Source organism: Lycorma delicatula, chromosome 3 (assembly GCF_047948215.1).
Source record: "Lycorma delicatula isolate Av1 chromosome 3, ASM4794821v1, whole genome shotgun sequence".
Taxonomy (NCBI): Eukaryota; Metazoa; Arthropoda; class Insecta; order Hemiptera; family Fulgoridae; genus Lycorma; species Lycorma delicatula.
In genome coordinates, this window is record NC_134457.1 from 77,113,620 (window position 1) to 78,267,052 (window position 1,153,433).

At 29.6% G+C, this 1,153,433-nt stretch overlaps 5 protein-coding genes across 7 annotated transcripts; 2 read left to right on the forward strand and 3 right to left on the reverse strand.

The window, feature by feature from the left end:
- Nucleotides 1-1,534: 1,534 nt before the first annotated feature.
- qm (geranylgeranyl pyrophosphate synthase quemao) lies at nt 1,535-57,755 on the reverse strand. Of its 3 annotated transcripts, none has more exons than XM_075360020.1 (8): nt 41,807-41,959; nt 30,204-30,358; nt 25,353-25,497; nt 20,349-20,469; nt 14,158-14,297; nt 11,829-11,931; nt 8,623-8,887; nt 1,535-3,617 (listed from the first exon to the last, which is right to left on the reverse strand). In XM_075360020.1, the coding sequence occupies exons 1-7, from the start codon at nt 41,810-41,812 to the stop codon at nt 8,679-8,681; spliced, it is 879 nt and encodes a 292-aa protein (XP_075216135.1). In that variant the 5' UTR covers nt 41,813-41,959; the 3' UTR covers nt 1,535-3,617; nt 8,623-8,678. The 3 variants fall into 3 exon arrangements, with proteins under 3 accessions (XP_075216135.1, XP_075216134.1, XP_075216133.1); XM_075360019.1 differs by lacking the exon at nt 41,807-41,959 and adding an exon at nt 35,463-35,496; XM_075360018.1 differs by lacking the exon at nt 41,807-41,959 and adding an exon at nt 57,608-57,755 and having other exon boundaries at nt 1,536-3,617.
- A 21,853-nt stretch (nt 57,756-79,608) lies between these two features.
- Nucleotides 79,609-267,323, reverse strand: LOC142321719 (cell adhesion molecule Dscam2-like). The gene is made up of 28 exons (XM_075360021.1): nt 267,187-267,323; nt 179,401-179,700; nt 173,134-173,251; nt 170,991-171,204; nt 168,703-168,943; nt 165,764-166,060; nt 161,589-161,861; nt 158,552-158,833; nt 145,317-145,436; nt 140,947-141,120; nt 139,445-139,723; nt 135,247-135,537; nt 133,499-133,569; nt 129,638-129,866; nt 123,482-123,628; nt 122,289-122,447; nt 117,404-117,534; nt 115,281-115,437; nt 112,936-113,089; nt 112,494-112,714; nt 103,590-103,778; nt 99,968-100,258; nt 97,846-97,981; nt 95,863-96,029; nt 92,467-92,652; nt 84,084-84,257; nt 82,550-82,658; nt 79,609-79,745 (listed from the first exon to the last, which is right to left on the reverse strand). Exons 1-27 carry the CDS (start codon nt 267,320-267,322, stop codon nt 82,555-82,557), a joined length of 5,241 nt encoding a protein of 1,746 aa, XP_075216136.1. The 5' UTR covers nt 267,323; the 3' UTR covers nt 79,609-79,745; nt 82,550-82,554.
- A 196,028-nt stretch (nt 267,324-463,351) lies between these two features.
- On the forward strand, nt 463,352-463,804 carry LOC142321151 (general transcription factor II-I repeat domain-containing protein 2-like). Its single transcript, XM_075359145.1, has one exon. The coding sequence runs from the start codon at nt 463,352-463,354 to the stop codon at nt 463,802-463,804; it is 453 nt and encodes a 150-aa protein (XP_075215260.1).
- Nucleotides 463,805-463,818: 14 nt separating this feature from the next.
- Nucleotides 463,819-464,424, forward strand: LOC142321153 (general transcription factor II-I repeat domain-containing protein 2A-like). The gene has a single exon (XM_075359146.1). It carries the CDS (start codon nt 463,819-463,821, stop codon nt 464,422-464,424), a length of 606 nt encoding a protein of 201 aa, XP_075215261.1.
- A 9,606-nt stretch (nt 464,425-474,030) lies between these two features.
- Nucleotides 474,031-958,174, reverse strand: LOC142321154 (cell adhesion molecule Dscam1-like). Its single transcript, XM_075359147.1, has 3 exons — nt 958,099-958,174; nt 717,165-717,224; nt 474,031-474,200 (listed from the first exon to the last, which is right to left on the reverse strand). Exons 1-3 carry the CDS (start codon nt 958,103-958,105, stop codon nt 474,031-474,033), a joined length of 237 nt encoding a protein of 78 aa, XP_075215262.1. The 5' UTR covers nt 958,106-958,174.
- Nucleotides 958,175-1,153,433: the final 195,259 nt, after the last annotated feature.

The window sequence follows — 1,153,433 nt, forward strand, 5'->3', positions numbered from 1 at the left end:
TTTTCCGTAGATTTTATTTTTTTATTGTACCTCAAATTTTCAATTAAATCCCTGAAGACATCAAACAACTAAAAAATAATAATTTAAATTAGCATTAAAAAAATGGCTACTTGAAGTGTATACTGCAAAGTTTTTCTTTTGAAAAGTTGCATATTAATATAATAGCATCGGTGTAAACAATTGAATTAATAATTCCAATTTTCATATCTGTTAAGTTATAAATTTGGTAACTCCCACGTAGGATTTCCTCAGAAGTACTTACTTCTCATTCTTTTACAATCTAAAATTTGTAATATATCAAGAATATGTTAGGTAATCTTTTTTCAGTTTATTATAACAATATTAAATATAGCATTAAACATTAATATATATATATATATATATATATATATATATATATATAAAAATACAGCTGTGCATATTTTATTTTATTTTATGTTTTATTTTATATATAAAACATAACATTCTCTGATATATATATCAGAGAATGTTTATTTTAAGTTTGCAAGAACTTTTACTAAATTACAACATAATTTTTTTAAGATAGATATATATGCTTTGTATAAGATGAGAATAAAACTATAATTATTAGAAATGTGTCAAGGGATAATCTTCTGGTTCTCTGGGCAGTTTCTAAATGTCTATAGACATTTAATAATAGTAGACATAGATCTAACATTACAAACCAGTTAAAACAAAAGTTCCAACTGGCAAGCCAAGGAATCTAACAAGGAAGGTGGATTGAGAGAATGGGTAAACAGTTGCTGCAGAATACTATGGAGGTAATCTAATGCAACCACATGATCAAATTTAATAAAAATACATCCTGATGTACATGGACAATTATTCTAGTTAGAGGATATTCATCAATAAAAAAAATAACACCTTGCCAAACCCATGTCAGATTCCACAACTGTTTCTTTCTTTGTTAGGTGTAGAACTGGGAGATCCTTATACTGAGATGTAACCAAAAAGCTGACTGCAAATACCTTTATATATTTTAGGTGAATTATTTTACAAGATAACTAATACAATACTATTTACTAAGTTGGTAGTAAATACAGTTGGTACTAAAGTTGGTAAGTTGGTAGTACAGGATAATTTATCCAAGGAATTTTAACTCATTTTCTCATAAAATTATTTATAGTGAGTTACCTATTTTCAAAAAACTATTAATAGGTACAAAATTTTGGATATGTTACAATGAACTTTTTAATGTTTGTTAATGCAGAATACTGTTCAAGTTTAACCGTAAAAAAAAGTTACAATTAAATTGGTCTGGTAGCCGAGTTGGTACGTAGTAGACATATACAATGAATTGAGGTTTTGATTCCTGGTTCATACCTAGCTTTTCCTATCTTATTTTTCTTTAATATTTTATTATTATGATCTTAGACAAGCTATAAATAGATATTAATTGGAAGATGAAAAGAATGAAATGATTAGTGAAAAGATGTCAGATCTTACCAGGTATCAAACCCATTTTTCATTATATTAGTAAGAATTGATTAATCATTTAAATTGATATAAAATCTATGAATTTATTTAAAATTTATTAAAATTACAATATTAAATTGATAAGTGATACATAATTTAAACTGATATAAATTAAGCTTGAGTTCATAGTAAATTTAAAAATAATTTTTAACTTAAACAGGAAGTTCAGCTTACATTGGTAACTAAAGTTGATGATGATATTACATCATCACAGGTGGATGATATTCATATGACTTAAATATATGAGTTAATAAACTCTATTACTACTTTTTAAGGTGAAAAGATCACAACTTTGCCCTGAAGTATACTAATTGATATATTTTTTCAACTACATCTAATTGGTATAAATTGATTATACTAATTGATATATATCAGAATGATTGTATTCAGATAGTTTACGTTCGATTATCATTTTAAATACATCTTTCATCCAAGAAACTTTAGGTGTCGGTATTTACATGATTATTAATTACATAAGCATCAAAATAATCCTGTTTAGCTACAGATTATAATTAAAAAATTAAAATTATCAGTATAAGATTATTAAAAATATTAAATTACTAAAATTAAATGTTATGTAAGAGGAAATATATTGTGTAATGAAGTTAACAGTTTAAGGAAAGAAAAAAGTAATTTTTGTTTCATGACATTAACAATATAACATTAAGCTTTACATTAATAGAAACATACAAGTGATTACAGCATAATTAGTGAATATTTCTACTAAATATTTAGGCTAACTGATAAGGCTAGAATACAATCACAAAATAATCTCTAAAATATAATGTTACTGACATAATTGTATAACTGATTAATTAAATCATTAATAAAAATAATTATTGAATCATTTATTATTTAAAAGAAAACATTATACAGATTACACAACTATAAAACAATTTTCATCATATGTTATGTTTTTTAACAAATAAATTATTTATGATAATTTTAAAACAAAAATACGCATTCTCTCGTAACTTACATCATAACATATGTAAAAAATTCTGTGAATTTGCAGTAGTTCCCCTTGGTTACTTTTTACATTCCATTACAGAAAAAAAAAATTTTCTTTGTTGAATAAATCTATAAACATAGAGAAATTTGGTTCTTGATCTTGTACTAATTATTAATCTGTAGAAGTCAAGTGCCAAATTGTAAATGAGCTAATTAGTTGTTGCAAGGTATGTGCAAGCGTACTGGTGAGTTTGTCAACTTCATGTAATAAATAATGACGAAAAATAGACAAAACCTTTTTAACATTAGTCACAAAAATATAAACTACTGATAAAAAAAATCTCAAAATGATTTTTTTGTTGTTAGATTTTAGTACTTACTAACAGAAAAAATTACACATTGCTGGTAAAATATCAATGATTTTTGTTTTCTTTACATAAGAAGTTAGTTAGAATTCTGTATACTTTTCAAGTAAGCATCATTGCAGAGGAAAATCAAGAAAGCCAAAATATATCAGTGTGAAAATATGCGAGACAAATATATTTAATCTCTTTGTTTTTATCTTGTTTATAGAAGAGATAATTTAAAAAGATAAAAAAAAAAATCAGAATAAAAGAACAAGGAGAAAACTCAACATAGTTTAGTAGCTTGAGGGCTGAATTAAGGAATTCCAAATGGAAGCTGAATTACAATAAATATTGTAAAGAACTGTATTGTCACATTATGTTTAATATATACATGATAACAAAAACTACATGAAATTTTGACAGATATCATACATAAATTTTAAAAAGAAAATACAAAACCTATATATGTGTGAGATAAGAGTAAAAAAGGAAGTTAAAACATTTTAATATTATAAAATATATATTTTATGATCTGAGACTACATAAAGCAAACTTAATATGCTAGGTAATATTTTAGGTAGAAAAGAGGTTTCCATAAAAAAGCAAAAATGACTGGAAAAACTGCACTTTCACTAACAATATGTTGAAAATATTTGTAAAACATACAGATAAATCTACTAACCTCAGAAAAAAAGATTGGTTCATAATTTCTACTAAATGAAATCAGATAAATTTGTTACTACTATTTCTCAACACAAGTAATAAATGTTTTTCATAATTATACCCATTGCAGCTGCTAATAAGTTATTCATCCAAGCCGACCTGCAACAGAATTAAATAATATAAACAGTATTATAAGTTCAGCCATCTATAAAGATACATTCACAAATCAATATTTTTATTTATGATGAAACTTCTATGTTCTTACACAGATTTGACTGACCCACTATAATATCCCTAATACAAAAGCTTTTCATCAAATTGACATGCTTTTAATTTCTAGGAAAAGGTTAAGTGCAGACACCAGCCTTCAATACTATTTTTCATTTGCATTTTACAGAACTATGGAATAATCTATATGAAAATATTACCATGCTGTCTGCATAATCAATCAACAGAAACTCTTCAGCAATAAGAGATTTACTCTTTTTTTTATTAAAAAACAAAATGGGAATAATGTTTAACTTGTAACTTTTCTCCAAAACAATAACTATAGAAAAGTGGGATTGAGCCTCCACAAGATGTACCTGCATATATCCAGAACAAATAGAAGAAATTTGTCTGGTGAACTGTATATAAACTTCACTGCTTCATTTATCATCAAACCACACCTCACTAGATCACGTCTAGAGTTGTAACTCAGGACCTAGTTCCAGTATAAGTGATCCCTTGACAGTCAAACATGAAGTCTTTTAAGGAATACTTCACCGGCTGATCCAAGCAATGCCAGAGTTCAGAGAAGGCAGCATTCAGCTATGGCGGGCTGCCACTTAGAAGATAACATGTGATTGGAAGCATTAGAATGCCCCAACACTACTCACATGAACAAGAAAAATACAAAGTTCAAAATCAAACCAAAGCAAATCACCTACATTTTCACACACAATGTAAACTCGCTCATGCAGACTGGTAAACTAAAAAAAAATAACTGGTCCAATGGACGAACACAAAATTCTCATCATGAGTCTGCAAGAAATAAGAAATACTGACCAGGATGCCATATAATCTGAAGGATAAAGGACAAAGGTATACCTGGGAAGAGAGCGATGAAAAAGTCTCACAGTTCAGAAGAGGCTTTGAGTCAGCCTCAAAATAATAAACCTCACACAAGAATTCAAGTTATAATCCCCAAGAATCCTAACGTTCACCCTAAAAGATCTAATAAAATCTACACTATAGTAAATGCCCACGCAACCACTAATAATAAAAATAACTCTCAAAAGACCATTAAGGAACAGAAAAGTTTTGGGATCTACTCAACCTGACTATAGATAATATCCCCAAAAACCATGTTAAACAATTAATTAGAAACTTCAATGCTCAATTAGGCAGAGAAAGAAGATATAGTGACATCATCAGAAAATAGTCCGTCCTAAAGAAAACAAACAAAATAGATAAAGACTCATCAATCTCTGCAAAAACCTCAACCTAATCTTGAAATCAACATATTTCAAGAGAAACTCCAAAAATTCAAAACCTGAACACACCCCCAATTACACTAAAGGAGAACGGCAACTAGACCATATCAAGGACAAACCCCACCACAAGGAGATCTACAACATAAAAGTCTTCCAAGCAGTAGACACAGGCTCAGATTACTATGTAGTCAAAATTAAAATTACATTTACTCCCCAAAGAAAGCAACAAAACCAAGCCCCTAAAACTAAAAGAAAAATGGGCCCTACTCAACTAAACAAAAATGAAAATTATCAAAAAGTAACCAATAAAATAACTATCATAGATAAACTCAAAGATCTAGTCAACAACCTTAAACAAATTGCAGAAGAATTAGCCGCAATAAAATCCCATAAAAAAATATCAATGGTGGAACAGCAAATGTGACAAAACAGTGGAGAAAAGACATCAAGCATGGCTATTTCACCAATCCCAAAAGTCAGAAACATCCTTCTAAAATGTAGTAAAACAAAGAAAAGAAACCACCTGAACCCTAAGAAGAATAAAAAGACAACACCATAAGCACACACTGCAGTCAACAGAAGAAGAATTCAATAAACCAGTCTCTTGACTGGTTTATTGAATATAAAACCTTCAAAAATCAGCTCCAAAACTACCAACCCCCAACCCTACTAATAAAGAATGAAAAATGTAAACTGGCCCATAACAACACAGACAATGCAGAAATCCTAGCTAAATATTTCAACACACTCCTAAATTGTGAAGAACTGACAGAACTCCTAAATTTCAACTTCAACACAAACACTCCAATAACAACACCATCGAAAAACATCAGCCTCCCACAATAAAAGAAATCTGCCAACCACTGGGTGAGATGAAGAATTACAAAGCAGTGGAAGATGATCAAACTTTTGTAGAGATCTGGAAACATGCAGGAGGAACAGCAAAAATTGTCCTTGAACAGCTTGCCAACGTCTGAAGCAAAGACTACCAGAACACTGGATGACAGCCCTCATCCATTCGCTACACAAAAAGGTGACAAAACAGACCCTAACAATTACAGTGGTATCTTACTCCTAGACACAACATACAAAATTTTTTCAAGAATCATCCACAACAGGTTCGGTTTGCAACTTGAGAAAGAACTAGGAGAATACCAGGGAGATTTCAGACCCAGAGGAGCTATCCAGACCAGATCATGAGTCTCAAATTAATAATGGAATACAACAGGAAAAGAAACAGACATGGTGATAGCATTTGTAGATTTCAAGAACGCTTATGATGACTACATTCACAGAGAATCCTTACTAAAAATTCTAAAACACCTCAGACTACATACCATATTAATAAACATGATAAAACTGACTCTCACAAATACTAAATCGAAGGTATAATTCAGAGGTAAGCTCTTGGAATCATTTGAAATCAAAATAGGACTGCACCAAGGCTCTCACTGCTATTATTCAACTGCGCTCTAAAAATGGTAATGAGGGAATGGCTCAAAAGATGCCCCCAAAAATAAAAATAGGCTGAAAAATCAAAACAAACCAACTTGGTTTCGCTGACAACTGGTACTGTTAGCGAACAATATCGATGAAGGTAAATCACAGATATTATTATTTCAAAACATTGCAAATAAAATTGGCCTCAAAATATCATTCGAAAAGACAGAAATTATGCTCCATAAACCAACACGATTAAAAAAAATAAACATAAACAGTAATAAAACCAAAATAGTAACTTGATAAATACCTTAGAGAAATAATAACAGACAACCGAAACAATAAACCTTCAATCCAAATAAGAAGAAACAAACTAGCTAAAACTCAAAAATTAAACTTGTACACTTATGATAAAAAATGCTAACCAATAAACATAAAAAAATAACGCACTACAACAGTTATAAAACCAGAAACCACTTATGCAACAGAAACACTCTTCCTCCTGAATGAACAATCAAAGACAGACTCCAGAAAATCAAAAGAAGAAGTGGAAGAACTTACGTCAATAAAGAGTTAGAACCCATCACTGATACCACGCATAAGAGGAGACTACGATTCTTTGAACATATCATGAGAAAATAAGATTCAAAACTTCTGAAAAAGCTAGTATAGTACAATTTTAACTTGAAAAACACCAAGACAGGATGCAAAGAAATAAGAATCTGAAGGAAATTGGCCTTATACCAGAAGACACTACAGATAAGATAAAATTAAACAACAAAATCAAGAACAAAATCACTCACTTCACACTCACAAGAAAAAACTCACAACGCAAACATTTTCAATACCAGAAAGAGCACAAGCATCGGAACATATGAAAAAGTACTGGAAGGAACACAAAGCCCAAACAGTCCCATCAAAGAGACTTGCATAATGGACAAACTAAAGTGATCCTATGCAGTCATAAAGAATAATAACAGTAATAATTAAAAACGAAATTGATAAAACATTGTAAGGAAAGACTTAAAATAGCAAATGGTAGGTAAATATGCTACCAGAATTTGTATGCTAAGGTGGATTGTTCATAACTCTCAAATTTATCTCGGAGTAAAGGCAGGCCATTATTTTTTTTAAAGAAAAACAAAGTATTTTTTTAACCTAAATAGAATTTGTAAATCTTGAGAAAGAGTTCAATAATGCAGAGTGAAATATTTAAAATTTTAACAATTATAGGATTGAAATACAGAGAAAATAGACAGGAGGAGATATCAGAACAAACTCAGGTAGTTGTGTTTAGAGTAGAAATCTATAAGCAAGAAATGTAAAGAGCATGAAGTTTAAAACAAAAATGCTATTCCAGCTTTTCAACTTCTAATAAGAAAAAATGCAGGATTTGAAAAAGTACAAGATACAAGAGTATAAAAGATATTAAGATTTACTAATTGTACTGCATTTTGGGTGAAACTATAAATGATTTCATAGAAATATTGAATGGAATGGATTCATTAATGGGGAGATATTTTTTTGAAAATTAAAACAAAAAAATATAAAACAAAAGCCACTTCCCCCATAGAGAAGATAACTGTGAGTTAAATACAGAACACAGCAGTATAGATAGAGCAATATTCACTTTATGTCAAAGAATTCTTTTGTTATTCCATTAATTTTTTACAAAATTATAAGGAAGGGTAATGTCAAGGAAACACTAGAAACTGATTATCACAAGGTTGCCTTAGAGACTTTATGCCTTACAGAAATTTTCTAGTAACAAAAATAGATTTAAGGATTAAAAATGAATCCATAAAATACTTTTAATGTCCTGTTTTTTGCATAAAAAATGGACAGTATGAAAACTAGAAGGGCAAAACTTCTTTTGAAAAGTCCTGTAGTAGTAGAATGCTGAATTCATTTATATGAAATATTTTAGTTGAACTGATATTATATGTTAAGGCTACAATAGAATGTTTATATAGCAAGGTAAAAACTGTACGGGGAGACAAAGAAATTATACATAAAGCAGCAATATTCTCTACAAGTTAGATATACTTTCTATAATCAGAGTACTTTAAAATAAATATACAAAATGCATTTATAAAAATTAAGAAATAAGCAATCACATCAAAGAAAAATATATACCATCAACAGTAAAAACTATCTTAAAACTAAAAAACTAACACATGCAGTTTTTTACAGTATTAAGTGTAAGTACTGTAAATTGTTATAATTTCAAAAATTAATATAATACTCACATAAATGAAATCTTTATTTATTTTTAATAATCAGCTGAATTTATTGTGAGAAAGGTTTACTTTTCAATAGTTCTATTCCATGTAAGAAGTTCATCTAGAATACCTTCCATTAATGGATTACCACCCAAACGTGCAACTTCTGCCCGTGCTTCTTCATCCAGCTGTTGAAGTATATCATATGTATACTGGAAAGAACCAAACTTTTCTAAAAGCGTAATACAATATTTTTTAACTTCCATATCTCTAGTACGTTGCCTTAGTATATCTGATCATTATTACATTAAGGAAAAACATTAGTCAAGTAATAATAATATTACATTAATAGAATTCAATAAAACATTAATTAAAAAAGAAAAGGGGCCAACCTTTTTCCTTCATAACTCAATAACAATCTGGAGTAAATTGTTCAATATAACAAAATATATGTTCAATTATATTAATAAAAATGAAACAATTTAAGTATATTTTATATTTTAACACTGAAGAAAATGTCATGAAATAAATAAAATATAGAAACTCAATTTAGGTTCAAATAAATGAGATAAAATAACACAAGGTTACTATTTTTTTTTTTTTTTGTTAAAAGGTACATTTTAACAAAAGTGAGTCAACAAATTTTAAAAGGGAGTAATAAATCCTGAATCATGTTCTTAAAAATAACTGACAAAAAATGTAACAACAGTTTTAACTTCTATTTAAATAATAATTTTTTTACACATCTTTTTAATAAAGTGATGATGGCTTTCCTAAAAAACAAAAAAAATAACAAAGTTTAACACATTTTCATTAAATTTCATAAAAATCAGGAGATCTGAAAAATTGAAATATAATCATAATAAATAATCAATATAATCATAAAAACTTTAACAAAAACTATTAAAATAAATGGGAAGTTCATTTAATAAAAACTGAGTATGAACAAAGGTTTTATTTTAAAATAAATGAACATTGAACACCTGAAAATTCTTTAAAGAAATAATTTGAAATTTGTTCAGAGAAAAACCAAAATAAATCGCACATTATAAACTAGTACAGTAGAATAAGTAGTACAAGGGAACAAAAGGGGAGGATAGTTTTGTTTTTTGCAAATATCTCCAAAAATACAGGTTTAATAGAAAAAAAAAGAAAGAATAATGCCAATATAAGTAGGTATTTTGCAGCTTATAAAATGTCCTTTTATTTTATTTTTTTATATCTCTATAAAACAAAAATTGACAGGAAATGTGTTTTGGAATAATTTCTTTTGAATGTAAAACCCAAATTTCAACACTTTATTTTCAGGATTCAATTAAAAAACAGATCTCTTAAGCAAAATTTGCTTTAAAAAATGACAAATTTTAAATCTGGCTTTAATTTAGACAGACTCATAGTAGGTACAATACGATTGGTAACATTTTTCCAAAATGAAAGGCACCAACAAAGAAGCAAAATCAGTTAAATGTTGTGTACAATATACTGTGTACTAGTTGTTCAGCATGTTATTTGACAAACATCCGAATATTTAAAAAAAAAAGAATTGAGGCACATAAATATAGGAAAAATGAAATTACTGCATTGAATAAGCATAAAAAAGCCAAAAAACATAAATTTGTTTTAAAGAAAAATTTTAGAAATGGAACCTAATTTTGTAAAAAGAAATATACTGGAGATGATCCACATTAAAAAGGATATAAATACTATAAATAATAGAACAGACATATCTGATTTAAATATTATATATGCTAATGTTTTATAAATTAATAGATAAAAATGGGTTGTGTATTATTGGTTTATATTTTGCTTTTAGTTTTATTTTGTTTAGTTTTGGTTTATTAATTTAGAATTAGTATTTTTTGTTTGGGTTGTAACTTAATGTTATCATTGGAATGGTGGTGGGAGTATTTATGAAAATAAAATTTTTATTAGTGGAGATTTTGGCTTTTATTAGATTAGGTGGTGGGGGGTTTATAAGTGTTTACTTGTGTTGTTTTTTGTCATTTGTAGTTTGTCTTGATAAAGTCCTACTTCTTGGACGAAACGTCGAGGTTTTTTGCTTTCATTTTTGTTATTTTGTTTGTTTGGTTGTTGACCTAATGAATTGCATTAGAAAACTTTCTATTAATTTGGATAATTTTCTAACTTATTTAGTTTTTTTTATATTTGTCTAACCAAAGAAAAGAGTTTAGTCATTATTTGATATAATATATATATATTTAATATATTATTTGGTATAATTAATCCATAACATTTATACGTTTGATGATAACAGTCTGTTTAATTTCAATCAAAGGTAATTCTAAATATTAATATTTACAAAATAATTTTAATTATTTATTTAAATAATAACTTAACGCTTTGTTATGCATTAATTATTTATTTATTTTAATTTATTGAGTACTGGAAAAATGTTCAATTGCATTTAGTTTTGAAAGATCAATTCTTTAGCATTTGAAAAATACAAAGCCTGATCAAGATTAAATGAAAGGCAGGTAATATCCACAGTGAAAGACAGCACAATACTGCATTTAATACCGTTTAGCATTATGATATGATACAGTATTATTTATTAAAAGTTAAATTTATTAGTACAAATATCACAAAAATTGTTCATTTATGTGTTCTAATACTTTCTCTACAAATAAAGCAAAACAATTTAATTCATTAAAGTTCAATTTTATAAATTTAATTTGTTGCTTTTGGATATTACTGAAAGTTATAAAAAAAAGTAAAATGTTTTATGATTTTTTTTGCTTTTGCTTTATTCTTGTCCTTTTTTGTTATATAGTAATGGAATAGAAACCGAATTAGCTAAGTTAAAAAGCTATCAACTTTATTGTAGGCAACTTTTATATTAGGCTTACTTTTTTTGAATGAATCGTGAAATAAAACTTTCCAAAATTCAACACAATTTTGTTGTTCACACAGTATTGAGGTACGAATTTGATGAACACATATGTTCATTTTCAATTGCTCCATTACAATTTCTTTTTAATTACTATTTTTAATCAACTAAAAGCCATTATTAGTGAAGAACAAATCAACCTGTTAGTTTCATTAAAAATCTGCAGCTCAGAAGTATTTATGAAGAAACATTAAAAAAATAAAAAAAATATAATATATAAAACTACATTATCTAATTAAAAGTATTATATATAAAAAAAGTCTAATAGTATAAGTCTTTAATTAATTAAACTAATTAAAAATAAATTTATAAAAAGAAAGGATACGTATTATTTGATGATCAGCAGGTTGACTTTTTATTGCATGAATTATTGGAAAACTAAATTTCCCTTCGGTCAGATCCTCACAAAAACTCTTATTTTCTGAATACTGTGATAAAAACAGAAAAAAAAAATTAAAAATTATTTATTAATTATAGGTGATTACGGTGTCAAGAGAGTTAAAAATCTATTTTTGCCTATAATTCATCATAACTATGTGATTAATACAAAGAGAATATTAATACCTCCAAATCAAAAAAATTGCATAAATAACTCCAACACAAGAAACTTATTTTTACAAAAACGTTTAAATCAACAAACAGGGGAAAATTAATAGTTTCAAGCAACAGATTTACATAAATAATAATTTAGATCATACATTGTAATTCAGTCATTATATACAAATTTCTGATTATGACAATCTATAATTACATTTGTATTAATAAAAAAAAAATATAAAAAAAACACAAAAAACTTATGCTTCATTTACTGAAAATCAAAGTAAATTTTACTTTACACAGCAATTTCAGTAACACACCCTTAACAATCAAATTCGTGAACTAACACAACACAACCAGACATTAGCAAAAATGAATACACAACCTAAGTTACTCTTATTTAGAAATGTTCTAAATAATATTAATACATATTCATTTACTACAACTTATGTAATTTATTGTTAATAATTTAACAACTATTTTTCACCATTTTTTGGGAAAAAAGTAGTTAAATAACACAATTTTTTTTTTTGTGAAAATGAAACAAACAATCTAAAAGATTATCATATAAAATTTAAAGATCTAACAACAAAAGATTATGAATTCTTAAAAATAAGGACAATAAGAAAAAATTATGTTATAAAATTAAAAGGAAATTCAAAGGACAATTAAAAGGCAAAAGTAACTGACAATCTTTAAGAAACACAGAAATCATGCATGTAAATAAAACTGAGGAGTCCTATTACAGCACTACATAACTTACAAACCGTATATTTAAACACAAACCACTTTAACAGATATGTGTTAGTATATAGTTTATAGAGTAGCAGGTTATTCCATACTTCATGTGATGAAGTTGGCTGCCTTCTACTTTGTTTGCCGTACCTTCTAAACAAGATATTAATGATTCTATACATAGTGTCTGCCTTGAAAACAAATATAGCAGGTTCTAGGTAACCTTGGATTTGTAGACATTTGAACTGGATATCAAATACAACTGGACATCTATGGAATATTTTGATCATCTTCAACTCAAACTTTCCACATCAATTGCATTACATTTATGCTCCCGTTAATTAGATACCATTACTTCTTTTTGGCAGCAAGCATTAGGTATATTCAACACAAGTTTCACTAAACAACCAGATAAAAAATTTCTTTAGATTCAAACTAAATATTTACACTATTTACACATATTTTTCCTAAAACTGTAATGTAAAAAGTATGGAACATGGACTGATTTCAAGTTACCAAACACTTTTGAATCACTTTGAAGGTCAAGAAGACTCATTTCTCAAGCAAATAACCACTGATGAGAAATGGGTCAATCACTTTGAACTTGAGAACCAACAAAATTTACTATTGAAACATCCTTTATCTCCTACAAAAAACACTCAAAGTTATATACCTACAAGAAAGTTGATGATATTTTGGTATGTGGAAGATTCAGTTTTTATTCACTTCACATCCAAAGGTGAAACAGTGTACAGTAAAGACTATTGTCATCACTGAAGGTAAGAATCAAGTTTGAAAAATGTGGTAAACTTTTAAAAGGTCTCATTTTGCTTCTGGATAATGCTCAATGTAATATGGCCAACAAAATAATATTTTGTCTTCAATATCTCAATTTTGAGCTGCTGGACATCCATCATACACTCTTCAGCACATTCCAAATAATTTTCATCAATTTTCCTCATTGAAAGAAGAGCAATGAAGGAATGATTTTTGTTTGTGAAAGAGATCATTGAAGGTGGAGATTACAAAATAAAACTTAAGTAGTCATACAAAACATAGGAAATAGGAGGATACTACACGGTAAATATTTGACTTGTTAACCTAACCTAATGACTGAGCATTTGGTTCAAACTGATCAGATAGCACTTAAAAACATACATTAGTTTAAGAACAGTTCACAAAAAAAAAAAAATGAGAAAATCCAAATTTCCTTTTTTGGCTAAGTTTATAACTACTATAGAATTCACAAAAAGGAATTTACAAAAAAACCTTCACTGATTGCATAAAATGTGTCATTTTATATAGAAATAGGTAAATAAATAAATTAAAAAACAATTATCCAAGAGAAGTATTTATATGCATAAAACTACAGTATTACTTACTTCCTGAAGCCGTAAATTACAGTAATCATCACGAATTTGGAAGTACAAGCCTAATATTCCTGTGAGCTTGGTAAAATCAGATTTATTGTCACTGAATAGTTGCATCAGTCTTATAGCAAGCATAAAGAGACCTCCAGTTTCTGAAATCAGATGAATCCAAAATACACAAAAATACACATGTATAGGAAATTACATAATTTAAGTCAATAAACTTACATATAGTGGAGTCCCATTAATATGAACTGTGCTAATCCAAACAATTTTTGTGAAAAATATTTTCTTTTTTCATTTGTTGCTAAATAACTGTAATTTTATATTTTTAAGAGTCAATTTACTTCACAAAAAACACAGCATTTCATTTCTTATACAACATGTTGTGTTAAAAAAACAAGTTCTAAAAAACTAGACATTACAAATATATACAGTACAGTATTAAAAAATTTTAAATGTGAAAAATATTATGTTGTACTTACAATTTGTTGATACTGTATAACATAAATTATTTATTACAAGTCATAAATTCAATCAGTTTCTTTTGGCATAATGAAGTAAATCTGCTGGAAGACACAATGTTGCTGCACCACTGCCTCATGAACATAACATCTGCAGATGTAGCCTTGACATATTGTTTGATATAGAGAAGGGCGAAGGCCAGGGCTGCTGCCGCCTCTGTGTGTCACATACTGGTCAATACACCACCCGCTTCGTCATCAAGCTGCTCAGAGTCTTGATGAGTAACAACTGTTGCCATCATCTCTTCATCTGAAAGATTTTCATGACTTTCCCCGTTCGCTGCCATCCATTCGTTTATGCTGTCGACAACTACTTCCATCCTCTGATGGAGTGATCAAAAGTGTTTTTGTTGATGGAAAGTATATTTTCAGGCCATAAAGCAAACTTTTTGTTTTCAAAATGGTGTCAAGAGGCTGCAAAAATTCTGTAGATTCTTTTTGTTACATTTGTGTTAATGGTGGAAAAGTAAAAAAAAAATATAACAAGTTTCATTCGTTCTGACTTGTGCTTCAACTGTGGGAAATCGGGCCATGTGATTAAAGACTGCAGAGAAGCTACAAAATGTCTAGACTGCAGAAGCACAGCACATAGAACTGGCAGTTTGGATTGCAATAGGAATCATGAGTAAGATACTCTTAATAAATAACAATAGAAGTTTACTATCATGCAACCTGTCTACAGAGATTGCCACAATGGGCAGCTACAACTTCCTGGTAGCCACTGAACCTAATGTAAATTCAGTGGCTAGAGGTCAATGGGTACCAGATAGAAACGGGGATGTGGCTATCAGGGGGATTGTAGGTAATATAGACTATACCCTATACTACAGAGATGAGGGTATTGTGGCTATAGAGCTGCGTGACATAATAATCATTGGGGTATATATCAGCCCAAACTGCGCTCTGGAGTTTTTTCAACACAGAATATTTAATCTACAACAAGTCGTGATGCGGTCCCGTAAGAGAGCAATAGTGGTAGGAGATTTCAATTGCAGAACCGCCCTGGCTGGGGCTGCTTCTTCTAACGCCAGAGGAAGAATCCTAGAAGATCTATTGGAGGTTACAGGAGCGATTTGTGTGAATGATGGAGCAGCCACATATAGCGCTAGGGGGCACGAATCGATTATCGACCTGGTAATAATAGATAGTAGAATATGTATCGACACAATTGATTTCTCAGTGCTTAATGAAGAGACTGGAAGTGACCACAAGGCTGTTTCGATTACCATTACAGACCGTCCTTCAAGAGTAATGCAGATAAACATCAACCATAGGCTGACAGATTATCAGATTTTCCGTGTGACTAGGGAAGCGGCAAATAAGATCATGAGTTGTGCGTGGATAGATCCGGAGATATTTCAAAATATAATTAAAGACGAAATAGCCAATATACCAAAGAATACCAACAGACATCATCCAGTTTATTGGTGGTCTAGTGATATCGAGGATCAAAGGAGAATAATGCAGAGGAAAAAGAGAATAGCCCAGCGACTACGAGCCCGAAGAATGGGGCATGGAAGAAGCAGGTCGCCTAGCCATAGAAGAATACAGGAATGCCAGGAAGAAACTTAACTTCCATATAAAACAAATCAAGAAAAGAAAATGGCAGGAGCTGTGTGATAATCTGGATGCCGACCCCTGGGGAAAGGCATTCAGGATCATAACCAAACGTTTGGGTATACATGTGAGACAAGTATGAGTCTTGTTCCCTAGAGAGGAGTCTGCTAATAGAGAAGTAATCAGATGTGAAGGTGGCAGATTCAAACAACAGGAAGTCCTGGAGGCAATAAAAAACTGAATCATAAAAAAGCCCAGGACCGAACGGAATACCGGCTGCCGTTACTAAAGACTGGCAAAGATTATTCCCTGGGAAATGGTAGACATAGCCAGTTATGGTCTGCAAAACTGCACTTTTCCTGATTGCTGAAAAGCATCCAGGACAGTATTCCTCCCCAAAGCAGGAACAAACAACGGAAAAGGAGGTTATAGACCAATCAGTCTCATAAATAACATGGGCAAAGTCGCTGAAAGATTAATAGAAGCCAGGGTGAGAGAAGAACTCGAAGAGAGGGACTGCGTACACCCAGAGCAATATGGCTTCAGGAAAGGACATTCAACGATAAATGTGATAAGAGTCATGAACTGGGCATAACAAACAGAAGAGGATCGAGGAGGACCAGGAAACTCCCCTTACTGGTCATGTTAGACATTAAAAACGCATTCGGATCTAGCTGTATAATTTTCTCTGGAAGAAGACGGATAAGGAATATCAACTTAGACATTAGAGGAGAACGAATTATAGAGGTCAATAATGCAAAATATCTTGGAGTTATACTGGACAAAAGCCTAAAATTCAGGAACCATGTCGATATGATAAGTAAGAGGGTAACCCCCACTATCAAGGCTCTGAGGGGTCTCTTTCATAACCACGGCGCACCAAGGGTGGAGATTAGGAGGTTGATAACTGCAGCCAATACGTCTGCGATACTATATGCGGCCCCGATATGGGGAGATGCTATGAACATCCAGAGGAACAAAATGAAACTAAGAAGCGTTCATCGGCTTGCTTTGCTATGGGTTGCTGCAGGGTATAGGACTGTTTCATATGATGCACTGTGTATACTGACTGAGGTCCCCCTATTGATCTACAAGTCAAAGGGCGTACATTAAGATTTACGGGACTGTCAAGAGATGAGGTTGCAGTTTTAATAGATCAGGAATGGCAGAATGCATGGGCTTGCTCAAACGTGGGGGATTGGACCAGAAGACTAATCCCTAACATAAGAGATTGGAAAGGTAAAAGAAGGGGCAACGTAGACTTCTATGTTACACAATTATTGACGGGTTATGGCTCCTTTGGTCAGTACTTATATAAAATTGGAAAAAGGGCTGTGATTACTGCCAAGAGATAGACAACGCTGAACATACTATTTTTGTTTGTCCCAGATGGGCACGCAACAGAAGTGAGATCTCTGCAAACAGGCTAACACCGTATATTTTAATCAACTGGCTGGTGTTCAGTGATGTAAACTGGAATTGGTTTAGAAGGTTCGCGGGTGAAGTTCTCCGATCTAAGGAAGAAGAAGCTAGAAGACGGGGAATGTAGTAGGGATGGGAGGACAGTCCCTTCGTAGAGGGCCCGTATGCCGAGGTATGCGGGTTCCTGAGAAGGGAACTCCTGGGAAGAAGTTGGGTAAAAGAAAGACCGAGTCCCGGCCGGCGGTGTCAGCCCTGCGAGTGCCCTGGCACTCGGTGGGGTTGGTGCCGCTGGTTTGAGGTGTGGCATAAAGACCGAGACCCCTGCTGAGGGGGTGGGGGGCAGCGTAGCCAGACCTTATCTCTGAGGCGGGGAATTTGAGTCAGGCAAACAAAGAAGTAAAGATCCGAGACTGCGGAGGCTAACCTGTCGTGCCAGGCGTACTACCGGTGGGCGGGGGACGCCTCCTTAGAGTAAATGGACACTCTCCCCAACTGAGTTATACTTAATTGGATATCCAGTTGGGGGGAGAAGGGGATAAAAAAAAAGTGTACAAATGTATTTCGGAGTGAAAACAGGAGATCAAGACAAAACTTGGGCACCCCACTGCATTGACAACACATGTGCTGAAGAAGAAGCGTTTAGATTTGGAGTTTGTTAGGTATTGATTCATCTCATCCTCTGAAGCAATACCTAACGGTGGTCCCAGAGGTAAAAAAAACAATTTGAATTTCTAATGATGTAGCGAGAGATATGAAATCACATCAATGATTATTACTTTTATTCAATTGGTGTTGATGGTTTCAATATGAAGAATAAAAAAAGTATCATCTAACCAAATATAAAGAACCATCTGCTTTACGCCTGGTTCTTTATGGTCCAGATGTATCAGGACCAGAAAATCTACCTGAAATAGATGGTTCCCACACAGAGCTTTATTCAGTCTAAACTAAATGATTTGGTTCGAGACTTATATGTGATCAAAGAAAATTCAGAACTGCTTGGTTAGAGGCTTAAAGAGAAGAACTTGTTAGTAGCTGGCACCTATTTTCCAGATTCAGGTACTAAGAAAAGGATTTTCTTGCATATTTTTCGGAAGAAGGAGAATGAGTTTTCTGCACTGATGTATGTGGACTATCGACTCAATTTAACATTCTGTACAAAAGTACCGATTGGAGATTGTTCATAAATTTGTACAAAAGAATCCTCAAAGTTTTTCTTCTTCACAATGAGAATACGTAACTGTCAATACCCATAGGATGTTCTGTCCATTTAAAAGAGGGTTATGATAATTTGGAATTTATTCTTAATAAAACTAAATATGAACAATTGTAAGTGGATTACGTGTGGCAATCTCAAAAATATCGATGCTCCTAAAACAGCAGGAACGATACACAAAGTTTCATTGTTTTTTGTGTGAATGTGATAACAGGGACAGGGAAAATCATTGGATAAAGAAAGATTGGCCAAACATTAAAACCTGGAACCAAAAATGTGCCCTGAAAACCAATCATAGATCTCAATAAAGTTTTCCTTACACCTCTGCGTATCAAGTTAGGCTTGATGATGCAATTTGTCAAAGCCTTAACAAAAAAAGGTAAATGTTTTAAATACATCTGTGACAGATTTCCAGTCTTATCAACTGCCAAACTTATAGGATGTCTTTACTAGTCCTGACACTAGAAAACTTTTCAAAGATGGTAATTTTGAGAAACAAATGGAAGTTGCAGAAAAAGAAGCCTGGGTGCCTATAAAGACAGTAACCAATTTTCTGGCAATAAGAAGAAACCAAACTTCAAATCAATCACTGAGAAAATTCTGCAGAAGTACAAATATTCAGGCTGTTCCATGAGTTTGAACATTCACTCCCTAAACTCACATGTGGATTATTGTCTTGAAAATCTAGATATCAGTAGGGAAGAGATGAGTAAGAGATATCAATCATCAGGACATGAGAGAAATGGAAAAGAGGTATCACGGCAAATTTAATATTACGATGATGGCAGACTATTGCTGGATGTTATATCGAGATGAACTCTATAGAGAACATAGAAGGAAAAGCATGAAGCAGCATGTAAGCCATCCAATGAAACTTCGACACATGGAATAAAATTGTACGTATTTTACGTACTTCATCACTATGGGTGGGTTAAGTGGAAGAGTGGTTTCCAAAGGCATGACATACCTCATAAAAATTAATTAAATATATAAAAATAAATTAATTTAAAAATGCACTATATTAGAAATTAGGCTTATTTTTGTGGCAAGAGGAGAGCAGGGGGGACTGCTCTCCTGTTCAGACCACTCAACTGTTTAACTATAAGAATAATATATAACTATAATAATGTTTAATTTGGCCTATAATAGTATAGGCCAAAAAATGAAAATAATTAAATTATTAAAAAAAAAGAAAAAAAAAACATTTTATATCTGTTTTATTACCACATTTTTGCAATTTTTCAACTTTTTACAAATTTTAAAATTTGCAATTTATGCTAAATCCTGACGTGATGGAAAAAATGAAAATTATTTTTGGATTCAATGCTAAAAAATACATAAGAATTAATTATCAAAAACTAAAAAACACAAGCATCACAGGCTTGTGTAATTTACCAATATCATAAAGGATGTCAATAAACTTCAATGTAATGTTAAAAATACACATAATGAATTATTTTTAAATTTAAATACAACATGCTTACTTCGCATAGTCATAACTTTGTATTCCTCTTCAGAAGGACAGGTATAGTTATCTCTCCAATAAATTTCCATCCCTTGACCTCTATGCAATTCCAAAAGCTGTTCTGTATAAACGGTAGTTGCCTGTTTAGAAAGTGTAAAAAAAATTAAGAGAATCTCTTTTTTTTAATTACAAAGGTGAAACATACGGTGACTTAAATTATTTAAAAATTGCTTTGAGAAATCTAAGTAATTTCAACAACAGTAGAATCACATTTGTAGCTACAAAATTGATATCAAGTCCTTTCAGTTTCTATCAAAACTGTCCAGCTTATACAAATAAAACATACAATTAAAATACAGTTACTGTTTTTTTTTCTTTTAATCATCTTTAATCACAAAATAAACACTTAATTTACAAAGTAAAAGCTCCATTTTCTTTTAATTTTTCAAAACAATCTATGGATAAGTATATGGATTTTTTAATAAATTAATCGATGAGGAACAATTTCACATCTGATGAGATTTATTATGCTCCTAAAACAATTTTTCTCTGATATTAATGAACTAATAAGATCCTTTGAAGAAGTTTGAAAAATGGCTCATATCTTGAAAAGTTATTCTGATTTTTAAAGGCCGCCTCAAGAAATAATTCAGAATGGTTCATTTAAAACCGAACTAAGGTAATACTTGGTTTAATGATTATTTCATTTTGTTTATTGTAACTGATTTAAAACATAATCATTGAATACAATATGAATAAAATGCTACGGGTATTACTGCAACAAATCAATAACATATGCATCATCATTGTTAATTGGTGACTCCTATGAGTCATCAATAATGCCAAAAGGTTAAGCATTATTAATAAATAGTCACCTCTCAGTCATTTTTCAATGCTACTGTAGGCCCTACTGTCTCATATCTACATGATTTTCACAACCCTTTTTTTGGCTTTTTTAAGGACTACTTTATTCTTCTTATAACAAAAAAATGTCATATTCAAAACAATGTTGCACTGAATTAGTTAAGCTTTATATTATCATTAAGTTGTTAAAATTAACACTAAGAAAGGAAAAATAGAATGCTTTTAGATCCACTGATGAAGTCTAAAACACAAAATTTTATGAAAAAATTGTAATCAATGAGTTGTTACAAATTTAAAATAACAAATGTTAGGCACTGCTTGTATTCCTGACGTATTGCTGAAAGTTCCATTCATGCTGAATGAAGTTGCAATAACTCAACATGGCACATATTACAGTAAAAAGTAATCTCATCAAGGTCATGTCAATCAATAATATACAGCTTAAAGCTCTGCTGTGTTATTTTGATTTAAGAGATTAAGGATCATGATAAAACTGACTGTCAACCATTTTTTTAATGGTTCCTGAGTGTACTGAGCAAGAAGTATTGGATCACTTCTCCTCAGATAAGTCATGTTGTTACTCAATAGAATACATAAAATCACAATGTTGTACAGAAAATCCCCATGAACTTCAAATAAGGCTTTCATGACTAAAGATTAGTGTATGGTGCACAGTACTGATAACTTGATAACTTAAAACACTGTAACAATATTCTCTGAAGAGACTGTGATTGGTTTAAGATTCACAATATTTTTAACTTTCTTGAGATAGCACAAGTTATGATGGGGAGTTTGGACTGGAGGTTTAAATGGTTTATAAAATGGTTTAAACTAAATGTCCACTTTTTAGAAGAACTGTGTAGAATGATAAAATTATTAATTTTTTTTTCTTTTATTTTTTTATTCTTATTCTAAAACCCTAGGTAAAAATAATTTTTTATAGTGTTTTGTATGTAATGCTTGCTTTTCATTAATTATTGTTTACTTTTCATTTTATTTACTTTTTTCCATATTTTGAATTGTAAATTTTTTTGTAGTGTCTGCTAATGATGATTGTTTAACAACAAGATAGGCAATTTAGATTTTAAATAAAATTTGTTGGAAACAATTTTTAAAGCATACATACAATTTTCTAAGAGTATATTTCATACTCTTCAAAACAAAAAACATGGTTTGATTCTCTAACAAATAAAATCTATTTGATCAACATGAAAAATTATAATCTAATATGACAGACACTGAAAGATGTCAGTCACACTACGGACAAAGAAATATTATCCACATGATTTAGAATGTTACAATTACCAAAGAATCTCAATATAACTGAATTATAAATATTTAAAGTTAGTTATGTTCCATTCTGTGAGTAATTTTTTCTTGACTACTGACACAGAATTATCTCTATATTTAAGTAATTCAAAATAATTATTTTCAAATACATAGTGACATTTGCAGAGTAAAAATGAATGGGCTGAGATTTTGTGGAAGATTATTACTATAAATAAGAAGAGAAAGAGGCTAAGGGACACTTTCTAGTGGCACCCTACATTCTACACCATGGAGTGAAGACCTATATTGTAGATGAGTATACTCATAAAAAAATTGATTTTCAAGTTCTGTTTATGACTGGTAATGCATGATCATCAGCTGTAAACAGCTTCTCTAACACAGCAATGACTAAGTTTTCTCATTACAAAAAAAAGTAGAACTAAAGTTAATTATTTACTAAGATATTTTTTAAATTATAAAGAGGATTGATAATATTTCTTTTAGACTTTTTTGAAGAAAAGTACAGTATTACTTTCAGTCCCATGGTGGGAATGGAGAGTGAAAAAGAAACAAAATTCTTTACATTTTGAGGTAAGAGGAGCATGAAAACACCATTCACTTTAATTGGGGTGACACAGAGAAACCAGAAGCTTTGAATTTGATGTAGGCAGCCCTGTAGGTGTACCATAAGTGGAAGAAAGACATTAAACTGTAGAGCAGTAATGGACATTTAGTTGTCATGGAGCAGTGGAATGGTGTGGTTGCCGGGTTGCCATAACGGCATTTTACCAACATGGTGGCAATGTGACAGCTGCACAAAAAGTGTTTCAGTGACACTAAGAGATCCCGCAATGTGGTCAAGTTCCTTCTTCACACACAATCAAAACTTGCGTTCTTAACTTTGAAGAGAATGGTTTGGCTTTGGAAAAAAACTAGTGGGTGTGTATCGTCTGTACGTATGCCAGAAAACATTGATGTTGAAAGCTGTAGTGGTAAGGAGTCATCATTTGGTGCAGAAAATTGTCTTATCATTGGATATCGGACGTCAGGACGTGCAAAGAATACTCAGTAACCTGAACTTTCATTATTACAAGATTCAAACTGTCCAGGAACTAAAACCTAATGATTGTATTCCGTCTGAAAATTTGTGAAAAACTTTTGTTTAAAATTAATAAGAATGCTAACTTTATTGACAATTTTTGGATATCATATGAAGTCCATTTTCACTTAAGTGGCTACATGAATACACAGAACTTCTGTTACTCAACAAAAACAAACTCTGCTCAGCTCCACCAGCAATCGTTCTACAGTAGCTAAACTTACTGTATGGTGTGCAGTTTTGTGTCGGGGTATTAGGCCCTTATTTCTTTAAAGATGAAGGAGGGGGTTCTGCTGTCACTATGATTTCTCAACGTTGTATCAACATGCTAGAGACATTTACTGCTCCCAGGCTCCATTCTCTTCCAAATCTTGACCTTCAGCAAACCTGGTTTCAACAGGATGGAGCCACCTCACACACAGCCCGACAGTGTATGGCAGCAGTGGGACGTTTGTTTCGGGATCTCATGACTTCAAGGACTGCTAACATCACTTGGCCACCCCAGTCTCCAGACCTTTCAGTCTGCGACTTCTTATGGGGATATCTGAAGAGTGTTGTGTACCAAACTAGACCAAGAAACCATGCCTAGCTGAAAACAAAGAGGAGATTGCTAACATCCCAGAAAACACATTGTGTTGTGCTATGAAAAATTTTCAGAACTGACTTACTGAATGTGTATGCAAAAATGGACAGTACTTAAGCACAGCAATTTTTAAAAAGTAATTGAAACATATGTATATGTAGCATATTTTAACATCAAATAAAGGCTAGTAAACTTTACTTCATTTTTTACTAACTATTTAAAATTTTCCCATTTCTCTGTGTCACCTATATTTTTATATATATAAGCCTATGTATAAAACTTTTTGGCTCGAAAACCTCCAAATTACTACATCAATTTCACAGAAATGTAGATACTGTAGTATTGTAACTGAAATTATTCATGTGAAAAGTTGATGAGGATTGGTTGGGTCGTTCTTGAATTATGCTCAATTTAAGCCTCATATTTTGTGGATTAAAAATCTCCAAAACAATTAGATTAATTTGACTGAAATTAAGTCATGCTGTAGTTGTGTATCTGAAGTTGCACATGTGAAAATTTTATGAAGAAAATTTTATGGTTAAGTCGTTCTTGAGTTGTGCTCAAATTAAAGCCAAGTGGCAAAGTTATTAGAAGCGTGGTTGTTATGATGCCATACGTTCAAACATTGACCTTTCTTTATCTGCGTATCTAGTATTAGCATCATTAAACCAAATTGAAAAAAATATAAAAAATATTAATTTAACAAAAAGTTCTGCGCAAGATTTTTTTTTTAAATTGTAAAGAGAATTTTTTTCTATAACTCTGTCAGTAAATAATTTTATCTTAAAACCATGTTGAAAGTTTGTTGATATGTTATGTTTTTCAAGGAATTTTAAAAGTCTATTTTGCATAATTTTTCAAATATTTTAGGAAACCAGCTAATAACAAAACTGACCTACAATTTTGCAAACAAAATGCAGAAATTTTCTTGTGGAGGAGAATAACAACTTAAATCGTAAGGTGACTAGAAAATAGTTATTCTATTCAGTAAATAAATTTGTAAGAGGAACAATAACAACATCTATGACTTTTTTTAAGTAATGAAAATTTGTATAGTAATTTATAGTATTTTGTCTGCTAGAACACAAAAAACACATAAAATAATGTACCATTAAACAATCAAATTATAAAGGTAATATGCACTTTGAAGCCAATTGAACAATTTTTCTTTTTTTTTTAATCATTAATGAATAAAATTGATAACTTACCTCAGGATGGTTAAGTTTAAGTACTTTTTCAAGAGCAAGGAAAATAACATAATTAGCTGAATTGATTGTGCTTGCAACACCATAAATGGAATGTGCAACTGGTATACCTCGCCTTAATACTGAATTATCTTGGATATCATCAAGGCTAAAATAAACAAAAACACGTACATTAGTATGCCTTACATACATAAACATAACATTTAACATGGAACTGATTACTTCTCAGGTATAATAATTATAAACGTAGTTATAATTATATAATACTTATCTTGAACTATTTTAAAAATAATATTAAAACATTTGCCAAAATCAAAATCTACAGGCCATTCGTTACAAGCCATTGTCATAGAACATCACAGCATAAAAAGGCATCTAAGAAATATAGAATGTATAGCACTACTTTTTTTTTGCTTTACATTCCACCACCAATCTTAAAAATATGAAAATTGGCTCCTTTCAGACTTGATTATAAGCACTATTCAGGAGCAGTTAAGTATCACTAGATACAACTTTTTAAAATAACCAATTCTAGTAAACAAACTCCAAAAATTTGAATTACTAAAATGGAGATATCATACCTAATCTTTTGTATTGTATAAAATGAAATTAAAATTTAAAAAAATGCCTATTAAAAAATGAATTACTGTAACTGTAGAGTAGTGGGTATGACAATACTACCCACACAGTCATTTCTATAGAACTGTATTGCAGTTCACAATGTAATGATACCTAACTTATGTAATACAAGTGTAAGACAACAGCTGCAAAATGTTCATCAAATGAACACATTTTTATTCAAAAAAACCTTTACTGCAATAAAGTTTAACTAAATTTCAAAATATAACCAAAAATTTCAATTTGTATGGATAACTAAAGAATGATTTTTTAACAACATTAATGCTGACTTTTTTAATAAACATTACAAATATACTGCAAGGTGGATTAGTCAACATCTTGTTTTTTTTCCTTAAGTGAAATTCAGTTTTAAAAAATTAGCCAATACAGAATCTCAACAGTGGATAATGAATTAACTCCTCTGCACCCAATATTCTTCAACATAAATGGATCATATCTATGAAAAAGAACTTTGGTTATTAGCATTTTATCTTACTTACTTCTTCAGTTTCCATGACTCAACACATTACATATGTCGTGAAATTATTATGCTGTAAAGAGATTCAATTACAGTATTACCCAGGACCTGATCTACCTCTTATTAAAAGATTATAAATTTTTACATCAAAATTTCAATAGGAAACATTTTCCATTTTCCTTTACTTATCCTTAGTATGTAGCCCTCCTTTGATTCCAGATAAAAGAAGCAGGATTCTATGTGACCTATGTCACTTTTATTTCAAATGCTGTATCAGTACCAGCTTAAAAACACAGAACTGCGTTATATTGTACGACACTTGCCTTTCTAATGTCCTTAATAAGTTCATAATCCTTTTACATCTGTTAATAATTTCACTGTCCTGTCTGCAGTTAATTAATTTTCACATTCTCTGATTATCCGGCCTGATTACTTTGGAGTATAATTTTTACCTTCATTAAGCCTTTGTTTCTTTTCTCACTTAATGTACACCAATAATGTTTCGGAAATTAATCAGTGGCTGTACATTCTAATACATATTTCAACTGGTACAGTAGAATTTTATTTTTACAGTTAAGGATGAAAAAAATTTAAGTAATTTGATGTAATAATTTTTTATAGTTAGTTTTCCTTTAAAAAAAATCAATTCAGATTAATGGTATACATCTAGTGCCAGAATTCAGAATAAATGGATAGGATTGTACCTCTTAAATTTGAAAATTACTAAGCACTATACACCTGTTAAAAATGATTAACATGATGATAAGTCTACAGAGGTAAAAAGTAAAAAAAGCCTTACTTGTTCTTAGATTTAGATTTTTTGAATTAACTTACATAATTTACTTATATAATTTTTTTTGTTAAAAAAGCTTTTGTAGGGAATAAGAGACTGGTTAGAAACTTTGGAAGTAAGCAATGAGTTCAGCTTTAGCCAATCTATTTAAAGAAATTACAAAATTAAATACAAAATGTGTATATATTAATGTTTCTTTAGAAAGATTATAAAGTAAAAGTAAATAAAAAATGTTCTTAGGTATATATTAATATGTGCAAGTATAATTTCATATATGCGTATAAGGACACATACTTTGTCCTCTGAGCCAAAAAGAACACGTACTGAGAGCAGTAAATATAACTGAAATATGGCAGAAGATTGGTCTTAAGACAACTGGGTGCAGCAGCAAAAATTATTGTCCGATTTTTTAATGAAAGGCCCAAAAATTAGATTTCTAAAAAATGGTAAACTCTTTTGAACCTATTTAGAGATTAAAGTAAAAATTTAAATTATATGTAACGCAAAATCAAACTATTTACTTTCAATCAAATTATTATAAAAAATAAATGTTTGGAACATGAAAAATGCATCTCATGAAATTTATCAAATATATATATAGACTATTATTAGATACTTTACACAAGAATACCAAACTTTTTTTCTTGTCTTAATTATTACTTCAATTTAAAGGTATAAAACAATAATACTGCCAAAAAAAAAAAGAACTGGATACAAGGTCTATGAAGGAGAACTTTACAGAAACTAAATTATTTGAGCAGTTGACAGGAACAGTTATAAAATTTTTCATGATAATATTAGAGGATTTAACAAAACTCACAGTTTTTGAGGCAGTTTTAAGCGTAGCTAGGCACACGTTCTTTCTGGGCTCAATAATCATTTGAAACATGTTAGAGGAAGGAAGATAAGTAATCTGTATTTTTTAAAAACAACTGTTTATGATCAGTTTACATTTATCCTAATCTCTCCCTACTATTAACTGACGTATACATGCATTAGCCGATTATTACTGTATGTAATTCATTTACAAATAAATGTGTGTCCATTTTCTTCCATTTCTCAGAATTAAAAAAATAGAAACAACTTTTTGCACACAGAATGATGACAGAGTGGCAAAAGGAATTAAGATATGTTTGCTTATCGTAGTTTGCATATTTTGATTGTTAAATAGGAATAACTATAGACAACATATCTGACTGATTATACCTCAGGGTGGTAGAAATTTTTTTTTACATCAACAGTAAGTAGCACTCAATTACACAGAGAATCATCAAAATAAGTGACAAGTAACTGAGCATTTCTTAATGTTACAAATACTCTTTTTCATGTTCATATAAATGACTGACTGGGGAATATTAATGAATAAAATGGGCTCCTGTGTTTGCAAAATACTTAGTACGCCAACAAAGGAAATTAATAATAATAATAGAAATTACTATTAATTCAATTAATGAAGAAAGTGAAAATAAGTCACAAAATTTGTGAATGCCTAATTTTTGTGATCTCTAACAATTTCACCCATATCTCAGGTGTTTGTCAATTAATTTGAACAAATGAGGTGCCATTTTATTCAAAATAAAAGGCTTAACATATTATCTAATAAAATATAATTTAATATAATGATTAAAAATTGATCCCATTTTAAAATTTTAAAATCTATTTATTTTGTAGAAAATTTGAGTACATGTCATGAAACTTCATTAAAATATCTTAATTTATTCATAATGTACACAATTTACTGAAAGAATACAAAATGGCAGACAGAGGGGAAATGAAGCGAGGTAGGGGACTAGTCTACATGAACTTTTGATGCCCTAAATAATTTCCTTAATTATGGCCACCATGTCCCAGGGCATTCTGTATAAGACAATAGAATAAAAAGGTTTTGTTAAAATTATGGAAAGTTTTCTTCCTTCTTCAACTTTACACATGAAATTCTGGATTACATCCTCAACTCCTATGTTTTTTTGGGATTCTCAGGGATTATTGCAACTGAATTTCTGAACCGGGGTGAATGTGAATGTTGAATCACTGTAAAGTTATATTGATGCTTCAGACTACAATTTGAAGAAAACATCAAATTCCACTGATCAAAACAGGCCTACTTTGTAATGGCAATGCAAAACATCAAACAGATAAAAAAACCTTGCAAAGAAGTCATTAATTAAGACTTCAATTTTTTCAAAATCCGCCTTTTACATTTTGGTTTAGCCCCAAGCAACTTTCACTTGGTTGGTCTACTGAAAACTCATGTAACTGGCAAAAATTTCACCAATGATAAATAAAGATGTTGAAAACAAAATTATAATTGCTGAAACTCCAAAGAATTTTATGCATCAAGTTTTGAGGCCCTGCTAAAGTGATGTATATGGGTAGCAATATGAAAACAGATTACATTAAAAAGTAAAAACAGTTTTCAAGTAAATATCTTACTAAGGTTTGTTTTTTTAACATTCATGTAAGACCAATTTCTTTGCCATGTATTATGATTTGAAACTGCTTCTGCTCTGTACAAAAAGGTTTTTTTTATACAGTTAATGATTGCTTATATCTTGTAACATTTAATAATAATTTATAAAAATACATTTAATAATTTTTAATTTTTGTTGTATTAAAATTTTATGGCATACTACAAATTTTGGCTATTCTTTATTTGATTTTTTTTAACTACATATTAAAAATGTTCATTTCAGAAATGGGATGAATTAGAAAAATTTAACACTGAAATAGTAACAGTAATTCTGATCAAATATAGTAGGAGGAACTGTTGGCTGAAAGGAAAAGCGTGGGATGGCATTATAATTAATAATAACAGTGCACTTAAGCACATTTACAAAGATGTCAATAACACAAATATATATGTTAACTAAAGGAAATAATTTTCAATTAAGTAGATACAAGAAATAAAACTACATTAAAAAACCCACTACAAATTGATATGTAAATAAAATTAAAGTTAACTTACAGTAGACTAGAGGTATGCAACATCTGTACAATATCAGCAATAACAATTAGCTTGTCATTAGGAATTTTCAACCAGCAATTAAATGCCTGTCCTAATTTAACTCTTATCTGTTTCCCAGGTACTTGAAGAATATAGTTAAAAGGCTGGAGTAGTTTCTGTAATATAATGAAATACATTTAAAGATTAGTTGGAAAACAAAACCAAACATCTTACTGAAAAATATCTTTGTTTACTTACAAAAATTATAAAATATAATTATAAATAAAAAATTACAGTAAAAGTACACAAACTTCTGATTTACCATATTATATTTTAATATACTTTACTTACAGCAATTTAAAGAAAGAAAAACAATAATAGGTGATAAGCTATAAGTTTGTCTTTTACAGGAGATACAAAAAAAAAAAATTATTTCCTGTAGGGAAGAGACCAGCAGTGCTACCACTCTCGCTAGATATGTTTACTAGACCCTGTTCATTTGGCCAGGTAACGTTCATGAGAAACCAACGCAGCTGACAGTGATTGTTTTCTTAAGTCCCTCCAAATGCTTTCAAAAATTTTGCAATGGCAAACTTTAAGGAGCACACACCAACATCAAATTCTGTTTCCTGTTAAAGAAAACTGCAACAGAAACAGTCTCAATGCTTCGAAAAGCTTACAGGAAGGAAGCCCTAAGCCAGGCAAGAAGTAATTTACAAGTAGTTGGCCCAGTTCAGAAGTGGCCAAATGTTACTAGAAGATGAATCCCATTCAGGTTGCCCCTCAGTGTCAAGAACAGTTGAAAATGTTCAAAAAGAACATGATGCTCATGTTTGATCACTGCAGAACAATCAACAAACTGGAGTTTCCTGAAGAACACGCCAAAGAATCCTAACTGAAGATCTGAACATGAGATGCGTCACGGCAAAGTTTTTTGCACGACAGCTTTCCAATGACTGGAGGGAGAACCGTCTCAGTGTACCAGGAATTGAAGGAATAGACAGAACTGACCTGGATTTTTTGTCAAAGTCATAACAGGGGATAACTTTATGTAATGGCTATGATCCTGAAACAAAACAGCAGTCCAGCCAGTGGAAGACAGCTTCATCGCCCAGGCCAAAAAAAGCAAAGCAAGTGAAATCAAATGTGAAGTCCATGATGGTTTGTTTTTGACATCAAAAGGGTCATTCAAAAAATGACATTACATGTTTAATTATGTTATATAAATAGTATTAAAAAAAAGTAACTCATTTTGAATGGAGTGACATCACTGTTTAGTAGAGTAGTTTGTTTCTTTAAAGAAAATAACTCTTTAAAATAGTTGTTTTAGCCATTGAGCTTTTGAATAACAAGTAAGTAAATTTTATAATTTTTTTTTCACAGCAACAGATATACTAAAAAAACAATAGAGCACAATCTGCATTAAATAAAAAATGTAAAAATATAAAAATACAGCAAATTACATGTTATTAAATTAATAAATAGAAATAACCCACAATTGTTTACAAAAAAAGTAAAAACATAAAACTAGATCGGTAAAGATACATCAACGTTCCAACTTGCAGCATCATAACAAACCGCAACAATCCTAAAAACACAATAGAAAAGAATTTATGTAATTCAGTACACTGCAAAGAAATATGTAAAAAACTTGTATACTCAATGCCTAAAAGAATTGAAATTTTTATTAAATTGCGAGGACAAATTAAATATTAAAAAATACTGTAATAAACACTGTACATTTGTTAAATATAATAAATTTGATTATTTTTGAAAATATTCTCTTATAAAAAAATTTTACTCTATAAATACATAGTTTATTTTCCTTACCTACTAAAAGGAATTTGCACCAAATAAATCTAATGCTACACTCAATTAGAATTTTTTTTTACTGATTAATTGATTCACCAAAGAAATTAACAAAGAAGCCTGTATCAAAATGAAAATTTGTAGCATAATAATAATGCCATGTCTGACCGGGATTCAAACTTGAGACTTCTGAATGAAAGGCTGAGATGCTACCACTCTGCTACAGAGATCAGTGATTGTTGAAACAGAAGTGCAGATAACTATGATTAATTATATTTTGTACGTACAGTATTTTTTTAATAATTATCTTATAACAGCCTAGCCTAAATGAACTTGGCAGCCACAAGTGGGTTTATTGTACTTTAAAACAGTTAAGTAATTTAAATAAAGTTATAGATAATTTGCGGTAAAAAATATATATGGAATTCTGTAACAGTATCACGTAATTAAAATAATAGGAACCACAGTTTCCAATTATAATTAGTCTTATGAAGTAATATTAAAAGATATTTTGTTTACGACTGTTTAATCTCTTTTCTTTTATTCATGTGCTAGTTGTATTTTTTTTTTAATCTATACATAAACAGCAATTAAATTTGAAATCTACTGTTTTTCATATTTACAATTCCACTCCTTAAATTTTAAGTTATACTGATGCTGTTAGTCAAAAACATTTTCTGTATTAATTGTATTAGTATTTATGTCGTTTCAGAACTCAAAAGTGATATTCTTGTTCTAGATTATTACATTAAATCATTGTAACTGATGTTTTAAATAGGAATTTCATTCAAGAGGGACGTAATTTTTTTATTTTATCAGTTTTTATTTTGTTTAATATCTTCAGACTGAATTAACAGAATATTTATATAAAATTGTGAAAAATGAAATAAATTTTGAATATGGACAATTATTTGTTTACAATTGACCAAGTAGTTGAACAGATATGATTGCCATAAGATCTGCATCTCAAAATTTACTTCAAAGTAGAATCATTATTTTTACTGATTAGCACTTAAAACTCCCAGTTTCACCAAGAAAATTATGCTGCTCTTTGACAGCTATTTTTTTATGTACTTAGAAAAATGTTTTTCTATGTTCTTTTAAACTCGGATTTTTAAATTTTGTGTACTACATGAGTTAATTTATATTTTTCATGTTAATCTCATTACGTTTCTCATATTCTGAAAACTGTTCTCAGATAATTTTCATCAGGGTTCAGTAAACAAGATTATTTGCAATCACCTGTTTTCAATTTTTCTTAGTCAGCCAATCAATACTAACAAAAACAAAACGATTCTTTTGTTTAATTTTTTACAAGAATCAATCCTGATTTAAAACAACTGTATGAAGAAATAGCTGTAATCAGAAAATCATTGGTTTAAAAAACACCTAATTTGGGTAAAGACAAGAACAGTATATCAGGAATATTTTTTAGCATTATTTGACTCAGAAGTTTTAAGTTTGATTAAATAGTAGAAGTCGATCAATTCTTTTACAACAAAAATTTCACTACAGATGAAACTGGATAGACAAACAAAAAACGAGTAGAAAATAGAATATCATTCCTCAATATTTGATAATAATTACAAAGAGGGTTACTAACTTCAAATTCCTTAGCAAAGATGTAGCGGAAATAGTATAATAATATGTTTTTTTTTAATTTTAAAGTTAATGTTATTCCCCATAGTAATTAAACGAAAACTTTAATGAATATGATTGTTACTTTTTCAAGGTCAATGTAAATATTTAACAAACAGATTAATATATCTAAATTGGAATATTACGAAGAAGCTACAACACAATTAACATTGACAATAAAACACAAAAACAAAAAAAAATTAAGATAACATTAATTAATAAGTTATTAGTTCGCATTAATTATATTTTTAAAATTTAAATTTCTTTAAATATTAAGATTATCATCACTACTCCTAATTTTTTATATATAAATCTTCTTTTTAAAAAAAATTAGGGTTCAAATACAGAGATAGAAGAACATAAGAAAGAAGCCGTAATAAGAAAGGGAATCCGACAAGGATGTTTGCTATCTCTGTTACTTTTTAATCTTTAAATGGAACTAGCAGGTAATGATGTTAAAGAACAATTTAGATTTGGAGTAACAGTACAAGGTGAAAAGATAAAGATGCTACGATTTGCTGATGATATAGTAATTCTAGCCGAGAGTAAAAAGGATTTAGAAGAAACAATGAACGGCATAGATGAAGTCCTACGCAAGAACTATTGCATGAAAATAAACAAGAAAAGAAAAGTAATGAAATGTAGTAGAAATAACAAAGATGGACCACTGAATGTGAAAATAGGAGGAGAAAAGAATATGGAGGTAGAGGAATTTTGTTATTTGGGAAGCAGAATTACTAAAGATGGACTAAGCAGGAGCGATACAAAATGCCAAATAGCACAAGCGAAACGAGCCTTCAGTAAGAAATATAATTTGTTTACATTAAAAATTAATTTAAATGTCACGAAAAGATTTTTGAAAGTATATGTTTGGAGTGTCGCTTTATATGGAAGTGAAACTTGGACGATCGGAGTATCTGAGAAGAAAAGATTAGAAGCTTTTGAAATGTGGTGCTATAGGAGAATGTTAAAAATCAGATGGGTGGATAAAGTGACAAATGAAGAGGTATTGCAACAAATAGATGATGAAAGAAGCATTTGGAAAAATATAGTTAAAAGAAGAGACAGAGATAAAAGAAGAGACAGTTATAAGCCACATACTAAGGCATCCTGGAATAGTCGCTTTAATATTGTAAGGACAGGTAGAAGGGAAAAATTGTGTACGCAGGCCACGTTTGGAATATGTAAAACAAATTGTTAGGGATGTAGGATGTAAAGGGTATACTGAAATGAAATGACTAGCACTAGATAGGGAATATTGGAGAGCTGCATCAAACCAGTCAAATGACTGAAAAAAAAAAAAATATATATATCTATTGGTATATAATATAATACTGTTTTTATTTTTTTCCTACTTGTATTGTTATATACTACATTATATAGATCAAGGCAGGAATGGGGACACATATGCTGTTACACAATGAAAAAAGAAACTACCGCAGCATTTGATTAGATTGTCCAACAGAAACAACTTAAAATCATGATCAGAGTAAAATCACAGCATATACAATTAATTATTTAATAAAAAAAATCTGATTAAGTTACTTTTAACACACTCATGAAATTATATTAATATAAATATACAAAAACTTAATGCTATATGTAAAAACACACAAAATTCAGAATGCATTTATTGTACTTTTTGAATGAATTTTATGTTGTGAAAAAATGATTTTATTATGTTTAATCATAAAGCATAACTGCAATTATATAATATATAATCAAAATTTATATAAATATTTATTTGTAAAACATGTCCAGTGTGTTCAAATTAATAATAAATAAAGCCTACCGATGATCATATTAAAAAAGTAAAATAAAATCATAACTTACCAATTCAAAAGAGCTTTTAGAATTCATGCTTTTATTATTTATAATGACATTAATTTATTACAACATTTTACTATTTATTATAACATCAAACAATGGGTTACCATCATTAATTATTAAAAAAAATACATCTCACAATTTAAACGGTGGTTAGAGATAAGCTAACTATTAAAACACGTGTGCCAATTTAAATAATTAAATATCATGTTCAGAATTTAATTACTCACTGAAAAGCATTGAAACTTACAATTTTATTATTTCTTTTAATGTTCAGATCCTCCTCTATGAATCATGAGACCTTGCCGTTGGTGAGGGGGCTTGAGTGCTCAGGGATACAGAGTAGCTGGACCGAAGGTGCAACCATATCGGAGAGGTATCTGTTGAGAGCCAGACTAAGGAATGATTCCTGAAAGAGGGCAGCAGCTCATTCAGTAGTTATTAGGGGCGTGAGTCAGAATGACAGGTAGAAGGAAAAAATTGTGTAGGCAGGCCACGTTTGGAATATGTAAAACAAATTGTTAGAGATGTAGGATGTAGAGGGTATACTGAAATGAAACGACTAGCACTAGATAGGGAATCTTGGAGAGCTGCATCAAACCAGTCAAATGACTGAAGACAAAAAAAAAGAATGTTCAGATTTATAAATATTATTATTTATTTTTAATATTTCTAGATTATTCACTTTATCTGTTATTGTATATCTATGTGTAATTAGATTATAAACAACAGTTGAAAGATATTTCCTTTTATTTTTATATGGTTTAAAATGTTTTAAAAAATGTAGTTTAAAGGACCTATTAGTTTTACATTTGTACAAAACAATATAAGAAAATTTAAATTTCACTATTGTATTAACTATTTTATCTTATTTTTAATAAATATAACTATAAGTAGAACATCTCCATTAACGATATAATTACTACTTCCTTGTACGAAGTTAAGTATTGTGATGGTAAAAAATTTAGCTTTTCAGATTTAATTTATTTCAGGCATAAAATCATATTAAATCAAAATGATTTAATATAATTTTATACCATGACATCATCATATTTTTACATACGTAAAATTTTTAATGTTAATTTTAATTAATTTTCATGTTTTTTTTAAAATTTACACATCAAATTCATAAATAGAAATATCCCACAATTGTTTACAAAAAAAGTAATTATCTAAAACTAGATCTGTATTTAAATTGTTAAATGATTACAATCAGAAAAAAATTAAAGCAAAATAAAAGCACAATAACAATCAGAAATAATTTTTTAAATCTTGTGCAGTTCTGAGCAAGAAGACAGACTTTTTAATTGAATTTGTTAATTTAATTTGGTTTTAATATTTTCTTAGTTTGGTTTAATATTGCTATATATATATATATATATATATATATATATATTAGGTAAATATTTATAATATAGATATACATCTACATTACACATATAATGTAGTAAACGCAGATAAAGAAACATCAACGTTCCAACTTGCAGCATCATAAGAAACCTCAACAATCCTAACAAAATATTGCAAAAGAATTTATGTAATTCACTGCATTTATAGAAAAAAATTTGATGTGGAACCACATGACTCCCTTGTACAGCTATTAAATTACATATACACATTTTTTGCTGCACTTCATTTAAAGTTATTTCATTTGAAGGTAAGATACAATCCTCCAATTCTTTAATAAAGTGGACAGTTACACAATTGCTGAAATATTAATTTTTTAATAAACAACTAATATTAATATTATTATTTTTATACAATTATTAATTCAACAGGAATAATGAACTAAAAGATATGAATTTTTTGCAGTTTATTAAAGATCGGGCATGTATGCCTCAGTGATTATGTTGTTCTTGTAGGAGTCTATTTTTCAGTCATTCTGTAATTAACTTTAATGTAGATAAAATTATGTATGTCTGATGATAGGTAGTACGAACATCAGATACGTACATAAGTTCAGACGTCACGCCAAAAACAGTCATAATGGATTCAGGGGTGGTCAAAATGCATATTTTCGTTATAATATGCAAACCGAAATTTTTCACAATTTTACTTTACTTCGTACAAGGAAGTAAAAATAATAATTCATCAGATAAACTCAACTGATTTGCAATATTATTTTAAAAACTTATATATCATTTCAGCAGAAATTTATGTTTTAATGAAACTTCATATTACTTATTCATTATCATATCACTAAAAATTCAGTACATGTAATATAATTTTCAAAAAATTCAAATCGGTTGTGATTTCAGATTTAAATAGATAAGTTTATGATTTGTGCTTTGACATTAGATTTTAGGAAAATGTCTGTAAACAGTACGGATATTCAGCATCCTCATATAGTTTATTTACGATATACGGTCTCGTGCAAATTAATGTGAACAAGTGGTAGTTTTTAGTTAGCTATGATGTATCACTAATTCAAGCTGTAGTAGTGTTTTCCCTACATCTCAAGTATTTCCTGAAAATATCTTGTTTGTTTTGGAAGGTTGTGTGTATTGCATACCTATTTTATTTTGGTTTCTACTAGTGTAAGTGATCTTCTTATGATTTCGTTAATAAATGTACACAAGTAACAATATGGATTTAACTCCTAAGAAAAGAAGCATGATAATAATACTCAATAAACAAACTCGTATGATTCAGAGACAGATAGCAGCAGAGTGTAAGGTTAGTCTAGGTGTAGTTAATATGATAAAATTAGACAAAATCTTGACATGGGTACAATTTCACTCCAATGAAAAGATTGCTGCAGAAGAAAACGTAAGACCACCTTAAAAGATGGTGTTATATTACATAGAATGAGTAAAATTAATTCCTAGAAAAATAGTTTAGAGTTACAAAAAGACTCAGAATCAGCTGAATCATTAGATATTTTTTTTTTTTTTTTTGAGGGCGAAAACGCTTGTGCGTTATCATCGCCCGGATCCTTTTTTATATAGAAAATTAAATGTTTTAATACTATTTTAAAAGATGAATAAAACTTACAGCTAATATCAAAGGTAAAAACTAATATAAGATCAAAGTAAATAGAATTTTACAAAGTCCAAGATGGGTGTAAAGGGCCCATTCTTGGATAACAAAAGACTAAAAACCATAAAAGATCTAATATAAAACTTAAAACTAAAATAACAAAATTAAATAAAACTTGGAACTAACACAAATTAAATAATTAAAACTAGGTTAAAAATATAAATTAAAAGGTTGAAATAAAACTTAAAACTAACATTGCTAAAATCTTACAACTAATATCACAGACAGTCTTTAAAATATTAAAAAAATTAAAAATAAATAAATAAAATTTAATAAATTCCGATAAGGAGTGTAAAAGGCTCCTAATCGGATAAAAAAAGTCAAAAACTTATTTAAAAACTAAAAGCATTAAAAAATGTAAGCAACAATATTAAATTTTTTGCATTAACCCGGCACTATGCAGAAATAGAAACATCCGGTTTAAAATTTCATTATCATTGCACAAGACACCACGGATGTTTCTAGGTAGATTAAATTTACGACGCAATGCCGCATAACATATGCATCCACGAGTATATGGTGCACAGTCATGGGGCAGTTGGATCGTGCGCATAGGGGTGCTTGTCCTCTTGTCATCAGGTAATCGTGTGTCCTATCCGCAATCGACAGAGAACTACTTCCTCATGCCGGGGTTTTCTGTATGAGGAGTCCCATGGTAACACAGAATCTTTTATCCGACGGAGTTTATTATCAACGGTAGCCGTCCAGTCACTTTGCCACCTTGCTCTTAGTGATTGTTTTACATAGTTAATGAAATCAGAAGTAGCAACTCGGGTGGTGAAAGGAGGCTGGTTACATGCTTCTTTGGCAGCGGAATCTGCATGTTCATTACCTAGAATCCCTACGTGGCTAGGGACCCAGCAAAAACTTACCTCTGTGTTGCGATTATTTAACTCAGCGATTGCGTTGTAAATTTCAATGACGATAGGATGTTTGGAATACAAGTTTTTTAAGGTTTGGAGAGCACTACACAAGTCACTGCAAATAAGAATTTTTCTATATTTAGGGTTAATGATGTTTAGAGCCTTATTTATAGCGTATAGTTCAGTGGTAAACACACTCGTAATACCGGGTAGACCAAACATATAAGTTCTTTCATAGACAACAAATGCACAGCCAACTGTATCGTTTTGTTACGATCCATCAGTATATACAACCGCGTCTGGTTTCATCTTGGAGAGAACATACTGAAACATTTGCTGGAAGACAATAGGTAGTGTTGATTGTTTATTGTATGTCGTAAGGTCAAAATTAAAATTTATAAGGTTTATTCTCCATGGAGGATATGAGCAAGGATACGTAGGAAAGAATGACGGTGTGTCAACATTTATATGCTGCAGCAGACGCCGGGTACGGACACCTACAGGTGCAGTACGACATGGATGGTCCTCATACTTTCCTAGGTTAGTATTTCTAAAGACTGAATCAAGAGCCGGGTGATTTGGCTGTCCTCTGAGACTAGCAAAATAAGATAATAAAAGCTGGTCTCGTCTATCCCAAAGTGATGGTTCACCACAGTCTACAAGTAAGCTTGCGACAGGACTTGATCTAAACGCACCTGTGGCAAGCCGAAGGAAAGCATGATGTACACTATCCAGCATTTTAAGCACGGTTTGACGAGCTGAAGAGTAGGCGACACAACCATAATCTAAAGGGGAGCGAACAAAGGAATAGTTTTGTGTATCTGATTTCTCATGATCTCCAACCAAAAAAAAAAAAACACAATTTTGTCATTGAAAAACTACAGCAGGATGTAAATATGTATACACATAAATTAATAAATAAATATGCTTGTTTTCTGTCTGATATGTACAGATTAGATATACTAATTTACGTGAAATTTGGCAAGACGATCTATGCATGAGGCACTGATGCAAATTAATTTTGGTTACAACTGATCACTGGGAGTAGAGAGCGTACGGGAACCATATTTCAAATGTCCTTTATATCCTATACCTTTTGTCTTTATGTCGTTTCACAACTCAAAAGTGATATTCTTGTACTAATTAGATTATCTCATTACATCATTGTAACTGATTTTGTATTTAAGAATTTCATTCAAGGGGGGGCGTAATTTTTTTATTTCATCAGTTTTTATTTTGTTTAATATCTTCAGACTGATTTAACAGAATATTTATATAAAATTGTGAAAAATGAAATAAATTTTGAATATGGACTATTTTTTGTTTACAATTGACCAAGTAGTTGAACAGATATGATTGCCATAAGATCTGTATCTCAAAATTTAGTTCAAAGTAGAATCATTATTTTTACTGATTAGCACACTTAAAACTCCCAGTTTCACCAAGAAAATTATGCTGCTCTTTGACAGCTATTTTTTTATGTACTTAGAAAAATGTTTTTTCTATGTTCTTTTAAACTCGGATTTTTAAATTTTGTGTACTACATGAGTTAATTTATATTTTTCATGTTAATCTCATTACGTTTCTTATATTCTGAAAACTGTTCTCAGATAACTTTCATCAGGGTTCAGTAAACAAGATTATTTGCAATCACCTGTTTTCAATTTTTCTTAGTCAGCCAATCAATACTAACAAAAACAAAACGATTCTTTTGTTTAATTTTTTACAAGAATCAATCCTGATTTAAAACAACTGTATGAAGAAATAGCTGTAATCAGAAAATCATTGGTTTAAAAAACACCTAATTTGGGTAAAGACAAGAACAGTATATCAGCAATATTTTTTAGCATTATTTGACTCAGAAGTTTTAAGTTTGATTAAATAGTAGAAGTTGATCAATTCTTTTACAACAAAAATTTCACTACAGATGAAAATGGATAGACAAACAAAAAACGACTAGAAAATAGAATAACATTCCTCAATATTTGATTATAATTACAAAGAGGGTTACTAACTTCAAATTCCTTAGCAAAGATGTAACGGAAATAGTATAATAATATGTTTTTTTTTAATTTTAAAGTTAATGTTATTCCCCATAGTAATTAAACGAAAACTTTAATGAATATGATTATTAGTTTTTCAAGGTCAATGTAAATATTTAACAAGCAGATTAATATATCTATATTAGAATATTACGAAGAAGCTACAACACAATTAACATTGACAATAAAACACAAAAACAAACAAAAAATTAAGACAACATTAACTAATAAGTTATTAGTTCGCATTAATTATATTTTTAAAATTTTAATTTCTTTAAATATTAAGATTATCATCACTACTCCTAATTTATTATAAATAAATCTTTTATTGCTATATAATGCATTATATAGATCACGGCAGGAACAGGTATGTATGCTATTACAAAATGAAAAAAAATAACTATACCAGCATTTGATTTGGATTGATCAACAGAAACTTTGAAATGATGATCACAGCAACATCATGGAATATACAATTATTTATTTGATAAAAATCGTTTCAGTTACTTTTAACACACTCATGAAATAATATTAATATAAATATACAAAAACTCAATGCTATATGTAAAAACAAACAAAATTCATAAAGTATTAATTTTTTATTTTTTTAACGAATCATTAATTACAAAAAATATACTTCTTATAATTTAAACAGTAGTTAAGAGATAAGCTCTAGCTATTAAAACAGGTGTGCCAATTTAAATAATTAAATATCATGCTCAAAATTTACCTTCTCACTCAAAAGCATTTAAAAACTTTACTGACTTGCTAGCCAATTAATGTTGATTAATTATTCTGGATGTGCCTAAAATTATTTATAAAAAAACAATCATCAAGTAAATCATTTTAACACAGGAACAGACATGTTAAATTAAACAATTTTATATTTTTTTAATGTTCAGATTTATAAATATTATTTATTTTTAATATTTCTGTATTATTCACTCCATCTGTAATTGTATATCTATGTGTAATGAGATAATAAGCAACAGTTGAAAAATTTTTCCTTTTATTTTTATATGGTTTAAAATGTTTTAGATTCCATCCTTGGCTCTTGTAGTGAAAGGTTGTGTCTTATTGTGCTCTGTGATTGTGAGTTGTAACCAGTCCAGCCAGGTGTTCAACATTTCTTCTACCTGCGTCGCCAGACAATGTGAGGGGTCTGCTAGGACATCAGCTGGGCGGCCAGCTACCTGGATTACAGGCCAGTTACATTAAGAAAAGGATAATCCTTTTCTTAATTTTATTCTTACTCTATTCAAATTTCTATTATAATAATGTAAAGTGAACTCTTGTAGTCATTAGTTATACATTAGACTAATAGCCTAACATAATAGACTATTGTGATACTTCTAAAATAATTTTTATTTTAACAGGAAATTAAACTTTCCAATTTTATTTCTGTTGTGTATTTTCTTACAGCAAGTGTAGTGATAATATAAGTTTTAATTTTAGTCTGCTTTTTTCTCCTTCATGGAAGGAAAAGTAAGGCCTGCCCCACCCCGTTCTCCCACCCCGGAACTGTCCGTCGGTGGAGAGGAAAGCGGGTCTGGCGCTAGAAAGCCTAGAAACGCCGGGACTCCGCGCCTCCTATGGAGACGGAGCCCGTAGCGGGCTGCAGCAGCCGCCAACCCGCAGGCTGATGATGGGGCCCCATCACAGCCTGCTACCGTCAGGCGGGAGAAAATCCCGCCAATAATGCTGGACTGCTGGGCTCTCGATAAGGCTGCAGCTGGGCAGCGAGGCGGATTACCGGGCGGTGCAGAGTTTTCTGCACTCGAAGGGAATCGCCTTCCACTCCTTTCAGCTCCCTACCACCTGTAAGGTGGTTATACGGGGGATCCCCTATGGGGCTGCCCCGGAGGAAGTAAGGGAGGAACTGACCTCCCTTGGCTATGAGGTGGTTTCGGTTAAGAAGCTCCTCACAAGGGACGGTCGGGAAACCCCGACCTGCCTAGTGGCCCTTAAGAGGACCCCTTCGGCCCGGACCATTTATGACCTTGGCAGTATTTTTTACTGCAAGGTCGCAGTGACTGCGTTTGTGTCACGAGGGGGGCCACCCCAGCGCCACAGATGCCAGAAATTTGGACACTCGTCCAATTACTGCCAGAGGGCCCAGCAATGTGTCAAGTGTGGTGGGGACCACGACACTGCCACATGCGTTAAGCCGCGTGAGGAACCAGCCTCATGCGTTAACTGCAAGGGGCCTCATCCGGCTAATTACCGGGTATCCCCTATTATAAGGAGCAAGTCAATATGGTCAAGGGCATTAAAAAGCCCGCGACTGTTGACGGCCGCAGCTGGGCCCGTGTTGCCGGTGGGGGAAAATCAGCCCCCAAACCGGAGGTGCCGGCACCTGTGGCCATGGCGGTAGTGAAAAAAGGGGAGGTACCCTCCCCAACACCCGCCAAGCCAAAACCGGCGGCGACCACCAAGAAGGTGGTGAAACAAAAGGCGGCGACAAAGCCGGCCCCGGCGAAGAAGGCCAAGCCTTCCTCGACGGGAAAGGCTCCGGCTGGGAAGGCCAAGCAGGCTGTTAAAAACACCGCGGCCCCTGTGGCCCCGCGCCCCACCAAAAGGGCGGCCGCGCCAAAAGGCACCTCCAGCGGCAATCCGAAACCGGCTACCCCGTTGGAGACCACTGGCATGGACTTCCTGTCGCAGATGACAGTGAAGGATATCCTGCCAGATATCATGATGGTTTTGCCACGCCTGCTCCAGGCAAAATCTCTCAAGGACTGTATTCAGTCCTTAATAGAGTGCCTCATGGCTGTACTGTCCAGGTATGGTTAGGCCCACCCTCAGACTCTTGCAGTGGAACGCCAACTCAGTAGTAGGCCGGACGGAGGAACTATGCCGTCTGGCCGAGGATCTACTGATAGACGTGATACTGTTGTCTGAGACGTGCTTAAACCCAAGCAAGCAACTGACCCTTCGGAACTATTTTACATATAGGACGGATAGGCCAGTTCGACCCGGATCTCGCACCTCTGGTGGAACTGCGGTTTTAGTCCACAGACGCCACATGCATACGCGCGTTGTTCTTCATACAAACGTGATGGAGCAAACGTGTGTGCATGTGGAGCATCTGGGCACGGTGTATCGGCTGGTTTCGGCTTATAGCAAGCCGAACGACGCGGTAACCGGCGCAGATCTGGATGCCGTGCTGGAAAATTGGGATGGGCCCATGATACTAATGGGCGACCTCAATGCCAAACACGTGTCATGGAACAGCATTCTGACAAATCCGAATGGCAGATTGCTGTACGAAAGGGCGAGAGCCCGCCGCTTGGTCGTCGTAGGCCCTGAGGTGCCCACGTTCGTGCATCGCTCAGGCAGATCTAGGCCTGACGTGCTGGATATCGCAGTCATGAAGGGGGGTACCCTCCCATTCATGATTGAAACGATAGAAGACCTCAGCTCGGACCATTCCCCTGTCCTGTTGGAACTAGGTCAGGCAGGGGGTGGCCGAGATCCCCCGCCTATACCCCGAAGGTCAGTCAACTGGAAAAGGTTCTACGAGACCCTCCAGCGGGAGTACAGGCCGGTAAATCCTGAGCTCCTGAACACCCCGGAGGAAATCGACGACACTGTCGGGCGCGTCACGTCGTCAATGACCGAGGCCCTGGCAGGCAGCTCATCGGCCAAAACTCGAGCAGTTGTTCGAAACGACCTCCCTCCTCATATCTCCGAAGCCATAACGGAGAAACGACGACTGAGGAGGAGATATCGAATCACCCTGTCCCCCGCTGATAAGCGGGCCTTTTATAATCAAACGGACAGGGTAAAACAACTGCTGACAAGCCATCGAGAGGATTCGTGGAACGAATACCTCGCCTCGGTCTCTGACGACATCTCCTCGGTGTTCAGGTTGAACAGGAGACTGCGAGAAGGGAAGAAGCCTCGCCATCCGGTTGTGGGGCAGCGAGGTTTTCTTGCATACTCGGAGGCGAAGAGGGCCGAGGTATTCGCCGATACCTTGGAGGAGCAGTTCACTCCAAACCCCCCTCCCTCCCCGAACGACGAGCACACAACCGAGGTGGAATCCTTTCTTGTAGATTATTTCTCACAGGTGGAGGACGCCCCTCTAGAGATTGACCAAGTCACTGAAGCGGAAGTTTCCGCAGCCATTAAGGCCACAAGCCCCGACAAGGCCCCGGGTGTCGACGGGATCAGCGCCCGTGCATTCCGGAACATACCGGCCTCCGTGATTACAGCAATTTCGGTGATATTCACGTCCATTTTGTACGTTGGATATTTCCCGAATTGTTGGAAAACGGCCAAAGTCGTATGTTTACCCAAACCGGGGAAAAGTTTACTTTTCCCACGGAATTATAGGCCAATCTCCCTGTTACCGGTATTGTCTAAGTTGTTCGAGAGGATTTTTCTCGAAAAACTGAAGCGATACATGGAGGGAGAAGTGCGGCCCGAGCAATTTGGGTTCAGGGAGGGTCACTCAACCACCCTCCAACTGGTAAAAATAATAGACGACCTTGTCGGAGGCCTGAACAGGAAACGGGTGACTGCAGCCGTTTTTCTGGATGTGGCCAAGGCCTTTGACAAAGTTTGGCATAGCGGGCTACTTTATAAGCTAGCGCGATCGGCGATCCCCTACCGCTATGTCAGACTGATGCTGTCATATCTGCTAGACCGACATTTTGTCGTGCGCGTAGGGGAAACGATTTCCTCCACCAGAGAAATAGCCGCTGGGGTTCCCCAAGGAGCAGTACTTTCCCCGTTCTTGTACACTTTGTACGTAAACGATATGCCGCTGTCGGAAGGGGTGAAAACGGCCCTTTACGCAGACGACACGGCATATTTCTACGAATCCGCAAATGTGGATTACGCGGTCCGGAGGCTCCAAAGGCAGCTGGACTTAGTGGAACCGTGGCTCGACATGTGGAGAATCAGGGTCAACGGTGAAAAATCGGTGGCCGTGATGTTCACATGCAAGACACGAAAACCGACCAGAGAGCTGGAAATCTCAGGGGAGAAAATCCCTTTTGAGAAAACAGTTAAGTACCTGGGGGTGGTGTTGGACAGGCGGCTTACCTTCGGCGAACATGTAAATTATGCGACCCGGAGGGCTAAGGCCGCCAGAGCCTCGCTATACCCAGTGCTGAACAGTGCCAGCCCGTACCCACTGGCAACTAAGCTCCTCATTTTTCGGCTGTACGTACTGCCGATTCTAACATATGCTTACCCGGCATGGGGGGCAGTGTTGAGCTCCTCGCTTCAAAAGAAGATCGAGGCCGTCCAAAACATCGCGTTGCGGACGATCTTTGGAGCTCCGTGGTTCGTCAGGAACGCCACTCTCCGATCTGATGCGAGATTTTAATCCGTGTCCGAGGTGGGGGTGGCGCAGGCGCGCAGACTGTTCGGGAGAGCGGTTGTGTCCGAACACAGTCATCTTCGGGACATCTGCCGAGAGGACCCAACTCCGACAGTTGTAAGGAAGCGGCCTCACGCCGTACTGGACGAACCACCGTGATGGTGCGGTGCGGTAGCCGAAAATCGACAAACCAGGCTTAGGGGCCTCCATATCGCATGAGCCATAAACGGAATAGTGCGTCAGACGCGTTTCCGGGGTCGCGAGTGAAAAGTTTTCGCGAGTTATATAGTTTGAAGACGTCAAACACGGTAAGTCGCGCATAAAACAAAAACGCGGTCTAAATTTAAAAAAACTTACAGTAAGACAAAATATCCCAGCAATTGCGACTCCTCCGGAAAAGGGGACGCTTTGCTCCCTCCTTATAGCTAGTGCCCCGTTGTGGCGTATTCCTGCTAGCCTATTAAAGAGTTAGCACCGAAAGGACTTCAGTGGACGGTCTGAAGGGGAATTACGTCGGGAGGACAGGCTTTATAAGCCTAGCCTTCCGCGGTCGGCCCATGAAATGGGTTCGATAACGCTGGTTTAACAACGGATTGGAATGCAATTAAATCCGTCTTAAATTCACTAAAATAATAATAGACAAAACTTGAAAAAATAGATCCGAGATTAAAAAATAACCCTTTTAAAAACAAGCCCGATTAGAATGATCCAGCAGCAAGGGACTCTGTCCAGGTTCTGCGATAAAGTAGGGAGTAATAGACTCCTGCCAACTTTGCATTCCATTCCAAAATGTTTTAAAAAAATTTAGTTTAATGAACCTATTAGTTTTGCATATGTATAAAACAATATAAGAAATTTAAATTTTCACTAGAGTATAAACTACTTTATTTTATTTTTAATAAATCTAATTTTATGTAAAGCATCTCCACTAGTTTTTACAAATGAAATTAATGATATACTACTTTTTACTTTCTTGTACGAAGTAAAATATTGCGATCGTGAAAAATTTTGTTTTTCAAATTCAGAATTATGCCTTGTCATCATCATATTTTTACAATTTAATTTTTAATGTTAATTAATACTAACTGATTAAAAATTTAAATTAAAAATAAAAAGTTTTTAGTTTTAAGTTTTTTAAATTAAATAAATAAATGCATGATATGTTGTTTTATATTTTACGAAGTTTGTCATGTAATTTGAGATGAATATATAATGCACAGCTGATGATGCTAATAAATCGCAAAAGCGCTGCTGCATATACAGTGGAATATGGCAAGTCATCCTACTTTATTTATTCTGTACTTTGATTGATTATACTCTTCTGTACTACATACAATTATAAAATAAATATAATTGTGTATATAGTACAGAGGAGCATGATTCTTAAAAGAACTGATTAATATATATATAGAGCACCTCTGACGCGGCTTTGCCCATGCCTGCATCAACAGGTTACCTGTGTTCCCCGTCGCGGTCAGGGAATATTTAACCAATCATTGCTCGGTTTGCTTGCCCTTCCTGGCTAGCCAGAGGGCTCTGTCCCTTGGACCCCAGTGTTCATTAAACTCATTGTGAGAATAATAATGATAAATAAATATTGAAGTTTGTTCAATTTATAAAAAATATCTATGTATTGTAATTTCTTCAGAACAACAGTTTGGTCAGTACAGGACCTGAACCTTTGTGTTATCTAAGAATGTGGGCTTCAAAACAGTCAGCCTCCATCTAAAAATATTTGTTATAACTGATTACCTGTACTTCATACTGGTAAAAATATTTTTCCCAATACTTAGCGTTGCCCGACAAACACCACTCAATTCTTTTTTTAATTTTTTAATTACTGTTATTTTATGTTTTTTAGTCAAGTAGGCACAGGTGCTGCCAGTCGTGTCACACAAACACATAGTTTAATTCTATAAAAATTTATTAAAGGACTTCTCTTTAAACAAACCTAAGAAAATGAAACTGTGAACAGATTTTATATTTTTATTAATTTTAAAAAATATCATAATATTTAACTCAGCAGTGAGATACTAAAGTGGTACTGAAATGATTTAAATGGGAAAGCACTCATCAATTCACTGATGACTAATCAATCATCTAGTTCCACAATAGGTAGAAAGCAGAAACTGGTAGGCTACTTTTAAACGAGCCTTTAGGAAAAATATGTAAAAAATAATATGATTAATATCATATAGAGATAATATGATTTAGGAATTAATAATCCCTAAATCAACTTAGATGCTTTAAACATACTTTTAACCTGAGTGACAAATAGCTTCAGCTAGTAAATATACAAGATCTTAATTAAATAAATCTGTCACCAAATATGTTCATAAAAGAACATAATCAATTTTACAATAAAATAAAAAGTTACATCAAAGAAATTTAATGTATAAAAATGAAATTAATAATTGCTTTGTTTTTTATTCTTAAAATTCATCTGTTACATTAAAATTATGTTACAAATTGATTTGATCTGCTTTTTTAGATGTTATACAATAAATCATTTTAGCTTTTTAAATTTTAATATTAAAAATTCTGTTAGTGTTAATCTGATGTGAACTTGTATAAAATTCTCTTGTATACAAGAACTCTTGTATAAAATAGAAAATAGTTTTGCTTCAAGATTTTTTTTATGAATAAACAATCAGGGGAGTTTATTCATTTTATTTTCAGAGGATAAAATTTATTTTACTGTTTATTGATAATTTATTTGTTATTCAGCATTTACAATACATGCAACTTACAAGTAAATAATCTAAACATTTTCCAATGTATCCTAAATAAAAGCAAAATAGTCTATTTTTATTTCAGTAAGAAAAACAAAATGGAGAAACTATACAAAAGTTCTTTTAAATGTAACTATCTCAGGTTGGCATTACATCATATGATAAATAAATTAAGCTATATTATACATAACACAATTACATCACAAAACACACAGCACATTATGTATATAAATACAGATAAAATAATATAATAGACAGGAACAATACAAAAATGAAGTAAATACAATCAAGTTCATTGTTAAAAGATAATGCCAAGATTTACTATGTTGTTGAAAACTTTTACAAAACAAATTTATCAAGAATGAGCAGTTGCACAAAAGTTACCTACAAAAATATCTCTTATCTACAAGTAAATATATATAACACACGCATATGTGTTGCAAAAAAGGTTTCCTGAAACCTGGTGAGTGTTCAAAAATGACATTATATACATTAAGAGAACAGAGCACTCCTATTTAATAAAATAGGATGACATAATCTACATAGAACAGAAGGTAGAGAAGGCAGAGGTTTTATGTGATGCATCCTTCACTCTTTTATACTTAAAACAAAATACTGAATAGGCAATAATTTTTAAAAGAAATCATATTAGTTATTCTTATTCTTAATTTTAACAACATAACTCTTAATAAAAATAATCTACCAATCACAATTAATAAATAAAACTGTTTTAATAATAAATACCATCATGGACATTTTTATTAACAAAAATAAGTTATATTTAATTATTCAAAATATTCTGATTAACAAAGTTTAATTATTAGTTACAGTTGATTTCCTAAAAGAAATTTCTACAAATGATAAAATCAAAGCTACACAAGTAAATAGATATTAAAATAACGATTTTTTATAGATAAAAAATATAATTTGTTTGAGAATACAAAAAAAATGAAAGAGTCGGTTTCAATGTCAATAAAAAAAAAACCTACCTTTTATCAGTAACCATAAAATACTACACACTTATTTTTCAATTTTTTATGACTTTAACAATCCACCTGCTGAATGGAGAGTGTGTAAAATACATCACAACCCAAAGAAATGGGCATATTAAGTTGCTGCATTACACTATATCCTCCTCTATGAATCATGAGACCTTGCCGTTGGTGAGGGGGCTTGAGTGCTCAGGGATACAGAGTAGCTGGACCGAAGGTGCAACTATATCGGAGAGGTATCTGTTGAGAGCCAGACTAAGGAATGATTCCTGAAAGAGGGCAGCAGCTCTTTCAGTAGTTGTTAGGGGCGTGAGTCACAATGACTTAAACGGCCAAATCAACATCACTCAGTCCTCTGAGTACTGCGCAGCTGAAAGCAATGGAAAACTACAGCTGTTTTTTTTTTCCAAGAATATGTGGCTCTCTGCAGTTTCACTTAACAATAATGGAGGCACCTTCCTTGGTAAAATATTCCGGAGGTAAACTAGTCCCCCGTTCGGATCTCCGGGTGGGGACTACTAAGGAAGGGGTCACCAGAAAAGTAAAAAATAACATTCTACGAGTCGGAGTGTGGAATGTTAGAAGCTTAAAAAAGGCTGGTAGGCTAGAAAATTTAAAAAGGGAAATGGGTAGGGTAAAGGTGGATATAGTAGGAATTAGTGAGTTCGGTGGGAAGAGGAAGGCGAGTTTTGGTCAGATGATTATAGAATAATTAACTCAGCTTCAAATAATGGGCAGACAGGAGTAGGTTTCGTGATGAACAAGAAGATAGGGAGGAGAGTGGAGTATTTCAAGACGCATAGCGATAGAATCATTGTAATAAGGATAAAATCAAAACCTAAACCGACAACGATTGTTAACGTCTATATGCCTACAAGCGCCCATGATGATGATGAGGTGTATACGAAGAGATTGATGATGCAATTAAGCACGTAAAAGGAGATGAAAATTTAATAATAGTTAGAGATTGGAATGCAAGCATTGGAAAAGGCAAGAAAGGAAATATAGTGGGTGAATACGGGCTGGGCAAAAGGAATGAAAGAGGGGACCGACTTATAGAGTTTTGCACGAAGTATAATTTAGTAATTGCCAACACCCAATTTAAAAATCATAATAGAAGAATATACACTTGGAAAAAGCCAGGCGATACAGCAAGGCATCAGATAGTTTATATCATGGTAAAGCAAAGATTTAGAAATCAACTCGTTGACTGCAAAACTTACCCTGGAGCAGACATTGATAGCGACCATAATTTGGTGATAATGAAATGTAGATTGGGGTTTAAAAACCTGAAGAAAAGGTGTCAGATGAATCGGTGGAATTTAGAGAAGCTTGAGGAAGAGGAGGTAAAGAAGATTTTTGAGGACGACATCGCAAGAGGTCTGAGTAAAAAAGATAAGGTAGAAAATGTAGAAGAAGAATGGGAGAATGTTAAAAAGGAAATTCTTAAATCAGCAGAAGCAAACTTAGGCGGAATAAAGAGAACTGGTAGAAAACCTTGGGTTTCAGATAATATATTGCAGCTGATGGATGAACGTTGAAAATATAAGAATGGTAGGGATGAAGAAAGTAAAAGGAACTATAGGCAATTAAGAAATGCTATAAACAGGAAGTGCAAACTGGCGAAAGAAGAGTGGATTAAAGAAAAGTGTTTAGAAGTGGAAAGAGAAATGAACATTGGTAAAATAGACGGAGCATGCAGGAAAGTTAAGGAAAATTTTGGGGTACATAAATTAAAATTTAATAATGTGTTAAACAAAGATGGTACATCAATATATAATACGAAAGGTAAAGTTGATAGATGGGTGGAATATATTGAAGAGTTATACGGAGGAAATGAATTAGAAAATGGTTTTATAAAGGAAGAAGAGGAAGTTGAGGAGGATGAAATGGGAGAAACAATACTGAGATCTGAATTTAAGAGAGCATTAAAAGATATAAATGGCAGAAAGGCTCCTGGAATAGACGGAATACCTGTAGAATTACTGCGCAGTGCAGATGAGGAAGCGATTGATAGATTATACAAACTGGTGTGTAATATTTATGAAAAAGGTGAATTTCCGTCAGACTTCAAAAAAAGTGTTATAGTAATGATACCAAAGAAAGCAGGGGCAGATAAATGTGAAGAATACAGAACAATTAGTTTAACTAGTCATGCATCAAAAATCTTAACTAGAATTCTATACAGAAGAATTGAGAGGAGAGTGGAGGAAGTGTTAGGAGAAGACCAATCTGGTTTCAGGAAAAGTATAGGGACAAGGGAAGCAATTTTAGGCCTCAGATTAATAGTAGAAGGAAGATTAAAGAAAAACAAACCAACATACTAGGCGTTTATAGACCTAGAAAAGACATTCGACAACATAGACTGGAATAAAATGTTCAGCATTTTAAAAAAATTAGGGTTCAAATACAGAGATAGCAGAACAATTGCTAACATGTACAGGAACTAAACAGCAACAGTAACAATTGAAGAACATAAGAAAGAAGCCGTAATAAGAAAGGGAGTCCGACAAGGATGTTCCCTATCTCCGTTACTTTTTAATCTTTACATGGAACTAGCAGTTAATGATGTTAAAGAACAGTTTAGATTCGGAGTAACAGTACAAGGTGAAAAGATAAAGATGCTACGATTTGCTGATGATATAGTAGTTCTAGCCTAGAGTAAAAAGGATTTAGAAGAAACAATGAACGGCATAGATGAAGTCATACGCAAGAACTATCGCATGAAAATAAACAAGAACAAAACAAAAATAATGAAATGTAGTAGAAATAACAAAGATGGACCACTGAATGTGAAAATAGGAGGAGAAAAGATTATGGAGGTAGAAGAATTTTGTTATTTGGGAAGTAGAATTACTAAAGATGGACGAAGCAGGAGCAATATAAAATGCCGAATAGCACAAGCTAAACGAGCCTTCAGTAAGAAATATAATTTGTTTACATCAAAAATTAATTTAAATGTCAGGAAAAGATTTTTGAAAGTGTATATTTGGAGTGTCGCTTTATATGGAAGTGAAACTTGGATGATCGGAGTATCTGAGAAGAAAAGATTAGAAGCTTTTGAAATGTGGTGCTATAGGAGAATGTTAAAAATCAGATGGGTGGATAAAGTGACAAATGAAGAGGTATTGCGGCAAATAGATGAAGAAAGAAGCATTTGGAAAAATATAGTTAAAAGAAGAGACAGAATTATTGGCCACATACTAAGGCATCCTGGAATAGTCGCTTTAATATTGGAAGGACAGGTAGAAGGGAAAAATTGTGTAGACAGGCCACGTTTGGAATATGTAAAACAAATTGTTGGGGATGTAGAATGTAGAGGGTATACTGAAATGAAACGACTAGCACTAGATAGGGAATCTTTGAGAGCTGCATCAAACCAGTCAAATGACTGAAGACAAAAAAAAAATTACACTATATGTCATAGTCTTTCTTGGTTCCTTTTTCTTGAGTAATTATATTCATAACATATCTAATTATTGTGTACAACGGACTGAATGCATCACTTGTAGGGCTCAATGTTATCTGCATTACAATGTGCACATTGATGTACAACATTTTATTTAGCTTGCTAAGTAAAGCAACAAGAAATCACTTAATTTCTTTACTTTCCTTAATAAGTCTGATACTAGATGTTTGTCACTTCTAAGAAACAATATGCAATTTTTGACTCTGGATCAGATCAGGTCGTTTAGAATCATTATGATTAGGCCACATAAAAGACATATAACTATTAATTCATAGTAATTTCTATATTAACAAGCAAGGTGTTATAGTATGAAAGAAAAGAGTTGAAAAACCACATTATATCTGGTCATGGGAAATAAATACATATAATTTATGAATAGACTACTACATTTTAAAACCTTTTTCCCAAACTATACATGTTCATAGCACATACAATATTTTACATAAGATTTAAATAATGACTTGATTCCTTATTCATGAAAATTTTAATTTTTAGCTTATTTATTCTAGTATCAACTTCAAACAATTTTTTTTTAAATTCTAATGATTTAATAAATTACACATTCATTAAACAATATTCAAATAAACTGGCACACTAGTACTAGTACCCTAGTTTCCCGATGCAGTTCTTCCTGGCTTGCAGATGTGCTTACCACACTGGCATTCAAAATGGCTAGTTTTTTATAAATTCCTCGCATTTTCAAACAGAATGGCATTATTTCAGACATCCTCCTCTTTAAAAATATACATTACTCTAAAATATTTGATTATACTCTTACTACTCTTTAAAATGCGTATTTTATATTCTTTAAAAGCATGGCTAAGGTCAATTCCTGCATCTCTATTTTTCATACAAATGATGAATAAATAATGTAATAAAAGCATTTAATGTTATAGCCAGTATCATCAAGCTGTCAAAATTATAAATTGAATAATTAAAAATCAGTACAGTAAATTTTTAGGAGCATAAACAAACACACATTTCATACAAAAAACCATAGGTTCAAATACCAGTAAAGTTTAGCATTTTCAAACAAAATGTAATCTCATTACATACTCTAATGCATAAGTTTAGAATATATAATCTTATACAGATCTTAGAATCTATATCTTATAAGATTATATATAAGATATATATAATCTTATAATATATATATTATTATTATTATGCTAGTGCATTAGAATATGAAATGGTTATAAAGATTGTACTAGAAAACTTTTTTGGGCTTGCATGGTGAACATTATCAACTAGAGAAAAAAGAAACACATATGCCTTCCTCCTGGGATACTCCAAAAAAATTATTTTAACTTTATTACTTTTTAATGACACAACAATAAGTTAAGCTGATTAAAAATATACATCTGATGATTATTAAAATAACTTTGATTAAGTAATTTGTTTAGTTTGGATTAATTTAGTGGGTACACTCATCCTATTTCATCAACGATGAACTTTTTCTCAGAGGTAGGCACTGGATGTAAATAATACTTGTTTTACAGTCTGAAACAAAATAACTTATAGACCTAGGTACCTAAATGACTAAGTTTCAGTCAGAAGACTTAAAAATGTTAATACTAAAAGCATTCACAATGAACCCTTTCTTTGTCTGTTTATCCTCCGGAACCACCGTAAGGTATTACTTGAGAGGATGAATGAGGATGATATGTATGAATGTAAATGAAGTGTAGTCTTGTACAGTCAGGTCGACATTCCTGAGATATGTGGTTAATTGAACCAGACCACCAAAGAACACCGGTATCCACAATTTAGTATTCAAGAAATACTAGATCAAATCTGGTATTCATGAAGAACCCTTGGAAACTATAATATAACTCATTTATTAAGTTAAAAATAAACCTGATTACTTACTGATGGATAAAATTGTACTGTTCATGGTTTCAGTTTTCTGAAAAATTATAGAAACTTAAAGTAAAAATCTGATATGCACCACATGACTTCCTTGTACGCCTATTAAATTACATATACACATGTTTTTAAATTGAAAAGTATGTAAACTTTTATTTCATTAATACTTGTGATATTTTTGTATTGTTATTATTAATTTATTATTTATTATAATTTTTTATATAATCAGAGGTTAATAATTATTAATAAATCAAGATATTTAAATTAAAAAAAAAAGTTAAAAAAAAGGAAATGAAGTCTGATTCGAACCGATGTGCCTTCCCCTATGATGCAAATATATCATTAATTAGAATTTTATTTTGGTTATAACTAGGAAACCAATGAAAATAAGTACCACTTATGATATATTATTGAAAAGCTCTCAATGAGGACTTATTACTGTAGTTAAAAAAAAATTCAAAATCAAAATGTTTTGGATTTGGGCTTTATTGGACACTTTTGGTCCAGTCGATTGCAATAAAAAGGGAAGGTGCACAACTAGATGTACAACAGTCCTAAATCCAAAATGTCAACATTCTACACTAATTGTTTTGAGTAATATTAGATACATACATACATACATCATGACGAAACTATTCAAACCGAATATTTCCATTGAAATGTGAAAACTGACATTTTTCACGATTACAAGGAATTTTTCACTATTTCAGTTTATTTTCTTAAATGATACTTCATACAAGTGATATATATTATTAACAAATCCAGTTTACACTGAACAAAGGTTTGTGCTGATCTTTTAACTTAAAAATTTAAAAGTTTAGTCTGAACTGATTTATCAAGCAGATTTTCAAAATATTACAAAATCAAGCTACAATAATGCATCTGACACAAAATTAGATGTTTTCTTAATTATAAAGGGAGGAAATGCATATTATGATATACAGATATGTACCAAATTTAAGGTTTTTCCAACAAAAAAAACCAAGTAATAATTATTTATCCATTAACAAGTTCTTGAGTATAAAAAGTCTTCAATTAGTAAGTTTTATTAAAAATTTTATTTAAAACCCTTTCATCCAGAGGCCCTAGGTTCGAATCCCAATCGGGCAAGGCATTTTTAATAAGTTACAAAATTCTAATTCCTCATTTCCATGTACAAGTTTCAAAGCTTCTGTGGTGAATTAGTTCAACACAAAAAAAGTGCGGCCTATAAAACTGGAGGGGCAATGGCAAAATAAATTTTTTTTTGACAAATAACAAGCAACTTTTGATAATAATTCACTTATGCATTTGCAGAACAAATCCTGATAAGGAATTACTAGTTCATACTTAGTTTTTAACATTTTTTTAGTTCACACTTCACTGAATATTCAAATAAAGATGTTAAATATCAATACCCGTCAAACACGACATGAATTTAACAAATTTACACTTCATTAACAAACCAGTGCATTGAAGGAAAAAAATTAAACATTGAAAATAATGCTTGATTTCATAAAAGCAAGCAATCTTCAAATGAACAATGTCAACTTAGCTAATTTTTTAATTATAATAATTTACGGGTACACAAATTTCAGCAGTAAAGAACTACAAAGGAAACCTTCAAGAAATAGCTACTTGCTTATATCAAAATACTGGCAAAAACATATGGAAGTGACGGTTTTAACAGTTGATAAACCGGTACCGCAATAATTCATATGAAAAAAGAGTAACAGGTTAAAAATGCTAATGAAGTACGATTCGTAAAATCATAACATACACTATAGGTTATTCCAGTAAAAGTAATTTTTTTAAATTATAAAATTACTGCACTGACCTCATCTTCTTCTTCCCTGTTAAAGGGGCTGCAAATATTTTCGCACATTACACAACGTGCAAAGTATGCAATACAAATTTACAGAACATAAAAATCAATAACACTTAACACACACCGCAATACCGCCATTTCAACACGACTGTTTAATTCGGCGTTTGTCCGCCTGTCGCCAACAGCTGATAACTTCATATATTGACTATAAGACTGCCATATTTGTTCGTGAAACTAGAAAGAACGCCGTTTAAATCACAGATATTCCATTTACACATCGTACTGACATGTGTTATATTGTTAATGTAAAAAATAAAAATTAAAACTATTCTTAAGTGGTGAAAATAAATTTCATTTTATCTCATTTTTAAGTAGTAGTAGTAGTAGTAGTAGTAGTACATTTTTCTAGTTTTAACATTTGTAAATAAGTAATAATAGAAGTTAATGCAATAATATTATTTTTCCATTGATGGAAGAGTTAGTGCAATAGAATTTTCTCTAAAATTAAAATTATCTTGGAAAAATGCTTACAACGTTTTAAGAAAATTCTTGTTAGTGTCAACTACTTGTGCTTAGAAGTAATTTAAATACTATTGATGAACAACTTTTTCTTCTTATTTATTTTTTCCTTAGTTTTTATACCACAATCACAATTTATTATTTTTTGATGTAAAGGATCAGGAACCATTGTAAGGTATGAATGTAAATGAAGTGTAGTCTCTTATATAGTCTCAAGTCAACAATTTCTGAGATTTGTGGTTAATTGAAATCCAACCACCAAAGAACACTGGTATCTGTGATCTAGTATTGAGATCTATATAAAAGTAAGTGCCTTTACTAGGATTTGAACCGTAGAACTCTTGGCTTCAAAATAAGCTGATTTGCGATGATGTGTTCACTAGACCAACCCAGTGGGTTACATATTGAATCTGCATTCCTTTAAGATACCCATTGTCTAACTTCTATTTCTTAGCAGTCAATTCAGCAATTTTTCTTTCCATTCAACTATTTATTTCATTTTAAAATATCAGAAATTTTACTTTTATAGATACATAACTTTTGTTCTTAATGAATAAATAATCTTAAAATTGTTTATAGCCCACCTTTACTAAACTAAATTACATGGTTTATGGTTCTAGATGGATATGTATGTGAATTCTTCATTTCTTTTCTAGTGAATGTCTTTGTGTAGTTTCACTCATCAGTTTTATACCTGTGTAAGCTTTTATACATTTATGTGTATTTGTGAATTACTACAACAAACTACCTACCAAGAACTTTGATACTTATAAGTTTGAAGCCCAAGTAAAACTGATTTTCGGAAATATGTGACAGGTAAATAAACCTATCCTAATAACTTAACTTAACCAGAAAAAATAATGATAGAGAGAAAACCTATTTTAGCTACAATACACTCTTATAAAGTCAACTTAGATTGTAAAATATTCTCATCCATTGAAGTTTGAGATAAATTACTTTAAATTACTTGATAAATTACTTACATCCATTTCCTACTCATAAAATCAGATTAGGAAAAAAAAATGATTTTTCATGAAATGAAAGAGATGAGAGAGTTTATGTAAATTAACACAGATTAATTCAGTGATGCTATCGAGAGATTTAATCTTATCTTTAATAATGCGCTTTACTTTTATCATTCTGTGATGAAGTATCTTATTTTACATGATCTTTATCATAGATGCAAAATTTTTATTTACTTAATAACAATGTACTAATGTATGTATAATGTGCAGTTTGGTACCAATTGCTGCTTCTAATGTAGAATCGTTTATTGCTGATTAAACTTTATTAGTAGAAATAGTTTAAGAAAAATTGTTTTTTATTTCCATTAGTTTTTAAAGTACTAAATAATAATTAAATGACTGAGAATATATTTTATATTGATCAAATATCTTTTTTCACTTTTTTTTAAGTCTAATAGATAGAGAAAGCCATGAATTAGAGAAATATCTCCTTCACCTCAATTGCCTATTAACTGAAAATATTTGTTAGGAACTAGAAATAATAAAATAAAGATCAACAAATTGAAATTAATAAAAAAATAATAATAAAGTTAATATTATTTTTCCAAACACCAAGTAACCAAAAATAGAACCAATAAAACTTTAACAAGACCTTCATGGAGAAAGTCTAAAGGATTTCTATAAATAATATATAAATATCCCATAAATTGGTAAATATGTGGACAAAATTAATCCAAGGGGTTTTATTGACACTTTTGTATGAATCTCATTTAAAGACAGAAAAACAAAATTTTAAATGACACAACTTAAATCAGTCTAGTCAAACAGAATTAAGTGTGAGTAATTCAATTTGGCATCTCATCTATCTTGCGAGAATAAAAAGATTATCACAAATTTGTATGATTGACTGCAAATTATCAATCATTTTAATATTTAATTAGAGATTCAAAGAACTCCTGTGTTGGTCAAATTTTACTTCATTTCTTATAAAAAGTTGTGTTAAAAAATAGTAACAATTTGGTTTGATTGTTGGTTTATGAATATGAATTATTGATCTACTGCCATCTCTCTTGAAGATGTCTTGTCATAAACCTGACTATTATATTAGTTTAATATGTCATAATTAGTATATGCATAAAACTAAAACTTAAAAGTAGAAAAAATATTACATATACAAAAGGCACTAGGGAAGTTTTGCAATATGACAGAATCGATCATTACAGAAGGTTATAAGTTAGCATATGTTTAGACAGGTCCCAACCTGCACTGCAGCTGCTCTAGTCACCATCTCAGTTAACATTTGCTCGTTAACAGTATTAATGAAAAGAGATAGTGATATCATTATGGTAGAAAACTGAATAACTGGCAATTTTTCACAACTATTTTTATATGTGGGTTAAATATTGATCAATGTTTAGAGGAATCACTTCTGTGTTTGGAGAGCATTGTCCTCATTGTACAAAAATATATAGGTGGTACCAATAGTTTGAAGTAGAAAATTTTGCACTTAAGGATGCTCCAAGGTCAGGTCAATTGTCATGACCTGCCACCAAAAAGAGGTGTCCATGGACATTAATGTACCATCCCAATCCCATAGGGGGAAGATGGGTGGATGTCTTCCCCCTTGTGACATTACTGGTCGCCACATCACCCTCTCCGTTACAAGCCCTGAGGGGCTTCACCAGAGGTCATCTTTAGACCCTCTAACTGATTACATCTCACAGTCAGGAGCCAGGCCTCAGTCAGGATGCCACCGATGTAAATGCCTCAGCAGACATTTGCATCAGTAAAATACAAATCAAATTTTGCCTTCACGTAGGCCTCAAACGGACACCTTCACATCCAACCTAACATGATTCACTCATACTAACTGACTGAGACCGCGGAAGCGCGAACCCCGCGCCTAGTCCAGATTTGACAGCACCGTTCGTGACTGTGAATGCCTCAGAAAACGGACGAGTTTAAAGTTAAATTAGTGCTACACTCACACCAATCAAAATTGTGTCTTACGCAGCTTAGAAATTCAGACCTACACCCAAATAAGTCGACCAATATAGGTCACCTAACAAGGGGAACGTAACCTCATTCCGGTCCGTGTAGGAGCCGAGGACCAACACCCGGTCCCATCATGGTGTCTCGCGTGGCATTACCAAGTCACGATCAGGACCGCCACTGGCGGAGAGAAGCCACGTCACCAGTCGCACGGGTTACCATACCCCGGCGGCCACTCCCACCAGGAGAAGTTCCAAAACGTATCACAAACAATCAGAAACGAATCCCAACCAATCCAATGCCTAAGCCGGAACCCAGCCACCCGAGATCCTACTACGATATAGTACATCGATTAAACTCCATTTGCAGACCTACACACCACAAGGCGCGAAGAAAACCAGTTACTATAGACCATTCCTCGCGGATCATCTAGTTAATACGGAGTTCCAGAAAAGAATGCATATTCTCAAGTTCCCTAACAGCTCGTGAACGTTCGACCTCGTATCGGGGACAGACATAGAGGACGTGGTCCACTGCATCATACGTCCCACAATCCGGGCATTGACTCGAATACACCAAACGAAACCTAGCCAAACTCGCCCGAAAGGCACCATGCTCGGAGAGAAACTGTGTGACATACCGATTGGAAAAGACCCATCCAATCGCACCTAAATCAGACATTACAGGAAATGTACCATGCGTGTAGCGACCAGTGGGGGATTCGCCTCACCTGACATGCCAAGATGCAAGGGCCCGGTCTTCAATTTCCTGCTTTCGTTCTGACGTCAATAGGTTATTTACCTTGGAAATGTATCGTTCTTTACGCTCATTAGCCAAGATATCTATTGGTTTGACTCCGGCTATAACACAGACTACCTCCCGCGAGACTGTTCTAGAACCGCCTATCACAGCCAGCAAGAGGAGTCGCTGGCCCCGCAGCAAAATGTCTGCGCAATACCTAAAAGCCATGCGGTAAGCTCAGATAGGCGCGGCATACAGCATAATAGCTTCGCTGACACCTTTGTAAAGGATACGCATGGTACGGTAATTCAACCCTCTATCGATGAATGACTCGATGACTCCTCAATGACTATCGATGATTCCACAGAAAGCATCAGCGGCCTTTTTTGCTACATACTGTAGATGTTCCTTGAACCGAAAATTCTCATCGAGGGTAACACCCAGGTGTTTTTGAGCCGTATCGTTCCAAATGAGAAAACCATCCATCCGAACCCGGATTCGTCGGGAAGCAGCCAATCGGCCCTTAAGCAATATCATTATGGTTTTCTCTGGGCTGAAAATCATCTTATGTTGGACACTCCACATTCGGAGCGTCTCACATGCACAAGCAGCTCGGAACTTTACCTCGTTACGCGGACCTTTACCTCGTTTACATGGACTTGAGGAAGTTATATCCATCACCTTTAGTATGGCATTCTCAGTGCTCTTACCCGATCGCAAACCATACTGGTTGTCCATTAGCAAATGATCACTGGCCAATCTAACATTAATACGCAAATATAGGACCTTCTCATAAACTTTGCCAATCGCGGGCAAGAGCGTTAGTGGACGGTAAGAAGAACTAACAGTAGGTTCATTGTCGCCACCTTTGAACAACAACACCAAGACTCCACGCTTCCAACACGCCAGAAAGTGGCCGGCGAAGAGCAACATATTCTAGTTAGAGGACCAAAGACTACTGGAAGCGGTTGGACGAGGAGCTCCACTGTGATACAATCATATCCGGAGGCCTTGTGCCGTGCCATACTACAGATCACCTGGCGCACCTCCGTCTCAGTGATCTCAGAAGATTTTAAGTCGATCTCGAAAATCGCGACTTAACGCCTGACACGCCGGTGGTATGAAACCTCACCCACCATAGCGTCATCCGGGAACAAATCATTCAACAAAATATTAAGATCACGGTCCTTATCAATCACCACATCCTCGCGGGTACAAAGCTGACAAGAGGGCATCTTTCCTGCATTTATATCCAAGGGCTCTATACACAACGCCCGAAGGGTCTCTATTCCCTTTACTGAACGACGGAGTGCGCGTTTTAAAGACCAACCTGTAGTTCCGCTGGAAGGTGGCTTCATCCAAATTAGTGTTCTGCTCCCTAGTGAAGGAAAAGACAATTTCATCGGCAAGGTTACAGTCAATATCATAGACTATAATACGGTGCCTACGCGTTCTCTTCGGGTCCATTTTCAAATTCAATTGCTTAACCGCCGTGGAATCTCTAATTGCCTGAATGGTCTCTGTATCATTCGCTACCACAACTAATCCCTTGCCGGTCTCTTTAATGTTCCTGATTTTAAGTCCTTTCCGGCCACCCCGAAGGGCAATCTGGAGATCTTTCTTCAGCTGACTGCTGGACACAGTCGAGCCCTGCGCCCTGTTGACAAACGCAACTTCAGGTTTTTTGGACTGGCTGGTTTCACATCCACCCCTAACCACCTCAGCATACATTGCAGCTGCACTGGGGCCAGGGCCGGTTTATGGACTGCAGTTAATTCCTTAGGTTTTGAGGCAAGATTTTCAAAACCCTTAATGACAGCTGTGAAAGCCGCTCGGAAGAATTCAAGACGAGGCAATAATCTCCTCTTGGTAGCTGCACTCATACACTTGGGGTTTGCTAGATAGGAAGAACTGGCAAACTGGTTTGCCAGTTTGGATGCCATATAACTTGACCAATAATAAGATGACACATCATATTTCATGCTGCTGTGAAATACTGAAAAGGTTTGAAAATGGGAATTTTTCCTATGTAAAAAATATTGTGGAAGATAACAAAACTTGGTTGTACTGTTATGACTTTCCAACCAAGGTTCATTATTAAATGTGGTGTTCGAGGATAAGAGACCCCTGTGGCTGTTCACAAGTCCAGATCAGCAATGAAGAGAATGGTGGCCATATTTTTTAGTGTGAGAGGAATTTTAGAGTGTGTTGTGTTGAAAACAAGGAAGTGGTATCGTGAGGAATGCCCACCTAAAGTTGTTGAAACTCTTTAGAAGTTGCGCCCACAGTCAAGGATAGACTCATGGATTCTTCACCATGATAATGCCAAAGTTTGCTTTGAGTATACAGCCAGTACTAGAATAAACTGTTAGAGCATCCTCCTTACAGTCCTGTCCTTGCCCCACATTACTTTCTGCTATTCAAGAACAGACTGAAACAGAGGCATTTTATGAGTGATGATGATCTCCTAACATCTTGAGATGTTAAGAGATCATACTTGATCTCTTAATCAAGTATGAAATTTTTTTCATATTTGATGAAAAAATATTTCATCAATATTCATACTGATGAATATCGGTATATTCATACTTCCTACAAAACATATAGCAAGATTTCTTTGAAGAATGGTTTCAAAGGTCAGAGAAGTGTATAACAGTTGATGGAAATTATTTTGAAAACATATGAAAAATAAAGTAATACTGAAAAACTATCCTAGTGCTCTTTTTACTATTATTGATATTCGGGGGTACCTAATTAATAATTGACCCCAGCCAAGCACTTCATTGATCACCCTCATGTCCTAAAAGTTCTTAATTAAAATTAGCTGATTACTGTGATATTAAAGATCATATTTATTTGGATGAAGCTTGTACTATTTGATATTTAGACAAACCTTCCCTAGTCTAAAAAAATAAAGTTAACTTATAAGTTAGTGTGCATTTAGATTCTGTATACCCTTTATATTATTTGTTATGTAGATTTTATTGTGATGGAATTTGTTTTCTGACCTTCGACCTTTATCTATATTTTACCCTATAGTAGACTACACTTCGGCTTACAGAAAAAACATCTTCCATATGCATTTTCTATATTTATTTTGGCTTGACCTCTTCAAAATTTCACAATAAACTCTTGATGTTACTGTGATTTCAAGTTTCATAAATTTGGTTGGCAATAATCTCATATGATCTAAAACACTTGCCTACCAATTAAATAGCAACTGCTTGAATTTTTTACCTTGTCCACTATCTGAAATTCTGGTACCAGTTTTTCATAGCACTGTCACTCATAAAACTATTACAACAACCATTACATAATTGTCAGTTGTTTTCAATTTTATTTGTAAAAAATAAATCATGCCATGTAAATTACAGACTATGGGAAAAGGTGGCAGATTCTTTGTCACATTAAATGCCACTTTACCAATGCTGTACATGCAGACAGCAAGTAATTAAAATTGTGACTATGGGCCAAATTCCTATGAAAAATAAGTTATGGCTATCCTTAAAAACTGAGAAATTTTATTAACTGAATTGACAAGTAGTTCAGTTGAAACTATTCTGCTCTCTGCTTCTTTAGTATAACTAAAGAATTGAGTCTGCTTTTTTAGTATACAAAAGTTCTCTCTAAAGTTTATATTTGTGTAAAGCAGTTAAATGATAAAAGTTGATTTGCTTATTTTATTTAATTCACAACTGGAAACTTATTTTAAGTTCAGGTTTTTCCTAAAAGAAATAAACTTTTTTTAGAAAAATTTATCTTTGGCACTAACTTACTTTTTTTATTATTCCTTCTTTAATCGAGGTGTCATCAAATGATACAAATCTTGAAACTGAGAAAGATGAATTTCAAAATTTAACATAATATAATATAAATAAATAATGTTTCATGTTTTGATTTTTGAAAAATGAGTAGAAAATGTTGCCAGCTTGATTCTTTTGAGTGTTGATGTTTACAATTCACAAGAGTCTGACAGTACTTTTGGGGATTAACTGTTGACTTTAGAAGGAATAAAAATTTACCATTTCACCAACTTCCATTGTGAGGGGTAGAGTCTGGCTTTCATCAGTATCATTCTGGGTTGGAATCCCAGTCCGACATGACATTTTTCATACACAAGCTACAGATATCATTTATAATGGTAACTTTTATACCTGTTGTCGCTAGTGAAAATAAATTTAGTGGCTATTGACTAGAATAGGTACCAATAGGTGGTCTTCTGAATATAGGTTCACTTACTAACAATGTTATGAAAAAAATTTGTTGCACTAACTTAATGTTGAAAATAAGATGCCTCATTTTATTCCAAACTACGTTTCCATACACTAGTATAAATACACATGTCTGAATGAAACATTTGCTTTGAAATCAATATTTTGCATATCTCATCTTTCATTATCAACATAGCTTCACTTTGCATTTAATGAGTGGATGGAGAATATCACAAAGAGTGAAATAAGTTATTTTGAGATATGGGATGAGAGAATTTAATAGAATAATCATATGTTGCATATTTTCTCAATTCAATGTGAAAAAAATTATTATTCAGTGTGACTAAAAATTATGCAAAGAGCCCATTTTCTGCAAGGAAAATTTTCAGTTATTTTTTTAACCATTTTTATAACTGAAAGTGTGAGCTCACCTTTTGGAATAAATTCTTAGATGTGCATTATACAAAGTTTAACAGCACAATCGCCAGTTCAAGTGATAATCTGTTTTTTCATTTTACTCTTTTTTATATTTATTTTAAACAAGCTTACATTTATTCTTGTGTTTCCTAACTTTTTTTTGTTTAACCTCCAGGACCACCATTAGATATTGCTTCAGAGGATGAGATGAATGATTTGTAGCATGTGTGAAAATGTCATGCCTGATCGGGATTTGTATCTGGGACCTCCAAATGAAAGGTGGTCCCAAGTTCAAATGTGTTTCCTTACTTACCTGATTAATTTACTTAGAATAATGTATGCCATTTATACATTTATATATATATAATAAAACTATAAACATCTTGTATTAACTTAAGTATACATAAATCCATTGATGAAGTATCAGGTATACAATATTTTATACTATTTCATGAGAAAAATCAGCTTTGTTACATCACTGTATCATAAATTCGACTGTAACTTTGTCACTACACTTTATGCAATTTTATTAAAAAAAACTAGACTAAAGAGTGATATAAAAAAGATTTACAGCAGAATGGGAGGGAGGTGCAAGAGGCATCTTACACTGGCTGGTAGGGGCAGTGTGCTTACACTTTTTATTAAATTACAGAGATTCTGTCTGATAACAAAAAATATGGATTGAATATTCAAACCAGATTTAAAATATTATCTTTAGCACATATTCAATGCTTTTTAGTTGGAAATACATTAACGTACATCAATGAGTTGTAGTGTTGTGGTTTAGTGGTTCTACTGAAATTATTACCAGCAATGTTTCAAATTATGAAAAAGAAAGAAGTCAAATGTTCAGTGCGCCATAACATTACAAAAAATAATTTTGTTTAAATATAATCTATTCAAGTTTTTTGTGATTTATACTTTTTACTTTAAAATTAGCTTTTCTTTTATTTGTTGATTAATCCAAATGCGTATGTGTATGTGTATATGTGTGAATGCATGCGTGCATGCATGATGTGTGTTATTAAGATCAACAATATTGTAGATAAATTAGGTTGTGAATTAACTTATTCCAACTTCCAACAAGACAGTTTGGTGAAATATATTTTTTTAAATTATTGTAAAAATTTAATTTGGAAATATTTTTTTTTTGTTTGGTACAATCTGCTCCTCCTAATCTTAACTTTAACCTGTTAAAAGTATTGAGAAGAAAACTTTTTTTATGAAAAGAGGATAGAAACTCTGACAAACATACATTGGAAAAATATAATTTATAGAAATATTATTTTTTTTTTACTTTTGTTAATTTGTTAAATAATCAATATAATAAATAATGAATATAGTTAACTATGTTTTTATGCAATTTGTTTATTCCTGTGGTAAAGACTCAAAATTCAAAAGTACAAAAATGTATAAGACAGAATTAATGTACAGCAGGGATGGATTTAACATTTCCAATTAGAGAGCATACACCAGATTCTAAGAGCATGTTATAATTATTACCAATTATTAAAATCTGTGAAATCTGTTTAATGTTACAATATCATTATATTTTTAGATACATGATAATTAACAGTTACTAGAACCTAAAATTATACAGTAACACTGGATAGCCTGCTTTTTAGCTGAAACTACCTAACTGCTGGAAGTGAAACAGACATTCATCCATCTCGCTCACTCATATGTGGATGCCTTTGTGAAAACATTGCATTAATCAAATATTGATATTTTAAGATTATTCAATAGTACAAGTACCTCTTTGAGATGTATATAATTTATCACAAACTTAAAACTTTGAATAATAATATGTATGTATATTTCATACCTGTAAAAAAATACTTGACCAGGATTTGAACTCAAACCCTTGTGTTCATAAGACTAAAACACTACCAGTATCAGATGTCAGTAGTAACTGAAACTAATTACAAGTTACTCTAATAAGTAAATATTATAACAGATCAAACTTAATTTTCTGAAATATTACAACTTATAAAATGAAGTATGCTTGCTTATATATTAGTATGTTTTAAGTTAACTACAACATGAATAATACTTAATTTACTTTCTGTATTACAATAATCATAAAATATTAACACGCTTCTGGTAAAATTACTCAATTATTCTGAAATTTAATTTCTTATATCTTCCACACACAATTTTTTTTAAATGAAAAATAAATTGCTGTCAGCACTTTGGACATTTTGCCTTGTTTTCATAGCATTAACTAGCCATTGCTTTTAATTACTATGTAGTTATTAACAAAGTTAATTAAACAATTAAAGTAGCTGATATTAAATATATAGTATATAAATAATAATAAAATGATAAATACTAAAAACTAGTATTTTTATTTAGGCAAACAACATTAAAGTAAAAGAAAATAAATCAGACATAATAATGCACAAACAAAATAAATAAAAGGGAGAGAAAAAGCAAATAACAATACTAATGGATTCCTCTTATAGAACATTAAAGACAATACAGGCAATACAATATTGCCTGCATTTCTACTAAAAAATTATAAATAATTTATATTTGTCTCTATATTTAATATCAAACAACCCAATAAAGAATAAACAGAATTAGATGACCAACATTAGATGATCATAACAAAATAAACCCAAATCCAGAACAACATAAAAAAAAATCGTATGTGAACAACACATGACTTCCTTGTATGCCTATTAAATTACATATACACATTTTTTTTTTTTAATGAAAAAGTAAATAAAATTTTATTTCATTAATAACTTGTGATATTTTTTTTATTTTTATTGTTATTACTGATTTACTATTTATTGTAATTTTTTTTATAATCAGAGGTTATAATTATTAATAATTCAATACATTTAAATTAAAAAAAGGAGATTAAGTCTGACTAAAACAGATGTGCCTTCCCAAATATCAAAATTAATTAAAATTTTATTCTGTAACCCTGGAATCAATTAAAACAAGTACCATTTATGACATATGATTAAAAATCTCTCAGTGAGGGCTTATTATGAAGTTAAGAAAAAGTAAAAAATCCAAATTTTTGATTTTGGGCTTTTTTGGACACTTTTGGTTCAGTCGATTACAATCAAAAAGGGAATTGCACATCGAAATGTAACAACAGTCCTAAATCCAAAATTTCAACATCCTATGACTAATCGTTTTTGAGTTATGTGAGATACATATGTATGTACGTACAGACGTCATGCCGAAACTAGTAAAACTGGATTCAGGGATGGTCAAAATGGATATTTCCATTGAAATCTGAAAACCAAAATTTTTTGCAATCATAATACTTCCTTTACTTCATATAAGGAAGTAAAAATAAACCATAAATAAATATCCAACATAATTAAAACTAAAGGGAAATAACAACCAAAACAATAAAGAAATGACCATCCCTAAAATAGCAACCAAAAAATAAATGAAATAGTAACCAAAAGAAAGAAATTAAAAAATAAAATTCCCTTCTAAATAATTTCAATGCATCATAAAAAAAAGAAAAAAGTAAATAATACCAAGTTCTATGTACATTTGACTTGCTTTTCTTGTTTCTATAAGAGATGAAAATTAACTTTACTCAACCAAATACAATTGTAATTGTATAACAGCAACAAACATAAGATTGAATTGGTCCCATAAGAACAACATGTACCTTAAATATAAACTAAGCTCCCCACAAAATGCTATTCCAGAATTTTAAAGATAGAACAGAAATAATACATGATAGGGGAGTGACTTTTATATGCCATGTTTTAAGGATGAGTGATAATAGAATTTCCAAGAAAATCCTACAAATTTGTCTAGAAAGAAAAACTAAAGTGTATATTGTGCTAATGCTAAGAACAATTAAAACAAAGCAGGAATAGAATTTCCAAACTTATAAATTAACCAAGAAGAAATTAAAATAAATCTTTGAAAGGAGGGTTTTTTTACAAGCAGAAGGTCTAAAACAAAAAAGAATTACAGAATAATTCAGAAAAAACAGTGATTCTTAGAAAAGTGTTAAACATAACCCATAGTTCACAGATAAAACAGATGTACATAAAAAATAAGTACAATTAGCACATAGTGTTTCTCAAAATATTATAAAAATATAATAATTTTGGAATGAAGAAACTACAGAATATTATTGAAATACATCCATCACAAATAAAATTTTGAAATGATCTATTTAAAATGAGAAGTTATTGCAATATTATAATAAGATTCATATAAACAAGCTTAGTTCACCATATTGCTAGTTTGCTGCCTGACTTTTCCATTTACTGTACATAAACTGCTGGTTTTAGTCTTATAAATTAGCAAATATTATTTTAAAGGTTATTTTCATGTACCAAAATTATCTTCAGATATCTTGAATCAATTAACCAGTTTTCTATGAAGAGTAGTTGTAAATAAATCTCTAAGTTATTTATTGAACAAAAAAGTAGATATTTTTACAAACCAATTTTTTAATTTATTTAAAGTAATTAACTATAAATATTAAATACAAAAGTGATAATAAAATTGCAAGAAAGTTAACTGAAATAAAATATTATTTCAGAATTTAATATAATCAACATGACGTCAGAAGAGATGTCAATAGAGATTAATTTTATATAAAATGTACATTAAAATTAGTTTAAAAAAATGTTAAAAAATATTTTATTATTTACATTGCAGTATAAAACTTACAGTAATGATTCTAAAATATCAAATGATAAATCAAACAGTCAACCATATTAATAGAAAATAATTTTATATAATTTATGATTATGTAAACTAATTTTGATTAATTTTTGTCCAAATGTTATTTTTCATTTCTTAAAGATATTTCTTTAAATTTTGACTGTAGTTCTAAAACAATCTAGTTATATTAGAAAACAAGTGTATAAGGGTACAATACTAAACAATAGTAAGGATACAAATAAATATAGTTTAATATTTTATGAATAAAAAAATTATTAAGTGGCTTATTTGCTAAGAATGTAGAACAAAAAAAAATGCATAACAAACAAATTAAATAAAATGTAATTTTTAATTAACAACAACAAAATAATTACCTATAAATGATTCAAAGTAAAACTTAAAATTTTCTAGACTTTTTGTTAATATGTTTATTCTAATTAGTATTTTAGAAAGAGGATATTAGATTCTCTTACTTTAGATTTTTTCTAGTTAGAAATAATAATAATATGATATATAAATTAAAACTGCCCTGATTAATTAATCAAATTCTTTAGTGTCATCTGTCAGTGGTGAAAAGTTTCATACTTTTTGTTATTTTTTAAACAATTAGAGGATTTCCTTTAAAATGATATAAAACATTACATATAGTAATTTAAACAATAATTATGTAGAGATGTATCATATATTAATCAAAGTCAGTTGAGAAGAAAAAGGATATTAGATTACAAAATCCATTCAAATATATTTTGTATTGTTGAGTAAGTTTATAATTGTCTTATCAAATCAAATAAGATTTTATTATACAATTTTTTTTCACGTAAAATTATGTTTCTTGAAAAAAAAGAAATCATTAGAGTACATCTTAGAAGATTATAGAAATTAAATTTTTTGGTTTTGAACTGAGCTAAAAAAAGCTAATTTTCTATAAGCCTCTACCATTTCCTTTATAAAGGTTGTAAAAATACAAAATATGCAACTTTGCCCAATACAAAAGAAAATAGTACAGTCAGAAATTCTAATAATGAAAAGAAGATAAATATTTTATTTTGTACTCTTTAGTTTACATGAGTAAACTAAGTAACAAGTAACAGTGTACATTCTAAGATTTTTCTATTGACAAGATCTTTTTGTTATTGTAATACATCATGTACACATACCCACAAAAATATTATGATGCACAGGACAACAGAATGTGTGTATGTGTTTTTAAATAACCATTATACAAGGATACAGAAATCTTAAGGTTTGTTGACAGTCACACATGTTCTTTATCTATTAGATGTCATATCAGAAGATCAACTGATCAGAGCAGAAAAGTGAATAGAAAATAAAAATGTATAAAATACTTATAATGTATTGGAAAAACAATTGCTAACATACAGTTCAACAATTATGAGATACGTGTGACAGATAAATGCAGAAGAATTATTTAGCAATAGTGGAATTTAAAGCAGTGCTAAAGTGCAAAACTGAGATTGTTGTTAAAAACAAATTGCCCACACATTTAGCAAGTTCAAAGTATGAAGTGTTCAAAAGATACGTTCAAAAATGAAATATCAGGTAATATTTAACGTTTTGTTCTACCAGTCAAATTAATCATTAACAGAGTACACTGGTTACCGAAAAAAGTGATAGTTATGTTAGTAAGAATAATCACAGACCTTTCTCTTTTAATTTTTATGGATAATGATAAGGATTAGGAAAAACCTAGGTGGTAATTTCTTTTTGTCCAAAAAATATATAAATGTATTTCAGAAAAAAATTATTAATATTTGGTAAGAGATTATCATTTTTGGAGAATAAGTTTTTCAGTAGTGTATATAATGTACTTTTTTGTTATACACACAAAAAAAGTAGAGAATTCAATTTTTTAAAAAATTTCCATGGGAAAAATTTTAAACTGAAATGAAAAAAAAGAAAAGAAATAATGAAATAAATTTTCAAAGTAAATTTGCACAAGATTTTTACATATCAAATAAAGGAAGACTAGTCTTTACATTTATCATCATAAAATAATGACACAAACTAAGAAAAACATCTCACACTTTCATTATTACTTATATGTTTTACAGAAAATTCCTATTGAGAAGAAAGTAGAAATTTGAACAAGTAGTAGTAAATTGTTTCCATAACACCTATTTCCTTTGGTATTAAAATAAACCTGCTACCAATGACTCAATAACTTTCTTATTTGCAAGCATTTGTTAGTGTAATTATTTCAAGTCTTACGTAAGTGAAATGCAGACTTTCAGTAGACATCATTTATTGAGCAGTTACATCAGGTGTTACTAGTTAATCAAATCCCTCTCTTAATAAAACAAAACAAAGCAGTTAAATATAACTTATTTCTTCAGTTTTAATTTTTCTTACTCTTCAAAATATTCAGAAGATTTTGTTATCTATTGATAAATAGATATTGGTATGTCTGGCATTTCTCCCACCACCACCCCATTTGGTCATCCTAAAGCATAAGACCAAATGTTCGTACCACAAACGACTACTGTTCCTCAAAACGGTTTAGCGAGCAATTACTAATTAGCTCTGCTTATTCCGCTCATGCAGTTAGGTAAGCTCTAGGAGCTAATTAGGATAAATAGACATGAAAATTAAAAAAAATATATATATATTTAAAAAAATTAATCTAATGAAATTTTACATATACTGGAGACCTATTAAACTACCTTTAACAGGTAGCAGTCCAAAATAACAGTGATTTAGAACTTAACAGTATTTCAGAAAAAAAAATTTCATGAATAAAGTAACAATAAAGAAAAAGTAGAGATTGAACATTTGAACAAAAAGACATATAATCAACACACTAGAACAGTATATAAAATAAGCACACAAAAGAATATAACTTCATGTAGCAATGTTAGATACAGAGTTAAAATTCAACTGTTTTTTTTGTCAAATGCCAAATTTATAAAATTCTATACTTATATGTAAAAAGCTGATAATTATTCAGTTACTTGTATGTAGCTGAAAATGATTTGACATGAGTAGGAAAGATCTAAAATTTGGTACATTTTGTTATAATACTACTAAGACATTTAAAAATGTTTACAGATAAAATTGTAATTAAACTTCAAAGAACATCAATGAAAGAGACGTTCTGGTAGTAATATCAGAATTTAGCAATACAAAATTAGACACTTTGTAAGACAATGATAACTGTTCACAAAAATTGAGATGCAGTCCACTTAACTTTTGAAGTTTTAAAACCTCTGTTTTTAGTTTTTATTAAACATGTATTGTGTAGTCTTGTTTCTCACGATACTTTTCCTGACGGTACCTGGGAAAATAAGAAAGATTATTACCATTATGTACATAATTTAAGCTGCAATTAACATATTTATATTTTATTTTCATCACATTATTTACATTTGCCTGTTCCAAACCTGGAAATGTTAGTTGAGTACTATTTATCTTTGATAATTTCCTTGTCCAAGATGGTAAAAATAATATTTTCCTTTAAAGTATACTATCGGGCAATAATTTACCAACACAGACCATATGAACTACTTTAGTAGTTAAGAAAATAATTTACTCCCTACAGATATTTGTTCTTGATTTTTAGTTCTGTTTTGCTCACTTTAGACTTGTCTACATAATATGGATTGATTTTTCATCATTAAATTATTACTGAATTTTTAATTTTTATTACAAGTTAATATTCATTCGGTTATTGTAAAAATTTTTAAAACTTTTGAATCATACCTTTGCGTATAATTAAAAATTCACTACTAATTAGAACCACTGTTTTTAGATACAAATAGTTATCTTGTTTTATGAATAATATTTTATTCATTTAATATTAACAAATATTTTAATATTAAATATTATTTATGGTACTTTTGATTTATATGATTTCTAATTTCCTTTATTGAGTAAGTTACTTTGAATAATGCATTTTTTTGTAAGAAGAAGTACATTAATTTATTTACCCTATCTATCCCAGACCTTCAAATGGTTCTTCTGACACAATAAAGCATCTTACACTCAAGCAACATTAATCAAAGTTGCTTATTCTGAAAGAAGTAATGGGTAACAGCCAATACCTTTGTGGGGAGCAAAGTGAAGTTTATTGAATTATATATTGAACTATAGAGCCCTAAGAAATTATAGGGTTAAATGTCATCTATAATAATTTGTGAAAAGAAGGGAAAAATTGTAGGCTGAGGTCTGTTTTTTCCTCAGTTGGCTAACTGGAGATACATTCACAAATTTATCCTATCAAAAGTTTCAGGCATTAGATATTGGCTTGGATTTCTCATTCTCTTTCCTTTTTTTTTAGTGATCATTTATTTGGATATTCTACTTTTCCTGGATGGTAATTAATTAGAGGTTACTTTTTAAATAATTCCTATCAACTTTTCTGATTGACATTTTCCATCAGCTTCAACAAACAGTTGAAGATATAGAATGGAAATTTAAAGAGTGGGAAGTTAATTATGGGCTACCTAGGGTAGAAATTCCCCTTCAATTGGTGCAGTAGTTTTTTAATGACAAGCAATTAAAGTGAAGCTACAAGACAAAGGCTGTTTTCACAAAAGTATTATATTTTTACAAAGATATCAAGATTACCATTTAATACCATTAAACATAGAAAATATTATCTAAAAGGTGACATGAGTTGTTTTGAAATTGGTTGGATATAATTTATTTTATAATCTTCTAACTACAGCATATATCATTTCTGTTCTCACAGTAGTGTATTTTGTATCCGAGATACTGTATATATGTCACAGTCAGTAAGAAAGACTTGGAGGATATTGTAAAGTAATAAATTAACTGATTCCTTTATGTGGGACACAATATATTACATACATTATTAAGTTATGGGATTAATAGTGCATAGTAATTGTAATTGAGCTAAACATTTATTCTGTTTCCAACACTGTACTGTTAAGTGTTCTAAAACATTCACTGCTTAATATAATGATAGGTATTCATTCGTTATTCTTTTACAGAAATGTCAAATATTGTATTGATGCCTCAGACTTAGATGGATTAGATAGGATTACATAGTAGCAACAATAACTTGATTATATATTGTATTTGTAGTAAAAATATTATTTTAATTTATAATTAGAAACTGATTTTTAATTGAAGCTACTAATGTTTTTGAGTAATAACATCGTTGATAATGTATGATGGAATTACTTTGTTATGTTAAGAGGGCTTTATTTAAGTAGGATCCACTTTTTAATACCAACAAAACTAGTAAAGATATTGCCAAAAATCTTTTTATTTTACTCTTTACACTTTATGCTACTTATCTACAGTTATCTTGCTTGGCTTGTTTAAATATTTATCATAGCATTTTATTGAATTGTTTATGCCCACGTCATAGAAATCAGCCGCTTATGAAGAAAATCAATCTTCAACTGTTGTTTTCATTTCTTCATCAGTGTCAAACTGCTGACCGCTGACTGCCAAAAACTCCTTAAGGTAGCAGAACAGGTGAAAATCCCTTGGTGCAAGGTCTGGGCTGGTCTGAAATCGAGCAAGGTTCAGGTTCGAGAAAATGGGTGGTCCACCCATTTGAAATGATGGACCAGCAGAAATGATGGGCCAAATGGGTGGGCCACCATTTGGTCCATCATTTCTGCTAAAGCAAAATGAGATCATGTATTGTCGCACTGATCTTGAAACTTGTGGGAATATCACTGATTAAGTGAAAATCATGAATTGCTGGTCTTCACAAATTTTTGCCTCAAATTCACATACCAAATCAGCTGATTACAAAAGGTCGACCCAATTGTGGTTTGCCACATACATAGTCTTGCCTGTTCTTGAACAGTCTTACCCATTTATGCACTTTGCTGTCACTCATTGAATTTGGCCTGTAAATCTCACATATCTAGCAATGAATGTCCACTGCTGACATGTTCCCTGCGGTCAAAAACAAAATCACAGACCGAATTTCACAACTGGCAGGCTGCACAATTATTTGAAACATTCCATCTTCACAATATAAATCATACACAGATGCTACGACTGCAAATGGCATCTGTATTTGTTCAAGGCATGCTGGGAGCCAGGGCGCATGCACCTATTGACAGCATGCCAATTGCACCTTACTTAAAAAAGTAGCCCTCATAATTGAAGGTGATCAAAGATTATTCAGTGCATTTCAGGTGTTAATAAAAAAATAACAATGTAATTACGAGTTCATCATTGTTTTATTGTTGAACAGGACTTTTCAAACACTTTTGTTTTCAACATTTATCAGGTTTCACATGAGCATCATTTGGGTGTGTAAAATGTCACATAAAGAAGAATACCTGGAGTTATTCTACTAATTACACTCTTATATTTACTCTCTTTAGTTGATTCTGACTCTTCTATTTAGTTTATTGATGTTGACAAACTTCACTGCATACATCCTGTTTTTAACAAACCCCCAAAGAAAAAATTGAAGGGCATAACATCAGGGTATTGTGGTGGCCAGGGAATTGGTCTATCACTGCCAATCCAATGTTGAGGAAATTATTCATCTAGATAGCCCCTAACATGTAAAAACCAGTGTTATGGTGCACCATCTTGTTGGAAGTAAACACTGGGTTGCTGATTTTTCAATTTATGGTACTATGTACTCTTGTAACATGCAAATAACTAGTGCTAGTAACTACTGGCTTGGTGAAGAAGAATGGTCTGATCACTTCATAAGCACTCAACAGAACAAAAATTAATTTTTGGGCTTTCATGTTTGGTTTTTGAATGGCATGAGGGTTCTTGACATCCGAAATCCAACAATTATGATGGTTAATGTTACTAGACATGATAGGTTCATTCATAAAATGTGACTAATCAGATATAAAGTAACTTCTTTAGAGAAGATTACTTTTTCTAAAAATACATTATTTTCTTTCACTTAATGTCTATGGTGAAACTGCAACGGCGTGGTTTATTGTCATCTTCAATTGCATATACCACATGAATTTTATATGCATGAAGTTTTAGGCACTCTTGTAGAATCTTCGCAATTATCGATTCTGGCATTCCTAGTTCTAAACTCTAATGACGAGTCAATTTACCTGGGCTTCTGAAAAGTTTCTTATACTCAATCCACAACTTCCTTGGAGTTAGGAGGTCTGCCAGCACCTTATTTATGTACTACGCTTCCTGTATCCTTAAACTGCTGACACCAACGTTTAAAAGAGTATTTATCAGGAGGATCATGGCTGTACTATAAGCGTAAACATTTACAAACAATTATAACAGATCTGCTCTCGTGAAACCATAGTATGCGCATTGCTTTCTCTTGCACAGTAGCCAATGTTCAACTGACAATCTCCCCTGTCATTACATCTTGCTGAACTGACAATCTCCCCTGTCATTACATCTTGCTGGTGTGTTCATTCAAGATCATCAGTAACTACAATTTCTTTACTAATGTTTGAACAAATTCAATGCATGCTACATTGCTTTGTTCATTTTTATTATCTTCTAAAATGCGCAGAAAAATTTATTTTCACCTATATTTAATTTTGTAACTGTTTTTGACTTTGTGTTATTGTGTTACTGCTTCTCTATATATACATATATTTATTTATTTATTACTGAAATTTATATTTTTAAGATTCATATTATTTTTCTGTATTGTTAAGTTAAATTTTAATTCTACTAATATAACCATCTAGTAAAATATGAGCTAAGACAATATTCCCTTAATTTTATCATGAAAGTATTTTCACAGGATCCTGCTTCCATAGTCATGATTGAAATATTGAATTAAACTGCATATTAAAAATATTGAAATAAACCATTTACATGGTGTTATAAAAAATACATTACTATATGTAACACAATATATATTCTGTGTTATATGTATATATATATATATATATATGTTTAGTATTTGTATTTATTTCTCTGTAACCTACTTATATGCAGTAATATTGTTTCAGAAGCCGAGCTGTAAAAGTTAATGTACATTCAGTACCATAACTAATGGTTGTAGGTAGATAACCTGCCATGAAACATTAAGTCATTCCTGAAAATTGCATTACTAATTTCAGAAATAAAATGCATCCCATGTCAGGCTATTGTGTTGATTAGGAGAAAATTGTTAACAGTAAATTATAGTGTACAATTATTATTTTTTTCTAAAATTCTACTCTATCCTGTTACAAAAGCAATTTTAGTATTAAAAATATAACTATTTAAAATATTAAAAAAAATTAATTTATTACAAAGTTGTTTTTATTTTTAAAGAATTAAGTAAATTTGTAACCATTATTACCAACCAATCACTAATTAATACAGAAAAAAAGCTTCTTGGTAAGTAATGCACTCACTAGTCAGTAATGATGTATATAATGCTAATAATGTGTTATCACAATGCTAACAATGTACGTAATGTAATAATGTACTATTAGACCATGATACTGAGTATAAAAAGTATTTATATTTTAAATAAGATTAAAGTTTTTAATGTATATGTTTCAACCGAAAAACTGACTTGCAAAAGCGAGGTAATAAACTTGCCTTTTCACTAGATTTGATAACTGTTGTTCTAATTGCTCATGGCGAAGAACTCGTAGTCCCCCACAGTCTTGATCACATTCTGTTTCTGAGAGTTCCTGGCTATCTGAGAAACCCACAGGAGGTTGTAAAGGGACACATTCTTGTAATCTATATAGCAGAATTATAATTAAACTACTGGCATTTTTAAATTAAAAAAATACACAAAAATGTGTTTGAAAGAGAGATTAATAAAAAATGTACAATCATGACAATAATCTATTTAAGCAAAACTAATCATGCCTGGGACAATCTTATTACAACTGGTTCACAGCTTTTTTCAATTTAAATAAACAACCTTCTAACAACTAATCACATACTTCCATTGACTATTATATTGTTGAAAATCCTCTCTTCCTTATCAGTTCAAAGTAAACGTTTTTATCATTAAAAACTCTAGTTTTGGCAGACCGTAATATTTATGTATTATAATTTCTTTGTTTGAAAGATTATATCCTATGAATTTTAATTCATTTGTATTTGTATACTCAATCCCATATACACTTTTGTATATTGTCCCAAACTGATTTATACAGTAAACTGCTTTTCAATTATCAATTTTCAACTAATGACTTACACATTTACTAAAAATATGAACATTGTGTAATAAAATATAAAGTTCAGTTTGATAAAAAGTTATTAAATTTTAAAAAATAGACCTTTTTAGATATAACAATTTCTAATTATATGTAGATAAATTCCTAATCAGTACAGAATTATCACGCAGCTCCTTCCTCAAAGGTCTTTGTGATGAAGCCATTGCTTAATAGTGTTTATCTGAAAGTTATCATCTTTATTATAATGGTTCAGAAATCCACTTAACCTTCCACTACTTTAGAAGGATGCTACATGCATCCTTGTAAGAAATATCATTTCATGTATTGGAAGCTATTATATGAATTACAATATGTGTCTTCATAAATAAGAACACAATTCCTTATTTGTGAATGGAAATCAAAGCCATAAACTTATTTTATTGTATTAATATATTATGATAATTTATCTCTCTTTCAGATTTACTGAGTAATATCAGTAATAAAAAATCTATAACCTTTCCTAAAACATAATACTTAATGATATTTATAAATTTCTTTTTTATTGTTAAATTATACAGAAACAGTAAAATATGATAATCTAAACCAAATTTTCTTGAGGATTCTAATATAAGTTATATTCTTCATTTCAGTAACATGTACATTGAAAAACCTAGATCCTTTAAACATTTTATTATAATTGGCTAATCAATGCTTGATAAAGTGGTATCTAGAAAAAATAAGATTAGAATGTAAAGATAAAGACAATTCTTGGCATAAGTGTCTCCTTAAAGAATATTTACTAGTAAGTAACAATATATAAGTCAGAAGACCTACACAGATTCTGAAACTGTGTAAGCATTACACATCTTCTGAAGCTGTGTTATTGTAAGCATTACAATAACTGTGATTTTAAAAACATAATAGAGACCAGGTGGTATGAAGAAATCATTGATTTAAAATTATTGCAGCTGTATCAGAGTGATTTATGAAGAATGTAATCAATTATTTTTTTAACTTCTATGTGTTTATTACCATAAACAATGCTGTTTTACACTGAACATAAAACTGTGTGTTTTGTTACTTCTTTTGTCTTTTACACCAAATTTTTCTATTAAAAATATAAAATTTAAAAACTATTAAAAATATTAGTTCTGAGATCTATTTTAATCAATTTTTCAGCTCAGATTTCACAGAAAACCACTAAATCTACCACTTAACTTGGATCCCAAGAATTACAGTCTGGTTTAATTTTACCAAGGGCACAGAAATCAAGGCGAAATCTTTCACCAGCCAACACTTGCTAACAAAGCGTTTCAGAATCTATGTTTATATAAACTTATTTATATTCACCAGTAGAACATGTCCAGAAAAATTGATACATTCTTTGTGAATCACTCTATATATTCATTTGGTAAAAAAATGAATACAAATCAATTGTTTCCCTCTTCTAACTACCTCCTAAGCAACTTATCAATAATGTGTATTTTTGTCAACAGACTCTTCATTGAGGAAAATATAGTAATATTGAAATTCATGGTTTCCTAAATCATGGCTGTATTTTATCAAAATCATTTGATAATGTTTATTTTTATTTTGTAATATATTTTTTATTTACCATCAGAGTAGAAGTAAATTCTAATTTCAGAGTTAGTCAATCATACCTCGATATCAATACATTTTTAAATTGTTTTCTTTTCTGTTGGCTTATTCTTTTTTATAGTAGGAGCCAGTATTGTTTAACACCATTCAGTGAATGGATTATTAAACCTCACTTTGGCTGTTGGCATCTTATCTTATTCCATACCCTCAATTTTCAGGATGATATTCCTGAGATGTCCACAAATTGAGTGGTTATCAGTAGTATGGAAACTTTAAGACGATAAGGGTAGTAAACTATATGCTGTTGTAGTTTACTTTTTTACACATGACTATGTGCTTTTTTGTTTTATAAAAATGATTCCATTTATAAAATAACTAATCATATTTGAGTGGTAAAATAAAACTGATACAGGACATCAATGCACATACACCTTTAAAATTAATGACAGAAATTAATTTTAAAGCAAATCCAAATTATATTTTGGTTTTTGATTTGATAAAAATTAGGATTTTGTTCTTGAAACTTTCTTAAAGATTTCCTATGTAAAATCTATATTTCTTATAATAGACTTGACCAGAAAGATTGATATCTGGCTATTGCAAAAAAGTCCTGTCAAGTGATTACTGTGCCTATCAGATAAAGTTAGACTTCCCTCTTATAGAGTCAGTTTAATGGAAAAATTACAAAACAATGAAAAATTGTTTAATGGCATCATTTTTTTGATTTAGTTATTTTGGTAACTTATAAACAAACATGGGGTTCGGTGGATAAGCACCTACTTGCGCTACCTTGGAGAAACCCCTCTTCTTGTTCTGTGTTTCCTGCTGATTTCTGGAGAAACTTCAGCAGACTCTGTGCTTGAATCTTGATCAAACATAGTTGAGCCACCTGAAATGGAAATTACTTTTTTTATTTTATTGTTTCTTTTCTAAATGCTGATGATCACATAATCACACCAATAATCACACCTAGCTTTTTCATTTTAATATCAATTTTTTTATACTGTGTTATTCTTAATAGTTTAATTTTTTTTTTAAATAGCATTTTAGAGGCAAAATGCTATTTTTATAGTTAAAACTATATTTTTTAATTATAAGGAGAAAAACAAAATTTTTTTCTATACATTCAAAACATTTTCAACATTATTTAAAAAAGTATAAAATGTGTTCAAAAAATTTGCCTTAAATTTATTTGAATCTCAGTAAAATTGTAGGTGCAAAGACTACAACAAATATTTAAGTGTTCCCTGAATATTCTGTTAATCTAAAAGTGTTGCTATGATGGATGCTGGCTATGATGTTCAAAGCTGATAACTTTATGATTATAATTATCATAAATACAGTAGAGTTCCTGATTGGTATAACTATGCAGTCTGTCACCTTAATCCGTTGGGCTACACCAGCTTCTTCATTAAATAACTATGCAGTCACAAAAATTCAACAGCTTTCCACTAAGTATCAGCTACACATAATGAATACCAACATTTGGCAGGCATATGTGTTGTCAGAAGCTAGCCAAACTTTTCCTGAGATTTCACACAACATTTGATGCAAACACTTTTCTTTTGTATATTTATTCTGATAAATCATCATGCAACAAGTACATTAAAGCAAACAAACATAATTGCCATCAAAGCTGGCATATGGTTTTTACTCCAATCAGTTTTCCAGCTACTGCTGGGTCTGGGTATGTGTGTGTGTATAAGCAAATGCAATTACCACTACTTGGCCTGACACAGCTGCAGATGTAGTACAATGTAAGTGTAAATGTACCAGTAAACATAGAGTCTGGAACAGACTCAGGTCAACCACTCCTGAGACGTATGGTTAATTGAAACCCAACTACCAAAGAATACTGGTATCCACAATCTACCACTCAAATCCATATAAAGGCCTTATACAAAGACTTGAACATTAGAACTCTCAACTTCAAAAATCAGCTTATTTTGCAATGACGAGTTTAAATTTTCTCAATGATGATAATATATAAGATATTTGTCCCAATGCAAAGTGTGTCAGATACATTTATCAATTATTTCTTGAATTTTTATTTATTCTGCTAAATAATGGTCATAGTTCATTGAGTGTTTTTAATGTTGACTTTCAGTTTCTAACCTCATCTACGATACTTCCATTATAAGCAAATATAGTATTCAGTTATGTAAATTTATATCAGAATAAAGTTAATGAAATAAAGCAAAAAAATGATTGTAGGTAAACATTTTAATATGTTTATTCTGCTGCAATTTAATCACTTAGGCAAATGATTTAAGATGAGCAATATATTTAATATGAATGTAATTTCATTATCTACCTGCACTACGTAACCTATGTGCAGGTGTTCGCTGAGAATGCTGAGAATGAGGCTTATCTCCACTGCTGTCAGAATCAGACATAAAGACTGAGTTGTTTCCGCCGCCGGCCATGTTCCCACCTCCTCCTTTTCTCCCCACTGGAAGGGTCTGTTGCGTCGAGATGCACGAGATCTCTAACAGAAAACAATCTCTTAATCTGTTAGCACAATATTACAAAATAATTTTGTTAATCTAAACTTTCAAAACTGTTCATACTTTATATTATAAACAAGAAAAATTATTAATTAATTTTTATATTAAAAACAAGAAAAAAATATTAATTCTAACTGTTAATATTCATAACTGTTAATTCTAACAAATATTTCATGTAATATTTTTGTTATTATATCATGCTCCTTGTTAAAGCTGCAATAACCAGGCTAACAGAAAAAATGGAGCTTCTGGAGATTAATAAGTAAAAGAAAAAGCCACTGCTTTTCTATCAAACCTGGATTTAGCAAAGTATTTTTAATTAATCTACACGTGTAATTTGTTACTACAATTTATTGTTGTTTTAAATTTCTGACTAAATAACACATTTATTATTATTATAAGTAATCTTTTTTACAGACCATTCATTATATCAAAAAACATATGCAGATAATTAAAAACATCTCAACAGTCTAAAAAAAATTCCAACTATGATTTAATTTATCAGTAATTCATTCTCATTAATACAGTTATAATTAAAAGGTATTTTTTAACTGTTTTTGATTTTTTCTTCCAATTTTATTATCTAACCTGCATGAACAGAAAAAAAAGTAAAATATTTAATTTTATACATGAGCACTTTCCATCATCCAGCCAAAAAATGATTTGTTAAAAAAATGCCCAGACAAGGTAAGTTTTTTTTTTTTTAATGAAATAAAAAGTTAACAAATTTCATTTCTTCATAAATTATGTACGTAAAAATTTTTATTCAAATTCACAACTCTTTTTACTTTATATCAATGTTTTATGGTATAACACTATTGAAATACTGCATATAAATAAATATTGTGAATTGTAAATTATGCGAATATCACTTTAGTTAATAACTTAGTAGTCTTCCAGAAAATTATAGTGTAATGAATGTCAGTTAAAATTTCGAACAAAAATATTGTTTATAAATTAAATACTAGCAGAAAATAGGCAATAAGATAAGATAATATTAAAGTTTCCTGAAAATGTATTTCATCACATAAGTGTGATATTTATTACCTGTTGAGTGTTTTATCTTTATTTAGCATACTTCAAGTATCAACATTTTCAGTGACGAGGTCTTGATTTATTACTATTATTTTAATTTCCTTATTATAGCACACTTCTTGAAAATGTGATGAAAAATATCAAAAATTTTCCTGAATGAAGTTTTTATTTTTTTAACCAGAAATCAGTGGTTAAAAAGAAAGAAAGATCTTAAATAAGTATTTTCTTATGATTTTTTTTTTTTTTTTTTAGGGAGAAAAACAGTTGGACGTTATTATCGCCCGGAAAATAAATAAATAAAAGTAATTAAAGTTGTTAGATAAAATTAAAACTTAAAACTACTATCACAGGAAACAAAATCCAGAATGGGTGTAAAAGGCCCATTCTCGGATAACAAAAACACTAACATGTAACTTAGAACTACGTTAAAACTATCATATTAAAAATAAATAAAACTTAAAACTAAAAAAGGAGATAAAACTTAAAACTATTATGTTTAAAGTCTTACAACTAATATCACAAAAATCTTACAACTAATATCACAGATGAATTTAAAAAGCATAAAAAAAAAACAAAAAAATATGAATATATATATATATATATAAAAAAAAAAAAAAAATCCGATAGGGAGTGTAAAAGGCTCGCTACTCGGATAACAAAAACAATACATAGGACTAAAGTAATTAAATTTTTATATTATGTTAGATTTTTTGTATTAACCCTATACTACGCAAAAACAGAAACATCCGGTTTAAAACCTCTTTATCATTACACAAGATACCACGGATGTTTCTGGGTAGTTTAAATTTACGACGCAACGCCGCATAACATATGCAATCCACGAGTATGTGGCGCACAGTCACGCGGTAGTTGCATCGTGCGCATAGAGGTGCTTGTCCTCTTGTAAACAGGTACTCGTGTGTGACCCTCGTGTGTCCTATCCGCAATCAACAGAGAACTACTTCCTCACGCCGGCCGGGGTTTTCTGTATGAGGAGTCCCATGGTAACACAGAATCTTTAATCTGACGGAGTTTATTATCAACGGTAGCCGTCCAGTCACCTTGCCACCTTGCTCTTAGTAATTGTATTACACAGTTAATGAAATCAGAAGTAGCAACTCGGGTGGTGAAAGCAGGCTGGTTACATGCTTCTTTGGCAGCGAAATCTGCATGTTCATTACCTGGAATCCCTATGTGGCTGACCCAGCAAAAACTTAATTCTGTGTTGCGATTATTCAACTCAGCGATTGTGTTGTAAATTTCAATGACGATAGGATGTTTGGAATAAAAGTTTTTTTAAGGCTTGGAGAGCACTACACGAGTCACTGCAAATAAGAATTTTTCTATATTTAGGGTTAATGATGTTTAGAGCCTTATTTATGGCGTATAGTTCAGCGGTAAACACACTCGTAATACCGGCTAGACCAACCATATAAGTTCTTTCATTGACAACAAATGCACACCCAACTGTATCGTTTTGTTTCGATCCATCAGTGTATACAACCGCATCTGGTTTCATCTTGGAGAGAACACACTGAAACATTTGCTGAAAGACAATAGATGATGTTGACTGTTTATTGTATGTCGTAAGGTCAAAATTAAAATTTATAAGGTTTATTCTCCATGGAGGATATGAGCAAGAATACATAGGAAAGAATGACGGTGTGTGTACATTTATATGTTGCAGCAGACGCCGGGTACGGACACCTACAGGTGCAGTACGACGTGGATGGTCCTCATACTTTCCTAGATTAGGATTTCTAAAGACTGAGTCAAGAGCCGGGAGATTTGGCTGTCCTCTGAGACGAGCAAAATAAGATAATAAAAGCTGGTCTCGTCTATCCCAAAGTGATGGTTCACCACAGTCTACAAGTAAGCTTGCGACAGGACTTGATCTAAACGCGCCTGTGGCAAGCCGAAGGAAAGCATGATGTACACTATCCAGCATTTTAAGCACGAATTGACGAGCTGAAGAGTAGGCGACACAATCATAATCTAAACGGGAGCGAACAAAGGAATAGTAAAAACGTATCATACATGACCTATCGGCTCCTCAGTTGGTGTTAGTAAGGACTCGCATCATCTCTAGAAGTTTGGAACATTTTGTTTTCAATTCTTTTAAATGTTTGACCCAAGTAAGATGGCTATCAAAAAATAAACCTAAAAACTTGACGTAAGTAGAGATAGTAATAGTCTCTCCGCAGAAAAATTTGCGGAATAGAAGGGTTTCGTAGCCGAGAAAAAAACTACACATTTTGTTTTTTCAGGTGAAAATGTGAAAACAGTAATCCTGGACCAAGCTTCAAGGTGAGATATAATGTTCTGCAGTAGTCTCTGTGCTGTAGGTGTTGAACGGGTTGCAATGTAGATAGCAAAGTCGTCAGCAAATAGAGAACATGAGACAGGAGCCTGCACCCATTTGGTAATATCGTTTATGGCTACAGAAAATAAGGTGGCACTTATACACTACCTTGGGGCACTCCATTCTCCAAGATGACACTATCTTCTTCTTCTTCTTCTTTTCTTTCTTTTACTTGTTTAGCCTCCGGTAACTACCGTTTAGATAATTCTTCAGAGGATGAATGAGGATGATATGTATGAGTATAAATGAAGTGTTAGTCTTGTACATTCTCAGTTCGACCATTCCTGAGATGTGTGGTTAATTGAAACCCAACCACCAAAGAACACCGGTATCCACGATCTAGTATTCAAATCCGTGTAAAAATATCTGACTTTACTAGGACTTTAACGCTGTAACTCTCGACTTCCAAATCAGCTGATTTGGGAAGACGCGTTAACCACAAGATGACACTATCTGAGAGCGAATCATCCACACGAACACAAGCCGTTCGGTGATTTAAGAATCCACGGATAAAAGCAAGCATATTGCCCTTGATTCCCCATTCTTTGAGAGTGTTAAGAATACCACGTCGCCAGGCTGTCATACGCCTTTTTTATATCGAAGAAGATAGCGACGAGGTGCTGCCGATTTAGGAAAGCGTTTTGTATGGCTGTTTCTAGTGACACTAAATGGTCAATAGAAGATCGTCCTTGTCGAAAACCACACTGTTCTGGAGATAGAAAGCCATGTTTCTCCAAGTACCATGTAAGTCTGCGGTTTACCATTCTCTACATTATTTTACACAAAATGCTTGTTAATGAAATAGGGCGGTAGCTTGAGGGGTTGGTTTGGTCTTTACCAGGTTTTAGTACTGGTATAATAAATGCTTCTGACCAGCCGGGTGGGAAGACTTGTTCGGAGAATAAACCGTTGAAAATATTCAAAAGTTGTTGTAGTGCCGAATTAGGAAGGTGTGAAGCATGGAAAGGCAAATGTTGTCCGGTCCAGGGGAAGTGTTCCGTGAGTTTTTAAGTGCATGTAACAATTCTTTAAATACGAATGGAGTGTTTAATTCACCAACCGAATCACCAATGTTTTACAATAATACTTCTATTTGTATCTTGTACCGTTGAAAATCGTTATTATATGATGAGGTGAGAGACACCGAGCGGAAAGATTTTGCTAGACTATTTGCCAGTTCCGAGGGTGATGAAAGGAGTTCTCCTTCATCAGTAAGACCGAGAATAGATTGTTTCGGTGATCCGAAAATTGCACGAATTTTCTTCCATACAGTAGACTTGGGAGAAGTGCGTGAGATAGTGCTTACGTATTTCGACCATGAATTTCTCTTAGCGTCCAAGAATACTCGACGGCACACCGCTCTAGCCCTGCGGTATAAATTTAGATGTTCTGTTGTAGGCCTACGATTAAATTTGCGTAGTGCCTGCCGTCGATTCCTAATAGCATATTTGCAATCATCGTTCCACCATGGAACGAAAGGACGTCTAGGATTACCCGATGTTTGTGGGATATATCTGTTGGCATTCTCAAGTATCATGGACGTAAAAGAAGAATATTGGTCGAGGATGTTCGCTCCATCGTCATACTGAGATTGGAATGCTTTATGGTATCCGTTCCAATCTGCCTTTTCAACAATCCATCTCCGTGGCCTTCTTTTAATCTCGCATTCTACACCGAAACCAATAATAATTGGTCTATGATCACTGCCGTGAAAGTAATCACAAACAGACCAATTAAAATGAGGGAGCACATTCGGTGAGCATATGGAAAAGATCAAGGTTAGATACAGTACCAGTTGATAAGGACATGAATGTGTGTGATCCATTATTCAGTAGGCAAAGGTCAAAGTCTTGTCTCAATCTGTTTATCATATTTCCTCGAGTGAAGCAGAAGGTTGAGCCCCAGGAAATATGATGAGCATTGAAGTATCCTACTATTAACGATGGAGATGGTATTTGCGTGAGGAGATTTGAGACATCTAAAGCACTGAACTCAGTGTTCGGTGAGAGATACAGATTGCAGATATGCAATTTGAAGGGAATAGAGACCTTTACTGCAATAGCAGGAATGGCAGTGGTTAGTTGAATTCTTGTAGCTGACACCCCGTTCTTCATGAAAATCGCTACTCCACCACTCTCCCTACTGTCTACTAGGCAGTCGCATCTCTCACAGAAGTATCCCCTGAGTAATTGGGTCATGTTGTAGCAGGTGAGTCTCTTGGAAACACATGATTAGTGGATCATGTGTGTGCGCTAGTACTCTAATATATCTTCAATGCGGGACCGAATACCTCTAACATTCCACTGAATAATGTTCATAAGTGTAAAAAAAATAAATAAAAAAATAAAATAATTAAATTTCGGAAATTATATAAAAATTAGTTGTACGTGATTCGGTTTTTCTTTTTTGTATTTTTTATTTTAAAGAACTCCGATGCCCTAGGGTCGAGTGGTTCTTCAAACATATCCTCCAGTATATGAGGTGATGGTGGAGGAGATTTATTTGAATGGGATGCTGCAGTTAACATCCCAGAGGGGGTGGTTATGTGGGTTCCCTTTACGGGGAGCTTATTAGGTGGCTTACTGCCAGCTGTGATAGTCGCTACTCATACTGGTACGACTTTGGGAGCAGGAACTTTCGTGTGTATCACACTGTTGGATTCACTAACTGCGACGAAAGACGTTTTATTCATTTTTGTCAGCTCTGAGATAGTGGCTGTAAGTGAAACTACTTGATCAGAAAGCATCTGAACAAGTTTTTTAAGTTCATTGCAGGATCCGCACTGCTGATTATTAACGTTTGTAAGAGTTTGTTTCGATGTAGCGGTAGCAAAAGATACATCTGGTTTAACCAGGTTCCGTGAATTATTTAACCTTTTGTATTCTCTTCGTGCGGCCGGGAAAGATAGCTTTTGCTCCGTACAGATTTTGAGAATTGCCTTTTCTTCTTTAAAGATTGGGCAATCTCGGGAGCGGGCTGTATGTGGACCACTGCAGTTTGCGCATTTTTCACTTTCTTCGCAGTTCGTGTCATTGTGAACTTCTTTAGCACATCGAGCACAGATCTCAGTTTCTGTACAAGATGTTGTAGTGTGACCAAAACCTTGGCATCTGAAACATCGCCGTGGGTTGGGTATGAATGGTCGTAACCCGAACCGAGAGGTAACCCACTTTAATCTTTTCTGTTAGAACAGGGAGATTGAATGTTAATATAAGAGACGGTGTCAGTTCTTCTGTGCCGTTCTGCCGTTTCATAATACGTTTCACTTCAACATCATCTTGGTGGCAAAGCTCGTCAACTATTTCAGTGATATCTATATCTAAAAGGTCTCGACAAAAAATTACACCCCGGCTCGTATTTAAAGTTTTGTGGCTTTCTGCACTTATATTTATACCACCCATACTACGGAGACGTAAGATAGATCGACTCTGTTCATCGTTGAATGTTTCGATCAGAATCGATCCGTCGCGTAATTTCCTGATGTTCTTCGGGGAGCCACTTGCACCTGTTATAGTTTTGTTTATTAGGAAAGGTGAAACCTTTTGGAGGGGGCCACCTTCCTGACTATTTCGGAGAACAACGAATCGAATATTTTTAGAGTTCAAGTCTAAAGATTTGCAGTACTCTTCGATAGGACTTTTATCCTCGTCAGACAAAGCTGATCGAGGTCTCTTCACAAGACTTAATTTGGTGGTTTTTTCAGATGGACCACCAACCATCTTGGAATTTAATATAGGAACAGAAATTTTGGTCCCACGAGTACCGGCGAAAAATGGACCACTCCAGCAGAGCGCACGCGTACTGGAGCTAGAGTTAAGTGCAACTGGTTTCGCCCTGGTGCCCAGAGGACATCGTTCGAGACTCACTACGTAGAGCCATTCACCGATCGGCACGATTTGTTCCCACCTTGGGTTACGGTTGCGTTTCATAAGATGTCGCAACACCACCGAGTGTTAGTGTAAGAAATATCAATGTAGGATGTTGTTGTGTAATTGTGTAAGTGTGTATGTTGTAATTTATGTAGTGTTCTTGGTGTAGTATATGTGCATGATGTAAAGTGTTCTGCAGCTCACTGTATAGTGGGAAGAAAAGCTGCAGAGGCTAAGCCCGTGGGGACGCCAATCCCCAAAGTCTTAAAGAATAAGACTTCCCGTCGGAGATTTTCTTATGATGCTTAGGTGTATGGAGATGTATAAGTGGGGCACAAGTAGTTGAAAGAAAAAAAAATCATGTTGATCAATGATGAGCAAAGGCAACCCTTTAATCTGCTCAAAATGTAAAAATATTGCCAAAATTTGAGAAGCAGTCTTTGTCTGTCTGCTCCTAAGGAGCAGACAGACAAGATAGAAATAACATAATTATTTCTATGTTAACTTATTTTAGTCCCCCAACACTAACTTTAATAACTTGTTCCTGTTTCCAAAAATGAAATTGAAATTAAAGGACAACACGCTTTAAAACCTTTCAAAGGATACTGTGTAATATGAGCTCTGAAACTTAAAAAGAGCTTAAAGGCTTATACTGCTTCTGCATACCTCCAGGACCACTATTAGGTATTACTTCAGAGGATGTGATGAATGACAATTTTTTTAGCATGTGAAAATGCCAAGCCTGACCAGGATTTGAACCCAGGACCTCCGGATGAAAGGCCGAGACACTACCACTTGCACCACAGAGGCTGGCTCTCTCTGCATATGACTTAACTATAATTTATCTAACATGCTGCATACTTTCTAATTGTGTTTTATTTTTGTTTTTGTTTTAAATAAAAACTGCAAAATAAATGTGATTACCTAAATTAAGAACATCTTGTGGAATTTTTGCTGAACTTGATTTGGATCTCCCTCTTGAATAATGATATTCTTTCATTGGTCTACCCTCATAACAATCATGTTGACTAAATGTTTGGAACTGAAGAGAATGAGCTGCAGCCTGATTTGGAAGACTAAAAGTAGCATATGGACTAATTTCATAATCGCCTAAATTAATAAAAAAACCAAGGTAACAATTAGAACATAATATTTTTTTTTAGAAAGTTAAAACACATATACTTACAGAATAAATATGTTTTTCAAAATTAAATTGGTTTAGTGCATTTATATGAAATGTAATTATTAACCAGTTCCAAAAAATCTAAATAATGTCAAATGCATTTTATATTAGGCTGTTTATTCTTTGTAAGAGTAGTATATTTTGTTAACAATTGTTTCTGAGTAGCTAAGTTTTTATTGCAGTAAACTTAATATGATTAATTTTTTGATTCAAGTATAATTTTCTTATCAAATAATTTATTTTCTATATCTTTTGAGTAGTTTTCAATGTTATGTTAGACTGACAGTCTAAGTATTGACTATTATACAGTCCGTTTTAACAAACTGTCACTCACATATTGTGATACAGTAGTAGTATCAAATTAAAAAAAATCCAATAAAAAAGAAAACAGATTTATAAAAAAGAAACCTATCCAATTCAACTGAATTGAACAGGCTATGACCTGTTCAGTTAAGTTTCAGACGCAAGCCATTTCTTCATGTGAGTGAAGAGATGAAAATCACTTTGCACCCTGTCTGGGCTGTAAGGTGATGATCAAAAATGTCCCACTGGAATTAATTCAGAAGTTCTTGAGTTCTTTGAGCATTCACCATTCAATATAAGGATGAGCATTGCCCTTACAGTGAATGAAAAAACATCAGTTGACAGCATACTGTGACATTTGTTCTAATTGGCTCGCCTAAATTCTTCAACATTTCACAGGATCCTTGTGTTGCAATACTTCAATGATGATGATGAACTTCAAAATGCTGTGAAATGATGGTTAAGTACCCAAGCAGCTGAATTTTTTGAAGTTTGTAAATTAGTGAAATGTTAAGACAAATGCTTGAATCTAAAATGGCGACTATGTTGAAATATAGTTAAAAGGTATAATTCTAAGTTGTATATAATAAAATATTTTTATCTATGCAGATTTTTTATTTACAGCTGAACAGAGGTTATTTTCCGAATTACCCTCGTTTAATTAGATATTCAACTGCATAAAGCAGCAAAACACAGGTGTTCATTATTTATCATTATTTCTTGATTAGTAAATTTTTATTATACTGTAGTAATTTTATTACAGATATATATTACAAATAAAATCTCAGTGGCGTTCAAACAAGAAAAGTGATGTATTAGTGGATTGTATATATACAACTCTACATCAAGGTGAGTGCTACAGCACATATGACAACTATAAAATACAAATTTTCTAGCAAAATCTAAAAAAATTAATCTGAATAAAAAACAGTCAATGGATTGATCTTGGTTCCCTCCCTTCTGGATCACAACCACTCATTTTTCATAAGTGGAGTTGGTGAGAATGTTACTCTTCCTGTGGGCATGTTTGAATACTCTTATTGATGTTGAAGACAACCTCTTATTCCTCTGATAATCTAATGTAATATACTTTGGTGCTCAGTTAACCAAGTTTTCCTACTGAATATAATACATATGGAGATGCATATTGTACTTACAACATATAAAACATCAATGTTTTAGGATATTCTAAAACTAAAGCCTTCTTCTGAATAACTTTTAAAATATTTTTAATGAAACTACACTACATACAATATTAAATGGGTGGAATGACTGCCACAGGAAGTTTTTGAAAATTTATTACAACAATGGGTTAAAAAATGGTGAAGTACCGACAAGGTGATGGAAAATAACTTTGAATAGACTTATATTAATACAACACTTTTAAGAATTTTGACATCAATCTTCACATTTTTACCGATAAAATTAAGATATTTTGTAAAGGGGAGCATTACTTTTGGAATGCACTTTATAAAAACTATTTTATTTGTTCTTTAATATAAAATTTTTTGTTAAAAAGTACTTCTAAAATACTTCGTAATACAACACTGTGATCCCATATCACAGTAATAGTTTTTATTACTTTTTATGTGTTTATGAGGTTGTCTTTACTTTTCTAGTTTTATATAACGAATTTTGTTTTTTTATAATTTAAATCGATTCTATGTAATTGTTTAATTGTTTTTCTATACAGATTTTGTTTAATTTCTTATCTTTTCAGATAATTATTAAAAAAAAAAAAAAAATTATATATACATATCAAAAAATCAAAATAGACTGAAAATCCCTGAGGACAAATCTTAAAAACTTGATAATATTATTAAATTTGGTGTACATGTACCCAAAATTATATTCAATAATATAAATTATTAATTATATTTAAATAAATTAAAGAAAGACTTGAAAACATGCACAAAATTGTTAGGCTGCATAATTTTTGCAATCCACTTTAACAATCTAAACCAAAAGGCTTAAAATTTTATCTAAACATAATAATATGATAAAACTAATATTTGCAAAGATATTAATGATTAAAAATTTAATGGCTGTCATTTTGGAATTTTCAAAGGTAAGATTTTAAAACTTATTATTTTGTAGAAGATGATAATGGGGACATGTGTATCAGATTCAATTAAAATATCTCAATCTCTTCTTAAATATAAATTTTTATTAAAAATACACAAAAGAGTGAGAAAGAAAATTAATAGAAAAAGACATTTGTCTATATGAATTTTTTTTGTTTATTTTGATATCCTGAATTAATCCTTAGGTTTGGCAATTCCCAGAACAATGCAGTTTGTTATTATTTGTTGTTTATTTGACAGTTCATTTATTTAAGAATTTAATTTTTCTTAAAATTGGTATTTAATTTTAAGGTTATGTTTTTGTTTGAAATGGCAGTAATTGAAAAAAGAATGAGAACAATATCTGAAATCTCAGTTATGATTAAGTCAATATTCCTGGACTTTTTGTATATTTGTGTTTGTAAACATATTTTAAAAAACCTACCGTGTTTTCTTCTTCTGTATTTTAGAGGAAAAAAATTAATGTATTGGAAGAAAAATAACAATAGTTGTGAAAAAGCTCGGGTATTATTTTTCACCTATAAATTGATTTCTTTTAGTAAAGTAGAAACGTACTAAATTTAGTATCCATTTTCACTTTCCCATGAAACTTATGAATATTTTTGGAAATATAGAGCCATAAAGTAGACAATGTACCAAGAAAATGTAATGCGTTTCTAAATTTTTTTTTGTAAAATTGAGAAAAAGTAATTATAAAAAAAACAAAATATTTTATACAAATAATAATATAAACCTAAATTAAATTATTACCTGCATTATCATTTGGTATATGAGAATTGTGATTATGAATAAGTTCTCCTTTTTGTGATGGTGATGGAGTATGAGATTGTATTTGCTGATTGGTATTTCTTTGGTTTTCTAACTCCATAAGACTTTTACTACCAGAACTTTCAGCAGCCTTATAACCTGAGTATTGCCTGAAATAGGAATAAATGTTCAATATTGCATTTCTTAAGTCATTTTAATTTATTAAGAATAGATGAAATATTAAGAAAAAAATTATTTGATTATTCTTGATGAATGTTTCATTTATTTCTGAGAAATTAATATTCACAAATTATACCAGAAGTCTTAATTATGCCACTTTATGACATGATGATATTTCTATATAGCAAAACATTTATAGACTATTTTTAGTCATAAACTGTATATTTCTTTAACAGCAAGGTTTAAATTATAAAAGTCATTTGAATTTATATTATCATAGGGTTTTACAAGTAAAATTTACTAATGATAGTCGATCAAATTCCAGTACTTAGTTTTATTAAATTAATTTCATTTTTCTTATAAAGAAAAAAAGGATTAAAAAAGAAGAATGTATACTGCCTCAATAATCACATGTTTTAATCTATTACTGAAGTCATCATTTTTTTAAGGCCAGATAATATTTTTATAAAGCTCCTGGCTTCCATTTCTGAATATATTGGGAATAATAATTTGCTCTTTCTTTTCTCCCACCCCTCTCACTCACTGTATAGATCAGTAATCCTTTTGAACCCTGGCTATAATTATTGAGGTTATTTTAGAAAGTGTTTTTCTTCATAATGTTTTTTTTTTCTTCAAATCTACAAATTTAAACCATATGTGATATTTTCAGCACTACACATTCTCACTTTCTTTCTCAAATAGTTAGGGTTTATCTAATATATGATAATTAATTAATAATATATTTTTAGGAAGGATTATTAAATTAGGATCACATAAAAATTAGTTAAAATTTGGATAAAGCTGCGTGTAATTTACAAGAGCTTTTAAATTTCCAAATTTAAAATTCCACTTTTTTCATAATTAGTTTTAAAACAACTTGTTTTTTCAGTGGAATTAAGTTTTGTCTCTATAGATCTATGTAGACAAATATTGTTATAAAAGAAATGTATTTTATTTGAAAACTGAATTATTATTTACAAATCTGATATATCATATAAAAATATTATTTGTAATTAAATTATTTTTGTGTTCAATATAATTTAATTTAAAAAAAAAAAAATATTACGTAATGCTTACAATTTTAATGAAAATTTTTAATCTATTTGAACCAAAATATTTTCCTCTGTATAACTGAATGAAATCATAAAAATAAACAGTGCATTTTTTAATGTAACTAAGATGGTATTTTATAAGACAGTATTTTAATCTTATGATCTCAACCACTTCTAATCTAATTTCTTAGATGTTGAATGGAAGAACAGTAGGCTACATATTAACTGATGCATACTTAATTTATTAATGCAATTCCTTTTCTACTGTAGCATTTGCTATTGACATCAATTAAGTTCTGAATGAACTTTTGTTTTTAAGTAAGTATTCTAATCTGTCATCCACAGGAAATATACAAAACAAACATAATTGACATAATTTTTAATTAGATTAATTATGTGAATTCTAAAATCTCTTATACCTTAAAAAAAAATTATAAATAAATAAAGGAATATCACAATGAAAAATCCTATTGCTATAGATGAACTTATTTTGCGATTACTACTTTTATTTTATTTTTATTTGCTGCAAATTTAATGTTAAAAGAAGTTCTGAAATATATCTTAAGGGTATACATTCATCTGTTGTCCATATTGTATGACTAAATTATGCTGGTGTTTGAACTGGGATTATAATATTAAAAATAACTAAAATAGTTACCATTTTTACCCTAAAAATCATACATAAAATAAGTGTTATTTTCTCTGTAATATAAACTAAAAAATAAAAGGAATTGTTTTTTAAACAATAAATTACCTTTTTCGAGACAGGACACAAGCACAAAATGTTAAAGCCACTGTACATAGAACTCCAGAGATGACTGGTACTATCACATTGAGATCTGCTAAAGATGTTGAGGGCTCTTCAGGAATAAGTTCCAGTGGTATTACCTCTGAAAAAATGTGTTATAGAATTTCAAGTAAAAAGTAGCTAAATGAAGTAAGATGAGATGAGATTTTTTAATAATGTCATTTTAACATGTTCTTAAAATAATGATAATCTGTACAATATTTTCTGTTATATAAGAATTTTACACTATTTATCACCTTATCATTTGGGAATAAATCACACTTCCTACACTATTTTCAACTTTAGTACTGTTAGTAGCATACTAATATTATAGAAATCAACTCTTTTAATAATGCTATTAACTTTTTAATGACTCAATTGCATAAGTAATATTTAACTTTATGTGCATCACTTGTTTATATCTACATTCTCCTAAAGAATTTACCATATCATCTAATGATGTCATTCTTCTTATTCTTTTATACCCATAAAAACTATGTAACTGTTTTATCTGACTTCTGTAGGTGTATAAACAAAAATCTGGTTGTTTATTAAAAATTGCAATGTGATTAGCAAGCTTGCTTTTAAATTAACTGGTTTTAACCTTAATCTCTCCTAAGGGTCTAGCAGTTTTGTAGTGATCATTTCATTCATCTTTCATACTTATGATTACAAACATACATCGTCCCAATATAATAAACAATCAGGTCTCTGCCACCCATTATTCTAAGTCAAAATTATTTTTCATCTCTGTTACTGAATTAGTGCTATTGCAAATTTATTTTTTTCCAGTTCACTTTAGTTTTTTTTTTAAAATACTTGAGCCACTCGTTCTACTCTAACTGAAATTAAAATGTTATCATTTTTCTCCGTCTTCCTTTTTTTTCAGTACCTATGATTAGTTGTTATGAGGTGAAGAGCAAAGTGGAAATTTATATTATATAAACTTAATGTTTTTAGGAGTTCTATTTAGCATTAGTGAAACATTCATTAGTTGCACCAGTGAAGAAACAAGGTCATTTATTATATTTACAATTAGTTTATTGGGACTTAATAGTTGATTTCTCTGTTAAGTTTACCAGAAAACAATACAGAAATAGATAACACTACTGCCTAATTATTCACTCCAGCCAAAAAAAAAAAAATAATAATAATAAATATAATAACTAAATATAATGATGATAAAAACTTCTCATAAATAATTTTGTTTGTTTCTAGGTAGACCTAACTGGCAGGATATTACTCATTTTACAGAATTAAGTTATATAATTCTTTTCCTCTTAAAAAAAAGTATAATACAAAAAATTATACTATAGAAAGGGAGAAATATAATTGCTGTTGGATTTTGCTCCACTGTTACTAATATATATACACCTAATAGCAGCAACTGGTTAATTGTTACAAATAAGTTTAATTTAAGAAAAATAAGATTAATAATTATAGTTACTACAAAAATATAAAATAAATACAATTAGTATCTAATTCTGCCCTAAATAAAAATAAATTGATTCCAAGCCAAAGGGGAAAAACCTCAGGTATCTAAACATATAAAAACTAAATATTTATTTGTATTTTTATAAAAATAACCATAAAAATGTTTAATTAAATCTGCTAAAGCTTCTGAATAAATGAATTTTATAATTATAAGATAAGATTAATGAGAATGGAAGTGCAAAATTATATTACACGACTGTAATACTGTATTTTTATAATACTTTCATTTGTATCAACTTGAAAAAATAATCATTACAACATTAAATGAACTTTATTTTGATGTTGAATCAAGGTAGAGATTGAGATTTTGGAATTTCTTTTGCTCAGTTTATTAAAACAGTAGAATTGAAATGCAAGATTAACATATGTTCACCAGCTGCATTAAATAAAAAACTATTACTATAAAATTATAATATTGAAAACCTATGTTATAGGAGAACAAAGAGTAAGTACTTTCTTACTTCCACAAAAGAACCTTTTTTCCTAAATTATTATATTTTAATGCAAAAGCGATAAAAAGATAAGAAATAATAACAAATAAGGTACTATAAAATCAAATAATATAGCGGTAAAGATATTCTTATTAAAATCATACCTCCTGATTTTGATCTTGTGGCAAATATATATTCGTGACTGGTACTTCCAGCATCAGAGTAGGCTGATATATGAAGATGATACCTGGTGGCTGGAATTAAATTTGAAAGTTGTATATCGTCATGAGCTGGGAGGTTGCTACCAAAGCTTTGCCACTGTGTGTCACCATGAGCTCGATGCATTACTTTAAAGTATAATAATGGGCAACCTCTGTCAGGCCAACTTTCAAGAAATACCATTGCAGAAGTAGAATTAACTGCAATTAACTCTTCTTGTCCTGGAATTCCAGGTACTGAAAAAAGATATCAGTTCACATAATTAATGTTTAATAGAATTTTTCAAAAAGAAGTAAAATGTTATTTTATACAGATTTAAGTGGATCAACAACTGTACTCTGTATAATAAACAACTATCAATAGATTTCTTCTTCTCTGTATACAACCCTACATTGATTATGGATAATCTTCTTAGTTTATTTTAGCCTTTAATCATTAAAGAGTTCAGATATAATGGAGAAATCAAAGGAACTTTTATAGATAATGTAAATATAAAGTGAATAAGTAAAAAAATGATAATGAAATACACCTCTCTAATCTTTGGGCCTTCCAGTAATGTTAAGGATTTAAATGAATAGAGAAGCTGATATGATGACTAAGTGAGTAGTACGAATAGGCTGAACAATGACTTTAAGTGAGTAGTATGAGTAGCAGAGTAATCACTATCACTCTACAGCAAAAGAAAAAAGTTTTATTCTAAAACAAAATACATGATGATAGAAGAAGAGCAACTCTACAGACATACACTGTTTAATAACAATGATAAAAAATTACTGGTATAAAAATATTTTGCTAATTTTTCATCTCAATAGATCTTATTGAATATCAATTGATAATTTTGTCTCAAAAAAAAATAAAAATAACAGAGGGTCATATACTGTAGAGTTAGAATAAACTAATAAATATCAGTAGAAATATGTCTGAGATAAATCTGTCATGGCCATCTGATCCCAAAAGTCTCACTTTAAAAACAATGCTGAAAAGCATTAGTGTTCAAATGAATATGCAAAATTCAAATAAGTCACAAAGTTTTTACTTTTTCTTAAAAAACAGTAATTATAACACCATCAAAAAAAGTATATAATCAGTCAGAAAGTGGTGCTCTGTCTACAAAAACAAAGAGAACCAAACTCACCAAATTTGTGCTATCAAAGTAATATTAGTAACTATTTTGGTACTGGTAACTCTAATAGCTGTGAATTATATAAAAATGAGGTTGCATATGAAAGCTACAACAGTGGGTGAGAGAATTTAAATTATGTGAAAAAAAAAAATTAATAATAAATTCTCAAAGTGGTAGAAACTCTGGGATGATATAAAAAAATCACATGAATTTTTAATGATCTTTAGCACTGGTTAGAAACTCTTTCCAACTGAGTAGAGTTAAGTGTTAAATGAAAATTTTATAACAGAAGGGGTACTATTTCTTTTTTTTACTATTTGTCTCACATTCCTGTGACATATATAGTTCATCTAAGAAGTCAAAAAGAAAATCTAAGAATTCTAAAGAAAATCTAAGAAGAAAAATCTAAGAATACTGTCAGTCCTGTGGTGAACAATGTACTACCTGTAAGACTGAATTTCAATAGGCTTGATGTGCAGTTGTATAAATCTATATTCAATTCAATGGAAAAGATAGTGAGAAAAACTATTCTTTTTCTATACAAAGCCTGGTGTAGGGCCATGTTATTCTTGAGAATGGCTTTTTAGGAGAGATGGGTGATTTGTGAGAAGTCATGTCACCTAGCCTATTGTGCTTTTGGTACTACAGACATTTAATAAACAATACAAGTTGCAATTTCTAATAGCTACATTAATGTATAAACTAACATCATTCATAACACACACAATAACTTTCTTCAAAATTATCATTTTATTTTTCTGTGAAAATAACATAACATACATTTTTTGAAGGTACATGAATTTATATCCTCTGTATTTCTCTCTATGTTAGTAAAATTATACAGAGTCATCATAAAAGAATGGTGATAGGTTTGAGGCATGAATTAAAAATAAAAATATTTGCACTTATGTTTTATTGTCAAATTCTTCATATCAAATAGTTTGTTTCATAATCAATTAGTTACAATATAATGCCCTTTGTCATTCAGCAAATATCCAATCGATATTCAGTTACTGTTTATACACTATATAACACATCTTCTATTATTGTTGTAATTGCATCCTTAATTCTTCCCTTAAGTGATTCAGGTCATATAATTTTTGATTGTAAATAACATTTTTAATTTATACCCACAAGAAAAAATCACAAATGGTTAGGCCCAACTTCTCAGACACCAGGATAAAAGCTTGGCTAAAAAATGTATTAATGTTTAGAGAGCACCATCTTGTTAGAAATAAATTTGATCTAGATTTTTGAGTTCATCCAGTTAAAAAAACCTATAATCATTTAAGATATCAAGACAACATTTTTTATTAATAATCATTTCAGCAAAGAGAAAAAATTAACTTACTGACTTTTCATTAAACCTTACCAAACATTAACTTTAGATGTGTGCATGCTAATTTCCAAAATTATATCTTGGTTTTTCAGATCCTCATGTTTGTGAATTGGATATATTAATACACACTTACTATCAAGTATATTATTAACAAGTGAAACGTAACTATAAAAAAATACATCATTAAAAAATGATTCATTTTCACTGAACTTATCTAAAATTTCAACAGCAAACAAGAAATGTTCACTTTATATATAGTTTTATTTCTTGTAGTAACTGAATTTTATATTCATACAAGTTTTAAGTAGAATATTTAATTGGTTATTTTTGGAATTTCTAACTCAAGGTTTCGCTGAGCAATGGATTTATTAGTACTTCTGATTGCAGATCGTCTAATTAGTTCAACACTTTCGTCTGATACTTGAGGCCTTCCAGGCAAGCAGTTTCTATCTGAGATCAGAAGTTATTTCTTTAAACTAATTTGAACCAGCACCAAATACTCTTTTCATGTGTGGTTCCTTTTCATATATACTTCAAAATTAACGTTAAAGAAAATTACTGACTTCAGTTTGGTATGCCTCAAAAGCATGCTTCTTCTTGAACAAATAACATAGTAAACAAAGAAATGGGACTTAGCAGCAATACAGAGACTGATGCAGTGGTTAAAATGGCTGTTACATAAACATTTTTGAGAGGCTTGTTTTCAATGCTAGCAATAAAATTTTTCCTAATATCTTGAACTGAGCTGCTAAAACCCCTTTGTATTCCTAATTTCAGCTTTCTAGGTTGGATGGTTCAGCTATGATTCCTTTAAACATGAGATTGTAAGGATTTCAACAAAATCCTAATAAAGCCAAAAATGTATGCTCTAAACATCATATGACTCACTAAGGATTACAAGTGTTAACTTTTTAATAACCTCTCAAGCCATAACTGAATATGCAGAGAATTAAATAAAATTACCTTATAAATATAAATAAAACATTAACAATAAAAAAACATCTAAACTGTGAAGGAAGTGGATAGTGAATATGTAAAATTGAATATTTACTTTAGTGAACATATAGTTTTATCCTTCAGAATGAAAAAAATAAAAATATCATACCTTCTCCTTTAGTTGAAGCTCTTACAGTATTACTAGGTTTACTATGGCCAACAGAGTTAACAGCTTCTATATATAAATCATATGGAGAGCCACAAAGTAATTTTTCAAGAGCATATGACCGTCGATCAGCTTCTAATGTAATCTGTTCCCATTCTGTATTACCTTCTTTTCTATAGCTTAGAAAGAAGCCTAAAAAAAAAAATAATTATTAAAAAAAATTAACTTAAAAGTAAATTGTCTCTTAATAAATATTTTTTTTTACTTACAAAATACAGTGCATACTGTACTCTATATAACTTCTGAACTATAACTTCACAACAGATATCGTAAGTTTTGTATGTTTATTGCATTACTTTTTTATTGGCTGCACGTATCTAAAACAGAGCTCACCAAAACAGTACAAAAATTTTTCTTACTATCCAGATTTTATTGAGGCAATCCAAACTACCTGGGTAATCTGGAAAGATATACTTGTAAGATATCTAAATTGGTTAATCAATTAAATTTCTAGATGAAAATATTTCAAGAACAGCCAGACAAAACTGAAATGAAATGTTCTGTGTATTGTTAAAATCAGAGTAGCTTATATACCAATAACTCCTAGACTAATTGCAAATTAATTAAAATATTTTTATTACATCCCTAAAAATCTACAAAGAAATAAAAATATTTCAAAAATAAATTTAAAAAAAAACTATGTTACATCAACAAATTTTGAAAAGATAATTTAATATGTATAAAGTATTGAATAATTCTACCAAAAAGAACACAATCAATATTGAATGAATTTAAGCCAAATTTTCTACTTTCAAAAACAGAATTCAATATATCAGGTGATAAAATGTCCAACAGAGGACAATTCTACTTAAGCTATCTCAAAATTGTAAGTTTTGTATTAAAATTGGTATTTGCCTTTAGCCTTGAGATCCATACTCCTAACTATTTATTTATTCTTTAATTGGGTGATTCCTATAAAAACTTTAAATTAAACTTAAATAACAAGGTAATAAGTAAAATAAAAAACGTCAATTCCATACTAAGAAATGAACCCAGGATCTTCTGTTTGTCAGTTGATTTACAGATTGAGCTTAGCCATAAATTAGCATATAGTTGTATGAATGCAGCCCTAAGTAATTGCTTAGTATGAAAAAAATATTGTTCAACAATGTTTTTTTAAATTCTTGCTGGATCTTAATTTTATATACCATTGTGTATTATTTACATACAAGTGGAATATGTGTTATAAAAAGTTCATAGCTTTCTATTTGTCTTAATTAAGAAAAAAATTGTATCAGGTTTAATAAATGAGTATATGTAGAAGTTAATAATAAATATGAATACATTTAGTGCATTTATAGAAGTTTAAATAGAGATAGTAATTAAACCTAAAATTAATATAAAGAAATATTTGGAAGGAAAATCATTTTATAGCCAAGTAAAAGTATTTCTCAATTAAAAAACAATTGTTTTTCATAAACTTGGTTTTACATTTAAATAATACTATTCTATGATTCTTAACTAAAATGATAATTTTTAGGGCAATCATTCATATATTCAATTGTTATCCAGTAACATTTAAATAACAAAAAAGCTGTCAATTCTAAATCTTTAAAAGACTGTCTACAATTTCATATTTTTTTATTCCTGCCATGGGTATCTAATTCTAATGGGTATCTAATTCTGAAAAATTCATAGTAAAATTACAGGTATAAGAATGGATTTTATATAGAGAATCTTGAACTTAATTTAGAGGTATATTTTGACACAATATATAACTGTATTATATACATTGAATTCTTGCTGAACCATTATTCAAAATTATTCCTGAAGAGAAAAATTTTAAGATACTATTACAACATCTGTGTACAGAAAGATTATTAATTAAAAATATGAATTAATCTATATATATATATAAAATTGTAGCAATTCTGTCTGTTATCGTTTGCGGCTGCAATATTAAACATACATAACTAAAATTTACTGAGACCCATATCCACCACACCTCCAGGACAATTTTTCAAAAGTTACAAAAAAAATATCAATTTCCCTTTTTTATTTGGTAACATCGATGTATATGGCAACATTGATATATATATATATATAAATATTAAATTATTTACTTTTTAATTTTTTTTTTTTTTTATTAACCTCCAGGACCACCCATAGATATTGCTACAGAGGATGATATGAACGATTTGTAGCATGTGTGAAAATGCCATGCCTGATTGAGATTCGATCCCGGGACCTACGGATGAAAGGCCGAGACGCTACCACTCGCGGCATCTCTTATATGTTTGTCATAGCTTAGCGGTCGCATTACTTAAGATCTAAAATCAACATTTTTAAGGGTAAATATTCAGAGCTATATAAGGCGAAATAAGTTTTAATTAATTTGATTATATTCATGGATAAAAAAAAAAATAGAAAATACGCTTAGAAATTAAATAAAATAATCTGTAAATTAATTAACTGCTTATAGCGGGAGCCATGTGCAGCTGCCCGGTGCAACTAAATATATATATATAAATTGTATAAAATTTATCGACCAAGTTCCTAACATTTATCTCCATGGTCTTATATAACGTGTTATGTTAAACAGATTATTAAAAATTAAATAAAATGGTCGACCTGTTAAAACAATATTTTTATAAAATGTTTTAGATACTAGCTTTTCTCATTATAATGAAGTTCCTCTGCTCTTTATTACAGCGTAAGTATGATCGTCTTTAAAGTTAAACGTCAAAATATTTAATTGCTTTTGACACTTTTCTTAGAATCCCAAGAAGAAGTTCAATTGGTTAACGTAGCAGAAGAACAGTTGCTAAAAGATGATGTGCTAAAAGAACAATAGAAGAAGATCGGCTTTGCACATCTGCCCGGCAAGAGCGTCCAAAAAAGTAAAGACATTTCTAAAAGTGCAGTTAATTACGATAACAGGTACCACTATAAGGATGACCTGAAAGTAAAAATTGGAATAATGGACAATGTTTGTGATTACTGTCAAGCTCTTCGATATGCAAATGAATCTGAAGGAATTTGTTTCAACAAAGGAAAGGTCATTTTACCAACTCTTAAGATGCCTCCAGAACCACTTAAATCATTCATATTTGGAACTGACCCTCATTCAAATTAATTTTTAAGCAATATCGGAAAGTACAATTCATGCTTTCAAATGACATCTTTTGGTGCAAAAAAGTCAATCGCCAACAGAATTCCAATCAACATTTCGCATTCAAGGACAGCAGGTTCACATTCAAGTTACTATTTTTCAACAGAGAAATAGTAACCCGTTTGCAATCTTTTCTTCACGAACATCATCAATCAGTTCGTTCATTCAAATTGGCTTTGGAACAAATGATATATGATTCTTTCAAAGTGGTTATTTGGCCAGATAAGCCACCTACTGGAGAACATGAAAGAAGGTTCAATGCCTCAACAGCGGATGAAGTTACAGTAGTAACAGTTTGAAATGAATGTACGTTCCGAGATATTGTTCTAAATCGATAAGATATACCTACGACGAATTTCAGAAACGCATAGCTCATATGACTGCCTTTAATACCCATTAATTTTTTGGAACGGTCTAACGGATACCACTTCAATTATGTTGAAAGCAACTCTACAACTGGAATACTGATAACAAAGAAAATATCATCTTAATCATTTTATTGCTTCCGTTTAATGATAAGAGCTAACCACGACAACTACATTTTGAAATATAGATAACTCTTAAATCAATAACTAAAAAATCCCAAAAATCGAAAGTGAACGACTATTGTACATCAAACTTCAGCTTCAAGATGCGATACAATCAGATGTTCCAGTTCAAGATATAGCTAAAAAGGAGTATTTACTATTATCACTTACAGGCAGTCCGCAACACACGCACGAGTATACGCAGGATACCATGACTTATGTTCAAAAACACGTCTGTTCAGATCTATTTATTACCTTTAAATGCAACCCAAAATGGTCAGAAATTGAAATTCTATTGAAAGGTAATGTGCAAGCTTCCGATCACCATGATGTTATCTTCAGGTGTTTAAACAAAAGCTTTTAAAATTGATGGATGTTATTGTTAGCCACAGAATTTTTTTCAGATGGTGTTTGTTGGATGTACTTAGTAGAATGGCAGAAGCGAGGTTTGCCTCATGCCCATATCCTAATTTGGGTAAAGGAAAAGTTTCATCTTCACTGATTTGATTATTTTAGCAGAGCTACCCGATAGCAATACGGATCTTGAATTATTTGATATAGTATCAGAGAATATGGTGCATGGACCGTGTGGTCAGCTAAATCCAAATTCACTGTGCATGAAGAATAGCAGATGGAGCAAGCGCTTCCTGCGAATGTTTTTAAATTCAACGAAAACAGGAACAGATGATTATTCGTTATATCATCGACGCTAACAATGGAGGATTTATGGCTGAATTACGAACCCGAATCAGCAATGTTTATCAAAATTGGATCGTAGACAATAAGTGGATCGTACCATATAATCCACTATTAACAAAGATGTTTAATGCTCATATCAACGAGCAATACTGCTACTCAGTGAAATTAAATATATTTGCAAATACATGAACAAAGGTATCGATAAGATTGTTCTTCAAATATGTAATGAAAACCCGCATGATGAAGTGCTTCAATATCAAACCGGACATTATACAAGTTCCAATGAAGCTTTTTGTTATATTTTTGGATTTGCCATTCATGAAAGATATCCAGTGATAACCCATCTTAGTGTTCACCTTGAAAATGGTCAAAGAATTTACTTTTCATCTGATAATATTCACAGTTTTTTAGAAAAACCATCAGATACAAAACTTACTGTTTTCTTTAAACTATGCCAGAGTGCCAGTTTCGCAAAAACTAATATATTGCGAAGTACTCACATATTAAACATGGATGGGGTAACCCAAAAAAAAGGTTTTTGCGACGCCTTACGGGAATACCGGTACCTGGATTTCCAAACATTTTTTCATCCAACACGTATTTAAGGATTTAAGGACATTTCATATTTAAGGATGCTTCTTCATCGTATTCGAGGACCAGAAAAATCAAATGCAGTTTTTGACAGAAAAATTTACAATTATGGACTTATTTTGTTGGAAAATGTTTGCATTGATTGTGGCTCTAAAACATTATATGAATTAGGACTTCAACCACCTCAATGTGATGCTTTCAATGCGATTGAACTAGAGTTTGACAAGGAAACAAATTACGATGAAAATGAACTAAGAAGATTCCTTTCAGAGAACGAGGAAAAATTAACAACTGAAAAACTTTATGTTTTTAACATCGTTGTTGATGCCACAAAAAAATCAAATGGATCTATGTTTTTTTGGATGCCCTGGTGAAAATGGTAAAACGTTTCTTATCAACTTAATCTTGGCTGAAATACAAATCAGGGAAGGAATCACAATAGCTATTGTATCATCTGTGACCTTGGTCTTTAAGCTACTTCTAGTCCAAGCGGCACATTGATGCAACGGCTCAGTCGTGAGTTGTGCTGTAATAAGTGAACACGTGTTTGTGTCTCTCGTCACAGAAATGAAACCGTAAAATGTTGCGCAACGGTATGCCATTTCTTTTTGTGTTTAATTGGGTGAAAACACGACGACAACTTATGGTAAGCTTCAGGAGGCTTTTGGAGAGGAGGTTATGTCAACAGCTCAAGTTTTTCAGTGGCATAAAATTTTTAGTGAAGGCAGAACGAATGTTGAAGATGAAGACCGCAGTGGTCGACCATCAACCTCACGGACAGATGTCAACTTGACCAGGGTGTGTGAAATCGTACGATCTGATTTCCGAAGATTATCCGTGAAAATGATTGCAGAAGAACTCAACATCAATCGAGAAATGGTTCGTCTAATATTAACTGAAGATCTTGGTATGAGAAAGATTTGTGCAAAAATGGTCCCCAAAAATCTCACACAACAACAGCAAGAATCACGGAAAAATGTGGCAGCCGATCTGTTAGAGAAAACGGAAATCAATCCAGATTTGTTGAGCCATGTTATCACTGGTGATGAAGGTTGGTTTTTTCAATACGATCCAGAGACAAAACGCCAAGTTCGCAATGGTGCTCAAAGGGATCACCCAGACCAAAAAAAGCTCCCATGTCAAAGTCAAAAGTGAAATACATGCTTGAGTGCTTCTTCGATTCCAAGGGAATTGTTCATAAAGAGTGGGTGCCTCTTGGACAAACAGTTATATTTCTACAAAGAAATTTTAGAAAGTCTTCGTAAACGAGTTCTTCGTGTCCGTGCCAACATTGCTGATAATTGGATTCTGCATCACGATAATGCGCCATCCCATACTGCTCTGTCAGTACAGCAATTTTTAACCTCAAAACAAATTTCAGTACTACCACAGCCATCTTATTCACCAGATATCACTCCGTGCGACTTTTTTCTATTTCCAAGAGTCAAAATGGTGGTCAAGGGACACCATTTTCAAACAACACAAGATGTCCAAAAAGCTGTGATGAGGGTCTTGGGGGATATTACAGAAGATGAGTTCCAGAAATGTTACCATCAAATGCAGAAGCGCTGGGATAATTGTGTGCAATCAGAGGGGAACTACTTTGAAGGAGACAATACTAAACATGACTAAAACGGTAAGCAACATTTTTTTTCGCATCAGTCTCATTACTTTATTGTCGCACCTCGTATATATATATATATATACACACACACACACACACACACACACACACAGAATCTACTAATATTAACAAAAATTATATTAAAAGAAATTTAATATTAGTTAAAATAATAATTTAATGGGTTTTTGCCTCTGTTTATAATCAAGCTAAATTTTAGTTTTGGTTTCAGACATTTTTGTTCACTGTTTTATTAAAAAAAAAACAATTTGAAAATTTTTAACACATAAAATTTTTTTTTACAAAAAGGGAAACTAGAAAATATTTCCAAGCCATCTAATTATTTCCAAATAAAATACTCTGAAATCTCTAAAATACGGTGAAATTTAAAAATAAATTGTGATACATTATGTTCATCACATCTTTTTTATTAAATCTAGTATATAAATAGTCTGCAAAGAACAGTAACTCAAAATTTAGGCAAAGAAATGTATGTCGAAAAAATGTCATATTGAAATATAGAAAAACTTCATGTAGTAGGGAAATGTTTGAATGAAAGTTTAAGTAATTGATTACATTTTAAATTCTACTCAAATGAAAGAACTAGAATTTTATTCTAAGGTGAATATACAGAGTGTTTCTAAAATGGTGGGCTGGCTATACTTTTTTGGATTCTACTTGCAAAACTAAACAAAAAATTACTTAGGAAAAATGGCGAAATCTCCTTTATTCTCCCCCTGTCCACCATTTTGTTACTTTTATATAAAAATTTATATCTCAAGTGTGATTTACAAATCACATTAATATTTCGTAAGTGTCTTGGTAATAAAGTTTTAAAATTAGAAAAAAATTAGGAATTAAATACCTTTGCAAATTAAAAAATGGCGGTCATGTTTATTTTTCAATCCGTTATATCTCCGTAAATATTAATTTTATCAAAATTTATGATATTTGATAAAATATTAAACCTTTTATTTTGAACAAAATGATATTTTATTTTTTTAAATTGGTTAACAAATAGCTGAATTATGGCAGAAAATTTATGTAATTTTGTGTCTCTTTTCATGTACTCCACTTTACATTTAATTTGATTAAATATTAATTGTTTTGATTTATTGTTAATTCTAGTATTGTAAATTAATGTCAAATTAAGTAATAATTTTTTCACAATAATAGACCAAATAATTTAAAAAAATAAAACAAGTATCTGTGATAATCTTATGTTAATTATTATAGAACAGTAGGTGTAATTAAACAGTTAACAAACGTTTTAACATTGTTAAAAGTTATCAGAGATGTTCAAAGTGTCCACCATTACAAATTACACAAGTCTAACAGCCTTTTTCTAAGAAATTGTCTTAACCGTTCAAAAATTCTGGTATTATTCCTAATTTCTTGAAATTCATTTTGGATCCTTTGTGGAAGATCCTCAGTGTTGAGTTGAATAAACAATAATATATTTCAAATGGCCCTACAGGTAGAAGTCAAGAGGGTTTGCCAGGGCACTGGCCCCCATGGCCTATCCATTTTTCATGGAAAGTTTCACGCAGGAAATCTGATACCAACTGACTGAAATGTGCTGGAGCTCCATTGTGATGAAACCATATATTTCCTCTTAATTGTACAGGTAGGTCTTCCAAAAAATATGGAAGATTTTCGGTTATTGAGCAAGATAATTTTCTCCATTTAAACGATTTGGTAGAATGACAGAACCCAAATGATAGCCATTAAAAATACCTGCCCATATGTTCAGAGAAAATCTTTGTTGATGGTTACTTTGGAAGGTACCATGAGGATTCTTGTCGCTTCAGATACTTTGGTTGTGATAGTTTTTAACACCATTCCTGTTGAAGGAAGCTTCATTTTTACATTATTAACATGATCAACAGTAATAGTTGCTGTGTAAAATTATTCAAAAGTGAAAAATTAATATCATTGTTTTATTATTATTTAATATTAAATCTTTGTCTATCCAAACGTCAGGTATAAACTTTTATATAAAAATAACAAAATGGCAGATAGCGGGAGAACGAAGGAGAAATTCCCATTTTACTTAAGGTTATTTTTTGTTTAGTTTTACAAGTAGAATCCAAAACCAGCCCACCATTTTAGAAACACTTTGTATAATGAATCATGATGCAAGGTGTTATCTCCTTCATTTATTTGTAAACATAAGCAATGTGAAAAAAATACAAAATAAAAAATAATTTAATAGTAGGAAATATTTACAATAGAAGACATGCAATTTGGGCAATAATAGAAACATCAAATTGAAAAAAAAAACTAATCAAACCTACCAGTAAGTGGGCTTCCACCATCAGATGATACTTTCCATAGTATAGAAAGGCTATTAGTTGCAGTAGAAGTGACTGCTAATGCAGGTGAAGTCGGTGGAACCATAACAATCACCTGATATGCAACATGATCTCTTCCAAATACATTTTCAGTATGACATGAGTAGTTGCCAGATAAATCAAGAGAGAGAGGTCCAAGTAAGAGACTCCCATCTCCAAGTATTCTGTAAGAAATTGAAAGTCAGAAAAACTATAATTTTTCTTGTTTACAAAAAAAAAATTTTATGGATTATAAAAATTTTTTTATGATCCATAAATTTTTTTATTTTCTATATAATTAACTCTAAAATTAAATTCACATTATTTATAGATATAATGTAGATTTATTACATTACAAACATACTATGAAAATATATTAATACTCAAAATAATGTAAAAATCTTACTGCTGTTTGTTGCTGTCTAGAGGAAGAGCTGCTCCTGACGGACCCCACCATGTACGAGTAGGTGCAGGTAATCCTACTGTATGGCACCCAAGTGTTATATGTGTTCCTGCACTACCAATTACACGACCACTAAATGATGCAATACGTGCTGGAACTAAATAAGGGAACATTAAAACATTAGTTTTGGTTGTCAATAGATTTACAACATATACTCATAGTATGAGCACCTATAAAAATATAGATCACACTGTTATCTACCTAAAGTTATCAGTATAATGTAACAATAAATCTATACTTAATATATTCAGAAATACTGAAATTTCATTTATCTTCTTTTGGTAAACTTTGAGTCTGGTGATAAAAGAGTAAATATTAACAATAAAAGATTATAGTAGGAAATTGAGACCTTTACATTCATGACTGAATTATGATCACGTTGCTGGTAACATAATTTTTTAAATAAAGAAAATAATCAACATTTATAATTTATAATAAAAATAATAAACTTCTTAAAAATATGAAATGCCACTTTGATTACCAAAAAGCTTGGATTCAGGGCTTTAAAGAAAAATAACAATTTAGGGTCATTGTGGAATCGTTTGATGTAAAGATGATAAATTATTCTTTTGATGAATGTTGAGATTAATTTCATAACTGGATAATATACATAGTTTCAGATTAAAATACAATTATTTAAATGAAACTACTTTGAAAGCTGGTAAAATTGTGTAAATCTACTAAACACTAAGCTCAGAATGCCCTTATAATGATTGGTGATGACCCATAGGGTACATGGTATCTTAAATTTATCATTCTTGCTGAGAAAGTACGAACAGAAGGACCGTACTACCTCAGTATGATGTAATGTGTTTATGGGCAGATGTTGGCTGCCTATGGTCAGTCTAGAAATTCAGTTTGCTCAGCAGTTGCACAAAAAGGATAATAATTTGAGTATGTATCAGATAAAACTAGAAATCCTAAAATACAAATACTAAACTCTTCTGCTTGAATCTAGTGGAGTCTGACCTACACCAAAATAATGTGAAGAAGGGATTACATCCTAATTTTTTGCTGTCATTGTATCTGCCTGCTGTTCTACAATATAATGCATCATAATATACTGCAAGTTTATGCTAATATATTAGAAAGGATTATTACTCATACAAGTTCAGACTGTTTATATTTAAATGCAATATATTTATCCCCTGAATGTGTTTACATTACTTCAATGTAGTCAATATAGACTAAAAATGTATTACTTCATATGTTGCAGCCTATGTAGTAGTTGTATGCAGTCAGAATCATTCCTGTGCATTATTATGTCCTACCAATGTGTTAAGGTGAAAACATGGTTGGATAGTAAGAAAGAATGATCTACTTACAGAGGAATCCCTATTTACAAAATGATGTAAATAATCCCACACAAAGGATTGCTTCTAAATGTCCTCTCCAGGTAGTGGGTGCCTTTTCTGTCTGCAATTCTTTCAAATAACGGGGAATTTTTAATCAGGAAGGAGAAGGACATTTAGGTAATTTTTCTATAACCAACTTAGATCTATTTCACAGAAAAAAATTCACGATCTGTGTATAACTTCTTAATGTATTTAAGAAGCTATGAAGCTATGAAGTTGTACTTAAGAAGCTGGGGCTATGTACCAGTCAACAGTAAGAATTTACATGCTGATAACAGTAACTGTGTAACGAAAACTTACATTTGGAACAAGGTAATGGTTATTGGAAAATTACATTAAATTATGTTTTAGTATTAGGATGTTGTTCTACTAAAATACCATCACAAAACTCTCTCCTGTAATATATTAAAATCTTTTGTTCATACTCTCTCAAATTTTTTGAACTTTTAGGTAAGTAACCAATAAAATGTACTCCTTAAAATTTTGCTTATCCTTTTTTTATATTTTCTTGCCGTAACTCTTGTATCTACAATCAAAGTTTCCTTTCTGCATATTTTGAATTTTAATTTTTTTTAACTTTTTTATTTCTTTTAGACTAAAATGACAATTTCAGAGAAATAAGTAAAAAAAATTCAAGAAATTAGTGTTAAAATATTAGGACACAATAACCAAGGCTAATTAAAAAAAAACTTTACAGAATTCAATAAATTGGGGGTCTGCCTGTACAAAACTTAATATGCAGCTGCTTCTAAAGTTTAAAAAGCAGCATAAAACAACTATGAGAATCAAAATTATTCAGATGAAGGATCATTATAAAACTTCTATAGATTAAATTAGAATTGGTGACTATAGTTCTTCATGAATAATAAAAGCAATTAATTGGACAATCAAACAAACATTAATAAAATGTATGTAACTGAAGTTTTAAAATACCTCTTGATAACGGTGTCTGTGATACTTTTACACTGGGTAGACCTTCACCGACACTAGTAGATGCTGTAACCCAGAAGTCATACCTCTGAAACTCCTTTAGACGTCTGCACTCATGAGAATACTCTCGATCTCCAAACACTACTTCTTTCAAAACTTCCTACGCAAACGAAAATTATTTTTCATGCAAATGATAATATAACAGGGATTTTAAATGAATTATTATTAATGTTGTGTGCATTTATACTTTCTTGAAATAATATTGTAATTTTCAAATTAAAAATATTTTGTGATAACTGTTAACCATGCGGATTGATGGATACAGATTGACACTTGAAGAATAGTATTCAATTTAAGCAAATCTTGTTATTAAATGTGACTTGGCAATGAAAATTAATTTTTTTTTTATTTTAATTAATTTTTATCATATTTATTAAAATAAGAAAAAATTAATCTTATTCATTAAAATAGAATTTTTCAGTGATGTCAATCACTCTGCCCAACCAGTGGGTTATTGCTCATTATTAACATTACTTACCATAAAGTACAAGTACATAATTTCATTGTGCCACATACCCTATTTTATTCTTTTTGATTACTTCTCATGTACATGCTATTTCTACGATTTCTAGCATTTCTTATGCATCTCCCAAATGCATTTATGTCATCAGTGAATTCAACAAGCATCTTTGCTATTCTAAAACTCCTTATGTGTATTACTTGCACAAGGGGATTGTTTTTTCATAAGTAGACATTTAACGAATAAAAAATATAACTTTTTAAGGCATCTAAATCAACCTTACTTACTAACAGTTGTATAGTAGACTAAAGGAATGTTCAATAATTAACGAGACAAACTGATATACAGAAAAATCCTTCATTCAGTGACAATGAAACTTGCACTACTTTTCAACATAGTCTCCAGCAACATTTAAACACTTATCTCACTGCTTTTTGGGCTTTCTGATTCCTGCAGCATAGAAGTCTTTACCTAGCTGTTTCAACTATTCGTGTACTACTTTTTTGATTGCAATGTTGTTGTCAAACCTCTTGCTGCGTAAAAAGTCTTTGAGCAGGCCAAACATATGAAAATTAGACAGGGCATGGACTGTAAGGAGGATGTGGCAACGTCTCCCAACCCAATTTCTCAAGCGCTTCTCTTGTTCTCTGAGTGATGTGAGGGTGCGGGTTGTCATGTAAGAGAATCACGTCTTTTGAGAGCGCCCTAATGTTTTTGCCTTATCATGGGTCTCACTTTTTGTTAGAGCATGTTAGAATAGTACTCATTGTTTACAGTATGTTGATCTAAATAGTCACTAAAAACTGGACTTTCTAAGTCCCAGAAGACCATCAACATCACTTTACCGGCTAATGCTTGAGTTTTGAACTTTTTTTTGGTGCATGAATCTGGATATTTCCACTCAAGACTTTGCTGTTTGGATTTGAGCTCAAAATGGAGTATCCACGTGTAGAAAGTGGATCATTACCTTCTGCTTCAAACAATTATTTGGGCTCAAAACAAATGTAAATCCAGGTGTCTTTATGGGCTTGAGTCTTGGAACCCATATCAAACATGCTTTGCAATAATTCAGTAAATCATGAATGACTGAATGTGTGGTTCCAACACTAATATTACACAAATTAGCAATTTGGGAAATTTTGATTCACCTGTCTTTGCAAATAAGATCATTTACATGATTTTGCAGTGCGGTAGTTGAAAGTTCAATTGGCCTTCCAGAGCGATGGAGATCAGTCACACTTATACTTCCCGAATTAAACTGTTCAAGACATTTATACACATTACTGCAATTTAAACACTTTTAAGCATACTGTCTCAACATTCTTGAGTACATTTCCGCTGGTTTCACACCTTCTGATAAAATCGTATCACTTAACATTACCCTTTCAGCATACACATTTCAAGCAGAGCTGACATTCTGAAATTAACAAAATTGATTATGTTTAGATTAATTATGATTAACAGCTGTTTAAACATGTTCCCAAGGTTGCCAACTTAACCCTAAAAAAGTTTCATTGTTACTGAATGAACAGTTTTTTTCTATATCAGTTTGTCTTGTTATTTATTGAATGTGCCTCATAGATATAATACAACACATTTTCCTTACCTTACTTGGATGTTTAATGTAGACATTATACTTCAAAATTATACCATTTGGTTCAGAAGGTCTTGTCCAAGTAACCAGAACACTTTCTGAGGTCATTATTAAGGCTTTAATTTGATCTGGTACTCCTGGAACTGAAAAAAAACCTTTTTGGTAGTCTGTATCACCGTGTATTCTAATATTTCTTACAGAAAAATCTTATCAAACTAACTAACAGGCCTAAATAATAGTAATTATGTATCTGAAGCTGCATATAGAATTTATAACTATTCAGCAAATTAGAATGATGGGTATAACTTTTGATTGAAAAAATCATTTAAGTTATTTGATTGTCTTTTATATTAATATAAAAATAGTTTACTTTAATTAATTATACACAATTGAAAGACAAAAATATCTAACAGCACTTAAAAACATGATTGTCATTCCTCTACCATGTTCAAACTCTAAGGCAAGCAACATCTCTTTTGAAGAGAAAGATTTTGATTTAGTGCTCACACAAACAAATTATGTATTCTAATAAATTCCCCAAAAAACAAAATTATGATTTTAACCATGAAAATAATAAATTTTAGTAGTCTTTTATTTTCTGATATTTTTTTAAACTTATTATTTACTATTTCCCTGGCTGAGTGGAGATTAATGAATTTTTTCTCATAGATAGGGGGATATATATATATATATATTATAAAATGATTTATACTATATATTTCTCTTTCTTATGGTTGTGATATCTGTAAAGCATCTTAGGTACAAGTGGCACTATTCAGAGCTTCTTTCTTTAAAAAAATGATATTCATTATACAGCCAGGTTCTAGGGTAAACAGAGTAACATCATTTCCAATTTTGTTGCTTGGCTTGTGATATGCAGTTGAGTTTAGGTTCAAATCCTAGTAAAGATAGTTTTACTTTTATATGAATTTGAATACTACACTGTGGATACCAGTGTTCTTTGATGGTTGGGTTTTAATTAACTACACTTCTCAGGAGTGATCGACCTGAGACTGTACAGGACTACACTTCATTCATATTCATACAAATCATCATCATCCTCTGAAGTAATACCTTACAGTGATTCCAGAGGGTAAACAGAAAAAAAGGGGCTTGTGATATGTAACATTATTTGATTCAGCAAAGAATGCAACAGGAAACTATTCACGTTTCACTTTCTTAGTAAGTATGGCATTACATGCTAGTTGTTCTTCAAGAGTGGCTATGCCATATTATATATATATATATATATATATATATATTATTTTATAATATTTTTTTAGCCTCCGCAAAGTAAATTGGAGAACACTCTTACCTTTACTTTTTTATGTTTCAAACATTTTCATTAATAATAGAATTTCAATAATAGAAAACAAATTAATAAAAACAGGCTAAGATCAAAAATTTATAAATAATATTATAACAATAATTAGAAATATATGTTAGCAAAATTATTTTGAATTTAATGGAATCTGTTATACAAATGTTTTACTCATGGAATTTCCCTATGTGCTGTTATGTTGGAAATTTATTTGCAGGAATTTGAGAGTAGAATAGTCTATAGCATAAATCACATACATAAAATTTTATTATGGGTCAGATACGTGGATATTTTAGTTATATATGAACCAGTCATAAAAATGAACATGAAGTAATTTTAAATAAATTAAATTCGTATCATAAAACATTAAATTTTACAAATGAAATGGAACATAATAGAAAAATAAATTATTTATACTTAAATATTAAAATAAATTAAAAACATAAAATAATAACTGGGGTATATAAAACACCTACCTCACATAAAATCATTATAAATAAGAATTCTAATCATCCTTGGTCCCAAAAAAATAAAATTTTTAAAAACATGATAAATAGAGCATAAAATACATAAACGATAAACAGGAATTGTATAATGAAGAAACAATATAAAAAATGTAGCTATAAAAAAGGATATCATATGTCATTGATTGATAATATATATAAAAAATATAATCCAAAATTTTTCAATAACACAAACATTACTACATTAATACCTATAAATAAGAATAAAAATAGTAAAAATATTTATGTAAAGTACTCTTATATAAATAAAATTATAGAAAACTTGATTGATGCATATAATGATAAAAAATATAAGCCTGCTTATAAACCTAATTCATATAATAAAACATTTAAAATATTATAATAATAAAAAATAAAAAATTAATATGATTCTTCCGATATTTATAAAATGAACTGCAACAATTGCAAAAAGATATATATTGGTAAAATAAATAAGTCCTTTAAAGATAGATTTAATGAACTTCTTTGATCATTTAAAAATATAAAAATAAGTTTCTCAAATTTAGCCGATCATTTAAATAAATAATAATCATAACTAAATTGGAAAATAATTTAGAAATAATCGAAAGAGTAAATCTTGAACATGAAAATAGTAATAAAAAAATAATTATTTTAGAAAAATTGTAATATATATATATATATATATAAAGGTAAATTCAGCCTTGTAAACCTGCAAACAGAATTTGATGGGGACATTCTTACTAAATTAAGTTGGCATACAAAGATAATATATTGAAAAATTAATAGTTATTGCAATACGTTTTCATTCTCTTGACTGAAGAAATATTTATTCTGAATTTTTAAAATGTTTTTAAATTTTATTAATGATAATTTTTATGAAATAAAAGTAAGAAGATAAAATTTAATGTGTAAATGTAAACGAGTGAAGAATTATTAAAAAAATATCACTGAAGATGGACTAAGGCCCAAAAACTTTTGAACGTAAAAAAAGTAAAGGTAGAAGTGTTCTCTAATTCTATACTTTGTGGAGGTTAAAAAATTGTATTATTTATTATGTATAGTTATTTAACATACAGAGGAAAAAGAAAAAATGAACTATAAAAAAATTATTCTAAATAAAATAATAATAAAGAGAACTGGAAGAAAACCTTGATATCAGAGGATATATTGCAGCTGATGGATGAACATAGAAAGTATAAGAATGCTAGTAATGTAGAAGGTAAAAGGAACTATTGACAGTTAAGAAATACTATAAACAGGAAGTGCAAATTAGCAAAAGAAAAGTAGATTAAAGAAGTGGAAAGAGAATTGATCATTGGTAAAACAGACGGAGCATACACGAAAGTTAAGGAGAATTTGTGGTATAAGTTAAAATCTAATAATATGTTAAGTAAAGATGGTACATTGATTTAAATATGAAAGAAAAGAGATTGGCAGGTGGCTGGAATATATTGAAGAGTGTACGGAGGAAATGAATTAGAAACTGATGTTATAGAGGAAGAAGAGGAAGTTGAAGAGGATGAAAGAGGAAATACAATACTGAGATCTGAAATTAATAGAATATTAAAGGATTTGAATGACAGAAAGGCTCCTGAGATTGACGGGATACCTGTACAATTATTACACAGTGCAGGTGAGTGAAGTGATAGATTATACAAATTGGTTTGTTATTTACGATAAAGGGGAAGTTCTGTCAGACTTCAAAAAGTGAGTCATAGTCATGATAACAGTACGAGCAGATAAATGTGAAGAACACAGAACAATTAGCTTAACTACTTGTGCATCAAAAATCTTTACTAGAATTCTGTACAGAAGAACCGAGAGGAAAGTGGAAGAAGTGTTAGGAGAAGACCAATTTGGTCTCAGGAAAAGTATAGGGACAAGGGAAGCAATTTTATTGCTCAGATTAATAATAGAAAGAAGATTAAAGAAAAACAAACCAACGTCCATGGCATTTATAGACTTAGAAAAGGCTTTGATAACATAGATGGGAATAAAATATTTAGGGTTCAAGTGTAGAGATAGAAGAATAATTACTAACATTTTCAGGATCCAAACTGCAACAGTAATAATTGAAGAGCAGAAGAAAGAAGCAGTAATAAAACAGGGAGTCCGAGAAGGATGTTCCCTATCACCATTACGTTTTAATCTTTACATAGAATTAGCAGTTAATGATGTTAAAGAACAATTTAGATTCGAAGTAACAGTACAAGGTGAAAAGATAAAGATGCAATGATTTGCTGATGGTATATATAGTATTTCTAGCCAAGAGTAAATAAGATTTAGAAGAAACAATGAATGGCATGGATGAAGTCCTTCACAAGAACTACTGCATGAAAATAAACAAGAACAAAATGAAAGTAATGAAATGTAGTAGAAGTAAAGTAGATGGACCACTGAATATAAAAATAGGACAAGAAAAGACTTTGGAAGTAGAAGGATTTTGTTATTTGGGACGTAAAATTACTAAAGATGGATGAAACAGGAGCGATATATGCCGAATAACTCAGGCAAAATGAGCTTTTAGTCAGGAATATAATTTGCTTATATCAAAAATTAATTTAAACATTAGGAAAGCATTTTTGAAAGTGTATATTAGGAGCGTAACTTTAAATGGAAGTGAAACTTGGATGATCGGAGTACCTGAGAAGAAAAGATTAGAAGCTTTTGAAATGTACTGCTATAGGAGAATGCTAAAAATCAGGTGTGTGGATAAAGTGACAAATGAAGAGGTGTTGCAGCAAATTGATGAAGAAAGGAACATTTGGAAAAAATATAGCTAAAAGAAGAGACAGATTTATAAGCCACTTCCTTAAGGCATCCTGGAGTAGTTGCTTTGTTATTGGAGGGCAAGTAGAAAAATTGGGAAAAATTGTTCAGAGAAGCAACGTTTGGAACATGTAAAACAAACTGTTGGGATCTAGGATGTAGGGGGTATACTGAAATGAAACAACTGGTACTAGATAGGAAATATTGGAGAGCTGCATCAAACCAGTCAAATAATTGAAGACAAAAAAAATATATGTAAATTATTTCAAATATTGATCTACTTTAGCGTAAGTAATTTATAATAATAATAATATACATATACCATCTTCTTCTGTTAGGCAGAATATTGGAGCTGACTGTATGCCTTCACCACCAGTTGTAAAAGCAAGTACTCTAATACTGTAATTGGCAAATTTTGAGAGACCATGTAAATTTGTTTCAAGATTTGTAGTCTTTTTCACTTCTGCATCAGCTAATCTTCCTAAAAAATAATATTCTTTTAAAACTATAATTATTTTAAACATTGAGTTATTAAAAATAAAATAATATAAATATACTTCCATAAATTCAATAATTTCATTATTTAAGCTGGGTAAACTAAAATAATATTATCATAAATTTTCACACATTTCAAGAATATATCTAACAGTGCTTGAAACATTTTTTTGAAACATTTTTTTGAAACAACTTTCTATGTACATATTTTATAAGATGCAGTTCTCTAGTTCAATGGTTATTTACAACTAATACAATGACCCTTCTGGCTAAAAAAAAAAAAAATTTCAATTACAAAAAACTTGCTTTATGTTGCTTTGTTTGACAAGTGATATAGCGCTTTTTTATTATATGTGATTAGATATAGCAAGACCCAATTGAACTTTTGACTTGCTAATCTGTTTTAAGATTATAGAATAGTAAGATAATTATCTGTATCATCCAAAACCAAAGAAACAGTATTACATATTGAGTTTCAGTTTATGCATTTTAAGATATTGGATAACATTTAAGAAAGAAGTTCATTCCAGTCTAAAAATCTTTGTGCACCCTCCTAACCTAAATGATTCTTCCAGTAGAGTTCAATGTCATTAGCATTATTAGCCAAACTAAAATTTTGTCCCTTCAGTTTAGGAACAAATTATATTCGAGGAATAATTGCCCACCAGTAGATTGGTATAATTTATATCTTGGATAAATTAAAAAAAATTAAAGTCCTAATGTGTCATTTTTTGATACAAACTGATAACTTTCTTAGTTTTTAATTGTGCATTGTAAGAAGACATTTAATAACATTTTTATTAAAATATAATCATTATAGTTAATTGCTGTACTTAAAAATAGAACTATCATTACTTTAAACAAAACCTACAAAAAGTTCTAATTGGCAAGAAACACTGTCAGTGAGTGAGTAATGGTTAAGGAGGAATGGGGTCTACAAGACTGTTGTACAAAGTATTACAATAATCATATAATCAGGGGAAAATGTACGTAATAAACTAATTTGGAAATTTTTATTACCAGGTGGAGGATTTACATGCTTGTAGATTACTTTATATCCCTGAAGAATTCCATTATGATGTTCTGGTGCTGGTGGTTCCCACCTTACTCTTAAGCTTTGTGATGATATTGCAGTACAACGAATATCTTGTGGAGCCTCTTCTGGAACTGTAAATGATATAAATATTTTAAAGAGAAGAAAATATCACATGATTACTTTTCTTATATCAATTTACTATTGAAATAAAAGTATAGGTAATAATTAATTAATTTACTATTGAATTAAAGGCATAAGTAATAATGATTTAAATATAAACAATATTAGAGAGAAACAGCAGATTAAAAAAAAAAATATATATATATATATATACACAAAATGTATATATATATATATATATATATATATATACCCACATTGCTAATAATGGCAAGACTTGAACAAGACAGCATTATAATTTATAAATCTTCAATTATAAATATTGTAGAGTTTTGCTATAGTTATTAATATTTATTTTTTCATCTTTCATGAAAAATTATAAACCACTCTTTATTTAAAACAATCAGTTTTTTATATAAAACCTAAACTGGTACTGTTATCACTTTGGCTATCAGCTAATGTTATAAATTAGATATTATCAGATGATCATTTATTTGAGTTATATGTATATGGATGTGATTAACATGCTCAGTGCCAACAATGTATCATTGACACTGTCATGGGTTCGGCAATAGGGCAGATGATGTCATTGTGACGTCCCTTGTTTATGCTTTCTATAAGTGGAAGGGGATCAAGCAGCAATACTTATCAGCAATGATTCATTCACTAGTGCCTCAAGGAAGGTTTGAATTATGTATTCACGGCTTAGTTTACCATTTCCTTCTTAAATAAACATTTTTTTTTCTATGCTACTCAAATTTTTTAACAATTTTTATTTTATTTTAGTTTTTTTTTCAACTTTTTCTATTAGAATTTAATATAAGTTTAACATAGGAGTATTGAATATAAGTTCTTCATTGAAAATCAGCCCAGCAATGATATCAAAAAGGGTAAGTTTATCTTCTGATTGTATTTTTCCACTGATTATTTTAGTATTAATACTAAACAATATTAATATGCAACATTTTTTGCCGCATAACTTCACATAATCACTAGTTATGTACTGTTTTGAAATTTATAAGAAATTAAATTTAAAAAATCAAAAATCGGTCATATAATGACACTGTTCTTATTTTATGTCACATAATCATGTAGATGATTTCAATCTTTGAAAATATTAGTTTTTCTTAATGATTCATCACTTTTACATATTCTTCTTTGAATTCATTTAAATATATATTTATTTATTATTTATAACTTTATTACTTCAACTTTTTATTTAGAAACATAAAGACAACTTTGAGCTGCCAAGCACTTCACGAATAAATAAAAGAGACCTGTCCATACTGCAGAAGAAAGAATCCTGACATTAGAAGAAGTTTTTCATTTCCAAATGAATTCAATATCAAAGGTAATCAACTGGGTGGTAATAGCCATGTAGAAATGGTTGTAACACCTGCTCCAGGTTTATTTAGACGTAGGACACAGTGTATATATTTTTCTAATTTATAATACATTTTTATAATAGTGCACCTCTGACCAATGAATTGTTGGGAAGAAAAACCTATGTAATGTGGACCCTGTAAGCAAACTGTAAAGGAAATTCAGTCCATATTATTAATAAAATAATTTTAAGGGGAGAAATTGAGCAAAGTTACACCAAGAAAAGGTATCTGTGTATTTTAGTGGTTTGGCAAACGCCAGATAATACTGATTTCTTCTCAACACAGTGCACAAGTACAACAGTCAAAATCAGATTTGGAAAAGAAAAAGATAGCCTGAGGCTATTGCAAAATATAACAAAAGTACGGGCAGAATGGATCGAACAGATCAACTTGTCGCTTACTACCCACTGGAAAGAAAAACAGTTCGATGGTAAGAAAAGTTGCTATTCATATATTTCATATGATTATGAATAACGCGTATCTACTGTATAAAACATATAGGCCCAACAAGAAAATGACATTGTTAAAATTTCAGGATGAGTTATTGAAAAATTAATCTGGCCAGAACCAGCAGTTTATAGAGACATTGGAAGATCCAAATTCATATTCCACAGCAAATGGAAAAGAATGACTCTGGTAGAAAACCACAGAGGAAATGCCGAGTGTGTACTAAAAAAAAAGTTATGAGAGAATCCCAATATTATTGTTTGTTATGTCCTTCACAACCAGCTCTTTGCTTTTCTCCATGTTTTGAAATCTACCATGAGTAACATTTAGGTTAGTTTACATTTAGTTTAATTTTTATTGTTATTATTTCCATTTTAATATTGTATTAAATTTACTACTGTTTATGTTATTCCTTTGAACTGTTTTTTCAGTACTGTGCTGTATTATGATTGTATAATAAAATTAATAATTATCAATATTAAAATTTGTTTTTATTTTACATTCCGCCCAGTATAATAATTTACACTCTTGTTTTGTTTATAAAATACATAATATCCTAATATGCTTATATTACTGTAGGTTGCTCAGTATGAATAAAACTAATGAAAATATAACACAATAATTATTTTGTTTGCTTATTTGTCATGTTTTATGAAATAACTCATAACACAAAAATTTATGTTTAAATATAAACAAGCCTATATTTTGATGCAATAAATATTTCATTATTTACAAATAATAGCAGACTGTACAGTGGAAGAATGGAGATGATATTTAGTCAGATATGTGTTAGGTCTGTATTCTGTGGTGGGCGTCATCACTGTGGTATCAACTATTTTGTCAGTTTCCGGCGAAAAAAGCATTACTAAATTAAAACAAATATTGGCACTGTTAAAGGTCTTAAGAAGTGAATTTAAAAAAAATTCAGCCACATTGATCGGTTTCTTGATACCCCACTAGCACTGAATGTGTTAAAAATGGCGATGTTCAGGTGCAGGTGGTTCCCCTCTTATTCAAACTTTGAGATGATATCACAGTTGGATTGAATTGTGTTTATTCATTCTCTGAATGTTTGCACTGCATGTTTGTATATTTCATAATGCTTTGGTGTACTAATTTGTGGTCCTTTTTTGTGTTCAGTGCGTAGCAGTTTATTTTGTTTTTCATTCTAAATTTCTGAGTTGCTTTTTCTCATTAACTTATTTATCATAGAGTATTGTTTGCATTAATGTGAAGTATGTTTTCTAAATTTTATCTTTATTTTAACATTTCTTATGAAATTTATAAACATAAAAATCACGTAATAAACATACCCTAAATAAGCAGACACAATTCACATCCAATTCATGTTGTGGTTACATTGTAAAAAGCACAAGTCTTCTTAATATAAAAAAAACCACCAGTCAGATAATGCTTGGGCAAGAGCAACACTTACCAAAGATAACCCGAAGAATAACTAACAGAATTATGACATGAAAAAAAAATTCAAAACTTTAATAAATTTGGTTTTGCTTGTTATTTAAAATGTCAATAATTTAAATGAGGTGCCACCCTGCAGCAAGGGCAAACTTGACAATGTCAATTTTTTAAAAATATTTAATAGAAAAAAAAGGTGTGAACTCTAATGGAAATGTTATTTTTGTTGAGTTCACCCTGGTTCTTCTGAAAAATAATTGTGTGAAGTAAACAAGGAAATTTTAGAGGATAAGGAAGGTCTGAATAGGAATCCGAGGAAGAAGGGCAAACTCGGCTACTATTTGACTTTGATGTACTGCACAGCTACTGGTTCTTTATGTTAAGTTCATTGTTGCACAACTAAATGCTAAATGGTAGAGAAATTTTTGCCTCAGAATAAGTTCACCTTTGCTACTCTGTTGTCATCTAATTCTTCAAATGAGATTTTCTTAAAAATCTCTTTTGTTGAGTTGTCCTTGATGCATGGAGTGCCTTAAATAACGGGTGTTTCAAAAAGGACGCAACCTTAAGATTAAGAAGGTAGAAGTCATACATAGGTAATTTTTATTTTCCCCTACACGACATTTGGCAACAGCATCTCAAGGTTAGCAGCTTGTTAACAGTTGAAAGGTCCTTATGTACTAGTGCTATATCAGTATAAATTCATCTCTATTTTGTTAACTGTGTCATTTTTCAAGGATGAATGTGTATTTATTATTGAGACTTATTGTGCGTATAAAGCTTAAGGAAGAGTGAAAGACGAGTTTTGGGTAAAATTTTCCAATGCTTCAATTCCTAATAAGTTGACAATATCGCGTTTGATTAATAAATTTTATGAGACTGGGAATGTATATGATTGGAAAGCATAGGTTGACAATCACTGTTAACAGTAGAAGTTCTGGAGGATGTGAAAGAATGTTCGACTTGCTCACCCAGAAAATTGCTCAGAAAGTTATCTTCACAGGCTGGGTTTTCACTATCTTCAAGCTTTCAGGGCTACCAAAAAATTACAATTACATGCTTATTGCATCGGTGTCATTGAAGAACTGAAAGTAGCAGACGATGGAAAACGTTTACAGTATTGTTGTTGGTTTCATTCCATGTTGATGACAATGGTATTGAAATTTTGGATCATGTTTATTTCAGCGACAAGGCGTGGTTTCACCTGGATGACTACATTAAGAGCCAAAACTGCAGAATATGGCGTGCTGAAAATTCTCACTCATTTCATGAACAATCATTACACACATGTAAAATTGGTGTTTGGTGTGCGATCTCCTGGCATTGTGTAATAGGGCCTTTATATTTTGACAAATCTGTAGATGGTGTGGTTTATCGCAACTTAACTGAACAGCTTATTGCCATGTTAGATTTACACGAACGAGAATGTTGGTTGGTTCCAGCTGGATAATGCAATATGTCATACTGCTAATCAAATGCTGGATATGTTACGGGAAATTTTTGGCCATCATTTGGTAACAAAAGGGTTGTGGCCTCGAAGATTCCCACATATTACACCACCAGCAGACTTTTTCCTTTGGGTCTATTTAAAAAGAGTAGTTTTTAAAAACAATCCTCATACACTTGAATAGAAGGCTAACATTGTATGTGAGATTTCAAACATCACTGAACAAACATTATGAAAAGTGGCTGCAAATGTTATGAAACATGTACGAACCTGCATCGGGATCACAGGAAATAATTTTGAACATCTATTGTAAAGGTTATTAAAGGTAATTTGAATATTGTTGTATAAGTATTGTATTAACATTAATATTTTTGTAATAAATTCATGTTGTCAAACAAAGAGATTGCATTCTTTTTGAAACAACCATTAGTTTTCATTGCCAATCATCATAAACAAAAATACAGCAAAAAAAAAACAAAATTCTATTCACTCAAAAACTGAATTATAACCACCTACATTATTAAACATTTAACAAAAAAAAAATATATTAATTTTAAATCTCTACATAAATGAACAATAAATAATAAGAATTTTAATTTGTTATTTAACTTCAAAACTCCTAAGTAATAATTAAATTTGTAAACTGGAATAAACACAAATCAAATTTACTTTCTCTTTGTATGGCTGGCTGCCTTAGTAGTGGAAAGAAGCACAAATGGGGGAAAGCATAAAGAGTAGTTATCACTCAAACCATAAAGGTCACAGAAACATTTTTAATTCTAATTGTTACCAACTGAATTTGAGTTTTTCTTTTTTATAGGAATGTTTACATGTATCTCTGTTAGTTAAAATTACTTTTTCTGTTACTTTTTATTTTCTAATGAATCTCTACAAAGACAGATAGATTATCAAACTAATCTAAAAGGTTTGCCATACTGGTTTTAATATTTATTTTTTTAAAGGAAAATGTTTTTCTCCTGAATTTTTTATCCATATCTATTAGCTTTCAGTACCAAAACTACGTACTTGAATAAACAACCAATAAACAAGCTTTTTCATGTAACTTAAAAAATTATAATGTTTTAGTAGCTGCTCAAGAATGCTTTCAGTTAATTATGTTATGTTTTTGGTTAATATTATAGTTCAATGTATACAGACACTTTATCGATAAAAAAATCTTTCCAAACTCTCAGCCTCTAAATAACAGTTTTAAAACTGTCTGCATTAAAACTTTCAGATATAAACTTAATTTATTGAAAAAATGATTTCTTAAAATATGGTATTAGTAAATAAAAATGAAACAAAATGAATACTCATTTACCTACCACCCTCTAGAGTGGTCGCAATGAGAGGGGTGGATGAAGGTCCTGGTCCCACTTGATTGAAGGCACGTACAGTTACTTCATATCTAGCATAATTTCGTAACCCATTCAGTGTTACTTCATGTCTATGAGAACCTCGAACAGTGCGAACTTCAGGGGTACCTCTTGTCACTTCTCTGTAGGCTATTTGATAACCTATAATCTCATCTTTAGGGGTACTTAATGATGATGGCTAAGTAACAAAAAAAAATTATCATTACAAACAATTAATCAGCTAGCAATCAACATTGTATTTTTTGTTAGTATTACTATAGATGAACAGCACTGGCAGCTGATGTGTGATACATAGAATAAAGGTTCAACTCAAATATATAGCGATCTATAACAGGATATACATGTCCATAATTATACTGCAACTAAATTCCACTTAATGGTGAAAACAGGTGAAAAATGATAGAGGATTTGGAAAGATCATTTAAAAATATGGTTAATGGTAAGATATATTTGAGAAGAAATAATCTTTGAACATAGCAAACCAACCAACCAACCACCAATCACCAATCACTAATGTAACTATTATAAATAGTGCGTATATTTATATATTTTATAAATATTTATGTTACAAAATATATATATATATATAATTGTATTAAACATGTTTCCTACCATGCTGCAATATTAATAAATAACAAAAATCACCTGTAAATGTTCGAAAAGAGCAAGACTAAAATAAATTTTCTAATTTATATATGTTTTTCAAATTCATGAATTCATCATTTGTAAAATACTGTATCAGGTAATAAATTACCATTTTTACATGTATAAACCAACAGTGTCATAGTCAATTCAAGTTTACCAGTATAGCATCTCATAATTAATGATGAATCCATGGAATTGAAAAGTTTATTATATAAATCGGCAAATTTATGTTAATTATAAATATATAAATAAATGCACACACACACACAAAATATACAGACACTGGAAAATGGAAGCTTAAAAATAGCTTACAAGTCTATAGAAAGCAGAAGGGTGCTGTGGAAAAACTAGTATAAGATATTTTGTATAATAATTTGAACAGAATATTAAGATAGGAGTAATAGTAAATAAATTTTAGCACAAATAAGTTTAATGCCATTTTGATCAACTACTATTTATTCAGAAACAACGTACTGATGCCCAGCTATAGTAATTATGATGGATGGTAATGACTTTTTTAATGTGTAAAAAATTTTGTACCTGGTCAGAACTCGAATCTGGAATCTCCAGATGAACCTACATTAACAATCTACAGTATAATCAATTTATGAAATGAGAAAGTGCAAACCTTGAAAATAAATCCAAAATTTTAAGTCTTCATCCTTAAACATTTCCAAAAATACACAAACCTTACATTTGTCTAAACATTTGCCTTGTGAAACATTATTTTCAACAAGTTTCTTCTCATGAACTTGCCTGACACATGGTCAGTACTGTCAGAAAACACGTAAATATAAATACTAACACATACATAAAAACCCAGCAAACACCTTATAAACAAGATAAAAATCAACATAGATCATACTCAAAATTAGCATCAATTGATATAACAACCTATAAATTAGACATTCCCCATTCTTAAAAACAAACAAAATACAATAAAGTAGGAGAAGAATCTAACTCGGAAATAATAAACACTTTCAAATGATTACAAAACATCTTTACATTTCAAATTAAGTATTACAGAACTTCTGATGTCCTTCCTCTGGTCTCATCTATTTTCATCGAAGTGAAAATTCTGTAGAAATAAAAATACAGATATATGAGTTCTGATCAAAAAGTAGGCTTCTTCCAAGTTGAAACACTTCTCTCAGCAGTTTTTCCATTGTTGAAAATATTTTTTGATTATCACAGTGAATTAACCAGTCATCAGGATCTAATGTCAACTCATAGGTGATTGAGAAAAATCAGGTAGTAGCCCTTGTTGACAGTTTTACATTCTGAAGCATATTAATCATGAATTACGCTCTGGTTGATTGAATAGAATAGTCAAAATGAACTTCACACTTCAGCTGGGAAGACAGTCAAAAATTGAGAGTTGACTGGGAATTGAATTGATTGTGTTTATGTCTCATGATCAAAAAATCTGTAAACCGTAATCTCATCTCTGTTATGATTTTCTTTATGGCATTGTTTCAGGACAGCATGTCATGTTCTACACATAGACAGCAATCCTTTTGGTCAAGAGTATGGGGTCATTATTAATTTAATAGCAACAGTGTGCAAGCAAAGATTTCATTAGATTGAACCAAACAAGATTCTTTTTTCACTTTCAATCTCTTTATTTGTAATTCTATGATCATTAACCATTGAACTTTCTTGATTTTATCTGGATTTCAGTGATTAAAGGTATGCCAGATCATTTTTTTCTTTCAACTGAGGTTCAATCCTTTTTCAAAAATTAAACCCTCTCTTTAATACGTCTAGCACTGAAGATTCATAACCAAAAACTCTTTTTTATCTTTTCAATTGTATCTCACTATACCACTGAGTTTCAGACAAAATCTAACCCATACTACTCCTCATCTTATATTACTAATTGAAAAAAGTTGAGGTCTGATAGTTTTTCATCAGATCTCTTGCAGTACAAAAAATATATCATGCTAAGAATTATAAATAAAGACTTGAAAAATAATTCAGAAATTAAAAAATTTGTATGTACTGTAACCTGATATATATTTATAAGAATTATTTCATCAAATAAACACAACGGTCCTGAATTATATAAATTGAACTGCTCTGTTTGCACTAAGTTCTACCTGATCAAATGGGAAACTTCAACAAAAATGCACTGAGCATCTAAAAAGCCCTCATAGGGTCATAGAGACAACATTTGCTAACCACCTAATAGATTCAAATCACAGTTCTATTGAAATTAAAAACAATCTTGACATTTTACACATACACTTGAACCTTAGAAAATATACAAAATACACCCAACAAACAGACACAATGCAAATCCAACATAAATCAAGAGCAACCTAAAATAAGAACAGCAGCACCAATTACTGAAGGTAATTTATAATAATAAATTGTTATATGAGATAAGTCACTATCTTAAAATCATTGCATTTAATAACTTTTCTCCAGTTTGATATTTAAAAAAGTTAATCATTTTAAATAAATTTGAGAATTGCATATGGCTAATGAAAATATATGGCAAGAAATGAAAATTTTTGATATTGATTGTAAATTAACTAGAAAATTCTGAACAAATTTAGCAATTCTTCAAAGTGACTAAAGTACTGACTGATAGACTGATGCCATGTAAAAAAATTCATCACGAAGAAGACATCTACAAATAGGAAAATGAAATTGAATGGTTGGACATACTGACTCTTTTACATAATTTATGACAACACAATAGTCCTCAAGACATTCCAAAGAAACAATAAGTACGAACCAGTAATTTTTTATTACCAGTAGTGTAAAATTTAAATTTGTAGCTCAAACATAGGTGTTAACTGGCAAAATCAATCGACTGTTTTATAACATTAAATTAATTTGAATATTAATAAAGAAAAATCATATTTATTTCCTATTATATACATAATTATTTATTTATTATTTAAGTATCTTGAGATAATAGACAAATTTACAGTCATTCATAATGGTAAAAGAAAAGTTTTTTCCATTATAAATGCCGAGTCAGACCAGAATTCAAATTCAGAATTGTTCATAAAAAAGATAGAGATGATTTTTCTTCATCACACTACCTGGATATATATTATCACATAAATTTAGTATTTTAAACATACAATATATGACATAAGCATAAAAGTTTTTCTAATTTAATTAGATGCTTTATAGGAAAAAATTACTTACTTTCCACTTCACTAACAAAGATTCAGGGTCATTTGCTTCTGCTACAATGTCTTCAGGTGCATTACTTGGTGCTTAAAAAAAAAATTAAATTAAATTTTCTTAATAATTAATACAAAATATGTATGTAAACATAAATTATTTTTTTAATAAAAAAGTGAGCTGCACAACATATTATTGAAATTCTCAAGAACCATTTTCAGGAAATAAAAATGTATAACTTGATGAATATTTTAACTATTACACAATTATAATCAACAGATACAAAGATATTAGTAAAAATAAATATATAGATAATATAAAAATGAAACATAAAAGAAAGATAATTAAACATAACACAAAGTTAATCAATAAAAAAAACATTTTACTGGTATAAAGCCATTTATATAAATGGCTTTATACCAAATATTACTTAATATTACTCCCTCCTCTATTTAAGTAATGTATAAAAAATTAAAAAATGTCATTTAAAAGGTTAGTTCACTTAGGTTTTAGGTGTTTCATAAAAAAAGTTTTGAAAATGAGTTAAAAGTTGCTTAATGAGGGAAATTTAAAGTTCAAAATGAGTTATTTTTCTTGTGTAAGTAGTTAAAAAATGTATACTAATTTGAGAAAGTCAAAAAATATTACAGCTTTGTTTTATTATACTTGCTGAGATCAATGTACAACTACATTTTTACAAAAATTCTGACAAAATCTTCTTTCAACCTGTTTATACAGGCAAAACTTTTCTATTTAATATGAATAAGTAAGTGATATTAACATACTTGAATAGTGATATATAATACTACAAATGGGTGTCTTGCTAAAAAAAAAAATAAAAAAAAATTAATTTCTATTTTTATAAAAATTGGTAGAAATAGCATTTTTGTAATATTTTATTATATTAATAATTTCATAATAAATTTCATAATTTATTTATTTTTACAATTTTTTTTCCATTCCTTTTGTGCTAATTTATTTAAAGGGTCATTTTTACTTCCTTGTACAAAGTAATGGAAGTATTGTGATCGTGGACAAATTTTGATTTTCAGATTTTCACAGAAATATTTGTTTCAGTGTGACGTCTGTACGTTGTATGTACGCATCTCGCATAACTCAAAAAGAATTAGCCGTAGAGTGTTAAAATTTTATATTTAGGACTGCTGCAATATCTAGTTGTGCACCTCCCCTTTTGATTGCATCGACTGGGCCAAAAATGTGTATACAGTCAGACCTCTAAATAAATTTGGATTTTGGACTTTTTCTTAGCTGAAGTAATAAGTCGTCATCAAGAGCTTTTCATCGATATATCATAAGTGGTACTTATTTTCATTGGTTCCAGAGCTATAGCCAAATAAAATTTTAATTAATGAGATATTTTGATCTTCCAAGGGGAAGACACATGGTTCGAATCAGATTTCATATACATATATTTTTTTTAACTCTTTTTTTTTTAATTTACATATATTAATTTATTAATAATTATTCCAATTTTTTTTGGTTTTTTTTGCAAATTTCCTCTATTGTAAAAAAAGTTTTAACAATAAATAATAATTCAATAATGACAATACAAAAAAAAGAGAAGTTATTTGAAATAAAATTTTATGTACTTTTCATTTTAATCCAAACATTTTTACAATTAGACATAAATAATTATTACTAAATCAATATATTTAAATTACAAAAAAATTTAAATAAGAATTACAAAGAAATTAAGTAACACTTAGAAATCCATTATGAAGAGTAATAAGCATCCAGTTTACTGATACCTTCTTGTAGGGTGACAGCATGAGTTGTATGACTTGGTATGCCAGGCCCAACTTCATTGATAGCAATTAAACGAAGGGTGTAAACAGTAGCTGGTGAAAGTGCATTAAGACGAGTTGAATGAATATTTCCACTAACTGTAACATTATTCCATGTTGGGGCTGAATCTTCTTGGAATTGTACAACATACTGTGTAGTCGGTGAATGACTTGGAGAAGGTGGAGCCCACCTCATACTTAACCAACGACTTCCTACTTCCACTACTTCCACACGAGTTGGGGCTTCAGGAGGTTCTGTAAATATAAAAAAATTCAGTTGTTACTCTCCATGATTAAAAATTTTGTTTGTATAGTTATTTAAATTTTAATTGGATTAGATTTAAATGAGCAAAGATATCTGTTAGCAAACGAAGTAAATTTATTAAAATAGATTTTTTTAATTGTGTAATTATTCTGATAATCTCCAATAAAGTTAAGTCAAATTCAAAAGTTTATTCCAAAGCTATACAACAGAATATTTAGGTTCTAAAGTCTAATAATTTAAATATAAAAAAATAGAACTTAAGTCTAAGGATAATAAAATATCTTTTCATTAATTTCAATTAATTGACTGGAAAAAATGTTCATGAATAGGCATTTAGAAGAACTATAATAACAGTATTGTAAAATTACTACTTTTTGGAAAGCCTGTGCTGAATCATAAGTTCACTAATATTCACCCAACTTATATTCAACCTGTATATATGAGGGACGTTCAATAATTAACGAGACAAATTGATGTAGAAAAAAGATTGTTCATTCAATAATAATTTAACTTTCTGAGGGTCAAGTTGGCAACCTTGGGAACACATTTAAGCTGCCTTATCATAATTGATCTAAACAAAACCACTTTTGTTGATTTCAGAATGTCAGCTTTGCTTGAAATGTGTACACTAGAAGAGCAACGTTCACTGATAAAATATTTGCTATCAAAAGGTGTGAAACCGACAGAAATTTACTCAAGGATTTTGAAACAGTATGATGGGAATTGTTTAAACCACAGTAACATGTATAAGTGGGTGGAATAGTTTAATTCAGCCAGAACAAGTGGTACTGATCTCCATTGCTCTGGAAGACCAGTTGAAGTTTTGTACTGCACAGCTACTGGTTCTTTATGTCAAGTTCATTGATGCACAACTGATCATTTGCTAAATGGTAGAGAAATTTTTGCCTCAGAACAAGTTCACCTTTGCTACTCTGTTGTCATCTAATTCTTCAAATGAGATTTTCTCAAAAATCTCTTTTGTTGAATTATCCTTGTTGCATGGAGTGCCTTAAATAACGGGTGTTTCAAAAAGGACGCAACCCTAAGATTAAGAAGGTAGAAGTCATGCATAGGTAATTTTTATTTCTCCCTACACATCATTTGGCAACAGCGTCTCAAGGTTAGCACCTTGTTAACAGTTGAAGTTTATTCTAAGTGGGTGGAATAGTTTAATTCAGCCAGAACAAGTGAGACTGATCTCCATTGCTCTGGAAGACCAGTTGAAGTTTTGACTACCATACTGAAAAATTGTATAAATGATGACAGTCATTTATGACAATAACAGTTCTGTACAATGACAGTCATTGTACAGAATACAAAATTGTATTCATGAAGACAGGCGAGTCAAAATTTCTCAATTTGGTACTTTGTGTAATATTAGTTTTGGAACCGCATATTTAATCATTCATGACCTGCTGCATTACTGCAAAACTTGTTCGAGATGGGTTCCGAGATAGTTAATTCAAGCTCATAAAGACACCTGGACTCGCATTTCTTATGAACTAAAATAATGGTTTGAAACATAAGAAACGTGGATACACCATTTTTAGCCCGAATCCAACTGGCAACGTCTTGAGTGGAAACATCTGCATTCACCCACAAAAAAAATTTAAATATCACTCGTCAGCCGGTAAAGTGATGTTGACAGTCTTCTGGGACTTGCAAGGCCCAATTTTTAATGACTATTTAGAAGAAGAAAAATGTACCATGAACAGTGAATACTATTCTAACAAGCATCAACAGAAAGTGAGACCCACAGTAAGGTGAAAACATCAGGGCACTCTCTCTGAAAGTATGATTCTCTTGCATGACAACATGCCCCCCCACACTGCTCAGAGAACCGGAGAAATACTTAAGAAGTTGGATTGGGAGGTATTTCCACATCCTTCTTACAGACCAGATCTCCCACTATCAAATTTTCATTTATTGGGCCAGCTCAAAGCCATTTTATATGGCAAGATGTTTGATGACAACAAAGTGGTAAAGAAACTGGTACACAAATGGTTGAAACAGCCAGGTTCACCTCTACACTGGGGGAATCAGGAAGCTCACAGAACAGTGGGGCAAGTGTCTAAAGTTACTGGAGACTATGTTGAAAAATAGTGTAAGTCTCATTGTCATTGAATAAATAATTTTTTCTCTATATCACTTTATCTCCTTAATTATTGAACATCCCTCGTAATGTATGGTGTGTTAGTTTTTTTAGTTTCCTTTAAAAAATATAACTTACAAAATGTCAACATATCTGGTAAAATATTCAGCACCAAAAAAAAGAAGCTGACAGTCATTTTGAAAGAATTTGTAAAAAAAAAACTGTAATATCCTACTTGATCATAAAAATTAGTTGCACTAATAAAAAAAAACAAAAAAAAAAAAAAAAAAAAAACAGCCAAGATAACTTTTTTGCCAACTTTCTACATTCTTGTTGATTAATGATCCTAATGAAATAATACAGATGTAAAGTATTTTTTCTTATTTTAGATTTTACCAAAAATAATCAGTAATAGTGAATAATAAGAATTCTTGTAATCTCTTATGATCTGGATAAGAAATTAGCAATATACATGATTCACCAAAGTTTGCATTAGTTTGGTAATTATTTTTTCTTTTCACTAGCACAACTAAAATCATGCTTTTCCTCATTATGTTATTGTACTTCAGCCAATTATTAAGTTAATTATTATCATTTCAAATATGATTCTAATGAAAAAAAGAATAATGAATAATTAATTTCCACAGAAGAGTGTTAGCATCTCTGTTTTTTGTCTAAAAAGTTCAAATTTTGAAACATCAAGCTTGGCATTTCTACATTCAATTTAAATTTCCATACTTTATCTCTTTATATTGCAAATTGTGTTAGAAAGGACAACTAGCTGAAAAAATTCAAACCAAATCTCTTGAGGCCAACTGGATAAAAACTGACAAACAGAAATGAAAATCAAAATATTTCAGGTCATAATTGTTTTTTTGAGAGTTAAATAAAAATTCTAAAAGAACAAATTAAAGATTTAATTGTTCAAATAAATGATTTTTTTTAAATACATTTTTTTATGATTTAATTTTTCACATCACTTGAAGTTTGGGCATGGAAATATGGTTAGAGATATTTTAACTTGAATAAAATGTAACGTGTTATTGAATTTGAACTGGACATTTTTCAGGTAAAAGGAAAAGATTCTATCAGTCTCTCACAGAGTGGCAATATAGTTTTTTTATTTTGTAATTCTTTTTTTCCATTTTGAAAATATTTTTTTTTCTGAATTTTTACACTTGTTTTCTGACATTCATTAGCAAAATATGAACCATCTTTTTTATTTTAGAAGATCAGTCTTTGGATCACAATTGCAAAAAAATTCAGGATGTTTTAAACTGTTGTACCTGTTACAGTTTTAATCTTCTAGAATATGGAAAAGTATTCTTTAAAATGCAGACAGATGACAAATTATTATATTTACCTGAATTTTAAACAACACCAAAAAGTGTGGCAGTTAATTTAAACAGAGCTCAATTTACTACAGCAAGAACATCTTTAGATTTAAGCATACAAATAAAGAATAATGATTTAATGATGACAACTAATAATTTAAGTATACAAATTACTAGCCTACAAATAATTAACAATATTTACAATGATACTAACCTGATCATCAGCTAAAATTATCAAGTTAAAAACAGTATCTATATATCATAATAAATTAATAAACCAGTGGATGTTATAAAAAAAAAGGAATTTCCAGTAACACTTTTTAATACACAAGAGCTGTAATATCTTTTATTTTTCATTATTGTAGCTGAATGTGTAGAAGATGTACATGTATGCATGCTTTGCATACATATATTTGTGCTTGCTAAGTAAACGACATTGTATTTTCACTTGAAAGTTAAGTTTTTAATTACCTCTGACAGTGAGATGAATAACCATATTATCTTGTCCAAACTGATTACTAGCGATACAATAATATGCTCCAGCATCTCGTCTAGATAATGAACGCAAATGAATTTCTGATGCTAAGCCACTAGATGTGTGACGAGAATGTGCAGGAGGTAACTGAAGAGGAGGTGCTGAACTCCATGTTACTCTTAATGGCAAATCACCTTCAGCTTCACAGATTAATATTATATCTTCCCCAGCTATTCCACTTTGATTCATAATACGTGATTTGAAATATGCAGGAACTATAAAAACAAATAATTAAAAAATTGCATTCTAATAAATAAGCATACTTGCTAATTTTCTTATATAATAAACATTTTGTTTGTTATAATATGAATAACTTACAGTTTCTTTTATGATTAACTGGTGCACAAATGTTAAGCATAAGTTTGATTCAGAAACTGATTATTTATGAACTGTAGAAGGTAGATGCCGTCTTTTGAAACAGTTTCAGTTACATCCTAATCACTCCTTTCTCTTTGAAGATTTTTTAACTTAGCAGTGAAATATGAAATATGAGATATGATGATCTACATATATGTAGAAATAAAGAATAAATTCCTTAGTCAACAACCACAAATATCCTGAAATTTATTGTTAATAGTTTAAAAGAACAGTAATGAGTCTAGAAGAGTTTTAAATGGATTATGAATTGGTATGGATTATGAATTGAATGAAAACTAAAAAATAAACATTACTTTCTGACAATTAAAATTACATCAAGTAATGTCACAATAATAAGAGGAAATCCCTTAATTATTCATTAGAGCACAACACAAACTGAAATGAAACTTAATTACAAGGAAAATTTAGAAATCATCATTCATGAGAGAATTATTTCTATCAAATAAAACATCTTATTTAGTCATTATAACATTTTTGTCTTCATGTTTCCTTTTATTATGTAAAGGATATAACATTACCAGATTTGAATTTAAGATTATTTTCATCTTCTTTCCCACAAAAAATGGTGGTGCAGGGGTTTGTTTGTTGTAAGTGCTCTCATTTTTATTTTAGCTGCTTTTGGCACAGAGCAGACTAATGGTGGTGCGCCGAACAGTTCTTCACAGTGTACGAACTATTCATTTATTCCAACAATTGATACTTCTCGTACAACTCATTTGTTCGAATGAGTTTATACTACTAGAAACAATGATTTATCTAAAATTATAATTGTGTTTTGGGGATGAAAAAGGAAAACAACGGGGTTACAGCAGTGTTAACAGCTAAAAATGTTACAGATTTTAAAGTTTTTTGTTGGTAAAGTTATATTGTTGTTAGTACGCTAAATTCATGGATGTTGTTTAGCTTCAATTGGTAAAAACATTTAACAAAATCATGTGTTATAAACAAACTATAAACATTTTCTCAGTGGGCATGGCTCACATTTTTCCTAGTACCTAATTATCATAAATGTATTACAATAAAAATCCTTACATAAATAATGATAAATTTAATTAATTACCATTAACTCTAATGTAAATATTTTTTTTCAACACTGTTCCAACATCATTAGAAGCGTGACATGAATATAAACCTTCATGAGATGGATCAGCAGCTCTTACGTGTAATGAACCATTGTTTGAAACCTTTAGTCCTTCAACAGCTTCAATAGGAATAAATTCACTTGATTCATCTCCTGTTTACCAACATTAAAATAATAATTACTATTATTGAATTGATGAATAGCAATGTGATTAAGAACAAAAACTTAACTCTGATATATATTTACCAGATTACTTACCATATTAATAAAGTAAAATCATCGATAACAAGTATATCTTTCAGCTTAAGGATCATATGACCATTACCCTACTTTCCATCAGGACCAATTGGTTATGGTACTGTGAACAATTTGTTAAGTTATTTAGGCAACTAAATGTATAATCACAAATTTTCCTAGTTAAAAGCAAAATTAAAAAATTATTTCAGATCTCTCAGAATCTTATTAGTTTTACTTTGAATGTGAGCCATCAATCTGTGGCTACAAACACACTTACAAATCTTGAAAGACAGCAAGGTCTGTAAGGGATTATTATGAAAATTATGTTAGACAAATTTAATATCATCTGCAGTGACGGTTACATCCATTAATCAGAAATTGAAATTAACCTATGAAAGTCAAGAATAATAAGTTTTTTTATCAAGTAAAACATTAATCAATTTTGTTTTATTCTATTTACTTTTTGATTACGTTTTTCATCGATATGTATGATAATATTTGGTCTATAGTGTACCATAAGTAAAAACATGAGTAGTAAAGAACAATCTTTTTTTTAATGTATTTTATTACTACTTCATATGGTAGGAGTGATTAATAAAGAAATATACAAAATAAGTATTCTATATGATTATTAATACAACTGCTAAACTGATATAAAAATTTTTTTTTAAATTAGTATTTACCTGTCGCAGCTTTGCCTGCAAAAATTTAAATAAGGAATTACATAGATTGATTGAATTGAACAAGTAATTAACTCATCAATGCTAAGCTTTATTTTTTGGGTTTTTTTAAAAAAAGGCATTCAGTATTCATATAATGCACAAATTTATTGTTATGTAGTACAAATACATACTGAAGAAATAATTTAAAAAATACATATAATACAAAGTCACAAATTAGTACAATTACATCAGAACCTCTTTGTACATTGTTAATTACCCTCCCATTTGGTGCTAAAATCATTTAACTTGATGGAGAACTTAACTCTGGAGTAGGCCACATAGAATTGGCCGTACAAGTAAAAGTCTTCTTTTAAATAAATTCCTGCAACTTTCAAAGACTGCCCTTGTGACTTATTGCAAACCAGACTTTAATTAGAAATTGCATGCTTTTGAATTCAAATTGGTAGTCAGAAGGTATTAGAGGTATGCAAGGAATGAAAACTGACTCCTCAGGCACAACCAGTCTACTCTACTGTAGCTATGAAAATGACTCCTCAGGTACAACAGTCTACTCTACTGTAGCTTCAACTACATTTACCTGGAGAGCTTTTATATGTAATCGTGCACTTGCACAATTTAATATTACACATCCAATTTAGGATGATGTTTTTTCTCAGAGAAAGTTTGTGTGTATGAGATTTAATGTTAATTAGATTGAAAAGCAACTTAAAAGCTGAGTGCCCATCTTTCTTCCTTCTAACAACATAGCTGCAATGCCTGAGGACACAGCTGCCAAAACAACACCATGATTGTTTTTCAGTTTTACCAGAAACAAATTGATATGCAAAGTTTTCCTGGTGACCGTGAGGAGCATATAAGAAAAACACTTGTCCAGAACCAGACTCAATGCTGTCCAACATCAGCTAATAGACAACATGTTGTTTGGCTGTGAAAGAAGCTTCACTTGTGGACAACCCATTTCATTTGATAAAGTCAAATATTGAAAAACCCAGAAATTAATTTTAAATATTCATAGCAGAAATATTTACGAGCTAAGAACTGACTGAAGATATTGATGACTTTTTTAAATTTTCGCTTATCACATTTCATGCCCTTTCATCCCCTGAGACGCAAGGCATAAAAAAAATGCTGAAAAATAGGTTTTTAAATATTTGTATGAAAAACATGTTTGCCAAAAATCAAACTGATATCTCAATTTGTTCTGAAAAAAATTTTAAAATACAAAATTCAGTTTTACCCCATTTCAACCCCTTAGAAGTTCAATTTCTTAAAACCCAGAAACAGATTTTTAAATATTTATCTCAGGAATATTTATGAGGTAAAACTAACTGAATAAATCAATAATTTTAGAAGATATTGATGACTATAAAATTTCTGCTCGATCACATTTCACCCCCACAGACGTAAGGTATTGAAAAACACAGAAATTTATTTTTAGATATTTGTATATGAAATATTATTAAAATAGATCAAATTAATATCTCTTTTAGAAGCTGATAAAATTGAAAAAAAAAAAAGATTGCAATGTATTATTTCACTCCATTTCATCTCCTTATAAGCTGAATTTTTCAGAATATTTTCTTAGCACACCTCTACTATATAAAACAAATATACCCTCAAAAGTCTGTGTCTTGATACTTTATAGTTTAGGCTGGCTACTGATGAGTGAATGAATCAGGCAGTCAGGACATCTTTGTTTATGGTTATAGATTTTTTTCTAAAACTAATTTTTATAATAATAAAAATTAGTAATTAAAATTCCATGTATTAATTGTCTATCTTTAACTTCTTTAGTGCAATATAATTAAAAGATTAGACAAACTACCATGTTTTACTTCATATACATGGCGTAAACTTGGGAAGAACTATTTTTAACTAAATATTTTCATCTTGATTCTTCTGTTGTCAGTAACAAGACATCCAAATTAATCATATTGTACGTTGTTGTAATTTGACGTTTTCATCAGCTAAATCTGTGCTACTTAATTTTATTACAAACACTCATCATATTAGGCTGTTAACCTAACATAAATTTCTGTCTTTCAAAGTACCTTTTCACTAATAGTTGAGACTGATTTTGATTAAAGCCAAATGCAATTTAAACTGATCATTATGAAATAATAAATTACTTCAGTTCATTGAAATTCTTCTCAAAAAAATAAAATTTATTTGTGTCTTGATATGTATAGAAAAATACAAAAAAGGCATAATATCGGTTGTGAAATGCTATATGCATCTATTATAGTGGATACCAACATGGTAAAATTGTAATCTAATAAATAATATCCATATTAACTATCAAAATATTAGGAACAACAACTGCTACAATTAAAACAAGTAATTAAAAACTGTTTACTTATTCAAAATAAAGATTTGTCATAACAAATAAAATGTTTTGAAAAAAGACATTTTTCCAAGAACCAATAATATTTTTACTAAGTACATGGAACACCAAGAAAAATATCCTGAGAAAAATTGGAGCTCTGTACAATAACAAGTATAACATAACGAAATAACACATGAACATAATGAAATAAGTTTACTATGCTAACTGATGGTAGGAATGAGAATTATAATGTATTTAAAAGCTACATGGTAGTAAAAAATCACTAATCAAAACTGTTGCATACTAGCTACCTTTTAGTACCATTCATTGTTTTGAGTTTATTCTAAACCTTTAAAATTGAGAAGGAAAGTCATTCTTCAAAGAAAAACAAAAAAAAATTCAATTAAACATTGAATTGTGTTAAACTTTTTAAAAAGTATTCTTTTGACAGTTGTACTAAAGTTATAGTAATTTCTCTATGAACTTTATGTGTATGTAAATACATTTAAGTACTTTAAATATAAATAATTATGTAATTATGGACTCAAAAACCAATTTTTTTTTATTTTTACAAATATAATTAATTATAAGTTACTTAATCCCTTTAAAATTTTCTAATTATAACTTACTATTACTGAAATAAGTAGTAATAAATTAATAAATATTACAAATAATAAAGTAACTGTTATTAATTGTAGATCTTTAAAATTTTCTTCAGAAAGAAATATTTATTTCTATAATATATCTAGTACCATTCTTATAGAAGTACATGATAAGTTGCCACTATACCCACAAACTGCTATGATATTACGATAAACTGCTCCCAACAAATGGTAATCACCATACCTACATAATAAAGTTTAGAAAAATTTTCTAGATAATCTTTTAAATAAAAATAATCCACATGATCATTACATGAGAATCTAAAAAACAATTTTTACAAATAAGAACTTCACTAGTGTTTGTTATGTAGTATTAGAACTAATATCAACATTCTTTTTTTGTTTGGTTAGTCACTTTCTTACTTAATGTCAGCTTATTTGTAAAATACATATAATTTATTATAAAATACATAAAGAAACATAGTTAAAAAATATATTAACCTCTTGATCTCATCCATGTAACTCTGGGAACGGGAAAACCTGCAGCTTGGCAGAATATTGATACTGGGTGCTGAAATAATACTGAGGTATCCTGTGGCTCCATTATCCAGGTAGGAGCAACTGAAAACAAAATATTTATTTTAAATAATAAATTAGCCATAATTTCCTTCCGTTAAAATGCAGAATTAAATATCAGTTACATGATTTTGTCACCAAAAGACAATATATATATTTTTTACAGGGTATATTTGTGATAATTAATTATTTATTATAATTTATATTAGTTATAGCTTAAAATTTTATATTTCAAGGTAGGTTTAAATAATTACAATGGAAATAAAAATGAATAATTAGCAACTTTTGTAAAATAAAGATTCACTTGGAATTTGGAGTACAGAGTAATAATATGCTCTCTAAAATGCTAACTAGGTGTTCATTTATAATACACCCTAAGCTACACGTGCATTTATTTTCAGACCTGGCTTTCTGAAACTACCTGTGAGATTTACATAAATTTGTTTCTTCTATTGTAGTCAATGTAACAAAAAATAATAATAAATAACAAATAAATAAGAAGAACAAATTTTTTTTAGTAGAAAACAACAACTACTTTTTTATTTGTAAAACAGCTGATAATGTTTATATGTCAGGTACATAAATATACCTAAATTAAGAATTCTTAGTGTATTGTGATACAGTTTTTAATTAGGTAATTATTTTATGTGGAAGAGACGATTTTAAAAGAAATAAAAATGTTAGAAGAGGCATTATTTCCAACTTTTTTATAAATAATAATTAATCTGTTTTTGGGAAAAAATAAATAATTAAAAAAATAGATATATATAGAAAAATTGTTAATTTTATTTTTGAATCAAAAGATAATTTATAAATTAAAAATACTTTTAGGTAAAAAAGATATGACATATATATATTCAATATTTTTACAAAATGTAAAGAAGTTAGCAAATTTAACTGAGAACAATACCCATAATAGTAATGATAATAAGATAAGAAGATTTTTTGAACAAGCAAGAACAATTATGGTATGTGGTACATGTAAAGGTAATCCTGCAAAAGTTTACCAATGTTGTAATGGACATCCTGTATGCAGAAAATGCTTATCATATGACATGTTATGTTCAATTTGTAAGAAATCAATTTATTTTGGAAAATGTACGACACTAGACAATGTGGCTGATAGTTTATTGCAGGAAGAGATATTTGATGCATATGAACGAATAGCAGAAATCTTAGAATGTTCTATTTGTTATGAAAGGATAACACCTCCACTCAAACTATGCAGTCTTGGACACTTAGTCTGTGAATCATGTCGAAAACGGATTGTTATTTGCCCAGTATGCAACAATAACTTTACTGTTAAAAAGAACAAATTGTTAGAGAAATTAATTTATCATTTCCCATTTCATTGTTGTTACCATGATAAAGGATGCTGTGCCATTGAAAACTATACTGAAATAATGAGACATGAAAAAAAGTGTCAGTTCAAAGAGTACAAATGTCAGGTCCCTAAGTGTAAATGGAAAGGAAGAGAAACAGAAATTCTCAGTCATGTAGAAGAAAATCACACAAATGTGGTAATTCGTTCTTCTGATAGAGTGAAACTCAAATTTGGTTCTGTGTCCTCCACCCAGCCAGAAGTGGTATGGAAGATAACAAATCTTGTTCCTGCTTATGGAAGATACTTTTGGCAACATTTCCGCTTTGTTAATGGACGAATCCTGTTTGTTACTTTGATAACAGGTTCAAAGGAAGATGCTGACCAATTCAAGGTGTGAAATATATATTGAATTCATATTAGATTTAAAAATAAAAATTTGCCACTATCACTTTTTAGCAACTGGCAGTTAAACTTTTACCTAAGATTGGAATTGCTAAGTAGTATTAAATTTTTATAAACTCTTTAAGGTTAAAAATATCTCCTACTTATTCTTAAAAATTACTAAGTAAAATAAATCTTGAATAGATGTATTATCAACCCATGTTGTGTTGATTTTAAGTGAATATTTAAATGACTGTGAATCTTAACTGGTGGGGCCAATTAAGGGTGATCATCTGTGAAAGCACTATATAAAAATAAACTTTACCATCTGGATAGTTCACACATTTATGCATTAGTTTTAAGTTTTTAAAAGAATTTAGTATTTGGGTATTGATAGAGAAAGGAACATTTGTTTTTTTTCTAAAATGATATGACACGCTTAATTCTACTGAGTTAATTGTAAAAGTGATTTTTTTCTGATATTTAGTTATATTAACTGGTTGATTGACTGATGGCAATCAGAAGTCGAAGTCTTCAGTATTGCCAATAATTTCTATGAAAGGGATGTCTATGAATACTGCTGCCAGTGGAATTTCACTATGTATGCATGCATCCAAATCATATGTTGCTGCCTGATATCTGCTGTTGACTTTGAAATATTGGAATCTCTGTTTAAAATGTTTTGGTACAGTACACTTGCTGTGAATTGGCATGTAAATAAAAGAATTCTTAATGTTACTTCTGATGGCTTAATTATTGTATAGAAGAATCTGCCCAAAATAAGTTAAAGGAAGGATATCTCCACTGTAAATGACAATGTCTAGTGTTATATTACTGCTTTGTAAACATGATTTTGCCAACTTCCATTATGGAATCAATACTGCTAATTTTTTTTAGAGACCCTATACTATAATGTTATGTATATCTTGGTGTTATCTAGATGTTCCAGTGGCTTTTAACTGCTTTTAATGAGCATAAGTATGGAAGCAATCATACAAAATACATAAAGGGTAAAAAAAAACCAATTGCTCTTATTAATGCATAACAGCCAAAAATTCTTTTCTTAGGAATTATCATTTTAGAAAGGCAATGTTTTTTTTACTTATTTTGATTTGTTTGCCTGTTTAATAAGTTTCTAAAAATTTGTTTTCTAATTTAAAAAAATGGCATTCACAATCTGCTTTTTAAGTCATTTTCAGATTATAATGTACTGCAATGTTTTTGAGAATGAGGTAATTTATTATAATTTATAAAAACTACTGCAGCCTTTTGAGGATACAAAAAAAAACCTTCTACTTGCAGAGTTAAAATTATTATAATATTTTTATTTTGTCAGTCTATGAGATAAATTTCTTGTAATAATTGTAACTGGCTGGTTATTGGTAAAGTTGAACTTTTAAATTTAAACAGTATATACTGATTTAGGTCATCCATATGGCATTTGTTAGGACAAACACCAAAACAAATGAAGGCTTATCATGTTAAATTTTTGTTGTTTTTTAAAGTAGCATCTACAATGCCACATGAAAGTAACAGAAATAAGAAAGTTCTATCAGATGATTTTCTTCCTCTGATATAAGTTATTGTCACACCTTGCACTTATGTTAACTCATGAGGATCAAAAATAACAATAAAACTTTTGTTTATTCAAAGACAGGTACTTCAAAAATTGTTGAAGAGGTACAGATCTGTTTTTAAAGTTCTAATAAATAGTTAGTTAACCTCCTTTAAAATAACTTATATTAATTAAAACCAATGTAAACTGATAGTGTCACATAAAACTTTACACTAACAGTTGTTAACATTACAATTCCACTACATATAGGAAGTTTACTTTATTTGAATAAAACTAACAAATTTTTCAAAAAAATAAATAACTACTAAACAGAAATTTTTAATTTTATTAATAGTATACACTATTAAAAATGTTAATTTTTTTTAAGGTTATTATTCAGGGAAGATTCTGGTCCTTACCGTACGATGTATTTAGTGAAGATGCTGATGTAAATGCTTTCTTTTATGCATCTAATCCTGAAGCATATGATATATCATATATGATGAAAGATAAGGTTATAGGTACATGTCCATTTGGAATGTCAATGGAGTCTGACTACAAAATAATAATACAACGAACTAATTTGGGAATATTTGGTCTACCAAAGATGTGGGAACTTTTAGGTATAACAGTTTTCAGCAGTGTTGTAGCAATACTTTTATTTAAGTCACAAATGAGAAGATAAGAAAAAAGAATAAAAAGTGTTCTTCATAAATTTAATGTGGTTTTTAGAATTGGTTTTTAATTATGGTTTTGAAGATTTAAAATGAAATAAATAAAAATATAATCAAACAGTGGCCACACAAATATGAAATTTCCTGAGAATTTGATGGATGAATTTAATAGGACTTTATTATTATGTACCTGCTATTTATAGTTTATTATGTTTTTAAAATATTTTATTAAATTTTATTTCATAAAATTTTACTAGATTTTTTTTATTTTACACAAATTAATTACATTTGCTATGACTATTATTTCACTTGTTTAATCCGTCAAACAAAATATTTTTTACTGTTAAACTGAAAACTAAACAGTGGACTGTAATAAAAAAAAAAAAAAGTTTAAGAATATTTCACTGATTGGGGTAAAAAAAAATAGGATTCATCTCAGATCTGTTGCTCACTAGAAGTTCAGTTGTTTTATTCTCTCTCCAAGGTGAATCACATTGGGATCCATTGTTTTTTCAGTAATGTTGAAAAAAAGTTTCAATGAATGATAAAAGTGAATAACATAGTACAATATTTCTATTTTTAATGAAAGTTGAAAAATTGTAAAAGATAAAAATAATAAAAGAAAATTATAAAAAGAAATATAGAAGTACCAAAAGTACTAACTAGTACAAAAATAATAATTATTTGATAATTATTTGATAATTATGAATACAAGATCTGTTCAGAAAATAACTGAACATTTTTAATTAGGTGCCAACGGAGATATTTAGTGATGTGTGGTTGGCAGCATTGTGTTTCATAAAACCTCCTCTGTAACCACATGTTCTTGGACCATTGATATTTAATTTATTTTTGTGTCATTGTTATTTGAGTGCAATGTGTTTAAATGTTAGTAGCGATTTTTGTAATGTATGATTTTCAGGAGCACAGAATCATTTCAACCTCTGAAATAAGCTTATGGAGATGATGCTCTGGGTTGTACGCTATGTTACGAATGGTTTTTACAATTTCAAAGTGGTCATCAGTCAGTTGAAGGTGAGGGGTGACCTTTCAATCACAAAGGCCTCAGACTTCAACTGATGACATCCACGCTCAGAATATCAACGATCTGGTGTGCAAATCACAGGTTGATTGTAGAGAACTTGCAGAAGTTAGCATCTCAACTGAATCATGTCAAGACATTTCGACTGAAAAATTGAACATACATAGAGTTGCAGCAAAGTTTGTTCCTTGTTGGATGACCGAACAGCAGAAAGAACATCAAGTGGATGTTTGTTGGCAACATGTTGAACAAGCTAATGATGATGAAAAATTCATGCAGAAGATCATAACGGGAGATGAAAGCTGGGTTTACAGCTACGACATAAACGTTCAATCATCACAATGGATTGGCAAAGGATCTCCACGCCTCAAGAAAGCAATGTCAGTCTAGATCCAACATCAAAGTGATGCTCTCTGTATTTTTTGATTTTAATGGAACTGAACGTTTTGAATTCTTGCCTCAAGGTGATACAGTGAACCGTACCATATTAAGGGTTTTACAATGATTACGTGAAAAAATCCTTAAAAAGAGACAGAGTGTGGCTCAGTCTCTTTTTGTTGTGGTAAAGGAAAAACTCATGGTTCCTTTACTACAACATGCATTCGCACTCAGCTTTGTCAATTTGTCAGTTTTGTCTCAAAAATCAGATGACTGTTCTACATCAGCCTCCGTACTCACCAGACCTGGCTCCTTCCAATTTTTTCTTATTTCCAAAATTAAAATCGGTGATGAAACTATGCTGTTTCGAGACTATTCACAACATTAAAGCAAATTCATCATGGATGAAGGCCATTTCAAATAAAGCAATCCAGGACTACTTCACAGAGTGGAAACACCGCTGGGAAAATTGTGTGAATTGGGAAGCAAAGAACTTAGAATGGGACAAGGACCAATAATCTCTAAAATTAATAATGATTAATAATGATCACTATTTTCTGAACAGACCTCATATGTTAGGTTAAGTAAATCAGTCACAATAATTATAAAACTGAAGACAACAAAAAAAATCAAGAATTGTATTGAATTTAAATTAGTGTAGAAAATAATGGAATTTTTTAAGACAATAAAAACATTAAATAAACAAATTTACTTTTAAGTTTTAAAAACTGAAAATTTTTTAAACAATACAAAATTCCATAAAAACTAAAAATTGGCTGTTGTGTGATATATTAACAGCATAAAGAGGTTGAAGAGGTTCTTTCTAAGAACCTTTTCAACCTCTTTCTAAGTTCTTTCTACGAAGCTTTTCATTCTTTGTAAGAACCTGGAGTAGTAAGTAGGTAGGTACTTGAACCTCAACATTTGAAGAAAGAGTACCTTCTCACACAGATTCATGTGTCTGGCGCAGAGTTTAGTGTAGTCAGCACTGTTTTTTGTGATCGAATGTGTTTTGAATATATAAAATTGTATATACCCCAGGAACCCTAATGCTTATAAAAGACCAAATAAGAAAAAATAACAAAGGCATTTTGTACTTTATATACCTTAATTTCTTTTTTATGTATAACAGATTAAGACTGGAGCTGGGTCATTTTTTTCTCAGTTTCAGTTTTATGAGAGCATCACCTTTTACCGGGAAAGATTGGCTAGGTTTCGTTTAGTAGATTTGGCTCTATGCCCGGATTTAGGGGTTGATGACACAGTGGCCTGTTCCAACATGTCTGTTCCCAGTACAAGGCTGAACGTACCAGAGTTGTAAGAGAACTTAAGAGAGTGAACTCCTTTCTAGATGTCAGAGTTAATTGGAAGATCTGTGGGGAATGGTTGACAGTATGTCTGGTTTCACTGTTTCCTTGCATTACATAAATCGGCTGAAGATGATTAAATGGAGTATGATCCCAGGTGGCTAGGGTTTTGGCCGAGACATTTGATTGGCCGGGGTAGGTATTTTGACAACGAGCCTTGGTTAATTCAAAAGCATTGATTCTTGAGTGATGGAGCCGCTGTCAGAGGGGGGATAACTGCGCTGCCGAGGGCGTAGTTGCCCATGCAGCCATGAGGTGTGGCATTGCCTTGCTGAGGGCGGTCATGTTTATAGTGGGTGAAGCAATAACCAACATACCCCTTGATATGTTGGAAAGAGTCGATCAATGCTTCCGAATTATGATAAACCAGTGTATTGCCAGTGGTGGGTGCCAGTCGTTGGATACAATTTTCGAAACAGTGTAAAAATAAATTTCCAGTGTTAGTAGCATGTGGTGAAAAAATAATTACTACAATACCTATAACATCTTTGTTTTTACTGGCCCTTCAAATCAGCAAATTATGCTGCCGCATACTGTATTACAGCCTGTTGAAGTAGAATACCTTTTAATACCTTCATCTCTCCTAATTGTAGTCTTATTCCTTATCTAAAATTCATTATTAATAGAAGAAACATTAACATCTACCCAATTATTCGTTTTACAACAAAGTAAACAAAAGTCATACTAACACTACCATAAATAAATTACTACTCAAGCCACCCACTTTATAGGTTATGAAAAGAAATAAGCTGATGTGACAAAGAGGTAGGAAAATAAAAACATTTTATTTGCCGACTAAACAAATCATTTTTTGTATTGTTCCTAACATTAGAAAAACATTTTTTGAGCAAAACTTTACTTTTCTTAATTCATTCAACATTGGATAAATCATGATTTGAATGAAACCAGAACTTTATAATCTACTTTAGTGTAGTGTAAACACTACATACATAAAACCCCAAAAAATTAATTTTTGGGCAAAATAGGTTTTGAAAGTTTGCTCCTGATATATGTTATTATCAGAGCAATCCAGTTATCTGTGTGCAGGATGGTAACTTCTTTTCAGTACGCTGTTGTGGAAGTTGACATTGTCAATAAGTCTCATTCTTTATATTTAAAAATTCTATATCAGTCTTTTCATCTATTTAGTATACTATACTAACTAATGTACTATTACTATTATATACTAATTACTATTACTATTATAACTAATAACTATTATAGTTATAACTATAACTATTATAACTAATTATACTATGTACAATTACTATTATATACTAACTAATATACTATTTAGTATACTGTTTCTAACTAATGTGAAAAATTATAAGAGTTTCAACTTCTCATAAATAATTTTTTTTGTTGAGATTGTCTTCTCTTACATGAACTAGTGTTTAAATAATTTTTCAGCAAAACTTTACCATTTATTGTTATAATTTTTTAGCAATGTTTTTTGACAATTATTTTATAAACATTTTTTTATTAGTAAAAAATATAACTTAAAAACTGATCTATCAACTAGTTTATCTGCTTCATGTTTTTAAAATTAATATAAAATTTCAGTAAAATTGTTTTTATATGTATATTATCTTTTAACTTCTGTAATGTTCAGTTATTGTACCTAATTCATTAAAAAAATTGAGAAAATTATTTCTTTTTCAAATAATGAAACTATTTAATATCAATTTTGTTTATACAATATGTATTAACAATATTAAATAAAATTTTATATTTAAATAAATGAGGGTTATTAATTTAATTTTAAAATATAACAAAATGCTTTACATTTAAAAATCATGTTTGGTACAGAAGATTTACATTTTTAATGAGTTTCATCAAAGTTTCAAAGTCCTGTGCTAGCCATGTTCCTGTACATATAATTTTAAGCAATAAAACATGTTCTGTATATTCATTAGACATTTTTAAAGTGAATAATTAAAAAAAAAGAAAAATTTCAGCATAAACAGTAAGTGTATCCTGAAATTCAGCAAGTATTTTATTTTAGACTTACTGTCTATATGAAGTAATACAGTAAGTGTTATTAAAATAAAGATAAGAAGTAAAGAGACATGTGATAAGTAAATTAACTACCAAAGGATAAACAAGTTGACTGTCATGTGATACTTTTATGAATCACACTTACCAACATGTAAATTTTATTAATTTATTGGTAAGTTACAGATAAATATTTATCTTAAGCCATATGCCATAATACTGTTTTAATCTTCAAATTCAAAACATTGTTCAAAATTATGGCATCGGGATTTCATTTCTCACAAACTTATATTTTATCTAAAGTAAAAAAAAATGATTTCCTTTAAAAATTATCAATATTATTTTTATTTCTTATGCTTTATTCTTTTCGTAAAGTTGTTCTCATTCAAATTTTGACAAGAATTTGTTTTATAAATAAAAGATAACCATATTAAAACAAAATAATTGCATAGGTAAGTAAATATGGATATAGGATGTACTGTACTTATATTAATTTTATTTGTTTCATTGTACAGTACAGTACTGTATGCATTTTATTTCAAACACTGCTCTTTATAACATTTAATTTTCAGTTTTGTACTATACACTCTGTTATATACACAGTGTTTTTTGTTTTATTAAAAACAAAAAAAAAAAACAAGGACTCTATAAACTGATACTGTACAGTAACAGTAAATTTAAACAATTCAGTTGATTACTTTTGTTTTAAATAATTTATTATTTTTGTTTGTTTGGCCACTACAACACTGCTTTGAGGCATAGTGTTTTCATTTTTTCATTTGTAGAATGTTGTAATGCATGCTATTAGATTGTTGTTCAATGTAACAGATAGCCATGTCAAAAACCTTTTTTGTTTCTGAATACTGTTGTATTTTTGTATCATCTTTGGCTACATCACATTCTTCTTCTTTCTCTTTCTCTTTTTCTTCTTAGCTTGATTACTCTTGTTATAACTTCAATAATATAATCATCATTCATAATTTCATTTTCTAATAGCTCATCACTGCATATCCATTCGTTACGTCATTCGTACCTAATAGCGCTGTGCTTTTTGTGTTTAGCTCCATAAAATCATTTATTTGCATTTCCAATATCTTAAGGATCTGGATTTTGCATCTCATCTACATCGCTACTGCTACACACACCACAAATTTCTAGTAAAGTTTCCAGCACTTATTGTTGTGGATGATATTTCATTCCTTGCCATGGCTACATTGTAAATTAAGTCTCTAATAGTAATTTTTAATTAAATTAGGCAAAGTTACATTAACATTTTCTTTTTCTTCTAGAATTGAACATAAAAATTTCTTCTGGCATTGCCGCTTTAATAATTCTATAAAACCTTGAATTAGGCAAAATAGAAACTGAGCCCAAATATTGTCTTCCACAAGCTTTTTGAAAGAAGGATGATATGAAGCATTGTCTAGGAATAGCACAGCTTTTTCAGGTAAATTTAATTTTCTTAGTTGTCGTTTTATTCCAGCAGGAACAAATTCATGATGAAACTGTTCTTTAAATAACTAAGTACTAATCTGTGCATTTTTTGTGCTGTATAATTCTTTATACTGTATAATGTCTTTTTATTAATTTTTATCAGCGCTCTCAGATTTTTAGTCTTCCCTACTACAAAAAGTGGAAACATATGAGTTTTGCTTAAATTACAGCAGATAACTGTGTCGTTAATTGGTCTAGAGTTTTTATATCCTGGAGCGTGTGTTCATCCAAAATAGTTGACATTTTATTTGGCAGCAACTTATAAATCAGCATTATACAGTTGTTCTAAACTAAAATTTTATTCATCGTAGATTTTTTTTTAAGAAGTGTATAAATTTTTCGTTGTGGTAAGGTCTGCAGATAATTTTTCATTTATACGTAAGGTATAGACTCCATGGCACTTTATCCAATAATATAACCATACTTCACTTTCTGTAAAGGAGTTAGTAGTAATGCTGCTGCCAGAACTGTTTGCTGAAGCAATTTTCCCATTTAGAATAATGGCTTTTTCTTTTAACAGAGGTCTGCTGATAGGTGTTAGTTCATTCTCTTTCTTGAAGGAACCATATCCACAGCGCTTCGTCTAGTAAATTTAACACAAGTTTGTTTTCGTACACCTTGACTGAAGAGCCATCTGGCTGCATTGCTGTGTACAATATGCTTCAATCTGTGAATGACTTTTTTTTCCAATCTTTAATTGTTGTTTACAAACACCTAAATCTAATGCCACTGATTTCACTGATCGACCTTTATCTAACTGTTCTAACGCTTTCAGTTTAGTTTCAATTGAAACTATTACATGTTTTCTTTTGCAACTCATACCTGTAGGTACAGGTAAGAAATAAACAGTATGAAATTTTAAAGGTTACGTAAAACAAAAAACTTTGCAGCTACTGGTATGAAAGAAACTCATTACACTATACTGAATAGATGAAAATAAAAAGGAATCGTTTCAAATTACTATACCATACTGAATTTAAAATAAAATTTAATATAACAAACATAATACTCTTTGCACTCTGTATGTACATTACTTAAAAGGTGGTTATTTTTCGTAATGCTATAATGTGTACACACTGTATAACAATTTTTCAGTCTATAGATGCCACTTTATATCACACCATTCAAAACACAACTTATGAGATGACTTTATGAGTCTTCACTTCAAGATTACAACGTAGTTATGAAATCATGATATTGAAAAAGTTTTTAGACAAAACCGCTTAAGTATCAATGTTATGAAATCAGTGTGAAATTTTTTTGTTTATGTTTGGGCTAGCTAAAGAAATGTATGAGTCAGACACAGTGTCATACACTAGTATATAAAGTCTATGTTATCACATTGAAATCTTTCATTTTTACAAAAGATTTTTACATTTCATAAAATTTTTTGGTTGCATGTAGGTCTAAATATTATTGCACATAACTAATACAGTTCTGTACTGTAAAGCCTAATTACATTACATGATATAAATTAAATTATGGAAAATAAGTTGAAAAATTAATTATTTTATAAAAAATTATAGATCATTTAACTCAAAGAATCAGCTAAACAGGCAAATAATAACAGGGAGACTACTGTATTTAACAAATAGATAAGATGGCTGTAGAGAGCAGTGAAAGTTTACTTTAATGCAAGGTTTGATAAAAGAATATGCATAATATTTCAATTTTCCAGGATATATAAATCCAACTATCACAACCTTTCTTTTGTTGTACTGGTACACTTGTTCCTAACATATGTTTTTACTGATAACCATATTGGATGCTTAGTTGGCTGTCGAAATACCTTGTATTACAAGTTTAGCTGTATAATTAGTTAGTGCAGCTGCAATTCTCGTAATACAAGTGTAATGTCCAGCATGACGAGCAGCTAATTTTCTGAAGAGTAGAACACTGAAAAAATTACGATTTTGTTCTTGAACATCTGGTTACATGTGTTATGGTATGGTCAGCAATTTTTAACTTGGGAGAAAATGGAACAAAAAATGTGTATTAAATTTTGCTTTAAGAAAGAAATAAAGTGCAACACCGCATTGGAAATGTTGAATGTTACTTTTGGTGATTCTTCTATGAATAAAACAAGCATTTAAAAGTGGTGCAAACAATTCCAAGAGGACTGTGAAGATGTTTTGAGATGATCAGCGACATTAAAGCACATCAACAACCGATTACAATGTCAAAAAAGTGAAGAAAATGATTACAGACAAATGTAGAATCACTATCCGAGTCAATAAAAATTACTATTTGTAAGTTTTATTCAGTTTACATGAAGCAATCCAAAGAAAATGCCTGAATTTTTAGCATAACCCTTCATTGCATTACGATAATGCACCTGTTCACAATTGACTGCTTGTTCGTGAATTTTTGGCCAAAAACACCTTTATGACATGGCCTCCTTATTTGCTGGACATGGCCCCTGTGACTTCATCCTATTCCCCAAGCTGAAAAGAATCATGAAAGATGATGTTTTGTCAATATTGAAGAGATAAAAACAGAATCGCTGAAAGAGCTAAACGCCACACTGCAAATTGCATTGCAGAGATACTTTGAAGATTGAAAAAAGCACTAGCAGAATGGTACTATATCTGAAAAGGAGTACTTTAAAGGTGACAAAATCAATAATGATGAATAAATAGTTTTTTTAAAAAAACTAAAATTCTGCATAGCTTTTATTAAACCCCATGTACTCATAGTTCATGGAGGTTTTACATCCTATCATCCTCAATCTATCTTCCCCAACTTACCTTCATCATCATTTCATTCACAAAAAAATGTATAAGATATTAAAAATTCAAGCAGTGTTAATTATACCACATATTATTATTATTATTTATTTGTATGCAGAGTATGGGGACACTAAATGGTTAAAAATCAATACTAAAAGTGATATCAACATAAAATAAAATTAATGTAGAACTAAAATATATATATATATATATAATATTACCTCGTATTACAAGTTTAGCTGTATAATTAGTTTGTGCAGCTGCATTTCTTGCAATACAAGTGTAATATCCAGCATGACGAGCAGCTAATTTTCTGAAGAGTAGAACACTGACAAAATTATGATTTTGTTCTTGAACATCTGGATCAGAAGAAAGTGGTCGAGAATCTTTATTCCAAGTTATATCAATTGGGAAATCTCCTGAGACTATAGTACATGATAATTGAGTACGTTTTCCTTCTTGGAGATTTTCTGGAAACTGGAATGGTTGAATTTCAGGTGGTTCTAGAAAAAAAAACAAAACAAATTCAATAGTGCAGGTGTAAAAATTTCATTTAGATCAAGAAAAACTGGTAAATGAAAACCCTTCAGGATTCTGATCTAACTTAACAAGAATTTACACTGATGTCCATTAAAACGTGATACCATCTCTGCTTATCACCTGGAAGATGAGTTGAATTTTGAATTATGAATGATACTTTTTGCACAAAGTATTTCAAAATCATATTCCTATGTGCAAGCTTAAGTTTGCTTGTAATTAATTATCATCCAAAAAAGGATAAAATCAAAATAGACATATCCATAATATTCATTGTAACATATGTACTGCTTCATACATACATACACTGTATATTATGTTGTAATACACACTGTAATACTGGATATACAAGAAACAGGAAAAATGACATCTTTTGGGTGAATTAGAAATATTACTGACATGTGTATTATTATAAGAAGGTGAAAAGAAGTTTTTATTAAAATAAATATAGCGCAATGAAATCGCAAATTCTTAAAGATGACTTGAATTTTTATGTCTGCTTACTTATATGAGAAAGCTTTTTGAAACTGGTTTTACATTTTGGGGATTTGAGAAGCCATTTCTGCAGTTCTTTTTTTTGCTTTAATTTTCATTCAAAAGAGAAGATTTCATTCATTTATCGCTTTGATAATGGTCTAAGAAGACACCATATAAAAAAAGATTACTGGTTGGTTTTTTTTTTTGCCTAAGATTAATATCAGAACTACAAAACAAGTTTCTCTTGTGTATTTTTCATATTATGTTTGTAAATAATATCAATACAGATATACATTTCATTGATAAACCTTTTGGTAAAACATTTGTTAATATAATAAACAATTTGTTAAATATTTAAATATAAAATAAACAATCTGTCATATCAGCATGATGATACTTAATTTTTTGTCAAATTAATTTATTTATAATTTTTGTCAAAATTATTTAAAATGATCTGATAATTTATATAAAAGTGCTGAAATTATTTTAATTTTGGAAAAATATGTTAATTATGGAATTGCATAGAGAACAAAAATGATTACTAAAAACGTAATAGTAAAATGACAGCTATTTATGATAGTTATTGTTTAGCTTTATCTACATGAGAAATCCTTAAAAATGTAATTTTTTCTTATATACACTAAGTAATGTAGTCTGCTTAAGCAGTTAAAATGTTTTATTTGTAATACTTATTTAGCAATAAACAATCTATATGCAATTTAAAGTTGTCATAATATGGAAATACATATGGATCTTTGGTGAGCAAGTGGCTTTATTGTGAATGCTATGTACGACTCTGTGGTTAGTTATATACCATTAGCTATTAAATGTCCACCAGCAACTTAACCTTGTTGATTTCAAACTGTGCAACAATATTTTTTTGTATTTAATAATAGCATAAGTAGCTTATTCAAAAAAAGTACAATTCTTAGTGATTCTTAGTGGTATTACAACTTAATGCCCAATTCAAGACTGGCGTTATTATTTTTTTTTACTACAATAAATCCACATGAATTAGCCATAAAGTTCTGGTAATACCACTATTCTTGGATTGCTTAGGGAATGCTCAGCATGCCTATGTTTCATTAAACTGAGCTGCCACACAAACAGAAATAAAGAAACAACAGTAATACAAACAAATAACAAATTTTGTGGAATGAAGCGTATATAAGTCCTATATAATGAAACACAAAAGAAAATATAGAAAAACAAAAGGAATAAAATATTAGACATATCAATAATAATAAAAGAAGAAGGATTTAGGTCTATTATGAAAGTGATAAACACAGCACACTCAACAGTCATTTACTGTCACTAATCATTGTATATATCCATGTATGTCAGTTGCATACGGCTATCATAAAAAGGGTAGCTCAACTGAACTCCAAAGCTAATGTACATAAATGGCATGGATATTCAAATCTTTCAAAACTTCATCTTAATGTGTTTTAGACCTACCAGGTTGGTCTATTGGTGAACTTGTCATCACAAATCAGCTGATTTTGAAGTTGAGAGTTCTAAGGTTCAAATCCTAGTAAAAGCAATTACATTTATATAGATTTGAATACTATTCTTTGGTGGTTGGGTTTTAATTAACCACACATCTCAGGAATGGTTAACCTGAGACTGTACAAGACTACACTTCACTTACATTCATACACATCATCTCATTCATCCTCTGAAGTAATACCTTATGGTGGTTCTGGAGGCTAAACAGAAAAAGAGAGTGTCTTTAAAAGAGTTAAGAGTGTGGATTCTGCAGCTTGACAAAACAACAACAATTTCTTATTTGTTAATTACAAGAAATGAATACTACGATTTTCATGAAAAAGCTACTTGGATCCAGAGGATACCATAGGAAACAGTTTTAACTGAGAGTTCAATAGAAGTAAAAGCAGTTAACTGAAGACCTCTTCATTCTATTGTTGAATGAAGAATATCTGTCTTTGGAATAAATTCCAAAGAATTTCAAAAGATTGATTCCAATCTGTCGTTGGAATAAATTCCAAAGACAGATATTATCAGCTCAACATAGAACAGAGGAGCAGATTTGAATAAAAATCAACCAGTATCTTATTACTAAAGTCTGTTAATCTTATTTACTACTCATCTTCATGCATGCATATGCTCACAAAGTTAGAAAACATGCACTTAAATTTCAATGTATAGAGCTCTTCTTGCTTGTTTAACTTGTTCATATGTCTATAGAATTTACACAATAATAATAGTACAGTAATAAGATACCCATGATATTTAAGTAGACACGTCCACTAGCAGCTTGACTCTGTTGATTCCGGACTGTGCAGCGATATTCTCCCTTATCATGTTCCCCATCAACATTACTTATTAGTAGTGTTCCATTTAAGAACACTCTATGCCTAAAATTAACTGGTAGTGATTCAGAACCACGTTGCCATGTAGTACTTGATATAGGAAATCCAGCAACAGGACAAAGTAAATAAACATCCTTCCCCGATACAACTGTCAAGTTTAATGGTGGCCGTGATGAAGGTGGACCTAAAAAATAATTCTTCATTTGATTAACAAATATGATTTTAAATTCTATTCAAATCATTTACCCTTCATTTTTATGAGAATGTGATTTATTTATTAGATTTAATATATGTTTAACTATTTTAATGAAGCATTAGGCCGCTGTAATGGTAAGAAAACTTTACATCTGGAAAAATATAAATGTCTAATTACAGCATTTTCTATTATTTTTACTGATTGTACTTAACAAGTAGTAAGTTCTTAGATAATAATATGTTTTATCCAAATATACAGGTTTAATTTAAATGTTATTATTTTTTATGATATTTAATTTGTATTTTATAATATCATTTAACAGTTATTAGTTGAGTTGAGCTACACAATAGTATAAGTATGATAAGTGATTATAATTTTTATATAAGAAACTGGGCTTGAGGAAGTAAGAGAGATAAATGACTAATGATATCTCTACTTTTCTGTCCTGTGATATAAGAAGAATTCATCACATATCATAATTTTTAATTTTATGCATTTATTTCCATTTACAAACAGATGAATAAAAATCTGATGTAAATTTTATCTTACCTACATCAAGTTAGTTATCATATCTGGATATGTTTTATAGACGTTATGATAACTAAAATTTGAATATGTGTAAAACAGTTATAATATAGTTAATAATAGATGTGATTTTGTATCATTTGTTATGATTTTGGTGAAATACTCCTGGATCAAAAAATTTCCAAGTCAAAATGCTGAAAAAAATAGCTGCCTTGAAGATGATGATGTTTTAAAGCTAAACTTTTTGTATTTATAAAGAAATTAATTACTCAAGAGATAAACCCAGGCCAAGTTCAGTTCAGTCCAATCAGTTGTTCTTGAAGTAATGGTACCATGTGTAAGAAAAAAGCATGTAAGTTTAACAAAAATCTCTTAAAAAATGGCGGCTAGTCCTAAGCCATTTTTTTCTTTCTTTTTTTAAACAAAAGTTGTTTAGGTTTATTTGTTCCAAAAATCATAAGTCAGCAGTTAATACACCTTTATTTAATAAGAGTTGTTACATGTACCTAAACAGATGCACACACACCCTCTTTTTCACTATCTCATTCAAAAATATTCCACATTAGAACAATCAAATGCTGATGTCTCATAACTAAATAATTAAACATTTTACTTCTTTGATATTATTAACTTTTTTTTGTAGCTTTCTATTTATTTTGAAACTACAAAATATTATTAGGTGAGCTTCAGTTTCACCAAGTGAACACAAAAAAAATTAATTAAACAAAAAAAAATCTTTTTTTATTATTATGTGTTTAATACATGTAAGAGGTGATCTTGTTCTTCTGCTTTTACACATTTATGACAGCATTTTGTCACAAAATTTACATTTTTTCTAATAATTTTTTCAGTTTTTGAAATAATGAGTTTTCAGTTTACAGTTTTCAGGCAGTAGGTCTTTTGGATTTGAAGAAAATATCATGGCTGTTACAATTCTCTATAATAAAAAAATAAAAGACATCAAATCACATGGAAAAAGTGGCATCCTTGGCAACCTATTATTTAGAAAAAGTTGATTGGGATAGTCTCTAAATTGAAAGTCATAGTGTTAAGGTACCAAATTGTTTGATAACTTGCTACCAAATATACAGACAGCCAATGTCAAATACAAAGTTGTTTAATTACTTGAGAAAAACAAAATCTTGTAACATCTAAAGATATAAATCACTGTTGAATTTCTGTAAAATAAATAAAGACTCAACATTCTTTTTTTGTAGTTCTTCACCAAACATGAACTCCAGCTACATCAAGTTTTTTTCTTCATAGCTACATGAGGATTTTCAATAGATCAATTAACACTACTATGAGTCTACTACAAGCTGTTTACTTTGAATATGCTTCATCAGACCAATCATATGACCTAGAGTAAGAAATGAAGAATTACTTCAAGGAGGAATGATAAATTTCTCACAAACTTTCACCCTTTTGTTCAAATCATCTTCAAAAAGCACATGACATAATCTTGTCCAATAATACTTAAACTCCAGTTCTTTTTTTTATGAGCTTGTTCTGGATAGTATCTTTTATTATCAGAAGCATAACAGCTCAATATACGTCTTTCTATTTGAAGTTTGAGAGCTCTTTACAAATGTCTTTGTAACAAACTTTGGTTTTTTTAAAATGCCACCAGTTTTAGATCTACTAGATCATGGAGCATCTTCATATCTTCCAATAAAAAAACTTGTTATTTTCTGTAATTATTATGGATTATTATCAATTCAGATAAACTGAAAAACAACTGAATATCACTTATGATATTTTATTAATTGATTTTGGCCCAACATGTGCTTAAACTTATTCTAGTTCAGTACTCATGTTAATTAATTTCTTTATTGAACAGAGGTTGAGAAAGCAGTATATAATCTGAGTTGAAAGGTAGAGTTCCCTTTGGAACTCTACTTTGGGATTTGGTTGAATGGTCCATGGTTGACTTGATTTCTTTCACATACCACAGTTTTAAGGATGAACAAGAGTTAAATGAGGCTGTTGTTGGATAGTTCTGTAGTATCTAGAGAAAAATCAATATGTTGTGTCATACCCTAAAAGCAAGATTATTTTTAGTAATGTGCTATTCTCATTTTGAGTAAAGATATCCAAGTATTCTGAATCATTCTGTGGAGAATAACATCAACATCGATAGGAATCTTGGGGTACTATTTCTTAGCTTATACTGTTTTTCATCATATCTGAGAGAACATTTAAACCTTCTTATCATTAATCTCTTTACATTATTCTTATTAATTTTTGTCTCTAGTGACTATTCAGTAAGTACAACTGGGAACTGTGATCTTTCTAGGGACTCCTAATCTTTCCTAACATAAAATAATACGTTCAGATAAACTTATTTACTCCACCTTACCTTTTTAATAAGTTAATAGTATATTATTATTAATTCAAATCATTTATATAAATGACATTAGTTATGCAGTCCAGCAAAACCATAAATATTAGGTATAAAGAAGTACTAATTCTTTAATAGGCACCAAAAACCAGAAGAATAATCTTCCTAAGGTGCTGGACTGAAAAAAAGGTTGAAAAACTTTTCTGAGATTTGCTACTGGTCATGATGAAGGACTTTGAGAGGGAACTGAGTTCTCTTTAAGTGAGTGAGTTCTTCATTCAGAAGGAATGAGGGAATCTAAAAAATAGAACCTGATTCTTGGTAACAGCACCACGTAAACATGGTGATTTTAATCACATTGTGATTGCTATTGTAATCTTTAATAGTAGGATTAAAAAATGCTGAATTTTGAGAAATAAATTTTCACCAACTTAGGAACAAAGTAAACATTTCCTTTAACAGGGATAACTTATTATCTTAGGCTACTTTAGACTTTCAAAGTAATGGTTAAATGTACCTAAATCCCTATTACCCTTCACAGTCCTCATGCCATAGAGTTGTATGGCCTAAGCATCTAATCTTAAAAGGCTTTTTGTAAAGCCTTTACATTTACCTTTATCTTCTGATTCTTCTTGCAAAGTTCTATTTTTCATTAACACGCAGAATCTTAAATACCAAATCAGAACTTCTGCTAGGAGACATGATAATCCAAAGATTATATTTTTCTGGTTTAGATCTCATTATCTTAATGGAAAAGTTTTGCCAAGTATCAAATTTCTAACAACTTCTGGAATTTATGTAAGAATTATGGAATTTTTTTTATCCATTGCATTTTCTTTCAATCTCCTGTTTCAATTCTTTTATTTCAACCTCTTTTTTTCCTCTTTAAAGGATAACAGACTTTTAGTGATTGAGGACATGTTCATTTACAGAATACATTTATGTGTCCATGTTAACAAATGAAAGGTAATCTTTTACCAAAACTGAATATTTCTTTTAGATATTAAAGTAAAGTAATCCTTACCATAAATATTAAGAGCAGCTGAATGTTGTACAGTGCCAAGAGAATTCTTTGCAATGCAAGTGTATAATCCTCCATGTTGAACCCGTGCTACAGTAATATTAAGGTGACTTATGACATCACCAGTAGAATCCAAGTAACTACCAAACACATAACCTCCTCTGGGTAAAAGAGGTCCACCATCTAAGAGCCATGTTACTCTGGGAGGTGGCATTCCAGAAGCAATACAATGCAAAGAAACAGCCACACCTGGTTGTAATGTCTGTTCAATGAATGTAGCTTGTAGTTCAGGAGGAATTGCTGTAGAGAAAATAAATAAAAATTTATTATTTTAAATTAACAAACAAATTTAACATTTTTACTTTTACAATATCCATTAATTAGAAATATACGCTTGCTATAATATAAGATATTGTTAAAGTTTACAAAAACTTAAATTTTTATTAATTATAATAAACAAAAACCCTATCTTCTGTAAACACATTATTTTAAAGGTAAATCAATGACCAGAGCAATGGATGTCACATAAATAAAGGAATGGTAAGTAAGAGCAGAAAATAAGATACATCATAACTAAATAATGAAGTTGTAGTTTCAACTCAAAATTACGACAATAAATTTTTTTGTTTGTGTAAAAAATATTTACAAAGCTACTAGTATTCATGTACATTAATTACATACAAAATGAGTACATGATGACAATTTTTGTGATCATCATAAAAAGTATTGTTGTAGGGTTATCTTGCTTGAAACAGGTCCCTTGCACCATGTAAATCTCCATTCTCCTCTATTACTGGCTAAATTTTTTAAATTATTATTAACTTCATTAACTTTTAGTCCATCTACAATATTTATTCTTTCCTGGACTTATTTTTGCTCCTTCTACTAATATTCTAGTACTGTTTAAATCACACTTTCTACTCTTATGATATGTCCCAGTCATTTAGCTTTCCTATTCTGTCTCAGTGTTTTTACTGTTATGATGCATCTAATACATCTGAGTTACAAGTGGCAATAATAATAATGTAATGATGTTTTCAATAGTAATGATTTAATTTTACAGCCATTCTCTGTGGGTGAAGTGTTGCTTTTATGGCTGTGAATGTGTTACACTAAGGGGTTTCGCATGCTGATGTGAAGTAGTACATTTGGCTTATTGATGAAGACAATGGAAACCCATCTTACTACGCCTTAAGTAAGCTTCCTATCAATATTTATATTGGCACCTATTGTGCCTGGATAGACTATGCCAATTTCAGAGGTGAGTGGTTTCTCCCATCAGGCTGCCAACACTGTTATTATTATAGCATCTGATGTACATTCTTAAACCTAAGTTTTCCAACTAAAAGCTTATTTACCTGAAAATCCTTTTTTTCCAGAACAATAAAAAAATATTTATTAAATATTTTTCTAAGGCTGGAATGAATATTTAATGGCATGTAGTGAAAACATTATGTGCAATCACATGTAATTTAAACATAATATTTTACCTTGCAAAATTATATAACATTCATGAAAACAAAAGAAATTTGAATATAAATGTTGTTAAAAAATGTCATGTAAATTATGCCAATACTTTTTTCCACTTGTTTTAAAATATTCTGACTTGTCAACAAAATGAAAGAAGATGTCATTAGCATGCAGAAAAAGCCAGAATCTATTTTTTGGACTGATAAAGGTGAGACTGTTGCTACTCATTATGGGATAGGCATTTTTACAATTTATGAATAGAAAAAAATAGGAAAAGTTTTTTTTGCTAATAACCATTCATTATAGAATATCACTGTTTGATAATTACACACTCATATTTCTCTATATAGATTTTCACTTTTTGCTCGATATATCATTCTTGCAATCTTGTAACCTAATAACCATTGAGGGTTCATTTTAAGCCCTCTGAAAGGTATAAAATTTTATATTTTATACACTTTTTTAAATACTCTTCCAGTTAAGTTATCTAAAAAAAAAAAATGTGCAATAGGAACACTGATGAAATTTACTCTAGGAAATAAAATACTATTTTGATGCATTTGTTCAATAGCATTTATAAAAAATGCATACTGGTCACTACAGAACTTATTCATCTTTTTAAGTCTGTCAAAAGAAAGATGTCAAGTGTAATAATACATTCTTTTAAAATAAAGTGTACAATATTATTTTAAAATAAGTGTACTACCACTTTTAAATCTAAAGATATAAGAATGAAAGCTTGAAGATGATTTATTGTATAAGCTCATGAAGTGATAATAAAGAGAAGTTTATCTAGAATTTTATACTTATACCACACTGTGCTTAGCATTATTAAATAGGTTTTAGAGTAAAAACCAAAACTGCTGTGAATGACAGCAAGAATATTTTCTGAACATTCTTTTATAAAATTATTTAATGGTCTTTCATCATCTTTTAAATTCGATCAATATAGTAGAATATAGGTATTTTTTGACTGGTCACTAATGGAATTTGTATGAAATTAGCAATAGATGCATAACATTTTTTTACATTTTTCCTCTGCTAAAGTGTTAAATATTAAGTGTTAAGAACAATATATGATAAAGATCGTTATTTTTATTAACAATTTTTCACTAGGCTAACAAGGTCAACAGAAAGGAAGATGGAAGATTTACATATCTTTAATACTATGTCTTATATAATAATATATTAACTAATTATATAAACTTATTCAGCCACTCCACAAAGTACACAATTAAAGAACATTCTTACCTTACTTTTTTTTCACATTAAGTGCTTTTAGGCATAATTCCACCTTCAGTTTTTTTCTTTTTAAATTTTACTTTTTACATTTATACTATCTATATATATATATATATATATATATATGGACTATAAAAAATTTAAATAAATTAATAATAATATATTAATATACTCTTTGTAGATTATCTTTTATGCTAATAAATAGTTGAATATGTATTAAATAAACATACCTTCCAAGACTAATTCAGCAGTAGCTTGTGCAGTCTCATCCCCACTTCTAGCAAGGCATTGGTACATACCACGATCACGCTTAGTTACAAATGTTAATAAAAGTCCAGCTCCATCAGAAAGAAATTGTACATTACTTCCTTCCATTAATGAGTGACCATCCTTTAACCATGCAATGCTTATTCTACCATCTCCTCCATCGACAGTACAGTTAATTGTAGCTGAGGAGCCACCATCAACCACCTGAATTGTTTAATAAAAAGAATTTATGTATAATGCTAATATTTAATATATTTTTTTACTTCAACTTTACTGAAATTATTTTAAAATAGTTTTCAGTAAAAATGACATTTGTCAATATTGAAAATTAAAAACATTACTGTCTTTTTAATGAATGATTAATAAATAATGACAACAAATCCAAAAACAATATTCTTTGAGAAGTAATATTACATTAGCATCACCTAGACATGCAACTTTTTGTATATAAATTACTTAATTCTATAATTAGTAGCTAATCTATTATTCAATTTAATGTAATTATTACACAATTCCAAAAGAAACCTTCATTTTAGAGAAGTGATAAAATAATATTTTGTTCTCAGAAAAGTTCTCCTTCAACGTTTTTCTTGTAAATTTAATAAATATGCAGCCAATGAAAATAAACTTGTTATTAATAACATGCTCAGAGCAGGTGCATCGATGCCCAGGGTGGTCTTAGAACATCTTTTGTAACAATAAGGTAAATAAATGCAATATTTAAATTACATTTCATGTTTTTCTTATTTAATTGATCCGTATCACTCATAAAATTTCAATCTAAGATTACCTACCAATTCTGCAGCGATTATTTTACAGGTTCAGTTTTATGTTGTTCATTCTGTATAATAAAACATATTAAAATGTTAAAATGTAAGCATTTTTTATAAAATACTAAAAGGCAATTATTTTTCAATATTATAATAAAATATAAAAAATTTCTGTCTGTCGTAGTGAATTTATTATAAATACATAAAAATTAAATCTAAAAATGAAGAATATTAATAATAAAGTTTAAACACAGTTTTAAAACATTTTTTTCTCATATTTATAAAGCAGTTAGTGTATTCAGTAATAACATTTAAAAATATAGTCGAACAACATAAAAATACTTAGCTCAAACTGTATAAAAAATATATGTATACAGCATCAAACTTAAAATGAACTATTATTCACTATTATATAAAATATATGTATTCCTAACTTTTCAACACAAGGTACAGTGTAAAAAAAAATAAGTCATAAAATAATATCAATATTCAGCAAAATGTTGATGTTTGTGATTGTTGGTCAACAGATGTGGCACCCATCATCCACACATCTTGCGGTAACCAAGTTGATTGTGAATAATCGCAAACACATTACCATAACTGATGTTAAGTTCACTTGTAATCTTTCTAATTTTAATGTGCCGGTTACTCAAGATCATTTCATTCACAAGTTCCACGTTAACCATCATGTTTGCAGTTGAAGGACACCCAGCACACAGTTCATCACTCACATTTGTTCTTCTGTTTCTGAAAATTTGGCACCATTTTGTGATCGTGGGGTGGGATATTGCATTCTCACCAAATACCTCAAATATTTGGCGATGGATTTCACAACAATTGTAATTTTTTGCCTACAAAAATCAAACTACTGAACACACTTCTATGCTGGATGAAACCTTTAGAGGATATGCCATATTGACAACGATACTACACACGGACTGAATATTGTACAGAATTGCTGCTGGAGGAGCATGAAGACAACAACACTACCAGTGCTTCCACCACAAGACATTAATATATCCTTTTCAGTTCAAGAACACAGCAAGGTTGTAACTTATTTTTGATCCATTTCTTGTAATAATACATACTCAGATTCACCTAATATTTTGGTAATTCAGAGTTCTGTGTTACGCAGTAGTTCTAAACATCAATCATATATACCATGGTTGGCAAGGTATATGAAACAATAAATGGTTGACAAATATTAATTACTTATAAATTTTATTTACTAGACTCAAGGAGTCTTAATTAAATATAAAAAATTAACATTTTTTGGAGAAATACTGCATACAGTCCTTGAATTATGTGATGCAAATTTGATTAATCCATATTTAAAATGAAAAAAATACAGAAGTAATCGAATCAATAAATAAAAGCTACATTGGCAATAAATAAAATTATAGTCAGTTTCAACTATATAAGCTGCATGTTTGTGCCATGTTATGACAATGTATCATGACGTATAAACATAATTTTCTCACCTGATACTGAGGATGTATATGAATAGATAAAGGTGATTTAACAGACAATAAAAGTTCCCTCCTATCTTCACCAACAATATTAGTAGCTACACATACATAGCGACCAGCATCTTCAGTTCTTACTCTAGGAAACTGAAGTATTGAATCCAAAGGACGTACCATTATGGAACCAGGTCGTAACTCTTCTAGTAAACCATCTTCCATTCTGTACCACCTAAAAAATAAGATTAATTAGAAATACATAAGTAATAAAACTTAAAAGATAATGGGACATTTCTTATATTCCCTTGATATCCCAGCCTCTTATCAGTCAAATCTAATAAATGAAAGAGTCTTCATTTAATTCCAGGTAATGTACTGGATACATATAGTAAGATTAAACTACCTCTTTACTCCAGTTCTAAGTTTTTCATACACTTACAGTTCAGTCATTTTTTTATAAGGCCTAGTTTGTGAATGTAGTGAAATGCATTCCATTTCGATACAGGTAGACAATCTAAAATATGCTACTCTGTAAATAGTAGTTTTATCACATATAAATTTCATGTAAATAAATATTTTAAGGCTGATTTATGTATTAATTATTCATTATACAAATCATTTAAGGAATGAATAAAAGTACTTTTCCCAGGGTAACAAATGGATCTAGTCAAATGTAGTTCAGAAGGATCAAGCAAAACCAGGGTAAAAACTATGATAAAAAGCTATACTAATATTGTTAATCATTGTTAACAAGTCATGACAAGGATCATCATATAAATAAAAAAGAACAAGAACATATAAATAAAAGACAGACAAGAAAAATGCTTAAATATTCTAAATAATTAAGCGGCAAATGATAAAATATTATTAATTTCTAAATGAAACCATTATCTATAATTAAATTTAAGTTTCATTAAAAATACATTATTTAATGATTATCTATTGGAAATTATCATTGAATTAGTTGCTGTAAGATAATAAGTTTCTTAATTATTAAAGTGAAAAAATATCAGTATATTATGTGATTCAAAAGTTTAAATTCAAATTGATAAACCAAATGTGGGTTACTTCTAATTTAAATCTAATTATCTTTTAATTATTGCCTTATTCCTGCATACTCACGGCATGTAATCACATACAAGTAAAAGACAAAAAAATTTCAACATCATGTATAAAGTGTGAAATCATCTAAAACCATTAAGCTTTTTAGGTGAGTTAGATTCATCCAGTAAACAGCATCTGTAGAACTGCCAAAAAGGTTTCAAAAATAAAATAAATAAGTACCAATATCAGTACTGTTCACATTATTTTGAACCAAAGACTAATTTCAAAGTAGTTACCATTCAATTACATGAATAATTTTTAAAAAAATCAAGAGTAGGTGTTTGTGGTTAATTGTAAAATATGAAAAAAAACACTGTCCTCTTATATCAAAAAAGGGTCACATATATACATTAAAAAAGGACTAAATGAATGTCTTTAGAATAAGTAAAACACAAAAAATTTGCAAAACTAAGTAGAAAAGGAATATATAATTTACATAGCTAAAGCATAATAATGTAAACCATTTGAGCATTATTGACACTGATGTGAAACAATTATGAATCTCATGTTTCAAACAAAAGATGAAGAAATATAGATGTGATCTAAATTTAATAGTTTTAATAGAAGTACATATTACCTTCAAATTGGAAGTGGAGTATACAATCATTGGTTAATTGTAGGCGATTTTCTAAATATTAATCTTCATTCAGCTGTCAATATAAAAATGATTTTTATCAAGATTATTTGACATATTATGAAATAATCCTCCAACCATTGCTGCCAAATGGATACATGTGTCAGACAATATTTATCGAATAACTTCTCAATTTATTTTAAAGTAAAAATTTATCATTAATTCTTGAATTTTACTCAAAAGATTCTGTTAGTATTAGCATTTTATAATTTTACATCATTCTATATGTAACGTAAATAAAATCTCTTCATCATTAGAATAAAATCTCTGAAGTGATGACAGATTTAAAAAATGAATAAAAGAGAAAAATCTGAATAAATTTTATTTTTCATTAAAAATACATATTTTGTGTTATTAGGTATTAAAAAATGTCATATATAAACTGAATGCACAAGAAATAACCATATCAATAGACTCACTGACCTGTAAACAGGGGGTGGAGAACCCTGTGCAGCACATTCCAGTTCTGTTGTAGTTCCTACACGAGCAAGAACAGATGGTAAAGAATGTTCTATTCTGGGAGACATGTTACCTTCTGATTCTGTAATAAATGTAAGTTTTATAGATATCTAAAAATTTATGTATGTTATGAAATTAATGAAATAAACAAAATTTACATTCGGTGATCAAATAATCAATTTCCAATAAAGAATTTGCAATTGAGCTTCATAGCAGTAGAGTAATAAATTATTATCAATAATAAAAATTACTCTTACAGTTTTCTGTTTCTTGTAATGTATGAGCACTTTCATATTGATCACTACTTCATCAGATAATATTATAAAAAAAACATTTTATTGAAAAATTAAAATAGAAAAGAAGTTTGTTTCATCTTCTAGGCCAGTAAATTAAACATCAACAAACTCAGAAAACTAATTATTTTAATTTAATTAACTGACCTAGAAGATGAAACAAACTTTTCTTCTACTCTAATTTCTTATCAAAAAGTTTTTTATAATAATAAAAGATGAAGTAGTGATCATCATGAAAGTGCTCATACACTACAATAAAATGTCAATAAAAAACATTCTAATAAACATGAAGAAAATAACTACCGAATATTATTAATATCAGTAAATAAAACTGAACAAGGGGATTTATGCATTGGATCAATAATTATTCATTAAGTTAAACAGATTGATAATCCAATTGCAGAAGGAGGGTAATAATAAAAGAGGAATTTTTTATGTGTGTTGCGTTAAGTACTACAACCACAATAAAACACCACCATAGCAACTTGATATAAAATACAATCATTCCTAAAAATCCCAGGAAAAACGAGCATCCTACAACAGGCTTACTTTGAAAAGGGAGGGTTAAAGTGGTTTTTCATTGCCTTGGTCACTAATATACTGGTGAACATCTGCATACCAAACCCACCAAAACACAGATGATATTCAGCTCTACAAGTGGTATCTTCATTCTAGAGAAGGTAACTTTGGATCTTTATTATTGTGAATTAATGCATTATACATAAAGATTCAACTCAATGGTGGGAGGATGTTATACGTATATATGTATTTGTGTTTAGGCTTGGTAATTCAAAAATAACTACTGTTTTCCAAAGTAAGGTATTGGACTCTCATCTCAAATTTGTAAGTTTCCACAGTTTCATAAAATTTTGACAAACATCTATGAAACTATATAGTATGAAGTCCTTATAACAATTTCTGGTTTAGAGAATCTAGAAATTATATGATTCATCTTTCAATAGATGTTTTGAAATGATTTGTAGACTGACTGCACTGTGGGGTTTTTCAATAGGGAGTTTTTTATTTTGTAAATCTTAGCAGCTAATTGATATCAACCTTTACTAACTACATATAATCTTATGAAATTGTCTATTTATCTAAGTTACAGTTTTTTGCAATTTTGCTGCATTTTCATTCTACTCTATTCTCCTGAACATTATTATAGCACAAATCCAAAATTTTCTCTCACTAAATTCTTTAATTCAATTATTTTTTATCTTATAAAACCTCCTCTATGAATCATGAGACCTTGCCGTTGGTGAGGGGGCTTGAGTGCTCAGAGATACAAAGTAGCTGGACCGAAGGTGCAACCATATCGGAGAGGTATCTGTTGAGAGCCAGACTAAGGAATGATTCCTGAAAGAGGGCAGCAGCTCTTTCAGTAGTTGTTAGGGGCGTGAGTCACAATGACTTAAACGGCCATATCAACATCACTCAGTCCTCTGAGTACTGCGCAACTGAAAGCAATGGAAAACTACAGCTGTTTTTTTTCCAAGAAAATGTGGCTCTCTGCATTTTCACATAACAATAATGGAGGCGCCTTCCTTGGTAAAATATTCCGGAGGTAAAATAGTCCCCCGTTCGGATCTCCGGGTGGGGACTACTAAGGAAGGGGTCACCAGAAAACTAAAAAATAACATTCTACGAGTCGGAGCGTGGAAAGTTAGAAGCTTAAAAAAGGTTGGTAGGGTAGAAAATTTAAAAAGGGAAATGGATAGGTTAAATGTGGATATGGTAGGAATTAGTGAGGTTCGGTGGGAAGAGGAAGGCGACTTTAGGTCAGGTGATTTTAGAGTAATTAACTCAGCGTCAAATAATGGGCAGGCAGGAGTAGGTTTCGTGATGAACAAGAAGATAGGGAGGAAAGTGGAGTATTTCAAGATGCATAGCGATAGAATCATTGTAATAAGGATAAAATCAAAACCTAAACCGACAACGATTGTTAACGTCTATATGCCTACAAGCGCCCATGATGATGATGAGGTAGAGTGTGTATACGAAGAGATTGATGAAGTTAAACACGTAAAAGGAGATGAAAATTTAATAATAGTTGGAGATTGGAATGTAAGCATTGGAAAAGGCAAGGAAGGAAATATAGTGGGTGAATACAGGCTGGGCAAAAGGAATGAAAGAGGGGACCGACTTATAGAGTTTTGCACAAAGTATAATTTAGTAATTGCCAACACCCAATTTAAAAATCATAATAGAAGAATATACACTTGGAAAAAGCCAGGCGATACTGCAAGGTATCAGATAGATTATATCATGGTTAAGCAAAGATTTAGAAATCAACTCGTTGACTGCAAAACTTACCCTGGAGCAGACATTGATAGCGACCATAATTTGGTGATAATGAAATGTAGATTGGGGTTTAAAAACCTGAAGAAAAGGTGTCAGATGAATCGGTGGAATTTAGAGAACCTTGAGGAAGAGGAGGTAAAGAAGATTTTTGAGGAGGATATCGCAAGAGGTCTGAGTAAAAAAGATAAGATAGAAAATGTAGAAGAAGAATGGGAGAATGTTAAAAAGGAAATTCTTAAATCAGCAGAAGCAAACTTAGGCGGAATAAAGAGAACTGGTAGAAAACTTTGGGTTTCAGAAGATATATTGCAGCTGATGGATGAACGTAGAAAATATAAGAATGCTAGTGATGAAGAAAGTAAAAGGAACTATCGGCAATTAAGAAATGCTATAAACATGAAGTGCAAATTGGCGAAAGAAGAGTGGATTAAAGAAAAGTGTTCAGAAGTGGAAAGAGAAATGAACATTGGTAAAATAGACGGAGCATACAGGAAAGTTAAGGAAAATTTTGGGGTACAAAAATTAAAATCTAATAATGTGTTAAACAAAGATGGTACACCAATATATAATACGAAAGGTAAAGTCGATAGATTGGTGGAATATATTGAAGAGTTATACGAAGGAAATGAATTAGAAAATGGTGTTATAGAGGAAGAAGAGGAAGTTGAGGAGGATGAAATGGGAGAAACAATACTGAGATCTGAATTTAAGAGAGCATTAAAAGATATAAATGGCAGAAAGGCTCCTGGAATAGACGGAATACCTGTAGAATTACTGCGCAGTGCAGGTGAGGAAGCGATTGATAGATTATACAAACTGGTGTGTAATATTTATGAAAAAGGGGAATTTCCGTCAGACTTCAAAAAAAGTGTTATAGTAATGATACCAAAGAAAGCAGGGGCAAATAAATGTGAAGAATACAGAACAATTAGTTTAACTAGTCATGCATCAAAAATCTTAACTAGAATTCTATACAGAAGAATTGAGAGGAGAGTGGAGGAAGTGTTAGGAGAAGACCAATCTGGTTTCAGGAAAAGTATAGGGACAAGCAAGTATAGGAAGCAATTTTAGGCCTCAGATTAATAGTAGAAGGAAGATTAAAGAAAAACAAACCAACATACTTGACGTTTATAGACCTAGAAAAGGCATTCGATAACGTAGACTGGAATAAAATGTTCAGCATTTTAAAAAAATTAGGGTTCAAATACAGAGATAGAAGAACAATTGCTAACATGTACAGGAACCAAACAGCAACAGTAACGATTGAAGAACATAAGAAAGAAGCCGTAATAAGAAAAGGAGTCCGACAAGGATGTTCCCTATCACCGTTACTTTTTAATCTTTACATGGAACTAGCAGTTAATGATGTTAAAGAACAATTTAAATTCGGAGTAACAGTACAAGGTGAAAAGATAAAGATGCTACGATTTGCTGATGATATAGTAATTCTAGCCGAAAGTAAAAAGGATTTAGAAGAAACAATGAACGGTATAGATGAAGTCCTACGCTAGAACTATCGCATGAAAATAAACAAGAACAAAACAAAAGTAATGAAATGTAGTAGAAATAACATAGATGGACCACTGAATGTGAAAATAGGAGGAGAAAATATTATGGAGGTAGAAGAATTTTGTTATTTGGGAAGTAGAATTACTAAAGATGGACGAAGCAGGAGCGATATAAAATGCCGAATAGCACAAGCTAAACGAGCCTTCAGTAAGAAATATAATTTGTTTACATCAAAAATTAATTTAAATGTCAGGAAAAGATTTTTGAAAGTGTATGTTTGGAGTGTTGCTTTATATGGAAGTGAAACTTGGACAATCGGAGTATCTGAGAAGAAAAGATTAGAAGCTTTTGAAATGTGGTGCTATAGGAGAATGTTAAAAATCAGATGGGTGGATAAGTGACAAATGAAGAGGTATTGCGGCAAATAGATGAAGAAAGAAGCATTTGGAAAAATATAGTTAAAAGAAGAGACAGACTTATAGGCCATATACTAAGGCATCCTGGAATAGTCGCTTTAATATTAGAAGGACAGGTAGAAGGGAAAAATTGTGTAGGCAGGCCACGTTTGGAATATGTAAAACAAATTGTTTGGGATGTAGGATGTAGAGGGTATACTGAAATGAAACGACTATCACTAGATAGGGAATCTTGGAGAGCTGCATCAAACCAGTCAAATGACTGAAGACAAAAAAAAAACTAATAAAACTGAGGCAAATTCTTTACATAAACTTAAGTTAAAAAAGTTATGGTTTTGAAAAAAAATGTGTAAAATTCAAAACTATTGGACTAAAGTAGGCTAAGTGATATTCCCTACAACAATTTTTAGATGGAATATTAATAGTAATTATAATCTCTAATCTCTTAGGAGAGATTTATATAGTTTAATTACTAAAATTTGTAGGTAATTAAAAGACTGCACTCTTTGATAATAATATTTACTTTTCTATATACATTCCAGTGCTGTGGGGTCAGATTAATCCAGATTGAGTAATGCATGTCCTATGATGGGTGCAATAACCTAATGTTTCTTAGTGATCTGGCGTGAGACATAAGTCATTCATGAAAATGACCTAGCCATTCCAACTATTCTGTAAAAAATGGCAAGAATTCCAAATAGGCTTATTAGAGAAGGCAAGGAATGAAATGGTGTTCCACAGCCTTCTTCACTAAGCTGAATATACTGTTGCAGATAAGGTTGCCAAGCTCACTGAACTAAAGTAAATTATATTCAAAATTTTAAAATTAAATTTAATTTTATTTTATTTTAAGTAAATTATATTCTAGAAGTGGCGCCTACTTACTACAAGGTACTAGATATATATTGTACATCATAACTCTTAGAGGATGCAACTCTGACTAGTATCACAGCCATAAGTAAGACTGGGGTAAATAATGTAAAATAATAAATTAATATACTCTTTTCTGCTTATAAAAATTATTTTTGCTGAAAAAGAGAATAAAAAAAGACTATATAAATTATATGTTTTGCTTCAAATTTCATTTAAATAGTTTAATAATTTAACCAAAAAGGTTACAATTTTACTTTAACTATTTATAAAAATTGGAACATTAAATAACTCTAATAAATTAACATTCTCACTGATGTAGATATAGTTAGATTATCAGGTTACTAATTTATTAAGACAACTGTTAAATAATTAAATAAATTTTTAATTGTGAATTCTTTTTTGACTTAGTTTTTAAAACACATACCTCGTGTTTGGGTGATGATAACGCCGAAGCATTTTTCACCCAGAAAAACAAAAAAAAAAAAAACTACTGAATAAAATATTGACATGTATAGGTCACTACTTAAACATAAGAACTGAAGATGATTTAAGTAGGGAGGAAAAAAATAGATATATACATTTTTTATTTTTTCTGTATCATACATAAATTATTACCACAACAACAATTCATAATCAGTGTTAGATGAATGAAAAGTTATAATCGAGAAATATTAATTGAATATTTTCTTGTAAAAATTGATCAAAATTAATTGTTTTTACAATTAATTAATTATCCCTTCCCCTTATTGTTCACCATTTCTTCTCTATGTTATTTTTCTCCAAAGTGTTATTAACAAATTATTATTATCAATTGCTAAAATATATAAATTATTTATTACCTGTTACAATAATTTTTCCAGGTTGGCTGATACGGCGTTGGCTGGTAATTTTATGTGTTGCTTGACAAAAATATTTAGCATATGAATCTTCAATGGTAGTATCCCGAATATGAAGAGCACCAGTTGATGTAAGAGAAAATCTTCCACCTGGATGTAACGCTGATCTACCTAATAAGGGTTCTTCTTTTAACCAAGTTAGAGAATACCTATGAGAGGCAGGTAACATACAACGAAGTACGGCTATGTTTCCTCTAACTACTACTGCTTCTTCTATATGAATTGGATATGATTCTTGCATATCTGTAATAAAAAATAATTATTTTTAAAAGGATTCTCAACAGAAAGTTAAATTCCAGAGAATGTTACATTAAACTATTTTAAATAAAAGCAAATTAAGAAGTATCTAAATTTGAGTCCACTAAACGCCCACCCTAAAGAATGAAGAATGAAACAAGCAAAATAGTGAGACATAAAGTCTGAAGTCCATGGTTTTCAGCTTGTATAGAGAAAAAAGAAGGATAGTGAGGAAATTAATAAAATAAATAAAAATACCAAAAAATTAATTCTTTTATTCAAGTATTAAAATTATAAAGGATAGACAAAGTAACATAGACTTTAAGAAAATAGTGATGCAAATAAAGACAGTTTCATGCAAGAAAGAAGATTGCTTATACTAAAAATCACTGAAGAATTAGAAATAGAATCTTATAAAATTTTCTGTGGAATTTAGAGCTTTATTATAGCTTAACTAGAGGTGAAAAGAAAAAAGAAAAAAAAGTAATAGAGATATTTAAACGTGAACAAAAAAAGTCGAAAATTATGTGAACTAGTGAAGTTTAAAACAGAAAGGTGCATGATGGAGAAGATAAAAATTTTAGTCTGAATCTTGATTAAAGACAAAGTAGGTTTTCGGGTTATATATGACATCCCATCCCAAAACCTCTTAATTTGAAACAAACAAATTTAGTTAAAAACAATAATTATTATTTATAAATCAGATAACTGTGAATAAGTAGTACATTATGGCTTAAAAATTGGCAGAATATAGAAAGGAAATGAATAATAGTACCAATCAATCAGATAACACCAAAAAGTGTATGCAACCTCTATATGCATATATTTTTGCATACAGAGGTATAAAAAATACAACACTGTATTTATATTTTGCATCCATATGCAATGAATTAAAATTACTGTACATTCATTCTACTTTGTACTTAACAAAGAATTTTTAGTGAGTAAGAATTTCAGTAAGAGTTAAAGATAATTGAAAAATTTTCATTTGGAAAGGCATAAATCAGGCAAAGAAACCTGATTCACATCATCTCATGAATATAATGAATCCAATCTTTGTTTTTGTAACCACATAAAAAAAAAAGAAAACAAAACAAAAAACAGGTTGAACTAGAAAAGTAATTTTATTATTTTATTCTACATAATAACCATTTTTTCTGTAATCTACTTTCTGATCTCTTTCCCATCCCTCCAAAAATATCTGTTCCTGGTAATGAAAGCTGATTTATGATCAGCTATTTGTGAAGCTCTTGATCACATTATTTTCTCCTCTGAGTACAGACAGTGCTTAGAAAATGTCAATTCTTGCTGAAAGGGTACTTTAATTTGTTGTTTTGCACTATCTGTTCATACTTTCTCATGGCTGTGGTGAATGAAAAGTAAAAGCTACACTAGTATGAGCTGACTTCTTTGAAAGTATTGTATTCATATACAGCCAGTTCCTCTGGGGGAAAAGGATGAAATTGTGACTTTTAAGATAATTTCATTTAGCTGGATTTGGCATATAATATGTTACAGTATTATTTGGTGAAAAAAGTAGTGGGAAGCCACTTTACTACTCACTCAGCATGTATATCTAGTATCTACGCTGGATCCTAATTTTATAATTAAATAAGTTCACTAGTTCAGTATTCTAAATTGTTAAAAAGTCAAAATTATTATGTGTTTTTGGTAGAAAAGTATTTTATGTAGAAAAGTATTTTTACGTCCTAAAATTAAATTTATTAAAAAAATATGTAGAAATTGTAAAAATGTAGGATTAATGAAATCAAAAATTACTGTCAAATTAAAAATAATTGGCTATTTTTACAAAAGAAATCTTCTCCCTCTTTTTCGTTTTTCTCAAGTACACTAAGATATTTTGTTTACGCCAATTTTCAAAATTCAGTATGATTTTACTAATATATTAATGAAAATATCAAACAATCAGACTCAGCCACAAGAGTGACAATGTAAACCGTAATTGCAAACAAACAAAATGGTAAACTAAAAATAATTTTTCCTACAAAAATCGTTTCAGTTAATCGAGTAGAATATCAAAAGAACTTAAAAAGAGATATTTTAAAAAAATATAGGATTTTCATAGGATTATGTGATTAAATTTAGTTCACAGAACTGTAATAAACAAACAAACATTGCATTTACATCATTTTCAGGAAATTGTCATAAAATATTAATAAAAATAATTACAATTAAAAATTTTAAGGCCAATAAATGAAGGGTATTAATAAAATATATATATATGTATGTAAACACGATTTAAAAAACCGAATTAAAAAAAAATACATTCCTCTTTTTTAAATTTAAATTATTCAGTGTACATCTGGTCCAAGCATCTGCCAATAACTCAATTACTATTGCTTAATTTGTTCACTGCCAATGTTAAACATATTTGATGCAGTAAGATGGCTCTGCATGTTGCCATTTTACAGCAGTTGTCATCTACAAAGTAAGCACCCTTATTACCCCCAATTTTAGCAGTGAACTTACAATTAGTTTGACTGCTCTGGTAAACTGTGATACTCATTTATTTATGTTATTAGTGTTGGTTTGAGTTAAAAAGTTTGCTCTAGGTAGAACAAATTTAGAGCTCCTTCATATGTGATATTTATTTACATTTTTCTCAGCTCTGGTATATATATTTTCCTGTTTTAATTTAATTTCTGAATTTCAATTCTGTTAAATAATTTTTAAGAAATATTTCACTGTACTATAAATAATAAAGAAAAACATCCAGTTTAAAAATATTCAGTATCAGAAAAAAATATTTTCATCCTTTGAAAAATATTTCCTATGCATACAATATAACAAAAATATTTATATTTCTCTCTTACGTATAAAGAAATTTACACTTATTTCATTTTACAAGCTTCTAATGTTTTATTTTATTATTTTGTTTTCAGTAAAAACGTTCCTTTATGAATTTACTTTAAAAAAATACAAATATAAAAATATTGCTACAGGATATTAGAAATATTATTGGAGAATGCGTGAATTACTTTTTCTCTAAAAACTCTCTGCAATACCATGATGTGCTGCTCTTGATGTCCATACAAATCAGAAAATCATTGAGACTAAATTATAATTACATTATAAATATAATTCTTTTCAGTTTTGGCTGAAGGAGAAAGTGGCACCCATACTACTTCAAGCTACTGACCCTGATTTCAATCATGCTGGTACTCTGGTTTTTCTTTTTCTTTTGCTGGAGAATAAAAAAGTACCAATAATAAGTTTGTCTTATTCTAAGTTTAGTTTGTTTTTGTCCTTTTTTATCCTTATGACACAGTTCAATTTATTGTTATTCTAATTATTTTTATTTATTATTATTATTATTATTATGGCGGCGAGAAGTCACGCCATTTTTGAACACCGACTGTTAAGTTGTGTATAAGTGGTTTTTCTATATACGTCGGTAATAAATTTGTGTAAATGTGTTACAAGAAATGTTTACTTATATCTGTGAGTATTTATTTTAGCAAATTCTTTTGTAAAACACCTTTTTTTAACAAACTAAAGTTTGTGATGAACACCACGTGGGAACATTAAAATCCGGTCCAGATAAATTATAAACTGTTTTACTGGAGGACGTTGTTAATGATGGTGGTCATAAATTATTATATCAAATTACATTGTTGAACTGTTTAATGTTTGTTTTTTTGGACATCGTTTTGTTAATTATTAGTCATTTATAGTGAAATGCAGTGGTTGTGGAATTGTAGGTTAATCTAGCCTTACAACTTCCGCCAGTTTAGGCGGGAACTTACCACGTTGACAAACATTTTTATAGGTTAACCTAAGTGCCGGCCTCCGTGGCGAGAGTGGTAGCGTCTCGGCCTTTCACCCGGAGGTTCCAGGTTCGAATCCCGGTCAGGCATGGCATTTTTCACACACGCTACAAATCATTCATCTCATCCTCTGTACAGTAATGCTTAACTGCGGCCCCGGAGGTTAAACAAAAAAAAAAAAAAAAAAAAAGTTAACCTAAGTGCGTCTGCCAGATTTGACAGCAAGATAGTGTGACTCGTTTGTGAATCGATCTGACTTGTTTATACTATTACATATTCTTATTATTAATAATATTAATTATTTTCTTCCTTCATATAATCGGAGGATAAACTGTATTGTTATTATTAATTAATATATTTTATATATATATATATATATATATATATATATATATATATATAATTATTATTGTTTTTATTATTATTATATTATTATTTTATCATTATTATTCTTATTTTATTATTATTAATAATAATTAATTAATTTAAAAAAAAAACACAACTAGTTACCCCTTCAGTCTGCCATCCAGTAAGGATATTTGACGCCTTTGTCATCAACCATTCTTTGGCAGACAAAGTAATCTGAAGGGCTGAAATTGTAATGAGAGGGACCACGTTAAGTGTTTATTGACGTCTAAGACCCTGACTAATGAAGATGTTAAATTTTACCAAGATAGTAAGGCCTGCAAATGTTGGGATTGCTCCTCATAAAGAATTACCGTGAATGAAAATACCCCTGTTAGAGGTTCACAGGTAATTAACTCAGATAATTCTGATGATGAAGTATTTGATGAAGAAGACAAGGTTGCTGATAGCATTAATAGGGGTGATATAAGTTGTTCATTTAAGTTTAAGTTAAGATTTAAGTTGTTGATTTAAATTGTTCATTTCTTAATTGAAGGAGTACATCAATGCTACGCATTGATATACTCCTTCAATTAAGTACTCCTTGCGAATCTGCAAGTAGTACATCAATGCGTAGCATTGATGTACTACTTGGTGAGGTTTTATTGATTGGTGAGGTTTCTGCCCTGAGACAGGAGATGATCGCTGTTCGTAAGGAGAATGTTACCCATAAAAATGAGGTACAGCGCCTGACTAAAGCTATGTCTTTGTCACTTTCTACTAGTGACGTTGGTCATGGTGATTGCCATCAAGGTAGCCAACGATACGGCGGTAGAGGAAAGAGACCTGAGCCGGTTGTCCCAGGGTTTCTGCAGTGGTTACAAAGAATCCTTCGCAGAAGATTGTTAATGTTCCTGAGGTCACGCAGTTGGTTGAGGCTGAGAGTGTTCCTCTCTCACAGGTGGTTGCCTCCTCCAAAGTTGACGATGAGGAGACTTGGAGCAAGGTTGTCAGGAAAATATCAAGGGTTCATAAAGACAAGCCCGATGGAATAAAACCGAAAACATCAGCGCCTAGGAAGTCAGCCAAAAAGGTTATCTTTGGCAAAAGTGGAGCTAAACCCGATCTTGTCGCGGCAAAGAAGAAGGCATTGTTCGTTTCCCGCTTCCATACCTCGGTGACGCCGGATGTAGTGCGTGGTATTGTTGAAGGACTTGGTCTTAGATCGGTTGAAGTTAGGCAGCTAAAGACGAAGCATCCTTCTTACAACTCCTTCTATGTGCTGGTCAATAAAATTGACTTTGTCACTGTGAACTCCGCAGACCCTTGGCCCGATGGAGTGCTTATTTCTCCGTTCTACGGTTCGCCGAAAGACCTCTTATTGGATACCAACAAAGCATCCGGGGATGGTGCATCATATATTAAAAATGGGGCTTAAGGTATACTACCAGAATGTTCGTGGCCTTAGAACCAAGATGGAGGATTGTTTTGAGGCGGTAGCTGATAATTACTATGACGTCGTTGCTTTTTCTGAGACCTGGCTTGGTGATACACATCTGGACAGTGACCTGTTTCCACAGGAATACTTTGTCTTCGGGGCAGACAGGAAATATTTTCCTGGCGTTGTTGAGCGCGGCGGCGGAGTGTTACTGGCAGTAAAACGTACCTTCCAGGTGGTACATAGATATGACCTTGAATTAACCGACGAATGTGTTTGGGTCGAAATACGTGAAAAAGGTAGGTAAACCTTCTATGTTAATAGGAACTCACTACTTTCCTCCCCAGTTTCCTGCTATCTTGTTTAGGTCCTACTTGGAGAAACTTCAGAGTAAGGTTGAAGCGTTATCTAACAACTTTTTAATGATTGGCGATTTCAACTTGGTGGGTGTTAGTTGGCTGGATAGGTGGACCTCCAACGCCACATTCTATGGGAAGCTAAAGGCTAGTGCTTTATTTGAATTTTTAGATCTGATGGATTTGGAGCAAATTCGACAATGTGATGGTAACACTTTAGACTTAGTCATCACGAATCTCCAGCGCCGTATCCTCGATGAACATTGTCTAGAGATACTAAATAAAGATAGATTTCACCCTCCGTTCTTGTTGTCTATTGATGATATACCATATTGTAGACAAGAGGTTAAGTCCTTTTTTTATTTTCCTGCAGGGGACTACTTGGGTCTCAACCACCAGTTCCGTTCGGAAAATTTTAACATAGATAATTTCGACAATATTGACGATGCTGTTGATGGACTGATTGAGACTTAAATGGAGTGTATTCTAGACAATATTACACAAAGGCGACCGAAATTCAGGGGTTACCCAACTTGGTTCTCTAGAGGTTTAATTTCAACACTTCGTGAGAAACGAAAGGCCCATGCATGCATCTCACAAAAAATATAGTCTTTCCATCTATTCATTTAAAAGGTTGAGAGCCAAATCGAAACGGTTGTTAAAACGTGACAGGCAAAGACACGGCATTTTGATTGAAAGTTATTTAAGATATCAACCTAAAAGATTCTGGAATTACATTCGTAACAAAAGAACACCGGAGAATTCTGTTGCGGCTGTGATTGTGGATGATCGTTTATGTACTGATCCTCAAATTATCAGTCGAAAGATTGGTGAATACTTCCAGTCTGTTTGTCAACCTGCTGTTGCTGGTCAATATGTCGTCTCAGATGTTGATATGATGAAGCCACCTATTCCTGTTTTTTCGGCTGATGACTTCTCCAGAGCCATTAATCGTCTTAATGGAAAATCAGTAGCTGGGATACCAGCTACTGAAACAAACCACCTTTTATTATAAAAGGATTATCTGTTACTTTGTCTCCCATACTGGCCGATTTATTCAATTTAAGTTTGAGGATTGGGTATTTTCCCAGAACATGGAAAAAAGCTAGGGTTACCCCCATACCCAAAAAGGAGAATGATTCCAATATCAAGAACTTTCGTCCCATTTCTGTGTTAGAGTGTTGCCGAAGGTATTTGAGATTTTGCTCTGTGAGGTCTTTCGATCATACATCGAACCTAATGTTGCTGTGGAGCAGCATGATTTTTATTGGGTAGGTCAACTACCTCGAACCTTTGTACCCTTTTGAATACCGTAGGTCCAGCAGTAGAAGGCCAGGGACAGGTAGATGTAGTATACCTGGACTTCCAGAAAGTTTTCGATACGGTTCCACATAATCATCTATTGAATAAAATGGAAAAAATGGGTTTTCCCTCTTCGCTGGTTAAGTGGACCGCTTCTTACCTTACTTAATACTAATTTACTTAATACTAATGCTATAAAAAATGTTTTGGACCATTTTATTAATATTATTTTATAATTATGCACAGACTCATAACTTGCATTTATCAACATATATATGTAAATTTGCTATTGCTTTATAAGATGGTAAAGGCGATGGTCTGATTTTCTTGCCGCAAGTTCGTTTCTTGAACGAAATTAATGTATTTTGTAAACTTTTTGTAAATAGTGACTTAAACTTTAATTATTATTTCCATCGTTGTAAATTTATAATTTATTATTATTGTATTCCGATATTTATGTACTTAAATATTGTATTTTCAATTTATATGTGAATTGTTACTTATAACTGTTTATAGATATTGTAACTATTGTATATATTTTTATGTAATACTGTGCAACATATGAAGGCTTTGAAAGCTGTTCTGTTGCACAAAAAATAAAATAAATAAATAAATTATTATTGTTATTACCACTACTCTGATCCAGAGTTTGTTGTCATGGAAAATTAATTATTTTTTTTTATCTAATTTGCTTTTATTGTCCGTTTGCTAACTCGCATTTGTTACTTTACTATTTATCCTTTAGACAATAATAGATTAATTCATAAACCAAAAATAAAACTATATTTCCTTATAAAAAAGGTTATCAGTTTGAAAGATTAATCAAGAAAAATTAACTAATGTAAATAATAAAATAAGAGATTGCCACAGTGTTCAATGAAGGGGCATAGCAGCAAACAACTAAACATAGTGTGCCACTGTAAAATAGTGTATGACAAAGTCATTTTTTGTAGTATTTCCGGTTATTTCAGATAAAAGGACTCTCCAAGCTATAATTATATTATAAAAACTTTACAGTATACAAAAAACTGATTGCCATTAGAGATTAGTAATTGAACATTTTTAAATTTTCAATTCGAAAATGTAAAAGTACAATGAATAAAAAGATAAGTAAATTATGGACTTTTGGAAATAAACATACATGAATAACAACGAATACTAATAGGAGAGCAATAAATAAAATGTCATCTTTAATTTTTGGGTAGCAAAATAAGAATGACTTCTGCTGCAGTCATGAAATAAAAATAATAATTGAAAATATGTATATAGGTATTAGGATGTTAGTAAAAAATGTAATGAATTGTACTCGATTGTACAAAGAATTCGAAAAAAAAAACATTTAAATGGACATTTAAATGAACATACATGAATAACAACGAATACTAATAGGAGAGCAATAAATAAAATGTCATCTTTAATTTTTGGGTAGCAAAATAAGAATGACTTCTGCTGCAGTCATGAAATAAAAATAATAATTGAAAATATGTATATAGGTATTAGGATGTTAGTAAAAAATGTAATGAATTGTACTCGATTGTACAAAGAATTCGAAAAAAAAAAAACATTTAAATGGACGGAAGAGTAAATTATCATCTCAAGTGAAACGAACACTTGCTCAGGTACTAACAACAAAAGAAGCATTATCAGCTACAGAAATGGAAAAAAGTTAGGAGCAAAAACAATAGTAGTTGTCAGTGAATGAACTATTAGAATAAGCCTAAACATTTCATCGATGAAATTATAGTATCATCAAAATGTGTACTTTTTAAAATAGAAAATATTATATTCACAATTATACACCATTGGATGAAATCAATATCATTTTTCAACAGGATACAGACCCAAAGCATACAGCAAAATCACTCAAGAATTAGTCCAATGATCAGGAATTTACTACTTTAGATTGGCAAACACAAAACTTAAATCTAAATCCCATAGAAAACTGTGGTCCCATTAAAAAAAATTTGCTTTTGTGGAGTCACCAACATCAATTAACATTCTTTTTGAAAAAAATCACCAAACAATGGGATTCTATAAGGAAAAAGAATTTCGGAAGTTTGCCGAAATGAATTCATGAAGCTATTAAAGGTAAGGGCTTATTAATAATTTTCCTCTAAAGATGGCTTTACCATCGGCGCACTATAATTTAGGAGAAGAACTTTTGTCGGCTTTTTTATTTTGCTTTAACGTTTACGCTTAAATACCGTATGACAGAGATAGAAAACTCATAAATATTTAAACAAACCAGAAGACCCACGGCTGGTATTGAGTTATAAACCACACATCTTTGTAATCGCAATTACGTCAGTGAAGCGGGAAAATTTAAAACTTCTGTATTTAAATAAATAAGTTTTTATTTAATATGAACTTTTCTATAGTTTTATGATAAATAAGACATGCCATTATGATTTATAAAAATAACGTTTGATAAGTGGGCTCCATTACAATCTACGCACTCTTGTAGTCTTAATCGAACATTTTCCATTACTCGCCGTAACATCGTGTATTGCGTACAACTTTTTGAATTTTAAATTTTATTTCCGCTAACGTTTGCGATTGCTCGACATAAACCTTTCTCTTAACTTAACTCCAAAAGAAACAAGAGATAAATATTAAAAATTAAAAACGACTTCCAGAAAAAAATATTGCTCTTTAATCCCATCGTGATTTTTTATTATACTAGAAAATTCTCCATTTGAATTTTGAAAATCGGAAGATTGGTTGCTAAGATACAACATTTCCGAATAACCGTGATGTGTTAGATAGAGAGTGTACCTGATGCATGCAAAAGCTAGCCTTCAACCAACTAATAACCGTTTGGATTTTGAAAATCGGAAGATGTTTGCAGAGATATTATAAGAACACCCCATTGCACCTCCCGAAACAGCGGCCCAAGGGCACTTCATTTGTTACCAGTTAATGGTTGTGATTAGTCTAGCCTGACAGCAAAATTATTATGTTGAAAAAACTGACATCCGATAATATTTTTACTTGATTTTAATTTTGTTTTTTCTTATTTACTTTCTTTTGTTTTTATAACTATTACAACAGATAACTGCTATTATTATCGGATTGAACTGATTTAAGTCAATAACGACAATTTTTTTAATCTCTTCATTAAGAGGAAATTTTCAACTTAATCCGTATTTTTTTTTTGTATTAAATACGTTCAAAATGTTTTATTTTATCAAATGGGACAGTTTTTATTTTTATTTTATGGAAAAACTTCTTCCAGTAGTCGCTTTGTAAATTTTTATCTAGATAACTTACATTGAAGATTTCTTAATTAAAAACAACGTTGTCTAAAATCAACGAACTGAAGCTATTTTTTCATATCTTTGTCGTCACCATTTCTTAATAGAAGATTGTTATAAGTTAATAATAGATATTGTTTCATATATATATATATCCTGTTGTTATTGTATCATTTAAAGTATTTTTATGAAAAAATTCAAGAAAAGTAGCAGGAAAACTTTGTTAAAAAATAATAAATTTTTTAATGTTTTACAGAGCCTTAACTCAAGCTCTAAAACAGCCATTTCCGTTGTTTCTCACACTCCTTTTCTTATTTTTATCAACACCCAGATTTCTCATCTTTCCATTTATTACTAGCGGTATATTTTCTTTTATATAAAAGCCCATTTTTATAAGTTTATCCAAGTTTTAAATAAAATTAAAAATACAAAGTAATTTAAAGAAAAAACAAACCGGCTTCAAGATAGTTCACTAAAAGCTAAAATAATTTTTTTTTAAATTTCGCTTTTTAAGTTGAGCACCAAATTAACAGATTAAACGTTGGCTTGTTTTTAATTTGGAACGGACTTAGAATTAAAAAAAAATAATTTTTAGGATCATTTTTTAGCCGGTTTTATTTCTTTTGTAAGTTAATAAAATCTATTAGGCTCTATTAAATTAAACTAAAATAAATTTTAAAACGAAAATAATTAGATTTTGTTTTAATTACTGGTGTTTATTTATTATTATTTATCTGTTAATAAACGTGTTTGATGATAAAATTTATATCTGACTAAATAACTGGAATATACCCCGAGAGAACTGACGCATGCGTTTAAACATGCACACATAAATAATAAAGATAAACATTTCTGTTGCTACGTTTACGTTATTAATACTTTTTGAAAACATTTTTTTTGATTTTCTGTGAAAACATAAATGAACGGTATAAGATATAAAGCGACACAAAGATACATTGAAGTGACAAAAAGAAAAGAAAAAACTAAGAAAAGAACAAATTGCTTTTGTGAAATTACGTAGTTGTCGAGAAGAAAAAATATTACGTTATATAAGGTTGAATAATGGTATCATTTAGTAAGTGGCAGAATGTCTTTTTTTACAATGTTACAAACAGGATGAAAGGTAATGATGTATACAACATGAGATATGGGAATACATGTTTGATAAAGTAAACTGCTTTACAGCGAATAACCCGTGTAATAGAGGTTAAGCTACCTTCAGCAGCTTCTGAAACATTGATCTTAAGCTTCAAGTTTTAATCTAAACTTTTATTCTTATTTAAAATTTCTTCCATAATAATTTCCCTTTATATATCATAAACATTAGTACATTACATGAAAAACAAAATCTAGTGTCGTATGAATACTGACTGTAATATTGAAATTGTAGCATTTGTGTGTATCATTCAGTAATGTGTGAGATTCCCACGAATTGCACATTTATTTAAAAAAAAACCTCTTAATTTCGTTGGCATAAGAACCAAGCTAACTAATATCATTACGGCCATGGTCACAGCATGAAGTCTTGGACTGAACATAAAAAAATCTGATGTGGACACTACATAACTTCCTCCTTGTACGCTTATTAAATTACATATACATACTTTTTAAAATGAAAAGTACATAAAATTTTATTTCATTAAAAACTTTTGATATCTTTCATTTTTTTTTATTTTTATTGTTACTATTGAATTATTATTTATTATAAAGATCTTTTTACAATTAGAGGTTAATAATTAATAATAAACCAATATATTTAAATTAAAAGAAAGTTAAAAAAAAAATAGACGAAGTCGGATTCGAATCGATGTGCCTTCCCCTTGAAGATCCAAATAATTCATTAATTAAAATTTTATTTGGCTATAACTCTGGAACCAATGAAAATAAATAACATGATATGTCCTTGAAAAGCTCTCAATGAGGGCTTATTACTGCAATTAAAAACAGTTCAAAATCCAGATTTTTTGGATTTTGGGCTTTTGTGTACACTTTTGGTCTAGTCGACAGCAATCAAAAGGATGTGTATACAACTAGATGTTACAAGATTTAAAAATCCAAAATTTCAACATCCTACGGCTAATCGTTTTTGAATTATGCGAGATATATACACATACGTACATACAGCTACGTACGTAAGTACAGACGTTACGCCAAAACTCGTCAAGATGGATTCAGGGATGGTCAAAATGGATATTTCCGTTGAAATCTGAAAACCAAAATTTTTCGCGATCACAATGCTTTCTATACTTCGTAGAAGGAAGTAAAAAACTAAATTATTTCTCAAGTCTTTATGTGAATCAAAACTCAGTATTATTAATACTGTTTTGATTTAAACAAAATTTTTTGTAACAAGCATTAACATTTCCCACCATACCAGGTGGTTTATTTAAAAATATTATGCAATGTTTCTATTTGCTTCATGATACAGTGGTGTTAAATTTGTTGTTATTATTATATGTTGTTACTCAAAGGGTGCACTCTTTGATAAGGTTATCAAATAATTCACCTGATAATTTCGGAATTCAGGTTAATCGTTGGGCTTGGAAATTACGATGCGTATCCTACGCGTATCCCACACCGCAGCTCCATCACAGAGTTCCTAACACAATTTACCTCTATCCTAAAAACGAATAGCTCAACTAAGAGGAGCTCGATGGAAAAACGCCTATCTTAGTGAAGTAAGCGCCCAAGCGGGCCTCTAGCCAGCAGGGTTGATACTTTATTATAGTGTCAAATCCCTTCAGCTATCCTTTGAAGCTGCTGCTAAGAATGCCAGCAACTATATTCCACTCCCTTTGGGGTTTCCAGCTGATTTGCAAATTTAAATCAGAATTAATTCTTGCAAGTTCTCTAACTATTTTAATACTTTTAGCTTCGGACTTTGGGCAGACACACAGGACATGGTGTATATTGTCATCAACTCTACAATTCGTATATATACCTAAACTAATCAAGCCAGATCTAACCAATTTATCTCTAAAATTATCAAGAGCTCATCTCTCTCGAGCTACCATCTACTCTAATGATCTGAAGATTTTTAATTCAATCTCCTTATTGGAGAATCATGTTTTACCACAGATGAATATCGACGCCGTTCTGACATGGTCTCAGATTAATCATATGCCCTTTAATGTTGATAATATCCAGTTAATTACTTTTTGAGGAAGACCAATATTTCGTTGTTCGTCCATCACTTGGCTTCTCACATCATTAGTTGACAGCATAAGGTCATAGATCTTGAAGTTCTTCTCGATGCAAAGTTATATTTCAGAGATCATGTTGATAATATTGTGTGCAAGTCAGACGTAATCTCGATTTATTAAGATGATTAAAGAGAAATTTCAAGTACTCTTTTTTCTGTCTCACATTATATAAAGCTCTTGTGCGTAATCTACTTGATACTGTACTTGAATTTGGAACAGAATACGTATTTACACAGGGAATAAGGTTGACGGTGTTTAGAACGAGCTCAATCTTTTGTTTCTGTTACCTTGTCGGTGTTAGAAATGTTTGTATCTGTTTTCCTCAGCATCGTTTCATCTTGCCTTTTTGATATATGTACTACTCCTGCAATTAAAATTGGAAACATATCGGATTTTTTCGAATAGTTGTCAATTTTTTGCCATGCTGTTAAACAATTGGTGATGCGATGATGAATTATGGATATTTTAATGAACAATAAAATTTTCAGAATTGTTGTAATTAAGTAATTGTATCTTTATCGTAGTTCTTAATTATTTTATACCGAGAGTTTTACGTAATTTGATGATATTTAAATATGCTTGTTTCTTAATATTATTTTCTCTGAATTTTATTTTTAATATACATTTGTAATTTTAAAAATCTGTAATGTCTGTTTCTTTTTATGATTACAAAATTATTTACCGCATGGTATATCAAAACTTTGGTGCTGTTCTGCCTTGTTTCTGTAAAATAAATAAACAAATTAAACGGTTTTCTGTTTTAAATTGACAGAAAACCCCAAGAAAACACAGCTTTTCATCTTTTATTAATAAGAATACGATTTTTTAGCTATAACTTCCACAAAATAATTCTGGAAAACTCAGCTTATATTAAAATATGGACTATTGTAACATAGGTCAAGTACATATTTTACAGAACTGTTGTTTATAGGTAGTTCTAAAGGAGCTTGGAAATCGCTTATAAAGGATAAAAAATTCGTGTTGAACTCTTTTTTTGTAAAATATTTAAATGTCGTGTTTCTCGGTCTAAATGAGTTCTTAATAAAATACTATAAATTAAATTTTAGGCTTAAATTTTATTATTATCTGTTTTTGTTAAATTAAATTAAAAAAACTTTTTTTTTTCTCCTTTTCCAATGCTGGTTAAAAAGCTATAACAATAAACTCAGTTGCCTTATTTCTTACCCAGACTATAGAACATAATCGTACAACGAAATTATCACCTCGAGGGAGTACCGCGAAAAAATTATATTTCATTTCCATGCGTTTCTTATTTAATGAAGTGATTTTATTCCAAAACCGAGAAAACATGATGTAGGCTGCAACAGCATATTATGTGATGTGTAGCGCTCTGTGATAGCGAAAAATAGAAATAGACAGAAAACAAAAACGAAAAGAATAGAGCACTTTGAAATGTAATGTTATAGGAGAATGTGAAAATTAGATGGTTTGATAAAATTTGAAACGTAGAATTCGTTTTGAAGAGAAATTTATAGGAGAATCTGGTAAAGACAAACTAGATTAGTAGATTCGTTTATTTAAGAGATCCATATTAGTTAATTGAGAGATAGAAGGGATATATATAGAGTAATTTATAAAAGAAGACAAAGTTTGTATTTTAAAATATATAGCTGAGGCCATATAATGTAATAATTATGTTGAAGTTTGAATATTTCCTCGGTTTCCTTTGATTCATCCAGATAAATACTGAGCAATTCCTTTTATTATTCATGGAGTAACATATCTATCCTTCCTGATATAAAATATATTATATATTATTAAGTATCGATCAGAATAAAAGATTTATTTATTATTCCAAATCATAAAGGAATTGCATCAAACCAGTCAAATGATTTAACTCCATAAAAAAATAATAAAAGATTTTTTATTCCATTCATAGGTTGGAATTTATATAGAAGTTTATTATTATTCAGATAAATTTTAAGAAAAAATCATATAGAAATAAAAGAAACGAAATTACCAGTTTTTGTAAAGGGAAAACGATATTAAATCAAAATCTGTATATATAAAAAGCACGAGTTTAAGCAGTGAATGTTTAATTTTTTCAAATGTAAAACAATAAGTCATATTCAACTATTATCGTTATTTATAAATTTAAACGAAAATAATCAAATATTAAATAAAATTATGATGTTGACTTATATTATTTCATGCAGCAATGCATAAAAGTATGAGTTCATAAACGGATTTTCCATTCATTCAGTTCTCTTCCACTTAATTAAATCATAAAAACTAATTCACTGGAATATTTCTACCACTGCGACAATTTTCCGCTTCTATAGAAGAACATATACGCTCCATTAACGAATGTAAAAAAAGCTTTATTTATTTATTTACTTATTTTTTTTTTTGCTTTAGTACTTCTAAATACCGGTAGAAAAATACGCGTATATAATTTTTTATTTACCTGCAAGCTGTTTGTTGATAATATTTTTGAACTTAATTATGCATATTAGCTGATGCGAGAAGGTCTTGACACAGGTAACATTCATTAACGGCTTTTTAGTTTTATATTCATACTAACCTTTTTGAGTTATTCAAAATAATACACTCTAAATATGCTTCTTTTATTAAATATCTTTTAATGTTTCTTTTTTCTATTTTATATATATATATATACAAAAGTAAACAAAAAATATATATATACAAAAGTGGTAAACAAAATTAACTGAATAATTAAAAAAAAATACACATAACACAACTAACGTTTTTTGCCTATAAATGTCTAGATTTACATGAATTTTCTGTAACAAATTTTCAGTGCAAAACTATCTTCCTAAAGCCGGGTTTACATTTTCTATTGGTATCTATATTTTTTTATTATCTTTATATTCCAAGCAATAAGGAATGATAATACAGTTTATACTGCCGGATGTAGTCTATCAAGTGTACTGTTACAGCAGGATAAATAAATACGGTGAAGATTGGTGGTACAGAAGATGTCAACACTATGTATTGTCAGAGACCGAAAAAAAAAAAAAATACTCTGGCAAGAACCAGATTCGCCCTGAAAAGTTTAAAATAATGGTGCAATTGTGGAAATACAGCCAACTCCCGATTATCCGCGATGATAACCGGGAAAATAATCACGGATAAGCCAAATCATAGCAAAATCGCGGTAAATCCAAAAATAATCTATATTATTATGTAAAGAGGAAGAGGGATTTTTTTTGTTCGGGATAAACGGCAAAAACTACCCTATTTATCACTACTAAATTTTTAGTCATGTTCTTTTGGCATAACTGAGAAGATTTTTGGATATATTTCATCTCGAAATATCTCCAAAAAAAGTATATATATAAAATGTTTATATATGTATATATATATATGATAGATTTGCCGGTTGAAGCACAAACTAATGAATTGTTAACTGTGAATGTCTATCACTGTGTGAGCTAGGTGTGAACTGATTGATTATGAACATCTAAAAATAAATTTCTAGATTTTTTCAGTATTATTCCGGGTTTCAAAGGTTAAAATTTATTTTTTAATTTTTTTGAAACCCTGATATTTTTTTTAATTTCTTGGTAACAAATGAAGAAATCAATTTGATTTTTGTGAGTGTAATCTTCATGTCAATAAATCAATTTTTAGATTTTTGAAATTCGACCTTGAAATGGTATGAAGATAGGTAAAAACGTTTTGAACAATGATTGTAAATTTTCCAATCCCGACTAACCACTTTCGGGTTTTTTAAATCCGAATTTTTTAAGGAGAGCAAAGGTATACGGTATTGTAGCTCATCCCCCACAGCCACTGCCACTGTTACTGTATGTAAGACTGGCTGCACCTGCCTCCAGTTACTTGACTCATAAGCATAAAATAAAAAGACTGATCGCTACGGGAAAAGCAAGTAACCATACAGCGCGGGCGGAGCTGCGACGGGGAACTAGTATTTAATAATGGAATATTGTTAAAATAACATAATACTGTACTGCAGTACAGCATTTACATACATTATTTTAATAAGGTACAATTGTAAACAATAAAATACAATACAGCACACTACACTACTATATGTAACATAAAAGTAGTATCCAGAAGTTTATTCAAAATACGTATTAACATATAAAAATTTTCACTATCATCTTGACTCCTAGGGAAAGACACACGCCTTTGACGATCCCGGTTGGCACACCATCCTCTTCGTTCCTAGCCTAGCCCTGATGGGCTTTACCGGACGTCGTCTATTAGACCCTCTAAATTTGATAGCACAGCACAGTAATCAGTCTGTCCTCTGTCAGGATGCCACCGATGCAAATGCCTCGGCAGACATTTCCATCAGTGTATTTACACAACTTACTATCGCCTACATATAGCCTCTTCCAACCACGATCACCTACCATAACTTATAACCTTCAACTATCAAATTAACCGAATAGTGAAAGCGCGATCCTCGCACCTTCCTTTAACACCGAAGGTTTCACACAAAAACTCTAATTGAAGTTAGACGTAACTTAGACTACGCACTACGATCATTACTTCATTGAATCTTTAAAAACAGAAATATTATTCTAATACCACAAAACAAGTAATGATCTCAACATCCCAACGCCATAGGGGAAGATATCCGCGTTGTGACGCTTCTGGTCATCACACCACCACGCTCCGTTCCTAGCCCTGATGGGCTTTAACGGGAGTCGTCTTTTACCCTCTAAATCTTTTACATCCCATAGTAATATGCCAGGTCTCGTTGGAATGCCACTGATGTAAATGCCTCGGTAGACATTTACATCAGTGTTTTATAAACTCAGCTTTTGCCTTCGCTGCAGGCCTCATCCGGACATCTTGAATGTCCTACATCGTTGCCCTCTGAACTAGCTAACCGAGTTCGTGGAAGCACGAATCCCGCAACTAGTTTTAAATTTTACAGAGCCAATTCTTGTGTAAATGTCTCAAAAATTCGAGGCAAATGAATAATAACATACCACCAAAAATGTTGTTCGCAACAATGAAATTTATTCCTAGTTCCCTTAGTGAACTCAACTTCAGTTCATACCCCTGACTTTATTTCATTTTGGACTCCGGTCTGGACTAACACGGGGAGGTGGACAGACCTTCTACCACCACTCAGCTCCATCGCAGGATCCCGCGTGACATTTACTTTCACTTACTACCATCCTCGAGATGCTGCTACAACTCACTGCTGCATGGAAGATGATCTCATCAACGACAATCTTGTCCTACAATTCGATTTACTCAAAGTCCTCTTCATTTACTTAAAAATCAAGAAACAGATTCATTAATTTAATAAGCGTCTAATAAAAACATATCCTATTTCTCTCTGCGTTAGTCCACTTTCGGGAGCGAGGTCAATGCATACACTCTCCCACATCGCAGCCCCATCACACAGTTCTCCACACATCCCGTCTTATCCGAACAGCAAATATCTAAGTTAACCGGGGCTCGATGCCAAAATACCTACCTAGGCAAAGTAAGCATCCAGGCGGGTCCCTAGCTACCCGGGTTGCTATTCTATCTGTACATCTATAACAGCTTCTCAGCCATCTTCCGCAGGACTAAGGAAGACAACAACTATGTTCGACTACACTACACTATTATATACTTGGTAAAAGTAATATCCAGAAGTTTATTCAAAATACGTATTAACATACAACAAGTTGTCACTATCACTAATATTGTACGTAAATAGATTATATATACAGTAATGTATGTACTACTTAATGTATTATCAAAAAATTATTAAAACTGCAGCAGCTAACGAGAAAAAAAATATACAGACATTAAAAAAAAAAATTAATAGATTGTTCATTTTATTCTTTCAGATTTTTTTTTTTTAAATTAAGACGCGATTGATTATTGTCTTAGTAACTGAAAACACTTCCTTTTAATTGAACTTCGTAGTTTTCGTAGCATAATAATAATATCACACAAAGATCTATCGTCCTACCACATCACAGTGTACGGCTTTATTCAAAACAAGCACGCATTTAGATAAATGAATGAAGTAGCAATTGAACGATGAAAACACCCAGAACGATGAAAACACTTTAAATTTTTAACTTCTTTACAAGTTTGTAAAACTTCATTTTTTCTGAGAGGCATCGTGGGTTTTTGGTTAATCCGCAACGTGATTAAACCGCTCGCGGATAAGCGGGAGTTGACTGTACATAGAAAGAGACGGATTTATGTTCCATATGTACATATTAAATAGCCAAGAGAAATTTTATTGGACTGTACGTAGATCATATATATGAAAATATCGTTCCAAATTAATTTAATTTACAAGAAAACAGCAAAATATTTCAGATTCCTAGCTAGGTTTTAGCTGAGGGATAGTATTCTGGCGAAAAATGCAAAGGAGTTTTATATTAACAATAATCTATATGTAATGTTTCTCCACGTTTTGAGGTTAGTGGAATTTGAATTCTATTACATATTATTAGAGATAATCAGAAGATCAGAGTTTACAATGAGTACTTCAATCCTAGGTTTGATTTCTTTTTTACAACCACCGAATAGGAAACAAAGCTTTTCGATAAGTCAATAGAAAAGCAACTCCCATAAAACTGAACACCAAGAATGCAGTATCTGAGAGAGGTACCCGCATCCTTAACATTGATCCAATAAGTACTTCCTATAGAAGAAACCGAGGAAGGAAAGAATCAAGGATAATGGAAAGGTTTAAATTATTATAAAAGGACTGATCTATCCATAAATGAACCACAAAACGAAAAAAATTATTCTATCAAAGAAGTAATTCAGGACCTCGCTGATCAATGGGCCTCCAATCAGCCCACAATTCCTTGGAAGTATTTCCCAGATTAGGAGCATCATATTATTATCGATTTTTGTGTACTAGCTGTAAATAAATATATGCTTCTACAAACTACTTTAGCAAGAAATATCAAGCTTACATATTAAAGAGGGAAGGATTATTTACAATACACACCAGAATCTGGTGGCATTTATAAAAGATATAGTGTGAAAAAAGGTGAGCTCTGATTCATAACGGTGTGAGAAAATAATGTATTCTGTTCTTATTTCTTTCAAACTGCAATAAATAAAAAAAAACAGTATAGAAATTGAAAGGATAATTTAAGAAAAGAGTAAATATCCAAGAAGAAAAATAAAACTACTAAGTTACGCGTATGACACACTTCAAAATAGAAATGAGTTACAAAAAAATACTGAGTAACATGAATTTACAGCTAGGATAAAAATTCAGTTTGAAAATAAAAAAATAAATGAAATGTGACAGAAAGGAGGGTAAGACAATATACCAGAATTTGCAGGATTTTTTTATTTAGATAGTAAAATTACAAAGATAAGACTAAGTATGGTTCAAGCAAATTTAAATTTGTATGGAAGAGAATGGGGCAAGCAATAAAAGCTTTCTTGCAAAAATACATCGGTTGGTATCAGATTTACAAATAAGAATAGAAAAGGTTTCTTGAATATATTTTTATGTGTAATGAATTCTTTTGCAGTGAAACATCGGCAACAGGAAATAAAAGCAAAAAAAGTATAGTGGCCTTCAAAATATGGAGTTAACAGAAAATGTTGAAAATTAGGGAGGGGTGTCGATAAAATTCAAAATGATGAATTTCAATTTGGGGAAAAAAATTTGTTGTAGAATATTTTAAAGAGACAAAGAAAAAATTAGATTAGTGGGTCATATATTAAGAACCCCTGGTTTGATTAATTTGGTAATAGAGGGGTGCGAAAAAGATAGAAAATTAAACAAGAAAAACGAAATTGAAACATATAAAATAAATATTTGACTTTGTAGTTTATAATAAATATGTTGCCACTAAGAGAGTAGCATAAAATATAAAGGAATTAAGTTACTAGGATTAAGGCAATGGAAAAAAAAAAATTAGCCACATGAAGCGAGTTTAAATTTTCTTAAGCAAAACAATCAGCCAATCCCAGAACTATGAGGTGTGTAGAAGTATAACTGAATTATGAAGTAACTGAATTATAAACCACAACCACAATTTATCCACAGTTCCAATAAAAAGTAAAGATGGTCTGAATAAAAATTACGGTAATCCTGGCAATAAATATCATATGTAAGTATATATGTAAAGGGTTTTGTATACTGAATGTTTCTAAAGTGGTGGGCTGGCTATACTTTTTCGGACTCTACTTGTAAAGTTAAAAAAAAATATCCATAGAAAAAAATGGTAATTTCTTCTTTGTTTTCCTTTGTTTTCCTTTGTTTTCCTTTGTTTTCCTTCTGTCCACCATTTTGTTATTTTTATATAAAACTTTATATTTTAAATTCGGATAGAGAAATCACATTAATAAGCGTCTTAGGCAATATAGTTTTAAAATTAAAAAAAAATCAGGACTTAAATACCTTCGTTTATTACAAAATGGCGGCAATGTTTATATTTCAATCGGTTATATCTCTATAAATATTAGTTTTATCAAAATGTATGTTATTTGCTAAAATATTAACCTTTTATTTTGAAAAAGATTCTATTTTTAAAAATCGGTTAACAAATAGCCGTGCTGGCCTCCGTGGCACGAGTGGTAGCGTCTCGGTCTTTCATCCAAAGGTCCCAGGTTCGAATCCCGGTCAGGAATGACATTTTTACGCGCTACAAATCATTCATCTCATCCTCTGAAGCAGCACCCTAACTAACGGTGAACCCGGAGGTTAAAAAAAAGCCGAGTTAACGGTAGAAAATTGATGTAATTTTGTGTCTGTTTTCATGTCCTCACTTTACGTTCAATTCGATTAAATATTTTTTTATTTATTGATAATTCTAGTATTGTAAATTAGTATCAAATTAAATAATAATTTTCTTACAATAATATACCTAATAATTAAAAAAAAAAATACCTGTGACCTGTGATATTCTTACGTTAATTGTTATAGAACGTTAGGTTATTCTTCATTTTTTTTTTTTAATAAACAGTAACAGTTGTAAGAGATGTTTAAAGTGTTCAGCATTAGAAATTACACAAGTCTCCAGTATTCTTCTGAGAGATTGTCTTAACCGTTCAAAAATTCCGGGAATATTGTTAATTTCTTAAAATCAATTTTGGATCCTTTGTTGAAAATCCTCAATTTTGAGAATCGGAGCTGAATAAACAATATGTTTCAAATGGCCCTTCTGGTAGAAATCAAAAGGATTTAAGTCAGGTGATCGGGCAGGCCAGGGCACTGGCCCTCCGCGGCCTATCCATTTTTCATGAAAAGTTTTATGCAGGAAATCTGATACCAACTGACTGAAATGTGCTCTGTAGCTCCATCGTGGTGAAACCACATATTTTCTCTTAATTGTAGAGAACAAATCTGTCTTCCAACAAGTCTTCCAACAAATCTGGAAGATTTTCGATCATATGAGTAAGATAATTTTCTTCATTTAAACGATTTGGAAAAAGGACAGGACCCAAAAGACAGTCATTAAAAATACCTGCCCATATGTTCAGGGAAATCTTTGTTAATAGCTACTTTGGAAGGTACCATGAGAATTCTAATTGCTCTAGATATGCTGGTTATGATAGTTTTGAATACTATTTCTGTTGAAAGAAGTTTCATCATTGAACAGAATTCTTGCCAAAAATAAAGGGTTTTCAATTAATGTTGTTTGAAACCAGTTACAGAAAGCCAATCTACGTGGAAAATTATTGGCAGCCAGCCCCTGTACGCGTTGCAAGTGATAAGGGAAAAAACAGTTACCATTTAAAATCCGCCCCACAATCACGTGGCCCACACCTTCTTGTCAAAGAACGTGTATTTTTATCAGGAGATTCTTCCATACGATTTAGAACACTTTCTTCTAATTCAGTAGTTCTAGTACTCGTTAGTCTACTACATTCATGATTCCCTGGTGTAAATGAACCTGTTTTCCTAAGCCGTATGTGAAGTCTTTTAAAAGTTTTTTCATTTAGCATACGTCTTTTAGGAAACATGTTTTCATACAGTCTCTTTGCGTCTGCCCTATTGCAGTTTGCTAAACTATATTACATGAATAGCAACACATTTCCGCAAAAGAATATTCAAACTCCATGATGATAAAATAAGAAAACTTAAAAAATAAACCGATGACACTGAATGTTAAACACTGACAAGTAAACGAGTTTAAATTAATTTAAAATCATATGGTTTTATTTTTTTTTAAATGTGCATTGCATTTTTACATTATTAAAATATGATCAGAAATAATAGTCGCTGTTTAAAATTATTCAAAAGTGAAAAATTAATATCAATTGTTTTTTTATTATTTACTATTAAATTTTATTGTGATAAAATTATTACTTAATTTGATACTAATGTACATTACTAGAATTAACAAATAAATAAAAACAATTAATATTTAATCGAACTGAACATAAAGTGGAGGACATGAAAACAGACAAAAAATTACAATATTAATTTTCTGCCATAACTAGACTATTTGTTAACCGATTTAAAAAAATAAAATGTCATTTTATTCAAAATAAAAGGCTTAATATTTTATAAAACAATATAAATTTTGATAAAACTAATAATTATGGAGATATAACGGATTGAAAAATAAACATGGCCGCCATTTTGTAATTTGCAAAGGTATTTGTCCTGTTTTTTTTTTATAATTTTAAAACTTTATTACCAACACGCTCATCAAATATTGATGTGATTCCTCTATCCAAACGTGAGATATAAATATTTTTATAAAAATAAAAAATGGTAGACAGTGGGAAAACGAAGGAGAAACTGTCATTTTTTGTATGGATATTTTTTGTTTAGTTTTACAAGTAGAATCCGAAAAACTATAGCCAGCTCACTATTTTAGAAACACTCTGTATATATGCTGTAGGAGGTAGACCAGCTGTTTAATGAATTAAATTTGTTTTTATGAATCTGACGACACTTATACAATATTTTCTCGAGATAAATAGGCTACTGTAGAATTTATGAACGTAGAAATCATAAAAGACATCATCTGTCCAAATGTATGTAATTTCTTTTAATTCTATTCCGTGATGTAAAGTTTAGATATTCCGAGAAAAAAACTATGTTCTATAAATAATTTGTCCGATTCTTTTTTTTTTAGCTTTATTACTTTGTGTTTGTAAAATTTCAAAATTCAAACACACACGCGCGCATATATAAATGATAATTAATATGTTATTATCACAACGATAATATAAGTTAATTTATTTTAAATTATCAGTTCAACTAAATAAAAATAAATTGTAGATATAACAGATAAATCGGTTTTACATTAAAAAAAAATAAAAAATAAAAAAAATAAAATAGTTGCATTTATTGTAGTAATTTTGGGTAGTAAGCCTACATGATAAGTATTAATAATTATGACGTAAACTAATCGTAAACATGCAGTCAAAGCGACTGTAACACTCTTTTTAAGTTTATATAAAGTTAAAGCTGTGCTAGTTAAATAAAACCAATACTATTCTGTTTAAATAAACGGTTCGTTTTCCGATATTATGTCTGGCTTTATATCTCAGAAATACTTTAACCTGTAATCATAAAATTTAATGTAGTATCTTATGTATTCAGTGAATTGATTCTAGTAAATCTTCAAAAAAATCAAATAAAGTGAGAAGATACAATAATAGGGTTCTTGACGGTAGTTGGATTTCGCGGAAACTATAGTCGTAGGTGTTTTTAGTTAAAAAAAAAAGTACCATCAGTAAAAACGTTCTTGAATTTTATTGAAAATAACTGAAAAAAAAACGTTATCACCCAAAGAACTTATTACATATAATTTTTTATTTTTTACATTTTTTTATTCTTTTAATCCAAGAGTTTGATTCTTTCAACTTATTTTGTTTATAACTAGGAAAAGAACAGTTTTAACTTTTAACAACTGGTAATTCATCCCCTTCTCTAGAAATATTCTTTGTACAATAATTTTAACTGTATCCTATTGATTTAATGTGCCTATCAACTTTAGATTCTTTTCAATATATTTTAATAAATATGATATTGTTAGGATTGGAATACCTGCAAACTTTTATCAAAAGAGTAAAGAGTTAAATTTTTTATTAAAGAATGAATATTTAGCTTATACAACCTAAAATATTATTTGATTTGCAAACTTTTGTAATTTTTCATTTATTTAAAAATATTATCTAAGGAATTTTTTAATTATTACTATTTTTACATACGTAAAGTGGTAAAAAGTAATTTATATTTTTAACACTAAGAAGGAAGATTAAATTTTACGCTTTATATAAACGCTGGGAAACACCTAAACAGTCGCTGCTTTTTCTGATATTACTCCAATAAATATTCCATTCATTTTACCAGAGTAAACCATTATTCTGAACGATAAATTTCCTTATAAATATTGTATCTGTTATAGTATGAGGTAACAGTTTGAGAATAAAGCAATTTAGTATATTTATATTGAACACTGTTCACGTATACAACCAAGATTTTTCAAAATAGATATTTGTGTCCGAATTTATTTTCAAAATTAGTGATCATTCTATATTTTACAAAAAAAGAAGATAATTCAGGAGCAAGTTAACACTATCTACATGAAACTCTATGGACAATTCCATCTTCAACTCTACGCAAAAAATTTAATAAAAACATATTCTGTCAAGCTTAAACAATGATTCGATAATTTTTTTACTTCATGAAGTTTCTTTTACTTTTACTTTCAGTTCTATGTCTAAACATATTTATGTTATGTTAATGTTTTTTGCAAACCATTTATATACCAGATTTCGACAAAGAGATGTGATGACAAAATGTATCACAACTTACTTTTAAATAGAATTCCAAATAGTGTTTCGTACCTTACTGAAATCATTCTGTAGAATTCGTTGTAGGATAAAAACAAAATCAAAATGCCTCGTGTTAAAATGGGATCCCTATAGAAAAAATAGAATTGACAAAGTAACCCACATCGTTACTTGATTTATTTTCAATCGGAAACACACGGGGCTTTGACCATACTTGACTGGCCCGCCGAAGGATATCACTGATTTTGAAAATAAATCGGAGACAAAATTCTGTTTTTAAAAAAAACATGCTTGTATGCGTGTATAGTGTTCAATATAAATATTAAATAAGTCATGAAAAACACTTTGAAAATTTTAAACATATAAAAAGGTACTAATTCACTATAAAATGTTGTAATTGTTAAAAATGCCTAGTAAAATTTAATTTTAAAATAAATAAAAAACATTCATAAAACTTATATTGTTAATGCAGCACCTTAGTAACATATATTTTGTTTAAAAATTCAGTTTGAGAAGAAGCGGGTTTATGTGAGGAGGGTGGGAGGGCCCTGCCTTTTTTAAAAAAAAAAACATAATATTCATAGCAAAGAATTTTTAAGCTTTATTGATTAATACTAAGAATAATACAGAAAATTACTTTTAGAAGAAGACAGTTATAATCAATTTAAAAAAATTATTTGCATTAATTTATTAAATTGAGTTTCTTCGGTTACTTAACAGAAATATAAATTTCAGCTCAACAAAGCTCTACGTAACTTTTAAAATTAATAAAAAAATTAAGTATTTTAATCTGACAGCATCTTTTAAATCATAAATATTAAAATCTTTCTATGCTGCTAGAGGAGAAAAGAAGTGGTCAATTCTCCACACCGCTTGATCGCAGAAATTTTATCTAGTCCTGCTTGTTCTTTATATAACAAACGTTGGTAATAATATTTACAGGTGGGGGAATTATCATTCGGACACAGTATTTATAGATTGAAATTTAAAAAAAAAAACGTGAAAACTTAAGAATTCTAGTTTTTGCCAAAATATCAGAAGCCTAGCATGGGACAAGAAAGTACTAGCAAAGCGCAAAGAAGTGCTTTTAAAACTTAATTAGATTTGTATAGAAATAATGTAAGGAATTTTTTAAAGAGTACCGTGTTATTCATGTAGCATTGTAGAAATTAATAGTGAAGACATGCTGTATTATTGTTCCCATCAAAGCGAATTGTTCCCGACACAATATTGTTAATTGTATCCTACTATCTGTTTAATTGTTAGCCAGTATAAATAATCCATTGTTAATTCCTAGCAAGTCTTGATTATTACCGTCCGAAGAATATCTTCATCGCCATCAATATTTGTATGGTATTATCAATAAAACGGTCTTCATTATTTATCTGTTAGTGAGAAATATTTTCCCATCTTTTTTACTAGTTCACTTATTAATTTACAATTTTAAGAGTCATGTTTTCCAATTTCTCTCACAAAAGTGTTTTTTTACAAGAATTTAATGTATGTTTTGTTGCACTCTTCATGATATTACAATAGTGACCAGATCTTCAGTCAGATATAATTCAGAATGGTAGGTGGCAGTCTTAAAACTGAATGACTCTTAAGGTGCATTACATTATGTGCGGAAGTCGTTCAAAAATTAGAGGTATAAAAAAAATATTATTTATTCAATGACAATGAAATTAACGATACTTTTCAACATAATCACTGGCTTCATTTAGATACTTCTTCAAGTCTTTCTGTGAGTGTTCTTATTCCAGTAGTAAAGAATTGTTCACCTTGATGTCTGAATCATTCCTGACTCGCTCATTGACGTAAAGTAAAAACAAAAATAAAACTATATTGCGAGATCGGGACTGTAAAATAGATGGGCAAACACCTCCCGACTAGATATTCAGATTCCCTTGTATTTTGAACGGAAGATTTTATGAGGGCGGCTGTTATCATACAGAAGAGTTCTCTTTTTGAAAGAGAATCAGGAAAGTTCCTCTTTAGTGCACGTTTCACTTTTTTCTACCGTTTCAAGAGTACCAATTGTTAACTGTACGTTTTTCTTTAAAATAATCACAATAAAATGGGCATTTATAGTCCCAAATACCGTTAGCATCGCTTTACCGGTTGACCGCGTAGGTTTTGAATTTTTTCTGAATGTTTCCATTTTTTCTGAACGCAAACTGAATGATTCCATTACGTATTCTGACGTTTGGATTTCAGCTCTAAATGATTATTAGCAATGTAAACTAAAAATTATTACCTTCCGTTAACTACCGTTGTTTAACTTCCGTAGAAATGTGAATTCAGATGTCTGTGATTTTGAGTCGACTCTCACGGGATCCCCCTTGAATATGATTTGTAGTAATTTAGCTTATCGTGGGTAATTAATTAAATGGTCAGTTCCGATACTAGCATTACAAATTTCAATAATTTGAGCGTCAGACGAAACTTCCAATTATGGTAATACACTTTTACGGTAATACACTTTTTACTATACTATTTTAATACACGCGAGTGAATTTTGGCCAGTTTTATACCTTCAGAAAATAGAAATCTTAGGATAGCATGCTGTTTTTTTCACGGTAGATGCCTCAAGAGGAGCCAGTTCCAATAATGGAAATTCTTTTCAAATACCTGATAGTTTCAGGGTAAACTACAATGTAAGTCACTACAATTTACTTTAATAAATAATTTTTCCGCTGTTATTTATCTAATTATAGAAAGATCATCGTAGCATAACATGTTGTATTATGCTACGATTAATAGTGCATTTTTATAACTAAAATAAACTCGTTATTACAAAATGTTAGCATATTTGTCTTGTTTATAGCAAAAAGTATTGTTATCCATAAGTTCTCTGTAGAGATTAAAGACGTTGCAAACATTTGCTAATAGCAATTTTAGAGGATATGTCAAAATATTTCTACTAACATTATCATCGTTTATCACATTCATTCATCCTTGAGCTATCATTAAATGCCGTCGTTTTCGTGAAAAATATCTACCCGTATTGCTTACCGATACAGTTTTAATTAAATTGTGACTGTGAATTTTAAAAATACTGAATGTAATAATGAAACGGTGACATGGTAAAATTAATAGAAATTTTCAGAGAAAACCTGGATGTGTTTGGAATATAGAATCAGGAATAATAAAAAAATGGCATAGAGTGAAATGGGTAGAGAAATAGGAACAAATAACGCCGAATTTGAAAAGAAGATGCGATGTCTGATAAGCAAATTTCAAAGAGAATAAGAAACTAATGAATGGACCTGTACAGAAAGTTTAAAATAAAAATGGATTGGATATGAAAACAACCAAAAAAAACTCAAAAAGAAAAAGAACACTTTTTTGTTCATTGAATGCTGCTTTGGTTCAGTTTTTAGTTTTTTTGACTATTCATTAAAAATAAAAATACTGAACGCTATTCTCGAAAAATTGGTGTGAACGGATGAAAATTAGCAATAAATTAATCAGATATAAAATATGAAAAACAATTCCCATTGGACTAATTAGTTAATTTTTTTTAATATTATTATTTCGTTATTTTCGGACCTGTCATTTTCATTAACTATTCAAAAATCAAAACTATCGATTCTTACACAGTTAAGAATTTCCGTTCTTAACGAGCTAATATCATATTTTTTTCAGGTCAACCATCAAATCACGGTAACTACTAGGTGCGGCCTTGTAGTGAAGGCCGCGCCCAGTATTTTCCTTTTCATCTCCATCGAACCAGAATGTTACATACTCGTAGACTATAACATACACTATTTAAAAAAATATAACTATGGTAAATCTACCAAAAGAAGGAAAAATTACGTCACTTTTTCAGTTTATTGAATTTTATTTCGTATAGCTACTACTCAATATGGATATAGTGAATGATAATTACTGTTTCGATAACTAATTATGCGTTTAAGCTTTCACTGAAATGGAATTCGAAATTGGGATACGAAATGTATTAACTAAATGGAGAATTTTCAAAGATTACAGCAGTAAAACAAACAATGTGAAAAATATGGTAATTAGTATTAAAAACATAAAGAATATTTTGTTTATAATGAAGAAACGAACATACAAAAAACATGGCTTATTTTTAATGACTCAAGATCATTACAAAAAATACGGTATATAATAATTCTTAGTAAGATTATTTATTAAATATTAGTCAAATAAAATTGCAGTCAAGCAAGTAAGTTGAATCAGATTGTTTATATTACGCAAGTTACATGAAATCAGAGAATTTTCATTATAATTATTATAGATAAAACATAATAAAGTAATACAAAAAAAAATACCTGAATTCATCGAACCTAACTTTTTTTCCGAATAATGAAGATCTATCTTAATCTGTTTTTTATTGTAGAATAATTATTTTAAGTTTGGGATTGTTTTGACATGAAATTCATTTCTTTTTGTATCTGGTTATCTGGTAAATTGATTTAATCGAGAATTTCTTTTTGTTAATTTATTTTATTTTTCATTTTGAAATTTTATATAAAGGTGGATAAGCTCTTTTTTTCATATATTTTTTTTTCTTTTTCTTGTTGGATTCTTGTTGGATAAAAGTTTTATTATTCTTATTTTCGAACTGTCTTTAAAATAATTGTATGTATATAACAAATTAAAATAATTCTATTTATATATAATCTGAATAATTTTTTTTAAAATGAAATTTTGTTGATTATATTCAGAACTGAAAATAAGTATAATTATTAAAATGAATAATACGAAAAGATACATATTTCGGTAGAAAATTTGCTGAAGCAAAGGCAATTAATTATAAAGTGATAGCCAACTGAAAATTTTTACTATCTTGCTATCTCTGTTTGTTTAATGTATCTGTATTTCTATTTATACTTAAAATTAAATTTGATCTAATGATAATGTGCCAAAAACAATAATTTAAAAAAGTTAAATGTAAAATAAAATTATTACCGACCTCTGTGTCGGTAGCCTCTGTCTTTAAGCCGCAAGATTTTGAGTTCAAATCTCAGGTCAGGCTTTGTATTTCTTACATTCTAAAAAATTCAACTAAAGTAAAAAAACTATAATTGAGCGCATCAGCCTGTTATTTCAGGAGTAAATAAATAAAGCTTAAAAATGTCCAGTACTGCAAGTTCAAAATTCAATATAGTTGTGAATATAATCTAATTTTTCTAATTTAAAGTATATTTCATTCAAGATTTAAAATATAAATAAATATATATATAATATATATATATATATAAATATATATATTTATATATTTTAATATATATATATATATATATATATATATACAGGTGTCCCATATAAAACGCAACCCATAAATCACTCATCCATGAAATTTCAAAAGTCCAGCTCTTACTCCCCTACTCGTTACTGAAATGGACTCGTCCAACACTGAACGACGCAGTAGAACACTACCGATAGTAACAACAATGCAATCATAACGTTCAGTGTATTGCTAGAGACAAGATGGTGTTTTCGCTAGATGAACGTGTTTTCATTGTTGAGTCGTACATCAGTACGAAATCAGTGGTTGCAGTGCAAGATTTGTTTCGCCATAAGTACCCAGATAAACCAGCTCCTAACAAAACACCAGTATTAAGGTTAGTTGCAAAATTTAGAGAGACCGGTTCTGTTAATAACAAGGAACACAAAAGATCTGCGTCAGTGTTGAATACAGATAGTCACAGAAATCAAAGACCGATTACTCGCCTCACCAAATAAATCGATCAGACGTTTGTCTGTTGAAATTAATTTGTCTAAATCAACTGTTCATCGGGCGACCAAACAATTACAATTACGACCTTATCGCATTCAAACGGTTCATCAACTTCTTGAGCCCGACAAAGAAACACAGCTACAATATTGTCAATGGTTCCGTCGATTTCTGCGTAAGGTAATTAATGTTATGGATTCGTTATTTTTCACAGATGAAGCACGGTTTCATTTGGATGGCTACGTAAACAGCCAAAACAGTAGAATTTGGAGTGCTGAAAATCCCCACGTTTATCACGAAAAACAATTACACCCGCAGAAGTTGGGCGTGTGGTGCGCGATATCGCGAAAGAAAATAATCGGTCCTATTTTTTTCGAGTACACCATTAATGCAGAACGATATCAGGATATTTTATTTCAGTTTATTGCACTCTTGGAAGAGGAAGACAGAGAAACTGCTGGCTACAACATGACGGTGCGTAATTGTTTGGTAATCGTGTTATCGGTCGAGGTTTGTGGCCACCAAGATCTCCAGATTTGACTGCGGCAGATTTTTTTCTATGGGGTTACCTCAAAGAAAAAGCCTACAGCAACAAACCACGAACACCTGAACAATTGAAAGTCAATATTGAACAAGCTGTATTAAAATATTAAATATCCAGCCACAAACTTTGAAAAAAGTTGCAAGAAACGCTGTAAAAAGAATTGAAGCTTGTATTCAAGAAGATGGCGGCCACTTCCAACATTTACTCTAAACGTAAGGTAATGGATGGTAATAATAAAAATTACATTTACCTGCCTTTTTATTATTTCAATACCTACCAATATAAGGTTGGGTTGCGTTTTATATGGGACAGCCTGTATATATATATATATATATATATATATAGTAAAATGCTTGGATTGAATGTAATGTAATGAGGGATTTTGTTTATCGTATTGAAGTAGCACTACGAACATGCAGTGAACATTATCTCGCAACCAGGTCAACATCCGGTTAGCGAATTTTGAATAAACCTTTCTTCCTGTGAAAATGTTTTTAAATAAAATTAAATTTAAATACTATATATACGTATACAGTATAGTAATATACAGAATATGCAGTAATCATAAAGTGCAAACATTATATTTTTACAATAATATGTAAAAAATATCTTGTATTCAAATATCTACTTAACTGAGATAAAATACAACAAGGATAGTTTGTTTTTATCAGAACAAATAAGGGTCTTCTCACTTTTACAGAAATAGCCGTGGCAAAACAATCACCAATCAATTATTGATCCTGAAAAGGATTACTACTCAATGAATGCTGTTGAATATGTAAACTCGTAGTAATCAGATGTTAACTGTTCGTTTATGATAAATCCGCCAAAATATGTGGTTTTATAAGGATCTTTTCATTTAAGAAATGAATGTCATTAGAAAATAAAGTTGCTAATTGATTGTCGATTTCCATTTGAACATGTTACTGTGTAGTATTCAGATATTAATATTGGTGCTCATTTGTGATCAAATAGGAAAAATAAATTTTCTTCAACACTTATAAAAGATCTATAAGCGTTTTTAACTGCAAGCCATTACAATATTTATGATTATTTATGTTGTCAAGGTTTCTTTCCTGTTCAATTAGTTTTATTGAGTATGTTAACTCAGAAGTCGAAAATTAAACATATTTTTCGTTTGTGATAAAATAGACCAAAATTAGATTTTTATTATCAAACTTATAATGATGCATTAATTTTTCCAAAATAGCCGCCATTACAAATTAAGTCGCTAATCGATTCTCGATTCCGCTAAAATTCTTGAAAACAAAAATTGTTTTATTATGTGATATATAAATTAAAAGGGTTTTCATGAGTTTTATATTTTTATCAAAACTGATAGATCTTTTCACTTTTAAGAAATGGAATAAAAAAAAAATCACTAATTATCAATATCGGTAAGGATTCTTGTTAAAACGGTGGAATTTGTAAGTTCACAGTAACTACATACTAATTATAATGATGTTCATTTATGATTAATTACAAGATATGTTGCTGTTATCGTTATTTATCGGGAGTTATAAACTCCCGATAAATAATTTCTAAACAAAGTTATAAACTTTGTTTAGAAATTCAACGCATTACAAAAAAAAAAAAAAAAAAAACTCAACTGGGGGATACTGTGCTTAACACTGGTTTCTAATTTGTTCATTTTTCTTTTTTACTTTTTTTGCGAATATAATACTGAACAAAATATTATTACTGATACAAAATGATGCAAGACAAAAAAATACCATCACTTTTTTTTCTGATTTTGCAATAAATGTTCCCGGAAACATGATTTCTTCCCATGTTTCCGGGAAGGTCGAAAAACAATAAGTATGTTCATTATTTTATAAAACTGTATCATGAAATAAGATCAGCAGTCTGTGGAAAAACTTGATGAATCGCTGACAAACTATATGATTTCAAGAAAATATTTGTATAATCCTTTTAACAAATCGGTAATCGAAACGAAAGAGTTTAAATATAAGATGCTGTACGCTGTTATATATTCTCAAATATTATTTGGATTCAAATATCTGAATATTTTTGCTATAACTGGTAGAAGTCAAGAAAGAAGTACTTTCATAAATTTTTAAGGTAATATAAACTAATTTTAAATTCAAGCTATACAAATCTAAGCTATGGGATGCAAATTTGCCACAACTTAATGTTTGTTTAATATTTTTCTATTCGTAAAAATGAGATTCACAGGCTATATAATATTATACTGACGGTAAATGATTACTGATTCTTAAATATGTAGCTGACAAAAATTTAATCGGCAGCGGCTTAATCTCGACCTTCGATTTTTTAAAACCAATATTATTTTTAAAGACTAATAAGATACGATTAAAAAGAGAACTTCCGACCAATTGGCGGGTGAGTTCAAGAAAGTGAACCTTGGAGAATAAAGTTGCTCCTTTTTATTAAACTTGTCTTATTAATTAAAAAATCCCGTAAAATCATTTTTAAGAAACTTTTTATAGGAAAGTAAAATTTGAAAGAGATCCAACATTCAACATTTACCGGTAGTTCAAGCCTCATTTCGAAGTAATTAATGGAGATTCACAAAAAAAATGAAAGATTCAAATAAAAAAGAAAATTTATATAAAAAAAAATAAAATAAAAGATAAAATAAAATAAAAGATTCAAATAAAATTAAGTTATGGCCCAAATTTCCAAAAATAAAAACAATAGTAGCCGTTAAAAAATTAATTTTTTACTTGAATAAAAAATACATGCTAGCATGAATTTTAGTTCAACCAATCTCTTACAAGTGGTAAGTTTACATTACTGTGATACAAATATTTTCATTTAAAATATTATAATAAAATTGCCTGTAAAATAAGACGCGGTGCAGATTTTTTTTTATCACAATTAGAATGTATGTTCCAGCGATTTAACTTAACGTTTAGAGAATAACACAAATGTAGATTTTTTAATAATTACAAAAAATGGATAATCGTTAAAAAAGTAAGACTGCTTGTAATCTCCTTTCTTTTTTCTTCTCTCATCTGTTCAACTGATGATCGGTCTGACAACTCGCAAGTCTAGAGTATTTTTTGAGTAGTTTATTCAGAATTTTTAAACACAATTAATTAATATATCCAAAATCATTATTATTTATTTAATACAAAGAATTTGAAGGTGTCCGAAAACCCCTATTTTAAAAATTAAAGAGGTAGTGGTCACCGCTTCTGTCACATTTTCCAGACAGGGTGCTCGCGCGCCAGCGCGCCCTAATCGAGGGGCGGGATTTAATCGAATATCGTAATGATGAGTAATTATAAAAATGACCTTATTTATGTTGTGAACGAAAATGTTTATAATGATATTAAAACAAATAATGAAATCAAGAGTGTGAGAGGGGGTAAGAGAGAGAAATTACAGTGAATTTAAATTATGTATTACAGAAAGTTGAAACGGTCATAACGACATTTAAACACACGCGAGCGCCCCTCACGCGCATACACGCACGCGCACATACTCACACAGACATCCACAGAAGCAAATAACAAAATGAATGTATGAGAATGTTGACAAAAGAGAACTGTATAAACAACTAAATGCATAGTTTATTTTGCAATGAATTATGATGAAATGCATTTATAAATAATGTGATATGTTTATGAAAGATATAAAGGTATGAAATATATATATATATATATATATATATAATTATTACGTATATACGTAAAGCACGGTATGTAGAAACTGTTTTGTTAAATTTTTATCACAATTCAGGACAAAAAAGTACAACCCCATACAGTACACTTTGAAAGATGAGAGTAATCAGTGTAGCGTAACTGAAAAACAATAAAATTATCATATAGAAAAGCTAATAAATTATGTAGTCGGAAATATTTGTAATGACCGTTACCGTTTGCAATTTGTAATAATCCACACAATAAAACTCTTTTATTTCAAAAATTATATTAATGGAATTTCAAGAAAACTTTACAAAACATTCTTTGTATTACATATTATTAAGATTTTTCTCATTTTGTAAATGATTAATAATTGTAATAATTCATTAAACCTATTGAAATAAACCCAGTTACACTAAATACATTAAATTTACTATTTTAAAGTAATTTAGAGTAAAGCATAATAGGTCTCCAAAACCTTTAACAGATTTTTTATTTAAAATTACTTAAAACGTAAATAAATCACTTTAACTTGAATAATATATTATGGTATGTTTCGAGAAATTAGTATGTTCTCCCCCTCTCAAAGAAAAACTAATCACTTCTCTATTTGTTTAGTAACAAATGAATATCATATATTTAAGAGATTAAAAAACAGTGTAATAAACATTTACGTAGATTTATTATGCATCAGATATCTGAAAGGATAAAGGATCATTAAAACGTTTATAAGTTCTAAAATTGTATCAGAAAAATCTATATACATATATATATATATATATATATATATATATATATATATTATAAACTATAAAAATAATTTAAAAAAAACACTATATTATTTATACTGTATGTTTCAAAATGAATATCGGATTTTTAAAATCATGTAATATTTAGTAATTTTTACTTACAATGATAAATTATACTTGAAATGAAAGAGAAACTCAAACAGTTACAAGAGTTCAATGTGAGTATTATTCGTCACACGGTACAAATCCAGCCGATAGGGGGAATTCGTCCCATACTTTAATCAGCAAGTTTGGAGTAATAGATGCGACAGCTGCTTCAATCCTCCGTCTCAAGATCAGCTGGTAACTGTGGGACATACACTATCCTTTGTAAACCCCCAAAGAAAAAAAAATCACACACTCAGATCAGGCGAACGTGGATTTCACGGCAAACTAGTCCGGTCATCTGGTCCTCGGCAACCTACCCTTAAGAATTTCATTCAACTGATCACGTACAACATTATGCCAGCGAGAAGGCGCACCACCTTGTTGCCAAATAAAGTTCTGTGGTTCGTATTGTAGTTGAGGAAAGAGTCATAGTTGTAACATATCAAGATAGTTTACTCCAGACATACTTGCTTCCGAGAAAAACAATGGCCAGTAAACTTACGGTCGGGATACGGCGTAAAAAACATTCAGTTTTGGGAAGTTTCGCTCACATTGCAGTATTTCGTGAGGATTTTCTGATCCCCAGATACGCAGATTATGAGCGTTTAATTTTCAATTTACATGAAATGTTGACTTGTCAATGAATACGATATGATATAGTTTTCATCGTCACGATGCATCATTTAATTTGCGAAGTTAGCACGCAAACTATAATCTGTACGCTATAGAGCGTATAACAGCTGCAAACCATATGGACACAGTTGTAAGCGTTTTCTTAAAACCTCTATATTGACTTTACTGGAATTAGTAATTCCCAGCTAGCCTTCCTAACGGATTTCCTAAGACTACGCACAAAAAACTATTTTATACGTTCAACATTGTCTTCGGACACACTCGGTCGTCACTGTTTCCTTTACAAATACAACCAAAAGTTTTTAGATTGTTTATACCATTGACGAATGTTATTGTCACTCTGGGAATAACAACGAAACGCACGTTGAACGATAATCACCGATTCACACTTTGCCACCATCTTTTCTACTAGCGCTTTCAAACGGATGATAAAGAAACAGTTTGAGCTTGCGCACAGCTAAAACTATTTGAGTTTCTTTTTCATTTCACGTATAATTATAATACTGATCGTCAATCCCGCCAATTTCGAGATGGAACACTGATCCTTTCTTTTTGTAATGTAAAAAACATCGCCCAGCTTAAATTTACCGATAACTAGTCAAAGGTATGACGGACCCAAACAATTATGGAGGAATGTTACCGATTATTCAAAGAAGGGAAAACATTAATGTTAAATCTGAGCCCCCTTCTATCATAATCGACATTATTGAAACAAGAAAGACATTTTTTAACTGATTATTTGTCTGAAGAAAAAAAAGTCTGTCTTAAAGAAAAAAACAAAAATGCAGAAAGACACTTTGAAACCTAAATATTTTACGGCGCGGTAAAAAAAACTTCTACGGAGATGTACCTCCATTATACGTGTTCTTACGTTGCTCAAAATATTGCAGAACAGTTGCAAACATCTCGATGGGAGGTATCGAACTCAAAGGAATCTTGTGAGGATGTAGACCGATGATCACAATCATCTGTCACCGTCTGGTTTAAGAAACAGAAAGAGTTCTTCAACCAGGGGCCTGTCAAGGTTGTCAACATTATTGAAAAATCGTTTGCTACATGTTTTTCATTACTAAAAAAAAAAAAAAAAACATTTAATTATAAAAATTTATCAGTCTATAAGAACAATTATTACTTACACAAAGGAATTACAGGTTTACAAGTAAATAGTAATAATTTTTATTCAGTTTTTAAGATATTTTCCTTATTTTATAACTTTTTAGCGACATATTTTTAAAGAAACCTTTAACAGTTTTTTTGACGTAACAATGACAATAAGAAATTAAATTAATTTAATGTTTGTATAATTAAAATGTTCTAATATAATTAGAACAATTAATACATTTCATTCGTGTTTAATATATTATTATATAACTCATTTAATTACTTTATTATTATTATTATTATATTATTATTTTACCACCTCTGTGCAAAGAAAAACGAACTAATACCTAGAAATTGGACAGGGCAATTCAATGGAACCGTAAGCAAAGATAAAATGCTACCAAGGGAAATAACAATAAAACAGAAGAATGATTTCACACTTCAAATAAAAAAAGCGATGTTGTCTTTTAGATTGATAAAAGAAGAAAATACACATCAGCGGAAACTTTGCCATACTTTTTATACGTTTAAAATCGTACGGTGTTTACGAATTAAATAGAAAAAAAAACATTTTCTGAAGGCTAACTGTAATTCTACACACATCACTTTTTTTAACGTGTAATAACCGTAATATTATAGGTGTTCTGAAATTAGTCGTCTTATAAGTTATTTTTTAAAACAGCACTTCCAATCGTAAGAGTAGGAAGAAGTCCAATAACAGGCTGACAACGAAAAGTGAGGTATAAAGTGTTTTTTCTTTGTTTAAATCGCGGAGTCGAATATATAGTTGTATATTAGTATGTTAAGCTCATGGAAATTTTATTTATTTACCAGGGGTCACGCAATAATTAAAGACACACATTGATCTGTAGACAAAACGGTTATTTAATGTGAGTTTTTTTTACTTTTCTACTTAATTTTCAGCAACATTAATTCATTTGACCCATCTCTAAATCAGCTTGTTTGTGCCTGTTGCGAAAAATTGTTTGATGATCTATGAAAAACTGAGCCTTTTGCAACCTAGAAGATTGTCATCATGATTTTTCTGCTGATGATCGGTTTCGAAATGTTTTTCTTATCAGATAACTTGTGTACTTACTTTTTTTATGTTCTTTCTTTTTGATTCCATTCATAACGGTGAATCCACGCCTCATCACAGGTTACAATACTGTGCAAAAAGGACCTGCTGAAACTGTTGTTTCATATTTGTGTATATGAGTAGTCTTGTCACTCTTTTGATATTCATTTTACAGTATGTGACTTTGTCATTGACAAAGTTGTGAATTGTACCGACACTTACTTGTAAATATTTCAACTATAATCTCAACTGTAATCCGTCGGAGTAGCGTAGATACAGCGGTGATCGTTGACCCCTACCAGTGCAAATAATAAGGATACAAGAAAACTAAATTTGTCCCAGTTCATGGTGTTCGGTGCAACTAACAAGTGGTCAAAGTCCAAACTTACCACAGAATTGCAGTGCAACTTACAAAGGTATAAAAAACTAAACGATCAAATTAAAATTAAATTTCCTGATAATGACATATGGTTGATCGAAAGTGTATCGCCTTCAACCTACCTCGTTTGAATCAACAACTCGACAGCAGCAACATTCATATCGTCTTCCTCATCATCGCTGAGTGACACATCACCATCACTAACGATGCACGATTATGTGATTTGAAAGTAAACGAAGTTAAATTTGTGGTAATCAATCAAGCGCTATATACCATAATATAATAAATCCGTATGAACCGTCTGAGCGTCCGATAAGTCTGTCTGGAACGTGAAATTAACCGAAGACTACGCAGACTGTAAGAAGATCCTGTTAAGCGCGTTGTTGAGATTTCTCAACATTGAAACTGACCGACCGCAACCGTTCCTTAAAATCTGTAGGTCTTTCGTCATCAAATAAAATTCAAGCGGTCTTCACACCTACACGAAACAAACGTTTATATTCTATGACGATTACTGCTATAAGGAAATGGAGAGTGTAGATTTACGATGAAAAGAATAGTTTTGTATGCAACCTAGTCCGTGTACCTGAGAAAACTGAATCAGCTTTCTGATTTACAGACAACTCGCTATATTTCTTTAAAGGTATTACGCTTACTATCAGTTCACTAAAAAAGTAAGGGTTGATAGAATAATGTCTGAAACTTTTGGAATAAAATGTTTTCAGAATAATATTATCGAAATTTTTCGTACATCTTATCCGATATACTGCCAGACGAAAAACTGATTAAAATACAAGCTGTAGGATTTACAAAAAAAAACAAAAAAACAAAAACAAATGTGTATTCGTATATATATTTAATTCATCGTTTTCACGTCTCCAGTCAGCAGTATTTTACCAGCGTCTCGTATATGACCATGCAGCACGCAGTAGCGTTTGTTATCGATCTTAGAAAACACTTTCAAGCCAACTGTATCAGATTTCACACAATCGATCTGATGCGAGCAATCCACCGCAAAAAGCGAAATTTCTGACAAGAATTCAGAGAAAATGAATGCTGGGTGTGGGAGTCACATATCATATGATTTTTGAAAGTCTTTACACATTCTGTACATCTTAGACATCTTGATGCTATTGGCTGTCAACTTGTACGGGAAAGAATCGGAATTGAGAAATACTTTAAGATTCTTCAATCTGCAATTATCAAACTACATCCATTGTAAACGAATCATATCCTCGTGGTCAATCGTGGCATCGTTTTTCCTAGCCGTATGGAACGCTAGTATCACCCAACACGGCTTCTTCTCTTTATCCGTTTGCGTTATGCCCGACGGATAATAACGTGATAATCGAACGTGTCTCAATTACATAAACCTATAAGAGCCTATAAAAACCTCAATACTTACCTATAAAAACCTTAGAACCTACGTGTCTCATTACCTATAAGAACCTGTAAAAAGTTACCTAATAGTAACTTCTTATTCAATTTAAGTATGTTGTTTAATTTCACCGCTCTTCTGAACGCTGGCCACGGTCTGGTACAACTCAAATGGTTTTTATATGGTCACTTTGTTAGTCGCTATTGAGTTAGCGTCGCTACTTGCTCTAATCAATACCGGTTTTTGTTTCACATGCCGAATGACCCCCTCTATAGAAATTCAGCATTCCCAGTGGCTAATCTATGTAGATTCCGTTTTCCTCCTGCGGGATCGTTTCTGTAGAAAACACCCAACCTGCATTGTCGGCCGCATTCTTTTCGCTGGCTAGTAACTACAGGATGAACTTTTTCTGCTTTTTACATCCAGGTTTTTCATCGAGTGACTTCTTTTCTGTTCAATTCGTACCGGACCTCGTCAGATATAAACGCTTCCACGTTGTTCTCCAAACTTGCTTTCGTAGCATTTTTATCCTTTGTGACGCCTGTCGTATGTACTAGCAATCTTACGAGAAAAAAACTCTTGCTCGGCCAGTTGTAGACGTCCATTTGATTGATCGGTATCCCATTCTCTTCTCCATTTGTATAATAGAAATTCCGTACAGTGAATGTCTGCTGTATTTCTTGTAATTCATGGACTCGTCACGATGGTAAGTATGTTCAGCGGGTCCATAATTTTGGCTATTTAAGATTGTCGTCGGACGGTTGTGACATATCGTATTTCTCTAAATCACTGATAACCCTCTGCCGATTTGGTTAAAAGTCATCACAGAGTTATTAAATTACTGTTCTAAAAGTATCATAATCCTGTTACCAAATCTTTCGCCTTCAGAGATATTTGTGCTTATTTGTTGAATGTCCATCGTACGAATTATCACTTTGAATAATTTATATATTCAATATTAATTAATTTATTACATAAAGTAATTACGCCCACATAGGCTAAGTCTATGTCTATGCGTGGGCATGAAATATTTTAGCCGTAAAAGCTTAATATCAACTTAACAATATCAACAGCACATCAAAAATTATCTCTGATATATAACATCAAGAGATAGGTAACTCTTTCAAGTAATATAAGTTAAAGTCTCTTTTCCCAGTTGGGATAAACTTTTATTTGAAATACTTAACTAGTTTATTCTCTGCATATATTTATTTTCAAAATTCTGTAAAATATCAGAATAACATTCATAAATAAAATACTAATTTAAAAAATGTTATGAAAAAACATATTTTTATTATTCTCATATTTCACTGAATTTCACATAAAATAAATACAGTCTTTAAACTAGGGAATAGTTTCAAATAAAAGTTTCTGCCATGTGGGAAAAGAGATTCTAACTCTTTTATTCCATGAATAAAAATTATACTTTAATTAAATGACGTATTTGTCTATTTAAAATGAAATTAGTGTTGAAGCGCTGTTTAAAAAGTAGCTATAAAATTCTCTTTATGTATCTATATCCTACCAATGGCAACAGTCAGTTGATTATTCAATATATTGAGACTACCTCCTTATTTAGATTAATCATATCTGAACGTCACAGTTCAAGCCTAATAGATTTTTTTTGCAAAAGCAGAAATTTAATAAAAAACAAACATAGAAACCGGTTATGTTGATCATTAATATCTTTTCTTTAAACTTAAAAATTTAATAGAAAAATGAAAACAACTGATTATTTTTCTCGTTTTTTATTGAATATTTCTTTTAAAATTAAATAAAAATAAAATTAAAGTATCATTTTTGCGAGGAAAGTAAAAAAAAAAAAAAACAGATAATGTATTTGGTAAAATACTTTATTTAAATATAAAAAAAAACTATATTTAATCTTTAACGGACTCAATATAAGGAAAAGAATATCAGTTCCATCCATTTTTTAAATTTTTTTACCTTTTGGTGTGTTCAAGACTTTATCACCTTATTTAGCCTACAATAAAAATAAGGGAAATATTTAAAAAAAAATTACATATACGGCTTCAACATAAATTTTACTTTTTTCTCATTATTGTATTAAATTATAGAATATTAATATATTAAATGTATTTTCACGTAACATTAACAAAAAAATAATAATTTTTCTTAAGAAGAAAATAAGAGTAAAAAGGATTTAGAAGAAACAGTGAATGGCATGGATGAAGTCCTACGCAAGAACTACCGCATGAAAATAAACAGGAACAAAACGAAAATAATGAAATGTAGTAGAAATAACAAAGATGGACCACTGATTGTGAAAATAGGAGGAGAAAAGATTATGGAGGTAGAGGAATGTTGTTATTTGGGAAGTAGAATTACTAAAGATGGACGAAGCAGGAGCGATATAAAATGCCGAATAGCACAAGCTAAACGAGCCTTCAGTAAGAAATATAATTTGTTTACATCAAAAATTAATTTAAATGTCAGGAAAAGATTTTTGAAAGTGTATGTTTGGAGTGTCGCTTTATATGGAAGTGAAACTTGGACGATCGGAGTATCTGAGAAGAAAAGATTAGAAGCTTTTGAAATGTGGTCTATAGGAGAATGTTAAAGATCGGATGGGTGACAAATGTGACAAATGAAGAGGTATTGCGGCAAATAGATGAAGAAAGAAGCATTTGGAAAAATGTAGCTAAAAGAAGAGACAGACTTATAGGCCACATATTAAGGCATCCTGGACTAGTCGCTCTAATATTGGAGGGACAGGTAGAAGGAAAAAATTGTGTAGGCAGGCCACGTTTGGAATATGTAAAGCAAATTGTTAGAGATGTAGGATGTAGGGGGTATACCGAAATGAAACGACTAGCACTAGATAGGGAATCTTGGAGAGCTGCATCAAACCAGTCAAATAACTGAAGACAAAAAAAAATAATTTTTCAATAACTTTAGAGAAAAAATTAACAAATATTCTCACATTCCAGGTATCCTTAATAAAAGCCTTCAACCCTCTCGTTATGCGATTTTTTAGGACAGATTTCTTTCCTATTTTTTACTTATGAGCGTCTTTTTTTAAAAAAGGCAATGGTGTTTTTATCAGTTAGTTCAATTCAAATTTATATAAAAAAACAAAATAGAATTAATTTTTAAATCCATTATATTTATAAAAAAAAAATATATATATATATTATTCATCCGTTTTTAAGAAAGGTGACAAGACAGAACCAGATAACTACGGAGGAATTACTCTGTTGGACTGTACATATAAAATTTTTTCACGAGTAATCCAAAACAGAATTAAAAGCACACTGGAACCGCAGCTAGGTGAATACCAAGGTGGTTTCAGACATTACAGAAGCAGTCTAAACTAAATTTTAACACTGAAATTAATCATGGAATATTTCAAACTAAGATCCAAACAACTTTACATAATATTCATTGCCTTCAATAAAGCCTAGAGAAACATAACTGGAAATTTTAAGAAATTATGGTTTAATTAAAAATGAGTAAACATAATCGGGCTAACACTAATCTCCGAACCATTTATCATAAAACTGATTGGACAAGGCGATGTTCTTTCGCCTTTATTACTTAATATCGCTCTGGATTTTATCATGAAAAAATAGTTTGAAGAAACTCCACTAAATGCAAAGATCGGCAAAGATAAAAAAGAAATTAAGACAAATTGTCTAGAATTTGCCGATGATTTAGTCTTTTTTACAAATAGTATGGAAGAAGTAAAAACCAAATAATAAGTTTAAAAAAAATTGCGGGAAAAATTGGGTTAAAAATTTCATGCGAGAAAACAAAAATAAAGGCTTTAGATGGATTATGCATAAATAAAATAAGAATTAAAGATAAAGAAATTAAATTATTACAAAAATTTAAATACCTGGTCGAAATAAAAGATAATAATTAAATAAACAGAAAATTTCTCTTTGATTAACAGAGCACCAAAAATGAGAAACGCTCTAGTTGTAACCGAATTCACGTGCAATAAAAAATGTCTTTCCATAACACGAAAATAGAAATTATAGAACGGTCACTTTACCAGAAGCACTTACGCTTGTGAAATATTAATTAGAATTAAAAATGAAGATAAAAGTGACCAAACAATTAAAACAGAACGTAGAATTATCAGAACCTACATAAACATGAATTATAAAAAAAAAGATTGGGTGTAGCCACTCGCCACTAATGGAACGTTTTATAAGAATATTACACAACCGTTTATCAGTTTGATGAAAAAACGTACAATTTCCCACACTACTTGCATATAACGAAAATGCCGGAAAATCGATTATTAAAACAACTTGTAACCAGAGCGCTTAGTATGAAATATTTTTTTTTACCCCGCCCCCCGGAGCCGGAACAAGCATTTAAGCATTACTCAGCTCCGGGTGGCTTCGCCTCAAACTACCTCGGCAGAACACAAGGTCCTGCCCAGGTAGTCGGGACTCGGTCTTGCAATACATGCCACGTCTCTAATGAGAGGACCCCGGTGAGGGGTCCCCTCACCGTTACTCCGGTCTTAATGCCTTGCCTCTAACGGGGAACCCCCAAGGGGATCTCCCACCGGGACTACGGTCTTACATTCTCTCCCACAGAGGCGCTGCGAAGGAGTCCCCGTCCAATCATTGATGGTGGGACACAGAAGCCTCCTACCCCTCCTGGACGAAGCTGTCCCCCACAGACACCCATCAGCACTGAGCAGGCGCCGCATCTTCATGTCGCAGGTGAAGCCTTGCATTCCCTCCCCACGGTGCATTCCATGCAACCGACAGGAATGACACCGAGCCTCTCGCCGGCAATCCTTCCGTAGATTCTCTCCATCAGAGATTAGACTCAAAGACGCAACAGGTAAACCGAAAATTAGAGAAATTTTGTTGATGATATGTATGAGTAGGAATGAAGTGTAGTCTTGTACATTCTCAGTTCGACCATACCTGAGATGTGTGGTTAATTGAAACCCAACCACCAAAGAACACCGGTATCCACGATCTAGTATTCAAGTCCGTGTAAAAATAGCTGGCTTTACCAGGACTTGAACGCTGGAACTCTCGACTTCCAAATCAGCTGATTTGGGAAGACGCATTCACCACTAAAGACACCCTAGGTCAGTGATTCTCAACCTCTTTAAGTACCCCGAAAAAGTAAAAAAAATATAAAATGAATATTTCGTGACAAGTTATAATTCTGACGTTTATATTAATGTGAAATAATACATACTCTATACATAAATTACGTAAAAATATTTACTATTAAAAAAAAAAAATTAAATTATACTTACATAATTATAAATTACATTCAAATTCAAATAATATTACATTTTATCGCATTTATCTATTTATTTTTTAGTTTTATTTATTGTAACAGAAAGAGGAAATAAAATTATTATTACTATTATAGACATTTTATAAAGAATTTAAGTAATTATAATTTTTGAACTAAGAGTTTAACTTGCTGTAAGCTGCAAATAATATGCTTAACAGATGATTAAAAAAAAAAAAAAAAATTATTTTTATAGTTTATTAATTAAAAGCAATCTCACTGATGTCTTAATAATTTTACGAATGAATAATTTAAATATTTTAGTTGAATAATAATTACAACAAAAAATGTGTAAATTCAAGTAAAAAATAACTTTAGTCCATTGCGTGACTATTTTTTAGTACTTTTAATGAATAAATCTTTAAGTAAGAGCAACGTACAATTTCTAACTCAAAATATTGCATACGATTTCTAAACTGTAATAAAAACAATCTCTATACATTTAAAGGAATACAATTAAGTAAATGAAAAAAGGAGTGACAACAGCATTGTTTTAAAAATCAAACCTTTCAATAAAAAATATCTATGACATTAAATTTTATTGTTGTAATATAATATCTGCAAAAGCATAACGTACAAATTGCTGTGTTTTCATAACATAATACTGTTTAAATAAATAAAAAATAAATGTTTTAGTATGCCACTATGAATGAATTTAATAAATGGATGTAAGTTATTTCAATGTTTCATATAACTAGAATTATTGTCAATTCTGTTTTAGATTTTGTGGTAATGGAGCACTCTACAATTCAGATATAACGATTTTATATCGTTCAGTCTTACACAGTGGCGTATGACATTACTAAAATGAGGTTGGTCATAGTGAGAGATCATAATTTACTGACTTGTTTTAATATCCTTTTTTATAAACTCAAATTAATCAATAATTTTATGTTATGACAGTCCCTAAGAGAAACAATTATTACAAAATAGGAACAGAAAAATTAATAGAAAACGTAATGATGTATTATTGTAGATTAATTTGAATGATAAACGAGATTAAAAATTAATAATTTCATATTATTTTATCTTCTTTGTATACATGTATATAAAACATTAAAAAACTATTTATGACCTGATGCTCATTAGGCAGATGAGGTGTGACGTGTTTAACTATTTATGAACTCCCTCTCTTTTCTCTTTAGATAAGTGCCAGTTATGTAGACGTGTAAATGCAACAAGTTTGTTGTCTCTTTCTCATTCTACATTTTCGTCATTATTATTTCAATAATTTAAAAAAAAGTCTCTGTAGTCAGAGATCAAGCAGATATGACTTTATAAGAATAAAAATCTTAGGGTAAACGATAATTGCAATAAATCTGAAAAGAAGCTTAAGTTTCAAAAACGGCTTATAAATTTTTTTCTTAAAATCTAAACTGAGATGGCCAATTTGATTGTTAAATTATCATAAGCTACTGTGAAAAAATTATAATACATAAAAATAAGTAAATATAAAAAAATAAAACACACACGCGTGCCCCCACGCGTACAGAAAAATAATAATAAACAGTATTAATTGATGACTGAGTACATGAAGTACTTAACAAACACTATAAAACATGTATTTTTAGCCGGAATTATTTATAAGAACATAATTATACAAATAATTATTCCAATCAACCCCAACAGAAAAGCGACATTTTATTTTAAAATGTTCAAATCACTTGAACCTCAGTTCAGAGTGCCCATAAATTTTGCATATCTCTTTTATAGGTCAGTTAGATAAAATCTATTTCAAGATATATGAGACAGAATGTATCTTAAATCAAAGGGAACAGGGCTCCTACACTCCTACATCTGTTTATCATATATTTAGTGGCATATATATTTAGGAAGGGCTACGCGCCTACGTTTGAATGGGAAGTCCATTAATATGAGTTTGGTCCACCACGTTAGATACTAAGAAGATAATATTATATATAAATTATTAGCGGATTTCCAAGAAATTTGTAGAAATCGCTAATGCGCTTTATCAGATTTTCTAAGCTGATGCCTGAGGGAGGGGGACCAACTTTAAACCTATTGGGTTAGAGCCCTATTGATTTTCAAGCGAATCGATTCATAGAGACCGGAGTTAGAGCCAATAAACGGGGTTTCGGGTACATTTTCAGCTTTTTTTTTTGTTCTACTGGGCGAAATTTTTTACTGATTTGGATGAAACGTTGTAGGATGATGTAAATCTAGTAAAAATAAAACCCTAATGATTTTCAAGCGAATTGGTTCACAAAAACCGGAGTAGAAGAAAAAACTTGAGTTTTTGAAAACTTTTTCAAAGTTTTCATATTATACTTGAAGGAAGACATGTTAGAAAGCCAAAATTAGATTTCTGCGAGCCCACCAGGTGCTACCTGGTTTTCCAATGGTCCCGAAACATTAACTTTATACTTCAAATCTGATTTTCGTGAACACCAACAGGTGCCAGCTAGTTTTGCTATACTACTTCAGTTTCGCAATAATCCAAAATATGTTCTGGTATGAAGCAAAGGGGTCGGTGTCCAGAAAAATCAGTTTTGAAGTTTTAATCGTTTTGGGCCGATTCGAAACTATACAAATTATGGGTAACAGTGTTAAAGTGGATTGTTGGCTAATACCAGTGTTAAGAAATTGATGCAGACACAACTCAACAACTATGTGAAAAGGAGAAAGAAAACACACAGATGTATTATCGAGAACAATGCACATTACTTCGCAGTATTACACAAGAATACGATAAAAACAAAAATACTAAAAGCAATATTATTTTCAAAAACCATTACTTCAGTGCAATATCCTTTCTTTCTTAACTAAAACGGAATCCCTTCTGACGCACTTACTGTGATAGAATGTTTTTTTTTTTGTTTTTTTTAATGTCTTATTTAATTGTATCAGTGTTTTATAGCACAGTTCAATCTAACAATTTTTTCAGAAAGTTAGTTTTTAAAACTACTCAATAAACCTAAAATAATACCTTTATTACTTCTGACAAAACCATAAAACTTCGTGCAGAAGTTTTACAGCTGGAATAAAAGATTAATTAAAAATTTAAAAAAATTGTGAAATATAATATACATTTTCTCAAGAATCAATACAAATTTGAATATAAAACTGCTTTACAAATAAATAATAAAGAATAAACAAAAAATTCATTTAATTCAGAAAAACTATTTTCAAAAATTCTATTAAAAAATCCTCAGGTTTTTTTTTTAATTTCCTTTAGGTATCGGTTTTTTTGCATTTTTTTACGTTTTACGGACCAACTAATTCATATTAATTTTTTTTTAATTGTGTAAGGTGATGGGGGGATATCGATAAAAACAAGAATTTTAGAGAAAACTTTATTAAAGAAATTCTGCTAAAAATATATTTACTTGTTACCCGATAGACCTACACAATAAATATTTAAAAAAAAAAAAAAAAAAAAAAAAATGTTGTGTTGTAATAATATACTTCTTTATGAGTTGAGATTAATTCAATCTATAATCTTTAAGCTTGTTTGTGGGGTGCAATGAATAATGTTATGCGTGACCTGGGGACCACCTTCCGGATAAAAGACTGAGAAGCTAACTGATATGGAGGTTGAGGGAATTCATTTATTTTACTATTATAAATTATGAAAGAAAACTTGATACAAATAATTAAAATGTTTGGATTAAAGGAATAATGTATGAAATTTACATGTAAGCGAAAACTAAATAAAAAATAATTCATTGAACTTCAAATTAAAAAAAAAAAAAACAACTTTCATCGGTGAAATTATATACAAAATTATAATACTACGTTAAAACTTCAAGATATTTTCAATTAGAAATCAAGAATGGAAAAAATTCGTTATAATGAAGAATAACGAACAATATCCAATGAAATAAATAATTTTTAATGTCTAAAATAAGTTATTAAAAATGTTTTAAAAGGGTAGTTAGTTAAGTAGAACAATAAATTTTTATAAGATACTAAGATACGAAAACTTCAACAAAATAGCTGCTTACTTTTTTTAGTTAAAGGAGGAAAAGGAAATATTCTAGTGGGAAATAAATTTCATCATCAATAATTAATAAAAGCGGATCTTCCTGAGTTGAAAACGGATGTGTTTGTGTGAGCGGATCTTCCTCTTTTATTATAAGCAGAATAGAATTGAGGTTTATCCTAAACGAAACAGTAAATTATAGCCGCCTTTGTAAGTTGTTAATTAGAATTTTTTATTAAAAAAATGGAAATTGCAACCACTGTGAAAACAGTTACCGGTATTAAATTATACTTTTAAGTTACTATTATTACAATCATCATCATCATCATTATTTTTTCATTTTTATTAATAATATATATCTTGACTAGCAGTACAGGTTGTTTAATTAGAAATTTTAAGGTAGGTAAATAATAAATCAACCTGACTTAATGATTTATGAAACATCCTTTTAATTTAGAAACGCTTATACGAGTAATTCACATTAAGTTTTTATTCAAAACAAAATGAAATATTTTTAACAAATAACAATAAATATGTTTAACTTATATTTTATAGTAAAAATAAAGTGAAGTTGTAACACTAACAATTTATTTATGCATATAGTAAAATGATAAAGAGGTTCGTCCCTGTGGGCGCATCAATTAAAAACTATTGGACAGATTCTAATAAAATTTTGCAGATATATTCCTAAGAAGCTTCGTCATTATGTACGATCAGAATTATCACGATATTCCTAATAGGGGTTAAATATTAAAAATACTCATTAAAGAAAAAATAATTTCTGTTACCATGGTAACAGAAATCTAATGAAATAAAATGATTAATTTTTTTCACTTAACGAATATCTATAGAATATATTATTTAATTTTTTTAATATTTTAATAATTATTAGTTCACTAGTATTATTGTAATTAGCTTAGATGAGCATATGTAGCTAAATTTTGTGAATTGTTAATTATTTATTTTGGCTGTCAATATTGGATTGTCAAAAGTTAAAAAAAAATTATCTTCAAGAAAGAAAGGTAACCTTTCTTATTATTCAAACCCTAAAAAAAATGAGAGTATTTCGGTCCTCTGAAACAGATAAAGAGTTTGATTGTCGGTTAGCTGCTGCCCAAGAGCGCTACGCCCAGACTCAAATTGTCGCTTCGTCTAGAGCAGGAGCGTATCAGAGCTACTATCGTCAAGAACGAGAGAAACGTTGGAGGAAAGGAAGTTTTTTAGATTTTAATTTTTATTTATTAGTATTCTTTTCACAACCATGCGGATAACGAATACAGTAGGTGGCCAGGAGCAGAGTCCCCTGACTGGCTAGAAGTGCCTAAAAACGTAAAAATAAAATTGTACTAAACAGGAGTTTCTTCTTTAGTTCATTAATAGTAAAATGATAAAAAAATAAACCGTCAATCTTATTAAGGCTAAAAGGCTAAATTAAAAAAAAACAAAATTATAAAAGTAAATGGAAACTTCGATGAATAAAACGAAATACTCAGACACACACGTATATATATATATATATATATTTTAAATCCGTAAGTAATCTTTACTTCTTACCAATAAATAAATATGTCAAATATTTTTATTCAGATTGCTAAAAATATCCACTTTTACAATTAAAATTATAAAAATTAAACTAAAATAAAATTAACGAAGTTTGAAATAAATGTAAAGACAAATTGAATATTAAAATGTGGGAAAACTTTGTATCTATTTGTGTGTGTGCGCTCGCGCGCGCGAAATAAAAATAAATATATGGTAAGTATATTTTTATAAGGTACTTTAAGAATTAGGCTTATTGAGTGCTTACGAAACAATGAACAGTATCCCAGGGGTAGATCTATAAGCATCCACCCCCCCCCCAAACTAACATCAAGGGCCACTAGCAACAAGGAACCATTAGTTTTAAATTATAGTAGATTTAGCTTTTAAAATAATAATGAAGAGATTCTAAGATAAATTGAAGAGTAAAGTACACGCTATAAATATAATCTCACTGGGAAAAGTAGTAAGAAGCACACTATACAGTATTAAAATATTTAAGGTTAGTTTATTAAAGATAAAAGTGTAGAGAGATGTAAAAATAAAGCAAATAAATTGGAATATTGGAAACACATAGTGATTAAATATTAGAGTTAAGTAAAAAATAATAAAGAAATATATAAAATCAACCCCAAGCATGTGATGATTACAACTGGAATTTTCACATCTTCCCTATATTTTCGTATGCGTGTCAAGAGCCATAAACAAAATGTTGTAAGGACCCTAATACGATATACAAAACATTCCCAAAAAAGGTATGCTTATTTCAAAGAATATAAGTATTCCAACCAATATGAAATGCTATGTATATTCACTCGTAGAAGTAGCACTTTCACTCTATTCACTTTTTGTAAAACACTATAACTCTAGGAATCCTGATTCGTGTTTCTTGTACCTGAAGTACTTTAAGATCTATCTTAGCAATAAGAAAGAAAGGGAAACGTAGGGTATATTAATAAATAAATTAATCACCTGTGGAAAAGCATGAATTTTATACAATGAATTTATTTATTAATTAGGGAAAGCTTAATGTACGTTTTCCTAATGTATGCAACCCCTTTGTTTCTAATTATGACAAATAATCTTACTGTATTCTCTTCCAGATGCACTTAAACAACTTCTAATCTTTTCAACAAAAATAAACCCATGAAAAGTGACTGAAAAGAACAATATATTTTTCGCAATAAAACATTTAATATGTATGCATTTATGTGAATTTTTCATGGGTATTATCGAAAAATTATTTACGCTTGATTTTATGTAATTTATAATCAAATCAAGAGAAAGAACAGTTATTTATAAGAATGTGTAAAAACATTCTCTATTTACTTATACTAAATAGATACTGAATTGTTGACTTTAATTTTTTTTTTTATTATAACGACACAGCAACTTTACAATCTGTTCAGTAAGATAATCGAAAAATAAGTAAATAAGATCTATAAAATTAGTAGTCACAGACCCAGCAGCTGGTGACTTAACGATAACAACGAAACGTAAGAAACGAAGTAGAAGAGTTCTCCGTACAGCCAGACCATAAAGTCACCTAATTGAAACAATAAGGCAAACCAAGAATATTGTTCTTCACAAATCTTTAAAAATCACTGTCCGTGTTATCCAATAAATTGACCACCAAGTAATTCGGGTGCCGATCCAAACCATTTTGATAACGTACGCTGACCAGAGAGATTTCCTGCCGAACGGTTTGCGACTTAAGATCATTATGCATGAGACTATTACTTGTACCAGGTTATGTTTAGTATTCTTTGCAGTGTTTTTGTTACAAAAACACTGCGTTAGCGTTAAAGTACATCAATACTGGAATTGTACGCCGTACCCCACAACTCAAGCCCATAAGTCCAAACAGGCATTAAAACTGATTTATAAATCAATAATTTACTTTCCACAGAAAGCCAAGATCTATATCCTATCAACCAGAACATGTTTTTAAACTTGAGATCCAACTGTTTCTGCTTAGATCTGATAAGTTTCACCCAAATAAGTCGTCGGTCAGGATGAAAACCCAAATATTTAGTCCTTTGATCTCGGAATCGGAACATTGAAGACAGAAGGAGGAGGACAGTGTTCCCTACGAAGGGTGAACGTGACGTGCAAAAATAGGCTCTGGTTTCAAAGATTTAGCATGATAACCCTCATTTTCTACAATGTTTTCAAGAAGACTAAATTTGTTAGATGTAGGAACTGTAAAACTAGATTGGCCGGCCGATGGAAAGCGAGTAGTAGGTTCTATATAACGTATTTGTTGGCGTTTTTACGCCACCGGCACTTCATCGGCCTGCCAACTGGCCTTTTCGGTTTGCATGCAAGGTACTGCGTGGCAGGGAGGATTTGCCTCGCTAAGGTCTGTAATGTCACTTTCACTGTCCGTTCCTGATACGTAACCCACGTTGTCGACAATACAATCTCTAATTAACTTACTCCGCGCCGGGCTTTCTAGGATTCCTGTCCGAATATTTCAGCTCGCGTATTCCGTTACTTGATAGAGCAGAGTTCACGTGATGTAACATGTAGTTGCTTGAATCGCCGTTGCTATGGGAAGCAGCTTGGATCTGGTCCATAACAACGCACTATTGAAATAAATAAAATTAGTCTAAATGAAACGCTTAATAAACTAAAAATAAATGAAAAAGTACACAAAGCACGAAAAGAACACAAAATAAAACAAGAACAAGAACATGAAAACCAAAATACACAAAAAACGAAAACTTTAAATAGTAATATGTTTAAGCAAGATAATTTTCGCTACGTGATTAAGTTTAACAATTAGTAAATTGCATTAGGTGTTTATGAGAATATTAAGTACAAATCCAGCCAGACAACCGCATGCTTTACATAAATATAATTTATTAACAAATAATCAATTAATTTTGATAAATTAAATGACATTGTTTAATTAAACATCGTGAAAACGTTAATCGAAAAGATAAAATAATGATTATGTTAGAGTGTTAAATTAAGATTGAAGGTAGCTAAGTGACGAGGCTGTAAGTTCCTTTTTCAGGTGCTATATATTTGATATTATTAATATTATTAGAGAAAGCAACTGTTTCTGGTATAGGATCTTCAAATATATCAAAGTCGTTCCAAAGACTGGGACGGGTATGTAATCCATCAATTCTTTTCTACCTGTTTCTGCTGTGAAACAATGCGTTATATACACTACCTCACTCAGTGTAGAAAGTAAAACTTATAATAATTATTTACTTGTTATTTTTTTAAATGATGTTTTGATAATTCGAACTAAGCGATTTTTTTTGAACACTCAGAAAATCGGATAGTGCAATATTAAGTTTTTGTTTTTAAATAAGTTAATATTTGTGTAATATAAGGATAACTATAATAAAATTTATAAATTGAATGCAAAATTTCTTTTGTAAATATACATAATGAAAAGAAAGAAATTAATAATAAATCGTTTAAGCCGCTATAAATCTACCCCAAAACTTGGGATGATAGAATATTAGAATGAAATGTTTTATTAATTATTATAATTGAATTTTAGATACTTAATATTCAAGTAAAATATTTCTTTGTTTAAATATTGCACAAATAGATAAAATACAAATTATACAGTCATTAATAAATATTATTTATTATTTATAAATCTACAGGTGCATAGACAATATATGTATATATATATATATATATATATATATATATATATATAATTTTAGTTTATTACAGAACAATATATTATACTGTAATGAAGATAAAATTTCTCTTATAAAGCGTAGATAATATGTATATTGAGAATATATGCTTATGTATATATATATATATATATATATATATATATATATATATATATATATATATATACACTTACGGCATTGTTTTTCATAGAATCTTTTTTCTAACAGGATTATTTACAGTCGGTTTCCTAAAAAATATTTCGAAACCGTAAGTTAATCAAATTAGAAGATATAAGAAGAATGAAGACCAACCAGTGACAACACTCGAGTACAAACATCATAATACGCATCAGATCTCATAGGCAGCATTACATAATATTATATCAATAAGATAATAACTGTAAAAGAAATAAAATAATAACAAAAAATAAATAAGAATTCCGCACAGCTAAAGTTAAAGAGATATTAAAGGAATAAAATGTTAATAATAAACTAGTCAACAAGTTAGATAATACGTAATAACAGTAATAAGTCCGAACATCAAGATGTTAGAATATTAGAATTGTAGCAATGACAATTGATAAAAAGGGCATTCTATTATACAAAATTATAATCAGCGTAGGTAACAGAAAACCACTTCGTTCCTTATTTCCTTAGAAAGCACTGTACGAGATACTTCTTAATCTTAAGAATGGTTATACCCATTTTCCGGAATGACCGAAACTAAGTTAGTTCACCTGCAACAATTCGGTTTTGGGACCTAACAAAGAGTACTTAAAGATAAAACTTATTTTAAAAAAATATTTTTTAGCGAAATAAATATTTTTAAGAAAATTGTTTTGTTATTATATTAATATTGACATTGTTAGGTTACAATTTTTTAACCTATGTTTCTATCTTTTTCCTCTAAGAAGAGAAAATAAAAACATATGAATTAAATAGTGAATATGTTGAAATTCCTTAAAATAAATAATTTTGTAATCACAAATACTATTAAAAAATTATTTATATTTCTATCAATTATATTATTACTAATAAAAAAATTACTCATTTTAACTAATAATTTTTACAACTCTATTTAAATAATATTTAATCAAAACGTTTTGAAACTTCATAATTTGTTAGATAACAGTCTAAGGAATCAATATTATAATATTTAGATTTGGAAATAATTAAAACTTTATGTAATATTATTCCTGATTTGGTTGTACTTTTCTTATCAACTTTATCTGAATTTAAATACTCAAATTATAACGACAAATACTGTAATCGATCAGGTTAAATATCAAATGAATTTTAAATGATTCGTTGTACAAAATTGTTATTCATAAATTTTCTTATATATATGTTACAGTAAGTTTGATTAATCGGTTATTATACATAATTACTGCTAAATTTGATTAATCGCCTCTAACGTTGGGGAATTTAATAAATATATCGCAATTTACTAAACGTAGTGGTCATTTTACATAATTTCCATATTCATATATTTTACATAATTATTAAAATAACAACTCGACTATAAGAAGTAATTACTGAATTTATTATTTAAATAATCAAAACATTACTATTAATTAGTCGAGATTAGCGAGCGAAACGAACGTAGGTTATTTATGCTTAGATTATTTTCATAACCTAAGGATATGAATACGGTTTTTTATCGTACGGATTTAGATACTAGAACTTGGATACCGGTGTTCTTTGGTGGTTGAGTCTCAATTAACCACGCATGTCAGGAATGGTCGACCTGAGACTACACAGGGTTACACTTCATTTACATTCATACATATCATCCTCATTCATCCTCTAAAGTAATGCCTTACAGTGGCTCCGGAGGCTAAACAGAGAAGGAAAGAAAAAAGAAGATTACCATAACTTTTTTTTTTTTTTACCTAACCAAACATAACCTACGCTCGCTTAGCTCGCTAACCTCGTCTAATTAACGTTAAATATACAAATTATATATGTTATTCTGCAACATTGGAGGTGATTAATTAAATTCACCAGTAAATTATGCATAATCATCGGATTAATCAAATATAACGTAACATATATGAGTATGTAATGTGTGTGTATATATATAAATTAATTTTATAGTTTATTATTACAGCTTTACTAGTTTACTTCAAAATTAGTTTCAGATTGTTTAAATAAAACAGATAATTTCATATACCTCTAAAACTGAAAACAAAATAGCCTAATACCAAAATAACATTTTTCAACAGCTCGAATTATTTGTAAAAAAAGTTATCATAAAAACAATTTCATAATCTTAAATCTCAAAATAAAAAAGTCCATCTTACAAACGCAGTAAGATAAAAAAATTAAAAAATTAATTTAATCCTTAAATTTCAACTTCTGAACTCAGGACCAATTGAAACCAATTAATAATCCTCTTTATCTCTCCCGGCCTCAAAAAATAGAGATTTGAAAAAAAAATATTATGGAACCATTGTAAAATAAATTTTATTGCCGCTTTTTAAATAGAATTTGGTTAGATATAGAAAAAACCACCTATACCTTATATCCAAATATATTTTTTAGCGAAATAAATATTTTTAGGAAAATTGTTTTATTTTTGTATTAATATTGACATTGTTAGGTTACAATTTTTTAAACCTATGTTTCTATCTTTTTTCTCTAAGAAGAGAAAATAAAAACATATGAATTAAGATAAATAGTGAGTATGTTGAAATTCCTTAAAATAAATAATTTTGCGTATTCATAAATACTATTATAAAATTATTTATATTTCTATCAATTATATAATTACTAAAAAAAATTTAATTTTTACTAATTTTTTTTTTTATAGAAAGGTGATAAACCAAGTTACACTAAGAAAAGAAACTTGTGTTTAAATAAAATTATAAAAATTAGTGCAGAGAAATGACATTAAAAAAATATTATGTGCTTAACGTTTTTTAGAGAGGGAAATAAATATTATCTTTTCAGCTTAAAATTTGTTAACTAATTTTCTTTCAGTAAACAATCACATTAAAAATAGTCTTTCTAAAAATTAATGAACAGGTTGCTTTTCAGACAAGACGTGGCTAATTATTTTTTTGCAACTCTTAAGTATAAGTGGGCTCCAACCAAAAGATTAATAAATTTAAAAGATAATTAAAATTATCCAAATTCTAACCTTTAACTTAATTATTCTCATTATAAGAAAAAATAAAAGAATAAAGTATGGCCGATCTCCGTGGCGTAGTAGTAGCGTCTTAGCTTTTCATCCGGAGGTTCCGGGTTCCATCTCGGTAAGGTATGATATTTTTCATATACTACAAAATTCCATTTGTATATCCCACGGAAAATATTCAAGCTTATATGGCGAAATTATCAAGCAAAAAAAAAAAAAATAATAAAATAAAATACAAGTATACTTGAATTAATTAATCACCCAAAAAATGATATTTCACATGTTGTATTTTTCATCTCCTGCTCTGACAGGAATTATTTAATCACAAATGTAACTTTATTTCCATCATAAAAAAAATTATCTTTAATAACTATATTCATTTTCTTATTCAGTATATCTAAACGAAAATATCAACTTAAAAAAATAAATAAAAATAACTGTTCCTGAATGATATAGCTGTTATTTGAAAAGTTATCGATAACTAAAAATTGCTAGTAAAACAACTCTCAAACTGGACAAAAAAAAGAGAAAATTAGTAATGCAGGTTAATAATGCATATTTTTAAAATTTACAAGCCAACGTCAAGTTAGGAAAAAAAATGTTTAAACTGTAATTTTCGAAAGTTTTATTCATTTTTTGAAAAAGAATTTCATTAATAAATTTATAATTACTAGATTGAGAAATAAAATATGATCATTAATTTTTTTTTGAATGAAAGATTTATTAAGCTTTAAAGAAATTGACAAATACATCTGATTTAATAATTAATAAATTTAAACTTGGAATTATACTATGATATAAATAGGAATGAAAAATGTAAAAAAAAAAAAATCTATAGTTGTCTACAGACAGAAGTTGGCATTGCCACACACTAATTACAATTGTACGTAACTAATTTATTCATTTATTCTATTCAGGCAAGCTGCCTGAATTCACAAGCTGACCCCCAATTATTTTTATTCTATTCCTACTTAAAATTTACGTTAACGTATAAACCTTTTGTTTTTCTTTTCTTGATAAATTGGTTTTAGAACACATTTTACGCTCTAGCAGATTCATATTTAATTTTTAAAAAAAAGTTGGATTATGTAAAGTGTAATCGTAATTTAAGATTAAATTTTGTAACTCACAACTACATTCGAATTAAAAAACGAGTTATTTTGAAAATATACACATTATAATAGTTATACTAGCGTTCCGTTTATTTTATGAGAAAACAAATGATTGAAATGTTATTATTTTCTCATATGCGGATCCGTATTGCCTTTAAAATATGGAAGATATAGGTTCAGCGATTAGATATAGCTTCTATCAAATGGATAGACAACTATAAAAATGTATTTTACTTTTATTTCGCAGCTTTTATTCGAGGCTTACTGTTGACAGAACTGCCCAGTAGTATTCATTCAGCCCATAAATCCTTTCTTAAGAAGACACCCAATTTTAATGTTATTTTAATTAAATTATATTAAATATACAGAAAATTGTTTTGTTTCTTTCGAACTGTTAAAGAGAGGAATAAAATTTTACCACATATTTTAAGATAATTTTTAATTATACCATAATAAGATTATTCTTATATCTACACAATTAAATGGTGTTAATAATATTCTGAATTACATTGAAAAAATTACACATTTTTCCAATTAAAAATTCTTTAAGTCCATAATTTGCATACTAATCATGAACAATAATTTTATGGAAATACTGTCCAAATTTTATGTATCTACATCCACTAATTTTATAAATAATTTTGAGAAAGTGGAAGAATTGAAATTCGTTTTAGTTAAATGAATTAATTCTGTCAGCAGCATCACAAATTTTAAACCTATTAATTTATTTTACTTATTAAAAACAAGCATTCAATATTTTTTACTAAAATATTTTTACTTTGAAAAAATTAATTTCTTTTTAAACAAGTTAGGAGATTAAACTCTGGAATATTTAATGTCTGCTCTGGTATATGGAGGTTTTTAATTTTTACATTTTTTTTCTACAAAAATGATATTATTTTTTGAAATGTTGGGTCTTTTGTAGTTTTAAAGTATGATTTAGCAATATTTTTTAATAAAAAAGAATTCTGTGCCAATCAAAAACAATATTACAGAAGTAAATATATATATATATTTATTTATTACAACGGATAACACTTGTAACCAAAGAAATACAATAACAACCTTGTCATAATGATCTTTTTAAACAAAGTATTTGATATATTTTTGAAAACAAATATTTTTTTAGAAATACCTTAAACGTTTCATACCATGACATATCTATTTAAAATAAAAAAACAAAAACATTATCACCTAAAATGACTGTGCAGTTAAAGTTATTACAAATTCTTGTCCAAAGATTAACCTAAAACTTATTTATTCTTATTTCTACCTTTTGCTTAATAATTTTACCAACAAACGACGTTTTCAAGACTTTTTGGATAAAAATATACGATTGGACGCGCATTTGAAGTCACCAGCCGATATGGACAATGCGATACACGAGTTGATCAAATAGGTTCAATCAGCGTCGTGGGCCTCCACGCCCAATTTGAATTTCTCTCCCCCAGCTCAAAATACATATCCGGTTTTCATCAGAGAAAAGATAGAAGAACGACGGAGATTTTGACGCGTATGGCAGAGAACTCGTTACCCTATTGATAAGGAAGATTTACCAGGGCTTCTTAAAAACTAAAAAGGTTAATTCGAACATTTAAGAACGCTTCGTTTCAATCTTACACTGAGAATATTTTTGATGGGCAGGCGTCTGGGTACACATTATGGAAATCTACGAAGTTATTCAGGAGATCCCTGCAGACTATTCCTCCTCTCCGTAACATTGACAGAACGTGGGCGAGAAGTTTTCAGGAGAAGGCAACCTTATTTGCTGAACAGTTTTCCGTTGTATTCCAGCCCAATAATATCGAGACAGATAGAGAGAAAATCAGAGAAATCTCCGATTATTTGTCTTCTCCTTTCCAAATTCCAAAGTTCTTGCCAATTAAACGAGGTCTCTTCATTCATTAACGATGAAATTCATCAAGCAAAGGCGCTAGGGTATGATTTGTTCACCGGTTGGGTTCTCTAGACCTTACCTCGGCATGCGGTACGCTTGGTTACTTTGATTTTTAATGTAATTGTCCGAATTGGTCATTTTCCTGGTCCGGGAAAAATTTCACAGATAACTCTGATAACAAAACCGGATAAAGATCCGACAAATGTAAAGTCTTATAGGACTATCAGCCTGCTTCCTGTGCTCTCTAAGGAGTTTGAAAAGCTCTTTTTGAAAAGACTGAAGCAGTTCGTGAACAATCAAATTCCGGCTCACCAGTTTGGGTTTATGGAGCAACATAATGCTGTGGAGCAGGCGAAGAGGATTGTTAACGTTATAAATAATGTTCTAGACTAGAAACAATACTGTTCAGGAGTTTTCGTCGATGTCAGTCAGGTTTTTGATAAGGTTTGCCATGTAGGGTTGCTCTATAAACTGAATAAGGTTTTACCGCATGTTTTCTACGTAGTGCTGAAATCTTACAAAGAATACAGGTGTTTTCAGGTTAAAAATGGAGAGGTTTTGACGGATTTTTTCGTTATTAAATCAGGGGTACCTCAAGGAAGCGTTCTCGGTTCCATCTTGTATGTTCTGTTTACGGCTGACTTGCAACGTTACCACAGTTGCAACGTTTGCTGACGATACTGGAATTCTTGCTGTCTACGAGGATCCGGCTGTTGCGCCTCGTTTTATTTAAGACAATATCACTCTTCTCAAATCGTGGCTTACGTGTTGGAAAATAAAAATAAACGAAATGAAATGAAAGCACGTCACATTCACCCTTCGTAAGGAACACGTCTTCCTCTATCTATCTTCAATGTTCCGATTCCGAGATTCCAGGACTGTAAATATTTCAGTTTTCATCTTGACCGACGACTTGCTTGGGCGAAACATCAAATCTAAGCGGAAACAGTTGGATCTCAAGTTTAAAAACACGTAATGGCTGGTAGGACATAGATCTTGGCTTTCAGTAGAAAGTAAATTGTTGATTTATAAATTAGTTTTGAAGTCTGTTTGTACTTACAGGCTTGAATTGTGAGGTACTGCAGCAACTCCAATGTTGACATACTTGAACGCTACCAGATAAAAACATTGTGAAAAATGCTAAATATGTCCTGGTACATAAGCAATAGCCTCATATATAATTATCTTAAGTTGCAAACCATTCGGCAGGAAATCTGTCTGGTCAGCCTATATGGTATCAAATATACGGTTATTTTATTATTTGGCGGTCAGTTTATTGGATAACACGATCAGTGATTTTTCAGGATTGCTTAGGAACAATATTCTTGGTTTGCCTTTCCGTTTCAATTAGGTGACTTCATGGTCTGGCTGTACGGAGTGCTCTTCTATTTCATTTCTTTCATTCGTTGTTTCGTTAAGTCACCAGTCGCTGGGTCGGTGACTATTTTATATTAGTTCAAATATTTATCTTATTTACTTATTGTTTAATTATCTTAGTGAACAGATTGTAAAGTTTCTGTGTCATTCTAATAAAAAAAAATGATTATCCCTTAATGTAAACAGAGTGACGTCATGAAACGTTTTCTAATTGATCCTTCAAACATAAGCGAAGAGCATGAGCAGTGCGGGAAATACCTCACGTTCTTGAACTGGACAAAGAACGTGAGTGTTCTAGGAATGGAGCTGATTCATTCAAGCTCATTATACATGTAAAACATTAAACGTACATTGTTCAACAGTTTGAGTAGCATAAATATTAAAGATAACATGTATTAGGGAGAATCAGTCATTTTTATTATAACTAGGTTCTACATCCATCAGTTAAGTTTTTTTACATCAGAATAGATACCTAAGAAAATTAACTATAGTTCAAAATGGTGTTAAAAAAAAGATCGAAATTTTTTAAATTTTTATTGGTCGTACTCTATTTAAAAACTGAACACACACACACACACACACACACACACACACACATACACAGTTACATACAAAATTAAACACTCTAAATTTTAGTTTGTATTGTAAATAAATATCACATAAAAGTTTGTTGTAAAACAATCGAATTTTTGTAAGTTATTACAGCGTTGAACGACAAAATTTAAATGAACTGTTTTTTACAATACTGTATAGAACAACATAATTTGTTAGGTCAACCGTAAAGTTTATTTTTGCTGTAAAGGTAGATTATTATTAAGCTTTGATGGCAGGGAATTAATAGCTAACTGTATATAAATAGTTCCCTTTTTGAAGGGTCTACAGTATATAATACATCATTTGTATTAACAGAGGTGTCTGTGTATGAAAGTTTTTGACCTGACAGCACGTCAAGTGTTTATAAAATTTAAAACTGCCAACAACAATAACGCAGCCACACGTAGAGATGTTTTTTTTATTTTTATTTTTTAATACGCTAGGATATTAAATACTTCATGCTGAACAAAAATAAATGATTGAATCATCAGTGTAATTTTAGTATATTTTGTTCTCATATTGTTATAAACCTTATTTTAAAAAAATATTTCTAATTTAGAAAAATAACGTTTATTTTAATAAAATATTAACATGGTGTAGTAATCTAAAAGAAAGTAATCCTAACAAAAAAATTATCTTGTTGATTTTTTGTTATTTCATAACAATTTTCAGGTGCATGAGTCCAAAAATATTAAAATTTAGGTGAAAAATTTCTATATGGATAAAGTATGTTTGATAACTGTATATTGGAATAAATTTTGATTTATACAAAATAAATAATTATTTATATCGGTGCATTATTATATATTACATTAATCACATCAATAATTAGCAGATGTTCTACTCAAAAATAATTAAAAGAAGTGCCTAGGAATTTTGCCTGGATGGATCAAAGAGATGCATGGTTAAATCTTGATCAGGATTGATTTTCGTTGTCGGAAAAGGTGTTTTGACGAAAATCTTTTGGAGGAGATTTTTTTGATAAAATTTTAGTTAGTACCAACATTACCTCCTCATGATGTTTCTACATAGCCGTTTATCGAAAAAAAAAATGAGTTAAAGAGTTCTAAGGTTCAAATCCTAGTAAAGACTTTTATACTGATTTGAATACTAGATCGTGGATGCCGGTGTTCTTTGGTGGTTGAGTTTCAATTAACCAAACATCTCAGGAACGGTCGACCTGAGACTGTACAACACTACACTTCATTTATTCATACATATCATCCTCATTCATCCTCTGAAGTATAATACCTCACGGTGGTTCCGGAGGCTAAACAGAAAAAAAAAGAAAGTTAATTAAAAATGGGAAATTTTGGAACTAACAATTCCAGTCTTATACGTTTGATGGAATCTATTACGCTTATTATCCTAGAATCTCCAACAAAATAAAAATAGAGTTTATCTTAAATAAGAAAGGAGTTACTACCAAAAGAATACACAATATAAGGTAGAAAAATTTCAACAAGAAGGTAAAATAATAAAATCCCTTATTAATTCAGAAATACTCGAATCTCAAAGAATCACAGAAAAGACAATCCTTCCAGCCAATAAAAATAAGAATAATAGATGATGGAACGAAAGCTACAAAGAAACTCTTCTCAAAAGATCTTAACTCTGAATAAATGGAACTCTACCAAAAATTAAGACGTCTTCAAACAATAAAGAAAGAAAACAGCCAAATTCTTTATTAAAAACAAGATAAGCGTTAAAAACCAATAACTAAACGAATTCGAAGAAGACTTCAAATAAAATAAATGAGACTTCTACAAAACATTTAAATCAAGATTAAAGAGATACCGTTTAAAGAGGTACAGTTTATACTTTAAAAAGTAAAATGGGAAATTAATCAATAATAACAAACAGTAGCCCCCTTAAAAGAAAGGACAAAAACAAATTGTCTGAAAGAAAAATTTCTACCATCGAAAAAAATAAGAAATTAAGAAAATTGTTAAAAACCTTAAGAATAGCAAGGTATTTGGAGAAGAGTCCGAAAGGATGAAACTTTTAAGATACGCTCTAGAAGAAATGCTCCAAAATTTCGAAAAAAGAAATTTTCTCTTTAAAGAATCTTAATCAAACCCTTATCAAATTGGAAAAATAAAACTCTTTAGGAATGGTTTTTAAATCGATTACAGCAGGTTATTAAAAAAAATTAGTTTTTCTACAATTACTCAATTAATTTAGTCCCTTACTCAATAACTTATTTAGTCACGGACTTGGTTGGGGATCTTAATACATTCATTATATCAGGCCACAAGCATGCACTACCGACGACACTCGCTCAATTACGAGAGAAGTTTTAAGGGAAAGTAACTTTTCTAATACTCAAAGAATTACCTCAGTGGTATTGAAATCGAAATATTTCAGCAATAATTAAAATACAGAATTTATACGTATCGTAAAACACTTATCATATCAAGTGCCATCAAATGAGCCACACCATCTTCTATCACTCAATTCAGAAAAATGTTTTGAGGGAACTTACGCATTTCCTCACTCTATGGTTAGCATTTTGCATGACCATCAACAAGGCTCAACGAAAATTTTGGACCGAGTAAAATTCTACTTACCTAAACCAGTTTTCACCCATGAACAACATTTGGACAATATTGTCCAAATTAAGCGCAAATTCATTTAGAATTGTGCAAGTGGAGATGAAACCATTTGCACACTGCAGGTCAATGTATAGCTGATAGAGGTCGATGCATAGCTAATATTGTTTGGAAGGAAGTCTAATGAATCAAAAAGTAAATTATCAATCATAACTTAATTTATTTACTGATGCTGTGAAGCAGCATGAGTTTCCTAGTTTAATTTAATTTAAAATTTATAAAAATGTAAGGAAATGTTCACTTTAATTAGATCTATTTTAGGAAGGAGAGCTCTGAATGTTTGCTGAAGCCCTCCCAGCTGTTACCTCCAAGAAGTTTGGTTAAAAATAAAATTCAAAACTCAGGCAAATTTTTATAAATTTTAATTAAAAATAAAGTTTACGGCATGGATTTGAAAACTGCACACTTTTTTTAAAATAAGGTAAGTCATGAATATCAAAATTCGTAAAGTATATTAATTATGTTTTTATTCTTACATGCTAATAATAAAATTACAAGAGAACAGTATTTACCTATTTTTACAGAAATAACTTTCATTATTTTTTTTTCAAATTAGATAGCACATTAAGTATCTGATTATTTTGTATAAAAAACATTATACAATAAATTATCCTATATTATAAAAATTATTAAAAGGAAGCTTAATAAAATACAATTACACTTCAATTAAGAATAAAGAAAAGATTTATTGAGTTTTGCACGAAGTATGATTTAGTAATTGCCAACACTCAGTTTAAAAATCATAATAGAAGAATATATACATGGAAAAAGCCAGGTGATACTGCAAGGTATCAGATAGATTATATCATGATTAAACAAAGATTTAGAAATCAACTAGTCAAACTGCAAAACATATCCAGGAGCAGACATTGATAGCGACCATAATTTAGTGATAATGAAATGTAGAATGCGGTTTAAAAACCTGTAGAATAGGTGTCAGGTGGAATTTAGAGATGTTTGAGGAAGAGGAGGTAAAGAAAATGTTTTAGGAGGACATCGCAAGAGGTCGAGTAAAAAAGATAAGGTAGAAAATATAGAAACAAAGTGAATATTAAAAAGGGAATTCTTAAATCAGCAGAAGCGAACTTAGGCGGAACAAACAGAACTGGTAGAAAATCTTAGATATCAGAGGATATATTGCAACTGATGGATGAACGTAGAAAGTATAAGAATGATAGTGATGAAGAAAGTAAAAGGAACTATCGACAGTTAAGAAATACTACAAACATGAAGTGCAAACTAGCGAAAGAAGAGTGGATTAAAGAAAAGTGTTCAGAAGTGAAAAGAGAAATTAACATTGGTAAAATAGACGAAGCATACAGGAAAATAAAGGAGAATTTTTTGGCACATAAGTTAAAATCTAATAACGTGTTTAATAAAGATGTACACCGATTTATAATCGAAAGAGTAGGTCGATAGGTGGATGGAATACATCGAAGCGGTATAAGGAGGAATTGAATTAGAAAATGGTGTTATAGAGAAAGAAGAAGTCGAAGAGGATGAAAAGGGAGATGCAATACTGAGATCTGAATTTAAGAGAGCATTAAAAGACTTGAATGGCAGAAAGGCTCCTGGGATAGACGGAATACCTGTAGAATTACTGCGCAGTGCAGGTGAGGAAGCGATTGATAGATTATACAAACTTGTGTGTAACATTTATGAAAAAGGGGAAGTTCTGTCAGACTTCAAAAAAAGTGTTACTGTCATGACACCAAAGAAAGCAGGAGCAGATAAATGTGAAGAATACAAAAAAAAATTAGCTTAACTACTCATGCATAAAAAATCTTAACTAGAATTCTGTACAGAAAAATTGAGAGGAGAGAGGAAGAAGTGTTAGGAGAAGACCAATTTGGTTTCAGGAAAAGTACAAGAGAAGCAATTTTAGGCCTCAGATTAATAGTAAAAGGAAGATTAAAGAAAAGAAAACCAACATATATGGCATTTATAAACTTAGAAAAGGCATTCGATGACGTAGATTGGAAAAAATGTTCAGCATATTAAAAAATTTAGGGTTCAAGTATAGAGGTAGAACAATTGTTTACATTTACAAGAACTAAACTGCAACAGTAATAATCGAAAAAAACATAAGAAAGATGCCGTAATAAAAAAGGGATTCCGATCAGGATGTTTCCTATCTCCGTTACTTTTTAATCTTTACATAAAACCTACAGTTAATGATGAAAAAGAAAACTTTTGATCTAGAGTAACAGTGCAAGTTGAAAAGATAAAGATACTACGATTTCCTGATATAGTAAGTCTAGCAGTCAGTAAAAAAGATTTAAAAGAAGAAATGAATGACATGAAGTCCTACGCAAGAACTACCGCATGAAAATAAACAAGAACAAAATGAAAGTAATGAATTGTAGTAGAAATAATGCAGATAGATCACTGGATAAACAAATAGCAGAGGAAAGATTGTGGAAAAGAATTTTGTTTTTTTGGGAAGTACAATTACTAAAGATGGACGAAGCAGGAGTGATATAAAATGCCGAATATCACAGGCAAAACGAGCTTTCAGTCAGAAATATAATTTTCTTATATCAAAAATTAATTTAAACATTAGGAAAACATTTTTGAAAGTATGTGTTTGGAGCATAGCTTTATATGGAAGTGAAACTTGGACGATCGGAGTACCTGAGAAGAAAAGATTAGCAGTTTTTGAAATGTGGTGTTATAGCAGAATGTTAAAAATCAGGTGGGTGGATAAAGTGACAAATGAAGAGGTGTTGCGGCAAACTGATGAAGAAAGGAACATTTGGAAAAAAATATAGCTAAAAAAAGATACAGACTTACAGGCCACATCTTAAGGCATCCTGGAATAGTCGCTTTGATGTTGGAGGGACAGGAAGAAGGGAAAAATTGTGCAGGTAGACAACGTTTGGAATATGTAAAACAAATTGTTAGGGATGTAGAATGTAGGAGATATACCGACATGAAACGACTGGCACTAGATAGGGAATCTTAGAGACCTGCATCAAACCAGTCAAATGACTGAAGACAAAAAGAAAATAAATAACATACACTCCTCTTAGATTGGAATTAACATTACCGCCCCAATCCTTTAACACAATTATTCTTAATTTTAGAGTCTGTTCAGCCAAAATACGTTATATTCGTGTTTGTGCTCTGAACTATAGTAAAATATTTTTACTGCTTATTTTTTTCTACATATTATAAATATTTACTTAATATAAATATTTTTATCTACTTATTAAAAGTAGATTAAATTTACTAATAAAAATTCTCTTTATTTCCTAATAAAAATTTAAATTAAATATTTAATAAAAACTTTTGTGTACTTTATTTCCTAATAAAGATTCTCTTGGAAAACAATAATAATAGTTTATTATCATTCTTTAAAACTTTGTAAATATAAACCTTCATTTTAAGCGTTGAAAAATGAATGGGAAAATAATTTAAAATAAATAAAATATAAAGACCTGGTCATGTATTTTATATTATTAACCTTTCTCAGCAATAAAATGAAAAAAATAATAAATAGAACCGAAAATAAAAACGAAAAAAACTTTGTTTAAATAAAAACAGTTGATTCTTTATAATCCATTATATTTCATACAAAGTGACCCACGAAGAAACAAAGAAACGTTCAGTACATGTTTTACTGTTGAAAATAATTAAAAACGTTCAAATAAACATAGATATAGAAACGCTCTCTTTTGGTTACGGCTAGCAAAAGATTTCGCTCGGATTTCAGTTCTTCTAATAAAAAGAAGCCCTACTTTAATTTTTTGGACCAAAATTAGGGAGTAATTTGTTGGTGATTTCTTATGTAATTTGAGCTGGGAAATAGGATAAAATAGATCCAAGGACTATAACTCCAGTAATGTTGAAGATATCTGCGTAAAACACAAAATTCGGTGTCAAAAAACATCTTTTTTTTTTAGTTTTGTTGTACAATAGCTTTGTTAAATAACTAATAAATGCAAAGATTTAGTAACAAAACTTGTAGAGAATTGAATTCTGAAAAAATTAATATAATACAGCCATTAAAAAGTAAACAAAAACTTTTAAAATCAGTTTTTTTATTGAAGCCAAACAGACGAAAAACAGACAGAAGATTATATTATTCTTTCTGTACCTAATTCTTTTTATTATTTAAAAAACAAAAAAACGCTAATTACCGAAAATAATTTTAAAAGAAATACATAATTTTTAAAACAATATTTTACCTGTGTATATTCAATAATTTACACAGGTAGAACGAAATAATTACGTAAAAATCTAAATTGAAATATATGTTACTTTAGAAATATTTAAAAAAGTTTTACTGTACAGGTTGGCAATACTGACAGATGGTTAACAATGAAAATTGTGAACTTCGTTGGAATCTATTGTCTTAAATTATCGTACAGTTAAAAGAAGTGTAGTGTTATATCGTGGTGTAAGTATGCGGTTTCAATTTTCTAACCAGGAATATGCCGATGTCACTTTTTTTTTATTTTGTAACGGAAATTCTACATTAATTTTCTCAGAAATAAATTCTCTACAAGTTTTGTTACTAAATCTTTCGCATTTATTAGTCATTTAAAAAAACTAATGTACTACAAACCTAAAAAAAATTGTTTTTTGACACCGAGTTTTGTGTTTTACGTTGGATATCTGAAAAACTACTGAAACTTAGAGTTCTGAAACCTGTAATATTCTATTTCTCAATTTAAATTACATAAGAAATTACGAACTTTACTCATTAATTTGGGTCCAAAAAATGTGTGTACAGTAGAGGGCTTCTTTTTATTAGAACAGCTGAAATCCGAGTGAAATCTTTTGCTAGCCTTAACTCGAAAACAAAGCGTTTCCAGACCAACGTTATAGGATTTTTTTCATTATTTTTACCAGTATAACATGTCCTGAAAGTTTCTTCGTGGAACACTCTGTGTGTATATACGAGTACATATATTTTTTCGAATTCTGGTGAAAGGGTAGGGCAATAATTATTTTCAATTAACTTTTGAAAAATAATTTAATCTATAAGAACTACAATTATTTAGTTTAACAGTAAAAATTAGAAATAACGTAACTATAAAAAGATCAAAAGCTTAATATCCTAGATTAGATACTTCCTAAAACAGAGTATTATCATTACTCTTTTAAATTATTTTTATTGTCTTTATTTAAAAATAATCATTATTATTATCAGTTTTTTTAAAGTGAATAATAATAATTATAAAAGGCATTTTTATATGTTAGCGTGTCCAAGCGGTTGTACGTAAAATAATAATCCTGAAAGTGTCTACCCATTCAAAAGGAATTCAGATATCACGTACCACCTTAACATTAATTAATGAAGATCTTATTGAAATGGAATTTTACTACGTAATTTATTGTTTATCATCTGCAATAGTGTTACATATCAACATGCTAAGCTCACAAAAATTCAGTTAGTTCTTTTGCACAATAGCTTTATTCTTCTCTGCTCACCACAATCATTGATCGAAAAATAAACATCATTCCTCAGAGAAAAGACAACATTGACCACTGCACTTGCACCTTTACGTGTGTTCTGTCCATATGAATGACTGAGACTTTAATGGAACTGAACAAATTAACGTAACCCTTTCTATAGGAAAAAATGCATTGCATACATTTCCTTTGCTCGGTAGGGGAAAGCAAATTCTTTAACGTATTTAATTTTCTATTGTTCAAGTACTCTTATCATGGAGGTGCTGCTTCATATTACTCTTCCTGTATTATTGTATAATTCCGACGTACAATTGTCTGATTATTTTCTGTTTATTTTTCTCATAAGAAAAAAAAACATACAGAAAAAAGTAGAACTGATATATAATAAACTAACCACCCACTCTAAGCGAAAGCAACTCTGACTAGTGTGACTTCTGTACCTTAGATACTTTCCTTATATTACAGCAATGAGGTAGAACAAAGGTAGTTAGAACAGATAAGAATATAGCTATCAGTAGAATTAAACAACTTTACTGTTTACTAACATTAGGCCTAAGTAGTAATTGCAGTTATAAAAATGAAAATCAATTTAATATAAAAAAAGGGATACGTTTTTGTTTACATAAGATGTTAAATTTTTTAATTTATGATTTATTTTTTTATTTATTTTCCATTATTCTTTCAGATGACCTACTGTTTTTATCAAAAATGTCTCTATTTAAATTTATTGTATACATATATATTTTTAAACAGAATAACCTCTCGAATGAAGAATTAAAAAAATATATATATAGAATATCTGGAAACTCAACTTTGCACCTCGTTGAAAAAATCTCATTTTTTTCACTGTATCATTTTTTTGAAACCGGAACTAATATTTTTGAAGCGGACGTAATATTAAAATATTATATTGACTTAAAGGATTAATTATTTGATTTCAATAATCTCTTAAAAAAAAAAATAATAATAATAATTGGGAACTATTTGATTACAGTTCACAATAGATCTCCACACCATAAACTTGTGTGCTCATCCACTGAACTTCTTTAAGTTAGTAGTCTAGTTCTAATTTTAAATTACAGAAAAGGATTTAATTTTACTTACTGAAATGAATACTATCAAATTAAATCAAATCTTCTTTATACATAATATCTATGCGAACTGAATATCAGTTTTTGAATTTCTTATTACTTTTTGTTAATTATGACAATTATACAGTCATACTCCTCTTAGGGCGTGAAATCTGATGGACGCTTTTATGTACGTATTATATTATATATATAATAGATAATAATTATTATTATTAGCCATTATTAGATTTAAGAATATCAAACATAATGTTATAAACTAAATTAATATGAACATTAATAATTTATATATATATATATATATAGCATGAACATTTTTTTTTTTTTAATTTGGTTTTCTCCCCTTTTCTCATCTGTTTCTAGATTTAGACTTTTACACTTTTCAGTTCAGACTTTTCAGACAGATGAGACTTTTACGATCAGATACTCTTTGACACCATCTTACAAAGGATGCCAGTAGTTTGCGATATAAATCAGTAAACATTCATTTACTTGATGTTATTTTATCCTCAGTGATTGTTTTTGAACCTCTGTGTTATTACACGTTTATAATATTTATAAATATTACTTCTAATAATCACTACTCATAATATTAATGAACATTAGGAAATAAACGTAATAATTCTAGGAAAAGTAGATCCCTGATGTAAATTTGTTATTATGAAAGTTGTTTGTGATAATATTTCACATTTAACAGCAGTTAAATGTTAGCTTATGAAAAATCAATTTCATGTGATTTAAATAATAAGTCATTTTATTACTAATATTATCGTCATTCATTATCGTTACGAATAACAGGAAAACTTTAGTTTCTTTTAACATTATTACGTTTTTTTTTATTAAACATCTAACATCTTAAATAAACATTTTTTGATGATTAATTTTAAAATTTTTGCTCAAAGATGCACAAAATAAGTAGCTGACTACTGGATACGGGAAAAGTGATTATAGAGTGAAGGAAGAAGAAAGTTTCAATAGCTAAAAAAACTCTAAAAAAGAAAGTTAAAGAAATGTACTGATCAAAATGATTGCAAAACTTTCTCAAGAAGCTCACTGTCTATCAGCCATTCGTATCTTTCTTCCAAAAACAAGAACTCTTTGTATATATGTGTGTGTGTGTGTGTGTGTGTGTGTGTGTGTGTGTGTGTGTGTGTGTGTGTGTGTGTGTGCGTGTGTGTGTGTGTGTGTGTGTGTGTGTGTGTGTATGTGTGCAAATATGCGTTTTAAGTATTGCACGCATATAGTCAAAATAAAATAAAATAGCACGATATCATGATACTACAGCATAATTTCATTATAAAGAGATAGAGTATTTAAAAAATAATATTTTCAAAGATGGTTTTTTTAAACTTAAAAAACATTTAATTATGGAAAACTAATATCTTAAATCTAAATGTGACTCATACTGAGTGTTTTTTACGCATATCAGCCATGTTTACATTTTTAATTTCAAAAAAGAATACGAAAATTATTATTAAGATAGATCAAAAGATGAATATTCAAAGAAGAAATGATGGTACTCTTCCGTTATGTGTCAAGCAAAATAATTAATTTACTTGTGATCTGATCTATTCGAAATATTAAAGTTATTTATTTATCTACTTGTTTATTAATATTTGTTATTGTATTTATATTATATGTAGATAGTCAGTCATTGTATGTATATAATCAGCGTATTCATGCAAGTACGTACTTATACCTAATTCAGTTAGCTTTATGGTTCAAGTAAACACTACTCGTACGACTGTTCAGGAAGCCGATTCACAAGCATCTCCTGTAAATCCTGATGAATATAAAAGAAATAACGCAACGTTAATATACCACACCCAAAATATATTCTTATTTAGGTGAGAAATACCCGGAAATTAAAAGGATTGTTGCACAAATTTTATGCTACTTTGGGAGTACGTACTTGTGCAAGCAACTATTTTCGTCCATGAAATTAAATAAAACGGCTCACAGATCAAGATTAACTGATAAACATCTTTCTGCCATAATGAAGATTGCCGATTCTCAGTCTTTGAATCCAGATATTGGGAAACTAGTAGGAGGAAAGCGCTGGCAAGTTTCTGGAAAAACTTATTTTAGTTTTAAAAATACATTAAATTAAATAAATGTTTAAATAAAACCAATGATATAGCAATATTATAAATTATTACCTTAAAACTTAACTACATAATGTGTTTTAATTATCTTATCCATATTCCTGAATCTTCACTTATGAGTTGTGGTCCGCGTGAATCTTACCAAATCCGTTAAGAGGACCGTGTTTAAATTGAGTTTGACGCACCTTATTTTTTTTGTTTATCTTTTTATAACCCCTCCCGGAGCCGGACCCACAGTTAAGTATAACGCAGTCTAAGGGAGTGTCCTTTAACGGGCCTTCCCGCCCACCAGCTGAACATCCGGTAAGGCAGGTCTGCCCGCCGATTGGCTCTTTTACATTATACCTGCCTGTGAGGAGAACAGATCCAGCTATGCCGTAACCTTCATCACCACCCCAGGAGCCGGGTATCGGTCTTTTGAGTCCCCAAGGGGCTCCCCCACCGGGACTTTGTCTTGACTTCCCCCTAAAAGACGTCAGATCTAGATGATCGTCGTCGCAGCAGAAAGCGTCCCACTTCATACAACATGGAGTTCTCAGCTGATCATGCCAGCAGACCGATGATCAGCTTGGGACCATGTACTCCATGGGTAAGTTTGACACACTTGCAGTAAACTATCATCACCGCTATTTGGCTTCTTCCGCGCTATATGGTTATTTACGTTTCCAGTCGCGGTCAGGGCTCTGCCCCCTTGACCCCACTGTGTACAAAAAACTCATGCTTGTGAGAATAATAATTATAATTAAAAATGTATAAAATGTGTAATGTATTGCTATCCAATTTATAAAAACTATCAGTGTATTGTAATCTCTTCAAAGCAACTGTTTGATCAGTTCGGGACCCACTAATTTGTTTTCGGATTTCTCGTCGCGGTTTCGCTCTTGAAATACATAATCAGAATTACAAATATAAACTATCATCACAATATTACCAAATCTCAAAAATTGTTTTGAATAGCGATAGTAAAATGGCAAGAATCTAAAAAAAAATGCTTATCTATCCCTTAAATATTAAAATTAAAAAAATCCGAAAATTATTTTTTGATATTTATCTGAAGAGTATTTGTAAGCCAAAATCTAACGAATATCTCGTTTAGTTTGTTGGAAATGGGGATATTTACAATTATTTATCGAAATCTTTTAACCTTTCTTCTCCCATTTGAAGGTAGAATTTCAAAATATCTAAACAATTTTCCTTTGATATTTACAGGGAGATTACAAACACCAAAAATCAAGTTGTTATCTTCATTTGTTACGGAGAAAATAAAAAGAATAGTATATTTCATTTTTACTCCATTTTATCCTTTTAAACTCATTTTAACCCTTTCAAAAAATGTTATCTTAGTATGCACTTACACCGTAAGAAGAACGTGTATACAAATTTTCATTAATTTATCTTACATTTTTAATGAGCAGTAGTTTTCTGCTCAGCATTGATTATGAATCACTCACGACATGTTCTTTTATATATATATATATATATATATATATATACGTGCAAGTTTAATCGAAAAGTAAATATACACCAACATCAACACGATACTATGTTGAGGCATTTATTTCGTGCACTGTATAGGTTTTTTTGCAATGGTTGGACGATACAACTTCATAATGGATGAAATTGACGATTTCACGTGCTTCATTATGAGGTTTTTTATTCTTAATTACTGATTTAAATTCTGCCATAACAAGCCAAAAATAGAAATAATGATAACAATAAAAAAATATAAACCAAGCATTTTTGAATAAACTTTAGCGTTTAAATCAGAAAAAAATCATAAAAACTACGAAACGTAAGAAAGGGTAAGTATTTCTTGTGTCTGCAACACCCCGAGTACTCTTACAGGACGCTAAAAATAAAACTAAATTCATGTATTCACAGTAATTTCTGAATGAATTGTGCGAATTTTTTGTAATCCAAACCATAGAAAGAATTATTTTCTTATTCTTAACTATATATATATATATATATACATTACGTGTGTGTTTGTGCGGGCGCGCGCGCGCTCACGAATGGGTTTAGGCGATTTCACACAAACGTACGCGGTGCATGCACGTTCCCAAAGAAGCTGTCCCTTCTAAAATTGAGCTATATAGCGGTTGTTTACTTTTACTTACATATATAAAACTTTATAAAAAATAATAAGTTAATACTAATTCTGATTTTGGTTTGAGAAAGGAACATATAAGTCTGATTAATTACTAAATTCTAATTCTTATATAACTCATCGGAATAAAATTATTAAAAGATTTCTCAACAATAAAAACATTAAATAGAAATAACTTAATTTTGTTGCTACAGAAACATATTTAATATATTCTCATTTCTGTAATAGGAGAAATAGATGGCACTCATACAAGTGATTTTGTCTTAGGAATGAATTTTAAAGTTGATTTTACAGAGGGTACCTTCCCTCCGATCCTGTTATTATGCCAGAAACTTAACGCATGAAGTTAGGCTTGCGAAGATAAGTGGGGGTTTATCACGCTTCACAATATGATCTTACGAACTGCACGTATAGGTTTTTTCAATTTTCTTTTGTTTTTCCTACAAGGAAGAGAAGAAAAAAAGTACGAAGACGCTCTGCAAGAATTTAAAAAAAATATTTTTTTACACGTAGATTAACACGTGTAGTAAATCCTTAGTAAATTACACTAAAGATATGCTAGCGTAGGCGGTTGAGCAGCGTACATAACTTACACTTGGTGAAATACATTAACACTTACACAAGCAGGAACTCACACGTAGGGGCTCGCCTGTCAAATGAATTAGATAACAAGTGTGCATTAACAGGTCGGTTTGAACGTATCCCTCAGAATAACATTAATTTATTTTTTTGTTTCAAGAAACAAAAACTAGTGAACACAAACAAATATTTAAAGAAAATAATAAAGTTGCACTAATATTTTAGCAGCGTTTGTAACGATACCTTTTAAAATAAAGTTTTTGATACTATTATTCAAAATAAGTGTAAAAATATCAAAATACACAGTAAACTAGAGGTAATATTTTTCATTCACTAAAGATGCAATAAAAACTGATCAAAAAATTGTCTTCGTTTATTCAGATGTTTTTATTTGTTACTAAAAATAATTACCCTGAATAACACTGGGTTGATATGGAGTACAATGTTACAGAAATTATAGTATAATTATTTCAACAAGTACCTGGCTTCTCACAACCAGTTTGGCACACTGTACGAATAACCAGTATATATAATCCAGATATTTCATAAGCAAGATTTTGTATCTGTAATTAGATCCCTTCAATAGAAGAAAATAAATTAAACTTATTTTAAATCAGTTTTAATAAAAAAATCTTAAAACAAATGCAACAATGCATAAAGAACTCAATAATTGTTGATTGTTAGCTTTTGGAGAAAAAATTACTCTTGGTTAAAAAAAATACAATAAAATGGTTTATTTTTGTAACAAAAAAAAAGAAAAAAAAGTTTGCTACTAAAATTTCCCGATTGTCTTTTTAAGTTAAATCTCAGCTCATAAACGACAAGTAGAGTCTTTGTAATTGGGTCGTGAAACGTATTTTAATTTCTGCTTGAAGGAAAATCATATTACATCATCCAATAAAGATGTATAGAAACTTATAAAAGGTAAAACGATTCCGTAAAAATAAAATAAAAAATTTGTGTAACTGGCTTTTGTAGAGAAACACATTTAAATTAGAGTTACGCTGTTCTACATTGTAGACCGAAGAACTTCAGGGGGTTTTCAATTAAGCGTTATTACATTATTGGTTGGACAGGGTAAATTAACTGATACGGGTAGTAAATATATTTATTGAGTAGTAAGTTTAAATGTCGATAACAGGAATACTTTTAGTATTGGAACATACCTTTAATACGTAATGCGTTTAGGTAACGTATTATACGTTACTGATTATTAACCCAGTTTATTAATTAATGTATCACTCACTGGCCTAGTTACAAAAAAACCTTTTAAATTGATAACAGAAACTGTTATATGTTAATATCTGTTTAATTACAGAACCTGTAATAAAAGTAAAAATATTTTAAAAAAATTATAAGAATAAATTTGTTTACAACAAATGTTATAGGAAGTAAGATTTACTACATTATTATGGCAAATCTATTCTTATTGTATATTTTTTTTAAATGTAATTTTTTTAATTACATACAATACAAATTTTACATAACCAAATACAAATAAACACCTATTATCAACGATTATTTTGAAATAAACAAGATTGTGTGGCGGCTGTGGCAGCGACAACGGCGACAGCAACGGCAACTGCAACGATGACGACGACAACAATAATAGATCTTTTTAATTGTTGACAACAAAATAGTTATTACGAAAGAAATATTTTTAGGATAAGAATTCAAGCACTTTTTTTATTTACTTTTTTCAGTGTTAACTGACCATAACTATTTATTAAAATCTTCAACGGATATTAGATTTTAAGTAAAATATGTTGCAGTCTTTGAGTGTAATCTTGTTTTTCAATTTATTATTTCATAGTAAAAGGATCTGGAATTCATTTTATTATTAGCTATTTATGTTATATACGATTAGTTTATTTACCTAAAAAATTGTTTCTTTATAGATCATGAGATAATGTTATTGATAATGAAATTGCTAACTTCCATAGTAAGGTACTTTTATATAAGTAGTTTACGTAAAGGAAATTTCAGTGTTCATCTAATGAACATTTCTCTCTTGATATTTACTGGAATTAAATGCGGCTATTTAAAAGTGAGGAGAAATTGTTAGTGAAACAGTGATGGACTTTGATAAATTAGTTTTAATCCTTTTTCATCCACACACTCTATCAGAATAAATACCTTTGTAAGTGATACTAATCCGTCCTGATTTGTGACTGTTGGTTTGTATCACCCTTTCAATCTATAAAACGTAACAGTATTATTCCAGAAGCATTTTAGATGCTACAATAATGTAATTAATTAAAAATAATAAATAATTTATTAAAAATATTGTTATTTTTGAATTGGCTAGTGTTTGCAGTAGCAGCCCTGTCACACCATCTAGTGCCGGGCTTTTGTTGGTCTTTATTCGTCCTATAGCCCATTGCAGTTCACCTGTACTGAACCTTCATTCTTCGTCATTGACCAAACCAACAATTCCTCTTCCACTTTCTGGAAATTGTCTTTATTCATTTCATGCTGATGAGCCTTTTAGGTATCCAGGTCACCCGATGTCAGTATTCTCTCCAGCACATCATGACTTGCATCTGTGATCTGTATTTCTTCGTATACGCTACCATCAATCTTTGCAGTATTCCCCTGGTCAATTCTCTTGCTCAATCCTTGAGCACAGCTACCAGCCTGGAAACATGTTGACCGTTAACACGAATTTATCGCACAGCAACAAAAGGTTCCACTATCTCCAGCAGTCTGTCGCTACCTCCGTTCACCATCATTCGGTCTGTCTCACTAGGGCTACCTGGTCCCCTACGCTTCTTGATCGGGGCTTGTTGGTGGTGGCGCGCCTCTCTCCACTGCAGATACCTCCCATCCACACAAGAACTCCGATTCCGGCTCCGGGAAGGACGGGATGGTTCTCTTATTGAAGGGTTCGTTGGACTCCATCGCTTCTGTTCCCACTGTGTGTGAGAGCGCGCGTAATTCCGGTTCCTTGAGCAGTAGGTTGGCTAAGTCAATCTGCTCATAGGCTTCCTCACATATCTCATCTTGTTCATCACGTATTGTCCCGAGGTTTGAGGTTTAGGCTTCATGCCACAGAGACTTCCTGGCACCCGAACTGACACAGACTTTTTGATCTCCTGAACCGAAATAGATTGCGACATTAAAAACTAACCACTTGAAGAAAACTTCAAAGGTGAAAACCTTCGTGGTACAAAATGTAAAATAACGAAATGCAAAAATTGAAATAACCTTACCAAAACGTTTCCTAACCCCAAATGTAAGCACATGAAACTTTCTACATTTAAACGTATTTGCAGCCTCAAAATGAAGCCGAACAGCACCGAAACGCTATTTCGCACTCAATAAATAAATATTGCTGGCAGAATTAACGTGATAGTCAGTAAAATAAAGAAAAACTTACCATAGCCTACCGTTGCTGACTAACAGCCCCTAGCAACGGCGAACCAGAAAATAAAATTAATTTAATCTTATAACCATAAAGTAACAGAAAAAAAAGACAAAACATAACAAATAACAAAAACAACATTAATGAACAAACAGTAACTGTAATAAAAGCGAGAATACTTAAAAACGAGACACTGGAAGCATCTTGGCGAAAACGCGACCGACCGTCACAAGCAAAAATCAAGTCAGACATCAACTTTAAGGCAGATTAAGTTAATGTGGTAATAAAAGGATATGTAAAAGCCAAAATCTGTAGAAAATGATGAAAATTGGGATATAATTACACAGATAATTGAGAACAATGAATGTGGTTAATATGTTAAGGTTAAAAGATCATAGACGAGAATATAGGAATAGAGGATTAAATTAATCCAATAACTAAATAATGATTCTGAAAAAAGGCAACGGTGTTACAGAATTTTACCAGAAAATTACTTCTTTTTTACGTAGAAATATCTCGACTTTTACTCCGTACATTTTGTCTAATGTTTTTACAATCTGATTAAAATTTTGTTGAACCCAAATTTGTCAAATCCGTGGTAATTAATTTTAATATGTGCCAACGTACACGTATGTATTGTAACAAGACCGGCATAGCGGGCCTGAGTAACGGATTCTACCAATTATTATGACAGTAATATAAAGTATAATAATTGGAGGATCCAGAAAGGGATAAAAAGAAGACCCTTTTTGTAAAGAATAGGTTCGTTTAACAATCGTCCTTTGTTAAACTGCCCGCTGACACACAATATACACCTATTATACGGTGAGAAGAGACCAGGTTTGGAATTCAAGGGAAAGAAAAGCCTTGGTTGATCGTTCTCACACAACGAGTTGGCTCCAGTCCGGCAAGTAAAGAGGCTAGCAGTATAAATAGCCCAGTAAGGCAAGCTAAAAAATAGTTTTATTAGAACCAGTCTGCGAGGCGTACGACGTCAGTCCCGCAAGTTCTATTCTGCGAGACGTTACTACGTCAGTTCAGCGAGGAGAGTTACAGGTGTGAGAAAGCGAGACGTCAGTCTAGCGAGGAAAGCCTTGAATTCAGTTCGATACGAGTACGATGATGCCACGAGTAATTCCAGTAACCAAAAAATACTATCGGCGTGTTGCAGTAAAACTATAAATGTATAAGTGAAATAAGTAATGCAATAACTTCATTCATAAACTGTTAGGGTTGATAGCAAAGGTATTATTTGCAAGTGAACACAATATGATTGTTTGTTAACACAAGACTAGTGGTTAAAAAAAGTTAAGACAAGCGGTTTCTTTGTTAATGGCTCTAGTTTTCTATTTGTCTCTCTTTTTTCTCTTTTTTCCTGATTAGCCTCCGGTAACTACCGTTTAGATAATTCTTCAGAGGATGAATGAGGATGATATGTATGAGTGTAAATGAAGTGTAGTCTTGTACATACTCAGTTCGACCATTCCTGAGATGTGTGGTTAATTGAAACCCAACCACCAAAGAACACTGGTATCCACGATCTAGTATTAAAATCCGTGTAAAAATAACTGGCTTTACTAGGACTTGAACGCTGGAACTCTCGACTTCCAAATCAGCTGATTTGGGAAGACGCGTTCTCTACTAGACCAACCCGGTGGGTTTCTATTTGTCTACCTAAAATAATTCCGAACGATTATTTATTTTGAACTCTATCTTGTGTAATCTGTATTTATTATTTACTAATGTCATTTATTACTATTTGATGTGTAATATTTTGATTGTTTTGCTTTATCTATTACGCCCTGTTTTTATGACTTATTGTTTTGATTATGTATCATTTCATGTACTATGTTATGTATTTTTGTGTTTGATTTGTTGTTATTGACTTGCAATATTATTATCGTTGACTTCTTTTATCCTAAGTATTATTGTGATTGTAATTACTATATTAATATTTGTGTTCATTAACTGTTTTATTATTAGTATTAGTATTATTATTATTGTACTTATCACCACTGTTATTATTAATTTGTCTGGTTGTAATTATGAACATTTTAAACCAATAAACTGTAATTATATAAACATTCTAAATTGTCAACCTCTCAATATTCTGATCGAGCCGTGAAACGCGACAGTATAAACAAACAGAAAAACAACACCTAACACATAAAAGGATGTAAACAAATTTTCAGTGAAAAACATGAATTCTGGAAGTAATTTTAAGGTTCAATTAAAACGGTGTTATTTAAAACTTTAAAAATAAATATTTTCATATTTTTAAATGAGTTGAAAACTCGAACAAGTAAAATTTTCATTAGATCGTATCCACGAAGATACCATTTTTGATCCTCATAATTTCTCACCATTTAAAGACTACGACTCCAAATCTCATTAGGATCAATTCCCCATATAAAAAGACTGCTATTCCAAATTTGAAGATTTCTCGTCCTTCCAATCTTGAGCTAATTAACTGAAATAGACTTTAACACGCAAGAATGAAAGCATAATCACAAAAACAAACGAATTTATTCTTAAATAAACGTAATTTACCTCCTTTTGCATTTTCGACTTTCCGTGACCTTCCGAAAAAATGGAAAAATCATTTTTGGCACGGTCATTATTTTTACTTCTTCTTTTAGAACAGTGCTAAATTTTTAAACGTTCACGGTATATTTTGTACATCGATGAAGTAAAGCATTAAGAAGTTATACTTTCCTTAATAGAGTTATTAAATATATTGGTGATACAGAAATTTCTGATTGAACACGACGTTTCGCCATTAAAGTACTGCTAGAGTACGATCTGATTAGTGAGGTATGACATTTTGTGAGAGTGTATATGAGTATATATACATATACATTCACCATACACATCTATATATTTGTACGATGTACAGCAAAACTTAATCTCAATTAGAGTATAGTTATAATTACGATATATAATAAACTAATTGTATCCTGTAGAAGTTACACTTCGGTTATAACTATTAATTAACAATTGTTTAGCTGTTAATTAAGAGCATCAACCTAATAACTAATAAGTATTATTAATACTGCCAGTAATTAGTGGTAGAACTCATTCAGAGAAATACAGAACGGTGTTGGTTGGAACCTAATAGCTAAGATGTTGTTAGAAGGGTGGAATGGGACCAGAGATGATAGGTATTTGGGTGGCGGTGAGAAGAGGGAGCTGAGGCTGTAAGTAGTTTACTTCAGACTAAGGGCCGAGGTGACATGATTAGATTGTGTTACTACACCCCCAAACTTACTGCTCTGTCTTGTGAACCACTTTACTCATGTCTAACCTAATAAAATTTGAAATTTACTTTATACTATCTATATCACAATGCTTTACCTGGGTTTTACTCTATTCCTTTAAATCTTATTTACTAGAATAATTCTGCGCTTCCTTATCGGTTGGGTTTTATACAATAAATTTGACAAAGTAGCAACAATTTATGCAAAATATACCAGCTAACGTAAAATTATGAAATATGAACCAGGATATTACATTGCCTATTACTGAAGAAAATAAATTTTTATTTTGTTTTTATATCCACATTTCCATTTTATTATTGATTTACTATTTTTAAATTTAGATTTGGTGTCTTCTTGACATTAAATCATTAGAAGATACCACTAATACATAATGATTAAAGGTAAAAGGTCGCAAAAGTAACTGACAAAAAAGAAGCTGAATTTAAATGAAATTAAAATAAAAACTGTAAAAATGTAATTAAATAACAAAATTTAAACGATGTTAAAAATGTTTAGTAATACATTTTTGAGTTAATTTAATATCTTACTTTTATACAATTAATGATTATGGTAAGAATAAATCGAATAACTAACTAAATGAAAACAAGTTACAATAAGCGTTTGATGAGGAGTTTCCAGTGAATCTCCTCAATAAAGCATTTTTGCAATTTATAATAAAGGAAATAAGTCTTGAAAATTTGTAATTATTAACGTTACCTTTCAGGTAACGACCACCAAGGTAAACTTGGTGGTAGTATAAAAGCTCCTCGGACATTCATCTGAAAGTTTCTAGGTAACAAATTTTAGTCAGGCGTGGGATTTTTCAAAATCTATCAAAAAGAAGAGTTACTGCAAATTTATATTAATTTTTAATTATAATAATTACTTATAAATTCAACTACTTCATTTAAAATTACGGTGTTTGTTCTTATATAGCGTTATCATAATATGTTCTGCAAATGTGAGTAATAAAAGAAAATTATGTAAAATTCACCAAATTATACATCATTTATGCTTTAAAAATAAAAACATATTTACAAATAATAATCTGATAAAAGTTTTGATGAAGGTGATTCTACATGGGATACCACAAATAAATATAATTACTTTTTAATTAAATAATTAAAAGTTTTTAAAATTCTTTTAATAAAATAATTCATGCCGGCTATTACGCCCACAATCTCATTTCGATAAATATTTGACATAATAATTAATATTCCGTAACAATTCATTTGAAGGTAAATTAATTTTATTCCCATTGGTATATAATATAAATAAAAATTTCACTGAATCAAAACAAAATAAATAAAATTAATAATTACATACGTTTGATTAATACAAGAGAAAATAGAATAAATAAAAAAAATAAAAAACATCCAGGATATTAGTGAATTTATTCAGCTACATATACAGTATTAAAATATAAGTTATTTCTTTACAATTTTATTTACAGGAAAATTACAGGAGATAATACACAACAGAGCACATTATAACTATAATTTTTTTGGCGATAGAATAACAAAACATTTAAAATGTAATCTTCAACACCCTTCATGTATACAGACTAATATTTAAGTACGGAAACAGCTTTATACAGCATATCTGAGAGGAATTTGGAGGGAGAAAAAATGGGGTTCTACATATTTAAGAAAAGTCTGCATTATGGTTGGTTTTTAATTTTTTCTTCCGCCATAATAACTTTCAATTTTGTAAAAATTTCAGTTAAATTTTAAATTGTAAACGAGTTTCAATAAGAAACTTCTAGATATTTCCATATATCCCGAAAAGTTATGAAGTCATTTCATAAATTCTGTGATAAAAGAAATATATGTATGTTTTAAGAGAAAGTCGACTAACATACAATAAGTTTCTGCTGCAATACTCGCTGCTCCACGTAGTCAAGGGTGCATTATGTCTTGTCTAGCGCCAATGAAACAAAACAATAGCTTGAATATAATAGGATAATTAACCGCAAACAGACAGATAAGTCGCATTCTTTATACGAAGGATGTTTTTGAATAATTTTTTCTTATTTTTCCTTATCGAACACCATTTTTTTTAATATAAAAAATAAAGTGTTATCGGTATAATTAAATAACATAAAAAGACCTTTTGATATCATACTAAATTACAACATTGTGAATTGCTGTAGGGTAAATGTTTCTTAGCTACATATTACAGCAACGAGTTACAGCTGGATGTATGAATACAGCGGGAATCACAGGTATATATTCACTGAGATGTCTATAGTGAAATTTTCGGGTCAGTAAATCACTTGTGCTGCAGTTTAGACCGCATTAAAAAGTAATATGAGCTGGGATGACGTTAAAAAAATTATGGTTCAGTCTTCACAAAAGTGATTTTTTTTTTGTTGAAATTATGTTCTTTTACTTCAAACTATGATAAAAATGATTCATAAGGAAATACATTATAAGGTACATTCGCACAAAAAGAGTTTTAAAAATTATTTTATAATTCAGAGTTGAAAAATAATGGCTTTACTCTCGTATGAAAAAAATATTGTAGAGTTATTCTATTAATAAATCAAATTACTTAGTTGAGTAAAATAAATTTTTATAACAAGAGATAACATAAAGGAAAATTGGAAAACGTAAAAAAAAGGTAAAATAAAACAACAATATGAATAAAACAATAAAATGATTACATGACTCACCAGGTCTTAGTTTGCATTCACGTGAAATAATAATCCCGATGCTATTTGAAGCTACACAACGATAAGTCGTAGAATGGATATCGGAACGAAAATTTTCAGCAGAAAATGGTAGTAAATATAGGCTACCATTGAACATAATTTCCCTGAAAAAGAAAACGAAAATTAATACATATTAAAATTTAAATTCACTACTAGTATTTATCGTAATAAAAATAACTTAATAATTATTACCATCATAATCGTGTTTTTTTATCTTAATTTTTTTTTGTGACAATAGTGATGAAATTTAGCGATTCAACTTCTGCATTTAGACCATCGGGCGGGTCAAGTGGTTAACTCGTCGTGGCAAATCATGTTATTTGACAGCTGATTTTCGAAGTCGAAGTTCTGAAGTTTAAATCCTAGTAAAAGTTAATTGCGTTTATACGGATCTGAATACTAGACAGTGGATACTGGTGTTCTTTGGTGGTGGGGTTCAATTAACCACACTTTTCAGGAATGATTGCCTTGAGTCTGTAAAAAATAAATTTTACAAAAATTGTTTTACAAAATTTGTTTCTAGAAACAAAAGAATAATAAAAGCAAAATCCAGTTAATTAGATAAAACTTTCCCAGGAATTGAGCCCAGTATGATTTTTTTTCGGTTGGAAACATCCCCAAGGCAACCACTCCGGCAATGATGATTTTCATCGTTAAATTTTTATCTACGAAACTTAAGTGGAATGTCTGAATGAAGGTGTTGTGACGGTCAGTCGCGTTTTCGCCATATCACTTCCAGTGTCTCGTTTTTACGTATTCTCGCTTTTATTATTGTTCCAGTTTGTTTGTTGGTATTGTTTTTGTTAATTTTGTTGTGTTCTGTTATTTTATGGTTATAAGTTTAAATTAATTTTATTTCCTGGTTCGCCGTTGTTAGGGACTGTTAGTCATAGCAACGGTAGCTAGGATAAGTTTTTCTTTATTTTACTGTCTACCAAGTCAGTTCTGCTCAGTATGATTTAGATTGAAAAACGAGTACTCTAAGGTAATACTTTTATCTAGCAAGGCTCACATGGCGTTATAAAACAAAGTTATAAATCAATTTCTTATCAACTCATAATTTTTATACGTATTATTTTTTAAAGAGAAAATGTTAGCGATCGTTGAAACTTCCTTTTTTTATTTTATATATAATTAAATAAATAATGAAGTAACAGATTTAAGTAATTCATTCTGAAAATGATTTAATTCAAACGAAAATACCGAGTACAAAAGCTTGTTGAGTACTTAACTATTAATGAACTAATATATGTTATTTGTATTTTTTAAATCTTATATCCAGAAATTGTTTGAAAAGGGGATTAACTTTATTTTAAGATACTGACAAATAAGCTATGAATGAAAGAAGTATTCAATATTACAAAAATCATACGTAAAGTTTTTTTTACAATCTGCCAGATACTTAACAATTTTTTCAATATTATAATCTAAAAGCATAGCGGGCGGCGTATTGCTGTGCACATACGGCTGGCTTACTATGGCTTGTGACACTGGCTTATTAACTATCCTGAACAACTCTGACAATGTACTGCATACTATGTAAGTATACGGAGCTCTATGAGATGTTTTCGTAAAGGAATGACTAACTGATCCACCCGTCCTATCCATCTATCTCTCTCGCACGCACTTGCACAGGTATACGCCGCCCGTTATAACAGTGATGTTAAGTCAAAATGATTAAACTTTTGAAATAAACTAACTTAATTTTTCAAATAGAAACCAGAAACATGAATTAATTTGGATATTACTAATACCTATCTGTTTTTCGATATCAAAAGATAAATATTTAACAATAATAAACGAATTGAACAGTTTACTATTACGGGAAAAAACAAAAAAGTGTAAGCATTATTAAATTGTTTGATTTTTCTCATTAGAAAGATTATTGCACGTTTCTGAAATCTAGAAGAGATTGCTTTAACCGGTAGGCATTTCAAAAATCAGGTTTATTGTACAATTACCATATAGATTCTTATGCAAAAATCACACTAAGGGTGCAATAATTATACAAGTTTAGGCATTCTCCACGCAGACCGAACAGTGCACATAAACTCTAAAATGACCAAAAAGAATAGAAGTGATTGATGAAAAAATTGAATTGTGATTGTTTCTACGGAGGAAGAAGAAGACGAGATAAATAATCCCGCCCAAAAGATAGCTCAATCCTCTCTATGCAATAAAAGTCCATTTCCACCCCAATTTCATCAGGAATTATCACAATTTTATTCAGGAGTGGTGCAGAAGTTTACTAACAAATAATTTTGAGGTAAAATAACTAAAGTTGCTGCAAAAAAAATTTCTTTTCCTGGAGGAATTAAAAAGCCACTCGAGAATAGATAGAAGATTTCTAAAATAATAATCTGGATAATACCATGGATTTTTATAATCGGTGAAAAATTTTCAAATAAATCATAAACCGTTCAGCCAAACCTTCACTGAAGATGGATAATAACGCTTTGAAAGGTTTCATGATTTAATAATTCCCATATCTTTTCTGAAGAAAACATTTCAAATAATTTTTCTTCCTCAGTTTATTAATTATTACATTTGATATGATATTATTACATTTTCAAATTTCATAAAAACTTTTTATTTGTTTTTCCAATACAGTTTTTTAGGGTCGGAAGCCAATATAAAACGTCAGTCTATAGTCTAGTCTTCACGATATACCTTCATAAGGTGTTCCATTCCGTTACTCAATTGTTTAACTGATCTTTCATTGTTTTATTGAGCTGTGTTTAGCCTATTTAAACTAATTAAATCCCGTTTAAACCCTTTGTCATCAATAATATATAACATTTGTAATTTCATTAATATAACTATTTTTCGTTTTTTCCCCTTTACGTTGAGTATATTTCTCTCAGTTATTCTTTTTTTTTTTTTATTTCACATAAGACATGTTTCTGGTCCACCTTATATTATCTGAAATAGTAAATTAATTTCAGATTAAGAAAAACTTCTTTTCCTATTCGATCTTAGCGACCATCAACTTTGCTTCCGTAAGGGCAGGTCAACTGTAGATGCCGTATAAAGTTATGGTCAACGTCCGGGAGGCCAGATCGGGCTCAAGACATACGTATTTGATTTCCAGGGGGTGATCCTGTTGATAAAAAAACGCGTTCAACATTGTACGCGATATTCCGGACACTGAAGAGTTGTGATCATACCTTCGGAGGCCATAATACTCAGTCCATACCTAAGGAGGGTAATCCAGTCTCACCTCTCCGAAAATCGGTGACGGGTATTTCTGCCGACGGATAGGTACGATCAGGATGAATTGTGGTATTCCATAGAGTTCAGTGTTGGGGGCCAACACTGTGAAATATCACGTATGACGAAGTCCTGTCCGTTGCGATTCCCGTTGGGGCAGCCCTCACCGAGTTTACCGACGACATGGCATTCGTGGTGACGGCGAAGTAGGAACGGGCGGTGAGGGACACTGGGAACGAGGTGATAAACTATTATTTAGCACCTTCAAGAGATCGGACTTCAGCTTTCACCGGAGAAGACCCAAGTGGTCGCAGTCTCGGGTAGGTGTAAGCTGACCCCGATTCATATAGGGTCGGTACCACGGTAGTCCACCCTGCTGTGAAATACCCCGGGATGTGAATAAATCAGCACACCACGTTCCAGGGGTACGTAGAAGAATGATAGTCAAAGCCGAAAAAATGACAGCCGTGGTCGGTCGGATAATGGCCAACATCGGGGGTTCTCGAATATTGAAGCAAAGGGTCTTGTATCAGGTGGTGCTTTCAAAAGAAAGCACCAATGGGGGTTTATCGCGTTGCAGCGGAAGAGAGCCCGTTCAATTCTTAGCAAGTGAACAAGGCTGTTTCCCTTCTGGTGTACTGTGGGTACCGGACCATCCCAGGCGATGCCACCGGCGTAGTAGACGGACTTGCGCTACTGGATCTCCTCGTTCGGAAGAGGGAGGATTCTACAGGGGAATAGGTAAGGCGGATACGGAGGCATCGCTTGTCCGATAAAGGCAGGAGATATGGGATCAGTTGACGAAAGGCAGATGGACCTGCGCACTGGTTCCGGACCTCCAGTGATGGCCGTGCCGAAAATACGGGGAACTAGGGTACGAGTTGACCCAATTCCTTACCGGTAACGGATATTTCAATGCATATTTGTGCGCGCGGACGCTGAAACCCTCTGCGGATTGAGATTACTGTGTCGTGTGTGCGATCGGTACGTGCAGCATAGGGAAGCATACAGGAGGAAATTCGGCGTGCTTACCCCAGAGAACATCACTGGGACTATGCTTTAGTCCGAACTATCGTAGCAGGCGGTGTCCACGACATTAATTAAGATCATCCGAACCAAGTTGGCGGAAGATGTCCAGGATAAATAACTATCTCTGAGTCTCCCTTGGGCAGGTTCCTGGCCAAAGAGGTCGAAGTTAAGAAAAAACACAGGATTCCAACTAGTTCGAAGCGTGGGGCCAGCAATGGATGCGTGGATGGAGACAAGATATATGGGGTGCTGTGATAATACCGTAAGGTGGTCCCGGCATCCCATGTTGTAGATGGGTAGGGGTTTTAGTTGGTAGGCTCGCAAGGGCCTACAACAATAAGCCCACATATGGTATGAGACTATAACTATATGGTATCAGATCATATAGTGCCTATATTACGTTTCCCGTCCTCCAACAAAACAAACCAAAAAATAAACATTCTTGTCATTAAAACTGAATCCATCTTTCAATTTTCCTATATTATTATACTAATTTTTAAATTCTTTTTTCTACATGTATACTAATATTTTATAATTTTTTCTCCGGTAACTATCCACTAAAATATTTTGTTTTTAACTAAAATTAAAAGGTTTCAATAAAATTTCAACGGTTTCCATTTTAAATAAAAGTAATCAATTTTTCTATTTAAAATGAGATATTATGCTGTGAAAACAAAGTGGCAGGTATAATAATAATAATAATAATAATAATAATAATAATAATAATAATAATAATAATAATAAGAAGAAGAAGAAGAAGAAGAAGAAGAAGAAGAAGAAGAAGAAGAAGAAGAAGAAGAAGAAAAATTATATATATTTTGTGTAAAAATGATAAAATAGTTTTTAAATTTTTCAATTACCGTTTTTATTTGATAAATGGAGTAACTATTATTATTTTGATGACAAGCTGTGAAAGAAGATAGAATATACATGAATAACTTTTCATAAATGAAAAGTACGAGAAAATAAAACGGAGAACGAAAAAAGGAGATGAAGTGATCGAAAGATAGATAGATAGAAAAAAAAGAAGTTAGGAGTATAATGATGAAGGGTGATGTGAAACGGGAAAGTTTACCACGTTTTACTGTTACCACATTCCACTGATATACTGTAAAAAGAGGAAAGAGACAGTAGTCTTATCGCAAACTTAAAAAATGAGCTGTTAAGTTTTCGTATCGAGTTCACTTTACACCTAATCTTGCGTTCTGTACGTCTATTTATAACTTTGTTGGGGGTCCAGAAACGGGGAAAAATATAGTTTTTAGGATACGCACACAGGGTGATAGAAAACCCCCTTTACCGTTAGATAACTACATGAAAAGTACATCCCCACAAATACAAACTTAGATGTCTCTTTCCTCTAAATATATTTTATTCTTTAAAGTTTTTTTATCATTCTTTATCAACCTCGGTAACTAAAAAGTACCATTTTTATTCATTTAATTTAATATAATATCATTTTTTCTTTTCCTCTTCAGAGAAACAATTTTTACTGAACAAATTTAAAATCATTATCAAAATTACAGATCTGGTTCATATTGTGTACTTTTCTAACGCATTTATTTAACACTTTAAAGAATAAAGTTAACAGCTGATCCTAATTTTCCAAGATAATTAAATTTATCGTCTAAAGTATTTGAAACCAGAATTACTTTACCTTTAAAGCCTAACTCGTAAAATAATTAGTTAAAAATGAAATTATAAACTGTGATTATGTTACAATATACTATTCTCGAAATTACAGAAGTATTTTAAATATGATCTATTAGATCATATGTTGATCGATTGTAGAGATGAGGTATGTTATTACAGAAATGGCTTAATTACTCACGAATAAGTACCTTAATTCAAACCTATTAAAGAAAAAGAAGAATAAATCTGTTAAATTTTATTACGTCAAATATATTCTACCAAATTAGCCTGTCGTGTCTATCAAAATATAGGTAATATTTATAAGTGATAATAATGTAGGTGGTACTTCCAAATGATAAGTTATCTCATTACAGACAAAAGCAATGTGATAAACTCATATACAATAACATTTCAGAGAAAAGATTTTATAATTTCTTCTAGTATTTTAAATGAGTAATGACTAAAATTAGATTTAAATGAGTAAAAACTACTAGAATTATTGAGACAGATAGTCTACAGCAACTAATTAATGAACTTCTTTCTTGAAACAATGAACTTCTTACGTGAAACAATGTGAATATATATAAATATACTACTCAGTAAAGAACATTTTGGATTTTTGTAGTTGTAAAGTACAGAAGAAAAATTATGAAACAGGAGTAGTTTTGATTTTGAAAGTAAAATATAAACATACTGTATTATTTTATAAGTTTTAAGATTGATAAATCCAGTAAATATGTACCCTTTCATCTCCTACACTATGAATTATGCTCATGGAAATTAAAAATTTTACTGCGATAATTTTATATAATTAATAAAATTAATACATACTGAATAATATTAATATCATATCTTAAAAATTACTAAACACGTAACATAATCTAAATAAACGAGTCCATGAAGAAAATAGAAATAGTAATAATTCAAAGTTCAGAGTGAAAGTATTTGCGAGTAATTAAAGGGTTTTTCATTTTGTTTTATTCGGAAATACTACGCCTAAATAAATTACACGTACCTGTTATTAATGAAATTATCGAGTCAAACAAGAAAGAAATATACACACGTGAAAAAGGATGGATAATTTCGTACAAATAAAATTGCTGAGAAGACCTTTAGACTGATCACGTAAAAATGGGAGGTTACATTTGAAGTTCAAAAAAAAACTTACGTCTAATTTTTAGGAGTAGAAGATAGGGTGAAGAAGGAAGAGAAGAAGTTAATTTAAAAAAAAGTACGAGAAAGAGAAGAAGGATTAAGTTTCAATTCATGATAATTTATGAAAAAATGTTACGCTGATTTATTTTTGAAATTTGTTTAACAATTCATTTAATACATTATCTTTTTTAAAACTTTTTTTGCCGCAGTGTTTAGTTTATAATCGGTAATCGGTTCCAACAACGGAACCTTAAGTTAAATTTGATCACAAAAAAAAGAAAAAAAGTCACAGAAAGGGGTTTCCATTGAAAACCCTCAAAGTACTTTATACACATATTTATGGGTATGTATACATACATATCTTGTGATGTATAGATAAATAAGTACATACAAAAATAAGTTCAAAGAACATTGATCAAGTTCAGAACATAAAAAGTAAAGAAAACACTAAAAAATACTCTTATCAATCACAGTAAGAATAATCAGTCAAAGAAACAGGGAAACAAATCAAAGAACCAACAAAAGTAAGCAAAGAATTTTGATAATGCACAACCCCCAAGGGTGTCTTTTAAAAAATATAATTTAAATAATGATTTTTAATAACATAATTTAATAATTTATATTTATTTTAAATATAATTTTATAGTAATGAATTTACACAATATAACTCATGTAAAACTTGATTTGTTTTGTAAAAGTTATTTAAGCGGTTTTACCACTCTTCACAGCAGTGTTGGAACTCAGAAACCGGAATATCCTTTTATTTTTAATATTTTCTATTGTTCCAAAATGGTGTCCTTTAGGATGGTTTTTAAAGTCGGGAACAGGAAAACGTCGCAGGGACTTAAATCAGGTGAATAAGGTGGTTGAGGAACTACACGAATGTTTTTCTTTGACAAAAACTCATTAATTGAGAGTGCAGTGTGATAAGTTGCATTGTCATGATGCAGCATCCAGTTGTCTTTGATGGCTGGTCTCACGCGGGCAACTCTTTTCCGCAGTCTTTCAAGAATTTCTCGGTAAACACATTGATTTACAGTCTGTTCTGTAGGCAAAAGCTCCTTAAGGACAATGCCATTACTATCGAAAGAACAAATTAGCGTTGTTTTGATTTGCTCATTTTTCTTTTTTGGGACGTGGTGAATTTGAAGTGTGCCACTCCTTGCTCTGGTGTTCTGTTTTTAGGTCGTACTCAAATATCCAAGATTCGTCACCAGTAATAACATTTTTTTTAGAAAATCAGGATCAGTTTCAATTCGCCCTGAAAGAATGAGCACACAAAACTTGATTGCACAATTGCTCATAATTATTATCACTGATTTTTGTAACGCACAACAAAAACCCATTTCACGAAAAGTTTGTTTACGTCTCACATAGCAACAATAGACTAAAAATATTATTACCTAATATAAATCAGCTGTTCATATAACATATATCAGCAGTATGTGTGTGTGTGCACGAGCGAACACACATACAAGTTAAGAATAAGGAAATAATTCTTTCTACGATTTGGATTACAAAAAATTCACGCAAGTGATTTTCTCAAACATTCACATGGTTAATATAATGCTGATAAAATCATTTTTTCAGGCTAAAAAATTATATATCAATTCATCTCGAATCATAATGAACAAGAAAATTAAAACACAGTAGCACAATTCCTTAATAAATTATCATTAATAAATGGATTTAGTTTCATTTTTAGTGTCCTGTAAGTGTACTCGGGCTGTGTTACATAGACACATAATAAACAGTCTATATTTTTCTTACGATTCGTTGTTTTTATGAATTTTTTTCTGATTTAAACGCTAAATTCCAATAAAAAAACCTTGGTTTTCTATTTTATTATTATTGTTAGCAATATTTTTGTTTCTGGCGTGTTATGACAGAATTTAAATCAGTAATTACGAATAAAAAACCTCATAGTCAAGCACGTGAAATCGTCAATGTCGTACATCACAAGGTTGTATCGACTTCGTTGCAAAAATACTACTCACCGTACGAAATCAATGTCTAAACATATAATCGTATTTATGTAGGTGTATTGTTACTTTTCGAATGTACCTGCACTTATCTATATATATAAAAGAAATCTCGTGATTGATTCATAACAACGCCGAGCAAAAACTAATAAAGATAAATTAATGATAATTTGCATACACGTTCTACTTATGTTGTAAGTGCATATTAAGAAAGGATTTTAGCAAATTCCGAGTTTACAGGGTTAAAATGCAGTAAAAATGAAAATTAAAATTGTTGTAGTCTTCATTTGAATATCTAAAATCCAGTTTTTAAATTCGTCCTTTAAAGGGATGAATAAAGGTAAAAAAATTTCGAATAATGATTGCAAGTTTTCCGCATTTCCGATTATACTAAACAAGATAGTCACAAATAAATAAATATTTACTCTCGAATAAATATCTAAAAACCATTTTCGGGTTTTTCGAATTTAATATTTTAAGGAGTAAAAAAACATAAATTGTATTTTACATTTTTACCGTTTTATCCTACCGTTATTAAATCAATGTTTAAGATTTGGTAACATTATGACAGCAATTTATGTTTGTAATTCTTATTATTTATTTTGCTAGGAAAGACGCGACGGGAAATCTAAAAACTAATTAATGAGTGCGTTCTGTAGTGACCAAGCTGTTGCTCTTAAAAATTTACAAAACATAGATAAATTGAACAGGCTTTACTTTTTATTTATCTTTATTACTCGTATTCACACAAACATGAGTTTAATGAACACAGAGAGATTCAGTAAATGGACTCCCACGGCTAGACGGGAAGGACGAGCGAAGCGAGCACTGACTGGCTAAACATTTCCTAATTGCGACGGCAAACGCAATTAAATGTATATCGCGAGCGAATCCGTGATACATTAATAAAAAAGTAAATAAAGAAAATCTGTACTGCTTCATTAAATAATTTTTAAATCAGTAAAAAACTTAATTTTACTTGAGATTCTTTTTAAAATATCAAAAAATGTAGCAAAACTTATCTCAAATAAACAGGATTTTGGGGGTGTATAACAATTTACTATATATTATTATATGTGTACGCGTACATTAGATAATTATAATAGCTTAGTTATTCATTTATTTATTATACGTGACGATTTTTTAAAATTTGAAATTTATACTAATAATAAAAACCTACAAAGAGTTTTTCATTTTATCGTATACTATGAAGCGAACAGATCATATAATTTAGGTAAACGTGTGTCTATGTATCAGAGAAGAGTGAAAGGGGGAGTAAAAGAACGTTAAGTTCAACGTTCACTGCAGCCTACCATACGTCTATGAAAAAAAAACTGCAAAAAAATAGTATTTCCATCAGATAAGTATAAATATTATAAATATACTTATTATTGTGAATAAATTTATTCATTTATTCAAATAATTAATAAAAAATTAACATTTTATGAAGTGAAAGAACATGCTTTGAAAGAATTAATCTTACAAAAAGAAAGAAAAAAATAATAATGAATGGAGGGAGATCAAATGAGACACATTAAGTTCAATCGAAGAATTTAATGAACAGCAAATGATACGTGAAATAGGAATAAATGACGTAAGCAATGAAGACACATAACAATAGCCGAGGATGACTGAATCACTATACTTGGAAAAGAGCAGGAAAGCATAATTTAGATGTTAAGAGAAAGAGAGTGATTAGAGAGAGAAAGTGTTCGAGTATAAGAGAGAAAATTAATTAATCGGATTATTAATTTGCTTTATAACCAATATGAAAATAAAAAAATCATGTAGATCTTCTTTTACACCTAATTAAGTACGTGTTCGCATAACGTTAATAACGTTTTTTAACAAGTATTTATTTAGTTCATAAACTTTGTGTAACATAAAAATTAATATTGAAATTTATAAAATTGATGTTTTAATCTTCCAAATTATTAAAAAAGGAAAAAATGTAATGAAAACGAATACGTATTAAATTTGAAAAGACTTTATGGGGCGAGTACTTTCCAACAGAAATTAATTCTGAAGAAGGTAATTAAAATACCTGAATTAGATCGGGATATGAAAATTCCACAGATAGATTTTAATCTATAAAAATTAGAACTTCCTAATCACTACCAGTAGAGCTTTATTTGGTCATGAACATCACTTAGCAGCGTCTCTTATTCGTAGTGAAGCACACTTGTAGTTACGTTATAATTATTAGGTTACGTTATTATTTAGGTTCGCTTATCCAGTTGTTATTTTGATCCAAAAAAAGTTGTTGCAAGTAACAGAAACAAAAAAACCAATATTTTTATTATTTAATTATTAAAAATTGGTTTTTCTTGATATGTTTACCTTCCATATGGAATATCAGTCCGTTAACCATTGTCTTTACCTAGGTACACATGTACTGGAGACAAAAGTCCGAGTAAATATAACCGTTGTTTTTATATTAATAATACCCCTTTGTAATATAAATAATGCTGTTTGGATGAGTAAAGATGTAAATTAGAAAAGTTTATATTTCCTCAAGAACTGAAATTTGATATTATTAATGAATGCACGTGATTAACCAACTAAAGGTCGACTGAATTTCTAACAGCACTGATCTAGGCAAGAGCACTTGTTTTTAAACTCAATCATTCTTCCTTCAGACCCCCAATCTTCAGTCCACTCCGAATAATTAAAAAAAAAAAAAAAAAAAAAAAAAAAAAAAATTGTAAGATAATTAATTACTGCACAAATGCGTTGTTAGAAGCATCAATGATTAATATTTATTAGCTGTGTGATCATTAAACATAATAATAATATCGCAAACATTCTGTCCATTCTATATGTGTTAAACCGAATGGGACAGCGATATGTATTTGTATGGACTCCAGGGCAGGCTGGTATCTCAGGAAATGAAAGCGCGCAAACAGTGTCAGAATGGCAACATTTTGTGAGAACATGGGCATGATTCCTATTTGTGGCAGACGTTAAAAATCGTCTAACAATGACTATTAGAACTACTTGGAGTAATGAATGGTAAAAACTAAATACCAAACTAAATGCTATTAAAATTACTCCGTATAAACGGAAGAGTTACACGAAACTGACTGGCCGGGAACAAGTAGCGATGACGAGACTCAGAATCGGTCACACGCGAATAACAAATCCATATTTGTTAACTAGCGAAAAAATCCCAATGCATTGAATGAGATAGATCACTTACTGCATCTACTGGAAGAATGTACAATATATGAAAATCTCAGAAAGAGGTACGGACTACGAAATAATGTTGCTGCTGATTTAGAAAATGGCAATTAAGAGAGAATAACTGCTTACCTATAAACCAGCAGATTACTAACGCGTTTATATTAAGCATTTGATGAAATCTGTAAGAGTTATATTTGACTGAGAATCCTCTATGAGAAGGCACTTTACACCCGAACGAAGAGTTCTTAATATTACATGGTACTGTCCAATATTTTGAGCAATTTATTTTAATGTGTTTTTAAAGTTTCAGTTTAGTTCTAACGCTCTAATTTTTAAACACTCTATAAGTGTTATATGTGTGGGTTTTGTTTAAATGTTTCATGTAACGTTTATTTTTGTGTCTTATTAAAATGTAAGAGTCCTATACACCTTTACATCTGAGAATCCAATTGGTGATTTTATTATCTTTTTACATAATGTGACGAGAGCTAATGATATTGGAAGTCGATACCCAAAATTAAGAAGAAAAAAAAATTGTTTGAATGAATTTCTAAACAGAATAATAACGGTGTGTTTTAAAATAACAATTTTTCTTTTAAATTTGGAATTATTTCCTGATTATTTCATTATTTATTTACTATACTAAACCACAATATAACTATGATATAATAAAAAATAATTTGGTTGTGTTATTTGAAATTTTAAACACAAAATATACCATAAAACTTTTTCAGGTATTAATAACAAACACCAAAGTATGTTTACAGTAAACCAATTAAAGTTCAAAAATATAAATATGTATTACTCGCATTATAATTTACACATTTAAAAAAACGTAGCTTTAAAATTTACAAACAATTCATTTTTATAATTATTTCATTTAATTAAGGTTGCTTTATTTCTATAGTCATTGATATGCTTATAAGTTTGGTTGTTGATATATAAAATTTTGATAGAATTATAAAAAAAAAAATTTTAATTTAAAACTGGTCCTTTCATACATAATTACAATACTATCAGTTTTATCTAATGTAGTAGTTTGACTTTCTCAGTTCGATAACTAAGATGTATCTTACCCATGGATTTCTACAAGAATGAGTTAGTCTCATTCTTTTTTCTTTTGAATTTTTAGTTTTTTAATATACAGAACTTTTTATTTGAGTACTTATCTTGTATATTTTAGAACATACACTTAAGATCTTTATAGATTCAACTGCTAAACATATTCTTACAAAAACAGTTCAAAAACAGATTATTTGTAAATTTAAACAATTGTTGTAAATCCTCTATTAAATGACCTTTAAAACACTAAAAATCAAGAAAAAAAAAGTTAATTGAAGGAGTAAGTAGGTAAGGGCAGTAGTCCATGTTTTGAATAAACCCTAATAACATTTGTAAGAAATAATATAATTTACACAAAAAATCAGAATGTTATTGTCGTCCGAATACAACAAAAAAACTCGACCGAAAGTAATAACGAACATTTTTAAAATGTAGGTAAAAAATAGAGCATAATTTCCAAGAAAAATATGTGCTCACTGTAATTTATTAATATTAATTAATTAATTAATATTAATATTACTCACATATTAATTCAAAAAATCACTTATTAATATTCAAGGAGAATTCACAATAGTATGTATAAAATCGTTATACATTATTATGAAGCATCTAAGAAGATGCTTCATTTTAACATAAAATCCATTATGGTTTCAAAAAAAAACTCAAAATAGTGCGTTAAGTTTATTCCTAGACCGCTTTTTCCTAAGAGAATGAGACGAATGACAATTTTCGTACCATGTAAAAATGTGTTGCCAGACTGGGATTCGAACTCGGGACCTCCGGATGAAAGGCCGAGACGCTAACACTCGTATATAAAATATACGAACGATATTTAAATTTCTTTAAATATGTATAAAATAACGCAATTTTATTTATTTTTTGTTAATATTTAGTGTTAATTAACATTTAAAAAACAAAATGATGTTTCGCATATAATGGATGTTTGAGAAAGTATAAATACAAATTATTATAATTATAAAAAAAAGTTAAACAATTGTTTAAATAAGTTGTTCAATTGTTTGAATAAAAAAATTAAACTTTTAAAATTAATTTTAATGCAAATATTATAATTTCCGGATATTACCTTGACACTATTGATATAAAGTTACAATCAGTAAGGCACTAAAAGGGTTAAGATCTTTAGCAATACATAAATCAAGGATAAAAGACCAAAAGGGTAAAGTTAGTTCATTTGATTATGCAGTAGTTCCAATGAGAAGTTGAACAAACGAAGTTGAACAACACAGTTTCCAGTATTAAGTTCTAGAGCTGATATTGCGGTTGACCAGCTTTGGCGGTTTTACAGTTAGTTACTATCACTATTGTTAACTGTAATAGGCTATAAGCAAGTAAGTAACAACTACTTAGTAACATCTTGATTCAATGTTCAGAAACTGATAATATTCTTAGTAAAGAAATTTTCAACTTGACCAACTACTGTTTCATACTAATATGCACAGAGCGAAGAGTATTACTTACAGAGCACAGAGGCAATAATGTCCTCCAATATTTCTTTGTCTAAGTATGCAGCAATTTTTTTGTGCAACCTATGTGTTTTTTTTTATTCCTGTGTGTGTTTTTGCGTGAAATGAAATGAGAACAACGCAAACGAAACAATATTTTCAGATTCTAAATAGATGTGAATCAATAAACTTATCCTGATTTTTACTTCCTTGTACGAAATAAAGGAAATATTGTGATCGCGAAAAATTTCGGTTTTCAGATTTCAACGGAAATATCTATTTTGACCATCCCTGAATCCATTTTGACTAGTTCGGCGTGACATCTGTACGTACGTATCTCACATAACTCAAAAACTATTAGCTGTAGGATGTTGAAATTTTGGATTTAAGACTGTTGTAACATCTAGTTGTGCACCTCCCCTTTTGACTGGAATCGACTGGACCAAAAGTGTACAAAAAAGCCAAAATCAAAAAAAAAATGGATTTTGAACTTTTTCTTAAATTCAGTAATCGAGAGCCTTTCAACGATATATCAATAGTGGTACTTATTGGTTCCAGAGTTATGCCATAATTAATGGAATATTTGGATCTTACAAGGGGAAGGCACACATCGGTTCGGACCGAATTCATCACCTTTTCATTCAACTTTTTTTTTGTTTACATATATTTATTTATTAATAATAATTAACCTCAGATTGTAAAACGATTTTTACAATACATAATAATTCAATAATAACAACAAAAAAAATTATGAAAAAATATCAGAAGTTAATAAAATAAAATTTTATGTTCTTTTAATTTAAGAAAAAAAGTATATGTAATTTAATAGGCGTACAAGGAAGTCATGTGGTGCCAACATAAGAATTTTTAACAAAAAAAATAATAATAAATAAATTTATATTCTGTAGACGTATGTACTACTGTAGTGGAAAAAGTAAAAAGCACATCTTCCTTCCACATATACATGCTGGTGGTCTGTATACTTATAGGGTTTATTTACTTAAATTAAAAATAAATTTTTTGTATATATTAATATTTAGGAAAATATATTAAAAAAAATCTCTTTCGGCTAACCGGAATGGTAGATTTTACCGGTGCTAAGTAGGGGATAAAAAAGATTTTCGTCTTAAATTTACTTTTCAAATTTACTCAATACGACAATGGTTCCATTGAAAAAAATTTAATGTTTACCATACGACAAACCCCATCTTCTTACAATTCCAACAAAGTTTTGGTCATCCCTTACCGTAAGGGTTGGTCATATCAAAAATTGTTACAGACACAAGGTTTAGATAATGTTTGAAGGGCTAACGACCACTTTAAACCGATTCGATACTTTGCCTATTAAGAGGGGTAAGAATTTTTTTACCTTCGAAACCCCATTTTTTCCACCCCCTGTGCCAATGGTTGGTGATATCATAAAACTTTACTTAGATAAGTTTTAGATCCTTATCCAAAAAATATTAAAAAATTTAAATGAATTCGATATTTTACTTAATAGAAAAGTTATAGCGATATTTTGTTTTTTTTTTTCAAAAAAGCCCTCCCACTTCCACCCACATGGTCCGAATTTGCCAATTAACAAACTCGACCGTGATTTTGGATCGGTATATTTTATGTATCAATTTGAAAGTGATTGGCGCAAAATTACGTCAGTTATTGTGTCCAAAGAAAATGAAATGTATATAAAATTAGAATCCCAAAAAATGTAATGATGAACTATTTTGTAATTTGGGGGGGTTTTACCCATTTACAACCCTTAAAATTGGATGATTCATTTGGTTTGTAAAATACATATTTTACATAAAAATAAAAACAATGACTTATTTTTAATTATTAAAGATCTTTTACTGATTTTGAATAAAAGTCCATTTAAAACCATGACCTCATTTATATTAGAGTAAACATTGGACCTTTAATTATTAAATATCACATCATTATTTTCAAGTCATTTAAACATAAAGTGACGCGTTGATATTAAAGTATAAGCTGCCCTATCCTATCTGTTTTGTATTATAATATATAATATTAAATTTAAACTTGTTTTCATATAATTATAATACAATATTAAATTTAAACTTGTTTTCATATTATCATTTACTATAAGTGTGTCTTACACCTGTATTACTTGTATTTTTTTATAAATTTTATTTTTATAAGATAGGCATTTTTAATATTATTACGTTCTATTAAATTAATGTTTTATCTTTTTAATTTTTAAATAGATAATTTAATTTTTAGATAGCAAATATTAGACCAGAACACTCGTTCATAATTCATTTTTTGACATGTCGACATAAGAATATAAACAACAACATATATATATATATATATAAATAACCTTTTTACATCAGTGCTATTATTTTTTTTTTCTGTTTAGCCTCCGGAACTAAGGTATTACTTAGAGGATAAGGTAAGGCGTAAGGTATTACTTCAAAGGATGATTGAGGATATATGTATGAGTGTAAATGAAGTATAGTCTTGTACAGTCTTAGGTCGACTATTCTTGAGATGTGTGGTTAATTGAATCCCAACCACCAAAGAACACTGGTATCCACTATGTAGTATTCAAATCCGTACAAAGTTATTCTTGCCTTTGCTAGGATTTGAACCTTAGAACTCTCGACTTCGAAATCAGCTGATTTACGTGACAAGTTAACCACTAGACCAACTCGGTGGGTTTACCAATTAAGCCTGCTAGTCTTCAAGATCTGTGAAATCGAATTGTTATAGCAGTGAATTCAATAACCAGGGAGAGTTACCAATAAAAATAATTTGGGAGCAATTAAATAACTGTTATTTATAAATCTCGATTTTTACATCCTTGTACGAAATAAAGGAGGTATTGTGATCACGAAAAATTTCGGTTTTCAGATTTCAATGGAAATTTCCATTTGACCATACCTGAATCCATTTTAACTATTTTTGGCTTGACGTCAGTACGTACGTATGTGCGTATGCATCTTGCATAACTCAAAAATTATTAGGCGTAGAATGTTGAGATTTTCAATTTAGGACTGTTGTAACATTAATTGTGCACCTCCCCTTTTGATTGCAATAGACTTGACCAAAATGTCCAAAAGCCCAACACCCAAAACATTTGGATTTTGGTGTTTTTCTTAACTGCAGTAAGCCTTCATTGAGAACTTTTCAACGATATATCATAAGTGGTACTTATTTTCACTGGTTCTAGAGTTATAGACAAATAAATTTTAATTAATGAAATATATGGCTCTTACAAGGGGAAGGTACATCGGTTCGAATCAGACTTCATTTCCATTTTTTATATTTTAAATGAAAAGTACATAAAATTTTATTTCATCAGAAGTTCTTATTTTTTCATATATTTGTTTTTATTGTTATTATTGAATTATTATTTATTGTAAAACTTTTTTTACAATCAGAGGTTAATAATAAATAAATATTCAATATAATTAAATTGAAAAAAAAATTTCAACGGTGCTACGGAGGGGGATAAAAAAATTTCCACCTTAAACTTACTCTTAACTTAAACTCTTTAATAAAATAAAATCCCTTTTGGCACGCCGGAAGGCGGAGGTTGATTTCACCGGTGCTAAGTGGGAGATAAAAAAAAGTCCACCTTAAAGTTAAGAAAAATTTCAAATTTACTCAATACGACAATGGTTGCATGTGAAAAAAAGTTTCACATGTTCAGCCTACGACAAGCCCATCTTACAATTCCAGCAACATTTTGGTCATCCCTTGCCGTAAGGGTTAGTTATATCAAAAGTTTTTTCCGACAAAAGTTTTAGGTCATGTTTAGACGACTAACGACCACTTTAAACAGATATGATGCTGTGCCTATTAAGGTAGGCATGTTTTTTTTTGCCTTCAAAACCCGATTTTTTCCACCTCCTGAGCCAATGGCTGGCTATAACAAAAAAATTTACTTAGATAAATTTTAGACCCTTATCCAAAGATTGGTAAGCGTTTTAATTGAATTTTATATTTTACTTAATAAGAAAATTATAGCGATAATTTGTTTTTTGGTTTTGGTCATCTCTTGCCGTAAGGTTGCTGCAGACAAAAGTTGCATATCTCTCATATCAAAAGTTGCTGCAGACAAAAGTTTTAGGTAATGTTTAGAGGACTAACGACCATTTTAAATCAATGCGATACTGTGCCTATTAAGGGAGATATGATTTTTTTTGTTTTCAAAACTCCATTATTTCCACCCCCTGAGCCAACAGTTGGTGATATCAAAAAAACTTTACTTAGATAAGTTTTAGATCCTTATCAAAAGAATCGTAGAAACTTTAAACGAATTCAAATTTTTACTAAAAAAAAAAGTTATAGTGATATTTTTTTCGAAAAAGCCACCCCATTTCCACCCCCATTGTCCGATTTTGGCCGTTAACACACTCGATCGAGATTTTGGGTCGAGTTATTATTAGGGAACAATTTAAAAGTGATTGGCACAAAATTACGCGACAGTTATCGTGTCCACAGTGAAATATATATAGTGAGATAATATAATAATTAAAAATAATGAAATAATAATATATTGTGAAATATATATATATACACTTTATTTACTGTACTTTATATTATTAAATGTATATACTTTTAAACTGACGGTGGTTTTGGGGTCTGGGAGATATGAAACGCGAAGATATGTGAAATTTTCCGGAAGTCGAATCATGGTACCCATTATAGTAGGTAGCTTTCTTACGAAATCTACCTAAAACAGCCTGGAAAAAAGTAAAAAAAAAAAAAAATAGGAAGATAATAAACACCGTGGGGTCCAAGGGGCTGAGTCCATTGACTAGAGGAAAGGGCAAGCGCCGCGATCTATGATCGGCTAAATATCCTGACCGCGATGGAAAACGTGGGTAACCACATAGCACAGGCGAAACCGCGTGGAGGATGCGAGCATCATATACATCATTTCGTTTGACTAGATTGCAATTATTAGCCTAACCCCAGAGATCTTTATTAAAACTTGAAAACAAAAATAATAATTTAACAAAACACTGATATTGAAGATCTGTAAAGACAATGTATAGACAACAAAATCATATATATATTATTGAATATTTTTTTAATTTTAATTTAAATGAAAGAAAGAATACATGGAATGGTTATTTCCAGCTAATAAATAAAAATACTATTGCAAATTTTAAATATGTTTATAAACAAAGCAACTGCGAAACAGGATATTCTATACCATTCTATGTGAACTTACGCATACCAAAAATCTAATGGCTAGCCAAAAAATGATCGAAACAGGTTCTTTTAAATCTAATAATTAACTCATCAATTTTAGTGTACTTGAAAACTTTACATATACATGTCCGTGTTTCGATGGCAGGCCAGCGTTAAAGTACGTTCAGGTTAAAAAGTACCACGGGGGGTGTTTTTATGATGAGAAACTGCTATTTAAGAAGCACCTTCAATACGTCGCGGAGAGGGCCTGCAATGCCTTCTTCGGTATTCGACGTGTGGTCAAACCTGATTGGGGTCTTAACTTTAAGACCATGAGCATCCTGTATAAAGGTAGGTGCGAGTATATTATGTTATACCCGGCGCCTATTTAGGCGGAGAGGCTAAAATGTAAATGTTATCGGGACATATTAATAAGGGCTCACCGCCAAATATTGTTAACTGTAACGGATGATTACCGTACTATTCACGGGAGGCAGTCTTGGTGATTGCAGGCGTAAAACCGATAGACAAGAATACGTCTGAGAAGCAGCAGCGGTATGTTGCGAAGAAGTCCGGTGAGTTGACTTCGGATAAAGTTCGAGAAATTGAACGTGGCAATGCCTTGTGGCAGGCCAGCTGGGATGAGGCCAGTGGGTAGGGGTTAAATGCATGATCTCTTCCCAAATATTGTTGGTTTGCGGGACGCCTTTTGGGTACACCCTTATAAGTACGTGACGCAATTGCTTTCTGAACATAGCGCTTTTAGGAACAGACTGCTGAAATTCGGCCTGGTAGACTCCAGAATATGTCCGGAGAGTGGAAACCTAGATGGCTTATCATGCTTATATCCATATGAGAAATACTATCTGATGAGCACGGAGACTATTTGTCAGCTCAATATCATCGGATCGGCGTTAGATCTTCGTGTTAATTGGAGGAAACGGGTAGAATGAACGTTTGCAGTAACTTATCTTACAAAGGAAAGGCTTACTGAGGAGGTTTACGGTTCTGCTTGGATTTTCCCGCTTTAATTCTTGTTGTGTTACATTATTTATGTTTTCCTGTTGTTTTTGTTTTGTGCTTAGTTACTGTTATTGTGTATTGTTAATTTGTTCTAGTGTTCTTGTTAGTTACTGTTTTATGCTTTATATTTTATGTTTCGTGTTGTGTGCTGAATTCGCCTTTGCATATTTCGGATAGGTAGGTTCAGTTCTTTCGTTATCGTGTGGTTCATTCAGTCTTATTTAAGGCTTGGCATAATGTGTTTTGTTTATATGTTCGTGGTAGTTAGTATTACACTGATGGAAATATCACTTGTGGCATTCCCATCGGTGGCATCCTGGCTGAAGTTAGACTGAAAGATGTCAATGCCGAGGTATTGAAGATGACCTGTGGTAAAGCCTATAAAGGCTAGGTAAGGAGGGTGTGCCGTGGAGACCGAAACCATCACATGGAGAGTATCTTCCCCTACGGAGTCAGGATGCTTAAAAAAAAATAAATACACTTATCTGTGTAAATTGTTTCCGCGTTGAGAAGCCAGTGTCGCATGATTGCTGGTCTTACGTACAAGTACGCGCAGGAAGTATTATGTAGCAAGATCGATTTTTATATTTCGGCAGCTTTACGTGTAGCCTTCATATTTACTTTTGTTATGTTCATGTTTTTGTTTATATTTATGTTTTGTTAGGTTTTTATGTTTTTATTGTATTTGTTATTGCGTTGTTGTACTGCTTGTGCTGTCTTGTTTGTACTGTAGCTGTTGTTATTCCTGCTTCCTGTTTTCATGATCTTTCTGGTTTTCAATTTTGTAGTTTGTTATTTTTTTAGCCTTGTTTCCTCGTTAGTGTTTGGTTGGTTTAGTTACCCTTTTCGTGTTTTGTGTGATTATAGTTTTCTTGGATTCTTATTTTGTGTTCCTTTACTTTTCTGTTGTGTTATGTTTCTTTAATAATTAGTTATGGTTTTCATTGGTTTGTTAATTTTGTTAAGGTGTTGGTGTTTTGGTTTTGTGTTAGTATTATATTTTTTTAGGGTTTATTGTTTTGTGTTCTTATGTTTTTCTATTCAGAGTTTTTATGTTTTATGTTCAGCTTCGTTATTGTGTGGTATGTGTTGTTTTATCAGTATATTTTTGAAGTTCTCTTTTTTTTGATTGGATTGTTTTCTTTTAGTGTTTAGTTGACTTGTATGTGTTGGTGTTTTGTTTATCTTTGTGGTTTTTTGTTGTTGTTTTTCTTGCTTGACATTGCGTGTTGGGATCCTCCTTCCACTGGGTAGGTTGTTCAGCACAATCGGTATAGTATCATTCGAGATTTGTTAAGAATATTAATCATAGGGTCCACATTAGGCGTCGAACATCGACGGGAATGTCACTCGTGGTATTCGCATCGGTGGCATCTTGACAGTGGCCGGATTGAAATATGTCTTGTGGCTTTTGAAGATGATCTCCGATAAAGTCCCTAAGGACTAAGTACGAAAGGGGTGGCGTGACGGCGAGATCCGTCACAAGACAAGTGTCTTCCCTGCGGCGTCAAGATACACTCATTGATTTTACCAATCAAATTGAAATATAAAGAAATGTAGAGATAGAAAGTCGAATATAGCTTTCTATTTAATCTTATTTTATTTTTATAAAATAAAATAATCATGTATTTTTAAAAGTGTAATAAAAGTTGAATTGCTTTTTATCTTTATATCTAATTTCCTTTACCGCGAATTAAGTTTTCATCTGAATTTGAAATTATCATGAAGAAAACGAAAGAAATCTTCTAAGCAACAAGATAAATCATTGCCTGTCAACTGCCAAACGGTTGGATTCGTGGTATCTTAATAAATAAATTTGAGTTTGTTTGTGCAGATGTTCTCTTAAAAATTAGGCACGTCTAAGAGTGAAATAATTTTTTTTTACCAGAGTATTTAAAAACCTTTGAGGAAGGCTACAGGCATAAATTTATTTAGATAACTCCATTGCTGGATAAGCAGTAAGGCAAAAATCGAGAGGATGTTGTATTTTACGGTATCATTTTTCACATGGTTTTATTTTGAGTCATTACGTAGTATTGTTAGGAGGTAACTGTACGATTTTCATTAGTAAAATTTAAAAGATGGTATGGAATTTTATTTTTTTTCAAAATCAAACAATTTATTCTGAAATATCAAATATTTAAAAAAAATAAATCATTTTTTTTGTCGGTAGATAAGTGATGTAATTTTTGTAGCAGCGCTATTTATTTTTTGGATGTATAAAGTTGTAAAAATAAAGTATTGTTCGTAAATTGACAAGAATTTGTTTTATTTTATATTTTATTTTCATATAAAACTGAAACAACAGCTCATTATTTCAATTCTACCATTATCACGATTGATATTTGTTTTACTCTTAAAATTGGATTAACGCATAGCAGAAAAACAATTTTTAAGGAATGTTGGAGTATTAATTTATTTCAACTCATCAGAGCAGTTTGTAAAATCAAAATGTTGCTATATTTGACACCAAAAAATGAATTTAAAAAAAGTTTTTAATATTTACAAGATTAAATTTTTTAGACCAAATATTTCATTAGACAAAAATAAATCTTCACAGAAATTTTTAAAGGATTTATTTTTACTTTAAAGGGTTCCATCCACTATTTTGAAGTTTTTATTTGATTAATTGAAAATGTAATTTTTTAACAAAAAAATTCACGCCGATTAAAATTACATAAAACTTTTAATAAATTTCATAGTAATTTGTTTGAAATTTTCAATGAGGATCGTACACACGTCCACTTCTTCAAGAAATTATTTTCTTTTAATTTATTCGCTATTTTAATAAAAGATTCAAGGAATAATAATAATAATAATAATAATAATATGCCGATACCCTCGTAATTAAATATTATTGTCTCAAATTAATTTTATTAATCTATATTTTACATATTTAATGATATAATTTTATTTAAAATCATCTTAAAGTTATAGAAATAAATAACCAAATGTCATTTGTGCAAATTACTTTGTATTTATAAATTATTGAAAAAAAGTAGTTTTTTCTAATTAAATATCAAAATTTTACATTTTAATTAACGATTTAATTACAATTTTATAACAATTTAATCATTAGATGTTTATTAAAATTAAATGGTTATTTTTTACGGCTAAATCAGATTTATTCGATTTAATAAAATCCTTAACTTAGATAATCAGACAGAATAAACTTACTTCTTTTTCTTAAGAAGGAATGTTTCACAGGTTTCTTAATCTGGAGCGAGTGTATATTTTCGACATATTTTTAAGCGTATCTAAGAAATAAATTTTCACTTAGTGTATTAAAGGAACAAAGGATTTTTATACGCTGTAATATTTTTATGGTAAAACAGAAATATTACTTCAAACTTTATTATAAGAAACAAAAGAAAGGGATGGAATAGAAAGGTTAAACTGGCGAATCATTTTACCAATCTACTCATCACTTTATCAATCGAAACAATATTTTAGAAGATTACTTTTTATATATTAATAAAATTCATATAAATTTACTCTTCCAAACAATATTGGCTAAATTTCTTTTTGTTAAAATTTGAAGAAAAAATTTTATAATATTAAGAAAGAAAAGTATAAATTTTATTTTGGGCCGTAATTATATTTATAATATACTGCACTAATCTAATTATTGTCTTGAAGAAGGTGACATTTTAGTTAGCTGTTATAAATTTTTTACTTATAAATGTCATCAAATCAGTTAAAAGTATAAATGATTCTATGTTCAATACTCTAATTAAAATAAGTTGCGAGTGGTTCTGAAACGCGTCAACAATGATAAAAGAATGAAGAATGAAAGGTACAGCGGAACTAAACATAGGAATTAAAGTCATCTTAGCAGAAAAGATAATAATAACTATTATCTTATTATTAACAAGTCAAAGGATTAAATTATTAAAAATATGTAATATTACAATACTATTAAGTTAACAATAATTATATGATAATTCAAGATTGTTTTAACTGAAAACAATAATGTTCACTAAACAGCCATTCCTGCCGTGAAAAAAATCAAGATATTACTCCAGATCTTGAATATTACCTAGATTTCAGCATGGTATAATTATTGCTATCGTGAAATGAAAGTACGTACTTCAGAACAGTGGAGATGGCTACTGGAAAAATACCTGACATGAATTATTTGTTATTGTTAATATCTAAATCATTTTCGGAAGTGACTCATGTCAAATGATGTTCAACCATTAACTTTGTAATAATTAAGACTAATTGAATTTTGTATAAAAGTAATTTTATAAAAAAAAAAGTAAAAAACAGTTGTAAAATGTTGAATGAAATACAAAAAAAAATGATAATCCTAAAAAATTATTTTATTATAAAGTTGTTGTAACAAGAAGACAATTGTCTTATATTCTAAGGACTCCGTCTGCGATATTAGTTTTGAGTTTTATTTCACTTTTTTGACTTTTGTTTTAATAAATTTTTATTATATGATTTATATTAATTTTACAACTTATAAGTTTTATTATTTTGGAGTTATTTTACCCTTTTATTAATAACAATTCCGGGCGATGATAACGCTCAGGGGTATTTCGCCCCCCCCCCAAAAAAAAAAAATTTCTAATATATTTTTAAAGTAGAAAATATTTTTGTCTTAAAACATAAATTTAACAAAATATATTGCAACAAGACCAATATAACTGACCAGAGTAACGAATCCCTGCCGAATAAGAAGAAAGTAGTTTAAAATAGCAATGAATGGAATTTATAAAGGATCCTTTTTCTAAGGCTAATAGGTCCGTTTAACGATCGTTCTTTGTAGTGCTGCCCATGGCACAACTCCAACAGATGTTCAATGAGAAGGGTTACCGGACCAGAGTAGGAATTATGAGAAAATGTAAGAGAGCGGACGATAATTCTCATGCAATAACAGTTAAGGAATTTGGGTCTGGTTCTGCTGGTCAAGTGGATACGAGTATAAATAATCCAGGATTGGCGAGTTAAGCAACGGTCCTGAAGTTTTAATAATAAGGCTGGGCTTAGTATTAAGTGAGAAGTATAAAGAGAGTATATGTGTAGTGCTTCAGAGTGTGGTCAACGCGTTTTTAAGACGACGTATGAAAGAAAACGAGTAAGAACGAGTTGTGACGTCACAAGAATTCCAGAATGGACAGTGGTGAGTGAATGCAGGAAATGGTTAGGTACGTATGTATATTTTAAATGAAAAATTATAATATCTCAAACTGAAATATTTTCCAAACTGTAGAATATACTTAAACTATAATTTAATTTTTTTAAATTTAATTTAAAAAAAAGTAAAACTAATTGGATTTACCGTGAAATTAATGCTAAATTGTGCAAACCTAGCATTGTTTAATGAAGAGAAGGCACTCGATGTCAGTGATATGCCCATCGAGTATGTGATATTCTGTGCCTAAATTATTCTCCCTAAAACCCACAAACCTCCCTAACCTCCCCAAACATAATTACCGATAATTATTCCTGTCATTGTCCAGCCATACGCCAATAATCAATTAAAAATAAACAATCTAAATCAAATGTCATATATTCTTTTAATAATTTTTTAAACTCAAAAACCATTATTATAATAAAAATACCTTAATTAATTTGTTTTACGTTTTTACCGTTGATAAACTTTATAATTATTGTGAAAAACTGTGAAATATTATTATTTATTATTACTGTGAAATAATTGTGAAAAACTTTGTAATTATTTCATATGTGCATGAAATTTTTAGAAGCAATTTATACGAAAATATTAATATATAAAAACAAAACTACACCGATAAAATGTTCATTTTTTTTATACAATTAATATTTATAGAACAAAAGAAATATAAACTGAGTAAACAATACAACTTAAATTTATTTAAGACAGACTTTGATAATTGTCATATCTTCTCTGGAGGAATGTTGTAATCTTAACTTTATATAAACGTACAAATCTTCTTTATATTTGTGCAAACGTGGGCATTTAATTTTTAAATAAACAATACTTAAAAAATCAAATAAGTGATATCAATTTAATATAATTATTGTAGGGTTCTATTGAAATAAATACGATACAATTTTAACAAAATAGAAATAGTCATCTGCTGATCTTTTATCGGAGTTTATAATTCAGCTAAAATCTGTTTCTCAATCAAGTAAATAGAGAATGCAAGAACTGAAAAATGTGCAAAAAAGTTTAAAAATGAGAAAGATAATAATAATAACAATAATTATTATTTTATCTCCAATTAATCAAATATTACAAACTTTAATCTTGTTACTTATACTTAATCTTACAATAAAAATTATTTTATATATATTAATAATACAGTTTAAACAACACTCCAAATGAGAGGAAATTAGGTATCTCTAGAGGCGAGCGTATTTCAGAGATTACAAGCAATATAATTAATTAATATAAAGAGAGCAAAAATAAATCAGTTAAATACTAACTTATAAGAGGTACAGTATTCACCATAAACTTATCGTATAACGTATTTCCCATTAAAGAAACAAAGAATTTCATTCAACTGACATATTGACGTTTATTACTGTAATAAAATTCGATCAATCAACCCATTTAAATATAGAAGACGAATATCATATTAGAATCAATATCACCACATCAGTTGTATATCACATACAATGAACAACACGAAAAGCCAGAGCAAGAAACTAATTTTGGAAGGTGTGTTCTTAATCTAGTTGCGAAGAATCTAGTACTCATTAGAGATACGGAGCTTGAGACCCTGCGTTAGATTTTAGGAGTGCACGAAAACATTTAGCTGTACGGCTTTCAGAGAATTTCAGTCTCTTTTTTATTAATAATAGTATTAATAAAATACTGATGTATTACGATTTTGTACGTACGGAGACATCGTATTTCCAGAATCGATTGTGTACCACTCTTTAACAATGGTTTGATGTATTTCATTAAAACTCAGATTTGAAGAACAGATAAGAAGCAATGATTAATTTAGGAAACCTTTACTAGGAATCTAATCAAATTCTCTGACATATTATACTATGATTAAGTCCTTAGCAAAGAATAATGTCATTTTAATTTTTCGGTTATTTGTTAACTAAAAACCTTAATTAACTTGTGTATTTATGGTTTTTATTCAGAATAACATTTTTCAAAAATTAGAATAAATTACAAGTAAAATTTAAAATTATTTTCTCAACAATATTATGAAGTGTGTTTTAATTGTGTAAGAATCCATTTTCTTAAAAAAATAATTTCTAAGAGCATTTTATATTCAAAACAAACATAACTGCTTATTCTTGTTAAACCATTTTTAAGACTCTTAAGCTTACGAAGGAACTATTTTTATAACAAGGAAATGCAAAATTATTAAAACTGTTAACACTTTCAGGATGATGTACAAGACCGAGGTAATGGAACAAGCATGAATGGTCAGGTAGGTACTGAAAGGGTAGGCGAGTGAAATATTGTGCTTATAATGTCTCTCAGAACTTCAAAAAATAAGAAAAATAATAATTTGTTTTAACTTTGGTTAATGAAATTAATATGAACCAGTGATGCCACAGGAATTTCTGTGAGTAAGATGAAAAAAAGTAATTGAAAATGGAAAACAATCCCCTGCTAAGAATCAGCTGTAATTTTATATCCCACGATCACAAAATATATATATATATATATATATATAAATAATATGGGCAGTTTTTTCAAATGCGCATTCGAAAAAGATTTATTAATTTTAAGCAGGCAAAGAAAGGTACAAACAATCAATAAGTTACTGCATAAATTAAAAGAAGTTGAAATTATAAAATGTTACAAATTATATTTAAGGAGATTAACAAGATTAAATGTAGATGGAAAATATAAGTAAATTTTTTATTTCCTATTTCTACAGGCTATTCTTATTTCTATTATATAAATTTCTTATTAAACGGTTAGAAATTATTGTTGCAGATTGTGCTTTCTGCAGGATATTCAAAAGTAGAGAGAAAAAACTTTAAACATACTTAATTTAGATGAAATTTATATTCAGAGGGATATTCTTTAATTAAATTTTAATAAGATTAAGAAAGAATGGTTGGTGAAAAAATCTGAAAACGAAATAGAATCATCATTTCTCAAGCTAATGGAAAAGCTTTCGTCGAAGATGGATTATTAATTTTCAAAGCAGTGGAAAACCTACCAACATTCAGTAACCTTGGAGAATTTTTATGAGTGATTAACAGAAGAGTGTGTATTACAACTGGAAAATCTATGACAGATAAAATTGGACAATTTCATAAATCACTTGATAAAAAAGAATTCAAGAAGGCTAAAATCAGCTACTCTTTAAGGAAACGTATGACGTGGCTGGATGATATAAAATGATTTACAATCCGTCAAAAATAAAAAAGAAACATTTTCAAAAATAAATAAGAACTTGAGAACAGAAAAAATTGATCGTGAATTAATTTATAATGGATACGGTTTTACTTTTCTCTTTTTTGCTGCCTGCTTACTATGCTGGTCTTAATACCGTACTAAAATAGAAGGTTTGAACTAAAATAAAAGCCAAAGTTTTAAAAAAATCGTTTTATCCTTTAAAAAAAATTTCTCGTTTTTTGAAAATTGAACTGTGTAAAATTTAAGAAATATTACGAAGACATAAAAAAAATCAACAAGAATATTTTGACAATAACTTTTATCATAGACATTGAAAATTAAAAATTTTTTATAATGGTAGAGCCATTGGTGATAGCTGCAATAGGGACAGCGAATGCTTGGGAGACGAATCCCATCATAGCTGACTGCTGACTGCATAATCGTTCCATTTTGAAGAGGGAATTACTAAGGTGAGGAAAGACTACGGCGGCAAGAACCATCACCTAAAGGTTTTTGTTTAATAATAACGCCTCTTCTTGTCTAATTAAACACTTGATGACAAAACCGAGGGTATTAAAACGTATAAGAACGCTGAACGCTGGTATTTTGTTTATAATAAAGTGCAATAATAATTTCTAACGAAACACTGTCTATATACTCTTACAAATACTGTTTATAGGTATAAGAAGAAACGGAGTGAAATAGTTAAAAATCTAATACTAATATTTTGTAAAATGGAAGTACTGAGGTATAGCAAGATATAAAAAATGAATTTAGATGTGAATTTACAAAACAAATAACCGCGAAATATCCAGAGAAAACTTCGGAACCACCGTTAGATATTGCTTCAGAGGATGAGGTGAATGATTTTTACCGTGTGTAAAAATGCCATGTCTTACCGGGACTTGAGCCCGGAACCCCCGGAACCAGGGACTTGAGCCTTGGCCGAGACGCTACCACTCGCGTTACGGAGGACGGCATCCAAAGAGATTTACCTTACTAACAAAGTTAAAACACGATGAGTCACTCAACAAGATATTTACTTTAAGTTTTAAGTACATTTATATTTATTAACGTTCAATATCAGTTAACGTAACGTAACAACATTTTATTTATGAATAAATACAATACGTAATACTTGAGAAAAAATAAAAAGACTTATGTGATTGTTAGCTGTATCGATTCTGTTGCAAAACGGTATAAAATGCAATAAAAATTTCTAGCTAAAAGAACCGAATACGAAGAACAGAAGGATGAAAATATACGCGGCCATTGGTTTGTGATGGTAGGAGGAAAAAGGAGTTGACATAACGAGGAATGTGTATGATAGAAGAGGAAGAAGAATGGCGATAGGGTATGTTGGCGGAACAAAAGGCCATCTGGATCTGGCGACCGTATTATACGTTCGCTCTTGTATGAAACAGTTAGGAATAGAGGAAAGCTAGCCCACCATCAGCGCCATGTGTTGCGTCGAATCCATAATTCTCTGTTATTATAGCAGCAAACTGTGTGGGTCTGAGGTGTTGAGCAACCGCGGGGGCCAGACAACTGTCATCTCGTCCGATGAAATTGCTTCTCTTCGCCTCATCTGCTGAAACAATACTACCCCTTTAATGTTATCCTACCACCTACCAACCAGTACCATCATTTCGCCCTTTTATATTTCCTTTTCTCGAGCGTTTTCTGGAATCGCAACAAAATTGTATTTTCAACTCGATAAAATGAGAAAATACGTTCGCTGAATTCATTTAATACCGCAAACATTTGTGACCCGAAACGTAGAAGAGAAATAAAAACAAAGCAATAAATAATAACTCAATCCCGTAAATAAATATTAAGAAATTGGGAAAATTTATTTTACAATAAAATACAAAATAAAATATATATTTTATGTATGTCATAATAATTCTATTTATGATACTGATTAAATTTTCTTGTAATGCACTAATAAAAATCTTTTATAATTTAAACAAGTTTCGTTAATGAATCAAAAGAAATTACTTGAAAAATAAATAAGTGAAAATGCAGAAATTTCATGACTATTTTCTTTTAGACTTGTATGATCATTAAGAAGCAAACTTACACTATATCCACTTTTGAATCAATAAATGATTATTCAAATAAATTATAAAATAATTAGTTAATAACTAACTACAATTTTAGAGGCTAAATTGAAACTAAAAGAGTATCATTTCATATGTAAAACTTTTATCTTAATATCTCAAACAATTTTTCGATTGATGCAAAAGAACAGTAATTTATTCGGTCACAGGGGCAATCGTGTTGAAAGAAGTATTTTCATAAACGGTAAACAGAGAAATATTTATTTTTAATATATTTCTGTTTAAAAATAAAACAATGTAACAGTGTATTGACATGTACATTTCTATTACATGACACAATTAAGATGTTAGAAACAAAAAAAAAAAAAAAAAAATAGAATCTGACAATGAAAACACCCACATTATTGTTGATATTTTAAAAATTAAATTAACCCAGTCGTAAACCCAGAAAACAAATTGTTATATGGTAAGAGTAAAAAGAAAAAATACAATCTTTTTATGGTAGGGTTTCTTTACTATAAATGGCTATTTGGAAATTTTGCGAATATAAATTAAGATGTAATTATTTTATCAAATCATTAACGACCCGGTATTATATGTTTGATTCAGGCGAAAAATTAAAAATTATACGCAAGAAAATCACTGAAACCATTTTAAAATTACAATACTGCAAAACATTTATTCATTCATAATACACAGAAAATTCCAAAAGAAATTTATTAGGGACAACCCTTAAATAATTTTTTAACAGTTAAACATAGAAAAATGAAATTTAGCAAATCCCAACACTATATTTCGGTATGAGACCACCACACCTCTAAGGTACCATTGCGGAATAGCTCAGAAACTTTAAATGAAAAAGTACAGTTTGATTCATAGTTTTAAAGGATACTGAAAAACAAAAATTTGATGTAAAAGCATGGAAAGTGGTTTACATTACCTCTTAAATAATTTCTTAATAATGAAACAATAAATAAATAAAATTTATCAGAACGCTCCTACTTCAAGACGGAATATTTTTTGGTATGAGTTCACTACTTGGGGTGTACTGAAAGCCACATTCATAAGGTAGCTATGAAAAATATTAAACTGACGTAAACTTTAAATAGGATTGTTAAATGCTGAATTTTTTTTTATTTCTTTCAATGCCATTTAAAATGATGTTGCACAAATATGCTTTTCGTTAAAATCTTTTAGTTAAGTTCCCGTGGGGAGTTTGGGGGTGTGGTTGTCACATACCAAAAATTAGACCGTTTTGTGGTAGAAGCAATCAGTAAATTTCATTTTTCTTTGTTTAATTGTTAAAACGTTATTTAAGGGTTGCCTAAATTTGTTAATACTATATGTAAGACTGCTTCAAAAATCTCTCTTATTCTGCATTCTAATAAAAAAATTAGAGAATTTTGATTCTTGAAAGAAAATTGTGAGTTAAGAAATTCAGTACATACGAAAATGAAACAAATAAGATAAAACTTATATAAAGACTAACCGGTCGGGTTCGGTCTTCACTCTAGCCCAGAGGTTTCAACCCTTGGAGCCCCACTAAGTATTATTCTCAACGCTTATGAGAATAATATTATAAATTACAACTGAAACCTATTCAATTTATGAAGATTATCAGAGCAACAGGTTGATCAGAAAATTATTCGAAACTTTGAGAGATCTGATATATGTGGGTTTCAGAATAGAGGGCCCCCATCTTAAAAACAATACTATTTATAGCTGGTTACCCGTCCTACGTACAAGTAAAAAAGTATTTTACACGGTTCTTAGTGCTACCTGACAAACACCACGATGAGGTGACCGTACTTAGTTTCTCGTTTTTTTTTTGTTTTTTTTTTTCTAAAGAATGAACTTGTATATAATACTTGCAGCTTTTCTCTCTGGAGTATATATATTACATATTGTTCATACAGAAGATTCTGGAGCAAGCTATATACAGTTGCCCATGCGAGAAGCATTGACTATCCAAGTGGAGAACAGCCAGTTGAAGCGTCTGCCCTTGTGACTTATTTATTGTCATCGAGAAAGCAACTTTAAACTTTTAAGCGGAATCTGGAAGAGCTTGACAGTGAAAGGGTCCACAATAGGACCTCTTAGGAAACAAGAAGTAAGTCGCTATCCCAGCAATCCAATCCATTCTCACACTGCGTGTCAACTGATATTTCATAACTATGAAGGTAATATATTATTATTTTAGAGTAAAATAATGTAAGTTTACCGCTGTTACGGATATAAATATTTTAGTTAAATCCTGTGTATATTTAACACACTTAAACTAACCAATTTTTCAGTTTATTTTTTAAAACCGAATCTCCAGAAATTTAAAATTTTCTATAAATTTTATATTTATATCAAAGATAATACTGGTTATAACTATGAAAAATAGAATATTGATCATAAGCTACATACGTACTCCTAATTTGTTAAAAAAAATTACTAATTGCCTGCTAATTAATTTCTTTTTTAATTTTATTTTCTATTTGTCTTTTTTAAGTTAAAGGTACTACACATTTAAATAAAAAAGTTGTATTTCTCAGAATGAATAGCTTAATCAACATACAGAATGGGTCATAGTGTTGTTAATGCATTCCACTTTAGAATACGTAACCCACACAGCAGGTGGTATAATATATATGAAATGCTCTCCGGAAACTGCACAGGTATAAATTTCAAAAGAAAATAAAAAAGGAGCAAAAAAAAATTTATCACAAAGTTTGAACGTTTTGTGAGTAACAACTAAATATTTTCACCCTTTGAAAAATTAACTTATAATTTTCACAAATATTATATAAAAAAAAGTAAACGACAAATGATTATTTTATTATTCTAAACAAAAATAAAACTATATTTAATTGTTAAAACCTCTAAATAAATCACAATTAGAATAAAAAATTAATTCTTTACTACAAAAACTCTTTACGACTATTACGGTCTTTTATCAGCGATTGGCAAATAAGTAAAAACAGAATCCAGTTTAACTTACCATCTAGTCGGCTTATCGCACAGACTAACTGCTTTACAAATCCCTCTGTAATGGAAGTGAAACGATGCCAGACTAGACATTATCTGGTTTAACGGAAGCTTGCTATAAATAAGGCATTTTTAACTCACCCATCCACTTTCTTTTAAGTAGGTTCTACAAGCCTGAGAATAAATAGCTAAAACACACACACACACACACACACACACACAAACAAAACCAAAAATAGAAAAGTGATTAAGCACTCTGATGTAGACGTAACAACCAAAATGCTTATCCCTGATCATTCACTAGTAAGGAAGGCCGATTATCCTAATTATATTACACGCACAGGGAGATAAAAACACACACATATCCCACATAGAGCTTGCTAAAATCTTTTTAAACCACTACACACACGACTACTGGGAAAATTTAGATAAATATCTACTTTTATATACGAGAAGAGACCCAACTAAGCGTAGAAAGCATCGAGAATTCAGACCTTTTTTTTAGATAAAGGGTTTTTTATCGGGGAATTTCTTCACTGCTGTGGTAAAGGTTAAAACTGTGCTATTTTTTAATAGCGAGTTCTAGAGCCTTAACAGAACATAAGAGAAGTAAAAAAAAAAAAAAAAATGTAGATCAACATGCAACTTTGTGAGTAACAACTAAATATTTTCTCCCTTTGAAAAATTCACTTATAAATTTCACAAATATTATATAAAAAAAAAAAGTAAACGACAAATGATTATTTTATTATTCTAAACAAAAATAAAACTATATTTAATTATTAAAACCTCTAAATAAATAAATAATACCTTTTGGTTGAATATACCGGTATATGGTTTTATTCTTTTTATACTAACATTAAATATTTAATAGAACGTGTAGTAATGAAATAATCTATTAATTATATTTTAAATGCATTTTCTTTATTATTATGATATTTTAAACAACTTTTTACACACCAATGGAAAGGGATTTAACCAGCTATTTATTTATACATTTTATAGTTCAATTGTATACATTCATACCCAACGAAATTCTGAAGATTAACAAAAATATTTTCTTGAAAAAAATTCCTGAGACTGTTGGCCGTTTAATTTACGGTGAAAAGAATTTTATTGTCAATAAATTTCGAGGTGATCAGTGCGATCAGTAAATAAACAAAAAATACTTTCTTAGCAGTAAGAACAAGTGGGTTAAAGTAATGATAGTGGTCTCCATCGTGATACGTGAAAAGGCGCATGAGGAGAGAATTCGACAAAATATGGATCAACGGATGAACCGAGGCACGGAGTCCAAAGATGAATGAACGTGGCGTACATCATCGGGGGGGGGGGGGGGTGAGTGGCGAAGGCTACCCGGAGTCGCCGGCCGTCAATCGTCCCCAGGGGACACCAAGGGGTCGTTTCGAATCAGATAGATGAGAGCCCGGCTGATCACGCGGGGGCTGAGTACAGCCCATAGGGATTAGTTGCAGCCCCTGCGTGACTAGAGGGGGAGGTTTTTTTAGCGAATGAGAGCCCCCTACGGGGGAAAAACCTTAATATAAACAAAAAAAACTAAAATATTATTTGTCTAATAAAAGTTTGAATTTCGCAAATGGAAATTACTGCATTCATATTTTTAAATAAATTGTGTTATTTGAAATTTACACAATTATATAGATCAATAGCTATAATAAAAAAAAAAATAAATAAAATCATTATTTATATATTACTACTAAATGAATACATTTTTATTCTGATAAAAAATTATTTATTTATTTTGATATTACATAGATTACGTCAGGAATGTATGCAAATTATAAGATAAAAAATGAAGCCCATATTGACTATTTAAAATTTCAACACATAAAATAATGTTAAGGTTGATACATTAAATGCATTAAGATATTAAATACAAAAAAAAAACTAAAACTAAAAAATAATTTATAATTCAAAAGGTGTTACTGAAAATTATTTTAGCTCATATTTACGAACTCGTTGAACGGGAAAACAGGCAAAAAATTCAGAGTATTTTAAAATATATTATTTAAAAATTCACCGGCAGAGAAAATTGTCACTAAAAGAAAATCGTTGAATTTCATTTTAATGAAGCGGTGACCCGAGGAACGGAAATACTCAAAAAATAATTTATCTGTGATTATGTGGGGAGAAGGGCATTAGACCGCAGAGCCTTAATGGTTCAAGCCAATCTGGTTTTCTTGAAACCAGTATACAGATATGGTGCACAAGTACGGGCGGAACTACTTGTAATAGTAATATTGAAATCATCAACGGTTTCAAAACAAAATACTAAGGATGGTATCAGAGACTCCATGGTTTGCAAGAAAAGGATGAGGTGCACGGGTATCTTGACGTGACATGTGTTAGTGAGGAGATATGGAGAACAAACAGGGACTACATAACAAAGGTGGACAAGTACTTGAGTCATCTGGCACTGAATTTACTTAACAATAGTGAGAAAGTAAGACGGTTGAAGAGGCTACATGTAATGGACTTCGCTGAACTTTGAAAGCGTGGGTGAAGATTGGAGTGCGTGACCCGTGATTATATAACAGTTACTGTTAAATATACGTAAACCTTTAGAATCTATACTGTTTTTATCTGTCTTTATATGTTTAATATTTGCGACTTTACTTCTTTTTTTTTTCTTTTTTTTTCTGTTTAGCCTCCGGTAACTACCGTTTAGATAATTCTTCAGAGGATGATATGTAATGAGTGTAAATGAAGTTGTAGTCTTGTACATTCTCAGTTCGGCCATTCCTGAGATGTGTGGTTAATTGAAACCCAACCACCAAAGAACACCGGCGATCTAGTATTCAAATCCGTGTAAAAATATCTGGCTTTACTAGGACTTGAACGCTGTAACTCTCGACTTCCAAATCAGCTGATTTGGGAAGACCCGTTAACCACTAGTCCAACCCGGTGGGTTTGTGACTTTACTTGGATGACTTTAATGTTTTGTGACTTTATTATAATTATCTCCTTGAACTGGCTTTAATTGTTATCATTTGTTACCTTTATCTGTTATGTTATGCTTCGTTTGTGTCATAAGAAGTGTTGCATATTAATAACATTGTATTTGAGATGGGCCATTTTTGGATAATCTTATAACAGGTTATTCTTAACCTTACAGTTTTACTTACGGTCGCAATTCTTTTGACAACCGATTGTAAAAAATAAATTGCTTTTTAAACAAATTGCCAGAAAGATTTTTTAAGTGGTTGGATAATTTATATAAAATAGCAAACTTCAGCGTAATAAGGTCTTAACTCATAAGCCAATATAGTTTGTTTACTTATTCGAAAACAGTTCTAGTACACGTTTTAGTACACTATTGAAGATAACGCATTCATGATTTGTTAATTCATACACATATTAATGTATCATAATGTTTAAACTTTGTATTTATATTATTTTTTCAAAATATCTCATACGATTCCGTTTCTCATAAAAGTCTGCTATCAAGTAAACAGGGCGTTTTGTGTTGTCATATTATGCGTTTTCATTAAATATTAGTAGTTTATATATTACGTTTTATATTATCCCTATTATTTATATAAGAATATTAGCATTACAGCTAAAAAGATAAAAATATGAAACAACGATTCAAATGACAACTAAATTAAAAGATAATTTAATTTTTTAAAGAGAAAATTAATAACTTGTTTAATTTCCATTCAGCAAGTTAGTTTCCGCTATTAGATGTAAGGAGAAATTAGCAAAAATTATTATTATTATTACTATTTTATTTGACGTAAATGCAACACGTGTTCATACTGTTAGTTTAATTTATTTCTTTTTACGATGCATTCAAGTAAAAACTATTTAAACTATTCGAAAATGATTCTGAAAAAAGGAAAATAATACATAAAAAATAAACAGTTCGTTATATTAAATATATTTTACGTTAACTTCAAGAAATAATTATGTAGGATAATTGATACATAATTGAAGAGAAAGATGTTTGAAACTTACGTGAAATGTGAAAGGACAAAATATAACAATAAAGAGTTCACTGAAGTATAATATTTATTTATGAAAAATTATAATAGTCCACGTGTATCAAATATCTTTTATCTACACTGTGAATTCTAGTAAATGCTTTCTGTGTTCATTATAATATTTATATACAAGTTTCTTTAATTTAAGTGGATTTTACTGTTATGAAAATATTAAAAAGAAAAATCATAAAGTTTTCTTTAACGTTAAAATACGAGTTAATTAAATTGAAAGAATTTAAAAAAAAAACGATGAAAAATACTTATTTAATATTAATAAGAAAAGAAATATCTTCACAGTCTACATTAATTACTCTATTTTTTATTTATTTATAAAAACAATTATTTTAACTAATCTATGTAATTAAAGTAAGTGGATAAGTAAAGTAAAGTAAACTGGTTCAGGTGGTTACAACTAGAATAACTGATTACGTATATCAATAAATGAAGAAACAAGTAATTACAGAAATAGAGTTTCGCAATTATTTGTCCCAGCAATTAGTAAATAATGTATCTTTATCATGAAACATTAAGAACGTTCAGACTGAAGAAGCAATTAAGAAATGTGACTTTATTTGGCTAAGAAAATTCAAAATTATTTAATGGATTTACATCATCAACAATCAACTAATAAGAAAATTCCATTTCATCAGACGTCTGGAAGAGTATTAATGTTCTTCATGTACTCATCTTAATAAAACAGATTTTTTCTTTTTATTTTCCTATTTTCTTCCACTTTTATCAGGAGTATGAGATATTTTTACAGCTAGATAGTCTTCCTGACATTAATTTCTAGTGATAATGAAACATGAACATTTTTATTGTCTAATAAAATATCTTGACTGGCCGGGATTCAAACCCAGAACCCTGCAGATGAAAAATAGAGGAGGTACCATTACACCCAGAAGTTGATATAGTAAGATGTCATATTTAACAAACTTAACTGATATATATCGATTGAAAGAAAATTTAAATAACAGATTTTTTTCCTGACTCCCGGAACCAGACCCCCAAATTAAGCATGAACACGGTTCCGGGAGGTGCCTTTGCCTCTAGTCGCCAGACGAGGGAAATGCTAGGCCCGGCTATGCCGTTCCCAGCCTCCATCACCCAGTAACCGGGAGTCGGTCCTTTGTGATTCGCCTCTAACGGGTACACCCTCGGAAGGACGGCCCCGCCGGGACTCAGTATTTTAGCTCAGGGGCTCAAGAGTCCCCGCCCTTCATCACCACCGTCCACCCGTGCAAGCACGGGCCAATGGCAGCTCCGTACGGAGCTGTCCCTCACTCTCTTGCTTCCCGATATTTCAGTTGCAGTATTCCCGACACAAATCCCGTCACAGTGTCGAAGTCCACTGAACTACGTAACATCGTTCCAACGATGGTCCCCACCTCGAGATGCCCAGTTACGGCAGTACAGTCACGGCGTTCCTCGTCCCACCGCGAGCACTGGAATATCACGTGTTCCGGCGTGTCTAACTCCCGACAGTAGGGGCAGAAGGGGTCTTCAGCTCTTCTTCGTCCACATAGGTAAGAACGAAAAACCCCATGGCCGGTCAGGAATTGTATCAGCCAGAATCCCAGTTCGTCAAACTTTCTCTCGACCCAAGGCTCAATGTGCGTGATCAAACGATGCGTCCACCTTTCGTGGATCCCACATGGCTTGCCAATCCCTGTAGACAGTGGTGTTGGCATCGTTCTTAAACACACCCTGATAAACTTGCGCACGAGCCACCACCAGCTGCTGAAGTGGCGGCATCCCAGTCGCCACCAGCACCGCCTCAGGCGAAAAAGAGGCGTATGCCGACGCCACCTAAATAACAGATTTAGTTGAATAAAATATAACTAATATATTCACTACTAAAACCGATTAACTTGAATTATTCATAATACCTTTTAACTACTTGTTTATTTTAGTATGTAGCAGAATATTCGTGAACTTGTCTGTATCTGAGCCAGTTAAAGTGGTTGAATCGATCTGATGATTTTTTTATCCCTGTTTTTATTGAAATTTTAAAAAAGAATTTATAAGAGTCCATTTATCGAGACTGCTGCTCAATTAATGTCTGAGATCAGTAAGGTTAAAACTAAAATCGTTTATTTATAGCTAAATTACTTATTTTATAATATAATTTCTAGTATATTAATATTTTGAGACTCTTTCTAAATCACATTTTGTAAAAGATATATGCGAATTCCGAGTATGAAATTTAGAAAATATGCTGCATTTTATTTGGTTTACTGTTTATCAAGGTCGAGCATATTATTTTGTAGATATAAAAAAATAAATTTAAGAAAAAATAATTCTTCTTTTCCTACTTCATAATTTCTGTAGCTTTTTGTAGCTAATTGCAATTAAAATTAATGATTTTTTTGTAACAAATTCAATAAAATGAAAAAATATTTACCTCTTACTAGAAGTCGTAAACTACTTCTTACTTCTTACTAGAAGTTACTAGAAGAAATGAGGCAAATATTTTCATATATTATATATAGAGTGATTCACGAAGAACGTAAAAAACTTTCAGGATATGTTCTACCGATAAAAATAAACAAGAAACTTCATATAAGCATAACTTCGAAAACTCTTCGTCAGCAAGGGTCGGTTGGTAAAAGATTCGCACTGATTTCTGTACCTTCGGTAAAATTAAGTAGACTGTAATTCCTGGAACCCATATTAAGGGGTAAATTTAGCGGTTTTATTTGAAATCTGTCTAAAAAATTGAAAACAACAGGTCTCAGAATTATATTTTTTGAGAAATCTGGGTTAAAAGACAAAGGATTGGAATCAAAAACATCCAATCCTTAGTAATAATAATACCCCTTCATTTGGGTTCCAAAAATTACAATCTGGTTTATTTTTATGGAAGCCGCAGAAATTAGGGAAAAATCTTTTACTAATCAACACTCGCTAACGAACCGTTAGCGAAGCTATGTTTATACGAACTTTCTTCTTTATTTTTACTAGCAGGACATGAGCTGAAAATTTGTTACATTCTTTGGGAATCACTCTACATAATAAAACGGAAAAATTAAATTTTTTGTATAGATTACTTTGAGGAATATTTAGTAATATTTTTCTTTTTCTTCTTGTATTCCAAGATTATGCTTAAGCCTATTTCAAGCACAAAGAAAACGTTTTTTTTCATAAATATCATTTATAAAAGGTTAAATACTTAAGGATTTGATAATCAATTGATAATAAATAATAATGTTGATATAATATCCAGATGAATTACAACATTAAAATTCTATAATATTTTAAGATTTTATTGATTTTAAAATAAGAATTATTTCTGATATTATTGCCATCTTTTACGAGGTCATCCGAACTCCCTTTTTCCTTTAAATTATAACACTGAATCAAAAGGCTAGTCTTCCGTTTGACGTCATTTCTAAATATTGCCGAAAACGATTGCGGTAATGCTGAGGAGTAATACAGGATTACGTAAGTAACAATGAAAGTAGAATTGGGTAATAAATTAATACTTATTTTTACTATCAATTAAAAATATTCAATAAACTTACTTAACGGTTTTTTTTTTTTGTTAGAATATTTGCAAAATAAACGTAATGAAAAGTATTTTTATCTTCTGACATACAAAAACAATGTTAAGACCTTCGCATAATTATTTTTTAGTTCTATTACAGATAGGCGATAATAAATATTCAATTCTATACAGAAGAATTGAGAGGACAGTGGAAGAAGTGTTAGAAGAAGACCAATTTGGTTTCAGGAAAAGTATAGGGACAAGGGAAGCAATTTTAGGCCTCAGATTAATAGTAGAAGGAAGATTAAAGAAAAACAAGCCAACATACTTGGCGTTTATAGACCTAGAAAAGGCATTCGATAACGTAGACTGGAATAAAATGTCAGCATTTAAAAAAAATTAGGGTTCAAATACAGAGATAGAAGAACAATTGCTAACATGTACTGTAACCAAACAGCAACAGTAATAATTGAAGAACATAAGAAAGAAGCCGTAATAAGAAAGGGAGTCCGACAAGGATGTTCCCTATCTCCGTTACTTTTTAATCTTTACATGGAACTAGCAGTTAATGATGTTAAAGAACAATTTAGATTCGGAGTAACAGTACAAGGTGAAAAGATAAAGATGCTACGATTTGCTGATGATATAGTAATTCTAGCCGAGAGTAAAAAGGATTTAGAAGAAACAATGAACGGCATAGATGAAGTCCTACGCAAGAACTATCGCATGAAAATAAACAAGAACAAAACAAAAGTAATGAAATGTAGTAGAAATAACAAAGATGGACCACTGAATGTGAAAATAGGAGGAGAAAAGATTATGGAGGTAGAAGAATTTTGTTATTTGGGAAATAGAATTACTAAAGATGGACGAAGCAGTAGCGATATAAAATGCCGAATAGCACAAGCGAAACGAGCCTTCAGTAAGAAATATAATTTGTTTACATCAAAAATTAATTTAAATGTCAGGAAAAGATTTTTGAAAGTATATGTTTGGAGTGTCGCTTTATATGGAAGTGAAACTTGGACGATCGGAGTATCTGTGAAGAAAAGATTAGAAGCTTTTGAAATGTGGTGCTATAGGAGAATGTTAAAAATCAGATGGGTGGATAAAGTGACAAATGAAGAGCTATTGCGGCAAATAGATGAAGAAAGAAGCATTTGGAAAAATATAGTTAACAGAAGAGACAGACTTATAGGCCACATACTAAGGCATCCTGGAATAGTCGCTTTAATATTGGAAGGACAGGTAGGAAAAAATTGTGTAGGCAGGCCACGTTTGGAATATGTAAAACAAATTGTTAGGGATGTAGGATGTAGAAGGTATACTGAAATGAAAGAACTAGCACTAGATAGGGAATCTTGGAGAGCTGCATCAAACCAGTCAAATGACTGAAGACAAAAAAAAAGTATTCAAATACAATGATTTTTACTTAAAAAGTAAATTATATTTTTATTAATTTTACAGTACCAAATCTTAGGTCAAAAAAATAATGAAATTATTAAAAAGTGAATAATTTATATTTATAAACTAATGTATATTTATTCTATTATAAAAGGTAATCAAGCAGGTCAAATTATGAATAAGTAATGATAGAGAATATTCACAATGCCTGACTGAAACTGGGGCAACATTCAAAATTGATTAACATTTCAAAGTTGGTCTAACAGTAATTGGACAATCCTAATAAGAAAATTATAATAATTAATACCAGGATTGTAATAAATTATGTTATTCTTAACCAAAATATACTTTGAAGTTGTGTCTAAACTTGATTAAGATAACCCTCAAAACAAACAACAAAACAAACAATCTAAAATATGAAATTTAACAATTCAACGTTTCGTGAATATTCTTAATTGTTTAAAATACTATTTTAATTTTGTAATACAGGTTTTTTTTTAGTGCAGTGGATTTTTTTATAGAGGAAGCTATTTATAGATAAAGTGTTTGATAATTCACTGGGAACCACACCCAGTGAAATGGATAAAAAAACAACATAAAATGCAAAATAAAATCAAAATCATTTTTATTAAACAATTTTTTAATATTTTTGTCAGATATTTAACCTAAATCTATGTAGCTGTAATTTTACTACTGTTAATAAAATATATATTTAAATATAATTAATATAATTAATTAAATATTTAATTAATTAATTAATTAAGTTAATTAAATTAATTATTTAATTTTAATTAATTAATATTTAATATAATTAAATATATATTAATAAATACTGTTAATAAATTTTACTACTGTTAATAGTCAATTACCTAATAAAAGAATATTTTTAAGGTTTAACTTTAAAATTTTGACTAGGTACGTTATATACTTCGGGAAGGAAAATTTAATTCTTTATAAAATGAAGACATTGAAATTTAGTACGTCAAAAACTGAAGGGTCTTTCAAAAGTTAAAATTTCTTTTTATATCACCTTTTAATAAATAATACATTTAATCGTATTGTTTATGGGTAAAATAACATAAATAAAATATATGAATATAATTTTAGCCTTATCTATCTGTGAGGAAAATCTACACAGATACATTCATTCGTACATAGAACGTCAATACGCGTATACTAGATTCTACAATGCCAAGATCTCAGTCTTAAGGAAATTCTAAAAATTTTAACTCTTCAGTTTAATACATAAAACATCGAAATTTAATTATTTTAACACATAGGACATAAAAAGTTTCCTACTAACTTTATGTATTTTTTAAATAACATTTTTCATTAATTAATCTATACAAATTTCCAGAAGCCTCTAAATAGATAGATAAGCAGGTTCATTCGTTTGTCCTGTAGGTGTCCACTATAAATTATTTCCCTGAAAATATAGCAAGAATAGCTATATTACACGGGAAATTATGGTGATCATGTCAAAAGCGGGGTAACGGGCTTTTTGGAGATCTTTCCGTTTTAGGGTTCAACTAGCACTTCGACAAAAAAAAAGTATGTACTTATACGTATGTGTGTTGCACTGTCTACAGCCTTATATCGTAGGTTTGACCAAACGATTTTTTAAAATCTGGCTCAAATATTACTATATGTGGAGCATTGATCATATTAATTTTTACAAATTCCATTAAGGGAGTGGGGTATATCGCAAAAAAATTTCTTTACGGGCATTTTTGAGAAATTTTTATTAAAGAAAATTTGTTACCTATAATGAAAATATAGTTAATAATAAAAAAAAAAATAAAAAAATCAACCCCAACCTCTTAAAATATATGTTTTTTTAAAATTTTTTTTATTCTATCTTCCTTCGGTTTGAATATTTTTCTTTTTTTTCTTGTTGAAAGTTTATACTTTATATACAAAGCTATCAAATATCTACATTTTTTTAAAATTATAGACTCCGGACTTAAACCCACCTGGTTAGTCTAGTGCTAAACTCGCCATCGTAAATCAGCTGATTTCGAAGTCGAGAGTTCTAAGGTTAAATTAATTCAACGCAGAACCTTATAGAGAAGCTTGTACGCAGAAATATGGAAATGGAATTTTGTAGTGTATGAAAACTTCCATTCCTGACCGAGATTCGAACGCAAGACCCCGGATAAAAGGCCGAAACGCTACTACTCCGCCACGGAGATCTGCATATTAATAGAATTTTAACATCAAAAAGTACATTTTTTAAAATTTACTTGCAAGAAATCATTTTTTAATTGGTTATCTGGTAAAACTAGATACATCAAAAGATGTTGTACTAAAATTTAGATATATTTTTTAAAGAACTTCATATTTGCAAAGAGTAGAGGCAAATTTAAAAAGTATACGTGCCGTACTATAATTTTCAATGATAAATGAATTCACTGTTAGTATAATAGTAAAATAAACTTAATATTCGGTAAAATGACGTAGAAAACTACTAACTGTTTTGTCACTGTCTATTGTATTATTTAAAAAAGAAAAAAAAATGTAAAAGAAATGATACTTGTATCGTTAGATTTTTATAATTATATGAGGATTTGTGTTTCTATGAAATAAAAATATTTTTAAATAAATTAAAAATTAATACATAAAAATTTATGTACCGTATAAATTGCCAGTTATATTTGAAATATAATTAAATTAAAATTTTCAAGCAGTATTGTTAAACTTACTGTGTTCGTATAAAATGAATATCTTTTTATAAACAAGAATAAAGATAAGGAAGGTACAAAAAACTTTACCCTTGACTAAGATGTAACTCTATATTACGATATTCCTACATTAGAAGTATGTAAATCTTTACCGTGAGTTAATTATCGAAGTTATATTGTTTATATAAACTATTTTATACTGTTATGTGATTAATTAGTAATGATACTAGGTGAATTAAAAGATTTTATTACATCTTCCTTGAAGATAGTGTCAGTTTTTTGAGCTTTTTATGAAGAGTTACCACAGTATAAATGTAACAACCGATAAAACTACTATTTTATTAAATTCATAATTGATATGCAGCTCCTATAATATCACATCCTGTGATTTCACGTACAAAAAACGCCACGATACACTCGTCGAAGATCCTCGATCTAGTATAACCAAGTTATTGTGTAAAAGATATCATGCATTTTTTAATCTTCAACGTCAAATACGACTGATCAATATGAAAACAACATATAAGATAGTAAATATTTTATTAAGCATTAACAGAATTGTAGTTAAGTGTGTTTTTTAATATATTTATGTAAAATATATTTTAAAATATTTATATAAAATCTAATGTGATTTTAAAACTGTAATTGTATTTTAATTATAATTACCGTAAACCCTATTAAATAGATATTTTAAAAATATATAAAATACATAATTTTAAATAAAACTTAATAAATTTTAATATCAAATATTATATTAATAATCCCCCGAGCGTTATACTCGTGCTGCACTTATCTAACGTATTTTCATGATTATAAAATATATGAAATACTTCTCAAAAATATCAAATAATGTATTTAGAATGAATTATAAGAACGTAATAGGAAATACTTTTTAAAAATTCAAATTTAAAAAAATTTATTTTAAATCGGAGAAAATTCAAGATGAACTCCAAAATTATTCGTTAAACGATTATCAGTAACTAGCGTAACGGTACGATATAAAAGAAAAAACGAATTAAATTCCTTGGTAATACATTCAGGCTAATGTCACGATAATTTTGGTTGTTTCATTTTTAACAAAGTAATATAAAGCTATTTCAAATTCTATTCAAGATAAGTAATTTTATTTAGGTTGCACACAGTCATTTAAACTTAAATTATTATTCTTTTTATTAGTTTACTCAAAATATTATCAATAACAAATGAAAATATTTAACGTGATTTCATAATAATATAATTACATAATTAATACCTGCAGTAATTTATAAAATACTTTTATAAACGTGTTATGTTTTTAACTTGTTTCCATGGTAACAGCAATAATAGTAGTAATAATACATTCTATACTATGATCGTGGTTTCTATTGTTAATGGAATTTAAGTGTAAAGTAATGTAAGAGATAACTTTATAGTTTCATGAAAGCCTTCCAAGTTAAAAATAAAATTAAAAAAATAAGTAAAATATTAATGATTAAACCGAGATGCCAAAGTCGTTAGTCACTGACTGGTAGGTTATAACATTGACAAGGTTTATTTATTGCTGTCGCGATATATCAAACTCATCAATATTGGTTCTGTACGTATTTTCTAAACCTTTAAAGCTTTCATGCACGCTTCGCTTGATCCTAGCTTATTACAGATAACCAGAAGCAGTTTGTTTTAACGATACCATCCTGTCGTAATAAACGATGTCAAATAACTTATGGCCGTTTGGACGTTACTGAACAAACTACCCCTACCCCTGTTTATATCAGGCATAAAAATTAAGGCCGTATATTTACGGCCAATAGTTGACACCAGAATCAATACAGATAATCTACTATAAAATTGATGTTACAATCTTGTTTTATTTTACTATAAATATTTGTTAAATATAATGTTCTGTAAAAAGGAGAATATTTTTAATATTTTAGATAAAAAAGTAAATGTAAATAAGAAATGAATTTTTTTGTTCTATTACCGTATATTAAAAAAAATATTAGTCAGTTTTAAAATCTAGCCAATATTAAAAAGATTTCTAATAAAATAACCGATAAATATTTATTTAATCTGTTAACAGTATTATTCTCCATTCTTCGTTAAATTAATATAAATGGAATAAACAGCTGTTATAAATTTGTTTGCCAAAAATTTATAGGATAAAAACATATAGCATATATCTAGTAATAATAGTTAAATGATAACAGAAAGGTTATTACTACAACGTTTTAAAAATATATTAAATTTTAAATTATCACAACAAACTATTAAAAAACAGTTCGATTTTCTTCTTTTTTCCTGTAGGTGGAACTTATAGTTTCCTCGTTGCATTTTTATTATCTTTATAGACTATTATTTTCTTCCTTTTTTAATATCATTCATATATTGTTGTCATGGTATTTCTTTCCCCGTGATTCCTTCCATTTTATCTTCACGTAACGTTGTAAACCAATTTTTATGTGTTAAAAATCACTTATTACTGTTTCTCCTTCCGATTTTATTTGTAGGATTATCGCTTTTCGTTCATTCCCACATCTTCATTTTTCACTCTTTCCATTCATAAAATCCTTATAAATCTCCTCTAGCAACACATCTCGATACCTTCAAATCTTTTCTTTTCTGATTTCTTCGAAATCCAAATCTTCAATCTCGTGTGGTTCAAATATTTCTTGTATATTTAATAATTCGTTTCCTTGTTTATTCTCAATTTAACTTTAAAATTGTTTTTATTTTGTGTAGAGCAACTTGAAGTTATTTCTCATTGTTACTTACCAATACAATGCATCTGAAAATATAATTCTTTTTTGTAAAATTCGATTAAAACAAGTGTGATTAGCTTTCCATACATTATCTCAAGAATTATTTATTAAAGGATATGTGTTTAAAATAGTTATAAATTATTTTAAGATAAAAATATAATAAAAACTCTTGTTGAACAAGAAAAAAAATTACATTACAATAGTTACCAAGAAAAACAACATTTTAATTACTTTACCAAATAATAGTAATATTTGAAGTAATTTTTGCCAGGATTTAAGAAAAAATTTTAAAATGTAGCCGAAAAGAAAAATCTATAAACCAAAATAGTTCTTTATTGATAAATTTCTTCTACTCTTTTTTTTACCACTGATGATATATTTAAATAAAATATTCAGGTAATAATGGTTTCTTTGTATAGATAAAGATGATTTTTTTCTCAATGATAGTTCTGTGTTAATTTCTAATTAATGTAATTAGCTAACAGTTTTTAGATCGGCGAGTATGAAATTAAAATATAAGAATTACCCCAGTATAATTTGTTCCCCATTCAAGATTAGCTATGTCTCTTATAAACTAGGTTGTACAGTAACGCTCGAAGTTAAGAATTTTTACTGGTAAGAAAGTCATGTCAGCGTAAACAATAATGTAGTGTAATACCAAACTGATTGCTGATTAAGCCCAATTGTTAAATAATGCAATAGGTAGGGGTTGTAAAAAGGGAACAAAATAAGGTCTACTATACATTTATACTGAAAATACTCGTGCTTGCCGAAAATACACAATACGAAAAAAAATACAGAAATATAATAAATAGTTAATTATACAAAAATTAACTCCATATACATTTTTAAGAATTTATTCCTATGTACAAAAGACACCTCATTGTAGAAATTTTACGATGGTGAAGAAAGAGAGATATTTGGATTTATATATATATATATATATATATATATATATATATATATATATATATAATTACAAAATTAACAAATTAAGATGTTAATTTAGTTTTTATGTTAAGTACAAAAGGAAATCTTCTATTACTTTAAAATAAAATAAGCTATTACTTTAGCTTTATCCTCTCGTAAAGGATGTAGGTAGCAAAAAATTTAAAACTACAAAACATTTATAATCAAAATTGAAACATTATTGTAAAATTTTTTTTGTTTTATTAAAACTGAAGGAAAAAAATTGTTTACATATTCATCAATATCGGTAATTCGTTTACGTCGATAAATAAATAAATACTAGATTCCGTAATGAAATCCACTTTTAGAAATTAGAGAGAAAATAGGCTTAACAATAAACTGTTAATAAGTAAACAGAAGTTCAAAGATGGAGGCGTAATTTTTTTTTAATTAACTTTCAAATAAATTTATCAATAATTAATTTATTTGTTTTCTTGCCTTAATGGATTCATCAAATAAGCCGCAGCCTCTTCAAATGAACAAAATTAATGTTTTTTTTTATTTATAGTTTGCCACTTTTGGAGACAATTAGATAAAATTCATTACAATATAACTCTTAGTATTATTCCGCTTTATTTACAAAGGTCGCATGTTCTTTTTTTACAGCAAAGACATACCTTTTTTTTTAGAAACAGTAATATAAAGCAGATATTATAAACAAAAGAGTAACAATTTAATAAGCAATTCAATCTATGCAACAATAATATATATTGAAAGTGTTATTAAAAAAAAATTAACAATTTGTAAACAATAAAAGATATAGTTTTTAAATTAGTTGTAAGTCACAAATATTTTAATTCAGTTATCAAATATAGCCATAATTTACAGGTATAATTAATATAAAAAAATAAATAACTATCACTTGTCAACACGTATATTACCTCAAGCGCTCCCAAATATTAATGCCGTCATCAGAAGTATAATATATATATATATATATATATATATAATGAATCGTAAATGTAATAAAAGTAAACTTTGGTAATAACTGTTTTTATAAGAACATTTAAATTATTTTTTTGACAAAATAATCGGAATATTTATTTTTATTACGATTCAATAAATTAACGAGAAATAAACAGTATTATCATGTAAATTTAATAAATATCTCTGTTCTAAAAAAAACCTCTATAAAATTCCCATACATTTAATTTAAATGTCAACTTTATTAATTGTTTATTTTTGGGGAAACTAGATAAAATTCATAACAACATAAATCTTAGTTTTATTATTTTTTATTTACAAATATCGCAACTTTTTATTTGCGACCTTTGTAACACGACTATCAAAAAAGGAGTGTAATGTATTTAGGGTATATGTTTGTTTGTTTGTTCAACCGTAGAAGCTCAACGGCTGAACCGTTGATTTAGATGTATGACTCCGCGTTCGAATACTTAATGCTACAGGGAGTGTCATAAGCTATTTCTATTTATATATATATATATATATATATATACAGATCATTCAAAAGGAAAGGGAAGTAATCTGGAAAGTTATTTTAGAGCTTAAAATAAGAAAAAATTCATACAAGCATATGTCCGAAAACGCTTTGTTATCAAAACTTTTCTCTCGGATTTCAGTTTCCCCGGTGAAATATCAGTATATTAGATGTAAAATTGATGGTTTCTTATGTTTTTAGACCAGAAGAATAAAACAAAACAGGTCTCAGAACTGTATTTCCTTAGATCTGATGATATCCAACGTAAAACAGAACAATTCGGGGACGAAAAATATTTTTTTAAGTTTAAACTACAGTAACGTTATTAAATTACTAATATATGCATAAATCTGAATATCAAACATGTAGAAAATTTTATTCTGAGAAAATTGATTTAATAAAGTTTATGAAAAACAAAAAAAATCAACTTTTTTAATAACAATTTTAACAAAAAAAAAAAAAATCACACACACACACACACACACACATATATATATATATATATATATTTAAATAAATTTAAAAACATTGGAAATAGAATTATGCTGCATACAAACTTATCACCCGCACGCCCTTTAATTATATTAATAATTATCCTATATTAAGAGCAACATTTTGGGCAGTTGAGTTTTTTAATTTTGAATATTTTCTCTTGTTTATCTATATTAAATAATTGTTTATATAAAAAATCATTTTAAAAGAAATATTCGTTCATAAATTAATTAAACCCTATCGTCATTTACAATTTTTGTAGTAGAACGAAATTATTATATTTATACGTAAATGGTTATAAAATCTTTAGTTTCAATAATATAACTAAAAAACAGGTTATACAGACTAGACTGTGAGAGTTGCAATAAGTTTTAATATTTTCAGCTAAACAGATAAAAGATTTGCTATGATAAAATATTTATGATAAATTTCATATTAATTATATTTCTGATGATGATGTAAGCAGTTGAAAATGCAGGAATTTTTATTATTATACCTTGATGTGGATCCGAAATTTACTTATATTATTTTCCTTCAAACTGAAGCGAAAAATAAATTTGGTATATTTTAACTTAGAATACATTAACTAATATTAATTTAATACTGTAAAGAAATTTATAGATTCTACTTTTTCAAACATAGTTTTATTAGTAAAGATAAAATTTACATTCTACATAAAATGAAACATTATTTTGTATTGTGTTACAGTTTATTTTACATGACTTGCAAATAGCGGCTTATAAATCAACGAATACAAAGTATGAATGCAGATTTACAACCTGATCTGTATATATAAATAACAGACAATGCTACCGTTGACCAGATAGATAGCTTCCCGCGTTCTCTGTTCACTGAATATTCCCTATTCTATTTATTAACGCAGGAACGATCCATGAATAGACCGATTCAACCCAGGCCGGATAATCAATCAAAAACACCAACAACTTCTTCATCATTTGTATCTGAATAAATATGCACAATAACTTTCGATTATAACTGATTTATTTATAAGTGGATAAATATCATGACGACCAGCAACATTAGATGTTAAATAAATTTTATCAAATAAGCATTAGGTAGTTTTAAAATCATTCCTAAAATATACATATTTGTTTAACCTTCGGGTCCACTGTTAGGTAATGTTTTAAAGGATGAGATGAATGATTTGTAGCGTGTGTAAAAATGCCATGCCTGACCGGGATTCGAACCTCGGACCTCGGATGAAACAAATGAAGTAAAAATATTCGTACTAATTTAAATTTAAATAATATTTTGATATTTATTAAAAAAAAAAGAAGATAATGTAACTGTTTAAACAGGCTGTACAGAAAACCTAAATTTTTGTTTTATTTTTCTTGAATAAACATAATTCATATAATACATCTTTTTTTAAATCGAGAAACGTTTTTGTAAGCTTTCTTGTTTCATTAATATTATAATTCACACACTCGGGCACGCACTTCCACCAACACACACACACACACACACACACACAATTTTTACTTCGTTGTACGAAGTAAAGGAAGTATTATGATCGCGAAAAATTTCGGTCTTCAGATTTCATCTCCGTTTTTCTTTTTTTTTTTAACTTTTTTTACTTCCTTGTACGAATTAAAGGAAGTATTATGATTGTGAAACATTTCGGTTTTAATATTTCAACGGAAATATCCATTTTATTCATTTTCCTTTTGTTTCTTGTTCTTTCCTTTTATTTCACAGAATACAGAAGGTTTTATAAAAAAGATGTTGGCACTTTGCGGGTATTATAAAATATAAAAGAATTCAATATTTTTCTTTTTTTCAAAGGAAAATGAACCACTTACTAACATTTCTAGACGTATAGTCAATATAAAAATTAGCATTACGACTATGATATCATTCTAATGACATATGCAACAGAATGGGTGGAAGAGTACGAACAAAACTCTCGTTCAGTAGAAAGCTTTTAATATAATCTTGTCAAAACGACCATATCTGATGTCACACATACAGGGTATATTAATAATGTTTTGACGGTACTGAAGAGCTTACAATTCGACTCCACAATATCGACATATGCCAGTGGTCAAATAAAAAGGTACAATAATTCGAAAGCCTTCTTTCTATTTGACTCTTCGTCTTCTAACAAATGTAAATCTTAAATAATAAAAATATTCTTCGTAAAAAACCGTAATTTTAACCGTTAATTTTAAAATTACGGTTTTTTACGGTTCTAAATTCATCCTTCATATATAGTTGTAAACAGTACAGTAGAAAATTTATTTACACCAAGTAAAGTCTCTAAAAAAACCAAAAAAAAAAAAGACTAAAAAGGAGACTTTGGCCTTTTGGTCAGGAAACCAAAGTCTCCTGAGAAAAATTAAAGAAATTTATAAGCTTAATTAACTTGTTAGAAAAATATCAGGTGTTACTGATATCATAAGTAACAAAAACAGTTTAAAAAATGATTAAAATTAACTGCGGTAAAAACTACAGGATAATTTGTTTTTAATTAAAATATCTACTTTTTGGAATTTAGCACCAAATTAACAAAAACATCAATCATGATGTTTAACAAAAACAACAACAATGATGTAACTTTATTTTGGTTCTAACTACCAAAGTTTCAAGTTTAAAAATTCTGACTTCAAAAGTTTAAAAATTATGTAGCTGAAAAAGTAAAAGATTTTAGCGAAACTTCTTTGATTTCAGTTTTATGCTTTTTCTTCTTTTTTAAACATTTTTTAGTTTCATTAAAATTTAAATAAGTCTTCAAAAGCTGTCGTCATATGAAAAAATCTGCTTAAAATAAACAAAAGCCAAGAAGCTTTTTCTGAATAAAAAAATCTGATGTGGACAACACATGACTTTCTTGTACGCCTAAGAAATTAGATTTATACATTGTTTTAAAATGAAAACTACATAAAATTTTATTTCATTACAAATTTCTATTTTTTTCACTTTTTTTTTGTTATTATTGATTATGATTCATCGTAATTTTCTTTTATAATCAGAAGTTAAAAAAAAAATAAATAAATAAAAGGAGATGAAGTCTGATTCGAACCGATGTGCATTCCTCTAAGATCCAAATATTTCATTAATTAAAATTTTATTTAGTTATAACTCTTGAACCAATAAAAATAAGTACCACTATGATATATCGTTGAAAAGCTCTCAATGAGGGCTTATTACTGCAGTTAAGAAAAGTCCAAAAACCATTTTTTTTTTGGATTTTGACTTTTGTTGGAAACGTTTGGTTCAGTGGATTGAAATCAAAAGAGGAGGTGCGCAACTAGATGTTACAATAGTCCTAAATTCAAAATTTCAACATCCAAAGGCTAATCGTTTTTAAGTTGTGCGAGATGCACTCGTACGTACGTATAGACGTCACGCCGAAACTAATCAAAATGGATTCAGGGATGGTCAAAATGGATATTTCCGTTGAAATCTGGAAACCAAACTTTTTCGCGATCACAATACTTCCTTTACTTCGTACAAGGAAGTAAAAAGAGTAATTGAAATATAATTACATGATAATTTTTTAGTGTAAATCTCAGTTATTTTTATTGTTTATATAGAATTTATTTTATTTTACATTTCTTTTTAATTTTGGTCTTATTTAAAATATGGATAGGACTACAAGAAATTCTGAGAGTATAAAAAAGTTTTTCTAGTAACTTAAAAGCTTAAAAAACTGCATTTTAATTAAAACTAGAAATGTGGAAAAGAGGCTAACGAGACTGGTGCTGAGACTAACCTAACACTGTCAATTATTGGATTATATACTACTTTTAAAATAATTTCTCTAATTAATTTTCTTAAATTTTTGTGAGTAGCTATTTCAAAAAATACTCCGCAAATTCAATAAAGATTTAATATAAACATTTTAAAAACAGTTTATACATACAATTACGTTACGAAATCTAATAAAAAGGAACGATTTCAAAATAATGAAACTTAAAAATTAAAATTGTCCATTAAATGAACGAGGAAAAATTTAAAACTGGACCACTAGAAAAATCATGAATAAGATTATAAGAAATTTCCCTTTTTTGAAGTTGGCTAAAAAAATAAACAAAAACAATATTTTATTTATAGCTAATATAAATTAAATTATACATTTTTATTATTGTTTTTCCCAATGTGTACATTGCAATCTGTTCAACTAGTGAACAATAAGCAACTCCCCCTCAACAGTCCAGTGTGATAGGATGGTATTATGATGAAGTTTAGTCTTGCACAGACTTCGGCTGACCATTCCTCAGACAAGTTGTTAATTGAAACCCAACAACCAAAGTACACCACTATCCAATGTCTGGTATTCAAATTCGTATAAAAACCATAAATTTTACCAGGATTTTAACCTCAAAAACTTCGACTTCGAAAATCGGCTATTCAACAACTGATTTGCGACGATAAGTTAACCACTTGAGCAGTCCAGTGGACTAAATCTTAAATTTGCAATTTTTTTTAGCAAGTACAATACAATAAATTCAGAACATTCAAAATTATTTAAAACAAGTATTTATTTTTTTTAAATAAGCAAACTGCAGACAATTATTTCATAGTCACCTTAGCGTCACAAGAATAGATAGATAGTTTTTAAACTAAGCGATAAATTGATAAATATAAAAAAAAATAATAGAAAACCTAAAAATTAAATTTTCCTGATTAGTGACTCAAATAATTTATAGCAGATTCACAGCACAAGCTCACTTTATATCATTTAAGTTCATTTAACCACAAAACCTTCAATTAAAATAGTTAATTCTAACAAAGAGAAAAATAATAAAAACCTCAGAAAAACTCATTAAAAAGTAAAAACAGTCTTACTCTCTATCATTAGAGGAATAAAACATTTCCTGAGAATATGAAAGTATATAACTCTAATGTAATGTTGAAAATCCTACAATAAAAGGAAACGTTTTATGCTATAAGAACTTAATAACATCGTTTTAATCATCTTACTTAGTGAGATATATTTACGTTGCATAACTCATCAATCATATCTGACAATAGGTTTAAACTAGTTCCTAATAAAAAAAACCTCTTTTTTATAGAGGAGATTTATTATTTATTGGCTATTAACTAAAATTTATTGGATATTAAATTGCATCAGGTACAGTGTCAACCGGGCGATTGAGTTCGAGACTCAATCAGACCATTTTACACTAGATTTTACACTAAATATATTATTCATTTATTTAATTCTACTGCTCACCTATGACGTCACAACATAGCAGACGACTACAACAACATTTTTGAGGTGGGGGTACAATTTTGCAAAAAATATTTTTAGCAAATGTTATTTTTTAATTGATAATAAATGTGCTTTAAAAAAATTTGACCTTAATTAGACAAAATCTCGAGATACTGACGATTACCTTGCTCTACAGCCTCACCCCCTTGATCTTTTCAGTTGAAATTTTAATGGAAATTTCAATGCCCCATATATAGAAGTAATATGTCCAAGTTTGGTCAAAATCGGTCCTGTAGTTCTGGAGATATAAGGTGATTTAGTGGCCAACACTGATCGATAAAACCGAACACACACACGTATATATAAACATTAACATCCAGAAAATTTCCATCCGGTTTTTTGGGTTCCTTAGATGTTAAAACAGTGAAAACTGCATATGCCCAAATTGTACCGATTACAATACTTTTCCTTCTAGAGCTGCAGCTCTGCTATAGCGCTATCTAGACGGGAAAGTAAAAAAAAAAGTAAATAAACCTGCAGTAAAGTCCTTTTATGCATAATAAACCCATTAAAATTTAAAAAGTATTAGAGTTTATTCAGATTTTTTTTATTTATATTTTTTTATGTAGTAACAACAGACTGACGTTCATTAAGTTACGGATGGGTGATAATGATTTTTTCATAATGAGAAAAATACTATACCTGATCGAGGTTCGAACCCAGAACGTTTGGATCAAAGACAGAAATGTTATGCTATATTATTAACAGTATATCTCGGTTATTAAAAAAGAAAATCGTATTCAAATTAAATCAAAAAACCTTTTTTAATAAAGATTATTTCCTTTTGCTTTGAGATCTGGTGCTATCACAGTAAACTCAGAATAATCGTTTATCAAACGAAGTAAATAAAAACATTTTAGAATAAAAGATATTTTTTTATATAATTTGCACATAAAATTAATTCTAATACAAAAATATTAGCATTTTATACTTTATTTATACGCAATACAAAATAATAACTGCTGCAATTGACGAAGGAAACAAAGAAGGAAGAAGAGGATGAAAAGAAAGGTACAGAAGGATCGAAAAAGAAGAAGGAAAAAGCGAATGAAAAGGAAGAAAGGAATAGGATGAGATATAGAAGATAAAGCAAAGAAAAAAGAAGAAAATTATATAGAAATTTGAAGAAATGGAAGGAATAAAAACTGAGGCAAGTAACAACAGAAAAAATGAGAATGTAAAGAAGGTGGATGAAAAAAGGAGGTAGATAGGTATAGGAAGAAGAAAAGAAACGAAAAGGAGAAAAGAAAAAGATAAAGAAGAATATTTGCTGGTCATATATTTTGTTTTTTTTTTTTTTTTGTTTTTTTATAGTTTCCTAACGTTGTATTCCATTTCATACGAATCTTAAAATAAAATCTGCATCATTATTTATCTCATAAATCTGATTGAATTTTTTTCCATCCATAAATGGAAAAATTACTTTTTCACATTAAAAATTGAAGTAAAATTTAAAAAAAATATTTTTTTCTAAAAGATACTGTTTTATTCGCTTAAGTAAATGAACAGAACTGTTATTTTATTTTAGGTTTTAGCATTATATATTAACTAAAAAAAAGGTCATTTCCTAACTCAGTTTGTCTTACTATTTAAGAACGGAACTTGGCAAACTTTTTTGTGTTTGCGATTCATATTTTATAGTGAAATAAAAACGTAACATCTTAAAAAAGTTATAAAAACATCCCAGAAACTAAATCTGATATTATTTTTCTCCTCAATAGATCTAACAGAAAGAATAAACTAGTGATGCAACAATAAAAAATCAATGTTTGATTCATGATTTCGGTTTGGTTTTTTTTCTATCAGTTTCAACTCATTACTGTAAGCTAATGAAGAATCAGTATATATATATATAATAGGAAAGAAGGTAATTTTTCAGTGGATTTCATTGGATGTGGTAATGTATGGAAATGAGATGATCAGACCGATTTCTTGGTAAAAAAAAAGGCGCACAAATCTTGCTTCAGCAGCCATCTATATTATTTTAACATTCAGCAAAATGTTTATTTATTACTTTTTATAAAAGTTTTATAAAAGTTTTATTAAGATTATAAAAGTTACTGATTATGAATCGAAATTAGGGGTTGATAAGTTATGTTGTTCCAAAACCAAGCTTTATTTTTTGTTGATGTAATAAAGTAATTAATTTTTTAATTCAATCTCGCGTAGTCTGTCAAAACGTCATAACTGAAAAGATAAACAAAAAAATTAATCGCTTTCTGTTTATTATCTATCAGAATTATGCAAAACTATTTTACTTAATTGTAAACGTGCATTATTTTGATATAGTGAAAAGTTTTGTTGCATAAATATTATTTTAAGCAATATAATTTTTTTACTATTTCGGTTGGAAATAATTCTCCGATTATTATTTTAGACCCAGTTCAATCGTTTTTGTAAATACTTTTTATATAATCTTCCTGTTACAAATCTTACTTATATTAAGTAGTTTTGTTATTATTTTTCTTTTTATTATAGTAAAAGAATGTATCAAAGGAAAAAAGGATACAAAGCCATTGTCGTTTCATATCAACAGTAGAAATCTCTAACATTTCCCAGCAGGAAGTCTTCTATTACATCATACGGACATGACAGCAGAATCTCATCTGCTGTTGTAGTACAAGTGGATACATTTCAATGCAATTCAATTGTTTTCTCTTTTTATATCCGTATCGATCGGAATACTGTACAATAACATATTTTATATTGTTCCGGAAACAGATAAATTAATATTTATCATTCTCATTCAATAAAACAAGTATCAGCTGAATTTGACAAGAAAACTTTTACATCAATAACAGAATATAAGGTTACACCGTATGAAAACAGGAATAACAATAATAAAAACAAATTACGTATTTATTCACTTAACAACAGACTTTTCTCAAGAACAGTAACCTATTAAACTAATGTTTATATAATGAATAAGCGAGGATGATGAAAAATATTAGTGATCTAGACTTGTTAAAAAAAAAAATCCCAGTATCCTTTTAAAGATTCTTCTTTTTATATTACGCAATATTTCAAAATCTAAATTTGGAGATAAAAAGTTAATGTCAAATTAAAAGTGTTTAATTTAAAATTTTGCTAATAAAATATATAATGGGTATAAAATGAAGTAACCAGATGAAGAAATCTTAGCGTTTATCCACTCATTATTATATGATGTTACAAAAGGTAAATTAAGTCAAAACAAAAATAACAAAAATCTACGAAACATTGTTTAGAAAAATGGAAAAACGTGTTAACATATTTTCCAAAAAAAAATTATTACCAGTATTCTTTTTTTTTCATTTTGGTAGTTTTATTGAATATTTCAAAAATATATTTTATTTTTTATTTGTTTAATATATTTGACTGTTTCGATGACAACATACATATATACCCACCGGGTTGGTTTAGTAGTGAACTCGTCACGCAAATCAGTTTATTTCAAAGTAGAAAGTTCTTAGGTTCAAATCGTAGTAAAAGCAGTTACTTTTATACGGATTTGAATAGTAGATTATGGATACCGATGTTCTTTGGTGGTTGGGTTTCAATTAACCACATATCTCAAGAATGGTCGACCTGAGACTGTATGAGGCTACACTTCATTTACATTTATGCATATCATGCTCATTCATCCTTTAAACTAATACATTATGGTTGTTTCGTACGCTAAACAGGAAAAGGAAGATGACGACATATACGTATATTTTAAAAAACATACCATGTAACATTCAGTAGTTTAACATGTAGTGATTATTGGTATCCCTAATGTTCTGGCTTTTCTGATTTTTATTGCTACATTTAATATATAAATATAGTTGTTTAAGTATTGATAAACAGCACAGTCGTTTTTGGATATTTTAGATATTTACTCTTTCTTTTTGTTACACGATTTCATATTTGTAATGATCAATTTTTTTAAGAACATGGTAAAGTCGTAAACTCCTTGTGTGAAAATAAGGTCAAGAGACTGTAAAGAAGGAAATAATATTTTGACTCATAAAGAAGGAAGGAAGAATAGCTATGTTTATGTATTTAAAGTTTTATGCCTATTAAAACTTAGAAGTTTATAATTAATGTAGGTAGTTTATCCAGTAAACTCTAAATTGTATGCGGTGTACCTTTGTCTCTCTCAAACTTTATTATACAATTCCATAAAGCCACCGTATGTTATCAAATAATTACATCAAAAGAAAATAGCCACTTCATGAGGAATAAAAGAGCTGGAAATGATGTTACTGAACTTTCCCGGTATTTAAACAGAGCTCAACTTTTTTTCCATCAGTTAAATAGAAAATTATTTTTATTTTACTTCTTTAGATCATTATTTTATTTATTTAAACAGAGATAATATAAAATTTGATGGATTTATGTATTCAATTAAGTAGGTGGTTCCAAATTTCACGACAATCTCTCGGGACATATTTATAAAAATAAGAAAAAAGTTCATATAAACATAAATCAGAAAACGGTTCGTTGGCGAGTTTCGGCACGCAAAACATTTAGCCCTGCTTTTTGCTCCCTCTATGAAATTAAACCGTACTAAAATTCTTGGGGTACAAAAATCGAGGAGTAAATTTAGTGTTTCCTTTGGATTTTAAACTAATAAATTCAATAAAAATGGTCGCAGACCGTTTAAAAAAAACGTTGTGAAACATGAATATGTTTTGTCGGAAAATACCCTTTGTTAGGTTTGGAATAAAATAACTTAACTTATTAATAAGTAAATAAAAATTGCTAATTAACATTGTAGAGAATTTAATTCTGAGAAAATTTATGTAAATAACGACTATTAAAATTAAACACAAATTTGAAAAGTTCAACTTCAATTAGAAACAAAACGCACATACTGGATCGGAAAAGTGATACGATTTTAAACAGAATAATTTTTATCAATGTTTGAACAACATAGTTTACATGAAAACAAATAGAAAACTTATCAATAAGAGAAAAAATGAATTAAAATAAGATATAAAAATTTTAAGATCTTATACTTTTTGGTTTTTCTAAAAATTATTAAATACCAAAATGGTTACTTGATAAGCTGCAAATATATTTTCAAAGCAATTGCTCAATGTGGCTGCCATTCTTAATGCTGCATTCTGTTGCTTAATGCGTAGTTCAGCTCGGCGAATCCATGCTAGCCGGGCACGTCTAAAAATAGCATCATTATTATTCATAATAGTAACTTCTAAATTTCATAATTCCACCTTCTATTATACGATGTCGCAATTCTTCTTGTGTCCTGGTTTGTATATTTTTTCCCCTAATTAATATCAAACTTCTCAAATTTGTGTTTAATTTTAATAGATGTTATTTGCATCAGTATTCTTAGAATTAAATTTTCAACAAAGTCAACTAGAAAGTTTTATTTGTTTATTGGTAAATTAACAGTTATTTTATTCTAAACCTAAAAAATGGTATTTTTTGACAAAATGTTTTCGTGTTTTACCCCGTTTTTTTAAATGTAAGTGAGATGGAGGTCTACGACCACCTTTATTCAATTTCTTAGATCAAAAATCACAAGAAAACACCAAACTTACCCCTTGATTTGTACCCAAAGAATTTTAGTACGGTTTAATTTGACAGAGGGAGTTTTTTTGAGCAAAAAATGCTTCCACGTTATCATCGCCAGGTCACGATATATTTCTTGTAGTAAATAAAGATATATCACATTCTGTATATAGTACTTCTGAAACTAGTAATACAAATAACCAACTACTTTACTACAATTGGAATGAACAGCTGAAATTCATTACAATAAATACTTGAATATTTAAATATTTGAATGTAAGAGGACGGCCCTAAGAAACTGTAAAACTAAAGATAGAAACATCTTATTATCCCCTAAAATGGTTTCTATGTTAGGCCCTAGTTTAAATCGCGACGCAATGTCGCATAACAGTTAAATTCTACAAGGATGTGGTACAATGTCAGTAGGCAGTCGCAATGAGCACAAATTGGTGCATCTGTTTGAGCATGGAAATCTGATGAGATATCCATAAGTAAGCCTAGTGTGCCCTATTCGCAAACGGCAGATAATAATCTCCTCTCAACGGTTATTTCTGCATGAGAAGCACCACAGTGAAACAGTGTTATTAATTGGGTGAAGTTTATTGTTCATGGCAGAATTCGAATCACATGGAATGCATCGTACAGGGGGAAATTAAAACTAAATGTTTCGCGAGCCGAAACTCGCTAACGAACCGTTTTCTGTTACATGAATTTTTTTTATTAATTTTGGCTATAGAATCATCTCTCGAGAGATTGGCGTGAAATTTGGGATCACTCTGTATGCAGATAAAACTAAAAAAATTAAAAAAATCACTAAGTATTATAAAAATATATGGTGAAAAACAACTTTTTAAACCTAATCATGACGTAAAATAAAATTAAGTTATATTTGCAGATTATAAAAAGAAACATTGAGAAAAAATAAATAGTTTTCCAGTCGACATACTGAATTTATTTGGTAAATAAAAGAAATTTTTTCTTTTAAATATATGCATTAAATTATTGTAATTGTAGAAAAATAAATAATAAAAGATTAAGATATTTAGGATTTTTATCTTTATTACGTTCTTTAAGCATCAATGAAGTTTTATGTTGAATTTCATTTAAAACAATGCCCTGTTCCAATAAATGCTAAAGAAGTCATAAATCTCATTCACTATTGACAATCAAGGGAATAAATTTTCCACTTTCTATTTTAGTTCACGACTTACGGAGATTTACGAAGCGGTACTGAGAGTTTTGTCGTCTTTTTTTCTTTACAACGATTAAATCAATATTGAATTTAATTTACTTACTTATTTAAAGATTTAGAACTTTTTATTTTTATTTTACAAGAATCGTTAAGAGAAAATATAAATTTAAACTTTATTAGGTCGATCGCTATTTTTGTTTATCTTCTTATAAAAAGTAATTTAATGAAAATATTAATTTTAAATCTTATTAAAATATTTTAGTTCTTATTAAAATATTATTATAATATTAGCTCATAAATCTGCGTATTTAAGTCAGCAAAATATCCTTAAAAGGAAGATTAAATATACTTAAGTTAATTCCATATGCTGATATTGTTAATACCAGTATTTATTGCTTATTAAATGAGATATCGGTTAATAAGCTTTGGTAAAAAGTTTCTCTTTTGAGAGTTTGGTGTACTCGAAGGTTTTGGTTTCAATCTTCATAAATTTCTTCTACAATGCAGTCCGATTTATCATCTACATGCTGATTGCTCCGTTTGAAGTAAACATAAGCAATAAACAACAAAGAAGATATAAAACTGAAAAGAAAGTTTGTTCTAAGTGTGTTTGGAAAGTTGCTGTGTACTGGAATTATGGAAGTGTACTAACGAAACATTCTTAATTATTTCTTTGTATTTTTATTTTATTATTTTTTAGAAACGAATGTTAAAATAACTAGAATAGTTTATAAAAGGTATTGAAAATGACCTCCTCCTACATCAATACAACTGCATATGTTTCAATTTGTTTTCAAACACTTTAACGAGCTGATGAATTCTAATGTCTTGTACGTACTGCGGTTTTTAGTTTGTCAATCGTGTGTGGTCTGTTGCGATACACTACTTGTTTCGCTGGCTCTCATAGAAAGTATTCTAGGGGCGTTAGATCGGGGGATCGTACAGGCCACAAACCCCTCGAAATGATTCTTTGTTCACAAAAGACATTCCGTAAAAAGGTTATTAAGCTTTTAGCTATCTGCCTGTGTGCACTGTCTTGTTGAAACCAACTGTGTTTGATTTCCACTTCTCTTAACTGACGAATGAAGTTTGTTAAAACAGTATATAAAGATTCAAAAAATATTGGAGCCTAAAATACTCGTTCTACTCACACCAACCCAGACTCCAATTTTTACTTCGTGTAAAGATTGTTCGTGTCATTCGACCACAGTGGTGTATTTGTGAATTTATTTACCCTCTCTGAAGAAACCACGCTTCGTCTGTAAAAAACGTAATGTCGAGGATACCTACGGAATTTTGGTCGATGAAACGTTTAAACCATTTATTTCTTTTGGAATGATCTGCAGGTTTCAGTTCTTGAATACGCATTACTTTGTAGGGGAAAAGTTTCAATTTTCTTCTTAAATCTTTAAGGGCGGTAGCAAGTCCCATATCTTGCTGCTGTATTAAGTTACGCACTGACTTTGATGAACTTTCGCCCGTAGCATCCAAAACATCAAGTAGCTTCTGTTCGATTAGTTTACGTAGTCTTCCACTTGAATCAGATCATACAGCCTGTTGCCCGAAATTTTTCGATAAGAGTTCGAACTGCATTGGGGTGAGGAACAGAATGAGTATTTGGAAACTTTTCAGAAAACTTGTGTTTCTCTAAATCAATATACTTGTTACCTTCAAGAAAGACATGTTCAAAGAGAAAAATGCGTTCCTCTATCGAAAGAACCATTGCATTTCTCACAACTATTGATTCCGATATGCGAAACAACACGAAACGAAACGAAGCACATTCACTCACAACTCAACAATTGATGTCTTGGTTTATTAGAGAGCAACGCCCAATAAACCCACAGGGCAACCAACATAAAGCCAAAAGAATAGAATGCACAACATAATTCTAAAACATACTGCACAGCGACTTTCCGTACGCCCCTCTACTTGCAATGAAAAGAAGACGTAAGTAGCCGATTTTAGAAACAGACGGCCGAAGTGCAGAGAATATGAAGTAGAAATCTCTAATAAACACTAATTATTACAATTAAATTTTCTTCGAGCCAACATTTACTAGCACTAATTATTTAGACATCTTAGAGAAGTATATAATACCATAAAAAAAATTGAACATCGACAACCCAAAGTTTATTTCTTACAAGATGGCGCACCGCCACACTGGAGTTTACATGTTAGGGACTGTCTACCTAAATCAGAGGTTCCCAAACTTATTTTTCTCATAGACCACTTTCAAAATGTTACTATTTTAACAGAATAGGATTAATTAATTATTGCCATGAAATAAAGTACCAGCGGCAAACTGATTCTAATTATTAAAAGCAATAAATCGGTAAGATCTATAATAAAGTTTTATGAAAATGGCTGAACCGATTTTAATGTGATGTAAAATATGTTTTCATTAATTATATTTTGATATATTTCTGTAAATTCTATAGAAAGTACTTTTAAATAACCAATATTTTGATATCACAACTCTGCGATTTTAATCATTTATTTATTACTTTGATGCACGTTACGAGTATGTAAAGACAAGTACAATTTATGAAAATATACAACGTGTTACAGAATAAGGGTTACAACCGGGAAATGGTATGTTCAGGATCAGTTTTTAAGTCGATTCCAATAGTTTTTTTTATATATCTGAAAAAAAATTTGACCAAAAATTAATAAATCCTTAAACGGAAGAGATTTCTTTTAGGAATAAGCCTCGCCTTTTGTACCTACGTATTTTTTGTAATTTGTGCATTTTTTGTTTACTGACGTGTATTATAAATTGTCAAATAAATAAATAAACAATAAATATAATAAAAGTAAGTATAACAAAAATCAGGTAAGTACTTACTACTTTTTCCGACACTGGCAAACGCTAACATCTATTCACTTTACTTTTCTTTTCGAAATTCCGGAAACAAATGAGTAACGTTTATCCTTGGCAATCGTATTTATATTAGTGAAGAATCAAACAAGTTCATGTAAGATTGCTAGCACACACACCACAAGTCGTATTTCGTCCCTTTGCACGTCTGAACAAGCGTTGCGGACGGCGGCGGCAGCAGCAGCGGCGCTTTGCAAGTCTCGACACGTTCGTTGTACTGAATATGGAATATGCAAGTTTTTACAAGTAACAGTCGCTGAGCTTCTTAAAACATTATCTGCCTAGATTGATACGCAAAGTCAAGCCAACATTTTAGTTCTTCACTATCGAAACCAGATGAATTTTCGTGGACCCCCGCTTACGAATTGAAAACCCCCATTTTTTTGTCACGCCAACGTAGACCCCCGTCGAGTCTCCCGTGGACCCCTGGGGGTCCACCTGGACCACTTTGGGAATCAATGACCTAGATGAACAATTTCACTCAATCACTCAGTGTTGGATTGGCCCCTGATGGACTAGAAAAAATTACCTGGCCATCTCGATCCCCGACGTTACACAACTGAATTTTTTCTTGGGGGTTTGTCAAAGACAAACCCCCAAGAAGTATACATCGAAGTTGTCAAAATCAATAAACTAAAAAGAAGAATCGAAGATGCGCTGAATAATTTATGACCACTCCGTATATCTACTTATGTTTTTGTTTGTTTTTAAAACTTACATCTAATTTCATAGTCCGCTTTTAATTTATATATTACTAGTTTATATTTTCATTTTCATTTTTCCAGCTTTCTGTCTTTTCTTTTAATTTAACAAATTTTTTTCTTTCTTTCCATTTGTTGAAATATTGGTAAACGAATTAAAAAGCTTTATTAAACAATACAGTTTACGTATTAGAATTCTCAGGAATATCTATTATTAAAAAATTACAATATCTTAAACAATAATAATTGGCATTTTTATAAATTCGATATTTTTATTAAAATAATTTTATATTAATTGATATCTTACTTAGAATATAAAATAAAAAAAATTCCAACGTTGTTACTCTTGGACTAACTAATCAATAGAATTTGAAGCGTAAATATTCTAATTTTATTCTCCCATGTAATCATTTCAAAAAATAAGCTTGAAGTTTCTACTTGAAAATGTACGAGTATGAATATGATATACGCACTCAAAATTACCAAACTATCATAATTACCAAGCCTAACTCTGAATGGAACCCGAGATTATTTGAATGAAAACTAGAGAAATTACCACTACACCATGAAGTATAATAATATTATTAATATTTCTACACTTATATTATTCCTTTTAATTCCTTATATTTACGTAGCTTTATTTTATTACACTTATCACACACACACACACATATATATATATATATATATATATATATATATATATATATATATATAAAATAAATTCAACAATTTACTGACTGCGAGATTCAAAGTAATTAGTGTTTGTAGTCTTTGCACGTTGTAAAATTGTATAAATAGCAGATTCTGCCTTGCAGAATTTGATTATTTTCATAAATTTGAAACTAACTGTAATCAAAGCTTCTTGGTCAGTGCAGATGTACGAAAAAAAAAAAAAATTGCTTCCTATGCCAAATCATTTTTATCCATTTTTTTCGTGTAACAAGGTCGGATTTTCGTAAAAAGTGGTTAGTACGGTTGGTTATTTGTATATTTTCTATAAAGTTTCGCAGAGATTACACTTCTTAAGAAACTTTAATAACAGAAAACACGCACAGTGAATTTTTGTACACAAATAAATAAAGTAAGGAAAACAGAAAACTAAAAGAAGAGAAAAAATAAAGCATAAAAATATCTTACTGAAATAACAATTGTAAGAACACAATAACAATATTAATAACTTTCGGTTTATAGCATTTTATTTATTCTTAATCCATGTACTACAGTCCTAATGCTTAATTTCAGGTAACTTTTTTTATGAGGAGAAATGAATTTTGTCGAAAACGGAAAAATTACGGGATTCAAAGAAAGAAAAACTTCGGAATGAAAGATATCTCTGCCTTTTATCCTCATGTAATGGAAATAGAATACTTATTGCAAGAAATCAGTGCGCACTAAATTGAGAAAAAAACGTAAGGTTATTTGAATTTGAAACAATAGCTCATGTTCAGTCCTTTTTGCAGTTTCTCTGTTGATCTCGACAGGCATAGCTTGGCTTGAATCCCGGTCAGGCATGGCATTTTCACACGCAACAAGAATTGTCATTCCTCTCATCCTCTGAAGTAGTGCTTCATGGTGGTCTTACAGGTTAAAAAAAAATGTTTTATTTATAAAATCTCAATCAATAATATAAATTTCATTTATTACTACGGACAGCAGTGTGTATTCGATGTTTACGTATAATTTTTATGTTGCTGATGGTGAATTTTATTTAAGAAAATCTATTTTGTGTCTGGAGGGTGGTTGTAAATTTTATTTCTAAATCCAAGATCTCCCGGTTGATTGTTTGACTATACAGAAGATACGTTGATAAGAAGGTTCGTAATTTGAAAAAAAATTAATTAAGGATATGAAGTAGGTAAACTACTACGAGAAAAATAGATTATAAAATAACAAGTCGTATAATAACAGATACACTCTACGGTGATAAACGTCCACGTATAAATGGATTTAAAATTTTTCACTTAATATTACTCCCTTCCCATTTCAGCTTCGTTTTTATGATTAAATATCATTATATTTATCCAAGAGCTAAGGTATTTTTGAGAACAAAGCAGGTGTCTCGTTTTCTTATTTCTTAAAAGATTATTTATCTTACTGTCTGTTCCATCAACGATAATCTCTACTCAACTCAACTCATCAATTGTTGAAAACGCCTCAACCCTTTTAGTTTCTAATACATGTATTTTGAAGAAACTCTACCCTCTTTATTTACAACGTATCCTGTACACCGGAAAGAAAAATAATTAAGGAAAAGAATGCCTAGTAATATTTATTTATTTCTACAGTAGAATATACATGAAACGGCATAAATAGAAATATAATAGATGTAGTTTTATCTACTGAAATTTGAATTTAAAAAATAATGATTATCAGAAAGCAAAAAGGAAATGACAATTACTATAAAAAACTGACAGGTCTGATAAATATAAAAGAACAGCAACAAGAACAGACAACTGTTGAGAAGAGACAAATTAATTTAAATTAATTTTATTGGTACTTTTATCGAATACCGGCGCCACAGATTATCTGTTTAATACCCAATTTATTTATTTTTAACAATATACAGACAGATGTTATTTGATTAAATGCCTCTAACTGAAAGGATATGATAAGAGAGTTTCCTAATCAAAATAGTGTAAATTCAACTCTGTACCTAATGTATAGCAGCCCGCTAACTAGTGTTGGTTTTTTGCATTTTTCGTGAAAACAGTTTAATTTCGCTACCGACGTTTAACATGAATGTTTGGAATTTACCGACTAACGACCACATTGTTGACTGAGAGTACCTGCAATTGCCTGGTATTCTACTGGGAACCATGATATTCGAAACGGACCCGCTACACGTATTTACGAACGGACAATGTTGTATAGCGTTGCAACAAACGTACTTGCTGACTGAAAGTCAATATGCTTGTTGGTAAGTGGCTAGAAAATTCGAATATCAGTTTCGTCGTACCTTTTCTATATAGATGGGCTTTCGAATTATCAAGTATTATTTATTGTCACCTTGAACTGGGTATAGGTCTGTATGTTGTAGTCGACTGAAATAATTTCGTTAGAGAAGTGTGTGTCGACTATACTGAACATCACAGGTAAGGTAAAACTGGAGAAAACAGTACGGTCATCGAAATAGATGAGATGCTGTTTCCGAAGCGCAAAAATCATGCCGGTCGCATCTACCCTCAACAATGAATTTTCGCGGCAATTGTCCTGAAAACGACAAGTGTTTCTTGTAAACGTTGTTAGCAGATCAATTCAAATCCTGTCAAATGCTATCAGAGACAACATTAATTTCGGGAGCACATTGTACTTGAATTCCTGACGTGCGTATCAAATCAATGCACTTAAAACAGAAGGGTTCAGCCATTAAACTGTAAATCGTCGGTATCATTTTATTGATCCTCACTGTGGTACTATACTCAAATTGTTTAACTCTTATGGATCGCTGAAATGGCGGAATAAAAAGCACAGGAAAACTGCAAGGCAACACGTTGTATCCTAGTACGCCGAATTCGTGTGGCGTTACATGACAGTGGTTCAGAAAACACTCGAACAATAAGGAACACTTGACCGATATAAGTCTCCATACAGTACTTAGTAAAAAACTTACAAGTATTTTTCGACCATCGGGCTGGTCTACTCGTCGTCGCAAATCAGATGATTTCGAAGTCAAGAGTTATAAGGTTCAATTCGTAGTAAAGACTTTTATACGGATTTGAATACTAGATCGTGGATACCGGTATTTCTTTGGTAGTTGAGTGTCAATTAACCGCACATCTCAGGAACGGTCGACCTTTTCTTCTTTCTTTTTCCTGTTTAGTCTCCGGTAACTACCATTTAGATAATTCTTCAGAGGATGATATGTATGACTGTAAATGAAGTGTAGTCTTGTACATTCTCAGTTCGACCATTCCTGAGATGTGTGGTTAATTGAAACCCAACCACCAAAGAACACCGGTATCCACGATCTAGTATTCAAATCCGTGTAAAAATAACTGGCTTTACTAGGACTTGAACGCTGTAACTCTCGACTTCCAAATCAGCTGATTTGGGAAGACGCGTTAACCACTAGACCAATCCGGTGGGTTAGGAACGGTCGACCTGAGACTGTACAAGATTACACTTCATTTACATTCATATATATCCTCATTCATCCTCTGAAGTGATACCTTACGGTGCTTCCGGAGGCAAAGTAGAAAAATAAAGAGAAGTATTTTCCGAATCTGTTTTCTAAATACCTTTTAACTTATGAACCAGTTACATGCAGTTTGAAATAAACATTTATGTAAAAAAAATTTTGTTTCCAATATTACTAATTTCGCTCACCATCTTGGATCCAATTAACTCGAATTCTTTCAAAATGACCATCAAAGATAAAAAATATGACAATAAAATCTGCTATAAATTTAATGAAAATTTATATATACATTTTAAAAGACTACGTTAAGAGCAGTAATTAAAATTGTACATTGTCTACGAAATTTAAAAAAATAAAAATTAATTAGAAATATTGTTATTAGAACACGTAACGTTATGAAAGAGCAGTCTTCTATTCATAGGCAAACGTTAGAGTAAGAGACAGATTCTTGTGCGTATGAAAGAGTTTGACCAGTGAAAACAACAAACCAAATCGGATAAAAATAAACTTAGTTGCAGAATTTTTTCTGCTGTGTAACCACGTTAATAAATTAAAAAAATAAAAATAAAAAACGAAACATGCTTTTCGAAATTATGTGAAAAAATACTTTTTTTATCTAATTATATGATAAAGTAAATACACCCTGTAATTTAACAATGGGCTTAATTGTGTACAATGGATTACTTAAAAAATGTTCAACCTATTTAAAAATGCTGTCCCTTATGTTCAGCAAAATTTAAAAATAAAAATGATACAATGAAATTAAGTTGTTTGGTAAAATTTATTTAATGTGAAACAAAAATTGTAAATATAAAAAAATTGTAAAATTGTAAGTTAATGATTATTATTATTAATAGTGAAAATTGTGCTATTATTTATTTCGCTCCCGAAATAAATTCGCTTCCCGATCGTGTTCGGGAAGAAAATTACATAACTGAGAAACAGATCAAAGATTTAAGTAAAAGATTTGGATCCGATTTGATCTCCGTTATCAAATTATGTGGTTTTTTTTTATAAATTATAAAGTATTAAACGTATAATTGAGAAAAAAAATCAAAATCATATTACAAGATTTTTGGTTTATTAGATTCCCAGTTCAACAGTTACATCATGTAACATTTTTAATAACAAAAAAAAAATAAAAATATCAGAAATTATTGAAAAAAATTCCAACAATTTTAAAAATTCTTAAATTGGATTCCATGGAACACACATTTTTTTAAGAAAAAACGTTCCCCTCTCGCTAAATCAGTAGCAGATATAGAGATTTTCAATATTGAAAATTAAAGTTTAACAAAAGCATATTTTAAGTACGGTTTCAACTCAGTTCCTTGTTTAGTTGGATTTAAAACTTTATTTATTGGAGTAATTATTTAGTTCAATACTTTTAACAACTTATTTTAGGCAAAAACTATTTAAAAATAATGTCGAATTTTCTCCACCCCTAAATCCGATCGACTAAAATCTTAGAATTTTAAATGACAATATTTTCATCGTATTAAAGCTCAATTTTCTATCACTACTATTTAAAAAAAAAAATGATGAAAACTACCCTCCTCCTTTTTAATTTTGTCTAAAATTTAACGCCATCAATACCTGACATAAATTTTTGAGCAATTTTAGACAAATATTTAATTTATCAAAATTCAGGGCGCAAACATGTACATGCACGTCCGTATACATCATAATGTACATAAATCTTCGGGTATGGACTTTCAGAATTGAACTCTAGGGCACAACCAGTAACAGCGATGTGGAGGTTATTCAACGGTTCTTGGAAATTAATTGCTAAGAAATAGAGTGGTAAAGCAGAATATTCTGAATAAATCTAAACTAAATCATAAATAAACCAAAGAGCGTGCAGCAAGAGGTCTAATCACACAGTGATTGAAGAGGGATTCAGCAATACTTACTTGCGGGGAGGATTGCTTTCTCGCTTCAATGGAGGGTTTTTGGTAATTGCTCAGTGTGAGGCGTACTTATATAGGAGACCGAAATAGATGTAGCTGAGCGATTCGCCGTGACAGGTGTCTAAGTTTATGGTCTCGGACCTTGCAGGGGAACCACGATTTAACCCTTTCCCTTTGTAGGGTACAATTGCCTTGTACGTTTACTTTTGTAGAATTTTGGATGGATTAAAAAAAATTACTGTAATTTACAGTAAATTAATGTAATTTGTAATTACTGTAATTACAGTAAATTTCTGTAATTTACTGTTTAAATGTAATATTGTTCATCATTAATCATTTAGAACTGTAGTAAATGAAAAGAAAAAGTTAGTTAATTTAGAAATTGGTAACAGTAAAAAGTTGTGAATTACTTAAATAAAGCTATCATTTGCTATCAGTAGGAAATTAGCAACTGAAATAAATATTTTCAAAAAGCAGGAATAAATAATGTAAAATAAAAGAATGATTCCAAATCATAAAACGATTAAAATTCTTTCAGTAGTTTCCCAAATTATTTTTAAATAGTTGCAATTCCCAAAAAAATAGATAAATTTAATAATTAGGTCTCTAAAAAATAATAAATTTTGTGATATTATATGTGTAATCCTAAAGTATTGTGGGAAACACAAGATCTACCAAATATGTTTTATGAATGCATTATAACAGAAATACCTGAACGATTAAAATATAACCAAATTTAAACCCACATAAATGAAAAAAATACACCGAAAAATTATACACCGCTATATTTATTTCCCGTTTTACAAAATATCTGAAAGGATAGTGGTCATTAGGTTAAGTTTCATCAATGAAGTGAAATCTACAAAAATTTCCTAAGTAAAGCAATAGTTCGAAAGAAGGCTAACTAAATCAGTTTTCTTATAAATTTATTTAGTAAAGATTTTTGATTGGGTAAATTTTAAAATACCAAGGGACAACATTAAATTAAAAGATAATAGCTCAGCTACAACATTCAATTTAATACGCAATCTGATGTGTGTTACAGTCAAATGTACCGATGGGTAATGGTGAAAAGACATAATTAGAGGGGGTAGACTCCCCAGCATCACGTGATGGTACATACTCAGACGGTTGTTTCGTAGTGTGGTACAAGAAAATATCACTACCGGCAACATGCAAGTAACTACCGGATGTAATCAAACACTAGTGTCGGGCCATACGAAAATAATACTCTATGTGACATTACAGTTTACAGCTAGATACCAGATTCACGACTGGAACTATAAATAGGTATAAAATATACCTTTCTAAACGTATCTTAAAGATGTAATATCATGAAAACTCTTTTTGTTTGTAAATTCCCGATTAGGAAATTAGTTAAAAATTGCTAAAATTAAAAAGGTCTTTAAAAAAAAGAAGGTCCGATTTTATAGTGTTAAATTAACAGAGTCACAGAGTTTCATGAATACAAATTGATACAAGTAAAGTTTAAATAGTTAAAAATCCATATATATAAAAAAGGAGTTGATTTCTTTGAAATCCAAGATTAAGGATCCCAAGGTATTTGGTTTGGTTTGGTTTGCTTGGCATTTCTCCCGCCACCACCCCATTCGGTCGTCCTAAAGCATAAGACCGAATGTCCGTGCCATTGTACCAGTGTCTTACTAGCTCCTAGAGCTAATCTAAAAGCGTGAGCAGAATAAGCGTGGTACCATGTACCACTCGCTTGCGTGTCCCACAGGCCCCACTAAAATGGGTAGGCGTACCCCATCAACTACAAAAATATATATGACTATCATTAATTAATTTATCTCGTCAAGACAGCAATTCGCTGCCACGTCTAGGCCGCTGAATGTCAGCAAGTACCTGTCCAGCATTAAAGCGCTTGGAGCCTTAATCTGGCTGGCAACCAGCCATATCTCTCAGTTAGCTTCCCACAGCAGCGCGGTAGGAGTCTTTTCCCTTAGGTAAACTACTGATGTCGGTTGAGCATAGCAACCAAATCAAGGAACTCCCATACGGTCCGACAATGCGGCTCTTCCCACATTGACTCGCCCCTTGTAAGTGACCAATTTTCACCTTGACCTCAAGTATCAGGGTGGCCTGAGTTCTGGCATCTGCAAGAGCTGGGCAGTCGAACATCATGTGTTCGTTTGACTGGACCTTCGCACAGAAGCACAGCTCATCAGCTGCCAGGTGGAACCGAAACAAATATTGGTTTAAATTTACATGGTTGGAGAGCACTCGGGCTTATTTTGTGTTATTTTTATCCACTTTTGAATTAGTTTTCATATCGTAAAAAAATGTTTGCTTTAGTTCTATTAGCGTAAATTGTAAATCACAAATCTCTGCCACAACTTACGTGCCCGTAATGCAACCTAATACCTATAAATATAAAATATAGAGCTAACGAAGAAGTTGGAACGGTCGCTGCGTTGTTCCTGAGATTTAATAATTTATTTTTAATGACTCAGTTACATTTATTTTATTCATAAATCTCTTAGTTGGCGACTTATTTTCATAATTTTTTTACTTTTTTCTTTGATATACTCATTACTTTTTGTTTTAATTTATTTTATTTTAAATATGGAAAAATAAAAAAACAATTTTTATTTTTAATTATATTTATTTCATTAAGATGAATTCCTTTTTTGATAACGTAGCGCCAAACAGCATTATGGGTGTAATTCTCGCCTGACTGTTATCTTATAAAAAAAAATACATTCATGAACAAACCGAACATGTCAAGGTACATGGAGGAACATGCATGATGAAATGATGGTGAAGTAAATTATTGAAATTTATCAGATTACAGACTTATAAAAGAAAAAATTAAAACCCAAATAAAGTAGAATGACCAAATTAAAATATTTGTCTTAGCCGGCCTCCGTGGCTCGAGTGGTAAGCGTTTCGGCCATTCATCCGAATCCTGGTCAGGCATGGCATTTTTACCCACGCTACAAATCATTCATCTCATCCTCTGAAGCAATACCTAACGGTGGTCGTCCCAGAGATTAAAATAAAAACAAAACAAAACGCTAAACATAATTATGTCGTGAAGGTTGAAGTGTATAAATTTATTTGCAATATTAATTATAACTGAAGTTAAAAATTAATATTGAAGTTAGAAAACCTGATTCATCTATAAACAAATAGCTTAAATATGAATGAGAGTAGAAATCGCTCATTTTCACTTAACTGTATTTTAACACATAACTTATGGGAATAAAAACGAGTTTTAATAACAAAGTTTTGAAAAGCTATTAATGTAAATTTAAGTTCTCATCCTGCTCTGCTTTTAAAGTTCTCATGTTAAGCTTTAAATCTAAAGTTATTAAACCTAGATGAAAGAGAATATAAGGGGAGTGAAAATAGGTAAAATTTGAATTCATATTCAGTTTATAAATATATAATAATAAATATTTTATCTTATTTTTATCATAGGATATTACTAATTTATTAATATTAGAATTGTATCAAAATAATTTTAATTAATTTTGAATTCCAAATTCTAATAGAACGCAGCAACAAAATAGCTAATTTTAAGTTATGACCCAATATTTTTTTAGTATTTTGCATAAACTTTGAATACTGTACTATAAAATAGACTAAAAAATGATAATCACATTTAAAAAAGTGCACATGTAAGTAAAATCATCTAAATTGCAACTTTTTGAAGTCAATTTTAAGTAAAAAGCAAACAACTTACGAATAATACATCGTATAGATGTAAACCGTAAGTGATTTTTATTAATTCACGAGTTAAAATTCAATGAATTGTTAATTTTTTGCGTTTTTTTCTTTGAAATAACTTCAATAAATGAATCTAAAAAGTTTGTTTAGTTTTATTTTTATTTAAAATCTGAACTGTCAAACAAAAAATTCCCCATATGAAAAAAAAAATGTTTTAAAGAAAGGTAAAAGACAAGTAACCCATACACATACTGAATTTATTATGAAATTGTTCGTTCGTTAAAAAAAAATTCATCGAAATGGTTCCCACATACACAATGGATTTAATATACGAGAACTGCTCGTACATTGAAAAAATGATTCATCGAAATAGATTCACTTGGTGTAATTAAGGCTTGAAAATATACTAGAAAAAGGTTTACCTGGTCGAACTAAAACGTTCTACTTTTATTGAAGTCAGTTAAACGTTAATAACATGATTTAAAATCACATTAAATAATCGATTTTCATGATTAGTATTTTTTTTTTTAACAAAAAATAAAATAATAGAGCGAAACAGAGTTATTAAAACGATATTATTTATCTCTTTGTGTGAAAATAATTAACAACAATAATAATAGTTATAGATAACATGAAAGAACTAAGTTGTAAAAGTTTTCAAAACTCAAAATGGTTATTTTATGAAATACTGAAGTTGATTTAATTCACCAAATATTGTTTGATTATAGCTATCAAAGTATACGTACGTATGTTATTGTTATTGTATTTCAGTCCAGTGTTTAATTGAAATTATTGTACCGTTGGAAAAAAGATCGAAACAGTTAAAAACAAGCAGAGAGAAGGAGTATATGAGAGAGGGAGAGTGAGAGCGATAGGTTAGAGCGAAACAAAGATCGAAGGAGGGGATCAATCTGAAAGCCAATTGCCCTTCGTGACGTCATGAGGCCTTTGTACCAAACATCAAAAACCGAACGGACAAAGGGTTGGTTGGTGGTTCGCCCAGCGAATAATTGACTTATGTATTGCAAACAGCACTCATTTTGCTTTATACCACTATTTCACTGTACCCTTCCTCTTGTAAAATTTCTCTTTTACTCTTACCCATACTCGCTTTTATCGGTCTTTTGGATTTTTCTTGTTAATTGGTATTAAGGTACAGGTGAAAAACAAACATTTTTCATGGTACTTTATCAGATTAATACAGTACATACTATCTTTCTCTTTTTCTCTTTCACTCTCTCTCTTTCTTTACTGTATATATTAGATTCAATGAAAAAAAAATATATTTAAAAAAATATACAGAAAGAAATTAAGACAGATACGTTGTTATTTTATACAGCTTTTTCAAAATTACAAAACTGAAACAAAATATTTAAGTTTTACATTTAAAAAATCGTTACATCAATACGTGGTAGCAAAAAATAAATATTTTTTTAATATATTTATTCTTTTATTAATGATTTTCTTCTATTTTCAAACCGGATTTTATCCTCAGTTACTGAACAGTATTAAATATATATTTGTACGTACAACCATTTTTCTAGAGAAATCTATTTGTGCTTATAATAATATATCTAAAATACAGATGAAAATAAAATAAAAGCATATGTATAATCACATAAATGAATATTTTTTGGTTGAATATTATAATAAAAAGAGAAACACAAAATGTTCATATCACAAAAAAATCCCTGCGTAGACGGTAAAAATAAATGCAAATACACATATAATACTTACATCACAAATATTGTATTTTCATAATTTATATTACAATTATTATATAAAACAAAATAACGCCAAACAATGTCCCTCTTTTATGTTATAACTGTAATATTATAATCTGTTGAATCTGGTTGACCACTTGAACGATTTGATCCAGAAAAGAATCTGTCGACTCTTCTTAAACAGAATGTAACCACAAAACTTGAGATTAAGAAGTGTTCGAACGTAATGAGCGGTCTTGCACGGTAGATACATGGGTTTCGCAATGCTTGGTGGGATGTTGAGCTACCTGAAATGGTAGAGAGGGAAACACCGGTGGCGCTGAAAACCACGGCTGCCCAGACAGTGCATGATGGCGCCGGTCTGCGGGCACGGTGGTAGTCCAGACGGGTAGCTGTGCGGCAGGTATTCGGAAGCGGCTTAGGGGTGGGATTCTCAGGTGTCTCACCTTCCACGATTGAACGAGGACCTCCTGGGGCACGGTATGGTGGTGATGGTTGTGGGGGGGGGGGTTTGGAAAGACCATAGTCCCGGTAGGGGATCTCCTTCGGGGTCCCTTATTTGAGGCAAGGCAGTGGCTGGCGGGGAGATCCCTTTTGGGGTCTCCTCACTTGAGGCATAGCACTCGTAAGACCGTAGTCCCGGTGAGGGGATCCCTTCTAGGATACCCTTATTAGAGGTGTGGAACTTAAGACTGAGCCCAGGCTGCCTGGGTAAGGCTTTGGGAACGGCATAACCGGGCCCAGGGTTCCTGCCCGGGTGGTTTAAGGAGATGGCAACCCGTAGAGCTGTTATGCTTAAGTGGGGGTCCGGCTCTGGGTGGTCGCGCAAGGAATGGAGAAAAAAAATTGTAATATTATAGAATTTTATAATAGATGGTTTATCTGAAGGTTTATGAAAGTAGAATATTTGTGATCTAAGAATTTTATGTGTGTATTTGTATATATTTTTACTATCTACGTATGATTATTTATGATCTCAATAATTTTGGTTTCTGTTTATTTATATATATAAAATTTATCTTTTTCTGTTTCTCAAATTATATTTACAATCGGTATCGTAGATTGGAAATCATAAATAAATTTTATGAAAATAATCAAGTTATAAAGGAGTTTCCCTTGAAAAACCTTTATTAAATACATTCTAGACATCAACAGTAAATAGCGTCAGTAGTAAATATAAACAGTAGTATAAAAATTGATAAAATCCAGCCGGAAATGAACTAGAAATTTAAAAAATGTAAAGTACTACGGATAAAATAACAACTTAAAAAGAAAATAGCAATATAGGAACAAATAACATTAGTAACATAAATGATCATAAAAATAAACATAATACTTTGATGATGCATAACTTAATTAGAGAGGTCTCGTCCCGAATATCACTATTAGGTTCTTAAGTTCTAATAGTGATACATGTATCTGTTTTAATCGCCTTGCTTCTTTCCCATTGTTTAAGTGGTTAACAGCTAGATAGTTTATGCAGTCGTTAAGTCTTATTTTGTATTTCGTTGCAAATCGATCGACTTCCTCTCGAACAGTAAATACTCGTGAATTTCTTAGTTCCGTAATAATGATGGTACCTCTGTAATTCGTATCGCAAATTTATCGTGGAAACGCTGAATAATTTCTATATTGCTGGTACTTGTCTTACCTCACGTCAGAGTTGGATTTCGTATGTCCAAACCGATTTTTAGAATCATTTTGTACAAAAATAAGTTGTTAGATCGGGATAGTTGCGATTTCCTAAATAATTACCAGTACAGTTTCTTATATTTGATATATATATAAATAAAAAATATTTCATTATATTATTTCTATAAATTATTAAAAAAAACTAATTAAAAGAAAAGTAGACTTATTTTTAAAAACTTTATACACAATTCACATTAGCAGAAAATTTGAAATGAAAACAAAGTTAAAGTTACTTTTCTGTGATGAACAGAAACCAAATGCTCATATTTTAAAATCAAAAACTCTATATTTAATTATTATTTTAAATGTGCAAGTTTGGGATATTTATTTTTTAAACAATTTTATAACAATTATCATAAATAAAGATTTAGTAAATAATGTAACAGCTGGTATTATACAACTTTGTATAAATTTTCATTATAAGCAGGAAGTAATTTTTGAGCTAACATGAAAAAAATATATATATAAGCAGACTGATTATATAATAGTAGAATTAAAAAAAAAAGGTTTAATCTATTTTTTGCATCGATTTATATTAAATATTTTACCCATAAGTGAATCAAACGAAATGACATCATGATGTATAGCATTTAAAAGAAAAGAAAATTAGGAATCCAAGTATCATAAATATAAGTTTTTGTTTATTAAATTCACCCAGTTATAAATAAGAGATTATTTTAAAGTGTCCAAAATATTTGATGCAGATTTATACGGTTAGGACTTATAGGCTGCTGTGCCTTTAGGTTTATAGAGACATTATTTATATATCTATATTAGATCGTATAATTATTAGTTCAAGAAGTTTACTAAAACAGAATCAAATGTAAATGGTGTACAGAAAACAGATCTAAGGAACTAAAAAATTAAATTTTAATCGGCAGTCTTTTCAAAAACATATAAGTAAATGAAAAGAATAAAATTGATTTTAAAATATTTAGTATTAACTTTACTCTTCAACTAACACGTTAAAGTTATCATGCTTTCTTGTTTTTGTATGAATTCAGCCTCAAGAATCTGAATATATTTCTGTCTTACTACGGATCTACAAGAAAATGAGTAATTTATCATCTAGAGAAGTGAATCAAAATTTGGCACACACCCTATAAAACGTGGTCACAAAAAAACAGTACGTAAAAAAACTAATTTTCCATAATGGTAACACAGAATTAAAGGAAGCTTTTATTTGTTTACCTTTTAAAACAGATTCCTCATTTATTATAATAGATCAAATAGCTAAGTTATTTAATTTTTTAGTTAAAGGTATTAACTAAATACCTTTTATTATTGCAGTATAATTCGTTTGTAACGAGATGACAGTTAATATTTATTTGGAAAAAAGTAATATTTCTTCTATTATTTTAGTCATAATAAATGAGGTATAGCTTCTAAAGGATTGAAAAACCATTTTTTTATTTTTTTTATTTAAAGGTTTTTGAAAAAATACCAAAAACATTTTTTAAAAGAAATTTTCTAATTTTTAAAAAAATACAACCATTTTGAAGACTACAAAATCACTTTGTTTTTATTTTAGACAAACCATTTAAATAAATCATGTAAATATGTATGAACCAAAATGTTGATTTAGAACGGTATTTAGTCGAGATGATTTTTTTTTTAGTTTTTAAAATTATTTTATAAATAATTATTCGGGCATTTTAGAGTTAATAAAAAATGAACACGGGAATGTATCGCGTGTTGGTTTTTTCAAACATTACTATAAATACTACGTAGTGATGATCTTGAATGAACACTCCGGTGCGATGTAACGACAGGGGAATCGTTAGTTGAGCTACCGTGCAGAAATAAGCAATATGTGTAGTATGATTTCATGAAAGCAGATCTTTTGTACTAGGTCGTGGTTATCGATGTTCTTTGATGGTTTGGTTTCAATTAACCACACATCTCAGGAATGATCGACCTGAGACTGTACAAGGCTGCGCCTCATTTACATTCATACATATCATCCTCTGAAGTAATACCTTGCGGTGGTCCTGGAAGCTAAACAGAAAAAAAAAGAATCTGTTATTACGTTCGTAGACGTTTTTGTTTATGGTACGGCCGTGATCCTCCTAATAAAGTCGCTATTAAACGTTGCTATCAATTTAAGGATAGTGTTATACACAAAAAGGTGCTGGCTGAACTCCTGTCTCCGAGCAAGTTGTGGAAAAAGTAAGAACAGTGTTTCAGAGAAGTCCGAGTAAATCGACTCGTGCGAATTTAGAAGTGAGAATACAACAATCGACAATTGTAAAAGTTCTAAACAAGCCCCTAAACTTTCATGAATACAAAATACAATCGTTGCATGTAATTTAAGATGAGGATAAATCATGCCATTACAATTTTTGATAAAGCGAATGAAAACAATGCGTTTTTAGGAAAAGTAATCTTCTCTGTCCAAGCTACCTTCCATGTTTCTGGTCACGTTAACAATCGTAATTGTCGAATTTGGGGTAGCAAGTACCCTCATGAAATTCCCTATTATTGTTCACCAAAAAACATGCAAAGCAATGTAATACATTGTTTTGTTATTTTTTATTTACACCTAAAATAGATGAAAAATTTGTGATCACTGCATATACAGAAAGTGAAGTATTTGTAGATGTTTGCTGGAAATTGTTTTCTGTCTAAAAATTAGAATCATTTCACGAAATTTGGCATCTTTTATAGACGTTACCTGCACTTAGTAATTACTGTATTAAATGAGGCAGGGTTAATAAAAAACATTTCTAAAATAAACGAGTTCTATAAATTTAAAATTCATTTTACTATTTCCACCTAATCTTGGTAGATGTAATATTCACTCTTTAGCACAAAGGTAAATTAAAAAATAAAAACTACAAGAAAAATCTTTTTTTGCACGTAAAAAAGATATTGAGGTATTTTAAACTACTTTTTATCATATTTGAAATAATACCATTAAGTTTATACTAATTTTACAACTAGTCTAATCAATCACTGAAGAACCTTCAACATTTTTTTTCTTTAAATAAATAAATAACATAATAGAAGTCTTATCAATATTATTATTAATCTACTCAAAAAAAGAAAATCAGCTTGATACGGAATAATAGTTATTGATGGATGACAATGAAATCTTTAGCGGGTGAAGTTATTTACTTATAACTGATCAGGATTCGATCCCAGAACCTCCAATTGAATGGGAGAAACGCTTCACTCCGCCGATTTTTGCGGTGGAGATGAAATTAAATAAATACTAATAACAATAATATTAAAGTTTATTAGTGAAAATATATTAAATTTTAAGCACTGTAGAAATACCGAGGAAAAAATTGGACAGTAAAATTATTTATTCATTTATTTTAGAAACAGATTAATTAAACTGATATATTAAAATTATTTAGACAATAATTTCACTATTAATACATAAATTTTCATTACGAAGCTAAGATTCATTTATAAGGTATAAGTATTTGTAAATAATTTAAAAAACAATATATTTTTTTTAAATTACTGTAATAATTAAAAATTTCCTGAAAAAAAAATTTTAAACTACATTTTATCATATTTGAAAAAATACCTAAGCGTAGGATTAAGTTTATACTAATTTTACAACTATTCTAATAAATCACTGAAGAACATTAAAACATTTTTATTTTTTTTCAAAAGAATAAATAAATAAATAACATAATCTGTATATATAGATTATTATAATTGTTATTCGTTAAAATAATTCAAATAGAAAATTGTGAAGACTGAAATGTCATGAATGTAAATAACAATCTTGGATTTTACATTAAGTTTCTTTAGTAATATACAGCACCGGAATAAGATTAAAACTTTTGAATTGTTTTCTTTATGCACCATAACAAAACTTATTATCTTCTTCATTGCATGTATATTACATTTGTAACAATATAATTTTCTAAATAACTATTTAAAATTTCTTGTACAGATGTTTCAAGTTGTACTATATAGGATGATTTATTCTACATTTAGCTGTGTTTATTTTTTCCTTCATACAATGAAGTACTTTACTGAAGTATTTCATAAATTAAAAAATAATATTTAATACTAACTTTTGTTAATTGAATTAAGGAAAACAAAAACCACTTAATATTATACATTAACTCCCGGTTTATAGTAATTATAAATTATTACAAAAAAGTTAATTACAAACACGAAATAATAGGTCACCAAACACTTGACATAAAATTAATGATTCTTTGACGTTATAAACTAGTTTAATGTTTACTTTTTTAAATTATAACCATACTGTAATTTTTTATTTCTTAAAAACTTATTAATATAACAAAATTATTATAATATTTTAATTATTGGTTCTTCAATAATTAAAATATTCGATCAATCTAAAAATTATATGTACAATACTTATAGGATCATAACAGAATTTTTCAGAAAGTAATTTTTTTTCTTTAGGTTGTATTATTTATCTCATAAATTCACAGTTTATGAACATTTACTGTAATTTTTTTTTTTTTAAATACAGTACTGCTTAAATATCACAACAGTAGTCGTAGTAGGCGACCTAACAAAGTTATAAGTCACTGAAAAATTATACTACAATCCTTAAGAATAACAAGCATACCATTTTAGGCTTTATAGAGAAAATAAAGGATAAAGTAGTTTCCAATACCTTCTTCGTTGATCGAAATTTAAGAGTATCCCACGCACAAACTTCAAGCTTACGTGACGATATCATCAAGCATAAAAGAAAGAAAAAAAAGTATGCCAAGCCCAGATAAGCTGGTGGTAATATTCAATTCTACAAGTATATATTCATTCCGTTTACGTAAATGACAGGTTATTTAATGAACATCATTCATTAATTTCATAGAAAGCGACTGGAATATTTATATAAATTTATATTCTGTTTTCCTACCATTTAATTATATTTTTACATATTATATAATGTTAAAAAAAATTGTTTTGTACTTTTTTCTAAGTGTACCGGGTATTTTTAGTTCCTTCTTTTATATGAGTAATTAATATTTAGGAATGTCTTCATAATGAGAGGCCATTTTAGGAGGTTTTATGTTAATGTTTTTCCAGGACTAATAATTATCAACGGTAATAGGATATGGTATCGTGTACCTTAGTAGATTCTAATTTCTGCGTATTTTCACCTTTCGTGTTTGTTAAGGATTACAAAGAAGCTTTACAAAGAATTCAAGGAGTTTATATTCTCAGTTTGCTATGTAAATGATATAATATTCTATTATTTTCAATAACTAAAATATTCGATCAATCTAAAAATTAGATATACAATTCTTAGAGGATCCAAACAGATTTTTTCATAAAGTAATTTTTTTTTTCTTTAGGTTGTATTATTTATCTCGTAAGTTCGCAGTTTATGAATAGGAATATAAAATGGACATTTTTAGCGAAAAGCGAATAGAAAAACCGCCATGTGACAGAGTGCCACTAAAGCATACCGGTATCCGATGTCTAGTATTCAAATCAGTATAAAAGCAACTAACTTTTACTAATTTGCGATGACGAGTTAATCACTAGACCAGCCCGGTGGGCTGCATATGAGTTTTTTTTAAGGATAAAAACAAATGATAGTCAGTTGATTTTAATTAAAAAAACTCTGTAACAGAATATGGAATGAATCTAGTATAAGGAAATAAAAATAACAAGGTAGAAGATAATAGATCAGTGAACATCTGCACAAAAGAAGGAATAATTGAGTAAGAAACAAACAGAAACTTAAGTTCAGAGAAAAGAACAGTGAAATGTAGATTACAAAATTGAAAACGAAATAAAACAAGCATACCAGTGAGTAAGAAAATGTTTATCAGAAACCATCAGATATGAATGTTATTTAAAAAGATGGATTTAAATTGAAGAAGCGTATTGTGAAATGTTACCTTCGAAATTTACTTACATATATGTAACATGGATGCTAAGAAAAAAAAAGAAATACAGAAGACCTGTGAAATGTGAGCATGGAGGACAGATTAAGAATGATTAAATGAACAAAAAAAGCAAAAAAATAAGTGTATAGGACTACTAACAAGAACTGACGCTTAATCAGAATAGGAAAGCTAACTAACTGGCTGGGACATATGAAAGAAGTAAGATTGGTTATTAGAAAGAAAAAAATAGAGGACAAAAGTAAAAGTTATAGATAATAATATTAAAGAAAATGAGAGCTGCTGGTATCTCGAAAATTTAGATGGGAATAAAGAAGAATGGAAATTACCATAATTCAAGGAACCAGTCCAACCACCAGTAACCATCTCAAGATAAGGTCCTTTATTGAAGGATTAACTATTATCATATGTAAAGTAAAAGACGTTTTCTTTATGTAATTTAATACAGTATTATTAGATTTTCTAGGAATAAATAAATGATTACAGTATTTTTTAGTAAAGGTTTCTTGCACAAAACCGCAAAACATAAAATATCAATACAAAACTGATGAACCTTTACTCGGCAGTTATCCTGAATACAGTTTGGAACATCAGTAAACAGCATCCGGGACTCGTGTACTTACTTATCATGACATTTGCATTAAATCAACAATTTCCAAGGCAATTTGTAATCTTTAATGTAACGTAACTTATTGTCGACAACCAATTTACTCTCTCTTTCTTAACATTTTCATTGTCATGGATGTTCATGTGTATGTAATATTACTGTATACGGGTAACTGAAATAGAATTCATCCTTTCAAGAAAATACGACGGGGATAGTACAAAGAAGTCTTGAGTTTAGGAGAGTTGTATAAATAATACTTCCCTTATTCTTTTCAGCCTTCCCTTATCCTCCCTTCAATTCTTGTCAAAGGATTAAAAATATCTTTAATAAAACCTTATTTAGAGAGAAATAGGAAAACAATTTAAAATCAAATACTTTAGAAAAATTTATATAAATAAAAGTTTAGGCTTATGAATTTGCTTTTATAAAAAATTTGTAAAAAGTTAACTTTATTTGTTTTATTTCTGTAATATTAAGTAAACACACATTAATTAAACATTATAAGCTGGAAGCATGCGGGTATTTATTCGTAAGGAATATATTATATAAATGTTTTAGGATGTTAAAAATTCCCAGACTAACTTAAGTTATACCCGGCACCTTCCGGAATGAAAGGTTCAGACGCTTCACGGAAACTGGCTTTCCGAAGATATTTTTTATTTTTATTTAACTCAAAATTTTCACTGAATCCCTACGAAAATAAATATTCCTAAAAACTTTCAAGGACTCTATAGTCATACATGTGAGTATTAAATTTAGTGAAAAAAATAATTTGTTTCAGTTTTTTTAAGCAAAATTACTTCAAATATACAAACATAATTTTTTTTTAATGCCAACATTTCATGGTCCCCTCATTTCAAAAATACATTTATCTCAATGAGGAAGTCAAATTTCAGTCATTTTTTTATTTCCTCTATCAACAAATACCTACGAAAACAATATATAAACTATTAATTGTTCATCTTCACTCTGTGCGTATTGCATTTTCTTCTATACTTATAATTGATCAATACAATCACTATTAATATCCTTCTAAAACTTCTTTTTTAACAGATAGATACATAACCTACTCAAATACTTGAATTAAATTTATTATACATTTATATAAATTACTGAATTATTGTTTGTATAAAATATTACAGAATTCAAATATATATTTTTCTGATGCAGATATATTTTCAAGATAATTCATACATATATTTATTTTGATATGCCTTTATAGTTTACATTAATTTTTAAAAAATTATTTTTAAACATCCTGTAACATTTACTACACAGGTTGAAGAGGATACTGGAAATCTTGAATAAAACGGATAAATTTAAGTATGAGTTTTCTATTTACTTGACTTAATAAACTTATTTCTATATATCTTTATATATATATTTCTTGTGTGCGTGTGTATGAAAGTGAAATCCTCCTAAGTGGCTGGACTGATTTTGATGAAATTTTGTGTGTGTGTTCAAGGGGATTCGAGAATGATTTAGATTCGCAATTTGGTCCACTGGAAAATGTTTTTTTAATTAATTTTTTATTTATAAATAGTTGTTGATTTTGGAATGTTTTACATTGGATCCGGCAGACTGCACTACCATCGCAGTATCAAATATTCAATAATATTCTATTTTAATTTTAGTTTGTCCCGACAGTTGGTGCTGCGATCAAATTGAGAAAAATATTTCGTAATTTTGTGTTATTATTGTGTTACAAAAAATCGCGAGAAAACAGTTTTTAATAAATAAGAGGCTAATAAATCAGATGGAAATGTAAACAAAGGAAAACCAATCAGATCAATGCAAGATGGCCGCTGTCAAACACAACGACCAATCACAAACAGCCCGTATGGCCGTTGCCAATGTAAACAAAATCACAACTGATTAAGTAACAAGTAGGCAGCACTGCGATCGCGTTTAGAATTGTGTGCGTATTGAGAAATATTATATTATTATTTATTGAAATAACGTTTTAAAGTGTAATTAAAAAATATACATTGTGCAAATTTGTAAGTTACAGTATTGAAGTGAAAATGCTTTTTTGATTTATTTATGTGTTGTTGATCTTGGGATGGTTAAGGTTCAAAATTGGGTCCGGTAGGCAGAGCTGCGATCGCGTTTTAGAAGTTTTTTTTTTAATTTTTGGTTTATCAGTCAAACCCGGTAGTTGGTGCTGCGATTGGATTCTAGGAATTTTTTTTATTTTGTTGCTTTTTCGCATATCAGTTACTTGCGTCGTTAACCAGTTATTTTTACACGGATTTGAATACTAGATCGTGGATACCGGTGTTCTTTGGTGGTTGGGTTTCAATTAACCACACATCTCAGGAATGGTCGAACTGAGAATGTACAAGACTACATTTCATTTACACTCATACATATCATCCTCATTCATCCTCTGAAGAATTATCTAAACGGTAGTTACCGGAGGCTAAACAGGAAAAAAAAGTTACTTGCGTCGTAGCTTAGTGTTGTTCTTACATAAAAATTCGTATTTAGAGAATAGTTTGAATTAAATCCGATAGGTAGTGCTGTTCTGACAATTGGATTTATTTACATTTTGAATTTTATAAAGTTAAAGGTGAAATTTTATAAGGTTCCGTAATGTTTTGTAAGTTTCTTAATGTCCAGTATTAATTGTAATGATTTTGCAGCCACAACAATTTTCGTTAAAAAATTTTTTTCCACAGAATACTGTGATTAGAGAGTGGTGTGAATTAAATCCGATAGGTAGTGTTGTTGTTTTGCCATTTGGATTTATTTACATTCTGACTTTATAAGTGAAAGGTTAAATTTTGTTAAATTGCTAATTTTCAGTTTTTTAAGCTTTTATGAAACTTTCAATTGTTGTCATTTAATCTGAGTATGTATACTCAGATCTAGCAATAGCGAAGCATTGCTGAGTCTGCTAGAATTGCCCGCTTATTGAGAATATTATATTTATTATATTATTATTTATTGAAATAACGTTTTAAAGTTTAATTAAAAAATGTACATTGTGCAAATTTGTAAGGTGCACTATTGAAGTGAGTATTTTACATGATTTTTCATGAATTTTAATGATGCATCCTCGTGCATTCAATAACAATCAACTTAACCAACAAATTTAAATTGCCAGTTCTCATTTGATTCTATGCAACTTATGAAGTATTGAACGGCTCTTTGAAAATAAAAATTTAGGTTTGTAAAATAAATTATAACATTTATAAAATGAAAAAAGAAGTTACTTATAATATAGTTTAAAGTATATTTAAAAAATTGAATTTATGATGTTTTAGTTGATTAATTTTATAAAAAGTTTTCTAAAATTATTTTTAATTTACAATTATCTAAAATTTGGTAAAATAGATGTTAAAATAAAGAATGAGAAAAATGATAAAAATTTCTACTAAAATTTTAACTACGTTGATTTTTTACAGTGCTTTAATTTTTTTATTAATTGAATTAAGCTGTTACATGGTTATGAAACATCAAAATTATTAAATAAAAAAAATAATATGTAGGAGGTACTTTTTTAGAATGATATTAAGTGAAAATTAGCAGTAATGTGGATGAAAATTTATTAATCACACTAATTATTAATTTTACGACGTTTCGATTTTTTAATTCAATTTTCATCGGACATCTCAATATTTAATGAAAATAAATATTACCCATACTACACATAATTAATCAATAAACCCATTACAATAATACAACAATCACAAACTGATAATATCATACTAATAGTCATTTTAATGAAATTTAGAACACATTCCTGCTAATTTTAACTTAATTAAGTTACTTATATTTATGTGTGTGCATTTATTACACACACACACAGAGAGAGAGAGAGAGAGCGAGAGAGAGGGGGGGAGGGAGAGAGAGAGAGAGAGAGAGAGAGAGAGAGAGAGAGAGAGAGAGAGCGAGAGAGCGAGAGCGAGAGCGAGAGCGAGAGCGAGAGCGAGAGCGAGAGCGAGAGAGAGAGAGAGCGAGAGCGAGAGAGAGAGCGAGAGAGAGAGCGAGAGAGAGAGCGAGAGCGAGAGCGAGAGCGAGAGCGAGAGAGAGAGAGAGAGAGAGAGAGAGCGAGAGCGAGAGAGAGAGCGAGAGAGAGAGCGAGAGCGAGAGCGAGAGCGAGAGAGAGAGCGAGAGAGAGAGAGCGAGAGAGAGCGAGAGAGAGCGAAAGAGAGCGAGAGAGAGCGAGAGAGAGCGAGAGAGAGAGAGAGAGAGAGAGAGAGAGAGAGAGAGAGAGCGAGAGAGAGCGAGAGAGAGAGAGAGTGAGGGAGAGGGAAATATGTTATCAAATAAATTGATTCTTTTTTAACAAATTCATTTTCATTTAAAAAATCTTATGTGGACACCATATGACTTACTTGTACGCCTATTAAATTACGAAAACACATTTTTTGTAAATGAAATTTTATTTTATTAAAAACTTCTGGTATTTTTTTCTTATTTTTGTGATTGAATTGTTATTTATCGTATTTTTTTTACGATGAGAGGTGAATTATTACTTGATGAACTACAAAAATTAAAATTATAATATAGATATAGTATAAAAAAATATAAATATAATTTAAAAATATTATATACATAACGGCGGGGAATTCATCGTAGCTCTAAAGTTAGAACTAAAAATTTGTAATGAGTAATAAAAATGCGATATAATAATGGATTATTTAGTTTACACATTTGATACACGTGTAGTATTAATTTTAATGGTACAATAGATCTGTGTGTTTTCCCTCATATTACACTTACAGTTCTATACATCGCCACGTCCTCTGTGCGACGGAGCATTTCTGGTGTTACCTTTCGGAAGGCGTCCATCACAGCGTCACGCTGTGGACACGTCACGCATTCTTCACTTGTGGTGTAGCGACGTGCAGATATGTGTGCCTTGATAATTCTCCACACTGAATTGGCTGTGTGTTGAGATCAGGACTTCGTGATGGCCATGATAACGGAGCTGGTAACGCTGGAGTACTGCAGCCAATCCAACATCCTGGAAATTTTTCATTCAGAAACGCACGGACTGATAGAGCAAAATGTACAGGAGCTCCATCCTGCTGCAACCATACTCGTTCCATGAGATCCTTCTCTGGAAGCTGTGATATTAACCACGCCTTCAACATCTCTAAATAAATTTTGCATTCACTGGCCCGTCAAAAAAATAACGACCAAATAAATGATAAGCTATCACTCCAGTCCATATCATGACGTGCAAATCATTTCTTTCCAAACCATTTCTTTCCAAATCTGTCGTGTAATAAGGATTTTTTTTCGCCATAATAACACATTTTTAGTATGTGTACTGCGGTAGATTGTACAGTCGTTAGTAAAAAGCACCCTTCCATGGTGTACTGCAACGGGGAATTTTTATAATAAAGCCCGCTAGGACGCACTGCGATGTTCCTTATCTGCATCTGACAATTCATTGGTGAACATCAGACAAAATGGCTTAACTTTCAAGTCCTTTTTCATATGGTCTTGCATTGTCATTCGCGGTATACGAAATTCAGATGACCGTTTACGAGCTGATTTGAATGGAGATTATTCAATGGAAATGGAAACTGCAGTAGTAGCACATTTTTCCAACTGCGTTAACTTTCGTCCTCTACGTGGCCTACTTTTAACACTGCCTAATTCAAACGCACGTTTTTCCCAAGCCAACATTTTTGCTTTTCGTGGTGGCGGCTTATTAAAGCCGACTTTTTTTATAACGCAGTAGCTAAAAGATACATTCTAAGTTATTAAAGAATAAATGTTAAGGAAACCAAAACTCAGCTATAATATAAATAGCTGGTTAAAATTTAGCCAAATGAAACCCGATTGCAGATTTTAATTAGGTCTTAAAGAAATTACAATACTGACTACCTGGTACAGGAAAAACGGAAGAAGTTTGGAAATTTTTTTTATACAAGCATCGAATTCTAAGGTCATTAGCCCTCGTCACATTCTTTAAAAGAGGTTTAAATCACCATCCGGTTCGTCACACGTAAGGGTATAAAGGCCGTTTTATTTTAAAAAATACTAAAATTACCTACACAAAATATTTTATCACTCATATAGATTAAAACACACTAAAAAAACATTTACAGGATGTAAAGGGCTCTGATATTAAAATAAAACAATAAATAAAACACAAAAAAATTAAAATTAAATAAAATGTCTTCGTAATACCAATATTCTTATTTTCTTTTCTCTTTAAGCAGCCCAGGGCAATCGGAACCCGGTTAGATATAATAGGGGAATGTTTTATTCCCCTATTTGGGGATAAAACTCGTATTTAATTATGAGCCTGGACTTCAGTTCCTTGCTGCTGGGTCTTTCTATTTATCTGGCGGGTAATATTAGGGTAGATAAGCAGGATGAAGTTATTATAATAAAATTTAGAAGAAAATTAATAATTATGCAAGAATTAACATTGAATAACCATGTAATATGCAAACTGGGATTTGAATTAATTTTTGTTAATCTGATAAATTATTAAGTTCGTCAAATAGTGATGATTTATGGTGAAAAGTTATTTAGTGTTAACGTTTGTCTGTGACTTTATATAAACATATTATGTAAAACAAACGAAATGGTTTAATAAAGTTCTCAGTCATACAATTTAATTTTTAATGACGGTTATATATTAATTTTTAGTATGTTTTTAAGATATACGGAGTTTGTGATTGCGTACCGAACCTTAGGCATAGGTGTTACAGTTTACAGAAAGTAAAATATATCGCAGAGGCAAATGTTTAACATATAACTCGTGAGTAATAATTCGTTAAACGTACTAATATGTTTCTACCGTGAAACATATTAGGAAAACCTTTAATTTTAATAACTCAGAGATAGTAAATCATTTAAAAATAAGGTTGTATACTTAATAAAATTTCTACGGAAAACTTTATATTCTGTAGACGTTTCGGCTGATTAGTGAAGCAGACTACCAAAACTGCTTTATTAACAAGTCAGCAAATTGAAGTAGTAAGCACCTTATAAAAATTTACATAAATTACGCTTTTGTAATGTTAGTTACCCTTTTCTTGTCGTAAAGGTTGACAATTTTTATTAAAACGTCACTCAGCAAGAAAAAATATTTATCGAAAAATTAAAATTGGTTAAAGAACAAAAGATAAGTAAATTTGTAGATGTGGAGATACTTTCATTACTTCTAAAAAGCTTTTTTTTTTCAGTAAACTAAAAAAATAACAAATAGTATGAAATGGTTAATAGCATTAATAAATGATACTCTCCTAATTCAAAATTAAACATCCTTCTACTCCTAATTACATTTTTCAAATTTAATAAAATTATAATTTACAAAAATTTTCAAATACAAAATCATCCAAATTTTATCAATGTTTGTTAGCTATAAAACAAAATAAGATATTTATCTTTTTTTTATATTTACTATAAAAAAAAAGTTGTCGCGTAGGATTTTATGTTTGAAAACGTGTAATATTAACACGTAGAAAAATGTAATAGTTTAGGGAAAATTACTTTATATTTATAATTAATTCACTATATGGTGAATATATATATAAAGCCTGTGCATGGGAATATGAAATAAAAATTTTTTAGCGTATGAAAAATGTCATACCTGGTCGGTATTTAAACTCGGGATCTCCGGATGTAAGGCCGAGACGCTACTTGTCTGCCACAGAGATCGGCAGTAATATTAAATTATTTATTTTTTCCCACATATAAATAATTTCTCTTTTCTATATTTATATAACAACTGGGAAAGTAAAAGTAATTAAAGTCTAAGGTAAACATACAGTAAAACAATACTAAATATTAGTTTTAGGAAAGTGGGATAGTTTATTTGTATATCCGTACGGTACCAATAAAATCTTTAACTTCTTTCTTGATTAAAAATATTATGAATGTGTTTTTTTTTTTTTTTTTAATAAACAATAGTCAAAGAATGAAATCGAATTATCGTTTCTTTTTTTTATAAAGCGTTATATTTATAGGATTTAGCTGTGTCCAGGTGAGCAATGGCTTACATAAAACAGGGATCTATAATAAACTCAGGATTTTTATTAAAATCTGTTCTGCTCTTATTTGTTCAAGTTATCAGGAATCATAAACACAAACAACGTACATTTAATATCAACTATGAGAATGAAAAAGAAACAAATATAGTAAAATATTAAAAATAAAATAAAATTATACACTTTAACGAAGCAGTTTCCGTTACATTATTACAAAAATATGTATATTAAAAACAAAGCACCTTATTTCTTTTGCCATAAATTAAAAATTAAAATAATATGGAATTTATTTTTAAAAAAAAAAAAAATAATAATACTACTCAGTAAAAAATTATTATATAACATCTTGAATCATACTATTTAAATAATATATGTTTATAAAATGTAAAGAGGACTGTACTGAATTTTTTACAACGCTATCAACAGAACGGTCGAATCAATATTTTGTTCGTTGAAAAATTTATTTAAAGGCCGAAATTCGAACCATCCCTTATAATCCAGTTATTCATATACGCTTGTTGAACGCAAACAAATTGTCCATGTTTAAATTGTGCTTATACGTTCCACTGTATGTATATTTAAAATGGAAAAGAATATAAAAATAATTCACGTACGGTAGCTTTAGCAAATATTAAAATATAAAAATTAAAAATATTCTTGTATAGAGTTTGTTTTAATAATGTTGTTTTAACAATTTTATGACTGAAGTCAAAAATGTGTAAATAAGTTGTTTGAAAGATAGGTATTTAATTAAAATTTCAATTTGAAATTACAACCTTTGTCTAGTTTATTATAATTTAAATTACTTTATAAATTATTGCGCTGTACGACCAGTTTTTTGTATTTTTAATTCCAATTTATAACATAATATTTATAATAGAACAAACATCAATTGTTATATATGTTTTATCTTTCATATAAAAGACCTAAAAAAAAGGAAATAAATACAAGGTCAAACATTTTATACACGAACATAAATAAAATTTGGCATGTGACAAGGGTGAATTGTGACGTTTCATTCTGAAAAAAAACCGAACAAATGGCTATTCGCCAATCGCACTACTGACATTTTATTAAATCATAAAGACATAGTCACAAAACGAGATATTTGCTTTTTACAAATAAACATGGCAAGTCAGAAAGACATTTTATAAAATATCTATTTTAAAGTAATATTACAAAAAACTTTTCTTTGTATTCCATCAGTACAAAATAACTAAATGAATAATACATTCCGATATTAATTAGCAACTGACAAATAAATTCATAAATGTATAATATATATAAAAATAAAACATTTGGAAAAAATAAGAAAAAACCTTTCTGAAGAGACAAAATTAAATTTAATAAATGCGTATTGTATTTTTTTGTTAGACTAGATAAAAACTCGGTTTTAAATGATATACATCTCAGCCACAGTTTCTACTTCATGTGAAAAGATTAAATAGGAGAGACCGTTAGTTCATACTAAGAGCCACTGCCATTTAACTACGCAAAAAAGATGACGGTTATTCACAATACTAACGAGAGACTTATTGTAATGAAAAAATGGTTGAGTAGTAATTATTTTTTTTTATTCCACCGTTTGTTTATAGTCGCATTAACTTTAACAATGATTAGCGACTTAAATAAAACTAAGTGATCATAAATCACTTAGAGGGACAGCTCGCTGTCCTTCTTGCAAGTCGCATGGACATGGACACGGGGGTGGAGGTTGTAAGGCTTCACCCATGTCATGAGTCAGTAGTGCCTGTCTTGGCGCGGTATTTGCGGGGGAAAGCCTTGTCCGGGAAGAGTGGGAGGCTCCGGCGTCCCATCCTCAATGAACGGGCGGGGACTCCCTTGCAGCACCTGTGAGGGGGAAGGTAACTGTAGTCCCGGTGAAGCAGCCCTTTGGGGGTTCCTCATTAGAGGCAAGGCATAAAGACCGGAGTCCCGGTAGGAGATCCGTCTGGGTGCCCCTCATTAGAGGCATGGCATGACAATAAACGACCGAGTCCCAGCTGCGTGAGTAGGGCTTTGTTCCCGCCGGGGTAGTTTGAGGCATGGCACCCCTCGGAGCTGAGTTTATGCTTGATTGCGTGTCAGGCTGTGGGGTGGGGGGGGAATAAAGATGCGACATAATAAAAAAAAAGTTATCATAAATAATTACAAACACCAAACATTGGATAATAAACTGAAATATGAATAACAAATGGGTAATAAATATTGGATAATCACCACTAAAAAAACTATTTTCACTGCACACACAGTATTCCGTAAGGAATCTCACGTTAAGAAAACCGCTAAATTAAGTTCTTCATCTAACACAGAGAAACTGCAAGAGTCTTTTGATGGATTTCTTCCGGTTGAGTAAACCCTTCACATTCTAAGATCGTCCAAAAACAGAAAATTCAAATGATTGCAATTGCTCAGGCTTAATTCTGGATAGATGGTTAAAATGTAATCATCACATAAAATAATTAACAATGTATGTACATAGACTTTAAGACATATTTTATACATTAACTTTTTTTTTTGTATAGAACCATTTTGAGTTTGATTTATTACGCATTAGTGCAATTAAAAAGGTAATGTAATCTGGGCAAATACTAATTTCTTCCATTTGAGAGCTTTATTAACAAGTTTACATTTTTTAACCAAGATAATAACATTACAAATTAAAACCGAATCCAAAGAAATTTATAAATTTATAAGTAAGGTTTATATAGACTTAAAAGATTTTGTGTAGGTTTATATAAAGAACTTAATTCCTAATTTTTCATATGAAAGATTCCTGACAATATTTATATATATATATACGTAAAAAAATTGAATTATTTGAACTCTATACTCAATATTTTAAAACAACAATTACTAACAGGTGTAATGTACAATCCCCGAATTTAGATTTGTTCTCAGTCTCTTATGAAGAAATTGTTATGTTGCAGGCTCTAGATTTCAAATAAAACTTAAATGAAATATATTTATAACAAAACACTGAAGAAAGATATATTTAAACAATATGCTTTAGGTGTAAATTATGGTTTATTATAAGGAATAATAAGGGTTATTCTTAACACGATACCTTAACATCTGTATTATTATATGTGTTGTTTTTTATATAATACTATTACTATTGTGTGTGCGCGTGAGAGCACGCGCGAGATTAATATTGATTTTATTCATTCGATATTCTATTTTAAATATTTATGTATAAAAGATTCTACAACGGCAGCTACGTCAGGCTTGACAAGCCGGTAGCAGTAATTACATTTGTCTCTACATGCACACTTACATCCAGCAATAGGTGGAAAACAGGTTGGAGAAAACAACAATAAATTCCAAGTAAAATGTAATCAATAATTTATGTATTTTATATTAGATATTATAAATGTCCATTTATAACGGATTTTTATCTATTATATCTATCTATCTAATAGCTATATAAATAAAATTGTAAATGTTCGTTTGTTCAAAATTTTAAATCTCCGAAAGTTCTTCACAGAATCCTTTGAAATTTTAACACAACGTTGCATTTGAATAAGTGCGTGTTTATATATACCTACTATTTATAAACTTAAGATGTCACACCTGTGACAGATAAAAACATATTTTTTTGAAAAACAGCGCTTTTGGACGTAAAAGCAACCCCGCTATGCTAAATATTTTAGATTCCATTTCAGTTTTTCCGATATGTGTGTCTGCTATAGACTAAAATACTACTGGACCGATTTACGCGCAGGGGAAAAGAAAGAAAGGAAAAAATCGAAAAAGGTAAAAGGGAAGAAGAGGAAAATGGAAAAAGGAATAACGGGAATAGGAAATGGATAGGTGGAAGGAGAAAAAATAAATGGAGAAAGGGAAATAAGGAAAAGAGAAACGGGGGAAAGAGGGAAATGGGAAAGGGAAAAGGGAGAAAGGGAAAGGAAAAATTTTTTAAGTTCCCTAATGTTCATTTTGTTGTTTTATCAATCTTCCAATTATGTATATTACACTTAAATCTCTTTAATTATATTCAAATCTAGCAATAGCGAAGCATTGCTGGGTCTGCTAATGTGTGTGTGTGTGTGTGTGTGTGTGTGTGTGTGTGTGTGTGTGGATGTGTGTATTATATATATATATATATATATATGTAGACAGCTTTAAATCTATTTACATGGATTTTAATAATATAAATTCAAAAATTAAATTTTGGCTAATCAAATATTAAAATATAATAAAATTAACTAAGATTTAAAAATTAGATTTTTATTTTTTATATAAATTTTCTTATTAAAATTCTCCTAGACGTTTTGTTTGACTAGGGTACATTAAAAAACTTTTGCTTGATAATTTTTTTTTGTTGATTGTTAATTTTCTGTCAGATTTTCTTGACAGGTTTTTTCTTTGTGAAGTTATTTTAAACGTTTTGAAATAGATTATAAATGATATATTTGTATATTTTACGTGTAGTTTTTTTTAATTTTCATAATTTTTCTGTCAGGGTTAAATTTTACAAAGTTTATTTTTTAATTTTTTGTTACTGATTGTTTACTTTGTAAATTTAATTTATTCTGTGTAGTAGATGTTAATTATTATATTTTCAATCAAGTTTTTATTTCACCTCTCCCACTAGCCAACACAAGCTATTAACATTAGAAATGGTGGACTAATGTAGTTTTTTTTTATACATTTATAACTATATATTATTTTAGTCTAAAAAGAAATAAATATATCAAGGAAACAGTTACTCTAAAGTTACTATACTTTTAGGTTGAATCAAATGGATAAGATCTTAAGATTTGCAAAATAAAACCGCGTGTAAGGAATGAAAGATAACGAAAAGGGTAGAATTGTGATCTCCCCACAGAACAGCCACAATATATGACAAACTTCCCCCAATGGAGAAGTGGCCTTCTTCAGATTTTCTCCAGACAGTAAGCAACCATGTTATCTCTTAATTCCTCAAACGGTTAGAGAATTTTCATTTATGATGGAAGGAACAAGTTATTAATCTAAGAATCTTCTCATTCATAAACTGAGATATATTTACTAAAAAATGTTGCTAATGTTGCTTTCCTTCAAATATTAAAAAGTAAAAGAAATATCTAAAATAGCTTTAAGTTTCATGAGGAAAATTTATTATATGAGGTAACATATATAATTTGAGTTTTATTTTGAAATTTATATCTTTTCATCATGGGTATCCATGCATTATAGAAAATACGAGTATGTTGGAAAAAACAACAATGTTATTTGATATTTTAATATTTATTCCCCCCCCCCCCAAAAAAAAAAATTCAATACTGGTTAACTTAACAAAAGAAACTTTTACTCTATTTATGAGTTTTTAAATAATTCTAGTTAGCTAACGTAAATGCTCTCATTTAATTGAAACCTGAATATTTCTCTCTACACCGATTTTATCTATTTATTTTCAGACACATATTAATATTATTTCTAAGTATTTGTTCCAACCACGGACATAATAATAAAATTTTATTATTAATTAATTTTATTTCTACTGAAACTATTCTGATCAATTTTTTACACAGCTTTTCTATATCCTTCCATCAAATGCTTGCTAGATCCTTTTGTTATCTGTGGATTATTCCACCAACCATGATTTAATGTATATGCGTTGTATATAGCACTATTCATGAATTTATTCTTTTTTATCTAGCATATATTCTTAAACGATTATAATTAAAATATAGAATAAACGTTAAAAACATTTTTCTTTCTGATATAAATGATTTTTTTGCATTTTACATTTCTAGAATTTATTTCAACACGATAATTACTTGTACACCAACTGTATTTTAATTTTAAAATGCATGAATTATTACAATAGATGCAGCAAAGACGTTTTTTTACTCATTTAATTGGAAGGAGTAGTTGAGGGAAATTTAGCAATTTGAAATTCTTCTGAACTGAAATTAATAATAATTAAGTTCTTCTGAAAATCTCATTCATGTTTATTGCAGACAAATTAAATAGCTCTCATTAAGTATTTGTATAAAAACGTTATGGTATTTTACGTTGAAAAATAACTTTTTTTTGTGGTTATAAAACAAAATCCGTTAATTGATAATTTATTTTTTAAATAACTTACCAATTGAATATAGTCTCATATAACCAACTAAATAAAACTAGAATTTATATAAAAAAAATTTTTAATGTTACGAAAAAATTGGCTCTTTAAATTGGTTAATTGATTTTATTGTCGTTATAATGAATAGATTAATGTATTCCTACCGAATCTATTAGCCTTTTGTTACGAATCCCCACACACCGTGTTAAATCATGTCTTGAATACACATTACATGACAATACTTGTTCATGTATATAATACGTCTTGTAGTGGACAACAGGATTACCGGAGTAATGTTAAGACAATAGCTGAGAGCAACACGCTATACAATTACGTTGGTACTCTACACATTTAACCGTACTGGTAACTGTGTAAAGGATAATTCTATGGTAATTTATACTGCAGTACAACACAAATAGTCTATTCTCATATATTTCCCGTAAAGTGTATTATTAATTATTCCACTGTACTTGTACTAGTTCACTGAAACGGAAACAATGTAGAGGATTTACAAGATGCGTTGTATTAAATGGATTATAAAGATTAAGTGTAATATGAAATTAAATAAGAATAAATAAAAAATAATACAGAGAAAAAGGAATGTACAATAAAAGGTAAAATAGATCTTATCTATTTTATGTAGGGATATTATTACAGTGAGTAGAAAATATATTGCAAATAATACTGATTAGAACTACATCGGGCAAAATATCGTTATAAAGAAACTGATATAAAGAAATTGATAACAATATTGAAGTAAAATCCACAAACTTCTTATAATTTTTATTTTTATTCTATGTATAATTACTTATGCGTCAATAATTAGAATGGTTATAGTAATAAAAAACAAAAAGATTAAAGTTTTATGATTATTTGATACTGGAAAGGTTACATGAATGGATAAAATAAGGTACAAAGGAATACTTGACAATTGAAAGATAATTTATTAACATAAAGTAAACCAGAATAACAATATGATTGGATATTTGTTAAATCATTAAAATTAGTTCAATAGCAAACATAAAAAAAAAAGTGATGTGAAAGAAATACTACAGCAAATGTATCTGGCGTAAGGAAGAAGTTAAAATAAAGACCTTTTAAAAAAAGAAATAATTTGTGTACAATACTATACAAAAACCTTAAGTGAAGAATGGAACACATGAATTAGGAACAAGGGTGATAAATTTACGAGAAGAAAATTTCCTAGAAAATAATGCACATTCAATTTTACTATGTTTTACGCAAATAAAATTTTAATAACATATATACATTCTGACGAGATTGAAGTTCGTTTTAATACGTGCAATGCATTATTTTTTCATTTATTACATAATTATTTAATTGTATTTATGTGCAACCAAGCGAAGTTGTGATTATATGGTGTTATTTCCGTGATGTCATATTCCCCCCTCCCCGGTAGGACCCACAGTGAAGCAAATCACAACCAAGGGATTTTCCATTCTAACGGGTCTTCCCCATCAGCTCGCCGGTTAGATATTTTCAGTTCCAGCCTCTAATCCCTAGGAAAAGGTATCCAGGCCCGACTATGTCGTCTCTGAACCCCACCGTAGGTGCCAGGACTCGGTCTTGACGCCAATGCTTCCAATGTGAGCGTCCCGTAAAGGGAGTCCATACCGGGTCTCGTTCTTTTTCGCGAAGACACGAGGGAGTCCCAGTGCCTCATTACTGCCGTCCATCCGTGCAAGCACAGACGAACGGCAGTTCATCAGAAGGCTGTCCCTCATCCCCTCGCCGCTCCATCCTCCCGACCCTTCTGCTGAAGAATACGCGTGATGAAACTGATTGTCGCCCGGAACTTCTCTACCCCGGAAATATACGATCAATGATAGTCTCAACCGTAAGAGGCTCGTGATTAATTCACAACCATGACGTTCGCTGTCCACGTCCGGCAGTCGAACACGACATGCTCCGATGTGTCTAACTCCCCACATTATAGACAGACGGGGTTATCTACTCTCCTTCTGGCATGCAAGTACACCCAGAACACGCCGTAGTCAGATAAAAATTGGGTTAACCAGTAGGAGACTTCGCCGAATTCGATGTTCCACGGCTCGACCTGCCGGATCAGTCGGTGTGCCAATCGTCCAGTGGAAGACTGATCCCAACGAACTTACCATTCCTGAAGTAATCGACTGTGCATTTTATTCCTGTCCGCTCACTGAAGAACTCCGATCCTCATTCTAACTACCTGTTGAAAAGAGGGGACGTCATCAGTCTAGTCATCATTTGTGATTAATTAAGCTTACGTACAGACAGGATATCCGCGTTGTTGCCCAAAGCTCCTTGTTTATACAGAAGATAGATTCTAAACATTTTTTCAACTCTTATTAAACTAGTAAACAGAAAATTCCTTTTGAATTCCTTTTCGAAATCACATTTTTAGATATTTTTATGATTAATTCACCATATAAGGTGGAAGTTCATGCATGAAAATATGTGAGGAAAACATATAGTGTAATCGGGTTTCGTATCTAGAACTTTCTCTGCCTTTCTAAATGTATCACTCCGCCAAGGAGTTCAGAGTAGTGGCAAATATTAATAATAAAAGAAAAAATATATATGTATTCACATTACCTCATTTTTCGTATTATTTGGAAATCGTATTTCGTTCAATTTTGATAATATTTATCAATTTCTTATTAAAATACTTATAACCTATTTCTTAATTAACTGTTAAACTATATTTTTCCTAATTTATTTTTGTAATTTTTTCCTTTTACGAGTCGGCCAATAATTATACTTTGCTAATTACTTTCAAAATTAATATCAATTGTACATTGTCATTTACTTAAATTTTTCATTTCTTTTTTTGTATATATTGTTCACTTTTAATTATTTTATAGCAAATTTGCTTATAAAGCAGAATTTAAAAAAGCTATTAAAATAACATTTTAGCATTAAATGTTCAAACAATTGCCATGAGTGCTTATTTATAAAAAAATTAAATATACGTACAATAGTTTTTTACTCTGTTTTAAATAATTCATTAAAAGTATATGTATTCGTACACATAACTTCATAAAAACAGTTTTGAGCTTATTGGTGTTAGGGAAATTAAATGGTCCATGGAGACTGTTAGCCAACCAGGTATAATAAGGTTTAAATTAAAAGTACCAAATAAAACTCAAATATATTTATTTTTTAATAGTTTTTTTGTAATTTTATAAATTATAATAAAAATTTAAAAAAAATAATATAAAAAAGACATCCCGATACAAAAATCCCGTCCGAAACCAAAAATTGTTTTAAATAAAAGATCCGGCCAACAAATAAAAAATTTTAAATACTTTGGCCGCTTGATCTATTCACTAGCTTAAATTAATATTTCATAAAAGTAAATAAATAAACTGCAGTAAAATAAAAAATTTAAACAACAAACTAAGTAATGAAAAAATACTGTTGTAAAACAATGGCATTAGTATTCTGTGCTTATTAGCATTTATATATATATATATATATATATATAGACCAAGAACGGGTACGATTTTTCCACTAATCGTTTAAATGGACAAAAATTATAGAAAATTTGGGGGATACTGAGAGAATCTAAAATCCCAAGATCAGATACTTGAGACCAAGGATCCCTGGGCAGGAATAAAATTGCAAAAAATCAGTTTTTCCCGAAATCTCAAGAAATATGCGTCGGATAAAAAAACGTTTACGATAAATTTTGTTTGATTTTCCAAGCTCTAATCTTTTCTTTTAAACTTTAAATTATTAAAAAAATAAATTTGAAAAACGCATAAAAATAGTAGTTTTTGCCTTTCATTTTCAAAGAGACTTGGTTTAAGTAACACATTTACAAGTAAAGTCAGTCATTATACCTTCCTTTAAGACTAAAATAAATTTCTTATTAAATTTCATATCTGTAACAAAACTCATTTGGCGAAATAAACCCAGGATATCAAATTGGACTTCAATTGTTAATAACTAATTCATACATATTAAAAATATTATTGTGTAATAATAATTTTAAAACTCACAAGTTTCTAGTATGATAATGAAAATTTGTGTACATAACAGTCATTCAATTTCTAATGCTTAATTATAATATTATCGGTTCTTAGGTATTTAAAACCAATCTCTAGGGAGAGGTAAAAATCAAATGCATTAGTATATTTTTATTTCTTTTCAACAGATAAATTGCTAATGATCCTAATATAATTACTCTAATTTGCCAAGCTTATTGATTTATTTATAATGATCTAAGATAATTTTTGTAAATAGTGAATATTAACTTTTAATATATGAAAATATTGTGAAGCTTGGAAAGACAAACAAAATTTATTGTAAACTTATTTTCATCCGACGTCTCTCGAGATATACGGAAAAAACTGATTTTTTTTGCTACTTTACTGCTGCCTGGGGACCTTAGTCCCTATCTACGTCTTTACCCTTCAGGATTTGCTGAATAGGACCTCCACACAAATTGGCAGAGATTTCCAATGAAGACTTTTTGAAAAAAAATAAGTTTATTTGAGATTAAAGGCAAAAAAAAATACTATTTTTTTAGGAGTTTTCTCATTTTTTGAAAAAAAAAACTATTGATTTTACAAAAATTGTTACAAAAAAGAATTATAGAACTTCGAAAGATAAATAAAATTAGTTTTAAATCTTTTTTCATTCGAAGCATACGTCTCGATATATACGGAAACAACTGATTTTTTGCAATTTACTGCTGTCCGGGGCCCTTGATCCTCAGTTACGTCTGTCCATCGGAATTTGAGATACTCTCGGTAGTCCCCACAATTTCCAGTTTCATTTGTCCGTTTACATGAGTGGTGGAAAAATCGTACTCCGCTCTCTGACTAATATATTTTATGTTTATTTACTTGCATACGAAATTTGAAATGCAGTTTAGAAGAATAGATTAGATTGATAATAAAAGGTATAGAAGAAATGTGTCGGCAAAATAACAGTGATCGATAATTTTACCTTACGACGATAAATTTTACATCTTGAAACAATTTGGTGTTTTCACATCTAGGATATCTCAGAAATATCTTGAAAATAGAACAATATAAGCATGAATATTAAAAAAATATCAATTATGTTATGTTTTAAAAATTAATCCTTAAATTCAGTGCATTTGAAGAATTACGTTTTCATTTATAATTTATCAACTTTATTGTCGCAAATTATTTTTTGTTATTACCATAGCAGTCAATTCCACTTCAATTTAAGGTATCCAACGGCGGACATTCATTATTGAAATAAAATATTAACATCCAAAAATTGTTTTAACTAGTCTCTACTCTTTTAGTTAAATGTCTCCTAGTAGCACAAATAACGCACATCGTTGTTACCAATCAAATCCATCTACGTGTTTATGTAAGATAGTCAAACAGGGCAAGAATACTGCGATATCTGTTAGTGATCCTTTACTATTTCTCTGTTTTTACACCCTCTAATAAGCTGTAAAATATTCCTGATAGCGAGGTATTTTGCTGATATTCACGTCCATTCATTGCATGAATACAAATCAAAACTTCTCTGGGTAGATCCAAAGGAAGTTAGTCCTTAATATTACTTAGGCCTTAATATTTAATATTTCCATTTAATCTCTAACCGAAATCATCTTCTCAATATTCTCTTCAGCCAAAAAGTATTATTTTATGCTATGAAACTTTTAAAGTCCCACTAAGTAGAACGGAAGGTGAAGTTTACACAATGTAGACCTAATTCGAGCTTTACTTACATGAGGGTTTGAAGGAATTTATATTTCTTGTACTAGTCTTTGAATCAGTGTTTCGTTTCCATAAAGGTTATAATGATAAGAAATCCTACTACACTTTTAATCCTTAGTTATCTTTTTAACTAAAATATGGATTCCACAAATTTTATTAAACAAAAAAAAAAGGTAGAACACAAAAATTAAATAAATAATATTTTACAAAATTCAAGATGTCGACCTCGAACCGTGACTTTGACTGTCATAAATTAAAACATTGACTGATTTAATTATGTTGACTTAGCGGAAAGTAGTAAATAATAATTTCGTTTATTAAACGTACAAACAAAATGTCACATTCCCAAATATTGTATGTTATATCAGCAAATTCGATTCTTCTTCAGATACACTGATTTTATATATATATTTCGATTTTATTGCAACCCTTTTTAGTATGCACGGAGGTAATAATACCAATAATTAGTAATGTCATTTAAAAAATATATATATAATTCCTAAGGAATTTTTAAAATTATTATCAAACTAAAAGAGAGAAAAGACTTCGGGGAATTAAAACGATGTTCTTATTGCAACTAATTATTCTTCAATATTATGCTATTATTATTACTTTGTTTTACAATTCGTCAATATTATGCTGCTACCTTAGCTGCTCAGAATAACGTTTCAAAAGTATTTATATGTATACATGTTTAATACAACTACAGGTATATAGTAAAGGGAATAATCAGAATAAGTTACATTTTATTGAGAGAAAATGTACCTATTACTCTAAGAGTAATCATATCCTAGCAACCTACCTCATTAATACATCATTTCTCACCACCACCTACCGCTGCATAAATTGGGAAATAATCTAATTCGATCTATGATTACATGTCAGTGTTCATGATAATTAAGTAGTTGTACGTTTTGTATTTAAACAAAGTTTCTGAACAAATAAATCTATCATTTCCAAATAATTGTCATTTTATTCGGTAAATCTACGTTATTTTAATAAAAGTGTTATTAATACAAATATTGTAATGAAATTGATGTAGCTAATAATTTTACAAAACTTTATTATTTTAAAGATTATAAACAGTGTTTTACAGGATTTACATAGTGATCAACATAAGATAAAAAAAATATCAATAATATTATTTTTCACTTTCTATCTTGTAATTTAAAATTATATTTTAATTAAACCTAATGATTTAATAACATATTTGAATTAGCTGAACTATTATATGAACTAAAGTTTTAAGCTAATAGTTTTAATGCTTTCAACGCAACCTTGGGAGAGGTTTAGTATCAATGAGATGAGAATAATAGACTCTAATCTCTGCAGAGAGTACCTGCTGGGTGTTCATTGAGAATCTATTCTACCACCACACGTAGTTTAACTACACAGTCAAACTACTATTTACCCACAGTTCGCAGCAGAGGTAATTATTATGGGTATATATCCACAAATAACGTTACTCTTATGTTTACTTAAATATAGCTATACACTAAATGCAAATCGTTATGAAGTCTACAGCTATTAATTGAAAATATAGTTATTCATTATTAAAAAAAAAATTATATAATACAGTTTTATAACGTAGTATTTCTTTTATATTTAATTATTATTAAAATTAATAAAAATATTAATTACATGATTTTATTAAAAAATTAAAATTAAATAAGGAATTATCAAATTTATAATATAATTACTTACAATTCATATAATGTACAATCATTACATCATGGTGCTGTCACTGATTAACGATATATAATTTGCTTATATACAATACCAGCTCAATATAACACGCTTGTTGCAGGACACGCTTTATCCAGGCGTTATAATATTAGCGCGGCATATCGAAATGTGACCGTAGAATTGATAAAAATCGATCCTGCCAAGGTGGAGGAGGGAAACATTCGTGCAATAATAAATTAAAATTTCATACAGTAACATAAATTACAATACTTTATAAATTGTTATGATATTTATTCCAGTCCTGTTACTAATCTCAACTTAGATTAAATCTCACATATTTTACACCATCCTAATTTTGTACACTGCTAAAAAAAAATCAGTAAGTTTTGTTTGACGGTTTCACTTCGTTTTACTTACGCTTCTACGTAACGCTATAGCAGAGTTATAACTCTATAAAGGAAAGTATTGTAATCAATCTAATTTGGGTATACGTGGTTTTCACCAGATCTTGACGTTTTGGCACCTAAGGAATAAAAAAAAACCGCATGGAAATTGTTCGGATGTACGCGCGCGCATGCGTTTGTGTTTTCGTTGTTGGCTTCTAAATAACCTTATATTTCCAGTATTACTGAACCGATTTTGACCAAACTTGGTCAGATTACTTCTATATATTGGGCATTGATGCAATTAAATTTTCAACTCAAAAGATCAAGGGAGTGAGGCTGTAGAGCAAGGTCACCTTCAGTATCTCGATATTTCGTCTAATTAAGGTCATATTTTTCTTAGGCACATTTATTAAAAATTAAAAAATATTTGCAAAATCGCACCCCCACTCTAAAAAATGTTCTAAACCTAGTGACTAAGTGGGCATACTGCGTTAATAATACCCCCTATCACCACAAAGAGCACAAGTGTCGCAGTCCGCTATCATGGAATTTCCTTTTTTCCCTGTGGGATACCCCCTTTCCCATCTCCTCTTGGAGCGGGAAATTTGAAATTCCACAGAGTTGCCAACCAAATTATTTTTTACATTTTAAATATTAATCATTTATTTTATTTTATTTACTTAATATTTCAAAGGGTAGTAGCACTGATGTGCAACTGTTTTAGTAGCCTGCTATGTTGTGACGTCACAGGTGAGCGGTAGAATTAAATAAAGTAATAATTTTTAAAGTGTAAAAAAAGTAACTCAGTCTGTCTGGGTCTCGAACTCGATCGCCTGTTTGACTCGGTACCTCGTCCGTTAAGCCTCGCGGGTACAGCAGTCTGCCGACCAGAGAAGTGAATTTTTTTCCAAATAAACTGTGAAATTACATTAGTTTAGTTACTGCCGACCGTCACCGGTAGTACCGCCACACCGGCATAAATTAAATAAGGTATGTGCGCGTAATTTTGTTAGAATCATTGAATTAAATAAACGAAAAAATATTATATTTAAATAAAATTATAAATATTTTAAACTAAATCGTGTGTAGAAGTCGTGTATCAGAAAAAAATCCGTCACGCGTCTAAGGGTGCGTTCCATGAAAGTCCTAAAACTGTGTTAGATTTTTTTTCTCCGCTTATTGTTTGATTGTAGCAAGATGAAGGAGTTAACCCACCGGGCTGGTTTAGTGGTGAATGCGTCTTCGAAAATCAGCTGATTTCGAAGTCGAGAGTTCCAACGTTCAAATCCTAGTAAAGGCTTTTATACGGATTTGAAAGCTGAATCGCGGATACCGGTGTTCTTTCGTGGTTGAGTTTCAATTGACCACGCATCTCAGAAATGGTCAACCTGAGACTGTACAAGACTAAACTTCACTTACACTCATACATTTCATCCTCATTCATCCTCTGAAGTAATACCTGACAGCGATTCCCAGAGGCTAAACAGAAAAAAAAGAATCTGTTATTACGTTCGTAGACGTTTTTGTTTATAGTACGGCCGTCATCCTCCTAATAAAGTTACACGCGCTCTCTTACACTCATACATTTCATCCTCATTCATCCTCTGAAGTAATACCTTGCGGTGGTCCTGGAAGCTAAACACAAAAAAAAGAATCTGTTATTACGTTCGTAGACGTTTTTGTTTATAGTACGGCCGTCATCCTCCTAATAAAGTTACACGCGCTCTCTGCATTTATCACCGTATAGGTTTGGACCGTTTGGTTTATGCACTGATGCTAAAATTGTAACTGAACAAAAAATGGTTAGAACTTTAAATCTGTAGAAATAATTTTATTATTTTGTCTTGTTGGCTGCATTGTAAGCCTTCTATAAAGAAACAGTTCCCCCCTCCAAAAAAAAAAAAATACAAATACTAAAAATAAAAAATTCCCAAATCAGGAATAATTATGAGGGATTAGAATTAAAAAAAGTTATACCTGTGACTAATAGCTGAATTCAACTAACTAATAATTGAAATAAGACGGTATAATGCTGACCGCTTCTTCAACTGGCAAATGATGAGAAACAAAGATTTCATAACCCGTTTTTTAAATAAATTACCATTGTTTCTTAAAAACAAGTTTCTTGCATTTTTATTTAAATAAAAATGTTAACGCATTTGAAACTTATTATTATAATGTTATAAAATAAAAATACATATTATAAATAAATATAAATATTATAATGTTATAATATGTTTTAAAATAAAACTGCTAATACAATAGAAAACTAATTCTTCTATGTTATGCTAAATGTAACAATTTTGATAATAATATTAGAGCAACTCATAAATTATGTCACGCATACAGCTTATCTGTGGTAAAGGGTTTTGTAATTAGTGACAGTTTCTGACAGGGAAGTTTGTGGTTTTAGAGAATGGTTTACCGTGGAAGATAAATTTATGCTATAATTATATTATTTTGTATTTATTACTTAACCGGTTAATATTATGTTGCATAAAAATATTGTTATTTTTTGTAGTCATAATATTTAAGTACTTTATATGCACAAACTTATGTAAGTATGATATTAAGTATTTAGCTATTAATATTAACACTAGAGTATATGTATATACTCCAGAGTATATGCACGCATGTATTAGCTCTAGAGTATATGTATATGTATATAGTAGAGTATATGTCACGAAATAAAAGTTTGTTTTTTCCTGTTATACACTATGAATCAATTGATAGAAAAAATTGAGTATTATACTATACATATAATGCCGAAGCATTGTATTTTTATTAATTTTTGGTTGAGATTATCAACCTGACCGTCTTAGAGCAGGTTTTTTATACTCTTTTTGGTTCTCTTCCTTATTTATTTAACAATTTTTTACGGTTAATATTATGGTAAATTATTCATCTAAAATTACCCTGTTTTGCAGTTTCAACGTTTAATAACTTCATTGAGTACATTATATAAAAATTCAAATTTAATTTTAATGCGATTTTTTTAACTTTTACTAGCCGATTAAGTTAATATATTTGAAATTTTCTAGTGGCCAGTTTCAATATGGTGGCCATTAAAAATTGCTAAATCTATTTAAAAAAACAGAAACTGTTCGTTTGATACTGAATTATGTGTTTTAAAACTACTATTCTGGTACACTTAGTTACAATCAACAACGGAAAAAATTTATAGAGAAAAGTTTCATTAAAATGGGGGTGATAGTATAATACACTGTCTGTAAACGACTATATTTTCTCTAATATAAAGCCGAGATTATCAGTTCTTTTAAAGGAAATTTCATCTTTCCTTCGCGACTCGTTTCTCCAACTCGATATTAAGTGACATTATGAAATCATAATTTCTGTACAAAAGTACTAAAATAAAAACATTTTTCCCATTGAGAGCGAAAAAGCATTTAGAAGGCAAATATTTTGAAACTAGCCATTGGAAAAATTAAAAAAATAAATAAAATAAAACTTGATTGGCAGATACAATTCATATTTAGAATGTGTTAAAAATATGATTTCAAAAGCAGATTAAACCGATATAAATAGTAATTAATTTTCTGTGATTTCTGTACATTTTCTTTAAATAATAGCAACAGAAAAAAAAAGAAGGAATGATATACAACTGATTCTTGTTTTTCATGAAGTGCTTTTTTAGTTACAATCTTTTAAGCCAATTTTTTTTTTCTTTTCTTTCGTAACGACTAATATGATCAATTTTTGATTTAATCATGCTAAAACCCAAATTATATTATTTCTAATCTATAATATCTAATAATAGGGGTATTAAAACTAAAAGAAATTGTTTTACCGTAAGTTCTTAAATTGAAGTTATCGCTTATTAATTACCCAGCAATCCTGTATAAGAATATTACTATTACTATGGTAACCAGTCAAGAACAAACATAAAACATATTCTTTCAATTTGTTTCAGTTCTGGTAATTACCCATTCGGCATTACTTTGCCGAATACAATTCCTTTATATTATATAATGATGTTTAATCTAAACATTTTCACATTCATAATTGCTATATACTCAATTAGCTTACGTATAGTCATAATAACTCCTAACATTACTTTATTTTAAATGCATTAGGATATGGCAATAAACTATAATTAATAATTCGACAGGTGCCGCCACCAATCAATAGGACGGGATAGGTTTGTCTGCAGGTATGGAAGGGGAAGCTTGTTTTCGCCTTGAAACGTCCTATAAAGATCACTGCAATATCGTTGTTCAGTAAAACTTGGCATCCTGGTGAATGAAGACGTTTTTTCGGTTCTCTTCAGCTTGTTGATTTTGCAAAAAGGATGAAAAACACGGAACGAGTTTGTGCCAAACTCGTTGTGAAAATCGGAAAATAAGTTTCGGAGACTTATAAACTCTTGAAGACAGCTTTCAGGGATACATTTTTGTATCGTTCAAATGTCTTTATCTGGTTCAACATATTCAAAGATGGCCGCGAATCAGTCGAAGTTGATCCCGGTCCGGCTGGCCTTCCACTTCAAAAACCAACGATAACATTGTGAAAGTTCGCGATTTAGTACATCTGACTGTAAACTACAGTTAGGGAGGTAGCTGATGTACTGAATTTAGGTTTTTACGTTGAACAGTTAACTTTGGCTACAGATTTGAACATGCATCAATTGTCCACGAAATTCGTTATCCCAAATGTGTTCGAGTGTCCTGAAATTGTTGTCAGACCAGCAAAAACAACACCGACCAAGAAGTAATTAATCAGACCGAAAGGACCCACATTTTAAATAAAATTCTTTTAAATAATGTAATTACAGGTAGACAAATCATGAGTTTATGGGTATGACATATAAACAAATCGCAATCATCATATTGGAAGAGTCCATGTTCGTCAGAAAGGAAAAAAGCGCGACAAAGTCGGTCGATCGTGAAGAAAATGTTGGTAGTTTCTTCGATTCTGTGAGCATTATGTATCACGAAATCACGAATTTGCCCTAGAGGCAGACAGACAGTGTCCGTCAGCGTTTGGGCAAAAAGTCTGGAAGAAAAGGCCAGTACTTTGGCGAGAAAAATATTGGATCCTTAACCACAATTTATCACAACTCATTGTCAAGTCCTACAATTGTGGGTCCTTTCTGATACACGGCTTACACACACTCACACACACGCGCCCACCCACACACACATACACACACACACACTATCACACACACACACACAACATAATTCAAAATATTTTTGATACCGACTTAACAGGCGATTGAAATCGAGATCCAGCCAGACAGAGTTACTTTTTTTATTCTTTAAATATTAATCATTTAATTCTGTCGCTCACCTGTGACGTCGCAACATAGACGACTACAACAGCATTTTTTGGGAAGGGAGTGCGCTTTAAAAAATCTATTTATTAACAAATGCTCCTAAGAAAAATATGTCCTTAATTAGGCGAAATCTCGAAATACTGAGGATGACTTTGCTCTACAGTCTCACCTTCTTAACCTTTTAAGTTGAAAATTATGTCAAAAATTCCTCATATATAAAATTAATCTGACCAGTCTGGTCAAAATTGGTTCAGTAGTTCTGGAAATATAAGATGATTTAGAGGCCAACACATAACACACGTACATACGAACATTAACATCCGGAGCATTTTCATCCGGTTTTTTAGGTTCCTTAGGTGTCAAAACGTCAAGATCCGGTGAAAACCGCATATGACCAAATTGGACCGATTACAATACATTCTCTTCTAGAGATATAGCTTTTCCATAACCCTATCTAGACGGGAAATTATAAATAGTTCAAAGATAATGTTAAAAATAATGAAAAATAAAGTGTAACTTTTAAGTAATTAATAAAAAAATTGCTTCTCATTTTGGATCCAAAGTATAATATAGGTGACATAGCTACTTTAATTTTGATACCTCTTTGGGTGATGAAGAAAAAACAAAATAAGAATGCTTTTTCTTTAAATAATAAGTAAAAATGTTAGTCAACAAAAAAAAAAAAAAATTGTTTTAGAGATGAAAAATAAATTTTAAGAAAATCTTTTCTAAAAATACTTAACGTAACTAATTATAATACTCAACTACTTATAATAATATTTAACTTAACTAATTTCCATATGTGAAGGTTTCTCTAACAACCCCTTCGATAAACGCTAAAATAAGAAAAATATTTTTCAAAAAACATTTCTTCATTTTAGTTCCGGAATTTTAATTTATTTTTTCTAAATAAATTAAATTTATTTCGAAAAAATCCAAATTATTTTTTTCATGAAATTACTACACCTCTTAACAGATTTCGAAAAAATGAATATGATCAATGCCCCATATATATTAATATTTGAGCCAAATTTGAAGAATTTAGTCAATCCTTAGATATAACTCTAAAAGCATTGCGATATACGTTCGTACATCCGTACGCCCATATACATATATATATATATATTTTTTTTTTTTGTCTAGATGTGCTAGTACAACAGTAGAATGAAAAAAATTGTGAAAAACTGATATTCCAGTTTTGTCATAATCACTATACTTTCCCCTTAAATGTAGCTATTGCGACTGTATTCGCCGGAAAGTAAATTCATGAATCGTTAACAAAATGCAGCGTCAGATTAAATTTCCCACAATAATAAAAAATCAATAATTTATATTCATTGAAAAAGGACATAATAATATTAGCTGTACAAAATTAAGATACTTTTCGTTAGTTTAAGTTGACAATGAAACTTCACACAGCTGGAATGAAGAAAATATTGAAATCAAAATGATTGATAACAATTTTTTGATGTTTGAAGGGAAATTATTATTTTTCCAAAATTATAGATACATATTACAAGAATTATATTTATCTGCCTGATATCAATTTATGAATTTTTAAACAAAACATGAAACTAACAATGAAACGTGTAAAAAAAAAACTGTAATACGTTATGACAGATGGAAGAGAGGAAAAAAGTTATTTTTTTAAAAATAATGTAATAAAATAAACCAGTTACATCATTTTTGGACAGTTGTTTCAAACAAAATATTGATTAAATAAATTCTAAAAAAATAATTTTATTATAAATAGTTTATAACTATACACAAACAAAATATTTTGAAATTTTTAACTAATTCAAAAAAAAACTAAAAAAATACAACTCAGGGTTTAAATAAGCGTTACTTAGTAGACTAATCCAACATGTCAAAAAAAAATTTGTCATGTAAACGTTTGTTAAAACGTTTGACAGTGAATTTGGTTAACACAATTACAGATGATAAGCCTGCATTGTTACCAGTACCAATATTAAATGAGCCTAACCCTCACTGGGGAACTGACGATTGGACCGTTACAGCGGTCAACGAGCGGTCACTAGCTTCACCTCAACTTTTGTACACATTGTATCTACCTGTATGATAAGGGAAAATGTAATTAAACAACTGTTACATTCATATCCAAATGAAAAAATTTCATTTACCAATTTTTTATTTAATTACAATACTAAAAATAATTTTTTTAAATTTATTTCTTTTGTTTATTATCCTAATTTAATACTTCTGCATAGATATCTGCTTCGCCAGAATGTTGTTTTATAAAAGTTAATTGAAAACGTAATTTAAAATATTAAAATAACATCAAAACATTAAAATGTATTTTAACATCTCAGTTACTGATATAAATGAACTATTCCGCTACTACACAATTTGTAGATAGATAACGTAACTATTGTTTTTGGTAGCGCAATTTGAATATCATTTTAAACATAAATTTGAATGATTTAAGCTAAATGTATTGTTTTCTTAAGCTCATCGTCATAATAACTTTACATATTCGTTATGTATTTATTTCTGCTTTTTGTTAAGAGTATCTTTTTAAGGGTAAGGAATTTAAATTAATTTCTTTTTTTTCTTTATTTTATTCCTAATGTGTACGTTGTTATCTGTTCAATTAGTGAACAATAAGAAACCCCCTCCCCCCGACCGAATAAAATAAGGATGATGTGTAAATGAAGTAGAGTTTTATATAAATTCAGTTCGACGATTCATGAGATGTATGGTTAATTAAACCCCAACCACCACGACATAAAAGTATCTGCTGTCTAGTTTTCAAATCCGAATAAAAGCAAACAACATTTACTAGGATTCAAACCTGAGAAATTTTGACTTCGAAAATCAGCTGTTAAACAAGTGATTTGCAACAACGAATTTACCACCAGTCCAGCCTGGTGGGCTTTTTTATACTTGAAAATAAAATTTTCTTTTCCTTAGCGTGATAAGTGTACTTCGGTCATTCTGCAAAATATCATGAGGTTCCATTACTCGAGAGATGTTAATAAAAACAAAAGCATCGTAATAAACTAATTTTTAAAAGTAAATTAAAGAATCCAACAGTTTTAAGAAATATTAAATAACAGTTTAATCATAAACTGTTAAAAGTTAGGCATGATAAGTTAAGTCTGTTAAGCATAATAAAAAATATTCACAGAGAGTGACCGACCAATCACTTCTATGGAAGTCATCAGCGCGCGCGGGTGGAATTTTTTCTGGTTTTAAAAGTTCAGGGATTAAATATTACAAACTTTTATCTCTGATAGCGTTTTAAGAATTTACAAAATTATACAAAAACAAAAAAATAAAAATTCAAACTTGCGTAATTCTCTACGCGGGATTGCAGACATTGCTTAAGCAATCATCATTACAAAGTTACTGCCCCTAAAAAAAAATTGAAGTGAAGAAGAAAAAAATAAAATGATAATGTAAATTACTCATTATGAAATAATAGTTTGTGAAGTACAGTAATTTTATACTGCATCAATTTTTACCATCTCAGTTAACACTTTCGTCAACGTATTTTAGTCATTATAGGCATTCTAAAATATATTATAGGTGTTAGTAGAATACTAATAAAAATGTTTTAACTTTCGATGCTGTAAGTTTTAGGAGTTTACCTAAATAATTTACTCCTGTAGATAGTTGTGTTATTTCCGTGGAAAGTTATGTCAAACCCTCGACGATCATTTTTTCAAAACTTTTATTAAAACAAAAAAATTTAAATGTAACTAATTTTACGTAAAGGTTAATATAAAGGAGGCCAACCTACTAAATATTTTCTGGCAAAAAAGATTCCATTGTTAAATTTTGTTTTCAAAATTGCTATATATATATATATATATATATATATATATATATATATGTTTTGGTGAATAGGTGAAAGATCAAATTCATTATTTTAATTACATTTATAGCTGTTCAGTGTTCCTGAAAATGGTTTTATTCTATCAATTTTTAATATCTACATGACATTATTTTATAGTTTTATTCTCTTGTCGTTTCAGAAATATTAGAACTATATATTTTTGTATAAATTTTTTTATCAACATTTTTAGTGTGCATTTTAAAGGCAAATTTAGAATTACTTAAAATATCCATTTGAAAAGTTATTACAAGTTTAAGGAAAACTTAAAGGATAATAATTACTTTAAATGTTGCAAATTTATTAATTTTATTTTTATATAGAAACTAGCTGAACCGACAGACGCTGTCCTGTTCAAACGTTGTAATCCAAAAATTAAAAAAAAATGTTCAAATAAACTATAAATTGTTTGGACCATTTTGATGAAAAAATATGTAAAAAATATATGTATATTTAAAATACCTGACGCCACCACGCGTGCAGTTATCATAACTCGACCTATCAATTGCGTGTGAGTGTATCTGTATACTATAAACTTAAACGTGTTGAGTACAAACTTAAAACTGCCTTAAATAATAGCCAGAAAGAAAAACTCAAATCATTTTTATGAGAGGTATATTTATTTTTAATGTACAAAAAATAAATCTTTAAATATATTTTTATTCTTAACATTAACGGGAAAATTTTTTTTTTTTTTTATCTTAATGAGATTTGATGGGCAATATTTTAATTAATTCCTGAGGGGTATAAACGAACAAACTTGATGGTAAGCCAACCCTTGAACACGCAACATATAATTGGCCGTGCGAAAAGCACGGATTTTCTAGATCCAACCCAAAAAATTTACATTGTTTAGCCTTGTGACTTATTTATAGTCATTGTGAATGCCAAGCGAATTGGTAATTGCAAACGTTTGATTGGAATGAGCGAGTCTGAGGGGATCATTGGAATCCGTGGTAGAAGAACAACTTCACCTTGAAACTTGCCGTTTAAAATGGTACCTTCAAGAACATTGCCCATGATTTTTTTTTTATGACCAATCGCGTAGCGCATTACATAGCTTTGGTGCATTCAAATTTCGAAACAAAATGATTGGTGAACCAAACTTCAATAGCAAGTTATGTGGTGGCATTCCAGGTAAATCCAGCGAATTCAAGAATTCAACAGGATTGTTGACAACTTCCTCATGATTGACAATAGTGTCGACCGATTTGAATGATATTTCATTGCCAGGCAATGACTGTTGTATTTTTAAATTAATTTCATTGACATCTATATTTTTTGCGGCCAAAATAGCTCGCTCACGTAGCCACGCATGATTAGTGTAATTAGCTTGTAAATCTGGAAATATACTTTCAATCAAAGCATCTTTGGTAGCCACCGTGTTGCAAGAATTGTCTGGAAGTCGGATGCATTGTGTATTTTCGTGTTATTGAATTTTTGCGTTGCCAATGTTGAGCAATTGTTCCGAGAATTCCAATGCCAATGGATCATTTTGAAATGAACACGTATATTTATGGTAACGCATAATTTGCTGACACTTTGCCGTAGATATGATTCTTTTAAACATGCGTTAATTTCGTCCACGCATAGCACGTGGAATGTCTGTCTGAAATCACCGGACAGCAGCAGTAGAGCACTCCGTAAAGTCTGGTATTATTATTGAGATCTTTCAGCGTTCTATGGAGAGCTTCAAGTAAATACTTGTGAGCCATAGTGCATTCATCCCAGATAATAATTTTGCATTTTCTTAAAACTTCAGCCATGCCTGAATGCTTCTTTATGTTACACATTGCGTCTGGATTTGAATGAATGTTCAATGGCATTATGAGTGCTGAATGCGCAGTCCGCCCACCATCAGGCAAGGTCGCTGCAATGCCTGATGAAGCAATTGCCAACGCATATGATTTTGTGATCGAATGCGCGCAAGTACCAGTAAGATGAGGAGGAATGTTTTGCCAGTGCCAACTGATGCGTCCAAAAAAAAAAGAATCCACCTTGATGTGCTGCAATTGACAAATTAATTTGATCATATATATTCTTTTGTTCAGCAGTAAGCAGTTGCTCATTATTAGCAAAAAAAATAACCAAAGAGGTCGTATCGAACTGTTGTTCGCGTTGAACATCGCTGTTAATGATTTCTGCTGCTGGGCGGTTAGGCGATGGCATACCGAGATGAATGAGTGGCATATTCGAAATGAGAATACAAATATCCTCTATTAATGCCTCGTTATATATTTCCGGCGAAAAATCGATATTGTGATCTTGATCAGCAATCCAAATACGATGTAGAATGTCCTCACTCATCGAATCTTATATTTATCCCAGAGAGCAAAAGCTTCAGAGCGAAAACATATTTTCAATAATATAGCGAATAATTGACGAATTTTATGAGGAGAGGAACTCAGTACTGCATCTGCAAGTGTGAGATCCCAATGGTTATCATCTTCCAGTAAATGCAATTCGCGACACGCATCGAAGTTCGTGTCGTACAAAATACCACTGACTGTTCGCAAATATTGAAAGAATATTGGTCCAGGAACGTTTACCAACAACAAACGCAAAAAAAGCATTTGCGTTTCTTTGGATGGACTGTATATTATCAGCCTAAAGTATTCGCCATAAATATGCCAACGTATCCTTAGATTACTAATTTTCACTTATATCATTCTAAAAAAGTACCTCCAACTTTTTTTTTTTTAATTTAAAATTTTCATAACTATGTGATAGCTTAATTAATCGATTAATAAAATAAATAAAGCACTGTAAAAAAGCAACGTAGTTAAAGTTTTAGTAGAAGTTTTTATCATTTTTCTCATTTTTTATTTTAACATCTATTTTACCGTATTGTAGATAATTGTAAATTAAAAACAATTTTGAAAATTTTTTTATAAAATTAATCAGCTACAAAACTTATAACTTCAATTTTTTAAATATGCTTTAAACTATAATTATTATAAGTAACTTATGTTTTAATTTACTAAATTTTTATAATTAATTTTACAAACTTACATTTTTGTTTTCAAAGAGCCGTTCTCTTCAAAATACTTAATAAGTTGCATAGAATCAAATGAGAACTGACAATTTAATTTTGTAGGTTAAGTTGATTGTTATTGAATGCACGTGTATACATCATTAAAATTTATGAAAAATCATGTAAAATAATCACTTTGATACTGAATCTTACAAATTTTCACAATGTACATTTTTTAATTACACTTTAAAACGTTATTTCAATAAATAATAATATAATATTATCAGTAAGCGCGCAATTCTAGTAGACAAGAATTTTAATGTAATAACAACACTAAGCTACGATGCAAGTAACTGATATGCGAAAAAGCAACAAAATAAAAACATTTCCAAGAATCCGATCGCAGCACCAACTACAGGGTCTGACTGCTAAGTCAAAAATTAAAAAAATTCTAAAACGCGATCGCAGCGCTGCCTACCGGATCCAATTGTGAACCTTAACCATTCCAATTTCAACAACACATAAATAAATAAATTAATTAAAAAAAAATATTTTCTATCGGATCAAATTGTAAATCTAAACCATTCTCAAATTAACTTAATCACACACGAAAATTTTTATCAAAAATCAGTCCAGCCGTTTAGGAAGAGTTCAGTCACATACACACGGCCAGAAGAAATATATATATATAAAAAGATAAAAGTTTTATTAATCAATTAATTATTAATTTATTAATTTTTGTTATACATATTGTAATCATTTTCAGTTGCTCCGTACTTTATTAAACTAAATTCATCATTTAATGCAATGTTATAATAATCTACATTGTTCATATCTCTCTATAAATCACAGTACAATAAGTTGCTATATTTTGCTGTAACAAATGCATTGACTTTATTAATTGCAAGTGGTAATATTCGTTTATAATCGGTACATAATTTTACCCTCATTTATGATGATTTCTAATATGTGAAACGTATAATTATTATTTTCTGTTTCTGAAGTGTATGCAGTATTTTAATGAAAAAAAAATGATTCGATAAATCGATTTGTATCCGTTTTATTAATATGAACTGTCCCGTAATATTAATGTTTCTTTATTTTAATCCATGTGATAGTCATTATTCCGATAATTAAATATGAATAAATAGTAATAATAAATAAATATATATATATATATATATATATATATATATATATATATATATATATATATATATATATATATATATACATTTTACATAAACGGAACGAGGAAACTTGACCATACAGTAGCCTCTAGCTACATTATTTTATTTAAAGATCGAATTTTGGTGGGTTTATATACATACTTAGATGTACGTACATATGCATAAATTATATATTTATGACATTACTACAATTATTATTTATACTTGCACTACTTTCTTTTTTCTTAATTATTAAACAGTGAAAATTCTTCAATACTAATATTAAAATAAGTTTATTATACAGAATATCTTTATTCTTCATTATTTAATGGATGAATGAGTATTTGGAATTATTATCATGTTCACTGCCAACAATACTACATTAATGAAGAAAGAAATCCGGTGAGTAATGCTAAGCTGCAAGAGAACAAAGTGCCACTAGTAATACCTATAAGTGATTGATTAGCTTTTTTCACAGCAGATTATGATTTAACATATCTACACGTTATGAATCAATATAATATCTGTCAAAAAGAAATGTCTGTAACTGGTCGTTTATACTAGATACTTTATGTCTATCACACATGTTATAAGAAAAACGTAGGCAAAAATAATGAAAATATTATTACCCCTATCTATTGAAACAGTGTTTTTTATATGGGCTGCAATAGTCAATAAGAAGTTTTTAAACAACTGGAAAAGAAGGTATTTTAAAATACGATTTTATAGGTACTATGAAGAAAACAAAAGGTTTACGAGAAAGGATAATTTTATATGTTTTTGGTACTGTGCATCTTTCACAGCCATGTTGAATACAAATAAGTACAGTAATCTCTCCCTTGTCGAGATACCCGAAGTTATAATGTTGTGTTCGGTTAAAAAGGTTGCCTGTGTACGAGAAGGCTGCTCGGCTGATTGGTATATTATATCAGCAAAAATAAACCTGTATACTAAGTGATTGTTGCCGAATATTGAAATTTTAGCCTAAGTAACAATTGAAATAGAATTGAACTCTGTACAGTAATTTATTTCAATAAAGTAATAGAAAATAGGATTACATTAATTACTATAGCACAAATAACTTCATGAGATTTCACGTTAATTGAATATTCAACACGAGTATAATTTGTTATATATCATGAATCTTTTTAATGAAGAAATCTACCAATACTAATACCCAAAATATTCCCTTTTGTGTGGGTATATGCGTGTGAATATCTGTGCACGCGCATAGGACATGTAGAAACAAAGGAAAAGGTTGGGATTATTTGCGAATTTTTCCCGATTAATTCTAAGAATTCTTTTTGTACATTTTTCTTATATTTTTAGAGAAAAGTCTCGATGTGATTCTACGAACGCCTTGAAAATAAACCCGCTTAATTTTCATAGCAAACCCCTTGTTACAAACCAATTTTCCACTCTAGCACCCAGATCACATTCAGTATCGATCATTTTATCAACTAAAAACATTACCTAATTGACGTTTCATTAATAGATTAATAATGACGTAAAATAAAAGAGTATTTCTTTACAACTATTATTAATATACTAATAAAAATTGACTATTAAATGCACGCTTTATAAAACATCTTTGCAATACAAGCGCGTTTTGTACAGGCACAGAAACAGTGTAACATCTTCCACAACTTCCACCATATATAAACATTTACGAGTATGCAATTTTTAGATAATTTTTACTGTTTTTTAGGGGTTCGTTTTGATCCGCAAGAAAGAAAAAACCGCGATGGCAATCATTAAAATATACAAACAATCCCTTAGTGCAGATTTGAATCAGTATACTAAATTCGTAGATATAAAATGGAGGAGATCCAACCCTAGTATTAAAACTTTTATTTTGTAATTAAGATAAGTACTGTTATGATTAATTCACTTGCGTTATTTTAAGTAAAATAAATTATTTTTATTGGCTTTCGATTATATTCCTTAATTAATTTATCTGTTAAAAGCATCTCATCTTGTTACCATTTACTGTTCGAACAAGGGAAGTTGATTTTATTAAACAGCTAGAATTTTAGTGTTGGTATCAGTTTAAAACAATATTCACATACAGGATTTCAAAATAAGTAGTAAATGTTGATTCAAAAATAACTAATCGTATAAAATATTTGACCATCAAAAAATGTTTCATTGTATTAATTTAAAAATATTAATTACATCACAAAATTAATCAAATTATTACATTATTCAAATTATAATGTTAAAATAGGATGTAGATAAAAAATATATCATAAAACAAAAAATTATATATTAGCTTTTCTCAGAATGATGTGTACAATTAGCTACATTTCAACAATATTAATATAAAGCTCTTCTGCAAAAATTAAATAAACTAAACTTTGATTTTATTTTTTAACTCTGTAAATTATAAATGCTTTAATTCTTAAAGACACAACACAGATTGTGAGTAAAAAACACTTTTCCCGTGACTTTCCCGCCACGCGGCTAAGGCCGCGTTCCGGAAAAGTCCTGCAACTGTGGGTTGTTTCCGATGCACGGCTTTGCACTAATTTAAAATATTTATAATTTTATTTAAATATAACATTTTTTCGTTTATTTCATTCAATGATTCTAACTAAAGCGTGCGCGTATACCGCATTTAATTCGCGCGGGTGTGGTGATATTAGCGGCGACAGTCGGCACTAACTAAACTAATCTAATTTCACAACAAATTTCGATTGTACGGTCGGTAGAATGGTGTAGCCGCAATCAGGTACAGAGTCAACCAGGCGATCGAGTTCGAGACCCAGCCAGACAGAGTTACTTTTTTATTGTTTAAATATTATTCATTTATTTAATTATTTCGTTCACTTGTGACGTTACAAAATAGCAGCATTTGAGAGCATTGTTTGCGCAAGGGTGCGATTTTTCAGAAGTTTTTTTTGCAAATATTGTTAGTTTTTATTTTTTAACAAATGTGCCTAGGAAAAATATGATCTTAATTAAGTGAAATCTCGAGATACTGAGGGTGACTTGCTCTAAAGCCTCACTCCCTTGACTTTTTAAGATGAAAATTAATGACATCAATGCTCCATATACAGAAGTAATCAGATCACGTTTGGTCAAAATCGGTGTAGTAGTTCTGAAGTTATAAGGTGATTTAGAGGCCAACACCAAACATACGTACACATGAACATTAACATCTACTGTTATAGCTCTGCTGAAGCGCTATCTAGACGGGAAAGAAAAAAAATTAATAATAAAAAACCTATTAATATTTTAAATTATGGTATTAATAGAAAATAATAATAGTTGTATGTTTCAGTAATGAAAAAGTATAACAAAATAAACTACCCAAGTACTCATCAATATAAGTATACAATTAAATAGTTTGTTTATAGAAAATTATTAATTTTAACACTTCAGCCTGCAGTGATGTTTTACATAGTTAATAACAAAAAAAATATAAAATAAATATTAATTAATGAAAAAATATACATTTAAGAGTTATTGCACAAAAAAAAAGTGAAAAAGATATAGCATTACGCTGCAAATAAATAAATCCTTCTCTAATTAATACCATAAATTTGGAGAGACAGCAACAACGAGAAAAAAAATTGAGAATGGCTACGTCAGCACATACGTACAAAGAAAGAAGTAAATGTGGCTAAAATGGTTGCTGTGTAAATAGATATAGCAACACGCAGACCTCCCGGGTAAACATGTTTCAGCGCTACGCACTTCCACTATCCTTAACCGCAAGTTAGGGAGACATTCTAGAACATAAAATCCAAAGTAAAACAAAAATGACAAACAAAAAAATAAATGATATTTTCGTTTAATACAGGCGAACTGGCAGCAAATATATTTGCTGATTAAATATGTATTTGTTTTTCTTGGCCTGTCAATACTTACAATCAGTACCTCATAGAGGATAATAATTAAATTTGATTAATGATAATAACGTGAAGAGAGGTCCCCGACGAACCCCTCATTAAAGTATATCGCGGTTCAACACCATATATATATATATCGAAAAATCACTTATATAAGCTATCCAAGTAAAGTTCAATACTCAACACAGCACCAGAAACAAATCACAGGTAAAAAGAACAAAAATAAAATAAAGAAGAATGTCATTAGTACCAACATATGAAAATAACACAATAAATATAACAAACATTTGTTGGTAATAGAAATAGCTGTAACTTGCGGACTATTAAAGTGACGTTCACGACACAGTGAAAGACTCATTCACACTCTTACATTCCTTATCCCAGGTCCACAATATGGAAACGTTTAAGCTGCTTGATGTCATCGCTGTGGTTTAATAGATTTACTACTAGATAATTTGCATATTTACCTATTCACTATTTATACTGCGAGCAAAATTTTTGGATCTCTTAGTAAATAGAACGTAATCCTAGATAATCATGAATTTCTCTACCCCTAATAAACCACGGCACCTGTTATGGTCCACAACAATTTATTTTTGAATTATCTTTAATTATCTTTGAATTATTTCAATAAATCGGCCCTCAGGGCTGGATCCAATACAACCAGATAGGTTTAAAGATAACTTTGTAGATCAACAGTCTATTAGATAAGGATAACTGTGAGTTTCTGCTCAGCAACGAGTTTAGATCCCTAAAATTGTGGTCCTTCTATGTTAGGCGACGATCCAACTGTAGGCCAACGTACCGCATCCGATCCGTGTGATTATCCACGACCCATTCAAGTGGGCCAATGGATAATCATCCCTATTCATCGTAAATATCAGGATTTATTCTGACTCACCCTCATTTACCATTTCGTCAGCCACGCGCCGATACCGTCTAACTCTGATTGTAGTTTGGCTAAGACTTGATTCAGATCTTCATTATAAGCTAGGATTTCCCGTGTCGTCTGCAAACGATGCGATAATGATTTAAACCGAAGCAGGAAGGTGTGAAAATCAATTAAAGGACAGGTCCCAGAATAGAGCTCTGAGGAACTCCCGACGTAGTATCGAAGAACCCAGATAATTCCTGATTGAACTTAACCCGGGAAGAGCGCCCATCAAAGTAACTCCGCCGGACTAAGTAAAACGGCTGAGGGAGGCTCTGTTTTAGCTTACGCAGTAGACCAGGCAGCCAAACCTTACCAAATGCCTGCTGAACAGTACTTCTGCTCCAAGCATCTGGTTATGGTGATAACAGATCTATGAGTCTGTTCAATAATACAGTGCCTATTCCTGAAGCCAAACTGATGATATGGTATAATCTCCTCTCGTTTCAAGATAGGGCATAGTCTCCGGAGAAGTAGCTTTCAGACAACTTGGATAGTATCGGCAGAATAGTTATGAATTTGTAGGAAGAAACAAACATCAGGAGGTTTACCTGGTTTCGGGACTATTATTATATTGGAGACCTATTAAGCTTAAAAAGCTTAATTGGAGTAATACTTTAATTTTAATAATGAATAAAGAAGAATTTATTTCCGCAAACCAAATATTGATAATTTTTTATTTGATATATTCAATATGGAAAAAGCAAACTATCAAATTAGTTTAATGGTTACCATTTTAGAAATAATACAAAGAAATATAAATCCTCTCCATAAATCAAAATGAAAACTTGTAAATTTTAAAATTATTCTGTCAGTGATTAATTTATATTTTGCTTATAAATATATATAAGCTTATAAATATATATATTTAGTTTGTTTGTTTGTGAGCAAAAATTAAAAATGTAAAGGCATAAGGCTCTCCTTTAATAAAATAAATTAAAATTAGTTTAGTAAATTACTTAATTTAAAAGTAACGCAAGTATAATAGCGTATAATGTAGATCTTAAATAACACACATTATATTAAAATACAAAATATCATTAATAAACCACAAAAAAAAACCCAAAAATAATAAAAATCCTCCCTAATAAACCAACTTAAAGTAAATGTTTCGGTTAAATTTTCATAATTAAAAATATTTAAGTAAATTTTAATATCTTAATAAAAAAACAAATAATTTAATTTACAAAGATTACCTGTCTCTAAAAAGTAAGTAATTTAGTAAACCTTTCATGTATACTATCAATGATTGATCATTTTTATATTGTATTTACTTATTAGTAATAATAACATAAATAAAAACAAAACACAAATTAAAACAAAGTTTTTTAAACCATTATTTCATTTAACAAACAAAATTTAATACAACAATTAAAATAAAATTTATTTTTGTATTTTTCAAAATAAATACTCCATCTATATTTACTAGCCAGTCATAATTAAGCCACAAGCCATCTCACTACTACATAAAAACCTTTTTTTTGTTCCAGATAATTACTCATATTTTGTTCCAGTTTCATTACTACATATAAACAAAAAATAAAAAATAAAAATACATAAATAACCTAAAATTATTTATAGTAATTGTCATTGTCTGTATCGATAAAAATTATCTACTGTTGTCATTATCTATGTCAATATCTTCTTCTTCAGACAGTTATTACGTGATTTACTAAAATTAATACGAGTATCAATCCATAAAATAACAATTTGTATTGTTATCGTAATACATGTAAAAGAAAATTAATTCTACAATACAATTAAAGGGAATGACGACTATTTATATATTTAACAAACTTCTGATGGTTTAAGGAATATTGAATTTCGATATCAACATCAACTTGTACTAAAGGTTATCATGCGTTATTAAATTTAATGTCACTGTTTAACCTAGCGGCGACCCGCAAGAACTCATTCTCACGTGAGTAAACTAACACTGCAGATTTCGATAACCTGAACTAAGAAGTTCCATCAGCGTAAGAATGTCATAACATAACATAACATAACTGGCATAGATTCTACTTTCAAACTGGTATTAATATTTTTATAATCATTTTAATAGCCATTTATGGAGCAAAGGCAATCCATATGGTATTGTGAAAACTAGTTTCCAACATAGATTTCACATTAATGTTTGGTATGGCATTATTTGTGATAAAATTCTGGGACCATTTGCTTTCAATGAAAATCTTACGGGAGATGCATAGGTTCATTTCTTGAAAAATAGATTGCCGGATATTTTGGAGGATGAACATTTACAAACTAGATTGTAGATGATGTTCCAGCACGATGATGCAATGCCACATTCTTCTTTATTACCTAGAAATCATTTAAATGCTAATTTCTTAAACTGGATTGGATGTGTTGAACCAATCGACTGGCCACCAAGTATCCTCACTTAACTCCATTACATTACTTCATTTGGAACCGCATGATAACGAAAGTATACCAAGTAAAAGGTTAATACTAAAGAATAGTTACTCATTAAAATAAGAAATGCTATTAAATTTATAAGAAACGATACTGAGATGATACGGAAGCCACTGAAAATATTTTACGTTAGCAGAGTGCTGTGTACATTGTGAAGGAGGGAATTCCGAACAATTACTGTAAATAGGTTTGTTATTTTTTTACCATTTTCATTGCATGAATTTAATTTTTTTTGTTTACGAATAATTTTCATAAGGTACAGAAGGAATAATACGATTTTCTGTCTATTTTTCCTCCGTTTTGCTTTAATAAAAACACAGATTTTTAAACGTTTTTATTTACTTTCTATTGGATATATTTCATTAATTTTATGAGAATCAAATTTTATACAATTTTTTTTACTAAATCTTTTGCATTTATTAGTCGTTAATAAATCTATCGTACTATAAAACCTTAAAAAAACTTGTTTTTGATACCGAATTTTATGCTTTACGTAGAATATCATAAAAATTAATGAAGTTTCATTTCTGGTATCTGTTTTATCCTATTTCACGGCTCAAATTACATTAAAAAACCACCAACTTTACTCTTAATTTGGGTCTAAATAATTACAGTAGAGCTTCCTTTTTTATTAGGAGAGGTGAACTCTGGGTGAAATTTTTCGCTAGCCGTAACTCGAAAACAAAGCAATTCTAGACCTATGGTTATATGAACGTTTTTCATTATTTTCACCAGAACAAAATTTCCTGAAAATTTCTCTGTTTCTTCGTGGGACACTCTGTATATAAAAATATTACAGTACTCTATATATAAAGACTAATTGGATAAGTTAATACATAATTATTTATTTATAAATTTAGCGTATGGCACCAAAACACAACACCAACACCAATTACAGTAAAAAATTACAAACAAAGATTTAACAAATTAATATAAGCTACTGATTCTGGAGTCGCCATCAGGAAATCTTCAGGATTTCCTTCATAAGCTGTACTAGGGAAAACTTCTGTGATGTGTTTAACAGTTTGATTTTCACCACACTCACAAAGGGGTGTTTTATACCATTTATACAGGAAATAGTATTATGTATTAAATAGTTAATACATAAAACTCCTTTCATAATAACAGTGGAAACTCGATGGTGATTGATTTATTTTATTATAAAATTACATTTTATTAATTTATCCAGTATGATTTATTTACTGGATACGTTTTCAAAAAACTTAACAAAAGCTATGAATACTTTTTTATTAATACTTTTCATCTTATGCAGCTTTATTGTCCTGAGAATAACGAAAAAAAATATTTCCTTTCTACAATCTAACTTAACTTTTATCCTCGCCCAATTTGGCCATTTTTTAGATTTTCTAGATATTTGTTCTCTAGTTAACATGCATTTTTTTCTATTTATTTCAGAAATGATATTAAAAAATAAATAAATAATAAAAATAAAATAAATAAAAATTGATATATTTGTTAGGATAGACTATTGCAGGCTTATTTAATTTATGAATGTTTTAAAATAATCGGTAATAACTCCCAAACTGGTGAGGAAAATTAAAAAAAGAATTAGTAATTCTGCAATTAATAAAGCATATTTCAAACAGTTGAACAAATTCGATTCAAGTTACGAAGTGGTAAAAATAAGTTGTTTTCTTTACTTTTCCTCTTAAAAAAAAAGTAATTAATTGAAATTGAATAGGTTAATTGGTTACAATCATTTAGCAAATTTACGTTACGACAACTTAATGAGATATTTAATTGTTACAAAAAATCTACAACAAATATATCATCTTAAAAACCGTTATAGGACATACAGTATGTTTCTATTATTTAATTTTTAATATCTTACAAACAATAAAGAGTAATAATTCCTATAAACAGTTATAAAATACCAACGAAATTCTTCGCTTCGTCAGATGAAACTAAGAATGTGTTCGGTATGAATTCCTAGACTCATACTGTAACACAAACACTACAAACATAAGACATTCTTTTCAGTAATCTTAGTACAACAGATTAGTTATGTTTAACACTTGATTTATTGAATATAGAGAGTTTTGAATTTAATTAATCATATTGTAAACGAAAAGATCCACATTGGTTCATACTGTTAATACTCGTTAAGACATAATACATTTTATTTTCATTAGTAACGTTAACGATTAAAATATTCCAGTTTTGACTGCGCAAAAAAAAAAAATAACGCCTAGTTTATACTATCCAAATAACAGTAAGAGATAAATATTATATTTACTTATAACTCATATCTACTTGCTTATAATTCATACACACGTATTGTGCTTATATTATGTAAGATGATACTTACAATCCATTTAAAAAATACATAATATTTCTTCTTTAACTTACAAAGTTAATTAATAATTTGAACAATTAATTTAAATTTCGTAATAAATAGATTTTATTACTACTGTAAACTGATATAAGAACGAAGAAAAAAAATCATACTAGATAGTTAAAGATGAGAAAATTAATAAATAAATGCAAATGTGAGGTGATGGTATTTCATAGTTTTGTAAAGAGAAACGAAGAAAGGTTCAGCAAGGCCGTGGGTTTCTACCAAACATTAAAAGGATTTTTGTGGTTTGGTAAGATATCACAAAAACGTAAGGTGTCATGCAAGAACGCTTTTGTTACAAATCAGCCATCAACCTTAATCTAAAGTCGAATGAATTTATTTATTTTTATTAGAAAAAAGGCGCGAAAATATTACATGGTTTATGTTTCATTACCTACGATTGTTAAATTTTTTACCAATAGTAACTAAATAACGTTCATGAATTTAGTGTACTGACAACAACAAAAACGTTTAAACGAAAAGCTTCAATTGTATAAAAATAAAAATTGCAACACCAACGAAAAAATAATAGTAATAAATTTCCTTAATTTTATCAACACAAAAAGAAACTTTCCAAAAAAATAAAGCAAGCAAATGCGGTTTGATATATTGTTGCGTTTTGCCAAGAAACGCTTCATTGAAAATAAAAATTTGTGTACATACAGCAAAACAAACATTTGATCAAATAATTGAGTCGTTTTTGAATAACTCGCATCTCAACGCTTCGTTCTGAACGATTCGGAAACCTCGCTTCATTCAAAATAATAATGTGAGCACATACAACAAACAAACCAACGGACCATGATTCTTCATCTGGTTGAAAAATTATTTAAATTCTTTCTTATAATAATTAACAAAAAATTTATAGAACAATTTAAAATTAATGATAATTACAATACTACACTATATAATCATAGAAACACGTAATTTTATCGTAATATATCACATATACATGTAGAACACATATAAAAATATGTATTTTCTTATAAATATATTATAGAAAGAAGCTCAACAATATTTAATGTAAAAATAGTTGAAATTTCAATTATACTTTCAATTATTAAATTACAAAAAAATTCTTAACTGATTTTTGATAAACAAACGAGATGATGAATTAGTGATATTTAAAGTTATGATTAACTAGATTTCACCCTAGACTTTCATATTAATATTAATGATGGCAGTAGTTATTAATAACTGATTATAAACTGTATACCTAAATATATGTTATTATATCTATCAACTTTTATATAATTGTAACTAAAAAGAAAATATTTGATTTATTTCTATTTTAATTAATAAAATGGCAATTTGTGGTTAGTAAGACTAGACTTTTATTTTATTTCAGTTGAAATGTTAAAATAATCCAATAAAGAAGTAAAATTAATTACAGTTTACGAACTGCGATTAAAAAAAAATCCCACTTTTTTATAATTTAAAGTAATAAAGGAACATTTTAAATTTACAGGCATTATAATGAAAGTTATAGCGTACATTTTTTTCCATTGTCTCTTCCTCAACTGCAGGTTTGTAAATAATAGCTTGATATTAAAAAAATATCTTCTTTTAAAAATATCTTCTACATATATTACAAAAATATAGCCTTTTCATAATATTATAAAAATGTTTACTTATATATTGTTACCAAATATCCATTAATAACTTAAAAATATCAATTTAAATTAAAATTATATCTTTGATAAATGGATTGGATCAAGGTTTTTATGAGATCCTTTTTATATATATATATATATACTTTAATAACCGGTTCACCGCTTTAGTTTAAAATATATTTATAAAATATATATATATATATATATATATATACATATAAGGTTGTCCAAGTAGTTTTCTCTAAATCTACCCGCTTCAATAAATTTTAAAACAAAAAAAAACAATTATTCAAAAAACTTTTCTATACTTTATGTCGGGTTCTATAAAAAAAATTGTACGTAGATATCACACCTGTAGAACAAATTTAGCACTTATAACAACGTTTCGTTAACAACTACAACAACGTTTCGTTATTTTAATGTGTTTCCATTTGAAAAAGTATCAACTCATTAGAATCTAGAATTTTACAAAAAAAAAAACATTTGCTCAACAAAAATTAGTTACACGTCAAAAAACAATTCTCAACACACTCATTAGTATGACTCACTGCAAAAGCAAGTATGAAAAATAGATCAGTATCCAATCAACATAACCTCAACCATTTTCGTCGATAAATTGAGCGTAACTCAAAAACGATTCAAGCAATCTTCATAAAATTTTTACTTATACAACGTCAGAAATACTACAATCGCGTGTTTAAATTTCAATTAAATTGATCCGAGCAGTTTTGGGGATTTTTGAGCTACAAAATTTTATATTTAGGCCTATATGAATATAAGTAAACCCGATTTTAATTCAATTATATTTTCGTACTCCTTATACCTTAAAACGAAAAGAAAATTCATTTTCTCCCCCTACTCCGACATTGCAACCAAAGATAATACCTAATTTACTTCGATAAGTCGGTGAAAATTGTAGACATATCTTGATATCACTATCTATGAAATATAAACTTAAAAATGTTTGTAGAAAATCTAAACCAAAGGGAGGTAGAGCTAAAGAACAAAAAAATATGAATTTCAATTATAAGAGTAGGGTTGATTTTTTTAGAAAAAAAATTAGACTGTTTATATGTAGATTGTAGGTAAAAAATTTACTTTTTAAATTTTCCTCAAAAATGTCTCTGAAGAAATTCGAAATTGTTTTTTTCGCAATATCCTCCCATCTCTTTAACGAATTTTGAAAAAAATATGATCAATGCCTCAAATATATAGAAATATTTGAGTTAAATTTGAAGAAAATCTGTTAGTTTAATCCTGAGATATATGGCCAAGAGCAGTGCAACCCACATACGAACGTAATACATACATAATCTTTTTTCGTCAAGATGAACTATTGGACCTTAAGACGTAAAGATTTGCAAAAAACCAGATACCCAGTTTTGAATGATCACCGTACTTTCAGGTTAAATATAGCTATTGTAGCTACATTAAAATGTAGCCGGGAAAGTAAAGTAAAAGTTTCTTTGTTTGAATCTTGGTAAATAAAACTTTATTCTTAATTCAGAAGACTGAATCCGTTTCATTCTCTTGCAAAAGGTAGTTAGTTTGTAGTTCAGGTTGTGTTTTGAGTACGCCAAAAATAATTTAGGTAAATCCAATTTTAAATAAACAAACCATGTTAAATACATTTAAAATTTACCTTAAATTATGTCGATTCATTACGAAAGTTACCGATGTTAGCACTAGCAATGAATGTCCTAATTGTTGGTTTCAGTTAGAATTACTGACAAAATGGAAGTAAATAAATTTATCATATAAACAAAAGTTATAACGTGCTACTGTCTGATATAAATTATAAATCTAATAAAAATAATAACGACAAATTTTTACATGTGGCTGTTTCTGAGAAGTTCAAATGAACCAAGAAATCAACATCAAATAAAGTAGTTATAATTATATACATACAAAAATAAGACAAAAAACGAACAATTATGTTATAAATATGAAATCTATAAACTGTTGAACACACTGTTTGAACGTAGATTGGAAACTAGAGCCAATAAATTTTATTCTTAAAACAGATTTCAATTAGGCATAGGCACTAAAGGATTGGATTATTTAATGATTTAATTTCTGCATTAACCTGAAAATATCGCTCCATACGAGATAAATCCTAGCATAAAGAAACAGGATATTTCATTCCTCGCATAACTCTAAAAGAAAATGGAAATTAGTGTTATTCAATGAACACCGTCACATACATAAACCACTGCATACATGAAATTGAGGTGGTAGATACTTCAGCAAAAGAAAAATGAAGATTATTTTAGTAGAAAGGAAAAAATTACCCTACTATCAAATCAATTATATTTTAATACTAAATTTATTTAAAGAATCTGATAACACAAGATAAAAGATAAAGATAGATAGTATTATTAAACAGCAAGGATATCATTTTTATCATTCAAAAACGGAAACTATGACAAAATTCAGAATAATTATAGGCCATGACTGTCTCAAAGAACACCAGTACAATATTTACACCTTTCTCTTCCAAAGATTCATTATATGTAAGAGAAGAAGACATTGTTATGAATTGTCACCAGCTATAATTCTTTAACAAGATAGTACGTTGTAAAAATACATCTAATAACTAATTGTACTAGGAAGACAAGTGAATGTACATAAAATAAATACATAATCTTATATTAAAGTTTTGGTAAATGTTAATAAGAAAGATTAAATCTTGTTAAAAAAAAAAGGAAGAAAAAATTTTGGGAGTAAAATTTATAATCTAGATTAAAAACAGGTAAAAAACAAAAGAATAATTCGTACGTTTTTTTAAACACAGAGATGCTGTGTTATATAAAATACTGCAAATTCCCTGTGAGACAAAACCTTGAAGCAGATTGAACCTTGAGGGAAAAAGCTTCTATATAATAAGAAATTGAGAAGCGTAAGTAGTATATAAAGATAAATTATTTATTCTGTTCAAAAAAAAAAAATCTTTTCTACAAATAATGAAAAATTGCTGTAAATATAAGAAAAGATATCCACATAAGAGAAATATGAAACGAAATAAAAATATAAGAAATACGTCACAGAAAAAAAAAATATTTTATAAATAAATGGAAGAACTAAACGAAGAAACATTTACAATAACAATAAAAGAAATTAATTTAAAAATAGTGAGATTTATACAACAGAAGATTATATTTATTTATTAACGCTATAAAAATACATTATTATGAAGGAATAAATAACATCATCAAGGACAGGATTAAATATCGAAGTGATAGCAACATGATAGAAATTAAATTTTCTCATAATTCAAAATCGTAGACGTAATACATTAATGAAAGTTTATCGTATTCTAAGGAAATATACCTGCTAAATCAAAGGTATCAGATTTCCTAAGTATATCTGTGTAGTAACTACTTGTTAGATAATGTAACTGTTGTATCAGATAACTCGTTGCTTACATAAGTCTATTTTATTAAAAGAACTTGAAACTATAACACTGTATACAAGAATATATTATTAAATTATCATTAAAGGAAAGTATATTAAACATAATAATTAATTGTATTTAATTAATTTATAATTTCATTTTATTCATTTTTCGCTAACAAATTATTATTTTTTTTTCAAATTGATACTGGCTAGCGTAGAGGTTTACAATCTTTTTTTAATTGTTTACCTCAGTGTAATTTTATAATCTAGATTAAAAACAGGTAAAAAACAAAGAATAATTCGCACGTTTTTTTAAACACAGAGATGCTGTGTTATATAAAATACTGCAAATTCCCTGTGAGACAAAACCTCGAAGCAGATTGAACCTTGAAGGCAAAAGCTTCTATATAATAAGAAATTGAGAAGCGTAAGTAGTATATAAAGATAAATTATTTATGTTTCTTTGAATTAAGTCAAATTTAAAATATATACATTTTAAAATTCTTGTTTAAGGATGACTTCTTGGATACAATGAAAAAAATAATATATATATATAATATATATAATATATATAATATTATATATATTATATATATAATATATAATAATAATATATAATATATATATATATATATATATATATACATATATATATATAAACGGTGTGTCCACAAAGAAGTATACGCTTTTGATTTAGTATCACTTATCCATTCCCCTTCAGATTCTATTGAAACTTTACATATCTTTAATAGAAGGTACTGAAAATGTTATGTGAAAATAATATCAATCAAGAATTTATAGAAACAAAATGATGGCTTGCAAATAAAAACATCAACCATATTTATTTATTCATTACAAAATAGCTGGTAAAAATGATTAAAAGTAGATGATGTATTGGTAAACATCAGTTCAAACTGAATAAAACAAGGTAACTATTTTTAATTGTTCTAGCTCAAATTATCATCTATTTTTAATCATTTTTACCAGCTATTTTGTAATGAATAAAAATATGGTTGAAAGCCATCATTTTGTTTATATGAATCCTAGAAGGTTGACATTTTCACAGAAAATTTGTAGAACTTTCGTTAAAAGGTCTGTAAAGTTTAATAGAATCGGTGGTAAAAATATATCTGTTGTAGGCGAAAAGGATTAAAAACTACCGCAGTGGTGTTTAAACGTACTACCTGGAGGTCCATCATGTAACACATTACAAAGCATATTGATTCTAATATCTGGAAAATGCTAAAATATTTTAAATTAAAGAATTCATTTTGAATTAAAATAATATAAATTAGCTGGACTTTCCAATGTTAGCATATAGCATTAAATTTTCTCAGAAATAAAATTAAAAATTGCTTTTACTACTCAGTTACTTCATTTATATTTTTGTTTTTTAATTTATGAAAAATAGATAAAAAAAACGGTTCTTAAGTGACTTAATAAAAAACAAACAGCACAATTTGAATTTTGAGCATAATTGCTTTATAATGTAGAGTAAAATATAGTGAAATTAATAATTCTTCATGAACTTGAAAATATAATAATATAATTTATAAAAATAAAAATAAAAACCCACTTCAAAAAATAATAGTACTAAAAAGTTACAAATAATTATTCGTATATTTTTATTTATTTACTAAACAAAAGTATTTACAACAAATAACTAATTTTGAAGTCGGCACCAGCCAATACAGATTAAACGTAAAGTTATTAACTCTACTGACCGCTAGACGGCTAAACGGGATTCCCACGTGTAAAATGGGATCTCAAGAGCATATAATAGAGAGAAGCGTCTGGTTATAATATACTTGGTTATAATATACTTGGTTATAATATACGTACCTAAGCATCAGTAAATATTCTTATATCATATTTTTGTATGTCGCATTTAATGTTGTATTATATTTTTGTAGATCTCATTCTTTTGCAGTAAAACTTCTATTTAAATTTTTTGATAGTTTGAAGTAGGATTTGTATTATATAGATCATAGGCTTTTTTTTTTTGTTTAACTTGTGTTCGCTGGCACCGACTTCAAAAATAGTTATTTGTTGTAAATACTTTTGCTTTAGTTAATAAATAAAAATATAATTATTTGTAACTTTTTAGTACTATTATTTTTTGAAGTCGCTTTTCATTTTTATTTTTTATAAATTATTTTTTATTTCACAATTTTTAGTGGTATCTACTACCAGTATATTATATTATAACTATAATATATATATATATATATATATATAAATATATATTATTATTTTATAATGAAAATGTGGGCAGGCATACAGATGCGCTGTTCAAGTGAGACAACGACGTCTAAAGGGATGTGACCAAAAAAGGAATGATCGTTTATGAAAAATAGAGAAAGAAACGCCATAAATATTTCCGCAAAGACTTCTCAACAACGAGAATGTAGACTCTCACAAATGAGAACGTACAATAGTCGATTCTTACGGAATGAAATTCTAGATAGTCATGCTCATCGTGTCAGTTTAGTACACAAACGTTTGTCAAACGAAACGCAAGAGCAACGTACTCACCGCCTCGGCTTGATATTCGAGGAAGGAGAGTTACGGGAATGTGTACTCATAAAATTTGATGATGTACCTTTTGGTCTTAGAATGAAAGTTGTTAATGAATCATAGCTATTTCACCAGTTTGTATAACATTCTAAGCGACAAAGAGATACTGATCTCAGTATCTCTTTATCGAGTGCAGAATGCCACCTCTATTATTAAGCTGGGCTGTAACTGCTCACAAATTGCAGGATACAACTCTTGACAGGGCAGTGATACAACACGGCAAGAAAACATTTGCCAAGAGGCAGATATGTCGCTAGTAGTCGAGTTCAAGCTTTAGAGTGCATTGCCTTATCTGATTTGGACCCAAATAAGTTATTAAATAGGCTACATGATGAGAAATCTCTGACAAAAATGATGAGGTTGCGTAATCTATCCAATTTATAGGTTTCATTATTACAATTAGACATTTGGACAAAGATTGCGAGTACCCGGTTAAAAAAGCGTTTATAATGACTATTGAATATTATTTGTTGCAAAATTATAATATTTAACTTGCTTAAATGTAGACTGGGAGCTTCTTGTATCACTATTTATTTAATATTGCAAAGTTAGATTTTTCACTGAAAAAAAATTAGAATTTATTATTGCATAATATAAACATAAAATATTTATATTATACTTTTGCAGTTACGTATAACACAGTTTTTCACCGTTTTAAATAAATGTTAAATGTAGGTTTAATACTTAAATGAAGTTCAGAGGAAAGCAGCCAAGAAAGAAAAAAAAGGAATCTTTGTTTAAGGAAGAAATATAGAGAAAGTGATGCCATGAATATTTCAACGGAAACTAAACAACGTTAATATAGACTTGTTATTAATACCCTAGTCGTACAGGGAACATAGCAACACTGTACTGATGCAAACGGTCAGCGGCTAAGAGTGAGACTGTCAAGCGATTTGTTTTTTTTTTGGTATTTTTTCTAAGATTACCGTCAGATTTGATTAAAATTTATATGGGGCCTTTCCGAAAGTGAAAAATTATCAAAATTGTTTTACTAACGTAGGATATGTTGCGTAACATACATTAAAAGAAAAAATATAGTCGAATTTTTTGAAGTGAACCTTCTCCTTTTTTGAAGTTGGTTAAAAAAACGAAATTTTTTTTCTATAAATAAGTTATCATCATGGTCAACAGTTTTTAATTATTATCACTGAGATACGTAGTAACTGACTGAAGAGAGCAGAAATGTAGATTATTATGAAATTTAGTTATGGTGTAATGATATATTATGTAAAACGTTTTAATGAAAGATATCAGTTTCAAAATAACAGTTATTATCTTTCTTTTACAATAAGTTGAAATGTTACGGTGAAAGGAAAGTCTTCTCGTCAAGTTACTTCTGCCTGAACATGGCTCCATTTCTAACGTCGTTCACAGTTTCCAGTCTATTTCTTAGAAGATATAAAGAAAGTTCTTTTTTCTTTCACGTTTCATTCCAACCTTAGCCTATTTCCTAATATTATTTAGCATCATATCTTTCACAGTACTAAATTAAATAATTAATTTTTCTCATTTGCACAAAAACTTTTCACAAAAACATCAGGGAGTGCTTAAGAGGATGTTGAACCTTTTCCAGCATAAATAACATCGGCCATTTCGTTGTTACTTTAATTTTCACTTATATTAATTTTATTTCTTAATAGACTCAATTTGTTTTTAAGTTCAGTATAAAATGAGCGATTTCTACTGATCACAGAAATGCTAGGTAATTACAACTTTTATCAAACTGTCAAATTAAAAAAGAAAAAGAAATTTAATGAGAATTTATTAGTGATACTAACATAAAAACAGGGGATGAATTATATGTATATTCTTTTAAAAAGAAAGATTGAAATAAATTAAAAAAATTAAAGCACAATTTGATTTTTTTAAATGATATTTCAACAGCTACAGACATTTAATCCAGCTTTGTGAAATAAAAGCTGTTGAAGAAACTAACAGATTACTACGTTTTTGTACAACACGAACATATTAATCATGTCTGAATTATTTTTTATAAAGAGATTTAGTTATACAATTAAAAATTCTAAAACATTTTTTGAACAAGTTCATCTGGAAAATATCTTATAATTTTCTTTATGAAATTAATAAAGATGTAAGAATAAAAATAATTTTTAATTTTATCATTGATGGAAAGGTTAAATTTTAAGGTCTAGCAAATTTCCGATAACTCTTTGTCATTAAAAATATATTTTGCATGAAATTTTCAACATAATAAAAAAATCTTGAAATGGATATCAAAACATCAGTGATCTGTTATCATCAGAAAATTCGATATTTGCTTAAAATTCAGAGACCGCTGGAATGATCTGAATTTTTCTGTTTTATTTTTATTAATTGAACTTTGAGTATAAATTTTTAAAAATGGGTATATTATTTCCTAAATATTAGCAATTTGATATTTCTATAGTACGAAAACTGGGTAAATGCAGTGCCATATTCTTATTTATATTTAAAATTAAAATATTGTTTAAAATACTAATAATATATTTTACTTTTATAATACTTTTGCCTTTCATATAAAACGGATGCAGAAATCCATTATTTCAATCTATAAGGCAATACAAAGATTTTGATTGGCTTTTCTGTTTGTAAAAAATTACGCTTGACACGCCGTTTTTATATTGCTACTAGGTAATCGATAAATGAAGCTGCCGTTACATGAAAATCCGTCAATATAAAAATAAAATAAATAGAATATGTTATTTGATTTTCGCAAAATTTATTGAAAAATTAATGACAGCTGTTTCGGTACACAGTTCCTTCCTCAAATGGTACTGAGTACCATCCATATAGTACAGTAATTCCTCAGATGGTACAGTAAACCTTCCTCAGACGGTATTGTGTACTGAAACAGCTGTAGTTATTTTTTAAATAAATTTTGTGAAAATCAAATAACATATTTTGTTTATTTTCTTTTTGTTATTGCTTGTAGAACAATCCTATAACCTGTAGAACAATCATATAACGTATGAATCAGGCATATCAAATCTATACAAGTAAAATGATGGCTGTATATTTCATCAGTATTTACCAGCGGTCCGCCCGGACTTCACAAATAGTAGATTTTTACAATACTTCCTCGGAATGAACTTACAGACCAATTATAAAATACAAAACTAAACGCATTTCTCTTAAGGTAAAACTTTCTTTTTTTTTTATTTACACGCCCAGGATTAATTTTTGCAAATAAATCTCAAAAGATGAAAATAAAAGTTTAAACAATTATACTAGAAAATTATTTTTCTTATTTTGTGAGGGAAAGAATTCAATTTCCTTTAGCGAAACTTCTTTTTATAGTTTAAAGCTGAAAGTAAATATTAGCAAAAAGATCTAATCAATAAAAATTAAAATAAAGACAATTTTAACGCCATAAAACCTTTTTTCGAAATTTTGAATGAAGGTCCTTCCCCAGCCATCATTTTTTATTCATTCATTGGAACGGCATTTAATTTTTTTTTTTTTAATTTTGATTTGATTTTTGTTTGCGGTTAATTGATAAAATCTGGTACCCAGAGGAGTACTAGGTAAATCAATTTGGATATTTTTTTTTCTATTTTATAGAACCGTATTAATAACTTTAAGTTAATAATTTATAGATAGATTTTATTAATTTATATATCAATCATTAATATACTTTCAAAGAAAGAGATGAAAACTAATTGCTTGAGAGTGGAGAAAAATAGAGAAAGGGTGAGAAGGTAAAAGAAATCAAAAACAACCAAAAAGAAGAGATAGTAAGCATAAATCGTTTTAACTTGAAAGATTAGTGTATATAAACATGCATAAAATTTTCTATATAAAAGAAAATATGTTACAAAGAAAATGAGATAGAAAAAGATGAGAAAAAATATGAAAGGAATAATGTATTAATTTGATTTAAAGGGATAATAAGTTATTTTTTAGATAAAAATATCGTTAAATTAAAATAAATAAATATTGCTATAAAAAAGTTTCTTAGAATATAAAGAATAAATATAAATAAATAAAAAAAAAACAAATGATAGAAGTATCATAAAATATAAGAAACTAAACAAAAATTAAAAGTGGTAAGATCTTTGAAGAAAATTGTACCCAAGTGCTTTAGCGTATACACAAACCAGAATTCATTGGAGTGGAACGATGATAAGAGTTGTCCTACTATTCTCCTAACTTGTATTATCCAACAGAAATTATCACAGAATTCAGCCTATAACAATGGCATTAAATACAGTAGTGTAAGTAGAACAGTACCTGTTACTGAATCAAATGTATTTACCGCATTTCTACAATTTAGAGTGCCATTAGTTTTATAAAATAAATTAAAATATGACAATATAATATAAAAATGCATCTATTGTCATTGATTTTTAATAACAGATGTGTCAAGAAAAATGATGGGAAGTTAAAATAAATAAAAAAAAAGAAAAGAAGTTATAACGAAATATATTATACTTGGGGTGTTAATTAAAGAATTTATTAAAAAACGAATAGATGAACAAACGAAATAGCATGATTCAGATAAGGTTACAAAATGTCGTACGCATTCATGCGCATGTGTATGTTTTGTTTTAAGGCTCAAAAAGAGTTTTACCTAATATCGTTAAAACTGATAATATATGTCTTTTAACAGACTAATTATTACTATTATTTATTTGTTTTTAATCAGGGAGTGAGACGAAATTCGAGTGAAGCTATTTAAGTGGTTTGAATAAAAAAATAATAATTTCCGGGGATTATTTTAGTTTATACATATATTCATAGATGTCATAAATACAAGAGAGAAAAATATTATTTAACAAGTTTTTTAAAATATTTCAGTACGTAAACAATTTTTATTTATTTACTTCACTAAATTATCCGTCATAATTATGAGAGTAATTGCACTCATTTTAAAAATGATAGCAGTAAATAAAAATACATTTAGGTAATGCAGAATATTATCTAATTTTTGTTTTTTGTGCTATATATATTATCATTCTTTAAATAATATTTTTTAGTAAAAGTTGAATTTGTTTCATATTACTACTTTTAATAGCAAACGAAATCATTCATAAATATTAATAAACTATTTTTATTGGGGTAATAAAATAATCCCAATTATTAGGATGAGAATAATTTTAAGCTCTTGGTAAATGCTGGGAAATTTCAGTAATATCGTTCCTAGTTTTTTTTCTTATTTCGTTGGGTTACTCGCGACTACTTTTTTTAATTTGCTCGTAGTGATACTGTAAAATTGATACAATAAATTATTAATGAAGAAAGTGAACTGTGAATTAGTAGTAGGTAAAGCAACGTGTATAAGCACATTTATAATTTTTTTAAATAAAATAGACCACCCTTTCAAAATATCAAGATATAAATTTACAAAAATTACGTTAAATTTAAATTTATCAATTTGTATATTTCAATGATTTTTTGCAACATAGTTTACTATTTTATTAATGTTCAGCTTTAGATTTCTTGAACAACTGTCGAAATTTCAATCGGAATGTTCAACGCTTCTATAAATGTATTGGTTCAATAATTTTAAATACCGTAACATCATTTAACTACAACAAATTCACTTAATACTGATAAATTAATTAATTAAACTGTATTTTATTTTCTAAATGAAAAATAAAACTTCATAATCTATTTAAATAAAAAAAAAATTAATGTAATCTCTATACCAATAAAAATAAGATAATGCCTTAAAATATATTTTTTTTCTAAACTGAAAATTTTAGATTTTAAATTGTAGATTTTAGATTCCTGAAAATTTTTGAAGCATTAATAATAATCAAATAAATCTAAATTAATCTAATGAAGCTTCCCAGCATTTGTATTAAATAAAATTAACGCTCTTTACTGATATAAAAATACACGACCTACAAGCGTATTTTTTTCAAAAGAGGATGGATAAGGCTAATAACTATAACAGAATCTACACGTATACAGATTACTGCATGTCTTTTATTGTCTTAATGTATGAAAGCTAAGCATGGGCAATAAGGAAAAGGGAGACGCACAGAATTGATGTTTTTGAGATGCGAGTGGAGAAAAGAAGATGGACAAATAAAGTGAGGAATGAGGAAATAATGAATTAAAATGATTACAGAAGAAAGAGCACTTATGCAGGAAGTAAATAAAAGAAAAGGAAACTAGTTAAGACATGTGATTAGAGAAAATGGATTCTTGAAAACTACATTGAAAGAGTAAGCAGAGGGAGAAAGGAAGCAAGGAAGAAGAAGAAAGAAGTTAATAGATGAGGTGAAGGTTGGAAACTACAAGATGATGAAAGGGAAGATTTGGAACAGTTATGAATGGAGACAACAGCGACACAAGGGACCTGTCGCCAGGCAGAACACCAGATGGTGATATCTTTTAACAACCTTTAACTTAATTACCTCTAAGATTCATGACCTTTGAGAAATTCTTAAAAGAAAGCGTATATCAATCCTAACCTCTTTAAAAGATCCACCCATAAAAGCTATTAAATTTTAACATTAGTTTGATTATCAATTTTTTTTTTATTACAGTCGATTACATTTTCATCATCTCTCATGTTGGGGATATTTAATTGGACAGATGCTCTTTTTATAAAAACTCATTTTTATAAAAAAAAGAACAACCAATAATGTAAATTTAAAAAACTGATTAAAGACTGGATAAATTTAAATATCTATCTATATTAGCTACTGATTTTGATCTCTTACTGATCAAAAATGAAAGATAATTCATAAATATGAGTTTGTATATTATATTTCCTACATAAATCTAAACATAAAGAAATATCATATTTATATAAAAACATTGTCATAACATATAATAAAGTTATACCATGTCGGAAATGATAAATATGTTATTGCAGTAATAATAAAATATAATAACTAATTCAAAAATTGTCTGGAAGGCTCAAGGGAAACCCTCCTGATAAAACCAATATTACCGTGTACAAATTAATCAATGAATAGCGGTTGTAATTATATGTCTTATCAATACACAAAAATAATAGTTGCATGAAATAATAATGACCTAATTTCGTGGAAGATATTGAATAAATAAAATAAATAATTTTATATCCATATAAAAATGGACCGCTTTGCGGTCCATCGTTTTCTGGTCTCGTGGTCCCAGGTCTCTTGCCGTGCAAGAAACGTGCGAGTCCGTTCCTCCTTGACAATTGTCTCCCGGTGTTCGCATGCCCGTTGCCTCCTGTAGGCCGCCTGGCTTCCTTGCCAAAAGAGCAATGGGCATGACGCCGGCGACCACCAGTACAGCAGGCTGGGTTCAGTACGAGAAAGCGACTGGCAAGGCCGCAGTACGTTGCACCTGCACGAGCCGCTTCCGGTTTCTTTCGAATCTTAATGCCTGGGCCCACACTTCCACCCCGTATAACAGGACGAAATGCACCTTGGACATCAAGAGTCGCCGTCTGCTGACCTTCGGTCCGCCGACATTCTGCATGAACCGGGTAAGAGCGGTTGTGGCTCTCGCAGCTTTGTCGGCGGCTCTCCGAATCTGCTCAGCAGAGCTGAGTTTCTGGTCAATCATCATACCGAGTAACTTAGCGGTCGGCTTGGTCTCGACAACCTCGTACCCGACCAGAAGTGGGAGGAGGGTGTCGAGAATTACGAGTATAATTAATAACAAAAATATTCATATTTTTCTTTACACCCTGCCGTCTCCTCCCACAAATGTGACCCGCAGCCGGAACCAAGGAAGAAACAATGAGACAGAACAGTTTTAAACCTTAATATGCCACATAATTATTCATTTTAACTCATAAAAGGTACATATACAAAATAAAATATAAACAGTAGAAATAATACGAATAAAAGACCTGATTGATTCATTGTTATTGATGAAATATTCATTCTTAATAACAAACGACGTCCACACCAACGTTACAAGTATTTAACACCAAGCAATATACATATATACAACCAACGAAAAATATTAAACATCGAAGAACATATAGAATACAACAAAAGATATAAATATCACAGAATACCGTCAAATACCTGAAGCTCCTTTTAAAAGAACTGACAGGATAGAGCGAAGAAATCCACATAGTTAACAATCTCATTTGCATATTTAACATTCTGGGCCAGAGAAGCATTAAAGGAACACTCCATGTACTGAAACTGCTGAAACTGTCCTATTCCTCCACGACGCACTCTCAGACCAATCAGCTCAATACGTCTATCAATCCAACAATGTAGAAACTTGTAAAGATATAAAACAGCAGCTCTATACTAACTGAGTAGAGGCAGTTGGAAGAATTTTCACAGCTTCACATTAGGGGCTGGATCAACAAAACCTCTAATAACCAAGGAATTAATGAATTCCTCTGGATGGCTTCAACACTTTCTATGGTAGACTTGGGCTCGTAATTCCAGGCGACGGTGCAGTACTCCAGCAATGGACGAACGGTCGCTTGATACCAATGCAGGAATGTGGTAGAGCGTTTAAATATGTCTACCAATCCAGAAAATCAGTCCTAAGTTCCACCTAGCACGAGAGACAATTCCAGCTTCATGCTCATTAAATAACAGCTTAGCGTCGGTAATAACTCCCAGATCTTTGATATTTTTGACTGGAAACGACCGTGTCATTGATTCTATATTCGTATATAACCAGTACGATTTTTCTGGTATATATAATGACGTTAGTCTTACTGACGTTAAGCTCCTAGTCTCAACCATCTGACCATTTGATCGATGTCCTGCTGTAGCGTAATCCAATCAGGTGCACTTGCAATCTCAGCACATACCTTCAGATCATCAGCATACATGAATAATGGTGAGGATATATGGCTAGCTATGACGTTAATAAACAATAGAAACAACAATGAGCCCAAGTTGGAACTCTGAGGAAATCCATAAGAAACCGGGAACTTAGTAGATAGCTTTTCTTTAACTTTCACTTTAAATGTTCGATCCGTTAAGTAAGACTTAACCAACATAGCACTGGAACAATAAGACCGTAAGACCTCAATTTAGTCATCAAGATACTGTGAGGAACAGTATCGAATGCCTTACTGAAATAAAAATAGCCGTCATCCACCTGACCCCGATGTTCAATTTTAGGCACACTCAATCAATAAATCTTAGTCCACATATCAACTAGGTTGGCTGTAGTAGACTTATTTTTAAAAAGCCACATTGTTATGATAAAATTTGGCCCCTAAGTGCATCATGTAGATGATCGGGAACAATCTTCTCGAATAACTTAGGGTTGACTTCCGATACAGTGATTGGCCTATAATTAGTTATGTCATGCAGGTTACCTTTTTGGGGACTGGAGGTACAACTGAAATTTTCCAAATTTCGGGAAACTTACCACATTTAAAACATAAATTAGACATAGAGCATAGCACTGGTGTTAAAATACTTCCCTTAATCGCAATCAAGGAGATTTTATCAAAGCCACAGCCAGAGTTTCTCCTAAGAGCCTTTATAGCCTTCAGGATATCACCAGGTTCTACTGTAGGAACAGTAATAATTTTGTATCTCTCTATTTTGTTATATATTTTACCACTATCGGGCTTACATACAGAATGGAAACATTTCTCAGGTAAGTTACTTAGCTGAAGTAATAACCTCTCCAATCATATCGATGGGTATAGAACTAGAATTATCATTTAAGTGAAACTTAATATATTTAAAAAAATCAGAAGGCTTCTCGTAGAGATTGTTCTCAACCAGCTGTGATCTTCTGTCTCTGTCATGTTATAAGCATCTTCAATTCCTTCCTGTATTCAGAGAATGTAATATAATGCTTCAGAAGACCAGACTTCTTAAATTTCCTGTGAAACTTCTTCTTGTTGCGTAGAGCTACAATTAAATTTCTTGAAAACCAATAGGGGAATTTCTGCACTCTTGTGCGACGAAATTAACAAATCTGTTCACTAAATCATTAACAGCGTCATTCAGATTATCAGCAGCCATTTCCGGATCAACAGCTTGAAGGATGATTCCCCAATGAGTGGCCTCGGCTGCCATGTAGAGTCCCAGGAAATCGGCCTTACTTTAATCCCTTATCAAACATGCCTCGTGATTACGAATCACATCATGCATACCGCCAACGAGCGGATCATGAGGATCATCAGATTTGACTAAACAGAAGGTCTCTGCAGAGACATACACACCAGTATTGGAAAGCATCAAATCAAAAATATATTTAAATTTAAAAGGATATGGTTATTTAACTGTACTAAATTCATACAATCCATAAATTCAAATAATATCTCCGCTTTTGTCTTGGCATAAAAATGAATACCGAGCTCCAAACAACAGTCTATCCAAGACACATTTGAAATGTTGAAGTATCCATGCATGACTTGATAACGTGCAATTCCAGAACAGGCTCGATTGCGTCAAAGTAATTTTTTAGCATCACAGGAGAAGAATCAGGACAAAAATAGTGATTGGCGATCAGTAAATTAAACCCATCGCGCAATTTCAACTCGATCCACTCAAATTCCTCTACTAGTTCCACTTCATGTCTTCTAAAACTGTGCAAGTCCGTGCTGATTGAAATGAGGGATCCTTCCCCGCGGTGTTTAATGGATTCTGGATCTCTGTAAGCTCTATATCTAAGGTACTCATCAGTAAAGCAATCGGTAGTGAATGAAGAATCACTCACAGAAACAATCTGTTGTTCACAGGCTGCGATGGAAGCCATCGCAGATATTATCATTATTAATAATAATAACATTAATAATTATAATAATAAAAACAACAACAACAACAATAATAATAATAATAAGCGATTGTGAAAATGAATCAATAATAGGTACTGAACACTTTCAATAATAGAAACAGAAACAGCTGTCACGTCTAGATAAACTAATACCTTTCGACAATCTAATACTAATCCTTGACGTTCCAATAATCTATAGAAATAACAAAAAAATTCCACTATATTGTAACGGGTTTTGTCCTTTCTTTTATGTATCCCAATTTGTTATTTCTTCAATTCATAGATGTAAAACTGTCAAAAATAATAAGGTAACTTATCGGATTTTTTCCGTTATGTTTTTCTTTTTTTTCTTTTTTAATTAAAACAGTTAATTTTCTACTCAATTATGATTAAAAGTGTTAAATTTGATTTCAATACCAATTGATTTTATTACTATTTTAAATTTAATCATGTTTTTTTTTTTAATTTAGATTTAATTTAATTTTCTGAATTAGTGTTTTATGTATTTTTAATGTTTGTGTTTTAAAAATTCTATTTCCAATTAAAAAAAAGAGGCCTACGCTCAATTATAGTTCACTCTAAACCTCTTCTTTTTTTTTTTTTATGATGATAAGAAATAAATTTTGTAGCGTTTGAATAAATGCCAAGTCTGACTCCGATTCGAAACCAGAATGTTCCGGACGAAAGGCAGAGACGGTACCACTCCGGTCACTAGGAATCAGTGTTCAATGGATTTTTGTGGAAAGTTCCGACCTTCGCTTATTTCATGCCATTGTAATACCCAGTTATTTTTTAGCCAGATACTCTTTCTTTTTCCTGTTTAGCCTCTGGTAACTACCGTTTAGATAATTCTTCAGAGGATGATATGTATGAGTGTAAATGAAGTGTTGTCTTGTACATTCTCAGTTCGACCATTCCTGAGATGTGTGGCTAATTGAAACCCAACCACCAAAGAACATCAGTATCCACGACCTAGTATTCAAATCCGTATAAACGTAACTGTCTTTACTATGACTTGAACGCTGGAACTCTCGACTTCCAAATCAGCTGATTTGGGAAGACGCGTTCACCACTAGACCAACCCGGTGGGTTCAGCCAGATACTCTACTTTCAGCCAATTTAACTAAGATACAAGTATTTTCTGTTTCCCTTTTGACACACATCTTTAGAGTACTTGTTTTATTTGTATTGTCTTGATTTTATTTTTGTTTGTAAAGTTTCATGTTAATTATTACTGTAATTTTTTTCTTTGAATAATTTTTTTTTTCTCAGTTAAGAAAATACTTCCCTTTCTTTTTCCTGTTTAGCCTCCGATAATTACCTTTCAGATAATACTTCAGAGGATGAATGAGGATGATATGTATGAGTGTAAATGAAATGTAGTCTTGTACAGTCTCAGTTCGACCATTCCTGAGATGTGTGGTTAATTGAAACCCAACCACCAAAGCACACCGGTATCTACGATCTAGTATTCAAATCCGTGCAAAAATAACTGACTTTACTAGGATTTGAACGCTGGAACTCTCGACTTCCAAATCAGCTGATTTGGGAAGACGCGTTCACCACTAGACCAAACCGGTGGGTTACTTAGGAGAATACTGCAAGAAATGAAGGTATCTTTTACGATTGTTGTATAGTATCCTCTTTTTCTTCATGGTCTTGTACACTTTCTGTCCCTTGACAAATATGACAATTTTCTTCCCTACTATGGAAGAAAAAGATTGTTTAATCTTTGGATTTTTCCCTTTTAATTATATTTAACTCACAGTAAGAGAGTGATCAGTGAATGGTAAAACCTGTATCCCATGCCAATTACTTTGAAAAGGAATCATTTTTTCGGATAAACTATAAAACATAAGGAATTTTTAATCGTAAGAGAGAAAAAAACAACTAAAGAGAAAACATAGATCATCGAAAAATTCATTTTAATATTTTAATCGATAGTGTACCTTTATTATCATTTGCAAACCTCCAAAATCCAATTAATAGATTTCCTTTTTGAATGGTAGGCATAAATTACTAAGTTTAATATTGACTAACTAAACTTTTCATTAATATAAAAATTAGATAAAGATTCTTTTCTATCTTGAGGGTGTTTAAATGAGAATACATTAGGTAGGAAAGAAAGGAGTGTCATTCTTGGATGAAGAATTTGATACACAAATATAAGAAGAATGATGCTGAGATTTTGATTATCATTAATTGCAAAGCAAAAATTGTTGCATTATTGCAAATTTCTTGAAAAAGTATATAAGTCTTTTTACCATTCTAGATTTTAAATTTAAGGACTAGACTTAATTTTTTCAAATATAAAAAGATACCAAATCTGAAATAGTTAATTAGAAAATTAAAGTAAATATAAGGTAACCAGAAAAGTTTTTATTTTTTATTTTTATCTTAAAGAATTAGGTAGTATTTACAACCAAAAAAAAAAATCTATCGTTTTTTATTAGTATTATTTAAAATATAATTTAACATTTTCTATTAAGCCTAACAATTAAACAAAATTCATAAATTAATGATCCTTAAAAATTAGAAGACTGCATAATTATATATATATATATATAATTGATACTTTTAGGAAAGTATTTTTTATGTAATATGGTCTACGTAGATAAATTATTAGTTGTTAACTAAAAATAGAATATTTCTGACCACCTAATAGACAATTTAATCGTTGAGCATTAAAATTATAGGACATGAAAATTACACATCTGCATTTCCCTTTCTTTGAATAAGAAAGGAAGTAGAAGCTTATCTTTAGAGAGACTAAGGAAATAAGCGGTTAAAGGCTGTTTAACGTCAAGAAGGCAATACAAGTCTATTAAAATAATGGGTTGAGTCTGGTACAGGATTACCGGTTTTAATTTGTGCAAAGGCTTGGTTGAGGTTGCAGGCAATCTGATTTACGAGAAAATGCAAATTGATGAGCGTTTGTGGTAGAAACTAAGCAAGTAAGCAAGGGTGATTACATAATATTTTCAAATCTCATTTGTTAAAATTAACTCTGATGAACCAACTCATTAAGTAGGCTTTCAAATTTTTTCCATTTCTATGCTAATAATACCCATAAACCATAATTATAAATAATCCTAAAAAATGTAAATAGAGAATAGTGCTTCAAATTAATTACAGATAGAATCCTTAACCTCTCCCCCCCAAAAAAAAACTGCGAGTTGACTTAGTTTATAGGCAAGATTATAAAGAATTATTAATAAAAATAACTAGTAACATGCATTAATAAAATAATTATAGCTAAGAAAATATTTGGCTAACCATAAAAATCGCATGAACAACTACTATAGAAAATAATTACGAAACGCTCCAAATAACTATTCGTTAGCTTGAATCAATGTGAATTACAAAATTTCCTCGCAAATAAATACAATCTTGTTTACAAATATAAAAAACACATTCGCTGATTTAATTTTTTTCTGACCTAAACTGAAGATGAGCTAGAAAAAAATACTCAATGTCATGGATTTTTATTGTTATATTAAAATTTTATTCTAAAATTACGAGTATAATATAATAGTACAACAAAGGTAATGAAAAGCGATAAAAAGGAAGATAACAAGGAATTTTTTTTCATAATAATTCGTCATAAAAGCTTAAGTTTGTGCGTAAGAATATGGACTGAATATTTTATATTGTGAAAAATATCAGGATTTGAACCCAAAATCTTCCGGACGAAAAGTTCAAGTACTGAGTCACGGAGGTAGAAGTTAAATGTAAAGAATTCAATAACTCAGAAGCGGGAGAATTTTGCTATTTAAGCAATAACATTACCGAGGTTTCCCCATAAGCAAATACAGGTTTTATGAGGAAAAAATCTTACTGCATGAAACAGAGATCTAAAAATGAGTAGGGAATTTAAAAAATATTTTTTGGATTGTATCTGTTTGTTACAGTGAAACGTGAAAACAGAAATAACAGAAATGAAAAGATGCAGTTTTGTAGAAGAATGCTGAAAATTAAGTTTTATAAAATTTGAAATTAGGAGGTTTTAAAATGAATAGAAAAGAGAAGAGATTTTCGGCCGAATTTTTACAAATCTTATCTTTAGAGACGAAAGACATAAGTAGTTAAAGAATGATTACAAAACTGAGACGACCTAGGTTGATGGGACATATATTAAGGCAGCCATGTTTAATTAATTTGGTGCTGGAGGGATATGTAAAAGAAGGTAAAAACTGTAGAAGACAAACACTGGGAAATGTAAAATAGATGAATCCGGATGTTGGTTGAATAAATACGTTAAAGTTAAAATTAACTATGTTAAGTTAACATAGAATTAAAAGGAATGGAGAATTACGAGAGTACCAACAAACTGGTCAATAGATTGCCGACTTGAAAAAAAAAAACATTTTACGTAGATAAACCTAGCCCATTTCCTTGATAAATTAGTCAAAAAACAAATAGGAAATATCAGAAAATTCTAAAGAAAGCTGGTAATGTGTTTGTAAAACTTTTTCTTTTTGTTGTATTTAACCCTTTTCTATATTAACTCATGAAAGGGTTCCTACCTAATCTCCAGAGTTTCTACAGTAAATATTATTGCTATGTTTTCCTCGTATCTACAGATATTAAACTAGTATCAACAAACACAAGCGAAAATGCATACATAATTATAAAAAAAATTGTGTCCTAACTTTTATTTTTTGATATAGGAAACTTAAAACATTCAGTAATTAAAAAAAAAAACCAGTCAAAGTTTTAAGCCGTTTTAACAAATTTCCTTATTTTACATTATTGTGCTATGCCTCAGTATTCTGTACAATTGTTACGCCGATAAAGTAATTATTTTGTTCTCTTGACTAGATAGTAATGAATTACACGCCGAAATTACACACACAAAATGAATTACCCAGTTTTATATTTACAAGTACTTCTTGTTTTACTAGGTAATTGCACCTTCATCAAACTAATGAAAAATTAAGTTACAAAAGTTATTTTAAATTTTATTTACTTTAATTTTAATGTAAATTTTAATTCTGCTTTTCAAGTAGGTAGCCCCAAAAAAAAATTTCACAACAGGTCTAAGATGTTTTATTTTACAATTTTTCAAAAGGATTTCTGTAATTTTTTCATGATTATTAAAAAAATTTTATTCCTGAAAAATTTTAATTCGCAAAAAATAAACAAAAAATTAACATGTTTTAAAAAACAGATATTTCTTTTCCTGTTATCAAGTGAAAGGAATTATTAAAATACTGGTTTATCGAAGAATGCATGAATTATATAATGACTTATAAAAATATATTTTATGAAACTGTTCTTTTTTTAGCCAAATTAATAGTGAAAATGAGTTGTGTTTATTAATACAGTGTGTCCCATATAAAACGCAACCCATCAATCATTCATCCAAAATTTCAAAAGTCAAGCTTACTCCCCTACTCGTTACTGAAATGGACTCGTCCAACATCTGAACATCGCGGCGACGCAGTAGAACACTACCGATAGTAACAACAATGCAATCATAACGTTCAGTGTATTGCTAGAGACAAGATAGTGTTTTCGCTAGATGAACGTGTTTTCATTGTTGAGTCGTACTTCAGTACGAAATCAGTGGTCGCAGTGCAAGATTTGTTTCGCCATAAGTACCCAGATAAACCAGCTCCTAACAAAACATCAGTATTAAGGTTAGTTGCAAAATTTAGAGAGACCGGTTCTGTTAATAACAAGGAACACAAAAGATCTGCGTCAGTGTTGAATACAGAAACAGTCACTGAAATCAAAGACCGATTACTCGCCTCGCCAAATAAATCGATCAGACGTTTGTCTGCTGAAATTAATTTGTCTAAATCGACTGTTCATCGGGCGACCAAACAATTACAATTACGACCTTATCGCATTCAAACAGTTCATCGACTTCTTGAGCCCGACAAAGAAAAACGGCTACAATATTGTCAACGGTTCCGTCGATTTCTGCGTGAGGGAATTAATGTTATGGATTCGTTATTTTTCACAGATGATGCACGGTTTCGTTTGGATGGCTACGTAAACAGCCAAAACAGTAGAATTTTGAGTGCTGAAAATCCCCACGTTTATCACGAAAAACAATTACACCGCAGAAGTTGGGCGTGTGGTGCGCGATATCGATGAAGAAAATAATCGGTCCTATTTTTTTCGACTACACCATTAATGCAGGACGATAGCAGGATATTTTATTCCAGTTCATCACACTCTTGGAAGAGGAAGACAGACACTGCTGGCTACAACATGACGGTGCGACATTGCACTACGCAGGTTCAACTTCTGATTTCGTTGAGGAATTCTTTGGTAATCGTGTTATCTGTCGAGGCTTGTGGCCACCAAGATCTCCAGATGACTGCGGCGGATTTTTTTCTATGGGGTTACCTCATAGAAAAAGCCTAAAGCAACAAACCACGAACACTTGAACAATTGAAGTCGATACTGAACAAGCTTTATTAAATTTCCAGCCACAAACTTTGAAAAACGTTGCAAGAAACGCTGTAAAAAGAATTGAAGCTTGTATTCAAGAAGATGGCGGCCACTTCCAACATTTACTCTAAATGTAAGGTAATGGACGGTAATTACATTTACATGGTAAAAAAAAATTACATTTACATTTACACATGCCTTTTTATTATTTCAATACCTACCAATATAAGGTTGGGTTGCGTTTTATATGGGACACTCTGTATAAGAGATAAACTCTACAAGTTTGAAGCTCTCAATACATTTTATAAAACTCGTAAAATTTTAAAATTAATATCAATCAGTAACAATTAATGATTAAAACTTCTTAATCTAACGACATTTCTTTAGTATATATTTTGTGGCTGAATTAAAATAAAGTACCAATTAAAATATAAATATAAAGCATAGATTCGAGAATGATTTATTGAGAGAAAAATACTAAGTTACACAAGAAACGAAAATTTTCAGAGGTGTGTGTTTATTTGTATTTTACTTAACTGACCTATTTTCCTTTCATTTTATCTTTATTTACAGAAATAGTACTTATTAAACCCGACTGCAACAAGAGGGTATTAAGTGTTAACAAACACTTACGTTAGGTGTTTTTGTTTGTTAGGTGGTTTTTTTATGATTCTTTGATGCTTCTTCTATAATCTCAGAACAACTAATCGATTTTCGTGAAACAAGCAACTTATATAAATTACGCTAAAAACAGTGGTTTACTTTAATTTGCATAAATGAGAATGATCTAAGTTAGAAAACAAATTGTTTCTGAATAAACAAAAATTGTTTAAAAATAATCAAAGTGAGATTTCAAATAAAAAAACTTCAAAAAAAATAATTCGGGAGAATATATAACGTTCCGATATCATGTTGCTTGTTAAGTATAGCTACGGAAAGTTTTTCTGTTTTTTTTAAACTCTGGGATCACCGTTAGGTATTACTTTAGAGAATGAGATCAATGACAATTTTAGCAGCGTGTAAAAATGCCATGCCTGACTGGGATTGGAACCCGGATCTCCGGATGAAAGGCCTAGACCCTACCTACGGAAAGTTAGAAAAAAAATCGAATCACAAAATTTACAAAAGAACCCACAAAGAGTAACATGGATTTTATGTTTAATTGTTTTTTTTAACCAAAATCACGATTTAATATTTTTAACAAACTAATTTAAAGTAAATTATAAATAATTTCAGGTTATCACTTGCATCCCAAAGCATAAAGAAAAAAACATAATAACTTGAATGGCTACTCACGTGGTGATCATTTCAAAATTATAGAAAAAACAAGATGTGATAATTCTGTATACCAAATCTTTTTCAGTTTAAAAATTTCATACAGTTTCTTTTTGTTTTAATAGCTTGAGAGCCTAAAACAACGGATTTCATGAAATTGCTGTATGTTGTGTAAAAGTGAATTCAAAAACAAATATTATAACAATTTTTATGAATGTAAGTACTATGAATAAATTATAAATTAAATGATGTAGAGAAATCTTTTCTGCTTGTTTAATATAACTACACTGAACTGAATAATGTTATAAGTACGAATATAATACATTTTGTCAGAAAGTTTTTAAAGCATAAAAATTCTATCATTTAAACAGAAAAACGTTTTATGAAGAACAGAATTAAATTCTTTTTTCTTGACGGTTAGTCAGTTGTGGAGAAAATTGAGGTGAAACCATTAGAGACAAAGTAATGTAATAATTGTGTGCGTTCTACTTCAACCGCATTTTAAATGTAACATTTAAATATCCAGTTCAAAAATTAATTTAAAATATTAAAGCTTTACAATTCCACTGTATTTTATGATTTAAACCATAAATAAAGTAAAATTAATTTGAGAATTTTCTTTTCCTTTCGATATTATGACTACGACATGAATTTGCATACTTATTTAAGAATAAAGATGAATCATTTACAAATTTCATAATATACGTATATTAGAAAACCTAGTTTTAGATTCATTTATCATAAATTATGGCAGTAAACAAAATCATTAATTATTTATATGACTGATGCTTATATCATTTCAGAAACCTGACCCCAGATAATCTAAAACAATATAAATATTTAAAAGACAATGATAGAAGTGTTACATGGTTTGACCCAGATTTAATATGGGTAAGTTAGTATCTAGTAAGTGTTGAAAAGTTTACAAATCCGTGTAACGATATCCTTCTTAAAGAGTTGAGCGGAGCTGGAGCTTTTTATGGATGTGTTCAACATGTTTGCACGAATCGATGTTCTGTAAAATAAGTTTAGTTTGATAGAGACTGGTATATTATTCATAAAATCTTAAAACAATTTATTTATGTTTAACTTTTCCTACAGTCACCACTAAAAGTTTTAATTTTCTTAATAATTCGTTTCAATTTTTTTTCAGAACAAAGAACATATAATAAAATTTACCTCACTTCGCGGTATAGTTTTTATATTAATCTTATCTAAAACAGAAATAAATTAATGTAATCTTATGTTTATTCAGTTGCCGAAGTAAGGTTATTAAAACTAAAGTTTTTTCTAGTCCATTCTTTATGAAATTATTAATTTTTTCATAATTATATCAAAAGGTAAATGTTTGGAGAATTTGTAACTACGAAATAACTATTAAGTTTCATGAAACAAATATCAAACGATTCATCTAAATCATAGTGGTATCTTTAATAGCATTTATATACCAGTACTTTAATTATACTTTTATTGAATGGGGTTAATTTATAGTAGCTTTTTTTTACTGAAATAACTGAAAATATTGACGGTTAATGTATAAGAATAGCAGACATTTCATATGAGATTAAAATACAGCCAGAAATGTTTAACAAAGGTTTTGACAGAGTATCTAATAATTTACTTTTTACTGAACATAAAGAAAGAGATAGCCTAAAGCCATCCAAATAACTCAAAAGAAAAAGTAAAAAATAAACAACTTGAGATATTTCTAACATTAACTCCGACTTACTTCTCCGTGAATCGTATAAGAAATCCAGACGACAGTCGAAAATAAATATAAAATATTAAAATATAAAATATTTTTATATCAAAGTATAAAATTAATAACGAGTTAATTATTTTCTTTTAGATCATCGATTAATAATCTTTTTGGAACTAATGCACCCTTCATCAAAGTTTTTTTTTTCGCGAGAATACCCCCAAACGTTCTAAAAGATCAGGGAGGTAACTGAAATAAATAAAGTGATAGACAATTTTATCCAAACCAAAAAATCTGATATGTACACCACATGAGTTCCTTGTACGACTCAGGGAGAATATTGTCCGACAATATCACAGGAATAATGAACTAAAAGATAATTTTTTTTGCAATTTATTACAGATCGAGCATATATGTTTCAGTGTATATGTTGTTATTGTGAGGGTCTATTTTTCAGTCGCTCGGTAGTTAACTTTAATGTGAATAAAAATTTAATAAAAAAAACAAATTTTTTAATGTAAGTTTAATAAAATTAAACAGAAATTAAACTAGAAAATCCAAAATATTACGATTATAAATTATAATTTTCTTAATACTAAATAATCTGAAGTTTCATCAACTCTATTACATATACACACATGTAATCCGCCTATTAAATTACATATAGACATTCTTAAAGTACATAAAATTTTATTTTACTAAACTTCAGAATTTTTTCATATTTTCTTTTTATTTGTATTATTGAATAATTATTTATTGTAATTTTTTTTTAATCACGGGTTAATAATTATTAATAAATCAATATGTTTAATTTAAATAAATAAATTTTAAAAAAAGGTGAAAAAATAAAAAAAAAGGGGATGAAGTCTGATTCAAACCGATGTTCCTTCTTCTTATAGATCCAAATATTTCATTAATTAAAATTGTATTTAGCTATAACTCTGGAACCAATGAGAATAAGTACCACTTATGATATATCATTGAAAAGCTCTCAATTAGAGCTTATTATTGGAGTTGAGAAAAAGTTTAAAATCCATTTTTTTTTTTTTTTTTGGGCACTTTTGGTTCAGTCGATTGTAATCAAAAGGAGAATTGCACAACTAAATGTTACAACGGTCCTATATCCAAAATTTCAACATCCTACGGCTAATCGTTTTTGAATTATGCGAGATACATTCATACATATATACGTACGTAGGTTCAGACGTCATGCCGAAACTAGTCAAAATGGATTCAGGGATGGTCAAAATGGATATTTCCGTTGAAATCCAAAAAAACCGACATTTTTCGCAATCACAATGCTTTACTTCATACAAGGAAGTAAAAACTAAAACTATTTGAAATTCATTTATTAAATAGGCAGCCTAATAAAAACGGTTAAAAAAATTAATTTAAAATATATTCTTTCTACCGCTGTATTATAACGTTTGAATTACACGGATGGAACCTGTATCATAATAAGGAAGGGTCATTATGAAACAAATTTTCATTAATATACAGGTGTTAAACCAATCAAAAGTCTACTATTTTCAATTACTGACTAATCAGAAGCGGGTATTGCTTAATGCATCAGTTGTGTTTTTACTTTGATTTTAATCCGGTGCAGTAGTTGGCAAGAAGAGGTTAATTTGAAAGTACACCAATAGCTCATTAAATTTCATATTACGCTGTTTATCCTTTTGTTAATTATGTCGGATGCTGAGGAACAAATATCTTTAACCCCGATCGATATTAAAAAAAAGGCAGAATTTATGACTAATAACCTATTGCCATAGAAATGTATTTTTTAATGTTTTTTTGGGGGGGGGGAAAAATTAAAAGTAATATTCCATAAATAGTGTATTCTCATTATTGATTTAAAACAATATTCTAAATATTTAATCGGCCGTAGAAAAATTATGGTATGCAACTTTCTATAATAGCCAGTAATGGACTTTTGAAAATTTCATTACAGTCGCCAAGGGTCGTTCGTAAGTTACTTCGTACTTGTGTATCAATAGTTATAATTACAGGCTCGTTGAAAAATGTACTATTATAGTATAAGATTTCATCCTTTAATACAAGGTAATGTGAAATAAGATAAAAATCATTAACAGAATAAAAAGTATAAAAAATTTAATAATATTGTTGCAGTTATTTTTCGAAGATGGTTACCACGGGCATTGACTCTTAGTTTCCACTTTTGTATCTCTCTCTTTTTCTACACCTACAATTACTTCCTAATTAATTTTAATTCTCTTCTTATGACTTAATACAATTTTAAAACTGACATATACGATTAAACATGTATTTTAACATGATGAAAAAGATTTTGAAAAATTGTTGGAATATGTTTAAAACAAACAAATTTTCTAATAAAGAGCAAAGTATCTTGATGAAGAAGAAAAAATGAAAAAAAGGAAGAAGCTCAGAAAGAAAAATTCACTCTAAAGGTGAATTCGCGGTTGAGCTGGATGGTTTCCTATGTTAGATAAATTTCTTAATCAGTTTTGAAAAAAAATGGACCAAAAATAAGACGTTTGAGATTAATCTACAAATTTGTGCAAAAAAATTTAAGAATAGAAAAATTCATAACAGGTTACAACCTGTTTATAATTTTTTTTACTACGCTTGGTACATTGTTAAAAAGCTATTACTCTTGAAACTATTTAATCTGAACCCGTCCAGATGATAAACTCGATGGCTCATAGAGTCGGAGTAAAGAGTTGTCAACAGACAGCAGAACGATATGATGATTAGTAAAAGTACTTATATACACTTCTAAATATTAATGTATTACTTTTTTATATATAATTGTCGCAGTTTTAATTTTCTATTTTTGAATTGTACAATCTGTTTTTAGTGTTTTCAGTTCTCTATTATATTTCGCTATACCATAATAAATCAATTACAGATTTAGATGAAGAAAATAAAAGCAAAAATCCATTAAATTAAAAAGCTCTTGCTACGAGAGTTTTCTAAAAGTAGGCCGATAAGGAATATGTTAAGCGATAGAAAACCCATTTCAAAGTACGGAGGACTTGTTATTTGTATATTATATCCATAAAATTATTATACACATATATATATATATATATAATAATTGTAATATAAAATCATACTATAATTAAAGTATTACTCATTCTTGACTTACATCGAAGTCGTTTTACGAATAGTCAGTCTATTGATTGGAATTTGTATTGTAAAATGTTAACTAATATTTAAAAATCAGGTGGTTGACGTTTGTAAAATTAAAAAAAAAAATTATAGAATGTTTTATTTAATTTTTCAGAAGTAATATACTTTAAGAGTTTTCTCTAAGATACAATAACCTACCTCCCTAACATCTTATCTGAACGTGTCTGTACTTTAATAGTAAAACTTTTCCATATATTGAATAGTAAATTTTCTTACAAATTTTCCGGAATTTGTAATCAGTGGTTCCAAAATAATTAAACCTTAAATTGGTTAACACTCTAATCTATATACGTTCACGCACATAAAACAAACACACAGAGAGTTAGAGAATTTTTTTGGTAAGAGGATTTTAAAAATCAAGAAAAACAAAAAAATTGTAATATTTGGATTGAATCAGTATTTTTAGCACACTTTTCCTGTGATAAACGAGACAGAAAAGAATCATTATGTGATTAATAATTTTCTATCCTATGCAGACTTGTTATAGAAAAAATAAAAACCGATTAAGTATAAATACTTAAGAAAATTATTCCTGTATTGAAAAGTACGCTAAAGGATAATTACCTTCGTTTTTTAAAAAAAGTAATTAAAATTTGTTTGGATATCCTACCCCACGAAAGGGCATTTATTTGTGTGTCTGTCTGTGTGTGCGTCCCTACTTTTTTTTAACCTCCGAGACAACCGTCAGGTATTGCTTCAGAGTATGAGATGAATGACAAGTAGCGTGTGAAAATGCCATGCCTGACCGGGATTCGAACCCGGGACCTCCGGATGAAAGACCGAGACGCTACCACTTGTGCGTCCCTCCTTAGGTGAGAACATGATAACATGATGGAACATGCTGCCCGTCAAAAATCATATAATTTTTTTTTCACACAGCAACAAATAAGAGCAAAAAGAAAGAGAACATGCTTACATAATTGATCATACTGCCCGTCAAAAATTCATAAGATTTGTTGGCGTATGAGCTGAGTGAACACAGACGTTTTTGTTAGCGCTCTCTGTTTTCGTATTTTGTTGAATCTCTCTTTTATGTTTCGTCATTTATTTGTGTTGTTAGTTGTTTCGTTCGTTGTTTTATGTTATTCTCTTAGTTTTGTTAAGTTTTCTTTCGTTTTGTGTTTTTGTGTTAATTCGTTCATCTAAGTTATTGCCGCATTGGTGAACGCCTCCTCTGCCCACGGAGGAGGCGTTTACTTCAGTGTGAAGGCACCGATCCGGTAGGACGCAGCGTGTTAGGGTAGTCCGCGAAAGTTTCTAGTGGGACAGTGTTACAGACAGTGCGAGTAATGCTGACCATGGCTCACACTGGCGAATGGAGGCTAGGTAAATGGAGGCTTCGAGAAGGAAATCCGTGTAGGTAGATATGTCTAGGCATCGTCAGAAACGAAAAGAACATGGCATTAAGTGATGACGATGATGCCATGAGCGATTGTGACGTTGATCTTCCCCCGTCCATAAGAATTTCTGCCTGGGAGGAGGTGGAGTCTTTACTAGTGGGGAAAACATCTAAGAGGTGGTTGCCACTCTCCCCTCAATAGTGGAGGAACAAAAACGCCTCGAGCGGCACCTGTGGGTTGTTCTGTGTAAGGGGTTTGTTCGACTCCGGCCTCCGATGGAGGTGGAGCCAAAGCCGGTATCTGTGATTTGTTTGTGAGAAGGGTTAAGAGAAGGAAGTACCTTGTCTTTAACGTGTCTTGTCTTTTTCGATATGTTAAAGAGATGCGCGACTTGGTCCGCAAGTATGCAAACACTAAGACTGAAATAAAATATTGCTAACGGAAGTTTGCTAGCTGGAATGGTGGAAATATTCCTTGACGTTCTGGAGGATCAGCCGGCTGCGGCTGATCCACTATCACACCGGTATCAACCGGTGTTCCTTGGTGGCTGGGTTTCAATTAACCACATATCTTAGGTACGTCGACCTGAAACTGTACAAGACTACACTTCATTTACATTCATATATATACTCATTCATACTCTGAAGTAATAACTTACGATGGTTTCGGAGGCTAAACAGAAAAATAAAGAAGCATGCTGCGGCTACAGAAGTACCTGTGAAAACAGTTGATATGGTGGAGGAAGCCATCCAAACATATTTTGTCATCTCTGATGTGGGTACACAGACGGAGAGCAGTGGTTTCCGATCTCGTATTGAGGTGTGGCAGGCTCTTTATAATGGGATGGATGATGATGACCTGCCCCGATTGATCATCCAGCACTAGCCCAAGGAGGTATTTACGTCCACTACTGTGATTGAGGATGAGTGTCTTGCCGAGTTCTGAGAAGGTCCGCGGAGAAACGATGTGGGTGCTGGGAAATTGGGCACGGGGCTGGTCCTGCAGCAGTCTCAATAAACGAGGTCAATGTTTTAACTGTGGGGTTGCGGAACATCTTCGAGCGGGCCTCTGTCTATCCGACAGAGGCAAAGTGTTCCCTGTGTAACGTTCGGGGTCACTGTTTGGGGGACGTGGCTGCAGGGCCAGCTCCAGTAAATGAGTCCCGTCGCCTGCGCCTTGGAGAAGACCTTCCTTTCTTTTTCCTGTTTAGCCTCCGGTAATTACCGTTCAGATAATACTTCAGAGGATGAATGAGGGTGATATGTATGAGTGTAAATGAAGTGCAGTCTTGCACAGTCTCAGTTTGACTATTTCTGAGATGTGTGGTTAATTGAAACCTAAACACCAAAGAACACCGGTATCCACGATCTAATATTCAAATCCTTGTAAAAATAACTGACTTTACTAAGACTTGAACGCTGAAACTCTCGACTTCCAAATCAGCTGATTTGGGAAGACGCGTTCACCATTAGACCAACCCGGTGGGTTTGGAGAAGATCTGTGTTGGGACAGCCCCGTCAAGGAGCGGTGGGCCACTTAGGTGTCCCATTATCGATGATTGGGTGGGGACTCCTCTGGGATTCTCTTGCAACTTAATATTGGGGGAGTAAATTAAGACAGTAGTTCTGGTGGGGGTTCCCTTTGGGGTTCCTCATTTCAGGCATGGCGTAAAGACCGACCCGATCGAGGGATCCCTTTTGTGATCCCCTCATTAGAGGTATAGCGTATTACTTAAAGACCGAGTCCCCGCTACCTGGGTAAAGTATGATTCTCGACGAGGTAGCTTGATGTGATGGCACCCTCTGGAGCTGTGTTTATGCTTAGTTATGTGTTCGGTTTCAGGGGAGGGGATATAAAATATTTTTAAAAAATATATAAATAAATTAATAAATATTATTACCGTAATTCATTCATTCAGTATCGTAGCAGATTTTAAAACACAACTATTTTCAATAAAAATAAATCTATACTGAAAATACTATTGATTATCCACTTAGAATCCATTGATTTTTGTCGGAAGGTTAGTTTCGTATTACGATAATTTGTTTCGTAAATTGAATATAATACATTAATAATAAATTAACTTAACAATGACGAACCTTTTTTTCACTTTTCCTTGATAAATTTTCATCTACAGTTTGTTTTTATATTCTTATATTAATAAAAATGGGATAATTTTTAATTTAGATTTAGAAGATTTTCATTTCTCCCTTATTTCCAAACTTCTCTTTCTATTATTTCCCTTATCTTTTTTATCTTTCCCCCATTCCATTTCATTTTCTCCTTTTTCAATTTTTCATTCTTCTTTTTTTATCTTTTTCCATATTTTCCCTTTTCCTATTTTTCCACCGATCTCCCTTTTTTCCACCCGTAAATCGGTCCAGTAGTTTTTTAGTTTATAGAGGAAACACTGAAATGGAGTCAGATATGTAAACAATCGGTAAATAAAAACACGCGCGTATTCGAATGCAACGTTGTGTCAAAATTTCAAACCGATCGGTGAAGAACTTTCGGAGATTTAAATTTTGAACAAAAGAACATTTACATTTTTGTTAATATAGATTATGACCTGGAGAATTAGTTTTCGCTGTTACCAATGCTACCAATTATTTATAACTAATTAGATGATTAGAGTACATAAATTTTAAAGGTAAATTTACACTAATTATGTTAAAATCCGGTTTAACAGCCGTTATCATTCAGGACAGTTTTAGTTTTAGACACACAAAACTAAGAGCCTAGTTTTAATTCTAAATCAATCGGATCGATAGCTACACCTTACCGATTAAACTCCCAAAATGTTTCAAAACTTCTTCAAAATGTTTCTCTTGTATTTTCCACAACTAAATGTAAATTTTCTGTATGTAAAACATAGAAATATATGAAATTAGAATGGAAAATTGTATTGTCACCCGACTTACGTAGCTGTGTAAAATTTCACCATTGTAAGAAATCGGGAAATAAGTTTAATTATGGTTGCAAGATTTGAAGATTTGAGGACACGGTTGAACCATTGTAAATTAAAGAAAAACATATAAAAAAAAAGCTTTAAATTTAAGAATTTTTAACTTAATGAAAACTAAAACATGAAAGTCATGAATGATCTATTGTATTTCATAAGAACATAGCTAATAATTAACATCTTCAAATTTGGTATTGTTTAATTAAAGACGAAATATATGTTGTTACTTTACCCATCATTAAATCACCGGACACATTTTTCCATGGGACTCATTTGACGTCCTCTTGTATTTAAAAATATCTTTATTTCTGGTGTTTGGATTCGGAACCCGAATCTAAAACGGCAACAATAAAACTATCCCATAACCTTTGATTTCCTTATAAACAAAGGGTAGGTACATCCCTCTTTATTTCCTTTTTCTTAATCTTGAAATGTTTTTAGTAACTTTTTTTTATTTCAGTGAAAGTTTAAAATAATTGTTTAATTTAAATATTTTTCAAATTACCGATTCAAATTATATTTTTATGATTATTAATTAATTAAATTATTTTCAATTTTAATTCAATTCTCTTTTCAATATTATTATTAATTATAATAATTTTGTGTACTTTTAACTGTATAAATATTTTTTTCTTCTATTAAAAAACCGTAAAAAAATAACATTCGAAATTGTATTATTAAAAAATTTTACATTCTACATGGGATTTCAAATAATTTTAGTTTTTAGGATTACAAAATGGCATCTAACTTCCAGCACTTTATTTTAATCTAATCTTCAAGTAACTAATGCCACTTGAAACAATTCACTGTTTCCTACCTCTACTTGAGTTCAGGAGACTGGTATCTCTTGTTATTCGGATAATTTACTTGCGTCACAGCTGTAAGAAAGACTGAGACAGATAGCGTAAAGCAACAAATTAATGTGCTTCACTCGGTTGAGAAACAGTATATTTTATATAATGCTTATATTCTGTAAGGCAATTCATAAATTTATAAATACGAAAAAACATTTTCCCTAATCATCTATCTTAAAACGTAATTTTTTTCCTAAGATATGTAACCTTGAGATTTTAACTATGTTACAATAGAAAAAAAGAAAAATTTTTAAATACTTCATTTACTGATAACGTAACAAAATTACAGTAGGAATATATTTTTTCGTAATATTACCATCTATCAACTACTTGCAAATGGATTCTAATAAAATTGTCAAAGGGATGTATAAAATGTTACAATATTTATACATACGTATTGCACTTTATGACTCATAAATTATTAAGACAAGAACAGAACTAAGCACTTCAACATCGCTTTTCAGTCAGATACTGTTCAGAGACCGCAGAACTAACTTATTTTAGTTGCTTAAGTTCTCATAGTTCCATATCCCAAGTTAGTCATAAAGTTTTCAAAGTTATAAGTTCTATTCAAAATTACTTCTAGTCGTTCCATTTGTCTTTAAATTGTTAATAAGAAATAATACATTTTTCAACTCGTTTCCACTTTTCTATTTAAAATATAAATTAACGGTTAAGCACAGTATAATGTAATATTACTTTAGATAAAGATTATTTATAATTTAAAGTTTCTACCTTAATTAAGATACAGATATATATATATATATATATATATATATATAAATTGTCTGTTTTAAAAAAGCAGTAAAAATATAAAAAAGTTCTATCTATAACATTTTTCACAACGCTAATATTTTTTTTCTGAATTATTTAACTTTTAAATAACAGAATGCTTTATTTAATAATTTTTAACCGTTATATTATTTATAAATACTGGAAATTTTAAAACATGTTTTTTAGGAAACGGATAATGAAAAATGAACGAATTTTAGCAGTAGAATTAATTTTCTTGACAGCTAATTAATATTTTGATAAAAGATGTTAACTTAACGTTTTTAAACTTTTAAACAAGGTCAGAGTTAGTTTGCAATTTCATGAGCGATTAAAAAATATGAAATAAAAAAAAAACATTTTACAAACGTTTATATTTTTTTAAATTCAATAAAAGTCATTTAATTTTTTTTTTCTTAGTTTATGGACTCAACTGCTTTGGTTATTAGCCAAAATAGAAATTTGTAGCGTATGACATATGCCATGCCTAACCCGGATTCGAACCCGGGGCCTCCGGGACGTATTACTTTAATTTCAGAAATAATTACGTCAAAATAATAAATTTTGAACTTTTTAAGACTATAACAATAATTTAACATGTAAATTATTTTTAGCGACCACTTGTTATATTAGAAATAATCTAAGAATAAAATCTCTTCTGGAGCTTCTTAAATGTATATTTTGAAAAATATTAAAATGATCTTATTTTTTTTATAAGAATTTTTTCTTTTTCAATCATTTATCGATTTATTCCAGTTTCTTCCAAACAGCTTTTTATTTTCTCTCCCTAAAATTACTCAACCTACTGGGCAATAGAAATCTATTTGGATTCATCTCACTCGGTATTCTCTCAATATATTCCACCGTTCCCTGCATTTTAATATTTTCTCTTCTTCTTAACTCGTTTTTAAGGTCACAACAAAGGATTAGATCCTTAATGATACATCCCATAAATAAATCGCTGAAAAAGTTTTGTTTCAGTTAGTTTATAAATTGTATAAATTATGACATAACCAGGACCATATAGGGAATAAGGGCCTCACAATCACATTACGTATTCTAAGCTGTATATCCCAAGTAAAACATTTAAAAAATATCTATTTATAAAACTACTAACCGTAAAAATGCTTATAATCATAATTTTTTTTTTTTTTTTTTGATTGACATCTAAATATTATATTTTTTACCAGTTTCAGGAAAGAGACGAAAATCGATCTCTGAAGGTCATCTTATGATTTCTAAATGATTACTACATTATTTTCGTATAACAGAGTATTAAATAAGAAATCCTTGCCCAAATTTATCGTCAGCAGGAAACTATCCACAACCGTAAAACGAAGTAATATGTTAATTTAGTACTTCTTTGAGCTGCAAAAATGCTTATGTGATTTTATCATCTACTTTAATTATTGTAATTCTCTTCCTTTTGTAAATATCTTAAACTAAGATGACAGATAGATAGGTAAAATGACGATAGGTTTTTATCGATTATCTACTGTAACTTTAACGTAGAAATTGACAAAGACATTTTCAAAATAAACGAAAACAAGGTGTGATTTATTACTAAGTTCTATTTTATTTCTATAATATGCTTGATAAGGGAAAATATAAACGGTTTTCTAACATGTGAAGAGAATAATAATAATAATTACAATAACAAAATAATTATTAAAAAAAAAATATTCAAAAGGATGTAGAAAGCGCACGAAATAAATAAAAATCTAAATTAGAAAAATAATTTGATTATACAAACTGTTATTCAAAAACCATAACCAAATATTAGATAAATTTATTAAATTTTTATTCTACAAAAAAAGAGTTTCAAAGAAAACATCACTGTACATTTTTCTTCTTTTTCTTTTTTTTAACTGGTCTGTTTACATGTAAAAATCGTTAAAAGTGATGTTTTAACAGAACCAGATAAATATGTCATCTGTATTCTTTTGTAAGATTATTACATAAGGAAAATTTATTCTGAATTTTGAATTTGCCTTTCACTTCAAATAGCTTAGTTCACATTTAAAAAACGTTTAAATTTAAAACCTTTTTTTAAAGAAACTAAATAAACGAAACGAATTTTAAAATATTTAAATTAAGTAAAAATGTTTATTAAATTTTGTAAAAGGGTTTTTTGTAGAAAGGTTTTATTCTTGAATAATAATCAAAATGGTGTAACATGGATACGTTTATACTTGATAGCTTTATTATTTATACGAGCGATTGTCATTTATTCTAATATTTCTCTACTCAATACATAATTTGTTTTACGACTTCATCACAGATGAGGTATCATGAAACATGTATGCTTAAGAATGTTTTACTTAAACAGTTTTACATTTACTTAAACATGTAAATACATATATTTGCCCAAAATCTTTGTTTGATAAAAATAAGTATAAATTGCCGTCATACAGAAAACTGTTTGCTTTACTGGTAACACCATAAATGTTGTAAACGTATCGAGTGATCAAAGAGAGATGATCAATGACTGAATAATCGAATAGAAGTTAATTCGTTCCGTGAAAAAATGGAAGCTGAAGCGATTAAGCATATTGCTGAAAGGTTGCGACAAAACAGTTGTTGGATTATTATAATAAGAAAAAAAAATTGAAACCTGTCTGAATTGGATGAAAGACGTCGGAAAAACTCTTACAAGTAAACAAAACAAACGATGAAGTCAAAACGATGATAACTCGACGAGATCATTTAAATGTTTTCATAGAATTTTACAAAAATAATTAAACCAAATAATTTATCAAATGGTTAATACATATTGTGCTTTTCAGGCAGTCTTCCGTTCCATGTTATTCACAAATTCATTAAACGAGCTTAAGCATTAAACATTCAACATAATTATTTTATTACCTCCGAAAATGTGCTGAAGGGAATTTAAGCATTTTACAGGAACGAAGGAAATATTTAATTCGAAAATATTAAATGTTGGACCTAGAGACTATCAATTTACGAAATTTAAGACACTGAATATACCAGAAAATAAGAAATTTCAAAGAATTCGTATTATACTGGAATAATCATTTGATTAATAGTAACGAGAATGACGTGTATCGTTTAAATCTGTTATTGATTATGTAACAGAAATAAAGTTTCAGAAAAGTATTTTGAAAAAATGTAATTTAATCTTTCTTAGACGTCAATAATACGAGAGCTATTCAGAAAGTAAGGAACGTTTCCACCTGACGCCGCCAGGCGCACGCCAATCGCGTATATATTGTTGTGCTCGTGCTCGACACCTCAGTCAGCGTCCAGCCATGACAACGGGAACATCTCCACACTGCCTGTTTTTTTTTATATACAGATTTGAAATGTGTGCTGCAATCGAAAATCCCGCCAGTTGTGAGGTGCGGTCTGTGATTCGTTTTTTGTTGGCAAAAAACTTAAAACCAATAGAAATTCATCGGGAACAGTGTGAAGTGTACGGGAACAACGTAATGAGTGAAAGTTCTGTCAGGAAGTGGAGCATTCAGTTTAAAAATGGCCGAACAAACGTTCACGATAAAGAGAAGAGTGGACGTCCGAGCATTGTGACAATAACTGAGCTTTCTCTATGTTTCCCGCAAGTTTCACTGACTTTATTGTTTGAAATTGTTTCACAGAAGCTAGGCTACCACAAATTTTTTGCAATATGGTTGCGTCACTGAGTGGTTGAGATCACAGGCGGCAGAATTCTATGACAGGAATTTCAAAGCCTGTCCACCGCTATCTTAAGTGCTTGAATTTGTATGGTGATTATGTTGAAAAGTAGTATTTTAGTCCCCTTTCACATGTATATAATAAAAAGTTTTTCTTGTACTTGGTTTTTTTTAAATTCCAAAACGTTCCTTACTTTCTGAATAGTCCTCGTACAATCAAAAAGAAGCCTGTTCTCTCAATGAAAAAGTTGAACGAGGAAATGAATATAACAACAAAGAAAGGGTGTTCTCAAGATTTTTTTGTGGGATATATTCAATCCAAAAAACTGCGTGTTTTTTTTTTGGGGGGGGGAATTCAGTGATAAATACATCACATATTAATTAAAAAAAATATATATATATAGTAGGGGTTATTAAATCTAACTATAGTATGCTGCACTCTCTTCCCAAATCAGCTGATTTGGAAGCCGAGAGTTCCAGCGTTCAAGTCCTAGAAAAGCCAGTTATTTTTACACGGATTTAAATACTAGATCGTGGATACCGGTGTTTTTTGGTGGTTGGGTTTCAATTAACCACACATCTCAGGAATGGTCGAACTGAGAATGTACAAGACTACACTTCATTTACACTCATACATATCATCCTCATTCATCCTCTGAAGAATTATCTAAACGGTAGTTACCGGAGGCTAAACAGGAAAAAGAAAGAAAAGTACGCTGCACTCGTCTGATGACTTTCCAGTTTTTTAACACGCCTGAACACATACATACGCGCACACACTTACACATTTATACTTATATAAAACTCGTATACAGTGAGGAGACCCTAATAAAATTTATAAGAAATTCACGTTCAACTAAATTGTAAAAACAAACTGTTTTTATAATTTGTAAATTATAAAAACAATTTACAAAATTTAACGCCAGATTACTAATGTATCGTTATTTTATTTCTCAATAATGGAGAATATTGCTTTTAGGTAGATTTCATAAGAAAGCTACCTATTGCAATGGTACCATGATTTGACTTCCGGAAAATTTCGACATATCTTCGTGTTTCACATCCCCAGACCCCAAAACACACACACACACACACACACACACACACACACACACACACACACACACACACACACACACACACACATATATATATATATATATATTTCGGTTTCTTGTGGACACGATAACTTCCGTAATTTTCTGCCAAACACTTTCAAATTGTTCCCTAAAAATAACTCGACCCAGAATCTCAGTTGAGTTCTTTAACGAAAAAATCGGACCATGAGGATGAAAATGGGTGGCTTTTTGAAGAAAAAAAAATGGCTATAATTTTTTTATTAAGTAAAATATAAAATTCGTTTAACGTTCCTATTATTCTTTGGATAAGGACCTAAAACTTATCTAAGTAAAGTTCTTTTGATATCACCAACATTGGCCCAGGGCGTGGAAAAAATGAGGTTTCGAAGACAAAAAAAATCATATCTTCCTTAATAGGCAGAGTATCGAATCGGTTTAAAGTGTTCGTTAGTCTAAACATTACCTAAAACTTTTGTCTGAAACAGTATTTGATATGACCAACCCTTACGGCAAGGGGTGACCAATATTGCTGGAATTGTAAGAAGATGGGGCTTGTCGTCTGCTGAACACGTGAAACTTTTTATACATGCAACCATTGTCGTATTGAGTAAATTTGAAATTTTTCTTAACTTTAAGGTGGACTTTTTTTTATCTCCCACTAGCACCGATGAAATCAACCTCCGCCTTCCGGCGTGCCGAAAGGGATTTTCTTTTATTAAAGAATCAATATTTATTTAATAACGTATCACTTTTTTTCATAGAGAAAATAATAATAAAAATTATTTCTTCAATAATCGATTGAATGTAGTTTGCTATAAATTATTAAAAATGAAAATCCACCTTACCAGCAAATTTAAAGTTTCATTAAACAAAGAAATTAAAACAATTAAAAACATTGCTGTTACTACTGTTTATAATAATAATAATACTGTAAATAAATTATATAATAAAATAAATATTAAAATTAGTACGACTAACAATATAAAATCATTACCAGGTAAAAAGGAAAAATATACATAAAAAATGAATAATTCCCTTTAGTCAAAAAATTGAAAAAAATGTATAAAAAATTAACGTAATACCTGCATATTCTACAAATAATAAATTAATTAAATATATTAATAAAAATTATAATAAAATATGATATAATAATGATGTTAAGCTTGATAAACAACGGGTATATATATTCTGGGTTGAGAGGATTACGATATGATATATGTCTGTATGACCAATCGTAAATTCTGTATACGTGCAAAAGTACACATGGACAGTATTAAAAAAATAAACCAGAAAATTCCAACTTTGCTAAACATATTATTAGATAATGGTCATACATACATTCCTGATACTTTTATGAAAATTTAGATATTTTTTAACAATTATTATAAGACATCTAATTTAGAAAAATTTCACATTTATAGTAATAATAAAAATCTAATTAATGAGTAAAAAATTTTTAAACACGATAAATTGTTTAAACACGCCCTAAATATACATATAATGAAATAAAATAATTTAATCAAATAAAATTTCTTTCCCGATAATATAGTTTTCCTTTTAATTACATTTCAATCCACCGGAGTATCTTTACATTATTTCAGTATACTATTAGAATGCAAACAGTTATGACTGTATAAGTATTTTAACCTTTGACATTATTTTAATTTTTTAACTTAATTATAATATTATATCTCCTGATGATGGTTTTGAAATAAACCGAAAGATAGCGAGTTACACTTAATTTGCTGGTAAGTTGGATTTTCATTTTTCATAATTTATTAAATATATCAGCGGTAACCATGTTTGAGAAATTGAAGTTTAATAGCTTTTACTAGTATGGTTGCAAAAATATTTATTTAAAACAAATATAATTTTCTTCACCAGCACAACGATATTTTATTTACTTATTATTATATTATACAAAGCACATAATAGTTTTAAAAATAATTAAAATAGCCACTTTTCCCGAAAAAATGTATTTTTTTCAGTTAATATATATACTTCTAGTTCGAGAGAGGGAGAAAATGTACAGGGAAGAGAGTAAGGCAGATGCAAAGGCATTGCTTGTCTGCAGGTGGCCAAAGAGATGGGATCAATCGTCGAAAGGAACTACAGATTGATTGCGAACCTTCAAAACTGGTTGTACCGAAAACATACAGGGGTACAGGTTGACCCAGTTCCTTACCTTGTAACGGATATCTGTGCGCGTAGACACTGAGACCCTCTACGGAATATGATTATTGCGTGGAGAATACCGTAGAATACACTATGTTCATGTGTGATCAGTTCCTGCAACACAGGGAAACACGTAGGGAGAATTCGGCATGCATGTTCCATAGAAAAGCATTAGGACTATGCTGCAAATCCAACGAACATGGCACGCGGTATCCACGATGTTGGTTAAGATCATCCTAACAAAGTTTTCAGAAGAAGAACAAGGGTGAATAATTCCCTCTGATTCTCCCTTGGGTATATTCCCAGCCACAAGTTGAAATTAAATAAAAAAATAAAATTCCCACGACCCCAATGGATTCAAGGCGTGGGTTCAGTGGGGTTACGGATAGAGACAAGATACCTAGTGTACTGTGATAACATCGTAAGTTATGCCCATAATCCCATGTTGTAGAGGGGGAGGGGTTTTATTGGGTAAGCCTACAAGGGAGAATTCTATGGTTAACCCACTATAGGATTCAAGAACTCATTATGGTTATAAAAGTTTTCCCCTTTTTCCGACGAAAAAAGTTATAAATAAAATAATAAGTAGTACAAAAGTTTTCAATTTCATATATTGTGTTTTCTGTCCGCAGAAATGAAACGTTAAGTTATACAATGACTAAAATAGATAGAACAAAATAAAGCACGGCATACAGAATATCAGAGAATGGTGAGAAAAAGACAGGATATAAATGGATAAAAGTAACACATGATCTGAAAGAAAGTAGTGATCAATTAAATTAGCCTCCAAAAAGTAAAATAGCACGGATGAAGTTGAAAAGATATATTTTAACATCATCATTATATACTTGTTATTTATTCGAAATCTATATCCAAATTTTGTTTCTTTGGTAACCTTTCATTTTTTTTTTTTAATTACTCATTACTTGAACGTTTAATTATTTTTTATTACATTGGCTATTAAGTCAGACAAAAATTAATTGTACTACCGACTCCGGCTGACGGCTTTCGCCTAGCCTCATAAATTAATCACATTATTTTTAGCCGAGAACAATTTTGTTTTTGTTGTATAAGTAAAATTTATCTTTAATTTTGTATTCAATTACGTTTCTTGTTCTGCGACATTTATTTATGTAAAGTATATTCAAGTTAATAATTATTACTAATTTAGGAGATTATCTTTTGCTTTTTAAATGTCAGAAAAATATTCTTCTTACGGTGACAAGCAAGCAGAACACGCTAATACATGTCCAATTTTAGAAAGGTGATTGGTATTTTCCTTCCAAAAGTAAAAATAAAAACCAACCATACAGCGTTATAAAAAAAAAAAAATGAAAAAAAATAGAAATGAACGATAGTCTTCAAAAAAGTGAAGTAAAATATGACTATATATCGATTGGACTCATATGTTCACTAACGTAACGTCTTCTGTAAACGTGTCATACGTGAGGACGTTTTACTTTGCAATAACTCCAATAATATAAGGTCTGCAGTGAAAAAAAAGTATGATCTTATCTCTAAATTTCATAAACCAACCATACGTTTATTTTAAATAAGAATTTTATTTACTTACTTTTTTTTTGTTTTAGAAAACGAAACATTTCATTAAATAAAAAATAAAGATTAAATTTAAAATGTTGAAAAATTTAAATGAATTTAATAACAGCTAAATACATCATTGTCAGACGCTGAAAATAACAGAATTTAATAATAATAATAATAATTTCTTGAACAAAAAAAATAAATAGTTAAATTAACATAAAAAAATGTTAAATCTCATCTATATTTGCGTACTGCAGTTTTAAGATTAATAAACTTGAACTCGTGTGCAAAAACGGTTGGAATGAAAGCAAGTAAGTCTTTTGTAGCAAACGATACATAGCCAAAATAAGTGATGAACGTGGCCTTGAACTAAAACATGACTAATTTCCTTTATGTATCAGACACATGACCTCTATATGCATGCAAATTGTATTCTGGTAAATTTAGGGCATAAGAGAATATCTTCTTCAGTTTTAATCGACTTACACTTATGAATATTCATTTTTCATTGCTGTGAATTAAAAAAAAGGAATCAATTTAAGTAAGGTACTGTAGGTTACAGTTACTATTCAGATCGATACTGTATAAATACATATGTTATATGTAGAATTCGTAAATATAGAAATCCAATCTATAAACAGACTGCAGTATAAATATTAATTCAAACACCAGTTAATTGGTTTTGCATCTAAATTAAATACCTACAAAGCACACAAGGTAATGGAAGTCGGCTGTGTGCATAGTAATTAACTGTTTGACAAAGAAGAGGAGCAAGATGTATGTAATGTCATTTTAAACAACCCGAACTAATTATACGTAGGTGCAACAATAATCTATATGCTGCAGACTATTTGATTAAAGTTATCAAGCATATACTTTTATAGACTAAATACTTATGGTAGTACGATAATTCAGAACGCAACAGAAAATAATAATGAAATAATGTTATTAACTGTTGAAAATGCTTTCATATTTACATAAACTTATTATTAGAATGTAAATAATGGAATTCGAGCGAATTCCATCTTGATGAAGTGGTAGCGTCTCTATTTTTTATTTAAAAGGTACTGGATTCGATCACTAACAGGTTGGAATATTTCACACGATACGGATTTAACATATATTCTTAGGCATAATCCACCATACACTCTTTTAATTAATTATAAAACAAACAGTGTAATCGTGGAATTAAAATTAAAAACACACAATACAAATAAAATGAAAACAACTATTAGTAACACCTTATTTTATTCCTAATGATATATAAAAATTGAATGTTATACATGTGTTATGGGAAGTGCAGATCAGGTAATTTACAACCATTCTTTATAAAAGTATGGATTTCGCCCTGAGGTAGATAATCCCCACGTCCGGAACACAACATCTACGTTCCACGTCCAGGGCGGCAACAGCTTTACCTTCGTACATTACATATAGCTGGCTAACGGGGTTCCGAGTAAATTCCTCGGTTATGCTTTGTTAAGTTTGACCTGGTTCCAACTTCAGGTCACTAAACGGACTGGATTTTTGGCTACCTGCAGGAAATGGAATAACAAACGATTTTGGAAATGGATTCATACCACTCTTAGAGCTGGCGATGTGGCAGCCAGGGTCAATGTTATTGCAGGTGTAACGGAGACCCTTCCGTTATCCACATGCCCCCTGCGATGGCAAGCATGTAGCAATGGTGCCCATGTATGTCGGTGCATGGGAGCTCTGAAAGCTTCGGTGAGTAGGAGCCTGGAGTCAGTGCAGAGACTGCGCATCCACTCTCTGCCAGGACATATGCCGGTTCCACCGGAGTACCGGATCGGACCTCCAAGGTTAGTAGCCCTGGAGTGGGGGTGTACCCCGGCGGCTAGCCTTGCTACAGAAGGGATCAATGTTCATGAATATTCCTGAACAAACTAAGGTGGCAGAGGGTGCAAACACCTCGTTTAGAACCGGCCGTTTCGCCTGAGGCGAAACGCCGAAAGAGTGCAGAAACCAGAAGGATTGAAATTAAGGCTAGGAAAAGCTTGCAGAAAACATTTTTCAAGAGCAGCATTCCAAAATCTAAGTATTTGGTTATCACTGAGGAAGAAGGTAATTTCTCGAAGGTGAGTCCTTTCCTCATCGCTCGAGAAATAAACAAATGTGCTGGAGGCCCTGTTAAAGAAATAAGAAAAACTTTCACGGGACTTCATGTAGAGACTGCTAATGATATACAGTCTCAGAAGTTCTAGGACTGAAGAAAATTGGAGAACTAGCTGAACGTGTTGATCCCCACGGTACGCTCAACACCTCAAGGGCTGTTGTCGTCTGTCGGGATCTTTTAAATTGTTCGGAGCAAGAGATTGTAGAGGAACTGGCAGCACAAGGAGTAATAGAGTGCCGTCGATTGAACATGAGAAGGAACGGTGAGGTCTTACCCTCAGCTTTTCATGTCCTCACTTTCAACCGGCCTACTTTGCCGGAAAAGATAAGAGCAGGGATTCACCGTTTGGATGTGCGGGCATTTGTCCCACAGCCACTGAGGTGCTTTAAGTGCCAACGCTTTGGCCACACCGCTCTTAGATGCGAAAGACCACAAATATGCGTGTGCGGTGAAGAGGTGCATGAGGGAGAGCCGTATAAAGAGCCTCCTACATGTATCAACTGCAAAGGAGCGCATTCTTGTAGATCAAGGAATTGTCCTGTCTACAAAGATGAAGTAGCTGTGCAGGAAGTAAAAATCCTGCAAAAGGTCAGCTACTTCGATGCAAAGAAGATAGTTAACGCACTTGAGCCTAGAGCAACAACAACCTACGCTCAGGCTACGGCTGCCGCTCCTGTCCCTGCTCCAGTTGCTGTCGATGAAGGTCAACTCATCAGTACTCCGACCTTGGTTAATGTGATCGAAAGAATTATTGACAATAAAATGAAACCTTTCAATAGTAAAGATCCTATAAAGCCAAAGATATTAATACAGCCTCCTCCCGAAGATAAAACACCGAAAGCTGCTCCTGTTCTGAAGAAAACGGACGCCAAAGCAGAATGCCAAGTCCGACTCAGTGAGATTCTTGATGACAAGGAAAAAGTGATACCTACAGAGACTGTTATGGGGGCTCCCAAGCCTCCTGTAACTGAAGTGGCCTCTAAGCCTCAGAGGCCACAAAAAATCATACAGGGGGGCGAGTGTCCCCCCCCCCCACAGTCGGTGACCGGTGCGACCCCCGTGTTGGGGAGCGGCCAGGTTACCGCCTCTCAATCGGTGCCTGGAACCGGCGCCGATCCATGCCCGTCGTCGTCGGCGGCTTCGGTGGTCTCCGATACGGAGACCGGAAGCCTTATAGGCGACGACCTTCTCCGCGAACACAATGCTGTTCGTAGGATGGAGAAGAAAAGAAAAAAAGGATGGCCGAAAGGAAAACCCAGACAATAATTTAATTAAAAATTAGCGAGTCGATTGTACAATGGAACATCAATGGATGTTTTTCAAACATCCATGAGCTCCAACGCTTGGTACATGACGTAGACCCGATTTGTATATGTCTGCAAGAAACGCATTTCCGCCGAAATGAAAATTTTAGATTAAAAGGATTCGATATATTTCGGCGAGATCAACCGCCAAATGTAAGAGTTAGAGGTGGAGTAGCTATATTAACATCGACTAGAGCTACCACCGAAGCGGTTGTTCTCAATACAAACCTACAAGCGGTCGCCGTTAGAATGAAGCGTCCGCTTCAGATTACTGTTTGCACCATATACTTGCCGAATTTTGATTGGAATAAGGATGACATAGCATGCCTAATTTCCGAGCTTCCCCCACCTGTTTTACTGGTGGGTGACTTTAACGCTCATAATTCTCTTTGGGGATCGGATCGAGTAGATCCCCGTGGAAGAGAACTGGAAGGGTTCCCGATGAATTCAGAACTTAATATTTTAAACGACGGATCAGGAACCTTTTTCAATGCCAGAGATGCGTCGACGTCCTGTATAGATCTTGCACTTATAAGCGGATCGATAGCACCGAGGTACAGCTTCCATGTCATAGACGATCTGCATGGAAGTGATCATTTCCCGGTGCAAATTGTAACTGATGTTACAAGAACAATATATCCCATCCCTAAAATATGGTTATTTGAAAGGGCAGACTGGACGAGCTTCACAGCTAGAACGATACTCCCAGAAACAACTGGAGTTATCGGAGACGATGTCGACGCCATAACAAATGCAATAATTGAGTCGGCATCGAAATATATTCCCAAAACATCTGGGAAACTTACGAAGAAACCCGTTCCATGGTGGAACGATGAAATAAGTGAAGCTATAAAAAGAAATAAAAGGGCGTATAACGCCTTTAAGAAGCGTCCTAGTATAGAAAATCTTGTTGCCTTTAAGAAATACAGGGCGTATGCAAAACGTCTTATGATAGACTCGAAAAAACGATCCTGGCAGCAATACGTGTCATCCATTGACAAAACTACTACTGCATCAGATGTTTGGAGGAAAGTGAAGGCGATTTGTGGGCGTAATGATTTTGTTCCCATAACTAGCCTTCAAGATGAAGATGAAATAAAAGACACTCCATATGAAATTGCACAGCTGTTATCCAATCACTTCGAAAATGCCAGCAGAACGGCCAACTACGAATAAGATTTTCGTACTAAAAAAGAACAACTTGAAGGCCTACTAAACTTCAGAACTGAGTATAATTACTCATATAATGTACCTTTTAAAATGGAAGAATTCGCGAAAGCGTTGGAAAAATCAGGTAACACAGCTGCTGGTCCGGATGAAATCCACTATAATATGATCAGGCAGCTGAATACCACTGCAAAGCGTAGATTATTAGAACTTTATAATAAAATATGGCGGGATGGAACGTACCCGGAGCAGTGGAAAAAAGCTCATGTTGTTCCAGTACCAAAGAAAAATAAAAATTTAACAGACCCCAATAGCTATCGTCCTATTTCTTTGACGTGTGCTATGGGAAAAATACTGGAGAAAATGATTAATAATCGACTCGTCTGGGTTTTGGAAAAAGAAAACCTGATATCACCGTATCAAGCAGGTTTTCGGCAATAACATTCTACCACTGATCAAATGATCAGCTTAGAGAACGTTATGTATAACAGCTTCATTAAAAGGAAACATTGTGTCGGAGTCTTCTTCGATCTTCAGAAGGCTTTCGATATGACCTGGCGTCATGGTATAATGCTCCAGATACATAAATGGGACATTCGTGGCAACCTGCCTATACTGCTCAGCAACTATATGAATGACCGTACTTTCCAAGTACGAGTCAGTAGCGAATATTCATCTGTATGAAATTTGGAAAATGGCATACCACAAGGTTCGCCGTTGAGCGGTACCTTGTTTACCATTGCCATCAATAAATTGATATTAGCCATTCCAGCAGAAATCAGCAAAAGCGTCTATGTTGATGATCTGGCAATTGTGTATGCCAGCAACAAGACTGCTATGGTGAGTACAAATTGCAACGAGCGATCAATGCTCTAAATGAAGTTGCAAAGAATAACGGATTCCAATTCTCACCAGAAAAAACGTGCTGTGTACACTTTTGTAGTAAGAGAATTCCTAATCAAAGTCCTGCGTTGACAATTGATAATAATAAGATAGATGCAAAAGAGCCCTAAACATTATAAAATGTTTATCGAACTTAAATTGGGGCTCAGACAAAGAGACATTATTGAGATTGTATAAAGCATTGGTTCAATCTAAACTAGACTACGGATGTATCGTATATTCATCCGCTAGAAAGTCGCACTTAAGAAAGTTAGACGTAGTTCATAATAGCGGAATAAGATATGCAACAGGCGCTTTCCGCACAAGTACGGCGGCTAGTCTGATGTCTGAAGCCGGAATAATGCCACTACTTTATAGAAGAGAGATCCTTTTGTTAAGATATGCAGCAAATGTATGGGCTTTCCCTGCTCATATAAATAATAAATTGTTTACGAATCATCCTATGGCTGCAGTATATGAACATCGTGCTACCTATTCCAGACCAACCGGAATTAGGTACCACGAATTAAGAAGAAAATATGAAATTGCTGTACCAAAGACACTAGCAATTTCTACTAGAGAAATACCGCCATGGCTCTTGCCAGCGGTATACAAGTTTGGATCTCTCTGAAGGAGAAATAAAAAAGAAACCAGCAGTGATCATCCAGCAGGAATTTTTGGCAACCGTCAGTAGCTACGAAGAACATATTAGAATTTATACTGACGGTTCTAAACCGAACATGGTGTTGGATGCTCAATATATGTAAATGAAGAAGCCCACTTTTGGAAAGTGCCAGATGTGGCCAGTGTCTACACGGCAGAACTCACTGCAATTCAGCAGGCTCTTCGCTACACTGAACACTATTGCGAAGAGAGAGTGCTAATATGTTCCGATTTATTAAGTGCACTTGTCGCAATTCGGAACAAGAACATTAAGGATGTCCTAACTGCAAACATCCTGTCCATTTTATACGTACTAAAACAACGAGGACAGCGATGCGTATTTGTATGGACTCCGGGGCATGCTGGTATTACAGGTAATGAAATCGCAGACGAAGCTGCCAGAAAGGCAACAGTCTGCGATGATTTGGATGCATTTCCTGTAAGAGTGGCAGATGTTAAAAACCGTCTAACAAACATAGTAAGAAACAAGTGGAACGCTGAATGGAGGAGTTTAAATACAAAATTAAACTCAGTAAAAACTTCTCCTTATAAATGGAAAAGAGACTTTAAGTTGACTCGCCGTGAACAAGTAGCTGTGACCAGACTTAGAATCGGTCACACGCGATTAACAAATTTATATTTGTTAACCGGCGAAGTGAGACCAATGTGCGGTGTTTGTAATAAAACATTCACAATCAAGCATCTAATAGAAGAGTGTACCATATATGAGGACCTCAGAAAGAGGTTCCGATTTACAAATAATATTAGTGCTGATCTGGATAATGGAAATGAAGAAAATATAGTTGCATTTCTACACGCCAGTGGACTTCTTAAAAGTCTATAAAATGAAAGTTTAAAGCTGTGGTAAAAGATACTCTAAGCGGTAGTTTATATATGTATATACATAAAGAAAGAAAGAAATGGTATTGATAAGTTTAATTTTAATTTTAATTTCATGGTCTTTTGAGAACCTTATCTCAAATTTTAATATCGGGGCCCTTTACACCCCGTAAGTGTTTGTGATTGTCTTTGTCTTTTATGTCTTAAATGTTTTGTGTAGTTGCTTTTAAATAAAATGTAAAAGCCCTTTACACCCTTACATATGACGATCCAGATGGTGATAATAATTTCTTTTAAAGATTGTGATGAGGGCTAATAGCAGTCGATGCCCGTAAAATTCCATATAAAAAAAGTATGGATTTAATACGAGAAAATTCATTGATAAAATTAGTTATTAATATAATTTACGTTTATCAATCTAATTAACGTTTATTATTTTTTTTGCAAAATCCAGATGAACATTATTATAATGTCATTTAAAGTAAAATTATTTTTAATTTGAATAAAAAAGTTTTTATATTACTTTTATACTTTGGATCAAAGATATAATATTATCCCATTAATTAAGATATAATAAAAACCAAAATGGTTGAGTTGATATCGGACATTAAACATTAATAATAGTAAAGTAATCGGTGTACATTCTATTCTATGACTGTTTAATCTCGCAATAAAAAGGAAAATTGATCATTAAAACATTTACGTTATTTTGGTAACATAGATTTACAATAATAATTTGATACTGAAAGATATAAATAATAAGTAGTAATAAAAATTAAACAATGATATTTAATAAATAAAAAGAGATAGTTATTTTGCAAACACAAAAAATTGAAAAAATTATGATATTTTATCAAAAACTATTATTTTTACTTAAATTAAACATTTTAGAAAAAATAATTTGGGATAATTAAGCAACTCAACAAAATTTTGTATAAAAAATAAAAATTTTACCAAAAATGTTTGACCCCAAATTAAATTACAACTACACTTTGATCCCGAATTTAAAAATACCGCATTTATTCAAGTACCCCCCGCCACCGAATAAACCACGCACCACGATTTTCCAGACCGAAAATCTAAAAAAAAAAAATCGAGTATATACCTGTATTTTAAAGTGCAAATGATATGATAAAAAAACGTAAATACGAAAATATAGTCAGAAAGTAAAGCATTTAATTCGTTCATTTAAATTACAATATCAATATTACATTAATAATTAATTACCGTAAGTACTAGTTTAGTTCAGAATCAGTAAGCCAGTAAAACGAAAAGAAAGTATCATGTTGAAAAGAATCATTTTAATACACTTTTTAATATGGGATTTTATTTTTAATTAATCACTGTCACTGTCAATGTCTGTAGAAGAGTTACCGGTACTCTCCCCGTCGCTCTGCCAAAGAAGGTCTTCACTACCATCAAGTTTATTAGATATTCCGGATTTTTTAAAACGTTTCCAGTGGAAATACCTTCCCAAGCATCTCTTATCCAAACACAAATCTGGTCGTTTGATTCTTCCTGTAGGCGTGAAATTTTCATCAGCCATCCATTTACTGCACAGTTGCTTTAATGCAGAATTGAACCGTTTATTAATGTAGTGGTTGCAATAAAGATGTCAATCTTTATTACTTGGTCTGTCATACCCTTTTTTAAAATGTCTTTCACTTTATTAGTCGTATGCCCCGATAACTATCCATTACTAGCATATCGGTATTTTTTTTATTAAATAAATCTCCTGATCAATTTTGCCATGCACACCTGATCCAATCTAAAATAAAGGTTTCGTCCATCCAACCTGATTCCTGTGCTCTGATAATAACTCCATTTACCTGTACGGTAGGAAGAGTTTTTCTTTTAAAAACAATGTACGGAGGTAATTTTGAGCCATAGAATTAATGCAAAGCATAACACTACACCTTTGTTTTTCATTACCACCAGTGCGAATCGTAACACTTTTTTCACCTTTTTTGTTTACGGTTTTGTCAAATGGCATTTCAAAATATACGGGGGTTTGATCAGCGTTTCCTATTTGAGAAGGCAAATAGCCTTTATCTTTTCTAAGATTTATTAAGTATTTGTAAAAATGTAATCTTTTTTGTTCATAAGCGTCTGGAAGTCGTTGAGAAATGGTCATCTTTCGTCTTATTGACAAATCTTTTCGTGCAAAAAATCGTGTTATCCATTCACGGCTTGCTTTAAAATCAACTTTATTCAATGATTTAGCGATTTCACGAGCATATGATTGACACATTTCTGTCGTGACAGTATAACTGCATTTCCTAATTTCCATAACAAAGTCATACAATTTTTTTCTATATCTGTGTATTTTGGTTTTAAGCCACAAAAAGCCACTTTTATTACCAGTGCCTTTCATTAGAAGTTGTTTCTTCTTACGCCAGTCTCGAATAGAGCTTTCATCTACGTCAAATTTTCTTCCTGCCACCCGATTTCCAATTTGTTCAGCCTCTTCTATAAAGCGCAGTCTTTAATTTACTGTAAAAGATCGTAGACGCTGTCCTTTTGTACTCATTTTAATGCCGTAATTAAAATAAATCATCGTTTTAAACTTTCTAAGATAAAATAAACAGATAAAATGCACATATACGTCAACATATACAAACAGTACAATGACTATGGCGAATAGACAAGACGACGATGAGTAACTGATATTGTAACTGTAATGTCATTAGAACCGGATGCAGCCTATACAGAATGAATCATTTTAATAAAAATACCGTAAGTTCGTTACTATCGATAATATGAAAAAGGGTGTATTCTGTATAAACATCCGGTACTGATAAACGAAAGCCTAATGTAACTATATTTATGTGATTGAATTTAGGTACTTCTAAGAAATCGTTTACTTTACATAAATTATCCTGGCTAAAGGCTATATTTCAAGTAAGCCACGCACCCTTATTTTTTCTCTCCAATTATAAGAAAAAAGTGCGCGGGGTACTCGAATAAATACGGTAGTTGAAATCTGAAACACGAGTTTGATTAATGGATATTTTATTTGTTAGTTTTAGTTCTTTTTTGAAGATTATTTTTTGGTTTCTTATTTTTTTTTTCTTTAACAATTCCTTTACTTTTTGGTTTTGTTTTTATTTAAAATATGAATACACATATACAAAAATAGACATTAACATGAAGATAAATGTCCCAAAAACAGAAACAAAACACTGATAAAAGCATGTCAACTGATCATAAAGGAACGTAAAATACTTTTCTACTGGAGATTTTCCAACTCATTTTCCTTAAAGTTTTATATTAAAGTATTTTCAATATCATAATGATATTAAATAATGTATAGCTTAATATCATATTATTAAATTATAATAATTCCAATACTCATCAGTGATCCTTCCTCTCATGCCTGAGACCTGGTGACCAGATTCATATCCCGCTGATATTTCCCGCCTGCCATAGCTCACGGTCTTCTGTCATCTGAATCAATGTGCCTAAGGTTTCTCCAGTCACCTCTTCGATTTGGTCCAGCCAGCTGGAACCATTTGAATACCCATTTAAATACCAATATGAACTCATTTGAATACCCAGCTCGTTTATAATAGTTGTTCGTCCTCTTTTCCGTCCATGAAACGATGAACATTCTTCTGTAAGCCCACATTTCGAATGCGTCAATTCTCCTCCAAATTCCACTGGATAGTCTTGGTCTCAACGCCGTTAACGACTGAATCCAATACTACATGATGATAAGTAAATTAGGAAAAACACTGTATGATGACAACAAATAAAAATACCATCATATCACTGATGTGATCGTATATCATTTGGCATAAAATACTCTTCCGCCGAAATTATCTGAAAGATATTTTATAAGGAACCACCAAAGAAAGGTTCCACTACAAAAAAAAAAAATCATCACAAGCTAACTCAATGATCATTACATATTTTTTGTTATATTCACAAATAAATAGGCCTAATAATTAAATTTATTTAACATCAAAATCCGCTTTTTTTTTGCAATTGATGATAATTTTCATGATCAGGGGTTTTTAGGATATAAGTAGGGTTGATTATGTGTTAATGTCATTTATAAAACATAGAGATAAAGATTTTACTTACAAAATGTATTAGGAATATAAGATCCATTCATTCCTTTGAAACATATTTCTGTTTTTACCAAAATAAAATAAAGAATATGCATCATCACTTTCTTGTAACAATCAAATTAAAAAAAATAATAAGAATTGTGATAAAATCTGCACATAAAGTCAAGTTAGTATTACTTTACTAATATTTTTTGTTTACAAATGGTTATAAAATTTTGCGTTTGCATTTCCTTTTTGAAATTAAATTGAAGGACATACAGTAAGTAAATGCAAAGTTTAATCCATCTTAATCACTAAAGACGCTGTGAGGAGGGTTCAATATAGGAAACTTTAAGCATAAAGTAAACGTATCAATACGCCTTGTCAACTCTTGTCATATATTTTCTTCTAAGTAAACGCTTACTTTCTTTCAACACGCTTTAGTTTGCAGTATTCGCAGTCTTTATTACACAGTTAATTACAAGAGTCAATGAAATGATTAAAAAATAAATAAATTTTTGTTATTTAAAAAAAATAATTAATTTTACATAATGTATGTTTGTAACACTGATAATATTAAATGTCTGTTTTAAACATATTAATGAAATGTACTTATTTTACTCATGTAATTATTTTAAACAAATAGTATAGAATTTAACTCTTCTTGTAGTCAAAAGTTTATATTTATTTCACCTACAAAACTGAAAATACTAATTTATGACTGATTAAACTGAACTATTTTTAATTTTTTTTCAGAATGACCACTTATCAGGGAGTCGACCAGTTTCTGAGACTGATGAGAAGTCACAAAAGGAGATGGATTAATTGAATCATTATGACCGACATATAACACAACTACTAATCGCCACCCAGATAAGCATATCGAATGAACTAGTAGGACACATTATTGCGCAAGTGGGGTACCATAAAATCTGTTCATCGTAAATAGCACGCCGACCCACAGAAAATAATAAACAACAACGAAAGGAGTAGTTTGAACGCTTCTGAAACGTTATCGTGAAGAAGCGATCCTTTTAAATGTTGTGACGAAAAAAGACGGCTGAGTATAGAATATCAGCATTATGGTTCGGCACATTAAAAAAAGTCAAAACACAACCCCCTGTAAAATAACCTCTCGACAATGTTTTGGGCTTCCAAATACCTACCTGTACGTAGTTTATTTCCTTTAAGCTAGGTTTCTATGTATCGCACAAATAGTATGTGATACATAGACTTTAAAATACCTTATTAAATGTGTGGTTGTCTTCAACAATCTATTGCCGATAATTCTGCAATACAATAATGGTCGTCCTCACGCATCACTTGCAATCACCAAAGCTTTTATGAATTTTAGATTTGAACCAATTCCATAACCTCCATAATCACCAGATTTAGCATCTCATGATTTTCACTTCTTTATGACGAACTGGATTCAGTGAGGCCATGGATCAAAGGAAAGGCCACCAGCGTTCTTCATTGTCATAATGAAAAATCTAGTACTATGTGGAAAAATAAATGTAAATTTTAGTGCAAATAAAATGTTCTTTTCAGTTAATTTTGTTTCATTTGAGTATATCTTTTTTCATTTTGTCTTTTAGAAATTTGTATTAATTTTTTAATTTATAAGAAATACATTACATTTATTTATAGGATGTATTTTCAATTTTATCTTAAGGAATGGTTAGGAAAAATGTCTGTATAGACATTTTTTAGACAACTACCTCAGCGGAAAAATTCTGATAAGATTCAAGTTTCTTACAATTTTAAATCTTTTAATCCAATTTTTATCGTAATTTTAATTCTTAAGGATGATTTTTAAAGAAAGATTCCAAAGATGTTTTGAGAGGATAATTTCATTGTGAAAACACACAAGTTTGGATTGTATATGTTAACTAATGGGAATTCTACTTTAACATCGATTTATTCTTACGGTGTATCCCCAAGCAGTCATTCAAAGAACGACGAATTAATAATATTAATAATAATGATTTATTTTTCAAAAGGTAATATGAATTTTTTTATGCGTAATAATAAACTACAAACAAACTGCATTACTTACAAATGAATAAAAAAAAACAGTAAGATTTTGTACTCTTTGCATTTGAACAATGCACATTTATTGTTCACATAAATTTATATAAATATGCATTGTTTTAACTAATACATTAATAAAAACTCATGAAATTATATATTCTTAAATTAATTATACAAATTTAAAAGATTGTTATTTGGAAGAAAATACACACCCCCAAAACAATTAGGCAATATCATCTATCTAAGGGAGGCAATGAATTTTTGACACATTGAATTAAAAAAAATGAATATAAATGAATATCGCACAAGTTCAGGTTAAAAATCGATTATCACTCCACACATAGCTTCAATCTCTTCAGAACTCAAAGTAAATTAATAATTTCCCAGCTTTTTCTTAAAATACTTAATGAATAAATTTTTTCTAATAATAAAAAGAAAGAACTAAGTTAAAAAATTGTCATCTTAGTTAAAGAAAATTATTTTGGAACAAGATAAAATTTGGCTGAGTAACTTGCTACACTCCCACAACAGCCTGTCTTAGTATTTGCGTGTCCATTGGATAATTATTTTTACGACTTTTCCTAAAAAATTTACTTAAATTTACATAAGCAAAAATCCGTAGAGGCAATTTCTCCTTTTCATAAATAATCAAAAAGATTAGAAAAACTTAGAAAGAAAGAATAGAGAAACAAATTAGACTAATTAAAACTAACTTAGAGAAACATTAGAGATTAAAGAAAAGATTAGAGAATCTAAATTAGTGATAAGCTAATCAATTTAAACATTTATTTTGAATAATATAGATAGGATTAACGTTTGACTGATAAGTAGAAATCGTAAAAAAAATATTTTAGTTTAGAGTATATCAAAGCAAAATAGATATGCTTGAGTAACGAAAATAGTACAGTACTCAAAAGACAAAGTGACTTTAGTGGTACACGCAAAAATGAGTTTTTTATATCTGAAGATCTGGAAGATATAGAGGAATTAGGGATATATCTGTTTCAGCTTTAGAAATAATTTCTTGAATTTGTTGATCATTGTTTAAAAATATGTTAAAACTGTTATTAATTAAAACAACTTGAAATTCTGTTTCCATAATTACAGTTGAAAATAAGTTAACAGTTACACTGACTGTGAGTTGCTTGTTTTAAAAAAAAATTAATATTTATATTATACTTAATAACTGCTTAATAAAATTAATAACTACTTAATTAAATTTTAGTGTTTATCTAAACGGTTAAGAAGAGTCGCCGATTTCTTTATTATATTGTTAGGGATGGATGATAAATAGTAATTTATAACTACGATAACTTCTCTTCGTATAATCTGGCTGTAAAATAAATAGAATTCATTAAAATTATTCAGAGATAAATTCTCTTTCTAACGAAGGTTTGTAGCGAAGGATCAATATTTTTTTCACAATATTTTATATTTATTCAAGGATTATTGAGTTATTTTTTGCTCTTCCTAGCATTGTTACTCCAGCATTCGTAGTTGATGCGTTTCGGCGTACCTCCATTCTCAAAACTACTGAGTACGAGATTTTATTTTCAAAACTACATTCTCAAAGCATTGATTCTTCCTGAGTTGGGATCATCGAACAAATAGCGATGTTAAGCTTCTCTCGATTTCCATCACTACTGTCATATACTTTAAAATAGCAGGGAATTTATCATTACGGAAGATGAACAATAAGGAAACTATTTTGAAAAGTAAAAAACCAAAATAAGGAACGATAACAGGCCAAAAGAAATAGAAGAAAAACGAAGATCGACAAAATTAACGTTCACGATAAAGTAAATATATAATCTAAAAGGATTATTATGAAATATAAAATATATAATAATTATATAAACTAAAGGAATTATATAGAAATATATATAGAATTTCCCACAAATAACACCATCAGGAATAAATTTAGAAATAATACAGAAGAAAGAGACAATTATAACAAAAATGGAGTATACCAAATAAAATGTGCAACGCGACGTATACAGGACAACCGGGGCGAAATTTAAAGTAAAATTTAAAAATATATAAGGTCATATAAATACGAGAAAAGAGAATCAAATTATGTAACACATTTGATAGAAAAAGGAGATATTTATATTGAAATAATAAAATCTATGAAAATATTACATTATGCAGAGAAAGGAAAATGTTTAAGTTTTCTAGAAAATAAGTACCAGGCATTATTAATGAATAAATAAACACTCAATCCAATATAATGTTTAAAAATCTAAAATTTTTAAAATAAAGCATCATAAAGATTAGTTTCAAGAAATTATACCATCAAGTTGTGCACCTCCCATTTTGTGCAAAAAATCCCAAAATCCAAAAAAAAATTGATTTTTGACTTTATCTTAACTGTAGTAATAGCCCTCATTGAGAGGGCTATGATATATGATAACTGGTACTTATTTTCACTGGTTCCAGAGATACAACTAAATAAAATTTAATTAATAAAATATTTGGATCTCAGGGGAAGCCACATCGGTTTGAATCAGATTAAAAATAAAAATATTTTTACGATGAATAATAACTCAATAACAAAAAAAATCAAAAGTTTTTAATGAAATAAAATTTTAAGCTTAATACACCAATTCAGTATTTTCCGTTTTCTTATACTAATAAAAGATAGATTGTAATTGGTAGAATATTCCTCTGTAGGCTAGAGCTGCACAAACCGAAATTAACATTTTTATAAATTTTTTTCAAATTTTAATTTCTAGTTTACCTGAATTGTATGCCTAAACAACGGGTGATTAAAAAACATGAGAGTAACGGAGTAATGATTGCAAATTTAAGGCAACGTAGTTATCAGCATTAAAATTATAAATGTATTTGTAGCAGTATTAGACATGAAGTAGAGATATTATGTTAAAAACATTTTTGATAATGTTTCTATCAACGAATTCAAAAATGTTATGAATTATTTCCTACGATCTATCTCGAAATTATGGTCCACAGGTTTAATCACTTCTGTGAGAAATGAATATTTAACATTTATGTGGGGGGGTTATTGTAAGCAATAAAACACAGAATTAAAACATACAGAGTGATTCAGGAGGAAAGAGAAATAATTTGGGAACGAATTTTAAAGCTTGAAATAAGGGAAAAGTAAGGGAATAAGGCAAACAAACGTACATCCAAAAACGCTTTGTGATCGAATTACCGCTACCAATAATTTGCCAGAATTTCAGTTCCTCCGGTGAAATGAGGTCATATTGAAATTTTTAAGGTGTTATATAAGGGGTGAACTTGATGGTTTCTTACGTTTCTTGACCTGAAAAATTGAATAATATAGGTCCCAGAATAGTATTTCCCGTAGTTTTCATGATACATAACGTAGAAAAGAAAAACAATCGGTGATGAAAAACAAGTTTCGTTTGTGTTTGAAGTACAATAACTTTGGTAAATGACTAATAAATGTGTAAATTTTATTATCAAAACTTGTGTAGAATCTAATTCTGAGAAAACTGATGTATAAAGTTTATAAAAAACAAAACAAAAATCAACGTTAATATCAGTGACGTTTTCACTTACCACGGTCATCTCTACAGTCTTCCTTAGAATTTGTATTGATATACCTACGATACTGATTCCAAAACACAATATTTATTCAGTATATACGTAATTTATACAATTGAGAAAATTTAATTTTGATAGAGCCGGTTTAAAATTATACCAGAAACTTGACTAATTCTATAAATACTGAGTTATAAACCTGTACAAGGCCATTTTTAAAAAAATACTAAGTAAACAATAGTTTCTCGGGATGGTAATACTATAAATAGATTATTCAAAACAAGAACGTGCTTTACTTTAGCGTGGAATTCTGATGTAAAATTTTATTAGATTCACTATCTAAACCATCTGATAAAAATTCAATTCATAATTTTTAGTGTTGGAATAATTAATTATAAACTGCTTCATTTTTAAGTAAGTAATTTTTGTTTATAAGTTTATAGCTTTCAAAGTTGAAATTAGGAATCAAAGAACATGACAAATTTGGGAGATCATATAATTTTTTCTCCGATTAATCAGCGTTAATATTATATGCATAAGTAATGGTTTCTTAAACGTTTTATATCAAATCCTTTATTTCTATTGAGCAACATGTCTGGTCTTAACAAGAATTCCGTGAATTTTTATTTTAAAGGGTTTTAAGATAATTTCTTTATATCTACTTTTTCTTCAACTACTTTGAATACATTTGTTTAATAAAAAATAAAACTACTTTATATTTTAACCTTTAGAATATATTTATCTAAAAAACTGAATAAAACTCAACTTTACAAATTAAAATTTAGAACGTTAGTCGTATATTAAAAAAAAATATTTTTTAACTACAAAACGTAAATCAATATCATAAATTAATTATAATCGTACAAGAATGTCTATTGTGCATTGTTTAATATTTGATTATAATTTTTTAATTAATAAAGATATAAGAAACATTGAAGTAATTGTTTATAACTATAATATTCAATAAATTTATTCTATAAAACGTTCAGCAGACTCCTGTTTTGTAATAACGATATTCAGATACCAGTTTATAATAACCAATGCAAGAGCTGATAAGTAACCCTGGAATAAAGGTTTGGCCATAATTTTTCCAATGAAAAACATAAATAAAAAAAATTATAAACTTAAAAATAATTATAGATACAGAACAAATAAAACAACTATTTTATTCTTATTTTAATTTTCAAAAAAAAACAAAACTAACGAGTATGTTACATTTATTTCTGCTGAAGAAAAACTATTTTTTTTAGTGTAACATTAGAAATTATAATAAACAGCAACAATATTGAAGAAAACGGTCGAACAGATGGAACAAAAAAAATGCAATGCATCTCTTTGCGACTAGATAGTACGTTGGTCACGAAGTTATGTACTATAACATATTGCATTTTTAACTCAAAACGTTACCAACATTAATATATATATATATACGCAAAAATAAAAGTAAATTAAGCATGGAATACTGTTTATTACTGCTGCGTTATATATATAAAATTAAAATATGTAAATGCTATTGTATTAACATTTTATAAAATATATATTTATTTATATATAGATTGTCGTAACAATTTTAATCACTTTATTTATTTTTATTAGTGTATTATTCAATTTAAATGAAAGCAATTATATGGACAAAAATATTACATGTATACGAATTTATAAAATCTCAACTTTAAAAAAAAAATAAATAAATAAAAAAACGTTTGTTTTAATTATCATTCATGTTACTTAAATTAATTGTACGATCTGTACGATTAACTTGGAAAACTAACTTATGAATAAACCAAAAGCAATTAAATCATAAGTTTTAATAGCTTTAATAGATGTCTGTGAAAACATCAACCCCTTTGCTTTACAAAAGATTCTATTTTATAAAACTATTATGAAAGCAATTTAGAGATTTGTGCAGGAGACAACAAGAAATTATAACAATTAAATTTTACAACAACTTCAATCCTAACTTCTTTAAGCACAGTTATTATAAGGTTACAATGCTACATTTATAATTCAATTAACCGAACCTTAAACATTTAAGTTATTAAAAAAAGACATTAAGAGATTTCCTCAAAATAGCAACTAAAATAAAAAAAAATAAAGTGAATATTATAAAAAAAACCCCAGATTACAAAGAGTGAGATAACATACACCAGGGATGGCCAACTAGTCGACCGCGGTCGACCGGTCGACCGCAAAGGCTTTAAAAGTAGCCCGCGAAGCCAAAGTTGAACAATTTGTTCTAACTTAAATAAATGATTGAAATTCTTAATTCTATAATTTAATCTTACAATAATAAATTATTTGTGAAACATACACATACTGTTTATATTTATCCTGATAAGATAAACAATGTAGTAGTACTGAACGCGCTCCGTCGGCGCTAGTTGGTAGCTGTGTGGCCGTGTGTCTCAACTTGCTTTTTCTCTGTAGCGAACATAGACAGGGCGCATATCAGTATCAGTGTGTGTTAGAGAGTTAGATAGTAAAGTGACAGGCAGTGAAGTGACAGTCAGTGATAGCGAACAGAAGTAAGTATGTTAGTTATTGTTTTAAATATTCGGTAACAATATCTTTAGTAGGTAAATTCTAAAATAATATTTAACCCTATTATTTTAGAATGAATAATCCAAGTACAAGCAGGAAAAAACGTATCATTATCTCAGTGAATGGGAAGAAGATTATTTCTTTACTATGATTTAAGATAAATGTATCTGTTTTATTTGCAATGCAACAGTAGCTTTGTCTAAGAAAGAAAACGTTAAAAGACATAATCTAACAAATCATAAAAATTACGAAGAAGATTATCCACGTGGCACTGCGTTAAGAAAAACAAAAGTGCAACAACTGAAGGCACAAATAACTGCACAACAAAATAGTTTTTTAAAATACAATACAAATTCGAAGACAGCTACGATTGCTTCATTCAAAGTTGCTGAAACTTTGATTAAACACAACAAACCGTTTCAAGATGGGGAAATATGGAAAGAGGCATTCATTAAAGCTGGAGAAGAATTGTTTCAGAATTTTAAAAATAAATCTGAAATAATGACATTAATCAAAAATATGTCGTTATCGCGAAATACAGTTATGCGTAGAACAGAAGGAATGAGACGAAATCTTGAAGACATTTTACATGAAAACATTAATAAATGCGTTGTATTAGCAGTGCAGTTTGACGAATCTACGGACTATATCGGTACTGCACAATTATGTGTTTTTATTCGAATGGTTTTCGATGATATGTTGGTTACAGAAGAATTATTAACTATTATTCCAATGCATGATCGCACAAGAGGTCAAGATATCTTTGATTTATTTAAAAATTATATTGCACGAACAAATTTTCCAATCTGCAAGTTGGTATCAATAACCACTGACGGGGCTCCAGCAATGATTGGCAACAAAATTGCCAATCATGGCAATTCGTTGCTTTGTGTAAAGGTGATGACGACATTCCAAATTTTATTGACTATCATTGTATCATACATACTCAAATATTATGTTCAAAAGTGTTAAAGTTCAATCATGTTATGGATGCTGCGTTTAAAATTGTAAATTCCATAAGATCTAAAAGTTTGTCACGTCGTCAGTTTCGCGCTTTGCTGAATGAATGCGATGAAGAACACAATGAACTGTTACTTCATACTGATGTAAGATGGTTAAGTTATGCTACATTTTTAGCAAGATTTAGAGAACTTCTGCCACAAATAACCTCATATTTACAATCTAAAGGTGATTCATATCCGCAATTAAATGATCAAGAATGGCTTCTCGATATTGCTTTTTTCTGTGATGTTTCTGAAAAATTAAACCAATTAAATCAGCAACTGCAGGGTAAAGGTAAAACAATAATACATATGATTAGCATTTTGAAGTCATTTAAGGAAAAATTAAATATGCTTGCAATGCAACTAAAGCGTCGTGATTTAAAACACTATCAAAATCTGGCAGATGAATCTAAAAATAACAAGACTGTTGCTTACGACAAATATGCTGATGTTATTGGAATGCTTCTAAATGAATTTGATAGAAGATTTCTCAAACTAAGTGAACTTGAAGATATTGCCTGTTTTTTATCTTACCCATTTAATGACATCGACGTTGAAAGTCTTGCACAGAAACCACAATTTTCTTAATACTACAAATATAGCAGAATTAGAAGAAGAAATACTAAATATTAAATGCGATATAAATCTAAAATCAATGGTTTCAGATAGCAATTTTTGGAAACTAATAAGCAAAGATAAATATCCAAATATTTGGACAATTGTTGCTCGTTTCAATGCCTTCTTTGGCTCCACATATTTATGTGAATCCGCATTTTCTTATATGAATGCGATAAAAACAAAACAGCGATCGCAAATAACGGATCTACATTTAGAGTCATGCTTAAGAATTGCTTTAAGTTCATATGAGCCAAATTTTGAGAAACTTGCTGCTCTTATGCAATGCCAAGTTTCATCCAAATAAAAATTGTATGCTAAAAATTTGTTTTGTTCGTATTTATTTCTTGACATTGTTTTTTTTAAATTTTAATTAATATTGTTGGAATTCATAAAATAAAAAATATGTTTTGTCCGTATTTATTTCTTAACATTGTATTTTTTTAAATTTTAATAAATATTGTTTGAATTCATAAAATAAAAAATATATCGTAGGCTTAGACTGCAAACCTGCTAACTCATATTCAGCATATTTTGCACAAGATTCTTAAAACGCATAAATTTTTTGCTTGTCACGTGATTTCAATTAAATAGGTGCATAATAGCGGTGTTTCATAGCCAATGTAAGGTGTTTTTCTCTTTCTAATAGTGTGAAAATGTAATTTTTAACCAAAAGTGGAAGTTTGCAATTTAAATCGGCGATATAATGACTTCTTTAATTATCTTCTAAAATTTTAAAATTATTTGCCCATATCCATAGTCGACCGCAGACTATATTTTATGGAAAAAGTTGCCCCTAAAAGCTAAATGTTTGGCCACACCTGACATACACACTACGACAGTGAAATTCGACAGATTTATTTGAAATAAAACACAAAATTATACATCCATTCAATTTAAAAATGCATTCCAAATTATGAGAAAATACGCATATAACACTACGTGAAAGGTTTCAAGAAGGAACGCCTATATTTGCGTCCGTTTATCAAGAAGGGATATTACATAAAAATATATCTGTTTATTGCAGAAAAGTGAGAGCCAATTATAGATACGTAAATGTGTCTTAAAGAAAAAAAAAAGAAGTGTTTCATGTTATTCAATAATTATGTTTAAAGATTTTGTCTTCATGTAAAGTTATGATAATAATTTCAATGTTATATAGCACCAGCTGAAGTACTAATAATTCGTACAAGATAATACTGAATTTTACCATTTTTAGGACATTATAGATTGTTAGTCTTTTGTCACTTTTTTTATAAAGATCCCGTTAGGAATAATTTGGAAAAATTACATCTTTCAATTTATTTCGAAAACTAAATAATTAAGTTTATATTTACAAGCGCCGACCTCCATGGCACGAGTAATAGCGTCTCGACCTTTCCTTCAGAGGTCCTGAGTTTGAATCCCGATCAGGTACGGAATTTTTCATAAGTTACATTTCCATATCCCACGCATAAGCTTTAAGCTTATATGACAATATCATCAAGAAAAAAAACTAGTTACGAGTGTTTGAATGAGGGGTTCGTAATTTATTGGCACACATACACTTTAAATATTTTATTTTATTTTATTGCAAATATTACATATGGAATTTGGTGAACTCACTATTAATTTAATTATTAAAATGAAGGAGGTTTATTATTTAAAAAAAACATAATATCAAAGGAGATAATTTTAATATCCATTCCTTGCCATAAATGGAATATTTAAAACTTTCAAGATATTTTTATTTTTTTATTCAATGCAAGCCATATGAATCTAAGTATTTGGAACGGAACCAGGCGTAATATATGACATGTTACAAATAAAAATCTATAAAAACAATAAAAATCATAAATATAAGCTTACAGTAATATTAAATTATATAGAGCAACAATTTTTATTAAAAATGTTTTACTACATTACACAAATTATTTACAGGAAACTCCTTTGAGAAAAAAATAGAGAAAAACAATTTAAAATCCATTTAACTAAAATAATATTTAGCCAGACGCTGTAATACAGTAAATATAATATATAATAAATATCCCAGGAGAAACTCATCCACATAGTAATTACATTTACAAAGAACTTATGAGTAAAAAGGTTTATCTATATATATATTTAAAAATATTTACATTGAAATTAGAAGCGTATTATTTAAATCTAAACCAACGTAAAGCGATCCATTTTCAAACATTGAGGCCCTGTCTTTAGAATATGATAATTCATTTCCATGTTGTCGATTGTAGTAATAAAATTAATAAAGTGCACCGAAGTTTCATAAATTATTTTATGCTTACTTGTGTATTATAATTTTAAATATATAAATAATTGGTAAAGTTAGAATCCTACTTCCTAGAATAATTCAACACAGCTCTACAATTCAAGTTATCGATTTATTATCTTTAATATCCTCATTTAAAATTTGAAAATTTTCGGATTTTCTTCTAAATTTCATTCAGAAATTACAACATAAGTAACTACGGAAGATTTCAGCTGAGTCAAAAATATGAGAAAACCCATCAACGGACAAGTTTATTACTTTAAATACTCGGAACAAATATTGTTCTGGATGGTAGGATAGACAAAAAAATAACAGAACTGCTGCTTGTGGCAAGAAATATTACTTGCTCACCAGGGGCTTCTTGAATATGAGGGAGGTGAATGTGGCAACTATTGTAGAATAACTGTCTTTATGTCCCACAAACGTTCCTAGTTTACTGTATTCCATTGAGATTTAGGTCGTGTGAGTAAGTAAACTGTAGACTTAAGGAATGAGATATCTCAGAAAAGTGGTGGGTTAAACTAGACGGGATCGTATTTCGAAACAGTACATAAGAGAGACCTTGAATACAAATCCCATTATCCAGCGGGCAGAAGAAGGTCACTTAAGATGGGTGGGATATATCTTGAGAACGAGCAAAAATAGGCTGCACAGAAGGTTGTGTGGGAATGAAAGACAGACGGAAGAAGACGAAGGAGTAGACCCAGGAGACTATGGGAGGATGAGGTTAGAGACAGTTTTGTTTGACGGGGAGGAGGCTGAAGTCGAATGAAGCAGATGGCGGGAGACCAGAAAGCATGGAAATTTCTCGTAACCACGACATCTGGAGGTAGAAGAGAACATGAATAAGAAAGAATTACGGGATTTAAAAAATGCATAGTATATACGAACAAATTACAATTTCGAAGAATGAAAAAATAAAAAGGTATACTGTGTTTAAAGTTGTATATTTGGATTTCCAAATGTTTGACGTTTGGCATAAACAGTTAACACCCAGAAAAAATTGTATTGCATCTAAATTGTATTGCGTATCTACAATAACATGTATGTATAAACTTCCAAAATAGATTACCATTTGAATACCTACTTTTAAAATAGTTGAAGTTCAAGGAAAGATAATTAATTAGTCGTGCTTTCTTTACATCCACCACTAAACGATTAGAGCCGGGAATCAATTATCTATCCAAAAAATATTTTCTAGAGGCACAGCACTTTTTCATGAACGGCGATATAAGCACCTTTTTATTTTCCGCAAATAATCTTTTACGTTCATTTTCATAAATTAACAGTTATTCTGATTTATATCAAATTGTTAGCAACATCATTTATCGTATATAAATTTCAGTTATGTATAAAAATACTAAAGTATAAATTACAAGAGTGAATCAAAGAGTTGAAGATATCATTTCAGTAAAATTTTCATGAAATAAAAAAGTGAAGAAAGAACTCTCGTTATTCAGTGAAGTAAAAAACTATATAATTTCGGTTATTTAAATAACTAAATTCTTCGTCAAATCATAAAAAACTAATCAATATTTTGGGTGTAAAATTTTATTATTTGGAGAATTAGAAGATAAATAGAAAATAGAAAAGTTTTAACTTTCATAATAATGTTACGAAAAGAGACTTAAAGCATTAAGTGAATGGTGACATATTAATCAAGTCTTACAGAATAACATCAATCTCAGTTCATCTATATGATTCAGAAATTTCATGGACAATAGCAGTTAGTTTGTTACATTAGTAACCGAATATAATCTAGTTCGCGATGACGAAGAAAAAGACTAAAGGAGTAGAGTAAATCATTCCAAGAAAACATCATTTACAAATATCATCATTCAAAACATGAACGATCTGATATATGTAAATGACTACATGGAAACAGGTTGGTAGTTGAATTTATTATCTGTAGGAGAGTGATTAAATTCAAAAAGTAGGTGTCATAGTTTCCTCAATAAATTAGACACCTATAAACTTCTGATGGATAAGAAAATAAACAGTAAAAACTTTGTTATGAACTTGAAATTCCAAGTATGCAAAAGGTCTTACCTGAAAGACCGTTAAGTAAAGTCAAGTTTAATGAACGCCATTTTCTTATTGTTTTTCCGACGAAACAATAAGGTAAAATTCTAATGAATTTTTGTATGAAAGCTGGAAATTATCAGAAAGAATACATAAGTAAACCAGCATTTTTAAAGTGGGAAAAAATAATGAATTATTTATTCTTACGATTAAAAGTTTTCACAATTTTTCTTTTACAAATTTAAACTTGATACAGACTATTGAATAGTGCCTTATAATTGTTCAAAAAAGAAGGTTCTGCTTTACACTGATGAAGTAATTTTCCTAACTACTTAATAAAATAATTTTTAACCAGTTCCCAAGCTACACCGGGCTGCAACAGATTTCTCGTCTTTTAATCTATAAAGAAACCAATGCCCTTTTTTTCTTTTGAAGCCACATTGGACCACTTAGTCAGTCAATTTCTAGTGTTCTTCGAAGAGCGCACTGCCTTAACCTTCTAGTTTTGCCAGTACTTTTTAAGACGGTCGTATTTTTGTTTCGGCATTTCGTCTATGATCTCTACTATGCGCCTTTGGGTCTTTTCTGCGTAGAATCTGTGTGCATCGAGAGTGTTATTTATTCTTATCTTGTTGAAAGCTCCTCGATCCTCAGTCCAATTTCTTAGAGATCCTTTTTAATTTTTTGACGTGTTTTCCACTAGTATTTTTTTCCAAATTCCTGAGAACTAATTGGCCATTCGGACTTCAGGCATTCTTAAGATATGGAAAACATTAGAAATTATTCTCTTCTTCATCGCGATGATAATCGAGTCAATTTCTTCGTTATTGGGAATTTGCCATACCGCATTCTTCTGGTCATTTTTGTTTAAACGGCTTCTGATGATCCTACTATCTGTTTCAATTAGTTGGTCGGTTTTAGCTTCAATTTTTACTTAAAAAATAGTATCACAGGCATACAGTGCCTGAGGAAGAACGACTTTTATGTAGTGGCGAAATTTTGAGTATATTGTATAAAGAACCAAATGCCTTTTATAAATACAAAACAAAATTATCTAGTTTCTTGTTTCGATTTTTCTTACAGTTTTTTAATTAAATCTAGGGTATGTTGGGCAGATTAACTAAAGATTAAATTTATTTATTATAACCCAATATTGCTAAGAAATTAATTTATTATAATAAACCAATCTGTTTCTAAACAATGGTATTAAAAATTGTACGGAATAAACAGGAATTTAGAATTCGGCAAACTTACTTTATCAGTACTGAAAGAGAAACTTCATTGTTAAACAATGGTAGTGGATTAATATCCAGTACTCTGTTTGAAATTTGATACCTATGTAGAGGTTTTCAGAAATAAAAATGAAACTGTTTGTTACACCAACCCTTTTTATTAGTGTTGGGGGAATAGCTCTTTGATCGGTTTGAAATTCACAATTTAAATTAGCAATTTACTGGATTATCTTCCTTGAGATAATTTTTATCTACTGAACCTACAACAGAGGCGGGCACAAGAACGTGGTGAACAGTCTACACTGGAAGTTGAAGTAATTTGCATATTTTAAAATTAACAAAGCGCTTTCTATTGGGCCTAAAACGACAGTATTAATTTATTTTTATTATTATTTTAAAATCCCGGTGAAAATGCTAATTTTATCGTATTACTCTTTATTTGTAAATATTGTTTATTATTTCATAGTTTTTTGATTCGTTAATATTATTTAATTTATATACATATATTTATATTTTATATATATCTTTCCTACAACTTCTATTGATTATATTTGTTTACAATTCGAAACGGTCATCTACGTTTAGATTTTAAGTAATATTTCTACTTTATTTTTTCTCTATCTGTGACTATTTAAAATCGGTACCTCAAAGGGAACCATACATAAATTTGATTAATGATAAACACGTGAAGAGGGGTCCCGGACGAAACCACAAAGCATACCAGACTTAAAGCATACAAAGGCTCAACACCTCATAACTGTAGAAAAAGCACTGGTATAAGCTGTCCAAGTAGTTCAATATTCAACACAACACCAGAAAAAAACAATGTCATCAATGTCATCAGTACTAATATATATATATACGAAAACAACATACAAATAAAACAATCAAGGTAATTCCGCAGGACTAAATAAAATGACTGAGGGAGAATGTTTTAGCTTATACAGCAGACCAGGCAGCCAGACCTTATCAAAGGACTGTTGAAAACCCAAATATGTTGCTGAGCAGTACTTCTTCTACTTCAAGCATCAACAACTGTAGCATCATCAAATGGTAACAACTCTATGGTTCTGTTTAACAGTAGAGTGCCTACTCCTGAAGTCAAACTGATGATCTGCTATAAGCTCCTCTTGCTTCAAGATAAGCCACAGACTCCGGAGAAAGTGTTTTTCAAACAACTTTGATAGAATTGACAAAAGACTTATAAGTCTGTAGGAATAAACATCATTAGGAGTTTAACTGGCTTTGGAACCATTAGAATATGAGAGACCTTCCACTCTTGCTCTGAGGATCCCATTGAAAAACTCTATTACACGGAAACATCTTATGAGTAATCAAATGAAATCCTGCAACCTTTTTTAATATCTTACGTTCATTCATTACTCCTAGCACCTCTGATGTAAAAATATACTTAATTGGTAGACACACAGGGATCAAGCTGTCTAGAAATTAATGTATTTCATCTTCATCAGGTATGTCAGATGAGAGGCAATAGTCAGCCTTTTCAAAGTAAGAACTACTCTGAATATCATTCAAAAAAGTTTTCAAGGCTGGCGATATAGGTAGAGCCCATCGGAAACGCTTGGAGATTTTCCATAACGAATGCCTGCTATTATTCACGAGGGAAAATTGTCAAGGACTTCCGAATTGGAAGTTATTCTCTTTAATTTGCCCTCAGCATCTCCGCAGCCACGCTCCTCTACCACAGCATACATTCGCGGAAGGTTATTAGAAACAGTAAGGTTCGTATCTACCCTACGTCCCAGTGCGGGAAAATTCGCATTGCCTAAGTCAAACTAAGCATACCTTTTGCCCCTTTGGGGCAAAGGGAGAGTAGTAGCAGTCCTTGGACGTGATGCACCCGTTGCTTCTGTTTACTCTACAATATTTCTCTGTACACTCTGTAACTCTTGTAGTTGGCAGAATGGACAGAATGCACAGATCGCCGGAGTAATTCGTCTTTCCTTGGACAGTCCGCAATACTATGCTCTTCCGCTTACTTCACATATCGGTATGGTCGATTCAGTTATTTATGGTATGGCTATGCTGCCATGCTTATGACAGCGCATACGCTGTATTAATCTTCAAAAACGAGGGATTTTCTTGGAGTTTCAAAAGCCACACTACAGTTACAAGTGTAATGTGAAAGGCCAGTACGTGGGTTGCAACCCAGAATTACATTGAGATGCAGTTCGACAACGCAGGTTTTTATGTTCAAGTTTTTAATGTTCTCCCGTAAGTAGTTTTTATAAGTCTCGAACCCCAATGAGCATGCTTCGTGTTCCAGTCGCTCCAGCTACGAAACGGGAGCCCAACGTCTCAACGAACTCTTTGAATAATTTTTTTAATGATAGCAAGCCGGGAGGGCAGTAGATTTCTGAAAACCTGATAAGACTCAACTAGTCCAGAAGTTCAGTTTAAATATTTTATTTTATTTTAAATATTTCCTTGTGGTCAGGTTTAAGATCAATTAAAAACGTTACATCGATTCTTTCGTCACCCTATGTCGGGTGTTGATAACACTCCGAAACTGGGCCCATGATCTTCAATCTTTTCTAATGCTATCTACTGGAACCGAGTAATACAGTTTCCTAATAATTACTCGGAAAGCCCTTTTGTCTATCCGTGAGAACTCGTGTCCAATTAGATTAAGTTCACGTACCAAACTAATTACTTTTTAATATATCTCAATGTCTTTAGAAAGCACAACTATTTGTTTTTGAACCTATTAAACGTTCTTAGTAATCGTTCTTGCATGCAATGGTTTCAAGAAGCTCATATAACCGCATGACATCCCTGATACATAGAGCTCTATCGGCGGAGATTTAATAGCGTTCTTCTACGTTACCGACGTTCATATCCTCCACTGGAAGATTACTTAAATGAATCATTCGATAACGGCAGTTCATCAGGAGAATTTTTGGGGATTGTGGTGCCCGTTGATTTCGAGGCACTGGGATTGTATGTCGTGGAATGTGATCTAGCTGCAAGTCTGTCATATCAATTTCAGAATCACTTCTGAGGCATCAGCAGAACTGGAAATAAAATTGTCTCTAATCAACACTCGGCGTGATGGTCTCCTTGGATCGCTGTCTGAACACACCAGCGGTCGGCGCTTTATAGTTGTTATTCATGGCCCAGGAGGTGCCGTACCATCGTCGCTTTGCCCAGGTAGCAGCTGATTCATGTTTACAATTTACTAATATATACGTTAGTTCGATTCATCTATTAATTAAAAATAAAAATGTACCTACAGTTTAAATCTTAGAAGTAATGTAATTTTCTTGCAAAATTCAAAAAGTAAAACTAGATGCGCAAGCTTCTATTTCGTACAAAAATGGTAGAATTAAAGTGTACTTTCACTACGAAATAACTGCAAATAATATTATTATATAGGAATAGTATTATTTGTAAAGGATTTTTAAAGTATAAACTTGTTTCAATAATCGTCTAATATTGGTCTTTATATGTATTAAGTAACTATTATTTAATATAATCATAATATTTTTTATGGAGTAAATTAAATTTTATTAACAGCATGGTTAGTTGTTCAACAATAATTTTTGTAAGAAAATTGTTTGAAAAAATAGTATTTTTGTATTATCAGTATAAAAAATATCCTTCTAAACTACAATAATAAAAATTTACACAAAAAAAAAGAAAAATGACTAAAATTAATAAACTAAAAAAAACACTATTATAAAAACAATACCATGAAATTTATAAGATAATAAAATATTCCTAAACGCTGCATTTGTATTAATTATATACAAGATTACTATACATTTAAGGAGCCTAGTAAAAACTTATATTACAGCAATTATTTAAATTTTATAACAAACAAAAACAACATACTGTTTTAGCTTCGTAAACACCTAAAATAACGAATACAATATCGTATGATAATGGCCTGAGGCGTACCTTGTACACACTCTGTGTAAAGTAATGTACAATTTGGCTTTATCTCCTCATTTATCAAGCTTTATGTAACGTTAATGGAATAGATTACTACAACACATTTAGTAGAATAATTTACTGTGTACACAAAATGGATTTGTCCTACCTTAGGCGTGGAATGTGTGAAACTTCCTTGTCAGCTTGATCAAGCCAGTGAATGGATGGCGCAGGAGTACCGTGAGCCTTACAAGGTAAAACAGCTCCAGTAGAATTAGATATATCCATCCATGTTGGCGGTTCTTCTACGAACATTGGACCTTGAAGGGCATTACCTAAAAGAAAAGAAATTATAATTAGTCATCCCAAAAAAAAAACGAATTAATGAATTAATAAACGAATTAAATTTAGAAAAAAGTTGATAAAAAAATAAAGAAGTAGTTAAACAATATTTTCCAATATTGCGGAACTTTATAGAAGAATATGTTTTTAAAAATTAAAATTGTTCGTTATGTAAAAGATTATAAACTAATAGAACTTATGGTTTGTTTTAACAGATAAAAAAAGGTAAATCAATTACTAAAAGTAACTTAAATTAATTAAATATAAAATTAATTTCTTTTTTATAACTTTTTTTTGTTTTAAACTAACCATAAAAAAGGAGCTATTTGAATAATTGAAAGCAGAAACCACTGATATATTCTCGTAATATGAACTGTTTATTAAATGAAAATTGAATCACTCTTCAAGTAACTTAAGGCAAACAAACAAGATGAACATGGGAATGTGGTGGTAATGTTTGTGAACTTAAGTCACTGGAAAGCAGGAGATATGCTAACAAATCGATCGCTAAGTGTCAAGAAGGTAGCAAGTAATAGAAGTTTAGTTCATTTTGAAATAAATCGGTTCAGCTCACCAGATTATAATAGAAAAGAAACTTGCTTATTGAAAACATATAGTTTTTTTCAATATGAAAAGAACACAAGTAGTTTATCACTGTATACTTTAATATAAAAGAGTATTTTGTCGGTCTCAATAAAATTATTAAAAAAATTAAACGTAAAAAAAATTATTAAATTATATTCATTCAAAGGTATCTTTTTAGTTGAAAGAGTTTAAATTATTACAAGCTTTTGGCGTTAACAGAATACTTAAACATCAGGAGAATAACCAAGAGAAACTTCAATTAATTATATATATATATAGTTTTATATGTATATTTTATAAAATTTGTTTAAAAATATAAAACATATAAGATCCCTCATTAATTCTTCCAAATAAATTTAAACGCAGATTACTAATTTTGACGATCATCATCCGAGTGCTTTAGTATATGAATAATAAATGAATTTCAGCAAATTTTATGGAGTTCACTGCTACTAATAGTAGCCTTGGATGTTCTTTATAAATCATGCTTATTAAGGTATACCTAAGTTGTTGGGTTATTTATAAAAATATATTGGAAAGAAGTTTTTTTTTAATGCTTTTATTTACAGTCGCAAAATAATTACAGTCATTAGCGACTAAAATAACACTATCATGTAGTACTACATAAAACAACAAAAATCATAAACGACAAAAATAAACAATAAAGAAAAAGGAACAGTAAAGAATAAACATAAAGTAACAAAAACAAATCCAACTAAAATACATATATCAGACAAAAACCACTGAATTGTATTCTTCATTCCACTCTAGGAGAGAAACCGCAACAGACGTTTTATACCTTGTTTCTGATTTAATAGAAATTTCATATCTGAACCCAGGTCTAAGTTTTGTAGGATAGTTCCAAAGATTGGGCAATCGAAGAGCAGATGATGCAAAAAAAATATCTGATATGATATATGACAACAGCTTTCCGAATCGATGAATGAGGGTCTTTAATACAGTCTTAAATAATGGTCTGCAATACATCCTTGCAGACCATAAGATGTTGATATCTTTACATCAGTTGTGACAGTTCTTGGTCTACCGTTGCTAGGACGATTCTTTATAGTACTGGTTTCTTCAAACTGTTGTACTCTCGATCACAGTCGATTTACTTATTGGTTCTTTGTTTGGAAATTTATTAATAAATAAATCATAAACCTCTTTTAAAGACCTAACTTTGCCATACCCGTAATCATCAACAGAATTATTCTTTCGGTTTCACTTAATGAGGTCATTGATATTTGAAAATTTAATAAAACTAAATATATGAACGAGGAAACTAATGACAAAACTATCACCAAAGAACAAATTTGAACCGTTAGGCCTGTAACTTAATTTTTACTAGCACTATCAAATTTTACCATTACAATTATGTTAAGGTAAAAAGGTGTAATGAGGAGGTAATAAGTTGCATTGTTTCAACGTAATACAAATTGCATTGTGGTAAATTAAAAGCTGATAAGTAACAAATATCAGCTAATATTAATAGTGCAACTTAACTTTTATTTAAAGAATAATATATCAGTTGATATAACGGTTTAATTTGTTGTTGTGTAGTTAATTATTAATTATAGTTTACTATTATGATCAATATTACAACACTTTTTACAGTTCGTTATTGTATGTATTATGAATATAAAATACAATAAAATTGTTCATGCAGTATGTTTTACCTCATTTTATTGTTGATTTTTTGTCATTGCAACTTTGAATAACACGCTTAGGAAGGCATTAACCTTATCGTTTCGCTGTCTGTCTAAGACAGAAAAACAGGTTTCACCATTGCTTTTCTTGTAAAATTATAAATCTAAATCATGTGTCATATGTCCACCTTCCTAATTAAAAAAATTAAGTTTGATTCAATATGGCAGACAAAAATTAAAAACCCACCATAATGTAGATTTTTTTAAAAACAATTAGAACCCATTATTTTTGCCTCCAAATACCTCACAAATAAACAGCATAAAGCTGCTTCCATACCTTAATATCACCCAGTATATATATATAGTAAAATAAAATATGCGCGCGCGCGCACACACACATAATACACACACACACATAATACACACACACACACACACACACATATATATATATATATATATATATATATTCATAATTATCGATACATGTTATGGATGTTAAAAATACGAGAATAAAAAATGCAAAAAAGTATGAACCATATATGTGTGCGCGCGCGTCGGGTGTTTCAGTAAACGACTCGCAAAACAAAATGAAAACTAATTAATTTACGTATACATTATGAAAGAAAATACTTATTTTCCAGCACGAAAGTAATTATTATTGAAAAACTACTCTTCTATACTATTATGAAATATAATAATAATTAATGAATTATTTAATAGTGATTAACCCGTACGTCTATATAAATTGAAGCATATGGTTACCTACTTTATTACAATTCCCAAATGACACTATTATTATACGTGTACATAAAATATAATGAAACAGTTAACATGCCGTACAGACAATACGTGCGATCGTAAACCGCAACATAACACGGAGTAGATATTAAATGTGTTTCCATTCTATGTACATCAATCACTAATACATTGAAATAATGCGTAGTTAAATAAATTTTACTATAAATTAAATGCAAAAGTTTCATATCACATAAATAAAATATAAGATAAAATTCTTGTCAGGAGTGGTACAATAAACAAGAGTTACAAATTAATTAGAAAACTCAGTGTCTTTGTGTGTTATGTAACATTAAGAAAAATTCAATTTTTATTTTCCTACAACAACACTAACAACGAAAATGTTACTATTAAATGACACAATACCTACTATGTAATTTATAGAATATAAAATAAACTTAAACAAGATAAAAAACCAAAATACAAAATCGAAAAAATACACTTAAGATGAAAACGGTAATTGTTTCACATTTGCTTTAAATTTCAACTCTTAGAAGTCAGTAGCAATTTAAGAAAGAACTAAAAGCAACGTATTAGTCCTCAGTTTGAGCCTTCTTCAAAAAAGAGAAATTAAAGAACAGAAAACGTATAATTGTTTAGAGAAATTTTTGGTCAATTATATTGTTACTTTTTAATTTTTTTTTATTTCATAAGTTTTTAAAAAAAAAATTAAAATATGGATATGTTGAGAAACTTCCAGTCTATCAAAAGACCATTCGCAAGAGACTCAAAAAATCAGAATAAACACGTACTTAAATGAAATGGGAGAAGGAATGCAGACAAACGATATGAAGAGTAAGCAATCGTTAAGGAAAGGCTTTATAGAATTCCAGAATATGTTACACTTTTACCCTAAATTTTCGAATAAATCTGTTTAAATTTTTTATCGAAAATTCTAAAAATAAAATGAATTGCATAACTTTCTCGGCTACATCGGTCACAACTCATTTTTGAAAATGTTTTGATTTCTTTTTAAATTTCGGAGCAACCCTATCAGGAAATGGATAATAAGTTATATTAGTAACTTTATTGTTTAAGAAAATGAGCATTAAAAGTTAGAGATTGGGAAACTTATTTTTCACTTTGGGAGTTCCCATACTCAACCAAAAATAATCCAAAAGATCCAAAGTTTTGAAAGATCCAAAAGTACATCCATAATTCCAAATAAAAAAAAGTTGTAATTTTCTAGGAAGGAGTGAAAAGTTTTGGATAATTTTTTTTTTTCAAGAACTACTAAAGAGTAAGAAATACCAAAGAATTCTAGACCATAAAAAATTCAATTTTTATATTTTAAATGCATGGGTAACTTACGAGATGAATTTAAATTTAAAATTTATTTTTTTTAAATAAAAAAATAACTTTTGTTACCACAGATTATTATTGAAATGGGATGGGTAAAAGATTTATATAATAGTTTGAAGGCCTATTAATGTAGATGCTAAAACTTCCATTAACTCTTTTCTGAAACAAGATATACTTAAAAAAGAAAAAAATATAGTAATTTTTTCTTTGAGAGGGTGAATATTTAATAATTTTTTTTGGTAATCTGATCTTGATAAAAAAAAACTTAAGCAGGAAAATTTTTTGCTTAATTGCCCCGATAAAGATTTGAAATTTTGTGTACATTCCAACACACACAATCATCCGTCTGATAAAAATAATTTTTTTCGTCTTGGGATCGTTGAAATAAAATATTTTTTCCCAGATTGTTTACAACTTATTCAAAAATATTTATTTTTATTAAAAAAAAAAAAGTTATTTTAAAACGTCTCCTTAAAGTACCAAACTTAAATACCAATTTAAAAGAATTTTTTGGCTGAACTATATACTTTCTCGATATAGCTACTGCTGCAATAGTAGCATATTTCGCGATAATCGGGAAACTTATCACTGAAACATATTTTCAAAATGTTTATAGACAACATAATTTTTCGTTTAAAAGATCTTCCACGTAGGTTATTCGAAAAACAAAAATCTGAGGACTTCCAAAGAAACTTTCTCCAAAAAAACCAAAAGAAATCTTGAAGTACTGGTTACAATCGGTTAAAAATTTATGTTTAGATATATCAACAAACAAAATTTATGTCTTTATTTTCGAAGTAACTATTAACTATCATGTTAAAAATAAACTTTATACCGAATGAAAATTTTAAGCCTGACCGAGATTCGAACCTAGCATACAATCTTAATAAAAAGAATTACTACCATTCCATTACATAATTAAGCTATATTATCATCAAGAAATAAGGTCACTGTTTAGTTTTAAAACAGTAAAATCACTTCAAAATAGCTGAAATTTTTTATATCATCAAAAAAAGGAAAAAAAATCTTAATTCTTTAGAATAAAATACTTTCAGAAAATGACGTATAAATTTTTTGTTCGTTACTTATAAACCACAGATTCGATTTTAATAAAACTTTCAATTTTAAAATCCTTTATATCAAAAGGAGTGACAGGTTACTTAGTTTTTTAAAAAAAATATAGTTGTGACGATAGCCAGCTCTTAGTCGGCTACATTCTCTTAAATTCTTTCACTTATTTTGATTTTTGTAAAAAAAATTATGATAATAAATAAATACAGATCTCCGTGACAGAGTGGTATCATCTCGGACTTTCATCCGGAGGTCCCAGTTCGAATTCCGGTCAGGCATGCCATTTTATAAACTACAAAATTCCATTTCTATAAAACACGCGCTCAAGCTTTAAGTTTATGTGGTGATACCATCAAGCAAAAAAAAAAATTAATTAATAATAACAATACTAGCCTTTATAATTTAAAATAATGTCTGCACTTTTAAAGAAAAAAAAAATCCAACTAGATGCAGTATTCTCGTTTTGAAAAATGGTTTTCTATCATTTTTAACTGCTTTATGTTATATTATAAATGTTCTAATAATAAATGTTGATTAGAATCTCCATCTTTGTCTACGTTAAAATTAGTTATTAACGTTTCCTTACATTTATAAGTTTTGTGTGTATATTTAAAAAAAAAATCTACCTAGCAATATTTAAAAATAGAAACATTAAGATTATATTTACTTCAAGCAATGAAATTTTGAAGCATTCTTTAAGGACACATCTGCCTTTCACAGTCAATTTATTCATCATGTTTATATCATCTTTATGGTAAAAAGCTGTCTTATTTTAGAACAAAAATCGAGTTTTCATTTTTTTTTTAATTTATCCTCTGCGACAAAACATCCATACAGTTACATGCGATTAAATCAATTTAAGGATAAAACAAGTGGCGTGTAGATATTATGCATGTAAACCATTAAAATTTGTTGAACAGTGGCAGACTAAGCACAAATAACAGCGGAAAACTCTAATTAATTACCATAAACAAGTAATTAAAAATATTTTACATTACAAATGATCTTATTATCGTAATAAGAAAAAAAAATTACTGCTATTACATTTAGCATAAAGACTCCTGTCATAACTATTCATGCATATAAAACGTAAATATTCCAAAGAACGTAACTTGCTCTTTGGATTATTTTAATGGTACCCGTTGAAAATATGCTAAGCTTCTTTCATTTTAAATATTCTGCAATGTAACTACTTAACCAGTCGAAATGTAAACGTTCACAGTTCCTCGTTCCTTTTAAACTAAGGCTTTCCCGATGTTTTAAACACTTTCTTCAGTCTTTAATATACATTTTAAGAGAAATATGGCTACACAGTTGTTAAAAACCGCTATTTGCATTATTTAAATTATATAATACCCTGGTATAAATAATTTTTTTTTTTTTAATTTCATGTTTATAAAAAGATTAATTGTGATTATGTTAAAAATAAATTACATTATTAGTGCTCATATAAATTTGTATTATGAATTAGGATTTTAAAATTATATTAATTTCAATTTTTTAAAGTCAAACTGAGTAATTTGTTTGTTATAAAACAATAAAGATTTGCTCATTCGGTTACTGAATAGATTAAATATTGTGACACAGATTAAGTAGATGGTAATATTGCCACTTCGTGCAATTTTATTGCAAAGTTTACGGCTTTTTTCCGACAAGATTTTTTTTTTTCCAGTAATATAAACGCTTATCTTAAACTGTTATAAGTTTGAAAAAATGCATAAATTATTTTCTTTCATAAGAGTGATAATTTAAGACAATTTTAACACAGTTGAGCCGGACTTAATCCAGTTTTGTAAACTACAAGAGTTAGAACGTGATATCCTGGGAAACGGATCATCATCAATTAAATTTTTTAAATAGTAATGTATTTCCCAGTCACTAATAAAAGACACCAGGTTTATTAGAACGGTGATCAGCATAAAAAAGTGATTTATTTAATTTAACACATTTACATAATCTGCTTTGATTTAAGAATTCAAAATATATTAGTAATAAAAAAAAATTAAATAAAAAAAGCAATGCAGATACATGAAAAATTGAAAAGTATATCTAAAAATATTAAATTCGTATGAGTTAAAAGGAAAGATTATAAGAATTTAATTATTACTGATTTAAAATTTTTAATAAAAATCATTTAAAAATATTTATTTGAATTTGAAACAAAAATTTAACGCACTTAATTTTACTTTCCCAAATATAGCTTTATTGGGTTGGAATAGCTATAAAGTACAGCGATCGTTCAAATTTTGAGTAATAACGTTTCAAGATCTATTTAGTTAAAAAAAAAAAAGTTACAAATTTGTGTAATATCTTTATACTTAGGTGTATTGGCCTATATTTTGATTAATATCTCCGGACTGGATAACATAAATTCTTCAAAAACAGTTAAAAAAAAGTATATATACAGAATGTCGTACGAAGAAACGGAGAAACTTTTAAAACACGTTCTACTAGGTGAAAATAATGAAAAACGTTCATATAAACATAAGTCTGGAAAAACGCTTTGTTTTCGAGTTACCGCTAGCGAAAGATTTCGCCCGGATTCCAGCTCATCTAATAAAAAAAAGGCCTTCTGTAATTTTAGCGACCCAAATTTAGAAGTAAAGTTAAAGAGGATAAGTAAAGTTAAGAATTAAAAAGAAAGATATGTAATTTGAGCTAGAAGATAGGATAAAACAAGTCACAGAATTGTAACTCCATTAACTTTTAAGATATCCGACGTAAAATACAAAATTCGGTGTAGAAAAACAAGGTTTTTTTACGTTTTGTAGTACAATGGCTTTGTTAAATTACTAATAAATGCGAAGGATTTAGTAACAAACCTTGAGGATAATTTAATTCCGAGAAAATTAATGTAAATAAAGATAATAAAAAGTAAATAAAAACTTATAAAAATCGGTTTTTATTAAAGCAAAACAGACGAAAAATAGACAGAAAGTCTTTTTATTCTTTAATAATAATAAACACTATTCTTAACACAACAAAACAAAAAAAAAGTAAATAAAATGATAAATGATAACAGAATGACAAAAATCAGATAACACTCTGCCCGACGTAAAATATTTCCGAGACGTTTCCGTATCATCTTAGAATCGTTTCGTATAAATTAAATTGCGTTTCATATTTTAATGAGCAACTCTTTAGTATTAACTTTTTGTTGTTATGCTTTGTTGGTCATTTTCATATGTCCACAAATGAAGGTACCTAGTGGTGTTAAGTCACGTGATCATGGTGGCCAATTGACTGATCCACAACGCCCAATTCAGTTTAAGAAAACAGCATTCGAGTAGTATAGAAACCTCAGGTTCAAACACACCCCCAGCATGTGCTTGAACCTAAGGTTTTTTTCACGAGAGCGACCCCCTCTTTCTAGTTAAATTTTCACCACGAAAGAGTGTATCAAGCACAATTCTGTATCCTTCATAAAACAATACTCATTAATTACAAAAGAATAAAAATAACTGGGGAATCTCCAACCTTTTACACGTCTATATTTATAGAGTGAATTTTAACATCAGTAATACATGATTATTAAAATTATTTAAATTATAATAAGAATGCAAAAAACCCATGAACTTCGAACGAATTGATAATGCTAGTAAAATAGTATTTTTTTATAAAAATCTGTCTGACAAGTATGATTTAATTACATTTTTAGATAATATAAATGATGATATTAAACAAGTATATAAAAAATACACTACTACATAATCACTACATAGTCCATTTACTATTCAATTAATTTGTGAATATAATAAAGATTTATTTATTTCTTATGGAAAAACTCTTTATAAATCAAACAAATTAGAAAAAATAAAATTTTTCTTGGAAAATAAATTGTCTATTGATAACGCTTTTGATGATTTAATTGAATATTATTTTGAATTGAAACACAAACTAAATAAAAAAATATCTATTTCCGAATTGATGTTACATATTCAACCAGATACATACCAGATAGAAAACAAGCATTAGGTGGTTCTTTAATAAAACACTCGTGGAATGTTAGAGATAAAAATTTTGTATATATTTATGAATTTTAATGGGCATGAAAGATAGGGTATTTAACGCTATAAGACTGCAAGTTGAAAAATATAAAGGAGACAATATTAAATACTATTTATCATCGTTGTTGTTGAGTTACAAAAATGCGCAGTTGATAAATGTTATTTTTGTGAAGTTAACTTACACAGCAGCACTCGATTTGTCTTAAATGTATGTGACAATCCAAGCGTCTTGAATAAACAGTATTTAGAATCCTATGAAAAAAAATTAACAAATCTTTTGAAAGATTTATTCAAATGGGAAGTGGTTGGGTTATGAATAAAATATTAAGATTGGAACTCTCAATATCAGAATTCCATACACTTTATGGGGGTAATAGTACATATTTACAAACACCAAAAGCATTATTAAATAAACTCATTATGATAAATATACAAAATGATGATCAAAAATGTTTTTTATGGTCTATTCTAGCACATCTATTTACTAATAATAAAAATAAGTATCTTTTTTCATTCTATAAACAATTTTAAAATTATTTAAATATGAAAGGAATAGAATATCTTGTTTGTGTTAAAGACATTGATAAATTTGTAGCTCAAAACCCAAATATTGGTGTAAATGTGTTGTATTATGATATCAAAGATGATAAAGTATCATTTAAACCTAATAATGTATAAATAAAACGTGTGAATAATAATCGAAAAATCGTCGTTTGGTTGTTATTATTAACTGATGTTAAATTAATTCGCTCTCATTACACTCTAATAAATATGACAAACAAACATAATGGTTTATTAAGGATGATTTTTGAATTTGGCCCCCAAATTCAGAGTATGTAAAAAGCAGAAGATAGGTTTAAATATTAACACATCAAAGACTAAACTCATCAGGTTATTCAGCCGTGAACACCCTGAGGCTAGTCTCTATGTCAACGATCATAAAGTAGAAAGTGCTATTTCCTTCAAATATTTGGCCTGTTTCGTTATCAATCAAGTAGATAAAGAGGTGAAACAGAGAATAGAAATAGGTAGAGCAAATTTTCTTAGAGTTAAGCCCACTTTTTGCAGTAAGAATTTGAAGTTGAAACTTTGACGAAGAATGCTCAAATGCTACATTTGGTCTACATTGTTGTTCGGGTGTGACGTCTGGACATTGAAACAGGTGGTTATTAAGCGAGTGGAAGCGCGTTTGAAATGAATGTTTGAATGTTTTACATCCTATGATCGGAACGGAGGTCTAATGAAGAAGTTTTTAGAAGAGCTGGGGTTGGAAGAAAGCTCTTGATAACTATTAAGTGCAGGTAGCTGGTTTATTTGAGTCACGTTTTAAAGGGGAGCCAGTATCAACTTTTGAAATTAGTTCTTAAGGGGAAGATTGAGTGGTAGAGGAGGTGGAAAGAGACAAACCTCTGGTTGGACAATATTAAGGATTGGACAGATATTTAAGGCGCAGAAGCGCTTTTTGACAGTGCTCAGAATAGAGAGGAATACACCAGATTGATAATAAACATCAGGAGGACGTGGTATGGCATGTTTAAAAAGTATATAGTGAATTAAAACTTTGATATTACAGTTATTTATTTATAATTTTACAAGTTTGTAAAAATAGGTAATTGATTGTTTTTAATATGAAACCTAATTTAAAATTTAAAGAAAAATTAAAAGTGAACTAACAGAGCATACATTTTTTTACGAGTAGGCTACAAGTAAGATTAATAAACTTAGAATAATTGATACAGAACTTGTTTTCTAATTACAATAAAGAAAAGGTACTGAAGGAAAGTATTAGATGAATAGTAGTGTATAAGTAAACACAAAGTAGTCGGTTCAAATCCGATTTCATTTCCTCATTTCCTTTTTTTTAACTCTTTTTTTATTTTAAATATATTGATTAACAATTACTACCCTCTGACTGCAAAAAATAATAAATAATAATTCAATAATAAAAATATATCAGAAGTTATTAATGAAATAAAATTTTCTTTTTAATTTTTTTTTTCTTTTTTCTATATAACTTTTCTTTACTAAACTTAGAATTAATATACTTAGAATAAATTTTGCAGAACTTGTTTTCTAATTGCAATCAAGAAAAGGTATTGAAGGTATTAGATGAATTGTAATTTGTATAAGAAAAAAAAACAAAAAATAAAAATAAATTTTTAAAAGAACATAATTAGACTACCGTCTATGGATAGTGTATAATACAAACTATGTGCACCAGACTATGTTTTTATTTCAGTTTTATTTTAACCATGGAAGCTAAAGTAGGCTGTTATTCAATAAAACAAAATATAATTACTAAGTAAAAGTAAACCTAGATAAAACTTTGAAAAGAACTTTAAAAGTGTGAGTCATTGTTTAATATTAAAACGGTTGTAAAAAGATTAAACACAAAGCTCTCAAATATATTGTAGTTTAACAAGTTATAATCAAGCAATAATTGTAGTCACGAATAAAAATTTGCAATAGAGACATAAAACTTTTAATAGTGAATTAATTCTTTTTATTCTACATCACAATTGGTGTTTTAAATAAAATTAATTTAAACATGATGATAAATTAAAGATAATTCTCATTATCTCTATTTATTATATCATTATTATTACAGATGTAATTAGTAATTTATTCTGCAACAAATTATCACGAATTTAGTTTTCATTAAATTCAAACGCTAGATATTATTTATTTTAATTTCTCAAACATGGTATCGCTGATATGTTTAATGACTAAATTAACAATTAATGTAATCCACCTTACCAGCACGTTGATATGTACTCTAAATCTTTTGGCGTACCCGGAAGCCATCATCGGGAATTAAAATTGATGTATTTAAAATCAAAATTTAAAACATCATAGTTAAAAATTTTAAAAACAGGCCCGTTACTAGTTATTAGTATACACAAATCGAAAGATCTAGAATACATATCAACGTGCTGTTAAAGTGGATTACATTAATTGTTAATTTATTTTATTGAAATTATTAACTTTTCCAATTTCTTTTGAAACTCCATATCTTATTTAATTTCAAAAAATTTACATCTACCTTATCTAAACTTCAAAACAACATATCTTCGTTTAAAAAATAATTAGACGTAATTATTATCCTTATATTGTTTCTATTGTTATTTTTAACAAATTACTGACCCGATCAAAAGTTATTTCAATTAATTTATTTATATTTCGTTAATGAGGTAAAAAAATAACTTTTTCCGGTTAAACTTGAATAAAAATGTGCTAACATAACTTGCATACAATATTCGCTTCAAAATTGTTCTTATAGCTTTGATATGTTCAGCAAATATTGCAGCTGGATTTTTTTATCCTTCAAATAGTAATCTACTCATTATTGAAGTGATCTATATTAATGTATGTAATATAATGTAATATATTCTATGTTCTTATGTAAATAAAATATTTACTTCAAGTTACGGAATTACTTTAGGAGAACGATTTTCAAAAATTAAAGCAATGTATTATTATAATTCTATAAAATTAGATATTTTTCAAAAGTGAGTTTTATCCTCAATTAATAAAAAAATTTAAAAAAATGAAAAAGCTACGGGTTTCTTTAAAGATTCAACTTTTTACAGAAAATGATTAAAGCCGATTGCATAAGAAGCTCTCTTGGTACACAGAATACTGCAATCCAGTCAAATAAAGATGATCCTTAGTCAAATTAATTTTTTTACTGAATAAATTATTGGTATTACAAAAGTGCTAAATTTTGTTGATTTAAGATAAAACCATGAATAACGAATAAAACTAAGGTTGGCTAATAAATTTTATCCGAATTAAAAATATTAAACTTTTTACACGTTAAAATGAAGATTTCCCTTCTGAATACATGCGGTGAATGCGGATATTCATTAACGATGCTACACGGAACCGCATTTCACAGTTAACCAACAAACAGCATATATGAAGTTGTACGTTTCAGAATATTATTCAAGGGAAACAAACATTACTGTATTACATTTGGGTCTAAAACAGCAAATGGGGATTACTGTCAGGCGGTGTGTTGCTTTAGTTAAGTCTACATATGTTTTGCATTCAAGCTCTGAATTAATATTTTAATATTCTACAAATAAAATTAAAAAAAAAAAACTAAATCCAAATAAATAAATATGTTTACATCATTACGTAAGTAAATATAAAAGTACCCTATTTATTACACCATAAATTATTTATTTTTAAAAAATTCATAGCTCAGATTTAAAATAGTTAAATAGGTTGTTAAACCATAACAAATTATATAAATTACAGGAAAGTTTAATTAACAAATATTTTAGTAACATATAATATGAGTTGTTGATGGACAAAGAATGTGTAATAAAGACAAATTGTATATACCTTCAAGTTAATAAAGAAACTATTACAAATTGTAATTAAAATTATGTGAAAACACTATATACAACTATCTTAGTGAATGGAGAACAATGGTTTACTACTGATAGTAAATAAGAAAAGTCTTGAAGTTTGAAGCAATGCAGCTAGAGAAGCTACCGCTTTAAAGCAGACAATTTTATATTTTATCAAAATTTATATAACTCAATCATTGTAAACAGTAAGCATGCCGTATTATATTATTATTTCTCAATTATTTTAGAATTCAAGCTGAAATTAACAATAATTATTTCAATTAAGATATTATGTCATAAATGCATTACGTAACTATCTCAAATAATGTAAATATAATTTTGTATAATTGTAAATCAAAATATTATCCAAAAGATTTGTTAAGAAATAAATAAATCTTATAATGAAATTTCTAGATTTAAAATACATATAATTGTATTAAAACATACTCGTATTATTATTATTATTTCTGCTTAGGAATTTATTCAACTGAAAGCTTTGCAATGGTCAAAAAATGAAATTTTAGTAAGTATGTCTATTACATCAAAGGTTCCAGGGACAAAGTGTGTATGCATTAATTCATATATGTTACCTACATATATGTTACTGTAATAGCTTTGTATTTAATAATGCATGGAATATACCGAAGATCCATTGGTAGAAGGAGCATAAGGTCAGAAATTAACAAGTGTGCGTGTTCAGCGCATCTTAACACTTCAGCAGATTTGAACTGATCGACAGTGAAAGAAAGGATTTCCCAACTTCCTCACTTTGTTCATCAAATATCTGAAGTCATGCCTTTCTGAGAATATTGGTTGGAAACCAGATTTGTTTTAATTCAATAAAATTATATTCAAAATATTTTCTAGCTATGGTTATAGTGATGAAAAGATTTATCGAATCGTGCGGATTATTTTATTTTTTTGTTAGAAATAAGTTTTTGTTATAATGCTAACAGGGAACTTAAAAATATCTATTTCAATTAATATGTTACATTCCCGGTGAATATAGCTAGAATCGTTATAAATTAAAGGGGAAAATATGGTGATCATGTAAAAAGTGTGGTATCGAGTTTTTGCAAATCTTTACGTTTTATAATCAAATTAGTTCATCTAGACAAAAAAAAGCATATGTATGTATGTGCATACGTATGTACGTATGTAAGTATTGTGTTTTGCCCTGCTTTTGCCCTTATATTTCAGGTTTTTCTTACCGATTTACTTCAAATTTGCCTCAAATATTTCCATATATGGAGCATTATCATTTTTTTTCAATTTTTTTTCAGGGGGGTGAGGGATATCGCGAAAAAAAATCTCGATTTTCTTCAAAAACATTTTAGAAAAAAATTATTAGAGCAAATTTGTTACCTCCAATTCTAATATAAATTTTAAAAACAATCAACCCTCACCTCTTAAAACCAAAATATATTTTTCTTGTTATTTTGCTCTAATCTCCCTTCGGCTTAAATGTTTTTCAGAAAAACTTTTGAAAGTTTATACTTCATACATCAAGATATCAGAAAATATTTTTAAATTATAGACTTCGGAAATAAAATGCAGAAAGGATTTTTAAATTTATTTTCTTATTTTAGTCTCTACTGAAGGAAGTGTTAGAATTGGAAAAAACTTTGCTTTTGAAAATTTGTTAAGCTTAATCTACATATGAATATTTTTATAAAAATCTTTTTTTAATTTATTTTCCACCCTAAAAAATACATATAATTTGTATTTTGGCTCTAACTCTTTCAATTTTTATTATTAATGGCCAGAAAGTCTTGAAACACTTAAACAACTTTGTTTTTATTTATTTTTATTGAGGAGTTTCTGCAAAAGTTGAACGGTATGTAGGAGTTAATATAGTTTACAAATAACTAGTTTCAAGTGCATGTAGTATTTATTAAAGGAATACACATTATTTGCAACATGAATTTAAAAACTACGTTTTCACTAAATGCGTAACAATTAATAATATCATTTTGGGGCTAATAGTTGTGATTCCTCATTTAACATTAAAAATTATTAAATGGAAATTCTCGGTCATTTTGCATTCAGTACAAACTTTTCTATTATGTATTTTTATACGTAAGCTTGGAGTTTTTGAGGTGAATTAATAATAAATTAAAAGATAAATAAACAAATGAGATTAAAAGTGATAGGAATAAAATTAAACAATAATTTATTTCTATTCTTCAATTAAATAAAAATGTTCTGCTTTCTTGTATGTACAGTTTTTGTATGTAAACATTTCATTATTCTCATGAATACTACTGTTTTTTTTTCACATTATATTACTCAATAATCATCAACTGATGATTTTATGAAAATAAGAAAAATAAAACCATAATCTCAAGGTTGATTTCTTTAATTTTATTTTTATTCATACAGTTACAATCCCAAGAACAACTGCTATGATGAACGATAATGAGTTTTATAGCGGGTGAAAAATGTCACACCTGACTGAGACTAGAACCCGGAACTTCAAAAAGAACAGACGCTACTACGTAATTTTCTTAATTTGATTTTTATATACAGATTTAGAGCTTGTTGTATAGTTCGTATACATAAAAAAAGGCTGGCAACTTTATTGTAAGACTATCCTGTCACGCGGCTACAAGGTTGTTTCAGACGTACAACTTACGTACATTTACAAACACAACCTAATTTAAAATATTTATCATTTTATTTTAACATAATATTTTTTCGTTTATTTAATTCAATGATTCTAACCAAAGCGCTCGCGCATACCGTGTTTAATTCGGGAGAGTGTGGCGGTACTAGCGGTGAAGGTCGGACTACCTAAATTAATGTAATTTCACAACTTACATAAAACAAATTTCGCTTATACGCTCGGCAGGCTGGAGTAGTTGCAAGGCTTAACGCACCAGGTACCGAGTTAACCCGGCGATCGAGTATGATACTCAGCCAGACCGAGTTCTTTATTACACTTTAAATATTATTAATTTATTTAATTCTACGGTTCACCTGAGACGTCATAACATAGCAGACGACTACAACAGCTGTACGTCAGTACTACCAACCTTTGAAATATTAACTAAATTAAATAAAATAATTGATAAAGTGTAAAAAATTAATTTGGTTGGCAATCCTGTGTGTGGAATTTTAAATTTTCCGGTCGAAGAAGACGAGGGGAATGTTAATTTCCGACAGGGAAAAAGGAAAAATCCAAGATGGCGGACTGAGACACCAGTGCTCCTTACGGTGACGAGCATTTTTAAGTTTTAAGCATTTTTTATGGTGGAGGTGCGATTTTGCAAATATTGTTATCTTTTAATTGTTAACAAATGTGTCTAAGAAAAATACTACCTTCAGGCGAAATTTCGAGGTATTGGGGATGACCTTGCTCTACAGCCTCACCTCCTTGACTTTTTAAATTGGAAGTTTAATGGCATCAATGCCCCGTATATCGAAGTAATCTGACCAAGTTTGGTCAAAATCGGTCTACTAGTTCTGTAGATATAAGATGAGTTAGAGGCCAGCACTGAACAGATACATTGATGAACAGATGCATACGAATATTAACATCCGGAAAATTTCCATCCGGATTTTTGGGTTCCATAGGTGTCAAAACATCAAGATCCGGTGAAAACAGCATATGCCCAAATTGGACCGATTAAAATGCTTTCCCTTCTAGGGCTGTAGCTCTGCTATAGCGCTATCTAAACAGGAAGTTAAAATATTTAAAATAAAGGAATTGTAGTACAATAAGGCCATAAATCTGGTGACAGACTCTGTCAGTTGACTGCTCGGTAGAACACTGACCAAGTACTAGGGTAGTTTCAAGTCCTTGACGAATGGTATGTATAACCAGAAATTAATAATACATTGGCCAAAAGATCAGATACTTGTTCTGTGATTTAACAAACACATCATCAAAAGTCATATTATATAGCCTTGTTTTGATCGTCAGAACAAAATAATAATAAAATAAAAAATAATAATAATAAAATTCAAAAACTAGGCGAATGGCAAGCAAAATTTGTCTTAAAATCTCTTATGAAAAAGCTAACTGGTTTTCCAATGACAATGAGAACAGAACTCAAACCCTTAAAATCTCCGACAACAAAGAAGTAATCAGAATTCAAAAATGTAAATATTTGGGAGAAATCATAACACCAAATATAATTGGAAAAAATGGGATGAAAAATAGAGAACGAAAAATGGGAACTGCCTACCACCTCTCGAAGAACATTTACAATAAAAAAAATCCCTTTTGTATAACTCCAAATTGAGGCACTACAAAACTGTAGTCTACCAGAAGCACTGTATGGGACAAAATATCTGTAGTTCTTTTTTTCATAAGAAGAAATAGCAAAAGAAGAAAAAATAATATTAAAAACATTTATGGATCAAAGTAAGAAGATGGAATTTACAAATTAAAAAGTGATAAAGAAATTTACAACTATAGAGAAAAAATAGGAAACTTAATCCGGAAAAGAAGATTTACAGTTTTATGGACCTTTATGCAGAATGAACAATCATATGACTGACAAAACATATCTAATTTCTACTCTGAACAAAGCCACAAAAACCAACTGGTTTAAAGAAATATAAACAGATCTGATTAAAGATTTCTAAGTAATTTTGTAAAGACAGAGATAAATTTTGAAAATTTATTCGAAAATCTAAGTTTCCAGAAAGAAAGCAAAAGAAGGGTATAAACCGCAATAGATGGATGGAAAAAAGGCGACGACAACAGAGCAAAAGAATGAAAACCTTTCCGGAAAAGAGAAAGAAGTCAAACTACGCAAAAGTGATCCATAAAGAACAAAAAGGAAAAAATTATTAACGTGATAATTTATTGTATGTAAACAATAACCTTGTGATTTTTATGATTTGTTTAGTTGGAAAATAAAGTAACGAAAAGAATCTAAAAACTGCATCATTAGGCTGTAAAGTAAAACTCAAATATAATCAGCAAATTTCAGTAATAAATGATAGGAAACACTTATAAAATGTTATGAAAATATAAAATAACCTTTACATTTTTTCTTTTTTTTTGTATATATTTTTTATCGACAAAAAAACATTTATTTTACGATATTGGAATATTGTTAAAAGATTTCATGTACACAGAAAGAGAGTAAGTAAATAATAACTTTCATATAAATTTTCATTGGTACTGCACAACTACATTTTCGTAATAATGGAAATAAAAATAATCACGTGAATTTCATTTATTTCCAGTAGAGTCTTTAATATAGATTTTTTTGTTACAGTAAAATTTTTTAAATAAAGAAAAGATGAGAAAATCCAAATTCTAGTTGAGAATCGAACGTCGAAACATTTTGATTGAAGTTGTTTTCTACAATCAATTTTCTTTATAGTAAAAGTTTTATTGAGAATTTTTAAAGATTTTAGTGTTGGGATTTCTTGTTTATGGTATAATTAGATTATAAAATTTGTTATTATAATGTGTTTCATTTACTATATTTAATAGTAAATCAGAAAGTAAAGATTTGTTTTTTGTCCTACATCTAAAAATTTTTATTTAAAAAATAATAAAGAAAATTACTTTTTATGTAGATCCCTGTTTCATTACTACACTAATAATTACATTACATTAAAGCAGTTACCTAAAACTGATAAGGAACACAATGTTATAATTTGATTTCCTGAAAACTGTGGATTGAAGTTTACTTAAAACCACAGTGCAATAACTTTGAGTAGTTTTAGTTAAAATATTATTAAGATATATTAAGAAGTTTAGACAACTAACTTTACTCCAAAATTGAAATTGTTATTATATCAAAATCATAAAATAAACAACAATAAGTATACAAAGTTAACCTTATTTAAAGTTAAACTATTATTAGTAATCCAACATTGTATGTTTCTTTCTTTAGAAATAAGTGGCGAGGCAGTTTCAAAGTTTCAAATATATTGCATTAGATCATAGTTCGAATCCGGGTCAGGAACAAAATTTTTCAATAGTAAAAATTTTATTTTTCATATTCCCACGCTCAAGCTTACAATTTATAAAGTTATATCATCATTCTCAAAAAATCATTTAGATCTTAACAAGTTATGATGAAGGTGAAATTTGAAAAATTCCAATTCGCAATCAGAAGTGGAACCCGGAATCTTTCTTTCTGATAAAAACATAAATAATAATACATGTTAAAAAAGCTTGTTTTTTGAGTTATTGATTTTAAAACAGTATAACCTAATTAACTACATTAAATAAAAAATACGAATGTATAAAGATCCAGATTTGGTTATTAGTTATCAATGCCATATTTAAACTTTCACTTCCATTTTAAGTTCTTAAGATTTAAGTGACTTTTTTTTAATTACACAAATTTAAATTTTTTGTTATAAAAAAATTATATCAAATAATTTTTATTAAATTTTTCTTAAGCTACAGGTTTGTCTTCTTTAGATCATATTTTTGAAATAGTTTCAGCAGTTGTCTCCTGATAATGATCAGGAGATATTTTATTGTTTTTTTCAAATTTCATACATTTTTTGCTACAAATACAAAATCCTTCTATATTTAAATATTTTTCTAGTTTTCTAAACCAGATGGTATCGGACAAAAGGCACAGATGCTACCACTCTACCATGATGGTCAGCTACAAACAATAAAAAAACATTATCTTGCAGAATCGTGTTACCTTACACTGTTTATATTGTTAATTACACCAATAAAAAGAGCTTTTGGTACGTAGAAGTTTTATTGTGTTCTTAATGTAACTTCTTTTGCTGAATTCAAAAATTGCAGCAAAATCCTTGATTTTGTGTAATAACATTTTTAAAGTATTACTTTTGTGGAATTCTTTGAAGTTTTTTTTTGGGATAACTTACGTACATAAAGTCATATTTTAAATGATTTCTAAATTTGGGTAGGGTAAAAACATACCATTACAGAGGAAATAGATATATTTGCATGTTGATTCATTTACAGTAGGTTTTGACATGTGAGCACAAAGCTTCTGGGTCATAACAAAACACCAGTATTTATTTATTTGGACAGTAACAACAGGCTGCCGCCCACATAGATACATACGTATGTATGTGGGCGTAATGGGTGATATTTTTTTAGCGAGCGAAAATGTCATGCCTAGGATTTATTTATTGTTTAAACTTTCGCTATGTATACACATACTATGGTTCAATTCGGTTTTTTTAATTTACATTTACTCAAGTGTATTTGGCAGTGAATAGATATACCAAGAAAGTTTGTAAATGATCCGGATAACTTCTATTTCGTACGTGAGAGATTTGAAATTTAAAGAACGAACGAAAAAGTTTGACTTGCAAATTAAAATAAAAAAAACCCTTTCGGCACGCTGGAAGGCAGAGGTAGATTTCACCGGTGGTAAGTAGGGGATAAAAAAGATTTCCACCTTAAAGTTAAGAAAAATTTCAAATTTACTCAATACGAGTAAATTTGAAATTTTCACTGATTGCATGATTGCATGTGAAAAAGTTTCACATGTTTGGCATACGACAAGCCCCATCTTCTTACAATTCCAGCAACATTTTGGTAATTCCTTGCCGTAAAGCTTGGTCATTCAAAAATTGTTTCAGACAAAAGTTTTACGTAATGTTTAGAGGACTAATGACTACTTTAAGCCGATTCGATACTGCGCCTATTAAGGGAGAATAATTTTTTTGTCTTCGAAACCCCATTTTTTTCACCCCCTGGGCCAATGGCTGGTGATATCGAAAAACTTTACTTAGATAAGATTTATGCCCTTTAAATTAATTTAATATTTTACTTAATAAGAAAGTTATAACTATTTTTTTTCGAAAAAGCCACCCTACCCCTCCCATTTCCATCCACATGGATAGATTTTGGCCGTTAAAAAATTCGACCAAGATTTTGGAACGAGTTATTTTTAAGAAACAATTTGAAAGTGATTGGCGCAAAATTACGGTGTTATCGTGTCCACAAAGAAAGTGAAATATATATATAAATGTATATATAAACTTTTGAGCTGACGGTGATTTTGGGATCTGGAATGTGAAACGCGAAGCTATGTCGAAATTTCCCGGAAGTCGAATCATGGTGCTCATTCCAATAAGTAGCTTTCTCATGAAATCTATCTAAAATGTTATGAACAATATTTTGGTTGTAAAGTTAGGGATCAAGATAAGAACTGGAACCTTTACATCTGGTATTCGACCTGTGAAACGTCTGACAGACTGGGCTAGGGGTAATCGGGGAATGAGTTCTGCCATACCATACCCAATGGGAAATCATATCCTCCAAATTAGCTAATATTAGAAGATGGATCGAAGTAATATGTAGCCACGGAAGTTCAACATTATGAGCAAGATGATCCTAATTTTGAAGCAGAATCTACTTCCCGTGAACCTTGAACCATGAATCCAATTCCCATTCACTGGATTATCAGATAACCTTGAGTTATCTGAATTAAACGACCTAGTTTATGATTTTATTAGGTGAGTTTTGTTAATTGATTTCGATTAGTTTGTGAACTTGTTGAAGAAACAAGCTGAGTTTTTGGAATCTAGGCTGAAAGCTGGAATCTTTTCTAAAAAGAGATAAAGTGTATTTCGTTCGTAATCATCAGGAAGAGTTTCAAAATTTAAATTCTGAGTAGCTGAGTTGTACTTAACAATATTTATGCTGTCATGGATACACTCCATCCTAAACATAGCTGTAGGATGGAGACTATTCACTGATTCTTCAAAAACTAGTCTTTTAAGTTTGTCTTTTTAAGTCTTAAGTTTGTTCTTTGATTAAATTTGTCTTTTTGCACAATGGCAAAAAATTCCCTTCTATGGCATTAGATTATGTAACTTATACGAAAGAAACATATAACTATATGAAAATCATGCTAGAAAGAAATCAGTTGAAATACCTTTGAAGTATACTTTTCAATTTAAAATTAATTGGGTGATTAATTAACTTGTAATTAGACTACGCTAAATTCTGTTGCTTTTTGTGATAATGGGACATCATGGTCAAGATAAATCATTATATCAGAAAGTAATGGCCAAAGCGTAACTCCTTGATAAAAAAATGTTGTACATCTCCTTTGTTAATTGCTTGATTCTTCTTTCTACACTGCATATGAAATTAGGGCTTTTGAAAAACTTTTTTAGGGTATGGATAAAATTGGTACTGGATTTCGTAATATGAAATAAACGTTCCTTGTGTTGGTGACGTTAAAATGAAGGAAGGAACGGTTTTAGTTCTCTAGATAAGAACTTTGATTAGAGACGGACAATTCCAAGAACTGTTAAGCCATGTCGAAAACTCATATTAGAGGTCATTTAAAATTGTTGTGCAAATGGTTTTAGGAAATCTTAAATCCCCCAACTACCGTGATATTGTCAATGAATTATTACAGTCTTAAAAATATGTAGAGTGTAATAGGTCCCCAAAAAATCATTCCTATGATTCACATCCGGATTTCTTTCCCGAAAATGTCTTCGCTGTTTGCGACGGGATTGGGGAACCCTTCCATCAAAAACTTTTTCATAGAAAACAGTTACCAGGGACAGTGGAGTGCATGAATGCTCGCATATTATTGGACCGTAAACAGTATATTCCAGATTCCAAACACACATAAGGAAAACAGCAACCACATTTTAAAAAAGTTGAATATTGCCCTGCATGCATATAAATTCTTGTATTTATATGAGCTATTTATCAAAAAAACTATGAGTGATGGCGAAAATTTATGTTCACATTTGAATTCAGCGTGGAATGTTTTACTGGGATCATTCCTTGTGCCAAAAAAAAGTCTAAATTTTTCCCAAGTGGTTTTATTGATATACATTGACTACTTCAGATAATTACCATTGGAACTAGATTTTAAAAAAGTTAATGATTGTTTTATAATTGATTATTCATTTATTTCTGTATATAAATTTATGAAATTGGTGAAGCAGTAACTAAAATATTTTCTGATAATAGCAACTACCGAAACCTAGTTAAAATGTATGAATTGAAGAAAGAAAAAACTGTGTTCAGTTCTTGGAAATCTAATTAGTATTTCAATATATATATATATATATATATATATATATATATATATATATATATATTTGTTTCTGCATCCAACAACAGAATATAATTTTTTTTTGTACTCTACATTATATTTTCACAGTGATTTCTGCGCCTTCAGAACTATTAAAAAAAATAATAAAATAAATAAACTACTTAAGCTTTCTGCTGCTATTTGAAAATGGCACGGGAAATTATTTCATACATTTTCTGCTGTAAGTCAGTTATTTTTCGACCGATTTTCAAAAATAAGGTGTCATTTAGTTTAAAAAAAAACTTAAAATTTTACTTAATAAAACGTACTTCGATATAATTAACTATTACCAAGATTTAAAAGATAAAAAAATTGTCGGTCACCATTTAGAAATTTGTGAAAAGATTTTGCCGTAAATTTTTATTAATAAGAGAAATTTGGTGCATGATGTGTACCAAATAGTACACATTATTATCGAGTTAATTCTTGAGATAAGGATTGAAAATAAAAAAAGAAAAAAATTGGCGCATTAAAGGAAAACGAAGGGGAATATCAAGTTTTCCATTGGACGTTTTTGTTCATTTTGATTGTAGAATCCAAAAATGAATAGTCAGATATAACTTTTCATATTTCAGTCTCAATGTATTATCTCCTAGCCTAATTATAGTTTTTAAATTTCATCAGTTAAATTTACTATATTTTTTTTGTTCGAAAATCAGCTGATTTCGTGATGACGAAATCAGCAGATGAATTTCGTGATGACGTAATTATTGCATTTAATCCATTTCAAAAATATTAGTCATTATATGGTCATATCATATTGATCACACATCTCAGGAATAATCGACCTGACACTGTACAAGACTACACTTAACATTCATACATAACATCCTCACTCATCCTCTTCAGTAATATCTTACGGTGGTTCCAAAGGTTACACAGAAAAAAAAAGAAAAGACATTATATGGTAATTCATTATCAAGTGAGTACCAGGTGATTGATAAATATTTAAATAAACCTTATACATTCAACAAAGCATAATGATAAATTTAATAAAAAATAAGCAAGAAAATATCCGTAGTTATATTTCCTTCAGGTACATAATACTTGAGTGTACTAATTCTTACAGTAATATCTAAATTTGTATATCAAGAGATAAATATTAAAAATTAAAAAACACGACTGCCAAAAAAAAGAAGAAAAACATTGCTCTTTAATACAGGATAATTACAAATACGGAATCATTAAAGAGCGTATTGGTGACAATTTTCTATATATTATTTGTACATGTACAATTTGTTTTCAAATCTTTTATATTTATTAAAGCAGTATATACATATAGCATACGACATTCCCGGTAACGTAAGGATTCTAATGCGGCGTCATACATCTAAATTAGTTCGGCCGTTGAGCTGCTACGGTGGAACAAACATATATATATATATATATACATAAACCTTAAAATACATTATACTCCTTTTACGACAGCCATGTAATTAAAGAAAGATTAAAAGATTATGAGAAAAAAACATACGAAAAACATTTACTAGTAATAGCATATACTAACTATTTTAATGTCACTTGTTTTAAGCAAACTTGTTTAAATATATAATTCACTGTCGAATCAATATCAAAACGTTGAAAATCTTATAGTGATGTTTTTCGAACAACCCAAACACAGAGTTTATTAAGGGGCAAATTTACATAGATATAGTCACAAACTTTGAAAATTGATTAATTAAAAAGTTGGCCTAAATCATAAAAGAATTAAAAATACTAGTTACGGTTTAATATACATATTTTTTTTTTAGGAAATGAAAAAATAAATGTTTAACTGTTTATTATACATCTGCTCAACTATAAATCTCTAAGGATGAATTTGTCATCATAAAAAAATAAATAAATATAAATAATAAAATAAAATAAATATTTAACTGGTTAATTTCTGCTTGCTAAACTATAAATCTCTAAGGATGGATTTATCATCATGAAAACAGTTATGTATTACTGCAGGGTAATACAGTTTCAAAATGAGTAATGATGCTTGTAATTCTCGTAATAATGTAGGGAGTAACTGACATCTGGTCGATGTCTGTTATAAAAAAAGTTTTTTGTTACATCATCTCCTATCATCGTCTGATTTATAAAAAAGGGAACGTTTATTCCCAACTGAAGGATTGCCATATAGTTTATTTTGGTAATTAATTAAGTATTTATCTAAGCAGAATAAGTTGAATAATCAATTTTATTCAATGATCTATTTATGAAATACCAAAATTATTGAGAAAGATTAAGATAAAATTTCATAAGAAAACTTTTTGACAAATATGTATTCTCTCATTTGGAGGAAAGATGTAAGCCAGTAGATACCGCGATCATTACAGCTAGAATGGTAATAAAAGTAGCGTTTACAATTAATGAAATCAATTTTTATTGCAATATGTAAACATTTTAATTACAATTTATCAATGGCATAATTAAGTAACAAGCAAATAATAAATAAATAAAACTTTTCGACGTCATATTGTTAATTATTTCCGATTGTCCAATAAATTTATTTTGACGGAACTGGACGACTACACTGGGGAAATCAGAATGGTTTTGCCTCATCAGTTAATTACCAGTTATATAATGATTTTATAGTAAACATCGGAATACTAGATATTTAGCAATACAGTATCTATTTTTTGAAATTATAAAAAAAAAATATGCAATCCTACTATGAATATAGAATTACTTTTGTATGAATATAAATTTTTATATAAATGATGATAAAAATTTAAACATGTTTGCAGTTATGAATATTTTGTAATAATATTATTGTTGATACATACATATATATTTATTAATAATATATGCAAGCCGTTCAGTAGGTTAAATAAATACTAATTACATTTTATTACATTTTTAAATGAGTATAACATACGCTAAAGCACGGTTATATAAACTGTACAATTATTCTAACTTAATAGATATACTATATTTAATTTTCAACAATACAACCTAGGCATGCTTGCATGATTTATTATTCTGAAAGATTCAAAGAAAAAGAGTTGTATGAAATTATGTTCTATTTCTTTGATAAATTCATTTTAACAATTTTTTTTAGGAAATTTTATTTTAGATGATACCTGAAATAAATAATATGGATATAAGAATAATATTTAATAAAGTAAGGATAGTAATAAGTTACTGTTGATTTATGACATTTGATTTATGTAAATACTAAAACTGGATTACCAGGGGGCAAGAGGACTAAAATTGGAGGGAAGGAGCCTTGAATGTTCTTGTACTGATAGACACTAAGATGTAGCTGAGAGCAAGCTGATTGACAGTCTGGCCGCAAGGCACTCACAGAAAAGCGTGGTTGTTGAACGGCTCGGGTGTTAGGGCCGGTAATATTCTATCTGCAAGGATGGAGGCGAAGCTTATTGGAGGAGACAGAAGTGAGACTCCGGTAACAAATATTTTTCATGCTGCTTATATGGACACAGGGGCCGCTTGTGACCTCGCACAGATGTTAGTTGACATCTTTGTAGGGCCGATATAGTGGATGTTCCTATGAAATGTTTTAGGTATTTTCAGATGGGGCACACAACTAGAAACAATAGAAGTGCTCAGATCCAGTACTTGTTTTAATTGCGAAGAGGAGAGTCACCGGGTGGCCGATTGTTCTAGGCCTTCTAGGTTTCTGACCTACGAGGCCGAGGGACACCGCACAGGGAGCGTGGCATGCCCCAAGGGGGCGGACAGTGATGCTGTAAGTGGAAGCCACTTACAATAAACACACAGGACAGAAAACAGCACAACAATAAAGCTAGTTCAAGTCAACTTAAATCATTCGATTCTTGCAATTGACATGAAGGAGAGGTATGTGTAGGAGATGGGTGGGGATCCCGCACTCATCTCCTGAGATCTCCTTCAGATCTGCTTTAGACGCTGTGGCAAAAGTACGGAGCTTAGCTGAGAACACCATTGCGAGTCGCCAATATTGCACTAAAAACCCGTTCGCACTTGATGTGCGTAATGCGTTTAGACTGTAACCCATGTTGCTATCAGGCGTGCGCTGCAGGGATTTCGCGTACTGAAATATTTGGTGCGAATTATTTGTTCGTATCTTACAGATAGAAAATTCATATGTAAGATGGACGGCTGTGTGATTGAACGGGTGGTCGACAGGGATGTTTCTCAGAAGATAGTCCTGGAACCTACCGTCTGCAATACTACTTTTGATGAAGTTTTTAGCCTCCCACTGTTCCTAAAGTAACGATAACTGGATTTGTAGACGACATAGCACTTGTCACAGAAGCCGATACCCAGAGACAGGCCGCCAGCAAAATCAGGTATTCTTACACTGCTGTTAGAAGTTGGATGGCTGAGACGGGACTCAGCTACCGCCATATCTAGGCGTATGGATTGACTTCCGGCTGAGATTTTGAAGGCACGCCATTGAGGCTGATGGAAAGGCGGGGAGAGTCGTGTGCCATATAGCATGCTGCTATACGGTGCAGAAATCTAGGCGGACGTGGTGCGATACAAACAGTACAGAGGGAGGATTGAGGCCTTACTTAGAAGGTGGTGCCTCTGGATTGCAACGGTATCTTTTGACTTTGGTGTCTGAATGTGTGTGAGAGCGTGTTCCCCCCTTCCTGAAGTAATGCACACCAGCTGTACAAGAAAGGTAGGATAGCCAAGGGTGGAGGTTTAGTCGGTAGTACGCAGGAACTCATACGCATTTAATAACATCTTGCGGAACCTGTTTTTAATAAATTACATAGTATGTTAAGAATGTAACCATATATGGATATGTGTTTATATATATATATATATATAGTTAATAAGCAGAAGTTGAAAACTTTTACTTGGCCGTTTTTGGTAAGAGTATGCAGTTTTTACTTGCATTTTTTTTATTTCCCTATCACTATCGCTGACTTTTAACAAAACGTAAACGTCTAATAATATTTTTAGGAAATTATTTATTGTCTTTAATTAATTACATTATTATAGTATCTAAAATGCTACTAAAATAATTTTGTTACGTTTTATAGATTTAAAGGGCTGAAACGAACAGTCACAAATCAGGACGGATTAGTATCACTTAGAGAGGTATTTATTCTGATAGAGTGTGTGGATGAAAAAGGATTAAAAATAATTTATCAAAGTCTATCGCTGTTTCACTAACAATCATTGCTCACTATTAAACAGCCGCATTTAATTCCAGTAAATATCAAGAGAGAATTTAAACCTTAGATGAGCACTGAAATTTCCTTTACGTAACCTGCTTATATAAAAGCGCCTTATTATGGAAGTTACCAATTTCATTACCAATACCCCTTATCAAGTGATCTATAAAGAAACCATTTGTCATGCGAATAAACTAATCGTATATAACGGAAATAGTTAATAATGAAATAAATTCAAGATCCTTTTACTGTGAAATCATAATTTGGAAAAGAAGATTACACTCAAAGAACGTTATATATTTTACTTAAAATTTAATACTCGATGAAAATTTTAATAATCAAAGTAATCACAAGTATGGTCAATTAACACTGAAAAAAGTAAATAAATAAAGTGCTTGAATTCTTATTTTAAAAATATTTCTTTCCTAATAACTGTTTTGTTTGTCAATTAAAAAATCAATTATTATTATTTCTTTTGTTAATTCATTTTTATTTTAATTTTTTTATGATGTTATTCCTTCCTCAATGACTACTATTGACTTTTTATGAATCAGATTGGCTATCAAGATATTTACTAATATTTTAAGTAAAATTAGTAAATGGCTTTTGAGCATAATCTTGTTTGTTTCAATTTATTTCAAAATATTCGTTTGTAATAATATTTATTTGATTATGTAAGATCTGCATTTTATGTAATTATTAAAAATTATAAAAAAAGATACATAATTTATTTTTTTATGATAAATTAAATTTTCCACAATAATGTAGAAAGTCTTACTTCCATTTGCTGTACAATTTGATGTAAACAATTTCATTCTTGAAATTTTTATACATAATTTCTACTTCTATTATAGTTTCTGTAATTTTACAGATATTAACATATAACAGTTTCTGTTATCAATTTAAAAGATGTTTTATAACTAGGCCAATGAGTGATATATTAATCAGTAAATAAGTTATTAATCAGTGCCCTGGGTTAATAATCAAACTTATTATACGTTAATTAAACGTATTATCAAAGGTATTTTCCAATACCTAAACGTATTTCCGTTATCGTCTTTTCAACTTACTACTCAATAAATATATTTACTATCCATATCAGTTAATTTACCCTTTCCAACCACTAGTGTAATAACGCTTATTAAAAACCCCTCAAGTTTTTCGGTCTACAGAACAACATAACTCTAATTTAAATGCGTTCCTCTACAAAAGTCCGTTGCACAAATTTTTAACTTTATTTTTACGGATTCGTATTACCTTTTATACGTTTCTAAAAATAATTATCAGATGATGTAGTATAATTTTCTTTAATACAGAAATTAAAATACGTTTTACAAAGACACATAATTACAAAGATTCTACTTCTTCGTTTACAAAGCGGCAAAATTGACTTGTGGCTTGTAAACTTATAATACGATGTAAATCGTTCACTTGCATCATTTATTTTTCTAAGATGTTACAAAATAAGCAGAAATGGGCTGAGATTTAACTAAAAAACAGAATCGGGAAATTTTAATACCAAAATTGGTTGCTATTATTATTATTTTTTAAATATACCATATTTATTGGGTTTATTTAACCAAAATTAGTTTCTTCTGCAAAAGCTAACAACATCAAAATTATAGAGTTCTTTATGCATTGTAGCATTTGCTTTAAGATTTGATATCTTACTAATTAAGGTCTGAACACTCGTACGCGTAATTTGTTTTCTTGAACTATATAAGCTAACTGAATAAGTCATTTCATGAAATTTAATAAAATAATCGGACAATGATATTACTGAATTTCCACGGTGCTGGAATGAAGCTTAAAATATTAAATTTTAAAACGTTTTCTAACAATGAAGTTGAGAATTATCTTTACTCTCACAATATAACCTCTCTCTTACCCATAAAAACGAATAATGAAGAAAAATGGAACGTTTACTTTTTGTACCAGTAAAAGTTTTCAAGGAAATTTTTTTTGAATGGAAAATTTACTACTATTGATAGAAAAAGTATTATTATATACGGAAACTATCTTAATATGTCGCAATTTGGGTTATCGCTATAATCCTTTTAGCACATCACAGGAGCAATTAAACAGGATGTTTGTGGAACTAGAAAGAGGTGGGTTTTGGTCTTAATTACTCAAAAACAAACATTTTTATCAACAGAGATTTGGAGCAGATAATTACACAGAAATGTTAAGCAGAAGTTGTTAATTGCATGTAATAAATGGAGGAAATTATGCCATCTCATAATAAATTGTTCAAGAAAATTCAGAAAATGTTGTCACTTAAACATAGCGTATAAATGGAAAAGTGTGGTATGTAATAGTTGTATTCTTTCAATTTTAACATACAGATGTCAAACTTGGTCAAGTACTCAACAAAGGAAAATACAGATGTGACAAAGCTGAACTTTGCTACTGAACTGAAAATGTGCTAAACATTAGAATAGAAGTAAAATTGGTCAATGGAATAAGATATAACGAAATAGACACTTCTAAATATTAAAATATATAAGGACACACAGTTAAAGAGATGAAATTATATTGAAAGAAACAATAACGCCGGTGAAAGAGGATGTTGGAGAATAAAATAAAACAGAGAGCGGTAAACTTTGGATTCATGATACTTCTAGTCACCGCAAAAGATTAGTACACCTTTAAGGAAAGGCCTGCCATATATTACCTGAAGCTAAAAGAAGTTTTTTTTTTGTATTGGATGTATTTTGAAGTGTAATTGTTTGTGAAATATGTAAAATAAAGGTTGTATTATACTGTTGTTGTTATTGTTATTATTATTAAAAATGTAAAAGTTCTGAAATAAATCGAAAAGATGGAAAGATGGCTTTAAAAAATTAAAAATTCAAAACAGAGATCCTTACAGAGTAAATCTGGAATTTGTTATTAGAAAGTTCTGTTAAAATTAAACGATTCAAAGTTTTAATAATTAAATTTCATGCAAACTTCTAAGGTAAACTACCGTTGTCTCTTCTTAATTCGGAAGGTATTCCGTTCGAATCCATTTTTCAAACACTGAAACATGCCCTTACCATATTCTCTGTAGTAGATTAGATTTTGATACATTCATAAAAAGGTAAAAATCATATCATATTAAATCTTTCCCTTTTATCCATAAACAGAAATAAACAAAAAAAATAGATGTTAAATATAAAAAGTAATTAAATTAAATACAACAACAAATAAATCAATAGACCTTTTCGAAATATGTTTTGTTTCGTTCAACCTTCGAGACCACCGTTAGTTATTGCTTCAAAGGATGAGATGAATAATTTTTAGCGTATGTGAAAATGCCATACCTGACCGGGATTCAAACCCGGGACCTCTGGATGAAAGGCCGAGACGCTACCACTCGCGCCACGGAGGCCGGTTTTTAAAATATTTTAAGTATATAAATAGTGCACAAATCTCATAAATACATAAGTCGCACAAAATATGTAAATAAGATGGTCATTAAATAAAAAATAAATTGACTTCGTACCTTGTATAATCAACCAACAAAACTCTTTACTGTTATTATTTTAAAACAAAAGAATTCCTGAGCATCTATGAAAATTTCTCAAAATAAAATTCGTTAAGTAATTTTTTGTTAGAAAAATAATAATGAAAAGAAAATATATTATTTTATAATACAATATTTATTTATACTTTAAGAAAAAAATTTGAATCTCAAAAATATAGAATAATATTCATGTCGGTAAAGGATAGATATTATTCGTAAAAAGGGCATTTTCAATATTTGTATGAACGTATAAAGTCTGCTTGCTTGCCTGCCGCTTACTGATATGTTGAAAAAGATTTAGAGAAGAAGTTATGCAAGAAATGGATGTTACTCCCTACGGGAGTTGCGAAGCGAAATGTCAAGATGAAATGATTTTGCAAAGACGTTGACAAACCAAAACTAGATACCACAATAAAAAACCGTTCTTATAACATTTAAAATAATGTTTTCAATCATATATAAAAATTATTATTAATATATACATTATTATTATTATTATTCGCTTCAACAATTAAAGTCATTAGGGACAATGTAATAATTATTATTTTTACTTTTATAAAATATCATAGAATTTGTAATTTTGTTGAAGTAGTCTAATAAGAAGTTACATTGAATGGTTACCCCAAAATCCTCGGATTATGTACGAAGTAATAAATAATCATAGCATTAATATTAATAAATATTTATTTATAACATACGATCCTCTTTGATGGATGAAATACATACTGTAGCGTCTTAAAAATATTATCTCTTTCCCAGGATTTAACCGGAATTTCAGGATGAAAAACAGAAACGGTACAACTTGATTGATACGGTGTAATAATAAAAATATAACAGCGTGTACAATAATTGTAAAATTATGAAGTTTAACTTGTAAACATAAATTTTTATGAAACAAAAATTAGTTTTAAATTTAATCATATTTAATGTTCTGTTATTTTTTCGTGTTGCAATGTTTATCTTTAATGTTACATTTAATATATTTCAGAAATAAAAGATTATATACTCGATTATTATTGGCCTCGTACCATAATTTAGATTTAGACAAGAAAAATATTGTGCGAGGTATTTTTATTTATTTGTCATTTAAGTATTTTTATTTAATAGACTGGCCGGATTGACCTACAGACTATAGTGTAAAATAAACATGGATAAGCTAACAGCTGATCCGATTGATGATGGTGAGACATCATTTTGGTGAGTTAGAGATATTTCGGAAACGTGGGTCTCTGGCGTCCTCAAGCAGGGATCCCATAAAATCTCGTAGGAAGCTGATTAGAAACAATTTTATAAATTTAGCTGAGGATACAGAAAGTAAATACCTTTCTAAGATAAAGGCTACTTACTTAGCCTTTAGTATATATTTGAGTAGGACTTAGAAAGAAACTAAAGGTGAAGTTATGAATTGTTGACAATTTTGCTAGGTCAGTACAACCACGAGTTTTTTGGATTCTTTGACACTAGATCGAAGGCTTCTCAGGGCTCTATTTTGGGACCAGTTCTGTACTCAATTTTTGCTGTGGACCTTCCGCCTCCAGACCATATCGCAATCGTCTTGTTCCCTTATGACAAAGCAATCCTTGTTGTTGACAAAGTCCCTCGACTGGCCTCGAGGAACCTTCAATCAAAGTTAGACCTGATCGGTGAGCGGCTAACAAAGTGGAGAATAAACGTAAATCACAATAAGTCGAGTCATATCATACGTTTGCATTAAGAAAGGGCGACTGTCTTCGAGTCAAGCTACACGGCGTTCACATCCCACACTCTGAACGTGTAGAGTACCTCGGTCTCCACTTTGATCGTCACTTGACGTGAAAGAACCATGTCGAAGAGAAAAGAAAGCCGCTAAACGTCAAACTTAAGGAGCATTATTGGTGGTTAAGCAGGAATTCATATTTGTAGCTTTCCAACAAATCGATTAATATACAGGTCATTCTGAAAACCATCTTGATGTATGGTATACAGCTATGAGGTCCGACGAGCTAGAGCGACGTTGAGATTATACGTTTTCAGAATAAGTTGATGAGAATCATTACAGAGGCGCCGTGGTTTGCAAGGAACAAAGAAATGCATAACTATCTGGAATTTCTTTATGTACGCGAAGAAATCAAACCGTTCGGTTCAGATTAAAAACAACGGCTAGATAACTATGTGAACTACCTAGCACTGAATTTCCTATACAATAGTGAGGATGTCCGGCGACTTAAACGCCTGACGTGCTGGACCTTGGGAGTCTTGAGTGACTCTTGAGCTGGGACGACATCCCTAAGTGATAAACATCTCTTATTTTTACTTTCCTTTGTCTTGTAATATTATTTGATTTTTGTGTTTTGTTACAGTTTTAAGGACTTTTGTGCTTTTTATAAGGTGAATTTGCAGAAGTGCATTTATATATTTGAAAAATTGTCTTATATGTGTATGTTTTATTGAGAGGATTTATTGGACCCATCAACAAATGCTTATTGTAATTCTATTTACCTAGGGTTTCTTCTTGGTTCTTATTGAGAGGATTTATTGGACCCATCAACAAATGCTTATTGTAATTCTATTTACCTAGGGTTTCTTCTTGGTTCAATGTTTAATAAACGAAATTGTGACAAAAAAAAATTAAATATATTAAAAAAAAATTCTATAAGGAATATTCGTTTTTTATATTCAAGAAATAAGTAAATGTAATGTATGAAACTGAGTCAAAAACTTTACTTTACTTTCTTTTCATGATTTATAATTTCCTTTATTTGAAGTTTAGTACCGATTGAATAGGATTATTATATACGATAACAGAAAGTTTAATAGGAAGAATGAACTGTAACATACATATAATAAAGACTTGTAATATTCTACTAAATAGAATGTAAGGGAAAAAGTTTTAAATAGAATTCCTCTTTTAAAATTAAATTATAAATCAGCAAAAAAGAGGAACGACAAGATAATTAAATTTGCCATTACTAAATAACATTATACATTTTTTAAGCTTAATTTAATTAACCTTAAACCTTAAACATGAACATGTAAAAATATATTTTAAAAACTAATAACAGCAATAAACTAATAATAATTTAGTTTCACCAAATAATAAATTTCATATATATATATATAAAATAGTAGATTTTAAAAGGATCAAAAATAAAATCCAATTTTAAAGACTATTCTTGTATTTGTTAACAAGGTCTCGAAAAAAGGCTACAAAGGAAGGTACAGCTAACAAAACCGTTTCCAGTTAGGAGTAAATGAACTTAGCTCGTGAAAGACAGATTTGAGTTGGAGGAAAGAGAAAGAGAAAAAAAGTACAGCTAAAAAAAAAAAAAACGGAAAGACTATTATATAAACGTAATTGTGTAGTGAATCAGGGCTACGTGCTCTGTTTGCAAGCCAACCGAATTTAAGAATTCAATTTAGTATCTTTAAATCAGACCTTAAATATTCGAAAAATATATTTATTTTATAAATAATATAAGGTTTTCAACACATTTACGAAAAAGTACATAATGACATCTATTAAGTTTTATGTATTACCAGCATTTTAGATTAAACTTCATCCATTTTACGTCTTAAAGAGAAAAATTTAAGAAATGCAGATGATAAGTGTTTGAGTGAGGCCACTTTATTTGTATATTACTCCGAGGAAGCGAACGTACGTTTTTAACCAAACTTTTATCATTTTCTTTGTTTGGTAAGCCGTACGATCAAACATGTTTTCTAATTATTATGAAATTTTAAATAAAATTTTCCTTGCTATAGGTTGGAACGACGTACAAGCAACAATTTTTCATGAAACTTTTCCTTTCAAAATGATATTCGGTACAACTATTACGAAGAGTGCCAACTGACGGTCAGCTCTCGGTGATTTACCGCTTAACGAAGGTTTTTGGTACATGCTACCCTGCAAATATTAATATATATATATATAAAACTTTGTATATTTATTTTACATTAAACTACTGAATGATTATTATTTATTTATATTTTATTAACCATACTTTCTGTCAACGACCAGCTCATTTTGTTCTAAAATTTAAGTAAAAATTAAAATATAACATAAAGCATTAATAGTTACCGATTGTGAAAGATTTAACAAATGAAAAAAATTATTTTACTACTTCCTTTTTAATACTATTAAAAGTTTATATAATAAACTTTTAATCCACCACAAAAAAAAATCTTCGGTATTTTTTTTAATGTATCATTACTTTTTCACTCAACAAGAATCAATAAGCAATGCCAGGAAAATATTACAACCTTATTGTCAACATTTTAATAATACTTTAATAAAGCTACAGGTTTAATACTAAATTTAACTATTACCGTACATTGTTCCCATTTCCGTTTTGCAGATTTTTTTTCAAAATATATATCTATTAACTAAAGTGAATAATTTAATTTCAAACATTTTAAAATGATTATTAATAAAAATAATAAATATATAAGTATGATATTAAATATAACTCACTGCACTGGTTTATGACCCAAACAATTGTATTGTATCCAAGGTATGACTTAGTAATGTGTGCGCGCGCGCGCGCGCGTGTGTTTACGTGCGCATGTGTAATACTGAATTTATCAATAAAATCGTAATAATAACTTAAACAATAATATACTAATAATTTAATCGAGACTTATACAATAGATCGAAAATGAAACGTACATAAAATTTTATTTTATTGATAACTTCTAACATTTTTTAATACGTTTTTGAGTTTTTATTATTGAATTATTATTTATTGTAATTTTTTTTTACAATCAGAGGTTATTAGTTATTAATAAATCAATATATTTAAATTAAAAAAAGAATTAAAAAAAAGAGATGGAAGTCGTATATGAACCTGTGTGCCTTTCCCTTGACAGATCCAAATATTTCATTAATTAAAGTTTTATTTGGCTATAACTCTGGAACCAGTGAAAATAAGTACCACTTATGATATATGGTTTAACAGCTCTTAACGAGAACTTATTACTACTGCATTTAAGAAAAGGTCCAAAATCCAGATTTTTTTGGATTTTGGACTTATTTGGACACTTTTGGTCCATTCGATTGCAATCAAAAGGGGAAGTGCACAACTAGATGTTACAACAGTCCTAAATTTAAAATTTTAACATTCTACAGCTAATCGTTTTTGAGTTATGCGACACACATAAGTAAGTAAGTAGAAGTAAGTACGTACAGACGTCTTCGGCTGTACGTACTTACTTCACTTTTCTGCTTCTTCTTTCTTTACTTCTTTTACTTATTACTTCGTGTAAGGAAGTAAAAATGCTCAGTATTTTTATACTTTTTAGGCAAAAATAGAAAATATTACATTAAGAAATCAGGTTCTCCGTTACCGTTTTTAACACGACATATATTCGGGATAGATGAGATAAGGAAGTAACGAAAAGTCATTTGTGTTCGTTGTCGATCAGTAGTACTAGCGTTAATATCAAGGTCAATTTCTAGATTGACAAAACAAATGTTGAGTAGACGAATCGATGCCTGGAACCCCCTTCTACACAGATATTTATATAATATTAAATCATATCCTTAAAAAACTTAAGTCACTATATTTGGTCAATTTTACATGCTACGATTAAGTAAACAAAAATACTGTATTTATAAATGAACATTTTTCTGAAATTTGGAATTAACTGATAATAATGAGACAGTAAAAAGTTCATTTTACCACGAAGAAATGTAATTAATTACATACTTTAATTATATTTTTTTTAAATATAGCGCACATAAATAAGTAAATACTCATTTTAAATTAGAAAGATAAATTTCATCTTTACTAAAGTAGTCCAGAAAACTCTATAAATAAAAGAAAGAAAAATGTTTGGTATCTCAGTTTTAGATAGAAGCGTAGAAGAATAATGAGTTATCTTTTCATACAAGTGTAGAGAAAGATAATTAGGGTACAAACAGACAAGAGTATAAGAGAAGAGTCGATCTTCGTGCCTCTAGAGACAAGAGAGACATCAAGATAAAATATAGACCATAGGGAAATGAATAGAACCAAACTTTTTTCTCTCTTTTTAAAAAAAGTAAAGTAATGAAAAATGTTAAGACAAAGTAATAATGAGTTTAAACGTTTACAATATACTGCTTTAATAATCATATATCAAATAATACATTTTTATACAAAGGTAAAAAAAAAAAAAAAAAATACTAATATTTTACTCATATTAAACCAAAAATAAAAATTTGTTGAAAAACTCCTGAAACTTTAATAATATGACAATTTTTTATCATTTTCATAATCATTCACTGATAGCTGGCACATATAAATCAGTTCAGAGTTATTCCTTACACGACATCGATATTAGATTTAATTTATATCAGTAGGCTTTAAACAAAAACGTTTTTCTCTGTTTAAATCAATGTTCAACTTTACCACTTAAAAGTTTTATCATGTTAAATACTATTAAAGCGAAATTTAAATTGAATATCTTCTTAAATCGAACATTCCATTATTTTCAGAATAGAAGTATTTTAGATTTTTACTAATATATTTGTCAAACTGAAGTTAAAATTCTAACCAAACTTGATTTAAGTTTTAATTTCCCCTCATAAATAATGCAGAAAGAGTAACGTCTAACTTAAAACTATTATTTCATTAAAAAGAACAGATATCATGATTACAAGTTCGAGAAATGCCAAGGTAACAAACAACTTTGTTTTAAAGCGCTGTAAACTACTAAATATATATATATATATATATATATATATATCAATGTTATAATTAATTATTGTTATCACAATAACTGTAAATATTCAGGAAAAAAGTTATAGCATTTTTGGATTAATACAAAAACCTTCATTAGCCTTCATTAATACAAAAACAGAAAACAAAAATAAAATCATGATATTACTATAAATGTTTTTTTGTTGAAAATTAGGTTGAGTAAAAGAACAGGTATTATAGTATATTAAACATTATATTTTCGCTAAAACAACTAAAATTAAATTAGGATTTAAATAAGCATAATAATCTATTTATTAATTATAAATTCATAAGCAGCGACACTGTTTAGAACGTTTACTAGAAATACAGCTTTGGCAGTGTTTTGTAACAAAATATGCATAGCCATTCTGGGTATACTGTAAATGTTTTCTGTGAATGTTTCTCCAACTATTTAATGCAAACGTATATATTAAAAGTTTTATTCGAGCGTAAGCCTAAATAACCGTATAACTTTTACTGGCGCGATCGCAGTAATTTCTACAAATGAATGCACAGGTGGTCAGTTTAAAACTGAATCCATTTACTTTGTAATTAAGCGTTATTAGATAATTTTATTTTATATAGAATATAATCAATAGGAAGTTATAACATACGAGCGGGAAGTCTGCTATAATCAGGTACAAAACAAGCATGAGCCAAAACATTCCCGTAGCTCTTAATTCACTCTAGCTCTACTAAATCATTAATTATATAATTTAATAATATATGAGCTGTAGAATATTTCGCAAAACAATGTTATAAACTGATTCACTTATTTTATTTGAAACCTGTATTATCAAATTCTATACTTAAAATTAGAAGTCTACCAGCTGCAGAGTAACATTTCAGTTTTTTCCACCAGATCTAATTGCAATACAACTTAGTGAAAAAACACAAGATTTTTCAAGATTTATTTTTCAACTTAATCATAATCCAATTTGATACATTTACACCAACAGATTTCCAAATTTATAATATTACTATCCTCAGTATAACACAAATTGTCTAATTCTGCAAATTAAGCGGTTGTCGCAGCGTTGACCTCATCGTTTGAAGTGAATCATCGTTCAGCGAGAAATTTCTTCAGGTTTGGGAAGAGGAAGTAAAATGCTGGGAACCAGATCCGGAAAATACAGTTCATGTGAAAATACTTCGACGCGTTGGTTATGAATTTTTAGCAACAATTTGACACGTGTGTGCAGACGCATTATCGCAGTGAAAGAACACATTTTGTTGGCCACCTATGGACATTTATCCCAAATAGTACACTATAATCAGTCCAGTCGTGAAGCGTACAATTTCCTAGTGATTTTGTCACCTTTTTCAGGTAATCTATGAGCGTCACACCGTACAGATAGTGCGACAAAGGAGGATTGTTTCCAGCTTCCTTTCACCGATCGTGTTGCTTCTAACGGTCATTTCTTGTCCGTTTTCTGAAGAGGGGGCTCATGATGAGTAGCAAATTGATTGGAATGCTAGCTACCAGAACACTGTTTCATAGTGGAGCCCCTCATGCAAAATTAACCGATGAGAGGTTATTATCTGCTGTTTACGAATAGGGCAAACTAGGCTCACTCATGGATGACTGATGACTCAAATAGATGACCAGTTTGTGCCCTCTGCTACTGCCGATTGACAGTGCACCACATCCTTGTGGATTCTATTTTTTATGCGGCATTACGTTCCTAGTTTTAAGTTGGAGGCTAACATCCGAATTATTCTAGGGGATGATGAAATGTTTTCAATTATGTATTACGGTTTCTTAGGACCGTTCGTTTATACTCAATAATTTAAATTACTGTAATTTGTACCAGCTAGTAACTCAAATTGCCGTACAACAGTTTGATATTCTAGTATTTCAAGTCAGACATAAGATGTGATATATGTTTGTTTATTACAACAAACATTTCGTGTCCGGGCCATGATAACGCCGAGCGTTTTTCGCCCAAAAAAAGAAAAACGAGAATCTCAAAAACGATTTTTTCTGAAGTGTGTACCGTTTACGATTTTTTCACTTTCTTTGGCGCACTTTCACCTGCTCCTATCCACTCTTTGGATTGCGTTTGGATCTGACATGTAATGGTGATCCTTGTTTTTTCTACTATTATAAAACGGCGAAGAAACTCAGCAGATTGCGTTTAAATAAGTTTAAAAAATGTTTTAAAATTTCCTGGAAAGGTGTTCACTGGAATGCATTTTTTATCGAATGTCATCAAATGCGGCAGGCATCCTTCGAGTGGAAAGATTATGCACATTCAAAAACATCATATAAAATGTAATAATGTATCCAGATATTTGCAATATCAGCAAGTTAGTGACGAACAATCAGTCAACCTTCAGTCGACGAACATTTATTACGGCATTGTGGTGATTTCGTCGGTCGTAGCAGTTTTTGGGCGACTCATTCATTTTTCAGAAAATGTCAAAATGTGTTGCTTTACTGAATCGCCATAAAAAAGCAACTAAATAAATACATGAGCATCGCATCGTTTAAAGGACCACGGTTAACAAATTTAATCATATTTTTCCATGTGTGTCTGGACGAGAACTTTCTGAACGATCTTGGTATTCGGAGAAATTTTATAAAGTATCCATATTTGCTAAGAATATTCAACCAACTACAAAAAACTATTTACTTTCTGTAAAATTAGAAATGCTGAAAATATATATCATAATATTTACGAAAAATTTACTTTGTTTGCGTTCAATCATCGACTATTTGTAACATTTATAAAAAGTGAACTAAAAAATGAGGAAAGTTATTTTTTTTAAGAGTTTCCAGTTGAAAAGATTAATGTTACTTAGAATCCGTCATGATTTGGCAGTGTTCAATACAAAACATGAAGATTCATGATATTAATGTTTTATCTTTATCACATACCCTATGTTAATAAACGTTATAAACGCATGCGCGCATGCACGTATGCACGCGCAAACACACACATACACACACTCTATACATACACACTAAATATTTATTCCATTTTTCAATACTATTTCCCATCATTAGATATTTTATTTTTTTCCTACATTTTATATTTCATTAAACCATATAATTGGCAAAATTAAAATAAAAATATTAAAATTGTAATTTTTCATATTTTAAATATGTGTGTCTGCATGACAGAAGATAACATTTCCTTTCTCCATTTCCTATTGGGTAGGTTGACATTTTAAAACCTGCCTAGACCAATTACATTTCAACAAAATAGATACCTCAGCAACTAGGTTTTTAATTAATAAAAAAACAGCTTACTTTTCTTAATTAAAAAAAAAAAAAAAACTCTAGAATGGAGATACGTTTTCGTTTTACGCCCCCTCCCACTTTTTTTCACAATTTTTCACACAAAAATTACTTAATATAGCATGTTTTATAATAACTGATGAATAAAACATTAGATAAATACCATAGTAACCGTATAATTCATTAAAAATAACCCAACAATACATTAGCGAAAAGACATTAACATGCCGTTTTATACCGGTTATTTTAAACATTCACCATATTAACATATTTTACATATTAAAAATGTAAGTATTATTGCTTATAAATATAATTTAACCAAACTTAACCTACGCTCGCTTCGCTCGCTAACCTCGACTAATTAACAGTAACCTTTTGATTATTTAAATAATAAATAATTGCAACAAGTACTGAATTTATTATTTAAATAATCAAAATATTACTGTTAATTAGTCAAGGTTAGCGAGCGAAGTGTGCGTAGGTTAAGTTTGGTTAGATTATGATTTCTTTGCAAATACCTCCTAATACCCACTGATTTGGAAGAATTCTGCCTCTATTGCTCTTTTTTTGAAAATGAGGACTCTACTACAACCTTCATTCTTGGACCACCTAGCTTTTTTGGGTTTTATATAATTTATATATATATATATATATATAAATTATTAAAAATATTTATTTAAATTATAAGTTTTAAAGTTTCTTAGTTATGTAGATATTTATTTAAATTTATTTAATGTGCAGTATTTTAACTTTAATACTAAATATAATTTAAGAGAGTAAAAAAAATTAACGAAACAAATTTGAATTCAAATTTAATAATATAACAGATAAATCAAAATACAGTTACTAAAAAATTTAATATTCCGATGAATAAATAAATCTATGAACTATACTCGTATCTGACGCTGCAGGATATGTATGATTCATATCTAATTTATTGTAACAGCAAGACAAGAAAAATATTACGTAATAAAATAATTCAAAAAAATGTATATAATATAAACATAAAAACGGAAATACCAACTGAACATCTTGCAGGCATGAATAAACCAGAAATATTTTTCATTGTCCTTGATGGAAAAATGAACCTATTATACAGAAAATTTATCGTATTACTGTTCTATAACTACTGCTTTGGGGTATCGCGATATACAACTTCCACGCCTATAATTATTTAATTACCAATACGGGATACTTGTCTTTTTATCTATTTTAATTAATATAACTTAATAATATATTTAATAATAAAATTAGTTATATTCATCATTAACAAAATTAGTTAAAATTTATGTTTAAATACAAAAAAATAATTTTAATTATATTTACCAATAACAGTTAAAAAAACACATTTTTCTTTTAAATAAAACGTGACCTAGAGCTCAATAATGGTTAATAAAGTTCAAGTAAATAACAATCCGTAAGTTTTAAAAGTAGTTAATCCGATTGAGCAAACAAACCATTTTATGTCAGAAAACTTATATTATTTACAATAAGTTCCAATTAAAAGGAGCCATAAGTAAATTTGGTTACAAAATATAAATGGCATGCAAAGAGAGGTTTCCACGGAATTCTCTAAATTATCATACATGCATAATATGTGTGCATATGTATACATACATTATACAATACGCCCAAATATAAACAAGTACAAACAGTGATTAGCCCAAATAACATTGATGAAGACTATAATATAAAAGGAAAAGAAAGAAAACTAAAGTTGAGGAATGAACTAAAGAAGAAACACCAATAAGTATATCTCACAGTTACACAAGAATCAGAAAAAAACAAATCAAACGAAGAAACAGTGAAATAAAAAAATTGACCATCAAATGGCGAAACGAAATGAAGTATTTTGACGATCATAACATCTTAAGATAGCTGATTCATACTAAATCTCAAACAATCTCACAAATCCAACACGTACAGCCGTTTTACCCGCCTAACGTCCTCGATGTTATCCAGAATCTTAACTGCGAGCCAGTTTACATGTCTCATTTCTTATTAGTACGAAATCGTTGTATCTCCTCTCGAACGCTTGGCAATCTCAGATAATCATGTACCTCAAGTGTTTTTCGCAAACCACGCTTCTGTTATATTTTTCAATAATTTGTTCTGGAATCACTGTATCATGTCAATATTATTCTCGTTTGTTGTACCCTACATACCCTACAACTGAATCTTGTAGATCAAAATCAGTTTTAGAAACGTTGCGTATAACTGCTTGTTGTATAATGATAATTCCTGTCTAGCAATTAGTACATCTTCCTGAACTTAATGTTAACCTGTTTCCATTTCTCTTTCGAGCTAAAAAATAAAAAAAATAAAAAGAGATATTATTTTGAAACTGGTTAAAATTACAAATCCAGAGTCAAAAATACATTAAAAGAAAGAGATATTCCACTAGACAACAATATGCGTTTATTTATATTGAATAAATAAAATAACCGATAAATATAGATAAATTAATTACAACAGGCACTTTGTTATTACAGATATAATAATTTATAAATCTTCCTTTTCAATTTGCGGAGAAAAAACGAGACTAAAATAAGTAGAATATGCTCATATGGTCTTATTTCCTTGTATAATTTTGTTTTGTGATTTACCTGTTTTGATCAGGATCTGAGATCCTAAAGAAAATCGTTTGTGAATTTGTTTGACAGAAAATTTTGGAAGAAAATGGATAGTATTTTTTTTAGTAACATCATTTGGTGATACATCTCTTTTACTAACAACCTTTGATTTACAAGAAATTACAACTGTTTTTGAAAAAAATGAAAAGACAGCAAATTTCATCTAGTTTACACTAAAATTCGGTAATATAAGAACATAAGTAAAACTTTTACAATCGGTATAGCCCAATTTCAAGTTTCCACAGTAAAATATAACTTATTCAATTTTACCTACATTCTATACAGCATAAAAGACTGTAATTACAAAATACTGCAAAAATAACTTCATAATAGAAAAAATAAACGAACATATAGAAGTAGGACGACGGGAAAATAGTAAAATTTAAGATAATTACATTGCGACTCTGTACGACATCACTATTTAATTTTTATAATGTTAAGTAGGTAATAATTTTCAATTTTTTTGGAATATGTAAGTAAAAACAAACAGAATTACAAGATGTCTCATTGTATAATGAAAAATACCTTTCTCTGAATAGATTAATAAAATTAAGTGGTTCCAATTTCTTCTATCTGTAAATAATTTCTTCCTTTATATATTCAAAGCATATTCTTAAGTTTCTGGTTAACAATAATTCTTTACTACTTCTAGCTGTAGGGAAAGTTCAAAATTAAAAAAAAATATTGCTTTAATAGTAAGCTTTTTTTTTTAAAAAAAAAATGGGATAAAAGAAAGAATTACATAAATATAACAAAAGAAAATTAATAATATTTTCTCGTTTTAACTTTTTTCCATAAAATTTATGCTAAAGGTTATTCTCAGTAAATAAATCAGAAAATATGCATACTTACAAAGAAGGGCGATTCTCCCTTCGATAAAAAAAAGATTTAGGGAAGAATTTTGTTAACATAACCTGAATAAAATCGGAAAGAAACTTTATTCTATATTTTCACAAAAAATTATACGAAAATTTTTCAAATTTATATTTTCTTTCTGCAAAACTTTTTTTTTATACCGAGAAAAAACTCGATAAAATATTTTTTGACTTGAACATAACGACTTTTAAATATTTTAAAATAATGTAACGTAGGAGTTGAATCAGGGCTTAAATAAATTTAGCTAAAGATTTTCGTTAATATCAGGCACGTTATATTCTCGTGGGATATGTTCAAAAAAAAAAAATATCAATCAGAAAACCATCGAAATAATGATCATCAGTCGGCTTACTTCATTTTCACATAACATTTTTAGTAGGTTTAAGAAATGCATTTTACCTATTTATAAGTATTTAATAATAAATTGGACGGAACAAATAAGTTAATAAATTTAGCTATGTGAAATTTTATATAGCTGTAAAAAAAATCGGAGGTAGATTTCACCGGTACTAAGTAGAGGATAAAAAAGATTTCCACCATTAAATTAAGAAAAACTTCAAATTTACTCAATATGACAATGGTTTCTTGTGAAAAAATGTTTCACATTTTAGCATATTACAAACCCCATCTTCTTACAATTCCAGCAATATTTTGGTCATCCCTTGCTGTAAGGGTTGGTCATAGCAAAATTTGTTTCAGACAAAAGTTTTAGGTAATGTTTAGAGGACTAAAGACTATGTTAAACCGATTCGATACTGCGTCTATTAACGGATGTATGATTTTTTATCTTCGAAACCCAAATTTTTCCACCCTTGGGCCAATGTTTGGTGATATCAAAAAACTTTACTGAGATAAGATTTAAGACCTTATCCACAGAATAGTAGGAACTTAAACGAATTCGATATTTTACTTAATAAGAAGGTAATAGCGATATTATGTTTTTTCGATAAAGCCACCCCATTTCCACCGCCGTGGTCCGATTTTGACCTTTAACAAACTCGAGCGAGATTTTGGGTCGTTACATTTTATGTATCAATTTGAAAGTGATTGGCGCAAAATTAAGGCAGTTATCGTGTCCAAAATAAAGGGGAAAAAATATATATGCATATATAAACTTTTCAGCTGACGGTGTTTTTGGGCTGTTGGGATTGTAAAACCCGAAGATAGTCGAAATTTTCGGGAAGTCGAATCATGGTACCCTTTACAATAGGTAGCTTTCTTATGAAATATAACTAAAATAAACTTTAAGCAAACAAAAATAATTTCCTACTTTTTCTAATAATTGCCTTAAATCTAAGTATTGAGTAACATTTATTTAGATGGGCTGTGTTAATGTAGAAATATATTCTAATAAAGCAGTGCTTTACATCACTCTACGGTATTTAAAATTCAAATCAGTTACAACGGTACTGTATGTTCAGTTATGCTGTAAAGAAAAGTGCTTAAAAAACTGTAAAATTACAGTAGTTTACAGTTCCGAAAAAAAACAATCTGAAAATGAAACAGGTTAAAAAAAATCTAAGTACAGCCTCATTTTTAATTATAAAATTCGGTAATATCTTAACTTTGTTGCAATATTAACTTAACTGGTATTCTTTTTTCGTTTATCACTTTATGTTCGAAAAATTCTGCATTATAGAGGAGTGCTGTACTACGATCTTGGATTTTATAAACAGGTATTTAAGCAGAAGATGAAATGATAGATGAAAAATTCCACTGAGTCCAAGACTAATTGATCTACATGCCAGCGTACTACCATTGGTCAGCCAATTGGTGTTATTATCAATTATTTACCAGATAGATCACCAGATATCGTGAAAAAACGGTAATTTAAGAAAATAAATAGTTGTACTTACTTTTCATGAAATTTAAATTAAAATAAATCATAACGTAATAAAAAGTAATAAAAATAATAAAAAGTAAAATACAACTAAGCGTAACAAAGTACAAACAATTCAGAAATTAACTGTTAACAACAAAAAAAAGTTAAATGGTAACATAACATAGGTGTTGAGAACAATAAAATTAAATGGTTAACAAAATAGAACGGCAATTGAGTATAAAGAAAATTTTCAGAAGTGATACATGAGAAAAAAAAGAAGACAACAAATTAACACTGGTTACATAATATGAGAAACACACTGGAAACTGCGAAACTTAAACAACAAATCAAAAAGGATTCATATTACTAAATTAAAATAATTTATAAATAATACTAGCAAAAATTTTAGTAACAAGGATAATTAAAATAGAAAATTAGTTCCGTATGAAAAACGTTTAAAACAAATTGTAGAAACGAATAATAGTATCCAGCTTTAGGAAATATAAATCTAAAAGGAAGGGTAGGGGTTAGTAGATTAGGTAAAAATCAGAATATATGAAACAGATAATTTAGGATGTAAGGTGTAAGAATTATGATGAAAGTACGATTTTGGCAAGAAAATTATTACAAAATAAAAACTCTACTAAAAAAATTTAAGCAAATGATTTTACAAATAAATTTTTAAAAAAATATACTTATCTTTTTTTAGGTAAAAGTTTATTACAGCTCAATCACCAGAAACAGAATGCATCTACTTATTTAAGTTAGTTTTATTTAAATGTTAGACGTTATAAATAAAATACATAAGAGAAAACATTTATTTCCCTTGTAAATCTACTGACTAAAATTTTGTTCATTTTGAGATATTATTTTCATTTACATCCTGCAAGCAATTGTTTTATAAAAACAATTTTGCTTTAATTAACACAACTCATTTCCATAATAAACAAAAAGAAAATTCAAACATGCTTCATAAATAAACATTCAAACAAAAATATTTACTAAGGTACTTAAGGGTCATTAATGGTTAAAAAATTTTCATTACCTCATCATAAATCAGTTAACATAAATATATATAGTTATTAACAAAATTAAATACAATTCTCTCACTTCCAGGTATATAAAAATTACCAGTGGTGAAAAAAGTTAACAAAATGATACATCATCCAGGAATAAAATTTCACAGAGTAACATAGTGTATTTAATGTATTTTTTGTTTTTGTTTTTTGTTGGTAACGTACATGTTTTGTACTGCATACTCGTTGGTCAAAATAATAATTATAATTATTTTAAAATACACGTCTACTAAACCTCTACAAATATATATATATATATATATATATATATATATATATATATATCCTTTATAATTTCATTAATGGAGCTTTATTCATAATAAATTTAACAAAAATAAATAAAAGATATGGAAAATAGGATGGCTTCAATCATACATAGCCATGAAAAACTCACGCAAAAAAAAACTAAAAATAAGCAACAAATATTTGGATACATTAAGGGAAAAAGATTAGAATACAAACGATTTACGCTGTAACTTATCGAAAGAGTTACTTATTCGTTTTATTAGAATAGTAAAAATATCATAGGTGGTCTTACATATTTTCCAATACATTTTCCATTTTCGTGTGCAATATTATTCCATTAGTGAAATATTTTTCAAAAAGCTCAAGAAAACGCATTTTTTTTAATAAGTGAAATTACTTTTAGTAAGGCAAATGTAGACCGCTGTAAAAGGTGGATAAATTTTAAAAGAATGCAGTTTTTTCAAAAATTTTTTGTCACTGTCCCCGCTCAATCTGGACGTTTTACTACCAGGATTTTCCAGTTGCCATAAGAAATAAGCATCTCTTATTTAGCTTAAATAAGAAAAAAATATATATATGTATATATATATATATATATATATATATATATATATATTAATAGAATAATATATAATTCAATATAAGGGTCTTTCAAATTGAGCACAAAAAATTGACAGATGTGGTGACGATCATGAATTTTTACAAATTTTTCAAACATTATTTGTTTTCAGTTTTTTACATCATCATGGAATGCTACCCGCCTCAATAAAATCTGATAAAGTACGAGTATTTGTCAAGCAATTGCAATTTGTTTTTTTATGTTCGGATCCTAAATTCTTAACTCCGCTTGACAGCCTACCAAAAACTGTAGCTTCGTTAATAAACTCTATTATTTAATTGCCTTTAAAATAAAACTTATTTCATTCCCCTCTGCACGGAGTGAAATATAAACTTTTTTAAATATAAATACTGAAATCAACTAGTATCACATAGTAATAACTATAACCGCAATACTAAAACGACTATAAAATAGTAAATACTATTTACAATATTATAATAAGATGAAGTGCACAGTACGCAAATAACAACTGTCTGAACCTATTCGCGTTTAGTAGATAAGAGGTAGAACGATAAATAGCGATTGTTCGATAGTTTGATGTGTATTGATTTACAGATTCGAGACGTAAAATTTCTGTTTTGGCCTCGCTAACTAAATATTTAAAATGATAACAATTTTGTTTTTATCTACTCATGATTTAGATTTCTCAATATCAAATATTCATATGCGAACAACGCATGTATACAGCTGGATTTATGAATATAATTTCATTCGCAATACAAATTAATCTTTTTTTCAACTAGTACTCAATTTAAATATTAAAATATATATATATATATATTTTTTATTTTTTTTTAATTTTAAGAGTAAGTAATCCAAGTTAAAATAGCTGTCAAAATTTGAAAAAAGGGTCAATAATTGAATAATTGAGGTCAAAAAAATTTGGTGAAGACAATGAGAAAAGAGTAGTTATAATGAATTTAATAAGCATATAATAAGAATATTTTCGAGCGTCTCATACAAGCGTTAAAGTAATAAGTTTTGAAAGAATAATTAAAAAAAGGATAAATTTCTCTAGATTTTCTTCGATTTTTTTTTTTAAATCTTACAATTGCAATGAAACAAATTAGGTTTGCTGTAAATTGTTCAGAGAAGAGAAAATACCACCAGCTATTTATTCTTATTATAAACTAATAAATAAGCTTCAAACTCATCCATAAAAATATATTTCGTTAAGTGCAGTTATTAGTAACTTAAACATCCTGTAACTCAATATATTCATAACTTTTGGCCTATAATATTACGTAATTTTATGCAAACTAAAAGAATATGTTGTATCGTGTCTGATGTTGAAGTTTATCTTTAATTTATTTCTACTGAAACCTGATATAAGAATATTGTTTTCATTACGGCAACCTCTTCCAACGTAATCTTCCAGGCTATCGTTTAGATAATTTGACTGGATTAATTCATTAAAGAGTTCTTTTTCTTCTGTCTTATTTTTAACCTAAACATATTCATACTATACGATCATCTAATTAAGTAGTGTATATGTCATAGTGAAAGACCGAAATTAAAGAATGAAAAGCCCTCAACAAACAAACCGAAAAACAAAACAAATAAGACAGAAATATTAAACAAGAGCAAAATATTTGCTTATTCGGACCTTTGTTGATATATATCAATATTCAGCATGCACTGATGGTGAAAATTAAGTAATAATATTTTTATAGAAAAACTTAAAAAGAGCCAACAACCACTGCACCATTTATTTTTACTTTATCGTTCATCCATGCAGTTAACATATTCTGTACATTCTGATTGGCCCTTTCAGTTTATAAAATGCTAAACATTTGTTTATAAATGCGGTTTGATTGTTTAATCGCTTCCAATTTTGGAGAATAAAAAAAGTAATTTGCATATTTAACGTTAATTAGACGACGTTAGTGAGCGAAGCGGGCGTAAGTTATGTTTGGCTTAAATTTAAAGTTCCTTTATTACGAGGGTTCTTCGTAATCTATTTACCTTATTTGGTATTGGGTGATTTTTAATTTCTAGTTGACGTTTTGACCCCCATCAGAACTTATTTGTATTTGACGATATATACCGTCGAAGGTCCGAATAAGCAAATATTTCGGTCTTTACTCACTAACCAATCAATCAATAAATAATAATAAATAAAAATACAAATATAAAATATTAATTAAAATAATTTACGCTTAGAAATTAAATAATCTGTAAATTAATCTGCTAATTAATGTTGCTGTTAATTACTGCTTCTAGCAGTAGAGAGTCGGCTGAGAGAGAGTCGCCGTGCGCAACCACCCAGCGCACCACCATTGGACCGCTCTGACCCAATAGCAGCTAAAATAAAAATGTGAGCACATACGACAAAAAAATAAATCCATACACCTTAAAAAGGCGGGCCTATGCCCCCCGCGAAAATGTTACATGGTTTATGTTTCATTTTACGTGATTTTCTTAAATGTTTTTACGTAACTAAAGAACGTTGATGAATTTAGCGTACTAACAACAAAGATTTTTACAACGAATGGCTTCAAAATCCTGAACATTTTTAGATGTTTCTTGAGTTGTAATTTTTTTAACACAGTTCTAACCCCAATGTTTTACTTTTCTATCTCCAAAAGAAAATATCAATTTAGATAAATCGTTCGTATAAAGAAGTATAAATCGTTCGAACGAATGAATCCTTCGTGCGCTTCGCGCAGTCTCCCGGTGCAACACGTGGTCTGCTCTGCACTAATAGCAACTAAAATAAAAATGTGAACAATACACCAACACCAAACAAACCCACGCACCATACGTTTTATGAAAAAGGTTTGATAAAGTTGCTTTTATATTTTTTGTAATACGCGTATGCATCTCATTTATCGTTCGTCGAATAATATCTTGGTCAAATTTATATGTTATCGCAGACAATTAACCAGGAGTACGACTACGCACTGTAATATAAGTTGATAATTTTTATTAATTTAGTATTATTTATTTATTATTAATAATTTTTATTACATTTAGTGGAGGAAATAAAAACAAGCAAAAAGTTATCAGCAAGCATTACGAAGCGCAAGCGTACTGCCAGGTTAACTGTCTGGAAAAACTCGATTGTTTTTTAACAGATGTTTACAAATAAGGAGTCATTTTGTTTAAAATAAAATTCTTAATAAATTTTGTAATAAGTAAAAATTCGATTAAACAAATAAATACAAAGATATTGAAAATTAAAAAAATTCAGATGACCGCCATTTTGAAATTTTTGAAGGTGACGTTTTCAAAATATTTTATTTTGTAAAATAATACAAACGTCTTAGATTTGCCTAATTTAATTAAAATAGGTTTACCCGCTAATGAGAAATAATTTTTTTGTTGAAAATCACAAAATAGCGTTCTAAAGGAAAACAAAGGAAAACAGGACTTATATCGATACGAACCTTTTTTCTCATTTCGGTGTCCTGGATCAGTTCCTGAAGTTTCGTCGAATCTCCGTAACACTCCGTATAACGCCTTAAAGATTTCAACGTGACCTCATTTCACCGGGAGAACTGAAATCTGGGCGAAGTTTTCGTTAACTGTAGCTCGTTAACAAAGCGTTTTCGGACATATGTTTATATGAACTTTTTTCTATATTTAAAGCTTTAGAATGAGTTTCCATATGACTTCCGTTTTCTTATAAATCACTCTGCATTATTGGTAACTTAATACAGAACTCGGATTTTTCATTTTTAAATATTAAAATCACTAAAATAATATTATTGCAACGATAAACAATATTATTTTGTGATTTAGATTTTTGATTTAGTAAATTTCTTTTACATTTTAGTAAAATTCGAAAAAAATTACTTTTGAATAAGAAAATAACTTATTACTTAAAATAAATAACATGTAACACTAATTATAAATTAATCGGCCAAAATAATCATATCCAATTTTCTTCATAGTTATTATAAAACAATTAAAGTTCACTATTTTAAAATACTATATTATAAGTATTTTCATAATTATAAGTACATTCATAATTATTTTTATAATAAAAAAAAAAGATTATGAAAGTAGTTCTTGACAGAAGTATATGATTTATAAACGTAGAATTAATCATGATGGAACAATTTAAATACATTAACAAAAGATTTGTATTAATGAATGAAAAACGTAGTAATATATAATAGAAATATATTTCAACTTCCTACTTTCAACTTTGTAGCTTTCACAAGCTACAAGACCCAAAAACGATTTTGGGAAAAAATGCATCCTTTATTTTCCAGAAGAGAGAGACATAGTATACAAAGGGCATGAAATTAAATTGTTTAATTTATGACAAAACAAGGATTGAGAATTAATTTACAAACGGACAAAGACAAATACGAGTATATTAATTTTTTTTATTAAAAAATGTAAAAGGTACTATTTAAAACTTAGAAAAAAGAAGCTGACAATACAGTTGTAGGACATTCCCGTCACGAGGCTAAAGCCCTACACCGTGGGTTGTTTCTGATGCACGACATATACATACAGACACAAACTTAATTTAAAAAATTTATCACTTTATTTAAATTTAATATTTTTTCGTTTATTTTAAGTCAATGAAACTAAAGAGCGCGCATACCGTATTTAATTTGAGCGGGTGTGGCAGTACTAGCGGTGACAGTCGGCACTAACTAAACTAACGTAATTTCACAACTTATTGATACAAATTTCGCTTACACCCTCGGCAGGCTAGTGTAGGCGCAAGGCTTAACACACCAGTCAACCGGACGATCGAGTTCGATACTCAGCCAGACCACGTTCTTTTTTTACAGTTTAAATATTATTAATTTATTTAATTCTACCTCTTACCTGTGACGTCGCAACATAGCGGACGAAAAAATACAACATTATTTAGTGATTTTGGATAAAAATCATTATTGCAAATATTATAATTTTTTAATTGTTAACAAATACGCCTAAGAAAAACATGACCTTAATTAGGTGAAATACCAAGGGTGAACTTGCTCTACAGCCTCATCCCTTTGACCTTTTAAGTTAAACATTTAATGGCATCAATGTCCCATATATAGAAGTAATTTGACCATGTTTGGTCAAAATCGGTCCAATAGTTCTGGATATAAGAAGTGCAATACCAAACGAAGTACCTACGAATATCCGGAAAATTTCCACCCGGGTATTTGGTTTTTTAGGTTCTTTAGGTGTCAAAACGTTAAGAACCTCGCCGGTTCTTAACGTTTTGACACCTATGCCCAAGACCATGCCCAAATTGCCCAAAGTAAAAATAAATAGTACTTAAAAAATGTAATTATATTTAAGAAATAAGAATAATGAAATTTAGCGAGAAATAAATTATTTTTATCGGGAAGATAAAAATTTTTCCCGATTTTGATCGGGAAGCGCGTATAGAATACAAGTAACTTATAAAAATTAATAAAAAAACTAAATTTAAAAAAGGCCTGCAAAAGATATAAAAATAATATTTTTTTTGATGTTATAATTTTTGAGTTTTTGTTTTTTTAATCGGATTATAATTTAAAAAGAAAATACCATTAACTAACTATTAATTAGTCACCGATTTCAAAAATTAAAGAACTGATTTGAAGTTTTATTTATATCTTTAATGTTTACATAAGTCTAAACAAAAATAGGCGGCTTGTATGAAAAAAGATGCTCGCAAGAAACGCCAAGTCAGAAAACTCAAAAAAAATAAATAAATGAAATACAAAGAAACAACGTAAAGTGCCTGTCTCTGAGTACAAGTTCAGCTCTCTGGAATTTGATAACACGCTTATGAAATATTTGTTTATTGCGTTTTGATAAAAATAAATTTGCAGAGAAACGTCTTAAAGCGATTGTTTCAGAGGTGAACTTTCTAGAACGTGGAAACACGTATTTTTTTTATTATAAGTTTACAAACTAATCTTTTATTTTTTGTGAAAGAATATATATAATATATTGAATATTAAAATGACATTGACGTTTACATTATTATGCAATAATAATCTTATACTATTCACGGGTGGTGGAAAAAAAAATCTTTGATATAAGTTACAAATTGTTTTTTAATAATTTGATAAAAATCGTTGTCTTATGTTTTCTGTTGTTTAGAAGCGATAAAATACTTCGTTTTCCAATCCAAAACCACCTAATTATTTCAATTTATAATTAACAGTCGTAAAATCTTCAATAAACGAATTAAATTTATAATTTTAAAGATGAAAATCCGTCTAAGAAATTCATCCAATCAAAAAAAATTAAAATCTATTCACATGCAAGACATACGAAAAAGTCCTTCAGTTTGATTAAAATCATTGAAAACATTCAAACATTATAATACCTGTTAAATAAAGTTGTAGAATCCAGTTTTACAGAGGTACATAAAGTTAATTGTATTTTATTAAGTTCTGACATATTTATTTAACGGATGTTTCAGAAAGAACGCAACCCCTTTGTTTAATGACGTGAATTTATTAAAAAATATTAATGTTAATACAATACTTATACAACAATATTCAAATTACCTTTACTAACTTTAAAATAGATGTTCAACATGATTTCCTGTGATCCGATGCAGGTTTGTACACGGTTCACAACATTTGCAGCCACTTTTCGTAACAGTTGAAATCTCACTTTCAATGATAGCCTTCAATTCGTCAAGTAAATGAGTATTGTTTTAAAAACTACACTTTTTAAATAACCTCAAAGGAAAACGTCTGCTGATGTAAGATCTGGGGATCATGGAAGTTACAACCCTTTTGATATCAAACAATGGTCAAAAAATCCCTTAATAAATCTTGCATTTCATTAGCAGTGACACGTTGCGTCATTCTACTGGAACCAACATTCTCGTTTTCGTGTAAATCTAACACGGTAATAAGCTGTTCGATAAACCACACTATCTATAGATTTGTCAAAAATAAAGGCCCTATTACACGACGCCGAGAGATCGCAAATCAAACACCATTTTACGTGGTGTAATGATCGTTCATGAAACGCGTGGGGATTTTCAGCCCATAATTTCAATACTGTTGTCATCAACAAGAGAACGAAACCAACGACAATACTACGAACGTTTTTTGCGGTCTACTACTTTCAGTTCTTGAACGACACCGATGGGATAAGCATGCAACTGTAAACTTTTAGTAGCCCTGAAAGCTGAAGATAGTGGAAGCCCGGCCTGTGAAGATAACTTTCTGAGAGATTTACTGTGTGAGTGAGTCAAATTATTAATCAAACGCGATATTGTCAACTTATAAGAAACTGAAGAATTGGGAAATTTAATCGGGAACTCGTCTTTCACTCATAGCTATGATTTATACGCGTAATAAGTCTCAATAATAAACACACGTTCGTCCTTGGAAAGCGACATAATTAACAGAATAGAGACGAATTTATAATGGTACAGCACTAGTGCATAAGAAGAGCGGTTCAACTGTTACAAGCTGCTAACCTTGAGTACAGTTTTGTCAACTGACATTTAGAGAGAAATATAATTTACCTGTGCGTGACTTCTACCTCCCTTAATCTTAGGATTGCTCCTTTTTGAAACACCGGTTTTATTCATACATCACTGATCTCAGGCAGATATTAAATTAAAGAGAAAAAGAAGAATGAGTTATTCCATTTCATTTAGATTGGTTCCGAGTCCGTATTTTGAAAAAATATATATTATTTTATGATATTTACTATTGTTTAATACAATTTTTTTTTATACATGCTAGTTTACTCGTAGTTGAAAGAATATTACTCCATATTTTATTTAAATTTTACTAAAACGTTTTATACTTTACTTCAAAACAGCACACAAAATTTGAAATCAGGTATTCGGTTTATTTATTTTTGAGATAAATTTATGAGTATAATCAATGAAATGGATCTCTCACGACATTGAAAAATATCATGTAAAAAAAAATTAACATTCATTTTAATGCGTTTGATTTTATATATTACAGATTTAATGTTCGTAGTACTGATTTTTTTTTTTTTATAAATCTTTTAATAAAACTCATTATCTTTTTTTAAAACCCATCAAATGTTTTTTTAAAAATTGTTCAATTCTATTCCAAAATGGTTTTACTTGAGCATTAATAAAGAATTAAAGAAAATATCAAAAGAAAACAAACTCAATAGAGTAAAGCTTTCACCTAAGAAAAGACTTCAACTTGTATGAATTTTCGATTTAAAATTAGGAAAGATTCTTTAAAATATTTGTATAGTGTGTATAATTTAATAGCTTTGAAACATGACCTATACCATAAAAAAAGTGTAAAATATCTTGAAATTAAATATAAATTTAATTTTTTTTAACAGTAATTATTAGAACATAAAAGAAATAGTTTGATATTTCATATATACTAATACGAACCGCTTATAACATAGCTTCAAATCATAACTTCGTTTCTCTTCTTTTTTTTTTAATTTTAATTTTTTTTGTTTTTTAGTCAAGCAACGGTTGGTAGGTGGAACTAGTCCAAAAAAAGCCGAAAACATTTTTTAACGGTTTTTCGGCTTTCTGTAGTAACTAATTAACCAAATTCAACGTTTAAGGGCTTAAAATACTGGTACTACAAATGCTCACAACTTTTATTCAGAACTTTTTCGTCTAGAAAGTTTACCTTGGCCTACAAAATTGAAAAACCTATTTTCACCATTTTGAACGATCGCCAATTTGTCCAGTTAGCTAAAATGTTGTCCAGTCGCATATAAACAAGTTATATTTATCCTAATCTACAACCACATGTACTTCCCAAAACTCTACTCATTTTTTTAGCGAAAAAAACTCCTATTAACTGAACTAAATTAGAAAAGACATTCTTTAAGATGTTTGTGTAACATAATGAAATATAGACAATAAGAAACAAAAAAAAAGTGTAAAATCTTTTAAAATTACACTATTTTCAGTATATGTTGGAAATAAGAAATTTTTATGATAGAAAAAGAGAAAAACTAACTAGATTAATTATTTTCAAATTAAAGAACTAATTAGTTAATTAATTAGAAGGAAATGTAGAAAATGAAAAAAAAATAATTTAAAAAAATTTAATTAATGAAGCAGGTAATTGAGAATGTGGAAGTATTTTATTATCTACGAGTTTTATTTTAAGTTACAAATATTCACAAAACAAAAAGGGATAGAGAAATATATTTAAAAAAATAAATAAATTACTATGACAGAAACAATTGTTTTTAATTCAATTCCGTTTTAAAATTTTATTAACGTACACTCTTTGTAGTTATAGTAAACCTATATTTCATTATTAAAATAAATATAAAAACAAAATAAATAATATTATTTTTACTAGTATCATCAAAAACTTCGGATGAAATGAAATTTTTCATGATACTGAACAAGTATAAAAGATTATTGCACTGAATGTGAATAACGGAAAAAGAGGAAAACAACATTTAATATTATTTTCAACAAACAATATTGTTTAATATTACTTTATTTTCTTTTTAAACAAACAATATATATCCTGCACGTCATAATATTTATAACATTTTTTAAGACATAAAATTACGGAAATTCTCTGTTACACATTTGTAAGTGGATTCTGTTGTTGAAAAAGTGGAAAACTAATTTCATTAGTTTTAAAACTGTCAAAAGTTCGGTTTGAAAATAATTAATCATATTAAAGTTTTCAATAGTAGTGTTGAAGAAATACATCCAATTTTCTTCTGTAATGTATTTACTTCAAATAATTTTACTCAATACATCATTTTTATCCTAAAAATTATTATTTTAAATGTAAATAGAAAAAACTTGTAATACATATAAAAACATTTATGTGATAGCTAAATGAGGGTGGCACACTCTATCTTGATATATATATATATCTCCAATAAAATGCCCTAAATTAAAAAAATAAAAAATAATTTCTTGTAAAGGACATTAATTTTTCAGTTTTAAAAGTCAAATTATATATATATATATATATATATATATATATATATATATATATATATATATATATATATAAAACACTGACCATGTAATAATAAAATGTAAGACAGGAAAAACAATCACTTTAAATAAAAGTGATGAACTTGATTTGTAGGACTTAAAGATTGTTATAAAAAACACCTACGTTTTCATCATAATTCAAGGCTAAATTCTACAGCGTTAATATACAGCGTATCTGTTCATCTTAAAACAAAAAACAGTTAAATCATTTTAATATTTTGTCACGATTGAAATATATATTTTTACCGCAACCACTTTACGAATCCACTAGATATTTTTCATAATTACGAGGGTTATTTTTTTTTCAAGGTCGGAACGGTCGCGAAATAAAAACCTGCTCAAAAATCGGATGAATCTTTGCGCATATGTGTTGCGCAACGTCTCTAGTATGGTCTTCAATCACGCCGCGTCACTTCGTTTAGTTCTGAACACGCAGCTACCACGTAAACATGTCTACAACAACAGCATCTCCCGTCAAGTGTGAAATGCATGCGGTAATTCGATTTCTTCAGGCTGAGCAGTGTAATGCAGCTTAAATTCATCGACGAATAAGTAATGTGTACGGTGAAACTTCAATGAGTGACAGCAAAGTGCGACAATGGTGCAGGAACTTTAAAGCAGGACGTGCATATGTTCATATGCACGCGGTCAGGGAAGGAAGCTAGTCTCCACCGATGATCTCGTTGAGCGAGTGTATGAGGCAATTCGAGAAAATCATCGGTTCACAATTTCTACGAAGGGCAATTCAGAATAAGCGGAGAGGAATGTTGTCATCAGGCATTGTCTTTCTCCATGACAATGCTCGGCCGCACACTACAGCTGTAACAAAGAACCTCCTGCGCCCAGATAAATATATTGAGTTTTACTGTTCTGTTATTAAATATGTTACTCAAATTGGCTACCATAGTGGTAGACAAGTCCAATAAAAGACTGGTTTTTAAACTTAATCTTTATATGTTTTCTAATTTGTTTTTCTCCTTTGCAAAAAAAAAATATATATTTGAATAAAAATTGCATATATTATGTTTTACCTAGATGTTCAATTTAAAGAATTGAGTTAACGTAAACGATTATAAGAAAAGTAGAAGGTAAGAAATAACATTTTTTTTAGAAACAAACTTATTAATAAAATTATTTTCTTAAAATATTAACACTAAAATTTGTTGTGGCTGTATTGTGGAGTAAGGGATCAAAGATAGACCCTAGATATTATATATGTAGTAGCTTATAAAGCAATATTTTCTGATACCAGAAGTATTTTTTAAGAAGAAATATGACAACATGACTCTAACCACATTAAAGCAAATTAAGGTGGTACTATGAGCATCTATTATATTAAATATGGTCAGGTAAAAATTACACATGATACATATCGAATATGTATCAGGTAAAAATTTCTTTACCTGAATTTTCAATGTTAAAAACTAATTTTTTGTAGGTAGAAAAGTATTTAACCTTTTTATCACATACTGACCTATTTTACCATATGTACATAGAAAATCTGACAACCTTAAGTAGATAAACATGAAGATAATAATAATAAATATTGATTGTACTTCGGTTTTGTTCCCTTTTCTCTTTTATATGTATTATGTGTAATATGAATTGTGAATATTAGGAGAATATTATGTGTAATAAAGACTTAGCTGTTATACTTATAACAACTAATATTTTATAGGTAATAGATAATAAGTATTAGTGGGGAGAAAGGAAATAAAACAAACAATTATAATTAATGTTGTTTGTTGTTTTCTCCAACCAATTTTCCAGATACTGCCGGATCTCACTCTCTCTCACTCTTTCTCTCTCTCTCTCTCTCTCTCTCTCTGTGTGTGTGTGTATTTTTGCATTAAAAGTATTATTATTTATTTTCAGAATGAATAAAATTCTCTGCAATCTATTAACAATTAAATAAAAAGGTTTACTTTAAAAATTTACACACACGCGCGCGCACGCACGTGTGTGTAAATTCAATTACCGCTACAAGCTTGCCAGGCTAGACGTAAGTGTAAATGTACCGGTAATCATGTAGTCCGGAACTAAGGTCTACCACTCCTGGACGTGTGGTTTAGGTATAGATGGACAAAATTCTTTGTACTTATTTCAGGTACTGGTATTTATACAGGTTATAGTAAATAACCAGTTTTTATTTTATATTTATTATCAATGGTGTTTATAGTGTAATGTAAAAAAATTTTAACATGTAATTTGATATATAAGAAGAAAAAAGCAACATAAAAATTAACGAGGTTATTTATTTTTAACCGTATTCCAAAAGAAATACAAAAAAAAAACAAAAAACAATTTCATCAAACTGAAAATGAATGTCAGATTTATTATGTTTTTGACATGCATTTGGAGTTGGGTGTCATGTAAACTGTCGACTACTATCGCAAAATTGTAGTATCTACGCGGGACTACGTCAACAGGTGAGCGACAAGCAATGTCTGTCGTGAACAGAGCAGTAGCCTAAATAGTATATGAAATGAAAACGCGTTAACTGTTTATGGCATCTTATTAACTAACCACAGACCGTGTTTAATACGATTTTGATTTAGTATATGTAATCCAAACATTTTTTCTATAAGCATAGCACACCTTTAAAAATATCCAACTATTGTCAAACTGCATGAAAAAAGTCACATATTAAAATTATCAAAAAGCATGACTGCGAAAAAACTCCACGGTACATAACTGAATTGTATCAAAATATCTACTATGGGAATTTAAGAAAAGATTAAACCATCCAGGTTCGTATTTTGATTCTATTTAATACTTCATAATTTTTCTAGTTAATTTGGTACACTATTTATATTACTATGTCTTATTAAAGGGGAAGTTGTGCTTCTTGGCAAGAATTCCAAAGAACGTACTTGTTAGAAGACATACTCTTGAATTTGGTGGTTTTTTTATTGTGGTAGAACGGTTAAAAATGTAGTTACATAAGGTGAAATTTAAAAAAAAAAATATATATGAGTAGATATAGGCTTTGCGCCTTACATAGTCTGAAAATAACACGCGCTTAAAATTCAGAAGATTAAACGTAAATTCTTAGTAAACATTCAAGAACTGCAAGACTTAGTATTGATGAGGCAGAAGATGGGGAAAACAATGCTAAAAATTTCTAGAAATTTTTACAAACAAATGAAGGAGATTGTTTTTCAGTTTGACTTAGGACTAAGATTCATGAGATATCACATTTTTTAAAGGTAATGACGCTTTTTCTCTAAAACCGTTTTGAGTTACAAGGAATGATAATTTTATAACTTATTTCTTCTGCTTTATTTATAATTTAAATTCTTTTTTATTAATTACATCATAAAAATAATTCCAATTTTTTTTTTGTTCAACAACTAGTATAATTACAATCGGCTCCCCAAGTAGAGCCATAAGTAAGTCTCTTGAAAAGAAGCACGTGATAAGGGGGTTCCTAAGGAATTCCCAAAATAAGTAATTCACAAAAATAGTTACAAGTAACTAATATGGAATTTCAAGTCCAGTCTTAAATCTTAAAAATATTTATTTCACCATCTCATAGTTCACAGAAACCAAACATTAATAATAAAGAATAAAAAAAAAAACAAAAACAAAGAAAATAAAAACAGTAATATTGGATTTGGCGTTGTCATATGCCATCATGTTAAATAATAAGGAATACAATTTCAAAGTTATCAGGAACATAACATGAATCTCAGAGCATATTTTTATCTCAAGTTGTTTGTGTATAACAGGTTTCAAAGAAGACATTTTTAGCATCGACAAGGTAGATCTTAAATGAATAATTTATTTTTATCACTAAAGAAAAAAAGGAAGTGATTTCTGATAAATATTTAAATTGAGGATTCCCTTTACACTGAAGTGACCGTAGGAAAAATTACATACAAAATTATGTTTTTAAAGTTAAACCTTTTTCACTTTAATTGGAAATTCATACATATAAATTACAAAAAAAAAAAAAATTATACTTATTGAAGAAAATAATTTTTTTAATATTTAAAAATACTATTCAAGCCATAATTATTAATGAAATATTTTATTAATCAGTATTAATAGACTTAATAGGTTACAATAATTCAGAAGCATCATCATTTCATCGCGGAAATCGGTAGTAAAATACCAGTAGGTAATTTTTGTTTCTGTAGTAATCTTGAACTAAAGCATTTTTACTAAATTAATTTAAATATATTTTGAAATATGTTTCTATATATTTTAAAATTAAATAAAAAATTAGTTTTTTTTTTAAGGGAAAAATCCTAGACTATCACAAAAAGGATAAGAAAATATATGTAGCAGAATTGTTTTGTAATTTTATTTGTAATTATTAATTAACTTTAAAATAAATAATATATGTATATTTAATTAATTAGAATTTTTTTATTTGATAAAATTTTAATCATTTTCATTTTTCAAACAGTAGAAAATGGAATCAACTGTTCACTGTTGTGTTTTTTTTAATTTTTACGGGTACATCCAGTATTATCCACGTGGTACCGGAAGTATTTTAAAACTATTAAAAAAAAGGCAAATATTTTGGGCTTAATAAAATTTAATTATGAGTAATTTATTCGATTTAAAAGTAAAAAAAAAAAAAAATTAAAAACTCATAATTTTAAATAATTTTTTTTGTGTTCAGAGAAGTGGAAATAACAATAAAAAAATTTTCTGGTGTAAATAAAAATTATAATATTTCTGTATCAAACCTATGCTGTTTTCACAGGAAGTTCCCTTTGATTAACTGTACAATGGTTTTATATACAAGGTTTCTCTCTCGCTCATTCTCTCTCTTTGACATACATACAAAGACAAACACACACGCACAATATACTTTGATGTACAAATAAACATGAATTTGCTTTTTTACCATATTCAGCTCTGTGATATGGAAAAGATATACGGGTGCAGTAAAAAATAAAAACGTATACACGTAATAAACCAAATTTATAAAGACCAAGAAAATGAAAAACGTGCATATACGAGTAAAAAAAAAAAATAATTTCTATAGAAATGGATGAGACAGAAATTAGTCTGGAGTTCTTCAAATGAAATATTAATCGACAACTGATTCACAGATTTGAGAAAATAATTATTATAATAAATAATTTAAGGAGATTCAACGCTCCTTAACGAGGCTCATCAATAATAAAAAATCTAATACCACCGTACTGAAAGGAAGTACCTTTCCGTTGCATACATCTCTGAGCGAAAAAAAATTATACATATACCGAAAAATTACGTTCATAACATATCGGATTTCATGTCATCTTTTGCCCTTCAAAAGACAACAGTATTTTATTCAGTACTGAATATATTATCATTACTTTCAGTAAAAAAATCTTACTGATTCTGGAAATATAACGGAGGTTTATATACGAGAGCTATTCAGAAAGTAAGAAACGTTTCCACCGGACGCCGCCAGGCGCACGCCAATCGCGTATATATTGGTGTGCTCGTGCTCGGCACCTCAGTCAGCGTCCAGCCGTGACAACGGGAACATCTCCGCACTGTTTTTTTTTTATATACAAATTTGAAATGTGTGCTGCAATCGAAAATCCCGTCAGTTGTGAGGTGCGGTCTGTGATTCGTTTTTTGTTGACAAAAAACTTAAAACCAATAGAAATTCATCGGGAACTGTGTGAAGTGTACGGGAACAACGTAATGAGTGAAAGTTCTGTCAGGAAGTGGTGCATTCAGTTTAAAAATGGCCGAACAAACGTTCACGATAAAGAGAAGAGTGGACGTCCGAGCATTGTCACTGACGATCTGGTCTCCAAAGTTGACGAAAAGATTCGTGAAAACCACAGTTTCACAATAACTGAGCTTTCTCTATGTTTCCCGCAAGTTTCACGGACTTTATTGTTTGAAATTGTTTCACAGAAGCTAGGCTACCACAAATTTTGTGCAAGATGGGTGCGTCACTAAGTGGTTGAGATCACAGGCGGCAGAATTCTATGACACTGGAATTTCAAAGCTTGTCCAGCGCTATGATAAGTGCCTGAATTTGTATGGTGATTATGTTGAAAAGTAGTATTTTAGTCCCTCTTTCACATGAATATAATAAAAAGTTTTTGTTGTACTTGGTTTTTTAAAATTCCAAAACGTTCCTTACTTTCTGAATAGCCCTCGTAATTTGTATCGTTAAAGAGATAAAACTTATATACTATGTAATATATAACTATATAAACGTATATATTAATTACGAGTATGTAGATAAACTTATATATTATATACATCGTGTAAAATTGTGCAATTTTATACAACTTACCTGCAAGCTTATATTTTTATAATCAGCATATTTGTTCAAAATATTGCTTAGTTCTCTATTAAAATAACAAAAAAATAAAATTTCATGGAAATTTAAAAATAATATTTTACAATTACAAAGTGTATAAAATATGTGAGATGTTTTCATCTAATAGCAATTATATTTTGTAAGAAAAAAAATTGTTTGAAAACCGCTTTTGTTTCAATGATATAAAAATTAATCGGTAATTTAAATTATATTAAAAAAACATTTAAAAAATATAATTTTTTTTTTTGAATTGACAATAATGTTTAGATTAGCCCATAAAATAAAAAAAATATAAAGGCTTAATGTTGCTGCTTACACCGTAATCGGTATAATATGTTATTCATATTAATTTATTGTTTACATATCTTTTTTCAACTGTTATCTATCTTCAATAATTCTGATGTCCGCCCTTTAGAAAATAGAATTAGACATAAACAAAAAAAATGTGTATCTATACTGGTGGACATACCCTAATAATTTTCATTAACAAATTTCCAAGATAACATTGAGATCATTGGAAAACTGTGCTGCGTTCGGTTACTTCAATCATTTTTTAAAGGGAAAAGTACCTAGCTTTTTTCTGTCTTTTTGCATAGGAGCTTATACAGTTAAAAATTTTATAAGCTCGTTTCACATACCAGTCGGCATACATAGACCTTATTATTTAAATTTCCTCAAAATTTTCCGAAAATTCAGGCTTTCCGCCGGCTATTTATTTTCTACTCATCTTTCCGATATTACGCATGGAGTGTAGCAACAATAAATTTTCAACTTTACCCCGTGTGATTACCAACCTTGAAACATTTCCAACTTTCGCCCGCTACAAAAGTTTCCATCTTCGACACACATTTCCGTCATGAGTTATTTACAATATATCTTAGTATTATACTTACTATTTCCGATCAATTTTATCCACAGACTTAGTAAGAAAAGTCCCTTATCTCATCTTCTATATGTAGTAGCTTCTTGTTTAGAACCCTTTAATGATAAATCATACATTTCTTACTACACACATCCTTCCTGAACATTTACTTTTGGTACTGTTCTAACAGACTTAGTTAAATGCCTATTAGATCCGTGTAGAGTGTACAGACTTATTTGTGTTACAATATAATTTTTATGTAATATAATGGAGGAGATTCTATCTATCCAGGCCAATCTGAGAAATTGTTTTTTATCCAGTATATTCCCAAAAATTCAGAAGCTGGGCTTCTGAATAAATTAAATATATATAAATTCATTTAAATTTATTTTACAAATTTAATGTAGCTTAATATAAATATCATTTAATAGTACAACTAATCACGTATTTGTATTATATGTAAATCTACTAATATAATAATAATATTAAAAAAATCTTTAAACTCTTTAAAAAATCGTATTAGAAATGACTTCCTCCTTATACGCTTATTAAATTACATATACACATTTTTTTTAAAAAGAAAAGTTCATACAATTTTATTTCATTAATAACTTCTGATATTTTATTCTTTTTATTTTTATTATTATTGAATTACTATTTATCGTAAAATGTTTTTAAAATCAAAGGTTAATAATTATTAATAAGTCAATATGTTTAAATTAAACAAAAAAAAAGTTAAAAAAGGAGATGAAATCTGATTCGAACCGATATGCCTTCCCCTTGTAAGATCCAAATATTTCATTAATCAACATTTTATTTGACTATAACTCTGAAACCAATGAAAATAAGTACCGCTTATGATATGTCGTTGAAATCTCTCAATGAGGGCTTATTACTGCAGTTAAGAAAAAGTCCAAAATAGAAAAATATTTTTTTAGATAGCATTACAGAACTAATCATAACAATTTTTTCTATTTGAATTTCTGTATTTAAATAATGAAGCTTAATGGAAAAGGCTTTCTTACTTTATTATAAACAATAAGGCCTAAACTGAGTGGGTTGGTATCTATATATATATATATATATATGGGTATATATAAGCGTTGATGCACAAGATATTTTATAGATTTTTACTGATCGATTTGTAAATACAATAAAAAAATATAAAAAACAATAAAAATACTATTAAAAACCAGCTTGCCAAAAATGAATAAATACCGATTTATTAAACAAAATTTTCAAAAAAATAGGTCTCCGCAACTTTCAATATACGTATAAAATATCAAGTGCAATTCTCTTACTCAGTAGAGACGCTACTTGACATATATAATGCATCTTTTCACAACAGAAAGGGGTACATAAATTTGTTACTCTACACTATCTGTCCCAAGTTTCCTTATGGCTGCGACGTATGTAAAACATATAACGTACAAGAGACACAGTCAGAGTTTTTTTATCTTTATGTAATTGCTTTTTGATGCATGGTGTACACGTGAAAAATACATATTGTCTGTAAAGCTACTTTTACTATGCAGTTGTTTAGCGATTAAATAGAAAAGATAATTTCACATTTTACACGTATTTCTTTTAAAATAATTTTATGCGTAAAAGAAATCATAGTATTTAAAAAATCCATAATTTACTGAAAAAAAATAAATAATGAATTTATAAGATATGATATCTTCCCAGTAATTTACTACCTAGATGGATTCATTCGTTTATTTAAGTGTTATTAAATTAAAAAACAATGACACTCAATATACAATATTACTTTTCCGACTGTTATAAATAACAGGGGGAAAGTATAACTATTAGTAAAAACACTTTCAAGATTTTTAGGTTCTATAGGCGGCCATTAAAATTGTTTAATCCTTAATTTCCCCAAAATATTAGATTTATCGAATTATATTTTTTGATGAATATTTTTAAGACTTTTATTTTGAAGAAAATAATATCTCCTTTGCTAAAATCCATCGATAAACAGCAAAGATGAGGCTGAAGTTTTGAAAATTGATTTAAGTTTATGGGATTTTTGTCTTTTTATTTATTTTCCCTTCGTTCATTAATCGAATTAATAATAAGTCATCCAAACTGAGATTTTGCAAATAATTATTTCCGCTGAAGAAACATTTATCTGTAGCAGCACTGAGCACATCAACTTGTCTAGTAGGAAGATTTTCTCTTTTTGCATGAACTTTGGAAAAACAACCTTTTGTTCTTAATAATCTAAAGGCATTTTTTAAACCTTTTTTGTTTGGGACTCTTCTTGCTGGAAAAGATCGTTGATATTGAATTGCAGAAGCCATTGAATTCATATTACAGTAGCCATTTAAAAAATTATTCCTGCATATTCTTAATCGGTGAAAATGTCTTGCAAAAATATTTTTACGCATGAAAACCTAAGCAAGAAACAAATAAAATTCCAAAGACTTCATATACGATAATAACAATAGGCTAAAACTTATACAGTACGGTTATTTGCACTCGATATAAGATACACATTTTTATTGAAAAACAGAAACGGCGAACAGAGGGAAAAGTTAAATGAGGTTGGACATTTGTTCATAAAAAAGTTTTAGTTTATTTTAACATCCTGAATCTTTAAATTTACTAACACTTCCCAAATCACACTATATATTTTACCTTCATTTTATTATATTGTATTATAATCAAAAAATTACATGAATTCGTTGTTTATTTTCTAAAAGTATATTTTACATACTTTATATTCTTAAATCATAGAAACGTTTATATAGTATTTCAATTCTGGAACCCAGAAATAAATTTAAAAACACCTTCTCGTTCATCTGACACGGGTATCACCATCATTGATGCTGGCAGGTAAGAAGCGACTCGCAGGTACGCCGACTACAGTTGTGGTCATGGCGGAGAGCCGGATCTTTGCAGATCTTCTCCGCTCGGTGAAAGAGGCAGTTACGCCAGGGACAACCGGAGTCCTCTCCGTCCGGCAGGGCCAAGGGGAGGACCTCCACCTACGGATTCAGGCGGACAATGGCGAGGCGGACCAACTCAGCAAGGATATTGCCAAAAAGATGGAGGATGCTACTACGCCCCTGGCTGGTAGGGGCGGCAGAAGAGCCCACGTCCTGGTTAAAGACGTGGATGCCCTCACGTCACAGGACGAGTTTCTTCGGGAGCTTCGCAAAGTGATAGGTGAGTCGGTCACTATTGACGTCTTGCCAATGCGGCTGGCTTACGGCTCCACTCAGGTCGTTACATTAGCAGTGCCACCAATCCTGGCAGACAAACTAGTGTGATGGGCGAGTTCGGATTGGGTGGGTGACCTGTTGAGTGGTGCGGCGTACATCCGACGACCTTTGCTTCACATGTTGGAAGCCAAGCCAAAGGGTCAAGTTCTGTTCTGGCGCAGACAGAAGTGGTCACTGTTTTATGCGGTAAGGCTGGCAATTTACCCAAGGACAATCATCAGAACCCTAGGTGCTAACCGTGCAAGTTGCATGGTCATGCGCCCAGGGGCGGGGATGTAAAATGGTTCCATCTGCATCTTGAACTGCTTCTTCATAGGAACATCATGGTGTCTGAAGGACAGCCCCATCCTGGAGGGGGTGGGAAGTCTCAATCTCCCGCTTGCGATGATCGGGTGGGAACTTCCTTGCAGTATCGTTGGGGGAAAAGTAAGACCTAGTCCCGGTGGGGAATCCTAGGGTCCCCTCATTAGAGACATGGCGTCTAGAAGACCAAGTCCAGGCTATCTGGCGGGAATTTTGTTTCCGACGAGGTAGTTAGAGGCTATGGCACCCCCTCGAGTCGAATTTATGTATAGTTGCGGATCCGGCACAGGGGGACGAGGAAAAAAATCAAAAAGCACTAAATCCTTTAATTAACATTATACGTAAAACTTCCTTAATGAAACAAAATTAGTTTTGAAAAACTCTTTAAAAAAATATTGCAAAATACTGATTGTAAACGCCAGTAACTATGTACGGTGAATAAACTAACAACATGAATGCAAGAGGGCAAATGAATTCCCGCTTCTACTCAGCCTTTGAACGCATCACACTATCCCGCCTACAGTGCTACTACCATTGTCCATACCACTCCCAACCGAGTTTCTGCGCATCCATATGTTTACGCTTTCTTAACTTATAGCAGTTATATTTTGCGCATGACAATGAGTCACTAAATGCCAGTAGAGTCAGAAGCTATTCGTTAGCAATCAGTGAACGAATTCTGCGTTCTAGTCTAGTTTGCACATACGGTTTAAAAATAGTAGCGTTCTTTTTTTTAGTGTTTAACTGACAATTTATTAAAACGATCAATTGAAGAACAGCATCGCAGTTTTCAAGAAATTGGGAATTAAAGTACTTCTGTATTTAACGAAAAAAATAAAATTTGATGTTTGATATGTATTAACTCCATAGCGGGTTGTAAAGAGTACAATATTAAAAGACACTATGATACAATTCATAAAGAAAATTATGACAATATTGTAGGGGCTTCGTTGAGATAAATTGTGAGAATTAAGGTTGATACTTCAAAAACAACAAAACATATTTACCAAACCTATTGAAGACAATACAGCCCCTGTAAAAACGAGCTATTTGATATCGCATTTAATTGCAACCAAGTCGAAATCATTCACTGAAGCGGAATTTATTAGCGAATATATGATTCAGGCAGTGGAAGTATTGTGGTCAAAACAATTAAAAAAAGTAAAAAATATAAGCTTATCAAAAAATACCATTGCCAACAGAATTGATGATATAGCAGAAAATTTACGTAATTAAATAAAATCAATAATTCTAACATTTGAAACCTATTCCATTGTAATTGATCAAAGGACAGAAGTGCAAGATGAACCTAAGCTAGCTGTTTTTATTCGCGAATTTGAAATAAGTGAAGAGCTACTGGAGATTATCCCAATGCACGATACAACCACTGGGATTGATATTTTTAACGCAGTGATGAATGTTCTGAATAGATATAATTTATCATTACAAAAACTAGTTTCTCTTATAACTGATTATGATCCTGCTGTGACTAGTTTTATTAAAGGAGTTATTATAGAAGTAAAAGAAAAACGCACAGAGCAAGGTAATAATTCTCTTCAACACTTCCATCGTATTATTCATTAACTAACATTATGCTCCAAAGTTTTAAATATCGGGCATGTTTTAAAAAATGTTACTAAACTTTTAAATTATATTCGCGCACGTGGACTTAATCACCGTTAATTTAGTAAATTTCTAGAAGATATAGGAGTGAATACACCGATCTATCTTATCACACAGAAATTCTACGGCTTTCCAGTCATAAAGTTTTAAATCGATTCTTTCAATTGTTGAAACGAAATTATCATTTTTTTAGAATCCAAAAATTATAAATGTGAAATATTAAATGACGATCAATGGATAAAAGATGTGGTTTTTGCCTTTGACATTGCAGATCACCTTAGTCAACTTAATTGCAAAATTCAAGAAAAACAGCATGTAGTTACCACCTTATTTGAGAATATCGACGTTTTCAAACAAAAATTATTACTCTGGCAAAAACAAATTCAAAAAGAAAATTTATCACACTTTGAATCTTGCCAGTCATTATTACAAAAACCATCACAATTTCATTGACAACGAAATTAAATTTTTAGAAAATGAATTCGCAAGAAGATTTTTGGATTTCAAAAAATCTGAAAATCAATTTCAATTATTTACTTCTCCTTTGTTCACTGATGTTGGAACTGTTGATGAAAATTTACAACTGGAACTAATCGGAATTCAGTGCGATTCCGTACTGAAACAAAAATATATGGATGTTGGGACTCCACATTTCTATAATTATTTATCACCGGAGCGATTTCCCAATGTGTTATTAGCAATTAAACAAATTTTATCTATGTTAGGTAGTACATGTTTGTGCTACCTAACATTTTGCAACCAAAAACTATTTTCATTTAAAAAAACTAAAAAAAAAACTTCGGAAACATCAACATTAACAGAGAAGCATGTCCAAGCAACTTTAAAAATAACTACAACTCAACAAATTTAACCAAATTTTGAAGATTTGGTTAATGAAAAATGTTGCCAAGTTTCTTAAAAATAAAATGATATTTTATTTAAATAATGTTAAGTTGAAAAAAACTTTCCTACATACACATGTGTTTTTTAATATGCATATATTCGGTGTATTATTATATTGTATGTATTGATTTGTTTTTAATAAAAGCTATGCTTAATCTTTATTTCCAATTTTTTTTTTTTTTTTTTTTGTTTTGCGGCCCGCGACTTAATATATAATACTTAAAATGGCCCTCGGTGGTTAATGAGTATGACATGTCTGATCTAGACCAAAACAAAAACATACGTGTGTTTGTAAGAATGTCCGTATGTATATTTGTACATGTATGTCGCACTAATCTTGACTCTATATACGAGCAATAAAACCAATTTTATTCAAATTAGGCTTAAATAATTTATATGTAAGAGGTACCAATCATATTATTTTTTTTTCAAAATTCGTTACAGGGGTAGAGGGATATCGCATAAAACCAATTTCGATTTTCTTAAGAGGCAATGTGGAGGAAACTTTAACAAAGCATATTTGTTATTTACAATGAATATACAAATAATCTAACACCCTCTTCAATAAAGATTTTTTTTTTATCTACCGTTAGGTATTGCTTCAGAGGATGAGATAAATGATTTTTAGCGTATGTGAAAATGCCATGCCTGACCGAGACTCGAACCCGGGAGATTTATCTTCAACAAAGAATAAAATAAGAAAAAGAAACCTTTCCTGGATTTTAGGTGAAGAGTCAAGTGCCGGCCTCCGTGGCACGAGTGGTAGCACCTCGACCTTTCATCCGGAGGTCCCGAGTTCGAATCCCGATCAGGCATGGCATTTTCACACGCTAAATTGTCATCCATCTCATTCTCTGAAGCAATACCTAACGGCGGTCCCGGAGGTTAAACAAAAAAAAAAATCAAGGATCTATAATTAGAAAAAAAATTGTAGACATATCTTGATAGTTCTATACATAAAGCATAAAATTTCAAAAAAAAATCTGAAAAATATTGAAACCGAAGGAAAATAGACAAAAAACCAAAAATTTCCAATTTTTAGAAGTGGAGTATGATTTCTTGAAAAACATTTCTTGGATTATTTATATATGCATTTTAGGTAAAAAATTTGTTTTAATAAATTTCTGAAATGCCTGTGAACAATATTGAAATTGGTTTTTTCGAGATATAGAGGATATCTCGAAAAAAACAATTTCAATATTGTTCATCTCCTTAACCAATTTTGAAAAAAAAAAGAATAATTAAAACGACCAATGCTCCATATATAAAATATTTGAGCTAAATTTGAAGAAAATCGATTTGTTCTGAGATATTAGACCAAAAGCAGTGCGACACTCAGATAAGAATGTACATTGCATATATATATATATGTTTTCGGTCTAAATGAAATGGTTGGATTCTAAAACGTTACTATTTATTAAAAACCTGATACCCAATTTTTGACATGATCTCTATACTTTTCCCTTTAATACAGCTATTTTGTAGCTATATTCACCGGGAAAGTAATATGTAGTTGGAATTTAGATAAAATATTTTTAAATCACAAAATGAAATAGCATTACAATCAAATTCTAACAAAGATTATCAAGTAATACCTATATAATAATACTGCTTATGCATGTTCAATAATTAATAAAAAAAAAAAAAAAAAAAGGTGTAGAGGTAATGAAAGTAGATTTTAACGCAAGAGTAGTAATCTTAGAAGGGAAGTAATAGCAGGGTTATTGTTATATTCCACCCCTAATATCGCTGTTCCAACAGAAAGTTTAAGATGATTCTGAGTAATTGCTAAATGATGAGAATTGCTAAGCAGTGCAACTATATTTAAAATTAGATGATTCGTTCTATTTTACCAGATATTTATGATATTTAAACAGAATATTGATAAGTGGTTAGCTAGAAGAGGAAATAAAATTAAAATAATTAAATTAATAGGAAAAAATTGATTAGTTTGGGTAATAAAAAACAGTTCTAATCTTTATATTCTAACAATAAAATCAGAAAGTTGATTCTGTTCAGCAAATTAAAATAGAGATGTTATTATACAATTGATATAGATTCATCAAATTAATGAAAGAATCCATTTATAAAAATGAATTGATTCATCGGCTTTTTTCGAATTATCTATTTGTTAAGGGATCACTTGTGGATGGGGTATCACAATTTATTTTTAATAGAACATCTAGGCTAATTTGAAATTCAAATTTACGCTATAAGAATTTCAAAATTATTGCAGAATAAAACGCTTTTCTGCTGATTAGAAAAGTTTTATTTGAAATTATTTTTGTGCAAATATCATTTTAGTAAAATACAATAAGACCTTTGTAACAAAAAATTTAACTTTGATAAAATTTTAAAAATGTTTTCCTAAAATATTTTTAATATTATTTTTTCATCCTGTCTATTTATAACAGTAATAGCTTAGTAGGCGGTCACATAACAAACTTAAATCCCGTATTCAAGGTTGTTCTGTAGAATACCAAGTTTATTTGTTTTAAAACACACTAGGTATTCAGGGGGCTCCGCCTAATAGAACCCTACTGTGTTCATTATCCTCATACTTGTGAGAATACTGATAAATAGCTATTAAAAAAAAACTGTTCATTTTTTTAAAAACTATCAGTGTATTGTAATTTCTTCAGAACAATAATTTGGTCTGCTGAGGATTCGAAACTTTGAATAATCTGAGATAAGTGGGTTTCATAACAGTTGGCCCCAACTTAAAAATAGTAGATGGTTATCTGTCCTTCGTACGGCTAAAAAAGATTTTTCACGGTTCTTAGCGTTACCAGACAAATACCACGAGAAGGTCACCGTACCTCGTTTCTCATTATTTTTTGTTTTATTTTTTTTAAATGTTTTTAGTCAAGTAAATGAAGGAAGATGCGGCGAGTCTCCTCGTATACACAGTAACAGTGGCAGTGATTGTGTGGTTACCGCCACGCCATACCGTTTCACTTTAAAGTTAATTTTCTTGATAATCGAGAGCTATCGAAACAAAGAGATCTTTAAAAAAAATCTTCAAATACTACAAAACGGTGTTTCAATTTGATTTGATCAACGGTTTGACCATAGTGAAGCTGAATATCAGATAGGGACTTGTTACCACTAGCCATTAAAAAGGCCAACATAATGAAACGGTGAAACATTTTGTAATAATCCTATGTTTTTCCCATTTATAAAAACTTAGTTTATATAAAATTTTACCTCAATCGATTGAGTAGGTTTTACTTTAAATACAATTTTTCATTTGAATTTGATTAACATCTTTTGGGAAATTCCTGATGATGGACTAACGGCTCCGAAAGTACTCGGATATATACTTTTAAAATTGTTGGTAGGTGGAACTTTATTTTATTAAATTTATACTTCATAACAGTTGTACACATCTTACTGACAAGACGTTTCTTTTAGCGTATGACTTATTTAACTATTGACAATCAACTGTTATGAAATAATAATTAAAAATTTTATTTTTTGTTTTAATTGCTATTTATAAAAATATATATGTACAACTATAAAATTCATAATTAATCAATAATCCCTGATGATTGAGGAATAATCCGAAAGCGCTTAGATAATTAATATTCACAACTGTTGGTAATTGGATACTCTATTTTTATATAAAAATTACTTTAATAAATAAATGTTAAAAACGATGGGACTGAGTGGGGCCCGTATTTAAAATATTTATTTTTTTTAAGCTTTAATTTTCAAGATTGAAAATCCAATTACATCTACTATTAACTTATATGACACAGAAACGTTTAAAAAAAGACCTCGCATAGGACGCGACCAAAAAATTAAAAAAATCTTTTATTTTATAATTTCTGATACTTTTCTGTTATTAAGTTGGTGTTATTAAAATATTATATGATGACGCTATCGAGTAAGGGACTGAAATGGGACCCAGATTGTTTTACTCACAGACTATCGAAGAAAAATGAATTTTATAAATCAAATAAAGTTGTGTTCAATGGTTTTACTAGGAAAAATCATTGACAGCATACAAAATCGAACTGGTAAAAAAGTTCAACAAACTGATTAAAACAATCTTATTTCAGAACAATGAAGAATCAGAATCAAAAAAGGATAGATAAAAATTGCTCAATGCCCTTCGGATAGTAACCAAGTAAAAACAATCATAAACTTAGTATTTGCACTGACTAGAAAGTTTATTCTGCCCTTGAAAATAAAAAGATTAAAATAAACTCATAGGATGAGCGGACAAAATTTACTTTATTAAAAGTGATGTAGAAACTTTAGTAGTGAAAATGAAGAAGTCGAATATCTTACAGCAATTTTGAATTTTAAAACAATTCTTTTTGTTAAAATTTGTTAATTTATAACAACATTAAATGTTTTTTCACTTCCCTTAAATTTTGTTCAGAAGGAATGCGTATGAATCGTTAGTGGTTTAAGGTTTGGTTGGTTTAAGGTTATGGTTTAAGATTTGGTTCATCCAACAAGGGAATATTTTTATTAGATAATCAAGGAAATCTGAGTAGTAGGTTTCAGAATTTGGATATTTTGAAGCTAAATTCAGGCTATTGCCTACAAGTAAACTATATTTTAAGTAACATTTTTTGAGCGAAGTTTAGTCTTACAATTTACTTTTTGTATATTTATTATTTTTACTTTCCCGTATAGCGCCTTAGCAAAGCTATAACTTTAGAAGGGAAAGTATTATAACGGTCCAATTTGGGCACATGCGTTTTAACTGAATCTTGACGTTTTGACGTATCTTCAGCGTCAATAGACGCAGAATACCCACAATATCCTCTTCCACAATGAACTCTAGAGTAGCAGTGATGTACAGCTGTTGTAGTTAGTCTGCTATGTTGTGACGTCACAGGTGAACGGTAGAATTAAATAAATTAGTAATATTTAAACAGTAAAAAAATTAGTTAAAGTGGCCGCTAGTATCGCCATACCTGCGTGAACGAAATATGATACGTGCGCGCACGCTTTAATTTGAATCACTGAATTAAATAAACAAAAAATATTATATTGAAATAAAATGATAAATATTTTTAATTAAGTTGTCTGTGTTACCCGTGCATCAGAAAAAAGCCTCGTGACGGAAACGTTCTACAACTTTGTTGTCAGCTTTTTTTATTTACAGCAGTGAAATTAACATTAAAAAACAATAACATTTTAAAAGCGGTAAAGAATTTATTTGAAAAAAGTTTTTCAAACATTCTTTTTAAAAAAAGGAAGTTTTCCAAAGGAAAAAAGGAAAAATTTGAAGAATGATTATTGTTGATGAAAAATAGAGGGAAGTGTTGAAAAATTTTTCAATTTTAAAAAAGATACCTTGCTACATAATTGTAATAATAATAAAGTATAATGTGATAAATAGTTATGTGGTAGAAAGAATGATGATTTTATTACAATGGCATTTCTGCTAGAATACACGACACGAGACACAAATAATATCCAAAAATGATATATTTTCATATTGAATGACTAAAAAATACTCGTACTCGTATATATTTTACCAAGAATTGATCAAGTAATTAATTCTAGGTATGTTAGATAAAATACTGTAGAAAAGTAAACCGAAATAATTATAATTTAACTCATAACGATAGGATCTAAATGTAGAGTGACCATCAATACTCCCAAAGAAAACAACTTTTATAAATTCATTTCTACAGTACAAAGAAAAAAACTGGATTACATGAAGAATAAAAACGAAACTCATAAATAGAAATACAGAAAACCATAAAAGAAAGACAATAAGTAGTTGTGATGGTACAGAAATGCATTTTCTGATATTGCAGTAAAATGGTTTTTCATGTAGGTCGGTAGGATTAACACAGTTCACAATTTAACATGCTCCACGGGATTATTAGTTACTGAACTATACATATATTTAGAACATTACTGCAGAGGTGGACATTGTTTAGACACACTGTTTTAGTTATTTGATAAAACGTCACCCTTACCAGTGAAAATACATAAAAATAAATCACTCAAAGGTTTTGAAATAACAGTACAAATTTCTAAACGTTAATCAAAATTTTTACTAAGCGAGCAACTATAAATTCACGATAATACACACGATAATATTCGTTATATTGATTCAAATAAACGCGCGCGGACACACACACACACACAAAGTACTCAGCTCTAGTATGATAATTTACAAGTATTTAACATTATAAAATACGATCAACCAGTTAAATCTTATAGAATTTAAGTATGAAAAAGAAGCTGAAATTTATAGTACAGTAAAAAAAATTGCAGATTAAGTATATTCAAAGTTTCAAAGGCCATATAATATTATTATAGTACAAATCACATTTAAGCATTAACGGTGGCTCTTTTTTTTCTATGATCTGGTTCTTATTATCGGTTGAGTTAATCTCTTTTTGGCGCAACTTTTAAGAAAATGCGAGTTTCGAATTCTCATCATTAAAAAAGTTCCTCTTAATGGCTTTTGAAACTTTGACTTCCTCCTAATGGAACTCCCTTAAAGAAAATGAACGCTTTCCGCTATTTATAAAGGGAATATTAATATAATTTTAAAAATCAATAGATAATAAATTATTTTTCATATGATTGATAAAATATTAATATTCTAAATAAATTGATAATATATATATATATATGTTTTTGTTTATTAATTTATTATTAAAATAATTATTCATCGTTTTTAATAATCTAGAGTAATATTCACCGCTTAAACTTATATTTAAAAACCTGTTATTTAATTTTCCAATATTTCTTTTCTTACTTATATTTATACGTATATACTTTAAAATTGTTAATCGAACAGTACTTAACATGCGAGATAAATATAAGAAATTAATAAAACATGACTGCCAAAAAACAATATTGTTGACAAATATTGCTCTTTAATATAGGATATTAATATGGAATAATTAAAGAGCGCGCGAGTTACATTTTTGTATATACTATTTGTATATAGCATAATTATTTTTTCTAATTTTTTAAAATCTATTTAAATAAATAAATAAATTAATTTAAAAAAAAAAAAATATATATATATATATATATATATATATGTGTGTGTGTGTGTGTGTGTGTGTGTGTGTGTACTTGAGTCTCCTTACGTAACGTAAGAGTTCCAACGTAGGGTAAATTATTTAAATCGGTTCAACCGTTGAGCGGCTTCGGTAAATCAAACATACATACATAAACTCATTTTTTGGCAGTCGTGTAATAAATTATTAGAATATAATACATAATGAGTATTTTTCAAACTAAAAATATTTTAATTTTTCAAAGGTCTAAATTTATTGTACTTACAACAGCTTTTTATATTTTTTTATTTTTTTTATTTTTCATATTTACAAATTCATGAAATTTTTTTAAGAGAGTCGGACAAGGATATTCCCTATCCCCGTTACTTTTTAATCTTTGCATAGAACTATAAGTTAATAATGTTAAAGAACAATTTAGTTCCGGAGTAACAGTGCAAGGTGAAAAGATAAAGATGCTACGATTTGATGATGATATAGTCATTTTAGCTGTGAGAAAAAAATATTTAGAAGAAACAATGAATTGGATGGATGAACTCCTATGCAAGAACTACTACATGAAAATAAACAAGAACAAAACAAAAGTAATGAAATGTAGTAGAAATGATGTAGATGGATCACTGATAATAAAGATAGAAAGAGAAAACATTATGGAGGTAGAAGAATTCTGTTATTTGGGAAGTATAATTACTAAAGATGGACGAAGCAGGAGCGATATAAAACGCTGAATAGCACAGGCAAAACGAGCTTTCAGTCAGAAATAAAATTTTCTTACATAAAAAATTAATTTAAACGTCAGGAAAACATTTTTGAAAGTATGTGTTTGGAGCATAGCTTTACATGAAAGTGAAAGTTGGACGATCGGAGCACCTGAGAAGAAAAGATTACAAGCTTTTCAAATGTGGTGCTATAGGAGAATGTAAAAATCTGGTGGGTGGATAAAGTGACAAATGAAGAGATGTTGCGGCAAACTGATGAAGAAAGAAGCATTTGGAAAAATATAGTTAAAAGAAGAGACAGACTAATAGGCTACATATTAAGACATCTTGGAAAAGTCGCTTTGATATTGCAGCGACAGGTAAATGAGAAAAATTGTGCAGGCAGGCCACGTTTGGAATATGTAAAACAAATTGTTAGGGATGTAGGATGTAGGGGTATACCGAAATGAAACGACTGGCGCTACATACGGGATCTGAGAGAGCTGCATCAAACCAGTCAAATGACTGAAGACAAGAAAAATATTTTTTTAAGTTTCTTTTTAACAAAAGTTGATTTTTTTTCGTTTTTCATATGCTTTATTAAATTAATTTTCTCAGAATAAAATTACCTACTCGTTTTGATAATAAAACTTACGCACTTATTAGTCACTTATCAAAGTTATTGAACTTCAAACCGAAAAGGTATTTTTTGTCACCAAATTTATCTGTTTTACGTTGGATATCATGAAAACTACGGGAGAAACAACCCTGGGACCTGTTTCGTTCGATTTTCAGGTCAGAAATCATTATTTTTTGTGTTAGAATTTTTGAAACTGATTAAATATATTTTACTTTGGGTTTTGTTGAGTTTTGTACTATTTTGCTTTCCCGTCTAGATAGCGATACAGTAGAGCTATTGCTAGAGAAGAGAAAGCATTGTAACTGGTCCAACTTGGGTATATGCGGTTATATTCGGATCTTGACGTTTTGACACCTATGGAATCCAAAAAACGGGATGGAAATTTTCCGAATGTTAATGTTCGGTGTTGGCCTTTAATCGTCTTATATTTCCAGAAGTACTAAACCGATCATGACCAAACTTGGTCAGATTATTATTTATTTGGGGCATTGAAGCTTTTAAATTTTCAATTTCAAAGGTCCAAGAGGTGAGGCTGTAGAGCAAGGTCACCCTTAGTATCTCGATTTTTCGCCTAATTAAGGTCATATTATTCTTAGGCACATTTTTTAATTAAAAAAATAGCAAAATTTATAAAAAAATCTTTTGCAAATTTACACCCCCAGAAAATTTCTCTAAATTACTGCTATGTTGTGACGTCACAGGTGAGCGGTAGAATTAAATAAATGAATGATGTATAAAGTGTAAAAAAATAACTAGGTCTGGCAGGATCTCGAGCTCGATGCCCGGTTGAGTCAGTACATGGACCGTTAAGTCTCGCAGCTACACCAGCCTGCCGACTGTACAAGTGAAATTTTTTCTATGAAAGTTGTGAAATTACATTAGCTTAGGTAGTACCGACCTTCGCCGCTAGTACCGCCACACCCTCGCGAATTAAATACGATATGCGCGCGTACTTTAATTAAAATCATTGAATTAAAGGAAAAGATATTATATTTAAAATAATATATTATAATATTTAATATCAAAATATTAATATTTATATTATATAATAGTTAATATATTTAAATAAAATGATTAATATTTTTAATTGTTGTGTGTGTAAGCCGTGCATTAAAAACAATCCAAAGTGTAGGACTTTCCCGAAACAGGGATTTTTTGTTGAAACAACGGTCGAATTTGATTGCTTTCATTTATAAGAAGATTTATGACTGTGTCACTGTCAGAAGATTCAAAATTTTCTTCTGCTGGCAGCTTCAATATTATTTTTGTTTGTATTAAATAAAACTGTAAAGTTTTATTTATTTTGTAAGCAAAGATTGTTAAATAATTATAAAAAAAAAATTTTTTTAATAAAATTTATTACAACTTGAACATTTTACTCCTAGAAAATAATTTATAAGAAAAAGACACCACCTTTTTATAAAAAGCGGATGCAAGTTAAACATAAAAACCAGATCCTGACATATTCTTACAAAATAACGTATTAGAATAGGAGTCAAAATAATGAGAATCATGTGTACCATGCCATATAATTTGTGTTATATACGGTTAGGAAAGATGAGAAGAGGAAGTTAAGGATCTAAAGAAAAAGGTTGAGGAAAAAAGATGGATTGAAAGAACTGGTTATCGTTATTCCACCCACTACACACATAAACTGAATAAAGTGAGAAGAAGATGCATACATACGTATGCATGAAATGTAAAAATACGTTTCAGCCTAGATTGCTTTAATTCTCAACATCGCTAATATACTCGTTTGTAGAGTGCTTATAATATTACACAAATCCTAAGCGTTATTATCAAGGTATATTATTACCAGTTTTAGAAGTATTATAAAAGTGTTATTATTGAGGAGTAATTCATAGAAAACGCTTACCACAGATTAATGAATATTAAATGCAATTATTTATTGTTTTATTTAAATAGGAATAAAAGCAGAGTTTTAAAGTTCTTAGTTGTACATTTTTTGAGAGTAGAACAGAAATTATTCCTTTGAAACTTCAAAAGCCGATTTATAAATTTAACAATCTTCAAAAATAAAAAATAATTATATTATTTATATAAAATTATAATAAAAAAAGTATAAGATATTTACGTAACGAACAAAAAATTTCAAATTCATATCTTGTATTTTTAAGTGATTGTTATTAATTTTTCAAAAGTAACTTTATATACTCAATCGGAGGTCTGAAAATTAAGCGTGTATTACATCACTACTCTGTTTTCATGTTACACGAGGTTTTATCGCAAGAAAATAATCTTATTTATGTGAACAAAATCCTTAGGCAATGTCCTCATATTAATATACTGTTGAAAACGTTTTCCAGAAAGGTCTTAAGATTGAAAAACTGGCAATTACTTAAATTCTAAATAAAAAGAAACATAATTTACAAAATTTCATTAACAAAAAATATTATGTTTTAACTAGATTAAAATATTTGAAAGCGTTATTATTTTGTACTTGAAATAAATGTATGAAATAAAGGAAGTATTGTGATCACGAAAAATTTCGGTTTTCAGATTTCAACGAAAATATACATTTTGACTAGTTTAACTCGACTTCTGTACGTACGAATGTACATATCTCGCATAACTGAAAAGCTATTACCCGGAGGATGTTGAAATTTTGGATTTAGGACTGTTGTAACTTCTAGGTGCGCAACTCCCTTTTTGATTGCAATCGACTTAACCAAAAGTGTCAAGAAAAGCCCAAAATGCAAACATAATTTTGATTTTGGACTTTTTCTTAACTGCAGTAATAAGCCTTCATTGAGGGCTTTTCAACGATTTATCATAAGTGATACTTATTTCTACTGGTTGCAGAGTTATAGCCAAATAAAATGTTAATTAATGAAATATTTCGATCTTAGGGGAAGGGAAAACGGTTCGAATCCGGCTTCATCTTTTGTTTAATTTTTTTTTAAATTTAAATATATTGATTTATTAAATATTAATAACTTGTGATCGTAAAAAGTTTTTGCAATAAATAATAATTCTATAATAACAATAAAATATATATATGAAAAAAATATCAGACGTTATTAATAAAATAAAATTTTGTGTACTTTTCATTAAAAAGAATGTGCATATGTAATTTAATAGGCGTACAAGGAAGTCATGTAGAACCCACATCAGATTTTTAAACTATTTTTTTATACTTAATGAACAGATAATATGTCAGGAATTATGTGGAAGGAGAATGAATCAGTTTTCTATTCAAAAGAAAAGTCGTGCGTTAGTACTAGAATTATCAGGAAAATACTTCGATTACAGAAATTATTTACTTTGCATAACGTGATCAATTAGGTCGTTACAACCGACTAGATTAGCAATACAGGGCAATTAGTTTAAAAAATATAAGTAGTGTACAAGTAAAATTAATCAAATTTAATAAAGAAAAAGTTTTTTTTCGTTGGTTGACTGGATGAAAAACTTTGTAAATTAAAATGATTTTGAACAAAATATTATTGTCTTAATTTCCATTTAAAATATATATATAAATTGGCTGCTTTATTAAAAAAAAAATAAAATTGATGATACAATTTGTTATACGAGTAGTACTATATAAAATTATTATCAGTTTATAGCGTATAATAAATTGCTAAGTAAGCTGTTTTTCAGTGAATTAAGTTTTCTATGGCGTTTAGAAGGAAATATGAAGCTTCAAACCTTAGACCGGCACAAGAAATAGGCGGTAAGGTTAAAGTAGTAGTTTCTGTTCTTACACTTCATTTAATCTAACTAAAAAGGATGCGCAAAATTCTCTACATCCATTCCCCTTTAGTTTCCATTTAAAATTTACTTCATTAGTCATCATTACCTTTACATAATAAAAACAAGGTTTTTGCATTACACGAATACATTTTATACTAACAAAAAGTAAAGTTATATATTATCAGAATTCCTTTTTATTAGAAATGATTAATATTGATTTAATCATAATCACAATTTTTATATAAACATTAATTAAAGAAATTTATAATAACGAAATAAAAATATTTCAAAATTAACTTGATGGACTTCAACTTTCCCCATTTTTTGCTATTTTCTCACATGAAAGTTATTTAATAATAAAAGCATACAAGAACATAATTTTTAATTCATATAAATTTCAACATGTAATTTTTGATTCATTAGATATCTTTTACGAATATTTATATTGTATCTACACAGAAGTTAAATTTCATATGCTTTCTATATTGGTAATGTCTACAGATACATTACGAACAAGAAGAGGAAAATCAAAGTGTACTAATTGTTACTTACTACGAACCAGTTTTTTTAAAACTGTCTTAATTTTTTAAAACTGAAACCATAAACTGAAGTTTACAAATCTCTTTTCCTTCATTTTGAAAATATACAATAATTAGTAATATTCTGAAAAGTGTATATTTCTTTTAAATACCTTCATATTCCTTTCCCTTCCACCTTATCTAAAATATTTAAAAATATTCGTTTGATAACAATTATAAAATCCACATTAACATCTGTCTAATTCAACAAGTTTTCATCAAAGAACTCTCAACATCCACAAATTTTTCTTATTTTCTTGCACGATTTAGTGAGAAAATTTTAAGTAAGGGTATGGTCGAAGTTATAAATTTAGTTTTTGCAAAGGATTTTAAAAAAATTTCATCCTGCTTAAAAAAAGAAGATAAAACAAGGGTTATTGTTTTAGTGTTCATCTTAATGATGATAGCTTGCCTTTTATTTAAAAGGTTCTGTTCGATTTGGAGGATAGAGTCGTAAATCAAATGCTGTCTTCACAGATGCTGTCCATCTGGAGTATCACAAACTAAATTGCGGGGTCTCTTTATTTGTAATTTTTAGTCTAGAGGTTTAGATTTACCCTAACATAATGACAAGCGTTCTAACTTTAAACGGAAATTATTTTCCCTTTTAATTATATTATTTAGAACAGTGTATACCTTTACAATGGTGCTTGAAATGCAATTCAGAACAGATTGATTAATCGTTTAGTTTTTAACGTTAACCGTCAAAACGCTGATAAAATATTAATCTAAAAATAATAAGTTTACCCTGTTTAAACATAAGATAAAAATATTAAGCCCATTGATATTCTTGCGATTGAGCGCCAGTTACGTTATGGTGATAAAAAGGTAGGCCAACATACATTTTGTGTGCACAAAGAAAATAGACGACTACTGTTTCCATTTATGGCAGGTCAGGTGGACTGAATCGCCTGATGGTCCGTTGCACGTATGGAATCTTTCCTGATGAAAAAAGTGGGTAGGTAATTTGGTGGATTTTCTCCAATCGGAGAAAATCTTCTTCTTTCTGGAACTGGTGTTTTTCGAGATAGGTTGGCCAGATTTTGTTGATTAATTGAGGCTTGTGTCCGGAGTGTAGGGCCATTGATATTTTACGCCACGTCTTATATCTGCCCCAGGTACGAAGCTGAACGTACCAAAGCACCCGGAGAGTTTGCGAGAATCAATTGTGGTTTTTATCTGCAAGTTAATTGGAAAACCGAAAGGGAATGTAAACCAATTGCTGGCTTCCTTAGATTCTTAGCCCTGCGGAGGTTGGCTGAGGGAGTTTGATGCTGTTATGGATGTATAAGTAGAATAGAAACCGGGGCCCGCCTAGGTGCTTACTTTGTCAAGATAGACGATTTTGGATCGAGCCCCAGTTAGCATAGATATTCGCTGTTAGGATAAGATGGATGTGTGTAGAAGTCAGTAGGGGGGGGGGGGCTGTGGTGTGGGAGAGTGAAAACATTGACTTCAATCCTAAAAGCGGCAGAGCAGAGAGAAATAGGATATGTTTTCATTAGAGACTTATTAAATTTATGAATCTGCTTCTTATTTTTTAAGTAAATCAAGAGGACTTCGAGTAAATTGAATTGTATGATAAAATCGTCGATGTTGCGATCAACACTTGTTTTGTTGCTACGAGGATAATATTTTTGGTGTTTAAAGATTCAGTAAAGTCTGAGTGCATAACTGCACTCTTCGACAACAAGAAAGAGTTTTTGTGTGAAACCTTCGGTCTTAGAGAAAGGCGGGGGGATCGCGCTTCCGCAAATCGGTTAATTTGATAGTTGAGGATTGTAAGTTATGATCGTAGTTGGAAGAGGCCATACGAAGGCGATATTAGGTTATATAAATACAGTGATGAAAATATCTGCCGAGGCATTAGAATCGGTAGCATCCTGACAGAGGCCAAACTGATGACTTGTGTTATCAAGTTTAGAGGGTCTAAAAGACGATCTCCGGTAATGCCCATCAGGGCTCGGGACGGAGGGGAATGATGTGCCGACCGGGATCTTCACAAGGCGGTTGTCTTCCCCTAGGGAGTTCAGTGTAGGATGAAAATGTTCTGATTGGCTTGTTATTTTCTGAAATTACACGATTTCAGTCCTCACTTTCTCCGGTAAGTTTGACGTGGGATGTTAGATGTTCTTGAGAATGGCACTGACAATTTTATTAGCGATTGGTAATGAATGGTAAAACATACCAGATAGCCTACACTAAAAATTTTGTTATTTCTTTTGTATTTTTCTAAAAATCAACTATCTTAACAGTATTTCAAGTTAAATTTTATTTCGTAATAATAATTTATCATAATAATCTTAGATAAAAATAATTAAATGGAATTAAAATATATTATTACTTTTTTAAATTAATCTATACATCAATAAATTCATCTGTAGATATGACAAAATCCAATATTATTATAAATGTTTATGAATAATCAAGATATATTTTTTTTAAATTCTATATTGATTGATTTAACCAAATACAATGTTCTAATTTAATTAGTATTAGACAATACCTAGTTAGTATTGAAACAATAACAACTTTCCAATTGTTGAAGAGAGCTTGACAAATAATGTTCCGTCTAATAACCGAAATAAACACAAAGTTATACCCTTTTAAGAACACAATTTTTCAAATATTAGCGCCGTTTTTGAAAACCTGTCGACATTTTAGACTTAAAAATTTTAGTCCAATGTGTAATATATAAAAAGAATTTTTTTTTTTTCTAACTCTTTTAATTTCTAAGAGAAATCATTTTAATATGTTCATTAAAACTTTTCGGACTAAAATTGATAGAGCAAACATTTGTAGAATTTTCATGATATTTGACCAGAAAAATTTTTAAAAATCGACTTTGAAAAATAAACGTTGGTCTTGACCACAATTTTCTAAACTCACAAAATTAGAAGGGAAAACGGGATATTTTTTTTAAATTTCAGTAAATTGGTATTGTTTTAAGTTGCCACCTGATTTACAAAATTTTTCAAAATAAATTTAAATAATTTACTACTTATAAAATGTAAAACAAGAGATAAATATAAAAAATTAACGAACACAACTACCAAGAAAAGATTGCTCTAATATAGGGATAACTACAAATATAGGATAATTAAAGAGCGTGTAGGTGACAATTTTGTTTATCGTATTTGTATGAAGTATAATTTTTTTTTTAATTTTTTTAATTTATTTAAAACTATACAAACATTCATATTTATATAGCTTTTTACGCTCCCGGTATCGTAAGAATTGCAATGCGGGGTCATACATCCAAATCGGTCCAGCGTTGAGCTGCTACAGTTGAATACATACACTCTAAATACATTACATTACATTTTGAGGAGTCGTGTAATAAATCAGCAATAAAAGTAAGTTTTAGAAATTTTGATTTCTAAAACTTATTTTGATTTTTAATTAAAAGAAAATAGAGTAAAACATTGCATAAGAAATTATTAATATCGTATAAAAGATAAAAAAAAAAAAAACAATAATAATTTATCTGGCGAACAGCCTTGTTTAGTACCCTTGTCACTATTTTTTTAATTTATTTTTTTTCAAATGGTTGCGTAAACTTGAATTTTGAGAAATTATAAATACAAATTATATCTACTTAAAATATAAAACTAGCCTTGAAAACAATTTCATAATTACCGTAATCGTTGTTAAATCAATTTAAAAAAATGAAAAGGTTACATTATTGATCTTCATATATATATATATATATATATATTTGATATTTATTCATAACTTAAAACTGCGTATTAACTGTTTAATTTAAAAAAAAAGTATGTGGTTAAGACTGTAAGGCCGACGTAGTTAACTTCAATGACAATCTTAATCGTTTCTAATATATGTATTATATTAATGATCATTGAATAAATTCGTAATAATTAATTATATTAAATATGGGTGCAGAAGTGCACAAAATCAGCTTTATATATAATGGAAATTATGCTTGAAATGTACTGTCGCACTCCTTATATATGAGAAATAGATAAATTTACTTACATACTCAACGACTGAATTATTCTTCAATAATATTTTTCAGTATTAGAACGATAATACACTAAAAGTATGTACTGAAAGATACGTTTAGTAGTTACACGAATCATTACACGTACATCGAACAACAATTATAAATCTGTTTAACGTAAAACAAAACACAGCCAAGCAGCACAGAAGCCAGGCACAACTGGACTCTCCGTAGCTCGACTAAGCTCGGTTCCCCCGAGTGTAGCCGAATGAACGTTTCACTTCGGAGCTTGAGAGATTAGATTTATTCACTACCCAACAAACTGTCTCCGCGCTCGGCTAAACACGGCTTGCCCGAATTTAAACGAATCAGTTTTCATAGCCGTTTTTCAACGTTTCAAAGCCCATCCAAAAGTGCGAGGCGTGCCTAAAATAGTTTTCACATAAAAAAAGATTTCAAAACACTATTAAATTTTTTTTCCAGAATATTCACATATTAAAAATAATAATCTTCAACGTATGACCTGGATCATTACACACGGTGATAATGAAGTATGGAAACGGTTTTAAATTTCAAAACTGAGAAATACTAGGAGGTAGAAAAAATGCGGATCTACGTAGTGACAAAATTAGTACTTTAAGGTGTTTTAAATTTTTGTCCTCCACCTTGGATCTACCACATTAAATCAAACTATTTTTTTTAAATATAAAGGGGGACATGTGGTACATGATTTTAATTAAAAATTTATTATTACTACCGCTACGGAAAATTTTAAATGAAACATTTCTAGATCATTGGATAGGTCCCAGAGATAGAATAGAATAGAATAGCCAAAGTCTCCAAACCAGTCTCCTCTAGATTATTATTTTTGGAATTACTTAAAACATAATTTGCACAAAATAAAACCTGTAAATATTGATTACTTGAAAAGGCGTATAACTGAAAAATATGCCCGTATAAAACGAAACGTGATGGAATAAGTTATAAATAGATATTACTTAAGATCACCGCTCTGTGGAGGGGAAGCATTTTGAACATTTCTTTAAGAATGGTATACTTTCAAAATGTATTGTATTAATGATTTTGGACCAAAAACACTTAACTAAATTTTTAAATTAAATATTTTGATAATTAAAGTAAATAATATATCACTTGACTTTGCTATTTAATTCGTAGTAATCTTACAAATTATTTGTTATTTTGTATTTATTATTATTATTGTTATTAGTGATATTTATAATTGAAAAGACTGTTTATTATTAGTGTTTGCGTCATTAATTCCAACATTAACTGTTTAACGTTTATTATAATATACATATTTTGCAGAGAAAATATTTCTTTATTTGAATTTAAACTGGATTTTCAATCCATTATATCTCCGTAAATATTAGTTTTAGCAAAATTTATATTGTTCACTAAAATATTAAGCCGTTAATTTTGAACAAAATGACATTTGATTTTTTAAAATCGGTTAACAAATAGTCGAATTATGCCAGAAAATTGACGTTGTAATTTTGTGTCTATTTTCATGTTCTCCACTTACGTACAATTCGATTAAATATTAATTGTTTTTATTTATTGTTAATTCTAGAAATGTAAACTGGTCTATATATATATATATAATAAAACGTTGCAATTTTCATGAGAGAAAATATGGACACATTTTATAATATAAAATTTTCTTAAACTAGGGCGTATTTCTCTTTATTAAAGATATAATAAGCATAATTAACAAATGACTTGAAAAACTAAATTCGTAAAACTTAAATTAAACTTAAAGTTTCACAGTATGTTAGTGACAAATAACAGTAATTTCATTTGGAGAAGAAGAGAGTTATAAAACTGTTCTAATTGAGAGACAGAACACATGAAATTCTCGTTTACGTTACAAATTAACCGTCAAATATACGCCAGCTAAATTTTTTTTCTTAAATTTCATAATATATTTAAGTGGAAATAATGCTAGTCAAAAGAGTAAAAAAAAATTTAATAAGTTTCTGTAAATTATTACAGAAAGAGATTAAGATAATATATTAATATTATCTTAATCTCTTGTACCTCACCTTTAGCATAATTCATATTAGTATATAAACTAGATGTAGTCCTCAAAAACTTTGTTAGATAATTTTACCACTAAAATATTGAAGTAAAGAGCATCTAACGAACTTTATTAAAAAACAAAACTATAATAATAGCTATAACTTCCAAATAAATTCCATAAAAAAATTGTAATTATTATGTTACATTAATCATATTAATAACTAAGTACTGTTAATATTTATATACCATTTAATTATTATTATTTTTTTACATGAAATCCCTATACATGCAACTCATGTAAGTTAAATTTACTGAAAAAAAGAATATTATAACATTTTTTATCATCTATTACACATTTCCAAGGATTATAATTATTGGAAATTGGGTAAACTCTCCAGCTAGTTTACCCCATCAAATTATCTGCGCTTATCAAACGTTATTAACATTTATTCCACATAGTTCTGCATTCCATTAAGGTTTTTTCTTTATTTTATACCTAGTGTTCAAATAAACTTTTCTTTCCTTAATTTCTATTGCAAAAATACATTTACTGATCACATTTCAACGAAAAATGTGATCAAATTATTCATAATTTTACGATCATTAATTTATGAGGTAAGTTAACGAAGGTAAAGATGATGTTCGCTTGATTAGCACAAGGAATTAATTCAACTTTTGCAAAGTTTTTCAGTTAATATGCAATGGACTATAATATTTATAATAATACTATTTCTGTAAATAATTATTTATTATAAAAGGTACTGTTAAGGTAAGAAAAGGGTTTTATATTTCAAAACTGAGGGATGCTATGAAATATAAACAAGTGCGAATCTACATATTAAAAATTACTACTTTATGGTGTTAGAAATTTTCGTCTGCCGTATTAAATCAAACTTCTTTTTTTGTGGAAGGTGGACATATAATACATGATTTTAATGTTAAACTGTACGAGGAAAATGATCGAAAAACCGCTTCTTGATAAATGTCTTCGATTTTTATTTATAAACAATCAAATTTGCAAAAATGTAAAAAATTGGGGTAGTAATAAAACGAAATAAAACGCCCCGTAGTAACTTTGTTTATTTCGTATTAAGTTCAGAATTTTATCCAGTAACATACTTTAAACAATTAATGTTGGAATTAATGTCCCAAACACAAATAATAAACAACCTTCAAAGTAATAAATAACCACGCACTGCCAAACGGTACAGGATAAGCATTTTGAATATTTTTTGTAGGATAGTATGCTTTTATAAATTCAGTGTATTAATTAATTTAGGGTCTAAAATATATGACTGAATTATAAAATTAAATGTTGCTATAATTAAAGTAAATAATATCATTTGACCTTCCATTTAATTTGAAGTATTGTTGTAAGTTAATAATTATCGCGTATCATTATTAGTGTTATTTATTATTGCGAAGGCTATTATTATTAGTGTTTTGACTATTAATTCCAACATAAATTGTTTAAATTTTGTTATTGGATATAATTTTGAAGATAATACTAAATAAAAAAGTTGTAACGGAGCTTATAAATTTATCTTATTATTACCGCGAATTTCCGTTTTTGTAACTTTGGTTATAACTAAAAAACAAAGGCATTTACCAAAAACGGTTCTCACCATTGTTTTTCTTGTAAAAGTTTACATAAAATCATATTTCACATATCCACCTTCCTATTAAAAAAAAAACAAAAAAAACAAAAAACAAAGTGTTATTCAACATAGCAGATCCAAGATGGCGGAAAAAATATTTAAAACAATATAAAGTAGTAATTTTGTAACTAAGTAGATACCTACATGATTCTAGTATCTCTCGGTTTTGATGTATGAAGACGTTTACATACTTTGATATTACTTTGTATAACTATAATATATTCTAAGGACTATATTATTAATTGCATGTTAAATATTTATTTATTCACTGCATTTATAAACTAATTCGTAAATACATGTATCCCGCTACTATTTACAGAAAAGAGTGTAATATATTTAAAGATACAAAGAGTATTTTAAGAGTGTAATGTAGGGTGTACATTCGTACACCCTACATTATATGTATGTTTGTTCCATTGTAGCAGCTCAACGGCCGAACCGATTTATATGTATGCCCGCCCCCATTTGAATCGTTACGTTAACGGGAATAGATTATATGCTCTATAAATATACAGATACATAAATTTTTAAAAATTACCCTTTTGGCCACCTCTTCTTACTCGTCCGCAGAACATGTCCGTACCAAACTAATTGTTTTTCATCCTAAATGTTATTTGTATAATTATGAAAGTTGCTCTTTCTTCCCTGTTTCTAATTACCTCATTCCTTACTCGGTCCAGCTTTGAAAGTCGGCACGCAATACGAAAAAAATCCAATTCCAAAGCCTCCAAACGATCCCTATTCCTTTGCTCATCTTCCAGCACTCTGAAACCGTATGTAACAATAGGTTCAACTACCATACTGTATTACATTTGTTTGGTTCTGACTGTTATCTTTAATGACCAGAATAACCTATTGAATTTTCAAACCGCCGCTCTTCTCTGACCAAAACTAACTGATATTAAACTCATATCCTCCACCCTCAGAAATAAGTGTTCCCAAGTATTTAATCACGTCACAATTTTGCACCTCCCGCCACGGCGGTGCAAAATCTCTTACCCATATATATAACATATTATGTATATATATAACTACCCCAATAATATAAACATTTAAAATTAAATTGATTATGAAAATTCAAGTTAAAGAGATTTTAATTTAAATTAAATCGAAATAAGAAGCCTGTTTTAAATTGTTACCAAAAGAGTTAATCAAGTTAACGTATATTTGGAATTATGTAGGAGAGAAGAAAAGTGAATAATTAAAGAAGTATTTAAAGTAAAACCTGCTGGGGAAGGAAAATAAAGATAAAGACTATAAATAAAATAATTACGAATTAAAGATGTAACATAGAAGTTTGAATTAAAGTAATAGTAAAGCCAAACTTAAGAGAATGGAGTGTATTAAATCAAACCAATCGTGTGGGTAGTTCGACAGTTTACAAATGAACAGCTATCAAATCATTTTTATTAAAAAAAAATTCAATTAACGAGGGGACAACAGATAGCACTTCTAATAGAGTAAAACAATCCCTAAATTTTAAAACATAGAAATGATGTATTCATGGCCAATTATGTGTTTTAATGAAGCAGATCATCTATTGCTTTTACATACTAATTTCATATCACAAAAAATTACTACATCGTATAATTAAATATCTTTAAAATACAACTATCCTACGCATTTTCGTTTGAATCTGGATTTTACACAATGCAATAACAGGGTAAAAACCGTATTTCACTACAATAATATACTCATGAATCAACGATCATAAATTAAGAAAGAAAGAGAGAGAGAGAAAGAAACTTAGGCAATTTTTTCCTATATATACGTTCAGCTTCAAAAATTTTTGAAATAAACAAGATGATATTTTTAGTTTTTTATCATTTGTAAATAAAGAGAAAAACTCTTTTACTTTTTTTTAAATTAAAAAAAGCATATTTTAATTTTTCGTTTTTATTAAAATGCCAAACAGTTCGTGTAATTTGTATTGTACCTGTTATCAGAAAGTTTTTTAAAAGGCTATGGTTAAAAAAACTAAATATTTTTAAAATATATAGAATATTTTTAATAACAAAACCTATTTCAATTTCTCTTCAATTATTTGTCTCAACGTAGCTTTAAACAATATTAATTTGAAGAGGTTCAAAATAAATAAAAAAACTGTTTGTGCTTAAGACCTCACGGCCGAAGTGAAAATCTTTATGGCGATCATAACAGTTTCGAAGTAATATGTATATATTATATTAATGCTCTTAATATTATTGATGGTATTACTTGAACGAGTCAAAAACAAGGCATAGATTAATATTATATACATATTCGTAGATGAAATATAATATATATATATATTATGTGCAGAGTGGACGAAATTAGCTATGTGCATAATGGAAAGTACGCTTTGAAATATTATTTGTCCTATCCTATTTGTATGAAAAATACATAAATTGATTTACATACACAATGCGTACGTTCAGTAGAAAATTTTAAGGTCAATAGTATTAGCTGGAATTGTAAAGAATATAATAGTCAAGAGCATTTTTGTATAGTTTCTGCTATTATACTGTAGCGTAAAAGTTTTTGCTCAACTCACATAATGACTGAATTATCTTCAGTAATGTTTTTCAATATTAATAAGATGATATACTAAATGCATACACAGAAAGGTAGATATAATTACATGAATAATATATGTACGCATGAAATTGCTAAGTACGTATAAAAAGTATGCTTTGAAATATTACGCTGTCGCACCCATGTATACTCGTATATAAGGTATACATAAATTTACTTACACATTGTCTGAATTAATCTTCAATAATATTTTTCAGTTTTTTTTATATTTTTATTATTTAACTTCCAGATCCACCGTTAGGTATTCTTCAGAGGATGAAGCTCAATGATTTGTAGCGCGTGTGAAAATGCCATGCCTGACCGGGATTCGAACCCGGGACCTCCGGATGAAAGGCCGAGACGCTACCACTCGTGCCACGGAGGCCGGCTTCATTAATTAATGATGATGTATTAAACGTATTCATTGAAAGATAGGTATAGCAGTTACATGAACCCCAAACAACTATAAAGGTACTTAATAGAAAACGAAACACAGCCAAGAAAAAGAAACTTAGCACAACTGATTATTTCTCGCTTTTGTACAAACTCGGCGGAGACGAGTTTACCCGAATGAGCATATAACAACAAACCGTAATGGATTGTACTTATTCAGTAGACAGCTTGCTCTTTCACCAATGATCGGCTAAACTCAGCTCGCCTACGTTTACACGAATAAGCATTTCACTTCATAGCCTAATGGATCAGACTTTTTGAATGCTCATCCAAAGGTTTGCAGTTGCTTAGATAAGTTTTTACTTACAAACCAATGACATATAATAAAATTTAATTTGTAATAACAGTTCGCAAAAATCTTAGTGAACACCACAAATCACTCTCTTGTACGTCTATTACAAATACACATTTTTTTAAAATGAAAAGTAAATAAAATTTTATTTCATTAATAACTTCTGATATTTTTTCATATATATATATATATATATTTTTTTTTTGTTGTTATTGTTATTACTGAATTATTATTTAGTGTAAAACTTTTTTACAATCAGAGGTTAATAATTATTAATAAATCAATATATTTAAATTAAAAAAGAAAAAGGAAAAAAAAGATGATGAAGCCGGATTCGAACCGATGTGTCTTCCCCTTGGAAGATCCAAATATTTCATTAATTAGAGTTTCATTTGGAAATAACTCTGGAACCAATGAAAACCAAATATTTCATTAATTAGAGTTTCATTTGGAAATAACTCTGGAACCAATGAAAATATGTACCACGTATGGTATATCGTTGAAAAGGTCTCAATGAGAGCTTATTACTGCACTTAAGAAAAAGTCTAAAATCCAGAATTTTGGCTTTTTTGGTCCAGTCGATTGCAATCAAAAGCGGAAGGGCGCAACTACATGTTAAAGCAGTCCTAAATCCAAAATTTCAATATCCTATAACACTTCGTTTTTCATTTATGCGAGATAGATACGCACATATGTATGTAAGTACAGTTGTCATGATATTTCCGTTGAAATCTGAAAACCGAAATTTTTCGTACCCCCTTTACTTCGTACAAGGAAGTAAAAATGGAAAATTTAATAAAGAAAAAAAAATACCGTTAAATAAAAACAATAAAATTTGTTTTCGTAACATTTTCAAATTATACTAAAGAAAAAGAAAAAAACAAATGATTAATAAATTAATTACTCAAAACAGTTAATAGAAGATAATTTTCATTAAATCTGAGAGAACGAGAGAAATAAAGAATTTACGACTCTATCCTCAAAAAAACAGATTTCATTAAATCACAATTGTTTAACATAGTTGTATACAGGAAAATGTTTACAATATAACACCTGAATTTCATTACAGAAGTAAAGTCGTTAAATTAGTCATTACAATTTCAAGTACTGAAACCATATTTCAAACTTAGTACTTAGTAAACTTTTACATTTCATGATTACCTAATGTAACATTGCAATTAATTTAACGCATAAAAATTTAGAGCACTAAAACTTAAGGATGCATAAAAACTTAAATGCAGCACTTAATAAAATAAAACCAAGTCCTATTTTCCTTAGTACTGAGCTATTAATGACTAATTTATTAACACGTGTTTAACACGTATTTAAAATTAAAAAAGTCAGCTAATAAATTTAAAATGTTTTAAGAATTTTTATTGATAACTTAGTGAATTGAGTCGAAAATAAAAAATTGAAATTTCCTTTTATGTAATTTTATATTGTGTAAAATATAAGCAGGAATGTTTAGGTTGTAAGGAATAATAATATGACATACTTGTATTAAAATGGTCCTACTGAAAATATTTAAAATGAATTTAAGTAATAATGAATACCGTTTATATACTGAAAGAAATGAAACTGTAATTGAAATTTTCTTTAAACAGATTTATAATAGAAATCAATTTCAGCTCCACTTTTAAAAGGTTTGGTAATTTTAAAATAATATAATTTCAATTTAAAGTGAATGAAACAGATTATTCTTTACTGTACTTGATATTTATTTCACTAAAGTGTCTATTCTTATGAACTGCTGTTAAGCTTAACTCCATTTGAAAGCGGAGATGAGACATTATTCTGACTCATCGATATGCTACCAACTTGATAGAATTGCAGTATTTTCAATAACGTTATATCTACGAACCTACTTTATTTTTTTCTGCATTTCTCAATAAATTTATAATAAAACTTTCATATTTATTCCACTTTAGAATAATTTTCAGAAAAAAATTTATTTATGCAGACAAACAGTAAGAATAATAATTTTGTAATAAAATAAAATAAAATATTTCATAAAATATTGTATGAAAACCTTTTCTGGGTATTAAATTTATAAAAAATTATTACTCCTTTTTTGTCTAATAGACGATAAAGGAATATTGATGTAAAAATTACACACAGCTCCAGTGATCAATAATTTTCTTGGAAAGAATCTTAAAACATATCATTGAAAAAATTAAACAGTTTTAAAAATTATAATTAGTACATAACCCACACAACATATTTCTTGAGTTTAAGGTTAAAAATTACCTTATACAATTAAGACAAGTACCTGGTTCAAATTACAAAAAATAAAATAAAAATACACTAAGTTTGTCAAAATATATGTTTTTACTTCAACTTATGTTTTTTGACATCTTTGAACGAAAAAATACAAATTTGCCAGACAGCAAACAAAAAAAAAATTGTTTTACCGGAGAGATAAGTTTACAATTGAAAATAAAAATAAACAGTCCATTGAATTATTGTTTAAAATAAATATTATTTATTGTTAAACACTTTTCTAATAGGTTTAAATATGAACAAAATTAAAGTTAGGAAATCTGTAGAAATTTTACATTGTCGCCGAATGGCAGACAGCCCGCTGTAATTGCTAACCTTACGGTAGCCTGTTGTGGGTTGAATGGATTTTAGGGCTGTTGTGGTTGAATGGCTTCGACAGTTCGTATTTCATAACCTTGTGGTGGCCCTGAAAAGGGCCGTTTTTTGCGTTAGCTCTGAGAAGAGCTGTTGGGTCCGGAATCTGGTCTTCGGAGAAGTCGGGGTTGCGGCTCGGCCATTAAAGTCCAACCGGGCTTTTCCTCAGCAGCAGTTGGGTCACCACTACAGCATGGCAGTGATGGCTCCCAGAGCCCCGCAGTGTCGGGTCAGCGCCGGTCGTCCTTCACCGGCGCGGCTGAGGCGGTTCTCCCCGAGCGATTCCAAGCTGGGCCGGCTCCTGCTGCTGAGTACGCCGCGGCCAGGACGATTGAAGCTCGGCGAGCTGAAAAGCTGGAGCGGGAAGGTAGCGTCAACGTCCAGGGGCTCCCTTGGCGGGCCAGCCAGGCCTGCTACTCCAGCGGGGATGTTGGCATCCGCCGGGAGGTCCCACGTTGGGCCGGCCGGGGAACATCGGTCTGTTCCTACTTCTTCTTCTTGGGTCTTCTCCAGGTGGTGGTGGACGATGAATTAGAAATTCACTCTCGTGCACGCTCATTTATTGGAGCCTGAGAGTGGTGGGGCTGCAGCGCCGCTATGGTGGGAGAACTGCGCGGTCATCTGCGCGGCGGCAGGATGCTTGTATCAGTGCGTCCGTATACTGTGCGCAAGCTCGCATCTGAGTTGCCATTGTGTTCGTCCGCCGATATTAAATTAGGCATACATGTAGTAACAATATATAGTATAATACACAAGTAATCATATAAAACAATACCGTAGTATTTTAAGGTGAAAAATAATTTTTTCTGATCTATTCAATAACTGAGGCGAAAAAAATAACAGTAAAAATCGAGGATTAATATTATTATTTTAACACAGAAATTTACCATTAATTTCTATAACAAAATTAATTTCTAATCAATTTAAAATGTTTTCATCAATAAAATGTTTAATTGTTTTGACCAGAATCATGCTCAGAAATACTAAACATAATTAAAAGTTAAGTCCATTAAAACGAAATATAACACCGATCCAAAACCAGAATCATAAAAAAAGACATAATCTGTTCCAAAGAAAGCTGACAATAGGTGTCGTAAAATAGGCAGTGAAATCCTCAAATTAATCGATTCTGGTGAATGATCAGAAGATAAAAGATGAAAAAAGCCAGACTATTCAATATTGTAATATTGAATAATACAATTCAATATTACAATTGAATTGTAATATTCAATTACCATGAATATAACTTCAGAATTCATGGTAATTCTGAAGTTATATTCAAAAGGGATATTTACATTTTGATACTTTTTGTTGGCATTACTCTTAAGATTAGTTGACATTTAAATCTAAAAGAAAGAACACAGAGGAAGAAATTAGGTACTCCTTAGAGTTATCTGCGTGAGAAATACTACTATAATCGTATATTTGTCACACCAAAAAATTATTCTGTGTACAGCACACAATAATAACACATTATAATTTAATGAATTGTTATTTATTTATTTTCTATATCATATCATAATCGTACTCGTACATTATTCCATTGTACCAACTATCATACATAATATAGTGGTTACAATTTAATTTTTCACTCATTTAAATGCATAATAGTACAAAAATGCAATTTAAGAGGATTAAATCAGATTAAGACTATCGTTAGATGATAGGTAACTACTTAATATATTTCGATAAATTCTACATTGGGTATTAGGTGAAAGTAGAATATACGTGAGAAAAGTAATTTAATATTATCACTATCTTGAAGACATTTATTTAATTCGCTCCTAAAAACACCTACTCGCTTAATGCTTCTTATATAAGGGGATACCGTCCCGAATATAAGGGGAGCCACATATACAAAGAATCTATTTATATTATAGTATGATATATATATATATATATATATATATATATATATGTATATTTCTTCAAGGGTTTTAGAAGAGAAGGTATACCCACCGATCTCAAATTATAATTACTATATTGTAATTATTTGAGCGTTGGCTATTTTTGATGTAAAATATTTCGAATATTTATAGAAATTATAATATCTCAGCGAAAGGAACCTTAAAAAAAACAGTGAGGGATTGTAAAAGTTAGCTACTGCAAATTTTTGACCTATCATGAGTGATTTATTTTCTGAGAGATAAGGTTTTATTTTATCTAGATTTTAAGATCTAGCTGAAGAGGTTAGGTTTCTGGTTTTTAATTTAGTAGATAAAGTAAGTTATCAGGTACATTAGTAATTTAGTAGTCTATTAGGTAGATTTATTTATAGTTTTATTTTTTTAACTTCCTAGTCTATTGTCTGGTTCTTCGTTTGAATAAAAAAAAAGAACAAATTCTTCATTATTTCCTGTGTTATACATGAATTACATTACTCCTAAAAGTAAATAAATTATTCAGTATCAATCACGATTTTCTCTTTAAAAACAAACTTCTGTAACAGTTGCTTTCGAATCAAATTAACGAAAAGGGAAGCATTTTTTATCTATCATAACATTCACAGTATTTTGTTCGTTACAATATGGAAATACGGTATAAATAAAAAGATAATATCTGGGACAAATATTTCAAATTTTATTGTTCTGAGGAAATATACTATTTACTAATTTTGTCGGGACTGCGTTACCGATGTAGAATTAGGAGTTGTAATGAAATATATTTATCAGAAATATTATCTTACAAAAAATAATGTTTATACTTATTTTATTAATTTAAAAATAAACTTAAATTAATTTAAAAGTAAATAAAATTAAAGGGAGATAGATAGAACGAACAATAATAATTTCTAGTTTTTTCGATCTGTTTTTATCATTTCCTAATTATTTACATGTAAATCACACCCAAACAAAATATATCTAATATGACTTTTTTCAGAGGAATTAAAAAGTAACTGAAGACTTTTTTCCAATCTCTGTCACAGAACAAAATTAAATACATTCAATAAATGCAATCGTTTTAATAAAAAACAGAGAAAGAAAAACTGCAGTTATTTTTTTTTTTATAAAATCAAATTTATTGTAACAAGATTTAACACTAACCATCCCATCACATTGTGAACAAAATAAATACAAATTTATAAATTTTAAACATTTATTAAAGACATAAAATTTAATTTTAACTCATGGTTCTTTTATAACTGTGAAAAAATAAGAAGTCACACAATCATAACGAAATATATGCAGAACGAGATTACTAAAACGTGATAGCGATTTGTAAAATTTTCATTTCATGTATACTACTTCTGAGCCGGCTTGAACAGGTACGCTGGAAGGTAGGTAGGTGGTAGGCATTTGCTACGGTACTTTGCGACGTGGATATATGGCCAATCTATTTAAAAGCTGCGCGAGTGAGGCTGCTGCCTTCAACCTATCTCTATCTCTCGTTGAGCTCCCTCCTCATCCCTGAGTAATGCACTTGCCATCTCTATCTCATAAATTCTCTAAACGGCTATTAATTAACAAACAAAGTTTATTGGTTCTAAACTGGCATAAAGCCAACTATAGGTTGTGTTGATGCCATGGAATGAACGTAAAAATTTTACCGGCAAAAAATATTTTAATTCGTTTACATTACGGATCAATATATATTATTGAATTAGAAATTAATAGTGGCAATTAAAATCAATTTTATTAATTTAAATTATACTAATCTTGAATTTCTAAAACAAAATTGTTAATTTTTTCTTCATCGTTAAAATGGGGAGTAAAATGAAATCTAAATTCCAAGTATTTACTAATTTTTTTCATATCTACCATGACTTAGAATTTTATAGGTTTTTGATTTTCAGCCATCAATTAATTGGTTTATTAGTTTGATGCTATTCTTTCTATATGATGCTTATATTTTCAACAATTTATTCTTCGTACATCCACAGATTTATAAATTCCAATTTAAATTTCCCTTGCCTTTATTTCTTACATATCTTAATATATAGCTAAACTATGTAGTTTTCCTCACATGCGAAAAATTTCTGTCTTTTGTTATCATCCTTTTTAAACATTTTTTTAGTTCCAAATTTTTCATCAACTAATTTTAAATTTTCTTATCAAAGATTAAAGACCTGTATTTTTTCCTTTCGTTATTTCCTACCTTTTAAAGATTACTTCTAATTGTTAGTTCTGTACGTTATACAACAGACATGAGTATGAAAGCAAATCTTGTGCATGCAAGTATGTTTTTGATGTACTACATAGATTTATCCAACTTTTGCGATAAAATTACATAGCTAAACCAAAAAAGATGTAATTTCTAGTTGATTACGTTCTACTATCTTCATATTTATCCATTCCTTATTATCCTTTTTAATATCATCTCATTACCTTTTTTTTATTTGTTATTTATAAACTGAATTTCTCTCCAGTAATAAACTCAGGTAATTCAATATTTCTTTAAATATTGTTCTATGCTTGTAGAAATATACTATCAACTTATGTTAAAATTTTTAGTTTCTTATCATGAATAGTTAATCGGTTCTCAAATTCTTCCTTAATTCCTGTATTACTTCTTTTGTGTAAATCTTAAAAAATATCGAGGATAATCATATCCTAGTCTTACATCTTTCTAAATCACAGCTTGACTTTCTTCATCAACTCTTATATCGCTACTAGGTTTTCTTTTTATATTTTTAGAGTCCAACTTTAAGAAAAAGTGGAATTTATGAGTAGTATTCATATACTAAATATACTGTAAAATAGGATTTATGCAAAATTAATTAGTAAAAGGGATGTAGAAAAATTTAGTTTCATTTTAAGAACTTGGATTTTTTTATTAAGTTCGTATATGGTTGATAGTGGGTTATTCGTAATCACACTAAATTACTCATCATATGAAAAATTCTTTATTGGTGTTCACCATAATTTTTCAGATTTTTCTTTATTTCTTCGGTCTTCCTTCTAGTCTACCTCTTAGGAACAAAATTCAAAATTATTTATAAATTATTCGTTGTACGTATAGTAGATTAATAAAGTACAATAATAATAATCATGCGTCGGCATGATTTATTTAATAGGATGTTACGTATATATTTCTTAGAATAATTCTGAGATTATGCGTAACCAAAGTTGAGAATAACTGTTATTACGTTAATAGTATACTCTAATGAGCTTTGCTTCTAAACGTAACACCTTGGATGACTTTCCGCAGAATTTGTATTTCATAATTAAAATACGTAATATAACACGTAAGAATTATGAATTTTAAAAATAAAACCTACATTGTCGATTAAATTTTATTTATTTTTTTATTTGTTAGATATTGCAACTAATTTTTGCTTGACATAGAAAAGCATTAAGAGTTCATTTTAATGATATGTAAACACGATATTTTATATTTTACTCTTTTTCAAAATGTCGTAAAAATATGACGACTGTAAAGAAGTAATTATGAAAGTTTATATGACAAAAAGATTTAAAGAAAATTGTGAAAAAATAAAACATCTTTTATGAAAGTAATGAAAAAATTACTTCTCATTTTAAGTACGGAATATAATATATGTACCAAAGATACTTTAATTTTAATAGCCCTTTAAGTGACGAAGAGAAATGCAAAAAGAAAATTATAATAAAAATTAAAGGCGATAGAGCAAAAAAAAAACATACACAGAAAAAAAATATATTTTTTACAATTGCGGAATTAATTTTCAGAATAGATTTTCTAAAGATATTCATGTATGGGTTAAACTTACCAAATTTTCTTAAGTTTTCCCTAAATCTAACACCCTCTTAAATAAAGGTTAAAATAAGAAAAATGTTTTCAAAAAACTTTTCTGTATTTTAGGTCCGGGGTCTATAATTTAAAAAATGAAAATCTTTTGATGACAGCTCTATATATAAAGTAAAACATTCAAAAAATTTTATATACAACAAAAAACATATATTTCACTTTGAAAGGTTAATTTTTTTTTAACAAAATCTTTATTATGGATGAAAAAATAAAAAGTTTAATAAAATAACAAAATAATACAAAATATTCCATCGATAAATATTTCAGAAACAGAAAAAAAATATAATTTAAGGAAAAATTATTGGATATTGTGAATAGAACAAAACAAAAGAAGAATTAATTAATTATAATATTAAATTCCTTTTGAATAATGAAAAATAAATAAATGGAACTAACTCAAAAGTTAAAATAATCATTTTAATAACGAAAATGTAGCATTATATCATTTTAATAAAATTGTTATAAAAAAAAAAAAAAACTTAATTACTAAAATTAATTAATTTTAAATAAAAATTTTAAAAACCATTAAACAATAAATCACAACGAAAAAAGTTTCATTTTTTCGCTTTCAAAACAAAGGATAAAATAATAACGGGTCAGTTTTAAATTTAGGAATGAAGGATTAGCTATTGTTATGGTCCCTTTTTCACCTGTAAGGGCCGAGATGGGATTATTTTTATTTTAAAAAAATCAAGAATTATACTTAACCGTAACTCTTCACACAAAAAAAAACTCCAAGTAATTTTTACGGATTTAGAGACAAATTAAGAATTGTAAATCTTAAAAGAGAGTATATGAATTTAATTAAAAACTATGATTAAAAAATCATCCTTTCAAATTTTACATTATTGCAAAGAAAATATGAATATGTAATTAAATATAATAAATCCTACATTACATAAAATGTTAATTATAAAGATTTATGCTGATGTAAAAACGTGCAAGGTCTACAAAGTTTTTTAATTCAACAGAATCTTCACAATAAACCTGTACAAAATAATTGATTAAAACAAGAATTCTCAACTAATATACTTCAGATATTTTCTTTTTATACAACTACCCAAAAAGAAATGTTATCTACGAATACTTGGGTGTATATATGTATGTATTTTATTCCATCGTAGCAGCTCAACGGCTGAACCGATTTAGATATATGACCACGCGTTGGAATCCTTACGTTACCAGTGTCATAGGTTATTTATATATATATATATATATAATTAAATAAATTTAAAAAAATTGAAAATAAAATTATTTTATATTTAAATACTATATACAAAATTGTCATCTGCACGCTCTTTAATTACCCTATATTAAAGAGGAAATTTTTTCGCTCGAACGCCTAACGCGGTCAGAATACGCTCATTTGAAAATCAAATACGAATTTCAAAAACCGTGGCTAGGAGTTCCCGATTTCGACCGCTAGGTGGTAAACTTTATCTTTTTTAGTTTTTTCTGGTCAGTCACGCTTTTTTAATTTTTAACAGATTGTTATGTATATATATTTTAATTCGTTTGTTTATTTTCTGTGCCCCAGAGATAAATTTCAATGTTGTAGAAAAATAAACATTTTTCCTATAAAAACAAAATTATTTAGTTTTTATTTTCACACTTATTTTGAAAAATTCATAATTTCCTATCCTACTTCATTTCACTATCGTTTATCCACTACTGCTCTTAAAAAATATTTTATGTTAATCAAAGTTTTTCACTTTTATGCCTTATTTTAAAATTTTAAAAGTTTTAATTTCACGTCATCATTCTAATTTTCGACTAACAAAAAGTCGATCAAACCGTACGTATCAATTGCTAAACGAAACATTGTTTTATTAAATTCCGAACAAAAAATTGTAATTCTACCTAGATAATTGTTTCAATTTTTGCCTAAAATTTTCTACAAAAGGGTTGAATTTTTTTGCCCGACTACATACACAGGAGGAGAGATAATGCGTTTAATTGTTATATATTTTTCCCTTCTGTAGCTTCACCGAACCAATCAATTAAAACCAACTTTTGAGTAGTAACAGGTATGGAAGTAACATAGGCTATCTTAAGTTGTCTTAACCAAAAAAAAGTGGGGACAAAATTAAAAAAAAATATGATTTTTCAAATTTTAATGATGGTATTCCATAAAACGGTAAAAATGAATTAACTTTTGCTCTTGTAGTTTTTTCAACTATAGTATTTATTGTTCTCGAGAAATAAGCGAATAGTACCTCAGCAAAAGGAAGAGGGAATTCATCGTGGCTAGCGCTCACCTGCGTGATGTCTGTTGCCGATAGCGTTGCATTGCATCGCTGTTAAAATTCAAATTTCTATTTTAGTAATACATCGTTTCTAAAAGACAAAATAAGTTATACCAGTACCGTATCTTGTTAGATGATTAGTATATTCAATGGTAAATTATAAAATCAATAAAAAAAATAATATTTAAAAAACAAAACTCCTGACTACTAACTGTAAATTAAATATTTCCCGAAACGCGGCTTTAACCGCGTAATGGGAAAGCACTACAACTGTATTTTCAGCTATTTTTCCATTAAAAAGGGTATATATTTTTAAAAAAGGTGCATTGATGAAAAAATTACATTGTGTAAATGATTTCACTTAGAGAACAATAAAAAGCAATCAAAATCTTTTTGTTGCGCAGTGGCACCTAAACTTTAGTAAAATAAGGAGATAAAGGCATTAACAAAATTAAAAAAAAAAATTAATTAAGAAAAATTATAAGAAAAACTATTTTTTTTTTCATTAAAAATAATTTTTTTATTTTAAAAATTAATAGTAGATAAAATAATGAAAGATAAATCAAAATTTTAAAACAGTTTTGCCAACTTTATCATTTACAGTACTGAAATAACTAAATGCAGAAATAAAATATTGATTGTACTCGAATACGCTGCATATATAATTGTACATACTACAAACAAGAGTAAATTTAACTGTTGGTTTATATCTAGTCAAAATGAGATAAATTCAGATGAAACAATGTAAGGTTTTTAGACAGAATAAGACATATAAAAATCTGATATGAACACCACATGACTTCCTTGTACGACTATTAAATTACATACACTTTTTTTTCTTTCAATCAGTGATTAATAATTATTAATAAATCAATATACTTACAATTTAAAAAAAAAGGTTAAAAAGATTTTTTACAATCAGAGGTTAATAATTATCAATAAACCAATATATTTAAGTTAAAAAAAGGAAATGATTTTTTCGAACCGATGTGCCTTTTCCTTGTACGATAAAAATATTATAACTATTTTATTATTATACTATAACTAATTAGAGCTATAACTCTGTAAACAATGAAAATAAGTACCACTTATGATAAATCGTTGAAAAGCTTTCAATGAGGGTTGATTACTCCAGTTAAGAAAAAGTCCAAAATCAAATTTTTGGATTTTGGACTTTTTGGGGCAATTTTGGTCCAGTCGGTTGCAATCAAAAGTGAAGGTGCACAACTAGATGTTGCAGCAGTCCTAAATCCAAATTTTACAGCTAATCGTTTTTGAGTTATGAGAGATACATACGCACATACGTACAGACGTCACGCTGAAACTAGTCAAAATGTATTCAGGGATGGTCAAAATAGATATTTCCGTTGATATCTGAAAACCGAAGTTTTTCGCAATCATAGTACTTCCTTTACTTCGTACAACGAAGTAAAAATGGAATATAACGCAGCAAATATAAATAAGTAATAATAAAATATAAATTATACATTGAAATTCTTAACAAGGAGAGGAAAGGAGAATAAGAAAGAAAAATATTTTTCAGTACATTACAGCACAAGACTGACTTCATTAAAAATCTAAAATAAAAGGTGAAAATTTGTTCGTTATTGATTACTTCATGTAATAAAAATTAATAAGTTACTTCAAACATAATCAAAGTTCCAATCAATATTTTTTTTTAAATAATAATATTCAAAGGATATTGTAAGTAATATAAGTGGCATGTATCAAAAAGATTCATCCGATTTTCAAAACATCATTTTTTTTTTTTTTAAATGAATGTAAATTATGGAATACATGTTTGTATATGGAAGTTTAGTTACAGTTTTTACAAATACCCAATATGACCCCCTTCGGATTCATAGCGTACATCTTCTCGATAATTATACTTACCCTATAATCTAGCGAACATGTCTGGTATGTAACCACTGCTGATGTTATGTAGTTTTGCAGTTCTTTCACAATTGTTTATAAAGGAGGCACATAAACGAAATCTTTCAAAAAAACCCCACAAGAGAAAGGTAGCAGACAGTGAGATCGGGCGAACTTAATGGCCAATGAGGAGATACCAAATTGACAACAGACCTCTTACGGCCGATCCACCGTTGTGGAAACTTATTGTGAAGAAATACTCGAGCTTGCAGATGCCAGAACAATGGTGTTCCGTCCTGAAAGAAAATAGATTCATCAGAATCTGCTTGCAACTACTAGAAAAGCCTGTTATGCAACATTCCCAGAAATGTAATTCTCGTTAGCATTGTTTTCCGTAAAACCCTAACTTTTTCTCGGGAAACGGTGCAGAAAACATTGACTTTTGGAGAATCTCTCTCATCCTCAACTGTTGCGATTCCCATATCTTTATTTTTTGGCGGTTCACCTTTACCGCTTAGATAACGTGTCATTGTCGTGATATCTTCTTTCTGTCGAGTATGAATTAAGAAATCTCCAGATGTCGTTGTTTATCCCCTCTTTGGAAGACTTGTACTAACTGAATTCTGTATAGTTTACCGACGACGTTGCAAAATAATGTTAATCATATGAGGAACGGCTATCTCTAAAGTGACACGACGAATGGACTTTTCTGGACTATATACAAAAATCTGCCAGATGAGCTCAACAGCTTCGTCCAACAAATAAGAGTGACCTGCAGATATTCCTTTTCACAGACATCCTGACTTTATTTAAATTGTTAGTGCCAACAATACGAATGGTCTAAGCAGTAGGAGATGTAGTGCCGGGATATTACCTACGAAAATCATTCTGTACAGTTGTCAAGGATTCACAATTTTTGAAGTACAGAAAATAAATACAAAGTGCTTTCTGCAGCCGAGTTGCCATCTTGACGCATACTGAAAGGAGCACGTCACTAGGGAGGAATCTGGTGGCATCCAAGTGAAAGTCAAAAATTGACTTTTATATTCTATATATTCTCTTATATTCTTACATTCTATCTCTTATATTCTATACGGTTCGTTCGTTAATTGCGGACGGTGGCAAAGTTAAAGAGTTACGGATCCGGATGTATGTGATATATCCTACTATGTATGTGATGTAAAGATATATCCTACCTATGTATGTGTATCATTTACTATACACGATTCCAGTTTCCAAGAATAATTAGCATCCAATATCAAACTTTATAAGAGAACTGAGGAATGAACAAAGAAGGGATGTCGTATTATTGTCTTAGCCGAATATGCTGCTAACCACGTATTAGTAAACAACATCATGAAATGAAAGCAATATTCAGTCCACAAGTGAAACCATCAACTGAAGAGAATTCTCTGACAGTAATAATGCCCTTCAAATAGTTAGTAGGCCTTCATATTGCCTACGAACTATTTTGAAGAATACCATTTCTGTAAAAGAAAGAAATCCTGACTAGTAATTAAGATGCTTACATTTCTTAGGCATGTGAAAGATAAAGATTATGAGCAAAGATAAAGATTAAAAATTATGAGCAAAAATGTTGTTATATTGATATAGTGCGCGCGCACACACATACACACACAAAGAGAAAGAAAAATGTGCATGTGTACTTATACGCACTGGCACAAAATTTAAAACTTTATATTTTTGTTACTGTTATTTGTAATTTGTTCTTTTCTTTTAACTGACCTTTGTTGAAACAAAAATTGACAAAAAACGGGTAAACAATTCCTTTCTAACGTAAGGCTAAACAGAAATTGTTTTTTATAGCTATCATAAATAAAGTTAATATTTACATTAGAAAAGGTCATCAAAAAGCTTAGAATTCCGAGAAAATAAGTGGAAAAAATAGAAAAATTTAATAAAAAAGTTTCAAAGTTAAATAACCAAGCACAAAATTCAAAATGCCGATTTTATGGATTCACCATATTTTTAAAGTTCAAGAATTTATTATTTACGACACATGCAATTATCACTTCTTAATTTCCCAGTTGTAGTGCGCATCAGAAAAACACCATTGTTGTGGTTCAAATTAATATAATTGATTGGTGTTATAATTATTTCTGCATGTTTTCTGTTTTTCCAAATTCTAAAACATATGAATTCTTCTTCTCAATTACGTATCTACTATTTTGGAGCTCTCTTTGCTTTGTTGGATTACTTTTTCTAATCAAAACTTTCACTGTAAATTATGAAACTATGTAATTACAGAAATTATAAAAGCATTGATACTATTAAATTCTATTTAAAAAAAAAGGATTGAACAAAAAATATTTTCGCAGTAGTATAACGAAAGGGACAGTTCTTACGTAAAAACAATTATTTAATAATTATAAATTGTTAGCTTATGCAAAAAAATATTTACATCAGTACTTTTTACAATTTAACCCTTTTAAAATAATGCGTATTTTTTTAATTTTATTACTTCAACCTCTTATTTCAAAACTTAAAAACTTTTTTTTTCATTAAAACATTAGAAGAGAAAACTTACCTTTGTCAGAGTAATAGTTAATAAATCTCTATAATAAAAAAGCATGGTGCGTTTGTTTATTTTTTGTTTGTGCTCAAATTTTATTTTTGAATGAAGCGCACGAACGATTCATTCGTTCGAACGCTTTATAATTCTTGATACGAATTATTTATCTAAAATTAAAATTATATTTGTGTGTTGGGGATAAAAAAGGGAAACACTGGGGACAGCTATGTTAAACAATCACAATTTAAGAAACAGCTAAAAATTTTCAAGACTTTAAAGCTTTTCGTTGTAAAAGTTTTTGTTGTTGTTATTATACTAAATGTTATTTATTTTACAATTGGCAAAAACATTTAACAAAATTATTTGTAATGAAACATAAACCATGTAAAATATTCGCCTCGGGTCTCTGGCCCGCCTTTTTTCTAGTTTTTATAAAAATTAATTTATAACATAACAAATAATCCCTAATTTTATGTTAACAACAAATATTGTTAGCTGAGGCGTTGTGTTTATAATACTACATTATATTGATATACCAAAAGGAAAAATTGAAATGGTTCGTATTTTTATAACATTTTACAAGTTTAACAAACGACTAAACAACTACTTTTCGAAAAGTTCATAAGAGTGGAAACTATTTTCAACTTTAATCATTTTGGAAAGCGTTTAATAATTTTAAGGTTGATGAAATAACTGGAAAATTCAGAATAATGTTCAGAATTCTGGCAGCTTTGTAATGCAGTTATTGATAAAAATGGAACTAGCTCAATAGATTATTGTACGGGGTGAGGAACATAAAACCGAACCAAAATGAAACCGCTGCCCAACACTATTTATGAAAGACTCTCACACAACTAGCGCGACTAGTGGATGTATATGTTACTACTGATTGTTGCTGCCGTTTGTCAGGTGATTTCGTGTCAGTGCAGTATAGGTTTTGTTGCAGTGCCATATTGTGAGTGCAGTTGTATTTGTGTAAAATGCCTTATTCAATCCAGGAGAGGATAGGTATAGTTGAGGCCTATATTCATTCTGGATCGTTTAAAGAATCACGTCAAGTATTCGTAGAAAAATTTCCGAATGCCTGTATCCCAGCAAAGAGTAGCATTAACGATTTAGTAAAAAAATGGCGTACAACAGGTTTGGTTTTAAACGCAAAACGAAATAAGCTACCTTCCGTTAGGAATCCACAGACCATTGCCGATCAGTTACTTCTATACAGATTTGAATACTAGATCATGGATACCGGTGTTCTTTGGTAGTTGGGTTTCAAATATTAATTAATTCCAGAAATGGTTGACCTGAGACTGTATACGACTACACTTAATTTTCACTGATACATAGCATCCTCATTCATCCTCTGAAGTAATTCCTGATGGTGCTTCTGGAGGCTAAACAGAAAAATAAAAGACTATTGCTGATATTGAAAGGAGAATAAGAAGATAATATTGAAAGAAGGATGATATCGAAAGCAGTTTTTTCCAGTCCAAAAAAAACTCTCTACGCAAGTTATCCCAACAATCTGGTGTTAAATACATATCTTGTAAAATTCTTCATCAATTAAAATTGAAACCATACCGCGTTACAACTGTGCAACAATTGAAGGAGACAGACAAACCGAAACGACTTGATTATTGCAACTGGCTTCTCGAAAACATTGTCGGTGAACAGATAGTTGTCTACTTGCGATTTTATCTTTTGGGGCTACTTAAAGGAGAGAGTTTATGCATCTAATCCCCACAATATTGATGAACTGACGGTGAACATTCAACGAGAAATCAATGCAGTTGACAACAGCGTTTTGCGTCAGATGATTCTCAATATGATCAGTCGAACACAAAAGTGCATTGATGCCCATAGCGGTCATTATAAACAATTTTTCTAACAAGAAGGTAAATAAATGCAACATTTAAATTACATTTTATATTTTTCTTATTTAATTTATCCGTATCATTCATAAAATTTTATTCCAACATAACCTACCGATTCTGCAGCGGTTATATTATGAGTTCGGTTTTATGTTGCTCATCCTTGTTCAGTAAAAATAAAGTAATATAAATTTTTAAAAGTATTAAAAAGTTTTCTCTAAATCAATAAATATTCTGAATAAACCGAAATGATCGGTTAAAAAATTTGCTCACTGAACTGTAAATTAGTAATTTATAATAAATATATTAATGTCACTGTCCATTACTTAAACGGAAATTGATCTAATTTTGTTATACAGTTTTTGTATTATAATTCCTGTTATTTAAATAGGACGCTAATAATATTAGTTTACTGATTGTGAAGTTACCTTTTTATATATGTGGAATAAATATGTTGAGTTTCCAGAATTAATTCAACTAATTCATAAATATTATTCATAATAGTACTGTTATCAAGTTTAATACGTTCAATGGCGTATAGATATAAAAATATCTCATAATAATAATAAATAAAAATAAAAAAAATTTTTAAATAAAGTAATAATAATTAGCTCAAAGATTTAATAAAATATTAAATTTTCCAACTTCTGAGGCAGAATGGTACCATCTTCATTTTTATTCCAAGGTTCTGGGTTCGAATTCTGGCTATGCTTAGAACGATTGATACAAAACAAGTATTTAATATGATCATATTCCCACATATCGAATGTACTTATTTATTAATCAAAAACTAATAAAAAATATTTAGTTTTTTTTAGTTTATTTATTTTTAAAAATAGTTAATTGTATCAGATTTAATCTAATGATAAGATTTGATTTGATTTTTATTAACAGCAATTAAAGGTATAATAATTACTAACCGGTCGGGGCTCAACCCCTGAACCTACGGGGGCCAGATCGGTCCAGGCGAACCCTGAAGCCGACCTAGGGGCTCACTGGAACCGTCCCCTGGGCTGCAGAGCTCGCTTTGTCCACCATTCCCGTTTAGATACACGGCTCTGCCCCCAAGCCCTTGCAGTGTTCGTTACCCTAAGAATTGTTGTGATAATAATACTAATAAATAAAAATTCAATAATTGAGGTTTTATTTAAACCTGATAATAAACTAAATTACAGAATACAAATAGTAGTAAATATGGTAACTAAAGGATACACAGATCGTTTGACGAAGAAAATTTCGTAACTTATATCTGCTGCCATGGTAACAAAAATATAATAATGGATTAAATTATCTAATTTTTTTTTCTTTAATTAATATCTCTATTTCACAACTTCCCCCCCAAGGGGGTAGGGTCTTGGTATACGTATGGCTTAAAACCTTCCCTAGGATAACACGATTGTATCCTGCAAATCTGAAAGCAATCGGTTGGCTGCTTCTCGCGTGATGGAAGAACAAACAAACAGATAGACAAACAAACAAACTTTCAACTTTATATATAAGAATCTTAATATAATAATTATGGCAAGAAGTCAACAATTTATTATTTTTGAATAAACGATTGCATCTTATATTTATTTCTATTTAGGAAAATAGTTTGTAATTAATAATAATCATTATAATACAAATATTTCAGCTTTAATTATCACTGATCAACAATGATTTTATTAAATGAGAGTGAATAACTGATTCTTATAATATTTTTCATAATGATTTCAAATATGATATCAGAATTCCTCTTTCAGGCTAGTTTTTTCTGCAACTACCATTATTATTTTCAGGTAGTATCATGCATGAACTCCATAAGCATAGCATTTTATGAACGTATTTTATTATATTATTTATCAACTAAATAGCTTTAGTTTATTTATTATAGTCCCTTAATTGTTGTCACATAGATTTGCTAGTCATTAGACATAATGTTTATTAATTACACATTAATTAAATACATATTATTAATAATTATAAGAAAATAATATTATTAATTAAATAAATATTATATGTACGCAAGTTGTTGTGTTTGAAACTTAATAGCTTTTGACAGGATAAAGAAATTTTGATGAAATTCTGTAAAGAAACTCGTATATATGGGGAAAGTTGTTGATAAAATTTTGGGTTCAGTAATTTCAAGGGGGTCAATTTTCTCAAAATTTTTTCAATTTTTTTTCAAACATAACCCCACTTAATATTAAGTTCAGTACATGCATGCATGCTTATCTCAAATTTAAAAAAAAAAAATTTCCCCAAAACTCTCCCCATCACAAAAATCGAAAAAAAAAAAAATTATTTTATTTATTGTATATTTTTTATCCGAATTTTTTTCTCTTATGTCTTTTTAGACATAGCAGTAGTTCAGGTGACTGAAAAAAAAATACTTTGGGGCAATATTAGGATGTGACGAACTGTTCACAGTTTAAAAATATCGATTTTTTGGAATTTATGAAAGATTTTTTTTGTAACATAAAAAGTAAACAAATTAAAAGAAATAAAAACAAAAAATTTGGTAATTATTAAAATAGAGTTTTAATAATAATATTAAATGAAATTCAATCATATTTCAAATAAAAAACAAATCTTAGGTAAATTTTTATCGGTTGTACATTTTTCAATGGAATTTTTTTTAGTTTCTTCCATTTAACATAGTAAACAAAAAAAAAAGAAAACCCCTGCCCGAAAAAATATCTTATGTAACTTTTTTCATTTATCATTATTTTTCCACTATGGAAGAATTAATAACCAATGCCAGGGAAGTATTACAGCTTTGTTTTCATCTCTTTTTTTTAACACGATTAAATAATCTACTGCTACTTACTCGACAATGATAGAATGTCAACAAATATAATTAAACTGAAGGAGAGAAATCCCAACAGCGCCTGTATAATCCATTTATTCCGGCTGGTACCCTATAACAGCTGCTGACTGATAATGATGATAATTAACCTTAATGGGTGAAACAATTCCTATGTTTCCTTGCCTGACCGAGACTCGAACCCAGAACCTCCAGATGAAAATTGTTGACGCTATTGTTCACCCCGGGGATCAACAAGAAATGGTAAATGGAAAAACATAAACATTTGAGAACGGAGTTAACAGGTCAGGGATAGTTATAAAAAGGTTAAGATTGAGTGATGATGTTATTTTGGTTGAAATTAAAACTAAGAACTAGTATAGGATATAAGTATTATAAACTAAAGTATTTAAAGCAGATCAGGTAAAAACAAATAGTATAATATATGAAAATAATAATTGAGGCTGTTAAATTGGCACAGAATGGAAAGGAATAGAGAGAGGTGGAAAAAATGTCCGTTGATTATATATTAAAAAAAAAAATCATTAATATTATTCTTCGCCATTACGCTTAGGTTTAGGAAATCATTTCTTAAACCTAAAACTTCTCTTTATTATTTTTATTTCTGATCTGTACTCACAAATTTTTAAACATTGGTCGAAGAATAGAAATGTGTATTTTAAAAATATTTCAAATTAATCTTGTCGTCGTACAGTAGCAGCTACTTCGAACTATAAGGTAGAGAGGGAGTTATTACATGAATGAATAATGTCAGATAAGTAAACAATTATTAAGCTTTGAATTGAAAATAGGATAATCGTTCAGTTGTCAACTGCAAATAAAACGATGATGTAGCGGGTTAGGTTGAGTTATGACCGATTCAAATGAACTGATACGTATAATATATTTAATCTAAATATTTATAACTTCAGCATCGTTGAAACTTTTACCAGAAACGGAATGATTAATAATGCTGCTACTACAACAACAACAAAAATTGACTGAAAAAAATATATATAAAAAAATTTTTTTCCGATGAAAAATTAACGTTTATTTACATTTTTCATATTACTTTTCCTGTATATCGTTTTCCTGTATAGGTATACATCATGCAATGCAAGGGAAACGACAGATATCTTCTCCCTGCGGTTCTCAATTGGGGATACAAAAGTGGCAACAATAGCGGTTCCATCTCTGCTCGTGGATAAATTGCTGAAGGACGGCCGCATCCGCATTGGGTGGGTGTCTTGTCGGGTTGCAAGGTGGTCAGCTGAGGAGTGTTGCTATAGATGTTGTGGGAATGGACACCGGGTTGGGTCCTGCGGCGTCCCGATAGGTAGGGACATTGTTTCAATTGTGGGATTGCGGGGCATCCACGTAAGGATTGCCCAACGAAAGCCAAATGTTCCCTTTTTAATTCTCGGGGGCATTCTCTCGGGAGACGTGGCTACAGGACCAAGACCCAATAACGAGGTGCTCTTCGTGTGTTTTGAGGAAGACCTGGGTTGAGACACCGCTTTTCAGAAGGGATGGGCCGCTTAGGTGTCCCGCCACCGGTGATTGGACAGGGATTCCCTTAGTGTTCCTATCGGACTTCTACGAGGAAGGAAAAGTAAAACCGTACTCCCGGTGGGGGATCCCTTTGGGGTTCCTCATTTGAGAAGTGGCGTCAAGACCGGTGTCCCGGTGGTTGGATTTCCCCTCATCAGACACATGGCGACTAATTAAAGACCGAGTCCCGGCTCTCTGGAGGGAACGTCAGTTCTCAACTTGGCAGTTTGAGGAAACGGCATCCTCTGGAGCGGGTCCGGCTGGGGGGGAGGATAAAACTGATGAACTCAAAAAAAGTTTTTTTTAAATGGGAAACTATGGTAATCGGATCTAATTTTGAATGTCGGGTTTTTTTCTGTACTTTTTTTTGTATTTATTCACACAATAATCGATTGAAAATGTTTATTTGTGGTGAAAATAGTGAAATTGTGAAATAGTGGTGAAAAATTATTGTTCTAGAATTTCTGTTGAAAATCTGAAACAATTAAAAGTTCTTTTAACTTAACTGAAAGAAGTAGATATTTTTATTAAAAATTCGACGTGAAATTCCTTGTCTTTATATATTATAAACTCGCGAAACGAAAAAAAGGAAATGAATAACAAATAGAGATAAAAAATTTATTACATCGTTTTGTATCATTCACTTTTGTAACACTTAAATTAGAGAAAAATATAATAATAATAAACACAGGAATTTTCCTGCTAAATAGAAATAAAATGTATAAAAAAAACCCACAGAAAGGGGTAAAATAATTACTGATTAATATCATTTGTCAAAATAATTCTTGTATGTAAATTATGCATTAAAGGTACTACCGATACTCTTTATAGTTATTTTCTACTACAGCAATGATGCCCATTATAGAACCCGTATCTGACATGATGAGATAGGCATGTTGATATAAAACAAAAATTTAATTAAAAATATAATTAAAGATAGAATAGTTTATATACTGACATATTTTTATGAGTATATATCAATGACTGAATATTCTATTGCAGAATTAATTAAATTTTACAAGAAGAGTTGTGATCAAGGGGATATCACTGCAAAAATTCTAATTGTGGAAGAAAAAACAAATCAAAAATTAAGTGAAAAAAATAACTTCATATAAAATTTATAAAGTAGCTACTGGGATACAATTTGCTAACTCTATTGAAACAGTATATACCGCTCAGTGAAAAAAGTAGTAGCTTTTGGTTACGGCACCTTGATATAGGGGTGTTGTACAGGATGATGTTATTAGATGCCGTATAGGTGTGTGTGTATGTGTATATATATATATACGTTACACATACACATGTTTTGTATAATATGTACCGCATATATAATATGTTTTATATTATATGCAATATAAAAATCCTATAATTTGAAAAAAATGTGAGGGTTAACTGTTATTTTGATTTAATTTTCAAAATATGTTTATAAAAACAAAGTTATTATTTTTTTTTATCTTTTAACATGTAAAAACAAAATTTGGATATGTCCATTATGTAAATAAAATGAAGTTTAAAAAAAAAATTGAGAAAGTGAATCGGTAAGTTCTACTTCAAAAGGATTAAGTAATAATCATCAAATAAATTAAAAGAAAAATAAACTATTAAAACGAAAAGAAGAATAGTGTATTTTTTATGTACTCGTAAATAGTCGTACTCGTCAAGTCTACTATAGTTCGTTTTAATCTATTACTATTCCTACACGTCTATTACAATTCCTTATTTCTGTGGCAAAAGAAATAATTTATGAATTTTTCGTCGTCAAAGTTGTTTGTACTTTAGTTATCATAGTTACTACTATTCTGTCTTTTGTAATTTAGTTTCTTTCCCAGGTTTCTATAAAGCTTGAATACTTCAGTTTTTATTTATCAGTATTATTCTCGCAACTACGGTAACGAACATTGTAGGGGGTCAAGGGGGTGGAGCTTTCTATCCAAACGAGAATGGCGAGCGAAGCGAGCTCTGCCTCCCTAGGGTAGGCCCCGGGCAGCACCTGGTTTGGCTCCGGGGTTCGCCTGGGCCGACCTGAGCCCAGGGACAGAGCTCCAACAGGCTAGCAATCAACATATATATTCATCAATATAGTTCCTTCCGGAATTTTTACAAGCGATTATATTACTCCAACCGTTTACTAATAAGTTTTTCCAAGAGAGAATGATTTTTATTGTACGGGCTTGATATTTTCTTGTTGTATATTTTAAATTTTTAGATAGAATTATAAATTATTTACGTTGGTGGTTTGTTTTGGATGATTTCGCACATCTGTTAAAATACAGTAAAATAAATATTAAAATTTCGGGAAAAAACGGGAATAAGGTTATAAATATATAATTTTTTTTTTTAAAAGTAGAAACGAGAAATTTTTTTAATGTTTATTTCTTCTACTATAATTCCATTGTGTTTTGTGTTTGTTTAGTCTCTTTCTAATTTTATTTTTTCTCTATCACGTACAAACATGCTTCTCCTTTCAACGTAGAATAATGGGAGAGAGGACAGATATAGTCTTAAATTTACCTTGTAAAATAAAGATAAACTATCAATCTTGGTCCCTTTTTTTCATTCGTCCACTTTCAGATATTTTTTTTTGTTACAATTATTTAATAAATTGCTGTTATAACAAGGAACTTACATGTAATTATAAATGTAAAAATTATTGAATGCCTTAAAATTAATTTTACTGGATATTTGGAACTAAATGTTATAGGACTGTTTTTTAAAAAAAATATTTATAAAAATACTGAATTGGGCGAATCAAAAAAAATAAATAAAAGCATCTCCTGGACACATAATTTGGATGGTAAAGGACAAGTATAATATGATAACTTGGCCGTTTTTTTAAAAGCCTAAGAGAAATGAAGATATAATCTTGAGAGAGATTTGTAAAGATTTTCTTACGATTATGAAACCGTGAACAGAAAGAACCAAAGTAGAGAAGAATGGTGACAACCATCGAGGTCAGTGCAAGGTCCTCAAGACCTCTAGTCGCCAATAAGTAACCAAACTAACTAAAATTACTTCTGAGTTCTTAATAAAGTAAAGCGTAGCAGAAACTTTACTGAATAGAAAAATACAAAATATTTGGAGATTATATGATTTAAGATAAATTATTGAAATCGACTAAAACAAGATAACCAATTGACAGGATATGAAAATTGTACAGTCTGTTAATAAAACACTGAAATGATTTAATTATTTATCAGTTATATAAAGATTACACTCTGTAAAATTCTATATTAATTGGATTTTAATCCCAGATTTATGGAGTTTATAACCTCTAAATACCCTAATTTATTTTACAGTAGCTATTTATTTGTAATGCAGATTTATTATACTGACAAAAGTTATAAGATTTTAATAATAATTTAAATTGTAATATTATTTCATTACGACAGTATGATTTGGTGAGATAACAAAGTGTTAACATTGCGTTTCACCGGAAAGAAGGAAACAGGAGTCGCAATCTATTTCAGAATCTTTAATCCGGAAATCGAACATACAAGTCTTAGCAATAATTCAAATGTTACTACTCGTAAAATAATGTAAGACCTAAACACAAATATATCTTAGACTAATAATTCTACAATTTGCTTTCAGGTCTAAAATATTCCATGCAGATATGTAATATCGATGTATTTCTACAATTAATTGAGAAAAATGTTCGTAATAGAAAACATAATTTAAGGGAAAATGAATTATATTTTCAAATAAAAATTCATTTATGTACATTTTTTTTTTAAAGAAGCTAAAAAACTATAAGTTTAAGAGCGTAACGAAAAGGGATAACATTTGAAAATAGTGAAGTACAAACGACGACTCACTTTCAGAATCTATATTTTCTTTCATAAAATCTTCCGGAACTAATTAGCAGCATCTTTTTACAGTTATTTCAATGAAATTCTAATATTTAGTTCCCAAAGATAGTCCTACGAGTGAAAATTTTCCAGTTTTTAAAAAATATATTTTATATTTGATAATCATAAAATAATAATGTTTAGAAAATTTAATTTTTAAACAAATTTAATAATAGATTTCACAATTTTTTAGAAAAATCTTTTGATAAAATGGTTGACAGTCGCACATTACCAAAAATCTAAACAAAAGTCATTTAAAAAACTTTGCGAAATAAACTTAAAATAAAAATAATAAAATGGTTTATAGAACACTCAAAACATAAAAAAATACTTTACTAATTGTTTAAAAAACATTTGTTAGAAGTCGGAGTTAAAAAGAATTACTTTTTTTTGTGTTTGTTTGTTCTTCTGCTTCCCTCAGAGTTCTGCCGGCTCAGAGTTCAAGTCCTAGTAAAGGACTGCCTTTACTAGGCAAAACGAATTTGAATACCAGATCGTGGGTACCGATGTTTTTTGGTGGTTGGGTTTCAATTAATCACACATCTCATGAATGGTCGAATTGAGACTGTACAAGACTACACTTCATTTACACTCACACATATCATCCTCTGAAGTAACACCTGAACGGTAATTCCGGAGGCTAAACAGGAAAAAGAAAAAAAGCCACCTGGAATTTACTAACCTTTAACTTGACGCCAACTTAAAAAACTCAAAATCTAAACGGGAAATAAAAAGCTGATTTTGTTTTTTACTTTCAAGTGTGTGTTAAGCCATAACTTGATTTTTATCTAAAATAGATACTGAACGAGTCCGCAAATAACAAAACGCAACCCGTATCAAAATCAAACAATTCACTAAAAACCACAAACTCGGGAAAGCTGATATTGATACACGTAAGAAAACAATTATAGAGAGCAATTTAAAAAGTCTACTGCGTAGCTTTACCGAAGGTTTCCCTAGAAGGAAGGTATATATTATAACTATTTTACCTTAAGATTTTTAATTAATTTTTTTGATTTTTTACTCAAAAATACTTTAAATAACAGAATACTACTATATATTAAATATATATATTAAATAACAGAATACTACTTTAAATAACAGAATACTACTAAGCTATATAATATTATACTATAACAATACAAATACTAAGCACTAAGATTTCGACAATTTGAAAAAAATTGTCAGTAGGAATTCAAAAGAACTTCGTTATGAATTAATATATTTTTTTTTAATATAATAAAAATCTGCCCTTTTCACAAACACACTCCTATGTATATTTTATTTTAAGTATTTTCAATACTTTCATTGTTCCCCTTTTCTTTTACCGACCGTTAAGTAATCAACTTTTTACAGATGATTTTAAAATGTGTTTCTTTATATATATATATATATATATATATACGAGGTGCGACAATAAAGTAATGAGACTGATTTTTCTTTGCAAGATGTGACAACCCTGCAGCTTGCGTAGGCACACCATCTTTGACCTTGGTCTACAAGCTACTTCTAGTCCAAGCGGCACATTGATGCAACTGCTCAGTCGTGAGTTGTGCTGTAATAAGTGAACACGTGTTTGTGTCTCTCGTCACAGAAATAAACCGCAAAATATTGCGCAACGATATGCCGTTTCTTTTTGCGTTAAATTGGGTGAAAACGCGACGACAACTTATGGTAAGCTTCAAATGGCTTTTGGAGAGGAGGTTATGTCAAGAGCTCAAGTTTTTCGGTGGCATAAAATTTTTAGTGAAGGCAGAACGAATGTTGAAGATGAAGACCGCAGTGGACGACCATCAACCTCACAGATGTCAACTTGACCAGGGTGCGTGAAATCGTACGATCTGATCGAAGATTATCTTTGAAAATGATTGCAGAAGAACTCAACGTCAATCGAGAAACAGTTCGTCTAATATTAACTGAAGATCTTGGTATGAGAAAGATTTGTACAAAAATGGTCCCCAAAAATCTCACACAACGGCGAGAAACACGGAAAAATGTGGCAGCCGATCTGTTAGAGCAAACGGAAATCAATCCAGATTTGTTGAGTCGTGTTATCACTGGTGATGAAGGTTGGTTTTTTCAATACGATCCAGAGACAAAATGCCAAAGTTCGCAATGGTGCTCAAAGGGATCACCCAGACCAAAAAAAGCTCGCATGTCAAAGTCAAAAAAGAAATGCATGCTTGTGTGCTTCTTCGATTTCAAGGGAATTGTTCATATTGAGTGGGTGCCTCCTGGACAAACAGTTAACCAATATTTCTACAAAGAAATTTTATAAAGACTTCGTAAACGAGTTCTTCGTGTCCGTGTCAACATTGCTGATAATTGGATTCTGCATCACGATAATGTGCCATCCTATACTGCTCTGTCAGTACAGAAACTTTTAACCTCAAAACAAATTTCAGTACTACCACCCACCTTAATCACCAGATATCGTTCCGTGCGACTTTTTTCTATTTCCTAGAGTCAAAATGGCGGTCAAAGGACACTATTTTCAAACAACACAAGATGTCCAAAAAGCTGTGACGAGGGTCTTGGAGGATATTACAGAAGATGGGTTCCAGAAATGTTACCATCAATGGCAGAAGCGTTGGAATAAGTGTGTGCAATCAGAGGGGAACTACTTTGAAGGAGACGACACTAAACATGACTAAAACGCTAAGCAACACTTTTTTTCACATCAGTCTCATTACTTTATTGTCGCACCTCGTGTATATATATATTTATATATATATAAAACAGCTTTTTATATCAAATTCAGATCTAATTTAGAACAACCTCTATTTTAATTAACTTTTTTAATTTAGTTTAAAATGCTCACAATTTGATAAATGTAACGGACTGATTACTATAAAACAAGTCAAAATTTATTTTAAAAAAAGACAAGAAATTATTGAAGAATAAAACAGATGTTAACGTATGCAAACTTATTATTTTGCTTGCGCTATATGATTTGGAAAGAAAAAGCACTTGGTAGCATGGAATCGGGTAACATATTCAGTTTGAAAATAAGTAAGAATAAAATGGAAGTAAATGAGAGATGATAGAAAAGGAAATTTAGATGTCATAAAAATACAATAGGGGGAGCAGAAATACAACAGAATAAAGGTTTCTGTTTTTAGAAAGTGAAATTACAAAGGATAAACGAGGCAGAAAGGATATAAAAAATAGATTAGCACGAGAAAGTTTTATATTTTTCTTCTGTTTTTTAACACAATAAGAATCCGCTTGAGAATCATAAACTTGACTTGGTAATCAAGAAAAACATTTTAAAATCATCTATAAAAAGTTGATTACTTAGCGGTAGGTAAAAGAAAAGTAGAGCAATGAAAGTATTGAAAATACTTAAAATAAAATTCTGAATATTCAAATGATTGACTGCAAACGAAATGAATATGTTGTAAAACAGTTTATGTGAACAAAAACTTTTGAGAAAACAAAAAGAAAATAAGCTCTCATGGAATGGCAAAGTTAACTCAATTCAGGGTTATTATCATAGGAACTAAAAGTGGCAGGTAGATTAAAAAATTTACAAAATGGAAAAGTTCTAAAATACGTAACGTAAAACAGGAAATTTAAAGTAGATTACAAACACAACTCTTTTTTTTTCTCGAACTCAGTTTCGCTAATGTTTACATTCCGTTTTTTTTTCCCCACTTACTCGACATCGACTAATGAAGCGAGAATGTAAACAATTTACTAATTCAACTATACAAACATTTTTGTTTGATTTTTTGTTCAATATGCTTATATTTTTGAATACTGAATATTGAATTCAGTGAAACGTTAATCGAAATTTAAATATTTATTAAGGAACCCAATTTTTTGCTAATACCTTCATTCCCACACATGGTACCAATTATGTTTTTTGTTGTATAATGGTTGATTTAAAAGCAGGCATTCATGAAGAAGTTTAATGATATATTGGTCTATTCAGTCCGCATCGTAGTATAGATGCGGAATGTATAACCGTTTAAAGAACTATTATAATATGCATCGCGAAAAAAGTTTCTCTTAAAAAGTTATTTCTTAAGAACGACTAGACAAAAAAAAAAAATTATGTTTATAACGTAATACAACTTTACACAAGAGAGAGTTTAAATTTGCTTAAGAAATCCTGCAGGAATTACGGAAAATTACGCATAATATCAACCCCTCTTTTCTCAGTAGTGCAATTTTAAGTTACGTAATATCATTAGATAAAATAACAAAATTTATATTTAAGTATAGTCATGAACAAAGTTTTATTATTTTGTTTACACATAAACTTTTTTAATATGATGGATTCTATATTATATAGAATTATTTCATTAAAAAAAATATAATAAACCTGTGCGAGAATTTTCGTGTCCTTATGTATTAGGAATAATAGTATAACTCTTTTCTTAATTTACGATAAGCCTATTAATAATTCGCTCATTGATCCGAACGATAGGGTAAACTGATTGGGCTGAAAATTTGTCGTTTAAAATTGAAGCTTATATTCTTAAAAGCTAAAAAAAAATATTACAATTTTGAACTTATAATTTTTTATAACTTTTTTTAACTACCTTTCCTCTCGCTTGACACAACTGGATTATATGCTAATAAAAAGATTAAAAATTTCTTTCGGTATATGTTTATTATTTTAATATACTCATACAATACCTTCAGTGTTTTTTAGAGATAAACTTCAAGAGTGAAGTTTGTAAAAAGATTACAACGTAAAGAAACTATAAACATTAGCAAATAGTAAAGCTAATAATGTTTTAACCAAAAAAGTATCTTACATGACGAATTAATAAATTCATATCTCGTCAATAACTTAGATACAGCGCCAGAGTAGTTACAACATTGTAACTACTCTGTTATTTTCTCAAGAAGCCGTCTACATAGATTAAATTCAGTAGTGCGGGAACTAAAATCACGTATAATTTTCATACTCTTTAATTCTGTAGGCTAGCGTATTAACAAAAAAAAAAAAAATCTGAAAATACTGTAAAGAAAATTTTTTAATATCTCTAAAGGTTTTATTTTATTTCACCATCATTTTTTCTGTTAATATTTGCAATTTCATTACATTGCAATTTGTTTGCAATGTAATGTAATTTATTACAGAGAGTTTGTAATATAATTACAAACTCTTGTAAAATGTAATTACGCTTTCAGTATTTTACTTTCAGTAACAATAATTTTTCATATTTTGCAAATTTTTCTTTAAATTTAAAATAAAGAATGTTTAAAAAAATTTCGTATTGATTGAGCTTAAAATATAATTCAAAAAACATACTTTTGTTTTATTATTCTTCCATTTTACTTTATTTTATTATATTTTTTTTAATTAAACTTATAATTAAACAGGATTCCAAAGGTTAATAGAAAATTGATTAAATAATTAAAAAAGAGCACACTATTTACCATTTTTATGAAGCGAATTATTCAGCTTCAAATTCATTGGAAATGATATATCAGGATTAGCGTAATGTATACAAGCATTGATTAAAGTTAGCTTCATTGCATTATTAGAGGTGTTTGTAATTAAGATTTTTGCTAACTGTAATGTATACTACTATATTTAATTAATTAGTGTAGAATATAAGGCTGCAGAAAAAAGGTAATACTTATTTTGTGGATTTCTGTTAGCATCATTCAATAATTTAACATTACATTCACTTCTAGATATCACAGGTAAATTTCACAGTTTACATATATATATATATATATATATATATATATATATATGTGTGTGTGTGTGTGTGTGTGTGTGTGTGTGTGTGTGTGTGTGTGTGTGAGCGCGCGCGCGCCTATCTGTATCTTTAATTATAAACGTTCATCAAAATTTCAAACAAAAAAATATTTAAGTACATTTTAAAAATAATTGAATAAAGTAACATAAATACTATACCAAATGAAATGCATTATAATAATAAAATATAAAATCCAGTATTTTAGACAAAGGCCAACTATTTTCCTATTCGTCGGTAATTGACAACAATTCTCGATATTGAAATTCCTCTGTTGTACCAACAGCAACATCAGGCAGCAGGCAGATAGCAAATACAATAACATGTCGTGTACTGGACTCTGTTTCACCCTATCGCATGCTTCACATTCCAGTTCCTTCATTTAATTACACGATACTACTACTACTACTACTGCTAATACTGCTGTAACCGTTGCTATAAAATTTATTTATTCCAGTTGAAAAAGGTTATCCAAAAAAAAGAATACACCAGAGAAAAACATACATACTGTGTGTGTATGTGTGTATATATATATATATATATATATATATATATATATATATATATACACAAACTAAAACAACATAACCATTCAAAAGTTACCTTCCAGTACAAATAACATACATATATCACAATAGCAATAATTAGGAGAATAAATATAAATCAGGAATCTCAATTATAGTAACAAAACTGTATCCTTATACTACCGTAAATTTTTAACGGATTCTAGAATATCCAAGTTTATTCTATAATTTACTTTGCCGGAGAATATACCTAGAATAACTATATTAAAGAAGAAAATATGGTGTGCATAAATATGTATATATGCGTATCACGCTGCTTTAGGCCTTACATCTCAGGATTTACCAAACAGATTTTCTTCAAATTTGGCTCAAATGTTTCTATACATGAGGCATTCATTTATAATATTAATTTTTTCTTCAAATTCGTTGAGGAGAGGATATCGCAAAAAACCAGTTTTACAAAACTAACTTACAAAAAGTTCGAAAACAAAAAACTTTATTAATTATTTTCCGAATTTATCTTTAAGTGTTGTTGGTATGAAATACAATAATTGTAAATCTCATTGTTTTAAACAGAAAGAGACAGAATCTTGTAGAAAGAGAGATGGATCTCTCTTTCTAACTCGCCTAAATACTTTAAATCCAATTAAATTAGTACTTTAATTTCTACTCGCGTAAATATGTCGTCCACCCTAAATGGTGGGGAGATGAAATATTAAAACAACTAAAATCAGTGAATTTAATCATAAAAGAATGTTTAAAGAAAGACAGTAAATAGAATAAAGGAAGTTAAAGTTAGACTAGAATAACATAATGTAGGATGTAAGAGGAATGTTTAAGTCAAGAGACTGACACTAACACAGTATTTAGATATTGGACATTAACAAATGTCCAGTGACAAAAATGTGACCACGATGGACGTATATCCAAAAATTATGTGTATAGCATTTGAAAATATCTTTAGATTCATTTTGTTTTTGTGTGAGTTTGCCTATATTATACGTCGGCAATTTCTTCCAAAGAAGCGTACATTTTCGTCGAAGGTCTCTTTTATTCTATGCATCAAAAAAAGTGTTTTCCAGGCAAGTCATGGATACCAATCCTTCTTTGGGGCGGTCTTCAGTATCCCAGACCTTCTGCCTAATTACTTACATTATAAAATCCCTACCTGATCATCAACTAACAGAAAATTATTATTTTTTAAGTTTGGAAAAAGGAAGTTTATTTTCCGATACAGAAATGATAAACGGATTTAAAACTATAAAATAAAAGTTTATAAAGTAATCATACATATCGTTAACAAAACATTTTTTTGCTGTAATACGAGGGCAAGTCAAAAGTTTACGATATAACACACCTTCAAGGTTGTCATACTGCCTTCTACGCTTGAGTGCATAAAGTTGGTATGACTACGTTACATGTGCGAAATTTTATTGTCATCTGACCTCCGGCTATTACACTGTAAACATGTCCAGTCCGCTAGCAGTTTGCACCAGGGAGGAACAACGAGCAGTAATCAGATTTCTCTGGTCGGTTGGTGTGAAAGGGGTTGAAATTCTCGTAGATTTTTATTACAATACGGGAATAATGCTTTTTATAATGTCTTAAAAGTGTTTTTTCATGGATCGAGAACTTAAAATCGGCCAGATGAGTGTGACGCACGAAGAGGGAGCAGGATGCCCGTCAGCCTCCACAACGGGCGACAAGATTTAGCAAGCTCGAGAGATGATTCTGGCTAATAGGAGAAGTACCGTCGATGCGATAACGTCTTCTTGGAATATCAGCCATACTTATGTCTATCAAATCATTCATGACGTTCTCGGCTCCCATAAAGTCTGTGCGAGATGGGTACTAAGACAACGCCCGGTTACACACAGCTCGCCACACCGTTCCAACTACCAAAAAGTTGAATTTTGAGGTATTGGAACCTCCTCTCTGTAGCCCAAATCTTGCTTCCTCCGACTTTCGTCTGCTTAGGCTGCTCAATGATGTTTTGCAAGGTCGCCGATTTTCCACAGACTTAGACGTGCAGAAAGTGGTGCAAAAGTGGCTTCGCGAACAACCTAAAACCTTCTTCTTGGAAGAACTACTCAAACTTGTGGACACTGGACCAAGTTTATTGACAAAAGAGGCGATATGTAGAAAAATAATGTATATTTTGATACCCTACCTTTGTCTAAATAGATTGTAAAAAATTTATATTTTAGATCACTTCTGACTCGCTGTCGAGTCAACCAGGAGAATGTAATCTCTAACGTTGAAATGGAGGTAAAATTAAGTAATTCACTATTCAATACAAAGTAAACTGACAAGTAAATTAAAAATATTTTAAACTGCAGAGAAATAATTATACCTAACGTATTACATTTTTAATTACTTCATTCCTTCTTCGAACTTAATTAATGGACCTGTAAGTTGAGAATTTACTATTTCATAAACTTAGAGTATAAGAACAACTATCATATTTTTGGTTTTTGAGCTTTTTTATTGTCATTAATTTAATTCCTGGAGCGCTACAAAACAACTAAATTTACCTGATATATAACCATTCATTCAACTCTGCTGTGAATAATGCTGGGTGAGATAAATATGAGGTAATATGTTCCCCCCCCCCCCCCCGATGTTTAGGGAATTAAACATTCGTTCAGCCTTTCACAAATAATTGTATAAAAGGCCCAGAACGGATTCGCATATCTATTCAACAACGTGTTTACTTTTTATGAATACAATCCGAGAAGCGGTCCTCCAATGTAACTGAATAAAAAAAAGATACATCAAAATAAATCGATATTGTTGGTATTATTGTTAGTTAATTCATAACACAAAAATACATATTAATTATATGATTACGTATTAATATAAAGCTTGTTTGTGTATTAAACAAAACGACCAAAAAAAAAAAATCTGATAAGGACAACACGACTTCCTTGTACGCCTATTAAATATGTACACATGTTTTTAAAATGAAAAGTAATAAAAGTTTATTTCATTAATAACTTCAGATATTTTTTCTAACTTTTTTTTTATTGAATTATTATTTATCGTAATTTTTTTTACAATTAGAGGTTAATAATTATTAATAAATTAATATATTTAAATAGAAAAAAGGTAAAAAAAAAGGAGATGAAGTCTGATTCAAACCTTCTCCTTTTAAGATCCAAATATTTCATTAAAGTTTCATTTGGGTATAACACTGGAACCAATGAAAATACTTATTTTCATTGGTAGTACTTTCATAAGTGGTACTCACCACTTATGGTATATTGTTGAAAAGCTCATAATTAGGGCTTATTACTGCAGTTAAGAAAAACTCCAAAATACAAATCTTTTGGATTTTGGGCTTTTTTGAACACTTTTGGTTCAGTAAATTGCAATCAAAACGGCAGGTGCACAAATAGATGCTACCACAGTCCTAAATCCAAAATCTTAAAAATCCTACGGCTAATCGTTTTTGAGTTCTGGGAGATACACACATACATACGTAAGTACAGACGTCACGGCGAAAATAGTCTAAATAGATTCAGGGATGATCAAAACGGATGTTTCCGTTGAAATCTGAAAACCGAAATTTTCACGATCACAATATTTTCTTTACTTTGTATAAGGAAATACTGTTAAAAATAGTGTTGGAAAACACTTCCAACATTAATAAATAAAGAAAGGTTTTTCTATTACGTATTTAAAGATAAAATTGTAAAAGAAAGTACATTAATAAATCTAAAGCTTACGTATAAAATATTAAAACGTAAAACTAATTTTCTAAATAATAAGATTTTTAAATATATAGTGTTTTATAAATAATTAGTATTATAATAAAAATTAGAGTATAAATTAATAAAGATAATAACGTTTGGAAAATTACTAAATCCTAGTTATTAATTACCTGTTATTTTACAAAATTTATGTTTTTATTTAATGGTTAAAATAAAATTTAATGTGAATATAATACAAAATAATTTCATATTACAGAATATAAGAAGAATAATTATTATTTTTGTACCTTTATTAATAACAGCAATTTAAAACCTTTAATGGTAGGTAGATTACGGCTGGTAATGTTACTTAGTTTAGAAGGCTTTTTGTCTTATTTTTATGATTTATTTTCGCTGACTTTACTTAATGCAGTAATAAATTTAACGGCACGTAATCCCTTTACACGAAAGCGCGACACTAAAAGCTTCACATTGCATAAATATTTGTGTTATTATTATTACTACCGACTTAAAGTAATTGGTGGGTGTTCAGGTTAGATCTATCGCGTAAAGAAGTGGTATGAGTATAAAAAGACGAGGCGAGATTCAGTCGGTGCATCCATCCGCCTTGTTATACCCAGAGAAAAGAGAATGCCTATTGCTGTTGGTCGTGGAAAATTTTGCTCGTTTTCGTTCCGCAATATGTGTGAAAGCACTTTGAGGCTTCTGCCTACAAGTAAGCCAATCAATTTCTGAACATTACGTTTCCATAGCAACCACCGTGTTTTTTTTTCTTTTTTTTTATCAAACCCTGCAAGGATTTTGTGCTTTCAAACATAATTCAATCCGGAGCCAAGAGGGAATTTTTATTTTCTTCGCTCTTCTAACACCTACCATGTTTATATCTTTAATTTAGAATTATATTAATATTAAGCGCTACGTTTATTTTATACAGAATTCCAAGCGGATTAAAATATTTAAAAGAATAATGAAGTTGGATAGAAAGATTAACCGATTAAATCATAAGACGTTACTGTGTTTCTACTTTTAATGAATCCTGTGCATTTTTTAGAAAAAACAACGAGAAAGATATATAACATTAATTTTAACCAAATATATAATATAATAAAAAAATATATAGAGAAAATAATACGGTAACAGCACAAAAAATTAATTAAAGAATAAAAATGTTTTTAATTTCTAGATTCCTTTTCGTCGTCCGACAAAATGGTATTTATTCATAGAACACTACAAAGCAACCATCAATTTTCAGTAGCACGCAACAGGTGTCCATAATGTTGACTGAGATTTTACAGCTTTCATATCTGAAATAACGAAATATAGTAGATTGCGTACTTTAATCTTTTTCAGAAGTTTGAATTCCCAGCTTGTGGACATAACGGGTTCTATTATAAAAAGAAAACACTTTTATCTGGGAGATAAAATGAATAATATTTTTCTTGTCTTTTTAAATAAAAGCATTATATTATATTCTTTCCTTTATTCATTGGTATTTTCTTTATAACATTTTCTAATGGACTCTTACGCTACTTTTATAATTCTTTAGAAGTGTTATTTTATTATGATAAGGTTAATAAATTCGGTAAAATAAATACAATGTTTTTATACTGATATAACCTATATTTTTAAAATAACAAAAAAAATTACTAAACAAATATATAAATTCAAGAAAAAAAAATTGATCATATAAATATTAAAAACAGTAATTAGAAAACGCTCAAAAATAATCCGCGAAACAAAAATATTTAACAATCATAAATCACATTCTAATTTCAATCGTAAGATATTGATAGAAACAACGGAATTAATAATAGAAAGTATAAATAAATATGTAAGGGTTGTAGGGATAAAAATAAATACCAGAAAACATACAAAATAAAATTAAACTTTGGCAATTAAAAAATGAAACGATTTAAACATAAACAAAAAAACACCTATTACTTATGAAATTGAAAAAAGTTGTTATAAGTACGTTTTCATTAATAAATAAATAATAAATAAATAAAAAAAAACTTTTGATTAAAACTCATTCGTAATCGCTTTAGATAGAGCAATTCCAATTAAAAAGGGCTTATTATTGATATAATTCTAAATTAAAGATATAATTTTTTTTTAATTTAGAAAAGATAAAAAATTTTTAATTTATTCTGGTTAAAAGCATCATGGTCATTTTTTATTTTTTTATTTCCTAATAATTACAAGGCTAATTTCCTTGTATTTAATGCTTGATGACTGTTTAATAATCGAAATGCATGTTAGTAAACTTTTCTTTAAACCTATTTTTGAGCAATTCTATTTGTGGCTTCCAACAACAATTTAGCGTAGCTCTTATTTATAATGAACAATTTACTCGTATTTAAACAGCTAAAACAGTACAAAATAATTTTGTTTAAAAAAATTTATCTCCTCAAATACGCGTTAAATTATATGGTAATATTAAAGTTTAAAAAGAGTGTGGTAAAAAGGAATTTTAAAATTTGGTACATAAATATCACCAAAATTTATAATTTTTTTAGGATTTGAAGAAATTCTCTCTGTAAATAATATTTCAGTTTAAAATTAATATTTTCTACACTGTTTAACGATTGATTTTATTTTCAGATTAATATTTTAAGTAAAATTATTACAAAAAAAGATGTTTTTTTTTTTTTTAAATTAAAAAGGTATTAATTTCTAACCCAAAGATTATAACGTTTAGTTTATAACTAATCAATAATTATTCAGTTCTTTATGCATTTTTTAAAAATTTTTATTAAAACTGTTAATTATTTTTAGACATTTAATTTTTTTTTAATTACATGAAAAAAATTATTTTTTTAATATTTTTTTTTAAGAAGGGGTCAAAATCCTCGTTATGAAATACTTGGGTTTTATATATATATATTGTAGTTATTTGTACAGTGCGCCAAACGAAAATAAAAGCACGGCTGTGAGAGGCAGGCGCTTGCTGTGATACAAAATATACCACTCCTGTGTTTGGGTAATTGCTCATGGGTTATTATTTTTAGTAATAAATAAAAACACTTGAATAAAAACAGTTTTTTTGTTCAGATTTTTACTGAATCAGTGAATGACTAGTTTAAATTTTATCTCTAGTTTACTGTATATTTGTTTATATATATATATATATATATATATATATATATATATATATATATATATATATATATATATTTTTACATATTTATTTTGAACAATAGTAATAAACAAACGTTTATTTTAAAAGTTATAGCTAAAACCTGTAATACATTTCTTGAAACAAATTGCAAATACATTTCTGGACTACACTTATTTTTACACACACACACACACACACACACACACACACACACACACACACACACACACACACACACACACACACACACACACACACACACACACACACACACACACACACACACACACACACACACACACACACACACACACACACACACACACACACACACACACACACACAAAAGAAAATAATTCCTTCTACGGTTTGGAATTGGATTACAAAAAATTCACGCCAGTGATTTTCCCAAACATACTTTCATACGGTTAATTTGACACTAAAAAAAGTTTTTCAAACTAAAAAAATTATGGACCAATTCACTTTGAATCATTCTGAACACGAAAATGAAAACGCAGTAGCGAAATTTCTTCTAAATTACCGTGAATAAACCACTTCAGTTTCATTTTTAACGTCCTTTAAGAGAACTCGGGCTGTGTTGCAGATACATAATAAATACTTACATACTCTATCTTATATTTCGTAGTTTTGTATGCTTTATTTCTGATTTAAACGCTAAAGTGTATTCAAAATTGCTTGGTTTTCTATTTTATTATTATTGTTAGCAATATTTTTGTTTTTGGCTTGTTATGGCAAAATTTAAATCTGTGATAGAATAAAAAATCTCATAATCAAACATGTGAAATCGTCAGTATCGTACATCATAAGGTTGTATTGTACCTTTGCAGAAAAAACTATTTCGAGCGTACGAAATCAATGCAACATAAAATTGTGTTAATATAGATGCATAGTTACTTTTCGAGGGCACGTGCGATATATATATATATATATATATATATATGAAAAAGAAGGTGTCGTGAGTTATTCATAATCAACGCCGAGCAGAAGCTACTGAAGATAAATTGATGAAAATTTGTATATACGTTCTTATAGTGTAAATGCATACTAAGATAGGATTTTTTTTTAATTCCGGGTTTAAAAGGTTGAAATAAACTATTTTGTTTTTTTAATTTCTCAGTAACAAATGAAGGTATCAACTTAATTTTTGGTGTGTGCAATCGTCATGTAAACGTCTAAAAAAATTATCGACTTGATTTTTGGTATATGTAATCTTCATATAAATGTATAAAAACCAATTTCTAGATTTTTTGAAATTCAAGTTTGAAAGGGGAGAAGAAAACTAAAAAAATAATTTTTAATAATGATTCCAAATTTTCCCATTTCAGATTATAATAAACGAGATATTCAGTAGAACTGGGCTTGCAATACTCTTCAGACAAATATCTAAAAACAATTATAAGGTTTATCTGAATTTCAATTTTTTAAGAGATATGACGGTGTACCCCTCTTAAAGCGTGGCGGCTAAAACTAACTCAGCCACTGCCACTGTTATTGTTACTGTATGTGCGATGTGACTGGCTGCACCTGCCTCCGGTTACTTGACTAAAAAAACATAAAATAAAATAAAAAAATATCGAGACGGGAACTCAAGTAACCATATGTAGCGACCAAAGCCGCGACTGGAATGTTAATATATATATTTATATATATATTATATATATATATATATATATATATATATATATATATATACCAACATCTCATATTTTATATATATATATATATATATATATACATATATTATTAATCATTTTTAATTTTAAAATAATCAATTTTAAAGGTTAAATTAATTTTTGTAAATTTTAAAACTTTTTCAAAAAAATGGTCTCGATCCGTCCAAAATTCGCGGAGATAAAGCGAATTTATCGCACTTCCCCCATTTGAAGTTCGAATTCGAATTCAGTTTTATTTGCGCACGACTACCACAAAACGCTCCCCTCCACACGACTACCGGGCGAACACAATCTAATTTTCGCTCGTTTTGTCGAAGAATTTTAAACAAGTTTTACATTAATATTTGGTCTAAAACTTTTCACCATTTGAAAGTACAAGTCTTGAAGAATAGATTGCACTTGAAATAGACACGAAAAAGTTCTTAAAATTCAAAATAATTACAGTTGCTTGAAGAGTCTTTTTATAAAAAAATTACAATATCTCAGCAACGAATAAACAAAATTTTCTTGTGTAACCACTTAATGAATTTGGAATTCCAAGAGCTAACTTTTAAAATAATAAAAATACTAAAAAAAGGTTATTTTTTAATAAATACTTGCTTTACAAAACAACGGCCATTTTTAACGGTTTGTCGGCTTTTTTTCAGTAAATAATCATCGAAATTCAAAATTCAAGAGCTTAAATTATAGATACTGCAAACATCCACAACGTTTATTCAAAACTTTTTCGCCTAGAAAGTTTACGTTGGACTAAAAAATTGAAAAACCGATTTTCACATCTTTAAACGGAAGAAATTTTGTCCAGTAGCGTATAAACAAGTTGTACTTGCCCTAATCTATAATAATCTTTACTTATTTTCTTCAAAAATTGATCTTTATTCCCCAATTGACTGGACTGTCTATTACACACTCATTCTAGTATTTTGATATCAAGGTCATGAGGGCTTATAAAAGTAATTAAAATACAAATAACATTTTCTGTTATAATTTTTATATTAATTTTATTTTCATTTTAACTTAATTCGATTTATTTACTGATAATAACATAAAATAACACCCGTTTAATCGTTTGTGAAATTGATTTCATGTGCTTTTAAAAAGGAGTTAAGAAAGATGTAGAAGACGAAAAAACTTCAAAAATTATCTTTAAAAAAACCACCATATAAAAATAGAAGAAAGTAATGGAAATAAAGATATACCATTCTTAAGATCAAAAGATGCTATTATCTACAACAAAAGAATAATATAAGATAAGAAAATGAAGAATTTATATGTAACGTAAAAGTTAAATAAATTGAAAAAGAAACAAAGCTTTATACAGCATTACAGGGTACGGCTCAAAAAAAGCCAACTAAAATTAACATTACTATTTATAGGAGGCTATATTATCCTACTTCTAAAAGGTTTTTCTTTTTTTTTCTCTAAGCTTCCATTTAAATATTGAGAAAGCATCATTGATTTAATACAATCCAATAAGAGCATATTAAAGATGGTAATGAAAAACGTAATAATACAAAAAATACGATAGGAAGAAACAAACAGAATTAGTTAAACGTTTTAGTATTACATAGACTTGAATATTAATAATAAAAAATTATATTTAAAATAAAATAAATATATTTTAAATTAAATTAAAACTAAAAACCTTTACAAACTTTGAAGATATAAAACAATTTTATAAATAAAACATAAAAAGTAAAAATAAATACATTTTCAGTTCTATTTTGAATTCCAACTTTTAAAGTGTAGGCTAAATTAAGGGTTAATAATTTTCTTTGGTTTTAAATTTGTTACCGACTTTATTATATCATGTGATTAATTGTTTTGAATCAGATTCTTTGCATAATGTCCGTCTCCATTCTCTTCTAATCAAAACTAAAATACTGAATTCCTCTAGAAGTTCCTTTTATAAGTCAAACGTTAAAGAATTTAAAAACTATGTTTTGGTTTTTATGTAATCGTTTTTATTGAATTTTTTCTCAATATCAATTACAAAATATTTATCTAAAGAATTATAATTTACTCTATTTAAATTTGTTAACGATTGCACGCCTTTTTTTACGACTAGTGAATATTTTTAGTGGTAAATTATATGACTGCATTAGATGTGTTATGAAGAACATTATCCAGCGTACAGATTATTAAAGAGGTTTGATCTATAAATGCATATTTGTATTACATTATAGTGATAATTTGTTTAAATGTGTAATCATAGGCGATAACATATAAAGAATAAAATAAGTTTTTTTTTTAATTTTTAGAAAACAACATTAATATGACATAATAATATAAGAACATTAATGTACTTAATCATACAACAAAATTAAATACGTTTTTTTTTATTATGTACTATTTAAACAACTACAGGCTTACGTGCAATAAAATTCACTTATGTAGATAAATTTTATAGCAAATGAAAAATTCTAAGCCTGGCTGCTACATTGAAATTCCTAGGATCCAAATTAAAAAAAAGATTTAGTGTCTATTTGTAAATTTAACTGAAAAATAAAATCAATAAAAACAGAATCGAAAAATTAATCTTATTAGTTCCCTAGAAAACAAGAGATAAATGTTAAATAATAGTACTGCCAAAAAAATTGCTCTTTAATATAAGATATAACTAATATAGAATAGTTAAGAACGTGCAGATGCGGGTGACAATTTTTTATATGGTGTAGTTCTGTTTTCAATTCTTTTAAATTTATTTAAACAAATATATAGCCTATAATTTTCCCGGTAACGTAAAGGATTCTAGCACATGGTCATGCATCTAAATCGGTTCAGCCGTTGAACTGCTGCGGTAGAACAAACATACATACATACCACCTAAATAATTACACTCCTTTCTGGGCAGTCGTGTAATAATTCCAAACCCTAATAAATTACAGAGAAAAAGTTAACTTTTATATATACATATTTATCATTGCCCCATTTCACTCCCTGATAATTCTGTAAGAGAGATGAAATCAAATACATTAAAATAAGATTTTCAATCTTAAAAAGCAAAACAATTTAATATTTTAGAAAAATAGACAAGCAACTTTTTTTTTTAAATAAAAAAAAATTGTGTTTTGTTTTAATAAACTTCGAAATTCGAAATTTTATTTCGTTTCTATGGATCATATTATTTTACTCAAAATAAAATTTTCTATGAGTTAGTTATAAGTGTTTAATATCCATTCAAAAAATTCATATTACGCCAAACGTAAAGTAGTGTTTTGCTTTTTATTCCAGATTTCTAAAATTTACTAAAAGTTTCCGGACCTATTATTTTTTTTCAATATTTCAGGTCATATTTCATTAAAAAAATCACTAAATTTACTCTTAATCTGGGTCCCAAGATTTACAGTCTGGCTTAACTTTACTGAAGTCTCAGAAGTCAAGGCGAAATCTTTTGCCAGCCGACTTTTGGTAACGAACCTATGTTTTTGAGAAATTTCTTCTTTATTTTTACCAGTAGAAAACATCTTGAAAATCTGTTACATTCTACGTGAATCACACTCTTTATATATATTATATATTAATACATATGCATATCAAATAACATATATTATTTTAAATTAAATGATGTTAGAATTTATCGAAATAATTTTTTAATTCTATTTTTCAAGTCCTTTCATTTGGCACTAATTATTTTTAAATAATTTTTGTTTCTGATCGGTGAGAAATTAGCACTTATTTCATAAATTAGCATTTTTATTTTTTATAAATCATCATGTTTGCAGGTTTTCTCTAATGACTGAATTAAATACTTCGATTTACAAATATCATATTAACTATTCATTAATTATAGAAGTACATAATCACACTACATTAAAAAATATCTTCTGACATAATATTAAAAATACTTAAATATGATCTATTTAAATATATTCAAATAATTGAAAAAATTCTTAATTTTAAATAGAATTAACTTGAAATTAATTATTAAGTAATAAAATAAAAACCAAACAAACAAAAACAAATATTTAAAGAATTAGTTAAATAGAAGAAATTGTAATAAAGAGAATTTCTCTTTATTAAACTGGTAGTTTGCGTTTGGGTTCCAGCCAACAACTGGTAAAACATGATTATGTAAATTGTTGTGACATCGCATTTCGTAATACAAGGAGCCTACATCATGAGTACATGGATGAGTACAATAACATAGTTGTGTACACTACCTCGTCAATCTAATTTGAACATTATTGATTAGCCTACTAATCCTTACAAGTACATCATAAAATATATTCACATTAATCAACAAAAACCTAGTGCGTGTGCGTGTGTATCTGTGAGTGAGAGAGAGAGATACTGAGAGAGTATGTGCGTATGTGTGTGTGTGTCGTATACATTATAAATGGATCATACAAGTTTGTGGAAATATATTGCTGGAATGAGATTTACAAAAAAAAAGACAGTCTTCCATTATGTCTGTGGTAAGATATAATAGTGCGTGTGTATTCTGTATTATTTAAACATATTAGACTATCGCAAGATATTGAAACGCGCTGAATATCAGTGTACCGATATATTATTGTACTAAAAGAAAATAAAAAATAAAATTGAATAAGATTACAATACGATACGAAAGTGTATTAAAATCATTTGTTTCAGATATTCAAGGTGGTATTCTAAGCTATTTTAAATTCATGTACCATTTCAGTAAAGTTTATATATATATATATGTCTGTGTAGGCGTGTTCTTTATTGAAGAAAGGAAAAAGATAGACCGCATACAGAATATGTAAATACCATTTCCCTTAGGTCTTGATAGAAATTTGATGACATGCACTTCAAGCAATACAGTTAGAACATTAAGGTCGAACCAAACTTTTCGAACAGTAGTTGTTAAACCAGCTGTAGCAATAGAGAATGTAAAACTAACCACATCTCAATTTTAGATTTATACTGCCACACGTATAAAACAGATTGCAATTCAAAATAAGCTTGGTATAAATTTTCGTAAATACTGAAAAATATCTTACTCTCAATAATGATGATAATATTTAATTCATCTATATTACGATTCGTCTAATTATAAATTTGAAAATATAAATAACTTTTTTATAAAATCGCAAAAATAACGGATATTAAATATTGTATTTAATACGTCAATATTATCAAAGCTTTTGGTAGAAAACAAAATAGCAAGATGTTGAATTAAAAGGAATAGAAATTAATAGAACAGCAAGATATTGAAAAAAAATTAAATAATAGTAGGGCCTTTAAATAAATTAATAAAACCAAAATAATATCATATGCGTATGAATTATAATGATTTTTTTCAATACATTCATGAAAAAAGTAAATTAGATCTTTTCTTTTTTCAGAAGATGAGCGACATAAAAAGTATAAGACAAGTTCTTTTGCATTTAAAATAACTCCAGTATTTCCCAAATATTATATGTATTAAGCATTTTTCAATTATTTTTATTTTTATTATTATTTTTTTAATCGAAGAAAGGCGTCTACAATTCTGCACGTATAATTTTTTTTAAATCTATTTTCAAGACTAACTTTTCTTCAAATGGTAATCGATTTTAAACATTTTACCGGTCTTTTAACATTTTTATAACTAATTTTTTAACAAGTCCATCCTAGTGGATAAATCTCCCCCTCCTCCAAAAAAATACTAAAATATACATATTTTTATATTTAATATAAATATACACATGTATTAAATTTTTTCTAATAAAGATTACGTTTTCCGTAATTATGTCAAGAATTTGAATAATTTTATAATTAAATTCATTTATAAAATGTTTTATTGAAATAAGTACATAAAAAACAAAATTATATAATAAGGTAAAGTTTCTTTAGATTTCCCTTGTAAAGAAATATAAAATATGAAAAATATTATTCTGTATCAGTCAAAAGATAAAATTTCTATTACAAATTCTAAGGTAGGATATATATAAATATAAATATACAAACAAAAATTAAAAATCATTATAAATTACACGTTAATTAAAAATTAAATAATAAAACAAACATTATTACTTAATTAGTACTCTAAAACAGTATTAACTATATATTTCACACAAATATGCAAAGTTTTGTAAGCTAAAAGCATTAATTCGCGTGTGATGTTTATCACGATAAACGTAAACATCCGCAAATTTTTTTTTTATTCCAAGTTAAAGGTTTTATTTAAAACAATTCCTTTTTTTATAAATTAGGCGATAATTTTTAATTAAAAGTTTAGTGAAAGAAATTCTACGACCGGAAGTTAATTCGACTGTGAAAGTTTGTTTAAAAAAAAATTATACGATAAATGAAATCTTCGTTAAAATATTATACAATTGGCAATTGTGAAAGAAATTGAGTATACGAAGTAGGTAGGTAGTTTACATTAAAACGTTTTGAATAGGAGTACTTGTTAAGGGGGGAGAGATTTTAACATAGCATATCTCAGCCCTCAGTGAAAGACATTATTTAAAGCACTCCGGAATTCCACTCGCTAGATAGAGAGATGAACATTTTAAGTGGCACTTAGCACGCCTCTACAGAATCAGCAATTCATCTAACAGCAGCACAAGAGACGAAGCAGCAATATGCAATTACAAAACACTCTCAAGACACCCACAATAAAATAATTTACATTCATTCCAGGCTATAAAAACTAAAAATATTGCACCTGTGACAGAATAAGTAGTACCCGTTTGGCGCATTATGATAACTTCACACTAAAATTTATCTTTAACAATTTATTTGTGTAGAAAATAAATAAAAATGAGATTTCATTTATAAAACTAACACGCACTCACCCAATCATATATATATATATATAGAAATTATATCTAATATCTTGGCTGTGAATACTATGATAAATTGAAAAGAGAAAAATAAAAGAAAAACCATCTTTGTTTTACAATTTATAAAAGTATATTAAAAATTAAATAAAAATTGGAATGTTTTCATTCATGGTTACTTAAAAGAATTTGTTCTAGCCGTCAAAGTATTTATTTAAAAATAAATTGTTTTAGGTTTTTCACCGATACAAATAAGTTTATTATTGATTGTTTTTATATCTGTTTGTATTTCTGTTAACGTCGAATAATAATTTCAATTTTAACCATATTAATTAAATAATAACAGTAATAATAATAATAATAACTCCCCAGGTGAGATAATTTAATTAGCCTTATAAGCCTTTATGTACAAACAGTTACCAGAAAATTACTGAAAACAACTAGTATATCTTCAAAATCCATACTTTTATTCACTCTTGTAATCAATTTCTTCCTCCTTTAAAGTTCTAGAGAATCTGAAAAATGCCAATTAAGTCTTAGATTTCATGAAGGGAAAATCCTGAAATTCACCTCCTCGCGGTAGAGAAAAGGCAACAAGTGTATGTATTAAAGTTGGCTGGTATACACAAGCAGCTAATGAACGAAGGCACCGAACAGATTCCAAGAGAAGGAGATCCGCCCCTACAATTTTATCAACGGCCTTTTCGGAGAGTGGATGAGCAGTAGGGGTTTGGGGCACTCTATTGCCCCGGGAATGGGAAATCGCCTCCAAAGGCGGAAGAAAGTTCTACAGAAAGTCAAAGACATTAGGATGCAGAAGGTAATGGAATACCACTGTATTGCTTTTTTCTAGTCAAGCATCATGGTGATGTCTTCTTCTGTTAAATATTCCGGAGGTAAAAATGACCTCCCATTCTTATCTCCGGGGGAAGCAGCAGATGAAGTGTCACAGAAAAAAAAAAAGTGAAAATAGGTACCTGGAATGTGAGAACCTTATAAGGTTCTCACATACCTGAGGATAATAATCCTCAGGTAAGTTGAAAACATGAAGGGAGAGATAAAATGGATACAGTAGAGATAAGCGAGAAGTGGTGAAACTACCTTATATTACTCAGAAATCCAAAGAGAGAAAAACGAAGTAACTGTAAAAAAATAAAGTAAAAAGAAGAGTACAAAAATTAAATTATCTGAATGATAGAGGATTGAAGGATTGAAAATTTATCTGATCTGATAGACTTTAAGGATTGAAATGCTACCAAAAAATCTAGTAGTATTTCTGGTGTACATGCCAACATCGGAATATAAGAATAAAGATATTGAAAAAAGATGTGCAGTAACATTAAATTATCAGAAAATGATCAGGATTGGTAAAAAAAATTATGGGGGAATGGAATGCAACCGTGGGAGAAAGCTAAGGTGGAAAGACAGTGGGCAAGTTTGAAATGGGAACACGAAATGAAAGAGAAGACAGGCTGGTAGAATTTTCTCTAGAGAAGGATTTGTTCATTACGAATACGTTTTTTTTTTTAAGAATAATAAACGAAGAAGAATCTTCTTCGTTTATTATTCTACAACAAATAGATCTCGCTTTCAAATAAATCATTTTTTGGTTGAAAATAGTTGTAGGAATTCTGTTAAGAAGGAAAGTGGGCTTTCAGAAGCTGCGATAGGAAGTGATCAAGAATACTTTGGGGATATCCTGTTAATCATGAAAATGAAATTAAGATTAAAAAGAATTCCAACTGCGGTGAAAGTAAAGAAATGGTATGTACAGGCATGGGAGAGCGAAAGTAGGTGAAATGCAGACAATGGCAATTATTCAAAGTAAAAGGGAAAATGAACTAGGGGAGGAAATGTGATCAAGGATAAAATCATCTGTGAAGGAAGTTGCAAACAAAGGAATTGGATTCTATGAAGGCATCCGGGCACAGAAACCATGGATAGCACAAGAAACGATACAAAAAGTCGAAGAAAGAAGAAAATGTAAAAAATAAAGAAGGAAAATACAACAGAACAATCTATCGAAGAATAATGAATTAAAGAAATAAATACATATATTTAGAAAAAGGAGGCTAAAACAGTAATATAAAAACATAAAATATTTAGAAAAAAAGGAGGGTTTTATAATGTGTCGTATGAGAAGGAAAAAACGCCACATGGGATAAAATAAATCCAACTTACACTATGAGACAAACTGAGAAAAAAGAGGTAAAAGCGTTTATAAAAAAGATGAGGGCAGAATAAATAGAGGACCAGTACGTAAGGAAAAGGAAACAAGAGAAGCTGAGGAAGAAGAATTTATGGATGAGGAGAATGACCCATCAATTTTGAGATCTGAGCTTATACAAGGGATTAAAAACATGAAGAACAGGAAAGCAAGAGATGTTGATGAACTTGAGATTAGAAGAAGTTGTCAAGAAAGGAATGATCGTTTAAGGAAAAATTTGATTTGGGCCATCATGATTTCATTGTATGGAAGACATATATGTATATTTCTTTCTATTAAATGAAATATACACATTTTTAGGTAAATTTCATAAGAATACTACCTGCTGTAATAGGTACCATGATTCCACTTTCCGAAAATTTCGACATATCTTTGCGTTTCACATCTCCCAGACCCCAAAACCACCGTCAGTTTAAAAGTTTATATATGCATTTTATATATATATATATATATATATATATATATATATATATATTTCCCTTTATTTTGGACACGATAACTGCCTTAATTTTGCGCCAATCATTTTTAAATTGATACATAAAATGTAACGACTCAAAATCTCGCTCGAGTTTCTTAATGCTCAAAATCGGGCCACGGCGGTGGAAACGGGATGGTTTTATCGAAAAAAAAATATCGCTATTACTTTCATATTAAGTAAAATATCGAATTCGTTTAAAGTTCCTACTATTCTATGGATAAGGACTTAAATTTTATTTCAGTAAAGTTTTTTGATATCACCAAACATTGGCCCAAGGGGTGGAAAAATTTGGGTTTTGAAGACAAAAAAAATCATACCTCCCTTAATATACACAGTATCGAATCGGTTTAATGTGGTCGTTATTCCTCTAAACATCACCTAAAACTTTTGTCTGTAACAAATTTCGATATGACCAACCCTTACGGCAAGGGAGGACCAAAATATTGATCGAATTGTAAGAAGATGGGGTTTGTAATATGGTAAACATGTGAAAAATGTTTTCAAAAGCAACCGTTGTCGTATTGAGTAAATTTGACGTTTTTCTTAACTTTAAGGTGGTAATCTGTTTTATCCCCTGCTTAGCACCGGTGAAATCTATCAGAAATCTTCAGAGGTTAATAATTTTTAATAAATCAATATATTTAAATTAAAAAAGGAAATGAATGCGGATTCGAACCGATGTGCCGTCCCCTTGTAAGATCCAAATATTTCATTGATTAAAATTTTATTTGGCTATAACTTTGGAACCAATGAAAATAAGTAGCACTTATGATACACAGTTGAAAACTGTCAGGGCTTATTACTGCAGTTAAGAAAAAAATCCAAAATCCAAATTTTTTTGATTTTGGGCCTTTATGAACAGTTTCATTCAGACGATTGTAATCAAAATGGAAGATGCACAACTAGATGTTACAATAGTCCTAAATCCAAAATAGCAGCATCCTGTGGCGAATCTTTTTTAAGATATGAAGATACATACCTACATATTTACATACATACGTACAGACGTCACGTCGAAACTAGTCAAAATGGATTCAGATATGGTAAAAATGGGTATTTCCGTTGAAACTTGAAAGCAAAAATTTTTCGCTATCACAATACTTCCTTTACTTCGTACAAGGAAGTAAAAACGAACCCCATGTTGTTCATCTGGCACCTCCGGATTAAGTCAATCAAACTCATGTCGGATGAAAATAACGATTACTGACAAGCCCAGGAAATAAACGCAGTATAACGCGTTTTTTGCTGTGCTCATTGCTGTAATTTACTGTTATCTTATCATAAACCTATGATAAGATGAGACAAGTTGAAATATAATTACTATAACGACAGATAAGATAAACATTAGCAATTTAATATTGTATGTTATTACTTAATTTATAAATAATTTACTTAACATTAGTAATTTTGGAAATATGTAAATGTGCTCGCTTTCGAAGTAAGACCCCGTATTTTTATTTTTTAATGAACTCTTCTTTAGTATTAACGTTTTGTCGGTATACTATCGTTTTCATACGGCTCCAATTTAGTGACGTTAAATCAAGTGACCATGGTGGCCAATTGAATGGTCCACCACGTCCAATCCAGTATAAGAAATTAACATTTAAGTGATTTCTAGCTATTAAAGAAAAGTATGACATTATCGATCTAGAAAAAATGTTTAAAACTTTTATGTGTTTGTTACTCATTTAACAATTATTTTACGTCAAATATAAAACAGTGAGCGTTTCGATCCAATTATGATGTTTTTTACCTCAGATTTATCAAAAAAAATAAAAATAAAATAGAAATACAGTCCTCTGACCTGTTTTTTCTTCTATTCTTTAATTCAGATTTCATATAAAATCACTAAATTACCCCCTTAATCTAGGTCCCGAAGAATTACAGTCTGGCTTAATTTAATCAACGGCGCAGTAATCAGAGCGAAATATTTCACCAGGCGACACTCGTTAAGGAAGCGTTTCCGAACCTATATCTATACGAATTTTCTTCATTATTTTCAACAATACAAGTGTATGGAAGTTTTTACATTCTTTGTGAATCACTCTATTTTAACGATTAAAAACGTCACAAAAATATTTTAAACAGTAATGAAAAATAAAATTGATTTAATTGGGAAAAATTAAAATTTAATAACCTGCCAGTTCAAATTTATTAGTTCCACAGTGTGGTAGATACATATAGCCTTTAAAAAAAATATTGTTTAAACCGAGTAATTTATTTTACTTGGTTTCAAACCAGATGTTTTAATTAATTTTTGTAAACGTATGGGTGGAATATTAAGAAACTTTGGAACGTGTAAATGCATAAAGAAATAATAATATACACGTGTTCGAGCGTACACGCAAATGCGCACACAACACGGGGGAAAAGAAAGAGATAAAATTCATGAATATATTTTCATACATAAAAAGGATTGAACGACACATATAAATAGCCGGATAAGGATTTACTTAATTTTATCCATTAACAAAGAGTTTCAGAATCGTTTTATACGTATAATATTACATAGGCAGAGTTCAAAACAGGAACAGCTTAGATAAAGCTCGCTCATATCTAAAATACAACCAACAATGGATGTTCAGCCGCATGAAATGCTATCAAAAACTTCTCCGTAATTTCTATTCTGTACTGTTGATCTCATTTCATACTAGTAGACCTATATGATAGTCCTGGCAATGTATAAAAATTATTATATTATTTATCTGGATAAATACTGTTAAAAAAATAACTAAAAATAATACCATATCACCGGCATTTTAAGCTTTAAAAAAAACTATATCAAACAAAAGGGATGCGGTAAAATGAAATTTAATAAAATAATAAACAAAAAAACGTTATATATCGATATTAACAAACGGCAGGATCTTCAATAAAACCTAATTTTATATTATACGAAGAGTGCAAATAATTAAGATTTCATTATTAAAGTAAAAGTAATAATAATAAAATTAATTATTAAGAAGCATTCCATTTTCTTTGAAAGAATAAATAAAAAGAGCTATTTTATTATTTATTTACATAGTTAAAGAAGCAATATGAAAAATTCTTTGAAAGTTTTGCCTTTTTTCCTCCCTGAACCTGGACTGGGATTCATATTTTTAACTGCTAGAACATTTTCTAAACTTGAATAAAATATATATATATTAAATAAGATATGAAGATAAAATTATAATTAAAAACTATTATGTTGATTCTAATATATTACAATACTGACTTAATCAAATATTACTCAGGAAAACAAATTATTTATATTCAAATTTAGTCTTACAGAAATGGGACCTGTATGTGGATGTAAAGAAAAAATCATTTAAATTGTAATTATCCTTTAGTAGTAAAAATTCATTAACTGGATAGAAATTTAATTTCAAATAAAATAAATTTCAAATAACTACCTTTCCATTGCTTCTACTTAAATATTAAAACTTGATCAACATACATTATTCAACCTTTTCCCATCACAATGATCCGCGGTTGATTAGCGCGCTCAGCGAAAATATGTTAGTATCTGATTGCCTCCCTTCATAGTCTTATGCTACCCTCTTGTGAAAAAAATTTCAAAAAATTACAATATATTAAAGAGATTTAACAGATTCTGACAAAAAAAACCGTTACGATTGGATATGTTTTATACCTGTATTAACAACCAAAATTGAAACGGTACAAAAATTACGATAATTTAATTGCAGAATTTTTTTGCGCATTTCTACCGCGTTTTTTATTAGCGAATTTTTGATTTTAAAAATAATACTTTCAAGCAAATCGGTTGAAAATTGGGCAAAATATGATAAAAAACCCGTGTCATAAATCACGGATTAGTAACATATGTTAGTATAAGTGAAAGTAGATTCAGAAAACTACGTTTTATAAAAATTCCCACAATTCAAAAGGCCATTCAGATTGACAAAAACCCAATTTTTACTGTATACTCTTATTCATTACGAATCTATATGTGTTACATGTTTACCGATATCATTTGTCAGAAAAGATATTTATAGACCTCAAGTAAAAGTGACGTATTTATGACCACAAATTCCTTTCTCTTTTTTTGTGTGCCGTATATCATAATTTATTATATGTTTCAATATATCAATATGTTGCTAGTAAGAAGCTATTTTTGTAAATAATAAATAAATCCGTAATCCTCATAGCAATTATAATACACAAGTCACACACACACACAAGCACATTTCTGAGAAAAAAAAGGTCATATTCTTTCTAGTCTAAATAAAACATTTTACACCGTATAAACGTCGTTCAAATTGTGTAATAAAACTGATTCCTTTGTGAATATAAAAAAAAACCTATTTAGATCCGATATAAAATGATTTTGTAACAGCGTTTTAAAACTGACGCCGTAATAACCAGTTCCGAGGGTACATGATCTGAAATTAACATAAATTTCTAATCATAAAATGATATCTTAGCCTTTAGCCTTCCCATTGACAAAAACTTCGGTTATTCGGAAATTTTGAAAATAATTTAGGAACAAGAATCCAACAATTTTAATTATATTTATTTTTTTGAATATAAATTTTATCTATGTATAATTTTATCTTATATAATTTTTAACGAAAAACAAAATAAGACATGAAGGAAATAATGAAAAGCAGCATAACATAGTAATGTTATGCTACAATAATGTAATTTCAACGTGTAATGAATTTGTATATTTAAAAGAATTATAATTTAAGTAAGAAAATTATATTTAAACGGGATTAAGACAACACTCAAGGTTACTTATATTTGAAGGTTAGTTATAAGTAGAGACTTCTATTTCATGTATAATTGATCTTAGTTAAGTAGATAGTACTTGTAAATTAACAGTTATTGGCCTGTGAGAAACCAACAGAATTAATTGTACACTGAACGCAATCGATTCTAAAACAAAGGCGATTAATTCTCGTTAAGATTGGGAATTAAATGTTGCAAAACATTTATCTTAAAACTATTATACGTAAATTTCATTCTGTAGATGAAAGTAAAAATTTTAATTTTATTTCGCAACATTAATGTAATAAATGTACTTATTAACATATTTTTAATAAACTATTACCAAAAATACAACATCTATCAAATCTTTGAAAAAAATTGTCCGTTCTAAAATTAATTCCACTGCTGAGTTAAAAAAGTATATGAAAAGTAGAAATAAGATGTCACTAGTAGGGGCAGAAATTCATCTGTATTTCTGTGGACTTGGCATGCAAATATGTAATCGTATATTTTATGTAGCAAACAAGGAAACTGAGAACCAACCTCACACCTCAATTTTCCCAGTAAACCTGTTACGGGATACGTTTTACTTTTTAAAATGTCTCTGAATGGCTTTTATTACGGTGCATGCGCACCGTAATGAAAGCTGATAATTCTTATTACATTTAGTGTAAGAAATAAAAACAGGCAAAAAATTATAAGTTGCGAAAGCGTACTTCCGTGTAAATTGTCAGCAATAACTCGATTGTTTGTCAATAGATATTTACAATTGAGGTGTCATTTTGTTAATAATAAAATACTTAATAAATTTTGAAATAAGTAAATATTTCATCAAACAAATAATTACAAAGATATTGAAGATTAAAAAATTAAGATGGCTGCCACTTTTAAATTTTTAAAGGTGACGTTTTCAAATCTTTATTTTATAGAATAAGACACTAGTCTTAGATTTCCCAAATAAAATTGAAGTATGAATTTTTACGATAGGAACTTTTTTCCTCATTTTTGTGTTTTAAATCAGTTTCTGAAGTTCATCCAATACGTCCCAGAACACTCCGTATAACGTTGATAAATAAACGAACTGTAATCTAGTAAATGGAAAGAATTCAAAAAGTGGTCCGCAGTAAATAATTAAGTGTATTTGAGATATTAAATTTAAAAGATAATCATCTAATTGAAATCGCGAATTATATTAAAAATTGCCAACATGAATAGAATTCGAACCCAGCAGCTTCTGGATTAAATACTTCCTAGGGAGACCGGCAAGGAATATAACTACTTAACTAACAGATCAGATTTTATTCAAAATTTATTGATATTATTTAACCGAGAAAATATATTTTTCTTTCAGTTTTAATAAAAATAACATTGGAAATAATAATAATAATAATAATAATAATAATAATAATAATAATAATAAGTATTTACAGGCAAAACTTATATCCGATTATTTTTCATAAAACTGCTACCTAATAAAAAACGTAAAAAAACATATTTTTAATTAAATTTCTCATATATTCAGAAAGGGACACTTTATTTTAATAAACGAAAAACATTTCGCCTAAACACCAACACCACAACTACTACTTCTTTCGGTATATGATTTAGTCAGCAAATAGAATAACAATACGCAAAAAGACTATGTAAAATGGAATACATTCTCATATTTATGTTACATTGAAGTTATTAACTTCAATAAACACAGTGGCAAAATATTGTTTTAGGTTATCTCAGGAGTAATTTTTAGCAATTCCAGGGATTTTGGTAAATTAAAAAAAAAAATCGGTCAAAGAAAATGCAACTTAATATATATAAGGTCTAAAGATTTAAAATCATATAAAAAAGATTACCTATTCCTCTTGCATTGAAAATTTCCATTGACTGAGGAAATCATGTTTGTAAAAGCATGTCTGTATAGATAAAAGGATTTCCTCAATATGATAATAATTAATTCATGTTACTTTCTCTTAGGAGAATAATAGTTTGTAATTAGTCCAATATTTCTGATATAAGAATTAATTAAATATATGTTATGTTATCCTCCAGAAGTCTCCAGATATTCCATGCAGCTTTCTGGATTCGAGGCTAAGTAGGTAGCCGCGTCACTTTTCGTGACGTATGAGTGAGGTGTAGTCTTGTAACAGCTCAGGCCGGTATACCTGAAACGAGTGATTATTTGAAAACCAACCACCAAAGAAAGATCTTGAATTCATATCCCAATAAAAGCACTTTATTAGTATTCGAACCTGAGAACTCTCTACTTCGAAATCAGTTAATTTACGATGACTATTCAGCTAATAATATTTCTGTATTAAATAAAGAACCAATAGAAAAAGAATATATTCCTTGTTAAGTTAAATTTCGAAATTAAGAAAAAGATTTTGCGGAAACAATTTTAGTGCCACATAAATCAGTGAAACAGAAAACTGCACTTAAGCAATCAACAATATAAACTCACACTTGCTTGGGCTTGTAGATAGTCATTTTTTATTAGACTGTTTGTATATTTCACACTTTCAATTGGTAGAAAGTACATATAATGCCTAGTACAAGGTATCGTTTTGTTTAACTTAATTTATTTGTTTGCCTTTAAAAAGAAGTATGAAAATACAACTGTTCTTCATATAACTTATAATATATTTATAAATAAATACCATGAAATACAAGTATTATATATTATAGATTTTTTTAAATTGCATGTTTTTTTAGTGTACAAAATGTATAAAAATTAAAAGAAAAAATATAAGCACTGATAACTTCCAATAGTATTTGAAGATTAAAAAACAACAAAAGAAATACAATGAAATTGTAAACCGTACAGTAACAGTCTCGTAGATATCATTTCTTCCGCTCAAAAAACAAAGACTTCTGTAATATAAATAAAACTGATTTTAACAGAATTATACTGATATCAAAAAGGGTAAGACACTTCATTTCTATTATCAAAATCTGTTATTAATTTAGAATTTCGTTTAAAAAAAAATACAGGTTAAATATATGTAATAGACTATAGGTATATAATAATAGATAATAAACAATGTTTAGGCGTTCCATAAGATAAGCAAAAAATACAAAAATTTATTGCAAAACTATCGGCCCTATTCCATTTATTAAATAACAAATAATCATAAGAAATGTATTATTTCTGAAAATGTAATATGGATTACATATAATTGAAATCGAACCGTTTTGATTGCCTTCCCCTTGTTAGATCTAAATATTTCATTACGTAAAATTTTGTTTGGCTATAACTCTGGAACCAATGAAAATAAGTACCATTTATGATACATCGTTGAAATGCTCTCAATGCGAGCTTATTACTGCAGTTAAGAAAAAGTCCAAAATCCAATTTTTTTTTGGATTTTGAGCTTTTTCGGACACTTTCGGTTCACTTGATTGCAATCAAAAAGAGAGATGCACAACTAAACGTTACAACAGTCCTAAATCCAAAATTTGAACATCCTACGGCTAACCGTTTTCGAGTTATGCGACGAGGTGCATACGTACGTACAGACGTCACGCCGAAACTAGTCAAAATGGATTCAGGGATGGTCAAAATAGATATTTCCGTTGAAATCTGAAAACCGACATTTTTCGCGATCACAATACTTCTTTTACTTCGTACAAGGAAGTAAAAACAATAAATAAATAGAAGAGTGTTATATTAAAATATATAATTATATTTAAAAAAAAAAAATTAATTAAATAATTTAAGGCTACGTAGTATCTATGTACTACTTTGTTACAAGTCAATTTTTCACCTACAAAATTCATTTATCGTTACTGTAATTAAGGAAAAATTATCTGGAGAACGTTTAATGAAGTAAGACTATTATATTATTAGTAAAAATAATAGATGTATTTAAAAAGAGATGATAAATTTCTGTCGTTATGTTAACATAACAATTATATTAATATAATTGTAAAAGAATTACATCTTTATATGAAGAAAAAGATACCTTGTAAAATTTGGATACTGAAAGATTATGAACCATTATAAATATCAATTATAAATAATGTAATATTTGAAAACATAACAGGAAGTACAGCAAAACTCAGATAGAGGTAAATTAAGTAAAAATGTTTGATTAATTAATAATAAATAAAATACATTGATTGGTTCGTTGATTTTGAATGAAATTAACATCATTTGTATATAAGATGCAGTAGAACTAAACTTTTCATTTAATAACTATCATTTTAAATAGATTTCATTATTTTTGTATTATCGAAAAATAATTTATAACAGGTATTAGGGGTTTTTAAATAAAGTAGTATTATATTTTGAATATATATCATGATAAATTTTATAAACATACAGCACATAAAGACTACTAATTTGTTTCAGATGAGAACATCTTTTGTAAACATTTGTATATTTTTGTAAATTATTTTATCTATTAATTAAGTTGTGGCTAATTAATGATTTAATAAATAAGTAATGAATAAAATAATAAATAAATAAAGAGTTATCATTTTAAACGTTCCTGAACAGAAAGAATTTTTAACAGTACGTTTAAAGCAATTAATAATTTATAAATTTGATTTAAACAAAATTTATAAAACATCAGAAATGATAATAAAATTTGACTATTTATCTTTTTTAAAAACTAATTAAGCATGATATTTTTAAAAACGTACAAAGAGAACATCATCATTTAAAATAAGTAAATATTTGTTTTTTAAATTTATTCACAATAAAATAAATTAAAAATAGTTAAACTTAAAAAGTTTCAGATAAAATTTTAAAGTTTATTCAGTAAAATTAATTTCATACAATTTATTAAATTTTAGAAAGCAATTGTATAAAATATTTAATTTCCTAATTAATACCTTACATTTATTTTTCAGAAATGATCAGTGAAGCTTCCTACTGAGATACAATTATAATTAAATATTCAAACCAAAATCATAATTGTGATTCATCAGTGAGTTCCGACCAAAATAATAATAAAATTAATATTTTAAAACTTCTTTGCTTATCTAAGTAATTAAAATTCGTTGTATTGTTGTCTATCCTAAAGTTTTATTTTTCTTTGCAGGCAATCGTTCAAAACATCTCTACGTCTAAGCTAATAACATTTATAATTTCATACTAATCTTACAGTAAAAATGAATAATGTTACAATTACATTCAATCAAAGCCTAAAACCTCAAGAGTAACTGCGTATTTAAATTCACAACATGCCTTTAAATTTTATCCACACAGAAAATGAATAATGTTAATGAAAAATAACTGAACATGGTGTTGGATGCTCCATATATGTAAATGGAGAAGCCCATTGTTGGAAACTGACAGATATGGCCAGTATTTATACGGCAGAACTTACTGCCATTCAGCAAGCTCTTCGCTTCACAGAACATTATTGCGAAGAGAGAATGCTAATTTGTTCCGATTCTCTAAGTGCACTTGTTGCAATTCGGAACAAAAACATTAAGAATGTCTTAATTTCAAACATCCTGTCCCATTTTATACGTTTTAAATCAACGAGGACAGCGATGCATATTTGTATTTGGACTCCAGGGCATGCTGGTATTACAGGTAATGAGAGCGCAGACGAAGCAGCCAGAAAGGCAACAGTCTGCGATGATTTGGATGCATTTCCTGTAAGAGTGGCAGATGTTAAAAATTGTCTAACTAACGTAGTAAAAAACAAGTGGAATACTGAATGGAGGAGTTTAAATAGAAAATTAAACTCAGTAAAAACTTTTTCATATAAATGGAAAAGCGACGTGAAGTTGACTCGCCGAGAACAAGTAGCTGTTACCAGACTTAGAATCGGTCACACGTGCTTAACAATTTCATATTTGTTAACCGGCGATGAGAGACCAATGTGCGGTGTTTGCAATAAAACACTTACAATTAAGCATCTAATAGAAGAGTGTACAATATATGAGGACCTCAGAAAGAGGTTCCGTCTAAGAAATGATATTACTGCTGATTTAGCTAATGGAAATGAAAGAAAAATAGTTGCATATTTACACGCCAGTGGACTTCTTAAAAGTCTATAACAATGGAAATTTTAAAGCTGTGTTAAAGAGTCTCTAAGAGGTAGTTTCATCCATATATGGGAGTCTCAAAGCGTGGGACGTATAGTGATGGGAGGTAGCCCTCTTGACTCGGCCACCCTGGCATGTCTGCATTCAAGAGCAGTGAGTCGGGGTGTGTCCAATGATGGCATGGGGGACCCTCAACGGTGGACTGAGGGCGCGAGGCTATGGGTTGGCGCAATGCATGCCTGTAGCCTGTTTATATGGAGTGTCAACTGCCATGGCATCCTGGCGCGATTGATATTCTGCTTAACGGCGGTTCTGGTCGCCCCGAGGGTGCTACAAATAATCGAGACAAGTAGAAGAAGATAATGTAAAGAAGTATTGATAACTTGTATTTTTAATTTCATGGTTTTTTGAGACCTTATCTAAAATTTTAATATAGGGGCCCTTTACACCCCGTAAGTGTTGTGCTTGTCTTTGTTATTAGTTTTGTTAGTTTGTGCTTTTAAATAAAATGTAAGGGCCCTTTACACCCTTATATATGACGATCCTGATGGTGATACTAATTTCTTTCGAAGAACGTGACGAGGGCTAATGACCTTAGTAGTCGATGCCCGTAAAAATTCAATAAAAAATAAAAAAATAAAAAATAATGTTTCTTAAACAATTTTATTTTACATAAACATCAAACATATTTTCCTCAAAATAGAAATTATAATTCTGAACAACTACCTAAAAATAAGACTGTCTAGAAATAAAATATTATATTCTACCGAAACCAGCAGGATACGATTAGATCAATTTTTAAGGGGCCTACTTTCATATCAGGAGTTTTACAGGGATCTGTATTATCAGAAACGCTTTTCTTAATCTTTTAGTAATGATTTTTTACGGAAAAATATTTTAGGATCCGTTAATACTTTTGTAGATGAATTTGATCTTTTATATGCTATTAAGAATCCACAACACAATATGGAAAAATACAGTTTTAAAAAGTAAAACATTAATAAAATGACAGTCGATATTGAAGAATCAAATTATATGAGTATTAACATACATTCAAAAGCGTTTGAATTCCTAAACCAAATAATATTTTATAAAAGTGGAATAATTACAAACTGTTTATGTACAACTTTACAAAAGGTAATATCTTATAAATATTTTGGCTCTATTTAGACGAGATACTATCATGGAAGACGCATATAAATGCTACGTAATCACAGTTTGAATATAAAGAAGTTGTATTATCTTTGAAATTATTCTGTTGAGGAAATTATGCTCTGGTTTTACTATGCCTTAATTCACTCCAAGTTGCAGCACGGTATTATATGCCGGGTTAGAACATATAAATCACGTGTATTTGTTTTAAGAAAAGCACAAAATAAATAAATTCATATTAAGTTTAAGGAAAGGATGTTTGCTTTGTTTACATTATTCAAAAATTGATTTGTTCAGCACCTATATATTTTAAAAGTATTAAAATTATTTTTTCTAAGATGTGGTAATACAGGAAGGGAGCAGCTGTTTTAATTAAGCTGTGTAAGCCAAGGTTTTATAAAAAAATATAATGTTAAAGGAATAATTTTCAATCATTCAGTTATAATGAAATATTTTTTTTTTTTAAATTTCAGGAAAAATTGAAGTACTTAATAAAACTGAATAGGAATCTATAATGCCCACCGGGTTGGTCTAGTGTTGAACGCGTCTTCCCAAATCAACTGATTTGGAAGTCGAGAGTTCCTGAGTTCAAGTCCTAGTAAAGGCAGTCACTTTTATACGGATTTTAATACTAGATTGTTGATACCGGTATCCTTTGGTGGTTGGGTTTCAATTAATCACATCTCAGGAATGGTCAAACTGAGACTGTACAAGACTACACTTCATTTACACTCATAGATATCATCCTTATTCATCCTCTGAAGTAATACCTGAACGGTAATTCCCGGAGGCTAAACAGGAAAAGAAAGAAGGAATCTACAATGCGGAAGATATGAACTTCTTGAAAGATATGATTTGAAACAGTGTAATTAATAAAAACAATAATTCAGAAATTAATTTAAAAAATAAATTCAGAAATATTGTTTTATGCAACAGACATTTTAGTATTTGTATTTAAAATTTATTTCGTAATAATTAACTACCTAGCATGATTATTATTATAAATCATACAAAAATATATGCATTTATATATATATATATATATATATATATATATATATATGTATTTATATACACTATTACTGTACTTCACTTGCAGAAATGTTAACGAGCTGTTGCTATGTCAACAGCTCACTGCTCAAGCCATTTTAGAGAAATGAATTAATATTACAGTATATATAACAAAAACCTAGAGAAACAATGATTATAAAAAAATGTAGTCCAAATAATTAAACCCCAACAACCAGTGAATACCCATTTTTTGTCTTATGTTTGTCTCTTTATTATGCTACATAAAAACACTATATTACCTGAAAAATTGATTTAAAAATGATAATCAAATTTTAGTCACCAGTTGAACTCCTAATTATAGAATTGAAGGATAATTTTATCATAAAGTTATACGAAATGGAAAAGTTACTGTGGGGCGTTTTACCATGTTTTATCACTATCGCGATTTTTTCGTTTCTGCAACGTTGGTTGCTTATAACTCTAAAACAATGACATTTATCGAGAAATAGTTTTCACCATGTTTTTCTTGTAAAATATTATATTAAAATCATGTGTCACATGTCCACATTTTTATTAAAAAAAAAAAAAAATTGATTCAATATGGCAGATCTAAGATGGCGGAAAAAAGGTTCAAACTCAGAAAAAGCAGTAATTTTGTAATTACATAAATTCGCACTTGTTTCTACCTCCTAATACCCCTCAGTTTTCCGTTTCTAATCTCTAATATTACTCTGTATATTGAACATTAAAATATATCGCTGATTTGCAGACTTGAATTTTTTTTAATACGTTGCAAAATTTAAGATAGTTAAAGGAGAACTAAATACAATTATATTCTTTCTCAAAAAGCCTAGTAAAATTAGTTCTCTTAATTTCAATAATACATTTAAAATTCAATAAATTATTTTCCTAAAAATTTATGTTTAAATAAATTGTTATTTTAATTAAATTTTTAAATAAATAGATTATATTAAAATTAAATTAAAATCGAAATACAATTCTATTCTAATTAAAACTGCAAAATGAGTACAAACACGTTTCGCAATTTACATACAGTTCTGATTTTGTTAACCTGCTTCGTTTGCTGTTTCTAAAAAGTTGTTAATTCAAATTTTTCTCGAGTTTGTTGATTTAATTTCAACAACGAAAGTTTAAATTCAATAACCCTCTATTTTGATTAAGTAGTTATAGATTTATATAAAAAAAAGAGACAAAGCTAAGTATCTTAAATTATTTGTGTATATTATGCTAGCTAATGTACAATGAAAGAAAGTACGTTACATTGTAGTTCTATGATAATAACAGCAGTCTGGCATGAATCATAATCACTCTAAAGAATACAAGCATCTTATGCCAGGCTTATGTAGTAAATAATATGAGGAGTTAAATAGCTTCTCTTTGTCTTAAATTTTTATGAATATTTACTTTTTGTAGATCAACATGTCAAATCCATAGAAATGGAGATGATACACAGTCCTAAAAGTACGTAACAAATTAATCCTAATTTGTGCCTGTTGTATAAAAGGTGTTTTACAAGCAACAAAACCATGCAAACAAATATTTGTAATAAAGCAAAATAATGGGCTTCTTTCTCTTATGAGACAATGCGTTGCAATACCCAAAAAGCATGGGGAACTAATGTTTCAAGATCCCAACCAGTCAAATTTCGTATTAAGCAAAATTTCTCTATATTATACAGAAAATTAATATATATATGACTGAGTCTTCTTAAGATCTTTACGTTAAAATTATTTAACCAAAAAGTATTGAAAAAGGTAAAATTCGTACCCTTAAATTACAATTGTTAATATTTTATTTATTTATTAATAATGCCCTGTACTTAACGATTAAAATTTAATAGAACACTTTATATTTAATATAATACAAATATATTTAAAACACAAATGTTTGATGACACATTATAAGACACGTAGTAAGAAAATCGCTAGTCCATATAAGAAAAGAATAATAAATATTGCTAGGTATAAATCATGAACAATATAAAATAATAGAGTAAAAACCCAATTAATAATTTTAACATTTTATGGGTTCAAGGACTAATACTTAAAGAAGTACATAATTTTTATCAGAAAACAGAATAAATATAATTTTCTTTAAAAAAGCTTCCCAACTATTCCAGTGGCTGACGGCTCAACGTGTAGTGTAGAAGGCTTAAATCATTATCATGTAATTTGAACAAAGCTACATGAGTATGATAAAAGAAAAAATGTAGCTGAAAAGTTTAGTACAACGGTGCGCTAATAAATTACGAGCATATTTTCCAAATAACTTTTATAATTAATTTTGTTTCATTTAGCGGAATTCTGGTTTTCTATTAATTTAAGGTGTTATAAAATAAATTGAATTTGAATAAATACTTAAACTTATTGTCTAAATATAATGTTGTTAAATAACTAAAATACTATTAAACCGAGTAAGAATGAATGATCTCGAAGTTAAAGTCACTATTGTATCATTTAATTAAAATTACTTTAGTTCGGAATTCGAAAACAGAGAGCGCGAGTGAAAGAGAGATATTTAATCTGCATTACTTGAAACATTTAAATGAAGTGATCTCATTAGACTTGGATGTCTGCTGAAATTCTATTTTCAAAAACAGATTTACGAGATGGCGGCTGAATTTCCAGGTAGTTTAATTATCTTGGCTTTCAACATTAATTCACCCAAATGTGTACGCCTCGTATTATATGAGAATATTTGTATGCTCTCGTATGATATAAGTTGGGTCTGTGTTCGTACAAAAGCGGACAGGAGTTCAAACGCCTCCTTAATACAGCCGAACATAACTAAAATCAAACTGTCTTGCTCTATCCAGCAAAACAAACACTTTCAGCAACACACCGGTATTCATTTCAGTCACTAATTTCGGTACAGAAGTAATTAAAAAACATGACACAAACTTAGTAATATAAAATATAAACGTATAATTATTTCAACTATGGATTTTACGAACAATTGTTAATGATCTTTTACTTAATATCTTAATATTTTAGTTTTTATAAATGATCTATTGAAAATTAAAGTCTGATATTATTGCAAAATCTAATCATCGTTCCATTTAAACTAACTTTTTTATATTTACCATGCACGTATCTTTTTTCTTATTTAGAACATAAAAATAGCAAAATATCGTGTAAAATGAAAGAAAGTAAGTCAGACCGACAATTTTCTACAAAAAAAAAATAGTGAACGATTCTAAATTTGACATAATTAAATTTGTTATCAGACCTATTTGTAGAGAAAGAAACGTATTGAAATGAAAATATTTATGAAATTTCTTTCCACATCATATGATTTATAATCTATTTATTTTTCTAGTGTTTAAGTTGCAATCTGTTCAACTATTGATCAAAAAGCAAACCCCCACGCCCCGATGAGATGATTAATATTATATATGACATGTAAATGAGGTGTATTCTTGTAGAGACCCAAGCCGGCCATTCCTAAGAAGTGTAGTTAGTTGAACCCCAACAACCATGATACACCGATATCCACTGTGTAGTATTCAAATCCGTATAAAAGCAACTAACTTACCAGAATTTGAATCCCACAACCTTCGACTTAAAAAATCAGCTGTTAATCAATTGATGAATTATAATCTGAGAGATTTTTTTAATATTATCATAATAGCAGTTCAGTTCTGTGGTTTGTTACGAAAACTCTATATTCTATTTACACCAGGGTCGTTCGGAAAGTTCACCGATATGGCATAAGTATGACATTTTTCAAGTAAGGTAAGTATTTTTCAAGCATAATTTTTTTTAAATATATTTTTAAGTATGATATGGCTATGATATTTTTCAAGTAATTGAAAAACAATATTTTTTTTTATTACATTCCCAAATAAATAATTATATATATAGACAGAGAAAGAGAGCGTTCTAAAAAGGTAGGGTATTATATTCAGTCCTACAATCAACATATTTATTTTTTCATGACAGAGACTAGGTATTTAGCGAACATGATTACTTTCAGAGATAGCAGATCTGACTAGTGCCACTTGGATCTCAAATTAAATGTTGATATTACACTCGACACTGACCTAAAATAATTCATATAGATAGTGTAAAATTACAAATTGATATACTATTTTCTGTGAGTACCATTCAGTGTTAAAATACACTTTGTAAATAATATAATACAAGTTCAGTAATGTAATTATAATATTAACAATACAATTATTTATATTAATTTATAAATTAATTATTTTAAATCCCCATTTTTCAGTTTAGTTGAATAGTATTTTACAAAATCATATCGCTTTTAATTTAATAAATTTCAGAACCACTAACGCAGTTCCAAAGATATATCAGGCATCAACAATCTAAGGATAAAGGCGACTCTACGATATCTGCGATGAATGAAATGATTTTCATTAAGTAAAGAGAAAAGTTTTCACTATTTATTCGTTTCTTCATTATTTGTTAAATATTATATTTATCATTTTACCGTTTAGAAGTTACAGTGAAAAGGTAACCACTGTTTTGTTGGTTTTTTTTTAATCCACAGATGAAATGAAGTTTCCGGTAATTTATTTATTTTTAATTTTTAATTGAGGTTATTTAATTCCGTTTGATTATAATATAAATTTATTAAATTTAAAAGGAAAAGAATTAATATATAAAAAGTAAACAATCGCCTAAACCAGAATATAAAAATATGTGTTCCAAGAGGTTCCAGCTAAACTTCATATGCCCATTTTATTGATTAAAATAATGAAAAAAATAATTTATAAATATGAGTCATGAAACGTTGTTTGTTTACAAGTTACTACTGGCAAAATATTTGGCCCTGATTTCAGCTTCAACAGTAAAATGAGATTATTATGAAATTCATTGAAAGTAATTTTATCCGAAAAATTTGTAATCCGCTATTTTATTAAACCAAAAACGTTTTAAAAAATAGATTCCAGAACTGAATAAAAATAGTTTTAAAAAGTTTATTGTAAAGTCCAAAAATCAGACAGTCTTTTATTACGTTTAGTGTAAATTAACTTTGTTAAATTTTCACTAAATAAATAAGGTTTTTAACAAAAATTGAATTGAATTCTTAAAATATTTATGTAAATAAAGACAAATTAAAATTTACGAAATGAAATTTTTATTTGCAGAAAAATGTAATACCCTCCTCTTTTACTGTTTAAGAAGAAAATATTTCTTTTCTTTATTTTTAACTCCAAAATAAAGTATATATATTTATATATATGAAAAAATGTCAATCCTGTCGGAAATTGGAAATTATGTAGAATATGAAAATGCCGATACTGTCGGAAATTCAAATAAACCTTCCCTTTATAAAATGCTGAGACGCTACCAATTCGTTAAGGAAGATGGCTACGTATTACGAATGTTTTTCAACAACATTTGATGAAATTACTTTATACTACACAACACACTGAATGTAATTTTGCATTAGAAGTCGAATATTTCTTAGTACCCCTGTTTTACACTAACAACATAAAGTAACCCTTACGAGGAATCATAAATTTACAAAAATTAACAAAATCAGCAATAAAGTAAAATTAAGTATTTAGAAAAGTTTAATTAAAAAAAATAATCGGCAATCGAAATTTAAGTTTTTTAAATAACGAAGATTACTCTTATAACCCTAGTATTTCAATATTACTACAAATATTTGCGTGGAAATATGTTTTTAAAAGTATATTGAGTAATATAATGCTTTTAACTTATAATATTCAAAAAATATTGTCGACATATCTATAGCATTATGAAGTAAAAGAATTCAGCCAATCGGGATCGGATTTAAGCGAACTCGGACTTCTGTCCAATGTATGGACAGATAGAGTAATGCTATTATAAGCTGTTATAAAGATTATGAAATAATATTAGTGAAAGAACAAAATACCTTAATTTTAAGAGGTTTGAGTTTTGGAAAACATTTCTTTATATTATTTATATATGCATAGTTGGTATCATATATGCTTTAATTAAGTTTTCTCTAAAATTCCTCTGAAGTAAATCAAAATTTATTACTTCCCGATATCCTGGTATCCCCTTAACGAATTTTGAAAAATAAATTATGATGATCAATGCCCCATATATCGAAATATTTTAAGAAAATAGGTTTGGTCAAACATGAAATTTAAGGCCAAAAGCAGTGCGACACATATTCGTAAAGTGCGTATAATGAAAATAAAAGCTTGTGTTCCAGAAGGTTGTTTGAGAAACTGCTTTACTAGCAAATCTGAAAACATTTACAACAATTTAGTATGGTACTTACATTTACATTTAGGTACATTTTATTTAACACTTTTTTCATGTTTTATTAATTATAATAATACGTAATTAGTATTAATTCGTTACAAAAAAGATTACAAAAAAAAGGATTTTAATTTAGGTATATTTTTAAACTAAAAAAAAATTAACTAGTGCTTGAATGTATGTTATATCCATAATTACACTAGCTTAGATGTACAATTATTGTTGTGCAATTATTTTTTTTTTACAACACTTAGAATTTTTTATTATTTACAATTCACAACTTTTTTTTGCACGATAGTTTTCATTGTTGATTGTACTATTATTATAATTATTAACACGTATTTGAAATTTTCATTACATGTCCAGTTCCTGTGTAAGTTCATTATCTTCTCTGTCTTTATCAGAACAATCACTTTCACTACCACTATGTAAAGTATGATAAATTTATCCGCCATTTCGTCAGTTAGTGGTTCCATCTTCTTATAGTCAGCCTTTTTTATAAGTTCACAGTACTGTTTCCATACATTTATTAATCGAAATATTTACTTCTGCTCTTCTGTCATCCGATCACGATTTTATCGTCTAATGGGACGTTAAAATATACGATATGTCCAAATAAAGAATCGAAGAATCTATTTTTCTGCAATCGATCATTTTTAAAAAATATTCTATCCTCCTCTTCCACCTGATGTCTTCTCTCTCAATCGAAAGTTTCCTATTATTATCAGTTTTACACCACTTAAACCGTAACTCTTTTATGACAGCTGCTTTTGTAGTTCTAGAATCTTTAGTTTGAATACTCTTTTGAAGTTCTTCACGTAATTTCTTTAATAGAGGCAGTTCATTATGATTTGCGTGAAACTCGTTAACTGTTCGTCTTATAACTCTGATCAAAATCATTTTATCCTCTAACTGATTTAGATCGTTAATTATGCTTTTTTGGTCTGCTGAATTTGCGCGACTGCGATTTAAACTTAAGAAGATCATGTGTTTATTTTCGTAATTTTTAAACTGGTGATCTTGAAATTCCAGAGCTGGAGCTGCAGCGGTTCTTTGTTCACATTTTTGACTGCGTATTAAACGTCTGTCGTCTTTTAATTTTCCTAACTTTAAAGCTTCTTTCTTCATAAAATCGTATACATTATTAATTATTCATAAGATTTACTATGGAACTGTTTATTCTCTTCGTAAACAAGGCGTACAATAAATATTATTTCAAGTATGTTTAAGGCTTCCACCCTCTTACCATACAAAATCTGCTCACCATTCTCCGACCCACCACGCTCTAAATACCATAAAACGATATTTAGGTAGATTTAAATTCATATAATTATACAAGGAAGTCACGTGACTTCCTTGTACACCTATAAAATTACATATACACATTTTTTTTTTTTTTAATAAAGAGTACATAATTTTTTAATACGATAGATACTAAATTATAATTGTCAATTAATATTTAATAATCAGATGTTTCACCAAATATGATGTAGACACCACATAACTTCCTTGTACGCCTATTAAATTATATATACACATTATTTTAAATGAAAAGTACATAAAATTTTAATCATTAATAATTTTATTTCATTAATAACTTCTCATATTTTTTCATATTCTTTTATTATTATTATTATTATTATTATTACCCATTGAAAGTGCATTTAAATATAACTCAAATGAAATATTTTGATAACCTTCATTCGTATAAAGCGGACATTCATTTTATCACTCAATCGATGGAAGTAGTGTAATAGTAATCTATTAATACAATTATAAATTATTATTTTTATATTGATACAGTACGAAATATTTATAAGTACCTTATTATTTTAAAGAAATTATTTTAATTAAACTAAATAACAATAAATTTTTAATTGTGGAACAAATTTTTCGCTATTTATGAAAATAGTCAAACAAAATTATATTGCAGAATACTCAGTTTCTGATTGAGCCTAACATTACGAGAAAATAGTAATATAAAGCCCTACACAGCGACTGTCTGTCTCGTGCAACAAGTTTTTATTTTCATCGTACGCACTATGCATAAGAACATACTTACACAATCTATTTTTTGTCTAGATGAACCATTTGGACCCAGCGTAAAAATTTTCAAAAAACCTGATACCAAATTTTTAAGGTAATCATCATACTTTCCCCCTTTAATGTAACAATTCTACCTACATTCGGCGGAAAAGTAATACATATATAATATAAAAATTAAAATATATAGTATTGTATAAATATATAATAAATATATATATATATATATTTATTTATTTATTTATTTATTTACTAAAAGAAACTACGAAATTAATATATCTTACATTATATCAAGAAAAGTAGTCTGCCAAGTTTACAGAAGGAAGAAATGAAAGTTGATAAACAATAATTTTATTAAAGCATACGTTTTAATACAAAAGAAATTATTTTTCTTTATTAAAAAAATAAATTTTGTTTTTCTTCATTAAATAATAATTTAATAAGAGAAAAACCGTTAGCGTTTATACACAATTTCAATTTTATAGTAACATTTTAGTATTTTTCATATGCTAAATCCAATTTGTTTTAAAATAATAAAAAATTTATCTAAAATTATAACTGATAGATAAAAATGAATAAAATTCTATCATCTGCAGTGATATTTACTGACCTCCATTTAGATAAAACTGCCACAAACAGCATCTAAATGGTGCCAGGATTTACCTTTGCCAAAATTTTGCATTTGACTGAGTAATAATTTTATTATTTTCCATAATTTTATATATTTATTTCTTTAACGTCATTATTTTAAATTCATATAAATTTAAAATGATCTGTATGAATATAAATTTATCAATAAAGTAACTGGCAAACTAATAGTTAAATAAAAATTATTTTCAATAAAAAGAAAGTAATTAACAATACAAATTTTCAGTTACTGGCCTACTCGAATTTATAAAATGAATAAGTAGATAGAATAAGTAGAATGAAATAAGTAGATAGTTCTTTGAAAGTTTAGTATTTTACCTAATAATCTGAAAATATAAATTAAAAATAACTTAAAGTAACAATATTTAATAAAAATTGTAGTTAAAAATTTAAACGATTAAAATATTCCTGAAATTTTTTTTCAAGTATATAAAAATGAGATTACAAACAATAAAATACTACAGAAATAAAAATGAATGTATAGGAAACTAAACAATCTAACAATCATTTAAATACATCGTAACTAACATTTTGTGGAACGTTCTAGTGATAATCTACGACTCTTAGAAAATATCGGTTTATTTTGTTGGAATATACATACAGTAATTTGCAACACTAATTGTAAGTTTACAGAAAAATTTAATTTTTTTTTCAAATGGAAGAAATATAGATGTACGTATTCTAAAGTAATTACATTATTTTATTAACCTCAATTTTACATTACAAAGAAATACCTAATACAAAGAGATTATAGCACACAATATTATTTTAATTCCATGAATATTTATTCAGCGTAAGGTTAATGAGAAAAATATGGATTATTATTAAGCTACTTAGATTAAAAAGTTTTGAATTTTAAATACCAGAAGATCTCGGATTCGAATCCCGGTCAGGTACTGCATTTTCAAACACTACAAAATCTCTATTTCCATATTCTCACGAGCAAGCTTCGAGCTTCTATAGTGAATTAATTTATCCAGAAAAAAAAAAACTTATAAAAAGGCAGCCATCGTTCTGTTGTTGAGTGCCCCTTCAGCTTACTAGCGCTACAAGTATCACAAGCAATGTTTTGAAATCCTAAGTTTTGGCTGAAATTTAATGGTAAAGCTTTATAAAGGTTAATTTAATGAAGCTTAAAACATAATTAAATTTTTTTGCATACGCCATGATTTAATAAACAAATAATTAAATAATCTTAGTATGTATGAAAGTAAAATTTTACCGCGCCATCGTAAAGTTTTATGTACCATCTGTTCTCTAACTGAATTTACCATAGCGAAGTACAAAAATTCTCCATTAATACAACGATGTCTCTTTAATTTCTTATTTTTATAAAAAAATTTCCCATAACTTTATTCGCGAACATTATACGAATATTACTTTTATACTTATACGTAGATAAGATTCAGTATTTTGTTGGTAGAAAGTAAGTATCCAACCATCCGATAATCTTAAGAAATTAGACAAAGTCAAACAAATGACATTGTTTTATTATTAGCAAAGAAATTAACTAAATAATATAATTTAAAATTTGAAAGAATTAAGATTATATAATATAATAAAGATTATATTATTATAATAAAGATGTAACCAAAAGTTGATAGTAATAAAAATGAAAGACGTTAAAATAAAAATCTGATGTTGACTTACATGACTTCCTTGTAAGCCTATTTAATTACAAATACACATTTTTAAAAATAAAAAGCACATAAAATCTTATTTTGTTAATAACTTCTGATGTTTTTTCATATTCTTTTTTTATTGTTATTATTGAATTATTACTTACTGTAATTTTTGTTTTAAATCAAGAGGTTAAAAACTATTAATAAATCAATATATTTAAATTAAAAAAAAGTTACAAAAAAAGGAGAAAACGGATTCGAACTGATGTGGTCCCTTCCCCTTGTAACATACAGATATTTCATTAATTAAAATATTATTTGGTTATAACTCTGAGGAACCAATGAAAATAAATACCAAATATATCGTTGAAAAGCCCTCAATGAGAGGTTATTACTGCAGTTAAGAAAAAGTCCAGAAACCACTTTTTTTAATTTGGGTTATACTGGACACTTTTGGTCCAATGGATTTCAATCAAAAAGGGAGGTGCACAACTAAATGCTTCAACAGTCCTAAATGCAAAATTTCAACATCCTACGGCTAATCTTTTTCGAGTTATGCGAGATACATACGTACATCACGCCAAAAAATTGGTCAAAATGAATTCAGGGATGGTCAAAATGGATATTTCCGTTGAAATCTGAAAACCAATATTGTTTTGCGACACAATACTTCTTTTATTTCGTACAAGCAAGTAAAATAGCTTGAAAATTCGTGAACATGACGTTGATATGAAATAAATTTTGAAGAAAAAAATATCAGAATATATTTTATTTACAACAAATTAAATTTTTTGTACAAAAAATGTATTGTTCACCAGAAAATTAAAAACAATACTTATTGTTATAAAAACAAAAAAAATTTCTCGGCAATAGGCCTTAAGGATCTCACAAATAAAATTTCACGTTATTTTCTTTCAGAAGTTCTTCATCCGTTGGACTGTTTAGCACTTCTTTATTCAGTCCATTCTCCCATGCTGAGATTCTTCTTTTCACCTACAAGAACCTAATTCAAAAATTTTCTTTTTGAATTTTTTTTTGAGTTTTTTTTGTAATGTTTTGAACTTTTTGAGCTCTTCTTTCATCTGTTTAACACAACCACCTTCACCTTTGTACTTCAGAATCTATTGAAAATGTGTTTGTTTATCCTTAATTGGTTCATTTGGACTATGTCTCTATAGAATTTTAGTTGTAATTTTCTTACTGTTTCTTCCTGGGCTTCAATTTTATCGTATATAACAGTCGTATATTTATCGTATATATCGTATTTGATCTCAGTGTGTGGCTTTCGTATGTTCTTGGACCATAAATCTTTCTTAAAATTCTCTTCTTTTTCTTGACTAGATTTTCTACTCCAGTTATGTTTTTAGTTTCATGCCGTACAAAATTACTGAACTACAACGGTGCTATAAAAAAATTAATATGTAAATAAATTTAAAAAACATATTAAATTTATATCAACATGTAATTCGCACAAACCAACAAACCGACCGTTAATTCGTCTGCCTCGTTATTATATTCAACAATTAATAATTAGCCTTTACATACAGATATAAAATAATTTTTAACTAGAAAATAAATAATTACAAATAAAATATCACAGTAGTCCTAGATATTCACTTTAAATATATTCTGAAAGTGCTTGTAATCCCAGATAACATGCTCTTTCTTTTTACGTTTAGCCTCCGGGAATTACCGTTCAGGTATTACTTCAGAGGATGAATGAGGATGATATATATGTATGAGTGTAAATGAAGTGTAGTCTTGTACAGTCTCAGTTCGACCGTTCCTGAGATGTGAGGTTAATCGAAATCCAACCACGAAAGAAGACCGGTATCCACGATCTAGTATTCAAATCCATATAAAATAATTGTCTTTACTAGAACTTAAACGCTGGAAGTCACGACTTCCAAATCACCTGATTTGGGAAGAAGCGTTCACCACATCACCAATCCGGTGGGTTGCCAGATAATATGTTACCCAATCTATTAATTAAATGCATTATTGAAGATAAGATGAGATAATTTAATAGTGATTGATTATGGAAGAAAAAATTAATGTTGAATATAAAATTTTCGGTATATGTTAGAAATGAATTATTTCAGAAATGTAAGTATTATTTTGATAAAATATTAACATTTTAAAAATAATGAAGCACATGATCTGAGAGTAGAAAAATTAAATAATTAAATAGATTAATCTTTTATAAACTGTATTGTGATATTAATTAAAATTCGGGGGATAAAACACATATTAATGATAAAAAAACTCCATAAACATAATTTTACGGTTAAGAGAGTCTTTGTTGGTACTAAATGGTGGGACATAAAGGAAATAAACAACAGGTTCTGTTCGTTAAGTAACTGTATGGTAGTGGGGTGTGATATTTATTTTGTTAGTGTATATTTTACGCTATTAGAAATTCGATACCGTTGGATTAGGAATAAGGTTTTGGATAGAAAAGAAGTTATAGGCGAGTTAAATTTGTCTATCTTGGTTAATTATTAAGAGATGCATTAAAATGCTGGTAGTGTTCGAGTTACCAATTTAATTTTTGATATCGTTATAATGCATTAAATTATACCATATAAGATAATAATAATAATGCATATATATGCATTATATTTAAACCATATAAGATGTGACAAATTTGTTCAGAAACCATTTTCTTTGGTGTTGTTACAAACTTTTTGTGCCTCTTTCAGTTTTTTTCTTGTTACTTAATATAAGTAAGTAACACACACGCCCACGCGAGTGAGTGTGTGCACGTTTGTGCGTACGCGCGCGCGTGTGTGCATGTATGCATATATGCAGGTATTATCCCCCGACTTAAATCTGTTTCATTTATAATTACTTAGATAATCCTCCTTTCTGTATTTAGAACGGTAATTTTATAACTTAACTAGTCACCGACTAATTTTACTTTTAAAATCTTCGAAAAAATGAAGAACTTCTAGAAGAAAAGTCTACATTTACATTACTGCTCTGTGGAATTATGGAAGAGATGACAAGTCCCGACAGGTGAAGTCGGTCCAGAAGAGATTATTCTATAATTTGAGGGATCATTTTGGTCTTAATGTGCGTTTTCCCTCATTCGAATACGAATATAAGCATCTGGATATTTTTCCATCGGTTAAAATGAGTAAACTGCAAAACTTGTTGTTTTTCTATAAAGATTTTGATGGATCTATTAATGTTGATGTTTCCAGTGTTTTGAGTGCCGTGCGTTAGACGCAGACGTCACGTGATATTTAAATATTTGAAGTTTAGCAACCTAGCTAATTTAGCTCGATGCACTGATTTTATAAATTAATTCTGCGGCGATAATGATACAAATTTATTTTAAATGAGTATCAACATGTATAAAAAGAAAATTATCTCATTATGAATGAATGTATGTGTTTTGTTTTCGGCACGGCAAGATTCTTATTATCGTAATTTCATTTTATGGAATTAACGCTGTACAAGGGTTTTACATACGTTTATATTAGATTTACTTATTGACTTCTTTAAGCTTATTTTTGTTTCTTATTAATAAGTCCCGGATAATTAAGTGCATATTTTAAAGTTTATTATTGTTCATGAACTTTTCTCATTTAGTATAGTGCATGCCGCTTCCCGGTTTAAAATAGATAAACCTTTATGGAGGTTGAGGTGGCTGCATAGGGAACTGTGGAAGCCAGCTACATAAAAAAGATCATTTTATTATTAAAGATTATTATAAATAAATAATATTACCATTAGAACTTTCACTAATTTTTTCGATAAGTTCCTAAAAAAATTAGTTTAGGGTATTAAAGCGTGTATTTTTTTTATATTGAAGCAGATTTTAGTAATGTATAGGTAAGACTATATATGAGATATCAATTTCAATTATTTAATCTTCACATATTTTCCACCATTTAAAATTCACTTTCTAGGTAATATATACTTTATTTTTTAGGTTTTTAAATAATGCCATGTAAATAATTTTAATAAGATTAGATGGAATGTTACTGAGACATTAAAAAGAGTAAAACACATACATACACACAAAAACAAACTCAATAATGAAATTTAAAGTAACATTTCCCTACCATCAAAACCTTTAAAAAAAAACAAAATTCAAAACAAAAAAAAAAAAACATCGTAAAGTAATGACAGATTACGGATTTTAAGTTCCTTTTATATTTAAATTATAATTGATTTTCCTTTTCATTTTATTACAACAGAGATATTGCAAATTATCTAGACGTTTCTGAAGAAATTAATTTAAAAAACTCATCAACCATTTCTTTAGATTCATCGATAACCTAACGAATCATTAAAAAAACCTCAAAAAAAATCGAGCATCGTCTTTAATTTATAAGCCACACTACTAAATCATCGACTAATTAGTAGAGTCAAATTAAATTGCTACTCTTTACTTGTTTTAATTAAAAATTTAATTAAAGCAATTTTTTATTTCTTATAAATTTTAATACTGTGCTTATGTGCATGTTTTATCCATTTTACTGGTAGTCTTATTTGTTTGGTTTCAATTAAACCTCGCACTTTCTTTCTCTGTTTGTGTACATGTGTGCGTGTGTGTATAACTTTTAAAAAATATTACGTTATCTTATAAGCAATAAGTTCACGTTAATATTTGCCAAAGAAAGAAAAAAATACTTCATAAAAAAAGAAAAGAATTAATAGAGATTCTATAAGAGAGATTTTATTACAGACTTTATAAAATTTTACAATCTTGTAATTTAATAACTAATAAAACTTAATAAATAAATGAGCTAACTACTGTAATAACTCATCATATTTCATTAGAACTTTAATTTAAATGTGCGCTTACGTGACTTGCGACAAAAGGAAATTTTGCTTTATTGAAAATTAAACGTTGAAGATGTTTGAGCGTTGACCACAACTAAAGTTCGCAGGCCATAATAATATCAATTATATCTATATGTTATTTAATTTAATCATCAAGGAATAGTGGTCAATTAATCAGTGAACCATTAAATTGTTTTATATAATAATAGCGTAAAAGACAACCAAAGTGAATTATCATAATATTTTTAAAATATTCATCGTAATAAATTCAATTTGTTCCTTATTATGGCAGGAATTTATAACGTTTATAAAACAGATTGAATGTTAAAAAACCTACGGATTCAGGAAAAACTCTTGAAGTGAAGAAATTTGAGAAATTTTAAGCTTTTCTTGTATTTGCTTTATGGTATAGTATATTTCACTTGAAAACATTGTGTTTTTAGGTTTCCTCACTGCATTTTAGTCATGATATTAATTAAAGAGTTAAGTTTTCATCGATACAAAATTAAAATGGTTAAAAGAAGACTTTTTTTTTTAAACCAATAAATTTAACCGAAAAGCTTGTGAGCAAAATATCTGAACACAAATCATATTTGATTAAATAATTTAATGAAGACGTTTATGTTAATAGAACGTCTTCATAAGTAATAAAAGTAAATATGTATTTTATTCATAGTAATAAAAGTAAACATGCATTAAAGGACAGAAGTATAGCCACTGAGTGGAAGAAAATTACTTCACTTTTATGAATTGCTCGTACAAAAAATATACAATAACAGTAAATATAAATATACAATATTATATTGTACGTATAAATATACAATATTCGTTGGATCAAACCTTTATGAAGATAACGATTTTCATCGTCGTAACTGCAATGTTTGTCAGATAGGAATATATATTTATATATATATATATATATTTATTTGAATATATATTTAGTAAAGGCAGTCACTTTTATACGGATTTGAATACTAGATCGTGGATACCGGTGTTCTTTGGTGGTTGGGTTTCAATTAACCACACATCTCAGGAATGGTCGAACTGAGAATATACAAGACTACACTTCATTTACACTCATACATATCATCCTCTGAAGAATTATCTAAACGGTAGTTACCGGAGGCTAAACAGGAAAAAGAGAGAGGAATATATATTTGAGGTATTCATTAATTCAAAATAATTAAATGCATAAAGAAAATAAGAAGAAATGTATAGTACATACTGAATCTGCTTGAAATAAAATTAAAAAAAAAAAACAGATAGTGAGGAGCATAAACACTAGCCAAACAAAGAGTGAAAAAAGCTGTTGTGATAGGATCTGGGAAGTAAGTTTAACCTTTTGTTTTATTATTTTGATTCTTGCAATTTAAAAAAATTTGAATTTATTATAAAAGAACTAAAGCTGGAACCACCTTTGAAAACCATTGTTCAATAGAAAATAAGAATGTATCACTAAGGTAAGAATATCTATCTTAATTTTTTTTTTTGTTTTTGTTTTGTTTGCATGAATACATTATTTGAATATTAATATATAAAAACCAATAGCATTTTTAATATAATTTCAAAAAAATCAAGATTTTTCAATGAACTCTACGCAAACACTACAGTAATTTAATAATAACAATCTTACAATCAGTTTAGTTACGCGAATTTTTTTATTTGTTTAGATATTATAGATTCTGTTTATACGTTTGTTAGAAGAAGTTTTCCAACAGAAGCTTGGAGGCTACACCAAGGAAAGCAATGTAAAAGAAAATAGCTAGCATTGTCATAAAATGAAACGTTCAAATGAAAGTAATATTACATATATATTTAATATCACTATAACACTATATTTATATATCATTAATAACACTATATATATATATATATACATATCTCAAACAGTGGTTTTATTTTTTTGTGTCATCTTTTGTTTCCCCGCTCCCCAGAGCCGGATCTGCGACTAAGCATAAACTCAGTTCCGGGGAATGCCCTCGCCGCAAATTAGGGAATGCGCCCTCAGAAAGACGCAAGACCACGGTCAGGTAACCGGGACTCGGTCTTTTTACTTGCCATGCCTCAAGCGAGTTCCAAAAGGGAACTCCCCACCAGGACTCCGGTCTTGAAGCCTTGCCTCTAGTGAGGAACCCCCAAAGGGATCCCAAAAAAAGCATTTATTATACTTTATTGTATTTATTATTTGTTTTAAGCATTTCCCAACATCATCATGTTTTATTTAAATTATTGTGTACATTAGTTAAAACTGACATTTGGGTTGTGATATTCTTCTACCATTTGGCTTTTCATTTTTTGTCTTTAGTAAATTTGTCTCGCTAAAATGACTTACAAATTGGAAGAAAGGACTGAATTTTACATATGGAGAACAAAATAAATGTGCTAGAAGAACTGCCCAAGCGTTTAATGAACGGCATCCAGAAAACATTTTTCAGTCCAGAATTTTCGAAGGGAATGTGACAGGTGAAAATTATTTGCAATTGCTGGATGACGTTATTCATCACTAATAGTCCATGCCTTAGAAAATCAGTTAAATAACAATGGAAACATGTTGCTTAACGAATACATGCTTCACTTTAAGCAAACTGGAACACCTGTTCACTATTCACTTCCTGTTCGACAATGGTTGGACCGAATGTTTTTCTGGGCGTTGGATAGGTAGAAGAGGAACGACTAGATCTGCTGATCTTACACGGTAGACTTTTTTTTTGTGGCGTCATTTAAAATCAATAATCTATAAAGAGATTCGTGCTAACATACAAGTGTTGAAAAATAAAATTGTAAGAACAAGTAGGGATGTAACTAAGAAACTTTAAAAAACTAAGATGTGAATTTCAACAAAGAGTATATTATTGTTTATAGGAATGGAAATCATTTTGAACAAATGATTTAATAATTATTACTTTTATTTTATCGAGGTAAAATAAAATGTTTCATTTATTGTTTCTGAAGGACCCTTATTGTTATAAACCTTCATAACAAAATTAATTAATGAATGATTTAAGCTTTATTTTTGATTGACAATTATTCATTTATCAACAAAAATTTCATTTAATTAATTAATCATTAAATGTATCTGGTAATAAGTTTTTCGATATGTTACCAGCAAAGAAGTAGGTACCTTATTATTGATTATTCGTATGATTAGCTGATTTTATAACGCTGTGTTTATTAGTGAGTTTTTTCAATGCTGTAGAAACCTAAAACCCATTATTTTATAAAAAATGCACGATTTCAGACATTGGTTTTGGGTCAGTAACACTGTATCCAAGTATAACCTTAAAAAACACATTTTTAATCATAACTTCAACACCAGTGAACCAACTTTAATTTTATTTTTTACCAAATGACTAGTCATTCAAAGGGTCTTCCAATAAGCTGTCACAAGCTACATCATCCCATTTAAAAAAAAAAAAATAAGTTTTCAACCCTTGAAAATTTATAAAGCATTTTTAATGGCGAAGTTTTCTGTTGCTAATAAAAAAATAATTTTCACACTTTTAATTCACAGATTATGATTATTTCAAACGGTTTAATAAGTAATGTCACGTAATTTTTTGTTATCTGTGTCTGACTGAAATTTAAAAAAATTACTATCTCAAGTAGTTTTTCGCACCTTCTGAGCGAAGGGAAGGACGGATTTTAATTTTCTTTTCACTAAAATTCATTATGTTTTTCGGGTTGCAAATTAATGTAATTAAATATTACCATTGCCGTTTAAGATATTGGAGTAGGTGCAGGTGAAGCGGAAGGGTGGGTTCCACCCCTTTGAAAATGATTTTAAAAAGTTCCCCCTGAGAATGGTGTACATGCCTGCAACCAAAAATACGGTGGGACTGATAGTTGTTGAATAATAAATGTGGTGATTTTTTTCAAATGATCAACCGGTGTATATGGTATTATCGTGTGTAGAAGTCTGTAGAAAGATGTTTTATAGCAGATATAATGAAATTAGACGACGCAAAACAATTGGCATGAGTGACGTATGTATTATGTGAAGTGTATGTGTGTGTGTGTGTGTGTGTGTGTGTGTGTGTATGTGTGTATTTTTGCATTAAAAGTATTTTTATTTATTTTCAGAATGAAAAAAATTCTCTTCAATTTATTAATAATTAAATAAAAAGGTTTACTTTAAAAATTGGGCAAGATGAGATATAGTAACATAAATTTCAGCAAGGTGAAGTACCTGCTTACTGAAGCAAGAGCTGGAAATCGGAGGACTGTTTAATTACCGCATCATTTTTATGAATATTGGTATTTCTCAACAACATTGTCAAACATTTAACATTTTAAAAAGAAGTAAAGATTTTACCTGGAATTTAAACACAACTTAACAAAAAAATAAATAAAGTGAAGTAGCTTCTTTAGAGATGTTTCAGACTGTAACAGGGAACCATTGTTAACAATAATAGGAGTGCATAAAAAATGCTTGAGAGAAGTAAGCAATCTAAAAGACTTTATCTATGTGCACGAACTGCTTTATTTAATTTTAGATAATAAATAAAGTCAAATAAATTTAGAATAGTAACACATAATAGTCAATTTAAAAAACCATGATTAGTAATATAGGAATAATACCGTGCCCAAACAAGTATACATAATCAAACATTGTAGGCATAACGGATGTATGTACATAATTTAAAAAAAAAAATATATATATATATATATATATAGTACACAATAAAATATTTTTTCAGCCCCCGCAAAGTACAGAATTAGAGAACACTCCTCCCTTTATTTTTTCATATTCAAAACGTTTTCGGACCTAAGCCCATATTCAGTGATATTTTTTTAATAATTCTTATTTTCTACATTTACACATAAAATTATAGCTATCTACTTTTACTTTGTAGAAAATGTTTATTGATAAAAAAAGTGTAAAAACATTTTTAAAAAAAGATTTTTAACTTCTGAACAAATATTTGTTCAGTAAAGAGAATGAAAAAGCATACTTATTAAGAATACTTTTTCATCCACTTGACTGAACAAATATTTGTTCTGAATTAATTTTTTTTTAAGGTTTTTACATTTTTTATCAATAAATAATTTTTACAAAGTAAAAGTAAAGAGCTATAATTTTATGTGAAAATGTAAAAAAATAAGAATTATTAAAACTCCATCACTGAAGATGGGCTTACGCCCGAAAACGTTTTGAACATGAAAATATAAAGGTGTTCTCTAATTCTGTACTTTGCGGAGGCTGGAAAAAATATTATATTATGTATAGTTATTTAACGAACAGAGGAAAAAGAAAGAAAAAATGGACTATAAAAAATTAAATTTAAATATATATTTCTTGTTAAATTATTTTTTTTCTACTTGATTTAAAAAAAAAAAATAAAAAAATTTTCTTTTACATTTTTAAAATAATTTTTTAGAGCAATTGTCTTTTTAGGCTTATTCTTTTTTAATTTTCCTTTTAGTTGTTTTCCAACCGTAAATTTAAATAACAAAATAAATAAATGGAATTAAAAATTTAAAAACCTCATGATTATATTAAACTGGATAATTAAAGATGGTAATTAAATATTAAAATATTAATTAGAAAGACTTTTTTTGTTTACCCTCCAGAACCACAGTAAGGTATTACTTGAGAGGATGAATGAGGATGTTATGTAGAATGTAAATGAAGTGTAGCCTTGTACAATCTCTTGTCGACCATTCCTGAATTGTGTGATTAATTGAAACCCAACCACCAAAAAACACCGGTATCCACAATCTAGTATTCAAATCCATATAAAAAAACTTCTTTTACTAGGATTTGAACCTTAGAACTCACGACTTCGTAATCAGCTGATTTCTGATGACGAGTTCACCACTAGACGAATCCGGTGACTTAATTAGAACGATTTAGAAACATTCAAAAGCCGTTTTGAAGAAGCATATCTACTGCAGTGTCCTCTGGCGGCTTACAACCGTAAAACTAGTCTAAGAATCTCATCTGAGGGAATACCTATGTAATGCAGAAAACCGCATCGAGATCGGTTTCGTAGTTTTTGAGAAAAATAGTAACAGACATACACAAAAACGCACTCAACCTCTTACCCTAAACGCATATACAGTCTCCGTTCCATCGTGGATAAAAATCTAGTAAAATATATGAAGGAACCCTTAAAAATATGACTAATACGTGGAAAATTATATAAATATGACTAAATTTTAGTTTCCTAGTTCTTAAATATTTTGAAAAAACGTTTTATCATTACAATTTTTAAATAAACCTTTATCATATGAACAAATATAATATATAAAGAAATTAAGAAATGTAAATCAAATAAACAAATATATAGGTAGTTATACAGAATGTCACGTATTATTTAATATTTCAATAGATAGTTTTAAAAGTGTTCAAAAAATTGATTAAAATATCAAAGCAATGTTATATATTAGAAAAAAAAAATTGTTATACTTTTTTTTTCTTTATTTTAACGAACGGTTCAATTTTTTTTTTATAGTAATAACGAAGTATCCACTTAATATATAAAATACAAACAACCCAAATAAAACACAGAGCAGTATCTAATGAGGATGAGAACAAAGTATACGGATTGTACAGAAGGAAAGCTCAGCAAAGTGAATTACAAAAAAAAAAAAAAATCAGGTCACGTAAAGGTAAGCTAAAATATATAGAAACACAACTCACAATACCGGACCTACTGCTAACTAGTAGCTTAACAAGGACTTCAGTATTAATATATATATATATAGAAAAGTACCACTTAACATTACCACTTCAAATATTCAGAACAAGTTTATTAAATTAGTCATACCATTTTATCAAGAGATGAGAGGTACTCTTAATACAACATGAATACTGGCACAAAATAATTGGAAATTTTCAAATTATTTCGAAAATTTTCATTTTATTGATTTAATTTTTAATTTTACCGTAAACTTATGAAAATATGAAATATTATCCGTACACTACGATTTTTTTTAATAACTTCTGAATAATTTTTCTAAAGCTTGAAGTAATTTAGAAATTTTGTTAAGATCAGTTTAATGGTAATTACATTTTGTTTTTTAAATATTTTACGTAATATTTTTAACTTTTTGCTTGTCCAGATAAGAGTACAATTTATATTTGTCTGGCCTGGATTTTTAGAAAGTTTACCGTAACTATTTAATTTTCCTTAATCTGTATTACTACCGCAATCGTATTACGTAGGCAGAAACATCTGGGCATTTTTACTAAATTCTACAATGGTCTACAATTAGTAACGTAGGAACAGTTTTTTATCTCGTATGTTTGTACAAACACATTCGCATACATACACAAACATTTATTTACATTTTTATGCATCCCACACAACAATATAAATCTAACTAAGGGTAGGATTTTTTTGCTAGAAGAGAAATTCAATTCGAAAGTAAACAAAAACTAAAGTAAAGGTAATGAAATGTAGCGGAAAAGTGAACTTTTTTTTATTTGTGATTTAACTAACATATGCATTTGCCTCTTCTGTTCTGCGTTAATCTCTTAATTTTACCATATATTTCAAGTAATACATTTTTAGCTATATGCTTTAATTATTTTAATCTGTTTCTTCTACAATTTTTTCTTATTATGTATCACAATACTTACCTATCACCAAATATATTTTACCTAACGTTTTTAATTCAAACATCAATTTTTTCCTTTTATTCATCTTAAATTTATGTAAATCTCATTCAAAATCTGAGAGTCATTGAACAATTCTTCTTTTAATATATTTAAGTATATTTGATATATTTTACCTATTCTTTTAATATATTTTTATTTTTTACACCATCCACCATTTTACTTCTAGATAAAAAATTATTTGACTTCTGATTTATAATATTGATTTATCTTAATATTTAATAAAGCATTATTTTTCTACCTTTCAAATTTAATTATCTCTGTTCAACTATTAATTTTTTTTTAAAATAAATTTCCCTTCCAACAACGAATCTATACTAATCGGTATTTTTTGTAATTCAGTTTTATTTTTAGTTAAAAAGTAAATCTATAAGTGAATCTTGAGATTTTGATTTTTTCTAAAAATTGTAAATTGCGTAATCTTTATATAAATAGAAAATAAACAGGATATATTCTAATCTAGTCTAATCAGATATTTAATTCTTGTATAAATTATAAATAAATAACTATTTTTCCTCATATTTCAACTTTATTTGCCATTAATTTATAAATTTTTTTATAGCTATATACATATAAAAACTTAGATATTGAAAACTTTGTTTTTAGGCCGCCTGGTTGGTCTAGTAGTTAAACTCTTCATCGTACATCAATTTTTTTGAAGTCGATAGTTCTCAGGTTGAATCTTAATAAAGGTACTTGCTTTTATTCGGAATTGAAAACTAGATCCTGTATACCACTGTTTTTTGGTAGTTGGGATTCAATTAACCATACGTCTCAGGAATGGTCGACCTGAGTCTATACAAGACTACATCTCATTCACATGTCACGAACAACAGACATGATGCATGCGGGCTCCGACTCCACCAGAGCTGCATGGGATATCTGGATACCTCCGGGAAATTCATAACAAAATAAAATAAAATAAAATAAATAAATAATTTTTTATTAATCAGCCTGTCTTCCAAAATTTGTCTCAAAGTTACAATCTACATTCTATCATTTCTTTTTCTGAACCTAAATAAAGCAATCAACCTCCCGTTTATTTATCTTCTAAGATAGTTTATCTTAGTAGTATTTTGAAAGCGTTAAATTTTACTGATGATATACATTTATCTTCGGATAAAAATATATGACAAAAATTATAAAAAAAAAAAATAAATAATAAGCAAGGTATAAAAAGAAGATTACCAAAAGGAAATAAATATTTTAAAAATAAATCAGACAATATTAGATGTAAATATTATAAAAATAAGAAGAAGAATAAACTTTTAAATATATTTCTATGGAAGCTAATTGATAAATGTAATTGATAACTAAAAAACGAGGTTTCAAATTGTGATGTAATGAGACACTTCGCATAGGATATCTGGAGACCTCCGGATTATACGTAAGTAAAAAAATAAAAAAATACTCTGCATTTAATTAGCCTGTCATAATGATAAAATAGTTTTCGTTCTTATAAAGTGTTATTTTATTAGGAACAGCAGCAGTTATACTTTTTATCAGTTAACTTTTTCTTTGGAATTTTGAATACCGGAGATAATAACAAATAATATAAATATACAAATTATATAAATATAGGACAAAAATTTTAAAGAAAATAAATAATACGTAAGATATTAAAAAAAAATACCAAAAGGAAACAAACCTACCTACGTAAAAGTTACATTAAAGTTAAGTTATGATATAAATAGTGGCAGTTATTATACCAGCGATGATGACTGTTGATTATTTTTGAACGAATAACGTTGCAAGTCAAAAATGGAATAAAAGTAATTTAATTTTTGAAGAATCTTATAAAAAGAAAAACTTACGTAAAATAAGTTTCACAAACAATAACTGGATAAAATAACATTAACTAGATGGTTATGATATCCAATTAAGACCTTAGAAGGAAGATAAGAGGATAATCAGTATAATGTAAGAAATATATAAAGTAAGTAAATGCAGAATTAGAATATAGAAATATTTTTAAATTATTTGGTAGGTGACCAACTAAAAAAATTAAGAAAAAATTGAATCGGTTAATCATTTATAAAAAGTAATTAACAAATATAAAATATAAGCTTAACGTAAATGACCATTTTACTTTTACCTTCTAATTATTTTTAGTGTTTATCTGTGTAATGAAACTAGAAAAGTGATAATTTTGAATCTGAACGTGAGAACTAAAAATTATTAGGAGTTACAATGTCTTTCAAATTAAATTTTAATTAAACATCTGGTAATAAATTAATCACCAAAAAAAAAGTTTGCTCTTGAATAATACACATTTTTTTGATAATTAAATAGAATTATAATCATTATTTGTAATTTGCTTTTATTTTAATTTTTTAAATTTTACAATTAGAAACGTAAATAAATAGTGGCATTTACTATTTCAACGATAATAAATATATACATTAATAAAATGACATTAATAGCAGTAAAATAATAGCCCAAAAGATACAGAGGAAATTTGATTAGTTGCCCGGTGGCACGAATACTATCGTGTATGCAAGGAAACGTAACAATCAATACGAACATAACGAAACAATCTAACGAGATGTTCTAAATACATTACATAATCAATTTCAAGTTTCTGTTTTTCTATTCTAATCTTATTTCTGAGATATTAAAAAGTTTCTTGTTTTCCTTTTAGTTGATAAAATAACCAATGTTACTTTATTATAGTTTATTGAAAAAATTAAATTATTACTGTCAATTAAAAATTGCCATCCGTCTGGATAAACGTCGGCTTTCTCATCAATATGAGATTACTGAGTCAATATAATATTTTTTTGTAATATCTCCTCACCTCTCCATTCAATAAGAAAATGATACAAAATAAATTAAAACAATATCGATTTAACTAACAATAACTTAGTTACTACGCTGAATTTCATGATTCTGATTGAACCCGTACCAGAGGTATGAAACAAAAAAGACGCCATAGATATCAATAATTATGACATTTTTTAATAATGATTTTAAAGTCATTCAAATCAAGAATTCTTAAAATGCGAGGGGAAAATGAAACCGAATCTGTAAAATTTTGAATGATACCAACAATTCCCTTATACTTTTTACTATTAATTTAAATTTTACTATTATAAAATATAAATTTTAACATAATTTGATTTAATCGAATTTATTTATTTGAAACGATAATAATATCTAAGTTTAAAGAATAAAAAAATAATTTATTTTAAATAAGAATATTAATTTTTTTTTTTCAATTTGTTAGTTTTAAAGTTGATAATTCTCTATGTGTTTAAATATATATTTTTTCTGTTATTTATTATAACATTTATTATATGTGATAGAGGCTAAGATTGGTTCTATAAAAAAAAATAAAATAAAAAAAAAATAAACAACACAAGAAAAAATCATAAACGCATATGGGAAACGTTTTGAAATGCATTTGCCATATACAACGCTCAACAGAGCGCACACAGAAAATGCCAAGTATGAATTATTACATTATACAGATACGGAACTGTTCAGGTTTAGGGTTTTATACTGAACCGCGATGCGATGAGTATGTGTATAGGTGAATGCACGCACACTTGCCAACTTGTATGAGTGAATCTAGAGAGAGAGAAAGAATGAGTGAGTAAGAGAAAAAACCTAGTGAAAGGTTTGAGGGAGAGGATATATATCGAGGAGGAGATGTGATTTGTAGAGAAAGCTGAAAAAGAGAAGAATTATGAAGAGGGATGAGAATGCAAAACGGAAACCCCGCTATAGCGCAGGTGCTGTTTCCGTTTTCAGTTACAGTTAGCGAGGCGCCACATCGTACGCCGTTCTCTTTCACATCGCTTTAATTCCCGTCGAAGTAGTGTTTACTACATCATTCCTACTTCTCTTAAAAACTTTATTTATTCTCTGCATCGCTTCACACTGTTCCGTTTAAATCTACTTCATCTGTACAGCACCGTGTAGTTCAAATATATACAATACAATGAAATTTACCGACTAATATCCGCTTTACATGATAGTTATGAATACCTCACCGATTATATCGGACTCGATGCATTTAATCGTAGTATTCGTTGGCAAGAGAATATTTTATTTGTTTAGCGAACTGTTAGAAATACAGCGAACCCAATTTGATTTTCCTGTACATATACAGAGATTATGTTGAATTGAAAATTAAATAGAAAAACTATAAATTTCTGTCTGAACACAATAAATTACATAATAAAACGTTTATATATACATATATATATATTATGTAGATCAGATCTGTGGTCCAGTTACTAAAAATATCTATTGTTTTATAAAATAAATATTATTTATTTATTATTAGGAAATATACATTCAGATTATTTCATTTTTATATCCCCTCACACTTAAACTTTCTATAAAAATAAATAACAATACTGAAAAAATTATATCAAGTCTACTCAAATTTTTACTGGTGAAAAATCCACCAGAAAGATTATCATTACCTGAGAAAAAAAGGCAGAAAAATACCACAACGATGATCTGATATTAAAGTTTCAATGTAACAAAGAAGTACATTATAAATTACACTGTAACAGCACAAACAAGTAATATAAAATATAAAAGGACTTAAAGAAACCACAGAAGCGGAAAAAAATCAAAAAATCAAAATGGATACAAAATTACATTAAAAAGATAAATATGAGGCAAATATAATAGTAAAAAATAATACGATATACTAAAAATAAATGAGAAGAAAATTTAATACACACTCGTATATTAAATTTATTTTTACAACAAAAATGTACAAAAGAACATAAAGTGACTTCATTAAAAAAAATAAAAATAAAAATCAAACATTTCTGAAAACGTAACAGATTGACTACACCGGTTGGAGAAATGTATCATTAAGGTTAATAAGTAAAATCACCTCACATGATATTTGCGATTAGAAGAGGCGACTTCCCAGAAATCCATTTAGATGGAGATTACATCCGGCGAACTGAAATTTTTGGTACTTAAATATTCACCTAGATTGTCGTCTAACATGAAAGGCTAACAGACATTAAGAACAAAAAGGAAAAATCTAGATATCAAATTTTCAGGAGCTATACTGGTTATTACCTAGAAAATCGTAAATATTCCTATCAGGCTACTTTTGTAAAAAACTATTATAAAACCGGTTTGGACATACGAAATCCAACCCTGGGATACGGCGAGTACCAGCAATATATAGATTATTCAGCGTTGCCAGAATAAATTTGCGATATGTATTACACAGGCGCCATGGTTCGGGCGGGACAAAGGAATTCATGAGTATTTAGGGTTACCGTGTGTTCGAGAGGAGTCGATGGATTTGTAACTAAATACAAAATAAAACTTAATGAAAAACTACGTAAACTATCCAGCTGTAAATCTCTTAGACGATAGGGAAGATGTAAGGCGGTTAAAACGGGTACATGTGTTGACCCAGGAACTTAATAGTGATACTCAGGACGAAGCCCCTCTTCTTAAGTTGTGCGTCATTAAAATATTTATGCTTATGATCATTTACGTTACTATATTCTATTATTCTCTTTATGCGGTAGTTTTATTCATATTATTGAACATTATTATGATTCCTAATTCATTACTGGCTGGACTTTATCGATGTTTATGCTACTTTTGATTTACTGTTGATGTCTAGAATGTAATTAAGGTTTTCAAGGTAAACTTCTTTATAACTTGATTATTTTCATGATATCTACTTATGGTTTCTAATCTATGAAACTGATTGTAAATATAATTTGAAATAAAAAAAAAACGAATTTTAGTTCACAATCATCCAAAATAAGGTGTACTGGATGAAACACGTACACTGTTACGTGTTAGCTTAAATATTCGTTAAAAAGAAGTCGGATTAATATATAACCAAGGAGATTTTGAGTAGTCGTTCTAAGATTTTAGGCAGATTAACAACTTAAAGCAAAAAGGGTAAATTAAAAAAGTAAAGATCTTCATTGATGTAATATTGAAAGGAAGAAAAATAAATAAACATCTTCAGCAGAAAGATATTATTGAGCCTTATTTAAGCCTTCCGTGTTATTTTTAATAAGTTGTATTCGTTAAAGAAATAATAAATCGATAATAAAAGCTTTATAAATAACTTTTAAATTAGAGACACCAAAAGGTAATCCTAGAAAATGATGGAAGGAAAAATGCCTATGGTCATTACTAGAGTTAATCATCATACCACAATGTTTGATTTTTTTCATTAGTTCTATGGTGACACAATTAATTTTTTAAATCGTACTGGTTTTCATCTTAATTATTTTTTAGGTTACGTTGCAAAACAATAAATGAAAATTACATTTTTTATCACAAATATCAATCATCAACAATCTGTTTGCTTGGAATAATGATTAGATGCGGTGAATATTTTTATAATTTGCTCGAAGGAGAGAAAGCTCAACAGAAATTAACTCCTCTACATTTCTTTTATTCTAGCTGTCACCTATAACAGCAGTAGATGGATGACGATAAAGAAAGTCATTTTTTTGTAACTTGGAAAGATGTCAATGCCCAACCTCCTCCGTAAAATCAGAGATTCCAGCGTTTCTCCATAAGTTCGCCAACTACGAAATAAAGTAAATAGAATAAAATATTCTGAGAGAAAAAAACTAGTATAAATATTCTTCTGAGCCAGCAAAACAGAAAATCTAACAGTAGTTATTTATAATAAAAAATATATAGTACTTTAATATAATAGTAGTATAGTTTATAATAAAATTATAAAAAAAAGAAAAAAATAATATTAATACTTAATAATACGCATACAATAAAATGACAATATTAAAAAGGGCTCAAAATTAGCCTAAACTACAATAAAGAGTGAAAAATCTAGAGTAAAAAAAATAGTTACAAACAAATTTATCAACAAATTCCGTGAAAAATATTTCTTTAAACGTATAAAAATATGGGTATCCTTATTTTTCATTGAAATATTTCTCAAAACTTCTTACTTCGAAAATTAAAAAAAAATAATAATGGAAAACTTATGACAATACCTTATGACTTTAAAATGTTACTAGGTAAAATCTATAACAAAGTATTACGAACATAATTTGAAGTTAGCAGAATAAAGATAAGATATATAATTTATGTAAATCACGGAAGATTTTCCGTAACAAACTACCATGTGAAATCACAAATTACGCTTATCGTTCAGAAACAGCACGTTTATCGTTAGGTATAAAAATGATATTTTAAACCTCGTTTAAAAGGGGATGCGATCACAGTCACTTTACCCGAAAACTGTGTTATTCCTGTACACGTACCTCTATATGAGATAATACATTTAAAAATGAAAAGCATACACAGTGCATTCCCTGGAAAAATAATCACTAATAAGCAAATGTTATCAGCATATTTAATAGTAATGCCGGTATCACTGTAATCAGTGATAAAATTAGAACGTTTAAATGATGATTATAATTAAAAACATTAATTACCCAATGTATTTATTTTAATTAAAATTCATCTCACTTTTGATAAATCTAACGATTATCATTTGCACCCTATATTCCTTTCGATAGTTTTTGATATTTATTTTTTGGTTGATGAAATTACTATAAGCTTACAAAGAATGTATATGGAATATGAAGACGAAATTTTGTAGCGTATGAAAATTGCTATGCCTTACCGGGATTCCAACTTGGAAGCTCCCGATGAAAGACCGAAACGCTACCACTCCGCCATGGAGATCGGTAGTATTTATTTTTAAAACATTTATTATTTTCATGAAAGAAAATAAAAATGTATAATTACGATAAAACATTTTATAACAAGGATAGTTTGTAGCAGGATTGTTTTTTTTTTTTTAATAAACAGGAATGCAGTGAAGGTTACATAAATATTGATTAATTAGTATCAAATCGTTTAATAGTTTTTTTTTTTACGTCAGTTTGTTTTTATTCCTACAGTTAATTTGGTTAAGCTAACTTTAAAGCGTCATTTTTATAGCCTTCTATAGAAACAGTTAGAAGGCATTATTTATCTGCGATAGCCGCTGATTGTGTCAGTTTGTCAAATCTGAACGGACATTTATTGAACATTTAATTTACTAAAAATTTAATCTTTTACATTTACTGAATAGGCATTTCATTTATTTATTAAAATAAAAATACAATAATATTTATCACTGTACTCTCTATCAATTAATATATTTTCTTAGGAATGATTTTTTTTTTTAATAATTTCATATTAATTTTTTTCCCATTACACTGCTATAATTTAATATATTTCACGCGTTAATTGGTATTTATTGAGAATTCTTCCGTAATATTTTTTTTAAATACAAGTTTGTCTTATTTCAAAAATTTTTATGGCAAAATTTTATATGAAAGAATTGTAGCAAATATTTAGAATAGTAATAATAACTGCTTACAAGGTAAATTTTAGATTACGTGTGGATTGAAAAAAATGAATACATCAAAAAGATATTGTAATCGGCCAAATATTCTTTTAAAACACATAGATAAAACTCACTAGAAAATGTAGAATGGAAAATGACAATGACGGTTGTCACAATATACTTAATGAATACTTCAAAAATATCCCTTCGTAATTCCAACTCTTAACCCACATCCAACTGTAGCACTTCGAAACGCTACACCATTTCATAGAGTAGGGTACTTAAAATGAACAGTGAGCAGTAATCCTAGATTTACATAATAATGTGTCCAACAAAACCTCGATTTTGGTTTTCGATTTTATGTATTATTTAATTAGTCTAAAATATACTTAAATACATAATTAATTAATCTCCTTCTAAAATTTTGGAAACTTTTCCATGCATTCTATGTGAATATATTTTGGAATAAATTTTATGAATTATATTTCCTTAATATTACCGTAATAAAATCAAACAAACCAAATTTACAAATTTATGTTATAAACAAACCAACAATCACTGGTTTAATGACGGCGTACAAGCAATTTAATTTATGTACGATAAATAGAAGAACTCTTTTGAGGGATAGAGAATTAGATACAAATATTTTTCTGCTTAAAATACCTTCATTAAAGGTTAAATATTATCATAATATATATTATATTACATAATATCCTTATTTATAAATCTATAAAGTTTATAAAGTTACAACACGAGCCTTGACGCGTGTTGTAAACTTCGAAAAAGTGCATTAATGGCCATTATAGAGAGTTGCATACCGTATTTTTTCTACGGATAACAAAATATTGCGATAATTGATTTAAATCAATGAAATAATACATTGTTAACGGAATTTTTTTTTTAATTTTTCGAAAATTACATTAAACAATACATTTCTGTGGCAATAGGTTATAAGTTCTGCTTTTTCTTTGATATCGATCGGTATTAAAGCCATTTCGTCTTCAGAAACCTAAATAATAAATAAAAGGATAAACAGCATATTATGCTGTTACAGCAGCATATGCTGTTAACAGCATATTATGCTGTTAGAAGCTCAGTTACTTATTGGTGTACTTTCAAATTAACCAATGCTCGCTAATTACTAAATTGGATTAAAATCAAAGTAAATAATTATTTAAAAAAAAAAATGGAACCGATATCAAAACCACGTAATATGATGAACGTCTGTAGAATTATAAGATTCCCACTGTCCCTACCGGTGCTGCATATTATATATAGTATATATTGGGTCTAAAAGGTTTAAGACAAGATATTTAGATTTTTTTATGATTTTATTAACGGTGCTACATATCTTGTGCGGAAACTCACATTATCTGCCCTATAAAAGACCAAATAACATCATCTAACGTGATTCATATATGTAAAATATCAGAATTTACACTCTCCCTACCTACTCGCCGGACAGCAAAAAGAAATATTTTGTCAATTTTTACCATTTTTCGTGACTAAAATGTTTTCAGCATCATGTACTACCGCGAACAGAAACTGCGTCGATTGCAACAAGATTTATTTCAATTGGATTAATAGGAAAAAATTTGTGCGCGAACGTAGGAAAAAATATATACGGGGAGAATACGTAACCTTCTTTTTTGAAGTTGGTTAAAAACAGCTATTACGTAAAACAATACCAGTTTCTGACTGATCAGTTGTTGAAAATATTAGGCTTTTGATAGACGACTACCTGTAGCATAATGAAAACTCTTTCATATGACCCTCATTTCGATACACGTTCTAGGCAAATAATTCAAACGTTATAATACCGTAGTAGGAAAAATATTTTATTTCACTTGCAACTAAATAATTTTCTGCAAAAAATTCAGAAATAGTTTTATACTCCAGAATCACTTTTACGTATATTTTCTTTATTAATCGTAACACGTTTTGGTAGTGAACACCTTTTCCTCTGTAATAATAAACTTAAAATATTGTGTTATTCGTTATTCAATTACTTCTAGGAATGAATACAAACATTACCAAATACTTAAAAAAAAACTAATAAATTAGTAACTCTACTGATCCAAATTATATATTTATATCAGCGGTGATATTATACGCCGGTTTCACCACATTTGAATACTTAAATGTTTTTTTATGTACATGTTACTTTAATTCTGTCTTTTTCACCATACCAAAAGGATAGAAAACAAACCAAAAAGACTAATACTAACATTTTTGTTACAAAGAACGTTTCTCATTTTACTGAATGCCATCCTTGTTATTTCAACAAGGTTTCTTGGATCTTATTTCCTTTGATAAATCACATTTACTGTCTAGCTGTCGAGTACTCATCCAATGTTACTTTTAAAATATTTTAAAACTGAATACTATTTAAATGGGATATTATTCAGACCCAATTCTTTTTTTATTTTCTAAAATAAATAATTGTAATAATTTACAACTACTATTCATATTTATTATAATAAATTATAAGCCATGTACAATAATTAATTATGCTGAACGGTTATTGATGAAGTAATAAATAAAACGCTCAAGAATCTTTTAAATAAAATAATAATTTTTATCTGAAGAATTCAAATTGTAAAAAAATCTTCATCAGCAGTTACAAAGAAAAATATGCATGCGTAAGAACCAAACTTAAAAGAAATTAGATAAAAAAAACCTACATTTCTCCTAAAGTAAAAGAACTAAAAAATATATTTATATTCATTACTTTCCAGTCAATATAGTCAATTTTAGAATTGAGAAATTCCAGAAGGATGTATATCGGACCTATTATTTTGTCTGATATCTCCAGACTAGAAGAACCGATTTGGATAAAAAAAAAAAGTTACAGTGATTCCTATCCGTAGGAAATTGATTAGATTAAATATGGGTCAAAATTAGTCACTAAACAGAGGTTATGGATTCGGTATCTCAAATTTTTACTCAAAGGGTAAGCTATTTTTCATAATTTTATCGCTAAACTACTTTCTGATGGTATTTACTCTTACCAAACCCTCAGAAAGGAGTGGTAGAAAAACTTTTTTTGTAATTTCTAGATTCAAAGTCACATTCTTGTGTTAATCAGATGACTATTAAATTACTTTGTCACTTCGATTAAGTATTTAGCTAATTACATTCGGGGGTGATAATAAGCCTAATTCTTTGGCTTTTATATCAGTTATCTTTTGATTGATATGTTCAGACTTTATTATCTGATTTTTATGTCATTTTTGTATGATGATTCATGAATATGGCATTATTTCCATTTAATTGTTTTTACAATCGGGTATCACTGTTCCCGTATCTTAAACTTTTACTCAAATTGAAACCTCTCTTTATATAAGTTTTTACTTACACTTATATACTTTAATATTCAATTTAATGTTCGCTCTAAGCAATAGTCTGCCGAGACACATTCTGTAGCCAGATTTACATAACCTTCCTGGCGAATCCGGGAAAGTTATACAAAAAAAAAAAAAAACTGAAAATTAAAACAAAAATATAATCTGTGCTGAACAATCGATATTAAAACTTAAGCCATTATACAAGGTATAGTTTAAAATTTAAAACGATTACAGGTGGCCAAAAATTAAGCTGAAAATTAAATAATTAATAGAAGTAAAAATTTAGAAATTAAAAATACGAATGAATAAATTTCATGTACACTTTTGATCAAGATTACGAGTATATCTCCCAAAATATTACACATTACGACATGAAACGAAAATTAAATTAAAGCCTGTGCTATCAACTTACAACAAAAAAATGATATTACATCACTTCCACATGTACCCACCACTCACACGAATAATATCCAGCCGATAGGCGATTTCTTGCCACGTTCGTTGAAAGATTTCTGGTATGATGGTTCAAATGTCCGAACGCTCTCACGCAGCTCCTGAATGTTTGCTCTTTTGTCATATACACCCGTCTTCGATGTAACCTCAGAATAAAGAGAAGTCAAGAGAGGTTATGTCTGGCGATTTGGACGACCAGGGAATTGAATCACGTCTTCCATCTACTAGAAAACGTCTCATCCAGCCTTTCCCTTTCCTCAAGAAGTCAGTGTGGGGAGCCCCATCTTGCTGAAAGAAGATATTAGGAAGCCTATGCTCAATTTGTGGTAAAGCAAACTCTTCCAGCATCTCACGATATGAAATGCTCATTACAGTACCTTCAGCAAAGAAGAAGGGTCCTAAAAATAGGGCGTTTCAAATGGACCAGCCCCTATATTACCACTTCAATATCTTTTCAATCTATCAATAATGTTTTTCAACAATTTAACAGACGTATGGTTAAGCAAAAATGTCTTAATACCCATAAGACTTTTATTCCCTTAAATACACCATTTTTATGTTACCGTGTCAAACTCAAACTTCATTATAATTACGTTATTCCTATAAAGAAAAGTAAAAGCTAACAATTAAAGTTACGTACATACAGAATTATATTACCAATTTTGATTTCAGTAGATCTTAAAACGTCAAGAAAGTCTCAGAGATCATTTTGTGATTGAAAGAAATAATGCTTTTCCTCAGTAAAATTAAACACGCACACACACACACACACACACACACACACACACACACACACACACACACACACACACATATATATATATATATATATATATATATATATATATATACACACTGAGAGAGTGTTTGTGTGTGTGTAAAAATGTAAATATTTACATATTGAAAATTTCCAGTTGTTATTGACCTTTAATTTTACTCATATTAAACTTTAATCTTCATTGCTTGACTATTTTCATTAGTTTTTCCAAAGTTTGAATGTCAATTCTTACACAGATACTTGTGATTTAAAACCCAAAATAAAAAATTTGAAACCTAAAGAAAAAAAATGTTCATTAAAAAGATATTATTATTATTTTATTATTTTAGATTAAAAATTATTTTTTAGATTATCTTATTTTGATTACTACTGATAACATCATATAAACACCTGTAGTATGCACGTTGTGGTAAATGTATATTGTGATTTGTTTTTACTGTTTTTATAGATGGTAAACAACTTGTTTATATTTTTCTATCGAAAATTTTTTGACACATAATTTATCAATTATTAATATTGTCATTATTATAAATAAATATAAACAAATTCGTTTTTAAAAAAGATAAGACAACAAAAATGAAATTATCAAATAAATTTGCAAAATGTAATTAAAAATTTTAATTTCAGGTTAAAGATTTTTCTTTAATTTAAATAATATTTAAAACGAAAATAAATTAACGATATAAGTCTGAATAAAAATAAAACTGAATAGAAAATTTTACGTTAAATGTAAATGAATAAAAAGAATACGCAATTAGAGTTTTATTCTAACAAAAGATTGTAAAGATAAAGAAGGGTTTGTTGAACAAAGAAGATTTTAAAAAAGGTCTCTGTCCGCAGTTCTAATGCGCTTTGATATCCTGTGTCCACGTTAAGCATAAAAGCCCTTATAATATTCCATTGTTCCATTACTGGCATAATTCAAATCTCAGCTTGCCAAGATGCTGTTGAATTGAACAAGAGGTTCTGTTTGGTAAAATGCGGTCAAATTAGTGAACATTCCTTACTGATATTTGAAGGTTGTTTGTTATTGGCTTATACAACGACAATGTTACTACCGATATAGGTATAATTAAATTCTATTACAGCACAACTTAATCACATAAAGTGTGTTTATAATACCCACCGATTATATTAATTGAAATGCGTAAATTCTCTTACTTTCCTAATAGCATTAAGTTTGGTTTTTATTTTATCTTCTACTCGTTTCAAACTTTCTTGGTTATCATCATTATTGCAGTTGTAATACACATCAAAACAAATGTATAAAAATAAATTTTAATTAAAATCTAACGGTTAGTTCAGACACTGAGTATGTACACTAATTCTTCTAAAACGAAATATCTAAATAAAACATAAAATAACTGATTAATAGTTACAAAATTTTAAGTATTTGTAAATACTTAACTTGGTCCTATGCATATATAATATCAGTTAAATGTTTTTCTTGATATGTAATGATTTATATAAACTCAAATATAAAAACAATTGAACCCCACATATTAAACCCTATAACTCAGTGTAGTACAATTTATTTAATTTTTTTTTTATTCGCTACAGCTTGGTTCAAGAAACATGAAATGCTGTATTAAGTATTAAAAAAATGTTTTAAAATAATTCCATGGAATGAAAATCTTAATGTTTAATTAACATATTAGATAGCTTAGCAAAAGTATAATGGAAAATTAGGGTAAACATATATGTCTTAGGTAAAAATATGTGTGACTACATATTCCAATGTAAACATTTCTGCTCTTTTCATTGGTTGGATAAAAAATAGGTCATTCTATTAAAAATAATCGTATTACCTTGAAATAAGGTCAAGGTCAAATTAAAAGCCAAATACAAGGTCATCATGAGATGTCCCTCTCCAATCTGAGTAACTTTTGTTAAGTCATTTTTTTTGTAATGTGCGTACTTTACGAGAAAATCGCCTGAGGGGATTAAAATGTAACACTCTGTATATATATTTAAATAAAGTACAATAAACAAAATTAAAAAACTGACACCTGATTTTTTATTCTAAAGTTACGTATTGAAGTAGCTTTGTTAGCGAAATACTTTTGTTAAAATACACGAGCTGTTCAAATTGCAATAAAAAAAACTGTTGAACATGGAGGGTTATGGTAAAATAAATTAAAATGAAAAACAAATTAAGTTTTATTTGCCAAAAAAACAATGTATTTAGTTTCAAAACTGGTTTAATAGTATAGAAAAGGGTCGTTTTATTTGATCTTTAATTCAAGCTATCTTATTTTTAACTTTTACATTCTTCTTTTTCTAGATCAAATAAATTAACATGATATATTTTATTCTTAAATTAAAACTTTTTATGAATTTTAAAATACCATTTACCTTTATTTTGAGTTCGATATATTTATTAATAGTAAATAGACGTAAATATTATATTAAATTACTGTAACCAGGCTAATTTAGTAATGTCAAAAAATAAAAAATTATAAAAATGTAAAACAAATAATACTGAATTTTTTTTATTAAAGAGAGGGCATCAACAGCTATTAACCCGGTGGAAATCGATAGCGTCAAAAAATGAAAAGATGCCGTGCCTGACAGGGATTCAAACCCAATACCTCCACATTAAATACGCTACCTTTTTAGCCACGAAGGTCGATTCTAAACTAAATATTTCATTAGAACATCCAAGGATAAAAAATAAAGTAACTTTTGTTTTTGAAAAGTTTCATCCAGAGAACTTTCTGATAGAGATATTACTTTTATACCTTTTCAAACCATCCCTTTTACCCGCACTACATTTAAAATTTGCAATTTATTAGATAAAAATCTGCACGAATTATGGTAAATTACTCGTAGAAATTACCCATTGTTTGACCTGTTTTCCTAGTGGTACGAAAAGAAAACGTATAATGCTATACGGTTGCTGAACTGTAAACTGTATTATAAACCTCTACAGCTGTTTCGATGAAGCTCTGCAAAGTGAAAATATTTTTCTCAAACAGGTGCCCGAGATCATTATCAGTATGAAAATACTTTAATTTACAACCTTTTTTTTATCATGTTATAAATTGAAATTATTAACATAAAATGTATAGTCTTAAAATACATAGCTCAATGTAAAAATATTCTTCCTTTCACTGAAAGCTAAAATAGCCCGTATTGGAATAATCGTTGAAAAAGAATACAGATGTTAGATAAAACTTCGTCCTTAAATATACTTAAAAATTCATTTTTTAAATTTATAATATCTTGAAATTAGGAACGTTAAAATTTTACTACCATGAAAAGCAGATGAAAGTAAGATATATTTTTTTAATAATTTATTAATGTATTCCTACAGTTTTTCTTAAAACAAATTGAAACTCTAAAAAATAATATGGAGTAACACTCAGTAAGAAAAACAAGATTTGGAAAACTCATATGTTAACTATAATTACACTTTTTTAACTTTTTTAAATTTTTAATGAAACTTATCGGAGTTTAAAGGAAAAACACATTCAATTTTTTTTTAGCACCAAGCTTTCTAAAATTCGTGTATACATTTTTTAAATTAGATAAATACGAATAGCTGTAAACTACATACTGACTCGTAGATTACTGGGTAAAGAGAAAACTTAAATTTTTACATTAAGACTTAATTTATAGAGTCTGTAACATAGGCCCATTACCTTATACCGAACAACAGTAAGTAAAGATTTAAATATTTCCATCGCTACGAAGTAAACTAATGTATTTCACAACATATCATATGTCAAGTGATCATAAAATGTCAAACCCGTAAATAACGTTTTAACCGTTAAAAGTAGAAAAAATAATATTTAGTGATGCTTCAACCTCAACGATCTAATATCGGAATGAGACTACCACATTCCAAAGCATCCACAAATGGAGGACAGCTTAAAACTGTCAAATAAAAAACTAATTCTGTGACACATTGTTTTAAAGGGCATTAAAAAAGCAAGCATAGATATTTATTCACATATACTGGAAAAATAATGATACATGAAAAAAATTTAAAAAATCGAAATTTTTAAACTATCGGTTCCCTCGCCGGAAATATTGTTCCCAAAGTATTATATTTGGCAATTGCACTACTACTATGCTTAGAAAGACGTAAAAGATTTGATGAAATATGCAATAAATAAATAGCGTTTCTGATTTACGGGGAAGGGGAAGAATTTTGGGGCAATATTTTTTTTTTTTAATAATGGTAAGAAAAGCATGCACAGATGTAATGAGCCTAATATCAAGTGGGGTCATATTTTCAAAATTTTGAGAAAATTGATCTCAAAAAACTATATACCTCCCCTTAAGATATTTATCCTAAATTTTACCAAAAAAATTGCCCCATATACACATGAGTCTATGCAAAATTTCATCAAAATCGGTTAATCCAATCAAAAGTTATCAAGCATCAAACACAACATACGTTTACGAACATTACTCCCACTTTTTTTGTTTTTTGGGGTCTCTACGTCAAGAAACGTCGAGAAATGAAAAAAAAAAACCATACCACTTTTTGACTGATTAACGTAGATTTCTTCTTGCTTTTCTTCCGGGAAAGTAAAATAAATTGATGTAAAGATATCGGATTACAACAACCGAACAAAAATGGTGGCCATTTAATATTTTCATAGCCATTTGCAAAAGTGGTTAGGTTACTTCTTTAATTATAAATTGTAAAACAGCAAAAGAAAATAGAATTTTTTCTAATGCTTCTACACAAAATGATCTATTTTACGGTATGTAACCACTGTTTGAGACATATTCCCGGCCACTTTTGACGCTACTAGAGTTGTAACAGTAAGTTGTTTGTTTAACGCAAAAAGTATTTTCTATCTCTTTAGTATATTTTAGTTAACTCCTATGGAGCGTGGGAAAGTGGTGGTTTAACTGAAAATGTAGATAGTTTGAAAGTTCGAGATTCTGATAAATTTTATTTTTCAACGTTATTGATTTATTGATTGAAAATTTATTTAAGGGTTGTCATATTTTATAAACACTCCCTATATATACATTTATAGCGCTGTAAATCCAGAACGGTTACCATAAATCCATATCAATTGTGCAAATTAAATTAACGATAAGGAAAATTAATAAAACAATACTGGATAAAAATAAAACAATAATATTGGATGGTAGACTTCGTATTTTAAAACTGAAAAAGAAAAGTAAAGTTTAGAATCATTTTTATACGACTGCCCAAAAAGGAGTGTAATGTATTTAGCGTGTATGAATGTATATAAAAAATGTTTGTTCCCGTAGTAGCTCAACGGTTGAACCGATTTAAATGTATGACCCCGCGTTGGAATTTTTATTTTATCGGGATTGTCACAGGCTATATAAATATGTATGCGCATATATATATGTAGTGGAGATTTGAACTGTGAGCCTCTATCTCTGTGTGAGTTGGGTTTGAATTGAATGATTCGAATAAATCGAATGAATAATTTTACAAAAATAATAAAATTAATTTTAAGTTAAATAAAATAAAATAATATTAAATAAATTAAAAATATTTTTGTTTAAAAATGTTTCCGTTTAGTAATAATGGGGTTTCCGTTGGGATTGCATATGAGGCTAGAGCGGTGAGGTGATACGAGCGCCTCGTGCGAGGCTAGATCAATCATCATCAACTGTTAACAAACAGGGTGACCCTGGGGCGCTATATTAGAAGGTGCAATGGTGTGCTCTTATAGTATTTCTGCAAAAAAATGTCCGATTTTCAAAATTCAAACGGAGTATTTGTTAGTAGGTGGAAAGGTAACTTTTACATGAATCAGGTACACTCTCGATCTAACAGATCACGGTTATTCGGAATTGTTGTTACATTTTCGCAACAAATCTTCCGATTTTCAAAATTCAAACTGAGAATTTGCTAGTACAATACAAAATCAAACCAGAACAAAAAGAACAAAATTTGTCAGCAATGTTTTTTTTCAGCAGACGTGATTTTTAATTTTAAACTTTTATTTCTACTATATTAAATAATCCAAACTGTTCAATCATGATATCACAGAATTTCGTATTTATTGCGTGAATAGTATTCTAAGACCCATAACCGCTTCTTATTCCTCTTAAAACTATTTATTTGGAAACATTGTTAAACGAATAACGCTGAAACTATAATTCAAATATGCAAGACCGTTAACTAATCATTGTAAATAATGTTTAAATCGTGATACCCTTATTAAAATGTAAATCATAAAGTGATATTAAGTAATATTAAAAAGTATAATACAAAATACAAAACATGTAATAAACAACTATCTAAACTTAAAACGTTTGTTTACCATCACTTATGAAACCGGCAGCTTATACTGCAAGGAATTAACTGTTCAACCTAAATATGAAGCAAGAATTGTACACAAACGTTAAGATAACAAAATAATTTTTAATAGACTTGAATGTAATGACGTTAGGAAAACTTTAAAAACGGTAGTTTGAAAATGATACTGAGATAAAATAAAAAAAAAACATCAAAGTTTGTAAGCTAAATAAATTCGGTATGAAAGAATATTGATAACAATTTATTTTTTTTAAATTTAGAATTTTTATTAATCCAGACAATATCTACTTATATTCAATACTATATTACTTTTTTTTATTTTTGTGAATGAAATGGATACACCTGAATTAAAGAAAATTTAAAATGTTCTTAAAAGTTGGTCTGAAGAAATATTATAATTCTTTACTTCTTCCTATTTCATTACAAAATATACAGATAAATTTTTCAATAAATGTTTTGATATAATTTATAATAGCAACCAGTATTGTAGACCTCTGTCTACAACTCTCTGCTTTGAACAGAATATCAATAACCAGAACAATTTTCAAATTTATTAAAAAATATTTTGGCTAAAACTTTTTCAATAACTTTTACGAATATTCTTACGTTTTACAACTTTTTTTTTGTGAGAAATTCATTTAACGTAAAATAGCAAATACGATTTATTATTGTTTTTAGACTTGTAACACTGGAAAGTCGTTTTTATTCGAACAAATTTAATTTACATTCACTTACAAATGATCTTATTTTTTTTTACCTATTTAGTAATATGAATTCTATTCTCATTACTCACTATAAGCATGTATTTACAACGCAGAAGAAAAAATATCCACTTTAGGGAAACAGCTTCAGTCGTACCCTTAACGACCAAATCAGTTTTCACAAATGATACGATTTGATATTTTAAGTAATTTTCACTTATAACGTTAAGACCTCAAAATGAATAATAAATATTTTTTAAGCTGCATCAACTAGTAATCTTATAAAAAATTACATTAATATGGAATCGAAAATTTATAAATTTTCCAGTTCTTAGCTAGAAATCGAACTTGTTATTAATATTACAAAATGATTTAGCAGAGATCCCAATTTCTTAGCATACTAAAAGAGTAAATGTTAGTTTAATAGTTGAATGTGTGTGCGCGCGCGCGTCCATGTGTGTATAAATGTTTGCTGTCAACTTCATCCCATTCTATCTTTTAGGAGATTTTTCTTTGGAGAGAAATCTCTTAAGAGAAAGGATAAAACTATGAAATGATCAATGCAATGAAAAATAAAGCAGCAAAGTGTTTATTCATCTATTATTTATGAGTTCACGAAAATCGATCGTAGTACAAGAAATATATGCTTGTGTATGAATATATATGTGTGTGTGTGTGCAATGTACATTATTAACACACAAATACTGACTTTATTTGCAGTTTACATATACGGTAACAGACATAAAAAAGTTATGACGAATTTCAAATGAATATCATATTGTTTACCCCAAAATATTTTTTTACGTATTTAGAAAAAAAACGAGCTTTTTAATAATAACATCAATCAATCAATAAATACAAATGGCAACAAGACAAACGAAAAAAATAATTAGAAAACTTTTCAGTTAAATTAATTATTAAGAAATAGAGATAAATAAATAAAATTAATTAAGAGGTCAACTTTACCTAAAGGTACAATTAAACTTTCTATAAAATTTTGTGTAGATCTGAAGTTTCCAAGGTGTTTTGTCGTTTGTTTTTACTCTATTGTTTCTTGACAAAAAAGTGCTATTAAATCAACTCACCAAAAAATTGTAATAAAACAAAATCTTTATTACTAACAAAATTTCAAATTTATTTTTTGCAATTTTGAACTGAACGAGAAAATATTTGATTAAAAATCTATGAAACTGAATTATGAACAAACACTGTGTATATTGCAATTTTTAATATGCCATGCATATATATATAGTAACTATATTAAATTATTAATGAATGTAAATTTAGTGAATGTTTAACGCAATTGTTTATTCTACTATGTATTTAAAGTATGCTTTACCTTATCTATTCAATCTACTTTACATTCTTGATTTGTTTTTGGGTTTTACCATAATAATTTTAAAAATTCTTGCGCAGTTCTGCGTAATAAGACCGAATTTTCGTTATTTTATTTTGTTTCCTTTTACCCCGATCAAAAGCATACCCAGTCATCATGAGCCTTAAAATAAGTAACGCTACCTGAATAAGCCGAAAAATATTATTAGCAATAGATACCGCAGATAAAGAAACGTCAGAAGTCCAACTTACAGCATCATAAATAAACACGCTTCTAACTTGCCCCGCTCAAATTTTTTCCAGCTTAATTTGAGCGTAACTCAAGAACGACTCAACCAGTCTTCTTAAAATTTTCACAAGCATAACTACAGATAAACTACAACATCACATATCAAGATCAATGAAATTGATTACATAGATTAGCAGATTTTCAAACCACAAAGTTTTTATAAGTAGGCCATTACATATTTTAATGATTAAATTTTTAGTTAAATATAGTAGCAATTAGTAATAAGTATAATAAAATTTAATCACTAATTAAAAAAGGCGGAAATAGTGTTTTGCAATAATTTTCAATTTTCATATATATATATATATATAAAACTTAAATATATATATTATCAAAACGTGAAGAAAATGAGTTTTTACCATCCCCCAATACCATCATGCAACTGAAAGTAATACCTTACTTTTCTTCGAAAATCCTGTAGATTATTTGAGTAAATATATTATAGCCGTACATTAAGAAAACTCAAAATTAACAAATTCAATTTTAAAATTATCACTAAAGTTAAGTAAGTTTGGACATAATTTCTTTATGTATGGATTAAATTTCATTTATGTATCTACTGTTGGAATACGCTAATAAGTTAGATTTATTAGTGGAAGGTCTTATAAAAATTATCCCGTTTTAGCTCAAAACAGCCTGAAAATAGGGAGAAAAAATATAATACCCCACTTTATTTATATGATAAGGAAAAAATAAAGCAAAATTAGAAAAAAGGAATAAATTTTTCTAATTCCAAAATTGAAATAGGTGATTAAAGTTCAGAAAAAAGTAGTTAAATCAGACTTAAATACTTTTTTCGAAAGTACATGAAACATTTCTCAATCCTTTACACACCGATATATCTACGAGTATTGTAGAATAAATCTACCTTAAAAATTTTAATATCTATTGAATTATAACTAACTAGCTATAACTTAACAAAAACCACTTTAAGAGAATAAATGAAAGTCAGAAAATGAAAGAATTAAGATTAATTATTGGCGAATTAGGTTAGTATATTTTATGAAACAAAGTTTTATAAAATAAATGTTAACAAGTTAAAAGTACACGCTGGATTACAATTGTACGCGTAATATAAAAAGGAAATTCATCTTGTCTGAAATTAAATGAAACAGTAATAAAAGTTTAGCAAAATTTTATTGTCTGCTGGAGTTTCAGGTTACTGTCTGGTGGAGTGTTAATTAAGAACTTTCCGTACGCCTCTCAACGCTTCAAACGTGCTTTGTTTTGATTTCTTTTCTTTGTTTTCTACACTAGATAAAGCGCATTTATTCTCTGTTCTCACCAACAGTTTTTTCCTAATGGGGGCTTCGAAGTTTGATCACAGTTCGAGTATGTTTCCCTCTCAACTTTTCACCTCGAACTTTCTGAATCGAAACTGCACTAAAAACAAGCAAGCAACTGTAGTAAATATTTATTGATTTACTGAACGGAAAACTTTTTCAAACGGGTGCTTCTTTCATAAAACTAATTCAAGATAAAGTGATTATTGTTATAATCTGTCTCATTATAATTTTTCCCTTAAATAGTGTACTTATAAAGTACTTACATTATTCACAAAGCGTTATTTGTAACTTTCTCGAAATTTTGTACACATTCATAAACTTTGAAAACGAGAATTTAAGTATACTATATAACTGACTTTATCACTTTAATTTACCTCATTAATTCTTAATAATAACTAGTAGACCCGTGCACAGCGTTATTATTACAAAGTAGCAAGTTAAACATTTAAAAAAAATTGGCTAAAAACATTTACTCCATTAAACCATTTATTCCATTTACAACACGTATTACCCCCAACCATCTTGTTTTTCTTTTTCCTTTCCTACCACAGATAAAGTACGTACTCAAAACCTACTTTCAGTCTGTCCAGATGTTCTACTGGACGGATCGGCCTGATTTTTTTTTATTCTGCTTAGAGTGGCCTGCAGCTATATCACCAAGCACTGACACACCTTCAAAGTGATTTTTCGGTAATATTCTTGGAAAGTTCCTCAATTAAATAATCAATAAAGATTTTTTGAGGAATTCTTAAAATATACTCAAGTTTGGGGTCCGATTATGCTTGAAGAGATATCTGTGGATTATTTCGAGCAGAATGAAAAACAATCAGCCCGGTCCGTCTAGAAGAACGGCAACAATGGGAATAGGTTCTCAACCAATTTTTTTAATAGAGTCACTCACGTAGTGTTACTGGCGCTTTCTTAGCTCTTTATACTAGAAAAAATAACGTAAGTATTTCATATAAACATGAATCTGGAAACGCTGCGTCAGCGAATTACTGCTAGCGAAAGATTTCGCCCTGATTTCAGAGCAAAGAGTAAACTAAAACCTTATTGAAATTCTAGGAACGCAAATTACAGGGTAAACTTGATGTTTTCTTATGATTTTTGACCTGAAAAAATTAATAAGACAGGTTTCAGCACTACAGATGCAGTAGTTATAATACCTGACGTAAAAACAGAGAGATCTATTATCTAAAAACACTTTTTCTTACGTTTATAATACAAAAAAATTGATTAAATGACTATGAAATGCGTAAAATATACTATCAAATCTTGCAGAAAATTTAATGCGAAGAAAATTGATGTAGAGTTTATAAAAGTTTTAATAAAATGACTGAAAACTCTGTCAGAACTGCATTTCTTTTCAATTTTGTTTCTAGTAATACGTATTTAACAAGACGTATTCCATGAGAATAGAAACAAAAAAAAAATTATTAAAATATTCTTGAAAGTTAGGGGCACGAAATCCAATTTGAAATCTCATAAAAGTTTGAATAAAAATTGGGTGACATTCTATTTTCATAAATCTCAATTAAGTAAATCTTTACTTATTACTACAGTTTAATTAGTGATCTATAAATAATAGAACATTCAGAGTGGAAAAAATCATTAATTGATTATTAGCGAGTTCTATTTAAGGGTGATCTAATTTTACATTAAAAATCGTGCCCATTTTACTACGTTGGCCTATTTTTCAGTTTTATAGCTTTTCATACAAGAAGAAACTACATTTAAATTAAAAAAATTATTATTTACTAGTCAAAAATGAAAACTTTTTTTAACGAAACATAAGAATTTTAATTTTGTCCTGTTTCTTGCTAACATGGATTCCGAACTAGCAAATGGCTCATATCACCTTCCTAAGTAAAAGATGAGAACAATTTTTTTTAAATCTCCGATACCTTAAAAAATAGTTCATCTGATTTTCAGGAATAAATACCAGAATAAATTCAATTTATTTTATAAATTAATTTGTGGAAACCATGTCGTGTGTCTGCCTTTTTCAGAATGTGACAAAGTCAGCGACTCAAAATATTACGGTTCAAAAATTTGCAGTATGTTGAGCCATATGGTTCACCCAAAATTATGTAATCGGGATAACATTTTACTTCTAAAACCTTCCTTAGAGTTCAGGGGTAAAATAACTTCAACATCGTCGATCTTCGTTGTGATAGTAGCGTCTCGGCCTTTATTCGGTTGGTCCTGGGTTTGGAATATCTATTTTTAGGAAAATAGTAATTAATACTGAGGTACTGATTTTAGGGTTTAAAAATACCTCTATTCAAATAAACAGAGTCAGATTATAAATTATAAAAATAATCTGAACATGATCTAACAGAATGACATGGGTATGAAACTAACCGATACTCATTTTAAAAAATACTAATCAAACGCTATGTTCAAATGTACTAATATTCAATGTTCAATAACAATATTTTTTATTAAAATCATATTAAGAGCAGCCTTTTTAAATCTAGAGATATCAAAAAGTTTACGCCGAAACTTATTAATAAACATATCTTATGAGTTGTACTAAAGAAATAATAACAATAAAGATATATTTTATAAACTTTTAAATTAAAGAAATCGTAAAGCTCATTTGAAATGAAATTTACGTTCCTTTTGACTTAATAAAATGTAATAAAAACAACCAATAAGAATTGAAATACAGAAAATGTAAAAAAAAAAAAAAAAAATACCTACTGTATACCATAAAATACGATTTGCAGCCAGCTGTTCACGCCAAGTCTGGAGGGTAAAATAAATTCCTGAAAATATGTGATCATATTTTTCAAGTAAAAATTTCTCTCTTACAGAACACGTATTTCATGAATGAGAACTTGTTAATAAAATCGTGTGCAATTTTTATTTTTATTAATGTGGTTTATTAATTAATTAGTTTTATATATAAACAGCGGCTCCCAAATATACTCACAGCTGTATATTTATTACTAACATTGAGATGAATAAATAAAAATCCGATATATTCGATGGGAATTGAGTTCGAAACCATTCAAATTAACTATAACTGTAACTTATATTTATCCTTTTTTATAGAAATGTACTCTCAGAAATTAAAAAAAAACCTTTTACTTATTTAGTAAACATTTTGACATTAAGTGAAATATAAAAAAAATAATTAATTGTGTGTAACAAGCAACTATTTGTCTTTTCTTTTATGAAAATCAGTTAAGTAATTTTCAAAAAAGATGTAAAATAAAACCTACAGAATGCGCATTCACACGTTTTAAATTACTACTTACTTTACGTTTTTAACTTTTATACGTTTTTACTTTTTGAATACTAGGTAAAATACTTATATTTATTTATTTTTAATAACAGCAACAAACGTTATAACAGATGTCAATGAATGATAATGAATGTTTTTCACCATGTGACAAAATGCCACGTCTGAAAGGTAATCGAACTCAGAATCTCCGGTTAAAATGCTTAGACGCTTCCATTTTGCCATGTAGATCAAAGGAAATTAAACCATAAAAATTTACATTCATTTATATGTATAAATGAATAAAAAAATATACGTAGTTTTAAAGAAGCATATTTTTTATTATATCCTAGACAGTCAAACAACTTCACATGTTTGAATTGAGTTTTGTGGGTTAGATGTCATTTCTTAATGGCTAATCTATTTCTAATGAAACGTACAAATACATTTTATCTAGGAATTCAATAAATAATGAGGGAAAATAATTTTAAAAATACTAAACAGCGACGTGCTCCCCTTATACACAAAAATAATTTTTTCCCCAGCTTATTCATTTGATTGTTTCAAGCTAATGTCTTGTGCAAATTTACGAGAACAAAGAGACTTGTTGGGTTTTTATGATGTATTTATGTTTGTATATTACAAACATAACATGTTCAAAAAGTGACGCAAACGTATTGGAAAATGAGTAAGTTACAATAGTTGTTGAAATTGGTTTCCATTATGAGATTCACATATTTGAATACGACGGTTGTCTTGAACTCATGTTCTAATGTTTGTTGAGGAATTGCAGCAACACATCGTTCAATTTCGCCCGCAATTCGGGAAAGGTTTGAGGTAAGTTTTGTACGGAGTATCCTTTAGGTATTCCCATAAGAAAAAGTCAGGAAGGAAATAATCAGGACACCGAGGGCGCTACAACCTCTTCTAAATCATGAAATCACTGATCCAAGAAAGTCATAGTGTTTTTGGCTGTATGAGCCGTAGTATTATCCTGCTGAAACCACGTGTTCTCTAGCCGGTCTGCAGGTATAGTGTTTACAAATTGTCGCCCAATCTGTACGTAGCGCTGACGGTTGACAATGCTATGAAAGAATATCATAAAGATTCGCCTACGTTACAGTGCACACAAGACACCCACTTTTTCTCCGTGAAAAGAAGACTCGTGCGGCTGATGTGGATTTTCCGTAGATTTTGTCCAATTATGTATCCATCAAGGTGAAACCGTGCCTTGACAGACCAAAACCAGCAATCGAATTCTTTCCCGTCTGGTATCACAGATGACATGAACCGCTGATAAAAAACTACACGTTTTCCATTGTCTGCAGGTAACAACTCGTGAACAACACGAATTCTGTACGGATGCATCTTTTAACACTTGTGCAATGCCGTGTAGGCACTACTAACGAAGAGACCGGACTGGCTAGTTAGTCGTCGCACAGACTTCTTGGGACTAACAGAATATGCAGTTTGCATGTCGATCAACTTTTCTGGTGTTAGTATTTTCGGTCGACCACTTTTGGCTGCACTTGCCACATTCTATCTCTGTTGTAACTTGACGTACAGCCACTTGATGGAGGACTTGTTTGGTGCATCCTCACAATTCATTTCTTTGAAGGCACTCTGGGTCTGGACATAACCGACACATCAAATGTATTAGGAGACTATTAATAGTCTCTGCTGCATTGTGTAACCCATTTTTCCTCAATTAAACCAGCAACAAAAGAAGGAAACATTTTTCCATAAGGTTTCGTCACTTTTTGAACACTCTGTATTTCGTAAGTTATATATGTTACGCGTGAATGCGTAACTAATATTTCAATGCTTGAATGTTGGTCATTTTTACTATAAGGAAAATTTTTATTGTTCCAAAACTTTAATGAAGAAAATTCTGAATCATATTTATTAACAACTATGAAAGAGTTTGTTTTTAAAAACAAAGATGTTAGATAAACAACGAATCATGTGTTTTAATATTTACTTTTATAAATAAACAGAATTATTTTTTAGGCAATTCTTGAAATATTTTATTTTTACTTTTCATGCAAAAAACTAATCATCTCATAGGAAGATAAAACTACAAGGTGCAAAGTAAAAGAAGATTTATTTAATAAAACTAAAAAAGCGTGAGATTGGTACAGTTTTATGCCATCAATAAAGATAATGTGGTCGAATGCGGATAAAAATAACAGACGTCATATTTTCAGCAATAGTTAAATAAATCTTTCTCTCATGTAGTTTACGGTTTAAATAAAAAAACTCTTTATTGTTGGTATTAATATAAAACAGGCAGAATTAGTCCTCACAGGTGACTGGAAGCCGGTAGTAAAGGTACACACTACTAAAAGAAATTTAACAACATGATGAAAAAAGACTTTAACAAATAAATAAAATGAAAAATTAATGAGTTGGGGACTAAGAAACGTTTTCCCTTTGGCTTGCAAGCCATTTCTTTAATTAAGGATTGAGAATGCAGCAAGTTTTAACATTAGATGATGAACATTACACGCGAGAACGTCCTTCGAAAAAATCGGTGTTGTATTGCTTAACTTATGTGGAGATAAAGCAGCTGTTCCTACAGGCATCCTGATGAACAGTTTAAAAGAAAATTGAGTATTAAGAAGACATGTTTTTCATACATAAACTTTCTACAGAGAGTATATGCTATCATGTATAAAAAAGAAGTTTTTAAGGAATTTTTTAACAAAAATCCAATTACTTGGCTTCAATTTTAGGCCAGAAAAGTTGACAATTTACCGTATAGAATCAAATTTAAAATCTTTGGATAACTGTCAAGGGTTACGCTTATAAGTGTTACAAACAAAACTAATTTCACCTACAATTCATCTTGGATTCAATGATGAATATATTTTTAAAAACTTACTATTGAATATCAATACGTTATTGAAGTGAGACATTAATAACCATCAAAAGATAAGATGATAAAAGCTTTTTCCTAGTTTTTTTATTTCGGTAAATTATATTTTATAAACTTTACATTAAAGGCTAAGGATAATTTTAGTATAATATGGCTACACTACAAAAACTGACCAAAATCATGGATTTTGATCAATATTCTTTGGACTCATTTTTTACGCATTTATTTACCCCTCTCTGCATGTAATTTTTTTTTGCATTGAACTTTACTTATGGTTCCGGTAAATTAGAACTGATTGTAAATTAAACACTACGGCAAAAAAAAAAAAAATATATATATATATATATTATTCATCATATTGAATAATATGATGAATAAATATAAATATATATTTATAAAGAACATTTACCTGTTAATAAAAGTATAATTCATCACTAATATAAAGCAATTAATTTTAAACAATTAATTATGTTTCACTTTTCTTTAAGCTCAAAAAATAATGGAGGGTATAAGATTTACTGCATTTTACATCAAACATTCAGTATACATTTCTATACATAATGCCAGTAATTTATTCAATTTTTTTCTACTAGTATTATATTTAATTTTTTTTTACTCTATGTGAACTTTAGAATAAAATCTTAAAAAGTAATAATTTTAAAAAGATTTAATTCAAATCACTGCCATGAATTATTTTATATTAAAGTTATTTTACCAATCATTACTGTGATGTGAAAAAATAACTTTTTTCACGTATGAAAAAAATATCAATTCTTATAAGGCTAACTGATTTCAAGGTGAGCGGAAATTCAGAAATGATTTTGAAAGAATGTGAAATGTACATCGACGTAGAAAATAGAAGTTATATAGGGCAAGGTGGAAAGAAATTTTCAGTCGCTCTGGTTGGATTGAATGATAAACCATCCAGTAAATTGCCCTTTACGGAATATTACAGTGAATTCAAGAACTGAATAGAAATATGAAATATATTTTAAATTACACAGGGTTTATACGTTTCAAATGTAATTTTAATATTATTTTATATCTCAGATATAAAACTATTCATGAAACATAATTTTATATTCAAAAAGAAATTCATTTTTCTAAACTACTACAATACATAAACAAATATAAATATGAGAACTTGTTAAAAGAAATTTTCAAAGAATTTTTAAAATGTATACATATAAAAATCTTTATTTACTAGCCATAAAAGATTCAAATACATAACATCAGCTAAACGAAGAACACTAAAATCTTCGTCTCGCATTGCTGCAGAACCAGCTCTGTCGCAAAGCTGTAAATATAATCACATCCTCACTCTTATTATAATGGTATTGGCTACGTACATCGTTCACTCCCGCAGTTGTAAGGTTTAGTTGAAATACTCTGAAAACTATAAAGGGAAATCCTATCTAATACATTATATTTCATTACTTACTATAAAACAGCCTTGTAGATTATTGTTAATCATACAAAAATAAATAAATTCCGTTATATTTATGAATAAATATAAACTAGCAGACCCGACGAGGCTTCGCTCGCGCTATATGGTTACTTGCGTTTCCCGTCACGGTCAAGGGAAGTTTTGCCGTTCAGGGCTCTGCCCTCTGGACCCCCCTGTTTTCATTAAACTCATGTTTGTGAGAATAATAGTAATAAATAAAATTAAAGCCCGTTCAATTTATAAAATCTATCAGCTTACTGTAATTTCTTCACAGCAACAGTTTGATTGGTACAGGCCTTAACATTGGGCGATCTAAGAATGAGCGTTTCAAAATATTAGGCCTTCATCTTAAAAATATTAGTTATAGATATATTATAATTTGGTTACCCGTACGGGTAAACAGTTCCGTACGGAAAAAAGAAATTTTCCCGGTTCTTAGGGTTACCTGACAAACACCACTATTACGTGAACGTAATTAATTTATCTTTTTTTAAAAATTACTTATAGTCAAATTACCTAGTCAGTCGCGTCATACATACAGTAACAGTGGCTACGTTGGTTAAGCCGCCACACCGTACACAATCGCATCCCTTAAAAATCGAAATTAAAAAAACCCGAAAATGCTTTTTTAGATTTTTCCGAAGAGCATTTGTAAGCCCCAATCTAGTGCAACCTTTTTTATTATAATCGGAAATAAGGAAAATCTTCTAGCATTCTTAAATTTTTTTACCTTTCTTCACCCCTTTCTAAATTGAATTTCGAAAAATTTATAAATCGGTTTGTATATAATTACATGAAGATCAAATTTATATCTTTATCTGTTACTAAAAAAAAAAAAAAAAAAATAGTAACTATTATTGTTACTCCATTTTAATCCTTTAAACTCGGAATTTTAGAAAATCCTTTCTTCTTAGTGTGCACTTATACCGTAAGAATAAATTCTATACTAGTTTTCATCAATTTACCTTCAGTAGATTTTACTGGGCTTCATAAATCATCAGTCAGTCAGGACATGTTATTTTCCGTATATATATATATATATATATATACACACACACACAAACACCGTGTATAAATTCACCGTGTATATGTTCTACTGAAAATGTTATTTTAAAAATAGAAATGAAGTTTTCGTTTAGCCATAATTCGAATTTCCCAGATCCAAACAGATTGGAAAGAGTATTTGTAAGTCATTAATTCTGAGAAATATTCATGTAGATTCAGTCATAGATGCTGTAGTGCAGTTGATAAAAATATATTTTTTTGTATTATTTTATACTTATACGGATAATGAATCTCCTTTTACTTTTTATCCTGCGGAACCACCGTAAGGTATTACTTCTGAGGATGAACGAGGATGATATGCATGAATGTAAATGAAGTATAGTCTTGCACAGTCTCAGGCCGACCGTTCTGAGACGTGTGGTTAACTGAAACCCTACCACCAAAGAACACCGGTATTCACGATCTATTGTTCAAATTCATAAACTTTATCTTTTAATCATATCCCCTTAACGTTGGGTTTTTGGCCACCGAGTATGAAGCAGTCATTTAAAAAATAAAAAGTAGAGACAGCTCCATTAAACCATACAAATATTAAGAAACGGATCTAGTGGGTATATGGTTTATACGGTTTCCACCTTTCAAATAATCTGTCACGTTTCTTTACCAGGATAAGATCAGATTACTGATAAAATATTTAATACTGATCAACTGAAATGTACGAATCAAGAAAATTATTATTTTTTAGATGTTAAGGAGCAATCAGAGGATAGAATTAGATTTCCTTATGAATAACGTCTGTCCAATTCTAGAATTAACACTTTTGAGTATGTGCCCGATCTATAAACCTTTCATTAGACAATTTTTTTCTATGTTAGTCATTAGACAAAATAAACGCTTAGGTAGTAGACAGAAAAATATCATGGAAAAGGATCACTGTATAATAAAATAAACAGCCTTATCAAAAAAAGACAAATATCTTTCATCTCTGCAAAGTGTAAATGTAATGTGTAATGGTTTGATAGGTTTAATTTAATATATTGTTTTTTTATTTTAAATTTGTAAATTGAATAAAGAAACGGACTTTACATTTTGAATATAATTTAAAAGTGTGTCTAGTGGGATCGAAAATGTGTCTAGTGTTTTGAAAGTGAATACGCTATAGTAATGGGAAAGTTTAATTTAACCTTTCAAATAAATCAGTTGATGTAAAAGTAAAAGAGGATTCCATTGAAATTTGATGAACATTTAAGAAGGATTTATTGAGCTGAAAATAATAGACGAAAATAAAACGTAATCTCTTAAATTTTAAATTTCACTTTTAAGAATACGCCCATAAATATCATTCCGTAAGATTTTTTAAAACAAACATTTTAATTTTTTTGATAAGAAAAATAAAAACAAAAAATTAACCTAAGTGTTATCAAAATATAATTTTCTTGAAAAAAAAAAATAGTTAAAAAACAAAATAAGAAAAAAAATACCTTAGTTATAATAAGTAACTTCGGAAATTACGTATAATCGTTATAATATTATTTGACTGGGAAGACTAAAGTGTTATTAGAGATTGTTAATTATAATTTAATAGCCTGTCTCACCGTCAGCTTCAGAATTTATGAAATTATTATTAACAAATAGATATTACGACAGGACCTGATACTGTTGAGTGACGTATAATTAGGGAAGATAAAGATTATTTTGATAACAAGGGTTCTGTAATCTTACAGGTTAACATTATGTCGATAATATTTACTTAGAAATTACGTCAATAATTTTGTTCACTTATTGACTACACTCTATTTCTAAGCACGTTTGAGGATTGAAAAAGAAAATTTTACCAACATAGTTAGTAGTAATTAATACATTCAATTTAACAGAATAAAATGAAAAATCGACAAATAATGTCAAGATTCGTCAAAAATCCTATTCTTTTAGAATTTGAAATTAACAATAAAAACGAAATACAAAAAGCCGACGAGGTTTTTAAAAACGAGGTCTTTAAATAAAGTAATGAGACTGGTTCAGAAAAACTTTTTATTTACAGTCCAATTATACATGGACTCTATCACCTTCGAAATAATTTCATTGGGAAGCCATGCAACGCTTCAAACAGTTTTCCCACTCTTCATAGCAGTATTGGAACTCAGAAACCGGAATATTCTTCAGATGATCGGTTACAATTTTTTTTTTTATGTTTTCTTCTGTTCCAAAATGGTGTCCTTTGAGTTTTTAAAGTTTTTTTAAAATTGTGAATAGGAAAAAGTCACAGGGAATCAAGTCAGGTGAATAAGGTGGTTGAGGAACTACAGGAATGTACTTCTTTTCTAAAAACTCATTAATTGAGAGTGCAGTGTGACAAGGTGCATTTTCATGATGCAGCATCCAGTTGTCTTTGAGGTTTAGTCTCACGCGGACAACTCTTTTCCGCAGTCTTTCAAAAATTTCTCGGTAAATATATTGATTTACAGTCTGTCCTGTAGGCAAAAACTCCTTATGTACAATGCCATTACTATCGAAGAAACAAATTAGCACGGTTTTGATTTGCTCATTTTTGTATTTTTGGTTCCGGTTGAGTTTGAAGTGTGTCACTCCCTTCTCTGAGGTTTTGCTCCTGAGCCGTACCCAATTATCCAAGATTCATCACCAATAACAACATTTTTTTATAAAACCAGGATCAGTTTCAATTCGCCCTAGAAGATTACGGTACACTCCACCCTGTTGTTTTTCTTTTCAACAGTAACGTTTTTTGGAACAAATTTTGCACAAACCTTTACATGTACAATTCGTTTGCCAAAATTTGATGGACTGTTGTGGTAAGGTTCAAATTCAATTGTTCTGCAATCACTCTGACAGTTAATCGCCGGTCGTACCGTATCAAGTCTGTGATTCGCTCGACATTGTCGTCACCTTTTGACGTTAACGGTCTTCCAGAGCATGGGTCATCTGCAACTGATTCATCTGATTTTCATCTGATCTGAAAATGCTTTAAACCACCTATAAACCTGGGCTCATGACAGCGTTATCTCCATACGTCCTTCTCAATTTTGGAAAAGTTTAAGTATCATTCACTGAGTTTAACACAAAACTTGATTGCACAACGTTGCTCATAATTAGTATCACTCATTTTTGTAACGCACAACAAAAACTGGTTTCTTGAAAAGTTTGTTTACGTTTCGCGTGGCAACAATAGACTAAAAATATTAATAACTAATATAAATCAGCTGTTCATATAAACAAATGCTTACTAGTAACTTTACAGTGTTGCCAATTTGGCTGCCAAAAAAAACTAGTCTCATTACTTTATTTACAGACCTCGTAGTTTATTTTATTAAATTATGCCAATACATATTTTGAAAATATAAATTATTAAATTTGATTACAAAAATAGAAGGATGAAAAACTTATGATTTCTTACAACGGAATTCTCGAAACCACAAATGGCAATACAGACATACAGATTTAAATAATATCTTTCTTTTAAGGTTTAAATTTTTTCGGACTCGTATGTATCTAGTTAAATGTCAGAAAGAAACTTATTTATTGGTATATGTGAAGCATGAAATCACTTTTTTTACATAAAATAATAATCTTACCTATTGTTAAACATTATTTCTATAATTTTCCCTCATTCCCTATTTTTTATTTTACATTGGTTGTTTAATATTTTCCTTCTTATTTATAATTAATTTCCACTATATCCTAAATTTTTTACATTTGTCATTAATTTTGTCAAATAATAGGGGCTCCTATAATATATTTATAACTCAAAGGAGGATATTGCTCACTGTTCGAGATAGATTCGTCGTATCTCAACCCCCTATATCATATCTAATTCATAGGATATAACGATTATGGTCCTTAATCAGATACAAAATACTGAAATTCGATACCATAAAGTAGGAAGAATAAAAACATAACAATTAAAGGCGTCAATAAGATTTCTTATTTGTAATATTCCATAAAAAAACATAATTTATACAAGGAAAGCAACAGCATTGGGCTAATTGAGAGACATTCTTATAAAGAGAAGCACAGTCGTATATAATGCATGTTTACGATTTGGTATTATCTGAATGTTATTAACTATTACCAAACATTTAAAAAATTTATATTGTCAACTAAAGCAAACTTATAAGTTATCATGTTATTTTTTTTAGTTCTATGAACTATGGTAATGAATAAGTAGTAATTTACTACTTATTTTTATTTTATTATAATAAAATTACAATGTATAAAAATATATATTGAATGGAAGAAAATGATTTAAAATAAATATTGTGATATTTATTTTCGTTGTAAGTGTATATATCTCAAAATATAACGATCAAAAGATATTTCTATTTTATAAATAATTTTAACCAAAATAACAACAAATACTGATGATGATAATATTAAGTAATTAGATTTAAAAAATTACTGAAAATATTGAAAGATAACAAGTTAAAAAATATAAGTTTTAAGTAGTTTATTTGCCAAGATGTTGTACTATGTCATCAGATTCATATAGACAAGTTTAGTTCACTTAAATAAAACCTACTTATCAGTAGGTTTTATCACCTTGTAACTATAACAATAGTAACAAATCCATAACTTCCAAACTAATGTTTACATCAAACGCTCATTTCTCATACATTCTTCATCTAACCATAGATTTGAAAAATTAAATAATAAATATCAATTCAACCGATCCGTTAGATTTATAATATTAAGCAATTCGGCTATCTCATATAATATCTCGATATCTTTTCATTTATGTTAATCAGTTCTATTAAATACTGCTTTGCGTAATTTCAAAATATTTCAGTTTATTAGTCTATGGTCTTTCATTTGGTTTTTTTCAAACAACGACGACCAGTAATAGTTTTTTAATATATATTTATTGTATCACAGAAACTGTAAAGCCTTTGTGGAATTACAAGGTTACAAAAAATCAAGTACATAATCAAAATTCCTAAAACAAATACAATCCTAATTAAATAATAGAACAATATCCTGCTTAATTATGTTTTTAGTTTAGATATTTTACAGAGTAAATAAGCCTAATAACAAAGTCCAGTTGGATTGATCTTATTTAATTCTACATAATTCACTCCTATACATAGTCATTAATTTTTTTCTAGTCATTTAATTTTTCAGATCTATGGTTAGATAAAGAATGTATGAGAAATGAGCGTTTGATGTAAAACTTCCTTCACAAACTAATTTAAATAAATGTAATTATTTTTTTAACCGGGTTTTGCAATACAGACTGGCAACTACGATAAAGCTGACAGATTTTTTTTTTTTAAGTTCCATGAATTTTTTTTAATTGCTGGTTTGTAGTGGTAGCTTGTGATATACTATCTTGTGATATATTATAATTCGAATTGATTGATATTTGAGTATAATCTTTGAAATTCTCAGCTCTCTATTTCTGACATTTATGTACTTCTTGTCATTTCCTTAAGTTTTTCCTCTATATATTTATTTTTCCAAAACTTTATTTAAGTCATTATACTGCAAAATAAAAATTTCTTCCTTTTTTTTAAGAAATGATTTTTTTCTTTTATTAGATATAAATTCTAAATTGAAAACTTACAAAATAGAAGACTGTTTTAGTATTAGTGTTAAGGTTATAAATGTTTTACATCGTAATCATTCTTTCATCCGGGTTAAATAATTATTTCCCCATACATGTACAGAAAAATAACTTTAAATATAATAAAATAATAAATACGGTTTTCAGTTCTTAGAATATCGTATGCCGTACCTTTTAATTTAAATATTTTAAAATCTTTATGCATGTTTTAAATTAAACATTTTTACCAGCTAATTAAAATAGCAATCTTAATTCTGGTTCTTATGAAGTTCTTACTTTTATTTTTATTGTAAATTATCTATTATTAACAATTAATAAAATTAAACATCGTGGAATGTGAGAATTTTGCAAATAAAATTCGTTTAGTTATTTATTTTTCTATGCTTGTATTTTTTAATGAAAAGTGAGTAAAATAGCAACCGACAAAAAAAAATTCCCTCGGATGTTCGTATTTTTTCCTTGATGTTCGTACTAAGAATCCTTGTTTAAAAAAATCAAAAATAAAGATTATAAGGTTTTACATATAACGGTATGTATTATATATACAAATATATATATATAAACTTTACAAAAAAATGGATATTATGTACTGATCAGAATAAAAGATACGTCTCTTACGTAAAATCAAAATGAATAATCGAGAACCTCCTTTTTTAGGCATCATATAATAAAAATATATAATCAATTCGCTTGAATTTATCTATGTATGAAAATAGTGATCTCTATTTTGTTTTATATAATAATAATGCTTCATTTTCAATATTTCGTTTTAAAATTCATTATTTACAAAAAATAATTACAATATATAATTCATTACATATAATTAACAAGTATTCTACATGAAATATCGTCTTGTGAAAAGCTAGAGTATTAAGATAAGAAAAGGTAATACTACCAATGAAACAAGAACACTACTTAGTAATGCTAGTAGAATAATAAACACAGAGGTAAAATATTATTAAATACAAAAATAATAAAATTAATAATACTATAACGCTCTAATTATCTTTAAAAGAAGGATCAATTTCCTTACGTGCAAAATATATCATATCTATTATAAATAACAAGATGCTATTAAAAAAACAAACAAATTAGATAAATCAGAATAAATTTTAAAAGTAGCATTATGTACTAAAAAAGTAAATTTACTTCACAAGTATTCATATTTGATATAATTCATTAGTATAACATAATTTGAGTTGAAACTAAGTGCATAAAAAATTAAAAGATTACATTTACTTTTACTTTTCATTGACTCTTTACCAATTACATTTATCTTTTAGCCATTCAGAAACAATACCTCCAATAAATTTAACTTCATCCACTATAACATAAAACACCCGGAACTCAGGTAGAAAATAATGTGAAACATCGACATCGATATTGAAACTAAAAAGGTGAAATATTGCTGCACCACCATACACAATTTTAATCATTTCAGTTGAAGTCCTAAGCAGGTCAATAATTGAACTCCGGAATTAGTTCCCATCTATAACACCACGCATATCTGCAATAGGCTGCTAGTTTATCCCAGTCTTTTCCGTTCAAAAAGTCTATAAATAAATCACGCGATAGCTCGATTGGCCCTAGCCAGCGACTCATCCACTCGGCGAGGACAGGTCACCGTAAACAAAATGAAAAATATCCATTTGCTCTTCTGTATTGCATAAGGAACGGCACACATTTACATCCCGGTCACATTACTTATAATTAAGATAGATTAGCCCGCACCTTGCTTTTATAACCCCTTTAATGACGAGAATTTATTTACCGGCGTATGATAGTTATTTTCTGCCGTATTCAGATTCAGCAATTTATAATGAGTATGATACAATGAATCCCCCACTTTCAAAATCAAATTTATTCTGTACTTATTTCTCATTCTTCCTAAAAGTTTTCCGTCTCCCCTCTATAATTTGCTATATTATCTAATGTTACATTTACATGCACATCAAACCTTAAAGTTAATATCGAGCAATCTTTAAAACAAAAGCTATCGCTCTTTATCATTTCTAATGAAATAAATTTTGTTAACCTATTTTCACTTGTTTTCAGTACTTTAAGTATATAACCAGAATGAAGTTTCAACATATATTCTTATAAAAAAGACATTGCGGTTTCTAAAAGGACGGTATAATAAAGGTATTATTAAGAAGTGCACAAATATTCTTTACATAAAAAACGCTGCAACTTCTCTAGATTATCTTAAAATTCCAGACCTGCGTATCAAAACCGAAAACAGCTCTAAGCATGACCTTAAATATCACTTTTTTAACCGTCAGACTCATTTTTTTTATTTTCTAACTCACTATGCACAATAAATGATTTATTTAGCAAGGAAAAAACTGAAAAGACATATATGGCAAAAAAAATTGGATGTTATTAAAATTTTATTGTACATTTTTCGTAAATTGTCAGTAATAATTATCTTAAGCAATACATTTTGAATAACAGCAGACAGTGATAATAGTTTTTTCTTCAATTAAAATTCCTATCTCAAATATTCGAATATTATTAAATTACCTATCGACCTACTTTTTACTATTATTTTTGTTTTTAATTAGCCATTAGTATGTGTAACGTTCACAACCAATATCACAGAAATATTTCGTAATTAATTTTGTTTCTTCATTGTTTGTTTAGGGTAGCCAAAAGGACCGTTCTTTTAATATAATTTTTAATTAAAACCTACGAACCTTATAACAATACAGTATCTTAGAAATGTTTTCGAGTTTTCGCTAATTTACAAAATCAATTATGCAAAATATTTATTAAATTAATAAATAAATTTAAAAAATTAACAAAATTAAGGTAAAAGAGAATGAATGTTAAGGGTAAATATAATTTTCATGTTTATATCAGCGGGTAGAGTTAAATTTTAAGTTGGATGACGATGCTGGGAAATTTCAGCAACATTACTACCAAACTTTTATATTATTCAATTAATTAACAAGTTTAATTTTCTGTTAAGTTGGGTGTTAGTGACACTTCTGCTCTACTTTTACCAACTTCTGTCAATCGGGTTTACGTATTGTTTAAAAGGTATTATGTAATCTATACTTATTTACGAAGTAAGAATAATAATTAAAATAATAATAGAGTTATTATAAAATTAATGATTCGAAACTAACAATCTTGGAAATATTAATATGTAATCATTAAAATGTTTTAAATATTTGGCTAAGTAAATATTAATATTTAAAAAGAGCTAAAAAAATTTCAATCGTGAAACGATATAGGGAGTTTAATAATGTTTCTTGTAACAAGAAAAATAGTTAGTTAGTTACCTTCTTCAGAAAAATATTATTAAATTATATCGACATTGTTCTTAGTTGATTTAATATTAGCCTATTAGAAAAACAAAAAAGTAATTAAAATCATAATAATAGTAATAAAATAATTATTAATTTAGAGAAAAGCAAGATATGATAAAATTAACACCATTTCAGTAGTTTTTTTTTAATATTACTTCACTAATTAAGAGAGAGAAAAAACATGAAATTCTTTGATCAATTAATATAAAATATAATGATTACCTGAATGAATATATATATATATATATATATATATATATATAAATATATATATATATACTGTACTGTACTGTTACTATATATATATATATGTATATAGTAATTAATTAAATTTCATTTAATTCGGGAAAAAGAACGATATTTTAATAAAATACTTTGTGTAAAATAAAATAGAAATTAGTATTTCTCCAACTTCCTAGAATGTATATTTTGTGTACACTGAATTTAATAATTTAATAATTACGCCTGTAGTTGAGTAAAATAAGTTTCGCGAAGACTGAAAAAAAATATATATATATATTACATAAGTGTAATTTAATTTTTAATTTAGAGTTTAAAGTTTTGAAACAAGTTAATATCCTTGATGAAGCAGTTCTTTATGTATCTAAGAATAAAGTTTCTGATATAGAACTACTAATTGAACCACAAAAAAAAAACAAAATAAAACCCTGTTATAAAGTACATGAAAGAATTTTCAATGTATAATTAAACTAGCTTGTTATTACATAGGTAGTAATTCTGATCTAAAATTAGAAGAGAATAAAAAAAAAAAACAATCAGAAAAAATATTTTTAATTTATTATAATTTCGGTATATTGATTTGTTTTATTGCATTGCTATGCTGGAAAATAAATTTAAAAGAAATACAGGCTGAAAGGTAAGGTCGGTGGTTAAAATTACATTAAATGATTATTTTTTAAAAATAGAATTAAATTAATAATTACTTGTTTATATTGATAAAACGTTTTCATTCGCAGTTATCTTCATAGACTTCATGTTAAATGGAGCTAAATCATGGAGTGAATGTGCATTGGTTCAATCTATACACGTATAATTAATTTTACGTAAAAATAAGTTTTTTGAACAAGAAACTACTGAAGATATCAGAAGCTTACTATTGTATATATATATATATATATATATAAAAAATTATTTTTTTATATATAAAAAGGTTCATATATAAAGGTCAGGTTATATATATATATATATATATATATATAACCTGACTTTCCAAGCATTGGTTATCAGCTCCCCCCTTCAGTATTGTCCCAAAAGTATCTTTTTTTTATGTTACTTATTTTTGGGAAAGGGAAGAATTTCGGGACATCTTTTTTTACAGTGGTAAGATAAGTACGCACGGATGTACTGAGCTAAATATAAAGTTGGGTTATGTTTGAAAACTTTTGAGAAAATTGACCCCAAAGAAACTATCAACCCCAAACCTTGGATATATTGATCCCAGACTTATACCAACAAATTTCCATATATGTAACAAACAGGCTGTACAAAATTTCATCAAAAGAGGTTTATCCAGTCAAAAGATATTAACCTTCAAACACCCACGTATACGTACATATGAACATTAACCCTACGACCCCAAAAAAACAAAAAAAAGGGTGAGGTATCTTTTTGTTTTTGAAGTCCCTGGATCATGAAACATCTAGAAATGCAAAAAAAAAACACCCACATCCTATTTTTTGACTGATAAGCATACTTTCGTTCTTGTAGCATAGCTCTAGAAGCCAGGAAATAAACATGCATCCATTTTTTTTTAAAGCCTCCAAAACAAAACTAATCATCATTGATTATGTAATCTGAATACAAAATTTTCTAACCATTTTTACATTCAACGGAAATATCCATTTTGACCATCCCTAAATCCATATTGACTAGTTTCGGCGTGACGTCTGTACGTACGTATGTATCTTGCATAACTCAAAAACGATTAGCTGTAGCATGTTGAAATTTTGGATTAGGACTGTTGTAACATCTAGTTGTGCACACTCTTTTGATTGCAATCGACTGAACCAAAATTTTCCAAAACAGCCCAAAATAAAAAAAAAATCGGAAATTGGACTTTTCTTAACTTCAGTAATAAGACCTCACTGAGAGCTTTTCATTGGTTTCAGAGTTATAGCCAAATTAAATATTAATTATTAAAACGTTTAGATCTTATAAGGGGAAGACATATCGGTGCAAATCAGATTTAATCTCCTTTTTTTAACTTTTTTTTTTAATAAATATATTGATTTATTAATAAATATACTGATTTATTAATAATTATTAACCCGTGATTGTAAAAAAAAAAACTGCAATAATTATACAATAACAATAAAAAAAAAATGAAAATAATTAGACGTTATTAGTGAAATAAAATTTTATGTGCTTCTAAAAATGCGTACATGTAATTTAATAAGCATTAATACGTATGTGTATATGTAATAAATTTGGTGAAACATCTGATTACTTAATATTAAATTAAAATTATAAGTTACAATCGTATTATTTTGGATTTTCTACTTTAATTTCTGCTTAATTTTATTTAATTATACTGGAATTTCTGTTTAATTTTATCTACATTAAAGTTAATTACAGAGTGACTGAAAAATAAACCCTCACAAGAACAACATTTACACTGAGGTACACTTGCCCGATCTTTAATAAATTGCAAAACGTTTTATCTTTTAGTTCATTACTTCTCTGATATTGTCGGACAATATTCTCTCTAAGTCAAAGTTGATTCATCATTTCGTTTATTTGTTTTTTGTTGCAAATCATTTAATCGCTCTTTGGTCTGATATAATTTTTCTGATCTTAATCTGTGTACACGTTCTCTAGTTTTCAAATTTTCTCCTCTTTATATTTATCATCTTCTCTTAATCTTTTTATTCTTTCTTCGGTTTTAACATTTTCTTCCACTTTATATTTATCTTCCTTAATTTTTTTATTCTTCCCTTGTTCTTAACACATTCTTTCCCTTCATATTCATCTTTGTGTCGTTTTCTGATATATATTTCTCATGTTATCTTTCTTTTTCCTGTATGATTGTTTCTTTTACATTTTTCATTATTCACCAAATAATCAAATAACAAAAACTGAATATTTTACACCGTAAGGTTGAAATTAATATTTGTAACCAGTACACTGGAGTTCTCTAAACGAAATAATGATATTTATTATTAACATTTATTTATAAGACACACCATAAATCTAAATTTTTTTTTAATCGTATCACGAAGATACGAATAATAATGATCTAGTAATATGAGTTGTACAACAATTCCAGGCGCGAAGTAATTCATTAATTGTGTAAACTATACATTAAGATTACCAATTATAAATAATCCGGATAACCAATTATAAATAATCATTTCCTTTATTTACTTTTTTAATTTACATTAAATTAGTTAACATTATATTAGAAGGATATTAGAACTTCACATGTAGCCGATATTTCACATAATTTTTTAATTATCCGTCTTATCCATATTTTTTAATTATCCGCCCCGGAAGACCAAAAATAATGTACAACAGTTCCAGCGGCGGAGTAATTTATTGGTTGTGTAAACTGTATACATTAAGTAATGCCGGATAATCAATTATTAATAATCATTTCCTTTATTTACTTTTTAATTTACCTTAAATTAGTTAACATATATTAAATTATGAGATTTAGGTTTATTACACATTTTATTGAATATTAAAAATTCTGGCTAGCACAGATATACATTTTCATGTTAATTCGGTCACATTATAAAGGAAAGTAAAATTGATACCATTAATAATTCTAAATATAATTAAGACCAGCTGGTTCATTAACAAATAAGAAGAAAGAAGAACATGACATTAAGCAAGAGAACAAAGAAAACAAATGAATCTGAACACGGGTAATGAAGGGACTTTTACTCTATCCTAATATTTCATGTAATATTGTTGAATTTATATTTGTAGAAATATTTGATGTAAATAAAAACTAATATTTCATCAATTGTGTTACTGTCCACTTTATTAAAGAATTGTGGGATCGTTTCTCGCTTTCAAATGAAATAAGTTTAAATGAAGTGTAGCAAAAATGTGTATATGTAATTTAATAGGTGTACAAGGAAGTCATGTGGTGTCAACATCAGATTTTTCATAAACAAATTTGTTGTAAAAGGTTTTGTTGTTGTTAGTACGCTAAATTCATGGACGTTATTTAGTTACAGTTGGCAAAAACATTTAACAAAATCATGTTTAATGAAATATAAACCATGTAAAATTTTCATAGAGGGCCATAGGCCCGCCTTTTTTCCAGTATACATATTTATATAAACTAAGATGATTTAAAAAGTAGATTATATAGTAACAAAATTAGAGACCCGGGTACAGGCTGTGACAGATGGCGGGATTCAGACAAAGGAAGATGTACCTATGGGCTCAAAAGCGATGTCAGGAACTGGGTGGAGCGAAAGCATGGTAACACAGGCTACGCCAGTTCCTGTCTGCACATGAATGTTTCCGGGACTATCTGTATAGGATGGGCAGATTCAATACAAGTCGCTGTCTTGATTGCGACGGGCTGGATACAGCCGAGCATGTGGCGTTGTTTTGCCCTAGATGGCGCGAATTATCAATCATAAGTGGCGCGAATCATAAATGTATGCAATAAAGCAGAGATAATGACAAAGAGCCTTAATGTCATTACGTCTAATAAGAGAGCACCTGGGCCATCAAAGAGGAGAGTTATCGCATCTACAGTGGTATCATCAATATTTTACACGGTGCCAGTTTGGTGGCCTTCGGTGGAAATAAAGAGAAATCTTCGCAGACTTACTGGGGTGTACAGGAGACTGTTGCTGGGGGTGGTCTCAGCCTACAGAACAGTCTCATATGAGGCGCTATGTGTTCTGTTTGGGGTCTCCCCTATAGACTTAATGGGATTGAGTAGGGTAGAGAGGATGCAGGGGATAGAGGTACAAGAAACAAAAAATAGATTAAGGACGAGGTGGCAAAATAGATGGAGAGTGCAGGGGACCGCCAAACGAACAAAGGATCTAATTCCACATTTATTTAGATGGTTGGATAGAAGATTCGGAGAGGTCGACTTCTATCTTACTCAGTTCTTTACAGGTAACGGAAATTTTAATGAGTACCTGTGTAGAATTGGAAGAAGGCAGGAACCGGGCTGCATGTATTGTGGGATAGAAGACAGTGCCGAACACACCTTTTTTGAGTGTGGTAAATGGAGAACACTCAGGGCCACCTCAGGAATTGATGGGAAAAGCCCCATAGAAGTATTTAGATATATGATGGTCCACGAGAATACTTGGAGGAAGGTGGCGGACTTCGCGAGGAGGGTTATATCACAGAAGGATGCGGATGAGAGGACACTAGGTTTTTAGGGATAGTGATAGGGAAGGGCGGACAGCCCCAGTGGTGAGGGTCGGCATGCTGAGGTGTGCCGGCTTCAAGGATCCACTGGGGACTCCATGGGAATTTAGGTTAGGGGAATAATTGTAAAATTCAATTAAATAAAAAGAGAAAAGACCTGACACCACCTCAAGACAAATCATGGTATGGCGTGGTGTTAGAAAAGAGGGCAAAAATAAAATAAGTACTCAAAAGATCTGAACGGCGAGCCGATCTGCCATGCCGGACATACAGCCAGCCGGAAGGCGGGAAGACTCGTTAGAGTATAGCAGACACTAACCACCAGTTGTATAGAGTAATACCAACCAGTTGGACCGGCACAGGGGAGTAGAGTATAAAAAAAAAAAAGATGGCGCGAATTAAGAGTATTGCTCGAGATTAGGGTGTGGAGTGGGCCAACAATATAATCGACGTGATGCTCAGCAATAGCGACAAATGGAAATGTGACTCGACTACGATCGCAAAAATGATAGGACAGAAAGCCAAGGAACAGAGGCGACGACAGCCTGAGAAGATGCGGATCGATAGAGACTTGGAGTTCCGATGACGGGTAATCAAGGGGAGCCAGCTTCTAGGGGTAGATGGCGGGGGCTCCTCAGAGTCACCCCCTGGGGGTGCCTTCTGGTCACCTAGATTCGGATAGTAGAGTGCCTGAGTGATCTTGCAGGGGCTGTGAACATACCATATGATTTAGATCCGGCAACTGCATGATAAGAAGGGAAGGGTTTTTAGCGGGTGGGAGCGCCGCGCAGCCATCAATGCGGGCCTAACGGTAGCTGACAGAGCTTTTTCCTTCCCCTACAGAAAACCAAAAAAAAATGAGGGAGCCGTAATATGTTAATTTTATAATGTTACTAAAAGTGCAAAATTCCATTTTTAATTTCTTTATCTTTATTTATTATGTATTTATGTTTTTTCCTAAACTTCATCTTGTTCATACACTAAGTGAAATTTCTGTCTAAATGGTACAACAACATCCCCATTCAAATTTTATAAAATATTTTCCATAAGAAAAAAAATTAATTACCTTTAATTTTCATTTTACATTTTTAAATTTATAGGTATTAAATATTGTAAAATGTTTTTAATTTGAAATCTAATATTAATCCTAATTTATTATCTAAATTTTTGGTAAGAATAATATTTAGGCAAATTTTAGAAAATTTTTACATTTCTTGAATGGTATATGAACGGACAAAACAGATAATACACAAATATAATTTGGTAATTGATAAATTACCACATCCGAAGGTAATGGGTAAATCTGTTGCAGTTTAATACGCAACTACATCATGAGAAAAAGTTGGTTTTGTAATTTACAGACAAGAGGTCAAAATTAGATATAGTATTCGATTATATAAATATATATATTCATGAAAACCAATTCCTTTAATAACTCAGTTTATAAAATAATGTGTTTCATATATTTTTGTGTTTCAATAAAATTTGCAAAAATAGTTTTTTCTTTATTAATTTTAATTTAATTTAGATTGGTTAAAATTCTAAAACTAAAATTAAAAATAAAGCTAAATAATATATTTTTTCGAATATATTCCAATTTTAAAGTTTTATCTGTATCCAAAAGTAACCTCAGAAAATTCAAATGTGAAACAAATAACTTTCATCATTGTTCTTTTTAATTTTATTTGTTAAAATAGTTTTTTAATTGTAATTTTCAGTAATTTATTGTAACAGTCATTCTAGTTCTCTCATAAATTGCCAATTAAATGAATACTTTAAAAATAAAAATTGTATTTTATTTACTTTCATTAAAATGGAAACCATATAAAGAGTAGAATTCAACGATAATGGAATACAAGAGAGTTCAGAAAATGAGTAGCTGAAATGAGTCTATAACAGAACAAAAAGAAAAAGATTAATGTAAATAATAACATTATGGTAATAGAAAATGTGAAAAAGAGAATGACTGTTATTTTGCTGCGTTCGGTTAATATGTTTTTTCTTTTTTTTACATTAAAACAAACTAATTGCATTACATTTCAGTACATCATACATATTTATTTATTTATTTAAATTGATTTCTAAGTTTATTTTCTTTAACAACTTACAACCTTTACTTAAACTACTACAAAAAAATTCCCTTTCAGCACACCGGAAGGCGGAGGTAGATTTTACCGATGCTAAGTATGGCATAAAAAAGATTTTCACCTTAAACTTAAGAAATACTTCAAATTTACTCAATACGAATGGTTGCATGTGAAAAAGGTTTCCATTGTTTAGCATACGACAAGCTCCATCTTCTTACAATTCCAGCAACATACTGATCATCCCTTGCCGTAAGGGTTGGTCATATCAAAAATTGTTTCAAATGTTTTAGGTGATGTTTAGAGGACTAACGACCACTTTAAACCGATTAGATACTTTGCCTATTAAGGGAGGTATGATTTTTTTTTTGTATTCGAAACCCCATTTTTCCACCCTCTGGGACGATGGTGGTGATATCAAAAAGCTTTACTTATATAAGTTTTAAGCCCTTATCCGAAGAAGAATAATAGGAACTTCAAACCAATTCGATCGATATTTTACTTAATATTCATCGTATCCACAAGAAAGTGAAATATGTATAAATGTATGTATAAACTTTTGAACTGACGGTGGCTTTGGGGTCTGGGAGATGTGAAACGCGAAGATACGTCGAAATTTTCCGGAAGTCGAGTTATGGTACCCATTGCAATAGGAAGCTTTCTTATGAAATCTAACTAATAATAAATTTGAAGATGTAATTAAAAACAAAGAAATAAAAAGTGTGAACAGTGTAGATGATAACTGCTTTAGACGAAGAAATCTTCAAATGTGCGAGAGGAAACGTTTCCACTAATCATTAGGAAAAATATTACATATCATTAAGATCAATTTCGAAATAAATAAAAAATGTAAAACTTAATACATTTACAATTCTTACAGCTTTTCATTTAAGAATTTCTATTTTAAATTTTACGTTACCCATCAATAGAAATTAAATCTGTAGTGTGCTAGAGACTAATTTCTCAATATAAATAAGCATTTAATAACTTCTTAATAATCTTATAATTGAGATTGCATTAGAAATAGCATACACTCATATCTTTCTTCACATAAAGGGAATAGATTCACTGAAAATATACGGCTTCGAACGTTTACGGTTATTCTGGTTTTACTTCAGATCCTTTTATACCTCTAGTTTCGTATTATTTCAAAAAAAATTCGTAGTTCAATTTCAGAAAAATTAGGATTTAAGAAATGATAAAGTTTACCGATTTCACCAGGATTAAGGTGTATCACCTATTTTAAAATACTACTCACAAGTTAAATGGGAAGAAGTAAGTGCTACTTCGATTACACTACTTTATTATGAATATGCCGTATGTCCCACGAAGAGGGTACATTTTTGATTTAGTATTACTCGCCAATTCCCCACCGATTCTACTGAAACTTTACAGATCTTTTAACGAATATTTAAAAATGTTTTATGCAAATTTCAACTAGGATCTATAGAAACAAAATGACGGTTTTAAATAAAAATATTAATTTCATATAAACCAAATTTTTATTCATTACAACATAGCTAATAAAAATCATTAATACCAGATGATGTATTGTTAAATAGCTATTCAAATTGAACAAAACAAGCAAATAATTATTGTACCTGTGTAAACATTGAATTGTTAAAATGGAATTTTCAACTGAACAAAAAGTTAAATGTTGTGGATGGACCACTGCATTTGATAATCTAACAGAATCAATACGGTATTTCAGACCTGAGTTTCCTGATGCCATGCGGATCCACTAACTCAAATGCGAATTTCTAAATGTATATAATTGTTGTTGGAAACTGACGGTGTAGTTAAAAAATACAGCCCATCTATTGATGAAAGAAAAGAGGAAATGGTGTGTGCGTTACTGCGATCGCCAGGTAAATATATAATTCACTGAGAAAAGTTTCTTAACATACTAGTGCGTCATAATCGACCGTCCAAAGAATAGCAGAAAATAACAAAGTAAAATTTTTTAAAAGCCATCTGGTTCATAATCTCCTTGGAAGACGATCCAGACAGGAGAGTTGAGTTTTGTTCGCGTGTTATTAAACAACATGAAGTTGCTCCAGACTGGCATCAACGTGTTGGATTTTCAGATGAATCTACTTTCTACCTTAACGATATGATAAACAACAAGCGTAACTGTAATTACTACAACAACATACTCTCATATTCTTGAGCAGAAGCAGCTTAAATTCAAAGGCGTTACTGTCTAGCAGCTGTTACTGTCAAAGTGTATTATCCTACAACATATCAAACAACACAATGACTGCAAACAGATATCTATAAGTGTTAAATCAATACAAAATGCCTCATTTTACTGTTCCCGAAATGAGATACGCCACTTTTAAGCAAGATGGAGCAGCACCTGATTTTGCCCAGTTAAACTGCTATTAAATACTCACTCACCTTCAGAGTCGTTAGACAGGTCATGGAAGTGAATTTATGGACTGACCATCGCAGTCGCCAGACCTTACTGTCTGTGACTCTTTCTTATGTAGTTATATAAAGGAACGCGTACACTCCCATAGCCTTAACATTAATGAAAAGTTGAAGAAGAAATTATACGAATTTCAAGACATTTCTTTACGAATGCAGCGCATTATTTATTAAACGATGTTAAAACCAGTTTGTCGCTGCTGATTGATTTCGGTTTGAGAGATAAAGAAAAAGTATTTTCTTTATTAATTCATATAAATATTTCTCATAATTTTAGGAGTTGTTTTCATTTTGTAATTTATCTGTTTTTAATCAATTTTACCAGATATTAAATTGATGATTTTATTTGAAAGCCGCCATTTTGTTTCTATAAATCGTAGAAGGTCGAAATTTTCACAGAACATTTTTATAACTTCCGTTAAAATATCTGTATAATTTCAATAGAAACAGTGGGAAAATGGGCGAGTAATACTACATCAAAAGCATATACATCTTCATAGGACTTTATACGTATAACACGTTGTTTTTAACGGAAAGGAATATTTTAATTTATTGCTTTACACTGTTTGTTATATAAATAATCAACATGAGATGCAAGCGACACTAATCAGAGTTGTTTTCTCAGGGAGTAATGATCTAATGAAAAACCCTATGTTAAACATAGTGAAAATATCACTTGTATGTCTGAATATAGCCAGTATTTCAATGCGCTTGCTATATTAATGTGAAATAATAAATTCAGCTCAGTAAGAAACATAAATAAAACATAAAAACAATAATTCATTTAGCTCCTCACTTTTCTTTGTAGTTTTGGTATTTTATAAAAGTTAATCTTGAGTGTAGCTTAGCCATTTTCAGGAGCCTTTAAAAACTTGTTAGATCGTCTGCAATTGTTACAGTTATGATAATTAACAAAATATCCACAAAAAAATTTACATATACTACTTAACCGAATTGTTGTTAATCAGTTCTATAATTTATAATATGAAAAATACTTGTTAAAATATACAATTGTGCGTGATTAACTTTTATTTACTTTTTTATTTTTTTCAAAATGAATCAGTGCTTTGATTGTCAATAAATTTTTCCACTTTTTTCTATGCTGAGCTAGCCTTTAAAAAAGTTAATATTTTCTACACAAAGTATCCTCAATTATCTACTTATATATATTTTTGTTTATTTTCTTTATATCAAATATAGTTTCCATGCTATTCATCTTTTTTCTTCAATCAAACTAAAATTAAACCTAGAATCACAATTTTGTCGGCTATCAACAATATTTATACGACGATCAAACAAAACACTTAGAGATAAGGAAGAGGTTAGCCAAATAATATGTAAGGATTGTCCTACTGTATGGAAATGAAGCATGCACTATAAGGAAGAGAAAAAGATTGATATTTTGAGATGTGGGTATGGAAAAGGATGGAAAAAATAAGATGAACGGATAAAGTGATAATGAGGAAGTAATGAAAAGGATTAAAGAAGAAAAAACACTTATGTGGGAAGTACGCAAAAGTAAAGGAAACTGGTTAAGACGTTTGATTAGAGGATATGGAATCTTTACAATTGCGTTGGAAAAGTCAATATTAAAAAAAGGAGCGAGGAAGAAGAAGGTTAAAAATAATAGATGTGATGAAGAATGGAAACTACAGGGGGACGAAGGAGACGTCTGAAACAGAAATGGATCGAGACAGCGTTGGTGTAAGGGACCTGGCGCCAGGCCACATCAGATGATGCTGATGATGAAATGAAACACCTACTAGTATAGTATAACAAAAAATGAAAACCAAACATAATTCTAATTTCTAAATCAAATTTATCTTAAGAAAACATAATTTTTAGGTCGGAGTTAAAATTTTTTTTTTTTTTTTTAATCTAAAATATTTTATATTAAGAGATGTTATGTATAAATAAATATTAAGAATATAAATATTAATTTATTAAAAAGAATATATAAATATATTAATATTAAGAACAAGTCCATTGATTTTTTTTTCACCGTATAACCCACATCATTCTTTGCATATTACAATAACTATTTGCGCGCGCGCGCACACACACACACTCATCATAACCTAAATTATAATAATACATTAAAATTAAAAACTAATCGAAATCCACAAATAGACAACTAACTAAGAGATTACGCATTAAAATTTATAAAAAAATAAATTTTTAATCCATATTTGATTAAAACTAGCTACGATTGGTTTGTCTAATTAGAAATATCATTTGATTTAATTTTTTAAATACTAATATTTACGAAGCATATTAATTGGTATGTTTTCAATAAAAATCAAACATTTATCATTAGCGCTGAATTATTTTTACAAATAAACTGATATAAATAAATTTCACAGTTAGAAAAAAAAAATTAAATACCTTTAAATACAGTTCCGTAGTCCATCTTTGTAAAAAAATTGAAAGGGCATACAAATTTTGTTGGTCTCGGCCAGTTTTATAAGTAACCTCGGACTCCTCTAATGTAATCCCCCACCCCTTTGTAACCCACCGGGTTGGTCCAGTGGTGAAGTTGTCATGTAAATTCAGCTGATTTCGAAGTCGAAAGTTCTAAGGTTGAAATTCTAGTAAAGGCAGTTACTTTTATAGGGGCGTCAATACTAGATCGTGGATACCGTTGTTCATTGGTGGTTGGGTTTCAATTAACCACATTTCTCAGGAATGGTCGACCTGAGGCCGTACTAGGCTATACTTCATTTACATTCACACATATCATCCTCTGAAGTAATAACTTACGGTGGTTCCGGAGGCTAAGAAGGAAAATAAAGGTACAGTAATACTTCAGAGGATGATATGATGAATGTAAATGAAGTGTGGTCTTGTACAATCTCTGGTCGACCATTCCTGAGATTTGTGGTTAACTGACATCCAACCAAAGAACACCGGTATCCACGATCTAATATTCAAATCTGTATAAAAGTAACCTGTCTAATACGATTTGAACCTTAGAACTCTCGACTTCGAAACCAGCTTTTTGTATATATACTAATTTATTTAATCTTCCAATCGTTGATGTGACAGGATACAAATGTAATAATGACGGATTACTCTATATATCTAAAATTTTAAACAAATTTCAGGACTTGAATTTTAACAAAGATCAGTTAAAATTTACGATCGGTACAAGTAGAAAACTGAAATTAATGATCACAAACCAAAACACATAATAAAGGAAACATGACTTCATATAGTTGTAACAACTTGCTAAAACTTAAATCTGATGACATGAAGTACTTAGCAATTTATTTAAACCGCAGGCTGACATAAGCTAAACATACCTATGTATATTGAGAAAACTATTATGTTTGAAATTGGTTTATTTGTACCCAGTGATGGCCAAAAGGTCACATTTGTCATCAGGAAAACCTAATGTAGTCCAAACTCAGTTAATACCTATTTAATGTTAAGATAAAATTTTGGTAATCAACGAGTTACTTAAAATTGCAATTATTCATCGGATCCAATCAATAATCTTGACAGTGAATATATAAAAAAAAGTATTTTGACTTTCTCGGATGAAATATAAAAAATTATCTTCTTTTAAATATTCTTTCTGCAATAAAACTGATGAAAGTTGATAGGTCAATTTACTTGATCTAATCAGGTTGATTCAGTGACTTTCACTTTATTCTATTTAAATTAAACAACATAAATTAATTTTTCGGCGTAGAATTATAATTTTCAATTACGTAATCAAGTTTCTTTATATTTCAAAGTTTAAAAACATTTTACGATTTTATTGTGTTATTATTAATCCATATTCATTAATTTATTTTTAAAATACAGATATTATTGTTTGTCACACTGGTGCTGTGTGTTATCTTCTTCAATGTTATTTCTTTTCCCACATTTAATTCTAGTAAATAGATTTATTTTTAAAAAGGAAGATGCACAGGATTCACAAGAAAACTAACTTTTTTCATCGAAATATTTTAGTTATAAAAAGAAATACCAATGGAAGATTTTATTAACTGACAATTTTTTTTTTTATAATGGTTAATATCTGGTATTAAATTTTTATCTATTTTGTTTTATTCTATTTTTTTTTTTTTTTTGTATAATATACAATGCTATTTACCAACCTCACATTACGCAAGTTACCGTAACAAATATGAGTTTATTAACTTTTTGTTCCCACTCGTCTTTCATATCAAGAATCATATGTATGCACTATTTTTCATATACTATATTATCTCTTTTATTTTTTAAATTTAAAACGTAAAAATAATGGCAAAATTACAGTAGGGTTATTGAAATAAAATAGGGAGAACTTAAATCTTTGGGTAGATACTACATTCCTTTTCGGTGTTCGGCACTCTTTTTTAGGAATGAGACAAAAGAATACAGCGGTGGTTGTACGGAATGACATAGTTTTATTTCTTCCCCATTCCTTCCCCAGACTGTTAGTGCCTTCACTGATACCGCCTTAGGCGCTCTGCCTTTCCCAGAATGATGTCTTATTTCAGACGTTTTGAAGGTTTTAAATTAAATAGACCCCACTCACGCATCCGAATATTTAATACAACTCTTTTCAGGTTCCTCCTCTTTTCTTTACTTCCCTTTTATTTTCCATCTTTTTACATCTAGCCTCTTATTTCTCCTTGTCTCGAAATTTAAAATTGAATTAAATCCGAAACTTTTCTTAGATCTTTCTCTTTTACTGTATTCTGATGACTACCGAGAAATGAAAATTTGTTGAAGTGTAAAGTATTTTAATTTTAAAATGATGAAACAATGATTTTATGTTACTTTGAATTAAAATCTAAACTAAATATCGTATTTTGTTTATAATTAAAATTTAACGTAAATATTTTCTTTTACCCGAATTGATAAATCAAAATTAAAAATTATTCTATAAAATAAATTACTAAACGTATTTTTTATAATGAATAAAGAAAGATTTGTTTATTGTAATCATCTTCAATCTAATTAGTATTAAAATTATTTAAAATAACTAAAACGTCTACGTAGTAATATAAATTTAGATTCCGTAATAAAACACCACCTTTTATGTATTGTGATTTGAGCTTAAGTAGCTTGTTAACTTTAATCTTGAATTTAATTGTTGCTGTCGACACCAGATTTATTACGTTTATTTAACTTGTAATTTAAAATATACTTTAAAACACAAAAGTAAAAAATATATGAATAGTAATAAAATGAATTAATAAACATATATATATTTGTTATATTTTCTGTACATAATTTAGAGATTATATATGAATAAATATTACAATATTAGCTCACCAGGCTGGTCTAGCGTAAAATAGTCGTTGCAAAATCAGTTGTTCAACAGCTGATTTTCGAAGTCGAAGGTTCTGAAATTCAAATCCTAGTAAAAGTTAGTTCCTTTTTCACGGATTTAAATACGGGGCAGTGGATACCGGTTTAATTAGGTGGTTGAGGTTCAATTAACCACAGAGCTACAGAATAGTCGGCGTAGTCTGTAAAAGACTATACCTCATTTACACGTCACACATATCATCCTCATCTCATTAGGTCATGGGGTGGCTTATTGTTTATTAGTTGAACAGATTGCAACATACTCATTGGGAATAATAAATTTATATTACAATAATAAATTCAGTTAATATTTCCTTGTTTGATATTAATATCTTAAAAAATTAAAGTTCAGAGATTTCTTTTTTATATTCTCTTTCATTTTAATTCTTTAGATTATCAACCGTAAAAATAAAACACGTAAAGAAAACACAAAAATAGTCTAAGCTATACGACGTTTTACTTAAATTCTTAGCCTTTTGTCATTTCTGCACATTCGCGACCAGACTGAACTCACTTCTCCAGGTCCATCTTTCATTTATACATAAATGGGAAAGCCTACAATTCCATATTCATCAAAAATTTTACCAAATCCGAATAAATAAACAACTGTAATTTGTCATATAGTAAAAAATTCACTTAGTAAAATTAATATAACTTCATTGTAACAAACAATTAGTAAGCGGTTAAATTAAAAAAAATATGTTGAAAAAAGAGGCCCATACTAGAGGAGCTGGGAAGGATTTTTCCTTAGATAATAAACAACTGCTAGGAAGAGATTTTCCTTACTTAATCCTGAGGGATGAAAAGCGATATATATCCTCCTACAATTCAAAATTGAAATACATCAGGAGTGTTTCTTCAAAGCTTACTTTGAATATTATTGATTCCTCTAATCGGGATAAATTGATGAACGTTCATCCCTCAATCTTCGTATATCTTTTGATCCTGTTATGAACTTGAAATTCAATTTAGATGATAAACCTTAATAGTTTTTGAAAGCATCTCAGGGTTTCCCTTTAATTTATCTCTGAAAGAATGAAGCTGAATTAAAGACAGATTTCATAGTTCATTTCCAATCAAACTGTAATAAAAACTAAAATTTGGCCTTGAAAGTAACACCAAAATATTTGATAAAAACTTTAATATTCAATATTCTTCGAAAAATAAAAAAAAGAGATAAACAAATTAAATTGAAATAACCATTTCACCGGAGAGACTAATTATAAAATTATATGAAAACGCACTTCCGGATTTCCTTTTAAACATTCTAAAGGGTCAAAGTGGATGAAGGAGTTATTCATTTTCTTTGTGTCCTAAAAAAATTACGTAATAAAATCAACTACGAGGATGAGAGAACTTTAAATATTTAATATGATAAAGCCGTCCGCAGATCGAATTTCAACTGACTTAATTTTATAAATTGCACAATGAAAGATACAAACTTTTTTTATAATTTGAAAGAATAGAGCCATACAAAAGAGGGTAGAGCTTAAATATTCAGTATTTTCCTGGTGAAGAAGCAAAATTAAACAATTTTGTCGTATTCAGCAGCCAGAGTTAATGAAAAAAAAACCTAGAATATTTCACACAACAAAAAATTCTTATCAATTTATCTTCCTCCACCAATTTAAAAAAAAAATGTAATTATATGTATGTATAAGAAAATGAATTATAAGATATAATAATAGTAAATTAATTTATAATTTATACATAATAAGTATAAAAATAAGAAGGAAAGAACAGTCGCCATAATTTAAATAAAATTTAAAATAAAATCGTAAAGAGAAGATTTCTTAATTTAATTAATATTAAATCTGCTCAATTTGCTTACTGTTGATAGAAACAACTGGAATTTCCTATACAGTATTGATATTTAATATTCAAAAATTAAATATTAATTAAAGTCTTAATGTGGAACTATTCCTTACAATCTATTTTTTAAATAAAGAAATCTATTTACATAACATTCAATTAAAAGGAAATCATTGATTCATATGACATTACTTCTAAAATTTTCCGTCTACATTATAGTGCTATTGCGCAGCGTAGCTATAAAGGGAAAATATAGCGTCGATAAAAATTTTGGGTGTTGGAGTTTTTACAATTTTTGAGGTTTCAAGAGGTATTAGTTCAAAAAATACTTAAAAAGAATCGTAGAAAATTCCGGAATATATATATTTATATATACATACGTATGTGCATTGGTTCTTATTTTGATTAATATCTCTGCACTTGCTCAACATACATTCTTCGAAAATGGCTAAAAATATTGATACATTGGGAGCATTAGTGACACTACAGTTTCGTAAAAATTAAAAAATTAAAAGTGCTAGTTTTCTACATTTTGAATTTTGATTTCTTGTCTAATAGCGGTAGAAAAATGAACTTTAATAATACAATTTTTAAGTCAATATTATTTACGAATGGGAGGATTTTAAACATTACTTTTAAACAATTTTTGCCTCATATCTCAAAAGTTCATTGATTAAGAAAGTAGAAAACGGGCACAAATATTTGACTAAATATATTCCAACTTTGATCTGATTTTGGACCCCATTGGTGCTCTTATCTTATGGAATTAAAACTACGACTCCATCGGATTAGGTGGAAAAAATACGGGTACATCAATGTTCCCGTATTTTTATTTTTTTATTTTTTAGCAAACTATAATCTTTATAGCCTTTTTGAATAACATTGCCAGCAAATGGGCCTATTTAGCGAAGTAAATAGTTGTTCCAATAAATCAACTTTTTAGCCAGAAAATATTTTTTCACATATCAATTTTTTTTTAATTTTTAATTTGCAATATTGAAAATCGCGAGCGGCTAGCAAAGTGGAGAACAGAATTAAATCATAATAACTCGAATCACGTTTGCGTTAAGGAATGACTGACATCAAGTCTATCTAGACGGCGTTTACATCCTGTATTCTGACAGAGTACAGTACGTCTGGTTCCACCTTCATCGTTGTTTGACGTTGAAGAACACTGTGAAAGAGAAGAGGAAACGGCTAAATATTCGATTTAAGGAGCTTTATGGGTTACTAAGCACGGATTCACACTTGTCGCTGTCCAACAAACTTTTAATAAACAAGGTCATTCTGAAACTCATTTGGACGTATAGTACACAAATACGGGGCACGACAAGCAAGAACAACATTAAGAACAACGCTTCCAGAACAACTTTATGAGGATTACAGAAGCGCCGTGGTTTGCACCGAACGAAAAAATTCGTATCTTTCTGGAATTGGCTATGTCCGCGAGGAAATCAAGCGATTCGGTTCACATTAAAAAACAACGGTTAAATAATCATGTGAACAATTTAGCAGTGAATCTCCTAGAAAACAGTAAGGATTTTCGGCCTTCATGTGCTTGACCTGGGGAGTTTGAGTGACTCTTGAGCTGGGACGACAATAAGTGATGAGCATTTTCTCCGTGCCTTGATGAAGAGCCAAATTCCATTCATAAGGTGTTATTGTTTTTTTTTCTTTGTCTTGTAATGTTTGATTTTTTTTTCTTTGTTCGGATTTTACGGACTTTAGTACTTTTTATGGAGCGAATTTTAAGTGCATTTATACAAATGACTATTGTTTTATATATGTATGTATGTTTTATAGAGGGGATTCGTTTGAAACCCGTCATCAAGTGATTACTGTAATTCTATTTACTTTTGGTTCCTTCTAAGAACCGATAATAAATAACCGAATTATGATAAAAAAATAAATAAAAGAATATTGAAAATACAATTGTATTTAGTATTAACGTAGACATCATAAGTACTTTTTAAAAAGAGTTTTCCACTGGACCCGAATTAAGAAGTAAACTTTTTTTTACAGTTTCCCATGCCATTGTCCATTTTCCAAGCTATGGCTATTATTAAACATTACGAACAACGCTTCCAGAACAACTTTATGAGGATTACAGAAGCGCCGTGGTTTGCACCGAACGAAAAAATTCGTATCTTTCTGGAATTGGCTATGTCCGCGAGGAAATCAAGCGATTCGGTTCACATTAAAAAACAACGGTTAAATAATCATGTGAACAATTTAGCAGTGAATCTCCTAGAAAACAGTAAGGATTTTCGGCCTTCATGTGCTTGACCTGGGGAGTTTGAGTGACTCTTGAGCTGGGACGACAATAAGTGATGAGCATTTTCTCCGTGCCTTGATGAAGAGCCAAATTCCATTCATAAGGTGTTATTGTTTTTTTTTCTTTGTCTTGTAATGTTTGATTTTTTTTTCTTTGTTCGGATTTTACGGACTTTAGTACTTTTTATGGAGCGAATTTTAAGTGCATTTATACAAATGACTATTGTTTTATATATGTATGTATGTTTTATAGAGGGGATTCGTTTGAAACCCGTCATCAAGTGATTACTGTAATTCTATTTACTTTTGGTTCCTTCTAAGAACCGATAATAAATAACCGAATTATGATAAAAAAATAAATAAAAGAATATTGAAAATACAATTGTATTTAGTATTAACGTAGACATCATAAGTACTTTTTAAAAAGAGTTTTCCACTGGACCCGAATTAAGAAGTAAACTTTTTTTTACAGTTTCCCATGCCATTGTCCATTTTCCAAGCTATGGCTATTATTAAAAATATTATATAAGGTGCTGCCGAGTAACAGGATCAAAGAAACCCAAATAGTTTCACCAAAAATGTTAATTTTTTATAAATTAAACTACTACGTATCAATCAATACAGCATAGTTTTTATGATAAAAACATCATTTTACAAAGAGGTCAACTGGAAATCAAACTTTTTTTATTAAGTTTTGATTTCTTTCAATTATACTTTCAATAATGTCTCATTTTTAAGGTAAAAATCTTCATTTGATCAAGAGGGAAAGCCGGTCTAGAATTTATTTTACTGAAGTTTTTTTTATGTTTTTCATAATTGTACTCTAAATATTTCATAATTAAACATTAATATATCCAAATACTATGATGTATTTGATGAAAAGAGACAATGGAAAATGAGAAAAAGTTATACAACATTTTTTTTCTGACTTTTTTATCTAAAATAATTTTTTTAAGCAGTTCTTAAAAAAAAAGTATATTAATAAAAAAATGTGTAATTGTTTTGTCTCATAACAGCATTATTGCTTTCTATCAAACTAAAAGGAATACTTTATATATAAGGTGCGTTGTGTGTCTGTCGATAAGTTCGGAACTTAACATCTTCTTTAATAAAAATAACTTTTTTGTAATCTATCAATTTAATGTAATTATTTTTAAAAAACCTGAAAGAAATCTGCAATATTGATTACATTTTTAATCAAACTAGAGTGAATGATTTTATAAAATGGGAAAATGTAATTTTAAATATATGTCGTAAAAGGACAAAGAACACCTCACACTCGCCTATATCACCATAAAATATACAAATTTGACTTTAATTAAATGACAATAAATAGTTTTTTTTTAATCTTCCAAGAACAATCTCCAAAATTAAAAAATATACTTAATTCTTTGACTGAGATTAATTAATCATCTTACCATATTTTCAATCACCAACTCACAAAGGCTATATACTTAAAATAAACCATACCTTACGTAAAAGCTTGAGAATATACTTTTTAACTGTGAAAACTGTGTACAAGATTGTATTCATTAGTTCATATTTTGTTTGCATATTATTTTATATAGGAAACAAAATAAAATGCATTATACTGTAATAATCTTATATGTTTCTATTATATAATGTATTAATCTTCTGTGGATCAACATTTTGTCTGCTAATAATGAACGAATTTGCTATTCCGATGAAGAAAGTATATTAGATATAAAACTTTATTCCAATTGAGTGTAAAAAAGTTAAAAATATTTTAGTTTTTTAAAAAAAAAACGGAAATTTTTATTACGTCATACCAATGAGTTTTCAAAATAAAGACACCTAAACGTTTTAAAGTGAATGGAATTTCGAAAAATAGTTAAATTTAAACCGATTAATCTAATTGTTATAATTAAAATTCTAGAAGTTAATTTACAATTTACATTATAAAAATTCATAAAGTAAAAAATGAGAACACAAACATAATTTTGATAAACTTACCGAAACGAACGGACGCGTTGACAATGAAGAGTATAAACCAGAATATTGGCGATGCAAAACCTGTAAAATAAAAACATAAATTTTAATTGGAATTACATAAAAGTAGAAAAACTATGATAAATAAACTTTTCCCAATTAATTAAAATATAAATCACCTCTTATTTAATTAAAATTTTCTTGTATTTACATGTTTTTCTTTTTACTAAATATACAGAAAATGGTAAACTAAACCTACATAATTAAATATCTTTAACGATTTTTAGTAATTAGATTTACTAACTTAATACTGACATTAATTAAACTGACATAATTACAACTAAATTTTAAGTTTTAGAACATAAATATTTTTAATAAAAAAATAATTAGTTACTTATAACAATAAATAACTTAGCGAACTGCATCCTAACAGCAAAATGTAATCTACTTCAAATTAATTATTTTCAAACTATTGAATTTTTCAGGTATCTGTGCTTCTATGCCACAAATTTTTATTTAAAAAAAAAATTAGTTAAGAGACATAATGCAAATATTAAAAAGTAGAGAGATGTGTTTTTATTTTCTCATTTACTGAATTTCAAGAAATCGGAATAAAATGCAGAAAATAATAAATTTAAATCGAATTATTATAAAATTTCAAAATGTATTCTGATATTTTAATCACTGAAATGATAAAAAAATATAATTCTGTAGTTTTTATTTTATCTTATATCCCTTTTAAAAAAGGAATTTCTGAGTAATTTCATCGAAGAATTAACGAATAAAAAGAACGTGAAAACAGTTATGGCAAAATAATAAAAATGTAATTTTTTAATTACTTAAGGAATTGCGTTTATAACTTTGCAATACACAAATATTTATTTAATAAGGTAGCAGAACACATATTTGAAAAAAATAATAAATCTTTAGGATTTATATAACTTCTTTTTTATACAAGAATAATGCAAGGTATATTTTTTTACTTCCTTGTACGAAGTAAAGGATTGCGATTGCGAAAAATCTCGGTTTTCAGATTTCAATGGAAATATCCATTTTGACCATCCCAGAATTCATTTTACGTACGTACGTATGTAAGCTCGAACAATTCAAATACGATTAGCCGTAGGATGTTGAAATTTTGAATTTAGGACTGTTGTAATATCTAATTGTGCACTTCCCCTTTTGATTGCAATCGACTGAACCAAATGTGTTCAAAAAAGCCCAAAATCCCCAAAAAATTTAGATTTTGGGCTTTTTCTTAACTGCATTAATAAGCTCTCATTGAGCGCTTTTAAAGGATATAGTGTAAGTGGTACTTATTTTCATTGGTTGCACAGTTATAGCCAAATAAAACTTTTATTAATGAAATATTTGGATTTTACTGGGGAAAGCACATCGGTTCGAATTAGGCTTCATCTCCTTTTTTTTAGTAATTTAAATATATTGATTTATTAGTAATTAATAACCTCCGATTCTAAAAAAAAAATTTACGATGAATAATAATTCAATAATAATAATAATAATAATATAAAAAAAATATCAGAAATTGTTAATGAAATAAAATTCGATGTACTTTTCGTTTTAAAAAAATGTGTATATGCAATTTAATAGTCGTAGAAGGAAGCCATGTGGTGTCCACATCAGATTTTTTATATGTAAAAATAATATAAAATATATTATTAAATGACAACCTAAAAATTACTTTTAAAAATTCATAATAGCATTTTTGTAAAATGTAACTTAACTACCTATGTTTGAGAAAAATAATCCATAGGGGAGACAAACCCTTTGAAAGTGATGACGATAATGGTAAAAATTACGTGGATAAATAATGTTATTGTTAAAACAATATAAGTGGAAGAAAAGTATGACAAGAATCCTGTGAAGATGAACAACATTGGTTGACCATTATATACACTCGGATATCCGGGTTTAATTAATTTGGTAATAAAGGGATGTATAAAGTGCAGAAACTATAGAGAAAGACAAACTTTGGAATATGTACAATAGGTAACTGAGGATGCAGGACGTATCCTTAAAATAATTAATTATGTTAGCATTAAAAGACAAGTACAGAAAAGAAGAGACATTAAACCAAACAAATAATTGTTTTGCGTAAAGGGATGGATCGATTTATTAAGTGCAATATAATTAGATTAAGATGTTATTTTTTAATGATTACCGATGAATTACAAACGGAAACAAATTTTTGAACGAATCAAAGGGCTTTACCGAGAAATCGCCGCTAGCAATATGATGACATATTATTTGATATAAATTTGACGAATAGGGAAATATTTGAGGAGGAGAATTTTGATGAAGATTATTAACTTAATCATAAATTATGATGAGGAAAGGGTGGGGCAAATTCTACTCCCTCTACAGACCCATTACTCGTACATTTTAAGAGTAGCCTGCTTGTACACATTAACAGTAAAAAAAAAACTTCTTCCTTTTTAACTTTTTTTAAATAAATTTATAATAGTTACTTTATAATAAGATTTTATATTTCACAATCTTTAACAAATATATTTCTAATTAACCATCATCTCTTTCATGCCGTTTCAAGAATTATTTTAATTGATAGAACCGTAAAATACTCGTGATAAAAAACGTAATTTCTTATAAAAAACCACCAAACAGAATTTTCAGTATACTTTATGTATTAAGTTTTTTCATACCAAATTAAAACAAAGTTAAATTAAAATAATAAAATATTACGCTAGCTACTCTTTTCGAGAAAAAAATTCGCTTGAATGTAAATTTTAAATAAAATTTCTTAGAAAATATTATTTAACCAATAAATAAAGTTTTAATTAAATTGTAAGGAAAAAATTATATAAGAGAGAATGTTTTTTATTACTTCTTTCTTCATTATTTAAAAATAAAAATGAATCGCAGATAAAATTTAAAAGAAAGCTCTATCTAATAATGATAGCCATAATTAAAAAAATTGATGTTGTAATTTTAAAAAAGATTTGGAAAATCAGACAGTTAAAGCGTGAATCTTTACTACAAATATTTTACTAATCTACACAAACCTTTTAATTTTTATATATTATTTATTAATTTATGTAACGTATATTTAAATGTAGTTATAGTATAAAATACAAGAAAATATTTAGTAAATTAAATAATAACTTTATTGAATCAGTGCAAATTAAAACAACAAATAAAAGCAATAATAAAGAGACAATTTTATATATATATATATATATATATATAATTTCCAACCAGTTTTATAGCTAATATCAGATCTGTTTGTGTGTGTGTGTAGTGTATAGGCAGGCAAATGCAGTTACTGCTACTGGGAAATGCATATCAGCTGTGAACGCGTTCGCATGTTTTTCACGCGCTTCGTATTTTGAAGTTTTTACTAGGGTTTTGTGTTGTTTTTCGTTTTTCTGTCTTTACTGTTTTTTTCCGTTCGTTTCGTTTTTACTAGTGTTTACCTACCGTAACCAAGTACTGTTTGCTTGGTTACGCAGTATTTATTTCATCAAAGACAGTTTAGATCTCTGTTTACCTTCGGCTTATGTGATCTATTTACTCGCATTTTACGAGAATATTTTATTTAAATTATTTTTTTTTATAACGTGTATACTTGATATATATTAGAATTATAATTAATTGATATGGCAGATCAAGGAGGACTTGAGGGCGACGTCCCGACCTATGTGCAGGGATTTTCTCCTGTTACGGGTCGGAGATCCTGCAGGCGGGGAGAGTATGGAGTCACCGTGCAGGAAGTTCTGTCTGACAGCAGTGGTGGTGAGAGTATTGAAGAGATGGTTGTAGCTGTGATTCGGCGTGTCGATCGCTTGCTTTCAGCAAGTAAGTCGAAGAAGACTGGAGAGGATCCGGTTCGACGCCAGAAGAGGGTTGTTGGCTCGTCCGCCAGGCACTACGAAATAGATTTTCCGCCTTTCCCGACAGGGTTGGGTGACAACCAAGATGATGGACAGGGGTCGATTAATCATGGAAGGAAATTTCGACTACGTGGTTCTCCTCCGGCTTCTCAAGGGAAGAAGAAGTCTCGGGCCGGTTCGAGTTCCCTATATTCAGCGGATGAGGCCACTGACTTGGAAAGATACGAATCGTCGATGGATGTTTCCGGTATGGGGAAAGCAAGATCTGCAGGACAACGGCATGTAGTATGTTCAAAGTCGGCAGAAAGGGGCGGACCTTTTGCAGATCTTCTCCGCTCGGTGAAAGACGCAGTTTCACCTGGGGAAACCGGAATCCTCTCCGTCCGATAAAGCCAATGGGAGGTGGAGATTCCACCTACGGGTTCGGGTGAGCAGTGGCGAGGCGGACCAACTCAGCAAGGATATTGCTGGAAAGATGGAAGGTCCTGGCTTCTACTACGGCCCTGGCTGGTAGAGGCGGCAGAAGAACCCACGTCCTGGTTAAGAACGTGGATATCCTCACGTCAAAGGTCGAGTTTCTTCCGGAGCTTCGCAAGACGATATGTGAGTCGGTCACTATTGGCCCCCTGTCAATGCGGCCGGCTTACGGCTCCACTTAGGTGGTTACACTGGCAATGCCGCCAATTCTGACAGACAAACTACTGTCTGATGGGCGAGTTCAGATTGGGTGGATGGTCTGTCAAGTGATGCGGCTACATCCGACGACCTTTGCATCAGATGTTGAAATCCAGGCCGCAGGGCCAAGTTCTCTATTGGCGTAGACAAAAGCGGTCACTGTTTTATATGTGGTAAGACTGGCTAGTTACGCAAGAAGTGACAGAAGGACTACAGATGCTTATCCTGCAAGTCACACATGGTCATGCCCCTGGGGATCGGGGATGTAAGATGGTTCCATCGGCATTTGTAGAAACATCATGGTGTCTCTAAGGGAGACCCCTATCCGGGAGGGTGATCTGGTGGGAATTCCCTTGCAGTACCGTTGGGAGGAAAGTAAGACTTAGTCCCAGTGGGGGATCCTTTTGAGGGTTTTCCATTAGAGGCAAGGCATAAAGACCGAGTCCCGGTGGAGGGATCATTTGGGGTCCCTCATTAAAGGCAAGGTGCCTAAAAGACCGAGTCCTGGCTATCTGGCAGGAACTTTGTTCCCGACAAGGTAGTTAGAGGTTACGGCACTCTTGGAAGCCGAGTTTATGTTTAGTTGAGAATCCGGTTCCGTTGGGGCGGGGAAAAAGGAGGAGAAAATTACTGCTATTGGCTTGCTAGACCCAACGTAGCTCAATGTAAGTGTAAATTTACCGGTAAACATGTACCTGGAACAGACTCTAGTCGACCACTCCTGAGCCGTGTAATTAATTGACACCCAGCCACCAAAGGACACCGGTATCCACAGTCTAACATTCATATCCATATAAAAGCAACTGCCTTTACAAGGACTCGAACTTATAACTCTCCACTTCCAAAATCAGCTGATTTTGCAATGACGAGTTACACCACTTTTTGTTGCCTCTGGGACCACCGTTAGGTTTTGCTTTAGAGGATGAGATGAAATGGCAATTTTTTTAGCGTATGGAAATGCCATGCCTGATAGGGATTCGAACCCGGGACCTACAGATGAAAGTCCAGACGCTAACACTCTCTCCGTGGAGTTTAACCACTAGACTAACTAGATTTAATCATAAACCTATCGATTTATCGATTATTAATTAATATTTTATTAAAATATATTTACTACAAGAAAAAAGTCATTAATAATCGATATTAGTATATGAAAAATGAATACATGTAATAATATAATAATGATACCAACACCATTTAAAATAATCATATTCAAACCGTTATCTTTCAAAAATTTGAAAAAAAAAAATGTTTAATAAAATGGTAAGTATTATTTATAAAGTCTAAAAATATAAAAATTACAGTACCATACACAGGATAACTAAATGGGCTGTTTAAATGAGCGTAGTTTACGTTATTTAGCAAAGAATATTTATGAATGATCGGGAGTTAAGTTCAGCTTGTAAATGTATCTATTTTCGAGTGTGACATAGTTATTTATCGATTTTAAGCTTGGCTCGTAGAGTAACAAAGCGAATTTACCTAGTAATGTGTAAAGTTATTTTGAAAATGTAATATCCACAACCTACTTCACAAAGTACAACTTTCAGATATATTACTATGCAATTTAACTTGGTTGTTCATATGAAAACTATGGTGACGAATGTATTTTCAAATTTTTAAATTACTTTTTTATTAATAATAGATTATTTATTTATTCACAAAGGCAGCATTAGGCTGACACCTAGTAACAATTAATCTGACGTATGATAGTGCATCTTTGTAGCTTATGAACAACCCTGCCTGATCAGAACTTAAACCCGGAACCGACAGATGAAAGACAGAGCGCTACCACTCTGCCACGTAGATCAGCAATAGCAATAATTATTAACAATAATGTGCCCATACAAAGAAGATTTATACAAAAAAATTCTAATGCAGTAAGCTCAAGTTCCATTATCAAATATAAATCGGTACAATAAAATTTCATGAAATATATTGTACAGTAAAGGCTATTTCAGTAGATTTGTTCCAAATTACACCACTACCATAATTACGTAACTGGTCTTTCCATTTTTTCCTGGGTCTTCCCAGATTTCCTCTAATCTGAGAAAGATAATCGTAAATGTTCCTTACTATTCTGTTTGAATTCACTCTTAGAGGATCGTAAGCCGTTTTATTTTATACCTATAAATTACATTCAGAATACTTTGCTTTTTCAATTCATTTCTTCTATCTTTGTTTCTTCTATCATAGAGCAATGAGTAGTGAGAAAAATGTCTTAATAACTTCCTGTAAGCCGTATTTATTTTTCAACTTTAACATTCAGTCAGAAACCGGATATTATTCGTAGAGAATAGAAATTAAATACTATAGTTTTTGAAAACGTCGGTCCAGTTTTATAACTTACGTTCCTTATCATGGTTGTCTTGATAATATTAATAATTTAACTAAAATTATATGGCTATATCATTTATCCAACTGATTTACCGTTAATCAAAGATGATAATCAAACAAATGCTAGTGCTTTCGTTTTTTACAGTAGTTTTGTTTTTATAGGAAATAACTTTAATTTATTTCCTACAAGGTCTAATGAATAAAGAGACAACTGTTAACTACTTTCTAAGGTTTTAAACACAACCACATTATCAGAAAATAATAAGACATCCAGGGAATTAACAAAAAAATTTAAAGTCATTATAATTACTAAAAAGGATTTTTTTTCTCCCTTCGTCTGTACATATTTTATATAGGAGCAGTATATTATTGTACATTTAAATATAGTAAACTATTTCAGGATAGGGTTAAATATTTACATTATTTCCCCAATTATTTTTAAGATTGTTGTGCGTAAATAGTAGAGGTAAAAAAGCCACAAATTATACTTGAAAAGGTACTTTCTCTAGAAGTAATGATGTTCATTATGTAGTCATCCCACATGAAGTAACCACTAATTTGGAATTGATGTCGTTTTCAATACAGTTGACTTGCCATACTGATGAGCAATCAGCATAAGTTGCTATATTGATGGGAAAATTAGTTCTAATGACAGATTAAAAGAAACCACTATTTTCTTGAGTTTTCCTAGAGTAACTATCATATGATGATTATTATTCTTGAATATGACTAGTATAATGGTGTGCTGTTTGAATCATGTGTAACCATTGCGTGTAGTATTTATTAACAGAATAGAAAATACCAGTAATCAATGCTTGGTCGCAACCAAAGTAAACTTCTGTATTTTTCTTTTAGAGTAGTATATTTACATAAGAAAAGAAACATTGAAACAGAATTTAGGAAAAGAAAATGCACCTTAAATAAAACTTAATTAATCACTAGCAATACTAACTACTACATTACTTACACCAGAATTATCCTCATTAAGGTAAATAAATTAGTATAAAAATAAATGGTTTACATTAATAGATAAATCGATAGTGTACCGGTAAAGGTTAGTTAATTTCCATGATAAACTCTACTAAAGCGCATAAGATTGCCCAAGAGCGGGAAGCAGCGTTATGATTTGCTGATTGGTATACGGTTCAGTAGTTTTACAATCGATTAGATAAACTCAAATCAAAGTTGTATAAGATTATACTTGATATCAGATTTTCGATAAATCATTCATGACCGACTTATGAAACTAATAAAAAAAAGAAAAAAGTAAAATCATCACTGTAGTTGTGCTAGGATATATTACGAGGACCGTTATAGCTAAACTGGCAGGTTCAAACGCAATGGATATCGTCGAATTGCTAGTAGAATGCAGCTAGTAAAAAAATAAACTTATGTTACAACTATTTTAAGTAATTAAACCATCATTTTTGAGCAAGTTAATCAAATAAGTAAAAATACGAAACAATTTGTATTAAAATTGACATCAAATTTAAATAACCATAAAAAAGGCAAAAAATTAAAAACAAAATATTGCATTAGAGTTAATTAAAACTATTTATCCATTAATTTTTAATAAAATAGTAAAATATTTAAAAAATAATATAGAACCTGAAGTTATTAAAATCAATACCAATTATGCATTATTTCAATTCCAATGGCGGTTGTTTCACTACGTATTTGAATAAAAAGATAAATATTGATTTAAAACAAGATGTTATTTGTTTTTCATGCAGCATATCTACCTGTTATTTTATAATAAACGACATTATTCAATTATCATGAAATAACCGCTCGACGCAAGTGAACAATTTTCAACACTAAATAAACATACGAGGCTTTTACGAAGATAACATACCAGTATGTTTTTCTTTCATGAAAATTAAACAACTTCGGATAAATGCAAAAATATTTTTTTTGTCGCTCTGTTGATATATTAAAAAAAAATTATTTTTTTTTCTATTTTGTCTTTTCATATATTTCCTCTAGTTTTGAATAATTTAAATACGAAATAATAAATTTAAATAATTTTCTATACATATTCATATCATTAATTATTAAATTTACAATCATTCAGCCATATCACATAGAATTTGTTTCTACAGAACGTTTCCACACTATGTTTAGGTGAATCATAATTTGACATTTTTTTAAATGTAGTCATGGAGAAGAATTTTAAAGATAAAGTGGATGAAGGATACCAGAAATAGAGATATGTTAAGGTGAATGAATGGGAACAGTAAACAGCTGAATAAGATACAATTAAAAAAATCTGATTTGGCACATGACTTCCTTGTACGCCTTATAAATACATTACACATTTTCCTTCACCTCATTTAAACTTATTTCTTTGTATAAAAAATATATTTTCACTCACCAAAAATTCTTTTAACGTATTATCCAAGCGCTTTCTGAATCATTTCTCCATCATCAGGGATTAAATAAAACTATGAATTTGTATCCGTGCGTATATTATTATAGTATGTATAATTATAATTAAAATTATTTTTTTCATAACAGTCGGTCGTTATTAATTTAAATAATTTACCCGTTAATTAAAATAAAACGTCATGTCAGCAGGATGTTTACGACTGTTATCTTTCTTTTTCTGTTTAGCCTCTGGAACCACCGTAAGGTATTACTTCGGATGATATGTATAAGTGTAAATGAAGTGTAGTCTTGTACAGTCTCAGGTTTACCGTTTCTGAGATGTGTGGTTAATTGAAACCCAATCACCAAAGAACACCGGTATCCACGGTCTAGTATTCAAATCCGTATAAAACTACCTACCTACTTATAAAATTACGTATAAAAGTACAACGTACCTACGTATAAAACTACAACTAACTTTACTAGGATTTGACCCTTAGAACTTTCGTTTTCGAAATCAGTTGATTTGCGATGACGAGTTCACCACTAGACGAACTCGGCTGAAACCCGGTCGAATTATATAAGATAACTGATGATTCAACCGAAGTTAAATTGATTACAAGCACTACTTAATTGATAGAATTAATTTAATACCAATGACTAAGGATGGATTTAATAGAATGATATAATTACACCTTGTGAACAACTTAAATCTACAGACTAAACTTAATTGCAAAATTAACATCTTTTCAATGGAATAAAAAATGAAAACGTAAGTTAAATTAAATTCTGTAAGTGTATTATGAAAAGTTAGTATATTTAACGAAGTTAAAACGATATACCGATATTTATCGAAGAATTTGTAAAACGATATCAGTGCCTCGATTGCTTGTTGAATGTTCGCTTTCAATTCATCGATAGTGTAAGGATTCGATTCATAAAATCTACCCATGATACAGCTCAAAGAAAAAAATTGCAACTAGTCAAATCTGGGAATATGCCACCGCCTTCTGCTGACAGTTCGTTTTTCTGAAAAAGCCGCATGAACGCGTGCTAGTGAATCGTTTGGTGCATGACACGTTGCTTCATCTTGTTGGAAGAAGCCAGTTTATTAGTTACGATGTAACTGAATGTAGAATTTTTCAAAAATATTACTGCATTGACAATCCGGTCCAAAAATATTGGCCCCGCTATACGAATATGAGAAACACAACTTACACTGATTTTCTCAACGTGAAGTGGACGACAAACATCCGGTGAAGTTTTTCAGTCACTTGATATCTGGTGTAATGCAAGTTAGTACACTCAGATGAAGGAAACCATGCCTTTCTGATATGAAGAACGGCATCGAGTTTATGTTCACCAACAATAATTTTGAGAAGTCCGTTGCAATAATTTAGACGTTAGGTTTTGTCTGTTTTCTTGAATTGTTGCATAGATGTTATACGATACGATTTAAAATTTAAATCATGAAGAATCTTACGGAAAAATGTGTATTTTACACCACTTTTTTGCTATAACTTACGTATAGATATTTTGTACTAGAAGAAATTCTTCTTTGAATATCGGCTATGGTCTCTGGTGTCCTAAAGGAAGGTTGCTTATTTCGTTTTGCATTTAAACTCTTTTGTTCGTCGTTGTTTAACCAAATCATATATTAATGTATAGATATTAATAATTAGTATCTTTGCTGGGACATTGGCATTCGGGAATTTTTTTCTGTGAATATTTGACGCTTTATTTGAAAGGATCAATTATATACATGAGCTTTCACAAAATAAGTGGAAGCTTCTGGATCGAATAAAGCATTTTAGAAAAACTCAACTGCAAAAACAAAAAAAAACTATTTGCACTAAACTATGAACAATTTACAGCTGACTAGACGAGAATAGTAATAGACACAACCAATAGTCACGATAATAGTATCAGCATTAAAGGAACACTCAAATAATTGCAGATTGAACCGGCTCGGTTTATGTATTAAATTTTTTAAATTCACTTAAATAGGTATAATAAATCATTTTAATAATATACTTCGCGAGCCTCCTCTCAAAAGTAAATATTTGAGCCGAGAACCAGAGTAATTATAAACATAGAGTAATGAAACAAAAAATCTTATCAAAATCATAATTTGCATCTAAAACAATATTACTTAAATACCAATCAAAGAAGAAAGAAAATAATTTACAGGAAACCAAAATACTCGTATAAATCAAAATAAAAACAAAAATAATAAATCAAATATGAAATAACATATGGAGTAATACAATAATATATAAAATAATAATAATAATAATATATGATATATGAAACAATATATCAAACGCAAACACAATATAATTTATAAACCATATAATAAACAGTACAATAAAATATTTTTTTATAAAAACGTCACTTAGAGGAATAAAAACAAAGATTTCCAAATTAAAATAAGTAGTATAAGCTGCTAAAATCATAGTAATAATTTACAAAAAGAAAATTCTTCACATTATATAGACCTCATTACATTACATAGACATATTATGCAGACCTTTGTACTACATCATTGTTCCTCCCTTGCGACATTACATAGATCTCATCTGAGGTTAACTATTCTGTATTCCCACAAACCAAAATGCCATACGAACGTAATGCCTGATCAAATACACAATAAACCATTCTAAGCTGAGTATAAGACAAATATGTTTAAGAATCTTAAACTTGTAAAGGAGCTTTCTAACATCGTTAACCAAATTATCTGTATAGATATTAAACTTCAGATTATAATCAAAATGTAATACAAGATACTTAACAGAATTAATAGTACTATTAGCATAGTACAGTTACAAGTATTTATATTAAGCTGACAGCAATTAAATTTATCACATTTATGCAAAATTATTTTATTATTATTAATAATTTCCTCCTGTTAGAAAAAATAAACTACTTTAGCATTAATTGCATTAATGCGTAAAATATTTTTTATACATCCAATCAACCAATTTTTATGCACCAGTTAACCGGTTCGGTTTTAAGATACTCATCCAGTTAAAAAAGATAGAATTACAGTTAAAATAGTGCCTTGTGAATTATTATGTTTGGAGCATACTTCTGTGTGGATATGAAACATGGATCAAAGGAAAAGAAAAAATCTGATGTGAACACTACCTGATTTCTTTGTACACCTATTAAATTGCATATACACATTTTTTAATGAAAAGTACGTAAAATTTTATTACATTATAACTTCTGATATTTTTTCTTTTTTTTATTGTTATTATTAAATTATTATTTATCGTATTTTTTTTTACAACCAGAGGTTAATAATTATAAATAAATCAATATATTTAAACTAAAAAAAGGAAGCATCGTGATCGCGAAAAATTTCGATTTTCAGATTTCAACGGAAATAGCCAAATCCATTATGGAAAAAGTCCAAATTCATTTTGACTAGTTTCGGCATGACGTCTGTACGTACGAACGTACGTATGTCGCATAACTCAAAAACGATTAGCCGCAGGATGTTGAAATTTTGGATTTAGGACTGTTATAAAATCTAGCTGCGCACCTCCTTTTTTGACTGCAATCGATTGAACTAAAAGTGTCAAAAAACCCCAAAATCCGCAAAAAATTGGATTTTGGACTTTTTCATAAATGCAGTATAAGGCCTCATTGAGAGCTTTTCAACGATAAATCATAAGTGGTACTTATTTTTACTGATTCCACAGTTATAGCCAAATGAAACTTTAGTTAATGAAGCATTTGGATCTTACAAGGAGAAGGAACATCGGTTTGAATCAGACTTCATCTCTTTTTTTTTTTTATTTAAATATACTGATTTATTAATAATTATTAACCTGTAATTGTAAAAAAAAAAATTACAATGAATAATAATTTAATAAAAATAAATAATATCAGATGTTATTAATGAAATAAAATTGTATGTACTTTTACACATTTTGTACACATTTAAAAAAAAAAATGTATATGTAATTTAATAGGTGTACAAGGAAGTCATGTGGTGTCCAAATAAATTTTTTATTTCTATGTACTAAACGTCTTGTTCTCATTAAAAAATGTTCACTAACTTAAAGCAGAGCGGTTGACTTTGTAATTTACTCACTGCCTAGTGACAGTACACAGGTATAGAATAATAAATAAATTGAACATCATAAGTGTGTAATCCGACGGTCGTTGCTAGCACCCCCTCTGACAAGTCTGAGAGACAGGCGGCGACGCTACCTTTATAATCTTTAAAATAGGGGTTTTCGACATTTCCGTACCTTAAAATTAATTTTACTAATTAACTAAAAGTGATGTATTTATGAATGATTGCTTTTAAGATTTCTGAATATAAATGTGATCTTACGCGCATAACAGTAATTCGATTTGTTTTGGGCACTCTTGTTTTTTTTTTATTGGAGTACATAAAGTCCCACACAACTACTATAAAAATATTAAGACTTTAGAAGTGGTCCGACCGATATCAGCTGATCCTGATCGATCAAGAACGATTCGATCAATTTACATCAAATTTTAACATGCATATATAAAATTCAATGAAACTGATGTAGTAGTTAGGCGATTTTTGAACCTCCTAAAAATTTTATACGCAGGCATATATATATATAAAACACGTCCCGTCAAGTATTTTTCATGATTTATTTAATATTTATATTGAAATATTGAACACTATATTTTACAAAAAATATTATTCAATATTTAAATTTAAATTTTATTTATTAATTTATAATTTACTTAAAATTTTATTCAACATTTTTTATATTTACAACACTATGTTTGAATATATTTATGATGAGCTAATGTTTTTACAAACCATTTATATACATCTCAACGAAAGAAACGTGATGAACAAAACGTATCACAACTTAGTTTTAAATAGCATCTATTCTTATTGTATCACATTATTGTATCACATGTAATTTATTGTATCTCGCTGAATTCATCCTGCACAATTCGTTGTAGAATAAAAAATATATTTCTAGTATAAAAATGGGATCCCTATAGAAAAAAAATCCTTTTCGACACCCCGAAAGGCGGCGGTAGATTTCACCGGTGCTAAGCAGGGAATAAAAAAAAATTCCACCTTAAAGTTAAGAAAAACTTCAAATTTACTCAATACGACAATGGTTGCATGGGAAAAAAGACAATGCGACAAAAGATAAATACGACAAGCCCCATCTCCTTACAGTTTCAGCAACATTTTGGTCATCCCTTGCCGTAAGGGTTGGTCACATCAAAAATTGTTTCAGACAAAAGTTTTAGGTAATGTTTAGAGGACTAACGACCACTTTAAAGCGATTCGATACTGTGTTTATTAAGGGAGGTATGATTTCTTTTGCCTTCGAAACCCAATTTTTTCTACCCTCTGGGCCAATGGTTGGTGATACCGAAAAACCTTACTTAAATAAGTTTTAGGCCCTTATCCAGAGAATAGTAGGAACTTTAAACAAATGCGATACTTTACTTAATAGAAAGTTATAGCCATATTTTTTTTCGAAAAAGCCCCCTATTCCACCCCATGGTCCGATTTTTCCCATTATCGAACTCGATCGAGATTTTGGGTTATTATATTTTATGTATCAATTTGAAAGTGATTGGTGAAAAATTACGGCAGTTATCGTGTCCACAAGAAAGTGAAATAAATAAATAAATATAAGTTTATATAAACTTTTAAACTGACGGTGGTTTTGGGATCTGGGAGATGTGAAACGCGAAGATACGTTGAAATTTTCCGGAAGTCGAATCATGGTACCCATTACAATAGGTAGCTTTTTTATGAAGTCTAACTAAAATGGAGTCGACCAAGTAACCCACATCGTTACTCGATTTATTTTAAATTGAAAAAAACGCGACCTTAACCATGCAAAAACTTCATGTAGTCGGAAAATGATCGAATGAAAGTTTAAGCTTGACAGAATGTGTTTTGATTTCATTTTTTGTATAGGATTGAAGACGGAATTGTCCACAGAGTTCCATGTAATTTTTTAAATTACGTTTCCCCTGATTAAATTTTCCCTACTTTTTTCATTAAATTTTCACATATTATACACTACTTACACCTACGATCGGTCTTATTATTTATGGATTTATTCTTTTCTAAACCTGTTCTTTTGAAAATTTATTTAAAATTTTCACTTTTTTATTTTTAAATTCATGCTTAATTTTTTTTAGGTATTTAGGTAATGAAGTAATCTTATATAACGTATTTACTCGCGTAATTCACGCAATTTTTTAGACCAACATTTTTTATCTAAAAGTAGGTACGTGATTTATGCGAGAAAATAATTTTAGGTACGTATATATGAAATTAAAACATGATAATCAGTGAGAAAATTATATTTATTCGACTAAATTTTTTTAAAAATAATTTTTAAAAATTCAGGTGCGTGAATTACGCGAGTAAATACGGTATGTATGAAATCTGTCTAATATTATTAGATTGTATGTTTTTGACAGATTTTATTTTTCTACGTTTCTTTTAACTTTAAACTTATACTGGCTGTGAATTTCAAACAATGTAAATTTGATATGTGACAGCTAAATTATTAACAAAGTTATTGTACGTCAACTTAAAAAACAGGGTTCTTTACCTCAATTTATTGATTTTCTGCACAGATTTCTGAAAAACTACTATAGATACGATTCTGGGACTTATTTTTTTCGATATTTCAAATCAAAAGACATAAGTAATCACTAATTCTGTCCCTCAATTGAAGTCCTAAAAACTTCAGTATCTCGTTTGACCAGGGTAGCTGAAAGCCGAACGAAATATTTCATTAGCTTTAATTTGCCAAAGATACATTTTAGGACACTTGTTTATATGAACTTTTTCCATTATTTTTACTAGTAGAATAAGTTATGAAATTCCCATAGAACTTCGTGATACATTCTTTTATATAGAGGATTTATAAAATCATGAAATTCCGAATAAACAGTTTGAGGCTTCAGGTCATTTAAATATCATGAAAATCATTTATTTATTTATGTACAGTAACAACAGGTTTACATTCATTTAAAGTTGTAGATCAATGATAAATAAATTTTGTAACGTGCGATAAATGCCATGCCTGATCGGGATTCGAATCCGGGGCCTTCGGATGAAAGGCCGGGTTCAAAATGGGCTGTAATATTGCTATGGTTTATACTGTGCGCAAGGGAAAGTTTAACTACGTAAATCGTCCGAAAATTCTCTGTTTTTTCTCGCTTTCCCTTATTTCTTATTTTTTATTGATTTTTTCCTTTTTATATCTTTTAACGTACGACATCGTTTTATTTATTTATTATTTTTTTTTATTTTATCAATAATTAATAAATAATTATTCTTAATAATAATTTTTAATTTAATAATAATTATTTTTTAAATTTATTTTTACATTATCAATAAATATAATTAAAATGAAAAATAAATATTATTTAAAATATGATAAAAATTATTAATTAAATATTTACCTTCGTTTCTCTTTTTAATCTTATTTTAAAACTTATAAAATCTCCATGGACATTTAAATTTTAAAAACCTCTTTAGTCTGTTCGTTTTTTAATATTGTTTTTTTTTTTTTTTTTTTTAAATGCCGTATTATTAATAAAAGATTATACATTTTAATCCATTTAAATTTTAAAAACTTCTTTCTTTATTTAAATTTTACTGAATAGATGTGCACATATAAATATGAAATAAAATAAAATAATTATATAAAATTTTTATGTTTTACTTAAGTAACATTTGTTTGTGAATTTCTTTTCATTTTTTTAATACTTTTTTACAGTAATTTTTACTTTATAATACATTTGAGGAATTTTATTATGATAAAATTAAAAAATCCTTTTCTGCACGCCGGAAGGCAGAGATAGATTTCACCGGTGCTAAGAAGGGGATAAAAAATATTTCCACCTTAAAGTTAAGAAAAACTTCAAATTTACTCAATACGACAATGTTTGCATTGAAAAAAAGTTTCATATGTTTAGCATACGACAAGCCCTATACAACATTCCCATAGCCCATTACAATTCCAGCAACATTTTGGTCATCCCCTGCCGTAATGGTTAGTCACACAAAAAATTGTTTCAGCAAAAAGTTTTAGGTAATTTTTAGAGGACTAACGACCACCTTAAACCGATTCGATAATGTGCCTATTAAGGTAGGTACGGTTTTTTTTTGTCTTCGAAACCCCACTTTTTTCATCCCCTGGGCCATTGGTTGGTCATATCAAAAAGATAAGTTTTAGGTCCTTATCAAAAGAATAGTAATACTTTTAAACGAATTCGGTATTTTACTTAATAAGAAAGTTATAGCGATTTTTTTTTTTTTTTAAGTCACCTATTTCCACCCATTGGTCTGATTTTGGCCGTTAACAAACTCGACCGAGATTTTTGTCGAGTTATTTTTAGGGAACAATTTGAAAGTGATTGGCGCAAAATTACGGCAGTTATCGTGTCCACAAGCACTACCGACTAAATCTCCACCCCTGGCTATCCATTCACCCTGACTTAGTTTAAAGAAGCATTACTTCAGGAACGGGAAGATCGGCCCATACACTCTCTCTCTCTCTCTCACTCACTCAGGAGCGCGCTCACGCGCACGCACACACACACGCGCACAGAGAGAGAGAAAGAGAGAGAGAGAGAGTGATTGGCGGGGGAATGAGTGCCCTTCCCACTTAGCACATAGCAGCTACCCACATAGCAGTTACTCCATAACTGCTATGATACAATACATCATAATATACACCTAAGTTGATATAACTAGATACATACTTACAAGAAATAGCGTTGGAGCTACATCAATACAAACCATCATCAATCAATCATATCAAAATCTCCGCACCGTTACAAATATCAAAAATAATGCTTTTATTCAGATTAAAGTTAAAAAATAGTTATAGTTACAAAAAATAGTATTTTTAAAAATTAGTAATAGATTATAGTTTAAATATGTTTTACAGCAAAATACTTATAGATTCTGGATTAATTTAGCGCTAAATATTTTGGTATACTATTCTTCAAAAGTTGTACAGAAAGTCGTAACTCATCCTGGTGTTTAGTAAGTTAATTAACATCTGCTCATTTATAGATAAGATAATTAATTATTAAGCTTTCATAGTCAGAATATATAACCTTTCTTTACATTTTTTCTGTTTAGCCTCCGGGAATTAGCGTTCAGGTATTATTTCAGAGGATGATATGTACGAGTGAAAATGAAGTGTAGTCTTGTACAGTCTCAGTTCGACTTTTCCTGAGATGTGTTGTTAATTGAAACCCAACCACTAAAGAACAACGGTATCCACGATCTAGTATTCAAATCCGTATAAAAGTAACTGTCTTTGCTAGCACTTGATCGCTGGAACTCTCGATTTCCAAATCAGCTGATTTGTGAAGACGCGTTCACCAGTAAACCAACCCGGTGGGTTTAAAACCATATATAACCGAATATAACAAACAAGATCTCCTCCTTTTCTTATCGACTACATAATTATCGGCTCCCGAATCGATCAATATACTGGAAAAAGTTATATGTATTCCAAATTAAATACTATTATCATTACATTTATTATTATATTATCTTATCATATATTATTATTATCTTTTAAGGCTTACATAGATACATACCGATCATGTTTATTATAATGCATAAAAAATATAAATAATTATATGTGCATAATAACCATTAGCAATTATTTATGCACGATAAGATACGTGGCTGTTAGATGAATGTTATAACTTGTGGCACTTGAATAATATAAGAATATAAATAACATTTAGTGTTACGTGTTAGTGCTTAAATGATTATTATTTATTATTTAATTCTGTAAAATAATATCTTAAATGTAATATTAAATTATCGATACAAGATACGGCGATAGTAAACCGGTAAAGTATTTAAAGTCAAGAGTACAACTTGAATTATAAATAAATTTTCAGTAGAAAAACATTCCTCTCTTATTAAAGAATGAAACTCATATTTTATCTAACACATATACTCGTACAATAAATTGTTAAATTTTATGGAAAAATTCAAGAATCACACTAACATTTTGTTTCTTTTTTATGTTCTTTTTCAAAGAAAACATAGTAATATTACTTTTCTGAAATAAAAAGTGGTATTTCATATTGCACAATTTCATAAAAGATAAAAAAAACTTATGTTACCCGAGAAAGAATTTAATAATAGTAAAAGAAAAATTCTATCGAGTTAAAAAGTATGTACAACAAACTCAAAATGAATAACCGGGTTATTATTTAAAAAAAAAAAATGCTTTTGAAAGCATTTAAAAAGTGGCTTTTGTATACTACACTGAGAGAAGTGAAGTCTCATGTCAGAATTCCTTTAATACGATTCAATGAGATGGGTCAAGCCAATAGCAACAAAAATAATAGTAACAATAATAGTTCACTGGATCACGTCTACCATTCTATTTTATCCCACATAAACTCCCAAAGGAACCGTACTCACGTTACAACCTTCTCTTTGTAAAATCTAGCCATCCCTTCTCGTTAGTACTTTATACAATAGCTTATTGTTACCCACGATAATTTTAGTTTATTCTTTAACAAAGTAAAACGAAAATATCGATCATGTTAAGTGTATCGAAAATATCCTCGATTTTCGAAGTAAAAATAACAATTAAACAAATGTTCGATTAAAGTTCGTAAGAAAAACTAAAAATACTTTTTTTTTATACAAAACACGAAAGATAACGGTTATAAATTTATAAGCTAAAATCATCACCAATCTTTTATACAAGGTTTTTTTTTCCAGTAATAACCGTCCGAATGAAGAACGAAATTCAGTATACAGCTAATTTCAACGTTGAAGTGTAGTTCAAAAGCGAGTCTCATTTATTGGAATTGCCATTAACAGTTCTGTGATAAAATGAAGAGTGGAAAACTGTAATTTCCTAAGATAGTATTTCTTTTTTTATCATCACAGTTTGCTTGATGCGAAAATTGCCACTTAGTTGCTGTTTATATCTTGCCTCCGTTAAAAACTGACATTTAACTGTAATAATATCTTTGAATTGTTGTAGTAATGACTCTTTTTAACAACATTATCAATTAGTGTCACTCACCCTCATCCTTATTTTAACTTTTTTAACACCTCCTACTCCCAACTCTATATCTGTGTTTTATATATATATATATATATATATATATTCCTTCAGTTTATACGGTATAATACAAAACAACTTTTAACAGTAAAAAATTAGTTAGTAAAGAATACATTCGTTCATAGGATACATTTTACGGTTCGGTAGGAAATTATTATTTTTTTTAATTTATTGATATGCGGTACATGCTGGACAACATATTTAAATACAAGCATTAACCTCATTAACTTAAAAGTTAAACTAAAAGTTTTAGAAGCAATATGTAAATTCTATACAAACTTCTTTCTGTTATATTATTTAATTAAAAGCAGTTTTTTCAACAAAACATACAAATAAATGAAAATACGTAAATGAATAAAATACTGTAATAAGGAAGTAAAAAGTGATTTGAATATTTTATGTAATTGAATTTATTTTTAAATTACTTACTTTTAAAATTACTTTTAATTTAAAAATTTTATTATAAGATTAATACACAGTATTTTAATAATGTCGAATCAATATTATTATATTTTGTTTAAACATAAAATAATTTTTAAATGATATAACATGTTTTACTTAAAATTTACTTAAAATTAAAAAAATTATTTGTCACGATATGTAAATATATATATTATATAAAAAATTTTAAAAAGCTATGTTATAAGATTTTTTTTTATTCTGTTACTGAGTGACCCTATAATTCTGTGGTAAATTATTTTGATTTATAATTTTTACATTAGTTTTTGTCAACATGTAAGTAACATATAATTAAAATGACTCGCATGATAAAATAAGTAAATAGAAATAATAATAATAATTCTTTATAATTAAAATCTGATGTAGAAAACACATGACTTCCTTGTACGTCTATTAAATTACATTTACACTTTTTTTTTAAAAATGAAAAGTACATAAAATTTCATTAAAAATTTCTGATTTTTTCTTTTTTTTGTTATTATTTATCATAATTTATTTTTTACAATCAGAGGTTAATAATTATTAATAAATCAATATATTTAAATTAAAAAAAAATTTAAAAAAAGGAGATAAAAGGTGTTGATTCGAACCGATATGCCTTCCCCTAAGATCCAAACATTTCATTAATTAAAATTTTATTTAGCTATAACTGTGGAACCAACGAAAATAAGTATCACATATGATATCGCTGTAAAGATCTCAATGACGGCTTATTTCTGCATTTATGAAAAAGTCCAAAATCCAAACTGTTTTGGATTTTGGGCATTTTTGGACGCATTTAATTCAGCCGATTCAAAAGGGGAGGTGCACAACTAGATGTTACAACAGTTCAAAATCCAAAATTTCATCATCCTACGGCTATTTAAGTCAAAATTGATCAGGGATGGCCAAAATTGATATTTTTGTTGAAATCTGAAAATTGAAATTATTCGCCATCACAAAACTTCGTACAAGGAATTAAAAAAGAAAGACTGATGGTATTTGAAATTTTTGCGTGGAAGAGACTAAAAATGATTTAATGAACAGATAAAGTGAAAAATGAAGAGCGAAAATTCAAAATGCGAAAGTTAAGGGACTGGTACATATGAAAAGAGAAGGATTGATTAAAATACAACTAAAAGAGTGAAAAAAAGTGAAAAAAAGAGACAAGAAATGGGTACATACTACAAATTACCCAAAAGGAAATGGGCGTTAACACGATCTTAAAATGAAAAAGAATTACGACGGACATGGTGGAAAGGATATGCTTCAAAAAAGATGATCCTATGATGTTGATGATGCTGTGTAATTTCTCATGGTTTAAATTTTATCATTTTTATATATACATACAACAAAACCATTGAACATATACTTAACGTTATTAATAAAAGAAAAATTCATTAAGAAGTCAAAGAAATTAGTATAATAAAAACTTTGGATGTTTTGTCAAATTAGTTTGCGTGTGAGCATAGGTGCTTATTGTTGTCAAAAAAAAGGTATTAAAATATTATGAGTATAGTATTTTATGCAAATGATAAATGTGCAACAACGGAGAAGTAAATTCTCAGATTTGAACCCCAGGATAATTCAATTTTTCTTTGGCATCCATCTATAATTTAAAGAATTATTTTAATGACTTTTTTGGACACTTTTGGTTCTGTCGATCGCAATCAAAAGGGGAGGTGCACAACTAGATGTTATAACAGTCCTAAATTATAAATTTCAAGATTCTACGGCTAATCGTTTTTGAGTTATGCGAGATACATTCTTACGTACGTTCAGAGGTCACGCCGAAACTAGTCAAAATTGATTCAGGGTTGGTCAAAATGGATATTTCCGTTGAAATCTGGAAACTGAAATTGTTTGCGATTACAATACTTCCTTTACTACTTACAAGGATGTGAAAATTACATTAAGATGTCTTCAACTGATTGTGGAATTAATAACAATTTGACTGAGGACCTAAGAGGAATTATGCTAGGAGAAAGACGCAAATTCATTGCTAGTCACCCAATGTCAGTCCTAGTAACGATTTTCAATTTGATCTGTAACGGGATATATCTGTAAGGATAACGGGAGCGTTATCCTTAGTTCCGTTCTATTACTGAAAACCTTCAAATGAAAGGATAAGTAGTAATTTCAATGATCCTGGTTTGCTGTTAAAGTTGATTTCACTGTTGTTTACTGTAATATATATAAACGACAAACACTGATACCAAATTAGTAACAATTTCAAGAAAAACTGTTGCTCTAACGCTTTTCAAGCTTCAAAAAAATAAATAAATAAGATCATATGACAAAAATAAATATCATAAAATACATAAATAAATACAAAAACCGAGGATTATACAATTTACACTGCAATGATTGCTCTAAATATTACATCGGGCAGACAGTACGCAAAAACAGCCATAGATACGTACAAATAACACATAAAAATAAAAACATATGAAATTTGAATCAACCTTTACCATTCATATCATGAAAACACATGCACACACGCACGTACATACAAACAAACAAACTCTCAAAAAACCACTCGACACACAAAAATATAAATAATAATATATATTTTTATATATTGTTTATAAAAGCGACAATCTCAATATGGTTAACTAAAATGAAATTTACAAAAAACAATAAATATTAGATAAAAAAACACACACAATTCAGATAAAATATTAAATAAATTTAGTCGACTAATATAAAATATACTAGTCGACTAAAAATAAATTAATTTACTAACACCTTTATGATGTGTGCCATTAAAAATAACTATCCCTAGATAAACGATGAAGAGGAACTTTATTATGATTTTGACATTTGTTGAATAAAAATAAAAATAAATATTTTAAAATTATTTAGTAAAAATAATGACTATCAAAATTTCAAAAGATAGTGGAAAATCTCTTAAAAATCAGCAAACTCCCTTTATCAGTTATCAACTTTTTAAATATAAGACATTGCTGTTATTTCTATTATTGCTGTTCTTTTTCTACTATTGCTGTTTTTTTTTATTTTGTTATTTCATCAAAAATTAAATTAATTAATGAAAAAAATTTCTTAACCGTTACAATGCTAATATCACAAAAAATAAAACAAATATTTAAAGAATAATTCGGATTACAGGTAAATAAATACAAACCTTTTTGTACACTATTTATCTTTAATAAATGGATATTTTTAAATAGGAGGTTTGTTAAAAAAAATACTGAACTTTTTTAATTACGCGCCATTTGAGATATTTAGTGACGTGCGGTTTGCAGCATTGTGTTCCGCATAACCTCCTCTGTAACAATACGTTCTTGGATTCTTGATATCTCATTTAGATTTCGTGTTATTTTTACTTGCGTGCAACATGTTTAAGTGTTAGTAGCAATTTTTATAATTTTCGATTTTTTGTTGACTGAACTTTTGCCTTAATGTCGTAGTCGTAAACCCAGCTTTCGTCTCCCGTTACGATCCTTTACATGAATTTTTCATCGTCATCGGCTTGTACAAAGAGTTGCTGGCAATTGTCCACTTGATGTTCTTACTGCTGTTCAGCATTCAAACAAGAAACAAACTTTGCTGAAAACTCGATGTATGTTCAATTTTTCAGTCAAAATGTCATGGCATGTTCCAGTCAAGATGCTAACCCTTTCTGAAAGTTCTTTAATAGTCAATAGGTGATTTGAAGACACCAGATCGTTGATTATCTGAACGTGTGCGTCATCAGTTGAAATCGAAGGCCTTCTTGGTCGAGGGTCATCTTCAATTGACTGACGACCACTTTTAAATCGTTAAAACCATTCGCAGCATTGAGTACGACCCAGTACATTATCTTTGTAAGTTTGTTTCAAAACTTGAAAAGTTTCTGGGAAATTTTTTTCTGGTTTCACGCAAAATTTTACGTTGTATCTTTGCTCCAGAAAGACGCACAGGAAATATTTACCATATCATGTGTACATGGGAAATTCAAAGACCTAAATAATTCACGTCCGCATGCTAAGTTTATCCAAATGCAAACAATATTTAGCCTGTGATATGTTAGCTGAAATATGTTAGCTGAATAAGCTAACATAAATATGTTAGCTGAAATAAAGATTATTATTTTTATAGAAAACTAATACTTGTTTTAATAACAGGCATTAATACTTAATACCGTACTTAACATACATCAGAACTATTAAGAAACTGGGATAAATGTTGTAACTCTTAGAAAGAATTCCATTTAATCTGATTTCAGACTGAATTACATTTTGGCTATAATATCAACTTTCAGAAATAAAAAACAAAACATATTTTTCAATAAATAGATAAATTCAAATATATAAAAAAAAGATTAGCTACTCGAAGAATATTAAATTTAAATCTCTTATTTTCATTATTATGAGAGCGTAATACAGTATTGTAAAATGTATTTTATTTATTATAGAAAATAAGAATATCTGATATGAAAAGAATGAAGTGGCAACAAAATATTCCATTATTTGCCACGTGAGATGAAAGACATATAGAAATCAATAACAAAAAGCTTTCCATAATAATAAATTTAAATAAGAAAAAATGCTAAAAGCAAAAATATATTTGTATAATTTTGTAATTCCAAGTGAAAATAAAAAAATATAAACTTATTCTTTTTATAACTTTTTTCTATAATATTAAAAAAGAAAAATTTATTAGGTTCTTTAAAAATGATTTTTTTAAAGAAAAAATCCTGTTGCTTAATTTTATATAAATTTCTTCACTATTAATATATTTATTTAATAATGATCAATAATAATTTGTGGTAGAATAAATATAAGAGTGTTTATATTCGGAGTGAAGCGACTCGGCCTCCTTTCATCCGGAGGTCCCGGGTTCAAATCCCGGTCATGTATGGCATTTTTCGTACACTACAAAATTTCATTTCTATGTCCCTCAGATAAGCAACAAGCTCATGTGGAGAAATTTTCAAACAAATGAAAAGGTAGATAGATATCTATTACAAGTTACAATTTTTTTTTACAATGAGCTAAAAAAAAAATAAAATAAAAAAAATAAATCAGTTTATTTCATGAAGTAATATTTAACAAATAAATCACAATTTTGTTGAAAAAAAAACACGAAGTCACGCACGCGCGTGCACACACACACACGTGCGTTCTAAATAATATATATATATATATTGCCTGCCTTAACAGACGATTAGATCCATCGTGTTGTTAAGGAATTATTTCCTCAGCAAGGAGATCCTATTCGGGAAGAGATTGTGGATAATAACTTTGAACTTCTTGACGCTAGTGAGCTATTAATGGCGGTGAAAAGACTGAAGCTACGTAAGGGACTCGGGCCAGATGGCATTCCAGCCGAGATAATCAGAATATTAGCAGAGAGGATGCCTGCAGAACTTCTTAATATCATGAATAAGATCCTGAGAGATGGTTGTATTCCAATGCAATGGAAAGAGTCCAGGTTGGCCCTTATCAAGAAACCGGGGACCGATGATTTACAAGTAGCATATAGACCTATATGCATGATCAATAACATCTGCAAACTCCTAGAGAGATTGTTGGAATTGCGGCTGAAAAATGCGATTGAAGAACATGGTGGCCTTTCTAACGCAAAATTTGGTTTCCGTAAGGGGCGTTCTACGGTGGGTGCTGTTAAGACAGTTATGCGTCTGGTGGACGAAGCGGCATCGGGTACTTGGCGCACCAGGAACCAATTGTGATATTGCTTGATGTGAGCAATGCTTTTAATTCGCTGAAATGGAATGCGATCCTACAAGCGTTGAGAGATAAGGATATTCCTGGATACCTAAAAAGAATTATCCAGAATTACCTGCAGGATAGGTTTTTCCACCTACGAAATAAAAGAGCTAACCGGTGTACTGACCTGCCGTGCCGGACATACAGCCGGCGGGCGGGGAGGCGAGCTAGAGTAAAGGACACTCCTCTGGCGCGAGTCAAACTTGATTGTAGATCCGTTCCAGAGGCGTAGGTGGGAATATAAAATAAAAAATAAAAAATAAAAATAAAAATATATATTTACTACAAATTAAAAATTTATGTTCAGATAGTTTTTAATTTATTATGTGCATTAAGATGCTGAAGAAGTATGATAGAAATTAACACCAAAGCAACGTGATAAACTTTATATTTACATTTTCCGAGAAATTAGAAAAAAATATGTAAATAAATATTTGGGAGCAATTATCTTTACATTCTTTTTTAAAGTACAGAAAAAATAAAAGGATATTTCTAAGTTAATTTTTTTTATAATTAGCTAAAAGAAAAAAAAATCACATCATAAATTTCTACATTATACCTTTCCTAATGTTAAATTGATTTAAACTGTATTTCGTTCGATATAATCTAAGCTTGAAAGTTTATACTTAGTGCCACGTGTTACCTTTTAGCAACATGAATTATTTATATTTTTTTAAATAAATCTAAGTTGATCTGGTGGGATATTCAAATCATTTAACTTTTAAGGGAAGAAAGAAGTAAAATTGGTTATACAGAATATCTTATGCTTGTATATAATAACAACTGCGGTAAAACCTTAACGATTGTAAAAATTGTTTTAAAATTTTTGTAATATCTTACAGATTCCATAACTATGAGAATTTAGTTTTTGTAACAACCGCATTCATTTTTTCATAGGATAAAGTCGCGTTCCACTATACTTAATCCTTGAACAGCCCAAAATTGTTGCGTACAAGTAGAATATATAACATGTCAAACGGAATTAACCAGGGAAATGTGCACATCCCCTTGAAGATAAATCTTTTTAAAAAATGAGTAAAATATGTTAAATTACAATTACCAGATTTAAGATTTATTTAGAGTCTTCAGTATTAGGATGTACACCCTAAATTGCAAAAAATATTTTTATGTAACATTATTCATTTCGTTACTCCAAATAGGAAGGAATTGTTTCTATATCGAAATTTGTATCCATAAAGTTTCAATACAGCTGGTTTTATTAATTTTTTTTACCATACCTCTTAAAAAATCATTCTGCGATTTTAAATATTATTACATTTAATTATATCTATGAACTGGCAGAAATTTTGAAACCAATCTATATATTATAAAATGTAACAAGGAACAAATAGTGATTCAGATTCAGATATTAAAATGTAAATATAAATTTATGAAATGAAAGGAAAAAATGAAAAATATTCAGACAGACAATGATTAAAATCTTAAAGTAAATCTTAATGTCTTGAATTTTGTAAAAAAGCAAAATTTACAAATCTGAAAAGCAAATGATTAAGGTAGCAGATTAGTTACAAAGACAATAATTGGTACAAAACATTTAAATACGAGAAATAATATTAAATAATAAATGATAGTAAAAATTATTTAAAAAAAATAATAAATGCAATTAATGGAATGTATAAAGTAGCAAAGAAACAGTGATTGAACTTATCTTGTAAAAATGACATGCGATAATTGCGTACAACGATAATTCTGCGCATGTTGATAATTATGACAATTAAATCTCATACACAAACTTAAGCGTACCCAGATATAAAAGTTGTTGGATATTGGTTTATAATTTTAATAGAAATAATAAAGTTTTATCTTTAAATAGATAATATCACTATTTTTAAACATACTAGCCGGTCAGGATTCGCTTGTCTCGGCCGACCGTCTAGCCAGGGGGGGGGGGCGGAGCCCCCTTGATCTTCGACACGTTCGTATCCTCCTCATGTTTATAAGAATATTAAGTGTTTTCCTGATATTCATTAAAGAAATAAAGATTAGTAATTTTACTTAATTATATTTCAATTGCCATGGTGACAGAAATATAATGAAATAAAAGGATTAATACATTTACATATTATATGTATACATCGTTCGTATCAAAAAGCATTGTGCTTCTATACTTATTTATTTTTGTATTTTTGTATTTGTATTTTTGTATTTATTTATTTTTATTATTTTTGTAGAAATTATGTCTACAAAAGCTTTTAAAAAAAAAAAGTAAAAAAAATAATAAGTATAATAAATGTTAATGCAAACAATACTGTTTATAATACATTATACAATTTATTACACAGTTGTTAGTTCAATTTTTACCCTATTCGTAGCGTTTCATTTAAAATAAAAATGCAAGCACACAGCAAACAAACCAACGCACCATGTTTTTTATTTTTTTTTTGTTTTCCGTAGGGGTAGGAAAAAGCTATGGCGGTGCAGGGCTCCCACCCGCTAAAGTAGCTCCCCCTCTTATCATAGAGATATAATATTTAAGAACATTTAAATTAAAAAATCTCTATAAATAGAAATTAAAATATAAAACTTCTAAATGTTATGTAATCCTGCTAAAGAAACACTGGCTAGCCCTCTTTACATTGAACGGTACTGTCACATCAATAATCTAAGGTTATTGAATAACTAGTTTGAATATATATATTCCATCCATTATGGAAATGCATTATACCATTATTAGATGGTCAAAAAATAAATAAATAAACCATTTTAAAATTCCATTGCAGTAAATCCAAAACAGATGTTGATAAAAAAAAAAGATAGAAAGAAATCTCTGGATATGGAAAATAATAATAATATTAATTATGAAAATGATAATAATTTTGTAGTAAAACAATTGCAGCAGTATTTGAAATATATTAATAAACATCAGACAATGGCTATTTAAGAGCGAACAAACAGAATTAATAATTAAATCAATTTAAATTTAATTGTATTTGATATGAAATTTCGTGTGCTTTAATATTATGATTATAATTAAACATATTTCAGTAAAAATAAATGTAAAATGAATAATTTTGTTGAAATATATTACAATATTATATAATTCATTAAACAAGAGTAAAAAATTAATTATTGAAATAAATATTAAATTTTATCATATCGTATGTTTTAAATATAAAAAATTTCCCACTTTTTAAAAAAAAAGTTAAAACTTAAGATATTTATTTATGTATTATTTCACATTATTGATGCGTTCCTACAGTTTTAATATTTATATTTAATATTTCATTGTTTTAATTCAATTTCTAATAATTCACTCAATCCAATGAAGATATTTAATTAAATATGATACACTATTTTGTAGCATTTTTCTTCAATTTATTTTAAAATATTTTTTGAGATAGAAATTAATACAAGCAAGAGGAAACTGTACAAACTAGATTTATCATGACCGAGGTTATAAAATTCATTTAAAAATTAATTAATTGAAAAATAAATGTTTTAATCGAAGAATATAACTAATAATGGTGGAATAGATTTGGTTAGTTATCATCAATATAAAAATTGCAATTTACATTTTAAAATAAAGATCAATATTAATAAATAGAGTTAAGTTAAATTATAGTAGCCAAAGGAAATTGCATATAAAAAGCGACATGTTTTTTTTTCAACATTAATAAATTTATGAATTGTTTTGAAGTATTTTTTATCTCGTTTCATTTGCTGTAATAATTTAGCAGCTTTAAACAATAAATAAATTAAATTACTCATTTTAAATCCTTCGTTACATACGAAAAACATATCAATAAGCTAAAATGAATAAAGCGTAGTTTAGCGATAACTGATTCTCCGACATTTTCATGTTATAATTTACAGATATTAGAAATAATTTTTATTTACAGATATTTCATCAATTATTTTAAATATAGAACAAATTAAATATAGAACCCACCCACAACTACTCGAACACGAAACCTCTCAAAAATAATTATTTAGTGAACAGAAGATTTTTATTTTATTTTTATGGAATCTGTTTTCAAGCAATTAACAATTACTCACCTTTAAATAAATACAAAAAGTATTAGTACAACAAAAATATTAAAAACTAATCAACTTAGAACATCGCAGTAACAAAAATAATACTAATTATTTTCACGATGTAACATTTCATTTTACATGTTCAAAAAATTCAAAAACTTTTAATAGAATTAGAAAAAAGAAATATTATGCTGAAACAATTACGGAATCAAAGTTGTAGTAATCATTGTAACAATCAAAGTCACATTTTTATTTTTATATTTAACTTATATATACGGCTTATATACCCGGCATCGCTCGAAATCATAATTTCTTTTATTATAAAATAAAGAATAAACCAATTTATTGCTTTTTTTACGAAAATTTTCATTAAATTCCCACAACAAACGTAAATCTCATTTACATATTCTTTCTTCCTGTATTTAACATTTCAGATGTAGCCTGTTTATTACCCTACCCTATGGTTTGAATGAAAACGCAAAGAGGTTGAAGAAAGAACATTTATTTTAAACTTCGAAACAATACAAAATAACTAATGCGATTAAAAAAATATTTATTTTCCTAATGTGGGCGTTCAATTGGTGCACCACAAGCTATCTCCCACGGCTCAGTAATATGAGAAAGATAAATATGGCATGCAAATATGTGTACTCTTGTACAGACTCAGGCCGACCATTCCTGAGACGCGTGGTTAATTGAACCCCAACTACCAAAGTACATCGGTATCTACTATCTAGTATACAAATCCGTGTAAAGGCAACTAACTGTTTTGGATTGCATCACAACTGATTTGCGACGACTAGTTAACCACTGACTAACCCGGTGAGATAACAATAAAAATATGAGCAATTTAATTTAATTTAGTCTTAATTGTTTTAAAATTTAATTGAATTAATTAATCGTGTCATGAACATTGAGAAAGGGGTCAAAAACTGTATAAGAGGACACAACGTACACTTACAAGTGTACAATATACAAATAAATAATGCAAGTGTACAAATTTGCACAAATTTACGAGTACAATATATATTCAAATAAACAAAGCTTTCAAACTACAACACTACAAAGTTCAATGCTGAAACGATTTAAATTAATCCAACGCTTACCTGTAAACAACAGGCAAGCACTGGATTAGTTTAAACATTGCATTAGTTTGCCTGTAAATTACGGCAAGCATTTTTTTTCCTTCCTTCTTGTTCCAAAATGCAATACTGTTCAAAAATTTTCGAGAATGATCTAGAATGCAAACTAGAGTGATGCAAACTAGAATGCAAAATGATCTAGAGTGACAAACTATAGAACTTAGTGAAACAGCAATATAAATTAATGAAACGATGATGACGGTATTGCGTTTGCTTTGTTAAATCCTAGGCCTTTGTTAAATCTTAGCAGCCAAGTGCAGAAAATAGGAAACGGAAGGTTGTAAATTCAGAAATAAAAACTGTGATTGAGGGAGTGTGAATTAAGGAGTCTATGAGATGAAAAATGGTTGCAAAATGTTTTGTAGTACTTGGAAGGTTTTGAATATTTATGATTAATGGGTGACAGTGCGAAATCAAAACAGTTTTAAAAATAAAAAAAACTTATTTTTATATTTAAACGTGCTACTTTTGCAATGTTTAAACTAATCCAGTGCTTGCCTGTTGTTTACAGGTAAGCGTTGGATTAATTTAAATCGTTTCAGCATTGAACTTTGTGAACTTAGTGACAAACTAAGTTACAAGTTTGTGTTTATAGTTTATAAGTTTATAGTTTATAAGTTTGTCTATAGTTTTCCTCAAAGAGCACATTTTTATTTCTCGGATTGGAAAGCTATATCTCGCTTCAGCATTTTACAATTATTATAGTCAGCGTTCTGCGTGTTTTAATTTTGGTCTTAATTGAAAAACACTTCAATTTACTCGCTTTTATATCGGTGTCTAGATCATTGTCTTCCTTATTTATAAATTTAGTCCTTCCTCTACCTTATATTTTTCAGCGATAAACATTCATACATATTTGAAATTCTTGGACCTTTACAATTCTGTTTTTTACAGTCACACTTACAGGTTCCTTCTAATTTCTGCCACGATTATTCTCAGAAATTTTTTTTTTATACGTTTCATATGAATATCTAGACTACGTAACTAAAATTTCAATTATATAACTGGCTAAAATAAATTTATCCTACAAACTACTTTAAAATTGAGCAAACATGAAGATTGAGGTAATGAAAATATTTATAAATAACGGGGCTTTGCTTAAGTTCTGTAGGAAAATCAAAGATATAATGAGAGTAAAAAACAAACTTTAGAAATAAATTACTTAATACTTTAAAATTAATGTATGATAGTGTTTCTAAAAAAATTATTAAACCTAACTGTTTAATTATTATACAATTTCTCAAAGAGGGTTACCTGACTATTACAAATGAAAAATCAAAACAAAACAAAATACCTTCTAAATTTCACACGCAGGTTTTCGTGTAAATATCTGTAATATAAAACGATTTTAGCTGGAGACAATTATCATCATGCAAAAAAGAATTATGTTACGTAAGATACGTAATTTCCTTAAAAATTAATTATAATATGATTAATTAATTAATTACGCAATTTCTCGTAAATTAACTAATCGTTAAATCTGCCTCAAAGTTCAGTATTTTAAAAAATATTTTATTTAATAATATTAAAAAAGGATTTTCTTATACAATTAAAATATTTATCTCTGTCTAAATATGTGACTGTAAAAATAAATTATGCATATTTTAATATGTATTTATGCAAATGTAATATTGTTATAGAACCTTATCACAAAAACTATATTACATGTATTAAAATTTCTTAATACATTTTTTGAAATTTCGGTTGATGTTAGAAAATAATTTTAGATTTACGTTTGGAAAAATTACGTCTAACATTTTTGTCTGCCATTTTTTTAAGCCGTAATACATTTCGATTACATATTAGATCATTTTCGGTAGTACAATCTAAACAAGAACGACAATACAAACTATAGCGGTTTTCATACAGACTCTTATAACAAATTAAAACTGAGATTTCAGAATAATTTAAGTTAATAAATGTATTTTTTATCAATAAAAAGAGAAAATAACAAATAATACAATTATAAAATAGAGAAAAACAAAAGAAAAAGAATTGTTTGACGTCTTTGTCCCCTTAACATAAAATAAACTTTTACGTAAATTTTATTTCATTCAAATTGTTACAATAGATAAGAGCCGATAAAATTTGTTCTTATTTAACACATTTATTTAATTTGCCGTTTAATTAACTTTTTAATTTCGGATATTAGTAAAAACAAACATTCGTAAAATAAATCATCACAGATTTATTTAATAATTACATAATCACTTATTAAATTAATATAATAACCCCAAATACCTTATTTTAATAAATTAACAGGTCAGTATAAAGAGTAAATGTAACAGCTACAATATCCAGACTAATAACATTATTAATCGTTTTACCTGCATTAATAAGTAGGCGTGATTTAATCTTGAAGATTTGCATAATAAATTTTATGTGAAAAATTATTTTCATTAAAAGAAAATGCCTAATGATTAATAATGAGTTAATAACAATTTTCAAACATTTAAAGATTATTTTTCTAAATTTACCAACTTGTTTTGTAAATTGTTTTAATACTAAAACTTAAAACTTTAATTTAATGAGTTTTGTTTAAAAAATCAAGCATGATAAATTTTTAAAAAATCATTTAAATATGAAAATACGTTTAGCAGTATATTATATTTACAAAATTAAACACAAAAATACGATGGATTTGAGAAAAGGTGAACCCGTCTATGCATATTCAATAATATTGTAAATTCCATAGGGCTAGAGTAACTACATCGAGTGAATAAAAAAAGATCATATACGTAAATAATAAAAACAATAATTTATGATAAATTTATTAAATATTCTATTATATATTTTAAATGTATACTGCATACAGGGATCCTGCATGAAACAAACAACTGAAGTTTTTAAAAAGCGCCGTTTGACAATTACTTTGGCAGTTATAACTGTATTTTTTAAAAAATAACTTTGTATAATTTTTGTTCGATTGTGAGTTATTGCAAGTAAGAGAAATTATTTTAATATAGAAATCTGTAACAAATTTAAAAACTTTATTTTATTTTTATTAATTTTTTCAGACATTTGAAGCAAATAGAAAAAACGTTCTTTCTAAATTTTTATTGTAGCAAAAAATTATTTCTCAAATGCTCAAATAGAGATTTCATTAAAAAATGATGGCTTTCCAGTGGAAGGAAAAACTTGAGGACTGATGATGAATGATGTTAAAATGGCCTCCTACCTAACATCACTTGGTGGGGGGAGGGGGATTTCGTAATTGGAGAATCGGCGATTAGACAAGGAATAAACAAACAAATTGGAAAAAGTCTGAAGGGATGAACTTTTAAAAGAAAATTCAAGGAAACACCAAGTTATTGAGAAGATTTTAAATAAATAAATTTGAACAAATAGGGCAGAAATTCTGGAAGATCCATTAATAACTGGTGTCCGTTGTTCAAGCAGAAACTGATACAAAATAGATAATATGAGCCATCACTTCCATAAATCCCTCCAAAATAGAACTGAAGAAAATACAAAATTTATTTCGTAGATTTATAATTGATAAATTGATTAAAAAAAATCAAATTGTTAAAAGACCATCAGTCGTCGATTTCTGTTTTTCAAGAGCCTCTAAACCATAATCGCAAGAACTAAAAATAAATATGATATCATTACTCTTAAATTCTTCTTAAGGAAAGTCATATGGTTCTTTTAAATAAAATTTAACTAAACTCTAAATGACTTGGCAGATTTGAAGGGAAAAACTAGAATATAAAGAAAAAAAATACTGAAAGACCACTAAAATCACTGGTCTTAAATATTTAATTAAAAATTTATCTGAGACTTTTGTGTATTTTATTGTAAATAAATTTCTTGCAGATTGAATATTCTGACCTGATTTTTTGTTATTAATATTATATCTCGGATAAACTGAACTAAGTGTGGTATTAAATGTAAATTGTTTTTATCATAAATTAACAGTTATGAAAACCTCAATTTAGCAACACCTAAATTAACAACATTCAATTAGATATTATTTTACATAAGTTGGAATTAAATGAAAATCTGTTAGCGAACATTTCACGGACTTTAAACTTAACTTTCTCAAATAAGTACCTGATGAATAAGATCAACTTTTACTCTCAATCCTCTACAGATTATCCGCTTCATAGAGTGTCCGGATAAGAGGAGTGCTGTTTACGAAATGAAGAACCAGTTTAACGCTATTCTTAACTATATAATCGTGCAGCTTAAACAAAGACATAAACAAGTTGATCAGTATGTGGTTTTACTGCAACCGTGTTAGTGGTAAACTGGAAATGTAACTATAAAATTATTCAAATTATCTAATTATATTCATGTGCAGAAAAATTTCATTGGATTCTTTATATAATTTTTACATTTAAAAAAAAAGCTAAATTTTAAAATTTAGGAAAAAGAATATCGAATTTTGTAATACCCCAAAAATATTGCACTATAAATATTTACAGTTAATGACCTATATTACATAAAACTGTTGACATTCAAAAAAGGTCCGTCAAACAAAACTTCTTTAGAACATTTTAATTTTAAAACCTGTTTTTATGTGAGCATCATTATTTCTTCTGTCATGTTTAAACCATAAATATAATTTTTAAATTTGTATAAATTTTTATTCTTGTAACGCTTGCAGGCAATTTTTGTAATTAGTAAAAGTGAAATTATTCTATTCACTTCAAAGTTTTCCTGTTTCATCGTCAACACCTCCTTTCTTTTTCCTGTTTAGCCTCCGGTAACTACCGTTTAGATAATTCTTCAGAGGATGAATGAGGATGATATGTATGAGTGTAAATGAAGTGTAGTCTTGTACATTCTCAGTTCGACCATTCCTGAGATGTGTGGTTAATAGTAACCCAACCACCAAAGAACACCGGTATCCACAATCTACTATTCAAATCAGTGTAAAGATATAACTGGCTTTACTAGGACTTGAACGCTGGAACTCTCGGCTTCCAAATCAGCTGATTTGGGAAGACGCGTTCACCACTAGACCAACCCGGTGGGTTCATCGTCAACACCTTTTTTTTTTTTTTTTTTTCTTCTCTCAGCTCCCCTCGGCCGGACCGACTTGTTGGTATTACGCCGCCCAGGGGAGTGTCTTTAAACTCAAATAGGCCTCCCCACCTACCAGCTATATACCGGCAAGGCAGGTCGGCCTACCGGTTAGCTCTTTTCATCGTCAACACCTGATCAGCGTCAACTATACATGTCTCTTACGTAATTTGTTCCAGACGGATATTTAACAATGTATTTTTTTATTACAAAAATAAAAATCTTTAATTCATAAACTTTAAAACATCTATTTTCTTAAAAAAAAAAAAAAAAAAAAAAAAAAAAACATTAAAAAAAGATATACCAAGAAAGGTTATCATTTTATTTACAAATTTCATTTGCCATCTCTTAAATATATTATTAAATAAATAAATTTCAATAAAATCGTAAAATTTAGAAAAGCAGCAGGTTTAAAAATTTAATATGTTTAAATAGTAATACTTTTTCAAGGATACCACTTTATTGCTATGGTCATATAGCAAAGGTATAGCTTTGAAAGCACTATGTAACGTATTTTTCCAAAACAAAATTCTCATATTTTCCAATTAAAACAAAGAAAAACTACTTCTGTAGTTCTGTAAATTATGCTGTACAGTAAAATGGTCGTAGCATAGCTTCTAATTGTGATAAATGGGTGTACCCGTTTCATTTTACAAGGAATTTAATAATCTCTAAAATATATACGTAATGTACAACGAGTAATAAGTTATAAACTTAATATATACAAACTTATTGTACAGTACAAGAAATGCAGTATATATATATATATATATAACATTTAATATCGGAATATTTTAATAATGTATAAAACTGTAGTAAGAACATAAATCAAAAAGAAAAATAAATTTTAAGAACTTGAATTTAACCGTTCTTTTTTTATACGAGCTATTTTACGCATAACCGTAATATCGAAAGAAAGTCCAAAAACCGCTCCCAAAAAAAGGTTTCTTAAAATAAGGTAAATTTTCTATTAGTGGATTTTTATCGTACAAAGAGCGAAGATTAAAAATAATTTTACATATTTAGAACCTTCCCTAATTCGATAAAACCAAAATCTTTTAGGTATTTAAAAAAAATAGTATTTAAAAAAATATTTTAAAAAAATAGCCCAACTACTCTTATTTAAGGCCTAATTTGGAAACAAGAGGGTTGTAGAATCATTGAAATAATAACAAAAATCATATACTAGAATGTCTTTACGATTATGTGTTATGTTAACGTATATTTTACTAAGCCCAGCAGAGATGTGTTCTGAAAGGAAGCCATAACAGAAGTGGATGAAGAACTTCTACCTAACCCTTCCTTTAAAACTTACATGTAAATTAACTTAAACCAGCAATTGCGACTCCTCCGGAGAAGGGGGCGCATTGCTCCCTCCATATAGTTAGTGCCCCGTTGTGGCGTATTCCTGCTAGCCTATGAAGCGTTAGCACCGAAAGGACTTCAGTGGACGGTCTGAAGGGGAATTACGTCGGGAGGACAGGTTGCATAAGCCTAGCCTTCCGCGGTCGGCCCATAAAATGGGTTCGATAACGCTGGTTTAACAACGGATTGGAATGCAATTAAATCCGTCCTTAAAAATACTAAATATTAAATAAGACAAAACTTGAAAAATTAGACCCATCACTTAAAATAAACCTTTTAAAAACACGCCCGATTGAATCATCCAGCAGCAAGGGACTCTGTCCAGGTTCTGCGATCCGTAGGGAGAATCTATAAACTCCTGCCAACTTTGCATTCCATTCCATTCCATATTTTACTAAACTACGCTAATGTATTAATCATACACAAAATTTTTAAATATATTACCCGCAGTTTGTGTTGCGGTGGGTAATAACACTTTCCTATCACTCTAACTTTTAAGATTCTATATCAAAACCTACAATATCGAGCGGTAAGTTTGTTTAATTAAACTACAGAAAATAAATCTTAATTTAAATTAAAAGTAAAATAAAGGAATTTATTTTTTAAAAAATCAAATACAATTCTTAAGCAAAGTAGATTTTTGCAACCAGTTTATGGTTTAATCAATATAATTCCTTCAAGAGCTGATGTGAACTACGTCTTTCTATTTTTACTTTATTTTATTCGGGAAAAGAAACCCTTAGAGGCAACAAAAGACAACAAAAAAGCAAGTACAGTAACTAAGTAAGTAAGCAAGCAAGTAAAAATAAGAGAAAAATAAACTGAAAATACAGTAATAAACTAGAATGTGTTGAACAAAAAAGAATAGGAATAAAAACCATGAAAAGAAGAAGAAAGAAAGGGAAAAGCCGAAAGAAGAAATGGAATACGTAGCCAGAGCGCTCTTCTGTTCATCGAATGAGCTTTCTTTTCATTACATTTCAAGGGTCAAGTTACTTTTAGATGTGATCACTTTAAATTAAGACAAAAGACGCAAAGCTGTAAGCTAGCTTCACGACCGCTACAGTGGAAGTAAAGCTTTATGCCTTTCCCCTTTTTTTTACGAAATTTCCTTTTCTCTTTTAATAAGCATTTCATTCTTTGAATTAATTTTATTCAAGATGTTCTATTATTGCTTCAAATTAGTAAATAACTAAAATACAAATGGCTCTTTTCTCGAGCGAAATTAAATATTTTATTTAACATAAAACAAAATAATTCAATTTAACATTAAACAAACGAACAAGAGAATTTAACGTAATTTTTATTTCCTTCTATTAATTTCTTTCATGTTGTTTATTTCTACAAACTTTTATAGTTTACGGGAGATATAAAGTTTAACTACAATAATTTAAACTCCATCTGAATAGAGATAAGTGAAAAATATAATTTAAATTTTATCTATAAAAGAATGGTTTACAGTAATTCATTTTTTAATATTAAAGTTTATATATTAAAATAAAGTCTATATTAAACCTCAGTCTATAGTGAGAAATACGGATTATCCTTTAATATAAAAAAATTAAATTCATAAAATCAACAATTCTAAGAAAAATATTATCAGTAAATGATAGGCAAAAAAATTAATAAAGTTAAAACACTGAAAGTTAAAGTTACAGAATGGAGATCAGAACAAGAAATGAAAAAAGTATCGAACCAATTTTATTACACTGAAAAGAGTACTCTGTAATAACGATCTGTCTGCATAGTTTAAGATCCAATTGGGATGTTGTTAAGTGTTCAATATACTCTTACACAGTGTTGAAATGTAGATTCTTATCTAACACGCAACAAACAAATTGAACTCGTTTGAAGTGTTGGTATACCGAAGTTATTTAATAATACTCCGAATGGACAGAGTCAAGACATGAGCAGTCTGAGAAAGGCAGAAAAAAAAACGTGAAACAGAAGCAGGAATAGAATGAGGCAAGGAAGCAAAATATTTAAATTATATTACAAATGATAAGAAATACATTTTTCTCACAATAGTACTGTAGCTAACAACACTATCTTTATCTATTTAGCCTCCGGAACCACCGCAACGTATTACTTCAGAGGATAAATAAGCATGATATATATTAATAGTCGACCTTTCCTGAAGTGTGTGGTTAATTGAAACCTAACCACTAAAGAATACCGGTAGCCACGATCTAGTATTCAAATCCGTATAACAACTCAGAGATCCGTATTCAAAGCTAACACCTCAGGCAAGAAGAAGTTTCGAGAGGAAAATTAATTGAAAAACTTAAGAGAACGATTTGAATTGGTTAAGAACAGGATGTCGATGTCGTAACATAGACAGCATTACAAAGAAGAAGAAAATTAGTAAAAACTAAAGTGATATTGGTTCAAAAAGTATGGACATAAATTTGAATGAATTACGGAACAATATTATTATATAATATGTATAATTAAAAAAAGCAAATCTCTTTAAATTGGTGCTTCACAAAGTGGTAGGGGGATTTAATGTTTCGAGAAAACGTTATGAACAAACCATTCAAGTGCTGGCATATGCAGAAGATATTTTTCTAATTGTTAGAAATATGTATGACCTGAAAGAGATATCTGATCTGTTACAGAGAAAAGGAAGTAAGGTGACTACACGAGAATGAGAGGAAAATTAAATATATGAGAATGGGATTTGAAAAAAGAAAGCAGACGGATGTAGTAAGAATTGATGAATGCTCGTTTGAAAAGCTTTATGTACCTAAGAAGAGAAATACCAAAGGTAACAGAATCTCTGAAGAAATAAAGAAAATAATCATTTTGAGTAATAAAGCAAACTTCGGAAACAAAACATTTTTAATTTGCAAAGTAATATCTTGCAACAAGAAAATGAATGTGTATAAAAATGTAATAAGGCCAGTATGGTTTTAAAGTATTGATTACGAAGATAGCAGACTCAAATGCTTTAAAGGGTTTTGAGAGAAAGATAGTCAAAAGAATACAATGCCCTATCAATGAAGATGAGGTGTGGAGAATGAGACGTAATTGAAACAGAACAAATACTCCAAAATCAAAATATTTTTAGGTTTTTTAAGTCGAATTGGTTGGTTGGAACATGTAGAGAAAATGGCAGGTAATAGATTTGCAAAACTGACATTGCGTAGAATGTTGCGCAGTTCAATAAAAAAGGGAAGATTAAGGCAGCATTGATTGGATAAGTACTAGAGATCTTGAGGTCAATGGGAGTCAATAGTCAATAGCAGTGGTTCAATGAACGGATGACTGGGGGCGAATTTTTGAAGAGGCCAAGGACCACATCTTACTGCAGTGCCAGGGTATGAATATATATATTATATATGTTACCATGAATCAGTTTTGTATAAAAAATTTTAAAATATTTGAAGAAAATTTAAGCTTCATGTATATTTTCTAAATAAATATTATTAACGTTATAAATTAATATTTTCTCCACCTAAGTCCTAGAAATAAGTAAATTAAAAGTAGATAAATCGTATTCATTTAATTTTTAATAATGTTTTTATTTATAACTATAAAATTTCTTATGCTTTAATAATTTTTGTTACACTAATAATAAGCCCTTTCAACTTCGGATTAGCACATCGGCTTTATAAACTGATAAATAATCTTAACACCAAAATTTACCACTAAATTAAGTATACTGTTATATTCGCAAAAATATCGAAATTGATGAAAGACAATTCTTAATCAGTTCAGTATATTTTGATCACTGTTTTATATATCTTCACTAACTCGCTAAGGTAATGAGACAAAAACATTTAAGCGATCTGTATTTTTCTGGAAGGAAATAGCTCGGTTAGGGGGACAAATAGAATGTTGTTTTTGCAGTATACTGTTTTCATAGAGGAGTTTTATAATATATTACAGTTTCGCAATTATTATGCAAAATTAAACTTGAGATGTTTGGGAGAATTTACCGAACTTAAAATTATTTTATAAATTTCTAATAAAATTTAATGTCCCTACAAAATGAAAAAGTTGATAAAAAATTTGTTATATTTTCTTGACACTGGTAGTTATTCATATAGTGGGAAAATAATTATACAAAATAATCTTTGTCAGTCTAAAAAAGTCGATATTTTTTTACCATTTTCTGTTCTCTACACCCAATATCACCTCTCAAAAACGTTTTTTTTTTTATTTTCCTACGTTTTCTTTGTTAAATGCTAGAAACTAAAAAAAGAACCACTAGAAAATATACAACCAATAAAAAGTTATCTAAAATTCCTTTTTTGGGTGTGGGGGTGAATATGATGAAATTTTGTTGTAATATTTTATTAAAAATTTAAATAAACCAAGAAAAGATTTTAAATTATAAAAAAGAATATTTTTGAACTTCGGTCGGCTCCCCTACCCTCAATACTGCCACCACAGTATTTTTTTTGTCGTTTGCACTATGCGTAGGAAGACATAAAAAATTCGGTTAAAAAATAACAATAATAAGAAGGTACTTTTTTCGATTTTCAGGGAAGGGAAGAATTTGGAGGAGGAAATCTTTTTTTAAAATTTCAAGATATGCATGTACGCATATAGTGAGCTTAATATAAAGTAAGGTTAAACGGCAAAAGTAGGTTAAAAGGTAAGGCAAAAGTTTAAGAAAATTTAACTCAAAGAAACTATCCATAACTCAAGAAACTATACCACCTTCTGAAGATATTAACCCAAAAATTTACCAAAAAATTGTCCCATATACACGAGTCTCTGGGCTAAATGTCCTAAACATCGGTTTATTCAATCAAAAGTTATTAAGTTTCAAAGATCCAAACACAGGAAAGATGATTGCTCTACTTTTTTATTTTTTATTTTATCCTGGGTCACGAAATAAAAAAACACATACCCATTTTTTTACTGATTACCATTGTTAAATTGTAGAGCGAGTACGGACTGTATTTGGTTGAAATGATGTTTGAGATGATGAAATGAACTAAATCATATTCTTCTTGAATCATTAAATTTTAATTTGTCACATTACCCATTTTTTGAATATCGAAAATACAAGTCACATTAGACCGATAAATAAATGACAGAATAAATGGCAGATTAGTCAAAATTATACAATTGGACATTATCAAAAAACCCTATAAGCCATATTAGACTTAGAATATAAAATAAAACTATTCTGCACTAGAATGAAATGTTACATTAAACAAATCATGTCCGCTCCAAGCGGGACTCTCGAATAGTCATATTAGACTAACTCGCCGGCCAGCGCTAGTAGATGCAGCACCAACCGACTCAACATGGAACGGAACAACCATACTTTCCTGCTTACAACATAACTCTAGAGATATGCTGCCAGTAAAGTAACAAAATAACATTTAGCGGTAGGTGTAGATGTAAATAAGCCTGAATGAATGGATTTTTTTTAGATTTCAATAGACTGCCAAATATGTTAACTATATTGAAAAATATTTTTATATTAAAAATTTCTAGATGGATTGTAACTTTTCACTGTTGATAAACAAAGTGTTATATATATTATTACTGTAATAATATCTATAAAAAAAAATAATAAATATTAAAATAATATTATTTTATAATTAATTAATTATTTATAATTAATTTATTATATTATTTAGTCAAAATTATATACAAGTTATAAATATATCTGTTGTAATCTATAACAAATATATGACGATAACATGCATGGCAATTTAATTTAATTATCTTCTGGATTCTCGATCATTGGCATTTGCAATCAAAATTAAATATAAATAATAATAATAATGTAAATTTCTTTTTACTTTATACAGATGATAATAGTTAGAAACTGAGATGTTTTAATATAAACAAACTGAAAAAAATTCATGAAGCGAAAATTAAATAAATAAAGATAAAATTACGAAGAAAGAAATATTTTCGTACACTAGAATAAATCAAAGTGGAAAAAGAAGAAAAAATTATTTACATATAACAAAATTAATTTAAAAATTCAGATATATAGTATGTGAAAAAATATTGATGAAAATAATAATAGAAATAATATTCTCATAGTTAATAAATTTTATTCATGATGAAAAATAATTACAAGAAATATTTAAATAACTTCAGATATTTCTATAAAATAAAGCTGTTTCAAATAAATGAACAATAAAAAGAGATAAATTAATAAAAGAAGCAGGATGTTAAAAAGTATAATAAAAAAAACAAACAGCAAAATGAAAAATTGAAAAATTTCTAGGAGAAAATATTTAATAAACTGTTTATTTATTACATTATAATTACTCTACCAAAAGAATTTTTTATAATGAAAGCAAAAAAGAAAACTGTATGGTTTTTATGAAACGTTATTCTCTAAATCAACGTAAATAGCTGTAGCAGCTTCACAAATACTGAATAAATAATTAAATATTTTCAATTTTATTTTCTAAATTAGCTCTTAGTATAATTAATAGGTAAAAACAGAAACGATTATTATGGTATTTACGAAAATTCAGATTATTTTGAATATATTAAAATTATAAGGTATTTCATTAATTATGATTTTAATCAACCTTATAGTAAAACTCTTGAATTTTCCGTCAGATTGAGATCTCAGAGATGTAGTCAGTTTTTGGGTTTAATTTTTTTGAGTAGGTATATAAGAGAGTAGTCCCATTCAAGACAATGTTGTTTTCGGCCTCTATATATAATTTAATATCAAGAAAAGGTTATTAAGTTTGGCTTGGCTTTATTTTGATCAAAGTTGTATGAATGAGGCGCGAGCGTGTAACCGTTTGTTATTGGTTAGCTTGCCATTTCTCCCGCCACTACCCCATTCGGTAGCCCTAAAGCATAACACCGAATATCTGTGCCACAAATGGCAACTGAGCCTCGAAACAGTTTAGCGACCAGTGTCCTAACTACTAGCTCCTAGAGCTAACTTAAAAGCGTGGGTTTCATCCATCACTCGCTTGCGTGTCCCACCGCCCACTTGTGGTATATCACTAAAATGGGTAGGCGTATCCCATCAACTACTAAAACATATATGACTATCAATAACTAAACTTATTTCATCAAAGACAGCAGTTCGCTGCCACGTCTACGCTGCTGAATGCCAGCAAGTACCTGTTCACCATTAAAGCGCTTGGAGCCTTAATCTGGCTGGTATCCAGCCATATCTCTCGGCTAGCTTCTTACAGCAGCGCGGTAGGAGTCTTTTCTCTTAGGCAAACTACTGATGTCGGTTGAACAAAGCAACCGCATCAAGGAACTCCCACACGGTCCGACAATGTAGCTCTGGGCCACATTGACTTAACTGTTTGTTATAGTGTTTTTGGGCTGGATAGTTGTTTTTTTTTTTTTTTTTTTTTTTTTTTTTGAGAGTGTTTTACGAGTAAACTCAAGTTAAATGAGATCGGGTGTAGTTGATGCGAGGCTAGAAAGGACAAGAGAAGCCAAAACGAACGCGTCGAAGACTACTGAAATCGTAAAATTTTCAGTCATCTAAATACCTGAAGCCATGTTAAGAGCCCTGAGTAAATTGATGTGCAAAATCGATTTGGGTACAGATCGATTTATATGGATGTGTAAAACAAAAAGTACATTTTTTAAAACGAAATGAGAAAGAAAATGCTTAAATTCTAGGGATCTCTCTGATCTCTACAATTAGAAACCTGTCCAGATTGTTGTACCGTCTGGATACCATGGGCAAAATCTTTGACGCAGCAGTTGACGCTGCTGATGGGCTGTCGAGAAACCAGTTCGGGTTCCGTAAGGATAAATCTAAGCTAAACGGATTAGCCGGATACTAACGGATTAGTATGCTGTATCACTACAGATACAATGAAGACCACTAGGTCAGGGCGTGAGACTAAGTACTGGACCTTGTGACAATAGATGTTAAAAATGCATTTAATCCGCTAACTGGCATAAAGTTATGCAGGTGATACTGGCCCTCGAGTGCCTGCCTACCTGAAGGATCTTATAACCTATTTTTCTGACAGAATCCTCCTTTTCAACACGGATGATGGCGTTGTGACTCGAAGGATCACCAGGGGTGTTCCCCAGGGTTCCGTGCTGGGATCTATTATTTGGAACCTTATGCACGACGGGGTGCTCAGAGTCCCTCATTCGGAGGGAGTAAACGTTATAGGATTCGCCGATGATATGGCTTTGATAGCCGATTGATTTGATAGTATCAAAGGACCTTTGTGACCTGGTCACACTTATCCAAGACTGTTACCACAGAGTGCAGAGCTGGTTGGACGAGGCCGAGCTCCAGCTCGTACCGGGTAAGTCGGAGTTGGTCGCGATGACAACAAAAATGAAAAAAGTTAACATCTCTATGACGCTCCTGGGGCGCTGCATCCAGTCTAAGCCATTGATTAAACATCTCGGAATCTGGATCGACGTGCGGCTTAAGTTCAGGGCCCACTTCCAAAACGTTTCTTACAAGGCAGGTAATTTGGTGCACCAGATTTCGAAAATAATGCCCAATAGTTGTGGCTCTAGGTAGTCACCGAGGGCGCTGCTGTCGTGAGTATCCATTTTGGTTCTTCACTGCAGTTCCCCTATTTGGGCTGGAGCGCTGAGTACTGTTCTACATCGTAATCACTTGACATCAGTTTACAGGCGTAGCTGCCTCAGGACCTGCTCCACCTCACGGTCGGTGTCTAAGGAGGCCACTGAGGTCCTGGCGGACAGATGTCTGTTGACTTAATCGCAACTCTAACGAAGCATGTATGTAGCGATGCTCTGCCACCCGAGAATCGCCGCTTGAAGGCTAAGCGGGTCAGGCCGCACTAGTGGGAAAGTGGCAGTGACGGTGGAACGCAACTACGAAGGGGTGCGGATCTTTTCGGCTTATCCTGGACATAGACAAATGGATTTGGAATAGGGGTACATAGTTCTTTCGATTCAATTTTCTCAAAATTTAAAAAAAATAACGCCACTTTATATTAAACGCAGTACATGCATGTTAAACTCAGTTATTTTTGCAAACTTTTGAGAAAATTGACTCCAAAAATCTACTCCACTTCCCGGAGACAATGACCTCTTTTTTTTATAGTACATCTGTAAATGATTTTACAATAAAACTTCATCATAAATTACTTCCACCCCAAAAAATAATTTTTATTACCTTTTTTCACGTATCATTCATTTTTTTCTACTATATAAGAAAATGCTAGAAAAGTATTTTAACTTTCTTGTAGCTTTTTTATTCAATCTTATATCCTATTAAACATTATACGCTTTTCACGCATAGTAAACAGGTCTATTCTAATAAATCATTATTCATGGACTAACCACTTTAAATAGATTCGATACTATGCCTACTAAGGAAGGTAAGATGTTTTTTGTCTTCAAAACCCCATTTTTTCCACCCGCTGGGCTAATGGTTGATGATATCAAAAAACTTTACTTTGGTTCGTTTTAGGACCTTATTTTACTTAATAAGAATTAAGTAAAATATCGAATTCGTTTAAAGTTCTTCCTATTCCGTGGAAAGTTAAAGCGATATATATTTTTTTTCAAAAAAGCCACCTTATTTCCGCCCCATGGTCCAAATTTTGTCCATTAACGAACTCGACCGAGATTTTGGGTCGTTATACTTTATTTATAAATTTGAAAATGATTGGCGCAAAACTACGGCAGTTATCGTGTCCACAAGAATGTGAAATATATATATAGAAATGTATACATAAACTTTTGAACTGACGGTGGTTTTGGGGTTTGGAGGGTGAGAAATGTGAAGATATGTCGAAATTTTAGGAAGTCGAACATGGTACCCATTATAATAGGTACCTTTCTTTTCAAATCTACCTAAAACAAAATCAAACTCTTTTATAAATGTTTTTAATACTCTACCGTTCCACGTCCAGGGCGGCAACAGCTGTACTCACGTAAATTACATATAGCAGGCTAACGGGGTTCCGAGTGTTGTTTCTCGGATATGCTTTTTTCGGCCGATTTTCATCAATAGGCCGTATTACAGGACTGGACTTCGCGGCCACCTGCAGATACGAAATTCTTACCGAATATGGAAATGGATTGAAATACCTTTAGAGCTGGTGATGTGGCGGCCACGTCGAAGTTATTTGCAGGTGTAACGGAGACCTTTCGCTGTCCACATGCCCCCCGCGATGGCAAGCATGTAGTTAAGGTGCCCATGTTGTTCGGGGCATGGGAGCCCTGAAAGCCTCGGTGTGTAAGGGCCTGGAGTCAGTGCAGAGACTGCGCATCCGCTCTCTGCCAGGACATATGCCGGTTCCACCGGAGTACCGGAACGGACCTCTAGGGTTGGTAGCCCTGGAGTGGGGGTGTACCCCGGCGGCTAGCCTTCCTACAGAAGAGATCAACCGTTCATGAATATTGAACAACCAAACGTGGCAGAGGGTTCACGTAAACACCCTCGTCTAGAACCAGCCGTTTCGCCTGAGGCAAAACGGAGAAAGAGCGCAGAATCTAGGAAAATTGAAGTTGAGGCTAGGAAAAGCTTGCAAAAAGCTTTCTTCAAAAGCAACGTTCCAAAGCCAAAATACTTAGTTATTACAAAAGAAGACGGTAATTTCTCGAAGGTGAGTCCATTTCTCATTGCTCGAGAAATAACAAAATGTGCTGGAGGCCTTGTTAAGGAAATTAGGAAAACTTTCACGGGGCTTCATGTAGAGACTGTAAATGATATACAGTCTCAAAAGATCCTAAGGCTGAAAAAGATTGGAGAACTGGCTGTACATGTCGATCCCCACGGTACGCTCAACACCTCAAGGGGTGTGTAATCGTCTGTCAGGATCTTCTAAATTGTTCGGAGCAAGAAATTGTTGAGGAGTTGTCATCACAAGGAGTAATAGAGTGTCGCCAATTGAACATGAGGAGGAATGGCGAAGTCCTACCTTCTGCTTGTCATGTTCTCACATTTAACCGGCCTACATTGCCGGAGAAGATAAGAGCGGGGATACATCGTTTAGATGTGCGGGCATTTATCCCGCAGCAAATGCGATGCTTCAAATGCCAACGTTTTGGCCACACCGCTATCAAATGTGAGAGAACGCAAATATGCGTGTGAGGCGAAGAGGTGCATGAGGGAGAACCGTGTAAAGAGCCTCCTACCTGTATTAACTGCAGAGGACAGCATTCCTGTAGATCCAAGAACTGTCCTGTATACAAAGACGAAGTAGCTCGTCCATCGACCCACAGCTTCCTGCGACCATCTTTCCTGCCAGATATTATAAACGGCACCCCTGACCTCTTGTTCTGGCTTGTCTTGTGCCCTCTCCACCCTCTTTTTTGCGATTAGGTCAATAGGAGGTGTACCCGATAACACGCACAGGGCGGCATAGGACACTGTCCTGTATGCGGACACAACACCTAGGAGCACACACCTGTGCGTCCTCGCCAGTCTCTCTCTTTGTTGCGCCTGATGGCGATAGAGCGCCACCAGGCCGGAACGGCATACATAAGCGAAGACACGACGGTGGTCGCCAGTAAACGGAGCTTTGAGGCCCGAGGGGCATTCTGCGATACATAATGATTTTTAGACTTTTTATCATCCTTTCTGCCTTGTTGCATACATTGACTATGTGCTCGGTGTATCTACCGTTTTTCTGGAGGATAACTCCTAAGTACTTGATGTTATTCCCTTCTTCTATAGCATGACCGTTGATGGAAATATTGAACGGTTCTAGCACTCTTCTACCCGTAAAGGCAATACACCGGCATTTTTCCGTAGACAGTTGCAGACCCCTGGACCTCAACCACTCCTGTATAGTGTCGATGGCCGTATACACCCTCTCCCGCACCTCCAAGACCGTCCTTCCCTCTACGAGGACTGCAAGGTCATCTGCATAAGCCAGGACCTGGACGCCGACAGGAAACTCCTTCTGAAGGAGTTCATCTATAATCACCAGCCACAACAACGGCCCCAGAACAGAGCCCTGCGGAACTCCACCGTGCATTTGAAAACGTACTGTTTCTTCCTGTGCTTCCACCAGACATCCTCTGTTGGACAAGTAACATTCAATGTGCCTACGCAGGTACGGGCTGAGGCCCCTAGCCGCAATTGCGTCATTAATATGACCCCAACCAATAGCCCCGAACGCGTTTTCTATGTCTAGTGATAGCATCAGTGGAATTCTCCTGGTTCGCCAAGTGCCTCTCTTCACCTCGTCGGCCCATCCCGAAATTCGGCAGATAGCCTGCACGGTGAATCGCCCCCGCATAAACCCGTACTGGTTAGGACTGATTCCGGCTCCCTCTTCTAGTTCTTTGATGAGGCGGCGAGCCAGCATCTTTTCTACTAGCTTCCCCATCATGTTAAGGAGGCTCAGGGGTCTATAGGTTATATCTTCCTCCGAAGAGGTGCCTTTAGGTAGGAATACCACTCTGGCCTCCTTCCAGCAGTCGGGGAAGTCTCCGTTCTTCATGCCATGGCTGGCAATCTCGAGCATCTCCCAGGGAGCCTTCTGAACCAGCCCCTTGATCACTGCCGCGGAAATCTTGTCCGGGCCAGGGCTCTTTTTGGGAGCCAAACTCCTCGCCGCAAGTTGTAGCTCTTCCATGGTGAATCTTCTATTGTCGCAAGGTGTGGATCTCACGATATCAGGCACTGTATGCGGGAACAACCTGGCTACCTCCCTTGCAACACTGGTCTTATTGAGGATAGGCATACGTCTCCCGAACTTTTTGGTCACAATACGCTCAATATATGCTCGGTCACAATACGGTCAATACGGTCACAATATGCTCAATATATGTAAATAGAGAAGCCCACTTTTGGAAACTGCCAGATGTGGCCAGTGTCTACACGTCAGAACTCACTGCAATTCAGCAAGCTCTTCGATACACTGAACACTATTGCGAAGAGAGAGTGCTAATATGTTCCGATTCTTTAAGTGCACTTGTCGCAATTCGGAACAAGAACATTAAGAATGTCCTAATTGCAAACATCCTGTCCATTTTATACGTTCTAAATCAAGGAGGACAGCGATGCGTATTTGTATGGACTCCGGGGCATGCTGGTATTACAGGTAATGAGAGCGCAGACGAAGCTGCCAGAAAGGCAACAGTCTGCGATGATTTGGATGCATTTCCTGTAAGAGTGGCAGATGTTAAAAACCGTCTAACAAACATAGTAAAAAACAAGTAGAATGCTGAATGGAGGAGTTTAAATACAAAATTAAACTCAGTAAAAACTTCTCCTTATAAATGGAAAAGAGACTTTAAGTTGACTCGCCGTGAACAAGTAGCGGTGACCAGACTTAGAATCGGTCACACGCGATTAACAAATTTATATTTGTTAACCGGCGAAGTGAGACCAATGTGCGGTGTTTGTAATAAAACACTGACAATCAAGCATCTAATAGAAGAGTGTACCATATATGAGGACCTCAGAAAGAGGTTCCGTCTTAGAAATAATATTAGTGCTGATCTGGATAATGGAAATGAAGAAAATATGGTTGCATTTTTACACGCCAGTGGACTTCTTAAAAGTCTATAAAATGAAAGTTTAAAGCTGTGATAAAAGAATCTCTAAGCGGTTTTATATATATATATATATATATATATATATATATATATATATATATATAAGGGAGTATCGAAGCGTGGCACGTATAGTGACGGGAAGTAGCTCTCTTGCCTAGGCCATCCTGGCTCTTCTGCACTCAAGAGCAGTGAGTCGGGGTGTGTCCGATGATGGCATGGGGGACCCTCAAGGGTGGATTGAGGGCGCGAGGCTATGGGTGTGCGCGGTGCATGCCTGTAGCGTGTTTATAAGAAGGAGTCAACTGCCACGGCACCCTGGCGCGACTGATATACTGCTCAACGGCGGTTCTGGTCGCCCCGAGGGTGCCTAAACAAACTATAAACGAGACTCGTAGAAGAAAGAAAGAAAGAAAGAAATGGCATTGATAAGTTGAAATTTTAATTTCATGGTCTTTTGAGAACCTTATCTCAAATTTTAATATCGGGGCCCTTTACACTCCGTAAGTGTTTGTGATTGTCCTTGTCTTTTATGTCTTAATGTATATTGTGAAGTTTGTGTTTTTTAAATAAAATGTAAGGGACCTTTACACCCTTACATATGACGATCCTGATGGAGATAATAATTTCTTATAAAGAATGTGACGAGGGCTAATGACCTTAGCAGTCGATGCCCATAAAAATTCAGGAAAAAAAAATAGTCTACCGAGTTTTTAATACTACCAATGTTTTTAATAGTCTATACTGCCCAGTGTTATATCTAAAGGTTTCAAACAGTAGTTACAAAATATTATTGATTCGTATTGAGTAAAACTGCAGTAGCATGAATGATTCCTGTAATGGCATTTGACACTCGATTGATTTTACTTTAAGATTTATTTGTTTTTAATGTAATGGTTTTGTTATGAATTCCTTTTAGTTTTTCTATTTAGCAGTAAAATATTACTTTATAGTACGTCACTTTTTATGTATTTTAATCCATTGTTTTCTGCAAGAGGTAGTTAAATTACTAATTTTGTTTCGTAAAATGTGTGCATAACAACAATAAATAAAACGAGAAGAAAATTGTATATTTTATAATTTTATTCCTAGTATATTTTCTTTTTCCAGTTATTTAGTTCCATTTTTTATTTAGTGCCATTTTTTCGATATCCCCATTTTTTCTCTCAATATTTTGCAGTGATTTAATTTAATTTTCTTTACTTGCATATTCATAATAATTTTCGTTTTTATTAATAATATTTCTTTATTTTAAAACCACTGAATTGGTCTAGTGGTAAAATCGTCAAACAAATCAACTGATTTTTGAAGTCGTTGATTCTGAGGTTCAAATCCTAATGAAAGTTAATGCTTTTTATACGGATTTGAAAACTATAAAGTGGATACCGGTATACTTTGGTGGTTGGAGTTTAATTAACCACACGACTCAGGAATGGTCGGCCTGAAACTGTACAAAAATACACCTCATTTAGATATCGTACATAACTTCCTCAACAGAATGGGGCGCGGGGAGTTGCTTATTGTTCACTAGTTGAACAAATTACAACACCCACATTAGGAAAATATATATTTGTATAGTACCGTTAGTTATTGCATATCGTTAGGATGTTTACAATACATGTTCTTTCTTCAAACTCTTCGTGTTTTCATTCAAACCATACTACTGTAGGTTAATAAACGAAGTAGATTTGAAAGGATAAATACAGGAAGGAACACAAAAGAGATTTATTTTTGTTGTGGAAAGTAAATGAAACTTTTTATAAAAAATAAATGAATCGGCCTATGAAGAAATTATGATTCCCAGCAACGCCGGGCGTATAAGCTAATTAAATATAAAAGTTAGATAGTGACATTGCTACAACTTTTGATTCCGTTATCGATTTCGATATAAAATCCCATTTTTCTAATCTAAAAAATGCTCAATACTATAAACATGGAAAATGAAATTTTATTTCATAAAAATATGAATTATTTTTGTTACTACTATAAAATATGTGATGATCCACGTTGATTAGTTTTTAATACTTTTGTTGTACTCGTATACTAATCTAATAATTTTTATATTTATTTGAAGATGATTAATTTTTATTTTCATATAAATAAATTCATAAAAATAGAATACAATTTTTATATTCACTAAATAATTATTTTTGAGAGGTTTAGTGTCGGGTAAATATGAGAAATATTTTAAATAATTGATGAAATACCTGTAAATAAAAAAAAAATCATGTTAAATAAATCATCCTCATCTCATCGGGTCATAAGGTTACTTATTTTTTAAAGGTGAACAGATTTCCATGTACACGTTAAGAATAGAAAAAACGAACAATGTAGTTGGACACTTCCCCCGTTATTATTTAAAGTAAACAACATATAAAAGTTTTAATTTTTATAATTATCTTCACATTACAATAATTCTGTTAGAAAACCCAATTTTTATGTGTAATATATTAATACAATCTTTATAAAAAATGATGATTTAAATATTTATTTTGTTTATCGACTTGAAAAAAAATGGCGTCTTCTAATAACCATTGTGTTATTTTAAAACATCATAATTTAGAAGCCATATCTTTAGCGTTATTAAAACAAATCGTTTTTTCATATTAATTTTATGAAAGTCGGTGAAGTTTTTTTTTTAATTTTTTTGGCGCAAAGAAAAGAAATAAATATAGAGTACTTGCCCAAATATATTACCCTTTGATTAGTCAATAAAACCTTTTACACAAAATAAAAGAATTTAAAAATTAAAATCTTGATAAATAATTGTACAAAAACTGATTTCATAACGCATTCCATCCAATTGATAAACTGCATTCACCATAATACATGGGTAACAAGATGTCATATTTGCATGATTATTTATTAGTTTTTCAGATTTTTTATATTTTCAACTTCCTATGATTGTCTGAAGTCTGCAAAATTTGTTTCATTCAAAAAATAAATTAATGAAGAGTAATAAAGAGATTTATAATAATGTGAAAAGAATGGTTAAAAGGAATAACTTTTTAAAATAAATATTTTATATAAATATATAGAATTCTTTACATCGAATTTTTAAAATTAATGTTTAAAATGATCTTACTGTTCCCCTTAAATATTTTTTTTAGAAATGTATTTATATTCACTTAAATATTTATACGAAAATTAAAACAATAGGTTAAATTTATGTGCAGAGTAATTTAAATAAATGTTTGACAATCATGTAGTCTAAAATACTGTATAATAAAATTAAAAATTTTAATGAGTACAACTTTTACGAAGGCAAAAAAAAGTATTCTTAGTAAAATATCAGGGATCCCGGAACCGAGCCATTAGAAAACATATCACGGACAACAAGCAGCCCTAAGCCTGCCAGTTGGATCACATCGGTCTAACATATTTATTTAGTAGGTAAAACTCGGCTGAGCTGGCCAAGTTATACACTTCTAACTTCAACATTAAGAATGCTACCGCCTTAAAAATAAAAAAAAGATTGTTTTCCTTGCGTCATTAGTTTCCAACTTCTGCTGTACTTTTCTATTTTCATTCAATTATAAGACATCATTTCTCTGTACCAGTCTTATATTTTTCTAAAGCGTCGATTATTACAAATTTCTAAACATTTAATACATCATTAGAAAATGATAAAATTGAACAGAATTCAAAAGGAATACTGTTATTGAAGTCATCGCTGCATTCACAATCATAAATTAATAAAGGTAGATGTATGTGAAATAAAACTTTGAAAAAGTAACGAGTAACTGCAAGATTATTTCTCAATTAGCGTTAGAGAACTAAAAAAAAAAAAAACACCCATTATCGTTTATATTACCTTTTAAGTTAAAGTATAATGTACCTGAAAATTATTCTATTTGAAGTTAAGATAACGTCCACATGTCCTTCAGTCTGTCCACTTCATTTATTCATACATTTTGCATGAAAATCATTTAACCGATGAGATTAAACAAAAATGAGTGAGTTTTAGTTGTATTCAACGTCGTCAAGTTTTTTCTAGGTAAATTGTTGTAAAGTAAGAGGCGATATTTTTTTCGGTTCAGTGTTACATCTTAATAAATATTTGATTGGTCAACGTTGTGTTCATGAAAAGGGATTCAAAAATATATTTATAAAAATATTTTTGTAATTTTTTTTCTGTAATGCATATTTATTTGAAAAAAAAAATTATTACAGAAAATAGCCTATTTATACTTAAGTTATTCCGTAAATCAAAGATTCTAAAACCAACGTAGTTTTGTAAGGCAAGAACAGCTTATTTCAAAACTATTGACACATATAATAAGAGTTACAAGGCTGCTTCGGCTCCAATTTATCATATAGACTAGCTATATCCAATATATATAAGTAGGTCATTTAATGATAAACTATGTCTAAAATTTTAATTGATCTAAACCTCAATCAAACCTTCAACCGTTCGGAATAAAATGTTAAAGTTCAACGCACGAGCTAAATGATCAGTGAACATTCCTTTTACTGGAAGAATATTAAAAGGTCTTTTTCCTCGTTATTCCTGTTTTTCACCGGTGTTTCTGAAGCAAAGAGAAATTTAGAAGAATTTTACTGTCGGATTACCATTCAGATGTCAATTTAAGAAAGAATATTCTTACTGGATCAAATACAAAATCAATGCCCAGTATTAAATAGAAAACTTTTCAAAAGCGCTACCGAAAAAGTCCAGAAAAAAAGGTTTTTACACCAGTTTTCCAGTATATACACTGGATCAGAAACGATTTCATTTTATCTGTATTTTTAGATATAATTTTGTAGTCCGGCAACATTATTAAGCTATTTTAATAAAATTTAGTAAGCATTTAAACCGACAATCTTTAAAAAATGATACATTTTATGTTTTCAAATTTCAAAATGGTTCTTGAATAATAAAATTTGCGGAAATTTTACCTGTAAAATTAATTTCTTTCATGAAATCTTAAGCACTTAATTGTGAAAAAATAATAATCTCATTCATATAACGCATAAAATTCTAAAACGTAATTCAGAATGAAAAAGTTTCATTTTATATATTACTTTTCCGTCTAGAGTTATAGCTGTAGAAGGGAAATTATTATAATCGGTCCAATTTGGGCATATGCGGTTTTCACCGGATCTTGACGTTTTGACACCTAAGGAACCCCAAAAACCGGATGTTCTTATGTACGTGTATATGTTCGATGTTGGCCTCTAAATTACCTTACATCTCCAGAACTACTGGACCGATTTTGACAAAACTTGTTCAGATTTATTCTATATATGGAGCATTGATGCCATTTAATTTTCAATGTAGCAGGTTAAGGGTGGTGAGGCTGTAAAGCAAGATCACTCTCAGTGTCTTGAGATTTCGGGTAATTAAGGTCGAATTTCTTTTAGACACTTCTGTTAATTAAAAATTATAATATTTTCAAAAAAAAACTTTTTTCAAAATCGCACCTTTTCCCAAAACAATGCGCTAAACTAGTGACTAAGTGGGTATATTGCGTCAATACCCCCAGTCGACACAAGGAGCGCTAGTATAGCACTGACGTACAGCTGTAAAAAAAATATATATTTAAATAAAAATACATATATTTCAAATTAAGTTGTGGTGTAAGCGGTCCATCAGAAAAATGTCGCGTGTCAGGAAACTCATTGTATCGGGATTTTTGACTCCCGTAGGGAGCCGCAAAGGATATATTTTTTATTTTTTTTGTTAACTTCTTTTATTTCAATTTCAAAATTATTATATCTTTCATAAGTTGTAATTAATCTTTACTTTAATTAAATTTTAATTTAATCTTTACTTGACTACATGACTATGCTTTGCCGGCGTGATGTATGTCTATGCTACTTCATATTAAGATAATTTTAAATAAAATTAACAATAATTTAGAAAAAAAAATTAAATAAACCGACACAATGAATGAGTTACATAATAATCCATATAAAAAGGCCGTAATCCAAATAATAAAAAGTATATAGGCGATGGCGTAATCTACAAAGAAGGGTAGTAATTTTATCACTCTCTCTCCTCCACCCCAGGCCATTCCATTTCCCTCCCAAAGGAGTAGAGAAAGAGCGAGGTGGCTCGCTCTTTCTCTCTTCCTCAAGTTACGTGAATCGACAAAACTGGAGCCTCTATACAAACATATATGGGTATGCTCTTCTTATACGTATTTTCGGCATTAAATATGACATTTTTAAACTTCGATCCCCTCTGGAGGGCCCTCAATGCTTCAATGAAAATTTCTCAAAATTTCTCTTAATTTTTTTTTTGGAGAACCCGAATCAGGTCTTAAAATACGGAGGACAAATATTCTGTATTTACCCGAACTGAATCGGTATATTACTCGGGGGATTAACTAAAAAAGCAAGGACAAATCATTACGAATCACTGTTTTCTTTTCTTTTTTTGTAGAATTTCTTTCTTTACTTACAATCAGCTACTTCAATGTAGCTATAAGGAAGTTGTACGACTCGTGTAACTGATGATCGCGTGAAAGAGAACCACCTAATGATACCTCAAGCAATACAAAAACAATAGTATAACATAAACAATACAACACAATAAAATAACATTTAATAGTGCCCTTGAATGACCTTTCGAATGTCCACCCAACATTAACCTTAAAATAACAAAATAAATAACTTTAAATAAAAGAGTAAACGAAACAGTAATTTTGAAACAGCCAAGAAACAATAAACTTGAGCAGCAAGCCGCCAAACCGGATCACCACAACGGGCCATCAACATCAAGTACACGGAGCCTTTTTAGCCTTCTAACGTCCTCGCTGTTGTCCAGCAGATTCAAAGCAAGATAATTTATATGTTTATCCAACCTGAACACATACCTCGAAACTAGACGTGCAACTTCCTCTCGAACGTATGGAATAACTAAGTAATCGTGGATTTCAGCAATCCTCGCGAACCACGGCGTGTGGGTTATGTTCCCTAGAAAAGCTTGTTCTGAAACCGTTCAATGACCATATCGTTGGTGTTAATGTCCGTTCCCTAGAGTTTAATCCCGTACGTCCATATCGGTTTCAAGAAATCCTTGTAAAGCAGAACGTTGCTTGACAAAGAAAGTTGTGGTCTCTTACCCGACACCCAGTATATCTTCTTAAGATTAATTCAAAACAATTTCCTCATAATTAAAAAAATATTTTTTTTACTTACAAAAAAAAACTCTCTAATTTATCAAAAAGTCCTCAAAAATAGAATTTTTTTCAGAATCCTTACCATTTTAAAATAAATGCAGCATATAATGATGAAAATAAATCAATTATTTCAGCATATTAAGTTGTGCATCCATATAGGCTTAGTAAATAAATTATTAATTAAGTATTAAGTACTAAGAAGCCGATAGACTTGCTTACAACTAGAGATATTAAAAGTTAATTTTTCGTGCTTTATTCTTAAGCTACGCATAAAACCCCAATGTTTAATTTTTTATTCTATTGTCATTTATTCTACTAAAGCATCATTGCACTTAATTTTTAAGCCCAGGGAATGTCTTAAAATTTTTTTTGGGACTTTCTCGTTAAAATTAATTTGCGCTTAGCAAAGGACCTATTGTATTTATTTTTATTTGTCTCACGTTTAATTTTTATTTAGTAACTGAAAGCACTTACTGAAAGCATTCTTTGGCTCGTATCTGAACGTTAATGAATTAACGGCAGTGTGTTTACACAATTATTCTTTATTAAATAGGCACCTCCTTCTACTAAAATTGAAGCATGTACATGACGTATTATTTGGTAACAGAAAGGGGTTATTAATTTGTTATTTTTCAGGTTACGGGAAATCTATTAAAACCTCTCTTTGATAAGCCAGGCATCAAATTCTGTTACTCTTAAAATTGGTTGTGCCACTTTTCTTATGCCTTGTGTAAAATCACTTTCAACACATAAGGTTATGGTTTTTTAACAGTTTACTATATTTGTACACAAAAATAACAATTTAGTAACAAGAGTAATAAATTGTTTTTTTTTTTTTTTTTTTTTTTTATAACTGAACATATGTAATTGTGCTTATGGTCTCTTTTATGTTCAATGATATAATATTTATATATGATTATAGTATGATTTAGGGTTAGTGTAGTATGTCAAAAATAATTTTACGTATACGGCGGGGGCGTGTTTCGATTTATTTGAATAAAGAATTATTCTGTTCTACTTATACTTTGTTCTACCATTCTTCTGTAGTATAAATCTCAAATATGTGTTAAAAGTATTATATATTTTACTTTTACGTTAGCTAACATCTCCAGTACTATCTCTGAAAAAAATGAAACCTCCGTTTTATATGAATTCTTTAAAATTTAATTTTTATGGAAATCAACTTGCAATACTTTTATAGAGACACTAACTGCACATTTTTCATATCCATTTCAATATCCATTCCATATGGATATTTTTACCTCTTTTTCTCGTTTAATGGGGAAAAATTAATATACAAGTAACAAATAAAAAAAAAACATTCAAATTAGGATTTACGGTATTTTTTACTGAGCTCGGATATAACTGTTAAATAAATATACATTTTAATAATAAATATAAAAAAAAAAAAATTATAATTATAATTATAAATGGAAAAGCGACTATAAGTTGACTCGCCGTGAACAAGTAGCGGTGACCAGACTTAGAATCGGTCATACGCGATTAACAAATTTATATCTGTTAACCGGCGAAGTGAGACCAATGTGCGGTGTTTGTAATAAAACACTGAAAATCAAGCATCTAATAGAAGAGTGTACCATATATGAGGACCTCAGAAAGAGGTTCCGTTTTAGAAATAATATTACTGCTGATCTGGATAATGGAAATGAAGAAAATATAGTTGCATTTTTACACGCCAGTGGACTTCTTAAAAGTCTATAAAAATGAAAGTTTAAGCTGTGAGAAACTCTAAGCGGTAGTTTATATATATATATATATATATATAAAGAAAAAATGGTATTGATAAGTTTAATTTTAATTTTAAACGTACGCATATATACATAAGGGAGTCTTGAAATGTGGCACGTATAGTGACGGGAGGTAAGCCCTCTTGCCTAGGCCATTTTGGCTCACCTGCATTCAAGAGCAGTGAGTCGGGGGTGTGTCCGATGATGGCATGGGGGACCCTCAAGGGTGGATTGAGGGCGCGAGGCTGTGGGTGTACGCTGTGCATGCCTATAGCCTGTCTATAAGAAGGATTCAACTGCCACGGCACCCTGGCGCGACTGATGTACTGCTCAACGGCGGTTCTGGTCGCCCCGAGGGTGCTTAAACAAACTATAAATGAGACTCGTAGAAGAAAGAAAGAAAGATATGGTAGGATAAGTTTTAATTTAATGGTCTTTTGGGAACCTATCTCAAATTTTAATATTGGGGCCCTTTACACCCCATAAGTGTTTGTGATTGTCCTTGTCTTTATGTCTTAAATGTTTTGTGTAGTTTGTGCTTTTAAATAAAATGTAAGGGCCCTTTACACCCTTACATACGACGATCCAGATGGTGATAGTAGTTTCTTTTAAAGATTGTGACGAGGGCTAATGACCTTAGCAGTCGATGCCCATAAAAATTAAATAAAAAAATAAAAAATAAATATAAAACCAGCCGGGTCGGTCTAGTGGTATAACTCGTCTCAGGAATAGTAGGCCTAAATTTGTTCATGACTACACGTTTACCGGTACTCTACTCAGATATTGATGAGTTGAGAATGATATTAATTATTGATGAGAATATAAATAAGTTTTTTTTTAAATTTAAATATTTAATCCTGTTAATAATAAATTGTAATTATTTTATTTTTTAAACTATTTTATATAAATAAGAGTTGTTACTTTTAAGATTAACTTAGATTTAGTTATTTGTTTGATATATTAAAATTGTTGAAAAGATTCTAAATTCCTATAGATTCTCTGAATTTATATTAGACAACAAATGATAAATGAAAAGAGTGTATTAACGATGTATTATGTTTTAACCTAATTTAAAATCTTAAAATGCTCGTGAGTTCAAAGCATTTTTTTTTTTGTTTTGTTAATTGGATTGAACAAAAAATGAATGATAAGGGGATTCAAACTCTTTAATTAATTAACAAAAATCTGCTCCTCGTAATTTACCTGAACAAAGAAAAAATGTTACACTTCTTTGATGATGCTACGACTGTGTCTGTTAACCGGGTTAATTTTAAATCCTAAAGTCGTTCATTTTAATCTAAAATCTTATGAACTTTTACCTCTTTGACAGCGGTTTTTCTATGAAAAACTGAATTTTAACATTAAAATAAAACCTTTACCTTTTGTAATGCAATGTTTTATTCTTTAATAACTTAATATTATATTGACATAAGTCCGCCTTCGTGTAAAAATGCTAAAAACATTTTGTTAAAATTCATAATCAGATATTTATTGATATGCAAAATATTTCAAGTTTAACCTGCAAATCGAATCTTGGTTTTATTACACATAAGTCAGTAACTATTTAGTCCATCGACTTTCAGATTATCCTAGTTATAAAACAACAACTTTATAAGAGGAAACAAAATTTACTTAAAACATTGAAAGGGAAATCGATGTTTATTAATAGAGAAAATGGCAGATTATTCTTGTTCCATATCCTAATTAAATTATTGGATTTCTTATTAAGAAATTCTTTAGCTAGTTTTGAACAAGGTATCTCAAAAATATTAAGTTTTTTCCATGCTCAGGAATTTGATAGTTAGTAGTCATTAGTCTGATTATAAAATTATAAGGAGTTTAGGAAACATAAAACCACTATAAATAAACCACTCATCAGATTCATTCATATAACTTATTAATTTCATACAGTTTGTTAGGTACCCTAAATTCATAACGGTTTATATCAGTTACATACCATAAGAGTAATAAGTAGAAGTTTACTGCAAATATGCTGCAAGACATTCCCTGTAAGTTCTCAGAGTTCCTATACAACCAGAGACTGTGTTCATCGATAGAATCATTTTGGAATAATTACTCCCCTGGCATATATATTACAACATACTAGATCGGAAGGGTACACATACTACACAATTTCTGTAATCGTTGTAGGAAAGATGGTCCAAAACTAATCACATTATGGAAATCGATTTTATTGATATTACATCGAATTATTTGAGAACATAAATGAGCTTTTTTTTTCTAGAACTTTCATTTTTTAAGAGGAGAGCTACGAACAATCATTAATTTTACATTTTTATCACAATAATACAAAGTTTTAAATAAATATCTTCCTGTTAGGGAAAAACATATTATGTCTCAACTAGAGGAAGTAGCATTATTATATAAACAATTACAGAATTTGGTCAGAGGATAAGTATTAGGTAGATTTCATACGAAAGCTACTTATTGTAATGGGTACCACGATTCGACTTACAGAAAATTTCGACATATCTTCGAGTTTCACATCCCCAGATCCCAAAACCACCGTCAGCTCAAAAGTTTATATATATATAACTTCTTGTGGACACGATAACTGCCGTAATTTTGCGCCAATCATTTTCAAATTGTTCCCTAAAATAAAAACGACCGAAAATGTCATTCTAGTTTTTTAACGGTCAAAATCGAACCATAAGGGTGGAAATGGGGTGGTTTTTTGAAAAAAATAATATATTGCTATAACGTTTTTATTAAGTAAAATATCAAATTCGTTTAAAGTTCGTACGATTCTTTGGATAAGGGCCTAAAACGTATATAAGTAACGTTATTAGATATTATCAACCATTGGCTCAGAGGATGGAAAAAATGGGGTTTGAAGAAAAAAAAAATCATACCTCCATTAATAGGCACAGAGTATCACATCGGTTTAAAGTGGTAGTTAATCCTCTAAACATTTCCTAAAAACTTTTGTCTGAAGAAATTTTTGATATGACTAACCCTTACGGCAAGGATGACTAAAACCAAAAAAAAAAAACAGAAAAAATATATATCGCTATAGTTTTTGCATTAACTAAAATATCGAATTCAATTAAATTTCTTATTATTCTTTGGATAAGGGTCTAAAACTTACGTAATTAAATGTTTTTGATGTAACCAACCATTGGCCCAGGGGATGGAAAAAATGGGGTTTTGAAGACAAAAAGTGGTCCTTAGTCCTCTAAAAATTACCTAAACTTTTGTCTGAAACAATGTTTGATATAATCAACTCTTATAGCAAGGGATGACCAAAATTTTGCTGGAATTGTAAGATATGGGGTCGTATGCTAAACATGTGAAACTTTTTCACATGCAACCATTGTCATGTTGATTAAATTTGAAGTTTTTCTTTACTTTATGGTGGGAAATTTTGTTATCCCTTCCTTAACACCGGTGATATCTTTTTTCACATTTTTTTTTAAATTGAATTATATTGATTTATTAATAATTATTAACCTCTGATTGTAAAAAAGTTTTACAATATATAATATTCAATAACAATAAAAAAAATGAAAAAAATCAGAAGTTATTAGTGAAATAAAATTTTATGCAATTTTCATTTAAAAGAAAAAAAGAAATCTAGTGGTTAACTCGTCATCGCAAATCAGCTGATTTCGAAGTCGAGAGTTCTAAGGTTCAAATTCTAGCAAAGGCAACAATAACGTTTCTGCGATTTGATTATTAGATAGTGATTACCAGTTTTCTTTGTTGGTTGGGATTTAATTAACCCATTGACCATTAAGGAATGGTCGACCCGAGATTGTACAAGACTACACTTCATTTACATTCATAATTATCATCCTCATTCTCCTTTGAAGTAATATCTTACCGTAGTTCCGGAGGCTAAAAAAAAAAAGATAGAAATAACCCTGAAGTAAAAGGTTACATTATATATATATTTTTTTGTTGTTGTTTATAGTTGACATATTACAAAGGAGAAAAGAAGTAAACGAGTGTTCCGGTTTAAAGTAACAAACAAATATTATTATATTTGCTATTTAAAAATTAAAGAGATAAAACATTTCATTTAATAAAACGTAGTAATATTAAAAATGACTATCTTATAAAAACAACATTTATTAAAAATATACGAATAATACGCCTGTAATGACACGCTTATAATAAATTATAATATGAAAATCAAATTAAAATTTAATATTATATTATACTATAATACAATACGAATAGAATAGGACAGCTTACACTTTAACATTAACGCATCACTTTAAATTTAAATGATTTGGAAATAATGACGTGATATTTAATAACTAAAGGTCCGATGTTTAATATAAACGAGGTCATGGTTTTAAATGGCCTTTTATTCAAAATTAGTAAAAGATCATTAAAAATTAAAAATAAATTACTGTTTTTATTTTTATGAAAAATTTTTTTTTCAAACCGAATGAATTATCCCATTTTAAGGAGTTGTAAATAGGTAAAACCCCTAAATTGCAAAATAGTATATTTCATTATATTTTTGGATAATCTAACGTTTTAGGTAGATTTCATAAGAAATCATTACGTAGATTTCATGGCATCCATTACGTATTGTGATGGATGTCATGATTCGACCTCCAGAAAATTTCGACATATCCTCGCGTTTCACAACCCCAGATCCCAAAACCATCGTCAGTTCAAAGGTTTATATACTCATTTATAAATATATATTTTTTTTTTTCACTTTCTTGTGGACACGATAATAACCTAATTTTGCGCCAATCACTTTGAAATTGATACATAAAATATAACGACTCAAAATCTCGGTCGAGTTTGTTAATGGGAAAAATCAAACCATGGGGGTGGAAATGGGGGGTCATTTTCGAAAATAAAATATCGCTATAACTTTCTTATTAAGTTAAATATCGAATTCGTTTAAAGTTCCTACTATTCTCTGGAAAAGGGCCTAAAACTTATGTTAGTAAGTTATGGTTGATATCGCCAACCATTAGCCCACGGGATAGAAAAAATGGGGTTTCGAAGACAACAAAAACCACACTTACCTTAATAGGCACAATAGCGAATCGGTTTAAAGTGGTCGTTAGTTCTCTAAACACTACATAAAACTTTGGTCTGAAACAAGTTTTGATATGACCAGCTCTTACGGCAAGGGATGACCAAAGTTTTGCTTGTAAGATGGGGCTTGTACATTAAACATGTGAAACTTTTTTCACGTGCAACCATCGACGGTATTGAGTAAATTTGAAATTTTTCTTAACTTTAAGGTGGAAATCTTTTTTATTACCTACTTAGCACCGATGAAATTTACCTCCGCCTTCCGGCGTGGTAATCAAATAAAAAAAGAGATATTTTATTTGATATTTTTTCATTTATTTCTTCATATTTTTTTCTTTTATTTTGTGTACTATTTTATATATGACTTAAATTTTCTATAAATAAATAAAACATTATTTAATGTAGTATAATATTATATTGAATGTAATTATTTTAATATATTACACGGAATAAATGATATCTTAATAATATATAGGTCATGGATAGCAATCTGAGGCGCTAAAAAGTAGTGAACAGGGGCTTGCGCACTTATATATTTTTTCATGATAATATTAATCTCTGTTGGTAGTGAAAAAGCAGATATCTGTTGATCGATGTAGAATAGCATCCTGTTCTGTTATCGGTAGCTATTAGGAAGCGAGGTATACGCTATGATTCAGTTCATACGATGCAACCTGTACACTATAAGCACACGTAGTACCACTCTAACAAACACATCAATATTCTGCAATCTCTATTTCCAGTAACGTACAGTATTGAATTGAATGCTGTTCGGTGGAAGTTATCAAACAAAGATAGATAATGTCACTCAAATATTATCCTATTTATATTTTCTATACGTAAATTTAACAGAAAGATTATTCAAATTCAGTTCGTATAAGCTTTATAATCTTTAAAAAAAAAAGTAAAATTATAAAAACAAGTATAGCACAAATTTAAAAAAAAAAGTTCTAAAAAAATAATTAATAAAAACAGAACAAATGAAAAACAAAGCGTAATGAAGAATTTATAAAATGTAAAAAAACTGTCAAAGTACTGTATGATTTTCCTAGCTATACCTGTTAGCCAGCCTCCGTGACGCATGTGGTAGCGATTTGGCCTTTCATCCGGAAGTCCCGGGTTCAAATTCCGGTAAGGCATGACATTTTCACACACGCTACAAATCATTCATCTCATCCCCTGAAGCAATAGTTAACGGTGGTTCCGGAGGTTAAGTTACGCCAGTCAAATTATCTTTCATTAAAAAAAATAATAAGTATAACTTTTATGAAAGTAATGAAAAAAATTGCTCTTAATTTTAAGTCCGGAATATAATATGGGTGCCAAAGCTACTATAATTTTAATAAACCTTTAAGTAATAAAGAAAAATACAAAAAAAAGTTTTTGATTATAAAAATTAAAAGAGTTAGAGCAAAAAAAACTATAAATATTTTTTAAAGGTGGAAAATAGTCTTTAAGAAAAACTTCTATAAAAATATTCCTAATATATAATTAAGTTTAACAAATCTGTTTAAGGAAAGTTTTCTCTAAATCTAACACCCCGTTCAATAGAGGCTAAAATAAGGAAAAGAAGACTTTTTAAAATTTTTTTTTTCATTTTAGGTCCGGGACCTATAATTCAAAAAAAATTTAGACATTTCTTTATAGCTTTATATATGAAGTAAAAACTTTAAAACAATTGTTAAAAAATGTTTAACCAAAGAGACATAAGAGCAAAAGAACAAAAATCATATTTTCATATCAATCCCTAACAAATCATAATTGTTAGGGGTGGGCAGGTTTATTATTTTTAAAAATGCATTATTTATAAATGCGCTGTACGTAACAAAATTGTTATAATAAAGTTTTCTCTAAAGTGCTTATCAAGATATTTTTTTCTTAATATCCCCCACCTCTTAACGAATTTTGAAAAAAATAAAATGATCAATATCCCGTATATAGAAATATTTTGAACCAAAGTTGAAGAAAATCGGTCCGGTCAATCCTGAAATATAAGGGCCAAAAGCAGTTCAACACACGTACATACATCATATATATGGTTTTTTTTTTGGTCTAGATGAACTAGTTGGACACTAAAATGTAAAAACTTGCTAAAAACACATAACCCCATCATTCGACGTGATCAACCATACTTTTCTCTTTAATTTTTCCGACGGAAAAGTTCACACTGTCCAAACCAGATGATATTAAAATTATATATTTCATTACTTTTATGAACCTTCTAAACTAAAATAATAAGAAATCCAGTGTACAATTTTAGAATAATTAGAAACAGTTAGCTAATTTTTTAGTACATAAATTGGTTTAAAATATTTGACCAAAAGTCTCTGCATATACAACTTTCATGGTCTATTAACAGTATAATAAAATATAATACATAAACAATATAACTTTGGAAGTTATAATAAAAAGAAAATAATTAAATGTGTTTAAAACCATGTAAACATGTAAAACATGTTAATAAACAGAAGTAGTTAAAAGAAATTAAAAGCAGCCGATATTTCCTGCGTGTGAGTTGAAACTTCAATTTGTGGAAAGGAATGGCATTTGCGAAGAGGCGTAAAAATATGCCTAACTAGTAATATTTAAATTTCCATTATTTATTTTTTTGAAGTTAATCGACTTAAAAGTAATAATATTATAAAAAAATAATGTCTTGTTATCTTTGTGCAAAAATTTTAACTGTAAATGTTTGAAATTTAAAAAAACATTTTTGTAAAATCAATAATCTTGTTGTTTACTCGTGAATTAACCATCAGAAAACAGAGAAATCTCTTATGTATATTTCTAATATACCACTAAGTATGAAAGAATTAAGGAATGACAAATTTTATTTACTCATCTGAAATAGCAAAGGCGACTTTTTCCCCCAATTCTGTGTCATATTCTCCGATTCATCAGAAAGTCGCATCGCGAGAAAACCTTTCTCTGTAAATAATTTCGTCAAACATGATGTGAATGAAATATGTTAAAAAAAAATTGAATTTACTCTCTAAATTAAAAATTCTGTATCTGCTTACATACATCGAAGTAATAAACATTATGGAATATAAAAAATAAATTATGTTATTGAAATTATAGCATTCCCGATATCAGTGTCTGATAGTGTTTTTAATTTATTATAGAATTTACTTTACCTTTTTTCAGTATGTCGTTTAATTCTCACTTTAAACCACAGGTTCTTTCATCAATTTTCAAGAAAGTTTTTCTTGGTAATTGTTAGAGATTAGTATTTTAACTTGATATCAACCATATTTAACAAGAAATAAGATTAGAAGTACTTTTCAGTCTAGATCAAAAAGCTAACTCAATAGTTTTATATATCTCCCTGCTGTTTTAACAGATACAAATAAAATATTGATTATATTTTTATTACGCAAACCCTGATAACTAAAAACTTCTCGGCAATTTTTATGAACATTTCTGTAACTTCATGTATATGATACGTATACATAAACCGTGCTTTGAGGGATTTCAATGAAAACCCCTCTCTGCGAATCATTTTTTTTTTTTTTTGTATTCAGATTTACTTATGATCAATTAAATTAAAACCGATTGCAAATTAAAGAGTGCGGCAAAAACAAAATTCTGAAACTGAAGAGTAACTGAAATTGATTTCTTGACATACAAAGAGACAAAGATTCTTGCTAAAAAAGAATTTCAGTTTCTTTTGTAGAATAATTTTTATGCTCTTTGTCAAAATTGTTACATACTTACTAGTTAAAATGTAATTAGCTTTTGTATTGAATTTTTTACAGACTTTATTTTAATTTTTAGCTGGCAGTAATACATTTGTTTTAATTACAAGTTTATGTTTTTCATTAGTGTTTACTAGGGTTGAGTTATTATATTTATAATTTATATTTTCTGAATATCGTAACCACTTGACTAATTACATATAAAAATATGGGTGGGAGTTCAAAATTATTTAAGAAAAGCAAATTTCTTATAAACCAAAATAAAAATATTAGTTTCAATTTAGTTTCAAATGCTACAACAGAACAGAATTTGACCGGCGATGAAAGTGATAATGTGACTGACCCGACTAATTCTTGAATTTCATCGTCTTACTTTAAATTCAACTCCTCAGTTTCAGAACCCTAGTAACTGGTAAGCCTTACTTACATAATCATTCACTTCTAAAGGAAGTGTAGGATATAAATGCAATTTTTGCTAATCTAAGCAACGAAGTTTTGTTGCGGAAATACATTCCAGGAAAAACTCAAAATGATGTAATTAATGAGTCTTCCAACGCATTGATTTGGAAAAGAATTCCAAAAACTATTTATATAGGAATAGTGACTCTAAAGATTGGTGTTTATGGTGCAGTGATTGCATTTAACAAGCAGATATTAGGGAAAATTGAACGATCTGAAATTAAAAGTTATTGAAAATAGTGTCGCTACCCTAAAAGACATTGATTGCAAAAGAATAGCCGCTGCTCAAATTATAATGCATTCTTCAGAAGAAAGAAAAAAAAAAGGCAACAGAAGAGGAAAAAAGAAGATGAAGATGATGAAACATATGGTGCAGGATTGTTTTAAAAAAGTAAACTACCAAGAACTTCTTTCTGAACTTTCTGAATAGTTAGTCTAATGCTATTTCTAGGAAACAGAATTTTTCAATATTCACGTACCTTTTTCTCAAAAACTACAAGCGACAAAGATTTGAAATTTCTACCAGGTATTCATAGCCCTATTTTATCATAATAAAACCAGAGTTTTGCATATAGCTATGTATTGGAATATTTAAAAAAATATTTTGTGCCAAAAAAATTGTTCAATTTTAGAAAATTTTCAAAAATATAATAAAAATAGTGAGGTTTTATTAAAACTAATAATTTTTCTTACGTAGATAGAAAAAATTACAAAGAAACAATAAAAAAAAATACCATGGCTCTCTCTATCTGTTGTAGGAGCTGAGAAAAAGGTACATAAAAAAGGTTAAAATTAGCATTACTTGTATGAGGTGTACTATTCCTCCTTATACTTTAAATATACCACATTTTTAAATGCAGAAAACATAACACAGAAAAATAAAACAGTGATTTCTTAATATATTAAAAGGGGAAAACAAATATCTAGATGAAAAAAAACGGACAAATTGGTTGATATTTACATAAATAATTTTAATAATATTTTTATTTTACTTTAATGCGAGTATATATAGGTAATTCAGCTATTCCTTGCCACCTCCCTTTCACTTTTCATCTCGCCATTCCAAGTGTCTGCTTCATACGCAAATGTATTTATAGCTTCCATTTCTTCCTTGGCCGTTCTTTACCCCAAATCTCTTCTGGTTGACAGTTCTACAATTTGCGGTATTCTCAGTGATGCGTCGATTGTTTCCGTACGAGATAATTACGTAATGAAAATAGAGTCGATTAGGTAACACTTCATACCCATTTGGGGCCTTATTGCTTCATTTATAATATGCTGCAACCGACTCATATCACTGCTTTATCTAGAAGTTCGTTTCTAAGATCTACTGATAATGTTCTAAATCTCACACAACACCAACATCACCGAAATCACAGCTCCATATATTACGTAACTCACCAAAAGATTTGTATAATTTTTTTTTTGTTCTATTTTTATCTTGTAGAACTTAATGTAGTTCTCCAATGAGATTTCTCTAACATTTAATTTGATAATATTTTATTATAAAAACAAGTATTGTTATAAAAACAATAAAATATTTAAAAAATCGCTTACAATTAAAAATCTCTGAAAATCCAAAGGAAAAACTGGTAATTTCGATTATTAAACAACCATCGTCAATATTTAATGACATTACAACACATAAGAAACAAAATTTAAAAAAATAATTAATTATTAAAAATACCAGTTAATAATTATTGCGAAACACTATAAAATGAGTATGTCAGTAGCATTAATAGAATAAAAATAAAGATAAAAACAATTGTTGTCCACTTGGCAATCATATCGAAAGCTTTAAAGTAAAGGCATCTGAACAATTGAAACTTCCAAATCAGATTTGGAATCCCACTAAGACTTAACACAAGCCTCTTATTTAGGATTGAGTAAGAAAACAAATTATCTCAAGAAAGATAGGAGGTAACATAATTCTTCAATCAAACAGATATCCCTTCCTGTGAACAAAATTTAAGGAAGATGATAACCTTCAAATATTCTTATATTAAAACCCTTTTGAAAAAATAATTTTATAAATTTAAAATTATTCTAAAAGTAAAATTTTTAAACCTTTAATTGGAACTATCTAAAACAACAGTGGTTTGTAATTTTACTTTTAATCTATAAACGCTTTAGAAATATATTTATATTTCGTAAGCATCATTTATTTTCTAATTAATATTTTCTTTATAAATAATGTTATTTGCTCTTTTTATATTTAATTTTTTTATAGGAATATTTATTTTTTTATTATATGTAATCTCCGTATCTACTGATGATAACTGTTTAAAAATCTAAATGTCACCGTTTTTCATTTTTAGAATTATTTTTGTAATGTCTATTATCTATTTCGGAAACAATTTTTCACAAGTATTACATTATATTTAATTCATTAATATAATATTTAAATTATTTTCCATTTTTCTAATGTTAGAAAGAAAAAAAAGATACTCATTTATTCAGTAAAACAGTCATTACCCTAAAAAAAAAAAACATATTACTATATAAAATAGTGTATAATCGGAGGAAAAATAGTGACGTCAATTAAAAATAGTTTGAATTTTGTATTTATTAACATATTGAGAAACAAATAAATTCAAAAAATATAAAAATCTTTGGTTCCTATAATAATCCATATTTGCGAATATTGTATATACATGAGTTTATTTAAATTTATACCACAGGAACGGTTTAATTTTAAAACATGAGATAGTACGCATTAGGGGAACTGATTCGAAAAGATTTTAGATAAGTGATAAAATTAAACATTTTAAAAAACCCACGAAGCCTTTGTGAAGAAATATATCTACTACAGCAACTCCTGGCGACTTATAAACGTAATACTAATCTAAACCTGCTATAAGGTGATACCTTATAGCAAAAAATCGTCCCAACCGATTTAGAGAAACACATCTACTGCAGCACCCTGGTGGCCTATAACCGTAAAATATGTCTAAGAACGTGTTCTGAAGTGATATCTACCTATGTAGAGAAAAAACCGCATCGAAATCTGCGTAGCAGTTTTTGAGGAAAATGGTAACCGACATATAACATGCATACAACGTCTTACCCCAAATGCATATATTGTTTCCGTTGTAGATAAAAAATCATCAGTGAAATGAGAGATATTAAGGAAGTCCTATTTCTTGAAAGGGTTGGAATTTTCAGGCTTTGGAACATTTTTCCAAAATTTATGAAACTATGCTACCTTTTAAAAGTGGACTATAATTTTATCCTGCTTTAATATATACACCTTAAACTCTTTATGATAATAACCCTTTTAAAATCCTTACAAATTTTTAAGTTGATATAAGATTAAAATTTTTGTTTCAATTCTGTACTTCAGTTTTGAAAGAGAAACAATTTTCTACGACTAATTAATATTTATGTAATTAACGAATCAATGACACATCGTGAATATAATCAGTGGGACACACCAAAACGTTGTATCTATCTTCTTTGTTACATGAAAATATTTTCAATTGAGATAACATAGTATTAGGCAACAGCTTAGAGTCAGTTCTTGACAATGATCAAGAGAATCTACCTCGTGTACCAAATCTGATCGTCCCTTTTTGTGATATTTAAAATGGCATTTATTTTATTTAAAAGAAGCTGGTCAAATGAAACATTTCTAACATTTTTGTATATAAAAGAAAATGTAGCCTAACCTAACTTCAGTTCTGAAGTTTATTTAAAGTATGTGTGTGTGTGTGTGTGTGCTTTAAGCTTTACACTTTACTAGCAGTGTTGTTACACAGTTTTTTTTTAATAGAAAAAGTTGTGTAACAAGTCTAGGCTAACCTAATATGGAGTTATGTACGAGATTATAAAATACAGAAAAGTAGGCAAAAATCTTCACTGAAGTTCAACGCCATGTGGTTCTACAATTATGAATATCTGAAAGTTAAAATTTTCCTTTTTTTAATAAAGTAGTAGCCTAAAACGAATTAAAATTAATTTTCAATTTTTTATTTGCACTTAAGCTTACTTAAACTTAATTCGTTATGTATCAGTAGGTGTAAAATAGTCTTTAATAAATTATTTTATTAGTATAACAAACGAGGTAAAACAACAATAGTTTTGCAACATTAATATAACTAATAGTTCTAATTACCATCTCATTTTATCTTCGTAACAGAAGGAGAATAACAAGTACTTTTTTGCAGTTCTGTAAACAGTTATGTCATTCTACTTATTCAAGTATATATTATATATAAAAGACGATATCTGATTGGCTAGGGAATTGCACGGTCGCCAATCAGTAGCAATAAATTGTTAGAACTGCCTCTGGCAGCTAGAGATAGGAACCGTTATGTATAACGCCACATGCGTCGAATAGTAATATAATACTGTTTATTATTCTTACAACTAAATAACAGTAATAGAATGTAAAATAGTATGTTGAAAAAATATCAACAGATATATTTATTAAGTGATTTAAAACTACTTTTTTTCAAATAAATAACTGTAATGGTTTTATTTATTTATTTATTTATTATTTTTTTTATTAAATAAAAATCATACATTTAATCTGTGTATAAAATAATGTAATATTAAATGGAAATAATAAAAGCAATACGCTAATTGAAAATATTCAATTATAATTATTAAAATTATATTATATAAAAAACGGATTAAATTACACAAAACATTATAAAAGAAGTAATGATTTATTGGAATTGAATACAATCTATTTTCCCATTATTATCTCAGCCTGTATAATTTACAAACCGTATTATAGGTAAACATAAATTTTATGCAATACTACAGAATGTTTACCACATTATTCTGAGAATTATCCCTGTTAAGCGTAATTTTTGTGAACTGTTTTTTTCTAAATTGGGAATATTACGAATTTAAAAAAATCCATAATTGCCAGTCAATCGTTATTTGCCTTGATTCTATGTAATGGTCTTAAACCTAATTTATTATTTTATCCATTTTTTAATGATTGTGAACTTGTGATAAAGAATAGTGTGATTGCTATCCATCCAATGACAGCTCTTATAACAATCTGAATCTGGTACCGTATGGTATTTAAAAGATATTACCGGTTGTAATATTCAGCTACTGATCTAATTATAAACGTAATAAAATGGAGAATATATAAAATAATTTGACGTGCAAAAAAAATTATTTATCTGTACTTTAAGATATTTCCAACAAATATAATAATCTGTTAATAATAAGTAAAATAAACTATTAATTTTAATTAGACTTTGTCTCTTCAATTAAAAGGGCTGTATCATTACCATTTCAAATGCAACTTAACCAAACTAAATAAAGTTTTTTTTTATTAATTTTATATTCACCACAAGAGCTTGTACGTACGAATATGGAAATAGGATTTTTTAGAATATGAAAAATGCCGTTTCTGAACGGGATTCGAACCCGAACTCGGATGAAAGACCATTACGCTACCACTCCGTCGCGAAGAAAGGTGTTTATACTAAAACCAATCATCAATATCAATTAAAAAAAGAGGCATGAATGCGAAGAAGAATGGACCAACGCTCAAATATTAATTTACATTACTAAAGAGAACAAGGTAATATATGTTAACTCCATCGTGTGGATCAAAGAGACCTATATAGATTTAAGGATCAATACGCAGAAATTTAAATATATAAATATCACAATAAACAAATAGAAATGAAAAGAAAAACAATGATATTCGTACGGTTCTAGTGTATGAAGTAATCAAAATGTTGGCGAAACGATAACTTTAACAACTGAAGTATCCGAAAGAGATAACGATTGGGATATACACCAGTACTACAAGGGATTTAAGAAAATAAATAAAATATAAGGGGAGCCATAACGCGGGAAATTTATTGATGCGGCTATCATAAAAAAACTACCTGCTTGCTTTTAAACATTTCATAGGTTCATACACAACTTTTCATTTTGTACTAGCATACTAGTTTATGTATATCTATTAATAATAATTATTACATCTAAGAAAACACATCTAGCGATATGTAACGCTAATAATTAGTTACTGTTACATGCTATACCAAACTAAATACAATTTTCTTATGATAGTTATAATCTGTTTAATTTAATTTCCATAAAACTTTCTAATTGGTTTTAATTTTTAACACACCCTTTATTCATTTCATAATAATTTATTCATTCATAATATATTTTGTGATTTAAAAGAAAACTTCCTTTTTTATCGGTATAAAAAGTCTAATTTTTACTACATGTTCCAAATATTTCTTTTTGCTTTATATATATTATTTTACAGTAAGGAATAATATTTCATATAAATTTCAGGCTGACATCTTTATTGGTAGCTGAAAAAAACGTATCATAAATATAACAAAAAATATTACTAGTTTTTTTTTTTTTTTTTATATTAAAAGTTGAATAATAGGGTTTATTGGAGTCTTCTTCATATGCATTCTTTTAATATACATTATTTAATATGTATGTACATATACATTCATATAAATCTAATTTTTTTTCAATATACGTTTTAAGCTGTTTATTTTTAAGATTTTAAAAATATTTTCACTTTGATCTTCTCTATTTTTGAAATAACATTTAGTAACCAGCAAAGCATTCCTTGATTCTACTAATCCTATTTAGGTTTAATATTTCATATTTAACATTATTATTTTTATTAAATGTACTCATTGTTTCACACACTACAATTTTCAAAGTTTATAACTTTATTAGTTTTTTCTTTTTTTTTTTAGTACTACAAACATGTTTTTATTATTTAAGGATTAAGTTTTACCTAAAACATAATTTTCAAGCAATTTTGATAAACTAAAATCTTAAAACTGGTTTTATATTATCAATTATAATTTCGAAAAGGTGAAAATAAATATTATAACATTTTTTTTTACAGCTGTGTCTTTTTGTATTTGAAATATATGTTTTCATGGCAGTTAAATGTAGACCTTTTTAGGAGGTTTTTTATTTTACCCGTATATATTTTTTTAATTTCCTCATATAATTTTTATCCTATTACTTCGATTAAAATAAATCTTGTTGCAATCAACGCTGCTGCTTTTCTTGCTGGTACCATGATGTTAAAAAATTTTTTTTAAAGACAAAAAATTTGTATAAAAATTGTAAAAAAAGATTTTTCGCCGTCAGTCGGTTAAGTAAAGGACAGTGGGAATCCTGATATTTCCTGAAATTCTCTATGTATCTGTCCCGGTAGATGATGTTATATGGTCTTCTGTAGTGAGTTTCAGCACTAGATATGTAACACCATCAACAAAATCATCAAAAATCGAGATAACTCGTCTTAAACCTTTCATAACCAATATACATTATATATAATACACAGCATCGACAGCGACAATGAGACTCTTATAATTCTATATACGTGCATCACATTATATGGTCTTGATGACGGCTCCACTTTTTTAAATAATTGTCATTTAAACACGTATAATTATTTAACATAAAGAAGATCTCAGCTAATAGGATCTTAGGCACCAGGATCTGGTTAAGAGGATGATAGAAGGACAGATGGAAAGGAAAAATTGTAAAGGCCTCGGTTGGAGATCATAAAACAGATAACGGTCGATATAAACTGTGATTCTTACTGGGAGCTAAAAAGAAAGGCTGATAAGCGAGAAGAGAGGAGAGCTGCTACCAACCAGCCTAAGGGCTGTTAATCAAAGAAGAATAAGAAATTTTGACCATATATTTTATTCAATTTTGTAACTCCTTTACTACACCTTTTTCCTTAATATGCTTTTACATAATTAACAGAAAGGATGACTAATAATTATTAAAAGTGTCTTCCACCTCGAAGGATAGTTCGATATTTTTTCAAATGCCTTAATCTTGGCTTCATAATTGGGATGATTGATGAGTGAAGAGGTAGACGTATATAATTTGCAAGTGCATTATTTTTTTTAAGTTGAAATATGAGATCATTGGCCATTACTAATTCAATAAATATTACCTTAATTTATTTTTAATTTATATTATTTTATTTCCTTCCTACAGATTAATAAATAAAAATTTACTCGTTTAAATAAAGAGAAAATAAAAATATACATATCTTTATTAGTGACATACTCGGGGAAAAAATTAAATGACAAAATTTATAACAATCCGACTATAATTAAATTATTATCGTTTTAAAGAATAAAATTCAAATACCCCACTAATGCTAAAAAAGTTAAAATTAATCTTTTTATTTATGTTGTTTTCGCATTAGTTCCCTAATGAATACACATTGATATTATATTGCTTTGTTTAATTACAGTTTATAGACAGCTACGCTGTTGTACGGCTAACTTATTTACATTTTAATATTTAAAATATGATTATAATACTAATAATAATATGGTATTATTTATCAACAATAAAATCCGTTGAACATAAAAATACAATACGTTCTAAAAAATTACTGTCAGCAATTTATTTCAATAAAACATAAAATGTTAAAGAATAATAACCCTTCTAACGAATGGGATGTGGATCCCCCTTTCGCATGTTTCACATTTTATTTTTCTAGTTTAATTTTTGATTTTCCAGATTTTATTTTCTTATAAGATTCAACATTTTATTTATTTTTTTGGTATCTACTATTTTTTAGGACGCCTCAATTATAATCAAACAATTTCAAATCACTCACACACACGTTGAAGAATTTCTTATGTATATTTTTTGTAAAACTTTCTGTACCGGAAGTAAATGAACAAATGATTGATACATATTGATCCTGAGTAAGTACTTAGGTCCTCATTTGAACCGGTGGGGATGATTGATGATGGAAAGGGTAGACGTATATAATTTACAAGTGCATTAAATTTTTATAAGAAGAAACATGAAATCATTGGCCGTTACTAATTTAATAAAAATTTTAAGACAGTCTGACTAAGTTTTGAAAAGAACGGTTTTAGATGGCTAAAAAATTAAGTAGGTCTCTTCTATTTTATCAAAATGAACAGGATATGCGAGAAAAAGGTAATGTTGTAGTTTATGAGAACCATACTTTTAAAAGTTTCAAAAACAGAAACCCATTAAAATTGGTTTAATTGAACTCCAAAAAATAACTTTTCGTTTTTAAATAAAAATTTTACCATTTTATTTAAGGTTACAAATTCAGAATAACAGGATAAATCTGTATATGCCTCATACCATCCTAAGAAATTTAATATAAAAAAACTTATCAGAACCGGATAGAAAGAAGAACTAATTATATAATTAATAGTTAAATCTTTTGTAGGACTGCGCTGTTTTTTATAAAGAAAATTTATACTGCTCAAACTGAAAGCCAGATGTATTTTAGTATAGTTAACATATTTATCTGCAAAGGAATATCTTTTTCGTTCTGTTTAAAAAAAGGTAGATTATATCTTTACAACATTATTTAAAGAAATACAAAAAAGTTGAATTAATAGTGCTGTATTTTTTTTATTTATTTTTTTTTTTTTATAAGATTCAGCTGTAGCTTTGCATAAATTGGAAGGATGGAAAAGTACCACAAAGAAAAACAACAAGAATAAGAAGGGGAATGGAAAATCGCCACACATTTTACTTTGTAAATAATTTACATTCTAAATACTAATACAATTCAGTTGTATATCAAGTAATATTCATATATATATATATATATATATATCTGCATATTATTAGCAACTTGCCAGATATTAAGCAGCTTAGTTTGAAAGTATCCGAGTAGAATGTTATGTAGCGAGAGATGAAAAGCCACAAGTTTATAGGGTGGTAAGAGCTAAAACTTGGTTAGCCCCAAAGTTGGTTGCAGCAGCAAGAGTCGAGCTGCAGGCTCTGCTCATGTCGTACTGGCGAAAGGGCTTTCCTTCTCATCTCAAAGCTTAATTAACTAACTCTATTAATTACAATCGCTTTCAAGGAATCCTTTTCCATTTCCAATTGATTTCTCTTACCCTTAATTCCTCTAATTGGATTCAAAACATAGAAATAATTTGTAAAAAAAAATAAAGTTTAAAAAAATTGTATAAATAAAACCGGCTAGCAATTATTATTTTCAACGAGTGCTCTTTTATTTTTAATAATAATGATTAATATAAAATCACGTTTTCTACCGACTCCATATCGACAAACTTCCTTACCATTAGTTTCTTCAGTACGCTATAAAAAAATTATGAAATAAACCTCTCAAAGATATTCAAGTATAATTAAAACTAAAATTAATTAAAATGATACAAATACTTTAAATTTATTTACGTTACGATGAAAAAACTAAATAACAAACAGGATTTTTTTTAATTCATTGAATCACAAGTTTAAATGTCATTAATTTAAAAAAAATTAAATAACTTACTTTTTAATATTTTGAATAAAATACTCATTGAAAACGCACTAATACACAGACACGCTTACGAAAAGTCCAACCAACTTACATTGTACACAATGAATTTACAAATATTTCGTAGTTTAGTTCAAACACAGACATCGGCAGACGAAAACAACGAACGAAATTGTACACACCCATGCTAATAGCTAAATTCCTTCTCTAATAGGCGATATTTTGTATAAAATCAAAAATAATAACGCACATACTAACAAAGAATATTTAGTAAATATGAAGTACTTTGACCAAATAACATAAAAAATTATTTATAATTTAAAAAAAAATTAACGATATTGGTTTCAAAATAGCAAACGTATAGAATCATACAACGAAACTCATGCTAAATATAAAAAAATCCCTTTCGGCACGCCGGAAGGCGGAGGTAAATTTCACCGGAGCTAAGTATGGGACAAAAAAAAGATTTTCATCTTAAAGTTAAGATAAACTTCAGATTTACTCAATACGACAATGATTGCACGTGAAAAAAGTTTGACATGTTTAATGTACAAGATCAACAAATCTTCTTACAAATCCAGCAAGATTTAAGTCGTCCCTTGCCGTAAGAGTTGGTCATATCAAAAATATTACAGACAAAACTTTTAGGTAATGTTTAGAGGACTAACGACCACTTTAAACCGATTCTATATTATGCCAGTTACGGGTGGTATAATTTTTTTGTCTTCGAAACCCCATTTTTTTCATCCCCTGGGACAATATCAAAAAACTTTACTAATATAAGTTTTAGGTCCTTATCCATAGAATAATAGGAACTTTAAACTAATTCGATATTTTACTAAATAAGAAAGTTATAGCGATAATTTGTTTTTTTTTTTCGAAAAAGCCCACCATTTCCATTCCCATAGTCGATTTTTCCCATTAACGAACTCGATCGAAATTTTGAGTTGTTATATTTTATGTATCAATTTGAAAGCGGTTGGCGCAAAATTACGGCAGTTACCGTGTTCACAAAAAAGTGAAATATACATAAACTTTTGGACCGAAGGTGGTTTTGGTGTCTGGGAGATGTGAAACGCGAAGATATGTCGAAATTTTCCGCAAGTCGATCATGATACCCATTACAATAGGTAGCTTTCTTATGAAATCTACCTAAAAAAGAAGAAAAATAGGAGTATAGCAATGAAGGGCAGATAAACAGAATATTCGACATCAATATACAAAAAGAAAATTCAAGTATTACAAACAATAACAGAATCAGTCATTTGAAGTTAACTTACGAAAGAAGAAAAAAAAAAAAGAAAAAAAAAAATTTAACCTAAGGGCAACAAAAAAAATTTACCAACATACCACACTGTTAAAACGTGACTTAAACGTTTTTAAAAAACGGTAGCATATTAAAAGAATAAATACCATCAATATAAAATTTTTGAAAAAACTGATCCCATTCTAAAGTTTTAACAAGCCTATCAACAGGTCCCAATATTACCGACCGAAATGCAAGGAAAGAAGAAGCTCTGGAAATATATTTTGCAAGGATATGATAATTAGAATAAATTTTTAAATTTGTTAACCTAGTAAAAGTGTACATAAATTATGAAATCCTTCTACAAACTAACGGAAAGATTAATGATGTCATTCTAGAGCGTCAACTCACTTCAACCACAAATGTACAGTTATTTTCAGTTAATAAACTAACTGAAAATACCAGTAATTTATAAGACTTAAAAAAAAAAGACTGAAAGGTGTTCAATTAAGGATTAATTTAAATCTTAATACTGCTGCATTTTTCATTTAACAAGAACTAAACCTCCTAGTTTTATTAAATAAGACGTTAATTCTTTATAATTCGTTTGAATCAAAATACTAGTATCAATGACTCAAATTATAAATCACATTCTATAGAATATGAAGAAAGGATATGTTTATAATTTCCCCGGTAGTATTATATGGCTTTAGAAGACCCAACACAATAATACTATCTACCTAACCCTTTTCCAGCTGAGATTCAATCCACCAAAAATTACTAATTTGGTGTTTATATTGGTTTCAAAATAACAAATATACTAAATCATACAACAAAAAAAAAAAATTGCTAAATAACATTAAAAAAAAAAATAGGAGTATAAAAATTAAACTACACTGAAATATGTAGGCCAGATAGGCAGAATATTCAGTCCCAGAATAAAAAGAACAAATTCAAGCGCTATAAACAATAACAGAATCAATCTTTTGAAGTTAACTTAATAAGGACAAAAATATTTAACATCATGGGTAACATAAAATGTTACCCATAGTAACATAAAAAGCTTTCACATATTCCATTTGTTTAAATTTCCTTATTCGTTACGCTGGATTGACTATATTAGTAATCGCGATCCATTAATAAATGGTAGTCAATATGCATTAGAGGCATATTAAATTTTTAATACACATCAAGCTATTATCCAGCTAATGCAATCTATAATTATTTGATAATACAATTTACTAAAGGATAAATATTATTCAGAACTATTTCTCAATTTATTCTACCCGTATCAATTAATGTAATGTAATTTATGCTTTTATAAATAAATGATTACAGCCAATAGATTGATTTCTATATATATAAGGAACTCCAGAACTGTATAACTCTTATTTGATTACCATATATTTTTAAATAATAAAATTAAGTATTCTGAAATGCGCGACGAATTTTTTTATAAGGTTTTAAAAATGATATGTCAGAAAAACCTTTTTGTTAGGTTTTAAAAATAATATGAAAAATAAATTTAACGAAATATAAATCACTGAATTAGTGAAACATTAATTATTATATAATAACAATAGATTAATAAATTCTGTTATATTTGTTAATTAAATGATTAATGAGAATTTTTTAAAAGATATATACAAGAAAAATGTATCAGATTAACTGAAAAGATTCACAAAAATACAAGAAAAATTTTCCGTTTAGAAAAAGGATTTCTGTTGACAGAGGACTGGCAGTATTGACAAATGAGAAATGGGGAGCAGAATATTGTAGACGTTATTCTATAAGGTAGATTTTTATTTTTTATTGTTGAAAAGGAAAACACGACAAAATTGAATCAGTTTTATATCAAATTTATTTGTAGGTATAGTAAAAAAATCGTAATAAATAACGTGACAAAAAACCAATTGAAAAATGATAATTTTTTGGTAACACTGTTCGTAAGAGTAATTATAAAGAATACCGTAATAAATAATATTAATATTTATTTATTACTTAATTATGTATAATCACAGTACAGAGTGTTCAAAAAAGTAATGAAAGCTTATCGAAGAATGTTTCCTTCTTTTGTTACAGGTTTAATTGAGGAAAAATGGATTACACAATGCAGCAGACATCACTGTCTTCCGATACATTGATGTACCAGTTATTCCCATACCCAGAATGCCTTCACAGAAAAGTATGGTGTGGATGCACCAAACAAGTCCTTCATCAAGCGGCTGTACGGCAAGTTCCAAGAAACAGGAAATGTGGCATATGCAGGCAAAAGTGGTCAACCGAAAGTGCTAACACCAGAAAAGTTGATCAACGTGCAAAATGCATATTCTGTTAGACCTAGAGATCTGCGTGACGCCTATCTAACCAGTCTGGTATCTCCGTCCGCACGGCATTGAACAAATGTACAGAATTCGTATCGTTCACTAGTTTTTACCTGTAGTCACTGGAAAACGTGTGGGTTTCTGTCAGTGGTTCATGTCATCTGTAACGCTAGATGGGAAAAACTCGACGATTGGTTTTAGTCTAACGAGCCATGGTTTCCCCTTCCTTGATAGGTGAATGCACAAAATTCACGAATTTGGTGTATCAGCTGCACGCGTCTCCTCTGCACAAACAAAAAGTGTGTGTTTGGTGTGCAATATCTTCATTACATTCTTTCGTGGCACATTGAACAGTGAGCGCTCATACAGATAGTGCAACAGTTTGTAAACACTATACCTGCAGACCGGCTAGAGTACACGTGGTTTAAGCCGGACAATGCTACGGCTCATATAGCCAACAACATTATGACTTTCTTGGATCAATGTTTTCATGAACAAGAGATTTCGAAGGGGTTGTTTTCCACTCGGTTTCCTGATTTATCCCCTCCTGACTTTTTCTTGTAGGTATCCCTTAAGGATGCTGCTTGAAAAATTCATCCTGTCACCGTTCCCGAATTGCAGAGTGAAATTGGACGATGTTCGTTGCAATTCCTCAACATACATTACAATATGTGTTTAAGAGCATGCAACGTCGTATTCAGTTATGTGAAACGCATAATGGAGGCCACTTTCAACAACTGTTGTAACTTACTCATTTTCCCATAAGGTTGTGTCGCTTGTCGAATCGTGAAAAGGAATAAAGGCCGTTACTCTGTTTATCATTCACAAAATTATAATTATATTTTCATCTTAATTAATGGCAATTACTTAATTTTACAATAAGTAATACAAAATTTTTATTTCTATCCCGTACTCAAGAATTGTTTTAACTGCTTTAATTATGAATATATAAATTTATGTATACAGAGTTTATAAACAATAATATCGGGATTTTAAATATATTTAATATTTTAAAGCTATTAACTTTGACTTTCAGTAATGAATAATAAATAAAACGAAAAAGTAACTCTTACAAATTTTTTCTATCGTCACGCTGTAGACTTCCAACTGATAGTAGACTTTGTACCAAACTTTAACCAACATGTCTCGAGTAATGAAAGTGACAGCTGCTTCAATCCTCTACCTCAAATCGGGTAGATCAGTAGGTAGTAATGGCACAAACACAAGATCCTTTATAAAACTCCCTAGGAAAATCTCATAGAGATCAAATCGGATGACCTTGAAAACCATCTCAAATAATTTTTGTCATCGGGTCCATGCCGAACGAACCAGCTGTCGGGAAGAATATCTTTAATCCGATCAAGTACAGAGTTATGACAATGAGGAAGCGCACCATATTGTTTCCAAATAAAATTCTCTGATCCATCTTGCAGTTACGTATCCGCAGCAAATCTATATGAACAATTCATTTTACGCTTAGTTAAGTAAGTCAGCTTAGGACCAAGAACTAGCCGTTGAGATATTGCACAAAACAGATTTAACTTCTGGGAGTCTCTTTTGCATCGTAAAAATTTATGGGGATTCTCTGGGCAACAAATACAGAATTATGTGCAGTAACCTTTTCACTATGATGAAATGTAAACCCATCACTAAATATAAAACTATCATGAAAACCTCATCTTCAAGTTGCACCATTTCGATTGCGAAGTCGACACGATCAGCGTAGTCGGTAGGCTTCAAAGCCTGTAACAGTTGTAAACGGTACAGACGCGTATGTACACATTTCCTTAAAACATTTCACACTGTCATCAACGGCGTCGCTTATTCGTGGCTGGCCTTCCTGACAGATTTTTTAGGACTATTCAGAAACGATTCTTTGTAACTACATGTAAATCTGTAACTACAGATTCACATTTTGCAAACTGCAAAACACAGTAGTCTGTCAGTTCAGGACTCACCATCTTGTGATCACCGCTAGTGGTGCTGTCAAGCGGAAAGATAGTGAATCAAACTACGGCCTTGCACGCCAATAAAACTGTTCTTTCTGCTCTTTGATTCTAGAATTAAATTAACACTGTACATCTCAACCAAGATATAAAAATTAAACCCCGATGTTATTTTTTAGACAACCGGTTTATATGTTTATTTCAGTTTGTGGGTCTTGGTGTGTGTAAAAATGTGTACATGTAAATCTTATATATATATATATATATATATATATACACTGGCTTTTTTCCGGCAGGTGTTTACCAATGCTAAGCGACTCGTTTGGGACATAAAAATAAACAAAAATATTTATGTGAACAAATGCCCTATCTCATTCCATTCTCTTTCTTTCCACTATTTTGTGTTTTATTAATAAAAATTTTATCTTAAGAAAAAAAAAATGTATGAAATTTACTGTACATCCGCCTAATAATATATCCTAAAAAATAAGTAAGTTTGAAAATTCCAAAAGAGCACCCATTTTAATTTTTTAATAAATCTATTATTTTCAAATAATTAATACAATCATTATTATTAATTATTTTTAATTGAATTATTAAAAAAATATATAAAGAGACTCAAAATGATAAGATATAACGTTTTGGATCCACTTCTACAAATTCATCCGTTTATCAACTTTTTATCAGTTTAAATGAGGTGTCATTTCGCTCTAAATAAAATAACAATATAATTCAATAAAACTAACACGGAGCTAATGAGGATTAAAAAATTGTTGGAATTTCTAAACGTATTACAATTTTTATTTGTTATAAACAATAAAGCTTTTAAATCAATGTTTTATTGATTATATGCTTACAATTCCACGTTAAAATTTGTAGATTTCAAAAGTACTAAAGTACTAAAAACAAAGCCATGTAAAAATAAAACAATGATTACTAAAATCTTAAAGTTTTATTTTAATTTAACTACATTAATCTAAGATAATTTTATAAACTAGTAAAACGACAAAAATATTCTGTATTTATATGCTATTAAAATCAATAAAAGAAATCATAAAAATTTAATATAATTAAAATTCTAATAAATAGTCTACCAGATTGGATATTAGGAGCCGAATATAATTATTTACAAAACTATCATCTACTTGCTGCATAAAATTATCATTTCTTTCTCGTTTCTTCACGTTAAGCGCTCTCACAGCGATGATTGCTTCGTCAGAACGTACGAAATTGAGTTTGTTGAATCAAAAACTGACTGTGAAGGTCAACAGATCTCTCTATATTTAAAAAAACTCAAGGTACGATTTTAACCGCTCTGACGAATTAGAGATCCTTCCACAATAGTAAAACGCGTGCGTGCGTATGTCTGTGTAACGTGTAAATGTGTGTGTCAGTTACGTCAGTGTTACGAATGTATTATGTCAGTCAGTGTAGAGAGAGAGAGAGAGAGAGCAAAAGAAATCATATGTGTAATATGATAAAAATCGTATGTTTAATATGTTTTGATTTTATTGAAATTTTATAGTAACAAATAACAAAAGAAATTTTTCCTTTCTTGAAAAATAATTCCAGTAACTACTTCACAAATTTTTACAAGCTATATCGGAAAACAAAGAAAACTTTCACTGTTGATGATAATCATCGGAGAAAAATGGTTATGATAATATAGCTGTGTCCGCTATATTTATAATGGATGAGTAATAAAAATCAATTTTACATGCGATGAATTAAATAATCTAAATTAATTTATTTATATTTTTTAACACGTCAATAGTTCTAGTGATTTCAGAAATTTTGTACGTTATATATAAACATAGAAATATATAAATATATACATTAAAATGTATATAAATAAATACACGATATAATATTTACTAACCAGAGAAAATAAACGTCAACATACTTGATAAAATCTTAGAAGTTTATAGCACTACTTGCATTCGTGCTTTTCCTGCCATTGATTAAATTAGATTAGGTTCTTGTAGTGCAAGATTAAAAAGTGATAAAGCAGGCTCAGTGTATCGCTACGCCTGCATAATAAGGTTTCTTAATGATCTGTCTTGGCTAAAGTGTTTCAGCTTACATAGTAAAACAACTAATAAAAATTGTTTATTAAAATTAATAGTAAAGTAAGTCGCAAACTTAAATAAAATTTATTTTAAAATATAATTTTAATATATTTTCAATTATTGCATTCTTTAAATGCAATAATTAAAATACTTTTTTAAAAAAAACTTTTAAAACATCTGTTATTAAAATTAATAAGAGAAGTAAAGGTAATATTACATGTTCATCTACGTTTCTTTATTTGTCGCTATAAAATTTTAATAAAATCAAAATATTAAACATATGATTTCTTTTGCTATAAATACACACACACACACACAGACACACACACATTTTATATATATATATATATATATATATATAGAGAGAGAGAGAGAGAGAGATAGAGATAGACACACTTCACACTCACGCATTAAACATACAAGCACACACGCGTTTTACGCTTTTGGAAGGATTTCTAATTCGTCAGAGCGGTTTCCTCAGATATCTTACAATATCAAGTAATGAAGATATCTTATTATCATTATAATTATTTATTACTTTATAATTTAAATATATATATATATTAAACTACAAGAAACTGTATGGACAATTCCATCTTCAAATCAATGCAAAAAATGAAATCAAAAAGCATATCCTGTCAAGTATTTTACATGATTTATTTAATGATTATATTTAACACTATTCACTGTTTTTCAAATCAAAAATTTGTCTCCATATTAATTTTCAAAATTATTTTTTTTTACAAAAAAGATTATTAGGGATAAGAATGACTTTATGTACATGGAACTCTATACACAATTCCATTTCAAAAATGAAATCAAAACGCATTCTGTCAAGCTTAAACTTTCATTCGATCATTTTCCTACTACATGAAGTTTCTTTCAATATATGACATTTTTTTCTACATATGCATTCAATTCAACATATTTATGTTGAATTAATGTTTTTGCAAACAATTTATACACTAGATGTCAACAAAAGAGATATGATGAACAAAATGTATCGTAACTTAGTTATAAACTATATTCTTAATATACTGTTTAAACTGCTAAACTTTATCTTATTGTTATTTAGTCATAAATCTGAATAATCTATTATTCGCAAATTGAATTATTAAAAATATTAGTCTTTTACGTAGTTCAGTTGATAATATACCGTATTACTGAATCATTTATTTCTTTTACTTTATTTCTCAATTTAAATATTGTTAGAGAGTTAATTAATTTCATTATCTACAATGCGATGTTGTTTATGCTATAATTATTTTTTTTATTATTATAAAAAATGTAATTAATTTACTGAGCTTTAAATTATTTCACTGATCTCTGAAATTTAGAAATTTAACTTTCTAAAAGCCCACGTGTATGTAATCGCAACCATGTATTTATGCTATGAATTGCTGAATGGTTATCTCCGTATTTAGCAAACAGTATGTTTAATTATTTTTATGATTGCTAGTTTAAATTTAACTTTCTTTTCCTGTTTAGCCTCCGGTAACTACCGTTTAGATAATTCTTCAGAGGATGAATGAGAATGATATGTATGAGTGTAAATGAAGTGTAGTCTGGTACATTCTCAGTTCGACCATTCCTGAGATGTGTGGTTAATTGAAACCCAACCACCAAAGAACACCGGTATCCACAATCTAGTATTCAAATCCGTGTAAAAATAACTGGCTTTACTAGGACTTGAACGCTGTCTCGACTTTTAAAATCAGCTGATTTGGGAAGACGCGTTAACCACTAGACCAACCCGGTGGGTCAGTTTAAATTTAACTACCGCAACGATTTTTTTTTAACATAAATAACCCTTAGAGTTACGATTATACTTTAAGAACTTATTTTAACTACTCAGATAATTTTACTTTTCTCTAAAGTTTATATATGTATATAAACATTCTTCTGTTTTGCTGTTTAGCCTCCGGAACTACCGTAAGGTATTACTTCAGAGGATGAATGAGGATGATATGTATGAATGTAAACAAAATGCAATCTTATACACTCTGGTCAACGGTTCCTGATACGAGTGGTTAATTGAAACCCAACCACCAAAGAACACCAGTGTCCACGATCTAGTATTCAAATCCGTATAAAAGTAAGGGATTGAATCTTAGAACTCTCAGAAATCAGCGGTTTTTCAATGACGAGTTCACCGCTAGATCAACCCGGTAGGTTATATATGTATATAAAATTAGAGAGATATAAATGACGGGGGGGGACCCCCCCATTTATATCATTTCGTTATATTAAATCGTTTCATGATTTCATCTTTTAAATGAAATCATGAAACAAATAACACTATATTTTACTGCTTTACCAGCATTATACAGATATATTAAAAAAGAAACAGTGCTTGATGAATTAATTCACCACACAAGCTTGAGCTTGTTCATGAAAACATGAAAATGGAAATTTTTTAGCGTATAAAAAATGCCATGCCTGACTAGGATTCGAAACCGGGAGTTCAGAAAGACAGGCCAGTACTTAACCACTCCAGCACTGAAATTTTATATTTTATTAAATATTAGATAAGGTTTCTTTTGTTTTTCAATAAATATCTATATTTTATTATTTTTTTGTATTATTAAAAATGTACTTTTTATCGTGTTTTTTTTTCAATTAAAAGAGAAAATGAAGTTTACAATCAATAACCCAGAAGATTTTTAATATTATTAATTGAAATTTAAAGTAGGTAAATAAAAACAAGTAAATCTAAAAATAAAATTAAAAAAATTACACTATTTTTTCGGTCTTTTCTATTCAAACAAGAAATTAACACCAATATATTTTTTACGTTAAATTAAATAATGTTGACCACAAAATTAGAATCAAACTGTAAAATTAATAGTTCTGATGAAACGTGTCAACTTAAAAATGAATACAAAATAACCAATTTATATGGGAAAAACGCATATTAAACGACTTTTGACATCAATATGCCCGAAAAAATTAACCTCTGATATATTATCACTCGTAATATATTATGATAAATATTTCACGACAATATTTTCACTCGTTAAAGTAAAGTTTACATCGAAATCAATAACTCCATTAAATTTAACATGTTGCATGTATAATTAGTTCAAACAATTTGTAGAATATACAGTTTAAAACAAATTGATTAGTACAACAAAATATGGTGGTATAAAAAATAATAAATCGTTTACAAAATAACTTTTACCGAAATCAACAATAAAATTTTTATAATAAACTAGCATCCCCATCGCGGTTTTACCCGCTCTTATTTGCGTTTCCCTCCGCGGTAAATTTTTCTTTATTTTTTGTTTTTTAGTCAATTAACCGGAGAAAGGTACAACCAGTTGCGGTACACATACGGTAACAGTGGCAGTGGTTGCGTTGGTTGAGCCGCCGAGCTGTGTACCGTCGCACCACTTACGAAATAGAAATTCAAAAATCCCAAAATTGGTTATTAGATATTTATCTTAAGAGTATTTCCTGTCTAAAATCTACTGAATATCTCTTTAGTATAGTCGGAAATGGGGAAAATTCGCAATCATTGTTCAAACTTTTTTCATCCCTTTTAAGGTCAAATTTCAGAAAATCTAGAAATTGATTTTTAGATAATCACATGTAGATTACACTCCAAATATCAGGTTGCTATTATCATTTGTATACTAGAAATTAAAAAAATTGTAAATTTCATAGTTACTCTATTTTAATCCTTTAAACTGGAAATTACAAAAAAGCATTTCTTAATGTGCACTTGCACCGTAAGAAGAATCTGTTTCCAAATTTTCACCAGTTTATCTTCAGTAGTTTTTGCTGGGCATTGATTATAAATGACTCATGACATCGTTTTATATATATAAATAAATGTAGGTCTATGTATAAAATTTGTGGTTTAAAACTATTAGATCAATTTCATTGAAATTTAAATACGCTGAAATAGTGTATTTGGAGTTGTGCATGTGAAAATATGGTGAATTGTTGAGTCGTTCTTGAGTTACGTTCAATTTAATGTCAACAACAGACAACGTAATCTTAAACTGAGGTTGTGTTCTCAAAATGACTTTGTATTGGTGTATTTATCATATGAGCTTATGCAGTTCACAGCGGTGAATGAGTTTAAGCTTGATGCTTGTGTGTAGGGTCTACTCGTTATTTTTAATTATTTCACCAAATTACCGTTACAATAATATTATTTTCTTATAAACAAAGAATATATTTTAATATTAAATAAATAAAATAATGATACCTCTTTTAGTTTTCCCTGCGAATAATGTTTTTTCTAACACGTTTTTCTTCACTACTTATGAAAGTGTAACAGAAAAAATAAATAAAAGTATTTCTGTAATAATATAGAACAAGTACATTTAAATCTAGTTATACGTTATGAAAAAATAAAACGGTAACAAAAAAACAAATAAATCCTATATAAAATTATACAACTAAGGTATTTATTAATATTATTTAAAACACGGAATAATCCTTTAGTTTTTAATTTGATTTTTAAAATTAATTAGCGATGTTTTACACTGATTAAAACTATTCATCAAAAGTTTTAATGCTGTTTCAATAAATAGTACTTGTAATTAATTAAATCCATTTGTGTTTGCTGAAGTACTCCACGCCGCTGACAAATTAAACGACTGTCATGAAACAAACATCCATTCGTTTATTTTATCATTTATCACACAAGATTAAAGAAAAATTAATCTATTCTATTTTAAATATAATTAAAAATATCAATTTATTTATAAATGTCATTTTTAATCAAAATATTTTAATGGTCGCAGTAATCATAAGAAAACAATATAATTACTCTAAAATGTTAATAACAATGAACATACAAGAATAGTCTACACGCCGCAGGTGCACCACTCATCTGTATTTTCAAAAACTGCATTCATGTTTCGTTTTTATTTTTCTTTTCTTTTTGTAAAGAATGAAAACCTTTCTTTTCAAAAAAAAAAACTTCTACTAAAAGCCCATCTTAAATATTTTTCAGTGCTTTTGCACTAGTCTGCTGGTTGACGTTTTTAATGAGAATTCTCAGAGCTTTGCACTCAAAATCAAAAGTAATTAAATAATTAAGATTAATTAACTAATTATTTTTCTGAAACTTCTTGCAATAAAATCTATATTTTACAAAAATTAAGATCTAATTTGGTTTTCCTTTTATTTATCTTAGGAAATAAATAGCATATAGTTACATAACAAATTATGTAGCAGGTTCAGTAGTCTAAAGTAGACTGAGAATACAGCTAGATTAGAAAGTTAAAAACATAGCGTGAACGAACATCTTTAGACAAACTATTTAAAAAGTATAAAAGCTAAAAATTTCATAAAAAATATTTGATTTAATCTCCTACTTTTTATAAAAGTTTAATTGACTTTAAAAAGGAAGACATTCTCAATTCGATTTTAGATATGCATATGTATTTCAGTTTGTCCAGGCATAACTTTTCACCAATATAACGCCAATTTCGATGAACCTTTTTTTAAAGTATGCAGAATGATTTCACGGTAGTCCTACACCATTATCTAGAAAACTGGACCATTTAAAAAGATTTTGGGCGAAAAAATCCTATCTAGGCAGTAGAACGTATTTATTGCTTTGCAGTCCCTGAAGACGAGTATTTCTTTCATCGGCTATTTTCTTTCGTAATCTTTCTCGCCGACGCTTTCTTACAACAGTCAATCAATGTGAACATTCTTCAGGCATTTCATTATAAATACTTTTATGAATCAATATAAATCATTAAAAGATGGTGTGATCTTTGTTCCTGAACTGCATTTGAAAGGCCCTTGCGGATCACATCATATCGACGTTCCCTTTTAAAATGCGTTTCTTTTGGCGAATTACATTTCATATATTTCCGCACTTAGCCTCTGCGAATGTGTGATATAAGATTCTTGAATCCAAATCCTACGCATCGTTTCCATCGGATCTCTAAGTCTTTTTGAACGAGCCGTTTTTGTTTCAAGAGCAGTCTATTTTGTAAACCTGCCATTATATCCGCTTCAAAGACGTTAAAAATTTAAAAACAATAAAATAATAAATTTTTGGAAAAAAGTTAACGGATTCAAAAAAATATATACTGAGAAGAAAAAAAAATCTTTCCATTTAGCCCCCAATACAATCTGAAATCGAAGCCAAATTTCAGATTAGAACATAGCCTTAATTCAAGTAAATTTCGTATTTCATGCACTCGTTATTCAGTTAAACTTTGGTGTCAATTTTTTAAGATAAGTTTGAAAGATTTTATGGACAATGTAGTGGAAAAATTATATTTTCCTTTTCAGGGTAATTTTCTTTTTTTCTTTTCTGAGTCGGTTCAATTTATTTCAAAAGTTGTTTACTTATAGCTTTATTATTGTAGGCTAAAAATTTATTAAAGTCGATTTTTACAACACATAGAGATTTTTATTTTTTTTTTCTGAAATGAAAACAATGATGCAAGCGGTGACATACGCAATAGTTTACCTACATAAGGCAATAGAATTTCATAAATTAGTTTACTCAATTTATTGACAATAATACTTTTAAACAAGTGAAGGGAGATTTAATGAATAAAAAGGAGTCACATTCAGTTAAATGTATAAAAAAAATAAATAAATCGCAAAAACACGCGAACTATTTAAAAAAAAAGTATATTTTGCAATTTTAACTGCTGGACAATTATCAGCAGTAAAGGAAAATTAATAAATTAAACAGTAATAAAAATATAAAAACTTATAAATTAATTAAAAAAATAAATAAGAGAAAAAACAAATTATAAAGCCTTTTTAAAAAAACATTCTAGTTGTATTTGAAAAAAGATAAATACAACTGTTAACTAAAAAAGAATAAAGTTCTGCTCTAGGAAGAACAAACAGAAAGCAGAAACGGTAACTAAAAAAAGATTCCAAACTACCTAAACTATCCAACATCCCCAGTTCCACCTCCCTTAGGATGAACTTTTAAGGTAAAAGTTCACCTCAAAAAAATACAGATATGATGAATCTTCATCTATTGTAAAAATATCACCAAGGATAAACCAAAATTTATAAAACATAAATATCTAATTTTACTTCGTAGAAAACTTTCAGTGAAAAAAACACAAAATGCAGTTTTCTTGAAAATTAAAAACAAAATAAAAAATTAGACTTTGGTGATACTAGTAGTCCTATTTTGTTTATTCAGAGGACAATATGTCCCCTTAAGTGAATTTTAAAAAAATCAGTCGTGCAGCAATCGTTTAAGTCAGATTTTAATAACTTTGTAACTGATTTAGCAGTAAAAATTTGATACTCCAACCAGTCAAAAATGTTAGCCAATAATATAAAAGGCTTTCCATTAAATATTATTTTTTTCAAGTATTTGCATAAAATTTCTTTTATTTGATAAAAGAAATGAAAAATAAAACAGTTCCTTTATATAAACATATTAATAATTGAAATATTTTCAAAGAATTAGGTTTTAAAATTAAACATTATGAAAAACGTCTAAAATTGTACTCAGAATTTTAAAATTATCAGTTAAATATTTTTAATTTGAAATTATTTTTTTAATTTACAAATCCTTATATTACCTCTTGTTCAATGCAATTTTTCTACAGATATGATTCGTTTGAGTTTTGAAAAGTTAATTCTTAGGAATAAAGAATCCGAAAAATTTCTTCATTAAGCTCATCATTGAAAAAATGTAAATTTTTATTTTATTGCACTCCTCTAAGTCACAGAAAAAATACCGAATAAATTTAATTAAGACATCAGCAAGTACAATTTCTCATGCTAACAGTAAAACAGGGAAATTTTATGAATTCCCTTCCTCCTATTTCTTCCGTTCCCTTTCCCCTGTTTTCCCCCTTTCTACCCCTTTCCAATATTGAAATTTTAGAAATCATAGTGAAATTTAACTCAAATATATTAAAGGATTAAACTTGATGGTTTATGTTTTTCGAGCTGAGAAATCGAATTAAACAGGACCCAGAATAACATCTTCCGTAAATTTCATGATATCCAACGTAAACCAGAAACATTTGGTGACAAAAAAAACGTTTTTTTAGGTTTAAGATACAATAACATTAATAAGTTACTAAAAATGCGTAAATTTTATTATACATCTTTTAGAAAATTTAAGTAATAAACCCTATGAAAAACAAAAAAAAAAAAAGAATTAACTTTTATTATTAAAAACAAAACTTAACAGAAAAATGTTATGAATTTGTAAAAATTATAAACAGGTTTTTTTAGTAAAATAAATTTAGACCTTTGAAATGTTAGGTTGACAATACTAACTGTATGCATCGAAATTAATTTGAATATAAGTCATTGTCAAAAAATTGTATTTACGGATTTACAATAATCGTTAAGCGGTTCAACTGTTTTTGACTCAAGTTATATAGTATTTACGTAAAATATTTTATTTTTTGTACTTTATAATATGGTCCAAACAAATAACAATGAGACAAACTTTGATAATATATAACTACTAATATATTTATAAAAATAATATACTTACATAAAAAAATCATTTCCAGATCAATAATTTTTATTTAAAAAAAATTATTTTCAATTACATCATATAGAAATTACACGGAAGTTTAAATAAATAGTCATTTCCATTATTTAACTTATTTATTCAAAAATGTTATACATCATTTTTAAACTAATACTGAATTTGTTCTTGTAATGCAACTGAAGAAGTAATATAGCGGAAAGCTAGTTGACAATATGTAAAACAAACTAATCAAACTTGTATACTACGAGTATATAAGCTGGGAATAAGGGAGTAAATCAAATATTCTGTTCCTGGTTTTGATGTATTAGTTAAAGAGACCATACGATTTACAAAGCGGAAATTTTGTTGGAAATATTACTAAAATTAAGTTTTGTTTAACTTTAAACAAAAAAGAGATAAAGGATGATCTAAATATTAAAATTTATGTCACGATATTGATTGTAATTTTAGTACTTAACTACTTATGTTTTGCTTCAAACATAAAAAAAACCGTGTTTTTTGTGACCGAATGTTTATGTTTTATGTTGGATATCATAAAAACAACGGGAGATAACACTTTTGAGACTTGTTTTATTTGAGTTATCAGGCCAAATAACATAAGAAACCATCAAGCTTACTACTTATATACACGTCTTAAAAATTTCATTATGACCTCATTTAACTGAGGAAACTGAATCGCGGCGAAATTTTTCGCTAGCCTTAACGCGATAACAAAGCGTTTTGAGATATATGTTTTTGTGAACTTTTTTCCTTATTTCAAATTCTCGAATCAGTTTCCAAATTATTAGCCTTTCCTCCTGAATCTCCCAGTACTTATATATTGTTATATACAGTTTTTCAAATAAAGTATCAACCAATAATTAAAAAATTTAGTTCTATAACTTGATACAATAAAAATCTAATACATATTGCTAAATTCATGATGATTCATAAGAAATTACTTCGAGTTATGAATAGTCAACCGTTACTGGCCTTAAATTGTACACGACTCAATTTTTTAGTAAAATGTTTTTTTTTTTCAAAAGTGGATTTCCCAAAGCCATGTTTTTGACTGCTTAGTTTAAACCATTTAACCGTTCGCTTATCAACATCAGGATACTCAGTTTTTTTTTCGCTTACATTGTAAATTAACCTCATCGACTCGTATCAGTATCAGAATATCTATCTCATTCTTAAAAATTATAGATAAAGTGCTATATGGAATATAAAAATCAGTAGCAATGTTCTTCTTTTTCCATTTCCCTGTGTTTACTGTTTATATAATTTTAATTTATCTCAGACATTTAAACTGTTCACCTTCCTTTAAGCATTCAATTTACTGCAATTAACTTCAATAAGCTGTACACTACACGCACACTCTACACCACAACTGTTGCAAATAAACTTAACAAGCCAAACATGAGAACAATGATCACGCACACAAGAGAATATGCTACACTGACGGTCGTCGATAGAAATTGACAAGTTACAAAAAATACTCGTTTCCAGAATAGAGATTCAAGTTAGCCACGGCAATAACTTCGAGGTATAGAGATAATGTTTGAATAATAGAGGTAAAGCTGTGTGAGGTTTCGATTTATGCATGGTTTTTCACGACGTAAAGATAAGCATTTGATCACTTCGACTTATAGTAGTACTATTTCTCATAATATTTTTTTCGAGTTATCCACTTTCTTCGAATAAGGCAGGTTTTCTCACGAAACACGAAATAAATCGCTTTATCAACGATTTTGAGTTATCAGTGTTCGTGTTATCGAGAGTGAACTGTATGTTAAATGATTTATATTGACAAAAATATCCCGTTCAGCAAATCTGTTAATTATTTTGGATAATATTTTACGCTTAACTCTAGTACTGCTGCGTAAATGATAAATAACACAGTTCCTCACCTAAAGAAAGATTGCTTATACGTATAATGCATTAGTATGCAAGATAAACGGAAAAAATTAAATTATTCCTTTCAGTTGCAATTTTTCTTATGGCTGTGATTCATATAATATACCAAAAATACAAGAATCAATAGCGTAGTTCTTTTCTCTGACTGTAATAATGATGTACAATATGCAGCCAGCCATGTGGTGAAAATAATAAAGTACTTGTTTAACGTAAAACCGGTTGTATCCAGTGGATCGGGATAGTGAGTTAGTATATTCAATCCGGTGAAAAGGGGAACAGAAAATTAATTCACTATCTGTTTCTTTTCATACGGCTAACATCGAATATATAGATGGTACTTTTACAAAGCAAAACCATAATGTTTTGTTTTGAAACGCCTTAAAAAAAATGGTAATTTTTTCCATTATTAAATATTGTTATGCTACTAATCACGTCTGAAGTATATTATCTCTTCGGGCTCCTTCAAAATGTCAAAACGAGTTTTAATAAAACAAATTTCGGCTGTCCGAGGATTGTTTAGCGCACAAAAGTATGAATCAACTAAACCGATATTTAAGAAATTAAAAATTATAACTAATTCTCGCTTTTAGATTTATAAATGTGTAACTTTTGTTGTAAATAATGATCACTTATTCTTAAAAAACAACAATATACATCTCTAGGAAACCAGAATACAGAACCTTTACGTGTGTCATTACAACAGAATACGACTTAACGAAAAAGTCTTATTCTTCCGTAGCAATTTTTTTCTCAACTATTTTTCACTAACGCCTTCTGAATTGTGAATTAGTTTGTAGTTATTTATATATATATATATATATATATATATATATATATACACACACACACACATACAGAATGTTTCCTTTTAATCGCTCCAGGCGATTTTCTCGTAAAATACGTTCAATATGAAAAAATTAATAAAACAAAAGTTACTCAGATTGGCGAGAGACACCTCATGGTGACCTTGAATTTGACATTGGCCGTTATTTCAATGTTAACACGATTTTTTTAAAATACGACTTACTTTTGACCCAACCAATGAAAAGAGCAGAACATTTTACATTGAAATATGTGGTCACAAAAAGACCTTGGATCTTTGTCAGGGAGTTTCATTTTAATCGTCTCAGGCGATTTTCTCATAAACTATGCACAATACCAAAAAATTACCTAAACAAAAGTTACTTAGATTGGAGAAGGACACGTAGTGACCTTGGATTTGACCATGAACTTGAGCTTGACGATATTTCAATGTTAACAATACTTTTTTATATGGAATGACCTATTTTTGACTCCAAAGATAAAAAGAGCAAAAACCTTTACATTGAAATAATGGTCACACATATGAACTTGGACCTTTTTTGAAGGTCATACGGCTAACTATCAGAAACACGATAGTGTAGAGTTTTTTTTATATAAAATCTAACCTTAAAAATTGAAAAAGTAGGTCAGGTCAAGAAGTTGATTTTTATTAGTCTTCGAGAAATTTGCTAGAAGACATTAGATTGGGGTCAAAAACACACTATTTTAATGTATAAAAACTCATAAATATTTTTTAAAACTTACAGAGAATTTAATTCGGAGTAAAATAGTGAGAAGGTGAGTAGTAAAATGATTTGTTTAATTTATATTCTTTTTTTAGAATGAATGCCCAATTTTTGTGAGTGATTAATGTGCATTGTATTTAGTTGGCATATGAAGCTTCATCTTCACAAAGAAAGAATTTTAAAAGATAATAATCACAGTAAATGAAAAAAAGTCTACAGTATTAAATTAAACTTTTGAAAAAAAAACATTTTTTTAAGTGCCAAAATTAATACTAGTTATGAAGTATATAGAAAGTTATGCTAATAATTTATATATTATAAATGCAGAAAATATAATTGTTTGTTTTGAGAAAATTAATGAATAAATAAGTTAAAAAAATTAATTATGATGTATTAATCGAGAATTTCGCTACATTTATTTTAATGGTAAGGATCTGTTAATCATTATTACTAAATCGCCATCAAAGTATTCAAGATTGCTTCAATGCCGTAAAATTATTTTAGTCCTCAAAAAATAGAATTATTTTTTTTTAAATTGAGTTTGAAAATTCTTTTCATTATTAAATATATTAAGGTGGATGAAATCATTTCAACACAATTGGGGTGTTACTTATCTTTGAAGCTGTTACTTATCTTTATAAGTAAAATACTATTTTTTTTTTAAAAGAAACGATATTTAACTTTGTCCCTCTATTAACACGAAATTCCATAGGGAGTTGAAGAATTCTACTCTTTATATATCTTGATTTGACCTCTCTCTCTCTCTCTCTCTCTCTCTCTATATATATATATATATATATATATATATATATATATATAGAGAGAGATATATATATATATATATATATCATATATATATATCATATATATATATCATATATATATATATAGAGAGAGATATATATATATATATATATATCATATATATATATATAGAGAGAGATATATATATATATATATATCATATATATATATCATATATATATATATATATATATATATATATATATATATATATATATGATATATACAATAAAAATTTAGTTCACAAAAATTGAGGAATGTATCTAGACAAGTATATTTGAAAAAAAAATTATTATTACTTTTTCCTTTTTGAATTATAAGAAGGCTATTTGTTCATAAATATGTAAAAATATACTGTGTTTGTATATATTAAACATTTATCTTTATAACTTCATTAAACTTACAGGACACGTTATTCTAATTTGAATAACACGGTATAATATATAGTAATATTACAGCTTTTTACTAAAAATAAATGCTACGAGTAAAACAAGCGCTTTGCAATATTCTGAAGTTTTTTTAAGAGAGTAGAACTAAGTTTTTTTTTTTTTTTTAATGTAGGCATTGAATAATAATTAGTTTTATCATTAGATTACGCTATAATATTAATTAGCAGTCAGGTTTTTTTTTTAATTTAAATGAAAATATAATTTTCTTAACGAGAATACAAAGTAATGTTTTATAAAAATGTCTCATAAATATTAACTTCCTTCGAATTCTTTAAGGGAGACAAGTTAAAAATTACCTCCACTTTTTTCTGTTGCGCGTAAGTTGGCAAGAAATATTTCTTAGATTAAAATCTTTGTCATTTTATCATACGATTTATAACATTAAATTTTCTTTTCATTATCTCGACCCAGAACAGAATGATTTATAATTTCATAATGAAAATTTAGCTTCTTGAGACTAATATATTTAAGTAATAGACTACAACCTCAATGTCCTTTTTGATAACTTCATCCGTAAAATTTTAGGTTACAGATATAAAACATTATTCAAATTCATGTCACCTTAATAAAATCAGCGGAAAATAATAGAAAAAAACAGAATAAATTTAAATATATCAAGAGTATAACCAGAATATATATCCTGAAATATATAAACGGAATATATATATTTATATCCATTCGATTTTTTATTACACAATATTGTCTCAAACGGAATTAAATAAAAATTAATTTTTTATAATTGTTCTTTATTATGGTATAGTCATTTGTTTAAATCTGAAAATACCAGAATTGGTAGAAGAGTGATCATAGTATACGAGAAATTTTTTGATTTAGTATTAAATAAATAATTTCCACCTGCTGTATTCACACGATAAACAATTAGCTAAAAATAATATTTACATTTAAATTATACATAAACATATTATTAAATAATGTTGAATAAAAGAAAATATCAACCTTCTTCAAATAATAAAAATATTTATATTAAATCTATGTTAATAACATTATACGTTTAAAATAATATTCAGCTGTTATTAAAACACGAATTGAAATTCAGTATTAAATAATACAATGTATAACCTATTTTTTACACATAAATACGATTAGATAACAGTTTAAATAAATAAATTAGTATAATACCTTATTATTAAACACACATGCCTGTCAAACTGAGAACCTCCATCCTTCTTCTGTTTATTATCATTATTCAACCGATTAAATAAAATCGGTTTTAAACAATTAAATAAAATATAATTAAAAATGTATATTTTATTTAAATTGTGTTTAGAGCGATTATTAGAAAAGAGTCCAGTCTATTATCTAGTCGTAAGAACAAAAATAGATATTTTATGATTTGTTAAATATGTGTATATATTTTTCAAGAGTGAACAGCGGACGGATATTATCGATCGAATATAAATTTAAACCGTTAAGATAAGATAAAATTAAATAAATTATTACAATTTATATATATTTCTCTCTGGTTATTTTACTGACTTCCATTTAAGAGCTATCTGCCCTCATTTTTTAATAATGAGAAATGTTTTTTATCGCTTTTGAAAAATTCCAAGCCTGATCAAGAAATAAAGATGTAAATCAGAGGCCTTTAATTATTAAAAACTAGAAAAAATTAACGGGATTAACGTAGTAATATTACCTATAAGCCAATAAATCCCAAAAATTAAACAAAAGATTTAAGGGCTTTTATTCACAAAAATAGTTTAATTATTAATATAAATAACTTTCTGATTTCAGAAAAAGTAATGAGAGTGCAGTGATATTGTTTTTTAACGTTGTTACGCAGTACTTAAATATCAACCTTAAATCTCTAGCCCTTTTTTTTATTTGTCTAAAACTTTACTTTTTTTTATTTTGACACGATATCAAATAAAAAATTGAGAAACTAAAAGCGTATGGGATTAGGCTTCCATTAGATTATATTTACTGCACAGGTCACAAATTCTATTCATTTGCTTCAAAACCAGCACTGAACAGTTGTAGCCTACACAGAAAACATTTTCATCGATCCTTTTTTTCTACATGTTTATAATTTACAAAAATTATAATTAACATATGAGTATAATAATCCGTCGTATCATTGAATAAAATTCGCAACTTTTACTTTCGTGTGACTCTGACCTCGTGTATCCATCGACTTCCCTTTCTAGTAAACAATACAAATTAATCACCGCCGTATGTCGTTGGGGTTTTTCGACTGTTAAAAGAAATATGTGAATTGAACTATGAATCTGTAGGAATTCTCAACTCCTAGAAAATAAATTTCCTATTCTCTCGGATGTTAAAGATATCGCCGTTGCTTTTAAAAGTACAGAAAAATTAAACTGCTAATACGTTAATGTGTCGCCTACAAACAGTTTCTGGTTTCGACCTACCTAAATTATTAAATTCATAGAATACTTCCTTATACATATTAAAATTAAAATCTTACAATATAATATGTGGACATAGTAGTAGTATGTGGATATAGTATGTTGTGTATGCATATATAAATACTGAATCATAATTGGATTTCGATTGGTTAACAAATGTGGGCTTACAAATATTTTGTTACCCTTATCGAATATCATAATGGTGATGATAATTCTCTTTTTTTTTGTTCGGACAAAATTAATCGTTATCTGGGTGGTTCCCAGTCTTTGTCTCTGATAAAATATAAGGTTTTGTGATTTTATAATATAGTGTTAACGGCATTCAGGGCGGTACGCATTTTATCGGTGAAAATTTGTTGTATTCCAATTGGTAAGTTTCATTAATACTTTATGATCGGTTAAAAAAGATTATGATTGGTTGGAATTTATACCCTAACAATTGACCAGTTTCTTTCACAGTTGTGATTGATATAAAGTAGTGACTTTTCGATTGGTCAATCGTATTGGTACTTGTGATCGATTAGGAAAATACGGTATTCTGATTAGTTATTGAACTAAACTGTGACGGCGGTGAAACTTAAGTATAATCTGCGAAAGTCAACGATGGAAGTGTATTGTTGGTTTATTTTTTATCAGTTCTTCTTTTTGCTATCAGTTAATATATTTTCTTTTGAAAAGTTCAATGATTCAATGTTCAAAGTTCAATGACTCATCTTGAAATGTTACCAGTTTTGGATATTTCAAAAGTCAAGAATATATACTATGGAATTTCATTAGTTAGTAAAAATTTTATTAAAATATTACACCAATTATTTCCAGATTATGCTTTTCAGAATATACCGTCCAAATTGTTATAATACTTGTCTTGAAAAAAAAACAATACTTTCAAGATGATTTGATTATTGAAATAGAAATTTATTTCTTAGTGTTTCTGGATTTACAAAGATGTCCATGTGTGTTATTTAATAAAACAATAATATCAGTTCGTATTAAAAAAAATAAAAAAAAACATTTGCACGCTTGTCTTTCATACATACAGAGATGTTAGCTTAAATCTTCTGCGATGTGACAAATTCTTTCAAGAAAAACAATACTGAAACCTAACCCATGCCTTTGACAATTTAAATTATTCAGATTTCTGGTCTAATTAATATGCAGTAGAACGTAAACAGAGAATAAATTTTCGTTTACATCATGATATTCTCGGAGCGAAAAAAAGAGAAATTGCAAAAGAAAATTATTAGATATAAAAATTCAATAATCATAGGAATTGATATTTAATAAAAAATTCTTACCGTGAAAAAATAAAAATTTTAACTTTTATTTGCTTACCAAAGACAAATTATATTTTCATATATTTATTTTCTGTTTAGCCTCCGGAAGCACCGTCAGGTATTACTTCACAGGATGAATGGGGATAATAAGTATGACTAAATGAAGTGTAGTCTTGTACAGCTTAGGTCGACCGTTCTGAGATGTATGGTTAATTGAAACCCAACCACCAAAAAACACCAGTATTGACGATCTAGTATTCAAATCCGTATAAAAGTACTGCCTTTACTAGGATGGTGGGCCAAAGGGAAATGCCAACAGCACGCGGTATTCGCAAGCTGTCACTCATACAAGTACTAACCGCGCCCGACTTTTCCTATTAGTCACTGAAAAAAACACTAATTTTCTTATACAGACTGACATACACACATATTTCAAGTCAAATTCATATAATTAAATTTTATATTCTGTGAAGACAAAAGTCCGAAACGATATTCGAAATGTTATAAATAAAATTTTCTAATAACATAATTAGTTTTGTAATTATATTTGAATTGTTTACGACCGATCACCAAGTAAGACTATATACCTCAATCCTGTTGGTCCTCCATTATAATCGTACCAAGACTAGTGTTCACTCAATTGGGCTGTGTTTACGGCCAGAATGCAAAGTGTCCATGGTTTATTTCTTACCTCTCGTTCCTTCGTTAGTAAAAACAAATAATAACAGAGAGATACATGCATAAATTTCTCTCGGTGTTCATATAATTTCGTGCTTTCTAAGCTATGTCCACAGATTTCCAAAGGATCTGATGAGATTGAGTATTATACATTTTTTTAAATATATACTAGCCCCATTATATATTTCCATGCTACATATGCAATTATATAATCTTCGAGATTCATATTGTTTTAATTAATTTTTTGGAAATCACAAGACGTTATTAATTTTTCTCGTATTTAGGTAAACATATATTTAATAAGCTTTTTTTAGAAATAATAAAATTTTAAAGAAATTTATCTTTAATTTTCGTTTCGTAAAAACTGCTTAGGTTTTCTGAAATTATCATATTAATAGTACGGTATTATTTGTGTTAGTGCGCGCTTGCTAGCACAAACGCGATATAGACACAGTATATTTTTCAGAAAATAAGGGGAAGATCTAAAGACAAAGTGGAAGACAGTCCCTTAGAGATAAAGTGAGTGGAAGAGCGATTTGCCATACATGTACTTCTAAGAAAATAAATAGAGCCTCCTAGTTTTTTTTCCAGTTGTATTCATAAAGGAAAATTATACTGAAATATGTTCTTTGATCGGTAAAGATTTATGTACCGCATAAAGTATTCGCAGTATATTGGTTTCGGTAAAAAAATAGCAATATAATTTCCTTAGCTGAAAATACTGCTGTAATTTTCTTACAAAGTGATTGGAAATAAGTATTTTCTGTGGTTGAGTATGATATTTATTTACCTCATTAAAAATAACTAGATATTAAAATCCTAAATTTGAATATCAATAAAATACATTTTATACACCAAATGAAGTGTATTAAATGCCAAATACCGATATTAAATTATATATTCATTCGTTACATAAGTTAATTTATGGGGAAAATTGTGACTGTTGTTAGATCTAGTTAGAGAGCAAAATTATTTTATATCTTGGTATAAACTATAGGAATCTCAAATGAGATTCGCATTCAAAATTCTTGCGTAAAAAAAAAATACACATATTATAACATCTTTCTGCATTAATAGAATATTAAGCCGTGGTAATTTGAAAATGGTGTATTTTGCTTTAATTCAATCCTTTATACGGATTATAATTATCCTTTATATGGAATAATAGTCAGGGAGTGACTTTTGATTTTCATATCGAAAGCTTACTTTTGATCCACATTTTAATTTGTTAAACTGTTTTAAATATACAATATATGAGAAAGTCTTATTTCGAAAGCGGGCACATTTTCTAAATTTCTATTATAATAGTAAAAAAAAAGTCTTATATCTACTGTTCTTGAGGCCAAAACCAGGCGATATCCTATACAATTTAATCAAACGGATCGCTGTCGATGTTACGTTAGCGCAACATGAATTCGCATAAATAGGACTGTAGCGTAGATCTCAAAGTACGATTCTCCTTGCGATTCCGTCTATTCTCTGCTGCCAATAAACTCTCCACTGTGTTTGCATGGGCCCCGATAATTGTATCTCGAAAATTAATCGTTGGATATGTAAAATTGTAACCTTGTAGATTAGGTTTATCGTAGATTAGGTAAGATATCAGATTAGGTCGTAACTCCGCCAACAATCAGAAATTACGTCGTCCCAGGTCTAATACGCTCCTTTATAATACCTAATAATATCTTTCGTTCAGACGTGGACCGCATAATCGAAACATACTTTTGTTTCTCAGCTTTCGTAAACACCTATAGTTGCGGGTAAACCGTCCCCACATTAAAAAGAGATTTATCTATTTCCACATTCAGATTATTCTCGCCTATTACTACTGAGTTACGGAATAACATGTCCGTACACATTTTCCTTACAAGATTTTTCCATAGTTACAGCGGCATTACCCATAACAAATTCTTCGTTACAGAACATGAAACTAGTATATTCCCTACTCCATGATGAGGAAATAAACAATATTTTCCGATTTCAGTTTTCTGAATTAAAGCCACATATCGCTCCTTAAATGAGCATGATTGCGATAACTCGCCTTTGAACAGCACTATTTATCTTCCCTGTCGCTTAACGAAGAGACATTTTAAGACCCGGTACGCAAAACCTGACGCAAAATCCATTTGGCTTGTAAAAACCAACAGCATGTTGTTTATGTAACACCTTACGGTTTAAGTCAATCAACCCATATCGAATGAAAACAACGGATGTTGACGAATACAGCAAACATACGCAGTACACGATTGAAATAAAAAACTGCACTGTCTGGTCAAACCCAACCATAAAACTATGGTAACATAACACAGGCGGAAATGTAATTACTACAACGAAATATAAGATAAACATTAGCTGTTTAATTTTTTATATTATTACTTTACTCATAAATAACTTAATTAAAGATATTGTTAAAATTAAGAAAAAATTAATGAACATTAAGAAATGTATCAGCTCTGAAAATAAGACTCTATTTGAACTTTTTTTTGTTCATATAATTTGGTATTATGAGTTCAAGACAGTTATGTAAAAGTGTTATTTAAATATATTTAAAAGTATAAATATCAATTCAAACTTTTAAACAGGTATTTTAGATCTTATATCATAAACAAATATATTTATAATATATTTACAAATTTATCAGAAGACAGTTATTCAATGTTAGTAGTAAACTGACTGCTATTGTACCATCTTACCTTGTAAACAGCTATTTACAAGATATCGGTTGACTATGAAATTAAAAAGTGGGTATTAGACGAATTGGGTATTAGAGGAATGTATTTTTCTTTAAATAGGACTGATTAAGTTAAAATTATAGATTTGATTTGTCATTGTGCTTCATTATTTTCAGATATTTGTTAAATTAAGGTTTCATTTTAAGTACTGCATACTGGAGTTGATGATGTCATGAACGATTAAACTGATGAAATGATATTTTTGTCTTGATCGTTTATGATATTAGAAATTTAATATTATAATGTAGGTAACGATGTGATAAGTAAATGAATTTAGCAATGTCCGACAGTGAAAAAGAATTTTTTTATCTTTTGCTGGTGATACCATGTAATATTTGGATTATATTTGTATTTATACCCTAATTAATTAGTATTAATTTTTGTTTATTATGGCTTTTTTTTTATGTACTTTCCATTTTTTTTTTTGAAAACAAATAAACAAAACATGATCATTTTAAAATGACCTACACCTTACATAAAAATATTAAAGAGGTTCTTTCAGAAAGAGATTTAATAAAAAGATTTAATTTTGTCCGAGTAAAAAATTAAATCAATCACAAATACTATCAACATGTTTTCAATTTTTCGTAATTATTTTTTGAGCTGAAATTAAAAACAATTTGAAATTATGAGTAATATGGTATATTTCTGGTACAAAAATTCAGTTCAATATTAAACAAAGATGAACTAAATATAAATTAATAAGAAATAAGGGTTATAAATTTTAATACTTCTATTTTTTTAAGAAATCAAAAGGAGATAGATTAAATATTTTTTTATTTACTTCGGAATATCAGTACCTTCGTTCAATGAGAGAACCCTGGTTTAGTTTTGAAGGATTTGATTCTTCCTTTATCATAAATACTCTTCCATACCTCCTTTGTCTTATTTCTCCACCCTTGTATATTTCTAAAAGTTTTGTTCCATAACAATGGTCTTTGTTTGACTAGAATTATACGTCTACCCAACTGCTTATACGCAATTTGGCATAAATTTTAAAGTCACTTATCACAACATATAGAAAGGATGTAAGAAGTTAATAAAAAAAAATTATATGTCTAATAAAATTGCCAAATGAAAAAAAAAAGACTATTAAATAACGCATATATATATATATATATATATATATATATATATGTGTGTGTGTGTGTGTGTGTGTGTGTGTGTGTGTGTGTGTGTGTGTGTGTGTGTGTGTGTGTGTGTGTGTGTGTGTGTGTGTGTGTGTGTGTGTGTGTGTGTGCGCGCGCGCGTATAAAAACACTATCAGACTAGGCAATGCTTCGCTATTGCTAGATTTGAGTGTATATATGGATTAAATGAACAGAATTGAAAGTTTGATAAAACATTAACAAAATGAACATTACGGAACTTCACAAAATTTAATCTTTTCCTTTTTCCCTTTTACCCTTTCTCCAGTCCCCCTTTCATTTTCATCCCGTTCCCCATTTCCCTTTACCCTTTCTCCCTTTTCAAACACCTTTCCCGTTTTCTTCCCTTATTTCCCTTATCCCTTTCTATTTCCCCCTTTCCCTTTTCTTATTTCTTTTTTCTCTAATCCATTTCCTTTTCCCCGTTTCTCCTTTTTTCTTTTTTCCACTTTCCCCTTCTTAACTTTTACCTTTTTCGATTTTTCCGTTTTTCCCTCTTTCCCTTTTCCGATTTTTGTCTTTCTCTCTTTTTTCCCGCGCGTAAATGGGTCTAGTAGTTTTTTAGTCTATAGAGGACACACATATCGGAAACTGAAATTGAATTGTAAAATATTTACTATAGCGTGTGTTGCTCTTACGTCCAACTGTTTTTCAAAAAAAGCATGTTTTTACCTGTCACAGGTTTGACATCTTAGGTATACAAAAACACGTGCGTATTCGAATGCAACGTTGTGTCAATATTTCAGACCAATCGGTTAAGAACTTTCAGAGATTTAAGATTTTGAACAAACGAACATTTAAATTTTTATTTATATATATATATACACCCAAACTTTCCCTGTAAAATATCTCCGCCTTTCATTTGGATAGTTTTGGTTTCGAATCCTACTAAGTTTAGCTTTTTCATCCACGCTGTAAAATTCATCCACTACCATTAGTTTCGTTTAAATTTCTGAAATTAGCTTAAGCAAATAAATAAAGTTTTAGTAATTAATATACTCTGCTATTTTATGCTACACGTATAAAAAAATCGTACGGATAAAATCGTAAACAACCCCTCTCCCAAATACTTTCAACATTTACGTAATTACGTAATTTTACGTCGGTTAACAAGTACAACCTAGATATGTGTAAATCTAATGTTAATGTAGTTCGAAATACGTTTCTTTTATAGATTTACATTAAATTATTTTGTTTTGAATGTGATGAAACATGAAAAGGTAGGATTGCTGAAGCGATATGAGTGGAAAAAAAGATCACTGAATTATTAAATGATATAAAAAATGTCTAATTGGAGACTGATAGTCTCAAATATACAATTTATAATACAGACCCTTGTCCGTTGCGTAATTAATCAATTATCTCCGTTTCATTCGTATGACTGCTTTCAAAAACAGAACAAATTTTAATTGAAAGAAGAAATCAATTAAAATATTTTATTTTTTACAATATAATTTACGTTAGGAAAATAGTAATAATAATAATTATCAAAAATGAATAATGATTTTTTTAAAACTCCTATTACCTTAGCAATATAATAATAAAAATATTTACCGAAACTGAATATATCAGTCATCGATGTAAGTAATGTTCTTTTACGACCGATCAGAATATAGATTCATTTATTAAAAAATTCTACCAAAATATTTCAGGCCGCGATGATTTTTATTTCATGCTTGTCTTTAAAAGTAATTAAAATTTATTTTTAAAGTGTATTTGGGTCTCGAGATTTATAGCATTTAAAGTGTATTTGGGTCTCGAGATTTATAGCATACCTAAATTTATGAAACTTACGTTGGAAAGAGAAATGGAAAACATTAATTTAAAAATAAACTTAATTTTTTTATTATAAATTTATCATAACGATCGAATAATTACATTCGCTACTCAATTTACTGATTCTTCCTAAAAGTATCTGCATAATCAGCACTTCAAAAGCAAACTATCTTTAAAACTTACCTCAAATATATTTAATTCGATAACGTTGTTAAAAAAGCGTAAACATATGAAATATGACAAAATATTCTACTAATTCAGCGATAGCCCATCAGGCTGGTGTTATTGCAAATCAGTAAACCGTTAAACAAACAGCTGATTTTCGAAGTCGAAGGTTCTGAGGTTCAAATCCTAGTAAAGGTTAGTTTCTTTTATACGGATTTGAATATTACACAGTGGATACAGGTGTACTTTGTTGGTTGGGGTTCAATTAACGATACGTTTCAGAAATGATCAGCCTGAATCTGTGCAAGACTACAACTAATTTACATGTTATTTATTTTATAACATCCTCATCTCATTGCGCCGTGGGGAGGGGGTTGCTTATTGTTCACTATTTGAACAAAATGTAATGTACACATTAGGAAAATAAAATGGTGATGACGCATACTTTAATTTAATTTGCCATATGAAAACCTTTTTTTTTTACCTCCGGGGCCGCAGTCAAGCAATTCATTCCGGAGAGGATGAATGAATGTTTTTTTTGTAGCGTGTGTGAAAAATGCCATGCCTGACCGGGATTCGAACCCAGGATCTCCGGGTGAAAAGGCCGAGTCGCTACCACTCGCGCCATGGAGGCCGGCTAAATGAAAACCTGAAGTTGATCATATAGTCTTAAAAAATGTACTGCAAATTAATATAAGATTTTTTAGATTAATCTCCTTAATAATTCCATCTTGTGATTAAAGATTGAAAGTACATAAGTTTGACAAGTTATTATTTTGTAAAACAAAAACTTGATAATACATAATACTTAAATCCTTTCTTTTTCAGCAGATTTTATTAAAGAACTACTTTAATTAGTAAGAAACAAGTCTTTTTTAAAGAAAAACACGCGAATAATTTTTCATTTTTATCATAATCAAATTTTACATAATTTAAATAAATATTCAGTAAACATAGCCGTTAACAAGAAAAACTATCTGTTTGAAGTTATTCTTAAAAATACTTAAGCTAAACTTAAAAAAAAAACAATAGCAGTTTTATAACAAAGATTAAAAAATTAAGGTTGTCTACGAAATTAATGAAGTGAATCAGAAAGATCTTTTTTTTAAAAATTCGCACAGTTTTCAATATTATTTGCGTGCTTGAGGTAATAAAGCACACTGTGTAATGTGTAATCACCAGCGAATTATCAAAAAATAAAAAACTTTTTTAAGGCGATATACAGTAATGGTATAGAAAAAATATATTTAGCTTAGAAATATAATAAAATAATATTTCATGAAATATCCTATGAAAATTGTGCGACCTATTACAATAATATATATTTTATAACGTTGAGAAAAAATAAATATCGAAGTGAAATATTTATAATATTTATCGTCAAGATTTATAAAGCTCAGTTGACCCAGTATAGAAATGGACTACATAACTGATGAATGAATTTTTGCTTTCTACAACGTCCTGGGTAGCCAATCCCCTAACTGTAAAAGGAGATCTGATTTTGAAAGCGAGAACTTCATTGTATCGTACTCATTGTAAACTGCTGAATTTAAATCCGTAGGGAAATAATTATCTTGTGCAGGTAATAAAGTTCTCGTCACAGAAAGGGTAGGCTAATCGATCTTAATTGTAAGCCATCGCTCAGAGATGTAAATTTGCACTGTTCTTTATGAAATACAGAAGAATAAAAGGCTATTTTTCATTTTGTTGCTCGATGCCATGTCTTCGCCGAGTGGAAGAGTCGCCGGCTAGTGTCAATCTAACTGTCATGTGATATATTTATAAATTTTTTGAACGGAAAGAAGTGGAACAAGCTGGCAACCTTTTGAAGAGATGGGTGGCATTATAGATGGGAACTAACTGGGGAGCTCGATTATTAATTTCTGAGGATTTTAATTGAAAATGATTATATGGTGGTTTACCTTTTTAGTTTCAATATTAATAATCACGTTACTTTCTGCCTAAGTTCCGGTCGTTTTAAGTTAAGATGGATATATTTATTGAAGATATCTTTGAATAATTAAAAGGTAATTGTAATTTTCTTAATTTTTTATATACTCAATTCCTAGGTAAATTATCTTACTGTAATAAATTACGTTAAATATGAATACTTGTTAAGTAAATCTGCCTCACAACACATTTTGCTACATTTTGAATTATTTTAATTTGTCAAATTTTGTTTTTTTTTTTAATTACATTGTATTATTTATAATAAATTTTATATTTTTTGTATTAAAGGGCAACTGTTTATTTCTACGAAGATAATTAATTATAGCATGATAGCGTTAGCATTAATAATGTTATTATTTTTTTTATTTAGTAATATTTTATTTCTCTGTTTATTATTAAAGTAAAATTATTAAGCAGTGTTCTTGTTTCGTTGACTATTATTTTACCTTATCTTAATACTCTAACTTTTCAGTAGACGATTTTTAAATTAACTTTTAGAATGTGTACTTAATCCTATGTTGTGATTGTAGTGTTTTCAAAATGAATATCAGGATTTTAGAGCTATGTAATATTTCTCAACTTTCACGTACACTGATTAATTTTACATGAAATGAAAGATTAACTCAAACAGTTTTAGCTGTGCGCAAGTTCATAAACTGTTTCCTGCACCTTTCGCTTGAAAGCGCTAGTACCAAAGACGGCGACCCCCTTCACCCGAAAGAAAGCGTTCTATTTTTTGCAGTAAGCAAAGTATGAATCTGTAATTACCGTTCAACGTGTGTTCCGTTGAATCCGTTGTGATCCACCCCCCCCCCCCCAAAGTGACAATAACATTCGTCAACAGTATAAACAATTTGAAAACATTGTCTGTATTTTAGTGAGAAGACCGAGTATGTCCGAAAACAATATTGAACGTGTTTTGTGCATTGGTATAGGAAATACGTTAGGAAGGCTAGCCGCGAATTAGCAATTCCAGTGACGTCTGTATGGAGGGTTGTAAGGAAACGTTTACAACTACGTCCATATCGTTTACAGCTGTTTACAGCCGTTTACAGCACTAATGCTTACAGATTATGGTTTGCGTGCTAGCTTTGCAAATGAAATGATGCGCCGTGACGATTAAGACTTTCTTTATCGTGTCGTATTCGGTGACGAAACAACGTTTCATGTTAATGGAAAAGTAAACACTCATAATGTGCGTATCCGGGATTGGAAAATTCTCACGAAATATTGCAGTATGAACGAAAGTTTCCAAAACTGAATGTTTATTTGTGCCGCATCCCGACGGTAAAAAAAAAAGATCAAGTATATAAGCTATCGTTACCGGCTGACCTACCCCACTTAAGACACAGGATTGCAGCAGCTGTCGCATTATTACTCCAGACTTGCTGATGAAAGTACGGGTTGAACTTCCTACCAGTTGGATGTGTGCTGTGTGACAAATGGTGCCCATATTGAACACTTAAAAAAACTATTTTTATACTTTCTAAACAATATTTTTGAGTAAAGTATATTTGAAATAATTTCGGAGGATACTTAGGTTTTAAGTACTAAATAGGCATTTGCTTTTAGGAAAAATCCGTTAAAGAAAGTTTCAAATGTAAATGTATGTGATTTTATCATTATGATAAATTGATATAAAAATCTAAGTTTATTCTAAAAAAATGTTTTCCCTTTCCCTTTCCAGCAAATGTCTTATAAATTTATGTGTGCTATAAATCCCGAAACCAAAATGCACTTTAAAGATGGATTTTAATTATTTTCATAGTGAAACAGAAAAATCATTACGCGCTAATAAATAAATAGTAATTCAAAACGGAGAGCGAGTTCTAAAAGTTTTTTTAAAAATTTATTTTTAAAACATTAAAGACTAAAATAAGGAAATACATTTTAAAGAACGGTTAAGCTTTATATTATACTTTTTTATAAACTAAGAATTTTAATGTAATAAAGAAAGATATTCTTTTCAAAGAATTTTTCTAGGTACAAAGCAAAGTGCTTAAGATTAAGTCGGATAACAAATGGAACTGGAAGCTGCATTAAAATTGTAAGATGTAAAAGAAGCACTTTTAACAAAATCTTGTAAGAGGTTTCAAGCCCTTCAGAGACATCTGTAACTCCTGTGGGAAAGAGAATCAATCTTATGCGGGGAAAAAAGTGGATATTCCTCAACATCCTAACTTCAGATAACGAAACACCTTTCTATAACTTAGGACAAATTTTAACCTCATATAAGCCCCACATTCTATATAAATATGAATCTACTTGTATTAAAATTTTCAAAATTAATTACAAATAATTCATACATCTGAAAGTATTTTTTTTTTTTAATTTCTATGGTAAAATTAAATATTCCTTACATAATAAATTACAATTCGTTCTTGCCGTTCTCAGGTGGATATATTTATATATTTTCAAATCGTTATAAGATACAAAGAGTACAACCAAATCCATACAACAAATAGAATAATTCTGAAATCGGAACAAATCTGAACATAACATACAAAACGAAAAAGATTTATTTTAAATAAGTTGTATAAAACAAAACTTGGAAGTTAATTTTTTATGGAAATAAGACCAGTGCAAAGGGTTATTGTAACATAAAAGAAACTTATAAAACGAGACCAATTTTAAAATGAATATATAAAACATGACAAAGCACAGAATTGCACTTAATAAATAAAAATTTCTAAATAATAGGAGATGGTAAAATTGTTATTTTATTTCACTAATTTTTCTCTAAACTATAGGTCATGCGTATATTTTCTTTATAAACGATCACTTTACTACATAAGCTTGAAACTTGTGGATGAGAATATCGAATGGACATTATTTATCATAAGAAAAATTCCATCCTTGACCAGGATTCAAACTCGGATTCTTCCGGATGAATGGCTGAGACCGATACATCTCCACTTTTTTGAAAGATCATCTTTGAAAATGTGTAGTCCCTAATGTAACCGTGTATCTTAGCATGAAAATTTTTAGTGCGAACTAGGCTTTATATATGAAATATTATAAAAAAAATAAATTCAACTTCTAACTGATAACCATACGTACACAGATGAAACTATTTTTCAGGAAAGAAAGACAAGAAGAAGACAAAGAAAGACAAGCGGGAATTCAATATAAATATTGCGCTTTAAAAAAGAAAAAAAAAAGAAAAAATAAAATAAAATTAATTTTCATCAAACATTTTATTTAAAAAAGATATATTAAATAAAAGCCTGTAAAGTGATATAAATAAAAATATGGTACTAAAGTTTAATTCATTTTTTCTTTTTTTTGTTTTACGTAAACTTCTCGATGCCTGTCACAACTTAAAAGATCTTACAAATTTTTTTTTTTTTTCATTTAAACTGTGATTCTTGTAAGAGTGAAATATGATTTTGTAAGAAGAAAAAACTTTTTCCCTTCGCTCATTCCTTTCAATTGCTAATAATAATAATAATAATAATAATAATAATAATAATAAAGTATGATAAACTAAATAATATTTTTAATTAATATTTGAACCGACACTACTTTCATCATTTTTTTCTTCGTTCAGAAAAAAAAGTTTATTTTTTTTGAGCCTATTATTGAAGCAAAAGATTCTACTCTGTAGGTAGTTATAATTTCGTGAACAATAAATCTGGTTGTGTGGTACCGATTTTAACAAACTGAGATCCACAAAGAGATTGAATTATTACAGTGAAAATTAAAAAAAAGTACAAAAACAGAATTATTTCGTAATTGCTTTTAGCAAAAATTGGTTAAACAAACATCAAGAATAATCTCACTTTTATAACATAATCACTGTTTTAATGACTCCGGACTCAGCTGTCAACTGACTGGTGATTATCAAGAAAGTTTTATTTATTTATTTATTTTTTTTTTTAATTAATAGAATATAGTATCGATAAAACCAAGCGGCGGCCCCAAATTGTACACTAAGTACCTGAGAATAAAAGTCATTACAGGAACAGCGCACTGCACCTTAGATTAGAACATTTTATAACAGACAAACTGGACACCTTCACTTCAGTTAAATAAGTAAATAATATTTATTTCATATAATTTATATATAATCAATAACTTATAAACAAATTATATAATAATTAATTATTAAAAGGTTGGTAACATTTCATTTAATATTAAATCTATTTCATAATAAGTCGCAAACATCTTACAAACATGACGTTATTGTCTTATTGACTAACAAATTAATTTTATTCTTGACGACCGCTTTTTTTTAAGAACATAACAGTTTAATTTAAACACAATTATTAATTTTAATTTAAATTAACATATTTTAGAAAATCCCTGAAGAGTAACAGCTCCGAAAGTAGTTGGATTTACACTTTTTAAATTATTGGTAAGTGAAAACTTAATTTATACTAAGTAAATAATAATTTAAATTATACTATAATAATAGAAACACTTAACTAAAAATAGAACCTAAATTTGTTTAATACTAAAATATACGAATATAAATGTTACATTAAAACTACACAATTTTTCTTATAAAATTTATAATTGACGTTTATGGCATAACTTTAAAATCATTGTTTATAAGAATAAGTGTAACATTTCAATATTTCAGGCTGCCCATTTATTATATGACATTTACTTTTTTTTTTTGAGATATTATTACGACGTCTGGTAATACCATCCTTATTTCTAACAGGTTCGTTTACACTTTTCCATCTGATATAAGTAACCATTTGAAATTCTAAAAGATTATTTACAAACGTATTTAAATATATGTGGGCTTTGTAAAACCTCCCATTAAATCGTGAGAAAAGATTTTCAACAGACTGTTTTTCTTTCTGAACTAGCAACGATGTTAGTTTATATCCGATATCAACCAAACTGATTGAATTTTCTGATATCAATCAAATAGTCTGAATATCGTTTTAATTTTTGTCTTGTGATTGCTCACTCACTTCACTTAAATAGAAAATAAAACAATCAAATGCATTTCAGAAGGTTCTAAAAATGGTAACCAAATACATAGATCAACATCTCCCACTTCATTTCCTGCAGTTTTGTACTCTGTTACTAAACGTAGCTCCAGAACTTTTCTGTAGCAACTCAAGCCAAGATGAAAATTTCAACCAGTTAATTGCACCTCAGGCTAAATTGACATTAATGAGTTGTGAATAGCCTTTTAGAATTAAATTATCATATATTTGGAATTTAACTCAAAATTTAAATTTAAAAACTTGTTTTTTAATAACTAAAATACATCTTTTAGGTTTCTGCAAGATGCTAAACTTAAGTGCACGTAATACCCATTTATTCTTATATATGAAGCAGTCAGATTTTTTCTAGAAAAAATAAGATAAAAAATGACAAAAATGAATAAAGAACGAAGCAATACTGAAAAAAAGTGTGTGTCACTTCCCATCCGCAGATTAGTTTAAAATACAGGTAATTGTTACGTTGCTACTGTAGAAAGACTGGGTACTAACTGGTGAAAACTAATTTCTTCTCATGTGCTAGCATTAATTTCGGATCCAGATAACTTCTTTGGTTGCTTGGAGTTAAAAATCTAGATAAAATAAATATAGTATTGGAATCACATAAAAAAAAAATATAACTAGTGGAGTTACAGTTTTGGGATCTATTTTATCCTACTTCTTAGCTCAAATTACATAAGAAACCACCAAAATTACTCCTTAATTTGGTTCCCAAGAATTACAGTAGGGCTTCTTTTTCATAGAAGAGCTGAAATCCGGACGAAATCATGCACTAGCCGTAACTCAAAAACAAAGTGTTTCCAGACGTATGTACTTTTTTCATTATTATCATCATCAGTAGAACATGTTCTGAAAATTTCACCGTTTCTTCGTGGGACACTGTATAAGTTTAACATAATAATTTTTACATTGTACAGTATCGTTCGTTAAAACGATACTGTACAAAAATAAACACCGTTAATCCAATATATTGTAAGTTACCTGTATGATTTATTTTAATCGGACCAAAATTTCCAGCTCTAAAATTATGAAAAAAAGAAAAATTAAAATCTCACTAAATTGAACTGTTTATTTTCCTTTTATTTACCAAATGAACCATATTACTGGTGTATATACATTTTTTTTTAATATATATAAAAAGTTTCTCAACAAAGAATAAGTTCTTAGTTTCATCAATTAAAAAAAGAAAAATAATTTTTCTTATTTAAATTATGAAAATCTTGTGACATACTATACAAGATACATTTATAAACATTTATTTTTATGGGCATCTTCATCGTAAAAGTATCTCCAGTTAATTTACAAGTTATTGTTTCATTCTTTAGTCGTTTTTTCTTAAGTAACTATAACAGTTACGGTTCTGAGAAGTTGTTTACGCAACTTATTCCAAAGATTCGTGTGGTAATCTTTCATGTATTAGAGATTTTATAAATTAGTTTATTCCAAAAAGCTTTACATTTCGCTTAGTTTCTAATAGGAGACGAGTTTTTTATATTTCCGATCCTTGAGCTTTTTTAACATTGGCAGATAACCTTTTTAAACAAAAATAAATCCAACAAATAACCCACCGGGTTGGTCTAGTGGTGAACTCATCATCGCAAATCAGCTTATTTCGAAGTCAAATCGAGAGTTCTCAGGTTCAAATCTTAGTAAAGGCAGTTATTTTTATACGGATTTGAATACTAGATCGTGGATATCGGTGTTTTTTGGTGCTTGGGCTTTAATTAACCACACATCTCAGGAGTATTTGACCTGAATTTGTTCAAGACTACAAATTTACCGGTACAGTTACATTACATTGATAAGTCGCTAACGACTTTAATTATTGAGGCAACTATAAAAGTATTAAAAAGAAAACAAAACAAAAAAAATTACAAATATGTATTTTAAAAAAGAAAAGAATATTATAATTAATCAATAATTATTCATTAGAAAAATTAATGAGAGTTTTTTAAAATTAATTTTTAATTATAAAAAAACCAAAACAAAAAATGTATATGCTTTTTTAATAACTGATAAAGTTTTAATTGGATTTTTGTAATTCATAAATATTTTTCAACAGTAATTGGTGCAATTTACATTATTAATTAAATACAATTTAATTTTTTGAACACAATGTGTCAAAAACAGTAATGAATTATAAATTGATAATTTTATAAAATTTATTAAATAACATTATACATATGGCAAATAAACGTATAAATAAAATTGATTTATTTATAAATAATACGTAAATACAATCAATAGTTTCTATTTATCCAAAATCAGCAGCTCTTTTACGCGAGCTCTTTTAGACCATGAAATTGATCTAAAAGAGATAATAATAGAAAATTTACGTATAAAAAAAAATTTTATTTCATGTTTCCGAATTTGTAAAAAAAAAATCGTTGGACATAATTAAAATACTATTTACAGTGGTAATTTCGATCACCAACCCTTCGTTGAATTCTTCCTTAACTGTAATTCATAAACTATAATGAAATTGATATTTACAATGGTAATTCGATCAACCAGCCCTTCCTTGAATTCTTCCTTAAGAATAAAAATTATTTAAAAATTTATTCTATTGATTTATATTTGATTAAACGTTTGTTCACATAATCTATATTTAAATTCAATCCAGAAAAAATAAATTATAAAAATATATATTTCTTCTAGGGTTTCGCTTAGTAAATATTTTAAGCTAAAAAATAATAAATATTTCAATAAGGATTTAAATAGATTATTTGTGTAAGTTCTGTTAAAATCAAATCTATCGTTTTCATGTTACCATCATCTCGACACAAACCGTTACGCCTGAAATAGGCTAATACAGCAATGATTACAAATTAAGATAAAAGGATTTTTCTTTTATTTTTAAATAAATACAACGAATATATAATTAAAACAAAAAAATGATATATAAAATCTCAATCATTATCTCGTAGATAAGGCTTGTTATAAAAGAAAAAAATTACGTTATCCACTTGGGAAAAATGTAAAACAATAATCAAAAATTTAAAAATGAAAACAATATATGTGTTTTTGATTTTCACAAATTTTATTCAGATATGACAGCTGTTTCGATACAAAGTACCTTCTTCGAACAGAATTCAAGAAAAAGAAACAGAACAGTATTCTGTTCGTAACATTTACAGAAGCTACTATCGAAACAGCTGTCATATTTAAATAAAATTTGTGAATATCAAAAACATACATAATTTTCATTTTAAAATTTTTGATTATAGATTTTTACAAAGTAAAGCCAACATCCATTGATTAAAACAATCATATTTTTTATTAAATCTATAACATTTTCTGTACGGTTTTTCTACAAAAAGTCAAGATATAAAATATGAAATGAAACGTTCTTATTTTAGAATACATTTTTCAAGAAATTTTAGTGGTTTCGTGAAAACCATAGGTTAAAAACATTTCGAAAGATAACAAACAATATAACAAAAAATTTTTTAAAAACTTTCTTTATACTTTTTAGTCATACACTAATCCAATTATTATCGTACATTGCATGAGTTTAATTAGTAGGTTAATTTGGACTTAAAAACTGCGTAGATTTTGCAATTTTTTACACCCGTACCTTTAATTTCAACCCTTAATTTTCCTCCGTATGGGGGGATGTTTGCAAAAGTAATGGTGGAATATTGTATTGTCACCCGACCTTAGTAACTGTACAAAATTTCATCGGTAGGCAATGTCAGGAAGTATGCTAAATTAAAGATGCATGATTTGAGGACAAACATGAAGAAAAAAATATTGCGAGTTAAATAAAAGCAAGTAAAAAAATAACTTGTCATATAACATATAATAGTGGAAATGTATTATGTTTTTCTGTTAAGTAATAACGGTTAAATGAAGTTGAGTTTATTATGGGAAATCACATCTTTGCTTTCCTAGAGAAAAAAAGTGTAAAAATAAAAGTTTCTTGTATTTTTTATATCACGAGAACGTTTTACCTAATTTTGCTAAATGAAGTACAAAAATAATAAACAAAATAATGCCTCCACCTTCTACATTTTAATTACCAGAATCTTACTGATAAAAACAAATAGAAATATTATTAAACAAAGTATACATCAGAAAATGAAATGATCTATGTTAAACCCTTTTATATTGAGTAATCTGGACATTTTTTCTTTAAAATGCAAATTCTGATTAGATCGGTTTAGCAGTTCTTTAGTTAATATTACTAATAACATACACACGGATATTTTCATTTATAAATAAACAAAAAATTATCTTTTATCTATTTTAATTGAAATTTTATTAAATAATAAGAATCAAATAAAATCACTGAAACAGTATTAAATCCCATATAATCCACTGAAATGGATCTACTGAATCCAAGAAATATTTCAATGTAAAACCAATTTAAAAACAGATCCGGAAATTGTTTACGGAATGTTAAACTATTCAAAACAGAAAGCATTTTACATAAAACCTATGTTTTAAACAAGAATGAATTCCTTATCTAAAAGCTACTGTAATTTATTTGAAGAGATACTACACAGCATACAGGTAGAGAGAGGTTCTTTCACTTCCATCAAACAGATCCGCTGATAATTTTCAAACAGATCCGCTCGTGATTATACTTTCCAATTTACTTCATAGTGAAAACACTTTAAAACAACCCATTCATTTAATAGGTCATTTCTCCTTATCATATATATACATAGTATAACAAACTGACAAAAGCATTCATTTCTATGAGTAGAGTGCTTTTTAAAACTAAAGGATTGTATATGAAATAGAAGAATTATCTTACTACATGTAATCTCATGTTTGATATAAAGTATATGATTGTTGATTTAAATTTTTAAACATGCGCTTTTTTTTGGTCAAAAAGAATTATTTATTTAAACTTCCAACAAAAAAAAAGATAAAATAATAATAAAATTCGTCATTTTACAATAATTACTTTATTGTAAAAAATAGTAAAAATTCTATCTCAGTATTCTGTTGTATAATAAAAGATCATAATTCATTCTCTATGACCTCGTTTAAACAATCAATAGACTATAAAGCGATTTGAAAACATAATAAATAATATTTATTTATAGAAAGAAAATTTATATAAATAGCAAAAAAACGTAATGCAGTGGTTAGAATGTTGTGGAAAGAGAATCGATGTAAAATAAATAATTTTTACATTTTTTAATTTATTTTTACTTTTCTATGCTTGATTTTTTTCATATAGTCGCTCGATATCCCTATTAGTAACTATTCTTGGCCATTTAACTTTTTATTACAATTTTCTGTATAATCTAGAAACTTTTAGAAGGAGATGCGACTATAACACCAAATTTCCGACAAAATGTTAAAAAAGTAAAAAAGTCAAATGTTCACTATAATTTACAGTTACAATGTATCAGAAAAAGGCAACTTAAGATTCATAACTGAAGAATAACTAAAAATTTAACCTCGTCTTTTAACAAATAAAACGATAATTCCGTTAATAATTCAATTTTTGTTGAAATTTTGGAACCAGAATTTCTTTCTAAGTAATTTATAATACTGCTCCAAAAAAGGAAAATTAATTAAACATAAGAAAAAATACAGGCAAATATTTAAGTTTAAATTAACTGTGATATAAATGTAATCACTATTAAGAAAAATATTTTATTTGGTTTGCATTAAAAAAAGCCAGCAACGAATTGCATTTTAAAATTTATAAATTTTAATGTCATTGATTTAACAAAAAAATTGTTAAATACAAAATCACTTTTTTGATTCTATTTTAATCTTTTAATTTCAATTTTGAAGCCAATATGATCAACAAAATAAACCAATAACAAGAATTTTTAATATTAGTACAGTAGCATCACAATTATGAAAAATATGTTTTCGACTTTTTGAAAATTTTGGGGACTCATGCATCAGAAGGCTTTTGTAATGATTAAAATATTCACTAAAACTGATTTTAAATAAAGTAAAATAAACTTTTTAAAAATAATTTGTAAAATACTCCCACTTACTCCTTTGCTGAAGAAAGATATAACTGAAAAAAAGAAATTTTACTTTGGGTAAAGGGTGAATACTAATAAAGTTTTTTTGGCAATTTGTTATCTTGATAAAAAAAACGTTCAACTTGTTAAGATTTTTATAACTTTTGTAAGGAAACGGTATTTTCTGAAGTGCCCCAGTAAAAATTTAAATGATTTTCAGTCAACACCAGCATCCCTTTTTCCAGTTTTTACAAAAATGTAATACAGTCTTTTCCTCGGAAGGTAGAACCTGGCTACTAAGTTTGAAGAAAATGAGTCAACGGGAACCAGAGTTATAAGATCAAAGACAGGCCGACACACACACATACGAACATACATTCGACCAAAATTGTCCGGCTGATAAAAATAGATTTTTTGGACTTGGCGCATTGAAATATTTTTTTTCTCAGATTTATAATCTATTTAAATTCATTTTTGTTAATTTCTTTAAAATTTTTCCTTAAGGCACAAAATTAAAAAAGATTTATCAATTTTTACTTTCTTGTTGAAGTAAAGGAAGTATTGAGATCGCTAAAACTTCAGTTTTCAGATTTCAACGGAAATATACATTGACCATCTCTGAAACTATTTTGACTAGTTCGGCGTGACGTCTCACTAGACGGCGTACGTATCTCACATAACTCATAAAACGATTAGCCGTAGAATGCTGAAATCTTGGATTCAGGACTGTTAGAACATTTAGTTGTGCACCACCCTTTTTTATTGCAATCGACTGAACCAAAAGTGTCTAAAAAATCCAAAATCCAAAAAATTTGAATTATGGACTTCTTCTTAACTACAGTGTAGCCCTCATTGAAAGCTTTACAACGATGCATCATAAGCGGTACTTATTTTCATTGATTCCAGAGTTATAGCCACATAAAATGTTATTTAATGAAATATTTGGATGTTACAAGGGAAGACACATCGGTTCGAACCAGACTTCACCTACTTTTCTTTCAACTTTTTTTTTTTAATTTAGATATATTGATTTATTAATAATTATTAACCCTTGATCGTAAACAAAAAATTACTATAATTAATTATTCAATAATAACAATAAAATATATATATATATATATAATATCAGACGTTATAATGAAATAAAATTTTATGTACTTTTCAATAAAACAAAAAAAATGTGTACATGCAATTTAATAGGCGTACAAGGAAGTCATATGGTGTCCACATCAGATTTTTTTTTATATTTTTTTTTATACTGATCTAATTATTTTCCTTTTATAGTAGCATAATCGTTATAGCCGAGGAAGTAAAAATTGTAAATTTACACTAAAGTTAAAATATTCACAGTTTTTAAATGCAACTAATATAGTATGGTTCCCAAAAAAACAAAAGTTATTTTATAAATATATGAAATTAAACGATTGAATAATAATAATATTATGATAAAATAAAAACAACGGCTAAAACATAATAAAACGTAATAAAAAACATTTATTTGCACACGTATAAAAGAAGAAATTAATTATTCATTAAATAATACCAGATGCTAGCCGTGAATTGAACCTGAAACCAAATGATATTGATTTAAATTTTGTTAAATAAATTTATTACTACTAGAAAAAAAAATCTCGATAAGAATGAGCTTTAAACCACATTATGAACTAAATCGGATGACCTTTTAAATGATGTTTTTTTAAACAATGCGAGAGAGAAAAAGAAATCTCATATCACTGTCGATGGAAACATTTTGATGTTGGCACATATACTGTAAAAGAAGAAAAGGTAAAAAAAAACTAAACTCATGTGAAATATTTAACAATTCAATCTATTCCATTTCTGTATATTGAAAGAGCTAACAGTTACTGAAATAAATTGGAAAACAATACATGTTCAAAACCCCTTAAAAGAATATTTTACTTAAAATGTAAAAACTGGATCCGTCATCGGTACCTACTGAGATAATTCAATTATTATTGAGGAATATTATTGAGGAATTAATATTAAAAAAAAATAAAATTAAATGAATCATAATAAAAAATAATATTAATTAAAAAATAAATAATATTTTAAACGCTACAAATCGAGCATTAGTTCGAAATTTTATAAAATAACTAACGTCGTTTTAGGTAATCTTAATCGAAAGCATGAAGTCAACTCAAAATATCTGAACACAAGGTAAAAACAAGATAAGAGCCTAAAACGATAATAGTTGTTTTTATTATTTAATTTTATTAATTAAATACTGAAACACGTACACCTATTTTACATTTCACAACTATGTTTATTTAGTAATTAATATTTATTCTATTTTCGATTAAAAAAAAAGATTGATTAACTTATTATTACTACAAATGTACTTCCTGATGGTATCTACTGATAATGACTGATTTTTAACAATTACAAATTTAATGACTGAATTATTAACAACTAAAATAGCCATCTAATTTTAAATTATTATTACGATTTTCTTAACATTTTTAAGTGTTTTCTTTTCTATCCATTTACGCATAACAAAACATTCACTTAGTTCACGTTTCGTTGATTTTGTTGGTTGAATATACTGCTTCATGCAATAATTCATCTTAAAGTGTCATTATTACGCTTCTCCTAACAGTGAGTAATACATAATCTAGAATATTACTCCTAGAAAAAGCAACTTTGATTAACTGAAACTCAAATGATTTGAATGCATTAGTTATAATAATGATTAGAATGAATAGTGTTTAAATAACAAAATATTGTTTGTTTTTTTCTGAGAGAAATAATTGGTTATATAACCCAGTTTTCTTTTAATAATGAAAATATATTTTATAGTTTGGCCGCTTTATGTAATACATACAAAAAATTCAATAGTCCTTATATTTTAAGTTTTTAGTTACGTCCAAGATCACATAATAAAAGTTGATTTATTTTTTTTACTTGCATTTTCATCTGTTTTATTTTATGAATTCTTTGTAATCCGTAAATTTGTAAAACGTTTTGTTTAAATTAAACTAAACACTTTTTAAGTGAATACCGGAAAGTATAGCATAAATGATTAACTTATATCATTAGTGACTTGGAAAATTTTCATCAATTTCGTTACAGAAAATTTATTGCGGAGTTAAAAAGAATGTTTTATGGTTTGAGGTAGCGATTTTTTTACTCAGGCAATCGAAATAACCAAGAAGGATTACTAATTGGAGTACAACCTTAAATGGAAATCAGAGGTTATAAACCGCCAATACTGACGACTACCCTCTAATTGATTCGACCCAGCCAGAATAGCAGTTACCAATTGAATGCAGCCACGCTAACCACTGATGACTGTATGGCCAGTCATCACGTTACAACAACCAAACGTATAATTTGACTACATATATATTTCACATACCCACCAACGCTAATCCAGTTTATCATATCAATACTTAACTAGTCATTTATAAAAAAAAAAATGAACCTTTAGGATAAGAATTAAAATTTCATTTAAATAATAAAAAATTAATGGTACAGTAACACCATATGAAAAGGCGTTATAAAAAAAATTTTTTTTCTAAAAATTTAACATAAAGAAAACGTATGTACTCAATAGTATTACATTATGTAAGGAATTTAATGAAAATAATGATAATTCAAACATTTCAACCAGTGCCATTTTCTTTTTACGATATACTATTTAAATAAAAAATAGGTCACTAAAAACGGATAATAATTTAAACTTAAACAATATTACAATAATACTAATGTTTTATAAGTCATTTATGTACTAAATTTTCCATGCACCTTCTGAGTGCCTTTCACTTCATTTATCATAAAATTAAGTATCCAATATGGTCTGGTCGATTCAGAAAACGAGCATTAGGTTACATTATTAAACCAGTATTTTCCCGATTTAAACCAGTAGAAATCTTCAAATTATAACACGCATCCTTCAATTTATTACAGAAACAGAACGGAGGAACTAACTGCTTCACCAATCTAATTCCCTTACTGTATATCATAGGAAAATATTTACTGTATTTAGAGAAACGATTCAAAATATTTAGGAAATATAAATAGTTCACAGTAATTTTAGAGTAATATGGATTACCATTTAAATTAATTTTATTATTAATCATAGTCCATTGGTATATAACAATTGAGAGCTTCATACTGACATGACGGACACCATCGACATTACTTTTACCTTTTCACAATCAATTGTGTTGTATTTATAATTTTTGCTTTTAAAATTCAAAATTTATCTAATATATTAATTTGTGAAGGAAATAATTAAAATCCATTACGTATAAGTGTTCCTGATGATGAATTAACATTCGAAAGCGCTCGGACATAATAATAAAAATAGTTGGTAGGTGGAAATTATTATATAATTAATTAATATGAATTAAAATGTGTATTTCATAAAAAATTGCATACATTCGTCAAGTCATTATGATTCAATGGATATCATATTATAAAAGTAGCGACTAAGTCATTCACTATTTTACAAAGTCAAACTAAAAACATTTGTTTATAATCTACAAGTTATAAATCACGAATCCTTCATTTGAGTTTAACATTATTTGCGGTTGATAATACGTGTTTCTATTTTGTTCAGAACGTATAACTATAAATTTGTAAAATTTATTTTAGTGTAGTTTACTGTTATCTGAGTAGAGAGAATAATGACAGAGAACAGAACTACAAACGATATATTCAAAAACTAAACCTACATTTAACTGAATACGTTCTGAAAATAGGTAGTCCATTTTCTTGATTTTATTTTTTTCAAGAACTATTGACGAAAATTTTTATTAAATTTTTAAAAGTTATTTTACCTTAATAAATAAAAAAATAAATGTTAACTAATTTTTTTATAAAAATTCCCCAATTTATAACAAATTTTAATTTTTTGGAATAAATAATAAATTTTTATAACAGTTGATAAACATTTTATTAATATATTTTGATTAAGTCTAATACTCTAAACTATTAATCTTACAAAAAGAAAATAAAAGATGTCTTATTTTAAATGGAAGCTAAGAATGGAAAACATTTATTACAGTAAACGTTGTTTAATTTAAAGCTAGTAAAATGGATCTTGCGTATCACTCAACAAAGCATTTATAGTATAAAAGTTCAATTTCCAGGAAAAACAAAAATTAAGCATATAATACATATTATATCAGAATTTTTATATGTTTCGAAGTGTTTTTGTACGAATAAGATAGGTGAAATTAGATAGCTGATGAAAAGAGGAAAATATTAAGAAAATATATTAGTTAAAATTGAAGAAAATAAGGAGTAGAGAAAATGAAGAGTTTTATAAATTTAATGACAAAGTTTAGATGTTATACGGAAAAGAAGACTGATGTTTTTTGGACATATTTTTAGAGTGGGGAAAAAAGACAAAAAGACTGACTAAAGAATTTTTAATTTTGTACATAATCAAAAAACTAAAAACACCTGATTTCATAAATCTTTAAAGGATACGAAAAACACAAAATATCATTTTAAGAAGAAAGAATCTTAAACAAAAATAAATTTAGATATATTATTTTAGAAAGCAAGAGTTTCCAGGAAAAACAGAAAAATAAATATGACTACAGATGGAGTGAAGAGAGAAAAAAACATGGAAAAAGAATGAAGAAATATTGGGAAGAAAAAAGTCAAAAGAGAAAAAGATAATAAAGATATTTACTGTGGTCCTCAGTTGGTCAATACATGAAGAAGAATAAACGTTATTTAAAAAAAAAATATGTATATAACTGTTAGGGATAACAAAAAAAAAAAATTGATTTGAGTGTTATTTTTTGCCCTTCCTAGCTTTGTCACTCTATATTCGTAGTTGACGTGTTTTGGAGTACCTCCATTCTCATAATTACTTTTAAAACTGAGTCTTCCTAAGTTGAGATCTTCGAATAATTAGCAATATTAAGCTCCTCCCATTCCCCATCACTGCTGTCATGGCCTCTTCTGCTTTGTCCATCCCGCTATAACGGTTATCTCCCCGGTCTAAAGGATCGGAACGCAGAAAATAATTCCGTCCATAAATAAAGCAAAGTTATTATAACCGCTACTAAATAAATAACTACCCGCCTGATAAAAGAAAAATACAGCAGCGAGGGATTTTTTCCAGGTTCAGCGATTAGTAGGGGGATACAAATTCTCCCGCCATCCTTGCGTTCCGCTCCGTTCAAATGATTATACAATTTCTTGAAATTATCCTTGTGATTCTACATTTTAACATTTAAACATTTTTAAATATACATTGGATCGCGTTTATATTTGTTATTTAATTATCTTATCATTTTATTAGTTCATTAATTTAGGAGGGGATTCTTGAGTAGGGAAAGAATTAAATAACTTTCTCTATAAGTAAATATACATAATACAAATTAAAACTATAATATATAATAAAGAATTGAATTGTTTTTTACAAGAAATCAGCTAAAAAAAATTATTTTTGCCTCAAATTTTAATTTACAAGAATAAATCACTGTACGGGCACAAAGCTTATACGTGAACAGAAGGTAATAAATATAATGACAACCGAATATAATTTACTTTAGTTTATATAGAATGCTACGAAATAACCTCTTCCTCAAGATGATCACAGTAAGATTAATTACTCTACCACAAAATGAATAATATATGAGAATATAATTCAGTTGAAAGAAAAAGAAACATAAATCAGAACATAACATTTGATTTCCCATGAAACCTAGGGAATTCTGTTATTCTAATAAATAAAATAAAAAATCAAACAAAAACTGGTATTACCTCAAATTATCATATAAATCAAAATCACCGTAACCAAAGAAACCTTGGTTAATTCTGGGCTTTATTACTGAACGGAAAGTATTTTAATCTTTTTTTTGTCTATCTATCTATATATATATATATATATATATATATATAGATAAAACTACCGAAACTAGTACCACTACCACTTCCGAAATTTCGAAACATGTATGTACTTGGCAACAAAAAAGATATTAATAACTGACAATGGTCTCTTCAATCTTACACCATTTATTGTATTCTAATCTATATCACAAACAGAATCCAATCCGCAGTAATCATTAGTGCGTTTATACAATTTTAAAAATCAAAGAACTTAGAGTGTAAAATTAAGAGAATATGAATAAAGACTTACGCACGTGTTAAAAAGTTTCAGTCAACACCTCAGAATATTCATGTAATATAAAAGCTATGTCTTTCAGGTAACTTAAGTAAACAAAGTTTCTACGATTTACTTAACAGTATCAGTTAATTAAAAAGTAAAAATTTAATAATAATAAACTTAAAGTTTACATAAGTTGAAATAGATACAAAAATAAAATAACTAAATTTACCAACAGTTAATCAACGTCAGTGTTATAAAAAACCAAAATTAAATTTTACTCAATTAAAAATTTAAAACATTCAATAAACTGTAACAAATTACAAAAATTACAAAACTTTTACAAATTACTTAATTTTACAACTTTTACAATACCTTAAAAAATGAATATGTAAAAATACATATAAAACAGATATAGATATGAAAAATGTTACTAATAAATAAAATTAAAACAATACACAAATATTAAACACAGATATTAAATTATTATTTTACCTGTTTTTATAAAATATAATAATTGTTACATTAAGACTTCTAACTATAGAATTATTAGAATTCACCGGAGGTTCTGATGGAGGTTGTGGCTGATGAATGTAGACTCTCTCGAATGACATAGATATAACCGCGACGGAGGCACATTTACTGGTCATGCTCGAAGTTAGAAGAGTTACGCAAACGGTCCTGGGCCAGGAGAAGGGCCTACCAGCGTGTAACAACTAGAGACTCCGCAGACACTGAAGGCCTGCGTCAAGGGTACCTGGCGGCGAAACGGCCCGCGTGTCGACGACAAAACAGGCTAAGAAACGGTGCTGGAGGAAGCTATGCGAACAGATTGGGGAGGACCTGTGGGGAAGAGGATTCCAATTTGTTACTGAAAAGTTCGGTAGATCACTGCCCGTGCTAACCGAAGAGCAAGTGCGGGCTAGTGTTAGGGCACTCTTCCCTCCCGGAGAAGCCCAGCCTAGGGAGGAGATTGTGGTAGATTACATCCCGCCTTTCAGAACTGCAACTGAAGAGTGTATGCACACGTGGTCAATGCACCACTTCTCTTTGGCGTTCCGGCGTGGAAGAGAGCCATGGCCGTGAAGCGCAACAGGAGGATCTCAGAAGGGATACAACGTCGTATAGCCCTCAAGATGGCATCAGCACACGCCTCGGTGTCGACAGAGGCGGTGCTGGTGATCTCGGGGCAGCCTCCTCTTCAGCAGCTGACAGAGGCTCAAGTGTTGAGCCACCGGGTAATGCCCAAGGGGAACATACATGCGGCTCTGTTCCGAGATTGGCAAGGTAGGTGGGATGCGTCCACCAATGGTAGGTGGACGCACCTACCCCTCGCAGAAATAGGGTGTGGGTCGGTCGGAGGATTGGGGAGCTGAACTACTTACTGACTCACGCAACTCCTGACCGGCCATACGGTCTAGGAGCGCGGATGACCCCTACTGACCTTACTGTGGCGACCCAGATACTTCGGAACACGTAGCGTTCTAGCGCCCGCAGTATAATGAATACCGCCTAGCTTGCTCGGCGATAATTGGACCGCTCAGCGTGGAGACCATCGCCTCCATGTTGCGGAGCTCCAAGAATTTTAATACCATTGTAGGATTTGTAACGGGGGTTCTTTAGGAGAAGGATCGGGTGGCTCGTGGATGAGGGACAGCCCTCTGCGGAGCTGCTGTTCGCACGTGCTTGCACGAGTGAGCGGTAGCGGTGAGGCACGGGGACTCTCGAACCCCCGAGTGAAAAAGACCGAGTCCCGGCGGGGACGCCCCACTCGGGGTGTCCCCGTTACAGGCATTGGCATAAAGACTGAGTCCCGGCTCCTGGAGTGGGTATCCAAGGACGGCATAGCCGGGCCTGGTGGATCTTACTCTGGGGGTTTGAGGCGGGCGCAAAGTAAGATCTAACCGACGGGCCGAGACGGGAAGGCCCGTTGGCAGTGTTATACTTAACTGCAGGATCCGGCCCAGGGGAATAGGTAAGAAAAAACTAAAGAATTATGATTTCCGCTTTAGACAGCTTAGTTTGAAAGTAAAAAATACCTTAAATTTAGTTTACGTTACCATAAATCTCCATTTTGAGACTACCATGTTACATGAATATTTGTAAAAGAACAAAAGAGGACTTTTACAGAAATTCTTCCTAAAACGTTTTTTAGTTAATAAAAATATTATTGGTAAATATAAAATAAAAAAGGAATTAGAAATAAATCTATTTAATTCAAATTTCTTTTTAAATTTTAATTACTGAAAATTTTCTCAAAGAAAATTATTCACATTTAAACTTAAGTATTTTGAACTATTTCATTACGACGTAATATTTACAAACAAAATTAAGGACTCTCTTTAACCTGAAATACAGGAGTTTTGTACTATATATTTCATTATCATTACTTCTATATATTTCATTCCTCGTACTCTAGCAAATAACCTTGTAATGTCTTGTAAGCTTACTGTGACAAAAACCTGAATATACACTTTCTTTTAATTCACCGTTTACTACGTTATATGCTCTAAAGAAAAACTGATTGCATTTCTTTTAAAAACGTAAATTTCTTCAACATTTCAATCAAAAATCTTGATGATAAACATAAAATAATTTAAATTTACAATGAAAAGAAACAATAGTAGCAAAAACTGTGTAGCAATCATGAACTGAGTAGGAAGGTATTGCATTTTATATCAATTAAACAATTTTTATTTTTATCAATAACTCTTAAACATGACCACACATCTGATTGACAAATCCTAAAACTAGGGCTCAAACTGTTCTTCTTCATAACCCGAAATGTCTAGTAGTTTTTCCAGGGGAAAATTTACGTCGGTTTTATGAACCATAGTAGTACTTTTCTATACAGCTAAAAAAAAATTATAAGGTAATTTTTTAATAAAGTTGATCTACAGGAAAGCTCATATGATATTATATAAACTACAAAAAAAATAAACTACCATTTAAAAACTATTTACACAATTATTTATTAATCACTGCTTGATATCGATATTTTAAATCAAGTAAAAATACTATTTTTCTATATACAATTAATTTTTCGTAACGATGAATAATCGATTGCTTTGCGCAACAAGTAAACGCTATAAGTGACAGAACAGTAACCAATTTGTAATGATTTAATCCACAAGGAATATTTCAAGTGTATCTATTAGATAAGAAAAGCCCTTATATTTCTTTTAAAGGAATGAAATTAAAAAAAAAAAAAAAAATCTCCTCTATCTGTCACCTGATTTTATCATAATTATTGCAATTACTTAAAATTATTTCTATCTACTTTTATAGAATTATTATAAATAATAATAACATATATAAAATACTAACTTTTTCGCCCCGTATAAATTACGTATTGTCTCAAACCCGTGATCCTAAGAAACTGAAAATTTACGAGCAGAGTTCCAAAAAACTGACAAAAAATGTGTAATACTTTCCTGGAACTGGCTATTTATTCTTATATAGAGGGGGAAAAAATGATAAACGAAAAAAATTACCTACAATTTATTTTTTGGGGTGGGAGTAATTTATGATGAATATTATTGTACAATTATCATTATATATTTAAATAAACCAAAAAAAGTTTAAAAAATATTAAAAATCGATATTTTTCCAGCTTCTTAACTTTCAAAATCACCGTCAAAGAACCACGTTACCACGTCGAACCACGTTAGAACGTTTTTTCTACGTTTACTATATTTATTCCTTTATACAGCCTCATTTTTGATGATGGGAGGTGAATTACGATTTAATTTTATTATTAAAAGTTTATTATTTAAACTTTTAATAATAACAAAAGTTTAAATAAACCCAAAAAACTTTTAAAAAATCAAAAATTTAATATTTCTGAACTTCGATTGGCTTCTCCACCCCCCAAAGATTCTTTATATCACTTCGTCTATTATTATGCCTAGGAAGACGTAAAAAAAATTTCGGTTTATGCAATAAATAAATGATAGCTTTTTTCGATTTTTGGAAAAAGGGGATAATTGGGAACAGATTAATCTTGCCAGGAAAGTAATAATTTTCACTCATAAGAGATTAAAAGGATTTTAACTTTACAAAATAAAATTGCTAAGTACATTAATCACTTTCTGCTGATTCATTAATCAGTTAAATAGCTTACTTTTCCAACCGGTTGCAATGTACTGTAATTTGGTACAGTAGTTATTCTAAGGCTAGTTAGTATCTCCAAAATTAAAACCTTCGATAATGATTTCTAAAGATTTAAAAAGAGGTTCAAATTACATAGTCTTTAAAAATATGAAATTTTAAGCATGTACTACGTAGTTTACTAAATGTTTGTTTATGAATTGTATAGATTGGAACTCAACTATTGTTTATGTATGGATTGGGTTTTTTATCTCAAGTAATTAACATGAAAATCTATTTAAAATCTCAATCTTAACTTTTCATATTAGGATTAAAGTGAATTCTTTATGCATAATTTCAGTAAACTTTGATGAGGGTCTTGGCTTTATAGTTTGTACTAATTATCCTTTGAGTAACTGCTATGCCAAATTATAGCAAAGTTCAACCACTTAAAAAAAAATTATCCATTTCATCTCTTAATTGAATATAATTATCAGTTATAACAATAAAATTTATATGATGTTTCTAGACTCTGCAAAATTTAAACTCTCTCTTACCATAACTTTTATTTATATTAGTACTGAAAAGTCTGTACCTCAATTGTGCGGTAGTAATAAATATCATTTTATTATAATTAGTAAATCAAAGCTGTTAGATTATTTTATGAATTTTTACAATAAATCTAAATGATTAGTTAGCACATTGTAAATGTGCTAACTAATCAGTTTAAATCTCCTTTGTACTGTTTTCATTTATACATTTTTTAAGTAAATAAATCCTACACAAGTAATCACATCTTTACTGATGAATTTTAAATATCATAAGTTGTTCCATAATAAAGGTAAAAAATCTAAGGTAGTTTTATTTATTTATCATTGTGTTTTTGTGTGATTTGATGTGACCTTATTTCAGAGTCATTTTTAACTAAACTTTACACTGTTTGTATAACAGACAAAAAATGTTTTAACAGGGTACTCTATAGACTGTTAAGTAACTAATAATTTTTCCCGTTTTTCTCTCAATCTGGGTCTTTTTGAATCGGCATTACTTTCAGTTATTAGCCACTTTTTAACAACTATTTCTGGCAGGAATAACTTTGAAAAACTAACTACTGGTAAGTTAGACTTTAAAAATTGATTATGAAAACGTCTACAGTAATTATACACGTGTGTAATCATTAATATGATGAGAGGTATGTAGTATATAGAATTATAAAATAATTTTAGAATAATTTTTACATCGACTTATTGGAGAAATAATGTAATATAACTATCTCATAATTAATAGGACAATAAGCTGTTATTATTCGGACTGTTGCTTATATCCTAGTAATAAAATTTCATTATAAAATACTGATAAACACCTTTCTTTTTCTGTTTAGCCTTTGGAACCACAGTAAGGTTACTTAAAGGATGAAAGAGAATCATATGTATGAATGTAAATGAAGTATAGTGTTGTACAGTCTCAGGTTGGGCATTCCTGAGATATGTGATTAATTGAAACCCACCACCAAAAAACACCGGTATCCACGATCTAGTACTCAAATCTGTATAAAAGCCTTTACTAGGATTTGAACCTTATAACAGTCGACTTTGAAATCAGCTGATTTGCGATGACAAGTTCACCACTAGACCAATTCGGTGGGTTACTGGTAAACACCTACTCTTCCACAACGTAACATTGCTTTTTTCAGTAACATACACCTTTTCCTATTCACCTTATTGAAATCAACATACAAGTTTTTTTTTTTTTTTTAATTTTAAAAATGGTTATTTTTAACTGAAATAGCTACTGGATAAAAGAAACTCGATCAATAAGTGGTACATCAATAATCAAAAAACGTTTAGTTTGGATGAAAACAATAAGAAAATCTAATTAAGTATAAGGAAAAAATTAATTCATTTCATTTGTATGTTTCATAAAAGTTGAGTTAAATTAAAACAAAATCAACGAAAAAGAGGTTTTTTACCTTTTCAAATAATTAAAGAAAAATTTCAGAATACAAATGAAATAAATAAATTAATATGAAACAAAATGATTAATAAAATGCGATAAGAAGGACTAAACTTCATAAACAATCTTTTAATTTTAGTCCGTTGACAGATTAAGAACGAACTAATAAGAAAAAGTATAAGATACTGAAGAAACCGTTAAATACTCTATTAAATGTACCCTTTTACTTTTTTTAAATAATAGTTCTACATTTAACTATACTATCTCATCAGTACTGATAAAATATATGTCAGTTATATAAAATATTATTATTTCTATTTGAAAACAGCATTCTCGACCTCCATAACTGAATAAGTAGCGTCTTCGCATTTCGTGTGGAGGTCCCGGGTTCGAATACCGGTCAGGCATGACATCTTTTCGTACGCTACCAATCTCCACCGGCTAGTGATCATAGCTGTTGATGTTCGCTCTTTCATAACAAAAAAAAAGAAACCCGGAATATATTACAAATAATTCACTCAAAAAAACCAACAGCTGAAATTGTTGAAGAAGAATTTAACGAATTACATAAATTGAATAAATTATATAACATAAATATAGATTATTTTGACTGAACCACTGGTTGGTTGTTAACGCTGACCTGTTAGATATGAAAATCTTGCTGGGCTTTAGAAGGAAGTATAATTTTGCAAGTAATATAATAAAATAATAATAATAAACCTGTTACAGAAAAGTTAGTTTTACTTACTATTGTAATGTAAATTAAATAAACTTTTGGATGATTTTTAAAATTTGGCATTTAAAAAAAAAATTAACTTGGATATAAAGAGGTTTTAAAACCAAAGAATAAAAAATAAAAACTTCCTTATTTAAAAAAAAAAAAATTAGTACGATATTTTAAACAAAAACAAAACAAAAGAACATAATTTCAGCGGTTCCCCCGTGTATATACTCAAGTGGATTGTGGTATGAAGGGCTGTTGTTTTTTATTTCCAAGTAATGTTAGTTTAATTCGTTATTACGAGAAAATTATTTGAATAGATATCTTTTGGTATTTATTGAGTCGGTATAATTTAATGACTGTAAAAATAAAAATGAAAAAAAATCTGTTGTGGTATAGTTTCCTTTAATGAAAATAATTATTTTAAAATACAAAAGCTTCGAACGATACGGAAAACAAAAGAAAATTAGAGACGAAAGAATAAGATTATTTTTTTATTAGGGATTTTTTTTTTTACGTTGACCCATATAAATGGAGTAAGAAAGCTTTACGACGTAAAGGTTCGTTAAGCACAATTAATATAAAAAATAAAAAAAATAACTTTCCTAAGTTTTTCTTTTAATATAATCACAAATATTTCAAAGCAATAATTAATAAAAAATTATACAAGGCAACATTGTCAAAGTTTTTAAAATTAACTGTTCAACAAGATCAAAAAAAAAAAAAATAGTATTTAGCATAATTGAGTAGCTTCATAGAAATATATAATATGAAATCTTACATTACATGAATCCATAATGTAGAAAGAACAATAAAAGTAGATGGTGAGACCACATATTTACTAAAATGTATATATTATCCAAAATTTACATTAAAAAAAAATGATCTTACAAAAGACAACGGTCACATATATTATTAAGTCTCACCAAAATACGAAGTAGTTTTCTCATAAGAAAAACTTTTTTTTTTATAATAGATGGGTTGACACAATACCAGAGATCGGTTAAAGATATAAGGATGCAGGACGTTGAATAAAACGATCGTGTGAACTTGCATGCGTGTTCATAAAAATAAAAAATAAAAAAAAAACTTTTCTGCATGGACCGAGAAACTAAACCAAACCATTTCCGATTTTCTCTTGGGTAAAATGGAAGTTTATATTTTCGGAAATGTTTACTAAAAATAATCAGTTCTTTATTGGGTAAAGAATCACCAAAAAATTATAGAAAAGAAGATTCCATTCTAAGAAAATTCTTCAGAAATGTGTAGACTGATAGAAAGCAACCTTTCCTCAATGTAGACTATTTTAAACGATGTTTCATTCTGAAAAATCTGCACTTTCTACTGCTAAAAAACGGACAAATGATTTGATCAACAAATATCAGCTAAAGGCTAATTATACCAGACAATAAAAAGTTAAAATTAACCGCACAGTAAGGTTTGAATATTATTTCTTTTGTCAAATAAGGGCGTAACTACAGTGCTTGGTAGAGTAAATGAATAAATTTTAACAGAATATATGAACAAGTAAACGCTCTTTTCTTACATTTATCTACAACTTAAATAAAAATTCGAACGATTGTTTACTGAATCATTGAATCATCTACTTTAAATGTTAAAATAAGCAATTTGTATTTCAGTAACATTGTATAAATATGTGAAATTTTATAAAGGCAGCTATCAAGAGTTGAAAAGAAATCTTGGACCTTTGTTAAGAGAGAACACAATGAAATTTTACTTTTTAAAAGTAACAGATCTAAACTCAACAATTACAAAATAAAAAAATATATAACTGTTACGACCATCAAGTAAAAAAATATACAGACAGATCTCTTTTCTGGCAAAGCATCAGTCAAGAAGCGAACAATTTAAATACCGTGTAGCATATCAAATCACGTTTCTTCCTACGAACGTGATTTCATTAATTTACAACCCGAAGATGAAGCAAAACTGTAGTAAAATTATTATATTGCTTTTCTTTGATTAAACATTCAAAATATAAAGTTTAACTTTTCTAATATAAATAAAGTTTTATCGGTTGAAACCTTTCTAAGACTTTAGCTGTAACAAATTGGCATACATATACCAGTAGAAAGTTGCGTATTTAATTACATTACTGCGTGAAATTATTCCATTAATTTATCTCTTAAGAAATAGAAAAATGACTCTTCTAAAAGACAAACTCCTGAAGATTAAACGGTTGCTTCCTAAAAATAAGGTTATTTAACTGATTTCTTTCTTAAGGGGAAAAATGTTTACATATATATATATATTACTGTTTTCTTAGCAAGTAAAAATGAAAAGTATGAAGATATTTTTATAAAAATCGTAATAAAAAGTTGCTAAAAAAGTAAACTGTAGTAGGTTGTAGATAACCTGACATTAGCAACAAGCCACTCCCAAAAATGGGAGCCATATTTAAGTATAACAAGCATCCCACGCCAGGCTTACTAGAGAAAATCAGCAGTGAAATTATTCCCGTTGCCTTCTTCATTGATCTATATACAGGGTTGCATATCAGAATACCAAAACCACTAAAATAAGGTGATATATTAGCTTACAAGTGTCACTTTCATTACAACATATAATAATGCAATATGTCACATATACGTAAGTAAAATAATACATACTAAAAGAATATTTCCATATATTTAATAATTAAATTATTATTTAGATACGAAATGTATGTTGAAGTTGATTGCTAACCAAACTCTTTTTCAAAAAATAAATCTCATTCGGTAAAATCACAAAAATTGACAAATGGCATAAAATTAAAGAAAAATACTGAAGAAGTTTAAAGTTGAATTACAAGATAAAATCACTTTTTGCAAAGAAATGTATAATTAATCATAATTCTTACAAAACATACCTACATACATTTCAAAGCACTTCAAACCTAATGAGTGTGTCTTTCGAGGTTATACTTCACAATTATAATAAAAAATAAAAAACTTTAGAACTAAACTTTAAAAAACTTTAGATTGAACATTTTCAGCCAACCAATTAAACTATACAAAGAGAATGATTCTATTTGCAATATAAAAAGAATGATTCTATTCACAATCATCTACTGTACAGTTTATAATGAAAAGATAGATTTAATAACATAAAATTGAATTTTGGTTTAGGCAATTCTAAGAAAAACTACATAAACCTTATGATGGTTGCAATTTAGATGAATTCTCCGTGAAGACTCGACCCCATAAATTTTAATTATAACCTCACTATATATAATAAAAAATAAAAAACTCCTCTCGTCTTTCAACAAATATTTTACCATTTTCTATCCGAGACAAACCCAGACGCAGTAGTATTCACAGATGGGTCGAAGCAGAATGATATCGTCGGATGCGCTTTTGTTGTAAATGACAGAACCTATGTCTTTTATCTACCTGGTATTACAAGTGTCTACAATTCTGAACTGTACGCCATCAATATGACTTTGAATATTATCAAGTCAAAAAATCGTCACGTACTTATCGTGTAGTGCCCTCTAAGCTTTACATGATTTGTATTCTAGACATCCTACCGTCCCCGAAATTCATCATACAATCACCGAGTTGAATCGTCACAACACACAAGTGAATTTCTTTTTATCCCTAGTCCTGGGTAACGAACGTGCGGATTCCGCTGCTGGAGATGCATGTAGCAAACCATCTTTCACCACTCGAATTACTGCTACCGATTTTATTAACTCCATTAAAAATACTCTTCGGAGAAGGCGGCAAGGTGACTGGACTACAACAGCGGATAATAAACTCCGACACATCAAAGATACGGCGTTACCATGGGACTCTTTTTGCAGAAAAATTTTCATGAGGAAGCGGTCCTGTGCCGATTGCGATTGGGAGATACCAGAGTTATGCACGGATTGAGCAGAAAACACACCACTGTGTGTACGATGAGACTGCCGCTAGACTGTGCACCACATCCTTTGAACTGCATATGTTATGCGACCTTACATAGCAAATTTAAATTACCGAGGGACAATCGTCATATCCTAGGAAATGATAAGAATGTACTAGACCGGGTACTGTTACTTCTAAGAAGAACCGATGTACTTCAAGATTTAAGATTAAGATTTTTAATTTTACTTTAAGATATAATGATAACCAACCATCAATTTTGATTTTATTTTGTTATTCGTGTTACACATTTTATTTTAATAGTTATGTTTCTTTTATTGCTTTAGTTTTAATCTTATTATTATCTTAGTTTTAAACTTATTGTATTGATATTTTAATATCTGAGAAGTGGTTTTTTTGTTAATTTTTGACCCGGGATATGATAACGCAAAAGCGTTTATCGTCCCAAAAAAAAAAAATGAAAATCAACAAAAACTGGAATTAGATGGGTTATCAGTTGTCAGCTGAAGGAATGATGATGAAAAGTTATAAAAGCATTAAAAAGGGGAAAATGTTAACAGCTAAGTGAACAATGAGAGGGCTGGTGAAGCAACAGAAGGAATAAACAAAGTAGTTACTGAAAGAGACATGAAGCAAAAGAAGTAAAGGAAAAGAACTAAAAGGAACTACTGAGAAGTAACTGTTTGCGGATTGACAGTTTAAAGAGAATTGAGAAGGGAAAAGAGAAATGAAAGAGCAAAAAGGACGGATATGAAGGTTAATAGCAGCTACGTGATGGTGGATATATAAAAAAAAAATTGGAACACCGGCTATTTAGCTACCGTTCCAGATATACAACCCTACAAGGAGTGTGTGGCATCATACCTTTTATAAGCGATTATGTACATACGAGTATACTCAATTAATTGTTCTTATTTAGACATTGGAGTAGCAGCTGGCGCTAGAACCATATTCAGAGATTACATCCATAAAATCATGTTTCTGGTGTGCAGTAAATAGTTTTGTGGTAGAAGTTTACCTATATCTACAACACCTTCGACAATAATCTATATCATCTACGATATAAAATTATAAGTACAATTTATTTTTATTTTTATTTCAGAATTACGACCTCGGTTGGGTTAGAAAGGAATATAAACTTGAGATAAGAAATGATAGGTAATAAAATGTCAAACTCGCGTTGAGAATCGAACCTGTGACGATCAGATCTAAAACTAAAGATTTTTAAACATTTCGCCAATTATTAATTATATATTTCATTATCGTAAAATGATTTACGTTATTAAAATCAAATTAGTATTAAATTATCAACGGATGGATCGGTGCAGAAACAATATTTACGCATTTGTTCAACAGTACACATTCCTACATGTTCGAGTATACATCGGTTCGCTCACCCACTCACTCTCATTGAGTTCTCTGGAGACAATCGATTCAGCTCCGTGGAGACAACCATTCCCTTAATTGTCGCTCTCGCTCGAGCATTCAAACTGATGGGTTCAAATGGATTTGTCCTTAATGGGTATACAACTGAAGTAGGAAATGGATACACTGACAGTAAAATGTGCTGAATGTAATTCTAAGGTATAATCTGCATTTCATTTTATTTTTCTTCTCGCTTGCGTATTCTATTTTATCTGAAATAATAAATTCTTTCTTATAGACGTATCAACCCTGTGAATGTAATATCTTTTAAAATATTATAAGATTTAATGTCGATTTTATTATTATTATTATTGCACATCAATACTGAAATTTAAACACATTATTTTAGATCCAAGAATTATAATATCTTCTAAACTTTCTTACGATTTATGATCCCAAAACTTTCATTTTATATAATACCAATAAATTTGAAATACATATCTTTATTTTATTATATAAATTAATGCGCCACTTAGGGAAGCAATTACCATGAACGTATGATACGGTTCATAAAAAAAAACATGGCTCTTCAAAAGAAAGACACCTATTTTCAAGAATAACTAGTAGAGTTTCCTCATGCCTCAAATTAATGATTCAAATAAACTTTTGGTGAATATTACTAACAAAGACTACCGAAATTCTGATGATATTCAGTTCTAAGAAAGATCCTCTTTATTCACCATTCACAGGAATTTGATGTATAACAAAAATCATTGCCCACAGAGAAGGTAAATCAGATAATTAGTTCAATCTGTATCAATGTTAACGTTAATCATAACTCTGTATCATCAAGGAATGCCCGTTACGCGTAGTTAGTTTGTGTACGTACTACTGAAAAAATATATATAAGTAGGAGTGTTTGTGTGTGCATCAGCACTCCACTGGATAAAATTATTATAGTCGTTGTTTTCATTTAGTAGGATTACTGAATCGACGCTGATTATGGTAAAACAATAAAAAATTCTTTGTAATGAAAACCACCTGGACTACTCCTAACTGACAACTCTGAATCTGAAAAGCTATAGGTTGTTTGAGAAAAACATAAATAAATCCATAAATAAATTCGGGATTTTACCATTCAGTTCCCAGTGTCTGATATAGTGTAACTTTCATAATTAAATATAGCGTAGGAGTTTTAATTTTTAAATTGTATTAATACTCTTTAATAAAAATGATTAAATACCTCGAAAAAGTTAATGAAATTATTATTACGCAGTAAGAAGTTTGTAGTAACTTGTTACGCTAGTAACCTTTTCAACCTGAAAATTCTTAATTTTAAGCGAGCCTCTACAGTTGCATGTATAAGGACAGGAAAAACTTGACTAAAGAAAGAATTTTATAATGGGGATATTTATCGCCCAAATATCATTAGATAATGTAATTACTGTGTCGCTCGCTAGAATTACATAGGGAAGGATTTAGTTTATATATTAAAAATATATTTGGAAATCCTAGTCTAATAAAGGTAACAACAAAAAATTTTAAATACTGTAACATTAAATAACATAACAGTTAATAATGTTCTAAAGAGTGATGTTAATAATAATGTTTATAATTAAAGTTATTGTTATGAATACTTTTTAATGATAAGAAAGCTTAAAAATATATCTAATTTTGTACTGAAACAATACTTTCTTTAAAAATATTTAATATGCTTCTGCCACTGAAGTACACCCATGAAAACAGTAAATTTATTTATTTTTATTTAATAAGTAAAAAAGTAAATAGGCCATAGTTGGAAAGCTACCAAATGTATATTACTTTCTCGAACATGGTACCGTTGATATGTTAAATAAATAATATTTTATATATATATATAAATATATATATATATTATTTATTTATCCTACTATATATATTAGGGTACAACTTACAATATGAACATTTAGCCCAAGTTCTAGACAACTAATTTAAACTAAATTACAATTAAAAGTTTTTTTTTATTTATTTCGAAAAAAAAAACTGAATTTCTCTTAAACTAAATAGTAAAAAAATTTGAAAAACTAAATGACAAGTGATTCTTCTTTTAGCATTACTGTTGACATTTAAGGAAATGATATATACAGCAGAGGGGTTCCGTATTGAATGTTTTGCTTCAAGGAATAGAAAGCTTTCTAAAGAATATACACGGTAGCTTCTGGCTATAAATATAATATCGATGTGGGAAGATATATGACATATATATATGTACACGACAACCGTTACTGTAAACCTCTCCCCTTAGCCCCCGGAAGTATTAATAACTTCTGTCATAACCTGCTTCTTCACAATCACTTTCTGCAGTTGACAAGCACACTAGATTGTTGCACTTCTTTTGTGTAACGGAAATTCATCTTCTCTACAGATTGCTTTGAATACCCAAAATGGATTTTTCCTTCAAACACTATGACGCTACTAACGGAAAGATATAGTCAAAGTATATATGAATACACTTATAAAATATAATAAAATTATTTCAAAAAGGAAAACATTTAATTTTTGTTATTATTTAAAAACTTATTTTCATCGATATAGTCATAAAACTTCTAATACATTTATAAGAATAATTAGATACATACTTATTAGTTACATACTGGTTTTGATTTTTCTCTAATGCTACCTCAGCTATTAAAATAAGCTTAGCAGTATTGGTGAGGTGTCACTGATCATAATAAGTAACTCAAATTAATAAGTTAAAAAATTATGTTTTCTAAGCTACAAAAATAAATATTTGTTTATAATATTACAAGTATTCTTTCTGAAATAATCACCTAAAAACTTCGATCATAAAACTAAAATTATAATTTGTAGATTAATTAATAATCAATTTCTTATCCTTTTCAGATCTTTTATGTTAATAATCAATTTAATTTTTTCATAACATTCTTATTTTTAATCTGAATATTTCTGACCTTGAATAAAATTAATATTTTTATATTTATTCAAAAACTAAAGACGAATTATTAAATTAAAAAAAAATATATACAATTATTAGCAAAGTAGCCTAATAGTCAAAATTTAAAAAACTTAACAGGACAAAATTATGAATAGTAATATCACATGATTATTTAAATTTCGATTATTTATTGCAATCAAACAACTAACTCGTATCATGACACTGATTTAAAAAGAATTCCAATCTTTAATTTTATTATGTATTTATTTTTTATTTTTTATTTTTTTGAGAAGAGGGGAAAACCTTCTAAAGAAACCGGGAGTTAAGGTAACGCTTGGTCGTATGGGATTTTGACCCAATAAACAATCCTCTTTTACAGACTCTAGACTAGGACCACTTTTCCATTACTTCAATTCGAATTGTGTTATCTGTTGCCTTAAAGCAACCTTATTAGCCTTACCACCTTCCTAGGTAACTAGGGATCCGCTAAGCAGCCCTCTTCCTTCTTACGACTTAGAACCCGTTCGACATAAACCGATACCTTATCCCAAGCCACCTTAATTGCTTGCAAAATCCCCTAGACAATGTTGTCCGGAGAGCCTTCCCCTAACGCCGACTAAAGGGCTCTTCGTTTCGAGGCGTTCTGGACGCAGCCAAAAAAAGGTATGACATGAATCATCACATTCTCTTTCGTAGTACCGGCACTAGGGGATGCTAACATTCCTCATACGGTGGAGGTATTTGTGAAAGTGAGGAAACGGGTAAGGTAAAAATTTACCTCTCATGCGTTCGATACAGGTCTTCAATGAGTTCAACGGCCACTTCCTTGTGAAAAAGATATTTGTTAATTCGTAATCTGATCCCAATTTATAAAAGAATTCCATATTTTTATTTTTTATTTTTTTGTTGTAGTTTTACGGACATCGACTACTTATTAGCCCAACCACATCAAAAAATAAAAATAAAAAATACCTTTCCCTTCCCTAAAAAGAACACGATGGGCATAATCAAGGACTAGTCTTGTCAAAAAGAGCATCTAAAGATACATTTGTCAATGGTTATTGAAACGCCGAAAACACAACATAACAAGGGTGTAAGGCTCTTGTTATTTTAAAACCTTTCTATTGTAAGTCGTTGGGATCTCCTGCTGCCAGCATCAGATGACAACGGTTCCGCTGGTGCAGTCAGAAGTACATCACAGTCAAACGATGCACTCACCGCTAGAACATGTGGAACGGCCGAAGTTCTCGCCCTATCGGCTAAAGGTCTCCATCCTTTCAGAGTCTTCATACTTGGTTGTTTAAAATCTTCCTTTTTCAGTATCTTCACTTCTGGTTTCTCGGTTTCCTCGATGGGTTTTTTCTTATCTGCACTTTTACTTTAGATGTAGTTGGCTCAGTCGGTCTCTCAGTTACTCCTTCTTTTGGCGTAACGTGTGTACTAGTTGTAGGCTCTGTTTGACTTTACGGAGTTCTTTTCATCGGAAACTTCTGCTTTTTTCTGCGTCGGCTTCGGACTATTTCCTCTTGATGGTCGTCTCTTAATTTTTTGATTAATGATTTGTTCGACCATATTTGCAAGAATCGGTGCTATTTCCGATATTATGTACTTTGAAGCTACAAGAGCTGCAATAACCTGCGCATATGACGCAACCTTTGGCATACTGCAGATCACAATCTTCCTAGCCTCAAGTAGCTAACCTTTTGTTTCGTCTTGACTTCCTGTATAGTTACTTCTTCCTTATAAATAGGAGAATTTCGAGATCTCGCAGAGTGGTGTCCATGACAATTGACGCATACAAGTACCTGCATACGTCATCGGAATGCAATGGCTCACCACAGACGCAGACTTGTTTCCTGGTATATTTCGCGGCTGTATGTCCAAATTGTTGACATCCAAAGCATCGCAGTGATGTCGGTATAAAAGGACGAATATCCAATTTATGAAAACTTGCCTTAATCTTTTCCGGAAACCTCGGTTTATTAAAGCTCAGGATGTGCAACGCGGGTGGAACAACTTCTCCGTTTCATTGTGTATTCAATTGTCGACACGCAACAACGCAAGAACTTCTTGAGAACGTAATTATTCGACAATTTTCTCTTCGCTGCAGTTCAATAAATCTCTAGATATAACAACTTCCTTTGAGGTATTTAGTGTGCCATGCGCTATGATCTCAGCGTATAATAGTCCAATTTTCTTAGCTTTAAGTAACCGTGATGATTGTACGGCATTCACAGTTGCTACAAAGAGTCCAACTACAGTTTTCTTAAGATCCTTTACCGGACCTCCGACGACTTCTGTGATTCCTCGAGCAATCACAAAAGGGTTACTCTTCGTAAAATCGCCTTCCTCTTTCTTGATAACAAGATATTTCAGAATCAGTCCACTACTCTTCGATCGAAACTTGGTTCAATTCGTCTTTTCCAAAATAATGAATTTTCTTTTGCCTGACCCACGATACCGACATCCTAGGGTTCACATGTAAGGACTCCGATACCCTTACCTATGGGACAATCCCTGCCAACAGCCGAAATGACTGACTCACACAGGGCGGTGCAAGACTTCGGCCGTCCGAAGCTGCTATGAGCTGCTTGTGTGCGGTGGGCAGCTGTGAGAATAAGCTCACAGCAGCCCACCCTAAAACCGACTTCACAACCGGAAAGAGGGATAGGCACTGACTCCCATTGGCCGACATAAGTGAAAGTACCAAAGCACCATGTCTTGCCCACCCCGGCCGTGTGCGTAGATGTTATTTCACAGACGTGGGGTTGGATTTGTCCAGAGCAAAACTTATTTATTTATTATTATTGTTATTGTTATTATTATTACTATTATTTTAAATTTTAATGTGATTATGATGTCGATAATATTTGTTAAGTTGTCTCGGCGAAGGCAGACCGAGCCATTAATTCATTGGGGTTCCTTATGGGGTCCAAATGAGGACGAGGGCTGCAAAGCGTAAGCTTCTGATGGCAGCCGCTATGGCTATAATTTTATATATTATACCGAAGTGGTGCGGTGCATTAGACAAGAAAAGGAATGTGAAGCGATTGACCTCACTGCAAAGGAAAACCGCATTAAAGATAACGACAGCGCATAAAACAAAGTCGGCAGCAGCGGCGAGTATGTGGGCAAGAGTACCTCCCATTCATCTTATATCCCAACACAGGAAAATAATATACGAGGGTATGATAAGAGAGGACGCTAAAACCCTCCTATAGCAAGAGTGGCAGACGGATGAGTCACACACTGGAAAATGGACACGAAGAATGATACCGCGATTAGAGCCGTGGCTGATGAGAGGTCATGGTGATGCGAGTTATTATGTTGTACAGCTTCCCTTCCGCTATGTAAAATTTGGTGAATATTTACACCGATTTGGGAAGCGAGAGATGCCCAACTGTATATAATGTGGCCTGGCAGATTCACCTTACCATACATTTTATAAATGTGACAGATGGATCGGATGTAAAGAGAGAGCAGATGTTGGATGGATAACGCCCGAAAACTCTGTAAGTTAAATTATACAAGGGGTGGTAGAATGGAATGCTATAGACGGTTTGGCCACCGAAATTCTTCAGAGGAAAAAAATAGAGTTTCGTGCCTGGAGCAGGGAACAGCAAGTATAAAAAAAAAGGAAGAGCAAGACCGCGACTCGGCTACAAGGAGGACCTGGGAACGGCATAGCCGGACATGGTTTCTCTCCCTGGTGGCTTAAGACAAGCAAGAGGCAAGACCGAGTCCCGGTTACTGCGGCTGTGCCCGGGTACGGCATAGCCGGGCCGGGTACCCCGCCTCAGTGATTTGAGGTAGGCGTATGAGGTGAATAAAAGGTAAGCCTCCCTAGGTTCAGTACTGCTTGAACACCGATCCGACCTAGAGGAGCAGGTGAAAAAAAAGTTGTCTCAATTTTTTTAGTTGTATCTAAAGACAGAAAATAATGTAAATTCCTTTATACAATATTTTAGAAGGAAACCGTTACACATCTTTTTTAATAATGGTAACATAAAAATTCCTGTTAAATATAAAGGGTAAACGAATTGTGGAAGAAAGATAGGTATTTCTTTCAAAAATCTCTTTTTAATCTTTAAAAAGTGAAATATTTGTTTTCAGAAAATTTTAAAGAACTGCGGCGAATTTCGAGATTCTATCAAGAATTTTACACAATATTTAAAAATTCACGTAATTCGTTCTAATTATGAACACGAAACATCTAAATGCACATAGACATTAATATTACGTCTATTATATTACACGTAAGGTAATATTCTTTACAAAATTAAATTAACATTGCTTCTTGAAAAATCATTTTTAAACCGGTTTCAACCCCTTCAGTCCTAGTGAGAAACACTCCTACACCTTTAGTCCTAGTGGTACAGTAAATAAATATATCGGAGCAAGGAGAAATACTCTTAGGAATTTTCAACTCTTCAGATCTGGCTAGACGTTAAAGAATTTAAAATAATGACCGGACCTATTATAATAAAATTATATATTAATTAATACTTTTAAAGTAAACATTATTTCTTACATTATGTAAATTTCAAAAGATTTAATAATCCTTTAAATATGCTAAATTTTTAAACGAGTAATAATTATTCTTTAAATAATTACTCCACTTAAAATTTTAATGGAAAATATTCTTTATTCTGTAGTAATCTGATAGTAGACACTGATATGCAAAACGAGTAAAATAATACTCCTTAATAATATCTTAGTAGAAAATAAATTATTATTTTAAAAAAATAACAATTTTATAAAACTGAAGAAAAAGATCATTAAGCTTATCTTTCTTTAATTATCCATTTTTCATTATAATTTCCTAAGTTTTAATTGGGAAAGTAAATATTACCCTCCTCTTCGACCAGATTTATTTAGGCTTGAATTTAAAAAAAAAGAATAAAAAGTTTAAGTAACAATGATTTCTTTAAATCTTAACAGACGCTAAAAGGTAAAAATTCAAGTTTTTTTAACGCAAGTTAATCTTTTAATTAATCTCTAAACATAAATAAAAAACAATAGTGATAATAAATTCGGAGTTGCAATTACATTATTTGAACTAACCTAGTTAGATCATTAATTTAATAATTTAACTAAAAAGTTTTCAGTATAGTTAGGCCAGAGAATTCCTAAGTGTGTGATTGTTCCTTTAATAACTCTTGTTTACAGAGGAGTTTTAAATATATAAAGGAAAAATAATGAAGTAACTTACTGCTTCGATCAGCAAGTTACGACAAGGAACGATATGTTTCTGCAAAACTGGGACACTTTACCATTCTCCTAGAAATTCGTTTAGAGAGCAGGATGGTTGCCCGCTTACCTGATGAGAATCTCAAATTTTAAGAGGATTTGATCCTTTCGCTTATTGGATTCCTCCGAGAGTAGATCGTTCTTTCTATCCATTTACCACTATTCCTTATCACAGCTCCTGTCTTTTCGAATTTTTATAACTAGTTGTAGAACCGATTCTGCCAGATCCATAGTGGAGCGTTCAGAACTTGTATTCTTGGTCTGATTTAGTAGTCTGCTAGAGGGCTGCCTTTAGATCGACTGAGGACTCTTTCCTGCGTTGTATTCGCAAAATAAACCTAATGGTTGAAGTGGCAATCTGGTGGGAGCTTCAAGACTCTTCTAAAGTTATACTCATTCCAAACCGGTTATTTTTTTCATCTACATCATTTAAAATTTTCTATATCGCAGTTCAGTGGAATTTATTTTACTGCTTAAAATTTAAGCTTCCTCTCTACATGGGAAATTTTTTGTCTATGAAGATTTATTGTAACCAGTTAGACTGCACGGATGATTAATCAAATTATCTATTGATTAGTATTCATAATTTTGATTAAACAGCTATCATAATCGGTTTAGAATAAATATAATTCAACATCCGTTATGTAATCGCTAACCACATTTTATAGTTACATTTCTATACCTCTGAACACTGGTAATTCAAAGATATTAATACTGAATAAACCTTAAAAACGATTTTCTGCTGTAAAGTTTCATACATAAAATGGTTGTCTTATTCATTAATTCACAAACTAGTATATTGAAGAGGATTATTTATTTTTAATTTATGTATTAAATCGAACAAAAATATTTAATTTTTCGATAAAAAAGGGCCTTGCTGTTCAAATAAATTACAAAATCAACCTGGAAATTATTAAAATAACATTTATGATGCTATGTGCGTTAGTGAGAAGTACACTACAGTTTACATTTTCATCAATCTGCTTCAGGCAAAAAGAATGCTCGTAAATCCAAACCACGATAGGAAATATTTTTATATCATTTCCTAACCACACCGATTACAGATATATATGACTCACGAATATAAACTCATTCAAGGAGAATTGTTTCTCTGTTTTTGTTTTGAAATCAATTTATTTTTAAAATAAATAATAAATATCGTGTACTTTTCCCGAACAACATCCCAACATCCATATCGATATAAGTATTAATAATTTTTTTTCTTAATTTTACAATTTTGGTTTTAAGATTGATTTGGTAGGGATCTTAAATTTTTGATTAAAAAGTATGGCTAATTTTGTTTAATAAATCAAATTGAAATGATTATTCTTGACTACAGATGATCATATTTTTCATATAGTAAATTCTACAGTGAGAAATGGACACATTTTTGTCTGATAGATATTATAAAACAAAACTGTGTCGATTTCTCACTGTACAACTGTTACTGCTCCTCAGCAACATTTATTCATATTTCATATTGTTTATTCTAACCAAAATTTTATTATTTTTCAATTTTTATCACCATGTATCACCAAACGATATTCTCTCTCTCTCTCTCTCTCTCTCTCCCCTCTTTCTCTGCATAACAGCAGTTGAGATAAATTGTATCACCCATGAGAACACACAAATTAACTGGTATTTAGCAAAGATTTCCTGTTGGTGCTATACAATTGAGAAGGAAAAAGAAAGGCATCCAAAGTGTAATTTTTATACATTTATTTCACAGTATCTGTTACCCTAGATTTAGATAGTTACTAATTTTGTACAGAAAAGTTTACTTTGCTTTTGTTACAAAAAACATACATTTGTTTTATTTTCTTTCTCAGTCAAGATAACGACCACAGAATTTTATTTATTAAAATACTGAATATAATATAGTATATTTATTCATAGAAGTTTCGAACTGTTCTAGAATATCAGAACGCGAAACGCTACCGTTTATTAAGATTAAAAAAAAAAATGTTTCAAAGTACTGCATAACTTTCCCGTTCCTATTTCATTGCAAAACATTTCCAGCTTCATGGAGGAAGTCGTTACAATTCAATTATTATAAAGCTTATTTTAATTTAAATAATAAACCTTTAAATATTAGAAATAAAAAAAATCTTAGATTTTTTTTAAATTTAAAGGCCTTCGTATTAAGGGATCTAAATTACAGAGTAATATATTTTTTAGAGGTGGGTAATAAATTAAAAAAAGCTTTTTATTGAGTATAATGATTACCAAAATAATAATAAAGCATCAAAATTTCCAAATTTCAAACAAAAAATAATTTATCCTTGGTGCTCCTTTAATCTGTGGGGAAAATTTAGTAAAAAGTTTTTATAAAGAAGTGATCCTTAAAAAAGAATTTAAAGAATTCTTTAAAAATACAGAAAAAATAAAGTACAATTTTTATGATGTTAATGAAAAAAAAAAAGTTGTTATTTGGGTCCGGTGTATATTACAGTGCCAAAACTATTTAAATTTTATTGACCTTGAAGTGGCAAAGAAAAATTAAAAGAAAATGTTTAATAATAAAAGTTAGAAGAATTAGAGTGAAAAAACAAATCAACAAAATATATTTTTTTAGAGGTAAGGAATAAATTTTAAGAAAGATTTTTTCTATACTACACATAAACACATAAAGCTTAACAAATCTGCTCAAGTAAAGTAGTCTCTAAATCTAACCCCCTCAAATAAAAGCTAAAACAAGAACATAAATATATTCAAAACTCCTTTTCCAGGGTTTATAATTTTTGAAACTTGTAGATATTTTATAGCCCTAAATGTGATAAAGAAAGTAAAAAAACAATTTTAAAAATATTAAAACCGAATGGCGATAGAGCAAAAACATATACTTCAATTTTAAGAGGTGGGATAGATTTTTTGAATTTTTTTTTTAAATGACGTCGCAAAAAGGAGTGTATTGCACTTAGGGTGTATGTATGTGTATGTTTGTTCCACAGTAGCAGCTTACTTAACGGCTGACCCGATCTAGATGTATAATCCCGCCTTATCCTTAGGCTACATACTAGTAATCGCCCCAGACGATTTTCTCGTGAAATAAGCAGAATACAAAAAAATAACCTACACAAAGTTACACAGATTGAAAAGGGAAACAATATGGTAACACTGGATTTGACCTTGACCTTCACCGTTATTTCAAGGTTAAAACACGATTTCTTTTCAAATGGAACGACTTATTTTTGACTCCCCCCACCACAAATGAAAAGAGAAGAAAATTTTACATTGAAATATATGGTCACAATATGACCTTGGAACATTTTTCAGGGTGTTTCATTTTAATCGCTCCAGATCCAAGGACATACGTGTGACCACATACTCCAATATAATATTTTCTGCTCTATGCATTGGTGGGGTCAAAATAGGTCATTCCATTTGAAAAAAATTCGTTTTAACTTTGAAATAAAATCAATTTCAAGTTCAAGGTCGCCATGAGATGCCCCTCCAATCTTAATAAATTTTTTCAAGTCATTTCTTGGTATTGCGCGTAGTTTACGTGAAAATCTCCTGGAGCGATTAGAATGAAACATTCTGTATAAGAGAATACATGTTTAAGTAAATTTAAAAAATTGAAAAAATTTTATGGTACATACAAAATTGTCACCGTACGCTCTTAAATTATCCGGTATCTGTAATTATCCTATATTAAAGAGTATAATGTTTGTCAGCAAGGTTTTGTTTTTTTGGCAGTCGTATTTTTAATTTTTACTTTCTTCTACGAAGTAAAGGAAGCATTGTGATCGCGAAAAATTTCGGTTTCTACATTTCAAGGAAATATCCATTTTGACCATCCCTGAATCCATTTTGACTAGTTTCGGCGTGACGTCTGTTCGTACGTATGTATGTATGTAAATATGTATCTCGCATTATTCAAAAAAGATTAGCCGTAGGATGTTGAAATTTTGGATTTAGGACTGCTGTAACATCTAGTTCTACTCCTACCATTTTTATTGCAATCGTCCATTTTTATTGAACCATCTGAACCAAAAGTGTTCAAAAAAGCCCAAAATCCAGAACTATTTGGACTTTGGATATTTCTTAACTGCAGTAATAAGCCTTCATTGAGAGCTTTTCAACGATACATCATAAGTGGTACTTATTTTCATTAGTTCTAGAGAGCTGTAGCCGAATGAAATTTTAATTAATGTTTAATTTAATCTGAATGTTAAGAGAAGGCACATCGGTTCCAATCACACTTTAACTTCTTTTTTTACCTTTTTTCCCTTAATTTCAATAAATTGATTTATTAGCAATTATTAACCTCTCATTGTAAAAATTAAGATGAATAATAATTCAATAATCACAAAAAAGAGAAAAAATATCAGAAGTTTTTAATGAAATAAAATGTTATTTACTTTTCATTTTAAAAAAATGAGTAAATGTTATTTAACAGGAGTAAAGGAAGTCATCTGTTGTCCACATCAGATTTTTAATATTTATCTGTTAGATTATTTATAAATGCATTGTAGATAACAAATTGCTACAATAAAGTTTTCTATAAACTGCCTCTGAAGAAAAAGGAAATTGTTTTTTCACGATATTCCACATCGTCTGAGCGAATTTAAAAAAAAATAATATGATCAATGCCCCACATATAGAAATATTCAGACCAAATTTCAAGAATTCAATCCTGAGTATAAAAGGCCAAAAGTAGTGTGACACAGATACAATCATATGCACATACATATACTTTTTTTGGCCTAGGTAAACTACAGAGTTATGCACGAAATGATCCAATATTTGTTTTGACAATAACGGTTTACGTTAATAATTATTAATGTGTTTTATGTTGGCAGAAATGACAGCAGTTCATAAATATTAGTTTCTTCTCTTTCGAGTGAGCTGTTTGTGTGCCGTTCTAAGATGGCTGACAAAGGAAGACTGACTGTAGAACAGCAGGTAAATACAGTGTTGTTTTTAATGAAACGAAAAGTGTGGTGCTTGCGCAATGATGTTTCGAGGACATTTTTGTCCTGATTTAAAGTAATACGTAGACTTTATGAAAAATTTAATAGTGATGATTCAGTATCTGAGATTATATTCGAACAGCCTTCTGATGTTCTTTCTCCACAGAATGTCAAAGCTGTCAGAACAGCGTTGCTGAGGAGCCAGAGCAAACCAACAAGAAAAGCAGCAGCACAACTTGGAATTTCTAGGAAATCTGTGCAGCGAATTTTCAAAACCTATTTGCATTTGTATCCGTACAATATAACAGTCACCTAAATTAACGGTTGACAACGAACATCAAAAAATGGCATTCGCCAAATGAGCTGTGAACCAAAACATATTGTTGAACAATGTTTGGTTTTCAAAAAAGGCATTTTCACCTAGACGGGGTTGTAAATAAACAAAATGTGCCTTTTTGGGCTTCCAAAAATCCACAATTGCTTCATGAAAAGTTGCATTACGCTCTAAGAATTACGGTACGGACCGCTATCTCATATAATGGGGTAAAATGAGCTTTTTTTTTGAAAAATCAGTGAGCAGTGAATGTTTTCTTAACATGCTGGGTAATGATATTGTTATTTCGCTTCTTGTAAATGGTTTCAATTACAAACGAGTGGTTCATGCAGGATGAAGCCAGAACACACACATCTAATGTTGTTTTAGACTTTCTGCATTAAACGCAAATGTCATTTCAAACCGATTTCCTAATCGTTTTGCGTGTGGACAGAACTGGCCCCGCACAGTCCTGCTTTGAATCCGTGTGATTATTTTCTGTGGGGATTTCTACAGGAAAACATTTTCCCTAAACATCCTCGTACAGTGATCGAACTGAAAGTGCTGCAACGAGATAACCGAGGATATGTGCAGATAAGTTATTAACAACGTAAGAGTTCGTGTTGAAGAAGTTGCTTGACGATGTAGTGGTCATATTAAACATGTGATAAACAGAACATTACCCCCAGCTATATAGTAAACACACTGGATTTTACTTTTCGGTATTGCGGTTCAAATAAATATTTTTTAACAAAACCAAATGTTGAATTTTTTCGTGCGTCACCCTGCATTTGGACCCTAAAACGTAAAAATTTCAATAAACCCGATACCCCATGATTAATTTTCCCTTAAATAACCTACCGATACACCACTTACATGTAGATTTTTTGTATAAATTAAAAAGTAAAAACTTATCACGAAATTCAAAGTTTAATTAATTATTATAATTAATATAATTATAATTAATATATATTTATTATTATATTATTATATTTATTATATTATTATAATTAATATAATTAATATTATTATAATAGCGGTTAATTAATTTTATTGTAATTTAGCACTACTTTATCAGTATGCCTACTATTTTGTGTTGTTTTTTTTAACTTTTTTACTTTTTAATTTTTTTTTACTATTTTATCGTAAAATTTGCTTAATTTAATAATCAGTCATACACAGCGTTTAAAATAATAATTGATAAAATAAAGTAATGAGAATAATAAATGAACGAGTACGGGATTATAAGAAAGAAACAAGTGATGGAAAAAAAGAGAAAAGTATTTAAGGAAGAAATTTCAAGAGATTGCTTAGTAAATGTGAAAATGGCGTGAGTACTTCCCATTGAAATCTGTAAAAAGAAGTGAGGAAATGCCTTATTACAACTACGGTCTAGTGTAAAGTAAATTAATCCGAACCAAAGCACACACGCAGCACCCTAACTCTAAGTTCCTTACTACTATATTTTCTTTCATTTACTATAGTGTAAGTGTAGAAAAATAAAAATGGTATAAATCTATCGGCTCTTAATACGTTTTAATAAAGATTTTCTTAATTTAAAATTTAAATTTAATAACTATACAAAGAACCAAAGTTCCCAAAAATTGTTTTTAAAAACTAGAACACAAACGATTTCTTGGGAAAGAACATAGCAAATAATTATTTTTAAATTATTCATCTCGTCTAGTTACTAAAAAACTCTGTTAACAGACATGGACTTAAATATCGATTGAGAGAAAATTCGGAAAAATACCTGGCATTGAAGTCTGTTTACCAGAAACTATAAATAAAATTTTCCGTTATTAGAAATAAAGAATAAACTAATCAAGTGTATTCCGATTTTTTCTTTTAATAAATTGACATTATACTTTATTATAAGTTAATTTTAATGTGTAATGTGTTTTTATCTCAGCTCTTTGTTAAAAATATTTTTTCAAATTTTTTATTTAGCTTTATCATGGATGAAATTAATTTCTGTCCGTGTCAACATGATTATTACAAATAAACTATAACCAATTATTATAATTATTATTTTATTATTAATATAAAAATTATAAATCATTATCGCATTCTTTATTACTTACATAATCTTGAGTATAGTTTTGGAGTATACTAGAAGGACCGGACAGTCATGACTGTTATTAAATTTTAGCTATGATTTTTTTAAACTTTAACTTTAATGCATTAATTTTAACTCCTGATGATGGCTTCCAAGTAACCCGAAAGATCTAGAGAATATACCAACGTGCTAGTAAGGTGGATTATATTAATCGATTATTTATTTATTTATCATATCAGCCGTACCATGTTTGAGAAATTAATTACATAATTTTATTCAATTTTAGATTAAATAAAAATCTGGATACATGATAAATTAAATCGCAAACCAAGATTAATTTTTTAAACGTAAACTTAAGATTAGCTTGTATATGTTGCCATAATTATTAATTATATTAAATTTATTTTTCGACAATTAAAAAAAATTTAAAATTGTGATAATCGGTATTACATATTTATCGTTTCCGTTTACTTCTTTCTGTTATTACAGTTTTGAATATGATTTTAGACATCCAAGGTAGAACATGAATTGAATGCAGCAGTAGATCAAAAAATTTCAACTCCAGCCAGAAATTGGCTGGAAATTTTAAAGTTAGTTGATTTTAAGCCCACTATGGTTATCAATCTTTAAAATAAGTTGAAAACTAATGTAAAAAATTAACTGGAAATAATATTTTGCATTTTTGCGGGGCGAAGAACTTACAACTTAACTCTTCTCCGTAGATAATTTTATAATATTTAAAATATACTATGTCAGCTAAGACAACCTTTCAGCTTTGTATACCCACTTTTCATTCCCTTAGCTAGGTCTGTGTCTTTCTCTATTAGATTTACCATCGATTGTGATTTAGTGACTATTACTTCTCGACTGGCTTTAAATATTTTAGAACGTAATTATTTCTCATCATTAAATTTTTCCTATATAATTATACCACAGAACCTTTAAGAATGTTTATCGTTACTAACAGTTTTCAAGTTTTATAAGGTTATTAAAAACTTTAATAGAATTTGTTCAAACAATAATAATTTTAATTTTCATTATTTTTTAATTATTATTTTGAAAAGTTTTGCGTAATTTCAACAATGTAACTCGTTTATCGGGTCAAACCCTACTCCTAAAACTTGCGTCCTGATCAAAATACACAAATTGTGTAACGGTACTGAAAAGAGATTTTTCGTGGCTAGTCATCAGAATGCGCACCAGAAATTGCAATTTTTCGTGGTTTCTCTTTTCGTAAAAAAATTATACGTAGTTCTTAAAAATTTTGAAATAAATAATTTTTTTTAATAAAATAATGTACAAAAATGTTTGATATCAAAACGAAAATTTAGCTTGATTATAAACTGAGACGTCAAAACTAAGAAAATAAAAAATTTAATACATCGATAAAAAACATCGTATTATCATTATTATTATTTTAACCGTTATTTAAGATCTTTTAATACACATTTTGGTTATTATAAGTAAATTTTACAACATGTATTTAATGAGATGATGATGTATAATTGAATTATAGCGTTTAAAGCTGAACCGTTTAATTTTTAATCAATTTAAAAGGTTTTTTATAACTACGCCAATGAGTGATACATTAATCAATAAACTGGGTTAATAATCGGAGCCCTTAATTTTCCAATTTAGAATACCTAACCTATTTCTGTTATCGACATGTAAAATTACTACTCAACAAATATATTTACCACCCACATCAGTTAATTTACCCTTTCCAACCATTAATGTAATAACGCTTAGTTAAAAAACCCCTCAAATTCTTCGGTCTGTAATGTAGAACAGCGTAACTCGAATTTAAATGCGTTCCTCTGCAAAAGCCCGCCCGTTACACAAATTTTTAAGTTTATTTTTACGGATTTTTCTTAACTTTTATACGTTTCTATAATCTTTCTTGGATGATGTAGAATGATTTTCCTTAAAGCAGAAATTAAAATGTTTTACGACACATAATTAAAAAGACTTTAGCTGTACGATTACAAAGCGGTAGAATGGACTCGTGGCTTGTAAACTTACAATATGATAAATAGTTCACTTGCATCATCATTTATTTTTCTAAGATGTTACAAAATAAGTAGAAATGGGCTGAAATTTAATTTAGAAACATGAACCAGAAAATTTTAATAGCAAAATTGGTTGGCTATTATTACTTTTTTTGCAAAAATATACCATATTTATTGGTTTTTTTTTAATCCAGAATTAGTTTCTTCTGCAAAAGCTAACAACTAATAAAAAATGTAGTTATTTTTGCATTTTTGCATTTCTTTTAATATGTTTTTTATTAAAAATGATAATGATTTTTTATATAAAAAGAATTTAAGGGAAAAATCATATTTTGTAATGAAGGGATCAGATTATAGATACATAATCTTCGTTATGAAATACTTGGGGTAGGCACACTGTAGTTATTTGTACAGAGCGCCAAACCAAAACAAAAGTTTGGCTGTGAGAGGTAGGCGCTTGTTGTGATATACATTAAACTACTATTTCTGTAACATTGTACTCGAACATCAACCGTGGATTTTTAATAGGTAATTATTTTTAGTAATAAATAAAAATATTTGAATAAATTATAATTTTTTTGTTCATATTTTTATTGTTATCACACATGAGTGAATGAGAAATTTTATCTCCAGTATACTGTATATATATATTTTATTTATAATTTATTTTGAATAACAGTAATCAATTAATTTAAAAGTTATCGTCATAAACGCAGTTAATACATCAGTGAAATTTAATTACTTTCTTTGAATATCTTTTGTGTTTACTGGTTTTTGTCTCTTGAAACAAAACATAAATTAATGTTATTCTGAGGGAAACGTCCACTTGTTCCTGTTAAAAAACACTTGTTATCTAATTCATTTGACAGATGAGCCCCAAGTGTCAGTTCCTACTTGTGTAAGTGTTATGTATTTCATCAAATACATAACACTTAGTGTAAGTTATATACGCTGCTCATCCGTCTACGCGAGAATAGGTTTAGTGTAATTTTAACTAAGGATTTAGTGAAATCTGTTAATCTACTTGTAAAACAAAGAAAACAAAAAAAGATTTTGCAGAGCGTCTTCGTACCTTTTTCTCCTGACCTTACCTAATGAACGAAAAAAAAGAACCTATATGTGCAGTTCATAAAAAGATCACATTATAAAACGAGCCTAACTCACCCGTCTTTGCCAGCCTAACTTGTTTGTGTTATGTTTTTGGCATAATTACAGGATCGAAGTGGAGGTACCCTCTGTAAAATAATCTTGTAATTTATTCCAGACAAAAGCAGTTGTACGTATGACATCTGTACTCCTATTACAGAAATAGGAATTTATTAAAAACGTTTATGTAGCATTTTTTTTATTGTTGAAAAACTTTTTAATTATTTTATTTTCATGAGTTATATGAGAATTAGAATTTAGTAATTAATCAGTCCTAAACATTCTAAAACCAAAATCAGAATCAGTATTAACTATTAATGATTTTTTTTCTTTAAGTTTTATAAATATAAATAAAAGTCAACAACCTCTATATCGCTGAATTTTAGAAGTCGCTGGGTGCTGATGGAAGTCGGGCTCCGGAGAGAAAGCCGGTAGGGTCTCCAGCTGCGATGGTGGTTATTAACGCGGCGGATTGGTCGTATGCAGACCTTCTCCACACAGTTAAGGACACTGTATCGCCGGGTGATGTGGACATAGTTTCCGCACACATGGGTCTGGGATTGGGATAACGATAGGGATGACGCTGCTGCCAAGCTTCGGCAGCAGATAATGGATAAAGTTGAAGGTACGACAGCGACAACTGGTAGTGGCGTGCGGCGAGTCCATTTGTTGGTAAAGGACGTCGACGCCATTACCAAGGAGGAGGAATCGGTGAATGACATGTGGAAAATAGCTGGGGACTCGGTAACGATCAATTTCCTCTCTCTGAGGTCGTCGTATGTGAAGACGAAGGTGGTGACGGTGGCGATTCCGCATCTGCTGGTCTATCAGTTGCAGAAGGTTGGGCGAATTCACATCGGTTGGGTGTCCTGTCAAGTGTGGAGGAGGTCCGTCGAACAACGATGTTGTCGGTGTTGGGGGGTAAGCCCAGCGACTCCTCTTGCTGGCTGTTATAGCCGGTTACAGAACAGTCTCGCAGAAGGCAGTCTGTGTTATAGCCGGAGTCAAACCAAAATAGATATATTGGCTAATGAGCGTAAGAAACGCTACATTTCCAAGGTAAATAATCTATTGACGTCAGAACGAAAGCAGGAGATTGAAGACCGTCTAATTTAGGTGTGATTAGACGGGTCTCCCCCAATCGATATATCACACAATTTCTCACCGAGCATGGTGTCTTTCGGGCGAGTTTAGCTAGGTTTCGTTTAGTGGATTTCAGTCAATACCCGGATTGCGGGACTGATGATACAGTGAACCACGTCCTCTACGTCTGTCCCCGATACGAGGTCGAACGTTCACGGGCTGTTAGGGAACTTGAGAGAATACACTCCTTTCTGGATCTTCGTATTAACTGGATGACCCGCGAGGAATGGTCTATAGTGGCCGGTTTTCTTCGCGCCCTTGCGGTATGTAGTTCGCAGAGGGAGTTTAATCGAGGTTCTCGATCGTGGTAGGGTCCCGGGCGGCTAGGGATCAAGCTTAGACATTGGATTGGTTGGAGGTAGGCGCATTGGCATCATGCCACGGTTATATTGGACCGACCACCAAACTATGTTTCCAATGCCACAGTGAGGGTTACAAGAGAGGTGAGTGTCCCCAACGGGTCGAAAACAGAGCAGACAAGACAAACCACGAGTCGGACGTAGTGGTGGCAAATTTCGAGGAGAAAGCACGTGTCACTAATGTGTTTACTGCATTTTAATGCAAACCGGAGCAGGCTGATGACGGGTAGTGGTGGCCAGCCTCTGGGGATTGGCGGCAGGGGCTCCTCAGAATCGTTGTCTGTCAATGACTCCCTGAGGACGTCGTCATTGCTGTTCTGTGTCGGTGCTAGGTGTGCCCGGACGATAGCACGGTGACGGGGGCTGAGTATAAGCCTCACGGACTAGGTCCGGACCCTCTGCGACTTGATGGGAAGGTTTTTTACGGGTGTGACCCCCGCATTAGCCGTCAGAGCAGGCCTGACGGAGGCTGGTACAGCTTTTCCTTCCCTTACAGAAAAAAGTCTTTAAAAAATATATAATCAACATTTGATTCAATAAAATAAATATTTGTATACTTCTTTCCTTGAAACTAAAAAAAATTAAATAACAGAAATTCAGCTAAAATGTTTATCCATATTTTCTTCCATTTTGTAAATGACTGTAATTTTAACTTTAATAAATAATCTAATTACATTTTTTTTTAAATCCACTTAATCGGTAAATCGAATCAGATAATGAATAAAATTCAATATCCACCAAGTCTGTTTTCCGATGTTCACTTTTACCTTTACATTTCACTACTAAATGTTAAATTGAGATTGGCTGCAGCGATATAAAATTTTAATCAAGTTCCTACCGCTTTCAATTCATCAGATATTGATGAATTGGCCCCGTTATATTACACAGAAATTATTGATTGTTGAAAGGTGCTGTTTACAATCAAAAGAAACAACCTGATCAAGACGATATTAATAAAATAAGATCAAATATATGTGCTTTCAAATTTATATTAAAAATTAAAGAAATATAAATATAATATTTAAAATCATTTAGAAAATAAAATATACTTGTAGCTGTAAAATGACTACACATTCACAGACAAGTTGGAATACTTTAAATTATGGTAAAAGAATATGAGTTGCCAAATCATAAAAGGAAAACATTTGTGATGGATACTAAATTTTTAAGTAATCATCGTGTAATAAATAATTATTTATTTAATAATAATAGTTATTATTTATTTTAAATAAAATAAATAATAATATTTATTATTTATTTTAAATAAAATAAATCCGGCTAACGAAATACTTCAACACGCACTTGTTCAATACGCACTTGTAAAATACTCGTAAATGGTTGGTTACTTATAAATGATTTTTTACAATAAATCTATACGTCTGAAAAAATTTTTTTTTAAATATTCACTGTGGTTTATGTTATATTAATTTAAAACAAATAATCGAAAATTCCACCACTGACATCGATGCATTTTTTAACTCATTTCCTTACATTTTCTGTCGCCAACCTGATGGCGAGACCTCGATGAAGTTCCTTAAATTCGCATTCCTTGATGAGGGCAGCAGCACAGAGAATGCAAGCGATCAGTTTATCACTTTTATCTACTTTTGCTTGTATTCGTAAATCATCGATTTCCATAAGTAATAATCTAAGGGATAAGGTAAGATGATCCAGTCTGCCAATTTACAGGCTCTCTACGTCCAATCAGTAACCAGTAAACTTTTCACCTAAGGATTGCCTTACTGCATTCGTGAAATGTATTTATGCTCCATCAAGTTGATAGACGTTTCGCCAATGAGAAATTTCAAGCATTGTAACAAATTCCAAATAATTTATTCCCCTTGACACGTTGTTCTATTATGAAATGGCTTATATTGATTACAGCTGTTTTTAAGTTTTACAAATTCATAACATTTTTCTGTTAATTTTTTTCCCATACATTTTATTATTTTTTTTAGAATTAAAAAATTCTATGTTTTGTTAAAATAATTTACACATTAATTAGTTGTTTAACAGACTTATTTTATTTCAAAACTAAAAAAATCGTATCTTTCGTCACCGACTCTTTCTGTTTTACGGTGGATAACATGAAAAATACGAGTTATAGGTTCTGTTTTATTCGATATTTTAGTTTAAAAAATACAAGAAACCGTCATGTTTACCCCCTTATATAACGTCTTAAAAATTTTCAGTATGACTCATTCCACCGGGAGAATTGAAATGCGGACGAAACTGAAACAGCCGTAACTCGATAACAAACCGTTTTCAGAACGATAACAAACCTTATTTTTAGAAAATTGTCACATTTCCTCCCATATTTTTGTATACGTAAATATTTTTATACGTCAATTATAATTAAAAATGATAAGCTCAGAACACCGTTAAATATTTGTAAGGAAATCAACTATAAATATATACGCATGCGCGGTGATAAGTTAATCAGTATCCATTGAAATAGAAAACGATTTACAATATTTGTAATAATAACTTTAAGCTGAAATTAATCGGATTACTTCTCCATTAAAGTGTTTGGATATAAACAGAAACAGTTTTGTCAATAATAGAACTGTATTACAATCACACATTAAATAATTTTTTTTTGTTGATATATTCTTTATTTTCTTCTGTATGTGTAATGTTTTGTATGTGTGTGTGTGTGTGTGTATATATATATATATATATATATATATATATATATATATATGTGTGTGTGTGTGTGTGTGTGTGTGTGTGTGTGTGTGTGTGTGTGTGTGTGTGTTGTGTGTGCGCGTATGTGTGTGTGTTTGTGTAACCTCATACGGACACGGAGATAATAAAATAAATAGAATAAACCATCTCATAAACGGATTAACAAATCTGAAAATAAAAGTGACAAAGTGAAAGGTTCCTAACTTTAATAAGATTAGTATAATGCTCCTACTCCGATATAAAACAACACTGTTACTTTTAAAATAATCAAACTTTTCGATTCAATTCACGGATATAAATAATTAAGCTATCTATATTAAAATTTTTTTAGGATTACATAATAGCTGTGATAAAAGCTGAACACTGATATTGCTAACCATTCATCTAACCAACAATGATTATTACCTAATAGAAATAATTTTCAGAAGGATGTACCAATAAATTCAATAAAACTTAATGTTATGTTTAGAAAAAATATATATATATTTCTTAAAAATCCTTATTTTATTAACAAATTCTCAGAAAAATAAAAAAGATTTGTGTCGATAAAAAAAAGTTAGATTACTTTCCAATTTTTCGACCGACACAAAAATTTAAAAAAAATTATAAATAAATTATTAATTTATTCTTCCATAAATCTGTTACTTATATTCAATACATATTATCTTAATAATTACTTTGAAAGTAGTGGTGAAACGAACCCAAGAAAAGGTAATTAGTTATTCTAACTACTTTTATCGTTTTTTATCAAAAAAAAACCACAATAAATAAGAAGTTTTCTCTAAACAACATTATACAATTTGACTGGGATTTTAATTAAAAACTAGATAAAAATAGAAAAATTAAATAAAATCTAAAAAAAACTTAATTAAAACTAAATGATAAACCTCATCATAACGCTATACATCATACATAAACAATAACCAATTTAATAACGTTAGAAATGAAATTACAAATAATTATCTTTCCACCGTTCCTACCTAAATATCAAAACTTGATTCGGATACATTAATTAACTTAAACCGTTAATCATAAAATGATATCAGCTCATCCTTTAGCCTCTCCATCAGCAAAAACTTCGTTACGTTATTAATTGCGAAAATAATTTAGGAACTAAATACTCCAATAACATAATCTATGTTTATAAAAAAAAGAAAACATATTTCTTGTAGTATAATTAATTGTTAACAGTTTAATTTTTAAATTTCATGATCCAAAATGAAGTAATTTTAAAAATAAAACCGCAAAGTTTCAAAACTGTGAAAACTTTGTAAATATTTTTAAACATCAATATATCTTTTTACACGTTCAAACTACGTATTTTAAATTGCGTTAACTGCATTCTTTAAATTTTTCTGATTAATTAAAATTCTGTTAGAAGTAATTAGTTTCATGTTGTAACTCGTTTAACTTGCCATTGAAAAGACTATTAAAATTAACTTATGTTAATTTAAGTTAAAAATATGAGAGATTATCCGAATCCGGCAAGAAAACGATGTTGTGTTTTGTACGAATTAATGAAGATTTGACTGCTTGCATTTGCGCTGTTAATACGGTACCGGACACCGGCTGCGTTTAATGCTCTATTCATGAGCAACGTTTACTGTAATATTGCATATTATATTTGCATAACAATAGCCATCCCACCCGGTCGAGGTACTGCTTCATGATTGTTCCCTGACGAGTGTAACGATTGTTTGTACCGAGTCGGAGGTCGTTGATTGGGTAGAAGGTCCGGCACGGCTTCTCAGGAAGCGTAATCCAATCTTCTACCCTGAATAATGAATAGCCATCGCTGTTTAAACCTCACCTCTACGAGTTCTATCCTTTTACGGCTCATAAAACCTCTATCTCCGGTTTACTCTTCAAAAGATTACATTCTCTTTCTGATAAATTAACGCCACTACATTCTCTAGACGTACCGTTAACTTAAAACAAACTAAAAACAAATTGTCATTGAAAAATATATAAGCAGAAAATTAACAAGATGTACGTAAAATATTAAACAGGCTGAATGAGGATATTCACTTTTATTACGATTTCAAAAGCGATTTTAAATTTATAAAACTATTAATTATTTTAAAAACCAAGAAGGAAATTTTATTACTTGAATAATCTAATCTTTTATTTACGTTTAAACTAACAAGTAAAATTTTATTCGTTAAAGTTTATTACACTACCTCCAAATAAAATCTTAAAATGTCTTTTAGTAAAAATTAAACCGTTAATAATGTATCAAACCAAAAGTAATATTTTTTTACAAAATATACGTATTATGTGCACGATATGAAGCAAGTTATAAAATACAACTAATATTCTCTTATAAAATTAAAAAGGAATTTTATTATATTATTTCAATAATATATATGTATATAAATTTCACTTGAAGATCTTGCCATGTAATTACGAGGGAATTATTCTCTGAGTATTTTGCAACACTGAACCTGCTACCTGACCTCAGTGTTACAGGAAGCAGCCTGGCACTCAGCGCCTGGGCACAAGTACGAAGAGCAAGGTGAAGCCGACTATTCATGAGAAGCCAATTCAACCGAGAGGCGTCTCAGGAGGAGAAGGGAATGTTACAGGAGATCAGGGGATAAGACATCTTTAAACAGGGCGTCTTGGAGGTTAAAACGAGTCCTAAAAAAATAAAGGAAACATTTACAGAGAAGATATTTAATAATTACCTAAATAATGTTTCACCATCAAAAAGAGAACTACTCTCTTTGGAAGGCCACTAGGAAACTTCAGCAGCCATCGTCTTAGTACCCTCCATTAAAGAATTCAGATGGGTCCTGGGCTAGAAGTGACGTGATTGCCGACGTTTTAGCAAGTCAGATCAAACTTTTAGCCATTTAATATTTTTTTGTGAAAAGGGAATTCTAGACTTCTTAGACAGCCCGATTCCGATGCTCTTTCTTATCTAGGGAACTGCTACAAGGGATTGAAAATGAGCGGAACTCAACGAAAGCGCCCGGCTTTGACTTGGTTTCCAACAAAACGCTCGTTATGCGGGAGCATAAATACGGCCTTAGATGGGAATCTAAGGCCGCATTTATATGACTCAAGTTTTCAATGGTATCCTTTAAGCGACGTGTTACCCGTCGGAGTGGAAAGTGTCCTTAGTAGTGATGGTACCTAAGCCAAACAAGTCAATGTATGACGTGTCTTCGTACAGGCCAATAAGGCTCCTAAGGAGGAACAAGTTATTCCTGACCACCACTTCATATTTTGGGGTAGTCACTCCACCATTGAACAGACTTACAAGATGATTCGTGTTGTCACCAAATGCTTGGAGGAGAAAAAGTTCCGTTCGGCTGCCGTTCTAGATATGCAGCAAGCATTTGATAAGGAATGGCTCTTGGTCTGTTATACAAACTAAAAACAAATCTATCTCAACCTTTTTATTTAATATTGCGTAGTTACTTGGACGGACGGAGGCTTCTCCTAGACTGAATACAAGGAGGAGTTGTCTGCATTCTCTGATGCCTCCTCGGATGTTCCTCAGGGCTCAGCGCTGGGGATTAATATTTCTTCAAATTAGAAAAATTAAATTTACAACAAAAAGAATCTTTCTATAAACGCAAATTTAAGGCAGTACATTAATATGGTTAAACCAGATTTATACGGAATTGAAACAGCAAATCTAATTGGCATAAAAAATCGAAAGGAAAATACTACAGAGAATCTACTGAACCAGAAAAACAGAAGAAGAATACAAACTAAAACCAAACTGGGAAATTTTTAAAACCCAAAACTATTTCGAAATCGCAGTTAGAAGAAAAAAAACAAGATTAAAATTCCTTGGACATATGATCCGAATGAATCCAAAAAACAAAAAAATAAAAATAAATAAAACTAATTTCCGAAAATTTTGAAAAATAAAAGGCAAACAGGATACATAAAATAGATGAAAGGGAAATTTCAAAAACTAAGTATAAAAGACTGTTTGGATAGAATGAAGTTTAGAGAATTAATTTATAATGAAAATATTATTGTTCATGAAGGAAGAAACAGCACCAGAAAAAGTGGACAGATGAAGGAAAATGAATACACTTCGAGAAATTGAAGGAAATGTGGAAAATAAGCAGAAACGGAACAGTAGTTGGTCGTTTCGAAATAAAAAAATAAATCCCAAGTCTTCAATCAACTTTGTTAGCTAATATCTTCTTTTTTTTTATAGAGAATATATTTCTATGAAAAATAATACAAAGTAAGATATTAAAATAATAGTACAATAGATAATACAGTTAAAGAAGTTAGAACTTTTACAAGCAGCATTAACCACTCATGAGGATACCTCTAAAATTAACTTATTTTATTACTTATTCGCTGAGGATAGTTTTAGCGAAATATCTCAGAACCAGATGGAGGATTAATAAACTAAAACTGAAATAACATTTGTACAAGAAATGTTTAATGATTCTGGTTACAGATAAAAATAAACTAGGTATTATTTCATTTCGGAACTAGATAAAATCTACCCAGAGAAAAGTTATAGTTCCGGTCAATAAACTTCAAGTTTGCTTCTGCGGTGCTGAAATATTTTCAGAAGCTATTTTACTCTCTAACTCATATTAAATATGAATTTGTTTTAATACATTCATAGTGCAGTCACGTGTACCCCAGAGCTTCAACCTTGGATCATTGCTATTTGTTTTTATAAATTTTACACTACGCTGACGTTTTAAATTTAATTAGACGTATAACTAACAGGAGTCCGAAAGACTCCAGTCCGACTTAAACAGCCTTTACAATTGGTCAATTGTAAATAAATTAATTTTTTAAATAATTATTAATTTTGATAAACATTGCCCGTTGGTAATAATATATAAATTATTTATATAATTATAATTTCCACATACCAACATTCATTAATAGTAACTATGTTCGAGCGCTTTCGGAGAATATTACTCCATCGTCAGGAATAATGATGTAATATAAGTTATAAATATTTATTTCAAACATTCAAACTTTGTCATGTGGAATGTCGATAATAACGTGGCTATAAACGCTAAATTTTAGTGATGTCAGATAGTCGGTTCTAATCTTTACAAAAATTTATTTATTTTTTTTTTTTTTTAGAGAACAGTAATTAACAAAACATCCAAATGTTGTGAAACTAGGTTGAAACACAGCTACATGGACAGGGCAGTGTACGAGATGTCACTTAAAAAAAAAAGTTACAAATGGGTCCTAAGTGAATAAAATTGCACTAATCTGGTGGAGCTATTATCTGAATTGTTGAATTACTGATAACAATAAACTCAGTCATAGATTTTCATTACTTTTCGGTTGTATTTATAAGGAAGTCTGATGTAAATTATAACTTAAAAGTAAGACAAAATTATATAGCAAATATATCAGGAAAATAAAATAAAGTATTGAAGAAATACATACTTAATTTAGTTTACACAAGTTTAGTTTAATAATAATCTACTTGTTTAATTTATTTAATTATAACGAAATGCACAGCGTGTTTGTAGTATTAATAATTTTTGTTATTTCTCACGTTGAGGTCTCTTTAATATAGTGTAAATAAATAAAACTAATCGTCGTTATTGACGGGTTTTGTATTAATATTAATTAAATTTATCTTTTACTGATTTTCTACACTTTTATCAATGTTGATTTAATAAAAAAATAACTATGTTTTACCAAATAAATAAAATTGTTTACAATGTACAACACCCAATCCAATTTTGTTTCGCTTTATATAATTAGGCCTGTGTTATAACCTAGCACTCTTTAATGTTAATGATATGATTAGGATACATAAATCCAAAACCTTTTACATTTATTCTAAATAAAAACTATAAATCTAACAAAATTAATTCTTTTTTAGTATACTTATTATCTTTTTTTTAAAAAAAAAAGATATGTATTTTTATTAATCGCATAAAAATAATTATTGTTTTAACAACTCAGAAAATATATAATAGTAACATGCAGCTAACAAAATTATTTTATTTACTCTACATAAACATACAATTTGTTCACTGTAGTTTGAATATAGTCTTCACAAATCTTTTTTTATTTTATTAAATAAATAAAAAACAAGTTAAAGTGAAATATATATTTCACTGCAAGCAAATAAACCAAAAAATATACGAGAATACGTAAATGTAGTCTATGAAAAAAACGAAGAATGTAAAGTACGAACGAAATTTTACTTCTCCAGTTTCAGTTAGCTGTCACCACGTACGTTACTTAAAATTCAACAAAACGTAAACTAAATAATCTCTCCCTTAAAAAGAAACCAAACACATTTCTAGATTTTCAATAACAAAGTAATTTTTCCTTTAAGGAAAAAATATATATATATTATTGAAAAATAAAAACCTAATAAGACAAAACTTTAGCGCATTATGCATTTTGTATTACCGAAATACAATAAAAGTATGATAGCCTGTACGATAAAACAAAAATTGTAATGAATACGTAACTATTACATTTATTATTATTATTTATATTATTATTATTATTATTTGTGCCCTCTTCTTTTCCTTACAATTATCAACGATATCTCTAATATTTTCATGACCAAACTTGCAGTTAACGCTAACGATTTCAATATTTATCATCAATCTCATCAAAATCTGACCAACTCTACCTTCAAAAACATACCAACGCTTATTTGAGGGATGGCTTCAGAATCTAATGCCATTAAATTTTAAGAAAATAATCCAAGTGACTTTTGCAAGAAAATGTAATGATTCCTACTATCTACATATATTTGGTTCCCTCGCATAAACTGAACAAAAGTGATTTATCTTGGTGTAGTAGTCGACAATAAATTATATTTATATGAGCACGTTCAGAAAACTTTTAGTATGGCCAAAATTATCTCGGCCTTTAAAAACGGGAGATTAGCCATTTCTGTAACATAAATAACTCAGGAATATATAACTCTTGCACGAAGTGTCTTAGAATATTCCATGACAACCTAGAGTAGAGACCGAAATAATACTACTGAGTCGAAATTTTAAGAATAACCTTTCGTCCTGAACTCGTTTAAATCTTAACTTTACTATGTAATATTTTAAATCTTCGTCAAATAAAATTTTCCAACTGTCATAGAAAAGATAATAATTTGACTTAAAGCTACTTTATAATAAACTTCATTGTCTAAATCCAATTTCAAAAATATCAGCCTACATGTTGCAAAACGTAACTTTTTAAATTGTTGTATGTTTCACCAGTAGGTACATTAATGTACCTTTCCATCATTTCATAGAAAATTTGCTATGAATTACTAGAAAATAATATAATTTTTCCAGTCATACGCAAAATATATAAATGATAAAAGAAAATAATTGTTTTAGAAAGAAAGGGGCAAAACTAAAATAAATAAAACGATATAAAATCAAGAAACTAAATAATGATAGATAGAAAGAAAGCAATAAAATAAAAGAAGGAATTAATTTTTAAATAATAATTTTTTTCTAAAACTTTCACTTATGCTTTTCATCGTTTTTCAATTTTTTTTCTAAAACAACTTTTCTTTTATTACTAAATTTAACTTTAATTGTCAAAAAACACGGTATTCAACAGCAAATTACGGATTTTTTGCTGTTCTGCTGTTTAGCTTTAATCCATTTAATCCTGCTGGTTGGCTTTCTTTCTCATCTACATTTATATAGTAAGAATTTACTGAAACGAAGTGAAAAAATTTATTAATTTTATGTATAATCTCAAAATCAGTACCTACATATCCTCCTACAAGCCATATGCTGTTCTTTCGAGTCAATATGACCCTAAAGAGTTTTTGTCCTTTTGTGATTTATTTTCTGATGAAGATTAATTTAGGTTTTTAGGACTTAATTACTTTTATTTTGAATGATTTAGCCAGATGATTATTTTTAATGACGCACTATTTTTTAGTTTTATACTAATGTACTGTTTGGATCATTATGGCCCGATGCGTATTTTATATTATATTACGTAGTTTTATTTACTGTGATAAGGTGGGTAAGGAATATGTGGTTGTGTTGTAAACGGTATTATGTCCCTACTTGCTTGGAAGTTTGATATGCTTGTATTACATCGTCATCATCATCAATTGTAAAAACTATTCAAATGAAACAAATGATTCATAAGAAAAGAGAACAAGCATTATGTAACTGGATATTTAACAGATTTTACATCATGACTAGTTTTTAAGCAAGTCTCAACATGTTTTTGTCACGTCTGGATATGCCACTTGCACCCATATCAGGCACGGTACTACAATTATTGCTGCAAATAATTCAGTTTATTTCGTCTGATTTCATAGTTTTATACAATATAATATGAATATGCCAAATCAAAAAGAACAGAGAAAAGTTCAAGAAAACACAGCAGATTCCGACAAAGAAGAGGTGTCGGAGATAGAAAATCATACAAGTGCCAAGAATGATAATGATAATGATGACTCTGATGAGGATAGAAGCGCAAGGCAAAGAAATTCTGCAGCAAGCACAATTATACTTTCTCAGGATGGAGAGATTCGGCTGAAGGTGGAGCCTCCACTTCATGAACGATATGCTGGCCAAGACTTTATAAAAAATGCACCTGTCACCACATTTGCATCTTCCAGGATAACATACTTGGTGAGTTCGTTTCATCTTACTTCCAGTTATATCGAAAATGAAGTGATAAAATGACTAACATTTAAGGGTCTCCAATTTATGGAGAAAAATGGAAGAATTTAGATAACGTCTCATTTCAAGCATACTATGGATTATTGTTATAGGCGAGGATTTATGTATCTCACGGGAAATGTTCCAAGCATCAATATTCTTTGAAATGTTTTGTTCAATATCTCGAGTTTTACGTTTTGATAGTGGATAGTAGATACATCAATAACGAAGCCCTACAGACAGATTAGCTTCTGTGCGTGAAGTCTGGGAAACGTGGGTTGAAGTTCTACCAAAATTATACTATCCTGAAGAAAATGTAACAATTGAACAATTAGTTGGTTTTCGTGATCCTTTCAAACAATATATTTCCAGCACGGCATAAAGATATGAAAATTATGCGATAGTACTTGTTAAGCACTGAAACTGAAGATTTATTACGGAAAAGAAACAATGGTCAGCCAGAGTAGAATCAAGGAACAATAGTTGTATGAGATTTGACTAGTGACCTCAGAGGTTCCAATGTTAACAATAAATAACTTTTTACATCTTATAATTTAGAACAGATTCTTCTAAGACGTAAAATAACTGTGCTTGGTGCTGTACTTATGAGTGCTTTACAAACTGGAGTAGAGATAGAGTGAGAACTGACAAAAACCACAAATTATTTTAGATTATAACGCTACTAAAGGTGCTGTAGATATATTTGACCAACTCGTAGCATCATACATTTATAAACGCAGATCTAACCGGTTACCAGTGATAAATTTTTACGACATGCTTGACATATCTGCATACAAATTATATGTTCTTTGGACATCGGTCAATCCAAACTGGAATAAAAATTCACTTACTAAAAGAAGATTTTACTTAAATTGGGAAAATCAGTTATTGTGCCGTATGGAAAATTAGGAAAATACATGCCTAAAACACTGAATTCTCTAAACATTGTGAAAGTAACCCAAGGACAAGATAAACTTTTGCCTCTCCAACTTCTGATGGGGATGTTACAATCACACGGATAAAACGCACGGTGTAAGTTTTGTTCTATAAAAAATTACAATAAGACGAACATTATTTGTTCTAAAAATAGCAATCATTTAGGCAGGCAACATGTGTTTATCTTAACTGTAATCAAACATTTTTTTTTAACTTTGCATTTTAATTATGTAATGGAATAATTTCAAATTATTCATATAATATAAATTTTCATATTATAGCATATTTTTCATTTAATTAATGTTTTCGTCCATTATATTTAGCGTTTTAATTTTATTTTTTTAACATTTACTTAATATCTATAATTTTATAAAACATTGCGCTTCGGAATTTGTAAAATGTAGAACTATTCAAGTAAATAGTCAATTCATAGACTATTCAAGTAAATATTATGAATATTTGTAATATTATTTGCTGAACTGTATAATATTAATTTTAACCAGAAAGTAGTATTTACACCCATCACAAATAATTTCATAAAATATATTACACGGGTCTTATTGACCTGAACAGTATGTTAATACAGTAAATGCAAACAGGTTAAATTAAATTAATATAGGATAAATTAAACTACTGTTCTGTTTGCATTTACAGTATACAGCAGTATATTATTGGTTGCATTTACTGTTTACAGCAATTTAATTGGTGTTCTGTTTAAGAACAAAAAAAATGTATAAATTTATCATTTACTTATAAAGTTATACAATACAGAGAAAACAATAAAAACCAACCATCGATAAAGTGGTAACAATAGTGGTAAAACAAAATTAAAATAAATATTAATATTCATCGATGATATTGTAATGTTGGTTAAAATAGGAACATTTTCATAACAAATGAAATGGATTCATTGTTAGTAGTGAAATTCAATTTAAAATAAAAAATCACTTTCGACACCTCGTAAGGCGGATGTAGATTTCACCAGTGCCAAGTAGGGGATAAAGAAGATTTCCAGCTTAAAATTAAGATAAACTTCAAATTTACTCAATACGACAATGGTTGCATGTGAAAAAAGTTTCACATATTTATCATACAACAAGCCTCCTCTTTTTACAATTCCGGCAACATTTTGGCCATCTCTTGCCATAAGGGTTGGTCATATCAAAGATTATTACAGTGAAAAGTTTTAGGTAATGTTTAGAGGACTAACGACAGCTTAAAATCGATTCGATACTGTGCCTATTAAGGAAGGTATAATATTTTTTTGTCTTCAAAACCCCATTTCTTCCGCCTCCTAGGCCAGCGGTTGATAATATCAAAAAACTTTACTTAGATAATTTTAGGTCCTTATCCAAAGAATAGTAGGAACTTTAAACGAATTCGATATTTTAGTTAATAAGTAAGTTAAACGGATTTTTTTTTTAAAAAGCCCCCATTTCCATTCCCATGGTCTGTTTTGGCCGTTAACAAACACGACCGAGATTTTGGGACGAGTTATTTTTAAAAAAACAATTTCAAAGTGATTGGTGCAAAATTACGGCTGTTATCGTGTCCACAAGAAAGTGAAATATATATATAAACTTTTGACCTGACGGTAGTTTTTGGGTCTGGGGGATCTGGAACGCGAAGATACGGTGAAATTTTCCGGAAGTCGAATCACGGTACCCATTACAATAGGTAGCTTTCTTATGAAACCTACCTAACAAGATAATGAAATTTACAGAAAAATTAATGAAAAGAATAAGGACAGGATAAGAATAGGACACTAAATTGAACGTGTACCAAAGGCCGCAGAGTTTTGTAATTAAGATATTAAAATTATAAAGGATAAAGAAAATACAGAAAATATCAGCAGATAGGCATAAGGTTGGATTCCTGTCTCATCCAGTTTCTACCTCTACATCACCAATTCGAACTGATGAGTCTGAACTGATGAGCTAATATCAGCATAAACCATATAAACCACTCATCGAATAGAACAATCATTTTAGACCAGTGTTGGTCCTAACACGAAAGTAGTTTTTCCTGAAAAGTGATCGTGCCGGAATGGTAAAAAAAGCATCACTTCCCACGGGATCATCCTATGAAATTAAAAAAAAATAACAGTGATTTTAACGGGATCGAATAGGAATCCTTTATTTTAACTACTCGGTAGTTATAAACATCCGCCACATTTAAATATATATATATATATATATATATATATATATCTTTATATATATATTTCTTGTGTGCGTGTGTACGAAAGTGAACTCCTCCTAAACGGCTGGACTGATTTTGATGAAATTTTGTGTGTGTGTGTTCAAGGGGATTCGAGAATGATTTAGATTCACAATTTGGTCCACCGGAAAATGTTTTTTTAATTTTTTAATTATAAGTAGTTGTTGATTATGGAATGTTTTACATTGGATCCGGCAGACTGCACTACCATCGCAGTATCGAATATTCAATAATATTCTATTTTAATTTCAGTTTGTCCCGACAGTTGGTGCTGCGATCAAATTGAGAAAAATATTTCGTAATTTTGTGTTATTATTGTGTTACAAAAAATCGCGAGAAAACAGTTTTTTAATAAATAAGAGGCTAATAAATCAGATGGAAATGTAAACAAAGGAAAACCAATCAGATCAATGCAAGATGGCCGCTTTCAAACACAACGACCAATCACAAAGAGCCCGTATGGCCGTTGCCAATGTAAACAAAATCACAACTGATTAAGTAACAAGTAGGCAGCACTGCGATCGCGTTTAGAATTGTGCGCGTATTGAGAAATATTATATTATTATTTATTGAACTAACGTTTTAAAGTGTAATTAAAAAATATACATTGTGAAAATTTGTAAGGTACAGTATTGAAATGAAAATGTTTTTTTGATTTATTTATGTGTTGTTGATCTTTCGATGGTTAAGGTTCACAATTGGGTCTTGTAGGCAGAGCTGCGATCGCGTTTAAGAAGTTTTTTTTTTAATTTTTGGTTTATCAGTTAAACCCGGTAGTTGGTGCTGCGATCGGATTCTAGGAATTTTTTTTATTTTGTTGCTTTTTCGCATATCAGTTACTTGCGTCGTAGCTTAGTGTTGTTTTTACATTAAAATTCGTATTTAGAGAATAGTTTGAATTAAATCCGATAGGTAGTGCTGTTCTGACAATTGGATTTATTTACATTCTGAATTTTATAAAGTTAAAGGTGAAATTTTATAAGATTCCGTAAGTTTCTTAATGTTCAGTATTAATTGTAATGATTTTGCAGCCACAACACTTTTCGTTAAAAAATTATTTTCCACCGAATACTGTGATTAGAGAGTGGTGTGAATTAAATCCGATAGGTAGTGCTGTTGTTTTGCCATTTGGATTTATTTACATTCTGACTTTATAAGTGAAAGGTTAAATTTTGTTAAATTGCTAATGTTCAGTTTTTTAAGGTTTTATGAAAATTTCAATTGTTGTCATTTAATTTGTGTATGTATACTCAATACATACATATATTCGCAATAGCGAAGCATTGCCGAGTCTGCTAGAATTGCACGCTTATTGAGAATATTATATTATATTATTATTTATTGAAATAACAAAGTAATAAAGAAATAAAGTTTAATTAAAAATTGTACATTATGCAAATTTGTAAGGAGCAGTATTGAAGTGAGTATTTTACATGATTTTTCATGAATTTTAATGATGTGTACACGTGCATTCAATAATAATCAACTTAACTTACAAATTTAAATTGTCAGTTCTCATTTGATTCTATGCAACTTATGAAGTATTGAACGGCTCTTTGAAAATAAAAATTGAATTTTGTAAAATCAATTATAACATTTATAAAATTAAATTATAACTTACTTATAATATAGTTTAAAGTATATTTAAAAAATTGAATTTATAATGTTTTAGCTGATTAGTTTTATAAAAAGTTTCTCTAAAATTATTTTTAATTTACAATTATCTAAAATTTGGTAAAATAGATGTTAAAATAATGAATGAGAAAAATGATAAAAATTTCTACTAAAATTTTAACTACGTTGCTTTTTTACAGTGCTTTAATTTTTTATTAATTGATTAATTAAGCTGTTACATGGTAATGAAACATCAAAATTATTAAATTTAAAAAAATATGTAGGAGGTACTTTTTTAGAATGAATGTTAAGTGAAAATTAGTAGTTATGTGGATGAAAATTTATTAATTACACTAATTATTAATTTTACGACTTTTCGATTTTTTAATTCAATTTTCATCAGACATCTCAATATTTAGTGAAAATAAATATTAACCATACTACACATAATTAATCAATAAACCCATTACAATAATAAAACACATAAACTGATAATATCATGCAAATAGTCATTTTAATGAAATTTAGAACACATTCCTGCTAATTTTAACTTAATTAAATTACTTATATTTATGTCTGTGCATTTATTACAGAATAATGCCGCGTCAGGACCAACGTCTGTCGGGTCCGCTAGTATATAGATATATATATATTATCTGATTAGATAAATCCAATGACAAAGAGATCATAGTTCAGGTTCAATATTATATAGGAGATTATATCTAGTTCCCAATTTACTTTTATCCTGTTTCAGCCAAGTGATATTAAACTGAAAAATAAATTCATTATAAAGTAAAAAATTTAACGCTTTATAACAATAAAACAAAGAAATACAAAAGCCATATTAGCTTAATAGAATGAGGCTTTTAAATTCTGTAAATCCATTAAGATGGTACATTAAAAAGAGGTTTTAAAATGAAAAGTAATAGTAAATGAAAAAATAAATAATGAAAAAAAAAGTAAATCACAACAGAACTATTTCGGCTAAAAACAAAAAAATATTAATGAGTCTAACTTAGATCATAAAAAAACATTTCAAAGTAGTCTAAGAAATTCTTCTTTAGAATGTTTGCTAAAAGATTTAATAAATTATAGAACGAAGAATTTTTTTGTCCGAGGGAAAATTTATTTTACAATATTAAAAAAATGATTATAAAAGAATAAATGAAGTTTTATTTAATAAAAATAAATAAGTAAAAGTGTTTTTTTTTTTTTTTTACGAAATCGATAAAAATAATTCTTCCACTTAAGAAAACACAGACTAAATTATTTTTATAAAATATTAGAAATCTTATAACAGTGTTAAACGTAATAAACATTTGCGATTACTACCAGCTAAAACCAGTAGATCTATAGAGGGAAAAAAGTGAATAACAGGAATGTTGAATTTTCTGATGATGTAAGGGATGATGAAGATGATTTATGACAAAATAAAAATAGAGGCTATTGAGAAGTTGATGGATGAGTTACACAATAAAGCATTACAGGTTGACCGACCTATCTAGCCAAGTCTGGCCAACTTACTTGAAAAATCTTTTTCTCAAAAACTAATACAGCAAAATATTACCACACTTTATTTTAATTAATGATCAGACACTTTATAAAAAGTTTATTCATTTTATTTTTGCTTAGATTAATATACTCTGTAATAATATAAATAGAGTTTATACCTTAAAGAGCTTTCAATAAATATCTTGAAAAAACAACGTAAATAGAAAGGTACATTGTATATAACATTTTACGTACGAAAGACATGTTCGTACAAATATATCAACATATCTAGGTATGCAGTTAAGTAAAATAAAAATAAATGGATTATGTATTTCTATAACATTTTTTTTTAAATTATTCATTTTTTCATTAAAATTACTTTTTAATTTAAATTGTTAACATTTAAAAATTGATTCCGAAGTAACGAATTTATTTCATTATCTATTTATTAATTTATTTCCACTGCAGGAAAATAAAACCGTACTTCTACCCAAGCAATGCTCGTAAAAAATCAACTAGAGTACTATTAAAAATTTTAATAGTTTCGATTTTGAAAAAAAGAACAAATTTCTGGTCAGTTAATAAAAATTCATAAAATGAATTAATAATATTACTGCTTTCTTTTTCTGTTTGGCCTCCGAAACCACCGTAAAGTATTACTTCAGAGGATGATACGTATGAATTTAAATGAAGTGTAGTCTTGTACAATCTCCGGTCAACCATTCCTTTCGATTAACTACACATCTCAGGAATGGTCGACCTGAGACTGTACTAAAGTACACTTCATTCCTTCATATAATCCTCATTCAACCTCTAAAGTAATACCTTAGTGGTTCCGGAGGCTTAACAGAAAAGGAAAGATGACCATTCTTGAGTTGTGTGATTAATTGAAACCCAACCACCAAAGAACGCCGGTATCCCCGAGAGCTAGTACTCAAATCCGTATAAAAGTAACTGCCTTTACTAGGATTTGAACCTTAGGACTCTCGACTTCGAAATCGGTTGATTTACGATGACGAGTTAACCACAAGACTAGCCCGGCTAATAATATTACTTACTATTAATAAAATTGTTATCATCTATAGTCGTTTGAAATATAGAGGTATCATGAAATATTGTAAAGAAAATGGATTAAAATGATTAGTAATGAATGGACATGTTTTTTTCTTTTTTAAAATAAAATATTAAAAAAAAATACTTTTAAAAACATAGTTAACTAGAGATAAGCTTATAAGCCTGCCAATTAGCGGGAATTTTATAAACAATAACGGAATATTATATTAAAGGGATACGTTATAAAGGAAAACGAAGACTTGAGCGCGCGCGCGTGTATATGTATAAAAGGAATCATTGACACGTTCATGCACTCATCTTTTAAACGTTCATGCACTCGGAGATTGGTTGCCGACAGAACTCAACAAAACACCAAAGAAAATAAAAAGAGAAATTAAAATAAATTAATACCGTTGAAGTTAAAAAGAATCCCCTGAATAAAAAAAAATTAATTAAATAAAAAGTATTAAGATGTTTTTGAACTTCTTTATTTATCTTTTGTATTAAGACAGATAATGCGTAGGCTGAAAATGCGTTTTTTAATTATATTAATTCCAACGCTAGAGTGTATTCGATATGTTATATTTTAAAAATCTAAAATATCATACAAAAGCAATATTTTCATAAAATCTGGGAAAAACATTTTTTTGAATGAGAGTAAATGGGAAATCTTTTACAATTTTCATTTTTAGTTTAAAAATAGGTTTATTGTTACTTTACAACAATAAAATTTATCTAAGTAAGTGATAAAATATCGAATAAGTCTAAAGCTTTGAGATAAAACATTTCAGTACTGGTGTACTGGAGTTTATATTAAAAAAAATCTAAAAAATTCTAAGAAAAGTACGTTAGGCTCGAAGTGTTCAATAATAAAAACGATTTAATATCAAACGAGGAAATTTATAGAAAATCTGAAAACATAATCGACACAATTAAAAAACGGAAAATAATATTTTACGTCACTTAAAGAGAATGAGGAAAGAATGAGGAAAGTTTTTTTTTTACAAGTAGTATATTTACAATCGGCTCCTTAAGTGGAACCATAAGTAAGTCTTTTGACAATAAGGACATGACAGGGGGTTCTTAAGGAACTCCCATAAGTCAATCTATAACAACAGTTATTAGGAAGCAATGTTCTTAAAGTTAATTAGTTAAATATAACTGCATTCACTTCAGAGCCAATAAAAACAAACAACATACAAATAAAAACAAATAGATAGTCAATAAAAACAAACAACTAATCAAGCGACAGCGAGTCGATCGACACATAACGATATAGAAATTGACAAGAACAAAACAGTTTGTAGCAATAAACAAAATGTAAAAAATGAAACAAAAACAACATCGCTAGATTTGGCGATTGTAACTGAAAACTGTCACTCAATAGTCCCTAAGTCAAGCAGATGAAGACGTTTCAACCTTCGGACGTCGCCGATGTTATAAAGCAGAATACTCGGTAAATGGTTGGCGTGATTTTCTAGACTTTGTTGGTATTTAACACTGTGTTTTCTCACAACCTGAAGAAAGAGTGACAAGAAAGGATTTCTACTTCTTTGATAATATCAAAAGTAAAAGCCAGTGGCATCTAGAGATAGCAAAGAAGAATCTCCAAAAGAGATCAGAATAAGAGAAAAAAAAATTTTAGTCAAAATTTAGTGCTTTTTATTTGGGAGCTACTCATATTTTAAACGTTCTGAAAATAATCATTTATTAATGTACTGACGTATCTCAAAGCGTATATTGATTGTAAGTCCAGAATTTAAGATTCCTTGAATAAATTATTGAAAATATCTCCATTATATAGCGCTACAAATTCAGCAAAACAGAAGGCAAGGTTATTGTAGAAACCTTCTTTGGTAATAATAATTAGTAAAGATTACTTTGTAACCTTGTGTGTAAGTTATCAACCGGTGCCTCGATGGTTCGTTTTTTTGTGTTCCCCTTATTTTAATTTTTTAAAAATATTTAATTATTTAGATAATTAATTAGTTTGGATTGCACTAAATTAAATTACTTGGATGTGCACTCTATTTTCCCCTGCATACAAAATTGTACCGTTGGTTAATAATGAAGTTTCGGAATCCTTTACGTTGAAGATCATTGGTTTGATACGCACGCCGCAATTTGTTATACGGCCAACCCGTATTTGTACAGCTATTTCGTTTAGTAGCATAGAATACGACCTATCCGGCAAATGGACTAATCTAACATTCATGCGTTTCACGGAAAATTTCCTTTAATATCCACAATTGCAGAAAAACTCAGCAAGCGTTATTCATATTTTTATTATATATACCTTCATTATCATTCAAAATTTTGCCTCTCTCCAATTTTTTTACTCGAGTTATTTTGTTTTTCCAGTAAATATATTTAAACCTCAATCATTTAACTTTTAAATGATTTTAACAAAATTTTCAATATTACAAAACAAAAGAATTAAATATTTTTGAAAAATAGACAATTGGAAATAAATAAAAAGAAAAATCAATGAAAACAACATATCAACAAATCACTTTATTAGGCATCTCTGAAGCGAATTAAAGATTGATTTAATTTAACGATTAATTTTAGTTAACTTAATTTAAAAATTAAATTTAACGATTGACAATGGTTAAAATAGCAATTTAAAGTTATTAAACTCACAATTTCAACGATTCCAATTTGTGTAGTGAAATATAAAACCGTTAAGAAAATTTGAAATGGTCATACCATTCCACAAAACTTATAATAACTTTTAAACGAGAGTTGATTCACTAATTATAACAAATTTTGTTTTAAATAAACTTCGAAATTATTACGTTTATATTTAGACTCACTGAAATTTATTCTTATAATTTTCCTCAAATTTTGTTTCGTTCAATATCAATATATGTTGTTTACTTCATACCACATTTTGATAAGTTATGTTTTCAATAAACTTCAAAATTCTTACGTTTATATTTAGTCTTTATGAACTTTATTCATATGATTTTATTTAAAACCATATTCTTTAAAAGTTCCGTTTAAAATTTGTGTATTTATTATCCATTAACAGATTTATTTTAGGCGAAATATTTCTGTGTTCGTTGACCCCCAATCTTTTGTTTCTTACCCCAAACTACATCTGGCTTAATTTTACCGAAGGCGAGGAAATCATGGCAAAATCTTTCGTCAGCCAAACCTCGCTAACGAAAAATTTTCGAATCAATGTTTATATAAACTTACTTCTTTATTTTCACCAGTAGAACACATCCTGAAAGTGTGTTACATTTTCCGTGATCACTCTTATAATAAAGTTTTATTGTATGCCCGAGATTTAATCGAATATTTTCACGTTGTAGAAATTTAATCGCAGTCCTTGTAAAAAACGGACTAATCCATTATTTTAATAGGAAAAAATAAATATATCGTTTTGGATTCAAACTAGAACGGCAAAAATAGAAGGTAAATTTGTTAAAGTTTAAGCTTGTAGGTTTCAGACAACTGTAAATAATAGAGAAGCTTTTGAACTGTTTTTTCCCTTCATATTCTTTACTAAGAATAAATAATGATATGTTACAAGCAGAATTAGAAAAGCAGAAGAGAATGCAGTGATAAAACTATGTCAATTCATTCAATTTATTAAATTACAACATATACCTTATTAATCCTTTTTTTATTTTTTAAATAGTTATTATCTTTTCTGTATTTTACCAAAAGTATGTCCACATAATGAAATATTTTCTCACACAATATCTCCTTACTCTATCATAAGATTTCTTCAAAATCTCAAAACTCAACACCACATGTCATGATTAAGGGAAAACCGTATCAGAGATATAAAGAAAAATTATGCTAAATGTACACTTAAAAAATGTTATTTTACAAGCACTATCTATTATTATTATTATTATTATTATTATTATTACTACTACTACTATTATTACAGTAAATACATATGTATTTAGTCCATAGTGCTAGCTGATTCAAAACAATCAATATATGATGACGTTAATCTTGTCATAAACTCATTTGCTTTGCTAATGAATTAATTATCGAAATATGTAGCCAACAATCTACTCTGAGGAGGAAATAGATTACCCATTTTGTGTACACGTCATTCATTCTGCTAAGCAGAGAATCAAGTAAAACCGAAAATATATTAATAATTTATTTTATTCTAAAACAATCATACACCTTAGTATAGTTGTACAAATAAAACTAACTCCACTAAAATATAAATACTAGTTTAAACATATATACTATAATTAATTATTTATTACTTCATTATAATCATACAGTAATTAGGTGATACCAGTCAGTTTATGTGATCATATAGTCCATACACTAATAATCAGACACAGCAATAAGACCCTAATGGTAATTTCAAGTTCTTTTTTAATTGTACCTCATCCTGCTAGAAATCAATTTTACTGTAACACCAATACACCTTTCAGCAGGTGAAATTGTTGCGCAAACTGCTGGGAAAAATATTTTGTGATTCCTGATGTATTGGGGTGGATTGCGAAAACCTATTGGTTGATAAAATAGAAGGTTATGGTGTAAATTTCTATGGAAAAATTAGGTTATAATAGATTCATCGTGAGCAGACAGAAGATAGAGATATTCTGATATGACTTTTTTCTACAGTTACCTATTAAATTTAAATCTTATGCAGTTAATAAATCTATTCTAGACGTTCTCAATCAGTTACAATGAGTAAGCACGATCTCATTATTCCACACAATAGAAGAGTACTCCAGGTGACTTCTGATATAATTGATTTAAATAGAAGATTAAAAGTATTAGGATCCTTGAAACGCCCACAAATCGACTACACAAGACCCAGAACACGTCGAGTTCATGGTCTTAAACAGAGCATCGAGGTAAGTTGATTTCATTTACCTTGATTTCACCAAGGCGTTCCATAAAATGCCACGTCATATAGTGTTATAAAAAAAATCAGAAAAATCGGTTTTAGCGATGTATTTAATCTGTGGCTAACTTCATGCAAAACAAAACAATAATAATAAACAATTTGATTTACGAAAAGTCCTGCCAGTTTACAAAAAAGAAGCCTAACCGTGGCTAATGCCAACGGTGGAGGGCCGGGCCCCGCATCGACTTAAAAAAGCGTATTATTTTTTTTAAGTAAAAATTTAATTTTTAAATAGGTTCGGTGACATCATTTTCAAATACAGCTACAAACAACTTTTTATCAGCAAACGAACTTATTTAGTTTTAAAGTTCAAAGAAAAAAGCTGCAAACTTTCAATGAGATCTAATCTATTGAATCAACGTCAATGTCAGACATATAATGGAAATGGAATGCAAAACACTTCTCGTGAACTTTGTTTTAACAAAATAATTTTAATTAAAATATCTTGTATTTAACAAAGAGTACAAATATAAAATTTGAATCGGAAAGCTAATTACTTTGAGAAAATATTAAATTATATTATGTAATGTATTTTACTATAATATTAAACAGATTTTTTCCTGTAATGTACTTTAAGATCCGATATTCCATTCCCGTAAAAAATTTAATTAAAGCTTTTGTATTTATTTCAAAAACAAAGTGCAATTCAGTTTTTCGGCAACAAATAAAAGTTTTAATTTAAATTAAAATCGGGAATAAATACTATCATTTTATTAATATTTTTTATTTAAAAACTGAATAATTTTATTCAAAATACATTATTGCACGACTGAAATAAACATTTACAGTAAGTAAAAATAAACTTTTAATGAAGTTTAACGGTTATTGTTATACGAATGAGTTAGAAAAAGTTATGTATATAAAAAAGTAAACAATGGTTGAAAACAGTGAATGTTTTAAAACTGTAATCCAGAAAAAAGTTAAGGGAAAATACTTATATATATATTTAAGTATTTTCCCTTAACTAAAAAGGTATATATATATATATATATATATATATAACTTTATTGCTTACTTCTGTATATTAAAACAATTAATATAATGAATTTTACTACTGCACGCATAATCTAACTCCTTGTCTAGTCTTATGTAAAAATGGTTTTCCATTATCCTAGAATGTCTGAAAAATAAATTCTTATACCTTCCGTTTTATAAAGACTATTCATATAAATTATAAACAAGATTGGAGTAATATGCGTGCTTTAATACACCATTTCCTTCAAAGCAATAAGCCTTACTATGATTTCCCTTCATACCATTAATTCATAACTTTTTTCCAGCCGTTCTTTTACGCTTCTTTCTTTTCTATATACTGTTCGTATAAAGATATATTTTACGAAAAACGTTTTTGTAGTTATTCCTAATTACAGCATTTTAAATTCTTTATATAAGACTAATTCTTTTCATCTTTAAACCCAGGTATAAACCCAGGCATATTATTTATAATTTATGATTCAAATTAACTTAAAATATACTCATCTTATCTGTAAATAATGCCTACAAGAATATAACCCCCTTATTAACAACACAAGAATTATACGACCGTATCACTAACTCGTAGGTACAATATTGTTAATTGCAATGCACATAAACTAAATTTCCTAACTGAAAATATTAAATACAATCAATAAAATTATAATTTAATAAACGAGTAATGTCTTTAATTGAGATATATAAAATCACTACATTTAAGAATTGGCACACCTTTTATCTTATTACAGATTCATCCAGCAGATTAAGGCCATGATGTAAATTGGTACTTAACCCCAATTTATAAATATTTAGGTGAAATTATTAATATATTTAGGTGAGGAAGATGAAGAGCTGTACAGAAAAGATAAAAATGACTAACCGATGAAATACAGATTAAACTATTATAGATTTCAATTACATGAATATCTTTGGAGAATAAATTCCTGGAAAGCATTTCACCAGATATTAATCTGTATTAATTTTAGCTTTAATAATTAAAGAGTAACAATAATATTACTTATCCACGTACACTGTAAATGTATATTTTAAAAAGTGGAATAGAAAAGCCGATTTATATTATGAGTTAATGCTTAAATTTAATCCTTTCTAAAATCAAAATTATCAATTTTCCACAATATTTTAATGCAAAAAAAAATTATTTTTTTTTAAAGGTTTATGTAAACTTAAAAATACGTATCCTTATATTTAAATTACATTGTTAGTTTTCTAAAATAAAATTTTTCCCACAAGTAGTTTCCCAAAAAGTTTTCATCACTGTTTCCGTGTTTTTATTGTAACTTTTTTATTTTCATAACTTTAAATTCCACTTTTAAAAGTGCATATAGATTTTCCTCAATTTAATTTCTCCCATTCAGTTTATAATTTAACATATTAATACCCGTATAATTTAGCGATGGATAACTTAGAGTCGGTTGTGACTAACAGTAACATAAAAAAGAAGTTTTTGGTACTTGTTTGTTATCGCAGCTCCACCTTTTTTCACTTTTTTTGATGCAACTTCTTTCTCAAAAACAACGTATTAAACGTGTTATTACAATTACAGACTCATTGATAAAATAATACACTGTTTCTACAAAAGATTATCTTTTAATTTTATTTTAAATAAATTTTTGAGAATATATCCTAATGTGATAATGTTTAACTTTATTTTAATACGTATTATCAAATTTCACTGATAAAAAATAACATTTAAATTCTGGCTTTTTAATTAACTATATATAGTACACATGTTTTAATTTAAGATTGCATTACCTCTATACTAAATACATACAAATAAACAATAAATTTAAGTAACAATTAATTCATTACACTGAAATATGAACGTTACTTTAAAACTGTACTAACGTTTTACAAGATTTAATTAGTCTCACTCGGTTTATAATTAAAAATAATAGATACGACCTGCTAATTTACCGATGGATAATGTTGAGTATTCGATATTAAAAAGAGAATCATACAATACTGACTATATGAGAAAGAACGATACACACCGACACAAAAAATTAGTTCATAAAAGCCAACTTAAACGAAACTGTTGATACAAAACTTTTGAAATAAATATATTTAATAACTTGCATAGTGTTGGAGGATGATTTTTTTTCAAGGAACATGCGTAACCACAGTTCGGATACACGGCGTATCCGAATTGTAGTTACAAATAGTATACTATGTATGTGAATCTGTTTAGTACTAATGTAGCATAATTAACTATATGATACTATAGTTAGTAGTATAGTATGACAATAGTATAGTATAGTTTTTTCTTTTATTCTTAAGTAAGCTATTATTATTATGATTTTTTTTTTTTTTTAATTATACCATACGCTTTCGGTTTGACACAATGAAATAGTCGTGGATAAACTAACAGAATACATATATCATATTTTAAACGATTTTTCATGCTCAAGGAAAAAAATACCCTCACAACCCATATAAAAAGTATTAAAAAGTCTTATGTTAATTTTACAATTATAACATCATCTACCATCGAATTTTTACCATTGAGTAAGACGATATAATCATGCATTTTTTATATTATTACGTTTTTAAAAAAATAAATAAATTCTTTATTCTAATTGGAAAATAAAAATAAATGATATAAACAACGTCAAGAATGGATAGGATAATATTTCAATGATAATAAAAGGAAATCTTCCAAATTTTGCCTGAATAGATCAACGGAAACCGTAGTACTAAAGTAAATATGTGAAAATACTAAATTTATAAAGCAGTCACGAAATTAAATACAATTCAAACTGTATTAAAGAAAATTATTTTAGGTCCTGTTTATTTAAAGTTAGCTAGTGATACAGAAAAAAAATTGTTTTTCTTTAATCATTTAAAAATTTATTGACAGAACTATACTGTTTTTATAAAAGAAAATCTTTTAATATTATTTTAAATAGACTTCTGAGAATATAATAAATGTAATAACGATTTACTTCATTACAATATTATCATATTTTACTGATAAAAAATAATATTCATATACTGGATTTTTAATTTACTGCGGTAGCTTTTATAAAAGACTGGATCCCGTATGCTGCAAATATATACAAACACAAATAACCAATAAACGTAACTGATAATTAATTTAATAGACTGCATTTAATAGTATGCTACTTTGCAACAGTACTAAAATTCACACATTAATAGTAAATTTAGCATTTTAGAATATAGAAATCCTACACGATAACGTAGAGGCTCAGCCTCTAGAATTTAGCTGTTTTTGCCACCCTTAAATAAGACTTCACAAATAAAACCCACAAATGTACTAGTCAATAACCCATTAAACCCAACAAAAAATCTGTTGACTTGTCGGTTACTAAAAGGTTTTAAGATGAAACCACAAATAAAGCCAGGGTGGTAGCTGCTTAAATTTTCACGATAATTAACTTAAAAAGAAAAATAATGTATAAGAAAAAAGAAAATGAGCGATTTACTACAAAGATGATTTTTTTCTGGTAAAAGAAGATCAGCATAACATTGGTTCACTATCACTATCACTTACAATAATAAAAATCATTACTATTACTAATACCAAGAAAGGTAGACTACAACAAGAAAGGGAATACAACAAAATAATTTGTATTATTATCATTTAAAAATACTTAGGATTAAAATAAACCTACATAAATTATTCGACAACTGGCTTCATGAAGCTTTTTTAGACAGAAGTTACGTAATGGATAATACATTATGCACGGCACGTAAACTATAGCTTCGATCAAGATTTTCAACATCTAAATATATGTTTGGATTTCATTACTGAAGTAATCAATAATAACTATAAGGTACTTATTACATAATATACTTACAGATAGAACAAACCTATTACAGAGATAAGATATATTAGTAATATTTAAATTATGAATTTACTGTGATGCCGGATGTTTCAACGTGACATAAATTATTTTCTAAATAGAATTCTGAATTGTACTCCATCACAATGACATAAATAATGGCACCGTACTGATATAACTAAAGTTAGATGGTTTAATGCTAAATGACCCTTTTCTAACAATAATAGATATGTCTGTAAATGAAATAAAAACAGAATTGAAGAAAATAATGAACTTTTATTACTTAGTAAATAAATCTAAACAGCATTAAAACAATCTTTTTTTAATTAAATTATTATAAACTTTAAATTTTAAATTAATCTAAATAACCATACGTATTGTATTATGAAAAATTGAACTAAGCCATTTAAATATAGGCATAACATCTGGAAACCCGGTCCACTGCATTGCAATTTAAATTTATCAGGTTTTTAATATTTTAAATCATATCAATTTTATTACGAGGATATCGTAGAAAAAAAAATAGTAAATATATAGCAAGGTGCTTTAAAATAAGACCGTATGTTACAGACATCAATTAAATACAGATTGGAAGAGTTGATTAGTTGAGATACGTATAAGTATGAAGAAAAATCATATTAAAGCAGTAATTTTTAATAATTTTATTAAAACACTAAATGAATAGATTCAAACTAAAATTTTAAAAACGTATACAGTCTTCTGTATTATTACGCATAGTATCAATTAAAAAAAAAAAAATGCAATTTCTTCTTTTTTATAACAAATTCATTAAAATTCTGTCCAAGTGAGGAATTTTTTCTGAATTTGAGTCTCCTGACATGTTTGGCTGGGTAACGCAAAAGGAATTTGAGTAAATTGAACTGTAGGATAAAATTTTCATTGTTGATATCAACAACGAATTTATCGGTATAAGGTTAGTTTTTTTGTGGTGTTTAAAGAAAATCAAATAATGATCTGAATGAATAGTTTAATTTAAGATAGATATGTAGGAAGGATTTTTTTGTGAAACCTTCGGTTTTAGAGGAAGGCGTGGAGATCGCGCTTACGCGATCGTTAATTTGATAGTTGTGGATGGTAATTTACATTAGGTGGTCGCGATTGGAAGAAGCCATACGAAGGGATAGTAGGTTGTGTAAATGCAGTGATGGAAATGTCTGCCGAGGAATTTGCATCGGTGGCGTCCTGACAGAAGCCAAACTGATGACTGTGTTATAAGTTTAGAGGTCCTAAAAGACGACCTCCAATAAAGCCTATCACGGCTAGAAACGGAACGGGTTTTGTGGTTACGGGAAATCATTACAAGGCGGGTGTCTTCCACTGCGGATTTAAATAAGAAAAGGATTTTAATCTGTACAAGGTTTGGCACTAAAAATAAGTATAAGAAAGCATTAAAAAATAATTGAGGTTTTTTTTATGATATATCGCGGTGGAAATATTTATGACCTTACTTGGATGCTGTAACTTCAAAATTATTCATTATAAAAGAAAGGAAGTTTAAAAATAAAACAGTTAAAAATTGTAGAAACCTTTTTCGATTTTAGTTATTTATTAATAGAATCTACGATTATGTATTTGTAGAGGACCCTTCTACGTGATAAGTTGAGATTGTATAACCAGTGGACTGTAACTCAAATATAATCTTTCGAAATTAGGAAAAATCGAATAATTTTTTATTACTTTCAGCTTAATAATTTTCTCTCAAACTTATTACCAGGATTGAAATAAGTCTTGATTTTAATAATACATTGTATCCTAAAAATGACAAAGGTAGCCTGTAAGAAAAGTACTATACAGCCGAGTTATGCATAGAGATTTCTTGATAAGGACGTTTAATAAAATATAACTACAATTAAAAATCAAATTAAAGCAAAAATTTATAATAACATAATGATTTTAAGTATGTTAACGGAAAACTGAATGAATCCGTTAAAAAAAAAGTTTAAAAACATATCCAATAGGCTTTATTATTACACCCTGCACAATACCAATTAAAAACTGATTGCAGGCTGTTAAAAGACTGTGTAATTTCTTTCTACTAGTGTACATTTATACTGAATGAATAGTGAAGTCTTGTAGCAAAGAATGAAGACTGCTAGAGGGAACTCAAGCCGCAGCTGTAATTTTCACTCTCCGTATCTCAAACAGGCACTTGGTCGAACAGGCTGCTTGTCATAGCCTGTTTCTGGCATTAAGCCCACTTTTATTTATACTGCTTTTTTCCAGGTCAATTACGGCTGCAGTGAAAAATGTCGTGAAAAGCGCTAAGTAATATAAATTCCATATTTTCTTGACATTAAAACCATAAAATTATTACACTTGGTACATATTATTTAACGTTAATAAGATTTGCAAATCTTACGAATTCTTCATTGATATTTTTTCAGAATTAACAATCATAGACACACACGCAGGGGTCTACTTGCACACATACGCAAGTTTGTAAGTGTGAGCGCCCACTCACAGTGTGATACACACAGCGCCGTGTGTGTGTGTGTGTGTTTATATACACAGAAAGAAATAATCACACGCGCACGAGCGTGCCCCTTCACACACGCACAGAGAGAGAGAGAGAGAGAGAGAGAGAGAGAGAGAGAGTGAGTGAGATAGTGTGAGAGACAGAGAGAGGATACGTTAAAGACATAAATGATAATAAAACATTGTAGGCGTTGAAACTTTCCATGTTCACAATATTCAATTCATCAAAGTAACTAAGAACAATTCGCTGAGAGTTAGATGAAGCATATGAACAAACTTTATATAATAAATTGATTGTAATTTTTTTTTTTTTTTTATAATCTATTGCTTCAAATTAGGATGTAAACTCAGCTGCAATTCAGCGATTAGTGTTTTCCAGAGACAGGCCAATCAGCTACGGAAAGTTCCCAACCAACAATATAAACTGGTAATTTTAGGTGAAACAGATAACTTTTTAAAGTACGAATAAATTTTAATTTAAATTATTTCGGCTTAAATTCTAACGAGTATAATTAATATTTTATTTGATATACTTTACATTATTTTAATCATATACTAACACAGTGGTGTAGTAGTAATCATTTTAGAAAAGCTTATTTCGAGAGTTACAATATTTCGTTAAAATTCCGCTTTTATTGAAAGCGGAAGTGGGATCTATGAATTGTCCAAACTGGGAAAATTTATTCAGCCCATCGAATTATTTCAATTATTTTCGATCTCTGATCCAATAAAAAAGAATAATATGAAACAAACTGTGAATCTTTAAGTGTTAATTTTTGTTTTAATTTTTCTTTAGTTGTAAGTAAATTTTTTACTTCATGTTATACGCCTTATTATCTCTACTCGTAATCTAAAACGATCACGCCTAATCAGTATTGCCAATTGAACTTCAATAAACAATATAGATTGAAAAGACAATAATTTGAAAAAATAAATTCAAGATTAATAATTCACAAGAAATTTTATGTATTTGATCGTCCAGTTAATGTAGTTTATTGTTAGCAAACTTTTCATGCACTTTGTTCTTAGATTAGATTCACAAAAAGTCTAGAATTTTCTAATTTTTATTTCATCGAAATAAATACGAGATAAAATAAATATTACAGTGTAAAAACACAGTAGATAAAAACAGCAATATTGAAAATAGATATGAATATAACTGAGTACGTAGGTACTTCTCACTATATAACTTCTCACTAACTCTGCTCAACGTTTACATTGAAGAGATTATGAGAAATTCATTAGAAGAAAAGATAAGTATAGGAGGAAAAAGATGAACTTTATAAGAGTTTATTGATGATACGATAATTTTAGCTGGTGGTACACACGCACTTTAAAAATTGTCAACAGCTTTAGAGGAATAATGAGAGTATGGAATGAATATAAATATAGGAAAAAATAAAGTAATGGAAAAGTAAACAACAAAGAGAATTTAATGGTAAGAACAGGTAGAGGAAGAACAGAGAGAGTAAAAAAAAAAATTAGATATTTGGGAACTAATGTCACAAAGGACATTAACAGCGTACTGGAAATAAAAGGAAAGATAGCAATGGCAAAGGAAGCCTTCAGTAAGAAGGAAAAATTACTATGTAACAAAGTCTGGACTTGGATTAAGAGGTAGCTGGCCTCAGTGACGCGAGTGGTAGCATCTCAGCCTTTCATCCGGAGGTATCGGGTTCGAATCCCGGTCAGGCATAGCATTTTCGTCTACAGCTACATCTATAGGCATATTTTCAGGCATAGCTACATCTGTCATTCATCTCATCCTCTAAAAAGCAATACCTAACAGTGGTCCCGGAGGTAAAAGAAAAAAAAGAATTTTACGGATTGAGGCATTTGAAATGTGGATATAGAGAAGGATAGAAAAAGTATAATGAACGAATAAAGGTTAGTATGAAAACGTAATAACCAAAATTAAAAATGAAAGAGCACTTAAGAAGTACACAAAAGAAAAGAATCTGGTTAGGAAATGTGGTTAGAGGAATCTTGACAACTACATTGGAAGAGTCAAAAGAAGAAGAACCGAAGTAAGAAAGAAGCATGGGTTAACAGATGAGGAAAAGATCTGAAACTACAAGGAAAGAAGAGGAAATCTTGAAACAGAAACGGATGGAGTCAGAGGTGGCTTAAGTAACCTGCCGCCAGGCAGAACACCAGTGATGATGATGAGTATAACAATAATATTGAATAAAATTAACAAGAATGAAACCGAACGTATATGAATATATATGAAACACACGACATATACATTTTTTTTAGGTTCTATATCTATTTTGCAAGCATAATTTGGTTTTGAAATGTTTTAAAGATATATGGAAAACAATATATACCTACATTTTTTAAACCATCTATTTAATAATTTTTTTGTGATATCACGTTTCAAAAAATTTGATCTTTTAACAGGGACAAAATTATGTCAAACTCAACTTTTTTTTTTCTAATCATATATAATTATAAAATTAGATGAAATCGTTTAATATATTTAAACTCTAAAGTTTTGCAGCTATTCAGAAGTTAAAAGAGTACAAAAAACCAACATGCACATCGGATAAGAACTTAAATTGAAACTTTTAAAAACTAGTAAATTAAAAATTGTTAAACGTTAATAAAAAAAATCAATACTTTTAGAAATTTAATAATATTCAATTTGTCCCATAATTATCTGTATTTTTAGAAATATTACATTAAAACAATAATTTACTTATTTTGATTATTTTTTCTAATATAAATTAGTAGAAGAGACAGATAAAAAAAAATACACAATGAGCCTTTAGAAACAGTTCTAATGTACGCTAAAATGTGATGAAACAGATGGAAAATAGAAAACTAAAAGTGACATTCACACTTTCATTTAGAAACCGACTGTAGAAAAAAAATAAATTGACTTTTTCGGTTTTTGACAGTTCAGCAAAACTTTAGGACACTACAGTAGATTTGTTTTTCTTTAATGCAGTTCTAAAAGAAAAATTTATGTTTATATAATAAAACATTTGGGTATTTGTTTTAATAATTTCAATGTACATAACCAGTAAAATAAAGATAATGATTTTGATTAGCTGACATTATTTTTCATAATTTCTTTTATTTATAAAACGTTCTTCGTAATTACGTTACCTTCAATATTTAATTAACTCTTTATACATTTAGATAAATAACTAATAGAGATAAAAGTTGTATATTCATTTCACATCAAAGCATATTCTAGTCACAGTGAAGATACAACAAACACGTAACAGGACTCGTTAAAACAATACTATAATAATTAATACATAATAATTAATTAAACAATACTAAACCAAACAAAATTAAATCAATAAGTATAGAAATTTCACTCATATAATACATCAAAATAGCAATACGATAATAACTTCTTTAATTCAAAACAAAATATACATATAGTTTGTTGCTCAAACATACCTTAAAATTAAACTTTTTTTACTTTATTCGGCAACTACTATGTATTCAAAAAAATTGAATAATATCTACTGCTTTATTAACCAAGTAATCATGAAATTTATTTCTGATTTATTCAAGGGAAAATTCATTTTGAACCGATTAGGTAATTCATTACAAAGCACATAATAGGATCTTAGTAAGTAATTACTAAGTAATAATAGTATTTACTATCAATCTTAGAATAGAAATAATGCTTAAAAATATGATACAAAATGAAAAATTTTTAAATTGACTACACAAAAAATATACAAATAATTAACAAGCGGATAATATAATTCATATCTTTTTAAATCAGTAATTTTCTACATGCTATTAAATAAAGATCTATCTGAGGAAAATGATACGGAATTTTAGAGTAAAAAATATTAAAATATAACGAACATTTGAATACTGATTAGGTATACAATCTTCTGTTCTTCGAATTTTAAGTACTGACTATCACATAAACTATTTGGAGGTTCCACTACACAGAAAGCACTAAACAGAAGCAGGTAATAATAATTTTAAAAAAATTTTAAAAACTTTTTTTTCATTTTTTGAGGAACTTGTAGATATTTTAACAAATCTAGGGTTTACAATTCTGTATGTATGTACGCACAAAAAAAAAAAATATATATATATAAATATAAAATGTATGAATGTGTGTGTGCGCGCGTTGTTCTTTTATTAAAAAAAAAAAGAATTACAATAATAATAATTCAGATAGGAAAACAAATTCAAATAACTACTGAAATTTGTTTGAAATAACAGATAGAATGTTTATTAGTTTTGACTCATTCTGTTTCACATAATTATATGTGAAAGATACTTGTTTGGTGCATTTCTACACTGTTATGACATAGGAACTATTTAGTTCTTACTATGGCCGCTTGGTCTTTTCTCTCTCCTCTCGAACGACAAGCGTTCACATACGTTGCAACAATTGTGTATTTTTTTATTCTTATTTTATTTTATGAACATTATGTATGTATTCAGTTACGTTTAAAATATAATGCTTTCAACACCACATTGACAAAAATTATTTATTCTCCCGACGGATGAATCATCAAATCACAGTCCACTAGAAACATGAATTTACATTACAAAATTTTAAACAAAATAATACTTCCTTCCTACAAGTGATAAAATTATTTTTTTTTTTTAAATCCAGGAAGCCGTTTTGAAGAAATATATATTCTGCAGCGCACCATGGCGGCTTATAACCAAAAAACTAATCTAAAAACCTTCTCTGAGGTGATATCTATGTAATATAATGAGTGATAGCTAAGTAATGCAAAAAAAAAACACATCGAAATCGTTCCAGTAGTTTTTGAGGAAGATGGTAACAGACATACAATCTCTTACACAAACGCATACCCCGTCTCTGTTCCGTCGTGGGTAAAAAACCACTCGATCAATCGCAACAAAAGTTTTACCCACGTTTCTTGGTGTACGTGTATTTCAGAAGTTTTTTTAGATATATTTTATCTCAAAAAACCCGCATCAAAATCGGCCAAGCCGGTTTAGAGAAACACATCTACTGCATCGCCCCCTTGTGGCCTATAACCTTAAAACATGTCTAAGAACCTGCTCTAAAGTGATACCTATCTAATGCAAAAATCCGCATCGAAATCGGTTCAATAGATTTGAGGAAAATGGTAACAGATATACACACAACCTCTTACCCCTAATACATATACCGTCTCCATTCCGTCTTGTGTAAAAAAAAAATCGTTCACAATCATTTCAATTTCTGATGCATTAAATTAGTGGAAGTAGTTTTACCTTCGCTACAGCGGGAAGGACTAAATTAAATATTTTTAATATAATAAATAACATTAACGTATTTTATATTAATGAAACCGAATAAATATTAGTTACCTAAATTTTATAACAGCAAAAAATAGCACACCAACACAAGTTTGAGAATGTACAAATTTACGAAAAAGGTTTATTTGTACGAGTAATGTACAAGTTAATCTGCAACATTTTTTCTAGATATTAAACTGAGCAATTAATTTATAAAATAATAATTAATATTACAAGGTAAAAACACTTGTTTACTTTTACCACTGGGATGAGTTGAACCATTGATTCTCAAACCATTTCACCCACCGCCCACATTGAGAATCAAAACTTTTCTAGCGTCCCCAAAATTTTTAAGTTATCATCTGTTAAAAATAATAATTGCAATTGCTGTTTTTAATATATGCTCTTAAAAACAGCAAATGCAATTATTGTTTTTAAACGTGGCATATCCTATTTCTGAGTTGAAACTTACATTTTAAACGACAGCAGTGTTTAAATATAATAATTTGTTACTATAAATATAGTTGTGCCTTTAATTTTTTATACTAGTGTAGTAGGTATTTAATTTTAGTTTGAAATATCAGGAAAACAAGTTTTTTGCCGTTTTTTTAATCAGTCATCTCCTTCCTAGACCACCTGAACGCCCCGAATTTTCTGTGGGCCTTCTACCACCCCCGTGAATGCCATCAGCGCCTACAAGGAGACGTTATCGATCACTTTGAGAACGATTGGGTTAAACTAATAATCGCTTTATGAATTTAATATTATTTGTTAATTATTTATTAACTGGTTTTCACTTTAAAAATAAAACTACTGAGGATTGAGCAATCATCGAAATTCATATGTACTTTATGGGAATGGAATGGAATGCAAACTTAGCGGGAGATTCACAATTTCTCCCTACAAATCGCAGAACCTGGACAGTGTCCCTTGCTGCTGGATGATTCTAGAATCGAGCGTGTTTTGAGGGTTTATTTTTAATGACGGGTCTAAATTTTAAGTTTTCTGTTAGTTTATGGATAGCTGCTATTTTTCAGTTAGTTTTTAACCGTAACCTACTGTCTTAATCATGTAATCAATATCATGAAAAGTTCCATAAGAATTCTTATAAGAATTTCAGGTATATCAAGTATCACGAATCACTTTCAAAATTATACATTAAAATCTTTAAAAAATAAACCATAAATTAAAATTAAGAATTTTATCTGAATGAAATTTTTTTTAGGTAAAAAAAATTTTACCTATAATGGTCCTATAATGTAAATAATTTCACCTATAATGATGTCAAGTCCTCTAACTTGACATCGAGTTTGCAGAACTACTTAAAATAACCGAATATAGCGTACAATTATTGAATTGTAACTTGAATGAAAGTTTATGTTTAATAATCGTAAATAACCATTAGATTTTACTTCACCTGAATTTTTTTTGTAATTTAAAAACTGGGAAATTTATTAACAAGAGGTCAAAATTAACAGCATCACTAAAAATATTTTGTTCGTGAAATACACGTACAAAAATATAATTCATATTAAAATATAGATTTTATACATCAATTCATTGAACAGTTTCATTTTTTTTTTTTTACGTTAATATAATAAAACGCCAAATTTCTACGCAAATTTAATTCCAATAATTGTACAATAACTAGAAATTTATCTGTAAAAAAGACTTATTTTATTTTTAGTTTAAACACAACACTCTTCGAAACCTTCATCTAATAATCGCTAGCAATCTAACAATCACTCATTTAGTTTAAAAAAATTAGGTTCCTATGATGAAATAAATTATATGGTCCATTTACTATTAAAAAAATATTTCAAAAAACCAGCGGGTTTGTCTATAGGTAAACTCGTCGTCTTAAATCAGCTGATTTCGAAATCGAAGTTCTCAAATTCAAATCCTAATAAATTTCTTTTATTCGGGTTTGAATACTAGATAGTGGATACTGGTGTTCTTTGCTAGTCGGGTTTCAATTAACCACACTCTCAGAAATAGTCGGCCTGAAATTGTGCAAGACTGCAAGTTTACAAATACAGTTGCATTACACTGTTTAAGCGCTAATGACTTTAATTGTTGATTCGACTATAAATAAAAATATTTTTAAAAAATCTCACGATATTCGGTTTTTAATGTTTTTATTGTATTATTTTAAATCGGCAACTTGACATGAAGTTAGAAGACATTTAATTTATTTTAAAAATTAAACTGTTACGTATTTTAATTTTTATAATTATTTGGTTTAATTAATTTCAGGTTTCGGCTATTTTTTTTTAAATTTAAGATTTTTAGTAGTTCCACCAAAATTAAAATAGATTTACGTCGATATTTTGTATTTTCTTTTAAGTTCGTAATGGAGAATTAAATGTTAAGTTAAATATTTATTTCGCATAATATTTAAATTATTTAATTACCCAGAAAAAATATTTAGTTTTTAATTATTTTATTTTCCCAGAAACTTATTATTCTTTCTTAATTAATTACTTTTTAAAAAACATTTTCTTTGTTCGTAAAATTTTCACAAAAAAAATCTAAATTAAAAATCATAAAAGAGAATAAATAAGAATAAAAGAATGAAATATAAAATATAACATTCGTTTATAATAAAAAATCCCTGACAAAAGAAATAGAAATAAAAAAGATCTTATTTAAGATTTTTGTATAGCTGCTATATGTGTATATTACTTCGCTGAAAATACATTAGTGGTAAAATTTAAAGCGTCTACTTTTAGAAGTACATCAAACAAAACAACCAATTTTAAACTGTATATTAAGATTTTTCTATTTTTCTTTTTACTTTGTGAAAAATTCATTCAACATTTTAAATTTGCAATTGCTGTTTGAAATAATCTATAGTTCTATTTTTTTTTTTTTAAATAAATATATAAGTTTTTAATAAGAGTTTAATTACTTTTTAATCGCATAAACCGTTTTTAATTTAAACTGGACTAAATGAAAACTAGTAGAATTTTTATTCGCTGGTTAAAAATTATTTTTTACAATAGTTGTATAAGTTGTATTTATAATAGTTGTATTTAATATTTATAAAACTCGCATATGCTTGTATATTGCTGTTATTTTGTATTGGCTGTAAAAGGAACATATATAAGTTAAAAAAATATATATTTAACACAAACATTGTGCAAGTTTTAATAGACATTCAACTATAATAAATTACAAACAGCAAGTTACTACAAATAATCCTAGCCGATTAGTTTAAACCTTAATTATTCACTTAATAATAATAATAATAATAATGATAAAAAAATGTTCTTATTTCTTTATTAAATGATACAAAATTAAAGATTTTCTTTCAAAAAAAAAAAAAAATAGTAAAAAACAAAATTTTTGTTCTTTTTAATTACGCGTGTAATTTTTTTACCTTAGTTGAAGTTATGTACTTGTAAAGTGAAAAAAATAATTTAAAATTATGCCTTAGTAACTAGGTTATATTATTTTTCGTTTTAAATTTGAGCATTCTTAGAGAAATAATTTCATAGAATTTCTCAAACTAATAGTTACTTCAGTCAGGGTTTGTTGATAAAAATAATTAATATTATAAAAACCATGATGAACAATATATTACGCATGATAGATTCTTCCAATAAAATTGTTCTTGACGCATTTTCTTAAACACAGTCTATATTATAATTTGTTGGGAGATCGTTATAGTACTTTTCCGCTCTACTGCAATTAATCAACACCAACAATTATATTACGTTTTTAAAAATGTCAGTTCAAAATCAACATAGAAATTATTATTTTTTTTTTAATAGATTTATCATAACGATTTCTTTTTTGCTGTAGTGTTTAATTCAATAAAATCGGTTCCAATTTACCGGAACCATTAGTAAATTTGAATACAAAAAAAAAGATATGCAGAGAGGGGTTTTCATTGAAATCCCTCAAAGAACTGTATATGTATATTATATTTAGTACACATAATTATTTTATACAATATACATAAATATGTAATAAAACTTAAATAAGTACATACAAAGATAAGTCCAAAAAACTTTGATAAATTTCAGAACATAAAAAGCAAAATAAGACACCAAAAAATATTCTTTTTATCACGCAAAGAATAAGCAATCAAAAAAAATACTGTGAAACAAATCAAAGAACTAACAAAAGTAAATGGCGAAGGAAAAATGAATAATTTTGATGACGCACAATGCACTAGGGTAGCTGACTGACTTAAAATCTCCGATAACTTCCAGATCTAATACATGCAGTCGCTTTAGGCGCTTTACGTCCTCACTATTATCCAGCAGATTAATCGCGAGCCAGTTCACATGTTTGTTTAGTCGCATTATCTTGTACCGAATCGCTGCGCCGTATCTCTTCTCGAACGGTTGGCAATTCCAGATAATCATGTAGTTCAGAGTTTTTCACAAACCACGGCATTTCGGGTATACTTCTCAATAGTTTTTCTAGAATCGCTGTACGACTTCAACGTTACACTCGCTTGTCGTACCCCGCAGTTTGATTCCGTAGGTTCAAATCGTTTCCTGACCGCTGAATACTACATCACTATCTTGCAAGCAACTGCTTGTAAGATAATTATGGTTGTGATGACTCCCTTCCTAGTAACCAGTACATCTTCTTGAACCTAATGTTAAGCTGCGGTATTTTGTCCCTGACATTACTCCTGCAAGTCGGACGGCGATCCAGATACAGTAATAGGTAACGTACGCTGTTAACATGCGGGATTAAGCTGAACTTGCGGACAGTCACCCCTCCTCATCGCAAATGTAACATGAGTAGACTTAGTCGGATTAACCTTCATCTTCCATCTAGCTAACCACTCGTTAATTAGATTCAATGTATACAGTATGTCTTTAATAGTAAAAATAACAATTCCTGACTGAAATAGAAATTTCTTGAAATAATAGTCAATATCTGAAAATCGTTGGATCAAAACGGTCAAACGGGAGAGGAAGTGAAAAGAAATTAGGAAGAATTATTGTTAGAAATTTTTTCGAGTCTTACAGTGCGTAAAAATTATGTAAGTTTAAAAAGTATTAGAAAAGAATATTTTTCTTTATTTTTTCTGAATAAATAAAGAAGAAAAAATTATGAAATAAAATAAGAACCCCTCCATATTTTTTTATTATTATTATTATTAAACTAATTATATAGCTTCAAAACTAATCGGCAAAGATGTTAAGAGAGTATTATATAATTAAATGGTTAAAAGGTAGAAAGGTGATATTTCTAAACCATATAAACCAGATTTAAACCGAAGTTTAAATTTTCATTTCATATAATTTTTTTAAAGTTGCTAAATTGATTAATATCCCTTCCTGTATATAACATGTGAAATTGGACGTGGAAAAAAGAAATGCTTTCTGGAACTTCAAATTTAATGTGCCGTTACAGTGAAACTAGTTTTATTAAACTATGTAAACCTAGAAAATTATTTTACAAAATGTTTTACAAAGTGACTTTAATTTAATGACTAAATTCTACGTTCATTGACAACATAATTTAACTAAGATATCTTTCAAACAAGTTGATGTTAATTAAAATAATGGTTTTCTCTTTACTAACGTCATTAATATACGATGACGGTGAATGATATTGGCTAATTGTAACAGAATTATTCACTATTACAATGAACGTTATCACAAACATTGTATAATTTATCATATCGGTAAACTAGATATTAGTAATATTCGTTCTTTAGACTGAAAGATAGAGAAGCGTTAATAAATTAAATTACGACAAAAACGATTTAGTGGGAAGAAGGAGGCCAGTTGTCATGACAACCATGCTTCAATATCCACTCATCTTTACATCTTATAAAACAATAGAAGGGGACTGTCATACATATATAATATATATAAAACGTTAAAATAAATTTAAAATACGAAATTTCGTACTTAAAATGTTACATTAAATTTGAAAACTTAGTTTGCTTTACAAAAGTATGTGAAATAATTAATTGTTGAAAATTTATAAAAAAATGAAGTTTATCAGTAAAGTTTTATACTCCGTGTTACATTGTATTTTAAGTAGAATCTCAAAAATTTTAATTTATTTTAGTTGGAAAAAAAAAAAAATAATAAATTAAAATGTAATGATTTGGTACAGTTAGTACGAGTAAATTTAAACTTTGCAAGAATGTAAGAAAAAAATATAAAATATTCTTTTGATGGGTTACAATAGAAGAAAAAGATTCAAATAATACTACTTCATCATGGAAATTAAACTGCAAGAATTCTGAACTAAATTCATGGAGTAACTGAAATCTAAAGAAATTAAATAGGAAATTGTTTGACAAAAACTATGAAAAATTCTTACAAGTTTACACATTGATCTGTAGACTTGTAGATTGATTTGTAGAAAACAGGAAATAAAGATATTTCAAACTATAACGGACGACCTTGTCCGTTACAGTATGAGGATATATATCGTAGTATATCCTAGGAAATCAAAGGTACCCACTTACGAATATAATCACATAAATTACTCCATTAAAATATTAATGTATCTCGATGCAAATTTTCATTAAAAAGAGTTTACTTGTTTAATTATGTCAATTGTACAAGTACATATAAAATAATTAATAATTAATTACTTTTAAAGATCAAACACATCTTAATTAAAATTATCCATAAATGTAACAACTTATAAGAGAAATATAAGTTAAAGGAGTCAATCGAATCATTCTACACTATCATAATTCGAAAATCTTCCTGCTACCACATTGCATAATTGAATGCCATAAAAATAAAATAAAATTTGTTTTCATAAAATTTGCTATAAGGAGATTAAAAATAACAATTTCATCAATTCATTTTACATTTAAAATATTCAAATACTTTATAGGTATAAAATATTTACTGGTATACGAGTTAAATAAAATCCAGACATTCACGAGTCATAAGTAAACACATACGGAAAGATAAGAAGTTATAATCATCTACGAATTGGGTCAATTCTTTTGTCTCATTTTTATTAAAAACTGCGGGTGTAGCGGTACTAGATACATAAAATATTTTTTTATACATTAAATATTATTATTCATTTATTTAATTTTACCGCTCACTTGTGACGTCACAACATACAGCCGACTACAAGCTGTATGTCAGTGCTACACTACCGCGCCTTGTGGTGACAGGAGGTACTACTGACACAGTATATACATTTAGCCACTAATTTATTTACAGCATTTTTTGGGGTAGGAGTGAGATTTAGCATTCTTTTTTTTGCAAATATTATTTTTTAATTAACAAATGTGCCTAAGAAAAATAAGACCTTAATTAGGCGAAATCTCGAGATACTGATTGTGATACTACAGCCTCAACCCCTTGATCTTTTAAGTTGAAAATTTAATGGCATCAATGTCGAACATACAGAAATAGTCTGACCAAATTAAAACTAACAACTGGACCGAGTCAAACTCGGTCCAGTCAAGATCCGGTGAAAACCGCGTATGTCCGAATTGTGCCGATTACAATACTTTCCCTTCTACAGCTATAGAGCTAGACGGAAAACTAAATTTATTATAGAAAACAGGAAATAAGGATATTTCATACTGTACGGACAAAATCGGTCCGTTACAGTATTAGGGTATATATCACAGTATATCCTCACTAAACATTACGTAGGTTAATAATATTATGTACTTAAACGTGAACACTGAAGAAATACAGGAGTATAAAAACTATAAAGTTTATTCTGATAAAGTACCAGTATGGGTCACGGATAGAGGTCATTTTTTTCTGTTTTTACGTTTTGTAATTTAATTCTGCTTTCTGTTTTGTAAAAGATTTGCCAATCAAAACGTGACTGTAAAGTAATAATTAAAAGTAATTACTAGCAGAAGAGTATGTTATCGACTTTTCTTATCATTTCTATGCCTCTACCAACATAATAATTATACAGCGATTTCTAAATTGCCAGGCTTTAAAAAGAAATTGAAAGCTAAAGTAGCTTCAATCTAAAATCAGAAATGAAAAAGTAATTAAATAGCGACGCAGTCGACAATATTTTTTTTAATATTTAAACATTTTTTTCTTACTGATAACAAAGGCAAATACAACAAAAAACCGGGAAAAAAAAATATATACAGCTGTAGCTCAACGAAAAGTAAAATAGTTTTTAAACTTCTGAGTTTTTTCCTCTACCAAACCATTTTTATCTGGCATTTTTTTTTTTGTTCTTGTACGTTTTCAATGCTACGTTTCAAATTACGAGTAGATGTATTTAATATTTCACAGAAAAACTGAGAATAAGTCACTACATAAAGGAAAATTTCTAAACAACGGAAAAAAGGATACTAAATCGAGTACGATTTTATACACGTCATCAGTGATAATAATCGTATTTAAATAAAAAGTGTAGTTAGTTATATTTGTTTAAAAATTTTATATTAGAACCTTCACGAATATCTCTTTTTTTATCAAAATCTAATAGTATTTTCATAATTACAAAACTAGATACAATAAATATGCAACGAGTATAAAACACCGATGAAACAGACTGAAACATAATTAGCAGAGTTTAAATTATGCAACTAATTTCAATACCATCTAATAATGCTAACGATTCCGTCAACCTTTAAATCATAATGAAATATTAACATACATCATAAAATGCACGACATATAATGTTTAAAAATTAATTATTTATTCCTAATTGTATTTCTAACGGTAGATACCAAACCGTATTCCAATTTAAATTTTCTATTATAGAATACCCATTTTATAGTCCCGATCGATATTTACATATCGAATATCAGTACACTCATAAAGCCATTTAAAATATCAGTGATCTCATTAAAATGTAGTAAATTCTTACTATGGATAATTACATATACCACATCGTTTGAATACAAATAAAATATTTCACAAAAATTGAACGTTCTATATACACGTCAATCTGTTTTCATTATACTTATTAAAAAATAACATTAAATCGAAATTTATCCCAGTTGTTACTACCAACCAACTTAAACTTTATTAAAATAATTTAGATTATACTTAGGGCATACAGTTTTTTTATCTAAATACTGTTTAAACTTAAGTTCATAAAATAGCTTAAAATTTAAACGTATCTAATTGTATACTGCAATTTACCTTGCTACATTTTTTAATTGACTGTTTGTACAATATTTAAGAAGTCTGCAGAAATTTATCGACGTTTTTTTGATTTGGGGCGGTTCTTATTTATGTAATTAGTACCTATTTATAGTAATTAGTTAATATATTATATTAATATAATAATATATTAATATATATAATTAATATATAATATATAATTAATATATAATATATATTAATATATTAATATATTAATATATTAGTTAATAATTAGTTACCTTATTTATAGTAATTAGTACATCACTACTCCAATTTTGTTGTTTATTTTTAAAAGCGAATGATAGATATATTAATATATATATGATATATTGATATATTAATATATATAATTAATATATAATATATAATTAATATATAATATATATTAATATATTAATATATTAATATATTAGTTAATAATTAGTTACCTTATTTATAGTAATTAGTACATCACTACTCCAATTTTGTTGTTTATTTTTAAAAGCGAATGATAGAATGGTGCCGTGGAACAGTTCAAGGAGCCTTATGTTACTACACAAAAATCTCCGTTAGGATGAACAGTTAGTAAATTCAGTCGATTACTTAATGACTTAAAATTCAAAATTACGAATAACTTCTTTTAATTTAATTACTTTTAATTCCTTAATTTATCCTCGTAATAAAAAAAAATATATAATTCGAATAGAAAAATATTATAAACAAATTAAATACGAGTATAAATTCACAAACAACCTAAAAATATAAATAATAAAAATTCTAAAACTAATAGAAATTTGTGATTTTTAATTGAATAAAGATCTACAGGAACAAATTATAATATTATTTAAAATTTGAGATTAGAAAAACCTCTTACAAAGATTTTGTTTTAAATCAAAATGATTGCCTAGTTTCAAATTTTTATTTAAAATTTTTTCAATGCTTTACACGTTTTTTAAATTTACTTAAACAACCGTTTAGAATATTTCGTTCATTTTCTACAGCAATACGTTGCTATAATAAAAATATTTGAAACAAATTTATATAGGCATTAAAATATGAACGATCTTTCTGCATCGATATTGTTCGACAACAGTGTAGTAGCTTAAAACACCGGTATCCACGACCTGAAACTGTACAAGACTACACCTCACTGATACATATCATCCTCTAAAGTAATACCTTAGGTGGTTCCAGAGGTTAATCAGAAAAAAAATAGTAGTTTTAATAAGCGTTCTTTTAAATTAATATGTTATTTTAGTTTCCGCTAACCGTTCGTTTCATTTTAAGGAGAATTATAAAAATTATAGCAAATTTTTATATTTTCAATAATTATTTAATTATCAAAACGACGCTCTTACATTGTAGTGATATCTTTGAACAGAAACTTAAACTTATTCATATTATATGTACAAATTAGTTACCACGGTTCAATAATATCACACTGAATATTCAGTCTTATAGTAAAATAATAAATATATAACTGTGGTTATATTATCGTAATACTGATGATGCGTAATATCAACACAAAACGTCATTATAAACTTTAAATGAAAGTACCTTGTGATATTAGCAAGGTTTACTATATATTAAATAAACAATAAAATAAGTTAATATAATTACAAAAGAAGTTAAAAGTGTAAAAAGTTCCTTAAACTTAAACGATAATTAAAACAAAAGTTGAAATATAATTTTACAAATAAAACAGAATAGTTGAATTAAAGAGCCACTCAAGAAATGGAATAAAATTTCAAATGTACGAGGAAATTAAATTAAAAGTCAAAATAAGTGTTAAAATCACAAACTTTTCCGACCAAAAAATCCAATCAAAATAATTGCTCGAATAGTTTAAATAATAAAGAAGCCTATATTAAATTAAACAAAACTAAAACATCAAAAGCCAAACTTCAAGCCGAGGAATTTTAATAAAGAGATCCATTTTTCACTGAAATAACCGCATTAATGTGTAGGGATACTCATATTTTTATACCGTCATAAATCTAAAACAACGAACGTTTTACATAAATTAAAAGTAACAATTTTACGTTAGAAAAAATAATTTTCCATTGTACTTTTGGAAAACGCATTAAAATTTGTCAACGTTTTAGCTTAAAGTACTTTGCGAAAAGAATTTTTAGTTATTAAAATATTAAAAGGAGAATGCTAGGCGTTGTTTTATATACCAGTGTTTTACAGAAATACTGCTTTTTAAGCACTCCTTTTGTGAGAGTCTTGTAGTGTAGAAGGCAGTCGTATTCATATCTCCCCAGGGCTCGAACGAATGACAGAGGGCTTCAACAACGAAACAGCTTGTAAATGAGGGGATTTAACCGTGCAGAAAAAAAAAAAAATATATATATATACATTGCAAAAGCTTCTTTTTTTCTTATTACAACTCTGACATACGGAATTCATTTAACTATTATATTAGATTAAAATACTAAATTGAAGAAACTTAATTTGACAGCTAAAGTTTTAGTAAGAATTAAATTTTATTTTATTGACAGTAAGTGACAATATCAAATAAAATAATTACAATAAAGAAATCTGTGATGTATGACGTACACCTACGAATTGTTTCATAATGTGACAGTTCTGTCAGGATTACAATTTAACCATAATTTTATTATACGAAAACAAACAAATTATTAAAAAAAATAAAAATTTTTTAAATTTGCTGAAACAAAAATTTTTTGTTAAATAAAAATTTAAAAATCAAACTAGACAGTAGAATTACTTCCGAATTACACGGCATAATACTTCGGTTTACGAGCTGAAGGATTTTATGATAGTTCTGTTACCGTTTTAATAAATAAAGAGTTGCATGATCTTTTAATATATTAAAACAGTTTATTCAAAATTGAAAGAATTTTTTCTCAAAAACAAGCTATTGCTTTATTGATGACTGATACTAGTTAGATAAACCTGAGTTTTCTACCAATTCCTTTAATGTGTATTTTAATACACAGAAATTTAGTAATACTGAAAAGTTTATTTTATTCTATGCCAATTATTTTTTAGAGTGATTCAAAAAAGACTTCAGAACTTGAAAGCATATAAAAATTCGTTCAGATAACTTACAAATTCGGTTGAGCACTCATTTCATAGCAAAATACATCAAATTTTGAGTCACGTAGTTCATTAGTACCAAATTTGGCCACCAGTGTTGTTAAAAATGAATATATTTACTGGTACGGAACGTGTTAGCTGTGTGTTTTGGTTTCACGATTTGCAGTCGGCAATTGCAGTTCAACGTAATATTTGAGGAGTACGGTAGAGATCCTTCTAGTAGGTACACAATTTACTCTTGACGCAAACCTTCGTTGGGACAGGTTGTTCTGTTAAACAATCAAAATCAGAAGGACGCCCGCGCATCCCTACAGCTACTGTGAAACAATTCAGAGAAAACTTTGCACGTAATCTAAAAAAATCAAATCGACGTACGTCGCGAGAGCTTGGAATTCGAAAAACGACTGTTTGGCGCGTATTTTGCAAAGGACTGCACTGGAAGCTATAAAAAAAAAACTTGGTTCAACACATTACAAATGATAAAAAATTTGCTCGGCTGCAGTTTTGTGTGGAAATGATGGATAGAATTTCAGACAACAATATTCGGCGATGTAATTTTTAGTGATGAGTCAAAGTTTCACATCAGTGGCAAGGTGAACAACCAAAAATGCCAGATATGAAGTAGCAAAAACCCTCATGAAACTTTGTAGTACATTCATGATAGCCCTAAGGTCAATGTTTTTTTGTGTCTTAAGCAAAGACTGTACGATCCGTTTTTCTCAGTAGACGATGATGACCAAGTTGGACGCCATTGCTATCATAAGACGGGACACCACTTCATTACTGCCAAGAAGTCCGAGAGTTTCTTGATAATCGATTGGGTTTTGTACCACTTTTTCCAGCTGATCTTGTTGACCTAAGCCTTCAAATTAACAGGCTGCAGAGGTAACGCCCGACTTGCTGACTACAGTCTGCAATAAAATGGTGGGACATCCCACGACTTCAGGTGGGATGTTTGTCGCATTACAAATGGAAGTCATATCAGACCAAAGTGAATTTTGAGTGACCAACTTCATGTGTTTTTCTGTGAAATGAAACCTCGAGTGAATCTTTTTAGTTATCTTAATAAATTGTTATATGCTTTAAAAGTTGTGAAGTCCTTTATGAACCACTCTGTATTTAAACAGACTTATGATTATTACTTCATATAATTAACATTTGTATAAATTAATTGGTCAATAATCCATACTTACATATTCACTGTTTTATCTTAGTCAATAAACTTCTTCTTCATGCCGTTCTTATTAAGTTTTTTGTTTCTTTTTAAAGGTTTCCCTTAATCCTTAACTTGAAAGGCTAGAAAAGTTAATTTTTTGAATTCGTTGAATACTTCGCATTCTTCAAGTTATCAATAATGAAATTATATACATAATAAGGTATTAAAAATAATTATGCATCTATAATATATAATAATGTTCTGATTTAAAAATTATTTATTTATTTTTTATCACAAACATTAAATAACACGTATTTAATGTACTATTTTTTTAATATATCAAAAAATTTTTCGTTATAAGAAAATCATTTTTGCAAATTTTACGAAAATTATAGGAAATTCTAATTCCATATAAACTAGATTTGTAATATCAATATAAGTGTCCCTCCTGACAGTTTAAAAACTGATTTCAATGGTGTTTTGAATGAATTATGTCTATTAAAAACAAACTTTCAGTTACATTTTGATAACTTTTGGTGATCATCTTTGTGTGATACTAAGACCAAATTAATTTCTATTCTTATTATAATTACTCACCCAAACCGAAAAATTAGTTATTTCATAATACAGAATAATATAAAATAAAGTAAACAGTTATATTAAAATGAAGAAGCATTAATTTAACAAACGGAAAATATACTCGTATTCATTATGTAAGGTTCTATAATAATCCATTTCAATCTGTCTCTGACCAACTGACTGCATAGTGATGAATAGTCCCTTAAGAGTAACAAAGAGCACGTAACGTTATACTCGTATAAGCATTGCATTGTTAAATGAGAAATCCATTATGGCCGAGAGTGTGTACCAACCTTCTGGTTTAATAGGTTTTTAACAGCACATAACTAACTTATTCTTTTATCCAATTAGAAAGAAATAATTACGCTTTTCCAGCAACATTTTGCAGTGGTATACACGTTCAAACTACCTCCACTTCTAATGCAGTGGTGCAGAGGAAAGATGAATTACTTTTCTTCTATCTTAGTGTTTTGTCTACTAAAATTGTAATACATCGATATACAATATATCATATAGCTACATTACCATCAACAAAAAAAAGGAAATTCAGATTTAGTGTTACTTAAGTAAGATATAAAAAATGCGTACGCATTTTATTATCTAAGAAAAAACATTTTTTAATTGCACCAAGAAAAACTATACATACGAGTAGAACTAATAATGTATTTTTATTAGACAAACTAACATTTTCTATTTTTATATCTATATATTTCTACTGCATTAAATATTAATAATACTAGGCGAACTAAAAAGAACCCGTCCTTTTAAATTAAATTTACTTTATTACATTTACAATTACAAATGTATGTATTTTATTATATGAAAATAGAATGATTAAGGTCTTTTTAACCTCTTAATATAACTTAATATGAGTACCGTTTATATCCTAACAGTCATCAAACCGATAATTTACCTTATTCCACACACTGGTGAGAATATCTGCAAGAATCGTTTTCACGGCAACTATTATTCTTCGGCACAGGTGACTGGATTTTTTCTTTGTATAATATCTCTTTTATGTAGAAGAATAATTCTTCGGCGTCAAATCGGAACTTCATGGTGGACTTCTCTGTCTGTCCAAACTACTAAGTGCCTGTGGTTGAGCGCAGTTCACACAACTTCTGCTTAACATGAAGGGGCTCTCCGTCCTTAGGAACATTAGGCCCTCCGTATTTTCAATCTGTTGAAACACAAAGGTTCTCTAAATTGTCCAAGTACACTGCATCCGTAATTGTCTGCACATGGGAAAGAATCGCACAAAAATTCGAATATGTATGATACTATACCAGACATTCAGTTTCGGACAATTGCGAAACAATTCCACTGATTCCTGTGAATTTTTTGAGCCTTTACTTAACAGTTATGGCAATTCACAACTTTATCTTCATGAAATGTTGTTTCATCAGAAAATAAAATGCACTACATGATCAGTTTTGATCATGTTTTCATTATTAGAAATGAAGTCAAATGTGGTTGTTACAAATTTTGTGGCTTATTGTAAAGTTAAATTTCATGGAATAGCTGAAGTTTATAAGGATGAAGTTTCAGTCGCTTGTAAACATCAAGGACGATTTTGAATTCGTTTTAAACTTCGGAAAATTCGAATTTTAAAACGAAAACAGTCGGAATTCGTCGTTAGACAGTCAAATTCTGTCTGTGTTTTAGGTACTTGATTTACCCGGCGAGTGTTCTTTTCGGTTTCCAAAAATTGTTCACATCACTTACGGATGCTTTTGTCAATTGAAGAATTTCTACTATAGACTCACGTATATTTCCTTTGTACGACACTGATTTTGTTTCTACGAACCGGTACACTCACTGTGCTCTGTCTTGTGGCGACGCCATGATAGTAAAGCCCAGGCTCACTTTAGCTCAATAGTGCAATAGTCCAATACAACTATCTGAAGAAGAATGTGTAAACCAAAGATTAATTGTTTTTGGTTCATGATTTATAAATAAAAAAACATTGAGTTCTGCAAATAAAAAATTATATTCGTTCTTAAAACGCTAGATTTATTTTTCGGATATCTCGTACTGTATAACACGTACGCTGTTTTACATATATATATATATATATATATATATATATATATATATATATATATATATATTAAAAAAGCCTTATTTACCATTTTGGCGATATCATAAAACGGCAAAATATAAATTCCATAAAGGTCCAGGTTGCAGATCAGATGATTCTTGGTTGCATTTTTAATTTTGCAATGGTGTATTTAGCAATTCAAAGACTGGTTAACACAATTTATATTACTTATAGCTTCTTCTCCTTTCTGTTTAGCCTCCAGAACCACCGTAAGGTATTACATCAGAGGATGAATGAGAATGATATTTATGAATGTAAATGAAGTGTAGTCTAAAACAGTCTCAGGTCGACCACTCCTGAAATGAGCGGTTAACTGAAACCCAACCACGTAGCTAAGACATGCACTAACTTTTATGTGTACAAGAGACCAACAAGCACTAGAGATTTTTTCAGTTACACATTTTAAGATACTGATCTTCCTTTCCACCTAATAAAGACACATTAAAATTTAATGATTGCGCAGTATACAGATAAAACTGTACTTGCAGAACTGCGTTTTCGTATATCTCTCTAACATTTGTGACAAAAACCATTTTATACAAAGGAAATATTTACAAGGAAAAAGAATTGTTATTTTATTTAAATATCTTTTGAATAAGAGTAAGTTATTTAAAACAAAATTGGAAAAATTAAGAATAATCAGCGATTAAATAATATTGATATATCCAAATGATCGTTAAATTCTTTTTTTAACAAAATGCAAAAACAATTTAGAAGTATTAAAAAATGTGAACATTTCACTTTTACCATTCAGAAGGAAGCATGAGCATTACTTAATTTATTATAAGCGATAGTTGAGCCAGCTAAAATAAATCTGTAAGCTTTTTGTAAAATAAAACTAAGCTGGATAGATTACAAACGAAGAAATTGTAAATTGTTGTAACAAAAGACCACTTAGAAATATCATCAAGCATACAAAGTTACCTACAACCTGTTCCACGCTTTTAGCTAATTAAATTACCGTATCGTGCCTAGAAACATAAAGCATAAGGATTAGCGTCATCCTGGATTAAAACAACAAAAAGGCAAATATATTTGTAAATTGAGAAAATATCAAATAATTTTTTAACTGTTTTTAATTATAAATTTTACAGGTGAAATTTTTTTTCAGTTAAATTGGACAGATAAGCATGTATTTGAAAACAGATTTTTTATTGTTAAATGATCATCATTAGTAGGCACTATGGAAAAACTATAAATAAAAAAAAACTATTAAATGAAAAAAATAATAAATAACAGTAGAAGTTGTTAATTGACGAAGAAAATGTCATACAAAATACTAAAGAGCGATTGTTGAAAACAACTCTAGACGATCATTACAGAAAGCGTAAATTTAGGTTAATAATATTTAAACCATATAATCCTCCATCTCAGACTGTTCATGAAGACCGTCTCTATTCAGACTGAATAACCAACTAATTTTTATAAATGTTTTAAAATTTATAAATAAAACGAATTAAGTAAATGATTTAGAATCTAAATCATTTAAACCACAAATTTTACAACTTTAAAATTTACATTTTAGATCCATTTAAACTAAATTTAGCTTAATAATATTTAATAAATATAATAATATAATACTGTTCGTATTACAATAATAATTTCATAGATTTTCGAAAGTAATTATTTAAGTAATTGTCGATTAACAATCTTATTTTACTTTTCATTTAATTTTATTTTATACTTTTTCAGCCTACTTGTGATAATTGTATGAATAGAAATGGTTAAGTGTTTAGATTTAAAACTAAATCTTTGTTAACATTTAACAGGTAACGATTATTAAAACAGCAAACTTTTTCTCGAATATTTCAACGACCATTTAGCACAGCTACTTGTTTGTACACAAAATACAAGTATTGCAAAACGTTACATAAAATTACTTCCTAATTTTTCAAAAATAAATTCCACGGATTAAGATGAAGTAACTGTGTAATAGTGTAATAAATAGTGTAATAAGATTTATTTACCACATAAGAAATTAAGGTAAATTAAATAAACATGACTGAAGTTTTCAACAGGCTTTCATACAACACACAGGATAAGAAATATTAACTACATTCTCATGATAAATTATAGTTAAGAATCTTATCTTATTATTCTAAATACAGGATGGTTAAATCCTCTAGAGAATCGAGAGTTAATTTTGACGCTTCTCTTGTTTATTAGGATTTCTAAGCACAAGTAAAGGTTTTACTGCGGACTACCTTTGGGATTCTACTCGTGCATATATGTGGAATTACGTTGGTTTACTTGCAATATTCGCTACAATTTCTAATGTTAACAATGTCATTCTATTGAACGTAATTGAATAATACTTTTTTGTTTTTATTTTAACTCGGAATAAATTGTAATTTAACTAGTAAAAAACTCTGACTTCAACGAACTAAATCAAAGAAATTATTAATTACTCTTTTTACTGTACAATGTTACATAGGTTTTTCTTGTCAAGAAAGTACATCATTAATAGGGTACTGTACATCCTTAATGTAACAGAACATTTTTAATATTATAATTAAAATTTATATTTTTTAAACTTTCCTAAAACTTTAAATGTCTTGAAGTTAATTTAAAATTTTGAATTGAAATTCTTCCTGGGAAATAAATATTACTAGCAAACTTGACCGACTATTGGAGAAGAATAAAGTCGTTTGACAGAGTTTCATAGCCAAACTGTTGAGCAGATAAGAGTAAATTCTATACTTCGTTAATTTGCTAACATTGCGATAGTGTGTTTATTACAGATATAGTTGAGTTTTACCAGTAAAAGAAAAAAAAAATTATGAACATTCAACTTTCAATTCAACAGTCTTTTAATCCCGTACTATTGATTTGACAATGATGATAAAATTTAGTCCACTGAAAAACAATATCCGCCTTACCGAGAGTTAAAATTTCTTTTTCATTAAACCACTATATTGAAACCAATTATAGAAAATATTTTTTTTCATTTTATATATTTATATCTATTGAAAGAATAGATAAGACTTTATCATTTAATATATTTGAACAATGATTTTTTTAAAAATAATTACAAGAAATATTTCTATTATTGGATAAAGTTTACATGACGTTGAGACTACACTAATTGGAAAACATCTATAACAGAGTAATTTCAATCCGTAATTACAGGAATTTATTTACTAAGTTTATGTATATGTATTATTTTTTTCAAATGAAAATTATATACTTTTCATTTCAACACTTAAAATAACAAGGACATGTAAATTAATATGGAATATTATGTAAATTCACTTCCAGAAATACTTATTAAATTATAACTCTTCAAAGCCAAGCATTTTCTTGCGTGTAATCACATACACACGCGTGGGTCTTTCTGTGTGGGTGTGTGTGTGTGTAAAATAATACATTTTTTTTACTTATTTTTGGTTGACGTCAATAAAATAATATATATAATATATATATATTACAACACACAGGATAAGAAATATTAACTACATTCTCATGATAAATTATGATTAAGAAAGTAAGTGTGTAAATATATATATATATATATATATATATATATATATAACTGCAACACACGCACGCATCCACCCGATTGAAAAATACTATAACACATAATATTTTTTTCACAATAAGAGCACTAGAAATTTGATATAGGAAAAAATACATGTATCTGATGAGTTATACCTCAAAATGTATTAAGGTATGTGAATTTCACACACGCGCCCGCGCGTTGAGACTACACTAATTGAAAAACAGCTAAAACGGAGTAATTTTAATACACAGTACACATTAAGAAAATTTTTACTTAGTTTATACAGAAGTAATTTTTCTTCAAATAAAAATTAAATACTTTTCAATAACGATTTTAAAAAATCACCGCTTTTTCTACTTCGAGAAAATTAGGTTTTATTTTATCTTTTGTTCTTTGCTTTAGTTCTTAACTTCAGTGTTCTTCATTTGTTAATTCATGCTGTTTTTAAGTCGCTTCCCTTTTTATGTTCTTGTTTTTTATTTTTTTTTTTTGTACTCGTAATCAGAATATTCCGTTTATCAGACAAGTGTTTTCCTATATCAAATTTCTTGTGTTCTTGTTTGTGAAAAATATTATAACACACAAACGGGTGGATTCGTGTGTTGTAGTTTTATATATATCGCCATGCGTTCAATACAGAAAGAGGGCATTTCCTGATCATCCGGTACTAAATTAAATATTTTAAAGATATCTGAGTTTTCTATGGTACGCAAATTACAAATCTCCTCTGTTACTCAAGCCTTACACGCTGCATAAAATCTGTTCCGTTCCACGTCGAGCCGTTCGGTGCTGCGATCTAGTGGGTGCTAGCGCTCACCGGAGAGTTCCGGTTCGTACTAGCATTCGGTGTTCGATCTGATCCTAGGCGGTCACGTCATACTCTTAGTCCGAATGGGCTCATTTGTTCGGATGAACGTTAGCTTTAATGTATTATTTAATTTTATATTTTTTATTTTCATATGTCAAATTTTACGTTATGTTACAATTCATTTCATTAACTGTCAAGACGACAATTCATTAAACCATTATTCAGCAAGCAACAAGGCGTTGTCTTCATTAATCACCTTTGAACATACAGTTCAACCTTGCTCTAAAATCTACTAAAATCCATGGTAATATTTTCTTTTGTATATTACTAAAGCATTATTGAACAATACAGAAACGGGGAACTCAAAGTGTATTAACTTAACTTCTATGAAGTATTATTTTTTTAATAAAACTCCATAATTTATTTCTCACTAACATCTGTTAGTGACAGATCTGGTATTGTAGGATGGAAAAGGAAATATACATATCCGCAAGCAAACACGTAAACATACCTTTAAATTTTCATCATAAATTTTAAATGTGAAAATAACAAATGTCATTGTCGTACTCGTATTAGTACTGCAAACAAAAATCAGTTGTATTGTTGACAGGCACGGTATTTTTTGTCTATGACATACATCAAACAAACTGGAGCAACCGATAATAATTGAGTCTCTTGGATAGGCTTGTCATATGTAAGGTATTTTTTTATTTAACCAATGTAAAAACTACTTACGACTGGTTCAAAGAAAAATAACGTATTTGTACATAAACTTAAATTCTCGTAAATATTATTAGCTAATTTTGCAATCTTTTATATCATTCAACAAATTACTACGAAGAAGATGGAAGTTATTGTAAAATTAAAAAAAAAAATAAACTCTTATAATACATTTTCTGTATTTGAAATAATGAAAAATGGCTTTGTAGTATTAAATTTAGGTAACAACTTGCATTACACTTTAATAAAATACCTTACCCCGTTTATCGTTGTAATAATTTTAAATAGTTATATGCTATAAATATTTACACAGTTACAACAAACTGCAATAAGTGTCTATTTTACAACAATACAAATATTTATAATAATCGTGCAAAAACAAAGTTTATGTTTTTAAACTTCATTTTCCTGTAAAGCAGTTCCAAACATAGCAAGAATTCAAACCATCCTATTCTTCGACGTCATAACATCAGAAAGAGGATTATATGTTCGAGTGCGTTTTTTCATTTGTACTCCTGCAATACGTAATATTATAACATTTGAGTAATATTATAACTGATATAAAATGACTTTTCTGAGTAAATCTGAATGCATACTATGTATAAAAAAAATTTTTAAATAAAATTGAGAAACGTAAACGCCGTTTTTCTATATTCTGAAAAATAATAATTTTTGAAATTAATTGCAAAATAACAGCAAATAAATTTAACATTTTCATGAAGTGTATCAAAAATCAAAGAGAAAAAAAATTAAAATCAGATACGTACATACGTACATTCGATCATCCAAAAAATCCTACTCCAATCTTTTAGTTTTTTGGGTTCCTTAGGTGTCAAAATCTCAAGATCCAGTGAAAACCGCATATGCCCAAATTGGACCGATTACAATACTTTTCCTTTAACAGCTATATCTCTGCTATAGCGCTAGACGGGAAAGTATTATATATGTATATATATATATATTAAAAATATTCATAAAAATGTTTAATTAGTTAATATAAATATTCTGCCAACCTCCTGGTGAGTAGTAGCATCTTAGTATCCATAGGGTTCCAGGTTCAAATCTTGGTCAGGTTTAGTATTTTTCATTACTCCAAATGTCCAGTCCATATTCCCAAGTCTATTTCATCTTCCATGATGATATGTGAATTAAAAATAAAATAGAAAGAAAATTAGTTTTTCTTTTACATGAGCCTGGTATTGTTTTTGGCGAATTTTTTAAAAAGTTTTAGCATTTAAGTTCTTAATGAGAAAAAAACTAATTTTTAATCTATATACAGGAAGACAACATAAACATTTTTTTTATTTATTTATTTTTTTTTTTTTTTGGTAGAACAAACATTTACAATCGGTTTCTACGGACGAAATCATAAGTAAATAATGTTTAAATACCACCTGAGAGAGGTCCATCCAATGATGACCCTCCACCCCCCAGAAAACAAACGGTAAGTGATTATAATAACAGTAAATGTCCATGTTAATAAACATATTTATAGTAACAACTAAGATCGCCGGTTCTAAAATGTGCCCAAGTCCTTGACTCAGTTCACACGCGATGTTTTTTATCAAACAGAAGATCTTCATGCAAATATGAACAGATAGATAAACAATGAATGAAAAATCAAACATAGATATAAATAAAAGCTGACAGAATAAACTAATACGGTTAAATTCAAAGCAAGAATACAGTAATAGCAGTAAAACAATAAATAACAGTAAACAGGTAACAACAACGGAAAAAATGTATATTAAAAGAAAGGTAAATGCACGAAATGCAAAAGTACCGAAAAAACATGAAAATAAGGATTTCCACGACCATCACTAACATCCAGCACATGAACCCTTTTCATGTGTTCACCCTTTTCAATGTCATCACCGTTGTCTAGAATGTTCAAAGTAAAGGGATTTACATGTCTGTTAAGCCTAACCGTATGTTTAGAACTAAAAGAACATATTCCGAACATATGGGACCCGAAGGTACTCGTGTATCTAAGAATTCAGTTAATAAAAAGAACTTACCTACGTATTAGGCACCAAATTATCTCAACACAGAAGAAAAATTGTTTGTCATGTAGTAAATGATAACAAATAACTACCCTAAACTCGACAATGAAATTAAAAGTAAATTTCACTAAGAGTAACCAAACATATCCAACACAAACACAGCTGTTTCAAAAAATCCACATGAAACATGAAAACAATTTGGAGGTGATGTAGTTATAATTTCACTTTCATTAGAATACGGCTCTAGGTAGGCAAATGAGATACAAAGATAAACAAGAAAACACAATCATTTAGTTAAAATTGTCTATCCAGCGCCGTATTAAAATAATTCTGAGGTTAACGTAAGAAGACATTAGAAGAGCTAGATTTGCTTTTAAAATAAAAAAATGTTATTCTCCACTGATGTAATCGTTTCAAAATATAAATTTTGTTAAGAATATACATTTTGAAACATAAATTTAAAAAATTTCACAATTTCTACTCGACATGGTCGTCGAAAAGAAAGTATGATATTAATGAAAACAGAAAATCGTTTACGTTCTGTTGACGCAGCCCACTATTAAAGAAAGTATAGTCATCCCAATGATAAAAATATTAACTTATTCGTGCCTACTATCCATTTATTATAACTATTTTATTGCATAAATAGTTTTACTTCCTTCGTAACTGATCAATTCTATTCAATGTTCTCTTTAGTACAAGACTATATTTTTGTTTGATTTACGTATATTATTTACTACGCAATCTTTGTATAAATAACATTAAAATCTATGCAATTCTACATTTATTCATTTTATATTATTTCGTTTCGGAAGCTTATTATTCAGTTGAAGTTTATTTATTTAAAATTAACTGCTTTTTGTAAATAGAGCTTTTGTTATATTTATGTTTAAAATGTTAGTTTAAAACGGCTATAAATGATTCCTATTTCATAAAATATTGGTGTTTATACACAAAAGTCTATTTTATCCAAAGAATAACATTACAGACAAGTCACTGTAATAACAATATCAACATATTGTAAATACATGTAATAATAATATTTAGCTTACTTATCGATCACTCACTTAAATCATAAAACATTGTATGTAAACATAACGTACAACGAAAACAATAGATATTCCATTTATATTAAATATTTGTAATATAAAAATCTTGGTAATAGTAACTTACCTGAATATTAAACACTTTTAAAAGAATCCTAGAAAATTACAGTAACAACTGTACATGTAAATTCTATTATACTAAAAAAAAATTTAACTATAACAACTTCAGTTTAAATTACAGTACAATTTACGCAATTGATAAGTCTATTTAGATCAGTACCTCAAGCCACAGATAAGTGCGAAATTAATCGAAAGTTTTTAAATACATTTTCTACTTTCTTGATATATGACTAATTTTATAGTAACCTATATATACTATATTTTATAGTAACCTATAGTATACTTTAAACTTTTTACAACAAAAAAAAATCTTTTTTCTATAATAATGCAAAATAACAATAAAAAAATAGTTTTGTATTTTATAAAATTAACAATTTTTTTGTTAAGTGAGAAATTATGATCTATATGATTACAACAGATGGAGGTAACAAGTATTTTAAAATATCTACTGTCACCGAAACGAGCTAAAATTTAATGAGCGGAAGAACATGCAAATTATACACTCCAAAATAAGAGATCGAAAACATCACGTTTTTGTAAATGAATAGTATATTTCTGTTTAAGTTCTAGATAAAATAATGTGAACAAAACTCAAGTGCCTTTTTTCATTAGCAATACATATTTTCATTAGCAATACATATTAGATAAATTTTAATAATCCATTGTTATAATTTATTAAATTTAACTTCTTTATTTATCAACTTTCTTTGTCATTCAATTAACTTTCTTCAATATTTGATTTATTATAACGTATTTAAAAGTAATTTTTTATTACTAAAGAGTTTAATAAAATGAACGTTTGAAAACAACATATAACTAAATATGTTACTAGTAAAATAAAACATTACAAACACTTTGATTCCTCTTTCATTTTTATTAATTATTGGAATGATAAAACCTGTAGCATATTTCATTTCTGTAAGCTAGTTCGATGAATGGCTTTTATGTTGAATGCAATATCTGATACATTTTACTTAATAAATCATATAGTTCGTGCAGACAATAACATTGTAGTGATTTATATGCAGTTTACAACAAAAGATTAAACTTGACTTTCAGAACCAAGTAACTTAATTTAACAATCATGAAATTTTGATTCATGATTCACGCTAATATCTTTGTTCAGTAAATTTGAACAATTATAAATAAATAAAAAAGTATCTAAATTGTAATAAATGTTTCTTACAAACTGTCTTTGGGACTTTGCAACTCATGCAATTTTATATGTTAAACTGTTGCCCTACAAAAGGGTTTAGATTTTGGCATTTTATCAATTCTTTAGGCTAATTATGGTAAGAGGTTTAGGAGTTTAAAAAGGTTTAGAAAAAAACACCAATTCGATATACATACAAATAATGTTAATTTTTAATTTTACAATTATTTACTTTTACTGTGAAATTTTCCTAAAGTAATGATTAATGAAGGAGTTGTTAATTTTTCGTGAGAAAAACTTAGCAAAACTTATGAATGTGAAAAAATGGGTTGTTTTGAGGGAGGAAGTATGCAAACAAGTGAATTTAGTTTGCAATTTAGTATGTTCATAAAGCGTAGTGGGTAGCAAATAAGGTGGTACTTCGCCTTATGACGGCTAAGAAACTAAACTGATAAATTTCACAAGTGAAGAAAACATGGTCAGCTCAAATATATGCTTTACAACCAAACTGCAGAACCAACTTGCGATAACCTAATCCCTTATTATAGTTAGATAGCATACATTGTAATATATTCAATGTAATCATACTTCTGTGTTTGAACACGATGTTCGGTACCCAAACACTTTATAACCACTGCATAGCATTCTGAAATGCAGAATTGTGAAATGCATTATTTATTTACATGAAAGTTAGCAAAAGAACGTAAAGTATTGTAACATTATTAATATTATAATTTTTTTTAAGATATATAAAAAAAAGAATAAATAGTTTGTTCTGATTGGGAAATAACACTGTCCAGCACTTTCCTGGATGGATTAAGGAAAATTCGTGATACAACTGTAATCAGAACAGCCTTACAAAATACACAATTAATAATAAAATAAGAAGTAATTAAAGTGCATATTAATTCTTTAAAAGATAAATATGTTAAATTAATATATCAAACATACAACTTAAATCATAACTCATAAAACATTAATGAAATTCAATTAAACACATATTTATGCACAGATTAAACGAAAACACAAAAAATTATATTTCTATTTTTAAGTTTTTAATTAGTTTTATTTAGAGCCTCATCGATAAATCAATAATTGTTCTTTAAAATGTAAATCTTCTATTTTAATTAAAGTGAGAAGATTTTTTAAATGGTTTAATAATTTAATGAAAATGGCTAGAGAAACGTAATACGGCTCATTCTTGTAATCTGAAGTATTGTGTTTAGATATACCAGAAAATTTCTGTTATCTAGTTTGATAAAGGCGGATATTTTTAAAAATTTATTTAGCTATTATGTTAATATGTGTGTAGTAGTGAAGATTTTCCGGTTGAAGCACAAACTTAAATGAATTGAATTAATGAACTGTGAACTGTAAGCCTCTATCATTGTGTTAGTTGGGTTTGAACTGAATGATTCAAATAAATCGAATGAATAATATTACAAAAATAATAGAATAAAATTTACGTTAAATAAAATATTTAAAAAAATGTCTGTACAATAATAAAGGGCTTCTCGTGGGGGACTGTGTTTGAGGCTAAAGTGGTGAGGTGTTGCGAGCACCTCGTGCGAGGCTAGATCAATCGACACCATTAACTCGTAACAAACGGAGTGCCCCTGCGGGACTGTTTTGGGAGATGCAATGGGTTGCTATGTCTGCAAACAATCTCCGATTTTCAAAATTCAAACGGAAGGAGTAGGAAGGCTAAATTTTGCATACATCAGGTACACTCTCGATGTAACAGGTCGCGGTTATTCGGAAATGTTATATTTTCGCAACCGATCTTCGGATTTTCAAAATTCAAACGGGTATTTTCTAGTATAATACAAAATTACGATGGAACCAAACCAGAACAAAATTAACTGATATACTCAGGAAAATCAAATGGCCTGCACTACGTCCCACAAAGGGTCTAAAAGAGTTTGATGACGGTACAATTAGAGGTAATGCTGTCGACATCGGATTAAGGATCGAGCCCACTATTGTCAAATTTGATGCTTTACGGTGACAGGGCAAAGTGGAACAGGCGTATGCTGACACTAATATTGTGCTGGGCTGTAACTGTGGATAAACTATAAGGGACTACCTTAGGTAAAGCCGTCGTAGATCTGAGTATTCACATTTTTACCAAGGGCCAGGACTTTCTTTTCCTGTTTAGCCTCCGGTAATTACCTTTCAGATAATACTTCAGAGGATGATATGTATGAGTGTAAATGAAGTGTAGTCTTGTACAGTCTCAGTTCGACCATTCCTGAGATGTGTGGTTAGTAGAAACCCAACCACCAGTGTTAGAATACCGGTGTTCTTCTAACACCGGTATCCAGGATCTAGTATTCAAATCCGTGTAAAAATAACTGACTTTACTAGGACTTGAACGCTGGAACTCTCGACTTCCAAATCAGCTGTTTCGGGAAGACGCGTTCAAAACTAGACCAACCCGGTGGGTTAAGGGCCAGTCCTACGTAGCACTAAATCGCGTGAGTCAAATGGATAGTTTACCAGATGGATAGTTGTTTGGATCCAGGAAAACTTCTGGATCATACAGAAAAACTTCATACAGGAAAACTTCTGTATGATCCGCACCATAAAAAGTCTCTTGAGGAACTCAATCGCTTGAGAAATCTGTAAGTTTAGATACGCCAATTAATAAATAAATTGAAATGTTTTCCTTTCCTCATTTGGCTCAGTACAATAAATACGTTATATCCATTAGTTTTTGAATCACTAAAATATTAAATAAAAACAATAATAAAAATTTTAAAAAAACACGCCTGCCAAAAAAAATGTTAATAATTCGAACTAAAAAAAAAGAAAAAAAGGTTAGAAAATAAAGGACTAAACATAGTTCTACAATATTTTATTAAACAAAATAATGGATGACTAATCATCAACTTTCGGAGTTTTAATTTGTGTAAACAAATTTTTCATGTTGTAGAAATAGCAGACATTTAAGGATGTCTAATGATTAAGTTCTCACCAGGGCTCATTACATCAACAAGAAACGTATGTCCTTCAACGAAAATATTTAAATACAGTCGAGGGCTCTCAATAGAAATTTTCCTATATTAAAAACCTCTGAATAGTAATTATTCTATATTAAAGAGCCTCCCGAAATACCATTTTGGGAGGCTCTTTAATGTAGAAATGCTATTTCTACAACATGAAAAATATATTTCAACAAATTAAAACTGTCTGAAAGTTGGTTGGATTACTTTATTTAAATACTGCAAAACGATGTTTAGTCCTTTATTTCCATATCTTGTTTTCTTTTTCTTTAGTTCGGTTTATTATAATTTTTTAGATCAATTTTTAAAAAGTTTTTTTTAAACTGTTATACATTCATAAATATAAACACACAGATATAATTGAGCACTTTTGGTTCAATAAATATCTACCTACATGATATGTATTTATGAACGCCAAAGAATAATTTGTTAGCCACTTTTGTATTGTGAAGACTCCTTCTGACTTTTTGAAGGAACCGAGAAGATATTACACTTTATATGAGAATACATCTAGGTATAAAATGTATATAAATAATGATAAGTTTAGCGTTTTATAATGACGCTTCAAAGCAAAATAATAAAAATTGATTTTGCAGCAAACTAAATCAATTTGATCATCCCATGAGAATTTTATCATTAGCTAAACATCCATAAATTTCCGTTATGCTCCAATTATCAAAATTAGTTGGATTTTTGTTTCAATTAAATCCTCGAGTTAATATTTTTAAATTATGTTACTATCTTCCGAATTAGATGTTATAAAACGACATGTAATGATTTGATAAACTGTATACGCGTATTTCAAATTTTTAATTAGTAATAAGCATCTAAGAAAAACATGTGAAGATGAGAATCATAAAGCACGAACTGTTTGCATTTATTCATTCAAGTTAGACACTATCTCTTAATTACTAAATATTTTTTTTTTTTTGCAAACGTTACCTTTAGAACATCAGTAGTACTTTTATTTTATTCCACAAAACATTATAAGAATCCTGATGAAACAGCATCACCACTTTACTTTGAAATAAAATATTTTTAAAAAGTGGAGAATAAAAATGCTTTTAAAAACTTACAGAATCTTTTATAAACGTTCATGCGATCACACTTTCAGTATAATATATTTTACAGATATTTTTCATAAACTTTTCTCACCATTATAAATATAAAAATAGATTTTAGTCAACGTTTAGAATAGGGAGACGATTATTTTCATCTCATAATTTATAAATATGTCAAAAGAAAAATATATTGAAAAACTCATACTATACCGTGGTATAATGTGAGGTGTTATTTTAATTATTCGATGATTATTTTTATTTAATTAATGAAATCTTAATCCTATTATGGTAATTAAAAAATATGTATACAACGAATTATTTGGTTTTTATTGGTGTAATATTTTATACCTAAAACTGTAATTATAAAGCAGGATTATTAGTCGATACTAGATAATCTGTTGATTAAAAATAATTATCATAAATTTACGATTATTAAATATTATTAGATCATATTCCGAAAATAAAGCTAAAACATTAAACAGAAAATTTATTTAAACACGAGAGTAACCCACAGTCACACAAGAAACGCAATTTAAGAGCGGATAGGACACTAAAATACTAATTCGAATCAGGCTTTCCCTAATACTCATTCAAACTACACGATGAACACCAACTGCTAATTTATAAATTTTCTGAACGTCAAATTTTTAGTAGATTAGGTCAAAATTTTTATACCTTAGCTTAAAATTATATCACTTTTGAAAAAAAATTATTCTAAATAAATTTAACTCTAACATATTTTATTTTCGCAACGTTAGATTTTTAAAGCATATTATTATAATTAAAATTATAAGCAGATTTGTATGAATAAAATAATAAACTTTAATCCATTTATATCAACAAAGAAATTATAAACATTTAAACTGATAACAAAACAAAAAAATCTGTCCACAATTATGAAAATTAAGAAGATTAGTTACAATAATTGTTGGATAATAAAAGACTTGTATATTAGAAATAAAAAAAAATTCAGAGAGATGAGGAAGGGGGCAATCCTGTTAAAATTCATGTGGAACGGATGACTGAAACGGAAAAAACAGACAAGCAGTAGTCGCATTCATTTATATTATGTTTTTTATCTGTACTACATCGGTTTTTATTCTATTTTTTATATACTAAGAAAGTATATACATATATAAAAATTTTTTTTTTTATTTTATGTTATTACAAGGTGTTGTGTAACATTATTTTATCACAAGCTTTAATTATCAATATTAGAATATTCTTAATAAATGTTACGTTACAATTTTATTTTAATAAACATCCAAGTAAAAAAAATAAATATTTTTTCATTCAATGATTTTTTTATTTGTAAATAACAAAGGTAGCACTTAAAAGTATTGTTGATAAAGGCATTTTTCCACTTAAACCAGGATACCTAATAAACAGTTCCCTGTCGTTAATGTCTTCAATAAGATATAAAGTTAATTCTGAATTTCTGAAGAAAAGTAATTCTGAATTTTTCCCTCTAGAAATAATGGTACCACATAGTTAGTATTTATAAATGGAAAATTAATTTCTCTCCACTATAAGATTTCGGTATGGATAAATAGAAGATTCCTTTTATGATAAATAATTAGTCCCCGAGTATATCCAGACCGGTCTGTTGATTTTCTGAGCATTGTAAAATTTTATGATATATGTAAATTACGATCGACTTAATAAGTATTTTAATTTATTTTTTCTTTTATGTACAATAGTACACTTTGCAACGAGCCAATAATGATAGCCACTGATGCGCGAGTGCACATTAGATTATGATAGGACTTTCTATTAACTTTACTATTAACTTTCTGACTGTCGTAAAGTTTGCAAGAGTGGATTAATGGCCATTATAGAGAGTTGCATACCGTATTTTTCTACGGATGAGATAATATTGGGATTGTTAATTTAAATCGACGATAAAAAACATTGCTTACGGAAATTTTTTTTTAATTTTTCAAAAAATACATTAAATAATAAATTTCTGTGGCAATAGGTTATTAGTCATAAGTTCTGCATTTTCTTTAATATCTATCGGTATTAAAGACATTTCTTCCTCAGAATCCGACATAATTAATAGAAGGATAAACAGTGTATTGCAGAAGCTTAGTTACCTATTGGTGTACTTTCAAATTAACCTCTGCTTGCTAACTACTAAATCGGATTAAAATCAAAATAACAAAAAACAACTGATACATTAAACAATACCCGCTTCTGTTTGGGCAGTGATTGATAAGAGCAGGCTTTTGATTGGTTGAACATCTGTATCATAATGAAAATCTGTTTCATAATGGTCTTAATTATGATACATGTTCCAGCCGCGTAATTCAAATGTACAATACAGCCGTAGAAAAGATAGTTTATTATTACATGATTTGTATTTTTACAACACTAGATAATAGAATACAAAGTAATATAACTTTTTAATTGTACACGGCTTAATCTCAAAGGTTCTGATTATTATAAAAATAAAATAAATATAATCAGCAATAATAGTATAAAATGTAAATTGGGTGAAAGTTTTTCACATTAATCAAAATTAATAATGTCCAACATCATAAGAAAAAAAAGAAAGAAAAAATTCAGTTAATAAACTAATAAAAAAAAAATTATACAGTGATAAATTGAATAATACTATAATACACTGAATTCCTTTTAAATTGATAGTTAAAGCATCAAGCAAGGAGTTGAGCAAAGAAAATTTAAAAAATATATAAGTACGTTAACTAAGAATGATATTTGCGATACTGAATTGAAAAAAAATTAATATACTAGTCCCCAAATATCACCAAAATTAATCAAATAAAAATACCGCTTCTATCTATATAAAAACATGAATATTATTAGTTAATTACCAGAGTAATTAAAATACGCTATTTATACAATTAACTGAAGAAATTTAAAACATCGATAATCAGTAATCACATTTACTACAAAACACAGCCAAAACTCACAACAGAAACAAGCCCATAAAATAATATTTTGGCCTCAAAAGGTTCTAAGACATTAAGAACAGTTCAAATCTGTAAATTAATAATATTTACTACTTAATGCTAATTATTAATTGTCTCGAGTTCTTTTTAATATTTACAATAATTTTGATTTTATAAGACAGCTGAACAAATACGTGGTTCAAGATGGATATCTGGATTGGAGACGTTGAAAATATTCACACTCTTCTTTGCTGAGAAGGTGCTGGCTGAGGATGACCTAGATATAGAGTATATGACTAAAAGTTTTATTGAGAAGTCTTGAAATCGTACTGACGAAATTGGAAATAGGTACTGGAAAAAAGAATACGTGGTAGTTAGCAGTATAAGACAGGATATTGTTATGATTCTGTTAAGTTTAAATACTATCTCAATACCCGTTAGAGCACCAGAAAATGGACTTTTTTTTAAAATGTTCAATAAAGGTAATGTGGTTATCAAATTCTTGAATACTTTTTTATTGAATGCTCGGATATCCAATAATGCAAAGTCGAAGATTCTCAACTCTTTTGTTGAAAGTTGTCCCGGTACGGGTTCGAATTATGGATTCTTTCTTAAAGACTCTAAATAGAATTACGAGTACGGTGATAAGTTTTTGGAAGATAAATTGTCAAATGTCTATCTTAGAACGAAAAAAAATGACCGTAGCAATAAAGATGGACAGAGAGAGAGCTTCTTTTGGGAGATAAAGTCGAAGAAAAATAACTAACCTGGTTAAACCATTTCAGATAATGAAAGAAAGTAGAATGCCTCCAAAAAATATGGTCTTGGGTAACTGGTAGATTGAAAAATAAAGGGTAGCTTAGGTAACTGGGTAGATGACACCATGACCGGTGTGGAAAAGTGAGGCCTCAAAAATGAGTTTTTTATAAATACTGATAAATAAGCTTACGAACTCTGTACTAGGAAATACAAATTGAAATGCATATTTATATATTATACAGTTGATAATAATTTTATATTCTCTATAATTCTACATTATGCTAATGAGATAAATTTTTTTTTTAAATCCAATATTCAGCGATTCCATTACAGTATATTGCTTAAATTCTTGGACACACGGTTTGTAGGGAGAGAAAATTAAGTAATTAAGCGCTTTGAAGCACGAATAAGCAGCAATAAAGCACTCGTCTCATTGCCTGTAGTAAAGTGAAATTAAGCCTAAAGCTGATAAGCGACTCTAACTTTCTGTGACAGCGATTAGCTGAATAACACCAATCTACTAGGAAATCAGTGTTAACAAACTATGCCGGTGACATATGTTCGTATATCTAAAAACATACTTCATTATTTATAATATGAAATAATTTCTTTATTACCTTAATTTAAATATAAAGCAATGCATTATTCTATACTTTATAGTCTGAACTACCGAACAGAAAAGATATGAATTTTTATTAACGTAACTACATTATAAAGCAAATTATCATGGAATTTCAACAAAAAAAAATTAATTAAATGCTAATCAACGAAATTAAAACAATATTACCAAAAATAAGCAATACTTAATGGTTAAATTAATTAGTTAATTAAAAACAAAACATTTACAAAAGTAAAAATTAAAATTAAAATCTATATTTCGATTATTAAAATAATCGAATTATATCTATAAGCAGTGACTATGATCTAACAGCAAATGTAAACCATTAACAAAGAAAAGAATTTCCTATATGGGTTATATATAAAACTAAATACGACTCTTTAATTCAATAAAACATTACACACGTAACTGTGATCAGTCCAAGCATAAAACTAAAGCTTAACTTGAAATATAGTTTAAATAATTGAATCTCTCCACTATGCGCAGCTAATCTGTTGTTTTCTACTTGGATAGATCACAACTAAAGGTTTTACTTTTTTCTTTCGTGATAAGAAAAGTAATTATAATTTTATAGTAGTGAAAGTAAACATCCAGATCTTAGTTTATATTATGTAAGTGGTTCTTAATTACGTACAAAGAACTTTCAGAATAAATTCCCATCAATATCATGTGCGAATCTCTTGCCTCTCTGCTTATTGAGCACTAATTCATCGCAGCATAGAGGTGCCGGATTCATTCAATAAATGTACCAATGTTTATATAAATACATAGATAATGATTTATTTTAACATTTAACTTATTGTTTTAGTATTATAATTTTATTTTAGACATGTTACACAATAATTTAAATTGTATATTTGTATTCAGTTTATGTAACGTTTTAGAAATATTACCTATACATTTTTAAATTGTTATAAAACAATTGTTATTAATTGTTTTTAATTGTTATTTATTGTTTTTAAATTGTTGTTTTTAAGTGTTGAAGTTGACTCAAAGATTTATCATAATCTAACAACCATTTATCATAATGCAATACAATAAAAACTATAAATTTTTGTGCGAGTGATTTTTTAATAAATTCTATGTTATTTAATTAAAATACTATACCAAAAGAAAATGAAAATTCATTAAATCAGTAATCAACTAGAAGATCCTAAAAAGTTTCCAAACTATTGTACTTAATATAAAAGTGCAAGTAATAAATAACATGATAAATAAATTCTAGCCCACCAGACTGGATTAGTGGTTAACTCGTTGCCAAACCAGTTAACAGCTGATTTTCGAAGACGAAGGTTTTGAGGTTCAAATTCGTTGTAAAAGTTAGACGCTTTTATAGGGATTTGAATATTAGACAGTGAATATCGGTATACTTTGGTGGTTGGGGTTTAATTAACCTGATGTTTAAGGAAAGGTCGGCCTGAATCTGTACAACACTACACCTCATTTACATGTCATACATATCATCCTTTCTTTCTTCTTTCTTTTTCCTGATTAGCCTCCGGTAACTACCGTTTAGATAATTCTTCAGAGGATGAATGAGGATGATATGTACGAGCGTAAATGAAGTGTAGTCTTGTGCAGTCTCAGTTCGACCGTTCCTGAGATATGTGGTTAATTGAAACCCAACCACCAAAGAACACCGGTATCCGCGATCTAGTATTCAAATCTGTGTAAAAATAACTGGCTTTACTAGGACTTGAACGCTGTAACTCTCGACTTCCAAATCAGCTGATTTGGGAAGACGCGTTAACCATTAGACCAACCCGGTGGGTATACATATCATCCTTATCTCATTGGGTCCCCACGGCCCAATTATATGCAGGGGCAAAATCTTAATATACATTAAGAAATGAATAAATAAGAAAATAAATTCTTCTTCTTCGGTTTGATGATCCGCATACCAGAAAGCTGTTAAATCTTCTCTCTATTTAAGGTACTTCGCTTGTTAAAAATAATAATACACTTTTTCCAATGTTTCTTTCATTTTATCGATGAGTTTCAACTTTAAAAGTAGGAGTATAATAGAATAGACACTAAACTTAAAAGTCCTGATTTAATTTATCTACTTAGAATTGCTGCTGCATGTGCCTCATTGCATTGGCTTTCTTAATTTTAACTACATCTTCGTTTCATCAGTGTCCCAATTTTCCAATTTTCGTTATTCCTATAAACTTAAAAATATGTCTAAAATATTGTTCACCTGTGCACGCATAAAGTTACTATCATTGAATAATAATTATTTACCGAAAAAAAAGTTATTAAAACATAATTTTTTTACAGAAAACTACTGTACATTACAAATATAGAAGAAGATTAAGATTATGAAAATATAATAAAAGAGAAAAATAAAATTTTTGTTTTATAAAATTTTATAAATAATAAAAAATAATAATTACTACGAACTAATAAATAAGATTGAAAGAAAAATGTCTACTTTTTAATTTATGTTCCATAAAATATCTGTTTTAACATTAGAAGACTGAACGTTGCGAGACCTTAATAAGCACTCTTGGAATGTTGGACATACATTAGTATGTAGTACTGGTGCATACTAATGTTGGAAACTGGGAATACATTTTTTTCAAATTTGGTGAAACATTGTATGTAACATGCAATTAATGACACTTTTTAGCTTATAACTCTTTCAGGTTTGTATTTATAAATAATAAAAACTGAAATTTAAGCATTAAACCAGATTATTTAGTTCTTAAAAATTATAAAATTATTAACTCCATTAAAAGCTACCGTAAAAAGATGCTAGGTATATAAAAATCTCTAATTTAAAGTGTGGCGAACACGTGTACATAGAAAAACACGCAATATAAGATTCCATACGGTGTATCCATGTCCTACAAATTAACTAACAGTATGCGAAATCCCACACGGGATTTCTTAGCCCGTAAAAAAGTGATGAAAAATCGGCATGGCCGTCAAGTTATTAAACTCAATTTAATTATGCTAAATTCTTTTCATAATCTGCTTTTTTTTCCGACTATATTTTTTTGCTTCAATATATCTCTGTTGCTGAATTAATGAAATTTCATTGTCTTAATACAAGGTGCACCAACCTAATTTCCGTAAATCTTTCTTCTCTTTTATTTGTCTTAAGTCTTGCTCATTTCGAACAAGTCATTCCATTTTTTCATAATGAAAAATTTTAAATAAATATTCTTCGAAAAAAATCATTAAAAAGTATTAAAATTATATACTTCATACTATTAACGAGAAATCTAATGGAAAATAATTGAATGAGCTTACAATTAAAAAAACAAAGATAATTAATAGATAAATTAACGTATGTATCAGTTAAATTAATTACAATACAGAACACTGATAACAATATAAAACTTATACATCTAATGGACTATGTTACATGAGTGAACTTGGAGAAAACCACCATTCTTCTTTATCAAAAGAATGATAAACATAGAAAGACGACCTACAGGACATTAAAACTAATATAATTTAAAATAAAAAATTTCTTATCTTTTTACGTTTACAAGTTCTACAGAAATAACCATAAATAACCAAGCGAGTAAAACAATACATAGAATATACATTTATTTATATAATATTTTACTTCTTAAATACGTTACTTTGAATAACTACTTTTCTACGTTTCTTAGTTGCTTTTTCTCTTTTCAACCAAATATTAATTTATAACTATTAAAACAGAGGCTACGTACAAAAATGCTAAACTATTTCAGATAACGATCCGTGATAAAGGTAAATAATATGAAGCTACAATTTTTTACACTTTAGGACTGATAATTTTTTATTAAATAAATAAGTCAATACTTTATTCAAATCATACCATAACTATGCGTTTTCATAGATACCTTAAACAATGGTAGATGTATTATTTCATGGATAAAAAGGAATTGTTCGAGCGTTTACCTGGAAGGTGTAAGGAAAACAATGCAAAAACTTAATCTTATAATTAAAAATTAATATAAATCATTATTGAAATAATTATTAAAATACAGTACGTTATTAAAATCGGTAGAAAATAGAAAATTCTTGAAGCTTTAATTGTTAAAAATTTGAGAACTTATATCTAGTTAATGGTTATTACGTAATAATTTCATAGCAATATTGTTCCATAAAAGCAAACAATTAAATTTAATTTTAATAAATCGATTGGAAGGAATTTTAAATAATTAGATAATTTATTAAAATAGAAACTGACGCAGAATAAGGTTCTTTCTCGTAGGTTGAAATATCAAGAAGAATCTGAAAATATATCATATTTCATCGTTTTGCCTAGTTTGGAGCAAATGGGCATTATTTACTTCATCAAATGTGCCACATTCTACTAAAGATTCTACATTTACCGCCACCAAATAAAGATTGAACATTAATTTACCATCCATACCCAATAACTTCTTTAGTCTACCGATTAGGTTTTTGACAGTGAAAGATTCAATAAAAAAATTAATCGTTAACAGATAAAAATAATGTGTAACGCATACAAATTAATATATTATAGAAATTTACAATATCTACCCGAAATCCTGTGTTAAGATTACCTGTCAGTATTATGATTTATCATAAATCTATAAACAAAGACTGATAGAATAATTAACGAAAGAATGTTTAATTAAAAATTAAATACCATAATATGACAAATTAGATAACATTATTATATTATTTTTTTTTTTGTTTATATAATTTATTTAATTCAGTAAAAATAACCCTATTATTTTAACATAAAGTTCTACGTAGGTATAAAGACAGCATAATACATAAAAGTAATATTACTCACACAAACCATGTAAATCTTCAGAACTACCATATGGTTGTAAAGTAACTAGTCTCGACATATTGATGTTTAAATTAAGAATCATATTCATAACGTTTAGCAAATATTAAATATATATTAATTTGTATTACTTCTAGTTTCTCTTAATATTTTTTTTTTAGAAGAGACATTAAATTTATGTTCATTTATTTATTATTTAAAAAATAGAATGTAATAACTGATTAAACATTTTTAACGATATTACTTAACCGATTAAATACTCTGTAGATCATCTACAGATAAAAACTAAGATTAAAAAGAAACAATATTTAAATGCACTACTTTAAAAATAAAGTAAGTAAAATAAACAGATACAGAATCAGATAATAAATATTCATACTTACTAACTTTGTTAATTAGAAAAATCTACAAATAAAAACCATAATAATGAAAAATTAGACTTAGATAAATTACACGAAGAAATTTTAATAACAAAGACGGTAAACCGTATTTTCTATTAACCTGATTTTCTTAACACCTGAAACATCTCCGGGAAAATTAAAGATAAAAATTAATTTAAAATGTCGTGATATTTTATGTTTTTTTTTTTTGTTTTCTTTGAACACTGTTAAATAATTCTCGGGTGTAATTTATCATGATAATTTTTATATTTATCAATACTTTTAATATTATTTATAACATTTATAACAAGTTACTATAAATCAATTAAACGTGATAATTTCTTTTAATCAAACTATATTCAAAATAATAAAAATTTATAACTGAAAATCCTAAGGCCTAGGAAATGAAACGATAGTTAGAAATTAAGGAAGAACCAGGAATTAGATAGAATCACGGAAGTAATACTTAAGCGAAAACTGGAATTCTACGGATATCTGACAAGAATAACAAACAGTCTTACGAAGAAAACGTTTGACAAGTATAATGGTGACAAGACGATGTTAAATGAACCAATCAAGTTAAAGAGGACATAAGGGTAACAAACATAAAAGCGGCGGATTTACAGAAGGATACTTAGAAAACATCTTAGAATTCAAAGGTATCCGGAAAGAGAAGAAAGCGGTAACCTCAAGTGGTCGGAAGAAAGAAGGAAGACGCACAGTGAAAGAATGAATTGGAGAGCTAATAAACTGGCCACAAATTAGTTATTTTATGTCCGATGTCGAAAAAAAATGTAATAATTTTTTTTCGTTAAACTTTTTTAAATAGAATTAACTACTGACATGTCATTTGGTATCACATTGGGCTGTCTTTTTACAACACTTAAAAGTGTTGTAGCAAGACCCTAACCCAGAACTAAACCAGGAATACCTTTGATTAGGCGGTAAATACGGGCAATTATTATAGTGTTAAATTTCCTTTTCTCAGTTAACAATTCATTAAAGAGTATTAGGCGAAAGGCATTAAAACCGATCCAAATATACCCGTATATTTCTGCTGCTCTGTATTCTTTTACAAACAATATTAACCGGATCAAACATGTTATGTCGATACGTTAGCTGTAGCTTTTAAATATTATACCAAAATTTTAATTTTTTTATAATCTAAAAGTTCTCGTTCATATAGTTGCTAGGGAAAACTTAACTTATAAATCATCGTTAAAGTTACATAAAGTCAAAGTTACATAAAAGTAAGTTACATAAAAGTTTTAAGCTTTCTTAAAACATTTTTCTTTGTATAACAATCTGTTACTTTAGTTCATAAATGAGCTTAGAAATTTTTAAATCTTGTGATGTTTACGAAATGAACGATGTACCTGAGTTTTTTTGTTTAAAAATCGATACTCATAATTTTTCATTAAAATACAAATTCACAATTACTTGACATTTAACTATTTTTTTCTTTTAGATGCATTTATTTAAATAAATAAAAAAATTAGAATGATAGAATAATTCCCACATGTTGAAAAATAGATTTTTTTCTAAAAATCAAAAAGAAAACCGGCGACAAATAATAAAACATATCCTGAACAATATTAGTAACGCGTAAAATAGTTTTATTTAAAATATTTTTTGTCATGGAATCGCCAGTTTATAGAAGAAACATCTACAATGACGAAAGATAGAATGAACAAAGGAAAGGAAAGCTTAAATTATTTCATTGTTTTCTATTATTAATAAAAGAATAAAGAATTAAAGCTAATAAATATTAAATGTATCATCCTATCTTTAAATTCTCCATTGAAGTTTAGAGGATAAATTGCTATTATTATTATTATTATATATCTATATATATATTCATTTAATATATAATTTAATTACTTTTAAATAAACTGGGAATTACATTTTTGCCATCATCAATGTAAACTCTTGCAGCATAGTTTTTCGTTTTCTGTGTCAAACACACAAACTTTAGTAAACTCATGCCAATATTGAGTTTGATTCTAAACTCTCATTAGGAAATTAGAAATGTATAGTGTATAATGGTAAATCTATTTAGGGCATTGATTTTGTAAAAAAAATTTAATCTTTGTTACATTTAACATTTGTTCGTTTATTTGTGATGTAAAAAATATATTCCATTATACTGTTGATTGTTTTAAAGAATTTCCTAAAACATTTATTCCTAAAATTTTAATAATGTTTAAAATAAAACCAATTAAAGATAACAAAAAAAAATTTTTAATTTTTAACTGTAATTCTTTGTAGTAAAAATTTAAAGCCACATTTAAAACAAATAACTATAACATTATAAATCCAGTTATGATAAAATATGATTAAAAAAAATATTACCATCGGTGTTTTATTAACAATAATTTTTCAAGATTGAATAACCATAAACCGCATAAGTAAACGAATTACGGATTTTAATTACGTCTACAAATTATTATTGGTCAGGACAACCTTGGAATTAGGCATACATGAATGAAGCGAAAAAATTAAAAAATTTACAGCCCTTAAGATACATGATTTCTTTTTTTAGGATTGTGAAAAATTTAATTAAATTGAAACGTTTTAAAAATATAGAAAACTCTAAAAAGTGATAAAGAACTAAAAAATGACGAAGAACTATAACTAACTTCTGCAAAAATATAATTCCGCGAAGAAAAGGTTCTACTCACCTAGATTTATTTGTGATATAAGAAAGAAATACAAAATTTTCTTCTTCAATTTTAATATTGATTATGATGGAAATACTTATGTACTAATACTTACGTAAAAAAAAGCAATAAAAATAACCAATAACAAAAGCGTAACACTTAAGTATTTGTTACAAATTGTTATGTTTTGTTACATAATTACTTTTGTTACAAATACTTATGTATTAGAAATCTTTTATACTTTAGTTGTTTAACTATAATATCTTAATTAGTATACAAGAAAAATCGAATAAAATTAAAGCATAAATAAATATACAGCTTATGCATAGTTGAAATATTATTTAAATGTATGACAAAAATTTGTATGTAAATATATTAATTACTATTAGGATATACAATGGTATATCCTAATAAAAAGGTACTTTTCTTTAGTTATTTTAAATGTTTGAAAATCAGATCAGAAAGGCTTATTACACATTTTGATAAATTAATATTTATTTAAAACGCAATTGCACATTTTATCTGGAAATTACTAATCTAATTTACAGGTAAAATGAATTCTATTTTGCTTTCTAACGGCTAAAAATTAAATTACTAAAAATATAATAACAAAACTTAGTTCAACTGACCTATCATTATTAACACGTGTTATAAGAAGCAGAGACCTGAAGCGCCGGGGTGTGAAGCGGTGGAGCGACGGAGCCCAACTGCGAGGAGTTCAGAAAACAGAGTTTCATCCCCTCCATTAAATATTATCCAACCCCCGATACCACTCCGCAGCATCTATCAAGACTAGGCTGTCCGCACGGTGCGATGTCGCCGACACTATAATTGATAAGAAACAGGGGACAGTACTCTTTCACCTCAATTACACAATTAGAGATTAGTCTCTTTCTTTCACACAACCGAGTCCCATTCCTTGGCTGTGTGCTCATCATTTTTACTGTTCCGGACAGGAGTGACAAAGAACCGTGAAAATCGTTCAAACCCTTTTCTTCATGATGACATCACCCTTCAATACCGCTTTAACTACTTCGGTATTAAATGATTCGTATATCCTTGACATTGTTTCGATACTTTTTGAACGAAACAAGAAAATGACAACCTACCGTATGCGTTCTGACATGTAGTTTTGTACGCATATTATGAATATACTTTCGGGTCAGATAAAAATTAAAATAAAACTATTTCATTGTGTTACATTACCTACCGAGTTCATTTATAAAAAACATTTTTTAAAGGACATCGAATAGAGAATGAAAGTAAAAAATGTCATTTCTTGAAGGAAAAACTTCCTATTAACAAAATTAAAAAGGCAAAAGATTTTCGCGTATTTTGTATTTTTACGCGTATTAACAAACATCTATTTTCTATGCACAAGAACATTACTTTCTCAACAAAAAAAAAAAAAATTAAAAAAGGAGTAAAACCGTACATCGAAAAAATTTAGCCATAATAAAAAAGTTTTACCAGAAAACAATTAACTAGTAGAATTCCAAAAAAAAGTCAAACCAGTACTTTCCGAATAAATCAATATATAAAACAAAAAGGTTGTTTGAAAGGATCCTATTAAAAATAATACCCTTACATTATTACGTAATGGCCTAATTCATTTTTCACTCCTAATTCAATGACGTACTGTAGAAATAATTTAAATTGGCCAGCAAATGACGTAAAACACAAAAATTTTAACGCCTTACTTTTTAAAGAGGTTTATTTATACTACACACTGGTGTAAATTTATAAAAAAAAAAAAACATCAAAAATCTTATCAGAAAACATAACTAATAAAAAAACATCAATAAATTAAAAAACTACACTGACAGAACAAATCAGTAAGATTGTGTCTCTTCATTTGATTTTACATTAATCATTTTGTTTTAGGAATGGCGTAGCAGGAGTTTATCAGTTTTTTAACTTTCATCACCGTTTATCCTACATAATTTAATCAACATCATAAAAAATATTTAATATCTATTAGAAACTCCCTTCATTCAGTTTTTTTTTAAATGAAACCACCACAAATAAAGCTGAATAAATCATTTAATAAAAGTGAAAAGAAGCTTAACCGTGTGAAAATTAGCTTCTATCTATGTACAGATTAAAAATGATATTTTTAATTTTGCCAAAGGAATAGTATAACCGACTTTTAAAAAATTAAAATTATTTATTACAACCAAAATCTCCTTGCCGTTTAAATGATTTATTTATACTATCTTACTATAAATAAAAATATTTTAAGTCTTTTACATTTTGCAATACCAAATATGGTTCCGAATCAAAATTTATTAAATTTAACTTTCAGGAAAAACCGATTTTAAAAGTATCTTAATACTCTTTTTCCAAGAACGATGAATATTCTTCTGTATTTATTATCTCATATACACCAATATTACAAATATTTTACAATTTAACAAAAAAAAAATCAGTCTATAAGGACTAATAAATCATATAAAAGAATTTTTTTTCAATCTTTCGAAAGAACCGAGACGAAATGGAATAGAAGATTCTTTTTTCAACACTTCCCCATAAAATAAACATGACTGCACCAGCGAGCACGCACTCACACACACATACATACTAATAAACAATTTTTCTATATTTCTGAGAAAACGTTTGGTAGTATTTTGTTCACACAAAAAATAAGTTATTTACTCTTGTGATTTTTTTCCACATTTACGTACTTTAAAGAGTTTAATAAAAAAACTCTCCTTTTTATTCTTCCGGAATTATATTCAAATTTTTCTATTCTTTTTACGACATTTCTCTATTTCGAAAAGTATTTAATACATTGCTCCAGAATATGACATTTTTTTAAATTCTTTTTAAAACTGCATTGAAAAAAATCGTAAAATTAGCTGTTCAAATTACTTTCACATAAGTAAAAAACCATATTTTTTTTAAGGCAAATAAGTAGCAACATTTTTGACTGATCATACATAACTCGGATACAAAACTTTACCACTCCCACATTTACATGATTTTTTAAATTCTTATTAAGAGGACTCCGCTTCAGGATAGAAGTTAAGCCTTAAAGGTCTTAAGGTAAAAATTTGAAAATTTGCAAATAGGAATTGAAATGGTAATATTATTACATTTTTTTAATCACAAACTCTTTCTCGGATGGTTATGCCAGATCAAATTAATTAAAATAAATAATAATTACATTAAATTATTTGTTTTAAAAAAATTAACTATTTAAGTTGGCTGTATTACTAAAATTAATTAAATTTTTTTTCGGAAAATTAATTCACTTCTTTAAACATAAATTGTACTTTTGTTAAGAACATTTAAAAAATTAAAAAGATTTAGATTTTGTTATTATTCGGACCACTCAGTATTTTTAAATTGTTTTCAGCAAACCTTGAGTATAAGTTCTATCAAAGGACTTTCCAGCCCCGTTACAAACAGCTTTCTACATCAATCAGAAGCCTCGATACGGAATTTACTTTTATCGAGATAAAATATATATATATGTGTGTGTGTGTGTGTGTGTGTGTGTGTGTTTTATATTTAATCTTTTTTTTTAATTTATTTATTTTAAAAATAGAAACAGAAAAAAACAAAAATGGCAAAAATAAGTTTTGACTGCCGTTTTTAAATATATCCTTCTGCTCAGGCGTTTCCCTTCGGATTAATCAATCTCTCAATCGATATTTAAAAAATAAAATAAAGAAAACTAACATATGCAAAATTTAAAGATTAGTAAGTAATAAAGTTTCCTTAACCAAAACGAGAAATGCAAGAAAATATACTTTTATTGAAATGCCTCAAACTAATACATACACATGTTGTGGCCTACTAATGATTTTAACATTAACAAAAGTACTAATTAAAACGAATAAAATAAAATACGATTCCAAAGATTATCTTGAAATTACATAAGAATTAAACGTTTCGTAATTTTTTTTTGTTGAGAATTAACAAATATTTTCTTCTTAAGATTATGAAATAGGTTTACTTAATATATCTTCTAAAAAATAAATTTTAATATACATTGAATATTTTATTTAAACTATATGAATTTAGGATAGTCATATGATTGTTATCTTAACAATACTGCTCATATTATTTCAACATAATAATCAAAGAACATTCTAATGTGGACACTACATGACTTCCTTATACATATAATAAATTATATATACACATTTTTTTTTTAATGAAAAGTACATAAAATTTTATTCCACTAATAACTTCTCATTTTTTTTTATTGTTATTATTTATCGTAAAAGTTTTGTTACAATCAGAGGTTAATAATAATTAATAAATCAATATATTTAAATTTAAAAAAAAAAATTTAAAAAAAAGAAGGAAGATGAAGTCTGATTCGAATCGATGTGCCTTCCCCTTGTATGATCCAAATAGTTCATTAATTACGTAAAATTTTATTTGGCTATAACTCTGGAACCAATGAAAATAATTACCACTTGTAATATATCGTTGAAAATCTTTCAATGAGAGCTTATTAGTGCAGTTAAGAAAAAATCCAAAGTTTTTGGATTTTGAGCTCTTTTGGAAATTTCTGGTCATGTTGATTGCAATCAAAAGGATTGGTGCACAACTAGATGCTACAACAGTCCTAAATCCAAAATTTCAATATTCTACGGCTAATCGTTTTTTAGTTATGCGAGATACATACATACGTACAGACGTCACGCCGAAACTAGTCAAAATGTATTCAGAGATGGTCAAAGTGGATATTTCTGTTGAAATTTCAAGCCGAAATTTTTCACGATTACAATAAATTTAAGAAGTACAATTCCTTGTACTTCGTACAAGGAAGTAATTATTAAAAAAAAAAAACCCGTCATCTACTAAAAATCATTATGAAATACGAACAAAAAATAGTTCAAAAAGTTCTACTTACTTCTCTTACGGGTATTTTTCAGGATACATGCTAACCCGATGACGACATCAAAACACCCGCCTTGTGACAATCCGGGTCGCCACACCAACCCATCTATTCCTAGCCTTGCCGGGCTTTAACGTAGGTCGTCTTTTAGACCTCTAAACTTGATAACACAACACAATCATCAGTTTAGACTCTGTCAGGATGGCACCGATACAAATGCTTGGCAGATATTTCCATCAGTGAATTTAAACAAACTACTATCGTCTTTGTATGGCCTCTTCCAACCACTACCACCTACCATAACTTACAATCCTCGACTATTAAATTAACCGATTCGTGGAAGTGCAATCCCGCGCCTTCCTATAAAAGGGAAGGTTACACACAATAACAAAATGGAGTAGCGAAGGTTACACAGATTATAATATTCTTCGCTAGTATTTTCCTTTTTATAGCTAGACAAAGCCCGTGTGAATTTGAGATTGGTGACAATCGACTAGAATTACTAGCAGAATGGAACGGTAGACAGAAACATTTGTTAAGTAGATAGCTTCTTATGTATGCTTTCGCTACATAGACGATAAAGTATTCGGAGCATTACTCTCGCTTAGAAGAGCTACAGGCTTACCTAATAATTTATAGTGTTCATGAATCTTAAATATTATGATATTTTACACTCTGACACCCAGACTCAATAACTCTTTTTTTTAATCAATCTACGGAATTTACCTTGATCTGTATAGAGGAAAATTGTAGTACGGGATTTTATTTTTTTCTAATAATGACTGTACATGTTTTATAATACATAATATATATATTTTTTTAAATCCTTTTCGGTACGCCGAAAGGCGGAGGTAGATTTCACCGGTACTAAGTAGGAGATAAAGAAGATTTCCACCTTAAAGTTAAGAAAAAATTCAAATTTACTCAATACGACAATGGTTACATGTGAAAAAAGTTACACATGTTTAGCATATGACAAGCCCCATCTTACAATTCCAGCAATATTTTGGTCATCCCTTACCGTAAGGGTTGGTCACATCAAAAATTGTTTCAGTAATGTTTAGAGGACTAACGATCGCTTTAAACCGATTCGATACTGTGCCTATTAAGGAAGGTATGATTTTTTTGTCTTCGCAACCCCATTTTTTCCACCCCCTGGGTTAGTGGTTGGTAATTTCAAAAAACTTTACGTAGATAAGTTTTAGGCCCTTATCCAAAAAATAAAAAAATTTTAAACGAATTCGATATTTCACTTAATAGGAAAATTACAGCGATATTTTGTTTTTTTGTTTTTTTAAAAACCCTTATTTCCACCTCCATGGTCCCATTTTGCCCTTTAACGAACTCGGCCGAGATTTTAGGTCGTTATTTTTTAAGTATCAATTGTAAAGTGATTGGCGCAAAATTACGGCAGTTATCGTGTCCATAAGATAATGAAATATATATATATATATATATTTATATAATGGTATATGTAAAATGTTGATCTGACGGTGGTTTTGGGGTCTGGGAAATGTGAACGCGAAGATATGTCGAAATTTTTCGGAAGTCGAATCATGGTACCCATTTTAATAGGTAGCTTTCTTATGAAATCTACCGAAAGAGTCACCTCCAAACGTTAACAAAAAATAAATAACGTTAAACATAAAACCAAAACATGGTATCAGAATATAATACTCTTACCCACGCAAATAGCAAAAAAATGTTTGTTACAGTTAGTTATAAGTAAGATAAAGAATTGCTATAAAAAGGAAAACGATCTCCAATTTTAGCTAAATCGGATTACTTTATATTATATATATTTTAACACAGTATAAACATAGTTATATAGAACGTACTTAAATATTTTATATTAAACGTAAGAAAGAAGAAATAATAGCTTGTAAAATAATCTGAAATTATTTTATTTAAATTGGAATAAATTAGTAAAAAATTAATATGTCCATAGTGATATAATAATTAGAAACTTTTTCGTACCGCAATTTATTTCTTTTATTTTTTATTTTACTTAACTATAGAGAGCACTACACATTTTTAATTCAAATAGCTTTTCTTAAAAATATAAAACAGCTTATATCAATATAAAATAAGGAATGTTTTACAAATATAAACGTCAATGTGTCATAAAACATCAATAATCGTTAATAATTAATACGATACTGAATGATACTTACAGAACTGGAAAGAAATTTCCAGTTGTTATTCCATGTTCGTATCCTACAGATGTTATGTAAGCTAGACGTGTTAAGACCTTATTGATCAGGTCATAACACGTATCAATACCATGTACTTGATATGTTCTCCAACGTATCGTGAATACTGTAAACTTGGTTTACCACTTTTCTGAAAGAAGAAAGTGATAAATTATTTTTTTTTTTAAATCACAAATATAAAATGATATATTTGAATTTATATGAATAAATTCATACAAAATTTTACGTGTTAAATAAGTAAAATAATCAATTAAAATATATTAAGTAAAATTAACTATACAAAAAAACATAATACAAGAAATTACTCCTTTTTTAAGTTTGCGCCAAATTTAGTATGTACACTTATTTGCCGCCAATTTATTAAATTTTAAAACGTATTATTTTCAATGCAGGTATTTTAGGTATTTTTTATTTTATTTTACGTTTTTTGCAATACGCGTAATTAGGATCAAACAAGAAATGCATTATGACGTATTCCTGTCTTTCAGATTGTCTTAAATTACTTTGTCTTAAAATTACTTTTGAAAGTAATCTTTCCGTCGGCTTATCTAGAAATATACATTTCAAATATGTAGTTCTGCTAAACATAATCCAACAAATAAGATCTCAGTAACAATTTCCTAGCCCATAACTGATGATACTTGATAAAAAAATTGGGTCATTGTATAATCATTTGAAAATGCCACACAAAAATCTCTTTATGCAATAAGAAAGATAATGGAGAAAACGTTGTAATAATATTCGGATAAATATATTAACATTGCGACGCACTTTAACTTTTTAGTGTAGTCTTATTTGTTAGAATTATCTTTGGACAGTAATTACTATTGTATTGTATTGAACAGTATTGTTCGACTGAATTTTATCATTCCGATCATATTATTGTGAAGAAAAAAGGTGGACAACATGTAACTAACTTCCTTACGTCTATAAAATTGCTTTATACATTTTTAGGTAGATTTCATGAGAAAGCTACCTATTGTAATGGGTACCATGGTTCGACTTCCGGACAATTTCGACATATCTTCGCGTTCCACATCCCCCAGACCCCAAATCCACCATAAGTTTAAAGTGGGTATATATACATATACTTTTTACTATATACTTTTATATATATATATTACTTTGCAACATATATATATATATATATATATATATATATATATATATATACGAGGGTAAGTCAATTATTATCCGCAATGTAATTATAAATTTTATTGCAATACAAGTAGGAAACTTATATGTACGTCATTTTTCAACATAGTCCCCCTGCATTTAAACGCACTTGGTCCATCGTTGCACAAGCTTTCTGATGCCCTCATAAAAGAAGGTTTTCGGTTGAGCTGCGAGCCAGGAATGCACCGCATCTTTCACTAGTTTAGTCCGAATAAATCAACGGCCCCTTAATGCCTCCTTGAGTGGACCAAACAAGTGGTAGTCAGAAGGGGCAAGATCAGGACTATACGGAGGATAAGCCGGTACTTCAAAGTTGAGTTTCTGGAGCGTTTCAGCAGTGTGGGCAGCTGTATGTGTATGGGCATTGTTGTGCAACAACACAACACCTTTCGACAGCAGTCCTCGGCGTTTGCTTCTAATTGCAGGCTTCAGATTGGCAGTAAGCATCTCACTGTAACGGGTCTGTTTATTGTCGTGCCCCTTTCCTCATAATGTTCCAGTACTGGGCTTTGTGAGTCCCAAAAAACCGTAAGCATCAGTTTTCCTGCGGACGGTTGGGTCTTGAACTTTTTTTGCAGGGGGAATTTGGGTGTTTCCATTCCAAACTCTGCCGTTTACTCTCCTGCTCGTAATGATGGATCCATGTATCGTCACCAGCGATGATTTTGTCTAAGAAGATTCGTTCGTTACCATAGTGATCCAAATATTGGTGGCAGATGTCCAAGCGCGTTTGTTTGTGCAACTGAGAGAGTTGTTTTAACATACGTTTTAATAAGGGTATGGACCCATCTTGCACAAACTTTATGAAACACAAGTCTGTTGTGGATGATTTCGTTGGTAGAACTGTGACTAATTTGAAGACGATGTGCCACTTCATCAATAGTTACTCGTCTATCTAAGAAAACCGTGTCATGAGCACGCTCAATGTTTTCCTCATGTGTGGCGGTAAACGGTCGTCCGGCTCCTTCGTCGTGCGTAATATTTGTACGACCATTTTTGAATTTTTAAACTATTCGTCGACACTCCGTTGCAGCAACACACTGTTCCCGTACTGTATCGAAAGTCTTCGACGAATTTCGGCCTCTGATACACCTTTCGACCATAGAAAACGGATCACTGAAAACGAATCACGGTGCAAACAGAAAGCGGAGCAGCCATGGTTAACGGCAGGACAGCGATAATGGAACTAACCTAGCAGCATCAAACCTGCACAGACATAATAACAATTAAACCACGCATGCGTCATCTACGCAACACGACCGTACTACCAACATAAACAAAAATATAACTAAATTGCGGATAATAATTGACTTACCCTCGTGTATATATATATATATTTTTTATTTATTTTTTTTTTCACTTTCTCCTGGACACGATAACTGCCGTAAATTTGCACCATTCACTTTCAAATTGATATATAAAATATAACGACCCAAAATCTCGGTCAAGTTCGTTAATGGGCTAAATCGGACCATGGCGGTGGAAATGGACGGAGGCTTTTTCGAAAAAAACAAACTGTCTCTATAACGTCCTTATTAAGTAAAACATCGAATTCGTTTAAATCTCCTACTATTCTTTCAATAAGGGTATAAAACTTATCGAAGTAAAATTTTTTGATATCACCAACCATTGGTCCAGGGAGTGGAAAAAATAGGGTTGCGAAGACAAAGAAATCATACCTCCCGTAATAGGCACAGGGTCGAATCGGTTAAAAGTGGTCGTTAGTCCTCTAAACATTACCTAAAACTTTGTTTGAAACAATTTTTGATATGACCAACCCTTACGGCAAGGGATGACCAATATGTTGTTGGAATTGTAAGAAAATGGAGCTTGCCGTATGTTAAACGTTTGAAACTTTTTTTCAAGTGCAACCATTGTCATACTGAGTAAATTAAAATTTTTCTTAACTTTATGGTGGAAATCTTTTTTATCCCCTACTGATTTTTCGTCAGTTAAATGGATTATGAAATCAAGGTATGGGGTAATCGATTTTAATTGTAAAGTGACTGGGATGTAAATGTGTGCCGTTCCTTACGTAATACAGAAAAGCAAGTGAACAATAATTTTTCATTTTGTTGCTCTATGCCCTGTCCTCTCCGAATGGAGTAGTCGCTGGCTAGAATCTATGAGCTGTCACCTGATTTATTTATAGATGTTTTGAACGGAAACGACTAGGATAAGCTGGCAACCTATTGCAGGGACAGATGGGTACTAGTTCGGGAGTTCAATAATTAACTGCTTAGGATTTCAACTGAAAATGTTTATAATGTTACGTACGATGGTGTAGCAATATTTATAGCAATATACTGTTCTATTGTTTCAAAATCAGTGAAATAAATAAATTATTATTACATAAAATAAAAAGCATTCACAATCAAAAATTACAAACTTCAATTCTGCATAAAAAATATTAATTCTTTTAACCAAAATTGACAATAAACCTCAAAACTTTGCTATAAGAAAATCATTAGATCTGTTATTTATTCTTACAAATAATAAAATTTTCACATTTTTCAAAGATAAACATCAAAATTACTTTTCTTTTTTGCACAACATTATACTTTGGCCTCGGAGAATACCTCCGTTGCCATTGAAATAAATAAACCAATGACCACAAGAACAAATTATTTAAAAAGTTCTTTAAAAAATAATAATATTTTGATTAATTTTAAATTGATACTAATAAGTCAAATTATTTTTAAATTGTTATATTATTTTGAATTGAATTTTAATTTTTATTTTCCCTTATTTTTATAATTATTATCCGGATTATTATTATTTTTATGTACACGTATATACATGGTTAAAATCACTGCTCTTATTACGCTATTTTTTTAAATTTGTGATTCTATTCTGATCTTGGCTTCTCCATTAATTTCTCCGCGCGATTGGGAAATGTATCATTAAAATAAAATGGAAAATTTTTTTCGGCCAATTGGTGAAACAGTTAAAAATTTTTATCTGTTGAATAGCTTACCTCACGTTCCACATGTTAACTAAATAATGCATAATGCATATTCTTAAAGTATTATATATTAAAATTCACAATAATACCAAGAGTAAGTATTTCAGTCTGATAACTTATTTAGGTTATTTTTTAAAAAAATTATTTCCTAGTTTTTATGAAATTAATATTTATTTGGTTATTTACTTAACTCAAACTCAATTTATCATCTATATGAGACATAGGATGTCCACATACGTGAAAACTGTATCAACTGTAATAAATTTTAAAATTGAAACTGTAGTTTTTAGTACATAATCTTTTAATAATAAATCACAAGAAAAAGAACGCCGCTAACGTAACCATACTTTAGGAATATACTTATTATCTTAACTGCACAAGCAGTTCAGAAACCTCCTGCCTCTGTACGTAGAAGATATAAAATGCTTGCGTCACAACATAAATTCTTTCCGTGCCATTTGATTTTTGAAACCTTAAACGCAAATATATAACCAAAATATCGGTTTTATAAAAGACTGAGATCTAACATCAATACATCTCACAGTTTTTTATTTTTATTTTATTTTTTTACCTTTTTTATATCCAAGAATAGTTTTAAAAAATTATATTTAAATCGACTGTGGAATCCCGAAAAATGGTTTCAAATCGTTTTCCACTATTTTATATAATTCAGACTGGAAGTAACATCAATCTTCTACAAAAAGGAATCAAACCTAATTTATCATTATTACTTTAAAGGAAAATTCTATAAAAAAGTAATGATATTTTATTTAATCAAAAGAAATTTTCAAATGTTTAAAATGCTATACAAGTAATACTAAAATTTAATCAAATAATATAATTTAAGACCGCTTTTTAAATTGAATCTTTAAAATCATATTTTGGCTGATTCTACCCATGATGTTAAAACTCCGCGGTAAAGTTTCATTCTATACTTGCATTTGCACTGCTATTTTAGTTGGCTATGACAACACAACTATCGGTAGGATAACAGTAAATCTACAAAGACCACACTAGAGAATTCTTCTTTGACCACGTTACGATCGTGTTGCTATTATGCATCGAGGGTATAATATAATAATAAATTTGCAAACAAGATTAAACCCGTACAAATTACGTTGCTTTAGTTGCAATACAATCTTCCAATACAAAATTATTATACTGTTATTCAAAGATATAGTGTTATAAAGGATTAAAAAAAAAGAAAAATACAACAATGTATAAAAACGAAAAATACAACTGTAGATAAATAATACTACGTATAACGCAAATATTATGTTTCACTAGTCATTCATTATCAGTGAATTCGAGAAAACCCAGCCGACTGTATACTATAAGAACAATTTTTATTATAAACATACTTTTTTTGTTTTTTTCCTCGTTTAACCTCTGAGACCACCGTTACGTATTGCTTTAGAGGATGAAATGAATGATTTGTAGGGTGTATGAAAATGCAATGCCTGACCGGGATTTGAACCCGGGATCTCCGAATGAAAGGCCGAGACGCTTCCACTCGCGCCACGGAAGCCGGCATATTATAAACATACTGAGTGTCCGAAAAAGAACTCCGCGGTTTCTAATTAAGTTTATTAAATCTACAATTATAAATAGCATCATTCTTTTTTTTTACAAAAAAAAAGGTTATTTATGAGCAAGTATGACTTCATGGTCCACACTATTTTGTGAATTAAACTTTTATTCGATGATTTTTAGTTTATAGGAATCGAGACCACGGTTGTTGTTATTATTTGCCACAGGTGGTCGAGCGGCTGGACTTTTCTTGAGATACGATGTCTTTTACGTTGCCCCAAAGAAATAAATTCATCGTCGTCAAATCGGGACTTCGAGGTGGTAATGAATGGGAGCTTGAAGTGTAATCCGCACAACCACTGTATGATGTGGAATGGTTACATTCCGGTGGAATTATGCCCTCCACATTCTCAATTTACGGAAAAAAAGGTTTTCTAGCATGTCCAAATCACCACATCCTTAATATTCTGCTCATGAAAAAAAAATTTCCAAACATCTGAATATGCACGATACACTAGATATCACTTTCGAACAATTACGGACGAATTCCACCGATTTGTATGCATTTTCTGAGCCAGTACTCAAAAATTACAGAGATTATCTACTCCAAGAACATGAAATGTTGCTTCATTAAAAAATAATGTGCTGCAAGTAGTTTTCATTTAAAAATAAAGTGTAACGTAGTCGTTACAAATTGAACTCTATGGCTTAATTAGGTTTAATTTCAAGGAATAGCTGCAATTTATAAGCAGAAGTTTCAATCGCTTTCAAACAACATCATGGAGAGTGCTTTTAAAAATGTTTAGCGACGACTATCACTAGAAATTGAACGTTTTAGAATTTGTTGGAAAGACATTTAGTCGAATTATTTCTGTGTTTTCGGCACTTGTTTTAGGCCTGCCCGATGAGTGTTCTTTTAAAACGCTTCCGGTCTCCAAAAACTGTTCTCACCACTTATATATGCTTTTATCACGCGGATAATTTATACGATAGGCACGCGTATAATTTCTTTGAACGAGTCACCTATTTTCTTTCTACAAATCAGTATACACACTATGCGACCTCTTATGGCAACGCTGTGGTATTGAAGCTCGGGCTTATAACAGCTTAATCTTTGTATCAACTAATGTAGCTGTTAATTGACAGAGAATATGCAAACTAAAACCTAATTTTTTTCTCTTCAAGATTACGCATAAAACACTATTGAGTGTTGAAAAATAACAAACCATATTCGTTTTTGAAACACCGGTATTTTTTTTTTTTGACACTTGGTATTGCAAAAAAACAACTCGTAAGTCTAAAGAGTAAATCAAACATGATATTTGGAAATAAAATACTAAGTAAAGAAAAATTTCTCTTTTTAACTCTGCAGGAATTTTTTTATTTTCTTCCACGACTGATGCAAATTAGCATTGCAAAAGCGCATGGACTTAAAAAAGAACGCACTTGCGTACACATATACAAATAAATTTTTCACATTCTTGTACGGCTCATGTTATTACAATCCATAATTAATTTTTATAGTAGTTGATTAAGAGAAGATAAAAATCAATTGAAGGAAATTCATAGATTTAGTACCGGTATCATTAAAACTGATAGACAAATGAATTAGGAGTCTAAAAATAAATTTTACGTAAAATTAATGAATTTATATTTAGAATAATAAAAATATGCAACACAAGGAAGATTCATTAGTAATTAAATCCCAATATCAACTTCCCCTTAATATCTGTATATACTATAGTGTAATAAACTATGTCTAAGCTATAACTTAATGCCGTGGGTATAGTATACTGTTTATTAATTTATTTTTTTAAAGTTATTGTTCCTAGTTGTTTTAAAAATGAACAAAACGCATTTCTATTTACAAAAAAACAGTACTTTTTGATAAATTAAAAAAAAAAGAAGACGAATGCGTTGATTAAACACAATACTACTATATGGGTAAAGATAAATTAGACGCACCAGTAATCGCTGGGCGTAGATACAACTAGCTTATACATTACAGACAATGTGAGTCCACCAACGTCTCTTGTGATGAGGGTTTTTGTTTAACAATTTCTTTCCACAAAACAAGTCTCACCATACCCGATCCGCTCAATATTTTCATTCTACATTGTTAGCTGTCAAAACCGTATCCTTACGGTACGTTGTTTAACGTCGTTGTTAAACTGCCGCTTTTTGATGGTTACGTATAATTTGGTCAGTTTGGAGACAACCGCTGCCGGTGAAAAATAGTGTTTTAAAGCATGTATAGGACCAACCTAAAAATTTCTGTTTTTGTCAGATGTAGAGATTATATTACATTGTACAATAATATTATAATATTTTTTTGTTACATTTTTTTTAAAGTAGTAGAATTTGTAAAAGATGATTCCAATAGATTTCCAGCATTTGTACATACTTTAAATATTAAATCTTCTTATTAGTAATTAATAGGAAAGTTCTTTTTTTATTTACAAACCTACTTAATTTAAAAAAAACAATTAAAAAAGTTAAAGAATTTATAAGCTAATAAGTTACAAAAAAAATTCGTATCTCAAATTATAATTTTTTGAGCTACTTTAACACAAAAAAATTTAATTTTCCCTGTCGCTCTGATTAGTATGAAAATATGTTGTCGACCAACTTAACTTTACACATGGTCCACTACGCTTATTTAGTGTTTTCCTATACGCAACTTTTACCAGTGATTATAGAAATTCTATGTCAACTTACATACACATAAAATTGTAACAAAAATAATTGAAAAAAAGTTACTGAATTCACAATTTCCACAGTTCGAGGCTAAGAAAACAAGATTTCATATTGTTTCATATTTATTTTTTTAATTTTAATATTGTTCATAAGGATTTTCCATTGTGTACCAGTTTTAATAGGTGTAATTTACAAATTTGTTTTTGTAGAGTTTGTTTTTATGAAAAATAAGGTGATAAGATACTTTTTGGATATCAAAATTAGAATCGCTGCAAGAGAAAAGGGCGCTAAGTTTAATTCAATGGCAGCCATTTCCAGGTATTAAGTATTAGTGAATACTTATACCTGGAAATGATATAATACGACGTTGTTATAATATAAGACGAAGCTTTCTCACTGAAACCATGGGCTCATATTTTTTCACAAAACAACTAAATAAAACCAAAAAATATTTCTTCTCTCCTTGTGTTCATAATTTTCTTTGTGATGACTGCGATAAATTCAAAAAAGACTTCGGATGCCAGCAGCACTTACTTCCATTCAGAACATAGGAACTGAAGCTAATTCCAAGGTCATCCCAGTATTTGTAAAAGTGATGTGTACTGGTTTTTGCCAATCTATAGCAGGCTAGTACCAGGTACGTATGAATGGTGCTGTGCGTATTGTGCCGCACTGGACTTTCAGATAAATTAGAAGCGATCAAAAATTGTACAGTCTGCACAGAATCGGAGCATAATGTTATTTCTGAAAATTAAAAACGGATTATCAACGCTATTCAAATCAGATAGATCCTTTTGAAATAAAAATAGTCACGACTTGTTAGCATTACAGTGAGTACAAGGTACGACTAGTGAAAACCACCTTAAAACTCTATATTTGTTTTAATTAATAAATTTATTTCCCTTCAAATTCAAATCAGAGAATTTTTATAAAACTATATATGTGTATAACTCGTTAAAATTAACACTTATAATAACGCATTTAAAAAAAAAAAAAAGCATATACGTGTCCCGTAAATGACGTAGATCCTAGAATATCATTACCTTAGATAAAATTCTTACACATATTAACAGTAAGCCTATATGATGCAGAAAGCATATTCTTGAGCAATAAAAGTCTGCTAGAAGAACTGGAGAAGAAGTAAAGGAGTCCTCAGAAAGACTCTAGACCCAAAAGGAGATCAGAAAGAATAACACATTAGATCTGATGAAGAGTTACAGCAAACAATAGAAAAATTCACATTCAATAAAAAAAAACAATCCTTGTAAGGTCACATCAAAAGAATGCCCACGGAGAGGCTATCTAAAAGAATCTTACAATTCATAGAAAATAGAAAAGCACAAACTACTACAAGGAGGTGATCGAGGACATCAAAGAACACGACAAGAAAACAGGGGGATGATTTACAGTATTAAGTGGTTGCAAGACGGCGCAGGGAAAGAAAACGGAATCGAACACCACATCAAAAGTGAGAAAAAATGGTCAATCCGACAGGATAAGGAAGTAATGGAAAAATAAAGAAAAATAAATTGAAAAAAGAAATAACCGATACTTATTGTGATCTATAGCAGATCGTAAGGAAGAAAAGAAAAAACAATATGAATATTTTTCCCAGAAAAAGTAACCACAGAACATTACAGAGAAAAAAATATTTTTTTTAAATTGTACAATTATTAAAAAAGCAATGTTAAAAATGTAAAAAAAAAGTTTTATAAAAATATTACATACGCTAAACATAAAAAAACTCTAGTTAATGAAAAGGGAATAATAAAGTACAATGAAATTACACGATAAGAATGAATGGTTGTCAAGCATCTTTTTTTAATTAAAAATGTGGGCAGGTGAAACGGAAAATAATTTAATAATTTTTTTAATTGTAAAAATTAATTTAAACAATTTTGTGATTATGAAGATTAAAATTTATGGGTAACTCGCGCAAATACAAAATCTGATTTCTGACCAATATTAGCAAATGTGCATATTCCATAATCAGGAACACTTACCCTTAAAACTAAGTGATCATCCAGTCATCTATTAAGTCCTCTCACTTTATTATGTCCTACGTATAGGGTTCCGCATGTAATTGATATATTTGTTCAGAAAGAAAGATACGTCCTATCTCAAAATTTTAATTAAATTAAAGTCTAGACATCATCGTTTTGTCTTGATATATATATATATATTTGCGATTTATTAGTACAATAGTACGTTTAAACATTACAGATAACACCTTTTCTTCTTTTTTATTGGATACTTTTATCTACAATTCTATCAGGTACGAGAACGTAACACAAGTAGGTTGCTCTGATGATTTCTTACCTGTAAGAATTCGAAAAAGAATCACAGAAAAAATCACAGATTAGAATTTTTGCTTTTGTCAGTGTTTAAGTGAGAGTAATCCTCTACTTGTAGAAGTAATATAAATAATTCATCATTTCTATAAAAGGTTTTTATTCTTTAGTTGTTGTAAGGTGGTAATCTTATGAAAGCTGTTGGTGACCACCCCCAGAATTATTATGGCTTTGATTAATTTAAAGCACCCTAAGTATAATAAATACTTTTCAGAGTTGTTTTATCTTAAAGTAAAGCTGTTTATTAAACAGATAGTCTCTGTGGGGGATATAATGTAGGTATCAACTGTACGTTAAAACATCTTCATTTCGGTGGGTCTATCATTTCGACGTGCAAGAGAATGTAGAGAAAATTTCTTTTTCTTTTTCTTTCTCTTAAGAAGCAGGTTCTTAATAGAATTTTAAGTCAAGTCCAATCAGAATTATTATATTTTCTATTTTAAGTAAAATGTGGCTAAGAGTAATAGAATTCATTCAAACGAGTAAATTTTAAGGCATTAATGGAACTACGAAAGACAGCGCCATTGCCCGATATCATCTTAAATCACTCTTGTTTGACCCTGAAGTAAACTGTGCGTCTGTAACCCTTGTTGTTTTTAACATCTAGAATAAAAAGATTTCGGTAAAACTATTCGTGATGGTAATTTTTATTACAAAACTGTCCCATATTCCAAGTATTTTACCCTCGTACTAACCTTCACATCTCCACTATTTCTGTCCCTAATATGAAATCCTGAATGCGGAGGCGTACGTTAAAGAAGATTTTATTCTCGCTCTCTCTCACTCTCTCTCTCTCTCTAAATATATATTATATATATATATATATATAGAAAGAGAGAGAGAGAGTGAGAGTATATGTGTGTTTTTATATATAAATGCACAAACTACTGCATAAAATAATATTAATGTTATTATTATTATTATTATCTCTCTCAAGACAGATTTTCACATTCGTGAAAATGTCATAACTTTGCTATTACAGAATAATGTTCCCCTAGCGCATATCTATTATAATTTTTTACAAAATGTACATTGGCGAGATTTGTATCCAAATGGTAATAAATGATAATGTATAATTTTTTTTATATAAAGTATATATAAAATCTGTATACTGTCAAAAACTACAAGCCAAAACAAAAGAAAATTAAAATTTAAAAAAATCCATAAACATTCTCCTACGTATGATTTTTTTTCTTTACCTTATTTCATTATACTTACTAAAATATTTACTTATTACATATTTTACTTACTAAAATAAAATAATTGATTTTTTTTTTTAAACTGGTTATTTACATTTTTATGGTCTTGATACTACGATTCTGTAAAAATAAAAACAACAAAATGCACAATTATCCCAAAACTGTTTTTTACTGAAAAACAACTTCAAAACGTTGATCAAAAATTACCGTTAACAAAATGCAATGACATTTATCGTAGTTTAAAATGTTTATGCTTTAATTATTAATTTGAAAATTACAATTTCTAAATATTACCATTTCTAAGTTTAATTTCATGGAAACATTCTTTGATAACGTAAAAAAAATCTTTACTACCATGTAATAAACAAAAATTTACAAGCAAATTTCAAAATCCATTCACAATTATTACAAGATTAATCACATTAAATGCCAATTAACCAATCGGTTTGATCTAGTGGTAATCTTCACAAATCTGTTCTTTAACAGCTGATTTTCAAGATCAAAGATTCAGAGGTTCGAGTAAAGGTAAATTACCTTTATAAAAATTTGAATACTAGAGATTGCATACCGGTCTACTTTAATGGTTGATACTTTGGTGGTTCAATTAACCATACATCTCCGCAATGGTCAACCTGAGTCTGTACAAGACACAACTCACATTCATACTCATCTTATCGGGTCATGGGGTTGTTGATTGTTTACTAGTTGAACAAACTGAAACGCACACATTAGAAATAGAAAGTACAAAAATGCCGAATCGATAGTTCACAGCAAAAAATTTTAATATCTACTTATGGCATTATTCATTTGAATTTTATCAGAAATAAGTTAGATGAAATAATAGGAAGGAGGATGATTAGATCCATTGTTGGGAATTAAAATCAATTTAAAACAGGAAATTAAACAAGTGGAATATATAGATAACTAATTATGGCTGAAATTAAGATACATGACCATGTTTACTGAACAATGATTAAATAAGAATATAATATTGATCTAGAACATAATATATCAAAAGTTTTTATATTTTTAAATTACATAAATACTATACAAACTAATAGACATCAAAACACGAGCTAAGAAATTTTTTAACGCAGAAAAAAAATGTAGTGGTATTACACATTAATTAATTTAGAGAAATTATTACAATCGTACGTAATGGATTAGTGGATAGATAATTGAAAGATAAAATAAAAAATTGAGGATTTTCAAAAGTAATCTTACTGATAAATGATACAAATTTTTATGCGGTTCAAGTTAAAAAATTAGGAGAAGAGATAGATAGATGTACAGGGAATTTTGGAAAAATTTAAGAAAAACCCTGAAACCTGTAATATAGTGTCAAAATTTTCAAAAATGTTTTCTAGAAAAGTAACAACATAAAAAAAATTAATGATTAATTTAATATTTACTAAGATTTTAATATATTAATTAGTTACATTTTATCTAAAATTTTACGCACAAACAGGGAAGCAAGTAAATGGAAATGAAGAAGGAATTCTAATGTTTTTTTAATTTTATTTAAAACGCACACTAATCAAGAAATCCCCATATTCGTAATAGACAAAATTTCAAATTTGTTTGAAGTTAGTTATGTTATTTTTGTAGGAAAAACTAATATAAATAATAAAACATATTACATTGTATTTAATATATATTTTTTTAAACAAAAATTTTATCTTCCATTAAAATAATAATAAATTTTTACCATTAAAAATACGGTCAAATAAAATTATACTTCTTTCCGAAAAATAAATAAAATGAAACCAAATAGTGTTGTTTTATATCAAGAATAAGAGAAGCAGAATGTTCATTACTAAGTAAAAATGCATCTGTTTTAATAATAAATTAAAAAATAAATAGCAGACAAAAACAATAAAATTTATAGTTTTTCAAACGTTAATAATAAATTTATGCTTAATTTTCTTAACCTATTTCAAAACATATACGTATAAAAAACAACAAATGTAAATTATAATCTAAAAACTTAAATTTTATTATAAAATACCTTAATGTAAGTATAATAAAAACATTTGATTAAATATTTTGTTTCAATTTCCTTAAAAGGATGCCGCTACTAGTTTAGGAAGAAGTACTTACGAAATTGTTTTAAAAAAACAAAAAAAAACTCGGGGATAGTTGGCCGTGACTTCACCATAGAAGTAACTAACCGGGTTGGATAGAGAGGGTCGTACAAAACAGCAGACTCCTTACCGGGATGAGAAATGCAGCAGTAAACAGTGTTTCAGGCGACGTGTGCTGAAACAGTTCAGTCGTAGAATCCCAATGAACTTTTTCACTGACTTTATTTCTTTCTGTTCAATGTAACGAAAGCGAGTAAAAAAGAAGAATTCTTATTTAATTCAGATGGCACAACTAAATAGAAAAAGCACACTGTAATTTGTTTTTCTGAATACGGAGAAAATAGAACAAAGAATAAAACATATTTCAGGATTAACTACCGAATTATCTTTACAGTAATATCTAAAGTGCATATGCTTCTTAATAAAAAACAAGAAAATAAATTTTTACTTAATCTTAACGCGTACAATAAAATTATAAATGGTTTTTATCAATCCTTTAATGAAAACGTTTTAAAAATCGTTTATTATTAATAAAATAGAAAATATGTAATTGAATTATGTATATACAGGCTAATTATGAATTTTAATTGCCAGCTAAAAATGTTTTAGGCAGTCCAATATGAGATAACAAAGATTTCTAATTGACTTGAAAATATATATTCTCATTATAGGAAGTATTCCATTTCATATTTATTAATGAAGGTGGGGAGTGAAGTGGTTCCCCATTGATTTTTTAAATTATATTAACATATTACTAAATGATGCATATATATTTTCCGAGTCCACTGAAACGCGTAAAATCAGCCCTACAAATGACATCATTATATTTACCACAGGGACTGATTATGCATTGAACAAAATTACTTTTTGAAGAAGTAACTCTGATTTGAAAGTCTGGTGTTTTACGTGAGTTAGGCTCTAAGAAAGTCTGGTTGAGATAGTATAAATCAACAAGTGATTGCTGTTTTAAATTAACCAATATAATTATAAATAGTCTAGCCCGGTACACAGGAACCCATGGACTCCCAAGTCCCAGGCAAACCCCGGAGCCAACTTAGGGCCTTCCCCAGGGCCGCACAACATCCTTCAGTGGGCATTTCCGTATAGCCAGAGAGCTCCGATCCCTGGTCCTCAGTAACGTTTGTTACCCACATGGTCGTGAGAATAATACTGGTAAATAACAATTAATGTATTCATGCATTATAGAAACCTAAAATATAAACTAATTTATAAAACATAAAATAGTAGTAACTAAGGTAACTAAAGTAAATACGGTAAGTGTGTAACTAAAGTACACACATGTTTGACGGCGTATGTATTATGAATAAAAATTCATAATTCATTTCCGTTACCGTGATGACAGAAATGGAATAATGATGTAAAACGATTAATCTTTTTCCTTTAATGATATTTATGTTCAACTTCACCTTCAAAGGGACTAGGACTTCGGTCTATGACTTTTGAAAACCTTCTCTAGGGCAGCACGACTATATCTTGCAAATTTGAAAGCAATCGGTCGATTGGTTCTAGCGTGCTATCAGAATAAACAAATAGACAGTAAGGCAAACCAACAAACTTTCAGCTTTATATATGTTACTACGATTCGAGGGCAAATTTTTTGTTAAAAAGAACTGTAAGGTCTCATTCATTTATTACCAACAATTTACCCGTAAGTATTCGTTATGTATAATAATCTCTGTTCTTATAATTGTTAAGTTTATTAATTCTAACATGTATTATTTTTTATTATTTTGTATTTTACTATTTTCATTTATGGAAATAATAAAATTGAATGGAAAAATTGTACACCTATGACTGAGAAATAAACCTATATAACTCCTACTCAGCAGAGGTTTCCCTTTCCCCTATGTCCTCGTATAGGCCTAATAATGTTAAACAGGCTAAAATTTTCATAAAATCATGCTTACTGTTAAGGTTCTATTGGAACGATTACAATGATTTTTGCATTGTTAGAACCTTTTCTTGAGTATACTTTAAAAAGTTCTGTTAAAAGTCTAAAAAAGTTATAGAATGTTTTTCTCGTAAAATCTACCAATTCCTTAATTGTTGAAGATATCGAGTTGGGATATCTTTTAACCGATTCCTAATCCAATAAGACGACTAAATTTTGTATTAAACGAAAAATTTGTTGAGTTTTTCTTAGACTTTATTAAAAAGTATATATTTGCTTTCTTGTTCCCACTTATAAAATTAAGCAGCCTTCTAAATTGTATGCATCTATATCTTTTCATATCAATTAATCCTCACCATTTCAGTTAAGATTCCCATTTTATATAAGTTTCTGCTAGCTTAGAAATCAGATTATAAATTTCGTTTATTCATTTAATTCCGCTAAAAAAACTTTACAAAAACTGCATAAAAATAAAACATTCAATGCAGGAGTAGATGACTGATTTTTTAATCACATTAATTTTCATATATATTAAGAATATTAAGAAAAGATAAAAACCAAAATGTTATGTTACTTAAAAAATTTGTAACAATAAAAAATCTAAAAAAATAAACAGTAAGGCAAACAGAAAATGAATAAACATGAAACGTATCCACATCATACTTTCCCAAGGAAGATTTACTTACCATTCTTTACAGGCTTCCGCATTTTGCATTTTTTAAAAAGAAATTGCATTCCTACTAAAAATCAAATTAAACGAACTTCATTAAACTATTCAACTTCAATAAAATATAATATAAAAATAGACAATTCTTCAAAACTAGTGAAAAACCTATATTTATTTTCGATTGTTTAAATATTTTGCTTAAAAATTTCCAACCACATCATTTTTGCCGAATATCGGTAGTATAAACGTAAAGTCTGAAATTATGACTATGAATGGGAGAAGTATTAATCATTATTAGTAGAAGTATTTAACTATTATTAGTAGCAGTATTAATCGGAGAAGTCAGAATAGAATATGACTATTAGAAAAATCATATCTGAAGAAAGAAAAAATTGATATAATGGAACGGTGAATAAAAATTAATAGTAAATGTCTTAAACGGAACTAGAAATATCCTTTAACGAACTGTAAAGAATCAAGGTGTCAAATTTATACAAAATTAAGGAAGTTATCAGGAAATTTTACCTACTGCTGTAGAATAATAAAATCACAGATATGCAATATTTCTTTGTGAATGATCTTGATGTGTATATATATATATATATATATATATACTCGTATATAATGTATATTTTGTGTTACTTGAGGATAAAGATTTAATTGTCACTTGTTTCAAGATTATACTGAGTAATACTGAAAGCAATGCTTTTTATATACAAAGCTTAATAAAGGATGGATTGAACAAATAATCCATAGAAAAGAAGCAGAGTAAGGGATTAGCTGGAACTTGTAGACACAAGAAAAATATACTATGAACTTTTAACATTTTATAAAATATAAGAGAAAATCTTTTTACAAAAAAAGAAAACGGGAAAACTTTAAAAATCGACCATTCTAATAAACCTTTTCACTAATTGTCTACTGAAAGCTAAGGAGTTTAAAAGTTTAAATTTGATGTAATTAACACAACTGGAAAATTACACAGAGGAAAAATGGGAAAAAACCGGTAAATAATTTTAATTAATTAAATATTCTCAGTATGAGCAAGAGTAAAGAAGGCAACGAAATACTACCTCACTCCTCACTTTCGTTAGTAAACCTAGCAAAGGATGCTGTTCCTATTAAAAATAATGTTCTTCTTATTTTTAAACCACTTGTGTTACCTATAAGATTCCGTTTCTGTTATGGCACCTAAACAATTCTCAAATTTATTAGACACAAAAATCACTTTTTTTTAACTCTATACACAATCCGCTACCAAGAAAGCGGATAAATGTTTTTTTTTAAAACACTTATCTATCAAAGGAATTTCATATTGGACAAATTATTAAACAATAATTCAGAAAAAATAATCATTTAAGCCGCTTCAACAGAACTGTTTCACGAATGAAATATACGTACAAGTGACTTATATTACAAAGATATACGTACATAGATATAAATATATACATACATACATATTCAAGGAAATCATAATTTTTTTTTTTAATGGTATATTTTCAGGAGAAAACGTTTCCTTATTATAAATATTTCAAAAAACACCACGTGATCATATTTAATCAAAGGTTGCTGTAAAATAAAAAGTTACTAAAAAAAAAATAATAAAAGGTTGCTGTAAAACTAAGGATTTTTAATCTGCTATATATAAAAATCTTGAAACAGACTTTCTTATAGTACTACAATGGCTTTGTATAACTTCAGTAATACTATAAAATTTGATTACGAGTTTTTTTTTGAAGCTATGTTTAATTTCGTAGTAGGATTCATTCCTAAATAATTTTCTTTATTTCGTAACAATCTGTGGAATATTCTAAGTACAATTTCTGATCGTGACTGTCGACTTTTAATCACAAATCTCAGCAGTGGATTCCTTAGTCTTGTCAATAATACTACAAAATAGCTTTGTTTCTTATGATATTTTTTCTATATCTTTGGGAAGTAGTTCATGAAAGAGGGGTTATACCTACTCGAATTCTTTTGGCCGGTTCCCTTTTAACTCTATATTACTACAGGATATTATATTAATCTATATGACACAATTTTCACATATTAATTGAAAAAAAAATAAACAGGAAATACATCAAGTTAGGAAAGTAAAAAACATATAATTAAAACAATCAGATATGATTTTAAAGAAAATATCTTACTTAGTATCTGAAATAAAAATTGTAAAGTTATAATTATATTAAAAAAGTTATAAGTAAAAACTGTATTAAAAAGTTAAGTAAGTTATTGAAAAGTTATATTGGCTAGCAAATCAAAATCTTTAAAGCGAATCAGGCAACTTAGAAAATGGGGCAAGATACCTTCACGTAAATGTGGTAGTTAAGAGTTTAATAAAATTAGAAAAAAAATTCAACGTTACAAAATATTAAAACAATCATTTTAAAAATAAATTTCAAAGTTGCAGACTGCTAGTTCGTTCCACGTATTTAAAATGTTATTAACTTTTCTAATTTTTTATAAGAATAAATTCTACGGTATCGAAATGTTTAATTACAAAAAAAGAATAATGTATTGAAATATATACGTCAGTTAATTAATTACATTAATTAATTTATTTACTCTTTACTACTAATAGTAAATAGCACGCGTAAACACTTAGCATGTTATACAATATATGTAACTATTTCAATTCCAAAAATCTGATGTGGACATCACATGACTTCCTTGTACGCCTATTAAATTACATTTACAAATTTTTTTTAAGTGAAAAGTACATAAAATTTTATTTCATTAATAACTTCTGATATTTTTTCATATATTTTTTATTATTATTATTGAATTATTATTTATTGTAAAACATTATTTACAATCAGAGGTTAATAATTATTAATAAATCAATATATTTAAAAGTTAAAAAAAGTAAATGAAGTCGGATTCGAATTGACGTGCCTCCCCCCTTGCAAGATCTAAATATTTCATTAATTTAAATTTTAATTGGTTATAACTCTGGAACCAATGAAAATAAATACCACTTATGATATATCGTTGAAAAGCTCTCAGTGAGGGCTTATTACTACGGTTAAAAAAGTCTAAAATCCGAAGTTTTTGGATTTTGGGCTTTTCTGGAACTTTTCGGTCTATTCTATTGCAATCAAAAGCGGAGATGCACAACTAGATGTTACAACAGTCCTAAATCCAAAATTTCAACATCCTACGGCTAATCATTTTTGAGTTATGCAAAATACATACATACGTACGTACGTACATACAGACGCCACGCCGAAACTAGTCAAAATGGATTCAGGATGACATTATATCTTTTTTGTTTTTGTTAAGAAAGTGAGAATATCAACAGCTATGGTTATAACCCGGTGGAAATTGTAGCGTTTGAAATGATGCATGCACGTCCAAGATTAGAACCCGAGACTTCTGAACAGAATGCTGAGGAGCTACGTACTCAGCCACGGAGGTCGGCATATTTAATTACAACTATTGATATTCTCATTAAAGAATACTTTGCCAGTTGTTGATTAATCATAATCAATATCCAATAAAGATTAAATTTACTGAAAAATACCCGTTAAAGGGGATTAACACAATGATCATTTATATTAAAGGAAGCGCAATAAAAAATGTTATCACCATGGGTTAGTTAATGAAGGAGGAGTTCCTGATGTTCAATCGGAAATTAATCAATCTCTCAAAATATAGTAGAGTTCTAACAAAAAACAGTTAACCATTTTGGTTAAACATGTTAATTTCTGAAAAGTAAATTTCGTTAGTGATTGGACAGTAAAATAAAAGTTCAGGTATACTAGGAATATAGTCAATACTTCCCTTTTTATTACCATTCTTATATTAACTCACTCTTGGACTACGTACGTGAAGATGAACTATGAATGTGATATTCATGGTAAGGAACCATTCAGCCGAATTTTGAAGCACTTCCGCTTATTCATTCGCTCTGAAATTTTGCATACAGGTTTGATCCTGATGACAACACATTTTAGCAACACTAAAAGTCGCTAAGATGCGTTAATTAGTGACAAAAATTCCTTAATAAATTTTAAAAATGCCCCTGAACTTATGCAACCTCGTTTACATGCATATTTTCATACAATTCCCACTGTAGTCAGCAGAGGAACTTCCTTCCCCGCTATCTCAGACCCCGATAGGGCTATCGAGCCCATTCTTTGGGTCTGTGCGTTTGGGGTCCGCAAATCGCTCACGGAAAGATGGGGCAATACATTCATAAGGTAGCTGAATACGTGGCCCGGAGGAGTTCCACTAAGCTTCGTATGCATTATGATGGATCTTCGTTGGGGGTTAAGGAAAGTCGACCCCAGGCGAAAAAATCAGTTGGGCCCCCAACCGCGACTGTGGTGGTGAAGGCAGTGGCACGATCATACGCGGATCTTTTCCGAAAGGTTGGAGACACTGTGTCGTCGGATGAGGTGAACATCTTGCCGGCGCACGGAGGTCAGGGAGAGAACCTTCACGTATGGGTCCAAGACATAGGAGACTGATTTTGGTGATACAGGTTTTACTTTATACAGACAAGACCGAGACCCAGCCTTTGGCTTGGAGATAAAGGTTGCAGGTTATCTCGATCCGGAGTCTCCTCGCTGAGGGTAGAGTTAAAGGACATTCCCCTGGGCTGAGTTAAACTTAGCTGTGGGTCCGGCTCAGGGAAGGAAAAAAAAGTTTTACTTTATAGAGGAAATTCCTGTAATGGTTCAATAATAAGTTTTCTTTGATAACTTGATTAAATCATCCTGTAACAGGTAGAAAAACTTCTAGTAATGGAAAGTGCGAGAATAAGAAAGACAGAGAGAAAATGAATTTAATTTTTATTAGTTATTGTAAAGTTCACAAAAAAATCAAAATTAAATTTGTGTCATACGAGTATAATTTACTTATTTTGTACACTAGATATCGAAGAGTGTATAAATTAAGAATTTTAACGTGAATTTCTTACTCCAAATAACTTTATCGAACCGAAAACACGCGACAATAATTTAAATGCATTTTGATACGTATACCTAAGATACCTTTTGTTTATCACCCTTATTAATTAGTTTTGGATTACAAAAATAGAAAAAATAAAGAATATTACCATTATCATCATGATCACTACTACCACCATTGAACAATAAGATGACACCGTAACGCATGAAATACTACTGGATTAGTTAGCAATATATGGGATTAATCCTATCCATATCAAACTTACCGGGGAAATTTCTAGTTCCGCAACCTCATGTTTAGCACTACTGTCATTTAATGTCTTCATTAACCATGCAGGAAAGGACGTACAGTCTAACGTCTTGCTGTTTACTGACGATCTCAATCTTCTTGCAAAGGTGAATAGTTACGTTAAGCTTGTTATGATTGGCAAAAATATATTGATAAGATACACGGTCTGCTGCAAATCTATTTCATTAAAATCTAGAGAAGATTAAGTTTATAACCTTTTCACTCAAAACCACGGAAGCTAGCAATCAACATAAGATCTCTGGCAAAAGTATAAGTCACGAGGAGTAGTATGTAACATGGACGTAAAATCTGATAAAAAACAATTACTTTTTAAAATTTTCTTGACAATATTTTCCCCAATTCTAGGACACTCCTTTGGCTATAACTTTGGATTAGTCGCCAACTTCAATCAGCAAACATCATCTTGCAGTTAAACCTCATAGTTGTTAGACCAGTATTTATAATAGTGTTCCATGATTTGTAATTACAAGAGGGATAACAGCGATAAAATCGAAGAATTTATCAATGCTGAGTGGAATTATCCACTCAGCATTGATAAATTCTGACAATGGGTGTCGAAGTCTTACTGAACGTTTCCGATCTTTGATGATGAATCAAGCATTGGAGAATCTGTGACTCTTAACGGAAGAGAGGATGTAATGTTTAATCATAAGCTCTCCGTGGTTATTTAGAAATCGATACTCGTATTTCGAGCACTGCTTCATGTGCGCAACAGAAGAATTAATTTATTTCGTTATTTATTTCGCGCTCTTTAGTGAGATGTTTAGAAAAGCTTAGTTATGTGTGCAACAAGGTTCAACCTTTTTCTTAATAGTGTTAGCGTCTTCAAGAAGGAAGTAGAATTATTGGTCGCAAATTCCGTTTTGTGATTGGATGATTAAGGAAGATGCATAAGTTTTCCTTATCCATTTCCTATTACGGTGAATTACAAAATTATAGCTTTAAGAATTTTTGAAGATGATTTATCAATGTAAATATGGGAAAAATAAGATTACGGTATGTTAAGGAATAGTTTTTTATAAGACAATATACCGAGGTGTTTTCACTGCTCTATTATCACAAAGTCAAATCAAGTTATTATTATTAATATTTTGAAATTTATTATTAATTTAAGTTGCGAAAATGTTAAAAAAATTTAGAATATTTAAGAAAAAAAATTGTATTTTCCATATTTCAGAGAAGTCCTTACCCGGTTTTTCACCTTTTACGCTTCTAATTTATTTACTAATTTTTAATTAAAGATATCAAGTGGATATTCTTTAGTTTCATCAATATTTCAAGTTAAAATAAAACTAAAATATCTTAAATAAAAATACAGCATTTTTTAAAGAAATTCACTAAAAATAATAGTAAGTTTCAATCTTTTTTTCTTTTCCTTCTTCTCCAAGACCACCGTTAGATATTTCTTCAGAGGAGGAGATCAAATGGAATTTTTATAGCGTGTGAAAATGCCATGCCTGACCGGGATTCAAACCCGAGACCTCCGGATGAAAGGCCGAGACGATACCCCTAGCGCCACGAAGGCCGATTCTTCTTTAAATCTTAAGATATTTTTAAATTGATAAATTAAAGATTAGTTCGTTGTTTGATTTTAATTTATTGTTGATTTCAAAGTTTAAAGAAGTTAAAGAATATCGAAAAAAATGCATTTTGATATCTAAGATACCTTTTGTATACCTAAGATACATTTTATTTATGACCCTTATTATTTAGTTTTGGATTAAAAAAATAGAAAAAATTCAGAATATTACTATTATCATCATCATCATCATCATCACTACTACCACCATTAAAAGAATATTTTAAGTAATAATTCTCGATTGTTCAGCATAATTAGTTTGAATGCAGATGTCTGCTTCATGTAGTAATTTATGCATATATTCAATATCTTGATAAATTTAATGTAATAGCTGAAATCTTAAATAACAAAAAAAAATATTATACTCAATACTTCACAAATAGATTTTATATTCAAATAAAATTCACCATAATAAATGGATACAAAATTTTATTAGAAAAACCATCTTAAATAAACATACACCCCAGCCACTAAATTCTTCTTTCCTAAATCTAGAAAATATGCTTACTAATCTTATCACTAGTTAAATATGAAAAAGCTAAACGAAGGTTAATTGCAAAACATTGCGTCATAAATTCATCAGAAATAAAATACACCGTAAAACAACAGCAATAATTGCATTCATCATGTCTTGCGAGACAATATCAAGGACCTTTAAATATCTAGCATTTCATCTTTTAAACATCTTACAAGTCATAAAATAAAAAATTTTAAAAACTCACGAAGCCGTTTTGAAGAAACATATCTACTGCAGCGCTCCCTGACGGCTTATAACCGTAAAACTGCTCTAAGAGCCTGCTCTGAGGTGTACCTATGTAATGCAATGAGGTGTTACCTATATTATGCAAAAACCGCAACAAAATCGGCCCAACCGTTATAGAGAAACACATCTACTGCAGCGCCCTCTGGTGACCTATAACCGTAAAAAATGTCTAAGAACCTGCTCTGAAGTGATAACTTTATAATGAAAAAAAAAGAGCATCGAAATCGGTCCAATAGCATTTCGATTCTCTGGACACCTTTTGGGGTAAAAGGTGTGTGTGTATATACCTTTTACCCCCCCCCCCCACACATTCACACACACCTTTTACCCCAAACACACACACCGTCTCCGTTCCGTCGTGGGTAAAAATTGAAAAAACTTTTGTTTTATGAATATGTATATTTTTTTAATATAAATTTTATCTTCGATACAAAAGTTAATTTCTCTGTCTGCCATTTATTTTTTATTTTTTTTTTTATTTTATTATTCAGTAAATTATATAGCTTAAGAACAAATTTACATATTTTATTCAAATCTGGCGTATATGTATCCGTGACCTTTAACTACAAAATAAATAAGTTTAAAAATGTTACCTTTGAAAATTCCAAAATGGCATCAATTAAAATTGTTTAATCATTAGTAACTCCGTAGATCAATCGGTTCTTAAAATATAAACTTTTACAGAAAAAATAAAATGACGCACAAAGGGGGGAAATGAGGCGAAATAGGTCCCTTCTCGGCCTCTTGGCTAAGATCAAAGTGTGTAGGTTACTTGTCCATATTAAGGTTTTTGTTTATTTTGATATCCTGCATCAGTTTTTTTTTCCTTTAATTACGGCTAACAACTCACATGATATTCTGTATATAAGATTCACATAAGAAAAAATATTTTAATTTGTAAACGTATGAGCAACAAAAAAATTGTCCTTTAATAGAAGATTTTCCTGTTGGTTCTAAGAAGAAAAAAATTAAAAAGATATATTTACATCACAGTAGGGTAGCTTATGTTTATTAGCGTAGTAATAAAAAACGTATTTGTTACTCATCTAAAGTATACAGACAATACTTTTCATGAAGAGCTTATATACTCGTATACATCAGACATTTAATCATTTAATACAAATATAAAACCCTTCGTATTACCGTATGTGCTGCTGTCAACAAATAATCATCAATCCGATGTAAAGTGACTCAAAACATTTCTGTAAAAAATCCGACAAGTAAGGGTTGACAAATAACCCTTAAAAAAGCCTCATCTGTGTATTTTCGTACTTTTTAAGGGGGGAATGACTATAAGTATAGTGTAATAATACTTGTGAGGGAGAAAAGGAACATGTAAAAGAGCGTGTCACACGTATTATTTACAAAAGAGAGGGAGAGAACGTGTGCAATCTCTTGGAAAAAGAGAAATAATCTTTATTTCCCTTTTTATAACATCTGGGTCGTTATAAAAGGTACTCCATTTGTAAAGAAAGTTAAGAGGAAATGACATCTGATGGCACTGAAGGTACGTTTTTGTCAACGTTTTTTGATACGATTCCAGATGCTTCGTCTGAATTTCATGCGCTAATGAATAGATAAAACAATCGGATTTTAAAGCGATTTTTTAATTACACAAAACGTACGTTGAAAAAAATTTTACGTGGAATTTACGTCTATAAATAATTTCAATTATAATAAATTATTATCTTTTAATTATGTTCGTTAACCGCTATCTTTTCCAAGTGTTTATTTAATCTACCTAATATTTTATCTCGTTTTTTTATTATCTTCAGTTACCTTCGCAATAGAACGATTTTTTTTGTATAAACCTGTTATTAAACCGGAACCGGGGTTTTATCTTTGAAATAATTTTTCATAATAAATGTTAATTTATATTAATAATCAATCAGTCTTCAAAACTTTTATAATCAATATTATTTTTTATTGCCATCATATTTTCAAATTGTCAATGTTCCTTAATCAAAACGAATAATGTTAGATATTGATTCTGTAAAGCAAGAATAAACCATAAAATTAGCTTACACGTGAACCACAGCTTCAGTAGTAAACAGGAAGGAAATCAGCCAACTGCAAAATAATTTTAATAATTTAGTATTAAAGCTTTAATAAATAAAAAAATATCGCGAATTTTTTAGTTTTAATTGTTGTAACTTAATGGTTGCACGTAATGTGATATAAAATACAATTTATAAGCGTAAACGGTAAATCCAAGATCCAAGATAATAAATATCAGAATAAGGACAAAGTGATAAGTGAATAAGGCCAGTTTCATTCACCCATATGAAAAATATTATCGCTTTGCAGCGTCTATGTAAGAACCTACGGTACAAATAGTTTTAATTAGAATTGTTTTCTCCGATAGGAATGTTCTCTATTCAGCTAGTCTCTAGCAGCATGAAGGTGTACCATTAAAGAATGAATATCAGTTACAGTTTGGTAGACTTGGTATACACTGCAAGCTGATAAATGCAACCGTATATTCAGCTCGGTGAAATCGCAACTAAAAACATTTCATTCCTCACTTTCCCCTTCTCATATTGCCTTGTTAATCGTAAGGGCTATATCATTTCCGGGTGTATAAATATTAGTTTTTTAAATCTAAATGCACATTTCGATTGTTAAATAATCATCATCAGTTGACACTAGGACAATGTCTGATACAGATAAATAAATAACAAAAAGTATGAACTGAAAAAAACGTATTAGTTATTGAGGGTTGTAATGAGAGTTTCTGGAGTAATATTTACCGATATAATAAGATTTAATATATATATAAAGAGTGTCTCACCCAGAATGAATTGATATTTTAATTTGCCGCCATTTTTTTCGCGGTAAAACCAAAGTAGAAATTTTTATACGCTGTTATCAGTAAACACTGAGATTAAATTATAAAAGTATACACTTGAACGTATAAATTGTAAAAATAACCTTACGTGTTTTTGAAAAAAAAAATCATCTTTAGCGATGACGCACATTTTCTTATTACAGAGTTTGTTAAGAAACAAAATTGTCAAATTTGGGGATCAGAAAAATCAAAAAAGATTGAAAAACTTTCTATACATCCTCGATGGGTTACGGTTTGGTACGGATTTTGAGTTAAAGAATAGACTAGACTTTACTTCTTCGAAAATGAAAATGGAGATGCCGTTACTGTCAACAGAGTTCAATATCATGAAATGATATCAAATTTTTTACGATCTAATATTAATGATATAGATGTGGAAGATTTGTGGTTTCAATAAGAAGGTGCAACATGCCACACTTACAGTTAAATCATGCAGTTATCGCAAGACAAATTTAATGGTCGTTTATCTCAATGCGAAGGAGAATGTGAATTGGCCGCCAAGATCATGTGACTTGACACCGCCGGATTTTTTTCTTTGGTGTTATCATAAGGATAAAAGTATATATCAATAAACCATAAACAACTGAGGACCTCAAAAAATAAATTACACATTACTGCCGACATTTCCCAGAAATTATGTCAACATATTTTGGAAAATTTTGTCAAAAGGGTGAACATGTGCAGCCGCCAAGGCCGGAGGGGCTCATTTGTCAAATGTATTGTTATCACACGTAACCTCCATGTCACTTATGAATAATTAAATGATTAGAGTTCTTATGAATAATTTTGTAATTAAGAAGCAAAAATATTATGTTATCAAATGAAAAATGTTTTTTACTAAAAAAATTATACGTCCTCATTTTGGGTCAGCATCTATCTTATTCTATAAACCTATAAAAATATAAATATTACATTACTCCATAATTCATTATTTACTTGGTTTTTTATAGATAATTTTTTATAAAATGACTACTGAAGATGAAATGTTTATTAAACACAAAGACATTTTCGATTTAAATTTTAAGTAAACCTTTTGTAAACGGCTTATGAACGTAATTCTGTTTTCCAATTTATTACTTTCTTAAGTAAAAATTACAGTTTAATAAAGTAATCCGGAAATTTTACTATTCTTTATAAATTACCCGCGTTAAAAAGATTCCTAATATATCCAATAATATTCATTTAGAACTATAGAGAACTAATACTATTTAGAACAATTTTTTTAGCGCTGCAACCTTTTTTAGAGAGGCAAATATAAAATATGAACTTTAATCAAACCGCTACAAAAACTATATTTGTAAATACATACGGCACTAAAAACATATACATTAAAAAAATCCAGCCAAACTTAATTAAAGTTTAAAACTAGATGGCCATTTCGACTGTTAATAATCATTACCAGCAGATACTGAAAAATAAGTATTAAAAATATAAAATATGTAAAAAAGTAATATAAATATAAGACTGAACCAACATGTGGAATGACTTGCGCTTAACCTCCTGAATAACAGCGAGAGGAAGTAAGGTGCCTAAAGCGACTGCATATATAACATCTGTAAGTTGTCCGAAATCTGAGGTGAATGAGCTACCCTAGGGTTTGTGCATCGTCAAAATTCTTCATTTCGTTTCGTCACTTATTCTTGTCGGTTCATTGATTTATTCCACACTTTCTATGCTTGATTATTCTTTGTGCGATTAATAAGACTATTTTGTAGGGTATGTTTGCTTTTTGTGTTCTGAAATTTATCAGTGTTCTTTGAACTAACATTTCTATATTCTTAATAATGTTTACTATGTATTTATGTAAACTGTACAAGAAATGCATACATATGTATACACAGAAATTTCTTTGACGGATTTCAATGGAAACCCCTCTCTGCATGTCATTTTTTCCGGCAAATTGGAATCGACTGTAAATTAAACATTAATGCAAAAAATAAAAAATAAATAAAAGGTACACCGTAATAAGATCATATAAACACAATTACTTTCTTTTTTTTTTAATGAATCATTTACAACTCATACAGAGATTTAATCCTGTAGTATAACAATTTTTGTATAAATTTTATACATAATAAATACATACTTTTAAAACAAAGTTTTTTTGAACAGTTTCCTTAAGAGAGGTTTTTAATTGGCTTAAAAAGTTTCTTGAATAACATAAAAGTTAAAAGAAGGAATAACGACTGTTACCTATCGTCCAGTCGAAATAAATCTACTCAAGAACTTAACAAGGTACTCGTGACCAAAACTTCCTGTAAAGCGTCAAGAGCGCTTTGAAGATTTTTGAATCAGTTTTCCTCTATCCATTCTTCTCTTTTTTTGTCCTTCAATTCGTTTCCTTTCAGACGTTGTCTACACAAGACGAAGCAAAGTTAGCCGTCGTCCATCTTCTACAAGTTCGTCTATCTCGTAGCCACATCCCAGTCCAGTAAACTATTTTTCTACCGCTTGTTCCTCTATAGGAACCTGACACATTATTACTTATATTCTCGTCCGATCAATTATTCCGCTTCACTCCAGTACTCAAAATTTCTGCATCTTCATCTCACAAACAAACCAGAAATTTTATTTTATTATTAAAGAAAATTTAAATGTGTTATTTTATCAACTCCGTTTGCATCGTTTGCAATAGAGTAATAATCTATATTCCATTACTCATGTTTTATTATTATTACTTCCTTCTATGAAGTAAAGGAAGCATTGTGATCACGAAAAATTTCGGTTTCAAGATTTCAACGAAAACATCCATTTTGACCATCTGAATCCATTTTGACTAGTTTCGGCGTGACGTAGTCTGAACGTACGTACGTATTTACCTTGCGTAACTTAAAAACGATTAGCCGTAGGATGTCAAAATTTTTCAGTTTAGGACTGCTGTAACATCTAGTTGTGCACCTCCCCTTTTGATTGCAATCGACTGAACCAAAAGTGTCCAAAGAAGCCCAAAATAAAAAAATAAAAAATGGAATTTGTACTTTCTCTTAACTGCAGCAATAGGCTATCATTGAGAGCTATTTAACGAAATATCATAAGTGTTAAATATTTTCCAGAGATTTAGTCAAATAATATGTTAATTAATGAAATATTTTGATTAAGGGGAAGGCACATCGCTTCGAATCAGAATTCATCTCCTTTTGTTTTGTTACCTTTTTTTTATAATTTAAATATATTAATTTATTAACAACTTATTAACCTTTGATTGTAAAAAATGTTTTATGATAAATAATAATTCAATAATAACCACAAAAAATGAAAAAATATCAGAATTTATTAATCGAATAAAATTTTATGTACTTTTAAACAAATGTGTATATGTAATTTAATAGGCTACAAAGAAGTCATGTAGTGCCCACATCAGATTTTTTTATTTATGTAAAATTCTTATCCTCTTTAAATGATTCCTTTGAATTCATTCATTTTTTTATTAATGGAACTGATCTAGAAATAGTTAAATCTCGTAAAACAGGACCTCATTAAAATATGACAACCGAATACTAGTATATTAACGTTTTCCAGGATGAATTTAAACTAGTGATCTATTGAAATAGAATCTATATTCTACAATACTTCATATCTTTCAAAACAACCTTTTTAATAACCGTTGCTTATTCAATAAATAAAAATGGAAGAATATTTTATACTAAGATAAAAAAACTAATGTAATAGTGTTAGGTAAACTAGTTTTAGGTAAAACTAGGTAATCGGGTTGGTCTAGTGGTTAACGCGTCTTCCCAAATCAGCTGATTTGGAAAATCGAGAGTTCCAGCGTTCAAGTCCTAGTAAAGCCAGTTATCTTTACACGGATTTGAATACTAGATCGTGGACACCGGTGTTCTTTGGTGGTTGGGTTTCAATTAACCACACATCTCAGGAATGGTCGAACTGAGAATGTACAAGACTACACTTCATTTACACTCATACATATCATCCTCATTCATCCTCTGAAGAATTATCTAAACGGTAGTTACCAGAGGCTAAACAGGAAAAAAAAAGAGAGAGAGAGAGAGAGAGAGAAAGGTAAAACTAGGTAATACTAGGTAAGGTTATACTACGTTAAAAATACTAAGATAAATGCTTTGAATTATGCAGTAGGATTGAGACGAATTTTTTTTCGACACATTAGTGACTGTTGGAACAATGACAATAAAAAGTAGGAGTGATTTTTTTACTGCTTTAATGAACAGTTGTTCAAGTGGTCCTGTAATGGAGAAAGCCCGTCCTAATAAAATAACACCAGTAATGCTTGTTCTGTAGAAACATTAATCAAACTTGAAATTTACTAATTAATTAACCAAAAAAATAAAATTATAATCTCATTAGTTTTTCTTTATGAATATTGAGTTTATTAGTGTTAAATAAATTAACTACATTTATATGTAAATTTTACAGTAGTAAAGAAATATATTTTATCGAAATTCAAACACAGTTCCTGCCTCGGAACAAAAAGTAAAAAAAATAATCTCGATACTATAAAAAACGAAAATTAAAACTATTTTAATTTTTATGAGTTTAAAGATGAAAGTCGAGCTTTGATATTTATTTATTCGAAAAAATTTCATTACAAGATAACATACATCCTACGTGATTTGTCATGTAATTTTATAAAAATAAGCAAAACATGCTTACAATAACTGACAATCAAAAAATTAAACTTTTCTTTAAAAGTTCGTACATAATAACTAACCAATTTTGCACAAAATTCGTAGCAATGAAAATTCACCTCAAGCAACTATATTTATAAAATAACTAAATGGAAAACTATCAACTACTTACGGGTCTTAAATAAATAAATTACATCATTTAGGAAGGGGGATCTGACGGCACAGTTAAAAGTAGTTTAATTTTATACTTCCGTTGGTATTATCGTTTTTCTTCATGACAACGCTCGTCCGCATAATGTAGTACGCTCTCTGCCAAATCGACAGTTTCAAATGGGAATTGTTTAACCACCCTCCATACAACCCTGATTTGGCTCCCAGTAATTATCAACCTTTTCCCGAAAATGAAGAAATGGTTTACGATGCAGCGTTTAGAAAATGACGAGGAGTTAAAACTTGGTCTATCTGACTTAATTCACAGGCGGCAGAGTATTATGATAAAGGTATGAATAAACTTGTTTAAAAATATGACAAGTGCTTTAATTTGGACGGAAATTATACAGAAAAGTAGCTGTACGATGTATATAATAAACTGTTTTTTTATCAACTTATATTTTTTTAATAACGAATCGGAAATTACTTTCCGAATAGCCTCTGTACTAACCTGCGGGTTAGTAAATATACTCTTTAGATAATCTGAATATTCTCTAGGTTGAATATTTTATTTCCACAGATATAACATTTATTATTAAAACAAACATTTAAACTAATTAATGAAATTCGTAGAATTTCAATATTAATATTCTAAAAATTATTAAGAATATAAATCATCTCCAGAGTATATGTTGCAGGATAAGAGCCCGTTCCCTGGAAGAAACATTGAAGTTATCCTTTCAATTTTAAGGACATCCTTTCTCAACCTTTTTTCCTTACTCTTGACTATTTCTCATTTTGAATTTTATATATGTAAATCAGATCCCAATAGGTCTACGTTGAAAATGCAGTTGTTTCTAGAAATGGTATATCTTTGCTGTATTCTGATAGTTAATATGTTAATAAGTAAGATTTTTTCTACCTTAGTTGAAAAAAACCCTAATCGTTGAAATGTCTTTAAAGTAAAAATGGGTCTTTTCAAACATAATCATAAAATACAAATAATAATCTAAGAAATTGTACATGCAAACAACCAGAGTAAAAATATAGACATACTAGCGTTCCCTCATCACAGCTTCGCCCGCGATATCAATGCTGCTTCACACGCACAATTTTTTCTTAATTGCAAATTAATTTATTTATAATAAAACTTATTTAATAAGAATATTGTTTTTACATTTTAATTAAATCCCCTTCGCAACATTTAATGAAAAGTTTGGTACTTTTTTTTTGTGGTGCTAAAATGAATAAGTTTCTGCGTGAACTTATTCTAGAAAAAGTCATATAAAATTTTCCATGAGAGAAACAGTTCTCAACTCAATGCCGGCTGCCAACCTCGACTATTGTCCTTGAGACATTATTCGTCATTTTTAGCACTCCCGTCGTGACATCGCCGCGCTTTTTGGTTACTTGCGTTTCCCGTCGCGACCAGGGAATATTTAGTCGGTCATGGCTGACTTGGCTCGTCCTTCCCGTCTGCCCCATGCACCCCGCTGTGTTCACTAAACTCATGCTTGTAAGAATAATAATGATAAATTAAAATTAAAGCCTCTTCAATTTATAAAAAAAAATATCAGTGTATTGTAATTTCTTCAGAATAACAGTTTGGTCAGTGCAGGACCAGAAACTTTTGAGTTATCTAGGAATGTGGGTTTCAAAACAGTTAGCCTCCATCTTAAAAATATCAATTATAAAAGCTTACTTACTACGGCGTACTTCGTACGGGTTAAAAGAATTTTGCACAATTTTTAACGTTACCCTACAAACACTACTAGAGTGACCGTACTTCGTTTCTCAATTTTGTTTTAAATTTTTTATTTAGTTTATTTTATGTATTTTAGCCAAGTATCGGGGTTAGATGCAGCCAGTCGCGGCACACATACAGTTGACTATATTGGTTGAGCTGCCGCGCCGTTCATCGTCGCACCACTTAAAAAATCAAAATTCAAAAAACCCGAAAATGGTTTTTAGATATTTATCTGAAGAGTATTCGCACCCCAAATCTATTGAATATTTCTTTTAGTATATAAATAAATATTTTCCCCGTTTTCCCCTTGAAATGGGGAACATTTGTAAGTATTATCTATTTTTTTTATCTTTCTTCACCCTTTCAAGGCTGAATGTTGAAAAATCTAGAATTTTTTATAGATATTTTCATGGAAATTACAAACCAAAAATTAAGCTGATATCTTAATTTGTTAACGAAAAATAAAAAAAAACCGGATTTTAAAAAAAATTCAAAATCCATTTTAACTCTTTAAATTCGGAATTTCAAAAATATCTGGAAATTAGTTTTTAGATATTCACATGAAGATTACACACATCAAAAATCAAGTTGATATCTTCATTTTCTATCAAGAAATTAAAAAAATAGTAGTAAATTTTATTGTTACTACATTTTACTCCTTTAAACTCAAACTTTCAAAACATCCTTTCTTAGTGTGCACTTATCTCGAAAGAAGAAAATATATAAAAAAATTTCATTACTTTATCTCTAGCAGTTTGTGCAGGGCGTAGATGAATCAGTTAAGTCAGTCAGAACAAGTTGCTTTATAGGTACAGATTTATATATACACAGAATATATATATATAATATAGAAATAATGAGGCCTATTACTTTTTCTGAGAATGCATACCATACTTTTCTTTTGTAAGATTTTTTATAATGCACATGACCAAAAATAATAAAAAAATGAAGTCCGACAGGTTTTTATAGTTGGCTAAATGTAATAAAAAAACCCTTTCGGCACGACGGACTACGGAGGTACATTTCATCGGTGCTAAGTAGGAATAAAAAAAAGTCCACCTTAAAGTTAAGAAAAACTTCAAATTTACTCAATACGACAATGGTTACATGTGAAAAAATGTTTCACATGTTTAGCATACGAGAAGCTCATCTTCTTACAATTCCAGCAAAATTTTGGTCGACCCTTGCCGTAAGGGTTGGTCATATGAAAAATTGTTTCAGACAAAGGTTTAGGTAATGTATAAGGGACTAATGACCACTTTAAACTGATTCATACTGCGCCTATTAAGGAAGGTATGACGTTTTTGTCTTCAAAACCCCATTTTCTCCACTCCCTGGGCTAATGGTTGGTGATATCAACCATAAAATTTTATATCAATACATAAAATTTTATTTCACTAGTAACTTCTGATTTAAAAAAATTTTTTTTTTGTTTATTATTATTGAATTGTTATTTACTGTTAACCTTTTTTACAATCCGAGGTTAATAATAATTAATAAATCAATATAATTAAATTAAAAAAAGAAGTTGAAGAAACAGATTTCACCAGTGCTAAGGAGAAAATAAAAACGATTTCCACCTTAAAGTTAAGAAAAACTTCAAATTTACTAAATACAGCAATGATTGGATGTGAAAAAAAAAATTTCACATGTTTAACATAAGACAAACCCCATCTTCTTACAATTCTAGCAACATTTCTGTCATCCCTTGCCGTAATGGTTGAACATATCAAAGATTGTTTCAGACAAACGTTTTAGATAATGTTTAGAGAACTAACTACCACTTTAAACCGATGCTTTGCTGTGCCTATTAAGGGAGGTATCATTTTTTTTGTCTTCTAAACCTCATTTTTTCCATCCCCTGAGCTAATGGTTTGTGATATCAAAAAACTTTACCTACATATTGGCCTTATCCAAAGAATCGCAGGAACTTTAATCGAATTCGATATTTTAGTTAATAAAAAAGTTAGAGCAATTTTTTTTTTTTTAATAAATCACTCCATTTCCACCCCCATTATCCGATTTTGGCCGTCAACGAACTCGACCGAGATTTTGGGTCTAGTCTTTTTTAGGAAACAATCTGTAAGTAACTGGCGTAAAATTACGGCAGTAATCGTGTCTACAAGTAAATGAAATATATATATATATATACATATAAACTTTTGAGCTGACAGTGGTTTTGGGGTCTGGTGGATGTAAAACGCGAAGATACGTTGAAATTTTCGACATACCGAAGTTGAATCATGGTACCCATTACAATAGGAGCTTTCTTATGAAATCTACCTAAAATAAATGTTTCTAGTGCTTTACAGATGTTTCTACGACTTACAGTTCAGTGTTAAAGACTAATTATAATAATAGAGTTGTACCTTAGCCGATGATTTTTAAGTATAATTAATCGCTTCATACAAAAAGTAAAATATATTTTATTTTATTACTTCACCTCTTTTCTTTTAAATTCTGAAATCTAATCTTATTATTATTGATATTTATCTTCATAAGAACGAAAAAACTAAAGAAATATATTATTGCTGGCTATGTATGTATAAATATTCTTTTACATCCATTTGAAACACATATTTTTAATATTTAATATTTTTATTTTTTTAAGTTGTGTGATCTTTCCTCGTTTTCATAGTAAAACTTAGGAGTTTTTGAGTAAATCGTTTTCTAGTTAAACACCATTTACCTTGTAATAGCTATTTCAATCAAAAACAGTTATGTTTAAAAGTTACAAAAAACTGGTAAATTCGTTTTAAAAGCTGAATAAGGAAATTCGTTCATTAATTAAAATTAGACATTATTATCTGAGAAATAAAAAAAAACCTTTTTACTGTTATAAAGGATTAATTACTTAATCTTTAAACATATTTCAAAGGGTAACGTGATTAGTATAACGTCTTTATTTATAGAGTTAACGACAGTAATTCACATTCATTTCTGTGAATAATTTAACAATAATAATGCGGATGACGTACTCTATAATTTTTTTAGTTAGTCTTAAACACAGATAACGCTTTATGACAAACACACAGTAACGGTGAAAATTATAGCTTTACGAAACCATGATTAATAACAAAAGATAATCACATCAGTGTTATTCAATGACGATTTTACCTAATTGTAAACGGAATTCAGATTATTTCTTTTGTTCTTAAATTCTTTAGATCTAATCTTTATCAGTTATAACCAACTATTCGAATAAATATATTTTTTCTACTGTTTCTTAACAGTGACGATTACTTTCATATATTAACGCACGTTACTTTCAAATTTAAATAAAATTGCAAAAAAAATGATATACATATATAGTTTTATGAAACTAATATTTAGTTGTTAAATTCAGATATAATTTAAATAAACTACAAAACCTTGAAATGAGAATTGGATTTAAACTGTTCATTCGGGTTTAAATTGAAATGTTTAGATTTGCATCAAAATATTTAGATTCTGTATTCAAATGCAACCACAAATATGTGGATAAAGCGTATCTATGTTTACAATTCAATGATGATCGATGATTACTTTAGCTATTGAAGTGGAACTAATCAGTGGCAGAATACCCAAACTTCAACGAGAACACTTCAAAATGCACAAACGTTGTTATTGTAAACAGCACCTCCAGTTTATTTCAAACAATTCCACCTGAATCCGTTTTGTCCATAACTATCACACACCAAACGTTACCGGTTATATTTTATTTCAAATAATTATTTTAATTTCATCCATCGTCGATGGTACTCATGCGCTGTCGATCCATTCTAATTAATATCGAACGGATCGACAATTGCATCAACGGTCTGATGCATTTATTTCTGTTTTTTCCTGATAATTATTTATTCAGGCTTTTTATTTCATGTGATTTTAATTTCTAAATTGCTTATCCATAATAAAATAAATAACTCAAGTGTGCCTAAATGTACCTTCCGATCCAATTATTTATTTTTTATACAAGTTTCCAAAAGATTCTATTTCTTTAATCCATCTATTAAAATCTTACTTTGGAACTACAACTAGCCTCCATATTTTCAATAATTAGAATATCGCTGCATTTCGCTAATGATCCTTAGAGATTTAGCTAATATATCGTTACAATCTCTACAAATTACTAAACAAAAATAGGCTATTTAGCTAATTATTGTCTTTATAATTCATAATTCGTGTAAGACAGTATATTATAAATTGTTCAAAACCCGATTAAAAAAAGCATAACAATAAAAATCGATTTAAATATTTCAGTTTCTGTGGTCATCATTATCAGCAGATTCTGAAGAATTAGTATTAGAAAACCAAACGAAAAAATATAGGGATATAAAAATAAAAATATAATTTTATACTTTCAAATATATTTCAATAACAGATCAGTTTTAAATAATTGTCACCTGAAATTTATTTTTGACGAAAAAATTTATCTTATTTGATCTAACCTTCAATTAACTTTTCCTAACGGAACATATTTTTTGTACGTTTTTTTAAAGCAATAAATTTATCGACGTTTGGTACATTACATTTTTTAGTTTTAATATTTAAGGACCAATACATTCCAAATTTCACTTTCACTTTTTCATATTTTTATTATTTCATTTTCTTCTTTTTTTATTTATATTCATACGAGTATTATATTTCTTTTCTACCAATAAATTCATAAAAAAGTTAGAATTTCTTTAATTCTTTTTTTAATTGTGGCTCAAAAGAACCACGTCATCAATAAATCTTAATATCTCTGTCTTCACAAGTAGTTCAATTTCTTTTCCTTTCTTAAATATTTGCTTCTATTTCTTTAATGTATTTTTATAAAAAAAGTAAGTATCAATGTAGGGTACACTACATCCTTGTTTAATTACATCTTGCACTGAAAGTTAAATCTTCTGTTTCCCAGTACATATTATAACTATCTAAGGCTAATAAAAATTATTAATAACTCATCTATGTTTATATTTAATCCTATTTTTCTACAGTATAAACCATATGTAACACATAAAAAAGAATAAACGTACTCTTAAAAGTAAAGTAACAATAAATTGTCACTTCTTTATCAATATTATTTATTCCTTTGTTTATTTTATTTTAGATCTTTCGTTTTTATGTATTAATACATGATTTTAAAAAAAATAAATAAAAGTAATAAATATACATTTTTTTTTATTTTGATAAAAATATAATGTGCCAAACAATAAACACAGTTATATATACTACGTCTTGTTTAGCTATCAAAATGAGCGTAACAGCACTTCAGGTATTTTTCCGGCAACGAACTAGAAAATATGAACTATCAAATAGACAAGACGTTAGTCTAAAATTAAAGAATTTTTTGCTGCCTGTTACAAGAATAAGTTAGCAGAAAAAAAATTAACAAAAGGCTCTATTCTAGAAAACAAGAACATAATTTTTCAATGACTTTAGCCTTTTTGTAACATCTCCTTCAAAGTGATCTTATTTTGCGACATATATTCTCTTTTAAGAATTACTAAAATATAATGTGTGTGTATTGACATGCAAATTACAGACGAGAGAAATCTGTAGTAGAATGTTGTAAAGAAGGAAATAATTGGTAAGGCGTTTTTTAAAGCAAACTGGATTAATTAATATACTACTAGAAAGTTCTATGTTGCAATTTAAAATCTTTTACGGAAAACTAAGACTTAAATAATTGAAGAAAAGATTTTGCACGTAGTAAATACTTTTCAATTAAAGTTTACTACAGAAATCAAAGAAATGGATAAATATACAATTTCACAACCAGCCACACCACTGAAATCCCCCCGAAAAAAATATTTTCTTTGGCCTTTGGAAACACAGATTTTAAATAAAAAATTAAGGTACGTTAAGTGTCATACACCTAAAGATTGTAGGTGACTTGAAACGAAATAAATCACTCCAAAAAATGATATAGCAATTCAAAAGAACAACAAACACTCCATGTCAGGCTTACTAATAAGGGTGGGGAATGAAATGATTTCCCTCTGATTTTTTTTCACTGAACTGAGATATATTAATGTAAATCAACTCGATGAAAGTGTAGATGATATTAGGCTTCACTATTTCAAATGTACAGTGAGAATGAGAGAAACCAATTAATTTTGCTTTGTATCACTTGTATCTTACATGTCTTTAGATGCGTCATGATTGTACGGAAGAAACGTAATTGATAGTATATGGCAACAGATTAATTTACCTCTATGTGGAGAGGAAAAATATATATCAATGTAATGAACCAAATGTGAATTGTTGATAAATTTAAAATGATGATGGTGATGATAAATTAAAGTTTTATATTTAACTTATAATTTTGTTATCAAAAGTAATACAATGAAATTAATAACCGCTAACAAATCCCCAAAAAATATTTACATTTCCCATTGCACTGAATGGGAAAATATTTATTCCAGAAAGTCGAGATAATTTTAATTTTAAATATTTTTTTTTTTTATTTTAAATGAATATTCAGTATAACTATAGTTTGAAATTTTCCAGTACGTTTTACCGGAAAAAAATTTAGTTATGTCTTTGCTCACGTAAATTTTCCACTCCAATTGATTCTTTTTCTTTCCCCATAAATGGATAGTGTTCCACGTTCTTGCATAAGCTTTAAAGAATTCGTTGATAGAATTTCAATTCCTTGAAATTTCTTTCTATTTCATCTGCCTTTAAAGCGACAATTCTGTTAAGTGTACGAAGAATTTTAATGGCATTGCTTTGTTACACTTATTAGGTAAAAATGAATATTTAAAATAATACTCTACTTGTGATTTTATATAAGGTAAAAATACATAAATATATTTCTTTTAAAACAATTTTTCTAAATTAATTAATTTCACGCGTATTTACGAGTATAAGAAAAGCATTTTTCTAAATCACAGAAAATATATTAACATGTTTATAAATAATACAAATATAAAAAAATAATTGTATTCATATCAGTACTTAATTATACACTAGCATTGTCCTTCACGGCTTCACCCGCGCTATATGCGTTGAGAACTTTAAAAATTGGTAATATTTTTTTTAGAAATTATTGTTGACTGTGGCTTTCAGAGTTTTTGCTACGCACAATTTAACGGATAAAGTGTTAAGATAAGGAATATGTTACAAAAATCAAATTTTTAATCAAATCAGGAGAATATATTGAATTGTTCAAGAACTACTTGCCTAGAGCACAGCAAAGACCAAGAGTTTCATCATTCCATTTTTCAGCACTGCAGTAGTTATGTATTTTAATCATGTTACCTATGAATATTTTTAAAATTGAGATAATCAAAAGCTGATTTGAGAGCCAGCATATTTCAAAGCAAAGATTGAACTCGATTTTATGCCGACCATATTCGTTCCTCTTCAAATTTTTGAGAACATTCTGGTGCAGATACAAGTTCTCGATGATTATAAATTCTAGTAGTCTTAGACGTTGTTTTTCCCATCTGTGAACTCACCCACCTAACGAATTAACGAAAACATTACTACTAGAATCGAATATATGCCAATTATGTGCATGATTTACCCTAAGGGAACTTCTTAATTCAAGAGATAAACTCTACAGTGCTTCTTTACTCGCATAAGTATGAGTTCTAGCGGGTTAGACAATAATATAAAATTCAGTAAAACACATAATAAGTTTCTGAAGGAACAATATTAATATCGAAATTCAATATCCCTCAAACCATCAAAACTTTGTTAAATATGTAAATAGCCGCCATTCCCCATTATTGTTATTAAACTAATTTGTTTTGACCTATATTACGATAATAATACAAACTGATCTGCAGTAGAAAATTATGTTAATTGTAGTAAATCACATAATAACTGTCTAAAAGTCATTAATGACGTAGAAAATGATACATTCGGAGTATTATAATAATGCTACGGTTAAAAAACTTCGTAGAGATTAATTAGAAGTTTCTGCGGTTATCGGCAACAAACGAATAAGTCCGTTGTCACTTTATAGTGAGATTATAAAATATAAATCATGTGAGAAGGAATATGTTTGCTACTTTATGGATAAAACAAAAAGAAACTGCTTTAGAATTTACTTTCACGGATAAAATGGTACTATGATGATATTGATTTTTAGTGGCACAAAATCCAAAATTATTAAACTTAGAAAAGAACAGGTGATTAATCTGTAATTATACATTAAAATAATGAATATATATGATGTAGTGGAAAATAAAATACGTGAATACAATTATTAAATAAAATTATTGTAAAAATATAACGTGTTAGAAACCATCGTTCGAAATTGTATATACATTAAACGTGGATATAAAAGAATTCAGGGATTTTAGAATTAATTTTATTTTTTAATTAACTGACAAAAAATTTGTGAAAAAGTTTTATTAAATTAATTTTAAATAAGCTTACAGAAAACCTTTTAAATGGGTATGAAACTTACTAATATCGGTAAAGGATGTATAATAACGCCTTTTCTCGCAGGCTAAAATATTGTACTCGTGTTGCAAAAAAATTGTTACATTTTAATCTTAAATTTGAGTTTTATTTTCTAGGAATAATGATTACAATTTCTTTTAAAGAAAAGACATCATATATATTCGTAAGTGAAATTGAAGTATATTCGATCAGTTGAAAATTAATATATATATATATATATATATATATATATATATATATATATGTATACATATATATATACTTTTAATAAGAAATTAATAGCAAAAAAAAAAAAAAATAACAAAGAGGTAAACATAAATAAATGGCACATTTAGTGGTAGTTAATGCGATAAAAATAAGTAATTTTTATTGAAATTAAATCGTTACAATCGACATAGGTAGAAAAAAGGAAAGAAACGTTTATTATAGCTACATAAAATATTGTTACCGTTATTAAAATCGATAAAAATTGAGAACTTATAAAAAGGAACGAGGCAAAACATTATAATCTTTCGATAAAAGTTAGTATCTAATAAAATAACGAATTTTGCTGCGATAAAGTATAGAAAGCTGTTTGAGATGAAATTATTATGTAGCTGATGATACAGTAAACATTGTTGAGGTCAAACTAATCAAAGTTAAACACATCGTAAGAATACGGTTGCTAATATAAGTGTTAATATCCGTTACAAACATTACAAATACGATTTGCAGTTAGCCAAACGTGAGAAGAATTACATATGGGAAACCAAATCGATTCAAAATTACAGAAGTTTGCATTAAATATATATCTTTCGATTCAAATCATTAAAAATGTTTCTACATTTTATACACGTAGGTCGAGATTCACGAATCTAATATAACTTGTAACTGATAACAAATTTTGAAAAATATGTTTTAGATAATTAATAGCTCAGCCTATTGGAAAATCCAGTTAATTAATAATTTAATTTGATAATAAATCCATTTTTTATGAATACACGCAGCAATTTGGCCCTATTTTGCCCTCTTAAAGATGCCTTAAAATTTACAGAGCTACATAAACTAATAAAGCAGCTGCTCGATCCATCGTAATCGAAATAGTATTTTGTTTTTATTTTTACTTAATTTGATTTTGATAAAAAAATGAATAATAACAGTTAACACATTTAATCTCCAGAAACGTTTTAACAAAATTTAAATATTTCTTGTAGTATATTTTATTGTGATTATTGTTATCGTTGAAGAAAATTATATCGGTAACATTCCCTTTATTCCTACTTGGTGATATTTTAATATTTTCTCTATTTTCTCCTTCCTCTACCATTCTAAATACAAAGAGTATTCCTGAATTTATTAAATTATTTATTACTATTACTCAACATAAATATCCTTTAATATTTCATTTCAAGAAAATATAAATTTTATAGGGAAACAATTTCATAATAATAGTGGAATCGATCATTTTTCAGGACGCTTATGGGAAAAATTTCAGAAATTTAACCATTGCTATGAATGTTGAAATTCTTATGATATAATTATTGTTTCTCAAAAAAAATAGTAAATGACAAAAATCGAGGTTATTTTATTTTGTTTGGATTTACTTCCTCGATAACGCAAACAATATATGAATTAATTATTAACCTATAACACATACAATTCTTGATATAGTAAAAATTTTCCATACGAAAATTTTTGCCTGTGCACAGGCAAAAATACCTGTGTCCCAGATACCTGTGGACAGATATCTGGGGCAAAAAAAATATGTTTATGACAATTTATCGGAAAAGTAGAAAGTTGTATGTGCAATATGTAATACGTATTACGTAAAGAAGCGCGAATGGTGTTCATACCAAAAAGCAGAACTGAAGATCTGGGGAAGGTCTACAGACCTCTGTGCTTGTTAAATAATATAGCTAAAACGGTCGAAAGGGTAATTGCCAACAGTATTATAGAAGAACTCCGCGCAAAACAGAGCATCTATAACCATCAGTATGGATTTGTTAAAGGTCGGTCTGCCATACAGACGTTGTCAAGACAGAGGCATAAGCGATTACTTGTTGAGGCAGATAAGTCAGTCTTTGAAGGATATCTGAGCGGTAGTGGAGACATTAGAAGGTAAATTAAACCATCAGATATTTGGAGGAGTACCGCAGGGGTCCGTTTTGCGGCCCCTATTATGGATTGTAGCGTTCGATGGAGTGCTGAGACTACAGCTTCCTCAGGAGGTCGACATGGTAGCCTATGCCGATGATTTAGCGGTAACAATTACCGGTAAGACGGAGGATGTAATCACAGAAAAGGGAAATGACGCCCTGTCGCATATTTCGGTGTGGATGAGAGTGCACGTGCTAGAATTGTCACCTGATAAGTGTCAATTTATCATATTGACCGGCAGACGTAGGATCGAACCTACTAGACTCAAAAATTGAGATTGCTAAATAAAGGAAGTTATAATAAAGATAAATATTTAGGGGTCAGGCTAGACAAAAGCTTCCGATTCAGCGAACATGTACTGATTGTGTATAGTAGAGCTGAAAAAAAATGCTTTACGCAGCACCAGTATGGGGAGGTACTGTGAGAGTTAAACGAAATTTATCAAAATTAGTGAGAGTGCATCGTACATCACTGCTAGGTGTGGTGTCAGCGTTTCGGACGATTTCATACGAGACAGCTTATGTTCTGGCGGGAGGTGCCCCCGATAGATCTTCTAATTAAGAAGCGGTACTGGAGGTACGAAGTAGTTCCTAAGAAGGTGGTCAAAGATAGAGTTAACGTATAATGGCAGGGGAAATGGAGAATGACTGATAAGGCTGCATGGACTAAAAGACCTTATATTTGACCTAAAAGCATAGTTAAACAGAAAATATGGTGAGGTGGGCTTTTATTTAGCTCAAGTGTTTACTGGATATGGCACCTTCAAAGAGTTTCTACACCGGATTGGAAAGCTTGACGCTCCATATATACGTACTGTGACAGTTCTGACTCGGTGGAGCACACCATATTTAGATGTCGGGAATGGGAGGAAGACAGAGAAGCCTCTGGTCTTAGCAGAGTGGGACCAGATCATCTGATCAATTTCAGGCTGACTAATGAAAGCAACAGGGGTATTGTGGAAGGCTTTGTCAGGCGATCCTGCGCGAAAAAGAAGCTGAAGAGCGACGACGTGGCTACTGAAATTTATTGTAGGGGTTGTATGGACAGCCCCATCCGTGAGGGTCGGCAAGCTTAAGTCCTAAGTGTGCCGGTTCTGCCGGCCTCTGTGGCGCGAATGGTAGCGTCTCTGCCTTTCATCCGGATGTCCCGGGTCCGAATCCCGGTCTGGCATGGCATTTTCACACACGCTACAAATCATTCATCTCATCCTCTGAAGCATGTCTAACGGAAAAAAAAATAAGGTGTACCGGTGGTTCCGTCGAGCGGGTGGGAACTCCGGGAGAATGTTAAGGAGTTAAGAGATACAAGGGCTAAACAAAAGACCGAATCCCGGTCACTGGGTAGGGGTCCGAGGGAGACGCCTGGCTCCCCCTGCTTCAGTGGTTAGAGGCAAACGACACGAAATTGTACAGATCGAGCCGGTCTCCGGGGAGAGGGGGTGAACGACTTAGTCGGGCACGGATTACTCTCTGTCAGGGATTACAGGCAGGCAGAAGATAAAAGAGCCGGCCGAGGGGGCTGACCTGCCATGCCGGACTCAGCCGGTAGATAGGGAGGCCCCCTTAGAGTAAAAGGACACTTTCCTGGGCTGAGCTAACTTAATTGTTGTCCGGCCTAGGGGATTAGGGAAAAAGCAATGTTATACCAGTGATGTCAATAGTATTTGTTTGGTCTGGTGGCGAAAGTGGTACACTCGTGAGTCTCTATAAAAATTATTTTACACTATATTTCAATATTTTTTTCCATTTATCTACACCTATGACAAAGGTATCAAACAAACAGATTTCAGTTCCTTTCTTTAAGTCAGATAGAAAAGAACAGATCATGCTTATTTTTAAGTACAATAATGACTGAAATTATTTAAAATAATTTGGTATACGTTGCGAATAATTTTATAATTATGGTCTGATAATTTTTTTTTTTAATTTTCAGGTTAGATGGTCTAATATAATCCAACAAATCCATCAAAATTGTTATTTTCTATTTATTTATTTTTCAAGAAGGTACGAATAAGGATGACATTTTTGTAGCTAAATTTAGTGAAAATATAAAAATCACCCTTCAAACATTTTTTTTTTAAATTAATATTTTGCGGGTTTTTTATGACACATTATTTTAAGTTATTGCCTAATAATATAAACGTATTTTATATTTTTTCTCAATTTAAGTCGATTATCATAAAAATCACACATTTTCAATTAGGTGGAATATTTTATAATTAAATTTTATGGATAATTCGTTGTTTTTTAAAACATTCTTTAAAAAATCGTTCAGATGCCGATGTTGACTCTACATAAAATCTCAGTTTTCCTAGAAATTTATTGCTTCGTAATTAGGATGATTTGCGGGCTAGGATGGAAACGAAAAATCCGCGAATTTCCTTTTTAATCGTTTTCATGTTAATTTTAGGTTGAAAATAGAATTAGAGATATAAAATGTTCGGAAATTAGTCATTTTTTGAATCAATTATAAGTGAAACCGTTGAAGAAATGCTTTAATGCCTTACCCCAAAATACGTTTTCCTGTAATTTTGATACAATTCCTGTAATTAAAATATTTATATTTGTAGGATACTAAATTTTTGAAGTTTGGTTTTCTCTTTTATGAAATGATTTATATTATTATTTACCAATAATGAAAAACTGCTCAGTAGGAATTCATATTGGTTGTGTTTTTTTTTATAATAAACAAAAATTATGTTAAAATTTTAACAGCAAAAGTAATATCAGTGGAGAAAAATCAGTGTAGTAATTTACTACATAATCACATTCTGATTTACTACATACTGTATCCAATCACTAAATAGACACAAATTGTCCAAGAAAGGTACTGGACATCTAAAATTATATTCATTACTTTTTTTTTAATATTATTAACTATTTTTTTAAAAGAATATTTTTGATGATGCCAAGACTATAACGCATTCTTCATATCTGAACTGATTTTAAAGATTTGAATTTAATATTTAACAAATTAATAATTATACAATCATTCCAATTATTTACTTTGATAGATTAAAACAAAAAAAAATAATAATACATAATTGATGTATAATATCTGCTAAGTTTTGATTACTAAAATTTATCTTTTCACATTTTAATAGCGCTGAAAATGTGTAAAATATTTATTTTAATGTCACTGAGAAAATGCAAATGTTATGTAACACAATTAACAAAACATTATGATAACATATTTAATTAATGTTCATTACTAAGTTATACGTAAAAACAAAAAATGTAAATAATGTTATGTTCCTAATTTTTTTTACAGTAGTTTCCTCATAATTAACCGTATAATGTTTTCATTAAACAATTACCTTTCAAATAGAAATAAAACCCGTAAAATATCAACCACCAACAGTAAAAAAAAAAAAATATTATAGTAAACTGTAACATTCCATTGTATACAAAATCATCCTATAATAATAAATTTGTTTTTAAGAAACCAAACATAAATATCTTATTAAACTAAAACTTAAGATAAGAGTTAAACCATGAGTTTTTTTTTTTAATAATTATATATTTTTAAATTAGTAATCGACCAACATAGTAACATTTTTTCTTTAAAAAAAATGAAAATAAAAATATTTTCCTTATAACAGCAAAATAATAGAACAAGGCTGCAATAATAGAACAAAATGTGTTTAAAAATTTAAAAACATTTCACACGATATGACCTAGATAAAGGTTTAATCAAACAACTAATCCAATTTTCAAAATATCAAAATACAGTGAACCTAGAAATGAAAATAAGATACAATCATATTATCCTTTGGTGGTATGCACCAATCACTGCCACTGCCATATTTCTAATGTGTGTGTGTGTGTGTGTGTGTGTGTGTGTGTGTGTGTGTGTGTGTGTGTGTGTGTGTGTGTGTGTGTGTGTGTGTGTGTGTGTGTGTGTGTGTGTGTGTATGTTTTCTCTTCAGTATTAGTGCAGTTATCAACATAATAATCTGGTATTACTTATTCCTTGGCATTAGAGAGAGATTAAAATTTTTAAGATGAAAATAAGTAATAAATCTACGTTAACGAAATAGAATATTAAACGACGTAAACAAAAACCGGAACGATAAAAAATGTTACATTAATACCAAATTATCTTAGCACATCAAAAGAGTAAATAAGCTATTATTTTTTTTAAAGAACAATAAAAAGAAAACACATATCTTTTAATTCAAATATAGAATAGTATTTTGAAAATTAAATTTTTTTCAAAATACTATCATCCATATGAGTTATCTAACCCACACAATCGACACCCGTACGAGACGGGTGGAGAATTTTTTTATATCTTAATTAAACAATAAAAGCTTTATTAAGTTTTATTTTAAAAAAATACATATTATTTCTTATCCGGAAGAAAGCCCTCAGCTAAAATAAAATAAAATAGTTCTATGAAAATTGTTTCATTAGATGAATTTAATGAAATTCATTTACAGTTGGTATACCTTTATAAGATGATATAAGCAAATTTTAAGATGAGAGAAGGAAGATCCGTTTTAAATTTCAAAAAAAAAAATATTCTGTAAAAGTACAGAGTGATCTAGGGAAGTGGGAAATTTATGTTATTACCCTGGACAAGTATCAACACTGATAACTTATAGAAGTCAGCTCACGCCCTCTTGACATTTAGTTATCAGGGACACTTGGGGTGGTACGCCACGTGCCTTTTCCATCAAAGCTTTTTATAAAAAAAAGAATGACTGTTATAAATATAAGGGCTGCACGTATAGAATTTTGTCACCAGTTTAACAAGGACCCCACGATTGTGTACACTCATGCAATTAACATATGGATATAAAACTTTGAGAAAATAGATTTAGTAATGGAAAAAAACTTCAGGCGGTATGCGGACCGTTCGTAGGCCAGATGGATTTGTTAACAAACAACATTTTCGTTTTTGGGCACAAGAGAATCATACTCTGCTACTCAACGCTCGATATTCAGCAAGAAGCTTATTGTGTGGTGAGCTGCGTCATCCTATGGCATAATAGACCCTTATTTTTTTTAAAAAAAAGAGAAATGGTCTCGAGAATCCTGTCAGATCAGATAAATACGTCGATGGCCTCGAGAATAATGTCACATCTTATGAATACGTTGTCAAGCTGAAAAGCTTTGTTGCACAAAAGCTACACCTGTTACCTTTCAAATAGAAATAAAACCTACAAATTATTGAGAAAGCTCGATTCAACAAGATAAATCATTACAAGCAGCACAAATCAGCAATCATGCTGCTTTACGCCAATCATTTGATAACCATAAAATTTCGAGGAATGCTGATATTCCATAGACTCCCAGGTCTCCTGATTTGTAGGTGTGCGATTTCTTCTTAATACTTGACCAGCTATGACACGAAAAACTAAAAGCCGTAATCCAAACAGCAACTGCTGAAACTCCCATTGAAATGGTACCTGTAATCATGCAGTTTTCCTACGAAACTGCAGAGTTTTAATTTTGTTTATGTATTCATAAATGGCTTTTTGTCTATTTAAATGTTATAAATTTCTAGCTTCTCTAAATCACGCTGTAGCGTAAAACTATATTTTTTGTAATTTCCATCATTCACAAATTTTTCTAAAATTCATCCTAAATGTATTAATTAAAAAAAACCTTCCTCACTTGAACCTAACTTGTTTGTGTTGTGTTTCTGGCATAATAACAGGATCGGAGGAGAGGTACCCACTTTAAAATCGACTTAAAGTTCATTCTAAAGAAAAAGAAGATGTACGTGTGACATCTGCACCTTCTATTACACAAATAAGAAATCTAATAAAAATGTTTCTGTAGCAACAGAATTAATTTCTTTTTATTTATTTTGTTTATTGTTAAGAAATTGTTAAATTATTTTATTTCGCCGAGTTATAAAAGAATTAGAAATTAGTAATTATCAGTTCTGTATATTCCCTTCTCAAACCAAAATCAGTATTAAGTTAATGATTTTTTTTGTAAAGTTTTATATAGATGTAAGTTAAATAAACTTCTTCTATATCGCTCAGTCAAAAGGAATGGCTTTTGTGGGAAGGTGCATGCACTCAGTACGTTTGTGTGTATTCGCCTACAGCCCTTAACGCCATGCGTGCACGCACGAGCAAAAACTAATACACACACACAAATATATATATATATATATATATATATAAAATAAAAAAATAATTTTTTCAACGATTTGGATTACAAAAAGTCCATACAAGTGCTTTTCCCAAACATACTTTCACATGATTAGTTAGTTTACTGGCATTACTCCCGCCACCACCCCATTCGGTCGCCCTAAAGCACAAAACCGAGTGACTGTGACTCACGCCACATTGAATTGCTGTGTTAAAAGGAGACTTAAAAAATAATCTATACTTTCATAATAAATACTGTACTCCTAATAATTACGTACGCACTCTTCCTCACGTTTCGTAGTTTTTATGACCGTTTTCTAGTTTAAAAGCTAAAGTGTATACAAAATGCTTGGTTTTGTATTTTTTAATTTTGTTAACAATATTTTGTTTTTGGCTTGTGGCACAATTTAAATCCGTAATTAAGAATAAAAACATCATAATCAAGCACGTGAAATCGTCAATGTCGTACCTCAAGAGGTTGTACCGTGCAACCGTTGCGGAAGAAACTATTTCGCAGCCGTCGAAATCAATGCCTCAACATAAATTCCGGTTGATACGTAGGTGTATAATTCCTTTTCAAATGCACCTGCACGTAACAATATATACAAAAGAACATGTCGTGAATGATTCATAATCAACGCCGAGCAAGACAGCTGAAAATAAATTAATGAAAAATTGTATACACGTTCTTCTTATGGTATAAGTATAAGGATTTTTTTTAAATTCCGAGTTTACAGGGTGAAAATGAAGTAAAAATGAATTTTACTATTTTTACTTCCTTGTACGAAGTAAAGAGAGTATGGTGATTGCGAAAAACGTCGGTTTCCAGATTACAACGGAAATATCCATTTTGACTAGTTTCGGCGTGACGTCTGTACCTGGTTCATATGTATCTCGTATAACTCAAAAACGATTAGCCGTCTAAAATGTTGAAGTTTTGGATTTAGGACTGTTGTACCATTAGTTGTACACCTCCCTTTTAGACTGTAATCGACTGAATCAAAAGTGTCCAAATAATCCAAACACTCCAAAAAATTGGATTTTGGACTTTTTATAATCTGCAGTAAGAAGCCTTCATAGAGAGCTTATCAAAGATATTCATAAATGGTACTTATTTTCATTGGTTCCAGACTTATAACCAAATGAAATTTTAATTAATGAAATATTTGGATATTGAAGGCACATCGGTTCGAATCGGACTATCATTTTTGTTTATTATTATTTTTTTTTTTAATTTAAATATATTGATTTATTAATATTTATTAACCTTTGATTGTAAAAGATTTTTACGATAAATACTAATTCGACAAAAAAAGAATTACAAAACATTACACAGCAAAAAAAAAAAAAATATAAAAGAGGCATATTTAATGTAGCTTATCATCTGTTAGAATGCAGACATATTATTACAGATTGAAAAACAATTTAAGAAATTTTGGAGAGCTGAGAAAATGGCAAAAAATGAATATACTTGAGAAATAGTACATTTGTAAATAATATAAACAAAAATATAAAATGATGAACCAAGATCACAATCAAGGAACATGATTTAATTAAAAACATAATATAAATACAATCTTAACTGTTGGCAATAAAGAAAATAGAACAAAGGAAAGTACTACATTTTAAACATAAAGTTATTCCAGTATTTTCCAGCAATATTATTTTTACATTATAATACCATTCATAATTTCACAATAGATAAGATAATCTCAACAAAAAAAAAAATGGCATATCATCAAAGAATATGTTTTAATATCATAAACACAGTATTTAATACAAACTGAAGATCTGGGATACTGTGAAAACCGGTTACTGTTAAGGTTAAGTTTACTGTTAATTTTAAGTGTATCAGAAAAGGAAGTTGTTCCAAAGAAAAATAAAATAGAAATACAAATATTTTATTTAATGTTTGTTTTCAGTCACTAGTTATTTATTAAATATGAATCTATACTTTATTGCGGTACTTTTACTGGATAAGAACAAAAAAGATCGCACAAATCACTTTTGTCCTACCATCTCTTTTATTTAGCCTACATTTTAAAAAATACTCACATTAAGAAACTTAACATTATTTTAAAACTTAATATTAAGGAACTTAATTTTCACATGTTTAATCTACTTGTTTTTTTTTTATATTTTATAAATTAAAATTTTACATTTCTTTCATGTATAATGATAAATTACCCTGATAATAAAATGATGATTAATAACAAACAAATAGAGAGCATTTTGTACGATTTATTATTTTTATTAATATTGTATAATTTCTGTAGTTTTTATTTAATCTTTGGTATAATATAATGAAATTTACTTTCATGTTTTTTAAATTATTGGCTGAATGGAAAGGATGTTTGTTTTTCATAAAATATAAATCTGTTCATCAAAAATATAGTTTTTTCACCTGTATAAAGAGTTGATCAAGATAAAACAATGAAAATAATCATCAAATTAAAAGATTAATACTGCCGTTATTTTAAAATGTCTGCTGTGTACACTTCAAAATAAAAAAAAACAATTTGTCTGGAAAAAATACCTTAATTAATTAGCATATAAGAAATTAAAAATATTGTTACTGTTTTATAATATTTATTAGATTAATTTACCCGAATTAAATTTAAATATGAACTTTTTGCTTTAGAGGAAATTATATATGATAATGCTATTATTACTTTGCCGGCTTTTATAATTTATCGAGTAATACATACTAAAATTACATTAAAAAAATTTTGCTTATTTGTATTTGCATCTGTATTGTATGTTTTTGTGTATATATATTTCTGCATTTGTGTTGGCTTTATAACTCAAGAAAATTTTTCCCTACTATCAAGAAATTAGGTATTGTAGCTCTTGTATTAAAAACGGATTTTATTAGTTATAAAAAAGGGATAAAGTTTAAAATGTATTAAAGATAGTGCTGCATTCAAAATTGGTTGGATATCATACAAATTTTGTCTTCAGTTTTATTATCAAACAAATAATAATATTAGAGGTACTGACTTTTTTTTATAAAATATACACTGAAGTCTTTCACTTAAAATTAATAACTTTTTCTAACTACACTTTCATACTACTAACTAAATAATTTTATTATTTTTATTTTTATTTTTATTTGAATTAGTAATTATCAGAGTGGGTACAGTTTTATAGTTTTTAATTTTACAGTTTATAAGCTATAAAACACTTCCTACATCCATATGGTAAGATAAAGAATAATATTTATCAAAGTATTCAATCTTTATGTCAGGTCTACCAGTTTAATCAATTTATTATCAAATTCAATTTTTTTATTTTTATTTTAAAAGTGATTTTATGTTTATTTTTTATTGGATGTTTTTTTTAAAGAACTATAATAATTACAAAAAAAAAAAAAAAATATTAAATTTTCAATTGTGACGGAACATCTAACAAAAACTAAACATAAAATTACTGACATCAGTAATAATTTAGAAATTACAGACGGTAATTCGGTACTTTCACTTACGTCGGCCAACGGGGCAATGATTTGGCACAGGGGCTTCCTTGTGGAGAATAGGATTGGCGGTTCCAAGCTGGTTGCAGCTGTGCTTATCGGTTCTGCTGTTTGAAGCGGTTGCGAAGGGAATGACCGTGATCTTTTTTTACTGACGCTGGCGGAATCCAGACAGAGGATGCTCATCCCTCTTCCCGGTTGTGGAGCCGGGTTGTACAAATCAGTCATTTTGGCCTTTCACAGGAATTGTTTCGTAGGTAAGGGTATCGCAACCCTTACTGCTACGTGCAAGCCCTAGATGTCGGTACAATGGATCAGTCAGTACTCAACTCCCCAGCCCGGGTTAAATTTGCAGGTGGTGGCTGAATCCTCCGGTCAGCCCCCTCCTGCACAGTCATATCTGAACCCAGGAGAATTAATGATCCTGGATATGCCCAATCGCCTTTTCGCCCGCAACTTACGACATATTGACTGCGGCACTCTACTTATGGAAATTTGTACCTTCCAGAATTTCCGTGGCAGAAGATCCACAAAAAGCCTTCGTCCAAGAAAACTTTTGTCTTCGCAAGCGAAGAGAAGGGAAAGAAGAGCATCCAGTTTAGTGATGTAGAGAAGAAGGATCGACAAAATTTCGATGAAAAGGTAGTGATACCATAATATTTGTTGATAAAGAAGAAAAAAGAGGATTTTACCAAGATCAGTCTTTATTGATTGCTCGAGGGACAACAGAAGCTGCAGGAGAACCTGTCAAGGAAACTTGAAGACTGCTATGGGACTGTTTGTTGAGACCGTCGATGACGCAGTCGTCACGGGAACTCAAAACGAAGAAGATAGGACTCATCGACATTGAGGTTTTACCACATAACACACTAAATACCTCCAATGGAGTAGCTGCGTGCAGAAACTTCCTGAACTGCACAGAAGACGGAATTGTAGAAAAGATCTATGTTGCATGTCGACGACGAAACCGAGAAGTCGTACTCTCCGCATCGCATGTCTTGACTCTTAACAAATCTAAGTGCCCTGAAAAAATAAAGATTGGATTTCAAAGCAAATATGTTCAGCCGAACTCCATTATGGTGTTTTGAATGTCAGAAATTCGAACACACACCAGCGAGGTGCATGAGAAAACAAATAAAGTATTTGTGGTGATCCGTTACACCCGGATGACCCTTTCAGAGACCCACCGATTTTGTTTACTGTAATGGACATTATACCGCAATATCACGAAACTGTCCGAAATATAAATAAGAAATGTAAATACAGGAGGTAAAAACCATTCAAAAGGTCAGCTACTACGAAACGAGAAAAATGGTGCGTAGCAGATATCAAAGGTCACATCTTATGCACAGGTTGCTGCTGCCCCTGCAGCCTAAAACTAAAGTTCGTATATCTGAACTGGCGTCAGCCTTAGCAAATTTAGTAGAACGGATCATTGATCAAAAGTTGAAGAATTGATAAAATAGGGATAGCAGCCCAAAGCTGAAAAACAAATTTTCAGAAATATGATTAATTTCAGAATTATGAGCGCTTTAGTAAGACAATGTAGGATCCTGAGTTACACTATCAAAATTATTAGAATTATAGAGTAAATCAAAATCAATAATAAGTAAATCAAGTTCAAAAATAAGATCATTATCTCCATACCTACAGATAACAAGGATGGCTTCTTCTTACGCCTATTCCTCCAACCAGGCTTCGAATTAAATTTGGCCGTATGTAAAATGATAACTGCTGACACACACGGAAGAAGAGAAGCTGTGTCAACGAAGCAGCTAAGGAAGAATGTTTCCTTTGCTACTCAGATTAACAACTCGGAAACAAACTCTGAGCTCAGCGATTTCAGAACGAAAAGTTAAAATTACATCCCTAAATAAATTTAGTTCATTCGGCTCAGAATTAAAACTACTAAACTGCAGTAACAAATGCTTTAGTTCAGCATTTTTACTCGGAGAGCGGATAACTCATCAAAAACCAATTTTAAATTGGAATGTTCCAACACAAATTTTTTTATTTCAGTATTTTCCGATTGCAGAGTTAATATTAAACTGTTACACGAGTTAGAATCATTTTTGTCTGTCGACGCGTATCAATTACGCGAGTTGTTTTTGTCGTGTATGTATTTGTAAATAACCTATCTCCACATATAAATAGCGGCATCAACAGCTATGGTCATTTGCCTGGTGAGAATTGGTAGCGTATGAAAAGGTGCCACGTTTAAACGGGATTCGGACCTGAGACCCCCGTACAAAATGCTGAGACGCTACTAACTCAGCCATAGAGCTAAAAAATTGTGAACCAGTCACCAACAGCTAGCTAGCTAAAAGAAAGATATTTTTACTGGAATATAAACATTTAATATTCTTTAATTATTAATTTTGGGCTTTTGCTGCTCGGTTAACTAAATCGAACTGTTATTTTGAATTTTTATAAACAAATTTTAATTTAATTTGATTTTATCTTCTTCAAAAAAAAATATTTAAAATTTGCCAAAAAAATAATCCATAAAGTTTACATATACCAAAATATTACTTTCATATTTCTTTATGCGTCACCATTGGAATCTCACTATTTTTATATTTAAGCTTACCGACGAACATAAACATCTTCTTAAAAAATACACAAGGCATATTATTTTCAGTATACTCATTGTAGTGTAATATAGTTAGAACATAAAACAAAATTTATAACAGACGTTATTATAAACTTTAGTTAACATTTATGTAAGTTTAATTAAGAAGGTGGATTTCACTAACAAGAGTTGCAGAATACTGTTAAGTAACTCGGGTTAGGGTTACACTATGAAATCCTGACCTTAGTAATCCTTGTAGATGGTATAACTTCACGTGGTAATCTTAAGAGCAAAATATACAGCAAGCAGTAGTTCGCGCTTAAAACGTATTAAAACATTTGTTGTAATCTCAGTTTAGTTTATTTACGGCTTGGAAATACATTAGTAAATTCACAAGGAGATTTATTATTCTCCGTTGTAGACATTAAGAATTTATTACAGGAATAAAACGAAATAAATGAGAATAATTTTAAAAACATAAATTACACAATGTATGCTAACATCGGCTTTTTTTAATACAGCAGAAAAAAAGATAGAAAATTTCTCAAATTTTATTAAAAATTCAGGATTTTACTTTTCTATTATAATCTATAAATCCAAACACAGTTTTGAGCTTCTGTTCTCTATCTTTACCTTCTCTAGGAGACGTTTATTTATATATCTTTCAAACTATTACTATTAATTAGCAGTAGCCGCAACAATAGAAGTAGTAGTAGTAGTAAGATTCAGTAATACTCTTAAACTACTACTGAGGAAGTAACTACTACATCAAAGTAGTAGATACTCCATCTCCATGAAAATTCTATTTGTTAATGTATCAATTTTGATTAATGGAAATTCCAACTTATACGTGGACTTAATTCAAAATTATTTTAGTGAACAAATTGGCTTTGACTTGATCACTAATAAGATGCTATTTATGATACCTACCAAAGCCATCCAGTACATAACGTACCTCTTTAATGGTATCCTCAGAACGACATACTTCCCTACCGAATGGAAAGTTTCACAAATGGTTACAGCCCGAAGCGGTTCATGATACTTCCTCGTACAGGCCAATAAGCTTGTTGCTTACTTTGTCAATGGTATTTGAGAAATTATTTGGAGGATGTGGCTTATTCTGGAGCAGATTCATTTTACTCCAGACTATCAGTTCGGTTCCTGTAGTGGGCTCTCCACTGTTGAGTAAACGCAACATAGGTAACGTCATCAGAAGGAGCTTAAAGGATAACAGATACCTGAACTTTAATACTAGTTGATAAAGAGCCTTCCTCAAACTTACTATCTTGTTTTTCGTTGCTACCTGGATAGGCGTTTCTCCCACATAAAATATAATCGAGAATTATCTACGTTCTTTGACAAAGTAGGGGGTAACGGATTTAAAAACCTTACACGGAAGCACGTCTTAATAAAAAATAAAAATATATTTAGTTAACAAGATTTCATTTCGATTGCAAACGGTAGTTCTACTAAAATTTAAATTTTAAGAATTAAATATATTTTTTTAATTACGAAAGACATCAATATAAACAAAATCTATTAAAACTTTACGCATGACTTATTTGTAATTTTTACATTTTCGAGAGTATAACAAAGATTGTTTTATTTATTCTTCTTTGTTTATTGAATTAATTAATCACCAGAGAAGGTTTGAGACTTGTACGTGGAAATATGGAAATGAAATTATTTAGCGTATGAAAAATGCCATGCATGAACGGGATTCGAACCCGGGACCGAATGAAAGATCGCCACAAAGGAAATTTTATTAGATATTAATAGGGGAAATTATACGTTTCACTTTTCATGAAAATTTCAATTTAAAATTTCTCCTTACTTAGTGCTTAATTTACCATTACCGAATATTTTATGTTTATTTTGGTGTTAACATTATATTTATTTAATTTTATTATTACGGTTAAATAGCGCAATAATTTCCAGTTGTTATCATTATAACACATACAAGGCTGAATACTTTTGCTAGATGTATGTACGACTTAACTTACTAATTTCTCAATGATGCCAAAAGAGATTAATGCACTTTTCAATTATTCTATAATCTGACAATGCCTCTGGGTTTTTATATATCGCCATAAGTTTGTGTTTAAGTATTTTTTATACAATTAAAAAACATAACCTCCTTTAATTTGTGTTCTCTTTTCTTTTGATAATGTACGTTTCATATATTTACTCTAATTTAAGTAGTACAGAAAACATCTAAATAAATGTTTCAATTAGATATTGTGATTACTTAAGTAATTAATATCAGTTGGCCTAGACAGTTAATTTGTATTAGTGCTACAAATTATTAATTTTTATGTAGTATTATTATTAGTGTAATCTTTTATTGTGATGAATTTTATTATTAGTGTTTTTATTTGGAGTAATTCTGAAGGTTATACTAAATAAAAATGTTTCTACGGGGAATTTTACCTCGTTTTATTACAACCGAAATTTTTCTGTTTTGCAACTTCGATTTCTTATAACTCAAAAATGAAGGCACTTATCCAGACACAGTTCGCCATTGTTTTTCTCGTAAAAATTTTAATTAAAATCATTTATCACATGCCCACCTTTCTATTTAAAAAAAAAAGTTTGATTTAATCTGGCGGATCCAAGATGGCGTACAAAGATTTCGAACGCACCATAACGTATTTTGTAACTTTGTAGATCCGCACTTTTTTATACCTCCTAGTATCCCTCAGATTTGAAATAAGAAGCCGTTTTCATACTATAATAGCACTCTGTACATATTTTTTGTAAAGTTATGTTTATTATTACGTTGAATTCCACCACATTTAATTTCACCACCAACATTTATGAAGTAAATTCATTAAAAATATCACCATGTTTGTTACAAACACCCTTCGCAGGACATCAGGACTAATGGAATTCATCTCAAAAAATATAGTGCGAATGGTTCGCACCTACCTTCAGGAACACGGTGGACATTTCCAACACTTCCTGTAAGATATTACCATTTGTACATAACTACAATCTGTGAATCTAATCAAATCCGAGTAACTCTGTATTATAGTCCATAATGGAATTATAGTGCATAGTATCATGATGCGCCCAATAAAATAATCTCGCTATATTTTATTTCATTCCGCATATTTTTTAGTTATTCTTTATTTTATATCAAACGACGGCACACTGAATAAAAAAAAACACACAAAATTAACTCATAGAAGTTATTAAATAGTTTGATTTAAGTTTAAAAATATTTAAATAATTGTTCAAATTTAGTTGAATATATTTTAATCTACATAAATAAATAAAAAACAAAAGAAATTAACTGTTGAAGAAGAGATCAAAGTATATTCTTCTATAATGATTTTTTAAATTTATTTCCTTCTTCATGGGTTTTTTTTACAGAATTTATGAAAAATTAAATGAATAGTTTATACATGCTAATTAATTCTTTTGTATAAAAGATGGTTGTCGAGTGAATAAACTAAATTCACTGTTATGCTAATATAAAATCTAAATAAATAAAATTTATTAATATGAATTAAATCACATTTATTTTTAATAAAAAACAAGCGGAGGATTTTAAATATAAAAACAAAACAATATTTAGCACGTTAATTGAATTTGTATTCAGTTAAACTACTAACAAAGAATCCGTTTCTGTTAAATAAAAACAGAGAGAATTTTATTCTCAAACGAAGGAATATAACGTGTTATCGTCTACTATAATTAATTTAAATGAACTCACTGTAATTATCTTCCCCCTTTTTTGTCTTAATATTAAGAGAGCATTAATAGAAATACGTGTACTTTTTAAAAAAGAAAATGAGGATTAATAAAATTTAAGTTTCCAAATATAAAATACTCGTATATTGTTAACTTTCAACAGATACTGTTTTCGTTAAAAAAAATTAAAAAAATTCTATACATAAAAATCCTTCATGAAGTCATTGTCATTATAATTTACGTTAAAAAGACAGTAATAACATAACTGCAAACTTACGAAAAAGATATTAAATTAAATTTTAAAAATTCGAATTTAATTTAAACCGTATTAATTGTTTATATAATTTTATATATAAACCATTTTAGTTAAACTAAAAAAAACAGATAACTTTGAATATCAGCTATAAAACATTAAATGTTTACAAAAGGCAACCCTCACGTTAACGAAAAATAATTATTTATATTAATATAAATAATTTAAGAACTATCTGAAAACTTAGAAATCCAAAAGAAACGACCTTTCATCCACGAATACGTATGCCACACGGAAAAATACAATTCAATTCCTCAAACAATTTATATTTGGTTGAATGAAGATTTATTTAGTGAAGCCACATTTTATTTTCAGATGGCTCTTTCAAGCTTAGTTCATCTTATGCTGAGTCAGGTCTTAAAGCACTCTTTAAAGGATGTGTTCTCAATCCATAATCCCTGTGTAAGTACACCATCACGGTCTTACAACTCATACCTTATATTTATCCTTGATTCCTTCTTCTGCGAGATAATTTGTGAGTTTTGAATAGATGTCTACTAGATACACTGTTAGAATTTAGGGACCTTTACAGTTAACAAGTCCTTAGAATTAGTGTAGTTTTGTAGGGAAAATAAAATCCTTCCTCTACCTGGTTTCAGTATAAAAAGTCCAGTCTGATGAAGTTAAGTTACCATATCCCTAATACATTATGTGTTTCCCCTATTCAGTCACTTTACTATATAAATTGCATCTTTTTTTAATAGAACAGATTCATTCATTTCCTTCATTAAGCTATTGTACTAGTATTTATTTCTATAATTGTGACGTGTGTAAGAGTTTCAAGTAAAAAGATTACTAATCTTAATTGATATTTCTGAGAGTAATAATGTTCAGTATGCCGTCATTCCTTATGATGAATAGAATGAAGATGTATTTTTATTTTTTAATATTTATTGCAATTTTTTGTGGATTTGGCTACAGTGGGTATTTTTTTAGTACGCTATAACATGTTAGGGTCACTGAAGAATGCAATGAGAAACCACTTAACTCCTTACTTTCCTAAATAAACCTGCTAGGGGATCTTGTTTTCTTTAGAAAAGATGTAGAAATTTCGAGAGTCAATTATATCCAATGTTTATTAGCGAACAAATCTTTCTGTTATGACACGTAACATGCTCATATGTTTGGAGAATTTCAAAAAATTCTTATTGCATATTAATCTATTATTCTATTAGTATGTTTTCATAAAATACATAGTTCGCTTAAAAAGAGGATCAATAAATTGTCGAATGCATTTTTTTCCCAGGATAATATGTCATAAAGATATAGCCAAATTACTATATTAGCTCGATTCGTCTATATGTCAGCGCATCACGCAAGAGCTACGAAAACAATTTTAATAAAAGTTCATAAAATTAAGTTAAACTAAAAAAAAAAAACTTGAAATATCAATTATAAAATATTAAACATTTAAAAAAGGCCATCCATCCTCATCTCAACGAAACATATTAATTTATTTTTATATAAATAATTTATAATTTAAAAACTGTCTGAAAACTTATTTAGAAATCCAAAAGACCTTCCATCCACAAATACGTATGGACCAAATAGAAGAACACCTTTTCAATTCCTTTTTAGTAAATTGGAGTTGTACTTAAAAGGTAATAAGTACAATTAATTTAATTTCAAGCTTGTTTATTAGGTACTTTAACCGAAACGATGTAGGTGATAAGAAATGCGTAATGAAATACTTCTGATAATGTAAAAGAATCATTCATCCTAAGTTCCCCCAGGGAAGTGAAATAATGTAGTTTTTCATCGAGCCAAATATATAGGTGCACATCATCTTTCCAATTTTATGAAGATACCAACAATATTTAACACAGAGTAGATACGTTCACTCTGTTCACCATAGGAAATTACAGAAGACAGCTCTAATTGTTGTTTCCTGTAAACAAAGATAGCTTAACAGTTACTTAAAAAAATGTTTGAGTTAACTACTAATTCACATAAAAATTCAAATATAGGAAAAATATAACAGGTATTTTTTTAACATTCGTATAATAAACAAACACTTAAAATGTATATATTATTACATTACTCAAATAGAGATGTAAAATCATAAAAATTTCTCTTTTATTTATTTATTCTTTTAAGAACAAAACTTTGACGTAGTTCCCGGTAATGAGTAGGGCCTAAAAAAGATACATTAATTTATTGGCCTACTTTGCGTCTTACTTTGAAATTTCCACTTTTCAATAGTAGTAATAAATTTTATCAGCAACTGTAAGAGGAAATACAATAATTCTTTCGCTTTTATTTAAACATTTAAAATAGTAAGGGTTTTAAAACAATGAATTAAAAGACTTATGAAAAAAGAACATTAAAATTTAAACTGTAAAGCTTTGATGGTGTTTAACTACATTCTATAACTAAAATACAATGAGACGTTATTAACTTGAATTGTCGAGATTATTCTGAGGGATAAAAAGAAAAAAATACAAAGAAATCTCGTGACAGGAGGTAAAGTTTCACAGCAGGGTTTAATATTTATTGCAGTGAGTAACGGTTAAATTAAACAGTACAAGATTAATGTAATTGCTTTGACAATAAGGACGGACAATACAGAAATCAATCTTAGAACAAGCTAATATAACGTTGCTATTGATACACCATGAATATTACAACATCCATTAAATTATTGACATCAGAAGCCAACGTAATTAATTAAATGCCAATAATAATAACAACTTAAGTACACTAAAACAGTTAATTAAATTAACATCAGTAATGGTAATTATTAATATTACAATAGACTGATACAGAAATGGACATTATCGTACAATATTCATTATGAATTTTATTAACTCGTGTCAGTAGACAAATAAATAATAATACAAGTTATGAAAATTACTCATTCACGCGTACTTTGGAAACTCAGTGTGATAATGTTATCTTTGGAATAAAGAAAAAACAAATTGAAAAAGTCATCATTCACAGTTTGTTTTCTTCATTTTAGTCTTGTAGTTTTTTGTTCGTTCTATACAGGATAGTCTAGCTAATGAAAGAAGGTACCTGAATTTTTTTGTTTTAACTTTGTAATTAATAGAAAAAAGATCACATTATACTGGGTGCTTAATTTAAAAGGCAATTCAAGCTAAATATTTTTAAAAAAAGTTAATATAATAATTTCGGATGAAGAGGTAGGTAGGTAGGTAGGTAGGTATCAACCTGTTGTTGATTTTTTATAATCAGCTGATCTACTTTGATAAGTAAATTTATCAAAAACAAAACCCAATCAACTTAAAAATCCAAACAAACGACCAGAAATACAATATTCAAATAAACCAGAATCTACTAATCTATCTACACCACAGAAAATTGTGGTGTGTAATTTCCAGGCGGAGAAAAATGACCCCGTATTTTTTAAAAAATACTCTTAATGCAGACCTCTACCAGGAAATTGTAAAGCAATTTATTTAAAATGTATAATTAAATGACAGAGATTCGTGGTTTCAAGAAGATGGGGTCGCAGGTCACACAGCAAGAGCAACAATAGACTTTTGAGAAATTTCTTTGGTGAAAGAATAATATCAACTGGCTTATGGCCAGCTAGGTCATCCGATATTTCTCCTAAAGATTTTTTCCTCTGGGGTTATCTAAAAGGTTGTGTATTTAAAAATAACCCAAACACCATTGAAGAACTGAAAGCCAATATAATATAACTCAAGAATTACGAAAACCTGGAAGAGATACACTTCGAAAGACTGCAGAGAACATGAAACAGAGGGTAAGATTTCCATTGATGAAAATTGTGGAAACTTTCAACATTTGTAATAAAAAAATTTAATCTTAATATTGTTTTACGCTAATAATTGTAATACTTACAACTAATCGCATTAAATATAGCACAGAATTCTTCGTTAAATTGGGTTACTTTTTTGAATTACAATTTAAAACAAACACTCTGTACAAGCAATTAAAATCTGTTAATAATAATAATATTAAAGTAATAGCAACAATAATTTATTTTACAGAAACAAGGTAGAACAGCATTAAAGCTCTAATAAATCCTGCGGTAAATAATACTGGAATCATAAAAGAAACACCCTAGACATTACGACTTCTTAAAACTATAAAAAATATACACTACATATAAAATTCAGAGAAAATAAAAGAATCAAACAAATTTAAATATTTTCAAATTACGTAAAAATCTAGGTACATAAATAAGATATATATATCAAAAATAAAGTTACTTAATTACAAGAATTCTGATAATTTGATTGTTTATTAAAATATCCTTAATTCATTGTCATAGCTCAAATTGTTTAACAGCACAGCAAAAAAATTGATAACAGTTCGACAACAAAATCGACATCATTACAACATTTAGCAGTAGGAATAATACATCTATCAAAAACTACAAGAAATGATGCTGAGATAAACAGAGACAAATATTTTCTAGCACCTATCTAGGTACCCCCAAGAACAAAAGATTGAGCGAGTCCATGAAGGTATCTATGAAAGAATACTAGATCAAAGAAATCTCTTTTTAGGTCGAAACATTGTTTAAGGTCCGAGACATTTAAACATTCGAAACGAAATCGGAACTGGAGCCGATGCGGAAAGTTTTTCTGAATACCCTCAACCTTATTCGTTCTGAAAATGCGTATTTTGCTCCAAATGCAAATAAAGTACTCAAACTGACTACGCAGAAGGGCTTTATACAATGTCAGACAAGTAAAAGATTACCTGAGATTTCTCATTAACCATTTTAATATTCCGAGATTGCGTTTGACCAAAATAATAATAATAATAATCTCTTTAATCAGTTGCGAAAATATATTAATACATCAATAATATTTACAGAATAAGGGAATTCTTGTGATCCAAAGACAGTATCCCACCGGGTTGGTCTAGTGATTAAACTTGTCATAGCGAATCAGCTGATTTCGAAGTTGAGAGTTCTAAGGTTCAGATCCTGGTAAAGGCAGTTGCTTTTATGCAGATTTTAATACTAGATCGTGGATATCGGTGTTTTTCGATAGTTGGGTTTCAATTAACCACATATTTCAGGAACGGTCGACCTGAGACTGTACAACACTACAGTTAATTTTATTCATACATATCATCCTCATTCACGTTCTGAAGTAATACTTTACGGTGGTTCTGGAGGCTAAACAGAAAAAGAGAGATCCAAAGATAGTCTGAAAGGTTGACGTAGTTGGTAATTATTGAAAAAAATATATACTTAATTATTTTAAAATAAATAAATCTAAATAAAATAATTTGAATCCAATCTGACCAGAGTGGCTGCGCTACGGTAGATAGTGTACATAGATTCGGATGCGGCGATTCTCAATGTGTCGGGTAGATATGCGACATACCGTAATACTAGATGTAATGGTTTTGTGATGGTAGAACTTGCGGACTTTAGCCTAGTCTCAGGCTACATCTCCCCAGTCCACCGGCTTGGTCTAGTGGTTAACGCGTCTTCCCAAATCAGCTGATTTGGAAGTCGAGAGTTACAGCGTTCAAGTCCTAATAAAGCAAGTTATTTTTACACGGATTTGAATACTACATCGTGGATACCGGTATTCTTTGGTGGTTGGGTTTCAATTAACCACACATCTCAGGAATGGTCGAACTGAGAATGTACAAGACTACACTTCATTTACACTCATACATATCATCCTCATTCATCTTTTGAAGAATTATCTAAACGGTAGTTACCGGAGGTTAAACAGGAAAAGAGAGAGGCTACATCTCTCCGAATTCTGGAAATGATAGGTTTCAACAATTTATTGAAGAGGTCTGTATACGCAGTCCTAGGAAACCAACTGGTACTTACTGAAGTCTATAACTCCGAATGTCAAAAGTAAGGCGTTATGAGATCTACTCCACGAGGCTACATACTTGCTGCTATGTTTAATGCTGCCGGCCTTGTGACGCATAACACTGGGTCCTCGCCCACCTTCGTTGGTAGGGGTGAGGTTCGGTTGTGGATGTTACCGCGTTCTCTGATGGGATTGCCCATTGGATCAAGGACTGGCGGATTTGTGAGGAAGAGTTGGCGAGTGACCACTTGGGTATTATAATCACGGTGGAGTGTAGAAGGTCGGGAATCCCTGCTCGTAGACAAAGGTGGTGGCCATCAGAACTTGAGGCCAAAATTACTGGGGTCAGGATGGCTGATCGAGTGAATCCTGCTCGGGCGATCACACCTGAAGAGCTTATGGAGGTGTTGTGTGATGAATGCAGTCGAGGCGGATGACCTGAGGGGCCAGCAAAAAGAAGACTCCACTAGTGGACTGATGAGATTGCTACAAAAAGGAAACTTCAGAGAGCAACAAGGAGAGCTTCTAATGATGTAGAGCTTCTAATAATGTAGTTGTCAAATCGCAACAAGTATGCTGCGTACCGACAAGCAAGAAAGTCCCTTTGTGCGGCCATTAAGGAGACCAAAGCGAAAGCCTGGGCGAAGCTGGTAGCAGATCTGGACGTATTTGGACGTGAGGGGTGCATATAAAATTGTCATGAACAAGTTTGGCGCACCCATCCCTACCCTATCTCGAGAGACAATACTTCGGGTGGTCGAGGAGCCGTTCCCAGTGACTGAAGCTCCGTGGAATGACATAGCCCCGGAGCATGAGGAAAGATTCTCCATTGAGAAGCTGAGACTGGCGGCCAAGAGAAAAGTCCAGGATTGGACGAGGTCCCTGGATCTCTCGTTAAATTAATGGTGACAAAATGGTCGTACTGGACGCCTATAATACAGCTTTGGAGAGTTGTCGTTTTCCTTCCTGTTGGAAGGAAGCCCGGTTGGTCCTGGTGCCAAATAAGGGTGACATGCTTGGGAGAGGTGTCTCATATAGTTCAATATGCTTGCTCAGCACCCTGGGCAAGCTGTTGGAGAGACTTATTACTTACAGGCTCTGGTGCGAGGTGTAAGCAAAGGGTGGGTTTTCCCCTGATCAATATAGCTTTGTTAGAGGGAAGTCCACAATTGACGCGTTGAAACGCGTTACTGAATTGGCTAGAAATCGAAGTAACAGCACTGAGCGTCGATGGAGGATCCCATTAGTGATCCTCCTAGACGTCAAGAACGCCTTTGGTAGTCTCCAGTGACCGACGATTATTGATGTGCTGAGAGAGAAGAATATAAGTGGGTATCTACTTGGCATAATTGACAGAAACCTACATTGCAGAAGGCTTATAACCCCCACAGAAGATGGTGAGTTGGTTTTTGACGTGTTTGGTGGGGATCCGCAGGGGTCGGTTTTCGGCCCACTCTTGTGGGACCACGCCTTTGGTGGGCTTTTGAAACTTGGGTTTGATGGGGTCGTTGAACTTATTGCATATGCAGATGATTTGGCCCTCCTCGTGGCCGGACATACTGAAGCAGAAGTTATACAAAGCAGGAGGTAGAAGCAGGAGGTAGACAATAATGCGGTTTGGCGAATAAATTGTTGGCTTGAGGCGAAATGTTTACAGTTAGCGCCTAATAAAACCTCCGTAGTAGCTTTGGTCAGGAGAAGAAGACTGCGAGAAATGCAAATTAATGTTGCTGGGACCAGTATTCCCACGTCGGGGTGTGTTAAGTACCTCGGCGTCTAGTTGGAGAGGAGCCGAAACTACAACATCCACCTTCAGCAGACCTTGGCACGTGCTGAAACAGTTATTGATAATATCGGTATGCTTATGCGTAACCACAGAAGTCTTCGTGCTTCTAGACGACGTATAATACCGACGCTGGCTTCTTCAATCATATTTTATGCTGTCCGAGCGTGGGTAGAGGCTCTTGAAAAGAAAAGGATTGTAGATAAATATCATTGCTTCAAAGACGTGCTGCGTTGAACATTGCGGCCGCATACCGCAAGGTTTCGTGAAATGCTTTTGAGGTCATCTTCGGAATTCCACCAGCGCGGCTGCGTGCACTGATTTCCGGCGGATTTATCTTGGTATGACCAAGACCGAGGCTAAGGACTTAGTTCTGGCCGAATGGCAGGAGGCCTGGAACACCTCACCTACTGGTGGATGGATAGTAAATTAATTCCGAGAATAAATGTATGGGTGCAGGAGGTCTGGGTGAAGTAGGTTTCTATATACCGCAGCTCCTTTCTAGGCATAACAAGTTTGACGCCTACCTGCATCGATTTGGCAGCAGACCGTCTGCTCTATGCAGGTGCTGCGATCTTGAAGATATCGTTGAGCACACCACCATCTACTAATGCCAGCGGTGGTATGTAGTCAGTCAATTCGGGTTAAGCTCTCTCCGGAAGAAAAAGTTCCATACATGTTGATAGAATGAACGAAATGGACTAAGGTAGTACACCTAGTTTCAAGTACCCTGAAAACTAAAGCGATAGAAGCTAGAGAATGGGATAGAGCCTGATTTAGGACCTAGATCAGTAATATGACAGAAGATCAACCAGAAAGGAATCAGAGTTGCATATAAGAGACCTGAGATTCAGGCGAAGAGAGTGACCTGAGGGTGAAGGGGCTTTGCCCCTTCACCCTGTCCAGCCGTCGTGCGACTGCACTTCTGCGGATGGGCGACGGTGATGAAGCAGGGGAACTCTGCACCCTTGGACCCTAAAGGCACCTCCTGGGCCCGCCCCACAATGCTTAAACTGCAGGACCGGCCCCGGTGGAGGAGAAAATCGTGATATAGGAGTTTTAGTCGGTAGGCTGCGGGTACACATAGGCTCTTAATAACATCTAGCCGAACCCGTGCGAATCCGACACTCCCCCATTTATGGGGGGTAAGTAAATTGTATTTCTCAAAATCATCTATAACAAAAAAAATAAAAATAAAAAATTATAAAAAATAAAATAATTAATTTTTCTGTTATTTTTTCTTCCTTCCTTTCTTTTCCCCTTTTCTAGTCCTTCTTTAAAAAAAAAAAATAAATATTTTTACATTACAATCTAATTATAACCAATTAAACTCTGATCAATTTAACATATTTTTTAAGAAATTCTTTAAATTGCAAGTAAAGCTAACTTTATATTTGCAGAAAACCGCGACAAAACAAATTTATTCACCCTCATTTTGATAAATCCTATTTCAGATCTCTATCCCCACTAAAAATAAACTTTGTAAAATACGTGTTAATATTTTATGTAGTGAAGTATTAATTTTTATGTTTTATTAAATTTCAAGTCGTTTGGATAAGAATTTAATTGACAGTGAACTTTCAAAAAAAAGTATTTTTCTTTCAAAAACGTTTCGAAAATAGTTACCAGGTTTTATTAATGTTCAATATATTTTTTTATATTTTCTTCAAATCTTTTTTTCAATGAAGTTATACAACAGTCAATTTTTCACAAAGGCTAATTAAAATAAGTTAAATTTATTTTTTATATCTGGTAAATGATAAATCCTGTTATGATAAATCATATATAAAGATAAAAATATAGAATTTTTCTAAATTTCATTAAAAAAATATAATTAGCTACATATATTAAAACGTAAGTTCGATATAGAAAAAACTTATTCCGGATACAATCGATAAATTCATTATGAAGTTAAAAATAAAAATATAAACGAATTATTACCTTTTTTAAGGCTTAGAAATGTAAATTAATTCTATTCACCGCCGTCTCAGATTCTTAAAATATTTAATGCCATGAAATCCTGATTACAAGACGATTTTTATGTATAAGTGAGCGTAAAAGAATAGAACTTTAAACTTAATAAAATAAATTAATCAAGTTTGTAAAATTCATAAATTAAGTTTTAATACCTAGTTTGAAAGAAATATTCTGTATTTTACATGTATTACGTAATGTAACGACAAAACGCATAGTCTTGAAACTTATATAAATAGCTCATTTAGTAGTAAAAATACTAATAAAAATATTTAAAATGAATTTAAACATAGTTTAGTTAATCAATAAATATGAAAACTGCTTGAATACTGATATGAAAAAATGTTTAATAATTTGAATTTTCATGAATCGGTTAAATTCTACGTTTTTATCCTGTGCATAATTTGAGGACACAAAAAATAAAATCATTAATAGTTTTTTTTTTTTTTTAATGTTAGAGTTTGTTTTTTTGTTATGGTTATAATTGAAACTTAGGTTTCTGTCTACCTTCTTTTGTTAGCCAGAATATAGATAGTGTACAAAACAAATAAAAAGTAATGTTGCTGAAACGAAGAAAAACAGTTGTACTCATTATATTAAAACGGACAAACATACACTGGATTTTATCATTCTCTATCCCAGTACAAAAAGTATACGATATTAAAAATTTAAATAAAGTTTTGTATATTCAAAAATAATATATTAAGGTTAACATTTTATTGAATGTACGTACGTATAATAGCTTTATTTACGATTTTAATCTTATAATAAATCACTGCTAAATTCGTTAATTAAAAAGTTAAATTTATAAAATCCATTTATATTTTGTTCACCTTGATGCAATTAAATTACTTTTTTCTTATTTTTACTTCCTTGTACGAAGTAGAGGAAGTATTGTGATTGCGAAATATTTTGATTTTCAGATATCAACAGTAATATCCATTTTGACCATCCCTCAATCCATTTTAACTAGTTTTGGCGTGACGTCTATACGTACGTATGTATGTACTATCTATCTCGCATAACTCAAAAACGATTAGCCGTAGGCTGTTGAAATTTTGAACTTAGCACTGTTGTAATATCTAGTTGTGCACCCCCCCCCCTTTCTGATTACAAACGAAATTAAAATTAAAATTTTAATTAATGAAATATTTGGATCTTAAAAGGAAGGCACATCCGGACCAATCACACTTCATTTCCTTTTGTTTTTTTTTTTTTACTATTTTTATATCTTTTTTTAACTTTTATTTTTTATTAATTTAAACATATTGATTTAATAATAATTATTAACCCCTAATTGTAAAAAATTACAATAAATAACAATTCAACAATGAGTATAAAAAAATATATTTTCTTCTTTTTTTTATTATATAAAAAATAAAAATATGAAAAAAATCAGAAGTTATAGTGTTATAAAATTTCATATACTTTTAAAAATATGTGTATATAATTTAAAAGACATTACATATGTGTGTATGTAATAAGATTTAGCGAAACATTTGATTATTTAATATTAATTGAAAATTATATTTAGAATCGTATTAATTTTAGATTTTCTAGTTTAATCTCTGTTTAATTTTCTTTAATTATTTTATTTGTTTAACTACAAAATGACTGAAAAATAGACCCTCACAAAAACAACATATACACTGAGGCATACATGTCTGATCTTTAATAAATTGCAAAAAATTCTTATCTTTCAGTTCATTACTCATCTGATATTGTCGGACAATATTCTCCATAAGTCGGAGTTGATCAACATTTCGTTTATTTGTTTTTTGTTGCCAATCATTTAATCGTTCTTTGGTTTGATATAAGTCTTCTCATCTTAATTTGTGTACACGTCCTCTAGTTTTCAAATTTTCTCTTTCTTTATATTCATCATCCTGTCTTAATATTTTTATTCTTTCCTTGGTCTTAACGTTCTCTTCCTCTTTATATTTATCATCGTCTCTTAATCTTTTTATTCTTATTTTGGTTTTAACATTTTCTTCTCCTTCGTATTCATCTTCTTGTCGTTTTTCGAGATATATTTCTTCATGTGATCATTTTTTTTCTTGTATGATTGTTTCTTTTTCGTTTTTGGTTATTCACCAAATAATCCAATAATTATTAATATTAACAATTATAATTGTTTATACGACACACCAATAATCAAAAATTTTGTTAATCAGCAACTCACGAAGACATAAATAATAGTAATCTAGTAATACGAGTAATAAAGGAACGTTTACTCTATCCTAATATTTCATGTGAGATTGTTGAATTAATAATTGTACAAATATTTTATATTAATAAAAACTAATATTTCAGCAATTGTTTAACAACTGTCCACTTTATTAAATAATTGGAGGATCGTATCTCACTTTCAAATCAAATAAGTTTAAATGAAGTGTAGCAAAAAATGTGTATGTGTAATTTAATAGGCGTACATGGAAATCATGTGGTGTCCACATCAGATCTTTTTGATGTGGTTGAATGGTGACTTTTTAAACTTCGTTTTTAATTTACTCTTTTAATAGATTCTTTAAAATTAAGTGAATTAACAAAATGAGGAGATTTTCAACATCTAATATATTTTTTTGTAAATATTTATCTTTTATAAAAATCCGAAAGTTTTCTGTTTGTTTTTTTTATTCTAGCATCATGCAAGAACCAACCGTCCAATTGCTTTCAAATTTACAGGATACATTTTTGTTAGCAGAGGGAAGATTTTAGGCCATAAACCGAGGCCCTAGCCTGCATGGAGGTGAAGTTGTAAATTAAATATATTAATGTTTTTACTACATTTTTATATTTATGTCGCCATGGTATAGAAATATACTGTTAAGTTTTCCTCGTCAAAAGTATGTGCCGTGAACTTTATTGAGGATAGTTATTACTATTCTGTCTTTGTAATTTACTTTCTTTATCAGGTTTTAGGAAAGCCAGAATACTTTAGTAGTCAAGAGGCCCCGGAATGCCCTGGAAATTAGTTATCAGTATATTTATTAATCAGTATTATTCTCACACCCATGAGGGTAACGAACAATGCGGCGGTCCAGGAGGCGGCATCCCAGGATACCCGCTAGATGTTAATGATTGCGGTGTCAAGGGGCCCCGGAATCCCCTGGAAACAGCCAGAAACGATACCCGGGCACGAGGTTGGCCCCCGGAAGAGGCCGAGGAATCTCTGGATCAGCCCGGAGGGCGAAGCGAGCCCCGATTGGTTAGAATCTTATACATAAATGCGAAACTTTGGGGATCTTTGTTTGCAACAGCATCATGCAAAACTAACCGACCGACTGATTTCAAATTTTCAGGATACAATTGTGTTACTCCAGATAAGGATTAAAGCCACAGATTGAGGATCCCTCGGGGGTTAAGATGTTAAAGAAACAAAAATTAATCCTTTTACTTGATCATATTTCTGTCACAGTAGCAACAGAAATTACCGATGTAAAGTGACTAATAATTTCTTTCTTTAATATTTATCTGTAAAATATTTAAAATTTTCACAACCACGAGGATAACGAACGCATCCGCGGCCCAGGCTAGACCGGCTAGTATAAATATATATATTACTTTATTTAATATTTGAAATACATTCTCAAAGATTTTCTATTGTACAAGGTAAATCACGGAAAATGTAACAAACTTTCAGGACATCTGCTACCGATGAAAATAAATAACAAGAATAAATAAATAAGAAAATTCATATAACCTTAACTTCGAAAATGATTCGTTGTCGGCTGGTGAAAGATTTCGCTCCGATTCTTGTACCTTCGGTAAAATTAATCCAGATTGTAATTCTAGGAACCCAAATTAAGAGGTAAATTTAGTGGTTTTATATGAAATCTAACCTCAAAATTTAAAAAAATACGTCTCAGAATTATACTTTTAAAAGTTTTCAAGAGAAGCGAGGTTTTCTAAAATATTTAATTATTTTTTTGTAATATTAAACATTTTTTTCGTAGAAATACCTAGTGAAAATTTGTCATACTTTAATACGTTTTGAATTTAATAAACTTCGAAATTCTTACGTTTGTATTTACTTTCTGTGGAATTTATTAATTTCATTTTACTCGGAATCAAATTCTCTACAAGTTTTGTTTAATAACGTTTATTTGTGTATTACCCATTTAACCAAAGTAATTTTACGCCAAACATACAGTAAAGTGTTTTGCGACCCCAATATTTTATCTTTTACCTCAGATTTCAAGGAAACTACTACAAATATATAGTTTTCTTTTTTAAGTTTCTTTTTTTAGTTTTGTCGACAAATAAAGTAGTTTTTTTATTATTATTTTTTTTTATTTTTCGGATGATTTCATTAAAAATATTAAATTTACCCTTATATTTGATTCCGAAGAATTACAATCTGACTTAATTTTATCAAAAGGGCAGAATCAAGATGAAATCTTTCACCAGCCGACATTCGCTAACGAAGCGTTTCCGAAATTACATTTGTATGAACTTTCTTCCTTACTTTCACTAGTATAACATATCCCGAAGGTTTGTTAAAGTCTTGTTTGATTACCTAAATGAATTTTTATCAGACTGTAGTAATTGAAAGAAACAATGAATAATTAGAGACTAAATATTTTTATACACTTTTGATTAAAACGTTTATATTTTCGAGTTTTTTGCCCATTAGTAAGTGTAATGTAATAATATTATGGTTGGCGAATCATATATGTATATGAATTTCTAAAAACCTCTTTTTAATCATTTATATATCATATTTGATGTGATTCTAGAATTTTTATTTTTCAAATTACATATGAATTGTTACTGGAGATATTTGGATAAAACCGTTTTGATATTATTTCATAAAAAATCAGTGTAGTTGTTATGAAATTTCAACATCAGAAACAAAATCATAAAATCGATAAGCATATTAACTTCCTTTTGAATTTTGGTAATTAAATACAATTTTTTTAAAGTATGTTTATGATGTACGAGTAAATCAGCATTTTTATAAAATTGCTACTTGTGTTTCAAATTGCTCAGCAAACCAGAAGTTTGAAGATGAAATTATAATTTTAAATAATTCTAATCTGATATAAAATCTAAAAATTCTCTAAAATCTAAAAAAGTTACTTGTCTCTCGATACACGAATAAAAAATAGTAAAATATAATAAGATTTCATTATCTATCTATATAATATAAGCTCATACACAAGGCCGACTCAACCCGTGTTTACTGAATAAGAAAAGTCGATATATATATATATAAACTCTTTAAACGAGTTTACGTTTTACTCAGCTTAGAATGGTTTAAAGCAATATTCACGAGTAATCAAGAAAGCCTTGTTGATCTCCGTTCCAAATCAAGTTCTAGAAAGACGAGTGGTGAGCTAAGCACTCACAAGGAGATTGGATTTGAGTCCGGGGGGAAAACGTGATTGGATGATGCCGTGTAGTGAAGAGAAGCGACGACGGGAATCCGATGTGGTGGTTCCATACATCCAATTAGTTGGTCAAAGGACAACACCAGTGACGGTACTGTTTGACAGAACAAGCAAATAAACTTTTCACGTCTTTAATAATATTTACTTTAATATATAAGCCGAATAAATATGCTAATAATGATTGAATAAATAAATATATATATATATATATATATATATACATAAATACGTAATTTGTTTATGAAGAAATTCGTCAATAATAGCAGTTTAAGAGTAAATGCGAAAGAGGTTGAAAAAACTTCTTTTTGCAACAAATGTGTACATTAAAATCTCAAATGAAAATACATGACGGATTTAAGAACGGATATCCGTCCTGAATAACAACAAAAAATCTTTTTCATTGGTTCACACCTAAATTACAAAAAAAACCTATTTATCAAATATACCATCTATTATAACTATAAGCCAAGAACCGTATAACAATATTTAAAAACAATGAAGATATTAAACGATAAAATGTATCGCGAGAATAATGCAACAGTTAATTTTATCTAAATAAATAAATTTCTTAATTTAAATCAATAGACTATTTTATAGATTATTTCTAAAAAAAAAACAAAAAAAAAAAAAAAAAAAAAAAAAAAACATTTTTTCAGAGTAAACAGAAAAATTGTTTGGTAGCAATAAAAGTGACTACATGGAAAGTTTTATAACAGATATTTAATTACAGGAATGTATTGGTGCTGAGATGTGTTTCTTGGTTTATTACTATGTTTTCTATTCAACAAAAAAACACAGTTTTGTAACATTCCGTACTAAATTCAAATCTTTTTTCAAAGTGTAATTCGATGTATGTAAGGAAAGAAACCACCACATGAAAACAATGTACGTTTCAATCGGTTTAAAGAAATAGGATCTATCCTCAACATAAAAAAGTGTTGAACGAATCAGACGATCAGCAACCATAAATTTTAATAACCTGTCGCTCTCCGAAACCTCAAGTTTCCAATTTCAAAAGCAACCATTCAAAAGAAAAAATTACTAGTATGCAAACAAAATTCAACGAATAATACAGAGAAATATTTCCAATTCGCTACTGAAATTTTAGACAAATTTAATAAAAATGAATCATTCTTAAATGATCCAGTTTTTATGGGAGAATCGACTTTTCAAGTTAATAGATGCGTTAGTAGACGCAATTTTCAAACATCAAGATCTGAAAACCGACGAGTAATTGTTTTCAATCGTGTAAATTGAGCCTTTTTTCTCTGCTGAAATGACCGCTTACGGAAATTTTTATCTTGCTATGTTAAATGACTACCGCTTTCTCAAATTGATGAATTCGAAATTGCACATTTCCAATTTATTTCTATTTATTTATTTATTCGAATTTATTTCCAATAAGATGTTGCACCCTACATTTTAATGTATTCTTTAGCCAGGCTTTGAATGAAAAATTTGCAAATAAGCTGAGAAAATATCTTGGCCTGTAAGAAATCCGGGCTTAACCTCTTGGTCATTTTTTTGTTGAGATTGATTAAAAACATATTTTAATCAATATTTTTAATTCCTTTGAAAGGAAAGAGTTAATGAAGCAATTACAGTTACAACAGATATATTACACAGTGTATCGGCAGAAACTTAATGAATATTAATTGAAAATTGGCCAAGCGACATGGGGCGACTATAATAAAATCGACTGAATTTGTAACAAACTACTCATGATCAAGACTTGATCATAAGTAAAACAATTTGACCTTAAGTTTTTTTGTTTTTATTTAATTCATGCCCTTCTTACGGAGCATTCTTTTATCATGAATCTGTATATACATAATAAATATTACTTCTAAATATGTTTTGAAGTAACATGTTTAAAAAAAAGTTAAATATTTGTTTGCAAGATACAATAATAGAAAACGTTATTAGCAGCATGACAAAATACATAAATCACTTTCGAAAACAGCGTAATTACTACAAAAAATAAAAAGAATCTTATCCAAGATTAACTAAGAATGTAAGGTGTGTGATTTACCGTTGCCTATTTCACTGAACTGAATACGCTGTTTCTTACTGACGCACAGAGCGTTATCTGATTTATATATAAAATTCTTGTAGTTTCTGTGAATCTGTTATTCTTTTTTACGCAAAAACGACTCAACCGATTGAGCTAATTAAGCACGAACATAGTTTTTATGCCGGAACATAGGACTAAAGGACCATGCAATTAGATTTTCTACAAAAAAAGGTTTCTGTTACTTTGATATTTCTTTTGGTTATCGAGAAAAGTAGCTTTAAAGGAGCGACACGCAGCGGCTCAACCAACGCAGCCACTACCACTGTTACTCAGTATGCATACTTCAGATAGCATACAAAGTTGCGAGTCCTGTGATGATTAAATTGATGGTCTGAAGAAATTACAGTACATAGATCGTTTTTATAAACTGAACAGGCTTTAATTATTATTTATCAATATTATTCTCACAAGCATGAGGATAATGAACACAGTGGGGGCCCAGGGGCTCCGCCCCACCGGCTAGTTAAATACGCGACGCGACCCAACGTCCCGGACGGGAGTCCGAGAAAGAGCCCAGCAGAGATGCGTCCTGAAGGACAGCCAACAAAGAAGTGGTGAAGAGCTTCTACTCAAACTTTCCCTTAAAACTTACAATTAAATTTGTTTAAATCAGCAATTGCGACTCCTCCGGAGTAGGGGGCGCATTGCTCCCTCCATATAGTTAGTGCCCCGTTGTGGCGTATTCCTGCTAGCCTATGTAGCGTTAGCACCGAAAGGACTTCAGTGGACGGTCTGAAGGGGAATTACGTCGGGAGGACAGGTTTTCAAAAGCCTAGCCTTCCGCGGTTGGCCCATGAAATGGGTTCGATAACGCTGGTTTAACAACGGATTGGAATGCAATTAAATCCGTCCTTAAAATCAAAATATTAAATAAAGACAAAAATTGAAAAATTAGACCCGTCATATAAAGTAAACCTTTAAAAACACGCCTGATAGAATCACCCAACAGCAAGGGACACTGTCCAGGCTCTGCAATCCGAAGGGAGAATTTGCAAACTCCCGCCAACTTTGCATTCCTAGTTAAATAAAAAATGTATTATTTTACTGCGTTTATAATTATGTTAATGATTTGAGTTACGATTCATTTTTGAATTATTATTTTGAAAGGGTTTATAGGTAACTAAATTTAAAAAGAAAATGTTTCGAAGATCAAATATTTTCTCGAATTAAGGAAATTTTAGGTGGGTACATGGATTTTACTGTACGATGTATTTCCTCAATGTTGTTCTTTCTGTTCACTGAACATCACTGGACGATTATGCAATTTAACTGATGCCGTACGTAGAGCTGTATGATGTGGTCTAATACAAGTTACATGACTACGATGAAGGCTTGCGGGTACTTAAATTCACACTACAGCGGTACAATGCATATATAAACAATTAATGTATATAATACAAAATAATGCTTCATATAACAGAAGTTATTAAAATCAATCGTCTTTAAAAGATTCATAATTAGATTTTACTTACTAACTTCCAACGCAATCTCTACAATAAAATATTATCATTAATACGATATATATGTTTGTTTATTAAAATGTACATTAAACATTCCCCCTTTGCCAGAACAAAATCGTTCACGGCTACCTTTTCTTTATAAATAAAATGGACTTAATTTTTTTTTTTAAATACAATAAATTAATAACTGTACTTTATTATTTATTTTCAACTAACAAATATTTATATCTTTATTATTTAGCTCCGCCCACAATTGACTGTTAAAATTATAAAAGTAATGTAGGGCGTTCGGAAAGTCGCTTTACAGTATGTTTTAAATTATTACATGGTGCATTCTGTTCCTCCGGCGTTAGATTGGTTGCCTTGTGTTCGTTGGGTGTAGCTCAGTTGTTGAGTTGTAACTGAACGTGTTTCGTTTCGTTACGTATTTTTTTCGTTTATCGGAATCAATAGCTGCGAGAAACCTAATGGTTCTTTTGGTAGACAAATACATTTTTCTCGTTAAACAAGTATTTCGTGAAGGTGACAAATATACTGATATAGTAAAGCAAAAGTTTTCTGAAAAGTTTCCAATGCGGTTCGAACTCTTATAGAAATTTTAGGAAGAGGCTCTGTTAAAATGGCTGATCGGAAGTTGAAAACCATCTAGACTAAACGAACAGAAGCTGCTTGATGTTTCGAATGGTATAACTGAAAGCCCATCAAAGTTAATGCGTAAGTTAGTACAGTACCAAGATATCGAACTCGGTACCGCACATAAAGCTGTAAGAAAAGAACTGAAACTTTTCCTCTACAATGTAATGTGTGTTCAAGAACTAAAAACTCAGATCATCCCAAAAGACTAAATTAGTATCACAGTTTAAAGTTTTATCGACCAAACTTCTGTAGGTATCCTCGACATTATGATTTTTTACAAATGAACGTGGTTTCATCTGGGAGGGTATATTAACTCACATTAGCATGACTGTGGTGGATAACTCCCATGAATTACACGAACAATCTTTACACTAAGCGTATATTAAAGTCTTGATCGGTGTGAGTAGAACGCGCATTGCGGGTCCAATCGTTTTTGAAATAAAGCTGATAGTGATCGTTTTCACTATTGAACGTTTGTTTTAAAAAACTTCATTAGTCAATTAACAGAAGTGAAAATCAATCACGGATGGTTGGTTTCAACAAGATGGCGTCACAACGCACACTGCTAACAGGTCAATAATGTTTTTACGAAATGTCTTTTGCGAACGAAGAATCATTTCGAGGAGTTTGTGGCCTGCACGATCGCCCGATCTGACTTTTCCAGATTACTTTCTATGGGGGAAGCGAAACAAGCAGCGTATCGCATCAGACCACTCACAACTGACGAAATAAAAACCGTAATAAACACATACGTACGAAACATTCCAGTACATCAACTGGTTAAAGCGTTTGAAAACAAACTGAAATGAATGGAATGTTGTACTGGTGTTGGAAGAGGTCTTTTTCAAAACCTTTTATAAACTATTCCAGTTATTGTAATATTCGTTTGTATAAAATAATGAAATAAGAATACAAAATAATCATTAAGAAAGTTTCGTCATTACATTTCCATAATTCTAGTGCACAGCAGTTTTCCGAAGGCACTGTGTAATACGTATAAATAAATATCTACAGCAGTAAGTAATTTTCAAACTCAACCTTTAGAAAAAATATTTTTATTTAAGAAAAAATATTTTTATTTAAGAAAAAATATTTTTATTTCATACAAGAAGATAACTTTTATAACTGTACCAGCCTAACGGTACAAATCAGTAATTATCTTAGTTAGCAACTCTTATCTTTTAATACCATCACCAGCACCACCACTACCGAAAATTAACGGTACTTTTATAAGTTTAATAAATTCTGACACATTTCTAAATTATCAGAAATTATAATTAAAAATCAATCACTGTAATACTAACCGCCAAATTTTGGTGCGATACAGCACATCAGCGAGTTAAAATTATTGAAATAGAGGTAGATGACATTCAACCCCACAGACAAATACTTTCCTGGCATACATCACAGAGATTGGCGGTAGAATGAAAGTCATTACTGACAGAAAAAGCAACTTCGATTAGTGTCATTTTAACTGTAAGGCAGTACCTGCATCAAGCTATTAAAAAAAAACTTGAGAAAATAATGTAAAGATACAAATTAATACATCCTTTTCTTAAATTCGATCGAAATCTTTCACTAACCGTAACTCGCAAACGAAGCATTTTAGGATTTACGTTTATATGAACTTTTTCCATTATTTTCACGAATAGAATAGGTTATAAAAGTTTTAGTAAAACTTTGTGATACATTCTGTATTGTCCTTGTTAGCTTTCCTTTCATCTTTGGGTGAATATTCATCCATTCTACCCGGATATAATAATTAGTGCAATTACTATTCTTTAACATTTATACTCCGATCAGTTGTTTTCCAATATATGTTTTATTAATTTTTTTTATGACCACGAGTATTTGGTTGGCGATTTTGAAAGGGACGATATAATTTCCTATACTAAAGTATCAAAAACAAAAAAAAAATACACGATAGAAATGTATTAATAATACCGTATATGGTAGTGTGTAACGTAGCTTGTTACACCGAAACAATATATTTTAATTAGAAACCTCAAACAATTGGGCCGATATAGTTTTAAAAAGACGTTACCTTTTATTTGAATTTATGTAAACTAATTTAAAAATGATGTATTACTTGTGTGGCCGTTCACGTCTGACTAATTTCTAAATGGCAGGCAGCTTTGATTTGCGGGATTTTTAAATCTATTTTAGTTAAAAATATTTGTATTTTTATGATTATTTTAGATAAATTACTTATTTTTAATACAATTATTATATTTCATCTTAAACGTCCCGTTTTTAAAACTTAGGACTTTTCGCTGAAAAGTATAAACATTGTTAAAAACTATAACCTTACTGTAATGAATTGTAAAACACTACCATCACAAGTTGGGCGTCACTAATACAAAAGTATTATAATTTATGTACTTTTTCTTCTTTAATTAGAATGTAATATTAGGTAAGAAGTTTAACATAAAACCTAGGTCTGCATTCTAGCAAAATTGAATTATTAATTATAACATTTAAAAATATGAGACTAATAATTTAATTAAGTTATAATAACTATTAATGACGTAAATTGAAAAGTATTATAGACACAAATGTATTAAAACTCTTCCTAAGATGAGTATGATGAAAAATATATAAAGTACTACAATGAAAAGTAAAAAATCTCACCACAATTCTTAACTTATGCTAAGAAAAAATTAAAAAGGTTTTGTAAAACTTTGTAAAAGTATTTCGATGCAATTATAAAAGCTAAATCTACACAGGTCGTCTACCCATCTCTAGGATTAAAATAATATTGAATTTTACGTCTTGACGAAAATGTTTTTCTTGCAGACCTATACAAATAGGGTCCATGTTATGTACCAAGTGTTGGAGCCTATGAATGTTTGACACATCCACTGATATTTTCTTAAAAATTCTATATAGAAAAATAATACACAAGATAGGTTTTTTAACATTTTTTTAATAAAAAACAAGATAACATATTTTTTACATTTTTTGCTTTTCCTATTTTTTTGTTTACATTTTTTGTTTTTTCTATATTTTTTTTACATTTTTTGGTTTTCTTATTTTTTTTACATTTTTAAAATTATTTCAGATAATCTTGCAGTAAATTTTTGAACACTGGAGATTACTTCTTTGAACCGAAGGATTTAGTAATAAACCATATTGCAATTATGATGATGGTAGCTCTTGCGCGGTAATCGCGATGAATTACTTGATTATTTAAAATGTGCAGGACTGCTGCAGACAAGGTAGATTGATGATCATTGATAATTCTTCTAATAGTTGGATAAACTGTTAAGATGAATGAAATAAGTGAGCTCATTTTAATATATAATTGTACTCTTCTTTTAAATTTTAAAAAATGAAGTTGATCAGAAGGTGTTCTTTTTTAATATATCTCTGTAGTCTTCTTTTAAATTTTAAAAAATGAAGTTGATCAGAAGGTGTTCTTATTTAATATATCTTTGTAGTCTTCTTTTAAATTTTAAAAAATGAAGTTGATCAGAAGGTGTTCTTATTTAATATATCTTTGTAGTCTTCTTTTAAATTTTAAAAAATGAAGTTGATTAGAAGGTGTTCTTTTTTAATATATCTTTGTAGTCTTCTTTTAAATTTTAAAAGATGTTGTTGATTAGAAGATGTTCTTTTTTAAATAAAAAAACACTAGTTACTCATTACTAATATGTTTCTATAGAAATATAAATATTCTTAAACAATGATAAAAAAAGAGTAATTATTGTAATAAAAGAAAGAGTAGGAATACAATTTTAAGACATTAATGCACTTTACAATCAGTTACACATAATCACCTGAAGTGAACATCATAGTTCACAGTGTGTATGTGTTTTTTTGTGATTTCAGAGCCTTGTGTTCCAGTGAAAGTTTCATCGGAATGATTTCCTATCGATATGTCTTTCGTATTGTCCTTCTTCGAATTCTTGACGCTTCATATATTTATTATCAGTCAGGGAGTAACACTATCCTTCTAGTAACCATACAGAATCTTTTTTTCATAGCTGCAGAATGTACTGTTTTCATACACAATATTAAATTTCATTATAGTTTTTTCATGATTTTTGTAATTAAATTGCGATATGCAAAACAATATCTATAAATATGAACACTAAAATTCCTTGCCTTGATAAACAACCAAAAATTACACTAAAGAGAAATTTTCAAGCCCAGGACAAGTGACATTACTTTGATTCAAATATTACTATAAATCATTTTTATACAAAATTTCCGTGCTGTTTAATATCTCTAGTTCACCGAAATATAATTCAATAGTAAGTTATACGTTAAGATAGGTGTTATCATGCCGTTCTAACTTACACTAATCCTTGATTTTGTCATAGAAGACACGGACATGGACAAAGACATGACAAGAAAAATCAGTAAAATTTTATTTTGTCATTCAGATTTATCAATAGTATTCCATTAAGTCAATTAATTTGGTAGTGGATATGTTTCTTAATCTAATAATAAAATTTCAAAAGCTTTCACTTTACAAAGGATGACATTTTATTATTTGAAAAATGTACAAATATTTAAACAAACTTACATAGATTTGATAGTATTAAAATTTATGAAATGGATATTACGAGATACATAAATATCAATAAGAACAAAAATATTAAAAAGAACATATCAGTGTAATATTATTATGTTATATTAGTGAAACATCTAATATTTTAATATACTTTTTCAGTGGATATTTTCAAAAACCTAGATGAAATAAGACATGGAATTACGTATATCATTCTTTACACTGTATTCAATCCTAAATTTTTTTTCACCTCCATTTCCTCGTCTAGCAATCACTCTCTTCTTATTTGCACTAGTCATTTATTTGAGTTCTCAAAGTTTATGTAATTTTCTTACAACTACAACTTTCGGTACTTATATACTTTATTTTTATCAATCAATATATAATATCTATTTATTATTTAAGGATTACCATAGGTGTGTTTGATTGGTTTAGATATATTCAATCTTAAAAGTATCTCTTTTCTAAATAATTACAGGTAATGTAGTTACACGCGGATACGAAATATCCACGAAAGGACACATCATCCTGGAGAAGGTGGTTACTCTCCTACAGACACAGTATTAGAGATTTTCTTTCTTTATTAGGAATTCCACGTCCTCACGGTGAGAACGGAGACCTTAAATATTCCATTAAATAATTTTGTAGTTATAAAAAAATACTTTTTCCTCTTATATACAAGTATATAAAAACTCTGGGTGCAGATTACTTATCAAATACTATCGGGTTTTTTTTTTTTTTTACTATCGATAACTTTTAAAAGTGCTTCGCTTCTTCGGGCACTTCTTCGGTCCCCATATCTTCGAAGTGTCCTCGAGATGGTGGTGGGGACTTGGAAGCCTGGGAGGCCGGAGATACCGTACCAGACGACGAGGTTTTAGGATATCCCTTACTTTTAGGGATCTTGAGATTTTGTTGCGTTGTTGATGCAGCGGGAATTTTCTTTTGTGGTGTGTTTTTGAAGAGGTTTTGAGTAAACCACTTTCGGACTTTCTAACGGAAGTTACTTTCTTGCTAGTACTTAATGCTGTAATAGCAGCCGTGAGAGACTTTACTTGGTGTGATAATGATTCTACCAATTTAGTCAGTTCTTTGCAAGATCCGCATTCATTCGCTTTTTGTATATTGTTTGAAAAGACAACCTGAACAAAACTTGCTCAGGATTTTGCAAGATTCTTCATGCTGACAGATCTTCTGCATTTCCATCGAGCCACACGAAAGAGAACTTTCTGTTCAGTTCATATGTTCAAAACAGCTTTTTCTTCTTTGTAAATGGGGCATTCTCAAGATCTTGCGCGAGAATATGGGCCTTTACAATTTCTACATTTTTCTACTTTAGCGCATGTGTATTGTGTACAATACCGCTGCAACGAGTACAAACGTGTTCCTTTGTTCAACCACCTTTGTTGTGGCCAAAACCTTGACACTGAAAGCGTCTGGGGTTAGGTATACATGATCGAACACGGATAATGAGGTAACTTATTTTTATTTTGTCTGGTACGATCGGACTTGAAAAGGTTAGAATTAGCGTGGATGTTGTACATCAACACTATTCTCTCTTCTCATAATCCTCTGCACTGATGTAACTGACTGAGGTAATAATTCATCTGTAATTTCAGATAACTCAACGTCACCCAATTCACGGCAGAAGATTCCATGAAATTTCTGAAATTCTGCGTCTTATAGGGCTCCACTACTACTCCTTTTTTGCCTACATATTCAAGCTGTAACTTGTGCGAACTTACATTACAATCGCGGGCTTGACAATGGTGACCAAACAATAAATTCTATCCAGTACCTAGATAGGCCTTACTTCTTTACAAATATAAATGGGAGAAGTCATGAAATTATTAGAAATTAGCTCGTAAAACAGTAGTGAATGTCTAAAAGCATGGCTAAACGTCAGTACACTCACGATCCGGGAGTAGAACTAGTGTTAAACTTGTATCAACAGTTCAGCTGCGTGCTATTCTTTGTACGTTCTTATTGTTCATTTTTTAATATATTCATTATTTTTCCTTACCTTTTTGTTTTTATTAATATTTAATTTATTTTTTTATTAATCTCATTACACATTTTTAATACTAACTATATCATATTTTAACTAATTTAGAGTTCTAATTTTAGACTTTTTTTTATTAACCTTATAATTTATTTCATATTTTTTTATAACAAATTAAAAATGACATAAGACTTTATCCAAACAAAAAGGGAAAACCCAATTAAAATCAAGGAAATATTAATAATGCTAAAGTTTTTAATTCCTTGCTCGAAAAAATCCATCAACTCCTACCCAAAAAAAAAAAAAAAGGTTGAGAAAATGACAGGAAAGCATACCGATATTCCAACATTTACGATGCACGGGATTAGAAATGAGATAAAGGAGACGAGAAAATTAACCTCATCGAGGGAGAAAAGAAAACGTGATACAGCTGTTTTAAAGGAACGTGATGAATGTTTAAGTTTGACTAATGTTAATTTTTTCCACGGTAACGAACCACCAACTTTGAATAAAGTGTTACCGGTAGTAAACGAGGATCCAGATTTGCTTAATTTCAAAAAAGTACTTTCACGAAATTTTTAAATCATTAGATTTTTTAATGTTTGCCAAGACTGATGATAAATACTTGAAAAAACAAGGATAGTATAGCAATTAAACGGATGCATTGAAAGGAATCGAACGATTACAGGATTGTATTAAATTTTAATCATATAATTTAACGTGTTTTAAGCTTGAAATTCCATAAGAAAATTTATACATATTTCATTCATATGAAGTATAATATGTATAGCATATTATGCTATAACACAGATAAAAAAAGAAACTGCCCCATTTGATAAAACTAATCAAGGGAAACCGTGATAAAACTTTGGTCAGAACTGGATCACAATGCTGTAATTATAAATAACAAATACGTGTGAAATCAAATTTTTTTCTAAGTATGAAATTAATGTTAGAATCAGTGTAGATAAACAAAAATTAAAATTATGTTATCGTTAACTATAAAAATTATAAAACAAATACCTGAATTATCAAGTTTCGACTTATTCGGATACACAGTGCAAGTAACCAAAGTTATAAATTTAAATAATTTAAGTTAAATAATTATAGTTGTTAATATATAAATTTAAAGAATATAATAAACAATTTACCGCGCCTGCTGAATCATAAACAACGTGGATGTAGTCGCGCGTAAGTGAAAATTAGTTATTTTTAATATAACTTGGTTAAACCTCCATGCTGTATTATTTTTTTTATTTACATGAAGATAGAAGAAAGAAAAATTAAAATGTAAATAACGCTTACTCGTCGACATAATTGTTTTAAACAAACAATATCCCTGATTAGCAATTAATTTTTGTTTTACTTAATTAGAATATCCTGTCATAAATACAGGATAAAATTTTTGAACTAGAATGATTTTTTTTCATACCTATTCGCGATCATAATTTCATAATTAGTTTAAAATTAATTTAAAAAGGGTTTTCTTATGTAACTGAACTGAAAATAAAACAAAACGATGTATCTTCTACGTTTTTATGTAATACATTGTATATTAAACAAAATTAAGGGTAAAAGCAAAAAATAAATAATAAACCACACCGAAACTATAAATAAAAGTTAAACCAAAATCATTTAAATTTAAATTAAATAAATAAAAAAGTGAAAAATTCTAACATTGTCCTACATAATGTAAAATTTTATACAAGTTTAAAAGTTATCATTCATATTTCTTAGCAATAACTGTTTTAGTTTAATAGTTCAAACTGACATACTAATTCAGTCTGTCCAGAATAGTATTAATTCAATACTACTGTTCAATTTGTATACTCCTACACTGTTCGATTTACCAGTGACTCTCGTCAGGCTCCTTGAAATATATAGTTCATATTTTTAGATCTAATTGTAACAGTCGTTAAGAAAAAATAAAGCTTTGTTTTTCAATGATTGTACGTATCTTATAAACCACCTGAAGGAAAATGTTTAATTATATATCACTTTAAACTTGTTTTTTCTGTATTTTTGTTAATTATATCAAAATAAGCATAAAATTCTTTTCGTAGTAATGTAATTTCAACGATTCATAAAATAAGTAACATAAGATCTAAATTCCGTTAAGAATAGTGTTGTTTCTACCTACTAAACGTGTTTTTCCCGATTTCAATATAGCGACCATCTTTCAATGAAATACTGTTACTTTAAACTAAACCACGTGTTACAACATTATGCTACGTAGTCTACGTTAATTTAATATTTAATAATCTAATTCATAACGACGGGATGGTAAAATACGGTAGTTTTAAAGGAAATAATTTCATTTAAAATTGCATATAACCTCGGTTTCCTGTTAAATAACAGTATTCTCACCACATAATGCTTCACAACGACATAGCTGCACGGACTGATATAAGTACAGAACTGAAAAATATAAGCAATATATATAAGCATATTTTGCCATAGAACGGGTACATTAATTTGTTGTTTTACATTATCTATCCCAGTCTTTGTTATGGTTGAGACGTTTATAAAACATATAAGCTGCAACAAGACCTATAAAGAGTTGCATTCTCTGAAAGTAATGATTTTCATCACACAGTCAGATGCTGTGGTCCGGGTTAAACAACAACACATATGACACAATCACTCAGTTAGCCGAATATTACCAGCATTTCGTAGGGCTTGGCATACTGACATGCAATATGCAACTGTACATTTGGCTTAGTTCGTTTTTTCTATTCTTGAGTTTGGCTGTATCATTTTCGAGAGTGACATGTAACATATGTCAAATAATCTATAACGATCAGAGTTATGGCATTTAACGTAACACCGATTCTAATAATTAATAAGCGTGAATTATAAAACTATTCTTTCAACTATTTAGTAAAAACGTTTACGTGAAGCAACTGGGGTATATTAGTTTTGTAAAAACATTCTACAAATGGGTACTTATAACCCAAAATATATTTTGGTATACAAATACCGGGTATCCGAAAAAGAATTCCTGGGTTTCAAAGAACGAATACAGTTTTTGTTTTCCAACACTCAATAGTGTTTTATGCGTAATCTTAAAGCGTCAACAATTAAGTTTTTTTTTTACTCATTCTCCGTCAGATAGCAATTGCGTTAGATTGTTGCACATGTCAAGCTGTTAGGGACCTGGGCTTCAGCAGCACGGCGTCGCCTCAAGAGAAAGCACAGCAGGTATAATGGTTGGCAGAAACAAAATCAACAGAATACGAACACGTTGAAAACGACCCTTTCGTTCGTAAATGACGATACGTCGAAGAAATGGTTAAAAATAATGTTAATTACGCGTAGGTACAGTAAGAATAATATGAATTTCTGTCTATTTTTCATCTCTTTTGCTTCAATGAAAAACCGATTTTTAAAAGTTTTCGTTTATATTGACCGTACTTACATTATTTTTTTTTTAAATTAAATTCTCTAAATATTTTATTTACAGATATTCCATATTTATAAGTAATTTTTACAAAGCTGTTTTATTACAAACGTAAAAAAACTTTTTTTTTTCAAAACTGAATTTTGTGATTTACGTCACATAACATAAAAACTGCTAGAGTTACAGTTCTGAGACCTGTTTTAACATATTTCCCAGCTCAATTTACATAAGAAACCACCAACTTTACTCCTTAATTTGTGTTACAAAAATTGCAGTAGGGTTTTTTTTATTAGAAGAATTTTTATTAGAAGCTGAAACCCTTTCGCTAGCTGTCGCTAGTAGAAATCTTTCGCTAGTTGTTTAAAAACAAAGCGTTTCTAGACCTATGATTTAAGAACCTTTTCATTATTTTCACCACTAAAACATGTCCTGAATGTTTCTTCATGGGACACCCTAATATAACAAAAATGAAGTTGTAATAGAGGACAAAGTAGGATATTTTGGATTAAAACTAAGCCGATTTAAAATGACTTTGTAAAAAAATCTTATCAAAACAGCTGTAAGGTTGGGTTATATTTTATGGTACGTAATAATAATCATAACGAAATGCAATGAAAGAGAGTTTACTGAAGATATGGAATAATACTGTAAGTTAGAAAGACATAGTAAACAGATAAAATGTTGAATGAACAACCTTAAATTCCATTAAATGATAAAAAAAAAATCTGATTTGAATACCACATGTCATCCTTGTATGCCTATTAATTACATATACAACTTTTTTTTTTAATGAAAAGTACATAAAATTTTATTTTATTAATAACTTCTGATATTATTTCAATTTACGTTTTTTATTGTTATTATTGAGTTGAATTATTATTTATTGTAAAGGCTTTTTACAATCAGATATTAATAAAATTATTAATAAATCAATATATTTAAATAAAAAAAAGTTAAAAAAAGGAGATGAAGTCGGATTCTAAACGATATACCTTCCCCTTGTAAGATCAAAATATTTCATTAATTAACATTTTATTTGGCTATAACTCTGGAACCAATGAAAATAAGTACCACTTATGACATATCGTTGAAAAGCTCTAAATGAGGGCTTATTACTGCAGTTAAGAAAAAGTCCAAAATCCAGATGTTTTGTTTTGGATTTTGGGCTTTTTTGGACACCTTTGGTCCAGTCGATTGCAATCAAAAAGGGAAGTGTACAAATAGATATTGCAACGGCTTTAAATCCAAAATTTCAACACCCTATGACTAATCGTTTTTGAGTAATGCGAGATACATACGTACGTACTTACAGACATCACGCCGAAACTAGGCAAAATGAATTCAGGGATGGTTAAAATGATATTTCCGTTGTAATCCGAAAACCGACATTTTTCGCGATCACAATAATTCCTTTACTTCATACAAGGAAGTAATAATAATGGTTTGAAGTGATCTTTTGAACCAAAATGACTTTCAAACTGACTTTTAAAAAAATATCACAATTGGTCAGTATGCAACCAGTCTTCTCGAATAAAAAATTATTTATTTTTATGTTTTTCTTTCAAAAAATATATTTCAAAAACTGGAATATCTACAGAAATGAAAAATACGTTGCAGTTAGAATTACATAAATAAAACTCTATGTAAATACATCTATGTAGAGCTATACTAACGTGATTATTTCAATATCTGAAGTGTAATATCTTAAATTATTAAATAAAATAAGTAATTCTAGACGAATAGACCACCTTAAAACTTTTCTTATTTTTTAAAGTTTTCTCCCTAGATACAAGAGGTACTTAAACAATTTTCAAAAAAGAATATTGTAATCTGCATGCAGAAAAGGAAGGACTTAAAACATTTAAACTTATTGATTTAAAATTTATAAATGATATGTTAAGAGTAATGAACCAATGGAAGTTCAAGCAGGAATGAAAATCTGTCCATTTGGTAGATGTGCAAGATTGTGGTGCACATTTTTTCACCAATATCTTAACAAACTACATAAGTATTATAAATATTGTTTCATTTACCCTATTAGTGGAATGGTATAGGTAGTTTTTCTGGAAGGAAATTGATGAAATAATAAATTTTGTAGGATCCCAGATCCTATCACCGTATTATAACACCAGCTGAAACTAGAGGCAGCAGTAGACCGAGATGATATTCTTTTCAATTTCAGAATAAAACGTTTCTAGATTACTTTGATGAATATGAAAAAAATCAAACTTCAATGATTCGCACTAACGTCGACGGGAAAAAAGGACAGGCAAACGGAAAACGATTGAGTTTATACAATAGGAATTTGAAGATTCCTAAAACTTATGAATTTTTAAAAACACCTTTAGTCCTTTTTTATTTATCTTTTTTTATAACCCCTCCCCTGAGCCGGACTCAAAGTTAAGTATAACGCAGTGCAAGAGAGTGTCCTTTAACTCTAACGGGCCTTCCCGCCCACCAGCTGGACATCCGGCAAGCAGGTCGGCACGCCGGTTGGCTCTTTTATTTTATGCCTGCCTCTACCCCCAGCGAGGAGACTCCAGATCCAGCATAACCTTCATTCCCACTCCAGGGACCGGGTCTCCGTCTTTTGATTGCTTTATGCCTCAAACGGGGCGTCCCCAAGGGTATCCCCCACCGGGATTTTGGTCTTTACTCCCTTCTAAAAGACGTCAGGTCTAGATGATCGCCACAGCAGAAAGCGTCACGTTTCACACTTGGAGTCCCCAGCTGATCATTGGAGCCAGCACACCAGGGCATACCAGCCCTCACAGCTGGGGTGTCCAACACCTCCCGTTAGAAAACCCTCCTTCGTTCTTCATCATCTTTGGATCGAAGCACGGTCCGAGAAAAGAGGCTGAACGCATCCCAGCAAGCTGCAAAAGCGATGATATAAGGTAGCAGGGACGCAGGTACCAGTAATCTCCACACAAGCCCTTTGTTCCTTCCATTCAGGGCAATGAAACAGGCTGTGTTCGACGGTGTCACATTCCGTGCTGTACATACAATTGCAGTCAGTACATATCACGCCTCCCAATACGATGAAGATAACTGCCAAAATTGCCATGGCCTGTGAACATTTGAGTGGTGCAACAGTCGAGGTCACCGTTTTTTCTCAAACCAATGATCGCTAGTCCGGTATTAAGACTCATTGAGGCTGCCGTTTCCCCTGGTCGAAAAGTCAAATAACGGTGTAAAAATACTCTGATTCTCAATCATAAAGAGTTCTTTGATGTCAGCACTATCAATAAATCTATGGATAGATTGGAATACGGTGTCAACGTAAACCTCTTAGAAAAGGGTTAAATCGGAAGGAAGAGTAAAAGAGTCAAACAAGACAATACTGATACTTATTAACCACTTCACTGAGTTTTATAAAGTAATCTAGAATAATTTACTTGGAAATGGTCAAAGGTGTACTTTACTAAACACACCAAATTGCGAATATGGATATGCGTATTTCACCATTCGGTTCCTAACGATTTCATCTTTTTCCCCGAAAATAAAATCGCACCATTTCGGGGAAAATTTGAGCCCGATTTGGACGATGATTGTCGTTAAAATAGTGGTTGGAAAAATATGGAACTTCTACGCTTGGGATTCAAGATACTGGGAAAATAACGAGCCCAGTAGAACGTAATATGAGATAATTAGCAAAAAAGCGATAAAAAAAAGATGACAGAATATTCCTCAGATATAGCAGAATACTAACCTTTTGAAAGTCTATCATAAAACAACTTACACTTTTACAGTTAATATTAATTGGAGATGTCGGATTTCTTTAATCTACAACCTTTACTTCTACACAAGTACTCAACTAGATGATTTACGTTTACAAACTCGAAATAATTTTATGGATAAGCCTATATAGAGAGTTTACATATAGATTTATGAAGCTCAGAACATAAAAAAATCTAAAAAGGCTTTTTTAAGATTCAAAATAGAACAGAAGTTTTTTAACATCATTTTGAATAATATTTTACTCGAATCTTCATTAAACACTAATTATCTTATATTTAGATTCAATAAATAGAGATATGTTTTTAAATTGATATAAAACATAACGAAAGATAATGTAGTTTAATCATGACTAATTAAACAGTAAAATGAGAGAGCGGATAACAAATATCAGTTTATTGGAAACAGAGAAGACACAGGGAAACGTGTATGATCTATGCATGTATTTTGCGGGCGGTGTGTCATATCAAAGCTTATGTCATTATCAACCGATGCAACATATAGCTTAATTGAATATTGCGTATATTAATTAGGCGACAAGCCGTAATTAGGGAATTACGTATCGCTTTGTATTTGCTCTGTTATCAAGATGAATTATTCTCTCTATAAAGGTTACTACTATACCCTCACTCAAATAATTTTGTATTTGTGCATAGCAATGTATAATATATGTTCATTGCTCATACATAACATTAAATTATTAGTTTATTTATATTTATTTTAATATTGACTTAATTAACCAGAATTCATGATATCGACTAGATCAATAAATTTAGATTAACGATGAGAATTTATATATAAATATATATATAAATTATAAGAACAAACAGAAACTCAGAATAACAATTGGGTTTGATTATTTATGTTAAAATGTTCAACCAGAAATACGGTTTACTTCAGTAAAAATTAAATAACCAAACATCTTTAGAATATAGAAAATATTTGAATGCAATTTAGACATAAACACAGCTACATAAAATAAATATGCACCTTATTTATAAATAAAACGAGCCTTGTCCGAATGTAATAATTACCAATGATAAATTTGACCTCAACATTCTGAAATTTTTAGCGTTGAACTTCTCAAATTTTTTTGTAAGGAGTTGATAAAATATTATAATAAATATTATTATAATATTTATCAACGTTAGAACAGTTGGTTTACATCAGTTCTAAAAATAAGCGAAATCTATTACACTACTATTAAGTTTTATTTCAATTCATATCACATTCAATATATTTTTAATGATCCACTCTTTATTATTATTATTTTTATTTATTATCATTAATTATTTTTAATGATCCAAATTATTAATTGTTTGTAAAAATGACTGAAAATCGGAAAGATATAGGCAGCCTATTTTTCTTCAGAGAAATTGTAATTTTTGAAAAGAGTTTGAATTGATTTTAAGCATACGGTAACAATTTTGTTTTATTCAACTCTGAGAGGGTGGATTAGAATACAATCTTGCAGCCAGAAAGACGAATGACCAAAAACTTTTTTATAGATTCTTAAAAATATAAAAACTCTTCTGAGTTATTATTTGAAATAAAAATGTATTAAGCATTTCACAAAAATCCAACCAAATTTTGGGTAGTATGCTAGGAACAAAATAAGATTATTTCATTTTATTAAAATTAGGAAAACATTACAAAAATGAAAACGAATAAAGAAAATATACGAATTGTATAATTAGTTACGATTATATAAATATTAGTTATAAACTTTCATAGTTTAATTATAAAATACCCGTCTTAAAATTTACAAAACAATAAGTATAATGTAAATTAGATATTATCAAATGAATTTAATTCCAGATAAATGGAAAATTATATATATATACACAAGGTCTATTTGGTAAAAGATTCGTGATTTCTCTGTAGAATAACACATCGCAGGCTTTAGGGAGTCTTAAAACTATCGTATTTAGCAAAGATTCTTATCTCCGCTCGCTGCAACGAGCACAATGTGCTTTTGAGTATCCCTAGAGGCGTGACTCCGCCTAAAGTTAATGTACCTTATATTAAGCCGGAAACATTAGCTTAAGTTTGTTCTCATTTTCTTAACAAATTATTTTTTTTTCTGTAATGTAGAAGTTATTTCCACGAAAATAAAGTTATTTGAACAAGCTTTAATACCGTTCTTAAGATACGGGAATAAAGTCATTTTATAATTTAGGAGAGTTTTAAGAAAACTGTTTTCATAACCTTTTTTACAAATTTTTAATACAAACATAAAAAATATACGAATATTTTAGTACCCTTTTTAATTATTTACAAAATGAAAAAAAAATCAAGAATCTGTTTAGATAATTACCATGAAAAACCGATTTATATTGAATTCAGCTGTCATAGTACAAAAAAAATAAAATAATTTAACACAAATTAATTAATGATAGGTGTTTTAAAATAAGCGGTCTACCGCTTATCTTCATTAATAATTACAATCTTAAAAAGTAGTACTTCATAAGTGGTTTTAATATTTTTACTTCCTTGTACGAAGTAAAGGAAGTATTGTGATCGAGAAAAATTTCGGTTTTCAGATTTCAAGGGAAATATCCATTTTGACGATCCCTGAATCCATTTTGACTAGTTTCGGCGTGACGTGTGTACACGTATGTATGCATCTCGCATAACTGAAAAACGATTAGCCGTAGGATGTTGAAATGTTTTATTTAGGACTGTTGTATCATCTAGTTGTGCACCCCCTTTTGATTGCAATCGACTGGGTCAAAAGTGTCCAAAAAGGCCTTCTTTCTTAACTGCGATAATAATCATTGTGAGCTTTTCAAGGATATATCATAATTAGTATTTTCATTGGTTCCAGAGTTATAACTAAATAAAATTTTAATTAATGAAATATTTGGATCTTACAAGGGGAAGGTCCATCGGTTCGAACCAGACTTCATGTCTATTTTTTAACGTTGTTTATTAATTTACATATATTGATTTATTAATAATTATTAACCTCAAATTCATGATATTATCGAATCATCAAACCTTCGACGTAATAACTAAATTGGTTCAACAGCCGTGCAGCAAATGGCACCATCCTATTAAAATCACATCTCATTCAAATCAAAATTTTTCCAAATTTACAAACAAAAAACCTCGAATCATAACTCGATAGCGTTCACAATTTTTTGCAACAGCATTTCCTTGGTCATTATTGAACAAAAATCGTCCTATGATGCCAAAAGTTGGTTCATAATTCACACTATGATTTTTAATGAGGTGACTTTTTTCGAATGTTGTAGTCGCTGTTGAATAATTTGTGGATTGGAATCATCCCATAAATGGCAATTTTGCTTGTTTAACGTAGCCAACAAGCTAAAAATGAGCCTCATCTGATAAGATGATTTTTGATGAAAGTTTGTACCTAGCTGTTTTAGAGTCCAATCAGCAAATCTTCGACAAAAAGAATCGTCTCTTGGCTTTAATTCTTAGTTCAGTCTTATATAGGTGTAGACCAAAATTCGCCATGTTGTAGTCGAATAAAGGCCCACTTCTTGTGAAAACGATTTGAAATCCATAAATTTTGATTTTCATGAATAGTAGCAATATTCTCTTGACTCGTCGCATTTCTTTTGTGAATTTAAGTAGAGAAAAATTCTCTTCAAATGTTTTAACTAAACAATGAATTTTGCTTTTGTCTGGCCGATTATGTTCATCATAAATATTGCGAAGTGCACAATACGTAGCTGTAACCGATTTCATATTTACATAATAAATTTTTATGATTTTTAAACGTTATTGTTGCGTGTTGCGTTCCATGGTGATTTTTCATAACTACTGAAAGTAAATGCCACTTGAAAAATTAAAAACAAATCCATCAACTTCGCCACCACAATCTTTAATTTTTTGCGCTCAATTTAAAAGACCCGATACATGGTTTTTGAATCAGAACTTATAGGTAACTCAATCCACTTTGGTCATGTAGTGAAAATACCTGTAGCTTGTTAAAAACTTGGATTTTCAGACTAGTATATTTTAATAATTTGAATCTACCAATAGAACTGGGACCGAAAGACAATGAGTTGACATCGAGAGCATTGGATAATTCTTTCACATATTCATCAGGCAGTCAACTATCCACTTAAGAACCGTGCGTCATTTCTATGCGCCACCTTGATACACTTCAGTTTCCGTTATAGATTCACAGATTCTCAGTCTAATGTCACACTTTAAAAAATTTAGGTAAATAGTAAATTGTACGAAGTACAAGGAAGTGTATTGTAATCGTAAAAAATTTCGGTTTTTAGATTTCAAAAAATATCCATTTTGACTAATTTCGGCGTGATGTCTATACGTTCGTACGTATGTATCTGGCATAACTCAAAAACAATTAGCAGTAGAATGTTGAAATTTTGGATTTAGAACTGCTGTAACATCTAATTGTGCACTTTCCTTTTTTATAGCAATCAACTGGACCAAAAGTGTCCAGAAAAGCCCAAAATCCAAAAAATTCGGATTTTGGACTTTTTCTTAACTGCAATAATAAGAGAGATTTTCAACGATATATCATAATTGGTTCTTACTTTCATTGGTTCCATAGTTATATCTCAATAAAAGTTTAATTAATGAAATATTTTCATTAATTTCTAACAAGGATCTTACAAGGAGAAGGCACATCAGTTCAGACTTTATTTCCTCTTTTCTTTAACATTTTTTTTTTTTTTTTATTTATTATATTGATTTATTAATAATAATTAACCTCGGATTGTAAAAAGATAAAATTTACAGTAAATAATAACAAAAAGAAAATGAAAAAATAAAATAATATGTAATAACAAATATATGTAATTTAATAGGCGTACAAGAAAGTCATGAGGCGACTACATCAGATTTTTTTAATTCGTAATTTATAACATAAAATACAAGTGAATCTTATAACAAAGAATTAAAAATGATTTTAAACATCTTTGAGAAGACCACAGTCCAGCGATGGTATTCCAACAAAAATTATTAATTTTAAAAAAGTAACGTATATTTTAATTACAAATGGCTCATGATATTTCTACTCTGGCATTATTTCAATTTTCTTATAGTATTGTTTTGGTAAGTTTGTGTTATTAATTAGTTAGCCGGAATTTAATTTTTTTTTTTTTTTAGATACAGGTAAAAAAAATTTAATTCGTCTTTTGACATGCAGAGTAAATAGTAAATACAAGTGTAATGATGCGTTTACAGAAGTATGTAGTATTAGTTTATTTAAAAGTATCCATTGAGAATGTTGTATTTTAGATATAACAGGTTTGAACAGAAGTAAATTTGGATACTATACACCCAAATCCTTTTTTTAATTTATAAACACGGAGTTTTAGGTAAAATACAAGTTTTGAGGAAGTATAAATCAATGGCTAAAACCGCTTACGTCTTCTGTCTAAAGTTATTTCTGTTGTGGTAACATACAAAGGTTTATCGACGTAGAGCCAAAACAATTCACTCTGTCGGTTTGATATAGGGTGTACCACACAAGTAAACAAACTTACAGTTTCGTCGTTGCTTAAACAATAAAGTGTTATTAGTATTAATTTTTATACGCCAGTTTTGTGAACCAGGATTTGAGATTAATTAAGTCATTTTGTAAATTTTTGTGTTTTACTCAAAGAAATAAATAGCCCTATTTCTGTGCAAATTGACTTAATATTCTCGTTAGGCGGAGATATTTGGTTTGCTTGGCATTTCTAAATGGCTACTGAGCTTCGAAACAGCCTCGAATTGAAATGGCTTGACATTTCCATTCGGTGGCCCGAAAGCATAAGACCGAATATCTGTGCCACAAATGGCTACTGAGCCTCGAAACAGTTTACAACCAGTGTCCTAAATAGCTCCCACAGCTTACCTAACAGCATGAGCGGACTAAGCGCGGTGCCATACACCACCGGCTTACGTATCCCAACCGCTCACTTGTCATATATTTACTAAAATGGTTAGGCTTACCACGTCAACTACTAAAAATATATATGACATCCATAAATTAAAATTTACTTCGTCTAGACAGCAGTTCGCTGCTGTCTAGACGACCAATTTATCAAATCAATCTTAATATCAATCTCAAATCAATCAATTAATATTAATATTAATATTAATTTATTTATCAAATCAATCTCAATTTAATCTTAAATTTATCAAATCTTGCTGGCATTCAGCGACCCCTAGGTCGCTGAATGCCAGCAAGTACCTGTCCACCATAGTAAAGCGCTTGGAGTCATAATTGGCTGGTGATCAGCCATATAGTTTAGATTCCCACAGCAGTGCGGTAGGAGTCTTTCCCTTAAGTAAACTATTAATGTCGGTTGGACAAAGAAACCGCATCAAAGAACTCCCACAAGGTCCGACAATGCGGCTCTCGCCACATTGATTCGCCGCTTGTGAGTGTGGCCAATTTTCCCCCTTAACCTCTAAGTTCCAGGGTGGCCCGGTATCAGACCCCCCCCCCCCCAGGCAGAGATATACAAAACATAAGTTTATATTGTGAAGAATGGGGGCAAAAATTGAGTCTTGTGGGATGCCTGCAGATCATGAACAGCTTCGGATGAGCACTATCTTATGAAAAGGAAATGTTGATCAGTGAGGATAATTTAAACTCAGAACCTTTCCCACCACATAACCAAACTATTAACTTATTTAAATTTCAATAATAACAATAATTCGTATTTTCTAGGAAATAAAACACGCAACAGGTACGATTTGTCTTGTTTGCAACGGCAATATTTTTTTTATCTAATGAAACCTTTCTAGTAATTAGTTATTAATTATTAATTCTATTCTACATAAAGTAGGGTGAGCAACTTAAACCAAACCTCTGCAGACTAACACAATCGCATCATGTAACACTTTACAAATCAAATGAAAGAACAAAAATGTAACTCAAATTAAATCCTGTAGTTTTTTTCCGTGAGGGGAGGAAAAAAGCTCTACCAACCTCCACCAGCCCACTCTGACGGCTAGTGCAAGGCTCACACCCGCTAAAAAACCTCGCTCTCAAGTCACACACAGCCCTCGTGCAACCACCCGGGTACACCTAACGTTGACATAGAACAGCGGCGACGACATTCTCATGGAATCATTAACGGACGACGACTCCGAGGAGCCCCCTCCGCCCAACACCAGTGGCTGGCCGCCCACCACCTTTATTTACATTAGTTAAAAACACAGTTATTATATTTTGTTTTAATGTTTGAATCGAGCGTCTTGCGCAGAGATACACTTTTGTGGTCGAGTGATCATACTAAAAGACACCTTAAGCGATCATTGTTGACAATGCCGTAAATTTCTTGTTAAATGTTCGCCTTCAGTTCATCGAAAGTGCGGGGATTTGAGCCATAACCTTCGTCCTTCAAACAGCTTCAAAGGAAACAAACAGCAACCAGGCAAATCTTTCGATCGCGGAAGCTAGCGCCCCCTGCTAACACTTATTTCTTCTTTAAAAGCCTCACGAATGCAAGCTAGACACGTTGTTCCGTCTTGTTGGAAGAGGCCGTACTCTTTTTCACGATCGGTACACTTCAGTTTTGATAGTTCAGACAAAATATATTAGCCCCGCTATACGATTACAAGAAACAACACACCGTACACATATTTTCTCATCATGAAGTGGAAGTTCAAGGATCTAGTTAGGATTTTCAGTAATTCAATATCTTGTTTTTCGCAAATTAACATGCCCAGATAAATGAAATCTTGCCTGGTCTGAAATACACCACCCGGTCTATCCATTCATTGGCAATGTTTGCAAAAATCCAGTCGCAATAATTAAGACGTTTCGATCTGTCTGTTAAGCTGTTACACGATACGGTTTCAAATTTAAATCATAAAGAATCTTACAGCAAGATATGTATTTTAAACCACTCCGTTGTGATAACTTACCTATAGATTCTTTCGGAAAACCACATCTTTCGAAATCCATAATTATCCTTTGAATACAGGCTAACGCTTTTGGAGTTCTAATTTTTGGAAGGTTACCTACCAATTTTATTTTGCTTTTGATACCAAACCCTTTGTACGTCAATTTTTAACCAAATCGTGTATGCTGTGATACTAGCATTTGGAAATTTTTCGACGAATAATTATCTTTGAAAGGATCCAGAAAGCACATAAGCTTTTACTGTAGCAACGCTTAACTCGATCGAATAATCGGATTTTGAAAACAACCACTACAATGTAGGAAACTAAACTGCACTGAAGTATAAACAGTTTACAACTGACAACAATAGATGAGCGTAGTAACATACACAATCAATAATGGCGCTAGTATTAGCAGCAATGTTAACAGTATTCAAGGTGACAGTATTCAAGAGTTTGAGGCAGCTCGGTTCGGTTTTAAGTTGCTTATCCGGTACAAGACTGTTTTTATTATAGAATAAAATATTTAAAATACTGAGAAAATTCGAAATTAGGTATGGTTGAAAAAGAGCTATTTACAATCTGTATACGAATCAGATATTAGTTATCAAAGAGAAGATGAAAATGAAGGCAAGTTCTGCTTCAGACAGAAGAAACGATTCAAGCTTGCAGTTTATCTTCATCGCTTTTTAACTTGTAGGTAAATAAGCAACACAAGAAAAACTGAAGGGAACTTTTGAGAAAAAAGTAACTATCCAACGGCAAAAAATAAATACGATAAAATCTGTTAATGACGTAATTTTTTTGTAAAAAACTGTCTATTTTGTTGTTTTTGGAAAAATCAAAAATGAGTTGGAGGAAATAATTAATAGCAAGATTTTATAGCTAGAAGAGAATTTTAGTTTGAAAATAAATAAGAGTAAACTAAATTAACTAAGAAATGTGACAAAAAAAAAGGAAAATAAAAACTTAAATATTAAGATTGGGTAACAAAATATACAGGAAATGAAAGAATTTTGTTATTTATTAAGAAATAGAGATCGAAAAGCAGATCGGCACAAACAAATAGAGCAGAAAAAATCTGCTAGTGTCAAATCTAGATTTAAAAATTAAATGTAATTTTCGAAAATATTTATTTGGAGTGTAGTAATTTATAGTGGAGAAAGGATGGAAAACAGACAGGAAAAGATTACATGGAAGATGGCTGAAAAAACCCAAAATGAAAAATTTCCTTGCTATATTTAATCCATATTACTGAAAACTTTTATCATTAGTTTTATAAAGAAAAGTTTACAGTAAATTATAAGTTATAAACTAATGGAAGTTTATAATAAATAAACCATGTTGGACTAGTAATAGGAGTACTAGTACTAATAGTGACTAATGTACAAGGATGGAAAACTGACAACAAACTCAATTACAACACTAATGTCAGGTAAAGCAGGAGTCATAATTAAGTTGGTATTTCAAGACGAAACTTCTGAAACATTCACATTATATATAAATACAACGTGAGTACAGGTATTGCACATTGGGAGAGAGAATTTACTTAACGGAAACCGTACGTAGTATATTTACGTGTAAGATTTCAATATGTTCAAATAACTTATACTAAGTCCTCGAATATTTAAGTTGGTCTTATAAATGTGAAATTACATAAATCATTCATCAATTTCTGTTGTTTTACATAGTTGTTGCTTACGTAAGTTGTTTTACAAAGCTAAGTTTAGAAACGATACAATTTGTAATTTATTTCCCAAGCAATTAATAACATTATATTATATAATAAATAACACTTATCTACATTTAGCCCAAAATTTAACCAAATCAGTAATCAAAATGAACAAGAAAGTATAAGTCTATTAATATTTTAATCAAAAGGCATTTAAAACTATTAATTCAACGGTTCGCAAAGATTTAATAAACATCTGGTAAAAAATCTGAAAGTTTGTTTGTTCATTACAAAATCAGGCAAAAGCTACTAGACCGATTTCGATGAATCTTTCTTATTTTTTCGTTTATTTTTTATAAAGAAACGTATAAAAGATAATCAAATGTCATAGTTACTTTTGAAAAAAATAATTAATTATGTAATTCTAAAAAAAATTTCCTTTAAAAAATGTAATATCAGTTTGTGAAACATGTAAATTTCTTTATTCAGCGAATACTATTGCACCAACATTGATAATTATTTTTTTCTTGTTACGCATATTAACGTAATAAAAAGAATTTTTGTTAAGCATTTTTGTAACAATATATCCTACAGTGTTACAAGAACTCATGCGAAGCCGCAGGTAGCACTACAACAAAATATTGCATTGTTAATAATAATTGGTTAAAAAACATTTTCAAAATACAAACTTAATATTTAATCAATATTGTGATAAAGTTAAGAATGATTTAAATAAAGCAGGAATATAAATTCTGGATGTACAAAATCAGGAATTAACTAAGAAAAGAAATCTTGGAAAGTAAGTTTTTTTATAAAGAATAAGCTCAAAAAAAATAAATATTAACAGAAAAATTGAAGAAAAAGTCTTGTAAAAGATTTAAAAAACATACTGGCAGCAAAGGAATGAGAGGATCGCTACGAAAAAAGGGTTGAACGTCCATAGTTTTAAAACTGACTGATAAAACTCGAAGTAATATATTCCGTAATATGTAACTGCAAAAATGTGAATTGTGGAGGACATGATGCTGTTAACATGAAGAAATAATATGTAATATAAATTATTACACAAATGTAATAATAATTGTAATAGGATACGTTGTCCAACAAGGACCGGTACAAGCTCCCGATAAACACTCGTCAAAATATGACGCAAAAAAATCTTATGTGGACACCAAATGACTTTCTTATACGCCTATTAAATTGCATATACATATTTGTAAAAGTACATAAAATTTTATTTCACTAATAACTACTGATTCGTTTTTATATCTTTTATTATTGTTATTATTGAAATATTATTTATTATAAAGGTTTTTTTACAATCAGAAATTAAAAATTATTAATAAATCAATATACTTAAATTAAAACAGTTAAAAAAAAGAAAATGAGGTCAGATTTGAACCGTTGTGCCATCCCCATGTAAAATCCAAATATTTCATTAATTAAAATTTTATTTGGCTATAATTCTGGAACCAATGAAAATAAGTAACACTTATGATATATCGTTGAAAAGCTCTAATAAAGGCTTGTTACTCTAATTAATAAAGAACCAAAATCCAATTTTGGGCTTTTTTGGACCAGTCGATTACAATCAAAATATATCTAGCATAACTAGATGTTACATCAGTCCTAAATCCAAAATTTCAACATCCTACGGCTAATCGTTTATGAGTTATGCGAGATACGTATGTACGTACGCACAGACGTCACGCCGAAACTAGTCAAAATGGATTCAAGAATGGTCAGAATGGATATTTCCATTGAAATCTGAAAACCAAAATTTTTTCGCGATCACAATACTTCCTTTACCTCACACAAGGAAGTAATACCAATAAACACTACGTAAAACTAAGTGATATTTTAATATTCATTCAATCGATATTATATTTTGTACCAAAATAAGTGATATTTTAATATTCATTCAATCGATATTATATTTTGTACCATTTGTTACCTGAACTTTTTGGTATGAAATTTTTACCGCGATGTGAAATTAAAAACGTTCAAAAATTAAACATTTAATTTTCTCGTATTACGGTAACCAACAACAATCAAAATTATCCGTGCTGTGTAAGGATACATAAAATTTATTTTAAATAGAAAAAATACTGGAACCGGCATTCATTTAACAAAATTAATTCAAGTTAGCCGAAAAAAGTTTAAGGGTTGTGAAAATGAAGAAGCAGAGAACGTTGGTAAAAATAAATAAAACGGAAGAAAAACTTAAGCTGCACTCTTTATAAAATGATAGTAGTGAACGTAGATATACATATGTGTTTGATTACACGCGTTTTTATCGTTAATATCAGTAAATATTTGATTAAATCCTTAAAAAAATTAAATTAAAAAATTTTCGAAGAACTACTTTCCCAAAATTTGTATTAAGGGTTAATCATTCTCTAAAAATAGAGATGAAAATTAACATTATTACACTGAGCACATAACACCCACTCTTATTTATTGTTTTATTAGAAGAAATTTCTCTGCTGAACAGCAAAAATTTATAATGAATCTTTACCAAAAAAAAGAGATGCATTAATCGTTTATATTATCATGACTGTGACATATAAAAGCAACTAATCAAAAACCGGCACTATGTAGAGTTGCTTTCTCCGACTGTAATGATGTACATTTTTAGCCATTCTCTGCAGTAAATAAAGAGTGAAACTGATGCATATAGGGCTTTTATTACGGCAGGCTTGAAATAACGATTTGCAGCAGTATATCTGGCACACTGATGAAGGCAATGAGAAACCGCTTCATTCCTTACCAGTCTTACTAAACCCTGTAAGAAATCTTACGTAAGATTTTGGTACGCTACATTCATACATCAAAAAAAATAATAATATGAAATAATTTTTAGAACTTTTTAAACTAGTAACTATAAAATTAATTAGTCCTAATTCAATCATGTGCTAAGATAATAAAAAGATTAATCTTACAAATCTTAAACGACGAGGAAATTCCTCAAAATAAAAAACAAAAATATCGAAATATTTTTGGATCATCGGCAAACATATTCTAGTCTAATCAAAATTAAATAATTTTAGTTAAGCGACCGATAAATATAGTTTCCTCCATAAAAATTTAAAGTTATCCACTTTCATCGACAAACTTTGTAAAAAAGCTTCTATATAGTTATACACCAAATTTACGGTTGTACAAAACGTTGCTACCTCAATAATCTTCAAAAATTCTAATCTAAATTACTGAAAAGAATTGAAAATGCATCATACCATACTTTACAATTATATCAATAGCCTTACACTAGAATACCTCTATTCAAAATTTATGAATTTTAGCAACACATCGAAACCAAACGTTCATATTATTACGACTATAAACGAAGACTTTCTCCAACATAGCTAAAGAGAGCACCTTCAAAAGATTTGTTTTAATATTTACTAGCTTTTTAATGAATATAACTTTAAATACTCGTACTTTTAATTCACCTCTTACAGGTACACGTGCACACCAACACATTCGCGTACTTAATTTAAATTAGTATTTAACTTGATTAATCTTTTGATTAGATAACTAAAAGATTCATCTTATCTAATTTTTCTTACATTATTATGTTTAATTTTTATTTTGTTGTAATACTTCTTCATTACTACAATTTAGTTTTGGTAATTAGCAATATTCTGTTAAGAAATAATGGAAAAAAAATTTTTCTCAGTATTTCTGAGATAACGGTTGAAAATATTTTACATATTGATTTTGCTTAATTTACAAAAAATAATTTAAAGTTTAAAGTTTGGCAGGCTCAGACAGTAAAAAGTTGGAAAAAATTACCAACCTTCCATTTTTATGGGTTGGTTTTATTACCTCTAAATCTCGTTATACGATTTATAAACTGTTTTCATCAGAAAATAGTCCGTCAGTAGAAGTATCAAATATAGAACTCATTTTTTAAACGTGGGTTTGTATTATCCTCCAGGTTTTATAATGAGACTTCAAAATATTTTCAACCTGATAATCCCTGATTTAGAAAAAAAACGTTTGATCAATACAAAGTTGAAAAAATAAAATGTCTATGAGTTTTTTATGTTTCTTTTCGTTGGTATTATTTCAATGATTGTACATTTATTAAGTAAATAAACCTTAAAAAAATAAAATAAAAATGATGTAAAAAACTAATTAAAATATAAAAAGACATTTTTAAAGTTTTCTTTAAATTTTGAAATTTCATATGTTCAAACGTTTCATATGTTCTAAATCCTTATTTAGCTCTGATATCAAAAAGTCTAAATTTAAATAAGTTTTAGTAAAAATTTCTTTGTAAGTAGTTTTTTTTTTTTTTTTTTTTAATGAAAGAGCGGGTTTCAACAGCTGTGTCTACAGCCCGGTGGAAATTGATAGCGTATGAAAAGATGCCATACGCCGATTCGAACTCGTGGCCTCCGCACGAAATACTGAGACGCTACCTACTCAGCCACGGAAGTAGGCTAATTAATTTATTTTAATGTGTTCTTTTAAAGCCATTATATCTTTATTTTAGAATCTTCAGTTTTATTTTAATATTAAATATGGATAGGATAAAAAAACATTTTGCCCTACACTAAAGACATAAGGTGAGAAATCTGCGACTTGATTAAAATAAGAAAAGGAATATAAAAAAGACGAGATGAGACCTGTACCGGACAAGAGTTCTGTGCAATGAAGTGAAGGAATATTTATTCTAAATTTTCAAAATAATTTTAACGAACTTTTAAGAAAAATATTTCAAATAGTAGAACGGTTGATATGACATAAATAATAATCCAGAGCTAAGCATTATTGATCTCTAAAAAACTGAAAGGAAAAGCATTAAAATCGCCTACATAAATAAATTAATCGTTTGTTAAACATTTTTCCACTTAAATTATCTGGAAAAAGCTTACAACGAGTCAATAGAGGAAGAATTTATCTAAAACATAAGAATCACTACGTATAATGAAGAGTAAGGGTTGAATATGCCAATAAAAACGTTGTACCGGTCGAAATGAGAATCTCTTCCTTTGTTAAAATTGATTAAAAATCAAACAATAGCCGAATTTTCATTAAGTTCAATCGCCCTTAAATACCACCCTCTTCAAATCCAACAAACCCCTTTCATCTCATCTTTTCTAAAATTTAAATAGAATCAATCTCTTTACAAACAAGCTACAAGTTCATCAAACTTTACGGTTATTAAACCGTTTCTAAATGTATTAAAATATAAATTAAAACACAAGTAAATGTATAATTTTTAAAAATAGTAGAGTGTAACAGTTCTAGAGTGTTTCAATTTGGAGCGAAAAGTTCGAAAAATATAAAATTAAGAAGAAATTCAGTTATATTACAACGCCCAGATATGTAAAATAGTTATCCTGTTAGTTTCTAAAACAATAAGCTTGTAGCCGACACAATAAACAAATCACTCCTAAAAATATGTAAATCATCTCAAGAATAACAAGCCTCAATGTCAGGCTTACTTAAAGAGGTGAGACGTAAATTGATAACTCGACTTCTACGGTAAACCACATATTTGTTCATTAGTATTCAAAATTTATCGAAATATACGCGTACGTTGAATATTTCAACTTCATAAATAACACCGTCATAATGTTCAAAATAAGATTTTATACTACAGTTAACATCATTAATCTCACAGAAAGTAATTAGTGTCGCTTGTATCCCAAACAATTTGTGTCTCATTCAAAGATACACTAGAGAAGATATTTTAAATAAATAATTAAAATATAGTCCTATGTACATATAAAACAATAAAACATAAACAACTATTTGTTTCTAAATTTCAAGGAAATTAAAATATCAGTTAAAACCACAATGAAAATCTGTTATAAATTAACTAATTAAGAAAAAAAAAATACATTTATTAAAAACAAATAAATTAAAGGCCTTTATAAAGATAACATAAAAAGACAATAGCTCTTGTTGCTTGGTGTGTGTCTCAGAGTTTAATTTGTTTTCTAAATGTAGAAAGAGAGGAGAAATTATTTTTGAATTAAATGACAAAAACATACGATGCATAAAATTAAGTGTAGTGTAGAGTTCTTCCCTCTAATGATAAGTTAATCTAAAGCGGTAAGCATTTGCGTAGAAATTTAGCAACATATTACATTCAAATAACCATGAATTGTTTAAAAGTTATTTTCATGTTTGATATTTATACTACACCGTTAATGTAAAAATTAAATGAAATTAACTTTCGTTAAACAAACATATAGGGAGTCAACAATTGCCAGAATAAACCTTAGTCTTAACTAGTCTCATTTTAATTCCTTGTAATTGGTACATGAATTAAATATAAAGAAAGGGATTGTGATATTGTATTAATAAAACGGTTCCGCTATTGAGAAACCAAAGTAAACTAATCGGTAATAAAATTTAATTTTATACTCGTAAAAACTAGCGTTATAAACAAATTATTAATTGATAAAGTTTTATTTATGTGAATTAATTAATTCAACACATAAGGCTCAAGAATTTCAAATATTTTATTATTGCACTAGCCGGTCAGGTTGACTTCACTGGCCCTTCCAGTCTAGCAGGAGGACCCCGCCCCCTGAATCCCCTCTGTATTCATTATCCTCATGGTTGTGAGAACAATACTGATAATAACAATTAAAGCCTAATAAGCTCTCTTTCTTCCAACGTTTCCCTCGTTTTTGACGTAAAAGCTCTGATACGCTTCTACGTTCTGTAAACGAACCTACAACTCGAGTCTGGACGTAGCGCTCTCGGTCAGCAGCTGAAAATCCCACAACTTGAGGTATTTCAAAGAACCGAAATACTATCATTCTTTTAGCAGACTTTGAATAATAAGAAAGGTTACTTCTCTTTCTTAAAAGCATATGTTTAACTTTTGAGAATCCAATGTAAACAAAAATAAACAATCAGAACCATAAAAGTTCGCTAAATATGCTAATTTAAGCTAATTACTATAATAATAAAAAACTATTTAGATATTAAATATCTTAGTTATTCATTAAAGAAAAAAAAATAGTTTTACTTCATTATATTTTTGTTACCATAGTAATAGAATTTTTTTTTCTTTAATAAATATCTTTAATATCAATCCCCGATTAGAAATACCATGATAATTTTAGATTGAGATAATACCAAGCCTAGAAGTTGTAAATCTGCAAAGTTATATTAAAATCTGTCCAGTAGTTGTTGCATATTCATGCACAGGGACGATCCTAGTTATCATTTTATTATGTGTATAGACAATTTCCCATTTTAATTTAACTACAATTATGTTTTGTTTTTTTTTTATTTCAATTAACTTTTTACTTTTAAGTCATGTTTCATAAAAGAAACTTATCATTCAGACTGAACTAGAAGTTAGTAAGACAGTCTTTAAAAACGTAAGCTGTAAGGATGAACATGAATTTGAGTTACTTGGGAATTTCCCGATTTTATCCGTAATTTAAAACTATATTAAATTGTTTGATCACTTTGACATTTTATAAATAAATTAATGTTTAATAGGTCATGTGATATTTCCGTAAGAGGTTAGTAGACGATTCCCATAGTAAACCACCCGAATAACTAAAATTGTAAATAAACTGAAAATAGTTGATTTTTTTTTCATTTCAAATAAATGTTAAAATAGATTTGTAAAAAAAAATTGAAAAATATTAACTCCATAAAGTTCTGTGGTATTATTATAACAATAAATATAATTATTATACTTATTTTATAATAATACTTTTAGTTTATCTTTACGGATGATCATGGATCCTTAAAAAAATCTTGGAGGTCCGAACCGTTTCGTAGATATAAATGTTATAGTATGAAAAAAAATCCTTGTTAAATAGAATGAGTTCAGCTAATGATATTATCTTTCATTTAAATCACGAATCGCGTACGTTCCCAATATTATTTGGGTTTGTCCACAAATAAAGAAAATAATCCGTTTACTTATGTCCTTGGGAGAAAGCAAACTATTAGAGGTTCTATGTATAATGAAAAAAAAACTTTATAAATTTAACATAATTTCATAAGTAAATTATTGTAGTATTGAGCATTATTTGCCAATACATAGCCGACGCTGATGTTTATTGTACCAAGTAACATTTTCAGATCAATAAATTTCTTCAAATGGAGGATTTTGCCGTAGTAAGGAGCGTTAGGTGTAATTGTGTGCAAGTAATTAATTGATCTTTTTAATTCTGTTTTTACCGATATCAAAGGTAACGGATTAAGCCTCTACTGGTCACTAGAAAAAATTTTAATTTGGCCCTTGTGTAATCTGCAGATAACTTCAAGAAAAAATTAAAGGGTAGTCTGAAAATTCCCTTTCCGGCATAAAAAAGACCCCCTTCTCATACTCGTATTTTACTAGATTTTAAAAATAAAAAAAATTATTTTTGCATGTTTTAAATTTTAATACATAATTTCAAAAGGGTAATTTAAAATGTTATTAAAAAGTAATTTTAAAGATATTTAGAAGATTTTTTTTTAGTTATTTTTAAATATATACATCATATATTTAAAAATAACTATATGAATGTATAAATATATGATGTATATATTTAAACCTTCGATATATATATATATATATATATATATTGGATAACCACTCTTGGAGATTAACCTCCAAGGGAGACCACGACCTCCATGGATCCCTGATCCGCCTTGAAATCGATTATATTTTGTCAATTACTATGATGACATTTATTTGTATTATTTAAAATTAATAAAATAGTATTCTGAATTAATTAAGATAAAATGAAAAAATACTAAATTTTTATAGCCTAGGGCCGAATTACGGCCCTAGACATCTGTCCTAATATTCTATTGGTTATCCGATCCTGAATATCGATTGGAAGTCCCAATATGTTATTGGATCGAATCTAATACTTTCTGATTTATACCGATGAATTTGAGGAGTTTCTAATTACGTATTAAAGAATCTAACTTTAACCAATCTATATAGCCATAAACTGGAATGGAAAAAGACGATCCAAGGAAATGATTTCTACCGTTATAAACATCTAACTAGACACAGTGGGGGAATGTTTGAGTACGGTTGTAACTGTTCCCCTACGGAAGATGTCTTTTCTCCGGGTTATAATCAATGTTCCCTCTTAGCTGTGCGCGTGTGCGCGCGCACAAAAAATATTAAACATAGCGCACATGAAAAATATTCGCGTGCATAAAACATTTTTGCGTGCAGAAACTACAAAAATTTAAAAAAATTTAAATTGATGTGTTAGTTTTAAGTTCAAATTAACCGCCAGCTACAAAATCTGAATTATTGAAAGCTGCTCACCAGCTGCCTGGGAATTCCTGTTACACTTTCGCACCACGTGCGCATTAGATTCCATCAGTCTTTAAGCTTTCATCTTATTTGTATTAAAATAATAATTACGTGATTACCGACTTTTGATATTAAATATTAATTTTATTAGTGTTTCGTGAAATAATTTTATTAAAATAACCGGTACAATAAATAATATTTCGTTTGATAATATTGTTTGTGTTCGTTTAATAATAACCTCTGGGTTCAAAGTTTGAGATCTAAGTTTGTTAATAAATTAAATTACCAAAACCCTAAATTATCGCATTAAAAATTGAAAGAAGTAAAAAGAAAAACTGCTAACGAATTTAAAGTCGAATGGGTCAGTGAATTTGTGGAAGCCGATTTTCCAAAAAGTCATAATAAAATACGAATTTAGTTAAAAGAAATATTTATGATTCATCAAGGAAAATGGTATAATTTGTATTATATGTCGGGATGGACAGGCACACTGTGATTTTCTTACTGGAAAAATGCGAGTCGGTATTTGGAAATTGGACATTTTAAAACGCCATTTAATTAGAAAATCCCACTTAGTAAGCGTACGAAAATTGAGAAGTAAAAATGTCTTATTACCAGTAACTGGTTTAGTACGTTTATTAAATGAAACACCAAATGAGCCGCGAGCAAAAAAAATCACATACTGAGGAAGTAAAAATTGTAATATTTCTGCAACGAAATGTTTTAATTTTTAATTTTAAAATTATATTTGTAATTTTAAATTATGTCTAATTTACCTGTGGATGCCACAGAGCTGTGAGTTAAGTGGTTAATTACATAGGTATTTGTGCCGTAGTAATATTAGACTATTCTTATTTTTATCACTTTTTTGTCGTATGCAAAACGTTTTTTTAATTGCAGCACATACATTTTTTAATATTTGAAAAACCTGCAAGCACAAAAAAAATGCACACACAGATTACTAAAAAGTAGAGGAACCACTGGTTATAATATTAATAAGTTATAAAGCTGAACGAAGTGTGGTCCCTTAGTAAATTAATGTTTTATAACCGCCAGTTCGTATATATCAAAATTTTCAAATTCTGAAATTTTTTGTTTTAGTTGATGAACAGAGCGTACGATAAGTTTCTGTGCAGTATGATTTAGAATTATGTTGTGCATTCTGTTCTTTTGGCGTTAGTTGGTTGTCCTGCGAGTTCATTGGGCGTTGCTCAGTAATAAACCAAGGCGTCAGTTGAGTTGTCTGAACATGCTTCGTTTTGTCTAGTGTTGTTTCGTTTACAGAAATCAATAGTTGCGAGAAACGTAATGGTTCTTTCTGTAGAGGAACGCATTTTTCTCGTTATCCACGTCTTTCATTCATGAAAGACTTGTTACCTTCAGGTGACAAGTATACTAATTTAGTGAAGCACAAATTTTTTAATAATTTACGAAATTCTTCTGTTCCTAACCGCGATGGAGTTCAAACTCTTATCGCGACACTGATGACGTCCTCAACTCTGTTGAAGATGATGATCGAAGTAGAAGACCACCGAAACTAAACGAATAGAAGCTGCTTGTTAATCCGGATGCTAAGGCCGAAAGTCCATAAAGTCAATTCGTAGGTTAGCACGGAAGCATGATATCGGACTTGCTACCGCACATAAAGCTGTAAGAAAAGAACTGAAACTTTTCCTCTACAATGTAATGTGTGTTTAAGAACTGAAACCTACAGATCATGCCGAAAGACTACATACATTATTAATTGTTTAAAAAAAGTTTTATTGACCAGGTATTCTTGACATTACTTTTTTTTACAGATGAAGCGTGGTTTCATCTGGGAGGGTATATTAATTCACAAAATACATGAATTTGGTCGACAACTAACCCCCATGAATTACACGAACAATGTTTATACGAAGCGAAAACTGGAATCTGCGTCGGTGCGAGTAGAACGCGCATTGTGCGTCCAATCTTTTTCGAAAATATAGTAAATAGTGATCGTTATTGTGCTGTTTTAACAAAAATCATTAGTCAGTTAACAGAAGTGAAAATCAATCGCAGTAAGTTCCAAAAATATGGCGCCCCTCGTACACAGCTAACAAATCAATTTATTTTGTACGTATTGTCTTGTGAACGAATCATTTCGAGGGGTTTGTGACTTGCACGATCGCTCGATCTGACTTCCGCAGACTACTTTCTACGGGAGACAGCGACAACAGACTACGCGCGATTGAGAACTAAAAACCGTAATTACGGCATAAGTACGAGACATTCCAGTACACTATCTGGTTAAAGTGTTTGAAAACAAATTGAATCTTGTGCAGCGTTGTACTGATGTTGGATGAGGTCATTTTCAACATATTTTATAAATTATTCCAGTTATTGCAATATCCGTTTCTACAAATAGAATAAAAATAAAGGTAAATTAAAAAAGTTTCGTTATTATACTTCCATAATTCTAGTGCACAGCAACTTTCCGAACGCACTGTAGAATCAAAAATACAAGAACAGAATTAAAAATTAGGTTTTAGAATAGTTAAAAACATTAAAATTTAACTTAAAAATTTGATTTTACATTGGTCTCATGTACCACTTTTTTCTTCTTTCTTTTTTTATTAATTCACATGACATCGGAGAAGTTTCCAAATATTTAAACAACTTTGATAAATTGAAGGCGTATGAAATTTTGTGTACCTCATATTCATGTAGTAAATGTACCTGTAACCTGCACAATATAAAAACGTAACTGCATAGTTTGTAAAAAAAAATTACATAGGCCAAACAGGTTGTAGTTTTGTACAAAAATAGAAAACTCATAATATTACTGGTTATAGAATAACCATAATTCTGTACTTATTATGAATCTCTAAATATATAATAATACAAAATCAATAATTCGCAGCAATCTCCAAAGAAACAAAAGATCCCTTAATATATATAATAACCAAGAAAACAAAGAGATTCCATATATTTATTATAAAAAGGACCACAATTCTTCAAAAAAAAAAAATCTACACAAAATCATATAACACCGAGATAGACTATTGATTCGGTTAAATTTTTTCATAAATTCAATTCGAGCCCTTTCAAAATGAAAGCCTATATAACTTGAATTAAAAAAAAACCTTCAGTAACATTCAAAGAAATCCAAATTCTAATAATTGTATATCCAGACCGTCTAAAGTTTCGACACGTAAAAATCATCGTTACATCGAAAATTTTGTTCGGTTATTTTAAAATATGAATCATTTTAAGTAACAGTATACATAAAAACGCATACTTTTCTTATTGCTACAATTATAATAGAATTTAAAAAAAGGAAATTATCTAAAAGCGGAATAAGTCATCAAAAATACGTTTATATCTTATTAATAAGATCTTCAAAATTATAAATAGAATTAACTTAAATAAGTTCCTAGGTAAATATTTGTAAATAGAATCGTTAAAAGTTTTATTTGTTATACAAGTATGCTCTACTTTTTAGTTTACAGTTTAAAGAAGAAATTAATAAATAACAAATTTCTTTTACCCGTGAAAACATTTTTCTTCATTCAACTTTGTATGAACGTCAGAAATGTTACTATACGTTTTGTTTCACATCTTGACAACGTCAAAACCCAATTTTAACTAGTGGAAACAGTATCGCAGAAGCAAAAGTTGACATGTCACAAGCACTAGAGGAAAGTTTAATACGAAAATGCCACAGTTCATGAACTGATCGCACAAAATTCTTGTGGTAATGACAGGTTACAAACATTCACCTTATTCAGCAATATAATTGAAAACACTTGAATCAAAAGCACGAAAACAAATACACGATAGAGCAGCTCTTTCATCACGTAGAATGTAAAATTTAATCTTTTTCTTTATCAATAGCTTTCTAAAGGCTTTATTCTATTGACTTTAGAAAGACTTATGTCTTAGCAAAAAGAACTTTTATAATGCAGTCGAAACATTTAAGTTATACCGAATTCAATCAAACTATTATTTAGTGTAGATTATAAAATAGAAATAACTCATTAAATCTAAAAATTAGACGTGCGACTGTATTTCTTAATACCGCTTAACAAAAAAATACATTACTTACTTTTTTTTTTGCCTAAGATTTCTACAGTTCTAATTTTGAAAAAGAAAACAATTCTGACTAGTACTCTGTGTCTCAAATGGTTTATATGTGTCATAGCTGTAAGAAAGTTTGAAAAAAAACTTTTTAAGAAACAGTAAATTGTTTCCTTTCTATGAAAAATAGTGGTTTATATACATTGTTTTCACCGTCAAAGAAAATTATTATAGATGTAATAACTAGCTAACATAGCAGAAACACTCTCACGAGATAAAAAAGAATGTAATGTAATAATAAATGTAGCAAGTAATTTAAAAGTAACATTTACAAAACAAAGTTAAGTAATTTCATATTTTTTTTTATTTTTTATTTTTTTAATAACCGAGTTTGATATCACTGAATTGTTGATAATTAAGATTTTAATTCCTAGTCAATAGAGCGATAAGGATTTAGTAGAAATATCCAACGCCCTAAAATTAGAGAATCAGTATCACGTATTTAGTTAAGCTCTTACACAACACAATAGTTAAGCCTAATAATCATCCTGGCTTGATATGGATTTTGAGAACAAGAAGATTCTCGTATTGTGAAGTTCTCCAACCCTTAAATTACATTAAAATAAATATTCAAAAAATTATACCTCTAAGAAAACGTTTAGTATGAATCAATAGAAACAACAATTTTATTTTAATTAGACAACGGAAATTTGTAAAACTTTGTAATAATTATTATTAGATTTATTTAATTATTTAAAACTTTAATAAACTATTTAACTGCTACGAACTGTTAAAAGTACTTCAAGTTTCATTCTTTAATAATCATACACATTTTTTGACTGAAGAAATACATACAACTTTTAACACTAATCTAAACAAAATCAGAATTGTATTTACTGCATTCGAATTTTTTTCAACTTATATATTTCTAACTTTTATTGCTTTACTATTTTTTTCTGTTTTTTTTTTTTTTTTTTTAATTTTTGTAACTCCATCTAAACTCAATAATTTGTCATAAATTAATTTTAATATTACTTTTTATCTTTACCTTTTTTATAATTAATAGTCAAAAAATTGTATTTTTTTAAATTTCATTTTATTAATTTGTATTTCCAGCCAACCTTGTTCCCTAATAGATATTAAAAATGTAAAACTGTTGTTAAGATAGCAATTACTACTATCTTTTCTGCTAAGATCCCTACAGTTTCTATGTTTGGTACTGTTTACCTTTCTTAGTTTCATTCTTTTATATATTGTTGACGCGTATCGGAACCACTCCAATGTCAAAACATATTGTACTGATTCTTACAATTTAAATTTCTGTTAATCTTTAGCTAGATAAGGCGTGATGTCAAATATAGGGAGGAGCGTGAAAAGGGAAATGATTTTCTTTTCAATACTGTGACGAGAAACGAAACTTTGGTACATCATTACAACCATGAGAAAAACGGCAGAGCGTGGAATACCGGGACTATTAAAATTTGGATTGTTCAACACAATCCAAAAAATTCAAAACATAATCTTTCCTACAAAAAAAATTCTGCTTATAGTGTTCTAAGATTCCAAACGTGTGCGATTGATTATCTAAAATTCGTCTTTCCCAATGATTTATTAGTTTTAAGGAATAGAATTCATACACAGGAATATTTTCATTTACAAAACTGAAATTATTCCATTCAGTATTTATTGGATAATTCTGTAATCACACACACACACATATATATATATATAATGTTATATTTTGAGTTATGGTTGGATGTAAGATTAGTGGTAGTCTTTTTTTAACTCCGCCTATCTCTCACCCACGGAATAGTAGCCACTTCAATACGGTGATGGTGAAGTGGCGGATGACTTAAAAGTCTCGTCCTTTCATCCGGAGGTCCCGAATTCGAATCCCGGTCAGGCATGGCATTTTTCACACACTAAAAAATTCATTTATCATTCATCTAATAGCTGTAAGGGGGCACAAGGTTGTTAATATGTAAATAAATAAATAAAATAATTTATTTTACTTTAAAGTAAAATAAATTTACAATCCGGGTCAACTGTAAATTTTGTCCGATACAAGAGACGCTGAAACACGTCAGAAGACGTGTGTATCGTGTTCGGCAAACTACAAAGCCGATAATCTGCCTCACGACCATTTTCAGCAGTATAGATCGCGTGTAATTGATCACACACAACCTCTTGTACAGTTGAAATTTTCATTCATTCCGTACTTTCTATACTCACCAGATTTGGGGCCCTGAGATTTTTACCTAATTTACCACGTAATTCAACATGGATGATGAACTGAAGGACGCAGTGAGGTTGGGGACTAAGGATAGGCAGCTAGCATTCTTGTTACTGACGGATAAAAAACTTAGTTCATCGTTGGGAGAAATGTATAAACTTAAGAGAAAAAATTAGGAGAAAAGATAAATTTAAAATTTGTAATAAATAAATGTATATACCATGTTTGTTTCATTTGACTAACTATTTTCTTTTGAGAGTATGCATTACATTTCAACCACTCATATATTTATATACGCACATATATTGCTCTAGGATGTATTGATCAAATTACAGTGTAATCTTTCTTTATTTATGTTATCAGGTTTGAATTTATACGGCTTTATGCTATTTTCTCCCGATTCAGAAAATAATTTCTCCAGATGCAGCATAATATTGGCAATGATAATCCTTAATTGGTTCCAACTAGATCTATACACAACTCCGTTAAAGCCACTACTGGCTATGAACGGTGGGGGTGGTGTAGCGACCGGACACGCTACGAGGTGGGATCTTCATCCCTCGGGGGGGGGGGGGGAAATCGAGATGGATCTATACACAAGCTTTGTTGATTTCTATTGAAAATTTACACCAATAAGAAATCTACTGTATACAGAATGTTCTTCTTCTTTATCTTAACCTTATCACGTGATGGGATTCTTATATTGCGTTGGAATTCTTACTATTAATTCTTCTCCGCCATTCCTTTTTACTCTTAGTTTACCTACTTTTTCAATCTCCTTTTCTTTCTCTTCTATTTTCATGTCTTCTGTTATTCTATTTTTGCACCTTAATCCTCCTCTCTTCTTTTCCCCATCGCTTCCAACTTCTGTATTCTGTTTTCCAACATATTCTTCTCTTCTTTTTACATGTATCATTCTAATGAACTCGTTTAGAACTGACGGTAAAAATATTAACAAGATTATATTAACGTGATTTAGATAAACGTAAGAGTATCGTTAGGAAAATCAGGATAATTGCATAAATTACTTTGATAACAAAATTTTCTTACAATGAAATATGAATTATTAAAATAACGTGAAAGATATTCGCTTTGAATTATAATAATCGTGAATGTGTTTAATATTTTAAATTTACTTTGTCTGAATTGTAGTGACAAAACACGTACTTGTAAGCTAAAAGAAAATTCGATTATCATTAAGGAACTACGATCAGAGACGATTCTAAAAGTGAGTCAGAGTTGATGAAGTCAGATAAGCGTTGTAAGCGAAGCAAGTTTATACTTCTAGCAGGTTAGAGATTTGCGGTAAGGTCCCCCTTTCCATTAAAAGTGATGAGGGCTCCCTATGCTGCACATGAGCAGAATTACAATCCCGTTCCATTCGTCTACCCTTTTCCGGATCCAATGTGTATGTTTCCTTCCTTTTCCTTTAAGTACGGTCGTTTTTCTCTGCGAGTAATTACTGACTGTTTGGAGAGCCCTACGTGCTTGCCCCCTAGCATCAAGGAACGGGTAGACTCGCCGAACCATCTTTTCTTTCTCGCTCTTTAGCAAACCCTCTTCGTTTCTTACTGCTCTAAGCGATATATTTCACTGTCCTCATCCAGAAAACTTACAATTCTGAATGACACTTTTTCCGTTTATATGGCAATCAAATTTGTGGTTTTATTTAAAATTTTACCAGCTCTGTTCTTAAATAAATTTTATAATTCACTTTCAAGTCAAATAAAAAATTAGCGTCTTCTTAAAAAATTTTTAAAAAACAACATAATTATAAAAAACTAAATACTTTTTATGATAAAACTTTTATACATAAATTTATCTCAAAGTAAAACTAATAAACGCGACAATGTAAACTAATGAGGTACTTTATTTTTGTACTTAAAATACAAGCAAGTAATACTATTACAGAAGTGAAAAAGATAATTTGATTTATTTTTAACAAAACTTCCCTTTACGGATAAAGATTTAAAAAGAAGAGACCCGGAAATCGGAGTTAATATTTCTTTTTAAAAATTACAGATAACATATACATATATTAGTATACAGATATATATATATATATACATATTCTATTTAAAAGTTTAATCATTCATTCTGTTGTAGGATCAAATCAATTGAACCAGTTTTATTTCAATGTGATATTTTGAACCGAACTTAACTTAGTTATTGGATCGATTGTGAGAATCCTTTTTTGTTTTGGTAGAATATCATAATGTTGTATTCTTTTGTATTTTTATTACATTGATAACTCAAAAATTATTATGAAAATTTGAATAAAGAAATGAAAACAAAACATTATGGAATAGTAAAACATCGTAAAGTAAAATATTCTGCCTCCTATTAGGTCACTCAGTTAATGATTCGGGTGCAAACCGACTGTAGTAATAATGCAGGATCAACTCAACTTATCACCCTGCAACAAAACGAGCTCAACTCATAATTTGGCCCTGTAAATAAAATGAACTGAAATCCTATTGCTTTAACTGCCTCGGGGAACATTAAAAGAACGCTAAAAATTCTTCTGTTAAAACTGGGCAATATGAAACAATAATTTTTCAGCTTTAAATTACATTTATTCTGTATATTACTATAAAAATGTTTTCACTTTTCATAATAACGGAATTATTTCATTGCAAATCTCATGTACGTATGTTGAATGGTGTGTGTTACCGTTAATAGATATGATCGATTTTTTTCATACAGTGAGAGCTGTTAATTTTGTAATTCAGGTTAATTTATTTTATTATAAAGAAAGACCTTTATTTTATGAAATATTGACTGTGTTTGTTCATTTTTGAAAGCTTTTAATAAATTATTTTATGCAATAAATTTTTACATGTTCCAACCGGATAAAGGTAAGGTACTTTTGATTTTGATTTTTTTAAGAGAACAAAGAATAATATAACTAATTCAAATTAAAGATCAACAAAACACGCAAAAAAAATTTAATTGTTTCTTATTTTTTTTAAAGTATAAAAGACAAATAAAAACTCATGTAAAAGCAGCTGGCGGAGGTAAAACGATCAAACATAAATAAACTTTAGGACTTCACACTTTAACAATAACGTAACTTTACGAGTCATATGTATGTAATACAAATCTACGTTAAATATATATTTGTTCATTTATTTATATCAAACGTAAATTCCGTCGTATAAGCCAACCGTAAAATACTACAGTAATTGTACCAGTTAATAATAGACTTACTTATTCCTTATTTCAAGGAAGTACCAGAAGCATCTTATATCTCAAAAGCAATTAAAATAAATTTATCTGAGGAAATTATTATTATAAAGGCATAAAATATATGTTCGATAAATACTTAAAAGTTATGAAAAATAAGTACGAGACTTGGAAGTAGTATTGGGAAAGTAGGAAAAATTTTGAAAAACTTCATGACATCGATCAAAAATATAATAAGTCAAATTATTGTATTAAAAACACTACATTAAATTTTGACACGAAAAATACATTAAGAAAACAAATAAAATTAATTAATACAGAAATGGAACATCTAATGGAATATATATTCATCTTGAAATAATAGGGTTTCCTGAAATTGAAAGTATCAAAGCCACTTAATAATATGACATTATTTACACAAATTCATCATTGTAAAAGATTCATCTACTCATAAAAGATTTATTGGATGCAAGGAATATGGAAGACAAAAATTTTGTTGCGCATAGACTGAAGCAAGAAGTAGTATTACTTCTTAAAATTATAGTCTTATAATCATAAAATTTACATCTAGAAGAGTAAGAAACTCTCTGCTAAAAATTGTAAAACAAAAGAGGCCCAAGATTTCTTTGATAAAACAGTGAGATAGCCAATGTACCAATATATTTAACCACCATTTTACTCGTTTTTTAAATTTGTTTTATAAAGCCGAAAAGTAAAAATAAGTAAAACACATCAATTTTTCTGGTTGTCGGGGAGCAATATTTTTACGAAAAAAGTCCCAATACTTTTATCATTAAATGACTACCCAGACCTGGAATTAATGCAATAATTGGAAGGTAAATACACAATCACCCTTACATTTAATGTTCTTTACTAAATCAATTAATAAATAAAATTAGCTTTAATAACATAAAACCTCACACATTATGTTTTAATTACTAAAAATCTTAATTCTAAACAATAACATTTATTACTATAATGATTACACGCTTTATCAACCTTGACAAAAATTGCAAAACCTAAGGCTCCTTTAAAAGCTTATCGAAGACAATAACGCATTATTTTACCTCTAAATATTTATTTATCAATATTAAAAGTATATGTAAGAACTGGGACGCAATATTATACTGTATAAAAATATAATCGATACACTAAGTATTATAGTATTAATAAAAATTAATATGAATAATCATACAATATTAGATAGATCAATGCAATATATGACAATTAAAATGCGACACGGGTGTTTATGAGAATCTAATAATTCAAATATCTTCTAGTGATGGAATCATTACTAATCCCTATTATTAATAGGTCCCCTCAGGAAATATAAATCAATTTCTAAACGAATTATTTAGTAAATAAATATTTATAACAAAGCCAAATATTATCGTAATCGGAGATATAATATGTGTTACCTAAAGATACTCATGGATCAAAAGAATATTTAAATATTTTACACTTATTGGGTCTTAACTACACGATATTAAAACCTTTCTTTCTCTTTCTGTTTAGCCTCCTGGAATTACCGTTCAGGTATTACTTAAGAGGATGAATGAGGATATGTACGAATGTAAATGAAGTGTAGTCTTGTAGTCTCAGTTCGACCATTTCTGAGATGTGTGGTTAATTGAAACCCAACCACCAAAGAACACCGGTATCCACGATCTAGTAGTCAAATCCGTATAAAAGTAACTGCCTTTACTAGGACTTGAACGCTGGAACTCTCGACTTCCAAATCAGCTGATTTGGGAAGACGCGTTCTCCACTAGACCAACCCATAAAGTATTATTAAAATCCTCTTGCCTGAATCACGTTAATATAAGATTAAAATCTAAACTCAGAATTCCTTTATTATTAAAGCTGCGGAAAATTTCTTTATCGGTATCGGTTTAAACACAAAAAGTGTTTGGAACATTATAATACTCAAAGAAAAATAAATATACGTACATCATATCAGAAAAAAGATAAACCAATTCGTACAACAATTTAACTGGTGGCCAAATTTATATATTCAAAAATCTACAGAAATATATATAAACTAATTTGTTAAAATTTTAACTCTATATGTGAAAAATCCACATTAAAAGTAAAAAATAAATCGGTAAAATAAAACAAGCATAATCCTTGGGTTAATAACGATACCCATTAACAAATTAGAATGAAGAACATTTTTTGGGGGTAATAAAAAGTAAATAAAAATAACAACCAATTAAAGTCCAGCTATAAAAAAAAAGATATAAATAATTTAACGGTCTTAGATCAAAAAAACGAAATTACTGCTTAATAAAAAAATAAAAAAAAAAATATATATATATAATATTTGTAGAAACAATAAAGGAAAATTTTGAAGTGCACAACAACGAACTAGAAACTTCAGTAAGCACTTCAATAAATTTTTTATAGAAAATATACAAAAATTCAATCTAATTTGAAGAGTAATGATTTTGATTTAAGGAATGATTTAAAAGAAGGAATTTATACTGATGGCCCGGAAGCGTTATAACAACTTAAAAAATGTGATGAAATTACTCTAATAAAAATCTTAAATAAACTTAATTTCAACACTTCACCTAGCTCAGATAACATAAAAAACCCAAAATATAAAAAAACTTACAAAAAATTCATAAAAAACCCAAAATTCATAAAAAACAATATCTTTTTCAAAACTACACAAATCCACTTCATTAATAGAATGATATAATAGATAAGGGAATTGTAGCTCCAAAACTTAAAATTTAAGACCAATTTCTAAAAATGAAACGAAAAAGTTATAACTAATCGATAGGTGCGGTCAATATCTGTTATAAATGTCAGTAACAGTGAATTCTGTGCCAATTTTAAAATTACTAGTAACAGCCGGATTTACAGCTAATAAATTCTATTAACTTTTCAATAAACAACGGTTTGCTTACAAAGAGGTTCGCTTTAACCCTGACCCTTGACTTACCAAAGACATTTTTTGATTTGGTCCAATAAAATCCTATAGTAAAAATTAAAGGCAATAGAAGCAAAAGGTAAATTACTGAGATGTTACAAAAACTATTTTATTTAACGAACAATAATAATATTATACCATTTTATAAACCGTTGGCCTAATTCAGGGTAGTATGAGTTTCCATATCGTTCAACATTTGTCTAAATGATTTAGCGTATTTAAGAATCACTAGTAACACTACACTGCTGTATACGATCCTATGATATTATTTCCTTACTGGGATGGATTTTATGGATTTTAACGACGTGCAGAATGAGCTTAACTCATTATTAAAGTTGTTTTAATAATTCAATTCACGTTAACAAAAAAGATTAAAAGCGATTTTATTTAGAAACACTTGAACCTACAACGACTTGCTAAGCGTTTTAATATTTTATTTCGTAAACAGGAATGTTCACGAAATAGAATGAAATTGCTTGTTTCTGCAAAAGAATAGAGTGTATGGATAAAATTCTAATAAAAGGTGATTTTATTAGATTATATTAGAAAATATAGTTCACAAATTTCTCATCTAACTAGTATTCTTAGAATTATAACGTGTGCTCTATATAGTTTGTTTCATAATAATCTTATATACGTCAAAATTAATATGTACTTTACGTTAGTCGAGTGTAGTACGATACGGAATAACGATGTACCGAGTGGTGGAAGATTACATAGTAGCATCTCTAGAAGTTATAATGAATAAAAGTTTTTAAAATATTCTTAATATAATCACTATATTACGAATTCATTTTATGGAATTTCATTCCTTTAAAAAATGCACTGTTAAACCATTATTATAATCAAGATATAGTCTGAGGACGACAAGTGAGGTACAACATACGCAAAACTACAAATGTTACCGATAGATAATACAAAATTAATTCAATAAATAATAATACCAAAGACAATAAATTGATTTCCCCAGAACTAAAACTAATCACAATAAAAACAAAATTAATAAAAAAAATCTCATGGGTACTTTATATACGCACGTAAGAAGTTGTACTTCGGCGTGAATAAAAAAAAGAATGTTTTTACTCATTCAAACAAATTTGAACCGGGTCAAACGATCGAAGACGACATTAAATACCATGAATAAAAGTTTGAATAAATAACACTTAAATTAAATAATATTTATTTTATAGAGATTTTATACAGTTTAAAAAGTATTGAAGTATTCGTTGTCATAAAAAACAAAGTTCATCAAATGTATTACGATTAGTTTGGTTCCATTAATTCTTCGGATGACTATTGAATAGGCACGAGAATTATCAGCGGCTTATGATATGAAAAATATGATATAAATAGTTTTATTTTATAATATTGTGTATTTTATCAAAAATTTTGTTTTTTATAATTTAAAATTATTTACGCAAAATCAAGAATTTCACTGACCTGTAGTATTTTCTGTCATTAAAAATATAATTTTACTCATAAAAAATAATACCTACATAAATATAACCTCAAATCATAATACACAATTTTCACAAAAAATAAATAAATATACGCTGCAATGTAAATAAAGTTTTATGAATATGAACAACAATATTCACAGTTTAAAATATATACGTCTTTAGAAATCCGTGTATATAAATATATACTTATTACGACTTAATATCTGTTACGTTTACAACACGTGCTAATCACTTAATTGCATTGAACGACTGACTGAATTAGACACTGCACGCATGTGCGTGCAAATCGATCCACTTGGGTCTGCGCAAATCTTCTGGTGTGTTACATCGGAGCGCGCAACTTCCGTAACTTCCTGAAAATACACTCTTATCAGTTTCTCCTAACGCGCCAAAAGAAGTATAACTTCAAAAAATAAAAATTGAAAGCGCGTTATTTAAAAGAGACTATAGCTCTGACATATCAATAAAAGCGATCAACAATTAATAAGTTGTAAAATAGGCTTGGTATAATTTTAGTATCGTGTAAATTTTTTTGAGCTTCTTTGTATTATGATTATGATGCGGACCATCAGTATAAATTCCGTCTTTTCAGTCATCACTTAAATCCATATTATCCATCAAATTCGATTGAATTTGTTGGACGTGTAACATTTGTTCTACAAGTGTATGTAATATCTGTGAGTATACACTCGTATGTGTATTATTATTAATTTTAAATTATATTTTATTTATTTTTTGTTAGGTTTTATAATAAATTCGTTTAAATATAAATAAATACAACAGAGTATAATGATTGTTTCATGTATTGTAAAACAAAGGTGTTGTACATTAATCAAAAGCAAAATTTAGCTTATTGGAGTTAATAAAAAAAAAATAAATTTTAAGTATACTCAAATAAATAAAATTGTTTTTCTTCATAAAGTGATCGATTACTGATATTATTAGCCCTTATCACAAACTAATATATTCCCACCCTCAAAAAAATAAGTGACTAAGTCAAAAGATCAACTTTGTCAAGCAGATCATCTTGTAAACATACTTGTTAAAAAAACAGTAAACTCCAGAAGAAACTCAAAATTTCAAGGTCGTATAGATTCTTTCACCCTTAGAAATATATAATCAATTCCAAAAGAAACGTCAAAACTATCAAACGTGGGTTTAAAGGGCCCACCATTATTAAAGAGCAAATCCTTAAAGAAATTCGTCATCAGCTCAAAAAAACAAAATACAGTTAAAGAAAATATCAATAAATAGTCGTCTTAATATGAAACGTACTACATGTTAAAGTGATAGTCGCTCTAATGGACTACTTTCTCTTAAAATGTTGATAATTTTTTTCTTTCTTTTATCAATTTAAGATAAATCTTAAATTTCCGGTTAATTTTGGCCTCATTCTCAGATCCCTACATAACCTGCACTCTTCTATTATTCGTTTCATTGTGAGGTTTAAGTCAGTTTCCACATACTAGTTTCTGTTCTCCTGCTAACATGAAAAACGAAACGAGTCTAATATGACCAACTTGAAGTCTTGTAAAAGCAAATTGTTCTCGACGAGTCAGAGAATTTATTGTTTTAATGGAAAATGGGGTATTCTTAACGGAATTAAGCTTCCTTGTAAGCACACCCATCTCCTTTTCCATTCGTTTCTTATGACCAGTGTGTAATAGTATTTAACATCATCTAGTCGAACCAGAGTAAAGTCGACTTCTCTGTGTTTGCAGCTTGTTTGGCTGCTTAATCAGCTGCTTCATTCCCTGGAATACTGGCGTGGCATCCATATGGAGATGCATTGTTTCCCGTTGCTTTGAGATTCTGAATTGTTTTTAAGACATCTTGGACAAGTGCATTTAAAGTTACAGAAAATCCTTTCTTATAATAAATTAATAAATACATTTAAATTATGGCAAAAAGGTTATCCTATTTTATACATCAAATAATATAATAAACTTTTATATTGATTCTAATACATTTACACATGTTAAAGGATATCTTGTTAAAGAATATATTTTAATATAAACTTCAAAATTTTCGAAAATAAATTTTAATTCCAAGAGTAATAGTTAAGAGCCCCTTTTCATAAAATAGGTCTTACTTTTTTTGGAAAAATATTTATACGTATTATTAGATATATTTCAAATTCTACCGTTTATTAAAAATGCTTAAAGTATCTGTTAGTTAATTACTTTAATTAAGAAAAAGAAAAAAAAAAATTATACAACTAAAGATTTTATTAAATACTGTTTACAGTTTGAATAAAAATTTTTATTAGTAATTATTCTTATATAGCATCATATTTTTAATTTCGGTGCTTAATATTGGCATTTATAATGTTTCTTGTTTTTAATTTAAATATTGAATTATTATATAATTTCAAGATCAAATTTACGGCTATTTTTACCAAAAAAAGAATATGTTTGTTACACTAGTCAAATTTTAATTTTATCAATATCCTGTTACAATAATCCAGCTTGCCACTTTCAACAGGGATGAATCCTCGTACATGAATGGTTAACACTCCTACATTAATGTAACTTTCTTGAGACCCAAGGGACCAAGTGTTAACCATGAGGAGCAGGAAGTCCTGGGAGACGAGACTCTATCAAATCGTAATGCGATTCTGTGTGCTATCAATCCTTTGAGAGGGGGCAATAGGAGGCCCCTCTTCCTGCAGTCAGTCAGCAGGTTTTGGCTTCCTTCCTGGTTAAATTTCTAGCGCGTCTCGGCGATATCGAACTCACAGACCTGAGAACATCTCAGACAATATATCTGAAACCTTTAAGGAGACTCAACTGAGCTTTCAGGCAGGCCACCATGAAAAACGTACCTATTGGTGGACTGCCGAGGTCGATCAACTAAGACGATCTTCCATGAACGCCAGGCGAAGACTACAGAAGGCCAGTATAAGGGGTTATGGAATTTCGTACCTACTGGCGGGACAAGCTCAAAATAACTAGGCGGGATCTAAAGTACAAGATCTCTAGGACTAACCGGCAAAAGTGGAGGAAACTCTGCGATGACCTCGACGAGAATATTTGGGGAGACGGCTTCAAAATTATTACCAAAAAATTTGATAGGCGTCTTCCCATCCTCGACAGGATACTCTATTGAATCGGGCTTTCTTTCTTCGATGCGGCGAGACTATTGGGGTGAGGAGGATACCGCACAACAGATGGTGTTCATGCGCGATCGGTTCCTGCAGCAAGAATGTAGGAGAAAATTCAGCGTGCTTATACCAGAGAACACATCGGTACTACGCTACAGATCGAACAATCGTTGTACACGGTGTCCATGATGTTGGTAAAGGTCACCCAAACCGAAATAGCGGAAGATATCCAGAGACGAATAACTACCTCCGACTCGTCCCTGGGGCAGGTCGAGGTTTAAAATAAACCCAGGATCCCGATAAATTCGAGGCGTGGGGCCAGAAATGGAAGTGTAAATGGAGACAACACACAAGGGGTGCTGTGATAATACCGTAAGGTGGAGGGGCTTTAGTGGGTAGGCACGCAGTAGAGAGTCATGAGACCATATGGTGCCTATAAATAGTTCCTTCCTTCGATAAAAAAAACTTGCTATTTAACCACTACCTCTGAATCCATCACGTTCTTTAATACACATTGTTTTCATCAGTTACTTTTATATTTTCTTCTTCCTCTTTATTTTCTTTTCTTTTAATAATTTTCTTTTTTATATTGCATCCAATCCAATTTTTTTTTTCTGTAGCAAATTGCCTTTATAGCTTTTCCTCGTTTCTAGTCATATCCCAGCTCCTCTTTTTTTACTATTTTCTTCTACTCTTACATTTCAAAATATTTCACTTTAAAAATTAAGGCATTTAAATATTTCTAAAGAATCTTCAATAACAGAAAAAATTTATTTCGATCAGTCATATCTGTTTTGAGATATCGATGACTAAACATCGAAGCAACAAAAGAATTTTAGAATTATCTATAAATTTATATGTTTTGGATAAACTGAAAACTTACGTGGTAAATTTAAATAATATAATTTTTCCAAATTTTCAATTAAAATCAATCCATAAAATCGGTATGATATTAATTATGCAAACAAAATACATACATATAAAATATAGAATCACCATTTATTTGACGATGTTATTAAAATCTTTACCATCTTAGATATTTACTGAAAAATACGCGAAAAAATAACAAACAGTATATTATAAATTAAGCCGATTACTACTACACTTCTAATGGAAGTTAACTGATTAATAATTCATACTATTATGGAAGGGCGATTTGTTTCAGAAGCACTCAATATACGTTTCTTACGTGTTAGCTCGCTCGCTCATTGAAAATTATTTAAATAATACTCATCATAGGGTTAATAAATTCATTATGTAGTAATAGAGAACTATGAAATTTTAGCGCTGATATCTATGTCTGTATGATTAAAAATGTTTTTACAACCGGATGTTTGGAGTGTCGCTTTATATGGAAGTGAAACTTGGACGATCGGAGTATATGAGAAGAAAAGATTAGAAGCTTTTGAAATGTGGTGCTATAGGAGAATGTTAAAAATCAGATGGGTGGATAAAGTGACAAATGAAGAGGTATTGCGGCAAATAGATGAAGAAAGAAGCATTTGGAAAAATATAGTTAAAAGAAGAGACAGACTTATAGGCCACATACTAAGGCATCCTGGAATAGTCGCTTTAATATTGGAAGGACAGGTAGAAGGGAAAAATTGTGTAGGCAGGCCACGTTTGGAGTATGTAAAACAAATTGTTGGGGATGTAGGATGTAGAGGGTATACTGAAATGAAACGACTAGCACTAGATAGGGAATCTTGGAGAGCTGCATCAAACCAGTCAAATGACTGAAGACAAAAAAAATTTACAACCGGAAATCATAATAATAATTGATTTTTTAATACCTTTCTAAATTTCCTAAAAAACTTAACTTCCTCATTTACTATTAATTTAATATACAACAGGTTTAGATATTTATCAGCTAACGACCTAGTTATTATAATTAAAGAATAATCAATATATATTTTGTTAAATACGTATATTAAATTAAATTACTTTTAAGATACGAACATAAATTAAGTTTAAAATAATAAAGTAATCATTTTATCAAATTTAAAAATGATATATGAAATTCTTTGACGTTACAGACATTATAACATTATAGACATTCTTACGGATGGGAAGACATTTAAAAAAAGACCTTATAAATAAACCAACAGCTAACTAAATTATTATTTTTGAGAAAGCGATAACGAGCAATAAAGCACGCTATCGCTACTGAAAAAATTGTTGTCATTATTTTTCTTTTTTTTCTGTAATAAAGTTCAAGAGAACTGGCAAGAACCATTATCGCTACATTTTACAAAAAAAAAAATATGGAATAAAAATATATTAATGTGTTAAATAATAAATTAAAACTATTTTTAACCATTTTCCCACTCTATACACTCATGCTATTGAGCTCACATGCTATTACATACACATTCAATAGCATCTGAGCGCGCGCGCTCTCAAACATGTTTACTTACACACACACAGATATATATATATAAACACACAGACACATAGGCCACGAATTGAAATTATTAAAATTTTAGTTCTATTAGGTTTGAATGTAATATTTTTATTTTGTTTTTTTTTTTTTTTTTTAATAACGAATTTTTATTTTAGACAAACGTTTAGTGTTTTAGACAAAATCTAATAACAACTTATTGTATACCGACAGCTCAAAATATATTTTGGATACATTATCAAATAAAAAAGATGAAAACGAAAATTATTAGAATAACAATATTAAAAAACTCTCGAAAGTAGAGGTGTAAAAGGTAATTGGATTTGGTTTAATCAAATAATTCACGAATAAAAATAAATAAAAAGTTAGGAAATAAAATTAAGCTTAGAATACATAAATTGTTGTTAAAAATAAATGTTTCTACAGCATAGCGCTGAATTACATCAACCGTAAAAATCCTTAAAGCAAATTTTCTATAGAAAATGTAATTACAAGCTTTTCATAAGAAATGAACAGTTTAAATAAAAACTGAGTTCATTAAGTTTTATAAATAAATTAAAATACTGGTATATAAAAAACACTCTTATTTAATATAAGATTTAATTTAAAAATGTATATCCTCATAAAGAAAAAACAAATAGTTAAATCTGTACTTTTTAAAAAAAAGTACAGTTGAATTAAATTTTAAAACAGTACTAATATAAATATTATTCACTTCTTTGATACATATATATATATATATATATATATATATTAATGAAGATATAAAAAGTCGGTAAAGGGTTGCAAAACTTTCCCGACAAGTTTTAAATGTTCAACAAAATTTTTTAAATGGAAATAATGCAACAAAACATAAAGTACAATTTATATTAATGTTGAATAAAGAGTTTTAAAAAAGCTGGTATAAATGTTTAATAATCTCCCGATTAATAATTACGTAAGATTATATTTAAATAAAAACATAATTGGTCTGTGACAATAATGAACATAATCATGTATGTACATCCTGACGCCATAGGAGAAGACACCTTCTATGTGACGATTTCGGTCTCCCCGCTACCCGCTCCGTGCGTAGCCCTAATGGGCTTTACCGGAGGTCAACTTCAGTACCTCGGCAATGACATCTTTCAGTCAAGCCACAGCCAGAATGCCACCGATGCGAATGCCAGAAGCGACACCACCATCGGTGTACTACTAACATAAACTCCTGACAAAACGCATCTAGACATGTCTCAAACAAGACTGAATGACTTTCTAAGAACAAGAAACTGAACTCTACCTACCCGAAAAGTAAAAACGAGTTCGACACAAAACGAATCATAAAACAACAAACACAAAAAACACTAACAAAACATAACAACACCAGTAAATAATGTAACACAACAGTAACATAAAACATAACTAACGAAAACCAAAAAATCTATAATCAAACAGATACAAAAACAGCAACAAACCATAAAACAAAAAAACAATAAAACCAAACATAAAAACAAAGACGGAAAGTCCAAGCAGAACGTTACATCCTTCAGCGAATCTTTCTTTCGCTAAATATGTATACTACTACCATGACCCATTGGGACCTTTTCTTTTTCCTGTTTAGCCTCCGGTAAGTACCGTTTAGATAATTCTTCAGAGGATGAATGAGGATGATATGTATGAGTGTAAATGAAGTGTAGTCTTGTACATTCTCAGTTCGACCATTCCTGAGATGTGTGGTTCATTGAAACCCAACCACCAAAGAACACCAGTATCCACGATCTAGTATTCAAATCCATGTAAAAATATCTGGCTTTACTAGGACTTGAACGCTGTAACTCTCGACTTCCAAATCAGCTGATTTGGGAAGACGCGTTAACCACTAGACCAACCCGGTGGGTTGACCCATTGGGACCGGCTTTTCCAATTAACACGGAGATCAAGTGTCGACCCGATATCAAGCCGAAAATTGTTTCCGGCGCATTAAGTCATACCCAGCACATTCGTATATCACATGATAAGCGTCGTCCAACAATCCGCATGGGGACACATACCAGAGTTCACCAAGCCGAATTTCTGTAGTCTGTCCCGAAAAGCGCCATAGCCTGAAAGAAATTGCGTCACATACTCGTTCAGGTGTGCCCAAGAGGGATCCCGCAAATCAACAATATTAGGGAAAAGATCATGCTTATAACGCCCATACTCTGTCATATCCCATCTGGCCTGCCACAGGACGACACCACGCTGTTCTATCTCCTTTATTTTCTCCGATGTCAGTTCATCTGACTTCTTAGTAACATAATGCTGTTGCGTCTCAGACGCAAACAAGACTATCGGTTTCACGACTGCGATCACCAATCTCGTATGTACAATGTAATCAGTTGTACGTAATGAACAGACAATAATTTAAAACATAAATAATTTTTTAAAGAATCAAAACAGATGTTCAAATGTAAACCATACGCAATGATTCAGGCATCGATTGTTTCTTGATATTCATACAACTTTTTATAGTTTCTACAATTGTGGAAAACACTACTTCTTCAATACATCACATATTTTAATGATAATAATATTAATTATTCTTAATAGTGGAAATAAAAATATTTTTATTCGTTTACTGTCTGATTGCGTACAGAAAATAGATTTGACCCACAAATAAAAAAACATATGAATGTCCAGAAAAAATGTTGGGTCTGATTAGATCCCTTGATAAAATGTCACTTTTACCTTAAAAATTATGCTGTATTAAACATATAATTAAAAAATATTTAAAATTCTTAGTTCCACTTGACCCTCTTAAGTAAATGACGTTTTTGTCATCAATATGTATTTAGAATATAATGCTAATTATTAAAAAAAAAGAAAGTTTAAATAAAAAAAATGTTGGTTCCATTTGATATCTATCTAATACAATATTTTTAATAATAGCCACAACTTAAAAAAAAACATAAAGTAACAGAAATATTTTTTAATAATTCAAGAATTTTTTTAATTCTCCAGCTTGGAAATATGGGATCCTTTTTTTAAAAAAAATTTTCCTGTCGTCTGTGTTTTTTGGAGGTATCTTTAGCTGAGTAATTATTTCTTCAAAAAGATTTGCTGTAATATTAGTCAAAAAAAAGCTAAAAAATTATATTTTACTAAAAAAAAAGAACACACACACACACACACACACACACACACACACACACACACACACACACACACACACACACACACACACACACACACACACACACATATATATATATATATATATATATATATATATATATATATATATATATATATAGTCAAATTAACGCGGGTTTCCAAAGGCTGTTAAGAAATAATGTTGACTATTCCCCCCCTTTAAATCTGATTCCCTTAAAACTTTGCAATTTTAAATAATATAATAAATACTTTATCGTATTAAGTTCTAATTTTTTATACCCACTATACAAAAAATAAAGAATTAAAAAAGACCAAAACTATCAATTTTTTGTTTTATCCAATTAAAAAAGGATTGAATTATTACATAATAAGAATTTATTTTATCAAAAGTTTAATACCTTCAACGCCTCATTTATAGCAAGGTTTTGAGCCATTTTCAAAGAATTCATGCACATATACGTTCATAAATTTTGTATACTCATTAAAATGTAATTTGTACATTAAAATGTAATGTACTTTGTACATTATGTACAAAGAACTATGTACATTTTTTATTTACACACATCTTCCGGAAATTTTTATAACTATTGTTTATTTTTTTTGGTGCTAAGGGAGGCTTAAAATGTCGATATTTTCAAATACACTAACACCCACAATTTTAATCGGTTGCTACATATATTCTTTATAGAGATACTTGAACTGCAGCCAGGAAAGTAACTTTGTTTTTTCCCCCATAGATACACTCGTTTAAATGAAATATTATAAGAATTTTTTATACGAAATGAGTTTCTCAAAAAATGTATAATTTATTGGAAAATAATAATTTGATTTTTTTGTTATTCATACAAATCTTAAATGTTGTAATTAAAAATGATATTTCAAATTCCAAAGTACAAAATTACTTTAATTTTCAATATAGGCAATTCCACATCAAATGAATCAGGAAAATCTCAATACGATTATTTGAAAGAGATGTAAAAAGTAATTTGTTATATTAAATATAATTTTTATCTACGTATTTTTCAGAATATATTTCTTTTTCCTTTTCTTTTTTTGTTAATCATTGCATTTCATAAAAAATTAAAGAAAAATTATAATAACTATATCTTCTTCAAGGCACTCACACCATCACGAACGAATGATCAAATCAGTATTAACAAAATGAGCATAGCCCTTAATATTAAAATCCTTAAATTAAGAATTAATTATTTAAATCTTAATTCTTTATCCGATTCAACACAAGTATAATCTAAGCACTCTCTTGGCATAAAATATTTAAATAAGAAGTTTTCCCTACCCTTTCAAAAAGGAAAAGATATTTCTGCTATTCAATTTTAATGAGGCATTACAAAAGAATAAAAACAACTGAGAAAATATTAAAACTAATAAAGTTTAAAAAAATCTTAAAAGAAATATTTTATTTAAATAACGCACTGAATTTTCAGACCTCTAGGAAAATAATTTTGGGTTATTTAGACACTCAAAATGATTTTTAATTCTATAAATTATAATAATTTCAAGAGACAGAAATTAAACTTTAAAACATTTCTACTAGCATTTCTACTAGAAAACTGATTTTTTTAAATTTATTGTGACTTATTCGTTTTAAGTAAACATTTCAAGAGGCAAAAAAAAGAAATTTAAAACCACTTGAAACATCTTTCATTAAATAAAAAAAGCTTTGAAAATGTTGAGAGTTTTTTTTTTTCAAGTAATAGAAGCAATGAATCTGGAAATCATTAGTTAAGTTTATTTCTTATTTTTAATGTTCCTTTTATTTGTTAGCGCTGTCCGAAATTTTATAGATATTCTGTAACACGGAGTGATTTGTTTAAAATGAGTTTATAATGAATAAAAAGCTTTGAAAACCCCGAGGACTGTGAGGTGCGATCAGTCATACGTTTTTTGAATCCACAGTGTTCGTTTTATGAAAATTCACGTAAAATTACTGCCGTATATAGTAAAATGGAGTCACGAAAGGGTGTCGTTTATTTACGGCAGAGAGAACATCTACCTGTTCATAATTAGCAACGCTCAGGACGCCCTACTTTCATTAGTGAACTGCTGAAAGAGCAGATTGACAAGCTTAGGGAACCGGCGTTTCACGTCACACAAACTTAGTAATAATTTTCTGTGTGTTCACGGTCTCTGTTATATGAAATTGTGACCCTTCACTATAATTAACGTAAAATTTGTGCCCTATGGGTCTCAAAAATGTTGACAGACAATCACAAAAAAAGATATATCTGCTGATTTGTCGTTCCTGGAGCGGTACAATACCGCGAGACGGAGATGAACTGCTGCATCACATCGTGACTGATGAAACAAGGTTTCGTACTACATACCAGAGATTAAACGTCAATCACTTCAGCAGCATCATTATCGACCGCCTTCAAAGCCAAAAAAATTCAATAAAACACTAAAACGCAAAGTGCTGGTCACAATTTTTTGTGATCACCTCAGAGTCTTACTTAATTGAGTTAATGTCTCGTGGAGAGACGATTAATACTGACCCTTATTAAAAAATTCCGATGAAACTTCGTCCCCCAATTAAAAATCGTCGGTGTGGTCTTTTAACTCGTGGAGTGTATTTTCTTTTATAATTCTCGTTCATATGCCGCAAAAAAAACTTGCGTTCTCAAAGGGATCGGATGGGATATTTATGATCATCCGTCGTGCAAATTCACTTTTTATACCAAGCGATTTCCATCCGTTTATAAAACTGAAGGAGTTTCTTGGCTGGAACATCTATGAAAGTAACGATGACGTTAAGACAGCTGTTCGTGAAGGGCTTAATTCACTGGCGGCAGACTTCTTTGACGACGGCAAACAAATACAAGTGTCACGATGTTTAAAATGCTTGAGCTTAGAAGGTGATTATGTGATAAATTAGCTTTAAAATGTGGATTATGATGCATATATTAAAGTTAAAATAAATGTAATTAATCTGTAACAAAACAAAAACTGTTTTTATTTTCTGACCCTCATATAACATTCAACCGACCATTGGAGATATTAATACAAATTAAATATCATTATTTAATTAATATAAATATTTATAAAGATTGAAAGAAAATAATACTATATACAAAATTTCGAAGGAAAGTTAGATTGAATAGTGGAAATTTTGTTTGCATTACAATATTTTTAAAATCAATAATTTATATGATTTATTTTATCGGAAGGATAATTATTTACAAACAAGCATCCCTCCCTGACTTACAATATAAAAATTCTTGGAGAATTTTAGCTTTTGGAAAATAATTGCAATATGTAACCCAGCAGTTCAATAACATCAAAGTTGTACATGATGCTAGTCTAGTATGTACAATACGATGCAAACTGCAGTACGCTAAAATTATATTCTCACGAGGGTCATTTCGCACTTCCACTATAAACCTAACCTTGCGTAACGGAGTATTCGTTAACCAGCCAAAACAGCAAGCACAACTAAATTTCTAGTCATATTGTTTAAGATGATTAAAATCATTATTTTTATTTTAACAAATTAGCTTTTCATGCGTATTCTCATAAAAACAAAAAAAGGCAGGCACTGATCAATATAACATGTCTTAATAATTCGATACTTCTACCCACTACCCCAAGAATATTTTTATCTGTTATCACAGAATTATTTTTTCTAATTTCTGCGGTCACCCATTTTTTTTTTTATTTGTTTAGATTTTTAATTAGTCGCAAAAAAATATTTGTTGTCAAAGTTGTATTTTTTTCTGTCTAGTTTTAAGATAAATAGTTAATTATGTGTCTGTCACAATAATATTTCATATAATTACATTATAACTCATTAATCATTCGCTGTTTTCTTTTTCTTATATTTAAACAAATACAGTGAAAGCTAGTAGCAATAATATTTTTAACATAGATAATAAAATTCAATAAGTACAAAACATAAATATTACACAACAAAAAGAGCATTTCTATATGGTATAATGTGAATTTATATATGGTTTAATCGTTAGTACGAGTGTGTTTTAGTATCATGTTATTGTCATTAATTTATCAAATGCAATGAACAAGAAGGAGGATGGTTAGTCAGGCTTTAACCGAATTATCATCGACGAGCAACGTAGTCATGGTCCCAAAGGAGAAAGATGCTGCATTCAAATTGTCACAGCAACTAATAGGTTAATTCAACACTACATACTATCACTTTTTTTCTCATTCACAACGGGACATAGCGACATTCCTCACCTCGCCTACACATCGAGATCGTACGGTTTTACATATTCAGGGAATATAGTTCACTGTAGACTCTATAAATGCATTAAAAATTTGCTGCAGTAAAAAAAAATTATTAAAAAAGTGTAATACTAATAGTATTCAACATATCCAAAAATTATATACTAAATTATTTAATTTGGTAAAATATTGTATTTATTCTTGTAATTTGCGCGTTTAAATTTGCACATTTGTAGAAAAATGAGAATAAGGTACGGTATAAAATATTAATAAACCAGTAAAAATCATAATATAATTTTAAAATTTCAGGCAGAAATGGTTTCATAAAAATATTAGATGAAAGCAATAATAAAGGAACCTCCGACCGATTCGTTTAAAATCGGTAACTACTTTTTTTTAAAACAAATCAACACCGAGGCGTGGGTAGCAATAAGAAGATCCATTTACAGATACACAGTAGATGTAACTCACGCACGTAGACTGTAGAATTCATTACTGTCGTACTGTTTTGACCGTTACATCGAATATTTTTAGTACGTATAATCTTGCTTTTACTTTTATTCTAGTTTTTTCTTATAATATAAAACACTTCCAAAAATATTTTTTACACTGCAAATCAAATACTTAAAACCATAAAACAGATAAAAGCTAAATGGAGAGAAACAGAAAAAAAAGTATTTTCAATATTCATAAAAATTTTTTCATGAGATATCAGAAGAGATGAACGAAAAAAGCTTACGACTGCAAACAAAAATCGTCGTTTTTATAAAGCAATAACAAAATTCCCCAGCCCAAACAAAAATTACTTACGATTTAATATTAATGATAATTTTGCAGTAGTTTTACCTCAAATATATGAAGAAAAGACTTCAGAAATAAAAAAATTAACATATAAAATTTCTCAACATTTCGAAGTGAATTATAACATTTTTCCGGCTGAAATAATATTACTACCATAATAATTATAATGATATTCTATAAACATACCATTAAAAATACAAAAAATTGTCAACTTTTATAAACAGCTAACACTAGTTAAACTTTTTTTTTGGCTTGAAATACTCTATAATCCAGATATAAAAACTGAGAATCACTTGTACTTAGTAAAATAGTGAAACGGGTGGAGAAGCTTTCAGAAGAAGAAAGAGAGAAATTGAAGAATGAAAAAATTCCAGAAGAAACAACAAATAAATCCTTTCTAGAAAGAATCTACAGAAAAGCGTAAAGGTGCGGACTATGTAAAACCATTACGCTTGAAAGAACAAACCAGTAGGTCGAGTACTCTTACTCAAAGTCAAGCCCTAGCCCCGAGAGTACAAACTACAGACGACCAGTTTCAAATACCAACCCACACTCGATTGTAAAGTAGTTTCAGTAGATTGTCACATAGGAATAGGCCCTAAAATCGCCTCCGACACCCACCCCCTTACCGAAGAAAGGACCCTAAATACAAGGCTTTCTGCTCACTCTGGAGGGAAAGGGAGCGCGTCATGGAAAATAAGAAAGCTTATAAGAAAATCGTTCCGTCCGGTTCCTGCCACCAAAAACTCCTGTGAATAGGAACGCAGTCCCAAGATTGACAAAAACCACCAATACCAGTCAGTTTTCTATTTATTACCCTTCAGTTCACTAGAAAAACATAAGCAAAGACGTAAGTTCGCATACTGCAATAAATAGGAGGGTATTGAACCCTTCGATATCTCTGCTTCCGTTCAATTCCGAACTTCAGTTTCAGTTCCCGTTCAATGTGCAATAAATGCGAGGACACTGTGCGGAAGAATTCGGAGCGAAAGTGCGATATCAAACGAGCGAAGAATGCGTTAAAAGTATTCCATTTTTGGACAATGGTTAGATACGTACGGGAAGATGTTCGGTGAGTTCTTTGTGAACAGGGAATTAAATGACATTCATTTATAAAAGTGTGACTTAATTTCTTTTAATAAACATTACAAGAAAATAATTCTTCTATAAAGAGAAATGCTAATTTTGCTATTATTATCTTGCTGTTATAATCTCTTAGTGTTGTATTCATTTGTAATATCTACTTTAAAATTTATAGTAAAATCTAAATATTACTTTGCTATTTATATTTGACCTACTTTATATATTCTATGCTATTTAAGAGTAAATAAATTGTATTTGTTATAATTTTTAGGTGTGATGTCTCTCAATGTTCTTGTCGAGCCGCGAACACGCGACAAAAGGAAGAAACGGAGAAAATATACACGCACATGCATTATAAGACACTGTGATTTGAAAGAAGCTGACGCGTTACGTTATTGTAAAATGAGAAAATATTTCCAATGTTAATTTAAAAGTTGTGGTTTTTACACTTCCAGAAAAGGGATTTCAAGTTAATTGAGAACTGTGTGTGCAGAATAGGATCTATAACCAGATGTTTTTATGAAGAATAAATTTTTATTCATTTTAGAAAGTTTCTGAAGTACACAAAGAAAAAGAAAAACGTTCTTGAAGGAAGGGAACTGACCTAATTGCAGTACTGGAAGAAATTATATTCTTATAATGGCTGTGAGGTTAATCGGCCTTTTAAAAGAGATTATATCAACTGGATAACGAATAACTACCACGATTAAATCAAAAAGTCAAATTAAACGATAAGTTTCAATTTATTTGTTGTTTGGTTAAAGGAATATGGGATAATATTTAACAAGTTACTAGTTAAAACTTTTAATATGTCAAATAATCGCCAAACATGATTATAATTAGGAATCATGGAACGGTAAGGTAAAATTTAGATAAGTACAAATACAGAATTATTAAGGCAAACAGGGCATTTTGAAAGTTTTGCTGGAAGCCCTAGGCAAGTGTCAGCACTAAATAGCTTATAGAAGCCAGCTCCACACCATCTTGGTCATTTAATTATGATGGATAGTTGCAGTGGTGAGCAATGTGCTTTTGCCATCAAAGTTTTTATAAAAAATAATGAGTGTGGAGGCTGCACGTATAGAATTTCGCCGCCAGTTTCATTCAGAACGATCGTATACCGTCACCACCAATCACCAAATGGATAGGTAATTTTGAAGAAAGAAATTCAAAAATGAAAAAGATATCTCTAAGCGGTATGTGGACCGTTCGTACGCTAGACAATATCGAGCTCTTGTCATAAGAAGCCCGTGCCATCCGATTCGTCTTTATGCTGTGTCTTTGCAGTTGCATAGTTTTAGTGTTCGAGGAATATCGTTGTAACACTTACTTTACCATCAGTATTAGTTGCAGATCGTCTAGAAACTGAAATCAAATGAACTCGTACGAAGCCCATTTCCACCTTAACGGATTTTTTAATAAACAAAATTTTCGTTTTTGGGTACAACAGAATCCCACACAGCAACAACAGCGTCCGCTACATAGCAGCAAGATTACTGTGTGATATGCTGTTATCCTGTCACATAACAGGCCCTTATTTTTTTTATTTATGTTTTTTGAAAACGAAGATGACCTCAAAACTACAGTTACACCAGATTGATCCTGTTGTCATGCTGAAACTTTATTGAGCCAAAACTACAGACATTTACACAAATTACTGACAACGTTAGTTTCAAACAAAAGAAAATGTTGAATCAACATCACAAACAGAACATATATCGATAATAATACACTCCAAATGATTGGCAAATACATCACTTTGAGAAAATGGGAACACATTCTATGGCCTTCCAAATTTCCTGATTTGTCGGTATACGGTTTCTTCTTGTGGGGTCATCTTAAAAGCAAAGCTTTCAAAATACCAAAGCTTCAAAAAACAAGTTGACCAGTTACGTCAGAAGAAGTAAAAGCAAAGATCCGAACGGCAATAAATTTCTGAAACCTCAATTGAAATGTGTGGAACCGTATAGTTTCACTAAGAGACTGAAGGAATGTCTAGCAGACACGGAACTCACCTTTAAGATGTAATCACTTAAAAGATAATTTTTGTGTACGTATACACAAATGGCATGTTTTTTTTCTATTTAAATATTATAAATAAGTTTACGTAATGTAGAATATCTAATTTTCAAAATTTCCCATTTCCCAGAATCACCTGTATTTTCAATCTATATTAGTGCTGCGAGTGTCTTGATAATATCAATAAATAAACGTAAATTTTAATTATTTTATTTATTTCTATTAATTTTTTTTAGCTATCTTAAGTTTTGCTAATTTACGAAATGTTTCCAAGCAGGCCTTTTTTTTTTTTGAAAAAAATTTACAACAGAGATTAGTACTCCTGTATTAGCATTGGGGTGGTCTAATTGCTGGAAAAGACAAATATTTACACGTATTTCTCCAAAAAAAAAGGAATGTATCCTTAATATGTTCCTGTATGCTCTTTCGTTCCTGTAATCTTTACGATTAATTTTTACCATCGCTGTGATAGATTCCACTTTGTGTAAGAATTGCATACAATAAATGTCATAATAGTAGAATGGTGTAAACAGATCATAAACCAAAATATTAAACTTATAAAAAAAAATTTTAACAAAAGGATAAATTACATATATCACGTACACAGAAGTTGGAGAGGTAGTTATTACAAATAAGAATATTTTAGGTTTTACTTATGTAAACAGTGTTCTGATGTTAAAAATTTAGGTTTTGAAGTTGTAATTAAAGAATAAAGAAAATCCATTCCGCTAGTAATTTCTTACCTTAAATTAGATATAAATTAACTCTAAATAAAGACTTCCATTCCATTAATTACTTTTAATCTTATTTTATTTTTAATTTCAATCAATGAGTTAAAAAGCATTTTAATATTAGGGTAGTGCTATTATGCAAGCAGATAATTATGTTAAACATCTCTTTGAATAAAAGTTTCAATTCCCTCATTAAAACGTAAAATATAAACTAAAACTTACTTTTTCAAGTATGAAATAAACTGATTTAAAAAAAAAATAAGATAAATTTTATTATATTGAAATTAAATTAGTTTATTAAATGAGAACATAAATAAAACATTTAATGCAACTAATGCATAAATGAAGATATTAATTATAGATTTTTAGAAATTACCTTAAAAAAATAGTCCACTTATAATGGAATAAATACGTACGTACATGACTTAATGTATAATTTATATAAGGAATATTAATTAGACAAATTAATTAATTAGATTTCCGTGGCAGAGTGGTAGTATCTTAGCCTTTCATCAAGAAATTCCGGGTTCCAGTGGCAATCAGCCTACGAAATTCATTGTCATCCTTTACAATGAGTATAACTGAACATCAAGATTGTGTTGTTCTATAAATAAATAAATAGGTTTACCACTTTATCACAATCATTTGCAATTCAAGGTTTTCTTTTATATTTTGGTTTTATTTATTAATTTTTTTTAGGTTGAATACGACATCAAGTTATAATTTATATTTTATTAAAATTTATTAAATTTATAGTAAATATTAAACAGATAACAATATAGGCATATTTTTGTAACATTAATTTACATACATTTTCATTATGATAACAAAATTAAACTTTTATGTATGGAATGAATGTGCTTCTACCTTTAAAAAGATTACAAAAATGTCCATATCATAGTACAAAAATAACAATAATATTTACAATAAAACATTTATTTAAAAATGTAGGTAATAATTTCATTACCCTATATCAGGGAAGAAGAATAATCTCTGAAACTCCCCACTTATTCTAAAAATTTAAAAAACGGAAACTTGTTTAAAAAAGCGACAAAATATTTATTGATGTAATTCATTCCATTATAATCAGGAATTTTCCGTCCCTCAAACAACTTAGTGAAATAGTATTGGATGAGCAACTTAAAACCAAACTGAGCTATCTCGAACTACAGATATTTGAGTTCTCCTTTAACGCTGACCTTTTGACGTTACCGGTACACCCCCATCCCCCCGCAAGGACCCGAAGAAAACTACATACTACTCCCCGCAGATCATCCAGTTAATTCGGAGATCCAGAAAAGAATGTATTTTCTGTGTTATGTTCCACCTTTGCCGCCGGGTGCTGCTACCTAGCGAAGGCTAGGGCTCTCCGGCATGCTATGGTCATACGGTGGTCATACCATGTCCTACGTCATAATACCGCAAGGAGTGGTCATTATGCTGTAGCGACCTGTATTCATTCGGCGCCAGAATCTGACCCAGAGCGGTCGTGTTGTACATTCAGTCCAAATGGACACGCACACTAAGGTTCGGATGATCGTTTATTTTCTTTTTATACTTACGTGTTATTAAGTTTAATTATATTTGTTACGTTATACGTTAGAAGTTCAGTCATATGTTATCCAAATGTCAAGACGACAACAAAATTCAAGTCAAGAAGACAAACAACAATTCAATAAGCAACAAGGCATTGTTTCAATTCATCACCTATGCATCTACAGTTCATACTTGCTCTAAAACCTACACAAAGGTTTTATGGTCCTCCACATCGCAACAGCCAATAACACTCTCAAGTTCTGTAACAGCTCGTGAACGTTCGACCTAATATCGGGGACAGACGTAGAGGACGTGGTCCATTGCATCATCAGTCCCACAATCCGGACATTGACTCGAATCCATCAAACCAAACCTAGCCAAACTCGCCCGGAGAGAAACTGTGTGATATACCGATTGGGAGAAAACCATCCAATTGCACCTAAATCAGACACTATAAGAAATATACCATGCGTGTAGCGACCTGTGGGGGATTCGTCCTACCTGACTGGCCAAGACGCAAGGCCCTGTTTCAATCTCCTGTTTTCGGTCTGACGTCAATAGGTTACTTATCCTGGACATGTAGATTTCCTTACGCTACATCTAGCTGGGCCCGCAGCTAAATGTTCGCGTAATATGTAAAAGCCAAGCGGTGAGCCCAGACAGGTGCAGCATATAACATAAAAACCTCGCTGACACCTTTGTAAAGGAAGCACACGGTGCGGTAATTCAACCCCCAATCGGGATGAATGAATCTACGGATTCCATAAAAAGCATCAGTGGCCTTTTTTTGCCACCTAATGTAGATGTTCCTTGAACCGAAAATTCTCATCAAGAATAACACCCAGGTAATTCTGAGCCGTAACGTAAGGAATGAGGAGGCCAGCCATCCGAACCCAACCCACCGAGTTGGTCTAGTGGTTAACGCGTCTTCCCAAATCAGCTGATTTGGAAGTCGAGAGTTACAGCGTTCAAGTCCTAGTAAAGCCAGTTATTTTTACATGGATTTGAATACTAGATCGTGGATACCGGTGTTCTTTGGTGGTTGGGTTTCAATTAACCACACATCTCAGGAATGGTCTGAGATGTGTGGTTACACATCTATACAACTGAGAATGTACAAGACTACACTTCATTTACACTCATACATATCATCCTCATTCATCCTCTGAAGAATTATCTAAACGGTTAGTTACCGGAGGCTAAACAGGAAAAAGAAAGCCACCCGAACCCGGATTCGTCGGAAAGCAGCCAATCGGCCCTTAAGCAACATCATTGTGGTTTTCTCTGAGCTGAAAATCATCTTATGTTGGAAAATCCACAGTCGGAGTGTCTAATAAGCATAAGCAGTTCGGAACTCTACCTCGTTATGTGAATCTCCTTCAATCTAGCAGCGCGTCGTCAGCGCTCCGACACCAAAACTACATGGCAACCTTAAACGCAACATGGAATCGAATTCTATGATCCAAAGAAGGGGACTCAGAACACTGCCCTGAGGGTATCCTTTAGTTAAGGTCTTTCGAACCTCCGAGCCGCCTTCACGCAGGGAGACGGTCCGATGACTGAAATAATTTGAGAGTACTTCTAATTCATTTTGTGTACACTTACACTTCTGCATGAGAAACAGGGCAGAGAGACACCATAAGTTATTAAATGCCCCGGATAGGTCCAGAAAAATCCCTAATACATATTTGGATTAACTAGAGGAAGCTATATCCATCACCTTTAGTATGGCATACTCAGTGCTCTTGCCTGGTCGGAAACCATAGTGGTTGACCATTAGCAAATCATCATTGACAAATCTAGCAATAATATAGAAATATAGGACCTTCCAAAAAACCTTGCCAATCGCAGGCAAGAGCGTTAGTGGACGGTAAGAAACTAACAGTAGGATCTTTGTCGCTACCTTTGAACAACAATACCAAATCTCCATGCTTCCAACACGCCGGAAAGAGGCCGGCGAAGAACAACCTATTATACATTCTAGTTAGAGGATCAAGAACTACTGGAAGCGCTCGGACGAGGTGCTCCACTGTGATACAATCATATCCGGGACCAGTCTGGACTGCAACAAAGAGAAGAATTTCGGCCAGTCCGCCTTCCTATGCAGGAAGCGCCCCCGATAAACAGGAAAGTGCCTCTCATGGGCATCGCGCAGCTCATCCGCTATTTCAAAAAGTATCAACCGATGATCGCTACAACAGACGTCGACCACAGACCAATCAAGGATCGTTCTCTGCAGTTATGGTTTACGATCCAGGACCAAATTGCTACAGTGGAAGCTAATTCTGAATCTGAATGAAATTCAAAACTTAAAAATAATAAACCTTTTGAGGAAAGTTCAATTATAGCAGAAATGTGGAAGAAGGCCAACATAAATGCAAAAAAAATCCCTACTCAAAGATTTTAGTGTAATATGGAATAACGAAAAAATTCCCGAAGATTGAAAGACTGCAATCATCCACTCACTTCATAAAAAAGGATCCAAAACAGGCCCAAATAACTACAGGAAAATTTCGCTTTAGGAACTTACACTCAAAATTCTATCTAATCCTCCTTAATCGTGCCGAACCTCAGCTGGATTCGCAACTAGGTGAATATCAGGGTGAAATTAAGGAAAATAGATTTTGCCCACAGTAAATCTTTAACCTTAAAAATATTGTCAATGTCAAAATAGTATATTATAGTTATAATTATGTAATAGTTATAATTATGTTATAATTAGTATAAAATCGTATGATTTTCAAAAAACATACGATTCGGTAGATAAAACATCCCTTTTTTTCAACATTAACAGAATTAGGTTTAGATAGCAAAACCACAAGCCTAATCAAAGCAACGTAACTAACACATACTCTAAAATAAAATTTCTGTGAGAATTATCTGATCCTTTTCCCATCGAAACCATTGTAAGACAAGGAAATAGACTTTCTCCACTACTTATTAACTGTGCTCTTAAAAAGATAATTAGAGAACGGACCAAATATTTTGACAAAAATAGTGGAATAAGACTGGGAACTAGAGATTAGTTGTTTAACTATCACTGATGATAAGACGTTATTAGGTGAAAACTGGACAGCTTTTAAGAAGCTGAACAATAAATTAAAAAATTAGAAAAACAAGCTGCTAAAATGGGACTAAAAATCACGTTTGAGAAAATAAAAATTTTGATTAATGGTAAAAACTGCCAAAAGCTAATGAAATGAAATTAGCTTTCCAGGTAACGAAAAATACATATAACAAGCAGTCTTTATCATGGAACTCAAAATTTCGACAATCTGTGATAAAGCCGGAAGCACTTTATGCAGAAACCCTAAGCTGTGCAACAAAATTCTACTAGAAAATCTGGGGGAAAAGGAAAATTATAAGAAAAATTTTAGATCCTAAATTTCAAATAATCAGGTAAAATTAACCTAATATAACAGACTTTACACTAGAATTGAAAAACTGTCAGACCTGATAAGTAAAAGACGAATTGGATTTTACTCCCGTTTATTTACAATGAATAACAGTAGATCGACTAAACAATTTATTTTCTCAAAGTAAAAAACCTAAAGGTATATGGTTCACACAAGTCCAAGAAGATCTTAAAAGAACTAAAGATAACTGAAGAAAATAAAAGAGAAAGAGAAATTTTAAAGAAAATATTAAAATAAGAAAATAAATGGTTCCAAGAAGCGCCAAAAACGCAAGAATAGAGCTGAACTTTTTGAAGAACGAAGGAAGAAATATCAGAAAGAATGTAGAGGTAATGGATAGAGAAATAAAAAAAAAGAAACAACCGCAAATAAGTAAATTATCTAACGTGTTCCAAGGTGAATTATTCAGAAAAAAATTTATTAATGTATGTAAGATTTTAATTCATTACATAAAACTATAATTAATCCAAATTAAAAGAACAAACAGTAACTGTCTAAGGGTTAGATTACAAAAATAAAGTAATTAATAAGTCTAATGTTTATACGAACGATTTAAAGACCAACATCCTTAAAAGAGATTTAAAAATCTCTAATTCGTATTAGAGTAAGCGAATATATTGCTTTAATTATTGGAAGAAAAAACGATAATGGCTGACCATATAAAACAGGGGACATAAGGACAAATGTAGTTGCATTCTAACAAAGTTCTGGATTAGAATTCTGAGGGATTCAATATTTCAACCTGTTTAGGGCTTACTACGTCGTTTGTAATTAGAGTGATTGAATACCAGGAACAAAGGCAATTTACTACATAAGCGCTTGGAGCTACGTGCCTTGGCGACCTGGATCCGGGGATTTGTTCTACTCTCCATATACTGCCAATGAATTCAAACGTGGTCACGGAAATCGGATTAACCATTTGAAACACTATATATTTGTGATCTTTTTTTTTTTTAATTACTTTTTACGCTACATTATATCACAATACGACAATATAGTATATAATAAAATTTACAATGTTTTTGAATATTCGTGCAAATATTCAATTAAAATTATTATCTGAACTAAACATAAACGGCCTCACGCACGTATGTATGTACATAATTACAAATCTGTTGTAAATATCGGCCTGCTTGTGCAAATCTAACGTATACGGCAGAAATATTATGTTTTTACACTTATATTAATTTAATTAGATTTCTTTTTGCCCAATGCGGAAAAAGCACGTACGTACGCACATACGATAGGCCAAATTTTTGTTTAATTATAGTAAATTAACAAATAAATAAATTTTACAAATAGAGTAGTAATATGAAAATTATATAATAATGGAAAATTAAGGTAAATATCGATCGGTGGAAGCTTTCGTAACAAACCGTGAAATATTTTGATTTATCAATAATCTTCTTCACTTTTGATTTTCCTGTAATTTTAGAATCAAAAATTGTTTGTGTTTGGTTAATTTTCTTAAATTAGATATTTTTATTTTTTAACGGTTACAAGAAAAATAGGAAGAAAGCTGAAGAAGTAAAGAAAATGTTTAAGGTGTAATGTGATATTAAATAGTATAGATATAGATTCAAAGCTTTTCTACTTACCAAAAAATCTATGCAATCGGAAATCCTATCTTGATTACGGAAGAAGCAAATTCTGTTTACCCCAAAATGCTTCGAACAGAACTTTACAAACCAAGGTATAAGATGTATATTTTACATCGCCTTCTTTCTTTTTCCTGTTTAGCCTCCGGTAATCACCTTTCAGATAATACTTCAAAGAACTCAACCACCAAAGAACACCGGTATCCACGATCTAGTATTCAAATCCGTGTAGAAATAACTGACTTTACTAGGACTTGAACGCTGGAACTCTCGACTTCCAAATCAGCTGATTTGGGAAGATGCGTTCACCACTAGACCAACCCGGTGGGTTAGATCGCCTTCTGGAAGCTCACACTCAGACAGCCATACGTTTGTCACCATACCAGCCGTACCTAAACCCGATATGATACGGGCAAACATAAAAGGATATGAGGTCCAAAAAAAGTCACGTTCAATTTAAATGCCGCGATTACGCTATGTTAAGAAGGAACTTCTAATATAACAAAGAAATACTGGTCACCGACATGTGTGAATGTGAAAAAACTAGAAGGCGAATATTTAGAGAAAGAGCATTTAGATGATGATATTGAAAGAAAGAATCTGCTATAAATTTACAAGAAAGTAGTGATAAAGAGAATGATTGTTCATCTACAACCGAAGACAATTTGAGCTACATGATTTAGCAAAATCTTTAGAGTAAAGTTTCTCCATTACGGTAAGTCAACAAAAAATATTTTTATGCTATTAGTATTTATTTTTAGTCAAATTAAATAAGTGAAATAAGAGCAAGAACAAACATATAAATTACTACATGAAGTTAATACATTTATATCTTGTATAATAATATATAAATCATATGAAAAAAACATATGAGTAGGCGATGCATGTTTTTTGCATGACTAGTAACTAGACACAGTAGTAGGCGAAAAGCAAATTTTCTTTCAGTTCACGTATTGCAGATACACTACAGAATATCTACAAATATTTCATGTTTATTTTTTTAAGATTGTAAACTAGAAATGCGAAAAGTCGTGATGAAGTGGTTAAGTTTCATGAGCAAAAAAAGGAAAATTGTGTAGCGCAAATAGTACGTTTTCCTAAGAAATATTTATGTATGTAAGAAAATAAAACATGTAGCTTACGAATACGAAATATTTATAAATTAACATATCCTCACACACTGACTTCGGTCCAGTCCTGAAGATGTATGATCTGTAAAGGGAACGTTTTTTCTTGCTCAAATTTAAGCGGTTGAATATCCCATTAAGGAAAATGAAAAGATCATTCCTTAAAAATCAGTCTATTTTTCTCAACAAAGAGAATTCAATCTTCCAACTTTAGCAAAATACGAGTTCAGTTTTGATTAGGTTTTTTTTTGTGTTTGTTTGTTCTGCTGGTCCCCAGGTCGGCTCAAAAATCAAGTATTACTCAGTCCAGGAGAGTGTCCTTGCGACTCTAATGAGCCTCCCCGCCTACAAGCAGTACGTCCGGCATGGCATCGGTTCAACGGTTCCGGATCTTTTCCTTATTTTCATCTTGCTTCTGCCTCTAACCTCTAAGACCAGGGACACCGGGCCCAGCTATGTCGTTCACGGACCCTTCCCCTGCAGCCGGGTCTGGTCGTTTTTTTTCCTAAAGAAACTTCTCCCACTTCTTGTAATCCACTTCCTTTGTTCGTATACCACAGTCAAGAATCTCTATTGTCAGCCATTCCTCTGCACCTTTAAAGCATAACTTTGTTGTAGTTTCCGGGATAATCTCTTGTATTTGGTTTACTTGACATTTCTCCAGCCACCACCTCATTCGGTGCCCTAAAGCATAAAACCGAATGTCTGTGCCACAGACGACAACTGAGCCTCGAACAGTTTAGCGCCCAGTATCCTAAATAGTTCCTAGAACTTCCCTAACAGCATGAGCGGACTAGGAGCGGTGCCATACATCACTGGCTTACGTGTCCCAACCGCTCACTTGTCATAGATTTGCTAAAATGGGTAGGCGCACGCCGATAACTACTAAAAATATAAATGACATCCATAAATTAAAATTTATTTCGTCTAGACAGCAATTCGCTTCCACGCCTAGGTCGCTGATTGCGAGCAAGTATCTGTCCACCATATTAAAGCGTTTGGAGCTTTAATTGACCTGCTGGTGGTCAGCCACATACATCTCTAGGTTAACTTCACACAGCAGTGCAGTAGTAGTTTTTCGCTTAGGTAAACTACTGATGTCCGTCGAACAAAGCAAACACATCAAGGAACTCCCACACGGTCCGATAATGCGGGTCTTGCCACTTGAGAGTGGTCAATTTTTCCCTCAACCTCTAAGTTCCAGGGTGGCTCGGCCTCTGGTCCCCCCAAGAGCAGGGCAGTCAAACAACAGGTGTTCATTTGACTGGACCTCCCCACAGACCTACAACTCATCAGCTGCCTGGCGGAACCGAAACAGTTATTGGTTTAAATTAACATGGATGGTGAGCACCCGGGCACCCGTTGCCCTTAAAAACGAGCTCGAGGCCATCCCTCCAGATTCTGTATAAACTTACACAAGAATCTTCCCTTAGTCGTGGTGTCCCATTCCAGCTGCCATGCTTCCATCGCGAGGCTCTGCAGCCTCTTCCGCGGGCGGGAGATGGCCAACTGAACGAAATTTAGATCCGGTGCATTGTGATCACCGTTTCGCTCCGGTACTGGCCCGGCTCGAAACCACATCCCAAATACTTCGGCCACCCGGCCCCTTCACAATATCCACATGGCTGCCCAAACTTTCACCACTAAGGGAGAGTCTTTCCCAATACGGTGGTAATCTCGTAGGAGGTTGTTTTAAAACTGCCAGTGCATACAATTAAGGCTCTGCGCTAGGCACTCCTTAAATTTTTACCATGTGCTCTATTCATATCCAACCTATGCACCCAAACGGGCGCCAAGTATGAGGTCGTGCTTTTGAAGACACCTCGGTAAACCATGTACATTTGACGGCCCGACCAACCCATAGTCTTTCCGAGCAATCCTCCTAAGTTTATGCATCACGGAGACGGCGTCCGCCGCTACTTGCCTAATGCGGTTGCTAAACAGATACCGCTGTCGATGTCACTCAGTGTCACACTGAGTAACATCAAACTGCTGACAACCTCCATTAACCTATCACAATTATCCATGGCCGTCAGATCCCTTTTACCCTCTGAGCTCGCTAGGCCTCGCCTTTTCTTCACGGGAGAGGCTAATACTTGTAGGAGGTACATCGGTCTCCTCCGGCTCCACTACAGGCGCTGTGCAATAGTTCTCATGGCCGAAACCTCAGCCAGCTCCACCCGTTCGTCGCGGGATACAGGGAATCCTTCAGCCGGCTCATCACCAGACCGGCTTGACCAGGATATCCCCCTGGCCACCAGGCAACCCACCCCCACGCCCTGCAGCAGGCACTGAGTGTCGGTCATAATACGATCCGCTTGCCGGAACCCACCTCGAGGCTTGACGAACAACTATACCTGGCGCCCCGGGGTAAGGCATCCAATTTTCCCAACGGCTTATTCTTCTTCCTAGAATGTCACATAAAAAGAAAAAGAAACTCCAAAACTGAAGATAATTAAATATAATCGTAAGTGTTGACTTACATAATGTAAACTTATATACGTAAACAAACTTCTTTACGTATATAGACAGACCTTAGCAACGCTAGGTTTCTACAAAAAATAACTTCTTAAATTGTAAGAAGAAGAAACGGAACAGGGACGCAAAGACGGAGCGGAAAAAATGCAACCATTTAGTTTTATTTAAGTTACTTGAACACGATTTTTTTTTTTTAATATTAAAATTAAATTATTAAATAAAAAAATACTTCGGCTTTTATTTGATTAATAAAAACCTGTGAGATAAAAAATTTACCATCATATTTGAAAGTTTTATTTTTGGGTCATTAGACTACATGGGGCTGAGAAACTAGCATTTTTGTTTTTGTTTTCGTAATATTTTTGTTAAGCCTTTTTGATTAAATTCAATGAAGCTATTTATTAGTATTGCATGTAAAATATTTAAATAAAATTGTAAAAGAGCATTATAGAATCGAGGAGAAAAATCAATTCAAACTGTGATTTTTATATTGAAAACTGCTTTAATTTTTATTTTATCTAGTTAAGCCTTTTTATTTTACTCCTTTTCGCTGAATAAATTATTTTCACTGCATGGAAATATTTTAATGGAAGATGTTAATAGCTCTTCTTTAAAATTACATTGAAAGGCTTCACTCGTGAGAAATGTGCCAGAAGGAATACTAAAACGTGTGCTCGGTTGCTGTGGGGCGTCGAACAAAAGACCTAAACAAACTGGGACGGACGCCCTTGTAATGCAAACAGCAAGTCTCGTCTCCCACTCTTTCTTTTCTCTACTCTGTTCTCTCTGTTGTCAAAAGGCTCATGGGTAATGACGTTATCCCGTCTACAAAACTTAACCCTTTAACTACACATTTATTCTTTTATACTGCTCTGTTTTATTGAATAAATGTTTTTAATACAACAGTCACTTTTATTCTTTTGAAAATTTAATTAAAGTTAAATTATATTGATTTCTTATAAACATTTTATTAACATTAACACATTATAACATTTTAAAACATTAACTCTGAATATACGTTTCTTAACTAAAGGTTACGACAAAATCTGGTGATCGCTTTTGATATCCTTTACATCAGAAGATTACAACAACTAATTGCATTTTTGTTGTACGATCCTTTTTGTGAAAATAGAAATCTGTTATAAAAGTAATCACTAAACTGAAATTATTATTATTATTATTATTATTAGATTAGCTGCGTTATATGTTTCTCGATGAGTTTAAAATAGCTTAATTTAGAAGTAAAATATCAAATATTGTTACACTTTTTCCTCAATTGCTTTTCCTAACAAATTAATACCAGTATTAAACTTTTGTAATCGAAATGAAGTAAAATTAAACGAAAGCTATCACTTCTGAGTATTCTCTTTAAATAACTGAACCTAATCCAATTTAAAACCGTGAAATTCTTTTTTATATTCGTTATTCAATTTTAACAAAATATTTCAACCACTGTTTTCTAGTAAATATTAATTTTTCAACGATCGATCAAGAACCGATCTTTTTTTCTGTATTTAATTAAGGTAAAGTGTTGCATTGATACATTTATTAAATGTTTTGTCCATCTTTTCTCGTTGCTGTCAAAAGACTTTCTAAAAAAACCATTGATCTTAGCAGTATTTGTAGTAAGATTAATTTTCTACGATAAACCGTCATACCAAGTGGCACCGGTTCGTTTTGTAAATCATCCCACTAAAAAGTAGTGGAATTATTACCACTAAAACTGCTGTTTTTAATAGGATGTATATCGTCCCACTAAAAGCGGCCGTTTTTAGTAAGATGATTTACAAAAGTTGTGAGAAAGGTTTTGACAAGAGTTTAGAATCCTTTGGAAATTAAAGTCATTAAAACGCAATTATGATTTGTAACAGAGTAATTAAAGATTTGTTGTTTTTATGATGTAGTATGTATTCATTAGTAGCAGAAACCTACACGATCAAAATGGGAAATGATTCTACCAAATCATTCTCATTAGGTATACAATATTTTATACTAAAGATGAGCCATAACAGCAGTAAAATATTTTCTCTCTCCGTTTGAAGCAAATAATTATGATTTAGAGAAGTTTGAGAGAAGTAAATAATATTCAGATTCTTAGTATATCTTTTTTTTGGATTCGGGGCAAATAATCGTTTTTTGAGGAATATCTTCATACCGTAAGTGTTTGTCGGGGCGGGTTTGTATTATTTACCGGTTTTTATATCATTCTGTTTTTGTTGGTATTCGGGGCAAGTAATTGTTTTTAGAACCTATTTTATCGTGATTATTCACATATAATTTTAAAAAAATAAATAAATTTCAGGTAAATAATTAGTGAAAAATATGATTGCCTAAATTATGCAGAAAAAAATTATTTTTTTCATTTTATACTAAATTCCCCAACCTATATATAAGAACGAAAGATGACAAGACTATAGCGTAATAAATATAGCTAGGTCGACGCCAAGTCCAATTACTAATGCAACTAATTTTTAAATAATTCAGGAAACTTAACATTTGTAGCACTTTTCGTTAGAATACCTAACAGACTCTTCATATGTAGATTAACATATTTATCTATTGCCCGTCAACTGTATCAAAATAACCCTCTACTGATGAGAAAGAAAAATAAGCAAAATTGATAGTACACTTCATCGTAATAATTGTAATTTTCAGAAATAACAGGAATAATTTTATTTTAAATTACAGGAAATAAATGGTCAAAGATTTCAGTTAAACGTATAACAAAAATCATCATAAGGCTTTTTCTTTTAACAATGATGTAAATTAAAATGTAAAAAATTCATAGATAAGCACAAAATTAAAATGATTTTAATAACTTGAATGAATAATTAGCTCAGATAATTATTAAATTTTAAGACCAACTTCTAATTAGGCTTAAAGGTTAACCCAAAGAATAATAGAAAATGTTTATTTTCCTTTAATAAATTTTAATAAATAAATTGGTTATATAAAAAAAAACTTTAACAAAAACCATCAAATCTTATTATTGAATAAAAATGCTAAATCAATTCCAGGAATACCAACCGACCTGTACATTTTAATTCGAACGTGATCTGATTTTGACATCCAACATACGGAAATGTATTATTTACAAAACCAATTCATTCGGTAAATATACTCGTATATATTTTACATAAAATAATTTTATCTTGTATTTTCCACAGCATTACTGCGTCAGGCTGTAATATTAATATTTTTAAATGTAAATAAAAATTTTAAAAAATAATAATAATAAAATAATTATAATAACTAACCTACAATAATAAAATAATTTTTTTCCCCTGAGGTAGAAACAGTTTTTCTACCTAGTTTTTTTCCCCTACGTCCGGAACATACCTTGTACATACCACCTCCAGGGCGGCAATAGTATATCCGTAAGTACAATAAATATAGCTAGCTCACGGGGCTCCTTGTGCTTTCCTCGCAAATATAACTTTCTTTTGACTGGATTTCCATCTACAGGTTATTACAACGACTGAACTTTTCGGCCATCTACAGATCATCCATAATTGAAAACGATTTTGTAAATAAACTTACGACTTTTTTAGGGCGAGCGACATAGCGCCAGGGTCGATTTAATAGCAGGTGTAACAAAGGCCCTTCTGTTCTCCACGTGCCTCTTGCAATGGCAAGCATGTAGTAGGGAGCCCATGTATATCGGTGTACGGGGGCCCTGAAAGCTTCGGTGAGTGGGGACTGAAGTCAGTGTAGAGATTGCACCCGCTCTCTGCCAGGACATATGCCGGATCCACCAGAGTACTGGGTCGGACTCAAAGGCTGGTAGCCGTGAAGTGAAGGAGTACCCGGGCGTTAGTCTTGTTATAAAATGGATTAACTGATCATGAAAGTTGAAAAACTATTGTAGCAGAAGGTCTGAACCTTCTGCTCAATAGTTTTTACGTGAGTAAACACCCTTGTTTAAAACCACCCGTGTCTCAGGAAGAGAAACGGAAGAAGATTCATGAATTAGGAAGAATTTCAGATGAAGTGAAGAGTCTGCAGACCTAATTACCTGTGATCACAAAGGAAGATGGTAATTTCTCCAGAATAAGCCCTTTTCTTATAGCTCGTGAAGTAAATAATTGCGCCGGGGGACCAGTAAGTAAATACGAAATATTTCCAACGATCTTTACGTCAAGTCGACAAACGGTATCCAGTCGCCGAAGATTCTTGGATTAAACAAAGTAGGCGAGATTGCTTTACGCGGGGATCCTCACAGCATTCTTAATATCTCAAAGGTTGTAGACGTTTGTCGAGATCTACTAAATTGTTCTGAACAGGAAATTGTGGAGGAGCTCTATCATTTTGCGCTTACCTCTCTACTGTTTTTACTTTGAACTTCAACGTTTATTTAATAGATTAGTTATTTACTTCAATCATTCGACCCAATTTGATGTTCTGCTATTCAACAAAACTAAAAAAAAACCTCGATAATCATCGAGGTCTTGCTGAAACGCGTGGACGATGAAATCAGAAAAGATTGTCGAAACGATTTCCGTCCTGGCCCTTCTTTTTCCTCACGTTTCAAGAGCTGTTATCGATTGCATTGTTTGTGACCACTTACGCTTCAGAAAGATTTGTGCACGTTGGGTCCCGCACGTCTAAACGGAATGCCACAAAAAAATTCGAATGGGATCTGCTTCGGAACTTTTGATGCGCTACCCAAAAAAGGTAATGAGTTCCTTAATTCGACCGGCGATGAAACATAGATTTCGTATTACACGCCAGAGAGAGAAAACAGCAGTCAAGTGAATGGCGTCATCCTCATTCGCAACTGATCCTCGTCGCAAACTGATGGGTACAATCTTTTGGAACCGGTTTGGCATACTGCTGATTGAGCAGCAGCGTTCGACGTGCCACGTCGAACGACGACTGTAAATGCAGAAGCGAAACTCTACGTAAGTTACGGCGCCCCATTCAAAATCAGCGATGTGATTCATTATTAATTTCATTACTTAATTTCTCGAGTTTCACATGCATTGATTAATTATACATGAAATGAGCAACTTAAACAGTCTTAGCTGTGTGCAACCTCATAAACTGTTTCCTGTGCCTTTCGCTTGAAAGTGCTAGTAGCAGAGACAATAACCCCCACCACCCCAAATGAAAGCGTTCTGGGTTGTTCAGTTTGCAATGTGTGAATCTATAATTACCGTTCAACATACCTTCCATTTGACGTTCCGTTGTGATCCCACGAGTGGCAATAACATTCGTAGATGGTACTGTATAAACAACTTGAAACAATCGACTTTATCTTTAAAGGGAAAAGTACAGGACGACCTAGTGTGTCCGAAGAGAATTTTGAACGTGTAAGAGAGTCTTTTGTGAGTAGTCCTAAGAAATCTTAATATGCTACAACTATGGCCCTTTTCTCAACTGCAACACGAACCACAGTACTTTAATTGACCAACAAGATGGTGCGCCTCCTCACTGGTATAACGCTGTACCTGATCGGTTGAATGAATTTCTCCCCGACAGCTGGATCGGTCCCCGGGGACCAGATGATAAGGTTTGTTTTCCGTTGCCTCCCCGTTCGTCCAATCTGACCCCGTGCGATTTTTTTTTTCTTTGGAGATTTATAAAGGAGCAAATGTATGTGCCACCGTTACCAGCTGACCTACCCGACTTGAGACGTAAGATTGAAGCAGCTGTCGCATCAATTATTCCAGACTTGTTGACTGAAGTATAGGATGAACTCTCATATTGGCTGGATGTGTGCTGTGTTACGAATGCCATTGAACATTCACAGGAACTGTTTGAATTGCTCTTTCATTTCATGTATAAGTTATTAGTGTAACACTTAAGTTATTAGTGTAAAACTTAATAAATATTACTTTATTTTAAAACTCCGATAATCATTTTGAAACACATTGTAATAATACCTGAGTCTTTATGTCCGATATTTAATCGTATATATGTTGATCTGCTATTGTTAGGTCTATACTGAGAATTCAAGGATCTGTAAAACTAGTATATCATTGAATGATTTAGTGGACACCGAGCCGAGTAATTTTGTTACCACTTGGATATACAATATTTGTAATTATTAAACTCCTATCTCGTACAACTACGCTTCCTGATACCTTATTAACATAAATTATTTATTAATAATTGAAAACATTTGATGTGGATATCACATGACTTCCTTGTAAGCCAATTAAATTACATGTACACAATTTTGCTGCACTTTATTTAAACTTTTTTTTTCTGAGTGAGATACGATCCTCCAGTTCAATAAAGTAGTAGTTTCACAATTGCTAAAATATTAGTTTCTATTAAAAATAACTACAGTGACACTTTTCTACAAAAAGCTAAATCAGAATAAGGCACCTAAGATCCATATTACTGCAGCCAACAAGCGGAAGGCACGGACTTCGGGACTCCGATTTGAATCATATTGCGTGTGTAAATAGTATAGTGTGTACACTGTTTACGAGTCATCACAAAATACTAATACGCAATATTCAATTATAGTCAAGAAAAATGGCCCTAAAAGTTTACTTAGCATTTATATTGAGTTTATATTTTAATTTTGTTTCTCTCTGCCCAAGGTGTGTGGTTTAAGTGAGAATGTGTCGGATCCGTAACCATGCACGCATAGGACTGAATCTGAGTTATATACATATTATTTTTAAACCATTTTTTTTTCAATTTAAATATAGTGATTTATTAATATTTATTAACCTCTGACAGTAAAAATTCTTGAATTAAAATGGAAAGTACATAAAATTTTATTTCACTAATATTTTCTGATTTTTTTCATATTTTTTTTTAATTTTTATTATTGAATTATTATTTATTGTTAATTTTTTTTTTATAATCACAGGTTAGTAATTATTAATAATCAATATATTTAAATTAATTTTATTTTTTAATATATATAAAAGTCGGCGGATTCGAACCGATGTGCCTTCCCCTTGTAAGATACAAATATTTCATTAATTTAAATTTCATGTGTTTATAACTCTGGAACCAAAGAAAATAAGTACCACTTATGATATATCGTTGAAAATCTATCAATGAGAGCTTATTACTGCAGTTAAGAAAAAGTCCAATATCTAAATGTTTCAAAATTGAAATCCCGCTTTATTTAGAGGTGTGACAGTTTTGGCCCAGTCGATTGCAACGAAAAGGGGAGGTGAACAACTAGATGTTACAACAGTCCTAAATACAAAAATTTCAACATTCTACGGCTAATCGTTTTTGAGATATGCAAAATACATGTGTACATGTTTCGGCGTGACGTCTGTTCGTCCGTACAGACGTCACGTCGAAACTAGTCAAAATGAATTCAGGGATGGCCAAAATGGATATTTCCGTTGAAATCTGAAAACCGAAATTTTTCGCGATTAATTTTATTAAGTTTTGCTTTACTTCGTACAAGGAAGTAAAAATAATAATAACTTAACATAATAAACAAATTTAAGTAAATTTTAGTATTAATAAATTAAAATTAAACAATTTTCAAAATTAACAACTTAGTTATTTTATTTGATATCGTTAATGATTATGTAAATATCGTCAATTTCTACAATGTAAGAAAGAAAAAATGTAGTTTATAAAGTTACATGCAAATCCGTTTTTTGATTATAAATCACAAATTGAGCTTCTAAAGCACAAAGCTCCTATAAATATTCATCATTCTTAAATTACACGCTGCTACATCACTTTTACAAATAAATTCCTCTAAAGAATATTTTTTTATTACCTTGTATTACTTTATAAATTAAAATAATAAAAAAAGGAAAAGTACGTTTAAAGTAACATGATTGTTACATTATTCATTCATCCTTTGTAAAATAAAATGATGTTTAATCTTGTTGGAGATAAAAAATTCAGTTAATAAATCAAACATTTTGAAATAAGAAACTTAAGAATCAATATTGTACATTGAAATCTTTTTTTACTTCTTCTACGAAGTAAAGGAAGTACTGTGATCGCATTAAATTTCGGTTTCCAGATTTCAACAAAAATATCCATCTTGACAATTCCAAAATCCATTTTGACTAGTTTCGAAGTGACGTCTGTACGTACATATGTATGTATGTAAATATGTATCTCGCATAACTCAAAAACGATTAGCCGTAAGATGTTGAAATTTTGGATTTAGGACTGCTGTAACATCTAGATGAGCTCCTCCCATTTCGACTGCAATCGACTGAACTAAAATTGTCCAAAAAAACCAAAATCCAGAAAACTTTGGATTTAACTGCAGTATTAAGTCCTCATTTAGAGATTTTCAACTACATACATAAGTGGTACTTATTTTCATTGGTTACAGAGTTACAGCAAAATAAAATTTTAATTAATGAAATATTTGGATCTAAAGGGAAGGCACATCGGTTCGAGTTCACCTCATTTTTTTTAACTTTTTTTTTTTTTAATTTAAATATATTGATTAATAATTATTAACCTCTGAATGTAAAAAAAAGTTACGATGAATTCAATAAATTCAATAACAAAAAAAAATGTAAAAATATCATAAGTTTTTAATGAAATAAAATTTTACGTACTTTTCATTTTAAAAAAACATGTAAATGTAATTTACAGGCAAACAAGGAAGTCATGTGTTGTTCACATCAGATTTTTACTGCAAATATTACAATGTATACAAATTATCTAACAGATCGATAAATCAACTTTATTTTATTTTAATGAAAAGATAAGCTCATAAACAAATTTAAATTTGTTGCATGAAAAACAATCAGATAAGAAAAAAGCAAAATATTATTAAATTTTAGTCGAGGAAATTGAATTGATTACTCGATATATGTGACACCAATCGAGTCTTAATTATATATTAATAATCTAATTAGTTAATTAAATTATTTAATTAATAATTATCCTAATTATATATTATGTTAGGATGGATTTATATATATATATATATATTAATAATGTATGTTTTCCTTCACAAAAAGATTTTACATTTAATCTTTTTCTCCCAAATGCTTCCAATTACGGTTAAACATAAAATTTCTATATTGATATAAAATTATCCAGAAGAGAAATACGTTGCTAAGGATAAAAAAAAAATCACACACCAAAAGCGTTTGGTATGATCGAGTATCGATATATCGGGTTTTGCACTATGTATGGAAAACCCAATAAGTCTATGAGTCGATATATTGGTTTTGTCTTCTTTATCATGTAGTTCGTCTTATTACATCGTAAATTTAATTTTGAAATTTATTGTTATATTTTTACTCGGTTTTATTACTAAAGAAGATAACATTTTTTTGTAGATTTTAATTAATTGCTTCATTTCGGTGTATATTTAATTTAGTCACAACACAAATATATTCTGAATAACATTAATAATGAATCAGTTATAATCTTCCTCCACCTAATTTACCATACATACTTAATTTCTATTGATTAACGGATAATATTTTATTATTGAGAGTAAAAATTTACCTGAAAACGAAATTTAAATATGTTGAACCTTTTAAAATGAGCTTCATTAAAGAAAATCTTTAATTCTGACGTAATTTAGATAAATAAAAAAGCTGAATATTTTTATTGAGAGAACAAAACATATAATTTTTTTTTTCTTGTCTTGCTTTGGCAATTATGGAAAGAAAGAAATATTAATTTATAAACATCATAGTGTTTAAAATGCTGGAGTAAATATTCTATCATTATATTCTACCATACGACATTTTCCCGGACACGTATTTGAGACATCATTGGATAAATTCGGTATCCTATTAACGTTATTTGTAGAAAAGATATATATTGTAAGAAGTTAATACTTGTTTTCTCTAATATTTACAGGAAGATTAGTTTCACAACAGATTTTATTTTAAATAAAACAAATAATAACAATAAAAATTCTAATTATTAAATTTTTCGTTGTTTTAACTTGTTTATTATGTTGTTATTATAATCTTTTAAATCTCCACAACAGAGTAAAAACAATACCATTCTTTTAACTGAAATACATGTACAATATTGAGAATCAAGTGACACTAAACATAGTTTATTTCTCTGAGAGTAATGATGTCCATTATACAATCAGTTCCTTTGGTAATCAGAGGGAAGATGCCATTTTTAGAGATGAATACCACAAGAATTTTAGTGATCTTGGTGTCCTCATAAGCAACAGTATAATTCGGCTCAGTTAGAAACCAACGGAAGCCATCTATATATCTCTTATTTTAATATGCTGCCAAATATGAGATAATTGCATTCCTTTTTTTCATTATATGTTATTTTTAGAAATAAGTGTTTTGCGTTTTTGTTTTGTAACTTGCAACCATCATCTTTATGGAAACTTAAGCGCGTTCACGAGCATGGGCGCGCGCACACACACACATTTTTATTGAAACTTAATAATGAAAACCAGTAATCTGAATTAAAAAAAAAAATGTGAATTTATACTTTAATACCAATTATGAGTGAAGTAAATAAAACCATGCAAATTCTAAGCTAAACAATATATAAAGTACTGTTAAGAAATAAAGTGAAATTAATTTTAACGGAAAATAACGAATTACGTTGAAATATTTCTAGAATTATTAAAATCAATGAAAACCCTTTTTTTTGGAAAGTCCCTTGTAGTATGGCTTTTCCTTTCTTTTTTCTGTTTACCTCCGGGAATTATCGTACAGAGATTATTTCAGAGGATAATATGTATGAGTGTAAATGAAGTATAGTATTGTACAGTCTCAGTTCGACCACTCCTGAGATGTGTGGTTAATTGAAACCCAACCACCAAAGAACACCGGTATCCGCGATCTAGTACTCAAACCGTATAAAAATAACTGACTTTACTAGGACTTGAACGCTGGAACTCTCGACTTCCGAATCAGTTGATTTGGGAAAACGCGTTCAACACTAGACCAACTCGGTGGGTTTGGTAGTATGACTAACGGTATTAAAGAATACGACAAACAGAACAATAATTTTCTTACGGTGGGGAAGAAGAATTGTGATATTGTAAACGAAAATGAACACCGAGAAGCCGAGAAGAATATCTAAAAACGTTTCGCAATTTTAAAGCGATGAAACGAAAGATCTAATGACAATTCGACGTCGGTTATAATTCGGCTTATTTAATTGTATTACAGCAGCAGATATAAATGAATAGATTACAACCTGAATAAGAAAAAATCCTGTTGGGTGATTGAACGAGGTGATCAACCAGATTGAAATTCCATATCACGAATCTCAGAAAATAATCGCTCTAGTATACCGAGAAATTGTATCTCTTATCAGCTACGTCTATAAATCATGGCATCACGAATTCTTCTGGGACATTTAGCAACTGATGATATTAAATGTTTCATTAGCATCGAATGTAGCAAAACTTTATATAAGCAACGCCTTCTGTTTGTGGACTCATCTGCAAAAAGGGCCCGGCTTCTTTGCCTCACTATGAGTACACTCTAATGTCCCTGCTGCAGTCTGCATCCAAAAGTATGTTTGCCTCAAAGCCTTAACATTATTTATTAACAATAACTTAACAATAATAATTTCTACGCCTTCTTCAGCTATACCGGAGAAGAATCTTGGATCACCGATAAAATGAAGGAACAACATTCTTTTCTTGGTCTAACATTTTCTGACACTCGTCTAACATTTTCTGACAAAATTTCCCCATTAAAACTATACAAAGTGTCACACGAAGAAACGGAGAAAATTTCAGGACCTTCTACTGGTGAAAATAATTACATAGGCCCAGGAACGCTTTTTATTGAGTTACGACTAGCGAAAGATTTCGCCCGTATTTTAACTCTTCTAATAAAAAGAAGTCCTACTGTAAAGTTTGGGACCCAAATTAAGGAGTAAAGTTGGGGGTTTCTTATGTAATTTAGGCTGGGAAGTAGGATAAAATAGGTCCCAGATCTGTAACTTCTGTAGCTTACAGATATCCGACGTAAAACACAAAATTCTGTGTCCAGAAAAAGAGTTTTCTTTTAGGTTTAAAATACAATAGCTTTGTTAAATGACTAATAAATGTGAAAGAGTTAGAAAAAAAAACTTGCAGTGAATTTAATTCTGAGGAAATTAACGTAATTACAACCAATAAAGAGTAAAAAAAGCTTAAAATCGGTTTTTTTATTAAAGAAAAACAAATGAAAAATTGGCAGAAAATCATAGTATTCTTTCTGTACTCTTAAAGTTACAGCACCCTCGCCAAACTTTCGTAATTCATCACTATACAAGTGTCACATACATTGTTTTCAGACTGAATAATTTGGTTTCATTGAAATTAATTTAAGAATGAGATTACATCCATTTAAAAATTAAATCAAGTTAAGCTTAAGGTGTGTGGGTTTTGGTAAATGTGCAATATACGTTATTTAAGGAGTAAATAATTTGCTTTTGAGTGAAATTTAAATGAGATTAGTTAGATTTAGGTCAAGGTTATTAGTTAAGTAAGGTTAGGTAACTAACTACTCTGTGTACTGAACTTCGTACTATATCAGCTTAAATAACCTAACGCTTTTTTCGCTCGCTAATCTCGTCTAATTAACCTTTTAGGCCGATTATTAGGCTAGGTCCGTAATCGTATACAATAACCGGTTATTTAGTCCAAAAATAATGTAAATTACATATATACAGTGCTGAATTACGAAATCTTTGATGAGAGTACTTAATAACTCGGGTAAAAGGCGTTTCTGAGGAATAATTTCAATAGTAACGAATAACTGAGGTCCTAAATAAGGTATATTCCAAATTTCATCTAAATCAGAGGTGAGTCTGTAATTTTAAAGTAACTTATCACATCATTCACTGTATGTTTAAAGTAACTAACTAGAGAATAGGTTATATTTTAGGAAATTGAATAATTCTAATGACAGAGACAGGGTTTACGCAATTCTAAATTCAATTCTCTTAAAAATTATTAAAAGGTTTCTTTAAAAATTACAAAATATTGTATTTTATAATTTTATTCATTATTAAAGCACAATAAATATTTTGTTATTTTTTTATCAACGTAATAATTCAGTTGATTGATAGATTTTAATTTATTAATACATATTTAATGTAAAAAAAAATAATATCAGACTATGTTATAAAAAAAAAAATTTCATTCCGTAAAGAAAAAATAAAGAAAACTTTTACGTATAAAAAGTAGTACTCATAATTATTTGCATTAAGTACAAGCATTCAGAGGATTTAATGAATGAATTTTACCGCATTGAAAAAGAATCGAAGGTTAAGTATATCCTTAAGCTAAGTTGACGAAGGAAAAAAAGGAAAAATGCAAGAAATTTTCTTTTCAAATAGTCTACTATTTTTCTATTTGAATAAATTTGACTCAAGATTTTAATTTTTTAATTATTATTATTGTTGTAATTATTATTATTATTATTATTATTATTATTATTATTAAAATTATTATTATTATTATTATTATTATTATTATTATTATTATTATTATTATTATTATTATTATTATTATTATTATTATTATTTATTAGTCAATTTCTAACCTTTTAACATTATAATTAATTTTTTCATCGTTTTTTTATTATTCTATATCTCTTAATATCGCGTATCACATCATCTACAACCATTTTGGTTAGATAATTATATATATATACGAGTATATATATATATATATATATCACACAAACGAGCGCGCGCGCAGACACGCACACACATACAATTCTGATTTTTCAAATTTAAAGTCACCTTAATATGAATATTTTTATTTACAAAATTCAGCAGAGAAAAAATCACGTACTGCAAATGATAAATATACAGCAAACGAATCATAAAAAAAAAAAAATGTTCACTTTAAATGGATTCTCCGTGTATTTGTTGTAAACATCAGACGATCTAATAAAAACAGTTGCTAACGGAATATCTATTTAAATATATCCGTAATTAAAATTAATAATATGTAAGACGTGGCTAGTATGTGTGCCAGAAATGTTGTTTCTTTATCAAAATTGATGAGAAATGGAAGATTAGGAGGAGCTGATCATTATTTTATTGGTTCTTTTATCAACCATTTACTCCGTGAAAAATCCAGTAAATGTGAGTATTAAACAACACAAATCTCGGATAGAATTATGTAAACAATTAATGGATTTAGGGAAAAAAATAAATTCAATTATTATTTGAAGTTTATAAAAAAGCAAGTATTACAAAGTAAAATGTAAAGCATTTACATCATAAGTAAGCTACTATACTTTATAATTTTCAACAAAAAAAAGTTAATATTTTTTTTAATAAAATGAAGAAAAAGAATAATTAAATTATAACTTGAAGAGTACCAGTTCTAAATTAGATCACTAATTGTTGTGATTTTATGAAAAACTTCATTAAAATAAACGTACGTATAAATACTTTCCACTAATATTTGTTAAAACTCACACTAAATAATTATATAAATATGTATGCAAAAATAATATTATCTTATCTAATTACTGAATATTAAAAAAAAATTTAATTCTGTACCATATAAAAAAAATTAATAGGAAGGTATAGATAAATTTTTGTACAATATTTTAGATATTAATTAATCAGAATAAAAAAATCTGTAGCTGCCTAAGTTGTAGAGAACACACTGTCAGACAACAGAGATAGAATAGTCATACGAAGTTGAGCTTGCGCATACTCTGCCCGGTAACAGCACGTTAGTTTCAAATTCATTATATGTTCATATTTAAACTCGTAATTGAACAAGTCAGTGATTTTAGATAGGTCTAGTAACACTGCTATTACACAGTTTATTTTTAATAAACAACTAGATGTTAAATAAAGTAAAACCCGTTTTGTTATACAAACAGGAAAAACATATTTGTATGCTAATTATAATTATAATAAATTATTTAAAATTTACATTTTTAATTAATTATTATTTGTCATTTTTGAAATCAAAATAAATAATTAAATTAACAAAATCACTTTACATAAATAAAATTAAAATTCTTTTGATTAAGTGACATTTTTACAAAGCCGTTTTTGAAGGAATAATGTAATAGCGCATATTACATTTCGATATTCGAACTGTTATTTTTCATAATGTGTTGTAAAAGAGAAAAATTAAGTAAAGAAAAAGTAGACTTACTGATATTCTAACCCTCAAAAGTTTCAGGTTAACTAACTCTTTCGATCAAAACTTTTAAATACTGCAATACCAAAACATTTTTTTCTTACATTTAGAAAAATATTTGAAAAAATGGTATCCAAGAGTTTCTAATCTCCTCTTGACCACCAAGGATTTCCAAGCTCCTAGACCCCTTAATTAACAAAAATTTTAATTATAGAAATTCGAATAGTTCTCGAAAAAATTAATTATTTTTAATAATTCCCTTTTTAAGAGAAGAAAAGGCCCAGGCCTTCTTACCTTAATACCGATCAATTAATTAGAATTATTGAAATGTCATGACACAACAAAATACGACTGTTTTTATATTAAAAATAGATTTCACCTTCGGAAAAATCTAGAAAAACTACGATGTTAAATATGTTTTGACCCCTTTAAGGGAAAAGAGTTTACCCTCTTAGCCCCTCAAAATAAAAAAATAAATACCGCAGTACTGAAACCGTTATTTTTTTAAAATATATTCTACCTTCAGAAAAATTAAAACACGTCTAGATGATCAAAACGTACAAGTCTTTTAGCCCTCAGCAGGCACTTTATCAACAAAATGTGAAATATTGAAATATTCTACTCATTTTCAACCACATATACTTCTGGGATCCGATAAAAACAATCGATAGTAACATCCAATTTATATTATCTTTGGCCCCTAATCTCTTTAGCTTCGAGGCGTCGTAATTTATAAAAATATTCCAACAATCAAATATAATAGTTACTTTTTTTTAGATATTCTCTTTCCAAAGAGAAATAAATAAGAAACCAGATTTGAAGCCTCTTGGCCTACAACAGTCTAGTTCCCTGATAGTTCCCAAGTAACAAAAATTGAAGTATTAGGATTCAAAGTGTCAAATTACAAAGAATTCACTAAAACTCGTAAGATATTGTACTTAACCATGTAAAAATGTATTTTTGTGTACATGTTGTCCAAAACACAATTTATTCACATCTTCGTGTTTAACGAAGAAATGACGCAAATAAACCGAGTTTGTATCATTTGTAGCAATTAATTTTTTCCCTGATCACATAGCTGTACCAATTTTTGGTTACACGCAAGGCAAGTTAATCTCAAACGGAAATTAAATATACTTTTTCTTCAACATGAAATACTTATGACGCCGCATTCATACATTTAAGAATTAATTTTTTTTAAATTTATAATGAACTTTAAAAATAGAACTGAAGAAGTGCAAAATATTTGCAGGTATAATTATTTTTGAGACAAGAGGGGTTTTGTGTAATTGGTTTTTGCTCAGAATTCTAATTACAAAATCTTATGTGAAAAAAAAATATATATATATTAACTGTCGTAAGAATATTTGTAGAAAATATATTTTTATGGCAATGTGCAGACACATACTAGCGGACCCGACAGACGTTGTCCTGACGCGGCATTATTCTGTAATAAATGCACACATAAATATAAGTAACTTAATTACGTTAAAATTAGCAAGAATGTGTTCTAAATTTCATTAAAATGACTATTAGTATGAATATTATCAGTTTGTGATTGTTGTATTATTGTTATGGGTTTATTGATTAATTATGTGTAGTATAGTTAATATTTATTTTCACTAAATATTGAGATGTCCGATGAAAATTTAATTAAAAAATTGAAACGTCGTAAAATGAATTAATAATTAGTGTAATTAATAAATTTTCATTCACATTACTACTAATTTTCACTTATCATCATTCTAAAAAAGTACCTCCTACATATTTTTTTTTATTTAATAATTTTGATGTTTCATTACCATGTAACAGCTTAATTAATCAATTAATAAAAAAAATTAAAGCACTGTAAAAAAGCAACGTAGTTAAAATTTTAGTAGAAATTTTTATCATTTTTCTCATTCTTTATTTTAACATCTATTTTACCAAATTTTAGATAATTGTAAATTAAAAATAATTTTAGAAAACTTTTTGTAAAATTAATCAGCTAAAACATTATAAATTCAATTTTTTAAATATACTTTAAACTATATTATAAATAACTTATATTTTAATTTTATAAATGTTATAATTGATTTTACAAAATTCAATTTTTATTTTCAAAGAGCCGTTCAATACTTCATAAGTTGCATAGAATCAAATGAGAACTGACAATTTAAATTTGTAGGTTATGTTGATTGTTATTGAATGCACGTGTATACATCATTAAAATTCATGAAAATGTAAAATACTATTCACTTCAATACTGCACCTTACAAATTTGCACAATGTAGATTTTGTTATTTAAACTTTAAAACGTTATTTCAATAAATAATAATATAATATAATATTCTCAATAAGCGCGCAATTCTAGCAGACTCGGCAATGCTTCGCTATTGCTAGATCTGAGTATTCATACAGATTAAATGACAACAATTGAAAGTTTCATAAAACCTTTAAAAACTGAACATGAGCAATTTAACAAAATTTAACCTTTCACTTTATAAAAGTCAGAATGTAAATAAATCCAAATGGAAAAACAACAGCACTACCTATCGGATTAAATTCACACCACTCTCTAATCACAGTATTCGGTGGAAAATAATTTTTTAACGAAAAGTGTTGTGGCTGCAAAATCATTAGAATTAATACTGAACATTAAAAAACTTAGAAAACATTACGGAACCTTATAAAATTTCACCTTTAACTTTATAAAATTCAGAATGTAAATAAATCCAATTGTCAGAACAGCACTACCTATCGGATTTAATTCAAACTATTCTCTAAATACGAATTTTAACGTAAGAACAACACTAAGCTACGACGCAAGTAACTGATATGCGAAAAAGCAACAAAATAAAAAAAATCCTAGATACCGATCGCAGCACCAACTACCGGGTTTGACTGATAAACCAAAAATTTTAAAAAAAACTTCTAAAACGCGATCCCAGCTCTGCCTACCGGATCCAATTGTGAACCTTAACCATCCCAAGATCAACAACACATAAATAAATTTAAAAAAACATTTTCACTTCAATACTGTACCTTACAAATTTGCACAATGTATATTTTTTAATTACACTTTAAAACGTTATTTCAATAAATAATAATATAATATTTCTCAATACGCGCACAATTCTAAACGCGATCGCAGTGCTGCCTACTTGTTACTTAATCAGTTGTGATTTTGTTTACATAGGCAACGACCATACGGGCTCTTTGTGATTGGTCGTTGTGTTTGACAGCGGCCATCTTGCATTGATCTGATTGGTTTTCCTTTGTTTACATTTCCATCTGATGTATTAGCCTCTTATTTATTAAAAAACTGTTTTCTCGCGATTTTTTGTAACACAATAATAACACAAAATTACGAAATATTTTTCTCAATTTGATCGCAGCACCAACTGTCGGGACAAACTAAAATTAAAATAGAATATTATTGAATATTCGATACTGCGATGGTAGTGCAGTCTGCCGGATCTAATGTAAAACATTCCAAAATCAACAACTACTTATAAATTAAAAATTAAAAAAACATTTTCTAGTGGACCAAATTGTGAATCTAAATCATTCTCGAATCCCCTTGAACACACACACAAACTTTTATCAAAATCAGTTCAGCCGTTTAGGAGGAGTTCACTTTCATACACACGCACACAAGAAATCTATATATAAAGATATATACACACAAACATATTCGAAGAGAGAATACATTATTTTTATGATACCTTCGACTTAAATACAAAACTGAAGTAAACAGGCCTTTAATTCTTCTACTAAAGCCCTTAACTTCTGTCCATCTAAAAGGGTACTACCTACGAATGCCCAAAACCTTTATAAATTAGGTAAATTTTAATTGAAATTATATCGATTAACTAAAATATTTAAAGCGAAATCTTCACTTTGAAAAAAATTCGTTATTTTCCAATATCTGCTTACTAATACACTAAAATTACAAAAAAATTGAAAGTATTTTTAAGTCTCACAATTTTACAAAATATTGACTTAATAGATGTCGTGAATATCTTTTTACATAGATCTTAATTAATAGTACTAACTAACTGTATAAATAAAGCCAATTAATTGTAAAGACAACTTTACCAGTAAACCTTTTTCTTCTTAATGAAAAACGAGGGCTTCAACCTTATTCTTGCAGAAATGTTTACTGAATTTATTGACTAATGATGGACCTAGTAAAAATAATTAATCATAATAAATAGGAAAATAAAACTTTACATAAATTTTATAAGAAACACTTTTTTAGAATTCGTAATGGGAATTTCGCCTCCCACTGGAAACGTTTTTCGAATTTTTTTTTAAAGAAACGACGAGCATTTCATATACTTTGAAATAAATCTCACTTGATTAAACTTGAAGATAACTTGAATAAAACTAGAAGAGTTGTTTATAAAAAAATAAATAATTTTTTAAACTCCGTTTTTTTTAATCAACAATACATAAGGTATCAACACTACTTCCAAAGCTTTTAATTTCCGCCATCAGTAAAGGTACGAGTAAATTTATCATGTGTAACAGATAGATTATTACAACTGGATTGACAAAGTTAAAATTCCAGTATTTAATCTAACATTTAAATTAGTTTTTATGTCTAAACTATCCCGATTATTCACAAATTAGTCTGCGTCTGGCTGCTGTACTGAACAGACGTGTGTCGCTCTATTCGCATTCCTGTTCAGAGTGTAGTAGATAAGCAGTTCTTATCTTAAATACACAACTGTATATTTTCTTGAACAATTATGTTGTATTTTATATGCCAGTGTTAAATATTTTATTATATTGTAATCCTGTTTGATAAAAAATATTTGAAAATGAAGAAGTGCAATACCTGTGAGGGAGAATTACCGATTGATGGAACATACATTATTTGTCGTTTTTGTTTATACGGTTACCACCATAAATGCGTTGGAATTACGGAGAATACATATCAGCGAATGTCGCAGAAAAAGAAAAAAGAGTGGATGTGTTGTGAGTGTCGCAAATCAGTCAAATCTACTGACAACAAATCAGTGGATTCGACTAAAGAAATATTAGATTTCACCGGTATTAATGAATTAAAAGTTATCATTTTAGAACTCAAAGCAGAAGTCAGAGCTTCTTCCAGTAGGACCGAAAATGAACTTGGTAGGCTATCCCTGTTCTATGACGATATTAAAAATGAAATTAGTGAATTACAGAAATCTAACAAGGATCTTCTCCAAGAAGTGAAACAACTCCGAGAAAGCGTAACAGAGAAGGATAAGAAAATCGCTTCGCTAGAAGAAAAAATCATACAACTCGAACAATATGGAAGAAACAAAAATATTGAAATTCACGGGCTAAAATTACACCCCGATGGAAACCGTAAGGAAAATTTACATGACTCTCTTCAGAAAATCGCTGACAAACTAGATATTCCTTTCAGCTTGGACGGTGTGGAAGCGGTTCATAGACTACCTACTAGGAGGAAGACTGATTCACCACCGATCATAGTGCAGTTTAGCAGCAGAAAAATGCGAGATTTCTGGATCAGCAAAAAGCGCGAGAAGCTAACAAATGATATGGTTCTTGCAGATGGAAGTGACAAAAAAGTGTATATTAATGAAAATCTAGTAACATCAATAAAAGACTTACTTTATAAAACGAAACAAAAAGCGGGTGAACTTCAGTATAAATTTGTTTGGGTACGAAATGGTAAAATATTTGTTAAGAAAAGTGAAGATGTGTTTGCTATTAAAATTAACACTGAGGCGGATCTGCAAAAAATCAAGTGAGTTATATAAATTTGTAACTATGATAGCGTTATCCCTAAGAGTATAATAGAATTGTTTCGTAATAATATTATTATGTTCATTACATTCAGTTCTGTAAATGTAAGCTCACGTATTAGTTATTTCTATCATTTTATTGCATTTTATATTTATCATATTCTGTTATTGATGACTCAAGATTCTTGGTATTACTGTTCCAATATTATAAAAAAAGGAAGACCTTCACTTAATTTAATTTTATGCCAATTCAGCAGCTACTTTTCTATGTTTATAAGCATCAGTTTATTTCTTAAAGTGAATAATAGTTTAATGAAAAATATTTTATTTTTAGAAACTGGCTTTAAATTGATAAGGATAATTGACTTGCATAACGATGTATTTCTTTTGCGAGCCTATCTCAAAAATGTTATCTCTGTTATGGTGACGACATTGATATCAAATAATATGATACTGATATCATTAAGTTACACCTACGATCTTATTCGAGCGTTTGTTCTATCGAATATATGTTCTCCCACCCCTTTAACAAAAACGGTTATGCTGTGTTTTTGCGTAGATAAGACATTAGTCATAACAACGATTAGTATTAAATTAGTCTTTACAAATAAAATTTATATGTTTCTAAACAAAATGTTTTTATTATGTTTACAAATTGTATAATCTTATAATCTGTATAGCTTATGTAATCTGTGCGTTTTAGACATATTTTCGAATCCCTATTGAAATGGAAAACATTAATGAAAATAATATTTTTAATGGCCGGTTTTTGGCTATTGATAATTATTACTCGAACCTAGACGAATTTTCGCAAGATTACTCCTGTTTATCGAAACTGAGTATACTTCATTTAAATATTAGGACTATTCGCGGTCATTGGGATGAATTCTTGATTCACCTAGGTAATAGTAACGTAGATTTGATAGTTCTCACGGAAATAAACATTACGGATAATGAAATAAGTTTAATTAATTTTTATCAGATTAATGGCTATGACTCCTATCACTGTGTCCGGAATATTAGGTCTGGTGGTGGTATTTTAATTCTTTGTCGTAGCACACTCAGTGCTGAAAGAATAATGTTGGATTTGACTGTCTCAAGTTGTGAACTATTATGCATTCAGGTTTCAGTGAAATTGGGCGTTAAGACCGATGATTTTACGATAATATGCTTTTACAGACCGCCAGATTTAAATGTTCATGAATTTTTACATGATCTTGAAAATATTCTTCATAATTGTAATAATAATAATGCGGTCTTAATCGGAGATATGAACATTGATCTTACTAAGGAAAATACTGTAGTTAGTTACTATCAAACCTTATTACATACAACGGGATTCATGTGTTGCATATCTGATATAACGAGGGAGGAAATAAGAGATGGGGTAATTGTTAGATCTTGTATAGATCACATTTTTATTAGAGGCTTTCCTGATTACGTTTTTTCTGGAGTAATTGAAACTAAAATTTCTGATCACTATGTGACAATAGCAGATCTGTTGTACAAGAATTCATCCCAACGATCGATGGATGACAGTCTTGGTTCATTTTACTTAGATAATGCCTTAATTAGATATAAGTTAGATAGCATAAATTATGACACCTTAGGTAATAAAATGGATAATAATCCATCTGCATATGAGAAATTCGTTGATATAATTAATTCTGTGTATAACAGTTCTTTAGTTCGCAGAAATACTGATAGGATTAAAATTCAAAATAGAAAAAACCATGGATGACATTCTAAATAAAATAAAGTATAGAGACAAACTGTTCAAAAAATGGAAAAAAGCACCAGCTAACCTGGAAATTCGAAAAGATTACATATTATATAGAAATAAAATTAGTATTGAAATACGAAAAGCGAAGGAGAAGTATTTTAATGATAAATTTAAAAATTTTCAAAAGAATGATATTAAGGGTAACTGGAAACTACTTAACTCTTTGATGGGGTTACCCTCTAAGCGTAACTTAGACGATACTATAATTAAATATGTAAGCGGTACATCTAATAACGCGGGTAAGGTCGCTGCAGACATTATCGGTAAACACTTTGTAACTTCAGTAGATGATATTAAACATAATTGTATACATAAGTTCTTGAAATTCACGGGTGGCAATTGCATGCAGCTTGTGTCTTTTCATTTACCTTTAAGTTCTCCTAAACAAATAGAAAATATAATTTCATCTATGAATGATAAAAAATCGCCAGGTGTAGATGGCATACGAATCAAAGATTTGAAATATGTCGTTAATAAAGCCAGCCCTTTAATTTCAATTATAGTAAACAATATAATTAAATCAAGGAGGGTTCCTGATCTACTGAAGATGTCTATTGTTAGACCTATCTATAAAGCTGGTTCTTTTAAAGATTTAAATAATTATCGGCCAATTTCTATACTGTCATGTATCGAAAAAGTTTTTGAACGGTATGTCTCTATGCATATTACTAAATACCTTGATGATAACAAATTAATCAGTGAAACTCAATATGGTTTCAGAAAGGGGATTGGGACTAACGATGCTATAAATGATTTATCTGATTTTGTCAATATTAACTTAAATAAATGTAACCATGTAATCTTACTTTTTTTAGATTTTCGTAAAGCTTTTGATACGTTAGACCATCATAAACTTTTAGATGCCCTAAATAAGCTAGGGTTTAATGGCCATTTTAATAATATGCTACAAAACTATTTAAGTAACAGAAAACTTATTGTTAAAATTAAAGATAAATATAGTGATAGATACGAAACGGATAGTGGCGTGCCTCAAGGGTCTATCTTGGGCCCAACACTTTTTAATCTGTACGTTAATGATATGTCTAGCGCGATCTCTAATTCATGTCTGTTGCAATACGCTGATGATAGTGTTTTAGCATTTGGACATAAGCGATTGGAAGAAGCAGAGTTTTTAATGCAAGAAGATTTTAATAATCTATTAAAGTGGCTTCATGACAAAGGCCTAATTATTAACGCTAAAAAAACTACTGTTTTACATGTAAGATCTCCTTATCTTCGATCCCAAAGACCAATAAAAATTATTTGTCATACATGTGACTGTATAAAAAATTACCACATAAATTGTAATTGTGAACATCTCCAGAATGCTGACAAATACAAATATTTGGGTGTACATTTTGACTCTTTTTTTAGATGGGATCACCATATAAAACATATATGTAAAAATTTAAGAGTGGTTGCTATGAAATTCCACCACATCTCACCCCTATTACCAATTCACTGTAAACGCTTACTCTATTCATCCTTGTTTGAATCTGTTATTCGATACGGCTTGACAACATGGGGATCAGCCGCAGACTATCTCATAAATAAAATAAATTTAATACAAAATAGGGTCCTCAAAGATATTGCTCTTTATGATTCTGATAACAATTATGACACTAATTTAAATAATCTTACAAGGTTTCTGTCACTTAGAGGTCTATTTAAATTCTTAACTATTTTTAAGAACTTTTACAACAGTGAATACAGGGTAAATATAGAAAGTGGATACAATTTGAGAGTAATGAGCTTTATCACAGATAGATATAATAATACTTACGGTAAACGATTAAAGAAGTACGTTGTTCCTGCATTACTTAATTCTTTACCGAATCACCTCAATAATGTAAAAAAAAAAAAAAATGATTTAAAAAAACTTCTCATTGAGTGAGCATTAATTATAACGTAATAGGTACTAACAGGATTCATGTTGGATTTATACTGGCAGTCCAGACAATTATAACATGATTATAGTTATTATTTTAATGTTGATAATTATTGTAAATCAATAAATAATGTATTGTTGAATGGTTAAAGCTTAGTTATTTATTTTCTTTATGTAATTGTTGCAACAAGATATTAATTGTGTAATTCGTTGTTGTAATTAAGTATAGTTTTGTTTCTTGAATATAATTTTAGTTACTAAATCTAATACATTACAATTATTAAAGAAATAATTTGTTCATTTAGTTTTTAAATATTTAGTCTAATTTTGTAAAATTAATTTTTATAATTGTACTACTATTATAAGTATTATAAAACTAATAATATCTTTAGTTGTTACATAAAATTGGTTATTACATTAACCACTTAATAATGTAATAATACTCTTTAGTATATCTGTCGACAGACTTAGGTCTGACGGATGACCATGTAAGTTTTAAATTGTAAATAAATAAATAAATAAATAAATTAAAACCAGTAATCCTGTAAATACGTTTAAATGAACTGTACTATTTTCAATTTAGAAATTACATAATTTCTAAATTGAAAATGTATTTCTACTTTTACAGTGTATTTATTGTTGTAATTTTATTATATATACATATCGGTTTAAAGAATAAATACATCTATGTTACGGAGAATAAACGATAGAGATTAATTGATGTCCGATTCACTATCTGTAATAGAGACGATGACTTCATAATGGAAATTTGTATCGATCCTGTTACAGTACTAAAGAACAGTGTATACAAATTTCACATGAGAGTTACTCATTTTTCGATTTATATTGCATGACGATAAAGCCATGGAAACCTATCAGCCATCAATTTCCTTATATATCGAAGTTTTTTCATTACTTTAATGTATTCATGGATTATTATTAAATAAAGACCGAAAGAAGTTCAGGGGAGAAAAATAGAAGTATCTCTCTCTTGCATCAATAGAAAATTTCTTAAAAATAAAAAAAATTATGGGTTATCATATTATCTGATATTTTGCTCGAAGAATGAAATTTTAATAAAAAGTAAATTTTATATTAAACCAAATATCTCTCTCTGTTGTACTATTAATTAAAAATTTTACTTACAATAAAAAAAAAAGAAAATGGATAAAATTAACCTATAAATAATGAATTACAAAATTTATCAAAAATATCATTGAAATTCTCTGACATTTGCAAATAGAATTTAAAATTTTTATCCCTCTTCCACTAAAAAAACTAGAAAATATTTACACTTATAACCTAATTAATAAATATATCAAGGTTCTTTTCTTTTAAACAATATATATATTATTAATAATAATAAACTTCTTAATTAATCGGGTTAAATCACCATTAAAAGGATTCAATAAATATTCTTCGCTAAGCAAAGATATTAGTTTCTAAGATGTCATAATATATCGGCTAATTCAACATCAAAAACTAGTTTTTTACATAACATAAAAGACTTTATAATGTTATGTAACATTTTGAGTTACAATTGTGGTCATCTAGCGACTGCGATACTGAAAGACCGCAGTTAAATTAATTATAAATTGATTATTTTACGTTGTAGATCGTTTGGAAAATATATAAGATTAAAAATAATTACAATTTATACTAACTTTTTAATAAAATATTACACTTTTATTTTCATAAATATTTTACCTGACGAAATTAAGGAAAGTAAATCATTCAATTTTCCTTACTTAGTTTAAGCAGTATGGTGATTTACGAAAAATGTAAAAATCTATAAGGGCACACTTCTTTAGCGAATGACATCTGACGATAGATTTCGCTCTGATTTCTGTGCCTTCAGTAAAATTAAACCAGATTGTAATTATTAGGACCCAGATTAAAGGATACAATAAGTGGTCTTATGTGAAAACCTTAAAAAAGTTTTTAAAAAATAGGAAAAAATTTAATAAAATTAAATATCTTTTATAGTTTTCTTAAAATCTAGACAAAAGATAAAATATTGGGGTCGCAAAACACATTAGTTTATGTTTATCGTAAAATAACTTTGTTAAATGACTAAGAAAAAATAAATCTTATAAATAAAACTTAAAACAAAAAATTGGTCCCAAAACCGTATTTTTAATAGGTTTTATCCGGGGTAAAAGACAATAGATTGGAATCTATAAACATATCATTTTATGTTTGACTGAATGCAATGTATGACTGAATAAAATGAAATGAATAACGTCCACAGAAACAAACGGAAGAATTTCATAGTTTGTTAAAATCAACACGTATTAAATTATGACAGATTTTTACTAGGTATTTTTACGAACAAAAATGTTCAGTATTACAAAACAAGGGGATTAAATATTTTAGAAAATTTCATATCTCTCAAAAACTACTAAAAGTTCAATTCTGGGGCGTATTGTTTTCAATTTGAGGTCAGATTTCATAAAAAAACCAATCAATTTATCCCTAAATTAGGTCACAACAATTACAATCTAGCTTAATTTTACTGAAGGCACAGGAATCAGAGCAAAATCTTTTACCAGCCGACACTCGCTAACAAATCATTTCCGAACTTATAGTTAAATGAAAGTTTAGTTTATTTCCATTAGGAGAACGTCCTGAAAGTTTTATTACATTTTTCGAGATTCAGTCTATATAATAGAAAATTTTTGAGAAAGTATTTCAAATAATACCAGTACATAAGGAAATATGTATACATATATATAAATATATATCTATATAAATAAAAATGTTAATGTTTCTTTGTTCAAAATCTTAAATCTCCGAAAGTTCTTCACAGACTGCTTTGAAATTTTGACACAACGTTGCATTCGAATACACGCGTGTTTTTGTATACTAATCTAAAATACTAAAATATACGTAATATAATGTAACAGTGGTCGTCATAGTTTCAAATTATATCCACTTAATGTCCTGTCATTATGAATGTATCCACCGTTATGGTAAAATGTAACGGTGTAGTCAACTAACTCAATAGTTATTATTTAATACTTGCTTATGCACTATATCATTATCAAATCTTGTTTGTTCGTTTATTAATTTGTTATTGTTAAAATATACGTGGTACTTTTCTAAATTATTGGTAATGTGTAGTCGACATAATTTTAAACTGATGACCACTGTTACATTATATTACGTTATATAAACAAATTTACAAGATAAAGGAGATTTAGATTTAATAAGATTATAACTTAAATTAAAAAAAAAAAAATGTTTTGGTTCCTGATGATGGAATTTTATTCTGAAAGCGCTTGAACGTATGTATAAAAGAATTGTTGGTAAATGGATTTTTTAATTATTAATTATATTTTAGAAATATTAACAATTAAAAATTAAAAAAATATGAAAATCAAATTAAACACATCAGTAAAATAATTCATTAGAAATTTTTAAAGCATATTTTCTAGAAATGAGGCAAATTTAAACTTTTCTCTAGCAATTAGACAACACTTACATGCGATTTTTTTTTAAACAAGTGGATTGGACGTGGCGGACCTATCGACTGGCCTCCAACGTTAACACCTCGTGACTTAATATCTCTGGATTGCTATCAGTGGGGCCGCTTGAAATCATTAGTATACGAACAAAAATGTAATACAAAAGAAGATTTAATTATTAGAATTCTCAGTGCGATATAATTAATTCAAAACAACCCTGTTTTGAAAAACGATAAGCTACCAAAAACATTTTCAGCAGTTTATTTGAGCGTTTGTAAGTCTATGTTTATCTTTGTAAACAAAAATAAATGTTTGTATTTTTCTAAAATATTTAATTCTTTTGTTTTGTAAGATTAAAAATTTTGTTTCGTTTAATGGGACGAAATTTTTCACCAGCCGATACTCGCTAACGAAGCGTTTCCGAGCCTATGTTTATATGAACTTTCTTCTTTAGTTTCACCAGTAGAACATGTCCAGATAATTTGTTACACTCTTCATGAATCGCTCAGTATAACGCATTATAGAAAATAAGAGTAGACTAATTTGTTGCTTTATACGATCTTTATACAAATTTTTTTTAACCGATTATATACATTCCAATAATTTTGATAAAGTATTATTTCCACACGATAATTTGTTTTAGATTATCTTCCATTAAATTTTGTAAAAATCGAATTAAAACCAAAGACAATTTACAAAATATTTTCACATTTCATTGTATGAAATATAACAAAAACAAACAGGACAATTAGAATTATTAAAACAAAAAAGTATAAATATTTTTTTAGGGATATTTTGATTGTCACTCTGAAACGTTTTATTACACGGAAATTCTTTTGAATGAAACTACATTATATGTAATAGCTGTGTAATTAGAAATGCTACAGATAAAGAATAATTTTTTTTTTAAATAATAATTAAAACAGACTTTCAAGACCAAAAAATAATCATTTTTCATCAGCTTTAGGTCGAGCATTTAATTAATTAAATAAAACAACCAACTTATCCATTAATTTGACGCCTACTAACAAACTTTCAAAATTTTAGAACCAATTTATGTCGTCAGTTTTTAACATTTATTTTAATTTAGTTTTTATTGTTTTAAGATTATTTTAGCTTTTTTTTTTTTTTTTTAATACAATTAGACTGACCGAAAACTCTGAAACTGAACATAAGGTTAGTTTACAGTCTCCGGCAATCAGATATATTAATTATTTTTTACCTTAATTTTCTTGAATTTACACGTGAAAGTAAGATGAGTTCAAACTAACATATTTTAACATTCCTTAACGTATTAAAAATTCAGGCAATGATTAGTAAAGAAAAATTAAAAATGTATTCAAATCGTTTATAAAGATTTCTTGCTCAAACCCCCTTCAAGAAAAGGATGAAATTCTCAATTCACATGCTATTTTGAACAAGTTCCTTTAATGGACTCATTATGTTTTTATTTTACAAATAATGTTGGTGAACAACTTTTTTAACAAAAAATTAAATTATTTAAGTAGATGGTTTGAAAATTTTTTTTTATCATTGCCTAGCGTTGTATAAACAATGATAATAATTGTTCAACCGCACAAAATTTTATAAAACTTACTCCCAAATTCCAGAAAGCCTTATATTCACGGTAAGTAGTATATATCTTTACATCGTATTGGCTTCCCTTTTCTTATTTTTATCAGTATGCATTTTTATGATTTATGTTTCTTCTGAATAACTAATTGTTTTTTAACATTGTTTTATTGTATGAATTTTTTTATTTTACGTGTTAGCATATTTATTATATTCACATGTTAAAAAAAATCTGATGTGGACACCACATGACTTCCTTGTTCGCTTGTAAATTATATATACACATTTTTTTTTTTTTAAATGAAAAGTACACACAATGTTAACTTCTAATAATTTTTCATATTCTTTTTTTTATTGTTATTATTGAATTATTTTTTGATTTTTTTTTTGCAATCAGACGTTAATAACTATTAATAAATCAATATATTTAAATTAAAAAAGACAAAGGAGATGAAGTCTGATTCGAACCGATGTGCCTTCCCCCTTCTAAGATTCAGGTATTTCATTAATTAAAATTTCATTTGGCTATAACTCTGTAACCAATGAAAATAAGTACCACTTATGATTTATCGTTGAAAAGCCCTCAATGAGGGCTTATTATTGCAGTTAGAAAAACTCCAAAATCAAACTCTTTTGAATTTTGGACTTTTTGGACACTTTTAGTCCAGTCGATTGGAATCAAAAGGGGAAATGTACAACTAGATGTTACAGCAGTCCTAAATCCAAAATTTCAACACCTACGGCTAATCGTTTTTGAGTTATGCGAGATATATACGTACAGACGTCACGCCGAAACTAGTCAAAATGGATTCAGGGATGAACAAAATGGATATCTCCGTTGAAATCTGAAAACCGAAGTTTTTCGCGCTCACAATGCTTCCTTTACTTCGTAAAAGGGAGTAAAAACAAACCTAAAATCATAAAACTAATAAACTTTCCAAAGAATAATAAAACCAATTTAAAACCCTATTTAAAAAAATAAAAGGTTTTTTCAATTTAAGCTTTTAGAAACTGCACTGAATTAAAAACTATCATTAATAATCCACTTACTAATTGTTATTTTAGAACAGTTGCAATCAACACCTTTCAAAATTTGTAATTATAAATCTTTAATTAGATATAACAACCAACAATTTACTAACAGTTTGTTAATAGTTTGATATTGACTTCAAAACGTCACAGTTTAAAGAATTATTCTTTTTTCTATTTGTTTTGTTTTTTACTTAGTTTTATTTTATGTTTATTATATTAAAAAAAACCTTCTACCAAAAGTATCTGAAAATGTTCCAACTTGACTATCAGAGGAACTTTCTCAATAAAAACTGAAATAGATCCTTTGAAATCGGTTCATTTAAAAAACAGTAAATTTTGAATATTCATGACAAAAAATAAGTTATACTCGTATAAGAATTTTTTTTTTAAATTTTAAATAGTTCTATTTTATGAGAAATTTACCAATATTTCTGTTATTTCTTTTGTTAATTTTTGGAATGAAACTTACCATATAAATAAAGCTCTTTTAATTTAGAGAACTAATTGTTTTTTATTTTTATAATTCTAACATGTTAACGAGTACATGAAAGCTGTTCTTTAGAAGGAAACGAATTCAAAACGTTGTGTTCAATCATTGTATATCCGAAGTAAAAGGTGGTAATTAAGAATGAGGTTGCTCCGTATTAGAGTTTCTAACTGCATGAAAGCGACGGGTGTACTTGAGATGCTTAGAGCAAGATGTAAGGTTCCGGAAATTGAGTCCATCCATTGCCCTTGTGCAAGAGACGTCTTCATAAGCTCAATTCCAGACCGGAACTCCAGCTCACTCATCTTACATACCTTTCCACTAATACGTCTCTCTGTATTTATCAAAATTTTTTATCGCATTTTCCTTTTTTCTTTTAATATTTTTCTTCTTACTATTTTATTTTTATTTACTTTTTTATCTGTTATAAAGTAGGTAAGGTATATATTTTTGTAAGGTACATATTTTTGAAAGTCGATTATTTTTTTTCTAATTTTCCCCCCAGTATTTCCTCCACAAGTCTAACTATAGTATACGAGAGCACATAAAGTTTTAACATCAGATTTATATAATTTCTCTACTGTACTTTTGTAATGAGTTTTCGTTTTTTGTCGGTATAAATAATATTTTTCCCTTAATTTGGATGAAGTTATTTTGTTTAAAAAAGAAAAATTACTTAAAAGTTGTTTAAATTTCAATTAAAAATGTTTATCGACTAAAATTATTAGAAAATAAAATAAGTAACAAGAAATGGATTTATAATTAATTCACATAGTATTAGTAGACCATCTAACTTTATAGAACCAATATTAATTCGATTTTAATTACAGAATAGTTAATTTTTCCTACTGGTAACAACAGATGATGCCCAGATTACTGTTATATTTTTTATCATGATTTTTTTGAATATGAAAAATTCTAAGAACGACAAGGACTTAAACCCAGATTCTTCTATAGGAAAATCATAGACGTTACCATTTTGCTACACCGAATCAAATCTTTTTTTTTTTAATAGGTAGGAGGACATTTGATACATGGTTTTAACGTAAACGTTTACAAGAATACGATGGCGGGACGTTTCTCGATAAATGGCATCGTTTTTAATTATAAGCAATCAAGTTACAAAAACGAAAAAATTACGGTAGTCGTATTACGTAGGCCCTGTAGTAACCTTTTTATTTCCGAATTGCCGTCAGAATTACATAAAATAAAAAGTTTTCAGTTAATGTTAGAATTAATAGCCCAAACATTAAAATAAAGGCATTTAAAATAATAAAGAACAACAATAACTAATAATTTGCAACATTACTACAGATTAAACGGCTAGATCAATTGATATTACACTGGTTAACATGATTTTTGTCTCACGAGTAACAATAAGTGTACTTAATGAAGTTTTTAATTCTGTTTTCAAACATATATTTGGAATTTCTCCATCATCCACAGTGTTTTGTAATTTTAATTTTTTTAAATATTTTAAAACGTTCTTTCGTCCATTTGTCCATTGTCAAGTAAAGGTTCCTAGAGCATTGTAAGTATGATGGAACCAAAAAGCTAACTCAAAGGGTAGGACTGCTACTGTTGTGCAGGTTCAAACGTGTATAAGCATGTACATACGTATTCTAGTGTAGCTCACAGTCACCAGAACGACTCCAGTTGTGAGATAGCAGTAAACACGTCATTGTGTGTCTGATTTATTGTGTATTACATATTTACAACTTTATTTCTTTTAATTAGTCGTTAGTGACAAAATACCTAGAATTTGTTTAAATCATCCTAACAATTTTTGTTATGTGTGTAGTGAAGTAACGCTCAAGTCCCAAAGGCGAAACCGTAGACCAAACAAGGATCTGGGCCCCACATATCTGTAGTTTATCGTGTTCTAGGCTTCTCACTGCATGGGAAAATGGCACACGCCACATGGTATTTGCTATTCCTATGATTTGGAACCCGAAGATCACTCTTCTGACTGTTATTTCTGCTTAACAAACATTAAAGGGATTACGTCAAAATCAAAATAGTGTGGTGTACCCTATCTTGCAATCTGCAACGAGACCAGTTCCACACTGCGAAGAATTGCCCATACAAAAGCCTCCAGAACGTGTGACATTAGATGAAGAAAGCTCAGAGTCTGATGGAAGTAAGGAAGTAAAAGAAACAGATTCTGGTGATACAACTTTTGAACAAAGCAGTTCATCTGAGCCTCATTTACTTACTCGAGAAAATCTTAACGATCTCATACGAATTTAAAGTTATTCAAAAAACAGTCTGAAATGCTTGTTTCCCGGTTAAAAGGACGGAATCTTCTTCAAAAGAATACAAAGATAAGTACTTATCGTAATCGTAATTCTGATTCAAAGACTATTATTCTGAAGAAAATGGCTTAGTGTTTTGTAATGACATTTCTTCTCTTATGGAGACACTTAGTAATGAACATAACCCAATAGAATGCAATTGGAATTGATTCCTCTAAAGTTAGTTTAAAAGCTGTGCTTCTGCATAATGGCAATAAATTCCCTTCAGTACCTGCGGCTCACTCTGCTAGTACGAAAGAAACATATAAAAACTTTAAATTTATATTGGAAAAGCTTCAATATGCAGTGTATGAGTGGAATATTTGTGTTGATTTGAAGGTAATTGCACTTATTCTTGGTCTGCAGCTTGGTTAGACAAATTACTGTTGTTATTTGAAAGACAGAAGGGACAGAAAAAAACATTTCATTAGAAAAGAATGGCCTAAAATCGAATCGCTCTTTCCTGAACAGAAAAATGTGAAACATGACCCATTTTGCAATCCTAAAAATGTGTACCAAAATATCTACCTCCGTTACACATCAAACTATGATTAATGAAGAATTTCGTCAAGGCTACGGACAATACTCCTGGTTTCATGTACTTAAAGCAGAAGTTTCCTAAAATTAGTGATGTCAAAATTAAAGAAGTAGTATTTGTGGGTCCACAAATACGATCGCTAATGCATGATGAAAAGTTTGAGAAACTACTGAATCCACTGGCGAAAGTAGCTGGGCAAGCATTCAAAAATGTTACTCAGTGTTTTTTTGGGAAATCGAAAGGCAGAAAATTACCGTGATATTATCAACGATCTCATAACATCTTATAAAAATATGTTTTTAATATGTCATTAAAATTACACTTTCTGTACTCGCACCTAGATTTCTTCCCGGGAAATCTTCCACAGTGAGCGATGAGCACGGAGAACACTTACATCAGGAGATTTCAGCTATGAAAAAGAGGTATCAAGGCAAATGGAATCCTAATATGCTGGCCGCTTATTGTTGGACCATCAAAAGAGATGCACCACAGGTAAAACATAGCAGAAAATCGTCATTTCTTACTTTCTAGGCGAGTCAAATGTTTGAATATTGTGTAGTTAAGAATGCAGAAAGTATGAAAAATGTTTGAAATTATAAATACTTGTCTGTCGGAAATCTTGCGTGATGGGGTAAAACCGATATCCTAGTTGAATTGAGAAGAAAAAATACTTTCAGACTTACATATTTTTCTTCCTCAGACAAAAAAAAATTTATTTTTGTTCTCCAGTGTTATTTACTTTCAAATCTTTTAAATCACAGTATTTAATTTTAACATTTAGTTTAAAATTTTAAAATAGGAAAAGATCAACTTAATTTTTAAACGATTTTATAGGCACGAAATTTTAATGATGGACAACGACCCAGTAATTATTGATATATTTAAGTTTAAAATTAAAAAAAAAATAATTAAAATTAAATAAAAAATGGTAAGGCTTAAATCATATTAAAAAACATGTTTATCGCTAAGGAAGATAGCGAATAAATAATTTATTACCTCTTTCTACCTCCAGTAAAATAAAATTGAAAACCTTATAAAATGAAAAGTTCAATAATTAATCGTATGATGGGCAAGTATAAGAAAGAGCAATCTTTGTCAAAATCGGATTTTAAGAATTATAAGCATTTAAATAGAAATTTTAAAAATTTAGAATTATTTAAATTAAAATTATTGGACTACGTTTTAATAAAATTAAAATTGTTAAAAATCTTATAGAAATAAAATAAATTTATAATTAAAAATTATACAAAATAATAAAGAAGAGAAAGCCAATTAAAATGAGACGCTACAGTAGATAACAATAGGAATATAATTTTAGTAGGTGATAAGGCATAACACAGAATATAATCAAAAACAAAAAGTTGAAAATAACTGTATTGATAAGCAGGCAGGATTCACTGTTAGAAAAAGAAATCAATACAGATTGACAAAATTTTGTATCAATTACAATTTGTTAATTAAAAACATCTTTTCTTCCACGAAACACATGGTAAATGACTCCGATATTAGATATGTGTTCCTAAATGCAAAAGCGATAACAGAGGCAAACTAAGCACAGACCATACGTTGGTAATTTCCGAGACTAGATTTAAAGAAGTTTATTCTTAAGCAAAAATCATATATGGAATTAATTATTGTGTTTATAAACAAAGTATTTAAAATGAAGTTGCAACAGAGTTAAATTTTATTTAAAACAAAATATACGTTTCAATAACAATTATATCTTCAATTATTTTTTTTTTTAATTTAATCCCAGAAAAAGTGTTCTTTTAGACTACATAAATTATTTAATTTTACTCGAAATTATGTAAACCTTATTTATTTTTCACGGTACATAAACAGTCCAAGAATTGTAGTTAAAAATTACAATTTCTATCCTAGAATTAAG

Excerpts from the sequence above, each read along its gene's own strand:
- LOC142321153 (XM_075359146.1), top strand. The coding sequence starts at position 463,819 with ATGGATGCTGCGTTTAAAATTGTAAATTCCATAAGATCTAAAAGTTTG.
- LOC142321719 (XM_075360021.1), bottom strand. The coding sequence starts at position 267,322 with ATGTTCAATGGTAGCCTATATTTACTACCATTTTCTGCTGAAAATTTT. Across the intron at positions 158,834-161,588 it reads TGTCTACTTAAATATCATGG|AACCACCTGAAATTCAACCA; the intron begins GTATCTTATTAC and ends TTTTTTTTCTAG. Across the intron at positions 115,438-117,403 it reads ACATTAAACATCCAAGTAAG|GAAGTTTTGAAAGAAGTAGT; the intron begins GTAAGGAAAATG and ends TCGTTTGCGTAG.
- qm (XM_075360018.1), bottom strand. The coding sequence starts at position 57,655 with ATGTGCGAAAATATTTGCAGCCCCTTTAACAGGGAAGAAGAAGATGAG. Across the intron at positions 20,470-25,352 it reads TTAAACTTAACCATCCTGAG|GCAACTACCGTTTATACAGA; the intron begins GTAAGTTATCAA and ends CTTTCTAAACAG. Across the intron at positions 14,298-20,348 it reads CAAAGTTATGACTATGCGAA|AAACTGGAGGTCTCTTTATG; the intron begins GTAAGCATGTTG and ends ATCTGATTTCAG.
- LOC142321154 (XM_075359147.1), bottom strand. Across the intron at positions 474,201-717,164 it reads CAACGCGTCCGTTCGTTTCG|GTAATGCCCTTCAAGGTCCA; the intron begins GTAAGTTTATCA and ends CTTTTCTTTTAG.
- LOC142321151 (XM_075359145.1), top strand. The coding sequence starts at position 463,352 with ATGTCGTTATCGCGAAATACAGTTATGCGTAGAACAGAAGGAATGAGA.